The sequence below is a fragment of the Catharus ustulatus genome, chromosome 6 (assembly GCF_009819885.2).
Source record: "Catharus ustulatus isolate bCatUst1 chromosome 6, bCatUst1.pri.v2, whole genome shotgun sequence".
Lineage (NCBI taxonomy): Eukaryota > Metazoa > Chordata > Aves > Passeriformes > Turdidae > Catharus > Catharus ustulatus.
Window position 1 is genome coordinate 42,426,606 of NC_046226.1, and position 1,153,433 is coordinate 43,580,038.

At 36.5% G+C, this 1,153,433-nt stretch overlaps 1 protein-coding gene across 8 annotated transcripts; it reads left to right on the top strand.

Moving 5' to 3' along the window:
* The first annotated feature begins 144,874 nt into the window (after nucleotides 1-144,874).
* Nucleotides 144,875-643,495, top strand: LRRC4C (leucine rich repeat containing 4C). Of its 8 annotated transcripts, none has more exons than XM_033061880.2 (8): nucleotides 144,875-145,514; nucleotides 291,100-291,299; nucleotides 350,132-350,221; nucleotides 433,096-433,231; nucleotides 543,257-543,343; nucleotides 544,453-544,586; nucleotides 588,941-589,073; nucleotides 638,631-643,495. In XM_033061880.2, the coding sequence occupies exon 8, from the start codon at nucleotides 638,673-638,675 to the stop codon at nucleotides 640,587-640,589; it is 1,917 nt and encodes a 638-aa protein (XP_032917771.1). In that variant the 5' UTR covers nucleotides 144,875-145,514; nucleotides 291,100-291,299; nucleotides 350,132-350,221; nucleotides 433,096-433,231; nucleotides 543,257-543,343; nucleotides 544,453-544,586; nucleotides 588,941-589,073; nucleotides 638,631-638,672; the 3' UTR covers nucleotides 640,590-643,495. The 8 variants fall into 8 exon arrangements, with proteins under 8 accessions (XP_032917771.1, XP_032917772.1, XP_032917770.1 ...); XM_033061881.2 differs by lacking the exon at nucleotides 291,100-291,299 and adding an exon at nucleotides 626,992-627,044; XM_033061879.2 differs by lacking the exon at nucleotides 291,100-291,299.
* The last annotated feature ends 509,938 nt before the right edge of the window (nucleotides 643,496-1,153,433 follow it).

Here is a 1,153,433-nt window from a genome sequence, read left to right on the forward strand (position 1 = left end):
CTTTCGTTTAGGTTTCAGTTACATGGAAATTGATTTTTTTTTGCTGAAAAATACTGCATAGCTCCATTGAAAAAGCCTTAACCTTCCAATGACCTTGTTTCAGCTGTGAAAGTCTCAACATGCAATATGTGCAGGAAATTTTTTGAGGTAAATCAACTCCTCCACAAAACTGTGTACCTAAGTGCCACATCTACATTTTCTAAACACGTCAACCACTGCCCTGGGCAGCCTGTTCCAATGCCCTTTCAAAAATTTTTTTCCTAATGTCTAATTTAAACATCCCTGTAGCAACTTGAGGCCATTTCCTGTCACTTGTTACCTGGGAGAAAGGACCAATCCTCACACCCTTTCAGGTTAAGCTTGAGAACCTCCTATACCTAAATGCTGGAATGTAAATAGCCATATAACTGTCCTAGGAAAAAGGATAACTGATGTTATCCTCCAACAGGGATGGCTTGCACTTCCCACTATTTTCTGACCCACAAGCGGTTTGAAAGTCAGGCAGAAGGATTAGTGGATTCATGGTTCTGACAATGATAACCGGCCTGTTCTTTGCCACCATTTTTCCCCAAGACTTATCAGAGCACTTGAAAGTGTGTAGCACATGAACTATGCAGCTCAGAATGATGAAAAAGGCAGCCTGGAGCAGCCTGTCACCACCAGAATAATTTATGTAGCCTTAAGTCTTTTGCCAGAAGGCCATCTCAAGAAAAATGGCATTCAAGAGCAGGTGGAGGGCCAGGTAAGTAGACTGAGTTGACCTCCTGTAATATCATATAACTCATATGACCTATGAGTTCTAGTGTTAGAGTAGGTGCTCATTTTGTGGCCAGCAAAGAATGCTTAATCACACTTCCAAGTATTTTCTTCATGTTTAAGTCAGCTAAGGACAGCTGAGAAACAAAAAATGCAAAATAATCTCTCTTTCTCTCTCTCCGCCATGGGAAATTTTGATTTTTGAGATTTGTTTTCATCAAAAATCAAGCTGAAATACCAACATTTCTTGTGAAATATATAATTATGTTTATATTTTTAATAGATAATATTAATATATCCCTTTTCCATTAACCTGAATTTCCACTAAGCTGAAACATTAAGCTGAGTTGCCATGTTAGTCTAACTGGAAGTCCTTCTTCAGGGAGTTATGTAAAATGGGATCAGAAATAGAGAGATTTCCCAGGGGCACTGTGTCTACTTAGATCAATGAACAGACTGAAGGTAGACTATCCTCATGACAAATACTATGGTTTGCTCTCCTGATCAAGAAGCTATTAGTTTCCAAATTTTGCAGTCAATGTTATCATCTTGTGGAGGTCTAGATTTTCCATTAAATCATCATTATTATGGAAAACTGGCCATTCCTCATATTTATTATAAGTATCTGTTTCAATCTTAGCAAGTCATCATTATGTATGATCTCCTTACAAGCTTGTTTCTATGTTTACATTTGTATATCCATGCAAGGTATTGCATTTTGGTTTAAAAACATCCAAACAGATTGTAGACATGTTTGAAAATGAGATGTAAAGTCAGATGTCAATGAGAGATGATGCATCAGACAAACTAACACTTGCAAATACAAGTTCTCGAAAAGGTCCAGTGTGTAAGTATGGTAATAAGACAGTTCCTTTATTCATTCACCTCACTTCTCCAAGTGATAGTTCGATTTTTTTTTTTTTAAGACAATTTTCCAGGTATTCTCACGTTATCTTTATGGCCTTATATGAGGGAAAATCAGGGTAACTATCATTACCTCACCACTATCTAATACTAATATAAAACTAGGTCAGTTCTAGATTATTCCCACTAAATATGTACTTGGTGTTAAGCAGCTGTGTAAGTGCTTTCCAACTTAAGACTCACAAATGGATTTTTACTAGTAATTCAGCAATAAAAAGAATATTGTAATCATTATTATGGCAACTCATCATACAGTCTCTGCAATATTTTGTTATTGTCATTTATACCATTGACTTAAATAACAATTATACATATACATGTGCCCATACACACACAACCAATGGGTTAAACTTACAGGTTGGGAAAGCATTTAAACTCCCTGGCTGCAAAATGACATTTTTTAATAGGGTATGTGGAAACTGTCTTTAAACAAATGATCCCATTGCTGGGTATCAGAATCCAAATGGGAAATGCTATTTAGTGGTTAGAAAAAAATTGTCTGTATGGTGAGGAAAAGATTAGGCTGCCTCACAGTGACTGAGCAGAGATAATAGAAGATTATATGAATGTGGAAATAGTAATTTTCAATGGGCCATGTAACACTTGTAGCATATATCTGAAAAGTCAGAACATGGTAGAATGGTTCTACCTTTCCTTGTTAAATAAAAGGTGTGCTCCAGACATTTGCCTGACTGAGCCCTGTGCAACCAGAAGTTTGCTGACTCTTCTGCTCTATTTAGGACAAGTTATTCAAACAGTTGCATTAAACAGTGATGGTTTTCTTTTGAACAGAGACCATGCACCTGTAGCAAAATCTCTGAAAATAGCAGTTCTAGCCTCTCAGTTTTGTGGCATTCTCTGCATTATTTTACTTGACTTTCAGAAATAGAATTATTTTAAATCTTTAAAAAGATAGTCAACACAGAATCATAGAATCATATAATGTCTTGTGGAAAGGGACCCACAAGCCATCATTGAAATTCAACTCCTGAATCTGTCAAAGGCTGAGCCCAAGAATCACAGCATGTGCCTGATAACATTGTCCAAATACTTCTTGAACTCTCAGACTTGGTGCTGTGACCTGGAGAGCCTGTTCCGGTGCCCAAACAGTCTCTGTGTGAAAAAAAACTTTTTCTAGTGCACAACCTAACCATCCCCTGACACAGCTTCATACTATTCCCTCAAGCTCTGTCACTGGTCACCAGAGAAAAGAGATCAGTGCCTATCCCTCTGCTTCCACTCGGCAAGGAAATTAGACTGTGATGAAGTCTCCCTTCAGCCTGCTCTTCTCCAGCCTGAACAGACCAAGAGACCTCAGCTGCTCCCTTCAGCATCTTCGTTTGGTCACTCCTTTGATCACTCCCTAATAGCTTTATGTCCCTTTTATATTGTGGTGCCTAAACTACCCCCAGCACTTGAGGTGAGGCCACCCCAGTGCAGAGCACAGCAGGACAATCCCCTGCCTTGCCTGACTGGTGATGCTGTGCCTGCTGCAACCCAGGACACATTTCACCCTCTTGGCTTCCAGGGCACTGCTGACTTATATTTAATTTGCCATTGACCAGATCACTTTCTGCAGCACTGCTCTCCAGCCTCCTGGTCCCCAGTCTGTCCATATATCCAGGGTTTCCCTGTCCTATATGCAGAATCTGGCGCTTGCCCCTGTTACATGTTACATGGTTCTTGATTGCCCAGCTCTCTAATTTCTCAAGATCTCTCTGCCTTCAGGGGAGTCAACATCTCATCTCAATTTATTTTTGTTGGCACGTTACATAGTGTACCTTCAAGTCCTGCTTCCAAGTCATTTGTCATGCATGCTCTACAGGAACCTCCTGGGCAGTGTGTGCCTGGCTGTCTTTCCAGCAGAAAATGGGGTGGCTGAAGCTCCCCACCATGGCCTGTGAGAGAGGCTCCTTCCAGATGATTGTAGAAATCTGACTTTCTGTTCCTGATGGACTGGTTTGTAGCAAACACTCAGAGCAGTATAATCCATGTTGCCTTCCCCCGAATTCTCACTCATCCTCTTTTTTCTTGTTTTTCATGCAGCCCAAGGAAGAGCTCGATACATCCCAGTTTCTCTCTAACATAAAGAACAGTTCCACCACCTCACATTGCTGGCTTGTCTTTCCTAAAAAGTATGTAGCCATCCATGACAGCATTCCAGTCATCTGAGCTATCCCATCATGTCTCTGCAACTGCAATGAGATCGTGGCCCTGCGGCCTCACACAGATCTCTCATTATTCCTGTTAATATCCCATTCTGTGTGTGTTGGTGTACAGGCATTTCAGGGAGGTAATCAAGTGTGAAGATTTCCCAGAAACGATGCCAGAGGCTCCACCACAGTCATACACACTCTTGAGGTGGTTTGCCTTCTAGATCTTGTCTTGGAAGGCAGATAAGTAACGTTTGTCACTGCTCTGGTGGGCCTGGCTTATTCCCCAGCTGGATGGGATGTCGTGAACACTGTCTCTTTGGACTCCCTACCCTGAGTTTTTCAGTTTAAAGTCTACTTCACCAAGCCGGCCAGCCTGCTGCCAGAGATTCCCTTTCCTCTTCTAGACAGGTGGATAGTATATTTGAAATATATTTGAAGGCATGATTCATAGAGTTGGAAGATGGTGTTCTAAATTAGTTGCCAAAAATAGAAAAGAATGAAAGAGGTTTATCTGTCTTTGTCAATGATGCAATATTAACAAACCCAGAAGCTTCCCCGGGGTACCTTGAGAGTCTATTTGGTACTGAGAAGTTGTGCAAAGCTGCAAATTTTTCACAGTACTGCTAAGCCTACAACAGGGAAAGTCATCCTGACAGCCAAAGTTCTGTCTCTGGATTTATTTTTTTTTTTAACAAATGATGGCCTGAGCAGCCAGCTGGACTTAAACTTAGAATCAGATTTTCAAAACTCAAGAATTTGAAAACTAGCTATGGCATACTATCAAAATAGTTTTGTTTTTTTTAGACGAGATGATACTCCAGATACTTCAGAGGTTGATTCCACCTCGTCTTTTGTCCAAAGAAAGAAAAATCATAGAAAAATCAAACACGTGGAATTATGACAATGATTCCATCAGGACCAGGGTAGTGCCAGAAGTGCTTTCACCAAAAAATAGTAAACAATAAAAAGAAAAACATGACAGGGGGCTCTCTGCCAACCATGGCAACCTGCATATTTCTCTACTTCTCCAACCTGCCTTTGAAGAGGGAGAATTCAGGTGCGTTGCTTAATTGTCAATGGTTATTTAATGAATCTTGGACTTTTTATAAAAAAAGAAGTTGTGTACAAGCTCTTCTGCTACAGATTGAGTTTGAAAACAGAGAAACAAGGTAAAAACCACCTTTCCTGTTATGGATTCATCCTGTTTTCTGGGTGTTAGGCACTAGAAGGATGTCCAGCTCAATTTTATCTCTCTTTAAAATGATGCTTCTACTCACCATATCTCTCAGAACATTGTCTTTAATAACCTGAACTCAATACTGTCTAATCCTTTGCTACTTTACACCAACGGAAAGGGTGAGCATAATGCCACCAAATCAAAAACATGGTTCTCATATACATTTACACTCTCTTTGTAAGAGAGTAAATGATAGCATATTGAGGGTCTTGGTGCAAATTTATTTTTAATCTTCTTATACTTTCTTTTTAACAAGCTATATTTAAAGCTGCTTTGAAACTTAATTTTTTGTGGTCTTTTCCTTCTATCATTATTTTCCACCTGGTTTTGGTTAATGTTTGCATGGTTCTTCGGAAAAGCAAGCACCAAGCCTTGATTTTCTTTTCCTTCTAAGTGAGTAGAAAACCCCTGACAGCACTATACATAAAGATGAATGAATGACTTATAAATAATTTGAGCAGTGACTGCTGCTCCTTTATCATTCAGTTATATTCTTTTCATTGACTAATGTGGAATTGCAGGGAGCCCTGTATATAAAAAGAGCTATGTACTTTCATCTTCTCTGAGCAGTGGAGCACCTAACTGCTAAGTATATGTGCATTCAAATACAAAGAATTATGTAAAGATTTAGAATATGCCCTAGGTAACTTGTTTAGCCTTAAGGACTTGTCATTGCTTTCAAAGAGTGTGATGAAAGAGTGTGATGGGGCAACAAACCCACTATCATTCAGATAGAGAGCTCACCAATTCTACTGACTGCAGTGCACCTGGAAAGTTATTGTGTCTGTTCTACAGATGAGCAAACTGAGATATGAGGGTGACATTGCTAGAGAAAAATTTGCAGCATCTCTGCATGTTGAAGAGTTCATTTGACTTAGGGTTTTTAATGATGGACAAGCAAGAATGAGAGGTTACTTTTGAATACTGGATTAGCACTTGCCCTAGGATTTTCTGTACTATCATCTCTTCCTCTTTCCTTAACTAGGCAGACCATGTCTGATATGCATTAAAAAATACACATATATTAAGTGCCACCAAGCTTTCACCCATAGTGGTAAATATTAGTTACTGAACACGAATGATGTCTAAGGAATTTTCATTGTGATCTATGATGTGATAGTGAATAACAAAAAAAGCATTAATAGTTTCCCTCTTGTTATCAGAGATTGTTGCCTTCTTTTTACAGAATGGTCATTTGTTAGAAAGTGACCTGGGCAGCACTTAACAGTGAAGCTTCAGAAAATGGGTTCATGTGATAAGCAAGGTGCAAGTGTGATGGACTTTTCTAGGGGATCAGATTATAACATTTTCTGGGAAGCATGCAGAGGAATAAGGTTTCTCATGAGTCTCTGATAAAGCAATATGTCACATGCTGCATCATAAGCAGATGGTGAGTCAATCACACCATGTTCATCATCACTTCTGATTCTTGAAAGGCTGAAACAGCAGATATCAGACAAGAGTGGACGTTCATGAGCTACCATGCCTCTACAGCTAACTGGTATTTCCTGAGGACAGGCTCTGCAAGATATTTCAGCTATAGCTTGCCAACGGCATACAGAGAAAGAAGATGACCCACTGTATGTTTTGACTTTGAAGAAGGTAAAAAATGTCTTTTCATACTTTCCTGATGTCCATATCCTGATAAAATCCTGCAATATACTGTCGATGCTTCCCCCTCCCCCACCCCCCCCAAAAAAAATTATTACAGTCTTTATTTTCCTTTTGCGTGAGAAAGGGATCTTTACAAGTTCCATGGCTGAAACCAAGTCACTCCTCTCTTCCAAGTGGCCTTGTTCAATAGAACTTTAGGAGTCTGTCATCCTAATACATTTCCCTGGAGTAGCCAAAGAACTGCAAAATTCTGTTGAACTGGATGGCATAGGCTGTTCTAAGAACTGTAGAGTACTGACCTGTAGAGGCAGCATTGCTCAGCATTACCCAGGAAATTTCATGGACCTGTCACAAGAGAAACTATGAACCACAAAGGTCACAAATTACTTTTCAACACCAGCTTATCTTGGAAAATACAGGTGAGGGAGATTGCGGTTCCCTTAGTTCCCTACGCTGTCTGCAAGTCAATTGTGCTTCAGAAAGAGAGTGAAGGATGAGAGACTCCCATTCCTTCCCTTATTTGAGTTTATTTTATCAGGTATAACATATTCAGGCCTCCTCATTTCCAGTAGCCAGCACCTAGGGAAGACACAACCAAGACAACAGGAAATGGAAGTTGCTACCTGGACCAAAACTGTATAAATGAATACACTGAGATCATATTTGTTTTGTTGGTACCACTGCACAGAGACATGGGAAACTCTTATCTCAGCTAGTGGGTACTAAATATTGGACCAATAACCCATTTTCTGCACTGATGCAGTGCTATATTGCCAATACGTTGTTTTCACTGAGAGATATTGATTCCCCATAGGAGTTTTTTAGTGTTTGGTAGAGATCAGATTTTACATCATTATAACAAGTTTTGATTGTATCTATCACTGAAACTAGCTTTCTGGTGCTTTTGGACTTTAAAGGAAAACTTTCTAGGCATAAAAGTGCTTCTCAAATTCTTTATTACCTTTCGCAAGTAGAATCTCTGTTGCAGACACAGCACTCAGTTCCTCCATGGAGAGCTTCACAGAATATATAAGAACATTTCTAAGAAAGGTCTTGATAGCCAAATCATGCATAGAAGTATGATAGTTTGATAGTTGCTACAAGTCTTTAGGTGCCGGATAGGTCTCTCTTAGGAGGAATGTACTTGCCAATTCTTGACAGAAAAGACTCCATTTCATTAAGTTGAAAAAGATCAGTCTCCCTCTCCCAGAGACATAATTAGTTGGCCATGCTTTGGCATGACAGCATGTGCAGAAAGAGACCAGAAGCTGCTGAGAAGCAAGCACAGCTTGTACAACTTTAGGTCCTCACAGGAAATTAAAAGTTGTTTTGCACACACAAATTATGCAGTTTTGGAGTAGTTTGGTAAGACAATTATAATCATTCCTCCATAATTTTTTTTTTGCTTTCTGTAAGTTAAAACCCATACGGGCTATTTTTCCTCTCTGCTCGAGTGTCTTCTGTCAGAAATCCATTGAACATACCCATGTTATGGGGGATCATTCTGGAGGGTAATATGATAGCATACCAAGGCACACACAATTCTCAGTTTTCCATGCCTGTGGCTTGGAAATAGTTTTTACCATCGGATTGACAAAAAGAACATCTACTGAGCCCTTTCATGCCTTCAAGTGTCTTGGAAACCCTACTAAGGGAAAACAATTACATAATTATGAGCTGTTTTGCTTACCAGGTCATGATTAAATCCTTGTGAAGGTTTTATGGGAGCGATTTTGTTTATTTCTTTTGTCAGTCTCTAAGTTATGCTTACCGTACACTAACTGCATATGTCTGATTATTCTGCTCCTAAAGATCACTGGTTTACTGAAAATGATTTTCCAGAAATCAAGCAGTATAATTTCTTTTCCTGTGAGATAAATCATAATAGTGTGAATACCAAGCACATCCTTACAGATGTCAGAACTCTGACAGTAGAGCTACTGCAACATTTGTCAGAGCAAAATTATATTAATGATGTGTTCCATAATTTATTCCAAATCTAGTCACTCTATGTAATTTACTTCTATAAGTCTGTGAAACTGCAACAGAGTTAATAAAAAATTACTCTTCTCACCTTAGTATAGTGTGATTGTCTCAGCCAGTAACTAAGTGCAACACAGGCATTTGCTCAGTCCCCTCCCCACTCTCCCGTGGCAAGGAGGAGAATTGGCAGAAATGGAAGTCTCGTGCATTAAGATAAGAATAATTAAATAATTAAAACAAAAGAAAATATTACAATAATAGTAATAATTTTAATGGAAATGAGAGAAAGACAGGAATAACACCTGAGAAATATATGTGGTGCACATTTCAGTTATTCATCACCAGCTGAGTGTCCCTGAGCACCTTCCAGACAACTCCCCCAGTTTGCATACTGGGCGTGACATCCTATGATGTGGAAATTCCCAGTTTGAGTCAGCTGTCCTGGCTATTCTCCCTCCCAGCTTCTTGTGCATCTGCTTCTTGTGAGAGCCTGGGAAACAGAAGACACTTGACTTAGAAGAAACACTACTTAAAACCAAAACCTCAATGTGTTGTCAATATTATTGTCATAATAAATCCAAAACACAGCACTGTACCACTGTACCAACTGCTATCCCAACCAAAACCAGGACAAGCAACCAAACCACATGTTCTAAAATTGCACATTCAGGCATGCAAATCCTCCTCAACCTCTCTGATTTTAAAATATGACATGACAAATCTTCTCTGATATAAACTTATGATACTCTTCTTCTAAAATACTCCTAAATATATTATTCTTCTAAAATACTCATTCTTTTTATTTCATCCTCCTGTTTGTTGGAACAGACAAGACTAAAAATAAAGATATAGCACTCAGTGCCATGGTTTAGTTGAGGTGTTAGGGCATGGGTTGGACTCTATGATCTTGAAGGTCTCTTCAAATCTAATGATTTTGTAATTCTGTGAAAGCATATGAGAACTTAAATTACCTTTTTAAATATGCATAAGAGTATCTGATGGGCTGAAAACAGCCTCGGGAAGTCATCAGAGCCCATATTTATCAAAGTAGTTAGTGACTTTGACAACCTAGCTGCCAGAGGGGTGACTTTTTGCCTCATTTTCACAGATCCAATTAATCATTTGGAATCAACGTGAAAGGAAGATGATCAGACTTATGTTAGATCTATATACATTGCTCAGACATTGAGAACATACAGATGTTCTCAAATGGAGACAAATTCTGTACCCTAATTTTTGTCTATTAATAATGACATTTTTTCCCGCTAACTAGGATTGAGAATTTGGCATCTAGATCCTTTATTCTCTTTGGTGAAATATGTAAGATTGTCCATCTTTTTATCAAATAAGAGTTGACAACCTGCGTCAAAACTCAGTCTTACAGATTAGCAAAGCATAAAGTGCCATGCTCTGGTAAATAACAGCAATAAAACAACTTCACTTTTTATTGATATTCCACTGCTCTGGAAAAAAAAAATGTTATTAAGCAAGAAAATGAGAAAGGTTGTTTTTCTCTCCCATAACTTACTCCACTAGGCAGACATCAAACAAGACCAACAGGGAAGCTTGGTTCATAAACTGAAGTTTATGATGCTTTATTCACAGGTAAAAATTGCATGGTGCTTTGAGACCTCTTGATAATGTATGTGCAGAAATTTCTGCCTCTTAGAACCAAGATCATGCACAGTATGGTACTGTGAGGAGTAGGTGAGGTCCAGAAGAACAATGCCTCTAGACTTGTGGCACAGAAGAGGGAAGAGGGAGAGTTGACATACAGAGAAAAAAAGAGAATTAGTTTCCCATCTTTCATTTTCAGTTATCTGGTCTTACAGGTGTGACCTGATAGAAACAAATGTTTTGTTTGCTATCCTGAATACCTTTTTTCTTTGCTTGTCTGTCAGATGGGTACAAAATGAAGACACAGACAATAAATAATGATTCATCCAAACTTGAAAGAGCTTAGTTGGAGATGCAGAGTGGAAACTTCCAGACAGTCCTAATAAACACAGATTCAGCTGGATGATATCTTAATACAACTGAGGTTACTTTTCTGAGCTTGTGGGTAACAGTTCCTGTGGGAACTGTGAAGTGGAAGCAGAGATGGGGAAAGTGAGTTGCTAAAAATTTTGCTAGAAAGCAATATTTGTAGTTCTCTGCCCTTCAAGATTCAATTTTCTCTGATAATCCATTTTAAAGCATAAACATAAAAATTGTGCATTCTTGTCAATGACATTTCCTTCTTATTTAGCTGTTCAACAGGGTTACCAACCAGATAATGATGGCAAAAGCTGTCTTAAATCACTAGTACCTCTACAGTCTAATGGCAAGTGATGAAGTAAGCAGCAGGCAGAAGTCTGGGTGCTCCATTTGTTACACAGTTAACCTTGAAGTTTTCTCTAGCCTAGCCAAAAGGCTGTCATTCTGTAACTTGTAGTTCCTGTGAAAACAAGAAAAACCCCAACATTTTTCTTTTTCTGAAAGACACTGCGCAACATGTTTGGCCTGTCAGCTAACACTCTTTGGAACTGAAAATATGGCCTTAAGGACAAGGAAGACACACCTTCCCTTGATTATATTCTGTCTCTGTCATAACAAAACAAGATTTTTACTGTTGTTTTACAAAACAAAGGAAGGTTTGGGGAAGCTGTCTTAGTACATTTTGACAAATCTCTACTTTCTTGTGCCATCTAAGGAATCACAATATAAATTAGTTGCTCCAAACAGCTTACTACCGTAATTAACTCTGCTACGCTCTAGGATGAGAAATAGCTGTTTTATAACTGTTGCAAATCAAACTGCTCTGCCGTCCAAGTAGTCACTTGCCAAGAGACCATGACACTTCATTCTTTAGATGGATATTGCTTGAAAACACCCCTTTATATTTGTCCCTGTGAGGCTGAATGGGCATCCACTATAAAATTGTGCTGAGGGAAATGGGAGTTGAATCATCGACGCATTTAACAATGCATAACCTTTATTATTCTGCTCCCAGGAGCATTCAATTTGCATGGCTTAGCAATTTGCAAGCTGTAATGACAGCACTTAGGACGGACATCAGTAGCAGCAATAGAGATCCAGTGGGAAGAGTAGACATAGCCCAGCTTCAGAACTTGCAGAGACATTACAGAGCTGTTCAGTCACTGGATAATAGCCTCTAATTCCTTGATATTCTTTGTAAGACACCGTTATCCTTGCTAAAGCTCTTTACTTTTAACATGAATATAATGTATAACACTATCAAGAAATCCAAAGGATCCAGCCATTACGTTTTCAGTACTTTCTATTTTTGCTACTGTGCTTTATCTAGTTGAGAGGTAAGAGAAAACTACAGTGTGTGCTAATGTAACTACATCTGGAACAAAAAAATTCCTCTACCTCTGTCTCAGTGGTACAGTGTGTCAGTCAGTAGATATATTTTTATATGAGCAGATTCAAGTTGAAAGATAAAAGTTTACCATTGAATATCTTTGAGTCAGGCTAAAATATATGAGTTTTGTGCTAGCTGAAAAACTTAGTTATTACTAATATTCTTAAAGCAAATTTATTTCATATTGGTGTTCATTAGATGGTAAAATAGTTTTTAACATATTGGAAGTGCACAGCATATGAAATAAAACTTAAATAATATTTTTACTGTTTCCATTTATAAGATTTTTAAAATTTGTTACAGCAATATATTCCATGAAAACATTTTGTATTTACTTATTAGCTGATCCTTTTTTGATTTCTTGGGGTGATTAAGGCAGGTATATATGTCTATGGGCAGGGTATTATTTCCATTTGATCACTGGGCAGGATTGGTGTGCCAGTCTATTGGGGACTAATTTTCCCCAATATTCTTGTCTGTCACTGAAAAGTCATGATGATAGGAAAAATCCTTGTATTTTTCTTGAGAATAATAAAATATGAGATGTGCAACAGGTGGTGGTACATTCAAATACTACAGTCTTTCAGAAAAAAAAAATATTATGATCAATGGCATATCAGTTTCTCATGTCTAAACCTTACCAGAATATGGCAATGAGGTAAGAGATCACTAATTGCCTCTAATGACAGAAAGGAGCTGCTGATTATAAAGGAAAGAGGATAACACGAAGAGGAAATAGGAGAAAGAAAAACTGACTAAGGAGTCAACAGATGTCATAGGCAGAAAAGTGGTGGTGTGAGCACATTCTGCCTAAAAAAATTATGTTCCAAAATTCACATACAAACACAAGTTATGAGACAAGTGAAGTAGATTATGTTTAGTATTCTTACAGCTGCCTGGGGAAGAACTGTGGGTTTTAAATCAAGGACTGACCTTTGAATTTTAATCAAAGTTATTTTAATGGAGTGTTAAGAGCAAAGGCAGACTGGTGATTTAACCAGAAAATATTATAAATTTTCTAAGTAACTAGAAAGCGTAAGGAAATATGTTTCTCTTGTAATGGGTAACTCACCTCCTTTTACTCTGTTAAAACTACTTCTGCTTGGAACTACAAAGAAAAAGGGTCAATGAATTAGGAGTTAGACAATACACATTGTCCAGTAAAAATCACCCAATACCAAAGTCAATACAATGAAATGCTGTTTTGCTAATATAAATTGCATTCACCTACAGAAGAAAGTAAATAATTTCAGTGTATCAGCCTCTGGAATACACCCAAATGTTGCTCTTTAGCTAAGGTATCTATCACAATGAAAGGGTAATTCAAAGCAAGTTTCTTAAACATGTGCAGGTTGGGATTTCTTTGAATTATTATATTTAAAGTAGGTATGCAGTGAGAAACTACATATAGACTAAGAATTCAGTTTGGTTTACTGGAAAACACTGTAATAATTAAAAGTTATTAATAAAAAGCATTTTAAAATTAATTATGGTGGGTTGAAATGTAATTGTATACCTTTGTGGATATTGGGCTGAATTTAAAGTTATGTGTACTGGAAATTTAATGACTCCTGACTTTTGAACAGGGCCGCACTAATTAATCAATTGGCAATTACAGCTGTGATTAACAGCTGTGATCATGACTTGTAACATGTATTGATTAATTCCCCAATAATTCTGGCACAGTTTAGAGTAAGAAGCACTTTGCAGGATGCAGGAAGCATGATTAACAAAAGCAATAATAAAAACACTTCACTCTCATTACAGAGCTGTCTTGGGGGAACAAGATTTGTGAAAGTGGGAAACCTAGGTAGATTCACAAAGGTAAAACAGCCAAAGATTACCTTCAAGAAAGAAAATTATTGGGAAAAGTGGGTACATTTTTTCATAATGATAAATTTGTTCCGGACTTACAGTCATTATGTCCCCACTACTGAAGTCTTTTTTCATAACAATAGTGTATTCATTTTAAACTGGACTCAGAAACTCTTTTTATTCCCATAAAAGATAACATTTGCACACTTTCCAAAGTGCCATGTGAATAGAGGCTCATTTTCTACTCCTACAAAGAGCTACTAATGATGAGCACAAGGAGATGAAATATACATCTGCTAACCAAAGCTGACAATTTCATTTTGTGACAATGTCTTCAATTTTATTTCCTTTATTCCTTTATTCCATAGCAGAAGTGAAATCTTTTGAGAATGTTTTCAAAAATCAGGATTTTGCCAACATATCTATTCAGAACCAAAGTCTCCGTTTCATACTGTCAAAAATAAGCAGATATTTATGTTATCTACTGGCATATACAGCTGCAGGTCAAGGCTCCTATTCCTTTACAGTTTGCACGAAGATTTTTACCTAAGGCCTCTGTGAGCCAAGTGCAGAATGAGCTTGAAGCTGGATATATGCAATAAAAATAGAAAGCCTTCTGGTTAGCTAAACAAACAAACAAACAAAGAAAAAACAAAGAAAATTCTCCCACAAACTAAAGAACAAAAAAGATTACTCTTCATATTGTAAGGGACGCAGATGAAGAGAAAATGTTTCCTAATTTTTCATTTATTGCATATCAGCTTTGGGCACCATTCCTATGTATTGTGAAAGAAAAGTGAGTATGAACTGCTATATTACTTCTCTGGAAAATTACCAGTGACAGGATTTTATTTTGGAGGACTTCTACCAGTTAGGAAAAGAAAAAAATTAATTAAAATCAAGAACTCTTTCCCAATTCCATGATCTTCCTGTGCAATTTATTAACAGAGACTTCTGAGTCAAAAAAATTTTTATACTCTCAACTCTTGCCATTTTGTTATGATCTTCACTGTTATGAAATGAATGCTTTGGCTCTGAAAAGTCCAGTCAGATGAATATAAAAGTAATTAACCATTTAAAAAGAAAGCTTAATATTTGCTAAAAGCAAAAAGAGCTTACTCATTCCCTTGATTTTAAGGATTAGTTTGAGATGAACAGGTGGATGGTATGTCATAGCTGACTTTTAAACAATTGAAATTAGAGACAAGGTATGAAAACACGTTTCAGCTCTAACTTTTAAGCTTATCCCATGATTTCTGAACATGACTCACCATTTTATGGGGTATGGATACTGTTTAAAGCAGCATTCACAAAGAAAGTTTCTGCTTCTAGAGGTCTTCTGTGTCTGTCTTTATACAGCTCTCCTTCAGTAAAATCAGGTACTCCTTGTACAACCCTGTCTGTATTCAAAAACTACTGAACACTGCCAGTCTTCACATTCAGGACCATGTAAATGGATCTCGGAATCAAGAGTAGATATAGCTAGTTCCTTTATGACCAAATACATTTTAATTAGAAATTTTTGTTTGTAAAAATTAGAAAAGAGAGTTGAAAGAACACTGCTTGGTTCCTGCATATTTACATGGGTGTCTGGTTCCTGCTGCAGCTGGGATTCTGTGGCCTGTGGCTCACATGTCCATCTGCAAAACTTAAACTGCAGATACGAGCTAGGAGTCCAGGGTCCTTGACAAAGAATCTAGAAGTGGTCAGAAATCTGCTTGAGGTGAGGCTCTTCAGGTTATGCAGTTTTTCCAGGTTTTCTGTCTTTGTAGTGAAGCCATAAGTTTAACTTTAATATTTTGTCAGATTCTGTACTTGGTATGTGACTCTCAACTTCATATAAACTGTTAGCAAGTTCTCTTCACAGTTTAATTAGACAAAACAATCCTTTTCCAGCCCAAGTACCAAGAACACCACTGCAGCTTCAGACCCAAAAAGTGTTAACAATAGGAAATTGAGGAGAGCAGTCTGGGAGGATAGGACTTCATAACCTGAAGCTGTAATTGGACAATTAACCCCAATATGTAAATGAACCAAAACTTATAAAAGTGGGAAAACTTGTGACTGGTCATCCATCTTGGGTCCATCTCCAGTGTAGCCTCGGCCAGGCTTTTATACGGCCCAAGGTGTATCCTTTGAAGGGCTTTTAATAAATCCCTACTTTATTCCTTTAACATTGTCTAATCTCTGTTCCAGGTGGCCTCTCCAGGTATCAGTGATCAGAGTTGTATATTAGAATGGGCAGCTAGATGTATCTCACTCTGGATCTGGTAACTCAAGATTTTCAAATATTGTAGCTCATTTGTAACTCAGCTGCCAACTTGAGACTTGTTGCAGGGCTTTTGCTCCTTTTGCCTTCCATTAGGTATGGAAAGTAGCTTAGAAATTGAAGTGCTGGGAGTTCTAGTTGAAATTGGCAGGCTTAGACTTTGGATTCCTACACTCCTTTGTTTAAGCAAAGTGTAAAATTTCTAAAATTTTGTTTTGAATTTTACTTCTTCAAATTTAGAAATTATTACTTTTCCCCCTTATTTTTTCCAAAACAAAGTCAGTGATTTTTTTTTTTCCCTAGAAGACTGACTTTTCTTTCAGGGCAGACAACCATTCAACTACCTCTGCCTAGGAAACTAGAATCCTACTTTCTACTTGGTTAGATAATCACACTTCTGTTTCAGATTCTTTATTTCTAAAACCATATCTATGATAATCCTGATTCTGTTTCAGTTGTTGTATCTAATATATTAGAGCTGAACTAAATGCTGCTTGTACATTATGAGTGAGACCATTAAATTACATGCATGAATATTTGAGGGTGACATCAGGTCCAGATTTAGTCTGAGAACTGGGGGATTTGATTTCCTCCATACAGACAATTTTCAGAGCTTCTCTTTCAGAAGAGAAACAAACTAAAATGCTGCTCCTGATTACTGTAAGCATAATGTTTGCTTAATATGCATCAGGAAGTTTTAGGTCAAAAAACAGCAGGATTCAGAGGTCATACAGATTATATCTGGGTATGAAAATATCTGTATATTCTAGTGAGCACAAGTGATGATGGTTTACTGCATGACAAGATTTCTTATTATAAAAACTAAATCTCATAGAATCACTTCTAACACTGTTGTAAGGAGTAAGGAGCAAACTGAATCCTGGTAGGTACAAGTTTAATATTTTAGTGGTCTCCTGTGATCTCTTTGCTTTCATGTGAGGGATTAGCACATCTTTTTCTACATCATTTCCATCCATCTTGCATTGAAACAAGAGAAGGAAGGGGAGGATGAGAGTGATCACCTCTGTATCAGGTAAACACAGCAAAGCAGCTAAATTTGGCCAAATCCATCAATTTCCTTAATCAAGCAATTTCATTCCCACATAACAGGTAGTATCAATCAGAGTGTGCTTTCATATGCTAATATCTACAGACTTTTCTTGCAAAACAGGCATAGTAACAGGACCTTTACAGACAGCAGAGGGGAGAGGACAACAGATTAGGAGGAATTATTAGATGAAATGAAAGCATTACAATTTAATGAATAGTTGTATAGTTACCCTTTGCCCACCAATACATTCCAGGCTATAATTTACCAAGTTTGAGCGATCTCACAATCTAGTTATTGGTACAACTGGAAAATTTGAATCAACTTCTCTTCTAGTAGTTCTATTGTTCTTGTCAATTAATCTATTTTATTTTCATTACACAAATGGGATTTCTTTATCTGCATGGTGTATTACACATCACACAGAAAGAATATCGTGTTCAAATGCCTTCCACTTTTGCTCCCAAAGAGATTCAGAGGACAAATCTGTCTCTTCCCCAGAAGGTAACTGTAAGAAAAGGTGCTATGCATGTGCATATACATACGAGGATGCACTTTCTCTGTGGAACCAATCTGATAAAACTGCCAGAAACAGAATAGATAATTCATATAGCATTTTCTTATGTTCTGTTTTTCTGGTATCACAAAAATGTGCATTTGCATTTCCTGTCTTAATTGTGGGGAAATAAAACCGCAAAATGCACTTTGCCCTTTAGCAAGTGTGTAACCTTATCTATGTTGCATAAGAATACAGTTTATTTGGCCCAAAGGTGCCAGGAGGGTACAGCATTGTAAGGATATGTAGGCAAGACATTTATGGGAAAACTTTTCTTTCATATGCTAGTTTGAACCAAAATGTGCACCAAATGATCTGTATTTTGCCCTGCTCTTGTGGTCATTTGCAATGTATGAAGAGCCAGTGTGAAGAAAGAGAGAACACACCAAAGCCTGCAAAGGAAGCATACACAAGCAGCTGTGGAAACAGAACATGAAAGGCAAGAGACCTACACACATATTAGCAGGATCTACCTGCAAGGAACTACAGCTTGTGTGGTGGATTTATCTCATGTATATTTGCTTGAGAGAAAGCAAAGTTTTCCTTGCTGTCAGGAGGGCAGGAAGCAACACCAAAAGAGAAATTGTGTGAATATTTTCTTCCCAGAAGATAGTCTATCTCAAAGGAAAATCCTATTTCAAACTCTTTATAACAGCTTCTCTTTTGTGTCTCAGCATATGAAATTGGAAGTTGATCACATTTGAGACATACTTCTAAATACTGAAATATATATGTATTTCATGCATTAAATTTTCTACCTGAAGAAGTGTCAGGAAAAAAAAAAAAAACCAAAATCTAACTCTAAAGGTGGATGGAGTGGTTTTTAATGCTATTAAACTCCATAGGGATGATAGTCATTCAACTTGGTTCCTCATTCTCCCTACAGTATGCCTACATTCTGTTTGCTGTTACTTTTTTACTGCAAAAATCTCCAAAAACACTTAGAGTAATTAACCTTGAAAAATAAATAGCAAGAGAGAAACCATGAATGATGTAATGGAAGGTGTGGTACAACAAAGCAGTATTGTTTTCTAAAGATGGCAGTTTATTCATAAGAATATGATGACCACAATAACATCTGCTACAAAGCAATGGAAATTTACAGGCATCTTTTAACTGAGGAAACAACACTGTGATTCATTGTCAATTAGAAGCCTGCAGGGAGATTCATGAAAAGATCCCATCAAACTTTCTAGTAGATAGCACTATAAGTAACAGTTTAATAAAAATTAATTTAATTTTTTTGTACTTGTTCAACAAAACTTTCTAATTACCTCACAACCACGCAGTTAAAGTGCTTCAGAAATAATAAAACCTCTCAGAGTAATACATAATCAAAATAGTCAATCAAATTTAGAAGGAATGTCTTGAAATGAAGCAGATGAATCTGTGAACCTTCTGCATAGTTCTTTAATGGCTGAGATAATGACATATATTCCACTTACATTATTCCTTTTTGACTCTATGGACATTGAAGTTATTTAATTACTTTCCATGAAGATGACACCAAGCTTAGTGGCACTGTTGACACGCATGAGAGACAGGATGCCACCCAGAGGAACCTGAACAAGATCAAGAAGTGGGAACATGGGAACCTCATGAGGTTTAATTAGACCAAGTGCAAGGTACTGCACCTGAGCCAGGGCAGCCATGGGTATCAACACAGGCTGGGGGATGAATAGACCAAGAGCAGCCTGGCCAAGAAGGGCTTGGGGATGTTGGTGGATGATAGGTTGGACATGACCTGGCCATGTGCACTTGCAGGCCAGATAGCCAAATGCATCAAAAGCAGTGTGGTCAGAAGGTTGAGGGAGGTGTTTCTGCCTTCTGCTCTGGAGAGACTCCACATGGAGTGCTGCATCCAGCTCTGGGATCCTCAGCATTAGAAGAACCTGGACCTACTGAAGCAGTCTGGATGATACCCGTGAAGATGGTCAGAAAGCTGGAGCACCTCTCTCACAAAGACAGACTGGAAGAGTTGGGGTTGTTCAGCCTGGAGAAGAGAAGGCTCAGGGGATACTTTATTGCAGTTATTCAGTACTCAAAGGGGCCCAATAAGAAAAATGGGGAAAAACTTTTTTAGCAATAGGACAACCAGCAATGGTTTTAAATTAAAAGAAAAAAGGATTTAGCTTAGATATAAGTTTTTTACAAGAGTGGTGAAAAATTGGCATGAGTTGCTCGGAGAGGTAGTGGATGTCTCATGTCTGGGAGCATTCAGTGGCAGGTTGGACAGGGATTTGAGCAACCCAATCTAATTGAAGATGTCTCTGTTCATTGCAGAGGTGATGGACCAGAGGAATTTTAAAGGTACCTTCCAACCCCAAATATTCTATGATCCTATGATATGTTAATTTAGATCCTTACTAGAACTTGTGAAAATATAAAACCATCTGTTTAGCTAGAAAGAATGTGGGTTATAGAATATAACATATGGTATATAGCATATACATTCTATATATGTTCATAACATGTTCTATATAGCATGTAGAACAGGAGTGGAGGAAAAAATTGTCTCTATTTCGAAATTGTTGGCCAAAACTTTGGAATGGAAGCACCTGACTTTGGACAACATCATTAAGAGCAATGGAAATGTTCCTTTTTAATACTCAGGTATCTAGATCCTAGATATCTTTTGTCTTCTCAATACAAAACTACCAATTGAGCAGCAAGGGTGCAGCCCCTCAAGGGAAGGTGGGCTGGCAGCAAGGCAGCACAGGGACCTCTCTGACAAGGGCTCCGTCCCCTAGGGGTCCAGGGTCAAGTCAGGGAGTCAAGTCAAGAAAGTAGGGTCAGGACTGGCAAGGTACGAGGCAGGCATGGCACACCCATCGTGCAGCTCAATCAAGAACTAGGGGCCAGGGCATGAACTCAGCTGTGGCTCTGGAGCCAAAGGGTGTAGGGTACACACAAGGAGGCTCAGGATGGGGCATCTCCCAGTTTTTTCTCACAGCTTAGCTGTTTTACAGAAGCCTCCCTCAAGGTGCACTGTAGCAGGGCAGACCCCAAGGACTTGATGGAAGAGGGGAGAGGTTGCACAAGAAGACTGAAAAAGAAGGTGCATGCAGGCTGGTCAGGTGCACCTGTTGGTGCACCCATTGCTTTGATATCTCAAACGTGCGTCAAAACGTAGTTTGAGTACTTACAAAGATGGGCAATAAACCTAAGTCAGCAACTTTTCATGCTTCATCCATTTATTTTTCCTTAGAAATGAGGGAAAATGAAATGAGCTGCTGTGACTTTTATTTCTGTAATACATTTAAGTGTTGCTTAAGATTCACCTAAGTTCCAATTCTAATTCTTTGGTGGCTATTTATAGTCTTCTTTCATGCATGAGCTGTTAGATAGAGATATATGACAGGGTTTAATTCTCCCTGTGACTAAATAATTATAACTCACTCTCCATGATACACTGGTGTGTCTTACTGAATCTGCCAAGTGAAATACATGTCCACAGAGAAGGATCAAAGCTGCAGAATCACAGAATCATTTCATTTAAAAGGAACCTCTTGAGATCATCTGTTCATGTCCATTCAAATACCCTCAATTTGCTTTCTGATAGAATAAACACCAATCAATGATGTTTTTCTTTAGGTATACCAGTTTCTTGGTTATTTTTTGTCTGTGCAAGTTTCTTGGTTTTCTCTACTTTTATTTCTATTCTTGGTTCTATTATGTTCCCTGATCAATTAGCAGAGTTCCAAAGGTTTTTTTCACCTATGCTTGGTAGTCAAATGATATACCATCCATCCATGGGAAAGTCTTCTGTACACTTCCTCACAGAGTTATGATTTTCTCAATAGCAATGTACAAAAATTTTCCTTCAAATTTAATTAATATTTTAGATGGATTAATATATTGATGTGCATTCTCCTCTTGAGCTTATTTCTGCATATATTTGTGTAATTAAACTGGAGAAATGTTTATTTCCAAGTTGTGCATACAGCAATGTATAGAAGCAGAAGATTGCATTGACTGTGGAACTACTGTTCATACAAATGCTTGTATAATCTCAGTGCAGACCAAGCTACCTTACTGCAAAGAGCAATGAAGATATCTTTATTTTTCATGTATATACCCCATTAAATTTTTGTCTACGTTCTGTAGCTTTCATATCAAGTTTGTAGAAAAATGGATTTGTATGAGTAAATGTAATAAGAAATGCTTGCTCTATGTTGTTGTCTTTGGACAGATGTAAAAAGGCAAAGGAGAGAAAAAACAACATCAGGAAAAGATGAATACTGTCAGCAACTAAGATTTGCTCAGTGGGTGAGAGTATGGTGCTAATAATGCCATGGGTGCAGGTTTGATCCCTGTACTGGGCCATGCAATTAACAACTAGAATTAAGGATCCTTGAGGGTCCCTTCCAACTCAGAATATTCTGTAACTGAAGCCAGGATTTGTATTTAGGAGATATTAAACTGGCATAATTGAGCTCCATCCAACCCCATGGTGAGGAGCCTCTTTTCCATCCTCCATGTGAAGTCCTACAACCACCCATTGCCCTGTTCAAATCCACCAGCTGTTTCCTGGGCAGGAAGAGAAGCACTGCTAGAGCAGAAGGATTAGGTAAGTGATAGGTCAATGCAGAAACACAGATAAGGAAAAGAGGTGCAGTCACAATTCAGAGCAATGAAAAAAAAACAGAATTAGCAAAATTGTGGAAGTCTCATGAGATGATAGCACAGGAATTGTATTGCAGACACAAGAATGTGTGATGCAGTGTCTGGTGTGATGACAGCAGCAGCTGTTAGCTATGCCCTAATGAGAGGTATGTACTCAGAACCATGACTCCACTGCAGTCTGAGGGTCAGTCACAGCTGGTTTTGCTCTCTGTACAAGCAGTTCATTTTAGTTCAGCTAAGGACTTTCCAAAATTAATATAAGTTAAACTGGGGGAAAAAAAAAGACATATTAGAAGAAGCATGAGTTTTATCAAGTTAACTCAAAGACTTTATTACCCCCTTATCTTATGGTTTTTTAACCTTTTACATATGCAATACCGCCCTGAAAATGTCCAAAAGTTTTCCAGTTGGTATATTTACTTGCAGAGAACACCATCGTATTGCTCATCATTAACATCACAGAAGGATCTCAGCAAATGCACCAAGTATCCTCATGCATTTTTGCATTAACAATTTAGTGAATGATATCACACAGCAATATTAAATAATTACATTTCTAATTATTCTCTGAAATTAAAGTTAGTTATATTTAGAACTTATTTCATTGAAATAGTCAAACCATATTTCATGTGCCTACTATAGATATTTTCAGAACTTTCTACTCTTTGCTCCCCCACAGACATAATGAACAGGAAAGTTTTCAGTGCAATTTCAAGAAGAAAAGTCAGAATATCTATTCCCTTTCTAATGATAACTAGCAGCCTCAGCTCCCTGCACTTTTAAAGTGGGTAGGTAAGGAATGTTTGTTATTCAACACAATATGCCACAGTGACATTTCTTATCATTACAGCACTATAGGACCAGAGGATTCATAAATAGTATTTGCCTCCTGGCAACTTTATTCCATGATAATATCCTTTTGATGCTGGGACTGTGCACAGCTGACAGAACCCCCAGGCTATTTCTGTACTTCCAAAAGTTGGTATACTGCTTTCTGGAGAAAACTAACTAAATAAGAATTAATAAACAAAACATGTACCACAAACAAGAGTAACATTAATTACTTCATTCATTTGGCTATAATAAAAGCAAAAAAGATATCTAAAAGGTTACAAGAGAATCACAAATGAAGAATACTGTCCCACAGATTCTCTTCTAGTTGTGTATAGTTACACTAAACCCCTGAAGATAGCACTTCAAAATTCAGGATTTATTATTCCTGCATTCCTGAAATTCTGCATCCATATGGTTCTTTCTGAAGACAGATTTTGATTTGCTTGACATCTTTGAAAATCAAAAATATTTTGTGTGAGATCCTATTTATTGTTGCAAAGACAGAGACTTTTTAAAATCTGCCGTTTGTCTTGACTTCAAAACTGATACTGTTTATCACTATTTTCTGAAATGTTCAGAAAGACAAGGTTCATGCCCAAAGGTGTTCTAAGAAAAAAACACAGTCACCCTTAGGGTTTTATCTGTTGTTTTCTGGTGTCTTGGGCTTGGGGATGGGAAGCACTAGCAGTGGGAACAGCCACAATCCTGTCTTGTTTGACCAGATGGAAATAAGTTGAGGTAGTCAGCAACTTTTTTTTCAGAAAAAAAACTTATCTTTCTGTGTACTTTTGTTCTTAATTTTGTTGCCGTTACTTTGCATTCCTTATTCTATTTGTATTTGTTTTCAGTGAATCATTGTCCCAACTCACAGTGTCTGCCCTTGTCCCTCTCTTGCTGGTGGGGAAGGTGGGGAGTGGATAATTTGGAGTCTGACTTCTGTGGATGTCTGTGTAACAAGAAAAGCTTTACAATGTGGGGCTTAAATATGTGAACGTCACTTTGATGTAGGTTCTTGGAAGGCGTTGTAAACTGTGAGGTGCGATGACCACCCCAAATACACTGAAATTAACTCTATACAGGACAACATCTCTGTTGCACTGCTGCTGATTTCAGAACCAAGCATTTACAGCATTTTAAAAATAATTTCCACATAACATACTTTTCTTCTGTGTTTTCCTTACTTGAAAACTAGCAAGCAGCTGCTATTCATGCAAATACACTTGTTCATAGGCAAGGCAGGCTGCTTCAGCTGATGACTTAAAATAAACCCCAGCATTTCCTGAAAATATTCTTTCTTACTCCATTAAGTAAGAAGGAATTGCCAGGGTTTTCTTTCCTTTTTCTTTTCTTTTTTCGGCAGAGCTTTGTCCCTAGTGAATATTAAGGTGCCACCTCTCATGAAACAGAGGAACAAATCAATGCAATGTCTTCATTTGTTGTGTGCATTTGTGGCTATGGCAAACCTAAGAGTGTCTTGGGGCAGCCTCCAAGCTTGTTTTCTACTCAAAGAAAAATTGCACAAGACAAAAAAATGCCTCTGAGGTTTAATTATCCTTCTTGGTTACCTCTCACCAGAAAAAAAATGTACTGTAGCTCTGAGTTTTTCCATGACAAAGATACCAGTACTTGTTGCTTTTTTTCTTACCAGTGCTAAATAGATTTTAAAAATGAATTGTTTCTCCTTCCTTTTTTTCCCCCTGTACTCTCAAGAGTTTCTCTCTTCTGCACAGATGTGCAAATGCGGTGATGTAGTCTAGGATGAAAACTAATCTAACACTCCCCATGTCTGTTTTTCAGTTGGTGTTTGATGCCTGGTTTTTCACTTACAGGGATGGAAGTCTCAATTGTGGAACAGTTTACTGATCCCATCAGCTGGTCTCCATCAGCTGTTTCTTTCATTGGCCATGAAATCCTTTTCTTCTTGGCTGCCTTATTTCTTCTTAACATTCTGCTAAAATAATAAAAAAAAAACACTATTTTTTTTCTTGAAATTTAGAGTGTAAGCCTTACATCTTCCATACCCAGTCATATTAGTAAAAAACTTCCATCATCTCATTTTTTGTGGAGTTGCCTGAATTGTGTTACGGATAAAACTGCTGGTGGGGCATTTTAGAACAAGACATGTCCTCATTCTCTGATACTGTTGAGTGACTGGTACCTTCTGGTTCTTCTCCATCTGGTACTTCTAAAATTTTTACTGAATGTACCTTATTTAACTACACATTTCCCACAGGATAACATTTGCTTCACCTGCAAAAATGAAAAATTAAATATGAAAATCGACCCTGTCAAGTTGTGAGGGTCTGATGCAGCATCTTTTACTCCCACGACATTTGTTATTCCAACTGACTGGAATCTTTCCAATGGCTCTGCACAATGTGAGGCTCTTGAAATTGCTATTTTTCCATCAGCCCTATGCAAGGCCAGTACAGAGGCCTCATTAATGATCTGGAAAGGAAGTGCAGATTTTTGATCAGTTTTCCAGCTGCTAACATAGGTTGTGCTGCGGAGATGCAGACTGTTGCAGAGGGCATGCATTATGAAAGGACTGGCCTCCCAAACAAATCACCAAACGTAACTACCCCACATTTCTACAAAATAAATTCTGTGTAGTTTTATGAGGTAGAAACAATGAATCTTATCCCAGAGATTTACTGAGTGAGTAGTAGACTATGTCCTATGTGGTCATCAGAAAAGTCAGGCAACAGAAGTCATAAGAAGTAACTTTCTGCCGTATTTTTCATTCACAAAGAGAGTTTTAATGGTAGAAGAGATGTTGATTAACTTTGTTCAGTAATATTTTTGCTCATACGCCTACTTGATTATCTTCACCTGCAATGTTAAATGTAGAGATAAGAAGAGATTTAATATTCTCAGCCCATCAGAATGATGATGAAGACTAAAGCAAGTATCATCTCAGGCAGATTATAGCAGGAAAATTAGGGTCTGGATTATGAAACCTTTTCTTATCCTTTTTATTTTTTTCTTTTTGGTCTAGAGCTAGTGAGGTCTTCTCCAACTACTTTTTACCTAATTGTTTTTTCACTACTTGTGGAATCATCCTGCTCTTTGCTGGATGATTTCCAGCCTCTCCCACTATAAGTGGCTGAATTAAAGGTGCTTAGAAAGAGAAATGAAATAAAAATGTCTGGTAATATAAGAAAATGTATCATGAAGAAAAGGCTTATACCCTGGTGTTTATTAGTGTACAACACAGTATGGATAGTTTTTGGATTGCTAATTAATGACAGCAGCTTGCTTGTGTTTCTGAGGCCAGCTGAGTGTGGTTACCCGCTGGACAGGAGCATTGACTGGGGTAGGACCAAACAGTGGAAGGCATCAGGCCTTGGGCATTGTCACTACCAGTCATGAGCCGCAGCAGAGCTGTCCCCAGGGCACCGTCACCTCACTGGGGACACAGGCTATGCTGATCCCAGCGGGGACCAGAGTGGGTGAGGGTGAGGACCCAACAAGGAGCAGGGCCAGACCTGGATCACTGCCTCGCAGGGGCTGCACAGGGCCCAGGGTAATGCAGGTGCCAAGGAGAGCAGGGCAGAGTCCTGGCTCTGGACAGCTGTGTTCACTGCCAGCTCCTCTGGCTTCCTTGGATGATGGAGGTTTTACAGTGTTCCTCTCTTAAAAAAATGTGTTCCCACAAAGCACTTTAAAATTTCAGAAACAATTTTTTTTTTCCTGGAGGCAAGGGATAAACTGTAATGATTTCCAAGGTTTAATACGACATTCTACTACTTAGCAATTGCTTTCTTTATCTATACAGTGCCTGGATACACAAACTCCATTTGCAGTTCAGATACATATATCTATCTAGTATTGTTTTGATCTTGCCTCATGAGAATGGTGTTTGACAGTGAGTGTCAATTTGCAAAAGTGTATTGTCTGCACTTCTTGAAGAACAAAGTAAGATACTTATTTTTTATTATTTTTTTAAGCCAAGTAAAAAGGTATCTTTTTTTTTTTAACTTTAATTTCAATGAAATATCACAGCTCAAAGGATTTAATTATGAGACAAAGTGAAAACATCCCATAGAGAACTTATATTCTTGATGAACTTTTCCATATGTTCTTTAGTAAGCGCAATAATTTTGGGACTCAGCTGGAAAATGGACTATACTTATGGAAAAATGTAATTGTTTTATATTTGCTGAGGAAGATCATGCACCATATGCTGGTTATATCAATAGAAATACTTTTCAATACTTTTTAATACTTTTCAATACTTTCAAATTATGGCCTGTTCTGTTGGTGTTGCATAGAAAATGTGGAATGGTAGTACGAGATTGAGAAAGAAAGATAGAAGGACACCATTACAAATGGACTGGTTGAAAGATAAGCTGTATACAAACACTTTGTACACCAAAGTAGATGAAGAATTATCTATTAAGGTTTAATGAGGTTTTGCTACCAGTAATAGAGATTTAGGATCGAGATCTAGCCTGTATATCAAGTAACCTTCCTAATCACAGAAATTTTTTGGTTGTCAAAAACTTCAAAGTTTTTGTCTCTGTGGCCTTTTAAAATCAGACACTGTAATTTTGGGAACAATTTCTTCATATGCTTAGGAAAAATGATATGTCCTGTAACAAAAATATTTGTATTTAGTTTTTAGGTTATTTCCAAGCATGCGGAAATTTTTGAGGGTGCTGTTCATGAGTGTCGTAGGTGAAGATTACTGGAATACTGGTAATCCCAGTGTGCTAGAGGGCTGCTCATAAGCGTACTGGACTGCTGTGGTGAGTGTGCAGTCATTTCACTCAACTGCACTGAGATTTCATGTGTTCTGATACACAATTTTACTGGGTTTGCAATAGCTGGGAAGAAAGGAAGGGTTTGTGCTTACACTGCACAGGTTGAGACATAAAAGGCACAGTGGAAGACTTGTAGATGCCAAGGATCGCGTGAGCAGCCAGGGTTGCTTGTCATGTTCTATCAAGTACCAGGTGCAACATGGATCTGATCTTTACTGTGATGGTGGAGAATCTGATCAAGCAGAATGCTTTGTATTGATGTCTTTACAGGCTACCTAGAAAGAGGACAGTGTTAAAGGATTAAAGTAGGTATTTATTAAAAAGCCTTCAGAGGATACATGTTGAGCAGTACAAGAGCCTGGCTGAGGCTATACCCGAGATGTACAACCAGTCATGAGTTTTCCCACTTTTATAAGTTTACATATTGGGGTTAATTGTCAAATTACAGCTTCAGGATATGAAGTCCCATCCTCCCAGATTTTTCTCCTGGATTTTCTGCTTATACTTTTTGGGCCCGAAGCTGCAGTGGTGTCCTTGGTTCTTGGGCTGGAAAAGGATTGTTTTGTCTGGAAAATCTAAAAGCTAAAACTGAAGGCTTCAGTATGATAACTTCTCTCAAGACTCATAACTCTTAACTTTTGTTACACTTTGACACAGGGAGGAGATTATTCTTATTATTCTTTTGATTTCTGGTACAGACTGGGTTTTTCTTTTTTTCAAACTAAAACTGGATAGCATCCCAGAAAGATTCTTTATCACAGACCCAAAAGATATATTAACAAAGTAGCAAACACTTACTGAAACTCTATTTTCTGTGTTATACAGTCATATTAAAGGAATATAATGATTCTTTTGATTTGGTCGTGTGAAATTCCATGCAGATTTGCACTGACAAATATACTTGTGTTATTTTCTTCTGCTCAAACACCAAAGTGAATAGGGGTAACCTAACTGTCCTACAGAAGTTCTGTGTTGCAAAGTGTCTGAGCAAGTATCTTATTTACAATCTTTGAGGATCCTGTTAGAATGCAGCAGAGGAAATGCATATTCTGGCCACAGTGTTCTCATAATATGGCTGTTGCCTCTGGACCAACAAGAGCTGACTCACATTAGCCAACTGGAAATGCAAATAGAAAGAATTCACACATGTGCACACACCTGATAAGCCCTCTGTCTTTAAATGTCCTTGAAAGTCCAGTCAGCTTACTGAATATAGGTACCAATATACGTATCAAATGTTGATATCAAAGTCATGGAATCTTAATTCCAGGTTAGGGACTCAGCTGTTTCACCTCCTGTTGTGCGAGTTATCAATAAAATAATGTTCCAATTTGCTGTAATTTTGCTGAAGAGGAAAGAGATGACAGGAGAAGAAAGAACTAAGTGATTATAAAGAATTTGCAGTGAAGTTAGTTATAGTATCTGTGTATGTGTGAATGTCTATGACAATCTTCTGACTTCTAAATTCAACTTAATTGTACACAGGCTCATTGGGGAAACAGAGCTCCATGACGTTGTTTTTATGGAGTGGGTTTTTATAACAGGGCTTTGCACTTAAGAGTGCAAATACTGCATAGTGTTCGCAGGATGCTGAAAAAGCATTAACTTTCTCAAAAACTTCCTTACCCATGTTAAACATAATTTAAATAACTTAGGCTTTAGTTTCATAATTTAAAACCGATACAATAAAGTATTTTTCAAAGAAAATACAGGGTGATGTCTCTGCATATTATTAAATATTTAAGTGAACATCGTTTCTGAAATTTTGTGATGGAAAATAGCTTTACCAAAGCAGATCAAATGAGAACATCATGGCTCCCTAGTACTAAGTGTATCCTTTTCTTTGAATTATTCACCACCATATATCTATATATGTACATAAAAAGCATGCAGTAACTGTGAAAAGCAGAGCTTGGGTGAGTCTGTTGAAAGGATGCCTTCAATATGCTCTGTCATATTTCAAATAACAAATCAGGCACAAAACAGGTAAGGATTTTCCTGAAAATTACTGGGTACTCCAAACTGTGGTGAGAGGTAAAACAACTGTGTATGCGACTGTCTCTTGGGGAGAGATTAATTGACAAGTATGAACAGAGCAAAGGAATATTGTGCACTGTTCACCTTGGGCTCAATGTAATGTCAAAATTTGGTTAACACTGAAATACGAAGTTGCTCTTACTTTGACACTGTACATTCTAGATGAGAACTGCACACAGGTATTAGCCAGCTGGTTTGTCTTCAACAACTTTATACAGGCACAGCTTAAGCAGAGTGCTGTCAGGAAACAATTCTTATGTTGATTTGCTGAAACAAGTGACAGTCTTTCCCTATTCATAGGATACATTTATTCTTGGCTTTGCCTACCAAAGCTAATCTCTGAAAGAAAGATGGATAAATTCTCCTGGTTTGTGTAATCTCTTGTAAATATGATTTAAACTAAGCAGATGTCAAATTGTCATGCTTGTAATGCCACACGTGTATGAAAGTTTATGACATGCATGGCAGCATGCTCCAGCAGCAGAGCTAATGCCATTCGTAACACAGCAGTCAGACATCATGAAGTGGAAATCACAAAATTGGTAAGAGGAATGTGCAAGAGGCCAATCTCTTTAAACCAATCCCATCTCACATGACAGAACAGGGTTACACAGTTTTAGCCCTCTTAATTTCCTGTTTTTCTAAGTGTTCCCAGTAAAATCACGCATCATCATAAGTAGAAAGACATGTCTCTAGGTCTTTCCTTTATCAAAGAAGAAAAAAATCTTATTCCCCTCAGACCTGCAAGACGACAGGAAGATGCTAACCCTGGTAGCTGGCAAAAGGAGTTTGAATAATACCGCAGTTACTCGGTCTGAGTGACTCTAAGCTAACACACTAAGTCAGGACACCAGAGACCACAAAAAGCTATGATGGTCTGTCAGATGTGGATACAGAGGCAAAATTATCTTCTGTGCCATCAGCAACTCTGGCTTGTGACAGATAAATGGTCAGAACAGTACTAATGGTGAAATGTACTTTTCAATTTGCTTAAGTTTTGAAGTCAGCTGAGATTGATGGCATCGGACTGCAGGAATACCAAAGGAAATCAGAAAATGTCAAAACCATCCAAATGCTGACTACTAATTGTGACTCAGCGGGCTAAAAACAGCAGTATTTTTCTTCCAGCTAACTTGCCCAATCTAGCCACAAGTCTTATCGTATTGGTATCTGGATACCTTCCTGATGTCCCCGTTGTGAGTAAAATACCCTAAGTTACACCTACTCACTCACTGACAACAAGGCAGTTGTTAGGGGGCAGAGCTGGGACTTGGCAGCTGTTAGGTCTGCAACTGCACAGCAAATTAAATATTGTAAGGCTTTGTCAGCAGCCTTTACAGATGCTTTATCTAAGATAAGGACAATAAGGTAAATGTTTTGACTTCTTTCGGTACAACCCTTTGTTTTTTTATATGACTCTGCAAAGAATTTTTAATCCTCTCTGAAGGCTTCATATAACCGTGTGGATAATGAGAAGTGAAACTTGTCTATGAAAAGATGTATTGGCAATTTTATTCCCTTCAGTCCATGCTTGGATTCTGGCTGCGAGAGGTGTCAGACAGCTGAGCATTAGAAACATCTCATGCTGGCCATACTCATGATAGGCAGGTACCACATGTCACCTTCACTTTCCCTAATGCAAGGAGACAATGTCATGAGGAGCTTCAGTGAAGATTTACAGCCCATTGAGATCCCTTTTTCTCTTCTCAGGAGCTAATGTAAGCAATAAAGTACACAAACTCATGGAGCTACATAACTCTTTTTGTCAGCTGTGTCATTTGGATTCAATATATCCCATACTAGGTGACAGGAGTGTCTGTTACTGTGTGGTGAATGTTCTGAAAAACCAAGCATAGTACTCACCTCTTCCCTTACCACAACCTAACAAAAAGGGTCAAATCTTTGGATAACAGCAACATAAACCTTACAGGTGCAATAATCTATTTGCAAGTACTTTCCTGGCTAGATCTGCATTTTTGCTTTCATGCATACCTTCTCTGCTCCTTTCCCTTTTCCACTCCCCAGAAACAACAGAGGAAAAGTGCTGTCATGTCATCCTCTGTAATTCTTGACAGTATAATTTCCCTAGGTCAAAAGTAAAGCAGTGTAACTCTGAGGAAAGGGTTACTCTCCTTTTCGTAATGGCAAAGTGAAAGTTCCAAAGAGATTTGTCACTTTCAGGAAATAAAAACTTGTGATGAGTGTTTATATAACTTTTGGTTTAACTTATGTCAGTGTTTTTTCAATATTTGTCAGCACTATTGCTAGAATAAACAGCAAGTTGGGACAAACTGGCAAGTCTGTGTATTCTGCTTTTTTTGCTGAACTGAAGTGTGGTGTTGCCTATCATAAATCTGTTTCACTGAAAATTAGGACAGTCTCTTCGCTTTTGGAGCACAGTGAAGAAGGAGAATTATGATGGCCAGAAATAGCTGTGATGTGACAGGTGCTATCATTGCCACGGGTAAACTGGTTTGGGAAATGCTAGTTTCTGTTGAAGTTGTTACTGCAGAGATTTGAGTTGCTACTTAGATGACCAGAACTTTGTCACAGTATTGTGCATTTTCTGACAAATGGCTTTCTACAAGGAAGGTGCTCTGCTTCCTGGGTGATATTTCAGGTGACATTTATCAGTTAGTAATAACACAATGCATTTTTATATATATACACTATCTGTAGGAAATTATTCATAGAACTGCACAGGAGAATCAGTGATCCATTCCAACAGAATCGTACTGAATTACTACACTGTATGGAAGTTAGGCATCCTTGTTTATATCTAAAGGGGAAGAGACAGAGTAAAACAGTATTTTGTTGGACAGACAAGGTGTGGGAAAGAAAGAAGTATACTATAGCATCAAGGCAGAGGTTAATTTAAGGGACTGATATAACTGGTCTTACCAGTCACCTGGATAAAGTACCCATATTTGCTAGTAATCTGGGCTTAAGAAATTCAGTAAGGATAAGATGGTTCAAGGTTCTTTTCTCTAGATCTGGAAGACTCATTCAAGCTAAACCAATTCTATCCTTTTAATATGTAGCAAACTAATAAACACTTGTAAAATATTTTAATCCTGTAAGTGTGAGGAGAAGCGAGAAGCCCATTGTGCTCATTTATAACAGTAAGAGCTCGTACTCAATTTCTCTGTAGGTATACAGCCCTTTGCATCTCATTGCTTTGTTTGCCTTGAAGAAAGATTGACATTTTCTGCAAGGGCTGAAATTAGAGATTTTTTGAGATAATGAAATGTGTATCTAAAATAGAATGAAGTAACCCAAGGAACTAAAAAAGATCTAAATTAGAAAAAGGAATGTGCTATATGTTTAGCTAATTATGCCAGGATTTTTGTATGGTTGCTTTTTATTCAGGCACCAGTTAGAAAGGTCTGAACCACTCCCTTGTGTTCGTTTTCTATTTAGCACTTGAAAGAAAGGAAATTATGTCCTAATTTTGCTTTAATTTTATTGTTTGTGTCCTTGTACTCATAATTAATATGTTTTGTACTGCAGGAGGGTGAAATTATATGCTCATTATAGAATTAATTAAAGTCAGATTAAGACAATTGATTCCCCACCACCATCCCTGCTGTGATAAGACTTTGGGGAGACTTTTGGAAATTGTATGAGTCTCTCTGAAGCCAACTTTTTCCTTGGTTTTGGGGGTGTATTTTTGTGTGGTTGGCTTGAGTTTTCTTCAGTTTTTCCTGATGGGACTCAGAGGTCTCTGATCCTACTCGCAGGGATATCTATATGTATATAAGGAAATTATGTAACTTAGTAAAGAGTATCCCCAGTGACTGCTCCCCTCAACCTCTCTGCTCATCTCTCCTCTTTGTAACTCCTGGATGAAGTTCAAGGGCTGACATCAAATGGATGATTATAAACATCTCATTGAAATGTGAGCATTTAGACTACACTCTCTGAAGAGACAGTCTCGTTTTGTTGTTTTATCCAAGCACAAACAGAATCTATGATAATTACAGTAATTTGTATTGTAGTACATGTTTATAGTTTAAAATATAACCAATCAAGAAAAAAAGGTAAAAGGATGTTAACATTCCCTACAGAACTGTAAATTGAAGCATTGGAGTTCTTACTTGACTCCAAGACTAAGAAAAGCAAAGACTAAAAACAGAATGTGTAAGTGAGAAGTTCAAAAGCTAGTGAGTAAGCATATTTGATGTGGTGCTGTAGGCAGAAAAAGCAAGAACAAAGTCTTAAAATTGGTGTGCCTTGCATTTACAGGTTAGTTCCATACTGAAAGGAAGTCAGTGAGCTGTGGCTATAGTGGAATTGGAGCTGTTTAGTACAAAGGTAGAGTAGTACTTTCCCCGGCAGTATGATGTTTCCTGTATGACAAAATCTTAAGGAAAGTCACTGAGAATAAAGATAAATTAATAATTTTCAGAGAATTAAATTAGATGTCCGGTACAATTACCTGAAGTTCTTAGTCAGCAAAACACTTTTCCTTTTAATAGAGTTCTTTGCTGTTTAAAGTATTAAAAACTATTTAAAAAAATTAATGAAAGCTATGTCATCTGAAGCAACATTAGCAAGTGCTTCCCAGCTGTGATTCTGATGACGATGTGGAGAAAGTGTTTGCATTCTCAAATTATTGCATTTGTACAGTATTCATTTTGTACTTGAGTTGAATATTTTGTTGAGGGTGCATTTCTTACCCTTTTTGTCTTTGTCTTTTTTTCTGCTGAATTTTATATCCTTTTAATAAGAAAGTTTTTTTGCTCTGCATTTGCCAAGGGAGTCATGCAGGTTCATTCTATTTTGTTGAAGTGTCTCTCTTGTTAGAACAGCAGATAGCCACTCACTAATTAAAGTAAATGGCACACATTAATGTCTCTGTGGTGTTTTCTTTATTTCAGATTGATAGTCTTGTCACCTATTTCTCCCTTTTGATAAGGAAGATATCTGTGCCCTCCATTTACTTGTGTAGCTTTGTAATGTTTATCCTGTTTTATGAAATATCACAAGACTGTAGTGAGATCAATGATCCTTGAGCTGTTTTATAATTTCTGACACTGGTTTGGTAAGTGATCTGAGCAAGTCTATGACAAGTAATTGCTACTTGAATTGGTAGCTTTGGACATTGTTAGAAAGCCCTACTGAGACTGAGCTTTGAGATGTTTACATTTAGTAGCACAAATCATACTAAATCCACTAGAACAATTGAGCATTCTACTTCAAGCTTGCTTAGCTACCTTATGGAATAAACACTCTTGGAAACAATGCCTGTTCAAAGTTATTTCCTCAGTCTTACAGGTAATTTGTGATAAATAAGGACCTCAACATAGATTGCGTAATACATTTTTATCTCAGTGTTTCACTTCAGTGAATGCAGGTGCCTTTAAAAAACTGCCTCTAGCATTAAATGTATTCCAATTTATTAATGTACCTTTAATTGTATGTGATGCAAAAATAGTTAATTATTTTAATCCTACAGGATGAACTAAAGATTGGAAATGCTGATGTTAATCTTCTCTTCCTAACTATATTTTTCAGAAAGGGAGGAAAATCTGGAGACTCACAACAATAATGAATAACAGACTTTCTTAACTTATCTCTGTGAGGTCCAACTGTTTCTCTTCAGTGTACTGCATTTTTCACCCCTTTCTAGAGTACCATTATACAAATCTTTTCTATCACTAGGTCAGGAGACACATGGCTGCGAAAAAAACCTGGCTCAATTCCACAACTGAAAGAAATAACTGCATGTCAGCAACTCATTGCAGTGTAGAATGAAATCAAAAAAAAAAACCACTTGTCAAGGCATGAAAGTCTAATAAGTCTTCTAAACTCACATATTGAGATTTATATTCTCTTTTGAAGTGCATACAAATGTGTCTGACATGCTGTTCCTTGTTCAGGTGATCTTGATGAATGTAACTAATTGTTCCACTGCTGTTATCTGTTGCAGGTTGCCTAATAACTCTTCATAAAATGCATGTGTCGCTACCCTTTCAGTCGTTGAAAGGATGCTGTAAAGTGGAGCTATTAGAGTCACCCTTTGAGGTGCCACACTAAAGGCTAATAACACCAAAGCCTGATAACTAACACTACAGTATTAGGTGAAAGAAGCAGTAGAGCCAGTAGTAGGAGTGACAGCAAGAATTCGCGAGCTTTTATTATTTATTATTTTAAAATGGTCAAACTATAGTAGAAGGCGTCTCTGCCCATGGCAGGGGAGTTGAAACTAGATGATCTTTAAGGTCCCTTCCAACACAAACAATTTCATTGTTAGTCTTTGGGCCAAGAGGGAGCTAATAAAGCTTTTCTCCTTTCTTCCTTTTCTTCTATCAGCATTCCTAGCAGACTTGCAAGGCCAAGAGGATCTAAAGGGGAGGCAAGGGACATAGCCTTAACAGGCTGAGGACTGAAGGTAGGATTTTGGTTTTCTTTGAACTTTTGTAATGTTAGGGCACAGCTGAAAGCCTTTGGTTTTGATTTAGCTTTTTGGACAGAGCGAGAAATTTCTCTGAATCAAGGGGTACTAAGATTACTATAGAGCAATCCTGGAAGAATTAAAAATGAATCTTGGAAGAATTTACTCTACTCTTTAGAAAATTTATGATGTCATATATTTATTGAAAAAAAAGACTTTTTTTTCAGGGGTTACAAGGCAGGTGTGAATCAAGTCAACAGAAAACTGCAGAGGTAAATTAATGCTACTATGCTGGTCAATAGATTAGGAAACTAAAATATGCACAACAGTTAAATGGATTCTCCAAGTCCTTGGGTCTGTGAGGAATTTAGGAGACTTGGTGCAGGTAATCAATTACCTGGGAGGGAAATTATTGACTACACAGATTCTATCACTCTATTTCAATAACAGGATAAGTGAATAAACTGACTTTTTCTACAGAACAATCAAATGTCCTCAATGAAATCTTTCATTTTGAGATTTGAGTGTATACCTAATTTTCCTGTTGCACGACTTAAGAGTTTCTGCCTGAATTATACTTTGTTCCTTTTAGAAAGTAAGAATATACTTACCAATTAGAGGGAATGTGCATATTTGCCACAACAGTAACTGGTCAGCAACTGGTATGACTGAGGCCCTATTTCTGTGTGTGAACTAGTCAGCAAAGCATTCTTGGGCTTATCTTTGACTGCCAACATTAATCACTAACTAACGTGGTTGGGCAAATGAGATAATTAGATCTTTTTTCGTGCACTCCAAAGTAAATAGTATCCTACTGAAGAACTGGGAAAGTAGCAAGATTAATTTTCTTTTTCTCCAGGGCTTCCAAGTGAGCCCTTTTATGGAAAAAAGGTATGTAAGTAAAGAACCTCATTTGACAGGTATGTCAAATCTATCAATATTTCCTCAGAAAATTGAATTATAAGAACAGTAATAAGCTCAAAACTTTTTCCTCAAGTTGTGTCCTGTTGTAACTTAGTTGATATCAAGTGATTAAAATGATTGTTTTAAAAGCTAATAGTTGTTTGGTCTTTCTGGATTTTCTGTAACTCAAATGAACTTGATTTTTAAATAGACATTTGGTGTGCACCCATGATTTCTGGACATTAGCCTCTAGATGTACATAGCTGAACAGTTAGTCAACATCTCTAAATAATACAAACATTGACTCTTCAATGTTATTATGAAGATACGTTCAATGGTATCTCACATCAGTGAAAAATTTTCTCAAATAAGAGGCTTAGAGCTTATCTTTTCTGTTAATATAGATTTGTTTTTTCCTCCTATCCATAGATTGACCTTGGTGATTTTGCTTTCCAGGAAAAGGAAAGTATATGATCTTTACTGTGTTTGTACCTCACACATGTCATTGCAGAGGTTAAAAAACCCCCATATTTTTTAAAGTAACAAAATGTTGCATTTGTTCAAGAAAAATCTACAGAAATAGTTCATTCACTTCTGGAGGGTCTCACTGGTTTGTAGAAGTCATATGTTTCAAAATCTCAGAAACTCTCAGATAAAGAAACATGAGAGACTGCAGATATCTGTAACTAATAGGGTAGCTTTATCTAGATTGCATATCCCACACGATATTTGATATTTCCATAGCACATTCTTGATTTATAAAACCTGAGAACACCTCAGGAAGGTAACAAAATGTTAATCTCCCCATTTTTATACACTTAGAAAGTAGGTCATGTTATTCATTCATTTCATGAAAAGATTTTCCTTCTCTTTTGTTCCACAATTATATTCTTTTTTTTTTTTTGAACTGTCAGTCAAGACAAAGTGTAAAGACCACATTGCAGGACAAATGGTGCATAAATGGATTTTGTAAATTCTGTCATATCTATGCAAACATTACAAAAAGAAGACTTCCAAATGTGCATGGTTAACACACAGCATAGTTCACAAAGTGCTAGATCAGCCTCTCAGTTGCAATCATTTCAGTATATTGCTTTTGGAAGTTAAAAAACGTGAGAACTTTGCTTGCACTAAAAGTTAACCCCATTTCACTATAGAATTTTGGAGTATGGTAAATTAAGATGTGCAAATAGGTGCTTTTAACACCTTTTTACAACTCCAGTTTTCAGTGCTGCTCTGTGCCGGAGGGTATAACTACTACTAAAACCCGGGGACTGCCTTGGTCACAGGAGGGAATATGCATCAGCTGGGTGTGAAATAGCTGGCAAGTTCTTATTTAGCTCTATACAGGCAAAGTTAGTTCGTCTGAATGGATTAACATGTGAAGTTATTCTAGGCGCTTACACATTTGATTATACCCTATATTTTATTTACATCAATTAAAGGCTTATGTGGATTTGCAACCATCCCTACTGGCTTTAAAAGAAGCCAACAACAGTGTAACAGAGCCATTTCGGATATTCTGGTTTTGTGTCAGGTTGTTAACAAACGCCGTTCCACTTTAACAAAAAAACAGTATCTTTCTTCCATTAGAAGGACTGCCTTGACAATACAGATACTGCTACTGTTTTGTCGGGCTTAATTGTTGGTTTAACATCGGTGTGGTCAACTGACCATGCTAACAGGATTTATGCATAGCTTGAAGAAATTGTCTTCTATGTTCTCACTAAAGAGTTTCTGAGCATAGGTGCCAATACAACAGCTTGTGGTCTCTCTACCCACAAACTCTGATCTAGAATACTAGCATCTTGAAAGAATCCTAATATGCACAGTAAAATGAAATGTTACAGCAATGAATACAAACAACTGGCCTCTTTCTTCTTCCCTATTCCACAGAGCATAAGCGAAGAGATCTGGAGTAGGAGAACATCTACCTACAAAGGAAGTCCTTGACCAGAAATGTCAAGGACAGAAAAAGCCAATTTTTTTTTTAATATTTAGCTTTGAAAAATCCTATCATTTCAGAGCAGAAGATTAGCAAGGATATAAGCCAATCGAGCTGATAAGATGCCTAGTGGATACCAGAGATAAACAGCTTTACTGAGTATTTATCTTGCAGAACCTAAATTTTGTCCTTACTGTCTTCTCTTTCTGCATTTATCTTGGAGTTTCTTTACAGATGGAAAGTTTATTGAAAGCTCTGCAAGGAGGCATAGTTCCATATACTGCTAGGAACTTTTTTGGCATATCATTAAAACATGAGGATGTAAAAAGATTAGAGACAGGAACTGAACAAAATCAATGACATTCAGTCCAAGAGGAACCAGAGAATGGCACAGTTTCTAATATCTGAAAGAGGAATGACTCTGAGTGCCACAAGCTTTTCTCACTGGTGCTCCAGGAAAGGTATTTGAGCCCTGAAACAGTGCTGTTTAAACAAGAATGGACAGTAATCTAAACCATCTTGCTACAGAGAGAAATAAAGTCATAAACGGACAAAAAAGATGAATTTTTATGCCCACCCCGAAGGTTTTGAGATAGCTGAAAACATGTAACTAGAGTTTACATTCTGTCATATGACACAATCATTAAAAGTCGTGGCAGATTAATTGAAACTCTAAGCCAGGGTCTGGGGAAATCTAAAGGCAGCAATTAATATGTCCTAAAGCTGCTGAACATCACAGAGAGAAAACTCTCTGGCAGTTGTTAGCTTGTTGCTTTTTCACTGACATTTTGTTACAGCAGGGACAGCTACCTTAGGCATCCCAATGTATGACTGCCTGTTCTAACATGGCTTTTATCACCATCATTCAGAGCCCCATGAGGGCAGGAAACCATTTCTTGTGATGTACACTGGAGTTGTGAAATCCACCTTTAGGTGGCTCTGAGAGCTGAAGCAGAGGTAATGAGACAAGGCAGGCCCGTTTGCACCAGCATTCAGGGAGTGCAAGATTAATTAGTTGAAATATTCTCCCCTTGGGATTGACTATAAAAGGGAAAATATGTTGAAACAAAGTATCTCAAATCTAACCTTTAGTCTCAGTGGCCCTATGTGTCAAGCAAATGAGTATTATTTTCCTCATTAATCAAACAGGTAGAACCAAAGTACACAGATTATGCAGGATTAGATTATGTGTTTTGAAGGGATCCGGGTTCAGGTTTACTGTTGTGACTCATAACGACCCATATATCTTGTGCAGTTTGTGCTGTTGTAAAATGACAGCACCATGGTGACATTGATGCCGTGCTGACAATGCTATTCAAGTACGGACACATCTTGCTTGTTTTCCCAGTGGATGCAAAATTTTTCCAGCTCCTGTCTCATGAAGACTTGGTCAGCAGCTACACTTCAGATCCAAGTTTAGTAGTGAAATTCTTGCAGGGTATGCAGAAAAAAAGCCAATGTTGTGCTATTAATATTTATGCTTTGGGTTTTTTATCTCTCACTATTTTTTCCCTGCCTGTTGAAGACGTGGCTTTTTGCTACGCCAAGTGCAGCTCAGCTTCCCAGTTTGCAGTGCCTTCACCCACCCTGGGGCCAGCACAGACAATACTAACTGATGGTGAACTGAACACCATAACCACTTAAGGAGCTGAGATGCAGAAACATCCTTTGTTCAATTAAGTATTTCCTCCTGCTGGAGCTCTGTTGAGTTCCTGAACACTATATTTGCTTTCTCATTCTTTGCTTAATGCAATTACATGACCTGAAACTTTCTTTTCTGGGAAGAGAAAGCTCTTCCCTGTGAGCTTTGGGGACTCCAGCAATTTGTATGCTGCTGGTAGAGAGAAGCAGACAGCTTCACTCCTAGTCTTCCCAATTAAAATATGCAATACTTCTCCATTCCTTTCACTGCTCTGTAGATATCTTTTCTAATTCTATTGCTTCATAATTTTTATTATTGCCCTGGGGTGCATTGCTTTCAGGTTTTTCTTAAAATAAAGAAAAATCCAGCAAATAATGGAATTGTTTAGGTTGGAAAAGACCTTTAAGATTATCATAAGTTAACTGTTAACCTGTCACTGCCAAGACCACCACTAAACCATGTCTCCAGAGTGCCATGCCTGCATGTCTTTTAAATACCTTCATGAATGAGGACTCATCCACTTCCCTGGGCAGCCTGTTCCAACACTTGATAACCTTTCCAGCAAGCATTTTTTCCTAACCTTCAATCTAAACCTTTGTTGGTGCAACTTGAGGCCATTTCCTCTCCCCTGTCACTTGTTACTTGGGAGAAAGACCGACTCCCATCCGAGTACCACTTCCTTTCAGGTCTCCAATGAGACTCCTTTTCTCCAGGTGAAACAGCCCCAGCTCCCTCACACACTCCTCATAAGACTTGTGCTCTAAATCATTTATCAGCTTGTTGCTCCAACACTTCAATGTCTTTCATGTCAGGCCAAAAACCGGACACGGTATTTAAGGTGTGACCTCACCAGTGCAGGTCCAGGGGGATGATCACTGCTCTGGTCCTGCTGGTCACACTATTGCTGATACAAGCCGAGATGTATACTTTCAAGGTCCTGTGAATTCCAATGACTGGATTGCTGATTGGTTTTCCTGGAACAGAAGAGATTTTGGCAGGAGATAAAATGAGAATGTTTAGCACTTGTATTTATCACTTCTGAAATTCTTAATGATGAATATATTTAAAGAAGTCATTAAACTCCTTTGGGACTGCAATATTGTAATTTGCCTCTGCAAATTTCTATTCTGAATATAAGGTTTCTATATAACTATCTAAAAAATTTAGTAGTTGTTAACTAAATCACAACTAATTGCTACAGGGTAAAAATGTTTTTGTTCTACCACAACTTCTCTAATGCTGTATTAACTTACTAGTTGGGGGAATATTTAGGATAAGAAGCTTGATCCATATTAGGACTCCTAAAACCAACTAATTCCTGGATAGATTTAAAAGCTTTGAGTTTTGTGTTATGCCTCTAAGATATTAAAAGCTCAGTGCACTAAATAGTGTTCCAAATTTTCAAAACTAAGTCAAGTCAGCATTTTCCCCTCTAAATCTACTATTCCATGTACTCTATAAAAATCCAGGTTCTGTCACAAGGGGCACTTTCCAATGAGGGTGAGGTTTTTAAGTGGGGTATTTCACAGTGTGTCCTTCCAAGAAAAGCAAGGGGAAAGGACACCAGGTAGCATTTGTTTTCAAGAATGTCTAGGGAATCCATGTTAACTTTTTCAGTTTTCTGAACTAACTGGAGACCACATGGCCTCCAAGTATGCTTTGTAATCAAACTTCTCTGTGTTTCGAAATTAGTCTGATGTTCCAGCTGTTGGTGTGCCATAAGTGTTCATGTAAATACCTTAAGCATGAAACTAGAATATTGACATCTCATATGCAATTAGAATTTTGACAGAAGGTTTTTAGGGAGTTTTTCTGTTTTTCTGAGCTTAACATTGTACTTTGCAACGTTAAAGGGTGGTAACCACAACTAAAAGGTACAGGTGTCCACTGCTGTTACTATACTCAAACAGGAGAGCTGCTTGTATCCTGCATCTTTTTGTAGCATTGTCCAAACAGTCCTGAAAACACGTTTAGTACTTGACTGGGACTAGAATTTCTGTGCTTAGAAGCAAGTGCAAGAAGTAATATGGTAGATCCCTTGGTTCTTGCCCTGAAAAATCAGTGGGGTCTCAGTAAGATCTTCTGTAGTAATTAATAATTTCTAACTTTATCCACCAATCACAGTCTCTGGGCTCAGTGGAATTAAGCATCTCAGCCCATCAGCTGATATCCCTGAGCAAGTCAAGATGCCAGAAGACTATTATGTGTAATCCTTGATTTCCTATCATCTTTATCCTAAGATTATTGAATCAGCAGGCAGATGAACTTTAGTTTGTGATCCTTAGGAATGGTTCCAGGCACTATAATATCTGAGGTGATTTGCAAGGCATTTATATATTTTCAATAGGAGGCAAAATTCTCCAAACTGCTCCAAATTAGCTGAAGAACAGGAGGAAGAAATTCATGAATTATTTACAAGAGAACATATGCTCCCTCCCATTCTTTTTTGCACATGGCTTGTCAAACATCTTTTTCATACATTTGGAAGCTCTAAGGGAAATACTGTTGAGGCAAATGTATGTACATCCAGATGTCTACAGGCAGGTGTAGTAAAGCAAAACCTCCAATAAGATGTGTCACAGACAGAATGTGCACATTATGTTTACATGCTTAGTACTGATGTTTTCAGGGGCTACTTAGACATGTGCCTGAACCTGTGAGCGTGTAGAGGGAGCTGTACATAAGTATAAAGGTTTGCATGTAGGGGTTTGGTCAGCAAAGTGCTAATGATCAGTATCTCTGAACATTAAAGATTTTTTCCATTTACCATTCCATTTTGTGAGGGACTAATATTATGGGGTTTCTTTTTTCATCTGGGTAAGAGCTTTTGATGAGTTTTAAATAATCTAAAGTTTCTTAAGGTCTTAGGCCTAAAATTCAGTGCATTTCTAATAACATTTGAACATTTAAATGCATCCTAAAAAAACCATCAAAAAGTCACAAATTTTCCTAGAGAACTGAAAGCCTCACTTCCTCTTGCATAGAGGGTGCTGATTTTTTTTCCTGTTGTTGATGAACTTAGTCTCAAAAGATGTATCTTAAAATATGTTCACATGACTCAGTGCAGTACTATGGTCGGTCACCTGAGTTATCAGTGGGAAGTGAAGCAAGCAACAATATGAGACCATACAGAGAAACCACCCTGCAGCCTCGATGCAATATATCTCCATGTCAACTAGCTCTGTATTTCTAGAAGGGGGTTTTTGAGGCCTCTGTCACTAGTCAGAGTTTTCAAACCAGTTAATTTGGCACCAATATAGAGCCTCTGCTTGATGCCCAGTTCATGCCATAGGACATTCCTGCTAGGACTTTGGAGAATTTTCTTTTTAACCCCTTGTGATGCAAGTTGCATGTCTGTAAAACAGAAAAGGTAAAAATGCAATAGTACATATTATGGGTTTGTTAATTGTTTTTTCATCTATTACTGAAGTTATGTAAATAAAAACAATGTTGGAAAACATACACACACACACGCGCACAAGGTATTGTAACCATGTTCATCTGTAGCAAATTTCTCCACAAACATGCAAGACCTATCATCATCTTTCAGCAAAGCACTTAGATTTTTGTGCTTCTTTTCTGAAGACTTTGTTGTGAGTGCCGGTAATCACTATTCTAATAATGACACTCTGTAAGTGACATCCTGGAGTTCTCAAAGCTTGCTAGCATAGCTGACAGTTATCATAGAACATGTTAGCTTTCCCAAGAGGAATGTCAGCCAAATTCCCTTCTTGCACTTTACTGTTCCACCTTAGGTATGTGCATGCACGTGTGCACACAGTTTCTGAGGATGGAAAAAGCAGAGCCTTTCTGTTAGGTGCCCCAGAAGAATTTCACTGTAGAATTCCAGCAGAAATACAGAAAAAGCTCCATATTTCCTTCTCTCTGGTGACCACCTACTCCACCTGTTTACTGCTGCTTGCATCTGGCTTGGGGAAATGCAGGGACCTGGTTATCAGTCAGAACCACACATGCAGCAGCTGCCAGCTGGTTTGCTAAAACTTGGAGAGCTGTTTTCAATATACTGGTAACCATTTGTTATTATAAAAGTGTTGACATAATTGCAAGATGAAGCAAGTTAAAAGTGTCAATTTACATAAAGGACATGAGTCAAATGCTTTTGAAGAAAAAAAAAAAAGAGCAAAAAAATTCTTTGTGATGCTTTGTTCTTCCCATCCTGTATTAAACAGAAACAGTGAGTGGGCCTTGGGAAAAGCAGATTTCAGATTCTGTTGCACAGTAAAAATATTCTGTAATCTTTGCAATTTTATAGAGTTTTCAAAGTAAATATTGGAATAAAAAGTCATTAATTTTCATTCTGTGGATCACTATAGATAAAGAGTAATTACTAACCTTGTTCTGCAAAGGAGTTGGCAGAAATAATGAATTTTTTTGCAAGTAAGATTATTTGTATGAAGAATAGCTACATAGCAACTGGCTTCTGCTTGAAAATAATTACCATCTTATTAAAGTGTGAGTAATTTCTATATTAATTTAATAACCCAATGACAGGAAAATTTTCCAGACTGTTCAATTTTGTGTATGGAATTAGGATATTCTATTTTTATTATTCAGTTTATCTGCATCTTAGATGAGTGCTAATATTTATGATCATACCTTTCACTAGCCACTGAAGAGAACAGATATGCATTGCTACATTTTTATAGAAACCTCCCACATAAAGATTTTATGAATGTTCATTTATTGACTCTTAGAACCATGAAAATCCAGAAACCAATGGTTAAAGGAAACCTCTGAAGGTTATGTGGCTGTTCATATCGGAGGAAGGGGAACATTAGCAGCTGGAAGGAAACTCAGGCAAGTTCCAAAAAATTCACTTAAAGATATGTGGGATATCTTTAAATAACAAAAAGGTAGAGACTTCTGAGTTCTTGAAAAGGTAAAGGTGGATTCTAAAAAAGGGTGGCTTCCTAAAAAAACCCCACAAGACAATTTATTTAAACTGAGAATTAGTTTCTTAGTCTTCTGATTAAGTTTTGTATATCTTGAATGAAACCAGTTAGAATTTTGCTTCCCATTGCCCTGAACGACTTAGTGAAATAGGAGAAACAAAAGCATGTTAACAGAGAAAAGAAAGAAGACCAAGATTTTCCAATGAAGGCCACCTGCTGCCATGATGAGTGAGTTTAATAGGTGTTTTATTGTCCACTGCTCCAGTGAATGAGAGATACTGCTCCTAGCTCCTTTTTATTATGTTTTATCCTAATCTACATTGGTAGATTACTGTGATTTCCACCTGTGTTTTCAAACAGACCAGACTTATTTCAGTTTACGCACTACAAGTGTGATGATGGTGAAAGTAAAATCTCTGTGAGAAATCGCAACACTTCTGTGCTACTTCTGGAGGAGTGTGCAGCATTCCTGAATTTAAAATAACATTCATCTTTGGAACAGAGTAGGCAGTTTCATAAGATTAAAACCTAACCAGGTTGCATGAGCTATATTTGCTTACCTTGGACACATGATGAGAATCACCGCAAGAATAAAATTAAGCAGATGTATTGGGCCTACATCAAAGAATCTGTGAAGGAATTTTCTCTCTCTGACCATTCAGGAGCACTCTGGCAGTCACACTTCTACCACCAGACACATTCACTGCTGGGACTGAAGCCCCTTTGTAGCAGGTGGCTCCAGTGACCTGACAGGAGCCCTGCTTGATTCCCTTCCTACACACCCCACACTTATGCAGACAAGATTTCCTGACCACCTTGGCTTCTGAGTTCCCATAATAGAATCTCAGACATCACATTCCTTAAAATATTTTTTTTCACAGTGCGGTAATGCAGAAACAGCTTGAGCTGATGCCTCTGAGGAGTGGCCTCAAACAAAGGAATCCCCGGGATTGTATACCTTCTTGTAATGTATGAGGTCTAAGCACACTGAAGTCTACCTGCATTAAATGCATTCCTCAACAAATCTTATCATTTAGGTTGGAAAATACCTCTAAAATAACAAAGCGTAACCATTGGCCCAACACTGCCAAATCCACCCCTAAACCATGTCTCTAATCGCCACATCTGCAAGTCTTTTAAATAACTCCAGGAATGGTGACTCAACCCCTTCCCTGGGCAGCCTGTACCAATACTTGACAACTCTTTCCTTAAATATTTTTTTCCTGCTATCCAATCTAAATCTCTCCTGGTGCAACTTGGGGCCATTTTCTCTGGTCCTACAATTTTTCACCTGGGAGAAGAGACCAATCCCCACCTCAACACAACATCCTTTCAGGCAGTTGTAGAGTGATAAGATCTCCTCTTAGCCTCCTTTTTCCCACTTTAAACACCCCAAGCTTCAATTGCTTCTCCTAAGTCTTGTGCTCCAGACTCTTCCCCAGCTCCACTGCCCTTCTCTGGACGTGCTCGAGCCCCTCAATGTCCTTCTTGCCATCAGGGGCTCAAAACTGGGCCCAACACTGGACACAAAACTTGAGGTGTGGCCTCACCAGTGCTGAGTACAATGGGAAAATCACTGCCCTGGTCTTGCTGGCCACATTATTGTTGATCCAGGCCAGAATGCCACTGGCCTTTTTGGCCATCTGGCCACATGCTGGCTCATGTTTAGCTGACTGTGGACCAGCACCCCCAGTTCCTTTTCCACAGTTTTTCAGCCACTGTTCCCCAGCCTGTAGCACTGCATGGGGTTGTTAAGACCCATGTGCAGGACATGGCACTTCACTTCGTTGAGCCTGACACAATTGGCTGCAACCCAACAATCCAACTTTTCCAGATCCCTCTGCAGAGCCTTCCTGCCCTCCAGCAGATCAACATTCCTGCCCCAGTGTCATCTGTGAACTGAGGGTGTACACAGTCCTCTTGTCCAGGTAATTGATAAAGATATTAAACAGGGCTGTCTGCAGTACTGAGCCCCAGGGAACACAACTGTGACTGTCTGCCAGCTGGATTTAATACCCATCACTAATGCTGCCCACAGGCTGTTTTAGCTCTGCGAGGGAACATGGCTGCTACCACTCCTGGTCCTGCCCAGGTCTCATCAGCCACTGTCTTATGAGCTGCCAGAAGAGCTTTAACAACACTGAAATAGCTTACAAATTCATCTTGAGTTTTGTCATGCTCTTCATGTCACTTTTACAGAAACCTACATAAAGACATTTTATCTATTTTAATTAAGGAGTAACAGAAACTAACTTAGTGAAGGATCATATCTGTAATTAAGCAGTAAAAAATAATTTTTCACATTTCTAGTTCGACAGGATTCCCTGGGAAAGGGAGATTTTATACCATATGAAGAAAAATAATCTGAATTGACAGATTTTATATATCTGGTTTTGTAGTTCTACATAAATTGTAATTAATTCAGTTTTGTCTTGAGTTGTAAGATACTTGTAAGATTTAGTCACAACTGCAACATGATCAGAAATAATAATTTAGTTTGTTAAATATTTCGGAAACCAGCTTAATATCAATTGGCACATCCGGGTGGAAATGGGTTTGCCTTTCTAAACAAGGAGTTTAAAGTGGTAATCAGCCAGCCACCCTTAGATTATATATGAATTTCTAGTGTTTGTTTATTCAGCAAAGATAGGCAGACAACTGGTATGAGCAAAACAGTTCTGAACTTGGTTAAAATCTATCCTGTCTGATGGAACAACACATGTGAAAATAATATACCTTAGGTTCATCACTCCAGAGATAAAAGCTATGAGGATGTGAAATTCCATTCCACAGAAGAAGTCATATTTGAACATGTGTGAAAGTTAAATACAGTAATTTCACGACCATAAGGCGCACCGGACTATAAGGAGCATTTTTTATTTGCAGCGAGGCTCCGCCCCCAGCTCCCCCCACTTGGTTGCTGGCCGAGGCCCCACCTCAACCTGGCAACCATTGGCTGCCGGGCCTGCCTGTACCCGGCAGGGGCAGTGCCGCGGGCCCCCAGGCCCACCTGTACCCGGTGGGGCCGGGGCTATGGCCGCCACTGCTTCGTGCCGCCTCTCCGGGGCTGGGCTGTGGCCGCCGTCCCTCCGTGCTCCCTCCACGGGGCCAGGGGGTGCCTGTAGAGGGGCCGTCCCGCCTCCATGGGGCCAGGGTGTGCCCGCCGCTGCTCTGCCCCGCCTCCACCTGGCAGCCATGGCCCTGCTGGCTCCCCCCACGGCTCGCAGCTCTCACTTCCGGGTAGGCAAATTTCTGAACTTTGTCCATCAGATAAGGCGCACCGGACTATAAGACGTACTTCTGGGTGTGGGGAAAAATTTTAGTCAAAAGGGTGCACCTTATAGTCGTGAAATTACTGTACTTTCAAAATTATCCGAAAAAATTTAAAATTTAAAATTCTTTACTCCTGATGAAAAATAATTTAGGACCCTTTGCACCATCATATGACATAGTACATTATCAAAGTACTTGAAGTAAGTGATTTAAAAATACAGCATGAACTGTTGTGTTTTGATGTTTAATTGAATGTTACATGAATTATAATAGCTTTTGAGTTGTAGGAAAGCTGCAGGAGACAAACACTTCTCATTTAACAGTGTTAACACAATGTTAATTGTGGCTTCCCCCAGATAATCCCACATGCTGCTTGTTTAACTGTGATTTTCAAAATACTAAACATGTACCATGAAGTAAGGTTTTATTTTCTATATTTATTTATTAAATTAGTTCCTAGCATCTGTATTAATCTTTAATATTTTTATTACAGAAAGCTGAACCTACCAGTTCAGCCAATTTATCTAGAAATAAATTTTTACTAGAATGAACTGGGAATGAGATGGTATGGAAAAGACACACGTATTGATCGGATTTTTGTTCTGTTGTTTGGTTGTTTTTTGGTTTTTTTGATGGAAAAACCTTTGTATTCTAGTTTAATTTAAAATCTTTTCTAATCTAAGGGCTATAACAGAAAGCTTTTCAATCTTATGGTTATACCTGTACTATTAACTTTAAGCTGCAGGAGTCTTCCACTGTGCATGTCAGCCCCACTGCAGCCTTTCCTGTGCATATAAAGTTGCCTAAAAAAAGCCTTTGTGGGGATTATATAACCAACCATCGTCAAAAGTAAGGAAGAACCATTTATAAGAATATATTTTTATAAGTACAACCCTATACAAACCATTTACCTGACAAAGCCTTTATATTACAAAGCATTTAACTTACAAAGCATTTACATTATATCATATGCCTAAAATATTGAATTTCTTTTCAAACACTTACATTCTTGGGTGAATTTACCCATCCAAGCAGTCACCTTGTGAATTTTGAGGTGTGTCAAGATTTCTTTGTAAATATATTTTTCACCTCAAATGAAAGTACAAATATCAGCTGCATGGAAAATCTTAATTTTTTTCAGAAGTCATTAGTGCTTGAAAATGAACATGCAAACTGATACACAACACTAAATACATATTTCTAGGGAGGGAAAGGCAGAGTGGGTTGCAGTTTTAATGCCGCTGCTGTTACCAGTGGCTCTCTAAGAGGGTCAGGGCAGTTTCTCAGCCTGATATCTGTTCGTGATGACAGATTGTGATTCTCTTTTTTTCAGAGCGTTAGAGTAGCCTGACTTACAAAACATTGACCAAATAGTTGATGCTAAGGAATCCTGTTTCTTTTGCTTACAAAATCTAATCCAAAACCAAGTCGAAAGGTTTTAGCTCATATAAAAGAAAGTAAATAAAAGTAGAATTAAGTGTGCCTGTTCTCTGCTTTATCTTTCTCCAGTAGTTGGGGTTTTTGTTGTTTGTTTTTGGGTTTTGTTTGTTAAGGTTTTTTTTGTCACTTTTGACAAAAATGCAAGGATTCTGATATTTTTATCTTTTCAGAAATGCATTGTATATTCAGCTCTTTCCCAGCTGATTTCACATCTACTCACTTGAAATGTTCTGTATGGTAATAAAGCCTGCTGCCTCTGTATTTACCCTGACACCTTTCAGTGCAGTGTATGTCAACTGGCTTTTTCTCTCCAGTCTGCAAAAGGTAGTCTTTTGAGATAGTGTTTGAGATCAACCTCTCTGTGGGTTTTTTTCATTTATTATTTATTGCTTGGTTGACCACTTGTGTGTTTATTTGCTTATGATTATTATCTAGCAGGGTTAACAAGTTCCTAATAATGGATATTGTGCTTTCCCATTTAATGTATTATTATTCTTTCATATCACTTATTATTTGTCAGGTAATTAACTTTTAATTACAACGTTTAAAGTAAAAGGCCTTGATTTTTTTTCACTGTTTTGTCAGTTCTATTAATTCAACATAAAATTTTAAAATACCTTTATCTAATACTTAATAAATACTTAGTACATTGTTTTCTGCTTGAATATATGAAAATCTACACGGCAGAATATTTTCATGTAATTTCAAATAAAGTAAAGCCTGGAGTTAGTTAAAACAAGCATTGGAGTTAGTTAAAACAAGCCTGACACCATACTCCTTGTGTAAGTGGAAATTTCTAGGCAGATGAGCAGATATTTCTGTAAAGATCTGATGAGATAAAATAATTTCAGAAAACTGAACAATCCAGACTGGACAGTTACAGTTATAAGGTAGACAATTGTTACTGGTGTCCGACAAGAGACTGGTAGCTGAAAGATACACAATAATTTATAAGTCCAATGTTGACAAATGCTTATAGGTCAAAACAACTAAAACTTGTCTCTTTTTTCTGAAACCTGATGACGACAGCAAAAAATCCCATTACAGACCTGTCAGTCATAATAAGATGCACTATGCTGAAGTGATGTAAAAACACAAATAAAAACACAAATAATAGCTAAAAAAAATGAAAGTGTCTTCTGCACACATAGAAGCCCTTTCTGTCTCACCCATGTCTTTGCTAATGAAAACAGATTTAAAAGGTGGGATATTTATTATGGAAGAAAGTTAAAGAAAAGGACTTGTCAGTTTGATGGAAGATGTTATTTGTGAGACAAAAACAGAACATGATATAAATTGCAAGACTAGCTCAGGAAGGGCTAGCCTTGCACGGGTAATATGTATATTGTGTATGCATAATAGGTATATTTCTTTTAGTTGATGTAAACAACTTGTTATTCTGGACTAAAAGATAGCAGATTGAACCAGAGGAAATGACTGTATGGAATATGTCTTGTACAATACTTACCAAATACAACTTGCTGTGAGTGAAAAGTTAAATTGCTCCATATGGCTTAATGATATAATCTTGGAAGAAAAACATTGTTTACTATGTGAGAAGTACTGTGGAGTTTATCCCAGCTTTACCACAGAAGGGCAAGTTGTTCAGTCATTTGTTGGCATCTTTGAACCCTAGTTATCTATTGCTTCTTTGATGTGTGAAAGTTGGGTCAGCCTGGTCTTTTGCCTTGACTTTTGTGGTCACTAGTAGTACTTAGATGGATTTGCAGACTTCCAAAAGATTAATGACTATAAGACAAGTGAGAAGTAATTGTTTCAGAACCAATTTCCAGTTTGTATGCAAGTCTGATGTACTGATTTTTCACTTGTTTATACAGACCTTGCATCCTTATTAAAAATCTGAAGCCCTGCTGAATAAATCCACAGATTTTATCCCAGGGCTACCTACCCCCTATGTATGCTCTAGATCTAATAATTTATGAAAATCAATCTTATAGTGTTTGCCACTATGAAAGAACTATTTATAGAGAACAAAGAGGAACTATTTGTTAATAGAAGTCATTTTAGAATGGATTTGAACCTAGCTGGGGACAGTTTTCACATATTAATTTTAAAGCTTACAGTGGACATGCAGTGATATAAGCATGCATCTTGAAACTATTTTTCCTGTAAATCAATCAGGAGAAATATATGTAGAATTCAAATTTTTACTACAGTCATAAAAATTTAATATGTAGTTTTCCAGGTCAATCATATACCTCTCCTCCCTGCAAACAATCTAAACCTTCTTTCTTCTAAAGTAAACAGTAAAAGACAGCTAAATTAACACAGAATTATTAACGTAAATAGCTAGAAATAAACTCCAGTCAGACATATTTTGCAGTTGAAAGTTTAGTTTTTACAGTGGTGCATCCCCCACTTCCTTTCCAGGCCGTACCACGATCTCAGGAACGCTCGTTAGGCTCGGCCTTGACGAGCAGCACCTGGGCTCAGCGTCTCTGGAGTGTCTCAGAAACTCCTCTGCTCCCAGGAACTGCTGCTGCCTAACGAGCTCCTGCTTTTTCTATTATGAACAGCCTTGGAAAATGTTTTTCTTGCCTGAATGGCATAACATCTTTGTTCTCGTGCTTTCAAAGAAAGTTCCCCAGGCCGCGACCAGGATGAAGCGTTGTTATGACAAAGGCCCACACGCCTGCGGCCTATGGACAGCGATCCAAAATGGGGCCCTTGGAGCTCTCCTGGACTGCGGTGAGGGTGACCAGCGCCCTCCCTCTGAGGGGACACCTCCTAGAGCCTGCCTGCTCCTGTTGGTTGTGCCCAGAGGCTGCTGAACCACCATGGATCCTAGGGTGAAACCCCCGTTCCTCAAGGCCCAGCCCTTCAGCCCCTCAGAAGACGCAAAGGCACCTGAGGTGAGACTTTCCCTGCCTTCCAGAGCAATTTGTCACAGGCACTGACTCTTTCTGTCTGTGTGCATACAAGTGTGCAAATGCTATAGCAAATATGGGAGAAATGCTGCTCTCTTAGATGTTTAAGGATTTCAGGTACCTAAATAAGTTAGGCTTGAAAAGTTTAATTTAAGTTATAAGCTAAGTGAAATACTGGTAAGTCTTGTTTCTTTGCTAAATTGTCAAGCTTAAGATCTAAGTTTAAAACTTATCAAACTGTTAAGGTTGAGTGGTATTAAACCTTTAGGCCTTTAGTCCTTTCGTATTTCTTAGGATATTCCTTTTTTAAAAAAGGAATAGTAAAATAGTAAAAAAAAGGTCATTCCTTTTTTTATCCTTGCCATTCTTATCCTTTTGTCACACACAGATTTCTCGGTTAATTTTGGCACACACAGAGACACGCACACACAGACACACACACACACACACAGAAATAGTTCTCGGTATGTTTCAGTTTGTATTGATTGACTAGATTTTGTTCCTAGCATTTTTTTCCTTGGTGTGCCTTAACTACACAATAAGAAGTAGAGTGCACCTTGTCAATGAAATTCATCATGCTGTTGCTTTATATTACATCTGGTTTTTACTGATGCTCTCACTGGTGATTTTTTTAAGTGATCTCAAACACTCATTTGTATCAGTTTTGTATATCATATCATATCATTGCCATGTTTCAAAAGCCAATAAAATCTTTACTGTAAAGAAAAACAAAATCTATTTTTAAAATATACACTTTCTGTGTGTATATAATTATTTTAATTATAACCACTCTTTCAGTAATTGTGCTAAAAAACCACCATTAAATACAGTTAAACCAAATAAAGGATGGTATGGCTACATCCCCACTCCTTCTCAAAGTCAGTAGAAACTTCAAGGCAGTTAGCACAAATACTTGAATATAAAAGAAATGCCCCTAGATGAGAGAGAGATTTTAGGAAAAAAAATCCCCTTAGTATTACTTCCAAAGTTGTTATTTATCACATCAAAACTAACATAATTTGATATTTTCACTGGGAACCTAGAGAACACAGGATATTATCCATAGTCTTTAAAAATCAGAGTAGTCAGACTTTAACTTTCAGCTTTAAAATAAGGAGGTAAGTCTTCTGTTCACTTTGCACTTTTCATGATGTTAACTGAAAATTTTAGGATGTGCTTCTATTTTCTACTTGCATATTTAGTATTGATTAACTCTGGCATAGCGCCCAGCAGGTGTCATTAAAATTCCTCTCTGTACAGGAAATGAAAAGGACATCAGTGTGAATCTCACTCCACTGTCAATTTACAGATTTTTTTTTGGTGTGTGTCTTTAAAAGAAAAAAATATCTGTTTGTTGTGTTTATGATTGACCCAGCAATTTCAACAAGTAATATGAGGAGATGGCTATTAGAAAAATTGAAGACACCAAGACTAAAATATTATCTGCATATAGAAAAAAAAAGTGTGTGTGTTTTGTTAGATTTTGTTTAATGCTTACCAGGAGCCAGGTCCAGGGTCTGTGAACTGAATGTCAGTTACAGCCAAGCAAGCACAGTGTGCTAAATATGGAGATACAGATCTTGGTGGTCAAAAGGAATGATGTAAAGAATTTACTAAAATATCTGCAATAATTTCCTGCTGAGTTAAGTTCTGAGGATAACAAAATTAATTGTATTTCTAATTTCTACTTACTTTTAAATGAACAGAGGCATCACAAACATGTTTGACCTAAGCCTTCTCCCAAGTGTTAGGGATTCATATCATCACACCTTCCCTCTGAACTGGTGTGTGCTGAAGAGCAAAACTACTTTGAATTTGGACTATCATTAGGTGTGTGAGGCAACCCTACTTGGAATTAAAGCAGGGAGAGTACAAGTATGCCTGTGACCAGTCTGACATGAGCTGAAGTGAGAGCAGGGAACATGTTGGCATGACATAACCAATCAAAGGTGGGCAGCAGACCCTCTTTCCAGTAAGTCACCACTCTGGTACTTCCCCTATGCAAAACTCCCTGTGATCAGACAGGTGAAGAGGTGAGCAACTAGATATGTAGTAACCAAATAAACACCTAGAGAATAACTGATATAAATGAGAGAATTTTTAAAGAAAATAATTACCAAAATTTTGTAGGATAGGGCTAGGAAGTTTGCTGAAGGAAGAAGAACAAATAGGTGGATCATGGGTAGATCACATAGGATAAGGAATGGATGTTCTGATAAACTTTCATACAATGAATGACTAGCAGGAAAGGGTTACTGCATATACAGATCCACACTTCTTTATTCTAAAATATCCCATTGAGTAGGCTTGTGTTCTGAGTTATACTTAAACATACTTGAAAACCTTTTTTCCACTGGATATTAAAGATTAATACATAATTTGAGACAAACTTTTAACCTTTTTCTCTTCTGTACTTAATTTTTTTCAATTTTTTCAAATTAGATGAATACTTACCGCAAAAATTAAATACCACCAACAATAAAAAAAATGCCTGTGATATTAATGAGTTTTAATTCAATAAACCGTAGAAACAAAACAGCTAAATTAAATTACAGTACTACTACAAGGGAAAGCTATGTCCATTCCCCATGGAACAAGTAATTTTGACCTTCCAAGAATCCATTAAAACTGGTCAATTTGGATCCAGATTTTGTGTAGTGAAAGCAAATGTTATGTGAAGTGTTGGATCTCGTTTGAATTTTGTGAAATGTATAATTTCCTTAGAATGAAATGAATGCCAGTGAAGGATAAATGCACAAGGTACATTGGGTTGATGAATATGCCAACTTTAAATCAAAATGGAAAGTTGAAGTCTGGATTGTGCTGTCACCTTAATGTTTTTCACAAGATGAGATAAGAGCATAAACCTCATGTCTCAGGTTAAGACTCTTTTTGGGGAACCTGAATCCTGCTTTTGTAGGTAGGATATGCCAGTTCTAATAGCTATTCCATTTGCTGAAGTTCAAAATCCAAAAGCTCACCTTTTCATTTTAAATATATGAACTTGCTCATTTTAAAAAAAGGATCTGAAAAAAAAAAAAAGCATCCTGGCAATGAAAAGTATTTTTATCTTTCAAGCACCAAAACTTCTCATTTTTATTCTGTCTGACAATTTGACATAAATAGGATGGAGATGCTACATAAGGTGATACAAAAACTGATGAAGTGTCTCCTGCCTCTGGGTACAAATCAATCATCATTGCTAAATATTATAGATCAATTCATTTTGAGGCACGCATACTGCATGTTATGAATGGGTTCTCCTTGAAAAAGATTGCATGGTCCATGTTTATATTGCAAAAGAGGATGTTTTATACTGTTTAAATTCCATCAACGATGGCTTGGTGGATGAGAATTACTGCTCTCACTGATAAATCAACATCAGGTCAACATTAATTTAAAATAAGGACTGCCTTATATAGGATTGACCTTTTGCAGAAATAAATGCTCCTGAGGGGCAGGGCCCTAAGCACAAGCACAGGCCCTGGCAGCAGGTCCCAGGCCAGCACAGCCCAGAGCTGCTCCCCTCCTGCTGGAGCTCTTCGGGTGAGGCTCTGCAGCATCACTGTGGTGAGGCCTGGGACACAGCTGGTCCCCATCCCATGGGAGCTCACCTAGGATGAGGGTCTAGTGCTAATGCCCTCTGAAGATCCCATTCCCATTGCTTCACAGCTGGGCCACTGCCTGGTCCTAGACTCCTGGTCTGGACCCCAAACCTATCTGAGATTTTCAATCTTGAAAGATTAAGGCCCAAAAAACTGCTTCCAAAATATATGAAGATTCTTACTCAGCAGAGGAAAGAAATTAAGAATGAGCCCTTGTTCTCTGTCTCAGATATGTATTTTGATGATCTATAGATTTTCAAAACACCTGTGTTTATTGAAGCACACTGTCACATTACAAAAGGGCTTTAAATCATTCACTTCAGACTCCTGATATCTGTCTGTATATATGGTGTGCATCAGGGTTTTTCATCATGTCAGTTTTAAACCCAATACAGAAATGAAAATGGTGTAGGACAATACTTTAGGATCTCAGAATTGTTCTGAAATTCTTTTCAGTTCTCAACAAAAAACTAGAACTGGGGCTGAATATTCCCAAGATCAGAAATGTAAAGAGACTTTTCGTTCAGGAGCTGTGCCTCGAATTTGATCCCAAGCAATGGGAAGGGAGCAGCAGCTATCAGAAACCATTCTACAGTTACAGCTTGGTGTAACACTGTCAGCCATTACAGAAGTACAAGTATTAATTTTAGGCGTATCCTAGACAACTCAAAATTAGGTTTGTCAGGGTTTGTAAAAGAGGAAGTGAGAACTGAGATCTAAACTAGCTGAAGTTTAAAAAGTAGATTTGTCCCAAGAGGTCTTTCCCATATGAATGCTGGGTTGATTTGTGTTTCCAAAAATGCCCTGTGTTTTCTTACTGGCAAAGTCTGTCTGTGCTGGCTTAGAGATTGCTGTCTTACTTATGCACAGAATCCAAGCACTGCAATATTATGAATTCAGAGATGGTTTACCCACACTGCCATCTACAGAATGTTACAAAGATCATCAAATTATGAGAGATGTTAACAGATTATCCCCTTTTTCTTTCTCTCTCTCTTTTTCTTTTTTTTTTTTTTAATATAGGTCACTCACATATTTCCTTTTTACGTAGATTTACAATGTCAAATTACAATGCTGTACTATGAACACTTTTCCAAGTGTTACTGTCTAGCAGCCCTACACCTTATTTCATCTTATTAATATCTGTTTTGTGGCTGGTGCACATTTTACTGCAACTTTCTCAGTCTTCTTGTGGGACAACCTGTGATAGTGTGCTACCTTAACAAATAGTCTAGTGGGTCTATTGCCCAGTACTGTAGCTCAGTGCACAATCCCAGGGTTCATAGGAACTCACTGCCTATCTTGCTAGTTATTCCATGAAGATCACAAGGAAACTCACTTCAGCTTAATCGTGGTAATATAGTGCTGACATATGAGACCAGTATGAGCAGATCAGAAACTTGTGCCTTTTAGTGTTTGCCCAGTAGTCACAGCTCTGATGCTGCTCCAATCCTGACCCAGGCAACATTCAGAGTAGCAGAAAAAATTTCAAGCTCTTTCATTCAAAGTACCACACTACGGCATGATAGCAAAGCATGCAATCTCATCAGCAAGACTTGGCAGTCATATGGGAGATAAAGGAGGCTGAGAAGTATTGTGTGTATTCAAGAATTCTCTAAATATACTGTAAAAATACACCACTTTTCATTCTTAATGATTCTCTGCTGCCACTTACAGTGATTGGAGCTCCATTTGCAGTTCTTTTCATTTGAAAGCATTTCAGTCTTGGAACAAATTGAGTAGATCACAGACAGTTCACATTTCAAAGTGCTGAACAGAAACTTCCCTGGTTTGGATGGTTTTTGTAATTCAGTTCTGCCAAGATTTTTCCCAGGCACATAATACACTGTATTGCTGGTATACAAAACTTTGACTTGTGTAAATAAATAAGCCACAGGAGGAACTGCTATATTCTCCTGTTTGAATGATTCATGCACATACAGCAGTAGGAAATAACATACTATACAGAATCTTACAGAAGTAGCCTGTGTTGCTGGCACAACAATGGGATGGGATGCCTAGCACTGAAAGATAATGAGATTTCTTGTGAGCTGAATATGTATAGTAAGCCCTTGAGATTCAGTCTAAGCATGAAAAATAGACAGGAGATTATGAGAAGAAAGAGAGATGGAGATAAACTTTTAAGATCATTCTTCAAAAAAGTGCTTAATTTTTAAGCATTTGCAATAGATCCTCCAGAGAACAGTTCAGACATTGTTTTTCATATTCGGGAAGTATTACCTCAATCCTGATCCATCATTCTGCCCTGATCTTTTCAAAGGCTGAAGGATTCCTTTCTGTCCTCCAAGAATAAAAAAAAAAAGGAATGAATACAAAATCTTTCCTGACTTTATTCCTGTTTTTAGATGCCTCACCAGCAGTCATCTCTGGAAGCTATATTATCAGTCTCTCATTTTAGATGAGGGAGGTTGTCCTTATGATGACATTCATATTTTGTCTTGGAAAGAATGGAAAACTTCAAAGATTCAAACAAACCAGCTTCTTACAGGTATAAATGAGAAAACCCACCTCAGTCAATAGAGAGCCTGACACTGACTTCGGAGGATCCTCGTGTGAATGGTTGAGAGTGGTTGTGAAACAGGAACTTGTCTGAACAGTCAATCAAAATTAAATCACATTGTTTTCAATTAAATGTGAAATAATTATTTTTTTTTCTGTTCTCTGCTTCTCCTCCCTCTCTAAAAGGAGTGCAGGAGAACACTGAGAATTCTTCTCACGCTTTGTACAGCTGAAGTGTCTGTATCTCCCTCCTGCTGTTTGCATCACAGGCATGTTTGTACCTACATCCAACAGGACTGTGGAAAGACCTGTGGGCTAAACTGTTTACACATGAGAGAAGCATCCTCTGCAAGTCTAATCTGACCTTACTCTAATTAGATACTCTTTTCCCAGCTGAAGATCAAGGAAAGGAAATGAATATTGTATTTATCTAAATACTAATTAACCACAAAGAGATTTTTCAATTGGAAAACTGTTAGGAAAAATCTGTACTATTTCAATGTATTTTAAAAAGTTATTTAAAGCAACTTTTTAGAAACTTATGTTTTGGCCAATTCACAGAATTACAGAATATTGTGAGTTGGAAGGAACTCCCCATAAGGATCCTTGTGTCCAACAGTCCAGCTCTTAAGTTTGGTAGTTTAAAATCAGAATGAAAGTGGTACATTAAACATTTTATCAATTATACTGCATCAATATTCAAGTTGAGCTTTACCAGGAGAGATTTCTGCTAGTAATTATATATATATATATATATTTGGTTGGTTGGTTTTGGGTTTTTTTACATCAAAAATATCTGTATTTTGCAAGCAGTAGAGGAATCACATTAGTGTGCTCCTAGAAAGTAATATGACAAAGTTCAGATCCCCTGTAAAGGCAGTGAAGCCCTGAAATCAGATGAATGATAAAAATGGAAACAGATCTCTCTCTTCTGTCATCTTTTATCTTTATATATTTTTAATCCCTCAGGTTTGGAAGTTTCTTTAAAAGTCCCTTGTAAATGCTTTTTCCCTGTGTTGCTTGACTTGGACAATGATAATGGCATGTTGATAAAAAGTTTTAGTGGTTTTTTTAATGATTACTAGTAGTAATGTCTACAAATGGTAATCCTCTTATAAGCAAAAGTAATTAGTCATGCAGACACAAAAGAAGGAGGAGGCAAGTGACTGAAGTGATTTGCCTTTGGATACATGTATAGCTGAATTACAGACTCATTCATTCTCTCATTTCTGCATTACCTTATAAAAGCATAATTTTAAGTAAAGGTTGCTGATCAACAGAGTAATTTTCATTCTTGGGAAAACTGTTCTTTCTCAAGGAAAAAATATTCAGAAGAATCTAGTACATGGATTTGCCAGGCTTATGATTCCAGCTATCCAAATTTAAAATTTACATCACATGCCCCCTGGTGCTCAGTCATTTTGCTAGATTGTAGCTCACCATTACCTCTGATCAGATTGCGCACTCCAATTCCTCAGCAGCTACAAAAACACTTTGTCAACTCCATTCCCCAAGCATTGCTGCCAAGAGCCTCGTGTCAGGTACTCTCCATAAGTAACAAGCAGCTGTTACAGATGGAAGAGCAGAACCACTTCCAGGAATTGGGAAGGGAAAGCAGGACATTCCTGCTGGTGCCTTTTCCATTTCTTCATTCTGAACAAACAAAAGGAGCTATGATATATCAGACTGCTGGAGCCAATTTTCTTCACTACTATTGCTTTGCTTAGTTCATTGAAAACATGAAAGTTACTGGGGGAAACTTTGTTAAAAACAACATGAAATTTTCTTCTGACTATTCTGACTTAAAAATGCTACTGAGATAGAGAAAAGTTTAAAAAGTTGCTTTATTCACTGTTTTCCCATCACACGTTTTCCCTGATGATTCAGATCTATTCCGTGTCTTCAGAACTTGCATTCTTGAGAAGGAAAAGAATGCATATCTGGAGCATACCGTCAGCATTTTGATAAGGGCACACAGGACAGACTGTATAGGCTCATCTCTGAGACTTATTTGCAGCTTCTTTATTTTTCCTCCTCTGTACAGCAGAAGCATTTCACAGATTCTACTCTAAAAAGAGCTAAGTGATTTGGGGGTTTGTTTTATCTTCTTTTTTCCTCTTTTTTTTTGGAAATAGTAAACTTTATGGACTCAGCATCCCCAGACTATTTGCAATGTCAAAATGAGTTCCCCCCATGTCATTTCATCTGATTACTAAGTAATGCTAATGGAGGATATAGTAATGAAATTGGAAGTGTTTGGATGTTGGTTGTTTTGCCAACAGTAAAGATAAAATATTTTGTTCTAAATAGACTGGAATTCCTAACAGCAGAGAGGCCAGAAGCTGTCTAAGTGAAAATAAGAAAAAGAAAACATGCCACATTTGGTTCAGATCAAAAGTTGTGGAGTTTTTTAAGTTTAGCTACTGAATTAAAAAATCAATTATTTTCACAGCTACTCCTGAAATGCCATACCAAACAGTACTTTTCTGTCTAAATTCTCCAGAATTCTGGAGAATTCTTAATAAATCCTTCGGTGCGGGATGCATGGCTATTGTAGCAATCAACAAAACCACTATAGCATTTAGTGTGAAAAGCGTGATTTACATTGAAGCTGGCCAGTGGCTATGTGCAGTGCAGATCTGTTAAGGATCTCAGCAGTATCAGTCAGAGTAGTATCAATGCCCCATCTGGCAAAAGAGCATCCTCCATTAGGATTATTTTGAATCACAGAAACTTCGTCTCTGAGAAATACTTCGAGGGATTTAGAAGGAGCACAAAGACGTTTGAATTTTTGTGGGAGTACTGCATCGAATACTGAAGACACATCAAAAATCCTAATCCTCCATCCACACCTGGACTGGTTCATCACCTACTAAACACTTACTGACTCATTGCCAGTCTTCACATATATGAATGTTGTTCTTTCCTGCCTTTTGCTTAAAGAGGTCTCCCAGTCAATGTACCTTCAGTTCTTGAATCTGCCTATTTAACTCTAAGGTTAGGTAGTTTGGAACTGGTCCTTGTTTTTGTGTTAGAAGGTAGCTTTAGGTGTATTATCCATGTAGCAATTAAGGCTGTTCCACGGTGTGCCCTAAGCAGGATCAGCAGGCTGATGTCACACAGCAGCCCAGGCACAGGCGGGTTTCCAGGCAACAGCCCTTCCTGATGTGCTGTCTCCAGCAGCCCAGTAAGCCACCTGCATTGTCCAACAACTGGTGCTGACAGACTGGCCCAGGCCTCCTTCTCCGTGTGCACCTGGAGCGTGGCTGAACCCAAGGGCAGTCACTGCCGCCCTGGATAGCAACTGCGTACAGCAGTACTGTGTATCGATAGAGTGTCTCAGAAGGTAGCTATTAAACAGAGCTGTTATCTTCTTGTTTTAATCATTAGGAAACTGAAACACAGAAATTATTTGCCCTAGGTAATCCAGAAATTTTGTAGAGGAAACAAATAAATTGCAAGTAACTGGACTCAGAGTACTGTGCTTTACCTATGAGATCACATATACATTGTTCAATCTTATAAAAAGAGAAGACTTTTCAAGAATATAGATTTGTTTTATATATGGATCTCAAAGGACCCCAAAGTTTGGATGTCAGATGTGAACTCTGGGTTGCCTAGATTTATTGAAATCCTTTAAAAATAACTTGCTGCACATAGCTGCACACAGCACAGAGCACTGCTGTGGCCGTTAATCACAACACTGTGTAAACATATTTTCCATTTAGAATTCAGCATACGTTTAATCCTTCAGTTCAGAGAAATGCTGACAACAAAGAATTTTCATCTGGCAGATTAATTTCTCTTTTATTACCTCTTCAGAAAATCCTACACTGGTATCTCATCATCTCTCTAAATCATCCAGAGAGTACAGGGAATTGGATATACCTGTGGTCAACAGTTGCTGAAATCTAGTTTATAGCTAATAGACAACCATCTAAAAAAAGAATTGAAGATGTTTGTATAAGACTGGGAGAAAAAAAGACACTTGAAAGAATAAAGTTACAGGAAAGTCTTTTTAGGTCTGTATTCCCCTTGACAATACTAGAGAAGACGTTAAAAGACAGCCCTAACTTCTCAGAGGCATTAAGGAACTGTGGTTTATCGAAGTTCATGAGGGCAGGACAACAAGTATATGAAGTTAAATTTTACTTCATTATTTAGAAATAATGAAGTTCTTGTGAGTGGTTTGCATTTCCATCCCTGGGGAATGATCTACCTCTGAACTGAGGAAAATGCAACATTTACAAGTGTGTTTTCCATGGATGCTATTTAGTTTCATGAATACAAATAACCTATTGTATTAGGAGTATAGTCATCATTACGGTAATACAGGCAATTAAAACATTCAATAGAGTATACCGATCTAGAAATAGCAACAACATAGCATGCAAAATAATATAGACAGACCTCTTGTTTCTCCCACAGAATGCAAAAATCTGGGATTTGCCAGTACACAGACTGCATTATGTCCTTCAATTTCTCTAGCAGCGCATTGTGGCACTGTGAACTATTAGCTGTTGTCTTAAGCTTCAAGGAAAAACTACTTAGGTAGCAGATGAGGTAATACTTTTGTATGGCTTTGTCAGCAGTCTAGGGACCACCAAGAAAAAAATATGCAACTTATGAGACAAAGTACTTTTAAGAGCTTCTAAGTCTCTGGCTTCTACTACTGTTTAGTGACAAATTCGGCCAAATATCCATGACCATGGCCTTAGGCTGTCCCAAAGCTTTTCATATGCACTGCTGGAGGCATCAGTTCACACGGAAAGTTTCTAATGGGACTGTAGTGCACTGATTCAGTGTCAGGAAGTGCTGAAACAAAACGAAAGCAATGCCTAGGCAGCACTGCTGATCCCCTGTGGCACAGCATGCACTCATACACCAGGATGGTGGTGTAGAGGGGAGAGACAGAGAGAGAGATGATAACTTTATTAAAAATGACTGCTCCTGCTAGAACAGAAGAAAAGGGAGATATTAGTGGACCTGCTGACTGTGCACAGAGAACAGATGTTGGAGGTTAATGGAGCATTAGTAAAAGAAAGAAAATCAAAGTCTTTTAATACCTGGAATGGTTATTTTAGTCAGAGGATTCTTTACTTGAAATGCACAAGGTTTAATTGTAGTTGAAATATAAAGTAAGACACTGCATGGCCTTGTTTAGCATAAAGGGTTTCAGCAGAGCTATACTCGGCTGCAGGATTGCCCTCTCTGAATTTCTCACTTCAGAAGTATTACCTGCAGCCATTGCTATCAACCTAATTTAACTGTAATCATTATCTCTTCAAATACACATAAAGATTGGAACCTTCCTTCTGAGGAATTATTTTATGTAATGAGGAACAACAGATTAAAAAAAGAAAAAGGATATTTACATCAAGGAAAAAAAAATGTGTAGTATATAAACATACTCTGTATTTACGTTGTACAGTTACAACACATAAATTAACAGCTTGTTTGCTGTTTTACCAGCAATGAACTGCAGAGATAAGTTATTTCCAACTGGTAGTAATTACTTTTTCTAGTAATAATAAAGATTTCATCTGACACTGTAAAAATATAGTTTATAACTTCAGGATTCTGTTTTCCTTTAATAGGGAGACACTCTGGCCTGTGAGCTCCCAAAGTCCTTATGAGAATAGTTTAAGATCACTATGTGAATTTCATTTCTAACTAAAAGAACTATGTGCTGACAGACTTAAAAACTGAAATCAATTGTTTATTGAAAGACGCCTCAAGGTAGTGAAAAAAGATAGCAAAGTATTCTCAGGCTGCTCAGCTGAAGTGTCTCAGAGTTCAGTCTAGCTAAGTGGCCATATATCCTGGCTTTTCAGATGACATTCATTTCTCCCAGGAACTGCTTGGGGCACTCTGAAGGTGTTCAGGTTTCAAGTTGATTAGAGAAAGGTTTTTTTTTGTAACCACAAACTGTTTCCTTTTTGCTGCACTGAACATTAATGATTCTTCTTCAGTGTCTCATGACAAATTCAATCAGACACCGGGCTAGTAGGAACTTTCTGTATACTGAGAAGCACAAACATATCACTGCTGAGTTACAAGATGGTAAATAATTTTTTTAAAAGATGCTTCTGCATGACTGTTGCATTTACTTGAAAATATAATCCAAAGTGAAGTGAACAGTTTGCTTCTTTGTTTTAATTAAAAGTTTTTCTGAGTGGTAGAAAAATGGAAATCAGATCAGGCATGTTTAACGCATTTTCTGCTTGTGAATCATGAGGCTACAGTTTATAAACAGAAAGAATGAAGCTAGAAGCTGGATATGAGTTGTTGGCCTTTAGTTTGCTTTAGAATTAATATTTAGCTCAGAAAGTACAGTGATGAGCCCAGCATTAAGCCGAAAATGTGTTTGTGTTGTCAATACATTTCTCCTCCCTTAGGCTCCAGTCCTGTTGCCCATACTGTCTCTTCCACACACACACCGATCTGCTTCCAGGTTCCTTCTGGAGGGAGCCAGTTGCAAGTATTTCAATAGTATAAACAACAACAAAGAAAATGAGTTATAAATGTATGGGTGTCTAAATGCAGATATTAGATAGAGAAAAGAAAAATCTAAGCTGAATAATTGCAGAATTCTCCTAAAAGGGAAACATTCTTCACTGTAAAGGAGAAGAATCAGAAACCTCATCACTTGGGGCTTTAATAGCACACCAGAGCAGAAAAAGTATTCACAAATAGAGGCAGATGTGTTTTATAAGTTTATTTCAATGAGGAAACACTTCAGAGAAAAACACTATATTGATAGAATAACAAATCAAATTATTTAGTAGTATTTTCCAAAATTAATTTCAGGATGTCTTTTATTAACAAAGAGTGTTGTAAACTATGTCTTATAGCGTCCTCTATACAAAACCAGTTTCTTTTGTTTTGCTCTCGTATCCTTCATGGTAATATCACAAAGGAATTGTTGAACAACCTAGTGGCTCCTGCTATTTCAGTCTCCGCACCTCCTAATTCCAAATCCTGCAGATGAGCACAGATTGTCATCCTGGGCTATACTAGGATCCTATCTCAGAGGAAGACCAGCAGAACGTTTATTCCAGAGTATTTAGGAAGCAGCACACAGCATAGCTGTATGAGCCATCAACTGAAACATAGTTCCTAGCCCCATTTCCCGAGCTGGAAGCTGCCTCTAGACCAGAAGAAGGTAAAAATAATCTTTTAATGTCCCTGATCTGACATCAAGTCTCACAGTTGACAAGTGTGAAAATTTTCATTCTCTTAATTCTAACTGCAACCATGAATTCTATTAATATTGAAAAGGATTGAAAAATCCATGATGAAAACTTTAGGGTAATTTAGCTATAACTGTGTATTTTGTGCTTCCTTCCTATTTTTAGTGCTCATTATAATTCTAAATCTTAATTACCAGCTATAGCACAAAAATATCATAAATTTATGGGTTTCTTAGTGTCAACAATATCTTTTAAAAGAAGGCATTATATATACAACAATTTATACAGTGTATGAGTGTGAACAGATGATCAATCAAAGAAGCAGACCTTGCAAAGAGCCAGGTAGATAGGATGTGAAATCTTGGTAAATTCAGGACTCCAAGGAGTTTAAAAACGACATATGTCAGACATTAAGTTTTTGGGTTTTGGGGTGGTTTTTTTTCCAGATAGTAACATCATTAGCAAAGAAACAAGATAAGAAGCTGAGTGGGAAATTATATGCATGATGATGACAGTTTAGCTTTTGCAACTGTCATTTCAATTCAGAGTTTAGACTCACATATTTGTCTAGTTACTGCTGCTCTTGGCTTTGTACCAAAAATGGCCTTGAGTTATCAAACAGATAATCCCAGTTGTACAAAATTCCCTAAGAAAATACTCAAAGGCTTTCTTATGCTATTCCTCTCACAGAAAAGTAGAACAGTTCAAAAGGAACTGTGACACCTAATATTATGCTAACCATTACAAATGCTTGTAGTTACCAATGAATATATGAATTATTAAATATTGGCCTCGTAAATTAAACAATGTCCTATATTTGTTTGCATATCGTGACAAATCATTGGGCAATTGTATTCTTTTTACATAAACCTTCATTTGGCCAGATACATGAGATTTAGTCACTTCCCATTCTAATCAGCTGCTCAGAGTTGTTGCAAGAAATTAAACAGTAGCTGTTTTCTGCCTGCCATATTAAATGGCTGCATTGCATTAGTGAATGCAGTCATATGTTTCACCCACTTGCTCTCTTCAGATCTCTTTTTCATTGTCTGAGAACAAGAGGAAGAGGTGTGAGTTTAATATTCTGAAGTGCCAGGCTCCCACAAGTCCAAAATAAAGTCCCTATATTTTTTTCAGTGTACTTTGGCTTCTTAACAAGATGGAAGATTGTGTATAAATGTGAGAGATTAATTTAGTATCACATTTCTTACAGCAAGAAAACAAATATTTCTTAGATGTTCTGGGACATAGTCTTGGCAGCTGAATGGAGTCAGTGTAAGATACAGAGGAGTTCTTCACTTAGTTTAAAATTACTTTTTAGAAAGAAAACTGCAGATTCAATAAAAAAGTTTAAACTGACTGCTCATTTTCCTGTATGAGCTCATGCATCAATTGTGATGAAATGGAGCTGGCTTGGTGGAGTGTATAATTGGAAGAGTCACATATACCTCATTCCTCCAAAATGCTCAGCTGATTTGCCACCTGGCTCTGGAAAACCACGACGAAGGGAGTGATTACCGAGAAAGAGTGGAAGAAAAAGAAGACATACTGCTGTGCCACTCTTAAATTTGCTAAGAACACCTGTTTTTTGACTGTGGTAGGAAATAACAATAGAAGGTAGTTAGGTAGAATGAAAAATTAAAAAATGTGAGGTGTCTGTAAGGAACAGTTTAGATTAAAGAATAGCTGAAAGCTATTATGTGCGTTGTCATTTCATCCATTTCACACAAAAGAGCTTCAGAGAAGCAATGGCATGTAGACTCATTTGTTCTACATGTGATTGCCTCTAATGAAGATTATAGCTCCAAGCATATTCCATCACCATTCCTCCAAAGTCAGGAGACGGCAGTGAACTTCCTTAAAGGCAACTACAGCCAGATGGTTTCTGTTGTCTATGCACACCTTCTTGATAGAGTAGTTAAAAGTAAAGAACAAACACAAATGTGGCTTATGTCAAGATGGGTGAATTTGGCCAGTCAGAGTGCCCTCACCACAATTGTCAGTTATATGTTGCCTGTTCTATGGTCATTCCTAGGACAGCTTTCCTCTGTATGAAACTGAATTTTCCTCCATGAAGATCATTCTGTTAAATTACACTACACACGACACAGGCTGGTACAGCTATTGTGACTCTTTGGGGGAAAAGCAAAGCCATGTTCACAACAGCTAAATCTTGCTGTAAGTATCTATTACAAGATGTGACTACACACCACTGCCTGTAAGGTGGATGGTGTAATAAAGAAGTCTAAGAGGGCAGTTCTCAATTCAAATTGACATGACAAATCCCAGAAAGCCTATTTTAACAAGATTCAATGACTCCAGGACAGAACTCTTACAACTGCATTTCTAACTTTCTCTCTTTTCCCACCCAGTCACCAATACTTTCAGGACTCATATTCCTTTGCTGTGGGTAGGAGCTGATAACCTGGGAACTCAGATAAGACAGGACTGTTGAAAGGCTGTCTGTGTCTGTGACCTGAAAGCAGTATTCAAATAAGGTGGCCTGACTGGGCACACAGAGCAGAAAGCCCTGCTTTACATATTAGAAATTAAAGGCTCTGTTGAAGCTTGCATGTGTTTTAGACTCAAGAGTTTCAATTGACTGAGGAGGTACCACTAAGTGAGAAGCTAGAGAAGAGCAAAAAGTTGAGAGTAGTAGAAGGAACTTAGGGGCAGAGATGTGGAGGCGACAAAGTGGCCATCAGTACAATTAAAATTGAATTTTTTAAAAGAAAACCCATATATTGCAGAAGTTAGGGGTTTACTGTCCCTTTCAGATTTTCTACCCCTCCTTTTATTATCTGCCCTCTATAAATCCCTTCTTGTATCCTTCAGTGAACAGGAACAGGAATTCCAGGAACAAACTCATTTTTGCTCAAGCCACTTAGCAACAAGGCTGGCAATATGAATTGCCAGTCACATCAGGCTATTGTTGTAATCCTTTGTAAGAAGAAATTGGACCTGTTTTATAGGTCACATCACTTTTTTAAAAATGTAACTCAAGCAGCACTGATTTAGGCTAGCATGGAAACACAAATCTAAAGCCATTAAACTAAAATGACAATTTGGGGGATGGAACAGAGTCAGACAAGGGCTGAAAACAAAAGATTATTTCTCCTGTGCTGTCTTTAATTATGAAGCATAAGTATAAAATCCTTTGTAACAAATTCAATAAGAAAATCTAGCAGGATTAGCAATTAGCACCATCAGGATCCTTTTAAGTAGTCCATCATCCACACAGTGCCTTTGGGGATCAGAGAGGGAAATGTGAGTTCTTGCTCGTTGCTGGAGTCCCACGTGGTGAAATTAGAAAGCAACACATACTCATAGGCAGTACCAACACTTCTGTACGAGCCAGCCTAATAGCCCACTGACTGAGGTGACATAATATACCAGCAAGAGTCTGCTCCTGAAATCACATTGCTGTGGCTGCTGCTGTGGCTGCTATCCAGTTAAAATAACGTGCAAGGACAAGCAAGATCAAATGATCCAAAATGCACAGCAATGAAGTGGGACACGAGTTTATACCTTTAAAAAAAGTTTTCTGAAACTACTTCACTGGTAAAGGCATTATCCAGATGGACAAATAAATCTCCTGTGAAATATCTTAAAATTAGAAAACAGAAGCTTTGGCTTGGGACTAGAAGCTGGTGGGGACATGAGATTTTTGCTAATCAGATAAGAGAGATGCCATTTAGGACTGGTTAAGATCTAAAATATTTCTATGTATCTAAGTGTGACTTATCAAAAGCTAAATTCTACCTAGTATCTTTTTTTTTTTTGATCGAAGAATATTTAAAGCAATGAAAGTATTTCACAACTCTCAATTTCTTGGCTGTAAAACTAACAAATAACTTTAAGAGGGCAGGTTTGCTTCAGTTTCAGGACTGAATACAGGAAGAATCAAGGGTATACCCTCTGGTAAAGATCAGGGAAAGAAACATAGTTTTGCTTCCCTACAATTCTAGGGCTGCCAAGGACCAGTTTGATGATGTGATGATAGCGTATAAATTGGCAGGAGATTTTTGTAGTGCAGAATTACAGAACTCCCTGCATGAAAACTGTTCTCCCTGTAAAGGCTTCTTGCCCTGATTTCCCCTTTTAGTCCCTTTCTAACCCATATACCAAAGAAATTTCTGGACCCTCTGTTTGGTTTGGATAGGAAGGGGAGACACCATGTGTTTCACATCGTCTTAGCCACAAAGCATAGAAGATTACAGTGTTCACTATACAGTTGTCATCTGTAAACACACTTAACAATCTTAGATATCAGTTTCTAGATATAGATTATTTTAAACTTTGAATCAAACACATTAGAGATGGTAGAAATTGTTCCAGTGCAAGTGTTACCTCTTTGAAATGTCATTTTCATCAGCCATGACATTTGTATTTGCTTTTGCTTTTAGATCATGACATACACTATGAAAACTTTTTCTGAAGAAGGAGATATAGGAAGAGAGTGGGAAAGTGACAGTTCTTAGAAGCATTTGTTCTTTTATTTTTCATAAACAATGTCGTGGCTTCCATAATTACTTGATTTTTTTTCTCAACTGAAACCGCTGTGGCTGTAGTTACAAGGCAGTAGATACGAGGAATTAATTATTGAGGAAAGTGGATGGTAGAGAATTAATGCAGTGACACTGAAATTAAATGAATACAGGAAAGAGAAAATAAAATGTGAGTTAAAGAGCAGTAAATCTTGCCCAGGAAGGGAGCAAGATAACCGTGAAGGGGTCCAAATACTCCCTTACAACTTCTGTGATGACTTCAGAGGGTGATGAGGTGACATTTTATGGTTACTCTCCTGACCTAGACATAAACCAAACATTAAGGCACTATTTGCAGAAATCGTCTTTCTCTTGAGGCTCTCAGCTGTCTTTGTGAATGCTTTGTCCCTTTCTCCTTCCTTCACTTTCTGTTCCTATAGGCAAAGATGATGAGTTTTATACCCTCTGATGTTCCTCTGTAGAATGTCAGCCTCAAAAATTCAGCTTGAAAATTTCTCTCCTCCCCCATCTATCTTCTCTCTTCTGTCTCTGGGTGACATCTGGTGTATTGGCTGAGGTCTCCAGGCAGCTTCATACAGCTCCAGACTCGCCTAGGGCAGCTGGCTATAGTGATCAAAGGGGACGACTGAGTTGTTTTGTTTTTGCTAAATGTCGGTTTCTTCAAGTCACCTTTGGGTTCTGGGGATTTTCAGAGCAGCTTTTTATTTGCAACTGACTTGCGCATAGTCTTAATGTTGGAGGAATGGAAGCAGACTTCAAAGAAACCTACAGTTTTCTTTAACTCTTGAAATGTGCTCTCCTTTCCCATCTCCAATACACTAACTAAATAGAAGAAACTTTCACCTTGGAAACAGTGGTGCTTATTTTTAATGACATGTTCTGTTGTGCACTGAGGACTCAATAAATTTTCTCCACATTTGTTAAGGGGAAGTGTAAAACTGCCTTTGCTGACAGCAATGAACCTTTTCATCATAAATGAAGCAAATTTAGGATGCTTCTTATGTGGATAACCTCAGGAAGAATGTATATAGATTAATTTTTTTGTGATGATGAAGTTCCTCTATCTTGCCAGATTGTCATCATCCTTTACCCCAGCTTGCTTTCAACGTCTCACCTGTTTCCTTCACATAAATACTAGAGACAATCTTTCTAGTGCACAGCTTCTAAGTTAATTTTTTAGTTTCTTTGTGTTCTTCCCTTAACTCCCTCCCCCTTGTATCAAACTCTTTTCTTTCTTCCCCCATCTCCCTCCACCCTCCCACCCCCCACCGATTTTGAGTAAGTTTTGTTTTTTTGTTTTGCCTTCACTTACGAGATCTTTTCCTGTTTTTTCTACTCTCTGTCAGCTACCACAGCTGCTTAGTCCATGATGTTCAAGCTGTTTCTCATGTCTGCAGCTTTATCCTGCACCTCCTACCCCTTGCCTATCCCATCTGAATTGATCTCTGAAGCTAATGCTCCTTGAGCCTTTGCTCTGACTGGACAGGAGGAGGAATGGTGACTGTTGTGAGCTAATCCTAGTGTCAAACACCTTGAGGGTCAGGCACACAACTTTGTGCTCTGCTAAATTCCAGAGGAAAAAAAGACCTTTTCATGCAGAAAATCAAAGTACAGAAGCATTCTGCTCACCATCTCATCTAATCTGAGAGGTAACTGGCATAAGAGACAGCTTTGTCACCTCTGCCAGTTTTCCTGAAGCAAAGCATTTCAGTGCCCAGAGAAATGCTTTGGAAGGGTAAGCATCTCAGACTGTTTCAAGGTGCCTTTGTCTTCAAAAAGATGAACTGTTTTGAGGCAGACCTTAGATTACAAACTTTTTCTACACTCAGAGAAGGGACTCAGGATTTTGCCATGGGCTTTAAGTAGATTTGCATAGTACAGCATGCCTCTGCTGAGATGCCCTCAGATTCTGTAAGAATCTGGTGTTTGCACAGAGCTACAAGTGCAGTTATGTTATTGAACTCCACAACTTACATGATAAACCTTTTCGGTATTTATGGAGTGCAGTCTCACAACCTACATTAGGGTTTGCGCCATTTTGTGGACTGCTTCATAGCAGAGCATCCACAGCCATGGTACTCAGTTCTATCCAAGGTATAGTTGTTCTTTAAAGAAATCCTGATCTAATGGATTGGTTGTAAAAGTTCAGGTTTCTAGCTATTACCTGTGGCTTGAAGAGATATTTGTTCACAATGATAAAGGTATTCTTTGTGTAATAACTGGAGTAATTTGCCTTCATCTTAGGAGTGCATGCTGATCTGCACCCTGAACATGCCACCCAACCGCCTCATCTTCCAATCTGACAGCCCCCAGGGTTCCTTAGGACATTTTGGACATCCAATATACTCCAGAAAATGAATACATTAGCCTCAAGGTCTGTTGACTATCACACCTTGAAATGCAAGATATGACTGCCAGTTGAATTTTTGTTTAAGAGCACAGTGCAGTGTTACCATGTGTTCAGTGTGAGCAATCATTAGATGAGGCACGACAAACTGCTCAATCATTCAGCCAGATGTATTAAGGGAGCAGAAGATAGTCTACTTCAAAAGGAGCTAAAATCCTAGAGTGGCTAAGGCTATCTCTCCATTAACAAAGAAAACTCTCCAAAGGAGAGGCTGGAGCCTTTGCTGGGTCCAAAGGTAAAGGAAAAGAACATTGGTAAAGGCAGTAAAAATATTAACTGGGAACAGAAGGTGAGATTTAAATTGAATAAAAAGAAAATCCAGCAGTCAGGTTTACTTGTAACTTCCCTGATAGCTGAGTTCATCAATAGAAATTGAGATATGCACTCCAATTGTCCTAATTCAGTCTGGCAAAAAGCAAAGCCTCCTGCTTCTACAGAAAATAATGTTGCTGTTGAAGGAATTTTTCTTTACTCTTATATGCTTTATTTTTTAGAGCAAGCTATATACTTTCAGTCAACAAACCAGCACCCAAAACACATGTTTGAAAGCACAGCCAGAAGGAATTTTTTTTGTCCTAAAGAGTGAATCCAGCTGAATCCCAAGGAACTGGTTGTGCTTCTAGGGACAGGCTGTTTTCACACATCATACAACAAAAATAATAGAAGTCAATAAAGCAGCCAATTGAAGGAGGAAGAGCAAGGCTTTATAAGCATCAGATAATGTGATTTATCCAAGAAGACATGAGAAAAACAAAGTCATCTTTAAAAATTAAAAATCCCCAACAGAATAACTGAATGCCTGACACATTGTCTTTATAAACAGTATTCCCCAGAAAAAAAGCAGTATTTTGTTTTGTTTTTTACCCACACACATTAGTCAGCTTTCTCTTGAGAGGCAAGATACAAATTTCCTTTCATTTCAGGTACTTCCCACATTTACATTACCATAGAAATGATGATTATTGGTTTTCCCCCGACAAAGGCTGATTTATGAATATTTCTAAAGGAACTAAACTTTTTCTTGCCTTGGAAAAAAATGCTGTTTTTCCCATTTTCTATTGTTATCCGCAAATGATTCACAAATAGTTTTTCTTCCTTTTCTGGTTACAAGTAATTGAATTGAAAATAAGTCCTGTAAATGTTTTAAGTTCTTTTTTGGCTTTTATCAAGTCTATAAACATTTTGTCTAAGTGCATTGCTTAAATATATTCTGGAGGAACTTCCACCATATTTCAGGTAGATAATTCTTATAGTTAGGAAATTATCTTAAATGGATCTGATTTTACCTGCCCAGGCAGCATGGAAATAGAAGTGGTTTGGAGAGCATTTTTTAATTACCTGAGTGAATATTGCTCCATATATTACTTTCACCAACACTAAGGGACTCCTACAGCTGTTTGGCAAGATACACAGTCTGAGTTTTGAGCTCTGAGAATGCTGTATATTCAGAGCAATTACCTGGACAGAAAAGTTCCTACCTGAAATGTTTGCATTCAAACCCCTAATTTAATGTTTCCTGGCTAGACTCAAGTGAGATGTGGGAGTTTGTTGGGTTGAGATTTTCTTCTTTTGATTTGAGGGGTTGTTTTTGTTTTAGTTTTGGGTTGGGGGGCGAGGGATGGATTTCTTTGGTTTTTTGTGGTTGGTTGGTTGGTTTTTTTCCCAGTGCAGAAAACCCCACCCTCACAGTTTTGCATGCATTGCTTACAAAGTGTTTCTGTTTGGATTCTGATTTCACAAGTACTTTTTTCTGAAAATCAGTTGCTCAGCTGCACTTAGTGTTGACAAAAGAAATTGTATTATTAATGGAAATAATTTGTTCTGTGACACTTACGTGGTCTTTTGTTTTTCATAAAACATGATTTCTCACTAGTGTGGCATATTTTAACCAACGGTTCTTTACATACATACAAGACAGGAAACACTATTTGTTTTTGTGCTCCAGGTTTTTCACCAAATGAGGAAAAGTAGAATTTCATCAGCTCTCACTACTGGTAAAATTTTGCATCCTCTTGGCAAGACTCAGACTGCTCTAGGAAAGAATCACAAACACCTAAGCAGAGCTTTATCCGTGCTTAAGGTGGCAGTGTTGGATACCGACACCATCCAGTACACTACGAAGTAGTTCTAGGAATTTTACTGGAGCTAAAGGTTTTTGATGGAAAGAGCAGTGACGCATATTAGAGAAAAATGTCCAGACCAGCTTTAAAATGCTGCTAAACTGAAGATCTGACATGGGCTACATTCTGGTTGTGCTGAACTGTAACTGCTTCAGGAGAATTAATAAGGTCAAAGCAAACAGTGTGAGAAACTAAAGCGTGAACTTCTCCAAAATGCCTTGTCCTGTGGAGGTAGAAAGTAGTTCACAAGATGTGAAAGGAAACTAATGTAATTTTAATCATCCTAAATCACGCTGATGGATGGTGTTAGAGAAACCAAATAATGCCAGTTAAGACAAATGTGTCCCTAGATTGAGCATTTGGATCCAGAACACTTTTTTTTAGTTTGTGAGATGAAAAATGAGTGATAAGAGTGACCACACCAGTCAGTGGCTACTGGAGACTTCCTTGTGACAAAAACATGCTCTGTATTGTGCATCCAGTTCAAATATGTGAGATTAAATACAGTTTTGCTTCTGACTAAACTTCTGATAAGGTATCAGAAAAGAACTGTATGAGAAAGGTGGAAATCAAACCACCTGTAAAGGAATTTGTCAGAGAAAACAAAATTTTCAGTTTCCCTGGGGGCATCTTCTATTGCAGTGCACCAGTGTACATCTCTAAGTCTTGTATAAATAGGAAACTTGGTTTTTGACATCTAAACTGTCCATCTGGATTCCCAAGGTTCTTAATACCACACAGTGAGCACACAAATAAATTAATCCCTCTTTTGTTGTATGTCAAAGCACTGGAGTTCTATGATACATTTCGTTAGGGCCAGGATAATGCCAACCACTGCTACTCAAAAAAAACTCTTTGCTAATGAATACATTTGTGTTTAGGAAATTCAGGTTATTTCTCCCTTCCTCATCTGCGTCTCAACATCACGTGCAGTAGTAGTGATTCTCATCAACAGGAAATATAAAATAGGTTTACCAGTCAGTCTATTTTAGATTGAAGTTGTAATAATCACACATTTCCAACTTCAAAAATATCTTGCATTAATCAACAGCAAGTAGAGTAGCAAGTAATGAGCCAGAAGCACTTACGGCAAATGAAGACATTTAGAATTCTGTACAGTGAAGATCTCATATAAAAAAGACTCTCAAAAAATCAAGATCACCACTGTCTAACCAGATAACTTTGACAGATAAGAATTGCTATACTCAATAGTGTCTTATCTGTGTCAGAAGCAACAGATGCTTTAAAAGTTATTACCTGCTAAGTGGAAAATTACAGACCAGATGGAGCTAATTAATTTGCAATTAAGAAATTGCCACAAACCAGATGCAAGATATGGTTATGCAAAATATTGGTCTGCCACTTTTAAGAAGTCCAAAACATTCATAACAGTTATATAAGCTGATGGATGCTATGGAGTTGGATAAGCATCTTCAAATTCCTGTGTGTAGCAAGCTTTGGTGGAAAATTTCAAACCTGGATAATAAACTTTCAGAGAGCTCTGAAACTTGGTTTTAATCTGGCAGCTCTTTGATCTCAGCTAAAACCTCTACTTGGAAAGAAATGGAAAAAAAATGCAAGTTTTCCTTTGCCCAGCTACAAACCAAGTTGCAGAATTACTTTTCCGAGCTGGAATGTGCATTTTTACAACTCAGTTGAAGCTCTACACCGAGGAGGTGTCTGTGCTTCCCTTCAAGACTCCTGTGGCTCCTGCTTTAACTCTTTAATATATTAAAAAAGCTTTCTTATTGTTGCACAGCAAATAGTCAAGTGATTAGAGGACCCAACTTCCCAAAATTAATTAATTAATAAATCTAGGGCTATTTTGAGCTTTTTTCATATGTGTACAAAGGTGTACATTATGTGTGTGTGTGTATATATATATATATATATATATATGGATGGATGAATACATATATAAATGTTTCAAGATCAAGATTTGCTATATAGTTTTAAAAAAGGTATTTTTATCCTTTTGTTTTCTACTCAGTTTGAATATTTTTCACACACAGAAAAAATTCAATCATACTTGTGAAACCATAAAAAAACCTTCTAGTTAAAGCCTGTGGGGCAGAGGGACAAAAGACTTGAGCTATTTCTCCCAAGAAAAACATGCTCAGGACTCTCATCTTACCCTTTATTCAACAGCATCATCACTTCCTTGAAATGAAACAGACAAGGAAACTTTTCCAGTCAGAAAATGAATTTGCAGAGACCTCTTCTCAAAGGGAAGCAGGACAGAGTTTGCACTGCTTCCCTCACCGCCGTTGTACACAGCTGTAGCACTCCCCTCACCACAGCGCACTGTGCAGCTTTCTGGTCGCTGTCACACTGGGGTTTCAAAACCTCTGCTGAGACTGATCCCAAGGCACCATACACAGTGAGTTATCTAACAAAGTAGGGGAAAAGGTATGAAAGGCTAACTTGGGAACTCTTCACTTCTATAAATTTAAATAACTTAATAGATCATTCAATTGCTTTCCACTTTTGTGTTCCATGCACTAGAATGAAGAGAGTCTTGTAACATGATAAAAACCTGTGCAAGAAACCCTTTAAAACTGCAGCATGTTCTTATATTTGCAATTTATTTTGTACTTTCTTTTCATGGCACACGGCACTGGATTGTAGCTAAGAATTCTGTATTTGTCTACTTCAGGGATATTACAGATTGTTTCTAATGAAAGGGAAAGATGTATAAGTGACTCCACTACCCTTCATCCTTTGTAATGTTGTTTTTTAAAAAAAATTGTAAAGTTAACCTTCACCTTGATCTTCATTTTCTTTAGCATCTCTGAGAATAAGCACCTGTGAGATTCTATCTCACTAAATCCTGACCACAGGCTATGGTCTAAGGACAATCTAAATCTTCTTGGAAAATACCAAAGGGCATTTTGCAAGGGTGAAAAGAGACCTCACCCAGAGATTCATATGTAAAACCATTATTTGGTAAAAGTCTTCCCCCAGAAGAGGTACTTGGGAGAATTTTCCAGCACTTCAGTTCACATAACCTTGCTTACAGGAAAATGGCAAGAAATAGCTAGGAGAAGATTTAAAGTGCTAGGAATCACGGGAAATTTAGAATAATGGTAAAACTGCAGCACAAGATATCTGAAACAAAATATCTAAAATCTGAAATGTTGAAACTCTTACTGTGTCTGAAATCCTCTTCCTCTGCCTGATCTTTAGTGAAATAATAGAATGAATATTTCCCTTGCAGTGGCACACCTGTACGCTCAAACGTAGAATTAGTTGCAAGGAAACATCTGCAGATTTGTTGAGTTCTCTTTATGGTTGTTCAAAACATTTTTTTCTTCTACCTAATGTTTTCAAGAGCACTTAAAATATATTAATAATTATTTTAGCCTTTTAAATAAGGTACAGTAACTGTTAATTTTCTTCTTTAAGTAAAAAGACAATACCATAAAGCTGTTTTTCCATGTGTTATCTGATGAACAAAAGGAATAATCTCAGAAAGAAGCTGAAAATTAAGTATCAAAATAAATAGAAAAAATTATATTAATTTTAATAATGCATGCTCTTTCTCCAACTTTAAGTTTTTGTGCTTTTTTTCACATTTAATTCCTCAATATATTCTGAATTAGTATATTAAAAACAGAATGGGAGATAATACATTAAATAACCAAACATGAGTAGGAAGTTTCAGAGTTTTACTCTGCCTTCTTATGTTCCTCTATATCAGTAAAATATAACCGAAACTTAGAAAGGGTCTACATACATAGAATGGACTACAGAGAATACTTTTCCCCACATACCATTTAAAAGGACAAATGCACTATTATATACAGGAACCACCTGTTATTATGCTGAGGACAAACATGGACTGTGTTCATGACAGCTAAACTTCATAAATGGGCCTATCATATTTTAAACACAGAATCATTAAGTCCAAAACATGAAGGATACACTTAAATAAGCAAATAAATAGTTTTGTATGAGGACTAAAGTTGATTTGCGTTATACATCAATTTCTGGCTGCACCATTTCCTTTGACTGGTAAGATGGAAGAAAAAATAACTTGGGCAGCAGCACTTTTCACTTGAAGCCCCAGGGCTTTCTATTCTTCCTTGATTCTGCCTGGATTCTGGCTTGCACTGCCATTCCTACACACAGCAAAGAGTAGCAGTGGAGAGCAGTCTGTGACCATGGTCATGTGTGACACCCTCTCAGCATCACCACAGCCTCAGCTCCCCAAGGATAACACCTCCCAACCCCATCAGCGTGGCACATGGGCATTTCAGTGTCCCTTAACAGAGTTCCACACTGCCAGCACTCCTTGTTTCTTCCTGCTGTTTCCACTGAGAGCTGCTGGTACAGTTTGTCTTTGCAGTCCTTGTTTGTGGTGTCTATAGCTGTTAAAGCTTCAGATCTGGCTTTGGTTGTGATTCTGGATGGTAAAGACTGAAGAATAGTCCTGATTTTGTAGCTCACCAGGGTGTAAAGTGCCTCATTCTCTGTCATGTCTGCCACAGGAGCAAAGTTCTGTAACCACTGATCCATTTCCTCAGCTGCTCTAATGCTGTGCAGGATTTAAACAGATCCTGGAACACATTATCAACCTGTGCCCATCTTTTCCAAGTACTGATATTTTCTCTGGGAAAAGGAACCAAAAGTTCATTGCAACCAACCATCTGTATTGAAGTATCCTTCCTTACCAGTGTAGTGTGGGTGGAAGCATAAGACGTCGCAAGGGCTTTCTCTGTAGAATCACTTGTTTTTTTTCTGACACAAGTGCCCACCATCCTGGCAGAGAATAGATCATTTTCCTGGGCAGTGGATCTACGAGATGAACAGCCCTTCTTATGCAATCTTCTGAACAAACTACTGGTCCATCTCTGTGACCCCTCTCAATCCCTATTTCCATGTCCTGAAGCAGCTTAGGTGATGATTTATCCCTCTAACTCATCTTCAGCTAACTGATCCATCAAGGATGGTCTCTGATTGAGGCCATCATCAGGCTCAGGGGTGGAGTAAACTAAACAGACATCTGTACTCATCTTGATCTTTCTGGACTTCAGAATAAACACTTCACCCCAACTTTCTAAAGCTTTTAGAAAATATTTGGACTATATTTACTATTTCAAAAACATTTAGAGAAGTTTTGCTACAACTAAGCTCCAATTAGTATTTCAAGTTATCCACAAGAATTTCATCTGCATCTCAGCTCTTATTTCCTTTTTCGTATTCTAAGTGGCTACTTGCCAGCACACTTTCTGCTGGCAGACAGTCATGTGGTAATGATTAACTGACACTGATGATCTATTTCTCTTAGTTTTTTTGCTCAGGACTTCTCATCCAAAGCAATTTTAAACAGAAGAGAACAAAATAAGTGAATTATTTCAAGAAGTGTGAAAAGGAAATACATTCCAAAATTTTTCGGTTTTGAAACAATTGTAGTTATTTAGTCCTATTAAATGGGACTTAAAGTAAGCCTTCTCTGCTTACTTGCAATTTTGATAGAAAAATATATCCTGGAAAGTCAATGGAAGAATTGCATCACAGGATCAGGGAAAAGGGGCCTCTAGAGGTCAGTTAGTCCACCAACAGCCCAGTCAGGAGCACTCTCAACATCAGATCATCTTTCCTAGGATATCAGAATTCAAATTCCCACATTGACAACATATCCAAAATGGAAGAAATGAAGGGGCTAAGGAGATGGGAAATCCTTCAGCCCATCTTATCATTTTGTGCTCACCTATCTGCTCCTTACAGATCTAACTAAAATTTGTAGACAGAAAAGTGTAATTTACTAGTATTCCTGACAGAGGTGGAAGAAAAACTGCAATGTGCAATTTTGTGGCTGCCCACCTTAAAACCATAAGTTATAAATCCTAGTTATATTCAATGAAATTATCAGTCTGCCTTGTTTTATGTACCACCAGAACAGTGCATTGCATTTCTCAATATGCATTCAGGTTTCAGTGTGCGATGACAAATAAATCTTTCATCTTATCCTGATTTTATTTTTTTTCAATCATGCTTTGCTTTTATTTGCTGAAGACTGACCACTTAATTTATAAAATGCAAGTGTTGTCTGGCAGACTGCAACTGGTAGATGACTATAATATTATTACTAAGGAAGGTGTATAATCAATCATAGGAAAAGTACGACTTACTATACTATTCTACTTGATGATCAGGATCAGTTCCCTTCTAGATTTGAGACTGAGTTCTAGGTGCTCAGGCACGTTCACTTTTTGATATTGTTAGTCTGGAATTATCTGAAGAAAAAGTATTTTACTTAAAGGTTAAAGTTTTAGTTTCTTTCTCTAACTGGAAAAACAGTCAAATTGGATTTACATTTCAGAAATTGGCAAGAAGCAACAGAGGAATAGAACTGCAGCTAAGTAATAATACATTTTTTTCCTGACTGGCACTGATTTCCCTCTTGACTCTCCTCACTATGTTGTAATGATGAAATTAATGTGCAGGTTCACTCTGTAAAAGGTCAGTGTGTCCAGAGAAAAAAGCCCTAAAGTGAAGCTGTCCTAGATTTATTATCAGGCTTTCTGAGGAGCTCACCCGTAGAAACCAAGAATGATCCTGAAGCCAAAGGCAGACATGAGATGACTGTTTTCTCTTTCACATCATGGACATCATGGACTATTATGATTCCCAGAGAAGTTCAGGTTATTTTTTTAGGGAACATACATATGAGGTGAAAAAATTGAAAAAAAATGTAAATAAAAAAGTTCATATATGACTTGGTGATTAAGAAGTGTCCTATTGATTCTGGGACAGCATCAGTTGTCCTAGCTTTCAGTAGTTCAAGTTGAGATAATGTTTTTAAGAGAGCTGTACATGCCATATAACAATTCCTTCCAGAAATAAACATTTTTATTACTACAAATAAATTTTCTGGTACAGCTGGAACAAGTAGAAATGTTCAGAACTTATTACTCACAATTATGTTTTGCATTATCCTAAAACTTCTTACAGAAGTATAGCAGCAAAGCTAGTTAGGGAATGACACATTAAAGCAGAAATTTTCTTCAGCTATAAAAATTATTGTAATGAGGATACTTCTTTACTTGTGGAAGAGTTCAGAGGGGACTCGGATGGAAATTCCAAGCTTGCTTGACTGGTTTTGCCCATATGGGCTTGCAGATTTGGCAGAAGGAAGAGGAAGAAGAATTAATGTTGCACAAAGTATTCCTGTGATTTTTGTTGTATTTTATTATTTATCACCTGCTATGTACATAAAGGCTTTTTCCTACTCCACCTGCTTTTGCCCTGCAATAGTTATCAGCCTCCAAGACTGTTACTGCTCATGCAATATTAACATTTATGATCTTGCCAAAATGTTTAGAACAGAAGCCAGAATATGCTTGCACGCATGCACACACCAGGGATGGCATACTTTCAGATCACAGAGGCAATATCCCAAGCATATGAATGCACTATGTAAGCAGAACTGGAGGGATTAGAAAAACTGGAGAACTTGGCTGCAATTGACTGTATGATTAAAAGGTTAAGTAAAGCCTTTCCAGTAATTTTTCTCAGCATAATTACTTAATGCACTGCTTTTCACAGGGTGGAATGCTTCAAGCAAGACTGCTTCTGAACTGGACCTGTAGTTGTAGTTCAAGGTGATTTTTCTTTTAATAGAAGCCCAGTATGTTTACAGAAGCCACAGAAATGCTGTATAAATTTGTGTTTAAAATCTTCTTTTTGGGGACAGAAGTATGAGCTGGGTATTTTAGAGTAGAGAGAGACACATCTACTGTTTGCCTGAGAACATGCTATGTGAGTATTATCATAATTGTAACAAATACTTTTTTTGTCATGGATTAGTAGATAAAATGAAACCATTGGATGAACAGCCTCAGTTCAAGCAGTCTTAGCTAAATGGTTAGAAATGTCAGCATATATAACCTTACAGAACTTTATAGGAATGTGAACCACGGAAAAAAAGATGTATCCCCATCAGAGTATACAATGAGGTTGGATTTAATCCTGCAAGTGACTGGTGAGGATGCATCCTTAACATGCAACATTTCAAATTTATAGTTAAAAGGCTTAACATGAGGAAAGGTGTTTTATTGTCACTTCAAAAATCATTGGAAGTTCTAATTATACTCTTCACTTTTATAAAGTTATAAATCATGTGATCTCAAAAGACATTGAAATCCCTGATGAACTTAATCTCATAATGCCCAAGAAATAGAAAGCTTCTTTAAATAATATTTGCTAAGGCTTATGGGAAACTGCTAGCTCAGCCAAGCATAAAACCAGATCTCCTTACCCCTTTATCTATGCTTCAGTCATCAAAAAAACCCAGTCTAACTAATGGTTCTCACCTTCTCGTTTTATTTTCTTAATTTTCTTTTCAGTGAGATAACTCTGGTCTTCTTAACAGGCATCAAAAAACTTTGACCAAACAAAGTCACCAACTAATTTGCTGGAAAACCAGAGTAGTTCTCAGCTAGATCTCATTTTTAAAAATATCTTTATAAAAGGTTTACACTTTAATTAAAATAAGTAACAGTAAATTACAGGGAAATGTTGTTTAGGAGGCCAAACATAATGAATATCATCTTTATTTAATGAAAATTTGCATGCAACTATATGTAGGGTGACTTCACTGGATTTGATTACTGGAAATCTTGTATATCTTCTATAAATTGTTAAAAGATCTGCTTTTTTTTTTTTTTTTCCATTTTCACCCGTCGCATCAGTTTTTCATGGAAATTGTTCTTTCTTACTCTTTGTTTCTGTATCACAGAAAGAAACAACAGATTACTTTTTTTTTAATGGTTCTGATTACTATAATGATTGCTTTAATTTTAAAATGGAATAGATCTTTAATGCTTCTGAAATTTCTCCTGTGTATCTCAAATCAGCAGAATTTCAGGCTTACAATGAGAAAGTGACATAGAAACATATCCCAGTGTCAAATAATTTCTATTCTCTGAAAAGCAAAATGGAAGATGAATCCTGCTAAATTCTGCGTCATAGTATATATCCTTTGTGAGAAATGGGAGAGACCCAAGTAAAGATAACACATAGACAGATCAACAAGATTTTAAAGAAGAGGGGACCCGACTGTGTCTAAGTATGACATTGAGAAATAAAATCAGAAGAAAGCAAATATCTGAAGTAGACACAAACAATATTTTTTTCTTTCATGTAAATTAGTAAAATAATATTAATTAGTTAAGCAGTCTTTTATAATTTACAGGTGAGATATGAATTTGTATTAATAATAGAATAGAGTCAACCTGCTATCTAAATTACCTGAGCAACTGCTGTTGATGGGCTGTGGTGTAGGTGGAAGATGTGATTGTACTACATCTTTCTTTCTTAAGGGGTGATAAAATTTGAAAACACTTGTAACAGTTAACCAACACGTTTTTTAAATTGCTTTGAATCTCAATTATTTGGGACTGGTGATTGCAATGTAGATTAGATGTCTGAGTTGTGTAACTTTTGCAAAAATTCTTGGAAGGACAAAAAGGTTTGAAAGTCCTCATGTCAAGAAAATTTTATTTTGTTCCAGTATGTTTACCTCATGACTTTCTGCAAGCCATCTATATCACAGGGAATAGGAATTTTGCTGTGGTTGCAAAATCTGTGCTTTATTTGAAAACTGAAAGTAAAATTAAAAGCTTATGTTATGTTGGTAAACTAGAATAGGTGGCATTTAAAAGGCTGAAAAGAATGTGCACACTCAGTGAGGGTAAATCTTTTTGCCATGAAATCTGAACAATTACTGTTAGTCTGTGTTGCAAAGGTATTTGTTTCTGACAGATATCACAGATAGATTGCAGCTTTTAGTGTCCATATCTTCATAAACCCAGAAACAGTCAGATGCCTGAACAATTTTCTATGCAAAAGAACAAAAATGAATATATAAATTGCATAAAGGTAAAGATAAATCCTATCAATAGAGATCAACACAGGAATATTAGCTTGAACTACTGGCTTTAACATAAAGGGAAAAAACAAATAGGGTATATTTAATAGAAAAATTACACACTTAATTTTCTTGGACTCTGGAATAGTCCACAGGAGCACTGGTGGATCTGGGCTGGACATTCAACAGTAGCCAGGACAAAGTAGCATCTATAAAGCCATATGAAACAATTCTCTATATATCAGATTGTTATTATTGTTGATTTCTCATTTCTACAAGTGCTTTCAAGGTGTCATGAGTTTACAAAAAAAATCTTTTCCTATCCACTCTGTACTGTACATGTAGCATGTTGTTTGACTTCAGTATTTCATATTAATCCCGACCTTAGCAGCTCATTTGCTTCCTATTGTTCCTGAATTGTTGTCCTGCTGTTTTCAGCAGCTGCCCTTTTGCTACTGCAATTGCCCTCCTACCTTGGTGACCTTGGCAGTCAGTGAACAATTTTGAGGAGCTAATCAGGCTTTTACAGCTTTCCCCTGAAGAGGTAGTGGAGTAGCACCTTTCAGACCGTGCTAAGTGGACAAGCCTTACTATTTTATGATGCTTTCTCTATACTTGTTTTGACACACAGAGATCTTTGTCCACACAGCTGATACAAATACATTCAAGCAAAAGTGATTTATGTTTAATTAAAATGCCTTCCACAGCTTGACTGAGCATGAAAGTCTTTCAAAAATACATCCCCCAAATAAGGACTCTAGGGAAGCATTTACAAATAAAGATAAAAATGAAAAAAGCACAACACAATTACTTAGCAAGCCAAATTCCAGTTTAATAATTCATGTCATTCCTCCATGCCATTAGTTGAGATGAGGAAGTGGGGATGGTGACAAAGTGCTCAAAAATGACTTGTAAATGTACACTTTGAGCTTTCTGAATATTCCAGCTTTCTGTATGAGTCAACAGAACCAGTTCCTCGAGGAGAAGTGCATCTTCAACCTAGAGATTATAATTTGGTTTATCAACCATTCAAGACAACTCTTACGTAATTGTAATTGCTGTAATTAGTTAGAACTTAATTTTTCCCATTATTTGCCCCAGTACCTACTTCAAAATTTTATTCTTTCCTCCTTAATTCACACTGTTGAATAACCTTTTTACTTCCCTTAAACCTTTATTCAATTTTTATGCTCATATAAACAGAGAGTCATCTGAGTCTAATTGTCACCAATATGCAAAATATAGACACTAATTTATCCCCATTTTCCCATAATAATTCCTCAAATATATTCTCTCTCTATTTCATAGGTGCAGAAGACAATTTTCAGGTAACAAATCTTGCTAAACCCAGTCCCAGTCTCCCTATTTTGACTACTGAACAACGCTACTTGTCTTTTAGTATTAGAGCTCATTGATGTGTCCTGGCTGACCCTTAGTTCTTCATTATATAGTGGGTTAATTATGTGATGTTAAGCAAGAGACAGGAGAAGAAGGGTAGATTCATTTTTGCTCCTCATGGCATATTCTGACACTTCAAGGAGAAAACATAATCCAAACTCATACTTTCATGGTATTTGAAAAAACGGTGAATTTCAGTAGGACAGGAAAACAGTGAATACTTATCATATTTAGTATGGAATAAGGTTTCTTACAGAGGATCAATGTATACAACTACTCCTTGTAGTCCAATGACAGCCCAACTCCTTTTTACCATTAAGGAATACCGAAAAGAAATGTGAAACATTATATGCTACATTCAATATAAAACTACAGAGGATTTGTGTCAAAGGGGTTATACACTGAAACTGTACAAACACATATATTTTTATGAAGTTATGTTTTATACACCATTCCACTGTAGTTAATTATACCCATAACTCTTACCTGTGAGTGGTAAGAGTTCAATCAACTCACATTTTGAGACTTCCCGAGAGTTTGTGCTCTTGATATTGCAACAGGTTGCACCAAGCCTTGTAGCTCTATCTCAATACTCCCATGCCTCTGATTCACCTAAGTGCAACAGTTGTTCTCCATGAAGATCAGGATGGACAGATGTCCATTAAGAACTTTCCATCAGCCTTAACACCTCTGTGTGTGTTATCGACTCTCCACATCACTCCTTTCTACCAGCCTCCTGGCAGTCGGATATTCCCCAGCCAGTTGTTCTGAGGACAGCTGTAACAGAAGCATTGCATAAGTACAAAGGGAGAATGGGCAAAGCTGTCTGTGGAAGGTGCTGAGGAAAACAGTGTCAGGGAGAAGCTAACAAGAGTATCAGATCTTGATGCTTCCAACATTAGCAGTCATGAGGATACCAGCGCAGGGAGGGGTAGAAGAGGGGTGGGGAAAGTCAGGTGGGGAACACTGATGTGTGACTGAGCAGCAGAGGGACTAATGACCCCTTAATTAGGAAGCAACCAACCTGAAAAAAGGGCAGAAGAGATTGTTTTACTAGTTGGCATCCACTGTCACCTGTTCTACCACAAGAAATGCTGTAAAGATCACTTGGATAAAATCTTGGTTTCATGATTGCTGGTAATGCTACTTGGATGCATATATGTAGTGCTGAAAGTATGTGGGTATCAATATGTCTATGGTAGTTAGTGAAATCAGTTTTGATACAAAAATGAAATTATCCTCTCCTGCTCTGATATTGGTTATTGAACTTTGTTACCTTGTTGCTACAACGCTCCATCAGTTTCCCACAAATCAATAGCTATCAAAATACAGTTATACAGCCAGGCAGTGCTCATCATTAAAATGGAGAGATGGGCAAAGAAATCTATTCCATAGAATTAAAGAATATACGGGTAGCAAAGGTTCAAGCAAGTACATCATTTATGCTGCAACAACATCACTAAAACTATTTTCTTCTCCCCATGTTGAGCTTTCTTCTGTCTTCCATTTTCTGGAAGATGTGTCTCACACAAGTTGTGTTTTGTGGCTGAATGCCAAGTGTGCGTTTTCTCCTGCAAATAGTGTGGAATAGGTTAAGAATCTTAATCTTTATTATATTAATATAAAAGCTTTTTCTTCCCATTAAGACTTGCTCCACATTTTCCAAATGTCATTTACAACAATTGATTTGTATCTTGCTAATTTGAAACAATTCATCTGAGATTGAAAATAATAATTAAAAATAGTTGCATAAATGACACTTATTCTTTAACAGGATTAGTATTACAAGACATTTGTCTAATGGGCTTCAATGTATTATTGATTTTCTATCATTGCATTTTCTAAAAATAGAATGATAATTTAATTCATTTTTCTCATCATCTTATCTGGTGTTATGGCTCTGTGAAATTAAAAGTGCATTATACTGTGGATCTCTGTATTTTCTTATGCTGCTGTGGTAGCACACAGCTTTCCTCTGCAGTTCAGACTTCTAACTTGGGGACTTTTATTAGGCTGTATAGAAATGTTACATGGGTTGACAGAACCAAATAACAGATCTAGGACAGCTAGATGGAGGCTGACAGAAACAAAGATGGAACTAGGAAAAATAGGCAGAAGGAAAAGACAAATAAGGACTGAGGAAACATAACATCACCATGTAGCTGTGGTACCTGGGGATTCAGTCCTAAAATTTCTCATTCTGCCATTGATTTGCTGTGTTAATGTCCTAAACTCCAACTGGATGGTGGTGGAAAAGAATCCTAGATTTTAATTTTACACATCTCCCTTACAAGGAGATGTGACCAAAATCCACGTCCCAGATGAAAGCTATGTTTGCCAGCCATGGATAATTTTGTCTGTCATACCTTAGTATGAAGAAACACACAAGTTAAATTTGAAGAAGGTTGTAAACATAAATTCTTAAAATGTTGAATATATTTGTCCTGTCCTATTAATTTAAAAAGATGGGTTACTGGATCATCTGTACTTAATATACATTTTTTATCATGAAAACTGTAGAAAACATTTATATCTAATGACACTTACTAAAGTTTTCTTAAGCCAAGCTGCACATAATTATTTCTTGTTGTTTTCACTGCATGCATGCGAGTTGTCTCTGACCTTTTATCTTCTTCTTGGCTTTTTAGATTTATCTCAAAATGAGATCTTATTGTCATGCAAACACAGTCAATAAGCTGGGGAAAAACTTCAACTGAGATTTATAATTGTCACAATTACCCTCCTAAATAAATAACTGATAGGAAAAAGGTTGGCTGGAAGAAGACTGGAAAGTGAGGCATGAAAAATCTCCTGTTCAGACAGCAGAAGAGCACATTAATCAGTCCCTTTGAGTACTTTACCTCAGGTCTAGTGCATACCACCATCTAGTGGTTCTGAAAATAGTATGGAAAATGACACTTAAATCTATTGCAATTTTTTTTATGTTTGAAATTAAAAATCCTCAAATAAACTTTTACAGGAACCATTTGATGTAACATTTCCTGCAGCATTACAGTCCATCAGAGATACATGTGAGATTGCAAACTGTCTTGGCCTTGTCTAGGACTGAAGTGCCATGCCAGAACACAAGGCAATGGAGGCAGGAGATAAATATCCCCTAATCCCATTCTTCTCTCTTCTTGGCACTGAGAGCCTCTGAAAGAAAAGATATAACACCAATCTATAGAAGGGGAGAACTCCTGTCTTTAATAAGGAGGATTGCAAACACATTAACTGTAATACCGTGTTAGTGAGCAGTCAATTAAAAAATGACTTTGTATCTAACTTAGAACTCCTTGTCAAAACTGTTACCATGATATTTAATAGTAGACCTTCCTGCTATAGTGTGTGTAAGGAACTAGAAAAACGCAGTGGCACAATGGGGTTTGTAATTACAGATTTTGAGACCTGATGTGAATGGCAACTCTGTGGAATCATATTAACCAAAACGGAATACCTGAGCATAATTTAGTGCATGAGCCATGCAGATCCTGGAACTCTTTCATGACCAGTAAGGCTTTATATAACAGCATTTTCCTATGTAGAGTAATCTTTGCCTATTTACAAGCCATCTTAATCTAATGCTAAATTCAACAAGGCAAAAGTAGTCCCATTAGATAAGATACTGAACTGTACATAGGGAAGTCATGGGATAGGAGATGGAGACAAGGAAAGACTCACAGACTAGATGCTGCATTTTAGTTCTATCAGTCAAATGATTAATTATAATTTCTTCTTGTCAGTTCAGGCTACAGTGGAGCTAGGAATGACTCATTCAAGACAGCTGGCTAGAAGAAGGACTAGACACATTTTTCCATGTAGCTCAGAGACTGGGGTGGGCTTGGCAAGTGAATTTCCCGTACATAGTGACAAATAAGCCCACATCACCATGGTGGGTAGAACACTGAACAATAACTAGGGAGCAGAAAATAAAAAAGGAAGAGTAGAGGAAAGCATACAAAAATACATTGAAGGTCAGATGGCATATCTGTGAGTTACAGAGTACTGGGTTGTTCAGAACAATTCCAGCAAGCAGAGGGCCTCTTCCATAATACAGTGAAGTCCCGCAAGTTTATTCTGAGACATATTTCTTAATAACTTTGCTCAAACAAGTGAGCAAAACACTAACATAGAACCACAACCTACTCTTCTAGCAGTATGCATGTATTTTATTTTATTTTAGGGATGCTAACAATTCTTCCACAAAGCTGTTTTCCCATGGGAATCACAGCCTGTGACTGGACATACAGATTTTCTTTCCATTAGTAGCCAGTACTCCCTGTGGTGAAAATGAAATCAAAGAAAACAAATCACCTTTATCACTTGGCTTCTCAGAAAGCAATTTTGGAGAGAACATTCCTATCAGAATCACATGTATGTTTATAGAACATTTCCAGCAAAAATGTTGTTATGCAATACATTTATCTCATTTTTTTTCTCAGTTTCTGCAGAAATAATCAAAGATGCTTTGAGCAGTGCCAGATATCCTGCTGGTTACTCATAAAAAGCACAGTTTAGTGCTATTATGGCATTTTAGCCAATACTCTCTCTCTAATTATTTTAATCCTTTTCTGAACACTCAAAAGAATTTAATATGTGATGGAGGTTGTGACAATATACTTAGTATCTAAAGCTGTTCATACTAACAGTGACAGAAATCAACAATTTAAATTTGCTTTGGCTCTTAGAATATTTCTTACTTTAAGGTTATTTCACAAAAGGAAAACATAAATTTTGCATATATAAGAAAGAGCAATTAATTGAGAAAAATTAATTATTTTATTGTTTATACTTATACATGTTTATAACTCACAAAATGTCTTTTTAAAAGAAAGGAAGTTAGAGTGAAGGACATATAGAAGTTGAAGAATGAAAGGAATAGAGGGAGTAAATGTGTTCATTCGTTTATCTTATTAGAGGAAAAATAGGAATTTATAAATAACTATATAGCGTCTTCCCTAACAAAAAAATACGAGAAATTGAAGAAGGTCTACAGTACATATGTAGCTAGAAATTATGTCTATAATTTTAAGAATTAAAATTGGAGATATAGCCTGCATCTTTAGCTGTAAGGGTAATTAACCATTGTGAAATATTACTTTGGAAAATTGTCCATTCTTTACTTCTTCAATGAAGACACAAATTATGGTTCTGCAATCAAGAGTGACTGAATAGAATTCTCTGGTCTGTTAGACAGAAGGAAGTATTCAATGTTAAAACAGTATTTTTACTGGCCTTAAAAATCAATATAAGGGTTGTAATTTTAAGCTCTAAGTATCGTAAAGAAAACTAATCATGCAAATCTGATTTTTCTGTGTTATAAGGAATCTTCATAGCGAGAAAGAGTGTCAGAATGATGTAGTGCAAAAGGAACATTCTCTTCTGCTGCTTCTTCTGCCTGTCTCCATATGGTCACAACTTTGGGACTTGTCATCATATCTATTTCTTCATTACACATAACAATTCTAGATTGCTCCTGGAAACAGTTGTTAGCAGCCAAACCTAAAGTATTGCAATTAAGTGCAATGTTTTCAGTCACTAGACCCACAATTTGTGGGCAGTCCTTATTAGTTCACAGCTTTACTATTGCAACATTACGGGGGAAGCAGTTGTGAAAGGGTAAAGTGCTGAGTACTTCACTTCATGTGTGAAACAGTAATATTTGCTTCTAATAACATTCCTCCAGGCTGCATCATCCCACAAAACACATGGAATTGTGGTGCATTTTCATGCCAACTGATCTGTTAGATAACTCTATTTGCAATACAAAAGAACTCTCTGTTTTAAATGGATATGCTCTGTCTCCTCACCCTTCTTTTTCCATGGCTACTTCAGAAACAGTACAAGAAGTTACACATGGTAACACAAATTTGGGGTGGGAGGTGCTGCATATGGGTGCAAAAGATTGCTTCTGCTTAAGCCTCACAGAAATCTATCTATGATGCTCATAAATAGTTGTAGAAGGAGAAAAAAGGGATATCTAATTTCATTCCTTGGGAGAGGGGGAGAGAGATTACTTATAAAGATAATCAAACAGAGAAAGATCAGCCAATATTAACATCCTGAATAATAATACAGAGATTGACCAAAGAGATTTAAACACTGCAACATACCCTGGAAAACAAAATCCATTTTTCTGATAGGAGTTATTGAAGATGAGCTATGGCAAAACATAGTTTACAGAATGAAGGAGCAGCTACAGCACAGGAACAAAAAAATACCTTAGGATACAATCTGGAATGGTCAGGTGTCCTTTTGGGGCAGATCTTGCTACTCATCAGTCCAATGAGTATCTGTAATACCAGTCTTCATGAGAGTTTCCAGTCTATGTGCCCTGATAACCAATTACTTATTCTTCTGAGATTTCTTTTGTAAACTGTATTGCTCTATTCTAGGCATGAAATACTTTTGTTAGGATCACATTTTTCACATTCTGTTGTGCAGATTCTTCACAGCAACCTACATCTAGGGTCTTTTAGTCACATAAAGTAAATTCTTGTTTAGACTTAAATTTGCCACACCATAGTCAATGGATTAGGTAGTTTCAGTGCCCTTTTTCCATATTTCATTATTTTATTTTTTTAGTCTCTGATAATTGCACTGAATTACTAGCATAGACAAATGTGTCAAGCATGTCATCCTTAAAAAAAACCCAAAAAAACCAGAGAAATGTTAGACATGAAATAACTTGAATCTCCTTTTGACAGTTGCACCCATCTCTTAAACATTAATCCACTTTAAAAACAAGGCTAATGTCTACTTTTCAATTTGAGCAGTACCTTCTTTGCTCTTGTTCCCAGCTATGTGCCATAAAGTGAGTCAACCAACAAATTCAAATAAAGAGGATTTTGCACTGCCTGCAAAAAATTATTCAAGCAAGTTGTGGCAGTAAAAATGCTTTATCTTTAGTCAGGGCAATGGGGCCACTAAGCAACCACAAAAGACTAAATGTACTTTGAGTCTAACAGCTGATTTCCAGTTGCCAAGCCTATAAGAATCTTGCCAATTTATATTTGATTTTTACTCATTATGAATATAAAAAAATATCCTAACTTTTAATCAGCCAAAATTCGCCTCATCTGTAGATTATTTGATATAATGCACTAGAATTATATGAATCATCCAGTTACAAAACTGGGTTTTTAATTGCACAACTTCCCCTGGCTAATCACATATGATTGGTTTGTTTGGATTAAATATTCTGCTTGCATTTATCAGTGGGTTTAGTCAATCCCAACAAACAAATGACATTACAAATATCCTCATTTAGGGTATGCTTTTGGGTAAGGCATAAATGTTCTCTTTGGGGAAAGGAGTAATCTCACATTTCTTTGGTTTGTATACCCAGGACAATGGCCATAAACACCTTAGGACTGAAGAATGGTGGGCGTAGGTCCATCACCACGATGTTCTTTTGTCTTGAGGTAGACACACAGTAAGGTAGGGCAAGTTTTACAGTGTTTTTAGGTTGCCTACATCTCTTCCCTCCAACTCATTATCTTTGGTCTTGGCTCTAATTTTACAGCGTCATTTTCAGCTAGTGACAGATATGATTTCTTTTCAGTCTTATAGAGTTTCATTGCCAAATTAATATAGCCTTACTATATCTTAGTACATTTTGGAATTTTACCACAAGTGTTTAAAGAGATCTCAGGTTATATTTCTATAAAATGTAATGATTGATACAAACTATGAATCTCTGTATATAAAACTATGTGTATAAAAATAGCTGAATATCTGATTAACAGAACTTTTGGGACAGTACTATTTTGTTAGTTTCTGTGTGATCTTTTGTTGTTCTGCTGGTTGTCTGTCTGGTTACACACACAAGTACAGGGATAGCCCTACCTTGTCAGGAGTTTAATTATTTTCTCATCCATACTTGGATTTGAAGCTTTGAAGCTTACTGAGGCAAAGTATGTGGGCAGCACAGCTGTCACCCTTGTTGCTGTAGCTCGGAATACGGTAGTCCTGATTCCCATTGTACTGCAATTAATCTTCTGTTTTGCACTAATGGATGAACAAGCATATTTACTGCAGCATAAAATTCTAATTATTTCCTGAACAGATGCATAAAGGGAATTTAAATTAATGGCAAATGACAAATGTGATAAATGTAGATAACATCTTTAAATACTAATATTCTGCATTGCAGACATTTTTTCAATATTCGGTTTCTAAACCTCCATGGGGTGTCTTCCCGTTTGTAACGAAGCTCTCTCCTGGCCAGATGTTTCAGGCACCATCTAACTCTCTCTGGAGACACCCCTGTCCAGCAGGCATGGCTAAGTTGCACTGGATTCACCATGATTGAAGTCCCTAATTCTCCAGCAAGGTGTTCAGAGGCCTCCTTTCATCTCAACTCCTTTTCTTTAAAATCATGCAGTATTTCTGATCACAAGCTTATGAGTGAGGTCTTCATCCTCCTCTCATTGAACTGCCTTTAATGTGGTATATAGAGACAAAACCAATTTGAGTTTATTTAAAAAATTCTCTACAAAATAAGTGTGCTGGATGACCACATGTAGTTGCCATGCTAGCCATGAGAACTTTAACAATGTAGCACCTAATATTTGCCCGGTCTCCAGGGAACACTGATCAGATTTTCATCTGCAAGGCTTCCAGGAGCCATCACCAAACGACATACAATTCTTCCTCTTTCACAGAGCACAGACATATTCCAGGATCTGCTTCTCCAAATCCATCAGGGCCTGACTTGACAAAAAAACCCTTATTTTTATGTCATATTGGCTCTCAATATTTGTCTGGGCAAACAAATATATTGATTTGCTACTTTATTTTGGCAATAGCAGCAGCCCAAGGCCTGTTAGTGAATGCATCTTGCAGGCTATATCTGTTGATCAAACAAGGATAGTACCTGGTGTGTGCAGCTTTACTAATGCTTTAATGCAAATATTTGGGGGTGTGGATAACAGTAAGAACTAACAGCTGAAAATTTTTCATCTTTTCACTGTTCAGATTTTTGTCTGCAGTAATTCTCATCTTCCTTCATTTAGTCTAAAACAGCTTTTGAGACACCCAGAACTCCAGAACTTCACGTAGATTTCCTTTTTTGCCAGTATCCACTCTTTTAGATCTCTTGTCCAAAAATAGCATTTCTGTGGCATTTTTATCACTTTCCAGTTCTGTCTTTTGTCTGGCCATGACACTGCTCCACCTTCCCCACTGCTGATATCAGCTCCTTACACCTCCTTTCTCAAGTGTGCATTAGACTTAGATATCACTATAATGATACAGCAGGGATTCCAAAAGTGCTGCAAATTAGATTTGGAAATGTATATTAAAATGACCTCTCTCTTTCCTTGCATACAAAGAGAGATATTAGGAGAAACTAGGATAACTGAAGGTTTACCTCTCCCTGGAAAACAATGGCACAAGTAGCAGAATAAAAGCGCAGACAAATACAAAGGAAAGTATACTAGTAGAATTAACAAGATAAAAACCTAGGTTTTAATCAGAATACATTTGTCATAGAACATTGTAAGAAGCATTCAGGCTGCTACCTTTTTGCAGTTAACTTCTGCCCTAAGGTACGAAGGTTTACATTCTAGTAAATTTTTGTCTTGTCTAGGTTCTCATTATCCATGTAAATGTATAATTCTTTATTAATTCCATTCATGCTCTTAACCTCAATTATATCCTGTGGCAGCAAGTTCCACAGGTTAATGACGTATCATGTTTAAAAAATTTCTCCTTTCATCAACTCTATATTTATCTTTTAGCATCCTTTCCTTATGACCCTATTACAATTTATGGAATTTCCTTTAAATTGTCTTTCTTGTACTTCAGCTCTGGGTTTTGTTTTTCTTTTTTTATTTTCTCAAGTGCAGAATAGTCTGACAGTTTACATTTTTTTATTATTTTAAACAAGGCTTATCTGAAATAATAAAAATATGTGACTGATGTAAAAATTTTTTTTTTACCTCAGGATCATCTGACAGAACACCTCACATTATTTTATTTGATAAATAGAAGTAATACAGAAGGTTATAATGAATAAAATGCAATTTTTCAAGTAGACACTTTGTGTAGAACTATTGTGCTTGTTGGCAAACTTGATAATGTGTTTATTAAGTTTTTCAAGCTGAAACTGCAAAACATGAATAAAATAACAACTGAACCACCTTGTTTCTCAAAAAACTAACCAAACTAAAATGACCATGGGTGCAATTAGCAAAGAACTGCACTCCTACAGTTAGTTCTGCCATGGAAATATGTTTCTCAAGTTATATTTTTTAAATACAGAAACACAGTATCAGCAAAGATAAAATCTATGGAGATAAACTTTATGGAAATAATGCCTTTTGTAGCTTTTTAAGTGTTACATATAACTATATATTTATATATATAACCTGCTGTCTTTTGCAGTCATTCACTGATATACCCAGTTTATTGGAAATGTATATATGAGAAATCAATGTTGGCAAATAATTATTACATTTCTAGAACTCTGTTTCTTAATTCTAATTTTCAGAAAGGCTTATCAAAGGAAACACTATGATGCATTTAATGATCAAACTTAATTTTGCCTGAAGAATGGATTCAAGTTTTTTTCCTCTCAGTTTTCCCATATTAATTCTTGTATGTTATTATTGCAGAAAGCTTGTGATAGATCATCAGGAGATTGGCTACCAAAACACTGTCTACAACAGAATCATTCTTTGTGCTTTTTGAGGCCAAGTGTAGTTCCAGTGGATACACGAGGGAAGTTTTTATTATGTTTGAGACACACAGATCTAAAATGGCTGCACAAAAAATTTTAAGCTCTACTTTAGTTGCCATGAGCAGATAAAGGGAGTTCCATTTTCTTTGACTGAGTTCCTTACTAGCATAGAACTCTGTAAAAGGGTTTGTAGAACTTCACTTTACCAAGAAAAACAACCAGATTTGCTGAAGTGCATTGTCAGGATGACACTTCCCCCCAATCAAGTCCACCCCAATGTCTTTAGGGTACTCTGTAAATTTGGAGAGGTAAAGAGAGACAAGAAAGGACAGGTAGCTCTTGTGGCCTTCATAAAGGAATAGTCCTTGACTTTTGAACTGGTCCTATTGATCTGAAACGGCTGGAAGAATCAGCTTGGAAGCTCACTGGCCCACATCTTCGGTGACTGACACTTCAAAGAAGAGTTTAAGTTCAGTTCTTCACCCTTGTCAGTTCTACATTTACACGAGTATAGAAAAATAAATCCTTAAAAATGAGGATTTGAAATGAGACTCAAGTTTCATGAATCCATTTTTCTGGCACAAGTTCTGGCACTGAGTTTTATGAAAACTCCAAGAGGAATGAAAATGGAGGTGAAGGTTCATTTTTAATGCATCCTTCTGTGTAGCTTTCCCAATGTCTGCAGTCTCTACTGCATAAAAATCCCAAACAATTCTTAGGGTTTTCTGAGATGTGATGACCTTCTTCCTTTTACCTCTGTTCTGTATAACTACAAGTGAATTTTAGAATGTCATCAGCCCCATAGCTCATAATTATTTCAGCACAAATCCTCACAGACTGAGTATCATTCCTCTTGGTACAGTGCTTAACTAAATCACACTTGGAAAATAACAGAAATTTTAATGCATCTCATTTGATAAAATTCACAGCAGACTTATTAGAAGTCTGGCATATGTATAAAGTAAAAATATGTCTTTAAAGTAGAGTAATATCAGTAATTTTGTGTTGTATTTGTGGAAATGTAGAAAGTTATCTATCCTCCCTATAGTCAGGTTCAGAGACAATGACAGGCCTGGGAACAGAACCAAATCTTCCCATGTGTGATCCCTGTGACAATATTGCCTTTCCTTGCACGCTCTGTAGTGTTCTCACGCTTTTGGTCTACAAGAAACAGTAGGGTGAGGCTTTTCAGACTGTAATTATAAGTAGAATAGAGTGCTAGAAGTATATGATGCAGTTATTTCCTCTTTTGGTAATGTCTTCCATTACTAATTGTAAGAAACAGGGAAAAAATCAATTTGAAAGACATTTTTCATTATAAAGTTTGTTTGTGTTTTAGTTCTCTTAACATTAAAACATTTTAAATGAAAGGTCACCTCAATATTAAAAAAGAGAGAAAACTCTTGTTTCAAAAAGATTAGAATGAAATAATTTCCCTTATAAAGAAAGTTTTTTCACTTTTCCTTAAGAAAATGCCAATCAAATTGCTATATTTGTGTTAAATGTTGGGGGTTTTTAACCAAGAAAGTACTTTCTAGAAGAAAAAAAAATGTTTCACCAGGTCTAATGAAGGTTTTGTGTTTGAGACATGGATATAAAACTCAATAATTCATGATATAAAATTAGATCCAGTTAATTGTAGCTTAGTGGCTGTGCCCTTCAAATTCAGCAGAAGGAAACTTGTTCAGTCACCAAGTCAGATGACTAAAACATACTCTAGCAAGTACCTACTTAGATAAGGAAGAGCTGCTTTGGACAGGATTGTTTTTGACCATAAATTTGCTTTCAGACTACTGTCCAGGACAGCTACCAGTTACAGCACTCTTATCAGTTCTGCTGACAAAAAGGTTGCTGCAGACTTGGGGGTGTCAGAACAACCTAATTTCAGATGGTGATTTATATACAGTTCTCAGATTGTGCTACATGACACTCTGCAGCATGGTATAAAGGAACACATGTAAAGTATTCATTACTTGCTATAACTGAGTGAAAGGGACAACAAATTATGAACAGGTGCATCCAAACTCTTTCTTTAGAGTAAGCAGAGATTTGCCATGGCCCACTAGGCGCCCATGTGCATCGAGGGACAGCTGTTTATTAGGGCACAGTTCATAGTGTGAGGTCTTTGCTCATCCACAGCTGAAGATGTAGGTCCTGCCCAGAGCATGCAGGGCTTTTTTTTCTTTGCCTAAATAAAAAGAACCCTTTTTTTGGAAGAAGAGAAGGGGTAGCACTAGTGCCAGTGTAGATTTTGGACTTAGTGGTGCCACAGTATGGCTTTGGCAGAAAAGGAGGATGGGTATTTCAAAAGGTCCATTGTTTTAGCTATAGACAAAGACCACAGTGCTCTACTCAAGTAGCTTGTGGGTGACTTTATAGCCCTCAGGTAGCCAGCAGAGGGAAAAAATCCCCTTATTTAGGGATAGTTTTGCTGATAGCCTTGCTTCAGGCAATTTCTGAACTTCTCATGAAATCTTACAGTGAAAAACTCTCTAGGGAAATATAAGAACTATAGCCAGTGAAAAAGCTGCAGAAGAAACACAGCAGATCAAACTTTCTGTCAGTCTGGCCAGCTGACCACAATTTTTCACGGCTCTCAGTGACTGTCTATTACTAAAAAATATGAATATATACTAGAGCAGGATTTGAGAACCAAAGACTGCACTGAAAAAAAAGAGTTTGTAAAACCCCTAGTATCTTGTGAAACAACTCTTCTTGCTCAGACAGATGGTGTCCAATATGAGCTCCTGTATTCATCTGCCCTATGATGACAGCTAAGAGAAGTCATTCATGCAAAAAGATGATAGCACTTGACAAGCAAAATCTGTAGTTTATTAATAATTAAAAATTATTCCCATGTTCTCTACTGATTGAATATTTTATCATTTGTTCAGTCAATACCAATGTCTCATTTATTATTCATTAAAGATAAATACTTTGTAGTGCTTCTGGATTGAAATGTGTTACACCAAGATTATTAAGAGCACCCAGAGTTGATTTATTATTTAGAAATCGATTAAACTTTTGTACAGAATTTAATGACTTAAATAACCTTTCAGATTTTTAAAGTTAATAATGAGTTTTGTTTAAAGATTGGTTATATGAACACAAGCAGTGATGGTGAAAAAGAACTCTCAGACCTGAGTTTAACAATTAAACCGAGACGATTTTGGAGGGAAACACATCACTAATATCAGACCTTCTGCACACACCCAGAATGACTTCCTTCTATTTTTAATGTGAAAGTACAATAGTACATGCTGTGCCATAAGTTTTCCATCACTTAGTCTGGTCTTCTGAGGAATCATCAGAACTCCACTCCATCCCCTCACTTTTACCCCCTTCACATTTTGTTGCTTGACCTTTTTGAAGGGACTTATGTATGATTTATTGAAGTTTTCCTGTAGCTCTTCTTCTTCGTCTGTATCCTGAATAAAGCCAAAGATCAGGAAAGGAGAGTTTCATCTCTTCACATCCTCTCAGTGGTAACTTACCACCTGAGGAGTATAAGGAGACAAGACACTTCTTTCTTCTCTGCAAGTGGACAGTCAGCCTAGCAGCAAAAGGTCTGCTGTTTCTCTCTCTAAAAAGGTTTCTGACTTGACTCGTAGTGACTAACTGCTTAGTGAAACCAGTCTCCAAAATGAAAAGTCTTTGATTTTTATAACTCCTTAATTGCTGGGGCAAAGCTGGATGGTGCAATACAGGTGAAGAAATTGAATTTCCTTGAGGAGACAAAGAAGAGAATAAGTCATACCTGAGCGGATCAAATAACAAGTAGCTATTGTTTATACTTTCAAATCAAAGATCTCTTGCTCTATATGTTGTGAAGAAGTTGGAAAAAAGAAATAGATCAGTTTATTAGTTTGTCATAAATAAACAAAGAACCCCTTGAAGTAGTAACATAAAAACTGAAGGTTTTTCTCTAGTATTTTCTTTTCAAGTTTTCTATTTGAGGTTTGGAGCTCTTTTTTCTTCTTTCAAATAAGGCAGACCTTCTCAACCTCACTAAAAGAAATTTTTCTGGTCATTCTTTTGTCAAACATGGGAAACAGTTTGAAAGAGTTCAGCTACCCAAAAATATGTATTGTATAGGTTTACAGACTGTAAGAGCATGGAATGGTTGCCATATGGTTTATTTTCTCCTCCAGCAAGCCCATTCCCTCAAGTACCTTTGTTTTCCCATGTTTCTCAGTCAGGCATATGCAGACATTGGTGTTGGATGGCAAAGCAAGCACCAGAGGAGAGAGCCTTGATAGATCATACCTATCCCCTTCAACCCCTTCAGGGAAGGTATAAAAGTTCAATGGAGACAGTATTTACTAAAATTTAGAGATATTCTCTCCCATTCTGGCTTATCTGTACTCGAGAAGAATAGAATCACCTATGCAACTCTAAGGTAGGTTTCCTCCTCAAAAAAATATCTTCCTTTTACTCTGAGCATACGCATTGCTGAGATTACAGACATGCACATCTTCCATGTACTTTTCAGAGAGGGACAATATTTCTCTGCACATTTTCTGTAAATATCAAACAGAACAGCAGAAAAGTTTTAAAATAATTGTTGAAAAACCACCAAAGCAAGGGTTTGTGCAGCAAAGCAAGGGTCCCCTGTGTTTACTGCAGAAATATTTGTAGCTGCTCATCAGAGCTGGCAGGAATGAAGGAGGCTGCTTCATTATGGAAAGACTTGGTGGTGAAGAGGGGCTTGAGGAAAAGGAAGTTTGGTATGTAGCCTTTGATTGCATCAAACAAGTTAGACAATTAACAGTGAATGGCCTGCCATGGGAAACAGTAACATCTTCTCATCTGTCATACAAGAGACAAGTTAAAATAACTCCTACTCGGTGTGTGTGTGTCCACATAGGCTCCTGAAAGCATTTACTCATTAAAAGTGAAGGGTACAGACAGAGTGTAAATATCACCACTTTTCTGTAGTTCTACCTGGTGTTGGTTTTATTGAATCAAAAGCTCTCCTTTTTCTTAGATTCAGATGGCTGGAAAGGGAGTGTGTCCAGGCTGAGAAAGGATGTTTGGTGCTGCTGTGAAACACTGTGGGATTCAATAGTGAAGCCTGAAATTCAGGAAGAAATATGGTTCACTGATGAGCAGAGGATGAAAATGTTGGTGTGGGGAGGTCTTCAATAAAGACAAATTTCCTAAGTGTTATAAATGCTAAATATCTGTCAGCATATTTCTAAACACGTAGTCAAGATTAGATTACGTGTATCAAACTCTATGATTAATTTCTGCATGCTGTAATTATAGAAACTAGAACAAAACTGAGTGATTACAATTAATTAACACAAACAATCATTAGAAAAGACATAAGAAAGGCACTTTTGAGTACTTCAGGAAAAATTTTGGGGTTAGCTAAAGAATTTTGATTCTTTTAAAATTTCTAGTAAAAACTTGAACAATGTTAACTCCTCACTGACAAATGATTTCTGTGTTTCAAAACAATTTGAAGTGTTCCCAGAGTGCTGCAGATACAGTATATCAGAAAGAAAAAGAGTCACTAAAAAGACCGGACTTTGACACTTTTAAGTATGACTTTAAAGTAGTTTTTAGTGAATAAAATGTAACCAGCTAGGAAGAAAGGAAAAAGAATTTAAAATAAATAAATCTTTGGAAATGTGGAGTGGATTGTGTGCAGTAGAAGATTCTGATAACTTGAAAGCTTTGCACTTACAGAGACTCAACTTAAAAATTAATCACATCAAGAGAAACACTTTCATCTGAAAATGACTTTGCTGGGCCTATTTATAACAGACTTCATGGATCAAATTCATTGAATATATAGTTAATGAGATTTTCAGTGGGACTCAGAGCCAATATAAGACCTGAAACTCATTTGAGGTCTTTTACATGTTATATCTGGAATATTTTTTAATGTTGTTTTAAAAAGAGATGTGTTTCTATCAGTTTATAACTAATCAAATCATTGGCATGAAGGCTCTAGGGCTTTGTATTTGTTGGTATTTATTTTGCCTTTACGAATATTGAGAGGAGTGTAATTCCATTAAATTAAAAAAAATAAAAATAAAATAACTAGAAATGCATTTTTTTACTTTCTTGGAAACAAGAAAGTATAACTAGAAATACATCCTTTCTTTAATATGATGAACTGTTCAAATGCACTGGTTTCAGTTTTTGGGCACATCAGAATCTAACATATTATGATTGGTATGTATACCTCAAAGATGCTCAGAATATATGATGTGACGAATTTAGTATTTATGTCAAACATCTATTATGACTTCACGCACAGCAGTAAACTGCTAGTTTTGGGCACAGTACTTACACTTCTCACTGGTCTTACTGTCCCTAGGGAATATTTTTGCTAGGTTAGAATATTTATTTTTGTTTATGAACCTGCATTGTTAAAAGTTCATTAAAATTATTTTTTAACATTTAACATTATATCTTTGAATCTTACACTTCATTGTAAAATACTGAAAAATATTAGCATGGTTTACATATATTTAAATATTTTAATATAATACAAATAAATTAAAAGGCAACATTAAAACACTCCAGTCTTTCCCTAACCCCTCCACACATTTCTATATGACATCTTACTCAAAGTCATGGTATGGGAATATGTGTGATATAAATGGATTTCCTTCTTGCCTTTCTTTTGGTTCTAAAAAGCATCTTCCATTAACTATGTGGAATTTCAAGTTTGGAAATGGAATATTTTTTGTCCCTATAACCATGTTGATCCCTGTGTATTCCAAAGGCTTAGAAATTATAGCTATAAATTCCACAACAAAACATAAGCGTCTTCCAGCACTTCCCTCCTATAGAATCAAGATAATAGGTCATGAGGAATGAAAAGTTTCAGGTCTTGATATTTGGTTGGTTTCTTTTTTTTGAGTCTTTCTGGGCCAGGAAACTCCTATAGACACAGCAGTACAAAGAAGGGAAAGGAAATGAAATTTGTTGTTTGCTTAGGCTACTAGAAGGTATTTTTCAGGACTGAGACAGGGATTTTGCTCTCCTAAAGGACACAACGCTTTGGATGTCCAGTCTACTCAAACATACTGAATAGTTTATAGCTGTCATCATGACCTGTGTAAAAAAGTTTGCAGAGAGTCTTCTTTATGACTGATAATGAACAAAATGGACCATGGTCCTGGATCTCCTTCCAGCTTAAATGGGAATCTGTAAGAAGACAAAAGACAATACAGTAGGCAGTTTCACAGTTCTGCCTCAGGCAGGCTGCTTATTAATTAAAGTGTCATAATCCATCAGAAATACTTGACCACCACATAAAAGGGTCAGACTGTAATCTTTTGAAGGCTGGGGAATTGAAACCTTTGACAAATTTATTTTAAAAAATAGTAATTTGTCTGTTTTCTTTTTCTGAATTTGATCCCACACTCTAACACTCTAACCAAATTACCAGGAGACTATTCTTCAGTGGAGAATAGCCACCTGACAGTTTTCTGTCCCTAAGACCACAGAAACGCTTAACTAGGAAAGAGATGATCTTATATTTACATATACATGTATGTATGTATGTACATACACATATATACATATTTGTGTGTGTGTGTGTGTGTGTGTGTGTATAATTTCTGGCACTGAATTTGTATTTTAACCTCTAAAGGCTTTATGGTTTGTGTTTTGTCACTTGATTCTCCCCTGACACATATTATTGAAGTAATTTGACTCAACTATGGATCAATCCCAGTAGAAAGCACGCCTAATGAACAAGTTCAGATGAAAATTTCTCTAGCAGCTTGCTTCTAGAGCATTCAGGCATATGGGACAATGAATTGGGGTCAAATGTCAAAACTCCCAGTTTTGTGACAATACTGAAGGCCTCATCCAGTTCTAGCAAAGCTGGCAAAGAGAAAATTGATTAATTGATTTCCAGTATTACAATTGTGCCCATCTTCATACGTGGAATCCAAGGGATGAAGTCTCCCTTAAAGAAAGTGTTCTCTGAAGTTTGTGAATAAAAATTGCTAAGATTGATTATTGGATTTCACATTTCAGAATTGCAAGTGTTGGATGGACAAACAGGAAATATTACAATAGAAGACAGTTTTAACAGAAACTGTATTTCAGCAATATGCCTCGATGCCCCATTACATGCCAAGGCCCACTCTGGATATGATCACCTCAGTAATTATACACCAGTGTTTAGGTGATCTGGGCCAAACGACATTTCCCTGCGTGAATGCTTTGCACAGGAGATTTTGTGGTAAGGTGTTGCTGATGTCCAACCTTCCCAAATCCCAATAAGAGCTTCAGACTGTGCTAACCTCTGTGGGGTTGTGGAAAACCCATCTGTTCATTGCCTTTTGACAGCTGCACATTAGCTGTGATGAGGTTTTGTTTATAGCTTCCTAATATAATGGGTTGGATGTTACCCTTGTGATTATGTTGTTATAGCATGGGCTTGCAGTTATAAATTTACATTCCCTTCCTTTGCAGGCAGTTGCTGGCAGTATGATGTTGAGTGGAATCTAATTGCAAAATAAATTCACCTTGAGGGACTTTTTTTTAAATAAATCAAAATGTACATTTAGAAATAAATCTTCATGAAGTTCCATCTGTTCAAAGAAAATCTGCTTATTAAATGTTAAATATCACTTAAAAAAACTTACTAAACAGAAGTACTTTGAGAACTATATGTGATTTGACTCTAGATCAGCAATGGACATTCTGATATTGTTAGACACTTATTTTTGATTGTGTATCAAATTGTCCTTACAGATGTCTGATCGGTTCTACTGCAAGTTTGACATCAGTAGAACTCATGGAGACTCAAGAAGGCTACTTGTCATTTCCCACTGTATGAAGTAATAATTATATCTTTACTTTTCAAAACATGTACAAGAGTTCTATCAAAATTACCTCTGAATACTGCAGCAGACAAATATACATGACTTAGGAGAAATCCTACAGTTATGAGAATCCCATGGCAATTTTATGAAGCTGCTGAGACGTTCAGGCACAGTTTGAGATACTTGTCTAAATCAAGCTGTTGTGGATTGTCTCATAACTCTCTGTTTGTTGCTCATTCACCCTTAAATTTAAACGGAGCTTTTGTTAAGAGTGATTTGAATCACAGTTATTTTACTGTTCCAATATTTTTCTAATAAAAGAATAGTCGTTAATTATTGCTATGGAAATGTCTCTTTTGGTATCAGGGGTTTTTTTGCTTCCTTCACATTTTTGTCTTATCACCACTGACACCATTTCAGTTGACAGCTCCTCTATAATTTTGCTAATGCTGCCAAAGTCCAGTGAATGCACTGGCTAAGTACCAGCAGCTGTATTTCTTTCAAAAGGAGCTACCTCTAACAATGAAATCCCTAACTGATGCTCCACATAACACCTCTGCTTCAATCACGTTAAGTTTATGTAGTGATGTAAAATAGTATGGTCCAAATCTATGTGAGTTTGAGGGCTCGTACCTTTTCTTTTTTATTTTTTAATATATTTTGGTTCTTAGGAAATGAAGCTCTGGTCTACTGATTTGAAGAAAACTAATTTCTCCCATGCAAACACTTTCATTCAAGTCATAAACAACCTCCACAAGACATTTTTGGGTCTCACCCAGCTCCTGTTCAAAATAGGTCTAAAAGGTGCTTAGCACATCATGGCCTACATCATGTTGAAGTGATTTCACTACCAACTTGGGAGCTACTTTCTTATTACTGCCCATCTGTATCCAGTCTTGTACAAAGATCTTATTGAAAGCTTACAATTTGTGGATTGCATATTGCTGAATGGAATTGGAATGGAACAGGCACTTTCTGCATTTGTTTTTAAAAGGCTACAGTCAGTTCCTCTGATCCTATGGGTGATCATTTTTCTTGCTATACTGAAAAAAATGCAAAGTTCCAACATTAAAGATGCAGAGGTTTGGAATACAATGCTGTTGACATGTTCATAATTTTTTTAATACTTTGGGACATAAGTCAACATGATGACCAGTAATTTCATATCTGCTTTTTCCAAGGTCTCCTGAAACATGGAACTGCTTCACCTCGGGGTCAGAGCTTTTTGCTACGTGGAAAACTTACTCAATCCACTCATGTTTTCTCTGTTTCAGGCAGATTAATACTTCATTGCTGCAATGACAGAATTGTAGAGTAACTGCAATGAAAGCACAGGCAAGCCAGACACTAAGATATCACAATAGATCCATTCTTTGAAACAGTTCAGCTGTGGATGTTTTCACCGCAAAAGTACATCCTGTGGGAGTACTGAAGGAAACAGTGAGTTAGACAAATTAATTCTTACTTGGATCACATATAGTTTGTTTCTCTACTACTTTAGACCTTTATTTGCAACAAGCAAGTGAAAAGTAAACATGAAATGCAGCTGTTCTACCTCTAGCAAAGTCATAGATAATCTGTATAGAGGGAGATTACAAATGGCAAAACAGCAGTTAATTTAGTCTACACACTTCACAAAACTATGTTTCAAGCTGAATATGAGATAGATGGTGTTTGAAAAATCTAGGTAAAATCTCCTAAGCAAATATATCAGATTTACAGTCTGGTATTAGAGAAATGAAGGTGAAGTATAGAATAAAATATGTCTGACTAACAAGACTTGACTGGATATTAATTAATATTTTTTTAATCTATGTATCAGCAATACAAAGAAACCACAAAGCTTTCAAAAAAAGCTTCCAGAACAGAACCACTGAGTAATTGTACAGTTATTAGCCATCAGCATGAATGCAGTGTATTAGGCTTGTGCAGTTAAAATATAACTTAATCTAAGGCAGAACAGTTTACAGTACTTCTGAAATTACTGCTTGCTCTGCTGAGAAATTGGTCTTTTTAGTCATTTTCTATAAGTGATTTCAAATCCTGATCATTGTTTTGCTGTTAACATTTTCCTGAGATAGTCTAATGGAAGACTTTAAAAATAGAAATACAAATTAGGTTTACCCATGTCATTAACTCCTCACCCTTTCCAGGCTGTCATTGAAACTGCCCCTGTCTTCAGTATGAGGTTTTTTTCTGAGACTAAGAAACAGCGACATTAATAGGTTAGTGGTAAAGGAATATACAAATGGAAATCATGTCTTCTAATTTTTTTATATTTGACCTGTAGATTGCTAGCAGGTCTGTGCAAATGGCTGCAAATGTGGAGGATGTATAGATGTATTAGTGACAGAATGAAAAAGATGGTTAAAAAGATACTTATATTCTGTCTCTAATAAAAAAGTACTTCTACACTATCATTAAGTTATTTCTTCAGATTTGTTTGATAAGACAAACAGATCAATTTTTTTAACACTCAATGTAAAACATTTCTGTTATCTTTGCGTGATTTCTGAGGGTTTTTTCTCCACTCTTTCCACTTTTCTAAATGTGAAAAATCTCAATGCATGTAATTTTCTGGGTTTTGTTTCATCAATCACATGCAAACATACCGTTCTTGTGCCCACTACAACCTTTTCATTTATTCAGGGATCTTAATTTCCAGTTTGACAAAACTGCATATTAGATGCTTGTCTTGAGTTGCTCGACTGTCCTGACTATTTTTTTATTTTTATATTTATCTGATTCTTAAGGTGAGGTCCTTCTTCTGTGTATATTGACAGGCTTTGTTGGCTTGGTTGAGATAATACCTAATTTCAATTTCAACTGCATTATAACAGTACTCCCATATCTGTTTTTGGTCCATATGAAATGAGGTAAAACTAGAGATGCTGGGTGGGAGGAAGAAAAAAAATCTTAGCAACACAAAAATGTTTTCAATGAAGTTGTAACCATTTTGACCAGTAGAGAAGATATGTCCAGAGACTTGCCCAGCCTTCAATGGTTTCTCCTCATTTGGAAACACTTTTTGTCAGCTGAAATGATTATTGACCACTTCCTGGTCATGACAGCATGGAAGAATGAGCAGAAAAATCCTCAACATTAGCATCTTAAACTGTTGTGAACCTTGAACTTCAAAGCTAGCTTTGGCATGAAACCGGAAATTCTACTTGTCTGAAAGTTCTCACATTTTGAAAATAATTTTCTTCTTCAAGAAGAAAATCTGACATTTCAAAACATTTCATAGACAGGGTTTTTGTTTTTCTCAAAGAAAAAAAATCCCAAATATTGAAGTACTTTGTTTGAATTGTGTAGACACGCCAAATAATATAAACCTATGAGGAATCAACACAGGATGAAACAATATTGAATTCAATCCTGCATTATAAATTTGAATTTTTTAAGAAAATGTTTTGGAACATTTCCAGCATGTGCACATTATTGTGAAATAGTTTTTCCCATGAAACAGCCTTGGCCAAAAAGGATACTATTTTTTTGTATTGTCTTATATAATTTCCCTAAAAACACCGATACAGTAAAAATAATGTAATAGCTAAATAAAGAATGGTTATCATCTTTCAATGGGTTAAGAGATAGCAAATGCTTAACTATGTTTATCTTGAAAAGTTTTTATACATTTTTCATGCTAGAAAATAATTTCCTCATTGATGTCTCTGCAATTGCAAATAGTATTCACCAGGCAATTTTGAAATATAGGTTAAAAATAATTGAAAATATAAATAAAAATTTTAAACTGAATTCCAAATGAATGATGGCCAATCTTTTATTGAGTGTATCCCATTCAAAAATTCATACAAGACATTATTTCTCTTATTTGAATGGGTTAGACTGATTTAATGTATGTGAATTGTTGCTTTTAAAATGAGTTTACGAAAATCTCATTTTCATTTTCTTTTAAATGTAATATAATTATTCAGACTGCAAATGTCTTTTCATAACATTTGTGATAGAGGAACATGAGGACCTGAAATGCACAGAATACTTGAAGGAATTTCAAATACCATCAAACTGAAATTTATGCTAAGATAGCCACAAACATAGTTACAGAAAAATTCCTAGTTGCAGCTTGAAAAATATGAAGGTCAATTTCTAATTTGATGACAACTTGCTAATATAAATTCTAGACAATATCTGAAGGTATTTTATTTTTGAATAGGTGACTATCAAAAATCAGACAGTTACTGAAATCCTGTATTCAGTTTTCCAGACAAATCCCAAATTTATGCACATGGTGGATTCTGATAGCAGAAATTAGGAAAAGGTCAATACCCCTCTCTTTTTCCAGCATCATCTTTATGAAGAAATTGCAGTCTGAGCTCCCATATATAATATGAAGACTAGAAATGCTGTAAAGATGAATCTTATAATGATATGCAACATCTGTGGCTGAAAAATATTTCTGTAGCCTTCATAATATGGTTATTTTGCAGATCCATGAATTGATTCTCAGCATAGAACAAATATTTCCAAATCAATGCATCTAAAGTTCTGATGACCAAGCAGAACCCTTTGGTGTCCCCACTGCTCCAAGGTCAGTGCTATGGATGAGAACATATTTCCTTTTCAGCTTAGTAGCTTAGTTCTGTCAATCTTTTGATGCACAGTGATGTTTAGTATTTGGAGGGGAACAGCACACCCTTCTATGATGATTGCTTATCAAAGTCACAGATAAACTGAAGTCTTAACTCTGACATTACTCATAGGAATTCACGCCATTGATTTCAAGAGAGCTGGTCTTGACACAGGTTTCTTCATTCATTGGAAAGAAAACTTTCAGTTCTGAGTTCAAATCAGCTACTGTTACATATATTTCTAGCACTATTTAAGAGACAAAGTTAAGAGAATCCCCTTTTTTTCTACCAATATTCAAAATTATGAGCACCAAAAAAGTTCTGAGAATCAGGAATTACTCTGGGTGGAAGGGACCTCCTAAGGTCTCAAGTCAAGCCTTCTCCTCAGAGTAGTTTAACACTGGGAATAAACCATGTTCCTTAATGTTTTGTTCATTTAGCTCTCAACCTCCAAGATGGAGATTGCATTATATCCTCACAGCAATTTCTTTTTCTGAAACAGTTATATGGGAGAACATCTATTCTACTTGGCTGGCTGATGTGCTGAAGCTTTCCCTCTTTTCATACCCACAAAGCCCAAATATTTCAGCATAAAGTTGGTTTAATGAGGAGCAGGATTTAGAGCAGAAATACCACACACTGGAGCTAGGCTAGAATAATTGGTCCAACTTTGATGATTTCATAGAGACTTGAAGTTTGTACTTCCACAAATTGACAGGAAAAATGAGGTTAGGAAGACTGAAAAGTTCTTAGGCTTTGAGATTTTATAAAATTTCTTGCAAGTCTTAGGGTTTCTAATACTCTACCTTCTGGAGTTTAGTTAGTGTTTGTTATACAAGCAAAATTGTTTTTTATTTTCAGTCACTCCATGAAAATATTTTTAATTTTCATGTCTTATCTGATAAAAAAATCGACACAATTTATGCGTCAAAATGAACACTGTATATTTGGATCCCTTGCTTCTGGACCATTTCCTTTCCATGCATTGACAATGAATGAAGCTGAACTTTTCTGTTTATGCTCAGTAGCTTAGCTGTCTTCAGGTAAGACTGCAAGGAGGGTTGATTGTTTGTAGCAAGAAAACCTAACACTTCTCTGTTGGAGTATAGAGTAAAACACCCCAGAATTTCTCTGTGTCAGATGTAGTGTTAGTTGCTAAGGGTTTTTCCTGAAATAACATATAGGAATGCCAGTGTAGGAGGTTCTTTGACATCTTTATCTGGTACCAAAATAATATTGTCTAAATGTGTTGCAATTTATGATAGAGAAAATGTCATAAATCAACATACAAGATGCTGGTTAAAATGGAACATTTTTGTTACAAGATGTCAGGTTGTACCATATTGATTTTTTGTGTGTGTGCCAGGTAAGAAAATTTTTGATCTGTTTTCTGTTGTATGGATTTGAATTAGAAAACATATGAATTCATATTCAGTGAAGATTATTTCTGTGCATTTCACCTTCAGAAGAACTGAAGCTTCACCATTTAAACTGGTCAGAAGAACATTGAAATAATCTTTCTAGGATGGCTAAGTTGCATTAATTTTCTTTTAACTTTCCTATTCAGCCAATATCCTAACAGGCCAAAGAGATTCTGTTTGGATATTTCAACTGTCATGTTAAAGCCGCTAAAATTAATATTTCAATCACTAGAGTTTGTGTTTGAGGGATTTGAATGGTTGAAGCATGGAGTTAGAAAGATTCCCTTTCCAAATATAATTTTGGTTGTCACTGCCCTCCTGTCTTTCTTGTGATATATTTATCCATCACTCAGTCTGAAATTCTTCAGACTCAGATCTTAACTATGAGCTTGAGATGTGTTAATATATGCGCCTGTCATTGTCTCAGTGTGAATGGCCTTTCTAGAAACACTGGTGATCCAATGGTGGTTCACAACTGTGTCTGGGGGAAAATCCAGGCATCCTTACAGTGGGTTTGAATTGGAGTTTGAATCTCCTCAGATTTTTATCTGAGGACAGGTTCCAGTCTCAACGCAGGTGAAAAAATATCTGGGGCTGAATGCAGAAATCAATATATTTAATGCTATCCATGCAAAATAAGGGTCAAATTTGTTTACAGAATAAAGGTTTAGTTTAATAAAAGAGGATTTCAATTTCATCCTTATTTGATATGGGCTTTTTTCTTTCTTTTTCTTAAAAGACAATCAATCTTCAAGCTAAAAATAAAAGGAAAAACTCTTTCCATGCTTGCTGTATATTCATAAGCAGACTTAAATAATTTAATAAGAGCTTAATCCTTTTCATTTTTAAATACATTACATTAATCCATTTATATGAGATCATTATTTCTGGCTCTTCTGTGAGGCAGATATTCATTACCTAACATTGTCTTTTCAGTGGCAGGAAAAAAAAAGAAAATAAAAGAAAAAAAAAGAGAAAAAGAAGAAAAACTTCCATGAAAAACAACAAATACAAGGTTTGTTCCCATTACAGTTGGCATGCTGGTAACTTTTACCCCATGTCTGTGGGGTAACCATCTGTGAATGGTTAATACTAGATGACAATCTGAAGCTAATCCCATTTCACTTTTCTCACACAACACTGCCACCTTAGGTTCTGCTTCCCGTGCTTTGCCCCCTGTTCAGCCCCTGGCACCCCTTGCTCTTGGTGCTTCTTCCCTTCACCAAGACTATCCAACAAGGAAGCACCTAAATCCAATGCGGGAGAGTATTTATGCTCCATAGCTCTCATATCAGAAGGTTTGCAGATATCCAGCCCAAGATAACATACAAGATGGCATTTCTAATCATTAAGAGCCCATTACAGTAAATTCATCCTAAATCCTTTCCAAAGGCCAGGCTAACTGTGAAGTCTCTTAGGAGTTATGTCTGCCCTTTGCAGATCAGTCTTTCTGTGTTCCCACGATGCGTAATTAAGCTGAAGCATTGCTTCCAATAGGGCACTGTGGATGCTTAAACATTTACATAGTGTCAAAAAGCAATTAGAAAAATTAGAATGAAAAATAGATCCATGAGGGTGTTATTAACTACAGGGATAACACTTTTGGTTCAGGAAATAACAAAGCCACAAACCCCTGCAGCTGGGAAAGCATATCAGAGAGTCACCACTGTGTGACCTCTAGACAGGCACTCACATATGGCCATCTCCCATAGCAGGATGCCAGGCTAGATGAACTTTTATGCTGATCTGCTGCAGCCACTTATCCAAAGCATGCAGACTGCAACATTTTGAATGGATCCCACAGAAAAAAAAGCCAGTAAAACTTTCCCTAAAGGAAGGTTAGTTCTCTTTCTTTGTAGTCAGTGACGACTGGAGTCAATGAGCCACTGGGGACACTCTATCTAAGCTGATTCCAGATTTAACACTGTAGAAGATACTTGTTGTCTGAGTGTGGCTAATCTGGGAATTAATGGGTGTGTATAGTGGTGGTCATTTCTGTAGCATTGCATGTACAAATTGAAAAAACTTGTTGAAATTTAAATTTTATTAATAACAAAAGGGCCATAGTTGGTTGATGCTCATACACCTTAATAAAACGTCTGGAAGGCTGCAGACTGTTCATAAGAGCTTTAAAAGGAACAATTGATTCTCTCTTTGTCATTCACATGGAGAAAAGAAAGTTTGTTAACTGATAAAGTTTCTGGGATTTATCTTGTCTCTTATAACAATAGCAATATGTGAAAAGAGGCTGAGTGGGATATAGGAAAATACTCACCTGTTCCAATACCTGTATCATGATAAGTGTATTAATTTGTACTTAGATTCACCGCATTAGCTCAATTTCTATAGCTCCTTTCATCCAAATATGTATTCCCTAAGTGCCATTCAGATTTACTCAATGGATATATAAACGAGGGACAGAAAATACTGACATTTCTTTAGCACTACAAAGCAACTCGACCTAAATCTGCACAGCAGGAAGATACTTGTTAATATTCATTGTTCGCACATAGATAACATCTCCACTGAATCAAGAGCTGTCTGCGCACATGTTTTTTGCAGTAAAATTTGGAGTTACATCAGCAGCTAATTCTGCCCACAGTCCCAAAAGCAGCACAGAAGTGTGAGTGATGGAAGAGTACAGGTGTTACTGATGCAAAATTTAAGGAATGATTAGAAGATTCCCAAATGACTGGGAAAACAATTACTGAGACCATCAGCCTGCATGCTTAAGGGCATTTAAATTGCCACCAGAATAGCTCAGAAAAGATTTACATATGTTGTGTTGCAAGGCTACTCCAGTCTTATTTTCTTCTGCTTTCCACTGAAGCATTAGATAAAGGACAATCTGTCTGCCAAAACAGTTGAATAATTTATTTCACAGAGGCATTTGCTTACAGAATTCATTCATTATGTTTACGTAGGGTATTCTCATGGACTCATAGTGTCTAAGTTAATTGGTCTTTCTATATGTATACAAACCTGATAAACAATTCTAAAAATGCACAGAAATAGAATTTGAAATTCTCCCCAGTAGCTAGTTATGCTGCATATTTTATTAAATCTCTTTGCAGCTCTCTTTCAAGCGTTGGTGTACCTACAAGTGTCATAAAAGAATATTGTAGGGCTGGCTATCCAGAGAAAAAAAATTCATGGCAGTATCTGCAAAAGATTTTACTCCCTTAAGAGTGCAGCAGAGAAATTGAAGAACAAGATGTAGGCTCATGAATTAAAATTATGTGTCTTATTTCATAATTTCCATTGCTGTTAGCATGATCACAGTTGGTGGTCCTAAAATTAAGATATTTTTGTGCACTCAATTTTAATGGATGAAAACATTCTACTTAATTTCACCAATGGAAACAAAATTCAAAATTTAATGTTCTGTTATTAAATGCTTTCATATAAAAACCTATTTCTTTAAAGATTATTGTGAAGGATAATGTGTTTTATTACAATCCTAAGCTAATACTATTTCGAACTGTTGTACAAACACTGGCATAATAGCATTTGTTTCGCTTGCACGGTTTGGCTAGAGAAAAAGGGTACATTTGCTAGATGCTTTATACCAAGAAATAGGTATTACCAATATTTGCACACTGTATTTCACTAATTTCTCTTAGTACGTATCTAGTCCCATTCACAGTAGAGATTATGTGCTGAAAGACAGGGACCACTGATCCATTGCAAAGATTGCTTACATTCCAGACTGTTCCAGTCCATTTCATTATATTTCTGTTAAACTGGTTTTCATCTTTTTTCTCAGAGCTGAGATGAAAACCTCTAAAAAAGTTAGAAATTACATGATTTTTTTGAACATGAGTTATCATCCACACCGGTGGGCTTTGGACCCCTAGAAAAGCCACGCTGGTTTATTAAAATCACTTTTGATCTTAATGTAGCAGGGTGTTGCACTGTCTGAAATGGTGAAAGCCTTCCTTGACCTTGAAAGCCAGGGGCAATGCTCCAATGGGAAAAGTACCTTTATTTCTGGAATTCAGTGTAGTATTGGGTGGTTATTTTTTTTTCTTTTTTTAAGGGTTTAAATAAGGTAATTTAACTGTAATAAACAGAAAACCATTTCAAAATTTTAACTTTATTGAAATTAAAAACTGTGAAATAGCCTGTTTCTTTAAAGATTAAGTGAAAAAATGATAACTTTTAGTGCAATTCTATATGCATGGTTTATGTTAGAAGTCCTGAGCGGGAAGAAACTAGGTTTTATCCATATTAGTTCATCACCTCTTCCTAATAGGAAACAGACAGGCCAGATCTCAATGAAAATGAAAGCTGTTTCAATTTTTAAACTGTCATTGACTGAGTCTGGTTATTATCTCCCTGACATCAGTGCATCCACTGGATCAGATTCTGCCTGTCTTTCTCAAGTTCTAGTTGCAGCAATTACAAAACTATAACATTTAGTATGCTCAGACATGGGAGTTTGAAGTTAAGAAGCTAAATTTGAGCAACATAACTGCCTGTCTGAAAATTCTTTCCAAATTTAATTTACAAAGTGTTGTGTGTAAGGCGTGTCTGCACCATAGCTTTTATTTTGCCTTTAGTATGTTTGCACTGCACCCGATGACAAACAAATTTTGACAAACTGTATGACTTGCATTTCAGCCCCATTGCAAGGAGATTTTTAGCACAAACACAGTGCTCTTCCTCAGCAATCTCACAAGACCTTCATCATTACATGAAGAAATAACTATGTGAGCATCCTCATGGATGTTTATACAATGTTGTTTGGATGTTCCTGCTCCTAGGCTGCACAATCTCAGCAACACAATCAGGGAGGCACTTCATGGCTTTCTGTGATGAAACCACAGATAGCAGGAGGTGGGAAGATACAGCCTTAAGGAGGGAGGTGCTATACCTCCCAACTACAATATTTATTTTAACTCTCTGGAAGGTGTACAGAGCTGCTAGTGTGTTGTGTTTCTAGGACAGAGACAAAAGCTGCTGATGGGATCATATTAACTCTGTGTATGTAGTATTCTTCATAAGGGATACAGGTATTAGGAAGGAAATATAACTTTTACTGCAGTGCTTGGGCTTGTCTCCATTTATCTGTGACAGATTATGAATTCAGACCTGCTCCATACTCTTGCAAGTAAGGACTTAGATTACTCTTTTCACAATTAACCCAGCCTTATAGAGAAGTTATCCAGGAAAAAGTTGGGATGATTTCATATGCCAAATGTTCAGTGAGCAGATTGAAATAAGATATCTTAGCACTTAAGGATATGAGAAAGTGTAGAGGCATGCAAACCTAGAGAGATTTCCAGTGTGATTCTGTGGGATGCTAGACTTACCCCACTATGTACTTACCCTGAAAATGAATGGTAAAATGAGTTACTTAGAAAGGATAGTGACAGTGACAGGATAACTTACCACTTGCAAGATTAGAAAACCCAGAAGCTTTTCTGTTTGCTTGCCCTTTTAGATATTACTAAAAAATATAAATATTTCTTCCTTATGATCTGTGCTTTACTGAGTGATTGAAACCACCTGAAGTTAAAGGAGCCACCTGGTGCATGCCAAAGGTTCTGCCTAGAAGCAATGAAATATACACATATACTTTTCATATATATGTAATAACATTAAGAATTCTGTATGGCAGCAGTTTTTATGAGCATTTTTGGCTTTGTGTGATTGCATCTGAGAAGGAAGTTACTGTATATTGTATATTCTGTGACTCTTTATTTACCCATCATTTTGAGAGGCTCTGAGAAGTCAGAATGGCCACAATTGTACCTTCCAGCCTTCAGTGAAAATGCCATTGCTGGTTTGCTTTGCAAGCCTGTGAACACCTCTCTATTGAATGCTAAAGAGCCACAAGCCTTACAAAATGAGGTGAGATATTTAATGCTGTCTGAAAAACATGCTGACTAAGACAAATTTTGCAGAGAAAAATCTAAAGAATTTTAGAATTTCAGACTTCTGTATCCAAAGGATGGTACTCTTCACAGTCTAGACAGTCTATTGTAGAGTTTTATCCCCAGAAATGCTTTTGTTCCAAGCAAAAAAAAAAAAAAAAAAAAAAAAAAAAAAAAAAAAAAATTACCTGGAGTGGTAAAATTTAGCCAGATTACTATCATGTGGTCCTGTTGAGCTTGATGCAAACTGGTATCCCAGGACTATATCCCAAAGACTCAGCTAAGAAGGGAAGAATCTTGTGTTTAAACCCCCAAATATAAGTACTAATTAGAAACTGGAGAAAAAGACTCCAGCAAAAAATTAGAAGAGGCTTTGTTAGAGAGACTAGGAGGGAGACAAAGCTGTTGCCTGCTTAAATGATCGATATTTTTGAGAATAAACTGTTTCTGTCCCATATATTTTCATCTTTCTTTAACTTAGAAGAGGCTATCTGCTTTTCTCTCATTCTGTTTTAGACACTTCACCTTGTAAAAGGTGAGTATACTCATATGGATGTCGGAAAGATAATAGGTGTTGCCATATGTGACAATTGGCTTTTGTCAGTATGAGGCCTTGAACTTGCTTGAAGAATAGCAGGAGATCTGGAAGGGAATGGGGAACCAATTTACCTTTTCAGGTCCCTGGAGTGAACCCTGCTGAAAGTGGCTGACTTTTCAGGCTGTGTGGTGTCATGCGCATGTATGCATTTAAGGTTTGCCAGGAGACCAGATAGAGAAACTTAAGTTTCTTTGTGTACCCAGATGTGTATTACCATATTATCAGCAAAAAGGAAACATTTTCCTTAGTTTAGAAGATACAGAATGTCTCTATACCTAAGAAACATTAAAAATCATGGCACATTTTCTGTTTAGTCATCTGACTCTGAGTCTTCAAATTGAATGTAAATATGATATTTTTAATCTTGTTACAGGTCAGGAATTCAATGCATTGACTTTGCCACAGGTCAGGATTTCAATGCATTAACCCAGGTGTGTTTAAGCGAGCTTATGTGACCACAAATGGTACATGGCTCTCTAAAGACAGTCTTATCAGACTCTGATTGCTGAAACACAAATGTTGCATCACGTGTTTGGAATAACCTTTTGTGCTTGTTCAGGGAATGGGAATGAAACAGTGGAAATTTTGCCACAATATTTCTTAATTAGAATTAAATCATGGCACAAAGAAAACGCAGAATATAATTGTGATTGAGCAAAAATGAAAGATGAAAATTTAAAAGCAATTTATTTGTCTTGAACATTAAAGTAATGCAGTTGTTACAGACCTGGAATCAGGGACATACTTTTCCTCATCTATTCAAAAGTTATATATAGCTCAAGCAACCTCCCTGAATAATTATTCTGGAAGCTTTTGCACAGGTTCCTCTATGTGCTGAGAATAGCCTTGGGGAATTTAAAACCTAAAGTAAAATGCTTGGTAAAAGGATTAGAAGAACTAGAGTCAGTCAGCAAGGCAAGTGTTGACAAAAGCAACAGCAACAACTCCAACTGTGGCTACAAGTTCTGAGCACCAGAATGAACTGGGCAAGGAGTTCCTAGAGGCAGGGAAGCTGAGCATCAGCTGAGACACCCGAGTCACCAGACCCTGAGCCACACAGGATCACCTGGAAGAAGCAAAGAGCAATGACCATCAGTGACTTCCCACTGCAGAGGGACAGGGGCACCCACCTGCCCACTTAACCTCTGTCCTGAGAAGTTTGTTGCCTGCCAGGGGCTTGAATTAGAGATGTCACAGAAAGACTGCCAAGGCTTCTCAAAATATATTATCCCCTGTAGGGCTTTCATTAAGGCATTGTTGAAAACAAGGGTAAATTTCAAACCATCATACATGGTTTCAGAGCTCTGGGGACACTGGAAAATGGGCTGAGGTAGTTTTCTCCTTGATACTGCCAGTTATGGTAAATGTTGAGAGAAAAACTGATTTCCCAAATAAATGACTGGCTACATTGCTAGTGTTGGCAACAGGGTCTTGTTTTCTATAACCATGGGACCATTTTGCTGGCAGTTGATAGGGAAGGATGAGATTCACCTCACTCCTGTCATTACTCAAGCATAAACAGGAAATACACAGGAGATTAAAACAGGGTCAGCCCACTTGGAATGAATATTGCTAATAACACAAAGTCAGGAAGCCCTGCCCACGCCCCAGAGGGCTGTACAGCCCTTCAGAGGGAACCCTACAGGCTGGAGAGATGGGCAGGGAGGAAGCTCCTGAAATTCAACAAAGACATATACAAGGTCCTGCATCTGGGGAGGAACAACCCCAGGCATCAGCACAGGCTGGGAGGAACCTGCTGGGAAGCAGCTCTGTGGACCTGGAAGTCCTGGTGACAACAAGCTGTCCATGACCAGCAGCGCCCTTGTGGCCAAGAAGGCCAATGGGATCTTGAGCTGCATTAGGAAGTGCGTTGCCAGCAGGTCATGAGATGTGATCCTGCCCCTCTAGTCAGCCCTGGTGAGGCCTCAGCTGTGTCCAGTTCTGGGCTCCTCAGTACAAGAGAGCTCCAGGAGTGGGTCCAGTAGAGGGCTATGAAGATGATGAGGGGGTTGGAGATCAGGAGGACAGGCTGAAGGAGCTGCACCTGTTCAGCCTCCAGAAGAGATGATTGAGAGGGGCCTCTTCAATGAAGGGAGGTTATCAAGAGGATGGATCAGGCTCTTCTTCATGGTACCTAGCAATAGGACAAGAGGCAAAAAGCAGGAACTGATCCACAGGAAACTCCATCTGAATATGAGGAAAAACTTCTTTACTGTGTGGGTGACCATGCACTGGAACAAATTCCTCAGGGTCTTGGAGTCATGGTATTTCCCCATTAGAAACATTCTGGAACCATCTGGGCACAGTCTGGTGCAATGAGCCGGAGGATGACTCTGTATGAGTAGCGAGGTTGGACCAGATCACCCACTGTGGTCACTTCCAACCTGACACATTTTGTGATTAATATCTCAAGGTATCCTGGGCCTGGGAGGAAGTAAAGGAGGGCTGTTGAAGGACTAAGGGATTTGAAAGGAAGAAAGTATGAGAGCAATGGCTGTTATGATTCAATTGGATTACAAAAATATTTTAGTATAAGACTAAAGACTTCATAAGTGTGATGCAAGAGAATGTTAATCTGAAAAGGGGAAAAGAAAAAATTTGGAACCATATTGTCAAGCAAAAATACATACATGGATAAAGCACTGGTGCATAGCTCAATAGAACTCAATGACTGTTCAGTATTCATAAGCAATTAATTTCTGCTTATTTCATGTTCCTAGACATATATGCCAGCTCTTCAGTTCTGTGCACACTTGACCAAAGTTATAATATTTTCCTTTCAGCTAAGGCAAATTTTATATGGAAAAATGCAAATACAAGAATTTCATGCCCCAGGCCTGAATTTTTATTCTAACCAACTCTCTCTTGCCCCTTCACAGCACATCACACTACATTTTTATATGCAAATGTATTGAAACAGTGCAGCTTTGGTCCCCCCTCTGGTGGGAATGAGTAGAACTGCAAATGCTACAAAAGGGTTTTATAGCTAATGGTCAGATCAACAGCCCTGGAAAAAAACCCTTTTATTCCTTTTCTGAGTCCTTGCCTCATGCATTTTGTTTTGTGCTAGCTGTGTTTTTTTATTATTCCCAGTGTTATAAAGCTTCTCTGAAAAAAAGAGGCACAAAAGAAATGCTTATGCTATGTAACAATGATAAAACAGCTGTATTGCTATGTTGCTATTCCAATGACCTACGGAAAGTAGTAAAGAATGTTTTGTCCTCTAATTGGCCACAGGTATGAACTAGACAGCTTATGGTTTCATGAGTCATAGTAACAGGCAAGAATGAACACCCTTAGATTGTTTTAATAGGAGTTTCCATTATCATGTCCATGTATAAAATAATATTCCTTGCCTCTACCTTAAAAAGACTAGTAGAAATTTGTGCATTTGGCTGTAAGACATGCACATATGGATCCATTTTAAAAATACAGCAAAGTCTTTTTCCTTTTATAAGTTTTCACAAAGAGGTACAATAAAAGAAGTGTGATAAGGCCCAATTAAAATTCACAAATGATTAAAGATGTTCCAGAAAAGAACATAGAAAGTTCTGTTCTTGCTTTGTGACAATCAAGATTTTAAATAATAAGGATGTAGACTGATCATCAGAAACATTTGTTCACCTGGAGATTATACACAATAATAATAATAACAATAACAGCTCTTGGTTTTGTACATCTTCTTTTAGAGGACCCATATTCCTTAATAGAAACTGATATATAATACAAGAGAAACATTTACATGCAAAACGAATTTAAAGTTTCTTTATTATATGGAGGTTTTGCTGAAAACAACTTCTACCTCATTCTTGAATTTTCAAAGTAATTTATCTTTCCTGTGTCTAGAAGTAAACATTTTAATCTTATGTGAAACTGAAGTTGAAACGTCGTCTTTTTTTCTGAAAATTGGAGCAGAGCTCTAATCCAGAGTCTTGACAGTGAATAATGCTCCATGAATTCCCTGATCATATTGTAGACTTGTCAAACTCAGTGACAGAGACAAACTTATGAAAAAACAAAACCACCCCCCAAATTCAGATTTAATACATTTTCTACTTCTAAAATGACTTTTTCATGTTCTAAACTTACAAAATCACTTTGAGAAAATTTTCAGACTACTGTTAAATCCCAGAAATGTTTTTGTCTGCCTTTGTCTATCTCTGTAGCACTGCAGCTATAGTTATTTAAAACTGATCTTAAAAATTGACATAGTATTAAAAAAAAATCCAAAACAACAAAAAACTTCAAATGGGATTTGTTCCATGGCTAGACAAACATTGCAAAAATTATATTAACACGACATTTTCAGGAAACAGGCAGAAGAACACAATTTTGTCAGAAAGGCAAATAAAAGACAAATTTCAGAGAAAACAAAACAATAGGTGCTAGGCATAAGAAAAGATAAGTGATTTTAAGAGAAGGTTAAAACCCCCAATCAGTATATGGTTAAGGCTTGAATAATATCAGAAAGCATTTTGTAAAAATACTCTAATGTCAGAAGATACTGAATAACTGAAAAAGCTACATCAGACTTAAATCATAATGAATAGAAATTCTAGTAGCTAGAATTAAGTAACAGTGGAAATTTAATTTTTCCTTTAGCATCTAGGTTTTCTGAATACGCCCAGGCTTCTAACTCCATCAAGAGCCTACAGAAGAGGCAGAATATTTTAAGAGCTAGAAAAGCACCTGCCTTCTAGGTAGATTTAATGAACAAGAAATTGAGTTGAACATAAGTTTAGTGCTCTTGAAAACTGAAAACCCAAGGGTTTTGAGGAATCTACACACAAACATATAAAAAAGTTTATATCAGAAAAATCTGTTCTTTTCTGTATAATAAACGGCACATAAAAGGAGACTTTTGATGACCTTTGGTGATGCTCTAACAGTCATAGTGTGAAGCAAACAGAAAACACAGCAGAGAATCATGGACAGAGTAATAGAAGGATGATAATCTGGCCCAGAAAAGATCAAGTGGTAAAGTAAAAGAATTTCTGAAAGCTTTTGCTTTGAAAGAGGGAGCAAATATACTGTCTGTTTGTTTCTTTCTATGATCAGGCTCATGATCTCTGCAAATAATCAGGACTGCTTCAATAAAATATATAATGCTAAATCAGTGTTTTCTCCAAAGGTAAAAGACTACAAAATCAGAATTTTTACAGTTTTGCCTATCAAGTAGTAATGATATTTTTCTCAGTGTGCAATAGAATTCAAGTAGTTACATTTTTTTAGCACAGCTGTTATGTCAAAAGCTTCTGTTTTTAGAAGAAATATTCACCACAGAGAATATATAGGACTTTGGTGTTTATAAAACCTAAAGTAGCAGTTTCTCCAGAAAAAAAAAAAAGTATTATTTCTCAAATGCAGAAATTTCACAGCCAGAAGGAAGAGTCTGAAGGCAGATGGAAAGCTGTATGACAGGAAGGTATGACTGAATCCTAGAGTCATAGAATGTTTTGGGTTGAAAGGGCCCTTAAAGGTCACCTGTCCCACCACAGTTGCCATGAGCAGGGAACCTTCCACTAGATTAGGTTCCTCAAAGTTCCATCCAGCCTGGCCTTCAACAGTTCCAGGAATGGGGGATCCACCACATCTCTGGGCAACTTGTTGCAGTGCCTCGCTGTCCTCACTGTGAGGAATTTCTTCCAAATATCTAATCTAAGTCTACCCTACTTCAGCTTAAAGCCATTGTCCTCTCTCCTATCCTTACATGCCCTTGTGAAAAGTCCTTTTCCAACTCTCTTTTAGGCACTCTTTAGGTACTGGAGGACACTCTATGGTCTCCCTGCAGCTTGCTTATATCCAAGGAAGTTGAACAACCCCAAGTCACTCAGCCTGTCCTGTCTTCGCAGCAGAGGTGCTACAGCCTTCTGATCCCTTGTGGCCTCATTTGGGGTCCCTTCAGCAGACGCCCATCCTTCCTATGCTGGAGACTCCAGAGCTGGATGCATCACTCCAGATGGGGTATCAGGAGAGCAGTGGGGAGGGGGATAACCCCTCCCCTTGCCCTCTGGCCATGTGGCTTTCAATTCAGCCAAGGACACAGATGTTTCTGGCCTGACATTGCCGGGTGATGCTGAGCTTCACATCAACCACTACCCCTCAAGTCAGTCTTAGGTCTCAGGGCTTCTTTAATATATCCATGTTTGGAAATGCCCTGACCCAGGTGCAGGACCTTGCACTTGGCCTTGCTGAACTTCTTGAGATTTGCACAGACCCAGCTCTCAAGTCTGCTGAGACCCATCCGGATGGCATCCAGAAGGGAGTGCTGTCCTAATCCTAATGCAGATGGGCATGATTACGAAGCTGTGCAGCTATTTGTATTTCAAGAAATACCCAAATGCACGTGCAGGTGGCAACCTGGCTTCTTGCCCCTAACCCGAACTCTGACACTAGGCTATGTTTGATGATATTATTTTAAAACCTCATACATATAAGTTATTCCTAGTTACATTGATTCATGTGTCAGTTTCCCCATTGCAAATGTTGCGTTATGAAAACCCCAAAAAGGATGACTGTTTTGGGAGTTATTGATCTCAGACTACTTCTTAGCATACAATACAGAATTCTTTTGCCTGAATATTTTCTCAATGTTTTCTGATTCTGATATAATAAAAATTATTCTGAGCTAGCTACATATTTACTTACTATTCAAGTAAATATTAGAATGGTCAATGGACAGTGCAAAGCTAACTGACAAACTGTCATGACATCTGTTGTGTAAGAAGCCAGGATCTGTCCTTTGCCAACATAATTGCTGTATTCCCTTGGTGATTTAATGTATAGAGAAAGCAATAGATGCTAGTCTTGTGCTTGCTTAAAAAAAAATAAAATCCTTTGTTATGTGAATTCATTCTTTGATATATAGCATGAAACATCAATAACAAAGGAAGGGAAAACAAATTAATTAAAATATTTTTGTTTAAATACAATTTGTCAACTAAAGGATCACAAAGCACTTTCAAGAAAGCATTGTATCCACTGAGTACAAACTGAAGTGTAATGGAGTCTTTCCACAGAATTCCCTGGGCTTTGACCAACACTTAAAGAATTAACTCTATTAGCACACCACAACTCTGTAAAAAAGTAAAATATTACTGGAAAAAGTCAAAAGTAGAAGAGATACTTAAGTTATACACTCTGATATAATAATACTGTGAATAGAACTGAAAAATATTTTCAGTCTTATGTCGTGTACCTCAGATATATTGCCAGTCATAAATCACATTCATTTTAAGGCCTTGAGGCACTATACAGAAATCAGTAAACAATTCTAGTATCAGAAGAGTACTGAGAGTACTAAATGCAGCAGGATGGAACAAAGTTAACCTGTTGGACTCCTCTTTGCAGAAGAATGTAAGAGAAATAAGAAAAACTCCAACTCTTCCACTAAATGTAACTCATCATGTTTTATTAACCATCTTGAAGAATAAAAATCACTGTTTGTCTTGGGGAAGCTACATTTGGCTATTTAAAACAATTTACTTTGAAATAGCTGTGAAACATTAAGGACAGCCTGGAAAAAAAAGCTTTCTACTCAACATTCCAGCAGAATTATCTGATTCAGTGGTCAAATACTCAGTACTCAAAATAATGGCCTTCAGAAACGTTTTATTTGATTTACAGTAATTTTCTTCTCTTTTCAACTCTTTAAAAAACAACAGAATATTGACATAGTTTAATATCCTGTGGTTCAGAACAGTTCCAGGCATTCTATGGAACAGTCCTAATCTATAAAATATGGTCTTCTTTCTACAAATCATTACATCCATGAGTTACTTTATGTACAAGAGTTATTCCAGGGATATGCAGGGACTCTTTACACCTCCTCCCTTAATCATTCACAGTGTACACTGAAAGCACACAGGTATATGCTTGTCTAAATATTGCATCAAATTAAAAAGCTAGGGTGTTTCAAATTCACCTGTAGTTTTCATAAAGGTGCTGTGCATTTTTAAAATCCTACTGATTACAGGAAGCAACAGAGTTCATGCAGCAAGTCGAAAGCAGCACTGAAGAAAAGAATGGAGAAATGTGTCTTGAAGTTATCAAGATTTGTTAAACTGTGTGAATGATAATTCATACCAACAGTATGAGGAGTGTAGAAATCAATTCTGTAGTAGCAGGACTATGATGACAGAGGAGGGCAGCTGGAAGTGACAAGCAGGAGTTGCTTAGAAAGAGAAGAAAGAGGGTTATTTAGTGATATACTTGACTGTGAGAGGCGGTTCCCCATGTCAGTGCCATAAAACTGTTTGGAGCGCAGATAGCTAATGCAGTGATGCTGGACTGTGGCAGTGAATATGGAGTGATACTGTGGAATGATAGATGTGGGAGCTCTTGGCACCACTGACAGATAATTAGGGAAATTGGTAGGGCTGTGGGAAAGAAAGCTGAAATCTATTGTGCACATAAAGAAGATGAAAACCTGTTGTTGGGAGGAATATAAGGGCTTTTATCTCCCGTAAGTAAGGAGGGAATTGAAAGCTCTCTGATGAAGGTAGGAACTTAGTGTCAGAGAGTAGAAGGTAACCTGAAGGATGACAATTTGCCAAGCTTGAGCCCGCTGCCTTGTAGAGAGCTTGCCATTTGTAAATGAGAAGCTTTCAACAGGGGAGAAATATAGAGGCAAAAATACAATTTGGTGTCTGCAAGGGCAGGTGTTACAGAGATTCATGAAAAACATTGGGAAAAAATGCAGTGTAAGGCTGAATGCTGTAATCTTTTTTAAGATGACTTGGAACTTAATCAAAGTTAACCACAACAGTTTTAGCTGTAATAATAATAATAAACATGGCAATGTACCTTAAAGTCTTTCAGTCTTTCAGTCAACTTCCTCTGGAAATCTCATGCCCTAAGTGCCTGTCACTGCTGAAATCTGCATTAAGTGAACTCTTCTTTAGACCTTAGGTATAGACTCTGAAGTGGATAGGGACGTCCATGTAGATTGGAGTGTCAAATACTGAAAGAAAACACAGAACTCAAGAATAGGTGTGCTTGTTCAGGCCAAAGGATCCTCCTAATACTGTACCCCTAGTGAGCTGAGATAGGAGCAAGGTGGTTGGCAGGCATGGAAGAGCCTAGACTCTATTACTGTGTTAAATCAGGTTGGTTTCAATCACAGGTAAATGAGAAAAGTTTTTATAGCAGTGGCCACATATTGGATTTACTGCAACATATGTGCATTTTCTCTACTCTCATAAAGTGTACAGTAATTTCACGATCACAAGCCGCACCATTTTGACTAAAATTTTGGTGCAAACCTGGAAGTGCGGCTAGTAATCCAGAGCGGCTAATTTATTAACAAAAATGTGACATCTGCCCTTACCTTGTACCGCGCTGGTCCTGTCCCGAGCAAAAATGGTTTGAAATTGATGTTTCCCATTGCTCTGGCGATGAACCAATCAGAGAACAGCTTCTTGCCTGCCTGTGGATGATGGCATTACTGAGGGGTAGGGGGTATTATCAGGGTGAGTTACCTCGGCGAGTTACCTCAGCATGGCTGCGGACAGGAGACTAGCGTACGACGCTGAGTTTAAATTGAAAGCAGTTGACTATGCAAAAGAGCATGGGAATAGACCTGCAGCTAGAGAATTCAGCATTAATGAATGCATGGCACGCAGATGGAGACAGCAGGAGGATGAACTTCGTCTTACAAGAAAGACAAAGAAGAGTTTCCGTGGCAGAAAAGCAAGATGGCCAGGGCTGGAAAACAGACTTTACCGCTGGATTTTTGAGCAAAGGGCAGCTGGCTGAAGCTTATCTACTGTCACCATTCCGGATACAAGCCAAAGCAATTGCAAATGAATTGCATATAGAAGAATTTAAAGCAGGAGCGTCTTGGTGTTTTTGTTTCATGAAACAACGGCAGCTCTCTATCCGTGCAAGGACCGCTGTGTCCCAGCAGTTTCTGGCGGACTACGAGGAAAAGTTAGCCACCTTCTGGAGTTACTGCAAAAGTAAGATCTCTGAAAAAAAAATACAGCCACATTGTATAATCAACATGGATGAAGTCCCCCTGACATTCGATATGCCGCTGATGCGAACCGTGGAGCAAACCGGAACACCGATGGTTCCAATAAAAACCACAGGGAACGAAAAGGCGTTGTTTAGTCGTCCTCAGCGTTTTGTCAAATGGGCAGAAATTACGCCCAATGGTGATTTTTAAAAGAAAAACGCTCCCTAAAGACAAATTTCCAAAGGGAATAAATGTCGTCATGAATCCAAAAGGCTGGATGGATGAACAGCTAATGAAGACTTGGCTAATGGAAGTTTATGCTCACGGACCGGATAGGTTCTTTAATCAGTTGCTGGGACTGTTGATCTTCAATTCCATGTGTGCACACAAAACCGATAGTTTGAAAGCCATGGTGAAAAAGATGAACATGGAGCTTGCTGTGATACCGGGTTGTTTGACCAAAGATGTGCAACCTCTGGACATAGGCATCATTCGTTCCTTCAAGGCTAAACTGCGACTTCTGTGGGAAAACTGGATGGTAATTGGAGAGCATTCCTACACCAAGACCGGGAGGCTGTGCCGAGCAAGTTACGCTACTGTCTGCCAGTGGATACTAGTTGCCTGGGGTAAAGTAACTGCCACAACTATCATCCGAGGGTTTGCCAAAGCCGACATCATTCCTGGACTGACCAGCAATGCCATTGAGAGAACCGAAATTGATGACTCTGATGGTGAAGATACGGGTGATGTGGGTTCAGGTTTGCTGGATGCCCCCATAGCCCAACTGCTGATTTCCGATATGGAGGACAAAGAGTTCGAAGGTTTCATGGAAGATGAAGTTGCTGATGAAGTGGTTGATGAATGAAAAATGAAGCTGTTTAAAAGTTTGATAAAAGTGTGTGATATTTTTCCATATTTTTTTAAGTGTTTTCAGTCTTGTGTGGCTGCGCGGCTGGCTATCCTTGTGCGGCTGCGCAGCTGGCCATGCTCGTGCGGATGAGGGGGGGCTGGGCTGGTGCGGATGAGGGGAGGGGCTGGGCCGGGCTGGGCCATGCTTGCGTGGATGAGGGGGGTTGACGTGCTGGCGTGGAGGAGCGGCTCCGCTCGGAGCTCAGCTGCCCACCCGCGTGGCTGAGCGGCTGTTTAAAGGCAACGCGGATCCGCTGGGAATGCTCACAAAATGACCACACTATTGTTCACGTCTTTTTCGGCTTGTAAATCAAACTTGCAGGGTACGCTGCCACAGCTGTTGTCTGTGTCTTTTTTCACTTGGAAATAATGTTTCCAAGCTCTGCACCTGCCAGTAAGCTCCGGCGATCCCGTGATTCTGTTACTAAATGACAACTTCATGAAAGTTCGCCGCGAACAAAAGTGCGGCTAATAATTGGGTGCGGCTTGTTTATTGGCAAAGACATCAACGTTGCCGACACACCAGAAGTGTGTCTTATACTCTGTGCGGCTTGTAATCCAAAATTACTGTACTTAAAGGAATTAATTTACCTTGTGTTTCTTACTTGGGCATTCATCATTTGACTGGTAATTATAATGACTGTTCTTTGTACTTGGATTCTTTGGGGAGTGGGCTGTAGGTAAAGTACCTTGTATTCTTTAGGTGTTTATATCCTATTACTTTCATTGAGAGTTAGACAACTAATTAGAAGGTACATGCCTGAAAACCCTTGATAAGGTAGGCCTTCATTTCTGCAAGCAGATGCTATGCTGCTGATAATACTGCAACATAGTGAAGTTCCAGTATGGATTGTTTTGTACTATGCAAGGAGTTGTACATTAGATAGTCCAAGACCTTTTCTTTTAAAATGCCATACAAATTACTCTGCAACTTTGTGAAGTTACTCAGGCTCAACAGATATCAGTTTTTCTTTAGCCACTTTCAGTTACCAACATTTGTCTCATTTGAATACACAATACAGGCCAAATTTTCAAGATGTTTGTGGAAATAGAGGACCAGATAACTACAAATTAATAGAAAAGTGAAAAATAGATGTGGATGGCAATGAATTTTATATATTTCAATTTAATTTCTATACAGTGCACATATACACTCTTCTTGATTAGGCAGGGAAGCAAAACACTCTCTTGGGTTAAGGTACAATAAAGATCTGTTTTCATGACTATCTAAATGTCTTTGTCTCAGTAATAAAAGTACCTTCTATACTGCATTCTACAAGAGCAGACTGAAAATTAATATCTTTGAAACTTTCTTTTTGTCTCCTATTTCTGGCTCCAGATAGTAAGAAGTGTATTTGAATGGAGATTTTGGTTCTTTTGGGGGTATTTAGATGTACAGATCTGCCAAAACACACTTTGTCTAAACAGTGATTCCCCAAGAAGGCTCTGAGACTTTCAATTTTATTACTGAAGTGAGTGTACAGCTAAAATGGTTTCCTTGCCTCTTATGTGCAATTTTCTCATGGTTACACTGGGGAGCAGTGTAACCTGATTGTATAATAAAATTTACTTGGTATGCAAAATTCCAGATATGGAATCGATGAAGATGCTCAAATGGAATTTAATGGTGATAATGAGTGACAGATGAGAAACCAGCTCCCTCTTCTAAACCTGGACTAGCTCAATGAAGCCATTCAATTGTAGGTGTTCATTAATTTCAGAAATGCCAGTGATTTCTTAATGTTAGTAAATTCAGTAAAAATCCAGTAAATGCAAGTTTAAAAAATGCAAATCATGAGCTCTCTCAGAAAGAACTGCCTCTGTGTTCTTTTTCAAAGAATACATTAGACAATATATTAAATTAGACAATATATATGATTCATGTAGTCGATGCACTGTGTAAGCTGTGATCCCAGCGGGAGACGACCAGCAAGGCGCAGATGAGTTAGTTTAACTGATAGTGAGGTACATACAGTGTTATGGATTCTCTCATGAGCAAAACAGAATCAACTTGAAGAATTTTTACTGTATCTTGTTGTCAACTAAACCAATTTTCTAGTTGTTGATTTGAGTATTCAGAGAGAAGAAAAATGTTCATAACAAACCAAACCCCGAGGAAAAGACTTGGCCCTTGCTTTCTCCAGGTTCAGCTTAAGTCAAACACTGCTCCACCCCACTTCCTGTCCTCAATTTTCCTCAGTTTTGTTCACATGTAGCACCCAGTCCTCCTCAATTCCTCTGGAGAGCAGATGGGAAGCAGAGAGTCCAGGATTACCACAGAACCATTTCTACCTGCTTCTCCTCTGGGGTCCCTCAGGGCTATTTCTGTTCCAGGGCAGGTCAGCCACTGCTGAGGTTTTGAGGTCAGTAAGTTGCTTACACATGCACCACAGCCATCCAGAATTGGTTGTGAGTGGCCTAGGCCAGTTCATGTCCTCCTCTGAGCAGTGCTGCAGCTCCTACTACTTCAACTGGGTCAGGTACAAGACACTCTCCTAGACTTTAATAGGAACTGACATATTTTTTTGCAGGTGGTTTAGAATTTATTTTTTTTTTTACTGACATCTAGTAGAATTTCAGAAAATTTAATCAAGAAATTTAATCCCTGCCACCTAGGGTAGTAAATAACAGCAAAACACTAAGAAGGGCTGAAACACAAGATTCAGTCACTTGCTAATAGTAAGATTCTTTCTGCATCTGAGCATGGAAAGGCATTTAGGTGTGCAATGCGAAGTGCAGCTTCCTGGATAGCTTGTGACAGGAAGATAATATCTTGTTAAATACCTTGTTTTGGCTTTTTTTGAGAGTAAGAATGGTGGATGTCCTAGCTGCAGTTCAGATGGCAATATTTACTGTGAAGATTTGGCTCCTTTGAGTTCTTCCTAATTTCTTTTTCAGAACTGCTACTTGGGCTGCATTGTCCATCACAAAAGTAAATTTGGACATAAACTCTGAAGTCCTAATGAAGCCAAATGAGATGCTAATGGAGACACTAGGATCAGGATCCAGGCCACTATGTACAGGAAGACAGCTGCTGAAATGGCTATTTTAAAAGCCTGAGGTGAAACATATATAACCAATATTTTTTCTTCTGTGAATTGGTAAGCATATTTCTCTTGTTAATGAGAAACACAATCTTTCAGAACTTGAATTTTTCAACTGGGTTTATAGGATTCCCCTTCCTCCCCTTCCCCCAGTTGCTATCCTACTTTTAGACAATGATACAAATATCTTCATTTTACAACATGTGGCCATGAATAAATACCGTTACTTGGATTAGAGACCAATAAAAGTTATGCTGATACTTTGCATTCAGAAATATTCTTCAATTATATCCCTTGATGTGTAAAATAACATTCCTTCCCTCAGTATCTGTATAAAACCCTCCAACAGTCCTAAGATTTTATCTATTACACTGATTTCTACAGTGGCATTTTGATTATGATACTTTTTCTGAAGAGAATTCTTGAACAAAGACTACATTTGTTTAAAAGGCAATTTGCCCTCAGTCCTGTACTGGACTCAGGTATACACAACAGTATTGTGCCTTAGCAGAAGGCACAAGATGCACAAAATAAATTCTTTTAGCATAACTGCCTATAGAAGTTATTTGGGTTGAGGTATTTTACCTTTCATTTGCAAGGGGTGAAAATATTTCTGCTCAGCTGCACTGAGTAACTCATTAAAATGTGGCAACACCTCCACAAGTCTAAGCCCTCTGTGACTTCCCTGTTCTGAGCCGCTCAGTCCAGGTGCTCATATTTATAGGATAACCATCAAGCCAATGTAGTCACAGGATTAATCTTATGTGGCTCCAGATGTGAGGGAATGGATGTGTTTATAGTAGGTTCACAGAAATAGCTGATAAATATAATCTTATATCAGTAAGTATTAGAGGTAAAAAAAAAAGCTTACACCAGCTTATGAGTGGACTGTACCTTGCAGCAGCACGTCTTATACAGGGAAGCAGTGCAGGATTGTGTGTGCACTAAAAACAGAAACAAAAGTTTCACTGAAAAATTTCTTAAGCTTGGTAGTGAGATCATTCAAACACTGATCTCCTAATATACAAGTTCTAAGAATGTCTCATTACTACCAGGTAACATACACATAACTGAAGCACATGCAAGTTTTGATGACTTCTTAATGCCACGTAATGGGGGAAGCAGAGAGCACAAAAAGCTTGCCCACTAAGCCACAAGTGATAAGTAGCTCTAGTGCCACAGACCTTTACACATTTTCTTGTGGTTTAGCTGCAGCTATAGGAATGACCTTTGAGTGTTTTTATGCTAGTGACTGCATGACTTGTTTTTATTCTAAAAGCTGCTAAACTTGTGATTTTGCTGTGCCTGACCTTGTGCCAATTCACTACAATCGTTTCAAGTGACTTCCTGGGAACAGAATCACAAAGCAAAAGGCTTTTCCATGGTGCTTATCCTTAGATCATCTGAGAGCATAATAACTATGAGTATTCCACTGTTACTTTCCGGTGTCCTTGTCTTACAAGGAGGCAACATGATGCCCATCTTACATATGGAACAGAAGTTCGAATATTTCAGACTGAAAAATCAGAGCCATGAAACAAGGACACCAGGATTTTGGATTTCATGCTCTTTGGCACATCTCAGCTACCAGCAGCTGTGAGTGATCAGTGCCAGGCTGGTAGAGCACAGCTATTTGACAGTACTTGCAGTGCTCAGCTGGGTGGGGGTTAGGTGCAGATTTTCAGGTGCAGCTTTTCAGGTGCAGCTTTTCAGGTGTAGCCTTTCAGATGTAGCCTGGGAGGAGTTTTAGGTGCTTGCAGTGGTGAAAGGAGTTTGAGCAACACATATTTTAGGATTCCCCCCTACATATCTGTGGGTCTCTGTCTTGATCAGACCTATTACCACGACTGTATTTTCTTGGAGAAAAACTTCTGATTTTGGGAAAGCTGCTTAGAAGGGCCTGCGAAGTCTGAACGTAAGACTGGTGAGTAATCTATATGTGATCTTGTGTTTAAATTGCTTTACCTGCCTAGTAGAGAATGCCGGTTATGGAATGGTACATGGAAATGAAAAAGATGGGTGTTTAAAGTTCTTCCTCTTCTTCAGGTGTTTAAAGTGACTACACTTAAGAAACATTTATGTGGTTTGTAGCTCTTTTCTGAGAGTAAATAGCCTATGCTCAAAGGGTGTGCAAAAGTTTATTATATTTGCTATAACGGGCTACCCAAAATAACTGTGTGGAAATATGTATGAGAAAACAAGTGCTCTTTTCGTATGAGGACTCTGTCTGAGCTATCCTTTGGGCAGCAGGGAGTTTGGTTTCTTCCTAGCTGGAAATTTTGTGCTTTCTCTAGTTTTCAGTAGCATACTCTAGTTCTTTAAACTTCCCTTACAATTGTAATTTTTTTTTTTTATCACTTAGTCCAAATTCAGCTTTATGTTCCTGTAATTTTTGGTCCTCTGGACTCCCTGTGTTTTAGCCATTTTGGCCTCACTCTTTGGTGGTCTGGCTGCTGGCTCAAAGTAATGCTGTGTTGAATGGATGTGAATGCAGTGCTTTTAGCTTTTGCATGTTTGTCTTATGAGCTTGCAATGCTTTCAAAATATGGACAGATATTTTCTGATACTGGGGAGAACTGCTTGCTAAATAAAAAAAAAATTATTCTAGAGTCCAAGAACGCTAGAAAAATTCAGTGGCTTAGCTGTTATACTGTGCATAGCAAATCAAATTAATTCTGCTGTAATTTTTGCTTTCTGAAGTTTTTGAATTAATTTTTCTGAACTGTTTAGCCTGAAGGAGGTACTTGACAGGAGATGTATAATCCAAAAGTGCTACAGTTCTGTAAAATTTTCAACTGTCAATAAGAAAGTATTTTTAAGGTTTTTCACTTTTGTGTGGAGTGAATGTTTTAATCAAATAACCTTCATTATACATAGTAAAATCAACACCTTTTTAATAGTTGGGTGCATAATGCTTTTGAAAAGGAAAATAAAAATTGATGCTTTCTTGGTGGAGTCTTTCTAATACTCCAAGCAACAAAATCCTTATTTTTCTTCTTTATTCATGTCTTTTTGAAAAACCCCACCAGCTGTTTAGGTTTTCTCCTTTGAGTCATGGAAGCTAGTAATGGAAAAGAGTAAATTCACCAGGTCACCAATGCCCCTCACTTGCAATAAGGTTATTCACTATCATACTCTGATTTTTGTCCAGTTTAATTTTAAGTGAGACTATTCTAGGACTTACGTTATTTCCTCTGAATAACATTTCCAAAGCTGTAAATTATCAGATTATCATGCATAGTTTTCTGTTCCACAATCGAAGCTTTTATTTACTTTAATTTCAACTAACAAGCTCTTTTTATTATGTGAAATAACTTTCAGTTTTTGATTAGAAGTCAAGGTATGTTTATTTTGTTTCTACATGTTTACATATGCTTCTAAGTGTTATGTTTCCTGCCAGTCTTTTTTTTTTCCATACAAATTGTCTAAATCAAGGCAATGTTTAAGAAGGTTTTCTTTTCTTACTCTTGAATTAATTCAGGCAACTTAGCCCCTGTTTTGTCTTTCACAAATTATTTGCAGCTTGGGTTAAGTTATGAATAGCTTGTATTTATTTGTTCCTGAGCCACAGTCCTGTAAAAAAAACACTGGACCCTACTGAGTCTGGAATTGCAAGTGAGTTTTTTTTGATGAATGTTATTATATGGAGTGATGTGCTATCGAAGGAAGTGGGTTTTGGTTGGATTGTTTTGAGGTACTCTAAACAAGGATATTTCTACAAGTTTTCTCAATATTTACTTTCTCTCTTGTTTTGAAGCCTTTAATTGTGATTTGTCTCTTGCTTAATCCTTCAGCCTTCTATTCTTGTGAAAGCAGTATTTGTTTTAGTTTTATAGGGGTTTCACTTTTAGACACAAGTTTTTGGACTTGTGCCATCTCTCCCTACACTACCCCCGCCCCAACATTTTCCCATTTTGTTTTTTTTGTCCTACACTACCACTCCAGTCAATGCGTTCTGGTGTTTTTGTGTTCAATCAGAGATATCATTACTCTAATTTCACAGAATGTGGGGAGACATTTTTCTGTAACAGCTTCTTTCTTCCCAACCCTTGATCTCTTTTCATTTTCTCTCTTCCCATGGCAGAGAGAACAAGTTCATCAAAATGGCAGGTGAGAGGTAGCTCATACCCATTTCTATCAGTTTTCACCACATGTTCAAAATATATTTGATGGGCCCTTTCAGGTTCTCTTAATTATGTTTTCAGTAATTGCAGCTGACTCCAGGGCAGGCAGGTGACAGGAAAATCCAGAAACACCGGAGGTTATGTCCAAAAAGGAGACAGACAGAGGAGTCCTGCAACTTTATTTGGGAGGGAATAATAATAAAGGGAGAGTCCACCGGGGCAGACGCCCGCGGGGTTTTCTCTCTCGGGGTTTTGGAGGGCACAGCCTCCTTTTATCTGAGCTCCCGGCCGCATGTTGCCCTTTTCCTTTCCCCACTGGCTGAGGTACAGGGAAGGCACAGCCTTCCTGAACTCCCTACCACATATCCCCCCCTTGAACCTACCATTTTACCCCAAAGCTCAGAAACCCAGGCTGTGCAGACCCTTCTCTGTTTCAAGAGCTTGTCTGGGCTCTGCAACTAACCTGTTGCCCAAAGGTAGAAGGGACATTGAGACCCATTTCAAAGATGTTAACAACCACAGCCTCATCCATCAAATTGTAACATTAGCACACATCAGGTAGAAATGGGGTGTCAATCTTTGTATTGACTGTGGTTCAGGGAAACCTTTATCTCTGTATCATCCAGATCTAGTATGTACATAACAAAAGCAGAACAGATCATGTTCCTGGTTTAAGACTGACAAAAATACGGAGGTAGCATTACAAGAACAGGCAATTAACATTTTGAAACATTTTTCTCTAGGATTAAACTTCAAAGATTTTTTTTTTTTTCCTCCTGATTGTCACCAACAGGCCATTGAACCTTTTGGATTTTATATGGAGCTATTTACATGAAAATATATATGGCCGGGTACTTTCTGTAATGTGATTGCAGATTAATCGTTGTTAACAATCTGCTAATACCAAACACAAGCATCTGCATGAAATGAATCTGTCTGAACTACTCACTCAAGCACTTCTGAGCCTGGGAGAGTTTGGTCTTCTGCTCCCAAATAGAGATACCTAAAATAAAAGAAATTAAAGTGCCCTGAGCTATGAACTTTTGCAAACAGTGACAATAAAGGGAGTCAGAGAACAAACTTGCAAGTAGATAAAAGATCACAGGTGAAAGGACTGCTGTCTCTAAAGGTAGTTAAATACTAATTTTTTCTGGGACCAATAAGGAAGAAAACAGCAAGCTGGCCTTCAGTCCAAAATGATCTCTTATCTGTAAACTTAAAATTTAGCACAAGAAAAGCTATCTTTTGCTGTCTGTTGCCCATGGTGATATGTGGTGTTAGTATAAAGAAGAAAGGAAAATGTGCAAAAAAGCTTTCACTGCACGTGATGAACATGGCTGTAATGGCTGATGAAAACTTGTTAATGGGAAAATGAGTCTTTTAAGTCTAATTTTATGCCTCTATCAGCATATGTATTTTGGAGGGAATAGAACTCGGTGCTCATACAGTGGCTCTTTGCAACATTGACTCTGAGATCTGTTAGGCTAGAACAGTCTAGCTTGAAAAGTAATGGAGACCCCATTGTTCAAACTTTAAAATTAGACAGCAAGCTGATGAATGTACATTACAGTGCAGCAACTCAGAGGTTTACTTGGTTAGGAGAGATGGGCATAATAGATCTCATTCCTTGGTCAGCCTAAACATGTAACTATTTTCTTCTTCTGGCTTTCCACATTAATCTGCCAACTTCATTTGTCATGGAACTGAGTACTAACCCTTAAAGTCTTACAAATACAGTTGTGTGCAAACTTTTATTAATGTTTACACCAATAGTTTAAACATCTCTGTTTTGAAATGAAAGTAGCTTTTATTTTGCAAATTTTGCAGTAGCTGTTGATCACAATGGAGACAAAGGCTTGTGAGCACTTAAGAGAAGTGAAATGTCTTGTTTCAGGCCCAGTTTGGGTTAAGCTAGAAAGGACTAAAATACATTTTTTGAAATTATTTTGATGTGTAAAAGAGCAGGCTTATTGTCACAAAACTCTTCTGAATATACGTGAAACTCACTAATGCTGAGATCTTTGACCTTTCTTTGAATTATGAAATCGTTTGGGTTTTTTGTTTTGATTGATTCACTGTAGGTTGCTTTTGCATGCCAACAAAGCTTAATGACTGAAGTATTGGTTTGCGACTTTGTAAATATACTAAAGCAACAAATACTGCACAGTCAGAAACCTATTAGAAGACATTTTGAACTCTCCCAATCATCTTGGTAGTCTGCTACAGTGTTCTGATAAACACAGAAAGAACACCTTTGTGAACCAAAGAGAGCTAATTTTACACCTCCTGATATTTGCCTTGTTTAGCGATGCCAGTCCCACTGCTGCTCAAGCTGGTTTGCTGAATTCCTGTGCAAACAAGCAAGACTTGAAAGGAAATCTGGAGATGGGGCTAGAGGGAAAATGACAGTCTCTGGAGAGCAGGAATATTGATGAAACCATACCTCAGGCATTCCTAATTGAAGTCAGAAAACTTGAGTCAGTGTAAATAAAAAACTGCTGATGGCACAAGTGGTACAGAGAGGTTAGTCAAAACTCCTGGACAATTAAAGCATTTGAGAGTGGAAGCACTGATTCAAGATATATGTGGTAATCACAGCTTTGAATTCTTCTGTTTTATTTTTTTTTTTTACCTGAATGTATGCTAAGTAAAAAGTAATGAAAATATTCATGATCAAATAAAAAATCATATTTAAATATTCTTGTTGCTTGGAAAAGAAAAATCTTCTAGGGAACTTAAATGTATTAGTGCAATACCCTAATCTTTTTGATACCAATATTTCTTTAGTACAGAATCAATAAATCCAAGGTGTTTAGCTTTAGTTTAGCAACTTTGATCTTGTTTCTTAAACACTGATCAGTATTTAAGGCTACCTGCATATGCCAAAAATCCAGAAATTTTTAGCAAGTGCTCAATGATGTGACAATAAAGTCTAGACAATTACTTTAAGTCTTTTTCTCACTAAAAGGCCTGCTACACAGTTTAATTCTTGCTAACTGTCTCTCTAGAGGGAGGAAGAGATATAATGGTCACAGAGAAATGCAAACAAATGTAAAAAGGATGCTCGTATTAGCTCAGGCTGAGGGTGTGTGTATTGGAGTATTCTCCTTGCAGCAGTAGCTGCCGAAAGACAGAAAAAAAGGAAGTATGTACTTTATCTGCTCTGTTGACCAGAGAGGAAAAAATGAAATTTCCTTTGGAAAGGGGGTGGAAGTGTTGTGGTAGAACAGGTATATCAGAATATAGCAGCTATGCAGGATTTTAGGCTTTGAAGTCTGGTGTTTGCTAGATATATATATATGTATATGTATTTTTATTTTTGTAAATGCTCATGAGCTGAACTTCTAAAACAACCATTGCTTTTCATGCTTTCAAACAAGGCTTTTAACTTCTTTCTTTTCTTTGAAGAAAGAAAGGTAAGGAAACACGTGTTTTTTTCCTTCTGAATTTTATCAAATTTTTTTTTCGCCTGAGATATTAGGGTTGGAAAATCTGTCTCTAAATAATAGCATCCAAATAGCACAAAATCAAGGTGATTATGATTTGTATTTCAGCATTGGAGAATTAATTTGAAATTATTGGCTTGAGGCACTGAGTTAAAGGTTTTAGGAAGAATTTTGGAATCTGGTGATAAGTCTGTTGGAACTAAAAATACCCACAACGTAAACTACTCGATTTTTCAAAGAAGTTGGTGAGAAAAAAGCAAACTGCCACCTTGTGAAAAGCCTACCTCTATTTTAGGGCAGTGAATAATGAAATATAGGGCTTAGTGAGTTTCTCAAATTCTGAGGAACTCAGTTGAGTTGCTCACTAGATTGACTGTGAGTTTTAAGGTATAAAAGACATGAAATATCTGTTTGCTGCAGTTTTGCTGTTGTACTTTTTCCCTGGAGGAAAGGTTTAAGATGAGACTGTTATTACTATTACTTATATGTCTATTGCAACAGTAATGCACAGACCCTGACAGAACATTGTCTACAAAATTCTTGTAACAGTAGAAATCTGTTTACCACTGGTCTTCAATATAAACTTTGCAAATATTTCATGCATTAGCTGGCAATTAGTTTTTCTCTTCCCCAGATGATACATTTTTCTCGTTTGCTTTTCCACTTTCTTTCACTGTTAGTCTCCTGAAACTCTTTGTGGTAAACAATCGGCTTCACAACTCCCAGGAGAATCATTGTGATCACTTTTCCAAAAACCTCAGTATTGTTCAGTTCAGCTCTGAAGACTAACTGTGGCAGTGGATACCGGGCTTCCTTAGGAACAGCTGCCACTGCCCTCTAGCAGAGGCAGGAAAAGCTGCATGTGCTGCTTCCCAGTCCCTGTGGTTTTGAGGCTGGTGTATAAATTTACAGCACCCATTGAGCCTGGCTTTAAGTTAGGACTGCACTAAGCCAAATAGTTAATGAGAGACTGGTGTATATTTTCCTCTGATAATTGTCACTAGGATGCTCATCGGGGGTAGTGTGCACTCTGGCAGCTGTAACTCTTCAAACTTCATCAACCAGAGGTCCTGGCCTCGGCCTGTCTACAGGGGCCTCTCAGGTCATCTTTCACCCCTGCTATGGTCTTGCTAATGCTTTCTCCATGTGGAAATCATAAATATGACTATTACTTCATAAAGAAATTGAAAATTAAGAGAAATTGGCCTCAATTAGCCTGTGGAATTTGGGGTTCACTAAATTGAACAATGTCAAGATAATAAAAATGTGAAATATTGTAAAAATATTTTGAGGGGCTTTTGGAGGTTTTTTGTGTGGGAGCATGTGTGCTGGGTCAGTACTTTCTCTGTTGAGGGCTTTGGTAAGCAATAAGCTTGTGTGCTTCACTTGTGCTGAATTTCAGAAGTTTTTAGAGGAGTGATATTGATATTAACTGACAGGTCATCAAATTCAGCTGAATGAGGTAAGGGCCAGAGTGCGAGGGAGCTGAAGTCAAGTTTCCTTATTTTTTTTCCCCTTGGGAGGTGGGATGGGGGAAGGGAGTGGTATATCTGGTTTATATTGCATTGTAAACTGCCTTTATTTTGACTATAATGGGAGTACATGAACAAAGATGCTTGCAAGACTGTAGCAATCATGGGAGTGATGAAATGTCCAAAGTGCAGCCTGTTTTAGGGAAAAAAAACAAAATTAAAAATCAAAAATACCCCTTGAAGTGCAAAAAAAAATTTTTTTTTCCTTTTTGAGTAATGTGAAAGTAATTAGCAGGTGGTATGATTTTGAGGTAGGACAAAAGTTCTTGCCTGCATCTTTGGGATTATGATGAAGAATATTTAGAAAATATCAACTTATTTTTGCTCAACATTTAATCTTTCTTTCCCCTCCACTTCTTTAACACGTATTCTGTGTTATGGAAATTAGAATGCAAGTCAGTTTAATTACTTTTGCTGTTGTTCCAGTCCCATGGATTGTAAATATTAGATTTATGAATAGATTTAATCAGCTCTGGAGCTTTTTAAATATACTCAAGCAATTCTGACTGCACCTAGAAAAAGGTTGTGGAAAAAGCTGTCCACAGTGGACTTTTGTCTAGACATGAGATCTTCCTCATGAAACATTAGCTGACTAGTTAGAACTATAAATGTTATATCCCTGATGAAGTTGTTAATCTGAGAGTGGCAAAATTACTCATACCACAGTCTTAGGAACGAGATCATAGCTTCATTAATGGCATGTGCTCTGGGATGATATGTTCTCAAAGTAGAAAGTTGTCAGTGGAGTGCTATACTCCTGTGGCATGCCCGTGGCATTTTGGTCACTGCATGAGGTGGAAAAGGTTAGTGATGAGTGTTTGACTGACTAGAGCAAAGTCAATATGAAGGGCAGGTAAATGCATCAGGGCTTCTCAGCATGAGGAAATGAGTCCAGGCTGCTTATGGTAGAAGGCTATGAATCTGTGAGTAGCATACTAAAGTGTGCAGAGCACCCGTCTGACATTGCAACCCCTTGTGGCACAGATAATTGAAGGCAGGCACAGGGTACTTGGGAAACACCACCATTTGCTTCCCTTGCTCTGATGGTTGCCTGTTACAGTGACCAACATGGGCAAAACTTTGGCTAAGTGGATCTTCAGTCCAAGTTGCTGTAGCTGCTCATGTTCCTATGTGGATAGGCATGTTTGTTTTTGGGGATGAGTGAGAATTCTGCAAGATGAAGTATTTGGGAATAGGATGGAAGGTGAAGAAATGATAGGGTGGAGAAGCAAAATAATTGCAGCAAAGAAAAAAAGAGTTACAATTTACAAATTCTCCTGTTGGTTCAGTGGACTTTTATATAAAATCATTTTAGATTTTAATTATACAGCAGTTTAAGCTGAAAAAGTGAACAAAAGCTCAAGTGGTTATGTGTGATTTGTGACATAGTGCAGTTCTTCCATCTTATGAGACCGTGTCCTACATTTCTTTCCAGGTACCACAGCCTCCTTCTCATGCTGTGTGGCTTTGCAAGTTCACTGGCTGTTCAAACTGCAGGGTTTGCTTAACAGTAGAATATTTTTACTCCATGTTAGTATTGAATACTGTGACCACAGTGCTTATGGACAGTGCCCTGTTACATTGCAGTCCTTTGTGCTACAGAAGCAGTAACAACTGCCATGGTCAGTGCATCAGGGCTACTTTGCCAGCTATCCTATGGTTGGTGTTTCTAAAACTCCTCAAAACACTTCCACCATGTTCATTTACAGTTTGGTTGCTAAAGCTTGTCGAGTTATGTATTTCTGCGATATGAAGCATCAAACTCATTTTATGTAGCTCATTCTTTAGGAAGCTCTGTCAAGTGTATTTGGCTGCTCGGACCCATGAACTGGTTCCTTAACAGTCCCTCATAGTTATAATTTACTGTAGTAATCCCAGAGCTGCTTCTGAGGAATGGTTTATTTTTGCTTTCATGTTTCTGAAGGAGTCTCAGTCTTCAGTCTCCTGAAGGAGTCTGAAGTGTCATCTGCTGCAAAAAGTGAAATTATGGATGACAAGTGAGACAGCAGTATTTGCATCCTGAACCTGATACGGAGGGTCTGAATTACCTGTGGGAAAGCAAAGGCAGTATGATTGTTTTCATATTTCATGAGTGAATTACAGCTAGGACTTGTGCTTACTACAACAGAATACTCAGGTTCATGAACCAATGCAGGTCGGCTGTTTAGCCAATACATGGAAAATCTGTTTTGGTTCTTGGACTGAGAACTCTAAACTCGTTTCATAAGTGAAAGGTTTTGGCAGAGCAATTGTCACTGAAGGAGGGAATTTCAAGCACCTTCATAAATGCAGTGCTGGATGTCTGCCTCCACTGACATTCTAATTTTTTCTTTTCCTGCCAGAAATCTTTTCTTTTCTAAAAATATTTACTTGACTCTGCATATTGCTGCCTAATCTAAAGATGGATAATATACTGCTGATTTTAAAATCCCAACTGGTTCAGGATATAAGAATGACTTTTAAAAGCATTGCTAAAATGATCAGTTTGGAACAAATTTTCTAACTGATTATGCTCTTCTGGCTGTTGTGTGGTTTCTACACTACCAACCCCCCACTCCCTCCTCCTATAACCACTGCTGCCATCCTAATCTTCTAGACCATTTAGTACCCTCCTCTTATCCTAAGTAAAATACAATTGCTGGCTCTGATATTCATTAGGTGATAATCCAGATTAATTCAGACTTTGATGTAGAATCAAGTCTTATTTCAGCTGCCAAGAAATCCAGATCGCCCCACAGAAAATGTACACACACATGCACGTACACACAGGCACACGCAGTATGTAGAATGCCTTAAAGAAACTGTAGCTAACCACCTTATTAGTATTCCTCCCTCTTCTGTGTTTCACTTGCAGCAACAGAGGGCTGAGCAAAATGCAGTAGAACAGGGACAGAGACAGAGCTGGCAATCATCTCGGTGCAGGCTGCTGAATGTAGGGGGTGGGGGGGATGCAGCAAAGCAAGATTAATAACCTTGCCATAATCCTGTGCACCCTGGAAGGAGATACCTCCGGTGACTGAGCTGTTCTTGTCTTGATTAATTGGACTGAGTGAATGAGTGGCTGGCAATCCACCTGGTTTGGAGGCGACCCCCTGGTTTTGCTGCTCTCTGAATCCTCTACCCATCTGGGAAGGTAACAGTGAGACATACCATCTGCAGCACACACAGCAGCTATTGGAGGCTACTACTGACAGTTTGCACTACAGTTTTTTGGTGAGCAAGAAGCCAGGTATATTGTACAGTAGGATATTTCTGTGCTCAAGCTACCGAATTTCACAATCTGGTCCTTCAGCAAGCCCCTACGCTCCTTTTCCAACTGCCTTTGAGTTCTGGGCTTACTTTTGGCATAGTCTCCTGGACGCATTTTGCTGGGGATGGAAGAGCAGTAAATGGAACCTCTGAAAACTAATTGTTTTGCTTCTGTGTGACTCGAGAAAAAGCTAAAAGAATCGCATCCACTTGGAGGAATTTAAATTTCTCTCTGAGAAGTTTACAGAGGGACTGTACTAAAGGTAAGTCCAGGGGATGGTTTACCCCTTCTGTTTCCTTGTTTGTTTCCTGCTTGCTTGCTTAAAGTAGGGGAAAAAGACTAAAACATTAGTACTGGGTGGGTAAGGAGCATGGTGTTTGTAAAATCTGTACTTGTAATTTGCAGCCCCTTTTTGATTCCTTTTCTGTTTTGTTTTTTTTCCCCCCTCCTTCCCCTGCCATTTGCACAGTAAAAATACTTGCAAAATAATAATCTATAGGGCTCCTGGAAAATGTTAGTTAAATAGCACTATAAAGCTCTTTTTATTTCAAAGGTATTAGAATTTCTAGGAAGATAAATCTTTTTATTAAACAAGCTAAAATATTTGGGAAGTATCTCGAATGGACAAGAAATATAGCTCATACAGTATCTTCAATAGAAGCCTCCATATTTTCATAAATCTTGTCTAGTTTTTTTTTTCTCTGCATTTCAGTCAGGTCTGGAGTGATGAATATGTAAGTACAAAGCTGTTTCTGTTGCTCTTAGCTGAAGAAGGTAGCAGAATAGAAATTTGTGGATTTGTGCATCCACTTACATGAAGTTCATCTGTTTGCTTCTCATTAACCTTTTGAATGCTGCTTTCATTTTTTTTTTTTTGGCTACAGAATTTATGCAATATGTAGGACCAAACACTAGTAACTCTTATGGTATAAAGTGCCAATCACAAATGGGTTCTTTTGGACCATTAATTTTTGGGATGGGGGTGCTACTAAGCATTCAGGTGACCAAAGAATGCTTCATCCAGGATGGTTCACAGCACTCCAGAATTTCTGGAGATCTATCAGTTGCATTGCTGTAGTGATACTCAGTATTTAAACCTGGCACTTTTCCTCCCTCTGCACCCCCTTCCACCAATGCAGTTTCTACTGTAACAGTATGACTCTTGTAGCCTTTCCCATCATTCCTTTAAATAATAGAAATAAAATACCATTGTACTGCAATAGAATCAGAGCTCTTTTAGTTGAGGTTTTTTTTTTTTTTTTTTTATTGCTGCACTGATAGTACTTAGCATTCCCAAGGAGGTGAGCAAACCATCTATAAACACATTTCAAAGATGCTTCGTTCTCCAAGTGCAATTGCTAGGTACTCATGCCTTTTCAATTATATGAATATGAATGACTAATATTGAAGAATATGGGATCTCTTTGAAATACTGCATAGCTAGATACATACTGTAAAAAGACAGGGATCAAAATAGACTTCTACTGAGTTACCAGATGCTCAGGGGCTTCTATATGTATGTATACAAATGTAATGCACACAAAGGGGGATTACATCAGATTTCTAAATACAAAGACACATCAAATAGGATGATCTATTTTGTTCAAAGAAGTATAATAACCCTTGTAATAGGTCCTGTGTTGTAAAGCTAAAAACTTAATGAAAAGGCTCTGCTTCAGAGTAATCAAATCACTTTATATTATTGCATCCTGTCAGTCAGTCCCTCTATTTCCCACTGGTTTTGCATAATAGCTTTAAAGATGGATTAAGGAAGAAAGGAGAACTGGTTATAGGTGTGTTTCCCCTCATTTTCTGGAAGTGATGCTTCTGTATTGCATGTGCATTTACTGTATATGATTATGACCACCAGATCTCCTTCTGGGCAGGATGCAGTTTGCCATAGTTTTCCCTTGTTGTACTTTCCTAATTGCAATTGAGTGTTGCACAGGAATCTTATTTCACCAGGCCATGAGCTGTGTTTAACTATGGGGAACAGTCTCTGTGTAATGAAGGCTAAAAAAAAAAGTGTGTGTGTGAGATGGCAACTCATGATTTTTAGAGCCTTACCCTGGTTTTAGAATTGAAGTATCAAATGAGACTATCAAAGCAGAGATGTTGACAGGATGAAAGCAGGGGACAAATGTTCTGCCTGGAGATGAAACTTTCATGTCCTGGTGAAAAAGATGACACATTTTTCTTCACTTCCACTTCTATATATTCTGATACATGGAATAAAATTTAGTAGTGTTACCTTAAACTGAGTGGAAGAGCAGTCACCTGTGTTCTGGGAAAGAAATATGTCATCACTCTTTATGGTGTCCAGCTGTTATTAATCATCTTTTTTATGTAGTCATGCTTTTTCATTATCTCCTTATATCGCAGACTAAAGCAAATGGTGGTTATTTGGCATTTGAACAGGCTCACTGAAGAGGAAACCTTGTGCTTCTCTTCCCATGTTCCCCCAATTGTGTTGGTTTAGTATATTTTCATTAACTTTTTTGTAGTTTTGATTCTGATTTCGTATTTATACTGTCATACATGCTATTTTTGGTGTTATTTTAGTGTGTCTTATACATGATCTTGTATGTAACATAACCTGTTATCACAAGATCAGTTTTATTTTCTAATACTATTATTATTCTGGTAAGAATGGAAATTAATAATACTCAGTTTTAGCAGGGTTTTTTTTTGTGGGAACAGACTTTAGCACCAGTTGGGCTATGTGGGGGATTTTTGTTTTTAAGAAGAACCCAAATCAAACCAGTCAATCTGTAAAGGGAATGTTGTTTCATTTTAGTGATCCTTGAATTTCAATTGCATTTCATAGTGTAATGCCCCATATGCCTTCAGTCTCACCTAATGTGTCAAACATTTTCTCCTCTGTGCTCTTTGGCTGCCTGTGTGAGCTCAATCCACTACGCTTTGTGCATATTGCTGGAATATGCCAGGGAGGCCTGCACAGGTCTTGCAGTAAGTGTGTCATAGGTAAAGTGTCTCAGTAGGACCATGGGTACAATGAGGTTCTCATGAGCAGAATGGTCTAAATGTTGTTTTAAGATTAAGTGGAAGATAACAGAAATTTCTTTTTCACTTAGTTCCAGTTAATTGAGCAGCTTCCTTTTCTTGTTGCTGAAGTCAGCCAACCAGGCACTAACCCTCTCCAGCACATGTTTGTGTTTCTAAGACCCAGGGTACTTTACACATGAATTCTTTCTTTCTTCTGAAACAAGCTGGGCTGACAACTGGTAATCTTGAAGCAGTGCAGTGGCATAGAAGTAAGGGGAGGATGGGAAGGAGATGTACCAGCAATTCTAAGAATTAAACCAAAATAACAAGTTCTGTGGGATGGCAGAACACATCGTTTTGATTGCTGACTCATTGTGTTGGTCTGCAATATTATCTTACACTAATGCGATGACACTGGCCTGGTTTTGAAATAAAGAGGCAGAAAAGAGTAGTTTATCAGGAACACATTGCTTATGAATGTGTACAGCTTCGACTACAAGACTACAAATGGTCTGATCATGGGAAATTCATGCAGGTGGACTTAGTTTTCTTAACTCTTTTAAAGAATTTATAGTAAGTAAAATTTACCTTTTGTCACTTGAAGAAAAATGAAGTTACAAATTCAAATCCCTTGAATTGACAAATTAAGTGAATGAAGTAAATTGCATTCCACACCCTCCCTCCATTGCCTTCCCCTTTCCCTACTCTCTTTCCCATTTCTTTTCATTCTGTGTCAAAGGATAAGGCTTAAGAGTGAAGGAGACTCCAAAATTCCTTTTCCTGGTCTAGCAAGCAAACGTGGTAGGTAATACACTGCTTAAGAGTCTTTAATCTAAACCCAGTTAATTTTAATTTCTAAAACCAATTTTAGTATTGCCAGGTGGAAGTGTGAAATTGAAGTTTTTTTGGGAGATTTGTTTAATTTCTTAGCTTGTCAAAAAGACAGTTAATTGGCTTATTTAGAGAAGACACTCGTTGTGGTACTATTTATTATTTGTCTCTTCACAGACTGAGGTAGCTAGGAAGGCATTCTCTAACAGTAAGAGTTCCTTATTTTTTTTCAAATTACTGCAGAATTCCATGTACTTTTGGGTTGTATTATAAAAATTTTAAAAATGAGAGAATATGTTTATTTAGACATTGTAGCTTTCAGGGGTGGTCCAAAAGAGTAGTGTTGAGAGCATGGTGTTTATACATAGATGGATATCTGCTGTTACTTCTCAGATTGCTAAGATAGTGAAATTGTCAAAGTGAAGTTCAGGTGACCCAGTGGTATGCTGAGTTTTCTACAGCCATTTCATATTGCTAAGGAGGAAACTTAGTGTTTCGGTGTTCTCTCAATCTGCAAGATGCTGCTGTGTAAGAGCTCTTGCTGCCAAACTTAGAGTGGTTACATAAGGTAGAATCCTATTGATCCTGGGGGAGGATGGTGGGCAGAGATTTCTTCAGAAACTGGAGACTTTCTTTCTCAGAACAGATACTGCAGAGGCAGAACTGTTGCAAGAAATCTAGGTCTCTTCCCAATGTGTATCTAAGAAACTTTTTGCACAGACAATTGTTTTGTAATTTGCCAAAATTTCTTTACTTAATTTGCCATCAGTGGTAAGTATTCTCTGTATTGTGTGCCTTGCAGAGGCAGACAGAAAGGTGTTAAACACATGCTTAAATGAAGCTCATAACTGCAGATGTGAAGGGTTTTAATTCCTGCATTTTTTACATATCTTTGAGCTTGCAACCTGTGGCCAGCAGATTTTTGCATAAGGCCCGTTCTAACCTCTCTGGTAATTTTAAATGTTGTTTTGGTAAGTTAAATTTATGTCAAGGGCTTGTGAAGTCCAGCACGTACTGGTAACTACAGAATAAGTTCCAGTCCTCTTGTCTGTCCTGCTTACGAGAGTAAGAACAAACTTATATTAGTCTCTGTTTAGCTTCTCTGAAACAACTGATTTGTATAAAGGAAAAATGTCAAGTGGTGTGGAAGGGCAGTAACTCCTTTTTTGGAAAAGTTTGCCTAATTTCATTTAACTTCCTGTGAGAGCAATAGAAACCCTCACCTTTCTCTTGCTTAGTTGTAGGAGAAAATAAAACATGGGGCTATCAAGCAGTGGGCATATTTTTTGTAGAAGCTTTGCTTGCTTTTTGAAATACGTCTACCAGTGTATAAACTTCACTGTCTTTTCTGGTGTCCCAGCAATAAATTGGCAAATAGGAGAGAAAAGCGATGCTTCTATATTTTGTGGTGCATCACTAGCTTATTAAACACATTATAGACATCATTTTGGTATGATTATGTAAATCTAGGGATGGCACATCTTTCTTTGTGTGATTTCCCCCTTACTACTTACTGTTCACCATTTGTTCTTGAAATCATCATTAATAGTTGAAGGGACAAAACAAAGGTGAATTTTCTGAGGGTTAAGCTTTTCTAAGAGACTCATGTTGGGATTGCATTCCTTCAACCTATTTTTCATTTTCTCTGGAGCCACTCATGATAACAGTGCATTTCATGTAAACCTATAAATCTTCACTATACCCTGTGTTATCTCAGGAAGAAAACCATGCACTCGGAAACTAAATGATCTACCTACTTAAAACCTGCAAGAGTAGCTGCCTTCTGGAAAGCAGAAAGTTTCCAGGAAAACTGGAGAGGGAATGGTGGAATAAGGTCAACTCAGAGATTACCTCAAAGGCAAAAGTAGTTTGCTATTTTTGCAAGAATAGAAATAGGGATTGTGTTGTTCAGACTGCAGGTAGAATGAAGTTTTCATTTTGCATGCAAAGTGTATTTTGTCAGTTTGGCTGGGAGAAAATGGGTTGCAGAGTGTTCTTTTAAGCATTTCAAGCATATGCTTCAGAAGTCAGGTCTCAAGTCTCCATTTTTATTTGGAATAAGGCTAGTAACAGGAGTGGCATTGTTGAAACTCCATAAGGGACATGGAACTCTCTTGAAAAAAACTTTAAAAACTTAAGGCTTTGACTTGTCTGGGAAATTTGAGCTACAGTTCCTTAAATAAAAGATTATATATAAAGTAAAAATAAAACTCAAGTCAGAACAGAACTTTGTGGAAGTGTTGCCCCACTAAAGACACTTCAGTTATTGTTACAATTGGGTTGTAAATATTAAAGTAATGTTCTTTATATGTTCAGATATGCAATCATTCCTCTCATTAACTAAAAATAGTTAATGTCAGGATCAGTAGAATTTAGAAAGCCTGAAGCAAACTGAGGCATGCAGAAGAGGTAATTTATTATGTATGTATGCAAAAGCCTCAATATCCAGAAACAGGTTCAAATCAAGTGACCAATACATTGAAAATTTGTATTGTGTAATAGAGCTGAATGGATAGGTATTTTCATTTCTGGAAAAGAAAATATTGTGATTTCTGGAGATCATATTTGACAATGGCAGTTTTTATGTAATCAGCCATGTCTTCCATAAAAAATATAAGCCAGAAGCATATAAGCTTTGACCCTCTGCAGCAACTAAAAAATGAATAGCTTTATATTATCTGCTCTAGAATATGCAGAGGGATTATGCAGACGGATGTGTCTGAGTTAATGTATGGTTGGATTAATGTAACCTGTAAACATTTTTCTTTCTTCTATCATGTCTTATATCACACCTGTTCCACATGGTTTTTGCCTCTGAAATTTGCAGGGGGTGCTCGCAGTGGAGTGGGCTGTGTATGGTAGTGTTGCTCAGAGACCCTTTTGTTTTCCTGCGACCTGCAGGAGAATGTTCATGCTCTCTACTGGAGAGCCAAGTGGCCTTAGTGAGCCCGGATTGCCCTGGTCCTCCTTGGCTCTGTCCTGCCCTGCAACTACCACGTGATTTAGATGAGTGGCGAGGGAGAGAGAGAATAGCCTGACTTGTGAGCTTTCCTTTTCCTCTTTTGTCATTGATATTCACAGCTTGCTGCAGTAACCCGGTGTCCTCCTTTTACAGAAGTCACAACCCTTTCAGACCACAAAAGATCCCTTCAGACTGGGATTCCCTTGACAATCAGCTTTATAGTTTAAGCAGCTTTATGCAATACTGACAACAGTGACAGTTGAGAGAGGTAACTAGGAGACTTCTTGTATTATAAATACTTGACTTGGGAGTGTGTGCTTAAGGGTCCTAAGCTGCCTAAAAGAGTCTCTTAATCTGCCTTAATTCTTCTTATTATATTCTCTTTCTGAAGTAGGCGGAGATGCACAATCTTTCTTTTCATTTAGATGAATAGAGAAGTTCCACACCTGTCTCAAGGAACATTATATTTTTATATTATTATATGATTTATATGTTCTACTAGACATCTTTACAGAGTGTAGAAGGAGAGGCTTGGCGAAATATCTGTCCAAAAAACTTATTTTCATGTAATGTATTTTCCCATTTGAAATCAAAGCTTTGCTTTGAATCATGAACATTTCAATGATTTTTCCATCTGGAATGTAATGGAAGATTCTGAGATCTAGCAGTGGAGAATAGTTTCCTTAACTCTTATCTCTCTGTGACATAAACCTGTTTCTTTGTCTATGTCTAACAATGAGCCAACTTGAAGTGTTTATGTAGGTATCAGCAGGAAACAAGCTTCCCCAAAACCACCATTTTCTTTATGCTTTTGGATATGGGAAGGGAAACTGTAGGAGAATGTAGGAGAACACAGGGCACCCTATAAAGTCATGGCCTTGAGGATACAAAGAAAGTAGAGATGGATAAAGTTACTGCTCTGATATTTTTAAATGTTTACTTTGCTGGTAGAAGTGAATTCTGTTATTATGGAAGGAGGAGAAAAGTCATGACTTGCCAAAATGTGCATTCTAAGTCTATGAATATTTAGGAAAATAACATTCATTTCTGAATGTAACATGAGTAATTATTTCCTAAGGTTATTTTGTCCTGGTTTCATGTCTATCATGCAATGAGAGTACTGTCTTTTTTTTTTTTTTTTTTTTTTTTTTTTAAGTAGAAACCATGCCTGAGCTTTTAGCACTTAAATTCTTTTACTTCTGGGCATTGTTGATGGCTGTCTTTCTTTCTATATTGTTTAACTGTAATTCGTATAGTAGACACATTGCACGATCTTGTCCTCGCCCTCGGGCAATGGAAATGAGTAGGTACTTCTGATAAGGATATAAGTTTGAGAATAGACATTTGACCTCCAGTTGTTCTACAAATTATTGTCTAAATAGTACTTTTCAAATCTAGGTGCGTTTCTGAAGTCAAGCTGAGAAGTGTTTAATTATTTAAGCTTAGCGGTGAGCACCACAAGAAGCATTGGAGAAAAGGTCACTGGAACAAGAAGAGCCTGTCTTCTACAAAAGGTCCTGATGTTCCATTTGATTTTAGTAGGACAACACACACTAGAAAACATTAAGAATTTAAGGTTACATGGGCTTTTTATCATTGTTAGTAAGGGGACTGGAAATTGCCTTTTGTTAGTGTGATACTGTTTGAATTTTTAATATTACAAAGCAAAAGATGCTTTAAATTGTTTCCTTTTCTGAAACAAATCATGAGTATGTTTCAACACTAAAAATGTTTTGAGCAACACTACTAGTGTAATACTGTGGTGGTTTGGTTTTCTTTTAACGTCACATCTTAGAGGCTGCTACTTGAGCTGTTGGGTTTTTTCAGTTCTCAGTTTTTTAGTCTCAATTCTATTTTTATGATTTGATGTTATTATTGAGAAGGAGTTGATGTGTGGGTGATTTGAGATGAAACTAATATGTTTTGTCCTTGCTTTTGTCCCACATTGGAAGTCTGTTGGATTCTGTTATTTTAGTAGACAAAAGAAAACAATACACCTCAATGGTCTCATTGCACTATCCATTAAACATGATAATGTCCAATAGTACTGGAAATATGCGCTGCCTTTAATCTAGGCTAGTGCTCTGGCCCTTTTGGAGGGAGCAGGCTCTTTTTCTGTGCCTACTGACATTAAAGTTCAGGCAGGTATGGTCAGAAAAAAATTGTCTTATTTGAACTACTCTAGCTGTATGCAGCACTTTGTGATCTGTCTTACTCGCTTTTGCTTTCTCTGTGACCAGTTTTCCTGTAGGGTAAAGAGTGTATAGGTTTATGTACTGCATAGACTACTAAAACTGTTAAGTGATTGCATTATGCTGGTTAATTGCTCCCCCAGTGCATGGTTACTACCTCTCAGGATAAAAATGAGAAGCTTCTTTGCTACAACCTTGTGTCCTTCTGACACTCGTGCTATTTCTGATTAACTTGTTTTCTCTGAATTACAGTAGCAAATATCTTTAATAGCATTTCATTATACATATGATGCCCCAAGTTTCATCAAATAAGGAAATATTTTTACTTGTTTGGGCTTTCAATTTCTACTTGCAGGCATTCAGCAAGCAGTAATTTTTTTTAATTTGTTGTTGGATAGCTGATAAAATACAGTCATTTTGTGAGGTAAAGCAGTACTTCCCTTTAGAGATCATACCCTTTAAGCTGGCAGAACTGGAACAAAATGGGATGCCCAAGCAATGCATTTTTGTGAGGGTCAAGACTGTGGTCCAGATACTTGGTCTTTTGCTACCTGTGGCCTTTAGTGCCAAATTTTTCTATTAAGCTGCTCATCCCCAGGCAGGAATGAGGATCAGTACACCAGTGTTGCCTTGCTGCTGCCTTTTGCATTACCTTCATTGGCTAAGTAGGTTTAAAACTGCACGGCAGTAGTGCAGGACAGATGGAGAAATGGATCATGTTGGAGATGTCTGCATCTGAACTACCTGCAACAAGCCCTAGCTACAACTGAGGCAGCTACTATTCATATTGGATGAGGACAATAAAAGTGGATCACCGTGTCAGGATAGTGGGCAGCTTTCGTGTCATTAACAAGGTTAGTTTTGGCTTTGTAAATATTGTCATCTCAATTCTTGTTCTTTGCTTGCTTGCATGCCCTTTGCTGGTAAGGATGGAGATTAAATATGCAAGCAACTTCTGACTCATTCCCTTCCACACCAGCTCAAGGATGATTTGAGAAGGATTAAGCAAGAGTTGAGTCACTAAATCAACCACGAAATTCTGACTTGCTCTATTGGAGGCTGTGTCTCACTTTCCATTGTTTTGCATAGCCCCTCGTTCATAGTGGGTGTGAAATCTAGCCACAGTCTGTACAGCAGCTTATGCTAATACATCATGTTACAAATCCTGCTCTGGAATTGCAGGGTTGATTCTGTTTCCCCCAAGGGTAGAAACAACAAAGTAGGACTGTGAGATCAGTTTGAATAGAGATGAATATTAAAAAAAACACATACAGACGTTGAGCTGCTTTAATTGCTTTGCAGCTGCATAGGGAAACTTGAGGAAGGATACAGTTCTGAGGACACTGTCTGGTAGAACTCAGAGTAGTTGGACCATGCAGCAGCTCCCAGGCTTAGAGATCCTACAGCAGTCCAGCCAGCTGCTCCCATCAAAGGCTCCGATTGCAGGGTTTGATAAAATAACACCTGTAGCAAGAGTTTCAAAGAAGTTAAGGTTATGGTGCCTTGAACCTTATAGTCACAAATTTACAGGAATCTCTGCCCCCTGAAGATGATCCCTATGATGTTTAATGAATATGAAGATTATGGGCTTTCATCAAAAAGTCATATGACTGCGGTGATTACTCTTAAATTTCTGGAATATAATAAAACATTAATACAGCATATTTCTGTTGAATTATCCCATAGCATTTAATGTTTGGGATGTTATTTTTTATTAAACCTGATTTGAGGATGCAAAAATAGAAAATTATTATTAAAAAACAGGTTTTCACCCTCATCCACCTTAGTATGTATTCCTTTACAGAGCAAATATATTGAAATTTAGGCTCTTGTTTATAGCTGAAGCACAGAACAGCACTGTGATATTTTACCTCTTCACATCTGTTGTGGTACAGAAGATTTGTTTAAAATGGTTCATAAAGATGGTGGCTTTGAGTTCTGATTGTGGAAATTAATGCATTAAGTACTTGCAAATTCATAAGAGATGATGAAATGGTGGGGTTTAAATTTTCAGTTCTTGGGTATGATAGACAAAATTTAAACAGTATGTTTACATTCATTGCTACATATGTATAGTCTTAGAAAGCTTTAAAAAGAATTTAAAATTCCAATTCTGAATAAGAAAAAGCACTGAGTCCTTCAAGACAGTCCCTACCATCCTGTGCATAAATACAACTGTGATTTAAATAAAACAATTAGTAACACTTTGGTCTTGTTAATTATGTTCTGTCACTGTCAGAATGAGGTTGTATCAAAATAATTTGGGCTAGTTTATTTTATGAAATAACTTGAACTGACTTTGCCTTTTTAGTTCAAATCTTCATAAATACAGATACCCCTCTTGTCTCTGCTGCCTTCGTTGTTCTTTTAACACTGAATGACACATTTTCAGACTTTATTCAGAGACTAACACAGTATTTATTTAGAAATCCATTCCTGTTCTCAGGTACACAGCTAGAGATAGTGTGAATGTGACTATATACACCCATCTATTATTTCAGAAATTTCAACACAATCACTTCTGCTACAACACAAGATGGTTTTCTGTCCAAAACATTAGAACTTCTTGCACTTGTGAACAATTATCAGAAACTTTTTACATGACTTTTTGTTTTAGCCTATGGAAAGACTAAGTTTCAGCTGGCGTTGGAACCAGTGTGCCTCCGCCTTGTCTCAAATATTTGAGTGTTTCACTAACCACAGACATTTGCCTCCTCTCCCATAGAAGCTTCCTCCATTGAGCTCCTTCTGCAAGTCTTTAGAAAGACTGGAGCCCAGCACTTAAAGACCATTTAAGTGAGTCCTCTCTCTGCTTTAAATCTTTTCATCTCTTCCTTTTGCTGTTTTTTTCTGGACTCCTTACTGAGTTTTATCACGATTGATGAAAGTAGTTTAAAATCGGCTTGTTCTCTTGGCGCTCTGGAGCTGCTTAAAGTGTAGCTTTCAAAGAAGCACCTGGTCCGAACTCAGTGTATCGTGGTGCAGCGCAAGCCCTGAGGACAGGCACCAGCCGGGCTCGTGGAGCAGCGCTCCGGCTGCTTTTCCTGCCCTTCCCGGGAAGGGGAGCGCGGAGCTGGGAGGTGGCCAGGCTGACGCGGCGAAGCATCGTGCCGTGCCGCTGAGCGAACCAGCGGAGTGGGGCTAGCAGCCCATTAGTTCATTAGCTGCGGTATTGTTGTGGCTTAATATGCTTATTGCAAGCATGTAAATCCAATAAAAATTAGGTGAAGTGACCTTATTACGTCTCCCAATCTCCCCCTCCCTTTTTTCACAACAGTAACTTCTCTCATACAGGCATATAATTTATTTGTTACCCTCTTTGATCTGAAAAGTCAGCTAAGGCTCAGGGCATTAAGAAGCGATGTTGATGGCAGCGACTTCGCTGAATCTGTTCATTGAGTATAGAAGGAATTGAGCAACGGAGCAATGACTTAAGCTTGCTTCAGACACCGATCTGTTAAAAAACCCCAAACCTTTAATATTTAGAGAAAGAAATGGACAACTTCTGTTTGTGGTGTATTAGGTTTGATCACTCTGATCCTTTGGGTTTTTTGAGTGGAACTGTACTGGCTAATGTGACCACTAGCCCTGTCAGGGATGCAGAAGCTGCTGTATAAGCTTCTTGGTTTCATGAAGGAGACTAAAACAGTCTTGTAACTGTAATGAATAATGGTTACTTGCACCTTGGAACAATTAAAATTTTAACCCGTTTCTTTCTCAGATGGAAGAACACAAATGCTCCATACCTGTCCTGTTACATTTTTAATTTTTTTTTTCTTTGGGACAGGGTTCTTCTTCCCAGATGGATTTAGCTAGTCTTGAGTGTCAGAATGTAAATGACAGTACTTTAGATTTATGAAGTACTTATTTAGTTCCTAAAGGAACAATGACTATTTTCTGTTGAAAGAGAGAGACTCTATGGCTGCTTATGTGCTAGAATAGCTGGTAGAGTTAGAGTTATCTTGAGGAATCGGTGTAAAATCCCATTCAGACAAATATGAAGTGTTCAGAACTCTTGTTTCACAATTCATGTAGATTTAAGTGTGCATAATCACATTACTTTTACCTTAGTCAGCTTTTAAGGTAGCTTTTAATTCACAAGGTCTTAAACTTGGAAGACCTGAAATCTTCAGTTCTACCCTAGATGAAAGCTTTTCAGCAAAGTGCTGTGGCCAAAGGCTAAAACTTGTGCAAAGTCCAAAGCTGCAAAATACTGAAGTTTCCTTTAATTATCACAATCTGAAACTGGCCCAAATAGAAGTTATGACTATAAAAATTAAACCTCTGTTAGAAAACCAGTGGTGTCCAGACTCTAATGACTTGGAAAGTGATCATATATCTATAGTGAAGATCACTACCGGTATAATGGAGTGTGGGACTGAATTCAAATAACTGTTATTTAAATTTTTGTTAGTCCACTTGATTCTTGAAGTACAATACCTTATTTTTGCTTGCCATGTAGAACTAGTCTTGCAGTAAGAAGTTCAGTGGCTTGATTTACAGATGGGCTAAGTGATTTCATAAGTCATTAAAACTTATGAATCCATTAGTGGTGAAAAGAATCTTCCAATTCTACTTATTCTAAGTGTGTAAGTGTGATTAATTTTAATTCAACCTGTAAATAGAGAGTGGCCTTTTTTTTTCTTCCCACTAAAAAAAACCCCAACTCTTAGCATCTGTTAAATGGAAGTGTCCATGAAGTTTATAAGCTTGGAGAGACAACAGTTCAGGGCTATTTTGAAAGCAATGTGGAAGTAGGGCTATTCTTCTGTGTTTCTTTCTACTCTCAAAATTTCTTTGGGAACCACCAGGCTTTGCTTTTCTGAAAATGTTACTCCTTCTGGCAGCTTGCTAAATGGCAGCTGATGCTAGGATTTTGTGTGTATGTGAAAAGCTATGGAACAAATCAAACACACATAGAGGACTGAAATATGTATGTTACTGGTAATAAGCTACATTCACATGATAGCAATTATTCTAATAGGCACATGGGGAAGTGAGGTGCTCATAGGAAGGCATGCTATAGATTTCTCTTTAAAGCACTTTATAGCCATTTAAAAATATTTCCTCATCCTTTTGATTAAAAAAGCCAAAACCAAACCAAATAGAAAATGGTACTGAAATATTGGTCATTTTGGTATTTGTGTTGGGGTAGCACTTTAAGAACATCTTGCTCTTAGCTTGCTAAGCTTGCTGCTTAGCTAAAATTCACTCATTCATTCTGTTTTCATATGGGCCAACATATTGGGGTATTCTGTTGGTGGGAGTCCCATGCTGCATTGCGTATTCCAGTCAACAAGATATTATAAACGTTCCTTCAGAAAAAACCACCTGCGTATTGAAATTGTACAAATACCGTAAAATTATAACAAAATGTACCATGGTTTATTCTGTGCCACAAGTTAAGGTATTTATCTTTTTTCTTAGGATATTACAGAATGAATGAACAGTTTAACACATGGCAAGTTACTTCCAAATAACTCTTCAAAGGAATAGAACAGAAGTGTGAAGTAAAAAAAAAATTAAAAAAAATTGAAATTCACTGTTCTGTTTTTTTCTTTAGCTATGAAGACTAATGCTGGTGTCCAAAAGAAGCAGTCTTCTGCACTGTAAATGATTCTTTCCCCTGTTTTGAACGAGACCTGTATTAATAATTTGTATAGTTGTCAATAATTTTAGAGCTCTTTTGAAAACAGTTATTTGCTTCCACTTCTATCTCACTTTCTGTTCTTATCTATGTAAACCTCGTCCTTTTCTGGGAAGAGAGGCACTTTTCTTTCTCTCTGGAAATCTCACTTGACATTTAGCAAGGGATGTTTGTAAGAATGTCAGATTGATGAGAGCTGTTTGCTGAAGTTTAACCATGTTCATTCAGCTGAACAGTATCTGTTGTTAACAGCTATAATTATTATGAACAGGTTTAAAAGGACAAGCTTATTGCTATACTTTGGCAAGATGGTTTTGAACTGCTGGTTATTCAATAGTAATACTTGGCACATTAGGTTGGCTTTTATCATCAAAATGCTTATGCATATTGACTCATTAAGTGCATCAGAGGCTATCTGTAGCTTCCTTGGTTGAGGGGAAGTAAATAACAGCTTATATTGTAGAATTAGTGAGTATTTGAGTTCATAGTGACAAATGAGAGATGGAAACATGGCCCTTGTAGTTGAGATGGCTCTTGCTGACGTTTTGCCTGGGACTTTCAGACTTAGCTTCACATTTCCATATAACCTGTGGGAATTCAGTAACTGTCAATGAATCTTTAAGGTTAGAAAACACCTTGACTATCATTGAGTCAAAACATATAGAGCTTTTTTTCTCTGGTAAGACAAAACAGCACAGGTGTGGCTCTGAAATCAAGGTGAGGCAGCATGGATCACCTTACTCAAGGTTCTAGAAGCTGCTACAAATAAGAACTTCCAGGAACCTTGGGAAATCTAAATGATTCTTGGAGTTACAAATATGCAATATTTGCAATACAAGCAACACGACCCACAAGTTGTATTGCTGAATTACACAGTCCTTTCGTTTTCACCTGGGACCTCTTTTATTACATAAGTTGCTAGTGATGGTTGTTCTGCAAAGTAGAATGAAACAAACCAACTGACTTGAGTGTAACACAATTGTCATGTGTCTTCTAATGTTTCTTAGCTAGCCAAGCATGGGATGTGTAATAAGCAAGAGATTCCTGTCCTTCATCGAGTATATTGTACTTTATTATGCTCTGAATAGATATGTAGATATGTAATCAGATCAGTACTTGAGCCCAGACTCTAGTGACTATTTGCACTAATTGATAAAAAAATTGCTGCATAGTAGCCGAAATGGTAATTGGGCCATATCTTAGCATAAGAAAGCACGCGTTTTGCCAGCTCTGCTGAATGTACCTGACAGAATGAGACAATATCTATGTATTATTTCATGTGTATAACACAGGAATATAGAAATCATAATGTAGCTAAATAGGTACTGGAAATGCAAAGCTCTTTTCCTGAAGTTTTTGAGAGAACATTGTGTTTGTGGAAGTATCTTTCTATTGGTCATCCTGCTGGTGTGAGGTTAAAAGAAATAGCTACATAAATTTCTCTTATGGTTTGGAGGAAGGTAATAGCAAGTGAATTTCAATACATTAATATCAAAGCATCATAAACTGTGTAATTTGCTGTTTGGGCATTTATATAAATAATTGCAAAGAATTATGGAATAATGTTTAGCTGATTATTATTCCTAGTTAACCGAAATATGCTCAGACCAGCTGTACTGAGCTTGAAACCACATGACATGAGCCTTTTAGACTTGTGAGCAGTTATCAAGAGATCTCAAAAATGGATTTTCTTAGATCTTGTGTACTCCTTTCACATAAGCAAGCAGAATTCACTTTGAAAAGTTCTCCACGGTTACTAATTCTTATTGTGGCAATAATAGCCACATTTGTTTCAGAAGGCTTGCATGCATAGTAGTTTGACTCTTATAATTTGACACTTATTTGGACACATAAATCAGAATTGTGCTTATAAAAATTCAGGCCTTTGTTCACTCTGGTGTTATTTAGATAGCTATCATATTTTAGCTTTACACCTTCTCAGTCCTCATTTATATATATCTGCAGCTCTGAACAAAACATTGCTGATGATCATGAGACTCTGGCTGCTCACTGACACTGCTGGAAATTGTAGTCCCTGTCACCCTGGGATGACTTTTTAGCTGGCCAGGTGCTTTTCTTTCAAGTCCTGAGGTACTGATAAATAATTATAGAGAAGGTCATTCACCTTTCTTTAGGTTTGCCAACTTCCTGTGAGCCTTGGTCTGCACTTTAAAGCTTCTCTTTTGATGAAATTGTCTGAACTGACCCTGATTAGTATTGTTAAGGTGATTCATAACCTTTAAATACACAAGGCTTCTGGGTGTGCGTTTTAGGACTTCTGTCTACTTAACTTTTCTGTGATGTCTCATATTATTAGGTGTTATATTCATTCTGAGAATGATTTCTGGTGAAATGGAGTTTATGAAGGGAGAGACAAACCCACTGGGAGGCTATAAATTAGGATAGATTAAAGGATAAACTTCTTTAGGCGTGAGCTTGAAAGGATGTCAATGGTGTCTGTCCACAGAATGATCAGCTGTACTTGTATAGTTTTTGGCAGATGTCTAATTTCTTTTTAAAGACCTCCAATGATAAAGACTATACAGGCTCCCTAGGCACATTTGTCCCTTACATGAAGCTAGTGAGCTGTCACTGAGAAGTTGGCTGTAGAGTTTCAATATTATAAATACAACTATTAATGCAATCAGGGCCCTCATCTGTACACCAAGTACAGATGTACACTACAGATGTACACTAGTAATTTCACGATTATAAGCTGCACCATTTTGACTAAAATTTTGATCCCTACCTGGAAATGTGGCTTACACTCAGGAGCAGCTTATATATGAAAAAAGTTCTGAAATTTCCAAACCAGGAAGTGCAAGCCGAGGTGCTGAGCCAAGCACTTGCCAGTAAAACCCAGGATTGCGCGATTGTTACAAATTGGTTACTCTGTTGCACGGTGGGTGGAGGCAGGCTCCGTGCCGGCAGTGCGGGGGGACTCCATCCCCGCCTGCCGCCGCGAGTGCAGGCGGGCTCTGTCCCCGCCTGCTGCCGCCACTGTGGGAACGGGCGGGCTCCATCCTTGCCTGCCGCCACGGGGCAGTGCTGGGCCGGGGTGAGTGAGCCTGGCAGCAGCGGCAGCTGGCCCCAAGTGGCCTCACCGAGCAGCAGTGCCAAGCTGGGCCACCTGGCCCTGTCGGCAGCTCCGAGCAGGCTGAGCTTGCCCAGCCCTGAGCCAAACCAGTAAACCCCGTGATCCTGCGATTCTGTTACTAATTGGCAACTTTTTTGCACGTGGGTCCTCGCTGCGAACGACAGTGCAGCTTATATGTGGACAAAGACCTAAAGGTTACCGACACCCGGAGGTGCAGCTTATAATCAGGTGCAACTTGTAATAATGAAATTACTGTACTTTTCCTTATTCCCATCAGCATGTGCTGGATGACTTCACAGATTACAGTCCTTTAACGAGAGCATGGCAAATTCTGCCAGAGATTAATGTTCCCAGGCCTAGTGCACTTTGTGTGTTCTACCAGACTGTTGCTGGGAAACCTGGGGGTTTGATTTACTTGGAACTGGTTCTGGGGAGATTGCAGGCATTTCTTCTGGAACCTGATTGAGTAAAGAGACAGCTGCTAAAGGACAGTCACGTGAAGAAGCATGCAGGATTTTGTTTCTTCCTAGTATCTTGTGGCTTGCTATCTGGAGTCATTTTGCTTATAACTATGTGATCTTCCCTCCAGCAACTGAGTATGTTTTCATAAACAGAACATAATTGATTTGATAATGCTTTATGTGAGTAGGGATGTTTCCATACCCAAAAGGTAGGGATACCAGATAAATGGTAAGAGCAGATGGCACTGTCATTATCAGAGGAAAACAGCTAAAGAAGTTGCTTGAGAGGGGGAAGTGAATCAAAGAATACTGTGCATAAGCATGCTCTCAGCTGTCTTTGTATACTTAGCATTTCAAATTTAGCTCGTACTGTCTCATGCTGCTTTTGCTGTTGTGCTCTGCTTTCAGCTAGAGGCAAGTCCTCCCTTTACTTCACAAAGAACCATGGCAGAGCTGTTGACCTAGGAAGTAGTTGGGTGGGAGGACATAGTAAAGAAGTGATCTCCCATGGCTAGAGTCAGTCTCAGAGTACTGAGTGACCAAAAGGAGCAACAGAGATGGGATAAGGTGGGGATCAAGCCAGTTGTGGAAAACAAGCCTTGCTCAAACACCTGGAGCTAAGCAATCTCCTTGTTTATTTATCCAAGTGGGCTGTCCAGTTTTATCTCCCATGTGTTTAGCTGCCTGTAGTGCTTGCTTGCTAGCTGATATTTATAAAGTCTGCATAATGCGATTGCATGTTGTTCAGCTTTCTTTTTAGAGCACTGGTGTAATTGCCTCTAAGATGAACCAAGTCAGTGTCAAAACTTTGGCTATAGGGAAAAATGCAGTCCAGTGGTCTTAGCTTCAGGCTAGAAATTTAAATTTTGGTGTGTTACTCACTGATTTGTGAGTCAGTTTTTGTCACAAAGTCATCACCCAGCAACAGGAAAAGAAATGGAAACCCAAAACAATTTTGTGTAAAGCTGGTTCTGTAAATGAAACATTCACCAGTCTTTGTCTATCTGAAGATGTGTTTCTTGGTTTTAAAGTGGTTGGAGACATTGGTGTACACAGTTATAGGACAAAATATCTTGTCATGTCTACTTTTCATGTCACTATTAAAATTTTTAATTTTATTTCTTATCAACCAGCTGCAGGATTTTTCCTGATGTAAATCCTAGTTATTATTTTTTGTTTGGATTTTAAAAGATATAATTTAAAGTATTCTTTCCCCCTGTCCTGAATCCTTATTTTTGTTTTGTGGCTGTTGAGTTGCCCGTTTCACATATCACGTGTTAATTGATATTTTTACTTGCTATTTTATTACATAGTTTTTTAAGCTCTCCAGAATGTGTTTCTATTGTGCTATTTGCTGTGCAAATGCAGGAGAGAGCTGGTTTTGATCTCTCCCTGCAAGATTCTGTGCTTTCATGTGTGATTTGGGGGGCAAAGACAGTTCAGACTCAGAGGAGAAATTACAGCGTGTGAAAGGTCCTTAGTACATTAAACATGATGTAGGCAAAAAAACCCAAAATCTATTTTAGGAGTCAGGTTCTCTATTTATAGTTCTTTGCACACCTTTCTAAGAGATACATTAAAACTGCATCACCTGACGTGATCTAGCAATCAGCTCCCTGAGAAGGTGCTCTTTGAGCGAAAAGGCACGGAGAGGCGACGGGAGATCAGAGAGCGGGGTCCTTGGTGTGCCTCCGTGCGCTGGTTCCCTGCGCCAAGCCCTTCCCTGCCCCGCCGGCAGCAGCAGAGCGGTGCCGGCCGCCCTTGGGATGCCGCTCCCGCCGGGCCGGCTGCCCCGCGGCCACGCTCCCGGGCGCTGCGGCACTCGCTCCAGGTTCGTACAGGGCTGCCAGGATGCCGCCGGCAGCAGGAAGGGAGCTCTGGAGTCCCTAGTGGTAACGGAACGGAAACAAACAGCTCCTGTTCCCCTCTTTATCCTCGGCAAAGAATGGGACCGGCACCGCAGCCGCACCGCGGTGAGCGATAACCAGCGGCTTTGCTCGGTGCCGCTTGCGGACCTCCTTTGCTTTTGGCGTGCTGTGCTTACCTTCTTAGCCGTGCGGCTGCTGTTTTGTGTCACACTTGCAGTAAGTTCTCAGCAGGGCTTCTCTGTGCTTCCAATTTTCTTGTGTAACTGTATTGCAGTGTCTTCATCCTGAGGGAACTGCTGCAACTGAAGAACAGTAGGAGAAAATAAGTTGCTTTGAGTGGCTTGTTTTCCTTTTACCTTCAGGCCAAGTTCTTGATACTGTAAAACAAAGTTTTCCTCTATACTCTGGCAGAACCTGTGAGCACTCTTTCTATGTTAATTTTTATCATTTTAGTGTGACCCAGGATAAAAAATGTCTTGTAACTATCAATCTGTGTACCTTCTATGAAAAATGCTTGTGAAATGTGTGTGTGCTGGAATATTCATGATATAGACGAGGATGTAAATCGCTAATACCAGCTGTAGTATCAGATGTTGATATCAGGTACTGCATCTCCTCTGGTTTTTCACCTTTCAGCTGAGGTACCTTGTCTCCTACCTACTTCACATTTTATGCTGATACTTTCATGGAATATCTTGCAATTCTGTAGATGTTTATTATTTTTGTCTGAAATATATTCTGCTATTTCAATACCCATCACCTCTTGCCCCTTGCTTGTGACTTTACTCTGTGCAAAGAACAGTTTTGCAATCTGGTGTGTGCCGGTGGCAAATGGCTTGGTGAAAACAGCCTCAGTGACGATTAGTGACTTGATTTATGTCGTGCATTGAACAGTCAGGGTACAAATGTTCGTGTGTCACCAAGTGTGAAGTAGGACATAGCAGATTGGTAGGGTCTGCAGCAAAGGACAAATGTAACCTTAAGTGGGATTTGTATCCCTGTATCCAGGTTGCTTTCTGTCATCCTGTAACCAAGGGCTCAGAAGTCACGTGTCACTTTCTGCAGTGTTGAAGCTGTAAGTGGAGTTGCTTAAGGCTGTATATAAAACCTCACTACAGGTATAATTTAACTATTCTCTCTTCAGTTGCAGAAGAGTGAAGAGCACTTTCGCTGTACCTTGTCACCCCGTATGTGCTGCAAAAGATTTTTCTGTCATATCTATACCCACATGTATTTTATGCTCTTGCATAATTCATTGTTGAAGAATTTGCATTTCCCTGAAGTTGAAAGTTCCAAGAGTGCATTGTAATGATGAGAGAAATGGGGGCAGAAGAAGCTGACTGGGTTTGTTTTTTTTTTGACCTAGCACTTTTGCAAATTTATTTATTGTACAAAAATCTCTTAACTAAGAGGCAGTTGAACTGGTGCCAGTGGAATATTTCAGACTTAAAAAGTGACAAGACCCATTTATATTCATATTTGAAAAAGCATTTTCTGAGCTGCCTCAGCACAAGGTGACCATTTGTCGGTGTCCCCTGCTAACCTGGCAGTGAGGGAGACCTGAACTTTTGCTGTCTCCTGTATACAAACACCCACATGCCCTTTTATTTCTCCCCAAAGTTAGTTGTTTACTGCGTGTTTGATATGGGGAATGGTCATGGGCAAATACGCTACTGTTTGATACACAGCAGGGAGGTTTTTGTGTGGTACCAGGTAGGGAACTGTTGTCACAGGTAATAATATACAAGTAGCCTATACAAGAACCAGTCTCTAGTAGTTGGGGACCTGATAAAGTGCATAGAACATGCATGGGGATAGCTACAACTGTTTGAAAGTCTCGCTGTTCTTGAATAAGAGGTGAGCATGTATGCTAAAGCATGCATGTGTCTTTCTTCACAGATCAGTGTGTGAATATCTTTCACATGGGAATCCTTTCTTTTAAAGCACATGAGCCAAGGACACTTCCAAAAAACTCTCCTGACTATTAACATCTTAGTAACTTTGTTTTTGTTGTGGTTTTTTTTTTTTAATTTTCTTTTTAGTGGATGTAATGTGGCATGCATCAACAAGGATTTAAAGCACATAATAAGAGAAACTTTGGTGAGAGAGTAACTAGCCCTTATTAAGGGGTACTCTTTGTTATGCTGCCATTGAGTAATGTGAATACTCATTATTGTGCTAGGTCTCCCCAGTACTGTCTTCCTTCCGAGGGTGTCACTCTAAAGGCTTCAATGTCTATTAGAGTTTAGCACCCTGAGCACGTGATGGAGGCCATATCAGGTTGGGCTGTGGCTCATCACTATATCAATAATGCTGTTGATGCCACACATGCTGCTCTTGACCGAATGATGCAAACGTAAAAGACAAGGTAATCAAGGTAATCAATTGTAGCTGAGAAGTACTTAGCTCAGAGAGGGCATGCTGAAAGGCTGCTGTGACCTTTCCAGATCATCACTCCGTTTAGTATAATTAATGAAGCTCTCCTTGCTGAAATGAAATGTCTATGTGCTTTTTGGTGGGGGGTAAAAGTGGGGGAGGAGCTTAGGGAAAGAGAGAGATACAGCTTTTGAAGAACTTAAATGACCAAATCTTGTTGTGAAATAAGAAAGGTTGTAAAGAATTAGGCAGCTCAGGTTTGCACTGTTTCACTGTCAAATTATTGAAATTAATGTCTGTGTCACTGTTTGCGTCACTGCAACATGTCTTCTGACACCTCTGGCAATTTCCCTCTTGACTGAGAATCATTTTTCTTCGTGATGCACCAGGAATCTTTTATCAATGCTACAGAAGTGTGGCATATGTATTCATAGCTTGGTTTTGAAAGAGAGGGACTTGCAATAGGTTAAGAGCTCAGGCAACCATAATTTCCCTTTTGACAATGCTGTTTGGTCCTCTTTTACACATCGAATAAGTACACTGGAGGTCGAGGGAAGTGGGCAGTGTAACAAACCTGAACACTGACTGACACGGCCTAGAAGTCCTTGTTAGTTAAAACTTGTATTCAGACCACACTGCCACTGGTTCTGTGTTTAAAAACAAAAATGTTTTCACGTTTCTGCCAACAACCAAAGCTGTCCAATTTAAATTAATCAGTTATTTGTCACTGTCTGGCATATTTTGTCTGAGTTGTTGTTATACATTTTTTTGTTGTTGTTTCCCACCCATGTTTTACTGGAGCAACAATAGCGTGGAGACATTTGTCTTGCAGAAAAAAAATCTGAGAATAATTCAAACGTGTTTCCTTGCCTTTGTCATAGTAAATTTGTATGTCTAGGAAATGAGACTGGTTGCTTGTTGTTTTCCTCTGGTGCTGCTTCTCAATGGTTAGGTACAATGTCAGACTGCTTCCCTTGAGAAACACAAATAGTAGTATGATATTTAATCCTTTCACAACCAGAAACAGCAAGTGAATGTAAAATTGACATAGAGTAAGTTTTGTTAAAAATAATCTATTGCTGTTGCATAGTGAATAAAAGATCTAACTGATTTTAAATTTTAGAAATATGTATATGGGGTTTTACAGAGGGATTTGGGTTATTTTTGAGATGGCAAAACTGCTAGAACTCACATATATGTATGTGTGTGTATATATAAGTTTATTTCTAAAAACTCCATCCAGTCACAAGGCACTGTAGAGTGCTCTACTGTAAGGGCCAGACACTCAATAGAACAGAGTGATTTTGAAGTAAATTTCTTACCTCAGGAAAGAAAATTGCTTTCTAGTCATCCAGGGCTGAAGTCAACACATCTGTTTCTTCTCACTTCAAGAATATGGTTTCCAGAGTTAAATACTTGGAGCAACTGTCAGCAGGTAGTTTTTAAAATATGGCAGAGAGAGTGTGTTCAGGCAGTAGTTGCTTTTAAATCCAGAGTAACCTTTATTAAATTGTGCTGTTAGTGCGCTGCTTCCTGTGACCCTACTGCAGTGTGGCTGAAAAATGAAAAAGTATTAAAAAATGGCTCACTTGGCTCACTTCTAAAATTTACAGCCACCTTGACATCTTATGATAGAGACAAATCTGGATTCAAACTGCTGAAGAGTTTCCTACAGGTTGTGTCATATCAGTGTTCTTGTAGCAAAGTCCCACAGCATTCAGAGAGTTTGGAAGGCAAGTTAGGAAACTCAAAGGGTTTTGTTTTATGAAAATGCTGTTCTAATTTCAGCAAAACAAACCATTTGTGAATGGTTGGTTTTTTCAAAACACTTCCAAAGGCAATAAACAGAGGCAAATATGGAGACAAGATTCTACCAGTCCTTTCCTCCCCAACAGCTACAGATATGAAAACTGGTGACACTTTGTGTCAAAGAAAAATCTTATGCTTTAAAATGTTCTGAAAAATGAGACTGTTTATTCTCCCAGTAAAACAGTAGTACTGATGCCATGGAAGTCTTAATGAAATTTTGGAGAAAGACGTAATGATAACTTTTGGAAGAGAAGTATTAGCAATAGTCATCTTGCACAATCTTTTGTCTTAAGCTTCAGTACTGAAATGATTTCTTACAGCTCAGGAAGGGTGGTGGAAACACAAGACTTCTGAGATTAATGTGAATACCATAGCATTTTGCAGACCTTGAGTTTTGTAAAGAACTGGAGCAAAACCATCATTCCCTAATTTGACAATAGAGACTTGCCTTGTTTTTGAGCAGAATGTGTGGCCTCCTTTTAACCTTTCCACCTCTAAGGATATCAACACTTGGAAATAAGAGGATTTGTCGAAGATGACGTATTGTGGTGCATTTCCTCTAGTTGCTGTTTACCTGTGTTACTCTGACCCAGTTCAGAGAGAAATGGGCCTTTTGTATTCAGCAGTACTTAGCTGTTATGGCTGGTAATGGAGTAGACATAACTTTTTGGATGCCAATGGAAAGTTTAATTGATTCTGATCCTTCACTCTTACCTGCCCAGTGGGATGCTTCAAAAGAAGCATGTTCCTCTGTGTAGGTTGTATTGAACAGTGAAGGTTTGCTTGATGCAAAAATTATTCACTGCATGTCCTCCATCTGTTCTCCCAATCTCTCAATGCTCAATCTGATCAGTAGAGCTCCTCAATTTTTTGAGTGAAAAAACCTTGAGTGAGAAAATGACATTAATGTTTTATGCCACTTTTTTGGTTGAATAAACAATGGTGGAGTACACAAAGGATTAATAGATCCTTTCTGTTGGGTTTCAGCTATATTATTATGAGAAATTTTGTCTGCTAAAGTATGAGCCTTACTGTACCTCTGCAGGCATAAATTGTCTGGTTTTTCCTCTTGAAGGATAGCTTGTCAGCCTAAAAGCAATTTTTTTTCATTTACAATGTACTGTAACTTTCATGTTCTTTTTCCAGTACACACCCCCATATGCTGTGTGTTACATCCATTACATTAATGTTGGTACCTTAACAAAGAGTCAAATCTAAGCTTTTGTGTAGATAACTGAAAGCTGGTATTGCATGAAATTCACCAACAGAAAATCTAAGACACAGCAATTTCCAATAAAAACAAAACCATGAAATGTTTCTTTTTTTTGTTGTCTGTGTGGGATTAGGGTATTGCTGTAGAGTGTGGGACCTTGGGATGCAGGTTTTTGTTTTGATTCCTGCAAAGTAATTTGGCCAATGAAAGCTGCTGGCCTCAATTAGGCAAAATAAGGATCCAAGCCTGAACAATGTGCCACAAATCTCACCAGTGGCCTCTTGCTGAGATGGCAGTACCTATTGTGTTTTCCTTTTTCCAGCAATCAGAATTGCCTACCAAAGTTTATCTAACACTTCTCAAATGTAATTTTGTCTGAAATTGCAGGAGGTCAGAGTGCATATTGAAATTTTCTCTTTCTGCTTCTAGGCATCACAAGAATAATACAAAGAGGTTCACTTCTGTTGTTTCCCTCCTGACACTGACAGTGAAATTTACTTTTTTATATGGTAAATTTAACCTCACTTGAGTGCTATAAATGCATGTATGTATTAGCATGTGTTTGCAGGGCTGTCTTCTGATTTAGACCTAAGCGACCTTAAGGTAGGTTTGATGCTGGCTCACTCCATAGGATTCTGTTTCATTGCATTAGAAAGTTGAAGTGCACAAAAATTTTAATCAGGTTGAAGCTACACAAAGCTCAAAATAGCATTAGTTCATGGCATTATATAGTCTAACTAGATGTCACAAAACTGTTGATTTATCAGACTGCTGCCTGTTCCTTCAGTATGGAGAAGAATTTGTAGAAGTTACTGGTTAAAGTTGCTATAGAAAATTTCAGACTATGTTCTGTTCTAATCTTTATAAAGATTTCAGAGTTCTGTTTTTTTGTCTCTTAATCTTTCTTTTTGTTGCTGTTGCCTTATTTCTAAATACTAAAAGGTGACTTCTGTGTGGAGCTGAATTTTTGTGCTTTGTGTGCTTTTTAAAAGTCTCCTGTAGTAGAACAGAAGAACAAAGCACAATTTCTTTATTGCTCAGAGAGTACTGATCCATTTGTTGACCACCAATACCTTTTCTAAACTTTTAGGGGATGTAAAGAAGGTATTGTATTAATCGAACCTCTTCCAAATCAACAGGTATGGTTTGTGTTATAATGGGCTTGCTAAAATATTTTTATAATGTTTCTATCAAAATCAATACACTAATGAAAGCAGAATTGCGTGTTATATTTTGGACTAAATTTTTTTACAATATGTTTTCTATAAAGGCTTATTAGAGGAAGCAAATTACTTGCATATGGGAGGTATGTTGATCAGAGATGTGTGAGAGAATGTTTGGAATTGAGTTTTCCATAAACCAAGAAAAAGCAACTAGCAAAATCTTGTCTCTGAATTATGTAATATAATGAGGCATCTTACTGAAGTCATAGAATCATTAACTTTTGAAAAGAATTCTAAGATCATAGAGTTCAACCATTAACACAGCACCACGGTATTCACCACTTAATGATGTCACCAAGTGCTTCAGCTGCATGTTCTCTTTGAACACTCTCAGGGATGGTGACTCAACTGCTTCCTTGGCCAGCCTGTTCCAGTACTAGGATATCCTTTTGGTGAATGAATTTTTCCTAATATTCCATCAGAACCTCCCCTGGCACAGCTCAAGGCCATTTCCTGTCATACTGTCACTTGTTACCTGGGAGAAGAAAGTAAGCCCCACCTAGCTATAGACTCCTTTCAGGTAGTTGAAGTGCTAAGCTTTCTCCTGAACCTCCTTTTCTCCAGGCTAAACACCCCTAGCTCCCTCATGCATTTCTCACAGGACTTGTGCTCCAGACCCTTCACCACCTCTGCTGCCCTTCTCTGGACATGCTCCAACACCTCAATGTCCTTCTTGTCATGAGGGGGCCAAAATTGAACAGAGTGTTGCCTTCAACAGTGCTGAGCACAGCAGGAAAGTATCTTCCCTGGTCCTGCTGGCCATATTATTGCTGGCCAGGATGCCACTGGCCTTGTTGACCACCTGGCCACGTGCCAGCTCGTGTTCAACTGACTGTGGATGAGCACGCCCAGGTCCATTTCTTCTAGACGGTTTCCCAGCCACTGTTCCCCAGCCTGTAGTGCTGCATGGGATTGTTGTGACCCAAGTGCAGGACCTGATACTGGGCCTTGTTCAACCTCATACCCTTGGCCTCAACCCAACAATCCAGCCTGTCCAGATCCCTCTGCAGAGCCTTCCTACCCTTCAGCAGATCAGCACTTCCACCCAGCCTGATGTTGTCTGTGAACCTGACAGAAGATGCACTCAATCCCTTGGTCCAGGTCACTGATATTAAGCAGGACTGGCTCCAGTACTGAGCCCCAGGGAACACCACCTGTGACTGACACTAGCTGAATTTAAGGCATTCATCACCATGTTCTGGATTCATCCATCCAGCCAGTTTTTACCCAGTGAAGAGAACACACTACCACACCATGGGAAACCAGTTTCTCCAGGGGAATTGTGTGGGAAACTTTCAAAGACTTTAGTGAAGTGCAGGTAGACAATATCCACAACTTTTTCCTCATCTGTTAAATGGGTTATCTTGTCATATGAGATGAAGTCAGGCATGCAGGATCTGCCTTTGCTAATCTCATGCTGTCTGGGCCTTATTCCCTAGCTGTGCTGTACTCCAGATGATCTACTCTGTACTTTTCCTGGCACTGAAATCAGGCTGACGGGTCTTAAACTTGGGCTCATTCAGGATTTGAACCTGAGACCTCTTGTACCCTCAGTGAGAATGATACCCCTAGATCAACAAGCTGCCATGGATATATTAATAGTTATTTATAATATTTCTCTCATTCCTGAATGTTGGAAAATAGAAAAAAAATTAAAACTGAGACTTTCATTTTTAGTATGAACTTAAAAAACTCAGAGCAAAGCCAAACTCTTATTATTTCATTACAATATTCTGAATGAGGAAAATGGATGGATGGACACAGGGTGACAAAAGGCATCTGAATTGACAAAGATTTAAAAGACAGAAAAATTGTTACATTTGAGTATTTTTTTTAAAGTTCAAAGTAGCTTTTAAACAGCTTGTGAAGTTGTTACAAAGCTAATTCAGTATAGTGAAGTGCAAGGTAACAAACTTTGTAAAGGTGTTTGAAATGTTCAAACCCACTGATGGATTCTAAGTTAAATGCTGCTTTTCATTTACACACTTGGCTTTGTTATTGGACTACTGAAAATATCTGCTTAGTGCTTAGCTGTTGTCAAAATCATTAAAAATGACATATATTAATATATTTTGAACAATAAAGAGATGAAAATATACTAGAAGTATGTTGCTGTTTCAGCTGAGGATATATAAAGTATCTTTTGTTTTTGGTTTTTTTGTCCTTTTTCTTCATTCTGGAGAAGAAAGAACAGAGAGGGGTAGGACTAGGAAGAAAACATTAAAAAGAAATAAGCTCTGAATTTTTTCTCTGGTCTTAGGGGAAAAGTTTCTACTGACTGCAGGAGTATGCCAGCAAGACTTTTGTGGGGGAACTGTGATTAACGTTTTAAATAGAGAAGAATAAAGATAACAAGAACACTGGGCTTGTAAGGGTTCTTAAGATATTACTAAATAAAGAGAAGTTAAATAATAAAGGCTGTGTCATCTGGATTTATCGATTTCTGCATTTGGACAAGTAGGGACAACATGTTTATTTAATGAGGAGAGTGGAGAAAAATAGTCTTTTTAAGCAGCCCTTCTGAAAAAAAATTAATTTTATTTGCTCTTGATGCATAAATATTAGAGAATCTCATGTTGTCTCTCTGAACCTTTTCCTGAGAACTATAAAAGAAAATGGGGTGAAAGAAATATCTTGTATCTCTCTCACTACTCTTCTCAACAGAATAAATGAGACTAAGCCAATTTTTCTTGTAACTGGAGAACTAGAGAAAATTAAGAGTCCTTTTTTTTTATGAGGTTAGGACTATAAAAAAACTATTCCATACCAATTTTTGTGTTTGCAAAAGTGTGCCAGCTGCTGGCCATTGCATGTAGGAAGATGCCTTTCCTAAAGGAGGGCACCTTCAGATCTGAAACCTACCTGTGCGTTAATCTAAAGGGTCTTGTTGCTCTTGGATGAGGTGAGGCCACATCTTAGACACCACAGGTTATGGTGACGATTGTTTATATTGTATATACAATTTTTGTCTAGTATCATTTGCTTCTCTATATCTCTTTAACTGTTGTGCCATGACCTGAAAAAGGATGACCTTGTACATAAAATACTGAAGAAATGATAGAACTACCAAACATAATGGGTATCTTTAGAACTACAGGGCTTTTTAAAAGATTGTAAAGTGAAAAGAGGGGCTCCTGTGTCTTAAAATATGCATAAATTATGGCTTCATTTCTGTTTCAGGCATTGGTGACACAACTCCTATGGTTTATGATATGAGTGGCCTGAGGCAACAGAATTTAAGAAATAATGTGCTCCATTATTCTCTATAATGAGTTTAGCACACAACAGGAGTGTACTGGCTGTTTGCTAAGGACTGCAGTCTTCAGGGTGCAGGGTAACTGAATTTCAGCTGTGTGTATTATAGGTGTTGAAATGACTGAAAATGGACTGTGTCAGCAGTATAAATCTCTGTTAACACTTCCTTGAATATGAAGTGTGAGAATACTCATTTATTTTCTTTCCAGTGTTAGCAGTATGCCTTCAGCCAGACAGTGAATATAGTGGGGTTTTTTACATGTTGTGTGTTTTCTTGGTTTTTTGTTTTGCCAGTGGCAGGGTTTGTTTCACTTTGTGACTGTTACATGTTCTTCTATGCTCCTGCACCTTGGGATTTTTTTAGATAAAATATTCTCATTTGTCTTTGGGATTTTTTCCCTCCCTCTTTCTCTTTGAAGAAAAGTTATATTGTCCTGAAAATGTTGAAAACCCTGATTCTTGAACTCTTCTCTCTTTGCAGAACCTGATCTGCAAAAGCAATAGTAACTCAAGTCTCTGAATTCACCTGGTATATCTACAGGTTGTCCTTGAAAGGTTCTCTGGGACTGATTTAACTAGTTCAGTCCTGGGATGGAAAAAATATTATAGATGTCTCTTAAGACCGTTATATAGGATAGTAGATCTTTAGGCAGGAACAGGTTTTAATCTGCCTTGGTTCTTAGTACTTGGCACAAACCACATAGAGGAAAAGCACTAGACAGTTTTAGAAAAAGTCAATAGAATGGATTACACTTGCAAGAAGACTGTTGCTTTCATTAGAATAACTGATCACTTTGATTCTCCCTACTCCACCAATTTTTTCTCAGCTTATGGAAGAGTATTCAGTTCCCAAAGAAGTATTGCAAAAATGATGTGATAATCTTAGTAGGAATATGCTAATGGTTAGATTAATCTGAAATATTTTGTTACAATTTTCTTTTATTTAGAATGTGCTGATATTTGTATGTTAAACATTATAAAGGCTAATTAGAATTTGTTTTCAGGTGTCACTTTTTACTTCTTGATACGCAGGGGTGCTGTATATTAATTTTTTTGTCCAATGATGCATCCATGACAAAGAATGGAACTATATTTTTAGTGCTTTTATACAAGAATTTTACCAGTCTCTTTACTTCAGTACTAAGGAAATAATAGTCACACATACACCCCAATCAAAGAAAAATCCTAAACTGAGAAAGGATATGAATGTGTGACACAAAACAAAATTGCCATAGAGAGAAAGGAATTCTCTGCAGGGTTCCTATAACATTTTTTAATTCTTTCCTGTTACAACTTTTTCTGCCACAATTGTCCAGTTTATTTTATTACCTCTGACAATTTAGAAGGTACTTTCCTTTTTTATTCCCAACTGGGAAGGATTGGGAAACTCAGAGAGAACACAATATATCAGAATACTAAAAGAGGTCTGATGAAATAAGATGGAACCAGAAATTCTGTATAGTTCTCTAATAGCATGCTTAGAAAAATGCAAGTTTAAAATGCAAAAAAAAGCACTGGAAAAGCAAGCTTTTCTGTTTATTATTGGTGCACATTTGCATAACTCAATAGTTCATAAGCCTACATTACAGTGTTTCTGGTTATGAGCACAATATAACATATGACACATGCTAATTTTAAAAATATATTTTTGTTGACTGAAGTATTTATGATGCTATTTAGCACAATTAGAGATATTCAAAATAACACTCGGTGTTAACTGTTGTACTCTAACAAATTAGTGTTTCTAATTAATTGTCCCTCTGCATGTGTGATTGTAGAATATGCCTGCTCGGGGCCCAACATTGTGGGCAATAGCTAGAGGAAAAGTAATTACAGTAATTTCACGAATATAAGCCGTACAATTTTGACTAAAATTTTACTCCCAAACCGGAAGTGTGACTTACATTTAGGAGTGACTTATATATGAACAATTTTTGGAAATTTCCCAACCCGGACGTCCGAGCCAGCAGCAGACCCAAGCTGAGGTGGAGCCACCCGGCCCCGGGCGGTGGGGCAGCAATGGCACAGCGGCAGTGCTGACCGGCCCCGGGGGACACAGCGGCGGCACCGGCCAGGGACGCCACTCCCCCTCCTCCCGGCGGCAGCGGTGAGCGGGGCTGGGGTCGCTCCCTGGTGGCCGCTCCGAGCAGGGCAGAGCCAGTAAACCCCGTGATCCCACGATTCTGTCACTAACTGGCAACTTTGTGAAAGTTGCACGCAGATCCTTGCTGCGAACGAAAGTGTGGCTTACATCCAGTGCAGCTTATATATGGAGGAAAAATAAAACATTGCTGACACCCCGGAAGTGCGGCTTATAATCAGCGCAGCTTGTAATCGTGAAATTACTGTACTTCAACTTTCCAGTATATATTTGGATGCTAATTGTTTCACTGTTGTTCCCCTGCCCCAGTTACCTGTCATGAAGTTTTTATTTATTTTCATTTTTCCTATAGAGATGGTAATTCCTTGTACTTCTACATTTTAAAAGTCTTGGTGAAGTTATATAGATAGCATATCATTCATAAAATAATTTGTCTGTATGTGCATGATCATATCAATATTTTTATTACTGCACCTAAATAGGCTAGAAAAACATACTCTTTCCATGGAATGATTTATAAAGAGAACTGCCTGTAAATCCAATCAATCTTTGACATTATTTTACCTATATTTAGGTAAATCCCTGATTCCCAAGGGATTGTGTCAACCAGTGTCCTATAGCAGGTCTAGCAGGGAACCTCTCCTGGTAGGCTCATTTATCAGTTGTGTTAGGAAGTTGTCTTCCTCATCCTCTGGGAACATCCTAGGTTGCTTTCTCTCTGCGTTTTATTTCCAATAGACATCTGAAGTTGAAATTTCCCATGAGTGCAATGTGCTGTTACAGATGATATTTGCTCATATTAGTGCTGAATGTTTAAAAGGTACCTCTCCCACAAGCAACTTCTGCTCCAGTTGCTGTCCAGGAAAGATGGGTTCAACTTGAGAAGTGACATCAGTAATCCTTCCAAGTCTTGTTCAATTTGTTTGATTAAAACATTAGGCTTATAAAACTCAGGTACTAGGAATTTAAACTTAATGGTGTGAGGTTTGATAGATGTTTTTGTGTGCTGCTAAGACATCTTGTCTGCAGTACTTTTTCCAAAACAGCATCTCTGATCTGAACCTGATCAATGTACAAAACAATGGATGAGACTGGATCTGCAGGCTACCAAATTGATTTATGGTGACCTTGATTCTGCAGATTGTTTTTTTAGGGTAATGCTTAAAGTTAGTTTGCAAGAAAGATTCACAGGTAGCCAGCAGGGAGATGCAATTATTACTAAACACATCACGCTTACAGGAAGAGGATACATTTACTATTACTTTTGCTATTTTGTCTCTTGAAATGCTATCACTGCTTTATAGGAATTAAAAACAGACTGCTTTTTTAAAAGTGCCTAAGAAGTTAAGCACCTGTGTGGGTCTCTGCCTGGAAGCTGGAGGCAATCCTTTCAGAAGCCAGTTAAATAATTGTATCAAAGCGAAATAGAAATAGATCCTTACTGTTTAAGGGTTGCTATAATCGTGAACAAACTGGTACATTGGGTAGCATAGGAGGCTGTATATATCCTTCATATTCTGTATTTACTTGCTCATGATCATGTCTAAATTACTGAAGGTCTATTCCTTAGCGCTTTCTAGTTCAGGGAGCCCCAATATTCTTCTAGCCCCAAAATTCTTCTGTCAGAACCAAGTAAAATTGTAGAGTTATGTGATAAACCATGCACTTATTGGTAGCAGATATAGGGAATATATACTGAAGATCATAAAAAATGCATTTCATATCAAATATTTGTATTAATGGAGAAGTTAACCTCAGAATTAAATTGCTGAAAGTCAGAAAGCATGCAAGTCCAGACAGACATGCTTGGTTCAAGCTCTCTAATTCCTTCTGGTTTTGAATTGTCTATAGTGGTGTATTTTGTGGTTTTTTTTTTTTTTTTTTTTGTCAAGACTGCAAGTAATACAAACTAATGTATGAATTGGAAAGTTGTGTACATTTGGAGAGGAAAGTTGGAATGTTAAAATGAATGTGGCCTATGTACAGGATGGGGGGGATCATTTACACTGTAACGTGTGACCATACGGTGAAGTAAGGAGCTCTCTCTATTGACCTGTAACCTTCCTTATTACTTTTATCAAATTGCTTTCTATTTATGATAAAGTTAATTGGAGTTGCATATAGGGTTTTTTGTGAAAGTCATATTTTTTCCACCATCAGGACCATGCTAAGTACAGCATTGATGTATGAGCCAGCAGTAGTAATTTTTTTTATCACCTTCCCCTGATTTTTTTTCTCCTCTATGTAGCTTTTTCTATTCCCAGTTTGATTACAGTTCCTCAAAAATTTATTTCTTTTATGTGGATTTTGGGTTCATCCATGTTCAACCCTGCCACATGTTGTCTTGCTTTATTTATGAGGAGAATGGAGCACAGAATCCATTGCTCTGTTTTCTTCTCATGGTTACTTGGATCTTTGCTACCACTTATTCATAACTAAAACAATGTAGTTCAGCTTTGTTTCAATGAAGTTCATAAAAGAGAGTTAACTGTAATTTTTCTTAAACCTTGTTTTCTAGGGTAAGCACACAACCTTCCTTCCCCTCTCTGCATGTATCTACTTTTAGTCATTCAGCTGGTCACCACTGGTATTAATTGAATATAGATGGCAAGAGAAATCAAAGAGATGCTAGTTAATAGAATTTTTTAATTAAAATGGCTGGATAGATGTAAAAGTAAATTCAAACTGAAGAAAAACTTGAGTATTGATGGAAGTATAATATATGGTCAAGAAATCTAACCACAAAATGTATAACCATTTCTATATCTCTGGGAGGGGAAGCTTTGTCCAAAACTTGGGAGTCATTAGAGATAGGTACCCTGACATTCTGTAATGTTTTTTTCTGTGTATTGTTTGAATTGTAAGAGTGCTCTGTCACAGAATATTTTAAATCCTTTGACAGTCTTTGCTTGCCCTGGTGACTTCAGTCTTCTCTATTCACTAGTCAAGCTGTCTAGTTTTCTTGCTAAGCTTTTCCTGTCTGTTGTTGATGTACCCATTGTGGCACAATGCTGCAGGTAATGCTTCAAAATTGTTTTTTAGACTCAGAGAGGCAAAGTACTTGCCTTGTGACTTCTCCAATGTGCCCAAAGGTATCCTCCTGTTCAGTGACCTAGTGAACGACAAAGAGAAATGAAAGGGGACTTCTATCTTCATGCTCTGCTCTGCTGGAATGAGGGAAGCCCAGCTGCTTTTAGACAGCAAGACTGAGGAGAGAACCAAATTACACACTGCGAATAATTAGAATAACATGGATTTAATATCATTATTGCCAGGCATTATTGCAGTCATTTCATTGCAACTGCTTTGTTTCCTGGTTTCCGTAAATAACATCAGGTTCTAGGCAATCAGAGAAAACCAATTCAGATTCAGTTACATAAGTTATTGCTCATATACTTCAGCTTTTCTATTGCCTCTTCAATGTAACATTTTTCTTTGACCTAGATAACTTTTCATTTGACTCCTTGAACACAGTAACAGAAATGTTGAGAATATTCTCCCTTCTTTTTGAATCATTTTGAGTACCCATTTGTTGATCCTTTTCCACTGTTTTGAATTTTAACAGCCTTTTGTGGCATGTTGATAATTACTGCCTTCTGAATGGTAAAAAATAAGTAGTGGAGCAAATATGAGGAAGGGGAAAGGAAGAAGCTTGGTGGTTATAAAATCTGAGGTGGTGTTGGTGGCTGCAGTAACTCTGAAGGTCAGCACCTTATAAATGTAGAATTCCATTTGCTTTGCTTCGGTTTGTCTCATAAGTTGGTCATGGAGCACAAAACCTGACTTCTAGATGAACCTATTTAAGGCAAGGTCACCTCCTGTGTTCCAGCACTGAATTAGCGCTCTGTTCCTGGGCTCAGACTGGGGACAGTCAGAAGTACATCCTTGGCACATGTACCATATCAATGTTGAGTTGCTCCTGCTGGGCTGTAGCTCCTGTTGGGCAGAACTATTTGCCAGCACATGCGCAGCTTTTGGCACAAAAAGCTGTCGGTTAGTGACTCCTGTATCAAAAAATACGATGATCGCTAAGGGTGAGTTAGATCTGAAGAGACAATCTTAATTGTGTCTCTGTCTGACTAGAGTGCTTGACGTAAGAATCAGTTCACATCTGTATTGTAATGTGTGGAAGGAAGATGTTTTTCTCCAAGCTGTGTAATACTTTGGATTTACTCTTTTTTTGAGTGGCAAAGATCTGATTTTCAATTTTAAATTATTTTTACTGTTAATTTCTGATTGCTGAATTGCCATTAATGTTTATTTTTGTCCCATAACACTTTCTTTGTTATTCTTCAATGTTTTTGTGCAATTTTAATTGACTACTTCCCTCTTAAGTAGATATGTGGCTGGAAAAATCCTGGCAATTGATTCCCCACCCCAAATATGTGTTTTGAATATTTTTAATGTTGATACTGTGCTATTAAACCATAGCAGAGAAACTTTAATATCAGCCTACCTTACTTAGGTGATTTTAAGATAGCATTTTTTTTCTGGTATGCTCTCTAATACTTTGGTCAATGGGGAGAGTAATTCCTCAAGCCCATCTGCTTCTAATGTTTGAGTGAAAATAAGAGCTGGGTTTTGTATGAAAATAAGAACTGGATTTACTTATAATTTGCAGGTGGATAATCTCTGATGGTTGCTGTATTTTGTTAGGATATAAGCATCTGAAAAAGTCATGAAACCAGCTGAGCTAGGAAGGTTAAGGAAGCAGCTACTCTGCATCTCTGTAGTAATCCCATAGAAGTGAGACTGCTTGAGAATCAAAAACATTTAGGGTGAGGGAATCAAATGGAATAATATTTAAAAAAAAAAAAAAATGCAGCAGCCGCAGTACCATGTGCTCCTTTCCATAAATTTTTGCAAGCAAAGCAGGAGCTGGTGAAGTCAGTGTAACATACTGTGTAAAGTATTTTTCATGCAACGCCTACTTCCCAAAATTCTTTAGGGTTGAACAATGTGGTGTTGCAGTGACACTAAAACTTATATTAATGGGGATGAGGGAACATTGAAATCAGATGATGTGAAAAGTTTTGTTGTTTTAAAGTAACTATTTACAAAATCAACCAAAACATTTATGTATTAAAAGGGATGTTCAACAGCAACACATTATTTTATCATGTCTCTACTTTTTAAAGTGGAAAGCAAACATACTTAAGACTGGAAGATGTTGGTCCAGTGGTCTCAAACATACACAAGTGTTCTTGTTTTATTAAACAAGGTTTTTTTTCAAACCCTTCTTAGAAACACAGGAAGATCTTAAAAATTTTAAAGGTTTATCTATGGTTCATCTCATATTGAGAAAATTGATTTGATCTCAAATAGTTTGCTTGCTTCTTGGAATTACTAGAAAGGACTCTATCACCTCTGATATTCCCTTTTAATTTAGATAGTCAGTGTATGGTCAAATTAGAATCTTGCATGACATGATCCTTTCACATTAAATTTTCTCATATAGTACCTATGTATGATTTTTAAAAAAAATTACTCGTAGTCTTGAGTACTTGTGTGCCCTAAATATGTGCAGCTTTTGTTTTTGAAATCAATCATATTTAGAGCATGGGTGAAACCTGCTTACATTCCTGTATAAATATTTTGCCAAGTCTGGGAAATTTCTGAAGGAGAACCAGGGTGCTAACCCTGTATTCCTTACCAAGGTGTTCAGGACACCATGAAATAACAAAATCCCCCTCAAACAGCTTTTGTATAACTTTCAAGCACCAGCTGGTGCATCTTTATATAAAGAACACAAGCATAGTTACTGAAACAAAATGAAATGCTTTGGGGCAATGTCTCCACTTACATGTATTTTAAATCTTCCAGTAAGGATGTGCATGCTTTTGTAACTAATATTAGCTTTCTCTGATACTTTTGTTGCACCACCGTGAAATTATACCAGTTCTTGTAGCTTTCTGTACCTACTAGGTTGAGAAAGACAGCACAACCTATGTTAATGGGTTGTAAATGGCATTGTTTAAACGTGTCTCACAGCTCCACTAGTTTTTGATATTCTTTTCTGCCCTCATAAATATTTATATCATCTATGCTTGAAGTCTGTCCAAGCAAGTATTTTGGCCTAAGCAATGCAAATTTGTAGAAGTTCCTTTCTGGTGTGCTGAAGGCAGAGAAAACAACTGGAGTGCTGCTGTGTTAGTCTCTATCCTAGCCACATGACAGCAGCAAACTTACTCTCTTGTGACATGGGAATTGAGAGCAGGTCAACATTCCTCATAGTCTGAATGAACTAAACATGCTCATGGTACAAAAAACTATTCGGTGTCTTGCCATTAATTCTTAAAACTTCAAGGATTTAAAAATCTAATGATTTATCAATACCACGAATGGATGAGGAGCTCTTTACCATACTCCTCTTCATCTGTGGAACAGTGTCTTCTACTTTTTTACTCTTTTTACTTCTTGTACTCTTGGTGAGGATATGGGACTGCTTATGGAAACTGTTCTGGGAAACAGTGAATAGTTAGGAAACCCCAAAATGTAAGGGTTTTAAGCCAGTAGAATCTGCTTGTAATAAACTAAGGGAAATTAACAAGAGGAACTTAATTTTGGATAGCATACTGGCAGGATTGTGCTAGAAGTATATCTAGCCTTTATTAGGGTTTTAAGGATATCCAGTTATTGTAGGCTCTAAAAGGAGTGGTAGTATAAAAGTCCCAAGACTTTTACTCCAAGGAGATAGGTAGTGTGACAATATGGGTAGCAGATTCCGGTTACTCCTAACTCTTTTCCTGTTTCATAATGATGATCCAATATCTACTGGAAGTCAATGAGTTTTGAATGCCTTTCTGTTTGCTGCAACTTGAACTGAGTTTTCTCTGATTAAATGCGTTCAGACATAGCAGATACCCTCTGGGTGCTTGAGTACTGGTGAGAAGAGTAAAGGTAGGAGCAGCTGGAGACATTAGGCTAGCTGCAGGTTTTGCAGAAGAGATAGCATGTAAGAGAGCATGTAGGAGCCCTCCCCTCTGGCAAGATGTCAGGATCCATTTGGCAAACTGATGCTCAGCCTGAACGAGGGCTGAGCCTGCCTTGGAGAGCCCAGCTGAGGCAGGTGCTTGTGCACTTGGCAGCAGTTTGGGCTCTGGGCTTTGCTGTCTTGGGAAGGAGGGATCTGCTGGAAGCTGATAAATTGCTGTGACAAAGAGGTTCTTGTGCCTGGTGATGATTTTATGGAGTAACTGCACTGTAAAGGACTGATTTAAGTGCATGTTCAGCACAGTTGGTACTGCATCACAAGGGTTTTTCTAACATACTTACGGCGGAGAATGTGTTAATGCCTCTCACTGTTTTCCTTAATGCAGCTAGGGATAAATATTTGAAATAAGTGCTGGTTACTTAAGCTGTTTACTTCAGTTAGGTTTATTTCAAACTCACTGTACCTTGCTTATGTGACTCAACTTTAACCCTATGGATAAATTGCACACGTATGACATGGTGGCTGTGATGCAGAAGGTCTGAAGACTGAAGCTGACTATCAGTACTGAAATCATTACTGTGCCAGGTGTGATCTGTGCCATTTAATATGTGTGGTTCAGTGTTTAGCATCTGGTCTAAACTGCAGTGTTATCCCTTCTCCTATTCCTATAGAGTCAAGGAAGGGAAAAGATTGCTTCTCTCAAATAATTTATACTATTTATATCTTTTACACATCTAATTTTAGAATATGGTGAATCATATTTATGGCAGTAGATATTTCCTTAAATTGATTAGCTAAAGTATGTTGGAAAATTTAGTTGTCTAACCTAATAAAGTTAAATGATTCCAAATTGATCTTTATAGGCAGGCCAACTGGTGTCTTGCAATTGGTTTTGTAAGGATATGAGCATAAATGTCTAGTATGATACCTATTAACTGTTCGGTATTAACTGACCCCTCTGTCTTTGTAAAATACATCACAAAAATAATTCTAAATTTAATTTTCTAATTTTCACTGGGTGATTTTGAAAGCCAAAACAAATCTGAAAAGTTGGGAAAATAATTAGAGCATTCTAGGCTCTAAGTCTATTTACTCCTAATTGTGGCCTAAACAACTGAAGGAAAACAAGGAAAAGATTTTGATCTTAGTAAGTTCTGCTTCTGTAGTATACTCAAATATGATTGAAATGGTAATCTTATGGTTAAAAAAATCAAAAGACAAAAATCAACAAAACAAGCATGTGAGCTATAGATGTTTTGCATTTGGAAACTGGGTGCATTTGATTCAAGCTCTCATTAGGCAATATTAGCTACAGAATATTTTACCATGTGTTTTGCGTGTATTTTGTGACGTGTTTTGGCATATGACCAGACAAAATAATAAAACTTCCATTTGGGAGTTCAGAATAAAATCTCTTTGCCAAAGATTGTTTGCATTAATTCTCCTTTAGATTTAGCCAATTGAGTGATGTGGCTGCAATCTGTAATCATTTTGCTTGCTTAAGCATGTGTGATATAAAAAATAGTGTTTATAAAGCAGTTGTCACATTGATGCACAAGGATGTGCTTGCTCAGGGCGTCCATTGCTGACATCTGCATGGTTTCTCAGCTGTAGGTGTTGAGGGATATATTGTTAGCTAAGATTTTTCCAAGAGAATGAATCTTTAGAATCTTTAGCAATGTACAGACAAGTATGAACTTTTGGTGTTCCAATGGCCAGGAGCCCTCATCTTTGTACCTTTAAGTGGTATGTGGAGTGGAAAGCTTGTGAGTCTACTAATATAATAGCATGGCAATGGGGTTAGTGTTGATCACTTTGTTCAGGAGAGATGCTTGATTGAGGGTGATGTCTGGCAATATTATGTTAGGTTGCTGTGTAATCCACTCTGTAATAGCTGCTGTCAGCTTTGACTTTGGGCATTAATCACAGTTTGTCCTCCACACGTACTCAGCTGGGGTTGAACACCGTGAGCTTTCCCTGTACAGCTATCTGTGATTCAATATCAAATTCTACTCAGTGTATCAGCAGTCAGGCTGCATCAGACTGTTTTCAATCACAGTGAAAGGTGGAGCTAGAAAAGACCTCTATTCTATATCTGTTTTCAAACACTTTTCCAGCTCTTAACCTTGACCTAGATTTGTGTAACTCTCCCAAGAATTTGCTGTTCATCCAAGAGCAACGCCTAATACATGAACATTCCTCGTGTGCTGTACCAATTGGAAGTGAATAGCAAATAATATGCTCACTCTGAAGGGTTAAATTTCTATATATTAACTTACTGCTTATCTGTTATCTGAGAATTTGACATACTCGTATTTTAATGGGAAACCAGTTTATTTCTAGAAGTTGTCATGTTCCTCATAACTTCATCTAAAAATTAGTTCTAATCAGATGCAATGACATCTGATACCTCCTCTACAGAGACCAGCTTATCTTCATCACAACTCTGCATTTACACGAAAAACATTCCCCGAGATTTAAGTTAGTTACTTGCATCTCACTTTTGTGAGGCTGTCTAAGGGGCTGGGTGTACTTGTTCACTAGTTCTTTCCCCTTCCAAAAATTATTATTCAGAAGGAAAGATAATTACAAGGTTGAAGATGAATGGTCTAATCCTCTGTCTTGGATTTTCTTATTTTCCTGCATTGTTCATATTTTTTGGCTGGGTGTGGGGAACACAAGCTGAATGCTGATTCCCATGCTGGCTGCTGTCTGTCCACTGCCACCTGTTTCTTTCCAGGAGAATATCTCAGGTGTGCACCTGTTCACCAGCTCATGATTTAGTGGAGTTGCAGATTTTAGTCTCTTGTATCTTTTATTTGTGTTTTTAAAGTCTGTGGGGCAAAGAAGTTTTCGGAATCGGAATGAATAGCTGTACTGCCTGGTGTCTATAAACTCCAGGGTACCTGGGGACTTTAATCTCCTCTGCCTAGAGATGAGCTACTTTTGTCTGTCACCTCTTGTCTGCTAAAGCATTCCTGCTTGGCAAAATTGCTCATTTACCCCCAGCTCTTCTGAAGAAAATAATCTTTCTTAGTATTTTAAACTGGGGTTTTTCTTGTTGCTGCTTGAGTTAGCAGCTGCTCAGACTCTGGTCTGTAGTGCCTCTGGCCAGAGAAACACTCTGACTTCTGGGGCTTGGGTGAAAAAGGACATGTTCAACTGAATCTGCTCTAAAAGAAGCCTCAGTAAAAGGCCCTTATGGCCCTAAAGTTGATAATAAATGGTAGGGTTCAATGCAAGGCCACTAATATAAAAGTTAAAAGCCAGAATTTTGGGGACCTGATAAACTTCTCTGTTAGTACCTCAGTGATGAAAATTGATAGGACTTTTACTCCTGACTCCACCTGCTGTTTTTTGTAAATCTAAAACTGAATTACTTTAAGTGATTATGTAACATTTATATTGCTATTTATGCTGTTTTCTTATAAGAACAATTATTTTCAAGAATAAAACAGAATTCTATAATGTGACTAAAAAACTTCAACATTGTTTTGGGATTTGTTCTGTTATTTTTACCCAACATAGATCAGACTCTAAATACATTTATGAGATTAAATTCCTTCTGGAAGAGCACTTCAAGCACAAAATAGCATAATGATGCTTTGGAACCGTCAGTGAAAAGGTTAATGTAAAAAATGCCCTCATGGTCTTTGATTCAAGTCATGGTTTTATTGTATGATCAGAAAAAGGTATGACAAAAAAGACAAAGTCTGATGTTTCTTAATTGGTATTGACCTCTGTGTCTTTATTTTGTAGATGTCTTTGTTAGTTCTCCTGGCAACTGTAGCAGTTGATACCTAAACCAAATATAGTCTGGAAGAGTGCATCCTAGAGAAAATATTAAACATCTAAGACAGAAACATGATGTGAATTCTGATCTGTGCCTGGTAGATATTTTCACTTAGTTGTTACTCAGACTGACTCAATTTAGAATGTTTTCTGCTCTTCCCAGTCTCTTTCTTTCCACAGAAAGGTAAAAAGTAGATGGAAAGCATAAGGAACTGTTGATGAAGACCTCAAAAGTGATTTCAGTAGAATATTTGGAAGATTTAATTAAGCAGGTATGAAAAAAGCATACCTGAGTCTGTTTTTTGCGGTCAGGCAGTAAGAAGGATCAAGGTTTTTAAAACACCCAGTCCAGGAGTAAATTAATAGAGACAAAGACAAAGAATTTGCCTATGGAAAGGGAGGTTGTCTAATAGGTGACGAACAGAAGTAGTTGGCTCAAGAAGAGCTGTAGTTGGAATCTAAAAGCAAAACAGTATTCATACGACTATTACTTTGCCTGGTGTTACAGGAACAGTAATTGGGATTTCCTCACTGGCTTTGAGGAACAAACAGCTGGATTAAGTGATCTTACTGTATCTGCTTTCAGTTTTGAAAATGAATCTAGACCAGTGCAAGTATCCTTAGCCATCCTGCCATCTTCAGTGACTGTGCTGCTGTAGCTATCCTGCTTAAATCACTAGAGAGATGTTGCAAGTTTATACCATCTATGCTAATCCTGTGAAAGTTCTCCTGGCTGCTGAACACTTGTTTTTGTCTGTGTTTTGATTCCATTCTCTTGCACGGGCAGTTTGAAGCTTTTTCTGTGATAGGAAGTGGAAATTTCAGAGTTGACATGTTTATAACACGTTTACATTTGCTGGCTACTGATTATTTTGGGTTTTCTCCATATGATGCTTCCTTTCTGTGCATTTCCAATTTTGCTCTGCTTCTGTAATAAGCTAATTTCTCCTTTGCACTGTCTGTTATCTCTTGAGTACAATTTTTCCTGTTTATTTCTACTTAATGGTGAGTGGTTGTTCTTTAATTTTTTTTTTTTTTGGAGGGGGGCTGTTTAGTTTTTTTGTTATTGGGAGTGGAGAGAATTTCTTGTGGTTTGCCTGTTTGTTTTTTGTTTAGAAAGCCACCTGTTTATCTGTTTGAATTTTGCTTAATGAGAAGAGTTTTGTGGAGCAAAGTTCTGAGTGATCCTTCCCTCCTCTGCCCTGTGACTTTGTCATGAGGAGCACTGCTGTTAGTAGTCCATTAAATATTAATGGCTCTCTTTGCAATTTCTCTCTAATGTGCTTTATTTTGGTACCAGTCCAAGCTGTGGAAATGAAAACCCCCTCGGGACCTTATGTAGAATGTAATTTGCTCTGCAGTTTTGGCTGTAAACATGATAATAAATTAGAGGATGTAATGAATATTCATTGAAGCACACAAGGGTTTTCTTCACCAATGTCTGCTTATTGGTTTCCCTCCAAACTATACCTGATGAGAGATGAGCATAGATGTTGGCAGCCCCACTGGCTTGATATGTTCATTGTGTGATGTTTTTGCCTTGGAAAAATATATTCTAAAAAAGGTCCCCAAAATGTCTAGCCCTTGCAAAATTCATAGAAAATAACCAACCCCTTAGTGTTCCAGTCTGTTTAATGTGAGTTAATAAGTTTGGAGTCATAAGTTAGCCTTGTAGATGGATGCAGCTTCACTGCCTTGGTTATCCTTGTGTTTCTCTCACTGGAGTGAGAGATGGTTTGACAATTTGCTTGATGTGTTTTGTCAAGTCCTATTGATCAGCAGGTTTAGGCCAGGTCATGAATTTCAGTTCATAGCAAAGGAGAAAAAAGTGTTTTTTCCACATTTCAGTACAGTTTCATCCTTTATAAGAAAATTTTTTTCACTTTTGGTACTAATTCTCACTTTAGTCCTTTTCAATACTGATTCTCTTTTGGACTAATTGGAAATTGTATATGTAAAGAATGAGAAAGGGCTTGTAACATTTAAGCTAATTTGTGCAGTTGTCATGAGAAATTGTGAAATTCTAACTACTTCTAAATTTAAAAAAACAGAGTAAACTGTTTACCTAATTATCTCAGTATATAACTATAGAATATCACTAAGTATCAAGCACATTGATAATAAACTGCACAGGCTTTGGATGAGAAAAACTTCAGTTTAGGAAAACTCATACTGTAAGTGATCTGAAGCTTTTTGCTCTATCCCTTTGCACTGAGTAACCACTATGAATCAGTTTCCTTTTTTGTAGTACTTTCATTTAGAAGTTACTTGAGCATTTTCTATAAAACTTTTTGTTTAAGTAAAAAGTTTTGATGGAGGTGTCTTTTATTTTTTTTTTAACTTTTGTTAACAGCTTTGAGAGGAATACAAAGTGTATCCGAATAGTTTATTGGCTTGGGATATCTGAGAGAATCCAGGTAATATCTTGTCTGATTGAGACAAAGCAGCACTTTGAATCTGGATCTGTCACAGTCTGATCACTGACTTTAGCATCTGCAGGCAATAGAGTGTGCATTTTTCCTTCACTCTGGATCATTTGGAGTTGTAAATAAAGATGAATGTACAGAATAAGTGATTTTTAAAAACTTGCTGCTTTTCCATTCAGTTTGATGCTTTTTGATCCTGTGCTTCTTCATGAAGAAGTTCACACTTTATCAGAATCTCTGTCCTAAAACACTTTTGGTGTTGAAAATGTGCATGTCATAATGCCTCAAAGTGAAGGGCTAGAAAAACAAAGAGATTTTCCCAAAATGAGAATATAGTCTCAGTGGTTACCTTCACTAAACACCTTTTCCATGTGTATAAGAAATCCAAAATAGTTTGGGAGAACATCTTTCCTCTCTGACATCTTTTGTTACCTTTCAGATTTTGCTAGTTGCTCATGTCTTATTCTATCTTATTTGTGTAACTCCATAATAAGTCTCTGTTTGCCCCTTTGCAATTAATTCTATTTATGTTTAGCTTAGTTAGAAATGCTGACTGCTGGTTATGTAATTAGTGGTGTAACAATGTCACACGGTACTTATCAGTTCTTGCTGGTTATGCTGTTTTCTTTTCCTTATGTTTGTGCTCAAGGCATGTGAATATTAATTATGTCTTGCTGAGTTTGATTTTACTTCGAGTGCAACAGGTTTCTCCACTTCAGAAGCACCAATGTTTCTCTGCTGGTGCTGGTAGAAAGAGTCTTGAAGTGTTTACATTTGTGACACAGATGTCATTGTTGCTTATTTATTCTTCTGTTTCACTTGGTGGTGTAAACAGATCTGAGTATTGTGGGATTCCTCATTTGGAATGTTGACTCTATCAGAAATAATTTAAGATGCCTTAATTACGGAAATACTGCTGCCTTACTAAAAAAATTCTAGTCTTACAATTTTTAGTGTATGATGACTTAGTCAATAACTCACCTTACCATCCCTTCTCTCACCAGTAGTCTCAGACTAGGTTATCTAAATGGTCACTGCTGGTGTCATATGGGTAACTGTCTTGTTAGCATCTAAATGATGGGAAAGAAAAATTATATAATTCTATGGTTTCTGGAATGTAGAATCCCCAATAGCAGTGCTAATGCAGAATGTTATGGAAAAACCTGGCTTTCAACACTACAAAATTGCAACTTCAACAGCTGGTCCCTTCTTGAGATATGCCCACTACTGGTAATACTGTGCCTTGACCAATAATAAATTTGGAAGAATTGCTTCAGTCTCACCTTGTCAGCTTCTTTATTTGCTTGGTTAATAAACTTTATTATATTGGACTAAAGACTAAAACTGAGTGTGAGTGTTTTCTGACAATTGCAACATAAAGAGCTAGTGAAGAACCTGGCCTCATTCAGCAGTCCTTATGGCTGGTTTTGATGGACTGTGTTCTGGCAGTGCCTTGAGCAATGCTTCCCTCCTCAGCCTCCAAGTCTCTTGAAACATGTACACACCACAGCCCTGTGTGTTCTGCTGGTGATAATGCCCAGGTCCCTTCTCAAATACAGAATCCTCTGTATTTCTACATTCTCATCTATCTAAGCCAAATTCCTAAGCTGCAGCTGTTGGAATCTTCAGCTACTTGGTTCCTGGATGCTTAGAAGGAGCCCATGCAGCTCTTCCAGCAGTCTGGGCTGAACACAGCCCTCTCCTGACAGCCCAGTGCACCAGGAGTATTTCTGGACTATTCTTGGTGTCAGCGATTCTATCTTTAAAGCAATTTCTCAAAGTTCAAACTATGTCAGCTCATGGTTAAATTATCTTCAAAGCAACTCTGCCATTAAATACAGATCTTTGTAGTCCCTATCTCTAGTTAGATCATCTTTCCTTTCTGTAGCTAATCTATTGCTAACATTTCCCAGTATACGTATTTCTCACCCTAATACCTGTACTATGGTATGCTTTCTGATTTTTGCTGTCATAGTATATGATTTAAGACAAGGTTTGGTCAACATTGCATTTAAAAAAAAGTAAGCTGCTAACAGTTTAAATATGCTTTTAAAAAAGGTATTTTGCTAATATCCTACCTTGTACAGAAGGAAGACCCTGCAATAAAAGACAAAAATCATGAAACAAAAAGGAGAGACTTGTTCAGAGACATGAGAGAAGCAAGGTAAATTGGCACTTGTACAAACAGCTCTGTTGCAATTGTAAGAACATTTTCAGTGCCTCTGGATATTTCTTATCACTAAACCATAAGATGTAGCTGCTTATTTGAAGTATTAAAGTAGGTACTTGGTCTAATTAGTCTGCATCAAGCAATAGGAATTTATGAAGACCAAAGAGGGACATGTTACCTTCAGAGGGAATTATGTTTAATGATGATAATTATATTAATTAACATAAAAATACTTAAAAACCAGGTGTACTCCAGATTGTGGATTCAGTTCATATTTTTGCATGAAGACATATCATGCCATGACTCATCCAAAGCTTATCAAAAAGAAATTATTAATATATTTGGCTGCAGTATTTTCACTTGTCAGTCATAGGATGTCACTTTAATATTAAACTTCTCCATATCTTAGCAAGGGTCTGTGTTACTTGGAACTGACTGTGAGAAGGTGATAAAGATTGTGTGACTATATTGGCTGGTCTTTTGGCTCAGTCAGATATGTGTGTTGTCATTAATCTGTGATTAATTAGTAGATGACTTTAATGTCTATGTATAGCCTGGGATATAAAAGGATTATGCTGATAAAATGTAAAGTATATGGTTTTAAGATTTAGTCCTTTTACTGACACAAATTATATTTGATCTTCAGCTAATACTCTGGAAGGAACTAAGAAATAATAATAAAGAAACATATCCTTTATCAAAATTCTTTCTAATATCTATAGGTTTTCAGGTTTTTGAGGGTTTGTTTGTTTGTTTCTTTGTTTTTTTAATTTGACACAGAGCTCAGAAAGGAGGGTAAAATAACCTAGGAAGATGTTTCAAGAGGAATCTCAAACACTGGGCCTCTAAATTTCTTTGTAGATTAATTAATCTTCATAACAGTTGTGCTTTACTGTAGGCGCTTTAATTTTTTGAAGATGCTGAAATTGAAAGAAAGGAAATATTTGTGAAAAACTTTATCAACAAGAGCATTGGAAGTAACAAAATTTAGCAATTATTCTTAGTGATTTTTAAGTACTGAAAAAGTAAATGTTCAAGTGTTGAAGTTTAAGTGTTGAAATTTATTAAAAATCAAAATACTTAATAGTTGACCTAGTTAATTATCTTGTGGACAAAAGATTTTAGAACAGGCTTTAAGTGATCATGAGTTTGTTTTTTCCTGTTTTTTTTTTTCTTTCCCCCTTTTTCTCTCATTTTTTCTCCTTTTTTTTTTGTCTTCCTTAATTGATAATTCTAGAAACTTCAGAAATCTGCAGTTTCCCATCATTTGATTTTCCCAATGCAATATTGACAATGTCTGCACACTGGAGACTGTGGATAACTTGATAAAATTTATTTAAAAATGAGATCTCATTGACTTATCACCATTCCTTATCACTGCCTCTCTTCTTTCTTTGCGAAATATCAGAACTAATTTATTTTTACAGAAAATTATGTGCACATTTAGCTAACAATTATTTTTGTACTCTTTCCTGGCTAAGAAATTAAACAATGAGAATTTAAAAGTTAGTAAATGCTGTATTATTGTTATGATTATCACTCACTTATTTGAGGGGAAAAAAATGACATTTTCATTAGGAATATATTAGTTTTTTTTGTGATCACAAATGGACAATAAAAGTTTCCAGTTAGAATTTAAAACTACTTTTCCTATACTGAATCCAGAAATATAATTGAAATCTGATTTGTACAGATTATAGTTCAAATATATATAAAATTTTACCTTTTTTATTTCTACTGAATTGAGAACTAAGACCCTTTTACAGTATTTCAGAAAATGAATGCACCTTTACCTCTTTCAGTAATGGCTTCCATTAATTCTTCTATTCTCAGAATAACAGTTGCTGAATATATAAAGTAAGGGCCAACTATGGTGTGAAAAGAAGCATCTGGGAAAGAGCTCTATCAAGCTATACAGTTATTAAGGAATAATTCTGATCCCAGAATGACTGTGTTGAACAACCTAGCATTGCATATTTGCTTTGAAAAGTGACAGTAAAAGTAGGTATTTTTGTTTATCACACATACACATAAAAAGTTTTTTTGCAAGTTAATGACCCTTTGTCTCCAGCAAGGTTATAACCACTGGAGGAGTTTGATTCCAAAAATGAAACTTAATTAGATATGAAGCTGCATGAGTCAGAACAGAGTCCAGCTGGCTCAGTTGACTATAGAACTAACAGCAATGAAACCAATAGAAGCTTTTGTCAACAAATTCATTAGTGGAGACTGTGCTGGCTAAGAACAACCACTTTTTAATAGTTTCTTTTCCTTTATATTAAGACCTTCTCTTGGACTTTGAATTAATGTGAAAAATGGTTCATATTGCTCGATGCAGTGCTGTTTAAAGCATATTGTAGACCTTAATGAGTTGCTCATTGACTTCTCATCACACTACTTTTGTTCCTTCAGTGAGGACAGAAAAATGCTCATTTTGCTAATATCCATTCCTTGCATAAATAGCACAGGACAAAATGTAACTGTTGACACTGCTTCCTGTTCATCACTTGACTGTCTTTGCTCAATTATCCAAGCAGCTGGATGAATAGGATTCAAGGTCTGGTTTCCGTATTTTGTATTAAGTATAAAAAACATAACAAATGCAAGTTTGATTAGAAGGATGGCTCCTGTATGTGGTAGTCAAAACAGGAAAGGACTTTGGTGTTTATTCTTCTGTTTTGTATATTTAGGACAGCCTCTAAAGGTAGATATTGGTGTTTTAGCCCGGCTTCATAGTACACAATAGTTAATTTTATTGAGTGCTCAATTGTACCAAGGATTTTTTTTTTTCCTATCTTGTTTCCCTTTCTACTTTTCTTTTCCTTTTGCCAGCCTAGTTGGGAGTCTGGTTCTTTTCTGTTCTAGAGGAGGTAGTATAAAAAAATTGGAATAGAACATTTGTAAGTCTTACATTTTTTTTTTTTTTTTCTAGATGGTTAATGCAAAGTAGAAATTTACTACTGTGTTGGTATCTACTAGAGACTTTAAAATAGAGGGAGGCCAAATCTATCTCACATGAGTGTTTAGGATAGGGCAAGAAGAGCAAGGGACTTCCCTGTGAAGAAATTTTGTTGGGGACGCTTTGCAGAATGGCTTTGTTCTGCACTTTTTAAGTGGTATAGGCAACAATGGTGAGGAAAACCAAAAAAAGATAATTCAAAGGAAGGCAGAAAACCTCCAGTCCAGAAATAAAATTTTCTGCCTTTACAAAAGAAGAGTATGTTACTTGTTTCTGTAATGCTGAATTGCTGTAAATTTATCTTCCTCACCCTTTCTACAAACCAATGAGAAGTCTATTTGCTTGTGATGGTGGTACCAAGACCAATGTATAAACGTGTTTTAATTCTATAGGCTGTTTTAATTCTATAGGCTGTTATTGTTTCCTCATTTTCCTTGGGAAAATGGGGAATAATTTGTGAATGTTGCAAGGAGGAATGGTATGCATCGCTTTTCATCTGGATTCATATCAACATTTTCTTGCAACTGCTATTAAGAATGGAGTGCAGATAACAAAGTAGGTATCAGGTGCAGCTGCATTTTTTATTTTAAGTATTTGTATACTAGAGTTGGGATGGGCAGAATTTGCTGGGCCTACTGTTAGGGAATACCAAATATAAGGACAGTGGCAATATGAGGAAGGGGAAATTTATGTGGACAAAATTCATGCTAGAACTACATTTTGGCAAGAAAATGCCAAATCCAACCAAGGCTGGAATATCAGATTGTGTTTAAGCTCTGCAAAGAGCTTAAGGTTATATTCTATGATCTTTGTCTTTATTATGGTCCATCCTCAACTGAATCTGTACTTCTATCACCATTTTTTGACCACAGAATTTACCTGTAGAAGGGAAAAACTGAAAAGCCAATAACAAAGTGTTGATGTTCCAGTTGTGAAGACAAGATATTCCCTGAATTTCAGTGTGGAAATCTAGATGGAACCTTGTTATCATGGCCTAGTGAAGGAATCAGCAATAGATTTTTTTCTGTAATCCATCATACAGCAATGGAGTGCATCTGCCCATGGCTTCTATCTGGTGCCACAAGAGTTGGATGAGAATGTTGGGTGCAGGATGTCATTTGGTGGGCTTCTGTTTTGTTTTGATGTGTGCTGGATACAGACATTTTCTGTAATGCAACTGCTGAGTTATTGGAAAATTCATAAAGGTTAGCTCAACTTCTAAAAAATAGAATATGATTGTTGTATCTATCATGAAGTGAACATAATGTATTGTCCCAGAATATGACTTCATGAAAAACAACAAGCAAGGTGTTAGGGAGTGGAAAGGGTGGTTGTGTGTATCTGTGTAATTTAATGTGGCCTGTTGCTTTTGACCTGGTTAAATAGTCCACTTTATCTCCTTCTGCTGTTGGCCTCTGCAGTCATAAATAATCTTTGGGATCTGCACACTGACAAGGTTACTGTATGCAATGGATTTCATGCCCTTGCTATAATCTGCACATGCTATGCTGCCATACTGTATGTATGTAGATATGTATGAAATTTGAGTGAGACTACTGACTTTTTAATATACAAAATATTAAGCAGACTAGTCAGATTTTCACTTTATGCTTTGCAAGTCTTGAGTGTTATGTCTATGAGATCTTAAGCAAGATTTAGTAAATAACTTGAACAGCACATGAAAAGTGTAAGGTTTTGTTTCTGTTTTTGTTTTTCAAGCCACATTTAAACCCCAAATTTAAAATCTTTGTGTAGTTGCAGTTATAATATAGAAGTGACACTGAAGTTTGGTCTTCTGCTGTTAAGAAGTGCAGTCCTCCACCCTCAGAAGTGACGAAGAGATGGAATGCGTGTGCTTTTTGCAAATAAGATTTTACAGGACAAAATTCATATTGGCAAATTGAGTTCCTCTCAAGTGCTTAACAATGGCAAATGTTCCAAACCTAGATTAATATTATTTTACAAAGTCTTTACTATAATGTACCTCCCACCTTGACAATCTACTTAATCTCTCCTGCCCGAGGGCAGTGCTCTTCTGTAGTCCAGTGCCTGTCCTGTCCAGCTGAAACAGATGGGCAAGTCACATTCTGGTCCTGTGTTGAGAACTTTTATGGGATTGTTCTGTGTGTCGGGCAGCATTCTGTGTCCAGGTTGTGTCTCTGTGATACAGTAACTGGAGAGATACAGGAAGCTTTTTCGGTACATACTTTGGGGGATTCAGAAAGTTAAAGTACTTTCTGATCAAAGATTGATTTCCAAAAAGCAATAGTAACTTCAGTATCTACTAGGTCATTTACCCTAACTCACTTGTCTACCGCACAGATGTGTACTTAGACATCTGCAAGTTCTGATATACTACTTTTTCATTTTGACTCATTTTTCTTTCTCAGCCGTGCTGGTGGATCTGAATTTTACCAATTCCAGTGTAACATACAAAAAAACCCCCGAAAAACCAAAAATAAAAAACAAAAAACCCTAAACAAACAAAAAAATCCTAAACAACACATTCTTTTAATTTTACTTTGACAATTTTTTGAAAGTACTATTAACCAACTTCAGAGGACATTGTAAACAGTCATATTAACAGCTGCAGTAAGCTTCTGTTTCTGCATTGAGCAAATAATCGCTTTGACTTAGCCGGACTTACTGCAGTTTGCATTAATTGAGAATCTCACTGTAGCTGGAAGCAGCAGTTCTGCTGATTGCTTTGCTTTTCTGCTGGCTCCAGTACATAAATGAAGCACAAGCTTGTATGTGGTCTTTTTATGAAATTTATTCTGCTTATATTTTGCAAGGTAGGTCTTGCTGAATGCTGATGAAAACCACACCTGTCTGCTAAATTAAGAACAAAGAATGTAATTTATTTGCTGTTCATCAAAATCAGTGTTTCTCTTGGATGAAAGTGTGTGTCTACTGATGCCAATGACAACCACCTGCATGTGTCTGACAACATAATATAGACATTAGTAATATGCTGCAGAATAGGAAAGGAGCAGGAATTGCTGTACTCCATATGGAATAAACCCAGAAAACCTGTAGTGCTAATGAGGCAGATGACCCCATGTGATGAATTTACTTTCTCTTCTACTCATTGAAAATGGTGTAATGTAGTCATTTCCAGGTCCTTCTGTACATTGCCTCTTGTGCTTATTCAAGAGTAAATGCTGCAAAGAATCACAGAAAACTGCTAAATTGTTCTAATCTACATCTTTCTTATAGCAGGGAACTGCTCTTTTAAATATAGTAATTTAAGCAGAAAAGGAATAGTCAGAGCATAATGCTGATGTTTTGGTATTTTAGAATGTGTGACAAATTGCTCAGCTTAAGCTGTATGTTTGAATATAAAAAATGTACGAACCTAAGCAGGTCAAAAACCAATGACTGCTTTGCCATCTTTTAGTACATACAAATGAGTCTCAGAACTACTGTTATATGTGAGTGCTAGTGAAGTGGACATTTCCATCAGCAAGAAACTTACCTCTTGTAGCATAACAGTGCAATGTTGCAGATAATTTCATTCTTCACAAAATTGCTGTGACTGAATTTGCAATTGATTGGTCCCAGTGATATCGAGTGTTGTGCTTGTGGTAGTGAATTTAAGTTAAAGAACTTAGAGAATCAGCTGCATTGTATCACTGGAAAATAGGAATTCAAAGCAAAGTTCAGAGCAAATACCTGATCTTCTAAAACTTTTTTTTTGGTAATTATTACTTTTGCTATTAAACTGTTTTGAAGTTTTTCAAGTGAAAAGAAGTACATTGTATGTTCTTATGAATGTATTTCTTTGGTTCAGAACTGAAAAAAACAAAACAATGGACTGGATCCTTTTTTTAAAGTCTAAGTAGACAGTAATGGTGGTAAAAACATTTAGAAGAACTCAGCTTATTTTGTGCTTCCATGTCCATTTACTGGCGTCTGGCTCCGTTTTCATCTTCTGAAGTGCTTTGTTACTTTAGCTGGAATGATCCTTATCCCATTTTGCATACTGCCAAGGAAAAATTCTGAAAAAATGTTTGAAACAAATGACATTAATGTGATGAAAAAATTCTATACAGAGACATTACTGTTTTTCAGTTACTAAGGTAGCCTTACATTATCCTGAATAACAAAAAGCATCTTTACTAAAAACAATGATCAATCATGTATAGTGAAAATGTAACAGAGGTTAATTACAGGGTGGGGATGATGGAAAATATAATGAACCGTAGGGTTTATAACACTGAAAATATCCCGTTCAGAAGACAAATATATTAAAAAGGTTCATGAAGGAAGGCCATAAAAGTACTCTTCTTTTTTGTTGATATCATGGTGGGTTTTATTAATGGTTTTGTTTAGTTTTCCTTTCAAACTGTTATGCTGCATTTATGGCAAACTTCATGTAGTTTCCCCTCAAAAGAACCACCAGGATGGCTTGATGCTGGAGTTCTACAGGGCTGTCTGAGGTTCTATATGTGCTCAGATGGTAAAAGAAATGGAAGGGAGAATAAGGGGAAAATGAACGTATCCTTGTGAGCCGCTCAGCAAGTAAGGGGAACTGTGTGCCCACTTGTTGAACAAGATTAGGGAACAGACATGGCATGTAAAAATTTTGTTTTGCTTGGTTAGTTTTCTGATGGATTTGTTCTAGCATCTGAAAGATGCCCAGGAATTGGTAGGGTAGAAGCAATGGGTTGATTACTACTTTGACAGGTTTTATGTCAGCTTAAAGCAATGAACTTCAGTGCTTGTTCTGTTAAGCTAAGACTGACATGCAGCTGAAGGGTAGACCTGCTTTTTTTCTCTGCTTCTACCTGTTTCTAGTGTTGCTTTTTTTGAGTATGTTTGTGTGTGTAGGGTGGTGATGTTTGTTTTTTTTAGTTTATGTAGCTGCACAAAATAATTAAATATTTGCTAATCCAGTAGTGGATTAATTTCTAGCAAACTGAACTTGCATGTTTCTGCATTGTTAATGTTTAGCTTGCAGCTAAGTACTAACCTACTAAATATGTGATTTGTTGGTCTAAGGTAATCATGAACCCATTTTTAAAGACAACTTGCATCTCATTTCTGTTTTAATTTTGAGATGCAAGCTTTGTAAGAGATGGTTACACCTAGGAGGAGGTAATAACTTTTTGTCTTAGGACTGACAAAGAGCTGTTGATGTTTGACTGCTGTCGTACTACCCTCACCTAACGGCCAGGTACTTCATCCCAGTGAGTCACTGATATCAACAGTGCCTGGGTGTATCACTAACATGCACTCCAATGAAGTTCTGATTTAAATGTCTTATCTACTTCTTATGTAAATGACATAAGAATCTATAAAAACAGATGGCAGACTTGGTAACAAAGTCCTTTCTATTTTTTGTCACCTACTGTCAAGTTTATGGGTTCCTGAGTGTCATTTCCATATACTTCTTGTTAACTTGTGTTGAAGAGGAGCTCCACACTCTTGTGCTGTTGGATCTTCACAGTTTAGTTTAGCTGCCTGTTAATCTGACAAGAGTGTTCAACATTTCATTTAGTAATTCAGTTTCTGTTTTTCTGAACTGCTCCCTGTGATTCTGAGGTGGGAGGCATATATTAGAGATCTTATGATATGCATATTAAAAATTTTAAGATTTTTAAAAACAATCTGGACTGTGCATAGTAATGAAATAACACTTTTCATTTAAGCTGTAGTATCAAACAAATAATTCATAGTGAATTCCTGACCACAGAGGTTACAGATAAAGGGGACACATATGCATGTGAGCTGAAGGAGCATAACAAAATATGTGAGTCATGTCTGTCTGAAATGCATAACATTTCAATGGCAAGCAAAACAGGGCTATTTATCAGCTTGGAACTGAAGAGCTTGGAAGTTCTCATGTGTTCTCATGAAAATGAATTTTGTTATTTTTTCCAGCTAATTTTTATCAGGTACTGATTTGGTTATTAACATATTGCATCTGGCTTACAAAGCGTTAAAATTAACTCTTCAAAGTTTGACCTTGCTGAAGACTTGCTGACCTTGAAGAGTACAGTCAAAAGAATACTGTTTACATCTTGGTGCCAACAGTGTTGGCTGAAACTAGGAGTACTGGAGAGGCTGTTTTTGAGTGTAGCTTTTGGGTGGATGTATCTAGCCAACAGGATTTGCAGGGAAGCAGGTTGAAGGTCTAAAGCACGGTTTCTGTTTTCAATTCGTGCAACATTTCTTGTTTTGTGGGGAAAGTGGCAAGTAGTGGCATATTTTTTTTTTTTTTTTTTAGGAATAGAGGCTATTAGAATAATTGATGTACTGTATAGTGGTATTGTATATAGGCTTCCACTTTCAGACCTTTTGTGCCAGGATATATGCCCAGAAAACATAATCCTCACTTGAATTTTTACATGTAAGTAAATAGAAGAAGTTTTTTTCCAAGAGCATGGTGATAGGAGAAATTGTTCTGATGGATGTGTGAAGCACAGCTTTCTCAGAGAACAGATTGCCTGTGACTTGTAGGTGAGATTTAATGAACAGTGGTAAAAAGCTAAATAACCCTCAAAAAAACTCAACAACCCTTTGCCCCCAGCATTTATAGACAAATGGATCACTCAAGAGAGCCCAGAAGAAACATGAAAATTGTCCCAAGAATTCTGGATCTCTTTTCTGCTCAATGAATAGGGGATGATACTTGATGTGAATCACTGACAAAGCAGCTGCACACAGGGTGCTAATGTATTTTGGTTCCTCTTTTGTGGAAGAACGGTGCTGTACGACTTGTGATTTCTGCCAAGCACAGAGGGAAATTGTGTTCAAAAAATAAGCCTTCTAGATACATCAGAACCTCTTTAAAATGATTCTGCAGTGCTGAGGATGTATGGACTGGGAAAGAGCACAGAGTTAAAAGGAAAAAAGGCAATCATCAGCCTGCCAGAATATGAAAAGAAATCATGTAACTGCTAAACTCAGTGTTAGGAGCCCAATTCTTCTTTTTAAGATTAATTAGAATTGTTCATTTCTGAATTTAATCTTGACTAAGTGGTAACTAAAATATGGCTATTTCAGGCCCTGGATTTGAAATGTGAAAAAAATATTTATCACCTCTTTAAGAAAGACTAAGTAGATGAAAAAGAAATGAAATTGCAGTCACTCAGTAAATAGGAGCAAGTGATCTAGAATACTTGCATTTTCACAACATAAAATGCAAACGTAGTTACCATTTCCAATTAGCTGCTGAATCACTCAAGAAAATGGGCTATTCAGTTCTTTATCTATAAATTGATGAGCGGAAAATGCTTAGCATCCATGATTTCAATTTCTGTGTTGTGTGTTAGAGATGTAATGTTGGCAGTGGTGTGTGATGTCCCCTGCCCTCCCAGTTCAAACAACTTTAGCACTTGTATGGATTTCAAATTCCATGTTCAAAATCCTTACATACAATGTAAAGGGTTTTATAGTGTGCATAAATCAGATGGAATAAAACATGACAGAACTAAAAAGTGTATGGTGTAATAGGATTTTGACTTATGTGCAAAAAGAAAGCTCCAACCAATAGAAATTATGCCAGATTCTCAGTGAGCTAGGTATAGCTGAAAAAAGATGAGATTCCTGAACTAGGAGAGGAGATTTGGAGAAAAGACTAACTGATGCTTGGAAAGTGTTTTTAGAATGTTTTATGTTTATGATCTTAAAAAGTGTGATTCATGGGTCAAAACAAAGTTTGTAGAGAAAATGAAACTTTAAAAATATAAAATTTATCTCAAAACACTTGTACTTTTTTTTAGTAACTACAAATGGAAACATAAAATGACATAGAGAGGTTCCTCAGGGTAATAGACAAAAGAATGATGTATAGAAATTGCATTTAAAATATGTGTATTATATTAATAGAATACATTTCATTTTTTTATAAACAAGCATGTATGTCTTGGGGGGAAAAAAGGAAATATAAGAAGATGTAAACCTAACAACATAGAACCAGTGGTACTTCCAATAATTCAGGAAGTGTAAAATGCCTTATTTTTGTTTTGGAAAAGTACTAATTTATGTAGCTAACTGATGATTCTTTTTCATTTTGCTAGTATTCTTCGTTGAAGCAGATTATTTTTAATCCTTGATTTCCATCAGAATATTTGGATTGAATTTCTGCCAGATATTTTAAAACTTAAGTCATCTGTAACATTGGTATAGCCTACATCTTTGACCATTAGGGAAATTCCAGAAGAAGGTCGATAATGTTGTATCAGTGATTAAAAAGAACAAATTATGAATGAATGTTCAACCTAAGACCTGCATTTTAAGTGTAAAAAGGAGTTTAATTATTTCTAATCAGTAAAATAATTTTTAGAAAGCATAATCAGGGTAGCTTTTATTTTTAATTAAATTCCAAGTGTATCTGATATTGCTCTAAGTTAGAACCTTTTCGGTTCAAAATCTCAATCTCACTCATTAGTCCCAGATGAGACTTGCACAATCTCATTTGCTTCAGATCATCATGCATTCCAAATGAGATTCATAATTAATGCAAAGTTAAGACTTGTGCAAGGTATGCAGAACTATGCCTGAATCCTGGCATTTTAGAGACCTTAGGGGAGTGAGTTTGGGATTCACACTCTCTGCTCTCTTCTTGATGTCAGTTTTGGGTTAGACCTTTAAGTTCAAGGATCAGTAGGTTCTTCTACTGCAAGTAAAAGTTCAGTAAAGTGTTTATTTCTGCTTGCAAGTTGTACTGTATACACATGTTGATATAGTAAAGGTGGTACTTTTGGTTCTCTGATGGCATTTGCTCAGATGTCTTGGTGTTGCAGATGAATTTCTGCTCAAGTCCCTTGAGAATCTGTTCCTGGCCCCACATTGTTTAATGTTATTAACCTGGAGGGAAACTATACAGTGGTTAAGCTCTCTGGTGATGTGGAGTAAAATAAACATTTTTCAGGAATCAAGTGAAGGTAATGATATTCTTAGGAAATGAATATACAACTTATAAGTTGAAAATTAGTAGAATTAAGCATTTCCCCTGTAAATACAAACAACTTGCAAAATTAAATAGAGACTGTAATGGCAGATGATCCAGAAATGACAGTGCAAAAATACTGCTTAAGTGTATTCTACTGCAAAATAAAAACTGGGGGAAGACAACAGAATAGCAAAGAAATCTTTTCAAATAAGACTTGAAGTGTCTTTTCAGTGAGAAAAATAAGGATGAAAGCTGCCACCAGGCAACAGGAGAGAAAACTAATGAAGCAGCTGTGAAAAATATGGCAGAAGACTATTTGAGACTATTTACAGAGAAAAAGGTTGTGTCAGGAAGATAATATTTTCTATGCAGTGTATTGAAGCATCTCTGCTTCTGGTTTTGTTCTTGTTTGTATAAACATTTGGCATTAGGGCGTGTGGTTGCATCCTACTTAAGAAAGCATAAAATGCAAGCTGATGTTTAATTCCTTAGCTAAAATATTGGAGTTAAAAAGTGCTATGTTTTAAGTTGTCATTCTTGCATCCTTTTCGTAATATGCCTCAGTTTCCTCATCTGAATGAAAGACCATTTCTGTAAGAGACTGAGTTGAGTTTTGAAATACTTAAATGCTGTGAGAGACTTTTAGGAAAACATTTCTAGATCTAAATTATTAGTGTAATGATGAAAGAAAAGCATGTATAATCTGAGATGTTTCACCATTGTATAATTTTCAGGATAATTAATTTTTAAAGAGAAGGATGAGGGGAAAATCTATCTTTTATTGGGTAAGTTTCATTAAAGACATGCACATAGCCCATCAGTAATGAGTCTTCATCTCCATGAGCTTCCTTGTCTATTCATTTTTCTTTCCCACCTGCACTCACAATGGTGGCTGTTTGCTCCCACATACATTCAACAATGTATCATTTGTAAGCTGGCCCTCATTCATTTCATCCCTGTTTGAAAGGCCTGACAGAAAACCCTGTGAAAAGCCTTTCAATGCAAATGCCAGTTTAATGACTTGGTTCATTCAGCAGAGGGTAATCTGAGATAACTTGACTTGTCCTCGCTGCAAATACAAGAAAATGTTTTCATAAAGCCTTGAACGTGTTGTGTTTTTTAACAAGATGCTTTCAGTTTGCAAACAGAATCTGATGGCTTTAGTTTTTGGTTAAATAAAATATCAGGATTTTTCTGTGTTGTCAACCTCCCACACCTCTGCCTGTGTTTGACGGTTCCAGTTGCCCTTGCTCTGCGCCCTCTAAAATGCACCTGCCTTTGAAAGGTTTGATTTGCTTCATTTCCTTGGCAGAGCAGCTGTTCTCCTTGAGGATAAACCATTGTTTGATTGACTCTTTCTGAACATGTTTAAATAAATTATTGGGAAATTACAAGTGTAGCTACTCTTGTTAAAGCCAAAAAACAAACATATTTAGTCTGTTTCAAAAGCCTGCATTGTGGCTTGGTCTTGGGACATGTATTCTTAAATTAATTCTCATTTCTAAATAATTTGTTTACTGGATTTTCTCACAAAAAGAGGAGACCAAGGTTACGAAAACATAATAATGGATCTCTCTAGGCACTGTGTGCTTATTTGGAACAGAACTTGAAGACAGTGGTTATAGCATTGATGTTGTAAAACAAATTACTGACTTTATTTTCTGCTTAAATTAAAAAAACCCACATTAGAGTTAGTGGAAAGCTTTGAGCAACTGACCAGAGATAGAATGAATGGGACTTACACAGACTATGATAATTTATTAAAATTAATCATGACAGAAATTAAGAGAGCAACTGCTTTTTCTGTAGGTTGTTTGACCGATTATGAATATAGCAGTGGGATGTCTTTTCTGTGACAGACTTCTATGAAGCAAGAGCACAAGTTTCTCATTTCAAGTTTGACCACTGTTCTTAGTGTTGCAAAAGCAATTCCAATATCATATTAATTTCAATTACTTCCTCCACTTGCACATTAGTGTTCCACAAAAGGTATTAAAATGTTTTAAATGATGTTCTTTTTTAATATGATTTTTGAAAGAGGTATTTAACTAATGTTTTGGATCTGATGGATGCCATCAAATCAGTAATGGAATATGCCACACGAGTGCCAGACTTGGCATTTTCTTGTTGCTGCTGATCAACATTAGACACAGACCATTCATTTTGGCAGTAGGCCCTCTAAGTGCAGAGAAATCAGATTGGAAAAGTGGAATTTAAGACTGAATATTATATAAAGCAGGAGAAAAGGGAACAAAACAATGCAATTCTAGTGTTACTAAGTTTCCTGTAAGTCTTTGACAACTCATTCTTTATTGAGTTGTTCATAAAATCAAAAAAAGGCACAATATTATAGGTGTCATTCAACCAGGAATTTTTCTTAGTATCATAATACATGGTGAAGTGCTGGTTTCAGCTGGGATGGAGTTAATTTCTTTACAGAGGTTGGTAAGGGGCTGTGTTTTGGATTTGTGCTGAACACAGGGTTGATAATACAGAGATTTTTTTTTACTGCTGAGCAGGGCTCACACACAGAGCCAAGGTCTTTTCTGCTTCCCATGCTGCCACAGTGAGGGGACTGGGGGAGATTGGAAGGAAACACAGCCAGGATGGGTGACCCCAGCTGACCAAAGGGATATTCCAGACAATATGACATCATGCTCAGTATATATGGTGGAGAGAAGAAAGGGGAAGTAGGGGATGTTTGGAATGATGGTGTTTCACAACAAAGGGTGGTTACATGTGCCGAGGCCCAGCTCTCCTGGCTGAATGCCTGCTTGTCCATGGGAAGCAGTGAATTAATTAATTCCTTGGTTTGCTTTGCTTGTAGGCCTAGCTTTTGTTTTCCCTATTAAACTGTCTTTTTCTCAACCTAAGAGTTTTCCGGCTTTTATCATTGATTATCTCTGTGGTCTCAATGGGAGTGGGGGAGTGAGTGAGTGTACTTGACTATTGACTGGGGTTAAATCATGACAGGTAATTAGGTAAATATGTTCTTCATATTCAGTGCTCAGCCATATGTGCTGGTTATTAGTTCTTCATAACCAGGTGATCAGTTTTGTCTCAATTTAACGAGAGATAGAATGAGTCAAAGGATAATCCACTAGTCTAAATCTTGAGAGAACTGATTTTGGAACAAGTAGCAGTTTGTGATTCTGTGGTCAGAAACCTAAACTTGTCTCATGAGTCACCCCTTAAAAATTGGTGGGACATGCCCCCACCTATTCCAAGAGCAACAACTTCAAAAGCAACCCCACTGAAGATCTTCAGTTACATGTCTTGTAGAAGATTCAAATATGAGCCTCTTGAATGAGCTGTTCAGCACTACAAATACCCTTTTAAAATCAGTACACAATGACATATCAGCTCAATTACCTTCAATCTCGTTGGTTCTATTCTGTGCTGTAGTAATTATATTAGGATAAATAACAGAGTATGTACCACAGTAAATACCCATGGATCATGCTGTGCTTTTGTGTGTTGTGTTTGGTTGCCCTTGACACACACACACACACAGGCGCAAATGAAAAATGAAACACTGTAGCCTCTACTATTAAGAAGGTACAGGAGAGGTGTGTTAGGAACCAGCCCTCATATGATTAACAGTAGAAGTATTTGACAAAATATATTACATATAACTAAAAAAGAAGTATCAATATTAAAAGTAACAGAATCTGTTAGTTTTTCATTGATTCTAGACTTAATCATTCCAATATGAATATATTTTCTTTGTGTGTGCATGGGTGTTTTGGTTTTTTTTGTGTGTGGGGAGGTTTTTTGTGCTCTTCTTACATCTTGCAGTGTTTCTCCACTGGATTGAAGGTGGGCTTATGTGACTTTCATTAACAAGGGATCTTATGGGGTATTGATCTAGTCTAATTTGTCTTATTAAACTATTTTGTGTAACTTACAAAAATCCATGTCTTTTTGCAGAGTGAAATTATACTGCCCTGTGTGGAAGGAGAAATAACTGCCTCAAATGGTTCATTGACTGAACAGATAAATTTGTCCTGACTTGTCCAAAGTGAGAAAGCGGGCTACAGTGATAGGACCATAAATAGTGACTTTTAGGCTTATAACTTTAACTTGGTGCTGGAATTCAATCTCTTTTTCAGTATACACCACTGAGATTGCTCTAGTGCAAGAGAAGGAATGACCTCTGTGACTGAGCTATTGCTGATGTGAAATGTAATGGATCTGAATACCTGAAGTCTGACCTTCCCTAAAGCACATCCTGCGTGATCTGGATGGGCAGCAGCTGCTACCAGAACATATATAACTATTGTCCTGCTACTGCTTCCTTGATTCTAAGGCAAGGCAGATTTTAATTGGGCAGCTGGCAGTTTATGCAAGGGTAGGTGTCTATAGGTATCCGCATTTATGGGCGAGGAGTATGTGTTAAAATGAAAATTGAGCAGGAATGCTGTGAATTTGTTCTTGTTCTGTACAAATGAGAAATCCCTATCATAGCTATCCCTGTACTTGTTTTTCTGTTGTTTTCTGAATAATACCTGATACTAAAACCAAAACAAATGCAGCTATTAATCTAAATAAAGTGATGACAAGGCTACAGATTCACTTGGTGAATCTTTAAACTCCCCAGGAACAGGAAATAACTCAAAGATTTAAAGAACTTGTCATCTAATCTGGCTATTATAAATTGATTTTAATTGAAAAATATATTGGATTCTAATAATAGTTCTGAGGGACTTCACATTTTCAGTTGTTTTTGCTTTAGTGAAAGGATGCTATGATGTGTATTTCAAAAATATAAACTCACTGACCACTCCTTACAGGGATATCCAAATGCTGAACTTCAGCTTGGACCACAAATAAACTTCTTCCTTGTCCTTATCAGTTTCTCAGATGTTCAGTTTTTTCTGTCACAGCCTGTATTTTCCTGTCTTAAAATCCTAGGATCATAGCATATGCTGTATTGGAAGGGACCCATCAGGATGACTGACTCCAACTCCTAGGTCTGCCCAGGGCATTCCCAAAAATACCACCATATGTCAGAGAGCATTGTCCAAATGCCTCTTGAACTCAAACTTGGTGTTGTGACTTCTCTGGGGAGGCTGTTCCAGTGCCCAAGCACCCTCTGGGTGAAGAATCCTTTTCCTGATATCCAACCTAGACTTCATGGCATTTCTTGAGCCCTGTCACTGGTCACGAGAGTGAAACAATCGGTATCTGCCCCTCTGCTTCCTCTTGTGAGGATGTTGAGGAGCACGGTGAGGTCTCTCCTCAGTTGCCTTTCCTCCAGGCTGAACAGACCCAATGACCTCAGCAGCTCCTCATACAACTTCCCCTCCAAACACTGCTCCATCCTCATGGCCCTCCTTTGGACACTCTCTAACAGCTTTATGTCACTTTTACACTGTGGCACCCAGAACTGCCCCCAGCACTCGAGGTGAGGCTGCCCCAGCTCAGAGCAGAGCAGGACAATCCCCTCCCTTGCCTGGCTGGTGATGCTGGGCCTGATGCACCCCAGGACATTCTCGGCTCTTCTGGCTGCCAGGGCACTGCTGACTGTAATCCACTTTCTGTCAACCAGGACCCCCAGGTCTCCTTCCTGTGGCACTGCTCTCCAGCCCCTCATTTCCTGATCGATACACAGAAACAGGTGCAGAATCTGGCACTTGCCCTTGTTAAACTTCATGAGGTTGGTGAATGCCAATCTCTCTACTCTGTCCGGTCTCTCTACAGGACCTCTCTGTCCATGGGAGTTGACAGCTCCTCTTAATTTAATGTTATCAGCAAACTTACATAGTATTTCTTTGAGTCCCCCAAGCCAAGTCTTAATGAAGATGTTGAGGAGAATGAGGCCAGGGATGGAACGCTGTGTGACCCCTCCAGTGACCAGGTGCTAGTCTGGTGTTATCCCATTCCCTTTAAGTCTCTGTGCCTGACCTGTGTGAGTCAGTTATTCACCCATCACAGGATGTGTTTATCCAGCTGTGTGCTGGACATTTTGTCTGGAAGGATACTGTGAGGGACAGTATCAAAAGCTTTGCTGAGGTCAAAAAAATTACATCTACTGGCTTTTCTAGATCAGCTAGGTGGGTTATCCTGTCCTAGAAGAAAATCAAGTTCAAAAAGTAGGACTTTCCTCTCATGATGCTGTGCTGGCTGTGCCCAATGACTGTGTTCTCCTCAAGGTGTTTTTCATTACCTCCCAGAATAATTTTTCCGTGCTTTTACCAGGCACTGAAGTGAGACTGACACGCTGCATCTTCTGGGGTTGTCCTTCTTGCCCTTCTCAAGAGCCAGGACAATGGTGTCCAGCTTCTGGTCAGCTGGGACCTCTGTGGATTGCTGAGATGACTCAAAAATTGAGAGAGTCTTTGTGGTGATACTAACTCCTCCTTGAGGAGTTTCAGATGAATCCCATCAGGACCCATAGATTTATAGCGATCCAGCTGGACCAGCAGATCCTCCACAAGTTCAGGGTCAACTGGAGGTTGATCAGTCTCTGAGCTGTGGTCCTCCAGCTCAGGGCACTGACACTCTCTTAGCTCATCTTTTGTGTTGTTCTCATCTTAGGGTACAGGTAGATCTCATTCCTTGGGGTGCTTGTAAAGATGGTAGCCAACACAGAAGATTTGTATTTCCTTCCTAGGGTCTTTAGCAAAATCACTTTGCAGACCCTGGAAAAGGAATTGAATTGCTATTGTACAGTGGAAAAAATAGGTTTGCATTTATTTTATCTGGGGAAAGTAAAATAAAAGGCTTATAAACACCTGGTGTGTAAATCATGCAGAAGGGAAGTAATATAACTGAGGAGTAACAAAGCATGCAGGTAGAAGTGCTTGAGTCCCGGTAATGTAATCAATTGAACTTATTTGTCTCTGCTAACAGCAGTGTGTGCTCATAGCTCAAAAACAGACAGCGAGTCTATGTGACAGAGCAAAGGACATTAAAGTCTGCTCACTTCCTAAATAGTATGTCTTATGTACATAAATGTTTATATACCTGCACACACATCTAGCGTCATATTAAACCAGGAAAAGAAAGGTAGGAAAGCTAGATACAAACCATGAGAAAATCAGTTTTGCAGAGGGGACTCTGTCACACCAAATGCTGATCACAGATATGTCATATATCACAGAAAGAAAGGAGTCACATTTGTAGACACTTAGCTCTACAAAAGCCTTATGGAAAGATCCTACTGGATCTCAAATGGGTTTTTGTGATGCAGAATAAGATATGATAGTATGAGACACCCTGCCTTTAATAAATTTAAAGGCTATTGTGCTTTTGGTTTTAATTCTAAAAATATTTCTTACTAGAGAATCATTTCAACTATGAGATAGTTGAGCTCTTAAGCCATCAACTAAAAGCTTGGAACAGTAATTGCAAAAAGGAAGCATTCTGAAAATCATGTGAATGAAATGAGAGAGGAAATGAACGATCTGTTGAGCAATGAAACTGAGAGGAGTGGAACAAACATGGTAAATGTCGCAGTAGGGGTGAAAGGGAAGATGAAAATATTTTTGTGTAATGAAGAAACAAAAGGAAAGCATCAGCAAAACCAATCCTGCTGTTTGTTGTATGCACTTTTTAAAGAAGTGTTTTAAAGTACAAAATGAAATAAACATTTGTGTCAAGTTTGGAAAGATTTCTGAGTGCCTTTCACTTGATGTCTTAGTGATGGGAGGTAAACCAGAAGATTTCATCTGAGTTTTCATTTCCAAAATCCTGATTTCTTCCAAATACTTCTTTACTGGGAAGTTGTCTGATGTGTGATGCATCTTTAGATGCATTGCTTCTTACTGTGTAGGATTTTAAGAAATTTTTTTGCCTTGCAATAGAGAGCTTTGAGTTTTTATGGATTTCTCTGAAGGTGATTATTTTTTATAAGGTGCCAGGAATATTTTTTTAGACTGTTTGGATAAGCAAGGCACAAGGCTGCTTCTCATGTAATTTATTTACTACTTTTTTTTTTTTTAAGATTATACATTGAGTCTGAATGCATTTAATCAAGTCTTCCTACTCAGAACAGGTTCTTTGATTTTATACATGTGATGCAATATCTTGGGCCAACCTTGGGTTTGATTTCTTTTGTAACAGGCTCGAAGGTAAATTTGCCAAAGCTATGTAGTATCTTCATAGAAAATATATAGAATGTTTTATTAAGACAAATTTTAATATTTTTTCTTGCTATATTAAAAAGAAGGCAAAAACGTAAACAGCTGAAAACACCTCACAGCAAAACAACAGAAAAATCCCAAACCAGCTCCACAACTAATTAACTAAAGAAACCCCTGATTTACCAAAATATGAGTATTGGTCTAATACGATACTCAACTGTGACGGACAAAAGACTCTCTAACAATTTAAAGTTAGAAAGGGTATGTTTATTCAGCGCTGGGCAGCAGCATGGGGTAGCCCCCTAATACGCACTGCGAAATTACAGGTGGTCACAGAGTCTATTTATTGACAAAAGGTTTAAACAAATACATATTCATAATACCAGCCCCTCCCATCCCTGCTTCCTATGGTAATTAGCTTGAATAGCTATTAAGCATGCTTCTTGAATTAAGTCTGGGGTCGTTTTTGTGGGGAGGGGTCTTAGAAGGAGGAAGTAAGGCGAGTCTTCCTTGCCCTGACCTTTTCTATTAATGACAATACAAATGGCTTTTGGGGCAACTCCAGTTTTGCAAAGAATGAGTTTCTGGTTGCAATTGTTCATGTTCTTTGGACCTAACTATTAGTTTCATCCTTTCCCATTGCAAGCACAGCTAAGCAAACATAAATTGTCAGGCAATCAATTATTTAAGTTTCAGGTAACTATCTCAAGCCCAGTTTCTTTTAATTTTTAACTAAAATCCTAATTTCTTTAAGATTAGTGTTTCACCCCAAAGTATTTTTAGATATTTGTCAGTGAAATGGACCAACACTCAAGTCATGAACTTGAGTGCTGGTCATTAGTGAGAGATAGGGAAGAGAATTCTGAAGATCTAGAGTTCAAAGAGCACTTTCAAGAAAAGTGAAGTTTAACCAAGTCAATCTAATTTTATTTAGAGTGGACAATAACTGTAGTTATGACTCTCTTCCTCTCTTCCAATTCTTAGGCCAGGCTAGAATTAAGACCTTGTGTTTGAAACTTTTGGGTGGTTTTAAATACTGTCAAATACAGATGATCATCTAAACATTGAATTTTGATCACTATATTTCTGCTCTACTTTCATTTCAAGGATCTGCATAAGTGATACCTCTGTTGACAAGCTCAAGATGCATCTTTAGGTTTTCATGACACATTTCCCCCTAGTATTACAGGCCTTTTAATGGAGTTTTCTAAAGTCAGATTTTTATAAACTATCTAATTTAATCACAGCTTAATGGAAGTTGTTAAGAAACATAGCCAGAGTTCTTGACATTGTTTGTTATTTTGCAGAAAATTATATATATCTCCAACTGCCTTATGACATATGAATTTGCAGCTTCTTAGAATCTGATCCTGTGAAGTGTTCAACTGCTATTAAGATTAGTAATGTTATTTACCTCTCCCAAGTGTAAGAGTTTTCAGGGTATTTACTGAAGTGGTTTTATCCAGTTTTGTTTCTGTACAAGTAATGTATTTCCTTTTTGGGATTTAAATACACTATATATTATTTTAATTTTCATTGGCATGTCAAGTGTGTAATTTTCAGAACTCATCTGTAGCATTATTTCACTTTTGATACTTGCCTAACTAAGAAGGAAAGCTGCATGGTTTGTTTTCATATATGGCATGAATATTTATACTTTTTCTGCATCTCTATAAATTTGAAGACAGTGATATGAATGAAAGTCGTGAGTCAGAGAGGACAGTGGGTGAGATACTAGCAGGAATTAATTATTCAATTCTTAAGACCTGATGACTTAAAAGGACACAGTCCACATTCACTTCAGTCAAGTCTATAACACTCAGTAACCCTGGAGGTTTAGATTTTACCACTTTGTGGAGGCCTTTTTGTGTATTCCCAGACCAGTGTATAAACCTGTGAGAGAACTTATAAATACTCACTTAAATTTGGATCTTTCACTAGTTTTCTTCCTCTCTGGCAATAAACTATTTCTAGAAGTTGTGTTTGTATTTCAGATATGTCGGAAACTGTTCAGCTTTGTATAGAAATGTCTAGACTATAGTGCAGTAAAGACCAAGTTAGATATCTAGCTTAGAAATTATACTATTGTAATTAACTGAAACTCTTACCCTTACTCTCTCCCCCCGTCTGAACTTGGATTCAATTTTGCAATTTTTTCACTGATTTTGCTTTATTTCAGTGACTCATTGTATTCTGCATAGTGCACCCTTGAAGATTCAAACTTGATGCCCAGTTGACTTAACACAGTCATGTATTTCTAAAAACTTGCTTCTACTTGTTAATCAATAGAAGGAAAGCTAAAGAAAAAACATTAACAAATGAGAACAGTTTTGTGTGACCATTGCTCTTTGAGAGCCATCTTGGTATGGTCACTTCGATCTCTCTCTTTTTTTTTTTTTTTTTCTCTTTACACGACAGAGCTTCATTAAGAAATGTCAGATCAAGATATGTGATAATGTATTTTTTCCCTTCTTAGTTTATTGGAGCATTTTGCCTAAGTATAAAAGTGCTGATGAATAGCTTGCATTAAAAATGCATGGAGATCCCATTGCTGTAGGAAAGCTACTGTGGTAATGCTCATACTTTAATATATAACAAATAAAATGTTTTAAAGGTAATGTTACATATAAAAAACAGCATTCAACATTTTTACATGATGTGAAATGACAAGATGGAGATACACAACTGCCTGGGAAAAAAATCTTTTATATTCTTTTATATTGATCTTGTGAATAAAAAACTGAATTTTAGAAGCAAAGTCAACCATGACCTAACCACTAAGAGATCAGAAACAAGTGCATTGAATAGATTTCTTCTCCATCTCTGTGATTGAATTTTTTTTTAACTGCTTAATTCACTCAACTAGAGCATTGTATTTATCATGGATATTACTTCATCGAGCAAAATATGCTATGTCCAGGTAACATACTGAAGAACAGCAGATTTGCATGTCTTTGGTCTGAAGGTAACTCTGTTATTTGTACAGACCACAAACACCCCTATCATTTTCAAATTGCTCTACCATGTTGACACTTTTGATTATTGGTTTCTTTCCGATTTTTTAAAGAAAATCTATTCACAGATTTGTTGCACCTTTTCTGAATTTACTTGAAGACAAACTGGATTAATATGAGAAGACATAGGCTTTTTGGTAGTATTATTGCCACTAGCCTCTTCATATCTACCTGGAATAATGGATTCTGGAGTTGGTCAGTAGTGCTTCCTTTCAGACTTGATCCCTCTTTTGCGGTTGGTATCTTAAGCTTATATAATCTACCAATCTTCTATATAGAGTGCAGCGGGCTTGGAAAGAATAGGGAAGGACTACAGAATTATGGTAAACCAGGAGTCTAATCTACAGTTACAGAATACTCTCTGTGGAAGATAAGATTTATGTGCTGTCTCCTGGGGGAGTCCTTATTTTTGAAAAGGAGGTGTTTATTTAAGATCTGTCTCAAACAAAAAGTTTTCAAACTGTATTTAGGTGTTACTGAAAGGTGTAACTTTTCTCCTTGTTTTATAATGTCTTGTTTTATAATAGCCTTGAAATATTGTGAATTTAGCAGAGTGTGTTTATTAGTATGCAGAAAAAAGCCTTCAAAATGTTAATAGCTTATTTGGCAAACAAGCTGTGGTGACTCTTACAACACAAATCTGTGGAGAATTGAATCAGACCTTGTTTATCTGTGGACACATGTGTATTTTCTACTATCATATAACTTATCAGTAAGGAGGAAACAATACTGCAGATATTTTCAGTTGAAAGACAGAGACCCTAGGACCAATTAAAAATCCTCACTTTCATTTTAAAATCTGAAAAATGACAAAGATTAGATGAGTTTCCAGCATCTGTATTTCCATTCCATGACAAACACTCTGCATGGTTGCTGTAAAATTGGCTCATTGCTGTCCTTTGGGGCTAGTCTGGTTTGTGATCTTATAATATGATGAAATTCAGTTGCAGATTCATGAGTTCATGGATGATAGTTACATGAAGACTGCTTAATATACTGGTAGCATATTAATTTCAGGAACTGTCTGAGGTGAAATTAGTGCAAGGTTGGAAGCATTATTGACTGAAAATATATTCTATACATTCACAGTGAATTTTTTTTCCCCAGGCAAGTGTGCAACCACTTCTGGAAGTCACTGCATCCAATAGAGCAAAACTCTGTTGACTTGGTAAACTTTCACTGTGGTCAGTTTTCCAGGACATGGGAAAGTTGTTTCTGAAGATAGTCAAGTAAACAAAAAGCTCAGAAATTACAAATTGTTTGATCTATGAAATCATGGGTGTTAAGATTGAGTGGATAAATCTGATGAGATCCTAATTGCTAGTGTCTTCATAAATTTTCACTGTCCATGAAATATCCATGTTCGGCTTTAAAGTATGTCTAAAGCCCTACAAACAAAATAGCGTTCAGACCCAATATTTTTGGGTGTCTTAAAATTTAAGCTCCTGGGCTGAACAATCTGTTAGTTATTTTAAAATGGCATGATCTGTGAGCTAGCTGCAGCCCTGCTCAGATTGTGAGACATTATTGGAAATGCCTGTGATATCAACTGTTAAAGAAAATATTTATCATTCTCCTAGAATCATAGAATGGATTAGGTTGGAAGGGACTTTCCCCACCCCAGTCAGGGAATAGCTATAGAGGAATCAATTCACTAATGACTGATGTTGCAGAGCCTTTTGTCTTGCTTAAGACTTTTCATCATTTATTTTTAAGTTCTTATGTTCATGTCAGTAAGGAAAGGAGAAAGGAAAACTTAATGGGAAAATCAATTCTGATCAAACAAAGGTAGGCAATCCGAGCATCATAAATTCAGGAAGCCCAAATTTGGTTTTCATGTAACAGTTGAGATATGTATGCTTTAGACACACAAAAGTTGAAGATTTAAATCAGAACTGAATTTGGAAATTTTGAATGAATTTTGAGCTTTGGCTGGGTTTTTTACATTAATCTTATGAATATACACAGACACATGCGCACACACACACATATATATGTGTATAAAGAAAAAAACAAACTGTTTATTCCAAAGATGATAAAATATATATCAAGCATTTATCTCACCAGAGGGATGTCTCATGAAGATATGTTCCTCAGTCTTCTTTGCAGTAGTCAGTCGATTAAAGCCTTTTCTGCCTCAAATCCTGTAGCATTTTTCACTCTCACTTAGAGTTTCAGTTCTTTGACTGGCCAAGGATTTGTGGAGATTGGGAGTGCTATGTCCACTTTCTACTTAGATTGTTTTTTATATACTGTAAAGATGCACATTAATGAACCCATTGCTCAAATTTTATAGTATTATCTTTTCCCTTTAAAAGATACTGCAGCTTTTAAAAGAATGTTTAAATCACATGTTCATGTGGGACAGTCTGAGAGGAGCTTGACTGTACTTCAAGGCTGACTTTTATGTACAGACCAGTGCAAGGCATGTGCAGTGGTTTTTGATGGTGGTGGAAAAGAAGGGACGGGGTCTTCATGATTTGCAAGGAGCCATGAAGCCGTTTATTGATCCACAAAACAAAGTTTATATACTTTTCTATTTTTACTAAAAATAGCGCACCAATAATATTCGTATCACTAAGGTATATTGCTTACTTGTAACTACATAACATTGCTCAATCTAGGCCTCGTTTAAGCTAGCCAGGTAGATACAATATTTCCCACAAATCCCCATAGAAACTGCAGGCTAAGCACTCTGTACCAAGCACCTTCTTATCTTTTGCATTCCTTCTCCAAAATCCCGCTTTCTTCTGCCAAGGCTTGCGGCCTGCTTTGGCTAACAGATCCACATCAGTAGTGACAAGCTGAGCAGTACTAGCAGTTCTGCTCTCTAGTTGTATTCCCACAGTTTTGAGATCATGTTTAGGCCCATGATACATCTGGCTAAAAAATCTCCAGAAGTGTTCTGGCTAAAATGTCAGAGATAAAAAAAAAAACAAAAAGCTATTTTCCTTGTGAACTATGAATAGAGAAATAATTTTTTAATATTTAATTAGAATCATTAACAATATAAATCACCTAGGGAGGTTTTGTGTGAAGTGCTTTCGTGGGAGGAATGAAAAGTGCCACACAGTGTTGATACAAGTGCAAGCAGTCCTACTGTAGACAGTTTAATTTTTTTGCCTTTTTGGCTAGAATAAACTTGTTTAATGCTTCTACAGTGAATGAAGATTCTTGGAGAAAAGCAAATAGAAAAGACAGTGACTTTTCCTGCTGATATAAAATGCAAAGCACTGTGCTAAAAGAGGCCCTTTTTTACTTCTCTAATAATAGTCTCTACTTTCAGTAATGCTTTTAACTTTAAAGCAGGAAGAAGTAGCACAGCATTCCCAAGATATCTGATGGATCTGACAGTTGACTTCAGCCTTTTTGTACATTAAAATTACAAAGGTTGACTTTACTTACATTGTCTCTGGCCTTATCCATTTTTCAAATGACTGCCTTGGACCACATATATGTCTTCTGAAGAGCTGAGCACTGGTTAAAGAGTACAGTTTGTGATGCAGTTGGGCAATATTTAAAATAGGGAGAAGGTAGATAGTAATGGAGCTCTGCCACCCATAATACTAATTAATTTTATTAATGTGAAAGAAAAACATCCTCAAAAATTACTTAAGATTAATGAACTTCTGTGTTTCTTTGTTTGTTTATTTTGTTTTCGGCAGAGCAATAGTCAATCTGAGCACCTAATCTTTTGAGGGTACTTGGTGAGAAAAAACTGCTGATAACTTTTATCAAAACCCCTTTTCTAACTGAGGAAAATGTCTCCAAAGAGCCTATATTTGAGTTAAACGCTGGAGGAACTTGTTTAATATTCCTAATGAAAGAATGAGTTGTGAGATTTCTAGTGTACTTGACTATCACTCAGATCACCTGGGTTCCACTACTGAGGAAATTGCTATGGTCTGTGGGGCATCCCTGTCCTGGGAGTGGGACTGGGGCACAGGCTGGGGGCAGCCCCAGCCCCGGGACATCAGACAGCTCCATGGGATGGGCAAAGGTTGAGTCAGGATGCTGGCCTTTGGGTGAGGTTTAGGATCAGGCTTGGTGAGATGAACTGGAGTGAGATACCACTTCAGGATGGCTGGGCACGGCCATGGGGGTGGAGTGGGACATCAGCATCTTTTGCCTGTTTGCTCTGTGGAGTTTGAATGCAACAGTTGGTGTCATTGCTCACTCTGGTCCTGCATTAGACAGAAATTACTGTTTTCTGTCTCTTCCATTTCACAGAAGTAAATGCTCATTTTACCCTTTCAAATTCCCATTGTCAGTGATGTTTGCAATTTAATGTTCAGCACTGATTCTTTGCTCTATCTGCCAGGTAATTTAGTACACATCACCACTGCTGCTGACAAAAGTGATTGGTTTGAATGAGCAGACTATGAAATTTGTTCTTAGACGCTTGTGTTGTGAGGAAAAAAAGGCTCCCTGATGTCAGCCACATGTAAATTCTCAATTTCAATGAGAAAGGAAAATATCCCTGTTTTCAAAAATAGGCAGAATTTTCATAAGTTGATAAGGAACATTGGAATATTCCTGCTGTGATAGGTACCAGCTTTTTGTACTTTGGGTGTGTGTTTGAAGATGGTCTTAATGTTATTTTTGAGTTTTAAAGGTAGGCTCCGATTTTGGGTATTAATATTGGTAATGGGATATAATAGCAAAACTTTTAACATAGCATTTTTTAATGTATGGCTACTTTTGCACAGAGGACTATTATGGGCTGGATCTATGAATTTGTAATAAGGAAAGTGTCTATAGTAGAAGTACAGGTATGAAAATTAAAGTAAGGCTTAAATTGAGAGCCCTTATAGCAGAACTGCAAGACTGGAATGACTATTCAGAATGTCCTGCCATTTCAGGATGTCCATTTAATCAATTTAATCCTATTCTTTCAAAATGTCCATTCCTCTTTTTCAGCATTTTATTTTTTGGTGTTGTTTTCACAGTTTTAATAATCTGGGATAAATACGTACTTAGATTTATGGAAGATTAATCCAATAGATGATACTCAATAAAGTGTTCATATTAGGGTACAGCAGGTTTTATATTTGGTAGGCAAGAATTTGCCTGCTTCTAACAGCAGAATATGGAAGATTTCTTTCTCTTTTGTCTCTAGCTCTATTGAGCAAATGTACTTCTGATACGGTAAGAAGTACTTTTGGGGAATTTAGCTTTTCCTTTTTTCTAGATATAATGATTACCCCTGAATATAACCATTATCCCTAACCTTTAATTTCTACAGATGAATTGTTCACTACATATAATTTCAAGGATATGGTACCTGAAGTCCTGCTTAACAACTGGTTAATCAGTCCACGCTATCTAAGCTGCAAGTCAGCTTACGTGCAAAACTCTTCCATTACCAGGAGCCAGACACTTTTTCTTCCTCCTAAGTCATACTTTTGCTGAGAGAAGTCAAAGACCAAATTAGCATCTGTAAATTGAGATTGCTGGCATTAAATTAAACAAAGGAAGTTTTTGGGTTTGAAAGTCTTACAAAAGCAGTTGCCTGTGATTACTGCAGCTGAGAAGCAGCAGCTGTACTGACTTACTGTATGAATGTAAAGAACTAAACTGCTCTCAGCACGTTGTCAAAAAGCTATAAGCTTAGTTACTTCTGACAGATCCATATTTCTTGCATCACAAACTGACCGTAATGACTTGGAGCATTTACACTTTATTCATGTTTTAAGGTCTAATTAATATTCCAGTGTTACTCTTAAATTTCTGAATTAGACAGTCTATGGTAAAGAACTTTTGTTAAATCAGAGAGCTACTGAAGTGCCTGAAGTAAATAAGACTGCCAATGCAATGGTGGTGTGTCAATTTAAAACAGATTGTGATTACAGCACTTTGTGTGTCAGCTTAATTCCATGAAGAGAGAGCCTGAACTCTGCCTCTTTGAGAGTTTTCAAGAGCATCAAATTAATATTGTATATGTAGGCTTGACAAAAGGGTGATGATAGTTACAATCAATCATCATTAAAGACTAGTGTGGGACACCTGTGAATGGGCATCTAGGTTTTGGTGGAAAGACTGCAAAATGGATAGTGTGACCGTCTGTGGAACACATACTTAAAACATAATTTAATTATCTCTGATGTATTGGAAACTGGCTTTCTGAGTGGCCTAGTTCCCAGAGGGTGAGATGACGTGTCCCTAAAACGTGTGCTTGAGACAAGGTTCTGAAACCCTTCTGAAAAAGCTTTTCCTGACTGTTTCCTACAAGTGTGCAAAGACCTGGAGCACAGAGGCAGACCTCTGGCCTCCTTACCTAGGCCCATTTCTTTTCTCTTTCTACCAAATGCTTCCAAATACTGCTGCCTGAAATAGGAATTACCAGCTATATCTAGAATGAGATATTAATGATTCTAAGTATAAAACTACTTATACTAAGACCTTACTTGCTTTTATGCTGTAATTATATTTGAATTTCACTCTAAACATGATAACTTTTCTGATTTTGTGTACATGCACTCAGGTATTACAGCCTTTATTCTTTGCATGAATACTGAGAGAGAGGACATGTCATCTGTCTTTCAGAGGTGCAATGCTCAAATCTTGTTAATCACACTTTAAGTGAGAAAATACACAATAAGAAATGCCATGCTTTGAACTCAAGGACTTTGTCACTAACTGTTGAATAGTCTAAATCAGTTTAAATAATTTTCCTACCATTCATTTTTAATTTTTTTTTTAATATTATCTCACAAGAGTCTTTTGTTTGGATCCCTAATAGAGTAATTTTGTAAAGCTACTTTGTACTGAGACTGGTTCTCATGTATGTCCTGTGGAGGGCAACAAGCAAGTGCAACTCATATGTGCACATCCATATAGCCTTTGAAATGTCAGTGTGTTCTGACTCAACCCCATTCCTGCTCCTGTGAGTCTTGGTAATATCCTTTTATCAATGGGAAAGGGACAGGATGTATAAAATGTCAGCAAATATGTGTTGCTTATCAGGAACAATCAATAGGCCGCATTATTGGATTTACTGACTCTGATGGGACAGCTGATAAGCCTTTTCTGGTCAGCAGCCCTCAGGGATATTGGGAACTCAGTCTTTATTTTTCCTTGAAACAGGACAATCTTCTATTATCTTTCCTTTGACTTTTTCAAATCTTTTGTGGTCTTGGCTCATGTACTTCCTCACACCTTGAAACAACATTTTCAGCAAGAACGAACCAAGATCACACCTTAGTAGTGCACTGGGTGCCAGTGAGGTGTGCTCTTGAACCAGCCTCCTTGTTCAATTGGCATGTATTCTGGGATTAGGGGTGTCTCATGAAGGATACTTAGCATGTAAGGCTAAATTTTAAAAATAAACTTCAGAAGGTCAACAGCAACAGGTTCTGAACACTAAATGATGTCTGCTTCTGTCTATTAGATCTGATTGCACAGAGCAAAGCTCTGGGCTGCTGTGTGTAATGGGTCATTAAACCTAATGAAATCAACTGTCTGAGGTCAATACTGGTGTACGGCCATTCATATTATTCGTAACAGCAAATATTTCATGGTGTCCTTTAAAATTAGAACACTTTCACTGTTATTTTCCCGCTTCAATTTTTTTATTAATGAGGAGGGATATGTTTGTAATATAATTTTATAGCTTTCTTCAGTTCATGCTTTAGATTTTTCTTGGAAGTTCTTCTTTGACATTTTAGTGTCAAATGGGAAAGAAGACAGTTATGGACATGGGGTGAGAGAGTTATTTAATTTCATATATGTGATAAAGCAGAGAATCCAAGAAAGGTTTTGGTTTCTTTGAACTTATTTTTTTTCCAGGTGTCATTTTTATCGTTTTAAATTTATATCTTAGCACCATTGCACAAATACACATCAGCTGTATTTGCTTTCTACCATTCATATTCTTCCTGTGTTTTGTAGATGGTTAAAAACTTGCTTTAAGAGGGATCTCTCTCAACCTAAGCAGCACCTGAGGGCACACTGTCAGGCAGTGCCCCTGCCCTGCTGAAAATCTGAGGGTGGAGGTTTCATTAGCAGTCCCTTAGCTGCCCCACCCTCTGGATTAATTTTTCTCTAATTGGAATCTTCCCAGTTGAGAGCAATGACAGCAGGTTATAGTTGCAGCATTACACAGTATGGAGAGAGGCATCCCTGACTAATATAAATTTTAACTCCCATTCAAATAGTTGTAGGCTGGTAAATTTCTGCTCAGCTTCCCTTTAGCCTGGCCTAATAAGTTCAGCTTGGGTTTTATGCCCAAAGCATTTAAGCTATTTTAAGATGCTTGTGCCTTCTACAAATGAATAATTTTGTTTTTCTTCTGTGCCTCGTTTTGTTTTCTGTGTTTTTACAGGCTCCTCCTCAGTCCCTTCTTCCTTTGTCAACCTTTTCAGACACAGTTGAACCATAATTCTGTACTTATATCATTCTTCTCTAATGTCTTTGAAAATTGGGTGTAATCTTTAGGTTGAGAACTCTTACAGTAGTCTTTATGAACTATAAACTACCCTTTTGACAGAATAGGTGATTTGTCTGTAATGTTACCTTCATGGGTAGATACTAATGCAGAATATTTAGTAGATTGTGGTAAATATTTTTAAGTGAGCTATTTTGGATGGTTTAAGTTATGATAGCTTGCTACTAATGAGCACATCTAATAAATTGGCAGATAAACAGCAGCTCACTGTTTTTCAGTGTGTATTTAGAAACCTTCCTTATAAATGTCAAAGATTTTTACAGTAGTGTCTCAAATGCACTGGCATATTTGTTATGCAGAGTCAGTGACTGTTAAGATTGCTTTCTTCCAACACTTACTTTTCACTGTTTGGGCATGAGCTTTCTTGGGAGATAAAATTTTCTAAAAGAAATATCTCTTTTGTCCCTTTTGTGTTTGCTATCAACAGTGAAAAATTGCCACATAGAATTCTCTAGCTTATGTTTCAGGTACTGGTGATGGAACTATGTTTCAGCTGACCTCTAGTTCTGTAGCATAAATATGATTATGACGATTTTATTTGTGCAAGATGCTGCTTAAGGAAAGAAGCAGTATATCAGCAGAACTCAGAATATGCAGCAAATGAGGTCATAAGAGCTCCCTTTTTTTACAGGCTCCTAAGTCACAAGAGCTCATTTTGTCTGCAATGAATATGTTTACAAACTCAGTGGCAGTGATTAGGAATTTTCAGTTCCACTCAAACTGTTTAGTACACATTAGGTGGTGACATAGAACTGTCTGACCTCAGTGTCTCCCACTGCCTCTCCCATGTGCAGCCAGTGCAAGTCATTAGCAGAGAGTTTGAAAAGGGACCCCAAAGAGTAGTATCTTTATGCTAAGATAAAGGGATAAAAAGCAGTCAAAGCAGAAAGCTGGTGATGGACTATGTATGGTGGGCACATCCCAGAAGGAATGTTTGAGGTTCTTCAGAATCACAGTGTGTTATTACAGTGCAAATGTCTGAATTTTTTTCTGTTAAGTCTGAGTGATGAATGTCTAGAGTAAAATCTTTTAAGAGAAACACGGAAAGTGTTAAAAAGTAATATATTATTTTGATAAACCTTGCATTTGTATTACTGCTTTGCTTATTTTTTTAGAACTCCATGTTGAAATTAATTGCTACGCTTCTAGCAGAAGTACATTTCACTTTGGGCTTCCACATTATCTTCTCCTGCTATAATGCTGTATTTGTTGTTTGCCAGTGTAAGAAGACTGGCAATTTCAGTTAGGCACAGAAGAAGGAAGACTATTTTAAAAGTACCAGGCTGCTTTTTGTAGATTTAATTCAAAAACAGTCTACTTTTTGCATCACTCCAACACTCATTGTATTATTCATCCTAATGCTTTTCTAGTAGCTTATCACTGATGTAACTTTCTGCACTTTGAGGAGATTTTTAGCTACTAGATATATATTAGAATAAAGCTTTTGTATGTACTTTTTCATCTGTTTCTTTCACGATAAGATATTTAGACTTTTATTTGCTTAGAGTGATTTGGAAACATTAAAAACCACAGCTTTAAAATTTCAAGGTTTATGACAATAAAATACATAATTGTTTACTGTTTAAATATAATCGATCAACTTTTCCATGTTGAAGATGGGGATGCTTTCCAATGACACTGGGGTGAACAGTTGCAGCTAGCCTCCATGCTGCTTCCAAAAAAATCCCATTGTATGCATTAGATAAAAGATCTACTTAAGGAACAATAAATTATCATATTCTCCAGGAATAAAAAATACAAAAAATCCTGTGCAGTACTTCACCCAATATAAATGTCTATATGTTATTCAGTTTACCTTCCTGATTCTGCTTCTTGCTTTACCGTCTTACCTTCTTTAATCTGACCACATATTTTGACCACAGATGTACACAAATGCCACATGTGCAGAACTTTTTCTCCAAAAATTGAAGAAAACCATGTCAGGAGTTGTTCTGCTAGAATTCAGAGTAGTTTGAAGATAAATCTTGCAGAGTGTAGCTCTTTCCTGGCATGTGTATTCATTCTGAGTTTGCAGTGAAATTAAAAATAATTGAATTCTTGTGTTACCGAATAAGATATCTCTATGTTAAATGGTTAAACTGCTCTGGCACGGCTGAAAGTGGAGGAATTCTTTTAATTAGGAGCTACTTAAATACATTCTCACAGGGATTATCAGCATTTCAATGGGCCAGTTCTTTCAGTTCTCTTCCCAATACCTGGATTAGTATATCTGCCTGAAGTTTTATGACTCTTAGTTCCTGTCACAGTGTCTCTAAAATACAGTATTTGGTTCATATCACTCACTATATTTGAATAGTTAATTTCTTTATTTTTTACCTGTATTCTCCCAGTAATTTAAAAATATTTTTCTCCATCTTTGATTAATTCATTAGCTTGCTTTTTTTGAGCCAGTGAAAAACCAGGCAAGTTAATCTACATATGAAGTTTGTGTTTTTTGGTTTTTTTTAACCTTGACTAGTAAAGAGAAGGAAGAGGTGATGTAATTCATGGTGCCTTAGTTCTCAAGCAGGAAACAGAGATGGAGCTGTTGACATATAACGACTCAGAATGTAGGTACTTGGCTGTACCTGCTAAGTGTGTGTGCATGTGGAATAAAATGTGTTCTCCATGAGGGCTGAGCGGGATTTTTGCAGTAAGCTGCTCAGAACATGAAGGATACCATGTGTCATCCTGCAGAGTAGGAGCTGCTTGTGAAACAACCGTGCGTAACTTCAGATAATGTTTGGATCAGCATGGCTGTGGGTGGTAGAATCAGGGACCCTGATACCTGCTGAAAAAAGGAGCTATAAAAAAAAGCTGTCAACTGATGTAATGTAGACAAGTCATATAACATGTAAAAGAACTTACTGAACTGTGAAGACTGACATTTGCATCATAAAATCAGGCTTTGTTTAACTAAGTTAATGCATTCCAAGCTTGTTCTGTCTTTTGATGCAATAAAATAGGAACGATGAATGATTGAAAACAGAATGCATTCCATTTTTCAAACTCCATCAGACTTAATTCAGTAGATATATTAATTTTTCATTTTTTCATTGTTGAAAGCAATGAAAGGTTTCAATGAATATTGCTTATGCATTGCACTAAGTTTGACCTTCACATGCAAGTAATTTGAATTGTGCATTTAGTGCAAAGCAATTCTGAGATCCTGAATGGTGTGTCCCTTTCCTCCTGCCTTCTTTCCTTCGACAGAACTAAGGGACCTTTCCTCCTGCCATTTCAAACTAGTGATTTTTGTTGTTGCTATGAAATTACCAGATAGCTTGGACGTTGAGAACCATACCAAATTCTCCTTGTGCTTTCTCCTCTCCCACCAGTTCCTCTATCTCAGCAGCACCATTTCACCACTCTATTTATTTTTCCTAAATTTCTACTGTGATATAGCCCCTTTTTGCATGAAAATTGTGTGGATTTTTTTTCACTTGGGCAAAAGTTTTTCCTAATTTGATGAAGCTTGTGATTCATTTGGTGATTTTTCTGTGTCCATGTTTCACTGTTGTAATATCTCTCGGGGAAGAGAAAATGAGGTTAAATTCTCAAGTAGCCAGTACATGATTGATTTCTGTTTACTCAGACAACACTTACCTGAAACTTATTTGATACTTATGTCTGCATTCATGGTCCCTTTGATAAATGCCAGTCCCTCCTTTTCTCTATTCTTTACTATTCTTTCACGCAAGTTAAGTTTCTTGTTTTGGCTGCACAGTAAGGCTATTTTTAAATAACTCCTCAGAGAAATTTTCTATTACCCTAGGTTCATACTTTTATGCATTAATCTATGTTAGCAATTTTGTTCATAGTGGTAACAGCAGATAGAAGCCTCTAACCAAGGAGAATATTTAGGAAACTCCAGAAAGTAATTGAAGAGGCCAAGATAAAATGCCCTAAATGAACATGTCCTATTTTCTACTTAAAATCAAAATTTTGTGGCTGTATCCATCAAAGATCAGAAGTTTTCTCTTCTTCAAGGTTGGTTAAAAAAAACAGCGTATCAAATTAGCAAAATGTCCAAATGATCACGCTGGTTAAATTGTGATTGTGGAATACTTAGAATACAGCCTGAAATGTTCTTAAATTTGCTCTGTTAGGGATTGCTAAAGTTTAGAGGCATAGCTTGACACCAGAATTTTCTGCTGATCCCATTAGTATAACCTCTTTGTCCTACAGTGGGTTTGTTGCAGGTGGTAAGTTTTGTGGTATGAGTTTTAGATTATTTAAAAGGTAGGTAGTATTTACACAGCTGAAATAACTGTCAGAAACCACTTCTTAAAGTGCTTTTTTTGTGTGTGGTGGCATGTGAGTTTTTAATTTTAATGGTTATAAATATAAAGCTTTTGGGTACCAGATTGAAAACCATTGTAATAGAATTCTTATAATTTGAGTTACCTCTGAGACTGCAGGACCAGAAGTACTCTACACTCATGTAATCACTGGTGAATTTTCGGTAGGCAAATTGCAGCTGCAGTGCTTAAATTGGTTTAGGGCACTAGGGAAGGCATCTTAAACATTTTAATAAATAGGAAGACTTTTAATTCTGTTTTATACCTATACCAAAAGATAAATTTCCCAGTGAAATTACTTTCTTTTATGAACTGGAGAACACCATGTTCATCTTTGCATGGCTCCCTGAAATTTAATTTCACCTTCCATCTGCCTTGCCTAGCAGCTCACCAAATAGTGCTTTGCCCAGCTTACTTACTTTAACAAGACAAATACCTGAGACAGTATTGGCTGTGTTTTTCTTAGCTTTTTTTTAATTTAACCTAGGATTTCCTACCAAACTGTAGTTTAAGGGCAAAAGCAGTACCTAATATCCATTTTCCGTACTTCTTTTAAATATTTAACATCTTTCTAGTGACTCCTCACTCTTTTCTCTTTCTAGTTATTTTTCCCCAGCAGCTTCCTTTCCTCCCCAGCAGGTGCCAACTTGGCACCGTGCAGGCTTCCTCTGAACTTGGTGCTGTGGCTGTTTCTAAGGCTGTTTAACAGGGAACTCTTATGTGAGCAAGTGCAGCTGGAATTTTGCTCTTCCTCCTCGGTCTCCTCGGTGCTTCCCCCCACTTTGCCTGGCTCGCTGGGCAGCAGCAGTGCCCTTGCAGCCTGGTGAGCCCGGGAGTGAGAGCACTTAGTCCCCTGCCAGGAGCCAGCCTCGTGCCCGGCTAGGCAGCCTGCCACAGGAGCTTGGAGAGATGCTCCCTTCAATTAGGAGAACACACACCACACAGGGCTGGAGCTGCGCAGAACTGCCGTGCCTCTTTTCCAGCTGAAATGGCACATGCAGCAGCCACCAGTCTGTCCTCTCCTTTGCGTTTCCTTCTGCGCTTTGAGCTTCAAAATTAAATCCCGTGTGTCTCATAAACTGCACAGGGACATTATTTCTGCCTTTCTTGCTTTAAAAGCAATAAACTTCTGTCATAGCTGATGGGACAACTGAGAGAATGAATCTATTCAAGAAGAAATAGCAACAATGATCTTGGAACAAATTACTGCTCTGCTGTTAAAATGGAGTAAAATGGCACTACTACCTGTTGTTAATTTTATTGTTCTCTTGTTTTATCTGAACTATTAACAAAATGGCTCTGAGGTTTGTCTTATTAAGGAAATAAGATGTTCAAGCACAAAAAAGATAACAAAAGAGGGATGGATATACTAAACTTGTTGCCAATTTTGTCTATTTTAGAGCAAAGTTTTGTTGTGAATTAATCATTATTACATGAAATATCTTCACAGCAGATAAGTAAATTTTTATTAGAAAAGTGTAAGTCTTAGTTTTAATATGAGCACTAATATTAGTATGAATTAAGGATTAGCATTAATATAAGCTTTAGTATTGCATTTTGGAGATAGTAGAAGTCACAGGGATGTCAATTACCCAAGGTTTTATTATAAATCAGTGGTAGAAAAAGAAAAGACACTGTTAGTGCTTTTGTATAGAGAGACTGGAGAATGTCTGGAGAGTGAATCCTTAAACAACCTATTTCTTATGATCTCAGTCTCTTTTCTTTCTTGCACACTAATTAGGGGAGGGAGGCTTGGGAAGAAAAAGAGAGGATTAGTAACTTCAGAAGTTACTCCGACTGCACAGGTACCAGTGCTAAGTTTGCACGGGGAACCAGCGCAGTCTCAGGGAGAAAATCTGCAGTCACAGGAAGCACCAACATCAACAAAAGTGCAGGTTAGAGTGCAGCTCATGTTTATTGTGTGTGTCTGTGTGTAATCATGCATGTTGCTGTTGACAGTGATGAAGAAAGGAATAGGATGTACAGAACCTCAGTGCAACATCTAGTGCTTTCTGAAAGCGATTGTGCTGGAAATATCTAGCCTAGACTTAGCCTCCTGGAGTGGCACTGAGTGTCAGAAACCCATAGTTCCATCCTGTTGAAACAAAACATAACTGTGCCCTCAAAGCAAGTAACACACTGATGCAGTCAGTCTGCCAGCTGAAGTATTCTGTTTTAGACACACTTCTTCTTAAGGAACAGCACGACTGTAATTCATTTATTGTTGCTTACTTGGCTGTTCATAGAAATTTGTTCCTCTGAATTTTTAAATGGTCACGGTTTGCAGGGAATCACATAGAGGGGAGCTGTTCTAGGCTTGCCAGTTAACTCCCTCAGATTGTATCACCCTCACTGCTGCTCTTAGGTGCTGCTCCCTCTAATTTTGTTCTCTGCACCTGATTAAGTAGAGAATTTATGATGTTATATTTTACCTATAGTGTTATCTGGGCTGCCTGTTTGTAGAGTTACTTAGTGGTTAGCATCACATGATGTTCTGCTTTGAAATACCACACAGTGAAAGAAGTTGTCTAGTTTCAAGTAGGAAGGGATTAGGATCGGAACATTTGATTAAGAAGGTCAATGGTATCCTGGGGTGCCTTAGAATAGCATTGCCAACAGGTTGGGAGAGATGATCCTTCCCCTCTACTCAACCCTGGTGCAGCCTCAGTTGGAGTTCTGCGTCCAGTTTTGGGCTCCTCGGGACGGGGCAGACTTGGAGCTCCTGCAACAGCTTCAGTGGAGGTCAACAAGAATGATTAAGGGACTGGAACATCTCTCTTACAAGGAAAGGTTGAGGGAGCTGTGCATGTTCAGTCTCAATAACAAAACACTTCATCAACGCCTATCAGTATCTGAAGGGAGAGTGTCAAGAAGTTGGATCTAGGTTGTGGAGTCTCTCTTAGTGGAGATGTTCGAGAACAGATTCGCTGGTTGCAAGCATGGAAGAGACTACTCTGCGTATGCATTTTTCTCTCTCAGAAACAAACTGCAAACTCTTTCCAGAAAGCATATTCACAACATGATGGTTAAGTCATGTTCTGGATTCTGAGCACAGGAAATGATGGGACTCTTTTCCTTCACCTTTTAGGCCATTTCACTGTTACTTCCCTTATTTGTAGGAAATATAAATTTATTTCAACACTTAATTTTTGCATTATGCTTTGCTAATAAGAATAGAAAGCCTCCAAATGAGGTTTTCCTTGCTTCCATATGTGTGTTTTCTGTATATGTCTGAATACAGAGATCTGAAACTACTTCTTTTGGATGAAAAGGATTGAATATGAACAGTGCTGACCATGCCAGCACCAAACTAAGATCACTTCCACACTTGTTAAGCTTCTTTTACACACCCAAGAGGTGCTGACCCTAAATCTGAGTCTACAATTTCAAATTCAAACTATGCTGCTAATCAGAAATTTGAACCCATTCTCTAAGTTGTATTAAAAAGTGTGTGGGGTGTGTGTGGAAGTTGTTTATTGAATTTTGATAATTAGATACCTGTGTAAATGTACTTATTCTCATTGCTGGTTTTCTTTTGGTTTGCATGCTGTCCTAAGAACACACATGAAAATATATTTTGTCATAGGTTCAACAATCAAAATACCAGATTCTGGAATAACTCAAGGATATCTGCCCACTGATAGGTACCTTATAAGACATGTATATATCTGTTTAATTTATCTACTGTGAAAGAGTAATTGCATAAGTTTACAGCAGCTTTGGAGTCATCGTGAAGCATATATGAGTCATGCACAACCCATAAGGGAATAGAGAGAGGATATATAAGGTACTATTGTGGTATCATACACTGGTATTTCTGCTAGGCTTTATACCAGATGCACTATTTGGTTAAATTCTCATCCTCTGTTGGAGTAGTTGTAGCAAAAAATATGTTTTTGCAGCTCTCCTGGAATTTTTTGATAGCCAGAAAATACTGTGCTCTTTTATCACTGCTGCCAAAGAAAGAATAGATGTCACTGATCTTGATAGTGGGCATCACTTACTTGAGAAGTTAACAGGCTTTCCCAGTTCTTTCAACACCTGTCAGGAAGACTGCCTAAATCAATTCATGATGGACACAACCTGACCAACAGGTTAAAATTATAGCTTATTAGATTGTTCTTGCTATGTTTCCTTTTTCTGTTTTATATATTTCTCTGTTTTCCTTTCTGAAATTCATTGCCATCAGCAGCAAATGGTTTGAATGAAAAGACAGTTCACTCTGATTCTAGAGAGTTATATATTTCTGTTTTCCATTTCACAAAACAAAATAAATAACAAAAAATACATTATAATGTGTTTGCAATAGATTGAATCTCCACTGTAAGAATCAACTTTGTTTCTTAGCAGAAATCTCCTGATAGACATTGTGGAAGTAGATAGTATTGTTGCTATTATTATTATTTTATTAGGTGTTTTGTGCTTTAGAGAAAGGAGTATGGGGTGGCAGTTGCTACGGAAACTGGTTTGAAAGAATGTTATCGGGAATCCATGAATCTGTTTCTAAGACAGCTGTCAATGTGAACATAAATTAGACCTATCCTCATTAGTTAGATGCTTTCTTTCAGGAGGTGGTGGTTGTTAATCTGACATTTTCTGTATTTGAGAGATTTTCTTGTCTAATTCTTCTTATTTACAGGAGCAGGATGGCTGTTAATGGAGTCGATGTTTTCATTAATTTCTTCTTCTTATATATTCTAATGCTAAGTAAAGTTTGTTTTGTTGTGGTTTTTTTTTCCCAAGATGCTACTAAGAAAAATAAGTTGGTTTTTTTGTTTTTAATTCCACAAACACTGATGACATATTTTCCAGAAATAGGTGATAAACTCATAGGACAGAATACAGACTTTTTAGTGTGCCCAAACTCTTCATCCTAATGGCTTGGTCCTTAGGGTGATAATTCAGCCATACAGTTTTTTCATAGCTCTAGCTGTTTTGCCCCATTAGTCTTATACCCTAATCTCCTCTTTCTGTAACTCTTATCGATAAAGTAGAGAATCCGTTTTAATCAGCCAGTGTCATCTCAGCCAATTGCTGCCTTTGGGGAACTGAATGCAGACTCTTAATGCTGCTTTTTTCAGCAGTTTCTTGCAAGGCGTTTCAACAAACATACAGTTTTCTTAGTAGGGAAGCCATGGTTATTCTGTCTTTGTGTCCTTGTGCATTTTGAAACTTATTCATATGCAGCTTCTTTTTTCACTTTTCAAACACTCTCTTAAGGGACATTTTTAGAACAGAGGCTGTCTCATGTAACCTCTAGATGCTGTTTCCCCTACATCTGCTCATCCCAGGAAGTGTTTATTTGACTAGTAGTCAATCATATTGGCCAACTAGACAAGTAAGTGTTTTCTATGTGCTATTTGGATGTATTATGAGTTCTTCATTGTTCTTCATTCTATTTGTCATTTTATTATATTTCAGTCTTTTATATCTCTCTTTTGGTTAGTAGAATCTGTATGGTGATAGTCAGAAATTTTTCACTGGGAGGGTAGAAATAAATCCTGAACTATCCCATAGTTAGAAATTACTTGTTACAAAATACTGTAGGGCTTTCTAATCAAACTGGAAAAGGGAACGACTCATTTTATATGGAGATAAAAGAAGATAGTTACCCTAGAAGTTTGAGGCTGGCCAAATTTAAGTTAGAGATGGGTACTTTTTAACATGCATGAACATGATGAACTGCTGAAATAAACTGTCATGGAATCTGTATTTTCTTATTTTTGATGTAATTTCTGTCACTTTTAGAAAACACGCCTTAGCAAAATGCAGGTTAAACTTCCATGAAATGCTACTTTCATTAAAGGCATTAAATGCAGTCTGGGGGCAAAGTATTGACAGGCAGAAGTTGGATTATGTGGAATTCTCACTTCATCCTCAGCTTCAATAAATCTGTAACAGTGTAGTTTTCCCTCTTTTCTCTTCTATTTATTACATAATTCACCAGATAAAAATGACCATAAATAGTATTTTTGTATACTAGTTTTCATTGCTAGCTTGTATAAAAATTTGTGACAACTGAGGGAAAAGTTCTGGAGCTGAATGTAGGATCCATCTCCACATTTCTGTAGCAACTCCTTAATGCAAACCTGTAGGCTGTAAACAAGAGGCACTGTAGCTTTACTGCCATGCTGTCACTTCATTAGGCCTCTGTATTTCCTGTTTTTACTGAATCCTGTCATTCCATGTCAGATCTCATTCCTGTAAGCAGGATCTGATTTTGGATATTATTTTTTTCAGGATGCAAATAGCTACTTTCTTGAAGCAACCAGATGTGGCAAAGTAATTTCATTATGGATGTACTAATAGTAGTGAGACTACTAAAATATTTTGTTGCTTGGCTAAAGTACTGGACCAAGATAAATGAACCTGAACTGCTATTTATGATAGCAGCTATCACTATTTATGATAGTTTCTATTAATGCAGTCATCTTGTTTTGGATTTACTTGCCTGCACACGTAAATGTACAAGCCCGCCTACTCTGATACATTTTTCCTGCGCTGATAAGGTTGGAGGAGGAAAACATTCTAATTTGTAAAGGGTGGAAATTTTATAATGGGATTAAGCAGTTTGTGACATTTGCATTTTAAACTGGTGTGTTTAATGACTATATGAGTAGGTTCAATTTAACTTTCATTCAGGATGAAACTTAGTCATTATGACTGTGCTAATGTCGTTTCCCTACACCTGTGTATATGCAGTGTTAGCTGATAATAGTTGTTCACTGAAATTTGATCATCAGGCACCCATTTTATATATGCTGGTTTTCATTTTTGAAATTGATTTCAATGATTCAGACTTGGGGAGTTTGTTAAACATAGTTTTGTCATTCAGTTCTTTGCCTACATTACGTCAAATGTTCCAGAGCTGCATTTCACAGTTAGAAATTTGTGTCTGATTGCAGCAAACTCTTGATACCTGCTCCAGCACTTCAGTGCAATGTGTGCTATTAAGAACTTAGCAAGGATGTGAAACAAGAGCTCTGTTCGTTATATTGTACATTCTACAATAATTTTACAGGATGTCCATGCCTGTATTTTTTTTTTAAGAACAACAGAATCAAAATAAGGAACACTGCTGGCAGATAAATAAAAATGCTAGATAAAAGTTTTCTGTGGAAACATTGTGAAGAACTTAAGCACTTTCTTCATCTGATATTTGCAGAGGAGCCAGAGATCTTTATGTGTCTTATGATGAATTCATTTATAGAACTGCATACAGATGTACACATACAAATATGATCTTTCAGTTGATACCTATTCTTGAATACTGTTTTCAATGGTCTAGTTTATGCAATATTAAGGAACATTGCATTTAGGAATATTTCTGTGGAAAAACAAGCTCTTGTTTTGCTTAAAACGCTTTCTCAAAATGATTACAAAGGACTGGCAATATTTATCCCAGGATTTTATTCAAATTTTTTGGCTCAGGCTTTTTATCATCTGTTTAACCAGTGATCAATGGTCCTTGGTATGCTTTCTGACTTATCTCAAAATCATTCAATTTTTCGTCTGGAGGATGAGGCTAGAGATCTCATCTACCCTGTGCTACCTATTAATAAAATTATTAAGAACGACATTTGCTTCTATTGTAGTCATGGGATTAAAGCCCTGCAGAAAATTCCTACATGATTTTGTTTATGCAGGGATTTCTGGTGGATTCTAGAGGGCTTATAAACTGGAATTCTGTGGAAGCTTCTGAGGCTTTCAACCATTTTACTGTGTCCCACTTCACTGTCAGTTTAGAAGGTTAAAAAAAAACAAAAACAGAAAAAAAAAGGGAAGCAGAAAACCCCTCACACTTGGTGATTTGTTCTCGGTTACTATAGTGATGAATCCTGTATGAAAACCCACACAGTTCTGACTGAAATCCAGACATGCAGATACTTGTTAGAAAAGAAAACAAAGAATGAACAAATAGCGTAACATTGGACAGTGCTGTGAACAAAAGCTATTTGGATGAAATTGTTTACCTGAATTTTAATCTGGATTTTATTATTTTGGACACAGATGTTAAATAGTTTTTTCTGACTGTAAGCATAGAAAGCCGAAGTACTTGGTGGAGTATGGTTCAGGTAGTCTTAAATTAAACTCAGAATACAGTCCTGGCTGATATTCTCGGGGAAGGTGACACCTTCAGTATTCAGTCTTTTCTCTTGTGTCCTTTATCCAAATGTAGAGACCATAACAATTATTTTCACAAACTGTGTCTTCAAAATTTCTAGATATCTATTTACTTGGATCTTTGGCTTCCTTTTCATTCAAGTAAAATTAGGTCACTCTCTCAATGTAGCTTCTGTAGGCACTGAGCTTGGTTTTTTGCTTCTAGACTCAACCCTGTAGCTTCTAAGTCCCCAATCTGTAGGCCTGGGATACTTCGAGACCCTCTTTAAGCTGTGAGGTTTCCTGCAACTTGTCCACAAAGCATTTCTCTTCCCTGAGGCAGTGACAGGAACTGAATGTTCCTTTAGTTTCTCCAAAGATATCCTGTCCACATTCTTTTTGTTCCTATTCAATTGAATTGGAAATGTCACTCAAATTTTCATTGTCGTTCTGTTGATCTTTTCTGAATGCTGTTTTTTAATTGGGTTATTATTGAGTTTAAGAATTTTCCACTTTAACTCTTAGAAAGAAGTTGCAGATTCTTGTATTTCATAGAAATAGAGTTTGTTAAATGAAATTTAAATTGTGCCATGATATCTGTTTGGTTTGCTTCCCACCTGGTAAAGATCAGGGTCAGAAGGCACAACAACTCTGCTGCCCAAACTGATTCCAACTCTGAAACTTGCCCAGGCTTCAGTGTTTCTGGGTTGGGGAAGCACTAAAACAAAGAAATTCTTTAGTCTGTTGAGATGTTAGGACTCTAGAGCCTGGTAATACGTGAATGGTCTTTCAAGGCTTTTAAAGTCTCAGATATCTAGGATATCTAGGACACTGGTGGTGAGAAAACCATAAAGTAGGTCCCTTAATGTGGTATTGTGTGTTTTCTGACCTGGGACCTATTGCACTGGCAGGTACACTCAGTGGTCTAAGAACTCAGCTGTAGGCAGGAGTCCTGGCTCCTGCTTCTGCAGCAGGTCGTCTGACAGTCCTCAGTCTGGGTCCTCATGGTCCTGTCATCTGGCAGGACTAGAAGCATGGAGAGATTCCCCATAGCCCAGGGTCCCAGGTCTGGGCCCCTCAGCTCATTAGTAAGGAGTGGTAAGGATGTGATACCCCAATGATTCCAGCACCTTGTTCACAAACTGAGTTTTTATTATCTTTACAGTTCTGAAGTTATCCCTGTTGTGGGTTTAAGATATAAAATATTCCCTAGTTTCAGTAGATACTAAACCCAAAGAAATTCTTGAAATTTCAGATTAAACGTCACAACTGCCCAAAGTTGCTCATATTCACACTCACTCTAATTGTCCATTCCGTCATTGTCATATCTGAATTTTTCAACAGAGGTTGTACACTATTGTATCTTCACACCATATACCATTCAATCTTAATAAACCTCCTACTCTGAGCAAATGTTCATACTGAAACAATTCACCTTTAAAATGTTTTAATGTGTATCTGCTATCTAAAGTCAGAAAAATAATCTCATTAAAGATGCTAATAAATTATGCTAATTATTTTAATCCTATCTATTAATGACTACTATATTACATGGATCAAAAGGCTGACTTTAAAATGTTTATACCTCATTATTAATAATTACTTCTATTAAACTTTCATCTTTAATGCTACCTCAGTGCCTTACCTGAGCAATGAAAATGCATTAAAAATGGTAATTTCACTGTTGCTGTCTATAAATATAGAGATATTAGTCTGACTTTTAAGAGTGTTTGCAAAACTTGGCTCTTACTGGGAACAGCCATGTGTAGTAGAACATGCAGAACTTTAATGGATTACTTACACAATGTCCCATCCAAATGATCTAGACCTGCATGTACTGTGCGCAATATGTACTTTTACAAAGTCACCTCAGTGGGATTTGGTGATGATCCTTTTATCTTGAAGCCAGTCTTAACGGGGACATAATAATTCAATATTCCTTTGTCATTGTGCTGACAATGTCCTCCTCCATGATCTGAAAAGTAATTTGTAAATTAGGTCAGCAATTTTTGTCTTCTGGAGCTCTATAAGGTAACAACAGTGGTTACAGTGAAATGGGACTGAAACAAGCTTACCTCAAAAAAACCTCATCAACTCCTTCGCCTGTTTCATGCTTCCCTAGGCAAGTGGGAGAAAAAAACCAATGGCAAGTCCCCCCCTGTTTATGGTTTTTCAACCAGATTTAAGTTAGGAGCCCATCTTGGAACTGACCTATTTTTTCAGACTAGTGACATATCTAGCTATTTTCTCTTGAGACCAAACAATATTTGGTGTTTTTCAAAATGTTCAGGCCACTCCAAGATAGGAAGTTATTGATTTTGGCAATTTTTTTTTCTGAAGCTCATGTTTAGTTTCTGCTGTGAAGCATGAAAATTGAACTGCATTGTGCCTGTATTAAGGATACTGAAATCATTAATTTGGTTGTCTCTTTAAATTTTTTACGCTTTCCCTAGATGTTAGCTGTAAAGCATATGAAAGTAAATAAAATTTAGTTTTCTTTTTGCTAAATTCTTAGGTTTGAAATAAAAGAACATGTTCTTTGGCATCTAAAATACATTTTGATATGTTACTTAAGAAATTTTGTCAGTGCTGGTGAGCTTTTGAGGTAGGTTCGCTCTGCCGTGGCTGGACCAGGTGCCATTAGAGCCCCACACTCTTTGTTCTGAAAATTTGGTAGGGGCTGCAGCCCAAAATCAGAGTCATATTACTTAGGGGAGGGTTCCTTATCCCCTGAACTGAAATTCAGTCATTTTAACTTAAATAATCATGTAATAAGGATTAGTATGTTGCCAGTTAAAATGTCTTCCTGTTGTATTCAGCTGGCTGAGTTGTGAAACTGCTAGTTTCTGGCTAATGGCTGGCTGATGGTAAGAGATCTTCTGAAAGTCTATTATGACTCCAGATAGGTTGTAGAGAAGTCTTTTGGCTGGTTTTAAGAGTTTTATTGGTTACTGTGACACAGCTCAAACATGGTAGTTCATTAAGCTTATCACACTTAAGTTATGTGCCTATGCTTTTAAGCTTCAATTAAATGAGATGAACAGTGCCTTCTGGAAATGGGATTTACTGCTCATATCTTGCTTAGAGACTTGTGAAAAACTGGCATTTATTTTACTCTTCAAGCAATTCTTTATGTGACACCAATTAAGTATTTTGGTGGTGGTGACTCATTTGTTAGAGTTAAATGTCCAAATGGTAAAATGATTTGGCATTAGCTTGCAGTTGAAGTAATTGTTCTGAATAGGTACCACTTTGCCAGCTAGTTTGTAGTAGTCAGTAGTTTGCTAAAAGTATAACTTTAAAATAGACAATTAAGGAAATTAAATGAACTTATTAGAGAGCTCACGTACTGAACTAAAATAGTCTTAAATGATGGTAATAGCCAATTTCTTGAAAATTATTCTTTCATTATTTATTCCATTTTGGCGTTCTTGTCTTAACAGAATTAAAATATTCTATATATGACTTTCCCAACAGATACATACTTGATTATTTCTTTTAAAAAAACTAAAATCTGTTGTGCACCATGCACATCATCTTCTTTATAGTGTTGTAACGAAAAGGAAAAAATTTGTGTTTTGCTTCTTTCATTTTCATACAGGGGAGCATTCATTCAGGTTTTTGGGTTTTTTTTCTTCAGACATTGGTTATTGGTCATTGTTAAGAGATAGGACAAAGATTACATCTTGCTGTTCTCGTATTCTTGACATGTGACCTAAAGCAAAATATCTTTATTGCTGTTTTGTACTCCTTATCTGTTTCTTCTCTCAGTTCCCACTAATGTGTTATGTGTTGTTGATTTTTTTTTTTTTGGTGGGCTTTTTTTTTTATATATAGTCTGTCTACTTTCAAAGCAGATGCTGCTTGTGATGAGTATTTCACACTGGGAGTTTTGATACTTGTTTGAGCCCCAAGGAGTTTTTCAATATTCATAATATTAAAATTAGTTCCTTCTTTATAATAATTATAATATTCCTTTTTGTAATTTCTCAAGAAAAATGAAATAATAAATTTAAAAGAATTGGTATATGAAAAGAAGGGGATCTTTTGAGTCAAGAATATCGGGTCTAGGTCTTGGATAATAAGCTTGCTTGAAAATAATTTTTGTATCTGTATAAAAAACAAAAGGTGTGGCACCAGTCTTCCTTCTGAAAGTTCTAGAATATAATATAATGCTCTCATAATTAACCCCTCTTTTTAATATCCCATTGTCTTTGCAATTTTTAGAATTGTTTAGTGATTTTATCTTGTATGCCTAACATAGTAACTTATTTAGGAAGACAGCCAATCTTCCCTTAAGGAATCATTGGGAAGGATTTGTTATTGTCATCTGTCTCCATGTAGTTTCACTTGCCACCAATCTGCATTATTGCTTTTTTATGGTTAGAGTTTTACTGACTGCTACTTCCAACTTTTGAGATTTTTTGTGTCTGTCCTTGTTTTCCTTGAAAAGTCTTTATAATTCCAAGTGTTTTCTGGTTTTTGTGCATCACATGACCATTAGGAAACCATGTTCCTGCTTCTCTTGGGCTTTTCTCAAACACTGTAGAAAGGTGTGTATATGAGATGCCCTGGAAGGCAACCCTGCTTTACTGCCTACTCATGTTGAAGCCACATGAAGTCCAGAATCCAACCAGTCTGATGAGGGCTCCTCTGAACCCGTTACTCCTACATGTTGCAGATTAGGATAAATGAGGCTGTTACATTACATGCAATTGTGTCATGTGTTTTTAAGAGTTTTGTGATTCTGGTGTTCTAAGAAAAAAAATACCATTACCTCTACATACATGCATTCAGGCCCCCCTTTATGCTCTCAATAAAAACAAAACAAAAGACCAACAAAAAGAAATCACTTGGTTTATTTTGTGGATTTAGTGTTTGGGGAGTTGGTAAAGAGTAATATAGAAAATATTACAGTGCTGCTCTTTTAAGAAATATTTTTAGTTTCTTTTTTTCTTTCTATTCTGTGAGAGTATTTGTATATGTTAATGCATATGTTAATAAGGAACACTAAGCCTCAAGGCAACTGTAATCTAAAACTGCATTTCCCCAAATTTGAAAATGTGTTTGAAAATTTTTCTATATTAAGCCCTGGCCTGTTATAGAGAGTGTGATATTATGAGATCCTCTTCTCACCTGGAAATTTAATGAAATAAATGAGTCTTGCTTTAGTGCTGCTGTGGTTTGTTGGGTTTTTTTCAGTATTGTTGTCTTTTTAATATTTTTTAAATATAATTTGAAGGACAAGGAAATTATCTCTGCAATACCCTTTTGCTTGTCCATATAGCTAAGGAGCAACATTTCTCCGATCATAGGTGTGAGACATTGACTGACTGGACACTGGGTGCTCTCAAAGCTGCTCTGCCACTTTCCTCTTTGGCTGCACAACAGAGAGAAAACATAGTGAAAGGCTCTTGAGTTAAGAGCAGGGAGAGATCACTCACAAGTTACTGTCATGAACAAAACAGACTTGACTTGGGGACTTTTATTGAATTCATTGCCCAAAAAATTCAGAGTGGGTTAATGAGAAATGAAATTAAATCCTAAAATACCTTGCCCCCACCTATCCCTTGCTCCTGGGCTTAATATTATTCTCAAATGCTGTGCTTCCTCACCTGGAGCAGTGCAGGGATACAAGGGAACAGGGGCTGTGGTCAGTTCATCACGTGTTGTGTCTCTTCCTTTCTCCTTAAATGGAGGACTTCTCACACTTTCCTGGTCCAGTCTGTGTTCCCTCCCACAAGAGGAAGTCCTCCATGAACTTCTCCAACAAGAGTCCTTCTAACAGGCTGCAGCTCTTCATGAACTGCTCTATCATGGATCCCTTCCAAGAGGTGCAGTCGTGCTGCTCCAGCATGGGTTTCCTGCAGGTCACAAGTCCTGCCAGGAGCCTGCTTGAACGCAGGTTTCCCATGAGGTACCAGCCTTTGGGCATCCAGGTGCTCCACCTTGGACCTCCATGGGCTGCAGGGGAGTCTCTGCTCCACTGCGTGGAGCACCTTCTGTCCCTCCTTATTCACTTCCCAGCGCCATCTGCAGAGCTCTTTATCTCACATATGTTCACTTCTCTCTCTGCTCTGTTTTTTTTCTCCTCCTTTTTAAAATGTGTTATCACAGTGGTGTTTCCACAATTGCTGCTTGGCTCGGCCTTGGCCAGCAGTGTGTCCATCTTGGACCTGGATGGGGTTGGCTCTGTCAGGCATGGGGAAAGCTGCTGGAAGCTTCTCACAGAAGCCATCCTGTAGTCCCCTCACTACCAAAACCTCACCATGTAAATCCAATACAACAGGCAACACAACTTTGTCCCATAATAGCAGCCTGCCATTTTTGGGTAGAACTTTATTTCCCTTATCATTTGTGGCCATTCAAAATTTATACTAATCTTAGAGATGAGTACCATCATATTGGTTCTGTAAATTATTTTTCCATGAGAGGATTAAAAGTTAATATCAAAATACGAGTTGGAACAGACCAGATATAGGACCATACGAGGCAATATTATTATTGTTGTTTAAAAGGTTACAACCTTGAGAGTGTGTGTATAATCTGGCCATTATCATTAATCTCTCTAATACGTATTATGCTAGACATAATACCTACAACACCCATATCTATAAATTATAGTCTCTATACATAAAAAAGTGTGCTATATTTCGGGCAGCATGTCAGAGTCTCCTGATTTAGTGAGACGGGGGAATTAGTTGCTTAAATATTTTCACAGATCTCATGTTTAGTTATGAGAGCAAAGCAGTAACTTTGTACTATTGAACCTCAGCATGCAAAGAGTATTACAGCCTCATTAAGACCATTTAGTTGAGAAATTTCTATTGCTGAGAGTTTTATCAGAAACAGAATTTTAAAAAGTTATGAAGAAATAAATAGTGACTGGGTATTTCTTTGTTTTTGGTTGTCAGTAGGTTAGAAAATGTCCTGGTATTTCTCAGTAATCTCTGTCTTGGAAGTGAGGAAACAAAGCAATTTCATGATTTTGAGAATGCTCTGGTTTTTACTTCTTTAGTGAATTCAAGATGTTTTAGATGTTTTAGAACTAACTTAAAAATAGGTGCAAGTCTTTTGGATGCAGTAAGGAACCTCCTGAAAAGGCACTGACAGGGTTAAAAATATTGCTGCCACTAGGTGTCATGCTGGGATCAGCTCTCAGAGCATGAGACTATTCGATGTACAGATGAAGAAGCAGGATCTCCTGTATATATTTCAGTCTAAAATGGCTGATTTTGCAGGCTGTAGTAGCCCAGTGCCTACCCCTTGTAACTGGAACATTCACACATCATGTGAGAAGGGTTGGTGCTACACCACCTAAAGCCAACACAGGTACTGGACATTTCCTGTTTCATCTGATCAGCTCTCTCACAGAGATCCTCAAGTCACACACACCTGCTTATGAAAATGCGTTAAAATTGCTTCATGTGGGTGTACTTGGTAATATGGGGAAAAAAACATATGATTTTATTTTTTTAATCCTCCTCCAGTGTTTCTATCATATAAAGCTCAAACGAGCCAAAAAAAGAAGAGAAGAACACCCAAACAATCAGCAACCTGAACATAATGCAGCTTTTTATAAAGTAGGGTCCTTGAAGGCTTTGGTTTCAGGAGCACTGAAAACAATGTCAAGCACTTAACTTTCTAGTTATTAAAATTGGTTTTATAATATGTAATTGAGAATATGAAATCATTATGGGGGAAATGTTTGGTTTTGTTGTTTTCTAATAAGCCTGCTGTGCTGTAGTTTTTTTTCTGTACTTCACTCCTGCACTCAATCAAAATTGTCACATTTTTAACAGTTCCTTAACATTGGCATCGTATCAATACATGTAACTACTTGATGGGAAGGAAAACGGATGAATCAGATGCTCAGTGTAAGGAAAGAGGAAATGGGCACACATTTGAAAAAAATTGAATTTCTAGTTTTGCAAAAGAAAAAACTTCTAACAGTTTGTTGATTGATCCCCCGTTGCTCGGAGAGATTGTACAATATCCTTGGAGGTACTGGAAAACCACCTGCATGTGATTGCCCTTTAGCAGGGCAGTTGACTTTAGATGATCTCCAGAGGTGACTTCCAGCCTCAAACATCCAATAAGTCTAGGTGCTTTCAGTTTGCCAATTGAGTCATTAGTGGAATACTTAGAAAAACAAGTAAAAATCCCAACACCACAAAACAAGAGGGGAAAAAAACCCACCAATCAAACAATGCAAACACCTGCAGAAAAACTCCACCAAACAAAACCATAAGACATAAAACAGTAATACATTATATTAAACTTTGGGATCATAAGCTGTAATTTTCAGATAGCAAAGAACTTTGAATAGAATTTTTTGGTTGATGTTTTTTTTTCTCCCACAAAGGGAAAAAAAATCCCTTTCTTTGCATCATATTCTATAAGTCTAACAGATTGTAAAGATTTTATCTTTTGAATCTATTAAACCCACTGTTTTGTTCCAAGCTTGTGCATGGCTGAAATATGTACACTCAGGTACTGGGAATAATTTCTCACTGTTCTGAAGCTGATTTATGGTATTCTCCCTCCAGCAGCAGTTTCTGTGCTGGAAATTGAAGTATAACTTGGGTGTATATATGAACATCACCAGGCAGAGAAACTTTCCTCTGTCATTTCTGGTTTCATGAACAACAGCCTTACTAGGGAAAGCTTGGATTGTCCAAAAGCTTGAATTGAACCAAAAGGGTGTGTAGCCACTGTCAGGATAACATTATGCAGTATCTGTCCATCAGTGTGATGTTTGTGCCTTACAGACTTGGGTGTATCTATGTCAGGAGAGGTGTGCCCTCCATCACACAAAATATGTTTTTATTTTTCTTACATAACTACTGGGTCTTATTCTGCTACCTGAATTTTCCATTTTTTAATATGAAACAACTTACATAGAAGTTTTTCCACAAAAAAAGGGTGTTATATATAGGCCAATGCAGTGTGATGACACATATGCTGCAGGTTCACACAATGGGTTCTCCTGGGTTTCTGCTCCGTACCTGTGAGTTCCATTATCTCAGATGTGCTGAAATACAACAAAATTTAGTTATACTTTCAAATACCTTTTTTGCCTCTTAATCTGTATCCATTTGTTGTCTTGGTGTACATCTGTCAACAAATGCTTTATTCTGAGGGCTGCTGGTTTGTTGCATAGTGTTTAGCTCACTGAGACACAAATTTGTGTTCTTTGTGCCTAATCAACATGCTGGTGAAAAGTTTATTACTGGCAATTAAAGAAGCAGATGGATTTCTTATTCCTTTGATTCGGTATTTTCATTAAGAATGTGTGTGAAGTAATAATGAATGTATGTGTGCATGGCAGCATCTTGGGAGGACCGTTGGATGCTTGTGAAGACAGTGTTCAAATGTAATATTTGACTCCTGGGGAGAAATTACCTAAAAAGAAAAAATTAAAAATTATGTGAAGATAAATTGAAAGTGCTACAAGTAAAGGAAAACATACACATAGGTAAAAAAAAAATATGTAAAAGATTGGACAATGCAGCATTCAGAAGCACATAAGGAGTTTCCGGAAACAAGATGCTATAGAAACGCAAGCAATATTTTGCTGTTGCAGGATAGTCATATCTGTTGGTGTTTATGGAAGAGGACTTTGTTTGGAAAATGAAGAACTCAAAGTATATTAACGGTGTCTTGGAGATAAGGAAGGAAGGGTTAGACCTGGATGGAAAATAAGGGTGAGATTTAGGCTTTAAAATATTTTCATTCCAAATAAAGCTAATGATTTAAAACTGAGATCTGCACAGTACTTTATTGATAGAGGACAAAAAATATAGCTGCAGAAACAGTGTCATACAACACATTTTAATTCTGGCTATATGGAAATACTGAGATATAATGAAACAAAATTCTCAAAAAAAATTTACCATTTCCACCACTTATGACTAATTTTAGTTCCAACAATATGTCAATATATTGAGATAAAAGAACAGCTCCTTGAACAGTTTGGTGACTGGACACTTTTCTTGATCACCAGGTGTCTGCCAGTATGGGCTTCTATTTCTGTCAATATTGCCTGTTATAGAGAGTTCTCATTAAAAAAAAAAATCTATTAGATATTAATAAACTTGAAATGTAACATGGTGATGTGAATAATGTTTTTTTCATCTAGACTATTTTTACATTGCTTGATTAATAATTGGTAAGGACTGTTCAATCTTTGAAATTTCACCTTAGGAGGAAAAAAAAAATTCCTATCCCCAGGAGTGTATATGTGGGATTGCATGATTGATAATGCCTTAAACTGTTATTTGCTTGCTCCTTCCCATATTAGTGAGAATGGGCATTGGATACATCCATAGTTTGTGTTCTTCAGTAAGATGGTAGCATGGGATTTATAACCATCTTCCTTTGGACAATGACTAATGCTGGGCAAATACATTTAATGTGTTTTCTAGTTTAATGAAGAATATCTTTGCAAGTGAGTGGCAATTAATGGTATTGCAATGGGACAAAGATTTTAGAAATAGGTGCCTGACATCATTTTTTGGATAGGTGAGTATTTGGCCTAGCATGTGAAACTTAGTATCTGCTGCTCTAGGAGACTTAATGCTCCTGATAACTATGAAACTTGAGTTTTGTATTTTAGATACCTTAATTGTGGATTTAAGGTTAATTTTTTTCTACTTTAAAAGCTCCTGTGTAGAATTTTTTCACCATAGAGTTTGACTTACTTAAGGAAAAAACAAACAAACAAACAAAAAAAACCACCAAAAAACAAACAAAAAAAACCCTCAGCCCAAAACCAAACCATAAACATGTAGCATGGCAAATCTGATTTATGCTTTTGATCCTTTTACATAAATTAAATACAGTATTGGGCTAATGAAAAGTTAAATATTGTGCCACTATCCAGATTAATAGGAGAGAAGAAAAGCTGCTTATCAACATGTTCTGTCTTAGCTTAAAGAATGAAGAGACAGACTGAATAAAGATTCACTTAACTAATTTTCTATTAACTCATATTTTTTAGATATCGGTCATTTGAAAGGTCATATTATCTCATATTCTGGCTGTTTGTGATTTATCCTAACAAACTGGAAGCAAGTTTTAGAGGAGGTAAAGGATATATAAAAATCCAACTTCAGCCTTTTGAAAGAGAGAAACAATTCAGGAAAGGGAAAACCATAATGAATAATTTATATTTTCATGGATTTTTTTTCCGTAGTATTGATTAAAGGCATGGTGATTACCATGGTCTTCTTAAACAAAGGCGGTACCAAACATTCCTTTCTCTTGTGCTTCTAGGGGAACAGTCTAGATGATCATTGAAGTTTCTTTCCAACACAAACCATTCCATGATTCTATCATAAAATTTCTTAAACATACAAAAACCAAACATTGACTTTCTAGTAAAGAAATGCTAGTATATTCCATTGAATCCCACTCTGTGTATCTTGTAATCTTTCACACAGCCACACTGGATGAGGTTCAACATGGACCTCCATCAGTCAATCAAAACCTTATTGGCAGCTGCTCCCCACCCACTGACCAATGCTCAGCTTGTTCCCAAACACCAACCAGCACCTCCCAGCCAACTCCTCCAAAATGAGATGCTGGGTATATTCTATGTTATGGCTTGTGCCTTTGGGTAGTTCAAGTCAGCTGCTCCACTATTCTGTCTCCCAGTTTTTTTGCATTTGGAGACTGAAAAGTCCTTGACTTAAGGTGAACATTCTTAAGCAACAACTAAAACATCAGTGTGTTTTCAGCATTATTCTCATACTAAGTTTAAAAACCCCAGCACTCTCCCTGCTTCTAGGAAGAAAATTGACTCTATCCCAGCTGCAAACAGGACACAGGTTATGAGATCCTTTGTTAAAAACCAAAAACCCTGACAACATAGATTATTTCACAGTTCTGATTTGGATGACTCTCCAGGTACAGGTAAAAATGAGTTGGAAAGACCATTGAATTTATTGCTATCAGAGTCAGTGTTCAGTCAATAGAGATATTTTTAGCTAGTACTAGTCACAGATACTAATAAAAAATACTGACATACCTCAAGGTCTTAAATCTCTTTACCAACGACTATAGGTGGTTTTACTCAGCTGAGCAATGCAACTGCTTTTAGACATGTACCCTAAGCTAGATTTCCAGTTGGGAAAAAAAACAGCCCATAAATCTTCTTAGAGAGAAATTTTCCTTTTTCTTTCATTTCTTTTATTCAGGATTCCATGATTAGTGCAAGTCTTCTGAATTTTGAAAGTGCTCACTGTAATTTATTTGCTACTAAAATCTAATTAATTGTAGGCAAAGAAAATGGAAGGTCTTGTTTGCCCGACACCTTGTCTGTGGTGAAGTTCGCTTTGGAACAAACTGTTTAAATAGAAGGGGTTTGCATAGTCTGAATGAACTTTGAGAAGACATTCAAATGTCACATTTTTCTGAGTCTTGTCACAGTGCTCATCTCTTCAGAGGCTTATCTTCTGCTAGCTGTTTACTCAGAAAAAGAGTGCTAGAACCTGTATTTTAACAGTCTTTTTCTTGGGGATTTTTTGACATTGGTGTGTCCTTGTTTTACAGAGCATGTCTTCACTGAATGGAATTAGTGAGTTTTATCATAGGCTGTGTGCAGACATCTAAGGATGATTACCTGTCATACCAGCTATTGGAGTAATGCTTCTCTGTCTGCATTTTGTTGATCTGGAGTAGTTGAATGATTATAATATTGTTTGTACTATAAGGTACAAAACACCACTGGTGTCACGTATGTGTCACACTGCATGTATGACATACATTTGTGTATCTTATAGCATTTTTAGAACCAGAGGTTTTGTGTTTTCCTTGCTAAACCCTTTGTGGCCAGGGGACTTGCCTGTAATCACATGGTCCTCACTGAGACCATCAGGATTATAGTTATGGGCTGAATCGTTTCACTGAGTCTGGAGCAACAATAACTTATTCCTTCTTAAGGTGTTAGTGCCTACTAGAAAATTTGCTGCCTCTCCTATAGAAGTTTTGCTTTAGAAGTCAATCTTTTGAAAAGAGTTAATATATTTGTGATTTTCTAATGGAATTTAGGAAGGAAAATAGAAGTACAGTCTCAACCTGGAAAGTGACAGTTGCTTCTATAAGCTGCTGGACTAGGGCAAGAACAACAGAGTGTTGGGATGAAAAGTGGGGAAATAGTGATTTCTCTAACTTAAAATTTAGTACACCTGGGAACGATAAGGCATGAAACCCAAATATAGGTAAAGAAAATATACATCAGTTTTTTATTTTGGCATGTAGAAAATATGGCTTAATTATGTTTCCCTCTCTCAAAGAGGGAAATCTATTTTAAAGATTCACAGGACTTCTTAGCTGTAAGTGAACCATAGGTGACATTAGACTATTTTGAAGAATTTTAATTACAGATAGATTTTGGGTGTGATTTTGCATTAACTATATTTATATTAATTTGCTATACACTCTGTGTGTTTGAAGTTCTATTTTTTAACGTGCCTAGACTGATTGTTATAAATTTATGTCTATCATTGCAATTTTCTCTGGTGTATATATACAGAAATGAAAGTGACACAGAATATGATACTTTTGACAGGATAATGCAGTAAAAGTTGCAGTGGGGACTGAGGGGAGATATTGTCATCTCTAATCGTAGCCCTCTTCCACTCATGGCAGTACAATTCTTTTGGAGGATTCTGTTTGCTTTAATACTTCGGTGGTGGCCTAAGGATGTATTCATGAATGTTGATGAAAAATGAAGCAAATGAATGATGGAAAAAGAAGCAAATTATTTTTATTAAAAAAATTATATTTTTCCTCTTTATAAGTAAAGACATAGAAATAAAAGAAAAATGGAATGATTAATATTATCTTAAGTATCCCTAGGAATTAAAGCTGTTTTGCGGCTGGGGACAAGGGATGCTTAAGAGAAACTTGAAAACTTCACCAAAATGTATGCCCCATTCAGTAGATTGCTGTGTAGAAAAATATTATGGATTTTAGGATGTTTTACTCTGTCCCCCGAGACTGCAAGGTTGTTTTATCATTAAGATTAACACCACGAAAAACCACAGAATGGTAGAATTTTTTTAAGCAATGTGTTTATATAAAGAAATTTTAAGCAGAAATATTTCACTTTAATGCTTTCATTTCTTGTGGGATCAAGTGGATAAGGTATTTGGGGAGGACTCTAGAAAAGGATTTTTCTTCATGTCCAGAAAGCATTCAGTGATGTGTTATACCCTTGGAAGCAAGAGCTCTTTCCCTATGTATCCTACCCTCCAAGTTTTATGTCACCTTTAGGACAGACATCTGTACAGCATGGTTGGGATTTTTTCCTTAAAGACATTAGCAGTTATTCAAGTGGACATTTCCATGTTTCCAAGCATGAGCACGGTGTTTTGAAAATTGTGAATTTCTTCCTACTCTGTCAAGCTGATTTTGGTTTCCATGACTTGACTCAATGCTTTTGAGTGTACACTGGAACCAAGTCTCACTTTAGTTATAAAAGTGATAGGCATGGTAATGACCTATTACAAAATAGAACTTGATTGTGTAGTTTTAACCATAAGCACAATAAAGTTTTCTCCCGTGTATTTGGCTGACAGGCTATTGGTGCTTGTGCAGTTTTAATTACCAAGATACTGTAATACAAAAAAAATGTTTCATTTGTGGGAAATTGTGTGAGTTTAAATTACTGAAAAGATGCAATGTAAGAGAAAATTGAAACAGTATATTCACCATAAAACGATTGAGATTCATGAAGTAGATAAGAAATATTTTTTGTGTGACTGTTGGCAAGACCGAGAGATGAGAAAACAGATTTAGAGGAGGAGGTAGATATTCCTTGGAAGATCAATGAAAAGAGGTTTGATGACACATGCTGGTTTAGGGCTCTCATATCTAAGTGATGAGGGTGGGAATAATGTTTATCAAGCACAAGGTGAGTGGGTTGGTTGTCTGCTTTTGCACAGAAAGGCATTGGTTTTCTTGGCATTGTTATAGCAAGTGTAGTTCCATGTGTTGTTTGTATGGACTTTGACTTCTGGGCTTCACAAATTTTGTGTCTAGGTGTTTTTCTAGCATCATTTTGAATTGTCTATCATGACAGATTGTAATCTATTGTGTGTTAGTTAGTTGGAATTGGGTGACTTTCTCTGCTTAGCTGAATGCTATTGGTTTGTTGATGGCTTATTCAGTATTTTTTCTATGGTTTCTTCCTGGATTTTTATTGTCAAACTGCAGCAACAATCTAGTATGTTAAGCTAATCTCAGTTTTTGAAAATACCAAGATTGGTCCTTATCCTTATATAATTTATAAACTTCTATCTTTTTTGTTATCATAAACCTCGCATTCTTTTTCCTGCTTTTTACATTACGTGCACAACTCACAGTTGGTTTTGCAGTCCTTCTTACCTGGCCTTAACACTGTTAAGTATTCTGCAACTGTCCTGAAGCTTTACTTTATTGTCAGGACTACCAACCCCTCCAGCCCTTCTTTCAAGCAGTCTTTTGCTCTTGATGTTATAGGTCAGACTTAATACAACCAAAGGGTATGACCTTGGTTCAAATGAACTGTGTGGTAGAACATGGCTACCACAGTCTTCCTGGATGACTCTTAACAAATCCTAAAGTGTAAAAAAGTACTAAGTTCTAAAAGTGTAATTCCTCATAAGCAACAATATCAGGTCAACAGGTTTCATATAAAAGTTTTCTACTTTTCCTGAAAATAATTTCAGAATTGCATGTGTATGCAAATCAACTCTACCATGTGTGCACAGTGATTTTAGTGCACTGAAGATATGTCAAGCCCATTAAAGCTCTTCTGTATAGGAAATGTGCATGAAAAATGTGGTGGAACCACTCACTTTCTGATCAGGAAATCTAATGTCTGAAAAAAAGGGCATCTGCTACCATGCTTTGATACAATAGAAGCAGATTTTAAAATCTATTTAGGTGTAGCATTCCCATTGTTATTTGGGAGAGATAATTACTACATTTAAGAAAGTATTGATATGAAATGTAAAAATCCCTGGGCAGGAATAACAACACAATTTTTTTTTGTCTGTTGTTATTTCAGCTTTATACCATTTTCTTCTTTGCCTAATAGCTTGCTCAAATAAATATTCTCTGGGCTGCTCCCCTGCGGCAGTTTGGAAAATCAGATAACCACAACATAGTGGAAGAGGAAACAAAAAATACATTCAGTTTGAAGGCAGAACTGAAAACAAATGGAAAGGAAAAGATCATTTCTGGATCAGACAAAACAGTTCTTCCCTCACACTGAATTGAGACATATTGTGTCAATTCATTGTTTAAAATATTTTTAACTATTTGATTTAACTATTTTTCCATTTAAATTGGATAATTTTAAAAAAAGTTAGGTTTTGAATGCAATACATTTTTGAAAAACTCCAAAACTTCTTAATGCTAAATAATATTGTGTCTGAAAGTTTCTTTTGTGAAGATTTTAATCAGTATTTGAAATATTCCTTTTTTATCTCAAAATATTGAATTTTGAATTGAATACTTATGAATTGAATTTAGATTAACCTATTTTTCTCCAAGACTTTTTTTTAATAGTTATGCTGCCTCTCAGTAGATCTCTATCATACAGGGTGATTATGCGAACCAAACAAATGAGGATAGGAAGGGAATTTCTACTGTAGAGAGAATTAAAAAAAAAATCAATTTCTGATGTCAGAATTTCTTTACCAATCAAGTGGAAGGCAGAGGAATTACAGTACTTTCATGATTACAAGCTGCAGCGATTATAAGCCGCACTTCTGGGGTGTCGGCAACGTTTCCTCCATATATAAGTCGCACTGGATTGTAAACCGCACTTTCGTTCGCAGCGAGGATCCGTGTGCGACTTTCACAAAGTTACCAAATAGTAACAGAATCGTGGGATCTTGGGGTTTACTGGCTCGACCCTGCTTGGGGTGGCTGCCAGGGAGCAGCCCCAGCCCCGCTCGCCGCTGCCGCCGGGAGGCAGAGGAGCGGCGTGCCCGGCTGGTGCCACTGGGAGGAGGGAGAGGGGTGTCCCTGACTGCTGACGCTGGCTGGAGGGAGAGGGGCGTGCCCGGCCAGTGCCGCCAGGAGGAGGGAGAGCAGCGTGCCCGGCTGCTGCCGCTGCGCCCCCTGGGGCTGGGCAGCACTGCCACTGCGCCACCACTGCCCTGCTGCTGCCTTGGAGGCCGGGCGGGCTCCACCTTGGCTCAGGGCTGCTGCTGGCTCGGACTTCCTGGTTGGGAAATTTCCAAAATTTGTTCATATATTGGCCGCTTCTGAATGTAAACCTCACTTCCGGTTTGGGAGCAAAATTTTAGTCAAAATTGTGTGGCTTATAATCGTGAAATTACTGTACATCTGTATAAATTGCTTTTAACAGCAGTGTATGTGATACCTCACATTGGTTTAAATTGCTGGAATATATAGGATGTTGTTTCCTGACATTTCAGATTGTCCTGCCATTGGTCAGACTGTGTCTATCTTAGGTTATCCAATTCCTTAATGCTTCTAGTCTAGTACCTATAATTGTCACTAAATCAATAGGAAAACTCCCATTTATTTACAGTTGGTGTTTAAATTGCTGCAGCTTGTGCTGTGCAGGCTGAGTGATTTCATTTACACATTAACACCCCTCCCACATCAATTGACAGACTTCAGTTTCCTGTATGCACCTTTTGTGTATTAAGGACAGAAGTTAATCTATTCAACTTCTACAATTATCTTACTTCTAAAAGTCATCCTCTTTCTCCTCTTTTTTTGCTGTTTCTCTTTTTTGCTTCATCTTTACTCAAGACTAAATTTGTTCCCATATATTTGCTTTATATTTCAGACAATTGTCTTCTAAAAGTCCTAAAACTGTCTTTCCTTTTCACCTCTTCCAGACATAGACCTCCCTATGCTGTTTCTCACTAGACTATGTCAGATCTTATTAGGAAAAAAAAGGAGTCTAGAATACACAATTCTTGAGCATCATAACTTTTGTTGTGTACAAGTGAAGCTTCTGTGTAACTTCATGAAAAAGCTTTAAAAATTTGTGTATACATGTTACTTAGGGTCGTGCACTCGATCCACAACACAGAGAGAAGTATAATCAAAAGTATTTGATATGTCCTTACAATGCTTTCTAGAAAGCTTGCTTTCCTTATATTAATTTACAAAAAGCATAAAAAGGTTTTTGCACTTTGCCTCAAAAGTGATTGAGTTCAGTAAACTGATTAGGAATCCATCTGTGCTGACCACACAGAGGTAGACAAGTTTTCAATTACCATTAAATATTTTATTGCCTTTAAAAAGTGCTGAATTTTCAAAAGTTCTGCTGAAATTGATTGAACCATGAAATGCTCTGGCACCTGGAAGAAAGTGATTAATAATTTTCCAATTTTCTTTTTCTTCTTTGTTTCCCCTTCTCTGTGTTTTCTGAGGTTTGCATTATTACCTGATAGCTCCAAAATTTGAATGCATGTATGACAATACTACTTTTCTCTCCTGGTATACTGGAATATACTGGAAGGGTATTAAGGTATGAAAGCATTTCACTTGGCTCTGGGGACTCTGAAATGACTTTGCTTTTTATGGGGCTGAAGGTAGAAGCAAAAGAATACAAAGTGTTCAAAAAAGAAAGCAGATACTGAAATGATGGTGCTGAGCCAGAATAGTTAAGTACTTCGCAACAGCTCCACAAAATGGTCCTTTCTGTGCACTTTATGATACATTGTTGATGATAAAGTAACACATGGCTTTGAGAATTGTGTTCTTGACTCTTTCATTGTTGTTGTACTTACAGGATGGACTTTGACAGGACAGTTTCTGGGATCTACCTTGAGAGCTAAAAAGGCAATGTGAAATAAACACTGGGGGCTGCAGTCAAGCAAACTGGTCTTGTTGCCAGAATATCTGCTTTCACCCAGGGTAAAGTGAGGAGTGACAAGACCTGAGCAGGATTATAAGGAGTCCAAGAGATCTTGTAAACACAGTGACTTATCTGAGTGCCGAGTCTTTGTTCGTGTTGTGCTATTTCCCTTTACCTACAGTCCTGTGATTTATGCATTGCACTTCCTTACCCTTCAAGAATTTCACACACAAAAAAATTGAAAATAAGAAAGTGTTGCAGATAATAATGCTGTTCTAGTTTAATAAATTAAACTACTTGAGGAAAATCTACCTCTCAACATAAGTAAAACTATAAATGTGACCCTTCAGCTTTGCTCATTTTTGCAAGAAAGCAGGGGTAGTTAAATATTTTGAGATAGGAAGGACGATAAGCCACCAATTTAATTCTGGTTTGGGCTTCCTATAGTGTAAATCACGAGCAAGATGTGCAAAACACCTGCTGTGGGAAGGAGATAGAAAATGCAGATTTCAGATGATGTTCTCAGCATTTAATAAACTGATAAAGATATAGTTACTGCTGTATTTTTAGCTGCTTCTCTTTAAATAGTGGGATTCCGTGTGATATGCAGATCTTGACTGGATGCCATAGTGCCCACCAAGCCACTCTCTCTCTCCCATTTTTCATCTGGGGAGAGAGAAGATGGAAAGAAAATTCTAGGTTGAGTTAAGTCAGTTTACTAAAATGTAAGTGAAATACTATGTACGTGATAAGCAAAAGCAAAAAATGAACACAAAGATTTTATTCTCTATTTGCCAAGTGGTATCTGTCAACTTCCCAGGAGGCAGGGCTTCACCAGGTATAGTTACTGCACTGGAAGGCAAGCATAAGTGACAAATGTCCCTTCTTCTTTCTTTTCTTAGCTTTTGTAGCTGAACTGGCGCCATGTTATGGAATCTCCTTCTAGTCAATTTGGCTCAGTTTTTCTGGTTCTGTCTGGTCCCAAGATCTTGCCCACCCCCAGCCTCCTGATAGGGGCCAGAATGTTGGAGCAAACAGAACTGATGCCGAACCAGTGCTGCCAGGATGTAGCCAAAACACTGGGGTGTTACCAGCACCTTTGCTGCTACCAAGGCACAACACTGTGGGGGCTGACATGGGAAAAATGAACTCCTCGTCAGCCAGACCCAATATATCCAGGAACAGCTTTAATGGGAGGTGGTCAGTCTGATCTGCTTTCTAACTTGGTAGTGTAACACTGGAGTGTTTAGAAGATGACTGACTGAAAATCATAATTTATGTTGAGTTACATATTTTCTTTTTCCTATAATAGTGCATTAGCAAAAAAATTTCTTTGAATCTGGATCAGAGTTTCAGTTTCCAAACTCCTTATTAGATATTGCTTATCAGCAAATCTCCAACTTATAATATAATTAAGATCAAAGGAAATATCATGAGGAAAAGACTGTAGCAGGGTTTAAGCTACTTTGACCTTTGGGTTCAAAAGCTGAAGATGCATTTGATATGCAAGTTACATTGGCTATGTATTTATGAAAGTCAGCAAGCAGACAAAGAAATTATTTAACAGTGCCACCTCTTACAGCTCAATGCCTACTTGAATAAATTGAGGGGCGATGTAATCTAAAAAATTTTAAAAAACAAATTGAAACTGAGCATATTGATTATGTAGAGCCCAGTCTCTTGTATTAGAGACAAAAAAAATGGCATACAATTATTATACAATCAGGTCCAGGAAATCTTTTACTACTACTATCTTTAAAATGTAAATCTTAAATATATTCTTCTACTAAATACCTAGTCTTTCTTCCATATATGTCTAAAGGAACCACATTTACAGCCTCTTTACAAAATAGCCCATTAAAAATTGGTTTGTCCTTAGCATGAAGATTTTTATATTACAAATGTAATTTCCTGTCATAAAAACCAGAGAAAATACTGATTGCTGTTGGTCTGTCCATTATATATAAACACTCTGTGGCCTGCTATCATGGAATCATAGAATGACCAGGGTTGGAAATGACCTTAAAGATCATTCAGTTCCAACCCACCTACCATGAGCACCTTCCACTAGAACAGATTGCTCAAAGCTTCATCTAGCCTGACCTTGAACACTGACAGGGATGGGGGAATCTACACTAACAATACAGGGTTGTTTTGCTTTTGGATTTTTTGTTGTTGTTGTTGTTTGATAGTTTTTTTTGGATTGTTTTTGTTAGTTTCCTTTTTGTTTCCTTTTTGTTTTTTTGGCGAAAGAAATTGGTAGATGTCAGTTTGCTTTTTAAAAGAGGATTGTTAATTTTGCTAATGAAGTGAGGTAGGGAATGTTTCTGATGAATATTCTCCAAAAAGAAGGGCAACTTGGGAAAAATTATCAATAAGCAGTAAGAAAGGTGATAAACTTGGTCAACTCTAGGGAGACAACCTCTTCGTAGTGTGTGAAACCAGAGGCAGTAAGAGGGAAGAGGTTGAACATAAGGCATGTGGCACTATGTGCTGCTGGTTATGTGACAAATCACTGACCTCATGTCTTGTAACAAGTTGTCTCTTCATAATGTGTGGTTCTAGCTTTGAAGAGAAGTCTGATAATCTAAAGGCTTGGAGGAGAGACTTTGGTTAATGGTGGGGAAAGAAAGTTGTCTGGAAACACCACTTTAGTTGTGTTAAACTCCATTGGTTGGTCATACTTTCACAGATTATGCAGGCTGGCCAAGATTTCCTCTCGCAGGGAAGTTAAATTTGAAATAGAGGTAGACAATGGTTTTTACTTATGGATAAAATGTCTACAAAAATCCTGAACACTCTGTAGCTGAATGACAACTTCCTGAAGAAATGAATAGAAGAATACAAAAGGAGGACAGGAATTCTGAATCGATAGGTTTAAAAAAAAGAAGGACGCAAAAGTTTGGACAAAAAACCTTTAAGAGGCTGGCAAACTAAGCAGGATGAGGGTGGAAACCTCATTCCAAGCTTTGAGCAGGAAAAGATTGTCCAGAAACATAGCAGGGAAAATTCCTTTATCTGTGACACAATGAGATACTTTCTGCTGACCTGGAAAAGAACCGGGACCCAGGTCAGTAGTTAATGGAGTCCTTGGGCTCACTGCTAAAATCACCAGTGGGGAATGAATTTGCATTTTATGAAATGGTTTAAAGCCCATCATTCACCTCTTAGATAGTCTTTAGTAATTGCAATGTCTTCAATAAGTAATATCAATCTTGAATAGTTCCTGCTAGAAGGCAGGCTTGACTTCAAATCTATTTAAAAAAATATATGTTAGAGGGAAAAATTTGTAAGCTGTCCAAAAGCCTGCAGCAAGATATGTTTATCTTTTTGTATCTGACATATCTAAATATCTCCTCTGGATCTTTGGCACTGAAAAAACCCCTGTGATTTAGATAAAAGGTTTATGATTTTTTCCTTCAGATGCTTTTAAGAAAATTAAGTACTTGTTGGGATAGTTGAACCTCTTTTGAGGCTTTCACAACATATCTGTAAAAAAACCCGACAAAACGAGATTGTTTGATAGCTATTGTAGAGCATTTAAAGATGTTTGGTTCTGTTCCTGAACATATGACTAGAACTTTCTCAACATTCATCAAGGATGAACATTTGAGAAAGAGTTTGAATATTTCTGCACGATTTCACTCCAAGGGATAGAGCTTCAAGGAAAATTTTAAGGTACATTGACAGAGCTCATGGGGAGGAGTTTGACCCTGTCATTGCCTCAGCAGTATTTTCTCATGAAAAAATAATTATTCATTCTTAATACTTTGTCACTGAGAGAGAATGTATTTAATGAAAAAAGTATAAACTTTTCTATGCATCCAGATAATAAAATAAATATAGTACAAAGTGCAGTAGAAGTATATTATCGTACAGAAACTTTGTACTTGAAATAGCTTTGTTTTTCTGATGCTAACAGTCCGCTAAAGTAATATTTTTTTTCTTAAATATAAAACTAATGCAAAACCATCATCAAGAAAAATCATACTTTTTAGCCTAAAATACAGCAAAGGTTTTCTTCTCTTGAAATATAGAGGGTTTATCAACCATATCTGCTTTCCTGGATTTTGAAGAATTTGATTGAAACACTCTCTGATAATTTTCAAAACTATTTTGTTCTTCACACAGGAAAGCCTCAAGCTGATTTTTCATCTTGATGTGGAATATTGTCTTTTTGGATAGAGGGGATAATACATGGTTTAAACAATTGGATTAGACCTGCAGAAAGCTCACAGACATTGACATGCTCATAAACAAGACCTTTAAAATTCTGTTGGGCAAATTCATTACTCTTAATTTTTTCTGGTTATAGTCCAGCAAGGCTGGTATTTTAGTTTGACAAGTATTTTAGTAATTTGCTTAAACTGTCACCTGTACTTGTTGAGAAGAATTTGCTTTTTGTTTGTGAGCATTGTCATTGAGACTTATGGCAACATAAGACCTCGTATAAAACAACTCATAGGCAGACTTCAGTGCAAAATTGGAAGAAATCAACCCATAGGAATAAGGAGGCTTAGAAATTCTAGAAGAAATCCCTGTAGATGCTTTTTAAAATTAGGTGCAAATAGCATCAGGGAACCTAGAGCCATAAAAAAGAAGAAAAAGGGGAGAAGCAATATTTTTTTAACCTGCTGAAAAAATTGTAAAATATTACTTATGCCAAGTGTGCTGTTAGTACTGACTCATGTTGACAGCCATTGATAGATCAGAATTTGTAGATGCCTACAGGGTCAATTGTTGTTATATTAACATTTGTATGTCAGTCTATAATTCTGTGTGACATTTGGTATTAAAGCTACAAATCCTGATCTAAGGAGCTTATAAACTAGCTTGAATCATTGGGAAGAAATAACTAAGTGACAATGGTGCAATATTTTGTGTCTCTGCCATGAAAGTTGAAAGACTTTCTTTGCCAGCAAGTGAAGTGTCTGCTCTACTTCTAATGACTGACAGAACTTGAGTATCTGGACACTAGTTTTGGGTGGATTCTTTCCCCTCAAAATGAGAAACACAAATATCATATACAGAAGGTTAAATTAAAATGCTGATCTTTTTATTTTCAAGTTGCCTCAATAACTGGAGTTTGAAAACTATTTTGAATTTTTTTAAGCCAAACCAATCATATTCCCATTGTATGTTCATTAGTATATTATCATGTTATCTTACATTAAAAACCAGAAGATGCTTAAGTATTTGCTGGTTCAGGAAGATCCTTTGCCAGTATCATCAGTCACCCAGTTGAACTGCTTCAGTGCCAGCTTGTCCTGCAACTGAGTGGTGCATCCCTTGCCCATGGAGAGATTTCCTGAACTGGGAGGTCCCCAGGGAGTGCTGAGACTGGCTGGGAGCTGCAACTGCCAGAGAACAGGCTACGCAGGGAAGTGGTTGAGTTACCATTCCTGGAAGCACCTATCCAGTGTTTTGGTGACTCTTTGATAATCTATCCTGAAGAACACCCATGATTTGACAAAAAAAAAGCTAACATATTAGGTGAGGTATTCTGGAAGATCCTTGACTATGAGTATAGTTATTAAAATATGGGGTATTTTTTTGAGGAGGTAGAAGGTGAAATGTGAAAATCATCATTAGCTTAATAGTAAATTCATAATCAAGTAAGGAAATATCTGCAGAATGCAGTCTCCACATCTTGATCTTTGAGGTGGAAAAAGATTTTTGAAAAAGCATTTTGGAATAAGCATTTTTTAAAGTAATTTTTGTAGCTATTGCAGTTTGGTGTCTTATATGTTGTTTTCCCAAGTTATGACTAGTCTAAACTTACTATATGATGCCCTTGACATCAGAAGAGAGTACTGCATAGAAGAATAAACTGTTTTTGTCAGTTCCTATAATCTGTTTTATTTCAGGAAGATTTTCTTTAGAGTATCCACACTGTGATCTCCTGTCAGAGACCAAGGAATTGTATCATGATTTCTTTTACCAAGAATACTGTCTATGCTGACCGAGTGGTAGTCTGTAGTCAAGATAGAAAATCCTGTTTAGATTGCTTGGTAGTTCTAGATGTCTCATTCTGGGAAGAATTTCCCATCCCTAACCTGAAAATGTTATCAACTGATCTGGAACATAATGTTTGAGGTTTGTGATGAGAAAAGATGATTTGTGGTATGTCCTTGACAAAAACCTCCATCCTTTTCTAGCATATTTTATAGTGTTAGGAAGAAGCATGAAAGCGTGCACATGTTTCTCTCTCTACAAACTACGGACACTACATTTCTCATTTAATTAGCAGAATTGCCAGTGACTGCCTTCCTGCAGCATAGCACCCTGTAAAAGTACACTGGAAAGATACTAGTGTAAGGAACATGCTTTGGAAGTTCCTTTGTTCACTCTTTACAATGTTACTTGGATTTTGGTAGAGATTTATGCTTTGAGGAGATGTGTCACGGGTGATGATGGGTGCAGCATGGTCTTCAAAGACAGACATGGAGGAAAAACCTCTAGTATACTGATAAAAGCTGAAAGATGTTTCCCTGAGTAGAAACTTTTTGGATATTGAGAAAATCATGTCCTCTTGAGTTGCCAGAAATCCTGCTTTCTTGGCAATAGCTTTACATTCGTTGAAAATTAATGTAGATGCTAATGTTCTTTAGCTTTAAATGAAATGCAGATAAAATATGCAAACAACAGAAATATGTTTTATGCCTTTATGTAGCTTTATGCATTTATAATGCATTGGTGCTTGTGTCAAAAAACAGTAAAAATTAAAAGAACTGAGACACATGGGTGTCACTTGAATTAAGGGTTCTGCTTAGAAAGCTCAGAAAGGATATGAGTGATTAGGAAGCAGTGATTTTGAGAGGACTTAATTAGAATTTGAACAAGTGTGGGGAAAATAACCTACTCTTGTACACACATAAGAAGAATGGAAAGTGAAATGCTTATTTCAGTTTGTTCTCATTTTCTGTTATAATAAATCCAGGATGTTTAATTAAAAAAAAAAAAAATAGTTACATAAAACTACTTTTATTGATGGTGCCTTTTTTTTCTTTTTCTTTTTGTTTTTTTTTTTAAATATGGATCTGGTTACTGATTTGGGAGGGTAAAGGAAGAAAACAGAGGTAGGTGAGGATGAGGGTAAGCTCACATTAAAAAGCAATGTAGTGTATTAGAAAGCTCACGTTAAAAAGCAATATAGGGAATGAGCAGTTTCTATGCAGTATTTTCAATGCAGGGAAGTGTGTCAGAATTTGATTGTATCTTTAAGCACATTTCTTTCTCTGAATGTATGTTTGAACACATTTCTTCCTGTGTTTATCTCCATTTCGATGTATGAACTCTGACACAAACATTTCAATTTTATAAATAAGTTTTAAGTATCAAAGCACTGAAAAAAATGATACTTTTGCTTTTTTTCCTGTTTCTCAAAGAAAAGCAGGGAGGAAACAGTGTGTTATGATCAATAGGTTTAAGTAGCAACTGTGTTTTATCTGCTTTACATTTTACAAGTGAATCCAATGCACTCTCAAGTGCTCATCCCTAACTATCCAAAGAGAAGAATGGAAAGCCCAGTTAAAGGGAATAACGTACTACTTTAAACATGAAAGACTCAGGAACCTGAAAAGAAGTCTGACTATCATTGCATCTTCCAACCATTCTGGTTATCGAGTTGGAAATGGATCATTGCTTCATTTTGCATCATTTCACAATTCATAATGATAAATGTTTTTTAATGGTCAAAGATGTCAGGCTATAATAATAAAGTGAAAATATAATCAATTGTTCAATGTGCTTCTAATTTAAGATTCTTAAGGTAATAGGAAAACAGAAACACTACTAAACAAGATGACCCTTATTCTCTTCTTGAAACTGCCTGCATGCCTTTTCCATTTTACCTTGATTGCCAATTGATTTCCAGAATTTATTTCCATATAATCTATGATTTTGTCAGCAGGGTTAGTTCTGAATAAAACTGCCAGATCTCGGCATGTCTGAATTTCAGCTTCTGGACAGCATGATTGAACCCTGAATAGCCTTGGTTATTTCCAAAACCTGTATGAAAAAAAACCAGTTGTTTACTCTGTTGCATGCTTCAACCATAGCATACTAATATGGCAACTAAGGAAGCAATTTCCATTGTGATTTTTAGGTGGCTACCTTCTTCAGAATAGCAAGCTTAACTCAGTATCCAGAGTCACTAAGCAAGGTCTTGACATTCGGATAAAAAAACACACTTTCATAAAGGTGAGCTAATTTTCAAACTGGTTAGAACTACAAATTCCCACCATTCCACAGCAGTCCTGGAAGACACAATGAGTTCCTTGATCAACTGGAATTCCAAACACTTTTACTTAATGTTTTCCTCTTTCCCCAACACAGTAATTAGACTTCTCTGGCTGTACTAAGTTTTTGACTGCTACTTAATTTCTGAAACTAAATTTTGAAACAAAACAAAGTGAAACATCGTAACTGGTGCTGTGCTGATCAGTTCAAGAGTGAATTCTTGGTTTATGACTCCTGTATTTTAATTTCCTATAGGCAGATCAAAATGTTGGTGCTAGAATTACTATTATAGTATTCCTATCTTTCTTCAGGCCCTTTTATCTAAAGCATATTTGGTTCTAGAGAACTAGGACTAAAAACTACGGGATTTTTCTCTTAAGTTCAAATTTCCCTTTGACCAGTAGCTTTATTTCAGGTTGTAGTGGTTACTGATTAAATGCCACTTCTACATCTCTTTTTCAAATTGGCTTGGTAAACCAAAAGGTTTCAATAAATGTGTAATATTTCATACTGCCCTAACCTTTTCCTGTTAGAATCAAGGTCGACTAGTGGTGGCAGGAGAATAATACCATCCTACTGTTCTCTAACTATTACAACTATGTTTCAGAGCTCCCATTAGTCATAAATTTAGAATCAATATGTGCTGAACTATCTATACGATTTGAATACTCACAAGCAGTGTCCTCTTTCAGGAAACTTTCCAAATAGTAGATGTTTAATTTCTTGCCTTCAAAAAAGTTACTTTTGTAACTCATGAAGCAAGAGTGGAAGAACAGAATATCAAAGAGTAGCGAAAATAGGATATATTTATCACTTCTTTTATTGTTTTTAAACATCTCTGTATAATGCCTGTAGCAAAAATACAATGTCCAAGAATCAGATAATAAATGAAGTAAATAAGTGAGCAGGTAAAATTCTGAAAAATACATGTTAGTGACCTCACAAAATCCTGAGCAGATAATTGGTTTACTAGTCTGCTACTTGGTTTGTTGTTACTTTAATCTTTCTAAAAAGTCACAAGATTTTGGCTGCTCACTGCTCCTGTGAAATCAGTGGGAGCTGCAGATATTTGCCAAACGGTGTCTGTGGTTCTTAGTATTTGAAACTTTGTGTAGAAAATAAAATTTTCTTTATCATGCGTTTGATAATAAAAATATGGTAGTTACTATAACCAAAGTATCTTAAATGATCTGCAGAGATCAAATCGTAATTCAGATTAGTTTTTGATTTTCCTTTCAAATAATGCATGAATGAACAGATGGCAAACAATTCAAACCCTGGCTCTTCATTAAATACTCTCATTTGAGATCAAGATTGCAGTCCATTAGCACAGAAGAAATAATATCTTCTTACTGTAATGGGACATCTTAGTATCAGGCTTGATCAGAAAGATTCATTAAACAGGAAAAGTTGCAAAAGGAGTTTCTGTTGATACTGACCGTTGATTTGAAGCATGTTGCCTAATGGATGTAGTAAAGAATTTGCATTCTGTTCTTGAATTTGCCATTGAATTACTTTGGACGAGTGACTCAATCAGTCATTCTTGATTTCTCCATCTGTGAAATGTGAAATTCTTCTCCAGGGCAGCATAAAATCTGATGGATACTTTTAAAGTGCTATTAGTTTCTTAGGCACAAACCTCTTGCCCATTGATATGTTATGTGCTATCTACCAATCCAGGGCAGAGCAGGAACATTCTAAGCAAAATTCTACAGAGGACAAAGATAGACAATGATACCTGACAACAGTAAATCTTTCAGAACACATTTTCCTTTATGTTTGCAGGGAAGAGAATAATGTAAAAAGAGCAATGACTCTGCATGGATAGAGACAAGATATTATTTACTTGTTTTAAACCTACTTATAAGTTCACGATCTGATTGAGCAATCCTAATTCTGTTAAAGATAAAATGTCACAGGAAATAGACTGAAAAAACCAGATCTCTTAAGGTGACTACTTCTCAGTACAACTCAGTTCTCATAGATGCTAAAATAATCACAAGATAGCTATGAATCATGTAAACTAACTTCATTATGATATGGAGAAAATTACAGAGGCAGGATGGGAGAGGAGGAGGGATATTTTTCAATTGATATTTAGAAAAGGTTTTGTAATTAAGAGATTATTAGAAATTGAAGGAAGGTAAATAAAAGATTCTTACTACTTCCATTGCAATGATTTCTTTTTTTTCCTTCATTATGATGGGTAGAGTCTTCACAAAACCTCTAGTAGTTGGGAGGCTAGGGTTTTTTTAAGCAAATTTACTTCCATTACAAACTTGAACAGAGGTTAAATTGAGGGGAGGCTTAGGCAAAGATTTTCTGTCCTTTAACTTTGATTATTCATATTCCCAGGAAGAGAACTATGAATTAATTTTTCATTGGTGCCAAGAAGCACAAGAAAAAGATCATTAGTCTTTTATGGTTCAGCTGAACTTATTTGCAACCACTGCAGTACCCATTTCTAAAGCTGCTGTCCTTTAGCAAGTTAAGTATTACTTCAGAGATGAAGCTTAGAGTTATTACAAGTAGGAGTTTTTTTGGTGAAACAGAGGACAAAGTGAAAGATTAATGTTACGTGGGACACAATTTTGGTGAATACAACTGGGTCCAGAGAACAGAAACATGATGGGTTTACAAATTGGGTTTTAAGAGCCTCCTTGGCTAATAAGTATATATTGGAAGAAAAAAAAAATCAGTATTATATGGCATACTACTTCGTGATTTGGTGTGGTTTTGGGGTGGCTACAACTTCCTCTCAGCACCTGTTACAAGTCCCATTGTTTTCAAGGGATATTTTCAGTGGGTTATTGATACTCTTTGAAACATATCTTAGTTGACTTGCTGAAGTTACACTTTTAAGGTCTCTCTCTCCAAAGTTTTCCAGTTGAGCCCTTTTATTGGCAGATAATGGGCTTTGAAAACTTACACCTGATACTGGACTTGACAATGCATTGTGTCTATTAACGATACCTTGTGTTTGTGGATGCTTGTGTAATTCTCTTGCATATCCCAGTGTCTCTCACAGAAGTTTTTTGGGGGCTTCCAGATAGACTTTTCTTTTTTTAAAATATCTATTTATATTTGTGATTTGAGACTTAGTAGACCTATTAGGAGTATACAGATTTTCGTCTTTTTGTCACTAGCATATGGAAAAGCTGTTAGAATCAACTTTGAAATTACATTGATTTTAAACAAATAATTAAAGTTCATTCCCTAACAAATTGATTTTGGCTGAACAGCCCCATAACTGCAACAAATTCACTGAACAAAATGAAGACACAATGAGTTTAGTTATCAAGCGTTAGTCATTCATCAACAAGCTAATCTGAGTCATCATTTTTTGCCTAGTAATAATTACTTTCATTCATCCTTTGGTCTGCCTTTATTGTTTTTCTGTTTCATTTATTGTAAACCGATCTCATCAAGAGAAATAGCTGGAATTTTGAATGTTGAAAATGTGCCTTGGAGCAACCCAGGAGCAATCCTATAGCACATTTTATAGCGCCGTCCATGCTTGGGAGCATGCTCTCCAGAGGCATCGATTGGAGCTGCTCAGCCTGAGCTTGCAGCAGGTGATTAACATGCTACCTGTGGAGCACAAAGGACTGGTTTGTTCTATCTGCAGAGAAGCTTCAGCAAAGATTTTCTTATAATGTGTTTCTCTTTCTTTGAGGTGCAAAAGAACCGCAAGACTGCTATACTTTTCCCACATAAATAGTAATTTTTTTCCCTAAAGATGAATGGGTGCGCAATCATATTGCATTTTTTTTTACGCTAAGAAAAATGCTTTTAGGGCTTTTGCTTGTTGCATGCACATAATTAAAAAAACAAACAAACAAAAAAAACTTAGCACCACAAAACACTGAGTGCTGTGATTTTGTGTGACTTGGATCATCTGTCTGCACTAAGAAAGAAAATACCATCAGATAAACCTATAGTGTGTGTCTGTCTGTATGCTTATAGCTATTCTAATACAATGAGTAGAAGTAGTAACCATCTACATATTACCTGGCACATTTTCCCTGCTGATTTATCTACCAAAATTGCTGATATTGACACAACTCTACTGGCAGGACTGGTTATGGTAGTATCTGCCTTCTTTAAATGATCTAATCAACCTGGATTAGATTTGCTAGTGCAAGAGTGATTTGCAGGGAGGAAGGAGGGAGGAAAGCTGCTAGTGTAACTGCTCATTATTAATCTTCTACCTAGAGGAAGAAAATTAATAATCTCTTTCATCCATACATTTAAATTATATTTTCACATAAGATTTATTTTCATATATTTAAATAATGTTTTGTATCTGTCTCTTGGCTTCCATTGATTTTGTATTAATTTTCTTTTGAAATTTTAAGCTACTGAATATTATGATAGTGTAAGCAGTCTTTGTAACATAACCATGATTTTTTTTTAGCTGCTTGTTCTTGCATCCTTCGTTTAACGTGGGTAGAGCAAAGGTGTTTACTTCCTCATAGGTGTCTCAGAAGTGACAGAAGTTTTTGTCAAAAAACTGTTGGCATTTCAGGCAAAAGTCAAATAATAACAAAGTCTGAGTGGCTGTAATATGGTTGAAGTTAGCACAGCCAAAATTAACCTGTTAGGCAATCTGGAGAAATATAGGTAGACTTTCATTGTCCAGCTAATGTAGGCTTTATTACAGTTGTTTACAGTCCCTCATTGTGGGAATTGCTGTGCAATTAAGTGTGAAATATTAGGAAGGTTTTAATGCTTTGTTTTCTTGTGGAAAGAACTGAGGGAATGTTTTGTATGGTACAAACTGCGCTATGTTAAAAGAAGTCTCATTTCTCTGATGCATTGAGCCACTAGAGAAGGTTATGACTGTACTCAAAAATTCTATTCTATTTTCATTACTTTTTCCAAGAAGGTCTTGTGAGCTGGAGATAGCTAATGGAAGTAGTATTACCCTTTCTCCTTGGTTAGGAGCAGAGCAACTATAGAGGACAGAGGTTGGGGGCTTAGGGAATCAGTCCTGGGGCATATGTGTGAAGTAAGCTTTTGAGGCCCAGTCCAGCATCATGATTGGAAGACTTCTGTTTTATGGCAATGGGTTTTCTTGTCCTGCTCCTGCAACGTTCCGTGTCAAATCATGGAATCCTTGCTGTGTTTGCATTATGAGTAGCTGCTATACTGGAAATGTAGTTTTGGGCAAGAGGTGCAGCTTATCGTCAAAAATTGATGAGAAAGCTGCATATACTTTCATCAATAAATCATGAATTTGACATCAACTTCAGGTTTAGAAATGTAATTTTTAAGTGACTGTTGTAACTACTTAATTAAAACCATCAAATTATTTGCATGATTACTTTCTCTGAAAGAAAAATACTTTCTTTAGGGAGGTGGGGGGAGCCCTACATGTAGCTGTCTGGACTTTGTCCAATTTAGAAATAAGCAGACTTGTTTTTAACATCTTCTCAATTAGCCACCATCACAGAAAAATAATTCTGACACTTAGCATTAGGATTTCCCAAGCCCCCGAGGTAATTGAAATTATATCCATTATATCCATGAAGAATACACTAGAATAGAATAGAAACACTATTGTTTTTAAAATGTCTTGAATTCTAACTCTTCAGTGAAACCATCTTCTCTGCCTACTTCAACCCAGTGATGCTGGCTTCAACCCAGTGATGCTGAAGTGATCTCAGGTACCTTGTTGTGGACATCCCCTCTAAACTTCCTTTTTTGCACACTCTTTATGCAGTTTCTTCTGGTTTGATGTATCTCAAGCAAGGACAAGTACACAGCTCGATCCTCTATCCCATGAATCCGTGTATATAGCTTTTGGCTTTTTGTTACTTGTCAGAAGTGCACATCCACCACGTGCATATGTGCATTACATGTACTCTCCTGATTATATTTGACAGATGTGTGTATGTTCTCGCTTTAGGAAGATTTTGACTTAATTTCATAAAGAGAGGGTTAATTCAGATCATTTAATCCTACACAGCTCTAGTTAATAAAACAAAATCTGCCTGCACAGTGTTGAATCTTTTCTGTGACTCAGACAACTTCACCTTCCCCCAGCTTGTTGAGTCACTAAGCAGATTGCTTTTTAATATCAATTTTTTTTGGATAGCCTTGATTGTAGATAATATCAGTTGGTTTTGGGACATAGATGGTACATTCCTGTAGAATGTTTTATTTTGGAGGTGATGTCAAAAATACTGTATTTCTAAAATGTAGGTGATGTTGCTTAATAATTAGATAATTATTTGTGTAAATAATAAAGAAAAACCTTACTGGTGCTCAGTTTTGAGGACTTCAGAGCATCTGGTTATGTGAGGATAGTGTTTATAGGAGAAAGCCTGTATCTTTTCAGCATTCATTTTTGCAGTATGCATTTTTTTCTGTCAGTATCAGACAATTTCTGATATCAATTATAAATCTGTCTGATATAAAAGAATCTTCTTTTTATGCTTTCTTTTGGTTTTTCTTCCACTCTGCCTGGGTGTTACCATGTTTTTATGCAAAATCATTAATCCTGACACAGTCTACAAAAATTATTTAATATACTGATCAATTAATTGGAGGGTTCTTTTTTATACACCCTTTTGGAGGTCTGTGTCACTGATTTTAAAGGTTCCCCTTTCAACTATTTATTCATTAATAATGATACAGGCTTTGTCATGTGTTCTGTCTCCAATTGCAAGCAACATTGAGGAAAAGGTAGGTCTTCTTTTGAGTATTAAATCTTAAAATAATGATAGTCATTGTACAGTTTTTCTGACCCTTGTTTAGCTCTCTACTAGTGCTTCAGCACAGTTTGAACTCATTTAACTTGTTACTACTGCCTGCAGTAATGCTTACAGAAATAGTATTTTAAGCTACAATATATGAACTGAATTTTGTTCCAATTTTCCATGGATTTTCTCTTAATTTTAATTTTAAAAAATAGAGAGATTTTCTGGTGTGATTGCTCCTTTTTCTATTGTTGCAATCTCTTTTCATCTGGTCTCTTTTTCACATTTTTTTCATGTGATATAGAGCAGTAAAGGAAGAAAAAATATATGAAGGAAAATTAAAATAGGCAAAAACGTTATGTTTTTCCTATGAGAAACAGTCAATGGAGTTTTGGGATAAATGTTTATTTTTAATGCTACAAAGCATTCTTTTAAAATGCTCAGTATAGTAGATTTTGGCTAATACCACTGCTATATTGTCAGAACAGGTCTAGGTTCCACAAACACTGATCCTTTGAAAAACTGAAAGATGTAATGGAGTAAGCAATCTTTTAACCTCACAAGTTGTAGAAATAGGAAACGGACCTGTTGGGTTTATTACATGATACTGAGAGATCTCCTGGTAAATACCATATGCAAGCAAACCCCTGTCTTTGTGTCTTGCTCTTTGAACAGCTTTTTATTTTTCTGCCTTTTCACCTGTTATAAGTATAGAAGCACAAAGTTGTCAACCTGTAAGTGTTTTTTCACTTTGACACAAAATGTGCTACAGAATCGCTATCTGGCATCATAGCAGGATTGGGTTGAGCTGTTGCTGAAATATGGCTACTTTGCCAAGTGAGACCCAGTAAAGGGTCTGTGGATAACACTATAAAAATGGAAAATTATATATAAATTTCTGGTTTCTTTTCTAAGTGAATCAGAATAATTCAAAGTTTCATGAATGATAAGAAAATTCAAATAAATAGAAACTTATTAAAAGGTCAATTGAGACCAATATAAGATGTACAGTATTTCTTTATTAGATTATTTTCTTATCTCTTGTGTGATCTGGATCTGCCCTTGTTGATCTTGTATCATTTGCTTCTAATTGTTTTCCCTTGGGAAGTTATTCTTGCCAAAGTAGTCACAGAAAACGCATCACTATTAAAGTATCTCAATTTGTTTTGTGATATGGTCAGTGAATCTACAATTTTTCTTTCATCTTCCACTGAAAACATACTAAAAAAAGTGCCCCTCATCAGAGAATTAGACAATAGATTCCTAGGTTTTTGGTGGAAATTCCCTTGATAATTATATAGATGTCTGGAGAAGCCTGCAGGTCCCTGTACTGGGTCTTTAAGGCAGTGGCCCACGGCTTTGCCATCTGTTGTACAGGTGCATGACATAACCTAAGGCTATAGGGTAAACAAGAAAAGCTCAGAAGTCAAAGCAGAAATGATAAATTAATATATTGGAGTGTTACGGGATTATAGATATCTACATTTCAATCCTCTTTTTATTTCTTGATACCTACTGGGTGAGTTCAATCCTTATTTTTGCATTTCTTCTTGCATAGATGGAAAATAGACTTTTTAAATGTTTTTTTGTTTTGTTTTGTTTTTTTTTTTCTATTCATATGCAAGAAATGCTACTCTGAAGAACAGAAGGACTCTCAGTATGTGTTTGAATCCATACACATGTGCATTTCTGCATCTGCACATTTTGGGGAGATGTATGTTAGTATATGTTTATTTTTAAAAAAATTCAGAGCTGTTCATGCATTCTGGTTAACAGACTTTGTATATCACTGTAAGAAATTGCTGCTGTAAAGAGAGTCATATCTTGATAAGAACAGTGGTACATGCATCTGTGTTCCACTGCTCATGTCTGTTACTAGTGCAAGGTTAGCTTTTCTCTTGCTTTTCTGTAATTAAGAACAGTATTGAATGGCATTAACAAAAATGAAGCTAAATATTGAAAGTGAAATTAAAATTGGAAATGTCAAAACCAATTCAGAATTTTTATTAAAGTTCCTGAGAAGACCAAATCCTGATGCCTGACATTTACTTCAAGCTTTCATCATATATTTCTGCATCAGTCAGACTGGTTTAAAATTTGAAGTCATTTTTGGTGTTCATGAGGCTTAGAATTATTTTAAGAAAAAACAGGTGAATTCAAAAGGGATGTGTGTATATTTTAACCAAAGGTCTGACATGTTTTGCAGTAAACCAAAGTGACCCATTAAAAAATGCTAATTCCGGAACTTTTGGCTGAGGAAAAAAAGTACAAATTTTAGGAAACATTTATAACTGAAGTTTGGTTTTGAGGTCCAAGAGGATGTATTTTGTCTAAAGTCCTCTGTCAGAACAAAAGTTTGCCTTTGTTTTCAGAGAAGTTATTTCCTTTTTGCCCCATTTTTTTGCAGCTAGAGAAGCAGTAAAGAAGGTTCACTGAAACTGCCAATTTTTGTGTTTCTGCAATCTGTGAGGGAAAATTTTGTTTTGCTTAAATTTATTCTGCTGAAATGGTTAGTTCTTTTTGTGTGTGGCTAGAAGAAGAGAGTAGAATAGGAAAAGAAAGTTTCCAGTATATCTTTAAAATCCTTATTATTCCTTCAATCATTTTCTATTCTCTATTGTTTCTTCAGATTCAGAAAAAATTTGTCTCCTAACACTTTTTCATTTATTTCAGCTGCAAGCAATTTCAAGTCAAATCCCAAAGTCCTCACTAGTCTCTTTTTCATTTGCACACAGTCTTTTGCAGTGCAGTTCATTTCCCAAAATATTTTTCCTGTGTGAGGTAATTTTTCTTCTTAAGGAATTTTTACACTTACTTTAAATGGCACTGGAAACTGATAATATATATTCTTGCTTACAGTAATCATGTTGCCCATGTGGGACTAGATGGTGACTTATAAGGGAAGTTTTGCTCTAACTTTAGGATCTTACAGTTTTTAAAGGATGTAAATTAGGTCTTGCCTTCTGTAGGAACTTTTCAAGGTTCTTTATGGTCAGTATTTGTCAATGAAAGGAAATTCTGAGTGTTTGAATTCCATATATAAATTTAGAATTCAGTGAATATTTTTTCTAATTTTGGACTTTAAAAGTTTTCCCTTGTAGTAGTAGTAGTGATAGTAGAAATTACCTTGGTTTATTACTTTTTGCCTGCCTGCTGTATTTTACTTGAATTGCTAAATTTCAAGTGTCTAATTGAGTATATAAAGTAGATATTTGGATATTTGTGTGGTTCTTGAAGAGCATTGTTTGGAATGTCAGCTAGCTATATCTAGCCCATGATTTCTTATGTACATGCCTGTGGGCTACTTCTGTGCATAAACATATTGCTAAAATCAAATTAATGAAGTTTTGCTTAGCAGGGAATGAGAGATTTAAAGTGAAATTTTCAAAGGTGACAGATGAATCCAGAAGGGACTTGCAACATTGCACTATGTGTCAGACTATTTCTAACTTTTTTTTTCTTTTCATATCATGACCAAACTGAATCTAATCCTCATTACCTTTCCGGGTAGGTCTCCAGACCACTGTTCATATACTATCTTGGAGCATATTTTCACAATTGAAATTTTTGGTTTGAGTTTTGTGCTGATGTTGAGTCTGAACACAAAATATTTGGTTTTAAGTGTATTCTTTTTCTCCTTGAAAATTTTGATATATGAATAATTGTCTTGCTTTGTAATGTTAATTTTGTTTGATTGAGTTTTCATCTGCTAATGAGAAATTATTTTGTCTCTTACTGCTTTTCCTTTGTTTCTTAGATAACTTTTTTCTGCTAACTTTATAGCGTGAATAAAAAAAAAGTTTGTTCACTTTGGCTAGACCTTAACAGGAAATTAGAACATAAGTCCTCGGTATCACATTTTTCATATATCTTCTTAACTAAGTCATGATATTACAACAGGCAACGGCATCCACAAATCTTTCTCCTTCCAATCATTGTTCATTTAAAGCACTTCTGATTCCCTGATGAGGTCTTCAGAAGTGAAATGTTAGCTATAGCAAGTGCTTTCTTTTTGCTAGGTTTTGGCATTTTACTGTCTCTCACATCTGGCTGAAGTTCAAGTACTGGGACTGAGATCATGCTTGCTTTCTCTCCTTTAGATTTATCTTTTTAGATTTTGAGCATTTTATCTATAAATTTGAAAAATATCTTCTCTACGTTTTTCCCACTGGATTGGAGCTTTCTTTAAATCCATTTCATTTGATTATTCCTCTGTCAGTTTTCCCTTGAGCAGCAAGTTAGTCCATCCTTAAAAAGAATGCTTAACTATTGTTTTGGAGCAAATTTTCAAGTACTCATGAGTTGAAAATGAGGGAGGGAGGGGGGAAATAATAAATTCCGGAAGTACTTTTTGCCCCTCCAAAACAAGTTCAGAAGTATTTGTGATAAATTTAGGAAAAAGAAATTGGAATGTTAGAACTATTTGAGAATTTTCTGAATTTGAATCTTGCGGACAAATAATTAGGAGTTTATAGAAAGAGTATTCTTACAAATAATATTTTTTTGAGAACAGGTTCATGAAAACCTCTGTGTAGAGCAAAGAAAAATTCAATGTATTGTATCACTTGTTTTTTGCTGTCAACCTCATTGATAATACACAAACAAGAATTGTTTCTTTTTCTTATACAATTCTTTGTGGACAACTGAATGGGAAAAAAATGATAATATGGTAGCTCATATGAGTGAGAGCAAATCCCAAACTATTTCTAACATGGAGAGTGTTTTGCTTTTGTTTGTCTTATTACAGTGATTTATTATTTTTTTTCCTGGAAAGGAAGATCCAAAATAGTTCTCTGCTTTTGAACAAAGTCAAATATTATAAATGTTTTCTAAATCTTGCATAGCTGTTAGGAGTGAAAACTGTTCTGAAAGCTTTACAAGCATCTCTTTTAGGAAGTCCTTTGTTTCAGTTTCAAATAAAGTTTAATTACAGAGAAAAGCTTGACTTCTCCCATGAGTATTTTCTTGTAATAATCTTTCTAATGTAGTGACCCTCTTACAAATAAGAAATGTTCTTAGTTTTGGAACACGTGGATATTTATTGAAATGTGTATGCTCCCACTGGGCTGTTAAAAATATCTGTTCAGGGATGAAAATTGATATATTCATGAGGTCTGACATCTGTTAGAATTGAATATTTACATTTTGTGTTCCCTTGATATCCCTCAAGAGATAACAGAGGTCTGTTTTTCCCTTTTTTGTGTACATCTGTAGTTGATTAGCATGTTACAAATGTATTGTTAGTAATTATTGTTTTGCTTCAGAGTTCTTGCATCCATTAAAAATGTAATGAATGGGAGTTTAGTAGTTACTCTTCATATCTATGGGAGTTTAGTAGTTACTCTTCATATCTTTGGTTCAATATTTCTTGCACTTGGTAGCAGCAACTGTTATCTATTCCATATTGTGTAGTGTCTGTATTCCTCTGGAAAGGCAGAGCTTCTGCATGCGTACTGCAAACTTTAGGAAATTGGAAATAGTGCTATTTTCAGATCCACTTGGAGACATCAGTTATCCTCATGGTGAGATCTTGTAACAGTTCACCACTAGAAGCAGTTGAGGCAGTAGCTGTTCATCTTGTGCTCAATACCCTTTAGTCCCTCTTTCTGGCCTTGTTGCCAAGGTCTATGTACTATTCTCAGCCTTGGATCAATAATGCTAAAAAAGACTGAATCTGAAAGATTTAACAAAGCAGTCAATACTTTAGTGAATCCCTAATCTTCTGTGCTCTGGAAATCAACACACAGATCAAAAAATTGAATGGTAAATCTGTCGATCATCACTTGATACTTACCTTCAACCTTCAGAGGAATCTGATCTCTCAATACCAGGTAAATGCTAAGGTTGTTCAGAGTGGATACTGTGGAACTTTTCATTGAATGAAAGTGGCAACCACAACTCGTGTCAGAATGTGGACAAGAATGCAATATAACTTCTGTGGTGTTATTGTGAATTTTGCATTTTTTGTCTGACCTGGAAGGTAAATGAGAGGGTATTCTCAACAGATATTCAATTTTGTAGGAGAAACTGATTATGGTTTTGAGAAGGTTCTTCCTTTTAAATTTTTTAAATGAAAACTAACTTTTTCTCAATTTTCTCACTCTTATTCTGTAAGGTAGGGTCATGCTGTTCTCCTGAAAGCATGTAGATGGCTGTAATTATGAAAAAATGAAAGTACGTTTTTATATTTGGATCTGAGACAGAAATTAATTTTTGAATGGTTATTCTGCAATCCTATAATGTTACACTTTTATTAAAGATTATGAATGGAATCCATATTTTTATTCCACTTGCCAGAGGTGCTTCTAAAATGTATAACACTTATGCAGTTTCTTGACAATAAAGTGTTCAAGGGAGTCTGCTAAACTATGTTCTCAATGTAATTTACCTATTTAAAAGAATGTGTTAATTCTCACATTCTTATGTACAAATGACTGCTTAAGGGAACAAAAATGACCTCCTGCATCCCAATTCAGCACTATCTGAAGAACTGTGGATCTTTTGGTCTGCCTAGTGGGTTATACTTTTAACTTGAGGATTTTCTTTGGACATTTGTTTTATGAGTACTACACATACCAAGTGAAAAATCACTGTGGATCATTAAGTGGATAAGTGAATATGCAATTACAGTTTTCTTCAAGATACTAGGAAAAAAAAGACTTGAAACCTTTGTACTTTTCCTTTGAATGGTTAAGATGAATGATCTTTGGTGTTTATAATAAATCATGAAATTGCTGAAGGATGTACAAGAGGATTAGAAATCTTGATTGGGCTTTCAGTGGAAGATTAGAAATTGTGTATACAGAGATGGACAAATGAAACGTTATTGTAATTCCCTGTTTCTGAAATGTATTGAGTTTGCCTTGCTGTTCTGGAACAAGGTCTTTAGTGACTTGGTCGTCACGAAAAAGTAATATACTGATCTAGTACTGTTGGTGAAAATATTTTGTCTGTTTATTGCCATGATCTACATAGTAATGGTTTTATCTGTGTAAAGACAGAATATAAGCATGTCTCTGAAGCGCAGGGGGGGAAAAAAAAGCCACCACTCTGCAATTTTCTATTTTTGCAATTTCCAATTAAAAGAGTAATTTAATCTGTTTAATTTTAAGTGAAGAATTACCTTGTATTTTTAAAAAATTCCAACCTGTCCCACACACAGAATATCACTACTTGCTGATCCGGGTGTATAAATGCGATCTTGATTCCCAGAGAGTGGGATTTTCATTTTAAGGTAAAATTCTGTATTGAGTCTTATGATAAAATTTCCAATTATAAGAATGTAAACACTTTCGAAAAAGGGCCTTGCCTGCTGAGAACTAAACCTCAGGTGTATTCAAGTCTCCCTAGTGACTGCTTAAGAGCATAAAGCAAATGAACAACTTGATTTAAGTTCAGATGTAGGTGTGTGTGTAGACTTGGGAATGAGATGCTGGAAAAGCAGCACTGTGGAAGGGGCCCTGGGGGTCCTGGTCTATGGGAAGTTGGATCTGAGTCATTGTGCCCTGGCAGCCAGGAGGGCCAACCCTGTCCCAGGGGGCAGCAGGCACAGCATGGCCAGCCAGGCAAGGGAGGGACTGTCCTGCTCTGCTCTGAACTGGGGCAGCCTCACCTCCAGTGCTGGGGGCAGTTCTGGGTGCCACAGTGTATAAGTGACATAAAGCTGTTAGAGAGTGTCCAAAGGAGGGCCATGAGGATGGTGAAGGGTCTTGAGGGGAAGCTGTATAAGGAGCAGCTGAGGGCACAGGGTCTGTTCAGCCTGCAGGAAACTGAGGACACACCTCACTGCAGTTACCACTTCCTTGTGAAGGGAAGAGGAAGGGCAGGCACTGATCTCTCCGGTGGGCAGTGACTGGACCCAATGGGATGGCTTGAGGCTGTGTCAGAGGAGGCTTAGGTTGGATATTAGGTAAAGGTTCTTCACCCAGAGGGCACTGGAGCAGCTCCCCAGGGAAGTGGTCACAGCCCCAGCCTGGCAGAGTTCAAGAAGGGTTTGGACAATGCTCTCAGGTACATGGTGTGACTCTTGGGATGTCCTGTACAGGGCCAGGAGTTGGGCTGGATGCTCCTGATTGGTCTCTTCCAACTCAACACACTCTATGATTCCATGAAACATTATGCATGTGGTGGAGGTATAAATCATTTGGTATGAAGACAAATAGCATCTATTTTTAATATCTCTTACGGTGTAAAGTATGGCCCTTAAGCATTTCACAGAAACACAGACTAGTTGAAGTTGGAAAAGAGAAAATTCTGTAGCTGAATGTATATTTTACATATATTCAAGACTGGAAGAGAAAACACAATTTTGCTGCACATAGAAGACAGGTAGTAATGTGTTTATAAAAACATTGTGTACCTTTCATATTTGTCAAAATTTCATGTTGAATTACTGCAAGTAGCTTAAAAATATCTTTGTGTTCTTAGATTTTTAAATCTAGCTGTATTTTAGCTCTGTTTTGTAGTAAGTCCCTCTCTTTTTCTTCTGTGAAATATTTGCTAATTTTTTCTTACCTCATTGTTGAGAAACAATTTCAAGGGATGGTTTTTGTAGCCATGAAGATGGTTTATTATGTATTTAGTCCTATATTAAGTTGAAGGTAGGCAAATGAAGTGCAGAAATGAGGTGGTATTAAATACAATACTGAGGTAGAGTTCATAAAATGTTAAATTGGAGGAGAAATTACTAGCAAGAATATGAGAAGAAAATTGTGTATGCAGTCACAGAGATTGGCAGAAGTGGCCAGGAATAATAGTAATGAGAGTTGAGCAACAAAGGTGTTAGGTTTGAAATAGGAGGTTAAGAAAGTCTCATATGAGGCAGAAATTCAGGGTGAAAGGACAGATTTATTTTTTGGAGTTCTATTCAGCAGGTTTAAACACAGTTATTTCAAAGGCTCCTTGCCTTCTAAGAAGCAAGGAAAGGGAAAAACAGCAACCCTCCTTATTCCCTAAGCAGGCTAGGCTCTATTCCATAAGCAGGCTACACTCTTCAAATACCATGAAGTTCAAATCCAAATGGACAGTGGCATGATCGGTCCCAGCACATGGCTTCCCTAGTACTTGCCAATCTAGTAGCAGTTCAGTTCTGTAATTCCAGAGAATTGAGTCCACCCATCTTTGGAGTAATTGCATGCTCCTTTTTAGACTAGTAACTCTTTCTATTAGCCTTTGATGCTGTCAATTTAGTCCATGTCACATTTTCTGTGTGCATTTAGAAAGGCCCACTGAACTCTAAATTATAACACTGTGCTTCAGAAAAATAAGCTATCTCTCCAATTATTTTTCAATATTTCTCACTTTGGCAGGGGCATTCCTTGGGAATTCATTATCATACTGAATTATTTCTGTAAAAGGAAATAAGAAAATCAATTATCTCAGCTAAGATAACAGAAAGAGTCTTAAGCTTGGATGAAGTCTTAATACTTTGAAGGTGAACTTTGACTTGCATATGAAAACAACAGAGATCTTTTAAATCCATGTACAAAAAGAAAGATTCCTCAGCTGGTATTGCAATTAAGTTAGTGGTAGATATAGGGTGGAGTAGTGTTTACTTATGTGGTTTCTAAGCAAAATATAATACTTGTGGGAAATTAGATCATATTCAAACCCTGTTGCAATTAGTGAGAGAAACCTCATTCAGTTGATGAATGGGTAAGTTCATATTTCTGTAGATCTGACATAATACTTCACTGCTGTAGTGTGACTCTGTTGATAGATCATAGAGCACTTTACAAACTTTAATTAAACAAGTTCAAACATAATCTTGGCAAATGTTTTCAGGAATAAAGCCATTCAGCAGAATACCTAGCTGGAAAGAAATGTACAGAATATGAACCTTGGATCTGATGTTTTTGAATTAGAGTGAGTCCTTGTTTGTAATTAATATTATTTGCTCATATCTACCAACAGAGAGTTCTACTGCACTTGAAATTTTCCTGGTTTATTTTTGTTAGAATAGTACTAGTACATCACAATCACAGAATTTTTATGTATTGACATATTCAGTTGAATTCTGCGGTCATTCAGTTTCTCATTTCCTATTGCTCCAAAATTATGCATATTTTTACTTTCAAGTAATTTCAGAAATGAATATTTGTTTAAGAGTTTATATTGCAGTTGAGTTGAAATCTAAAACTGCGTTTGTCAACTCTGAGATGGCAGAATTCTTAACTCACTTCTACCATTTGCTACTTGAACAGGGCAGAACTGGTTTCTGCTCCAGGTTGTGTCTAATCTAATGAGCAGATCAATAGCATTGAATGTGAGAATGTGATAATATGTTGAGGTAAAACGGGTTGATTTGATGGTAGTACAAGTTTCAGACAACAGAGTGACTATTAACAGGAATTAGTGATTCAGGAAGCCCTGAAGCTAACACGACCTAAGGAAGGTAACACAAGGTGCACTATCTCTTACCAGAAGCTTAGTGCTATCCTGTCCCTGCACTACCCACCCTTTCCTTAGACAGGAGAAGCTTGGGTGTTACTTTGATAAACTATGGGAAACTGTTGAGTTTCCCAAAATGTTCTAAATCCAAAAGCCTTGAACCACAAATAGGAAGTTCTCAGTGTATTCATATTGGTTTTTATCAAATGCTTGCCTGAAGATGTAGAGTTTTTTGTGGTTTTTTGTATTTGATAAGTTTTAGTTCCTTGTAACCTTGATTCTTACCTGACAAACGAATTGAGACCTTTGTAGCTACTTTTTAACATGTTTTTTCTAATGAAAATTTTCCAACTTCCTTTTTACTTTACTACCAGTGGAAAGGAAAAGGCTGATAGATCAGGCAAATGGGCAAAACATTAATTAGGGAGGCTTACAGCAGTGTAGCAGTGTTGCATTTTACATTCTGTAAAACATCCTTGATGTAGTTAGCTCTTACATTGAAAATTGCAACATTAATTCATACTAATTCATCACACCTTGCACAGACCACTTCTGTGGAGTATAAAATACATTACAGTCTTCAATATGCTTTCTTGTTTTAAAGGGATGTAAATTCCAGAGCCAACAGATACTAAATGTTTCTATCTTCAGAACAACATTTATGACTGTTGCTTCCTTTTCAGGAGTTTTGGATGTATTTTCTCCTGAATGATTAGTTCTTCTTATTATTCTGATACTAGAGGGAGGAAAATGCAATGCCAAATCTGGTTCAGAACAATGATGACATCTTTGTTTTTATCAAAACATTTAACTCGATTACAGTCAGCCATAATCAATTACATGCAATTTCCAGTATGTGCCCTTTAAACAATATAATGTCTAGGATCAAGCCGGATATTACAAATTAAATGAGAGCTGCTGTCCGAGGTTTTCTAACAGTGATTATTTCAGAAAAGGACATGGCAAAGAATGTTCTTACTGGCAGAGCCAAATATAAAACCAAATAGTGCAATTTTGTTTGGAAACTTTATTTTACGTTTTCCTGAGAGTAAACTATTCAAATAAAGTGGACTTGTTAAATGACATCAAGCTAAGAAATTTAGGAAAACTACTATCAAATACAGTATTGAAAACTCACACTGTGGTTGGACATTAGGAAGACATGTAACCTTATTTCTGAAGACTTGACTGGAATTTGATATGAATCTTACAGTAGACTTTATGATGATGAGAGGACAATGGCATCATCTTCTTCAATGACTGAGTAGTTTTCAGCTGCATTAGGTTTGCAAGCAGATTGAGTGGGTGGAACAGAAGGAGACTGTTGAAATAAACTTTACAGCATACCTTAGGAAGGTTAGAGGAGTTATTTCTCTCTTCCCTCTTTTGTAACCACCAATGTTTCTCATGTGGAAGTGCACGAGGGAAATACAGGACCTACAGAAGGCACTTTTTTAGCTTGAAGCCAACAGTCAGACAAGACAAGCTGCATTGTATCACAAAAACCAGGCAAGTTTTTCTAAGTTACATTATTCTTGTGGCTGGGAGACTTTTCTGCAATTGCCTAAAAAGAAGGTGAAAGCTAGTTATGGTAGAATCATAACAAATGCCCTCTGGGCCAGAAGAGCAATGGTCAATCTGGCCTAATATTCTGTCTCTGAAAGGGTTCATGAGAGCCCTGGGGAGGGGGAGACCATCCCCAAACCCGAATATTTTCAGTAGCCCTTCCTCCAGTACTTTCTGCCTCATTTAGAATTTGTGGTGCTACAGTAAAGAGAGCTAGAATTCTGTTCCTAGGCATATCAATGCCTAGTAATTGTTGGTCTTCCCTAGAGCTAGGATCAAGTCATCACTATGGCATCAATATACTTTTTGAATAAAAAAATACATTATTTTCTGTTAGGTATTTAAAATAGGTGTGGTATGTTTAATCATTTGATTCTCTGGTTCTGAGTATGACTTTTGGTTAAAGAATCAAAGATAAAAAAAAATTGTATGAATCCTTCCGTAGTCCCTTCCTTTTAGCAGAAATAAAATATTTAATATAGGCAAAATTTTTATTACTGTCTTATATATTCTAAAAGTCTGGCCCTGTTAAAACACGTTCCCTTCCTACAAGCGAATGAATCTTTTTTTTTTCTTCTTATTTCAGGTACTTTTTTGGTTTATCCTTTATAAGTCCTGGTTTCATTCATTCTATTCTAGATTTGTGTTGGAATTTATTTCACACTGTTTTCTCATCATAAGGGAAAGTGGCTTCACTTTGACACCTGAGGAATATTATGTCACCACCTCTAGATAATGGATATGAGCTTTGACTCGTATTTTTTATTTCCCTTAAATTTAATGCCTTATTAAGGGACTAATATGCTGTATTTTTGAAGCAGCGGCTTGTTGCACTAATTTCCAGATGTTCCTGAATCAGGATGCTGCTGGTTATAGCTTCTCCCATTGTATAATAATAATAATAATAATAATAATAATAATAATAATAATAATAATAATAATAATTTAAAATTTTGTAAATAGTGATAGTAAAAAAAAAAAAAATCTGATTATTTTCTGTAGTGTTGATTCCTAAATGATTTTCAGAAGCCTCTTCTGCCACTGGCACTGCGTATTAAGACCATTATCCTACCATACAGTGTAATAATGACAGAACACATGCTGTGTAATGTAAACTTACAATCCAGTTCTAGGCAGATCTTATTAGACTGTCAGTCTTTCTGAGTAACAGCAGTGGAATTTAAAAAATCCAAACTGACAACATAAACATCTACCCCCCCCCCAACAAAACACGCAAACTCACAAAAAAATCCAAATACCTTTCTCTCCTTCCCACCACATCCATCCTGAAACAGTAAAAACTGTTCATATCTGCCAAATGATTTTACATGGATCAAAGTTTTTCTTCCGTTAACAGGTTCTTTTTTATTTAATCTCATTTCCCTTGCATCACCAAGGAAGGCCAATTCAATCTAGACTACGTGTAATCTAGTGAATATTGTGATATCATGTTATTTTTCTTGTGAGGGGGGAATTTGTTTGGGTTTTTTTTTTTTTTTTTCCCAAAACAGGCAATCTTAAGGAGTTCAGGGGAATCTCTGGAATACAGATGTTAGGAATGAAACATATGCTATAATAATTCTGTGCATCTGTATCTGATTTTATACTAAGAAATGAACCTGCCCTTCATGTGGTCTGTTTTGTTTATAAACTAGAAGTACAATCAAAGACTCACTGACTAAATATTTCTCAGACTCTAATAATTTCTTCTTCTATGGATGTTTGTGTGTTAGGGAAGCACTGCCATAGCAGCCATGCAGATAATTAAGTTCCCTGTAAAGAGCTATTCCAGGCTCTGGAGGAAGTATAGGCAGCATTTTTGAACGCTAACTTGAACTTCATCTGTAGTTCCACAGCTTTCACTGACACAATTTTGTGGTGACAGAAGAGGGTGCCCAGGGAGAGAAGGGGGGTAGGAGGAGCTTCTTGCAACCTTGTAATGAATTTCTCAACATTACAATGAATTTCTCTTTCCTTTGAGGTTCATGTTCCCTTTCCTTTAAAACTCACTTATATAGACATGCTGACAAAAAAAAAAAATTATGTTTCTTGGTGGTTCTGTGTTAGATTGTGCTTCAAGTTATATGAACAGTTATAGAAATGGAAAGTCTGTTTCTGAGCTCATCACTATTCTGTGAGTATCACAACACTGAGATTTCTCAGTTTTCTTTCAGCTTTGCCCTGCAGGCACAAGAAGTCTGGGACATCAGAGAGGGGCATTCTGCCTGCTTTCATGCCTTTTCAGGTGACAGACAGGCTCTACCTAGGGTTCTGCTTGTTATGACTGCCCCTTGAGATTCCTATTAGTCATCTATCTGATGAAGCAGTAGAGGAAGACAAGCATTTCAGTCTCTTCTCACTACAAGACAGTGATGTGACCCTCTGGTTGCAGTAACAACATGCTTTATTCCTTTATTTTGCACATAACCTTATGGATATTTTCATCTTGCCTAAAATATCATCCAATTGATGAAGGAAGGGATGCAAAAAAACACTTTCTTGAAATTTATTTTTATGCATCTGTGATCATAATTTGTTATATCATTTGCATCTGGTACTTTGGACATGAAGAGAAAAATAAAATAATATAAAGGAGAAATAAAGAATAAAACATCACTCATAATGATGCGCTTTTTCTTATATCCCAGTTTGGTTTTTTTCCCCACATAGGGAATGACTTGTGGATCTTGTTATCTTGGATATTTGATAGGTACCTTGCACTACAGAAAGAAGTAAACCCATGATCTTGGTTTAATGTGTATCCAACAGCTGAGACACAAGGTAGTGTGCTGGATTTGCAAATAGTTTCATAGGAATTTTGTACTGTTCCTTTAATAGCCATTTTTGTGCACCAATGTCTTGGAAGAAAGTTTGCTGCTGCAATTTATATATGAATAATAATATGAATAATCTGAAGGTCACTTCGTCGTTTATAGAAAGTCCTCCATCTACCATGTGAATTGTATCTTAAATGTTTCCATTGAGTTCTCTGAGCTGAGTGCTTTTCCAAGTCTCATAAAAGTAAATTCTCACACCCACAAGGATCACTGGCTAAAAATCATACTCCAGATCTCTTGAGCACACATACAACTGAAGTGTTCGATATGCTCTTTCTGTGACTATTGCTAGAGGAGAGGTTTGGATTTGTGCTCTTCCCCTCCACACTCTGGTTTACAGTGTCTTCTCCCTGTGTGGTTCTGCCATGGCAGGGTTACTTGCAGCTTCCCTGGCTGGCACATAAAAGGGAATGATGTGTCACACGTGCACTGCTCTAGACTGAATTGTCTAGTAGGATGTGTGGCGAACTGAACAACCTGATGGACCAGCAGCTGTAGGTAATTTACACTGAGTATTCGTCAGGAATTGAATCTTTGAAATCAAAGATAAACATACTGGGAATGAAAAAAGATAATATTTGGTAGCCAGTGGGATTTGTCAATAACTTTCAATAGCTTTCTTAATAGCAGGGAGGAAACAGACCTTTTACAATTAGGAAATCCTCCATCTGGCCCAGAGACAGGAAGAAGATGCAATATTTTACCCTGGAACAACTAACAGTGTTAGAGTGAGGGGAAAACTGTTTATTATAAGTTGTTCACTGCCAAATGATTATTTAACATTCTAAATATCCTGTAGAAATAGGCCAGGACTTAAAGCTCTGTGATAAAATATTTACAGTTGTCGGGCCAGCCGAGGTGTATGGGGGGGTGGATGGAGTGTTGTTTGTGACCTAGATACATCTGAAGTCTTGCTAGGTGGCAGAATATGATCTGAGAGGGGTGATCCCTGAAGATTTCTATCACATGTCAAAACCAGGGTGGTTGTGAAATGTTTCTCTTGCTGAGATTTTCACACCTGAAAAACCACATCTCAAACCCATCCCAAATTATTTCCTATATCTAAATTACTTTGAGTGCTCTTCTGTTTTTGTTACATTTTACCTTATATTTTATAAGCTGCAATAGTTTGTCACTTACAGAATTGAGTTTTCTGTGTGTTGTGCAAAGGAAGAGAGCAAAAGGAAGTGGAGAACCTACAAGATAATTGAGGCTTAAAAAAAGTTACCAATTTTTCTCTCTTTTTTTCTAAAGATGAAAGAATTCTCTTTGGTCAAGATGATTGCCCAGTGGCTAGTTTTTAACAGGATGGTAAGAAGTAGAGGGCTTGTGATTGAGTAGAGGGCTTGCCATTTTTACCAAAGATAACTGGTTTATAATTTAAAAGAACCCTATGGCTTCTTTGCTTCTTTTTCAGCAACTCACTCATATCCTGCTGCAGGTGAGGTTTCTGCCACGTGACTTTCCATGTTCAAATAGTTTTCAATCTGGGTCACTTTGCAGGCCTGAAGAAATGGAAAACTTCGCCGGGGAATAATAGGGATATGCAACAGGGTGGAAGGAGAAGGAGGAGCTTTCCATAGTGACCCATTGTTGATGGGCTAGAAAGTTGTGGTTAAAAAAGCTGTATTGATATTTTGGTTTGGCTTCTTCTGCTTCGTGTTTTATTTTTCAGTGATGCTGAGAAGTTCATAACTCCACTGAGACCCTTCATTGCTGTAAAACTAACCTCTAACTCTGTGTATAGCAGTAAATGAACATTTTCTAATACTGTGAACAGTGTTTTCAGAAGACATAGGACTATAATCAGCGCTTATGAGTTTTTCAATCAGTATCTATTTTGCTGAAAAAAATAATACTGAAATGGTTTGTTATGCGAGTATCCTATTCTTATAATTTTATAGTTTTTGAAAGGCATGATCTTATATTCTGTATCTTGAACAGTTTTACACTAAAAGTTCCTGAAATATGGGGGAAAGGAAATAAAAATAAAATGTTGAAATTAGACCAGCTTGCTTCTATTTTCCATCTGGCTTTTTGGTTCATTATTAATAGCTAATCTTTTGCTTGTGGGGCTTTTTTCCCCCACAAAATAAGATTAACTCTTTTTTTCCCTAAGAAATTCAGTATGTAGAAGAACTTTTATCTTATCCTTTCCTTATGTATGGAAGTGACCTAGTGCATCTTATTGGGCACATACAACATCAGAGTATGGTTCCTAAAGCGGAAAAAAACCATCAATTTTTTCTTCTATTATTTTGGGTTGAAATGGAAGATGCAATAACAGATTCCAACATTTTTCCAAGTGAGAACTGTGTTCCTTTGGTGAAGTTTGGTAGACAGCAGGACAGTAGTTTCTACAATGATTTCAGTTTATTAAAGATTGAGTACCAACTCGATTTGTGTCCTGCTGTTAGTTTTGTGCAAAATTAACTTAATCTGGAATGTGATGTAAGTGTGTACTTTTCAACAACTTCAGATATCAGTGGTACAGTTGAAAAATTATAGCTATTCTAAGGCAATTTTACATTAACCAGGGATACTTAATTAGGTGTCTGTTTTAATCTTAGCTTTTTAGGTATGTTTCAGTCACATGTGTTTGAGTTCTTCTGTCAGAAGAATATTCTAAATTTATACTGGCCTTTGGCTTTGCAATTTACTTAAAACACACAAAAAAGTTTTATATTCATCCAGAGTTTATAATGTTTGTTGTTTTTTTATTGGATAAGATTATTAAGCAGATATAATATTATAATTTTGTTTCATGCTTTGCATTTCTTAATCTCTAAAATAAGTAAATGAGATTAAGAAACATCCTGGAAATACAGCTACAGTGTAACCATACTGTATACTGATATTTTTCAGCTTCTATTTAACTGTAACACATCAAATGATCCTTGTGGGTCCCTTCCAACTCAGACTATTCTGACATTCTGCAAAATATTAGTAATATATATCTCCAGATTGTTGATCAGTTTTGGTCCTTTATTTTTAATCAATAAATGGACAGTTTAAATGAATTTACTTGTGTTGAGTTAGTCTTCTAGACATTAATTCGACTCGTAATTTAAAAGTAATAGTGAAGCAAATTAAATTAAAATTTTAGTCTCTTGGTTTTTAAAAACTCTGCAGGTATTCTGACATCTCTGTTTGGATTCTGATAATTTTGCAAAAGACATAGATATTGTAATGTCAACTGTTTGACTTTTGCATAATTTAGAGAAAAAAACCAAGGTTGTTTGTGATGCAAAAACTGTCAGAATAAAGAAAGAGGAAGCCAAATGCTGCTCAGATAAATGCTGTTTCAGATAAAATTTCAGGCTCCAGTGAAAAGTAAGTCTCCAGATTATCTTTTTCATTTTTTTATCTAGTGCTAAGTAAAAAGTGATAAGATTTTCAAAGGTGGGGCAAAACATATCCGTATTACAGAAATCTACACGTCTGTCACATCTCCCAGGTCTTCTGGGACTGGGTGAATTTAAGACAGAAGACTATATGAAGGATCAGATGAAGGCTCAGGAGACAATAGGATAATGTTGGGGATAATGTGAATAATGGGATTATGTGTCTCAGTACTCAGAAATTCATGCTAGGATACCCAAAGTATGCTGTATATCCTGGGCCAAGAACAGAGTCTGTATTTCAGCCAGATGCTGGATGTTCAAGGGACCGGGGGCTGGAACTCAACCTGAAAGCCTGCCCCCAAAAAAGGAACATAACCAGATCTGTGGAAATAGCATTGTTTGTCTTAATGCATTTCTGGCATTTTTCTTTCTACTTCACTGGAAGAAGCTGGATATAATATCCCTTACTCTCCCTCTGGTCTAACAGGAAAAGCTAAAGATAAACAAGGTTGAGAAATGGCTCAATTGTCTGTAAAGAAAAAAATGCGCTCGGTGGACACTTTCATTTTACAGCTATTACCCTTAGGGCCTTCCTTATTCTCTCAACTTGCTTTTGCTGATGATTAAAGTCTTGACTGATCATTATTCTCTGAGGTACTTTTGTAGGATTTATGGCTTTGAAGTGGTTGTCACATGTGCCACTAAAGTACTTCACTCTGTTTTTTCATCCCATCCTGACACCTCCTACAACCATACACGGTTTGGCTTTAATGGAACTGGAATCATAGCAGCTTTACCAGAGAGAAAGGGTTTGAGAGCAATTTAGTGCAAACTTTTAAAAACACAATCGCAATGTTTCAGATGAGTATTTGTGGCTAAATTTTAATTTTGTGGAAGTGCTTTCTGTTTTTTTTTCCATTGCTGTTCAAGTGATTAAATCTTGATCAAACCTGGAATGGAAGCTATGTTTTTGTTCTGTGTGCACAGCATAAGAAGGTAAAGAATTTTTAATAGGTTTGCTTTAAAGAAAAAAAAAATAAACCTGAACATTAAACTGTGCATTTATAAGTTTACCATGGGAACAAAAAATAGTATTAAAGGTGCTACACCACGTCAGTGGAAGATACTTCATTTGGGAGCCTGACCAGGCTGGTTAAACCAGAACAACTCAGATGTGAAGCCATTAAACTGAGTCTCAGAGTGCATAGTGCTGTGGCAAATCCAGAGTGGGAGAACTTTGTAGGTCCTCATCAGCTGTGATCAAAACCATTACTTCAGAAACTAAGATCAATGAAGTATAAAATATAAAATCATCATTGAGTCAATATTCACTGTATGAACTGAGATGGTTGAAATATTAGAATTAATTCAAAACTTCTGGTCTCTTTGAGTGAGAAAAACTCAAGTGGTATGAAATAACTGATTTGGGAAAGAATCTATAATCAAGAGAAATTTTAATGTACTCTAGATTCAAGTTTTTCACATGAAAAACAGTTGAAACAGAGGCTTTGTCTCCTCAGGAAGTGGAAAAGATATCCAGCCTGCAGGACAAATAAAAATCTGCTGTGGTCAGGGTAGAAAGTGGCATTTAAAAAAAATACTATTGTTAGGGTCCTCTGTATGCGTCTGTGGGAGAGTTTAGCTAGATTTGAACTCCGAAATTGCCTGACATTACTGTTTGAGGGAAGAAAGGAAGCACTGTGTTTTTGATCTTGCTTTGCTCTGTACTCTTGTGATAGTCACTCAAGGAAGCTGTTATTCCGGTGTAGTTGTGTTTTCTGCACTGGTTGCTCAGTAGCTCTGCAGTTGAGCTGACAGAAATGTTTTTTGATGGGCTCTGGTGTAGGGTGTTGAATCATCTAAGTTATGTAAACCAGAAAACTCCTTTCAGAGGCAGTAGGGCTAGTGGTACTTACAGAATAGAATTTACCACAGGTGAATATTATCAGCACAAGTGGTGATGGTGAGGTGATGTCCGTTGGCTTATCCTTGCAGGAGAATGGCAAGCAATGCTACCAGTTGACTCTTACTGTGTATTGGGAAATGGGGTAACTTAAAATAAGAACTAATACTTAATATCACTAATCCTAAAAATGAAAGTAAAGAATAGTTTGAGGAGTTAATCATCATGATGTTCAAAACAAGAATGCCATGGTTGCTTGCCATCTTAGGTGAAGTAGTAGACAGATTCTTTCCCAGTATCTATTTATCGCACTTCTTTTGTAAGACACCAGAGTACATTTTGTACCAATCACAGGTCCTTAAGTTAGTCTCCAAGCCTATCTAGCTGTTTGATTCCCCACCAAGAACTGGAAAAAAAAATACAACAGTGAATGGAGATGGGGGGGATGAGATTTGTGTCCTGATCTGATACTAGAAAACATTTTTAAAAAGTCTTGTTTTACTGGCTGTTTAGGAATGACATCTGTCATTCTGGCCGTTTCAGGAAAGGACAGCATTAAGTGTTTTCTTGTCAGGTGTCATGCTCTAGATGCACTTGGTAGAGACATTAAGAGCTGTAATATCAATATAGCCTCTATTATCAAAGTTTCCATCTCAAATGCAAAGGGGAGCTGCTAAATACTCCAGATGATCTAGGTGACAGGCTTTACCTTTCTCCTGTAACACATCCTCCTCTCCATTCTTCTTGCCTTGTTCCCTGTATCAAATTGTCTCAAATTGTCTCCCAAGACTTCAATTTTTTTCCTTTTCTCTTGACATGCTGTCTACCATTGGCTCCTCACTAAATGAAGCAAGGCTCCAAGACAGAATCTTGCAACTAACCAGCAGGACAGTGTATCTGCTGTAGGACTAGAAGCACCATGAAGTGGCCAGCCAAGAGGCAGCCAGCCACTTGGACTAGGTGGATGCCATCTGGCTTCCCTGTCAGCACCTATCTATTTGCTGGCCAAAATACACCAGCTCTCTGACTGCTTAGCTGCGTTCCCAGAAGGTACGTGCTGCTTTTTTAACTCACATGGAAAGCTCAGTGTCTCACACAGCCTATCTAATTTGGATTGTATTTTATCTGTAGTATGTGGCCTTTTGTTTTCATTTGGTTTATTTGGGTTACATTTAGGGATCGCTCTTCAGAATAAACTGTTTTGTCATTATTTTCTGAAGAATATTCAGCACTTCAGTTTCTTTGTTGTTGCAAGTCAGACATTCATGCAAGACACTACAGGCTGTCTGTTTTCTCCCTCCCTTTCTCAGTAAGTTTTCTATAAAACAACCAACCACAAAATACTCATTAGATGTTCAGAGGGTGTGGGAAGAGACAGCATAGAAAATTCCACATTACAGCTTCTCCTGAACATCCAAAACTATTGGATCCTTTGACCCAGGCAGTTTAATGAAAACTGTGGCACGGTACCCTCTTTTGTCACAAAGGACCTGCAAGTACTTTAGATTGCTCTTGTAATGTGTCTTTCTCTAGAAATGGTGCCTGTGCTTGACATTTTTAATGTTAAATATCAAAGGTCGAGAACAGAAAAACTGCAGTGAAGGTGGTGTGTGAATTTCAATCTCTGTGATTTATTTTATGGGCTTGGAAGAATTAATTTTCTATTATTTGACTCACATTGAGCGCTGAAGCATTTTGTTCTTCTTCTGTAAACAACCTAACTTAACTTATTTTAACTTTTTATTTTAATAATAATACTAAAGCAGTGATTTCCAGTTGATTTTTCTAAGCATAACCACTTACATGTGTTGGCAGAAGTTAGCTGTTGTCCCCAGGTGATGAATGTATGCACATGAATGGAATGAAAAAGTCAGCACGTGTGTGAGGAGATGCCAATGGCATCATACACCATGGTTCTGTGTTCTTTCCCTGTGCAAGGATTGGTAAAAACAAGATGTTATTAGTGTCATGGTATAAACATCTCATCATAGCAAAAGTGTAGTGCTATGTCTAACTGCAATCTGTTTTATGACAAAAGATCCACGCAGCAGTAATCCTCAAAAACGTGGTAGTTACCAGGAATTAATGGCTGCATTGTTAGTTAATTCCCTAGGTAGGACAAAACACATTAATTTGTGTTCTACCTAGCTTGTCATTAATATGGTAATGACTGTGTTTAGGAAAAAGGCTTCTCCTGTTAGAATCATAACCACTATTGTTATGTTAAAAATCAGTATGTTCTTAGTTCTGTTTCTGAAGTCCATTTAATATGTGCATTAGTTTTGGAAAACTGATCAAGAGGTAATGACCAACTTTGTGCTTAAATAAAAATCCCACAACCCCTCAGTAGAAAGATCTTCAGGAGGACATTGGCGATGTATAGAAATAATGTTGTTTAGGTAAGTATTGAAATTCTGAAGGAAAAAGAAAAAAATAAGGATGGGCCTAGCTGAGTGTCCCAATATACTTTTCTCTCACTGTCCCTGAAGAAATTTAATTCAAATGAATTTGGGTTTTTTTGGACTACCTTGCTGAGTTCATCAGTTCACCTGAATTTAAAGAATGCAATTGTGCAAAACAAATCCTCATCCATATAGTGCTAGAATCTGGGTGTTTTCTAGGACAGATTAGGTGGAAATGGTGTCTGTCAGTACCAGGATCTAGAGCTTGAGAGGTCTGGGATAAGGCCTGGAGAGCTTCTGCTCGTTGAAGTCAGCATTTTGCAAGTTAGAGATTTATAGAGAAGCAATACAGTGCAGTGAGGAATAAAAACCCAATATGAATGAGAAGGCTACTCTGTTAAAATAGGATTTGAAAAGATTCATACATTCAATTAAAAATAATTATATTTCTGTATTGCTGTTGATTTAATAATTTTGAAGAAGTTTAATATGATAACAAGTGAAGACAACTGATGGTGGAAAAATTGGGAGAGAACGTGTATCAAACCAGGTCTATAAAACTTGTCTACTTAACACTAAAATACAATTGGTTAATATGTTTCTGAATTACAACAGGAAAAACAGCTGGTATAAGTCTTCTCCTATAAACTGTGTTCTTCTGCTGTTAAATTACTCCTTAGTCCCCTTGTTACTGCTCTCTTGATTAACTTTCTTTTACACAAGAATGTGCTTAGTAGCAGTTGGGTTTCCTTCTTTTAAAGAAGAAGAAATGCATCTTTTTGACAGTGGGCTGTAGCTTTTCCCTTTTTTTCTTAGTGGCTTGTTTGTATTGGAAATGTTTGTGGTTAGGGCTAGGGTTGAGAGAGTCCAAGAACCTACAGCTCCAGGAAATCCTGGACTGGAAAAGGCATGCCAATGCCATCCTGACAAGCCCCAGTGTTGATGCTCTTACATTTTTTCTGATCTGGACCACCCCTGGTGATGAGGTTAGGCTAGAGTTAAGGTAATGGTGACTGTAATGGGTAGGCTAATGGAGTTTCAATCAACCTATGCCCCCCTACACTGACCTCTTTTCAACCCTTTAGAACCTTTCCAGGTTACTTCAGCATCTTATGTTCATTTTCCTCATGCCTTTGGAGATAAGTATAAAATAAACCTTTGTCTCTTTCATAGAAAGTTGCCTTACCCACTCTTCCTCTGTTTAGTTCCTTGAGTGTTAATATCTAGATTGATTTTTAGAGCATTATCAGATATTTTAGTATTCTTTTAACCATGTCAGAAAACTAAAAATGTCATGTTTCCTCAGATCCAAAACTTAAAATAGCTACTAACCCAGAAAATTATGTCAGAGAAAATAGGAGAAAAATTGCTGTCATCATAACAGTTATCTGCTAAATCACCTTAGCATTTGCTTGCAGTTGGAGATAAGCAGTTCTCTGTGACCATTACAGCATTCCCATTAATTGTTTTCTGCTTATTCTCTAAAAGTTTCATTTGACAGCTGAATGTTTTAGTTTCCTGACAGCTAATAATAAGAATTAGGAAAGCGAGAACTGGCATTGTGCTCAGAAAGCCTTGCAGAGCAGTGATGAATCTGCCATGGGGAATACAGACTCTGCTGTTCTGATACTTAAGGGACCATAATGATACTGAAGGGAAAAGGAAACCACAGGGACCCATATTAGGGACTGAGAGTCAGTTAATGGGAGAACAAAGATGAAGACTGTGATGATTCAGAAATGAACTGTGTGAAGATTGTGTGGTGGGGAATGAAAAAGGAAGGTAGACGTGCAGCAGAGGACAAACTGAGAAATTGATGCATCTGCTTGCATTTTTGGGGATAAAGGTTATTCTTGTTTTGGGAAAAAGGAACATCAGTGGCATCAGCAGTACTGTGATGGCTAAAGATAAAAATAAATAGGCTCTCAAGAGAGTGGAGAACAGGATATCTGCAGAGAAATACAGGGCTTACAGAAACTGGAGGTTTCCTCCATTATGAACAAAAGGATAGAGAATTATGATAACTATTAGTTACACACCTAGAACACAGGGAAAGGAAATCAGTGATTGTATGGACAGAGTTAGGGCCCTTCCATGTTTTCCTATGTATCCATATTGCTTATCTTGTATTACTTGGGATGGGAGCTTCTTCAGTGGCTTTTGACATGGAAAAGATCAGGACAGAGAACAGAAGTGCTGGGATAGCAGGGAGCATATCAAGGAACCACTGTGTGTTAAATGAACTTGGTTTTCAGAAATGCTGAATGTTGAATTTATGCGAAAATGTTTGTCAAGTATTTAATTTCTGAGTTTCTCTCAAACAATATTGGGTTTATTCCAAGTGATACACAGTTGGTGTGTTTCACCACTGCTTTGATGCAAAGATGCCATTTGTCCTACCCTTGTAGATATTTGGTGTCTTATTTGTTGGACTAAAGATTTTTAATAATGTCCAGCCTTGGAAATATTCAAGGAGACATCTGGAAATATAGGTTGGAACATCCATTTCCACTTTGAAAGTCTGAGCAGGAAGATTAGCCAAGAGATAGAATTAAATCCACCTATGTTTGTGAATTAGAATTTGTGTGTCTGGTAAAGCACAGTTGTAAATTATGCAAATCAGTGGTCATATTAATGTAGTGATTTATATATTATTGCTAACATAAAAGCTTTATAGGGCTGGTGGTGGAGTAATCTTTTCTGCCTTTTGACAACATTTACAGTCCGAGAATGGGGAGACACAATCCAAGTGCCCAAGTATTTTAGTCTCAATGCTTTGCATGTTTTACATCTTGCAAAGTGGAAAAAGAACTCAGTTCCCCATGGCAGATGTTTTGCTTGTGGAAGCCTACTTGTAAAAGAGTATGCTTGGAAGGCTTTTGGAATGACTTTTATTCATATATTACCTGATGTCAGTGATGTGTGTGGTACTGTCAGTTACCCATCTCTCTTAGGATCAGGAACTTGGCTAGCACATTTCTACTGGCATTTTAGTTATTCTTCTTTTAAACATCTGTGAGTTTGGCTTGTGAAGCTGACCATTCAAAGTTCCAGCCATACCTAATGTGTGTATTGCATTTGCAGCCCCTACTCAAAGCCAGGTTCTTAACTGGGTATGCAAGTTGCATTTATAGCATCACATATTCTGACTCACATTTTTTACATCCTTATTTTCTGTAAGTTCACAATATCTCATTTAGAGGTGGTATCACTCCCTTTTTGTAGTATGTAAATGACTCTGAAGTCTTTGCTGTGAATCTGTGCATGGAGTAAAGGAGTATTTCATTTAAACAGGAAAAAGAGGGCGTACATGCAGTAAAGGCGGGCTGGGGTGTGATAGATGAGAGCCTGTGATTCTTTGGGGAGGTTTACATAATTATTAGCAAAAATCTGCTAATCTTCATGAGAAGAAAGTTATTGAAGGGAGAGGTTTTGGAGACTGCAGGGATGTCAGCTTCATCTGAATTGCCTCTAAAATCCTGTGGGAAATGAAATAGCCAGCAAGGATTTCAAGTTGGCTTATTTTCCAGCATTCCTAATCTGCTTACTTCATGATAGGGTTTGATGCAATAATATACTTTCCTTCTGTATTGCAAGCTGCTTGCTTAAAGTTTATATTTTGGCACGAGAAAATAAAGGAATGCTGTCTTAGCTGTCCCATCACAGTCACTTTGCCTATCCACGAAAAGAAATTGAGGTTAGAGAGGTCTGCTTAGGTTTCACAATAACATAGAGGCAAGGGCTATATTAATCATGAAAACAGCAACATAAGGAAACAAAATAAGGAAAGAGTATAAACTTTTCCCTATCCTTTCAGAATAATCTTAGTACACCCAAATCTGGGTGTTTTCAGTAAAACCTGGAGCAGTGGAGTTCATTGACCTTTGACAGGTCATTAACCTGTTCTGACAGTGGAAGGCAACAGTAGGCAGAGGAATTAAGATGAGAATGGATTTTAAGAACGTTCAAGTGCAGAGTTCTGTTTTGAGGAAAGGCAAGGAGAGATGTGCTGTCTTTTTCTCTAATGTTTTTGTATCAGGAACTACACAAATAACAGTAGCTATTCCTGGAAGTGTATGTGTCCCGTAGGAGTAGACAAAGATAAGCATGGTTGAATAATGGAGAAATGATCAGGAGCACTTGTACCTGAGAACTGGTTGAAAATCAGGATTTCTCTCAAATCTGCATTGGGTGGGTTTATGGCAAAACAAAAAGAAACAAGGGTTTGTTGTTATCTTTTGAAAGTCTATTTATTGGATATTGTCAAAAGTAGTGACCTGCATTAATCTGAAACCATTTGAATTCTGATTTAAATCTCTTCCTTTTCTAAAGATCTATTTTTGCTATTTCACATTTATTTTAAATAATTTATAAGCTATCTGGTCTTGAAAGAATATATAGAAATTTAGTAGTGAGTACAGTTTGGATAGTTTACAACTATAATTTGTATACAAATTTCATACTTCCTGCCCAAGCTTTTTTTGCTTCTGGATTAAAACACATTAATAATTTTCATGCAATGCCCTTGAATGTGGCATTGAACATATTTGCTGTCAAATGTTCACATCTTTTAGTCTTTGCAATCTTTAGATTCTCTCCTTCTCTGCTGTCTCTCCCAAAGAGCCCTCTGGAATTCCATTGTGTTAAACTTAATTTTAAAAGTAGCCAACAGACTTTGCACGTGTTAAGGCATTATGCTTCTTTATGACCTCAGTTCACAAGAGCAAGCATCATATAGAATTTGTGCTTCATAATTGGTATGGCTGTCTATTGCTGTGTTAGTGTGGGCTGGAAAGCAGGTCTTAGCAGGTTTTCATTGTAGCAAAATCTATGTGATTTACATTCAAAGGAGTTTCCTAAATCCAGGAAAAATAAATGTATCTGTTGGTTAGTTATGGTCATAGTGATCTGGAATAATTATTAGTTAAAAAAAAAAAAAATTAAACTTATCTGTTTTGCTTTGTTAAAACCTTGTCTTTTTGAAGTCACCTTGTGAGAAGATGTGTTGACTGATTGCTGCATTGAATTAATTGCAGAGCATCCTGTAACTTTCTATGAAACTTAGTGAGGGGGAAGGTGTTGACGGTATTTCATACATACTCTTTTCTTAGTTAGGAGTGTTTAAAGTTGATTGCAGTTGCGTTGCAGATTTACATGTCAACTTGCTCTTTTAATGGGTTATTGATTATATTTTAAATCCAGAAATGAGTTTGAGTGGCTGCTTATATTTACCATACAGGAAGAGATGTGTCCTACACATATATATATATATAAAAAAATGTAATCTGGGACCCTCTTTCCTGCTCCTGCTCTTGAATCATGGAGCACATATAAGACAGCCTTCTGTCAAATATCCTGAGTACACATTATAAATGAATATTACCCTGGACAGTCATAAATAATATTCTTAGCTTTTAAAGCATAATTAACATTGACTGCTAGCTAGTAACACAGCTGAATAATTATGCCACATTTTAAGACTATTTCTGTCTGCTACAACCACAGTCAAGCAGTTAAAATATGGCCAGTACTTTGGGGTTTGGCATAGTAATTTTTAGCTACAAATTCCCAGTGAGTTCTTTAAAAGTCTAATTAGTAACAACCATTAGTGTTGGCTTATTACTCTGGTTTAGGCACTAAATAAGCAGCCTACTTTGGGAGGGTAAAGTCTTACAACGTACTCAGAGTATAGCAGCTACAAGGGTTCATTTTGCTCTTATTTCTAAAGCAAAATCCCTTTAGTTACCCAGGGGTCTCAGTGGCTGAATCCAGAAATGCTTAACTCTCTTGGGTACCCCACTGCATCCATGTTCTGGATTCCCTGTGGCCAGGACACCCCACCATGCAGTAGGAACTAAAAGCCCCCCCACATATTTGGTAGGGACCTGTGCTAAGTTTTTCTGCTTACAACAAATACCCACAAGAGAATGATTAACTGAGCCTGCCCATAGGAAAGCTGGCTGAGATTTGGTGAGAAGACTGATCTGGGACGGTACAGTCCAGTTACTTTCATGAGTTTGTCCTCAGACCTGTCCTTGACCAGTTCCTTGGGTCACAACATGCAACCTGGCCAGGTTCAAAGGAGCAGACTACTGGCTGCAGTGTGATGTAAGGTGTGCAAGTAAGCAACTGGAAAGCTGATTCTGGTATAAAACACTACAGCTGCATTTCTGTGCTTTAGTCTGTAAGATGCCTTAAGGGCATATAGTGTCCTCTAAATTGAAAGAGCATTATATGCCCTTGTTTTCTTATGTGCAAGTATTACCTTGTGTGAATATGTTGGTGTTGACACAATTTAACACTAGAATTCTAAGAGAAACTTTCTAGAGGTTTCAGTAAAAGAAGAACAAAGAGTTGTAGCAGGATACATGGATTTGCAAGTATTTTTTTCCAAGAATCATGAAACAAAAAAAAGTGGCATGCACTGAAGAATGATTGCTGTGCACTGAATTGTTGGTAAAGCCAGTTTATGCTCCATACCTTCATTTTGTCAATAACTGTTATAATTTATATTTTATATGTATTAGTATATTTCACATAGATTTACAAATTGTGCACAGATTATGCAGTTTGAGGCTATGGATATCAGTGAAGGTCTAGGAAACAGCAAGTATTTAAAATGCTAATTGTCTTGTTTTCAAAGTATTTCTATGTAGTGCAGTCAAAAAGGGCACATAACTTTCAATACTAAATGAAACTGTAATATTTTCAATGCTACTTTGGACTTCTTCCTGCCTGTTGCTTCTAGCTAATAGTGTTATTGGAAGCAGTTGTCTTCTGGCTTTAGAGCTTTATCTTTTAGTGACCAAAAGTCTCTTTAATTTGTGGGTTTAGATCTTTATCAAAGAGTAGTTATCTATTTTGATCTCTGGTTAGTAATTGAAGAGCAGATTTCTGAAATAATTAGATCTTATTCTAATTTGACTTTATGTAGGAGTTGGTGGCTATTGAGTTACTGTTCCTGTATGTAAATATTTCTTTGAGATTTTATTCCACTCAAATCACTGTCTAATGTCTATATGCTTTGAAGGTTTTCAGTTTAGAGCGTCTATTAATCTTTTTTTCTGTACAACAAGTGTTTTTAGATCCTTAAAAATGTTAATGATGAATCATACTTTTCAATGTAGTTTTACTAGGGGATTTATTGGAGATATATTCCTACTGTGTAGTTGAACTTCATATATTCACAGAGGTGATACAATTACTGCTGGACTTACTGGGACATTGGAGTGAGGAGTTACGCAACACGTACTGAGTTTTTGTGATTTTCTTTTGAACACTTTATTATTCCTTAAATTGGCAACTCGTCCGTTTCTCACCGCACCCTGGTGTAACTGTGGAGAAGGACAATGTGTTTACCTGAGTTTTTAACTGATCTGCTGTATCTAAATTGTCAGACAACTAGGAGTTGTCAATTTTTCCCACATCTCTCTTAATTCTATAAACTTATTTCTTGATAGTACACTTTGTCCTTTCTCTTGCTTAATTTACCCAGACAGGTGAGGGGAGTGACTCCAGCAGGAGCACTGTAGGCATAATATATCCCAAGTTCATCACAGAAGGCTGAGGCAGTGGCCTTAGAAGACATTTACTTCATTTATGTTCACTGCTATGGATCCAAGGAATTTTCACTGCTGTAAAACTCTGTTTGCTAATGCAATCCAATAACTGATATTTCTGGCATGAATTCATCCTTGCTGGAAATAACCCTTTTGCTTTCAGTAACGTTATTTTAGGGATGAATTTAGTCATCTAGCTTGTTAAATTATATCCCTTTCTTTTCCTTGATTTCCTCCTTTCCCACCATGTGAAATCTGTAGTCTTCTCTCTTGGGTCAGCATTTTATTTTCAATGTGAAATATATGTCCTGGCTCCAAGGTCATAAACCATTCAAACAGCTTCTATTATATTAAGGATTAATGTGAAGTATTTATTCTACCACTAGTAGGAGTGGAATACTGGAAGATCTACTAATATTTGCTAAAATGTGTTCTTTTACAAGAAAGAGACAGGGTAATAATGTGTAAGATTACATTTATTCTGCACTGTACTTTGAATTTCAAGAGATAACAAAAAATCAGGAGGGGGAGGAGGTGAGATGAAATATCTGGAATAAGCAGCTGACATCCAACAGGCCTGAGAACATTGGTGTAGTAATAACAGGGAACTGCCTTACTGTGAGTGATTTTGTCCATGTAAATTCTTGGCTTTTCATATCTGCAAAGCTATTTTACTAGTTCTGCTAATGATTCCAGCTCTGGAAATGTGACCTGTAAAGGAATGGGTAGGGATAATTATGAATCTGAGCTTTTGTCAGTCCTTTGAAGCAGGCTTTTCAGTGCATCTCAGAACACACTTTTGCATCCACCTCAAAGGAATTTGAATTCCAGAAAAGCAGTTTTATATTTTGTGCCTGAATTTCCCATAGATCAAAACAGAGTTGCAACAGCTATCCAGAAAATTATCCAGACCAATGAATAGTTGTCTTGGGTGTCTGAGGCCTCTCTTTTATTAGGCTGGATTTTTTTTTCAGTTCTGAAGAACGCATGTCTAAAACTGAGTCACACATTTGCAAATATATGGAATGTCAAAACTAAAGTATATGAAAAAAATAAGTTGTTAAATTATTATGGAAGAAGTACAGATTGATTTTGTTGGTGGTGCTTTTTTTTTTTTTTGTCCTCTCCATACAAATTTTCTGAGAATGAGTGTCCTTCTGGATCTTTCTGGCTTCATTAGCAACTGTATAGTCTGTACAAAACATAATTGAAGAATTTTGGCATGTGAATCTGAAAAGAGAAGCACCAATTACTGATACTCTGTCCCTGTGGAGAAGCTTTTGCTCATATTTCAGGGCATGATGCGATCAGTTTAAAGTGCTTATCATAAAACACTCTAAAAATGGGATTACAGAGGACAAGCAATGTTTCCTTGCTTTGTTTGCCCACATTAATGATAGTTTTTGAGGTCTTGCACTGGATCAAAGTCATTTCAGAGACCAAGCATTGTCAGCAGTAGAGGCTATGCAACCAAGAGATGAGATGAATGGGCCAGGACCAGAAAAGAATTCAGAAGGAAAGTGCAGATGAATTAGTAAAACTACACTACATATAACAAATGTAGTTTGTGTCCTCTCACTTCCTTCTGCCCAGATACTTCAAGGCACAAAATATGAGTTCTAAAGAGAGCTTCAGGAAGATTTGGACAACTGGAAAATTGCTAAAATCTTACAAAAAGCAAAAGGCCTTGTAGATAAATACATGGAAGAAAGGGCAGCATGACTTCTGTAAAATGAATCCCTCTGTACACAGCAATGAGCAGGGGAATAAGAAGGGAACTCCTTGAATGGGTGAATCAGTGATTTAAACATGGGAACCACAGGGAAGGAACAAATGATCAGCTGCCTAAGTATCCAGTGAAAGATATTTATGTGTGGACAAGGGCTAACTAGCATATGGAGCAATGTACAGCTGGCTAGAGTAAGAAAGCTTCTTGATGACTGTAAACATAAAGTTATATCGAAGAACTGCAGAAGGATCTTACACAACTCAGTAGCTGCATAATAACGTGTCACATGAAATTTGGTGTAACAGATAAATTTTCTGCATGAAAAATGTAAATTTTGATGTTGTATATGTAATGATGAAAGCTGAGATGACTTTCAGCACTCAGAAGGAAGATTTGTGAGGTTATACAGCAAAAAGTCCATAAAGGTATCAGTTTAGTGTCCAGTAGCAAATCAAAATAAATAGAAAAACAAACTAACTGAAAGAAGTTATTAGAAAACAGATAAATTGAGTCACTGTGTAAATCCAAGATTTACCCTTATCTTAGTTCTTTCATCCCTTAATTAATTAAATCTTTAATATCTTCACATATAGTGGCTGGGAGATAGGACATGGTTGTTCACAACCTGCATTCTGATGAGGCCAACTTTTGGCTACTACCTGAACTAAGATGGAACCCTTGTGGTAATATGACAAATCTTACTGTTTTCTCTTATGGTACAGTAGAATAAATAAAATATCATCTGACTTCTATTTCGACAGTCCACAAGAAAATTATTTTAGCATGTGTAATTTGTCTGTTCTTTAGCACTTCACATTTGCACACAATAGCATTTAATATCTTGGGTTTGGGAACTTTTCTAACAAATGACCATGTCTAAAAATTACTGTTTTTCTTATAAAATTTTGGTTCAAATCGATAAGTATTCTAGGTGATTTTTTTGTTTGTTTTTGGTTTTTTTACCATGCAAATATTTAAAAAAAACCTATTTTCATTCCCTATCTTATTGATTTTTTCATTGTTTTTAGCATCATGTTTTTGGTATCTCCATCACACTAAGAGAAATGTCCTTTGAAGTACTCAGTACTTTGAAAGCAGGGCAGGAGGGAAGGTCGGAAATTTCATCAGGTATCTGCTGAGATCTGCCTGTTTAGAAAGTGAAGATACTGACCAAAAAAACTGATACTTTTCCAGAAGGAGTTTTTTGATCCAGTATGCAGTTGGTTTGCTAATAGACATCAAGAGAACAACATATCGCAATAACATCAGGTTTAGATCAACAACACTTTTCTTTATATGCGCTTGGTGTGTGAACAAAGGAATGAAGAAGTCAGGTGTAATGTGGCTACCAACAGGACTGAGACCAGTCTGTCACCTCTGCACACCTTTCCTATTATTCCATGGTTGTAAACACTAGGACCTGCTGCATGCCCCGTAAAAGCTGCTGCTCCCTGATCTGTTTTCATTTTGTAATGTAAGGCATGAAATCATAATTTCAGATAATTTCAGACTCAGCAAGTTTGGTCACTTGGAATAAAATGCATGTCAGATCAGACTAGTTGAAGTATTAATTATCAGTGATAATAATTACAAATGTAGTCTCGTCTTCTCCTTACCTTTTAATACATCCCTGTTTCTGTGATTGTAGTAGTCATTCATAAATATAATCTATTTTTAGTGAATTATTTTCAACAACTAATGGCATGAAATGAACCATTGAAAATGAGCAATTAATTTGCTTCAGTTATTTGTTATTCACTGCTTGGGGTATAGCTGGTCTGTACATAATGTATTATTATTTTATCATAGATGACTGAAAAATTTTAATATTTAGAATAATGAATTTTTAATTTAGAGAATGGTGATATAAAGTTAACTTTTATTCTGATTTCTAGAATTTTTCACTTATTTTTATCAGCACAAAATTATTTAAGTTATCCAGTTTAAATGCAAATGTAAAAAACCTGGAGGTGCACAGTTCTACAGTGGCAGATAAGTGGTAGGGAAGATCACTTCTGAAGAGGCAAGGAGTTATGACTGGGAGAAGTGTGTGCAGGGCAACCCTTTCACCAAGGGAGTCCTACACATTGACAAGAGCTCGTGTTTTAGGCTATGGAGATTTACTTTAATATCCGAGTTTGTATTTTATGTCTAGTGGATTTGCACTAGTTCCTGCAATGCTGCTAAATCATGCCAAGAATATCTGTATAAAATGCTGGGTTTGATCTTTTCTTCTACCTTCCTTGTTTAATCTTCCATCTTCATTTCCCTGATGCTATCATTTGCTACATATTTGTTAAGAAAATGAGGGTTAGACTTACCAGTTCTTTGTTCACTAAATCTGCTAACTAACTTTATCTGTAATATGATAAATGCAAGATTTGATAGAATATCTGTTGGATTCAAAATGAGAAGAGATTTTTTTCTTGTGCTGGCACTAAGGTGCATAACGGAGAGCACCACTTTTACAGGCCTCCTGGAAAACTAACTTACAGCAGAAGAGATTTTTGGTGATTTGAGAAGCACTATGCTAAAGGAAAAATGATAAATTTTTCCTTCTCTGCTGTGGAGGAAAGATAGGAAATAGAGATCAGTATTGCAACATCAGATACCTTTTGAGCGAAAAAAAAAATCAGTAATTGAGCAAAAAATTAAAGGAACAAAAATCCATGACATTCAGAGGCAAACTAGGGAAATAAGATCTAAATAAAATTACCACTATGCAAGTAGTAACTATACATAATTTATAGACGACCCAAAGAAGCATAAAAAAGGATGTCCTGCAATAGCCATGTTAATCGACAATTTTGAAAGGTTGCTTTGATCTGCATCTTTCAGCCATATTCCTATTATTTTGATAGATAGTAATGTTAAAGGTGAATATCTTAGTGAGATTTCATTTGCATTTGAAGCAGTCTTGCACTTTTGTCTCCTCTTCAAGCATCCCAGCAATCTAATTTTTTTTCTTTTTATTTTAATGTTAAATTTATGTGTGCTAAAGCTAATGAGATATTAAGCCATTTTAAACCTCTGGAATGTGAATAGAGAAGATTTTCATATGTTAATTGAAATTGGAAAATGTGATTGAATAGCAGAAGGCTATTGTTAAAATTAAAATAGGTCTAATTTAGAGAGAATATTTCTGATAACAAGGGGAGTTTGTGCATAGTGATATTCTTTGGAGAGTAGTACAGACCTTTGGCTTGTGCAGAGGAAGCCATATGCAGAGATGTGACAGGATCTTCTCCTATTGCTCTTGAGATGTTCTATGTTGTAAGTGGGAATCTGGGATTAGCTGGGAAGTGAGATTCCCCTTTCCTACCAAAATGAAGAGTGAGGGGGCTCCTTCCCCTCATTAGACATGGAGCCATGTGCCAATTCACAAAAGGAACTGTGAACCCTCTCACATCTTTGTCTGGATGTTGGCAGGCTGCTCAGTCCTGGGAAGGGTGAGTGAAGAACACTACTGGATCAAACAGAAAACTCAGTGCTAATCCTTTTCCTTTACTCTTTCAGGATTTTTGTGTGTGTTTTCATTGGAACTGCTGTGCTGTGACTCCAAATATTTCTGTAGTGAGGGCTCAGGTGGTAGAAGCTCATTGCAGTGCAAAAGCTTGAAACCCCACTACATGCAGTTTACAAGTAATTGTGTCAAGCTCACTGATAATTACCAGTCCATGCCAAATTGGCACAAGAGTTCTATTTTATTTTATTTTATTTTTATTTCTTTTTAAAGCTTGGAAAGCTCCAAAAGAGGCAGTAGCAACAGCAGCAAAGTTTACTATTTTTTATGTGCAGATTCACACTAAATTATGGGTCAGCATGCAATTTTTGGTACCATTGAGTTCTCCATTTGCAAACTGGAGGCTTCATTTATGCATTGAAAAACACAGCATTAAATTAGCTAGGTGGGTGACTGCACAGAAATATTAGAATGAAAAGATGAGTGAATCTGGGAGGTGCAGTGGGGAAATACACATTATAAAATAAATGTCCCCATTTTATTATTCCCACCTACTCTCCTTATGGTGATATCATTTGGTTCTTATCCTCATTTTTTTTCAGCCTTCATACTTTCTTGAGAAAAGGAATATTTGGGAGGATGAAATTGTAAAAAAAACCAATTTGTCAGGCTGTCCTCTGCAAGCTGTAGTCCCTGCAAACACTTTGAGTAGAAGGTTAGCTTTCAAATCTTTCTGCCCTTGAGCATTGCATTTTTTTATTTATGTCCTACAAAATGCAGCTAAATTTTATATCCCTTCTTTATCCACTTAATCACAAATGGTAGTAAAGTAGTAAAAACATGCAGGAATGGCCTTCAAGTTGTAAACAAAGAACAACTTCTTAGCGGGAGCTTCTCTTGTAGAAAAGAAGCAGTGGGTTCTGGAGGTACTGCCAATGGCTGTAATGGTGGCAGGTTTTACCCCCTTGCCTAAGGGAGATCTATTGCCTTCCTTCCATGAATGTGCAATTTTGAGTACTCTATCTGCATCTTTGAGATTTTCCACAATGGAGTTTCCAAACACTTTCCAGGATTTCCCAGTGATTCCACATATATTCCCAAAAGTTTGTGGGAAAAATTTCAGCAACCTTTTGTTTTCTCCATATACTGACTGCTAGTAAAAGACCATCACTACTAAAGCACTGCAAATTCTGCCATCTGTCTTTTATACTGTTAACTGAAATATTTTGGCTGTAAAACTACAGTCTGGCTCACAGAATCCAATATAAAAATATCAGCAGATGAAACAGAATGATATTGAGAATGCTAGGAAGGAAAGAAAATGAAATTTCTTAGGGAGGGGAGAAGAGAAAACCAAAGGAACGCAAATTAAATGGCACATGAAGGAAAGGAGTCGCAAGTTATGTATTCCCAGAATGAAGCAATTTTGAATGAGAACAGCAATCAGATGAAGTAAATAGACCAGGAAAGTAAATCTACCCCTGTGGATAGAAATGCCTATATTTTATTTGCCGGAGTTATTTTTCTAGAGTAAAAAGGAAGCAAGAAAGGTGAATTACTGAAACCATACTGTCATGCTTCCTTCTTTAGTTTTTTTTTCATCTCCAACTAGTTTTCCTCTTCTCATCTCCTCTCTGGAGGTAAATGGGTCATAACTTCTCTGCTGTGACTCTTCTCCCTCTGCTTTTTTATTCAAAGAACCCCAACCAGACTGTCATTTTGTGTTCAGGGTATCGTAGTAGAACCTTTGGGATATCGATACTGGAGAAAAAAGAAAAAGAAAATTATGTAGCATTGCAATACACAATGAATATAATATAACATTAACCCCCATGGCATTGGACCCTTAAATTTTGACCAAATAAACCATATAGACGTGGTTTGCAGGATATATTTTGGTCTACATTTAACATCAAGATTAAATTGCAACTGCATCAGAAATGTGGCACAAAGCAACTAAAAAATATTAATAGCAGACTGCAGAAAAGACATTTTGAACCCATCTCTAAGAGTAAACAATTACTCAGTTTAACACTTTGAAGGGGGAAGAAGTCCTTGTGTGTTCCTCTTCTCTGATATCTGCTGTTTTATGGTCTGTTCTGAAAAGCTTTCAGTTCTGTCAGATTTATGGGTTCCATAACTACACTTTCTATTTGTGTTTTGATTGTTCCTCTCACCTTGCATGAGTTAGTCTTGTCCTGTTTCAGATGAAGTATATGTGCTTGAAACTATGGGCCTAGGTTGAGAGATGCGCTCTGTAAGAATCTACATATTAACAGTTTTATATGGTATTGGGATGATAATTGAAAGGGACAACTAATTCCATGTAAGTACAAAGGTAGAGAAAAGGTGAACACATTTGCAGCAACCAATTGTGGATCTGAAGAGAAATAGAATAGAAATAATGTTTTTGTATTTAATGGAAACCTAAATAAACTGCAGTTTAAAAACAAACTGTATTTATGCAGAAACGGCCCTTGACTTTGTGGAAACACAAACTGTTCATTACTGATTTTTAGGTATTAAACTACTGAAAGCTTTTGGTACTGTTCGTTGCTTAGCTTAACTTATATGAAGCAGGGTAATTGGTTCAATTCTTAGTAGTGTCAAACAGTTTTATATTCAGTACTTTTCGTCAGTGCCATGAATGATTGCTGTCTTGAATAATGTGGTAGAAAAAGGATGGCTTGGGTAGGAAAGACCCTTGAACGTCATCCAGTTTCCACCCCCCTGCCATGGGCAGGGACACCTTCCACTGGAGCAGGTTGGTCAGGCCCTTCCAACCTGCCCTTGAATACTGCCAGGGATGGGGCATCCACATCTCTGGGCAATCTGTTCCAGTGCTTCACTACCCTCACAGTAAAGAATTCCTTCCTAATATCTCAACCTCTTTCATTTTAAAGCCATTCCTCCTTGTCCTATCACTACAAGCCCTTATAAAAAGACCCCTCCAGACTTTTTGTGGACCCCCTTTAGGTCCTGGAAGATGCTGTAAGCTCTCCTCTGAATCTTCTGTTCTCCAGTCCTAAGATCCCCATTTCTCTGAGGCTTTCCTTGTAGGAAAGAGGAGATGCTTCACTCACCTGTTTATCTTCAGGGCTCTGACTTATTAACATATGTAACAAAAACATAAATTAAAAATGTGAATGTCTTCAGTAACTTTCTTCTATGCCCTTTTATTGGCACTGGTATTAGGAAGTCACACTCAAAGTTGGTGAAATCACCAACTTTCCTTAAATATGCTGGTAATGTACAGTAATTTCACGATTATAAGCCGCACCATTTTGACTAAAATTTTGCTCCCACCCCGGAAATGCGGGTTACACTCAGGAGCGGCTAATATGTGAAAATTTTTCTGAAATTTCCAACCCCGGAAGTGCGGCCGAGGTGCCGAGCCAAGCACCTACCAGTAAAACCCAGGATTACGCGATTGTTACAAATTGGTTACTCTCTTGCACAGCGGGTGGAGCCGGGCTCCGTGCCGGCAGCGCTGGAGTGGGGGGAGGCGCGGGCTCCCTCTTTCGGGTAGTGCAGCCTGGGGCAGAGGCGGGGGGCTCCGTGCTGCCATCCCCACGGCCCGGGAGGGAGGCAGGGGCTCTGTGCTGCCATCCCCGTGGCTCGGGGGAGGCGGGGGCTCCGTGCTACCATCCCTGTGGCAGGGGGGCGAGGCACCACTGCGGGAACGGGGGGGCTCCTTCCCCTCCTGCTGCCGCGGGAGTGGGGGGCCTCCTTCCCCCCTGCTGCTGCCACCGTGGGTGCCAGCGGGCTCCTTCCCCTCCTGCCACCGCAGGGCAGTGCCGGCCTGGGTGAGCGAGCCTGGCAGCAGCAGCGGCCAGCCCCGAGCGGCCCTGCCGAGTGGCAGTGCCAAGCTGGGCCACATGGCCCTGTCGGCAACCCCGAATGGGCAGAGCCTGCCCAAGCCGAGCCAGTAAACCCCGCCATCCCGCAATTCTGTTACTATTTGACAACTTTGTTGCACGCAGGTCCTCGCTGCGAACGACAGAGCGGCTTATAATCAGGTGCGGCTTATGTATGGACAAAGAACGAAATGTTGCCGACACCCGGAGATGCGGCTTGTAGTCCGTGCGGCTTGTAATTGTGCAATTACTGTAATCTTTTATATTTGGTTCTCTTGCATTAGGGTAAGACTATGTCCACTTTGTCGGCTAAGAAATGAGATCTTTCTAGCATGTACCACAAAACTATTTAGGTGACATTACAAGGATTTTGTGCCATAGAAAAAAATGTGTGAATCCTCTGACACTAATAAGTAAAATACCTACAACTGCCAGAACCTGCTGGGAAATTCACATGCAAAATGTAAAGGATGCTGGAGAAATGATGTTGGATTAGTAGACTTAAGGGGATTTATAATGGAATAAAGAGAATGCTAACACCTTAGGGCCTCTTTTTTCCCCCTAAAAATCATTGCAACCATGCTTTCTCTTTTGCTGATACCACTGATTTGAACATTTCAGTATTTAGTAAAATACTTTTAATAATGTTGAAAAGTAGATCTTTTCAGAAGGTGTATTCAAATAAAATAAATTATATGGTTATAGCAATGTTTCTTTAAAATGTTAATTTGATCTATATAATAGTTTGAACTTTAATCTTTACAAGGGTCTTGGCCAAAATCCACTCATGTTAATTACAGTTAGCAGATCGAGTTTCACCTGGCAGATTCCAACAAAGAGAATTGTTTTATTTCTTTCCTGCAACATTACTAGAGTCTCTTAACAACTGTCAAGTACAGCCCTGGCAACTTATTAATCAGAAAGAATATTAGTAATATACTGAAGTGGAAGGTGGAATTCAAGGATGTAAATTTTAATTTTCAGATTATTTTTCCTATTAATGTTATTAATAGGAAAAAATAAACCTTTGATTAATAACCTATTATGGTTTTCAGTCTATAAGGCAAAGAATTTTTGGGTTTTTTTGTACTAACGTACTGTAGGTAGTTGGACTATATTAAAATGGTTTTACAATTTAGAATATCACTTACTTTAGTGAGACTACTTATGAAATTATTTTTCTGGCCTTGTGGCTGAGTCTGTGTAACCAAGCAGTCCAATGCAGTTTCAGAAACTATATCACTAGAACAAGAATTTAACTTCTGAGATAAAGTCTGAGTTATACTTTGTGGTATAAATATTTTTCTTATGCCTTCTGCTGTTTGACTCCCTGATAGTATTTTCTCTACTATTTTATTTGTTTTTAAATACCAATGGATAAACTGATATGTGAGACATGGGCAATTTATTCTGCGTGCTTCCATAAGTATGATTTTATACGATAGAAAAAACAAGAATGCAAAAGATCTCCGTTTTTAACCTCAAATATTGGATAACAATCAGATGAGGTGACAGCTGTTAAATAGATGGCAAGAACCTGTGTTTTGTAAGAAACAATTTTGTTTGCTTTTAGTGAATCACAGTAGCTTTTTGAAGATGCTAGAAGGCTGAGGTTACCTTACTGCTTTGTTTTAATTTTAATGAGAATGCACTTTGTGTCATAGAGACTATCTAAGGGAAAATCACTTTGTTGCAGCATCCATGATAGAATTAATGCATAGTGACAAGGATGCTGGTTTCCTACCTTGCGTTAAAGGCAACTCTGCAGAGTTAAAAAAATCCTAAATCAACAAAACTCTGAGGATGGTTGGTTTGGTTTTTGTTATTGTGGGTGGGGCTTTTTATATTTGTTTGTTTGTGTTTTGTTGGGTTTTTTTTGTTTGTTTGTTTTTTTGGTTTTTTGTTTTTTTTTTCCAGGGGGTGGTTATTAGAAAATATAAACATGACTTGGTAAATGCCCAAAATCTCAGTTGGTGGCTTTGAAGGAACAGGTGAGCCACTACACCCTCCTGAACAGGTCTTAACTGCTACATAGAGAAGGAGGCAGTACTATTAGCTTTCAAAATATTTTTTTTGTTACTCACAGTAATTAGGGGATTTCTTCAGATGCGAAGTTCTGCATTTCTACAGTTGCATGAGAAGCACAGCAGGAAGTTGAGATAGAAGCGAATTTCTAATTTCCTCGATGGCAGACATGAGTTGAGAACTGAAAGGAAGTAAGCCCAAATTTTAGCCATTAAAAAATCTCCTTATTATTTTAAGAATTCATTATTATTTTAGAACTTGACTGATGAATTCTGAACTTCTTGAGGTGACAGCAGATGCAGGTGCTTCTATTTGCCAAGTTACTTGTTCTATAAATCTTTGGTCTAACTCAGCAAACACATTGCCAGATGTATTTAAGGTATTTTTTTCTCTTTAAATAAACAAACAAAGCCAAGTGTAATACAGTCCCTCTCTTTTATACCTCTCTGCTGCAGCTGCATTGTGACCTTCTTAGTGCTTCCAAGGCAGCAAGTGTACAAGAGCTTATTATTTCATAACCTTCTGAGTACTGAGTTTTGGATTGTTTTTTAATTAACATTTTAATTGCTCATCAAAGTAATTGAAAACTGTGTTGGAAAAGTTGTTCATTTACTAATCCCTTTGGTACCAGTTACCATTAAGCTTTTCTCAAGGTCAAATGCATGCTTGTGGTGGTGGTAACTTTGCTGGCATGATGCCAAAAGCTTGGTGTGTAGAGATGTTTTTACCATGCCTTGCAATCTGTTTCTGCCTGTGGTGGGGGAACAAAGGTATTATTCTGTGCATTATTCTGCTTAGGCAACATTTGCTCTGAGAAGATGTATTACCTTATCACTTCCCAAAGCCAACCTTCACTGGCTGTAAGTGCACAAGATGAGCCTTAAGAGATTGATGCTGGTAGGGAAAGTTTCATTTATGACCGTACTCTTGGACTGTGTATGCACTCAGGGATGCTCATCCCATTGCTGAAATATGATCACTGGAATCTAAGCTAAGGCTCAGTTCCTGGAACTGTCTAGGGAAGACATTGAACAGGCAAGGATTCAAGTAGGCTGGGTCATATTAAGCTGGAAGGCCTACTAAAAGGCTATGAAATAATTGTTTAGATAGAGTTTAAATAAGCTCTATGAGTCTTCACTAATTCTTACAGGAAGCAATGAAATGACCTCCCTAATCAGTTTGTCTCCTCTTTGAATCTGCTTTGGACAATCCTGCTTGTTGTCTTCTGTCCTCAAGTTTTATGTTTTATCATGCAATGAACTTCCCCTTCTGAAGCTAGAGATCCTTGCTGGGAACACTCAACAGACTGTTCACAGGGAGGTCAGAAAAAGTATTGAAATGTGAGATTTATCTATTTTCATTTAAAAACTACAGTTTCAAATAATTGATGTGATGTACTGGGAAATATTTTGCTGTCCCACTTGTGCAAAGGCTACAGGTATTATTGTGTGTGAAAAATTAAAATTCTGCCAGTGTCTTTTTTCAACATAATATCGTAAAATTTCCTTTTTTGAAGGGGATCTGGGCATCAGAGTCTTCATTAACTGTATTTTATGTCTTTATGCGATACCAAGAAATGCAATTTAGAAATTTTCTCCCTGGTTTTTAATTTTTACTAAAAATGCTTTGTTTTGAAATGTCAGTACCCTCCTTCTCTGAGGAATTAAAATGCAATGAATTGGAGCAAAAGCTTTTGGTTTCAGAAATGGGTTTCTTTTCTAATTTATGGGGGTTTTTACAGTATTTGTGGTTTATTTCATTGCAGAGTTGCAAAATTATATCAGAAATTGTATGTGCAACAAATTCCAGGTCTTGAAAAACTGTGTTGCTTTTTTCCAATCCAGAATCTCTGTGTGAATTTAAGACCGATCATTTGTTTTTACCTGCTTTGACTGTATGAAATATTGCTTAGATACGTTCTGTACTTGAAATTATTGCTCATTCAGTGGCAATTTATTCAGATTTTTCAGAGCAAGTAACTGGTCAGTGTTTGGTAAAGATAGTGTATGTTGTTCTAAGTCCATATAAGCCTGTGTTATGGATTCATTTTTGCATCCTTGTTAAGAGATACACCTTAATCTTTTCCATCAACCAGTTTCTGAAGCAAAAGCATTTGAACATTGAGCAAGAGCAAAAAAAATATAAATCATTGAAGTAAGTTTGATGAACCTTCAAAATGCCTCTGGTCACAGAACATCTGAAGTTTTAGAAAAAAACCATTTTACTTTGTGCTCATTAGCAAATTAGGATAAATTGCTAGCTGAGCTTGCAGTTGATGTAATTGGCTCATTGTCACTGCAAAGGCTTAAGATGGGAAAGTACACTGGTTATTGCCTTGGAAATTATAAATGGGAAGTGTCTGCTATGTTTGAAATGAAAATAAAACAGCTAGAGACTGACCCATTGAAACACTTCATACTTTTCCATTGCTAGCAGGAGATCCTCAGTGAGGCAGATCAAATGTAATTATTGAGAGAATATAAAGAAAACATCTTTGTTTAACCTGTTGTAATGAGGACAGCTCAGCATGATTGGTCCTGAGTGTGCTGGCTTCTAACTGGGGTACAACCTTGTACACTGCAGAGTTGGCAGGGGTCTTGCTTGTTTAATTACATGGAGTCATTTTTGCTTTTGCAAGCACTAGTAACTTTCTTTTGGAAAGAGGCAGGATCTTTGCAATACTTAATACACGCTTCATGTCCTGAAGGTGCTGTTCGATTATCAAGCAATTAGTGTGAATGCCACTTGGGTGTACTTCTGTTCCTTCGTACGTATGTTGTAGTGACAGATATAACCTAAATCTGAAGATGTCCGTTTACAGATGGAGAAACAAACCAAAAGGAGTTCTTTTGGTGTGTCTGAAATCGTGTTCAAAGAATTCAAAGGAGCTGCTTTCCATATGATAGCTAATCAACAACCAGTTTAGAAATTTGACTCAGTAATGAGCTCTTGATACTTTTTTACTAGATGAGGGTTTCTTAACTCGAATTCTGATGTTTGGGTCTTGGCTTCCAATTCTTGTACTGATCTTTCTTTTACAAGTACTGATTTGAGCATTGTTGAAGCTGTTAGGAAGGGAAGAGTATTTGTACTTCTAAGTTTTAGGTAAGGATGTTAATTTCTTAAAAGTATGCTAGTTTAATCTCTAAAAGTCTTTGATATATAAAGAGGGCAAAGAGGTTCTTTTATCAAGTGAATATGAGCAGAAGTTTGATGGAGAGGTCTGAGCTGTACGTGGAAGAATTCTCTTTCTCACTGTGGATTATGTAGGGCCCCAAGTGAAACAAGCCTCCCAACTTCATTATCTAAAACCAGGCAATGTTTATATGCTCTTCTGTCCTCCTGAAAGTCCAGGATTTGAGTTTCTGATAAAAGAACTTTGGCAATGAACACCTATATGCGTAAAAGACTAGGACTTTGAAATATGAAAATAGTGAGCTATGTATGCCAATAATATATAAACATGTCTAAAAAAGAAACTCATCTTGCACTACAGTTGTGATCAGATTGTGATCTTAAATTATTTCGATACTGACCAGTGCTGAAACTTCAAAGGTTTTATTAGTGATAACAAAAATAGTGAGACACCCACATTTTATGTTCATATATGCGCAAAATCAGAATTTCCACAGGTTTCTCAGTGTGGAATATATCTAGCCTCAAATAACACTTTAATGTTACAAACAATCTTGAATTATTTTTCTGATGGGAAAGCCCAAAAAATCAACATTGTTTTCTTTCATTTCCAATTCAAAATAAAAACCTGAATTTTTTGTTTCTTAAAGAATTTTTTTTTGATGATTTCAAAAGAAGTTAGTGCATACAGTTCACATAATAATGATTATTTCACAGTTCAAAACAAAGGCTATATTAGGGATTAATATTTGCCTAATCAAAGCAATATTTTAACACTATTGAAATTAAATGGGAATGTAGAGTGATTAATTTTGACCTTGTTCTCTATGAAATTGCGTCCACAACTTTCCTGCAAAATGCTGCATTTTCTGATGGATAACTGTTTTCCTAGTTTTCACCAATTCTTATAGGAAAGTAGAGGTCTCATACACATCCATAATTTGGACTACATAACTTTTTCTGAGCACATGGAACATTGCATATCAAATGTGTAATTGGTTGCAATTTTAATTTTTTACCCCTTGCATTAAAAAAATAGTCAAATGGGGCCGAGGTTAGGAAGAAAAGTAGGGAAAATTGGATGTCTTCTCATTTCCTCAGATTAATCTGAAATATAAAAATAGTGCTCTCCTCATTAAGTAAAATTACTTTTCACTGTGATAAGATTGATTGCAAGAGGGTCATTTATTGAACTGCATTCCATTTTTAAGCACTGTGCCTTGTGTTTGAGCCTGCCCTGAGTGTGCCACAGGTTCCCCACATGCTATTCCTTTTAAACTCCCTCAAAACAAAAAACAGATGAGTGAGTCCTGGGTATCAGAAGGTTGGTACCAGTTTTACTTGACCTTCCTAATTTATTCTTTCTCTTCTAAGTCGTCTTATGACTGCAAATACCAGTCAGAATCCTTAATCCCTCCAGAATGGTTTTGACTGCACTTTCACTTTTACTGAGATTGGGATCAAGTCCTTGTGAAAGGAAAATATTTTTGCAGAGCTGTCTTTCTGTGTGGTTTATGGTCTTCAGAGATACAATTTTCTCATTTGATTGATTCTCTGTGTGTAAAACAACCAAATATGCAGGAGATCTGTTTTCTTTCTTGTGTGACTATTGTCTTCTTCTGTCTGCTAACCTGGAATAGGAAGCAGAATCTTAAAGGAGCTTAGCAGTAACAAACAGTGTATTAAGAAATCAAAATATCAATGTTAAGATAAAATGCTAAACCCTTTTTTTCCTTTAAGGAAAGGATGAAGAAGATTAACAGTTACAATATAGGAAATGGATGTGTGTTGATTCACCATGGGTAGAAGCTTCTGCTTGTGAGAAATGGTATGATCATGAGCTGTCTAAAAAAAACCTCAATGTAAAATTCCAGAGCATCCTGAAACGTTTTTTTTTTTTGTTTATTTCCTAAGGTTTTATTTTGTCTGGGTTCAGTTTGAGAGTTGACCAATCCAGAAATGTGACTTTTTCAGTCTGATTAGAATATTCTCTCCTCGTTTGCATAGTCTATGTACATGTGCCTTAAGCAGTAGTGACTAATATCTCACACATGCCTGGCACACACTTCTTCAAACAGAGAAAGATGGAAAACCTTTTTTATGGTTGTTTCTTCACTGCCTGGTTTTGTATATAAGGAGAATGCAAGACACACATACTGGGATGTTTCATAGCTTGTGAACTTTGGACTAATATTTTATGGATGTAGGGTGCTAGAGACTTGTGGTTTACTTTGGGGAGTTTTTGGTAAATTTTATTTTTAACACATATGCAATGATTAATGGAGATTTCCATGGAGAGGAATGTTTAAGATAAGCCTACCAGTGTTGTACTCATACTTTACTAGCACTCTCCCTTCCTTTATGTATGGGAGGGATAGGGAAGGGCTGGGTGAAGGTAACCTCCTGACAGGTATTTGACTGTTAGAGTAGTGCTGCTTAATGCATTGGATCAAAAATGTTGGTATGGATGAGATCTTAAAATTATTTCATGTGCCTTAAAAGCAAGGATGACCCCTTAAAAAAAGCATATAGGACACTACACATGGCATTTGTAAAATATGGACTACACAACAAAATTGTTGAGTGAGAAATACCTTTTAATAGTGGATCAGTAATATGATCACTTGATCTGGCCTGTTGATCCCTATAGCAGTGGGTGTATTTGTAAATAATTAGAGTTGGTGCCTGTGAGACCTCACCTACTGTGAGCAGCAATATTAGAGAAAGTATGAACTACTGTCCATTATAGAGTTGTATTGCACAGAAAGTTTTATTTTTTCAACTTTTTTGCGTTCTCTCATTACCCTCAAAAGGGTAAACTTCTTGATTCTGTGTTTTTTCTGACTTCTGATTTATGCTACATATTAAATGCTTCATAGTTATTAACTACTGGGTGCTTTGCTTTTCCCTTATACCATTACTTGAATGTTGTTTTATTTAAGCAAAAGAAGAGACTAAGTGAGGATAAAATTAATGCATCAATTTTTTTTTTTATCATCTGAAAACTACAGAACGTGGTTTCAGCAATGGGGAGGTGACTGAATTTACCTCCATCTGGATTGTGAAAAGAGACTACTGTGAAAAAAAGAAACTACTGGTTTTCTATCAGCAGGCGGTAGTAGTGTGTAGACAGAAAAAGAGCAGCAGGATTCTTCACTGGTGTTCAGAACAGCTAGGGGAGCAGAATTTCAGGATATTAGAGCATATTTAGCAGCCAGTGTAGGCAAAACCTTTATGTGCTTCAGCCTCCAGACATAGTAAAGGATGACTAAACTCAGTAAATACATTAAATAGTATTTTTAAAATACTGTCTCAGCCTTAGCGTCTTTGGTGTAAGTAAACCATGATAATCCTAAAAAAAATAAAGATATGAAAGGAAAAAAGAGAGAATATATTGTAGAAAAGTGTTACTTTGTATGTCTATCCTCTAGAACAGCTAATAGGGAGGAATGGAAGCTAAAACACTATAATAGTTTTCAACAATAATCAGGAAATAATAAATTTTGTATTTTTTTTTTTTTTTAATTGAGTTGGTTTCCTGCAAAATGAAGCAGTTTTCTTTTCCAGAGACTGGGAGAAACAAACACTTCACCAGTTTTAAACAATTTTGCATTTCCTCCTGGCTGATCCTTTACGGTTTTTCTTCTCTGACTCATGCCGAGAGCTATTTCAGCTTGACATGCTGCAAGTGCATTTTCTGTCTATAATGAAATGGAGAAATGTGAATGATGGATGTGCAGTAGGCTTGCTCACTCCTCTATGCCTTGCTATTGATAAGTAAGCTGGGGTAGCCAGAAATGAACTCGTATTTACTTCAAAGCCATCTGGGCTCCCTTCATTCAAGTTGTCTGTAGCACCGTGGGTGTCCTCTTGTCCTTGCAGTGATTCATACCTCTCACTGCAGAAGATTTCTACTTTTCTCTTTACCTCAGACCTTGTAAATAAGTCAAATGAAACAGGTTGCTTTTTACATGGCATATTTTAAATGTATGATCTTTCCTTTTCTGCAGACTGCTAGAACACTCCATGGTAGCTCCATTAACTTTAGGAGCATGTATTAATTTTTTGATTTCTGTAGTGCATCCATACTGACATTGCTACAGCCAGACTAATCTGTTGTTGCTCAGTTTTACAAGTGTAGAGTGAGAATGGTGTTTCCTTACACCATTCTTTTGTAGCCTTGCTAGTTAACATCAGTAACATTTCAGATAGTGAGGGTCAGTCACTGACAGAATTGCAGCTCAAGGCTGTGAGCTTCTCCATTAATAATATCTTTCTGATTTTACTTTGTCATTTCACATGTCCACACTGGACTTTGCATCTTTAAGTGTCCTCTACCACTATTATGTGGCATTCTAACTTTGAGCTCATTATCCGACTCCTGTTAGAGGAGGCTGATGAGAAGGTTATGAACCCTATCATCCCACTTCTGACTAATGTCAGTTCAGTTTGGGTGGTAGATTTGTCACTTCCTACCAATTTAGCTTTCAGATATGTGTGGAATTTTTTTTCCACAAAGTGAAGGTGAAGCTGACTAAAAAAGTCCCTTTACCAAACCTCTCCCTTTGTTTCAGCAAATTATTTTCAAGTCATTTTTAAGTCTTGCTTAACTTCTAAATGTTTGAAATAGAGAAATCTGTAATATTTTTTCCTCTATTGGAGATAAAATATTCATTTGTGAAAGTAGTCACAAGCAGGACAAGTAAAACTCAGTCATGTCAAAGAAATAGAAACATTCTCATGAACAGAGAAAACAGGTCTAAATTCTGATCTAGTCGTTATCCCTGTAGGAAGATAAAAGTTATGCTGGTGCATGAAATGGGGCATTGGGAAATCACAAAAACAACTGGTGAAACCCATGGATTCTGTAGCATGCCATTGGAAATCCCCACTCATGTCTCTATGCATTTTGCAGAAATCTTGAAACCAAAAACCTCCCCCAGATAGTTATTTTTTGTCTACCTAAAGATATTGCTACCTGAACTTTGGTTCATGCATCAGTGTGCATTTTAGCAAATATCAGATCTGAAAAAATATCTTGAGCAAGGTAACCAAAAGTTCTCCATGTCTCCAATCACACACCATCTTCAAGATGGCAATGTTATGTGCTAGTTATTTTATACAGCTGCTGGATTTTTAAGAGAAATTAACAATCTACGGTTCCCAGTAGGAGTAATGAAAACGTTTGGCTAATAGACTTTTCTTACATTCCTGTACTAATTCTAGGCTTCCATAATTTGAGATATTTTAAAGGATCTAATTGCTGTATGCTTTTACTTTCTATTACAGATTTTTTTTTAAATGACAGCTAGAAGATTAACCTTCATAAGCTGAATACTGCGAGTTGAATGGGCCCATAATTGTAGGCTACCTGATATCCAGAGAATTCTCAGTTTCTAATTTTGACCCTGGGCAGATTTTTTAGCCAGCAGCTGTGGTAAGAACACAGTAAAACTAAAGCTGTATAATCCATTCTTTTTGTTACAGTATTTATTGTTTCTAAAATCTGCAAGCAGCTTGAATCTTGAGCATTGAGATTATCTTTTCTCTCTACTAACAGTATCTTCTCAATTCAACTGTGATTTGCTAACCACTTAGGATGATCTTATCCCATTGAAAACTTCAAATATTTAAAATTATATGTGAGAATGTCCATAATGTGGTTCCAGGAGGTGAAACAATTTTGAAAGAAAAGATGCTGGTTATTTGTAGGTGTAAAACAGACTAAAGTTATGAATGTAGAACTTCAGGCCATTAGATATGTATTTTCCCATTACTTTTCTCTGATCTTTAAAGTGGATTGTTACCTTTCTTCTTTCTTGCTGAGATTGTTAATATTCAACACATAATATGCTAGTAAGACTCTGTAAGCATTAGAAATCTGACCTTGCTTATATTGCTTTTTTTTTTTTTTTTTTTTTGTGGGATTCTCTAATACAATTTATACATAATTGCTACTGAGGGGAGACTCAGTGGGGTCTACAGCATCCTCATGCGGGGAAGGAAGTTGAGGGGCAGATCTCTTCTCCCTGGTAACCGGTGACAAGACCTGAGGCAGTGGCACAAAGCTCTGTCAGGAAGGTTTAGGTTGGATATCAGGAAAAGATTCTTCCCATAGAGATGACTGGGCACTGGGCACATGCTGGGCTCCCCAGGCAAGTGACACCAGCCTGACACAGTTGCACAATTTTCTCAGGCACAGGGTGTGATTTTTGTGGCTGCCCTGTGGAGTGCCAGGAGTTAGACTTGATGATCCTTGTGAGCCCCTTCCAACTCAGGATATTCTATGATTCCATGAAGCATTAGATGATAAGGATGTCTTTATTGACATGAAGCTTGAAGACCTCCTTGCTGTCATATCAAGTGAACTTTAGGGTTATAAAAATTCAATAGCTTGGAAAGATGCTCCAGTAAACATTTGAAATTGAAAATTAGATGACCACATATTGATGGAGAAGTACTGAGATGAGTAATTTAGTGTTTTCCAAAACCCTGTAGTTCAGTCCTGAAATTCTTTTCAACACTGCTGATAGTTAATGAAGAAATACTACTTTGGATTGAAACCACTTTATTTTTTGGTTACTGGTTTGATTTTGGATTATAGTAGAGAAACCTAGGGTGGATTTTACTGGAAATTTGTGTGTCTGGGAATAATGGAAGTGAATTCCAGCTCCATGCCCCATTTATTTTGACATACTATTTTCATATCCTGACCAGTGCCATTGAAAATCAGCATAGCTGTTCTACCACTTCAGTCACTTCATTTCATGCTGGCATATATAACTTAGAAAAAGTGTATGGATTAGAATCACAAAATAAATCTCTTATTATTATGACACATGTGCGTATCATCTAGACTTTTCAGTAAAATTCTAATTTTGAGCTAGTTCTTGTTGTATGCATTATGTCTGCAAGTCCTTTGTGTGGGAGAGCAATGAATGGCCTAATGAACAGACAGTTTGCTTGAGTCTTGATTCCTTGTCTTTATGAATGGGTTGGCACTTGGCTGCTCTACTTGCAGAAAATGTCCAACTTGGTTGGTTGGTTATTTTTTTTAAACTATACTGAATTGCCATTTACAGCAGCTAACAGAACAACCCCAAAAGAGGCTGTTCTTGATGGCTGAATGTAATGACATACCTTATAAAAGAAATGGGAACACTCCTTTTTGCTGCTTGATTAAATACGTATTATTTAATGTCTTTTAAGCTAAAATTTTCTGAAGAGCTATTAAATGGTGTAGCTGAATGATGATTTTTCAAAGCACAAGCCTCTCTTCTGCTTAATCATAGGATCTCTGATATTTTAATTATGTTTTAAGGCCTCTTCAAGTGACAAGGTTGATATGAAAAAATAACCTGTAATCACAAAATAACTGCATGTTATGTTTTTCAAAACACTGAGGTAGCTACATAATAATTAGTTTTGGAGCTATTAAATGAAAACGCACAGCAGTATTCAGGAATATGTGATTACTCAGAGGATTTCTTTATTAAATCTCTAACTTGTATTAAACAATAGGTGTCCCCCTTCCTCCCTTTATGCAACACCTTGTGTGAGATGATGTTAAAGTATTTTCAAAATTTGGTTAAATTAATCCCTGGGGCAAATCTGCTCAAAGTAAAGGCATTATATCAATGACTAAGCATGGACATTAGTTAAGACTGAGTGATGCTGTAAAATAGAAGATTTTCAGGCAAAGAGAAATGCACTTCAGCAATGGCATTGTCAGGTCTGAATTCTGCATTGAATCATGTGGTCTGAATTCAAGCAAGAGGTTTTTTAATCTCTTTTACAAATATTAACTAAATTTTATAGGTTATTAACGAGTTGGAAAAAAAAATGTTTTCCTGAATAGATATTAGCAGTTTAATGTTTTCTTCTAATTAATAATCCAAATTATGTTTCTTATTTACTTTTTGTAATACACCAGTACTTTAAGAGTTACTATAAAGATCTTCCATTCTCTACTGCTGTCCCTACAGAGTAATCAGAACTCAAAGCAGGACACTTACTTGCTGAAGGACAAATACATTGGGGGAAATTTCTGCTGCCAAGCAGCAGGTCTGCAAGAAGGATGTTAGATTCCAGGCAGGTTCAACATCTGTGTAGCAGAAGGTTTGCCGTAAAGCGTGTAACAAACCAAGGAAGAGATGTTTGCATCTAAAACTCAATGCTTCCTTCCCTTTATTTTTACTATAATAATAATGCCAGCAGAAACAATAATAACAATAATAATAGTTATGATTATGTGATTCTGGCATCTGTTTTATTGAATCACCTGTGGGAACTGCAAGGACAATAATGGATTGAATGGATCTGGATGTGCATAGTAATATGTAGTAGAGATGGAATGCATGCAAAATAGACACAAAAAACCACAGAAAACTGATGCAATTTTGCTTTACCATGTGTATTGAACCAGAAGAGATATTTAATAATGAATACTATCAGAAAAAGGAACATTCACAACACAGTAAATTTAAAAAGGAAAACTGTAAAACGGTTTGTGTGGTCAGGGTTACTGAGAAGACAATTTATACCTAGGGTGCCTAAAGTTTAGAAAGGGAGTTAAATCAATATGCCAGATGTAGCACGTGGAAGTAATAGTTGATGGTAAACATGACACAGAATTGCATTTGCTCTGGATGATGCTCTGTGGATGGCAAAGTATTCCTGCAAGCATATTAGGTGTCATACTCAGCATTGAAAGAAATGCATGGAAACTTGTTTTATAAGCATCTTTTGAACACAGAGCTCTGAGAAATGCTTTCTGTGGCTGAATTGCCCATTTTTTTGTTTTGTTTTGGGTTTTTTTGAAGAGTGTGTGTAGAAAAAAAAAAAAAATGAGATTTGAAAAAGAGAACTTGGTTTCTTGTCTTCACCAAAACACAGATCAAGTTATTTATCTTGAGGGAACTCAAGTGCTAGAAAATGTTTAAGAAACTAGCCATCCTAGAGATCATTGCTAACAAAGAATATATAGTGTATCACCATAGTGGCTGACAGCCTGAAAGTGAAAGATAATTAAAAATGCTTCTTGAATTACAGGTTTTGTTATAAATGGCAGAGTTAGCAGGAAGATTAATTGCTCTTGGCAGCAGCCAAATTTTTATCCATTTTTGAAGGAAGCACAGAAGTATTTCTACTCTTATACATTACTATGACTTTTGAGAATGTTTTAACCATTCTCTGAGCCTGAGAAGATGGACACAGTGTATAAGTCACAATAAGTCATTCATGCAACTTTCTAAACTATATGTTTTCTGTGAGCATTTGAAGTTTCATTCTGATTTTAGAAAAAAATACTCTAATTAATAGTTGAAATATCAAAAAAAAGTATCTTTTTCTATTAGTTCAGGAATTGAGACATCTACTATATTTTTTTTTAAATTTTTGCTCAAAATAATTTATTTTCCAAACTTTCCTTGTATTAGAATAATAAAAAAATAAATTCCCTCTGCTCCCCTACTTCATTTACTTAACCCCCAGTGAATGCTGTATCTGCTAGGTCAACAGAATTTCAATAAAGTGTTTTCCTTGTATTTTTCAATGTAAAAGATAATAGAGGGTGGAGTGTGGTCTCTGTATTATGATACAGGAAAAACTCAGTCTCTGATAAGTGATGCATTAATGGAAGTGAATGCTTGACAGTTTGGGTTTTTTGGTCTCTCCCCCTTCAGTGATTTTTAATTATCTTCCCTCATCATTCCAAATGTTAGATAAGACTATTTGGTCATTTCACCACAAAGACAGAACAGTACTATGTCTCTCAAGTATTTTCCAAGCACATCTATTTCTCCATTCATTGTCACAGAGAAGTAGCAACAATGAGACTGTTCTCACAGTGGAGGCGCACTGTTTTAAAAAGATTTTTCAGTACCGTGAGTGAGTTTTCATCATACTACTTTTGCTGCTCTGCATTGTGACAAATTGGTTCTTTGTGGCGGCAGAAGTGGACTAAAACATCCATAAAACTGAGTGGCATTAGCTGATCTGACAGTATAATTACTGTATAACAGAGAAGTGTCAGAGTATGCAATTGTTCGTTCTAGAGTCAGCCAGGATAATATCCAAACATCTCTGACTTTCAAAAAAACTTCTCAATGATCAGCACCTCTATTACTACTTTCTATTGTGCATACAAAATAAAACAGATAAGTAAGACATCAACAAACTTGTCCTTAGTATGCAGAGATAGATGCAGTTCTTGTGGCTTACTGGGAGGTGACAGGTGCTTGATAGAGCAAGCAGCACAAAGGAGCTGGAGCTGCTCCTGCATATGGAGCTGTCTGCTAACTGTCTAGAATTAGAGTCCTCTGTTTATGAGACTGCCCTCCCTTGAGGTTTTTTCTAATTTTAACAGGAGCTGCTCAGTTGGGGCTGACAGAATTGAGCTATAGATACAACAGCAAGATAGATAACATGTAATCAGAGAGTAACACTTAGGGAGAACCTGTGGTGTCCTCATGCCAGCATAACGACCTTGTGTTTATTAAAATAAATATCCTCGAGCAAGACAGTACCAAGGAGTTCAATAACAGAAACATTTTCCTGTCCTCCTGCTGCTGAGTGAACAGAGTCTGAAGGTGCTACCTCTAATTGAAAGCATTCTGCCTGCTCATAACAGTTAAGGCTAATTTATTTGTTTATGACAAATAACTGCATGCAGAGTACATGGGAAAGGAGTGGTGTAAGGCAAAATTGAGTTAAATTTTCCAGCTGTGCTGAGCAATGATAGCAGATTCCCTGCACTATTCTTGTAAGTGATGCTGATGATAGTAAAAATAAGGTAATAAAAATGTATCAAGGTTGTTGCAAGCATTTTTTCTGATTTACAGGTAGGTCCATTTTTCCAGTGACACTTTTATACAGCATCTTCAAATGTCGGTGAGTCTGATAGGAATATGTACTATGCAAACTTGACTTACTGTGTGAGACCCAAACTTGCAAAACAGAAAGCTAAACTAGCCACCAGAAGTCTTGTGTTCTTGATAATGCCTGTTCTTGATAATCCAGGGACCTCATGGTCCTGAGCCACCTGCTGTAATGGACTTGAGTTTTGAGACAAAGATTGGACTTGGGTGATATTCAGAGATCCCCCCAGCTTCAACTATTTTGTGATTCTGTGAAATTGTCTGCTGATAGATCCTCTGTTGTCATCTGACATATCCACACAATACTCCCACAAGACGGAAAATTCTGGAGTAATAGAACTGACAGAATAACTCACAGTGATGCAGTCATCTTTGTGATATAGAATACAAATATGCTTATATTATTCCTGATACTTCTTTTTCAGGAGGGTTTGACTTCATGGACAACAGGGCAGCCGTGGAGATAGTTTGTGTGACTGCTACTTAGTGTATAGCCAGATGAGATGAGGTTGCTGAGGACTTTGCTCACCCAGGTTTCTAGTATTTCCAAAGATGAACATACACATCTTTCTGAGAAGCCAGCTGAAGAGTTGACAACCTTCATGGCATTTTTTTTCCTTTCAACTTAAAAGCAAGTTTAAGCAGATTGTTCTTAGTTTGTGTTAGTCTCCTTTCATGTGTCACTGGCACTGTTAAGAAGGGTCTCTATTCTTGACAACTTCCCATTAGGCATTAAGGTAAGATGGCCAATGAACTTTGTCTTCTGAAGACCAACCAGCCTCATTTTCCAATCCTCCTTATCCATCCTGTTCATCAGGTTCTAACTCATACTGACTGCTGTTCAGTACCTCAAAATGTCTTGTAAACTGTGCTTTATACACGAAATACCTATGGACAGCAGTTGAGTCTCACAAGTGCTGCAGAGGGGAATAATCACTTTCCTCAATCTGCTGACTGTCACTTTTCTGATGTAGCCCTGTGTGCAGCTGGCATGGGTTACTCCATCCCAGCGGCAGGACTTTGCACTTGCCCTTGTCAGACTTCATTAGGTCTCTGTCAGCCCATGTCTGTGGAAGGCCAAAGTGCCTCTGAAGGGACTGATTTCAGGGACAGAGGCATCACAATTTCCATTTTATATTTTATTGCATTATTTTCCACATGGATAGAGATTGTTTGTTTTGTTTTTTTTCTTTCCTTTTTTTTTTCTTAGGACTAACTTTGATCTTCCTTTTGATGCAGTTTAAATCTGTTACTCTTGGTCATGTATTCCCTAGGCATGGAAAATTAATTCATGCTATCCTCTTTTTCACAGCTCTTTAGGTATTTGGAAACTTATCATAACCTTGTATTACTCTTTTATTATTTTCTCTCCTCCTTCTTTTTCACAGCTTTTAATCGCTTTGTAATTTTTCTTGTTTCCTTTGGAAAATCTGCAGTTGACCCTAATTTTCATTGAAATGCCTGAAATTTGACATGATAGTCTGTATGAGTCTTTATCCTCTATAAGTACTGTAGAGGATAATTTCCAGCGTTTTCAAGGTTGTGTATTATCAGGTACATCCCAAATACCATTTGCTGCTTTTACAGCAACATAAAATTAGGTTTAGCTCCTGAACCATAAAAACCTCCAAATCCTTTTCTGTGAAACCATTTTTCCACACTTCCATGCTATTTGTGTAAGAGGATGATGACCCTAGATTCAAAATATTGTCCACCTTTAAGGATAATTTTGCTTGGTTCAGTTTAGTTCTTTAAATTATAGTTACACATTGTCAGGATGACAACCACTTGGAAGCTTAGAACTGAAAGTTACGTTTTATCTTGCAATATCTTCATCGTTAATCAAAACACTGAGTGGTCCAGAATCATGGGGAAACTTCAAGAGATGTATTTGTTTCATATGATTAAATTGCATTGATAATGCCTTTTGAAAATTTTCTCTGAGCAACTTTGCTTCTGTAATAATCTGTTTTCCTCTATGCTGTGCTTTTTCTCCTGTCTATATCAGATAGGGCAGTGTCAAAACTCTGAATTCATGTGCTAGTATAGGCAACCATCATAAAGCCTTTTATGTAGTATAGTAGAAAGAGGTCACTAGATGTTAACACATTTGATTGTTTTGATCACATTTTTTTTCCTCCCAGTATTTTCCTGAGAATTTAAATTTAGTTAAAACCCTCAAAGCTTCCCAGCTGTATTTTGTTCCCAAGTATAGAAAGTTTTTGCCCTCCTCTGGTTCCACCACTGTGCTGTTTAGAAATATTGCTATCAAACAACATGCCAAGTGTCAGAAAATTGTCATAGGACACTTAAGAGATTGTCTTCACAAAATATTATTTTCCCAATCGACAGTTATTTAGTTAAATTTATTATGAGGCCAAATTCTTTCTGTTTGTATAATTTTCATATTTATATGATGATTCTAAGACTATGTCCTGTTGTAGATCTGGACACCTTTGTAATACCTAGATTATCATGTGATCAGTTGGCATGGATATTCCAGGGCCCTCCTTTGTTCCTTGCTGTGATTCTTCTTCTTCATTAATTTTTACAGTTAGTCATAATTTTTCTGCCTTTCTATGGGGTCTTCCCCTCACTCATGAAGAGACCAGTAATTCAGAAAGAAAAAAAATTTTTTTAATCTATCTGGGCTATATTGTGTTGTCATCAAATACATCCTGTGGTCAAAAGATGAGCCTTTCTGGACCCTCTTCTGGGCCCAAGCACACACTGTCTTTGCATCTGCTTTCTCCCTGAGCCCTATACATTTGCCTTAAAGTAGTGAAAACCCAAAATCTTATCCTGTCAATCCTTAATCCACTACTTTCCTTTATAGCTACCTTTTTTTTTTCTTAGAGAAGTCCCTGGCAATAGCAGTATCTGCAAGATATGTTTATAGTCACCAAAATGAGTCAGTAGCTTTAGAGGAAATTTTTTGGATACAACTTCTAAATGACACTATCTCCCAGAGCTTTGTTTAGTTGTATTAGGAATGCTTTAAGAATTGACATGCCCTAATTTCAAAAGGAGCTGGAAAGCAAATTTCAATCTGATTACTTTTCCACCCCAGATTCTATATAGCTCCATATTGACTGTGGATACCTGCCAAGATAACTTTGATTAGGTCATCTCATCAATAAGCAATGTCCTTCCAGGAAACCACTTTAATTCAATTAATGTGGCAAGTCAAGCTAGGTCAGAATTGAAATTCAGTAGATATTTGTATTGCAGAGACATTTGTTAATTACATACAATTTTTCATAAGGGACCTCATCAGATAAAGGCCTTAAAGGGGGAAACAGAAGCATCCAATTGTAACCAAGACATCGATGAAGATTCTGTGAAGGTAGAGGAAATTAACACCACATGTGTCAGATACTCCATGGGAAATTTATAAAATTTTACCAGAGTTACAGGGGGAGGTGGACAACAGCAGTCAAGTGAAAGACATTTACGTAAGTGGAAACTCATAGATGAATAAAAACCCCAAACAGTAAAGATAATTGAAGAAAAGAAACACTCATACCTTGAAAAAAAAAGGATCAATAAAAAACATATACTCTGTGTATGATTACGTGCACTAATTTCTGAGGAAATACTAGAATTTAATGCAAGTCACCAAAAACAGTATTTGTTATATATATATCCCTCTCTCTCTCTCAATATAGAGACCATCTCTACATGTCTTCCACTGTTCATATTTCATATACTGAAAACAGCCAGGCAACAACATTGTACTTGATCACAGTTTTACTCTAATAGCAAACTTCTGACATGACATTTTAAAGTCTGCCAAATTTTAACAAAAAGATAATAGAGAAGATGATAATGTACATCATGTACTTTTGTTAATTGACAGTGTAAGTAGAGTTAGATGATTTCTGGTAGAAATAGTCACAAAGTGCTGCAGTGAGTAGTTAAATGAGTTTTGTATGTTCCAGCATAAGATGAAGCAGAAAATATAAAACATGTTAATGTCTGAATTCTTGATTTTTGCTAGAAATATTTAAATAGTTAAAAGTTGTTTGCCTCATGTTTTACTTCATGTGATCTTGTGCTGATTTCTCAGGAGCATTTAAATATCCTTTATCCCAAAAATATTTTCGAGTTAGTTAGAAAGCAAGATCGTGAAAGGTGATCCTGTTTTTCTATACATCAGTGTAACTGCTCTATATATTAATGACCAAATTGACTGTCCTGTTATGTGGTAGTAAATTGCTGAGACAAATTCAGAGAAGAGTTTCAAGAAAGCCCTGTGATATGAGAACCATTACCAGTGAAAGATCTGAGAAATGCAGTCTGCTAAATTTATCAAAGTGTTGATTGAGAGATGTTCTCAGAATAGCTTTCAAGTATGTTCTTATGGAAGAGATTGCACATAGATTGTTTTGTTTCGAAGTTGCAAATGTGACCTCACTATTCTTACATGAAACAAAATGAGGTGGGGAAAAAGAAAGAAAGAAAAAAAAAACCTGTGAAATATGACTTGAAAAAAGTGGAATTTCTTCTTTCTTTGCTAGCGCTTCACTCCAAGGTCTCAGGACTTTCATGGGAAGAAGACCCACTGATTCCAATCTCTCAGCTAGGACAATTATTATGTTTTGGGGATATTGGCAACATTACTGAATATGAAATAGCACTTTCAAGACAACAGTTCTCTAATCCTTTTCAGGACCTGATTTGTTACCCTTACTGTTTCCATACACCTCCAACTGAAGATGCAACTCTTTGAAGCATAGAGCATTAAATCAGTAACAGACATTTGCTAAAATGAAATTGGAGTGGTTGGTAATTCTGTGGGATTTATAGCCAATAACAACAGGCAGGTGCTCAGACAGGTTTATTGATGTGTTATAATGATGTGAAGTGAAGAAACCACAGCAGGAGACCAGGGACCTGCTTTTTCTGTTTACTTAATGCATTCTTCTAGGGAAAGCAACACATTTCTGAATTTGGGTGGTTTTATTGACTCTGTTGCTACCTGAATGAGGTCTGAATTGCAGCCACCAAACTGATTTGTTTTGTCAGATTTGAAGCTCTAGCTTTCTTTAACAAATAAAAATCCCAGGAATGGTATGGGGACATGCTGGCAATCTTACTATTCTCTTCAGCCATTATTGCTGTGAGGAGTGAGGAAAAAAATCCAGGGAGGTGACAGATTTGGCTTGATGACATTTAGAAGCATGGTCCATACAGCCAAGACAAGATATGATCATGTTGTATTTTGTGAATCCTACATGGTAGGGGAAAATACAGTTGTTTGTCATCATTACTTGTCCACCCTACCAATGGCAGAGCTGTCATCCAGACTGATTACCCCAAAGCAACAGAAACTGCCGTGGAAGTGCCAAACTAATTTCAGTCACTAGAACAGAACAACAACTTTGTTTAGGCAGTTTAGTGACTGATTTAATCAAGCAAGCACTAAGTGTAGGATAATAAAGATTTTCTTCATAGGATTTTTTTTTGAGTTGTTTGTTTTGCAGTAATGACATGTGTTCAGGCCAATTTTTATCTAAATATATTACTGATTTTTCTTTTGGTGAGAACAGTGTTTAGCAAAAGCAGTTATAGTAAAGTTTAAACATATTTTTAAAAATGTATTGTTAATTTAAAAATAGATGTTGGAATCTGATTCAAACAAGTAAGTTGTTACAGTTGGTTTTTTTTTTTTTTTGTGTGGAAAAAGAAACAATTGACATAACCTGTGATGTAACCAAGATGGTTTCTGAGCTTGGTCTCATATTTCTGCGTGTGAATTCTAATAGCTTCTGGATACATAGGCCCATTTTATCACTGAAATCTTATTTAATTTGCAGTTATAAAGCACCATGAACACAATTTCAAAAATGAAATGAGACTTGGGCCTTGAAATATATTCTTTTAACATCATATAATATTTAGTAAGCCTGTGAAAGTAATGAGAATATTATTGTGGAATAAAGCTATGCTTATGTCTCAGGTTCATGGGTTTTATGGAAGAATAACTTCATCCTAGATCTTGTGAGATTTCCATACCTATGCTGCATAATTTCCAAGAAGACATGTTCTTAGCTGCTAATTTGCAATGCAAATGAAAGAGTCCTTCAGTAGCAAGATTTCAATCTTTTGCCAGCAGCTTAAATTTTCATTTAAGACAATGTTTAAGAAGTATTCAGGAGATAATGTAGCAGAACTCATTAAGAAAAGACATCAGTGTGATACACAGGATATTCTAATTATTACCACAAACTTCAAAGTTTAAAAAAGTGTTTTCAGAAATCAACTGAAGTAGAAGTACTACTTAGTGGGAAGCTTCCAACTTCTCAGAAAAAATATAGGCTTGAAAGAATTGGTAGAATCTACTGCAAAGGGTTGTTCATAATATGCTATTATCAAATTGAAAGAGGTTTTTTAGGAAAACAAGTCATGTTGGCTTGTACAGTAATTTCACAACTATAAGGCGCACCGGACTATAAGGCGCACCCCCCCGGATTCGGCAAAATTTGCAACTTTGTAGATCAGATAAGGCGCACCGGTCTATAAGGCGCACTTTTTTTTTGCAGTGAGGCCCCGCCCCCAGCTCACCCCGTGGGGTTGCTGGCCGAGGCCCCGCCTCCACCCGGCAGCCATTGGCCCCCGGGGCCGCCTCCACCCGGTAGGGGCGGTGCCGCGAGCCACCGAGCCACCCTGGACCCGGCAGCCATGGGCCCCCGGGACTGCTTCCACCTGAGAAGGGGGGTGCTGCGGCCCCCCAGCCCGCATTCACGCGGCAGCCATGGCTCCCCAGGACTGCCTGGACCCAGGAACGGGGCTGCTGCCGGCCCCCTAGCCTGCCTTCATCCGGCAGCCATGGGCTCCCGCGGCTGCCTGGAGCCAGGAGCGGGGTTGCCGTGGCCCTCCTAGCCCACATTCACGCGGCAGCCATGGCTCCCCAGGACTGCCTGGACCCAGGAACGGGGCTGCTGCCGGCTCCCTAGCCTGCCTTCATCCGGCAGCCATGGGCTCCCGCGGCTGCCTGGAGCCAGGAGCGGGGTTGCCGTGGCCCTCCTAGCCCAAATTCACGCGGCAGCCATGGCTCCCCAGGACTGCCTGGACCCAGGAACGGGGCTGCTGCCGGCCCCCTAGCCTGCCTTCATCCGGCAGCCATGGGCTCCCGCGGCTGCCTGGAGCCAGGAGCGGGGTTGCCGTGGCCCTCCTAGCCCAAATTCACGCGGCAGCCATGGCTCCCCAGGACTGCCTGGACCCAGGAACGGGGCTGCTGCCGGCCCCCTAGCCTGCCTTCATCCGGCAGCCATGGGCTCCCGCGGCTGCCTGGAGCCAGGAGCGGGGTTGCCGTGGCCCTCCTAGCCCACATTCACGTGGCAGCCATGGCTCCCCAGGACTGCCTGGACCCAGGAACGGGGCTGCTGCCGGCTCCCTAGCCTGCCTTCATCCGGCAGCCATGGGCTCCCGCGGCTGCCTGGAGCCAGGAGCGGGGTTGCCGTGGCCCTCCTAGCCCACATTCACGCGGCAGCCATGGCTCCCCAGGACTGCCTGGACCCAGGAACGGGGCTGCTGCCGGCTCCCTAGCCTGCCTTCATCCGGCAGCCATGGGCTCCCGCGGCTGCCTGGAGCCAGGAGCGGGGTTGCCGTGGCCCTGCTAGCCCACATTCACGCGGCAGCCGTGGGCTCCTGGGACTGCTTCCACCTGGGAATGGGGGTGCCGCGGCCCCCCTTGCCCACATTCACCTGGCAGCCGTGGGCTCCCGGGACTGCCTGGACCCGGGAAGGCGGGTGCCGCGGCCCCCCTTGCCCTCATTCACCCGGCAGCCATGGGCTCTTGGGACTGCTTCCACCCGGGAATGGGGGTGCCGCGGCCCCCCTTGCCCACATTCACCCGGCAGCCGTGGGCTCCCGGGACTGCCTGGACCCGGGAAGGCGGGTGCCGCGGCCCCCCTTGCCCTCATTCACCCGGCAGCCATGGGCTCCTGGGACTGCCTGGACCCGGGAAGGCGGGTGCCGCGGCCCCCCTTGCCCTCATTCACCCGGCAGCCATGGGCTCCTGGGACTGCTTCCACCCGGGAATGGGGGTGCCGCGGCCCCCCTTGCCCACATTCACCCGGCAGCCGTGGGCTCCCGGGACTGCCTGGACCCGGGAAGGCGGGTGCCGCGGCCCCCCTTGCCCTCATTCACCCGGCAGCCATGGGCTCCTGGGACTGCTTCCACCCGGGAATGGGGGTGCCGCGGCCCCCCTTGCCCACATTCACCCGGCAGCCGTGGGCTCCCGGGACTGCCTGGACCCGGGAAGGCGGGTGCCGCGGCCCCCCTTGCCCTCATTCACCCGGCAGCCGTGGGCTCCTGGGACTGCCTGGACCCGGGAAGGCGGGTGCCGCGGCCCCCCTTGCCCTCATTCACCCGGCAGCCATGGGCTCCTGGGACTGCCTGGACCCGGGAAGGCGGGTGCCGCGGCCCCCCTTGCCCTCATTCACCCGGCAGCCATGGGCTCCTGGGACTGCCTGGACCCGGGAAGGCGGGTGCCGCGGCCCCCCTTGCCCACATTCACCCGGCAGCCGTGGGCTCCCGGGACTGCCTGGACCCGGGAAGGCGGGTGCCGCGGCCCCCCTTGCCCTCATTCACCCGGCAGCCATGGGCTCCTGGGACTGCCTGGACCCGGGAAGGCGGGTGCCGCGGCCCCCCTTGCCCTCATTCACCCGGCAGCCATGGGCTCCTGGGACTGCTTCCACCCGGGAATGGGGGTGCCGCGGCCCCCCTTGCCCACATTCACCCGGCAGCCGTGGGCTCCCGGGACTGCCTGGACCCGGGAAGGCGGGTGCCGCGGCCTCCCTAGCCCACATTCACCCGGCAGCCATGAGGCCCCAGGACTGCCTGGACCGGAGAGGGGCGGTGCCTTGGTCCCCCTGGCCCGCCTCCACCCGGCAGGGGCAGTGCCGCGGGCCTCCGGGCCCGCCCCCAACCGGCTGCAGTGGCACTTCCGGCTCCCCCCACGGCTCTCAGCTCACACTTCCGGTTTGGCAAATTTCGCCGCTTTGTACATCAGATAAGGCGCACCGGACTATAAGGCGCACTTCCGGGTTCGAGGGAAAATTTTAGTCAAAAGGGTGCGCCTTATAGTCGTGAAATTACTGTAGTTGTAAGTTGAAGGTGGGATGGTCTTTAAGTCCAAAATAGAATGTGATCTCACACACACACTAAGCATGTTTAATACACTTGTTTGAACAAACTTTTAGAGCAGAACTCTTCAAGAGATAAGAGGAAAAACCTGTAAGTAATGAATCTGTGTCCAAAAACTAAAGAATCTTTCTCCAAAAAGAATCTTTCATCCTAGTTTAAGATCTACCTACTTCTGATCACAGAAAGAAGGCATGGAAAACTCTCATACTGCTTCAGCTAAACTGTTCAGGGAATGGATTTGTATAAGATGTAATACACCCATATTAATATAAAATATTTAATATTTAAATTTTCAATATGTATAAAGCATTATAGGGTAGTTGAGGTTGGTGGTCAAGCCTCCTGCCCACAGCCAGGACAGTTTGGGGTCAGACTGCTCATGACCTTACCCAGATGAATCTTGAAAATCTCCAGGAAGACCAAGACTGCAGTTTCTGTGAGCAACCTCATTTAAAGCTTGATTATTCTCATGACAGAAAGTCAGAACCTCTCTGTTTTTTACTTGTGCATTTTTTCTTGACTTCCTCCCTTACACCACTGTGAAGATACCCTTGTAGAAACTGCCCCTGCTGTCTCCCACCCCCCAATAGTATTTGTTCTGAACAGTCCCAGCTCTCTCACTTTCTCCTCACAGGGCAGGTGAATCTAACCCTGCCATCTCAGTGACGCCTCACTGTTTATTCTTATTATGCATTTAGAGAGAAGATGGTGTGTTGGTTTCAATAATTAAAAGCTAAAAAATTGGCTTTTGTGTAAAAGTTCTCTTTCAGCTACATTTTGAGTTGTTTTGTTCCCCAATTCTTTGGGCACACACTGCTTCTCAGTAGGGTCATAAGGCTTCCTGCCAGACTTGGCAGTTTGTCTCATCTCAGATTTGATAGAAGGTCTCAGAATGGAAGATGAATAAGGGCAACAGAAAATATCTCACCCTTCTCTCCCCTGGAAATCCCACCATGTGCACCATTTTTTTTCCTTAGGGTAGGGAAATTTTTCTTTAGAGACTATTTGGATCACAATTTTCATTTATTCAAGACTGCAGTAACACATCCTTCTGAGACCAAATCAGCTACTTTGGTTTGCCCTGTGAAAGCTTAAAACCTACATAGTTTCAAACAAATTCATTTTGATGTGATTGCAGCCCTTTTTTCCCCCTTCTTTATGGCAAGTTGTTGATGCAGAGGAGAGGAAGCTTAGTTGTCCATTCTGAGTGCTTAAAGCCTGCCAATTTTAGGGTATGACAAAAGAAAGTAAAAAAGATATATTTGTTACCATAGCAACAATAAAACTCTTCCTCTAACTGCATTGAAAAACAACATCTATCCTCTCCTCTTGAACTGTTAAGAAATTATATCTGAAATATTATCTGTGAGATACTCTACATTGAACTGAAATGCATATTGGTTTATTAAACTGAGACCTTTCCCCCCAAGAAATCACTCTATTCATGCAAGGATACCGTAAAATTCTATTTAGTTTTCACTGAAAGTTTATCAAAAATTTAATTTAAAATGTTTTATACAGAAAAATATTATCAAAATCTGAATTGGGCATTGTATTTTGCTGTATTTTTTGTTCCTATTCAGTTCCAGAAATCATAGTATGGGGATGGACAAATTTTTGCAAAATTGAACTAAAGTCACCATTGGTACAGTGTATTAATTTCTCATTGAGGGAGGCCAGTTTTCAAAGTGACCAAGACAGTATTATAGACAGCACTGCTTTTGAATTTGGTCTTTTATGCTTTTGTCCTCCTGACTGATTTTTTTTTGCCAGTTTGTACTATGTGTTTCAAGTTTGCTCCAATATATTGTGGAATATGCTGTGGTGTGGGTAACAATAAAGTGGTGCATCCTTTCAGGTAAAATTCTTTTAGCTGTTGTGATTTCAGGGACAGTTTGATTGCCTGCTCCTTAAAGATGTTCACTTCCAGCTACCTGCTTCAATACTTCCAGCACATCTGATGACATTCTTATTGCTTTACAGAGTCTTCAGGAGAAGTATTTAATTTTATTCCTGTCTTGTATATAATTCATATAATACCGAGAGTTTTATAGTCAGTCAAACTGAGGTAATATGAGTTGAACAACTCATGAAGGAAGGGTTTGTTTGTTTTGGTTTTTGTTTTTGTCCTTCCCAAATCAAATCTTTCTCTTTATTCATACATTCCCTTGGCAGAGCAATTTTCTCTTGATATATAAAGTGACATTTAAATAAAATTGAATCAATTTTGTTAAATTTTTCTAGGAAAATAGTTTTAGAAGCATCAAAATGCAGTTTCTGTTTATTTTCCTTTTCACCTGTTTTAAATTTCATAATATGTTTATATGACTTTAGAATATTTTGCATGAAAAATACATCTTTCTAGTGATCTCTTTAACTTTTGAGGACAGAGAATTACTATGGATGGTGAATACATACTAGAGCCAAGAATAAACTATTTTGAAATATCAGACCAACATTTTTAATCATTGTACTCTGTGATTTGCCACAGTATTTCACCTTTAAACAGTGTCTGTAATTAAAAATCCAGTCTTTGAACAGAATTTACTCATTATTTTCCTGTATTGATATTTAATTGCTAATGGTTTATTTTTGGATACTGTTGGTTTTCCATTTACAGTAGACTGACATTGTGATATCTAGCTCAAATCCACACATTAGATGTCTACCCTCATTTAAGGAAATTGGCTGTGCTTGAGTGACAACCTTTTCTAGAGTTTATTTCCCTCCTTCACACCTGTGGTATGACTTAGGGTTATATAACCATGGTCATGTTAGTGAAACAACTTAGCTGTGTTAAAACTGCACTGAAAAATGGCTAATAAAGGATTTTTTTTTTCTTCAACTACACTGTTGTAGTTACCTAATGTGTAGGAGAGATACAGAGTGGATCTGCTGAGCTGCTTATATCAAGTGAGTGAAAATGCAATTGAGTGACACAACTGTAATTTTTAAATAAATGTATCTCTTTGCTAAAAAATAACTGTGTTACTGTGTTCCACAAACACAGGATATACAAGGTGCTGCTTGCTTTTTTCTTCAACTATTTTTTCTCCTTTACTCAGAAGCTGTCACACATTTTGAGCAGCTTTTCCTTTGTAATTTCATGAGCAATTTTTACTTAACCTCCAAGGTTTCAAAAAATTATTTATCTATGTTAATTATAGGAAAATTAGTAGGAACTTCTCCTCTGCATATTTGTTGCCTTGAATTGTGTAGTGTGGACCTGTGATGTGGAATGGAGAATAAGGGTTTGGGGAATAGAGATTATGCATTTTGTGTGCAAAGTGGAAGTGACATAATCACTCTTCAGTACAAACGAAATAAAAATTTTCAGCAGCTACTGCTCTCTTTCTTGGATTAAGCTTCGTTTGTATTGTATGAAAAACTCCACAGTCCAGATTACTTAGTTTTCCTCTGTTTTTGTATTAAGATTTTGTTGTCAGCAGTGATTGTCCATTCTTCTTTGCTGACCCAAGATCAAACTGATCCTCAACCAGATACTTACCTCTCTCTCTGTATGCCACATACCATGTCTTCATCACTGAAGACATCTTCAAAGCATCAAAATTTACCAAAATCCTGGAAACATTTCCTCTCTTGCTTTTCATACTGTACCTTTTTCCCCTTTTCACTTTCAGAGAAACCCAAAACCCTCATTTTTTTTCCCTTCTTAAAATCATTTTTATGGATTCCCTTAGAGATATGGCATGTTCAGGAATGTTCTTAATAATATATATTGTTCCCATACCACTATGTTAATTCAGAATCATATGCATTTTGTGGGGAGGGGGCTGGGGGGGTGGGGATTCTCTCGAATTCTCTGGCAAAACAGTTTTGACAGGAACTAAAATGTTACGGTCAGAGCTATTTCTGCTCCAATTAATCTTTACATTAAAAGGTGTTTCACAGAAAGCTGCAGAAGTGAAAATTCATCTTTCTGAAAACTGCGATTTCCATCAGCGTTGTCGCTGGCTAAGAAACTGTTTCTAGGACATATAAAATTAAACTGAAGGAATCTTTTTTCTTGACCTTCAAACAGTCTAGTGTTACTAGCTTCCAGTAAAACCGCAGTTGATGTATTTTGTGGAAATAAATTAAAAAATGATGAATTTAGGCAGACTCAAGAACAATCTTAGCAATGATGAGAGTTATTAGGCTGCAGGACATTGAAATTTCTCATAACTTTCATATTTATCCTAACACTGCACTGGTCAACAGACAAGAAAATATATTATTGGAGACAATATATTCTTGTCCGAAATAAAATAGAAGCACAGAAGTTGAATTAGTCAGTTGACCTTGTGTATCTATGTCCTAATCTTCTGCAATGAATTGCCTGTTGCTGCACTGATCAGGCCAGCAGTGTAAGTCATCTTATGAGTGGGGTCTCTGAATACTGGAAAAGTTCAGTCAATTTTCAGGAGTAATAACCTCCCCACAGTGCCATCCAGCCCATCCATTTTTTCATATGCTGTGCTCCATCATGTAAATAATCCCTTCCAAAATTAAATATCCCCATTTGCTTCATCTGTGCCCAGTTATGTTGACTAAAGGGAATGTGAAATATTTCTGCTCTTTGGTGTTTTTGTTTTGATTCTGTGTAAGGGGTTAATGATGATTTAAATTGAAATCCTGGTAAATTAGTTATTCTGGTATAAAGTTGCAGTATTTTTAATATTTATCTAGCAAATAACAGAAACTTTTTGTTTTGACTAATGCTGCCCCAAATTGATTCTTCAGAATACTACCTGGTCATTTATTCAGTACAACATCCTTCAGAGCTTTGAAAGGTGTCAGGTAAAGGTTCTTGAAACTAACATTCATGAATGGCTGTTAATGATGTGTCCTTTCCCAGAGATTTTAACTGTCTGCCTTGCCCTTAAAAATTAAATATTAGATCAGTCTTGAAACATGAAGTTTTTGGTCACTTGTTAAATTCTCTGATACTTTCCACAGGCTTCTATTATAACTTTACAAAGACCTGTTTTTTAGAAATTTATGATCTCTTTTCATACCATGGTTCTTAGTGTGGAAAAATAAACGCATTCTACTGAAAGCCTGGGCATGTTATTTGGTCTTTACTTGCTTCCAAAGCATCTAGTGGCCATCTTCCACAGGCTGTTGTGGACAATGTTTTCTTCTCAGTGTTTTGTGCTTCTTATTGCTGAAATAAGTCATGTGTCAGACAGGAGGAGAAAAGGAAGTTATGCTTCTGTGATCACTGCTGTATTTAAATGGCTGCTCAATGTAGTCTTTTTGAGTAAGTATTCATCAGTTTTCTGTGTACTTGCCTAAGGTGCAAGTTCTATGTCTTTAGGAAGGACCTTTTATTCCATACTTCACTGCTTTCAGGTCCAACTATGTAGCTATAAAATTTATATTTTTTTCTTTGAAGGAATGAGATCCTGAACTTTTGCATTTTACTTCAGCAGAAATACATTGCGACAAAGTATTCTTAACAGTAATCTGACTATGAAGGTACCCTGTGATGTACTCAGATCAGATGACTCCAATATTGTAAAAATTTAGAACAACGTGAAAATTTAGTAATTAAAAGTGCTGGAAACTTGAAGTAGCTACTATGTAATGTATTTTCTCTGTGTGAATCATATATTCTATCTATAATCTACAAAAAGAAGTAAATATAAGTTTATAAACATGGATATAGGAAACCAACAGAAGGACATGGCAGTAAAAGATGCTGGAATCAAACATAAATAGGGAGAATTAAGCAAAAGACTAACCTTTCCAAACCAGAGACTCAGGAGCTGATGGTTTGATCTGGGTTGGATTTGCAGCTATACCTCAGCAAAGTTTGTAAGAGCAGGACTGACAGCATCCTGATGGGGCAACAGTGCAGCTGTCCTGCTTGGGACCACTCAGCATGCACATCTGTCTGGCTATTCTCAGTGTCTGAAACTTTCAGATTTTATCCTAGGAGAGAGTGCTTTTGTAATGATCAGGTAGAGACAAGAGAAGAGTGTTGGTCCTCTGGGTAATCTTTTGAAAGACTAGCTCCAAGGATGAGTTAGGAAATGAAAGTGCTGGGATTGATTATGTTGTACTTACCAACTGGTCACTGCACCTTTGGAGCTCTAGTGTGCATGGGAAATTAGTCACAAATGTGTTTAGAGCCTTTTTGTTTGCTATGGTACCTAAGCTTTGAATCAGGGTGCTCCTGATCAAGATCTTACTGATTATTTCTACTCAACGAGTTAGTTTGAGAAAGTCTTAGGAAATCAATTTTCTTTTGTGGGTTGCTATTGACAGGAATACAGGTTAGTCACTGCAAAAATATTCCTAAGAATAGACAATTTATACCCTTGAAGTGTTGGAACTGAGAATTACCTGTGTACTGTGACCTTTAACCTGTGCATAGTTTAGAACGTTTGTCTGAGTCCTTGTGCTACAATTAATGCATTGTAAGATTCATGGCCTGCTATTTGCTGCTGTCATCATAATCATTGTTGTAAGAAAGCAATATTCAAACCTGAACTGGTTTAATGCCTGACTCCTGAGAAAACTGACACTAATTTACAGTCTCAAAACATGCTGGAAATTCCTATTATTTTTATTTGTGTTGCTCCAATCTGTCCCCTTGAGGCAGTAAGAAGGAAAATAAATAGGGTAGGCAAACTGATATATGTTGAGCGTATACAATTATTTCCTAAGAGTATTCTTGAGACCTCTCTCACCTTTCAGATATTCAGGATAGAATACAGTGGATGTGGGGAGGTCTGAGCTCTGTTTCACTGATTTATTTTTTCCTTTAATTTTCAGTGTGTCAAACTTACTTAATTTTCAGGTTCCCTTCTCCACTCACCATAAGAAATTAATCAACACTAATAAGCATAAAAACTTCTGATTTAAGTGTTTCTTTAATTTTAAACCAATTATTAAAAAAATGCCAGTTCATTTCTATTTTCCTGCTTTAGCTATCAGAGTTATTTGAATCCTTCATTTGAGTTGTTCTTTCATTTAATCATCATCATTATAATCCTGGAATGTATATCTCATTTTCCCCTTTTAAAATATGCCTATTATAAGTATTTTAAAAGTATCTTATTTGTCTGAAAGTTTTTCTCAGCTCCTTTAAAGGACTGAAGAAAATAGAATATAAGTGAGTCTTGGGTATTGATGTGAAATAGTTTTCTAGGTCTGTGTTTCTATCACTTCAAGGTCTCATCTTGAGATGAATGTTGCCTGGGAGGTGAGAAGCAGGAGGAAGATTCTCCCTTACTAATAACACAGTCTTTTTATCTCTCATCCTTATCTTCGGGTGTTCTTTGTGTCTGGGGAAGCTGGCCTGAAAATTCATAATCCTAGTTGTGAGACTAGAGTTAATAAATATTTTCATAGGAATGTTTAAGCAGAAAAGAGAAAGGTGGCCAGGATTTGCTTATATTAGCAATGGAGAACAAATACACGAACTAATGGTTATTAAATTACTTTGACATGATAAGTTCTTAGAAATTATAAATGCAGAAAAGAGTTGAGTATATCTAAGTAGATCTTTCACTAAAAGCCTATATATGTCTGCACTAAGAGCAACCTACTTCAAATAGAATGAGATTTCAAACCTGGGAAAATGTCATCTTATGTAGAATTCTCTATAATTTTACATAGATATACTTGTAAAACTACTTTAACATCTTCTTAAGTGGATGGAGGAAATGGACTATGTTATTCATCATGAGATCATGAGTCAGGAAAATTATGCAAGAAGAGAATGGTCATTATGCCTTAGCAGACCAGGAGAGATGGGTAGGAACACTTCTAAGTGAATCTGAACGATTTGCTAAAAGACTGATGTGCAAGAATTATGGACAGAAATCAAACAGCAAGGCATCATCCCAAAATAATGTCTGCATTCTATAAAAATAATTATATTAGTTGATATTCTCCTAGTGTATTGCCGGCTAATTCCCTTCATAACCATTAGATCTTTCCAGGGTGTGTACTTGAATCACTTCCCTTATTTTTTTACTAAATTCACCTCACACATCTGTCTCTAATCCCCTCTGATCTCTAGTCTTATACAACCTGAAGTTCACCTTCAGAGTCCTTTGAATTCTTAACTTTTTGTTTCAGTGCTGAGGTCTTTTAGGTCTTACCCTCTGAAACTTTTGTACCTGCTTTGGATAGAATAGTATTAATTTTCTGTGGAGTAGCTTGCGTGGATTTGTACTGAAAACTGTTGATAACATAAGAATGTTGTTATTATTGCTGGGCAGTGCTTGCACAAAATCAAAACTTGCTCTTCATCCCCCCTGCCCAGCAGTGAGCAGGCTGGGGCTGCACAAGGAGCTGGGAGGGGACGCAGCCAGAACAGCTGAGCCCAACCATCCAAAGGGGTATTACAGACCACAGTGTGTCATGCTCAGCAATGAAACTGTGTGGGGGAGAGAATCTGCAGGTATTGCTCTTGCTTGGGGACTGGCTGAACACTGGTCAGCTGGTGGTAAGCAATGAGTTTAGTTGGATTCTTTAATAATTTGTTTTTCTTGGGTTTATTTTGTTTATTTTTGTAGGGGATGGAAAAGGCATCTACCTCTTTTTGCTCATATTAAACGATGCCAACACATGACTTTTCACAGTTTTAGCATTGCAATTCTCTCACACCCAGCAGGGTGAAAAGTAAGCAACCAGTTGTGTGTGTTCAGCTGCTTATTGAGTTTAAAAAGCGATATTAATTCAATTCTACACATAATTTCCTTCCTTCATTTCTTTCAGCTCTATGCCTTCTCTCCTGCTCCTTTTAGCACTTGGAATGACCTATGGCTTGCATTTGTTTTCCTTTCTTGTGATCATCTTTCAAACTTTCTTCCAGACTCTTTTTCAGAGACTTACAGTGTGGAGTGCTCTCCAGCTACTGTAACTCCAGTTGGCAATGAACTGATTCTTGTTAAAATCTAAATGAAAAGATGAGGACAAAAGTATAGTGATAAGTGTTATTTTATTTACTTTATTTGTTTGGCTGTTGGACTGGATTAGTGAGGATTCTGCCTACATGGTGTTACAAGGTTTTATGTAGTGCTTGTAATGAATCCACTGGTAGTACAGCAGTGCAGTTTTCTGAAACTACAGATGAATAATTAGCTCTTTTTTAATATGTAGGTCAAAAAGTGTGAATTCATTTTTTATTAACAAGTTGATAACTGCTTAATAATAGTATTGTTACTATTATTTTTTTTAATTTCATGTTCTTAAAATTCATCTGTAGATAATTCACTAATACTTTCAAGCACATAGCTTATACTTGTTAAATTTTGATTAGTTTCAACTGGCTCTGTAGTTTTATTTTTCTATTGAAAGGTTGTGCAACTAGTCAATGCTACTGAAAATTTTGAATTATGTATTAAGGGAAGTGGGTTGGAGTCACTTAAATTCTTTATATTTTCCATATGATTTTCAATTTTCTTCAGTATATATTCTAATATTTGGTTTTGGATTTATTAATTGTGAGTAGTTTCTTTCCTGATCTAAAACACCCTCAAAAATGAAGCATAATTTAACCAATGCCAATTTAAATAAAAAAGATTAAGGGAATATTTTAATGAGGGCAAATCAACAACAGAATATAAATATGACAATTTTCAGAAAGCATTTATTTTCATATGTAACCCCTCTCTGATTTGAGAAACCACCTAGGATTCCTATTTCAGCACAACAGTGTGCCTTTCCTCTGGTTCTTTTTACATAACTGATACAGAAAGCTCTTATGCCTATTCATAAGACTATTTCTATTCCGAATAGAACATTAGGGTTTTAATTCTGTTTAAAAGCAGTGATTATAAACAAAATTTAGATTATATCTTAGGGTAAATTTTAAATTTATCAAATTTGTGTGTTCTGTTATGACAAAAATTTTCTTATGTACAGGTAGAGGCATGAGTATAAATAAGTGAAATGGTTGCAAATATTGTATAATAGGATTTAATTGCTACTTGCTAATTGTTTTCATGAATGTATAGCATTTTAAATAATATATTGAGAAGCATCTGTCCAGGCCACTGGCAGGAACTTTTGAAAATATTCTGTGTTTTTTCTTATCCACATGTTTAACAATAGACACATGGGAACCACCCCGCCATGAGATCTGGTAAAAAGTCAATGTTATCACCTGCTATCTCACTTATGATTTCTACTTTTATTATGACTGACAGTTCATTATTACTTTATTGCAGTTCCTGCATTATGTTTCTGGTTTTTTAAATGCTCCATCAAATTGATGTGAATGCCATTGGGCTCCCATAGCATTGTCTGGACTGCTTTTAGGTTGCCTACTGCTTTGATGTTTGTAGTTTCATGCAAGCATTTAGATTTTAAGCAGGCAATCCATGTTTGAACACCTCCCACACCTGCTGGAATAGAAGCACTTTGCTACATTCACAAAATGCTAAGAAGTTCCCAAGAACTGGGTTACATGTTTATAAACACAATAACGAAGGTTAAGTAACATCTTACATTTTAATTACGAGACAGTCTCAGAATTGAAAGGTAACATGAATTGTTTTCTCAGCTCTGTTTTAACTGATGTGGTCCCATTTCTGCATGCTTTTAAGAGTGTAGAAATACAGCAACCAGACTTTAGTTTCTTTACATGCAGAGCTTCAATTTCAGGCCTGAAAGCTAGTAAAGCCTCTTTAAACTATACACTGACCTTATTTTTTCTGAGCCATGTACCTGTGTTCCATCAGTAATCTCAAGAAACTTTTATTACCCTTTTGCTAAATTTGAAGATCAGTAACATGGCAAAGTTCAAGATGGTGATAATGGAAATGAAGTGAATCTTGGATGCATTAACCTGTAAATTTTGAGTGTCTCTTATCAGGATATCTTAAAATCCGTTGATTTCAAACAGCTCAGTTCTGTGAGTGACCAGGATTCAAAAATACTTGCCTGATTCTCTGTGGTTTGTTTCCCCCTAGTAACACACAGGCTGCCAGAAATGAAGTAGAATTTGCTTTCTGTGTCTTTCTTTTTCCTGCAGAGATGGGAAATACAGGAATAATGTTCAAAATAGAATTGTAAAGCATTTGGCTAAAAGAGAGGAAACACTAGCTAATATAAATCCTACAACATATTTATTTCTGACTTCTTAAAAGATTCTGCATTTTTTCATAATGTTAATAAATAGTGAAAATAAGCTGGTTACAGTAATGTCTTCTCTGGGCAGTACTTGACATTGTTTAATGCATTTATTGGCATTCAGGAAAGAAAGGGCGGGAGGGTATACTATGAAAGAGTAAAGTCTCTGTAGTGATGTTGCAAAAGAAAAATTCCAAAGTCTTTGTAACTTAGATAGGAGATGTGTGACTTTTAAACCCCACCTGATGTCGTGAAGGTTCCTGCAGCCACCGACAACACTTTTTGCAATAAATTGAGTAATTTCTGACAAGCTCTTTGTGACTCCTGGAAGCTCAAAGTGTTACTCAATTCACTTCCTATGAGCAGCTTTCACTGATTGTTCCTTGTGCTGCAGATGTAAAACAAACAAAGCTGTAAGGAGAGAAGCATGTGAATTGTAGCCACTACTGCACTGTAATGGTTCTGTATGGAACCAGTGCCTTAGAAAGGTAGTTTGAAGCGATTGCCTTTGCTTATGGATAAAGCATAAAACTACACCCAAGCTTTCCTGTAGTAGTTACATTATCTGCTGCTTAGCTTTTGAGCAGTAGAAATACTGACCAAAGCCTGAGCTCTTCCAGTTAATTCAGTGCAGCTGTATAGCTTCTGAAATTTCTGTTTCAATAATGCTGACTTGAATTGTTTTGTGCTGCACTCATGTTGGCTCTTACACAGTTGTGTTCTGAATTCTCAGAGGCATTTTGATTGAGTAGTTGTCCATGACACTGCTGGGTTTGCATTCTAATGTTTTTAAGGGAAAGAAATAAATTGAAATGTAAGAGTGATGTTCCATAAGCTTCAGGTATGCTAACCCATTTTCAGGATGAAAATTGAACCTGAAGCAAAGTCCTTAATTGGCTTTCTGTTTATCCAACACTACTGAAATTAGGTATAATTCAGGGTTTTTTTTCTCTTTTCAGCAAAAAAAGGTCTGTTGTTACATTTTCTCCCTATTTCACTCATTATAAGCATTATTTTAGTCTCCTCTACACTATTACCTTATGCTCCTCTAAGTTAATTTAAAGGGACTGACTAGCACTGAACACATTTTGTTGTGGGCTAATTGGCTGTCCTTGCATCAATTCTGCTGCTCTTTTCTGGAAAACTTCATTTACCTTGCATGGTAGTGCTCTGGGTTGCCTTTGTGGCAAACCCCTTCCTGCCAAAAAAACCCAAAACCAAACCAAAAAAGTATGATAGAAAAGCAACCTAGAGATGTGGCTATGTGCAGAAGAAATGTCTGTATAAGGATAAATTTGGAAAGGCTGGGTCAAAATGTGACTTATAACTTAAAAAATGATTATAAGACTTTATAAAGAGAAGATGAAGGAAAGAAGATGAGTTATTCAGTGAATCACCATGCAAAAGGGTTAATTACAAGCCTATTTTTAATAATAAATTAAAATACAGGCAGAATAATTAAAACTGAGTTAACTCAGATAAAAATAAGTTTTTTGTTTGCTGTGTTGTGATATTCTAGAAGTAGTTAAGTATCTATAAACTGTTACTTTTGGAGAGCTTGCAGGACATCTTGAAAAGAATCAGCATTGAACCTAGCTGGGGCTTTTGGAGGACTATAAAACACATTTAACTTGTTACCCTGATGCTGAATTGGCAAGTTAAAATAAACAAAAGTACAAATGGAATATAAATCTATGTATGACATAGTAATATTTCCACATCACTGTGGATGGGGAATTTTGTGTATATCTGGGTGCTGGAGAAGTTTTGATAAATACAAAAATTGTGATAGTAGGGAAAAAAAGCTGGTGAAATTCCCAAAGGTTTGTAGTGTGGGTTTTTACACAGAAGAGTGAGAGCAGCTATTTTCATTCTCACTACAGGTGAGACAAGAAGTTGTGTTTTTATTTTCTAGTTTTCAACACTGGGAATACAATATTAAGGATAATAGAATCATGGAAAAATACCGTCATGGATGTTTCCTGCTAACAGTTTCTCAAAGTAACTAGAGGGAAGTAGGCAGAAGGCTGTCTGGACATCCTTGATTCTATTTCAGTAAATTAATATATGTGCTAGTTGATTAGTTGAATTCTTCTGAAGTCCTACATTTGGAGGATGTTAAAAATAAACATAACACTGCTCTGGGGGTGTGGATGTTAAAAACATTTTACACATTTTGCTGTCTTTATATTTGTCATGTTTAATCATTGCAATTCTTTTACTACAATGTTTCCAGCTAAAGACCCTCTGCGGTGTTGGCAACACTAATTATAAATACCTTGACTAATGTTTGTGTAAAATTTTATAATCATATCAATATTGCATCATACTGATTAGATGTATTTTCATATTTAGACTATCTCACCTTAAATCACTTTCTTCTCTTACTGTTTTTAATTCCTTACACTCACAGTGTTAAACTCTCAGTAGTGCTTATTAAAACATAAAATGTTTTTGCATGAGAAGATAAGTGGTATCAACTCTTCATATTTAATAGTGATAGTTTTGGTCACTACTTGAGAATGGAATGTGAGACAAACTCTTTTAGAGGACTTCATATTTTCACTTCTTCATAAAACCATTATACTCTTCCCTGAATTATCTTCTGTAATATGCTATACCAATGACTTCTTAAATGTCAGTAAATGTTTTTTTTTTTCCCCCTAAATTTTACATTCCTCTGGTTTAATTTCATTTTTTCTCACTCAAATTTCTAGTATTTTTATTCTAATGATCTTTACACTGTATATTCACGACAAGCAAAAGGTACCAGGGGCTTGATGTTTCTATGTGGTCACTGCCGACCTAATCACACTTCTACTCTTAGGTGACAGTCTTAATATTATGTGGCCAGGCACGTGGGTGTGAAACAAAACTTCACTGCATTATCCAAGACAGAGAGGCTGCATTGAACTGCTGCATTTGTAGGCAGGAATAGGTTATCTTTCAGCTGGTCTTGTGGAGACATTTCTATGAGAGTCAGAGCAGGTGAGCTGCACATGAAGGAATCTTTGGATATTTTCTTATTGTAAGAGACATAGTTTGGTGAGGGAAAGCTACAGATACCTAAGTTTGACTTATAAAGACCAATTTACCATGTTTCATGCATTTGTTTACTCTCTGTGAACCCACACATGACTTTTGAAGAACTGGAAGTTGTTAAACCAGGCAAGGGGCTATTGGGAATAAAAGAATCATAGAACAGCTTGAGTCAGAAAGGCCCTTTTAAAGGTCATCTGGTTCAACCCCTCTGTTGTGGGCAGGGACAACTTCCACTAAATCAAGTTGCTTGTAGACAGTCTGTATTTCTTTATGGCTAGATAAATGCAGGATGTCAGAATCACTGCTCCATGAAAGGCTGACAAAACTGGAAAGCTGTATCATGCTACCAACATCCCTTTCATGAACACCTGAATGCCATCAATTGATTCTTTGTAAGAAACTTGTTTCTTGCAAGAATTTTATGAAACTTTAGATGGTGAGTGGACTTATGGACTAGATGTACCCTAACATATTCTCTCACTGCAACTTACCCTCAGTAATATTTTCTCTCAGTATTGAAAGGTTAAAAATTAGTAAAAAGATTCTAAGCAATTTTTTCCTTATTGTTGAGTGTGCTCATCTGTAGTATGGCTGAGGAGTGGTTCAAAGGGGTCACAAACAGTAAGGAAAAAATCTAATAATTTAGTTATTCAGTTAAAAAAAAAATAATCCAGGAATCTGAAGGAATACATTCACTTGTCAAAAATGCTTAAAATTCCCTGTTGGCAGCAAGTTCCACAACACTGATGGAAATCTTTTAATGTTTTGTTATTTTAGGATAAGAAACAAAACTTGCAAACTGGAGTGTATTCATAGATGCTCGAAGCCAAATTTTTAAAATCAGTTTAATTTCTCACTAGAGGGAAAGTTATGCCCTCTTAAACTCCTGCCAGAGCAGTAGAAATGAACTGTATATAGAGTATATATACACATGTATATATGTATAGAGTAGTCTTCATTTTCTCGCCAACCTATTCCACTTTTAAATTGACTTTACTGCAAAAGTCTATTTTTCAGCCTACCTGTTTCTTTTCTTCCTGTGTTCTCATTAATACATATTTAAAAGGGATAAAGGGAGGTACTCTGGGACATAATATGCAGGATTTTCTTGAAATCCTTTTCCCATTAATATTCAAGCAAAATCTGATTTTTTTTTGCAAAAGAAAAATGTTAAGTTTTTTCCTACATGGTTCCATTTTCTGTTAAAATATTTTTCAAAGGCATTTTTGGTATAAATTGAGAATACTTGTTTCCTGAAAATAAAACCTTTTTTCCTGGGTGGTACAAAATAAAACAGAAATACTAAACTCCCTGAAGCTCAAGTAACACTAACCTACATGTGAAACATATTTTGAGTATTATAAAACATTATGTTTACCCTTACAAATGAAGATTAAATTATGCAGGTTTTTTAATGAAATTGTAACACGTTCATGCAAATTTCACAGCTGTTATAATGTATTTTCAGGTATTATCACAATGTGGCTAGTAAAAAAAACCTGTGAATAATTTAACTTATGTTTTGTTTGTTTGTTTTTTCTTTCAGAAATGAATTCCTTTATTTCAAGAAATTGTGATTATTTATTGATTCAGAAAGAAAACAGGCTGATGTTGTCTTGGGTGTTCTGAACAACATGTACAGTAATTTCACGAATACAAGCCGCACCAATTTGACCAAAATTTTGGTGGAAACCCGGAAGTGCGGCTAATATTCCGGGGCGGCTAATCTATTAACAAAATTCTAAAAGCTGCCAACACGGAAGTGAGAGCCCGCGGCAGCCCCAAGCCAAGCTGGAGCCCAGCCGGCCCCGGCAGAGGTGGGAAAGCCTGGCAGAGGCGGGGCCAGCAGTGTGGGGGGCGGGCGGCTGAGCCTGAGCCAACAGGGCGGGGGAGCCCGGGAGAACTGGGGCTAGCAGCGCAGGGGAGCATGGCAGAAGCAGGAAGGCCGGCGGGTGGGGCTGCCTGGCAGCGGGGGAAGCCCAGCAGAATCGGGGCCAGCAGCGTGGGGGAGCCCGGCGGTGCGGGGGCCTGCAGTGCCGGCCAGGGCGAGGAAACGCGGCGGCGGTGCAGACGGGAGGGGGCAGCCGGCGAGCCTGGTGGCGGCGGCGGCAGCCCTGCCGGCGGGGCGAGCGAAAGCGGCGCTCGCGAAAGCGCCGCCGCGAGCCGCGAACCGCGAGCCGCGAGCCGCGAACCGCGAGCCGCGAAAGCGCCGTCGCGAGCCGCGAGCCGCGAACCGCGAGCCGCGAAAGCGCCGTCGCGAGCCGCGAACCGCGAGCCGCGAGCCGCGAGCCGCGAGCCGCGAGCCGCGAGCCGCGAACCGCGAGCCGCGAGCCGCGAGCCGCGAGCCGCGAACCGCGAGCCGCGAACCGCGAGCCGCGAACCGCGAGCCGCGAAAGCGCCGTCGCGAGCCGCGAGCCGCGAGCCGCGAGCCGCGAACCGCGAGCCGCGAGCCGCGAGCCGCGAGCCTCGAGCCGCGAGCCGCGAACCGCGAACCGCGAGCCGCGAGCCGCGAACCGCGAGCCGCGAAAGCGCCGTCGCGAGCCGCGAGCCGCGAACCGCGAGCCGCGAAAGCGCCGTCGCGAGCCGCGAGCCGCGAGCCGCGAGCCGCGAACCGCGAGCCGCGAACCGCGAGCCGCGAGCCGCGAACCGCGAGCCGCGAGCCGCGAACCGCGAACCGCGAGCCGCGAACCGCGAGCCGCGAAAGCGCCGTCGCGAGCCGCGAGCCGCGAACCGCGAGCCGCGAGCCGCGAACCGCGAGCCGCGAGCCGCGAACCGCGAACCGCGAGCCTCGAGCCGCGAACCGCGAACCGCGAGCCGCGAGCCGCGAACCGCGAGCCGCGAGCCTCGAGCCGCGAACCGCGAGCCGCGAGCCGCGAACCGCGAGCCGCGAGCCGCGAACCGCGAGCTTCGAGCCGCGAACCGCGAGCCGCGAAAGCGCCGCCGCGAGCCGCGAAAGCGCCGCGGGGCGGGCGCGGCGCTCGCGAGGCGCGGCGCGGGGCGAGCGAAAGCGGCAGCGGGGCGGCCGGCGAGCCCGGCGGCGGCGGCGGCAGCCCTGCCAGCCGGGCGAGCGAACGCGGCAGCGGGGCGGTGCTGACGGGAGAGGGGGGCCAGCGAGCCCGGCGGCGGCGGCAGCACCACCCGGCCAGCCCCGCCGAGCCGTGGCGCTGAGCTGGGCCACCCGGCCCCGTCGGCAACCATGAGCGGGCCGAGCCTGCCTGGCCCCGCCCCGAGCCAGTAAAGCCCGCTATGCCGCGATCCTCTTACTAATTGGCCAATTTGTGAAAGCTGCACACGGATTCTCGCGACGAACGAAAGTGCGGCTAATATTCGGGGTGCGGCTTATCTATTGACAAAGACAGCAACATTGTCGAGGCACCGGGGGTGCGGCTTATAATCCGTGCGGCTTGTATTCGTGAAACTACTGTAAGTATATTAAGTTTACTGTAATGCTGATTATGTCTTCAGTTTAGGCAGTGTTTATTTGATTTTAGCAAAGAAACCTTTGGTTAGAGATGTTAGTTAATGTATTTTTTTCATCACAGCAGCAGCTAAGGTACAGTGGCAGAATGTCTAAAGTAATACCTTTTGGAAGATATTTTTATCCCCTTGTTTTACTTTGCACATTAATATTCATCAGGCTCTACTAATCGTTTGTAAGCTTCACATAGGAAGGTTCATAGCAACACAAATTAAAATCAGTCCTTATTGATAAAAAAAGCTCGAAAAAAAGTGTACAGGCCCACCTGGTCAGCAAAATGACCTGGCACTAGATAAATGCCTTTATTAATGAATTTTCCCCAAAAATAGTAGTATTGTGACCTTTTCTGGTAGGAACTGCAAAAACACAGCTACACAGTGGCTGACAGAAGTGTAAACTCTGATTAAAATTTTCAGTTTGGAGGAGATGCTAAGTAACCTTAATGACCTGCTCTGACTTAATACACTAGTACAGAAAGGGAGACTAAAAGGCTGTATGCTCTTTCCCAGGGCAATGTGTGTGGAACATTGTCGCTGCTCAGTAGCAGCATTGTGTCTGGTATTGCTAGTGGAGCAACAGTCTTAACTTTTCTTCTGTTGATGTTTGATTTCATTGCCATAAGCATTTCCTGCCTGATAAAGCACAGTTCTTGAGATTCATGTTGGATTTCTATTATTCATTTGACTTTTGAAGGGTTAATTAATTCAGCTTTGTTCAAGGCATCGTTTTGGTCTTTTCTGTGCGTAGACATTTGTGGGGACAATTCATAGGCTCAAGTGTTGGGAGGCTGAATATCTCCCTGATATTGCACACTCACAGAAAGAGGATTTTGAACATCCTGTTTTTCAGTGTTTTCAGTATGATTTCTGTCACCGTTTCTAGAAAGTCCATGAGATGTCACTGGCTGAGGTGATGTGCTGTATCTAGTGACTAGGTAGAATTTAAATGTGAGGTTTAACACACAGCCAGCCAGCTTGTCTTTGTTCAGGTGAACTTTCCAAGAACTCTAAAAATAGATTACTTACTATAAGATGGTATTTTTCCAAATAAGTTATCAATTGAAGGAATGAGTAGCTTGAATCTGTTCAGCTGTAGCTGGGATGTAAAAGCGATGCAATGGAAACTGCAGAGTGTCTGTGTTCACTGCTGAAAGACTGAAAATAAGAACCTGCAAAATGAGTCTTGTGGAAAAAAAAGTTGAAGGTGAACACATTCAAGAACACATTCTTGCTTTAGCCGAGAAGTTGATGCAGATGTTTGTTGCTTCCTGCAAGATTATTAGAGTGATAGAAAAATAAAATCACTGGGCATCCCTTCATCAACATCTAGATAGTTGGCGGGGGTGGTGGTTTCTGGTCCGTAAACACTTTCAGTGCCATGATAAGAGGATTTTCATTGGAGATCAAGGTTTTCATTGTTAGGTGAAGAAACATTTTTCATCATTGTGTTGAGAAGATGAATTCTTTAATTTGATATGCTCATTAGATTTTGTGATAGAAGCCAGCAATTTGAAGTAAAAAATTAAATGTCTTAGCATCATTTTATTGTCCAGACTAAAAGTTAGGTTGCAGTTGGCCTAAAACTACTGTGTAGCTATTGTCTACAGCTGATCAGGAAGCCTCGACTTTCCACATGTGACATCCCATCATTTACATTTTCTGCTATTACTTCACTCATAATCTTATGATACCTGGTTCTTCTCTCTGCTTTTTGGAAGACTCCTAGTCCCCGTTGTAAAAGGTTAGCAAAAGCTGTGCTGCACACAGTACTAATTTACTTACACATCTCCCCTCAGTCTAGGAACTAACAAGAGAAGTAAGAACACGTGCTGCAGGTGTTTGATTTTCAGTGCATTCAGTGATGAAAGATATTCCAGCAGCACAGGGTGGTGTCAGTACTGGTGACAACGGATCTAAGTTTTGCAAGAATTTTTTTTCACATCAGAAAATGCAGATCAGTGGAAACTAAAATGCGTGTCCTCAGCCTTTCATCCCAGCTGGCTCCCTGATAACCTTTAGGAATAACAATACTCTTCCACTAGAGGCCAATTAAACACAGTTCTCTCATGCTGTCTACCACAAAGCCTGGAAGGGAGAAATTGGGCTGTGCTCCTAGCCAGGATGTTTTACTCTAGAAGTAGTTCCTAGGAGCCCTGAAGGTCTGGAAGATGGGGTTGGGCTGGAGCTCTCTGTGCTTTTAAAAGGCTTGTCTGGATCAAGGGTTTCACTTCTGGGGTTAAACTAACTCCCACCCTCCAGATCAGTTTATAGGATTTTTGAGTACTTGGCACAATATAGAGGATCTGTGAACCTGGGGCAGCTCATGATATGTTTCTTTTATTTTTGTAGTGTTTTAATGTCTTTCATTGTCTAGAGTTCTTCCTGATTCAATTTGTTCTGTGTTTTTTAAAAATATTATTTGATGGACTAGAAATTCTGTTAGGAGTTTTATAGCTGTGTGATTTGGGAGGTGAAAAATTAATCATCTGAGTAGTGCTGATAATAGTCCAGGTACATAATATTTTAAAGTGGTTTTATGTGGATATTATTCTTCAGCTGAAAACACTGGGAATGATTGATTTAATTCTTTTCTCTAGTTAGAGACTTGACTTCTAATTGGAAGCATTTTATATTGTGTAGTTACTTGAGGTACTGCTATTTTCAATTCAACAGGAAATGGCTCTAAGTAAGAGCAGAGAAATGAGTGACATTGTGTTAGGGGACTGCGTATCTCAAAATACACAGCTTCAGCTTGCATGCAAAAACATCATTTAGCTGTGATAATAGAAATTAGATTTCAATCAGTATGCTCTTTGTTATTAATCCATTTTTCTCCTTTCATCTGAAGAGGTCCTAATAACACGTTAGACAAATCATACTCTTTAAAAACTGATTTGAAATAAAAATGCTTTTGAAGCCTTTAATTTGAGGCCTGCATTTTGTAATAATGATATGTTTCTTTGCTGCTAATGTATTGACGCATACTTGTAAATGTGCACAATGTTTTTCTTTTATTTTGGTCCAACTTTATTGTTAGGAATTAAATCATTCTATTTAAGCAAATTTGTGAGAGAACTGTGGTAGGTACAGTGAGAACACTAAATTTGAAGACCTAATAAAGACTTTAAGGTCTAAGGACTGCTTATTAATTTGGAGGGTTGAAAGCCTGAGGTTAACTTTTCCCTTTGGGGCAGAAGTGGTGGTGTTTCAAGTAGTTATAAATCTTTGATGTTTCATCAGTTTCAATTTCTGTCTGAAGGTGAGGAATTTGCAGTGTGTGCACCCAAGCAAACACTTCTGTGTGCATTCTGCATAGCAGAACTCTCATATACATTAGGCTGCTATTAGAGTCTCAACTCTACATCTCTATGCAACTACATTCTAGCAGGCATTTTTTGTGATACAGAAAAAGACACATATATGAAGACTTTTGATAGGCTACTGTGATTATCTTTTTGGTTTCTAGGGCCAACTTGAAGAGCAAAAGACTTACTGTCAAAGATGTTGCAAAATTACTGCTAATTTAGTAACATTTCTTAGTTTCTTCTACTGCTTTTAGTCTAGCAAATCTCAGCTACCAAATATCCCATTTTAAAAACCCCCTTTTGTGGTGGGGGGCAGGCAGCGGGGGAGCTGGGGAGAGACAACAACTTCCCTCTGTGAATGTGGCTATAATGCTCTGTCTGAGCATACCACTTCCTGACACTCTTTCCTTTGTGCCACCCCAAAAGGGGATGGTTAGCCCAAAACCATAGCCTTAAAGACCTTAAAGGGGCCTCTCAGTATTATTATCTGCTGTCTTACAATCTTGCTCCTTCTTGTAGGGATGATTTCACCACAAACCCTTTTCCCATACAGAGTCTTGCTTTTCAGCGTACTTAAAGCTGTGTGAGTGAAATTGGATTGGATGGGTGGGATCCTCTGGTCCATGCTGCTATGCATGAACTGACAGCCCATGGATAGCAGAATACCACTCAACCTGCAAAGGATCCTCTGGATTAATGGGGCCAAGATCTTGATACATTCCTGTCTCAGAACCCAGCAGCTTTAGGACCTCCTCATGGACCAGTGTCTAGTCCCAAGAGGTAATTTCTCCCGTTAAATCATACAAGGGGCAGGCTATAAAGGAAAAAGCCAGGAAAATGTTTCCTTCAAAGCCCCAGTAATGAGGGACACAACCAGGTCCATCTTTGTGCCGTGTATTTTTGTTTGCTCTGGCCTCCTGCGGCCATCCTCTCCCAGGTGGGGCTTCTGCTCTGATGACCACTCCAGTGCTTTACTGGAGTTCCAGGACAGGGGTGGGACATTGCTTCCAGTGTGCCAGTCACTGACAACTGCACTGGAAGCTCCAAAGGTGTGGGATGTGGGGCAGAGCACCATTCCACCTTCACTGAACTTGATCTGCCCCCTCCCACACAAACCATAGTTGTTTTGAGCCAGCCATCATTTTTTTCAGTCTTTCTCAGTCTGCTGATGTACTGGGCTTATAAAAAAATGATTTGAAATGTTTCCAGCATTAATGTCTGTGAGAAAGTGTGGCTAATATAATTAAGTATCTGAACTACTTCTACACACCCAGAACAGAAAGTGAAAGAATAAAAAAGGCTTTGATTAGAATACATCAAAACCACATGCAGTTCAATCTAGTTGTCATAAACCATCATGTATATTAAACACAGTTTTTTATATTTTTAAATTAAATTTACTTTATATTAATTAAATGTATTTTTATTTCTCAGATACTTTCATCTTCAGCAACTTAGTACACTGAGTATTACTTATACCACATATCACATGTTAAATACAATCTTATTCACAAAAATAAAAGCTCTGCTGACTCACTTGTATGTTTTCAGTTGTTAGACTGCAGAGCTGGCTGACAGTGAAATTACTACACAATTGTTTTGTCACCCAACTCCCTTTGGAACAAAAAACAGATTATGTCCGGTACATCACCAGTTTATGGTTTGGCATTTAAAACATTTCTGGTAGATACAGCATGGTTGATACCAATCAGTTAACTGAAGCTTCTTAAGTTATACCCTAAATGTTGACAAATGCCTTTTTTTTTTTTTCCTAGTGTCCTTAGGGCTTTGATGTATTTAAGTATAAACAGCTTATGAAGATGAAAAAAGTTGAACACAAGTTTATCCTCAATAACTGTCCTTTAAAACGTCAGCATTAAAGAACGGCAATTCTGGATTTGAATTTGCCCAAATTGGAGTGTTCTTTGTTGTGCAGAAAGGCTTGAAGGACTGTTTAGCTCTTAAATCCTTTTTATTATATGATCCTGTGACCTTTCAGGCCAAAGAAGTAAAAGCTCTTGTAGGTGACTGAAAAATGGGAAAATGCCATGGTTTTGTATATACTTGTTATGGACTCTCTTTCTTCTAAAGAGAGGAAAGTTTCCTGGATGCAGGCTCAGGGATGCTGCTTTGCTAGGGAGCTTTCTCTTGTTTCCGGAGTTATTTGGCCTGGCTGCTGCAGAGGTGCAGGGCTGCTGTCACACATCTGGCAGCTTGGCCCTAACACAGGGAGCAGCTGTCTGTGCACCAGGTGTCAGCTGAAAGATGTGCTCTGTTTGGAGGTGAGATTCGTGCCAAGTGCAGATACGTGATGAAATGATCTTGTTTTGAAGGGAAACTTTGATAGAAGTCTTACAGCACGTTGAACTTGGTATACCAAAGAGGTGTAAGAGAGTTGCCCTTCTCCTCAGTTCTAAAAAGCGGTGTTTGAAATTCCCTGGTTTTGAGGTGTTGATATCAAAAGTGCTGTTGGGTGCTTCTTTGTTACTGCTGTTTTACTGGCATCCTCATGGTCCTTGTCTCTGTTGAAGTTTCATTTTGTTACAATTCTCTTGTTTCATAAATGTTCCAAACTGCTTTATTAAAAGAAAAGCTAGATACTCTGGTGATTCTTATTAAATATATCCTGAATTTGTTGTTAGTTGAGCAAAGGGGCAAAATTGATATAGTGAAGTTGTACCTGTGGTGTGAAACATGGATGCCAAGAATTCCAGCTCTATTTTTTATCTCTGGAAACTGCATTATACCTGAAAACAAATCCCAGCTCTACAGATGCAGTTACAGTAATTTCACGAATACAAGCCGCACCAATTTGACCAAAATTTTGGTGGAAACCCGGAAGTGCGGCTAATATTCCGGGGCGGCTAATCTATTAACAAAATTCTAAAAGCTGCCAACACGGAAGTGAGAGCCCGCGGCAGCCCCAAGCCAAGCTGGAGCCCGGCCGGCCCCGGCAGAGGTGGGAAAGCCTGGCAGAGGCGGGGCCAGCAGTGTTGGGGGCGGGCGGCAGAGCCTGAGTCAGCAGGGCGGGGGAGCCCGGGAGAACTGGGGCTAGCAGTGCAGGGGAGCATGGCAGAAGCAGGAAGGCCGGCGGGTGGGGCTGCCTGGCAGCGGGGGAAGCCCAGCATAATCGGGGCCAGCAGCGTGGGGGAGCCGGCGGTGCGGGGGCCTGCAGTGCCGGCCAGGGCGAGGAAACGCGGCGGCGGTGCAGACGGGAGGGGGTGGCCGGCGAGCGTGGTGGCGGCGGCGGCAGCCCTGCCGGCGGGGCGAGCGAAAGCGGCGCTCGCGAAAGCGCCGCCGCTCGCCGCGAACCGCGAGCCGCGAAAGCGCCGCCGCTCGCCGCGAACCGCGAGCCGCGAAAGCGCCGCCGCGAACCGCGAAAGCGCCGCCGCGAACCGCGAGCCGCGAACCGCGAGCCGCGAACCGCGAACCGCGAGCCGCGAACCGCGAAAGCGCCGCCGCGAACCGCGAGCCGCGAACCGCGAGCCGCGAACCGCGAACCGCGAGCCGCGAACCGCGAAAGCGCCGCCGCGAGCCGCGAGCCGCGAGCCGCGAACCGCGAGCCGCGAACCGCGAGCCGCGAAAGCGCCGCCGCGAGCCGCGAACCGCGAGCCGCGAGCCGCGAGCCGCGAGCCGCGAGCCGCGAACCGCGAACCGCGAGCCGCGAACCGCGAACCGCGAGCCGCGAACCGCGAACCGCGAAAGCGCCGCCGCGAACCGCGAGCCGCGAAAGCGCCGCCGCGAACCGCGAGCCGCGAAAGCGCCGCCGCGAGCCGCGAGCCGCGAAAGCGCCGCCGCGAGCCGCGAGCCGCGAGCCGCGAGCCGCGAGCCGCGAGCCGCGAGCCGCGAGCCGCGAACCGCGAGCCGCGAGCCGCGAACCGCGAGCCGCGAACCGCGAGCCGCGAGCCGCGAACCGCGAGCCGCGAAAGCGCCGCCGCGAACCGCGAACCGCGAGCCGCGAGCCGCGAACCGCGAGCCGCGAAAGCGCCGCCGCGAGCCGCGAAAGCGGGGCGGGCGCGGCGCTCGCGAGGCGCGGCGCGGGGCGAGCGAAAGCGGCAGCGGGGCGGACGGCGAGCCCGGCGGCGGCAGCCCTGCCAGCCGGGCGAGCGAACGCGGCAGCGGGGCGGTGCTGACGGGAGAGGGGGGCCAGCGAGCCCGGCGGCGGCGGCAGCACCACCCGGCCAGCCCCGCCGAGCCGTGGCGCTGAGCTGGGCCACCCGGCCCCGTCGGCAACCATGAGCGGGCCGAGCCTGCCTGGCCCCGCCCCGACCCAGTAAAGCCCGCTATGCCGCGATCCTGTTACTAATTGGCCAATTTGTGAAAGCTGCGCACGGATTCTCGCGACGAACGAAAGTGCGGCTAATATTCGGGGTGCGGCTTATCTATTGACAAAGACAGCAACATTGTCGAGGCACCGGGGGTGCGGCTTATAATCCGTGCGGCTTGTATTCGTGAAACTACTGTATGTTGCAACCATAATAAATATTCAAAATATTTTTCTTATAAAAAATTAAGGTAAATATGTTAGTATAGTTTTGCACTTGCTGTGCACAGTTGTTTTTATAGCAGATTTCCTTCCCTCAAAGATGAGATGTCAGACTGTGATTTATCTATATGTCTATCTAAATAATCTAAATATCGATGTCATAGAGAAGATGTATCACTTCGGTTCTGGTATTCATTGCCAGTTTTGTTAGAGAATTGTCACTTCTGTAAATGGAAATACTTCAAGCATTGAGGAAGAGTAATTAAGTTTAGATAATGCTGTTTGGCTAAAATAAAACTAAACTAATTTCTTCCTGAAATTCAATTCCAAATCTATTCAGAGTTCTGGAATATTAATTTACCAATATCCTATCCACCACACACATAGTCACTCACTCGTGTTTGCTGCTTAATTCTGTTTTGTTCTTTTGGAGGATAGATACTGTCCACAATCAAAAATGTCTGTGTTAATTCATTCTGATTCCTTCTGGTGGTGTGTGTGTGTGTATATTACATTTTTTTAGGGCAACATGCCTTGTGATTTGAGAAAACAAGGCTGTTAATTATAGTATGGCTATGACTACATACTTCTACCTGAAGAAGCCACTTTCTTTCCTCACATTGACTCCCACTGTAATGAGATTAGTAGGAGAGGAAAAGAAGAGCGAGTGAAAATACATGTTTATGAGAAATATCAGTAACTTAATGTCATTTGAAATAGTAAAATAGATTCTGGTGAAGAAGTTTTCTTTACTAGCTGATGTAGCTAAAAATCCATGGTAAATTGCCAACAGTTTGCCAATGAACATGAGTACAAATAATAAGTATGATTGATAAATAAGGTACATATTTCTCTAGCTCATCTCCTTATCTCCATAAATACAAAGCATAAATACACAGAGAAAGGCAAAGGTACATTAAAATAGGAAGCATCTGAAATTTCACGAGATGATCACTACAAAATAATTAAATGCTATTAATTGCTTTATTAAGCAGACATTTATTGGTCACCCCAGTTCTGTCACCTACTCAAGCTTAGATCACATTAAACTCTGCACTGATATGCAAACTCTAACATGCTACAGGTCTTACGCCATGGGGGGACCTGTGGCTAGAGTAATCGGTGAATGCTATCAAGCAATGTGAAAAATACAGCTACTGTCACCCTAAACACATCTGAAATGAATCAGAGCAGCAGTAGCTTTAAACACCCCTGCTACTGCACACCATGAACCTGAAAATGGGTCACTCTTGTTCTCCAGAACATAACCAAAATGACTCAACAGCATGAGAGAGCTGCCACAAGCTGTCTCAAGTCTCTAAGGGTGTAATTCTTGGAAAACTCCTTGACTGACCCCAGAGTAGCAAACATTGATAGCACTTTCTGTAAAGGTCTGCAGCAACCCTTGTCAGCCAGCCTGTGAGCTTTGAGTGAGTCAATAATAATGCAGGGACAAACTACATTGTCACATCTTAGGACACAGCTGGTAGGAATGCTCTTTTGGGTATGGAGAGCTGCATGTGAAAGAGCTGACCAAAACTACTATTGGAACAGTTCTGGAGATAGAGTAATCTATTCTACTGTCCTGACCTGAATTATGGGAGGCAGACATCTGAATGCAGGTATAATCCTAGATGATAGATATCAGATATTCTTACATCTCTCTCTTGTTTTCTCTCAACTTGAGACAACTGTGTTTCTGTGAGTTTTAGGTGGTTTGATTTGGAAAAAAAAAAAGGGTCAAAAATTTCAAGTGACTTCAGAAAAGTGTGTGTCAAAGAAGTTTACTTGAGGATGCAGTGATTTTTTCTAAGGGAATAATTCTGTTTTAGAGTATTATGAGACAAAGCTATCACTTAGCAAAATATCAGATTTTACACAAGCTTTGTACTCCCGACATCTCTATTAGAAAGTATTTAGATGATTTTCAAGTGTTGTTAACTTGTATGAATGCCTGTGTTTCATGTTCCAATTGCTGTTCATATTTTTAATGCTAATATCTTAGTAAAATAATTGGTAAAAGTAGTGATGTAAAAATGGTGGACACTTTCGCTGTATTAGTCCATTTTGAGCCACTTTTTAAACTTCCATGGAAGCATTTAGCCAGAGACATGGAAATCAGAAATATGAGCAGCAAGCTCTGACTTCCTGCACTTTCTGTGCCCTTTCTGCCAATCCAGAGTAAGTGTGTATTTGTTACTCCTCAGTGCATGTGATGAATCACCAGCAAAAAGAGGACAGATATAGAAGGATGTCATTCAGGGTGAGGCAGAGTGGTATTTTTTGTAATTCTTCTATTGTGCCTCCTATTTTCCTGGTGTTATTGTCCTCCTAGGCCCTAAAGCACTTTAAAGAACAATACAAAGAACCTTTGGTACCATATTGACTCAATTTCAATGTCATTAACTCCTCCTCCATCTCATAGAAATTCTGTCATGGTGTTCTGAACATTTATTTTTGAATTCTCTTTCATTTTAATAAGCAGCTGTCTGAATGGCCAACAAAGTACAAAAGTCTCTCTTTCTGATTCATATAGCCAGAAGGCACATCAGACATGTAAAATGGACTGGAAAAGTATTCAGTGACACTAAGTGGTGGGGGATCATGCAAAAAGATAAAGTTCTGTTGATACAATAATGATGGCGACCTAGTATACTACACATCCCGTTGAAATCTCTATATCTTCACCTCTGTTCATAATATATGTGGTGTTTTCACTAATGGAAAGCAACCTTTGTAACCTTTTGTTCTTTTTGGATGGAATAATTGATGTTTACATCTATATTATATTTACTCTCTTTAGAAAACAAAACCCAGCGACACATTGCTGAAAAATATTTAAGCTTTACAGAGCAAATCAGACATGCTTTATAGAGTGTTAGCTCCATGTCTTTACTGACAGTTATTCCTGTTTTGTGTAACACTTTCCAGAAGAAAATTTTTAGTTAAATGCTCTCAGATGCTTGATATTATCCAAAGTAGGCATTCTGCTTCTTGCCATGATGGCATTACAAGATTTACCTTTTGCTGTGTTTTGTTCTGTGCATTCTTTTGCTGCTAAAACACAGAAGAGGATTACTTCGCATAGAATAAAACCCCCAAAACACCTTCAAAAGCATTCATGTGTGGTTATCAACAATAGACTGTGTGTTTTTATCCATAAATTATCAGATTCAACACTTACTGAGTTTAAATGTGGCTTGTTGGGCTTGCTGCAGTTGGTCTTTTCCAGTCTAAATGATCCTGTGATTGTTTAGCTCACAGTTGGCAATTCTATTAGAGTTGGGTGCTGGTTTATGGCAAGGAAGGACTGCAGATGGAACATCCTGATTTTGTATTGAGGATCCCATCCCCCAAATGTTTTGACTTCTGCTGACAGAAAACTGCCCCAAGCATTTGTTTGTATACAACATAGGAAGAGAGGTGCGTCATCACTATGTATAATATTCTTTTAGTAAAGGAAGTCTTCATACTAGACTAAATATACTTCATCAAGGTAACTTGGTGAACTGAGACATGGATGTTCTTTTTTAGATTAAAAAAGAAGAAAGGAAAAAAAAAAACACCAGGGTGCGTGTGTAGATACATAAATGTATATATTTGTATATATATGGTCAAAGTTGGAGTAAGAGGCTACAAACCCAGAGAAGTCTGCCACATGTCCAGGAAGGTTCAAAGAAACCTGATGAATGGAATGGTAGAAGCAATTAAATACATTTAAGGGAAGAATTGCTGTCTATCAATGTATTGACTAACTGGCAAATTCATGGATGAAATCCTACAGGAATAATAGGGTCGTTATATGTACTAATAGATTAGACTGTTCCATCTCTTGAATTTTTGGATCAGGGTGTGTGCAGAGGACCTTCACCCAAAAAAGAAACTTATGGAAATAATGTTTACAGAAGATTGCAGAAATAAAACTTCAAATGAAAGCTTGAAGAATTCAGCAAGAGAGGATAATAGTGGCAAAGACTTTTTGTAAAACATGCTCTCTGTCTCTGAAGAAATAGTATAACAAATTCTTTGCAGTTTTATCTTGTGTTTTGTTTTTACCAAGAGGGATAATACTACTTTTGAAATGAAAAATTGAAGGAAGAGCTTACAGTAGAGTTTGTCCCTGAAAAGACTTGCTGAGCTCCAGAGCCCTACCCTTAGGAGAACTTTTTTCTCTCAGACAAAGGCTATTCAAGAGGAGCCTGATTTTTTGACAGGACAGGTGTAAATCTTGTTTGCTACTGTAGGGAAAAATCCATAAAATTCAATTTGTCCCTCTTGAGAAGTTTTCTTCTGTGTTGCATAGTGTGTAGCTTCTGAGCTCATAAGAGCAACTATTTTACTGAGTACAAACATTCTAGCAAACTTCTCTTATGCTTCTTTTTAGGTCAAAAAGAGTAAAATGAAAGAGTAAAATAAAAAGGGGCAATGTCAGTAAAAGCCTCACTGAAAGATCACAGAGGCAACATAAGAAAAGGAAAAAACAGATACTATTTGCAAATCAGAGTGGTTTCATTGTGGAATTAAGAAGAATAAATAAGTAAAGAAGAGAATGGATTCAACACTGGTTTTTTGAGTGGCTGGCAGACTTAAGGGAGAAAGATTCTTCCCAGTCTCCCTGGTGAACTGTGTGCATGCAATGGTTTACACTCAAAAAGTTTTAAGGAAAAAAATTAGGTAACTTCTCATTTGCTATTACTTTGTTGTTCTGAAAGCTTACAGTGATAGGCATGATTCCTTTTAATGTGGAGCCTGAAACACACAGGAAGTGTGATATCAGCATTAATACCTAAGATTTAGAATGTTTTTAAATATATTTTAATTCCTGGGAACAGTCAGTTAGATTTTCTGAAATAATTTTTCATTTCTGATACAGTCCAAGTGATTTATCCTGATGCATTTGCCAGATGAATTACTTGCTTTAATGTTGATTATGCTACCAAGACTAATCTGATAGAGATGACAGTATTTAATGGTTAGAACAATACTGAGAGTGGCTGTTTGTTGGTTGTGTAATTAATAAACTGTCTAGACATGAAATATTTCTTTTACTTGCTTGGTACTTGTGAAGAAGTGTTAATCTGTTTCGGGTCAATTGTAGGAGAACATTCAAAATTACACCAAAATCTGCCATAGAAACTAAGTGAGAACAATAATACTGCTTTCCTACTGATAGGATAAACTTCTAATGCTTATGTATACCTTGTGATTTCAAAAATAATTCCTGAAGGAACCAAAAGCTCTTGCCTACTGGCTTATTGCAGTTAAACTGTGAAAGCTCAGGATAGTTCTGGCAATAAGAAGCTGCTTCTGGTAATAACAAGCTGTACTTACATTGCAGAAATCTAAACCAGCCCCATGCTATAGGAACATACGAGTAGAAAATCAGCTCCACCACAGCTGAACCCAGCACAACTTACTATACATAACATGTGTATTTGTGAGTTATTTGTGAATAATCAACCTCTATCTTTGCACATACTCAGTAACATTTGCAGTGTATCAATAAAGCTGCACCACCCTTACATCACCTTTACAAGGTGAAAAATTATCTGATATTCTGGTGTTATAGCCTGCATATGTTCTTGTGAAACAAGAAAAAGAAAAGGATATACATTCCTTTAGAGAGAAAGAGAGAGAAAAACTCAAAGGCAGCAAAAAGTAGCCGTAAGACACAGGAACAGGTAAATCATGATGCAAATTTTTTTTTTTTTTTGTTAATTTAACTTTTCATGTAAAGCTTTGACACATTTACGCTTAATTTCAGATGGGACTTTCATTTTCTCTTTGAAATGTTCATGTTTTGCTAATGCAATGAAAAAGAAATCATGTTTGCAAATGAATAATTCTACTTAAATCTCTTCAGTGGTGCAGAAAGTTGTCAAATACAAGTCCATCAAGATTATTATGCTGAAAAAACAGCATTCAGTAGTTGAATCATGACTCTAAAGACCTTTTTAAAGAAGTCTGAATGCATTTTGTGTATGAGCAAAAACCAAATTTCTGATATACCAGGTTTATTTTAGGAATACAAAATTCTTGATCTGTGTACTATTTGCATTAGCCATCCACTTAAAATCCCAAATAACTGAAGCCTGATCAGTTTTCGATGGCAGAAATCAACTAAGTTGATAAACTGAAGTCAGCTCCATTCTGAAGGAAGTGATACATCATTAACTGATAGCTCAGACACAAACAATCTGATTAAAAGCCACAGTCCACTCTTAGGCTGTGGGCTAGAAAAGCTTAACACTTTCTTATCTCACATGTGGATTTTGTTAGTGATGTTTGTTACATGAGTTCCATACTTCCTTCTACTTTAAAAATGGATGTTTTACTTACTGATTATTTATTAGATACTTTGAGATGAATTGTAGGGAAAAATGCAAATTTAATGTTTCAAGTAATTCTTGAGCTTTGTTCCTCTTTGGCAAAGCATGCAGAAAATCACACGAGTTATGAATATAAATAAGGTTTTTTATTTTTTGATACAGACTTTAAAAGTCCTGAAATTCAGCAAATTATTATTTTTCAGTGAGACTTATTTTCTGTAGAATATTTCTGGACAACTATGAATTAAACTATTAATTTATACTAGTGCTAATATTTTAGCTGAGAGAGCACAACTCCTTTTATTTTTCTTTTTTTTCTTGTCTCCGTATTATACCTATCTGATTGCATAGTGCAGGTTATGATCAATCATGATTCAAATATAAGTTTAGGTTGTTTTCCAAATTCTGTTGCCTTCAATCTGACAGCTGCTCCCTTGACATCTCCCCAAACTAGTCAGACCTTAGAAGTAAATAATGACAGGCAAACTAAGAACTGTCTCTCATGCTGACAGTCATTTTTCATTCCTGAAAGATACTGTCAGTTTCTGGGGTGACTGCTTGAGCTTCTTGGATTGCAGCCACATTTGTTTTATTTTTGAGAAGTTCAAGAGATAGCAGTGTGCAATGAGTGACCCTTTTCATCCTTCATCTTGAAAAAAACAGTGAAAATGACCATGTTTCTCCATTTCAACATAAACTTAGCATTTTATCTTCCTTTCTTCAAGCAAAGTAAAAGTAAATGGAACTTCATTCCCTTAAAATGTTTCAAGTAACTTAAGCCACTGTTTTTTTCTGGTACTCAAAATGGGTAAACATGTCATCAAAAGAATTGGTTTTTGCACTGCAGTTTGCTAATGTGTTTCACTGGTATTTCTGATCCGTTCAAATAAGTGCTGTTGTGAAAAACTAGAAACAAAGGAGAAACAAGGTTGCTTTAACAAAGTAGCCATGGGATGTTAATGTATAATTCTTGCATTGAATTTAAGAGTTCTTTCAGCTCTCATTTTTTCAATGAGGATGCAGTGCCATAAGACTTCTGGAGTCTTGTGCACATGAGGGGAAATCCACAAATATCAGAAATAGAAAACTCTGTCTGATCCATTGCATAGGAGTTGTTCAATAAATCTGGAAAGCAAAAAGATAAATCATTAAAAATTGTCCTTTTTCTTTTCCAGTCATAGAGAAGAAAAACAGGCAGTGTGCACTTTTCCAGAGAAAATGGAATGAATGAAATGTTCAGTAGCATTCTCCATGGAGGGGCTAGAAATTTAAATATAAATAAAGCATTTTCATGATGACAGTACATCCAAAAAATCCTTTGAATTTAGGCCAAACAGCCCCAGAGAAAATGAGAAATTCCTAATGCTTCCTGCCAAAAAAATAAATATGATTCCAAATTGAAACCTGTGAAGACAGTTGCATATCTGTGGTTATGTTATACAGTGAAAGTGTTGTTTGATTACATGAAAACCACTTGTAGGTCATGGATTTAAATCCTCAATGCAAACAGAAGATAGGCTAACTGCTGGTCTTCTAACCTCACTTCATGATATCCTGCTTCTGCTTTTCAAATAAATATACAGAAAAAAACCCTAATTGTATTAAATTTCATTCAACAAGAATATATAGAAATTAAAGTGGCAACACTGTTTGTGGTTTTGCGTCTTTTGTTGCTTTCTGAAATCTTTCTTTTGGTATCTTGGGCTTTATATTTTATCTCTTTGCAGATGTAAAGTATGTATAGGTACAAGTATTTAATGCAGAGAAGATATTCAGAGTTCTGAATTATTCTTCATTAAATAGTAAGTTAATTTGTACATGTCCTTGTCACTATATGGAAAACCTTGATAGTCTGGTGTTTTTTTCCTCAAAGGAATATATCCAATGTGCCTCTTGAAAATCTTGCATCAAAAGAAATAAATGTGCCATGCTAGTAATGGATGTTAAAGTGAATGGAGAAATAGCATTAAGAAGAAAATACCATTACAGTTGGTGCATAGCTAGCCTGAGTAATCTGTATAATTATAGAAATTACAGAAATCAGGTATTCAGAGAGGGATTAGGCGTGCAGAGTTAATAATGAGAGCATCTGCAATGGCATTAGTGAAGACCATATCTGTAAGGATTATAGTATTTATTATTACAGGACGTACATTCAACACATTCTCGGTATTAGAGATAAATGTGCTTCTTTAGCTAAAGCATAATTGTAAAAGTCTCATTTCACTATTCTACTAAGGTTAAAATAATGGAGCAACTCAGATTTAATGTGGCACTTTGAAAATCAGGGATTTTTTTTTTTTGAGTTACAGATATACCGTATTGCTGAAGGCAACAGAAATAAAATGAGGGGAAATTCTAAATACAAGAGAGAGAAACTTCAGTGATGGGTATCTTTGTCTTGGCAGCACAGAACATCATCTTGGTTTTGGTTAATCACTGTACAAATTTTATGGTCTATAATTATCTTTAATTATAGAGATACACAACCATTATTATGCTGAAAGGAAGATGATAGTTGTGCACAGTTAAACAACCTTCTTCTATATCTCTTTATTTCTGGAAAAGAGTATAGGATTATAATACTCGTAGGTGTTTCTTCTGTCAGTTTTGGAGCAGTGTACATAACAATTATTTCTATTATCAACTTTCATCACTCATTAAGCAGCTTTGAAGAACTGGGAGAAATATCTTGCTTTGTGTCAGTAGCTGGCAAAGCAAAGTTGTAGAACAGCAGCAGGAAGATGATGAGGCTGTAATTGTGTGTTTCAGTCTCCAAATTATCTGAGACACTGGCCTAGCACTGCTGGGGAAGGGTGGTCCTCTGTCACCCAAAATTTACCTTTGTTGCTTCTTAGTCAGGAGTGACTGAGGAGTTTCAAGGTCAGGTAAGAAATCCTGTTAGCACTTGAGAGATCCAAACCAGGCTTTGGAAATCAAGCAGTCTGGAAACATGCCTGCAAAATGTCCCAATGTAGATTTGCTGCTCCCTGAGGGAAAGAAACTTCTCTGTGCCTGTTGGACCATATTGAGACCATTCAGTGCTATGAAGGTACTTGATTATGCAACTGGAAAGGAGATACAAAAGGAAAAACAGTATATCTTTTTTTTCAGAATTTAAATGGACATGGTTTTCCTTCTGAACAAGCAGGAATATATCATGGAGTATATTGCTCTGTCAAAGCTGTAGTGTAGTTCCAGATCATTCTCCTGAATATTATCTCTCAGAAAAGGCTTCTTTCTGGAATCAACACCCCTTAATTTATCAAACATCAGGCAAATAAACATATAAGTTATATACAATCTGATGGCAAGTTGCAGTTTTAAGGAATACGTGTTTTGCTGATGCTTCTTGTTGCTGCAGGAGGAGAAAAAGTAAAGGGAAAATTAGAAGTTATATAATATTATAATTATTGTATATTTTTGAAATATCTTTATCATGTTTCATATAGTTTTTTGTGGCTCTGAAAACAAATACTACAGTTTTAAGACTATGTGGATCCTTAAAATGGCAAAAATGGAGCCACTGACTGCTCAGTGCCTTTGGTTTTAGCCAGAAAACAATAAAAGTTATTTTTATGCCATTTACAGGCTGAGGAAGTACATTCCCCTTACTTTCATTTTCAGATCACCAACAAATTTCTTTACCTATCCAACTTTGTCTTTCACTTGAAAGATTTGATCAGAGAAATACTTGTGCCGCCTTCCCTTTTCCAAGCAAAACTGGAACATATTAAAATCCCTATGTTGATTCAAAAGAAAAGTGCTGCTACAATGGCAAAGATCTGGCAGCTTCCCCATGGCTCCTTGCACCTGGTTTCTTGCTATGTCCCATGCAGACTAGGGAGGAGGGACTGCCCTTGTCCATGGTGTAATGCATGTGAGGTGTGCAAAGAACAGATGCACACCTGGGCACTTGAATGATGACAGACCCCTACATGATCAGATTTAAGTTTTATTTAAAGGATTATCTTGTGGGGTTTGAATCTACCTTCAGTGTCAAGTGTTGGTACTGCTCACGTGGTTCTGTGTAACACTTGACTTTATTTTGTTTACAAAACTATGAACTTAAGAAGTACAAGGATTAAAAAAACCAACACTATTAATAGAATTGGGGAAGGAGTTTCTGAGATAACTCATAAATATTATTTTATTATTTTTATTTCATTATTTACTTGAGATTGTATCTGCTTTATCCTTCAAGGGGCTCCTTTGCTTTTAAAGTTATTTGATTAGGAGCCCTGAAGACACACAAAGCATGGCTTCAAGCTTTTCCAACCACTTTACATCAGAGGTGCTTAACGGTGGTGGAGGTTTTGTAATTGGAGGAAATTTTTACATAAATGCATTTCTAGGTTTCACTTTTTGTTATGTCTACACAGACAGGAAAATTAACCTTGTGTTATTTGTGATATGCTTCTTTGATGGTGATCTTATTCAAATATCTGTCCATTAGGGATGTTCATGCTACCCTAAAACATATTTCACAAAAGCAGTTAAAAATGAAAAAAAATACCTTCCTTTAGCCAAAATAGACCTAAAGAGCAACTGTCTAGTGATCCACATCTCTCTTCCTAATTCCTGAATTATGTGCTTTTTCTCTTGCAACCTATATTAACTGTAGGTTACAGTAGCTGACCAACTTTCCTCTCTTTGTTGAATAGAACTTTTGTTTCATAGTACAATACAAATTTTATAATGTAATTTAATAGAATCTTCATTTAGGGATATTTTTTTTAATATTCTTAGAGTCATCTTTTGGATATTAGCTATGACAGGTAATTGTTATCCAATATTTCTTTTTCATTTATCAAATTATTATTCAGTTATTGGAGAGGTAGGCAAAGATTATATTGCCATCTGAAGTACGAATAATTGCTTGACATACAGAAAAGTCCAGACATACTTTTCCAGGAGTCAGCAGTAAAGTTATTTACTTGAGTAAGACTATGGTTTATAAGGGTAAAAATGTTTTGAAATTCTTCTGTTTTCCTACAGTCTGATTTATTACTTTTTGTTTGTTTGTTTGCTTTTCTTTGTTGCTCTTTCTTTTCACGGCTAATATCAGCATGTATGATAGAGCAACAAATTTGAAAATTGTCAGTCCTTGAGTGAGGCTCAACCATTACAAGATCACCCAAGGCAAATTGAATCTTAAACTCTTCTGGGCAGTGAAGCAGGAATTTCCAGCGGAGGTAGAGAAAATAAAAATTTAGTCATAAATTTATACTGTAAAAGTCTCTTTTATCGGTTCCATATTCAGGTGATGATTTCAAATTATGTAAACAATAGCATCTACAATGCTCAGAGGAATAGTAGCTTCCTTTATGAGGGAGGTCTGGAAGAGGATGACATAATTAATGTAGAAAAATGAGAAGTGAGAGGGGACTGTGTTTATTTTCTCTAAATGCATGAAGACACAAGTAAGTGCCAGAGTAGGAAGACTCTATTAGTGCTGGCAGAGAAGTAAATGGAGAAATTAGGCAGGAATATATTTTGGTGGAGTATTTTAAAAAGCAGTTGTATAGTCTAGCTAGAAGAGAACTTTCTGGGAAAAGGGAAGATTCTTATCACAATGCTTGACAGCTTCTGATAATTACAATTATGTTTACTTGGCAGCAAGAAGTTGGATCCTGTGACCTCTGAATTCTCAGATATATTTTCGTTGTCAATTTTTCTCCCTTTCTCAATATGCAAAATCTTCTCTTGTGTCTTTGGATGTCTATGTACTTCTTTGAGAGAAACCACTTTTTTTTCCATTTCTTTCCCTTCAATCAGTAGGTCTTGCCTAGGCAAAAGTAAAAGGCCTTTATAGTCCTCTGTGAGTTTGGCCAACAGGGAATGATTTGAAAAGGGAAAAGGTGAAACCTGTGGAAGAGCGGATCTCTATTCCATATAGGCACCACTCAGCGAGTATCATATTTTAATAGCTTTCTTTCCTTATTCATGTTCAAGTTACATCGAGTAAAACTATTTAACTGAAGAGATTAATAGTAGAAATGGATGTAACAAGGTGATGCCATGTAAAAGTCTTTCATTTCAGAAGGAGTCAGTCTTTAAGGGCTTCACTGATAGGGTAAATCACTGTAAAAAAATATGGTGCAGCAAATCCATTATCCAAAACTGAAACATAACCCCTCCTCTGGGGTGATGTATGGAAGCCATTCAATAACATACATAAACACTAGAAAGTACAAAGAGATTAAAAGGATGGGACTCTAACCATATGGTCACCACTACAGTAAGTATATAAAAAGGAAAAAGACTTTCAGATGATGAGAGAGGTTTTTTTTCTTAACTTCTACTGGCAGAGGTTAATAAGAAAAACTGAAGAAATCCTCAGAGAACCCATTGTTCTCAAGGTTGAATTATTTTACAAATGCTGAAATTCAAATTCCATCTGCTAATAATTCAGTTCAGAATAGACTTGGAAAGGCCTTTTATGGGATGAACTTTTGCAGCTAATTTTAGTCTTCATCCATAACTTTTGAGAGCTGTTGAATTGCTGGAATTTGAAGCAGGAAAGGACATTTTTGAGTGTCAGCAGTGTGTATTATGGCTTTGTTGGTATTTCCCTTGGAATGTTGGAATATTGGAAGCTGTACGAAAAAGCAGATCCTATATAAAGAAAATTTCATGTTCTTCCTTGCCCATGTTTATTAAACTTCAGCTAATTTGAAATCTGTTTAAAAAAAGAGCTCAGCAATACCCAAGAATGATTTTTTTTACTGGTTTTATCCAGTTTGAGTAGGCAGAAGCAAAGATAGACCAAACAGATGTCATGTATCAAACAAAGGTCTTCCCATAGTAGCTTCTCTATGATTGAAAAATATGAAAATCCTCTGTTTAAGATCTTGAAATGCTGGAGTGTACAGAACAGGCTGCTTGGTGCAGAGGAAGGAGATGGCCTCAGTTCATGTTCACAACGTGATACTTCCTTTAGTCACAACTACAGATGGGTGTGCTTTCCAGTTTTCTCTCTTTCGTTAGATTGAGTAGTTCTGTAATTGTGCTTCTTTTAGGATGATTTTTGTGCTGGTGAAGGATATCAATTGACAACCCTGAAGATTATAATCCTTTATTGGAGATTGGTATAGGGTATACAAATACAATGAAGTGTTTGAAACTGTCAGTGCACCTCAACTATTAAAACCTTGTTTAAAACCTGGAGAAGCTCTCTCCACAACCTATTCACTAAACAGTCTATAGGAATTCTCAGTTATTGATTCCTTTATTAAAGCAGCACTGCCATCACCAGCTGGTTACATTAGCTTGTTCCATATAAATGAGGAAACCAAGAGTTAAACAGTTGATAGACTGCCTGGATTTCTTCTGAATTGATTACAGTAATTACACGATTATAAGCCGCACCATTTTGACTAAAATTTTGCTCCCAAACCGGAAGTGCGGCTTACATGCAGGAGCAGCTTATATACGAAAAAATTTTGGAAATTTCCCAACCTGGAAGTCTGAGCCAGCAGCGGCCCTGGGCAGCGGGGCAGTGGCAGCCCAGCGGTAACGCTGCCCAGCCCCAGGGGGTGGGGTGGTGGCACCAGCCGGGCACGCCATTCTCCCTCCTCCCAGTGGCAGTGGCCAGGGACGCCCCTTTCCCTCCTCCCGGTGGCAGTGGCCAGGGATGCCCCTCTCCCTCCTCCCGGTGACACTGGCTGGGCAAGCCCCTCTCCCTCCTCCTGGCAGCGCTGGCTGGGCAAGCCCCTCTCCCTCCTCCCAGTGGCACTGGCCAGGGACGCCCCTCACCCTCTTCCTGGTGGCAGTGGTGAGCAGGGCTGGGGCCGCTCCCTGGCAACCACCCCGAGCAGGGCCGAGCCAGTAAACCCCGAGATCCCACGATTCTGTTACTATTTGGCAACTTTGTGAAAGTTGCACACGGATCCTCGCTGCAAACGAAAGTGCGGCTTACGGTCCGGTGCAGCTTATATATGGACAAAGACCTCAACGTTGCCGACAACCTGGAAGTGTGATTTATACTTGGTGCGACTTGTAATCGTGAAATTACTGTATATTCTTCTGAAAATTACTTCACCGTGCTTGACAACTTACAGTGTTCTTTTGAGGATTGATCTAAGTTTAGCTTTTGGGCTTTCACCAAATTAGACTTTGTTGCCACAACAAGAGAGCCCATCTATTGGTTTAAACACCACACACACATCCTTGACCCTAGTACATTTGTGCTATGCCCAACCATTCAAAAATGTTGAAACCAATTCCAATTAAAAACATGCCTCTTGTATGTATAGGTCTCTTGTACTGGTTTACGTTGTAATTGGATTTGCATCTTATGCTGGGTTTAAACAAGAAAATTCAATGATATCAAAATATCACTGGTAAAGCAGTGTTATAATGTAACTCAATAGTAGCTGACTGCTGCATTTCAAGTAATTTTTTAGTTATTTTTAATGCTCAAAAATTTATGAAAATTAACGATTACAAAACCAGACATGGCTCAGTGTAGAAAGAATTATGCTTAAAGATATTTTAGCCAACTTTTTTTTTTCCCCTTAAGTGAAAAAATAAGATTTTTCCCTCTAGTTCTGAAATGTATTTTAGACCTTGAAAACAGTTTATATGCAAAGCAACACTTTCTTTTCTGCATTAATACTGTAGCTAGAGGGAAAGACCTTGCAAATTAATACTAATAAAGCCACAAGATTCAATTCCTTTACAAAAAAGGAAAAAAAAACAGCACAACATAAATAATTTTTAGGCCAAATAATCTAATAGTCCATGCACTATTTCTGAAGACTAAGAGTTTCTAAACTGAAAATATTTGCAGTAACTTTGTTTGATTGAAGACAAACTGCAACAAGCAATTTAAAAAAAGTAACACTAAGCTTAATTTGAAACTATTTAACTCTTTTAGAACTAGGACAGATTATAGAAAGATTGTCTCTGTGCCTGTGTTTGTGCAGAAGGATAAAATCTGATTACACGGATGCAATTCTTAGGTAACAGAAGTTTTGTGACCCCACTAAACAGTAAATACTGCATTGAGAGGTACCAGTGAATGGATGGATCAACTCTCCTGCTACTCTACAACAGCAGGCCTTTACTGAAAAAATTTGCAGTTTATTTGGAACTTTTTATTCTCTGTATTCTGCTGGTGTCCAGCTCCAGCACTGAGATCTCTCTGAAATCTCTCCTAATTAAAAATTTACCCAAACCAGAAAATGTGTCTTTGATGGTAGGTTGTTGTTTTGGTTTACTTACTTGACTGTTGTTTCATTCTCTGCACCACATCAAATTTTGCCCGTTTCTGTGATCAGTTTAAAGAGCATGATGCAACATTGATGTCTCAAAAGGAAAATGTACAGCTCGTGCTGTGTTGCATCCTAAAAATGTGTTATGTTTGTGATGTGTTACCTTCTACAAAAAGCAGCCCAGGTAACTTGTTTCTACATATTTTTACTAGAAACAACGAGAGACACTGAGCAATAAGAAGAGAGGTAACATTCGTAGTTGGTGCATTACATTTGTGATCAATTTGAAACGTTTTGCACTTCAAATAATATCTAAAGTTAATGAAGTAGCTTGACATCATAGTCCTTTTCATTTTCCAACAGCACTGTTGAGGTGCTGTGATGCTGAGGTGCTTGATAAGAGTTTGCATAGGCAATAGATATAATCTTTGGTTGCTAATATCCTAGCATAAAATGACCAAACACACTCGTGTACATGAATAAAATACACTTTGGTTCTTTGTTTGAATGTCCATCTAAGAGTAAGGTAAAAATCAAGCCCAAAATCATATGTAACTTTCTCAGATGGAACTGCATCAAAGATCACTCACTGGACAATATTTTCATTCAGTACATATATAACTTTTAAAGATATAGCCTTTGAAAAAAAATCTTGTAGAACTACAGCTAATTATGATGGCCTGTGGAAGGAAAATAAGTTGTTTTATAGTTGTTTTGTGGCCTTTTGACAAATTAAAAAAATCTCAAAACCCCACAGTTTTAAAGTAATTTGATTGCCTAAAGATTGGTGACTATGTGAATATTTGACAATAATTTTTGAATGAAGACAACTTCATGTAATGTTTTCTACCTTTTATCCAGGCATGAATCCATTTCAAAGTTAAGACAGATCATTGTAAAATCTGTACTTTCATTGCTTTAATTTTAAATTATAAGATTTATTTTAGCACATTAAAGAAGTATGAAATTATTTCATACCCACATTAAAAAAGTCACATCTGGAATCTGACATACCAAAAGAAGTTTTTGCAGATAGAGTTCATATGATACATTGTATAATGAGTCCATGGCAAGAAGTTTTTATTGTGCCATTTGGACTTTCTGTAACATTTTTTTCACATATTTATGCAGGGGCTGGAGGCAGATCTCTTGACCATCTTATCAATATGCCAGGGTTTATTGAATACATGCTGAAGTTAGGGAAAAGATGGAGAGATAGAAAGGAAAAATTCAGAGAGAGATAGGTGCTGAATGACTCAGGACAAATTAGGTCTTCTAGGATGTTGCAAAGGAAGCTAAAAAAAAAAAAAGTTTGTAGCAAGCTAAACCTCTTAAACTGTCCAAAAAAAGAGAATATTATTTCTCCTATTTGTTACACTTAATCTTCAACTATCTTTGCAGAATGAAAAAATTGAAAAATTAGTCCTTTTGAATACATGTGTTCAGTCTCGTTGCACTCAATTCTGAACAGTGGCACTGGCCAGATTAGCTCACCAACTAAAGCTTATAACCTCTGTTACATGACAAATGTAGGTACAGTATTAAACTCTTCCTACTAATTATAAAACTCTGTCTTGCTAATGATAATTCTACCTCAGATTCTGGTGATTTAATTTGTTAAGGACACACTTCCTAACCAGAACCAGACATACTTTCTTTGCCAGTGAAATCTGTAATTTTTAACTGATACACTTGTAGGAAACCCTTACAGTTTCTGAAAACAAGAAAAAAATATTTTGGCACTTCCACAGTAATTGTTATCACCAGATAAAATAGGCGGAAACTGTAGGAAGAGTGGTGTGCGTAGCACCAGCTTGATGCTTTTTAAATTTGCAGTGGAGACTTGATTTAGTTGCCTAAATCTAGCCTCCAGCTGCCTTTCCAGATGGGCATGAGTCTCCCATAGATCCTGTTATATCTGCCAGAGTCCTGACAATGTCTCACATAATCCTGGAGCATGACAAATAGCATTAGACGTTTTTATTTAAGCAACAGATTGAGCCCTGTATGTTTAAATACCAAGAGTATATGTCATTAAGCTTTTCAGAGGGACTTCAAGAAGCATTGTGGAAAAGTAAAACATTTCTGAGCTGGGATCAGCACAAACTCAGTAATTTAATTCATTGTGAGTCAGGATTTAACTGCAGGCATCAAAGGAGACATTAGTATGAGCTCCATAGATGAAATTAATTTTTTCTAGACTCAGGTCAAATTCAGTATTCATTTGGAATAAGGCTTTTAGCTATCCCAAATAAGGCATTCTAATGATTCTACATTGAAAAAAAACAAAAAACAAACAAACAAAAAAAACCTAGAAAAACCCACCGAAAAAAACCCCAAACAGAATGAAAATACAAAAAGCAAAAAAGGAATACATCTCCAAAAAAGCCAGTGATATTACTTCTGGTTTCTTCGCTATTTAGAAGTTTGGCTAATTCTAGTCTGTCTCGAAGCACCCTATGGTTTTTAAATGGATAAGATATTTACATCTACCTACTAATCTAAAGGGCTGACAGTGTTCATCTGTGCTGTTAAACCACTGCTGTGTTCTGTCTCATAGTTGGCTGCACTTCAGTAGTAAATGGAATTAGTCTATTATTATAGAGTTGTGAAGTGCTTTGAGGTCTGTCAGGATGGATAATATCTTGAGACTGCTTGCCAAATAGGTAAATTTTGCAACCATTTTACACTCTAAAAAAAAAGTGAAAAAACTTTAAACTATATGTTGTCATATTCATTATCATTATTTACCACTTTTTTTAACTTTACAGGAGACAAAAATCTTGAGGAAGAAGTTTTGAATTTTCTTAGAATTTTCCAGTCACCTCTTTTATCAGAAACACACAATAGGTATTCTAATACAATATATTTTCCTGTTTTCATTTGCTAGATTTCAGCTCCTAATTTTGTTACTTCTTTTAATATTTAGGCCGATGATGAGAAGTTAATGCAGCATTGTATGTCTTTGCATACTTCAGGAAATTTGGGTGTCTTTTTCACTCTTTTGTAGGAAGGAAATTCAACACTTTCAACAAAACTAAAAAGAAGAAAAAAATAGTCTTTTATCTGATGTGTTTTAGCGACCTCAATAGTGATATCATCCAAAAATAATTTCAGTTGGAAGGGGCCTCTGGAGGTTGTTTTGCCTGGCTGCACACTTGAAGCAGAACCAGCTTAATTTGGATAAAAATATTCTTGAAGCTTGTTCAGTTACATTGTGAACATGTCCAAAAATGTAAATTCCTCAACTTCTCTGGGCACCTGTTTCAGTATTTGATCACTGTCAGTGTGAAAGGGTTTTTTCCTGATATCTAATTAGAATTTCCCTTCAAACATCTTGTGTCTGTTGCCTCTCACCCTGCCACTGTGTACCTCCGGATAATTCTGGAGGATCTGACTTTACCTTCTCACTATGCAGTTAATTGTGGCAATAAGATCCTACATTAGATTTTATTTTTTTTTTAAAGAATAGAATTAACCCAGTTTTCTCAGCATCCTCTGGCACATTGGGTTCTCCAGTACCCTAGATGTCTTGCTGAACCTTGGCTGAATTTACAGGGTTGGTTATCCATTCTAGCATGACAGTATCTTTCTTAGAATCTCAAAATTAAAGTGCAGTATTGAAGATGTAGTCCCAAAGATACAGAATGGAGGGCAATAATCACTTGTGTTAGCTTACTGACCACAAGCTCTATTACTGTACATAGCTTGATATGGTTTAGGTCATCTTTATAACAAGGACATATTACTGTTATGCTTCTTTCTCTCCAGAGAGTCCTGTTGCACAGGTGGTTCTATTCTAAAAGCAAGAAGTTTTCATTTTCCTTCATTAAGCTTCATTTATGCCATGCATGAATGCCTGCAGCATGGGAATCTCACAGGAGGAATGAGAAGTCGATGTGCAGTCACAGAGCTATGATCTCATTGGAATCACAAAGTGGTAAAGGATAGGTTACGTAATTAGAGGGCTGTTCTGGATGTGTACGTGCTGCTGAGAGGATCAGGATGGGATGGAAGAGGAGATGTGCTTTGTCCAGTGAGGAGCCTGTAGCTGTGTCTCAGGAAAGACGTGGAGCTGTTAGGGAACTTCAGAGCAAGGACTAGATCAGCAAGTGTGGCATTTTGATGGGCATCTGCTATAGACAACCTGATCAAGGATAAAAAGTAGATAAAGCCTCTTTCTGGAGAACTAGAGAGTGTGTTAGTACCACAAACATTAATCTTCAGTGTGCACTTCAACATCTTCTGCAAAGACACCTTTAGAGTCCAGGTCTCTTGTGAACATCTTGATACAGGCAATGAAGGAAGCTGACCAGGGAAGATGATCCAGTAGACCTGCTAGGCCCAAACAAAGAAGACATGGTCAGACTTGTGGAGTCTGGTGGGAGCAGTAACCATAGAATTCTGAGTGTTTTAAGTTCTGGTAACTGACCATGCTTGAATTGTGTGACAGTCAAACACACTGAGAAAACAAGATGCTGAGATGCTGCAGGCTGGTACTGAGAGTTTGCATTGGGAGCTTGATGATACTGTAGGTGAGTGCTGGAGATTGGCATAGGGGTGGTGTTCTACAGTCTTGATTGCCACTGTTTCTTTAGTAAACATTTTTTGTGGGGTGGTTTGTTTTTTGGGTTTTTTTTGGTTATTTTGGTTTTTTTTTTTTTTTGTGGGGGGTGTGTTTGTTTGTTTGTTTTTGTTTTGTTTTTACAAAAAGATATAAAAATATCAGATAAGTGAGGACAGAGGTATTTTGGGAAGGCTAGCCCCAAATAACTAACAGTGAAATGTTCTCACAAATTGCTTTGGAATTCCATTATTTATCTAAAGGGGAGAAGGAATCCTCCCCGCTACCCTCCCCAACTCATTAAGGTGTACTTACTTCAAGGTGGATGATGGAGAAACACCATTTTGTTAACTCTTCATGAACAAAAAAGGGACAGAATTGTCAAGATTTTAAATTTCTTTTCAAGACAAACCAATATCAGAGAGACAGCATAACAAATAGAAGCAACTTACAGGGAGAATGATTATAATTTAGTGTGTAAAAGGTTTATTTTTGGACAGTAGCAGTGAGGGCATTTTTATTCCTTAGACTTCTGTTTTATACTTAATATCTGATAGTTTTGAAATAAACTGCTTCTTTACCCAGTGGTCTGAAAAAACAATTGGCTTGGCAAAAATGTGCAGATAAAATATTGTAGCATCATCTTTACAATGCCAGAATATTGGAAAAGAATCAGGGATTGTTTTCCACTGGAAAATGAAGGGCAAAGATGAAATGGATTAATGTTGCTTCTAATGATGTACATTATGGTCATTGAAAAATAGAGTAATTGCAATTTTTATGGTATTTGGCTTTCTAACAATAATTTAATTCATGCGAAGTATCTACTATGAACTCATATAAAATATTTCTTTTGATATTCAGGCCCTAGGAGAGGGAATATCTATAAACCACCAAAGTGAGACTTGCATTAAGGTGCACAGAGTTTTAAGTATCTTCTGTCATGTAATTGTAGGAAAAAAGTCCCTCATTTCAGGGCTTGTGGCTTCTTCTAGGGATGCCCTGATGAGGAATTGTTTGGAGAACAGTGAAATGAAACAGAAAACAAAATAATAAATTTGCTAGAGGTAACAAAAATTTGGCTTCTGATAGTAAGAGTGCCTAGTCCTTTGCTCCTTACTGGCATTTATGAAACAAACATAAAAAATTACAAAATAAAAACAAAAGTACTGTTCAAACTGGTAGAGAAACTGCAGTAGAATGGAACTGGGAATTATTAAATTTTCAGTAATTTTCCAAAATGTATGTAAATTACTGGGAAAGAAGTAAATAGACTTCTCTACAGCCCAGAAATTATGATTCATGGTAGTGGCAAGGTTAAGTTGTAATACGGTCTAAAAAGAGAAGACAGCACCAGGTGTGCTTGAATAAATAGATTCCAGGTGGTATAATCTCCAAATATTGGATGCCACATGGAAGATAAATTTTTCATGAACTGCATCCCAGTATACAAGATAAGAGATGAAACATTTGCACCGAGGTTAAAAATACTCAAAAATAAGTGAAATGTCAAGTATATTTCTAGCTGTTATTTCAGTTAGCAAAAGCCATTTCAAAATCTCTTGACAAACATAAAGGAAAACATGTGTGTGTGAATTTTGAATAGGTCCCCTCTTCCCTGATTTCAATTTAAAATCCTGAGAACTGCTGGCTGTGAAAAGATTTCAATAGCACATGCACTGTGGGTCACAGTTCAGCTGGAATCCTGAGATTAATGCAAAAAAACCCCAAAGACACTGCTAGCTACAAAACCCACAAAGTGTCATCACTGGTTTGTCATAACATATGCACATTTTTGATTACAAAATGCACATACAGCATTCAAAAGGCATTTTTATTGATTTTGTTCCTCCTGATCTGGAAACGACTAGGTACACAGTGTCTTTTCAGAGGGACAATTTACATCAAATGAATAGTTTTGAATGTCTGGAAGTTCTCTTTTTTTTTTTTTTTGGACTTAGATTCTGTTTGAAGTTGGCAATAACCCTACTGAGTGAAAGCTAGAGTGGGATCATATTCCATTCTTTCAATCTTCTTACAAAGCCATATGGCTTTTGGGTTCCCTATAGCTCTGAGAAGTGTCTTTCTGTCACCACTCTGGTTTCACTTGTAGAAATCTATTTTGCCCTTATTTCAGTAAATCCCCCAACGATATGTTGAGATGGTTTTTTGTTTTGGTGCAAAGCATCTAAAGAAGCGTGGACTGGTCTTTACAGCAGTCTCTCATCATTCCTAGTTGTAGCAACAGTTGTAATGCACCAGAGAGAAAGCAGAACACTGCATTTCTCCTGCTCTTTTAAGTAAATAACTACATGTAAATGCTTCTTTGGTGGCACAAAAGTAGCCACAGTGTTATCTGTTGTGCTGACATCACTGCAGAAAACTGTTTAGGAAAGAAAGAGGCAAATGGGGGTGTGGGAGCATCTGACTGGAGACACGCTCTTGGAAAGAGGCACCACGTTGGGCAGGAACAGCCTTGAAGGGCTATAGTGCAGCAAGGATGCTAAGAAAGAGCTGCAGGAAAACTTGAAGAAGCAAAGAACATCTGAGAAAAGGGGCAAAAAGCAAAGGGGAAGAGAATAAAACAGGAAGCACAACAAAGCATTTGAGGGAAACCTTTGTATACATGACCCAGACACCCAAGGGTTTGCTTGATTGCATTCTTTTTCTGCCCTATGCCTCACTTGCCTTACAGCATTAATTAGCAGTAAATTAAACCGGGTAGAAATTTCCCAATTTGAGATTGTTTGTTGCATGTACACATAAGGCTGGAAAAGGAGGTTTTCTACATAGCACTAAAATAAACTAACAGTGACTGAAAACCTGAAGAGCTTAATTTCTAAAACTAAGCCTGATGTTAGGAACCAGCTGTTTTCTTAGAACATTGTTTCTACTACCTGTCTCATACAGGGATAAATACTTTCTCACATAATTGGCTTTTCATGTGAAGAATAAGCAGGAGGTAGTGCTTACATTATTCCCTTGGGATTTAATATAGTCCTAAGCATTTTCTTAGTTTGAAAATAATTAGAAATTAAGAAAAACATTTCCAAAAGCACATGTAAATGTTTTTGCCACATTTTCACTGTCAGTATACATTTAAATAAAACACACTTCCCCCACATACACCCACATACAGAACCTATAGGAACACCCTTATGAATTCTCACTCTGTAAATGTCCCTTCATGCTTAAATTTCATGTTTAATGTTAGGACTGCTGGTTTTAATAGAGCCACTCAAATGCATAGTTATGTTCATGTGTACTTTAAGGCTTGTTGCCATAGGGTTTTTTTTTCTTTGTGGAGTTTAGTGGTCCTAGATCATTTAAGCAAATCATTTTTTGCATAGTTTTGAGGGGAGCAATCTGTTGCTATGTGTCTTCAAATGTCAAAGGAAAGACATGGCCCACCCCCACCACACCCTCAGCTTCTGGAAACAAGTTTGGAGATTCGCATTCTTCCTTCAATGTGATTTAAGATCCATGGGATGAGCCAGGAGCGATAAAACTTGGTGATGACATTTTCTTCATCCCAGTGAGTATATTCTGTAGAAGTACCCTATGAATGCAATTATGGAATCCAAATATAATTGTATTCATCTCAAAAAAAAAAAAAAAAAAAGCCAAAACAAAAACCAAAGCTCCACCAAAAAAAATCCCCCAAATACCAAAAAATCCCCATGAACATCATGGAATGGTTTGAGTTGGAAGGGACCATAAAAATTATTTAGTAAGGGTGATGTTTAGAAGGTAAAGAGCAGCACATATGTAGAATCAAAGAGTTCAGAGTCACCAAGATAAAATACTATTGTGCCTTCTCTTGATGTATTCTAAGGTAGTGTTAATTTTCCTAACATATGGTTGGACAGAATAAAAATACTAAAAAAAATGTAATTATTTCCTCTCCTTTAAGCTATTTCCTATGGCTTTTAAAAATATTATAAGGAATATCCCTTATTTCAAACTCAAACCCTGTGATTTCTATGAAAAAAATGCATACCTATTGCCTCTAAATTTCATTTCCTCTATATAATTGCACACAAACTATCACTTTACCTCAATTTTTTTGTGCTGTTACTACAGGACACATAATAGGAGTTTGAAGCAGTGAAAATCTTACTGCCTCCTGTGCTGTCACTACTGTTTTTACTACCAGCTTCTCTGACATTTCAGTAGCAATCTTCTATGTGATGCTAGGAGTGACAGAAACTCTAGTGAGCGAAAGTCAACAGAAATCCTTGGGTTGTGTGGGGGGAGTGGAAAGTTGAAAGATTCCAGCAATGAAAAACCTGTGATTTTGGTATTTCTTTCACTGAACATAATCTCCACTGTTTTTTACAGTCTTCTCTAATCAGTACTGGTCTTCTGCTGTTTAGCCTGGAAATCTAAGCTGCTATGGAAGATGTTATATTGTGTATCAACTCAAAGTGTGCGGTGTAATTGGAATGGTGTAAAATATAGGTCACGAGGTTTCAAGCTGAAGTCTAGGAGATGCTGTCCAAGGAGCAGTCTGGCTAGCCTGCCAAGAGGCATGCTAAATGAGAATGCATGACAGAATATGATTTAGAGATGCAAACTATATTTTAAACTTAGATAGTGCAAAGAATATCTAGAAAGAGACTATCTGTTGTTGATAAAGATCTTTATTCTATGTGTTTGATACAATTGTTTTTAAAAAATTATTTCTATCATAGATCCTGAAATACATATAAAAGAAGACCTGAAAAATAGTGTTTAATTTTTTTACACTAAATGTAAAAGTTTATCATAGTTTGATATTGATGATTGATTTGCCTTCTTTATACTCTATTATTCCTAATGGAGCCCTTTTAGTCTATTATCTGAAAGTCATTTTTCCAGTCAACTTAAAAATACAGCTTTGCAGAGGGTTAAATTCTTATTTTAGTCACTGGTTAGCCACTGTGGAAAACACAGCAATAACATGAGTGTTTTCTTACTGCTTCCTTTTGAGTTAAATGGTACATATATCATAATTTTATCAGGCTAAATGGACAATGTTTAGCTGCACCTTATAGGTCTTGTACTGCTAGTAACTAGGGGGAATTTTCCCTGGACATAATTTTGTAGAGGAAAGAGATCTGAGATCTGTTTGGACATTGACCCTAAAATTCCTGCATGAGTGATTCTTTATTTTGCTAAAGCTTTTCGTTTAGGGAAAAAAGCCCCCATCACATAGTAGCATATCAGTTAATTCCAATCAGTGATTCCTTGGACATTGCATATATTGCAGATGTGTGATTCGGGAGGGGTGCAGCAATCCAGCTGAAATGGGCAGCAAGTGTTGGGAATTTAGCTTCTGTGTCATTTCCTGCTGCTTAATCTGTTCTTTTTAGTGTCAAAAGGAATTACCAGATAGACCAATCACTTGAGTGACATTAAGAAAATCTATTCTTTTCGTTGTTCTGCCTGATGATTTAGCAGGTGAATTGTGGTAAATAATTTTGCACTGACTAGAGTAAGCATTAGGGTCATGGGAGGGTCAAGTTTTCCTTCTTTGACAGAATGTGCAACACTGCTTTCAGAACCCTCCAAATGGTCTAACACCTCCCTCACTTATCTCTTACAATAAAGTGCATTTGACAGAAAATGCAATCTCTGCTTCTTTCTCAAAGGACACACTAGAGATGCAATGGAATACAGACCTATCATCCTGCTGAATTACCCTGTTTGGGAAGAAGGTGATAATGTCTCTAATTGTCTTCAATAATCTACTTCTCCTCACTCTCCCTGGGAATAGCATTTCCAGCTTGTCTTCTGGAAGAGACCTGAAACAGCTAGGGCTTGAAATACCTCTAGAAGCAAAATGCCTGCTGGTCTCTTTAGCTTTACTGAATCTGCAAAACTAGACAGCAGCTCAAGTTTATCATGACTTTAGGACTTTGTTTACATTTGAAATAATTGTAGAACATGGGACCATGAGAGAAAGATGTTGATGAGAAAATTCAAGATAAAGGTTTTACTTGGTCTGATTTATTCATTTTAGATGATTTTTGGTAGCATGTGGCGTATTGTAATACAGTAATTTAAAAAAAACAATCTCTAGTTTACCCAACAAATGAAAGATAAAGACAGATATTGAATATCGAGCTTAAATTCATAACAAAGCTTTTTTTGACTCTGCTATAAATCTAAGTCACTTTTACTACTTCATCATATCTGACCTTGGTCAAATCACTGAACCTTTTTGCTCCGTTTTTCCATATATCTTACTGCTTAAGGATGTCAATTTTCATACATTAACCCAGACAATCACTGCCAGAGATACTTTCTGAGGCTATTTGTTGTTTGATTTAGACAAGCACCTGAGAAATGATGTATTTACAGTTTGTGTTAGTCACACACAGTTCAACAGAAAACGACAAGTTAGCTAGTCAGCACAGATTTAATATATTTATGAAGCCATAACTTCATTTACTTGACATTCTTAGTTGCCAAACTTTGCTCAGAAGCCCAGATGGAACATATCCTGCCTCAGAATTTAGATATGGGAGAGGGTTGTGGAGAAATTGATATTGTTCCACTTCTTGGAGGAAGAAGAGATTTAGAGAGATAACAGGTTTTAAACCATGAATTTCAAACAAAAATACAGAAATCTTGATAAATACATAATGAGAAAATTTTAATTTTTGGTCCCTGTGGGTAGTGGAAAAAGATAATTTGCACTAAAACCTCCTTTCTGAAATATATAAATGTCACAACATAGATGCCGTGGATCTCTTTTTAAACTCTTGAGAGTCCTCTAGTTATGAGCTATTATCTTCAACCTCTTTATTTAATAAATCATATATTGAAATAAAATACAGGTGGCTATATTTCCTAATTGTCGCTTTCTTTTTGAGAGAATACGTATATTCAATAGATGTTCATTCCCTATATAGAAATTTTTAATTATGCTGGGATTGCTATTTTTAGTTATATTTCAGGTCTTTGTGTCTAGAATAAAACCCAATCTAATAAACTTTTCTAATATTGTTAGTAATAGCCTTTTAGATATTTCTTATATTTCTGTGTCTTTGTAACAATTTCTGATCTCCCTTTCATCAGTGTGTGCCATCCTTAGTAGTAGAATTTCAACTGCATCCAGTGTAGTATCTCATACTGTATCTTGTCTTTACCAAAAGTTAAAATTGTCAAGAAATGCTGGTAGTTATCACTGACTCTCTTAAAGGGATGTTTTGTGCTCTGTGGAGTCTAGCTTAGAGATGGAAAAGAAGTCTTCAGTTTTTCTGCTATTCTTAGAAAGTTTTCTTCTTAGGAAGTATGACAGCAGGAAGTTTTGCAACTAATACTTTGAAATGTGTTGTTATCAGTTATGATGCTATGATATATGTATATGTTGTCCATGAAAAATTAGTAAGTAATACTATTCAGAAAACCTATTAAAGACAAAAGTTTTAAATGGGTAAAATATGCATCGTAAAAAAATCAATGCATGGAAATTTAGTATAATATGCTTAAATTGTTCTATGAAACTTGTCTCTTTTCAAGTGTATTTAGTTTCCAAGACAAACAGAGGATAATAGTAGTGGATAAAAATAGCTACTTCTTGCTGTGTGCTAAAAATAGGTGTTATTGTATCTTCATTCAAAATACAGTGAAAAAAAAACAAACAACTTTTACTTTTCTGAGAGTACCTTCATTGGACATCACATCAGCAAGAACCTGACTGTACTGGCAGAGACACGGGATATTTTTGTGGTGGCTAAGGGGACCCTCTTTTCCATAGCTGGCATTCAGTTATGAGTGACACTGAGTTTGGTGTGCATGCTGAAAAACATGGCCTTGTGCTGCATTTGTCACTCTTGTTCTAATGTTTCTCTGTGGTAATATGTGTGCTAAGGAAGGAGGGTTTTCTAAGAATAGTGAAAATACTCTCTGGTTAGATGTTTTCATGGAGAGAAGATATTTTCTGGGCTAGAAGCTGATAATTTCCTATTGAATGTATCCCATAGATGAAAGCAGCCCATTACTTTAAATAGAACATGAATCTGCTCAGGAAATACAAATAGTCGTAATAGAATGATGCCAGCAGAGTACCTTTTGTGCCTTCTAGCTGAAACTGTTTGCTTTGTAGAAATGTTTAAAGGTTGCTCAACACTGAACACTGTTAACAGTGATACAGTATCTGGCCTATGGCCTATTATCAGAATTAATCATAGTACAAAGAGAGCTTGTGCTTCCCCTGAAGTCTTGCAAGCTGAACTATTTGCTATTCTTCTATGTTTCAGTAATGTGCTAAACAGTAGAGTGTACACTAGAGAAAGTAAATGCTATCTCCTTCATGGTCTCAGTGGCTAATCTGATAGAAATTAAAGATGAGAATCATTGTATTGGGTTTGAGTGACAAAGTTTTGGAGAGATTGGAGAGTACAGGGACAGCTTCAGTAAGAAGTTGTTGGGACCTTCCTGTATGGAACCTTTGGAACCACTGACCAAAGCTGAACCCATCAGCAATAGTAGTACTACCCTTGTGATAATTTATTCAAAAATAGGGGGGAAATCCCTGTTGCAGAGCAGCAACCAGAGTGAGAATAAGTGAAAAAAACAGCCCTGCAGACACTCAGGTCAGTGCAGAAGGAGGAGCAGGAGGTGCTCCAGGGCAGAGATTCCCTGCAGCCTGTGGTCCAGCCCATGTTAGTCAGGCTGTGCCCCCGCAGCCCATGGAGGTCCATGGTGGGCAAACATTTACTTTCAGCCCATGGAGAAACCCATGCTAGAGTAGGTGGATCTCCAAAGGAGGCTGTTACACCATGGGAAGCCCAGACTTGTGCGGTCTCCTGGCAGGACCTGTGGGAGACACACACTGGAGCAGGCTCCTGCAGAATTTGACTCCACAGGGAACTCAAACTGGAGCAACCTGGTCCTGAAGGACTGCATCCTGCGGAGGAACCCATGTTAGAGCAGTTCATGACCTGCAGCCCGTGGGAAGGAGTCATGTTGGGGAAGTTCATGGAGAATTGTCTCCTGTATGGTGTGCCACATGCTGAAGCAGGGGAGGGGTATGGCGAGTCCTTCTCCTGAGGAGGAAGGATCAGGGCAGATATGATGAACTGACTCTAATCCCCCTTCTCTGTCCCTCTGTGCCATTGTCATGGGAGGTTGGAGAGAAAATTGTGGGAGTGAGACTGAGTCCAGGAACAAGGAGGGAGTGAGAGGAAGGTGTTTGAAGTTTTAATTTTTATTTCTCATTATCCTGTAGTTACCTAATAGGAAATAAATTAAATTATTTCTCTGAGTGTGTCTTTCCCGTGATGGTAATTGAGTGATCTCCCCTGTCCTTAACTTGACTCATGAGTCTTTTGTTATATTATATGTCTTCTGTCCAGATGAGGAGGGGGGAGTGATAGAAAAGCTTGTTGGGTACCTGTCATGCAGTCAGGGTCACCCCAATAGTGTCATTTCGAATTTACAAATAGGTAAAGAAGATGAGACACCTTGATGCCTATGTCTCATTGTGGTACATAGGTGTGAATTCTCAAGGTTGCTTTAAAGAATTACTGGGTTGTAGTTATTTCACTCATGTTCCTAACTCATCACACTAAAGGAAACCTTGGTGATGAAGGATGGCCCCTCACAACAAATCATAGCTGGGAGGCTAGACCAAACACCAAAATGTGAGTTTCCACAATTGCTACTCTAAACAGCAATTGAAATACTTCAGGGACTCATAGCTGACAACCTTATGTTCAAGAAAGATGATGAATGAAAAGGTGGATAATTGCATGAAAAATATCTGACAGTTTAATTTGGTTAGAATTCTAACTGCAGTTATTTGGAAAGATTGCTTTTATTTTGCTTTGCAAGGGACTACTTTTGGGAGCAAGTGCAGGAGGCAATTCATTAAAAGAATGCCTATTTTAACCTGTGATTCTGACAACACCATGTATTTTACCAAGAAAAATGATTATACCAACTGTGTAACACAGCAATTGTTAGCTTTGCTGAGGGGTGATTTTGGATTTGGATTTTATTTAGATTTTTACAGCCAATATGAATATTGTCTTCTGGATGTGTTTGGAGGTCTGGACTTCCCTAATATAACCCAATATAAAAATATGAATTCACATAACTCTTTACCTCCCTGTTCTAAAATGGATCAAATCATTCAGAGTCTGGACTAGTATCTTTGTTTAGCATAGTAAATTGTGCTGTCCCTTAAGGGTTTGAGTGTGAACATTCCTTTTGTGTGCTTTGCTGCACAGAGGCCAGTGTTATGTTGCTCCTGGAGTGGGAGAAACCTTTGAAATGGTGCTGGTTTTGCTCTATATTATATTTTGGCCTTTGTAAAGCATTATTCTGAGGTAGACACATGTTAGTATCCAGCTGTTTCATGGAACAGAAACTTTTGCAGGGATGATTCAGTGCTTTGGATAGGTTTCCACTGACTACTTTTGAAAGGTAGTGTTACTGCTCTTCATTACTGGGGAAGTATCACTGTTTTTCATTACTTGTAGAAGAAGTTATGTTTCTTTCCTCTTTTAATGCTGTCAAATACTTAGCAGAAATATTACTGAAAATGAATCAATGGCAACAGTGCACTAATGCAAGTGCTTCTCTTTCATAAGAAATAGAGAACAGCAAGGTTAGCAGAGAAGGATAAAGGCAACTATACTTCATACATATCTCACTGGATTTTGTACACAAGCTCTGCATTTAATGGTTCTGCCCATTTGCTGTTATAATTGGATTAAGTAAATCTAAAGATGAAATAAAGCTGAAATCCAGTAAGAAATCCTGAATTTCTCACACTGCTTTCAGAGAGTGAAGAAGTGAAAGTTTTACTTAAAAAGCCTGAATTTTTTTCTTTCAAGAGACAAGGTTGTTAAAAGAAATGTATGCTTTTCAGAATTAGTAGTATAATTTCATCAAAAATGAGCGACCTTTTGTAAGAGAGTAGAGTAGCAAAGAAGAAGAGAGAGGAAAAAATCTGCACTGTTGATAAGTCCAAATTTTACTGTCTGAGACTGCTAAAAATGATATATATAGTCAAACAAAAATGACCATTTATATAAGTTTTTATACATCAGAAAATTATATACAAAATGTACAGAAGGATACGAGAACATTCTCCAGCACATCTTTGGACATTTCTTTGTCCTTGTCCTCTAGAAGACAACACCTGCACTGTACACTTCCTGAAACATAATCTAACTAAATTTTAGAACATTAGTGATCCAGAGTAAGGTATGAGTTCTAATAATGCTTGCTTGTAGAAATTACCCTAAAATGTGTTGTCTTTGTAGTAATTACATAGTATTTCTTGTTGAGCTACCCAAAATGCATAACAGAGAATACTTTTATCTCATTGCAGTGGTCTTTTACATCCCTCAGTCATGTCTTCTCTAAAATGAAAAACAACTATTTCATTTGCTTTCCCAGAGTACAGAATCTAGATCGCTATTTGCTGTATGGAAGTGTGATTTCCCATTATGGAGATAATTTTGAGCTAAAACTTTTCCACGACAGAGTAGAATAAAAATACAATTTCTTTTGTCTCACAGACAATTTTTAGTCTACACTTTAAAGTTTCATAATTACTTTTTTCATTAAACCTGCTTATTGTGACTGGAGGTCACTTTCTGACCTACAATATTCCATTTTCCACTGATCCTTACAGGTCAGTAAGTTCAGTTGCAATTATTTAACCATAGGAAATACATTTTTTTTTGTCTGTTGGTATATCTGGATAAGATTAGGGTTTATGCTCAGAAATGTGATGGAAGTCTCAACAATTCTACATGTGAGATTTTAAGCTTACTGTCCATTAAGTATTTCAATTACCAGGAGCTTTTTTGTTTAAAGTGGCACATTGACTGCTGCTGTGAATGCTGGTGCTGTGCTGAGCCTTTTGACACAGTCGGCTAAGGCACACTGTCTTACAGCACTTCATTTTAAACACCTTCACTCACTGACTTATGGATGTTTTCCCTTGAATATGCTGAGAGTATCAACCTGTCCAGGGCTTTTCATAACATGTCTTTTTTGGTTGTCTTGATCTCATAATTGTCTTTCATGCAGCGTGCCAGTAAAGAGATAAGTTCAAACCCTTTGAAACCCATTGACTTTTCATCTCCTCAAATAACACTCAGAAAAAAACCTAGGCCTGTCTGGAATTAAACTTATTAACCTCCTATGCTAGAGATATTAGGTTTTGCTTTAGTCTTTATGCTTGTGGACTCTCATATAAATAATTCAGGTCCCCTGCATATCACTATAAACAACAGCAGATATTCTCAGTTTTAGGATAAGGTTGCTCATTCATTTTGCTTTGTCCGTGTTTGTGAATGGATTATCCTCTCAACATGGCATTTTAAGGATTTATCAAACGTGTTGAATTTGGTAAATAAAATAATTTTTGATAATTTATTTCTTTTATAATTTTCAGAGTTGGAACATGACTTTTGCAATCTTTTTCATTTTCTTAATATTATCTGTTGGCAGTTATTTCCTGGAATAGAAACACTGCAAAATGAAGTAGTTGGGTTTGCCTCCATTCAGATAAAATTCATATTAATTTAGAGGTTTGCTTTTTTTTTTAATTCTAGTTGTTGCCTCAGTTCAAATAGATCCATACACAAAGAATTATACCTAAAACCATCACTGAATCATGTGTAAGATTTTCATACTTTTTTACACACGCACTGACGTAAGAGGCATTATGTGTTTACAAGTTGTGAAAGTCCAGATGGTTTTGATGCTAAGGACCCTGAGTACCCATATGTGGCTAAATGAACAAATGTGTGTTGATTTTCAGTGCTTCTACATAACAAACATTCTTACTGACTAGAGGAAGAGACCAAGGTAATAACCAGAACTTCTATAATACCTGCTACCTTTGTTTGTTTACTGTTTTAAGTGTTTGTGCATCCACAAAAAAAAAAAAATATATATTTATCATAGTACTAAGATTGACATATTTTCCTTTTTCACTTCTCAAGTTCCTGCAGAATTGTACTCAGTTTTTAAAAATGGCAAGAGAACAAAAATAGCTTGCTGTTCTGTTAGAGAAACTTTAATTATAGTGCTTGCAGGTGGGAAGAGAGGCAGTAGGTCATGTCTTTATTAAAACATATCTAATTAAGTAATGTGAATAAGCTTTCCCTTCTTACAATGTGTTTCATTTTTGATAAAATTCTGACAGCTGATTGGGCTAGAGTGAAAGAGTAAGTTTCAGGTCAAACAGTGCACTCAGATGTTGCTTTCCCATTGAAGCCACACTCAACCAAGGCAACAGGAGTCGGTTTTAATGAGGCTGGAGCTGCCTCTGAAGGAGATTGATCATAAATAAATCATACATGAAGAAGGAGACAGAAAGGGACATACAGAGGATCTAAAGCAGTTTTGGCAAACAAAGAAAGGTGGTTTCCTACTGATGGTTCTCACAAGTCCTTCAAAACGAAAGTAACAGATGGCAGGGGCATTTTCATTAGGTGGGGATGACATTTCTTTAGATGCTGATTATTGTCAAGGATAGCCCCTGATAAAGAATCAGAGATGGACTTTTCTAAAGTTTGGTTGATACCTCCTACTAATCCTCATGCACGGCAGATCACTTTGAACGGTGTCAATGTTTCTCTCATCCCATAACAGTGATATGCATTTTGTGCTTACAGCTACATGAGCAAATGATGATGTCAAAGTTGTGAATTAGATGAAAAATCTGAAGCCTGATTTAATGGTAATTAATATTAACCCTTGACTGAAAATCTCTTCGGAGAAGCTGGTTTATCAGTGAAGGGGCTGACATTTCTGTGATTTCTTTTCTACTTCGCATTCTGGAGTGTGTTGCCCAATGTTAGTAAATTTATCCTCATAATAAAGTTATGATAAAATACTGTTACATCTGTTTACTTAGAAATAACTGAGGCAAAACTTGAGTAAACAGGCCTCAATCACTGTATATTTCTTTTATTTTATTATTTATGATAATTAAATTTTATTTACAAGCTTCTTAGACCGTTTGAAAACACAATTGCGTATTTAGAGTACATATATTGAGCAGCTGTGCTATATTGACAGACTATATTGCTCTGTAATATTCAAACACCCAAACCCAGCAAAATTTTTGAAGAAGCAAATTATAGTTTTAGTATAGAGAGAATTTGAAGAAACTGAGGGCCCCTATGCTGAAGTTACTTGCCTAAGGTTGCATGAGTACTCTGAAATAGAGCTGTGGAGGAGTTTTATGACTGGACCACAATTACAAGACCATCCTTCCTCCTTGGAAGTAATGGATCTGAGTAGAAATATAACTGTCCTGTTGGTGGCTTTAGGTAAGAAAATGGAATTGTCACAAATACACTTACTGATTTTTTTTTTTCAGAAAGCTCAGGAAATATAAATCTTGATACTATTTTTCTGTAGAACCTGCCATTATAAAAGCTATACCAGTTATAGTTTTTTAGCTAATTTATTTGTTTGATATATCATAAATCAAATGACTCACTAGTTTTATTCACTAAGGACAGAAATACTTGTGTTATTCTCAGTTTTTCCAGTACAGCTAACATTTCTGCAAACCTTAACTACTGTGAGTGATTCCAGCTAAGTCAATTAGTTTAATGAAGCTTACTTAGAGTAATAGGAATTAAGTCAGTGCTGAAAAATAAGCTACTATAAACTATGTTCTTTGTGATAATTTATGCAAAAAACCACTGTTGATTCTAGGATACAGTGGCAAAATATTCCAGTAATTAAACATGTCAGAACATATATTAAACTGTTTCAAGTACTCCTTCCTGGCATAAGATAACATTTTATTCTCGAGATGTTATTTGAGTATGCGGAACGTTACAGTCTGTGCTCAACTGAATTAGCACAATTGAGCATTCTCACCATTCAAAGCATTTAAAACCCTGAATCAGCTCCAAAAAAAGTTCTATTCCTTTATTTTTCTGAATCTCTAAGTATTTGAAAGTAGAAACTTGGTGGTTGTTTTGGTTGGTTGGTTTTGTAGGGTGGATTCTTGTGAGGGTTTGGTGATTTTCATTTTCTTTCACCTTTTTATACACGCAGCATTAAAATGTGGTTACTGAGGAAAGCATGAAAATTATGATTTTGCATAACAGATTCATTCTTGGACTGTGTTTTAAAGATAAACCCAACAAAACAAAATATGCTAAAAGAATAGGACTTGACAGCATTATTAATGATGTAAAGCTCTTTTCAAATAATCTGCTTCTCCAAAATGATTGGTGAATTTGGTCATTGTATCTAATTAATTTTCAATTTAATGAAAGACAAATGATATATTGGTTAGCATTTGTGAGTCTCTCTGTGCCAGTGTTAATTTCAAGAAAGCAGTCTCAAAGTGGTTTTCTAATAAAACTTGTACAGAGTGAAAGCACAATCAGGAATGGCAGGAATCAGTTTCTTAGGGGCTCAGGGCTCTGAGGCTGCAGACATCCCAAAGAAAACAAAATATTTCCTGTCCATGCTGTTGCTCTGTTTTACTTAAAATATATTAGAATTGACTTTTCTTCTGGCTGCCAACACATCCACAGAGATAAACCCCATCCTTTTCTAAGATAAATTTACACCCATCAAGAAACCCCAGGACACATGATTGTGTTTATTTATCCAGATCGTGATGTTTTTGTCTGTTGACCATGTTTCAGTGATGGAATCAGTGAGCTGTGAAGCTGTATATTTCTGAGTTTTTCTCTAACTAGCAAAGAATCATTTGATGATCATTTCCTCTCTACTCTGAAAAGTTTTCTTTACAATTGAACAGTGACTTTTAATTGTTTTACAGGAAACCAACATGTTTATTGGAAGAAAGTAAACTTCCCCAGACTTTTCAGAGCTTTTCCCCTATGTTTTTTTTTTCAATGCCTGATTTTTTTTATAGTTTTGTAAATGTACTAATTTAATATTGAAATCCAAATAACAATGGAAGAGCATAGAAACAGGAAGACTAAAGTACCTGCTAGTTCTTATTTCTTCTCTTCTGGCCAGGACCATATTCTAAATATTCCTCAATTACTTTAGAGTCTTATTCACAAAAACACCCACTGGTTGACTTAATTGAGAGTCTATATACTTTTGAAGCTTCCTATTGATTTAATCTTATTTTTACTTGATTGTCAAATGCATAAATCTGTAAGTAATCCAAACAGGAAAAAAAAACTTTTTTATTTACCATGTTGAACATCCACTAATAAAGAAGTCTTATGTGCTCAAATGAAAAGAACTAAAATGCGTACATTGGCCTTGTTTGACTGCAAGTTTATAAGCTGTAATGATGCTTATATTTCATTTTTTGGTGATGGAATTCAATGTTTTAGGGGCTTTGGGTATCTAAAAACAGTTAAGAGAAAATCATAATGGAAAGGCTGACATTTCAATAACAACCAATACCCTTATGATATCAGAAAAATACAGATGTTTAGACAGTATGCCAGATTCTGAGTGGATGTAGCAGCTTTTTGTAAGCCAGACTAGGCAAATTCTTGAAGATAGTTAATCTGCTCTCTGAAGCAGTTACTGAAATAGAGCTGTACTGAGTTATGCCCCCTCAGGATTTTCCTATACAAAATTTATTCTACTCAAGTAAAGTTGCCTTTAGAGCCTTCATAATTTGAAGTTGCAAATAATGCACTACTTTAAGTGCAAACAAGCTTCTGTGTATTCTGCAAGGTTCTTATTCTTAGCATCAGTGAAGTGTGAAGATATGCTTGCAATTTTCATATCATATTGCTCCAGTAACTTATTAAAAATGACTCATGTTGTAGAGATGATTGTGAAAATGAACAGATTCATTGAGATGAATGGAGAAAACATCTTTACCCTGAATCATCTTTGACATCTTTTCCGGTCGTTATTTGCAGCACGAACTTATATCAAGTTTGGATATGAAAAGTTGATCTCAAAATTTTGATGACCAGCAATATTTTCGTGACTTCTTCCTATGCCTAAGTTACAGATTCAGTACTTCAAAAACTTATAAAATTTGGTTGAAATCAAACAAAAATCTCTTTCTACTTTTTTACTTCTTGTTCTCATGGAATTGCTTTCAAAAGGTAGCAAGTGTAAGAAACATTTTAACTTGTTAGTCTCTTAATTTTTTAGTCAAAATTAGAAATTAATTTTCTTCCAAATACTTACAGCACTTGTAAACTTGTGAGATCCTAAAGGAGAAATCTTAACAGAATATAAATCTGTTTTGATTGCTATCAAGCAGCAAAGTACTTGTCTTTTAATTTTGACCCGTTACTATCAAATTTGATTATATATTATCAAGTAGCTATCACCTGGTCTTTAAAAATACACTACTGGTTTATTTAGCTCCCTTGAAATGGCCCTCAGCCCCAAAGTCTCTTTTATGTAATAGCATTTTATAGTGTGGTATTCGACTGTTGGCACATTGACTGCACCCAATCAAAGATTACTTTACATTTGCTTACATTTTGACTCAGTAACATGTTGAGCTATGCAGATAATTTATTCACATTATTTAATTCTTTATTTTGTAGCCAAACTGAAAGGAAACATAAATAAAACGGCTTTGGGTTTTTCCAACAAGATTTTTTTTTCATTTGTTATGTTAAGTTTAATGGATGCATGAGAAATTGAGAAATGCTTGATTTCAGAGGTTTTTTGTTTGTTTGTTTGTAAGTAATGGTTCTGCTGATGAAACATTTGTTATCCCTAGAAAGCTCAGCTGACAGGTAAAATGGTATGATTTAACCTTTTATATCTTAGAGTGTTTTTAAATGGGTATTCCTCTTCTGCAAGCAGCACCCTTTGCCTTGCATGACATGGTACCTATCCAGGTTGATGGATAGTTAACTTGTTCTAAAACTTAATTACTTAAATATATTTTATACAACATTAACAATTTTGAACAATAAACTTAAGTTATTCAATGTTACTAAATATACTTTAAAATAGTTTAAATTCAAAGATTAAAAATTCATTTTGTTGTAATATCTTGTATATAACTAGCTATTTTGTATTATTTGTAACAACAACATGAAATACTTTTAAGTAAGATTGCCCTATAAATTCAAATTATGGTTATCACTAATCAAAGACTTATATGAATATCTTTACCTAGAGCTGGTTCCTAGTCATATATGTTCATGTGTCCAATATATTTATTTTAAAAGAACTACCGCAGAGGATGAAGTGAAAACATGATACTTGGTTTAATAATAAGATCTCGGGATTTTGCTTACACCTTAATTACACACGGTGTAATGACAGAAACACATGCACACGATGTTTACATTTGATATTAGAAAAAATTAAGGAGATTTCTAATGAGCTTTCTGAATCTGAATCAAAAAGATATTCAGGATATATACATTCAAAAAATTAGACAAAGCCAAATATCTTGCTTTACTTAACAGCATTTTTGATGTAGTAATAGAAAATACCCTTTTAAGGACAACCTGTACCATGGCAGGAACAAGAATTAGATAATACAGTGCAGCTTTCTGATCCTAAAATACATTCCAGCCTCTTTCATGGGCAAACCATGTAAGAGCAAGTGGTAACAGCTGCTAAGAGTCCATCTCATTAGCATTGCAGCTTTTTAAAATAATTCTCTCTCAGATCTGTACCTAAGGAATAAGATAGTATAGAACTGTGGTAATTGAGAAAATCTGTGAGAAAGTAAGATGAACATATGAAACCAGTGCCCTTCTTTTACCTAACATGCACTGTCCTTCCTAGAATGCTCAGTTCAGACATAACCATATCTTTATCAAACAGGCTTGGGAGCTGTGACTTTGAGCTAGTACTTGACTTCTCTCTGTTTGTCAGCACAAGAGTTATACTGTCATGAACAGAAATTTCTCTTCCAGTGCTGGAAGGCACAAAGGGAAGGCAAAAAAAGTGTAAACTTCTTGGTTTATTGCTGATGTAGAAGTTCTTCATTTAATAAGAAACAAGAAAACCTAAGCAATTTCCGAAATGGCTATTTTGGATGTCTGTATTCTGTTATTCCTCTGTGCAGCAAAAATGTCCTTGTAGTGCATATTTCTTGAATGATGAAAAGAATATTTGTCAGTTCTGTGTCACTTCTTGTTTTAGGAGCTTTTCCTCCACAAACAAATTTTTATAAACTATTTATAATGGGCTGTGAATTTCAGTGAATTCAGCTAAGATTACATGGATAAATTTTAGTGTAAGTTGGAATGACAAATAATTGCAGGTGCAGAAATCAGATTCATGACAGGTCAAATACACTCCACAAAGGCACACTTATGCACATTGAACAGATTACCTGCCAAAAGGGAACGTGGCGCAGTTGGCTATAGCTATACTATAAAATCTCTTTAGGTACTGGCGGTATTTAGAAATTTGTAAAATCTTTGCAGAAAGCAGGCTTGTTTCCTAAAAATCTTTTCTGTAATGTAAGCACCTGATGTCAACTGCTTCACAGGATCAAGCCTAAATGAAATGAAAAGTGCAGTAATCCTTGCCATCAGCAGCATGAAAGTTAAACAAGTTGAAAACAAGTAGTCCAAGTATAATTTTATTTTAGTCCATCTGCTAGGAAAATGTGGTTATTTGTGTAGTAGAAAAACTGTCACAAAAAGGGACTCCTCAGTGGGCAGAAAACATAGAGTTCAATAAAACTAAGCTCCTCTAATGAGTCTATGAGTTTGAATTTCTGGTCTGTGTCTTTGAAGACGGTTCATAGGTTTGCCATGACTGTAGAATCAAAAGTTTGGTGCATAAGTCTCTCATATGGTGGGGGAAGGATCCATGTCTCCAATCCATGCTGAACTTGATGTTGTGTAAGTCCAAGACTAGCCAAGTATCTGAAAGAATATTTTTAATTTACTAGAGTATGTTGGAATTTCCTGAATACTGTTTGCTAGCTGGCCGAGGATGTATTTCTGGAAAACCTGTTTGTGATATTGAGGACAGAAAGTGTGAGGAGATCCAGAAGAAAATTTGGGCACTGGAAACCATTAGAGAGAATCACTGGGGGTATATTTACTAAGGAGTGAATGAGTTGCTGAACTGTACAATTTTGCATAGACAGGTAATCTCTTAAAACTAGGTTGTATGCTCTGGAATGTGCATTAAAATATCTTTGACATACAAAGGAAAAAATACCTGAGCATCCTTAGTATGCAGAGGCAGAAATTACTCAGTTAATGCTTTTTTTTAAACTCTGATTAGAACTGAATTACCAAGGTCTGAGATTTTTGCCAGCTTTGTCATTTGATTCATCTTCAATTTTCTGATTAGATGAGATCCCAGGCTTTTCCTGTGTCTGGGGTTTTAAACTAATACTTGAGAGAGAAAGTTAATTTGGGAAAATTTGAGGCATCTTGCTTACTTTTTTGTACCTTTGTAATTTTTCACATAAGTGAATTCAATTTTCAGCTTTGAAAAAAAAACACAGAAATGCTTTGAGGCAGGACCTTTTATTTCACCCTTTGTATGGTTTCCGGTAAATTAGAGAGTAATATGCATATTTTTGTAAAATAATTCTTTGTATAATGCATTTCACTTCATTATCTCAGTTATTTATAAAATCTGCATTCCTAATGATTGTTTTTAATCTAAGATTCCTTTTGTTTGGGGTTTAACTATGTTAAAAGGAAATACTGAAAATGAAAGACAGAAAAAATAATTTATCAAATGAATCATATGAGAAAATTCTATGCAAAAACTCAGCAGTCCTCATTTAACTCCTAATTGGAATATTTTCAGCAAAGATTGTCTACCTTAATTATTCTAGTTTACCAGAGAACAAATAAAAAGAAAACTTATGTAGCTGATTGTATTTGATCTATGGTCATTAAAATACCTATATTCAAATGTAGGTCCTCATCTAAAAATACAAATTACAATGAAGTGAGAGAGAGCATGAAGATAGTAAACATAATTAGGGGATAGTCTGGTATGGTTTAAAGATCTAAATTTGGCTAGAATTTTTACAGAGCTAATTTTCATGCTAGAGAAATTAAAAAAATACAGTCATCATGAATCCTAAATATTGAAAATTGATTATAAGTTAAAAATAAAAAGTATACTATTGAATAAGGGTTATATTACAACAGAGAAATGTTACTTTTTTGACAAAACCAGGTACTTCTATAATATTTTTTTTTTTGTTTGATTTGTTTTGTTTTGACAAAATCGCAGTCTGTAGAAAAATAGCTGTTATCTTCTCTAAGGGGAAAATTTAATGGTATGTTTCTTTGAGAGAATTACAGTAAATTCACGAATATAAGCCACACTGCTGGTGCGTTGGCAACATTGTTGTCTTTGTTAATAAATAAGCCGCACCCGGAATATTAGCCGCACTTTAGTTTGTGGCGAACTTTCACAAAGTCGTCATTTAGTAACACAATCGCGGGATCGCCGGGGCTTACTGGCTTACTGCCGACCTCGGAAACATTGTTTCCAAGTGAAAAAAGACACAGACAATAGCTGCGGCAGCACCCTTTATTTACAAGCCAAAAAAGACAGGAACAATAGTGTGGTCATTTTGCGAGCATTTCCAATGGATCCATGTTGCCTTTAAACAGCCACTTAGCCGCGCAGGCAGGCAGCTGAACTCCGAGCGGAGCCACATCTCCATGCTGGCACAGCCCCCCGGCTCAGCCCCGCAGGCGAGCGGCCCCCCCCACCCCTCTCCCTGCGGGGCCAGGCGGCTGCTCTACCCCTCCGCCTGTGAGCCGAGCGGCCACTCTACCCCTCTCCCTGCGGGCCGAGCGGCCACGCTACCCCTCTCCCTGCGAGCTGAGCAGCCCCCCCCACCCCTCTCCCTGCGGGGCAAGCGGCTGCTCTGCCCCTCTCCCTGCGATCTGAGCTGCCCCCCCCCACCCCTCTCCCTGCGAGCCCAGTCAGCCCCACAGCTGCACAAGATTTAAAACACTTTAAAAAGCACAGAGAAATATCACACACTTTTATCAAACTGCCGAGGTAACTCACCCCGATAACAACCCCCACCCCTCAGTAACGCCGTCATCCACAGGCAGGCAATAAGCTGTTCTCTGATTGGTTCATTGTCGGAACAATGGGAAACCATGGATTTCAAACTGTTTTGGCTTGGGACTGGACTGGCATGATACTAGGTAAGGGAAGATATCACTTTTTTGTTCATAAATTAGCCGCACCCGAATATTGACCGCATTTCTGAGTTTCCACCAAAATTTTAGTCTTCTTGCTGCGGCTTGTATTCGTGAATTTACTGTAATTTTATAAAATCACTTTTTGAGATCTCCTTAAGTATCTCTCTTTAGTGGATTATAAAATGAAGCTGAATATTCATGTTTCAGTTAAGTTTCTGAATGGTGAAAGAAAGGAGCACAGTGAAATGTTTAAAGTGTGAAGGTGTGTCAGTGAGTTTTGTAGACTCCTAGAATGGTTTGGGTTTGAAGTAACTTTTAAAGGTCATCTGGTCCAACCTTGCTGTAAGGAGCATGGCTATCTTCAGCTAGATCATGATGCTCAGAACCCCATCCAACCTGACCTTGAACACTTCCAGGGATGGGAACTTTTATGGCCTTTCGGGGTCAGGAATACAGAACTTCTGTCTAAACTAGAACTTTTGTTTTTGGTCAGCACCAAGTTTAAGGTAATTTTTTAGGTTTCGGGTTGCATCTATTTTATCAACATAAAAACTGTATGTTGGAAGTACATGGACTCCCGAATCTGCAGAATTTGCAGTTATCTGCAGATGAAGTACAGTAATTTCATGATTACAAGCCGCACCATTTTGACCAAAGTTTTGGTGGAAACCCGGAAGTGCAGCTAGTAATCCGGGGCGCCTAATATATTAACAAAAATGTGATATCTTCCCTTACCTGGTACCGTGCCGGTCCTGTCCCGAGCAAAAATGGTTTGAAATCTATGGTTTCCCGGTGTTCCGATGATGAATCAATCAGAGAACAGCTTATTGCCTGCCTGTGGATGACGGCTTTACTGAGAGGCGGGGGATGTTATCGGGGTGAGTTACCTCGGCGAGTTACCTCGGCAGTTTGATAAAAGTGTGTGATATTTCTCTGTACTTTTTTAAGTGTTTTCAGTCTTGTGTGGCTGCGCGGCTGGCTGTCCTTGTGCGGCTGCGCAGCTGGCTGTACTCGCGCGGATGAGTGGGGGGGCTGGGCTCCCGCAGATGAGTGAGGTGGCTGTGCCGGCGCGGATGAGGGGAGGGGCCGGGCCGAGCTGGGCCATGCTTGCGCGAATGAGCGGGGTGACTGTGCCAGCGCGGAGGAGTGGCTCCGCTTGGAGCTCGACTGCCCACCCGCGTGGCTGAGCGGCTGTTTAAAGGCAACGCGGATCCGTTGGGAATGCTCACAAAATGACCACACTATTGTTTGTGTCTTTTTCAGCTTGTAAATGAAACTTGCAGGCCACGCTGCCGCAGCTATGGTCTGTGTCTTTTTTCACTTGGAAATAATGTTTCCAAGGTCGGCATCTGCCAGTAAGCCCTGGCGATCCCGCGATTGTGTTACTAAATGACAACTTTGTGAAAATTCGCCACGAACGAAAGTGTGGTTAATAATTGGGTGCGGCTTATTTATTGACAAAGACATCAACGTTGCCGACACACTGGAAATGCGGCTTATACTCTGTGCGGCTCGTAATCGTGAAATTACTGTATTTTACATTTTTTGTCAGGAATTTCTGTATCCAAGTACTTTCAGCTACAGAAGTAGCAGAAACAGGTAGTAGTACAAGAGAACTTTGGAAGCAAAACCAAACTGTTCTGCTTAACTGTTTGGATGTTTGACCATGACAAAATAAAAGGGGGTGCTGCAGGCATATTGTGATGATATAGAAAGAGCTGCAGTATTGCAAAATGCTTTTGGATTTGGTTTGTTAGTTTAGTTTTAAAGGAAAAAGATTCATGAATCACTCTATTATAAAATACATTTACAAAGAATTTAATATTATAAAGGTTGGGAGGAGCTTCAGCTGTAGTGACCATGAGATTGTGGACTTTACTATAGGCAGAGGAGGAAGCAGGGAAATAAGTAAGGTTGCAACTATGGACTTCAGGAGAGCTAACTTTAGCTTCTTCAGGGATCTTCTTGAAAGAATCACATGGGAACAGGCTGTGCAGGCAAGAGGGGTCCAAGAGTCTTGGTTGATATTCCAGCATCACTTCTTCCAGGCTCAAGAACAGTGCATCCTATAAGCAAGAAATTGGGCAAAGGGGGATAGACACCTGCATGGGTGAAAAAAGAACTTCTGTCATTCCTCAGGTGGGAGCAGGAAATACACAGAAGCTGGAAATATGGTGGGGTCAAATATCAGTTACTACTGTCTGGTAGGGTCCTGTGTAAATATAATTCAGTATGGCATTTGTCTCAGATTATTGTCATAGTTTTTATGTTTGGGACTTGCAGTTTTGGAATTACACAGCCACTGTTTTGTCATTTTGAATAGTTTCCCCTTACCAAGAGGGGGAAAGGAGCTGATTTCCTTGCAACTTACTTAAGTTAGATGGGAGAATGGAGGTTTGTTTGGCTTTTTTTATCAGGTATGAATAAAAGTGTCCATGCACTTAGCCCCCTGTCCACGTGCAACACTTTAGTAGAAGAATTCAGGCCACTCTGGCTTAACTAGAGGAGGTGAAAAAGCACTACCGTGGTAAGGCGAGACATGGCTAAAAGCAAACCTGCCAAAAATATAATTAAGGTAAATGGAAACCTATATTAATGAAACTCATTAAGAGGCTGATGCAGGAAAAAAATGTGGTCTGAGAATAATTATTTGAAAGCAAAATCATCAAGGCTTATTCTGTGAAGCAAAAAACAGTTATGCATTCAATGACAGTTTGAAATTAAAAGAAAGTAAAAGATTGCAAATCAATAACAATAAAAAGTGCACTAAGCTAATGGATCCCTTGTTTCAAATTGAAAGTGACAGTTTTGAATTCTAGAGTAAATCTTTAGTGATGGCCCTTTTCATTACCACACAGCAGCCCCTGCCATTTTAGCTTCCATAGCTGTACTCACTCAGCTATGTGCTGCTTTGATCTATGACTCTATTTGCCATGCCTTTCAGGGATAGGGAAGTGGGAACTCATTACTGAAAAACACCCAAGTGATTTGGAAGATAGATTTTCATGTCACCAGCTGATCCCTGAGGCTCAACATCCATCCTTTGAACAGAAAGTTAAGTAAAACCTGAGAAGATGTTTTCCATGTTGCTCTTTTGAAAGGGACCTTGCTGACTAACTGATTTAATGGGCATATCTGTTTACAGGCGCTTTGGTGTTTTCCAGCACAGTAAATGCTTTCCCTTGTAGAGAAGAAATAACTTGGTGTTTATTTTGGTCCTGTCTCTTGCTTTTAGCTGTGTGCTGTTCCCATTATACTCTGCACTGCTGATGCTTTACATGTAGGAGTTAAAATAATCAGAAGTGATTGGAATAATCAGGATGCAGTAGCTCAATATTATACTATAGGAGAAGATTCTGTAGGCAGGTGCTTTAGTCTCCCCTGTTTCCCTAATTTCCTTTACCCTACAATGATCATTTTATTTAAGAGATTTGTGATGGTTTTTCCTCTTGACTACTTCTAAAACATTTTATTTAGAAAAGGAAAAATCTGATGTATCCTATGTTTGCTGGTGTATTAAAGCATGTGCTTCAAGAAAGGAGCTGGGTTGTATGAATAATTAGTTTTGTTTCTCAGGATAAATAAAAGATGACTCAACCAAAATTTACACAAGGCTTCCGTTTTAACTTTATTCAAAATAGTCTTATTTTTTAAAATGCTCTTAACAAGAATGTCTATCACTTTTGTAGTGAACACGAGAAAAAAATGTTTATGAGAAAACAAAACCAAGTTTGTATCAGTAAAACATTAGAAACCTTTGAAATAAATGTTTTATGAAAATTTTTCAAAATGGCTATAAAATAATAATAACCTGTTCCGTTCTACAAACAGAATAATTCTATTCAATATGTGGTAGACAGATGCTCTGCTGTCATGTAAAATATTGGAGGAAGTTAGATTGGATAATCTAATGATTGGTGGAAATAGTGGGGAACATTTTGATATTGTCTAAATAGTTTGCATTCGGATAATTGGGATTTTTTTGGCATTTAGTTATTTCTAAAATATGTGCCTAATTCCTTTATCCATGGATTTGGGGGCTAGTCCTCTGCCTCTGCAGTTTTGAATTTTAGCTTATTCTTGCACCAACTTTCCCGGTTGAAAAAAAGGAGGTTTAAATGATGCAAGGCTGAGAAAGCTGGGTCTGTTTAGCCTGGAGAACGTAAACTTCAGGAGCGAAATTTATTAATGTCTATTAATACCTTAAAGGAGACTGTAAAGAAGACAGAGATGCTCTTTTCAGCATTTTCCAGTAAGAGAACCAGAGGCAAGGGGTGCAAACTGGAACTCAGGAAGTTTACTAAGAACTAGGCTAGGTTGAAGCACTGGAAAAGTGGAGTCTCCTCTTAGGACACTTTCAGGAGCCATCTGGAGTCTCTCCATCTTATGTTAAGATGTTCGCATAGCTTTGGTATTGTTTGGTGATGCTGTTGAACTTCCAGCAATGAAAACAGCAGTATTGCTATTGATTTCAATGACAAAATTAGGTGCTTAGGAGTTCTATTTTTTATTACGGTTGTGCACATAGGATTAAAGAACAATTAAAACTGGGAACTTCAGTTTGAAACTTGTGTTTCTGGTTTAGCTGATGGCTTGCCCTGTGACCTGGGGCAAGCTGTTTTAATTATTTGTGCCTTCATTTTCCAATTTGTAGAACCCAGACAATAAAATGTATCCACCTTGCAGGGATGTTGTTTCAATTAGTGCTTGTGAAGGGCTCTGAGCTCCAAAGATAAAAGACAGCATAGCAATAGGGACTATTGTAATTTTTATATCATTATAATACATGTTAGCTCTGTGACATTGATCTTTGTCTATCAAGAGACTTATAACTCACTCCTGGCTACCTTTGTTGTGCATTATAATTTCCTCTATATATCGAAGATATATGTCACATTGGTAAATAAGTGTACTGAATTTTATATCTCTATGCACTGTGTTTCATGGGATAATAGATATTTTTTAAAGCTGGTGGAAATAATTCTTGCTTATTGACTGTAGTGATTTTACTTGAGTGATATTATATTTTTAGCTGTTTTTAAAATGTGTTGTAAAAATGCATATTATTAATGATGCGTTAATAATGAATTGTTTTTAAGTGGAACTAAAATAAAATGTTCTGACATGTGGCATTATAGCCCTTTGTTGAAGCGCACCGGTATGAAAATCATAATGTGCACTTACTTTGGTAACTGCATTATTGCATATCAAACCTTAGGACAAGTACAATGTGTCACCTTGAAGAATGAAACTTATTTACTGCACACAATGTCTAATATATTACTTTTATTATATCTGAATTAAAACAGGGTTTGTTGAATGACATTTGCTTGCAGGCCTGAATCCCTCAAGTATTAATCAAACATATTGCATAATTCCAAAGCGGTTTTGAAGAGAAAAAGCTATGCAAAATAGTATTAAAAATAGGTGATGTGGTGTCAACTAATGGGTGTTCTTGCCTTGTGTATGAGAGATCATTTTTAGTGGCTGGTAACTTGGTGGAGGATGGTGAAGGGCCTAGAGGGAAAACATATGAGGAGGCTGAGATCACTTGGTCTGTTCAGCCTGGAGAAAAGGAGAGTGAGACTGACCTCATTGTGGCCTGAAGCTTCCTCACACGGAAATCAGAGGGGCAGACACTAATCTTTTCTCTCTGATCATGATAAACTGTGTCGAGGAAGGTTTAGGTTAGATATTAGGAAAAGGTTTTCCACCTTTTGGCACTGGAACGGGTTCCCCAGGAAGTGGCCACAGCATCAAGTCTGACAGTTCCAGAAGTGTTTGAGCAATGCTCTCAGACACGTGGTGTGACTCTTGGGGTGTCCTGTGCAGGCTCAGGGGTTGCGCCTCATGATTCTGGTGGAGTCCTTTTGACTCATGTTATTCTATGGATCTCTCCATCATATCCAAATATTTTTTATAAATATTATCAACTAATAATTATTATTTGAATGAAATAGTATTCATCATTGATTAAAATTGTTTCATGTAAATATTATTCTTGTGCATTGTTATTTAGATAGCATAAATAAGTGAATATGTAAAGAATATATTTGATTTTGTAATCTAATACATTTAAAAACTGCTTTGCTGTATGTAGTTATATGGTGTATGATAGTCAGCCAAAGTTATTAATAAATCATAAAGAAAAACGGATGATCGCTGCAGAAACTAACAGGGACTTCAGTTAGGTGTTGCTGCTTTAAACTGTATTTTGACCATTCTCTGTCCTCTCATCTCCTGGGCCATAGGACATATTTTTCAGTGAACCTCAGAAGCAGCAGCTCTGTGTAGTTTGTGTGGGTTTGAGTAAAGAACGCACTATACTCTCCCACGCAGCAGTCCATGCTGGCAGCAGAGGAGCCTTACCCTTACCTACATGTTACTTCTGCTGTTAAGTGGAGAGATGTAGCAGGGAAATTGTTAGGGTGGAAAACAGAAAGATATACAGCCACAGGGGCTTTTTGCAGTTGTTTGACCAAAGCCAGATTTCAACCTCCTTTGATTTAAATTAAAAAGTAGGTTCATACTGAAGTACTAAGATATGTTTAGGTAATTGTATCTGTCAGTACAGGTATCTGTAAAACCATTTGCACTCTGAAGATTGAATCCTGAGGTGAATATTTGCAGAATGAGGTGACTTTTTTCTTATCTAGATTAATTATCATGCTATTTCATTTCTAAGGGTATGCTTTTTCATCAAAATCCATGTCATTTTACAAGTTTGTTATCCTGGTAATAGTGAGTAATAGGAGATTAATTAAGCATTGCTTCTACCACAAACAAATATTGTACCATATGTTTTTCATTAGTACTTCAGTTTCTTCTTTTGCATTTATTAGTTTTACATACTGAAATAAAAGCAGCACTAAATAAAAGGAGTCCCTAATGGCATTAATGTTGCCAATTTTATTTTGAATGGATGTTTTGCAACCACTTTAACCTCAAGCAAAGAGGCTGTTGCCCCACTCAGCCTAACTTAATTGATGTCACTACTGAACAGAAGTGATTCATCCACGGCAACTCTAATGTTTTCATGAACTTAGGTCCATAATGAGATAAGGAGTACATTCATGTCATGCAGAGTATTTAATCTGGAAGTTAAAGTGTAACAAAATAAGACTACTCACAAAATAAGACTTTTAACAACTGACAATTTTGATCTTGAATGTGCTTCTTTCGTACTTGCAGAAACCTTGAAACATTTCAATGGTCTGTACTTATATATTGTAAGACCGACTTCAGAAGACCGCTCTTAGTCTCCCTGTGAAAAAACAGATTGTGAATGCTCTGAAGTAGAAGAAAGCTTGATTAACATCTTTCAGAATATTTAAACTTCACAGAAATATTGTTCTCAGTAGAAGCTTTGCCTTGGATTGAAATGGAGTCAGGGTTCAATCTCTTAGGTCTAAATACTTTGCACTTCATCCAAACTGGGAAACAGAAGTACAGTAATTTCACGAATACAAGCCGCACCAATTTGACCAAAATTTTGGTGGAAACCCGGAAGTGCGGCCAATATTCCGGGGCGGCTAATACATTAACAAAATTCTAAAAGCTGCCAACACGGAAGTGAGAGCCCGCGGCAGCCCCAAGCCAAGCTGGAGCCCGGCCGGCCCCGGCAGAGGTGGGAAAGCCTGGCAGAGGCGGGGCCAGCAGTGTGGGGGGCGGGCGGCAGAGCCTGAGCCAGCAGGGCGGGGCAGGGGGGCGGCAGAGCCCGGGCCAGCAGGGCGGGGGAGCCCGGGAGAACTGGGGCTAGCAGTGCAGGGGAGCATGGCAGAAGCAGGAAGGCCGACGGGTGGGGCTGCCTGGCAGCGGGGGAAGCCCAGCAGAATTGGGGCCAGCAGCGTGGGGGAGCCCGGCGGTGCGGGGGCCTGCAGTGCCGGCCAGGACGAGGAAACGCGGCGGTGGTGCAGACGGGAGGGGGCGGCCGGCGAGCCTGGCGGCGGCGGCAGCCCTGCCGGCCGGACGAGCAAACGCGGTGTGGGGCGAGCGAACGCGGCGCGGGGCGAGCGAACGCGGCGAGCCCGGCGGCGGCGGCACCACCCGGCCAGCCCCGCCGAGCCGTGGCGCTGAGCTGGGCCACCCGGCCCCGTCGGCAACCATGAGCGGGCCGAGCCTTCCTGGCCCCGCCCCGAGCCAGTAAAGCCCGCTATGCCGTGATCCTGTTACTAATTGGCCAATTTGTGAAAACTGCGCACGGATTCTCGCGACGAACGAAAGTGCGGCTAATATTCGGGGTGCGGCTTATCTATTGACAAAGACAGCAACATTGTCGAGGCACCGGGGGTGCGGCTTATAATCCGTGCGGCTTGTATTCGTGAAACTACTGTAAATTGTGATTTTTATTTTTTTTTAGAGTCAGACATTGAAATTGTGGTTTGATGTTTTCTTCAAGTATGGACAATGCTCTTTAGCAACCACATTTCTCCATTGGTTTTCCTGGTAATATTTTAAAATCCCTCTCTAATCATCAAATTGTGTTGTCTTATTAAAATAATTGACCTTCATTAAAATGTCTTTGTTCCTTTCCTTCTTTCCATCTTTCCTTTTTTTTTCCTTCCTATTGCCAATCATATGTCAAAGTGGTGACTATCATGTCAAATGCAATATATTAATAACTCGGCATAGTTTACGTATGTCCTGCAGTCTTTTATCAGTGTTTGTTTCCAAGTATTTTTAATTGGGACACCTATAAGAATATTATTCATTGTTGAGTTGTTTATATCATATATGTACTTTGGTTTTTTGGGTTTTTTTCCCTTTTACCTACCTGCTTATATTGAAAAAAAAAAAAAAAAAAAAAAAGACAGAGAAAAAAAGGGATATTTTTAGCAAGGTATTTGATTGATTTAAAAACGAATTATATGAAAGAAAACTTGTCAAGATTAGTAAGGTTTTGAAAGGGCTTTGCAGTGAGTTGCATTTGCTAAAACAGTACTACTGAAAGTCACAAAGTCCCTTTCATTCAGTAATAATGCAATGATAGATTTTTGTTATGCATTGTCTATTAAGAAAAAAGTCACTTTACTGCTGCTAAAACATTTTTTTTCATGCAAAATGTTTTATTATGTCTTCCCAGAGTTGTTTTTTGTTGAGATTATATTAAGCAAAGATGTAGTGAGGCTTTCATAAGAGACAATAACCTTTGCACTGGGTGAACTGCCAGGTTCCCAAAGTTGTAAGATATTGAACTCATGCTCAAGTGGGACTATATTTGAGCTCTACTAAAAAGGGCTGGAAAAGTCGCTCTATGCAAACGGAAAAAGTCATTTGAGAAGTATGAAGGGCAGAAAGAATGGAGAAGATAAATGGAAGAGAGGATGCAATGTATGCAAACCTGTTTCATAGAAAGGACCAAATGGAAAAATGAATCTTGTGCAATCTTTACGTCTGGTAATGTAGTGAATTACCATCTTATGGTATAAACAGATGAGTCAGAAGCAGGATGATGAAACAGATTTCAAAATAATGAGTAAAATTTTTAGTATAGCTAAATACTGGTTTATCCTGCTGTTTGCACAGTAATTTATTCAGAGCTCATGATTATTAAAATGGTAATTGATTATTAAATGGTAATCAAAATTGTGAATCATATATGCTTAATGAGATATTTGATGTGAGATGCAAGTTTGCATTGAAATGAAACTCGACATTGCAGAGTAAAGGGAGTAGTCCACCATCACAACATTTCTGAGAGCATGAGAAACAGCACAATTCTGACCATATGTGGTATGGATTTGCTTATTGCAATCAAATTCACTGTTATCTTGGAAGAAAGACAAGAAAAGCTGTATAGGCTCTCATCTTAAAATGTTTATGCGGTGTGGTGAAAGTACTGCAACTCTCAAGTTAAAAGCATTAAAATTAATCCTAATTTAATTAAATTATTACATTATTGAGAAAGCATCATTTCGCTTTTGCTCACAAAAACATGTTAATGTTATTCAAAAAATGCATTTGCTCACATTCATGAATAATTTTCTTGTCTTTTAGCAGATTATTTGATCCTGAAAAGGGCAAATCTGCCAAAAATCTGAATTATTTAATTGAATTTTCATAAACTAATTTCATGTCAAGGTTAAGATTTTTTTATGGTGAAATGTCCTTTCTATACAATATGGATCTCTAAATCACTTGAGGAAAAAAACCCAAATAAATCCCCATGGAGTACAGAATTTTTCTTATGGAAAATTTTTGTCCAGTATTACATGACAGGGGCAAGTTAGAGGCTACCTCTTCCTTTGACTGATGAACTTTCTTAGAGTAAAACTAGAGGAAATAGTTTGATTGTGGCGAAAGGAACTAGATTTGTAGTTTCCAAATTATGAATAACAAATGATTTATATAGACTGAAAAAAAGAAACACTGATTTCATTGAAAAATTCTGTAGGGAATTTTCAGATCATCCTGAACTGTGTTGGTCTGTAAACTAAGCAGTTTAGAATACATGTTTTACTTGGGATTTCTGTGACATTACATCATATAGTCAGGGATTCTGCAGATTTTTCTGTTGTATTTAATAAAATCTGAAGGGTCCAGCACAAAAAACATGCGTTCCTTAAATAACAGATTAATTTAGAAGTGAGCAGTTGTGGTCAATGGTCATAAACATCAGGCAATGGCAATTCATTTGTGCTTGTTTGTTTTCCGTGGCTGGGCTTATGTTGTTGTTGTTTGTGGTTTTTCCCTTGTTTGGGTTGCAGTTTAGCTCCAGCTGGCAACCAAGCCCTATACAAGGGGATGTGGGAGAGATTTAGAAAAGTAAAATAGAATAGACTTGTGGGTTGAGATAAAGACAATTTGATAAGTAAAGCAAAATCTGTCCTCCTAAGCAAAGCAAAACAAGGAATTAATTCACTTTTCCTATGGGCAAGTGTTCGGCTATACCCATGAAAACCAGGGCCCCAACACATGCAATGATTACTGAGGGAAAAAAACACTGTCACTCCAAACGTCCCCCCACCACCTTCCTCTTTCCCCAGATTTATATGCTGAGCATGACACCAAATGATCTGGAATATCCCTGTGGTTGGTTGATGTCAGTTGTCCAGCTGTCTCCCCTCCTAGTTTCTTATGCATTCCCAGCCTCCTTGCTGGGAAGAAGCAGAAAAGGCCTTGAAACTGTGCAAGTGCCACTCAGCAGTAACAAAAATACCTCTGTATTACCAACCCCTCAGCACAAATCCAAAACACAGCCCCATACCAACCACTTGGAAGAAAATTAACTCTGCCCTAGCCAAAACCAGAACACTTTTGTTTTTTAAATGGTGACCGAGAGCTACACAGATGAATTGTGTGTATTTCTGTCATTTGTAGAATTGGTCAAACTCCTGTGAAGATTCCTACTCATTGCTAATTTAGGTTATAGTTTGATGTTGGGGAAAGGAAAGAAAGGACATTGTTTATACTTATCTAGAACCTCTGTAAAATACTGTTAGACATTTTCATGTATTTTGCCTGAAATTTTAAATGATTCCAAATTCAGGAATCCATGAGTAGTTCTTAGCTCTATTCCATGTATTGTGAAAGTACTAATGTTTCATCACTTGGAGTTATCAGACCATGCTTTCTTAATGTTCATTGCTGCCTGCCAGCCCCATCCCACTATTCTGCTCACAGAACTATTTTCACAACTTAGTTCACAATAGTGTGGATGACTTCAGGAGAGGAAGCTTAGTGCAACAGACTTTATGCTCCAGTACTGATATTTGCTATGCAAAGTTCATAGAATCAGAAAATTAATGTTAAAAATGGTTGAGATATTTCTCTGTAGATAGGAAGGGAGCAATTGTATTAAATGTCACATTTTCTATTATCACTTTTCTGAATGTGACAGCGCTATAAAACGCTGCCAACATTTGTATGGTACCATAAATGTATCTAACAACCGGCCTTCATCTTCTCTTATAACAAGACATGAATTAAGTATGTTTACAGTTGGCAGCAATCCATTTCAGTGCTGGGATATAGCACTGGAATTATGTGCTTCTCCCCAGCCCTTTCTCCCCTGCCCTTTAAAGAGCGTTATGACATTCTCACAATTTAAAAGGTATTATATGAAAGAAAATGGTAAACCTTTGTCTTCTGACAGTAGAAGAGATCTACTGACCATTTAAATATGTACTTTGTCCAAATAAGTGATTCATATTTGAGTTTTCATAGTGTCTTTTGTTAGTTTCAGTGAAAAGGAAGAACAGCATGAAAAATATAGACTCACGCTTTAAGATATATTATTAAATTATGTTTTAGAGTAAAAGCAAACATCCATCATTGTTCCTCCTTTCCAAGTGTTCCTCTAATAATTAGAGCCAAAAAGAAAATAAACAATGTAGTAGTAGAAAAGTATCTTAGATTTTTACAATGTTATTCTTGTGTATTTAGTGTCGCGCCACTGAGCTCGTATTGGCTCAAATAATGAAATCAGTTTCATTCGGTATTTTTTCTACAACAACTTTAATCTGCAAAAATTATGTTACAATTTTCATCAAATATAGTGCAGTTACGGTAAAAAAATTGGGATGGAATTACGATGGAATGATGGGTGATTAAAATGTTTACCATGTGAAGCATGACATGGAGAGATTGGTATAATTTGTGACAAGAGAGCAGGTAAAGATCCTTTGAAGATAATGTCTCACACTCTGGATCAGTCTGGATGGCTTTTGCTCTACAGAAAGAGAAGGCAAGCAGGACATACTCCATTTAAAAGTAAAAAGCTGTAATTTGTTGACTGAGAAATGAAGGAAGCAGCTAGAATTAGCAATAAGCTTAGGCTAACCCCTAACATGCTTCATCACTCCCGATGTGGCACTTGGGGATGGGTCAGGGCCAGCTTTTTGGAATGGAATGGTCTGTGATGTTCTTGTATTGCCATATTCTTGCTGTTTCCCCCCTTAGATATTTATGCATTTTATCACATCCGTGTTTTTTCTCTTGAATCCTGAGCTGCCTCATTGTTATTTTCTTCTCTGTTCTACCTCTGCAGTTTTACCTTTCATGTCTCACTTGACTATATGCTATGCAGTTTGTCAGAATTCCTTCCTGTAAACTAACAGCTTTGCAGGTTAATGATTTTAAAAGTCCTAGCCAATGTTATGCCCTAGTCAAAACTAGTGTGGTGTCACAGAAAAATGAACCCCTCCAGAGAGAAATAGAGATCTACTTTTTTATTTCAGGAACTGATCTTCAGCTCAAACCTGAAGTGGTCTTGATTCTATTAAGTCAATACTAGTGTTAGTGTTGAACTAACAAGGCCTAAAATTTCCTCTTAAGTCTTTAGATGTTCATTCCTCAGACTTTTCAGCAATTACTCTGTTAAAATGCATTTTAATAATATTAATATTATTGAATTTAAATATTAAATAATAATATTAATGTTTAATATTATTAAATACCATTAAATAATATCATTAAACTGTTACTATTATTAAATTTTAATAATTTTAATATAAATTAATAATGGTGGTTTTATTTTGATACACACTTAATACATAATGCTGCTTTTTCAAAGGTGATGTGCATATCTCTTTTTAAAAAAATTTTAGATGTACATTTTGTAACTCATTTGACCAATAAAAAAGTGACTTATTTTCCCAAGAGCTAACCTAATTTTTCGAGGCAGGATTCTGCAAACATTTTAGATTCTTTAAGAGTCAGGAAAAGTAACTTGGACATGGACTTAGGTTATGGTAGGAATTACTTGATACATTTATAAACAAAGGTTTGCAGTCAGACTGACCAGGATGAAACTTCTATTTTGCATGTTTCCCTTCTGATTTCCAGAGTACTATAACACGTGCAGTGACAAGGTTGCCAAATGGATTGATCATTTTCTTGTCTTTCATTTTTAACACATCTCATCCATTGAGTGTTTCCTCAATATTTCTTAGCATACTCTTCCCTCCACTTTGAACCAATACCAGGAATGGAAAGAAGTGGCTGAAGAAGAGAGACAATTAGGAAATTAACCATTGGGTTTGTAGGAGAATGCAAAAGTCTTCAGTCTCTCATCCAGCCATGACCTGCTTGTCACTGCGTAATGCTCTTCCTTCTAATGTGTTGGCTCTAATGTATCTGCATGGGGAAAAAAAAATGCTTTAAGCTCTGCTTTTGGAATCCATCCATAAATATTTTTCCCTAAGCTTGTAACAAACAGCTACCAGGACTCCATGAGTCCCTAAACATTCTCCCCATAAACATTGCATTAATAATGTGCATGGTCAACAATTTCACAGAGGACTGATCCAAGGAGATACAGAGAAGAAACCAGGACATGAGTGACATTGCTCGACTTCCTGCCAAAAAAAAAACAGTCTTTGTTTCATGCTCCAATTTCACATCTGATTCAGCTGGTCGGTTGTGAAAGCAGAGTATATACTATAGATATCTCCAGTATCACCTGTCTTTCTTCTTAATATGTTGAGAAGTTTGTTTGCAAGTCTGGAGCTTTTCCCCTCTGTCGTAAACTCTTGGCTGGACAAGCCCACCTCCTAGAGTTACACCTCAGATGCATGTTTCTGAGAAGGTTATAAAGTCATATCAACTTTTAAAACCAAATGAAAGTTAGACCAGTATCCATTGTATCTGAATTTTCATTAATGTAAAAAATAGTTAACTGAATGCATGAAGAACAGGGACACAAACAGGAAGTGAAAAGACTATAAAGAAAATTCTGTGGTCTGAATTGCCTGAGCTTAACTAGATCAAATTTCATGAGTGTTTTGGAACAAAGTAAATTGTAAATTAGTAACTTTGCAAAAAAATTAACCCCATTGGACGATGAAACTTTAAAGAGAACTAAAATCTATTTACTAGTGATTCAGTAGGTGGTGCTCTTCCCTCTACAGATCATTTATAACCAAACATTGAGGCTGTGATAGAACAATGCCTCATATAACTTGAATCCAGACATCTGTGTTTTTATTTCTTAGATTTTTTTCTTTTTTTCACTGGAGGATCAGCACTTCTGTTGCTAACAAATGTCCCTGCCTTACCCCATTGCCCTTAAAGCGCCCCTCCCAGTCCCACCACAAAATGAAAAAAAAAAGAAAAAAAAAGAAGTGGAAAGCCAAAAAATCTCGTAAGTCTCTCAGGTGTGGACAACAAAGAGTCTAATGGGTTTTCAAGTAGTCACTTCTCATCTATACCTTCCTTGCCATGTTTGCCAGTAACGACCCTTCCAACAGGCTCTTCAGAACCAAGAAAGCAGGACACTGATGGTGTCCTAGGTCTTTCTATACCATTAATGCACTGAAAGAAATCCCAGATTTAATTCTGGATACTGGTCTGTTCTAATAAATCTTCATTCCACTGGTCCTTTCTCAGGCACCTCAACTATTTTTTGGTCAAAGATATATTACATTTATGTTTCATGTAGTTAGGAAAGAGACCTCAGAAGATGATTGTGGAAAGCTGCTCATGGGAAATCTATGCGTTCCTATTGCTACTGAGTGCTATCACACAGCAGCCAGTCAGCTGTGCTTGGCATCTGGAATCTAAAAGGAATGATCTTGCACTTCCAACTTACAATTTGGAGGTGCCAAACAGGTGCCATTGAGTTATCAGATCTTCTTTGACCTTACCAAGTTATGTATAACACATAATATTGACTCAAGTTTTTCTGAGTCAAGGTGTAACTTTAAATACAAACACATGGGAGTATTTGGTGAGTTAATAATGCTCCATTCTCATGTCTTTTTCACTTCTGCTTCAGGGGCTCATCCACTAGGAGTGACCAAGATCTCACAAATTTCTCTGTCAATGTAATGCACACTTGCAGACATGAAACCGTATTTCTGTAGGCATGAGAACATAATCTTATATGGACATAATTGTTACAGGATGACTTTTTTTTCCTGTGAGGCATGTAAGTCTAGCTTAAAGTCATATATAAATCATGCACAATGAATTTAGGCTGCTAAAGTGCTTTATGGTAAATGAATCCTGTTTATGTACTGTGGTTGTCATAAAAAAATGTCAACTCTTGCCAGAAAATCATTATAGATTCAATTTTTGTTTTGTAGGAACATTCTTCTGTATTTCTGGCATTCATATATCTGTTGACAGTTTTTGATTTTTAATAATTATTGCACGTTTCTTCTTTTTATCATAAGTTCTTTTGTTTTGAATATAGCTAAGGCATTGTCATGTCTCCATTAATGTTTCTTTTATTTGAGACTGTCTAAAAACATGGTAAAAAGATCTTTAAGACTGTTTTAAGCTTTTCTTTTGTATGATATGTTATACTAATAATGCCCTACAGGAACACAGTCTAAGAACTTCATTATGATAGTGTGTTTCAGAAAGAAAGCATGACAACTGCGTATTATTTCTAATTGAAATTACCAAGCTTCTTAGCACCATGTGAGTCTTTGAAACAGAAACTACTCAATTTAGATTATATGGATTATAATTAAATCATTTTACATTTACACAGGGGCAATTACCATCTTAGAAAGACTTTTTCACAGAACAGTGATGCCATATATCTTTGCATCTACATATGTGTATACTTTTGAAATACTTATATTAATCAATGTTTAATCTTAAAATATGCAGCACTTTCTCTATGGGAATTTTAGTTGTAATGCAATTCCTGTTCTTGAGATAAAGGAAATATATCTTTCTTCAAATTATTTTTGTCCACAATTTTCTTATAAAGAGAGTGATACTGGATCATTTGTGTAACTGAATGGTTTGTTGACTTTAGCACAGTTGCAGCAATTACTTGACTGAATTTGTTTTGTGATCTTATTTAAGAAATTAAGGATTTATTTTTATTTGCAAGATGACTGCTAATTTAGGATCCTAGAATCTGGGGTGCATCACTTCAGCACACTTTTTCTTTCTGCTTGCCATAGATTCAAGTTCTCCTTATTTTCTTTGAAAGTCAGTTTGAAATGCAGGTGCATGCTTATCAACCCTTCAAAAGAGGCCATATATGACTCAAAGCTGTAGGCATTGTCATGTAAAGTTAATAAATCTTTTACCTTTAACAATAGTCTCTTCCAAGTGGGTGGTGATGAGAACGAGCTAGTAGTACAGCTACTGACACTGTTTCTCCACTGTGGATGAGGGGAAAATTTAAGTCTCCAGGGCTGTCAATCCAGTCTGAAAGTCAGATATTTTTAAAATTATTATTTTAGCTCTGTGAGTCATTCTGTGATACATAAGGATATGTGCAATAAATAGATAATAGGTTAGATGTAGCCAAAGTGTTTCAGTGTCACACTGGAGATCCACTTGTTATGCTTTTTTGTCTTCGTGTCATTTTGTAGCAGTATTTCTAGAAATGTAAAATCAGTAATTCAAGTTTAGGCAATTAGACTTTAAATTCTGCTCATTATCTCCATATTAAAAAAAAAAAAAATCCACAAAAGAAATATCGCAAGAGTGTGTGGTTGTCGTTTCAGACACAGATTCATGTCTCAGTCTGAGTCAGTTCTACTCATCATATCTGATCTCTCTAAACAAGTCCTGCAACAGAACTGATAACACATAATGCTCTATGAAAACAGAAGAACTTATAAAGATCTAAAATTCTCCATAATTCTAGTAGCAGTTTGTTTGCTGCACAAACAAGAATTTTGATTATCATTCATTTAGCCTTAATGAACACAGATGTATTTAGTCATGCAGTTATTCAGCATTTAGATATCTAGCCATAATATTTGACTCAGTGATATTGCCAGAATTGATGCTGAGAATTTAAAATGCTAAACAGTGATGAGTGTTCTCAGTAGTATATGGAAAAGTTTGTTATCCATGTTTGTTGTTTGTTTTTTTCTCCCAGCAGAATATTTTAAAGAACAGTAAATGAGAATAACCAAAATTAAATGCTTCTCTCTTACTGTTTAGCATATTGTTTCTATTTATTTTCATCAGAAAATTGTACCTCACAAACCTCTTCATGTGAAAATCTTGAAATCATGTAGAAGTCCACCACATATTTTAAGTTTCACAATTATTTGTCCATTGCATATCAGCATACAGCATACAGCAATATATGATACCTACAGATGAGTTAAAATCTGAGCATATACAATCTGACATACTTGCATTTTAGAGCTGGATTCTTCTACAAATTTAGGAGATTGTCTTAGAATAATAATTGTAAAATCCATTTACCATACTAATCAGTTAAGTATTTATCCTCCTTTACTATGTTGACCAAAAATTAAACTTCCTCTTGATAATGTGTTTCTATCCTTGTTTTGAATTTTTCATACTATATCTGTAACAACTTGTTATTAATTAGTTGTTAAAAACCATATAGAGTTGTCATACTCTGTCCCACTGTATGTGTTAGGTACCAATATCTAAAAACGAATTAATTCCAAACTGTTCCTATCATATCTCTGAACTACTCAGTAGGCAGAGTAAATTTAAAACCCAAAGCTGGTTTGACTTTCTCTTCACTCCATAGAGAATTCTTGCTAAAGGTAGCTACATGGTCATTTTAGAAATTCTGAGAGAAAGAGGACTTCTGATTTCAGGTTAACACAGAAAAACCCCACCAAAATAATGAGCATATTTCTGCTAGTGAACAAGTCTATGAGTCAAGGAAAGGTATATTAATATTTTGTCATGAATGTGTCCTCCAGAAACTAAATAGGAGCATCTAATGAGAATGAATATTTCAACAAGTACTAGGGAAATTGAACAAATTCATGGTTTAGCTGTTACACAGGTGTTTATAGCATACTCTTTCTTTGTGAAAGTCTCTATACTCTCTGATTTCCTGCAACCACATTTCAGAAAAGTGGATGAGAAGTTTGCATGGTGAAAAAGCAAAAGCCCTTTATTTTCCCTAGTTCTGGTATCTTTAGGAGGAAAAACAAACATGCAATTATATTTTATCATTGGAATATCAAGAGTCGTATCTATAAGTTGTATTAGTTCTCCCAAAACAGGGTTATAAATTATAAACAACAGATCTGTTCTTGGTTATTTTTATCTTTAATTTCTTTACTGGGAAAGAGAGATTTTTCTTATTGCTATTGGCTTTTTATTGTTAAATTACTGGAGATCGTGGTCTTATAACGCAACTGTTTCCAGGGACTGTTGTTTCAGTATTTTTGGGGCAGTGAGAAAACTTTAATTCAGCTATCCTTGACACAGCAGGACTTTTTGACACCTCAACCTGTTTCATTCCTTGGATGTCTATAGCCTCTGCTGCCTCATAATTCTAGTTCACATTCTTGTTTTTCTGCAGTCTTGCATGACATGAAAAGTCTTGAGATGCTTCATCACCTCTCTTTTGCCCACAGCAATCAATATAAAGATTCAGAAAGTGAATATACTGGTTTTTTTTGGGCAATCTTCTTCCGAGAACTCTTTCCAATGTGATATTTAACCAAGATGCAGGCCCTATATAGGTGAAGAAATCAAGGCATAAGAGATAGAGATAGTTATTTCTCATTTATTTTAATAGATGTGTTTTCATTTAACCTGGGGTATTTTTCCCCCAATTATATAAATCAAAAGTTCTCTTTCCTTTGGGGATTGGATTGAGACAGGAGACGGTATTTACTTTTGCAAAATCAATAAGGTAAATCCTGACATGCAATATAAAATAATTCCATGGGAAGAAGGGAAATAGGACCTTTATTTCTATTTGTATGTTGTCTCTGAGAAGTTACTATTATGGCTTCACAATTTTATCTGAGGAGAAATATTTAGCTGGATAAATTAGTAAGTCATTGAATGTTGATATTCTTTGTAGTGCCCACCAAGTTTTGACTGCAGATCTGAAAAGGTTTCCAGCTCCATTCTGTTTTTTCCTCTCAATCCATTGGCAGATCTGGAGAATGATAATATTGGTGTCTTTTTTACTTTGTGTTGGAGTTGCCCATGTAGTTCAGCTGCTCCACTCTTTTGAAACATTCACAAGAATAAAAGAGGAGAAAATGAAGCCTCAGTAAAGAAATTTTAGTAAGATTTTGTTTCTGTGTTCAACTTTCACTGTTTGTTGTGTAATCAGTAAAAGAAAATGTCTGGAATATTGCAACACCTACTCAATGTGCATGCATATAATTGTATCCACCCATAACAAATCCGTCAGTAAAGCCAGGGTAATGAGGAATGATTAATGGTAGGAGCTACTGAAGTAAACAGTCACACAAGTAGGAATAATTCTAGAACTCAATTTTTGCATGGATTTCTGTCTGGTTTTGAGACCTTTTATATTTTATATATGCCTAAAGTACCACTATTGTTTTTCTTCTGAAAGGTAAGTGTCATAAAGATTTTCGATTTCCATAGCCAATACTGTATTTTAAGGGTAATCGTGGGCATCATAATAGAATATGCTCAGTGGCTTATGTCACTGACTGATTTTCATACTGAAGAAATACATCCTTTCGGAAATTATTTATGGAGAATAATTATGTTAATATGATCAAGATAATTCCTGTGTGAGAATACGGCTGACCAGAGATTAAAACAAATTAAAACTGTGTTGTAATACACCCTACTGACACTCGATCTCTCTTTTACAAGACCACCAGATCATGTATTTCCTTTTTTAAAATCAATTCAGCCTATCTTAAGAAATATCCCTGAATTTTGTTGACTGTAGATTTGAAAGGACGGCTGTCCTCACTTTTCAGAGTGTAAGTCTATTACAGAAAATGCACCATCTTAGTGTTCAGATGTCTTCTGTTTTTATTAAGAAATGCATTAGGGTATGCACATTTGATTTTATGACACTGTCCTTTACATTAAAAGTTCTCTGTGTCTTTCTAATTTTAACAAGCCAATACATTTATAGACTGTAATTGTATCTTCTCTTAACCTTCATTTTTCTAGAGTGAATGAGCTAAGTATTATCCAATTCCTCTTATAAGATTGGATTCTGTTCTTTCAGTGATGATCCCATCTTCTACAGCTTGTATTGATATTCCTTGCACATGCATCGTGATCTATTGAAGTCCAGATTAGGTGTTGTACAGTTGCATTAAAAGTGGAACAATACCAGATGATTCATTATGGTCATCTTTACTTGGTTGTCCAGTAACTTCTAGCAGCATTAAATTTTTCATCTTAGTCCTTCTATAAACAGTTTATAAGATTGCACTATTTAATGTAAATCCTTTTTACTCAGTGAGTGAAGGACCTTGGATATACCAGTAAATGTCATCCAATTCCTTTTCACTATTTTCAGATACTTGAATAAACACAGATTAAACAATCAAACTTTATAAGCATGAAAAGACCCCAGCTATTTTCTTGTTTAAAATATTTTTCAAGGTAAGGATGGATAATATATCTTCAGTTGAACCACATTGCTTTGTATTACATTTCACATATATCTGCATCTTGGATTACTTTTATCTTATGATTTTTTTATTTCTGAAAATTCACAGATCTGGAGTTCTTGGGAGCATTTCTCCCAAAGCTTTTAAGTAACTTTAGTATTTATCCATCTATAATTCAATATAATCATATACATATATGTGTATATATACACACATATATGTGTATATATATGTTTTATATTATGTGTGCATATAGTCATATCTGTGCTAGTAAATTGTATAAAAATCTTTGATCTTCCTTCTTTTCCTCTTTATTTTCATGAGACTTTGGCTTCTGCTATGTTGAGACTGGAAGTTATAGCAGTTTTCACAAAAGAAAGTTATGTTTTTTCAGCTGAATCTATTTAAATTCCTAAAAAGTCTGAATGACGAGGGTAGAATAATCTTATTTCCCGGCATCAAATGATAAAGCTGGATATCTAGACTGCATAGCCCAGACACTTCAATCCTAAATATCCCGACACCTTCATACATTAATGGACTCTATGCAAAAAAGCAATGCATAGTTTAAATTTTATCCCTCTATGGTACTATTTTACTTTCCACTGTTGTAAACACATTTCCAGACTCTTCAATACTGCAGTGATTTAAAGATCATGTCACTGCATTATTGATTGTTTGTTATGGATTTTAAAAAATAACAAAATTGTCTGCTTTTATCAGCTGTTAAAATTGTTATGTATTAATACAGTATATAACATTTCTAATGTCCTACCAATGTTGACTTTAAGGTTAATTCAAGTTTAAGCAGGAAAAAGTAATCTTTGTCTCTTTTTCCATCTAATCTCTGGATGGATATGTAATACTTTCTTGATTTACATTTTTACATCCATCTCAGATAGTGATTTATTTTTCCTTTGTTTTCCTTCTTATGCAATGTATGCATTTAGCAAAGTCATGTGCAACTGGTGTATCAGTGGTTATATAATACTCATGGGACCTTACAATATTTGCAAGTATAAATTGGGACCATAAGTCCACAGTGGAATTGTTGACTTCTGAATTTAATTAAGATGTAGAGAGGGGTGAATCATATGAATTATTGCAATAAGCTGTTTTACCATTTTACAAAATAGAAATACTTTTCTTTTGAGTGGTATATTTTCTTATTATCTGTGGACAGAAGGGCAAAGAAACTGCTGTGACATGATCCTTGATCCGTGACCATCTGGACATGTATGTGACTAATGGGAGATGATCATATAAAACAGCAAACAGGGATGATAGATTATTTTTATCATGTCTGTCTTTTTATCTCTCTATCCACTTAGTTGCAGAGGTTGAACTTCACTGAGATTGTCAACAAAGCCATTATTCCACTCGTTGGTCAATGTGTGTTCATTTTCTGCTGATTGCTGCAGCGATCGATGCGGTGTGTGCTGATCTTTTCTCAGGTTCATTTTTCCAAGAGCGGTTATGTGTAATTCTCATTGCGTGGTTTAACCCCAACCAGCAGCCAAGTACCACGGTGCTGCTCACACCCTCCCCCACCCACCAGGCTGCAATGGGGTGGGAAAAGACTCCTAACAGTGACAATACTTGTGGGTTGGCAGAAAGACAGTTTAATAGATAAGGCAAATCACGCATGTAAGTAAACCAAAACAAGGAATTAATTCACCACTTACCAGAGTTCAATAGGCATAAATTTTACCCAGGAAGATAAATGTCATCACTCTGATCTTGTTCCCCACCCAGCGCCTTCCTTCTACCTTAACATACTGAGCATGATGCCATATGGTGTGGAATGTGCTTTTGATCAGTTGGGGACAGCTGTCCTGGCTGTGTCCCCCCTCTGCTTGTGTGCACCACCTCACTGGGTGGAGTGGGATAAGGAGCAGAGAAGTTGTTGACTCCACGGAAGCACTGCTCAGCAGTAATGAAAACATCCCTGTGTTGTCAAAACTTTCCAGCACAAAATCCCAACCCAACTCCTTAGAGCTATTATGAAAACAATTAATTCCATCCCAGCCAAAACCAGGACACCTCAATTCATCTGTGCCATAATAATAGGTCATAATTTATGATTAATAGTTGCAAGCTGTTGAAATAATAATTCACACATGGGGAAAATCATGGACAAATGAGTGATAGAAGCTTTCATCTCTCCTTTATGAAACCATTGTAGTAGATGCTCGGGTTTGTGTGCTAATTTTTGTTTTATTTTATCGGTCTGGTAACTTTTATTTTATATTTTTAATTTATTAGAGGAGGTCATATATGTGTTTTCATGCACTTAGAGGGGAGGTTCTTTTCATAGATGGACCTGGGCAGAGACAGAAGAAATTGCAAATCAATAGGTTCTCAGGAAAAAAGCCAAAATTTTGTCTTCCATTTATCTTACTATGTATCTACAGGTATGCCTAATTATGCTGAAATAACTAAACACTACTTAAAAAAAAAACAACTTAGGTCTTTCACTGGAAGTGTTTGATGTTATTTTATGATGGGAAAAAATGTATTTTAATTGAAATTAATCTCTGGAGGGTGAAATTACCTAAGGCAGTATTTACAATAAGTGCCTTGATATAGCATTCTGAACTGCATATAGTAAAATAAATTATACTGAACATAAACAGGACCCTATGGCAACTCTCTGTATAATGCTGCCTGTGAAAGGATCTTAGAGAAGATAAGATATATTGGTTCTATCCAGTTAGAAACCTTTGTTTAGATCAAAGGTTTTGGACAAAATGGAGGTTTAGACTGATGTTTGCTTGATCTATGCTATTTCTAGTACATACAGTTTAATTTTACCAGAAAATATCAACAACTAAATCTGTAAGCCTACAAAGGACAATAAGAAATATGCATTTCTGTAAAAGTTTAGGTTATAGGTTTTCAAGTGTTTTTCTCTCTACTTGCTTGTTTCATTTTTCATTTCAGTTGTATTTAAGCGATAATGATAGAATGGTTCATTCTGACTTTCTCAGGGATAAGAATCTGTCTTACATTCATAAATTGCACTATGTATCAGCTTGATACTTGTAAGTATCAGGTTTTCTTTAATTCTGAGCATACAGTAAGGAAGAGATAATAAGATACATTTTACAATATCATCCTACTATGAGGCTCAAATTCTGTTTCCAAGGTATTTGTAACATATAATACCAATTTAATAAACTCATGCTAATCTGTTTGTAAAATGTTGCTTATTTATATAAAAATTATCTATATCCATGTATTTATGAGAATAAGATAGATCTTAATTAACCTTAATTAGGTGTGGACTAAAGTTTTTAGATGTCTGTGAATCTTAGGTGTATACAAATAAATTCTGTGATTTATATTTTTCAGTTGCGATGAATAAACACCAAACATTGTTGTTGTTTTTTTTTAAGCAACGTAAATATAAATTTTTTCTTGTTTAGAAAGCTTTGCTTTTCTGATTAAAGCTAAATACTGTCCTGTCTTGATGAATTAAATTGTGAAAGTTTGACAATCATGGTGTGGAAAATAGCTGCAGTACCTGCATACATAAATACTAATTATGATATGGTTATTCCCTGTGTTAAGAAGTTGTTTTTCATATTTGTGGTAAAGGAAATTCTATACTGACTTTCCTAAGGCAATAGCATCTTTCATGGAGTATATGAAGATGATTTGAGTCCAGATACAATTTATGCTGAAACCCTGTAATGACTCCTAGCTTCAGTTCTTTCAGTGTAAGCCCCAGTGTAGATGTTAATGTTCCAGAATGTTTCATATCTTGATTTAGTTTAAGCCAGCTAAAAGTGACTTAAATCAATATAATGCAGTGTTAAAGTAAGAAATGTTTACACAGAGGCTTAAAATGTCGGTAGTGTTTACACTGAAATTTCATGCAAACTGTGTACATAAGACATCATTTAAAAACTTCACAACCAGTAAAACCTTCCACTGCATTGTCCCATTTCCCAGCCTGTCTCAAACCTGTCGCACCTCAAGCTGTTTCTGCTCCATTTAGGAGTTGAAGGGACACGTTTGAACATAATGTGAGAAGACTTCCCTCTCAGGAAACCTTCTGTGCCTGGGAGAGGGCACTCTGAATCAGCTGGTGGTGCTCCTAAGTGTTTTTTTTGAACCGTGCAGCTTCCTTTGAAAGGATGAGGGGGAGGTGCTCCTCCTGTTATCTTTTGGACACAAATGCATCCTGGGCTGTGATCAAATATCCCCTTAATTAAGTGTAGCTATTTTCACTCTGTTTTGAAGCATATGTAATCTTCCATACCTTTTATACCAATGGGTATAAAACTTTTCTATTCTGATTTGCTTGCCATATGCTTTGTGTAGTATTAATTTTGCATAGATGACTGTGCTGACTCCATTCAAAATCAGACACTATGGAATCGGTTACAAAAAAGGTGGTTCATAACAGTGAAAATTTTCTGTTGTGTTGCTCATACTTTTTATTTTGTTAGGAATGGAGAAATAGAGAAGTTTTTATAGAGGAGGGAAATGAAATTATTATTGGGAATGGAAAGTACCCTGTCAAAAGAAATCCAGCACTTTAAAGCAATGACAGAATAAGAAAATAGCTTTATAAAAAGTGCCTAAAGTGTGGTTTATTCCCTATGCAGTGGTAAAGAAATGGTTTATCAACCTGTCTTTAATTAATCCATTTTACATGACTGGAAACTATATCTCCAAAACTGTGTGGTGGTTCATGTATGCAAGGAATTAATCTCTGTGATACATGAATGTTGTTCAAGAAAGAAAATAGTAATCCTTTTTTAAAACATTATAGTTGAGTTCTGAGTCAACTTAATTCACTAAGCATCCCAGAGGTCTCTTTCAGAATCAAAGTATCAAAAACATTTTAATTTATTTTCCCTAGGCAATAAGAAAGAGAAATAGATGTGCACATTTTATGCCATATATATACTATGCCAACAAACTGTATGATTTATTGTCTTAGTAGGAACAATTGAGTCACTTCCATAAAATCTCAAGTATAAATCCAACCAAAACTTCTGCAAGGTGTTATGTTGACTTAATCTGTTTGGGAGTCAGATTCTTTTCCGCATGGAACCATCATGAAACAAGACAATAGCCCTGAATGAGGGACTGAAATTTTGCATCCTTTAGGAAATTCTGGATAACTATATGAGATACAGAATGCATTTTTTTTAATAGGATTAGCAATGGGAAAGAGAATCCAAATAATTTAGTCTTAGTCATCACTCATCAGAGAACGGTACTACCGTGGATTTTTCTAATTTCCTCATTTGTAGAAATAATTTGATCTTGCAATTTCTGTGAGGGACAAGAAGACCTACATAAGTAAGGCTTTATTTAAATACAAGATGGCAAGAGATGAGAGAATTTGTCCTTTCATAACCCTGTAATCTTGATGTAGAAAGAGAGAAATCACATCAGACTGAGAAATAGTTTTTAAAAGATAAAATTGAATGTAGTGATACATACACTGACAAACTGGCAGAAAGCAAAACCTAATCAGAATTTGAAATTAAAGGGTCAAAAATAATTTAAAGTTTTGAGGCACTAACAGGTTGCTGAAGTATAGTAGAATGTTTTAGCAACAAAATACTGTGGTACTAAGTAGTTGCAAAATCAGTCTTTTCTTCCGTGGCCATTGTATGGTAGTAACATGATCAGGAAATAGGATTCTGTGATGTGCAAGGCAGGATGAGAAAAAAATAAATCAATGCTTATTTTAGCACATCCTCAAAACATTACATGCATTTTAAACCTTGGATTAGATGGTCTTCGTAGATCCCTTCCAAACTCAAGGATCCTCAGTGATTCCCAAACACAGACTGAAAATTGTTCAGTAATTAATCATAACGTGTAATTGTATTTATACTCCAGGCAGTTCCTCTGTGGCAATTATAATATCATACTTGTTTAACAGTTGAAGGATTATTGATTAGTGATGTTATTACTTTTATTATGAAAACATCTTTATGAGGTTGTTATTGTTGTTACGTGCATTTTATAAATAGTTCTGTCTATTGTTTACACATACAATTATGAAGTATATAATCACCGAATCACAGAATAACCAGGTTAGAAGAGACCTCCAAGATCATCAAGTCAACCCAAGCCCTAACACCTCAACTACACCATGGCACCAAGTGCCACATCCAGTCTTTTTTTTACATACATCCAGTGATAGTGACTCCACCACCTCCCCACGCAAGCATTCCAATGCTTTATTATTCTTTCAGTGAAAAACTTCTTCCTAATATCCAGTCTATATCTCGCTTGGCACAGCTCAAGACTGGTTCTGTCAGTGCTGCCTGGAGAGAGAGACCAACCCCCACCTGACCACAACCACCTTTCAGGGAGTTGTAGAGAGTGATAAGGTCACCCCTGAGTCTCCTTTTCTCCAGGCTGAACAACCCCAGCTCCCACAGCCGTTCCTCACAGGGTTTGTGTTCCAAGCCCCTCGCCAGCCTCGTTGCCTCCTCTGGATGTGCTCGTGTCTCAAGGTCCTTTCTAAACTGAGGGGCCAGAACTGGACACAGCACTCAAGGTGTGGCCTCACCAGTGCTGAGTAGAGGGGAAGAATGACCTCCCTACTCCTGCTGGCCACACTATTCCTGACCCAGGCCAGAATGCCCTTGGCCTTCTTGGCCACCAGGGCATACTGCTGGCTCCTGTTCAGTCAGCTGTCGACCAGTATCCCCACGTCCCTTTCTGCCTGAGCACTGTCCAGCCACATCATCCCAACCTGTAACGTTGTAGGGGCTTATTGTGGCCAAAGTGCAGGACAATGTATTACTATTGGCATTTTACTGATGGAAAACATAGGCCGAAAGATAAAATTCTTACGATCAGTGCTTTTCCAAGCATAAAATCCATTTCTACCCTTGGTGATCCATTTAAATTTATGGGTGAATTAGAAATGGAATCTCTGCAGAGTCCCTCTGTCACCAGTACCTGTTTCAACATCCATTTCCCTGAATTGCGTTTGAAAGCAAAAGAGGAACTGACGGATGGTAGTTAACAGCATACAAAAGGCTCATGTGAGTGTGAACTCTGTGGTTGTTGAAATACCTCAGCTAACTACTGGTGAAGTTGAATTAAGATTAGGTGCTAATTGATTGATATATTAAAAACATAAAATAGATTGAGAAAATTTTTACTGAAGAATTACCTTAACAGTTTACTATGAGCTGGTTGTTAGATCTGTAATTATAGAATAATTTTCACTGCCTCTATACAAAGAAGAAAAGTGATCTAGTTTGCAGTCTGGAATGTCAGCTGATCCCTCCATCTACTGTTGCCAAAGGTAGTTCATGTCATCCTTGGGAAGGATAAACTACCAATGGCAAGACAAAATACTTGAGGCTAATTTAAAATCTAGTAATTTGTAATAGCAATTTGTAAGACAATATGTATCTTCGTTTTTTTGATAGAGTGGTTCTCATAGTTTTATTGGTACAATTAGGCCAATTTCTGATCTTCATGCAGCACAGGAGAAAAATCACTTTCTAAAATGAACTTTTCAAATGATCCCAGTGATTAAGTTTCAGAACATCTGTGATTTTTTTAGTTTTCCCTTATATAATAGTAAATTAAGCTGTGGTATAATCTGTGACTGTGAATGTGTCTGATGGGTTTTTCTCTCTTGTTCTATTTTTTGTCCCCTGATTATTCTCATTTATTATGGAAGATGAATAATATATCAGTGGTGTAGGTGTATGCATAAAGCATTTTCTTTCTGCTTTAAAGAACAACACTTTTTAACTTTTATATTCTATTTCCTATATATTGTATTATTATAATTTTTGTACAAGATTCAGTATGTTTCCATTTTTATTTTTTATATTTCATAAATATGAAAAAGAATATATTTTTAACATCTGGGCCCAAATAGAAATTCTTTCTTATGATAAGAAACTATTAGACCCCAATAGTTAATTTAAAATAATGTTTTCACTTTTCCAGGCGCCAAAGCTAATCTTTCTTATAGAAAGCATTCAGCAGAGACAATTCAATTAATAAACCCACTGGATCACTGGATAAATCACTTAATAAATGAGCTAATAAAGGCGATTGATAATGTGTCTTTAGGGCAGAAGGTCACTCTTAGGAAAAAACAAAATAGAAGTGTTCAAAACATTTCTTTCATTTCAACACTGTGTATTAACTGCATACATTCACTTTAATAATTCAGAAGTATTTTGTGGAAGATACAATTTCTCCAAAGCCATCTTCCTCTGGCCCTTGGAATTTGCTGTAATAGATAAGATATCCTAGATACCAAGGCTGAGCCAGATGCCTTAGGAATTTGGTCACTCTCCTAACACTTCGGAAGATAATTGGTTAGAAATTAGGATGTTCAATTGGTCAGTTACTGTTCTTTGTATAAACTTCTATTGGTTGTAGTTGGATCCTTCTTGAACCTATAAATATAGGTGTCTGCCCTTTGTTCTGAGAGAATCCTGCCTGACCCCCTTTCGCATGAAATAAACTCGTGTGGAAATCGTCAAGCGTGGCCTCCGGTCTTTCTCAGCTGATGAAATATATGGGTTTCTGAGAGATAGCTACATGTTAGCACTCTCCGGTCCCGTTGAAACCCACCAGGGACCGAAAAAGAGAGAGAAACCCTTAGTATCTTATATATATAACTTATATGATGCATAGGAGAGACTGCAAATATTACCATACCTCAAATTAAGGAATGTTACTGTATTTTTGTCCCTGAGTTTTCTTTCATACATTGCCTCTGAACACAGAAGAAATAAGTCCTCTGATATTCAAGTAATTTCACATTTTCTGTGAAAGTATTTGATGTTTGGCATGAACTTGACAGATATGTCTATGATCTGTTGATTGGAGATCACCCTATTTACTACCAGATTTTTTTTTACTTCAAAGTAAATTACATTTCCAGGTATTTGAATAGCTACATTGTGCAACTTTAACGTAGCACACACCTGCCTTAGAAATTTTATTTTCCTCAGCAGAGTAACTACTACTATAAAGTAGTAGTCACTATGGCTACTACAAAGTAGCTCCAGATTATAAAATATATAAATAACCATTAATGACTGTCACACATAGATAAAACTGCAGTGGAATCAGAATGATGAAAAGCTTGTCCTAGGAGATTGAAAAAAAAAATACTGTTCAGCTCTCAAATCTGCATTTAGTAGGGAAGATTTATGTATGTCATGGTGATGATATCTGCATTTAATTCCTGTCAGGAAGCAGCTCTACTGTCAGGGACTGTTTGTGCACAAAGAATTCCCAAGTTCCCAGGTGCTCCCTAGCATTGGATATTTGGCCTTGAAGGTACAGCTCCTGCCAAGTGCTAGAAAATGCCATAAGCATTGGGAAAACTCAACCCACAATAAAGTAACTAGCTGCATTTCAATGTATGCAGTTCAGAAAAGGATAATGATTTTTTCTTTGTCAATGACTTCTGGTGTGCATTGGCAAATATTTGTCTGGTAAATAGGACAATGATTGTAGCCTAAACTACCCACTTTGTGATGTCTCAAGAATAGGTTCTATAATATTATTAAAATTATTGTTGATTAAGAGAATCAGAACAGAATATAACTCCTAGTCAAAACCGGATGAACTCTCTTTCATTGTCTTTCTTTATAGATTCTTTTATAGATTCTTTGTTTTAGGTGGTCTGCTCAAGAAATTTCAACTGCTTGCACTTGAGGTGTTTCTGTTTCATAATTATTCACAAGATTTTAATGTTCATTCCAAAGCACATGATATTATGCTCTGTCAGTGACACATCACACCATGAATTTTATTTTTTTCCCTCCTCAACATGTACAGGTTGCCAGAAAGTAAAGGAATGTGCAATGGAGATTAATACGGACATATCCCGAGACACAGCGTACCTTGGAGAAGATAGATACACAACACTTTGACATGAAGGACAATTAACAGTACCATGAATTACTAAGGACAGGTAAACTGATAATTACTTTCCTTCCATTTTTTCATTCATTAATATTGTGTGTGTGTTAAGGCTTGCTATTACCTTCTATACAAACTTTGTTCTTGCCTGTTCATTTAAAACTTTTCCTATATTCATACAAGGTTTTATAAAAAACAAAGGGTATAAATGGATGATTGGTGACCAATGTTTATGACAGATCTCAAAATAATTTCTGTGTTTGTAACTATAGGTTCTCCACTGATAGTAGACACAAATTATAGGGAATGAATTTATTGTGGCTCATCTGTGTCAGTCTTGTAGCCATTTGTTGGTGCTTAATGTATAAAGTAGAGCTAAGCATTAATCATTAACAATCAGAGAGGTCTGCGTGCAGTCCAAGGGATTTAGGGTGCAATAAGCATTGATCTTTTTATTAGAACATCAGTGTGTGTTGACAGGAGCACAGTCCTGTATTTTGTATTTGTACAGAAGAATACCAAATCATGAGAGAAATTTAGGGTACAGAACATTTTTCAATCTGGTTTTTCACTTTGTTGCTTTTTTTGTGCAATTATGATTGTAAAAAGGGAATTCTGATGGCTTCCTGCACTGGAATGGGAATTTTACATTTTCATTCTTCATATAGCTAAATAGATTTTGAAACTTTGTCGAGGTCAAGAGTCAGTTTTGATTTTTCTTTTTACCTTGTATTAACATTTTTGAGACTTTATCCTACACACAAGTATACTATTAAGTGAGAATTATTTTGTGTTCTGTGTTCCATAACCATCCAGATATTAAAAAAAGCTTTCAAGGTAAAAAAGATGCCAATCCCAACAAAATTAGAAATAATGATACTATAAGAATATCAGGATTTTTTTCAATTATCTTCTTTCCCTCCAAAGAAAGAAAATCTGTATAAATCAAAGAAAAATGTTTTCTTACAAAGAATAAGAAAGAATAGTTAGTTTTCTTTTTAGTATTTTCAAATCTATAGAAAATACATTTTACTGAAGAGCAAATTTTAGTATGCCTTATAGGAAAATATTACCATCTTTTCTAATAACACTAATAGAAATTAATGGACAGTGATGACTGTCACATTTTGAATCTGCTGAGAGGTGTTTTAAGAAAGTTTTTGGTGTGTTGATGCAATACAATTGGAGAACTTATGGTGCTGATCTAAATTAGAATTCATTTTCATTGGCTGCTATTCATTTAAAGGCAAATTAAAAAAAGAAACTAAATTTTCAAAATAAATATGAAAAAGTCATGGATGTGGACCTGTCTGAATTGTTATTTAGTCCTTTGTTCTCTTTCTTGTAGGAAAAAAACGAGCTAAAACTAAGATAGCACTGTAGGTATTTCTTCTGTTACTGCCACTCATCTCTGAGAATTCCTATCTCCAATCTGTTTACCACCTGCAGGGTGGAATTCTGCTCATTTATTTTATATGTCTTAAAGCTTCATGTTTTTGTTTTTTGATGGATATTTTTAGTCGGTTGGTTTTGATTTTTTTGTTTTGATGGGTTTTTGTGTGTGTGTAGGGGGGTTTTGTTTGTTTTTGTTAGTTTTTGGGGGTTTTTTAAAGTAATATTTGCTGAGTGGTCCTACCAGGAACTTTTTTTGCTACTATATGAAATTATTCAAATCATATGTCTGGGTATGGGTACTATCACTGCAAGTCTTATATTTACAGAAATATTTTTAATATTTTTAAAAATACCTTCTGGGATTGCTTTTTTGCACTGCTGAAGAGAACTGCTTGAAATGTATAGGTTTTCATAATGCCCGATGAAGCACAAATGGCTTAGATGGTGTTTATATTATCTAATTACCCATACTGTTATCTCCTCAATAAACTTAGAAGTTCCCAGGCTTGTGTATTGGGTTTGCACAGAGAGGTTGTGGAAGCTGGAGGGCTCCAGGGGTGTTTTCTGTGGGAAGCTGCCAGAGTCCTGCTGTGTCTGATGGAGCCAATGCCATGGGACTCCAGGATGGACCTGCCACTGACCCACCTGCCACGGTGGGAGTGCCTCTGAGATAACATTATTAAGGAAGGGATAAAAAAATCCCACCTGCACAACAGGCAGCTGCAGTGACAAGAGAGAATACATGAAGGAAACAGCTCAGCAGACACCAAGGTCAGTGAAGAATGAGAAGGAGCAGGTGTTCTGGGCAGCAGAGCAGAGATTTCCTTGCAGCCTGTGGTGGAGCAGATCCACCTGTCCAGCTGAGGTAGGGAATGATAGAAAGGCTTCAGGAACAGCTGGTATCCAGCCAGGGTCAGCCCACCACAGCTTGCCACTATAATGAAAGGAATTACAGCAGTAATCTTCTTTCTTTTTTTTTTTTTTCCCCCTCTCCACCTCAAATGGTAGGTTTGCAGGTTCTCCAGGAACAACAAAACTTATTTTCAAAACTTATTTTTCTGATATTGGACATAAACTGCACAAGCCTATAGAATTTAAAATACTGTGCTCTAAATATACTTGTTTTGATATTGCCATTTTTTTTATGGGTGGCTTAGCTTTAAATAATGTCTGTGTTTAAACATATTTTATTTTGATGGACACAGAAAATGGAATTTATGAGAGATTTTAATACAAAACAATTCAAGTACATTATATGTACTTTAGCAACAATTCCTTTATTAAAGTCTTAACAGCAAAAAGTACAGTAATTTCACGACCATAGGGTGCACCGGACTATAAGGCGCACCTCCGGGAGCCGGCAAATTTCGCAACTTTGTACATTATATAAGGCACACTGGACTATAGGGCGCACTTTTTGTTTGCAGCGAGGATCCGCCCCCAGCTCCCCCCACACGGTTGCTGACCGAGGCCCCACCTCAACGCGGCAGCCATTGGCCCCTGGGCCCCCAGGCTCACCTGTACCTGGCAGGAGGGGCGCCACTCCCGTGGGCCCGCCTCCAACCAGTTGCCGCAGCAATGCAGCCCCACGGGCTCGCCTCCACTGGGCTGCCGCGCGCCCGCAGCCCCGCCTTCACCCGGCAACCGCAGCCATGCTGGCTCTCCCCACGGCTCGCGGCTCACACTTCCGTGTTGGCGAATTTCCGAACTTTGTACATTATATAAGGCACAGCGGACTATAAGGCACACTTCTGGGTATGGGCCAAAATTTTAGTCAAAAGGGTGAGCCTTATAGTCGTGAAATTACTGTAACTTTATCTTCTTCAGCTGCTGTAACTTGAGGAATTGCAAGGTGATAAACCTGAATATTTTTTTAGTAACTTTTGAACAGCAGTGGGCTTATGTAAAGCTAATCTCCTTTGAAAGACTTGGTCCATTTACAATTTGTTTACAATGGGGCAGATATGTCTCAGAAAGCCCTTAGGCTGAGCTATAACTTCCATCACTTAGGGGATAAGTAGAGGTGCCTTAGTAATTTTGTTATTATGGGTTAAATTCCAGAATGCATCTCAAAGCCTAGACAGCTAACCTTTTTTGAGGGAAGAGAAGGCAAAATTTCCAAATAATGGCTGTTATAATCTATCAACAGGTGACAAAGCAACAACATTTTTTTTCAAAAATTTATTTTCAAAAAAAATTTCATGCTCACATTAGGTAACGAATTGGACCTGCTGAAACTTTGTCCTCTCACAGTTTGTCATCTGCATCAGCAATATTTCCTTGGTGCTTTTCCCCAGGAAAAGGATGAGAAGCAATGCACTGTCAAAAAAGCAGATATAATACTCGAAATTCTGAAGGCTTTATATACTAAACAGCAATTGAAAATAATGACTTAATACTTTGCAACTTTGTGACTTTGTAATCCAGATTGTATAATCTTCAAAATCCTCTGCTATAAGGTATGAAAAATATTATCAATATTTAGGCTTTAATGTGGTCCAAGACTGATGCTTGAAAAATCTGTGAAATAGTAGCCTCAGATCTATAAATTCATATATCCTCAACTTCTTGGAAAATAGTCTTTCCTGCATAAGGTTTTTTAACTGGCTAAATTTCAAAGCAACAGCTATTTTAGTAACAGTTTCTATTCTTAGCGAGAAATGTTAAAAACTTCAGTATTAGTGGTTACTGGTACTCTTTAGCTTCTCATACTTAGAAGCAGCAAAAACTAATTACTGTGTGACCAAAGGAGAGGGCAAAAATAACAAAAGTATAGAAGTCCAAATGTCAAAAGAGAAAAGCTAAAGCAAATATATTTTTAAATATTTGAAACACTCTTGTGTCACCTTATGTGACATTCAAGAAGAATGTTATTCTAGTTATTCCAGGATGTGAAGAACTGGCTGAAAGTTCTCAGTCCTCAAGGAATTGACCTGCCATCAGCAGGTGAAGGTATTTTGGAAGATAATATAAATTCTTGCAGCCAGTAGCTGATGACACCTGCTTCTTACTGTTCATCTGCAGAATGATGAATCTGCTTTTGACTCAGGGGCTGGGCCACTGCTTCTGCTGGCACATTTCACTGATGTGATCATGGGATTATGTTCTCTTGAACTCTCAGTAACATTCGAGAACAGTAAAACTTTATCCTGATCCACAAGACATTCTATATCTATGGTTAAAATTTTTCCCATGGGTTTTCTTCCTTTTTAGATGTCGTTAGCCACTGAATCCATGTCTTTCATTATGGTTTTAAAATCTCTAGAAAACTTGGACTGTATTTGAATTGTAATGAAACGTGAAAGCAGAGGAATTCTGAAATGTTCCGGAGTATTTCAATTTTTAACTTAATATCATTTTAAATTAAATATTGGGCTATAACAGTTGTATTTAAAAGACAGAACAATTGCCTGTCTATAAGTAAAAGTATGTTAGATTATAGGATGTCTTGTAAATACTGAAATTAATTATCTTGGAAGAAAAGTATTAGAATGAGGGAAATATTATAAGCATCAGTATTTTTCATCCATTTTCTTTTCTTCACATTGTATTTTTAATGTAGTCAAAGAGGACGTTTTCGCAGGTGAAAATTTGAGCACAATTGCAACTGAAATACACAAGAATCATGTTTCTCATTTCCTACAGTGTCTAAAATATTTAGCATAAATCTGTGGGTATTGTGTGTTCCCTAAGGCATATAAAGTTTGTGGCCAGCTCTGCTTCTGACTCAAGGTGTGGACTGTATTACCGGGACTCTACTGTGCACTACATTGCCTGTGTTGTGACAATAACTTTGGAATCGAGTGACCCTTCCTCTTCACTTTTCCTGTTGCCAACTCAGGTAGTTTTCATGTAAAGCTATGTCATTATGTTGGTGATCAAACATTGCACTCAGAATGTCCTACAGTCTAAATTCCCTGAGGAAGGACATGACACTGTTGTTCTGGAAGATTCCTCTCAAGTTTCCATTTGTCAGGAAACAAATAAAATTACTTAGGAAAATGATCAGTACTGCTAAAGCTACTGAATGTACTGATAGTAGTTTAGAACTTTTGCAGTTCTTAATAACACCCTATTTCTTTAATTTGTAACCCCCTCACCCCAGTTAAAATAAATAAATAAATAAATAAATAAATACCAATAAAAAGATAGCCATGTGATTCAACCTAGATGTGATAACAGGCACCATCTTGGAATGTAACATAATTAATTTGCAAAATGATCTTATGATTTTTGGTTTTTTAATTGGTCTGTATATAGATGTTTTACAATTTGAGATCCAACCCATTTAAATGGATAACATCTTTCTCTTTCATTTATACATCACTTTTATTTCTTTTTTTTTTTTTTTTCTTTTTTTAATCCAAAACTGTTCATATTTTCAATGCTGCAAAATTATGTGATACCAAAACTTAAAAACTCAGGAGTGAAAATTTTCCACATCATGGGAGTGAAGATTACCGAAATAAAAATAAAACATAAAATACTGTCAATGCTTACGAGACAGTATTATAGACTGTGAAGGTGAATTAATGAGCAAAGTAGTGGGTATGAGGGCAGATCAGAGCTTCATGATTAAGTGCATTATCATAGGAACATCACACAAAATGGTATATGATCAAATAATTAGTTACAAGGCTAGAAAGGTCTTTAAAAATATTGTCTTCTACTTTCTTGGGTCACATAGGTGGCTTCATGTGTGCGATTTAATGAAAATTAAGTTCTTAAATGACTGATACCAGAAGGTCATTGTATTTTATGTAAGTTATTGTGTTTAACTGGATGTTAGAAGTCCACATTCAATTGAAACAATAGGAATTGGTACAGAAAGAAATGGTCATAATTTTCAATGAACACTAGAAATAAGTGTAAAATTGTTTGAGTTGTATATGAGAACCCCCTGAGCAAGGCTGACATATGGCTGGTGATATCCTGTAGGGAACTGTAGAATGCAAGTCAGTAATAATAATCCTTTTTAGAAAATAAAGGTCACAAGTGATAGCAAGTGCCAAGAAAGCATCAGGGATTTCTTTAGAGCCTACTGGGTCAGTAAAACCTCAGTAGTCTCTTGTATTTCTTTAGCTGTAAAAAAAACCAGATGCAATTTGGATCAGGGAATATAAGGGCTTGTGAGTGAAATAGAGAAAAAACTTCTTCCTACCCTGAGAAAATGCCTGGTTCTTCTAGGAGGACATATTAGTTTTAGGAGTTTATGGATTGGAGCCATAGACTTGATTTCCAGCTCTGTTGATTTCCTGAAAATCCAAAGTCAGTAGAAGCTAAGGCAGTAAGCATTTCAGGGAATCAGTTCCTATATTTTTATATATGGATACTGTTATTGATAAATAAAATATATTTCTGTATATTTCATATACTGTATAAAAGTATATTTCAAATTAACATATATTTAAGGAAGTTCTTTATCAATAAACAATTAATTGAAGTAGACAGAAGCTCACTTTTCACATTCTAGATTATTCTATTCATGTCACATACAGAATTATGAAAAATATTGATCTTTAAATTTTTTTGATGGTAGTAGTGATCACTCCAGCTTCTGAATGATGGATTTTCATGTGGCAAAAGTTATTTTTGTCAAGGTAGTTCTAAGTGCAACTGCCTTGACTTTTAGGATCATATTCAGAAAGTGGGAATAGAAATGCAGTCCTGTTATTGATGGAACTGCATAGGTGTTAAGGCATGTAAGCAGAGGGAAGTATAGCAGGAGTTAGGATGACTATTAACTATTTTGCACATGGAGAAATTCAGATTTTCAACTATGTCTTTGCCATCTAACTCTTATTGACACACTTATTTCTCTGTTGTAATTAACTTCAGAAATATATATTAATGTGTAACCCATGCATGAAGTATATAAAGAAATATGAAAATGTTTGTGATAGGCTGAGATTTATGTAAAAATATAATTTCATGTAATGATAAGACTGGCAAATTATTTGATTAACCATACTAACCTTTATTTGGAATTCAGTTACTCTATTGTGTCTCTCTATCAAACATCTGCTTGTTTGTGCTTGGAAAAAATTTACCCCTACTTTACCAAATATGATAGACTGCATTTGAAAATACAATTTTTTGTTAGCATGAAGCTGCCTCCTGGGGCTTTTTTTTGTCCCGTACAGGTTTTCCTCCCAGACCAACCTTTATGTTTTCAATTAATTTGTCACAAATGTCTTTATAGCTGACTTCTTCAAAAGGTCTCTTTGCAGCTTTTCTTTTCATGGTACATGGAATGGATTTCTTTGATGTGAAAACTGCTGTACAGAGATCCATTGTTCTCTAGATTGGTAGCTTCCTCTGCTTGGGCTGCTGTGTTGCTGTGTTCTTGTTCCTCAGTATTTACTGTCCAGTTCATCTGTATTTATAAAAATTTAGCATGATGCAGCTTGTATCTGCACCTGCACTACAGGAACAACTTACCATGGCTGTCACCAGAATTAGTATCATTGTTCATGGTTCACTGCTGATAGAGAATTTTGTGTTTCTAATTTTTATATAAACTGCATTGATTTGAGAAATTTTATGACTTATGATAGATAAGCTTGTGAATACCTTCATTTAAAAAGTCAGTCTGTCTATATGGTTTAAGTTACTTTGACTAACTTGAATTCACTAAACTAAAATTTAATTATCTAGTATAACTCACCCATCCATCATGCTTTATGATGGATTTTTGCACTATGGGACTCATATATGAAAGTTACAGGGGTATTTTTAGACATATGGATAACAGCAACAAATTTAATTTAAAAATAGCAAATTACTGATTTGAATTCTGTGAAATGTATATGCCTGGAAGAATATTCAACTTTACAGAAATATTTTAGTGTCCCTTAATCTATTTACCCTGTTTCCAGGTATGGTTTTAATCCACTACACCTTTTATGTCTAAATAATCTGTAACACATTACTTGAGGAATTTTCAGAATATAGTCTTGTATTTCATGCTAATATCAAAATACAGTGCTCCATTATATTTTGGTGGTATTATTAATCTGGTTCCTCCTATTTCTTGACAAATGAGAGCTTGCTCAGTATGGTTAGCTTCCTTTGTAGGAATAGTTAATGGCATTATATAAGTCTATGTTTCTTTAGCAATTGCATTAATAGGAAATTCTCAGATTCCTGTAGCCTTACATATTTGGACCATAAAAATTTTGATTTTGTAAAAATAAATAAGGAACTTAAAACCATAATGTTTGCTGCAGTGCTTTTTCTAGATTACTGACAGTATGACTGGGAAAATCACTCGTGAGTTTATTCCAGCAATTATACAGAACTATAGATCTAGCATAATAAAACAATAAAAAGTAAAATATCAGAGGAGAGAGAAGAGTGAAGGAAAGCAATTTTACTGTGGTTTTGTGAAATTCAGTGCTGTGTTCACTCACATTTGATCTTATGGCATCCAGCTCCTCACTCTCTGTCATCTGTCCTTCACAACAAATGTATGAGGTGTACAGTGTGTGGACCTAGTTCAAGCCAGTATTCTTTAATTATTATCTTTCTAGTGCTCTGAGGAATTGCCCTCTCATTGAATTAGGCTACATTCAATCCTTTAGCCTCCGGTGATACAAGGAAATAAAGAGTGACTGCAAAACAGAGTCTAATTACTGGGAGGCTGTGTGCAGCTTTTTAATATTAGCACTCCTTTCAGAGTAACAAGCAGGTGGGATCATGGGGAAGAAATGAATGCTTTTGTTCAGCTTTTGCATTTGCATGCTGCTTTTTGTTAGATATGTAAAAATTTAATAGATATAAATTAAGGATTGGCTTTATGGAACTTTAGCTGAGTAAACAACCTGTGCTTCCTAAATAATTTTACAAAGCAAGATTTAGGTTGATTACAGTTACTTCCCTAAACCTGCAGGCTTTGCCTTTTTTTTTTTTTTTTTTTTTTTCATGTTAAGTGCTGGTTAGATTTCACTTTGGTCCAGTGTTGCTAGATTTTTATAGAATTCATTGGCAGTTGAAAGTTTCCTATATTTAGAATGATAGGGAATCAGAGTGTTCCTAAGGAAAAGACAAAGCATGAGAGGAAAATAACCATACTGCACATTTTGTCATGGTATGGATTGTGGTAATGGCTTTTAGGTGTCGTGCTATCAGAGTGGGTCCAAGGAAGAGGGAGATGAGGTTAGTCGCGTCATGTCTGGGGCTGATCAGTGTCTCTGCTTCATTTGTCCAAGGTGTCTTCTGTCCTATTCCCATTCCTCTCACTCCAGAGAGAGCTTAGAAAGTTTCTTCCTCCTAGCTTCTCACTGAAGGTGTTAAATGTTTTAGACTCATTGTTACTATGTACAGATTAAGAAAAATCATGATTTTAGAAACCCCTGGATTCAGCACACAAGAAAACAAATCTCTCCCCTCCCTCCAATGTTGTTTGGTAGAAAGATGGAAGGCTGACATGCTTAAGAAGGAAATTTGCTTTAATACCATTAATTGATGAAATGTTTGCAGCACATTAAAATTTTCATGTTGTTACCAGGTTTTTTGAAGAGTGAAGTAAAACTGTAATGCTTTTTTTTCTACATTTAGTCTCCTTTCCATTCAGATATGAGAAGGAATTTTCATACAGCCACTATGATGCTCACTCATTTTGTGGTGGATGATAGTGATTACATAAAATGTATGTTTTTATTTTATTCTATAAAAATGATCACAAAAATTCTGATCCAAGTGCCAAAATCTTCCTGTCTCTGGGAGCTGCAAGATGTATACTGTGTACCTCAGAAAACTGGCATTAGCAGAGTAGTTCATGGGTGGAGGACCATAATAGATTCTTAGGGATTTTCTTCTGAGAGAAAAACACCATTAAAGTTACATAGGCATGCAAGAAGAAATAAAATGTTTAGGTGGTAGGTAACTACTAATATTTTTTGAAAACTTTCTGGAAAATACCACAGCTTTCCTAAAGTCAATAGAGCAGGGCAGATTTAAGCCATTTGAAAACTTACTACATATATTTTAGAAAATATAATTTTTTGTCATTGAGACTTGACCATGGTTTCCTCGTAAAGATGGAGCTGATGTCAAATTTCTAAAGACACTTTCCCTTCAGCAAATTGCATGGTAAGTCTGTTTTGATCTTACTGTGCCCATTTAATCATTATTTTTTGCTGCTGTTGCTAAGAATGGTGCCCATTTTAATTTGACTGGTGATTTTTCTGAACATCAGTCTGCTATGCACTATGCTGAGATCCACCAAACTTATTTCAAATTACAAGTGAGAACATCCCACCCTTTACTCCTCCACACACTGCTCTTAATATAGGGATTGTATTCACATCAAAGCTGTCAGAATGTTTCTGTGATCTCATTAGCTATACTTATTTCTACCTACAGAATAAATGAATCATCAACTGAAACAGCACTAAAGACCAACTGCGAAAACTCACATGGCTATAAGTATATCCATGCTGAGAAGAGATATCTTCTCAAGTCTGGGGGTTCAAGTTGAGAATTGCTAGCTCTGCAGACCTAAAAAGGGGTTAAGTCATTTTTTGAGATGAATTTGGGTCTAAGTCTTTAACGTGGAAATAAATTTTTAAAATCCATTAACAAATAGTTTTATAATTTCACATAGCCTTTCACAAACCCTGTCTGTTTACATAACATTGAAGGAATTGAACCAAAATTATGTTTTAATGTTTGTGTATTTTTTGCTCTATTTTTATTCACATCGTTAAAATACAGAGTTGTTTCATTTTACAACTGTATGAGATAAATTAGATAGGTGGTACCAAACAGAAATTAGCTCAGTAATTCAGCCAATTTAAATCCTTTTGTATATAAATATTCACTGTAGGGGAGTGAAATCCTTTTAAATGAGAAAATTAAGAGAAATTGGACATAGAAGTTAGGTGTTAAGTAAATTAAGTAGGTATATCGGTGATGGATGATGGCAGGTATAAGACCTGCATAGTGAAAAATTAAAACTTTTCTGATGTCCAGCTGCTGGTTGCTAATACTGTTTGAAGATCATTTTAGCAACTCAAGTGGGAAGTGTGGTGACTGGAAATTAAAATCTGTAACAACCAGTAGCCATTTCTGGAGGGGTTGGGCAATATAAGTGTGTCAGTGAGTTGAGGCAGATTCCTCTCTGAAATTTGAGGACTCTCCCTCTTCATGGATGAGAGAGATGAGTCTAACAGAGAAAAGATAGAGAATTCAGACTTGGTTTGCTAGTAATGGAATTCTTCTAATTCTGTGTCTTCTTTCTTTACTGTTAAGGGGGAAAGAATTTACAGACTTGACAAAGTGTGAACTTTTTTCTTTTCACAAGTAATAAAAAGTAGGAGAAAACAGAAAACACTGCATCTTCTCTTTATCCTTCATTGAAACATAGATATACTGCTGAAAATAATTCTTTTACAGAGGAGCTCTGTGTCACACAACTCCTCTGGGCCCTGCAGAACCAATCTAGTGGAATAAGTGTATATGTGACCCATCAAAAATCTCACTCCAGTGCACTAGCACACTCATATTCTGAATTGAGTGAGAAACAGCTTTTCCTGGCATAGTTTTTCAGGAGTTTGTATCTGAATCTGTCTCACTTCAATACAATGCATTAGAATTAAGAATTCCTACTTACACAACTGACATTTCATCTTTCCAGAATTAAATGCCCTTTTTTTTTTTTTTTGAGTTGTAAAGTTCATGCAAATAGAGAAACGAATTTTGCAAGAGGTTATGTGTACAGCACAGTGTCCCTTGTGGTACTGGGGGGAATTTCCCAAACTCTCAGTCTGACATCCAAATACATCGCATCAAAATTTCATGTCCTTAACAGTCTCTTGCAATCATTCAGTCATGTCAACTCATTATCAGATGCTGGAAAACCTCAGGTATATACTGAGTGGACAATCTTAATTGTTTCTACATCATGCTACATTGTTCTGAGGCAAATTTTCTTAGGCCAGAGGTAAAACTACTAAGTACCAATTGGGTGTGTAACTCCAAAAAGAAAAATTGCTGAGTATATGTAAACTGTGTGAGACAGGGAAACGTTCTTCTCACATAAATTGGCTGAACATTATGAAGATTTACATGAACAGTGACCTTTGAAAATCTGGTATTTCAGTATCATGAAGTCAAGTAATAAATTTTGTGATACAGTATAGCTGATTTAGCGGATTCTGTTTACTGCCAGTCTGCATATGTGTGTCTAGATCAAGGAACTGAGAATTTCAGTGCAAAGGCTTTGAATGTCCTGCAGTCAGCTTGTGTCCAGTCAGGCTGACTGCATTTGGAAACCAGGGAGTAAGAAGGAGTTGGCAGTGGCAGCTTGCCAAAGGCAAATGAAGAAGGCAGTAGCATGAGCTTCAGGAGAGGATGGAGAGTAGTCTGTGGGAGGGAGCAGTCCTGTGATAGTCTAATATGTCTATTTTAATCTATTGCTTAATTTATCTAATTTATCTCTCTCATATCTGTATTTTTTATTTATCTTTATTCTGTTTTACTGTAACCAGAGAGGCTGTAGTATCCAGAAACACAGCATGAGAAACAGCCTCAACCAACATAAATCAATGTACTTTATTTGAAGGCAGAGGATCTGGCCATTAATATCATGTAAAGTTACTGGATTTTGATTTCCAGGAGAGTTGACTGAGCACACACGTCTCAGGGTAAAGTAAATGGAAGAGACAGGCTCAGTATCTCTGAAAATCAGGCCCGTGATCTCTAATAGGTCACAGACATTTATAAAAGAAGAATTCAATTCTGCTATATTTTAAAGCCGGTGAGCCCACCACCATAGCCTTAGCTACAGAGTTGTGTGTGGTAAACAGATATAATGCTGTTTATGAGGAATTCTGTTTTTGTTTTTATGGGGAATTCTGTTTTTGTTTTATATGTTATTTTTTGTGGATCTGGTTTTGTTTTATTTTTTGGTTTTGGTTTTTTTTGTTTGTTTTGTTTTTCCTTTTTTCATTGTAGTGTAATTATGAAAACATGCTTGCTTCCAGATATATTTTCTGTGTTATGATTGACCTTACTGTTTACAGATTCCATTATTTTAATTAAAGCATTTAATAAATAGTGCATTAGGGTAGATGGGACAGGCTGGGTAATACCAATGAAATGGTTGGGGAAACTGAGTACAAACAGGCTTTGCTGTGGGGATCTGCTGCAGCTTTAAATACAAATTCTTTTCTGGCAGGGAGTAGGCAAAGGCTAGAAAACTACTTTGGAATTAATTCCCTTTCTAGTTCAGGCAAGTGACATTAACAATATCAGGTCCAATTGAATTTTGCCTACTCTATGATCTGTCCACCCTTGAGGCACACACTGCCCATGAAGGTGAGAGAATAAGAGTTATTTTCTCCAAGGAATTTTTACACACATTGGGAGTCCTGTTTATTCACTCTGCAGATAATGATTAAAAACAAAGTTCTATGCTAAACCGGATTTTAAGTTGTGTTACTGCCTGTGTTTGTATGGATAGAAAAAAGGAAGCATGAGCCATAAGTCAAAAACCTGAAGTAATGTAAACTTCTGTTACACTTGACATTTGAGCTTTTCCAATGAGTTCTTTGTGTAGAAGTCCATTCCTGGGCATTACTGTCACTTCTGCTTTCTCCATGGAACATTAACTCTGTTTTCATTGCTCATATCTAGCAATGATTAGATGAAGCGTGGCATATCCAACCTGATAACCTATGATTTGCTTTCTTTATGTACAGACATATACAAATATTTCAGTACTGCCTTCTTTTGTTAAAATGCTGGTTGTTCTATGTAGAAGGAAAAAATAAAAGAAACCAACCCAAACAACAAAAATCTTTCAATTTTAGGTTTTTTTTCCTTTCTTTTGTTGATGAAATATTTAAAGCTGTCCTCGTGAAATGATACAACTGACCCATCAGGCTGGATGTTAACAGGTCATAAGGTAGCTCAAGCATTATACCCACTAGCTTCTATGCAAGTTGAGTCATCTCTCAGGATTGAATTTTGTTAGGATGAAAAGAATTACAGGAGGGATGTACCTCTGCTGTGTATGTAGTTCTCTTTTGGAGAGCTGCTAGAGAAGGCCTTGCCTTGGGAACTAAGACTGATAAGTTACTCCTCTGATGTTCCATTTCTGGAGATATAACTGCACTCTGAGATACCCACTGAGCCTCCAGCCAAGAGAGGGTTCCCAAGTGCTGAAGTCCACTTCAAATTGTGGAGATGCACTGTTTTGCAAAATTGGTCATGCAGCTTAGGAGGAATGTGGAGTGGGCAGAGGGGCATTGGCGATGGGGCAGCTGGAGACTGAAACAACAGTGAAGTTGTTGGTCTGGGAAAGTCTGAAATGAAACCATTTATTTACAGAAGATTTATTTTTATGTGGTTTTCTATTTATTTATTTATTTATTTACCTGTTAATAACTCTTTTTAACTTTAGGTTTATGTGAGCTAGGGTGCTAGGATAGAGCATTTGGTCCCCTATGCATTTTAAGTGTTACCTAAAGTATTAAATATTTTCTATCCATAGGTTATTATGTATCTTGTATCACAGATGATAATCTAACTGTGATGCACAGGAGTGAGACAGTTAGCAGAGGATATAAGGAAGAATGTGATGGGGGCAGAGGGATAGAAAGAAAATTATGGAGATTGTAAAATGAGAGTGATCGCAACCAAGTAATTGTAGTACAACTTTTGAAGTGGTAATTTTGCCTTACCCTTACAGCTCTTCTAGTGTCCATAAGAAGAGAGGGCAAAGCTGAAACAGGTCTTACAGAGGAAAGTGAGAGTTAAGCCAATGGCCTCAAGACTTAATGTTCTGTTGGTCATTTTGCTGAAAAATCGTGGATTAAGTAAGGGAAGGTGGAATAATTTTGCATTTGTAGTTATGCTGTACTTCTTCTCTTGAGCATAGGATGTTAGGTAGCTTTGAGAAGAAGAACTGCATGTTTGCTGCAGACTTAAATATCTCCTATAGCTGAAGTCACTAACTTGAAGTCACTAACTCACTAGGAATATCTTATGGCCATATGTGACAGTCATTAATTTTCAGAATTGCTCAACTCTTCGTGCAGATCTGTGACATTTTCAGATTTAGAGGCAGCCAAGTGTGTGAACTTCACTAATTTCCATATAGTGTGTGGAAAATTATCCAGAATGTTTTACATTAAAATTCAAGGTTCGTACAACACACCTTCCGTATAGCACTGCTGCAGATTAAATTCACTTATACATTAGGAAAGGTGCCAATGCAATCATAATAGAAAGCTGAAGTGCTGAAATGATGAAGTAGTTCTTTTGCTGCCTTCCTTGGCACATGTTCAGCACCCCACTTTGATTCAAACATCATACCCTATTTGGTAAGACTCTCGAGAGTAATAATAAATTATCTATTATGAACCTGATTTATTAGGAGAGGATGTGAAGCACACAGGAAATCTGGTACAAAATAACCATAGGTTTTTCAGATAATGCATATAACAGCTCTGGAAACTTAATTTTCATGCCTGTGTATTTCTGAATAAAAAACTTGCAGCGGCTCTTCAGTAAATGTCATAGAAATGTAGCCCTGCTTTGGACATGTGCCACAGATAAAAAAACAACCAGTCCCCCAATCTCATTGGCTGGACTAAACCCATTTAATGTTTTTACTCACAAAGCGATGTCATCTGTGTCAAAATCATGTAGCATGTCATTTTTCTGTGCACTCAGACTGATTGATTAGTTCCTAGTCATTCTAAATGTATTTCTGTTAAACAGTCTGTAGAGCTGATTGCTTTTGAAAGGGTTTTTTTAATAGAAAAAAGGTCATTAATCCCAATAGCACTTTAGAAAGGAACTGCTGCTTTTGGTGTTTTATTTTTGTTTCAGTATTTTCCATAGATATACTGTTCGCATTAATTTCTATTGGAAATGTTATGAAAATGTTTATTGAATTTTCTAGCTGGAGGCTGATCTAATATTTGGTGAATGATACAGAACATTTTGATGACTTCCTAATAATTCCCCAGATACTTAAATGAACAAAAGAGACATTGATTACAAACAGAGTAAGGTGAAAACAATATTTTATACTGCTTAAAAATACTTTATGCATTTTTTCATTGTTTAAATTTAATGCTGGAAAACATTCTTTCCTCTCCAGTAATTTCAATTTCAAAATGTGCTTTGGAGACACTTTTAAAAAGTTGTATAGCAAGGTGTTAAACAGATACTGTCGTCTACCTTCAGACTGCAAGGTCTGTATGTGTTAATGTGCTGGGCATTTCAAAATATATTTAAGTAAGTATAGGCAAATACTTATATATGGATATGAACGTAGTTCTAGTGAACAAGAATACTGATTTGTTAGTAAAGGGCAGATAAATAATGGCAATAAACATAAAACTTGTACCTTTTTTCTGATTCCAAAGTAGAGCTAAAAAATACGTCTGCATATCTTTTTAACATGACAAATTATTTCTTAGACAAGGCTGCACTCAAAAGTGTGAGAGTTGTAATTAGGCACAGATTGATGGTATCATTCAACAGTGAAAACCAGGGGAGATCTTGTTCTGAATAATTGCTCTAGATTGAAATCCAATAATAAAGTCTACCATGAGAACACCTCTACAAGGATTTTAGGTATAATCTGGGGATTTACCAGTTGGAGGTGGTGGAAGAAGGAGGGAATCTGATCAGAGAATGACTATCTGCTGACACTGTTAAGTAGCCTGGAAATGACAAAGCAGGTTCTAGAAGGAATTAATGGGGAGTTATTAGCAGCCTTAGAGAAATGCTAGTGTTATTTTTAATAGGCAATATATAGTGTTACATATCAGGTACTTAAATTAAGAAGAAATATTGTGATTTTGAGTATGTTCAGAGTAGAGAGAGCAATATGGCAGTTTAGAGAACATGAGACAACATGGTCTGTGTAGTGTAGTCCAGATAAATTTGAGAGAAGATGATATTCTCTATATATATCAGAGAAGGAGAATAACTATGTTGAAAGACAATATTAAATTTTAAAAATATATAAAAAAATAACTTATAAGTTATTATTAACCAATCATAAACTGCAGAAGGTCTGCAATAACTCATGAAGTGAGGTTCTAAAATTATTTCTAAGCAGAGTCAGAGAAATTAAATGGTTTTAAGGAGAGGTTTGAAGAAAGGGTTATGTAAATACATCCAAAAATTCCTGCCATAAGTAGGAACATATTGATATCTGGTGTTGCATTTTATCTAAAGGATGTTGAAAATAGAGGCGTGGTAGCTTCTAATTTGCACTTTTACTTGTGTAAATTTTAAATTTCAAAGCTTTCCTGGTCATTTACTGAGGTCAAGAATGTTTTTTTTTTCTCCTTTCTCTTTTGCAGTTGGAGAATTCAGTTTTTAAATTACTAGAACTAAAACTCAAAGGAAGGTAATATGCTAGCAAGTTACACTGGAGTTAAATTCTCCTGTTTTATTGGTGTATCCTTAGATTTTGTTGGTGTATCCTTAGATTTTGTTGGTGTAAATTTAGGTTTAAATTATTCTCCATAATTAGAATCAGAATGAAACTTTATCTCGTCCATTCAAGTTAATACCACTATCAGGTTACTATAGCTGTCTTTTTTTGTTCTGTCCTTTTAAAAAATTGTGATGGTATTTGAGAATTTCTTTTTTTCCTCTTCATTCCCGGGGATGTACAGTTCCATTTTCTAGGGTGATCTGGAAACTGTATGAAAGGAATTCCTTCCTATCATTCATCACAGGATATGATATTACAATTGTCTTTGATGTCTTCTGTTCTTTTTCTGTGGCTCATTATAGTTGTGGAATTCAATCACTTGCTGTGTTACACATGGATGGCCAAACAACCTTAGCAAAGAATTACAGAAATCACTGAGAAATAATTCTGACAAAAATACCTTTTTCTTTTCCAGTGTAGGATTGATATTTTAGTATATGTGAAGTATACATGGACTTACAAGCTGCTGGAGGAGTTTTCTATAGTATTAATTCTTCACTGGGGAAAAAGTAATTGGATGAAGACAAAATAGATTCTCTCCCTTTTGTCTGTACAAAGTAAATGGCAGTTGTATGGGTACATGTAAAGGGCCAGCTTGAAAGGAAGAACTCCAATATGTGAGAAATTTTCTTTCAAAAACCACAGAAAAGATGAAAAACTGTAAAGCTCAGAGAAGCTATTTCACTTTCGGAACATCTGTGGCTCTTCGTGGCTGTTCTCAGGACCAACTCATGCCAGTAGACAAAGCATATAACAATTGTGCTTGGAATCATAGAATGAGTAATATCCTGAATTGGAAGGAACCTGCAAGGATCATCAAGTCCAACTCCTGACCCTACACAGGACAACACCAAGAAATGCAGAATGTGGCTGAGTGTGTTGTCCAAGTCTCTCTCAAACTGTGATAGATTTGATGGCATGACTTACCTGGGGAGCCTGTTCCAGTGTCCAACCACCCTCTGGGTGAAAAACCTTTTCCTAATATCCGACTTAAACCTCCCATGACTCAGCTTCATGCTGTTCCCTTGGTTGCTCTCAGAACCAGCCATCAAATAGAGATCCTTTTCCTCTCGCAAAGAAGTTGTAGACTGATGACATCTTCTGTCAGTCTTCTCCCGGCTGAACAGACCAAGTGACCTCAGCCATTCCTCATGTGACTTCCCCTATAGGCCCTCACCATCTACATGAGCCTCTTTAGGACACTGCAGTTTGTGGAACCTTATTTATAGTTTACATATACAAAGAGTAACAGCTGCTGTATTTGCAAAGACTTGTGCTTTGATAATTGCATAGTCTAGATATTCTTGGTTTTCAATATTATTTATGTATCAGAACTGAATTTCCCTTCTTCCCTGAGAATTCTTCCTGCTTAAAAGCAATGTGAGTACTTAGGGTTTTGTAATCTTGTAGACATTATTTTGTTATTTTGACTTAGAAATGTCTCCAAGAAGCTCTCATAGGGTCATGTAAAGAATGAGAATGGTCTGGGGTAAAAGCTATGTATGAGATCCTTGAACTGTGCCACAACTGGAAGATGTGCTAGTTTTGATAGTGTTGCTGTAACCTGAAGGGATCATGAACCTGACATTTAAGTACTATGCTCACACAAATGAGTAGTCTTGAAACTAAAAATGGTTATCCTGTACAGTAGTTTCACGAATACAAGCCGCACGGATTATAAGCCGCACCCCCGGTGCCTCGACAATGTTGCTGTCTTTGTCAATAGATAAGCCGCACCCCGAATATTAGCCGCACTTTCGTTCGTCGCGAGAATCCGTGCGCAGCTTTCACAAATTGGCCAATTAGTAAGAGGATCGCGGCATAGCGGGCTTTACTGGCTCGGGGCGGGGCCAGGCAGGCTCGGCCCGCTCATGGTTGCCGACGGGGCCGGGTGGCCCAGCTCAGCGCCACGGCTCGGCGGGGCTGGCCGGGTGGTGCTGCCGCCGCCGCCGGGCTCGCTGGCCCCCCTCTCCCGTCAGCACCGCCCCGCTGCCGCGTTCGCTCGCCCGGCTGGCAGGGCTGCTGCCGCCGGGCTCGCCGTCCGCCCCGCTGCCGCTTTCGCTCGCCCCGCGCCGCGCCTCACGAGCGCCGCGCCCGCCCCGCGCCGCGCCCACCCCGCGGCGCTTTCGCGGCTCGCGGCGGCGCTTTCGCGGCTCGCGGTTTGCGGCTCGCGGCAGCGCTTTCGCGGCTCGCGGTTCGCGGCTCGCGGCGGCGCTTTCGCGGCTCGCGGTTCGTGGCTCGCGGCGGCGCTTTCGCGGCTCGCGGCTCGCGGCGGCGCTTTCGCGGCTCGCGGCTCGCGGCGGCGCTTTCGCGGCTCGCGGTTCGCGGCTCGCGGCGGCGCTTTCGCGGCTCGCGGCTCGCGGCGGCGCTTTCGCGGCTCGCGGCTCGCGGCGGCGCTTTCGCGGCTCGCGGTTCGCGGCTTGCGGCGGCGCTTTCGCGGCTCGCGGCTCGCGGCGGCGCTTTCGCGGCTCGCGGCTCGCGGCTCGCGGCGGCGCGCTCGCGGCTCGCGGTTCGCGGCTCGCGGCTCGCGGTTCGCGGCTCGCGGCACTTTCGCGGCTCGCGGCGGCGCTTTCGCGAGCGGCGGCGCTTTCGCTCGCCCCGCCGGCAGGGCTGCCGCCGCCGCCACCACGCTCGCCGGCCGCCCCCTCCCGTCTGCACCGCCGCCGCGTTTCCTCGCCCTGGCTGGCACTGCAGGCCCCCGCACCGCCGGGCTCCCCCACGCTGCTGGCCCCGATTATACTGGGCTTCCCCCGCTGCCAGGCAGCCCCACCCGCCGGCCTTCCTGCTTCTGCCATGCTCCCCTGCACTGCTAGCCCCAGTTCTCCCGGGCTCCCCCGCCCTGCTGGCTCAGGCTCTGCCGCCCGCCCCCGACACTGCTGGCCCCGCCTCTGCCAGGCTTTCCCACCTCTGCCGGGGCCGGCCGGGCTCCAGCTTGGCTTGGGGCTGCCGCGGGCTCTCACTGCCGTGTTGGCAGCTTTTAGAATTTTGTTAATAGATTAGCCGCCCCGGAATATTAGCCGCACTTCCGGGTTTCCACCAAAATTTTGGTCAAATTGGTGCGGCTTGTATTCGTGAAATTACTGTAATCAGTAGGGGATGGGGAGATGAACAAAGGACTTGTATGATAACTGAATGTTCCAATCTAAATGAAATCTTTGGGTTGCTTAGGCAGAGAAAGCAATTTGTTGAGCTGAGTAGATGTAGTGAGAGTGGCAGGCTTTGGGCATGGATGATGATCATTTTGGCTGCAATGCATCTGGATTTTACCATTAACTTATAGTTTCACTGCTGACTTAAAAAGCAGAGAGCATTTATTTCCATCCCATTTAATGTAAAAATTGAGTTTACTCTGGCTTTGTAAAGGGTGTCAAGAGCAATGGATGATTAGGTGATGAAGTGTGAATGGATAAATATCTGTGTATGGGGTAGGGCAGGATTGGGGACAGTGTGGTAATGTTCCCTGGAAAGGCTGACCTGGAACAGAGACTAGAGAGAGCAAAAGGAAAGAAATAGGTATTTATTGAAATGATGCACTTTGGGCAATGCAAGAGACTGACCAGGACTACACCCAGATCAAATCCAAGATGGATCCTGGTCAGGAGTTTTGGTTCATCTATGTATTGGGGTCAATTCTTTAACCATAGCCCCAGGCTATGAAGTATTAACCCCCTGGGTTGCCCCCCTTCCATTGCTGTTTATGCTTTTTGGGTACCAGTGCTCCTTGATTCTCTAACTAGAAAGGAATTGTTTTGTCTAACTACCCTGTGAATTGAACTTACTAACACCTAATATGAAGTTTCAGTCACACACTGAGCATCAGAGATTCTGAAAAACAAGAAAGCTCAAAGCCAAGGCATCATTAGCATCTGCTTTATAGTGGGGTTTTGGCCTTGTATGTGCTCTTCACTATTTCAGGGACATAAGGCTGCTAAAAATCTGGTCTAGTCAGGACAAGGATTTGCTTTGTGGCAGTCATACTTTATCTTGTGAAATCTCTGATACTGAAAACCTTGGGAGATTTATTTATTTTTTTTAGTGTCACAGTCATGGGAGTGAATGCAAATTTCCAATATGTTAAAATCATCTAGTAATTAGGACTGTAGAATAGAATATGCAGAGTACTCCTAGTGACACCTAAAATTCAGAGATCAGTAGGTAATTTAAAAAAAAAAGTGCTTATCATCACACAACAAATCAAATAAATTGATAGTTTCTAATTTTTCTCATTTTTATGATTGTCACTTATTACATAGGACTGGTCTAGAATCCTTTATAGGTAAAATAACTTTTTGGTTTTAGTGTGAACTCTACATTATATCCTCTTCAAAATTTAGAATAAATCGAATAGAATATTACATCTTTAGCTTCTATCTTCAAAGCATAACAAGTGAACATTTTAAAATACAGCAAAGATATCTCTGTATAAAAATAGTGATTTATTGATTCACTGTAACATCTAACTTCAAATATCAGATTATTTTAATTTTCCAGGGATGCAAAACTTTCATGCTGAGGGCAACAGTCCTGTTCTAAGTATTTAACACATACCATGTGTGTGAATGAATAGAAGTGCAAAAATTATATATGCAATCATGCTGTAGGGACCTGTGCTCCCATTCTGATCTACTCTGTTCTTAAATTTTTAATGCTATGTTAGAGGCATGATTTCCCAGGTGTTTGTATTTTTGTGCTATCAGCTATTAAATGGGAAAAGGTGTTGCAGTAGCTAAACAAATATATACTGCTTTCAATTATTATTACTGGTATTTTCATTCATTATTTTGAATAATATTTTAATTAGTGATTTTGAAATAATTTTCTGGGTTGGATTTAGAATGCAAGGACATTAACTTCTATCAATTCTTTGAAAAATTCACAATCTTTTTTCATTCATTAGAGGTATCTTAGATGAGGTGCAATACAGGATACATGTAAAAGCAAGTGCTGGCATAAAAAGGAGATAAAATTCTATTTAATACATTAAATATAGAAGTGCACATTAGGAGAATGAAAGTTAATTATAAATAAGACTGTGTTGGAATTTAATCAGGTGTTCATATAATTTTAGATTTTAATATAATCCTGTGTTTATTTTTATCATTAAACTTAATAACAATTTTTTGTGTGTATGTGAACACAGGCTTAAAAAACCTTCCATTTTAACAATTTTGAATAAATAAGAACTTTCTCAGGACCAGCCCTCTCAATCAGGTTTAATAAATTGAGATGGCTGATTTTGGAATGGATGAATGATTAAATTTGCTATCATGCAAATTGACTGGGCATAGACAAAGAGAGATTTTTCCTCTCACTGTCATTCAAATGAACAACCACAAAATTTTGAATTATTCTAGATTTTTTTTTGTCAGGTGTTATATTTTCTGTATCATAATTAATAATAATGATGATAAGCTTTGAAAGTTAAAAATGTTGATTTAAGCCACCAGGTCTCCTGCTTCATTAGTGTCTTCAGCAGCATAATTTAGGAGTAAATGCTTCATCAAGCAGTAGTGATTCAATCATAAAGATTGTAATAGCAGAACAATTAGAACTCTCATGATCCAAAGCCTCTCTCTTTTTCACATCTCTTTCTCTAAATGGGACCAGTTACTTTCTATCTTAGCTCATTTCAAACAAGCAAAACAATCCTTCACTTTTGCATACAACCTTTTATTCCTTGAAGATACCTAAGGGCTGTTTTGTATTGTTATGTAACATTTATTAAAATAATAAATTTAATATTTATTAAAATATTAATTGTTGTGTAACATTATTTTACCCTTAAAGATGCACTCAGTTCTAGACTGGAACAATGTGGAATGCTTACAGGCTCAAATTTGCTGTTCTTGAAGGATGACAGTTCTTTAGAAGTGTAAGGAGAAAGCAAATGGTGCAACCTGTTCTAAATGCCATATGCAAGTTACACTAACACTGGAATCTGCAGACTCAGCATATATTGGGGAACTTTATAGAAAATAACCTTTTGTTTTCCTCTTGCAGCTTTCAGCTCAGGACCTTCTCATATTTTCTATATGTTGCTAAGTTTGTTTTCAAAACCTTGTTAGCAGTGCATATTCCTTTTTTTCACCTTTACCTGTGTTTGTCTAACAGGTGCATCTGAGAGATAGCAGACCACTAAACTATACAGGCTATAATTCTGAACACTCTCAAATTCTGAGTTGAGTTCACTTTTATAAATTTACATATGTGGTTGTCCAGCATTTCTGATAGATATTGAAACATGATCCAGCAGTTCTCATTTCAAGTTATTTTGTCAACTGATGAGCTCAGATTCTCCAGCTTCTCTGTTAATCCTATAGGGAACAATCTGAATGAAGGCTTAAAATAGGAACCTATATTCAATTATTTTTAAGAGTATAGCAGTGATGTTAAACAAGATTTTCTTCTTAGTTTATTATCAAGGAATACAGAGGATAAAGCAGCTCCTCTCTGTGTGGTTTGGTTCTTCCATGCTACCCATGTAGATTAAAACAGCTCAGAGTTGACTAGATTTTTCTTTTCTGAACTGTTCCAGCTTAATTTAAAATCCTAATTTTACTGGACATCTTGTGATTTATACTCACAGGTCTATGGCTGCTAGGGGATCCATTCGACTGCAGTGTCTTCTGAGGCAAATCAAAGCATTATTTTACATGTTATTTATAACAGTTGAGACAAGATAATCTTTCTGATATTAGGTGAGCTGCATTTGTGTTCCAGTGACTACATAACAATTTTTAATTTATTTCTATCTCTAATATTTTTGCTTTTCCACCTCCACTCTTCTCTCTAGTTTTTCTGCCCAACATGTAAAATCTCTGTCTTTATTATTAGAAACAGTTCTCATAAAAACTGCTAGTACTTCTGGGGTGATTGGTATTTGATTCCAATTTAACACTAACCAGCTACTCTAGGGAGGGCATACAGTTTATCTTCTGAGGGTCTTAAAATTGGGTATAGTCTAAATAAGTCTTGGCATGTGCAATAAGTACAACAGCTTTCAACAGTCTGAAATTGTTTTGCTGGTTATTTTTTTCTTTTTCCATATAAAGTAGAAGTACAAAAATATACTAATGTTTTTTGTCTGTATCATCCCTTTTCTATATTGAGGTATAGATTTGGGAATCAATCTGTTAACAGTCTGTCAATTATTGCTGTGATTATATGTCAATTCTCTATTATTATTTTGTCATATTTTTGCTCCTTATGTCTTGTCTTCAGAAGACATTTAACTGATTACATGATCTGGAGTTTGGAAGCCTGTTGTGTAAATGGAAAAAAACTATGGCTGTATGTCAACTCTTTTTATTCAGATTAAGTTTAAAGAATTACTGTTTTAAGGGAGTAGAAGAGTCTTGCAAAAACATGGAGAGATGAGTTGTTGACGTAAGACTCTAAAAGTCTAATAGAGAGAGTCTTATGAGGTAGCCCAAAGGAAAAAAAAAAAAAGAAAAACAGGAGGGAAGGATATGTATTTAAGGAAGGATTAAATACAGCTAAAAATGAAGACTACAAATTTTAAAAAGACTTCTCAGCCTGAGAATGTGTGAATGAAGTAAGGATGACTACCATAATACTGTAGATAGCTAAATGGCACTAGGGAAGCTAAGACAAGAAATGATACATAAGTTAGTATTTCATTTGGTCAAATCAAAGTTCTATGTGTTTTACAGCTTAAAGAAGCTCAGTGTTTGGAAATCTTTAAAAAAAAATCTATTTGTCTTTCCTTAAACCAACATTTCTATCTGAAATTTTGTACTGTGAACTAGCGCACATGGGCTTAGAACCCTGAAAAATCTGGAAAATCTGGGTGTTTAAGAATTTGTTGTTTCACCATCCAGTCTTGTGTCACCATTTTCTGTTGGGAACCTCTGTAGAGCAAAAGTGTGTCATGAAATCACGTGCATGTCAATGAACTTTCAAGAGACCAAAGCCAAATATTTTAGTGCTGTTTCTCAGGGGCCATGTTTCCTTGCTGCACAGTTCTGGGTAACCAGCTCTCTGTGTTTTCCCAGGAGTGTGGGGGGCAGACTGTTGTGTAGAATGGGAAACCATGCAGGTGTCTAAGAACTCTACTTCATCTACATCTTGACAAAAGTGGGGGATGAAGCTTGATAATGCTTTCCACTTGAATAAAGACTTTCATGAGATTTCAGGTAATCTATTGTATTTAATGTCTAAATATTTTGCTTGATTTATTTCTAATTAAACCACGAGTATAAACCTATAGATTATTTGCTTATACTGGGCATGAATACATGCACGCATACAAAATTACATAATATCTCTATACATTCTTGCCAGAAAAAAAATCTTTATTCTTTTTAAGGAGAATTCAGTTTTAGCATAATGAAAATCTGATTGTCATAGCTGAAAAGAAAGAAAAAATGTATTTCTAAAAATTTTGTGTGTCATTTGTTCGTCAAGAGAGGTAAACATGACGTACAGATAGGATTACAATTTTTTAAATGGTTACTGGCTATTCAATAGAAATCTCTGAATTTCCCTGAGGTTAAGGATCTACCTAACTAAAATACTATGGAAACTTTTATTGTCCTTTTTCTTCTTCTTCCCTCTTATCTTTCTTATTACATTTTCCTTTTTTTTTTTTTCTTCTTTTTTTCCCCTTTTTTCCTTTTTTAAGGTTGGATTTTACCTTTTGAGTAGCAATGGTAGGTCTGTGTGGTGGAAATGATGTGGACTCTTAATCATAGAATCATAGAATATGCTGAGTTGGAAAGGACAATTCCAATTTATCAACTTTTCAGAACCATTGCAAGAGAATAAAATAACATCCTATTGTATATCACTGATATAACTTTTTTATACAGTTATGCAATTTTAGATCCTGTTCTTCCTGCCTAAAAAAGAAATGAAGCCTGAAAATTGTGAAAAATTTATTCTCATTTCAAGGCTGTTCTTTCATCTAACTTATTATACTGCCACCATCAAATCATGCAAAAGCTGCCCTTTTCACACTGAAGTATGATGAATAGGTATTTAATGAAGGCTTATCCAAAAAATTGTACAAGAATGCAGTAATATCTGCAAAACATTAGTGTGCCAATAGCTAATGCATGCACCAGCACAGTAGATGTCCTTTATAGGCATAATTAGTGTAGTCTTTCAGCATATGGACTGACTTTGTAGGGGAAGTTCACCCACATTCCTTACACAATGAATTCAATAATGTCCTGGTTATGTGCAGGGGACACATGCCCCAGTTTTCAGAGCTGAAGTAGTTGTGATTTTTGGTTGGACTCTGTTCTGAGATAACGTATGGCACACGTTCAGCATCACAGCTGCTGTGCTATGCTTAATTTGACAGTGAGAAAGAGCTTTACAATAATGGTTACTGTTTGCCAGAAAGATAGAACACATGGAAACCATGGACAGTAAGACTTTATATTGATCTCCTATCCTTTACTATTCATAGCTGTGGTATCTCATGAGCAACCAGATCGAATTTTCAGTAATAGCATTACAAGTCTATTATTTGGTGACTTTTGGTTGGGGTCTCCATCTAATTGCATGTTTAAATAACGTAGTTTTCTGGTTATAAGATATTTCTAGCATGTAAGGAATTACTTTTACCCTCTGCCAGTGTCTGGAGGAGCTGAACAAGAACAGTCTTAGCGGTGCATCTTCCTGTCCTTACCTTTCAAGAAATACTTAACGTATAGCTTGTAGCTCCTTATGGCTTTAGTACATTCTGTCTTCTAGTATTATATTATAATGTAAATAAGACAAGGTTGTTTGGGAATAGGGTATTACAAATTTCATATTGCTTATTTTCCTCAGCTTTATAAGCATTAATTAATATTCACCCATCTGTCTCCATGCACAGTTTAGTGTGGAGGCTCTCAGGCCATTAAGGGGCGCTTTGTGCTAATGCATTGCAAAAAAAGAGTCTTCTTGCTTCTTATTGCTGAGAGGCTGGCTTTGAGAAAGCATACCTCCAAGTATGAAAACATAAAGAAACTCTAATGCCAGAAAAAATCTAATCATCAGAACTATGTATTTTAACAGCTTATGAGAAGGGGCCAGGGAAGAGTAAGTGTATTCTTGCACGAGTTTTCATCATGAAATAAGTCAAGGAACTGAATAAAAGGCTATCTATGTAGGATGTTGATGAAGTCAACACAGGATAAAGACCAATTTCTTGAGGCATTTTGCAACCTCAACACACACAGGACACGTGGCAAAATCAGTCACATGAATCTTTTAGGTTGGAAAAGACTACTAAAATCAACAAGTCCAACCACTGGCCTATCTCCACCTTGTTAACAAGACAGTAGCACTAAGTACCAAGTCTGTTCATTTCTTGAACACCTCCAGGGATGATGACTCTACCATATCCCTAGATGGCCCACTCTAGTGCTTAACAACCCCTTCTGTGAAGACATTCCTCCTGATGTCCAATGTAAACCTCCCCTGGTGTAACTTGAGGCTTACGTCAAGCCTCTTCTCTCATTAGTTGCCTGACAAAAGAGACCGATCCCAACCTGGCTACAGCCTCCTTTCAGGGACTTGTAGAGAGTTATAAGGTCTCCCCGGAGCCTCCTTTTCTCCAGGCTAAACACCCCCAGCTCTCTCAACTGCTCCTCATGGGACTTGTGCTCCAAACTCTTCCCCAGCTCCGTTGCCCTTCTCTGGACACACTCCAGCACCTCAATGTCTTTCCTGTAGTGAGGGGCCCAAAACTGAGCACTGGATTTGAGGTAGAGCATCACCAGTGCTAAGTACAGCCTGGTCCTGCTAGTCAAAATTTTTTTGCTGCAAGCCAGGCCTTCTTGTCCACCTGGGCACACACTGGCTCACATTCAGCATGCCCAGGTCCTTTTCTGCTGGGTGTCTTTTCAGCCGCTCTTCTGCAAGCCTGTAGCAGTGCCTGGGGTTGCGACTGAAGTGCTGGACGTAGCACTTTATCTTGTTGAACCTCATACCTTTGGTCTTGGCCCATCTATCCTGCCTTTCCATATCCCTCTGCAGAATCTTCCTACCTCCAGCAGATGAATGCTCCCACTCAACTTAGGGTGATTCCCAGGCAGTTTTGTCTTCCTAAGGTTGAATATTTTATAATTCCTCAATCTTAAACCCTTGCTGAAACTGATGAGATTTTCTGGTTTTTAGGTGGACAGGGGAGAGTGAGGCAATGGTTGAAAGTTGATCATTTGTGGTCTGCATATGTTTTGGTAAATCTAATCCAACCCTTATCTGCCCTATTTTTTTTAATATCTTCATCTATTACAATTGTTAAAATGTTCATCGTACTGTGAACTAAAAATATGATATTAATGCTATTGCACAAATGGGGAAATTAGATGTAAGCTGAGTGCTAGATCTACAAAGAGAAGTTCCTGACCCTTGGACTAGCTACAAAATTAAGCATCTGGATGGTAGAGTTTATATTTTTGCACTATCTGAATACAGTAAATAGGAGAGGAGAACCTTAAAAGCCCTCCGGTATGAGAACAGTTCGTATTGCATATAAGTTTCTCCTTTTAAAAACTGAAGAGGGCTGCCTGTTTTCTTTGTTTTTTTCAAGTGCTCATTTCTGATCATGGCTATTCTGAAAAGTGAATCATAATGGAATGAACTTTTTAGCTTCTCTGGTTTCCTGGTTGAACTTTGCCTTGGAGCTTGAAGATTCTTTAAAATTATTCTATTTCACATGTTCTCATTAAGCCTACTAAGTCTAATGCTTATCTATTAATCTATTTTTGTGTGCTACCTTAGCACAGCTAAAACTACATATTAAAGGTACTTTGTTTTAAACTTTAAAAAAAAAATATTGCTTTTGGCTTAAATTGAATATTGCCCTCTTCTCCTTTGAGTGGTAAAGACAAGAATCTCTAGTTCTCCCAGTGAGGGTTGCTAAGTTTGGAGTATCTCTTTTGCATTGTCCATATAACTGTGTAATCACCACAGATTGTTAGGTTATCTCCAAATCATGAGCAGGTGGCCAAGATCATCCATGTTAGAGCCTTGAGTGTACTAATAGCTCTAATTTCCCAGACCAACCTCAACTGCAGCTTCCATCCATATCTCTGCTAGTAAACCAAAGAGCTCTATGTTGGCTCGGGCTGGAGTTTTCAGCCTCTGTTTGAAGAGCTGTGCTGGCAGTGCTGGCTGCTGGCTGGCTCAGCCATTTGTGTGCCCAGACACAGATCGTTTTGTTCTGGGTCCTAACCCATGGACTGACATCCTATCTTGACCTGTCCTGTGCCTCTGAACCTGCTCACTGACCTCTGGATAATATCTCACCCTGATTACCCATAACTGCTTATGACCCACAGATTGTTTCCCTGATTTGATCTGGGTCCTACCCCATGGATATGCATCTCCCTGTTGATTTGCACTCTTGGTTGAACTTGGCAATTATCTCTGCACCTCTCTGATAAGGCTCTGCCTTGCTAACGTTTTTATCTAATTTGGCTTCTGTCTCCTCGTCACTTAAGGGAGCAGCTAACCTTTGTTAGATGATCATTCTGTGTTCACATCTGTGATGAGGAATGTTAAGAGAATTTCTATCTGTGAAAGCTGCCTCATCATACTTTGTGACATGATGGTCAAATGCAGAGTGAGAAAGCAAAGAGTTTATGATACAGGCATATTTTGGAACTCTGTCCAGAATATTGCAAAACCATTCTTTATAGTTAAGTAGTGTCATCTCTATCACATCAGACATAATACATAAGTAAAAAGGAACAGTTCAGTTCTGAAAGTAGCCACAGAAATTAAGTGAGGCTGTATGAGGATACTTGGAATTGGATTTAAAACAAAACTGGTCTTGGAAGGCATTTTAATTTTGGATGGGCTGCAAATTGGCAGCTGACTTGTAAGTAATCTTTGAAAATACCCATAAATAGTGGCCTGTCTTGTGAAACAAAATTTTCATGTAGTACTTTTTGTGACCACTGGGTCACAATCACTAGGCAAATTGCAGTTACTGAAAAAAGGGACAAGTATGGACTAAAGGCAGATCACTGATTGCTGTCATGCTCTTGGCTGCTGTATTCAATCTGTCCTCTATGTGTGTAGTCTGATTGCCTTAGGAATGGGTTATTGTGGAGATAATTTTAGCTTACCTCATGAGATATGAGACCAACCAAGTACCAAATACCATTTTCACAAATTGTTGGTTTTGCACAAGTGTATCCAAGCCAGTTAGGCAAATGTTTTTTTTCAGGTTTGGAGAATGTCAACAGGAGTAGTTCCTGCATCTAGTACTGGAAAGAATCCTGTCATCCTCATTACTATTTATAAAACCTGTATTAGCTAGTGCCAAATCCTGCTCTGGAATGTGGATAGAGAAATGGAAATCTGGTGGGTAATAGAAATGCTAAAACTTTGTTTACCTGTCCTTCTGGTAGAATGATTATGAATTTGGGGAGAAGAGTTCTTGAAAGTGTAGTCATTTGCTGGGATTTGCTTGCTGTTGTCAGAGTGGATATCATGGCAAGGCCCTTGGGTATTCTGCAGACAGGACTTGTCTTGTTCTCCCTTTCTGCTGTAAGTGCATTATACAACTATTGAATGAGTTTAGATCCCTATGCACTTGGTACAAGGTTTCTAACACAAAGTCCAGGACAGCCTTAATGATCAAGGGTACTGCTCTTGCTAATGACTATTGTAGTTGTTGACCTTCACAATGACTGTAAACCACAAATTATCTTGTTCTAGAAAAACAGACTTTGATAATATGTATGTGATATATACTCATGACACAGTATATGTGGTAACATATATGCTAAAGATACACACCTTCCTAAATCAGATAAGATTTTAAATTATTTTTTTTTTCTTTGCAAAACAGATAAGACCCTTACAGGTGAAATTATCATTGAGTATCCTTTTTTAACTTGGTACAATTAAGATAGATGTATTTTCTGTAATGTTCAGTGCTATGCTTAGAAGGATAGACTGAAGGTTTTCCATCACCAAAAGCTATGGTATGACATGTTCTGAAGTTGAAATACTGTAGAAGAGAGAGTAATGGTGTTTTTCAGACTACATGTCATGACAGTTCAGCATGTTTTGGGTTTTAAAATGCCTTTAGAAGGAGAATGTTTCTTACTCCTTCCTTTCTTTCAAAGAATTAGTCCTAAAATGCTTCTGAAGTTCCTCTGATACAGCCAAAACCTACATAAGATTGTTAAAATTGTCAATGATGAAATCAGCAAAACGTCTTGTTGGAAATTGAAGAGCGAGTACTGGTTTTCATTTGGTAGTTACATATTTAAATAACCAAATACATCTGAAAGCAGCTTGTGAATGCATGTGTGTTCATCACACAAGTATTGCTATGCTCGTCAGAATGGTATCATGCCAATGCTGTACTTGAGAGAGCAGGTACTGTAAGCACCATATTGCATAACATATTATCTGGAAGTGTTGACTGCATGGTTTTGGATAAAAATTTCCAAAGCTCAAGGGCACAATTTTCTCAGTTTATTACACTTCTGTTTATTACATTTTTTAGTAGCTGAACTGTTCCCTTGGAAAATATCATAAGAAGACAAATGAGACTATTGAAATTAGGACATGAGTTGTAAAATGATGCAGCACATTTTGGGCCTTTCATCTCTAGTTTCTGAGCTGTAGAGCCACTTATCTTCATGGTTTATAGTTCATGCATCTATGTCTGTTTCTCACAGATTTAAAAAAGAGAAGAAGTGAGCTTTAGCTTTTCATTGTTCATTATGTTCAAAATGAAACCTCTACAAGTGTCAAATAAAAAAAAGGAATGGATTTTCTGTTAGCACAAAAAACCAATTCAAATGTGCAGATTAAATAAAAAGGGTTCTTAACAAAATGTTTTTGATAACATTAAAATTTCTCTTAAACTGAGTTACTAGAACAAAGGACAAGACTAGACTAGGCTTTTGAAATCTATTTGAAACAGAAGGACATTTTATAAAGTTGAGTTTATTCCTTGCTTATTTGAAAAGCTTATGTATACAGAAATGGCTCTAATAGAAGTTTCAATTTGTAAACAAGCATTTTTACTTCACAAATACTTATATTCACAGACAGATTATTTTAACACAGGATTTAGACCCACCTGACAGATGTGCCAAAGGACTCTGCTCCACAGATGAAGAGGTTTTGTGTTGGTAGTAGAGAGCTAGCAGACATTTCTTGTTTCACTTCATTTTTGGTCTCTGCCCTTGTGTAAGACTACTGTGGGAATATGTACAAGAAAAGGAGACTGTAATCCATCCTTTCCCATGTGAGGTAAACACCCTTCATGCTTTTTGTCCTTCCTTCTGTAGCTGTTTTATTTATTCCATTTCTTCTTTGATGTTATTTTTAGTGAGTCTAGGAATCATGTGTCAGATCTGGACAGTATCCATGTTAATCTGTTCTAAAAAGCATTTAGATAATTTGATTATTAAATCATGTGCCTATTCTAGAAAGCTCTTCAAATACATACTAAAGTGAGATACTTGGATCAACCAAAGTAGGAGAAAACACTGAATGAACTCTTTCCCATGTATGTTATATGCATATAATATATTGTAATACATGATAGGTTTGGAAGAAGGTATTGGTGGTAATGTAGTGCTTGTTGTTAGCATTTAGGACTTTTTATTCAAGGGAAAAAATATTATTGTTATGTGTGCATATTTATTTTAGAATTTACAAATAAGTCTTATGTGATTGTACTTGGGAAGTCCAGAATTAAATAAGATTTTCTACCAATGAAGTAACTGAAATTCTTTTCAAGATGACATAGTTTACTCATATCATATTTACCCTCCAAAAATCAGCTAGAAAGGCTATGAAGACTGATTTCATCAGTTCGACTTAACCTCTGAATCCAAAGGACCTTTTACTTAGCACTTTAGGAAATACTGAAGGCACTTATATATTTACAGTTTTTGACAGTGCAGTAAGCCTCACAGGCCTTTCTTCCTAAATTAAATAAAATCTGTAGTGCAAACTATGCAAATGTGTTTTGTCATTCTCCCCCCAGAGCTGCCTCTTAGCATTTTATCTCAATGAACATGATTAGGTTAGAATAGTGGTTTTCCTACAAGCACCTGTTGTACATCTAAAGTGAAAAGAAAAAAAAAAGAAAGACGAAGGGGAAAAAACTCACATCCCATGGCTTTGTGCCATGTCTCTTTTCTCATCAGGGAATGACGTTAGCACTGCCAGCTGTAAATGTGAAATCACTCTAAGATATCCACCATTAAAGGAGTGTTTCTGATGATTTAGTGTGAGGTTTCTGTACCATAGCCTAAGCTTTCTTATTCCGGTCAATACTTAAAAGTCAAAGTTGACAGCACTTGAATTGACTATATCAGTAATCCCTGTGGCTCAGACAGAACTTTTTCCAGATGGAACCTAGGGCTGTGGGGCAAAAAGTTCAGAAAATATCTTTCTTTGACTTCATCATGCAGTGTCATTGAAATTAGTTGTGCAGAGGGTAACATCAGCTCCCATCAGCAGGGCCTGAGTCTAATTAGCAAAAGAGTGGATGTTACAGTCTGTGAATTTTTGATTACTAGATGAAGTAATAAGCAGGAAGAATGGATTACATCCTTTACTGACAGAAGATGAGTACAGAGTGATTAGTGCCCTTGTCAAGTAACCAGGCAATGGGTGTATCTCAGTGCCGCAGGTCTATGTTTTTCCTCATGAAGAAGTCATATAATTATGTACTTTCCATTCTCCATGCTTGAAAAGTTTTGTTTTAACATTAATCTGTCATTTGTGATATTAAGTCATTCCATATCAGGACTTCTACTGCATTTAAAGTTTCAACATAGTTTAAAATCTTTTTATTTTGAGGCTAAATCTAACTCAGCTAGAGAAAATGAAGGTAATAATGTAATGACTAAAAATACTGAAGTCTTTTTTCAGGTACCATTTTTATTTAATTAGGCCTTAGCAACCTGACTTCTCCTCAACCAAGAACCCTGAGGACTCCATCAGAATCAGTACAATTAAGGCAAAATATTGATCCATTATCATAGCAGAAGCAATGATCTGTATTTTAGAGACTGTATCATGCCACAGTCAAATAAGTATAGCAGAAATAGAAAATAGAGCAAATAGCCATGTATTAGACTCAGCTCTGGAAATGAGAAATTGCAGATTAGATGATGCACAGACTTCTGAAAAATGTATGAGTGTCAGGGGAGTTTACTTAATAGATAATGATGTATAATTGAGAATGGAACTGTGTAAACTGAACCTTGAAGCTGTTGAGGTGTAATAAGTGGCTGGGGACACAGTAGGTGTTTTGTCTATTCATCTCCTACAAAGCCCATTTTCCCCCCTACTTTCTTTTAATTTCCGTAGGTTCTTGTCCAAAGAAATCAGCTATGAAAGGTATATGAGTTCAGTGAGCAACCAAAAAGCTTGAGCTAGTAAATGCACAGCCTCTAAGAATGCTCCTGGTGCCTTTTCCTTCAGTTGTCTCAGAAGCTTTATGTATCTATGATGGATGATGTGGTACAGGATACTGACAAAACTGTGGGTGTAAGATGTTCAGACATCTCCAAGGCTGCAAAAGAAGCTGTATATGTTTGTGAGTACACTTGCATTAAAATTAACGTTGCCAGGGGAGAATTTTAATGGTTTTGTAAGGTGGACCTGCTACTGTGTATTATGAGTTTACTTATGACAAAAAGATTATCTATATCTGTAGGGTAAGATATGCTCTCTGGTGGTTTTAATGCCAACAATTCCTCTTTTGTATAGAGTTTTCTCAAAATCCTGGGGAAAACCTGCATGCATAAGAGAAAGTATCTGTCAAGGTTCTGAGAAACCTAAACTAAGGTAGAAGAAGGAAAATAGTAAGAATGAAGATTTGTAGTTATGTGTAGCTAGACCTGCTTATCCTAGAGCAGTTTCTATACCTTATTTAAAAACCAAAACACAGCAGAGTATCTCCTTGTAAGAAATCAGGATGCTAAGTAGGCACTTGCAATCAAAGAAACAGTGAAACTGTTCATGAAGGTTAATGGTTTGTCCCTTTGCTGTTCAAATATTCCACGAGCTGCATAACTGTTATTCAGTTATAAGAGTAGGTATCATATTTCCACTGCAGAAGTATTGAAACCGAAATAACTTTATTGGCAGAGCTTTTTGGATCAGTTAGAGTGGAGCAATATGGATTTCAAGTGCAATGTCTTTTAAAAGGGAATGAGAAGCTGAGAAAATATTTCGGAGGTATATGATCAGCAGCATATGTACAATTGCACAGCTTTGCTGAGATTTTCCAGAGAGAGGCAATGTGAGTGTTTCCTCAACCTTCCCTGTGTTGTCTTAAGAGCAAAGGATGGTTGGAACTTTCTCTCTACAACCAAATAAAAATTGATGTTTTCTCTGAGTACACAGATAGAAACTGTAGAAACCTATATATTTGCATATACAGATACATGTGTGTAAACCTTTATGTATTTGTGTATGTATATTTTTATATCTGCATATATAGGTACAGTCAAACACAGGAGGGGCTTGACTGGTTGTCTCAAGAGTCCTTCCCACTCTTAATACTTCTTTGACAGATAATTTCAAAATGAGAGAGCATTTTGCTGAAGATAGGTTGGTGGCACACTTGAGTGTAGTATTTCAAAAGATGGTGCAATATGTAGGCAATTCTGGAAATGTTTGGGGTTTTTTTCTTTTTTTCTTTTTTTTTTTTCTTTTTTTTCTTTTTTTTCTTTTTTTTGTTTTGTTTTGTTTTTTGTTTGTTTTTTTTGGTAAGCTCAGCTCTTAATTGAAAATCCAACAGTCTCTTCATACAAAAATAGGCTGCATTTCCATGCAAAGTATTACTTGGCTTTTCCTTAAGCATTGCGAGCTCCTTGTACTCCTATGAGTTCCTCTATTTTATCCAGACTAAAGGACCTTGGTGGGATAGGCTGTTTCTAGAAATCTGACTTTGTGGTGCTGAGTACTCAGTTTACAGAGGTTGAGCAACTCTGAACATGATGTCAGTACTGTTTTATCTGCAAATCGATTCCTGAAAGGTTGTATAGATGTGTTGTTATATTATGCTTTATTTAATTTTCCTATGTTCTCTAACTTTTAGTAGACAGTAGAATTTTTTATCATGTTATAAGGCATAACCGATGATTGGTATCCAATCAGTTTTATGAGTCTGTGGAGTTTTTTTGGTTTTGGTTTGTTTTTTTTTTTTTAATGTCACCTTCATTGGTAAGGACAAAGCCTGTAAAAACCATTTTATAGGGTTTTTTGTTTTTTTTTAAAGCAAGGGCAAAAGAAGCAAACTAAAACTTTGTTTTGTCATAGTAGTTCTTAGAAAGTAAGTCTTAGAAAACAAGACTATGCCCTGCAGAACTTGGATAAAACTGAAGTACCACATGGAGATTATCCATAGTCTCATTTTTGAAATATAAAGGGGTAATATAATAGCTTAAAAGTATATTCATGACTGTGATGGACTCCATAAAACTTATCAGCAGATAAATCTGAAATACTGGCTATCTTGGGAGACTTATTTGTGAGCAGTACTCAGTGGTTTTGTTTAAACTTCAATATTTGTTTGTAGAAAGAAAGCCAGATTTCCCAGGATATCATTAGTATCCTAACAAGAAATTTACTTTGTGACTGTTAGTTTTTTACTCATCCAAAGAAAAACTAGTATTTAAATGTCTTGTTCTCTGTTTTCTTGAAGCATTTGGCTTGTTTTTCTCTTCCTTGTGTTTTTGACTTAGTTCAAATTAATATAACTATGCGATAGCTGTGCGATACCTTTCAATACAAGATTTACATGCCTTGAATCATCTTTCATATCCAAATGATTTAGCTGTTATTGATTTATTCAGTACTGAAGAAAAATATTGTGGTCTGATGCACTTGGAGTCTTTCAGAATTGCTTTCAAAAAGATCTATATTGACCAGCTTTATTTACCAAATATTCACTCAAGCCTAACACAAATATCAGTGTGGCGCTGAGATTACAACAATTTACAAACCTAAGGAAAGTATAAAACACCTGTGATCATGCACTTCTGTGGCGTTGAACTTCTCTAGACAATATATTAATGGCTCATGCTGGGATTAAAGCTTTGAGCAAGGTGACCCATTTCAGCACTAGTTTCAAGATCTGTGTGTTTCTAATTTATATGAATAATAGTGTAAGTATAAAATTCTTGCCATGGTTGTAGAATTCAAATGCTCTTTGATATTCCAGTTGTATATGTTACACTTGAAGGCATGCTTGCAAAGTGGATAAATTATTTCTGAAGAAGTTTGCAAGGAAATTACAAGTAAATCAATGATAAGGCTGTTTGCAAAGATGTGAGGTGGCAAAGCTGCTGTTTTCCCCTGCATCTGTCTTGTGCCTCTAATGCAGAGAAACTGAGATGTAAACAGTAAACACACTCCACATGGATCCTGATCACTGCTGGTACTCTTGTGATCTAGTCTCTGCATTTGGAAAGTTTCTGCTCCCAACATAAGCCATAATTTCAAATGGCTGAAGTTTACGTAAGGGCAGCTCTTTGTACATGCCTGTCCTTTTCACTAATGAAAGCTGAGTGTTCTACTAAGACAGTGGCCTTTTGTATCTTATTCATCCCCCTGAAAAAACAGGGTAAACTGTCATAGACCATTTCTGTGTTGCCTTTAAATATACTGAGTTGAGGGGAAAAAACCAACAGAAATTAAACCGCTTTAATTTAGTTTAGGCAAATACAGATATGGTTGGTTTCTTCTTTTATTATCTTACATGAGCTATCTTATGGGCCACTCAAAGGCACCAGAATAATCTAAACCCATTACAAAGGGCAGTTTATGCAATAGAAAGCTGAAGAAAAGCATGTAAGGGAGTGATTTATAGTTCTGAGACCTTTGCTTTTTTTTGCCTTCATTTCATTCATGGGTTCAACAACCATGCAATGAATCCGTAGAATAATACAGAATTATTTCAGTTAGTTTGCCTGGGGTTGCTAAGTTCATAAACTGCATGCAGTCTTGGAATAGCTATTTTCATTTTATCTGTAAAGTCTCAAGTTCAGCACTCTGATAATATCTGGTGTGAGTGGTGGAAACAGTTCACAGAGTGCAGTTGTATTCTACAACTTAGATCATTCAGCAGGTCTGATTTGAGTTGTCACTTTACAATTCTCTGCCTTGAATTATGTCAGTGATAGTCTATAAAAAAATAATTTCATCTTGGCAAAGCTATATTTGTTTAATATTAAAATATTTAGAAAAAGGTATATTTTAAACTCTTGTACCTTTTCTATAACTATCTAAATTTTACATTAGGATCTTAGACTAACTTCCCAAAAGGCTTCCCTCTCTCTGCTTGTCTTCCTGTCGGATCTCAATTGGTACTCATGGACCCTGGCAAATCTGGGTGCTGAAAATGAAGTAATGTAAGAATTTTCATACTTTGTTCTCCTCTGGTAAAAGACAGCATTTTATTCTGAGTATTAATGATTTTAAAAGCCTATAGCTTTCTTATTTTTAAACAGCTTCCAAGGTTGTGTGTTGTTGTATAGGAAGTAAATTTGTTCCTCTTTTTTTCTTCCAAATTCTAGTAAAGCTAAGGTGCAAAGACAAAAGAAACAAATGTATATAACTTTACAGTATCTTCTAGTCCCTGTTCCAACCATACATAGTATGTTTATAAATTGATTGTCACTTTATTTAGTATTGCATATAAACTATTTACTTGAGAAAGAGATTCTATACTACCACACATAGCATCTTTACTACTCTTCTGCTATATCACAACCTACCATAGTTTGTAAATGAATGGAGTGTTGGAAGCCATTAATGTGCAAAAGGACACGGCATTTCCGAAAGACCATTCTTCTTGGGATGAAAGAGTAAAACATGGTTAATATTCTCATTGCCCATGTTGTCACTGACTGCTGAATCAGGCAGTCTAGACTCAAGCAACTTGTCATGCAATTACCTATACTTGTATTCATTAGTGGGTGGTTCAGCAATCACTGGGAATTTGCATGGAGTGAAGTGGTCTAATTTAGTTATATAAATCTTAAAGAAAATCCATTAGCCCACCTCCTGCCCTCTTATGTTTTAAGGTAAAACTCAGATGAATGGCGGACATATGCAATACCTTCATGATTCCAGCAGTTTGATTCCTCGTGGAATCTGCTATGGAATCCTGCTCTATTTAGTTAGAATCTTACTGTGAGACAGCATCCAGAATAGCATAATAATAGGGATTGGTGTCTCAAGGAATTGCAAAAGTGGATGGATTTTTTTAGTCTCTAGAAGAAATCCTTTCTAGATGAAAACTAACAATATATTTTAGCAGACTGTCTCAGTCCATTTGCCCAGTAGATATTGTCAGCCATCAGTTGCACTAGGTGGCCGTGTCATCTGGAAGACAGAGAACATTTTAAATAAACACTTTAATAAATGCTTTAATTTCTAAACCCAGTCTGATCTTTTCAAAATCCAGATGATATGGAGCAGTCTTGCACATGCAGCACTACTCCTGTTATTGAGCGTGGTGTCTGTACTCTCAAATGTTAAAAACTCCCTCAATAATCTTGTGCCTATCCATTCTAAGTTTCAAAATCACTTAAAACTTCAGAAGTGTATTGGTTGTGGCTGTCTACAATATGAACAAGTCTAAGAGATTCATTTTGGTGCATCATTTGGTGCATGGAAATTTTCTAATAAACAACCCCTGATATTGCTGGTTTTATATGGACAAGTAGACTGTACAATTTGTTTTCTTAGAGATGAAAGGATTGTTCTTAATGGCAGAAAATTACTCTCATTTTGCATCTTCACCAAAACTTTGTTTTGCTGAAACTAAATTCTTTACACCAGAAATAGTTTCAATCAATCAACTTGAAATAATATATAGAATGGAAAGGAGATTTTTATAGTGTTGAAATGTCTTGTTTCAAAATTATTTTCTTTTTAAATAGCAGATTTTTAGTTTGAAATATTAGCAAATTTAACTTGAAAAAATAAAATAAAAAAGTATCAAGATTGCAAAATAATTTTAGCTGTTTTCAGCTGAGCCTGTTGAGAAATTCCTGACTGTGTGCTTAAAAGTCTTTTGAAGTAAGAAAAGTAATGTATTAGTAGGGGAAAAAGAAAAAAATTTCCATCCAGTTCTTGCAGCTCCTCTGTAACAAGATGATCCAGTACTGTTGAGATTCACAGGAAGGAAATAGCATCCTAGACCTGGAAAGTGAAGCAGCTGCCTGTTACAGCGGTGGCAAACATCGGTGCACTCATTTACATATAGATGTATAACATAATTTAGATTAGTGGCATCCTGAAGTACACATTTAGAACAACTTCCAAGTGTTAGCATAAGCAGTGATTTGGTATTTCAAGTGCATGACACAGTGTTCTTGTAGGAGATCCTGACAATGAAAGGGTCTGCACTTTCTAACTTGTAGTATCTAAATAGAATTGCAAATCAGAATTACTCAGTAGTCCTGATTTCAACCGTCTTATCAAACAGAAAATCAAAATAATAACAGCCTTGACTTTTTTCACTATGATTTCCAGATGTTTCTTGTCTTTTCAGAACTTGAATGTGGGCAAATTCCTATAGAAAATACTTTAAAAATAAGAACTATTTGTAACCTGAATCTGAAAAATACCTATGTTTTTCGAACATGTCTTGTATATTTTAAAATGAAAATTAGCAGCTGACTTTCACATGAATAAATCTTTCCTTCCAAATTAACATAGTATCCAAATTAAAAAAAAAAACAACAAAAAACCCACAAACAGATCTCACATCCAATCTCTTACCTTCCACATCCAATCTCTTACCTTCTTTTAACAAGAATGTACTGTAGTATTTATTGTCACGCATGGTAGAGGAATTGCTTAACAGAACTTGCTATGATTCTTGTATTTAGTATAATGGAGACATTTGTGTCAACACAAATGACCCCACAGAAATTTGCTCCCTGACTTAAAGCATTGGTAACATTGTACAAGGTAAATAATTCTGCAGTAATTTGGACATCTAATTATGGCATTTAAGTGAAATACTTTGAAGTAAGCCGAAACATTTTCCTTGTATGTTTATCTTTTGATATTGTCTTAAAATAGCTTTCATGAAATACAAACTTCTTTTGAGAGGGCTCAAAATATGATGCTTAATGCTCAGTGAAGCAGAATGGGACCAAACCTCCTTAAATGCCTCATGATCTGCTGTTAGAAAATTTTAATAAACATTGTGTGTCCAAATGGCTCAAAAAAGTTGCAGCAAACTAATACTTACTCTGACTTAAGTTTGGATCATAGATTCCTCAAACATTGAATTTGCTGGTAAACAAGAAAGCTCAACTGTATGTTCAAATTTTTGTCAGGAGGTTCTCATCTGAGGATGAGACAACCATAGTGAGATGTCCCAGTTGCATGTGGAGCTTTGACGGTACATTTATTTGGCCCGTGGGACAAGAAAGTGCTATTAACATAAATGCTGTCAGATGCTGCATTGAATCCGTGTTGACTGTGTTGATTGCTGACATCTCATTTTCTCCATCTCTCAGGGGGTGGAGGGGAAGTGATGTTGTCTCAAGTGTTGAGCCTGCTTAAAAATAGCTTCTGAAATGATCATTTTGCAGCCCAACTTTTCTGATAGGTGTCATCATTTGTTGTTGCTATGTTCCAGTGCAACCACTTATTCTAACACTGGATGCTTCTGAATGTTAACATTCAGAAATCCTATATACCACAGTTATCCACGGCTGACAGATTAGAATCTTAGAGTTTTAGAATCTTAGAATGGCTTAGGTTAGAAGGGACCTTTAAAGATCATCTAGTTGTACCTTCCCTGACATGGTCAGGGACACCTTCTACTCTTGCCTTGTTGTTCAAAGCATCATCCAAATTGTCCTCGAACATTACTGGGGGTGGAGCATCCACTGCTACTCTGGGCAACCTGTTCCTGTGCTTTACCACCCTCACAGTAAAGAATTTCTTCCTCACATCTAATCTAAACCCACCTTCTTTCATTTTAAAGCCATTCCTTCTTGTCTTAAAACTACAAGCCACTGAGAACTGGCCCTCTCCATCTTTCTTGCAGGCTGTTCCCACCATAACTTGTAAATAAAATACTATGAAGTATCTTGATGCTGGTTTTTTTGGGGTTTTTTTTGTTTTTGTTTTTTTTTTTTGTTTTGTTTTTTGTTTTTTAAATAACACCTTAGAATTCATGCAATTACTGGTGGTATATTTAGCAATGATGTTAGAACGATTGTAGAAAAGGGACTTAGGAAAAAGTGAGGTTCTTTTAAAAACAGAACAGACTGACTTGAAGTTTGTGAGACACAAAATAAATAAGGAATTGAGAAAAATGAGAAAAGAATTGCTTCAAACCAGTGGCCTTCAGGAATATGCTGTAGTTCACTGAACTGGACCAAATTATCTGACAAATATATTCAATAACTTGTTGTGACTAAGGGCAAAGCAGAATGTTTATGAGAAGTGAATTTCTTGAAAAGTAGCATTTGGCTTAAATTGAGGAAACGTGTAAGGTACTGGTGAAAACAGAAAACACAAATAAGAGAGCAAGCTGTCCCTAGCTTCACAAAAGTCAGAGTCCTGCTTAATTGAAGGTATTGAAGTTCAAGCTTCCCATTTTATTCTTTGGTAAGCTTAGATGAAAGCTTTGGCACACCATCAATTATGGTAATTTTTATACTTTATTTCAGGCTTTTAAAAAGTTTTGACTTGTAGTCCACATTAAGATACAGACTCCAGTAAGTCATATTCATCATATTCTTTCTAAAAGTAATCAATATCCATTCCATCCAAGACCAAATTTGGCCCTCTGGGTTTCTCTGTGGTGCCCCTTTGAGCCACTGTACAAGAGATATTTCTAGGCAGAGGTTTGGCTTCCACTGGAGTCCAGACAAATTCGGTCTGCCATTATAATTTGGGAAAAGCAATTCTTGTCCTTTCTATTCTAAGTTATCCATCTAGCACTGCTGATAATGACAAGGAAAAAAAAAAAAAGCTATCATTTTGTCTCAACCTCATTGCATTATCCCTTCAAGCTGAGTTTTAACCTACAGCAGTATAAACAATATTACAACTATGCTGGGATTCTGCTGTAGCTATTGATTTTTCTGTTTAAAGCTCTTGATGGTTAATTGTGGCGATATAAAACAGAAAAAAGATGCATAAGAGTAAGGTTTTGTCCTTGGTGGAGTTAATACATAATCTTGATTAATCAAGTTTCTTTATGTTGTTTCATGGGACATCAGAACAAGAGAGAATAGTGTGAAATCTGTTTAATTCTACAGGCAAGCAAAGTATTAAATCAGAGGTAAGTCCCCAAATGGTATTTAAAAACAGTGAAAAAAATAGTCTCCCTCTAAAGGTCTAAGTTATTATAGAAAGTGCTGGCTACTTGTTTGTTGCCATCTGTAAGTGAGAATTGTTTCATCAGGTTTTTGAGTATATTTTGCTATTGGCCAAAGTATGTGAATATTTTTAGCAATTTGTTTTCTGTCTCTAAACTGTGTTTATCAAGAAACTCATCCCTAGAAAAACAGAAGATTATACAAAGGAATATTTACAATGACTACCCACATTTCCTGAGGTTTTTATACTAATTTCAACAGAACCAACAGAAATATCCCTTGTTTGAAGAAGTGACAACCAGACTCCCCAACTGTTATGTTAATGTCCCTATGATGAACAAGCCAATTTGTTATCCCAAGGGATTTCCACCTTTCTTTAAGCTATGAAGCAACATTTTTGGTCAGGATCTTACCTGCTTAGACTCCACCTCCTCCTTCTGTGTACAGTTTGTAAAAAGTTTCAAGCTGTCTTTTCTGTTTTCTGTCTTGCATTTGTGTCTTGGAAATGGGAATAGAATTCTATTTCTTCTCCCCCAATTCAGTGTTATTTTTTATGAACTCTAGTGAGTTCCTCGAATCTATAAATAGTAAATAGATCTATAAATAGTAAAAAAATTTCAAGGACACCGCTTTAAGGATGGTGAACTATAATTAAACCAGGAAACCCCAAACAGCTTTTCTGTGACAGTCTTTCAATAGAGTGCCGTGCTTTGCAGTTTCCCCTTGTTACCATCTGCAATGCAGTAGATTATAAATTCATAATTTGATACAAATACATCCTATGTCAAGAAACCTTTCAGAAAGCCTTTTTTTTTTTTTTTGTCCTGGTGAAACAAATTGTATACCTGTTGCCATTCAGTGTCTTCTACTTGCTTTTTCCTGCCTTGATGTAACTCATAGACTGTAAGGACCCTCTCTGCTACTGCCAGGCAAGTGTATTCATAATTTTTAAAGCATTTATGAGTAAGGGCATAAAAATTTTATTTTTTGTCCCCTCATAAATGAAAAAAATTGCAAACAACCCCACTCATTAGCCACATTAAAAAAAACCTTACTATTACACACCTGTGAGATTGCAGATGTGGGTGTGTTAAGTACTAGAGGAAGAGGTGGAAGTGTTGAGGAAGTGGCACTAGCGACTTGCTTTGGGGGTGAAATGGAGGAAAAAAAGGTGCTCAGTATCAGCTGTGTAGAATGTCTGGACAAGGAATATTGAATAGGACACAAAGAAGGGTACACAACTCACGTCTGTCAGAATAGGGTCACGCTACAGGATCAGAACAGGTTGTTCTAGAGACAATGGTGATCGCATTAACAGTGCTGAGCTTGACATTAAATGTCATGTTCAATTCCAGCTTATTTAAGGTGATACCTCTGGCTGTAAGAGTGGTGAAAAGGCAGATGAATGTTTTATCTAATAACTACTGGGAGATCTGTGGGAGTTTGGCCAAACACTGATGAAAGGAATAGAGAAAAATGCATCTACAATGTTGTGTAGGGCAGTACTTTTCTATGTCAAGATTTAATTTAATTTCTCTCTCTTTGTCTATATCTTATGATAACAGAAAGTTGTAGGTTTACAACTGTTGTTTCCAATCAAATGATTCTTTCTGCATCTGTTTCAGCACAATTCCTGTGTGGTGTGTTTCACTAGGCACTGCAGAACCACCGTGCTAACATGTAATTTGGCACCTAGCACTTATTTCCATTGGCTTACAGGGTTTAGCTACTCCAGATTGTTTTAAAAATATTGTTTTCTTGGATAGGTCCAAGATAGAAATAAGGCTAATAATCTAATTTTCCAATTAACTTCAAAATCCTTATGAATCAATTGTGGATTAGCTAACTTCATACACAGCAGATGTCTTCAACACGTCCAGAAGTCTCTTAGGAGTTTCTACTACAAAATTGAACGTGTAAAACTCCTGGGCAAACACAAAAAATTCTTTTAATTGTACTTTGAAAAATACTGCAATAGAAATAGAAAAACATTTCTGCAAACAAGAGTTATAGAATAGCCCTAAAAGAAGGTCTTCAGTATGTTTCCATGTTTGATGCTCAACTACTTTTATGTACTAACACTAAAGCAAGATAATTCACTGTTTCTCTCCAGTTCCTACTGAAACAGGGAATAAGTGGCAGTGTAAGGTGTGAGTGCATTCTAAAGCTTCTTCAAAGAACATTTTTGAATAGTAATTTTTGAGTCTCTGGTGCTGGTGGTCAGGCAGAATTGTTGAATGTTGTGTCATCCCACCTGAGACCCTATTATGGGCCTGGGTGACCAGGCACCTTCATGAGTGCCTGAGTATGATTTGGAATTATTCAGTCATCCATCAGCAACATCAGATTAGGTGCATCATTATTACTATTTCCACTCATGGAAGAGTCAAATTCTTTTTAGAAAGAGACTTCATTCTACTGTGTACTGGGTAGACAGTGAACAAAGGCATTCCCTCTCCAGAAGAACTCCCAGTAAGAGATGTGGATAAAATATGATAAGAGACTAAATAGGAAAGAGGAAAAGGGTTGAAGTTCCATTAGTGACATGTGAGGAATTTGTGATTACTGGTAGCAGTAGTCTCTATGGCAAGAGGCACTAGTCACCTGACTGATGCCAGGGTTAGTGGCCTCTCAGGACTATGGGTAAGGCAGGTTCTAAACGGATTTTTAAATTGTTAAAATGGCACTAACCATATGTGTGAATATATACAAATTAAAAATGCTCTGGGAGTTATTTATGGGAAAACATTATCGCACAAAGCATCTTTGGGGAAAGATCAGGGGAATATAACAAGAAAGTTTCAGATGTTGAAAGATCTTTAGGTGCTCTAATGTAAAATAGAAAATTTTTTTGGATGCTGTGTAGTGGTGGGATTAGAGGTAAAATGGAAAGGTAAGCATGACAAAAGGCTATGTGAGTGAGATTTGAAAAAATGTCTGTATTTAAGTGCCATAAGTTAAAGGGATCAGGATGGAAGAACCCAGTGATCATGAGAGATGAAACAAAAGAGCTTCAATAAGGTTGTTACCTCTCTATACAGGCACAAATGGCCACATCTTCAGTAAACTACAAAGGAAAAAGTAGACTGATTCCTGACGAAGTGCTTTGTCAGATCAGCACATTTCTGTCCACAGAATTCATGTCTAAATACTCTTTCATCACAGCCAAAATCTGTAGTGGAAAAAAAAATATGTTAATGAAATGTTCATCAAGAAAGCAAAAATAATGGAAAAAAATAGAAGGCTGTAAAGTAGAATGAGATAAAGATGTTTTCCTGACTGATTTGAAGTGGTCTGGGGTGAACATGTATGTCCCAATTCAGGTGGAGTTGGACTTGACCATAGTTTTCTGACATGTTATGCCTGTGTTCTCATCAGGAGACCACAAAATCTTGATAACCTACTGTCTCCAATTGTATGAAAGTGTTTGAAGAGCTCTAGCATTTATTATAAAAGCATTAAAACACTGTGCTTCTATTAAGGCTCAGTTAGAGAGGATGTCCAGATTGTGAGACTAGATGATGGATAATTCTCTACATCCTTTATTCACACCTGATTGCTACCAAATTTCTCTGTGTGAGCTTCATGAACTAAATTAGAGGTAGACTATGAGCTTATTTTTAGGGAATCAAACAAAGCAGATTCATCAGTTCTAGTTCGAATTCAGCTGTGTGTGAAGCTGTTGTGGTTCTATTTTAGTCCCAGCTAATAACAGTTCATATATTCAATTTAAATAGATTTGAGTTGGATCACTGTAGTAAATACATCATTGACTAAAGAGTTGCATAATGATCATAGAACTAAAAATGTGACTTCATCTTGGGAAAGATTATTGCTCCCTACTTAACCCACTGGTTACCATTTGGGTTTCCAATGCTGCACTATCACTTCTCTGCAAGTTTCTCAGACTTCCTAAGGGCTGGATAGAAGGCACTGTACTATGCTGTAATAAGAGTCATGCCCCCCTACAGTCACCAGAAACTGAGGGTGAGGGTATGGCTAAACTAACACCCACAAAGACTCTTCCTCTATATCTAGGTCTTGTACAGACATGTATAAAACAGAAGCATGAGATACATACATAAATATGGTCATGGTATATTTACAAGTGACCTCCTGATCAGTGGAGTTTATTAAATTCTTTCAGAGAAGAGCCCTTGCAGGCACTTAGGGAGTGTTGTAAGCTGTCCAACTCTTCAGTCTGAGATACAGGAATGAAGAGTATCAGGAACACTTCAGCAGAGGTCACAATGAATCTTGACAGTAAAGATGACCTTGAAATAGTTGCCAGAATAGCATGATATGGTAAATATTCCCTCACAGCAAAGATGGAGAGACACTATTGACAAGAGCATGGTGTAACAGGGCAAGGAAGAATGGTTTTAAGCTGTAAGAGAGTAGGTTTAGATTAGGTATTAGGAAGAAATTCTTTATTGAGGGTGGTGAAGCACTGGAACAGCTTGCCTCAAGAAGTTGTGAATGCCCCACTCCTGGAAGGGCTCAAGGACCAGTTTGATGGGAATCTGAGCAACCTGGTCTAGTGAAAGGTGTCCCTGCTTATGGGAGTAAAAGAGTTGAAACAAAATGGCCTTTAAGGTCGCTTACAATCCAAGTCATTCTATGATTATGATTCTTGTCTTATTCACACTAATCACATCCTAGTGTTCATCCTGGTGTTATTCTTCCAATAGCAGATGATCCAAGTGTGAATTTCATTAAGATTTATATTTACTCATAGGAATTTTTGTCTGATATTGTGTTTGTATTGAGTATCAGAATGCATTGCTGAAGAGTAGTTTGAGTGATTTGTGGGTTTTTTGGCCTCAATAAGGTAGAGAAGCAGTACTATTAACTATTAATTGTGGAATAATGGGAGCTTGGTAAGCATGCTTTGTATCACTACATGCTGAATACCTCTACCTGCAAAATTAGTCAAATTTGTAGTCTAGAGAGTTAGTTCAAAGCTTGATTAAATACGTTATTTCTTCATTTTATTAGTGTAATGTCCTCATTTCATGAATATGCATTTTTGTTTGATGTCTGTGTAATACACTGCTAATAGGTCTTAATGCATGATAATACTTTTCAGATTCTAAAGTTGGAACTTTTTTTCTTTTATTCAGCAAACTTTAAAAAAAAAGTTATTTTCATTTCTTCATATTGAGAGAAATTTATATTCAGGGATATATCCTTGCCATCAATTTTAGGTTACTCAGGCATCTAATTAATAGACTCTAATGTGACTCAAAGTATTAAAATTTAAGTCTTATGTAGTTCCCTGGAATCATTTAAGTGTATCCAAATGTTGATTTACAGCATTTAAATTATGTCAGAAGAAAAAAAAATAATATCTGACTTGCATAAGATGAAGTAATTTTATGTGAAAGTGTTCACACTTTAAAACTGGGTAGTATTTCGCTTGTATTTTTAAGCCAATCCTTAATACCAATCTTAAGCAAATACATTGTATTTTGAAGGAGTGATTCTGTTCTTTAAATCTGAGAATCCAATAAACAAGCAATGTCCACAGCAATGGAAACTATTTACTTTCAAATAGGGATTGTTTTTATATTTTGAAAGCTATACATAATCTTGATTTTTATATTCCTGAATCTCCTCTATGGTAATAGTTTGCTAATATATGATCCACTAGCAAGTTTTTTAAAAAGCAAAATTACTGCATTAATCCAAGTACGTTATCTTTTAGAACAACATCTAATAATGCAAATACATTTTAAAAATTATCATGATTGAGAGTTATGATATTAAGAGGTAAAAAGGATTTAGGTAGAGTCTCCAATACCTTTTGCAGAACATTTAATAACCATCAATATTTTAATAAAGTATAAAGGCCTGAAAGAGCTTAAAGAAAAGTATTTTCTAGTTGAAAATATTTTGCACTTCTGTCTGTGCTAAAATTGGAGTGAGACAAAAAAATAAAAACTTTGCTTATAATATTATTTGTATTCTATATTAATGGTTTGAAAATCTATACTAGAAAACACAATAAGCAGATAAGTTAAAGCATGATACCAAAATTAAAAATACATTATTTTAAATTCTGCATCATTAAATAAAATGCATATTCTAGCCAACAGTCATTTTTTGACACGTGGTACTTCCCAGTAGGTGATAACAAACAAAAAAAATCTTGTGACAGAAGGAAGCAGAGTATCTAAAACACACAAACTGATAAAGAAAATCCCTTCAAGAAATCACTTCACAATTGCATAGTCAATTGTATGCTAACCAAGCACTGTGAAAATAATTTACAGTGAGCTAATATAACAGGAGTAAAACCATAATTATTTGCATGACAAATAAATTCATGAAAACTGGAGTTTTCTTGCAAATAATTTTTGGAAAGAACATGTTTTTGTAAATAGTTTTATTTTGGACATGTTCCTCAATTTCATCTCATCTCTACTTGGAAATTTTAATAGACGGCTCTATAGCAGGAGAACATCGGTGTTACTGTCATCACAATTGTACCCTCTGACATGAAGTATTGAATTAGTACTGAGATGAAAAAAAATACCATTATTTTTGCTTTGAACTTAAGGTAAAATAGTCTAAAATACCCTAGAAAATTTGACAGAAAGTGGTGGTGACAATATCCTGATTTCTGAATCTGTTGCAACACTTAAAATCAAATAGATATGCTTGACATTACAGGCTGGCAAAAGTAAGCTCGATGCATTTGTATTAATTGGAAACCAAGTGAACTTGAAGAGATCTTGTGCCCAAACTGCTGCCAATGTACATTGACTCTCAGGAAGGCTTGCTGTCTTAGAATGAGTGTCACATTATTTCCATTTTCATAGCTCCTATGTGGGAAGAATGAGACTTTTATAATTGTTGGTGTTTCTAGAAAGAATTTTATAATGCTTCTGACATTCATGTGTGAACAACAATGCCTAGAACAGGGCTGTAAGTGGGAGGAAGGGGGCTGAAGTGAAGCTGCGAACAGTGTTATGCTCTTAGGTCTGGTGTCTCACAGATGATGTGGCCTGTGTAAGAAGGCAGGGTACTCCAGGTCAGACAACACACCGGGTCTAACCTACCCCAGAGTTCCCTCAGGGAGAGAAGAAATGTCTTGCCATTTAGTGGGTTCACATGATCATACTCAAAACAATTTTTATCTCTTTTAAGATGGAAGAGTCATGATTTCTGCTCATCAATCCAATTCATATTCTCAATATATAAAGGAAAAAACCTCTTTGGCCCACAACTATGCCTGTGACTCATTTATATTTGATGGTTTAACCTTTGTCTCTAGCTGTACTTCTTCCTAAAATGGTGATTGTGAGACTAGGTAATATTTTTTGACTGTAATGAACTGGAAAATTATAATACTCCTGACTCCTCTGGCATGTTTTAATATAGTCTGAGATGCTTACCTATCACCATGTCAGCCTCCAGCTGAGTCACTGAACAAAATGATCTAAGATTCCATGACTTCCTCACAAGCTTCCAGTCACTTACGTTTACAAGACGGTTTGTAGTGAAATCAAGAATCACTGGATGTCTTGATTTAAATTTTAAGTGCTTGGTACTTAACTGTCATAGTTTCCTTAAATAACAAGTTTTAGCATCTCTGGAAATCAGACTACATGCATGTAGGTACCCAAGTGTTTAGGTAGCCTGAATTCTAGGTAGAGGTAGGACAATCTTTTTAATCTGAATTGAATGATGACACTGAGAGGTACCTACAGATGTAGTGATTATCAATCACTTCTAAAATAAAAATATTTTACACAAATACAAACTAGAGCTGAAATAGAACTATAGTGCAAAAACTACATCAAGATATTTCGTCTAAGATACCGTGGTACATAATGAAAACAGTAACACCTCCTCATAAAGTCTGCTCATATGGCCAGCACATTCATATCTGCTTGTTTAATCTTTGTCAGTAGATCTTGTCAGGGAAGGGCTCACAAGATCTCAAGTAAGACTTGCCCCCTCCCCAACCCCCTTGATGATGGCTAAATCAACTAATGAAGTAATAGTGTGGATTAAGAAGTATTCCCAATTAATGATTTAGAGATTTTGTCTTTGTTTCTTTGATCTTGTTCTGCAAAATTTATATGTTTGGAAGGAGGTTATTTGGAAAGAAACAGATTTGCTAAGGAACATTCAGGTGAAATAATTTTGGTGTTTTAAGCAAAACTGTGTAAAAATGTTGAAGATCATGTGAGGCTGAGGCAGAAATTGTGTTATTTAGCGAGAAATTACTACAAAGATTACAGAAAAAAGGCAGAAGAGTTTTACCTTCTGATGAAATAGAAGGAATTTTTTAGGATAGGCGGAATGCTTTATCAATGTACAAATTTGTCAAAGATATGACTAGCTTCATTGGAGATTTGTGTGAATCTTTAAGGGTTTTGAAGAAGTGTCTGTTTTTGGTAATATTTTGTTAACCTTTCTGCAGTGTTGATGTCATTCCCACAATATGTTTGCTCCCAGTGCACATATGAAACTGTTACATGACTAAGAACCAGGACGCTGATTCCCCTTGCTTCAGTGTGTTCAGGGAGGGGGGTGGGGGGAGCACATTTCCTACAGAACCTCAGCAACGTGACTTTTAAAACATTATAAAATACAACTTGTGAACATATACAAGATATATATACCATGTATACAGGAATAATCCTACAAAAATCAACACTGTTGCATAATCTAAGCTCCAGACTGTTCTTAGGACTAAAATCTGTCTTTTCAGACAGACCATGCTTAAGACTGAAATTAGATTACTTCAAACCTGATAATCAATTGTATTTGGAGACATAAATATTCTTTAGAAATCAGTGTAACCAGGACCTTTGATGAGTAGAATCAGTTGGTTTTTTTTTTTTTTTTCATTCTGAATTTACTTCAGCAAAAGCAGAGGGTTTTGCTAGAGGACCACAGCATTTGGTTTGTGTACTTTGGGGTGAGTATTTGGAATAGCCACTGTTATTTCTTTTACATATGAACATGTATATGTCAGATCAGCCCTGTAGATTTTTCTTGAGTGAGCAATGCTGGCAGGTGACTGCTTTGCTCTTCAGGGCTGCACCCTGGGCCTCCCTTCACAACCCATCCATGCATTCTGTGATGTCTCTAATATTCAAGATTAAGTACATGTTTAAGCATGATGCTGGATCAGAGTTACAGTGCAGTGCCAGCACTCTATGCAGCAGAGCACAGTGAAATGCTCTGCTGTAGGGCATGCTGAGAGGAAGAGAGGTGTGTTGAACACCATTACAAGGATATTATTCTTTGCCTCTGCTTACCAGGTGAGGCCTCACCTGTGCTGAATGACTTGTCAGCAGTATACCTGTGTGCCCTCCTGGAATGCAGACATGAGCACTTTACCAAAGTCCAAATCATGATTAGACTATATTCAGACATGTTGCAACGTTGTGAAAATATTGTTTGGGAGTTCAGGAATTTTAAATGTCTATTTGTAATTTTCATACTGTGTTTGTTATGTGCCTTTTACAGTTGTATCCTATTTCTTTCACATTCATGTTCCAGATTCCATCTAAAGTATGTGTGTGGGGCAGGGAGGTGTAAAAATTTCATTTAAAACTAGTTAAGATGGGAAGGTAGGTAGGGAGAAGTAGTATGTTAACAGGGTTTGTTGCTGTTTTGTGTTGATTTTATTTTCCCACTAGCAGAACAAAACTTCTCTGTGTGTAGCATCCAGATAATTCAGCTGACTGTAATTAAGTCACACCACTTGCTGCCTTCAGACTGTAATACACATCATAATTCAGATGATGACTTTATACTTTTGATTGTGGTATTTGTTTGGTACAACCTGTGCATCAGCAGGGGAGTTCTAAAGATTGCTTTGCACCTAGGATGAAATACAAGTTTAAGGCAAGTGATGCAGAAACGCTCATGTTCATGTAATAGTCAGATAAAAACTGAAAGGAATATGAGGATGATTTAAAAACAACTTTCCTAGATAAAACACCTTTGTGGCAGCTTCCATGCTTCAGGGAATGCAACGAGATATGTGGTATGGGGAGAGTGTCTGAGAAAACAAAGTTACTCTAAATACTTTGAGAAAACATATCTCTTCTGGGGTGGCTGCTTCTCCGTGGATTTGTTTCTTGCCTATTAAAAAGTCCTATAAGCAGTGTAATGTTGGGAGTCAGCTGCTTCATATCTCACTATCCAAATTTAGAAACAATATATTTAGTGATTTTTTAACTAATTATTATCTTTTTCTTAACCAAAAAAACAAACAAACAAAAAAAACCCCCAAAAGGTGTACCTGAATAGTTATGTAAAATGCATAGATGAAAGCTGTGATGTTGTGGGCATAGAACTTAAAGTTTGTGTGAGGGTACGGGAATCAAGGTACTAAATCAAGTTTTGGACACCTTCTTCAGCTCTGGACTAAATCTGTGGTTCACAAGGCATGTGTCTCTTCTGTAGTGATGGATTTTTATTTTGTTTAAGCTCCATATATCAAAGACTATGGATAATAAAATGAAAAAGATAAAAAGGAAAATGTTCCTTTTCATTATTGTAAATCTGAGAACTAGTTTCCCTTTACTGTGTGAATGTTAGAGGTCAGCTGTGTGCAAAGAGATGAGTATGAGGGAAGAGTCAATGCAAATATATCCATAGACTGAAATCCCACACAGATCAGATCCACCTTCTAATGCTTTAGGTAAAACAGGTGAGATGGTGCATTTTTTTGTGTGACCAATATATCTGTGTTGTGTGAACAGTAAATATTTCAGGGTAGGATCCCTTTTTTTGTAGTGAAAAGCCTTCTGTAATACTTTTGAATAGCATTTTTCCAATATATCTTGTACTATATATGTATTGGCAATTACTTTTAAAGTTATACCTAGAGAAACATAGCAAGGAGTAAGGCTATTCAAAGCCAAAATAAATAAATTCTGCAGCCACACACTGTGGGAGGTCACTAGACTATCAGGAAATTGATTGCTCCTTTTCCATGAATTGCATGGGGGCAGAATTCACAGCCCATGTCATGTTGTGCATAACATTTCCTGCTTTTAGTCCCTTCTGCGTGTGACTTAAAAATGGAAGATCATTATCAATAACAAATAATGTGCATGTTATGTGTGATATTCTGTAGTTTTAAAGTATTTTTTTCTCTTTTGGTTGTCCAAAAGGTCATTTGGTCAATTTTAGTAAATGTGGTTGATAAATAATATTGTGCCAAATGCCACAGGGTTAAAGGATTACTTGCTTCTCAAGAAATGTAATCAGTTATTACACAAAGGTGTTTTGCTTGGAAAGACAAGCTATTGACAGAAAAATGCATGCATGAAACAAGAAGTAATGTTGATCTGGCAAATTTTGTTTTCATAATTAAGCCATCTGGTGTATCTAGTGAGATTATACAAATATCAGTGTATAGCTGTGCTAGAAGCACATGTTTACAGAATACCTGTGGTGCTCATTACTAGGAAGTTCTCAAGAAATGAAGATCTAGCAGAAAGGGTCTAGAAGAAATTACTTCCAGAGTAGATGTAGTGCTCTGAAATAATAGTTAACAAAATGTACCTATTCAATGGGATAGCTACAGGTGGTTTGACTCTAAGCCAAGGAAGGTAGTGACTGACACCACCTCTTCTGTGAATGACCTATAAATCATTCAGTTACACATAGCTGGCTAAAACACCAAACTTGTCCCCCTTAGATATTTGAGTCTGTGCCAGTTGTTTTGATAAAAGAGAGTTGTTGCAATGTAGTATTGAACTCCAAGGCAAAGGTGAAACTTGCATTAGAGCAAGCAAACAGCAAACCACAGGTCATACTCATCCTAAGAAGTCTGGGATGCCAGTTAAATTATATGAAGAGAAGAGAAATAATTTATATGTGCTCAGTAATTTCAATGTTTAGAAATTATTACTAATATATTCAAGTAGATATTACTAATAATTTCATTATTTTCTGCAAGCAAAGTTTCGGAACCTGGAAATTCTAGTATCTTTGGGAGCTGGATTGAGATCACAATCCCTGAATATTTTGTTACAATGTATACCAAGGAAAATGAATGCAAATAGAGCATTTAATACTGCAAAACCCAAATTCTTTACTACCTTGCATTTGTAGCTGAGCTTCCACATACATTTCGATTTTTCTAGCTAGTTTGAAAGAAAAAGGTCTGAAATTTCTATGGTGAAGAATCAGGCTTTATTTGTTTATTGATATAAATAGCTAGTTTGAAGATAAGCTTCAAAACTCAAAGGCTACCACAAGGTCAAAACAAAGTTCTTTGTAGCTGTGATATTTAATTAGACGTAATAATTCTTCTTAGATTCTATATAATAACACACAATCTTGGGGAGTTTATGTGGATGTTCTTTGATTGCTGATGTTCTATAGAGGCTCATTTAAATGAATTTTCTGAATGGAGGATTTGAACTATGACCACTGTGCTTTCACAAGGTATTTTGTACCTGATATTGAACTTAATGTTGTTCTAATGAAAAACAGTATGGAAAAGTTTGAAGACAAATTATTTTTCTGTTACTCTAACATTTAAAAATTACAATGTTTCACTTTTCATCTTAGAAATTATAGAACCATATAATCATAAAATGGTTTGGATTGACAAAGACCTTAAAGATCAACTAGTTCCAATGCCCCTACCATAGATAACGACACCTTCTACTACACCTGTTTGTTTAAAACTTCATCCAACCTGGCCTTGAACACTTTCAGAATGGGACATCTAGTACTTCTCTGGACAACATGCTCCACCTTCACCACCCCACAGTAAAATCTTCTTCCTACTGTCTCGTCTAATCCTCCTTTCTTTCTGTTTAATTCTTTCTTTCATTCTTCCTTGTCCTATCACTACATACCTTTATGAAAAGTTTCCCCTCCATCTTTCTTGTAGGCCCTCTTTAGGTGCAGGAAGGCCACACTGAGGTCTCCCAACAGCCTTCTCCAGGCTAAATAACTTCAACTCTCTTTACCTGTCTTCATAGGACAGGTGCTGCATCCCTCTGGTTAACATCGTCTGAACACACTTCAATATGTGCACATCCTTCTTCTGTTGGGACCTGGATGCAATACTCCAGGTGAGGTCTCACATGAAAGTAGAAGGGGAGATTCACCTTTTGATGCAGCCCAGGATACATTTGACTTTTTGAGCTGTGAGTGCACATTGCTGGGTCATGTCCAGCCTCTCATTCACCAGCAACCCAAGTCCTCAGGGCTGCTCTTGATCCATTTTGGACCAGCCTGTATTGGAATTGTCCTGATCCAGAAGTGGGACCTCCCACTTGACCTTGTTGAACTTCATGAGGTTCATATGGGCCCACCTCTCAAGGCTGTTAACGTCCTTATGGATGGCATCCCCTCCTTCCAGTGTGTCAACTGCACCACACAGCTTGATGTCACCGGCAAATTTGCTGGGGGTATGCCACTGTCCATGTCACCAAGAAAAGTGTTTAACAGTGCTGGTCCCAGTGCCAAGCCCAGAGGAGCTCTTCAGGAACACATGGGGACCATCACTGCTTTCCACCTGGACATCAGTAATTGACTGTAACTATGAGATATTTGATATGATCAGCCATAAGCAGATAAGAACTCACTTGAATACAATAATTTGGATGTTCAAGTCTTAGTACTTAAAAAAATCATTGCCAAAAGAAATCTTTTTTGTAAGCACAGTATTATATGTCCTGTCATATGAGAAGGACAGTTATTTTTTATCATTAAGGGTATTTCAGAAGGAACATTGATTTCGGATACTTTAAGAAGTCGAGACTCAATAGCTGTTGCTTATCTTTTTGAGGATATAGCAGCTGGAAAATAATGACTGTTTATGACCGTTATAGAATGAATTTGACCAGCAGATTTTTCAAGGAATCTAGTATTAACCTCAGATTTCAGCCTCCTCCTCAATCCTGATGATTGTATTTTCTATTCTTAAATTTTTCTGGCACCTCTCTATTGTACTGAAATGGAAATAACCACAACAAAACACCAACCCTCCAACCGTACTCTCCTCTGCCAGAACCGTCCCCCACCCCCTTCCCCTGAAAACATCAATCCTCTTTATTGTTAAAGGGAGAGATAACTGCATAAATATAGGTTTAGCTTTTACCACATCTACATTCAAATAATATTCAAGTCTTTTATTCTGTACTTTCATTGCCATCTTTCAATTTCTGGTTTTCCCACTTGAGAAATCTGTTCATTATGGCCCATCTGTCATAACATCAGGAAGAGAACATGTCTTGAACCAGAAGAATCAATCATGCATCATGTTTCTGATCTTATATGTCTAGCATGCCCATTTATTGTAGGACCTGCCACTGACATAGGAAACATACTTTGCTGTTTGCTTCCTGACTTACTTTTCTTTTTGGAGATACGTGTTTGAAAAGCTTTGAGCTTTTCCATATGCTAATTCAGTAAGCTCTGATTTACTTTCCTCTAAGTAGAGATCTTTAAAGGACTTTGCACAGAAGATTATACCTTATGCAGTTCTCTGTCATTTACTATACATTTGGAGCCAACTAAATGAGTCCAGATAAAAAATTAAAATCTTCCCCACAGCACTTCATGTTGATTTTTAATTATGAAGTACGGCTTGTAAAACTGGGAGTAGAACCAGCTTTCTCCAGTATTAGCAGGACAGCTCTTTGCGTAGGAATTCCCAAACTGGTTTGTTTGCCACTTAGCAGCCAATGGAGTATGTTGTGCATGCCACAAAGGACTGTTTGCATAGCAGCCATCCTCAGCAGAGCATGTTGATTATCGGGGCTGTAACAGCTGTGATATTTCTTCCAGCTGCTCAGAGAGCAGAACTTTCTGCAAATGAGTTGCCAGAAAACCCTTCAGCTGTGCGCTCTTCATCCTGACTTCTTCCCAGACCAAGCCAGAGTACCAGCAGTAGTTACGTGTCCGTTTTTGTCATTGGTCCATTAGTATCATTTTCGTGTCCAAGATGAGTTCACAACACCTTTGTGGTATTTTTTTTGTCAGTAAGATGACTTTTGTGGTCCTCTATGTGATATCTTTCAGTGACTTTATGCTTTAGGAAGTCTGCCAGCTTGGATGTTGTTAGAATATACCTTGATGAGATACTGTGAAAATCTTGTTTTAACTCTTTAGTTAAAGGTAGAGAGTGAGGGAAAATATGTAGGATATTTGGCACCAAGGAGACAGAAAGACTTGTTCCAAATACTATGGTTCTTATCAGTGTAAATGCCAGTACAGATTACCTTAAAAAAAAAAAAAAGTAATAACAAAAGAATAAATTATTTACTTTCACACTTTTAGTTCCAGAACAAGCTCTGGATGATAATAGATTCCACTTCTCTACAACCAAGAACAGAAATTTAAAATGGTTACTATTTGCAGAATTTCTTAGAACAGAAAAATTAATAAAATTAGTCTTGAGTTAAATTGGAAGGGTTTTTTTTTATCATTGTCCAGTAAAACAAACTACTACAAACAAACTACTCTTCAAAAATACTAAAATGCTACTAAAAATTTAGTAGTTAGAAGAGCGAATATTTCCTTTTTATGAAGCTATTTTATGAAGCTGTTCAAGTAAACTAGAGAATTAGGTCACAAAGCAGGCAGTGTGCATCTCCACCCTTTGGACAATCTTTGCTCTTCTAAGTGCTGTCATTTACCTCAAGCCATGCAAGTTTAGGATATCTTTTCCTTGAAAGCAAATTGAAGATGAAGAATCTACTTGAACATTTATGCACCATCAAGCAACAGAACAGACATAAATTATCATGTATTCATTAAGTAAATTAAACATGACACCTTCAGGGCTGCAACTTGAAAGCGCTACAATGGAAATGAGAGAGATGCAACACCAGTGAGTGGGAGAAAGGCAGCAAATGCTGTACGCAGAAATAAAACAACCTTCTCATATGACATAGAAGACAGGTGACTTCCCAAATCTATTAGAATTCTCCCTGCCTCTTAAGAAAAAACATTATTTTAAATGATGCTCCACCTAACCGGAGATTAAGCATAAAGACTATCCAAAATTTATTTTTAAAACTTTGGCTATGGTTTCAGATTTATAGTTTGATTTCATAACTCTTACACAAAGAGCATAACCACAGAAGTGCTGGCCAAAGCATTTGTAGCAAAAATGTGAATACAATAGCAATTTCCAAACTCGAGAGGAATTTGTCTCTGAGAGGTAATAAAAAAAAAACAACCTGAAATCAGTTAAAAATATTAATTTGCTTAACATGCAAACAAACAAACAATCAAAAACCAATAACCTAGTTTAAAAGGTAGGTCAGATTGCCACCTGGTAAAAGGATCCCGTATTCATTGCTTTCAACTTGTTTTGTCCCTGTACTTCTCAGAGGAGATCAATGCCATAGGCTTGTTTGCTTCTTAATGTATACGGCAATATATATAAAATGGCCAACAAAATGGAAAGGAAGATCTTTTTCTAAAGCCTCAATGGGCATGAAAGTGCCCCAGAAACAGCTAGGTTACAGCTTAGCTCCAGAACCTGAGTAGATGTGTCTGCATGGCAGAGGATCTATGTCTAAATTTACCTTTCTAGCTGAGATTTTACTTACTTGATTAGCATGATCATGATCATGCTTAACTTGATTAGTTAGTCTCTATACTTTTGAGAACTAAGGTAGGGAGAGTCCTTACAACTCTCCAGTAAATCCTATTTTACAGGCTGTTTAAAACTTGCTCAAAAGATTGCACTTAGATAATGCACTTAAAAGCACAACTCTCCATCAGAGTGCATGAGTCATAAAAGCAGTACCTGCAGTTTAATTGGAGTTTAATTCCCAGCTGTTTTTTAAAATCATCACATATAATGTGTTTTGTAATGGTAATCTAGATATGCTTTTTGTGATCTTTTCTTATTAATTTCTCCTAATTTTCTTAAGTTGTGTTTCAGTGTGCTATAAGCTGCTCAAAAGCCTTGATCACATAAGGCATGGCTATAAAACAAACACTCAAGTCCACGGTTGTGTCTGACTAGTTTTAATTAAGATACACATAAGCAGAGATGTTGTGCTATCTGGAGTCTCTTTTACAGCAACAGCCTTTTAGACTATACTCCTAAGCCTGAGAATTCAGAAATTTAGTGACTCTGTCCCTCAGCGCCTGTAAAAACAATGAACTTCAGATTCTGTAGAACAGACGGGATTTTAAAAAGCCACGGGAGGTTATTAGCCAGTGTTATTTTAAAATTATTTCCCTTTCAGTTTGGAATGAAGGTTCTGCTTGTAATGTAATTTAACAAGGCGTAATACTTTCTTCCTGACACATGTTGACAGAGTAGGAAATTGAATAAGACTGGCAGAAATGGCAATAGGGATTTGTGTAAATTTTACTACATACTTGTGCCAATGGAAACAAGATATATTTTAAATAAGTTTACAAGGGACATAACTTGTCCCTGAAGAAGATTTTTGTTTTGGATGAAAAATTAATTTGCCATAAAAATATATGTTAAATTACAGGATAAAAAATTTGGTCAATTTATTGATTGCTTTTTTCTTTTAAAGATAAATATAGACTAGCTACTTCTGGGTTCACATGGCACTTCTAATATTCAGATCCTGGGTATCGCTTCGAACTTATGGAAGACATCATAGAAGAACTTTTGCATTCTTTGTTATATGTGTACTGGAAGACTGTAATTAGAAATGATAGGCATCTTTCAAGATTGGTATGGGTTTGATTGCCAGCTGGGTAGTGTTGACCATAAATTGATGACCATAAAAGTTCACTGGTATCTTTTTGTCTTTTTATATTTATTTCATATATGTTTCAGGACAGTTATACTTGTTATGCCTGTGCCTCTGTAAAACAAACTTGTAGCTAGTTTGGTTAAGCTAAAGCCAGGTAAATGAAACTTTCTGAATTTATAGAATGGGGTTGCAACCTGGATCAGCTACAGCTGCCTTCTTTTCAAAATGTGTCTGTGGGAGAAGCTAATGCAGCCATGGCCTTTCAAAGTACTGATGGGTATTCAATTCTAAGATATTCAATTCAGATAAAGGACACTGGGGTCTGTGCTTGTTAGATTTTAGATATATTTTTACATTTCCCAGGAGAAAAGTTACATGGCAGCTGAAAGATCCATATTGATATGTCATCTCTATGACAGTTTAGGATGATGTCTGTCTGTGCTTGCTATTAATTCCTCACATTCATTTTCATCATTTACCCTATGACTAATAACAAACCAGATTCAGTTAGTGATTCTTTGCAGACATTGAAATATGAAGCTATCGTCTGCATCTGCTTGAAATTATTCCAGAGCACATCCTTAAGGTTTATATGGATTAGGAAGATCCTGGAATGTCTGGAACTATAAGAACTTGACTTGTTTATCTTTTTCTCTGCTTCTATAGGAAAAGACTTGTGATGCAGAGTACTACATAAAAAAACATGGTATGGTTTCCCTGATAGATGGAGGATGGCAGGTGATCATGCATTTTTATTTAAACTACTTGTTCACAGGAATTCTGGTGATTATATAAAAATGACAACCTCCAGGATAGATATAGATCATGGTTTCTTTTAAAGTAAAAGTTCTTTTTACCAAAATGCCTTTAATCTTTCATGTTAGGAAGTTCCGTAATTAACACAGTGTAATATATTTGTAATCATTACTTCATATTAGACTCTTACATAAATGTCATGAATGATTGGTTTAGGTCACTTGAAGAAGCACTGGCAAAGGTGTCAGCAAGTGTCAGTTTAACACTGACAGTTTGCAATAGCAGGACAAAGTTTGATTGAAAGGTTCACTCTGTTACTTACCAGGTATTCCATGCTATCCTATGAGTTTCTTCTAAGGTCAAGGGAAGATGTATTGCCTAACTCTTTATTCAAAACTGAGGGCTAAAGAGAATTCTTGAGATTTTAGAGCAGCCTGAAGAGGTGGGGAAGTTCACCACTTCAGTGATTTGTGACATCTGCTACACATGATCCTAATAGCTCACCTTCCTCCTTAAGTTCTACCTGCCCTGTGGAAGACAACAAAAAATGGGCTTAAACATTGGTTCTACTACTGGAAAATTTTATGAAAACTGAATAAGTACCTACTTCTTCAGAAATTTATAAAAATAGTCACACATTATGAGAGGCAGCGTGGGACAGGGGGATCAGGGAGTGGGGAAATGGCATCAGCTGAAGAGAGGGAATATCCCTTTTTGTTATTCAATGCTTTTAGCCATCCATCAATATCAGTGTTGCCTTTATTATAATTCCTCACTGCATTGCTTTAAATTTGTAGATAAAATCAATTGGTCTGCAGAGACAAAAAAATGCCTTGCAAGTACAGGTGCGCACTTCTTATTTCAATTAGAGATTTTGAAGAAAGCAATGGTATTGTGCAAAGAGGAGCTTTTGAAAGCAAGTTCTACATACAGATAGTGGAAATTTTGGATGGATTTTTAAACATGCCATTTACTGCCTGAGGAGTGAGTGGTAGGGAACAGTGATTATACAGCAGTTTACTCTCTTATTTTCTGGTGACATCAAACTGGAACAAAAATATTTCCTGTGAAACTTTTGAAGACTAAAGTCACCTATTATCATGAGCTAATGAGTTTATGGGTGCACATGAGAGACACAAATTTTGAGCAATCTCAGCTACAGGAGAAAAAACCCAACACACATGCTAAGGGATGCGAATGCTGAACATTGCCTTGTTGCCATCCCAATACATTCCCAGCCCAATAACATCTTGTAATAAAATAGGTGGACCGTTGATATTTCCTGGTTATAAACTGTTCCCAAATACTTGGTAAATCTTTGGAATAATCATTAGACAGTGAACACCGTATAATTGAGATCTGAAGTGTAGTTATCCTGAACTCAAATTTTGTGGCTCTCTAGGAAGGTAATCCATTTTTCCTCTTTCATTCCTCCACCTGAAAATAGGTTTTATCTAGAACTGAATTAAATTAAACTGATTTTTGTCTAGGATGGGAATTTGGTTTGTGGGATATTGTTTTTGTAGGCAATGCTTCAGTTTCACTTTAGCTGTCCCACAGTTTGAGGGACACAGGTTGCCATCTCATTCTTCCAATACATCCAATTTTAAGGAAATATTGTTGGCCTGTGAAGGCATATCCTGCTGGAGTGACCTAGGAAAATACAATTGACACATTTGTAGTGTGAGTGCAAAAAAAATCAAATGCCTGTTTGATAGACTTTCTGTAAAGATTGGATTAACCCACTGCAATGGATGTGGGGTGCAGAAATATGAAGGCGTTATCCAGCATTTCGTTCCTTTTGCATGGGTAGTTAACCAGGAGGTTTCTGTTCATTAATATTCACTGAAAATCTATACTTCAAAATCTGAAAGTCTGAAAATGCAGACTTCCTGTATCTTTTCATCTTAATATGGTGACACGTACGATATAGTTGTCGCTGAACTTGCTATTGATTCACTGTTGTCCCTGAATCAGGTATTTTCAGACTGTTGAAGGAGCAGAAAATAGATTATTTAGCCAGGAAATACATTTCTATAGAAATAACAGTGTTCAGAAAAATTGAGGTTAGGCAATAATGATCTAAGTTGACTGTAAAACCAGATCTCAAAGTACTATGTTATCTCATATCACAAGACCAAATGTATTAAAGGAATAAATCTTTTCATGAAAATGTGTTTTCTATACTCCTTTATATATTGACAGTTAAAGAATATATTAAGAGTTGAGATTCTTCTTTTTCTCATAGAAGGTAGGAAAAAGTAGCTAGAAATATTTGGATCCAGTTTCCATAAAGCTGATGAGCTTGTTGTTTGGGATATCCTGTGGCTTTTAATCAGAGGATCACTTGATGCCCACATTGATCTTTAGATCAGGCACAGCTTGCATGTGTGTACACATGCTGCTTTCTATAACGGCATGAAGGTGGTAGCAGTTGGGTAGCATATGCTGCTAGTCTGCTGCATGCTTACACTGAATTTGCCCATTAAAGCCGTGTAGAAAGAGAGCTCAGTGGTGGTTGATGGGTCTGGATATTTTCTTACAACGCATGGCTATGGATTTCCAGGTATTTTTATGTTTTGTTTTCAGGTTGGGTTTTGTTTTGGCAGTTGAGACAGTTAATCTATTTCTGATTCAATTCATCCTGTTACTGTAAGAGATGCTGTGAAAAATTCATAATCTTTAGGGTTAAACTATTTTGATACCTGATATACCACATTACTGACAAAATAACTACCTGGTGTTTTTCTGAAATTGCTTGTAAAACTAATAGCAAATATATTATTCCAGATAAAATTAAACCCAAACCTTTGTAAGGAGTAGGAGTTGCTCATGTTCATTAATATTTCCACACATATTTTAAGTGTATTTTTGTTATTATTAATTATGGTAAATGCTGCTCAAATTCAAATGTGGCTAATAACTGTATCCTAATTTCTTAAATACTTTTCTCTATAATTTTTCAAAATTAGAGAATTTCTTCTTTGGTTTTGGCTTCTAATTGCGTTGCAATGTTTCTGTGAGTACTAAAATTTTACCTTTATTTTGTTCATCAACATAACAATCTTTGATGTCTTGCTCTGTACTTTATGAAGCCATTTGAGGCAAGTTGAAATGAAAATATTAAAAAGACAGTATGGGAGTTATCTACAGTAATATAATACCGTTTGAGAGTATTTTATATCTACTCTGATTCACTGAGCTTGTATTCTATAATGAATAATTGTTGAATGATAGCACTGTCTCATTTTAAAGTATTCACTTTTCTAGCTGACTGTGAGGGCAGACTTAAATTGTGGGGGTCCCAGAGAAGCGAGGATGATATATGCCACATGACCCTGACAAGTTCTGTCTTTGACAGTGTAAATGAGTTTTCATCTTTTCTTCACCACCTTGCAGAACTGTAAAAATCATGAGAGGTTAGTGTACAACAATCAGGAAAAATGTGGGACAGGAGCAGCATCAGGGTCAAATATGAAGTCAACCATGACAAAAGCCATTTACTTAAATTATAAAATGTTATCTGGATTGCTGGGAATTTATATATTGACTATAACTAAAATTCATGTTACTGCCTGGAATTTATGCTGATTAGAAACTCTTAATGATCATTTATTTTAAATTAATAATCACCTGGAAGACCAATGTTTCAGTCTCTGACAGGGACAAAACTAGGCTGCCCAGCAATGTTTAGCCCTTTTAATAGAATATGGATTATTTTTATGGATGCCACAGTTTCAAGCCGGTATCCATAAGGCATAGCTAGAAGCCAGATTCCATTACTTTAGCTCTTATAATTGCCTGTGTGATTTTCTCTTTCTGGTTGGGGACTTTGTCAGATCAACCCCTTCTAAACTCTGAATATGTTCCAAAGTACTGCAGAGCTCTATAGTTTAGTACTCATGCCCATGCTGGGGAAAAAAAAAAAAAAAAAAAAAGTCTGCTAGAAAATCTCTGTGGTAAACAAGGAACTAAATTAATCAACTTTCTCATCATGACAACAAACAGAGCTTCCTGCTTTAAGTATCTACCTTTGCTTTTCATAAAAATGGGAAAAGAATCAGACTTGCATAATGCTGCAGTGAGGTCTCAGGCTCATCTCATTGTAAATTTTGAAAAGGCCATAGAAGGCCATAGTGATGCTAAAATTCAGTGACCCTTGCTTGAGCAGTGATAACATGAGCTAATACTCAAGTGCCAACCTGTCATGAGGAGAATAGACTCTCCTGGCAGCTTCAAACCTTAAGAGGTTCAAAGTGGTTATTGTCAGTGTGTAGGGTTTTCCTTTGCACAGCAGAAAATATTCAGATAGTGCACAATAATGGAAGAATGGGTATCCATTGAAAATAATAAAACAACGAAGAAATCAGCTACAGCTTGTGGCTCAACTCTGCTTATTTTATTCTCTACCCAACCATCTCCCTGCATTTAGTTACTCTGTTCCTCTGCTTTGCCATTTACACCATCAGTGTTTGAGTAGTGAGAGCACAGCAGCCCTTGCTACCTCACCACACAGCTGTATATTTTAGGACAGAGCTTTGGAAATGTAGGTTCTGCTGTTCAGACAGAGTGAGGCTTGCTTACAATCCGAGAGAAAAGGGAAGAGGGATTTTTGTGATTCCAGTTCACAACCTGTTTCCCAGTGGGACAGTGTATCCAGACCCCAGGCTTGAGGGACACCAAAAGGTAAGCCTTCATTTTAAAGGATGATACTTGGCATTTAGATAGATATTACTGTGTATGAATATCAAGGTCATTAACACCAAGAAAAGTGCATCTCACAGTAGTCCCGAGAGCAACTATTATACTTGCTTTGTTGATGAAACGAGGTACACAAGTGTACAGTCGTTCTTAAACACAACATTAGCGCAAAATCAGTGCACTAGGAAGTCAGGATTTAAGAGGATAGCATTTCTATACCTGCTCTCAAATAGGGATGAATTTCTCCCTAAAGAGACCAAAATTTAAAGTTTCAAAAGTGTTTTCTGTCTCTGCATGTCTGTTTTGAGTTAATTCTGGCTTTCGTTTCAGACTTCCTGAATATCCACATATTTCTCTGTCAAGAGTAAAAGCAGAATGCATTTTGTACTGTGTACAATATACGTCAGACTTAATTGTTATGGCACCTAATTGCTATTTTGAAATGGTCTTTAAAGATAACCTTTGAACATACTTTTTCCTGCCTCCTTTAAATTAGTGTTTAAATCAGAGTATAGAGTATTTTTTGCCTCCAATGGAAAGATAGCACTACTTCTTCTACTACCCACAGGACAGTAAACGTTCATTAGATAATGAGAAAACTTTATAGTCAGCATGGTGATTAAAAGGGAGATGTCTGCATCATGCAGTTGATTCTTTGAATTTACTTGGGACAGCCAGCATCATGTCAGCTGTTCTAAATATCAATTTCTCTTTAACAGAAGGGAACAGAATGCAATAGAATGCATTACAATACAGTAATACAGTTGCCTGTTGTTTCCATTGCACCTTGGAAAAGAAAACCAGAGAAGTGAAATGGCACGTTGAGCATGCTGTGAGAGGTGAGAACAATGAGCTGGCTTTGCCTCCTAGTGAATATAGAGCAGAAGACAAATAGCAACAACACCAGGTGTACTCATTACACAGCAGAGTGCTTTCTGGGCTGTATATTCGTGGTAATTTGCATTCATGGAGCGCTGTTTATCCAAGGTGATCTATGCAAATGTCCATCCGTGACTAAGTGTGTTGCCTGAGGTCAGGAGTCATAGGAGAGGACCAGCAGAATTGTGAGACTTGGATGGCTTAAGTTCAGTTCCCATCTATGCAACACAGTTGAGTTCAGTTCCAGTCTCTAGTTTGGGAAAGGTAATTTTATCTTGTTTGACTTGTTTTTTCTGGAACTGTATCAACAAGTATTAATTTTATTTTTGTGTTCCTTCTGTAAGGACTACCTCCCATACCAGCGGGGATATCACCAGACTGTGTCACTAAAAAAACCCCACCACACCATGAAAACAGAAAGAGAAGTTCAGGTATCTAGGGAATCTTTCATTCCTTACATGGCATGCAACCTGGGACTAATAGAAACATACAGTGATTTCACGATTACAAGCTGCACTGAGTATAAGCCGCATCGCCGCTTACAACAAACATTTCGTTCTTTGTCCATACACAAGCCACACCCAATTATAAGCCACTCTGTTGTTCGCAGCGAGGACCCGCTTGCAACAGAGTTACCAAATAGTAACAGAATCACGGCATGGCGGGGTTTACTGGGTCGGCCTGGGCTGTGATGGCTCGGGGCTGCTGATGAGGCCAGGTGGCCCAGCTTGGCGGGGCCACTCGGGGCCGGCCGCTGCCGCCACCGGGCTTGCTCGCCCCGGCCCGGCGCTGCGCTGTGCCGCGGTGGTAGGGAGTGCACGGAGCCCACCAGCACCCGCGGCAGTGGTGGGAGGCGGGGATGGAGCCCGCTGGCACCCACGGCGGCGGCAGGTGGCGATGGGAGCCCCCCACCTCCCCACGAGCTGTAGGGCCAGCAGGAGAGAGCCCCTGCCTCGCCTCTCCCCTGTGCCGCCGGCACTGAGCCAGCTCCACCCACTGCGCAACAGAGTAACCAATTCGTAACAATCGCGTAAATCCGGGTTTTACTGGCAGGTTGCTCGACTCGGCACCTCAGTTTTCACTTCTGGGGTTGGAAATGTCAGAAAATTATTCACATATTGGCCGCTCCTGAGTGTAAACCGCATTTCTGGTGTGGGAGCAAAATTTTGGTCAAAACGGTGCGGCTTGTATTAGTGAAATTACTGTAATTTGGTGCTAACTCTGCAGGGTACTTTAACATTTTGCAGACCTTAGACTGACCAATAGTACTTCACTATCTTCATACATTCTACTGAACTATCACAAATAATGTCTAACAGCTGCAGCCAAATGGTTTCCAAACCTTTTATGATCTGGCAAGAAGTGAGTTGTTTAGCATTAGTCTAGTTGCCTGAATGAAATATATAAACAGTATGTCCTACTCACAAGAATTTTTTTGTACTCAAAATTGTCTGACTTGTGTTTTTGAAAGCACTATTTTCAGTTTAAAAAAAATAATGTTAAAAGAAAATCTTGTAGTGCAGGAGGTAGTGATTATCGTAGTGAATTCAATATTGCTTGAAGTATTTCCATAAAATAATATTTTATATATATTTGCCTACACACACACAGTCAACATGGTTTAAAAGTCTCTAGACCATTATCTAAAAGCCATTTTATCCTAACTGCCCTCATGTCACCTTGAAAAATTCCCAACATAAACTTTCAGAGACTATATAAAAGCAGATTTCCACTGTAACCATATTTAAGAAGAAAATCAAATATTTACTGTTTGTCACCAGGGTGAATATCTGATCCAATAGTCAAAAAAAAACCAAAGGTGAAAAGAATGACTGTTCTCTAGGTTTGCATTACTTAGTACAGGTCGTGTTACTCTGCCCTGAACTTAAAATTAAGGGTGCACACACCTCATTACATAATACAAGCAGACTCTCCTCTTGTGTAGCTCTGCTTCTTTGGAGGTGGAAAATGAAATAAAATTTCAATTTCCAAAGATTTCCAATTTTTAAAAACAATACAGGAGATATACAAATGTGTTTTGGCATCCAGGAAAAGAGTATTTGTCAAGAATCAATCTCACTTATTTCATCAAGGTCTTAGATGAAAGGTGTTAGTTGTTTTGTATCTTCCATAAACCTCTCTGGCTTCCTGCCTGGTTTTATCTGACTAAATAAATTTGATAATATGATCCTTATGTACTGAAAATCTGAATTTTTTATTCATCCCCTGCCATGAACTTGAACTAGTATGAGCTTAAGGAAACAGCTTTAAGGAAAGAAGAAACGTATAGCTACATTCAGTTTGCAAAAAAAAAAATTGAACATACAATTTATATTGGCTTAGCAGTTACAATAATGTTTAATATGTGAATCTGTTGTTCATTATTGTTTCTTACTGTTATTTTTCAGGTGCTAGAATTTATGGTTTACATTTTTGTTGTGGCTACTGCCTTTCAAACACAATTAATTTCTTAAAGACAGCCTTACATTTTTTTAATACAGAATATAATATTTTTTTATTCTGTTAAATTGTAATAAGTACTCTAAAAGTCTAAAAAAAATAGGAAGCAGAACAAAAAAAGCCCATCAAAAGTGGTGGAAATATATAGAGATAACATTTTCATTTAAGACTGATTATAATAGTGCTTGGAAAATAGTAGATTTTTCCAGATGTGATAAAAGAAAAAAAGGCAAATTTTTTTTCAATTGATTGGAAAATTTCCAAAATAGAAGAGAATAAAAAGTTAACCAAATGCCATTATATGCAGAATATTTTACCATTGCAATGTTTAATTCTCTACTATGGCCCTTGGTTCCAGTATATTTAACATATTTTTATCCGTCAATACACACCTTGTCAGTTTTATTTTAGAATGCCAAATAAAAATAAAAATGTAATTGCCTGGAAAATCTACATATACACACCCTTTGTGTACTATAGAATGTCTCACCTTTTTGACCAAAATAAGGTGCCTGGTCACAGTTGAGGACTAATGGGGAGTGCAGCAACAATTATCTTATTTGCACAAATTGACAGAGGGAGTTCTCTGTTCTTTTCTTCCTCCTGACATTTCCATCTAATAATTTGACACATTAAGACAATTATGATTTCTGCCATTTTTTTTTCTCTTTCCCGTTAAAGAGCTCTTGATACAGATCAATGCATCTGAATGTCCCTTAATTTTTAATGGTGTGGCAATGTTAGATACTGACAGCTGGAAACCTTAATTGAGCAGATGACAGGAAAGTAATGGACATTTGCAACCACTTATTCTGTCTGACCTTGTGTTTAATATCAAAGGGTAAATGTTCATTTTTCTTGGAAACTTGGAGAAATTGAGGGACTACAAAGGCAAGTGAGAATCTGATCTTGCTTAGACATACTATAATATTGTGACTGGAAATAGGCGTGTCTCACATTTCACCTTGTCTTCTAAAAAAATGAGGACAGATACATCCTGCTTTGTTTGTGGTGATTATGGATGGTGTTTTATGGATGCCTTTCAGTAATTCCTTTAGCCCTATGAAATATTGTAAAAAAAATTAAGAAAAAATGAAAGAAAATAATGACATTTGCCTAGATGGAAACGGATAATATAACCCGCTATAAGCCACCATTATATTTCTGACCAATCCAATGGTCAACACCACATATTAAAAATCTGAAGTGTTTTGGCATTTTCTTGGGGTTGGTGTTTTGTTTTTTGGTGGGGTTTGGATTTGGGATATTTGGTTTTATTCAGATGAAGACAAAATTCAAGCAATCCTGCATCTATCACTGTGGTTCTAATGTTCACTGTATATTTCTAATACCTACTGCTGCTCTAAATATTCCTTTTCATAACAAGCAGAGATTTTCAGTTTGTATTCCTGAAGCATCAGGGATTAGTACTCCACCTGGCATAGGTTGACTACCTGTTGCATATTTAAGTATTTCCAGCTCTCTTAGAGTGTCTGTAGTGCAGTTTGTGCACTAAAATTAATAAAAGCAAACTTGCATTTTCCAATGGTAAACAGATCTTTAAAATTTTCTGTGCTGTTATGATGATAGTTTCATGATTTAAAAATTTTATTGTTGATTAAATCTGGATTTATTTTAATGATTCATGGAGGCAGTTCTCATGATGATGTGTCTGATGTGTCTGATATATCTGATGTCTGTTCATAGATATATGCATTTATAATTGAGAAAAGGCTTTTATTTCCTTTAATTTAGGTGAAACCACTTGTCTTTCAGCCCCGCATTCACATATTGATTGTAAATGTTATTCCCTTTATTTTAATGAGAGCATAGCTAGGAGCTTGTTTCATGAGGGATTTTTCCAAATGATTTCTTTGCCAAAGGAAAACACTGGAACTGGTAAAGAAGTTAATTATTTGCCATTTGGTATGATCACAACAAATGTTAACATTGGGAGTTGAGGAGATGTCTTGCTTGAAATCAGAGATATTGCCAAGAATTTCAGCTATATGTAGTTTAAAAAAGGAAAGAAAAAAAAAAAAAGACACAGATTTTTGTAAACTGGGATAGAGGCCAGTCTATAAAATAGCAGAAGCTGATGTTCTTTGTTGATGTGACTTTTGCAGAGTCAACTACTATAATTTTTCTGCAGTATGAATGGCTAATGAGTACGTGAAGCAGGCAGAACCTGAAAAATAGGTGAAAATAATGTGTGTCAACAGGAAGTTGGGGTGGGAAAGTTGTAGAGATATTTCTCAGAATATTTCTGAGGGTATTTCAGAAATATTTTCAGGATGTTTTATTTAGTGCTTCTAGACATACAGATAGAGAAGGTCTTGACCCTGCTCAGGGTTAAAACTATAAAATAAGACTGACACTGTGAATGTTGATAACCTTCATGTCATAACCAAATACAATTTGGTTAATTATATTTCACCTCTGGAATTTTATTATTCTCTCTCCATTTGTCACAATGAATTTTCTTCTTTTCTTCTTTTCTCCTTTTCTTCTTTCTTTTCTTCTTTTCTTCTTTTCTTCTTTTCTTCTTTTCTTCTTTTCTTCTTTTCTTCTTTTCTTCTTTTCTTCTTTCTTTTCTTCTTTTCTTCTTTTCCTCTTTCTTCCTTTGCATTCTTTCTTTCCAAGCAGTCTGCTTGAGCAATGCATAGTGAGCATAAAAGATTTCCAATTACAGCGGTAGAGATTCTTTCCCTCCTTTTGCCCTATATGATAGGAGTGTCTTTGTAGTTTGAAAGCTAATGAAGAATGGCTGTAGTCAGAAATAGCTGGAGAAATCCTGAAAATTAAAGGCATTTACCTGCTTCTGCCATGCCTAGCCTTAGCTGAAAAAAAGTGAACATTTTGATAACTTGTTCTCATTAGTGCCTATTACATAATTTAGGCACACGTGTTGTCTTATGCCACCTCTAGGATGTAGGCCAGACTGTATAAAAAGAGTTTCATATCTTCCTAAAGTGTTAGCATGGGGAAAAACACCCTGTCAGTGGCGTTTCAACCTGTTCCTACAGGAACTGAAAAAATAGAATGGTTCTATGAGTTCTAAAAATTCTGTGCTCAACTCAACATCTGCACAGCTCTTCAGCCTCACTGCCACAGCCTGTTTCCCTGAGACAGCTGAGCCCTTAGAAAACTCCCATCCCCATAGTTCCCATACAGTTTTCCCTATACAGGGAATATATATTAAGCAGATACTTCCTATGTCTCCATTTCTATTGTTTTCTGCTCCTCTGGAAAAATTTGGGCAATGATATGGCAAGTTTTGGGACATTTGTGCAAGTTGGAATAACTGTGTAATTGTGTTGTAGTATTATATTATTATTACTATTAATAATGTTATTATTACACTAGGTCTTCCTGTGCAAATATGTTTGTTTACACTTGTACCTACAAAGTTTGAACAGAACATGTTTGTTAAGATCTACAGAAGTGACTTCTGGGGAAGTAAAGGAAGAATCTTTCATTGCACTTCTCTTCTGAAATGCATCATTGACATGCTGTGGAGGGAATAAGCATTAAATTTAATTAATAATGGATTTTTTTCACCTTTCAGCTTTGAAAAGAGAATGTTTCTCACATTCTGTAGAGTTTTATTTTATTAACCACACAAAGAGAAATAATGCTTCATTTAACTATGTCAAAACCAATCTAAACTCTCTGCTATTTACTTTCCTTTCTATAAATTTTAATGCATTTTTAATTCCACACCACTGGTTGGCAAACCAACCATTGAAGTTATTGCTGCCCTGTAATGTATTTCAGTCATTTCTAATAAACCTGGACCTTAAGATGATTTATTATTATCTCTGTACACTATGAGAATGGATTTGCTGCCTGTGCTGGATTTCAGCCCTTTCATTACTATGGGTAGGGATGTATAAGATTGAAGAAATAAACAAACAAAAATAACTAATCAGAATACAGACAATTTTTTAATGCTTTGATCTTTTGCAAGGAATAAAAACACGTTTGAGTGAGAAAATACAGAAAATAGATGAGTTCTTTATGCATTTAGGGGAAATTTTCCTGATTATAGAGCAACAGAAAAATTAAAATTATTTTAACAGGATTTCTTTTATATAAAAGCTGTGAGGTTTTGCTCTCTGAAATTAACCCCGATATATTTTGTAGCTATTTTCTTAACCTATTACATAAACATATACATTTATTTTGCAAAAGTCTTTATGCTAACAATTGTTTTAAGATTTCAGCAAGATGGTTGGAGAATTATACTAAAATAAAATAACTGGTGTATGATTAAAATATCATAGTAAAATGTATCATAAAATATCCTTGTCCTTTGAATGTGTTTTTTCAAATTCAACTTTGCAGTTTTCATTTTCTGAAAGTCACATCAAAAATGTCTTTTTCATCACATCTATTACAGGAAAATAATTACCCTCAAATCAAAGCAAACTCTTTTACATTAAGCTCTGTACAAGTCAGAGTGGCAGACAATTGAGTTCATGTTATTCTCATTCTTGATTTCTGATTAATTTCTTTGTGTCCTTAACGGTTTTTTTCTGTTTTTTAGAAGTTCTGTTCCTATGTGTGACTGTTCCTTGTAACCCAACTTTTACATCCCGAGTGTTTTTCATGGGCAAGGGAAATGAGTTTCAGCTGCTGTTATGACTGGCAGCTGAGCAGTTTTTTCAATCTCTGTCCTTCATGCTGAGTCCATTTTATTAAGAAATTGTCCAAGGAATGTCAGGTGAAAGTGAGCAAATCTTCATTTATTCCTGCTTGTGGCTAGAGGCTCTCAGTTTCTGGAGCAGGCATGTTACGAATTTCTGTAGTCTTTTATAATTATTAACCTTTCTTAAAAGAGCCTCACAAAACCTTTAAAGTTACTTTCAGCCTATTTTGAAGGGAGGAGCTATTTCAGAAAATGATACATTACAAAATTTCCTTGACATATTTACTTTCTGTCTGTACTAGCCTAAATTAACCATGTTTGTCTTTAAAAACTACACTGTATGGCTTCTTTGCTGGAATTTGGCAACTGAAAGATGTCATTAGGCAAGCTCGATTGCCTCTTAACAGCTCACATATTCTGAAAATTCAGCTATTTTAGCTTTTCCATGTTGGTTTACATTATAAGAAGCTACAGCCTACACCCAGCCAGCTGACAATGAGGACAGTTTTTGTAGAGCCTATCATATCTTCATGCATCTTCATTTCTGTGGTAAATCTGTAGGATCTGAGTGTAAAGTACACACATGGTACATAGGAACAAATCTGTTCCTACAAATTACTTTGGTAATGTAAAAATACACTTGGCACTTTGTGACTCAGCTTATCTATTTTTAAAAAGTAGATAATGGAAAGGTATGCATATCATTATTTTTTGCTCCTAGTGTGTTACTAACAATAATTCCACTAGATATGTATTTGAATATATCAGCTCTTCTGAGGAGTTCACGATCTAATAAATGTAAATTAGCTAAGATTTTTAAAGCATCTTGAAAGGTCATGTATTGAGATTAAAGTAGTCCCCCCTCATGATACTCTACGGTAATCTACATTGTAATTAGTAGGAGATACAAATACAAGCTAGATTGCAAATGGAATGCAGGTACAAACCAGATTACAGAGGAAAGGGTTCTCATGTAGATTTTATTGATATGTATCAGGTGGCTTTTTCATAGCAACTATAAAAATTAAATGCCAATGCAGATTTTCTACTGAAAATTGAAGAACTCATAAAGGGCTAATTTGGGATTTTGCTTTGGTTTTTGTTTGTTTTTGTTGTTTTTTTGTTTTGTTTTGTTTCATTTTGTTTTTATTCTACCTTCTTGCTATTCTCTTTGATTTTCTATGTCTTTATGATTAGGTGTCATTCTCAAAGCAGATGGTAGCAGTGGTGAGAGGCAATCTACACTTACATTTATGCATTCTTTTTGTGTGTGTTCTTCTTCATACTGGTGGCATACTTCCACATATGTTGAACTTTATCAGTATCTGACCTTAAAATCTCAGAGGTGGTAGGATCAAAGAATAAACATTTTTAAGATATGGATAAGAGCTACGAGAACGATAAGAGTTCAGAGGATTTACAAGTAAAGATTGAGCCTCATATGTAGTATATAGTTTAGCAGAATGAATTGAGTTTTGGAAAAAGGATCAAAGGGAGAATGTATAATCACCTCTGAACAATATAAACTGCACCGGCTGAATCGTGCTAGTCAGTAACAGACCCAATGCAGACAGTGCTGGGAATTATTTTCAGAGCTCAGGGTATAGAAAGAAGTTATCCTGTCTTTTAGGAAAAGAAGACAGGTAATTTGGTACCAAATGATGATAAGGAGAACAACAAGTAGTTTTATGATTTATAGAAGATCTTTTGAGCTGGCTAACTCAAATACAGACAACTCTTCTGCCACTCTCTTTTATGAGGCAGGCAAAATCAGTCCCAAATACCAAAAAATTGAACACTGAAAATTGTGGGTAAGTACCACTGCCAAATAGACTGACAGTGGAAAATAATAACTGATTTATTACATCCTTTGGACCTGGATATAACTGAGTCAAGGTGCAAACCTTAATTTGCTATTCTAGATTTTTTTTGTGCTGAAGTTTCATGTCAACTTTCAGGTTCAAAGTCTTTTCCATACCTCCTATAAAACTATTAAAACACCATTACTCTAAATATTCCCCCAAAATGTGAATTTTTTATCTTGAATTTGATTACTATTTGAGCTGAACATTTCATCTTCCTTCACATTTTCTGAAGCCCTTGAAAGCCATCATGACCAATTTTCTTCCACTTTCTGCCCTACAGCATGTTTCTACCTCTGCAAAATATCATTTATAAATTGGAAAGAAAGATAAAAAACACATTGTCAGCATGGTGACACAGTGAAACACATTGCTCAGAGAGGTTGTGGAGTATTATCCTGGGTAACCTGCTCTGCCTGACCTTACTTTGAGTAGAGACCTTAGATGAGATAATCTCCAGAGTCCTCTTCCACCTTCAAGTATTTTGTGATTGTTTGAACTTTGGCTTCCCTAACTGAATAATGATTAGAAACTTGTGCCATGTTTTATAATATTTATATATATTTTATTTTTTTTTCCTAAAGGACACTGCTTGCAATAAATCCTTTGGAACCTTTGCTTGAAAATAATTTTTTTTAAATTTTCTTTTTAATTCCAAAAGCTGAATAAACTTCAGCAATCTACTTTAAAGTTTAATTCAATAGACCAATCTTCTAAAACCCTGCTGAATTGTAAAAAAAAAACATAATAATTTTTCTGGCTAATTGGTTGGTCTGTTTTATTACTGCATTCTCTGCAATAACTTGGTTTACACAATGGAATTGTGTTAAAGTTATAAAAGTAGTGCTTACTAATAGTTTTTAGTTTTATTCTTGAAATAAAAAATAATCTTATATAATTTATGTGATTTCGGTTGCTATCAAGTCAGAAATAATTTTTGCAGTCAATCTCTAGTACTGGCATTTATTTTGGTAGAAAGAGAAGAAGTCTAATAAAAAAGAAAGACCAGTTTTCCCAAAATTGATGAGTTGTAGTGACTTCCTTCAATCTAGCATACTAAAATGGTTCATTCCTGAAGAATTAGTTTAGCTGTTAAATCAAGAAATAAATGCTGCATACCTCAACCAGTCAAAGAAATTTAAATACTTCAAGGGAAAGTTGAAATGAAAATATGTAGGCTGTTTTCAAATGCTGACAAACAGGAAAGTCACTATGATAGGCTTGGGGTTTGCCTCCACTAAAACCCCCAAGTTTATCTTGGGTTGCAGCATTTTCAGCAATCACTCTATCTAATTGTGTGGATTGTGGATTATGAGGTGGTGGCTGTGGTTTAGTTTTGTTGTTTTTTCACTTGATTGAAGTACATGGTTGGTCTCAGCATCTTCACAGTGTCATGAAATTCTGTAACAAATGTCTATCTAGACCAGATGTTACTGTTTTGAAAGTAGTTGTATCAAAGTTATAATCTAACATGTCTGATGGGATAAAAGATGTTTTGCAAAGACGCGACCAAAGTATATCTATCCAAAATCTGTTATCTGAAGCGCGTCTCTAATTCCATGTCCATACCTTTCCAGGAACAAGGAGGAAACAACTAATATTGATCCCATCATCTATCTAGAGGCAAGAGTCTGAAATTTGTCATTTACAATAATTTATGCTGCAGGGTTGCCAACATTAGCACACTATCTGGATTAACTAACACAACACAGTTTTCTTCTAGGTAATGATGACTCCTACCCAGATGGGAGGAAAAATTCGATTTTATTAACTCTTTTAAACTACTGCTCAGACAGAGTTTTATGTTTTATGTACATTTTTATTTTCCGTGTCCTTTGTGAATAATTTTTGGTTTGAAAAGTGTTACAGAATTTCCATAGTATCTGATAAATGATGTGAGTTTAATCCTTTTGCAACCTTGTCTTGTATGCATGTAAACTATTTTTCAGTATTGTAGGTGGTAAAGAAAGCTGTTTTAAGACATTATTTGAAAGACCATGTCTCATCTTGTCTCATAATCTTTCCTGTTTTCCCTGGAAAAGTGGAGACATCCATCCCAAATATCTGAAGTCTAGGGATGCTGATGAAAAAACTTGCATCATTCTCTGTTCACCATGTGCAGTCATGTCCCATGATGGCGTGTACTCTAAGATGATAAGTAATTCCTGTTTATTTATAAAGTAGTTGTTTGTGGACTGCAAAACCTCTATGGAAAAAAAACCACAACCTCCCTTTCCCATATTCTTCTTTATTTGTGATTTTAAAAAAGGATTATTAGTCAACTTAATATGTCTGTGATATTTGTTTGGATAAATAGACTAATTTTTTTATTTTTTTTTTTAGTTATTGAATATTGTGATTGGACTTGAAAAAACTGGTTATAAATTCCAGGTGATTGTTTGTACATATGACTTGTAAAATGTCTTGAGTCTCTGCTCTTTATCATTTCAAGTATTAATGAGATTGTTTCTGATATTGTCTTTAAAAATCATACACACATCTTGACTGACAAGGCTTGGAAAAAAAATTCTGTCTGTGTAGTTTTACTCTCTCTGAAAGGTAATTAGTGACAGGATTAGAGACCCACACAGGAAAATAAAGGGTAGAAAAAGTTAACGGCTTCAACTAACAGTATAAAATGGGATGAAGTTTTATCTTAAATTTTTACCAAAGTTTTGGAAGAAAAAGATTTCATTTTAAATTTATAGAAATTAAGAATCAGTCAGGTTATATTTGACTGTGTAACTCAGATTCTCCTCCAAATTAATTAATGATTGGAAGACCTGGACTCACCTGCTAAATAAACACTGATTTTTTTTTTTACAAGCTGCAATAATAAAGACCTCTTCATGCAGGTTTTATTTATAGTTTGCTTCTGTGATTCTCTCTGCACACTTATAATAACTGGACAAAATGTGATTACACTGAGTGGGTAAGCAATGCTTTATTTTCAACCCATTTTCACTTTGCTGAAATCAGATAGGTGTCTTCTTCAATATATTGGTTATTTGCAAATATTTGGTGTTTAAAGTACAGTAACAATTCTTCTGTACCTTAGCAAGCAGAAACCTAATGTGGGGTTTTGTATTTTTGAATATGAAAGAAGTTATTTTATAAGTCTCTGACTTCAGCTTCTGTTCTGAATAAATGCATAGGATGAATTGAAAATACTCTGATGCAGATATTTACAGTCTACCATTAATTTTTGAGAAAGATCTCTTCTTGTAAGCCTATTTACTAGACTATGTCCAGAGGAACAATAAAAAACAAAAAAGAAATTATCTGAGTTAAAAAACAACAAAAAAAACCAACCCAAACAAACCAATTGGAGGATGAACACTGAAAATTCTTAAGGCACCAATATTTACCCAACATGAGTAATGATATTACATTTTATTAACTGTCAGGTGAGTACACAGATATAATTTCTTTCCCCTGAAATACCTTGGTCTACACTAAAGAAAAGTATAAAACTACAGTTTATCTTGCTCACTGTGCCAAAAATATTTTCAGTCTCCTATGCAGTGGATAAAATTATTTCAAAGACCAAGGTTCAAGTCCTCCCTTGTGTTTGGTGAGGTACCTTCATCTGTTCCTGTCTTAGGCAGAAGAAATAAGGAGAAAAGTCTTCCTCAAAAGCCTGCCCTTCTTTAAGGGAAAGAGCCATCTGTCAAAGAGCTGATGCTGCTGAGTGTAGTTGCCATGAATGCTACCCTACTGAGCAACAGGCTTGCATCTGAGAATGATAATGGTCGAGAGAATGGCCTTTGCTCTTCTTTAAACCTGCTTTTTCTAACACCAGGATCTCTCAGAATTTAGGCCCTCTTAGTGCTTTAAAGTAACATCCATTCAACATGCTGAACGATTTCATTCAGTTCTGACTGAGTTAAGCAAATGGAAGAGTATACAAAACACTGGGCTTGGTCTTTTTTTGGATGAACAATATTTTATACAAATAATTGGATCCATTTATTGTCCTGCTTTTGTTATTCAGTTTTTGATAAAGTAAAGTAACAAAGCCGCTGTAAATTCCTGACATAGAAGGAAAAGTAGTTAACTTGGGGAATATTTAGATTTTCTTTTGACTCAGTTTGCAGTTTTCAACATTCAGGCAATTATGTTTTATGGTACAGTTAATTTAATTCTACAATCTTTCCTAAGAAAATGTAGAAATACCTTTCTTCATATTGATTGTATTTACTGGAAATTAAAAAATTATCTTAAGGAATTTTGGAGAAGCAGTTTTAGAGGTCTTGCTGATGAGTGCAGTATAGAATTAAGCAAAGGGCTAGTGACAAAGAATATAGAACCTGGCAATTAAGAAGTTAGATTGATCTTGGTTAAAATGTTTTAGCATGAATTGTCTTTTTTCAAGAACATGAACAGATTAACCTCTGTGGTCTCAAGAACTTAATCCCATCAGGACATACATTGCTACGCAGGGTACACAAATGTATGATGGATGTAATTTGAAAATGTTCTTACAAAAGTCTTTTCTGTGTATGAGCATTATTTGTATAGACTCTATATACACATATTTAGTTACTTTTCCTAATATATAATACTCTAACGATTTTGGGTTATGTGTTTTGAAAGCTACAAGCTCTCACCGAATGGCCCTGGCATTTATTTTTATTCTACAGATAAGCAGTGCATCAAGATACACTGTCCCTGATAAAAATAAGTCTTCTCAGGATGTCAAGATTGCACATCCATTATTATCATCCCAAGGAGAAAAAAACCATGAATTTTCTGTTGCTAAGGAAGGCTGCAATACATATGTCTAGTATCTTACGTGATCTTCGTTACTGTAGTATCATAGTGTTCTCTAAACAGATGGGGAAATGTACAATGAAATTAAGTTCAAAATGACACAGGAAGTCAATAGCAGACTTAGAAACATAAACGAGTCTTTCACTTTGTTTAATATAAAATTATCAATTCATTGTAAGAAAGATGCATTATCTGAAATAAGAAGCTTGTGCATTAATTTTGCAGAAATCATAACAAACTGTTGATATATGGAAAAATGAAGGGCTTATAATTATCAAGGGTCCCCTGGTTGAGGATTAGGTAATTCTTCTCTTGAAGCTACCTTTTCAAATTCAAATTCAAATTTCAAATTCTTTTAATAATTATTAGCTAAGAAAAACCCCTCCTAGCTGATTTCTTTTTTTTGCAAATATGGATTTTTTTCAATCAGAAAAAAGAAATGACCCTGAAATTTCCCATCCCCAAGTCTTCTACGTCTTAACACTATTCTGAAATCTGTATTTAGTATTTAATTGCATGATGTAGGCTGCGTCTGGGATTTCACTATATACTGGACAGTTCTCATGCTTTTTAGCATTCTTTCTTTTTTTAATTTTTTTTCCCCTATCGTCATAGTTAATACAGGTCTTGGTTTGTTATAACAGATGTAAAACCACAATTTTAATTACCCATCTGTATCCTTATTTTCAATTCTCTCCTTTATCTTTAGGCTATACTGTTTTATAGACTGTGATGATGATTTCTTTTATGGAATCTTTTACCTTTAGAGTCTCCTAAAAATCTTTGCACACACTTGGACTGGAGATGTACTGGTGCTGCAATGGGGATGCTGCTGGATCCTGCAGAAATAGGGAGGTATATCCCAGGAATTGGATTTTATGGATCAAATTTAGTACGAAAGAGTAGCTATATTCTGCAGCCAAAATGCTATTAGAGCAAATACTTCTGACTTTAAGGTACCAAATATTCAATCAGCATAAAACACTGCCCCTTTGGACCACGAATAATTGAAGCTATTTATCATGTGCTTATCGGTTAAATGAACTATTTCTGTGCTGGAATATTACAGCTGTTTCTTAACGCTGAACAATGTTTCAGAACAGTTTAAGTGAGGAAACAGAGAACAACCTGCTGAAAATGTAGGTAATTTCCTCAGACTATGATTAGTTCTGAAGACTCTAGAACCAATGATAGCCAGATTTTCTCCAAAGGCATGCCATTTCTTTTTGTGGTCAGTGATGAATCTGCCATGAAAGGGTTGTGTTCATCAGAGGTTTTACATGCCAAGCTTAGATGCTGGCTTATATTGTTTCTCTGAAAAAAGGATTCCATCCTGGCTAATATGTTGCTGATACTGCATTCAGAAATACCCCATGGTTTTTGTGATATTTCTATCCAAGTATAGCTAATCCTGCTCTAGCATTATTTTGCGATCAGAGCCTGAAACTGTACTGCAATATTATTATAACAGTCTGCAGTAAAGGTATCACATTGCTTTTAAAAATTATTTAGATTTTAAGCTGCAGTGCAAGATTAGGATACTATTACAGCATATCTAATAATATTTTTTTCCTCCTCTTTCTCTTTAAGACATTGACTTAATTTGGTTAACTGCATGTCAGCTAACTTCCAGTGGCATATTTCTTTGTTTTTATAGATCTTGGTATATATTCTTGAAGATAGTGTTTCTTGGATTAATTTTTGGCACCAAGGTTTTATCCTATATCCAGCTCTGATGTTTAATCCAACATGATAATGTGTTTTTGCAAATCATGGAGACTTGTGTGTTAGTGGGCAGCAACAGGCACTTCAGTATTTGGAAGCTGTTTCTAGAATCTCCACCTTATGTTGTCTAAAATGGAAATTATTTTATTAAAAATAACTTGATTTGCCTCAGTGCACCTGTTTCTATGCAACAGCAAAGGCACCTGTGTCCTATTAATACTTACATTATGCAGCACATTTGAAATGTTATAACTCAGGTGGATTATCCTCCTGGGAACCACATACATCGCTCCTGTCTCAGCTCTTTCTCTATCTATATGTCAAGTTGTTAAATGATTTTTGGGTTACTTCAATGCATTTGCAGCTTGAATTCTTAAAATGTGATCCTCAAACAAGTAAGAAGAAACTTATTCCAGATGGCTGGTAGCAGATCTCCACTTTTTCTGTATTCCAGTTGTCCAATGTCTATTTTGAATCCATGCATTCTTTTGTACTGCCATTTAACAAGAGAGGTACATAGCTGGTAGGTCTCTTACATTTGCTTGTCTCTATCTCAGGCTGTTGTTCAGATAGAAACAAAAATGTCTCTCATGATGCTTTTTGTGTAGGTCAATTATTTTTGTTATAAGATCAAAGGTTTTGTAAAAGTGTTTAAGAGGATTTCCTGTTTTGTAGTTGCACAAATATTAATTTAATTTTTACCTGAATGTATGACAACTGTAACTCGAGCTTCAGGTGACTCCCATAGAAAAGACAACCAAAAAAATTCACTTATTTTGCCCTGAATCTTATTCAATTATCTCTAATGCCAGACATCATCTCTAATGACATCAAGGCTGTGGAAATAGGTTCCCTATTACTTGTTAGTTAAGTATGATGGGAAGCAATTTATTTTCTGCTGTGGCATCACTATGTATGGATAGAAGTATTATACTAGGAAATGGTCAATACAGTTACTTTTCATATTTAGTAGCCAAAACTGACTGCATGTAGTATTATCCTACCTAAATTATGAAAGTCAATGGTGATCATCCAAGATCTTGATTTCCACTGATTTAGAATAACAAGGAAACCTACTCTGAGTAGTATATCAGTCATTCAGGATGAGTGGGATTCTATTGAAGGAGACCTGAAGTAGGAGGTAAGAGACAAGAGGCTACCTCAATCTTCAGAAGTAAGACAAAGAAACTAACTAATTACTGGTATATATTTATCTAACCCATACTTAAAACCATCACCTAGACTTCACAGGATCCCTTGCCTAACAGGTAGGTCATATGAAATCTCACAGAAGCTGTCTCCCTTTTTTTAGAAACATGTTTGGGCCTTTTTCTGGTCATAGTTTTTATTACCTTCCTGTCTTCTAATGACATATTAAGTTAATGAAAGTTTGAACTGCTGATGTCCTTGAGAAGATGTGATTGTTGCCTATTCAGAGCCTTCATTGTATTTATTTGTTCTTAAACATAAATGATAAATATTATATCCCTACAGACATGCTTTTTGACCTGGTGTCTTAGGTGGGAGGAACACAGTAGCTAGAGTCTTTTCCTTTCTTTGAATTTAAAAAAAATTGCTGGCAAAAAATGTATGGAAGAAGTATGGCTTGTAATAGAAATCTGGTATTATTAGTTTTAGGACTATGGCAGTCTTTAGTCAGTGAGGTTAGTAAGGAATTTTCACCCACTATCAGAGTAGTAAGGACCTTGTTGTTTGGTTGTTTTTTGAGCCCCATTCTAGAGCCTGGAGTAGTTTCTGGTGTCACGCAGTGAAATGCTTGCAAGAGGTTGTAAGTGATTGTTGGGAGAACTGTGTAAAATAGGGGAGCTAATGTGAAAGATCTGTTATATATCTGTCATACCTCCAATAAAAATTCTGTTCATATAGTGTTCTTCCTAACAGGCTTTACAGGAGCTTTTAAATTAATTAATGTCCTGTCATCTCTTTAAATGGTTCTTACATGTTTTAGTTCATTGGAAAGCTTGTGAGACACTCTGTTTGCATTCTGGCTAAAGAAAATTATATTGGTCTCCAGGGCAGCCAGTTTAAATAGCATTACATATTAACCACCACTATTTTCTTTTTCTTGTAGAAGTCAAGCTTATTAATTATTTTCTTTTTTTATTTTTATTTCTTTGAAAAATACATTTTCACCTACTTGCTCTTTACCCTGTGTGAAATAGAAGCTGATAGTGTCTCTGTAGTGCAGATGCCTTCATTTCTCAGAGTGTTTTGAGATCCAGATTCCAAGCGCTACATGGAATAAATAATTTTTTTTTCCTTTTTCTGCTGCTTTCCTAGATGAGTGCCTTGTCAAATCCTGACAATTTGTGAAGATTGTACATTTTGGTAGAAGGTATAGCCCTGTTCTCATGAGAGTGAAAACGTGTATGACAACTGCAGCATATGATGTACGAAATTGTTGTGTTACCCTGTTAACCACACGTCATATCTGCTTCTACCATGTTTCTGACGAGTCTTATATTTCTGCTGGAAGCAGAGAAATCATGCCCATAATTCAGAAAGTATGAAGTCAATTTTGACTAAATATCTCTTTTGAGATTAAAAATATTTAAGGAAGGATCATGGCTTGTTTGTAGAATAAATCTCCTTGAAGGACTAAAGGGCTGTTATAATTGCCAACATACAGACATGCAGTGGGTTAGGAATATGATTTGTAAATGGACCAAGGCAGTACTACGGATACAGGATTTTAAAATCTCAATAACATGTTCTTATGTACAGTTTTCAAACCAGAAAATTCTCTTACTCTTTTTATGTACATTTATACATGAGATTCCTTCAGGACTGGTCTTCCTGAGTGAATCAGTGACAATGACTGTGTGAAATTAATAATTTTGATGTTGGTTACTAGTCTTCCTTTGAAATTTGTCATGAGGCCCATTCCTAGTAAAAGTAAAAATATTTAAATATAGAAGTATTTTTATCAAGATAAGGATTAACTAAAAAGATAATAATCACATTTACTTGCTTTTGGGTTTGGTTTTGGTGTTTTGTGGGCTTTTTATTTCTGTAGTCTTATATTTGGCTAAACTAGAACTGAAAGCTTGAAGTTTTCACTACTAGAGACAAATCTTACAATTTTTTATTTTGTTATTTAGGATTCTTGTCATATCATACCATACTGATTCAAGTTCTGTAGCACATCACGGCATTTTAAATTGACATTCGGTTCTGCCACATGTCATTCTGTGTTGTGGCACATCCGAGTCAAGTTTATCAATACTTAATTTATCCTTAATATAATTTTTATCTAATCCATCTATTCATTTGACTTTATGCTCTTAGCCACTAAATACCAGAGAACAGTCACATGGTTTCTCCTGGAAGATGCTATTTTGATGCTGTAGTTTAGAAACTTAGTAGTGGTTTAGCCAAAAGGTAATTCTGTTGCATTATAGCATTTCTCAGATAAAATTTCAAATGCGTTGATTTGGAGATTTTACCATCAAGCTATGGGGATTTATCTAGAAAATTGAAAGACTGCAGCTTGAATGTGTGAACTAAAAGAATGATTTTTTTTGTTTGTTTGTTTGTTTAGTTAGTTTCTCACTGTCTGTGTTGCATTTATTTAACCAGTATTACCTAATTATGGCACTGAGGCTGTTTCTGCCCATTTGAATTATAATAGAGTCAGGGCAGGGAATCAGAATGTAATTCATCAAGAAAAATGAAGAGGCATGACTGGTTAACAGTGTCTGTACCCCTGTTATGTCACATAAACAGCAAAACAGTTTTCAGAAAATACATTTTTGAATAAAGTTAACAGGACCACCCAGGCAACAATTATAACAGATAAAATAATGACCTGGAGAAATTATTTTTTAAATAATATCGCAATATTTTTCTTTCATTTAAAAGAAAAAAATGCATTCAAAGTGGTTAATTAGGATCTGGGTATGGGAAACACCATTTCTGGTCTGCAGTGATTTGCCCATTCAATCATGCTGAACAAAACACTATGCATAACAACTCAAATAAGGTGGAAAATTTCTAAGACAAAAAGACAAGTCCATGGAAAAGAGGTTGATTTTGCACATATCTATCTGGAGGTTGGTTGTTCACTTTGTTTTATTGCTGCCTTGCCCACAATAAGTCATAACACAACAAAAATGAAAGTTTGACAATACTGAAAGTATCTTCCTGGAAACCAAATTATATTGAAAATGAGATGTAAATGCATAGAAGGAGGAACATGTGAAATAACAGGAATTTTAGCTTCTGTAATTATTATTGTCACCCCTAGGAATGCCATGAATTATTTCTTTCTGCTGTGCCTTTCATCCACTTTTGCATAGAATGATATTCTGACTGAATGTTATGGATTGAGGAAGAAGCTCAGTGTTTCCTTGGAAAAATAAAGTTAGGAAATTCTTCTACCTCGTCTGTGTTTTCCACTCAAGGTAACCTTTTAAAATGTACATGTGTACGTGTCCTTTGAAATTACTGTGGAACAGGATGTTTCACAAATACTCTGTGAATATATTTTCATAATGGATAATTGTTTCAGGAGCCTGATTTTGTAACATGACACATTCTACTCTTTCTCTGATCTGTTGGTTACTGAAAACTGAATGTAAAACTCAGTGAAGTGTGCCAAAATTTTTTTTTCCCATTTGTCTTTCCTATCAGGTTACAGTCCCTTGTGTAATGGAAATCAATGACTTTTTTTTATGTATGTGGTAAAAATCTAGTGATTAAAATATTTTACCTACTGATAGAGGTTCTTTCTCTGAATATTTATATATGGATTTTGATCTATATGGATCTTAGTGGATGTTAAATCTGTAGTTTCCTTCATTGAAACTGCCCTACCTAAATCTTCTCTCTCCACTCCAAAGAAAAAGCCATAACAATAAGGTCAGTAGTAGATAATATTAAGTTCTGTTTATATGATAAACTCATATTTATTCCTAGAAAGGTTCATAGTTGGGAATATTTTGTATGAAAATTATGGTTCAGAGACCAAAATGGAAGTGTATCAGCAGAAAATCCTTTCTAATAATTTTTCATCCCTCAGTATATTAGTCATGTAAGTGTTCATTTAATATTTGTGAATTTAATTATTCATTAATAGAAAGTTGTTAATGGTTGTTAGGTGACTTAGGAGCCTAATTCTCATATGCATAAATTAATTACATAAGTAGAAACCAGAAACTCATTGAAAAACAGTTTTAGGTCTACGAGTACCATTAACACCACAGAAAACAAAGTTCATACTTCTAAATAATTTAGGCACTTGCATATTTTTGTGCTATGTCACTGCTAAAAAACAGACACAAAATTTTCTGGCATCACTTATTGAATATTGATCAAGATATATGTGTATTTTTTTAAACCCTTTATATGAATGACACAACCGTTCTACTCAGTAAATTTTAGGTCCAGCAGGTATAAACAGTTGAGTAAATTCCTGTGTTCCAGTTGAAGATACTTCTTGGTAAGAAGGCTCTGATTGTATTGAGACCTCCAAGCCTCAAAAGCCTTAGGCAGCTTTCTTAAAATGGGCATGGCTAATGGTGAGTTCTGAGTTCTGTTTACAAGTAAGAGAAGGGAATATAGCAGAGAGGAGTAAGCTACTAAAGAAGCTCCTGGACTTGCCTGCACATAAATTCTTTCCAGTTTTAATACTGATCTGATTAGTAGTGTGTTGGCAGGAAGCTTGCATGTTGCTCTTGTGACTTCTATTCTTGGATTTCTTAGTGGTAAAGTTCCAGATCTCACCAACATCAAACAGCACGAATGAACATCTGCTACCCTCATAAACTTTCATTAGATATCCCCCCTGATGCCTCTGAATGCAAGCCTGAGTATGGCCTTGGAGATGTATTATGTGGGGCAGATGGCCAAATTAAAATTATTTACTTATACAGCACAGATACAGTATTAAATCTACATAAATCAGTCCAAAAAAGTACATATTACAGAGGAGGGGAAAGAGAACTGTGGCTTGATGTGTAAAAATATACTGAATTAGCTTATTAAAAAATTCCTTAAGTGGGAAAATCTGAAAATGGAAAACTTTAATACTAGTGTCCTAAAATAAGGAGTGATATCTGCTACTTTTTGCATAAATGGAAGGCATGTACTTTTCAGGCAACTTTATATGCTTTACAATATATAGTGAATATATATATGTATGTACATACATACAGAGTCTGTGTGTGAATTGCAACAAATGGGCTACATGTAATGCTGGAGGAATTGAAAAAACCTGTATATTTAAATGTTTTGTTCTTTAGGGCTTTTGCTTTCACAAGTAAATCTGCTTCTCTCAGTCATAAATATAGCATGTATTGTTACACACTTTTAAATCTTAATCAGAGTATTGAGATAACATAGAGCCCATTATGAAGAATGGAAATTAAAATACCTTATAAGTAATATTTTTAACCAATTCTTTTGATGCAAGAACTATAAAGGTGGACATGAAGTATTTCCTTAATTAGTTATACATTACCTTCATCCTCTGATAGGAATTACTATAACTTTAACCAAAATAATGTTTTCAAAAAAGGTCTTTCATAAGTAATGTTAAAGGAGGCTTTTTCCGAAGAACAAAGGATGAAATTTTTATTTTCTTTTACATCTTGGAATTTGAGATATATATAACAGATGGGCAGGGAGGATTACCATTATTTTTTTTATTTAAATCCATTTAATGTGAAATGGGATAAATACCAATGTATACCATGTAGTATTTGCTATCTATACTCTGTAGCTGTATATTGTATTATCTGGAAATGTTAGCGAGTTGCAATGTATTTAACAAAAGGATTATTCTCAGAATATAGCTTTGTATATCTTCTTTCTAAGCTTCTAGTCTAGTAAGAAGAAAGGTGAGGGCAAGATGGCCCTCAGTGACAGGCTGCTGAAGGATCCTGTTGGATCTGTACTGGGTATGACAGCATCTCAAATGAATAAATTCAGATGGTCCAGGAATATTAAGCTATTTGAAATTAATCCAGTTGTGATCTGCAAATGTCACAGATTTCAGTGTTTGTCCAGCTTGCTATTAACAAAATTGTGCTTGGAACAGGACACAGCATAGTATACAGATATTCCAGGACTTAGTCCATGCTCCTTTAGCTAATTAATCAAATACTGTCTTTTGGAAAGCAAATAAATCAGCTCCTCAGAGAAATGTCTTCTTTTCTGTTTCACAAAGTACTTGCCCTAACTAAAACTCCGCATGAAACTGTTTAATGTATGTAGCCAACAGTCACTCTGCTTAGAGATAAAGTCTGTAATTCTTATGCAAAAAACCTCCCACTCCAGAGTGGTTTACTGTGTCATTTCAGAAATCTGTCTCTAGTCTATGTATTTTAATGTCAATAGAATATGCTTCTGTTTTTTATCCCTAAACATTTTGGCAAACATGAAAGTGATCGGTTGACCATCTGATAGACTCAGTCAAGTTGCCTGTCAGACTTCTCAAGTTGCTGACTCCATCTGGTATGAAGTCTGGAAAACTGACTGAAAAGAAGTTCTAATTTTATTTTTTGACTCTGTAACCTTTTCAGTGAGTTCAACCCATGAATTCAAACCAGCCATAAGAAAGGCCAGGTAATTACTTTGTGATAAGAAGAGCAGCACTGAAGGATTTGCCTGGGGCTCAGAACACTGATTGTCGGATAAAACTCAGCAAAGTCCATGGCCCCAAAGGACTGCCGAGGCTGGATCTGCTGTAGGCTAATATGCTTAGAGGAAAGGTCAGGCAGTTGTGGAAGCCTGAACAGCAGACTGCCTCTCAGCTCTGTGGCTGGCAGTGCTCAGGAGCTGAGTGGGGAGAACAAAGGGATTGATTTAAATGAGTTAACTGATTCCTCTTTTCTTTAGACCCACATTCACTGGACATGTGAGTTTGTACTGTCGCTGCAAACCACTGGAGCTATAATGAGAGACTCCTGCATAATTGGAGTGGGACAGGAGTACTGGATATCTCAGACCCTGGGTCTAAAAGTTTGCCCCCATCCTTCTTTCCTGCAGTTTCATTATAAGGAGTGTTTGGAGCAGGAAGAAATTATTTTTTCTCTTCTAGATGTCAGGTTATTTCTAGGAAAATATATTCTTGGTTACATCCTATTACATATTGGCCTCCCACCTGATATGAGTGGCTAATAGTTTCTATTGGCAACCACTGAAAAATCAGAGAATCTTTTTAGCTTTGATTTATGAGAGAAACCAGAATAATACTCGGGAAGAACGTAGTAGAGGTTTCACTTTCAGTAATTCTCATCTCTGCCTCATTTCATCTGAGTGCTGTTAGGAACACAGCCAGGTGCCTTTAGCATAGCCACAGCCTTCAATCCTTGCTTGATCCAAGCAGTGATTACACATGAAAGCATGGAGGACTGCTGGGATTCCTCTTAAACTTGTAAATACAGCAACTTTCATTTATATTTATGTCGTGCTTTTAAGATTGTGTAAGAAGGATCGACTAATAAGTAACACTGCCAAAAGTGGATTGTCTTTTAAAACTTCTTTACATAATAAACTTCCTTTGTTACCAGTGTTGGGTTTGTTTGGTTTTTTTTTTTCCTAAGCAATAGAATGTAATTCACTTAATACTACTGCAAGATATAAACATTTTTTCACCTGGGAACAAAATTGTCTTCTAAATAAAATTAATCTTTTGACTAGAATCCTCTCATAGTCTGAAACTGTATTTATCTTTTTAACCCTCTCAATCACACATTTAAATATGAATTGTGCAGCTAGCCATTACAGAGAAATAGTTGGAGGATATTTGTCTGATTGTCAAGGTAATTCAACAAGATTTTCAGTATGCTATTTGAATATGGCAGTGGGTCAGGGTTTTCTATTATAACTTGTTAAAATTCCAGTCCAATCATAAAAACATTCTTCTTGAAAGAAAAAAAAAAAAAGAAAATAAAAAGGAATCTATGTACCACTATTTTCCCTATCAAAAATCTCTGTGTTTTCAACCATTTCAGCATCTTGCATTATTGTTCTTCTCTATGTCCTCTTTCTTTATCTGAATCATAGGAGATATTTTAAAATCTACTGGAGTGGAAAACTACAAACAAAAGAAAACTACCTTCTCTACTGAAATAACTGAGTCAGAAGGAATCCCTGTCACTGGCTTCTTTCCTGAATTGTCTAAATAGCAGGCATTTTTCAAAACAATTTGGAAATCATGAAGTTGAGATCTCCATCTATTTTGATGGAAATTACTAAACAGTCACCAGCAGATAGTAATTTAACTTCCAACCTGACTAGTGGTTGTGAATGTTACCAGGAAAACAGCTTCAAATGGGTTAACTAAATTAATGTTTCTGTTTCACATCTCCTGTCAGTCCCACTCTGGTTTTACTTCATGATTAAGTTTTGAAGAATGAAATGTTTATGATAGTTTTTGATATTTCTCTGCTTATTAAAGAATAACTTGTAGCTTCTGTTGCCAATTAAAATAATAACTTCAGTGCAGAAAATATTAAAACTCTTTAGTCTCTATGAAGTTTTCTGAGTGGAAATAAAGGTAGGATATGCATAAATCTTGTAAAGCTTCCACATATTCATCAGAATTGCAGTTTTACTATGACCATCTCAACATGGAGCTCTGACAAATACTTACTGGACCTACTGGAAAGATATTATTTGTATCCAATTTAGGAAAGAAATTTAATAATTTTCATATAAAAATTATATGGGATAAAGACAATTATATTCAGCAAAAGATAATTTGTATCTCACTAGAAACTTTTTTTCCCCTCAGTGCAAAGATTGGAGCTTCATGTAAACTTCAAACCTTTAGTCTCATTGCCTTTCCCTGACACAGAAAACTTGCAATTCCCTTGTTTGGGGAATCTGTTAAATGCTGTTTTTCTTCTGGGTAAATAATGGGGATATGGGGGCAAGCAGAATGGCACCGCTGTGCTCCAGTGACTAGAGATCTTTACAGTGCTTGGAGGTGTCACAAAATCCATTGATTTTGTTTGCTTTGGTATGGCCATGGATCTGCCTATATATCAGTAGATGAAGTGACAAGATGAGTCTTTGGAATTGAAATAGCATATCAGATAGGGTGTAGCTGTATGTTCATGGGAGATATTACTGCCAGAGTAGAACATATGTCTGCTCCCTTCTCTTGTGTGGTACCATAGTGTATATATAAGAAAAAACCCCAAACTTAGGAGAAATAGTGTCTTGTGTAAAATATTAACATGACCAGAAGTGCTCTCAAAATAACAGAACTGTAACCAAAATAACTGAGAGCATATTTTCTCTTCTGTTGTCACTCTAGGTTAGTGTATGGAGGTCATTAGTAGTATTTTCTGATAGTGTCTTTGTGCAGGTACTTGCAGACTCTGGTGCTCATGCATACACAGCAGAGGTTTTAAAAAGCACTCTGGTGCTTTGAAATGACTTCTCGGAATGAGTGTCTGTGACAGTGCTAAATGTTTCCTAGCAGAGGAGTGCCATAGGCACTTTTAATAGAATTTAGAAACTGATAGAAAGAGGCAAACTGTATGCTGAAATCCTGCTGTCTATCTGCAGCACAAGTCTAGCAGACAGGAGCAGCAAAACCTTCTGACATTCAGTAAACCCCATAAGAGGTCTCCAGAGGGATTACTTCTAGGAGTTGAACCATAACCTTTTTCTCTATGAACGTCACAGTCTGTGTCTCGCTGCAAAAAATGCTGGCCAGTGCTCTAAACTTGATGTTGCCTATGTCACTGGCATCTTTTCCTTGAGAGGTAAGAGAAACATGCTAATCTATTGCATATAGACAATAAAGACTGTCTTCTGGCTGGGATAGATGGAGTCTTTCCTCCCACTGGCGTAATAGTAGGGGGTTTTCTATAGTGTTATCACTACAGCAATGCATATAATATACCCTCACCTATGAAACCATAATTGTTGGCCTGCCAGTCTCCACTGTAACTTGCTTGGGAAAAAAGTATTTGTGGTGTTGGGATTCTGAGGGGAAAAGTGAGTGCTCTCCTATTTGCTGAAAGTGACTTCTAAGAAAATAATATAATAACATATAGCTCTTTGTCTGCAAGTAACTTTCAGCTCCCTGAAATTTTATTAAAGGTATTGGGAGTGTTCCAGGAAAAAAATTTTCTGAATTTTTTTTTTTTTTTTAACTAAATTCTTCACTACTGTACTGAGAATAATCAGCAGTATTTATCAAATACTATAGGTGAGGTTTTTTTCCAAATGCAGACTTTTGAAATTTTGAAAATATGACTGGCCTTGTTTTGCTGAAATTTTCTGCTCCTGGAAATGAAGAAAGAGTATTTTTCCATGCTGCACTGTTGAGTACAAAATAAAGTATTTTGATGAAGGAAGTCAGGACATTATTAGTGTCATTTATCCGTAGCAAAGATGCATCCAGAAATTTACTTTGCAATAAAAAACAAAATAGTTTTATGTTACCTGCAAAGGTAATGTAGCAGTGTCTGAGAAATAGCTTCTCTGTTCATGTTGTACAGCCACTGACCCTGGAAATCAGGGAGAATCCTTCTCTCTAAAGCATTATTATTCATTAGAATAGAATATTACTTAGAATTTATAAAAATAGAATATTTTACATTAAATGTTATAATTAAAAAAAAAATATTGACACCAATAACAATTTGGGTAATCTTTATGGTGCTGCTTGAATCAAGAAAGTCTATGAGACCAGATGATTCAACTTCCTATAGCCTTAGAATACTTTTCTGTAAAATTGAAAAGCCTTGGTGTTGGCCCATCTAGAGAGCTCTCAGGACTTTAGCAACAAAAATTAACAACTCTTCCTAAATGTACTAGTCTACTTTCCTATCTATTCTGGTGTAACTTGGAATAATTGGAAGTGGAGCAGCTGGGTATCAAAATAACCCATATAGTCTAAATGTCTATGTACCAGTTGGTATTTACTTCTACTTTAAGCCACACACTACTCAGATAAAAGTTTTTACCTATACATTCTGCTGTTTTGATTGTAAGGATTGGGAACATTTGCAGGCTCTTCTGTTCACTTCAGAGTGGGTAACTTTATCAGCTCTACGTATGCCAACACTGCTCTGTAGCATCTGGCCGTTAAGCTGTTTAATCTCCCTGGGAGAATCTTGTTTTAAACCCATGTCTAAGAGTCATATAAAGATATGTCCAAGACAGATGCCTTTCAACTTGTGTAACATTTGATACGGTTGTGTATAATAAAGTCAGTCTACTTTTCAGAACTATCTAAGTAATTTGGGCTCTCCTGAGCCCAAGGAGAGTTCAAAAACATCACTTAATTCTGTGTTGCATCTTGAGATCTTCAAGACACAAGATTTATGACATCATCTGTTCTTCTCATTTGAGTCTTGCTACTTCAACACTTGTAGTTGTGACAACCAAAACTATGCATGTGTCTTGAAAGAATAGTTAAAAGCAGTAATGAAAAACTGGTATGTATACATGTACTTGACTAAATACACCAAATAGATTTCTAATAAGAAACAATATGAACATTGGAAAAAAACAGGGAATAACTGTTATTACTGTTACCTGTCTAATGGTAGTTCTCAGGAAAAAACACAAAATTAAAGCAGAAACATTTACCTTGTTTCTCGACTGAAATATTTCCCTTTGCCATATTAGAGTATTTTTTGTTTTCTTAACTGTGCTACAAGGGGCTTCTACCTCTTTGAAAAAAGCATAACTGTTCGTTTGGGAATGACAGGAAAATGTATCTATTCTGTGCTTAAAAAAATGATAGAACTTAATTGGTGGGTAAATGAATACTTTTTCATATATATAAAATGTGAGTTGGCTTAAAACATATTTGAAATAAGTGTGGCTTTAGATTGAATTACACAATGCTGCATGATTACAATATTTCTTTTGCTTATATACTGAAGATTTGAGTCCTGTGGTTCTTCTTACCTAATATAGATAAGGAACACAGACTTATGTTTCTTGAAGATGTAAAAACCAAGGACAAATTCTAAAAAAATGTGGATATTCACCATTGCACTCTATCTTATTTTTCTTATAAAGAATGTTGAAGTGAGGGAAAAAGAGCTGGGGTAGCCTAGTGCAGGTTTTGGTGGAATACAACTATCCAAACTGGCAATGTGACCATACAATGAAGCTGAACACCTTTTCTGTAGAAACAACTACAGTTTGAAAAACATCTTTTTGTTAGTAAGTACTTTTACTACTGGGACAGAGATCAAGCAGGCAAAAATATTTTACTGCAAAAATGTTCTCTCATTACATTACAAAACGTCCATGACTTTGAAAATTATTTGTTTGCTGTATCATTCCATTTTATGGCAGGGGGCTATGCACAACACAGAAAAAGTTTCTGTGATACCAAAAAATTTTGAATAGAAGTTTCACCTTGGAAGTGGTCAGACCACATATTATGTAAGTGTTGAATGATAATCTAAAGTTGTTATTTTTGTGTAAATATTATTCTTCCATTTATTTAAACAGAGAACATTTTTTCCCGTCTCAGTTTATCATGTCCGGCATTCAGTTGTTTGTCTTCATCATGTCATTGCTGCTTCATGTGTCCACTCCACATGAGCATTCTATCCTCTTAAAAAGAGTAAAGGTGAAGGAAAAGAATGAAAAAGGAACCCTTGCTCCTTTATACAACAGCTTTTTTGGTGGGCTATTTGAGGCTTTTTGCTTTTTTTAAATTGTGTGTTCTGCCAAGAGCTTTAGAGAAAACAAACCTTTTCAGTACTCTTGTAAAATAACAGGAGATGTATGGTTTTTTGTGACATTCACCAGCATTTGAAGGAAAATTACCTCAAAATAATTGTTATATTGGGAATTTTTATCCTATTTATTGGATATTCTCTAAACGCTTTTTATCCACTGAATGCCAGCTAAAGCCAAATCAGTTTTTCTTTTTTTCTCATTTTATTTATATCTGTGATTTTTTTCGCAGTTGTTTTATTCTTATATTTATTGTCAGCCATAATAGATGTTACAGATTTGTGCTGAGGTTTTCAGTACAAGTCTTATGAGGCTCATGCTAATGCTGTCTAGACTGTTTCTATTTAAATTGTGAGAATGTGACCTACTTTCATCTCTGTCACTGCATCTGTGGATTCTCCTATTCATGTCATATTAATTCATCCAAGTTTAATGATTGTCCTGCCTCATTAGCTGGGCTTACAGGACACATATGGGAGACCTCAACCAGGCCAAAACTAATTTCTCAGTCATGCCAAGAACATGTCGCTGTGTTTATCATGCCCTTTGTGACCTGATGATATCAAGTAAATATGCCTAGCAGTTATTATTAATGGTTGCTGAGACAGATTTCACAAAGTTTAACAAAATCACTTCAAAAGTCCTTCTGTACCTTAAAGATTGATGAGTAATGTTTGCTCTTATGCATTCAGATGCAGCATGCAATAAGATTTGAGTTTAATGCTGACTCATTTTTTCTTTGAGTACTGAATAGAAGAAAATATCTTTCACTTTTAATCTGTGTCTTGATGCTACATTTCATTACACTTTTGCCTGAATTTGATGCCATTTTTTTGTCTTTGTAAATGTAGAAATTTCTTGAATCTCTTCCACTATTTGCTGTTTACTGTTTTCCCTACTATCTCTCAGCTGATTAGTAAAATTAAAAGTGTGTCAACATAATTCAGAAAAGAAATTTAGTGGACGTAAGATGTTTCAGGTAGCTGTTCATGAAGGCAACTGGATTTGACAATTCAGTATTTAGATCCTCTGGAATATCTCAGCAGTTTCATAGTGAAATTGCCTCAAACTCTTCTTAAAACAATACAGTTTCAGTTCTATTGTTTTTATAAGCAGTACTGCTTTAAATATTCATCTCTTCATGATGTGTAACATAATATTTCTTAATAAAAGAAAATTAAAATGCCTCAAGTTACCCAGTTAACAGATTAAATTAAAATAATGAAATTTTATTTACAACTTGATTTTCCTGCCCCCCCAAGCTTATCACTGCTTATTCTGTCTACTTCAGGGTGATTTTCAAGGGGTTGAAGAGTGAAATTATTGCATGTTATGTGGCAAATTTCCCTTTCTGACTTGGTTGAAATGTAGGCTGTGTGGAGATAATAGTTCCATAGCAGGATTTAGTTGGTGTTTATTTATGGTTGTTCTTGTCACACCACAGTGAAGCTGAAACTCAGTACTTCTGATAAACAGCAATGTACATGCAAGACAGAAAAATGTCCTGAAAGTTAGGTGATTAGGATCTGACTGATGGGGAGCTTCAGAGAGCTGATTCTGAAAGACATAAACATCCCTTGCCTAATGAGATGTTCTAGGTGTGGTCAGTGAGTATTAGACTATAGTTAGCTGATGTACAAATCACTCGCATATAGGAATTATTTTACATATAGCTTGCTACTAACTTATCTATAGTTAGTAGCTTGCTACTAACTTATAGGAGGTCTGCTTTATCTTACCAGATGAGGCAGTCACTGTTCAAAGTTTCACACAAGAGCCATAGACTATATAAATTCTCAAGTAAAAGTTAAGTGATTTTTAAGGTTACTATGCCTGCTGGTGGGTTTCTACACCGCTGTATATTTTACTGTATATATCCCTATGAGTTAGGATGTTTGATAGTAGGAACACTGAATGGTTACTGAAATACAAACTGTGTTCGACACACAGCTGTCTTCAGTACTTGGCAGAGAGTTGTCTTCATTACTCTGGTGTTCAAATTAAAAAAAAAACCAAACAAACAAAACAAACAGATCATCCTAAAACTAGAGAATGAGAAAATTCTCATGCAAATTTTAAGTGCATTTTCACTGAGATTATTAATTATCCTCCTGAGATTTATGAAGGTTGTTTGGTTTGTTTTTTGGTTGGACTTTTTTCTTTTCTCAAGCTTTTTGGTTTGGCTCTTTTTTTCTTTTTTTTTTTTTTTTTTGAGGGGGTGGGTGGATTTACTGGTGTTTGGTGGGAATTTTTTGTTGTAGAAATGCAACTAATGTGAATATTTTCCCTATAAATCTTTTTCAATATGAAACAGAGCTGCTATGAGCATAAGTATCTCGTTGTGTTTGGACTAGATCTTCCAAAAGTGAGTGTACGTTAGGTATGACTCACACAGCATTAAAACTCTGTAGTGAATTAGTATAATTGTATATAAAATGTAAAAACTTAGAAAAAAGTTTCTAACAGCAGAAGTAAAACTTTCCTTCTTAGTTAAAAAGCCTTTGTCATGTTAACATTACTGCATTATCTGAAGAAACAGAAATCCTTAAAGAATTTATTTGAAGTTGAAAGTTCATCAACAAGGCTAAATGATTCATTTGAGCAGTTCAAGCAATCTGGGTTTTAGTAGGACACTGAAGGGTTTCTAAGCCTTAGATGCAAAGTTGTGGGGTATTTTTGAATACCACAGCTCTCACTTACAGACCCTGATTGACCTTTGATTTATGAGTTGCCATTTACAAAGTTTCAACCACTGCTTGGAAATATTATTCAAAAAGTCATTAAGATGAACTCAATTATTTTGCAATTAATTTATTGGTTAAGATTGTAGGTACCAAAAGTTACTGTTTACAAACTAGTGGGTTTGAAAATTGCATAGAACATAAGATATTAAAACTCTTTTCCTCTGTGTTTTTTTTTTTTTTTTGGGAAGTAGTCCTTGCCTTCCTTCTGATGTCATGCACTCAGCAAGTGTGCATGTCAGAATCTTTTTGTAACTTCCCAGAACAGCCTAGAATGATTAAGTTTACAAGAATACACTTGTTTTCATTAATTTGTTCTTAAAAGAAATCTACAAAATTGAAAATAGATTAGAGTCCCATATAAGTAGAGATGCGGTTTCCCTCACTGATAATATCAGTGTCAGTGTGATGCCAATTAAATGTGACATATAATTTTTCTATATATGACTATTCAGATAGTATGGCCTAAATGATGCACTCACGTTTTCAAGTTGTTTTATGATCAGTGATGATGTGATGAGTTCAGTAACAGTATTTGTATTTTTCGCTTTCCACAGAAATTTTAGTCATTAAAATTCAGCTACTGAGAGTATGTGGTCTTCATGCTATTTAAGATTTAAAAAGTCATGTATTGTAAGTGCTGAAAAAGCACTGTAGGATGATAGTCAGCACTAATGCTCTTATTAAATTCAGCAATGTATTTAAAGATATTTTCTGAGAGTAGTTTTTCTCTCCTAATAAAACCCACACAGGCATTTTCGTGGGAATGACAGAGACATCACTGCATGCAATGGTTGTTTGCACTTTGTCATGCATCAACTTTGTCTCATTTCAAATGTAGAAGGAACAGTTGAAAATCATCACTCTGAGTCACACACAGTGACATTTTTCCATCTTCATTTTTTGCTATAATATTTATTGTTTTTTTCTCTCTGTCCTAAATTGCTGATCTTAATTGCAAGTATCTAGAAATATGGGTATCTGGAATGCATTGTTCAGAGGTGAATTTAAGCAAGTGTGATTAAAGTAGTGATACGTGGTCTTTCATCCTTCCAAGACACACTACTGTGTTTAATGCAAAAGCTTCAGATGGGAAAAATTAATAGAAACCAAACAAAGAAAAACTGGATGAAAAGTCATAATGTTAAGTACAGACAGAACCATCTGAATAACAAAATAATAGCTGTGTTACCAGAATGATTTGGGAGTCACTTAACACTGAATCTCACAATGCAATGCAGAATATGATGCAGAAAATAACCAGAAGTACTTGATGATATGGACAAAACACTTAAAAACTGATTGGGATTTTCACAAGTAGTTTTTAAATGTGTACATGGCGATCTTGACAAAACAATTTTATAAGAACAAGTTATTTCCTAAGTGCAGGTTGTGTATCTGCTAATAATTAGGATTTTGAGGTTATTGAAAGAGTTGCCATCTTGACCTTTGAGTTTGTATAAAACTTCTTCATTTTGAAAGACAAAAATTATGAATGCATACATGTGTTGTGATCTTCCAGCTAATCTTTTTAAGTTCAAAATCAAAAAGAATAAGTATACTGGTGTCAAAATAAAATAAAATTTTCTCTCATTTTCTATCTACTAAAACCAATTTAGAAAAAATAATTTCAGAACAAAAGCACATTGTTTGATCTTGTATGCAGTGTTTTTGCTTTGGATTTCTTGAAGGGTTTTAATGAAATTTGAAATTCATCTTCAGAAATGAGCTATTACATATCTTGGCAATGAGGAGAAAGAAAGTGTAGAAAAACTGGCATTTCAGAAAGAACTGAAACAAGTGACATTAAAAAGAAGAGCAGAATGAGGTATGGAAGTGGGGAAACAATGAAAGTTTTCAGCACATGAAAAGTTGTTGCAAGCAAGGGCAATCCATGCTGAATGTTGTCAGGATATGTTGGTTAATATAGGATATGGTTTCTGTAGGATGTGGATTTATACTGTTACTCATTTTTCCACATTGTAATTGGAAATTATAGACACTGAAATATTGGACCATAAGGTAGTAGAATATCTATTAGTAAGTTCTTAATGAAAAATGTGGAATGCTTATCAAAAAGGATGACAAGGCTGCCTTGTGAGAGAAGGTGGAGCAGTAAAAATGTTACCCACTTAAAGGAACTAATTTTCTGAATATAAAATGGAATAGATGGTTTCTAGATTCAGTTCAGTTTTACACTCAAACCTCATAACATTACTTTATTTCTAAATTTTACTGTTTCTTTTGTGTTGGTATTCAAAGCACAAACCTGTTTGAAATAGCAAACAGACCAGTTTGTGCTACCACTCTCACTTTAAAATATTCATACTACGTTTCTGCTATTTACAGCCTCTCTTCAGACTTTCAGAATACAAAACAGCAGTGATTTTCCCATAGATTGCAGGAATGAGTTGTTTTCTCAAACAGAAACTATAATAAAATAAATTAATTTAACTGGTGGCTTAAAATAGTGACAATGACTGTCAAGAGCCAAACAAACTGTTTATGGCTATGTGGGAGCCAGGGTATGAGAAGTAAGTGCAAGAGTACACAAAATCACTCTGAACTATATATTCTGAATTTTTTGCTAAGGAAAATGAATTAATTTTCCCCTCAGGTACTTACTTAAGCATGGCAAGTCCAACAAGTAGATGTGTGCAAATCAGAGGTTTTACTCCAATTCTAGTGGCAAGGTGGCTATTTGTGCCAATATTGTCACTTCATTTTGTCTTGTACTTTTCTAGTAACTTGACATTTATTCAAGGATGAATTGATTTGCATGTATCAGGATTTAACATAAGCCTGGAAAATACAGACATAAAATATGTGCTTTGTAATTTAAGGTCACACAAATACAAATGTTTGGAAAAGTCTGTGTGCAACAACTTTTTCCTGGAAAGTGACATTACATAGCAACAGATTTGAGTATTATTAGAGTGGTTATAGAGGGAAAGGAGAAAATCAAGAGTTGACTCATGTATTGCTGAACTTATCTGGAATGGGGAACATACAAGTTTATTTCTGTTAGGTGATTTGAACGTGTTGGAACTAGAAACACGATCAAGCTTACTGTGCAGTTTGAAGAGAGTTATAAAAAAGCTAGTAAGAATTTTTTTTTCCCCCCAATCTTCCAGTTTTCTTCAGTTCCTGTAAATTAAGCTACATTTTTGCTTTAATTCATACGGGTGTCAAGAACAATTTATAATAATAAGTGTGCAGGTTAGTCTTACTTATTTTCCCCTATCAGCTGTGTTCCAGAGGAGGTACAGGACTGTGTTTTACAGTTATAATTTTTATTTTGGGGGAATAAAAAAATATAAATAATTCTTGCTTTTTTTTAAGACTTCATATTTTTTTTGTGTTATTATTATTGGGTATTTAAAGAGTCGCTGATGACACATCAAAACTCTTTAAATTACCTATATATTATAATTCATGTGCAACCCAGCAGGCATTGGTCAAAATATCTCTCTGCAATCTCCCAGACAGTCTTTCACAGGTCTGTGGTCTTTTCTTATATACATGGAAGAAAGGTATCCATAGCCAGAAGTGCATTCTGCTGTATCAGTCTCACCTTTATCCAAACCTGTACTGAGTTTCCTTGCTGAAACAGCATTACATACATTTCCTTTACCATGATGTTACAAAATAGTTGTAAACAGGTAATGAGATAATAAGGAAACAGTTTTTTTCTCCTTTTGTTCTGTTTTTTTAATCAGTTGGTTTTGTTTCAGAGACCTTGATGCTCTGGTAGGGCTGGCAGGCAGCAGAGGAAGACTGTCAGAGAGAGACATCTCCATTGCTTTTCTGAACTTTGGCATAAGAATGACAGTTGTCAGGAAATACCTTAATTTATATGCTGATCCCTAGTTGATTTTTCATGTCTTCTGATAATTTAGTTTCCTGTATCCTCATATGACACCTGTTAAATTTCATCATTATCTCCATGTTATTTTCTCTAGGTTAATATTTACAGCTATATTTGCACATAAAATTATTTTTACTCTGCTTGTATGGAGAAGACAAAGTAAGTGTACGTATACACATATGTATGTATAAAACAAGAATAGCTGACAGTCATTTTATATAGGTGAACAAGTAATATAGTATCATAGAATAGCTTGAGTTGGAAGGGGGCCCACAGGGATCATTGAAGTCCAACCTCTGGCACTGATATTCAGCTTTTAGGAAGGTAATTCTGACAAAGTCATTGTGTATACTTGCTTGAGCAGGTCCAGTAGGAGCTGACTGGTAATCATTAGAAATATCTGAGAATAAATCCTTCATACACATTTGGCTCCCGTTTCAAAGGACATGTACCATGTTTGACCACAGACTATCTTATGTGTTCTCAGTTTTTTCAAGTGTCATTCAAAAGTAGGATCTTTATAATCTCAACAAATCTCTTTTTTAGTATATTTATATCCTAAAATTACCTATGACTAAATCTTGTGTTTTGCATAGCTTTATTTCAATTAAATATTTTACTTTAAGCTTACATATCAGTGTACTAGAAAACTTTTATATACGTACTTTTTATCAAGATTTTGAAACTTGCCTCATTTTATCCTTCATGGAATGTCTTTATAGTCTGACTTCTAAAAATTCAGAAACATTCAGAAATTTATTTATGTAGGCTAAATAGGCCAGTTTCATCTGGAATGATCCAGTGTAATTTGAAATGGAAAACACAGCTGCTTCTGACACATTTGAGCAAAAGTTATACTGTACCAGTTATACTTTATGTATTTGAAAGACTGGGATTGGAGATGACCATTTTTATATTGGATTATTCCTTCTAACTTAATTTTCAATAGTGGATATGTCCAGGGCACCAGAGTATCATAAGGAACAGCAGGATATCAATAAAACTCAGGGAATCAAACCAAATGTCCCACAGTGCCCTGTTGACAATATTGCATAAAGATCATCACTTCTTTAGTTAATAAACTTGTTGAGGTACTGAAGACACAGATGTTCTCTCTTCATTCTTAATTCCTTGATCCCACTGTTCTGGTTTTAAGGTTACCTTTTCAATATTTTCATTCTACATTTAAAACTAAAATATTTTGTTCCTTGTGACACATTTCTAGTGCATAGATTAGCATAGTGGGTGCTACTTATTCCTCTGACATCATGTAGTAAGTTCCCATTCAACAGACATCAATTACCAGCATTGCAATGGCGAATTCAGCTCCCAGGACAGCATAGGCAACATTCTTAAGCAATTCCTCCCTCACTGTAGCTCCCAGTTTTCGTATCAATAATAGGGGGCAAAACCCTAAAACTCTGGGGTGGTTAAAAAGCAGGTAAGATAGGCTGGAGAGATTGTGAGCTCTTGCAGGTGTTGTATGTCTCTGCTGGATGTGCCTTGAGACACTTGCTTTTATCAGATATATTATGAGCAGGACACTGGACTGGATGACCCCTTCCCTTCCAAAGTTATGACTGTAATTTAATTTGTCCCTTGTGAATACTAATAGGGAAAACAAACAAACACCAAATAAAACAAAACACCAACAAAACCCAAACCAAGATTGTTCTAGAAAGAGCATCACATACTGCAACAGTATATTTCCTCTCTCCTTTATTTGTCTTTAACTTGCTTGGTTGTTCCATAAAAAGTGTAAAGATGAGGTGGTTTTATAACAAATTTTGCTAGAAGTCATCAGATAACAATTCTGAATCTTATGAAAAATTAATTATACATGGTGCAGTGCTTATTGAAAAAAATTTACTTTTAATGAAGATATGAATACATAAATCATCTCCAGTTTTCAATTTTATATTCATCCTGACCCTCTAGTTTTCAATTTTATATTCATCCTGACCTTCACATATCACCTTTGCCCTCAACCACATAGTTTTAAACTGCTTGCTTACTGTTGTTCTCAAATTGTTCAGTGAGTTACTGAAAATGGTCATACAATGAGGAACACACTCTGCATTTCTTAGACCATTAAATTCTGGATCAAGTCAGAAAGTTTTGTTCAGGTCCTTTGACATCAGTCTCTTTTGAATAATGATAAAAAATAATGTTGACATGACAGTGACATTATTGTCTTTAACTGCCAAAATTTTGAAAAAAAATTGAACACAAATCCTAACTCTTGCTATTGATGTGAAAGTTCTGTGTGGTACTACTGAGAATCACCTGCCAGAAGTTACATTTTATAGTCTGTAAGATGATTCCTATATGTGGATTGTAGACGCATTGCGATGAAGAGACCCATTAATGTGTGGGTGTTTTGTTAATTCAAAGGTAATGAGATTACAGGGTTTTATAGATAGATAAATACTGTAATGTTACTAACAAATTGATATTCTTGATAGAGAAGCATGATAATTAGCTCCTCATAGTAGTTTCCTAGGAAGTGCTCTGCACCTCAGTCATTACTGCTCAAATTCATGGTCTAACCAGGAAGATTACCATGTGATTTTTAGCATTTTATCAAATGTATTCTAAAATAAATATCATGAGTGAACTATAGGTAACGTTTGGAAGTGCTGATATCAGCTGCCTGAAAGTCTCACACACAGCTGGTTGTGTTGGCACTACAGTAATGTTTTCTGACCTGGTAAGACTGTTTGAGGGTTCTCTGAATTTCTGTTCAGGCCTGACTTTTAAGTCAAGCAAAACAAAAATCCCTAAACAGAGAATGCTGCTGTATATGGGGTAAGAAAATAGAAAGAAGCAGAAAAATAGGAGAAATTATCCCAATATTGCAATTGTTTTAAAGATGGGTCTAGAAAATAAATTTGCCCATTATGGTTTCATTGTCTGCAAATACTCAAGGAAGTCAATTTTTGTCAGAAAAAAAACCATAAATTTTTGTTCATAAAAGCTAATTTTCAAATACACAAAAACTGAGTTTGCTTTTTTATATCTATAACTTGACAATTTGATATTCAAGAAATTCAGACTGTCTTCTTTATCTCATAGACTTATTTAGTGTGTGTGTGTGTTTAAAACTGATGCATATATTTTGTTTCCTTACTTTGCTGACTTATTTATTTTAACTTTTCCTGGGTGATTTTAGGTTTTTCTATTTGTGCTTTCTCTGACCCTGCAGATTCTACCTTCTCTTGGTTAATCTTTTTTCCTCAGTGGAAAGCACTGTGTTAACACTGTTAGAGCATTTGACTTGTTCTTTGCTCAGACCACTTTCTCCAAGCCTGATATATCTTGTTGGATAATATTTAGTGACTACTTTATATACAGAATTCTGATTCCACCTCAGGAAACCCTTTTAGATACGTCTCCATTGTAATGGATGAATTTTGTTGGTTGTTAGTAACCAGTTGATGATCCCCTTGCTTGTGTTGCCAGATCTGTTTCACAAAGAGCTGCAAACTTGTGCCCAGGCTGTTACAGAGGTATTTTCCCTGAATGACCTGTGCTTCTGCAGCCCCTCTCGGTGCTGTACAGCACTGATAATGTGCATGCACTCTGCTGTGCATTATGACAGTCTGAGTGACATGCCATGCAATGAATAATAATGTGTCATAGCTGCAAGTAGTTAGAGCTTCGCTCACTTCTAGCACCTTGCCTAATGTGCCTCTCCCACACACTTTTGTGACAAAGGGCTGAGATATATTTATATACTTGCTCTCATTTAACCGAAGCAGAAATTCTTGTCATTCTAGAGCTTAGCATACAAGGTCTTCATCAGCATGGTTGCCCTATAAATATCCCACTTAAATACCTTAGAAAATCAAATGACCAGGAATGGGCATGGGTGTAATACAGAACTACCTCAGAGAAAACATCAATCTGTTTGCTAAAGTAAGATTGCATAAGATGTGGGTATTTGAAGTTTTTTGCAGCAAGACACAGAAGATGCATCTCAAATGTTTTCCTTGCCTCAGTATTAGCATATTCTGGAAATAAATTCCCACCTGTGAATAAATTGATAAATGCATATTCTCTCTGCATAGAATTGCCCCAGTCATTATGACAAGTTGTAGTTTGTTTTGAGGTTTTTTGGGTTTTTTAACTGACCAGCAGGCTTAATGACTGACTCATATCCTGCCATGCACTACCTCCCACCTAATACCATAGTGACAAGCTGCTCGTTTTCTTCTGTTCAAAAGAAATAAGGAATGGAAATTTAGTCTTTCAAAAAATGTGATAGTCATCAATGTCAGTATGGGTTAACTGACCTGGATGATGCTGACTACCTGTAAGATATACTCATTAACCTTGCAAGGTTACACATGGACTTTAAACATTTAGCACCTGTTAATTTCTGTTATATTAGCAAGCAAAAAAAATAACATTCTTTTCTGGAAGGCTTCCAAAGATGAAAACATATGGGAGTTAGCTGATTAATGCACTTAGACAAAATCTGTAAATCACAGAATTTTCCAAATCCACATGTTTAAGCACCATTTAAAATATCTCTTTGAGATTTTGTTTGTAGCATAAAGTCAGGTTTTGTGATGTTCTGATGTTGCTCAGAAAATTTTAAATTGAAGAATTTCAGCAAGAAAAATTTCTTGTGTTAACAATAAGAATTTCTGGTCTTAAACACATTAATTTAATGGGAACAATGCCAATGGTGCTCTGCCTACAAACAAGCAAAAAATCCTAAACTACCACGTTCAAGGACCAATCTGCATCTATCTCTCTAAAAGAATATATTTTCTAATACCTAAAATCTAGTTTATTTTTTAATATATATCCAGATTTTGTCAATTATTTCAAACATTTTTGGAGTTTTCTTTTATATAAATAGCTATTCCTTAAATCTTTATGACCATAAAACCTCCATGCCAACTACATTTAAACATTAAGGCATTTAAACATTACCATTTGTCATGATAAAAATCTATATACATAGATTATGTATCTTTAAAAAAGGCAGTAACATCCAATCTTTGATTCTTCTATCTGCAGTAGTCATGCAGGAAAAGAAACAGCAATTTGCATACAATTCTATGATTTTCAATAACTATGTGAATTCCTGAAAAAATATTAAGGAAAATTAATTCTGTAAAAAAAATCACTTTGGAACCATGTATTTAGTGTTTAAATTGTTTAAATATCAATAAATAGCAATTGATAGATTTTTATTTTGTTCATATTGATTTTTCTAAGAAAAATGAAGGCAGGAACACTAAATAAATAAACTAATTTGTCTTTAATTATAATATTTCTTGGGATAGGTTTTAATAGGAAGTTGAAGCAATTTTGCAACCTTAATTCTGTGAGAGATTGCATTAAAAGTTTTCTTTTAACCTAGTATTTTCTTCTAAATTTCTCTTCCAGAAAAAAAAGTGCTAGTGAAATGTATCATATGTGCTGTAGGATTATAGATGGTTAATTCCTGCTTCCAGATCTGTGCCTTCATGTATGGAGTTATTAAATGCATTTTCCAAAAGTGATGACTCATTGTAGTTGGCTCATCTTGGGAGAACACATTTTCACTGGAGTTTGATTTAGCAAATATTGCTGCGCTGCTTTTGCAAATAAGGCCCACTTGAAACATTTTAAGTGAAAGGTCAGGCTCCTTGACCTCCTGATTTTTATAAAATTTTTCATTTAGTTTTGAAGAACCTTTGGAAAAGTTGTCTTCATCCTCTTATTCTAATTTTATTAATATTAGCCCTTCTTATTGTTCAGAGACTATCAGTCCTGTGATTTTTGAAGCCAATAGTGCTCCTTATCTCCAACGTATAAATTATTTTACATTTTATACTTCCACCTACATGCACAAAGGTGTATAAAGGAAATACAATTTAAAGGAAATGCAGAGACAATTTAAAGTCTCAATCTAAGCTAGGAGAAAAGTGCAAGGAGAGAGAAATAAAAGGTCTGAATAACCAAAAAGCATTTAGTACAACTCTGGATAAAATCCAGACTTATGTGCATCACCTCTTGTGTTGTTTGTGTTGTTTTTTTTCCTCAGACTCTATTAAAAACCTGATGATTAGCTTCTTAAAACAATGTTTCATCTCTTACAGGTGTTTTATCCTGTTCACCACCAAAAGTAATCCCTTTAACAAGAAACTCTTTCCTAGACCCTTGAAGATCAGATGTGATTCAGTGAGGTGAGTATTGATTTAATACTGTACCATTCCACCTGGGAATGAAATTCAGAGAACTTTTAGGAAAACTTAGCCTAAATTATTGCTGAATAAAAAATAAATTATAATAATAAATTATTGTTAATGTATACAATAAAAATAGAATAAAAATTGGAATACAAATATTAAAAAAAACCCCAACTCTTTTAATAATCTTTATTCTTGCCATCACATTCACCACTTGTGATTGACAGCATTTCTTCTAATTAGTATGTCTAGCATGGGGTCAGTAAAGAATGAGAAAAGCTCTCAACCAGATATTTTTAAAGAACTTTTCAAAGGATCCTGCCCTGAGGGGAATAAAGTTATTTATTAATATTAAACCTGTTTCCTCTCATTGTCTCAAAAATATAGAGTTATCTTTTCCACTTGTAACATTTCCAGGGCTTCAGTGCAAATCCAATGCAAATTGGTCTTGGCTATTCTTCCACTTTATGCTTACTGCTTTATGAAGTGAAAATTATGGAACAATCTGTTATGGAATACTCTTTCAGTCGTTTTAGAAATGACACTACAGTGGACTAGACAGACTATTGGCCTTTTCTGGAGTGGCAGTAACCCAGTAAATTCCAAAAGAATTTCAAAAGGCTCATCACTGTCTGCTAGTGTTTCATCCATCTCTCTAAGATGATCCTGAGAGACGATTAGGTATTTCATATGCTCTTTAAATGATGCAGAATTTTAATGTGTATGTGGAGATAAAAGGGAGACCTGAGCACCTGATGAAAAAATCCAGAGAAAACAAGGTTGGAGACTTCTCATCCATCTAGTTTAAGTCAACATCTGTCAACGTACATTTATATTACAACATGGTCAGGGATCTTAAATTATTTACTATCAGCTATTGACTGCTAGGGTACAGAAAAGAATGATAATTATTTAGAGGGATGGGGTTTTACCCTGTTTGCTACCTTATATTTTCCAATCTGCCTTGCCTGGTGTAGTGCACATCATGTGGTGATTATGGGGTCAGGTCATGTGTTGACACTGCTGGAAGACTTTACTCTGTAATCCAAATAATGATGAATCCTTCCTGTTTAACACATGCAATATGAATAATTTCCATTTTACAGATAGAGTGGCAGGCATTCAGAGAATCAAATAGTCCATCTTGAGATCATGCAAAGACTCTGGAAATACAATTCCAGTGAGTCCTGGCTATAACACTTTTGATGCCCACATCACAGCAGTCCTACAAACACCAACGGTAAGAAATCAGATCCTTATATAATGTGCATTCTAGTATTTCAATCCATTTGAATTTAGATAAATCTGGGGGGAGTGGGGAGCTTATATTTATTGCTGGCCAAGGATAAGCCATTAGTAATTTAAGGGGATAAAAAAAAAAAAGGAAAAAGAAGGGAGTTGGAAAAAGAGTCACTATGAAAGTACAGGGTATTTTTTTTCATATTGACAAATGAGGATGAAGTGAAAAATTTTTTTTTGTGCAAAGACAATTCCCCAATGTTGGACACAGAAGTAGAAGATGCTGAAAATATTTAGTTGAACTAATTTATTTTATATGTGCCCGAAAGACATCTTGAAAATAAAAGCTATCCCCTTTGGAAATGTTATTTATGCCACAAAATTTTCTTATTTTCTCCATTTTGACAATTTGCCTTCTCTATGCGGCATTTCTTTTCCTCCCCAATTTATTGAAAGCTGTAACTTTCTTTGCCGGGTTAAAGACAACCATTATGCTTTTTGTGGTGAAAATTTAGAGATGTTGAATATAACCTTTTCTTTGGCTCAGGAGTTAAGCTGTAAATCTTTTTTGTGTACCAGGATTTCATTTTAAATATATGCTAATCATAAGGACAAGGGTTGGAAAATATGGCTGCTACGTTGTCTCTCATTAAAGTTTTGAAGCACATGTGGTTAGGATTTAATTCTCAATACAGAGAAATTGTATTTTCCAGTCACAATGACTCCACAGGAGAAGAAATTAGGATGTCTGATACATTCATCTCTGTGTCAAAGTATCATATTTTTGCTATTTAATATTCACTGAGGGGAAAAAAGGGCTGTCACACTACAAAGATATTATTTTCAAACAGATGGATCATTCCCGACCAAGTCTAGTTGTCTATATTCTTAAATTTTACATTCTCAAAAATTCAATTTAATAGAAACAGTCCTCCTTTTTTACTCTACTAACATTTTCCAACCTCAATGATTTTATAATTGTGTGATTTAGAAAACCAAATACATACTAAATGGGCCATGGATATAAAATGAAGAATGCTCTATTCTCATTTACACCTGCATTTATCTGGACATGGTCCATTGAAATCAAAGGAGTTATTCCTCCCTGTGGAATGAATTCATGACAGTTTAATGTCAATGGTGCACAGTCCTAGAAAGGAGGGGATTCTTCTCAGTCCGAATTCTAAGCCTGAAATTAGTGGCATAAGAAAATTACAGGATTTGGGTACTATTCTCAGAACTGTTATAGAGTGACAACACTTGAAATTTATATGTCCTAGTCAGAATTGCAACACAATTCCAAGAGCAAAATTAGGAAATGTTTACCTTTTTTCATGTTAGTAGCTTTTTCTTTCTCATATTTGTTTTCTCCAAAGCATCATTTATTTTAGAAAATAAAAGAGACCCTCGGCTAGTAAAGAGATGAATGCCAAGTACGTAACCCTCCTAAGCCACAGTGAATAAGAACCTAAGAGCATTTTAGAAAAAATATTTTTACCAGTTAAGTATGAGGTTTCTTATTTTCCTTTTATGTAAATACTTCTAAGGACTGTAAATTGCAGAATCATAGAATACATGAGGATGGAAGGGACCTCCTGAGGTCTCGTAGTCCATCCCCACTGCTCAAGCAGATTCCCCTGTAACAAATTGCCTGAGACCATGTCCAGATGGCTTCTGAATATTATCCAGGGGAAGACTCCACAACCTCCCTGGACAACCTGTGCCAGTGCTCTTACTGCCATAGTAAAAGATGTGTCATGATATTCAGAAGGGGTCTCTGGTGTTTCAATGTGTGCCCACTGCCTCTGGTTGCGTCACTGGGCACCACTTGCTCCATTCTCTTTGCGCCCTCCCTCTATGTACTTGTAGACATTCATAAGATTCCCCCAAGCCTCCTCTTCCCCAGGCTAAACAGTCTCAGTTCTTCCAACCTTTCCCCATAGGAAAGATGCTCCAGTCTGTTTTCTTCATGCTGCTTTGTTGGAATCTCTCCAGTCTGTCCATGTCTCTCCTGTACTGAGCAGCCCAGTTCTGAACACAGCACTCCAGGTGTGACCTCTCTGGGGCTGAGCAGAGGGGAAGCATCACCTCCCTCTACCTTTTGGCAATGCTTTGCCTGGTGCAGCCCAGGCTACCATTAGGCCTCTTTGCAGCAAGAGCATACCTCTTGATCAGCTTGGGGAATTGGTTGTGTCTCTGCATAAAGGAAACTTTGACAATATGTGACTTAGTTCCATAAGGAGGCATTCTAGAAAGTCTCTCTAGACAGCAAGCTGTTTCACTCATGGATGGTTAGCATGGAAGATGAAAATTTGTACAAATGTATAACAATTCTCAGTTTGTCCTATTACCCCATGTGCACAAGAAACATGCAATACACATAGAGAAATTTTGATAATGTGGTTCCTTTCAAATGTGAACAACAAACCCTGCTGTTCAGTTCCATCTTTACCAGAAACAGTTGTTATTATGATACTATGAAGAGATGAGTTTATTGAGCAGTCATGTACACTAGTGTGTGCCAAAATCATGTGCTGTGGTCTTTCCCAGATTTTCCTGGAAGGAAGATTTCTTTTCAAGCTGTTATTACCCAGTAGAAATCACCTGAAAAAAAATTCTCATTAGAACTTTAAACACCAGAAAAAAAACCCCAAAAACATAAAAATTAATAAATGAGGCAGTATCAGTCAGCTGCTAATTTTAATGGTATGTGGCTAATTTTAGTGCTTGTTGTATTAAAAGAATAGAACAATAATCAGTGAAATCACATGAACAAGTAATTATGTATTGTGGGCTCCAATTACAATAGAAATTTTGTAGTCTTTCTGTTAGATTATATTTGCTATATAGTTTGAGAGTTTTAGGATCTCTATTGAATTAATTAATTGATTAATGAGCTTGATTCTAGATCTGTGCAGTCAAAAGTATGTTTGTCAGCGAGTTTGATTCCCCTTTGAAAGTAATAATCTATAAGAGAATTCAAGTACTCTCTCCATAAGCTAGCAGATTTTTGTCAGCAAAACTAAAGAAAAATTAGAAAGAATATTATGTTCCACCATTTTCTTTACGATTTCCTCGTTTTTTGTTTAAAAGGAAGGTGAGGCTGTTAAATGAGAGGAAAATGTTGCAATTGCTTTTCACTTAGTCTAAGTAAAGCGGTCTGGTTCTACCGTTTTTTCCTCAAAATTTGGATATGTGTACTCAATTATAATGTTTCTCTTCAACTTTGTTTGGGGTCAGTATGCTTTTCTCTTAGGCTTTAGCCATGTTTCTCTTCCACCAAATGATTGGTTATTGTGAACATCTGGATTTTTCCACTGGTCTCTTCCAGTGTTGGTCATACATAGAGTGACAGTTCTACAACTGGCCTGCTGGAAAGGAAAACAAACCATATAACAATATTTATAACAATATGTTAATCATATTTATTATGTGAAGATTTGCCAGTATGTACATTTGAGTTTTTTTATCCTTCTGTACTCAGGATTAGGCAAGATTTGAGGCAATGGACGATCAATACTGTTTCAAGGCAGCAACATATAATGTGCTGCAGGAAAAACCTAACAGTTCTCTCCAGAGTTAATGATAGCCTTTTAACGTTTGTTTAAGGAATGAGTTATTGTGATGGTACCAAAATATTTGTTTTAAATGGGTTTCACACACATACCACATATATGCTTGTAAAGCAGATAATGCAGTTATATTTTCTTATTTGGAGTAGTATAAGGATATTTACTTTTTCATGTAGCGTGGAATGTCATTCTATAAATATTGCAAACTAGATTGCTATAAAGTTATGTTCTAAGACACGAATCACACTATCTTCTATGTTTATTAGGTGATAAAGCCTAATTGATGTATTAAAGATAACAAACTTTGAGATCATATCATAGTCTAGAGCATGTTGCAGTTTTGCTACATTTTTTGTTTAATCACATATATGCCAGCAAATATATTAATTTTATAGAGAGATCTGCAATCTATTTAAGCAGTTATCTGTTAGAAATGTGCATTTTGATGTCATTTGAAAATGTACACACTTCCATCATAAGTATCACTTTGTATCAACAAAGCAGCTATAGCGGAGTTTGTCTCTTAGATTCTGACTGGATGTCCAAAATTCTGTATCGTCTGTACCTGAAACATATGTGTTTGTTTAATTCACTTATAGAAACCTTTCCTTTTGCTCACAGATTCTTTAATAATAGCAGGAAGTTTTTCAGGAATTTTTTTGAAAAAACAGTGGAGGAAATGCATTAGACTGTGATGTTTTTATGCTTCTGGGAAAAGGAACAACCTTGTGGTTTTTTGGATTTTGAGTAGCAAAAAGAAAAAAAACTCTCATAAGACATTTGTAGACCCAAAATACACCAGCAGTATCAGTGAATCAGACAGGAACAAAATAAGCTCACCAACTGAGAAAAAGATTGTTACTTGTCAGCAACTTCATCTCCTACCCCACTTGTATCCTTCCCGCAAAAACCACAGAGACTTTTTCAGCATTTTTGAAAGACCGCTAGGTTTGGGTTATTTACTAGTGGTACGCACTCAGCCTTTCACCTATTGCAGGTAGTTTGTGTTTACCACTGATTTCAGAGATAGTAAGATCAGATGCTAAATGTGCCTGGTTCCAGTTGCTTAACTTATATCTAGTAGGTCCTTCTCACCAGAATGCCTGTTGAGTCAGTAGAATAAATCTGAAAGTCAATGTTAATGATTCAGTAAGTGTTACTTGACTGAATTCAGCTAGTTTATGGGTTTTGTAATTCTGGAAAATCTTCTAATATGACACAGAACTTAAACTTGATTTTATTTTCAAGTATGTCAATTTCACACAAAAGCTGAAGCCTGAGTAAGGATACTAAACATATCTTGACTATCTGAGAGAGGACTGAGCAAAGAGCTAGTTATATTACCATATGCATGGAATAATTCAGAGTTACTGCTTAATATTTGAAGTTTGCTATAATTATAATTGAAGCACCTGACTAATTCTTTTTTTGGGGTTGTGTGGAGGAGTTAGAGATATAAATAATATCTTTTGATTTTGAGAGAGACAAATGCCAGCACATACATAATCCGTATTCTGTTTACGTGAAGCGAGTCGTGCATCTGACCTTACACATGCAAAATTTTCTGTAAAATTTCCATTGAACTTAGATCCCCAAGAGAGACAAGACACAAACCCAACTCTGAGCAGTTTAGGTAACATAGATAAGTACATCTAACATACTTGGGTAAGCATAACAAACATGTCAGTACTTCAGTAACCCAAATTAGCGAGCCAGTTCAGAAAACTCTAAAATGTGTGTCAGAAGTCATTCTAATCAAACTGTGGCAGATTTGATAGGCGAGCCTAGATGTTGCATTGTTGCATTGGTGTCACAGCCTACTGAAGGTAGGACACAAACTCATTAAAACCTTGAAGCGGTTCAAAGGGCTTTTGCCCTTGAACAACTGCCAAAATGGAGTTTTAGGTAATTTGTATGTGCATACAAGTTTTAAACAAACATTGATTTCTGTAATTGGAAAAGAGATTGTCTTTCAATGCAAATTATTTTCACTGTTACAGTTTTTGCAAAGATAAATTTGTGCCTATTTCATATTATTATCGTGCCTCTGCATCTGTGGCCAGAGCTGGTACCTGTGAGTAGTGGTTTGCCCTGTACTTCTTTTGCAAAGACAACTTTATACCTCATTTCATTTTGCTGTCATTTACTCTGCCTCAGCGGCTCGGCTGGAACCTGCGAATACTGGTTGAACTGTCAGAATCAGGCAGGCTTTTAAGAAAATGAGTTTTGACATTCCTTTTCTTCAGATGATCCCTTGTTTTTCAATTACTGGTTTCTGACTTGGAGATTTCTTAAGGTAACCCTGAGTTTGTTCCCAGTCTGTCAAGCAGGTGGCAGCAATGCCACGTCGGAGCAGCTCCCGGTCCCTTTCCCTGACATCAAGTGTTAATGCGATTGACCAATCAGTGCTAAGATGATGGGAGGTAATTGGGTAATTGTATTTTACTGATCACAAGCAAAGAAAAAGGGACGGGGGGGGAGAGAAGAAGAGGGGGGGGGAAATTAAAAAAATTAAAAAAAAAAAAAAAAAAGAAACAACAAAACCTGAAAACAAACTGCAACAGAGGAAGAGGGGAGAAAACGGAAGGGAGAAGGAGGAGTACAGCCAGAGAAACCGGCCCTGGGACATTTGCAAATCCTAGGGTGCCACTGAAAGGTGGGGAGTAAGAGAAAGCCAGAGCGACTGGAAAGCGGAGCTACTCGCAGCAAGAGCAGCAGCTGTCAGGAGCTGGATATCCACATACATGCGTCCCTACATGCACACACGGCGAGAATTCAAGCCGCAGCTCAGAGGAGGAAGGAAGCGTTTCGGCTGTGCAAAGGGCTATGCATGTCAGGGATGAAACTAAAAGCTGAAAGAAGCGGCTGCGCTCCTGGGACTGTGTCATCTTGGAAGGGAGGGAGGCAGGAAGGAAGGAAGAAAAGGGGGAAGATAACTGGCATGTGGAAGAAGATGGGAGACTAACTCACTGCTGTGCAGAAGGGAAATCCAACTAGTACATCTGAAATACACCAGGCTCAGCTTGGAAATGAGATCAGACCTGCATTGAAACACAGGGAGGAAAAGGGAGGCAGAGACCGGAGAGCTTTTATCCTTCTTCCTGTCGCTCATTCCCTCTCTCTCCTCAAAGAAGAAATAGAAGTTTATCCGTCTCGGTGCTTCTGGATTCATATAGCTGCTGGACAAAAAATGGAGAGGAAGCTAAAATGAAAAGCAAAGTGTGCTTCTGAAATTTACAGCTAAGAGGACAAATCACAACTCGGGTTTCTTTGTGCCCCATCGGGGGAGTTCTAACGACTGAAGGATTTTTGAGAAGTGGGGGGGGGAGCAAAGGCAAGAGTGGGCGTTAAAAATACCCATCCCAAGTGTTTAAAAAATAACGAGGTGATGGATTTATTCATGACAGCTGGTGGGAACCTTGAATTTTTCTCTACTCCCTCCCTCCTTCATTTCATTTAATGTGAAATTATGAAAATGCAGAGGAGTTGGAGGGAAGGCAAAAGGATATAACGTGGAGTTTGAAACAAGGAGAGGGTGCTGATGCTGTGGATTGCTGGCTTCTTGCCGAAATCAAAAATCCAATTGCGCACTGGGTTGTGATTGGAAATCTAATCAGATCTTTGGAGAGGGGGGAGAGAGACTAAAAGTTTATTGCTTTGACAGACAGGAATAAAAATTTAAATGCAAAAGGAGATTCTTTTCTAAATGCGTGTGGGGGTATAGAGGAAAAGAAGAATGGGAATCCCCATTCTAATGTGGAGACACATGGATTGGATAATTGATAGTGCAGCCAAGAAGGGGGAAAAAGAAAATTGCCTGGCAAGACCTGGATCTTAAGTGTCACAACAAAATTGCATTAAAAGAATACAAATGGAGGATTGCTTAAAAGGAAATACAGTTATTTCTGCTCTCCAGAGAAAAAACAAATAGAGAGCAATGGGGAACAGTGGAGCCAGAGAGGCAGAAAACCTCAGAAAAAGGAAACTAGGCAAATGATCCACAGTGGAATGAAAAGTTTCAGGAAGCAAAAGGACCATTCATCCTCCTCAAGGATTTTTGTTTTTTTCCTGTTTGTTTAAACCATTATTCTTCAGTGAAGGCAACCATCTACATTAAAACTACAGAAATTTTAGCAGAAAAGTTGAAAGCCACAGAGAAAATAAAGGACAGAGAAGAAGAAAGCAAATTGCCAGAGGGGGAAGAGTTCAGCAGTATTGGGTTGGATTGGCACCTGTATGGACTGAAATTGCTGGGAAATTGCAATTGGATATCCTTTTTCTTTTATTTCCTTTCTTGTTTTTAATTTTGGTTTGGTTGCTGAAATGAAATAGTTTTCTAACCCCTCCCCCACCCTGGTTTTTCATAATCACTCGGATTTCCAGCTGGATAGTCTTTGAGGATACAGTGAGTACACTTTCCATTTTATTATTTTTTGGAAAAGGAAATGTGCCCCATTGCCTCTCCTCTTTCATCCTTATTCCTCTTTTCTAGGTCTTTCCCCCCAAGTGAATAAAGAACCTGGCCATATTTTGATAACGGCTGGAGGGGGGCGGCTGGGAAGAGGGAAGGGAAGGAATCAGGATAGAACTGAATTCTCACAGTGGCTCAAATTCCTAAAACTCAAGCCTTGGTAGGGTGTTACAGACAACCTGCCTGTGTGTCTCCATAGCATTTGCAAATGTTCACTAGCAAAGAAATCTTTTGAGAAACCCCTTACAGTGAGTGGGGGATGCTGCCTGATTGCCCAGTCTCTACAAACAGATTCAAGTTGCATGGAATTAGATGCACACAGAAGGTTTATTTATTTACGAAGTGTTTAAAATAGTTCTAGGCTCTAATTTGAATGCTGGTATCCAGTCTGATATTGCAGATCAATATGGTTTATTAAAAGGAACATTTTGTAATCAAGCAGGGAGGTGAAGGATGGCTTTTGGCAGGAGTGGGGGGTGTGGGGCAGGGGCTTTTAATGGGTTTTGAGGATGCAGCTCTGAGAGAAATGGCATGTTTTACCCTCCATTGCTAAGAAAGGATAGTAACAGGCAGAGAGAGGATATTCTTCTATTGAAGAGGAGTTTAGGGAACTGTACTGGCCACCCATGCCCTCTGGATCTCTGATGAAATTCTTTGTAATTTTGTGGTGAATCCTTCAGGGTCCCCTTGGACTTTCTTGGCAGTTGAAAGAGATTTACTTTGATTGACAAGCAGTGAGAGGATTCTGAGGTGTTAGGAGATTTGATTTTTCTTTTTTTTCCTTTTATTTATTTATTTTTTAAAATTATTTTTCTGGCAATGAAAATAATTAAAAAGTGGCTTGTAAACGGTGGGATTCACAAATTAGCAATGATGTGTAACAGACCAGTAAATATCTCTCCCTTCCTGGTGAAATGTTGTGTGGGAGTGTGGAATAAAGGGAGGATAACATGATGTTTAAAATAAAGGTCCATGTTTTCCTGTGGGGAAGAGTGCTACTTCTGTCCCCTCTCCTGGCAAAACTGCACAGCTCAGGGGTAGGGGAGTTTTTTTGTCCTTCCCCTTCTGTCCTCCCTCAGTTCTGCCCTCTTCAACCTTGGCCTTCACATGGTAAGGTTCCAGCTGAAGATATTAGGCCAAAAACTGGTGCAGAATGAGAGAGAGAAACCACTAATTAAATGAGCCCTTGAATAGGAAAATAGGAATATTTTTTGTTTTTTCTTGGGGTTTTTTTTAATTTTTTTTTTTTTTTTTTTTTTTTTTGTGGCAGGCAAGATGCAGAACTAGCTTTGCCATTCATTTTACTTTTCTCTAGCAGCAATATTCTGGAGAAGGGAAGAGCAGTCAGGAAGGAAAGAAGCGTTGGTAGATCCAGATTTTAGCTCTTTTAATTTCTGGCAGCATTTCTCACTTCACAAGCTGGCTGCATGAAATAACTCAAAACTGAGCTGTATTTTCCCTGGATAAATACATAAACCATTATTACCCCGCCTCCTTTTTCCCCCCCTTTCTTCATTCACTTACATCCCTACTGTTACTTCTTGTAAATGTCCTGAATCTTTTGGCATAATGGAAATGAGAACTTCTACCTCTCAAATGTGTCCCATGTGCTTCTGTTAGGAGGTCATGACTCTTAAACATTGGCTACTTGAAAAGGATTTCAATTTAGGGTTCAATTCTGCTGCTAAGGAAATCTCTGGGAGTTTTTGTTTGGCCACACGAACAAATCAGACCCTTTGTGCAGCTCTGTTCAGAAAAAGAAGGAAGCAGGCACAGCAAAAATTGTTCCTCCCAGCTCCAATTACTCTCATCCTTCTCAATACAGCTAAATCTTTTTAGTGTGAAGTGCTTTAGCCTCCTTTTTTTCTCTGGGCCCATGTTTCCTGGTGGGACACTAAATGGCTAATAAGTTTGTCAGCATCTGAAAATAAGAGCAAAACTCTCTCTTGTTCATTCCTTCATGTATCATGATAAGTCTGTGCCCTGTTGTGGGCTACACTTACATCAGCAGTTGCAGTAATAGAAAAGCTAAATTTATGTTAAGCTGCTGCTCAGTAATTACTGAAGGAAAAAAGAAGCTGGCTAAGGAAAAGGCATCTCCAAGCTTTTTCCTGGATTGCTGTCAAGTGAACACATAAACAGAAATTTTGAAAGAGCAACTCCAATTTTGGGCAATAGAAAGCTGTCTTAGGTGCCCCATTCATTTTGTACAATAACTTGCAGGAGTATTTTCTTGCAATGATAAGGAAGCACTGGGAAAATTTAGTCACCAGTTTGGGCTGAAATAGGCAAACCTTGTCAACATTAAAAAGCTAGGGATGTGTGTCTGCTTCCAAAGAGGCAACAGTTTCACACTTCAGTGAATCATTCACTTAATACAGTAGCCAAAAGACACATGGAACTACCCAGAGTTTAACTCATTCAATATCAAAGGGGGAATCAATATAGCATTTCTCAGCATTTGTGCTGAGGCTTATCCAGAGCCCAAAGAGCTGATCATAAATTAAATAGCCAAAGCATTCATCTAAACATCCAGCTAAGTGAGAAGCAACAAATCTCCTCTACCAGAGGCTGGAGCTGGCTGTGTCTGCTGCCTCCCTCACAGGTGTCTGAGCACAGGTGTGTCATTCAGTGGCATATGCTGGTCCTGAGAGCTGTCTCCTCTTCAAACCATGGATGATATTTTTGGTGGTGACCCCAGGCAGCTGGGCTTTTGGCACTGTACAGGGAACCATTATGTGTGTATTTAGGCACTAAATGCTTGTACAGGAGGAAAGATAAAGCTGTATTAGAAGGCCCTGCTCTGTTTGGTCTAATTGTTTTCCAGAAGGTCAGAGATCACATACCTCAAACTTCAGGCAAAGTGTAAATTTTTAATGCAAGGGGGTGGCTGGTCTGTATCTTTCCTCACGTCAGGAATGATTTGTACTGATCTAGAATTGAAGCAGGTTCAGTTTGCTGGAGCGGCAAATTGTGTCACAATATCTCCCAGTCTGGTACCACTGACAAGTGAAAAATGGGTTTTCAAATTAGGTGAGACCCAAGAAAAAAATGTCTAGATGTGAGTCAATGCAAGCAATTGTGTGGGACTGGAGAAAAACAAAGGGATTCCAGAGGTGTTGCTATGGCTTCCTATATGTAGGCTTTAAAATTATTTGCCTGTGACCTAAAAAGCTGTCACCCATTCAGCATAAAGATTCTTGCTGTTGCAATACGAGGCAGGAAGATTTTGGATGGAGCTCAGGACAGGATTTTAGCACATTTAGAGAGAGCTTGGTGCTGGTGAAAAATGCCAAGCTAGGCTATCCAAGTTGCAGTACACTCTCTGAAGGAGCGCACTGTGCACAGCAGCAGCGTGAGACAGAGCCTCCGTCTCGGTCTTCCAGAGTGGCTTCGTGTTGGCTTGGAGATATGCTTTTGTTTCTGATGGCCAGTGAGGGAACAAGGGGAGAGGGAAGGGTGCTGGAATTAGTGCCGTTTTCAGTCTGGGATGAAAATCACTCTGAAGATACGCAGTTGGCACCTAATAAGTATTTTCTAGGGTAGTGAAGCTGACTGGATTTTGGGTTACTATTCTCAAGGGCCTTTCATACTATTGCCAGCTGCTCTGTGAAAATCATAAAGAAAAACAAGCCTCCTTCAGCCCCCTCAGGATAACCCAGATGAGAAGGATTTAGGAATCCTTTAGCAGCAGCCATGCTGATCTGGAAAGCAGCCTTGAAGCATGCCTGAGTCTGGCAGCTGGAAGAAGGAGCAGCCCTTGGAAAGGATCCTACCTCTACTTCCTGTCATGGCAGAAGATATTGGGAATTGGCTTGTGACATTTTAGAGTGATTTATTTAATGATTTTATTCAGATTAAAAAAAAAAAAAAAAGGTACCTGTTATTTAACTGTACTACCATGGTCATTTTTTTCTCCTAAGGGCTAGAAATGGGGACACCAGAAGGGAGATGATTATACCAGTGGTGTGTTTTAGTTGCATATTCACAAGCTGCAGTACATGGAAGTGAATTAATGCATAGTTCCTGGTAGGGGGCCTGGATACTTTGCTATCCGTTAGCGAAAAAGGCAAAAATCAGACGCTTGTGCATGCACACAATAAAAGAGAATCAGGATTTACATTTGGTATCCAAGGAAGCGAGAGCAGAATCCTGCAGGGCTTTCTGTTCATTGTTTAAATGTTGCCATAGCGATATCTCAGGGCACAAGTTACATGTTTTCCTCTTCTGAAGTTGAGCTTTCCTTCCTTCTCTCTCTCTCTCTCTGTCTCTCTCGATACTCTGAACTACCAGGAGTAGCTCCACAGCAGAACTTTGCACAGCAATAGGAAAAGGTGTTTGCAGGCTGCATTATGTGATGGCATATCTGCCTGTATGCTCTTCACTGATGTTTGCTAATATGTTGGATATCCAATTAAAAGGAAATTGTTGGATAGAAGTGGAGTGTGGGACTAGTTGTTGTTAGGACGTTGAGCATATTACAATATTTTCTGTAGTGGTGATATGTTAATTGGATAGCTGCAGGCAAGCAAAGTGTAGCAGTCGCTGACAATTAGAAATAGCAATGAACTTTCAGGACTGAATCTATTCCTTGGGCATATTAAAATGCATTTCAGGTATATACCATAGCTTGTGTAAATTTAAATACTAACACCACCGTAATAAGTCTTGAAATTCTGTTTTCACAGTGCTAAGACAAGATTTACCTTTGCTGCTGGGAGAGAGGCAGCATCAGACCACTGAATAAAATCTACTGTAGTTTTGCTGCCAAGCTTGTACTTGTTATGTCAGGACTGTGGGGGAGCAATATAACCAGGAACCAGCAGAATTATAAAGGAAACCAACCATCCTCAAAACAAAGCAAAAGGTTCCATCCACAATTATTTCACTTGCAACTAGATAAAGCTTACTCAGAAGCTGCACAGCAAGATAAGTTAAATAAATGATGTTTTCTCTGTAAACCATCAACAATTCAGAGCACTCATTAATGCTCTTTGTGTTTGAGGAATAGTTGACAGCTATGGGATTATGGGATTCATACAGTCCTGTGCATTAAAATAATCCTCAGAAATATGGATATTATTTCCTTTCACATTTGTATGGACAGTGTAGTATGACCTGACTTCTAGAAGGCCCAGGATTTGGTGCTTCTATTTCACCGTATTTATAAGAGTGACTGCCCAAAGGATCTGACCTGATGCTGAAAAAAGAGTGATAGTAAATTCCAGAAAGTATTAGTGTGCTTCAGATCTGCAGCACATTTCGATTTTGCTCACAAGCCTTTCTTCACTTTCATGGCAATAATCTCTTCCCTCCCAGGAAATGTTACATGGGACATAAAGCCAAGCACACAGGGAGCCTGGTTATCAGTGTGGGGGGTGTAGCAAGAGTCACAACAGTGCAGGTTTCCTCACCTTGCTTATCATCACATCTTAGACATACCTAAGCTAAAGACTACCTTAAGACCTTAAGCAGGCACTCATTCTGTTCATGTACTTTGAACTTACCCCAGAATCTTTGCAATGGCAGAAAGGTTGCCATCTGTGGCTGTTTTGGGGTGTGCTCACCCCACTTCTCATGCACTGTGCCCCCTCATCAAACTTCTGAAGATCACCACATTCCATTGTCTTGACTGGAACTTATTGTGGTAGGGAGTAAAGGATGAATGTTTCATCATGCTGGATCTTCATGATTTTACTTGCTTGTTAATCTCCAAAAACAGCTTTTAGTGCACTATTCATGTAAGAGAAAAGGAGGACAGTCTCTCCATGAACTAGTATAAGTGAGATTTCTGTCTTTCAGAAATTAATTAATAGAATTTGGGTTTTTTTATTCATTAATGCCCATTTTTTAGTCACCATTTAGCATTGTAAATTGTATAAGATAGTTGGTTTTGTAGCAACCCTTCCATGCAACCCATTTAATTCTATATAATTTTTTTTTTCTTCTGTCATTGCGAGAACTAAACCCAGTTTTGGTCCAACCTATCTCAATCAGATATTTTGCAAATTATTTTAGCAGGACTGATCTTGATCTCTAGGTTTTTGTTTTATTTTTTCTTTATTTGCAGAGACAAATAATAGAATAAGTATTTATATTTACAGATATAAAAAGATGATGTGGATATCATTTAAAGTTAATATGCTACAAGCTTCAAAATTTCCAAAGGTTCCATGTTTCTTTGCCATCCCTGCTGACATTCCAGGTGTTAGTGAATCTTTTTCATCAGTATGTAATGGAATAATTGATGAATTAATCTCACTGCCATAGCAAAACCTCATATTATATTAAAGAAAAGCAGATTTTTTTTAAATTACATATTTTCGATCTGAATTCTCAATCCTTAGGATGGTGTATTGGTTATGTATGTCAATAACTGAATATTGTGACATGATATAATCAGTTTTACAAAAATGTTATAGTTTTCCTTTTAAAAGCTGGAAGTGACTTTACAGGGACAGAAAGTGGGTTAAGGAATCATAGTTTTCCCTCCCTCAATAAATGCAAGTTTCAAATGAAGTGTTCACAAATATATTCAATTCCATGAGCTTGTTTACCAAAGGCCATATATGCTGTGTTAATGGTTCTTTACTTAGCTGTTTGGTTTTACAAGCATTTTCTTTGCCCCTACTCAGTTTGTGAGCCCTTATTAGACAAGCAACTTCTTCTACAAGTGGTTATATATTATTTTTCCGGAGGAAAGCTTTTATATTTGTTACATCCTTTAAAGAGCTGAGGTTCATTTTTGTTGAGGCTGTTGATGACACAGCTACCAGAGGGGAAGGATGGTGACCCCATTAGCCTTTCAGGTTGCTCATATGCAGTGCACAGTCTACTACTTCAATAAGAGTTTTATTGCATTTAACGCCCGTGTGAATTTTGACTGTATATGGTGCAGGGAATTAAAACCATAATGGATTTCTCCTTTGAACCAGAAAGAGGTCAGAAAATCTCACCTTCAGTGAATGTTCATGTTGCTATCCCTCTTTCTGTAATGTGCATTTTCCTGAGTGGTCTGGCCCTGAAGATTGAGTTACATACATTAAGTAAAGGCCTGGAGGTATCTGTTAAAGACTACTGAATCAAACCATAGTGGAGGATGCCTTAGTCCTTAGGTAACTTTCCATAACGTGGAAAAAATAATTGCATTTTTTAATGGGAAATTTCAGGTTTGAGGATATGTACGAAAATGTCATGCAGCAGTAGTAGAATGTCATTAAGAGTTGCGAAGAAGTGTTAGATAATAAATTCCTATCACAAAAGGTATTGCATCTAATTTAAAATACTATCCAGAAAAGATTTTTTTTTGTGGCAAAGAAAGATGAAGTTGATGATTGCCTATGGCAAACCAAGGATAAAAAAGCAGTCAATGATGTTGCTTCAGGAATACCTATCTACTAAACCTGAGGAAAATTATGAGAAAAATTGATTGGAAAGGATATATAAACAGAAGGTGGTGAATATAAACGGGTCAGTTTCTAGGAATATTTTGTTTTACCATAGAAAACCCAATTCATAAGAGTTCATATTTGTCTTTGATACAAGGGAAACGGAATAAAAAATTTGATAATTAAACCAAAACTGATATTAAAACAAACTAGTACATAATAGGGAAAAAAAAAGATGAAATCATATAATAACCTCTATTAAAAAATAAGGTGTAAAAGGAGAACAATAGATGTCATAGGAGAGAAGTGTTGTGATTGTGTGGTGGTCTTAGAATACACCAGAAATAAGGGAGTGTTGCTGGTTCTGTGTTGTTTTTATTGGCCACATCCTGTGAAGAGCTATTGGCAGTATTGATGCGTCAGAATAATTCAATTAAAATTTCTATTCTGTATCTGGAAAATTATTATTAGAAGATTTTTTTTTTGTCAAAAGAGAAAGCAAATGAAAGGATTTTTGGGAATGTTTTTTGGGGAACAAATATGCTTAAATCAACAGTAATGTTTTACTTTTTCAAAAAGTTATCTAGAGTATGTAACTAGAAAATATTCTAAAGATGCAAGTGAAACATATATGGATGTGGCAACCATTGACCCTGACATACATTTTAGGTTAAGTAACTGAAAATACAGTACAGGATTCAACTGGTAGAAATTTAAGGCAAGGAAAAATTAATGTCAATAGTATGGTATTATGGGAAGTGTTTTCTATCAAGAAAAAATGTGACCCTTTTATATTTCCTGACTGGTTGATAGAAGTTACCATGAAAATAAAGTACACTCAAACTTTAGAAAACATAGGATATTTAAGTAGCTTAGAAGCACTTGTAAGATGTTTAAAAGTAGTATTGTGAGGAAATATTTTTATATGGCTTATATAGATGTTGTAACTCTTTTTTTGCAATAATTGTACCAATGATCTAGACAAACAGTTGACAAAACATTAGACTTAATATAAGTGTAGAGCCCACAGTTAGCAAAATGACCTTGCTAAGAGCATCTGTTAGGATGTGTATGTGAGGGTTAACTGAGCTGAGAGGATATTTCCCAAACCTGATAATGCTAAACAGGAGAACTGAATAAAAACAAAACCAGAAACAAACCCCTAAACTAGGAAAAAGCACAAACACCACTCCAATAATCAAAAATAATTTTTAAAAAGCCACAAAAGAAAACTAGAATAATAGTCTGAAAGAAACATGAAGCTTTTAAAGCATGAATGAGTGGACAGGTTGGAGAAACAGAGCAAAACCACTTCTATGATGCTGCCAGACACTGACCCCATTCATTGCAACCTTTGGCTTGGTCTGACCAGGATGAGCCTGAGCACTGTGAGGAGCCCACACCCATCTGGTGGAGTGACTGTACAGAGTGACCTGCACCTTGTGAGAGCATGCATGAACAGGGAGTGCTTTCTTCCCAACCTGTCCATTGGCAGACAGCATGGGAACAACCAGAGATGGAAACCCATGTCTCAAGAGACAGAGTGAGCAAGTAGGGGAGCCTGCACTCCCAGGAGCGTGGATACACTCATAACTGGCACAGCCTGTGAGGATATCTGAGTTAAATTAAATTAAATGTCCTTGGCCATAGTGATGTGATTTCAATCACATGAATTGAGAAGTTTTTCCTTGAGACCAAGTGAGGCAGCATGATAAATAAGACAGGCATACTAAGTAATATTGGATGCAAAGTGTTACATATAAGAAGAAATAATTCTGAATGAGAGACACTCCTCTGTAAAACCAACTCTGAAGAGAATTTGAGATTGCAACAGGCAAGAATTTCCACATGAGCTCCCACAGTGCTAGTGTTAAAAAATATTATGACATTCCAAAGAAACAGAATAGTGATTTTACCAAAGTCAGTGGAAAAAACTGGAATGCTGTTTGCATTTGAATTTGTCCACATTTTAAAGATTTTGTTGGAAAGAATAGAACCACAATTCAGTGCTGAATATAAAGGAAAAAAATAATACTTTAACATCAATCTATTCATTAAGAAGCTCAAGAACTGATGTGATTAGTTTAAGAGGAAAAAGATAAGTGTTTTATATTATACCAAATAAAATTCAAGGAAGAAGCAATAGATGGAAACAGGTCTGATAAATTCATAATAGAAATTAAGAGTATAATTTTAATGATGGAAATAATTTACTGTTTTTTAATTTCATGGAAAAGTATTTTCTCTATCTCTTGGAGTCCTTGTCTTTGTGAAAGACTATTGTAGTGAAGTGTGCCTTATTGTGTTTTGTATATTTTGTTAATTCAGAAAGGCAGTGTAGATGATTCTGAGGTCCCTGTACCTGCAGGTAGAAGGAATGTAGCCTGGGCACTCCTAACCAGGCTTCCAATCCTGTCATCAGCAAATATTTGTAGCTTGCCATGAGCAAATCACCCCAAAGGATTTCACTCTGCAGTCCCTTCCCTCTCTGCTGAGAATGTTATCAGAACACCAAAGAAGTTTTTGGGTCATCTGCTGCTTTATGACAGTACTCTGACTCAGTGCCTCAGACTTCTGCTTGGTTGGAAAAATGTTCTTTGAATTTTGTGAATTTGTCAAATCTGAAATGTTCTATAAAGATGAATTTTGAAAGCTGTGCTGTGGGTGAACAAATGCCATGTGTATTTACTTGTTCACTCGGTACCTGATCCATAAACTTATGTGACCAAGCTTCTACCTCCTTCAGAGTTCTCATTGTAGTGTAGAGGTTTGCAAGCTTAAGGTGTTGTACTTCTGAAACACTGTCTTTTCAGCAACCCGAGCCTCCAGCTTGAAGAAGTCCACTTGTTTAAGCTGACCCAAGTGCTCAACATCTAAATCAAAACCAAACAAAATTATTGTCTCTGAGCTTTTATGCAGTTTAGGCTTCTGATATGAATTTCTGCAATAGCTGGTCAGATGGTATCTATTTTGCTATAGATGCCAGACTACTTTCCAGGTCTGGAATGGACTAAATATAGAGGTGCCAAAAATGATACATCCAACATGCTCTCTGCTTACAGGACACTAAAGATTGCTCTGAATGCATCATTTTTGCTGTGAATGGCTGCTAAACATTTCAGAATGGCTGCTAAGCATTTCAGACTAGAAATGTGCATTCTGTCTTCATAAAATAAGTCAATTTGTGGACTTGATTTTATTTATTTATTTATTTATTTAGCTAATTCCTGCCTTAGGTTTGGGAAGACAGAGAGGAAGAAAGAATTCCTCTGCATCTCTGCATGATAGCTTTTGGTAGTAGAGGTTGAAATTAAATGCAGTCTCAATGGGCCATCTTCTCATATTTTAGTTACTCTTCACTTTCCTTTGAACATTGTTTACACTAAATGTTTCTGAAAAATATCACTGATGGAATTCTAAAATAAATCTAAAATAAAAATATACATCTTTCATACGTACTGGTGAGGTAGATGTTCACTTTCTCTGTTTAGAATTCTGTAGTACAAGTCAATTTTTTCATACAAATTTGGTTTCTTCCATTCATGAGCCTTCTTGGAGCAGTGTACAATTTCACTGTTAGAGCTGAGTAGTTAGTCCAAAAGGTCTTGGAATGTGGGAAAGTATTCTCTGAGGTAGCAAAGGGTATTCCTAGTGTTAGGTAGCTCTGGGTGAGGTTAGACAAAGTTATAGTTTTACCTCACTACTCTTTTCTGTGTTCTTCTTGCACCCTTTACCCTGCCTTCGGATAGATAATACTACTTTTGCTGGAATTATAAAAATGAGTTGGGTGATCTCACATGCTTGTTTATAGGAGAAAACAGCATGCATCATGTGCATAAAACACTAACCTGCATTGAGCTTGCACTTAGATTGCTGGAATAGCTAATGCATGTTAGGTTATACTATCCAAAAGTCCTGTTAACAATACTGAATATCTGTCTAGGTAGTCAGTGTAGTAATCAGTCTTTTGAAAACTTATACACCATCTTAATTCTTATATATTAATCCACATGCGTGTTCCATATAGTGTAGTCCTGGTTTTGAGAGAAAGGAGACAATATCCTTTACTGCTCCCTTACAACAGAAACCAGTAAATTTCCCTACTACTGAAATCCTGTTTGGGATGGTCCTTTTCTCTTACCTCCCCCCCACAAGTCCCTTTTGCAAATTCATGTCAGACATTAATGTAACTACTTCTCATACCATTGACCTAGCTTGGGACCAGCCACATGATTACAGGGACCAACAGATAATTGGTTTACTTACTAGGAAATCGAACTGTGATAGGGCTGTTCCTTAATCTTTGACTAGAGGTCCTCATGAATATTGTCTGTCAATAGCTCATCTCTCTCCTCAGTGGCAGAGAGTTCCAAAACTCTTTCTCTCATGTTGTGTTTCCAAAGAATACTTTGCTGCCAGAGGTCTCTGAAGACTAGAACTATCGTTCTCTGATCATGGCACTAGGGAGAGGAGACTGCATGAGGAAAGTGGAGGAAGGTGAACTCTTGCCTAATTCTGAGCATTTCAGTATATCTTTTTAATGAAAAGTTTAAAACTTCTAGGATGCAACAGTATTCTTGTCAGCTTTTCCATGCAGATGGAGCTATGGACCAAAATGAAGCCTCACTGAAACTAAAACAGATTCTATATCGAGGCAAAAATGTACTAGAGGAGCTGTCAGTTTAATTTCACTGGCATGAGCTGAACTACTTTCACTGCTAAAGCTATATATTTCTATAAGTGTAGGTATGTGCGTTTAAGTAGATAGATTGCTCTTGCAAGTTTTGAAATGTATTTGGCCTTATGGCATATTAAAGTAGTGCTACTTTGCAACTGTGATAACGTTGTAGAAAAGAAGTAGAGAAATAGTACTTTTTATATATATATTTAGCAAAGCACCTGCTTCCATTTTTTTTTTTTTTTGTTGTTTTCGTAGGAGTCTGATATAAATCTCCACACATTAGTCATCTAGATCTCTGATGATTTATAGCACCAACTACATGGCAGTTAGGTAAAAACTGCTTCCAGAAAGGCTTAAGAATAAGTTTTTTCCAAAACAAGTAATGAAACTATCACCCATCTCCCAAAAGCAAGAAAACATATCAGATGTTGTTTCACATCTTTCTCACCTCTATAATTTCAAATTATACCTTATGAAAAGAAAATGCAATTAAGAGATACATTTAAATATAGTGGAATGGTCAGTCTTGTGTACTGTAGTGGGCACTACTAGAGACTTCTTAACTCTGATCTTTCTGTGGCCTCTTATTGTTTGAAACAAACCACACAGACTCTATGTGCTCCTTATTACTTCTTTGTAACTTATGAGAAATTGCATTCTCGTATCGCAGGACAGATCCTTCCACAATGTATGCGACCAACACTCTCTATTTATAAAACTTCAGATATCAAAATGAATTTAATGCAATTTCAGAAGTGGGGGTGGGATTTAAGGAGAGATTTTGTGAACATAAGATTTAAGTTGCATGAAAGGTACTTGAATAGAAGGCATTTTGTATACACAGTTTCTATTGCAACCTGTATCACATAAAGAAAGCAACGTTTCAACACAGAGTAAGAGATTAAAACAAAAAAAAATACACCTTTATATGAAAAAATTCATTAAATAATTATGGAGATATGGGTGATTTTTTTTCTTGTTTTTCCATTGCCAAGAAAGGTTTTTCCTGATCTGCCAGCAGTTTCATACCCTATTTTATATTCAGACTCTTAGTGACATTTTCCTATTGACTAGCTTTACTCTGAACATGAATTGAATTGTTCATAAAAAAGAAACTAAAATTTCCTTCCCTAAAATTAAGCAAGATCATAAGCCTACATCAATTCTTACTCTTAAGAGTACATAATTGCAAACATAGGCTTATTTGAATGTTGCTTTAATATTCTAGCTCTAAACAAGCAAATAAGGAGTATTCAAGAAAAACCTTATCAGGCTTTTTGCATATTTTACACCAAAATTCTTGTTCATTTATTTTCAGTTCAAACACTATAATGGTTGAGAAGGACAAATTCTCTTTGTCGTGGACACTGTGAAATTTTATCTACTCTGCCAATTGTCAGTGTTCACAAACATTAAGGATATCAAGTTGGTGGTTTTTTTTGGTCATAATTCATAATATTGGTTGCTTCCATTTGAAATGATGTACCAGCTTGCTATGCATTTAGTAGATGAACCACTTCCTACTGATGGAGGACAAGTTTCTATAGCATCCCATTAATATAGAGATGTCCCTTTTTACCTTGAACCCAGGACATCATCTCCTTTCAATCTCCTCTCGAGTTCTGCAGACACTCAGCCTCTCCCTTCTCTGCAAACAAGCAGATGGAGAGTATGTGGACTTTGAAATGTGACTCAGAGGTCAGGAGATTTAGAGTCTCAGGAGGAAAGTGAAATTCACAGCTAAGGACAATTTACTGTGACCAACCTACCCCCAGGAAACTCCCGGCACAGCCAAAGGGCTTGGTGATGTCTCGATTTCTCACATTGTCAGTTGCCATGAGTATGCACAGAAAGGCATGTCTGCTACTGAATCAGAAATACTCTGAGTAAAAACTGCTTTTTTGAGAAGGGATTTTCAAGATCAGAATTTTGACTGAATGTCATGTTTCCAGTGTACTGTGCTTATACATAAATCACTGCTTATAAATTGAAAATTCAGTACAATAAAATTTTATCAGACTTAGGGAAAGACAAAAAAAATAGTTGTTTTTATTTCACTTTTACTTTTATTTTTATTTTTATTTATGACTGTCTGTGGAGGTAGCAAAGCAAAACACTGAAATGGATATCACCTGCTTTCTTGCTTCTGCTTGGCTCATTAAGTATCTTTTATGAGTTGAGTTTATCATCGAGTCTTTGTCTTTTGGTGCTGTGGTACTTTGAGTAGCTTTAGTCAATTGCTTAATTGTTTATTGATTTCATCATTATACTGGGTTTTATTCCTCACCCTCTCCCCCCCTCCCTCCTTAATTTCATCCTCTTTTAAAAATTCTTGGAAAATTTTACATTAATTCAGAGATCCTTATGAAAGTTTTGCACTGCGTAAATTCCTTGTTGGCAGAATGATCAGGTTAGAAGTTACACAGAGGTACCTCAACAGTTAACTAACGAAATAAATGAGAAATTGTCCACATGTTCAGAATTCATTTCTCACACTGGTGGCAGAAGATAGTTACAGTAAAATTTGCAACAGGCTACTCCCACAGGGTCATATTTTATTAAACTGAGAAAATTGGATGAGTCAGAGCCATGACTGTCTAGGAATTTAAAGAAAATAATTGACACTTTTGTCTCCCAAACATACTGTATTTTTCTTTATTTTTGTGGTAGATGTTAGGATGAGAGATTTCTGCATAAACTTCAGTTGATGAAGAGAGCAAGATGGTACCTTTTTTAAACATTTTTCTTTGGTTTACATTCCACAATGGAGAGCTGCTTCATACATGACTTTTCTACACATTAAACTCCTCTCCTTTGCAGTTATCAAAAAATTCCTGACAGAGTTCCTCTATTTTTTAAAACCTTCTGATTTGCCTGTTCTGTATTACCACTATTGTGGTAATACTGTATGTGCAATAGTGGACTCAAAGTGGAAGCTAAAGGACTGCTTCAAATTTTAGCATGGCAAATTTCCCTCCATCCTCTGAGTTCATAAATGAAAATAATTGGGCTACAATGCCAAGAAATTAGTATCCTAACACAACTCCACAATGCTGTGAAAACATAGCATTGCATAACTGTGATTCCACTGAATGGTATCATTATGACTAAAATTATCTAACGTTGTGTTGCCTTTTTGTTCAAATCTGGCAAGAATCAAACTATCTCACCATGGTACACAATACATTTTCTAAATATGGGTGAAAAACTAGAACGTTCTTCAGAACAAGTATTGCCTAAATACAGCAGAAGCGAATGGAAAATTCTGGCCTTATTTGGTGATACTTTCCTGCATTGAAATGTGATCAGTCATCTTTAGACGGAAGTAAATGACTGTTACCAGATGGAAAATAAATTAAACTGAGCATTTATCATTCTTCAGGCAGTAGGTGCAAAAGTAGAAATATTTTTAAAATACTAATCTGCAATATTTTAAAAGAGCTGAAGATAAAAAAAAAAAATCCCTTTTTTAAAAATGTAAATTCATTTTAAAGATCATTGTATTTTGGCTCATGCTACCAGTAGACTTACCCAAACACTGTAAATAGGTGATCCCAGTTACTTTCCTTCTCCTTTAATAAACGTGAATGAGATTTGAGTAAATGAGAGACAGTTTTTATGCACCATGACTAAAAAGCAAGAAGTGATGGTCTGGGATGAATTCTCTTCAAACAATAATAATACTCAACATTAATGTCTTGGGACAAAGAATCCTCAAATTAAATTTTATGGACTTTGTATTTCTAGTTTCTTTCTCACCACTATTCCAGAAGGCATGGGGATTAGCTACCACCATTTTCTGTGGTAGCAGAGGGTATAAATTGAAGCCCTCAAACTTCAGTTCTTTGGGTAAGACAACTAAACCTATATCTGAACACTTTACATGCATAGTTTGGCTGTGTCAGAGTCTCAAATGCTGCAGTTCTCATGGATTCCAGTTCCTACGATATCATTAAATACCGTTGAATTCTGACATAAACCCTTTAATCAGATCTGTCTTTCATATAAGAAAAAACAGTGTAGCTTAGGTTTATGTTTATCTTTTCAAAGCTTATGTTGTTAGATTATGTCAGTGTGCTTGAACAGACTGGGAGATGAATGACCGCAGTCCTATGGTACAGGCTATGCAAACACTTATTAAATAGAACTGATAAATGTAGTTTAGCTTAACTTAAATGCATTTATTGCTAGATCCAATCTCTAGGTATATACAACACAGATACCCTAAGTCCTCTACAGCAATCCATGGTGTGCTGTATCTTTCTTCCTTACCTGATTCTTTTATAAAATCTCTTCTCTGTTTGGTAAAATCAGAGTATTACAGAGAACATACATACTGACTTGCTGTGTTAGTAACTCTCTGCATTTCACTGAGGAAAATATAACACCATTTAATATCAAATGTGCAATCAAGGAACAGCTGGGTTCCTTTTGCAGTGTCCTAGAGCTGGCCAAGAAAATTAAATCAAAAGTCATTGAGTAATTATTCTCATTGTTCATATTGATGCATTAGATCCTATCAAAGCCAAATAGAGTGCCCCAATCATTAAAAGAACCATTTCCCCCTTTCATCCCTCCTTTGTCCATAGGCATCTAATACAGTATTAATTCTTAAAAGAAATTTCATTTCCTACATTTCTTTCCATGCCTCTACCACTGTTCTGAGTTGTTCAGATAAAATGGACTGAAGGAATTCCAGAGTGATCAAGATACAGTAATTCAGAGGTAATAACATTAAATGGAGCCCTTTACCTAAAAGGCAAACATTTTATACTTGCTTTTGTGTAGGGCAGATAAGTGCAGCAAAATTTAGCAGCTGTTACATGTAAATATTATTTAAAGATTATTATTTGGTTAGAAACATATTAATTAATAACAAATGGAGTTACAAAAACCCCCAACACTTGAAATAATGGTAACTCAAATATAAAAGCAAGGAGGTGTATTAAAAAGTATAATTAGTTCATGAACATAAGACTCAAACCTATCTGAAAGCCCCAGCTTGAAAATTGAAGTTATTTTATTGTGCATGAACTGATAATACAGATGAGAGTCAATGATTAGCTAGACTGAACAGTTGTTCAACTCCTTCAGTGGGGAAAGGAATATCCAAGAAGAATCTCAGGAAGGTAATTGTGGTTTAGTTACAGTTTCACATCAGATAGTGCCTTGATCCATAAAGAAAACAATATATTGCAATATGTTTGTTTTATTAGCTTCTTTACATAAGCCTTTTTCAGCTTTCTTCTGTGTTGGCAAAGCAGTGTTAAGACTCTCCCTTCTATTATCCTTACTGAAAAGGAAGTGTTTGTAGACTGTGATCTGGATGCTACCTGCAGGAATCAGCATGCTTTGTGGGATCAGGACTAGATCTTTCTACCATGCAAGATTGAGCCATTGAAGAGAAATGCAAGTTGCTATAATAAGCCAAGTGCAAAATAGGATTACAAAGTCATTGGAGGCTGGAGTTGTTCAGCACCTTTTAGATTGTTGGGAAAAAAATGGGTTTAGATATAAGCATTCTGTTCTTTCAAAACATTGGTTATTAATTAAAAAATTAAATTACTGTGCATAATATTGGATTATATCACATATTAAATGTAATTTATGACACCTATGAAAGTATATCCATTATGCAAAAAAAAATTAAAAGATGATTGGTGTTTTGCCCCTACATCTGTTTCTGTAGTTTGGACATTTAGATAATGAAAAGTCTATTTTTTCTACTTTTCTCTAAGATTTATGGACTTTTTTTTCAAACTTGTATGCCTAAATCCTTCAAACTACATAAAATTGTTAAACTTCTGCTTAATTCTTGCATATTTTAAGTTGTTAACTAATTTTATGATGTATTTAAGGGAAAGTATTTGTGAATATGTCTATGCAAGTGTTGCCACTTTTCTAATTGAATAAAATCAGGAAATTATTGTATGGAGAGACCATTAAAAAACAAACACTTGCCCTCCCAAAGTATTCAGTGGAAATGCTTGTGCTCAGCCTGGCATCCATCAGGACCTCACAGTTCTCTCCCTCAGAGTTTCTATTTGAGCAGTCAGATACAAGGGGGCTGGTTGCAGACATTTGCACTCCTTGAACTTTCAGGTATTTCTGTTGACTCAGGCCTTAGTTTTTCAGAATCCCGTTCTTTCAGGAAATGAACTACAAAATGGCATTTGAAAATGTGGGTCTGCATTTAGATTACTTTTTTCTAGATTCAAGAAATTGGAGTTCACTTTCCTTTTTCATTAAAGAAAAAGAGCAACTGTCTTTAAAAATATATTATTTTCTCTGTGTTCCTAGGTAAACTCACACAATTTCTCTGGTTTGCAGCTGTATGATAAATATATAGCATTTTGTTGTGACTGATCATCCTGTAAGCATAGCATTAAAGGCAAATATTGTGGATATTCTTCCATTTTCAGCCAGAACTGAGTGCCTAGGACATGGCAGCTAAAGGATCCCAGTGCTGCTGTACTTATTTGGGTCCATATCTCCATTAGATAGATTTCAATCATAACTCAGTTTTACCACTCCTACTTTGCTCAGACGGCTGGGTCTTGGTTTCCAGAACATGTTGACAACAACCTGATAAAACAAAACAAAACTCTGTCAAGTTGGGACTTACTGTAAAACAGTTTTTTTTTAGCTGTTCTTGGTGTTCTGTAAAGATAACAAAAAACCCTTTTCCTATAGTAAAATATGGAATGTTCAGAAAAAACTCTTCCTTATATATATACAATAGACATAATAATAGCACTCTGTATTGTGCTACTTATAATTGCCCCAAAATGAGCCTGGTTGGAGGGACTAATTTCTTATTTAACTGTCCATTACAAATGTTGGTGCTTTTGAGTCAAGTCAGACTAAATAATTTGTTTTGCCAAGGCAATTATTTACTTATCTCACAATACCTATCCCAAGAGATGGTAAGGGTTACCAAGGCAAGAAACCCACCACGTCCTACTTGACTTTAATATACTGCCTTAACCTTTCTTCCTGTTCAAGAGAAATGAATACAAATATAGTAGTTGGGTTAGGGTTGTTTGCTTGCTTGCTTGTTTTTGGGGGGTGCTTTCTGCTTGAAATTACTTCATTTCAAAGTTTCCTTTCACTGTATTATTAATAAGAGAACAAAAACCTCTAAGATGTCCTTGGAATTCAAACCAGATTAGTGTTTATTGGGAACCAGCAATACTTCAGTAGTATTCTTTGGGATATTTTTTTTCCAAACTTAGCTCAGTACATGTAGTTTTTCAGGGACACAATGCTATATTTTATTCCAAGTCCTTTTCGTACATTCTTCTGTCAAGAGTTCCTGCATTCTGCAGGTTCCTATGATATACAAAGTATCAGTGGGCCATGAGATTTTAGTACCACATTTTATTTATGTTTTTATTCTGTTATTATCTTTTTATTATTTATTTTAGTCTTACCTTATTCTTGCTTCATTGTTTATTTATTTGTTATTTACTTACTTTTTACTTGTTTACTTTTTAATATTTTATTTAGTAAACGCTTCTATGAGATCTTCTTTCCCACAGTCCCAGATATGTAGAACCCCTGTTATTCCATTCTTGCATGTCTTCAGTGCATTCTGCCAATTGTTTAATTTCACCAGCAATTAAGATTAATTTAATAGGGGCTGTAAAATATATGAGTTTAAATCATACTTTCAGACTATAAACCAAAAAATTGTATTTTCCTGGAGTTGAAGTGAGAAGGATGATAAGAACTTCTGACAATTAAAAAAAAAAAAAAGAAAAAAAAAAGTTTAAATTATGTCTCACTTTTTCTTATATGTGAAGAAACAAGTGGGGAAAGATTTACTTCCTTTAAAAGAATCTGTTCTTGCACACCAAATACCATCAAATCTGTTAAACAGCTCTGTATATGGAGATTTTTCTATTGCATGTACCCCAACAAAAGGCACTAGAATCATTTTCATAATCCTCCAACTACAGACTGCAAGTTAAAATTAAGGTAATCAAACTAAATAAGATGTGAAAAATATTTTTAATATTATTCATTTTTTATTTCTTTCATTGGGACCAAAAACTTTGGCATTTTATTGAATAGCATGAAATTTCCATTTCTCAACATTGAGAGTAATAGTGATAATCTTGAGAGGATTGAGATACAAAAACCTTATTTTTCAGACACTTGTTGCAAGAGACTCAAAGTAGGTAATTTTTGTATTGAAAAAGTGATAAGCGTTTCATAAGAGGCATAACTTCTTTGAAATAATTTAAATATTAGCAGCTGTTGGCTGCAAATATGCTGTTAGGATACTAGTAGAGAGACCCTTGACTCACTGACTCCAACTTTGTATTTTCCCTCCTTTCTCTTTGACATTTAAAAAATATTTGAAAAAAAAATTAGAAAAAAAAATTACTAAAAACATCATATGAATTCATTAAAAATCACCTTTAGCAGATATAGAGCATTTCAACAAACATGTACAGATATGCTTGTTTCCCAGTAAAGCCAAAACAAGTTTGATTTTTTTTTTTAACAATGAGAGAGAAGCATTAATTTTCTTCTGTCTTCAAGAACTTTTGAATACTACGTTCTAGACTTGTATTAATAATAAATCTTTTCTCTAAAATGCCTGCAGGCTTCTAGGCTTTTTGCTCTCTTTGGAAGAGCCTTAGTCCATTATTTGTGAATGAACTTTGTATATGGATGTGTGCTTGTGGTAAACAGTCATGATACTTAACATTTTCTCCAGCCCAAATCTTTCCTCACACATTCATCTGCTTTTTCATAAGGTCACTGACTTTTGAGATAGGTAACCTTATAAAAATCATGTGACTATAGAAAACTAAATTTTAAGAGAAGAATGTTGAACACTGTGTCCAGATGTTGCTTAAAATAGGTTTTCAGATATAAAGAACCAAATGTGAAAACATTCGGGTAAACATAGTGATTATACAGATTGTTCCTTTAAAGCCAGAGGAAAAAGAAGGGAAATGAGGTCACATCTATTTTGATAGTGCTTTCAAAAAGAAGAGGAAGGGAGAAAGAAAATGAAAGAAAGAGGTGTTAAAATGTAGTGGTGCTCCAGAATGATTGACTAGAAGAAGTAATCTCAAAGACAAAACGGCAAATATAGATGATTTAGCCTTCTGTGTCATCAGTACACAATTGTTTCATGCTGTCTCATGCTTTGTCTACTCTATTTCCAAATGTTCCTGCCTTACAGAATTATGTCTCTGTTGGATAGATTTCAGTCTCATGAAGTGTTTTGCTCAGCTTATTACCTTCATTTCATACTATTGTTTTATTGGCGTTTCATTCTCACTATATCATGCTAAATTTTCTTCCTCAAGATCTGTAACCTTCAGATATTCATACTTTTTTTTTTTTTATTTAGTCATGTTGGACTAATCTGTCCTTCTAAAAGGAGCTTTTCTGGTCACTCTTTCATCTCTCAATATCCTGTTTGTCATTATTATTTTAGTTACAAGAGTGCTTAGACTTAGGGTGACTTTGCACCCATGATTACATCAGACTTGTGTAAGGTATTTGAAGGACATGATGGACTAAAATAAAGTGAGATATACTGGTAAAATTTCTTTGTCATCCAATAGTGCTTTGTATCCAGAATTCCTTCAGGTGCCAGCCATATACATGATCAAGGCTGTGGTGACTGGCAGTATCTCCTCCTCAGTGGCCATCATTCCTGGGGCCTGGGGCAAAGGACAAGTTTTTGGTTTCCCTCTGCCCTGAAGGAAAATTTGAGAGAAAATCTGTATTTTGTCAATTAGCTTGAAACATTCTTCTAGAAATTTTATTTACACTGAGACTGCCACTAATGCTGCATAAATGAGATTCAATATATCGGTATTAACAATGTGTAGGTAATTTAAAGTTTCAAAGTTACTCAAAGCTTCATAACTACTTTATTTGATTTTTATTCATTTAAATACAAAATAATGTGAAAAATAGTGTAATAAAACTTAAAAATTTTGTAGAATTCAATTTATGAAATATTTTATTGATTTTCACTGTTTATGATCATTCCACTTCTTAGAAGGTGGTTGCAATTGCTTAATCCTTTTTCAAAGGAGTGAATTGCTACACATTATTTAATATTCTGTGTTGGTAAGCAAGTAACCAAATTTAAATACCTGCAAAGTCTGAATTTACAAAACGCTGATGATGCCTAACTTTGAATTCACTGAAACTTCAGTAACCCTGAAATTCAGGCCATAAGTTTTCCATCACTGTTTCCAAAATCAGAACTTTAGTGTCCTACTGTATTTGTTTTCTCTTTCAAAAAATTCCAACCCATCCAAATAACACAAAAATTCCTTTGGCTATAATTCAGACCTTTAGACCCTTAGACATTCAATAGAGCACCAAGATAAGATTACAAATGTTTCATTTATTATATCACATTTTTAATATAATTTAATGCATTCAGATGAAGAGTATTTGTTGTGAGGCTAATAGGCCCAAGGTGCAGATTTTTCTCGTAGCAGTATTTGTAATGTGATAGATACTTCCCAGAAAGTAAGAAAATAATTCAGTCTCTGCTAGAAAACCACATAATGCATATATTATGAATTCAGCAAATGGCAAGAGAAGAATGGGAAAGTGTTAATGTTTTTATATTTCACAGGAAGAAATAAAGACAAATTGAAGGTGAAATCACAAAATTGGCAGTGCATTAAACAAGTGACCCAAGAACGTGTTATGTATGTATATCCAGAGTGTTGTGCTGCCATCCAGAGGGATCTTGAAAGGCTGGAGAAATGGGCTGAGAGGAACCTCATGAAATTCAACATAGAGAGTTGCAAAGTTCTATACCTGAGGTGAAGCCGTCACTTGCACTAGTACTAGTACAGTGGCCATTGCATTTGGGGGCTTGAGAATGGGTTTTGTATCAGCTGATTTACAAAGAGCTCTTTCAACCTCAGCCATTCTGTGATTCTGTGTATTCCAACACACTGCCCTGTGTACGAGCTATACTAATGAAATTACTATTTCACTGGGTTTTTTTACAGAGCTCTCAGTGACTGTTATCAAGTCAGGCATTTCATATGAATTGATGACCTTTGGGAACAGCAGAAGCCAGTTATGCCAAATAATAGCCAATCTAAAACTCTTTATTTGTGTTAGAAACTATTATAATTAATTGAAATTTATAAAGACTTCTTTATTTCTGTTTTTTTTTTTTAATTTTAAGTATTCTGTGTCTCACATGATTAAGATGCTGTTGGTATTATAAGGTTTAGTTTATATAGATATATGGCATGTACAAAAATTAAAAAAAAAAAACCCATACACATGGAAAAGCATATTCTTTGTGTTCAGTATACCAAAAAGTTTGCAATGGGTTTTGTTCTATGAGGCACCATCACCATATGAAGTAGTAGGTGATAGGTTACTAAGATTATATATGTATATATAAAACACCTCAAGGGTGATAAGGATTCCATTAGTATTAAAGTTCATGTTAATGACTTTCCAGCAGACCAATGACCAGTATATGAGAAGAGCTGTCACAGATGCAATTGTACACATCACTAAGTTTTGCATGAGTTTCTTATTACAGAAAAATCAATGTTTGCTGGGTTTGGCTAGCAGATGACTTCTCTTCTGGAAAAATCAGTTTTTCAAGTGGAATCAGGAGGCTTGTCCTATCACCATTTAATTTCTCTGGCTTTATTTCATTTGTCTTTATCTTGCTTTATATTAAAGGATCAAGAAATCCAGGACAATATTTTTTTACAAATTTATTCTTAGTGTTTTATGTCCTCAAGATAATTATTGAGATTACTTACTGGAATTCTAGGCAGCCTATTGTTATAATATTATCCTCCAGCAAGGGCAAGATGTTTGTGCATTCTCCAAAGCTACCTTTGGTCTGAGACGGATTTTCTATTCCTGTTCTACTGCTGATCAAACTACCAGTTGTCCTCACATATAGCCCAGTTCTTACTGTATACTTGAAAGTATTTGAGCGAATTTGAGTTTTTGCTTCTTCTGCTTATTGAATGGTTCCTTTATCATACAGATTTAGTTTTAGCTGATCCATGGATCCCAATAGACTCTAATGGGAGTAACTGGAAATGCTTGTGCTTAATTTTTGCATCCAACTTCCCACGATTGATATTACTGGTGGGAATACCACTGATGCCAATAATTTACTGAAACTTGGTATTCAAATTTCATATCATTTCAAACTCCATTGATTGGGTAGCCTGTTAAACTAATTGCTGTTTATTTTGGGATGTGTGCTGAAAATGTATCTGAATAGTATGTAAATGTAAAACATTGGTATAGGTATTTGTATGTAGATATAATACAGTAAAAATATCAGAAAGATATGGTGAAATTCAGAGCTTTGATCTTCTGATTCCCAGTTTGTTGACCAGTCCATTGGAAGTTCTATAAGCCTGACATTATTTCTAAATACAGAAATTTCCTTGTTAAATTAAATTATTTTTGATGCTGTGATTGCAGTAACTAATGACTTGGTCTTGTGCTAGGTACTCATTCCTCTGCCTGATTTTAGAGACCATTGAGGGCTGCTAGGATTCTGCGCAAACAGTTGTATTAGGAATTTAGCTCTGTTGAGTGCTGAAAATCTCTTCCTCCTGAATGCTGCTCAGGGTTGCTAGGCACCTCAAAGGGTTAGTGACTATCACAGCTTGCTTAGCACATGGTACTACATATGTCATTTGCAGTTTCTGAGTAGAACAAACTTCTATTGCTGTCACTGTAGATTATTCTCTGTGCTTTTGGAGTTGTTTTGCTGTGCTTAGAATGTGTGTCCCTCATAAAATGGTAACATTCTGTGGATGGGGACTGCTGGATCCAGCAAAAAAAAAAATCACTGAAGACATGGGAACAGAAAAGATTCATAGAAAACCTTTCCAAAACATCAAAACAGTGAATGACAAAGGCAGTGACAGTAATAATAAATCTTAATTTTCTTACAGTTGTTTTTAGGCCTTGTTCTTTTAGTACTGTTTGCTGTGACATGTGGGTTCCCACACTCTGTGTAACGCCAGCAGTATACAGGATGCACACACCACAAAACAAGCAGATCCCAAAAGCCTCGGGGTACTGAACTGCCCTTTTGTTCCATGTATCCTCTTGTAGAACGACTCACAGAATGACATGCTTTACTGTGTGTCACCTTATTGCTTTATTATTAGCCTCCTTAAAGGTCAGATAGGCCTGACTCAAATTCAAGAGGAAACAATGCTGTACAAAGTTCTCCCTTCACTGAAGGACCTGCATATTTTTCTAAGATCTCCAACAGTATTTTTAATATCATGTCGAAAGCAGAGAACCATTTTCAATTCCCATTGCGGTAATCAATGAGATGTAAAATTGCAGCAGTTCCATGCTGCCTAGAGCCTCTCCTGACAAACCTCGTTTGGTTTGTCAGAATGCATAAAGCACTCGTAGGAGCGTAGAATTAGCTCTATTTCTCTGTGATGTGAACAAGCACAGAAAGAAACCAGCTCTTAAGGAGACATTTTCGTTTGCTTAAATAGCCCTTCTGTGACTGCAGTAGAGTAAAATCTTCCTGTGCTATGCATATTTCTTAGGATGGGAATCAGAACCATTAACTGTATGTGTGATTCAGAAAAGCAGTAAATGGGCTAGCTCAACAATTATTTAATTTCTGAAGAAATAATTCACACATAGAAAGTCAGTCAAGGTAACAGTCCAGGTATGCTGTATATGCTGTACTTATTTAGCATATTTGTGATTACTCAGGAAGGTTATGTTTGTCACTGTGCTGCTGTCTGTGACCATCTGGAACTTAATAAGATACAATGTACAATTTGCATCCTCTTTTTATGCACACAGAGAACTCTTTCACCTGAAGTAAAATAAATTTTGTAGATACTAGCAACTCTAAGACATTGAAAGCAGTCAGTAGTCAGGAATCCACTGAATTACGAGTATATAAATTCATTTGATGGTTCCTTAGAAACTCTTTTACAATATATATTTAGGAGGAGGAAATGCTCAGTGCTGGATGTTTTGGAAGTATGCAAAGTACAGTCCCAGATATTTTCCTGTGGGTGTCATTATAGATGGAGTGATTGGATAGCCTGTGGCATTGGCAACGGGTGAGAAGTTCCTTGTCTATGCTGCTGATGCTGATAACTGCAGTCATCCCTTATCAATTCCTTGGAGGTGTTTATAAAGTGTTCTGTTCTCATTCCCTCTGCTACTGAAGCAAACATCAGTTTTGTATAATGACATTTCTCTTGACTACCTTAGCTGATAAGTAAAGAATTGAATGGATGTTTGTACATTAGGTATTTTTTCTCTGCACTGATTATTCTGTAAGCATAGAAATTAAGGGGATTTCAAGTTTTCATCTCATTCTAGAACTGGCTTTCAGAACTATATGCCAATTTTCTTTGCTTAATTTTGATTTTTCTAATGAATTTCACAAATTGTGTTAAACTTCTTGACAGGAACAAAAAGTTTAGTGATACGTGTTTCTACTATTCCATCTACTTTCTTAATTAGCAAGTCAACAAAATATGAGTTTTTCACCTCATGACTATATTGCATGATTTGAATTGAAGAAAACACAGATGTAGCATGTAGCCCCTCATAAGAGAATAGATGAAGAACTGTATATGTTGGAATCACTTCTCCATGTGATTGCGTCAGGAGCTTGGGTGCTGTACTCATCTGCTATGACATTTTGGCCACAGGCTAGGAGAAATCAGGGAAAATGTGGAGAATGATCTGTAAAGAGGAGGTCTGAAATTCTTCATGAGAGAATTTGATATTTCTTTAAACCACTAAACCCACCATCGTAGAGAGAGGTGTGTCATAAATACAATGGTCTCTGAACTTCAGTTTCTGAAGACTGATAGCAGCTTAATTTGCTGGATTTGTGGGTTTTTAGTCACTTGGGTGTAATATCTGCTTCTCAAGTTGAAATTTGGACTGATTATACTGGATATCAGCCAAAGATTAAATTTATTTCTGAAGAGTATTTTAAAAAAGGGGAAAAATCATGGCAATTTGCTATCAAATTTATAGAGGGTTTTTTTTTTTTTTTTTTTTTTTTAGTAAAATTGAGGCTTCTTCTTTAAAACATTGATAACTGCTGAAGTTTTGTGGCATATAGACAGTCATTTAAATTCGTGGTTTGAAATATTTGTGAAGGTCCACAATTATTTGTTTCTCAGTGAGTTATTTTACCTTTTTTTCCCCCCCCACTCAGGAATTTGGTATAACTGTTGTGTATTTCCTTATGTTACTGAATACAAATGTAAAACGTAGTTCAGGTTTTGTTTTATTTTATGTCTTTGTGTCCTGAACTTGGTCCCCTGGTCAATGTGTGCTGCTGCTTGACAAGTTAAGCAGGTGTGCAGCACAATTCCCTGTTCTGTGGAAAAATTGCCCCACAAGTTCCTGTACAGTCCAGCCCCACAGAATATTGACTGAGTCACACAAGGTGCAATTATTTATTTTTCTTTTTTACTTTCCCTAATCTTGGATAAAAATGGCCTTTCATACAAAATTTTAAGAATGTCCAAGACAGAAATTCAAAAAGTGATAAAATTTTCAGCCTATAATAATTTGGATAAAACTTGTAACAGTCTTTTTTTAAGGAGATTGAACATATGGTAGGTCTCAGTGAGGTGTTCTCTTCATCCTTCTTGAAATAGGACTAGGCAACCAAGAATACATGCAGGAATTTTGTCTACTGTAGATTTAATTGAGCTGAAATCTCTTGAGCTCTGTTCAAAAAGTTTCCATGTTTTGAGTGTGCTGTTAAGGAGAACAAACGTGTTTTCTGGGGTGCATTCCAAGATACTAATCAATATATTGCATCTAATATACATAGATTAAAAACTTTGTAATACTCTGGTGAACAATGTCTAAGGTAGACTACAAAGTCTACAAAGACTACAATTGATTTCCAGACCAGCTTTGAATTTCTGTTCCTGAAAGTACATTTTATATGGTCTGGTTACTATAGTCATAATCCCAAATCCCAGTATCATCATTCCATGTCCAAATAACCACCTTATGTGGTCCCTCTTTTCTTTCTGTCCCCAGAAATTTTATATGGCTAGTAAGCCTGGTTCTTCTTCATGTGTATGAAGTCTACTTTATCACTTCTACAACCACCTGAGAAGAGGTGGTAGTGAGGGAGAATTTGTCTCTTCTCACAGGTAACAAGTGGCAGGAAGAGAGGAAATGGCCTCAAGTTGTGCTGGGGAGGTTTAGATGGGCAGTTAGGAAAACATTCTTCACAGAAGGAGTTGTCAAGCATTGGATCAGGCTGCCCAGGAAAGTGGTTAAGTCACCATCCCTGGAAGTGCGCAAAAAACATGGATATGGCAGCTGAGGCCATGGTATGGTGAACATTGTGGCAATGCTCATTGGCAGCTTGGTGATCATGGATGCCTTTTACAACTTTAATGCTATGAAATAAACTCTTTTTCTGGAAGAGCTTCAGTTCAAATTGAAGTAGGAATTGAACTGATTAACCCCCATTCCTTGCAAGTATTTTACCCACTAGATTATATGCAAAAGAAGAAAGTTTGCGCTCCTGGTCTTTTAAATAACCAACCTTCTTTTTTCCCTAGGATTTATGGGTACTCCATAATCTTAATTATGTTGAACAAAATTTTATGTGTTATTACACATGTTTTGCTCTGTATCTGAAAAAGTAGACTAAATTTAAGTGTAGAATTAAAAAAAAAAGAAAAGGAAAAGGGATATAAAGGGATATTTCTTCAAATTTGACCATTCTTTATTTGCAATGAAGAAATGTGGTATTAATATAGATAATGGAGGTACAACTGTGATTCCCAGACCATATAAATTAATAATTGAGATGATAAAATTCTAGACACAAATATTTCTAAAATGCTGAACCAGATAACCTGCTTGCAAAGTCTAGTTCTGCTCTGAAACTTCCTAAGCCCTGCTAGATATGAACTTCATTTGATTCCAAATTTGCAATGTGAAAATGGGCACTGCATTGGAGAGAAAAATTTACAAGCTGAGTTCATGTATCTTAATGAGGGTTCATAAGCTGGGCACCACTGCCTGTGGTTATGTTTGTGCCATTTTCTATCAGCTTGTTTCATTATGCTTGTGTGGATGCTTCTTTTGCACGAATACGGTTTTGACAGTTTTGGAAAACTGGACTATTGAGCTGGAACTGATGGTATTTTTCACATCTTGGTAATCAGTGTAACAGGAAGCAAATGTTCCTGATAGAGATGTGGTGACTATTCCCTTTTTATTCTTCAGAGGGAAGAGAACTAGTTTTAAATTGAACGTAATTTCTAAAACATCTTCCTTTTAAAGGAGAGAATTTTTTTAATTTTCTTTTCATGTTTAAAGCCTCAGTTTCTTTTCCCAAAGATGTTCAAATATTTTTCTCACCTGTTTCTGTTTGTTAAAGTTGCATCATCCAGTCTGAACCATCAATATCTAACTATCTGACCAATCACATATAATCATTCTCTTAATTTACTGGTTTTAATTATTTTAGCTGTATTTATTTTTGGAAAAATTTCAAAAATATAATCACTAATTTGTGAACAATTTTCAGATAAGAAAGCAACTGATATTTTAAATGCTTTGTTTTGTACTAGTAGACTACACTGTTGCAATAGTACTCAGTGAAAATATTTTGATCTTTACTCTCTAATGGCTCTGCGCTGATTGTTTGGTGGGGATTTTTTTCAGCTTTCAATAACAATTTGGGGATTATTCCCTGTTGTTTTGCAGGTAATAGTGCATACCACCTTCCAGCAATGCAAGCCTCAGCTATTTCTACTCAGTGTGTTGCAGGGAATAATATTAGCTGTGATTCAGTCCCTGCTTTTCACTCTCCACTTATATTCACCTCAAGGGTAGCAAGGTTATGTGACTATGCACATATACTGTAAAATTAATACTGTTCTTCATTAGTATAAGACAAATCATATTCTCCAAATCCTTCTGAAAGAAGTTCTTCAGCTACAAAGCAGGCATCTTTCAAAAACTTTCTTTTTGATAACTCAGGGAATAGGTTTTTTCATGTGCAAAACGAGCAAATGATGTCACTTTCTTTCACAATACCTTAAAGGTACAAAGGGCAGAAAATAGATTAAATAATGGGATAGGTCTTTTGCATTATTAATATAATTGAAATTTTCTGCATTTGGAAAATTTCTGATGTAGGAAATGAATTGTGACTAGGAAGTATCCACATGAACTAGTGAGTAGGAACATCCTGTAATTCCTTTCATGTGGCAGAATTTAAAAAATTGCTTGGGTCAGAACAGATCTAAGAGTCTTTTAGTGCCAGCCGCTTGTTTTCCATACTTTGTTTCCGAAGCAGATTTACATAAATTTACTACTCATTAATGATTGAAAACCCCACAAAATTGTATTAAGTAAGTACAAGATTAGTAAAATTCTGATATAAGCAACATATACTCCAGCAGTGGAATAGAAAATAGGAATAATTCATGTAAATAATAACAATAACAATGCTAATAATAATAGAGAATTTTAGTTTTCATTTTGAAAAGAAAGAATAATGGGTTTAACTGCTTCTCAATAACAATGACTTGTGTCTTACTGTGATTAAAATAGGACTCTGGAACTCAAAATTCCTTTCTGAATTTTTTGGTGGCTTTAGATCTTGTAAGACAATCACCTTCCTTTTTTGAAGAGATAAAGATCCTCACGGACTTCTTTACATTCTGGTATGGAAAAAATTCCTTATAATTATTGCTAAGCTAGAGCTACATCAGATATGTTAGTAGGAATGGTGAATATAAGTTTACAATTATCAGTTCAGTATAACTCACTAGCACTCATCCTATTGTTTTGTCAACAATAAGAGTTGTTTTTCCCACCTAAGTTGAAGATTTTTTTTTTCCTCTGGTCCACTGTGTTTCATTTCAGCCATACTGAATTTAGCACTTGATGAAGTGGGCACTAATTTATTTATTTTGCTGTATTTAAAATGCTGGACAACACTATCAAATGTTCTTCAATCTCCTTTCTTTCTGTTTGTGAATATCACACTGTGTTATATAAACACAGCAGGGATGAAAGCTAAAACAAATGCATATTTGTGTCTACAGCACAAAAATGTGTATTTATAGATGAACAAACCAGGTCAAATCTTTCACAGTAAAAAAATAAATTAAACAGCCATTTGTTAGATGAGTATCTGGAGACCATTATTGCGAGTCAATAGAACTGATCTTAAAATGGGGGAAATATTGTCAGGGGAAAATATTTTTGATGACATTTTGTGTTTATAAGCACACACAGACACAATAAAAAGGCACCAGTCTGGTTTTCACACTGTACTGCTGCTCTGAAATGAATCACTCACAGCTTTGTATTAGTTAGACTGAGCAAGACAAATAGTCTAGAAGATTGGTTTAACACATATTAACTCGTTTATTGATTAGATGTACAAAAACATTTCCAATCAATAGTGTATGAGTGAATATCTTTGCTGCAGCAGATCACAGAGAAAATTATTTTAGCATTTAGAATGTATACCTTATATGAACTAGTTTTGGAGAGATAACCATGCAGAATTACCTAATCCCCATCTGCTTAAGTCAAATGCAGAGGTATAAAAATATTAGCATACTAGGCATGCAACTATTTGGTTTGTTTCCATCTAGCATTCTTGAAAGAAGAAAAAAGGAGAACTGCAGTATCTATAGAAAGTATAGGTTTTATGCAGGACAATAATCCTTACTCAGGGTCTAACTAAGCTAAAAGATCATTTAAAAATGAAAATTAGGAAAAAAGGTAGTTACAACCTTGGCCATAAATAATCAGGGTTTATGGAGGTTTGCCCAATTCTGAAGTCTAAAAAACTTCTATTTTGTTAAGTATGCTAAATAAAATAGAACTCTGGAATAGCAGAATGTGTCAAAGACCAGAAGGGAATGGAAGCTAGTAAGAATACCTTTTCGAACCATCAAGGAAACATCAGTAGCTTGTTTTACTGCACAGTGAGTCAGCAGGGGTGAGATTTAACTTTAAGTTCTTCTGCTAATAAAGAATTTGTATACGCACACCTTTCTTTAAGGAACTTTCTAGTATTTTCTCTTTGTACCCTGAGGAGAAAGCCTTGCGTGGGCATAGCCTGCTACAATTTTCTGTTCTATTGGTTTTACTCATTACTTAACATGTAAGTAGCCAGAGCTCACACACATTTTTACTAACAGCTTGCAAGTGATTCAGATTCATAAATAACAGAATCTAATATTATTTCACACATCCTAGGATATCCAAGACCTGAGGAGCAGGCCGATAAGGCCTTGAATCTACAAGAAACTTGTGCTTTTTGTGGAATGGCAACTCAGGACCAGTCATAGTAACAGGGTATAACATTCTCCTATATTTTGGCAGTTGAATGTTACCCTGCTAGTGATATTTATTAAAAATAGCAGGAACTGGTAAATGTGTTTTCTTTACTGTTATCATGGTAGCATATGTTACTATGTGTAGTCTTTCTTTAATAAATCTTCCTTTTACAGCAGCTTTTTCATCCCTTTGCAATCTATAAAAATATAGCTGCTGTGAGAACAATCACTTGAAGACTGGTTATAACTTCAGTGAGTTTTTCTTACTTACTGCCATAATGAATTGATAGAAAATATATAAATATTTTAGACCAAATTTTGGTCAGTTGCTGGCCTAAGTCTGAAGTAAAATCAGTGCACTTGAAATGAGGAGCTTTGTGTTGGAATAATATCATTTATTGTTTTCAAAAGGTTTCTTTCAATTCTCCTTGGGGAGTTAGTTATTCAAGCAAAGATTTTACTTTCACATTGACAATAATTTTCTTGTTCTCTTTTTCCCCCTAAAGCTTAATTTCATTTGTAATGACCTTTTTCCAAACCCTCTTTAGCATTTCATTTTTATTTAGTCCATATCCAGAAAATGAAGGCATTTTGCGTCTCTCTCATTTCTTTTGAGGAAGGAAGGGAGGGAGTGAGGAAGGAAGAAAGGATGGATTATCTCTCATTTTGGTATATTCTTCTTTTGGGAAGGAAGGATGGATCTCTCTCTTTGGTATACTCTTCTTTTGGGACCATAAGCACATGGTAGGTGAGGTTTTCCAGTGTAAATATAGTAGATTTAGTACCTAATTACACTCTCTGGAATTTTGGATGGGGCTGCTTGCAGCTTATTTTTTCCATGAGAAGAAAACCTTGAGAAAGTTAATTTTCTCTGGTTGAATTTCCTTTCCTAGCTGCTTTGGCATGGTTCAATTTTATTCATTCTGTAGAAAACCCATTGCATTTTTTCTTATAAAAATGCATGGAAAAGTCTTTTTCTCTATTTTCTGTTTACATGCCTTTGAATTTATTAAGAGCAGACTTCTCACAAAAGTGAGTTAAAAAGCAGACATGTAAGTCTGTGGTTCTGGTACTCTTCTGTAGGTTTATTTTCAGAGAGTTTGACTTAACATTTAAAAACATATGTAATTGTGATCATACTTTGTAAGAGGAGGAAACACCACATGCTCAAGTTTTGCTATAATAATCATGTTCTGTGAAAAATGAACATACGTATGTAAACTCATTTTCAATAAGCAACTACTTAGTTTTGGATTATATTTGGAATGTATTTGTATTACAATAACTCAGAGGAGTATGAATTGAGATATTTACTACTAACTACAAATTTACATTATTGTGTGGAATGACAGAGGGAAAGGAACTAAGAAAATCGTTTGTAGTTAGCCCATGAATAGAAAAGAGAAATCCCAGATCTGTTTACTTCCAGTAACTTTCTTCCTCCTGCTTATTGAAAAAAAATTCCCATTTTAGTTTCCTTGGGTATTTTCACTGTTCATAAGTTTCCCTACAAAATGTCACTCTTTTAACCAACAGGTTATTTTTTAATAATTCTTATCATTCATGTTGTTGCTCTCATCATATTTCATTGGATACCGATATACCACCCAACACATATATTTTTATTACCTCTTACAATATTGAGTAAATTTTTAAAATATATTCTTTTCCTACTACTGAATTGGGAGTAAACTTTTATTGATGCCTAAGTATGTGTAAACACCGAGCTTTAAAAATGCTTCCATAATCCTACAAGTGTACAGCAACCTAATCTTTATTTATGTAGCTCTGCTGGTAAGAAACTGAATGGAAGTTAGATCTGGTTGCAGATTTTTGTTCTGTCACAGATACCCTACAAGTCCTTTAAGGCTAAAACATAGCTAAAGGTCAGCTGAATCAGAAAAAAATGGAATTAAGTGATTAAGGCATATTGAGATATCTTAAGGCATTGATTTGTTGTGTTTCAGGCTTCAGTTTGATCCAGAAGTAAATGCAAACTCTTCCATCTGAGTGTGGGGTTGGAAAGAGTGAGACACAAACCCCACATCTCCACTATGTGACTGCAGGCTAGGAATACCTGGCATTTCTTTATCACATCATTTGAGAGGGCCTGTTAAGCTCTTCAGGGAACATATTTGACTATCTCTTCATTTCTTCATCTCCTTTTCTTTTTTTTTTTTTTTTTTACTCTTCGATTGGAAGAGATTGCTGTGTTGATAAAGGCATCAAGTATTTGCAAAGTGCTGGCTGAATAGAACTGGCAAGACAATAAGTATTTTCTTAATGTAGCATAGGGATATTTACTCATCCTCAATTTTGCACTTATAATGAAGGAAAAAACAAAAAACAACAAAAAACTCCTGGGGAAATAGTCTTTTCCATGCAAAGCTGATGGCTGGCTCAGGGAAAGACAGTCCATATCCTGTTTCAAACTACTTAATATAACAAGAAATACCATCCAAACCTTCCAGATTGAGTCACAGACACTTCCTGCTTTGAGTCACAGACACAGCAGATCAGCTTTAACCTCCATTTCCCTCTAGAGCTTGGTTGAGACTGGAACTGTTGGTGACCCAGAGCAGAAGCACAAACTGTCTTCATGTTAAGTAAGAGCTGCAGGCTGCATGAGCACAAGAACCTTACATAAGCACCTAGGATTCCAGGGTGAGAAAACATCAATGAATCAAACCAACAGGGAGGGCAAGAAATACCAGTGCCTATTACATCAGCTTCCTACAGAGACTAAGCTTTTGTCTAACAGAAACTGAGATTTGCTTAGTTCCCAAGCAAAATCAAGGAGGTAGGTACCTCTTTGCAAAACCAAGGAGTGCGTCCTTCACTGAGACACTGAGATGACATGTTTGGAATCCACTGTTAGAAGGAAGGAACAAACAGCTCTTTATTTCTGTATCCTCCTTATAGACATTCTCATAAATAAATATATAAATGAAAACTCTCCAGAATTAGTATAGACTAAGAAAGCTCTGTGGAGGTTGCTAGGCAGCCAAGGCCAAAGGAATAGAAAGCAGGCAGGTCTTTGAAAAACAGAATCAGTGACTTATGGGTTATCTGAAGTCATGATTTACTCGATTGTCTTTTGTCATAAACAAGAGAAAGCAGAATTAATTTTTCCTTAGCAAATGAACAATGCTTTTAAAAGATTTGAAAAAAAAAAGAAAAAGGCCAGTTTTATATCTCATACCTATCTGTGTTTTGAAGCGATGAAATTTTATGCATTTCTTTTTTATTTATTTTTGCTTATTACTAATACAGAAATTGGATGCAGCATATAGAGGCTATAGCTTTAAAATGATTTATCAAATTAATTGATTTTTAAACTTTTTCTAATTTTAATTTTTACCGTGCTGTGCATATAAACTCTAGAAGAAGAAAGTTTACAATGCTGGAAGGAATGCCTTGCACTCAAAAGCTGTACACAGACATGTTTCACTGTCAGTAATGATAGGAAAAGGCCTAATTTCTACCACATTGCCCTGTGTGGTGTTTGGTGAAGCTACTCATTACAGAAATGCACAAGTAAACACCCCCTTCCCATTACTAATAAGTATGCAAAAATACAGGTATTTCTAACAGGCAAGGCAAGGTTGTCATCTGCAAGACTGGGTGATCATATTATTGAGTAATTGCTGCCTTTAAAATCTCTGTTTATATTTGTATAAAAGTCTTGAAGTTAACTCTGCCCTCAGCAGTTCTGTCAACCTACAAACATTGAGGGGGCACTGCAATCCTACAACTCCCTTCCCTTCTCAGATTGCGTATGACAGCTCTAGGTCATGGTTTAGTCTACCTGAGTTATTCTTTTTCAATGTCTTCAGTTTACGTCTAGAGAAGATTTAATTGCTGCATCACAGTTTCTCAATCTGTGTTTCTTCCACAGGGTGGATGCTGTGGGGGGGTCCAGGCAGCTCTGTGGAACAGTCTCCAATGGGCTAGTAGGATGAGAAGGTCCAGGGGTAGTTTGGGAAACAAGGAGAAACATCACCTCCCGAGACGGTAAACCTACTGAAAAGGTAACTCAGGATATTGTTACACAAGTCAGCTTTTCTGACTCCATGGATATGCTGGAATGCATGGCAGAAAACTGGTAGGGAAAGGGAACACAAGCTTTTGCTGTTGTCTGACTGTTCATACAGTGTCTCCTGAATATCTTTCCTGAGTTTCTTAAACGATGCTGAGTTACAATTCCCATCCTTGTATGAGAGAGAATTGGGGTGCTGTATCTTATATGCTGATTATGTATCAGGAGTTTTCTTGTTTTCCTGTGGACATGTTAGAGAATGCCAATCACAAATTTACAGTAACTTTCCTATAAATTCCTTACAGGAATTAAAACCATGAAAATGCCATCTTATAAGCCCTATAGCAATTTACCAGAGTAAAATGTTCTTTCACAGGGAGTTGAATAGTTGAAGTTTTTAAAAGTACATAAGCTTGTTTTATTGGGTTCTTTCAATCTCACTTATCTACTGTGCTTGTGGAGACTCTCTTCCTACCCTGAAGCCTTAACTATGGATGTTTTCTTCCTAGCATTTCAGAAATCCAAGAGAATGTGCAAACTAAAAATCTGTCATCCTTGAGAGTAACTGTGGTGCTTCCTTCTTCATGTTCGAAGGCAGAGTTGAGACATGAAGCATCAAAACATTTTCTGCTGTCCCAAAAGCCCAGCTATTTTTGAGCCCAGTTAACTTATCATATGTCCGTGCTATACACACACTTCTTGGTTCTCAGCTAAAATTAACTTTGCTGAACAAACAGATTTTGTTCACCCATCCTAAATCAATCATTTCCCATGGTACGTTTTGTAATACCTGACAGACTGCCTTGCTTTTTTCCTTTATTAATGTGCCTTAATGTATGCTGAGTGAAGAAAAATGGAAAATCACACTGGTAGAAAATAAAATGGGGTTTTTGATGCAAAAGTTTTCATAAGGATCTATTCCCACATCTCATGAGACACTGAAAAACATAAAATATCATTTAATGGGAAATATTTTATTCTTTACTCACTATATATGTTTTGGCTGGTTGAATACTAGGACAGGCTTTCAAATGTGTCTGGGAAATACCTTCCTTTTTGCTGCTGCTGAGCTCCCTCCAGCTCCCAGACATTCATTCATTAAAACAGTTCAGAGAATCGACTGCTACAATTCACAGATTTGTGACAGAAGAGAGGTTTGATATAGGCCAGGGAGGCCTTGCCTCCTGCATTTATACATGTGGTGGTAGTATTCAGCTTATTATCTGCTTTTCAACAATCTTGCACTCAGACTTGTTGCTAATCAATTCAACCTCCAGACTTAATTTGGTTTTCTATTATCTAGTAGAAATGAGTTTGTGTGGCTTTTTTTTAGTGAAGGCCCAGTAGTCTTTACAAAAAAATTGAACCAATTTGTCTTGGGTACTTTACTGTAAACAAAAGACTAGAATAGCTTGCTTATGGTTGGAACTGGTCTGAGATCCAGAGTATCTCAGGTGTTTCAGTCCTCTTGGTTGCATTTTTTTACCTGCAATGTGGGCAGACTCACATGGAACTTCTGTAAAGTTCCTATGTTGGTGCTTTAGCGACAATCCTTTATTGGAGGGGAAAAAGAATCTTTGCCCAATAATTAAGAGGTATCATTAAAAGAGCTTTAAACTAGATTTGAAGGGAGAAGGGGATAAAACGAGGCTCACTAGAGAAAAGCCTGGGGTAGCATGCCAATGTTTGTGGGATGGTGTGATGGCAGGTCCTTCAGTCTGCTCAATAATGTGCTGAGTACACGTCAGCACATTTGAAATGCCTTTATACTAATATACACACCATGAGCAGTGTAGTGAGGTTGACCCTGGCTAGATGCCAGGCACCCACCAAAGCTCCTCTGTCAACCCCCTCCACATCTGGATAGGAGAGAGAAAATATAAAGAACATTTAATGAGTTGTGATAAGGACTGGGAGAGATCACTCCTCAAATACCATCATGGGCAAAAGAGACTCAAACCAGGGATATTAATTTAACTTATTACTAACAAAATCAGAGCAGGATAATGGGATAATCTAAAAACACCTTCCCCCATCCAGCAGTGCAAGGAGAGAGGGAATGGGGGTCATGATCAGTTTATTCTGAGTTGTTTCTGCCACTGCTCAGGGAGAGGAGTCCTTCCCCTGCTCCGGCGTGGGGTCCCTCCCAAGGGAGATGGATGATCTTCTCCATTGTGAATCCATCCCACAGGCAACAGCTCTCCACAACTTCTGCAATATGAGTCACAAGAGCAAGCGCCAGATTCTCCACTGGGGACAGGTCAATGTGGTTGTATGTACAAATCAGAGGAAGAGTCTGGAAAGCAGCCCTGCAGAATGAAATCTGGGGTACTGGGTCAGTGGCAGATTGAATATGCAGTGCCCTGGTAACCAAAAGAGCCAGCTGTGTCCTGGGGTACATCAGGCACAGCATTGCTGGTTGGTTAAGGGAGGTTATTGTCCCACTCTACCCTGCAGCCCCACCTTGAGTACTGAGTGCAGTTTTGGGGGCCTCAAAATAAGTGCATCCACCTATTAGACTGTGTCCACATGCAACCAGCACGGTGAAAGGTCTTGAGAGCAAGACTTCTGAGGAGCATCTAAGGTCTTTTGGTTTGTTCAGCTTGGAGAAGAGAAGGCTGGGGTGACCCCATTGCAGTCTAGAACATCCTCAAGGGGGACAGCAAATGGGAGGGTGCTGATCTCCTCTCTAGTGACCAGCAATGAGATTCAAGTAAATGGAATAAAGCTGTACTAGAGGAACTTCTGATTGGAGGTTCCTCACTCAGTGGATGATTGGTCACTGGCACAGGGATATGGTCACGGCCCTAAGCCTGAGAGAGTTTATTCATCGGAGTGATGCTGTTAGTCACATGATTTAGTTTTAGGTAGTCCTGTGATAAACAAGGACTTGATGTTGCTTTCAACTTTAGATATTCTATGGTACTATGAATCCGACCTCAATACCATAGAGAATCATTTGGATTTCAGGCTTTACACTGGGTAAAGAAGTTACAACCCCTGAAGACAAGTATGGAAAAAAATTGAAGAGGGGATGACATTGTGATATCTTTATCTGCAACATATTAAATGAAGTTTGAACTTCCCCACTCTTAAGACTTCCTGAGAAATAGGAAGCCTAATGGATTGATGTTTCAGTCTCTGATTCCCTGCTTAAATTGTGTTTCATATGTACTATTCTTGAAATGCCATTTTGACTGAAGGTAGGAGAAGATAAGAGTGTTGTTTTAATACAACTTGAAATCTTGATGGTAAAAGGTAATTTATATTTTCAGTAAGAGGCTTTCATCTTCATTGGATTCTAGGGATATTGATCTGGTATCAGTACTAAGTATGTATCCTTGAATTCTGACCAGGTTCTGCCTCTGGTGTGAATGACAAATGTTTCACATTGTCCTAACAAATAGAGCTCTTTCTGTGCATTTCTTTGACTGCTCAGTTTACAAGTGGCTGCATTTTGCTGGCCTGTTTGATCAATATTTTTTTTTGTAAGATGAATGGTTCTGAATTTTCAATCACTGTGCCCCTTTAAAGGTATAAATACCCTTTGTGGGTACTTATAGTAAAGTCATAGTAGTCAATGCAGGGTTGGTTTTGTTTCCTATTTTGTAACAGCTGAGAAACCAGTTGTATTCCATGATTTATGGAAAAGTCCAAACCTTTCAAATTAAGTGAAGTGTATACAGCTTCAGAATTAATTATGTTCTTAAACATAATAAAAATCTCCATTTGAAAATGAGGCATGCCCCAGAGTTTGAAACAGAAAAGAAGAAATGAGATATTCAAATCAAAACAGAAGTCCTTTTTACCTAACAAATCCCATAGCCATGTTTAGAACAAAGCTTGTCTCTTTAATGTCTGTGTGGGCAAAACTAGCTCTACACAGCCGGAAATTAATAAGACTACAGTCACAAAGCATGAGCAAGCAAAACTGGCAGTGCCTCTTGCTAGCAGGCAAGACAGCACCAAGAGATTGCAAGGATTTTGTCTTAGAAGAAAGAACCCTTCAACAGGACCAAAGTCAATAACTCTTAGAAGTCAAATAGAGACAGGACAAGTCAGCAGCAATTCCTTCAATATTTCACAAAAGGACTAAGAACTGTTACATGACATAGACAGACCATTGGATCTCTGAAATGATCTGAGAAATCAAATGTGAAACTGATGAGCTACCAGACAGCCTTCACCTGTATTACTGAATGTCATTTAAATTACTCTCTCCATAGCTGATAATATTGTTTATAATAGATTTCCTATGTTTCATATTCTTTTTGTTTAAACTTATTGTGTGAAATTCTTCTTTGATTAAAAAATGGTTGAAAAGCTGGTCTCCTTAGTGTGTCAGAATGCCAATGATTCAGTCCCTCAATTTACTTCTTTCTTTTCCTCATCTCTGTAGGTTTGGCTTTGTTCATCTGCCATTTTTTCTTTTATTTTTTCTCTGTTACTTAATTTCTTTCCAAGTATGCTTCTCTTAGTCTTTTAAATTAGGATATCCTTTTTCAGTTCTTAAGTTCTGTTGTGGTAGGTGGCAGAAAACTGGTCATATGATACTGAAGGAGAACAGTTTGTGGTATTTGTAAGACCAGATGTTCAGTTCTTTGTATGACTGAATGTTCAGGTTCAGGTACCTTCCTCAGACGATTATGGTTCCTGTACTGTTCCAGAATTTTTTCCTGCAATTTTAAATATTTCCTTTAGAGGATGTTTTGCTTTGACTACAGTAGAGAAAAACTGGGGGTGGAAGAGTTGATCTGAATACCAAATAGAATTTTTTCCCCTTATTCCCTTGACACATTGGGGATTTGGAAAACATTGGTTGTTGATTTGGCAACATAAAATTGATAGATAACAAAAAGTCAACTTCAAGTTACTTTAAACTTTTTCTTGCAAAAGAGAACATATTAAAGCAGGGTGGAGGTGAGGGGGAAATTTGCTCTCAAATGCATCAAGTAGATCACCTTTTATTGAGGTGACATTTGCATCTGCTGTAGAAGGTGAGATCTCTGTGAGAAATTGTTAACATACCAGAAATCAGATGCATAACATCTTTTGTTTATATCCAGTATCTGATATAATATTTGTCATGAAGTTAATGAAATCTGAAAGATTGAAGAAGTGAAGATTGAACAGTCTAGATGAGGCAATATGACTATTAACAAACCAAATGCACCTTACATACACAAGGTGTCTGACTGCAGCTAGAACCTCCTAGGAAATTTAAATCCATACCAAAGTAGCCGGAGGTGGAAGTTATTCTTGTGGAACTTCATAAAGTGAGGGAAAGGGATAGAATTTATAGCTATACGGCCTTCAAGCAAGATTGATTGAAATTGAAAAAAATAGGCATGAGGGATGTGAATGAAGGATACTTGTAAGCATAGATTAGAATGGTGTTTTATAGTGGGTTTTGGGGTTTATTTTTATCTTGCAATGCTGTTCGCTTGCTTTACAGAAAGCCTTAATCTCAAATTTTGCTAGGTACAACTTTTTTCTATGTAAGCCCGTCTCATGTTGGGGAGAAAGATGCATCACAGCAGTCTGCATGGCTAGAGGTAAAAGGTCAGAAGAAAATGTATGCAGTGGAAAAGGAGACATGAGTGCTGAGAGCACTTCCTACTGCTCTGTTAAGCATCATTATGGGAATTGTGAATGCCAAGTATCAGCCTTTGGGAAGGAATTCCCTCTGGCAGAACAGCTCTCTGTTCCTCCTGCTTAGAAGCAGATGGCAAAGAGGAAGCCCACATCACCAGGCAGACCTGGGTATTCTGTGCCTCTGTAGGCTGAAGATTGCTTTGATCCAGTAAGTCATTGTTCATTGCAGTCATACAGATATTTAAACTGACTAAGAAAAACCCAAAAATTATTTTTGTGGGTAATCCCAGCACTTTTTATACAAAGCAAATGGGCAGTACAATCAAGGGTGATTTTATACAACATGGAACATAGCAGCTAACAGAACTAAACTGTGAATGTATTTCTAGTATGTTGCTTTATATTGATCAAGTCAATTATTATACTTTGTCATGATATTATTTCTAATAGTTTTCTAGCATTGTTATGTTATGCCAGTGCCTTTGCTATTTCATGAAAAGAGCTATTTGAGCACAAAAAAGACGGGTCTGTATCGTTCAGATACTGCAGTGAGGGAAGGGATATATTTAATCTTCTTGATTTACAGCTATTGACTTCTATTTCTTTTAAAACTTATTTACTGGGCTGAATACAAGAGTACTTGACTTCAGAGTCATTCACTCCTTTAGATACATGAAATAACATTCTGTACACAATGAGCATCTGATGAATACAGAAAAATAAGCTACTCCAGAACAAAAATGACAACACACTGGTTAATTTATTTAATAACCAAGCAGCCAGACATGCTCAACATCTCTGAATGTTGCATTCAAAAATGTGATTCTATAGCAAAATTTCATGGTTAGAAGCAGTATATGTGAAAATGAGTAGATAATTTATCTTTGCAATTTCTATTTGATCATTACTCCAGTTTTACAAAGAAGATATAGAGATGCAGCATTAAGAAAGGTGACGGGTAGAACCTCTTCCCTACTGTCTTTGATTGGAAATCTGTGCCATTTTCCCCACAGAAATCTCCACATAATCTATTTGAATTTATTATTGCACATCTTTATAACATTTTGAGGATCTGAGATACAACAATTGAAAATTACCTTAACATGTCTAAACAGAGAAAAGCTGTCTTAGTTATGGACATTGCATAGAGATAGGCAAGGATGGTCCTGTCCTCAGTCCCATACACTGCCTTAAAAATAATGTACCACTTTTTATAGCAAGGGATTAATAGCTAAACTGGAAAATATTGTTCAGTTGTATAAGTATCCCTATTTAGTTTTGCTAGGAATGCTGAAGTTTTGGCACCACACAGTTAAATGTTAAATTAAAAATTGCCAGTATGAAGAAGAAGGGCTTTATAAGTAGAAATTGTCATTTGTTACTGAACTGCTGATCATTTATAAATGAGGTTTCAGAAAAAAATATAAAATGTTATGGTCCAAAAAGAAAAATGTGAAAAATGAGGCTTGCACACTGGATTGGATTGATCTGAGTTTGCAATAACAGATTCAAACTGCACATAAAGTCCGTGCATCCTGGATGACTGCAGAGTGAAATCGGTGATCATTCACTTGCTTACATCAAAGTTCTTATTTACCTGATTTGCAGCAAAAGAGTAGGAAATATATGCTGGGTTTAGGTGTTTGTGCAAAGCAATGACACCACTGCTGTGCCTCTGCTGTGTCAGTGCCAGGTGATCAGAGAGTGTGAGCTGATAAATCTCTTGAGCAGTAGATCAAGATCAAATGATGGTTTGCATCCTTTCTTAACTCCATACTGTGAAGTATGGTTTTGTAGCTATTTTCTTCTGTAACACTCCCAATCTTTTTTTCTTCTAATGGTTCTGTTCAGACAAAATTCCACCAGAAATGTGTTTCTATGACCTTTCCACTGTCCCAGTATAACAGGCTGATGAGATTGAAAAACAGCTGAAACCTAATAAGGAAATCTGAACAAACAAGATGTACAGTCATCCATAATAGATGGATTTTTTATCTTTTTTATTTTCTATTTTTGCTTGGTTAAAAAACACAATATGAATAAGGTTTTATAATGTGAAAAGAGGAATCAGATTTTCATGGGAATTAATGGGGTGTGTGAGAAATGTAAAGCAGTCTTCTAATTGGGAGTCTTTGCTTGAACTTATTGGCATGCATCTTCCATTCCACTTTGCTAAATGTGTTCTTCAGCTTCCTTCGTTTATAGATATGGAATGTTAGGTATTACTTGTCATACTTGACAAAGTTTCATAAATTCCTGAGCCAAGTGTGAACAGAGAATTTTCTGTAGTAGAGTCTAATGTGGAATTTGCTGAGAATTTTGGAGTTAAAACTGTAAGCTATGCTGTCTACAGCATGAAATAACCAGGAGACTTTGTTCCATCAAACTTAGAGCTGACTTCCTTAAAAAATGTGTTCTAGGTTCTCATAGGCTATCACGTTATTCATCCCTCTCTTTTCAAATTATTGAAATAATCAAGAACATGTAAAAACTGACTTAGGGATCACTGTTAAGAAAATTTTATTATAATGAAGAATATAGCTTCTATTTTTAGTTTAATAAACAGATTTTAGCATGTTTTCCAGGCATTTACTACTTTTCTGCCATTTCTTTTACTTTCTCTGAAGTCATCACAGAACAAACAAGAAAATAGGAAAAAGTGAACATGTTCAGAACACAATGGACTGTGGTAAGCACAGCCTTACCTGAAACCTCTTAATTCTGATGGGAAGACACTCTCTGATTTTCTAGAGGAATGTTGGAGCTTTGCCTTTATAATATATTGCCTGTCCATTCAGATATATGAAGACATTTACGCACTTGAATTTTTGGTTTTTTTACTTTCATGCTAGCTTGGACTGAAAATTCTTGAGTGCTGATTAAATTGTGTGTATGAATTTTGACGATTTTCACATTTCTACAGATAAACCATAAACTTCAGAAGGGTTGTAAACAAGTGAAATTAAATATAGGATGGACTAATTTTGAATGCAAAAGAGCTGGGGTTTTATTACAATACTTAAGTTTTATTTGGAAAAAAGATTATTAAATTAAGTCAGTTTCAGAGCCACTGACATATGGTGCTTAGAACCATACCTGCCATGCTGTCATTTCAAAGACATCACACTTATTATCTCCAGTGCCCTGCAGATGAAAAGGACAAATTCAGTCTCATTATTATACATTATGTTCTTCACTTGAAAAGGCTCTATATTCCCTAGTCATGCCTATGAATTTAGTGCATGTAAGGAAGTATATTGAAGTGGATATGTAGACAATTATGTTGATCCTTACCCTTCTCTATATATATCTTTATTAACTATTTTGAGAATTAAAATGAAACTAAATTTACGAGGTTTGTAAAACTTATTAATGGTAAATTAATTTCTTCTTAGCTTTATTATTTTAATCAAATTTTAATATTTTTAATGATTTTTGCTGTATTACTCCTATGACAATTGTGATAAAAGTGTGCATACATAATCCATTAACACCTTTACCTTTTACTTTATTTTCTGAACCAGAAATTTGCCATACTTCACCTTCTTTCTTTAACCTCTTCAAAAGGAATGTAGTAGGTATGTAAGGATTGCTATGGTAGAAAACCCTTTATATTTACAGTAAAATGTGGGAGGGATAGAATAGTTTTACTGCATACATCAATATAAATATTATTATATTATTCTCAAGTACATGTTCTTGTGTTAGTCATTCCTTCCCTTGCATTCACCATCCATTAAGACCTTGCATCATTTGTTGCAGAGGATGACTTGAAAAAGGAGCTGCAAAGACATTTTGGGAGATTTTTGAATACTTGTCTTTGCAGTTGAAAGTAAGTTTTTTGGTTTTGGGGCTTTTGTAGTTAAAGCACCTTGCTTGTGTTTTAGATAAAATACAATTTTCCCTGTTAATTTTAGGAATTTAAAACTCTTTCAGTACATGCTCAGACCTCCCAATATAAAAAGCTGGAGATCTGTACATGGAGGGGAAGCAGAATATTGAGTTGAGCTCAGCAGTTCCTCTGAGAAAGGAGGGCTCTTCCCTAGACAAGATTTTTTTCTTCTGACAGTAGGTAGTACAAAAAGAAGGGATGTCAAGGACTAAATACTCCAGATGCCCTGACTTGTGCTGCTATTTGCATATTTTACACTCCATCAGTTTCTCTCCAAAAGAAAAAGGTATGCATTTATAATATGACATTTGGTTTCACTTGGTATTGTTTATATAAGCTAAAAGGAAAATTGATTAGCTTTCCAATTTTTTCCCCCTGCAGCTCTGAAGAGATGTTTTTGGACTCCTTTGATGTGCTCTTACTCTGCATTTAATCAATGTTTCTGTATTTGCTTTGTCTTGTAGTTCTATCCTTGCAATCTTCCAAGAGCCTCATCATGCTTAGTTCTTTTAAAGACCTCATGGAAAACGCTGAAAACAATTCTTCTTGGAAACAATTCTGCCATCATCTTATTGATTTTGTCTGCATTAAAATAATGATTTTTTTTTTTTTTCACTTCTTACGTTGTTGACTCACCCTGTCCTTCTCTACTCCAGATATGTACAGTGGTTTCTGTACACGCTCTGTCATTCTGTCTTCCAGACTGGTGTTCTACTTAGTAATTAGTCCCTGTCCATGTGTCTTCTAGCTCTATTTCCACTCCATCCTGATAGAGAGTACATTTGGTTTAAGTTTATTCTGTCCCTGTTGTTTGCCCCTATGACTGTTAATGGGGCTGCATGATGAAACAGAAAGATCTATTTTAAAAGTCTACTGCCTTTACAGAAAGGCTGGTTATTTACCTGAGAGTTATAAGCCACTTTCCCAGAAATCTCTGCAGTGAGTGGAATTGTACCAGCAGGATCTTCCAGAGAAAGACACAGTTGCCAAGAGAAATGGTTTAGTCCCTTGCCATCTCTCCCCAGATCTTTTACTTTATTGATTACATTTAGCTAACTTTCTGAAAGTTAAAGACCATCTCAGCTCATCTGTTTTGGCGTGATCTCTGCTAATCAGTATTAACAAGTCCCCCCAGGACAGGGAGTGAAAAACAACTGCACTTATTGACTTCTTCATTTTGGAGGAGCTGAACTGTTTCCAGCAATTAAAGGTAATTTGAGTTTTCTGGGAAGTGTAAAAATTGGAGTAAGTAATAATAGTGTCTCTTATTTCACAGCCCTTCAGGGACTGAGCTGTTGCTCACTGATAGCTCTCTTTTTTAACCTTCGTGTGACCTCCAAGGGATTTATGACTCACAGTCAGAGAAAACAGTACTAATCTAGTGCCCTACTTGGTCTCAGATGTCACCTTTCTGTGAATAAAATGTGTCATCTGCTCTTCTCTTATGCCTCTGCTCCTTTGGAACACCATCAGGAGAAATACAACATGGAGTATTGGCATTACCAGGAGATTTATGGCAGGGATGTGAAGCCATGCATGCACAGAACTTGTTAAGCAGTTGAAGTTAACTAGGCACAAGCAGGTAGAAGCCAAGGATGTGAGATCTGATTGTACAGAACCTCAGGACAAGGAATGACAAGTGATGACATAAAGGTGGTGCCTTCTTACCTAGTTTTGGCTCCTAGCTATCTTTGCAGTCTGTTATACTGACAGAGATACATGTTTCATAAAATTGTGCCAAACCTGTGTTGCTGTGGGAGGAGCTGGCTCCTGTTCCACTGTAAGGATTGTGGCTTGTCAGGAATTTCATATTTGGGGAGGATAATGTAAGGTGCTGAAAAATGTTGGGCTTGGTTTCCAATGTAGAGTTTGGGATTGTATTACTTACAAAGAATGGGTATTGTTCCCCATCAGTGGACAAAAAAGACTGCAGGTTTTCCCTCTCTCTCTTTTATTTTTTTTTATTTTATTTTTTTGTTGTTGGTTTGTTGGTTTGCTTTTCTTTGTTTTCACTTACATTACCCACAGAGGGATGTAGACTTGAAAGTGCGCTTAATTTTTTTTTCTCAGCATCTTTTTGGAACTGATCCAAATCTGGCTTCACCTCAGATGTTCTTGCTGGTATTGCTTATCAAAGTAAATTATTAGTAAATTTTAGGCTTTTTCGGGTGCTGCAAGACATCCCTCAATATCAGTGTGGGCTTGATATGATGAAATAAAGTCAGGTATATTCACTGATTTTTTTTTCTTCAAGTTTATAACAGGGTAAAATTTGATACTTACTTGATACGACCATAATTTGAAATTAGTTCAATCATGCAGTATTTGCCTTCTCTGTCCTAATGAATACAAAGGATTCTTATTTTCTTATGTTTTATTTCCTGGTTTCTTTTCTGTCATTGTGTTCATTCATATAATATATTCACATAACAAATTAATTTGACAATTTTAGCTACTACAATCCATATGATGTGGAAAATGTTCCAATATAACTTGGAGGGAACAGGAGAGAAGCCCAAGAAAATCAGTCAGAAAGTGTAAACCTAAGACCAAAGTCAGCTCCTGTGGGGCATTGTACCACTCCAACATATCCCTCGTCTTTTGATATGTGCCTTTCCATTAAATACCTGTTTTTATGAGCCCCAGAGCATTCCCAGAAGTTTTATTGTACCACTTCAAGTAATAAGTAATACTGTGAGTGTCTAAGTACTTTCATGTTCAGTTTCAAGTTGTGAGGCTTTAGAGTGACCAGTGCTTTCCAAAATTCAGGTCTCTAGCTTAGTGCTGTAATCCATAACTTTTATGTCTGAAGGCTTAGATATTTGGCATATTATAAATATAAGAGGAAAACTAGCTGCATTTTTAAACCAAGATTATAGAAAATTATTTTCAAATAACGTTTGCAAATGCTTTTCATTCTCTCTGGTTATAGCACCTATTTCACTCTGAGCTCAGAAAATACCTAGACATGTACATAATTGAGAAGTTAATTATGAGTGCTTCTTTACTCATGACCCTCACATGCAAAAAGTTGCCTATTGGGGAGCTAGATCTTCTAAGATGAATGATGAGAAAAAAAAAAAAAAAAAAAAAAAAAGGCAGTATTTAAAAATTCTGTGATTTGGCTTTTTTTTTTTTTCTTTTGGATGAAACAAGAAAAACTGATATGGAAACTTTGGTTTGATAATGGTGTCTTTAATGCATGTCTTCAAAAAGTGTCATGTTTTGAAGAGGAACTAAGACCAGACTTGTGTGGACAGTAACCAACAAGTGATCAATGGTGAATATCTAGAACTGAAAAGAAAGCAAAAGATGGCAAGCAGAAGAAAGCAAGATAGGCATCTATATGATTTGTTAAAGAGCTCTGTGGTAATCAAGTTTTAGAGATTTGGAATTTTGAAATTTTAGCTGCTTTCTTAAGTGATATATGCAGTGTGGGAGATGCAATTACATTGCTGCAAGCAAAGCTGCAGCAGAAATATATGCTATAGATAAGTATTTAAAATTACAGTGGTGCGTGCATAGAAAAAACCTGACAAGTTGTGAAAATTGGAAGTATATCTCTGTATCACTTCTTCCGTGATATTCTGGGAACTATGGTAAAAGGAAACAGGAATAATCCTAATGAAACATGATCCCTTCTCTATTCCAAACAACTATAAATGGAATCTGACTGGCTGCTGCACTGGTGACATTTTTTAATCCAGTGTAATGGATTCCAGCACTTGTCCAGGCAGCTGTTGAAACCCCCCACTGGTTGCAACCTATGCCATCCTTTTATCTGCCTGTTTTGCATTTCAATTATCATCTCCACCTCATTTTACCTCCTGTGATCAGGTGGGTATCTAGCAAATGTTTACTGTGACAATAACAGCTCATATTAGGCTGTTGTTTCAGTTGATAACTAAATCACACTTCAGAGCTATAACTTGTCATTTATTTTCCATGTTTTCTAGGCTCAGTATGCTCGTTGCTCCTCACTGAGTTTTGATCCTTTATTGTACTTGCTTTGAAATCTGTGATGGCCAAAACCCTCTTTCATGGATGGAACATATTTTTGCTTACTGTCTTGTTCATAAAAGAAAGTTGGAGTCTCAGCCCATAGTCTTCAAGGGAGCTGAGGGGCCCAGTTTGTTCTTTTACCACTGTTTTGTATATACACTCTTGGACATGTCACTTAAGCTGCCTAAATGTAATGGTGTTTAAAATGAATACCATAATACTTAATGCACTGGATTATTGTGATCTAATTAATGAATCCTTTGAAAAACCCTTTGAAGTTCCCATTTATAAAGTGCTTTATAAATATGAAATAGTCATAACAATAAATTTAATTTATTTCCCATGTTTCAGCCCAATATCATATGGGTTTTGGAATGCTACTTTGTTTTACTCCTCCCACATATAGAGCTTCCTTTTGTGGGTCATAACTAAGTTATTTCACTTCTCAGATCCATCTAAATAATAATTGTTTCTTGTGCACAGACATATCAAAGAGAATTTTAAAGATTTATTATTCATGCTCCATATGAACCACTGGAGTCCTCCATTCTAAAATAAGCCTTTTGAAAAATGTAGATTATTTTGCTTTCAATCTTGTCTGCAGTTTAGAGGCATGCAGTGAAAATGTGCTGTTTACAGGTGAGGGATATATCCTGCACTGAACACCTGGAGTATTATATCAATACTGTTTGGTACCATAGAATATTACCCCAAGGCACTGCAGGGGGGCTCTTACCAGAGCAGAGAGGCAGAATCTCCTCCCTTGCCCTGCTGACCACACTGCTCTGTATGCAGCCCAGTATATGTTTGGCTTTCTGGGATGTGAGCACACATTGCTGGATCTTGTTCAGCTTTTCATCCAGCAGTACCCTCAGCCCTTCTCAGCAGGTCTGCTCTCAATCCTTTCATTCCCCCAGCACGCATTGACACCAGGGGCTGCCCTGACCCAAGTGCAGGAGCTTTCACTTGGCCTTGTTAAACTTCATGAGATTCACATGGAAGCACTTCTGCAGCAAATTGTCCATTTCAATTTCTTCTCTATATTAAAATCTACTCCAGTTTCCTATGTGACAAGAATCTTATGTCACCATATAAGAACATCTCATACATAAGTAAAATCATGGCTGTATTAAGTTTTAAGATCAGGACCCAAGACTGGCTTCCTCATCCTGTATTAGAGCAAAGTACTGCATTGTATTTATATCTTATTTAGGCTTTTAGATCATCTTATTTTCAGATTATTCCTCTAGCAAGTTCATGAGAATGAAGAACTAGGACAATTTAACAGCTGAAGTGGATTTTCAGAAAATTGCCAGGTTATTGGCATCACTGATAATTTGCCTGGCACTGTTAATCTAATGCAAGATGACTAACTTCATTAAGGCTGAAATATTAGGTGTAGGAGGGACAGATAACTGAGGCTATAGTTCTTTACCCAATTATTGCTTAACCACTTCTATTTATTGGTTGAGAAAAGATTAAATAATATTTATCTATAAAAATGTAGTTGACACCAATTTATGTGAGTTTATAAAACCAAAAGAACAGAATAGGCAGAACCATTGTAATATGCCTGAGAAAAATATTAGCATTACTTGAGTTTAGGGAATAAAATGGGGAAAATATTAATAGACTGTCAGATAATAACACTTGTAATAATATAGTAAGAATTATTCTGCATGTCTTTCACACACCTTTACAAATATTGAAAACACAGCATCTGCAAACTTTAATTATATCTTCACTGCTCCACTGAGAGTTAACATTTTTAAACCTGATGAAATGAAAAGTCATGTAGTAGGTTTGGTTTTTTTTATAGAATTTCTAACTGTCTCCTAATCTTTGAAAAAAAAAACAAAACCCAGAATAACCAGAACTTTATTTATATTTAATTTGTATAATGCCTTAGGCATTTTAAACATTTACTTATGTAACTATATAAAACACTGAGATAAGTTTATAACATGATCAAAATAAGTATGAATTCAAGAAGTCTAGAATTTAGAAAACATTTTATAACAGATGAGAATAAATTCTAAAATCTAGCTTTTTGTCCTTTATCTATATAGTCTCAACTAACAAACTGCTACTTGCCAGTGTAATTGAGTTTTATAGTAGGAATATAGTAGGAATTGCTGTTGGCATGGGGTTTATATGATTGTTTCACACATTGTTGTTGCCTTTGTCGTTGGAGGGATATATGTGGCATTAAAATTTTGAATATTTTTCTCAGTTTCCTATAATTTAGGAAGCAACCATTCAAAGAATAAACAAGATATTGATTTGATTGTATCAAGGCTCTGATTTCTGAAAGTGCTTATAATAAAATGTGCTGATGTCTGGGCTTAGGCAAAAAGCATCTGTCTTCAAAATTCTGACCATGGTTAATTCTGTGAAAGCCCATAGAGATTGAGAGACATTAGAGATACTGTAGCTCAAACCTTGATCTTTTGCATTTCTTTCTTCTAATAGCTCTACATTAAATACAAAGGAATTTTTTAAATGGAAAAATACTGTTGAAGAGATGATGGATACTAAAAAAACAGGACATGAGGAAGCACCTTGCAATTGGTTGTTTAATTTCTAAGTCTTTTTGCTCTGGTTTTATTATTCTCTGTATTTAAATATTAATAGAGTCAGTGCTACTTAACCAAAGTCATTTGTATCATCTCACTAGCCTACATGGAATCAAGGCAGAATGAACTTCAGCTCTCTAAGTGAGCAGGAGATAACAATGCAGCATGACACAGAAATGATTGAATTTGCCAGCAGTGTTTGTGCAATGCTTGCTAATTTACAAGGGCATTTTCAAGTGATTCAATGGCTGGGATTCCTTGGGGGCAGTTCTCTTGGGCACTGAAACTGAATCAACATTTAAATGGTTTTACTTTTGGAGTAGCTTAGAAATATCTTAAGTAAATAGATTTTTTTTTCAAAATTAATACAGCAACTGCAAATCATGCAGGATCATTTGCTTTGTGAAAGGAAAGAAAACTGTTTTCATTTGACTGAGCATTTTGCACTGTATTTGTTAAAACTGTGAAGAAATATAAAATGCAGGTTGCTGGAATAAGACAAGTTCAAGTACTCACTGATCTGGATGGATCAACTCCCCATTTAGTAAATAATGAATCTGTTGCAGAAGAAATAAATCGAGCTGTAAGTCAGAGATCTGAATTCTCCCTGTTTTTCCATTGATGTGCCTCTGCCAAGGCATCCCACCTTTCCCTGCTTGAAGTCCACTTTGGCTAGAAACAGGAGAGGCAATGACCCCTTTCAAAAGTATATCCAAGTAAATAATTTTGAAGTCACAATGTATTATTTCCATCCCTTAAGTGTTCCCTCCAACCTCCAGGAACCCCTATTGTTATTTTCCTTTGTAAAATATGCTTTAAAATGAGACTGTTAATGTTCTGCTGCAGTGCCCACATTTCAGCAGCAGAATGTAAGGAGGATTGCCTTGCACCTGCAAATATACATTTTCTGTGTACTTGCAGGCTGCTAGACATTTGCCATGTTGGTGCAATAAATACCTGTGCACACTTGAATGCTGTAAAATCTAATAAAGCCAGAATTGGAGGGCTAGATGTCTCTTTTCATAACAGGAAGGAAGGTGACATTTTGGCAAAGACATAGAGTGCAAGCATGAAACAAATCTCCTGCTGTTGCCTTCTTGATTTCCTATACGTTACTGGAAGTCTAGAAAAAGTCAAATCAAAAGTCATTTTAATTAGAAAATGACTTTGGTAAGTTTTTTACTTCAATGAAACTGCTCAGACTTCATCTTTGCTAGTTGACACCCATGGGTCCATATTAACTCTATTTATAAAAAAAACTTTCTCACCCTATATAAGATAATGTTATAAATAGCATGTTTATGGAGTAATTGATGATTAAATGTTTTTTCTCTCCAAAATCACTGGAAGGAAAGTTATAAAATTCAATTCTAGAAGCCTCTAGGGAGATAGAAACCCCAAAATGGCAATACTTTGTAATCAAAAAGAGATAAATTCATTTTTCTCTTTGGCTTTTTTCTAATGAGCTCTTGAGATTTTAAACATTGCAAAAAAGGTTCCTGGAACAAGTAAAGTTGCTGATTGCCTATGGAAGCACACTAGGGAATTGAGAAAAATAGAGATCTTTCCTCTGTCTCATATATAACAAAACATTAGAAAGTTAAGCCATAGTTCTTGCTAAAGTAGTTCAAGTTCTAGGGTGTGAAGACTGTTGCTTGACTCAACGTTGGTGTTATTGCCTATTTTACATGCCCTTCCAAGTCCTTGAATTTTCCTTGACTGCCATAATTGAGAAGTAAAGACAAATTCTCACAGGGTCCTTTGGATGAATCTGTATCAGGCCCCTCAGCTTCTGTCAGTCTAAAGACTTTAAAACCTTATAGGTTTACCCAACGAAGATTCTTCCCCAAATCTGTGTCCTTGACACCATCTAGTAGTGAAATTTCTAGTTGTACTAAAATTTTGACACAGCAGGCAACCTCTGTCTCTGAACTAGTGCTTCTTTTTGCTAGGCTATTATCTAGAGAAAAGGGGCAAGATTTTTTTTTTTTAAGATTTTTTTGCACTTATTCAGATATGGGTTTTGGGTTTGGGGATTGGTTTGGGTTTTTTGGTTGCTTTTTTTCACATTTAGACAAAACCAGTTGGTTCATCTCCTTGTACAAATAACTCAAAAGTAAAACTAAAGAACTGAAAGGACTGCTGGGAATTGAATAGCACTGATGATTAATGGCCTGCTGCCTCTAAAAACTGCAGGTTAGATATGAAGTTTCTTTGATAACAAAACTGGAATTTCATATTTTTGTTCATATAAATATTCAAACTTATTATATGTGGATGCTTTCTTCCTGACATGAACATTAACTTTCCATCAAAAATTTTGTTGATTTCTAAAATGCTTTCAATTAAAAGGGTTGTGTTGTAATTTCTGTTGCTGTAAACAGCCTTTGGAGCTTATGAAATGATGCTGGATTTGACAGGAAGCTCAGATACTGTGGCTACATATACCCACAATGGTTAAGATTCAAATCAGAATATGTCAGTCAAGTTTGGGGAGCTAGTAGTGAACATATTGAACTAATCTCAGAAGGAAAGTGGTTTTAAAACCAGCTGATGATTCCCAGGGACAATTACAATGTTTGTGAATATAATTATGGGTAGAGCTCCTGAGGTCTGGCTTGGCTGCAAAATCTGTGTAACAACATAGGATTTTAATTTTTCTTTTTTTTTTTTTTTCTACTATCCTTACCTCCTATTCTCTTCACACTGAAGTGAATTTCATTAGATCTTTACTTTTATTTATTTCAGGTTTATAAAACCATATTATCTATTTCAGGTTTTGGCTTTAAAGGCACAGTGTGAGAGCCATTATACTTGGACTTATGGAAACATTTGCATATGAATTATAACTGGAGATCTCTACCCAGGCAAATGGCTGCAAATGTTCTCTTTGGCAGAAGATATTTCTCTCTGTTGGAGCTTATTGCTATGTGTCTTTCACAGTAGTGAGAAGTTTGAAAATACTCAAACAATTAGGGAATATGTGGCAGCAATGTGTGATCATAATTAGTGGCTAATTTCTTCCATTTTGAAGATGCCACTCTATAAAATAGTGGGGAAACTGTGCTGACTCCAGGGCAATCTATACTGCAGCAGTGTACAACTGGTCACTAACCAAGAGTGACACCATGCTTTAGAGTTTTTATCCACATCATTAAACAGTTGGAGTTTTGCCCACAAGTTCGAGCAGACTGATGCTGGAGAGCTTGGGTCATAGATGTGCTCTTGATTTTTTTCATGAGATTAAACAAATAATCTTGCCTCTGTCCTCATTTTTAAAGTTAATTTTGGGGTAAGATTCTTTCAGCATTACCACCACGATTTGCACTTCTACGTGTTACTGCAATGAATGCAATATCTAAGGTGAAAAATATCATAGTTCGCCTTGGAATGAGAAACATTGAGTGTAAAGCATACATTAGCCTTGATTGAATAAATTAGCCTTCAGTGAGTAAAACCTACCTATAATTTGAATACAGATTTAAGAATATATTTTATCTAGATGTTATCAATCTAGAATGTTGAATCTTTCCTCAATTGATACAGTTGCAGTTTTTTCTTATAGTAGGAAAAAGTAGGAGAATAGTTTTCCTCGATCTCCTCTTTTTAGATGAGTCATTGCCATTAGGAGATTTTTAGAGATTAGTCAGCTATCTGTTTTTATTTTCAGAATGGGGATAGGCCTTAATGAAAAAGAAAACACTACTGGCTTTAGAGTTACAGGAGAGCACAAGGCAATGCTCATTGCAGCTCATTACTTCTAAGCAATAGAAACAATGGGGTTTATTGAACACTGGAGATATAGCACATCTTTACGTCTGGCTTTGACCATGGAACCATGAAGGAGGCCATTTACTTAGGTCATTCAGCCCAGATTTTGCACTAGACTCAAATGTGCTGAGTCAAGACTGTAGGAGCTGAGCAAGCTTGGCAAGAGCAGTCATGTGAGGCAAAGCTTATTGCTAAGACTCAGGCACTTCCAAACCACAGCCTGACATATCCAGAGCAACGTAAGATGCACAGCCAATTCTCTCAGCTAGGCTCCTTGGAAAACCTTGGCTTTAATGTAATTAAGCAGCGCAGTGAGCTCCATTCGCCTTGATGGTGCCAGTCTCGTGTACCTTGCTGACAGTTTTAGTGTGTTGCTGCATTATGTCTCTACTTTGATTAGGCCCAGATACATTTAATTAGCAGGTTGTTTGATCAATTAGATAATGAACCCTAAAGTCACCTTCTTGCTTAAATGTGCTTTGAACAACAATTTTAATCTTGGTGGCAGATCCTCGAGAAAGAAAAGAGGAGAAACCAATGTAATTAAGATGTGAGTGCACAGAAATGCTGATGTGACTCTGGAGCATGAAACTAAAAATACTTTGAACTCTAAAACATAGAAGACATGACATTCAAATGAATGTAAACTCCAAGGTTTTCAACCAAGTTATCATTTTATTATGTCTATGATGAATAGGTGAAAGATATTTGAAAGTGTCTTTGCTCCCACTTCACACTAGGGTTAGACTAATTCTGAGTCAATAATTAATGAACTTTAGTGCTTATGCAGCAGGCTCATAAAATGCTCTTGAGTTTGTTATGGATAGAAGTAAGTAAAAAAACAAAAATGAGAAATAAACCCAACCGAACCAAAACCAAAAACCCCATGACCATTTACTTGAAAGCACTTACTAGCAAAATTCTGACACAGTGGGATGGAAAGAGATGGAAATTTGTGTTCAGACAATCAGAAATTTCCTCAACTGTGTTGAATATGTGGAATTTAGAATAAGGATGGATCAAGGTTCATCTCATTGTGATATTATAAGCAGGCTACATTTTGCCATGAAATAAAAATAAATGCTAGGGGGAGAAAAAGTGGGTTGTTTTCTAGGATTGGCTTCTCTCCATATCTTTAGGTTTTGCTTTGCTTCTGTATTTGTGCTTTGCAATTTCAGCTTCTTCATCTGGAAGATGTTCTACCATATTGAATCTTGGGGTATAACTAAAGAATTAGTATTTAATGCCAGATAAGTTGCAGTGGCAATTAACTTGTCAATTGTTTAATAGCTACAGTGACTATATCAAGGATTCAAAAGCTAATCAAATTCCTCTGCTGGCATCAAAATTTTGGCCAGATACATAATCAAGGTACAAAGCATGATTTTTTTTTCACCTGTTCAAAGTGATTCAGGAGGTAGAAACAATCTAGAATGTATGGGAATAAGAAACAAGAATTTATATGTGTGCACACAAATGTTTGCACATATTGGAATATATGTGTCTATAGTATTCTTGCTTCAACAATTTCTGTTGGCTATGTTTTCTCATCATGAGTATTAACCTTGAAGCCCACTTAGTAGGGAAAGGAATTTGCTCTTGTCTATTAATCTAATTTTACTGTGTAGCATTAGCAGTATGTAAACTGTTCAAAACCAGGAAAATGAAGCATTTTTGTCTGCATTCCTGGTAAACAGGGAGGAATCCTGTTATTACTTAGCTACTTTGTTTGTACTGTGGTGAAGTACAGTGTATTCACTGGAAATACTTGATAGAATTTTTCTTTCAGCTTTCTAGCCCATCTGTAGAATTGTTTATTATTTTGCTCTGTTATTGGAAAGCACCTCCACTGGCTCAACAAATTTATACACTACTTGAATTAAGAGAGAAATCTTAAGTTTGTGCTTCATATTTTTTTAAATGTTTGACTTAAGAAAAGGAAATTAGAAATGTAACTAGGTGGTACCGACAGCATTAAAACATCCCACTCCTAATGCAGATATCTATCCATTAAGAACAGGGTTAATTATGTTCTCTTGGCTCCAACTGCCATCAATGCTAAGTATTTAAGAGATTCATTTTCTTAAGCATTGCTCACACTTTGGGGGATATGTTCTGCATTTTTGTGCTTTATTCACACACTTGTTTTCATATTTAAGTTCCAAATTGTTGCAGAAAAGCAAAATGGTAAACCTCTCAATGTCTAGCAAAGTCTGTTTTGTGTTTATTCTTTCCATTTTCTTCTCATATCAATGCCCTACCCCCTTTTTTATTTCTGTAGAAAGTCTCTCACTTAGGACAATTAGTCCTTTGAAACATCTGATCAACATATTTCTTCTAATGCATGATATTGTTAATATTTCCTGTCTCCAGCTACCTAACAAGAAATCAAGAATGTTGTTTCTAAGTCAGACCAAAGGTCGATATAGTAGCACATAGAAGATATAAGAAAGATTATAGGAAAATGAAAGCATAATAGTAATAATAACAATGTATATTTTTACTCTCCAGTATTTTCAACTTATTACTTTGTTGAGATGTTATTTTTGTGATACTCTTGATAGTTTGTCATTCTGCTAGCTTGTCTCAGTTTTTGATGCAAGGTCATCTGGCTCACTACTTTTATCACGATGAATGCTTCAACATAAGGGTGGTGATACTGGCCCAGGTATTCTTTTTCTATAAAGAATTATATGAACATGCCAAAGACCTAGATCTTCCCAACTGTTTATAACTCCTCCCTAGCTAGGTATTTGTCTGTCTCCAACTATTTTCACTTCAGAATAACTTCTGAGCCTGAAGTAGATTTATATTTAATAATTTTTTATTGGTTTACTCTTCCAAACACCTGCCTAGCATCCATTTTTGGATAACTACCTGCTTTCTGAAAAAGTACTTTTGTGTCCTGATGCATCTACTTTTTATTTTCTAATGCTTGTACAGAGACATGCAGCAAAACCTGGGCACAAAACTCCAGATGTGCCTCACCAGGGCTGAGTAGAAGGGCAGGATCTCCTCCCATGACCTGCTGGCAATGCTGTTCCTAATCCCCCCCAGGATCCCCTTCCTGCCCACTGCTGGTCATGGACAGCTTGTTTGCCACCAGCACCCCCAGGTCCTTCTCCACAGAGCTGCTTTCCAAGAGCTCAGCCCCCAGCCTGTGCTGGTGCAGGGGTTGTTCCTCCCCAGGAGCAGGACCCTGCACTTGTGTTGAATTTCAGAAGGTCCCTCTCTGCCCATCTCTCCAACCTGTTGAGACCCTTCTGAAGGGCTGCAGAGCCTCTGGGGTGTGGGCCACTCCTCCCAGCTTTGTGTCTGCGGGGAACTGCTGAGGAGCCTCTGCCCCTTTCTCCAAGTCATTGATGAATTTGGTAAACAGGACTGGGCCCTATATTAACCCTGAGGGCCAGCACCAGTGACAGGGCTCCAACCAGACCCTGTGCCACTGATCATGACCCTCTGGGATCTGCCACTCAGCCAGTTCTCATCCCACCTCACCTTCCGTTTATTCAGCTCACACTTTCTGAGCTTACCTATTACAATAGATAATTACAACATTACAGGAGACCATGTCAAAAGCCTTGTGGAAGTAATGCATTTAAAGAGGAAATGGCAAAGTTTTTTTTTTTTTTTTTCTATTATTTTTCTAATAATTTCTGATGTCAATATGCTTTTTTGACCGCTATAAAATTGTTTTTGTAAAGTTAATCGCTGTTCCGTCACAATCCTCCCCTGCACAGCTGTTTCCCTGCATTACAGAATGCGTTTTTCTGAATTGTCCATCCTCTGACCATCCTGTTCTTCCTACATGTGCCTATCCGTTTCTGGAGTAATGGATGATGAAAGTCATTACCTCAAAAATAAATAGCAAGAGGAAACAAATGAATTGCAGAAAAAAACATCACAAATTCCATATATGCTAGGAAGTCTAAGATACTGTTTCAAACAAACTAAAGTGAGAAAAGTAACTAAAACATTAAGACTCCTGAGCTGCTCTGGAAACCTGAGTTCCTTCTTATGTAAGCTTAGGTGCTAAGATGGACAACAAGAATTTTGGAGAATCAGCTTAGGCCAGACTTAGAGAGCTTCAAAGAAACAAGCTCCAGGACAAGCAGGTCCCTTTCTCTGCAGCCATCAGAGAGATGGTTTCAGACAATATCTCTAAAAAGGGCTGACACGCTTTCTGGACTTCTCACTCCACTGGAAGCTCTGACAAATTTGTTTTATTGCCAAGGATTTTGTGAAAAAAAATGTCTTGTAAAATTCCTGACCAGTCTTATTATTCAGCCCACTAAGCATAAAATCAAATCTAGGAGGTGACCATTAACTCTCAGGGAAGTCTGGCTTTATTTTACTAAAAACAGAAAAAAACAGTGGATATTTACACATGGACTGTAGCACTTTCTGGAACCAATTCCAATATATATATGTAAGGCCAGTAGTCATTTTAAAGAGCAGAAAGTATCATGTCTGACTGAAGGATGGTAAAATAATTTGACACTTAAAAATAATACCTAATTATAAGTCATAAGAATTGTCAATAGCAGCACAATGACTCACCAAAGCAGGTAACTCATTATCATGACCTAAATAGAAAAGAAGTAGGAATGGCTCTGTTAAGATTAAGGCAACCATCCTGAGGAAAGACAAACACCAACCACTCAGTTTGAGGAGGTCTGTATCGAAACATTCATATTTTTAAATGTTAAGCTAATTTATAACTTTTCATGCAATAATAAAGCCTAACCACAGGACACACATCAATTTTGAACTATGCCTTGTGTACAGAGAATCCTGGGAAACATGCCTGCTCACACAGTGTTACTAATAATGGCATAAATTATTAAAGCCGACAGAATTTTTATAGCTAATGCATGTGCGCTTTGCACTCTGCCCTTTCTTCAGTAAGGACAGTGAACAAACACCAATGAGGTTTTGTTTCTGCAGTTCTTGTACCAACATAATGTTGTTATTCGAGATCATAGCTCTGCAGGAAAACGTTAAAATATAAAGAAAAAAAGGTGAAAATAATAAAGGCAAATAATATTTTGTGTTTAAATTAAGATTTCTGTTGACAATACATTCCTGTAATAGTTGTTTCTTTAATGGAAAATATAAATAACTAAAGAACACACATTTAAATATATGTCAAATGGCTTTGATAATCTCATTATTGAAATTGACATTGCTCTTCAAGATGCTTCTAATAAACAAAAAATATTTTTTTTTATGTAGGAAAAATGTATTTTAGACAGATCTTAAGCTTCAGAGATATCTACAAAAACAAGTAATTAAAAATGCTTTGTCTTTGAGCTGAAAAGACAGGGAACTAGGAGATATAAAAATAGTTTTGTCAATAATTTCTGTACCTTGCTACATTTTTTGAATGCTTAAATCTTATTTGTAGTTGCCATCAGTAAAACAACTTTAAAATACATTTTGAGCATGCTATGTTTAGGCACTTGAGTTTGCTTTCTAAGAGTCAACTTTAGAACAATTAATGACATAATATTTGGGAACTGGGCATTGATTTTAATGAAGTCAAGGTGGCTGGGATAAGTGTAAATTTGTAGAAATGCTACGTAAGTTGGAAAATATACAGGCAGATTTTTGACAGCTGTACTCTAAAGAATGTTGTGACAGTTTTCCGCATTTCTTGTATATAATATTTTTGCTGAATATTTCTAATTCTTTTTAAAAGATATTGCTGATGCAAATGAAGTTGCAATGCATTCACTCATGTTTTATCCTTATGCATATACATACTTAGTTTTAAGTGTGGTGCAGAAGGAAATGTCATAGATTTATTTTTGAACTGTGGTCACGGGAGTTTTAATTGCTTCTTTATGTGAAAAGCTTTCCGTCAACAACTTTGGAACATGCCTTGTCCTCTAATTACTCTTTCTGCAAAAATTGTCCATGCTTAGAGTTTCTCTGACTGCCTTTTTCCTCATTACTCTCTGCCCACTTTTAGAGTATGAATAGCTATCAGTACGTGATTTCTCTTTCATATCCTGCCAAGGGAGGTCTCTACTGTGCACAGCAATGTGTTGGTGAGTTAAAAGAATTCTTTTCTGCAGGAAGCAATAACACTAGAAATGATTTAAACAAAACCTAAAATGTCACCTTAGACTAATGAAATTCCTTCATCAAGCAGCACAGAGTTGACACTTCTGTGAGATCCTTTAAAACTCAGATTAAGAAGAGAAAATTAAACTTGAAATGACAGGAAACAAAACGAGCTCTGTTTCCCCTGGAAATAGTTGAGAACAGTATGTTGATTATTCTCAGACAAGCTGATTTCACAGGCAGTGACCCTAACTCAGCATAAAGAACAGTTAACAACACGGCTTTAGATGGCTGGCAATGTTATCTCTTGTTCATCATTTTAAAAATGAAATAGCCGTCTGTCTTGGAGCTGGCCCATCTGTAGCTTCACTCATATGTCCCCTCATATGTAGGAAGACAGTTGAGGAACCGTCTTACTGGCTCAACCTAGAGATTATTTTCTTCCATTTTTTCCATCCCTGAGAGTGGGCAGTACAAGTGGTCTAGTGGAAAATATAGAATTCCTTGACAGATGGCAGTTATAAAATAACCTGTATGTAACGGAGTTTTCTTTTAAATTCATCTCAATAAACATATCAATGTGTGCTCTGTAATGCAGAGCTTTTTATCTCTTTCATTCAATTCAGTAAAGTTGTGGGTTCAAACCTCTTGAGATATTTGCAATATCAACAAAAACCCTTGACCCCAACATTTAAATCTAGACAAGCCGCTACCCTGGTGATACCTCTTGGTGCATAGCAGAGACCAGCTGCTCTTTTGGGGAAGGCATCAGTCTTTATAGAGGTTCTTTGGTTTTAGTGGAGCGCAGATGTGAGAGCACAGCACTGGGGAACTGCTTCTGTGAGCTGCAGCTTTCCTGAATAAGGACTTTTGCATGTCCTATAGGGACACTCTGGTATCACTTCACAACACTATATTTTGCTGCAAAAAAAAAAAAAAAAAAAAAAAAAAAAGACTTTTGTAACATTTAGGCTGAATCCTGAGGTTGGAATCTTCAGCTTCTTTAATATCAATTAGAAATGGGAACTTAACTCAGATAGTCCCTGCACACACCATCGTTTCCCTCTCAGCTGCTCAGCTGCGTGTGAGAGTTTAGATGTAATTTTGCCTTGGGCACAGAGCCAGTCCCTGCAACACTGAAAGAAGTGATAGTTCAGGGCTGCTCTTTTACATCTTTTCATCACTGCTGAGTGTTGTTTTACTTTCCTCATTTCAGAAAGAAACCCATCATCCAGTGTGTGGGCTGTCAGCAGCTCCCTCGCACTCTCATTTTCTGCTGCAGTACAGCCCGATGGGGACTGCTGGCCATCCACGATGTTTCTGTGCCCCGGCTGCTCTGCCCCCAGCTTTCCAACCTCCTTTGCCCGCAGTGCATGGCCATAAATCCCCCCTGCAGACACGGCAGTGCGTGCAGTGTGATCGCCAGGGCAGCAGCGGCAGTGATCTGGAGAGATGTCTGCTTCCTGCAGGGACAGATTTTACCATATTGGATCGGGTCACACAACCATGACATCCAGCATCTTGCTTTAAGCAATGACCAGTACCTGATGTTTCAACTGAAGCTGAAAGCACCTAACAGTGTAACTGGAGAATGGTGTGTGGCAGAGGGGAAGCGTTTGTTTTACTGGCTCTGGGTGCCTATGAAATTGAAAACCCAGCTACTTCCATAATAAGGCAAAAAGCCATGACTCCCTTCTGTGTGTGGAGCTGGACTTAGGAATACCTTAGCAATAATGACAAGCTGTCTTTAACTGGTCTGGGGAAAAAACAAAGTGAGAGCCAGAGATGACATCTGCAGCACAGATTTGGTGAAAAAGGTATTTTCTATCTACCTAGATTTACAGGCAAGTTGGAATTTTCCTGGCCAAACTAACAAAACCATTGACTGACATGCTGCTAAACCTAGCACACTGTACTGTTAACACTGGTTCATTATATTTTATTGCTGATTGCAGGACTGCTGGTATGGAACACTGTGTTCAGATAAAGCCTCTCTGAAGAACCAATGTGAAATAGGGGAGCCCTGGTAACTGTACAAATTAAGATACCTTTAATGGGTTATAAAAGCATAGTCCATCCACTGCTGTTTTTAGAAACTGACAGTGATTTCCCTGTTCTAGTGATCAGATAATTTTTAAAACCTGTGATCTTTGCTGATTTTTATTGGCTGTGATAATTTTGATTGAGTTGTTTATGCTTACAGTGATAATAAGGCTAAAATGTTCTGTTTAACGTAATTCGATTTTCAAGGTTGCAGAAAGACTGAAACCACGGGTGACAAATTTTTAGATCTTTGATGGTGCAGAGTTTTAGTAGGTCTCTTAGTGCATGCTGAATTCCAGCTGCAGTGAGCTGTATATTTCTGTTATGCTGCTGGATGTGTTTTCAAATGAAACACCTAAACCAGCACCTGTAGTATTTTATAAGGATATAATGGTACTAACTGCACCATAAGAACTGGGTTTTTTTTAGAAGAAACAGGTCGTCAACAAAGAAAGATTTTCCACATGAATCCATATTAGAAAAGTTGGAGTGAATTTTAGACACACTGCACTGATCCATTCCGATGTTGATAGACTTGTGCCCCTGTGCTAAGTCCAAATGATAAACTAGAACTGAAAATTTAATGTAATTGGAACACTGAGCTATCAGCTTTTTTTTAATTTTTTTTTTTAAAGTGAGGTTTTAATCACATAAGAATACACATTTGCCAATTCAACAAGACACATTTGAAGGAGATTTTGAGTAATTCTGGGGACTGGAATGTAATTCTCTCATGTTTGTGTCTGGCCCAACACAGACAGCACTAATTAAGGGAATGCTCTTTTGGTTCACTGTACAGAGATTAGCTTCATTTCAGTGAAGGCAAAACCTTGGATCCTGATTTAAAAATAGGTATTGCAGACATTCCACAGAGGAAAGCTCTTTGAAATGTCTCCTTGGGTACATGCAGTTCCCTGCATTTGTGCTTATAGTAGAGCATAATTAGATTTCAAATTAATGGATCACGTGACTGTCCTCAAACAAGGCTAGGCTAGGGTGAGTCAGTAGGCAAGTGAGTTAATTTCGTCTTTTGAGACCGTAATTCCAGTCCCTATCTCTTTTTAAGTATGTATCTTTATGAAATGTATATGTTTTGGTATGTTTATGTATTCACTTCTCAACCAACAACAGAATAGACAGTCAGCTGGGCAAACATCCTTTCCAGGGTGAAACAGCACTTGTAAATGTCATAATTTGTCTGGAACCCCACGCCATAAACAAGTATCTGAACTGCTCTCAGCAGCTTTAAGGCATGATTATTCTATGAAATAGAAAATGGTAACGAAGACACTCATCTTCCCATTTCATTACCTCTCCCCAGAAGCAATTTAGTTTCATTTGCATGGCACAATATTCAGGTTGTTGAATCCTAGTCTCTCAGGACTGTCTCAAAGCACTGGTAATGATTTCAAATCCTCTGCATAAACATCCACTGCATACTATAACTCTGCATTTTCTCCTCTCCATCATTTTTTCTTATTTCTATCTGGAGTGAACGCACTAGTAAAGGGATGGATGACTCTAAATTAGGGATAGAGGACATCACAACATGGCTCTCTTTCTACCTTAGAAATAGAAGATCTGTATATTACTCAACTGAACCCAACAGAAGAAGGCTTTTGAAACTCCAGGAAAATAACTATGGACAATGCAAAAACAAGCTGCAAAGAGTAGCTCTGGCTCAGATCCTCAAAATTAGGTGGATACCTTACACCTACTTTAGGAATTAAAGATTTGATTATCATGAAGTATGCTGGCTCGAGTCCTTTAAATATCTGTGTATTTGTGCTTATCTCTAAGTGACTCACAAGAAAATACATATGAGTGAGAGGGGACCCAATGTAGCCTTTAACAGGCATGCAAAGAATAGAGATCTAAAAATTGAACAGGACTGCATTTCTTTTCTTCTTAAAACATATGGAGTGTAACGAACCTCTTGTGGGAAGAGAGTATTTTTCTAATTATTTTACTGGGGCCAGCATTTCCTCTCCAGAACCTAACTAAAATTATTTCCTTTAGATAGTGGTCAGGGGTTATCTTGTAGGATGGATAAAAGTCTCTTGTAAAGTCTGTAGAAATTAAATTCTTCAGATTTTTATCCCAAGGCTCTGAAAAAAGTATTTCTAGGCTTTTGAATAGTTTATTATCATCAAAACCACTGTGTACATTTCATGGTATTGCATAACAGGCTATTGTTCAGTAAGTTCTGTTGGCAGTAGTTTTGGACAAGGCAAGGAGATGAAGTAAAAATATTAGGAAAATAAAAATAAAGCAATTTATTCAGAAGATATGTTTTCTAATTTTTTTTTTCTCACAAGTCCTATCTTTTTTGCATTATTTACCCATTTACCACTTAAGTTATATCAGATGGTCAGAGGACTAATTGACCATAAATCAATTATTCTATTTAATTTATAATTACAAAAGGGTATTTTTCATGTTTAGTTTGCTGGTGTGCAACCTTTTCAGTTGGTTTCTCACACCACATGAGTCAGTGGCACTAATGAGCCAGATATGGTGGTAGTAATTAGCTGAAATGAGCTTCTTGATTTTTTCCCCCCTGTGATTTCTTTTTATTATTTTTTTTTTAATCTGACCCTTTATTGAGAAAGACTCTATAACTCTATGATCTTGAGTCAGGAAGCTGCTCTGCTGAGTTTCAAGATCAAATCAGCTTTAGCTCAGACTGAGTAATGACCTCAACAGCATATTTTAGCAGCAGGGTGTAAATTTATAATCCTCAGTATTGCAGCACAAAAGTTCTGCTATGTGTAATACAGGAATTACCCCATTAGCTGTGGCACAGGACATAGTTTTCTTCAACTAAGAGTTGCAACTAATGGCAAATGTCACATACACCACTCAGCTTTACTGTGAATGAACAAGGGGCAGGGAGAAAAAATCCCTATACTACTTACAAAAGCTAAGTTTTCATTCTGTTTTTCTAGAACAGGTTTAAGATTAACTTGTGAAGACTGATCTTTCAGATACATCAGGTATTTGATACTACATGTTGGAAAAGAGGTATAGGGGGGGAAAAATCCCTGAGTAACTGATTTGTTTGGACAAATGCTACTTTCATTTCCAGCAAACCTAGAGTTCTCCCCTATGAAGTGGTACGAATATTTCTTTTTCCTATACCAACATTTCGAGTGATACTGTAAAGTATATCAACACTGCACTTTTAAATGCATTTTGGACAATAAACTACAGGTCTTAAACTGCAGAACAATTTTTGAAGTTCATTCTCTTGGCAAAGCCTTTTTGTGTTTTCTGGATTCTGCAGCCAGCTGCTTTAAGTAAAGAAAAATAGTAGCTCATACTTGGGAGTAAGAAAGGAATCAGTATCAAAGATGATGAGTACTTTTTTCTAATACAGTTCTGATAGTTTTATACATTTTTTTCTAACTCAACTGAAGTGCTGTGAGGTCTTACTAAGATCAAACATTCAAAATAATGGAAATCTGTTACCTTCTCCAATTGTGAACTCATATTTAAGATAAATCTGTAACTTTAAACAGAAAGGTGATATTTCTGCATATTGCATAAGAGATTGTGATATTATTAAGGGGTATGACATTTGCCTGAAAGGACAAGTGGGTAACAGCAATGTCATAGAAACATTCCAACTTGTTTTCTGAAGTCCTCTTAATCACTTCATTGGCACAGGATTTATCCTTGATTGAGGTGACTGGGTAAATACGGGAGATAAAGTGATTAATTTAGTTTCTACAGTTCAAAATAGCTAATTGCTTAGTATCAGTTGATGAAAGTATATCTAAGGTGGATTTAATATTTTTGTGAAAACAACACTGTTTACACTAAAAAAGGAAGCTTGAACTTGGGACTTTAAATTCTGAATTTGTTTGTTTATTTTGACCTGGCTTTGGCAAGTCATAATTCATTAGAAGAGGAGTGAAAATGGAATTTAAATTTAAGTACTTATAATCTGAATCTTTTAATGTCTTCATTCCAGGGGAAATTTTCTCATACATATCAAACACTGAATTCCTCATAACCATCATCCACATCTACTAGGAACCTCCCTTGTTTATTCCTTGTGACAGAAATCCAATTGTCATTGTAAAGGACAGAGACACAAATTGTTGTATGACCCTGCTGTTGATTGAGAAATTTTTGAGAAATACTGCATTAAATATAATTTCTATAAGAATATAATGAACTAATTACTAGACAAATATTAAAAAAACTAATCTTCATTCTTCCTCATTAACAGTGAACAAAGAGAGATGGTATCCTCTGTTGTTGTTGTTGCTTTTCTTAAGTGAATGGACTTTGGCCCGCAGTTACCTGAACCAGCACTTGGATAAAAATGTTGGATCAGGAGTTTGAGAAACTATTTAAATCGATGCAGTGAGACAGAGCCTGTGCCAGTGAAGCTGCACTGATTTATACAAGCTGTGGTTCTGGCCTGTGAATTTTATTTTTGACAGTAACCACTATTATAGCACAGTCAGGACTTTCTACAGGCATTCTTCACGACATAGAGCACTGGCTCAGCATCCATAACTAATTTGGTGTTGAATGAAGTGATTGCTATGCACTGAATTGATATTGAAACTTCCCATTGAGAGAACATTCCAAAAATAGCAAAATTCAGCATGTGTTCAGAAAAAAGGAGCATAAAGGAGCTCCTTTTTTTCAGGAGCATGAAAAGTCAGGTCATTTTAGTTGTAGTAGGAAGTATGGATCTTTGAATTTCATTCATGCTTTTGATGATTGTGCCACTATATAATGGGCAGAGTGGCATGGCCAAGGATCATTGGATTGAAAATGGAATTGGTCATTATTCCTTGCAGTCTGCAAGGAAGGTGAAGCAAAGCCCAGTTCAAAATCCTTGATTCAACAGTCTGAAAATCAGAATTTCATGAGGACAGCAGTAGCTTTGTACCAACTTCCAGGTATACTGTTGGCTGTTTTTGCATTGTCTCCTTGTATTGTTCAGCAATGACTAATAAAATTATTCCTCTCATTTCCTAGCATGTTCTTACTTTGCCTTTTAGTAAAAATTGGCAGATAAAGAATAACATCAAAGAGCAATTGAATATGGTCTAGTACGTGCATTTCTCAATCTTAAGTATGGCTTGTTAAATTTCATTTTGAGAAATGAAGCTGTATTTAGTATAAATGTGAGGGATCCTGGTGAGAAGAAAAGCACCCCAAATCATTAAAAGAAAAAACATCTTTACTTTTTCTGCTGTATAATTTTGAACTTACTTAGCAATTTGTACTACACTTAAGGAAAAAAAGAAATTGCTGACAACTTGGACACCAGACTGCAGGCAAATTAAATTTTAAAAGAAGAATTTAGTATTCTTTATGAAGGAGAAATGAATTTTGTCAGTTCTTAGAAGACCCTTAATTAAATTGAAAGGGACCTTACTATGCTACTTTTATACATTAAGGAGAAACTATTAAGTTATTTTGCTGACTTCGGTATAGTGAAGTCTTGCTGTGCTGCTTTGTGGAGCTGCAGAAAATGTTCCCTATTTAAACAGCTGTAAAGTATTATGAAAAGATTTTAATATAGCTTTGCTCCCTTCTTGTGGTTACCTATAGAGTGGACTTTAAATCCTGGTATTTGCCACGAATGTTAATTTGTGTCCTGTTTTAAGTAAGAAATGTTGCTCAAGGCAGTCTGGACAGCAGGTACTGAATGTTAATAGATCCCACCAAGTGATGGTTGCTCTCTGAGGAAGATGTAAGATAATTCATGGCTGTTTCCCAAGTAATCTCTCACACCCTGTCTCACTCAAGACAAATGCCAGGGAAAAGACACTGTCTGGCACAAGTTTTTGCAAATACTGATAGAAAGATTATCAGTGTTCTTAGCTTACTGTCTACTAAAGAATGTAGGGTACCAGTCTAGGTACCCCTAGGGTACCTAGCCTAGTGTCTCTCCTAAAAAGGATCTTTTGCATCTGCTGAACAAAATGGAAAGTTGCGAGAAACTATTTTGTCAAATTCATAAAAGCAGACTCTTCTCCCAGTCTAATTCTACAGCAGTGCTCTAGTGCTGTTCTGACAGAAGTAACTGTTCTTTAATATGATAGAGGTGAATTAGAAATCCACTCCTCTTGGAGTTAAATCCTTTTCCAAATATGTATTTTACAAAACACTAGGGAAGTTTACCCTAATTGCTTTATGTCAAATTTGAGCATAGATATATAGTCCACACTTCTAAATTTTGCCTTTGATTTCAGTTGAAGACAGCAGCCTTCAGTGCTTCCTGATATAACATGGTAAACTATTAAAAAACCTGCTATGAGTCTCTCCAGAACTACTTAGGTTTCAGTGGGAAATAAGGTAACAAAGATAGAGAGATAGATAGATAGATAGATAGATAGATAGATAGATAGATAGATAGATAGATAGATAGATAGATAGATGAATGTTGTTTTTCAGTGAAGAATTTAAAACTCACAGGGAAACACCTGGAGAAAAATCAATATATAATTCTAAGCTATACCATCTATTAATCAACGTAAAACCTCTTAAATTCTATGTACACCAGGCAACATTGTAAAGGAGGAGATACGAACCTCTCTTTTCTTGATGTGGATTATGTCTACTGTTTTTATGTCATAATTTCCATTACAACCCTATAATTTATCACATTGAGGAAGGAAAAAGAGAAAAAGAAAGGAAATAACACTTATTCAGAAAAAGGAAAGTTTATTTCTAGAGAACTAAAACTAGGTCCTCTCTTAAGGTAGGATTACTGTTCTATCAGCATTCAGCAATCAGAATTCTTTATTTCATAGTTAATAAAACTGTTAGCTTTGTCTTTACCGTTCAAAACCTATTTTATAAAAACTCCATTTTCATAGCTGTTGGCTGGCTGAAGTTCTTGATATTTATAAACCCAGGAAATTATAGAATGACTTGGGTTGGATGGGTCTTTAAAGATCATCCAGTCCAACCCCCTCTGCCATGGGCAGTGACATCTACTAGACCGGGTTACTCAAAACCCCATCCAGTCTGAACTTGAACAACTCCAGGGATCGGGCATCCACAGCTTCTCTGAGCAACCTGTTCTAGTGCCTCAGTAAAGAATTTCTTCCAAGTGTCTGATCTACATCTGCTTTCTTTCATTTTAAAGCAATTTTATCACATTATATTACTGCATGCCCTTATAAGAAGCCCCTTTCCAGGTTTCTTGTATGCCCTATTTAGGTATTGGAAGGCTGCTCTAAGGTCTCCCAAGATAGCTTATTTTTCAAGAATGGATAAGTCTAGTTTAGAGGGTACCAAGGATCACAAACTTCAACTGGAATAAAAATCATCTAGTTTCATTGACTTGAATGAAACAACTGCAGTTTATCCCATCTGGGAAACTGGACTAAGTTCAGACAATTTCCTAGAATTACAGAGAAAAATGTTGCCTTCATTCTACTGGAAAGGAAAAAAAGTGATCAAGAGCAGCCGCAGGAAAATGTTATGTATATCACTTTATTTTCCCTATATATATTTTTTTCCATCATCCCCTCCTAGCCAGTCATAGCTTAGATTTAGATCTATGGCTGCAGTGTTCAAGGAAATTCTTAAATCTGTGCATGTTCCTTATCTCTGAAACACAGCAGCTGTCCTGTCTTCCATGAAATCCTTCTAAGATTTAGATCCCAGTTCAGAAATCAGGTCTAGTAAAGGAAATCTCTTTGCTTCTATGTGAAGAATGAGAGACAGAACTCTCTGAAGTCTTTGCTGGTTCTAGTTGCTGTGATTACATTTTGTCATTTTCTGAGCTTTCTTAAGTACTGAACATATGAACAGCAATATGAATAAAGAAATTAAGGTACTTTTCTGAAGATACTTGAACCCAAAGTTTAGAGCCATTTTTGCAGATCAAAAGCAGACAATGGCAGACAATTACTTGGTAATAGCTGCCATTAGGCATTGTTACACAAGTGGATACATCTAGAAATAAGCAAAGAACTGTATTTGCCTATAGGCAGATAGCAAAATCCACTCTACAGTTAATTGTGTAATCTTCCAGTCTAAAAAGCCCACTATGTGATGCGGGTCTGCCAGGCATCGCAGAGTTGGGGATACACATGCTGTGTATCGACATCTAAATGCAAATTAGCACTTATATTTATCATTGCTTTTAGTAGCTCCCAACCACATGGAGCTGGTGTGAAATACTCTGGTGAGGGAGTGCCTGATGATGCCAAAAGTCTTCAGATACTTCAGTATTGCATTATCCATGTCTACTATAAGTGCTTACATGGGCACTTCCTAACAGCACCCTGGAAATATTTCATGTCCTTGCCCTCATGCATCTTTCTGGAGTAGGAAGTACACACCAGAATCCAGAAAATAATTCTGAGCAAAAGAGGATAGACACTTTAGCACTTTTCTCCTTCAGTAGTATTTTTGATGTGCTCAGGCTACAGCAACAGTTAGAATTAAAAAAAATTAAAAAGTATTTTCTTGATAGAAAATAAATGTCTTTTTGTTAAATAGCGTTGAGGTATCTTTAGGTATATTAGGTATAGCTATGTATGTAGAAATGTATGAGTTTGAATGAAAGTTTCACTGGTTATGCTGGATTTTATTATTATCTTTTAGCTACTGACCAGATCATATGTTGCGTATAGTAACTCTGTGTCTTTCAATATACAGAATGAAATATCCTAAATTGAGTACTTGGGTCTTTATCAGTAAAGTTCTGCTTCTCTGGGAGCTATTTGTTACCATAAGGTATGACAGATGCTTTAAATCAGCTGCATTAATATATTGATATTTTAAAATATTATATTACTGGGGTTTTTTATAGCTGACTTTAATATATAGGAAGTCTTTTTTAACTGTCTCAGTTACTATTTTTTTCCTTTTATGTTCTGTGACAGTTTTAATTAAAGGAAAATTACATTTCCATCTCCTTGAAAACTATCCTAAAATAATATCATCAAAGCCCTAGTGCTTGCATCAGCAATAATCTGCAATTGGCACTATATAGCAAATTCTGATTGATATATGACATGGAGTCCTGACTCTGCTGAAACCAAATGCAAAACTCCCTTTGGTTTCTGTAGGAGTAAATTTTTACCTATGATATCCTCTCATGGAACTAGTTTAAAATGCAAGTGTGTGGTGAACTCATGGACATAGAATACTGTATCAGCATTTGAGGGTCTGAACAGCTGAACAAGCAGGCAGCACTGCAGATACTGGGCATTACAGCCTGTTGGTAATTTGAAACAGATATACAGCACCATAGTGAAAATTTTCATCTGCTAAAGTATTATAAGCTACCTTTCCTGGATCTGATATGAATTTCATATTGGTGCAATAATATTTTAAATTTTGCCAGTGATTTTGATAAGTAGGTTATAAGGAGACTACATAGAGAAGATATTCCATTAAATAAAGGTGTGTTCATCAATTTTAAAACCTTGTCTACATGAAAAGTAATCTATTATTTTTCTCTATAAAACTTCATGTAGTATAAAGTTCCAGAGAGATAACATCTATTCTATCTTTATAATTTATGATTTTTGGATTTACAGGTTGTCTGGACAGAAAGAGAATAACTCATATAATTTGCCATATTTTCTCACAAATTCCTTTAAAGCCTTGGATTTTCACCAAGCTGCACTCAAAACTCTCTTTGTTAATCATAACTTACTAGGCAGGTCTGTATTATCAATTATTGAATCAGATGATATATTCTGAAAAAATGTATATCATATCAATATAGCACTGTGTCTTAGATACCTCAAGGAAACACTTTGGGATAGATGATATGGGATTTTGCTTATGTTATATTTAAGCATGAATATGCTCCAATATCAGGTTGCTCCAGAATTAATTTAACATTTGAATAAAATTAAAACTGGGTAAAATAAAAATACATAATTATTTTATTTTGCTATATTAAAGTGGTTGACACAGTTATAAAACTGGACCTAGTTCTGTCTCTTTTTTTTTGTTTCCAGTGCCTGACTAAGCTAAGCTAGATAAAGGGGAAGGATGCTTACTCCCAGTTAAGGTAAAATCCAAATGTCATCTTATATATGCATGGGTGACCCTACGATTATGCTTAATACAATGATATTTGGGAGTTAATGAACTAATTACTGGAATCTAGAAATTAAAACTTTAGTAATTAGTTGCTTTAGAGTGAAACTATTTTTGAAACATTATCTTTCAACAGTACTGTAATACATGAAACAACATCACTCCTTTACCAGTCAGAAATATATGCTGTTAGAGAAGACTTGATAGAATATAGCTAATGAAAATGAGATTTGTAGAGTTTATATCAGCCTGACCTCATGCCAGCGAAGGTCGCGGAGCAGATCACCTTGACTGCCATCGCACAGCACGTACAGGACAACCAGGGGATCAGGCCTAGCCAAGATGGGATTAGGAAAGGCAGGTCTTGCTTCACTAACCTGATCTCCTTCTGTGACAAGGTGACCTGCCTAGTGGGTGTGGGGAGGACTGTGGATGTTGTCCCCCTGGAATTTAGTAAAGCGTATGCCACTGTCTCCTGCAGCATTTTCCTGGAGAATCTGGCTTCCCGTGGTGTGGACAGGTGAACACTTCATTGGGTAAAAACCTGACTGGATAGCTGGGCATGGAGAGTAGTGCTGAATGGAGTTAAATTCAGTTAATCTTCCTTTTCCTTCTTCAGCTACTGAGACTAGGTCCCTGAAGGTGCACTGTTGTTCTTTTTCAAGGGCTTTACATCTTCTTAGTTGGATGCCCCAAATTATAATGAATGTCACATTTTCCCAGTTATACAATCCTATGGAAGGAATTTTCTTTCAGCTTTTATCACTGTAGTTATTTCATAGTTATCATTGTTGGAAGGATTGGACTGTGTCTCAAGTGATCCAGACTGATGTCTGTGCTTTGTTCTCTGGGTAGAATGAGTTTCAAGTAGGAACAGCATTATAAATTTCAGTTTCAAACTCCCAAAGTATTTATTCAGATTTGCCATCCATAGTGTCAACAACTTGCAGCAGATACTTGATAATACATGTATTGCATCTGACCTGTGTGGAGTGTGAAGCTTATGTTTGCTAAGTGTCTTATGTACACATGCTATATTTTGGCAAATTATTTAATCTATTATTGCCTCCGTTTCTTCAGCTGTAAACGAGAATAATATTACCTGTCTTTTTTCTAGAGGCCTTGTGAGGGTGTGTTTATGTTTGACATCTAATTACAGCAATCCAATGAATGATGCATTGACACCAAGAACTCCCATTGTGTGCAAAGGGCCCTGGGGTCACTACATGCGTGCAATTCCCAGTAACAGAACTCCTAGGTCAAAGTTTGTTGTTCAGATCCAGGAAAATATTTGTAAGTAGTTGTTATAGTCCCCCTGAGTCACCACATAGTTTCACTCTTAATTTTATTTCACTAGCTGCCTCCTAAATTGAATTTAAACATTCTCCCACTTGTAATATTTAAAGGTGCACAAATGCTGTGCGCAAGAGCACCTGTGACCTGTTCATTGCCCAGCAGTGATAGAGCTGGTAATAATGTGCTTGCTATTCTGGCTGCACTGCACTTTGGTAACACCTAGGGTTTAATTGAAATACACCCTGACATTGGTTTTGTTCATGAAGCATAGAATGGACATAATTGCCATGAATCTACTGAGGGATATTATGGCAAAATGTCGTATTACTAATTTTGGCTCCTCACTGTCTTTGGGGGGGGAAAAAAAATCACAAATTTCAATAAAAAACAATGTGCTGCAGTTTCATAGAAGTCCTGAAACAAGTAATTTTCCAAAAAATTAACTTCTTATATTTCTCTGTACCTATTTTTTCTCTCAAAACACTATCACAGTAGGATAATTGCATTGCCCCTAACAGTTTCATATTCCTTCATAATTAAATAAACAGCTTGTAAATTGCAGACCACAAAGTGCCTGTGTTCCACTCTTACCTTAAGGGGTTTCCATAGTTACAAGGACAAGAAGTTTAACCATCGTTTGCCAGACTCGAGGCTATTTGCAGCCTTAACTTTTTAACTCACGTCTCTTTTTCTCTTTGTTGCTTTGTTTATTAACAGAATGAGAGAGTAATTTGGACTCAGTTAGCCACTACAAATGCAATGATGCAAAATGGACTCTGGTGCTTTAGTGTGTTGTTAGCTGGGTATTGTTTTTCCCGGAAGGTATTTTGAAGTAATACATACTAACAATATCACCTAAAGTTATCAGGGTTATGAAATACCCACTAAGTGCTTCTTCAACTCAGCATCAAATAATTCAGCACTTAAAAAAGGAAAACAGGAAAACACCGTTCTTGACACATCATCATGACATAGAAGTATTTAGGCAGATATCCATTTTAAATCATACTCCAAAAAAAACTTGATGCAGGTTTTCCATGGCTGCTTTTATATCATTTCCTTTCATCCCTCAGTTCCCTCTGTTTTACATAATGCAAAGTGCATTTGGAAAAACTGCAGTTGTTACAGCACAAACTCCATCTTTTCACGACACTGAAATGCACAATTCTGATTTGCTGATATCAAACTAATTTTCAAACTTTTAAAATTAGTTCAGATTTTACCAGAGTATCTGTGTTGCCAAACTGTAGGGAAGTATAGAAAACTTCTTCTGCATTACATGTTCATCAAATTAAAATATTTTTGTCTTCCTGTCTGTGTTATCTGGTGAGCTCAGCAAGGCTCAGAGGATGATGTGTTTGAGTGACAGGAATATTCAGCACTAGCATTTTCAGTAGGCAAGTGCAAATATTGTAATATAATGACTTTAAAAACTAGATTACAATTTTCTAAGGTTAGGATGAAACTTTCTGAAGTGCAGATATATACTCCAATTGTTTTTTGTTTGTTTGCTTGTTTGTTTATCTTCATCATACTGGCTACGTTCGTATATTCATTCTTAAGTTGTTCTGACCTGACATTTCCCACATCTGCTTTTATCATTTGTGAGTAGTGAGAAAATTCTGGAAGCAGTCAGGTGTAATACCTTGGATTACGTGAGCCTTGCACATTTTTGCCTTTCCATTTTTGAAAAGGCACAAACTTTCATATTACATATACTTAAAGTGCAGATTTTTTACCTACCAGTTTGAAATGTTCTAGTTCCTTTTTTAAAAGAATGTTAATTTACAATTTAATGTTTCTGTGTATAAAAATTTATAATATTCTACTGGACCAAAACTAGTTTGTATAAAATAAAGTATCAGTGTACTATGTTTAATTAGATGTTGTTAAATCACTGCTAAAACCAAAAAATACTATAGCATTTTTAAAAATTACCCCAGTATGACAGGACTAAAGCCTGCATGGTTTTAGACAAGTGCTTTAGAACAGCATACAATTTTTTTATTAAGGGTTGTTTTTGTGCTAATTTCCTTGTGGTTCTCAGATGCCTTCCTAACATGGATCTGTGATTTTAGTTTAATAATAAATGAAAAAATAATTAAGAAAGCATAGTTATAGAAACAGTGTAGTTTAATAATTGCTCACTGAGAGAGCAAGAGAGGGAAATCTAGAAGGTGCTTGTAAGACTTCCCCTTATATCATGGTTGGCACATGAAGTGCCATGACAGACCTCTGTAACTAAGAGAATTTTATTATCAGGCTATTGTAAAATTTCTATTGTTCCATTGCTGTTTTCTCCTACATAAATATCTGTCCAGAAAGAGATATGAGATGAAACAAACAACAAAATGACAGAGAAAATGTATTTTATCAACTGAATTAGTGAAGCAAAATGGAGCTTCAGTAACCCAGAGGGATCAGTGATGAGGTAGGAAACCTTTTTACCTTTGTGTAATTGGTTTGAATCAAGCTCAAGTCAATACAAAACAAAAGTTCCTATTGTTTATATGGGGTCTCAAGAAAATGAATCCAAATTAACTTTGAAAAGGGACTAACTAAACAACATTGCATCCTTTTATGGACACTCTTAATTGAAGTTACAGTGGCCTTGATTTAATTTAGCTTAAATTAAATTCTAAATAAGAATGTCCACACTAAGATTTAATGAAATAGAATTAACCCACTTAAAAGTTAATTCCAATTAAAATTCAAGAATGTTTCTGGGTGCACTAGAACTAAGCTATATTGTGGTGGCTTTTATGAAAGAATTTTGGTTCATTGTGAATAGTTCATAGATTGCTCCTATTCATACCACTGTGAATAGTCTGAACACAGAAGTTAGGATTGTTTTGTCCTCATCACCCTTGGAGTGACTCCCTGGAGTGACATCCAGGGAGAGGACAACAAAGAAGTCATAAAATTCCTCTAAGAAATCTAAGTTTGTCCTAAAGAATGATTCATTGAATATCATCTGATTTTTTCTATGATTTTCCTGTGAAATTAGTTTTATTGAGGATACAAACTGTGAATGATGATTAAGAGTAAAATTATATTTATAATATAAATAAAAAAGAAATACCAGACTGATTGAGATTCAAACACTGTGAAATACCTTAATTTCTAGCTAAAATACAAGTATTTTTGCTTGGACCCATGTGCACTCGAATTCTCATTTTTAAAATTTTTATTTCATGTTCATTTCTTTTACCTGATGTTAAAGAGAAAATTTTAAACCTTAGGAAGAAATTAGAGAGGAAACATGAAATCATGCTGGAAAATAAGGTAGGTGAAATAAAGCTGTTTCCTGTATAACAAAATGAAAGACAAGAAGTAAAAGGCACACTGGGTCAAACTCACCCTTGATTGAACTCCCCTGAAATCAATGGTGATTCAGGAGGATTGAATGTGTCCAATCACATTTAGGTCTTTCAGATCAGTGTCTTAGTGATTCAGCTGAGTCTTAAAAGGTTTGCAGGAGAGAACTGGGAAGTATCTGTGGTACAGCAATATCCACTCTGTTTCCTACACTTAAATGCTTCAAGGGGCCACAGAACTGTGTCCCAGAGCAAAACAGTGAGACATGAAAGGAGGAGAATAATTTGCATTGTGAATGTTTTGATTTGTCTGGTCTCATGAGTAATCAGTTTGCATTGCAGGGCTGTCTATCTAGTCCACTTTGGCCTCTGCTGTATTTAACTAAAAATAAAATAAAAACCAAATAGATAAAAACTGCTCGGCTTTGAAACCTCCCAGGTTTTTAGACATTATTGCAATGGTTCCCTTAACTGTTGTTGAGACTTTTTAAGTCCTAGAGCAGTGAAAAGAGAAAACTGATTTTTAAGAATATAGATAAAGTTACCCAGTTCTGTAGCCACAGACATGAGGTTTTATTGTAAATCAGTCTCTTTTAAAAAAGCCAAACACCTTTGACAGGAGTCAATCCATGAAGAAATAAAAAATAAGATTAGGAAGAGGAAGATATGAGATCTATTGTAAACCATTTTACTGATTTTGCACCATGATGCATTGTAGTTCTCTGTTAAGAGCATAGCATGTTTTTCTGTGTTAGTGACAAAAGCATCCGATGGAAAAACAGAATGATATCATTGTACTGCGTAGGGGCAGGGAATAGCATGCAAACTGTTTGCACTGCTCTTGAACTGAGAGCTCAAGTCCTTGAGGGTTCAGCCAGGTGGAAAGGTATTTCCAGAGAGAAAAGGGGGAGGTGATGTGGGCAGGAGGGTATGGTGAGTGAATCCCTGGCAGTGTGGTTCCATCAGCCCAACCCTACACAGCCATATGGGGACACACATGTGAGGCTGCTGGAGCATTTGCAGAGCAGATGTTGGTAGAGGATTTCTGACCCTGGTGGAACTCCCTGCCCACAGTTCAGTCTCTGTTCTGGGATGAAGGTTAACCCTCATGTGTTTCAGTACTTTTGGAGCTAAAGCATATTGTGTGCATGTCTCTACACTGGAATTCCCTTGGCTGCTTCTGCTGGCATTGCTGCTGAAAGGGGATCAGTCTCAGGCCCTTGGAGCATTCAGAGTTCCTGAAGAGAGTCAAAAGAGTTACTTCTGCATAAGGTCATCCTGGGATTTGGACCTATTTTTGTTGCTGTACTCCAAGCTCTGTTCCATACAGAAACTATTTTCAATTCTCTGGTGCTGATGCTACTGGAAGAGACTTCCCAGCATTATTAGCTGCTTGACGCACCTAGCTCCTCTTCACATGTTTGGAAATCTGCTGTTTAATTTGCAACTGCAGAGAGGCTTGTTTTCTGAAAAAATGCAGATATCATTGCAAAGGGTTTTTCTCTCAGAAAACCTCTTTAAAAGGGCATGAGGTACAGCATACATAACTGTGCTATATAGAGTGAAACACAGATACATTTTCTGAATGCATCCACATATTTTTCAACTTGAGAAAAATTGAAAAAGTTATTTGAATGCTTCTCATCCTGAAATTTTCTGGGACATGGCTGAGAGAGAGTTTTTGGGATTTAACAATTCTTCAGCTGAGACTTGACTGTGATGTATTTGTGATGATGTAATTTTACTGTGATAGTTTAAACACCTGATACTTGATAAATTCTGTCTAAGTTTTCAATGCAGTGCATATAACATCACATCTCAATTTCTTTTCATGGCTGCTGTACAGCATGAACCAAAGTGTGCTAGCTCATACTGTATCTTAAACCATATATTGGGATAAAGCCATGGCCTTTGCACTGCACAGCTCTGCTGCTGAGGCAGTTATTCATAGACCCACAGACAAGACAGAACGGAAAGTATTAGTTGCCAACAGCAACTATACTGCCAGTGATCCAGCTAAGGGTCACTGGAGCTTGGGGAAATATCTTTGCCACCTGCCATACCTCATTAGGCAGATCTTTGGAAATGGTGTGGAAGTTCTTTTTTGTTATCAAAACCCTCCATCACAGGAACATCCTTCAGCAATCAGAGGGAGCATAATCACTTTCTCCTGGTAGGATAGCAAAGGGAGAACAAAGCACATCAGGGCCAAGGTCTAATTACCTAAAAAAAAAAAAAGGAAAAAAAAAAACCCAACCAAACAAAGGAGGTTTATTACAATGCCCATAAGGAAGGCATCTCTGCATACAGGTTTGGCAAAGTTAGATTTCACTACAGCAACTGCGACGTCCTTCAAGCTGTCCCTAAGGAAAGCTCACTGTGCATAGCTGCAGAGGTAGATTAGCTCTGTCATTCCTTGCTTCATCTTCTGCACTGGATCTTAAGAGGGCACTGCTTTTAGCTCAGAGGAAAATGTGTAGTACATCAAGAGTAACAAAGAGTCACATAGGCTATAGACAGGAGAACATGCATATCAAATGTCAATTTCAAAAAGACAATTTTTTATTTCTGTGCAAATAGAAAACCAAATGAACAGCTCTCCATATATATGTCTGGGAATGTCTCTATGGCCATTAAGAGAATATACTATTCTGTGCTAAAAAAACAGATGATGTATGCTGTAGTAATTAAAGCAGTACCACAGACAGACTTAAGGTCATGTTTCCAAAACACATTTGATAATTTTACTGTCGGAGAAACCGACTGTGCAGTAAGGAAATTCTTAACATTTTAAATTAAATTTTTAGTCTATACAGCAGAGGGCACTAGTAGTATTGAATTGACCATAGAGTTGCTATTTTGGTACTAGAAAAATGAGAAAAAATAAAATTACTTAGAAGACAAAGAGGTGTCAACAAGACTAAAGAAACTGGTTGATGGTCTGTATTCCATGTGTGGGTTTGTAAAGCTAAACCTTCATGTGTCGCTAGCATAAATAGCTATTGAATAGCAAATTACTCTAGTACAGAGGTCCAGATGGATCTTTATGTAAAACCCATTAAAATATTTCCATAACACCCTTCAAGGCTTTAAATCAATTTTCCACTATAATTTTGCAGTAGCTTTTTTTTTTTTCCCTAGGATGTTTCCAAGATATTTATGATTTAAAATTACCCTGATATGAAATACCTACACCACGACTTCCTGAATATTTAAGCTCTGTATAAAAGAAAAGATCTTTTAAGTACATTCTTCCTGCCACTAGGAATCTGACTGCCATGTGTCAACCTCATGCAAACCTCACTAGCTGGAACTGAGGACTAGCAAGGTATTGCCTAGTATATTTTCTGCTGGTCACGGTCTCTTTTTTGGATCATCATCTCACCTGTACTTAAGCAACACCAAGTCCGCTTAGTTTGGTTTTGTCCTAAAAACTGCATTTTGCTTCCTGTATTTCCAAAGAAGAGGTTGAAAAGTCAAGTGATGTAAATAAATCCAAAATTCAATCAAATGGTAGCTGCAAAAGCTAAGATTTGCTTTCACTGCCTCCTGTAAAATGTTGCAGAGGGATGGCAATATAGATATTCTGTACTTATATATTAGACAAGATATGGCTTAGACACAGAAAGATCAAACATACCAATACAGGTAAAAACATATCTAGAACTTTGTATTCACATATCACAAAATGGTGATCCTGTCTTCAAAATTATAGATTCAGAGAAGCTATCAATTAGTCAGTAACCAAACTTGTGCTTGAAGCAGAGATTTGAGTTTTACAGAAATCTGACGATGTCAGATTTCCCTGGAGGTCTTTGATAGATGGTTGTACTGAGGCATATGTTTGATTGAGACATTCCTAGCACAAGACTAGGGAGAACAGTAAATGCAAAAGCCACAGGCAATTTTGGCCTTCAGTACAAGGAAAAACCTGTTCTGTGTGAATGATTCATTGTTTCAGTCAATAACCAAAAATAGGAAGGATATAGGGAATTTATCTTAAGAAGATAAAAGCATTTCTTTCAAAAATCTGTTTGCAATTGAGACATGAAAACATTTTGGTATGGGTTAGACCACATTTACTGATTAGTCGCATACCTGGATAATTTATTTGTTGTAATGATGTGCTCAAGTAAAATGTTGGGGGTTTTTTTGAGCATATGTGTAGTGATGAAAAGGGAAGATTTGCTGGATGAAGAACTAGGTAAAGGAAATGTTAGGTGATACCATCAGATTCAAGTAATTGGAACAGGAGGAAAGTTCCTTGGAGTGCTTGCAGCATGGCTTGGAATCATCAGTTTTAAGAAGGCTAGAAAAGAGCAGCTGAAGGGATTTGGTGCATACACAGTTTGATGTTGAGGGTGCTTGCTCTCCCATGGCCTTTCTTATTTCTCTGCACTTTTTCGTTATACAAATGCTGTAGTTTTCCTCGTCCTTCGGGGAATCCAGGACACAGGACTGAGAGCAGACAGTCACAAAAAGAAAGGTAGAGAAACTATATGACATCCTCCAAAGCTGACCTTGAGCAGTGAATTGGTCTGAGAGGAAGATTCCTGTACCTCTGCAAGCCCCACGTGCTGCCTGTGCCTCACCAGCCTTGTGTAAGAGGATAACTGGCAGCTCTGAAGGCAGACACAGCAGGCTGAGCTCTCATCCCAGCTTCACTGAAGACAAAACCATTGCACCAGTGCAATGGTAAAATAATTGGTTTGTTGTGTTTCTGCGTCTGTTTTATTACTTGTTGATGGAATTCATTATTCAGTCCAAGTCCTAAGGGTAAAAGTTTTAGAAGAATTTTGAAAATGAGAAAGGAAAAACAAATTACTGCAAGAACAAAAAAAAAAAAGTGACAAAAATGCTAATACAATCACATTAACTATCACAGATGATGGTTAATTACTATTCAGCAGCAAAATTCATGGGTCACAGATCTTAACTAAGGAACCTACAATTGATATCAGGCTCTAATAGAATTCTTTTGACCACAACTGCAGGTTTTTCTTCATAACTGTGTAAGAAAGATGGGCACCATGGCCTTTTCACCTGCTTTTTGAAGATAGTTTTACTACAACTGGACTTTTGTGAGAGAACTTGAATTTTAGTGATTGGAGGGTTTCTCCATACATCCTTTTCAGCACCTCTGAAGAGATAAGTGACCTTGTGAGCCTGCAGTGAAAAGGAAGGTGTGTAGAGCAGCCACCCCTCATCTAGTCCAGTACATTATCCTAAACCCATGAAGCTGATTTCAGGAGTACAGTTGTTGGCAGAGGGAAGGGATGGAGGGGTGGGAGCAGTAGCATCTAACACTACAGCCACAGGGTTCTCCAGAGCCATGGGACAGAAGTGTAAGCTGCAGAGAGAGAAGTTGAGTGACTTGCTCAAGGTTGCAAAACACATTAGTTTCATGAATCTTTCATAACAAGAATGATGTTTTATAAATAGCACATAGAGAGAGATCAAACATACCGATACAGCCCAGACTTTCTAGTTCCCTCCACAGTTTTTTAACCATTATATTGGCTTTCTCTGCAGTAAATTATTAAAAATGAAATGAGAACACTTGCTAACTTTACACCCTTATAACAGGTTTTTTAAAAAGGCAGAAATGAATTCTCAAAGCCACATTGTCTGAATATATAATTAGAAAAAAAGAAAGACTTTCATTAAAAGAATTACTTTGAGATGAAAGTTAATATATTTTCCTGGGTTGGTTTTTTTTTTGTTGTTATTGTTTGGGGGTTTTTTTTTTTGTTATGTTTGGGGGTTTTTTTGGGGTTTTTTTGGTTTTTTAATTTAAGAAAGGTCTCTGTTTTTCACAAAATGAATCAATTTGGAGCCTGGAGTATAAAACACTTGTCTTATGGTATTTTGTTTTACTGAATATATATGTACTATCCATCTGGGTGCTCTAGTTTATAAATATGCTTTAAGCTTGCTGGAATTTCTAAGACTTCACTTTTGGCTGATTTATAAGAAATTTCATTAATTTCAGCAACAGAGGAATCTTGAACTGAGCAGCAGATTGAAAATGAACGGAAGGCTGGGGACTATAAAAACTACCACACATGAATCAGTACTGAAGTTCTTAAAATGGTGATGATCATTTGTAGTGCAAAGGTCTTTTTTCCCTTTGCAGTAAGAATTTTTTGGGAGTTTTTTCAAGGTGCCAATGAAACTGCCAACCCTGCAGCTACAGGGATATTTTTCAGCATTTAAATAAATGACTATTCTCATGTCCATGTTCAGTACACCTCTGGTAATGAGCATTTCTCTGCTGGTGCCAAACAAAAGAATTGAAGAGGACATATACTTAAATTGGATGATGGTCAGCATGCTTATTTATTCTTTAAAATTTTTCTTTTAATTCTAATAGGCAAGATCTTGCCCTGTCATCTGCATGGCACTGAGTTTCAGAGACTTAATTCTAGTTAAATTCTGATTCAGGAATCATGTTTGTATAGACAAAGATTTTTATGCATACCAGACAGGAGCCTCCACTTGCTTTTCATATTACCTATTGTCTTGTCTTGCAATGTGTAAAAAAGTTTAGCACCATCAATATTCTGAGAATTCCTATCTCAGTAGATTCCTGTTACTAACTTTTGCCTTTTTGAGATGCTTGTCCTTTCTTTCAACTCTCCCCTGAGTTACATTTCTTTTAGGTATTCACTGAGGTTGAACTTCTTATCTGCCATCCACCTACGTACATTGTACATTGGAATGTGCAGGAGAACTAATGCAATGCTGTTTCTTATCTCATTGCCAGGTGCAGCTGATACACATATCTGTACAGAAAAATAATATTAGAAATTCTATATCTGTTCTCACTACTGAATTTCAAGAAATTGGTACAGTTGACTGAAGGGACTTGAGAAGCCTTTGTTGAGAGAACATAATTATTTGAGATTGATTTAATGTTTTCCTCCTTTCTTCCTTTCTTTCAGACAATTCAAACTCCAGAAGGACCAACACCAAATAAATTATGAATGTTGAACAAGATGACCTTACATCCACAGCAGATAATGATAGGTCCTAGGTTTAACAGGGCCCTATTTGACCCCCTGCTTGTGGTGCTGTTGGCTCTTCAGCTTCTTGTGGTGGCTGGTCTAGTGAGGGCTCAAACTTGCCCTTCTGTCTGCTCCTGCAGCAACCAGTTCAGTAAAGTGATTTGTGTACGGAAAAATCTTAGAGACGTGCCAGACGGCATCTCCACCAACACCCGGCTACTCAATCTCCATGAGAACCAGATCCAAATCATTAAGGTTAATAGCTTCAAGCATCTGAGGCACCTAGAAATCCTGCAGCTCAGCAGAAATCACATCAGAACAATTGAAATAGGGGCTTTCAATGGTCTGGCCAATCTCAACACTTTGGAACTCTTTGACAATCGTCTGACCACTATCCCAAATGGGGCTTTTGTATACCTGTCAAAACTGAAGGAACTGTGGTTGAGAAACAACCCCATTGAGAGCATCCCTTCTTATGCTTTTAACAGAATTCCTTCTCTCCGGAGGTTGGATTTGGGGGAATTGAAAAGGCTTTCATACATCTCAGAAGGTGCCTTTGAAGGTCTGTCCAACTTGAGGTATTTGAACCTTGCCATGTGCAATCTTCGAGAGATTCCTAACCTTACTCCACTTGTAAAATTGGATGAGTTAGATCTTTCTGGGAATCACCTGACTGCCATCCGGCCAGGTTCTTTCCAAGGGTTAATGCATCTTCAGAAATTGTGGATGATACAGTCCCAGATTCAAGTGATAGAAAGGAATGCTTTTGATAACCTTCAGTCACTTGTAGAGATCAACCTGGCACACAACAATCTAACACTACTGCCTCATGACCTGTTCACACCACTGCGCCTAGAAAGGATCCACTTGCATCACAATCCTTGGAACTGCAACTGTGATATCCTTTGGCTCAGCTGGTGGATTAAAGACAAGGCACCCTCCAATACTGCATGCTGTGCCCGTTGCCACACGCCTCCCAGTTTAAAAGGAAGGTACATTGGTGAGCTGGACCTGAATTACTTCACATGTTATGCTCCAGTCATAGTGGAGCCACCAGCAGACCTCAACGTCACAGAAGGCATGGCTGCAGAGATGAAATGCCGAGCATCGACCTCCCTGACCTCTGTATCTTGGATTACTCCAAATGGATCTGTAATGACACATGGGGCATACAGAGTTCGGATTGCAGTGCTCAGTGATGGCACGTTAAATTTTACAAAGGTAACTGTGCAAGACACGGGTTTGTACACATGCATGGTGAGTAACTCTGTTGGGAATACCACGGCTTCTGCCACGCTGAATGTGACCGCCCTGGATAACCCTGGTTACACATACTTCTCAACCGTCACGGTAGAGACTGTGGAACCTTCTCAGGATGAGGCACAGACCACAGAGCAGGTTGGGCCCACACCAGTTACCAACTGGGAAATCATTAACATGACAACCTCACTCACTCCACAGAGCACAAGATCAACAGAAAAAACGTTCACCATTCCTGTGACGGACGCAAACAACGGGATCCCAGGAATAGATGAGGTTATGAAGACTACCAAAATCATAATTGGTTGTTTTGTGGCTATCACTCTCATGGCTGCTGTGATGCTGGTAATTTTCTACAAAATGAGGAAGCAGCATCACCGGCAGAACCATCATGCTCCAACACGGACTGTAGAGATCATTAATGTGGATGATGAGCTTACTGGTGACACACCCATAGAGAGTCATTTGCCCATGCCAGCAATAGAGCATGAGCACTTAAATCACTATAACTCTTATAAATCTCCTTTCAACCACACAACAACAGTTAACACAATAAATTCAATACACAGTTCAGTGCATGAACCGTTATTGATCCGAATGAACTCGAAAGACAATGTTCAAGAGACTCAAATCTAAAACATTTATGACATTAAGGGGTGGGGTGGGGGGACAACAAAAGATGGTTTATAAAACAAATGACACAAATGACTGGGCTAAATCTACTGTTTCAAAAGTGTCTTTACAAAGAAAAAAGAAATTTATTTATTAAAAATTCTATTGTGATCTAAAGCAGACAAAATTATGTGTATTCCTCAGAACCTGTTTTTGCTGCAGTTATTTACCCTCCTCGTTCCTGTTTTCCTGCCCAACCTACTCTGACTCCCATTTGCCATATTTTTCATAGGAGATCTTGATTCCCTAAAAGAACTGATCTAGGAAATTTTGTAAGAATTCTGTTACACTTTGGGAATTTTTATGGTGAATTCTAGTGGTGAGATTCGGTCTATTTTGTCACTTTCTCTTTTTTCTTTTGTTTTCTCATACCCTTTTTGAAATTATTCAACAGAGAATGGAGTAATAACAGTAACTTTGCAAGTGAGAAAAACAAGTAAACATTTTTTTTTCTCCATGTAATGATTTGCTCTGTATTTGCCAAAAGCACCATTCTGTGAAAAAAATGGAAAAAAGTAAAAAAAAAAAAAAATCAAACCAAAAAATAATTTACTTGTGGAAGCCTATAAAACCCACGATCTTTTAAGCAATTATAGAACCAGAATTTGTAGTTCAAACACTAAACTAAGATTATAAATAAAATATTGGTTTTTTTCTGTACTTGGATATAGCTCATTTTTAGTGTGGCTTTAAACATCAAAAGTTTGTTAAAATTCTTACAATAATCTGCTCTGATGGTCCAAAACACAATCACTTTAAAGAGAATAATTAAACCATTTTGGATCATTACTGAAGGATATCACAGTTTTCATTTTAGTTTATGAAAACAACATACTGGCAAACAAGGGTGTTTGATTTCTAATGCAAGAGTAAGATCATTCCTTCTAATGGTGTTTGCAATTATCTCTATTATATCACAAGATACTTTTCACTATACCAGAAAAGTTTTGCAAGGAGCTTTAGTTTCACTGAATGTATTAGACAAAACTGAAAACTTGTTTCTGGTTTTTTTTTTTTTTTTTATTATTTGTAACTTTCAATAAGAAAATTCATCTTAATATCAAAACTAGTGGTTTCCAGTTCAGTTGTTCTGGGACTTCTAGGCACAAATATGAAAGAAGCTTAACCATAATAATACCTGTAATAAGAACTGTATCCCTATGTGCAAAATCAAATCAAAATCCTGTTCCTGGAGTAAATCACAGGAAGAAATCTGATGATTTCAGTTTGAAAAATAGAAAGAACATAGACAAAACAGAGGATATTATAAGTTACTGTAATTGTCATGACAATTAGACTTTCTGCAGAGTATCCAGTTTCCATTAATTTAAACGCAGACTCATTTACCAATTGGAAATGCACATACTTTGCCTTTCTGTTTATAAAAAATTCTCCAGATTTGGCTTATTGGTACGGGACTAGTATAGACTGTGCATGCTAAAAGCTGAAAAGAAGGGTTTCCATAAGAAACCTCTTCAGGACATTGTGTTCTTCCAGGCACAAATTCTGCCAAATTGAACTTCTTTACGCATTGGCAGCTGAACAGAAGTATTTTAAGATTATTTAAATTAGGGGAAAAAAGGAATCTTATATGTCATTTCTGAATGTGTTTTCACCTGTTTTCTTTCTTAGCCATCCTTACTGAGGGTTTTTGGGGTCTTGTGCCCGGTAATTATATTCTTAGCAAAATCTGTTTAGATCTTTCTAGTATGGAACAGCATGCAGTATGAAGATCCCACTGAAAAATATACTTCTATTCTGTAAGTTTAAGATGGAATTCTGATAGGTTGGGGAGGTAAACGTCTTCTGTTGGATGCACAGTTTTCAAGGTTGCAAGTGCATGTTGTAGTATGAAGGCCTGATTTAAAGAGGACACAGTGGAGATAGGTGACAATGAATCACACCCTGCAAGGAGTCTGATAAATATAATACCAAATGAAACCCAAAGTTCTATAACAATCTCTAAGAAACATTTGGCAAGACATTATCCTTTGATGTGCTACATGAAAAATAATATCTACTCAAAGGGAATTGTAATAGCAGGCAAAGATGGACCTGAATGTAAAATATTGCAACTGTGATTCCTAGGTTTGCCTGTTTCTTCAGAGTGCAATCGAGTATTTAATTGGTGATTTCTTTCAAGTATTGTGGTAGATTATGTGAAAAACTACTACAGTTACACATTCCTATGTGTTCTTTTCCCATCTGGCTAGTAACAGTCTCTCCATGGCCAATGCTAACCTGAAAATTGAAAAAAAAAAATCCATTCAGGAAAGCTAGATCTGGGCTATTTAAATCTATAATTAATGGGCTTATGCTAACAAATTATGCCTACTCTAACCAATATTTGTGAAAGCAGTTATGGTCTACATGGTTTTAAAAACATGTAGTATTTTATTAACCCCTAAAGTAAGTTGGTAGGAGGCCTATAAGATAACAGAATAGTTATTGTTAAGTGCAGCACTGGATCAGTGACAATCTTTGATCCTTTTTGCAGTAATGCAAAATACTCAGTGACTGTTTTAAACAGTATATTCATTCTTATTGAGTGTTAATCCAGTTTCATTGGCTAATCAAAAAATCCTGCTTGCTCATAGCATAAAGGAAAAGCATTGGGGTGCGTTTGGTTGGGTAAGTATATATGTGTTACGTGTCAGTCATATTAGTTATGATTTTCCCATCATGTTCCCTATCCTTCTTGGAACCACAGGTATTATTTCTAATTCCTTTCTACTTCCACAAAACACTCAGTACTTTTGCAGGTGAATTAAATATCAGGGTTAGAGATGATCACAGTTTAAATTACGAACTGAGCTCTGTAATAAAGGGAAAGGAGTGCTGTGCTCTCTTGTTTTGATGCTCAAATCACATGCCAATGCCTTCTGTTACTGCTCCAGTGACAACAATGTTATGAAAGAAGTGTCTATCTCCTGTATGACAGAGCATAACTGACAGAAAGTTCTAATGAAATTTCTCTTGCAGGTGACCACATTGTGTGCGATGTAAAACAATTGTGCAAAAAAATTTGTGTTCTTGATTATGATCTATCGCTTTCTAGCGGGCTCATGAGAAATGATGAATTATTCTTCAGTTCATTTGCTGGAGTTTGAAGATGTTTATCTACTGTCTTGTACAAATAGAAACTGCAAAGCATTTTCTTTCTGGAATTTTCATCAAGTCTTGTGAATCTTGTCATATGCAGAAATAACACATGAAAAGCAAATCAAGTGAGTTCCATTCAATACATCATAGAAGATGGACATTTTATTTTCCTTCAAAAAGGGCTAAATGTATGAAAAGTAATAGATTAATTGTATTTTTTGCTACAATATTCTAACACATTAAAAATTATATTTAATCATTTAAAGATTCCCTGTCCCCACTGACACAGGTCGACCACAGAATTAGAGAAAAGACAAGTAAATTAATATTATAGTTTGTTATACCAGCTTCATAGTCTTATGAAAATGTTTCATAACAGCTGTTACAAACTTTTATATCAGGTATGATCATTAGTGTAGTCTTTTCAATGAGAGGTGTGGAAAATCTCTTCAACTTTTTCATCCCTCTCTAAAGGTTATACCCCATTTTTACATGACCTAAATACATAATTTTTGAAATTCTCACTGGTTTTTTTTGAGTTCAGGAGGTGAAGGTCTAAAAAATGTTAGGAGCTACCTTGAAATTTCATACTAAAAGAAGTAAATGAAGAAATAATTTATCCTTATCTTCTAGATGTAATAAAACCAGTTAGACTTTAGCACCTAGATTTCCATTCTTCCTAGTAGAACTATGTAATTTTTCGTTTTCTCATTTGTGCGGGTGTTGTCAAGAAAAATCTCACTTCTAAAATTTGATCTGCAGTTAGTCCAAAGGTGGTGGATGTTTTATTGAAGATGTGACATTATAGATGAGTATTATAAAAAACTAACACATGGAGCCACCACTGTAGACATAGTAGAGGTTCATCAGCAGGGGATGGGCTTGGGGAAATTCTGGGAAACCTACCAGGTAAATCTGCAATTCCTCTTGGCCCTGCAACCTCATGGTGGTGCCCCATGAAAACTCTGTGGTTGTGTCTAGTTTGTGGCTGAAAGGGCAGAGCAGGGCAGAAGAGATTTGGATTGGGAAGGACTTCATCAACTGCGCCCCAGTAAGAGCAGAGATGCTGAAGTAATCAGCATAACTGCTAGTACCTCAGGTCCAGACATGCAGTATATGATTAAAAATGAGAAAAAATTATTTTTATTTGTTTACCACGTTTAATCACAAGTAGGTTGTAAGGATAATGCGCACTTAACTATGGAAAACTTGAAGAATAAAAAAAGTCACGGATATACAGTGTAAATTTTACACAAATGGCAAAACCGTACTTTAAAAAATGAGTGTTCGTTTGATTGACTCTAGGACAGTTTCTTCAGTATTAACTCTATTAAGACAAATGAGATATGTATGTTAATAGTTACATGCTATTTATTTCAGTTAGAATAAACCATGACTTTGTTAGGTGAGAAATGTGTAAGGAAATACCTAGTTTAACTTGTCTTGATTTTTGGTCCTTGCTCCTATGTTTATAACATCCACCCAGATCCAAAGGGCCAAATCAGCAAAGTCTGACTGACTTTCATAAGAGACAAATCTTTCATGTAGTGTAACTCCAGTGAGGTGTGAAATTTTGGAATGAGGGGAAGACACTGAATAGATTACATCATCAGATGATTTTATAGTCATCTTTTGTAAAAAAATAAAGACAAAAATAGTTTGTCATTTTTGAGAACTTTGTAAAGAAAATCTTTTAAGATATAAATTCTTAGCAGAAAAAAACCCAACAAGCCAGAATAAATTAGAGCATTATTGGAGTTGAAAGGAATAGTAATGTGGGAGTTATATATCCCAGATCATCTTTACGTATTTTTTAAGGGCACATCTTTGAAACTCAGTTAGTTACTTTTTTGTGTATCATGCAACTTCTGCAAGGATTCTTACTGCTTTATTCATATTTTTCTTGCATTTTGCAGTACATGTATGATAAAATCTGGACTTTCAGCTCTACAAGTTCTCACACAGTATGAAAGGAAATGTTCTTAAATCATCCAAACTCCACTTACTGACGGTGCATGTCTGGTGCTCTTGGACTTTTTTCAATCTACTTTAAATGGCTTGTGAAGTGAGACATTCCTTAGTTTCTTCTGTTCTCTGCTATTATAGCAATATATGATTAATATCTTAGTTTGGAAAAGTTTTTTCATGGATTATATTTTCATAAAATTTAAAATATAAGTTGCAATTGTATTTTATTTTTGTAAAACATTTTTAACTCTGCTGACTTGAAAAAATACTTCCATTCCTCTCACAGTAGTTATGTTAAATGCAACTAAATTACCAAAAACTGAAAAAAAAAAGAAAAAAAAATTAGAAAAGAGAAACTATCTTGGAATGCTCTGCATGCAGATGGGTCTGTATATGTGTATTATTTAAAAAGCAAATCTACAGGTGAGATTAAAGGAATAAAGGAAGAAATGTATAAAAAATAAAAAAGGGACAATAAATGAACCAAGAGACTATAGTGAGGAGTTAGGGGACCACAGAATTGATCCAACCCCTATAAATAATTTAATTTCATAAGATGTAATTGAATTTGATTCAATTTACTCCTTTAATTCCTCAAAAGGAGAGTTAATTGTCTTAAAAAAGGAGGTGGAGAGCCGAGTTCTGGTTTTGTCAGCACACATGTGATATCAAGCAGGTTTTCCTTTTCCTTGCCCTCCTGGGCTTGCCATTTCTGAAACTGCCTTCCTGAGGCACCCACTGATCCATCCTGCGTTGGATGGAATTCTGATGGTCAGTGAGACAAAGATAGGTCAGTGCTGTGTTCCTAAGCAGAGCCTCTGCAGTCCTGTTTAAGTTCTATAATTCCTAAACAACTTGTTCCTATTTGATAATACAAAGTAGTTTAATAAATAGTGTATATTTTTGAATATTGTATATAAGACTGAGGTTATTGATCACATATCATGAGTTAATTAATTATCTTTCATATTGAAAGAGTCTTTCTTTTTCTTTTTTTTCCCCCTTTTTTTTCCCTGTTGGAATATATGTTTCTTTGTGAAGAAAGACTAAAATCAAGAAATTGATCAAATTATAAAGCCTTGAAAGCCTTATCAATGCCTTTGAATATTAAGACTATAAAAGGATTACAAATTGTATAAAACTACATTTTAAAAGAAAGAAAAGGCAGTAAATAGGAATGCTCTAAGATTTGTAGAATGAAAAGGCCTAAACAAAGTCATCATGACCTCAACAGACTGAACTAAACAGAGGGACTGACAACATCCATGGCTTTCGCTAAAACTTCCTTGACAGAGATTTTTCTGTTCTCCTATTTTTATTTTTAAAATAAATTCTATTTCCTATGTCAGGAGTGTTTCCATCAAGATGGACATGAGTAATTATTGTTGGAAATATTGTCCCCTCCTGTTTCTTTCTGGAGAAACACTGGCTCTGGTTGTTTATTTTTTCAACTCCCTGCTGATTTCTGACACTCCTGTGGGGAAGCAATCAATTCTGTACAGCAAAAAAAAGCTTTTGTCCACCACCTAACACAACAATAAAATAATAAAGAGCTGAACCAGGCAATGAAGAATAAAATAAAATGTTGTGGTAATGGTGAGGGAAGTGTCCTGAGAAAATAAACATTACAGGAAAAGAAAAAATATATTGAAAACATGAAGAAAGTTGAAGAAGAGTGTGAAGCTATTGTTTCCTTCTCATTTTGTGCATTGTGTTGCCTGGTGTAGCTGGTTCATAGTTGAATCCATTGATGAATTCATTTTAAATACATCACATTAACAACTCTTTTAGGGATTATTTTAAAAGTAATAAAAGCACTATTCTTTAAAACTTGTGTGGGTCAAAAAAGTCACAGGGAACTATTTAGGTTGTTATGATGTTCTACTAGGACATTTAAAGATTACTATCACAAGAGATTTAAGTTGGAGTTCTGAAAAATAAGCTGTTCATACTTTGCAAGTAGAAAATAATTTCCCAAAAAGAAAAAGTAGAAATTTGCATTTTGATGGAACCCCATTGGCAATTTCTGCATGTATGTATCATTTTAAAATTAACTTCTGCTGATTTTAAAATTTGATTTATAAAAATTAACCTGAAACAAGCACTGAAATGCATAGAATGGACAAAGATGGTAGTAGTGAAATAATTAATATAGTAGAACTTTCTATTTTTATCCTTTGAAGTAATTATCAGTTGTACATTTTTTTTCATTAGGAACTAAGGAGATGCTTGCATTTTTCTTCCTTTATCTCCTCAGATAGGGATAACATTTAAGGCTGTCTAATAAAACTGGTATTAGAATTTTGGAAAAAAAAAGGAAAGATGTCTTGTGAAACACATGGTCATTTTGTAGCATGTTTTTGTTTTGTTTTAAGTTGCTTTTTCTTGCCTTTACAAAATAATACAAGGAAATTATAAAACAGAAAAAATGTCACTGACGAAATTTTGGAAGGCACAAGATATCATTATTATTTCATGCAAGATTTATATGTCCCTACTGTTTTCTTAATTTCATTCTAATTTGCTGGCACAAATGGGTAGGAAGCCCAAATAAGTGTTCCTTATAATTTTTCCATGATTGTTTAGGTTATGAATATGCTGTTTTCTTTCACTAATCAAATTAATATTAAATGAATTTTATTATGTTTCACATTAGAAGCCTTTTCCTATGTCCCCATTAGCAGTTTCAATGGTTTTCTGTACCTTCAGTTTTCAGTCAGCATATTTTTTAAATTAAAAATCTGAGTCTTTTTAATTATCTATTTTCTCCATGATGCAGGTTTGTAGATACTGTGCTCCATCTCAAACTTCCTGGTAGTATCTTCTCTTATTCAGTACCCTCATGGCAGTTTTTGGTTGTATCACTGTGTGCCTAATTCATACTCAGTCTCTTCAGCCATCAGGACCTTATCCTCCACACAAACTCAAAGTGTCAATAGTAAATGGAAGTGCAGAGCGGTGTGACTGTCCAGAACTTGTTTTGAGGCTTAGCAGCACAACATAGTAAATTCAGACTTTCCAGGTTTCTGTGGCAATTAAGGCTTGACTGCAGGATGTCAGCAGAAGAACCTGACTGGACTCAGGTAATTAATCTCTTGTGCATATCTCAACAAAGGAATACGTTACCTCTGAAGAAGAGAAGAATTATACTCTGTCTCCTCTAAAGTGTGTTTTACAACTGAAGTGTGAAAAAAGGCTGTTTGTTTTTTTTGTTTTGAGGTTTATTTGGGAGGGTTTTTTAGATTTTTAAATTTAAAATTTCAGAAATATATTGGAAGTTTAGCTAACTGCAACCATATTTCATGCATGGTTGGTGGATATGCCATAAGACTGTCATTTAGCTGATATCACTGAAGAATTGGATCAAACTGCTTCTAAATGGATTTTCCTTGTGCTGGTCACAGATAATTATGAGTCTTTTTTTTAAATGCCTTTTAAGTACTGATAGCACAACTACGGAAGGACATTACTAGGAATGATGCCAAAATTTTACAGTTGTGCAAATTCATCACATCTAATCCACTGGTAGTGGTCTGTTGCTTTAATTTAATTTTAAAGTTGTGATCTGACATGTGTTGCTGTATTGGTTCAGTAAGGGAAATTATTTTGTTCTTTTAAAATGTTAATTAAGTCCTAGGAGAACTGATGGGCTGAGAATCAAGTCTTTCACAGTGCTTTGCTGTGACAGCTTTGCAGCTTTGATTTTAAGGATATACCAGAAGCACATGAGAAGTATTCATCTTTTCCAAGTAGTCTTCTGTGACAAAGTTCTCTGTCTGGGCATTTACTCTAAGATATAAACTCTATCGGACACATACCAGACACATACCAGACACATTGCAAATAGGCCACAGAATATTCATCAGAATATTGATACCTCTCGCTTCTAAGTTTGGCCTTGGGTTAAATTCCTATATCTTCATTTAAGTTTCCATCAAGTGCTCTATCTTAGTGCATCTGCAAAGTGTTTGATAGCTGACAACCTGTCTTTGCAGGGTAAGTTATGCAAAATTTAAAGTGTCATCATTATATGTCTGTTGTTCAGATACAAACTGCTCTCTCTCCATTCCCTGTGGAAACTTCCAGTAATCTTGTTTCTCTGCAATCCTAATTGACACGATTAATTCTTTTTATTCCATTTCATTTCTCAGGGTGTTTCCAAGGAATGGCACAAGTAATGGCAAGAAGAAAGAAGCTGGTGATTATATTTCCAGAACATATGTGCATCCAGATAATCATAGAATCACAGAATGACTTGGGTTGGAAGGGAATTTATAGATCATCTAGACCTATAGGTCATCTAGTTCCATAGGCAGGGGCAACGTTTGCGTAAAGTGCAACTTCATGCAAAAAATACTACAAGAAATGGATTGGTCAAGACACAAAAGATTAGAAACAAATGTAAATCCATTAATTCCTCTCTTGTAGACACGCACACACACAAAAATATATACACACATGAATCCACTCTTTTAATACCTTTCATCAGGTCTGCTCTGGAAAGCAATGCAGATGCGCAGGAAATGTAGTGCACTTCTCTGGGTGGTTAGGCTGCCCACTGGCATCTGTGGCAGAGGAGGAAAATGAGATAGAGAGGCTTTCACCAATAGTAAAAGTTTTGGTGTGGACAGAGTTCCCCTATGCCCAAGGTAAGAGCTGACCCCATGCATACAGTGCAGGGAGTCTGGAGGATCTACTCTATTACAGGACATTATGGTTCCTTACGTATAAACAGTGGGAAGGAATACTCAAGTTTATGTATCTGAAAGTGGAAGAAAGTGAATATCTCTTTCTCTAGTAATTCTAGTTTTGTCACTGCTTTTGTAATTCATACTTAAAAACTTTTCATTTCACTTTTTGTAGCAATTTCCCCATTTGCAAAATGTGGTGAGAAGCACAGACACAAAAAGCAGTGTGAATGTTGGTTCATTACTGCTGTTGCACTCTTTGCTAGGGTTGGACTATTTTCCTTTTCTTTTGTGTTTCTCAAGCATTAAATTCTCCTCTCTGAGAATTTCAAATGGAAGAGTCAATAGGTCACTGTCTCCAAGTAAAACTAATACAGGATTTTATGGTGTTTAAAGGATACGGCGTTGTTTGTGCCTGTTGTGCACCTGTGACAGCGCTTCCAAAGGCATTAACAGTACAGTCATATGGAGATGTGAGCAAATAGTGGAACACCTTTGTTTCTCCTGTGGATTTTTCAAATATTAGCTTTGTGAGAAAGGGCAAAGCAATCAGTGATTCCATCCTCTAGGAAGAAAGTGAAGGGATGCAGGAAAGATGCATGAAACATGCATGAAACAATCAGAAGAGATGCAGAGATGGGGGATATATTTCATTTGGGAAAAGTTGTAGGAAATATCTTCTCTATTGCTCACAGAAAAAGGTTTCTCTTGAATAAGTAAGCTTTTGCAGATTGTTCTGGGTGTTTTTTGCCCTTTAGGAGCACATTCAGGCTTATCTGTTTCAATCTTATTTTAAATATGGACTGTGAAGTGTTCCCTCTTCAAGAAAATTGATTCAACTAAAGAGCAGAAAGCCTTTATGGAAAGGAAACAGCACATTAAACTTGAACTTAACTCTGTCTTGTAAACAGAGTGGATATTCATGCTGATAGGGGTGAGGAGGAATGGCTGTCATTCACTGCTTTGCTATTAGAGGGAAATTGTGGTGAAGTCTGGGCTCTTTCCTCCCAATGTGAAGTGAATGAACACCGGGGGGGCTGGGGGACTCCTCTGCTGGGGATTTTCCCCAGGACATATTTGGGCACGACTGGGGAGGCGAGGCTTGAGTAGCTCTTGGATGGGAGCAGAAACAAGCCTGATGAGACCCTACAGGGATGTTGGGCTGAGCTGTGCCCTTCTGTGATGGAAAACCAAATCTCCTAGGAACTCAGAAATATCACAGAGTTTGTAGTTAGCAGTGAGTTCAGTGAAGGGCACAGTGAGCAAGGGGAGAGCTATTGGTTTATAAATAATTCTAGTATCTATTCTGTTTCATTTTAACTGTTTAGAAAACAAATTATTTTAGTATGCATGAAGATATTTAGAAGTCTCTGACTTTTGTATTTTAAATATTTTTCAAGATCTTTGGGCACAAAGCTAAAAAGAAAATGTTTTCTTTTTTCCAAAGTAGTGATTATGAAAGTTATTTGAATTTAAAGTATTTTTTAAATCTTAGTTTAATAATAAATTATTATCCGTGATAGAGTCACTGAGTAAATCTTGCATAACCAGCACAGCTTAAAAAATTTAAGTGTATTTCTTTACGTGATGATTAACCTTATCTCATTGCTGCTACCAGGAAAATGTTCTAATATCAAGAAGATATAAGGAAGCAAACTTATGCATGACAACAGTAAAATTATTTATTCTCTCAGACCAGCATATGATAAAAATCTGACATAGATATGAGGGGGAAATTTGATTTATTGTCTTCTAATATTCATTTCTGGGACCGGGGGAAAGGGAAGTTATATTCTGTAGCTCCTTCTTTCACTAACAAAAAATCCCAAAAAACCTAACCCATAGAAAAATCTGAAGGATATGGATGTTCTCCAAAGGGCCACAAGTTTCCCTGGCTCTAAAATAATTTTCCCAAGGCAAAGTATAAAAGTTTCTGGACACTATCATTGAAGAAAAATAATTTTGAAACAGATGAAAAATCACTAACAACGTATTTGCAGTGTTTCAGTTCTTAATTTAGGAGAAATGAGTTGTATGGCTAAAAAATACCTTTTTTTGCCATCATGAATGATTCTAGAAAAATAAAATATAAGCAAGTGTGGTTTGATTGTTGTCATTGTCTGTGTGAGTTAAGATAGAAATGCCAATGACAAATGTGTGACAAATAGGACTTACTTTTGCAGAGTTTCTTTTTTGAGACAAATGAAAAATTTCACATGATTAAAAAAAATATCTGAGAAGACTTATTTTCATTATAGTTATGATTATCTGGGGATTTTGCTGACTTTAGAGCATTCAAATGTATTTTTGTTTAATTAAAAAAACCTTTTAATGAAAAACTGTCCATGAAGGAGTCTGAGCAGTTGTCAGTTGTTTGTGGTTACTGAACCGCGAGAAAATGGTACTTTATTACAACTACAAAATATGAGAAGAAAACCTTCTCTTGGAGGAAACCAGAGAGAATAGGTTGTAGAAGTCTTTGAGAGCAAGTTGTGCAGCTGGTCTGATGCAAAGGAGAGAGCTATCAGGGCTGCAGGCTTCTGGGACAGGTGATCTCATTGAGCACCAGTCTGATGGAATCGCTCTGCTCATGCTGCTTTTTACTGCTTGGTGGTTGCCCACTCCTGCAGTGCTGGGTTACATTGGTTTTGCCTTCAAATGGAGCTCTGCAAATCCTGAGGCACAAATAATGCTTGGGGGGAATTCTGAGAGGGCAGATCCTATGGTTAAGGGAAAGACATGAAGAGCAGGTCTTGGAATGGAGTGGGATGCACATCTTAGAAAGCTGGAAAATACATCTCTCCACAAAGAAAAGACCTGCAGGAAATGAGATTTGATGGTCAAAAGGACATCAGTAAAGGAGGACAAGATCTGCCCCTTCTTCCTTTGTCCTATGGGTCTTATGTTTTAAAACACTCAGTAGAATTGTGCTACTAGCTATAATATTGATACTTCATTTAAAAGTGTCCAAATCAAAATGTTTAATGCTGCAACTGGCTCTGGTTTAAACTCTTCAAGGGTAAGTCAAGTCTTAACCAAAGAACATCAAATACTTGGTAGATGAAGTTGCACATTCTAACTTGGTAACTGGTACATGTGACATCAGTGCATTTCATTTGAATTCAGTGCCTCAGGACTGTCTGTGAAGGCTGTATAAATAAGTTTTATGCTATCAAGAACATGCTCTTCTTACTGTAGCTATCATCTGTCTTCCAGCCTTCTCCAACGACTTTCTCATCTGTAGGATTTATTAACTGCTCTGCATAGCTTTCACAGTATTGTAATAAAGTAACAAAATTTCCACAGCTCAAAAAGTTAGATTAAAAAAATAAAAATAAAAATAAACCCAACCTTCCCAAAAATACCCCAAAACATGCGTGTGTATGTGAAAAGCAAACAGAAAACTCTATGTGTGTGTGTGTGTGCGTGAGAAACAATGCACTGAAGTTTGAGAAATTCCTGATGTTGTTATATCCAGAGAGCAGACAAGATGTTTGCAAAAACAATGAATGCTCTATACCTTCCCCCTCACCCCCTGGTAATTATTTTGTGAAAGGATTTTCCCTTAAAAAGCACAATGTACTCAGGGTTATGTAGCTAGGCCTTTAGAAATCAGAATCTGGCTGCTCAGGCAACCATGACCACATTTTAAATTGCTTGATTATTTGTCTATGGGGGATGACCGTTTTATTGCCTGAAATAACACAATTATGTTGCATCCCTCAATGCAATGACTGTCAGAAAGAGTAGATAAAGAAATAGACTGAGCTCGTTTTGAGTATATTTTCGACAGCAATTATTTGAGGATACAAACAGGAATTGTGAGGCAATACCCAGGAGACTGGAAACCTCACTTCTAAATAAACTGTATTTAATATGTGTTCAAGCTTCTAAGATTATTAACCCTCTTTTGTGCTGCAAGCCATGTAGACTAGAAGTGATTAAATTGCACCCATTTGCCAATGAATCAATTCCACTGCAATGTGGAAGAAAGAGCATAATCCACCAACAGAGTTCACCCATCAGAGAATGTTTGTAATCAAAAAGAATTGAATTGTGCTGTTCCTGAATTCTGTTGCAAAGGCCCACTTTCACTTCTCATTGAAATTCTGTAAATTAAATTTGTACCTTTATTTGAATACATAAGAGTGTTATACCTTCTCTTTTATAATGGCTGTACAATAATTTCCAGCAATAAAACCAGGGTGACTTTCAAGTCCAGGTAGTAAGATGCATGCCTTGTGTATTGGAACTGGCTCTCCTTCATCTTTCTGAGTTTTCAATTTACTTTTCCTCCCTGGGCTGCAAGTAGTTTGCAATTGAAATTTGAAGGAAAGTAGTGCCAGACCAGGTCTGTGATGACAGCTGTTCTGAAATTCCACGGGTGCTCTGTAGTCTACAAAAAGGTTATCAGTGGTAAATTTGGCATGGAAACATTACCTACAAAGAGTTTAGAAAAAGTATTCTTTAAGGGCATAAAACAAATTTTTCTGAAGTGTGGACTTTACAAAGCTAAACTTTAAAATTGACATCCTTTGCAGAAAAGAGGTTACGGTTTGTTCTCTAATAGTTTCATTTGTTAATTGCAAAATTAACAGATAAGGAATTACAGGAGACAGAGTGGTTCCACAGAGCATACTTTACTGGGGTTTTGATGTTTGTTTTGTTTTTTTCCCCCATGCATCCCACTCTCAAAACCCAGTATTGCTATATATACATGCCTATATATATATACACACACACACAAGTATATATATATATATACACACACACATACAAGAATAGATACATATGCATGTATTCTTGTATATTTATATATGCCTTTGTGCATCTTTAGTTTCCTGAAGCTAAAATAGCTTGAAGTGTTTGTGATTACAGCTGCCCAAATTAGAAAGTTGATGACAGAGCATGGCTTCCATATGTATGTGAGAACATGATATACATTACACAGAACACCAGGAAAATATTGGGAAGTAACAAGGAAATAGACCAGGAAACAGGAGCCAAATTGAAAAAAAGTCCTGCTAGGACTGCTGCATTCAGATGGTTAATATGGACAGATTGTCAACCCAGCCTTGAAGAGGAACTAGGGTAAAAATGTATTCAAGCAAAAATTTTTAAAGGTATGCAATTTGTTAACTCCATTTTCTGCAATATGAAATTGCAATATGGGAGAAGGTAGATAGAATTCTGCAGAAGGAGATCCAACAGCATGAAATAAAGTGTCCCACTTCTTCCAGAAAGCAAGTAACCAAAACTTGGAGATGCATAGCAGGCACATGGAAGACAACGATCTCCAGAGGAGAGGTGGCTTTTACATAACTGATTAAAACTGGAAGAGTGGGTCTAAAGACATTACTTTTTTTTAAACATAAGATTAATAACATATTAGGAAGTTTGGCTTGATAATGAAGATAAATGATGGTTTGATTTTCATTGCCAATGTAAATTTGCCTCCCACAATACTGGACTTACTATTTTCAAAGTGTTTTTTTTCAGTTTTCAGTTTGTTAGCAAAATTATTATTAATATTAGACTTTTTAAATGAAGAGTACTGCTATAAAAAGCACTCACACAGATTTCATTTCTTGTAATATATGTTTATTTGATGATTGAACCTCTTTGGAAGGAGGCTGAATGTGAGTATGTACACATATGTGAGGAACTGCATTCACAAATTTCTTCAATGAAACCAAAAACAGTCTTATCAACATTCTTTACTCACATGTGCAACATGTGTACTGAATAACATTTTTCTTTTAATAAGGCTATAAAGCGTTTGGGGCAAATCTGTAGTCCTTTATCACTAAGTGAGCTCAAACTTTTAAGTGTAAATGAATTTTTTTTAAAAAAAGAGAGCTTGGGCTTATTTATTTGTTCTTTTTGAAAGCATATTCTTGGGAGAAAGCGAGTACTTTCAAATATCATTAGAGAAGCAATGAAATAGATGCAATATTTATATATCTTAATGGCCTGATGAGAGCTGAATCATGCAGAAGGATGTGCTAACCCTTTCATATGTCATAAAGGAAAAACATTAGGCCCCATGTAAAATTCATCCCATGTTGACTCTTTTAAAGCTTATCAGGAATTTTTAGTGGTATGCTTGTTTTATTTGTTTTGCATTTGTTTTGGTTTAATTTCTTTGTTGTTAATGGAAAGCAGTTATTACACTTTTTCAGTAGAGCCAGCACCAGAAAAAAGTAAACAAAGGCATATGAAATTGTCTCCCAGGATATTTGCTTTCGATGGCAAATTCTGCTACTACTTAAAGTCACTTTCACTGAGATACAAATAAGCATTCATCTTGGAAAAATCCACTAAACAGTTTTCAAGCTTTTTCTATCAAGAGTTCCTAAATTAAATCCTATCATTTTCTTCTGCACAATTCCATTAGTGAATGGTTTCAGTTTAAAGGGACATATTATTTGGGTTTAACCCTTAATGTGAAATGCAAAATATTTTCTCTTACATAAATTAATTTTCCGAAAATGTACTTGGGGATGCAAAATTTTGCAAACTTGGCTCCTAGCTATGATAGGTGTTTAACTGGAACTTGCTGGAAGTTTTTTGTTGGCTATAGTAGGCTTTGACCATTTTATAAGTTTTTCACATCTTTACCATGCAAATAAAATGCTGCTCTGTTTTGATTTAATGAATTTATTCTTCAATATTAATTCTGTTGTCTAAGAAATACATAGTCATTTAAAAGCAGTTACATTTTTCAGTAATTTATGTGAAATTTACCCCTTAAATATGTTCCAGTACTTAATCTTGAATTTCACCTCCTGAATATATCCAAGTGAATGGACATAGTAATATATGATTTAAATATAATGATTAATACTTTCTCTCCAGAAATCTACCAAGAGAAATAACATGCAGATGTAATGTTTTAAGGATAAAATGATGGGATAACATGGGATTTGTTCCCAAAAAGATGCAAGATTTTTTTCAGCTCATCAAATATATAATATTTAGTATTTTTTGATCATATATTTTGAAAGTACCCTGGGTTGAGGTGTAGAATCATTCACATTCATGGATTTTCTGGAAACAAGAATGAGTGACATATTGGTTAGATCAGATTTACTTTGTTTGAAAGAAAAATTTAAATGGAAACTCAAGTTATGATGAACTTGCCATGTTGACACAGTGCTTCTCATATTCTCTTGACAGATTTCTGTGGTTTCTGCACTAGAGTTAGAAACACCTGTGCTGATAACACAAGAGCAGTTTGTTACATACATGAATAATCTCTTCCCTTGTTACATACATGAATAATCTCTTCCCTATTTGTAAAGCTCTTCACATTGTTATTTGAGCAAAACCTTCCCCTTGGGATCACTGGAGCCGTGTTTGATGCTTGATGGTTTGACCAAGTCTGCTCACAATGAAGCAATGGGTACTATGTCTTGGCACAAGAACTTTCTAAAGGTTGTGTTCCTGTTCCCTGTTTGATATTTTGATGGTGATGCAGATTTCTGTGTGCAGATTCTCAGAAAATTAGATTTAAGTATGGTTACTGACCTCATAGGAGCTGCACTTCAAGATCTAATCCAAATATCATCCAGATAAATTACTAGCAGCTCTCCCCACTGCACATTTTTGTTTTAAATTTTGCTCTATTCTTCTATTTCTATGAAATAATAAAGCAGATTATGGAGCATCATCAAAACCTGCATAGGCATTCATGTCTATTTTGAGTACCTGCAATTATACACCTACAGGGTAAGAGAACTCTGCACCACAATCTGTTTGACAATTGCAATCATCTAGACAGTGTACAACTTATATTATTCCCAGACCAGCACTTACTACTCAGGGTCATATCTGAAACACAGAGAAGCAGCTCAAATTATTTCCAAGGATGGGAGAAAATATAGTGTGTGTGGGGGCGGGAATTGTGCTTGGTTGGATGGTTGTTTTCTCAGGTAAACAGAGAATTCTGTTCCTGATATTAATTCAAAGACACTGAGGACTTAAAGATTGTAGGGTCAATGAAACCATACTTGCTATGGCATATTTAGAATGTAATATGTTCAAAAGTAAGTTTTTATGCTAAATCATGTGTGATCAAATTTCTGAGGGTTGAAAATATTTGCTGTTGTCAGTTGTGCAGGAAGATTATTTTAGCTCTTTATAGCTATTTCAACAGTTAGAAGTAAGCATGTCACCCTGAGCACAAGACTTGCAGAGCACTTGCTTATTTTTTGGCATTGCTACAACTTACATGATACAAAGAATGCAGAGGACTCAGGTGGAGCCATTATTTTTTCCCCAGTTCCTGATTTTTGTGTCATGTTTTGAGCACTCGTTTGTGGGTTGGAAGAATTCTGTCGCTGCTGGTCTTCTCAGGAACAGAGAAATGAGGTCTACTGGAGTGAAAAGGAATGTCTTATAGAGATGTGACGTTAAAGTGATGGGATGTAGCAAAAGCCAGGTGACTGAATGAACAGTGTAATTTTATCACCTCTTAGAAAATCTGTGGTTTCCAGGAAGATGTCTAATTTGCACTGTCAATTTTCTAATGCTTCTCTAGGAAAGAGCAAGGGGGTAACCTTGAACTGTTAGTCTGTTAGAAAATTTATGTTTTAAAAAAAATACCTGAAGAAGATCATGGAAGACTGGGGCAGACACAAGAGTCACCAGGCTTTCAAATGCTGTCAAATAGAAATTTCAGTGGCAAGTACTGTAGAAGGAAAGTCAGAAATTAGTTTTGAAAGGAGCAGTTCTGTGGTAAGGAAGAAGATAATGAACATGATACAAGTCTACCTTGTTCAATTGAGTAATTGAATTGCTGTAAAATATTCCTTTCCACAGTTATAGAGAGATTGACTTAATCTGACATTGCCATTATAACTCTTTGTGGCTATACCATGAAGGCAAAAATATGCTGTAACCAGATTTGTTGTGTGAGGTTGATGTACACACGTGCGGTTTGTTTTTTTTTTTATTTTCTCAAAGGTGCTTCTGAATCCTACTAGAAAAGAAAAACTATATACACATGCATAATTTCAGTATTTCCACAATAATCTGAGATATGCTTACATGAAAGTATGAAGATGATGTATACACAAACATATGTACTTGTTTATGTTCTGTTGCTACATCTGAAGTTTTAAAGCATGTATGACATATCAGTTATTGAATAGCACACTGTTCATAATGGCCTCTCGAAATTCTGAGAAGGTACATCATGTTCAGATAGGAGATAATGCAATTTTTTAGCAGATGGTTACAGTTGATATGCCAGTGGAATATGTGGAAAAGGCATCATGGCTCTGTGGCCAGCAATGGGCACATGCACACACAACCTTGAGATGTAATTTTACCAGCAGGGTCAGATGGCAAATTCTGATTTCTGTATTCTCTAGCTAACAAATTACTGAAGTTCATGCCCAAACCCAAAACCCTGCTTTTGGCTGGCTTATGAAATCCTTCTGGTTACCTAGCAACAATCAGGAAGGAAGTGGGGAAGCAGGAGGGCTCTGAGGCAGTACAGGGCAGCAATGGTGTCAGTTCAGCAGAGCAGACTTTATATAGGTCGCTGCATTTCTATAGGTATCTCTGCTGAATTAATATAGTTACTGAAATGCAATAACTGCATGTGACATGGTCTGACAGTAGCATTTCCTCATATGAACCTGCCACAGTGGCAGCTTCCATACCCAATATATTCTCAGATCTTTGGAAGAAGAATAAAATATCAGTAGAAGAGGAGGGTGGCAAAGCAGAAGAGAACAGAGCATTAGACTGGAGATTAATTGGCTCTTATCAAATATGCAAGGTTCTATTTTTCTCATGCCCTGTAAAGGTACTGTCTTCTACAGAGGAAAAAAATCCTTTTGCAGTTTCTGTCTGCACTAAAAATATCAAGTATACTTCCTTAGGATTTCAGTACACGTTCATCCATTGACATATTTTTAACTACTTTGTCTGAAAGGGAAAAAAACCTCAAAAACTACTGATTCAGTTGTTGTTTATGAAATAAATTCTGATGTTAGTATGTCCAATAACATTATTTTCCAGTGTGAGTTTGAGCATATTGATGGGATATCTGCTTTTTGTATGTCCCTTGTAAAGGCTCAGGATAGGGGTCCTTTCTTACTACTGTTGTAGAGATCCCTAGAACAGAAGAATCTTATTCCCAATTAAATAAAAATTTGTAAGAATTCAGTGTTAAGAAGAATGTAATTGTTTTTATTTAAAAATAGAACCTTGATATTTTCAGTGAGAAATTGAAATATGCTAGAAGTTCCAATTCCAAAAAATGTTAATTCACAGACATTGGTCCGAGATTTTCTTAGGATAAAATGCAAAGAAGAAACTGAGCCAGTATAGTCATTATCCATAATCAGGAAAAAGCTAATTTCTCCATTGAATTTGGAGTACTTTCTAGTGGGTGCAAGCTGTTGTTTTGGGGGTGGGTTTTTTGTGGGTTGTTGGGGTTTTGTTCTGTGAACAAGGAAACAAACCTAGATTTCATTCTAAAAACCTGTGATGCTGCTGATACCATCTTTGAGTCTTTGCTTTCTGTAGGACCTGCTGCTTTCCTCTTTTCCCATGTATTGAACTGTATGAGAGAAATTCCTCTTCTTCACTGCAGTAATGGATCCCACTGCTTAAACATTTACAACTTCATCACTATAAAATGTTTGACGGTTATTATAAACTATTTAATGAGATGTCATAAACTACAGATACAAGTGATCCCCTCTAATCCTCCTCAGAACCATCCTCCTTAGCCCTCTGCTGTAAAACATTAAAAGCCTTCTTTGTTATGTGTTAATTGGTATTAATGGGGTTAATCTTTGCAAAGTAGAGATTATCTTGCTATAGTCAGACATTCTAGGGAGAACTTAATTAACCGAAGGCAAAAAAATATGGAAATATAGAAAGACTTGCATACTGATGTGGTTCAACATGCAGATGTTGGGCTGTGTTGCTCATTTTCAGAAGCAGGTCTCAAAATCAGAGCAGTATGGTCATCACAGAACCAGAGAATGGTTTGGCTTGGAAGGGACCTTAAAGGTCACCTAGCTCCAACTCCATGGACAGGGTCACTTTCCACCACACTAGGTTGCTGAAAGCCCCATCCAACCTGGCCTTGGACACTTCTAACCTAAATCAAGCATCTAATCTTTCAGTTTACAGCCATTCCCCCCTGTCCTGTCACTATATATCCCTTTCCACTGAGACTCCCTGCACCTCAGCAAGAGGGATATATTTTGAGTGGAATGCTGAGTTTTTATTTATTTCATTTTTCTATCTTCATAATTTCTTAAAATTTATGAGGTGAATTTTTCTGTCTTACAAAAGGCAAAGACAGAAAATAAGCTGCATTATTTGTATTAATTATTCAGTTAGTCTGCTAGATAAATATGATCATAATAGAAGACCCAGAAAAAGTTTATCCTATCACAAGTGAAAATACAATTTAATTGAACACAAGTAAATAGAAAATTGGATTTGTTTTCCATTATAGGTATATTTGCTGGAGAGAGACAGTATGGTCACAAAAGGAGAGGCAGTGGTCGTAGAATATTGCCTTGTTCTTTTCTTGTACAATCTTCATAGTTTCAGTACTCATTATCTGTCGGTTTAGATTATCTGTCATCTTCACATCATTAACATCTGCATTCTATTTTTTAAGATCTGCAGCCTCTGGTGACCAGAGTCTTAAAGGGAATTTCTGTAGAAGTTACAGTAATTTCACAATTATAAACTGCACTTCCAGGTTCGGACCAAAATTTTAGTCAAAATTGTACGGCTTCTAATTGTGAAATTACTGTAATTTTCACACTGTAGTCAACCTGATTGGATCTTTTTCCTTGAAAATTGCTCAGAATTTTCAAGTATATCTTATCATTTTCTATAACAACTTAATCTTAGTAGCTGTTTAGGAAAATAACAAGATAGCTCCATATTTTAGAAGGAATAGTGCTGTTTAACTATTCTCTATTGTGTTGCTGTTTTTTCATTAAGCTATTTAGGGTCAGCATAAAGTTTCTATTCCTTCTCTTGAGCTTGGGCTTAATTCCCCGGTGTGGAAAACTCAAAGTGGTTTTGTCAGTTTACAGTGGCTTCTCATTGTTATGGGAAGAGCCTTCAGTTTGGTACTGATTCTCTATTTTTTGTGAGCTTTCATAAATATGGGTAGGCTCTCCTGTTTCTTGACAGCTAGAAGATTTAAAATCTCCATTTCAGCTTTGATTTAACCAGACATGTACTTAAAAAAATTATTTTAATAGCCTGGATAAGCAGCTTGCAGTGACTGATGAGTTCAGATTTCAGGTTCAAAAATCTTTTTTCATGATGCATAACAGTACTTCAAATCAAATAGAAAGAAATAACACTTAAAAAAATTTCCATCCATTATGTGAGATAATAACCCAGACATTCAAATTTGATTACTACAATAATGGCAAGTTGTACTGATGTAACTACTGCCAACATGTGAAACTGCTATATTTTTCCTTCTTTTCCTTTGAAAATTATGGCTATAGAAGGTTAAGAATTCCTAAGTTAAACATATAGATAGTTAAATATTCCTCTGGATATGAGAGTTCAATGTGACCTATTCTTTATTTTTTAAAATCTTGAGAAAAATGGTTATATATATACATGAATGTTTGTAGCCCTCAGACAGTGGGGTGCTGAAGAAGTGATTGACTTGCAAAGCTGGTCCTGTTCCTCCAGCTGTTGTCTTGACCCATATGCAACTCTTACTGCAATGTCCTTTCTGTTGCAAAGCAAAATGTAGACATCTTTTATGCCAGATGCTTGAAAATTCTTTGAAAACACAACCTATTGATTCTAAAGAAGAAAATGCTAGATGGTTATATTTTGCATGATAGACTTACGTACGGGAGCACACAAAGAAATAAAAATAAATGTAGTGGTTTTTAATACTGAGAAACTACAAAGTCCAGAGGAAATAAGTGCAGAAGAAATGTATAATATGTATGTGCATAGCTGGTTCCATGAAGACAGAAAATGGCAACTTCTTCTATAACAGATATAAGCAGCAATTCTCATTTTAAAAATGCAGGGGGAGAAAAGTTATAATACACAATTCCAATTTATATAAAGAGTAGGATAATTTCAGTGTGAATAGAACTTCATATCTATCTCTAAATTACAATATAGTGGATATTACAGGAGGCAATCTGAAATGAGTGCTTTCATTTTTTAGGAGTTTATAAAATATCAGCATTTGCAGGGTTAAATATAAAGTAAATATTTTTCCTAGTACAGAATACTGAAGATAATTTTTGTTTTTTCCTGAAGTATTAAACAGATTTTTCCTTGAACTCAATATTATTGCTCTAATAAGTTCACCATATATTTTCCAGTTTACATATTTAGAGATTCAACTATTATAGCACCTTTGAATTAATGATGAAAAAAACTGCATTTAGTAGCCCCACACCACAACCAACAAAAAAACAAAAAATCCCTCTAAGAGGTATTTAGCCCTTGAGGAATAATTTGCTTCCTAAGCTCATTTTTATCAGATGCTGGATACTTAAAGCACATTTGCCATTAAAAAAATATTGGTTCTTTGCTTTGAATATAACTACAAAAATAGTAGGCAAGTAGTACTTTTTAGACTGGTGTAGAAACATCCACACCATTCAACCTAGAAGCCTCTCTTGGCAGAGCTGATGGTAGATACCTGGGAGAAATATCTTGTTGGAAGCCATAAAAATGAAATGGTAGCATAGAAATGCACTTCCCCAAGTTTATATTCTAAGCCACTTGTAATCAGTAGCTTGGGCATTCCAGTACAAGGGGTTGCAACTCCATTATGCTAATTATCCTTGATGGCCCTTTCTTCCATGGACCTCTCTAGCCACTTTCTAAACACATCTGGGTTTTGTAACATCCTGTGGTAATGTGTTCCATAATTTAATTACGTATAGCATGGAAAAGTGCATCTGTTTATTTTATACCTGCTGCTTAGTGATTTCATTTCATGTCCCCTAGTTTTTCTCTTATGTGGAAAAAATGAATAAACAGGCAGATTGTATCTCTTCATGCCATCCATGATATAACTTTTTTTTTTTCATTTGTCCTGGTTATTGACTCTCCTTCAGACTAAGGAATTGTTTAAATAATTTTTCTCTATTTTCATTCAGTGCCAGATTATCAAGCTTCAGATTATCATTGCTGTCTTGTATTTTCTAGGAATGTTTTTAAGAACTCTTCTAGATCTCCAGTATTTTTTAAGATGACGCAATGAAAAAAGAAAATAATATTCCATGTGTGGAACTAACATCATTGGAACGATAGTGCTTCCTGTTCTCTCTGTATATTTCCTAGCAACTTTGAACATGTTTGCCTTTCTGACTGCTTTTGAGCTTCATGCTTTGAGTTGATGATTTCAAAGAAATACCAGTGCTGATATCAAGATTTTACTCCTGAATTGCAGCAGATCCTTTGGAGTCCACTGCTGTGTATGTTTAGTTAGAGTAGTCCCTTTCCCATGTGGATTTCTTTGCATACTACTGCTGGTTTATCTGTGCATATTCATAATTCAAGCAGACTACTGATTAATGTTGGTTTCTAAAAAGCAGCTGTGTGACCCCAAGGAGATGAATGCATTAAACCCCAGCAACTCATTTTGTGTAGGCAGCTGAACAGACATTAGATGAAAATAACTCCTGCTTTCTGTTCACCTGCGCTAATTTCAAACCAGTGTCATTGGAGTGAAATGCTCTGTATCTTGTTAGAAGTCTCTGGAGTTTACCCAGTCAGATCCATTTGTGATTCAAAATTTATTTGTCTTGAAACATGTGCTCTGCTCCTTAGAGACCTGAAAATAAATAAGAGATTTATACATTTTCTCCCTCTGTGTTCTAAAGGAAGATAAATATTTTTTAAAAAGTCTCCAATCCTGCTATCAAGAAACAAATCCATTTGTTATTTACAGCTGCCAAAGTGTCAACTGAAACTGCACTCATGTCTCTCCACAATTTCATGTACACATGTAAATTAGCATTAAAATAAGGCTTAATTTGATGATCCATTGATGAAACCCTGATGGCCATTGGCTGAGTGCCTCAGGTGTTATTCAAGCTTCTGAGCACAACATAGTAAGTGTTTGAAATTATTTTTTTCTCTGAATGAAACAAACCAGTACTATCTGACCTGAATTTATGAGTGTTGCTTATCAATGTTAGCATTAATTTTCTGAGACTAAACAAAGTTGCAAGAAGTAGCACACAATCACGTTTCCAAAGGTGTGTTGTCATGTTCTGCCACTTTCTATTATGTGCACTTAGCCCATATTGCTTCAATTATAGAAAGTAGGATCAAAAAGCTTTAAAAATATATAAATCCAAAGAATTTATAAATTCAAAGCTATGTCTCATAATAATATACTGCCACTATTTTCATGTAAGTACCTATTAAAATGCATTATGCATTTGATCCTTTATCTGCTTTTAAAGCACTCATGTCAGAGTTTTGAAGTCCTTCTGCACTAGACACCATTCTCCAGAGTACTGAGTTCACCCTGTAACAAAAATAACTCCGCTGCCTGCTTCTTGGTGTCAGATTATCTGTCCTTCTGGTGGTAATCATTATAGAACCAGACATATCAGATGATCTAAATAATGTCTGTGGCAGGGAAGTATTATCTTCTTTCACTTCACAAATGTTATTGTGACAAAGTATAAAATACCAAGAAACATAAACCGTGGCCTCAGACTACTGCTGTCACTGCCCAAAGCTTCTGAAATCACCACTGTGGGATGACTGTCCTCCAGCCCTGGCTGAAAGCTGGGAAGGACCAAGCACATCCCAGCAAAGCACAAGGTGGATCAACAAGATGGATGGCCAGACATCCTTCAGGCAGCAGCTGCAGCCTTGAGCAGAGGTCAGCACTTCCACTGAAGCTGAGGTGAGTTAATGGACATCAGAATTGGTAATTTTATGCCTATGCTGTAGGTAAGTGGTAAAGATTAGATCAAGCAAGTAGTTCAGTCTTGAGGCCTCATCTGTAAGCGACAGGCTGTCTTTTAATTGTGAATGGTTTCTGTAAAGCCCAAAGACTTCTTTGAGCCAATTCAGAGATCCGACTATGAAGGGAATGGACTGCTAATCTTCACCATCTTTGATTGATAAAAATTCTCTGTGCCTTTCTTTTCTCTCAAAACTTCATTATTTCAGTAGATTTGATATTACCTGCACTTATCTTAGATTAATAGGGTTTGTTATACCAAACAGACTTGTAAATTGCATAAGGAAATTCATACACAAGGAGGGGGAAAATTGTTATGGAACAGGTACCTAGAGACATGAAAAGTTAATATGTGTATTTAAAATAAAAACGTAATAGTTTCTTTTATAGTTTCAGGATTATCTATTCGTAATCAACCATTTCCAAAGTAAATGCATCACACAGATAAATGGGAGGTAGGGTGAGTTAGTTAATTCCAAACATTTATATAATGACTACTTCATAATTGATGGGAAAAAGTAGAATAAAATGAGCACAGCCTAATACTTTTGAGAAGTGGTACCAGAACTTTTCTTTCTTGTTAATATTTAAGCAAGATTGGTGATTAGTCAGCTCATTTTTACATGTACAGCCTTCACTGTGATGATAGAGGCAGTGGTACAGTGTAGCACAGAAGGACCCATGCGGCAGCGGCAACCACTGATGATGTCCTATGGAGAGCTATGTTCTGAACAAACCCTTATTCTGTTTCCTGTGGTCCAAGTAAGAGTGTGTTAACTTAATTGGGCTCTAAGGTTTTACCATAATTTCCCTGTCTATCTGTGAGGAAATGAAGCCTTGGAAAAAATGCTGGAATTCCATTAGAACTGGTATCTTTCAGTCAGTTATCACAGGGATACCAGCAGTGATAATTTGAGCTATAATTGGTGTCTGCAAACTTATTCTGTATGAAAACAGTGGCTTAAAGTGCATTGGTTTTGCCAATACTATCAAAACCACTTTGCCTTTAGCTGCTTGAGCCCACTAATAAACAGTGTACTTGTACTCAAGCTTCATGTGGCAGGAGACTGCCTAGTATTTTGCACTGTATTTTCTGGCATTTGTCAGAGATTGTTCTTAATAGGTGTTAAAATTAGGAGGCTGTTACAATCTGCCATTTCACTACTCAGCTATGTTTTATTATGGTTGATGCATCAGTCTAATTTTGTAAATCTTTTCTCCCCCAAAAGCATGTCCTCATATGTATGGACTAAGTTTTATCGGTAGTAATACATAGATGCTAAAATAAGTCCCAAGTGCTCCATAAGTTCTTGTGGAAAGACCATGTCTGCCTGCAAAGTAGTTTTACAGACAGACAAACTGAAATTTGGGAGGTGAAAAGAACAGTCAATCAGTGACTTAGACGGCATGCGTTCTTAGTTCAAGCTGAAACAAGAGAAAAGATTATGGCAAGTTCCTCAATTGCCAATACAGACGTGTGTGTTTACCAAAAGTATATATTACACCTAAATACTAAAAGTATATACACACACATGTATATATGAATCTGTATATGACAATCTTTCCTGAAACAAGAACCATACTCTGAAGAAAATCCCTTCCATGTTCCTCTATTATATAAGCTTTTAATAAATTAGGAAGAGTGCAATTAAACACCAAAATCTGTTTGTGTAGGTACACATACACAAAATGCTGGCACAATGATAATTAACCTTACTTTCACCCCCGATTTAAATTAAGTAAATGCTTAGTAAGGGAAAGCCTGTCTCCTGGCTTGCCTGCTTTGTGGCTCCCTAGGAAGGTCTGTTTTCTTCTGCAACTGTTAGCAAAAGGATATGGATCCTGATCCGTTGGAGTCAGTGGCATATTTAATCAATTCAGAGAAGGTCATACAAGTGTTTCTACAGTACACACAGTAGATACTTTAACTAAAAGTTATTGAAGTCAAACACTATTGATCATCAAAGCTTCACTGGGGCTTGTGCGGTGGAGAAGAAAATGCAGTTCTTCCTATACAGCACGTTGAGGTCAAAGAATGATGGAATTGTTTATTTTGGAAAAGGCCTCTAAGATCATCAAATCCAACAGTAACCCAGCAGTGCCATGCTCGCTACTATACCACGTCCTAAGTGTCACATCTATGTGTCTTTTAAGCACCTTTCCAGGAATTCCACCACTTCCCTGGGCAGCCTATTCCACTGCCTCAACACCCTTCAGTGAAGCAATTTTTTCATAATATCAAACCTAGCCTTCCCCTGGCACAACTTGAGGCCATTTTTTCCAGGAAATGGTGTCAAAAGCTTTATTAAAGTCCATGTAGACAACATCCACAACCTTTCCCTCATCCACTAAATGGGTCACCCTCTCAAAAGGACATCAGGCTGCTCAAGCAAGACCTGTCTTTCACAAACCTGTGCTGGTTTGGCCTGTTGCTCTCGCTGTCCTGTTGATTCCATGTGATGGCATCCAGGATGATCTGCCCCATGGCCTTCCCTGGCACTAAGGTCAGAGTGACAGGCTTGTCAGCTCCCTGGCTCCTCCTTCCAACATCTCCTGCAAATGGGCATCACATTTGCTGACTTCCAGTCAATTGGGATCTCTCTGGTGAGCAAGGACTCCTGATAAATGATTGAAAGTGTCTTGGTGAGCGCTTTGCCTAGCTCCCTTGGTAGCTTTGCATGGATTCCATTGACCCCATAGACTTGTGCACATCTAAGTGAAGCAGCAGGTTGCTGACCATTTTCTCCTGGATTATGGGGGTTTCATTCTATTCCCTGTTTCTACCTTCTGTCCCTGTTGTAAACACAGGGGGCTGGGAACCTGAAGACAGTTGGTTTTGCCATTAAAAACTGAGGCAAAGAAGGCATTAGGTACCTCAACCTGTCCCTCATCCTTTGTTACTTGGTTTTTCCCTTCATCCAATAAAGGATGGAAATTCTTTCTAGACCTCCTTTTGCTGCTGATATGTTTGTAAAAAAAAAAAATTTGTTTTCCTTTACAACAGCAGCCAGATTAAATTCTAGCTGGGCTTCAGCCCATCACAACCTCACAACATCCTTGAACTCTTCCTGAGTTGCCTGCCCCTTCATCTAGCTGTTATAAACCAGTTTATCCCTGAGTCGTCTTTTTGGTCACTGGCTCATCTTTTGGAACGTGTAGACAGCCTGCTCCTGTACCTTTAAAATACCCTTCTTGAAGCATGTCCAGCCTTCCTGGACTCCTTTGCCCCTCAAGATTGCCTCCCAAAGAATTCTCTCAGCCAGTCTCACAAGCAGGACAAGGCCTGCTGTCTGGAAAAAGTCTGTCATTTGATGATCACTGTGCCCAAGACGGCCTGTAAATGTCACATCACCCAGCAGTCCTTCCTGCTCACAAAAAATGGGGCCAGCAGGACACCTTCCCAAATTGGTTCCCAAACACCTGCCAGGACATTGTCTGCCACACACTCCAGGAACCTCCTAGACTGCTTTCCCTCTGCTATCTCATATTTTCAGCAGACATTTGGAAAGTTGAAGTCCCCCACAAGAACAAGGACTTCTGATTGGTGAGATTTTTTCCCAGTTGCCTATAGAGTATTTAATGTCTTTTCATCATGGTTGGGCAGCCTATAACAGACTCCCGGTGAGATATCTGCCAAAATTAACCCCATTTGTAATGTCACTGGATTCTGAGTCCTCAGCACCAAGTGTTTTGCTCTGCCAGCTTAGTCAGAGACCTCTAATGAGATCACACAGAGTAGAGTATTAGCATAGTTTTAAATAGATTTAAATAGAGTAACGACAATGTTCTACACATGAACAATGTTTGAGACAATGATTGCTCAGGCTTCCTTTAAGGTTAGCAGTTCATTATTAAAAATTGCTGCAATACTTTGATCCAAAGTACTGTAACTAACAGAAGTCCTGAAACCATATGGAAAAGAGGAATATCATAAAGTATTTGTTCAAATCATAAAACACATCCACTCAAAATATTTCTGAGGTTGGGCAATTGGCTGCGCCAGTTTGTTGAAAAAATTTTGTCTCAGTGATAATAAACACTTTATTTTAGGTACATTATTATTCTGCTAGAAAAAATCTGTTTAACAACTTCATATACTGTGTAAGTTTAAGCACATGCTATTACAGTTTCAGACCTATTATTTTTAAATCATAGTCAGATTAGATTGTTCCACAATGTGTATTTCAACATGGGGGAATGCAGTTAGAAAAGACTAAAATCTGTCAAGACCAAGCTACTTTCAAAAATCAAATACAGTTTCAGGCTGTAACAGGCAAAATAGTTTAAGAACCAGCAGAGAAATATTGATACCACTGTACAAATCACTAGTAAGAATGCGTCCAGAGCAAATGTCCATGGCTGCTAAATTCAAAGAAAAGCAGGTAAAAACAAGAACAAGTAAAATTACCAGGAGAAGAGAGGACATGTTTTATGGACTAGAATAAAATAAAACTAAGACTGAGAGGGGAGAAGATTGTTCACTATGAACATCTCACAAGATAAACATCGAAGATGAAGAAAACTGCTTAAGCTGAAGGACAATTAAAGCACTAGAATAAATGGAGATAAACTGACTATGAGTGAATTTAGCCCATAAGGAGGTTGGAATGAGACTTTCTCTTGTTTTATAAGTGTCTTAAATATTCAACCTAAATTAGTTATGAATAAGAACTCACAAAGAAGCCACCACTCAAAAGAGAAGCCAAAGTGAAATGACCACTCAGAGGCCTTCAGTTTTCCATCCTTATACTTAAGAGGATAAGGATAACTTTGATCTTCACAGAATTTTCAAGAATTTTCTGTGTAAGTATGGTTTTTCCCCCCTTTTTCTATAAATGTTTGTACCAGATTGCTTGCAGCTTCATAGAGCAGTAAAGGATTTATTCAGGATTCATAAAGATTCTGAAAGCAATGGTCAATGATGGCAACAAATGAAAAGGAACTTGCTTTTAATAACAGCTTCATAAATTTGATGCTGACATCTCTAAAGTTGATCTTGATCATGAATTCTCTGAAGTTGATCTTAATTTATACCACTATAGTGAGGAGCAAAATGTGTTTTAGAGTTACTTATGTAAGTTCAGTACATCTTAGATCAGTGAAAAAATTATGTAAAGTTCACTGAATTAAATGGCATTAGGTAATCAGGACTGTACTAATATGGGTTTACTTAGACCTAAATGGAAGTTCAACCCAACTGATTTTTTTTCTACTGATTTTTATAAGATGTAGTTTTCATAAATTTTCATTATCATTGATAGTCAAATGCCTTTTTCTCTTCTCTTTTGCACATGCAATTGCTTGGAGTTTGCTGGTTTTGGTTTTTTTTCTTGATTTTTTTTTTCTTTTTTTTTTTTGTTTGGTTTGGGCTTTTTTTGGTGTGTTTTTTTCCCCCTGGAAGGTCTGCATTATAAGATTAAACTTCTGAAAAATAAGATATCTCATGGCTATGGTTGGAGACATCCTTTCTTGCTTTTATCTCACTTTTTACCATAGATAGTTAAAGTGCATTCCATGTTTTTTTCTCCTTTCATTTTTGCCACTCTATTAAGATCACTTGTGAAAATTTCCTTATTTCGGTTATAGTGGGGCAGAATATACATTGGAATGACCAGCTAGCTGAAAATTAGAAAAATATCAGTTAGCCAAAAGATTAAGTATGATTTGCCCTGAAATAGTAAGAGAGTCTTACATGGATTGCATTATTTTCCATTAGAACATTGTGGGGTTATAGTAATTTTAAAAAGTCAAATAATTGCCTTTCATGTTTAGTGAATATTAAAATTAGTTTAGCCTTGTAAACTGATATATTTCTTGAAAATTGAGTAATTTTCAATAGTTTCTTGTTGATTGTCAAGGACTTTATGCCTACCAAATAAAACTAGACTCTGAACCTGTGTTCTCACATTCAGTGATAAACTACAAAAACAAATCCAGCTTTATAGTTCATTGATTTTATACTAGTTATGCCCTTCTGAGGGAATTCTTTTTTTTCCATGCACTTAAAGTGGGGGTAGAATAAAAAAGAATTATTATCTTAACAGAATTATAGATACAGTTGTTCCTAGCAAGTATTAATTTTTGCCTTCAGGGAAAGGTATCTGTTTTGAAGGTATCATGGACAATGCAGAATCAAGGAAATACATTTCTGTATTTCATCTATCACTGCAAGAGTATACCCATAATTTCCCCTTGTATTAATCCAGTACCTAGCACTTTTTAAGGCCAAGCACTAAACTCATTGCATTTCTGGACAGGCAAGATGAACAATTTCCACTGCTGAATGAGAGGAAATAAAGTTCTTGAAGTACATGAAGGAAATAATGGCAATGAGGCAGCCACGGTACACTTTAAGGTATCTGTTGTTTCTGAGTAGGAAAGTATCTACTGACTGTATTCTGCTAATCTTTATTTAATTTGTTTATAAGTAGTGTCTTGGAAGTAAAAAGGAAAAAAAAAAAGAAGTCTTTAATTTTGTCACTATGGGAATACATTTTTTTTTCAGTTTATTTTCCTAGAGCAATGATCTTTTGATGAGTGCACAGTAGGTGGCTTCAAGCATCATTTTCTATTCATTGCTATTTTTTTCCCCAGAAACACAGCAATAAAGAATATCAAGCCATTAGTGAGTAATTTGATTTCTTTAACACCTTAATATTATTCAGGAATTTAAAACTGCTCTGCTTAAAAACTCACAGAAAGTACAAGGAATCTGAGAAAAATATCTAAAGCTTTGCTTTCAATTTTGCATTCTAGCTAATAAACATATTTTTTTCATTTTACATAAGTTCTGGTTTATGAATTTATTTTATTTATTACCTGATGTTAAGTAACATTTTTAATGTTATGAATTTAAATTAGAAATCTTTGTGCTTTACAGAGGAGCAATGATGTGGAAGTCATTATTCAGGGTAGAGAGTTTTCGAAACTAAATAGTGTTCTTCAGGTTCTGGCTTCAGAAGTTAGAGGAGAGCTAAGCAGACATTTAGGAACTCTGAAATCCGCATGCTTTCAAGCTGGATGGGCATTACACACAGTTAAGTTGAAGGTTTAATAACAAGGTGCACTGCCCATCAGAAGGTAGCATAGGTTCTTATTTGTAAGCAGTGCAACAACACATCTTAACTCACAACCCTGAAGAGAATACAAGTAGATTGCACCCAACTGGAAATAAATTAATTAAGAAAAGTCAAGCCTGGATCCATTTATTTTGCTTTAATAATCTGGCATCTCTACTTTTTTTAGCAACTTTTTCCCTTCCAAAAACTATTTTAAGTACCTTTTATTTTAAATGCACCTAATTAAAATTTCCGTGTTTGTATCAAGCATATGTATCTCACTAAATATAGGAAAAATACAACTACAGAAATTTTTAAAAGTTATATTTTATACAATAGTCCTAGTCATTCTATTCCTATTTTACTTGTATACAGTCTCAAATTCTCCTCAACTTCTATATAAAGTGAATGAGAAAAAACATTTTTCATTTTAGGCAAAAAGAAAACAAGGATCTTTATCCTATGTTGAACCAGACCCAAGCTCTATTTGTGAGACTGTGTGTATGTGCAATGTCAAAAAAGTACAATAACATCCAATATCTAATGTTTCAGACAAAGCTGTAAGACTTCCACATCCATTCTTGTCTTTGTTTTAAGCATTTTGGATGCATCCTAAATCAGAGATTATTCTGAAAATAAGTTTTCTTTCCAAATTTTTAAAAGATTATGCTTATAGTTCAGGATTATATTGACTTTTTGAATAACATTCAGCCTGTCTTATATTCTTGACAGATTATCAGCTTCGCATTGTCAATGGGTGAGACAACTTAAACCTGTGGTATTGAAATTAAAAAAAAAAAGTTGGGTTTTTCTACGGTGTTTTGCAACTTTGGTGTCCCATTTTCTCCAGAGATAAGAACATATGACAGTTTTCCAAACTGTGCTATAGTTAAGGTAAATGATAGAAAAAGCAATTTTCCAGTTTGCTTAGGTAAATATTCATACTGTACAAAATTATTCTATTTAATTCTATAGTAAAGTAAAAAGCATGTATGATCTTAGACCACTTATGCATTGTGCTAGTTTTGCCAATGATTTCAATAGGTGTCAAGGGGATCTTTCAAATTACTGGATTTAGTAGAAATACATTGCAGAAATGAACTGCTTGTTACTGTCTGTATTTGAAAGTATTATTTGCACTTCATATAATTTCTGAACTTTTTAAACACCTCCTAATTCTCAAATCACTTTTTAAAAAATTTATTCTTTATGCTGTGAAGAAAATTTACAGTAATTTAATGAATACAAGCTGCACAGAGTATAAGCCGCATTTCCAGTGTGTTGGCAACGTTGATGTCTTTGTCAATAAAAAAGCCGCACCCAAATATTACCCGCATTTTTGTTCATGGCGAACTTTCACAAAGTCGTCATTTAGTAACATAATCGCGGATTGCCGACCTTGGAAACATTATTTCCAAGTGAAAAAAGACACAGACCATAGCTGCGGCAGCGTACCCTTTATTTACAAGCCAAAAAAGACACGAACAATAGTGTGGTCATTTTGTGAGCATTCCCAACGGATCAGCGTTGCCTTTAAACAGCTGCTCAGCTGTGCAGGCATGGCCTGGCCCAGCCCCTCCCCTCCCCTCCCCTCCCCTCCTTTCCCCTGATCTGTGGGAGTGCAGCACAGCACAGCCCGGCCCGGCCCGGCCCTTCCCCTGATCTGCGTGATCATGGCCAGCCGCACAGCCGCACAAGACTGAAAACACTTTAAAAAGTACAGAGAAATATCACACACTTTTATCAAACTGCTGAGAGAACGCACCGAGGGAACTCACCCCGATAACACACCCCACCCCTCAGTAAAGCTGTCATCCACAGGCAGGCAAGAAGCTGTTCTTTGATTGGTTCATTGCCGGAACAACGGGAAACCATGGATTTCAAACCATTTTTGCTCAGGACAGGACCGGCACGGTACCAGGTAAGGGCAGATATCACATTTTTGTTAATAAATTAGCTACCCCAGAGTACTAGCCGCACTTCCGGGTTTCCACCAAAATTTTGGTCAAAACGGTGTGGCTTGTATTCATGAAATTACTGTATTTATGATATCAACAATTACAGTAAAAGATGAAAATATAAACCATGTCAAAAGCAAACAAGCAAAATGATGTCATTCTTTATATATTGTGTTCAATTTTGTGACATGAGTCCATGGACTTGGCTCAGAAAGAGCAACAGTACTTTGCTTTTGTCTTCCCCAGGAACTGTTACATGTGATTCCTTTTCCTGGGAATGGCTGAAAACCTTCCTGCCTGTGGGAAGCGGTGAGTGAATTCCTTGTTTTGCTTTGTTTGCCTTTACCTATTAAACTGTTTTTATCTCAATCCACGAATTTTCTCACTTTTACTCTTGCAGATCTCTCCTTCCCTGAACAGGTGGCAGAAAATGGGAAATGCCTGTGTGGGGCTCAATTGCCAGCGGGGGCTAAACTATGGTACCATGACCCTGGTGAACATGTGTTTCTGTATTGCTATTTTCCCTAGACCTTCAGGATATTGGTCTCAACAGCAGACAGATTCCAGGCATTTTTCAAATAGCTATCAAACTATTTCATAAGAAATATTGATTACAATAAAAAGTGCACATCTTCCCTCTCTCTTGAGAGTTCTTTGTTCCTCAGATGTAGGCCCACACATTCATCATCTCTCATTTGTTGAGTCTCAGTTGGACATCGAAATTGTGATTACCCCATTTATCCTTGGAACAGCTTCAGGAAGAGGGACAGTAATGTTGTGCCTCCCCTGCCTCTTACTGCCCTGGTTAAGCCATAACCACTGGTGGTGGGGCTGATTGCATCCAGCTTACTCTGGACTTTAGTGGGAGGATGACAGCAGGGTAGCCAAGAGCTGTCTGGATCAGTGATCCAGATATCTTGCTGGCGTTCAAACACAAATGAATCATCTTAGTTTATAGCCAGTGGACAGCCCAGGGCCCTTTGAGCTCTCCTGCACACCAGCAGGCTGCACAGGATCTCCCCTGAGTAGGGGCACCTCACAAGGTCACTCCTTGAGGCTCAGAGATTCCTTGTTGCAGCTCATCCTCAGGAAGCTGGAATCATTTCTAGTGTCTGGGGACCTCAGTGATGGGAAGTTAAAAGGCTGAAGGATTGTGAGTGCTTCTAGATAAATGACCACAGGCCTTCAAGATCAAGGTAGTGGTGGAAAAGGCACCTGTATATAAAAGGCACTGTATATAAAACTGAGAACAATGCTCCTATCATTATTGTCTTTGACTTCAACAGCCTGGTGCATGGTTGAGATGGAATAAATACTGTTACAAATAAATGAATACTAATGATGAATAATAAAATTACCAAATGTCACAAAGTTATGTAAAACCGGGTGCAAAGTTTGCTGCAAGCACTAGTGGCTTACTAGGACTGCAGTCCAGCAGCTGCTGATTATCATTTATGAACTAGAGATTAAGAACAGTAAATTAAGGCATTTAATTGGTGAGATTGGTGAGAGATCAGAGTGTTTTAAGGTGTTCCACTAGGGATGCTTTGCTTACCACAGTTTATCAGGTGTTAAAACTCTCAGAAATCGAAACAAACTTGACTAGCTGTTGATTTGAAGTCATACTGTTGAATATTTTATAAAATGCTTTTTCTAGGACTTTTTGGCAGAGATGCATATAAGTAAAGCTTTGATATAATGTAAATGCTATTCATTCTGATTCTTATTATAAGTTTTATCTCCAGGTTTGAATGCCTTGAGTGGATAACCACTCTTACTTCAGATTTTGAGGCTAGACTAACATTTGCATGAAATCCAGGTTTGTGTTTACATTTTGTGTTATGCATCCTCATATCTTTCATGTCATCAGGTGCAAACATGTAAGTTTCTGAAAAATACTCTATGAAAATGATGGTATTTGTATAGGACTTGAAATTTATTACCAACTTTGATGAGTGAAAAGGAATGGGACAAATTTAAAATATCCATGCCTTGTTCTAATTTGCAATTAAAAAACCATTGCCTGAGGTAAATTAAACTTTTAATGGCCCTGTAAATGAAGCTGCAGAAATCTTCAGGACTTAGGTTCTTCTTTAACCCCTTCCAGCTGGGTATAATAAATTCCAAATGTAAGTTACTTTTTGATATCCCCAAGCCTCTTTTCTTTCTACACCCTCTAGCAGTTTTCATTTTCTACTCCTACCCTTGAATCCTTGAGTTGTTCCAACAGTGTAACAATTCTGTCATGGACTGGTACCGATATAGCATGACTACTACAGCTGCTCTTTGTTTTGACAAAGCTTGCTATTTATTTCTGATTTTTGATCATAAGTCACTCAACTTTTCCACTTTGTAAAAGCAATTTTGGTGATGAAAATCTAAAAAATTAGGAAAGTGTAATTTAAGTAGCTTTGGTAAGGTACTTAGTAAAAAGTATTACATGAATGAAAGTAGAAAAGGAAAATGTGTTCCCAATGTAACCCAGGGCTAGCAGACTTACAATGATAAAACAATTACTTTGGTAATTATTTGAAATCTTTCAGTTGAGCACAGTAGTATAAGATGTTATGACTCTACATAGCCAGAAAAAATGCTTTTGGGAAAAATATTTTCTAAAAACAATGGAACAATTTTGGTGACAATATATGATTTTTCACTTGAGTCTACAGTCTGCAGAGGAAATGACAGACTGATATTTTAATATAAGCTGGTGTAAGAATTTTCCCCTTGAATATCTTTTACATGAGAAATACTCACAGAGGGCTCTATGCCTCTGTGACATACAACTAAATATTAAGTTGTCCCAGATTTTACTCACCTACCTTTTCTCTATTCTACTTTTTTTTCCCCCATCAAAGATGGTGTTAGATCTCCTGAGTCATCCTTTCCTGTGTTCTGTAAGTCTGGTCACATGCCTGGGGCAGCTTTCACCACCTTATCAGACGAAGTAGAGCAATGGGAAGGTGTCAGAGCCATTTATAAGTCTCACTGTCTTGGAAAGGGTAAGGAGGCACCTAGGGCTAAAAGCAGGGCTGACAGGAGTGACACCGTGTGGTGCTGAGGATGACAATATAATCAAAACACACAAAGTTGATGATACCCAAATACCACAGATAGTAAAATTATTTTCTTTCTCATATAAATAATGATATTGTACAACATTTTATTGCCTTGACTGCATAGCTCTCTTGAGTACCTCAGAGAATTATGAAGACTGCAGTTTACAATTTTTTTCCTCATGTAAAATGAACAAAGTTTCTAGTAAATTATAATTATTCAAGCAATAGAAAGCCTAAAAACATTTTTTTTTAAATTACATTGAAGATAACACAGTATACTTACATAAAGACAAATTGCTATTAAATCTGTAGGCAGCATTCAAATCTCTGCATTAGTCCTGCACAGGAATGTGGTACAGCAGCAGCTTCACAATTTTGGGCATGGCAGTATGGCACAGTTATTACACAGCTGGAAAGGAACATGCAGGGGTTTTTTGATGTTCGCTCATGTTGGCTTCAGTCTGTATTCATATCAGAGCATATATGAAGTGACCTACTTAGCTTCAGTCCTGTAGTAAGCTTTTCTTTTTCATAGCCATTAAACCCTTTTTTTTCTTTTATAGTAAATTTTGGAACTTTGAAAGTGTCTGGTATGCTGGCAATCACTAGGAAGCTTGGTTAATGGTTAATACATTATACTTTCTTCCTCTTTGACTTGTGGGGTTAGATTTCTATTGGGATCTTCAAAATCCTTTAGCTTTCAGATTTTTTCTGGATTCAGATTAAACCAATTCTTAGCCTCCTTCATTTATGAAGTTTCCAGCTTCTGCTCATGATACCTTTGGATTTCCCATACTCATGATAATTTGATACATTGACATACATATAACTCCTTTAAATACAGGCTTCTTACAAGTAATTTATTAAAATAATTCATAATTAATTGAGTTTCTAATTTGCTTTTTTGGTGAAGCACCCCTGGATGCACAGCATTAAAAGTTCTATTGAAGTGTGGCCTGATTAACTGATTAATAGATTTTGCTTTTTACAGGAGTTTCTTACATATGTGAGCATAATTATTTTCTATCACTTTCACAGAAAAAAATGGAGTAATTGAGGCAGAGAAATGCTTTGGTCTTGTGATTTAATTAATTTCATGTTCTTGAAAAGGCCAGATTGCCAGTTCTGCAGAATCAAGTTCTCTTTATTCATAGCAGTATTCAGCACTGAACTGACCCCCTACCTGGTACCCATATCTCCCTTGTGTTTGCCAGTGTGCTCCAACCTCAAGCAGAATTAATGTAGAAGGATCAGTTTATTGCAGAATGGAGATTTGTCTTGAATTTAATTATTTTAATTCTTCTTATTTTCTCTGTCTTCCAAAGTCCTTTCCTGTGGTATTTGGATAGGATTTGCCTTTCCACAATATCTCTGGAAACTTCAAGTGTCAACTCTTTTTTTAGAAAAATGATGGGTTTGGAGTGCAGGAAGGTACCATCCAACCTTTGCAATGTATTTAACATGGAAAAGACCATGATGGCTCTACCTTCTTTGTGGGAAAGGGAAAAAAAATCTCTCCTAACAGGCATTGGCTAAGAAGGCAGACATATTTTTAGAAAATATTTGAAAGTGCATTCACCTGTATATCTGGTATGTGGTTCCTTGGAATCTTCCAAAATCTATACAGAAATAATCTGAGGATTTATAGGGATATTTTGCATACAGCTAGTGATAATTATTTGTAGGAATGACAGATGTGTGCCCATTTTCCTATAATCTTTTACCCATGAAGAGAATGCTATTTGTAAAGTACCTGCAAGGAAAAAAAATCAAGATTAGTTTCATCTACTTTAGATGAACAAGTATTTCAAGCTGGCATAAAAATTGCAGGTGCTTTAAAAAAGTATATCACTTCCTATACAGTAGCATTTGAAATTAAGAAGAGACAAATGATAAAAGTATGTTGTTCATTACCATAAGTAATGAAGGCTGACTGAGTTTGACAGGAAAAGCTTCATTGCCCGTACAGCAACAAACTGATATATAGCAAGCAACTCGTACCACAAAACCTCTGAGGAAAATACAATTTATTCTAATGAAAATTGCCTATGAGCACTTGCTCCTTATTTCCTGACGTGAGCTGCAGTGCTGTGCATGTTGCTTCTTCTCTGGCCTTTGAAAGTATTTAAGGGTAGACATTTCTACATTTTGTAGCACATCTTAGTTGTTTGGGCTTTTTTTTTGTATTCAACCCCTCTTCTAACACTGCACTTTGTTGTTGACTTAAAATTTTATTTCTGTGCCTTTGAGATGCACTGCTGATGCACGTGACCCCTTCACATTCTTTCTTTCTTTGCTAGGACTTTTTGGCAGAGATGCATATAAGTAAAGCTGGTGCTGGTATTAAGGTTTCAATTTCCCTACTGTATCAGCATATCATCCCACCCCAGTTTACAAAATTTCAGTTCTTCAGTGGTTATTTTTACACAGGTTAGATCCTGAAGACTGTTTGTTTATGCTGACTGCTGTTCAAAGTGGATGCAGAGTCAGGTGTCATTATAGCAACATTTCCTTGCTCTGCCCTCCTTGTCTGGGACTTACCTGAAACACTGTAGGCAGTTAAGATGATTTCCTTACATAAACAGTGCATCTCCCAGGCCAGGGGGTATTCGCAGCCTAAAACATTCACCTTGGATAATAACCTCGCTTTCTTCCTTCTCTACTGATTGAAGTTCTTGCTGACTAACTGCTATAGTGAATTAATCTCCACTACACAGTGCAAAATAATTCTCACCAGGAAAACAACCTGAGTCTTCTGTTTCCTTGAGTGAAAGATTTGGAGTTAGTGAGCAAGCAGCAAAGTTTTAACCCTCAATTTTGTTTACTTCTAAAATTATATCTTTCAACTGTGACACTAAAATCCTGGAAATGCTTTTGTAGCAGAAAATTGTGAGAGGGGATCCTTCAGCTGTTGCTGTGATTCACTGCTGCCCTAAACCCTTCCTGTATTCGCAATGTCAGGACTCATGCTCCTTCACCTCTCCTGTGTATCACAGTACAGCAGTAATTCTTATCTGCACCTCTCTACTATTTCAATGAATCATTCTGAACTCAGCCTGAACAAGTTTCTAAAGTAACTTCCCTGAGGCAGCTTTGTCAGAAGCCCTCAGTCCCAATCTTCCACATTGCCAGGATCTGGATCTCTCTGGCACAGAAATGTACAGACATTGAAAAAATTCGGTGGTGCTTTTGAAATATGCAAAAGTGCAAAAGAAAATATCGACATTCAAAAGAATTTTAATGAACTTTATTCCTGGCTTTACATTCTTTGAGTCGTTGTTGTAGATTATGAGCTCTGCATCAAATCAATGCTCTCTGTTATATCTGCCTCTCTTTGTAGGGTTCTGGATGGAGAGCTGACACTTGTTTGGAGTCAGCATAGTCAAACTGCCATGCCAGCCTCATCATTTTAATCAATTTTAAAATATGAAATGAGATGGTAAGTAATGTTGCAAAGAGAAAAGCCCAAGTACTTTGAATCGAAAATGTACTCTCACACTCTCTTTTTTCACCCCCAAGAAGATTAAATTAGTTCAGTACAACTCTGGTTATAATGATCTGATTCCTGATGTTAGTGTGATTAAACTGGGTGCATTAAAGTAAGCAATGATAAATTAAAAGCACAGTAGAAATCTTATTGGGTGTGAACAGATGAGTAATCTTAATTGGAAATTAAATATGCCCATTATTCTGTGCTATAAATGGACTTTTATATTATAAATTGAAGAGATAACTACTTGATGTGTGGTGCAGTGCCACATTAGATAGAGCTCAGTGCAAGTGTCAGTAGTAAAGTCTTTTCTTAGTTCATTAAGGACAAACACAAGTTTCTTTGCATGTGCAAAACTAGATGCAAACAACGACCTTTCTGTTAAACATTCAAAAATTTCATAATACTTTTAGAAAGTGCCTTGTAAATGCTTTTCTTAATCGTGGTTTCACAGTATATTCACATTCATTTTTCTTCCCAGCACTTTCCAGACTAAATAACACAGTCAGTAGTTTTGAAATCCATACAAAATGACAGAAATCTAAAGGTAAAAAGTGGTTACTTAAAGCCCAAAGTATCTAAGAAAAATCTGTGTCTTTCAGTTTAATAGTTTAACATCTCCAACATGTATGATAGCATTCTCCATATAGAGTATATTAAATATACTTGTCATAACTAGCATTTATGAGAACTTGTTTTTTATTCCAAAATAAAATTCACTATTATCTGCTTTATAAGTAGAGTTTCTCACGAAATTTCCATTGCTTCTCAGTAGGAAGAGAAAAATGATCTTTGTGAATTGAGTTGGCTTTTGATAACACAAAAGCTCATTTAATCCTATTGAGTCAATACTTTCCGATTCCTGTCAAATTTCAAGGACCTGTTACATACTATTCCAGTTGTGCACAAACTCAGAGAAATGTTTGAGGCTGTCCGCTCTGTGGTTGCTTTGTTGAGAGCTACAGAGATCCTACATTCAAAAGAGCAATTGTAAAATCTCTGCTTTCCTAGGACCAAGTATTTCAGAGCATTTGGTTCTCTAGAAGGAAGTCTAAGGTGTAATTTTCACTTCTACCACATATAACTTTGTTGACCTTAAATGAAGTGGTAGTCATAAGGAGTGTAAAACCAAAAAATTCTGTCACTACAATTATGAACAAGAATGAGAAAATTAGTCCAAGTTCTTGTCTTTGTTACCTAGAGCTCAAAATTTATATTAATGAGAGAATTTTGCTTCTGAAACAAAGATTTGACCCATAGAGCCAGAGGATCAGTGAAAGAAGTGATCATATAACTTCTACTCTAATTAGGCTGCAGTACAGCAATGAACCAACCTAGATAATTAACTGAACAAAGAATAACTATGTCAGCTCTGGGTGCTGACAGCTGGTGCTCTGTGTTTGCCAACACGCCCTGTTGTGTCAGATTTAGTTACACTGAATTATCCTGCATATATTGTATTTGAATTAAACAGTTTTATTTTGCCATATAGGAGTGCTGTTCTTCATGCAGCTCAGCAATCTGAGGACTGAAGGTTACAGGGACAGAGAACTCACTAAGTTGGAAACTATGATCTAATAACTTTTTTTTTCCTACTTTACACCTCTGACCCTCATTTTAAAAATTATTCACATGCGGGTGACTGCCAAATTCTTGCTGTCTGCTTTATACAACATTTACACTGATCCTAAACTGCACAGGATCTGAAGCAGCCACCTTATGAGCTCATATATCACATTTATAAGCATCTCTTGAGACAGGTAGTACGGAGATACAGATAATGCAGAAAGATATTCCATAGACTGCTAAGTTTGAGGGTTTGCAGTCTTGAATTACAAGTGGAAAACAAGGTATGTTTTGGCTCTTGCACATGTTTTGCTTATGGCAGTCCAATTTCACTGAAGCATAATTTATCTGCTTCTTTCCTGAATGATAAAAAAATGAATCTATGCGTTAATCCCAAGAAGGTATGCAAAACTGGTAAGTATCCTGCTTTAGAGTCACTAACACTGGAATCAGCTTTTCTAGTTGGTCTAAGGAAGACCAAGTGTGTTAATCCTTACATTCAACATATATTGTAAATCTTATGTATCATTTCCATTTTATTCTAGCACTAAAGGTAACATAATTAGAGGTCAAGGCTTAGAGTGATCTTTATTATGTTTGTTTTCCACTTAAGTAAATTACATCATTGTGTCCAGTGTGTGCCTTTTATCAATCTAAAATGAACACATTTCTGTCACTCTCCAAGATTAGACTAACATTAACGAAAACCTCAAAGTATGTTGTTGGTTTTTTCCATGCAAAATCCATTGATTACTTTAGTAGAAGAAATATACTGTCTTCAAGGTGAGTGAATTTGAATAAGTGAAATTCTACATAGTTAAATTCAAAGCAAATCCAGTATTTAGTAGAGGATTCAATGCATTTGCAATACTTTGGAGTAGATTCTAAGTAAAAAAATGCTAAGGCCTACTCTCTCTTAGGAATTTTATGGAATCAGAAGGCAACGCAGTGCATGAAGTACTTAAGTACCTCTCTATAAACTTACATTAAACCCCAACTTTAAGCAAGATGCTTACAATAGCATTATCCTACGCAACCACCCCTTTTTCTTGTTCCCCAAAGCTCAGGAATTTGCAAGAAAATGCTACTCTGCTTTATACCTACATACAAATAATCTTTCTAGTTGTAGTTGGGGGTGATCTCTTATCTTTCTTATTATAAAAGTAATTGTAACAACTGCTAAACAAAAAGGTGAAAATTTAGTTATCCTAATGGAGCTAAAATCTGTCTCCTAGAAGACAATCCTAATCACTATGCTCCAGGTTTGAAGATAGTTCTCGATTAGCCCAGAAAGTGCTTGCTGGGTCTGAGTTGAATGGCATGTTTTCTTGTCTCCATTCTCAAACTGCCTTGCTGTTCCCAAAATGATGTTTCTGCTATGCAAAGTGACAACTGGGAACAGCTCTTGGCATGTTGTGTGAGTGGGGTTTGATCTATGCCAGCAAGGTCAAACATTCCTTGGGAATAATCAGGGGAGAGCATTTGCTAACAGATAATTAGATGTGACTGTTCTGGATTCAGGTGTGAGGTATGGAACCTGTGAGCCTGGAGCCTTTCTTTGCATGCTCAAGTGTTTAACTTGAAGGACAATGGACCTTTGAAACTGAGCACAACCAGAAGCTGCTCATATACACAAGGTTAAGGACATTCATGTGAATGATTTGCACTGATAAGGGCCTAGTCATTTATAAAATGCCCAGGCAATATCATTTCCCCATAAGTTTAGAAGTTGTAAATTAAGAGCAAAATCCTTAAATATTTTGTAATATTCACTAGTAGATGCGTGCATACCTTTGGTACTGTTATGTTAACAATAAATTGACAAGGATAATAATATGCCTGGCAGGGATGTAACACTGAACGTTCAACATTTTATTGATTCCCAGAGATGCTTTTTAACATATAGTTGAGAAATTGTTCATTCTTTATTTGGATTTTTTATTTACTTTCTCTTTTCATTTATGCTGTCTTTGGTGGACAGCTTCAGTCCAGTAACTTGGCATGAGGCTGTCAGGCTTCCTCACAGGATTTATCAAAGGCAACCACACAAATCAAGAAAGTTCGGACTGACATTCTCTGAGGTTATACAGTTTAAACAAATTCACATTGGCCCTTTTTTAACAATAACTCTCCTTACACACCTTGGCTTGCCCTCCTTTTTTATGTTCCCCTCAGACTAATTACCACCCTTTAACCTGCAGTGACATTAACATCAAATCTCTGTTCTGCAGCTATCAGTTGTGCAGGTTGAAGTAAATGGCTTAAAGAATTTGAGACTGTGGTAGAATTGGAAGACAATTAATAGGGTTTTCTTCCTAAGTTTTATTGGCTGACACTGCCACCCTGTGAATTCATGTCCTTCTTCCTAAATAGATACACACATGTCATGGAAATGACACCCTCTGTGCTTCTGTCTCTTGGCACTGAAAATAATGAGCTGAAACTTTATTGAGTTTTTTATTTCGCATACACTGCTTTATTTCACTTTGTGTTCCTTAGCATGACTTAGAAAAAAAAATTAAATGTAAGAAATATAAACTATTTAGCATCAGATTTTGCATATGACAACCCAACTAATGATCCAGTAATTATAGACTTCCAAGAAGGCTGACTAATATATCTCAAAATAGATTTGATTTGATCAGCTATTGGAAATTGCATCCTTTTCAAGGAGCTAAGTTTAGAAACTTGTTCTCATATGAATATAATGCATTTGCTCCAGTAAACATTTTTTCATCTCGGTATTAGCAGTTCCTCAATCTTAAAGAAGTATTTCTTACATCTAAATATTTTAATTTTTAAAGTAACCTATTTAATCCCATGAAGGTACTCTGTATAGCTCACACTAACAGCTCATAGCAACTTGTTATGCAATCAAAGCTGTAAGACATCCTTGGCATGTTGCAGGTTTTTCATAAACACTGGAATAGGATCCATTATCATATCTGTCAAACCGTAGTGTAAGTGAAAAATGTAAGCTCTGCCTCCTAACTTACTGTAACAAGAGAGTCCTGGAAAGGATCTTTGTGGCTGTCAACACAGTGTGAATGTATCTCTGATGCACTTAAATTCTTTTTTAACTCTTCAGCTTTTTATGTGCTAGTATTGCAGGAAAGACCAAGTCCATATTCAGTTGGATGTTTTCTCAGGTTCTTGTGGAAATCAGAGTCAGAGATAATCAGTAGCTTTACATGCTAAGGGAGAGTTATTATTCTAAAATATAAATACAGCTATGGGAGTCATGTGAGGTTTTTCAATATGTTCCAAAGCTTGCAAACCAAATGTGTTCAATTTGTAGGCAGAAGACTATTTAGAGAAGAAGGGATCGGCTGTTCTTTTAGCTTATTTCTTGGGTAATTATAATTGGGTTTCTTTTTCATGAGTCTTAAGTCTACAAATGTAATTTGTGCTCTGCTGCTCATACTACGTGTTTTGTGTTCCACACTCACTGATTTTGAAGATTCAGTGGCCAAATTTTGCTTCCATGGTGTCTGCACAAATCTTATTCTCCAGAAAGTGTGAGGAGTAAAAAATGTCCTCATATAGACTACAGTAATATTGATGAGGAGTATTAAGGAAGAAAAAAAAAAAAACTTTCAATTGTGATCTTGGAAAAATCAGTCAACGTAGTACTGAATGCATAGCTGAAGACCTTCTAAAATGTCTTTTTGTTAATGAAGTTAAAATTCCCCCAGAAATGTTTGTCTTCTGAGCTCCTGAAATGTGGTAAAAGTTTTTGTGAGTTTTCCCGTCCATTAACCTCTTAAAAACAGCATGGCAATGTATTAAAGCAGGGATTCTGAACAGGGCTGTAAGTGAAAGTTCACACTGAAATACAGAGAGGGCATTGCAGAGCCACTTACCTGGTGTCAGTAAAGATAAAGCAGACAAAGTGGTAAAAAGAGAAATTTTCCTGTCTTTTTGTTGAGCATTTATAAAAGCAAAACTTGTCTTAGTAATTTTGGCTTCATTTAACCTGTAACACACTGTGATAGGTGTTAGTAAGATACAGAGTATGGCAATTCAGCTTTTTTTAAAATTTCAAATAAAGCCTAAAAGAGGTGAAATAATAGCTTAAAAACCCAAAAAGCCCATACATCTTTGGAATCACAGGGCCAGTATTTTTTAAAACTGGGATGTAAGAGAATTATAGTACTCAAGAAACCTGCTTTGCCTACATTATTGTTTTCTAAGTTGCTAGAAAATAACAATATCACTATTGTTGCTATTATCCAACTGCAGAATAAGTTATATTGCTTACACAATTCTGGATGTCTAGATGATAGAGTGTATGAAGATGTTAATTATTAAAATGTACAGAGATATTTCCATGATTGAAGAGTACTTTATGAAAAGAAAAAATTTTTTGATTTAGTGAGGACCTAAGGTACTTTAGTGATTTTACTAAATCTGCCTTCTCAAAAAAGGGTGTCTTTACAACACTCAGATGAGGAAGACAACACCATGCAACTTCCATCCCCACAGTTAGAATAATTCTGTGTTACGAGCAAATGGATCTGTCTTTCTGTACTGAGACAAATTTGATTGTAACATTAGATTTCTCAGTGTCCTCCCGGCTGAACAAGGAGAGTGGGGCAATCCCCTCCCTTGCCTGGCTGGTGATGCTGTGCCTGGTGCCCTCCCGGACTGGGCTGACACTCGTGGCTGCCAGGGCACAATGACACATATTCAGCTTCCCATCGACCACTGACTTGCCCTTTTACTAAATAAATACCCTGATTTTCCTCCTCCCTGATGAGCATGTCAAATAATAAAGGTCATTTGTTTTCACTTCTCATATCAAAGTCACAATGATTAAATTTGTTTCAGTTCTTGTGAATCCCAAGTAAAGACAGCATCTACTATGTACTGAACCATATTGAGGGGCCAATGAAATCAAAATGAAATGAAATTAAAAAGGTCTGATTGTAAGTGATATTAGATTTGGGTTTTTTTCAGAAAGTTAGGTAGACAGGGACCAAACTGTCTCAAATCTCCAGATGATATCAGAAATCATAAAATGCATGAAGAATCTTTTAAGCTGTGAAAAAGTAGTAAAACCCTGTTGAATCAGTTGTTGTGTTTCAACTTCTTTGACTGTTATTGGAAATATATAAATATATCCAAGGACAACACCCTACCTCTGAGTTTGGAAAGTTTGATGATGCTGCACGTTTTTTGGACACAAAAGGTGTTAAATAGTTTCAGAGACCTGAATGGAGCTGTAATGAATCTCAGTAATGAAGAAGTTACTCAGAATGAATGGAGATAATTAACAGATTGAAGTTCTGCAAGCAACAAGTAATTGGATTGTTGGTGGATAATTTGTTTCCAGAGGCATTTTTACTGTCTGGTCATATGCTATATTTCGTTCTTATCTTTTTATTCAAAAGAAAATCGTCTTTAAATCTTGGATTATTCCCAATGTGATCTTGGGATCACAAGGTACTACAAGAGAAAGATACCATTTAAAAATATTTTCTTCAGCAGCTGTCCACAAGTCTCATGTTAATATTAAATAGCAGAAGTTTCTATTTTGTTATAATAGTTGTACTGTCAAGATCCCATAGGGGTTGATATAAGGATTGTCTCTCCATTTTTTGGACACTGCACATACTATTAGTAGTGATGGTCTTAAATAAGGTAATCTTATCAGAAGCGCCAATAGGGAAACTGTATAGAACTTCATAGGATTAAACAAAACTGATGGGCAAATGATAGATTTGAAATCTGAAACGACTCATTGAACATGCATTTGCACACATTGCTGGATTCTGGCATAAAGATAACCCTGGATCATGGAGAGTGATACCAACCTTCCTTCGTACATGGTAGAATTGGGGCTTCTTTTCAGTCCTATAATCTTGTCCTATAAAATGCCTTTTGTTCCTCTCTGCAGAAGAGTTGAAATTGCTGCTCTTTCCCTTCCCTTTATGCTTGGTCTCCATTTGGATAACATTACTATTTCATAGTAGATTTACCTTCTGCCAAATGCAGTGTGTATTTTTCTGCATTCCATCAATTGCACATTTATTTTTGTTTCTTTCCTTCTTTCCTATCTGGGTGATTTTTAAATAGTCCAAGAATTATTTGTAATCATTTTTAAAAATACATGGAGTCACTGCCTCTGGCCAACTTAATTTGATGGAGTTTGTTTCAAGATTAATGTTAGTGTCAATTGAATTTTTTTCTCCTTAGGAATTGTTTTAATGACTCTGTCACTTGGTAATCCATAGTCCTTGAAAGCAAACCAAAGTACATTGCTTTTCTATGCACTTACTCAACAATCCAGTCAGCTAGAACAGGCAAAATAGAACACACAACCTAATAACGTTTACACTGATTGGATGTGAACTTCAGTTACTGCAATCTAGTTGTCTAGAAGGATTGAGAATTTGGTAGCTAACCATTTGTGGTTTTGTTTAGGGGAGAGAGAAGATAGTATGGAGACAGTGTGGTTTTGTATTGATGATGGGTACTTAGAATAAGTTTCTCTGATTTCTTCTCCAGAGTGCTTAAAATTCCCTTGTCGTGGCAGAAGTACAATTCAACTAGGAATGGGATAGTAGGAATTTCCTTTTAGTCTGCTGAAGACAGACCATGCTCTACTTTTATGCTATGAAGAACTGTGTGATCTCTGACAACGTCACATAACCTGATTGCCACTTACTGATAGGAAGAACTTGTTCTATTTTACCTTTTGTCATCTCCAAATATGAGCATTTGACAGCACGATATGAAAAGTAAATATTTTTCACCATTATATGAAATTTCTTTTTAGCCACAGAAATCCAATTAAGTTCACACAATCATGTCCTCCAATATTAAAAAAATGTAGTCAGAGATAATACCAGTTAAATACTGGGTGTATTTAATCAAAATTTAAAAGGATCTTGTTGGATCAAGGTGTGACTTGTTAAGTTTGATACTATGTTTGTCACTAAGATGAGCAGTGAATTATATTCTGTGTTTTATGATTAATTTACTATGGGTTATTGCAGATACAAATTTCTTTCTGCAGGCATTAGGAGATGTACAAATCTTCTCTGAAAATGATAGTTGGAAGCACCCCATGATCCTGAGGATCAATTCCTATACTGATCTGTATTACTGCAATGTCAGGCTCCAATGTACATGTTATCCATACCTTAATATCTATTCAGTAAATTTTCTTTCTTTACAGTTTTGGAGACTTTTTTTACTTTTCCCTCCACAAAATGTTACCTTAATTTGGTAAAGAATTTTTAAGAGGTAGTATTTTTTTTTATTAAGAGCAGGCATTGATTGAAAAATTCTGGTAAAAAAGAAAATTAAAGTAGATATCTTTATAATCTAGATCCCACTTTTCCCAGTAGGTCATAATAGCAAGTCATCACTTTCAAGTATCCCTGCAGCTACAGAGGACAGAGTGTTATAACTATATTATCATCAGAGACATTTGATATTTTAAAAGGTGATATTGCATGAGGAGTATTCTACATGCCTTAAGCATGAACAAATTCCATGTAATATTACTTAGCTAAAAGAGATTATTGAATTCAGCATGGAGCAACTAGGAAATCAGCAGAGTTTCCATCATCATACTATGGAAAATTGTGATTATAAATTTAATAAGGGTGGTAAATTTGTATTTTAATTAATTGTCATAGAAGTGCATTAATAATTATTATACCAAATATAAATGGATGGATAAAAAGGAAAGGACATACTGTGTCATTTTTGAGGCTTTATGATTAAGTTCTTAAGACAGCTTGGCAAGGTATATTAAAGTGATCATTGTTCCCCCTTACTGTCATAATGAACAGTTTATCAAATGAATATCCATGTTCAGGATTACAGAATTGGTTGATTGAATTCTGCTTTGCTTGAAAACTGTCACTCTCATTGCACAGACTTTACAGGATAGAGTGCAACTGCTAAGCAAGGGTATTTTTCGTTGGATCAAATCAGAAAGGTAAAAATAAGCTGCAAATAGGATGATTTGGGCAGTGAAAATGAATGTATGGGCCACGGTGTGAAAAGGTTAAACTTTAAGCTTCGAAACAAATATGAAAGAAAGGAAAGGTACTTTTGGAGACAATGTACTGAAGAAAATAGGGTTTTAAGAGTCTACTTGCATCCCATTAACACAGTTTCTGATGCTTTTTGCGCTTTTAGTATCTGAGAAAAAAAAAGGCAACAGGAAGCAAACACAATTACTATAACTGGCAATCATGAAATGACACATGGGTTCAGAGAAAGAGGAGAGTCTGGGCTTAGTATACTGGGCAAGTGTAGTGAGAAGTTCACTATCACATGGGAATTCTGCAAAACATTGCTTAAACTGCATTAAAAAGGAGTGATGCAGTATTAGTGCCCAGGGCCTTGTTTTTACCAGCTGTGGTTTCATATTGAAGTGCTTTGAGGAGATAGAGGACATTGAAACACAATGCAAAAGTGAAAGATGGAAGATTTAGTTCAAAATTTTGACACAGTGATTTTATGAACTGAAACCATAATTCATTGGTGGAATTCTTTGGGTGACTTTAATCCAAAGCCTGAGAAATTGCTCATCTATGAGCACATATATGAGAAACCTAACATTAATGAAGCTTAATGTCATGTTTCATATGACTAGAATGACAGCATCAGTGGCGATGGGCTGTGTTAGTGGATGAAAAGAATCAGGAGACATTTTATGCAAGAGGTCTCTTTCTGTGTGAGGCTAAAAGATGATTACTATTTCCCCAAGGACATATTTGTTATTTTAGGATAAAAAAAGAAAATGACACACCTTTTTTATCACAGGGGACTTTAATCTGAAAGACTTACTAGAATATTTACCAGTAGTTAAATATCACTAGAATTTCTAAAAATTATAGGTCACATATTCATCAGTCAAAAGAGGCTGTCCCAGGTGTAGGAAAAACTTTCCATTAGGTAAGATTTCATTATTGAAAAGAACTGTGATCTAAATAACATAGAGGAAAAAAAAAAAAAAAAAAAAAAGGAAGGGAAAATGTAAAAGGTTTCTGGGAGTCACATTTAAGACCCTTTTATTATATAAAAGAAAAAAGTTGGAAACACTCTTATTTTTTAAACTATATATTGGTTAAGAGTAGAAATGGAAGGAAATGGATAACAAGTCAAGAAAAAGGGAAAATTACAGCGTTTAATGTAATAGAACTACTTCATAGAAAATGGATAAAAGGGAGGAAAAATCCCCCCTCAATGACAGATCTTTGAGAAACTTTTTAAGAGTAAAGAATTTTCCCAGTATTACTAGCACAGTATAATATTAATTTTTAATTTAGAGAGAAAAATAACACAAAATCAATGTAGCACACATTAAAGAGCAGGGTAATAGGTCTGAAAAATATACCACAAACTGAGTTGCTGTATTTTTAGAGAAAGAACAAAGTAATTGCTCATTGCCTATGTGCTATTTAATATCTGTGGTTTGGAAAGGGCACACCAAATCATAGGTGACATAGTTTGAAAGTGATACAGAAGTTTGTGAAGTATTAATAAGAAAGACATGCCCCTGGCACAAAACCATCTTGATTCTTTATTAGTTGGCATAACTGAATAAAATATTTTATTGTTATCAAATAGAAAGGAGTTTGTAAAGAGAAGGAATGTGAGCAATGTTTTCTAGGCAAGGGACCCTAAACTGAGACTCACAGGCCTTCCTCCAAAACTATACTTGGGAGGAGTAATGCATATCAGTATGTTTAGATAAAGTACACAAATTTTATAATTGTGCATTTTGCTGCCATAGCTACTATTGGTATACTTTATCCAACTCTTGTGCTCTAGCTGGGAGTACTAATGAAAACTGGAAAAGGTTCAATTAAAATCTACTTGTTATGTAACTGCTTGTTAGAGAATGTTCTCATGGGCACTGATGTCCTGAATTGTGCTAATTCCAGTTCAGGATTTGCTATTGACTTCCTTCTTATCTTACTTAGACTGTTTTCTCAGTCACTACATTCCTGTGTTGGAGACCAGAGATGACTATAGACAGTCATGGGAATATAGATCATGTGGTTAAAATCTGGTAGTGGCAATAGGTTTGAATAAATCATTGTCTTTGATTGTTAATTTAACTATTTTTCATTGTGGTTTACTCTCTGTCTTTGACCATGACACTTGTCTAAGTAATACGTGTGTTTAAGTGTATATATTTCTCACTGTTTACCAGAAAAATATTCTTTTTTAGGTTTCTAGTGAGAAAAAAGTGGAAACCTGATAAATGCTCTATTAGATGGGACTGATGGTCTATCTTGCCCACTGTTCTTCCCCCTACAGTAACAACAGCAGGTTTTACTTTGTCAGGAGCTGTGGTGACAGGAGACAAGAAATATGTTAAAAGAGAGAAAAGCCCTTCCCATATGTTTTCCCCCTGTCCTCCCCCTCTCCCCTCACACTTTGCTCACCTCTCTCAGATCTCCTCCTACTCTGTCTTCATCACAAAATTTTGCAACCCAAAATTTTCAGCTTCTTGTAAAATTAAATTTTGCTCTTAGTGCTGCTAGCATTTGTGAGCTGTCTTTGTTTTTTATTACTGATATGTAAGAAACTGATGCTTAAGATTCTAACTTTATATTAAAATAAAAATACTTTGATATGAATCTCCGAAGTGAGCCTGAAATAGGCTGTTTTGATGTAAATCCCAAAAGTGAACCTCACACTGTTAGTTTTGATAGCACATTCTGCTGCAATGGCAGGTATGAAAAGGAGAGAAGCTTTCTCCAAAAGAAGCATTGTTACCTAAAGGATAGGAGTGGGGAGCAAAGCGAAAGACAGCACAAGTCTACCTAGGACATCTGCAATAGTGTAATGGAAGAGGTTCTTTCTTCTGCAGTATATAAAATAGAACAAATTGCTCCAGTTTATGTGACATAATTAAAAGCCTCTTTGCAAGAAAACAGAAAAGCAAAACTGCATAGATGAGATTTGGGTTGAACAGGATAACATCATATCAAGATGCAATTTACTGCTGAATCAAAATTGGACAGTAATGAGTCTTGCTGCACCAATAGAAGTATTTGAGATCACTTATTTTCAGTTAAAGAATGAATTTACTTTACAAACATCTTCTTAATTTCACGGTCATTTTTGTAAGACAAGTTTATCATTCTACAAATATGCATATCAGTTTATATTTGTATTTGAATGATGTGCAGATTCATTTCTCATAAAACTTGCCAGATCGCATTTCTCATGGTCAAGGAAAACACAGCTTGAGACACTATGGCCTTCATCAATTAGTTCAACGCTTCCAAAAATCCTTTCAGGCACTTGCTAAAATGTTAATTTCTACAGACTTCTGTGATTCTGTCGTGACCTGCTCTATCTGTGATGAAAACGTAATATTAGTTTTGGCATGCACATGAACATTTACAGAAAGTTTACAATTCTAGAAAGAGTTAAGAAGCTCTTTTCTATTCATCTAAAATAAAGTCAGAGTGATAGAAAGGATTATCTAATAATTCATGGCTTTCATACCAAGAAATGGAACCTCTGGAGAGTGAAGTGAAAACACTGTAAGTTTAGATTGGAAGTGAGGTCTGTATTTTCTTACTGTTGCCGTAAAAGGATGTAAACTTGCATTCTCCACTCAAGGCTCGGTGTTTCATGCCTCACACAGAAATTATTGGCTGAGCCTCACTGACTTTGTGGTATGCCTTGTGGCCGTAGATCTAAGCCTTCTGATTGTAGAAGCAATAAAAGTCACCCAATCCACCAAAACCAAACAAGTCATTTAGACTACTCAGATGAGTAAATCCAAGGTTTCAGCATTCTGCTCCTTTCTTCCTCAGGCTCAGCTGTTATATAATTTCGAGAGAGTGCTCCCAGTCTTTGCTCAAGGGCAGTGAGCACACTTTCCCCAGCTGGCACAGGGTTTGTTCCTTTTTGTGTTTGAGTGATAGCACAAGCCACACATAACAGAGGAGGGGTGAGCTAAAGAACATGATGTTTTTAACTGGGGCAGTCGGGCTCACACAGTAGGGTAAAAAACCTGAAAGACACAGAAGTTGAAGTAAACACTTATCAAATAGGCAGTAAAAAAGAAAATTTCCTTTGTTTGTCAATACTTGCTTGCTCTTTTAGGGTGTTTCATTCCCAACATTCAAGAAAATCTGTCTTCAAAGGTACTTAAGACAAGAATAAAATTTCCAACATTTTAGGAATGGAAAGAGCAGTGAATAATGAGGAAATATTTGTGTTGCTCCTCAAATCAAAGGGAAATTTGAATGCACTACTAAAAAAGACACCGTGAGTAGAAAAACCTGTATTAATACCAGAGGGATGACAGGATGATTTAAAACAAAGTTACAATTCATTTTAAAGTGCTCAAAGGTGTAATCTCTATAACTGGAGGTGATCCTTCCTGAACTTTTACATCCTTTTTATTTGTCTTTTCCAGGATCATAAGTATGTGATTATCTCTCGCAAATTGAAATGAGTATATGCAAATTAAATGCTTCTTATACTGAAGGCAGACTTATAAAAGACTTGCCTACAGAGAGTGCATTTTTCATGAAAATACATAATATTTTTGACTGCCATGAAGCAACTGAAAGAGTGACATTAGTAGATCAGTGTAATATATTGAATCTGATCATTTTTCAGCAGAAGTTAATGGTCACAAGAACTGAACACCTCTTCTTCAGGCCTCTTGAAAATGTCATGGATGATCCTCATATAGACTCTAACCATCTAACTGGTCAATGGATGGGTTTTTGTGTATTCACAGTGGGTAAAAACGCAAGATGGAGGTCACAAATCCTAATAAACAGACCCAAGACACACACATATATTGAGCAACATTAGTATGAATTTATGTTCTTTTTGTGATCTTACAAAACAGCTAAAAAATTGTGATCATACCAGTTTTTTCTTTGAAACATAGAATAATTTTAGGAAGGGGAGTAGAACAATATTCATATTTTCATACTAGATTTGTCAGTCATGGCAAAAAGCTTCAGCCTGTTGGATTCCAAGTCACAGATGGTAACTTCATTGCAAGAAAACCACAAAGCAGGTAAGGTACCCAATCTGCAAAATTGGTGTTGGAATGACTTAACTAAATGTCCTAGGAGACAAAAGTTTGCTGCACTTTACTATTCACCTTCCCCAAAAAGCAGTCATCCAGCTACAATTCCCAGACTTTCTAGCCTGTCTCGTCCCTCCTGCCCTGTCTTTTTATCATCTATCAGTGGGTTTCATGTTTCAGATCTGAATGTTAATTAATTATTAAAAATGTAATTATGATACATATTTGCACTTCAAAGTTTAAATGTAAGCTGTTTGCTGTTCACAAATATGATCATTTTAGCAAAAAAACTTAGGTCCATTTTTTCTGCCTCTTAATAGGATTTTTTTCTAATCAATCTTTTTAAACCTTACATACAAATGTAAAAATAGATGAAGTTATCCTCTAGATCATCTCAAATTAGTAATTGTGAATAGACATGATAAGAAGTAGGAGAAAAAGAATAGGAATAATTTCATCCTACTTGGTTGTCTTGGTGTTTTGAGAGGTGTTAACTCTGATTCAGTTTAGCTCTTTTTCACACAAGCTCAAAGTGGTCTTTATGCTGTAGATTATCAATGCATCTACATGATGCTAAAATGCCATGTAATTTCCAGAATGTTTAGTTTCCAAATTTGTAAGTGTTTTTATAGTTTTAATGACTATCTGCATAAAATATGTATAAACCTGGAGCTCAGATTTTATGGGAATTAAATACTTAACTTGTATATATTCCCTTGAAAATTGATCTCCCACACTTTCACGCCCCCACCCCAAGTCCTTTTAAAATTTGTATTTCCAACTATATAAACCTTCAATTTTTAATCTTTTCTTCAAGTCTGAGTTTTGGTTTTAATGATATCTTTTGGGATTGACTGCTGCAAGTGGACTAGACATTGTACACAGTCTTTTATATGTTTTTATCTCATTTTTTAAAACATTGACAACGAAGATCTTTAAAGCTGACTACTGTAATATTATCTTACAAAATATTTATTCTTCAAAAACAGAGAAGCAGTTTAATTTTTTAAAATTTATTTATTTTATTTTATTATGTATATATATTCTATCAGGAATTTGTGTTTCAGAAACATGTGCACATGCTAAGAAATAACATCATACATCTTCCTGTCAGGGCTATTTTATACTTCCTCAGCAGGAATATTATTTTATATTCCTCTTACAGATTTTTTTCTGCAAAATCAATACTCGAGTGACTCAGATGTCACAAAAACCTGTCAATGACACAAACAATTAAAATTTCTCGCTTCAGTAATAATTTTTTCAATATTTTTAAACTATTAGCATCTGAAATCTCAAGACATTTATCAAGTCATGTTGGCACAGTCTTTTGTAGAGAGCATCTCCAGATTTATCTTAGCCAACAGTGATCCCTTTTGGAATATTTTGCAGAGAAGAACATCTTCAGGTGTCATTTCAGCCAACAATAATCCTCTTGGGTCTGAAGTCCAGAGTCTAGCATTCTGTATTACTGATGCTTCAGCCCCCATAAACATCTCAGAGGAAGTCAAGTGATCAGGATTTTCTTCAGAGAGGACAAACATTAAATTTTGAAGGCATTGAATCATCAGGACAGTTCCTCTTTTCCCCATTCATATATATGTCTACACGTAGACATATGTCTGTGATGAGTAAGAGTTTCTTTTGCTTCTTTCAGGTGTTGATAGATATGTGATATGACAAACACAGGTATTTGATTTTATAGATATATTGAAAGTTTTGAGAAAGCAAAAGATGATAACAGAGACAAGGAGTATCAACCCCCTCAATTGAAATATATGATAGGAGATTAACAGATACAATTTTGCATGCATCTTATCTTAATTAGGCGAAACCTCCACTGAGATCAAAACATCATAACATCAAATCACTTGTACTCATGGCTCATTCCATTTTACTTTTATTGTTTCCAGAAAAAAAATGTCTCTCTAGTCTCACTGAAGTGTTTTGATTCTGCCTTTGTACAAGACAATGCATTCCTGAATGAATTTAGGGGATTGATCCACTGTTTTTCAGAAAGAATAGGTTACTTCCTTGTCTCAGGCACCAAATAGTGTAAGATCACACAGAAGTAGCATTTTCCCATACACTATGTTTTAATATTTCTGGGTTTTATACAATAGGTGAAAACATGGGACCAAATTTCTGTCCTTTCTTATTTTTGGTCACACAAAACTATTTGGTAAAATCGGTGTTCATAAAAGTTTTTTAAGGATTTATTTGCTGACTCAACTGAGTTTCTGAAATTAAAATGTGGACTTTTTAATTGATGTGTACTCCTCCTTCAGGTCCATGGTAGCTGCATGTGACACAATTTAGAAAACAGATGTACTTTAATGACAAATATCAGATTTTTGACTCAGAATGGACCTCTGAATGTTCTACAGTGGATGATCAGTATAGGATTGTGGTCTTCTTAACTTTTGGAAAATTATTCTATGAAAAAGAACTAAAAAAAAAATTATTTTGTATTAGAAACACTTTGTTCTATGTTTGTTGTCCTGGAAAACTGCTGAGTAGCACAAGCAATTGTGTTGAAATTTGTGCTTGCCAGAAATAAATGGAAAAGGCCTGGGATGATACATTTGGGTTGTAAATGAGGAAAAGAAAGTTGCTTAATTCTAATAAAAGTTCAGCTGTGAAAAAAACAATTTGCAAAGAGCATAGGGATTATGTTGTACTTAGATAGGTACTCACTGATGCAGGGAGCAGACTGAAAGTCTTCCAAGTATGCTGCTTCATTGGCTGCAGAGCCATTTCCCCATTCTACATGGTTCAATGATTATTTAAATATTTTCTAGAATGTAGAAGAGTTTCAATGTAAGTGACACTTCTCAGTGAGTGTAGAAGCTTATATCTGTTAATGTTCTGACCTAGTTGAGCATTTGGGAAGCAGTAGTATTGCTGTCGTTTTACAGGATAAGTATAGCTCAGAGGTCTAACTCCAGTCAAGACATGGCCATGAGTAGTAAGTGGGAGAAAATGTCTCAGTGGTTGAGAAAGTGAGGTCAAGAACTGACACTTTACTTGGCATTTTCTGGCTTGTAAAAATAATTTTCTTTTTGAGGGGTTGGGGAAAGAGTTTGTTGGTTTGGGTTTTTTTTGTTGTTTTTTTTTTTTTTAATTAAGTCACTCCATGCATTTTATGGGCATCCTGGGAATCCGCCTTGGAAGTGTAAATAACCTGACAGGGAGGCAGATGAGAAACAGGAAATGAAAGTTGTTGATATTTTAGTTTAACGTGGCAGGAGAGAATGTCCTTCTGAACCTGAAATGTCCTTCCATGAGCACATAATGCATACATAAGCACACCATAAATTGTACAAGTTGGAGAAAATGTAAACACTGTAAGACATGGTGACACAGACTCTCATCAGAACCTAATGCAATTAAAGATCTGCCCATAGTATTGTGCACATTGTTAATGAATTAATTATAAACAGTAGAAGCCTATTCATCTCTCAAGGAACAAATGCTATTTCTGTTGACTCTAAATGATTTTTTTCATAAGACTAAATCATAAGTCATTTATATATCTAAATTAAAGAAGCATGTATATAGCAGAGATAATATTAAAAATTAAACAGCGATAATGTAAAAAAATAAGTAGGACTCTTATAGGTACTCCCATTCCATTCCTTTCCTTTCCTTTCCTTTCCATTCCATTCCATTCCATTCCATTCCATTCCATTCCATTCCATTCCATTCCACTCATTCTTCTTCTATTCCTTTGATTCATAAAAGTGCTAAGAACTTTCATCTGACTGTGCATGAATGGTGCTTAACAGCAATAGAAATTCATTACTGTCAGGAAAGATACCTAGTGTTGACTATGTATATCATATAATAGATGAACTTTCTTTTTCCATTCATGTTTGGGTTGTGTCTCCATTAAGAACTCGCAACTGACAAGAGCAAGTGGGTGATAATGAAAAGGGGTCAGAGTAATGCCCTGAAGACAGGAGATAACTAAATAGTCAAAGTGAATATTCAATGTGAATTGAACATTTTTTTTAGTCTTCTTTGAGAACATTAATTTTTCTTGATGTAGCAATTTACAGTTGAACAAAAATTTAAGGTATAAGTTATTTCCATAGTAAGCTGTTTCCTGGCACTTCTGTATGTCTGGAAGTATCTTCAGACTATAAGTAGGTGGACATTCAGATCATCTGTGATCTGGAACCTAGGACGTGTGACATATGTTCCTCTGTAGAAATGCTATTAAAGACTGTGGGCTCCTTCCTACATCTTCAAATCATTGTTATATTATGGTTGCTGACTGTACAGACAGTAGTATTTTTATTGAAGAGAAGAATTTTTGTGCCATATTTTGTGCCATGTTTTTGGTCACCTGTGAATATAAGACCTAGTACACTGGATAAACTTTCTTCAAAATTTATGAGAATTAAAACTACTCTCCATATAAGTGCACGAATAAGACTTAACAAGAAGGTGTATGGTCGAACCAGAAATTCAGTATTAAATAAATATACCTGCACTCTGTTTTATAATGTTCAATCATCTCTAGCAATCTGTTTCCCTGCTAGATTGATCTGCTGACCTCTCAGGTTCTTTTCATGCTGTACATGCTTCTTGATGTATCTTACTGCACGTAACACATAAATTACTGGGTCTAGGTTTGTACTTAGTGCTCCCTTATCAAAATGAACCATGAAGGAGATGAAAGACATTTTATAAAATATCGCAATCTCTTCAGAAAATCAGATAATAGCTGTCTGATTCATTATTTATGCAAGTGTGCTTTCAGGACAGTTGAAGAAAATAGCAGCAAATATTCTCTCGTGCTGTGTATGGTTCAGTAGTTCATTAATTGCTGTCTTACTGTCTGTCTAAACATATGCTTAAATATCTTTCTGACTATATGTACTTTGCTGAATGAAGGCTTAAATGAATGTGTGTTATAGTTGTGATAATCTGCCTAATTATATATTTTGTGCAGATTAAATTGTATGTGTTTTTACAGTGTATGCTAAATTTTCTTGGAAAGCAGTCCTTGCATGGCATGGATACAACTGGGTCAAGACAGAATTTTTTTGGAGAAAGGATGTGATGGTAGCTGAAGTCTAATAATAACTCGGATGAATGTCATAATTGACAAAAAAGGGGTTATCTTATTCCTCTTTAAGAAAACAATCAGGGTTTTGGCATAGCCTATTCATGAAGCACTGCAGTCAAAGTAAATGTTCTTTTTATGTACCTGAAAGACAGAGAGATATTGCAGGTGTTCAGAGTTTTCAAGGAAGAGGGTAACAAGGAAGGTTTCATGGAAGGAAGGAGTCTGAGAATTACCTCAGCCTGTGTTCAAATAGACATTCATGAGAAAACTCACGACTAAAGTCTTGAGATTTTTTCTGCAGAGGAGAAAAAAAAAAAAAAAAAAAAAAGACTGGGGACTCTTGGGAGTAACTATGTAAAAACAGAAAATAAATTTGTGTCAATACGTGACACAAATCTAGACTGGATAAACAACAGCCATGTAGTCAGCTGCCCTTTGCCAACAGCTAAACTCCCACTCTAGATCAGTCCTCTGTCCCAGGAGATGGGAAGGATTGAAAAAAAATGAAGGAAGGCAAAAGGAATTGGGTTGGAACAATGACACTTATGAAAAGGCAAAAACTGTGTGTGCAAGTGAAGCAAAATAAGGAATTGATTCACTACTTGCCATCAGCCTGCAGATCTCTATCTGCTTTCTGGGATTAAGGGCCTCAGCACTAAGGGCCTCAGCACATAGAATGGGTGGTTGAGGAGACAAATGCTGTCACCATGAATGTCCCCTCCTTTCTCTGTGTTTCCCACAGTTATTGCTGCTGAGCACAACATCAGACACTGTGGAATATACCTTTGGTCACTAGCGGTCTGCTGTCCTGACTGTTCCCTCCCAGCTTCTTGCCCACCCCCTCCTCTCTTTGGTGGTGGAGAGCAAAACAGGAGGCATCACTGCTGTGCCAGCACAGCTCAGAGGTGTGCTATCAACCACGTGTGTTATCAGCCCTGCTTGAGTCATTAACACGGGCACAGAACCACACAGGCTGCTATGAGGAAAGCGGACTTCATAACTTCATCCCAGCATGATGCACAGGTGGGAGGGAGATGATGAACATTTGTGCCTTGCAGCAGAATAACAGAGAAGGTAAGAGTATATAGGGCAGAATATCCAGTAGCTGTCAAGAGAAGGTAACAGGCAGAAACAGGAAAGGAAAAATAATGGGAACTTAATGGAGGTTGAGATTTCTGCACAGAGTATGCAGAGGCTTCTTTAGAAAGTTTTCATGCAGGCAGTTTTAGTTGAGTCCAATTAAAGATGCTAGTAAATAAAGGACAAAAACGATACAGGTGGAAATTGCAAAGGATGTATTCAATAATTTTAAGTGCTAGTAGGAATAACTATACTGGTGTTTTTATTATTTCTAAACATAAGAAAAAGAACACAGAGATGGAGACACACACAGGCAAAGGTTTAAAACATGCTGTCAGTTTATCTATATTTATATGCAATTGGTTCCTACCAGCTGGAGAGGAGGAAATAGACCCAAAATGTCCAGTTCAGAGGCTTATATTGGAACAAACATAAAAAGAGAACTTTTTTTTTTCTTACAATGAAAACAATCCTCAAATTCTTAATGTTTCATTTTCCAGTTCTGAACAATAATTTCTTCGATGTTTCTGACATGATTTTTTAAAAAACTCTCATATATATTGTTACTGACCTCAGATAAAATTAGTTTATCAAACTTACTTAACTTCTAAAGGAGCCAAAGTTTGATAAATTATGTTAATTATATTGTCTTTCAAATTATCTCCATTAACCATTGTCTATTTATTGTAGCAACCTAAACCAATTTAGGAAGAGAGCCTGTAACACTCAAATAGCCACCACAAGTGCATTGAATGTAAATATTGTACTAGCTTCATGGGACATTGGATAAACATTTTAATTTCTCTACAGTGATATGTAATTTCTGTTAAAAGTTTATTTGCATTCTAAATTTTATAGCATTTTTTAATAAAATAATTTGTGATATATGACTGCTTGTTAAGAGAATGCTTCCAGTAGGAAAGTAAACTACTAGGGTTCAAGTCTTTGCATATTATGAAAATAAATTTTTTGAAATATAATGATCCTATTTTTTTTTTAAAGGATATGCCTACAAACAAGTTTATATTTTTTGTTCTGAATCCAAAGAAGAAACTCTCATTTATCTTGAACCCTTACATCTAAGATGCAAGTATAAATGTATTCAACAAAAGCTGAAAGCACCAAAATATCAGAGGATTGAGTATGAGCAGTGTAAGATTGTTATTTCTCTGAAGTTCTCTGTATATTCATAAAGTTTACATTGTGGCCTTAACAAACTGTTTTTTTCCCCTTTTAAATCATTTTTTTAAAAGCCATGCCATGTTGTCATTTCAGACTACTATGATTTACTAACTTTGTAATCTAATGGGGTAAATGAGAAAGGACATGTGATTCCTGTGATTTATGGTAGTTTAGACTGTTCAGGAGAAAACGAGGTCTCTGGAACCATTCAATTAAACGTGATTTGAGAATCTATTTTATATGCTGCTAGTAGAATCATTTTATATGTCCTTATGAGGTACAGTAGAAGTGGGATCTTTCCTAATGAGGAGATGCAAATGTGTGGGTATTTGCAAAGTATAGAAACTGTAACTTTCCAAGTGATAGATGACTCTCAATAAAACCTGTTTGAAATACTGATTAATTATCCTTGAAGTTAGCTAAGGAGGAATGGGGATTGGACAGTCGAGATAATAGGAAGGCGATGTAATAAAAAATGCAGCATACTAGGTTTCCTGAACAAATGGGGACATCTAAAATATCAGTATTTCCCAAGACAGAGGAATGAGTTTTATTAGTAGAAGATATAAATAGCAAATCACAGTCAAACATTTTCATTATTGAGGACTAGAATAGCGGGGATGTATGCTGTAAATAATCTCAATTGGCAGGGCCAACTTGAACACTCTTTCTATCAAGTGATATACTTACGTATATAATTACAAATGTGGAACTAAAATATATTCATCCCATTGCACAGACTGAGCCAATTTTTATAATGCATCAGAATACAAAATCATGGCATGTTGATAAGAAACAATTCTATCTGGAAACTGGAATATATTTATATGTGGGTGAAATAGTCACTGGATGTATCTCAATCTCTCTCTTAGCTCCCTGCCTGATAGTATTCTACTTAAATAGTCTTTGTGAGATTTTTAAGTTTTGTAATATATATGTCTATGTGCTTATATAGGCATATCAAGATGCATCAAGTCTTTTTGGCACATATATAGAAAATTGCTGAATTTTTAATGCAAATATTAATCTAATGGAATATTTTTTTTTTATGGGTCTACTTTGGTGAAGGAAAATTTGTTTTTAAGGAGAATGAGTGCTGCACTTTCACTACATTGCTTTGAAAATCCTTTTTCAATTTCTTTCAGGCAAGAAGAACAAAATTCCTGACAATGTTTTTAAAGTATGATTCACATAGAGATAGAGATTTGAGTTTACTTAGATCCTGTTGAAAATTGCAGAAAGGACATATCCAAATTTTTGCCTTAATCTGATGTATTGTGTGCTTTAAATCTTACAGCACATGGCACATCATACAGTGCAGAGAATTCCATAAGCAGCTCCAGGGGTTACAACAAGGGATAAGCCATTAAAATCCAGAGAACTTCCAGTGTAGAAAATAGTTGATGTTGTACTATATATTTGCTTCATGTTTCTACTCTTCTACATGTGGTGTAGCTCAAGGGAGCTAAAACTCCATCAGAAACACTAATACTGCAACATTTTAAAATATGAATTAGGACTTCTGTGTAAGTCTTAAAGAGGAAACATAGTCATAAGCTGTCTTGAATTTTCTATCATTGGCCTGATTAGCCTTATGTCCCTATAGGAAAGTGCATTAACTAAAGCAGGAGGAGAGCATCTTGCATAGTTTTGTGTTTAGAGCATCTGCAAACAAAATAATACATGAGTAGGATGCTGTTTGGCCTAAGAAAGGAATGAAACCCATTCTTCTGATTGTTGGATGAGTATACCACATATAATGTAATATAATTTCCAGCACACTCTATCAGCAGTATAATGAGCAATGTCCTGACAGCTACTGTGCATCCTGTGAATGTATGTTAGTGTTGCATAGAGCAGCAGGCTTGCACACTCCCAGGGTGTCCTGATTTTTACAGCTGTTCAATAGCTCTAAACATAAGCCTCTACTTTTGTGTTTAGCAAGACTGAGAATTTCACCTTCAAGCAACTATTTATTTTCAAATTGTAACTGAGGATTGACATGTATACAATTTTATAGAAATCCACATGCATTGCAAATTTAAATAGATGTTTGATCTTTACTAGGCTTCCAGAATGTAGCTTGTCAACAAGTTCATCCTCCCATACATCTTGTGTGGTAGGTTGTTAGCTGGCAGATATAATTTTTATTCTCTCTTATAAGTAGAAAAACTGGCAGGAGAAAATGAAGTCATTGTTGTCTTTATTTTTGGGGATGCCCTGACAACAGAAAGCATACTAGGTTTATGTAAGAATATTGGATGCACAGCTTATGAAAGAATAAGCCTACCTGAAAATTGTCAAGAGCTACCCACTTTCAATCATTCCTTCTTTCTTAAGTATGTAAAAATGACAGATAAAAAATCCTTCCTACACAGTATTAAAGGGCAATATAGTACTAAAAAAATAAGACAAAATTTATTCAGTTTTGTCATTTTTGCTTTAACCAGTATAGTTCCTGAAGGACAGAATAATTATACCCATAAGACTTGCAGAGAATAGAAGTGCTGGAAATGTGCTGTAGTGGAATCAAATCAATAACTCTGAGACTACTTTGAGCTCACTTTAAATATTACTCTCTGCTCTCCCTAGATTTGAGCTATTGATTTAGAAATTTCCGTCAAGCCTTCTTTTCTGCATAATTATGTCCTATACTTGTTTCTGTTGTTTGCTTGTTCATTTTTTATAATTAAACTAAAAAATATGATTCTTGGATGAGTACATAATTGAATATGAAAAGGCTTAAGTTTGATGTTCAGCTTTCCCACTTTTTCCAGGTAATTCTTGTTTTCATAAACATGAATGTAATTTGGAAAGCTATATGAGGTATCATCAATTAACCCTAGTCTTTTCAAATAAGAGTAGCTAAGGTACAGGTATCTTTGGAAAAACAAAAGACTTAATATAAATATTTGCAGTAGACTATCAACTGAATTTTTTCTTTCTATTTGATCTAAAGAATTGCATTGAAATGGAAGCAGAAATGGGAAACAGAAATGTACTAGCTTGAGGCTCATTCTCTGAGGTGCTGAGTAGCCTTTATTTTCATGGCAGGCAGCTGAGACAGCTTAGCATTTCACAGATATTTGCACTGAGCGGTTAGATAAATACCTTTCTTAAGAAACAGATATATGCAGAATTTTTTTTCTACTAGATATTTGCTCAGCCATAGACATACAGTTTAGAATCTGGAAAAATTTAGTTAAGTCTGCTGAAAGCATCAAAATGTATATAGAAGTTTACATTCCCACCCCATTCCCCTCCTTGCTCCTGAGTTCCCTTGGAATCCAGAACTGAACAATTTTCCTCTATGGTTAAATGTTGCTATTAAGTGCCTAAAGAGCATTGAGTGATAGGAAATTATGTGGTTTGCATTTATTCAGAATGGACTCCGATCTACCAAATGTTACTTCTTAAAAAATTAATAGAAACGTGAACATCACATAAATACTCACATGAATGCATTTAGATGGTATATACTCTCGTTACTAATTACTGTTGGACTAAAACATGGATAGTGCATGACCTATGAATTCAAAGAATAGTTTTGTGAGGGAGTTGTGTTTTTCTAGGGTTGTGTGAGGGGGTTTGAAACCCAACATTGTCATTTGCTGTGGCTTTGATTCTTACAATATTTCACTGTTATAGTCCAAAAACCTAGTGAAAGCTATGATTTAAAAAATGAGCTTTCAAGGTGCTTCTCTCTCTCTCTCTCTCTCTCTCTCTCTGAATACAACATTAGTTTCTGGGTCTTGAAGTCCTACGCAGTCTCAGCATGGATTCTCTGAATGAAGGAGCAAACCATGGAATCATCTAGGTGGAGAATAACCTTAAGATCAAGTCCAACTGCAAACCTACCAGTATCAAGTCCAAGTATAAACTGTCCTTAAGCACCACGTCTACACAGCTTTTAACTTCCTCCAGGCATAGGCAACTCAATCACTTCCCTCAGAAAATTGTTCCAATAGCTTAACAATCCTTTTGGTGAAGAGTTTTTTCCTAATATGTGGTCTAAACTAAACTCAGCTTGAGGTTGTCTCCTTTTGTACTATCACTTTTTACATTGGAAAAAGAGACTCACCTCTCTACAACCCCCGAAATACCCACAGCCTTTCTCTCACCCACTCATCAGGTCACCTTGTCCTAGAAGGAGACCAGGTTGGTCAAGCAGGACCTGCCTTTCCTAATCCTGTGTTGGCTGGGCTGGATCTCCTGGCTGTTCTGCACAATGGCGGCACTCAGGGTAACCTGGTTCCATGATCCTTCTCAGCACCAAAGTCAGACTGACACACCTACAGTTCACCAGATCATCCCTCTGGCCCTTCTCCTAGGTGAACACGAATAATGATAATGATCTTCCATAATCTAAAGGCACTTTTTAAACCTTTGAATGTCAAAAGTCTGCATACTTCACTGACTCACAAACCATGTACCTGTTCTTTCTGAGACAGAGTTTTTGTTTTCCACTGCAATAGATCTTCTGTTTTAATTATTGATGAATCATAATCTACTGAATTTTCATGCTTTAGACAGTACATAATGCATGTGTGTGTGTATATGTATAAATAAATACATTACCAGTATCACTGGTTATGTATTTAATATTCATGAGGAACTATGGTCATTTGGAACCTGGCATGGACATCGCAAGAGATAGATTTTAAAAATGCTTTATTAAATGCCTGGCATATTTAAAGTCATAAGGAATATGCCACAAAAAGTCTGTAGATTTGAAAAAGGTGGTGCATCACATAATTGTGGAATTTGCTATGTTAGTATTACCAACATGCAGGCAGTAGACATATGTTTATATCATAAAAGATGGTAAAGTGTGTTGTTAAATTAGATAGACCACTGAAATCTAAACAAGAATGTTTTAGCACTATGTAAATTTAATTGGACGAAATTGAACCAAAGGGTCGTAGATGTTTATGCAATCCTGTTGCTGTTCAATGAAGAAAATGAGGTTAAGGTTCAAGCAAACAAGGAGGAAAACAGAATTCTTTATCTTATGGTATGCTAATAAACCCTAGATAGAAGCTCTGAACTGCAAAACAGACTAAATTTAGGCTCACTGCTTTTTTTTCTAGAAGTGACTGCTGCATGATCTGTTAAGGTCCTTTTTTATTCTTTGGTTGTTCTCCCCTCAGGAAAGGAATTAACTCACAGAGAAAAGGAAGCAGACCAGGAGTCAGAGTGGAAAGGACAAGAAGAGGACTATCCCTTGTGTGTCAAATTGCATTCATCATAGGTTATGATTGAACACCAGCTACCCTCTGTCTGGTCCAAACAGGCTGATAACCTCCCTTTATTTAAGATACAGTGCTCATTGAATTCATTTACTGTGTGAATAAAGTGGAGACTGAATCTACTGAGCACATCTTTGCAGAGCAATAGCACAACTGCCAAGAATATGGAATAGCTCTCTAAGTGGTAAGTTTTGTTTTGCTGTCAAGTTAAAGAAACAGTACAACAAAACTGTGAAGGAAAGTTTATAATGATATTCATTAAAAAACAAAGTAATTTTCACGTCTTTCAAAATGGAGATAATTATGTTTTATGGTTAAAAAACCCCCCATAAATAAACCAGGGAGTACTTTACAAACAATAATGTAAATCAGTTAATTCTGGTATGACCTCAGTGGCTTACCAGAAGCCTCTGGAAATCTTTATTGATGGTGAGGAGTTCCTGCCTGGGAACTTGGCTATACTGAAGTGCTGATCTGTTTTCAGCTGTCAGTGAGATTTCAGAGTGCAGTCTTGGAACTTCTTGTGGGGTTGGAAAAAGCTATGAGTTTCTTATTGCATAGGTGAGGAATCTGGGGAAAGAAACAAACTTTAAAAGTGTTCTTATAAAATCTGAGTAGTATTGCAATCAGATCTTGCCACTGAAAGTCCAGGAGAAACACAATTAAAAAACTGGGAAGAGGTTAAAGAAGTTTTATAAGATGTCATTTAGCTAAAGGCTGAAAAATGCAATTATTTTAAAAATATTCTGGTGTAGATTGTAGGAATATGATTCTTAAAAAATATTAGCTATTAAAAATGAGACAATTTAGAAATATAGCAGATGTGATGGCCAATACAAAGCAACAACAAATTATTCCAATTTCATCAGAAATCATCCATCTCTGGATCTCCATTTTTCTATCACCTTGGTACTAGATGGTAATTCACCAATTCTGTGAATTTCCAATATAACAAAATGCATACTTTAGTGAAGAAAACTGTTAATGGTTTGCTTGGTGGAGGGGAGTTGAGTGGTTGTGGGTTGCTTTTGTTTCTAAAATTGTTTCTTATTTTAAAAGGAAATGTATTTTGTCTGCAAGCATTCCTCCTTCAAGTCATGGAAATAGCAAAATGTTTTCAATAGCTGCTTGTTACCACTTGTGAAAGAGAAATGACCTGTTGTCTGTTCACATAGTTTCAAGTCAGAAATGAAACTGCATTGCTGTCAAATGTTTGAAATTGACAGTGAATCACCATATGAAGCAATTAATGATTTCTCTGGCTTTTGCAATGACATCCTTTGCAAAAAGAATGTTTTTACCCAGCAAAATGTTCAGTTTACATGTACTACAACAGAACAAAGCACAGTACATATAATTATGACTTGACTGTCATGGCTGCTTAGCAAACATTCTCAAACACTTTTCATCTGTCTAAAAGTTATATCATGATATCCAAAAAATGTCTTTTAATATAGCTTTATATATATAACTAAACCGTATAGTATAACTAAACCAGCCTGGTTGTACATGAGTTACACTTATTGATATGTTTGAGCATAAAATGCATTAATAGAAGGCCACTTTTTTAAAAAAAAACAGGATATGGCAAATTCTTTCTTATTAAATCAATGTTTAAGATAGTAATGCTAAACAAAGTAAGCCAGTTCTTTTCAGTGTTAAATGCATTAATTGAATGATGGACTTCTTTTTAGGGAATAAGGAAAAAAAAAAAAGTATTTTTTCAGGAATGTTTTGTTTTATTCAGAGATTAAATTTTGATGAAGATTGGCTAATGTGAGTTATTTGCATAAAGAACTGTTTAATGTAATATGTAAATCCCTGGAAGTGTTCACAGCCAGACTGGATGGAGCTCTGAGCAACCTGGTCTAGTGAAAATGTCCCTGCCCATGGCAAGAAAGTTATAACTGAATGACCTTTTAAGTCCCTTCCAACTCAAACCATTCTACAATTCTGTAGTTCTTTGGAAGTTGTGTGCTGTGTTAAGGTCCAATGTTTTATAATCCAATACAGGTTGACTCTGTTTTTCAGAGTTCATGAAATATATTGCATTACTTTCTACCTGAAAACCATGGAAATACTACAGATATGTATATTGTTTGTAATATATATGTAATCAGATATGGACAAATTTCAGAAAATTAGCAAATTTAGTTTTTCATTTACCTGGATTTCATATTCAGTTTATTAAAGTTGTAAACATAAAAAAATATTTTCAATAAAATGCTTGAATTTACTTGATATAATCAGTCATATAAAACAAAATTGAATTCTGTTTGGATGTTTGAGGATACTTGTCAGAAAAATCATTACATGGTTTCAAGAGGTGTTTCTCTGCAACAAATCTTAAAGTAAACCATATGTTGTTTTTCATTAGATTATTCCCTCTCTGCATCAAAGTGAAGGAGTCTTAATTCTAATGACAGCACAGAACCAGAACTGAATCTAGAGTGAATTAGCAGTTATCTGCCCTTCTTGGGGCATCCTTGCAAATTATCATCTTCTCTTTTGTGTTTGTTAATCTTTTTATTCTCAAAATTAAGACTGTGAATTCGTAGATTGTATCCTTTGATTTGACTTTACAGAATTTCAAAGCCATTTCCATTTAATTATTTTATTATTTCTTCCTGGTTTCTACTTGTTCCCACTGGTTATCCTTCTTGCACTGACCAAACTGAAGTAAAATACTCTTAGTTTTGACTAATTCAGTATTAATTTTCTTAGATTCCTGTCTGTCAGTGTTTGTATCTCCATGTTCATGTCATGAACTTTATTGAAGTGTAATAAAATATTTGCTCAAGTTTAGGTGGACTAAAAATATTGATCTTATGAATTGTTCTTCCAAAAAAGAAGAATAATATTTGTGGAGAACTTCCCGATTTTGATTTTAAAGAGGTTTTGAGTCAAGATAAACAAAGCCTGTATACTGTAAATTTCGCAGGTACCTAATTGCAAAGCTGTTCTGCCTCTCTAGTTTTTGGAACAGACTAAGAATCAACACCAGTATGAGTCAATATAGTTGTTGACAAGACCAGCAGGTCCCATTTATATTTCAGGTTTCCTGAACAGCCACAGTATTGTTACTTGATGTGGTGGGGAAGACCTAATGACAGTGTAATGTAGGGAGGCATGTAAGGTGCTGTATTTGATTTCTCTCTTTACAACTCCTAGCTAGATTTCTCTAGTTTGCTTAGCTCTAGTTGGCTTAACCTCAAGCATGGTCCAGACAAGATCATCCTGAGGGTCTTTACTGATGGCAACTTGAAATACTGTGGTGGTTTTATTGACTGCTCTCTGCTGCATCTCTGGTCTGTCACCTGTGCTGCTATGCCCTAATGAAATGCCACCGAGGCTGCAGTGGAGCACAACCACCCCTTTGCTGCCAGAGCATCAGAACTGCTTCAGAACTGCCTTTTTTTTTTTTTTTCTTTTTTCCCCAGGGTCATAGTTGAAAAGTGTGCACTTTCACTTTGTGAATTTTTATTGTTTAAGAAACCTTATAATCATCTTCAGCACCCAGAAAATTCTTGGTGTTGCAGCCATATTAACGATTTGCAAACACACATGAAGATTGTTTGTAACTATGTGCACTTAGAGTGCCAGTAAACCTTCAAAGAGTGAGAGGTTGTGTCTTTGTTATGCATGTTCAGCTGCTGTAAATGCATCTCTGATCCTGAGAGATATTTTTTACCCATTACAGTACCAGATGTAATAAACAGCTAAGGGTTGTACTTGCCTGTGTGCAAGTGATGATCACAGAATGCAGTTCTGTTCTGCTCTCTTCTATCTGTTAGTACAGCATCTAGGAAAAACAATGAGTATATGAGTCAATTTATAAACCTTGTTTTTTCTGCAATGATATGCAGAAAATATAATGAAAAATCATTCATTTTTTACTTGATCCACACATTCTAATAATTTTATTAAGCTGTTGTTTTTTGCATTTTTTATACGTGCAAGTTATAATCTGTGAACTTGAGGATTCCTTAACAACTCATACTATTTCTACCTCAATGTAAGTATTTTACTTTCTGAACAACCAAATAGCATTTTACACAGGTAAAAATGCAGATACAAGTTCTGAGGAACAAAAAAATCAGTCCTTAAATATGCACTTGGAGCCTTCATTTTCTTTGTGCCCCTTAAACATGAGTCACTCTTGGCAGGAACAGCCAGACCTTCACGTGCACACAAATGGTATTCTGTTTTGACTGGCTATGCTTCAGTAAATGATTTATATATTAACAAAGAGTCAATGACAGGCTGATTTTGGATCTGGAGCCCTGGACTGAATCCATCGCAGACTCTGGCACTGATGATTCCTGATTGCTAGTGCTCACAATGGCAGCATTGGCAGGGTATTAAACAAAAACTTATTTCTGTCTCCTGAATTGCTGTCTTCAACAGCTCATGATTTCTTCTTAAATGTAACAGACAATAAGACAGAAACTGGGGACAAGTGTAAGTCAAATTGCCTGAAGAATCTTTCTGTGCTTTTTATTAAAAGTGTGAGACTTAACTATTGTTCTTTGAACCAACACAAGACCAATGCAATGTTTGCCTTCCAATTATATTTTATTTTGGGTTTGTAATGGTATTAAAATAAGTACTTCACAGGCCTTATGCTGCCTGTCTACACAAACATGAATTTCACTTTGAGATAGATGATTCTCTGGAAAATAAGGACTATGTGCAGGGACCACATTAAAGCCATTGTAATGGGGCATTATGTGTTGCATAATATGCTTCATTTATATTATTGAAAATTAGAACACTTTCATGATACCTTTGGTAGCAACTGCAATTCATTATTAATGTTTTGTTGGAATCTGATCTAAATCATGTATAGTCAGTCCATAAATGTTCACTTTTTAATGAGTTATACAGGCAGTACATTGTACATCTTGATGTTCAAACAGTGGGAATGACAAGAAAAATCGGATAGTTCTGAAGACAATAATAATTTCTGATACCTCAAAAATTAGGTCTATGGAAGTGTTTCAAAACATCGAATACTATATCACTTACAGTAATTTCACGAATACAAGCCGCAGCAAGAAGACTAAAATTTTGGTGGAAACCCGGAAATGCGGCCAATATTCCGGTGCGGCTAATCTATGGACAAAAATGTGATATCTGCCCTTACCTAGTATCATGCTGGTCCAGTCCCGAGCCAAAACAGTCTGAAATCCATGGTTTCCCGTTGTTCTGACGATGAACCAATCAGAGAACAGCTTATTGCCTGCCTGTGGATGGCGGCGTTACTGAGGGGCGGGGGGTGTTATCGGGGTGAGTTACCTCGGCGAGTTACCTCGGCAGTTCGATAAAAGTGTGTGATATTTCTCTGTACTTTTTAAAGTGTTTTCAGTCTTGTGCGGCTACGGGGCTGGCTGGGCTCGCAGGGAGAGGGCTGGGGGAGCCTCTCTCCCCGCAGGGAGAGGGGTAGAACGGCCACTCGGCTCGCAGGGAGAGGGCTGCAACGGCCGCTTCCCCCCGTGGGCTGCGAGGGCTAAAACGGCCGCTCCCCCCGCCCGGCTGCGGGGGCTAAAACGGCCGCTCCCCCCGCCCGGCTGCGGGGGCTACAACGGCCCCTCCCCCGTGGGCTGCGAGGGCTACAACGGCCGCTCCTGTGCCAGCACGGAGATGTGGCTCCGCTCGGAGCTCAGCTGCCTGCCTGCGTGGCTAAGTGGCTGTTTAAAGGCAACACGGATCCATTGGGAATGCTCACAAAATGACCACACTATTGTTCCTGTCTTTTTCGGCTTGTAAATAAAGGGTGTGTCTTTTTTCACTTGGAAACAATGTTTCCGAGGTCGGCAGTAAGCCAGTAAGCCCCGGCGATCCCGCGATTGTGTTACTAAATGACGACTTTGTGAAAGTTCGCTGCAAACTAAAGTGCGGCTAATATTCCGGGTGCGGCTTATCTATTAACAAAGGCAACAATGTTGCCAACACACCAGCAGTGCGGCTTATATTCCGTGCGGCTTGTATTCGTGAATTTACTGTACTTTTCAGTATGCACTCTAATAATGAAGCTACATATGCTACATATCTAAGCATAAGAATCACAAAAAATAGTAGTCACTAAAATAAGGAAATACCAAAAAGAGCCTTGTTCTCTAAAAAATTGTCTTTCTCTGGGGTACAGCATTTAATTTTGGTATACAAGTCAATTGCTAATTCCACTAATGAACTTTTATATTGAGATTGCTTGCTTTCTTTTATGGAAGAAAGCAGAAGCTGTGTGGGTGGAATACTTCTGCAGAGGCCAAGAAACCCATATTCTGTTCTTTCTCTGAAAGAATTTGGTCTTCCAGCTCTCAAGAGTCAGCTGTTATAAATTTTAAGGAAATAAATTATATTCAAGGTGGTACGCTCAGCATGTATTGCTTATGTATTATTATAACAAGTAGAACCCTTGGATAGGGGGTATAAATTCCCAAACAATTGGTACAAAAGAGCAAGCAATTACATTGAAACTTGGACTTCTCTTTTCAAGAGCTCATGAGTCTTGTAAAATATAGGATTGTACTCTGTGGATCATAGGTGACCACTGAAATAGCAGAGTAAATTTATTTCATTATCTTGATGGCTGGAGGATCCCAAAACTGATTTTGCAGTGCAAAGCAAATAAACAGGTACTATCAACCCTAGGCAGGGCAGCAAGTCTTCTCTTTGCACCCTTTTACCAAAGGCCTGCATATGAGTAGTTTACCATTATGTGTAGAATAGGTATTTAATTCTAAATTTAATTCAAATCCAAAGAAGCTTAGATACAACTTGCTTTCACAACTGTATGCAGATCTATGGTGTACAGGTAAATACTTCTGACACAGAGAGTACTAAAGGCTTTGGAAAGACCTGTAAGAGCTACCTCAAGAAAAGGTGATGTGTAAACAGGTCCAGAATTATTCTGCATCAGCCTAGAATGTCAATTAAGGAATTTTAAAGCTGAGAATGAATGAATAGCTGTACTGTGAAAAGTAGGATATTAATAAAACCTAGACAGTAGAGCAGGATTTCTTCTGTAGAGATGGAAAAAATAAAATATTATTTCCTTTACGGAACTATTTGGGCATTTCAAGGTTGTTCTCCTCACAGAATAATTCCTATTTATTCTAAAGGGAGAAATTATGCAGCAAAGACAAATTTCTTGCCAAATGTCATTCCATCACCCAGTGGCAGAGGCTTTAGTAACAGCAGTAAGGCAAAGTGAGTTTTTTCTCAGGTAGATATTTTAATACTAGAGGCTAAGATACAACCACTTCTACTCTTCACTAAACATAAGTGCCATAAAATTTAGTCACCAAGATCTAGATTAAATTATCAAATGGAAATAACCAAGATGTCAGGAAAATGTAAAGTCATCCTTCTCATTATTATTCATACCTTCTCCTTATGGAGGTGGTAGAATATTCAGGAAGTGTAGGTGTTTGTAACTACTGTAAATATCTGTGGGGTTTTGTTGGCAGTGTGAACAGCGGTGAAGTTTTATTAAATAATTTGGCTTTGCTGATTGGCATAGGGTATTTTTAGGGTCATATCAACAATATGTTACTTAAAACTGCATTCTGTTTTTTAAAATAGGACATTTTGCTTATAACTTTTACTTATTTAATTTTTTTTAAGTTGTTATTCCCTCATTGGGAAAAAAGGTTTCTTTTGCTGCTATTAGCTTTTTCAGTTCGTCCTGTCAGTATATTACAGATTCACATATTGTTTTATCACTAGTTTAGAAGACTTAAAACTGAAGCAAGCTTTGAATTAGTCTAGTAAATTTAGGTGAAAAGAAAGAAAAAGTGATGACGTTGCCTGCAACAGAAGTATTTTTTAGTAAATCATTTTTAAAACTTTTTATTCCAGTCAGCTCAATATTATATCTGAGCCACCACTGAAATGACAAAAGCTCAATCATAAATTTGCAAAAGGAGTTCAACGTTTTCAGGGTGAAAACTACTGCAGTGTACAAAGACAAACTGATGTTTGTTGTGATCCAAGGCTGAGGAAAGTAACAAAACTCTCAGAATAAATAGCAAGAATTCTTGAAGTCTTAAATTTTTCTTCTCTAACAAGTTGCAGAAAAAACTAATAAAATTCTGCAATTGTCAGCCTTAGGAAAAAATTGAAAATTTCAGCTGTAGAAAGCAGAAGTCTTCTGGTGGAAGAGTCAATTTACATAAAGGCTATTCACTCAAAACCTTAAAGTCTGGGCTTTGACGGAATCTGACTGCAACAAGAAAAATCAAGGAAATTCAAGAAGTGATGCCAATGATCTGGCCTATGGATTTGTTGAATTAATAGTCTGAGATAAAGCAAAAAGTCATTCAGACTTTGTCCTACTCTAAATGCTACCAACTGTGTCCTTTAAAAAAGAAAAAAAAAGGAGTTGAGCCACTCGTGCTGTTGTTTATTGTGCTGTAGGAACAAAGGCCAACCCCTACATCATGCATCCCCTCTTAATGTTAAGGATTTCAAAAACAGGCAGCAGAGGAAAACAGATAAAAGCTTACAATCTTTGTGTCAAAGGGGTTTGAGAAGCAGAGGAAAAAGACCATTTAAGTATGTTTTGGAAGCAGAAGTAGCAATCTTGCGAGTTTTACCTTGACTGTTGTATTATTCTTCTCATTTTTTTTTGTTTTTCAACTTAGTAGTGAAATGAGGGTCTGAAAGCAAAGGAAGCTTTTTAAAGATTTAGTAATTTTTATGGAGGATTTTTATTAATGGCAGAATTTTGGTGATGCGAGCAACCAAACTGTCCCCCAAAATTATTTGTCTCTTTTCAAAAGGTAATAGATTTAACCCCAAGTTACACATGGATAATCTTTATAGCTTTGGTTGGTTGGTTGGTTATCATAAGGTTCTCCTTGTTTTTTTTTTTTTTTTTTTTTTTAGAGAGGTGGTGGTGGTGGTTCTTTGTTTGTTTGTTTTGCTTCTTTCCTAAAATGTGCTTTAACCCAATTAAAGGAATTACTGTTTATCGCCTTACACCACTTTATTTCACGTGAGGGAAAATTTAAACTTGAATGCTTAGGAATTCTTCAGGATGGCAGGTATCAATGTAAAATAAAATGAGATTCTAAAACTGCCCATAAGGCCCAATAATTTATAAATTTAATGACAACAGAAGTCTTTGGAATTTTTGTGGAACAATAGAGATTCATGATGAGAAAACCAGAACAGTTCTTAAAATCAAGTCCAGTCGTAGTATTTACTTTCCCTCTGTTCTCAAAGGTTGCCAGTTTAGTGTAGGTATCTTACACAGTTAATTGAAATTCTGTTGAATAATGAATTCATTATTCATGCATTGAGATAACTGTAAATCCACTCTTGGTTTTGTTCTTGGTTTTTTTAATTTAGCTTTTTTTAAAAAGGAAAGTAATAGTATATAATTTTGCAGTTTTTTTCTTTAATTTTGAAAACTCCCAGGAGAGGAGCTGAAATGGGTATCACTGAGGTGTTTTAATGTTATGGAAAAAGAGGTGAATTCTGTGTTTCATATTTCAGGCTCAGAAGTTATTTTTTCTAGATAATACAAAGCTAGAGCCATGATGTTAATCAAAACAAAATGCATGACATCCTTTAAAAATGTCTTCTTTAAAAAGGTCTAGTCCTTAGCTGAGTTGTGAATAGTTTAATAATTTCCTTACACAAACTCTCATTCACACATTTTTTTAACAAGAACGTTTCAAGTGTTTGCAGCCAGAGAATTTACTTGTGCCAAGTATCTGTGCAGACACAGGAGATCAAACCTAACTTGCAAGGACTTCCATTATTAAAGCTGTGCAAACTTGAAGAAAATTGTTCAACTTGCATGCTTACACTGCTTAACTTACTTTCTTACCTTATTGGCAAGGAGCTGATGTCACAATCAGACTCATTTTTTCTTGCTGAATGTAATGAACATGAAGAGGATTACATTTTGGAAAGCAAAAGCCGTGTCTCAAATCCAACAGTAAAGAATACAGTTATTGACATTTGGTAATGCAGTTCATGTGCCATGCAGGAGGGTCTGATGGCTTTGTGATGGCTTTGTGATGGCTGTGTTGTGCACTGTGCTGCTCTGCTCGGCTTTACATTCCTCTGCTTGGATTTGTCTGATGGAGTGTATGCCTGCGGTTTCAGTACAAAAGGGAGAGAAATATGATGATTGTGTACTTTTTAAGCATAAATGCATTCCCACAAGGTGTTGATTTTGAAATTTCCAAATGTGAAAGGGCAGGGAAAATGCCTCCTGGCAGCTACAGGTGTTTGCAGCTTGGGTTGAAATAGGTCCAATCAGTCCCTAGTTTTTTGCAGCTTTGCATAAAACCCCAACTTTTTACAGGAATACCTCTGAAAAACACCCAAGAGATTCCATAATTCATCTCCTAACTGCAAGAAACTTCCAAAGAAACTTGTTTCTCTTAAATATGGGAACTTGGATTGAAGTTTGTTTAAAGTCCTTGGGCCTCTCTTGACTTCACTACTTTGTTTGAGTTTTGTTTGGTTTTTTTTTTTTTTTTTAAATAAATGAAAAAATAAATTTCCTTCTCAAAGACAGAGATTGCAAGAACCATATTTATAAGCTAAATCTTCAATTATTCTCTTTTTTCTGAGGCTATACACTAGTGTCTTTAAAAGGAATAGCATTTTTCTATATATAAGGCCTGGTTCAATCCTAGCCATTAACCCACAAGAAAATGTGAGTAGATGAAAAAGGGATTAACTGTAGATTTTGGAACCTGATCATGCTTAAGCCTTAGTTTTTCTTCAAACTTCAAGTACTAAAAAACCAGTAAAATCAAGATGTGGATATAGCCAGCTCTAGAAAGGAGCATAATGTACCATGGAAATGTTTAAACGACATGTATAAGACCACATAAGGCTATCATACATTTTCTTATTTTCTTCAAGTAAGAATGGACTTTCTTTATTCTCCATTTAATTTTTAATTAACATACTGGACTTTAGGGGTCCTTGGAGCCCTGAACCCCCTTGATTTCCAGAGAACTCAGGTAGGTTTGTTTCAGTAAGGCACTGTATTCCGGTACAGTAAAAACATTAGAGTCTAACATTTTAGAATTTTTTCAGGATAGAATTTAGCATCTATCTAAATGACTGTCTTAGCAGAATCTCAAAAGACTTTTTTGTTATTCCTTCTTACCAAATACCTCATGAATTAACAAAAATGCATTATTTTACCTCAGCTGTTTCTGAAACACAAGTAATGTTTTCGATTCAGATTTTTAATAATTTAATTTTACCCATTTTTAAATAGATATAGAAAGTTTGTGCTGCAATACCTGCATTTTTCAAATTCACATTTATGTCCAATCAAAATTGATGATGCATTCCTAGCATAAAAGTAAAGGCAGTGGGAAGCAACTGAGAAATTCCTATTGTGTGGAGACCTTGTCCAGAGAGCTACAGTATAATTCTCTCGATAAATATTTGCTGAAACACTGAGGTCAATAACAATCATTGCCTCTTACACTGTAGAAACTGAAGTTAATGAATCACATAAGGTGCTCAGCAGAGGTCAGATTTATGGATTTTTTGATTTTTTTTTTCTTTTATCTTTTTGATCTGAAAATGACCTTTTTGCAATTTTAACCTTCGTATTATTTGAATAAAATAAGGTACCCAATTTTAATCTTATTGGTGCATAGAGATAACAATAAATTTATTTTGTCCATTCCCATGGACATATATATTCACTTTTTTCTTCCTTCACTAGTCAAAGTGTCAGATGTTTGATCAGGAGGAGTTTTCTATTGTTCACAAAAAAGAAATGAATGTTAGAGGGTGTTTTATATTGTTTCGGTCATGTCAAAAAGATAAAGCAGCTTGTTAATCTAGCACTGTCTGATAGAAGAGAAAAAAGATTTTAAGTGTTTTTTTCTTTATTTATTTCTTAAATAACATGTATTTATTTGCAAGAATTTTTAAAAACTCAGGGGAAGGAGGCTGTACTTTTAGCTGGAATATTTCTTCGCCTGACTGAGCAGAAACAAGTGTCTGCTTTTGATAACTGTGCAGACATTAGACTCTGAATATTAAAGAGGGTTGGCAGCTACAGTATAAACTGGGGCACTTGCCATTTCTGGACAAAATGTGTCATTCTTACTGGAAAGTCAGTTAGTAAATGCTCCAGCATTTTGTCTGCTGTCGTTCTTTTTTGGCAAAGTAGAAAATGAAGAAAAAAATGAACTGAACTGGGAATTCTTTAATCTAGTTATTTTCAGGAGATGAGTTTCCAATTTAACTTTAAATATGTTGTTATTTAGTGAAAAACCAGAGCTCAGGGAGAAGAGGTTTGCTGTATATATAAAAAAGTACTGGATAAAAACACAGACAGTAGATTAAAAAACAAAAAGACTGCTCTGATCATTACAAAGCTTCCTAATATTTGGACAAGCAGAAAGGTAAATCAGTCTGCAGTATCTCCCTGACAATCCATATACACCTAGCCAGTGTTCTGTAACGGGCTATACTGCAAAACACTGCTTGCATGACTACTGCTGCAGCAGTCATGGACTGTGTTCCTTCTGAAAAAGCTGCATGTCTGATATTGCTCAGGTTACTGCCTGCTCTTCCTTTAGGTACTTGTACATTTTAATCCTTAGAGGAGCTGGGCTTGTTTGAAGGCAGTGTCTCTCTGCTGGGGATTAAAGTTGGCATGGAGATGGAAAATACTTGTAGCTAGGACCAAAACTTGAGCCTTCTCTCACTGGTGTCAGATACAAAACACCAATTGCCTTTGGTACTTGGACTGGGCTGCAGCTCTGGAAATGCTGGTAGCTCTTACCACTAGTTCACAGCCAGGAGAAAAAGGGACCTGTGCTTGATTTCTCATGCTGACAGTGTTTTGCACTCCTGCAAAGCAGCAGTTTCAGCCCAACCTTTATATTTTTAAGTGCAACATCTCTGTGACCTGATTGTGTGAAGGAGCACTTCATAGTTTTGGTTTCCTGCTTTCTGCCTCTGCTGCCTTAGTCTGATGCTTGCGATATGAGGAAAACTTTATTCAGCTCGTACCTAGCACACCGAATTTCTGTGGAGTAAGAAATGGTTGGTCTGAAATTTCTAGGCATGTTCTAGTTAAGTGACACCTAGTATTTCAAAAATGTGAAATCCACATGTGCCATTAACAGTTCTTTGAGACATCTGTTTATTTGATATTGGGAACAATATTTAATAACACCTGGTTGATCTTTTTAAATTGCATTGAAAGTGCTCACCAGTTATTTTTAGAGGTACAATTAAAATATAATTTTTATATTTATAGTAATTCTGATCATGGCTTCTTTCTCTCCTGTTGAGCCTGATAGTCCAAAATTCTACTTTATGAACAAGCCTTCTTCAAGACTCCTGACGTTATTCTAAGTTCCTTATCTTTACTGTCACCTTCCTGCTTTCTTCAACTTTTTCTGTCTCCTTGTTTTGCTATGAAATCGTAGTTATCATATTCAGAGCAATTTGCACTTCTATAGCTAAGCTCTCAAAGTGCTGATCAAACATTAATAAAGCTTCACAGTGGAGCTGCTCAATATTTTGATCACCTTTTTCATGGAGCACACATATTCATCAAAACCAGGAATGTGTTTTGATAAATTTTCCATTTAGAAAACATTCTGACAGAGTTCTGAAGCTGGAAATGTCTGCATATTTCAACAACAATTTCACATGTCTTGGAAATAGTTTTTCATTTGAATGACAATTAATAATTGAAAAAAAATGTGGAGCCAATTGAAGCATAAAAGTATAAAAATGAAAAAAAAAAAAGATTGATAAGGTGTGAATTGATCAAAAGTCTAGTTTTGAAATATTTTGAAAATTTCGCTTCAGTGTCCTATTTGAGATCAAGGAAAGAAATGCAAAAGGAAATTCAAGTGTGTGAATAAATCACTGAATTGTGTTGCATTAGATACCAAATTTTGTTCTGAAAAAGATGGTAAGATAAAAGCAAATTTGTGTAATCTAATGTATGCCTAATGTATAATTAGTAAAATCTGAGGTCACTTACAAATATCATTGTTTTTCCTGACTATTCGCAGGAACTCATTTTGCAGTAAGCAAAAGCAGACAATCCCAACAGCAGCATTCACTTTTCTGTTTTCTTCTTGCTTTCTTCAACTGACATTGTCTCACACCAATTAATGCCTTTAATGATTTTTAAGCTAAGAATGTGGGAATCCCTGACTTTCATCAGCAAGTTTAAGGTTCAGGTGCATTTAACATTAATGATTTGACTTACTGGCCCTGTAGATATTTTTTTTGTGTTTTTAACAAATTCAGATGTATTAACACAGTAAGTGCTATTGTATAGTGGGTTCTGATATTTAAGAAGCAGGAGATAAGAGCATGTGAACAAAGACTGATTTAACCCAATATCAAATGACATGCAGGTCTCATATATATGAAAAAATTCAAGCAGCTGTCAAAATAAATGACTTAGAGCTTGTTTTTTTCAGGGTCTTGGTTTGAAACTGATCTGATCTGTTTATGGACAGATGACATCAATGTTAAATACTGAGGAAAGAGACAATACACAGTAATTAGTCCCAAAGCTATTTTCCAAAACCTGGATGGGAAGCTCCATTTAGTAGAGTCCTGGGTGCCTTTGGAAAGATGCTCAGCTCTGTGCTGGAAGATGCACAAAATTCATGCTTCATAGCAGGACTCAGCATCTAGCAGGATGAAACCCATCAAGATAGTAAGCACACTGATCTGAATGCAGTCTGATCCAAGATTTTAATTTCATTTCTGCTCTCCAGAATCAGGAGGTTCATCAGTAAGATCCGCTGTCATTTGGCATAATAGGATTATAAGGTCAGCAATTAGATACTGTCATGAATACAATATGCTTAGCACTGGCATTTCTTATTTCTTTCTCATTTAGAAATTATCCTTAGCATTTAGTTGATTTTTCTCAGCAAGTATATGAATAGACTTTAAATAATTCTTTCTTGGCTACATCAATGTTAAAACTTCATTCAACTGATACCCCTTTGTGGGGCCAAATTACAATGATGAGCTAAAGGAATTACTACTACTTACTCTTGTAGTAAGTAGTCTGTGCTCTCTTTGTTGGATTTTTTTTTGGTTTGGTTTCTGAATATTATATTCAAATATGACAGGTGGCATATTAATAGGACTTGCCTTGCAGTCAGTTCTCTTGATCCCACAGATCTTTCCTAAGTTAGCCAGTGTTAACTTGCTGCTCTTCCTCCTTTGTGGAAGTTTGCCACTTTGTGTTGTGCTAATCAAACCAAAGTATCATTCGATCAAGCCCTGCTCTGCAATGGTAGGCTGTTATGAAAAGCATGCAAATGTCTCCTCTCTTGCTGAAGTGGTGTCAATGCTGGGCAAACAATACACAACATAAAATCCTTTTACTCCTGTGGTTGACAAATTTATCTAGAAATGGTGAAGATTTTGCTCTTAATAACTGCTCAGCAAAGCTTTTCATAAAAAAAAAAAAAAAAAAAGAAAATACATGGATGTGAATTGCAGAATCAAGTCTAGGAATGAGGAGTAGAAATCAGGACTTGATTTTTTTTTCTATCTGCTTTTCTCTCAGCCTATGCTGTATGCTTAAAATATCAAGAATTGTTTTCATATCTCTTTGAAAGATTTTAGTTAGAGGGCAATTGTCTGGGGAGGAATGTCAGGTGGGTTTTGTTTTCCAAAGTGGCCATTACTCAGTTTTTACTCAGCTAGTTCTAAATGTTTCTCTCTTCAGTATCCAACTGCCTTTTGATTTTGTTTTGAGAGGTCTTGCATAATGTAGGGAGAAGTACGTGCTTAACATAGACTTCTGTGCTCCACTTCAGAGAAACTGGAGAGTAATGTGGGAGGGAGTGAGAAGTTCTCAAAAAGCTACAGGATCTACCTTTACCTTTCAAAATTCTTTATGTCTTGCCTAAGGACAAAGGAAAGAAAAAAAAATATCTGTGTTGTGCTGAGAATTGAATTTTTTCAGGTTTTTTTTCCTCAAGCATGTCTATTCTTTCTAAGTGCTGACCTAGCATAACTTAATTTATGAAATATGATCAGAGTGCAATTCTTTTTTAAATTCTGGCTAATTTACTTTTTATGTTGTTGTAAAGGTTTCAAGCAATAGTTAAGGTATGATTCTGCAATTTCAGATTTTGCCTAGCTCTACCTTGCAATTGGTTGGTCATGGTGCTAATGACATCAGTGTTATGGCTTCAATCCCCATGCAGACCATTTACTTAAGAGTTGGACTCAGTGATCCTCGTGGGTCCCTTCCAACTCAATATTCTGTGGACCTATGCGTGGGATGTGTGGGCTTCTCTGGGTTATCCTAGCAACATTAGAATTCTGGCAGGGCTAACCTGTGCCCATCATACCTGTACAATATTAGAAACACCTTTAATTTCCCATCTTCTGAACACATTCAATTTCATAATGAACTCTCACCTTGTCATTTTTTAAGTTTGAAAAACTGCTACCAGTAATGCAGGACTCAAAAATCAGCTGCATAGGAATTGAAAAGTGACAACAATCATCAGCCAAAGTATCTTTTTTTGTTGTTTTATTTTGTTCGTTTGCTGAACATGCAAATAGTTCAGTACCATGCAAAGCTATTATTGCTGCAGAAAAGATATCCCAGCATCCAGTTATTGGTGTATAGAAAGGAGATCTATACTTTTGAGAGTGTAGTTTTCCTATAAAGCATCGCAACAACTGTGTTTATGAGCATTTAAAGATTCTCCAGTGTTCAATGCTTTAAATTTACAGTGCCCTAGATTCAAGAGAATTTCAGACCAGTGATGAAAAGCAAAATGCTTGATTAAAAATAAACCTCTTGAAATCAAAACAGTTTCTGGCTTTTCTTCCTCTGCAGCTTCCAAGGAATTCTTACAGCAGTTTGCTAGAAAGTATGATTTGGTTTTATGACTTTAAAAAAGTCATAGTTTAAAGTTTAAAATAACTCCACTTTTATGCTGGAAGTAGTTTTATACTAGGAAAGGAAGAAATGGTTGGGAGATTTTATGGTCTACAGATGAAATGGAAACCTTGCCCCCAAGTTCTGTTTGCAAGGAAGCAGATAAATTGCAGTCTTTAATGGCTGCAGTCTTTTGAACATTGAAAGTTTAAAAAGAGAAAGAATTATAGAAAGACCTTCTGTGTCCCATATCTGTGCAGTTCCAACAGATATATTTTATTTCTTTTAAACCCACCTAAAGGTAGCCTAAATTGCTAGCTGTCCTCCCCCTTAGTTTTCCTGGGATATTCTCAAACATTTAAAATATTCCATTTATGTTACTTTCACATAAATCTCCATAGAAGTAACAAACTGAACTAGCTCATCACTTACCAGATTTTAAGAGAACAATATCAATTGTATGAATCTGGCTTTTGTCTGTGTTGCAAGGTGGAATCTGGTAAGCAAGAAAACATATATCTACTGGTCTGGGCTTCAGAAACAAGCTGTCACAGCTGTGGCAGCAAACTTTGGCTGTAAGAATGGATCCCAGTCAATAAGACTCTTGAGACAGTTTCAGTCTGTGTCTGAAAAGATGTTTGTGTATTACTTACAATATAACCTGACTGTAAGTAAACTGCCTCTTATTTTCCATTTTCATCGGTAGGCCCTAAAAAATCCAGTTCTACCTTTTGATTTGGGCTCATGTGCATTCTTCCTGATGTCATTTTGTCTGTATGGAAAACAGTTTCAGTAAGAAGCCAAAACTACAGACTTTTATGTAAGAAAAATACACAAAAGCAAGAGAGCTTCAAGTCAGACACAAAGAAACCTTCCTGAATTTAGTGTATCAGTCTCTAATAAGGTTTAAATTGGTAAATAAAAGCAAAGATATTAACAGAATAATAAGAATTGTATCACTTAATGAAATTTTGACCTTCTGAAAAAAATGTCATTCTGCTTTTTTAATATTTGTGTGATGAAAACTAGTATTTTAATGGCCAAGGAGAAAGAACTAGCCAGTCGTCAAAATGATGCAGAAATCTGGAAAACACTGCACTGCTAGAAAGATTTTCATTTTTAAGATATCAGCTTTATATAGGTAATAAGGAGGAATAAGCCTTGTAGAAACCATTAATCTGGAGGATTCCTAATTTAAATCTAAATTATGACTGAAAGTCTGCAACCACCATAAGGGCTTATGGAATTTACTGTCTTGAACTTAAAATGGCAATTACATTTTTCCAAGCTGATTGAACATTTTGAATGGAGAATTGAACAATGTTACAGTGTATTCACTTAAAAAATTAATAATTGTTCCTGTTTATGAAGATATTCCCTTAGTGATTTTGATTGTGAAATACAAAATACAAAATATGAGAAAAATAGAATAGTCATATAGATTGGAGGGAGGTTTATCACATTAAGTTTTAGTGTCTTCCTGAGGATTGGGTGAATTGTTTTTTAGATTACACTGACTGTATTAGGATGGCATTGGCTCTGGTGAGACACTGGATAGCTGTTTTGTAGACATGGACTTACACTGTAAGTATCAAATGGGGTGAAAGAATCCCATGAAATTCGACACAGGAAGAAAAAGGGTACTCAGTCATACAGGCTGAACTTCCTAGAAGTGTGGGAAGCAAAGGAAGATGATGAAATGAGATTTTTGTCTCTTCATGAAGCCCTAAACAATAATGTCCTGCCTTTGTACAAAGATAGCGTACTTCTTAGAAGGAAAACATTTTACAACATATAAAGGAGTAAAAAAAACCCAACACAGTTGTATGGGAGGGAAGAGCAAGAAGAATGATATTCAGGAATGTGTAAGTACTAGAAATTGTTCAAGAAGTAGTTCGTGGGTGGAATCAGACCTCACTGAACAGGACATATGAGCAGGACACGAGGCATGAGCCAGTGTGCCAAATACCTGAGTTAAAACAACGAAAAGAAAATAAAAATAGAACACATCCAAAGAGAATTGAAGATGTACTGGGCAAATAACTTTTCACTAATTACCCAAACTGTGTGTTTAAATAAAATGACATTTTAAAATTTTGTTATTATTTTAGAAAGTAGAGGATGTCAACTAAAGTTGGCATATCAGATAATGCATCCTTTTTGAGAAAAAGATAATAATTAAGAACTTAAGATTTAGCAAATGTAAATTTTAAAAGAACTAGAGTATTCTAGTGAAACAAAACCAAGACATCAGACAGAAACAGCATTATTAAAAAATTAAGTTGCTGAACAGGTCTCAGATATATGAACTGTGAAAAAACAGCTGTTGGTAGACAACTAATCATAATTCAATCTTGTGCATTTATATGTTTTTTTAGAAAGGTATAAATCTAAACACAAAAGTCTAAACCCAAGGTAACCACATTCTAATTGTCTCAAAAATAATAATTAAAAAACCCAAAAAACCCCATTTGTAGAATAATTGGCAAACACATACAAATAGAAGGTACCAATTTATTAACTTTGGGATTGTCACTGGTTAGCATATTTTTGACATGACTTTTGAAAGAAGGCTACCTGACTATGTAACCACCAAATGATAAAAACAAAGAGACTAAATTCAAATGAATAGAAGAAAAAGGTCAAAGAGAAAATATGCCACTGAGATTAGCTCAGCTGGTTATAGAATGGTGCTAATAATAGCAAGATTGTGGGTTTGATCCCTGTATGGGGCACTCACTTAGGAGCTTTACTCGATGATCCTTGTGGGTCTCTTCCAACTCAGAATATCTTGTGATAATAATGGGATAGAACACCATGTGTGACCCTTTGCAGAAGCAAGATAATGTTGTGTGCAGGATGGCTTCCAGTGAAAGAGGTTTTGTGTGAAATTATTCTTTGCTTCTCAAAGATGACTGTTAAATGAGAGCAAACTTAGGAGCTGAAACTTCTTCTACAGTAGAAAGATGGGGGTGGGGGGTGAGGGGAACATAAATCTCTAAAATGCTTAAACTGCAAAGGAGAAGAGAGCAGGTTAAATAGCACAATTCAAAAAACAAGCTAGCAGTCCAATGCAAAAATTTAGTAAAACTAAATACTGAGTGCTAAGTTGAATCAGAGACAGCTTGTGCCAATTATGTTAAATTCTCATAACTACAAAGCTTTGCACACTGGAACAGGCTCCCCAGGGAAGTGATCACAGCACCAAGCCTGCCAGAGGTCAAGAACTGTTGGGACAATGCTCTCAGGTACATGGGGTGTCTCTTGGGGTTATCTGGTGCAGGGCCAGAATACAGCCTTGGTGATTCTCGTGCACCTTTTCCAACTCCAGATATTCCGTGATTCTGTGAATGGTTCTCAGTGAGTCTAATGGTGTGAACACCTTGAGTTCATATGTGCCTAAAACAAACTCTTGAAAGCGTTTATTGGTTATACTGACATCATAAACACAAGCGTACATTGAACACACATTAATCACACCACCTGTGAATACTGCCTGCTGTCTGCTGCTTATCCTCTGCCCACTCTCTCCTCACTGCTTATTCTCCTTTGTCTGGAATGTATTTAGTGATTTCTCAAATGCAGTTTCTATAGTTATTGAAATTCTTACAAAGATTCTCTTTTCCTACAATTCCAGCAATATAGTCCTAATATCTTCTCTCCCATGGTGTTTTGACAGAAGAGAAAAAGAGGTATGTCAAAGAAGCACAAAACAATTTTAAATACTCCCTTTTCTATTGCTACCATCTTTTTATGTCTATTCTTTCTAGTATTTTATAAGACTATCTTTGCACTTGTACTTCCTTAGCCAAAGTTTGTATCATTGTTGTTACCTAAAAAAGAGACAACACTTTAGTCAATGACTTGGAGGCACACTTTATAGTTTGTTGCTGCAAAAGGCCTTATTCTCCATTCAGTTACCACATAGAGCAGCAGTGTAATGGTTCCACTGTCAATTGAATTGCAGGTTTTAATGGTGTAGATGAAGGAAGAATCTAACAGGGAGAAATTGCAATAATTAGGAGACTGATGACCTATTGGTGAGGATTCTACCTGGCTGCTATCTTCTTAGTTGCTTTCAGGCATCATTAGTGCTGTGTGCTGGCTTGTGCTCAAGGAGCATAGAAGGAATACAACCCACTGGCAGGGAGGATCACAGACTATTTAACATCTCACTTTCCAAAGGAGATGTAGCTTTCATTTCTCTGTTTGGATACAATACAAGCCCCTGGTTCTTTTGCTGATCCTTAAAATGATGTAGCTCTGATATAAATGTCACCCCAGGACAGCTACACTAAAACTCTAGGAGGGGCTAGGGGTATTCAGCAGATTACTGAGCTTCACCTTGCAACAGTGGTAACTATAGGGCCTGTACAGTATTTCTTTCTGAGAATTGGAAGCAGAGGTGGACAAAAAATAGAAGTGGTACCCAGAAGCGTATATACATAATTTTTTTAGTCTATTCTTTCCCCTGTTTCTGTGTGGCTTTCCTAAATTAGGCCATAAATCCCAGAAATCTCAGTTCCTGAGACATGTTCTTACCTAGGGCAATAGAAAATTCTTTGATGCTTCTTGAAAAATTACTCGCCTTCTTCAGAGGCCATCATAGAGTGGCTCTGCACCATCTTTATAAAAACCAAGCAAATAACAAAGAGCAAAACCTGCTTTTCTGCAGAATGTGTTATGACATTGAGCATCAATTAGTAGAATATGTACATGAACATATAAACATATACTACTTCCTAACTTCTTCCTGCTTGGGCATGCAGAAGACGGGTCAAAAGAACAGAGAATCCACCATGGCGATGTGAATTTTGGGTTAAAGTTTTGTAAGTTCCAGGATGAAATAATGCTCTTGTACATTCTTACTCCTTGTGCAGTAAGGAGGCCTCACCTGCCTTCTTCCTGTCTGTAAGTCACTGAAGTTTTAGAGTCAAAGTGTCGCTTTCCACTAAAGTGAAAAGCAGTTTTCTATGGGTTTGGGATTTAGTCTTTTCCAAGACTTTTATTTAATTGGGTTTGAATACTATTGAAATCTCAGAATTCCTTCCTTTCAAATAATGACATTTTCAAATAAAATAATGACATTTTATTCACTCGTGTTTTGGGTGAACAGTTAGAAACACAGTAAAGGAGCATGATTTGAGAAAAATACTGATCATCCACTCTCCAAAGAAAAACCCTCTAAAATGTTTTCCCAAATATTGAGGAAGGCAGACCAAAAATAAGGTTTTTTTGTTCAAGTTTTTGTTCTCTGCTCTTCTTAGTACCTTGCTTATTTGCAGATTATACATTGGTGTCCTTTATGTAAGTAGAGGAAAATAAATACATATATATATGTAAAAAATGAATAAAACAATTTTTGGCAGTTATTAGCTTGACAAAGCAATTAAAACTAGCAAAAAGTTGTAGTAAAAATAAGAAAATATTAATTGCTTTCATTCTATACAGTTTAAAGTAACACCAAGAAAGGAAAAGAAACTTCTAAATGTATGACACGCTGAATCAAACTAGGCAGTTTGTGCTAAGTGTGTGCTGTGAAGAAAAATGAGCTGAAAAAAATCATGCTGAAAGCATGTGAAAAAGTATGCTCAAAATAAACTCCTAATCTTTTCTAACAGAAAAACTTTGGATCCGAAATGCATGCTTTTTGCCACCAAAAGCTGGGATTTAGTTTTCTGTACTGATCTCCTGTATAAATAATCATCTCAAAAATAGTAATAGGACAAAATCCAAAAGTGTAAACAATTGAGGGAGAATAAGCTTTAGAAGGAAAATTTTGGAAATTTCTGGAAAGAAGTTATGGATATAATTTTTGGAATAATTTCTCCTCTCCTCTGCTAAGTCAAAAGCAGAAGAAAAAAATAATTGAAAGATCACTATTTATTCTGCCTTTGTTCTGAAAGTGTTCAATTTCTCTTAAGAGGAAGATTTGCTGATTCATATGGCATAGAGAACAGAAATGTCCTCAATTTCTGCAGAGTGAAAACATCAGCAATTTTTCAGCATGAAGAGACAGAAAGCTTGACTAAAAATACATAAAAGCACATTTGGAATCAGAGGAAAAACAAGCTAAAAATATTACTTGGATGAGCATAACCTATTTAGGTGTTGTACAACCACTGCTAGATTATGTGGTCCCATATTTTCAGTGCTTTTACAAGGTCATGCATTAACCCTGATTTCTTTTCAAAATGTCTCATTCCAACTGTATTCAGCAGAGCTGTTGTTTAGATGCACACATTTACCTTTAGCTCTTCAGTTCACTTCATCCCTTGATTGCAACCCTCCTCTCAAATGAGTGACTCATCCATGGTGATTGAAATTACCAGTCCGGGAATAGAGTAAAACTCAGCATAAACATTTGAGTTAACTTGAGAGAAGTCATGCTGATTTTTAATTTTTTTTTGCCTTCCTTACATGGTAAGGAGAGTGTGGACTTAAACGTGTGTGAGCACTGAAAGACTGCAATCAGTTTTCAGTGATGAATACAGTTATTTGGATTTTTCTCCTATTTCTTCTCTTCACTATCTCTAATACCGATAGGCAGCTATTTTACAAACATAGCTGATATAGTGTTGCAGGGGAAAGTAACTGCATTGCTCATGTTTGATTTTTTTAATCAGAAATAAGCCCCATCACAGCTGGTATCACTTCTAATCTTCTGCTGCATTATAGTGAGCTACACAAACCTCCTGGCTTGCACAAACCTTCAGAATACTTTTAGGATATACTGACAAATGAGGAACAAAATAAGGCAACAATTCTGGAAATCCAGATCAGGAGGCCCTTGACAGCTGAGTGGATTTCTATGAGGGAAAGGAATTCTTGAAGCTCAGAGACTGTTTTTCTGAATAGGAGGAGCCTGAGCATCACAAGGCTAAAAAGCACCTGATCAGACACTCAGATGCAGAAAGATTCATGTTCCTGATCTGTCTCCACATGAAAGGCTCATATTTTGAATTAGTTCATGTTCAAGCAGCTGATAAAAATCATCCAGTCCCTGGTACCCCTCTTGATGTTACTGTCCCAAAAAATGGTAGAACCCCATCTTTCCTAGAAGTCCAGGACTGAAAGCATGAAGATTTAAAGTCGTTTTCAGAGGGAGATCATCAAATAGGAAATATTTGCTATCAAAAAGTGGTTGCGTATTAAAATAATTTCTGATCTTAAAAAATATTATTTCTTTGCAAAATTACAACAGCTGTCCTCTTATTAGCTGCTGTTTTCACTGGGTGAAGAGTTGCAAGAGGTCTAGGAAGCAGGAGTGTTAATGAATCATGAAATACAGAGGCAAAACTCAATCATGGGTAAATCTACCAGATCTCTCGTCATTAATTTATCTCTGTTTATAGGGAAGACACATTTGGTGGTATTTTTTGTTTGGTTTGGGGTTTTTTTGGTTTTTTTTTGGGGGGGAAAGAAAAAATAAAAAAGGAACAAAGCAGATTGTCCGTATCCAAGAGTAATAGATTCTTGAATATGGAATATAAGTGATCATTGTCATTAAGAATAGTGAAGTTTTATAGCTGATTAACCCCACGTTGTTGTAGTCTGGCTCTAAAGTGAAAGAAAACAAATGCAGAACTTAAAAAGAGTGAAAAGTGCTTCTTTCTCCCATGGCCGTGGTTTCTTGGGTTTTTGTGGGTTTTTTCTTTTTTTCTTTTTCTTTTTTTATTTTAGTTTTAATTTTCTTTTTTTAAATTTTTTTCTTTTGTTTGCTTCTGGGTTTTTTTGTTTGTTTGTTTGGGGGTTTTGGGGTATTTTTTTGGTTTTTGTGGTTATGAAAATGCATGATTTTCTTCTCTAGGAAGGGCACATTATAAAAGATGTCAAAAGCATGGTATGAAATATGCATTTCATCCCTTCTAGCACTTGATAGTTCCTGTCTTACTGTGATAGGACCAATCATAGAGATTCGCTTTCAATCTTCCCACAGTGCCAAGAAACACACAGCTTGAGATTTTTGCTGGGAGATTGCCATCTCCTCAGAGAATGGATTATTTTGCAGGATAGATGGAACAAGCCACCTTCATGGTGGTGAGGTAACCTATTCAGAAAGTAGGAGAAACTTTGAGTACTTACAAAGGCGTGAAACAAGTGGTATTGTGGAGTTTGTTGGTTTGTTTGTTTTTCCAAAATGTTCAGCCAGAAGCTACTGTACAAGTTCCATTGATCTTATTTCACAGAGCATCCCAAACCCCAGCTCCACAGCCCTTCAAATTGAGAGTGCAGCAAATAGCCTCTTTGTAAAAGGTAGGGTCCTATTCTGTCTCAAGGGAATGAGTTTTCCCACTCCAAAGTCAGAATGGATTCGGCTTTACATGGAATATGGTCTGGAGATAAAGATCCTTCATGGAATCTAAACTACATCAATGCAAAGCACTCGTGCTTCTTTCTGATGAATGTGGAAGTAACAGTGTCTTGGAAAGTGCAGAGGTCAGCCTCCTTCATTTATCCCTCTCAAGAAACAGAAGAGAAGGAGGATGGCATGAAAAAGTACCAAAATCAAATCAAAACAAAGCCAACCAACCAAAAACCCAACAAAACCGATGTTCTAGGCATTTGCCTCTAGTAAACCAGTACTAGATGCAATAGTGGCAATAACGATTAGCCATGGTGAATTTCAGAAAGTTAAATGAAACCCTAATTCACAAAACCTGAGCTATTCTCCCAGCAGGTCAGTCCCAAGGGAATATCTATTAGACAGCCTACTGTGAGATCTAAATCTCTACACATTCAGGAGTAAAGAAGAGGAAAAAAGCTGAATTAAGATAGGAAGTAATAGAACAGGTGCCCACTGACCCCTTAGCGGGGTTTTTTACAAACACAGTAATGCCCAGGACATACATCCCCAAAGGCTTTTGAGACCATGGCATCAAATAAGGTACCCCTGACAGGTTTCTCGTTGCCAGGTTTTTTTGCTTAAGATGTGTGCTTAAAGTTTTATGTCTGAGTCTCCTGACACAAACAGAAAAAAAATGAAAGGAAGTAAATACAAATGAAGCAAGAGACTGTTGAGAAATTTTCAGTGGAGATGTTATCTTCATGATGGAATCCTGGCTTACAGGAGTTGGACAGTAATGTTAAGTGGCAAACCATGATGGCTGAATCCACTTCTGATTGTCAGTTGCCAACAGATTTTTGGGTGACAAGAGGAATTCAATCTGACACTTTCAGAAGCATGACTGCCAATTTTATGAGAAGTATGTTTTGTCTCCTAATCCTCCACTTTATCCACTGTCCTTCCCAGACAGTTTCTGTAAAAAGCTGGGAGGATCTCCTTCAGTGTCCCAGTGATATTCACCTGTAATGCCCAGCAGGTTTTTCTGGCTTGCTGAGCATATATCTATAAACATCAAACAGATTGCATTTATTTTTTTTTCTCTCTGACGTATTAGGAGTCTTTGTAGAGTATTCTCTCGGTGGTTTGTAGAATATTTTCTTGCAACTATTAGATCAAATCGGTAAAAGAGGTAAAGAGGTTAGTCTGTATTTCTAATCCCTAAACTGAAGGTAGGTATTCCCATGTACAAAAATGCAGTAACAAACAGCAACATATAAACAGTTATATTTTTTATTTTGATTGTTAATAATACATGCTCCTGGCATACACTTTTCCCCAAATCAGATGTTGCCTTCAGGTCGCTTATACTCTGTGGAAATCCTGAAAGTGGAAGATGGATGGGTCAAAATACATCCACAGATTTACATTTTGGAGCCTGCCTAGCTGGTACTCAGCTGCCACGGACAAAAGAAATTTCCTGATATGTCATTTTAATGGTGGCATCCATTAAGGTTTATTTTTTAAAGAAAATCAAAGCATCTCTGCATGTTATTGGATAGACATTTTCAAGATTCAGCTGGCATGAATATTTACTGGAAATGCCAATAACCCTCATGGAGGAACATATCTTTCCTAATTTTTAACTCAAAATATTATCTAGTTACACATTCACAGATTGAAAATTATCAAATGGTCAATTAAAACACACATTTTATTTATCATTACTTTAAAACCAAATTAAAATTCTTTCCCTTCTTCAGACTGTTTCATATGTAAATTTCATCTATATATTTTAGATGCTTAAATGTGTAGAATGACTAGCAGAAAGAAAAAAGCATATGAGAATGCCAAAAGCTATGATGCCTTGATATTTAAAACAATTATGTCTGCAAAAAATAACACATAAGACCATGTGTAGGTCTATTCGTGGGCAAAAACTGAAAACTACCATGAGCCAAATTTTTTTGTGAGGTTTTATGGGGATAGAGGGCTTGCAGAAAAATAAGAAAGAGATGTTGTGGAAAAAGTCTGTTATTTTGAAAAGATGAAATTATACCTAGAAAGTTTTGAAATATGACATCACTTTTTCCCAACTTAAACTTTAGGCAGCATATTGACATTAAATCAATTTGGTTATATGAAAGGGCTTCACTTACGAAAGGAACAGAGAAATCTAAACTGAGATTGAAGTCTCCCTCAGCCCCATCTTGCTTTATTCTCAATAGCAACAAAGTAAAAAAAGACTATCAAGAACAAAATCCCAGAAGGCAGTAATTTTGTTTTCTTTTGAAAATCTCTATGTTTGTGAAGATATTGTCTGTGTTTCTGCCTTTAGAATATTAACTAAGCTCTGTTTAGGAGGAAGGCACTGAGTGTGCCAGGAAACACGAATTAGACTCTTTAGTAATGGAATTTATTCTGAGTTGTAGTGATGTGTGAACTTGCAGCAACTTCTCAGCTATGGTCAAACTGAGAGAGAGGCAAAGTACTGCATTCACAGCCTCATAGCAAACGTCTGACAAGTTGAAATAGTTTATGAATAATAGCTAATATAGTATGCTCAGCTTTTTTATTTCATCTCCCTCCTTGTGTTATAAATCCACACTGGCACGAATATAATTTTTACTTGCTGAGCCTCCTGGGGAAGGGAAATAAATAAAAATTAGCATTTGAACAAAAGAATCGATTTGAGATCTGCATTAAATGCTTTGTATTCACTGTGTGATGGATGTACTGCCTCTTTCTTGCTGCTTAGGAGTTATTTAAAGGTCCAGCTGAAATGAGTTTCATAATGAAGGAATACATGAAAACAAATGCTGCAAAGAGCCATTGTGCTGTCCCTCCATCTGACTTACAGGAGTAAATATATTAAAGGGAAATATGAGCAGGAGGATGTTAATGAAACATTGGCAGGAGGAGTGATAAGTATAGCAAGACTGTCAATAGAATCTTAAGCAAACAACAGCAGCAGGATAAGCAGCAGCACAAGTCCTTAACACTGTTTTTGGTTGTTTTTTTTCCTTTCTTTTCTCCAGTTGGAGCTTTACATACTTTAAGGGTTTTGAGTATCTTGAAATGCTGATCATTCATGCTCTATAAAAGCAAGTCCAAATAGGAGTTATGTTTATTGCATTAAAAGCAAGGAAATATCTGTTAGAATTTTTTTTCTATTTTCCTAAATTAACTGCAGGATTATTTTTTCCAGGCCACTTTCTAACTTTGCAGCTAAGAGCCAGCTCTATATGATCTTCATCTTGATCTTCATCTATGTTATTGGAGTTATTAGCTGAGAGATCTCAAAAAGGAGAAAGAAATTAAAATCGCAAAACATCTAGAGGGAAAAACAATAAAATTGCAAATAAGAAAAATTAATTCTTCACTCATGTTTCCTATAGGAAAAATGTGAAATTCCCTAGAAAGTATCCAGGAAAATGCAAGTAGCCTAAAAAGTATTTTTCAAACCAATTATTCAGTCTCCTAATCAAAAAAATAACGATAAAATACAAAGTGAAGAATTAAAATGTGTTAAATAATTAAATAAATTGATAATTTTAGTCTTTATTCCCCTTCATTAAGAGAAGCTTGTGGTTAGAAATAATGATGAAAAGGTGACTAACTATCCTGAACTTCACTGATAAAAATAAAGTTTATTCAGAGTAAAACTGTATAAACTGATAGTACAGATTAATGTACAGATCTATTCCCAATCAAAAGCACTAAACCTGCCTGTGCGAAAGATAGTAAATGGACTACCACTAGAGAAAGATATCATTTCCATTGGTAATGGCAGGAAAATAAGGAAGATGAACTAAACATCCAAGTAGAGAAGGCAAGGAGCTCCTGTCAGGAAGGCTGGAGGCAGATCCGGTGGGGAGTTGCATTCCAGGAGTGCATCCCTATCCTGTGTGCATGTCTCTGGCATGTCACATGGTGAGGAAGGAAGCTTAGTTCTGACTTGTGTTCCAGTCCATGATGAAACGAACAACAGAAACAAAACCAAATCCACATTATTGAAATAAGTATGGATTTCTGAGAGCTGAAAGTGATTATGGAACAGGAAGTAGAAGAGGGAAATCTGATATTGTCTTCCATACCTGTTTATTTCATTTGGAAATTGCTGGACTGAGAAGACTCTAAAGATTCTGTAATGGGCCTTTAAAAAGGTATTTCCAGTCTATTTACTAGTGTGTGCTGATAATATGATCAGTTCATTGCCTTTCACCAGGTACTCAAGACAGAGGGCAAAAATCAAGATCCTGTAATTCTGAGAGGGTCACTGTGATTCTTTCAGCCCATTAAGCACAAATATATTTGTAAACAATTCCATAATTGCAGAACATCACTGAGAATTTCACTAATTAATGTAAAACCAAAACTTTGCTTTAATAATACCATGCATGCTGTAAAATTTCTCTTTAATCAAACATGGGGAAAGACTTGTATGTTTTGATTTTTATCCATGATAACTTTTTTCAGTGTAAGGTTTTACTGGCCTATGGATCTATATGGATGTAAAAAAAATCAAAACAAACAGAACTAAATCAGAGAATAAAGTGCCTTTATCCTTCCTGCTGGAGAATTTCCAGCTTAGAGGCAAATATTGACATTGTAGTGTCCACGGAGCAAATATGATAAAATTGTTGTCCTGATGAGTTTTCAGTCACACACTCTCCCCTCCTGTAATTCCATGATAATCGTCATCTCCCATTTTAAATTCAGTGTCCAAGACCATGTTTAGACCTTACTATGGTTTATTTGGTATAACCTGCTTTAGCAAATCTGTTTTAGGCATGAACTCTAAATCAATTTTTACCTGAAACAGAACTTTGAAAGGCTGTACTAGGAATAGTACATTAGAATCACTATTGTTTAGTGATAAAAATAATCTGTTGGCTTGATACATATACTTGCATGTTGCATTCAAAATAAGGTATATAAAATTACAGTTACTTTATGTATATCAATTTCCAATTGCTATTACTAGCCATTAATTTTTAAAAATCACATTAAAGGGCACCCTACCAGTGTAGAAACCCTAGCAAACAGAAATGTATATTAAATGGAGAAAATTAGAAAATTAAAGCTTTATTTTTAAAAAAGACACAGTGCTTAGTTGTTCTTATGGTATCAGAGTAGTGATGTTGATAAGTGAGTTACAGTCTTCATCGCCTCTGCCCAGGCCATAAACTCGATGGGACACTTGTTTCTCCTTAACATGATTCCATCAAAGGAATTAATAATGATTTATCACTTATTGTAAGGATTTATTCCTTCAGTAAAACTGAATAGAGACTATTTGAATGTGGATCATACATAATCCTCGTCTGTAACTTTGATACTATTTCCATTGCCTTTACTTCTACTGGGTTTAACTTCTTTTTTACTTCAATTCTTTTCCTCACGCTGTTTTCATTTGGCTGATGTTAATGTATCTTTTGTCTGGTACTGTATACTGAATTTATTACTTTGGTTATTTTTCTTTTCTGCATTATTTCACAGGTGTAAAAAACTGGGGGTTGGTAAATATTTCAGTGAAGATGATCAGACATTGCAAGGTGCTGCTCTTTCCCCTAGCACCCTGACTGCAGGTGAGACTGCTGTGACACTTTTAATATTTTTCTTTCAAAGTTTCCAAACTCTAAATTCATGCTGGTATACAATATATTCAAATCAGTTATTTGATATTACATAGTTTTGCAACTAAAAAGAAAAGCTGTAATCCAGCTATTTTGCAGGAAAATATGGCAATGAAAGTGGATGTGTAGCAGCTGCTAACCCTTTTGGAGTTCAAATAAAGATAGAATCCTAAACCCAAAACTTTAAGTAGATTGAAATATGTAGTTATCTTCAGTGGGAAGCTTTCAACTGCCAACAAACCTTTCTTTGTGCATTTGGCATATTCTGATTTGTGGTAAGAGCTGTGAAACCACAGGCTGTACAGACAGAGCACATATTTAAAGGTTAAGTCAGGTCTGTCCTTACTATATTGCACTACTGTTATAACTGTAGCATGGTTTTTGAATGATTCTTAACTTTGCACCACTTGGTGAAATGTGCCACAAAATCTTGTACAGACTTATCCTGGAAATGGAGCTGTAGCTAAACTACATTACAGCTGTATCTTCAGCTGTACTTCTGTAATGCTTCTCATCAGTTTTCACCTAGGTCTTGGTATTCATCTTCTGTCTTGGAATTTGTGCTATAATTTTAAGGCCCATGGAGCAGCAACAACATTTATTATACGTTTGTATGTAGAAATTAAATCAGATTTTATGATGTAGTCTTGTATCCAAAAATACATTTTAGAAATACGAAGAAAAAAATTAGAAAATTATAGTAATCATAATAAATAACCAGACAAATTAAAATGTAATTATACTACATGAGCACATGCTGAACATTTTGGAAATTAATTGTGGCATTTCCTGAAAAAATAACAAATGCCCTATGTATACCACCATACGTGCTTTTGAATGCTACAGATTGGTGTGAGAAAAATTGTTCTCAAAAGTTTAACCAAAGAAACACCATTCACACAAACACAGTCAGTAAAGACAGGAACAATAGACAAGGAGATTTCAGAGAATAAATTTGTGATCCTTAAATTTTTATATAGCTTCAGTATTTCTGTATGATATTTGAGAATCTGTCTGTCATATACCTGTCACATGGTGCTTGAACATCAAGAAGAATAGTCTTCACTTACACAGTTTATTTTCCTCAGACATATTCAAAAGTTTTACAGGAATTAAAGCCCTGAATCTATACGATGCTATCTGAGCCTGAGAATCATTGTCATTTCAATGATTCCACTTACTTATTTTGTAATTGTACAGTTTTCATGGAAAATCTGTAACATATTAACACTGGAATCTAATGATACAACTGTTAGTTCTAAACTTCTCTTGAATAATGTAAGTTCTATATTATTAGTATCAATAATATTGCATCTGTCTTTACTATAATTTAATAATAATTTATGTAATGAAGAATGTGAAGCAAAATAATGCATGAATATTAATTCTGTTTTGGAAAGAGAGATGTCCTAGTCTCTGCCCTGAATTGATTTTTAGCAGTTCCTATAGATACATGTTTCTTTAGTGCTTCAATTTTATTTAATTTCTTTTTTTTGTTTACTGTTAATGGATACCAAGAAGACTTTTTAGATACAGATTCTGTTATATGGCATTTTCATTTAAAGACAGTAGTAGAAAGCTTAGATGCTATTGAGAAAGAAAAGCCTTTGAGTTTGATTACTGTATTGTAAAATCAATATGGTTATCTAGTATTTTATGTCTGATATGGAAAACATACAATCACTTTCAACAATTAAGATAGTTTCTGTGAAAGCATATGAAATAGCACCTGTTTGTCATAGGACTTTTCATCTGACTTTTCATTTCTTTTTGTGTTTTATACATTTAAAATATATTTTGCTTTTCTTATGTAGTTCAATCCTACCTGCAGAGCTGCCAGAAGCAATACATTTCCTAAAGAAGACAGTTATGTGTCAGAAAGTTTTTTTTCAGGACTGGGATCTGTTTTGCAAACAAAGCTCTGCCATAAAATGTGGTTCAGTCCCCTGACCCCAGCCAATGCCATAAGCTTCCATGGAGAACAATCAAACAGGCTCCTCCACTTCCTAAAATTGCACGTCTTCTGTTAATCATTTGTTACCTTGCCTGAAAATAATGAGTCTATTCCTCCTTCTTCTGAAAGAAACAGAAGTGTAAAAGACTTCAAATGGGCTCACATCACATTATGAGAGCAAAAAGTCCTGATACTTGGTGAATGTTGCACGTGCCTGCTAATGACAGCTAAATTTAAATACTCTCTCCCTGCTTGAATACCAGCCTTAACTCCCTTACTCAGCTTGAAATCAATTAAATTAATTAACTTCAGAACATTAATTCCTAATTTACTGCAGCTTTCCTGTGATATGAGTGAAGCCTGGATTCGTCCTCAGTAGATAATATCTTTGTGCTAACAGTCTTGGGCTTCTGGGACACCTTGTGCCCTGACTGATTTACTGTGCTTTTAGGTTTGTTGATGTTTCATTAATTTTCACTTTCAAGCTCAAAAAAACTCAAAGGTCCAGATCATGCAATACCTAGACCCTTGGCTTTTAAGGAGTTTAGAGGATTGTTAGGTTAAGATTTGAAAGTCTTTGGAACACACAGCTGAAGCAGAGCTGTGCTGCAGCAGGGAATGCACCTTGGCATGGCAGCTGATGCCTGCGCTTTTCCATCCATCTGCACAGGTGGATAACAAGTGCAAAGTCCTGTCAGGGCAGCATGACCTCTCCTGTCTATTCAGCCCAAGTAGAAATAGATGCAGTAGCTGGTAAAAATACGGACTCTGAGAACCTTTGCAATAAAAAAGTCATGTTGCATAACCTCAAATGTGCATCTTGGGACTGTTTACTATGAGATTTTACTCTTTCCAGAACTGTTTGATTTCCTTCCTGGTATTAACCATCAAGTTTTTTCTTTGTTTGACTCCTGAGGCAGGTACTGACAGTGGAATACATACCATGCTAAAGAAAATAATTAATTGAGAGAACTGATTAATGCATTTCTTTGTGTTTAATTTTTGCATTTGCCTAGAATATCATTTATGCACATATAAAAAATAGAGGAACACAAATTTGAACATCACTGTAATAAAATTTCACATCATTCTGAAAAGTCTGCGTGTTGGTTTCTCTGCTACAGGCAGATAGATGTACACAGGACATCAGGACATCTGTCAAAATGGTGTTACAGTGCTTAAAGTGTTAATGTTTTTGTAGTCTTTGGAAGCAGAGTTATGTTATATAACAATCTTATGAGGAAAGTGAGTGCTATAGTTGTTTTTGATGCTTTAATTTCAGAGAGATAAAACAGCAGTTTCCAAACTTGAGATTTTTTAAAATAGCATCTTGCATTTGTTCTGTAACTATTATATTAACAGCCTAAGGACTAGAGGTTGGAATTGCCTCTGTGTCTCTTCCTTTTGTAGCTGTTGCAGTGGTTTAGTCAGCATTATTTGTGCCAGTGTGCTATGACTGCTGTGTGATGGCTGTTGAAGCATCATCAGAGTTCCAGATATACTTCTCAAAAGACACTTACATGGATCATTTTTAATTTAGTAGGTCAACATGTATTTACAGCAGCTGTTGTCTTTTGTATGTAGAGGATCAGACAGGTATAAAAACATGCATTCCTGGTTTTGCTGTTGGAGGTTTCAAACAGCTCAGACTCCTGGCTTTAGCCAAAATATTCTTTGATATGATTGGCTCTAAACTTCTTCAAGCAGTCCCATTCTGAAGTTTTACTGGTTCCCACCTAGTCCTGATTCAGTTTCTGTCTGCCAGGTTGCCTACAATTTTGCGTAGCACAGCCAAAGTTATCATTCCAAGGGACTTTAGTTTCATCAGCATGCAGGTCTTCCTGTTTGTACCTGCTTTTAGCTGACAACTGTCTATAATGCCATCTTCAAGGAGATGCCATCACACCCACTATTGTGATCCTGTGACATCTATTGATTCCTTGGTGCCAGTTAAGAAAGACTTGAATTGTCTTTGAGTGCTACAGCTCTTCAACCCTGCATTCTGCAACAAAGAATCTCACCTTCAGGTTATAAACCCAATGAGGATTACACACATTGAATAAAAATATACGTAAATTGCTAAAAAAGTGGGCAAGACTTGTTTGTAAAAATATTTGTAAATCCAGAGAAGAAATTCCAATATTATTCATGCCCTTGTACTTGCAAAACAGTATAATTAAGAAGTGTAATTTTGATTAATTTCTATGAAATATTTCAATGGTTTGAGTTCTGTCTCCATTTTATATTCAAAAATTACTCTGTGATGTACTTGAAGGCACGTTATTTTTTGTAAATGTGCAAAAGTTGCTGTAAAAATCAACAACTGTTATTCACTTGAGCAACTATTTACATGAAAATTATTTGTTAAAGAGAGTGAAAGCTATTGATTTGAATTTATTTTAAGGAGATGTTTCATGAAGAAAAGCTTGTAGCCATAAGTCCAAATTTACAACTAGATGAGCAATATATTCATTAAAATATTTGTTAGTTTGAATGCAGATGTTTAGAAAAGCCATGTGACACTTTATGCAAAATCACCTGTGTTGTTCTGGAAATTTGTCAGAATAGTAGTATTTTAAAGAGTCTTTGTGGAAAAAAAGTTCATTTCAAATAATTATTGTAATGTTTGTACATGTCTAGCCTAGCATGAGGTCAGGATATAGACATATTATATATACATATGTAAAATATTAGTGGGACTAGGGCACAGTAATAGCAAGCTATTTAGTATTCATTGTTGTCTATTCATTATTTACTATTTATTATTGCCTTCTCTATTTAGCTTTACTGTATGTGAAATGGTGCTCTTCAAGGCAGTATCTTTGTGTGGCCAAGAGGAGAAAGCATTCTGAACAGGCAGTATGAACAGGACTACGGCAAGATTTGCTCACTTTGTTATTAATTTGTTTATATTTTATTCAACATTATTGGAAATTTCCCCCCCAGCTAACATTGTAATCCTTCACACCCCAACCAATGGCAAGCAGCACTTCCCCTTAGGCTCATGCTATTAAAAAAACATGTTAATGCACAGTGACAGTGCCCTTAGATCACTACACCTGCAGGACTAAAAGAGTAAAATAGGACTAACAATAACTTAAAGCCACAGCAGACCCAGGGATAACTTCTGTCATGGACAGATACAGCCTGTGCCACTTGGACTTAGGGAAATAGAGCCTGGCCCTGTTTTATTTGTCACTGTAGATGTATAGCTTTACACTATTAATCTCATACTTACATGCTTGTGGTTACTTGTGAACTAAAGTTTTGTTGCATTTTGAAATGGAGAAAAAGGAAGCAGACTCTTGAAATGAGTATACAGCTACTATCTCAGTGAAAAAGTGTGCATGCTCCATCTGCTTTTTAATAGGGTTGTTAAAGAAATCACTTATGAAAAACATAGAAAAATAGTCTGTTAGGGGAAATAAATATATACAGTCAATTTTAAATCTGAGGTATTTCCATGTAACTTGAGGTACATGTTCCATGGAGTCGTTATAAGAAAAATTTAATTTATTTTTTAAAGTTTTATTCTCTATGTATTTATTTTTATTGCATAATTTATGTCCAAATATTCTACTGAAGGTAAGTGCCATTTTCCAAGCAGACATGTAGGCTGAAGAAATAATTCAGACTCTTTCTCATTTGGGGTTTCATTGCACCTAGGGGGTGACCTAGTTCAACCCTACTTAATTTTTAATATCTCATGAAAACACTGCCCAGGGTGTATGGTTGAATGCACAGTGAAGAGCTGAGCTGGCGCATGATTTGTGATTAAAATTATATTTAATGCAAACAAACAAGTACAGATGAACTTGATCACAAAAAGAAGAATTAATAGATCAGTCTTTAGCCAGTCTCTGAAGGGAGAGAATGCTTCCAGCTGCTTATCATGCTCTCTGGGCTTAATTGAGTTTCTGAGCAATTTACCTCTGCTTTTAATTGCAGCACAATGCAATATTCCAAAATCCCTATTTATTCCCTTACTCTCAAAATAGTGCTACAGATTTCCATGGGAGTGCACCTATGGCAGGGAATCCTATCAGAACAGATATCAAAAACATTATCTTGAATCATTTTTGAGATAGCCTTCCTGTTATTCACTTGTCAGAAAGGTTGCTTTAACCAATTTGTCTTTCCTTTTAATGGAAATATTTTTATTATAATGTCTTAAAATTGCCACCACTGTCAGAGTTAGACTTTGATCCTTATGGGTTCCTCCAACTCAGGACCTTCTATAACAGGTTCTACAATAACATTATGTGTTCCTACACATTTATGGCCCATAATTACATTATGATGCAGGAAGTGGTTTCATTGGATGGGGGTCAAGAGGGGCTTTGGGGAAGAGGGTAGCATAGAAATCCAGGTTTGGTTTGCACAAGTATTTTAATGGTCCAGTGCATGTCACTGCAATGATCTTAGTTTAGGCAATGACCTCTTATTGCACTACCCCACCATCCACCCTCCTCCTCAAAAAAACCTCAACCTCATTTTTCATAAATAAATTGGAAAGATGAAAAAATTATCATCAGAACTCTTAAACCATCCTGGTTTTACATGGCTTATGAAAGTCTTCCCTATCAACAATTTCCTTTCACTGTATTGGGAGAAAAAGAGTGAAAGAAAAGCAAGCAAGCAAAAAGGCTCCACACTAGCCTGAGGCTGAAGTAAATGTATTTTAAAACTATGCCCAGCCACTGTGACAAGAGCAATGTGCTGTAAAGGGGTTGGCAGCATCCAGCTGGAGGAATTAAATCTTGCTTGTCTGGCAAACACTTAATAACTTTTTGCAGTGATGATGGAAATGATTAATCCAGATCTGCCTGTAGGATGTCTGTTACCAAGAAAGGCATATTTAGGAAGTGGTTTTTTTTTGTCTCCAAACCAGTTGGGTATGTCCTGACTGTAAAGAAATAGAACTTCAAAGTACAGTGAAATAATAGCTCTCTACTTTTGGCACAGCACTGATGTTTGCCAACTCTGGGGTCCTACACAGTGCTAATACTGAGAATCTTTGACTGAGCAGAGTATTCAGGGGTCAGATTTTATGTCATTGCAACTTAAATACTATGTTAATTATATTAGAAAGTGAAAAGTGCCACACTCCTATTATTATGTGATTTCTCTTCCTGCATGAATCCTAGGTAATTCCAACCAAAATTCTTACTCACATATTTTGAACCCAGAAGGTGGAAAACACTTCCTCCATGTTGTGTGGATAAAACAGCTCCTCCACCTTTCATTTTAGAGCAGGTGACCTTCTTATTACACCATCATTGCTAAAGTCATATTCTAAATATTGAGGAGACAAAAAAGTGTTAAAAACCCCCAAAATATCTGTAAAATATATCTGACACTTTTATCACAATACTACTGTGCTGCAGGTACTTAGCTTTAAAATAGGTGCCTTTAATTTTCTTTCTGTTAAAACTGTGGGCATTTGGGAAAGTAAGCTTGGTGGGTTGGTTATCTTCTGTTATATAAATAAATTCCTTAATTAATTTAATTAAATGAAGCTCATAAGACATAGCAGCAGCTTAATTAGAAGCAACGGAGAAAAAAAAAATATTTTAAATTAGGCCAATGTGAAAATAAATCAGAAGAAAGGCACTACAGAAAATAGAAACAAACATCCCTACAATAGTCCAAATTTTAGGCTGAGAGTAGCTAGTGCAAATAAGAGCATGCAAATGGTGAGATCACATTTACACTTTCTGTGAGCTCAAAGTTTGGATCTTACAATGGTAATGTAGACCAACTATAAAACTGAGATCAATATTTGTGCTGATACATTTGGGATACATATTTAAACAAATATAAATATAGATTTTGATTTCTTGATGCATTCCTTGCAAAGGAAATTATTGTGACAAGGACTTATTATAGACCTTATTTAGTAAAGATAGTATAATGGTAAGGGTTACTTAAACTCAGATTTAGATCCTCAAAGTAGAAAAGAGAACTGTTTTCCATAATGATGCAAAACCCTTCAGCAAATATTTTGTGGCACTTCTTTGCAGAGGAATTATTTGGCTACATAGGAAAGTGGAACTTTGGATTTCAGAGTTTCATTGATGGATCTGCCAGTGGGAGGCCAATTTATTTTCTGTGAGTCTTAGCACGTGAAATTTAATTCCCTGTTCCTTAAAAAGTGCTTTGGGAACTGAAGTTCTCGTGCTTGGTTGATTATTTCTGGTTCTCCAGAATAATTTGCAGCCTGTACACTTTTGTCAGCATAACTGTTTTTGGGATTGTGTTGAAAAGCAGATTCACAAAATGATCCAGGTTTAAAAGAAGCTTCTAGAAGTGTTTGTTTATTTAAATTCTGATCATGATTTGAATCACCTGGTTTATATTAAGGCTCTTAAAACTGTTATAAGATGAAGAGGCAATAAAGGGATATTAGGATAGGATTGAGCAGTTGGGGGTGAGATTTTTGGGAATCTGTGAAGCTGAATTTGCTACCAGAAATGTTTTGAATAAATGTAAACAAGCATTTTTCATAGTTGTTGGAAGTTGTTGATTTCCCTATCTTCCACCCATATTCCATCAGGTGGCCAGTTGTAATATTAAATTTTTTGTATTATTACTGAGTGTATCACTGTCAGGGAAACAAAAACAAAAACCCCAAATAAATACAAACCTATAATATTTCATTTACTCTACCTACACACACCTTTTGAGCTGATTGATGCCATTTTGTAAGATTAAACATTTGATTTGATTAGAACTTTCAGTGTCTCTGAAATGCAAACAGTTCTAAAATTTTTTGCTCTTAAAAATGAATAATAAATGAGCTGATAAGTAAGTTGATACTTTTGAATGAATGTATATTTTTGCAGCAGTGTTTTTCTCCAAGACAGACCCATGGGAAAGCAAAATTGCCAAATTATTTCATTACATCAGAATATCATCTGTCAAAAATAAAATTGCTAAAAGATGTTATTTCAGAAGTCATGGAAGCACCTTAAAGTTTGGTAGGAGATTTGTGGTTCCCTTCCCTTCCCTTCCCTTCCCTTCCCTTCCCTTCCCTTCCCTTCCCTTCCCTTCCCTTCCCTTCCCTTCCCTTCCCTTCCCTTCCCTTCCCTTCCCTTCCCTTCCCTTCCCTTCCCTTCCCTTCCCTTCCCTTCCCTTCCCTTCCCTTCCCTTCCCTTCCCTTCCCTTCCCTTCCCTTCCCTTCCCTTCCCTTCCCTTCCCTCTTTATTCTGTCTGAAATTACTCAGGTTTAGACAAAAGAGGGGTTGTCAGAGAACATTTTTTGGAAAAAGCTTTGTATGCCCTAGGGCAAGGGAGTGGAAAAGGAATAAAGAAAGGAAGCACAACCTAGATGTGGAATGAAGGAACACCAGGCACATTGCTGAGGCTGGCAGAGGACAACCAATAAAAATGTCATCCTTTGGCAGCAGTGCCCCAAAGGTTTTTTTGTAATTGCTGCAGAGGACCAAACTGCTGAGCCATAATACAGTATTTGTTCAATTAAAACTAATAATAAGATGCATCTGTGGTGATATAAAAGCATTGAGGTCTGATGACATCGGTGCCAAAAGAGACATATGGATACTAATGGTAGAGATTTTCTTTTCCCAAGTTAGTGTTTTACACGGCCACCAAGAGATTCCTAAGATCTTTCCCACCAGGCAGCATGGAAGACACTCCTGATAATGCTCACAGCAGAAATTAGTTCAGCAGGCAAAATAATTCAAGTAGGGTTGGTGGTTTTTTTTTCTGTCTCTGGTAATTCTTTTTTGTACTGCTAACTTGAATTTCAGGTTTTAATTAGAGCAAGAGCTCAATCAGAATTCATCTGAAACTGTTGTGCAGCAAAGCAGAAACCAAAAAATTGTGCAGCTTTCATCTGGACTGATAAATCCCTTTATGTTGTCCAAATTTGAGTGGTTTGGCATATAATATCTGTGTATTTCGGGTATATTTTTTTCAGACCAGGATTGAGATTGAGTGCGTGCCTGAATTTACTCCCCATTTTCACAGGCAATGAACTAATCCTACCTCACTGTCCTTACTGCTGTAGTGCTTGGGTCAGGGAAAGGCTGGGATGTGGGTGCAGGCTTAATAAATCTGGTCTCTGCAGGAGTGAAGTGATACTGTGGTGATGCCTCCTTATTAACACTGACTGCAGGCATTTGCTCTTTTCCATTGTGCTCCAGAAGACAAACAGGTTAAGCTACAGGCAAAGAGAGGTGGGAGTGTTCACATAAAAATATGTTGCTCTGGTAGGTTAATTTTCATATCTAAGCATTTTTTCCTCTGGTTTTTTCCTCTCTTTGGAGTAAAGAATTTTGAACTAATCATCTGTGATTTACACTGACCTGGCTGATTGTTCTGGAACCAAAAGGAGGGCAAGGCCTCCCCCAGGGAGACTAGCTTAGTGCCCTTCTCTCCTCCAAGCCACTATTCATGCCCTAATCTCAACAAAGTAAGGCTGGGACTACAGGATGAGAGTGCAAGTACCAGACCCAAATCACTCATGTCAGCAAGACCTCTGTTTCAGATGCTGTATTACAGGGAAGTATATAGCTCTCTGTTCTTTGGCACATTTATCTGTCATTTCACTTGGTAGAACCTCAGATGCTGAACACCAGCTTTCTGATGTAAAAGAAATCAAAAAGAGGTTCTGGCTATGTTTAAAGGTTCACATGCATGGAATAGTTTTTAATCTAACCCGTAATCTCTCTAATATATAGCTAATGCAGTATTACTGTAGTTAAAAATGCAAATGAATTAAATTTTAAAATAATGATAACAGAGAATTACCCTGGTATAATGATACCAATCTAATTATGATGGTATATTTCCCATATAAGCCCTAATTATTACTCTTTTTTAAAATTTACGTAAGAAGAAGATTCAAAAGCAACACTTGCACAATATGCCTTTCCAGTAGTTTCATATCACATACACAAATACCCTGTTCCCAGATTACTTCACTTTACATTCAAATTGCCTCTAAATGAGAAGAATGAAAGCTGAATTTCAGTTCTGTATATATCATGGCTTTTTTTGTCAGAACTGTCACTAGTAAAAACTGACAATAATTTGATTTTTTTATCAAAGGTTTAGAGCACAACCATTTCAGGTTAAAATCAATACGAATTTTAACATTGAATTGTAGTGAGGAAAACTCTCTTAAACCCCTAAATTCTAAGCTCTTTTATCTGCTTCTAATAGTGTTCATGGTATTGTCTACCTAATAAATTCTTTCTTGAGAAGGGTGAATCCTTGAAGTCTAAAGTGTGTCTTGAGGGCTGTAGCAGTTCAAAAAAGTTCAGGTTTTTTGGAAGTTCATATATGTGTGTTGTGAAGTAAAGATCTCTGGAATTTAAAATTTCTGTATATTTCTATATTTTTTCATGTCAAATGACAAAAAATAATACCAGAAATGGGGATGGGGGGTTGGATGTGGACTGAATGATCAAACTGATCATGAATTATTCACGTAAAAAAGCCTGGAGAGATAATTTTAGTCACATAGTGATTGCAGTTCAGTCTAATCAGAACTTGAGGGTTTTTTGGTTTTGTTCCAGGTGTTTTTTATTTGTTTTTTTGGTTGTTGTTTGTTGTTGTTGTTTTTGTTGTTGTTTGTTTTGTATTTTGTGAGACTTGGAAAATAAGAAAAGGCTCATAATGGATCCCACATTTTTTTTATATCTGTTTGCAATCAGCAAAGTGATGCTATCAACATTATATCTTTGGAGTTTAAATCTACTCAACTACTATGTAAATGGATTTGATGTGCATAGTCTGCTGATAAGATTTATAGTGAACATTTATTAAAGTATTAAGGAGCAATGAAGCTGTTCAGGGTTGTGCTACTATATATTTTGCTGCATATTTACCACAAAGGAATGCATAAACATAGTAAGGATTTCAGCAACTAAAATTAAAAATACTTTTTTTTTTCTCTAATGCTTGCATTGCTTTGGAAATTCTTACATTAGCAGATTGGGGGTAGGTGGCAGAGGAGGAAGGGGGAAGAGGCACATTCTACTATGCTAGAACTTAAATTGAATTTAAGGGGATTAAAATATTTGATTTTATATGGTTACCTTCAGTATTCACGGCATTTAATGCCTTAAAATAATATGTGAATTAAATATTCTGAGCTATGCCCAAAGAAAGATTAAGGTTCCTAAGCCTGAGATATTGGTCAGTTGTCAGTTTAGCTCAGTGCGGCCCTGGCAAATGCCCATATTCCAACATTCCAACAGCATCTCCTTTTCCTCTTAGGAAAGTTCCTTGAGCACCTAAAAATCTGCTTCTGAATGCTGCCAAGAGTAACTCAGTCTACACCATGCTAACCATCTAAGGATAAATTCACTCTTGCACATTTCCTTGGGCAGGAAAATAGTTCTTAGGGATCACCCACTCTCTTCAGCTGTGACTGCTCGTGGGCACCCAGGACAGCCTCCAAGCATTAGAGCAGTGGGCATTACCACCTCCTTTCCTGCAACAAGCACCAGTTCTTCAGCAAATTGTGGTTCAGAGGCTTCCTGAATTTAATTTTGTCTTGTATTAAATAGCTTTTGATGCGCATGTTTTTCTTCCAGACTTTTAAAAAAAGATTTTGAAGAGTTTCAGCACTCAAAATATTGCTGTTAAACTATTGTGCAGATTAAAAAGCTGTTCTATCAAAGAGTATTTCCATTCATTCATTTTGAACCTTCTATGATGATCCTTTTTTTTTTTTTTTTAGGACATGACTCCTAATTATTTTTTCCATGCCATCTTCAATTTCACAGATCTTCATCATGTTCCCTGCTCTCCTTCTCTTTCAGACAGAAAACTACAAATTCTCTATTTTTTTATTGTACAAAAACCATACCATATCTTTGAACATCACTTCCAGACTTCTCTGTGTCTTTTCCATTTTAGCATATTCTTTTGAAATAGAAAGGCTAGAACTGAACAGGTATTCCAGATTCAGATTCATGGATTGAACTATGGCATATGAAGGCTTCCTCTTTTGATTTCTGTTCCTTTTGAAATAGTTCCTGACTTTCTATTTACTTTCTCAATAATTATTGATAGCTTTATACATTCTGGAACTCATTATTATAAATCCATATCACAATCATAAGTGGTAATAATTTGTTTAGATCCCACTTATGTAAACTAAGAATATGGTTTTCTCTATATGCACTGCTTAGTATTTATTAATATTTAATTTTGTCTGCTCTTCTGTTATGAAGTTGCTCAGTATTATGAAGTCCTACTTTGCTGTAGATCATATTTCTTTCCTTCAGTAATTTATTTGTTGCCATAACTTGACCACCTCACTCATTTCATCTTCGTTTCTGATTAATTTGTGATTATGTGAAACAACACAAATACCAACAATAGAGCCATACATGAAGTGCTCCCCTGCTTTAAAGGCTGACTGCTTTCACCATATTTCCTATATGTTACAGAATTCTTATCCATATGAAAAGATTTCTTTTTATTCCAACAGCCTGATTTCTTTAAGAGGTTTTGATGAAAGACTTTGCAAAATGCTATTTGAAAATCAAAGGAGACTACACCAGCTAAATGTCTCTTGCCAGTATGCTTATCAACTTGTTCAATGAATTTCACTGGATTTTTGTGACATGAGTCGTGCTGATTCTCCACCAATATATAACTTTTAATCCATGTGGCTCCAAAATTTCATTTCTAGAAAGCATTCTATCAATTTACATGGTAAAGATATCCAATTTACCCATCTTGAGATAAGTTAAGGAGCCTAGGAGACCAGAAGAGGACAGACTTTAAAAGCATTGTGTCGTGACACTAAAGCCCTTCGTGAAATTAAACCATACTTGCAAGAAATAAAATTCATACAGGATAGAGATATTTTAAAGCTGAAACAAAGTTTTGATGCTGATCTCTGAGGATAATTCATGATTCAGACTTTTCATGCTAGGGCCTTAACTGGTTATTAATATTCTAACTGCCTAAATTTGCTTTCTCTTTCATTCCCTGTATGAATGTTATGCATTATCTTGTCTTCTTGGCTGCTAAGCAACCGTAATAATGCCTCTCACAGTCAGCCTAACAGATAGCCCTGACTGCTGTTTGCTTTGTCTGATGGTGGTAATAGTAGATGAATGTAAGTAGGAGATGGTAGGAGTGGCAATGACAATACAAATGTCACTGGAACTTAAGAAAAGTCTAAAGTTAAAGCTTAGGCTGAATAGATAGTTGAGAGAGTTTCATGACAGGGTCTGAAAATGAAGGAAGAGAAGCAATCACTGTTGTGGGAGTGAGCTGGCAACTCATTAATTGTAAATTAATTTCTGCATTTAACAGCTTATGAGCAGTGTTAATCATATTAGTGTCTGAGTTCATATAATCAGCAGTGGATTTATTCTCAGATCATCTGAGTTACATTAGAAGCATTATTTCCTTTGATTTACTGAGGCACAAAGACATGTAGATCTTGCTTAATTTACCACCTATGTAAACCTCTATGAGTAAAGAATTAAGATCTTAAGATCCATCCCCACCAAAAATATATTTTTTAAAATATTTAATATTAGTATTTTGCATAAAGGTGTTTCTTTGGGTGGGACTAAGTGGTAAGAATTTTATTTTTCATTGGTTTCAGATGATTAAAATCCAATCTCATGACACTGATTTTGGAGTATCTATCTACAACACTAATTAAATTATTTTTCTTAATAATAATTTCCTTATTTGGTGACCAAGGCTTTGATGGATTTTCTTCAATGTGAGGCGAAGTTGACAAAACTCCAGCATTACCTTTTGCTTTTTTAAAACACAGAACTCCTTCCATACACAAAAATTCCTTCAAATTTCATTCTTGTAGAAATTATTAAGACCTCAAAGCTGTAAACACTGCTGACACTTTACAGTGTCTCTTCAAAAGGGAAATTTTTGTGTGACCACAGTGAAATTGTGCCAGGTAGCCTGCAATTCATAGCAGAAGATCAACACCAAAGAGCAAGAGTTGCACTCAAGTGTGTAATGCTTGCTCAGCTGCTGACATCAGTGTCAGGACTGACATGATAGTTCTTGTTATCTATTCCTTACCACTGAAATGAATTCACTGGTTTATAAACAACTGAAGCCCTATTGGATGGTAAAAAAAAAATATCTAATACTGCAGTACTTAACATGCTGTAATAGCAATTTTCAATTTTCCTCTTCTGAGTGTTTTGCTAACTTTACCAGAAGAAGCTAGAATTAGAAACAATGACCTGAAGGTCAAATGTTCTTTCCACTGAAAATAAGTTCTCAAAAAGAAAGTCAAAGAGCACTAAAATCAATTAAGAAAGTACAAGGTGCTAATGGAACAAAGGTAAGACTTCTTCCTACAGAGCATAAACTAAACCTGGCAAAGGAGATCAAAGGCAAGAAGTACTTAAGGTGACAACATGCTATTGAAATACCCTGCATGTTGCTTGTGGTTCATTTGCTACCTTATTGTTTGATTTTAAACAGTAGTTTTATCCAATTTCTGTCTCATATTTCTACCTGTCTTTTGGCAAAAACATCTTGCAATTGTCTGTTTGCAGTAGGAACACAGTTTGTCTGTCTTACTTACAGTGGTACAAGGATTTTTTTTTTTTAAATTGGTCATCTTAAAATTTGGTATCAGTTCTTCAAACAATAATACCAAGGTTGGGAAAATATTCATGTTTCAAAAGGTTATTTCTGACTAATACTGCCAATATTGATCTTAAAAATGGGACATTCTTCTTAAATACAATAATTTTACTACAATAAGCACACCAAAACATTTTAAAAATTACAGTGCAGGTCCATACTTCTAAAATTTGGGACTAGGAACTACAGATGCAATATCAATTTCAGTAAAACTCCTTGGCAGATCAGTTTGTTATATTCACATGTCATAATATCTGACATGCTGTTTTACATGTTTTAGAAAGTGGAAATTTCTAGACATAGATTATTGGAGAACAAGTTGAAAGTAATCAATCATCTTTGAAAGTAATTAGGAAGTCCATGCAACATGACAATCTCCCAAAACCTGATAGAAGTATAGAAAATCTTTCTAACAAGTACTGCTAGTATTCAACAGAGCTGTTAAGGAAGTTCATTAAACAGAATAAAGAGGAATGGTTGGGAATACATAAGGAGGGAAATTTGGAACATTCTTCTTATAAAGTGCTGTTTTCAGCAATGAAGGTTGGGATAGTCAAAAACTTAATTGATACTTACAGGAAATTGAATATATTTAAATTATTTTTTTGTAATAAGAAAGATGATTGTAATTATAATAAAAATTATGGCCCACTCTATGCATAAAAGACTCTGGAAAAACTAGAAGGCATTCCAGCAAAGTTAACTAGAATAAATCAATAATTGAAGATATCACCTTATGGAAAAAGTGCTAGGGAGCAAAAAAAAAACCCCAAAAAACAAACAAACAAAAAAACAACAACAAAAAAACAACAACAAAAAAAAGCCCACAGAGCCATTTTCTGCAAGTTCTGGTCTGGAGCAAAATTAAACACAGTGAAATCAACAGAATCTAAGGTGCTGAGAAGCTGGAGAGGTAAAATCTATCCAGCTTCATCTGAGAGCAATCAATAGTATCTGGTATATCCTGGATGCTGTATAGCTTTACTATGCAGATCAAGCCCTCTTACTCCAATTACATATTAAAAATATAAAATACTAGATACCTCAGCACTGGTTCTTAATACTGCTACAAGATTCAATTTGCTTTCCATACATGAAAAGGATGAAAGGTGGGGTGTTTTTTTCCCCTAAACTACTCAAGTATCTGTCTAAGACTCAGTGACTAATGCAAAAATATACTAGATAGACCTTACTGGAAATTCATCTTCAGAATATTTTTTCTAGGAAAAGAATAGGTTCAGCAAAGTGACCAAAGTCTTGATGGGAGTGTTTTCTAGAAATACTGAGCTGGAAATAAGATCTGCTTCTGAATGGATTGGTGATTACAGCACTCAACTAAATTTAAAACTATCCTTTGCCTCACCCCACTTCTTCCTGACTCAGCAAATACTCACAGCCTGTGTTTCAAATCATCGCTGGCAGATGCCATAAACCCTCCCTTCTTTCAGCTCAGGTTATCAGCCATTCTAATATGGTTATTCTTTTTGTAAGAGAAACAGTTTCTTAAACCTCAGGTTTGCACAAATTAAACTTCTGCCTTAAATTTTTGCAAGCTAGCCCCTGTATCGAGTGGGAAAAGGTGCATCTGGGTTTACCCAGTTCCCTGTCTTTCACTGGAGCCCTCAGTGCTCACCTACAACAGCTTCTGTTGCTCTGTCTACAGCAGTGAGAGAAAACTTCAGAACTCATTTAGGGGTATTTATTTTTAGACAGTCATTGACAACAGAAATGCTCACATGAAATAGCAGACTCCATACAAAACGGTGAAAAATAACAATTGGAACAATTTGATTACAAAACAAACAAAACAAAATGCTCACACACTATAGGAAAGAAATGAAAACAAGAAATGTTCTATTTTTTCTATTTTTTAAAAAGCAAAGCTGATGCAACAGATCAACCTCTAGTGCACTTTGCTCGGTGCCAGAGCTATGAAAAGTAAAAATGGATTCATGTAAATTTTCAGCCTCCAGGTTCTCACTCCTGGGGTACTACACTCACCAATGATTAGTTCAGAAGCTTGGCAGACAGTAGCGCTTTGCCTGCGACTGTGCCAATGGGAATTACTCAAGCATAGAGAATAATCTCAGATAAAGCAGCTGTGAGGAAAAGTCACAGACAGAAGGCCTTTTAGGGACATACAGCCGAGTCCTTGTCATTTAGCTAGCACATCACAACATGAGTAAAGAATATATATATATGTGTGTGTGTGTGTGTGTGTGTGTACAGACTATGATGTTGAGCCTTTTTATCCTTGAAAAATATGTGTAAGGTGTATTTCTAAGCAACATAGTGTCATCACAGAAGACTATTTTTAGGTTATACCCTCAGTAGTGGAAATGTATATTTTCTATGGGGCTAGGATGAAAAGTTTTGTTTATAATCTGGCCTCTTTTTTTTTAAAGGTTAGAGTCAAATAGCCAGAATATTATGAGAATTACACATGAGGTGTTTCCTAACAGAGAGTAAACAGAGTTCAAGCTGATTTTGGTGCACTCACTCAATCCAGAAAATATTTCCTCTAGCATTTCCAACAAGAAAGAGACTCACAGAGTCAGAACTCAGCATGAGAGGGAAATTTTTGAATTCTCTTGCTTTCTGGAGAGCATGTAGGTTAATCACTACCTTAAGATGTTGTGCAGGTAGCACAGCCAAACTGTGAAGCACAGAGTTCAGAGGTGACTCCACCCCATGTGAGCTGAATGCAAAGGAAAGCAATAAGATCTGAAAATTTAGGTTGAAGTGTCCAGTTACAGTATGCATTGCTACAATTTTAAGGAGGAAGGGAAGGTAGAGAAATGGATAGAGCTCTTAACTTTTGTCTCTTCATGTGTTTTCAAAGACCATATGCTCGCATGCAGTTAAAAACAGCTTCCTAACAACATTGCTATCAAGGTGACTTTGATTCTAGTTGCCCCAGTCCTCTGTGGTTGCTCTCTGCAGTGCTTTAAACCAATAGGGATCTGTGACATTATTTATTAGAGAAACCGCTGTTCTTTGGATTCTTCAGATCTTTGGGAAGAGAGTTCAAAGCTGTCAATCCCTTTAAGGGAGAAATTTAGAAAGGTAGAAAGAAAAAACAACATACCCAGGGAACGATAGGAAGAAAGTAGATGTCAGGACTCTTCCTTGAATCATACAAGGCATGGATAATTTAGCACACCTGCTATTTCCCACAGAAAATGACAAGTAATTAGGTACAGATCCATGTGTAATTTTGAGACGTAGGAATCCACTCACTGCTTCTTTGTAGCTTCTAAAAACATCATGAAAGCGTCTTATGTTTGTTGACAGTACTTATTTCCCCAATTCAGAGGCCATTGCACTATCTGTGCCTATAGATTATGTCATTCAACCAATAAAGAAACCTTTGCATGCGGTTTCCATAGCTCTGGCACCTGTTAAGTGGAGCTGCAGTGCTTACTGGAATATCTATCCCATAATTATCTGCGCTTACTTAACCTGTATTACATGATTCCATTAACTCTTAGCAAATATCTTCACCAAGGCACAATGAAACAATGCATTCTCACTAAGTTCAGAAGAACAATGGGAGATGTCTGGATAAAGTAATCAGTAAATATGTCTTTTTTCTGCAGCAATATTTAGCACTTGAGGAGATGGATGGAATGCTTTAACATAAAAATAGAAGCTGTTATTTTTCAAAGCATGACATTTTTGCTTTTGCTTGCTGTCTAAATGCTTCTCACTGAAAAGTGCCAGTGACCTAAGCACTCTACCTCATAACATTTTAATACTTTCCTTGGTATCACACAACATCTAATGATTGAAGTAATTTTTAAAGAGTGGTTTTATAAACAATTTCTTTTGATGAAAGGAAAGAGCGATAGCGTTCCTTGTTTCTACCTAAAAATGATTAGGATCAAAACTAATTTTCAGCATTCATAATGCTCATAATTCAATATATACAGACTATTTTTGGATTAATAAAATTTAAAAATGCTAATAGGAGATAATTGTGGCTTTGCCAGAATATTATTATGCCTAAGATGCTCCAGTTCTGTTTCTCCACAGCATGCTGAGAACCTACTGGCATGCCTTGCTCTTTTGCATAAGCATAAAGCTTAGCCTACAGCATTTTATTTCCTTTTACCATTATCAACAAGAGTGAAGCTATAAATATTAACTTTCCTGAAATACATTTGTTGCAGAAACATAACCTAAAAACTTCCCTGTCATCTTATGTTATATTATTACTTGCTCTCTACACCAGATGTTCTTCTGCCTGTGAGACTGTTCTTGTTTGGGGAGACATTTAGGACCTCACCAAGTCTGGTAGAAAAGTGATCACAGAGAGGAGGGGGGTGATATCAAAGAGTTTCAAGATAGTCAGAGGCCAAGACCTAAATGTTTTCTCTCTTTTTAGAAAAAGGCTTATTTTTTTCTATATATACAATGAAGCTATTGTGGTAAGTGCAGGGATGATGAATGTTAAATTACAGATAGCAGCTTCAAGCTATCTATTAAATATCACTCAGTTTGTATAAACCTCTTCAAAGGTTTCAAAAGAACATAGCTATAGGATCCTCAATTATCTTCCTCAGGAAGACTTTCTCTCTTTTCTGTACAAAGTGCCTGGTTAAGCATATTGAAGGCAACAGTGACAAGTTAAATACCATATAATGTGTCACAGCTGTGTTGTCTTATCCAAGCTCATCAAGGAGGGAATCACTTCAGTGTCTCTGACAGACCAAGGTGTGTTGTCAGAGTGTGGTGAGCGCACAGGCTCCATGCAGGAGAGCAAAACCCGCAGTGTTTTGGCAGCACTTCCTGTGCTAAACCAGTGGGATGCTCACCAGCTTGTGCCCTTGCATGCAGACAGCATCTTCCTGTAGCATTTAGGGGCAGCATGGAGTGGCAGAGCAGAGCAGAGCACAGCCCCAGCTCAGAACCCCAAAAGAAGCAAAAAGCCTGAACGAATGAATCCAAAGGCTTCAGCAAGAGAAGCCAGGGTCCACAATCCTCTTGAGGGCAGAAGTTTGACAAAAAGGCAGTCTTTTGGCACAAGGTTTTAACCTTAAGTTTTGTTCAAAAAAGCACTTCTGCCCCACCCACCCTGGCCAAAGTAACTCTCCAGGAAATGGATGACTACATTGCAGTGAGGTATTGACAGGTTTTCAGCAGGCAGGATTTATTCAGAGCCTTCCTGAGTTTCTTGGAAATGTTGAAATGTGGCTTGTTAAATATTTGATTTCGAGGAATCTACATTCTTCAACAGATTATTTTTCAGCTGAAGAATTTCTGTCAGATTCTGACAAACTTTCCTGCACTTGGCATATTTGACCTTTCAGCAGCTCTCCTACTAGTTCTGTCACATATGGCTCAACTTGGTGCCATGAAGTGCTTCACTTCTACTAGAAAAAATGTATTCCTTTATAGTGAGAGATGGTAACATAGCATTTAAAATCATAGTCTGCTCTAACTCACAGTGTACCTCTGTTTAGTTTAAGTGTACATCATTTAATTTTCACCATTACTCACCAGGAGTGGATTGGGACATCAATCCAAATTAATGAATTTTCTGAGATGATAAAAACCAGGCAGACAAATTTTCCTGCAAAATATAAATATTATCTGCAAATATTCATCTTGTTTTTTAATGTGGTTTGAAAAAACAGCAGCGACAACTTGGCATTGAAATAAATTTAATTTTGTTTCTAATTAAGCAGAAATGAGTACAGAAATTCAATAAAAGCAAGCAGTAACTGGAGGATTGAGTCAGTTACCTTTTTCTATTATACTATAATCATGTTATATAGAGAGGCTTTCATGACCTTTAGAGCCACTTGAGAATCTAACAAACAGCATCAGGTCCCATTCTGTCAGCAGCAAAGATTTTTATCAATGTACTGCTGTTACTGCCAGTAAGATTTTGTGCTTTTGCATGTCATTTTGTTTTAACCTAGAATTTTAAAATGTTCTACCATTTATTTTTACACCATACACTAAGCTGTTGCTTAGTGAAGTAACTGCAACATTCAATATATATATAGTGCATGGACTTATGCCACTAACCTCATCTTGTTTCCATGGTTTTCTCTGGTTCTCCACACATCTAGTCTGTTTTTAAATCGGGTGTTATACATATCTTTGGGAGGAGGAATTATCAGGCAGTGACAAACACAAACTAAGAGAGCTGGGGCCTTCAGATTATATTGCTACCTGTTTAACCTGGAATAGTCAGCTAAAAGACTGGGAATCTGGATGCTAGGGGTCTATTTATGCTTCTGTCACCAAGGCATTCTATGAACTGAGGCAAATCACTCCACCTTATTAAAGAATGGCATAGTAAAATTTATCTCAAAAGGCTTTTGCAGACCCATCAACAAAACCCTATTTCTTCATCCATATTTCTGGTGAATTATTTTCTTTGAAAATAGTTGTTTTTTCATTTGTTTGATAAAAGAAAAATCAAAATGTTATTTCCTGCTTAAAATTTGGCTTGAAACTGAAAAAAAACCCCCTTATTTCCCAGTATAAAGGAACTTCTAGGGAAAAAACCCCAGTATTGAATAAACAATTTTCTGCTAGGGAAAAGATGCTTTGAAAGAAATACTTATCAGTTCTGGTACTGTGTGTTCTGAGATATCTTACCAAAACAGGCAGCCTAAAATAAAATGTGGGCAGGTGGGAGATGGGACAGATTATGCTAGAGGTAAATTAGAGTGCTATTGTGCAATTGCTCAATGCTTAGGGAAAGAAAAGATTTAATGGTCCAACAGATCTCTAAGATTCTTTCTACTCACTTCCAAATTTTTCATAGTATTTTTATCTGGCTTACAGAAGCATGAAAATTACCACTGAACATTTGTAGACATTGTATAATAAAAATTCAGATGGTCAATTTACATTTGGGCAAACAATTTTAAAATATTAGATATGCAGAAAACATGACCAAAACATCTGCTAATATAAGCAATTAATTCATCAGGCATTGTCATGTTTCTCATATTTTAAATTACAACAAAAAGTTGAAAAGGCTTAAGTGGAAGAATTTTCCTACATTTCTGTGCCTGTAATCCTGGCCTACACTGTGGGGACAGATATCAGTGCATGACATCTAGTGGTAGATGAAAGAGATCCATCGATCTGTGCTATCAACCAAAGGTTCTTAAATCACTGCAGCCACCTGTACCCAGCAAAAATGAAAATTATTCCTATCTTAAATACGGTGATCAGATAAGAAAAATTCATTATTTAAGCCTCCTTGGACAATACATCCAGACTGCACTGGAGAATCCATTTCAAGATGTTCGTCAGTGCTCTCAGCTGAGGGAAACAGTTTAGCTTTCTGAATTCCCTTCACTATGTTTTTCTTTTGTTTCTCCCTCCCCTTCACTTTCCTTTTCCCTCCTGGCTAACAAACATAGTTCCTAAAAATTTTTCAAAAATACTTTTTCTGAAAAATCAATGCTTTGCTAAGAAATATTTTTCCAGAGGTTTTTGTAATTTTTCTAAAAATAAAAAGACTTCCATAATTGAGAAAAAACCAAAAGCAATAACAAAATCCCAGCCACAACTACATCAAAAAAACTAAAAAATCTCCAGCTCTAAAGTGAAACTTCTTCCTCAATCCGGCAACAAGACTCTACAAATTCATCTGGGGAAGATGGAAGAGTTTTTAATCTGGAAAGAATAATACTTATAAAACACCAGATTATTTTATTTCAAATGAGGTTCCAGATGAGTTTTCCTGATAACAGAATGTTAAATGGACACTCTCAGCCCAAAATACTAAAATCAGCAAAAGTGTTGACAGCTGCAAATTGGATTTTTGTTAATTAAATCCATGAGCAACTGTAACCGCATAGTGACAATTGTAGCACTCTAATTCGCAAGTATACCTGTCTCCCATGTGCTTCTCTCACATGAAATGTATCTAAGCTCTTTCAAAGTTAGAATATTTTGAAAACAAGATGTTAACCACTAGATGAAATTATGCGGGGTTTTTTGGGGTTTTTTGTTTGTTTTTTTTGGTTTGGTTTTTTTTTTTCCCTTTGGACATTTTAATGCTAATCCTGATTTAATCTGATTTATTAGACAGCCATAAAATGGAAAATATTTGTGATAGAACGTCCAGCCTTGGAGGTGTACTGGCTGCTTTCCACCAAGAGCAGAAGCCCAGAGCATGGAAGGTTTAGCAGGTACAAAACCTTGTGGCGTTGCAGCCCTGTGTATGAACAGGGAAAATCAGGGCTGAGCTGGGCTGATAGAGGGAGGCACTTGAGACTCAGCTGTTATTCAGACAAACGTCTACATAAATAGGCACGGGCATGAATCTGAATTATCATTCTGAACTCTACCTCCTGGACCATATAGCAGTAATAACCATTAACCTTTTCTAAGGTCTGAATACAAAGATCATCCATTTAACATAATGGCAAAGACATCACAGGGACAGAACACAGCACATAAAGAACAGAAATGAACTGTGAAAGGACAGTGCAGAGAGGAATTTCTACTCAGCCTCCTTCAGTAACAATGACCTTTCCAGAGTCCTTAGTTTTACTGGGAGTCCATGCAACTGCTGGAGAAATGTTTGAAAGTATTTGTTAATAATGTGAAACAATAATACAGCATGATTTACTTTTGGTAAACAGTAACGTCTAATTAAGTTGCAATCAGTGTGTCTTTTGAATCATGTTTTTTCTAGTACCTCTGCAAGACAGCAGTAAAAACTCCTTATGATCATCTGTTTAGAAAGGGCAAATATGATAAATATAGTAAAAAGATGACCTTTTGTACAGAGCTACTGTTGGAATTGTTGCCAATACCCATTTGAAGCATGAGGAATTGCAGCAAAACTGGGTAAAGAAGAACAAGCTGGTAACTGTAGATGTAAAATAGCCCAGAACATGCTTGTTCCTCTAGTTCCTCCCAATTTTTCCCCCCCACACATGCACACATTTGCATGCTCTCTCTCTCTGTCTCCACGGTAACAGCAGTGCTGGGATTTTGTTGCTGCTCCTGCATGCTTTGGATGCTTCCTTTGCACAGGGAACCACTCACCCAGCCCTGGTGGGGCTTGGCTGCTACAGCATCACCCACCAGCATCTCTCCGTGTGTCCGAAGGGCCAGCAGCTCTCAGACAGCCTGGGCTGCAGTATCACGTGCACTTTATTTCTTTTGGCTCTGGGTGGTTTGGGATGGCAGATGTATGTTAGGCAGAAGGATTAAATGCACACAGGTTCATTTGTGCAGGGAGCTACCAACTCAAGACAAAAAGTGCCCCATATAAGGAGTCCCTAGAAACAGGAGTGTTCTCTTTTTGAACCTGGCAGAAGAGGTACACTGATGCTGAACGTGTGGTGGCTTGCAGTGTCTCCAGGGAGCGGTCATACTACTTACTGCAACAATCTATAAATCCCCAAAGATACACAAGTCAGCTCTGATGTACCATGAAAGACAAGTGTTCAGAAACATTATCTTGCCCACTTTAGGGTTTTGGTGGAGGAAGGAGCTAAACAGGTGCAGAGGAAATGAAAGTCTTGTGTTTCACCAGATATCATGGAAACTGATGAGAACTCTTTTTACTATCTGCTGGTAAGCACTTTTCTGAGTTGGGAAATGAAAGCCTGGTGCTGTTTATAAAAGATCATGGTTAAAGACCATCACAGAAGACTCATGAAGAAAGAAACCAATTGCATTCCATATTTTTTAATAACACTTAGCTCAAGTGTGTACCAGACGCAGGTCAATAATTTTTTGTGTCAGGAATTTCTCCACAAAATGAGTTTTTGTTCAGTGGTGGTGCATTACCTATTATGTTTTCTAAACAGGTTTATACAATTAGCATTGGTCCAATGCAGTTCTATTACTTTTAATATTACCTTTAATTTAAAATTCCTTTTTTTTTTTTCTTTAATGTTCTACCTTCTAATGAGGAGAGAAATCAGCGCTGTTGGACAATGGAAAGTTGGCCATGTATCTGGAAATAGGAAAGCTTTATCTCTCTTTACTAAAAGGATAACTTTAGGAAGTAGAACAAGAACACAAAAGCTCAGATATTGGATCTAAGAACTTAAGTAATACTAGCTGGAATTCCAAATTCTGTGTTTATGACATAATAATAGCAATAATAATAAATTTTTTCATTCAATTTTTTCATTCATAACTTCCATGTAATATTTTGTCCTACAGCTGTGTACCCCCAGTCATTGCTGAAATGATAGATGTTGGCAAACAAACAGATCAGGCAAAATCAGCATGCAGCCCAGCAAGAGAAACAAAGACAAATTTTGGTCAAGGACTCAGGGACAAATCCTGCTGACAGTGAAACTGCTGTAGGCTATTTAATGTCCATGCAGCATAGAAAGACCAATGCATAGTAAATGCCATGGCATTCCATTTCTTTGCTCCTTACATGCTGTTTAAATGCTTACCATGAAACACAGTCTTTCCAACGGTGCTCTTCTTCATTCACCATTCTAGTGCAGAGATTTGTTTTTGTTCATTTGCATGTCGATTGTCCACATCATTCTTTTAGCTATTTCTCTCACATAAAACTTTAGATCTTTTTAGCTGTTTTCACACAAAAGGTGTCCAGTCAGTCAGCAAAGGTCACTAACTAGCCTATCCACTACCTCTGTTCCCTTATTTCTACTGTGGCATCTATTACTGAAAACAAGTTAGGAGGCACTCGTGCCTAAAGAACTAGGTTAATATTTCATGCACGTGTTCAAAATAAAATTTGTATCAGTCCTCAAATGACAGCTGTTCATGTAATCATATGTTTCTGTTGTGTTAAATCTCTCTTGCATGTTTTGTCCACTTATTCTCATTACACTCTCAAGTTGCATTCATAATTAGTGTTAAATAATCTTCCTAAGTCAAGTGATGTCCTTTGATAAGTTCATAGTTCTATTAAGCTTCAATCTTAATGAAAGCATTAGAGTGTAAATAAATTCTTAAAGTCATCATCAGAGTTAATTTAGTGTATGGATAGTAATGGGGCTTTCCCCCCCTTTTTTTCTTCAGCTATTTTTTTAAAAATTAGAGCTATTTATTTTTTTGTGAATCAGATCATTAGAGAAGCATATCTCTCAAGCTTAAATGCCATCTAACAAAGGCAGCTGAGATTTGAATAGGTAAATTCAAACAAAGAAAAAGAGAACAAGAGAAGCAGACTTCACTGATGTATGTGTGCCCTCTGAAAAGTGGTTGGACTGTGAGTAGGAATGTAGTGAGCCTGGGTTGTGGCATAAGTAAAAAGAAGTAAAAGAAATAAAAGCTAAAAGGGAAAAAAAAGAAAAAAAAAAAAAAGAAAAAAAGAGCAGGAGCCCCTGCAGCCATTGCATTTGACTTTCTAATAATGTCAGTTTCAGAGGAGAGGAGAGATGGAAATGAGAAAGGGTGTACTTGCAATGCAGTCATTCTTGCTGTCATTGCCTTTATGGCTTTTCAGCAGGCCACAAAAGGCCAATCCACTAGAATATGAATGAGACACAGTCATGGCCCCACCAAATAAGTAGGAGGCATGAAACCTCCCTGTTTGGGTCCTAATAGCTTTTTCTGGCTCAGTAATCTCTCACTATAAAGGGAAAACAAGACAAACAAAAAATGATCCTCACTCCACATATCCTGTCTGTGCTTGCCTTTCTTTGATTATTGTTCTGAAGGGCTTCAGAGAACTGGAAGATTAATAGCCTGCAGGGATTTGGTGAAGTAAATCCCCTGAGAGGGAGTTTTATTCCCATCAACTTGTCCTCTGTATTAAATATGCAATATTGTTATTCTTGTTATGTGTGAAAAGATCTGACAGATAGGCATGGGGAATAAAAACATTAAAGGAACAAACAATTTAAACGATTAATGTTTTCCACTAATTATATATCTGAAATTCCTTAGGACAAAAGAGAGTTGCACTAGGAAGTGATGTTTTAGTTGACACCACCCTCATATTGAAGCTATATCTGCTCTCCCTTTCTTATCAAAGACAAGTGCTGAATTCAGCTGTGATCTTTGAGCTAATGTGACACATTCCCAAATCCATATTTATGATACTGATACATCATTCTGTCGCTCTTAGGAGTAGCACAGGGTTCAGAAATCGTAAATCATAACAGAGATTTCAGCTGGAAGAGAGCATCGTGTTACTTGGCAGACCTCTGTTCAGAGTACCTCAAGAAAACTCACCCTGGAATCAATAGTGTAACCACGTGCTGGAACAGTTTTACTTATGAAGACTTTTTGCATGGAGTTAGAGAAAGCTGTTTAAGAGTGTGCTGTACCATATAGGAGTGCCTGCTCAGTTGAAGGTCGCTGAGGGGTGTGTATGGCATCCATGGGCTTGTGTGGTGTGCAGGTCCACAGCGTGCTCTGCAGATACCCAGGGACACTCTGCAGGCAGTGCTGGCTCAGGAAGCATGGAAACAAGCTTTCCCCCCGCACACATGCTCCAAGGCCGTTTCAGAATGTTAGAGCAAGGTTTATGACACAAACTACTTTGCTACATCGTGTTAGCTTTTAGTCTCTGCTGCTGACGGCCTTATGAACTAATAGGAAGCAGAAGTGTCAGATCTGCAAACTAGACTGAATTAATTGTGCATGCAAAAAACAACCACTGAGATACATGGGATTTAAACATTGCGTATACTTCAATGATATTTGTTTCATTACACAAAAATGTTTGTGCCTGTGAAAAGCAGAAATATTCCTTGACATAAGACTTCAGCTAATATTACTGTCAGAAAATCAGTTAGCATTTCTTCTTACTACAATTTCTTTTGTATCTCTAAATTATTTGAGAGGAGATGGTTGAATAAAATATTTTGGGGGATTTGTTTACCTTGATTAATCAAGAAGATAGCAATGTTAGAAAAAATGAATCTTTGGCAATGTACAATACCCTTGGGTTTTTGGATTACACATTTGGACAAGGAGGATTAAATTGTTTGACAAAATGTTTTTCTTGGACAATGCAAATTCGATTAAGGTGATTCCTAAAGGGTGTGAGTCAAATCAGTATAACTTAGTTCTAGAGAAATTAAACTGAGAAAATTGATCTGTATTTTTTTTTTAAAGCATTCTGCAGGACTATTATGATCACTGGCTCAAACGAAGAGGGCTTGCTACTATCTACATGGCACAAACACAGGCCAAAAAATATGCGACTTTTGCGTTTAAAATACGGATCTTTAGTTCAGCTTAAGCCTTGCACAGTATCTATTCATTGTTTTAAATATGAAGTAAAATCTTAATATCTAATTCTAACTGATCCAGTTTTTAGCAGGTAAAGAAGCAGCATAGTAATTTTTCGTGATTCATGATTTTCCCAGTTCAAGGCAGAGCTGGGAACAGAAACTATTTATTTACTCTTTCAGCAATAATTGTCTCCCCAGCAGCACTGAAAACCATAATCTAATTCTCAAGTTATCTTTAATGAGGTTCTATACATGTATCACTATGTTCTAGAAAAACATGCTTTGACCCACTGTCTTTGCCTGTCTTTACCACTATCTGTTTATACTTGTTTTTTCATTTTTCTCCTTCCTTCCTTCCTTCCTTCCTTCCTTCCTTCCTTCCTTCCTTCCTTCCTTCCTTCCTTCCTTCCTTCCTTCCTTCCTTCCTTCCTTCCTTCCTTCCTTCCTTCCTTCCTTCCTTCCTTCCTTCCTTCCTTCCTTCCTTCCTTCCTTCCTTCCTTCCTTCCTTCCTTCCTCCCTTCCTTCCTCCCTTCCTCCCTCCCTTCCTTCCGTCTTTCCTTCCTCCCTCCCTCCCTCCCTCCATCCCTCCCTCCTAGATAAAGCTATCCATATAGTAGGAAAGAATTACATGAGTATTTTTTTTTTTGTCCAGAGTTTAGATTCTCTAATGCATCACTTTAATCTCTTATCACCTTTACTCATATTTCAAGGAACAAAACATGTAAAGGCTGAAAAAGAAGCAATAAAATTGTAAATTATACTTATTTGTAGTTTCTATCTCCCACTCACACCTGTTCTACTTCAATATCTGCCCTCCAGCACTGTCAGGGCAAGACTGAGTCATGGAAAAACTGTAGTAGAATGACAACTACGGGTAGAAATTTTAACTTGATTTAGTCCCTAGCAATCATTCCAAGATTTTAAAAAGTGGCTTCCTCTGTTGCATGATGCCATCAAAAAGTTTCACACACAACCTCAATCAACAGGATATGCATTTTGCAGCACTAATATCTCATACCTGAACCATTTTAATTTTCTGTTCTTGGGTTGCCATGGAGAACTTTTTGTCTTGCTGAACTACGCAATTTACACAATAGTTGTAATGTCCTTTTGTGCTCCTCCAATATACAGAACTTCAGGCAGCTTAAAGGTACATACATAGCTATCCTAGTTTCAGCCAGGACAGGGTTAATTTTTGCAGTAGCTGGAAAGATCCTGGCCTAATGTTATTTGAAACATTTCCTGAACCAGGAAAGAGAAAACAATTACAATGAAGTAAAGTAATCTGGATTTATGGTATCTTCACATAGCTCAAACACAGAAGTCATAATATATGAGCACAAACTTTGTGTGTATGGACATGTATTAACACAGTATGAATAATGTACAAACATAGTTCACTTCATGATGAGGTGGAGTAAAACATTTGAAGTACCTGAGTTCCAACACAGAAAAGTTCAAATCTTCAGTTTGATAGAAATACTAAATATGGGCAAGTTTGAGATAAACCTACTCTTTATACCTAATCAGTTTTAATTTGACATTTGAGGTACAAATCCTGAGTTTAAATGAGAGGAAAAAACTGCTCCATTAATATTTCCAATGAAAACTACTAAATTTAATAATATTTGGTTTCATTATATAATAATAATTTGTTAATGAGAAGTGTTTGGAAAAGGTCTAGAAAAATACCATGAAACTATAAGCTTTGAGTTTTTGATGACTCCTTTCACCTGAGAATTTATCTCTGAAATGTGATACTTGATATTCATCATTCAGTATTCCCACGTTCCAAGAATCCAAAATGAAGATGCACAACCCAAGTGAGCAAGCACATCTGAAGTGCTGAATACAACATTGCTAATTTGCATTCAGCAAAGGTTGTGATTAACAACTGTCTATCAACTTATTGATTACATAGAGATATGTAAGAAATAGGGGCTAAAAAAGGCTGCTTTTCAGACAATTTATTTATCTAAACAGGGGTGTTGCAGTCATAACATTATTCATTAAGAGTAGCTTGAATAATTGACCTGAAATGCATTATTTAACAGGAATAAATATTTAAAACCAGTGTGTCTAATCAAAGGTGATTTAACCACTGCTTGTCACCAAATAATCCATTGACAACTGTCCTTTCCTGTTAAATGAATCAACATAATGAACAACTGCTGAAGCAAAAGGAACCATAATTTATCATTAGAACAATATACTGTATGTGTGAGAATGTTAAATTCATCCTAGAGACAACTCAGTTTTATAAACCAGTGCATTAAATACAATGGAGAAATAATTGCAGCGATAGGAAGAACAATCACTTAAATGTTATTAAAACAATGATTAGTCATGGAAAAGTTAGTGACAAATTTCTACTCACACCAGGCACTTTTTATCTGCTGTTTCTTTTAGGCTATGAAGATAATGAAGAATAAAGATAACTAGAAGACAACTATTTAAATAAAGAAGATAACTAGAGAAATAAAACATAGATGAAAAAATGTTTAAAAAAACAGTAAGTAGCAAAAGGATAGAAATCCAAGATTTAAGCTGTCTTTTGGTGTACTTTTAATTAGCCTCTGGCCAGTTTTATATTCTCTAAGGAAGATAAATATCTGAATCCCCTAAACTCATAGCTTTTGAGTCAAATAAATTGACCTTCAAGTTTGGAGCACTGGGGAAAAAAAAAGATTACATTTATTTTGGCCATTCTCGTATTATAACTTATACACATATTAGTTGCATGCAATACAGGTCAATGGATCTATGTACAGTCACTTCAGACATGTTTTTTTATGTCTCTGGTGTATGTGAAGGGCATAATCTCATGTTTATCAAAACCCAGTCCAACAGGGGTAAAGGCATGCAGTGGCATTTCTGTGGAGTTTCAAGTTAGAATACCAAATAAGGTGTTTTTTTCTGGAGTTTTGCAGGTTTGGGGTTTTTTTGGGTTGTTTGGTTTGGGTTTTTTTTTGCTTTACAGGTTATGCCTTGGTTTACTGTAAAGGTAGAATGAAAGAATGAAAGCAAAGTTCCATAAAGTTTGTTTGTTCAGTTAGCTCTTTTTTTCTTTTTTTCTTTATTTATTTTTTTTAGCTAAACCTGAATGAGCAGAGCAAATATGTGTTGTATTAGTGATTTTCCTCAGAGAGTCGTGAGTGCTGGCTATGAGATATGGGATAACAACTAGCATGAAATAAATGAAGGTGTATTGATATTGTTCTATCATAGTGTGAAGCATTAGCTGGTTCTTTACTCATCAAGTCAGAGAAGGAAATACAAGTTATGGTAGATGAGCTTTTAGATATCATATGAAAATCCCTCTGGAGTGTGTAATTCATTTGCCTTGCTTATATGCTCAGGACTATATAGTTCACTTAATTTAGAGTCAGATAGGAACTTCCTTCTTGATTAGACTGATAAATTCCTAATGCTGGTTTTGCTTTCACTTTCCAGCCTTTCTGTAAATAGCACACTTCATATCATCATTTGGATATTATCTCTTGAGAACACCTCAGGCTTTTTTCTCCTTTTTCCCTCAAAATCTGCTAGGAATACAAAAGCACAAGCATCTGAGTCATAAGAAATATAATCAGCATTGTAGTAAATGAAAGAAATAACCTGGTGGTGTATCTTTCTTGGTGATAAGTATGTTTGTTTCTTAACTAGCACTAACCAAATATAGGTAATAATGTCACAGGTGTTCCAGGTGTTTACTCCACATTTGATCTAGTACAAATCTAACTTAATTAAAAATATTAGACTTTATAAATTGGACTACATACACTAAGTGATCATTTATGGTGAAACTAAGTGATCTAACTGTTCCTCCTGGACCTAAGCACACCTGAATGTAGAAGTTGATGTGGTGCTTGAATGAGAGAAGAACAGCTAATTTCTTTTTCACACTGCAACAGGGTCTGGCTCATAAATAAATATCAGACATGAGAGCTATTATTTAAGCATCTAAGATCTTTGTTTCTTTGCTATCTAAATTTGTAATACCTTGTCTGCTTATATCATCAAGAAGTTTCTATCTTTATTTGTTTATCAAAACTTTCAACTCCATTTCCTTCCCTTTTCCAATGCTTATTCTGCCAAAAGTGTGTCTCATTTCATGAAGGCAAACTTGGAAACCTGACCTCAAGAGAAAACTTTTTTCTGTATGAAAAAAGACTGAGTTACAGTATTCTGTTAGGTTTTATTACACTAAACTCCCTTGAAGGATCTTCAGGGAGAAATATTCAGCCAATCCAGTTTTTCACACTTAACTCAGTGGGTTATAGTGGTTGAGTAAAGCCAGCACATATGAACCTTTGCTTCCATTGCTCCTCGGTGAGGATGTACAATGCAGCACCTGACTTTGGATGAGTTCTCAGTGACAGACACCCCATTGTTACAAAATATGTGTGTGGTATAAAAATACAGAATTACAAAAATATGTAAAAGAAGAAAACAATCTATTTGTTTTTAATAATCTAGATGCTAAACTCTTCTCTTGTGAATTGCCTGGCAGAAATCATCTAATTTCCCAACAAACACTCTAGTCCCACTCTAAATTGTAAGTATAAAAAAGGATATTTTTTACTAAAAAGCACTTGTACTTAAATGATACTTTTGTACATTTCACAAGTCAAATCAGCATCAAAACAACCGTGATCCTTCTGTCCTCGGCAATTACCTGAGGATTTGTATGAAAATTTTGATTATTTTCATTATTTCTGCAAATCTGGCTACATGACTGAAATCTGTGTGGGTGAGACTTCTTTATAGGATACATGAAAGATTCTGATCTGCATTAGACCCCCTCAGTACTGTGCCAATTACAGCATTTGCAGTAAATACTTGCAGACTAAGCACAGAAACCATCCTGGAAAATCAATAGATCTGTGTTTTCACTCCCCTTCTGTTATGTAATTTTGTTCATTCAGGTAGAGCTTGAAAAGGAGGAAAACTGAACATTAAAGAGGATGGAGAAGGAGGGTTCCCTTAAGAAAATGATGACCATGTCCTTTTCTCTCTCTGATCTTTACCTCTTCACGCTAAGGTCCCTTTCTGCAAATCACTGTATGCAAAAGAAAGCCCTTTTACACATTTCATCTATTTTATAAAGACATCTGTTTTATAAAGATCTTTTAATGCTGTCAAACATGACTGAAATAATTAATTTTTTCAAAACTGATTCTTCATATGAAAATAACATTTCCGTAATAATAAGTATTAGATAATTTACACTGAAGAACATGGCAATGTAGATTGTATCAATGATAAATTTAATGACAGAACGACTGATCACAGTCTAATTCTTTCTGACTCCTGATCTTTACTTTCAATAACCTGAATTTCAATATAAACTTGACTCTGTTTTTGATCTGGAAATTAGTTAGAACCCTCCCCTCCCCCAGTCTACATTTCTGTGTTTGTGGTTCTATTTCTGTCACCACTATCATCAAATAAAATGAATGAACAAACCATTTTTTCAAAATCACATTCACAGTTCTACATGTTTCTAGCTTTCAAGACTATTTCAAAAATACCATTACAAAAAATTTAGTTTTCCTTGACATATAGAACCTCACAGGCTTTTGATTTTAGGTCAGCTCAAAATGCAAGCACAGTTCTAATCTAAGTCTATAAACAGCAAATAATTTTTTTCATTTCTGGTGTTCCAAGTTGTTTCTGCTGTAAGGGGTAGTTGGTGTTGGTGCAGACTTAGAACAAGTTCATATATATATTTATTTATTTATTCATGTATTTATTTATTATTATGTTTTTAATAGAAAGGATCACAAATTAATTTGCTGACCAAAGAAAATAGATACTTAAGTATTTTAGGTGGTTTTCTTTATTTGTATGGATATATAATTATAATGAGCATTGTCACTTATTCAACTGAATACAGTAATTTCACTACTATAAGGCGCACCCTTTTGACTAAAATTTTGCCCTGAACCCGGAAGTGCGCCTTATAGTCCGGTGTGCCTTATAGAATGTACAAAGTTGTGAAATTCGCCAACCCGGAAGTGCGAACCCACAACAGTCCCGTGCCGAGCAGAGCCCACCTGGCAGCAGCATCAGGACTGCACCAGCATGAGGGAAAAACCCAGGGGCACGTGGGGCTCCCGGAGCTGCATGGGGCTGCCCGAGTGGCGTGGGGAGGGAGGGAGTGGGCTACTGCTCCGAGCCACTCCGAGACGCTGCCGCTCCATGCCACCGTGAACCGTGCCCACTCCATGCCGCAGCAAGCCCTGGTTGCTCTGTGCCGCAGCGCGCTGCGCCTGCTCTGTACCTCAGCGAGCCCCGACTGCTCCGTGCCATGGCGCGGCACGCCTGCTCTGTGCCGCCGCTAGCCCCGGCTGCTCCGAGCCGTGCCAGCTCTGAGCCACTGTGAGCCACGCTTGCTCCATACTGCCACGCGCCACGCCCGCTCCATGCAGCGGCGAGCCCCGGCCACTCCGAGCCACCCCAAACCACTGCCACCCCAGGCTCTGCCTCAGCAGCCGGTGCCGGGGGTGGGTGGGAGTACCGGGCCCTGTGCACAGGTAGGGCACTTGGGACTGCGTTTAAAAGCTACACTAATCTGTTAAAATGTTCCCAATTTGAGCACATACCAGTAAACTCCACGATTGCGGGATTCCATTACTACTTCATTACTTTGTTGCGCACAACACGGATCCTCGTTGCAAAAAAAAGTGTGCCTTATTGTCCGGTGCGCCTTATATGATCTACAAAGTTGCAAAATTTGCTGACTCCTAGGGGGTGTGCCTTATAGTCCGGTGCCTTATGTTCGTGAAATTACTGTAATTAGAGATTCCCCAGAGAAACTTAGTGGTCTCAATGACTTTGTTCTTCAAAGACAAAGTAAGGGACTAAAGTGTTGACATGCCCTTTGTGTGAGGAACACAGGGAGCTGTAAAAAGCCAAGAGAACATGTATACACTTTTTAAGTCATTAGGTGGAATTTTCTAGTCAGAATAAAAATGGCTTTCTTCACATAGCCTGGAGAAACAAAATTTCAGCCAGAATATTCCTGGTCATAAGTATTTATAATCAATGTCTTCTAAATCAGCATGCTGTACTTCCTGTTACACAAACACTGAAACAACCAAATTCTTTTGATATGAAAGTCAAAGCTTTACCTGAGATAGAAAAGGTGCAAACAAGAAAGGTGTAAACAGTATGTTTACAGTCCTTGAAAACTGAAAGAACCATTTATAAATTAAAACTTACTTTTTTGGTTTTAAACTTTTAAATTTATTTTCCATAAATGGGAAAGAAAATTTTTTATTTTTTTGTACTTATCTTCAAAAACAGTAACAAATACAGGTGCTGCTTTTTTATTAATTGGAAGAGACATTTTAAGACCTAATTTGGGAAGCTGAAGTCTATAATCTTTGTCTCTTTTATTATTAATTATTCTCTCTCCGTTTGGTGTATTGAGAAGTACTTCAAGGGAAGCAAATTTCTATAATGCAGAAGAATTTCAAAACTTATAGCCATAGTTTGATGGGCTAATAAATTTAGATAGCAGAACTGTGAATAAAAGATTCATCTTTTTATAGCTAGATGATAACATGCAACTAGGTTTAATAAAGACAGAACTAATTATTATAGTGGATTTTTTTTCCTTAAATTTAAAAAGATTGTAGTAAAACAATCTCACTTCTACTAAAGAGCAAAATTACATTAGTTCTTGCAGAGGTGACAGGTATTCTGTGTCAGAAATGTCTGTCCACTGATGCTTTGGATTGCAGTAAATCTTAAAGAATAAAGATTTTGTCTGAAATGGAGTGCTGATGCATGCCTGATGCATGCCTGTTTTAAAAATGTATACACAAGCATGCAGGTTTTAAATTATGATTTTTTTTTCCTTCAGTATTGAAAGATTTAAGTCATTACCATGGAAACAGTTTGCATCAGATTACTACTTTTTCTCTCCAGCTATTTCAGTATCATTAAATCCTTACTAATACTTTATTATTCACTATCTTTTAAACCCTCATGAATTTCAGTATCTAATTTACTTAACAAATTGTTTCTGACAAAAGAGAAAAACTTATAGCACAATAAACAACACTATTAATTACTCTGTGGAGCAGTGAGCCACTATGTTTGTCAGCAATGTTACGCCTTCAAAATAATGGCACCCAGTAATTAAGTATGAACATATTCTATTATTAGACCATATATCCTTTTTCTTTCATATATTTGTAATAGAGAATAATGAAGTTGAATTTATTATAGCTGTAGCCTTTATCCTGCTAAAACAAAGTACAAGGAAAAGAAGAAGGCATTCAGCCTGGGAAGATATAAGGAAAATTATGTTGCTATGGCAACCAAAAATGTCATTTGTTATACTTAACTCATTAAAGCATTGAAGATTATTAACAGATAAAAAAGTCCTCTAAATTTAGAAGGTCATTAGTTACAAAGTATTTCTTTCTGAGAGACCTGGTGGTTACAGTTTGAGGACGGTATCTTAAACCTTTTATTTATATGACCAACTCCTTTGTGTAGAAATTTTCATTCATATTATAAATCTTCCTGCTTAAGGAATTCCTACAGAGAAGATATTAGGATCAGTGTCCTATCTTGGAAATACCAATTTAAGTAAACTTTAGCCTAACTCTAATTATCTTGAGTATTACACCAAAATAACCAAGATAAGATGTTGACCTCTAGTCAGATAAAGCTGAAATCTGCTTTGAGTTTGCTACTTAGTGAAAATTGCATAGAATAAGAAGAGTGAACAGTTTCTAAAGACTATGGAATACACCTCTTTGAATATTGAACATTTACGTTGGAACTAAGTTGAATTGTGCCTTCTGGAATCTGTCTGTGCAGCTAAAGGACTGGAAGGAGAATTCCTTGGCAAAAAAAAGAGAAAAAACACCAAAGTGTTCACATTTGCTTTTGAGAGTCATGAGTTAATTTGTTTTTTGAGACCTGGTGAGAATAATATGCCAGTTCTATTCTGTTCTAGAAGGTACCTGAACAATGACAGAGTTGAAATGCAATGACATTGGAATGGCTCACATAATTCATAGCCAAGTTATTCAGGATTGTGATCAGTGACACTTGTCTCAATGCCTTTGCTATACTGCATATATATTTATGTAATTATTGCCATCATATTTTTTGAAGTTTCTTTATTCCTTATCATTATGATATTTTTTCTCTTGTAAAGTAGATACTTCATATGTTGTGATGTTTTTTGTACCCTTTAGAAAAAGACTATTTTAGGCTTTTTCAAGAATAAAAAGTAAATAAATATTTGCTTTTGCATCATGACCCCTGGTATAGCTGAGAGAAATTGTGCTGACAGAGTTATTCAGGCATTTTGAAAGACCCTTCTACCTTTAGTGAGCTGCCTTTAAGAAAGCCCCTTAAATTGGCTCCAATGCTAATGCTTTTCCTTGGATTCTATTGACAGTGCTACTGTTAAGTGTATATCCCAAACACTTCAAGAAAATAAAAAATACCAGAAGTGTGCTGATTGTGTTATGATTTTGTAATGCAACTGTCCAGGAGATATGAATAATTTAATGCAGAATTTTCTCAAGACCCTTATTTGCTCTTTCTTTATGCCTGTTTGGTAAAACCCTCATATTCACCACCTAGCCACCAGAAACCTCAAGGAACAGGGATTTTGATTAAATGCATTCATGCAGTTTGTCTTGTGCTCTGACAACACAGAATGAAAAGGGTAATGAGGAGGAAGCTGTCACGAGTTAATTTTATCAAGATGTAATGTTCTTTAGTGCTTAGTCACCTCTCGTGATAGTCCTAATCACCTAAATACTAAAATAGACATAATTTTCTAGAGAGATGAGCCCAAAGCTCAGAAACTATGCTGATTCCTCTATGAGAGATCAGTCTAGAACACTGTAATCTAATTGGTGCTATTTTTTCCTCCTTCAAAATATAATGTGAGATGTGAAACACAGTCTCTAGGGAAAATGCCTTTTTCCAGATCCTAAAGGTTTGTCTAAGTACTGTCATTTTTTCTATCTCTATTGCTGCAGTATTTTCTGACAGAAAAGGAATCTTTGAAGTGTTCAGGCAATTTGTTGAATACTTTTAAAGAAAACCATCTGATTCCTCTGCTGTATTTCAATGTCAAAAGCACTAAGTTGGCCTCAAAGTTGTTGTGTCTGGTCTGGATGATTGTCCAAGCTGAACACCAAGTTTTGGAGATGCTATTAGTTACAACTAGTAAGTACAGAGAAAATTGCCTAAAGTACCATCTGAACTTCTGTGCACCATCATTTGTATTGCTCTGATCCCTTTGTGCTTTGCTTCCAGACTTGGCAAAGCTATTTAAGAGGCAGAGGTAGATGTTACTGAAAAGACAGCAATGTCAACTCTTTCTATCATTCTTGTGGATGCAGACTATAGGGATTTAAAATTGAAAGCTGATTTCACTTGCTTCCTTCTCTCCTGGAAGGCCCTGTACCAGCAACCTTGCAGGAGACTTTGTATTTGAGAAATTAGGGACCTAGGGTAAACTGTATCTGGTATGTTGGGTATTGCTCTTGGAGCTTAGAGAGCCCTTATCTTGAAAGTATTGTCACCTTAGTAATCTGTGCATAAATCTCCTTGGTCCAGTTACTGTTATAGGAAGAAATTGACTTTTAAATAAGAATTTAGGTTTTCGATAGCTCAAAATAGCCATAGATGGACTGCTGCCACCAGCAGTACTTTTTTCCAAATGTTTTTGAAGACGTGTATAAGAGCCCAGATTTTCAGAAACATAGCTCACACACTTGTAAGCATGTTGGTTAAAATTGTCTTGAAAATTCAACACTGTACCAGACATACACATTGTTCATTCCAAATACCATCTTTGTTTCTTCAGTAATCTGCCATACATATATAAATGGGCTCTATTATGTAAATGTCATGAGGATAATGATATATAAGCAAATAGAATCCTGTTTTGAAAGAATTAATCAATCAGTTATAACAAAATGAACACCTGCAATAAGACAGCAGTTATAATAAGCACTAGAGTCAGATAAAATTTTCCTCTGATCCACATAAAGCATTAATTCAGGGTTTGTTTACGGTTTTGGATTTTTTAATAAATCAGTTTGGCCAAAAAATAAAGATGGTTTTCAGTTTAAAGAGTATTTTATTAAGAAATTTAGATTATGTCCACACCTTTTAAGGTGGATATGTAAAATGGGATTTACTGCATTTAACTTTGGCCAAATAAATAATAATGTTCAGATATATAATCTATCTGCATCTCTAGGAGCACTTATTTTTATTTCTAACCTTGAAGCTACTGAAAAGAAAAGAGAAGTGAGAGACTTATTATTTCTAAATATTTTTCATCTTTATATAGTTGTTCATAGAAGTAGGATGAATCATCTTCTGAACAAACCTGTTTCCAGTGATTGTACATGGAGCACATGTTGCTCAGTCTAAGCATTTGAATCTCAGGTTGCATTGTTTTACCTGAAATCTCCCTCATTTCCCCTCCACCCCTTCTCTTTTTTTGTTTGGCTTGTTCAGTCAGCAATCCACAAACAAACACATCAATGAAACCAAACAATCCCTCCAAATCTACTTTTTTTTTATAGCTCTACAAATGTTGAATACGCTAAATATTCCCATCATGGTAATACTAGTTGTCACAATCATTTCTAAGCCTGTTGTGTGGGCTATGTACAAACTGTTTGAGAAGAATAGTCCATTCCAACAGTTCATTGTCTGTTAACTAGGGCAGAACTCATGGATAAAGTAAGACAAGGAATAGGAAGGAGTCAATGTCTGTCATAACAACTGAGTCTTTTCGTATCAACAGTAACAGTAATCACAAAAGAAGTAAAACAAAATGGGCCAATCAGATCTTTGTTCAATGGGATGCAGATGAGAAAGTGAAAAATAAGAAAAGCAAATAATGTAATATCTATGTAAGATGAATGATTGCACCATTTATAAATAAGAAATATGAGATGCTCATACTACAGGCATGTGAAATTTTTGCGACATATATCTAACCTGAATTCAATGAATCTATCTTTCCACCTAGCCTAGTCTAATATCTCACCAACATTCATGATTGTAGCAGGCTAGCAATCTTGAAATACATAGTTCTGACTTTAAAATTGCCAGATTCTTAGCACTAAAGTGTTATAGTTCCAATTCCAGAGTATTACAACTACAGAGGTAATTTAGATTAATCTGAATATGAATTTTTGATAACATGGAGGCTGAGAAACTAGAATCAAATGTCCTGTACAAAGCCCCTTAAATCAAAACTTGTTAATTGGGTTCAACTTCGGGCACAGGAGGACAATGCAGATAATGTCATGGTTGGTCTCAGCCATGTTTGTATGGTAGAAATCAAATAAACCAAATTTCAACAGCATAACAAATAAAAAAGTTCTCATCCCCTTATTATAAATGTGTTGAATTTTGTCCTTCTGGCAGTTTGAAAGGATGATGCTGTCATCCATTTTCACCTCAGGGAATTTTTAAAAACACCACAGCAATAGTGTGATCCATTTCATCTGTAAGAAAAACATGAAAGATACCATGTGTAATTGCCCTTGGGACATTAAGGATATGCTACAATCCTCTGGGGGCATGTTCTTCCCCGACAGCCCTGAAATGGTGCGACATATAATGAATGAAGAAATCAAAATATGATTTCAAGAAGAAAATTTGTGTGGAAAGGGTTTAGTTTTTTTCCCCACCCCACAGTGCAGTCCTACACAGAGGTATATCCCTGGGGTTGTCTTGAGGGATTTTTTTGCAGGGAATAAGTTCAGGGACTTACCAGAAAGACTATGTATAAGAAAATATCAGTTTTGCAGAGCGTTTGTACCTGGTGGTCCAGGTGTTTTCATGTTTGGTTGCCAGAAGCAGATCCTATCATCCTGCATACATAATCCTCTCATCTTCCTTCTCTGTCTGTGCTCTCCACTTTCTACTGGACTTCTAGAAGCAAGAATCAGCAGGCTGCACTGTCCTCTCTCTTCTGGGTCTGCTCTGATAGTCCTGGCTCTCTGGTCTGATGCTAACTTGGTCAGGTACAAACTGAATCTAATACACAAATAATGGTAGAAATCAACCAAATTGCTATACCACGAAGGACTGGCTGGAGAGCACACACAAAACTTCAGTTTATTCTTGGTTTCATCATTACTAATGAGGTAATTTATGTTTGCAGTGTAAGTACTGCTACAGATCATTGAACCATTTCAAGTTACTGAGTTAGTGCTACAAAAAAAAGCCACCTGGTGATTCAGGTAACGGATTGGTACTTGAGATCTTCTGGAAAGGATGAGGAATAAGTAACTAAAGTGACTTAGCATTTGTTTTACTATCTATTGGTGGTTTGTGTCATGATGCACATTTTCCAATATCTTGTATGGAGAAGTGGAGATTACTGTCTCTACAGAAGAGAAAGGTGGTTCTTGTTCTTCCATTTCTGACTTGTGACCAGCTAAACAGCACACAAATAAACAAAACTGAACTGCTCAACTTTATCCAGCTTATAAAAAGGCACTGATGACATACATAATTGATACTTCCTGTTGAATCCTAACCCAATTTCATCCTGACTTTTCCACTCCTCTATAATCTTGGAATCTTTATGAGTGATAATTGCACTAATTTTATGCAAGTTACCACTTACGATCTAGAGCTACCAATGTAAAGTCTTTTTGACACACTGTTAGCAGAACGGAATTTCTGTGTATTCAGTGGGATCTGGTATAAAAGAAATATAAAAATATTAATTAATATTATAATATTAGCTGTTAACTTTATTCATTAAAATAGCATTTCTGGTAGAAAAATCAGAAGTTTTTAATATTAAACTCCTTACTTAGTGAGTCTATTTTAGCCTGGTAATGCTATAAGTTCCCTCTGGAGCAAACAAAACTTAGATCCCTCCAGAAATTTATTTACTTACTCTGAATGTGAAATTCAGAAGAAATTTCCCCTTTTATTCACAACAGAAATTACGTATGTAGATTAATGTCAGTGTGGATTTAACATAACAATACTCTGCAGCATGTGATTTTTGTCTATAGCCATGCTACTAAACCCAGGTCAGTTATAAAATCAGGACCAGCCTGTAGATCCAGAGACAAAAGTAATACCCCACTCCATCACACACATGTGTGAGGGGCACTGGAGTCCTAAACTGTGTTTCAGTCCTCACTCAAGCACTGCACTGCTAATGAAAAAAATTGTAGTGTGCTTCTCTTTTCAGCTACGGAAATTTAACTTCCAATTGGTGCATATGTCCTCTCAAGCACATCTTACCAGGTTTTACACAAAAAGATTTCAGCCTAAAAGATAAAAATAAATTAAATGTGAGCATGCTGGGACACTTGTAAACTTGGAGTTGAAATTTAATAGTACTCATATTTTTTTATTAAATCCCTACATGTAGAAAAGTTCTCTTTGACATAGAGTTTGAGTCTCTGTGCAAAGTCTGAATTTTATGAATTGTTTTCTATAAATGGAAATGCATGGTAGAACATCTGAAAATAAGAATAGGAATATTGGCATCAGTAAGTACAGCAGCACAAACAAAATGAAGAGGGATATACTGAGATCTGAGATATAAGGTCACATAATATTCTGCAGAGCTTTGGAGGTGAGAATGAGAGCTTTAATATGATGGTAAAGAAGGAAATGAGGAAAGGAATTGCAAGAATGAATTTCTAGATAATGATTGATAGGAGAAGAAAATTATTACAAATACCTAGAAGTTTTATTTTCAAATATTTGCCTCCTGTTTTGAGCATACAGGGTTTTAATTGGATATGTGTGTACTAACTTTTCATTATTTTTCACATGCATGTTAGAATGATGCCCAGTATGGAAAAATTTCATATGAAATATGTTCAGGCTTGTGCATTCAAAGTGTTTCTTAACTTTGCCTGCAGATGTGACAGAAAACAATAGCTTTTCAACACTTGCAAAGTGACTTGGAAAAAAAAAAGACATGAATAGCTACACTCTTTATGAATGAAAGACTGGTTTGTATTGTTTGTTTGGAGCCTTTCTGAAGATGTATATTTTGTTCAGCACAAATTGCCTGCCATGTTTATTGGCAGGAGCTGTGAACAGTCTTGTAAGTGGTCTGACATGGTGTTTCTGCTCCTGTCCTATTTTACCCCACAGAAAGAGCCAACTTCTGGACTATGGGGGCTGCTCTGACTCAAGTCAAAGTCTGTCGTACATGTCCTGCATGATTTTTCGTCATTAAAAACCCAACACATTTCTTTAATTGCACCAGATCTCTTTCAGTTTAACTGAGCAAGAAAAAGCAGCCACCATGTCCAAGTGTGTCTAATTTCTGTGACTTTGAAAAACTGCAGTTTTATTTCAATTACATCTTTAAATGTTGTGGCTATGCAGTGGAACACAAGCAGCTAAAGTTCACTGAGAGGATTAGTCATATTGGTGTGATTTCCATACACACAGACACAAAGCAATCAGATGTTGTTACATTTACTCCTTAAAGCAGCAGTAGCATGTTTTTCTGTCTGTGTCTAGCACATTATATGCAACAGTGAATTCTCCAAATACCATGATTTAACCACATGGTTTCCATTTTTATCCCACCGAAGCCTACACAATCATTCTGGCTCAAACACCTACATCTATTGTAACGAATATGGTTTCAAAATGAGGACAATGTAAAGTATCGCTGTGGAAGTGTTAGCCTAAAACTTCATCAGTGCCAGGCCCCAGTGGCTAAGAAGTGCTGGTGACCTGGTTCCAGTTAGAGGTTACCAAAAATATTCTGCTTTGAAACAGAGAAAAAATGCAACTTGAAAACTTAGATGAAGCTGTCAGGCTCTGAAAGTCAGAGACTACCCTGGGGATAAAGATAATATTACTGGTTAGAACAAGGCCTTTTGGTTAAGAAAGATTCATTCTCTTAGAGGTGTGGGTGGAGGATAAAAATTCTTTTCAGCTATTTTCTGATGGAATTATGTTGTCAGAGGTTTTGTCTTTCTAGATTTTAAAATATACACAGAACAAGGACATCATTAATATGACAATTTCATAATGAACTTTTCAGCTGTTCTCAGCTGACGAGGGGCAAAATCTGTTGCCTAACTTACATTCAAATATACTTTAAATTGAATAGGTGGCAACTTTTCCTCTCGTTTGAATAAACTATATTTTTTTCCTTTGGAACATCCAAGGGAATAAGAAACAAGGTATGTAGAACACTTACAGAGAGGTGTTAGAGGAGCTGATCAGAAGGAAAATTTTAAAGTAGATCAATCAAAAAAAAGTTCAGCAAAAACTTTAGTAGATCATCTAGTTCACTTCATATTTTTACCTCTAAACTTGACAGATAGGCAGTCTAAATTTGAAGGACGTTACCTCTGTTTGATGTTTTGTGGCAGTATTTCCTTCCTTCTTTCTTTACCTGTTCTTCAAATGCACAAACTGCCATGTAAGCTAATCCTCATCTGTAATACCTATCATTTTATGAATGTTTCTGACTTTAGCATTAAGTGCACATATCTGAAATTAATTTGTATTGTGAATATTTGTTGCAAGAACTAAACCAAAATCACAGTAATCTTCTCTATGGCCCAAATTGCAGTGGCTGAGATAAACTGTATCAATTTTTCCTAGACTGAAAATATCTGTGTGACATTAGAGCTGCTCAACCTGATAGGAAAGATGTTTGTTATGAGAGAAATACTGAAGAACAGGATTTAGCAAAGTCTTGGAAAAAGTTTTGGCAAAAACAAATGAAATGTCAGACTTAATGAAATGTACTTTTAAAGTCCTATGCCATAGCACTGTGTGGATTTTAAAAAGAATGATTCAGAAATGTAATATGTCAGTGGCTTGGGGACTGAGGCCTAGATTTCCAACACCTGTCTAGTACTATGCCAATTCTTATTTTTATAGAAGGTTGCTGGGATATTTTAGAGCCATTTACTAAGTAAGATAACCAACAATTTATGTGAGACCGTGACAAAGCAGCTTGTTTTCTTCCTTTTTTTTTTTTTTGTTTATTTCTTTTAAATTTATGTAGTATGCTCAGTTTTTCAGTATACATTGGTGGTAAATCTCAGTTTATTACTCTTTTAGTACTGCAGAGAGAATAATGTCATTATATTAAAATTGATATGTAAAGAGTCTTGGCCAGAGTTAAAAATTACATATTTTAAAGATTCTAACAGAGATTCCTGTGGTTTGAGCAACTTTTGTTGCCATGGTAACTGTATGTAAAATTTTCATAAAGTTTTTTCCTCTTTATTTTTTTTACATGAGAAAGTGAAATAAGTAAGAACATTTACTTAATAAGTAAATAGAGATTTTTTTTCTATTTATATTTTAACTGTTCAGATGTCTAAATTTTTAAATAAGATTAAAGTCTTTCATCATCTGAATTGTTGGTAGAAAAGACAAAGGAAGAGCTACCATATAGCTCATGCTCTGGTCAGAAAAAATAGCTTTTAATAATTTTTGCTTCTCATATGTTTTTAATGGGATCTGAGTTTAAAAATCAGCTTAAAGACTTGACACATACCTAGTTATCTCCTTTTTTAACCTGAATTTGTCCATCCCTCCATGGAATATTTTTCTACTCAAATAGGAACCTAGAAACTCTGCATTGAATTCCTGAGCCTTAAGGAAGGCATTCTCAGCACGTGCAAGGTAAGTAGGTGGCGGGGAGGGATAGCTGATCTCTCCAGTTTAATTGACACCCATCTAGCTGCATACTGACCCTATTATACTCTTCCAGTGCCTTCCAAGTGTTTGTCATGCACAGTGTTCCAAATTTTCTGCAGCCTCAATAAAGCAGGAATCTGAACTGGAATCAACAGTACGTAGGTGCACAGCCTAATATGAAGCCAAGCCACTTGACTCCACTTCTGCTACATAATACAATTATTTCTCAACAATAGCCACTACCCTTGTTGTTTTCTAAATTGGATGAATATTCATGTGACTATCAAGTAGGTCGTCAGTAATTTGGCATTTAGCACTTCAGATGCTGAATTCAAATGAAACAGGGTTTATACTCTTCAAACCACCGTGTTCATTCCAACATATGCTTTTGCCCTGAACAAAAAGATAAGGTTGAATCTTCACTTGTCAACTCGGCATGCATTGTGTTCATGTTGCTGGTTCTTTTCAATGGAGATAAAAAGGCAGATTTTACTGCATGCATTGCAATGGCAATAATAAATTGTGAAAAACTGTAATGCAATTACATTATTTTAAAACTGCCTTCAGGACTTTCAACTTGTTCATATATATTTAAACAACAGAGTTTGAGACTGTTTGGGTAATGCAAGATACATGATATATAATTTGATCATTATTAATTCCTGAATAGTCATAGGTAATATAGCTAACACTACTGATACAGAGAAGATTATTTATTTCATATTTAAATGTGATTTTAAATTTGCTTTTCTGGGATTGGTGTAAGCCTTTCCTGATTATATAAAATTAATAGAATGGGAAAATAAAAATTTCACCTTAAAAAGAATAATAGAAATATTCCCAAAATGTTTATGAGACTTTCAGAGGGAAGATTCTTAGGTGAAGGAAACAAAAATGCACAGTACAGGCTGAACCTTGTTTTGGGTTTCTCTCCTGTTCTTTGGATCTGTGTGTCCTGAGAAGCTGCCTGTACATATCGTGTGCCCTTGCCACCCTGTTGGGTGTCAGCAAAGCCTTCTGCCAATCACCCTTGTGCTTTTATGCCCTGCTCTTGCAATTTGTGCTCTATTCATACTGTCCCCAATGGTTGTACTACAAATCTCTATGCCAATATGAGCTAAAAGGATAAAATTCATATCAAAGTGAAGAATAAACACCTCCCAAAGAGGATTTTATCACCAGGTAGGGAAGTCACCACGCTTGATCATCAAATGCCTGCTAAGTTCTGTAAAATTCACAAAACAGGTTGAATGGAGGCTCTCATGCACTGAGGATTTGCCATCAGAAAAATTGAAACAGAACCGAAATTCAAAAATGTCAAACTGTTGTGAAGAACTGAAGAATTCTCTCCTGTCTGACGGCGCAGTGTGGAAATGGCAGCTTGCAATACTTTTACAGAGCAGCACCTAAAAAATCTTCACTGTCTCTCACCTGGAAAAACATTCATGTTGCAATCTGAAAGGACTGCAGTCAGGGAATGCAAAGAGAAACTGAATAATTGAAGTTTTACCATAATCCCCAAAGAGGTAAATTAGAAGATACTTGCTTTTCTTTCTGATAAGTTATTCTGATAGCTAAATACAGTATGACATGTGCAGAATTCAGGTTTTGTAATGCTGTAGATGAACTACAGAACTTCATGATAGGATAATAGAACCTACAAATTTTTCTTATTCAAGTTTTAAAAGACAATAATAGCATAAATGCTTTCATCCTGATAGAGCATGAATCATCTGTCCAAGGCTACATTCAATACTAATTAATATATTCCTCTTCTGTCACCCCTATGCAATGTTAGCAAGACATCATGATAATCATTAAGAGAAAAAGATGCCCTGTGAATCCTTTTATAAATATTTCATATTATCAAAGATACCAGTAGCAGTAGCAACAGTGGTACTGGCAAAGCAACAAATGAGTCAAACTTTTTCAATCTCAAATTAGTGTGAAATTTGAATCAGTTTGATAGTAATTCACTTTTTACACAGCAAGCTCTCTGTACCTTCTGTAAGGGTTAATTATGGATCCATTTTATAGGCCCTAAAAAGCAACATCATTCATCTGCTTCTTGCAATAGCATAGCAGTTAATTTATTCAGTGCAAAAATGAAAAAACTGAGCATTAACATACATTGAATGATAGAGAATGATATAACCAAAGTCTAATTTTGTAGCTTTTATGTTTTGCATGGGAAAGGGTAGAAACCTTACCAATTCCCTTTTATGGATAGTTTTGGGGTTTTTTTTAATCAAATTTAGATTTAATTTTTACAGCTGAATTGCTAGTTACTTGTGATGAAGCCCACCTACTTGAAACATCTATTTTAGGAAGAGATGAATCACTCTTGTTGTGCCTCTCTTTCTCTTGACTATGGATGAAGCATAAGGGAATATTCATCTAAAAATAATACTTCTAATCTAAGCTAAAGTTAGGCCAGAGGAATCCTTGGATAACTACCTAAATATGTAGTATCATTTAATGCTTAAAAAAAAAGAAATCATATTGGAAAAATGGAGCACAAGAGACATGTTTTTAAAATACGTTCCCAGCAGATATTAGGCATCTTTACACCTTTTGAAGTGAAAAGGCTTCAGGAATGCGTCCAAACACACCTATAAGTGTGATGTGCATTAGGCAGGGTGATATTGGTGTTTCTGAGCCTTGAAGACAAAGATAAATATAGACTGAAAATAAGTCTATAAAGGCATTTTACAACACTGTGATGGCATAGCCAGCCAGAATCTGTCAGCATTTTGCATAGCTGTGAGCATGTTACCAACAAATGGGCAAAGAAAGACAGGTGTGTTTTTACACAGAAGGCACACAAGACAAGAGTTGCCAAAGAAAGGAGAAGATAATGACAACAGATTACAAATTGGTGGGACATCTACCTGAAGAAAGAAAAATGGTGGTAAATGGTATGGGGAGAAAGAGAACACATGTTTTGGGAGCAGGGAGCAAATAGCATAAAAATGTCAGGCTTGTCCATGTCAGGAAAATTACAGGAAAAAAATAAATGGCCCGGCACTCCTCTGCTCCTCTGCTTTTTTTTGCTTTTTTTAAAATTTTTTTCATTGTTTTCTTTTTTTTAGTCTAAAACCATTGGGTGCTTGGCAAGCAACAGTTCTGAAACACAGATTACTGGATTGCTGCATATTGCAAACTAAAAAACTTGAACCACAGAGTCTAGGCTTAAAGTGTCAATCAATTGTGGGCACAGGGAAACTATGTGGTAAAAGGATATCATTGTTATAGGATGGCCATGCTGTTCAGTAGCAGGTAATGAGATACACAAAGGCACACACATATTTTGAGGAAGACAAAGAGGCACAAAAAATAGTACATCTTGTTTTGTACAGCCTTCCAACAACTTTTCTAAAGCAATTGATGTCTTGGTTAAGAAACTGAACATATAGCTCACCGGTCTGGACCTTGCTGAGTTGAGCTGCAAGTTAAAATGCTAGTCAGTTTAAAAATGTGTGAAGCTTTATTAAACACATTTTTCAAACACTTGCAGCTCTAGAGAGAGAGCGTTCCACGTCCCCGGTGTTTACAAAATAGCCACTTTCCTATTTATTTGCCTTCATGCTTTGTGATCATTCATAGCTGCTAGCACAGAGATACAAGAAAGTCACCTCCCTTACCATGTACAGGAATAAAAGCTCTTTCTTTACTCAAGGGTAACCTTTCTTAAAGATATCTGACAGCAGCACTATCCAGGCCCAGATGACCTGTGACTGAACCATTACTAATTAACAATTTTTTCTGTCTTATTATCATCACACTGCAAGATAGATGAGAGACTACAATTTTTGCTGCACTTCTCTGCCTTTGGTAAAACCTATTATTTTAGTTAACTGTGTTGTTGAAAGGGAAGGAAACATCCATTTGCCATAAAGAAATGGGAAGACCAGGCCAAAAGGCCACAACTCTGAAGTGTGTTCACATTAATGACCAGTGTGAAAACAAGGATAACTGATTCGACAGGGAGCAGGGAACAAAAGGTCTCGTGATGTTCTTGTTACAAGCAATATTTTAGATAATGTATGCACCAGGGAATCAGATATCACTGCGGTGGAAGTGTAGGGGACTTATAAATCACATTAACATCACAATTTAAAACAAAACTTATCAAGTTCACTCATTACAAAACATGTATGTGCTAAAGTGCTTGTGAGTATAGAATGTTATGTGATCAGATGTGTGGTCCTTGATGATTCACACTTGCTGGGATTTACACTGCTCATATGATCACTTAAAACATTTATCCATTGTGTCTGGTTACGTTATGACAGTTTTATGAAGTACTTGTATATAGTTGTTAGTTAAAACTACTTTAGGGTGTTTATATTTAGGTTCTAGGGACATTAATAGAAATTATCTTTTACTTAGTGGAAGTGCTTACAATTGATAGATGTCACAGGTCTCCTTGGCTGTACTGCAATTCAAACAGTACAAACAAAAACTCCAAGATTTTGAAGGACAACATCAGCTCAGTTGGCTCCTTTAAATTCTATTTTCTAGCAGGAAGCAAAAACTTGGTTTTCTGGTCACAGGTCTAAATTATGAATATTTAAAGCCAATAATAATTTTGCCTTGAAAAAAGTTTTGTCATTAGATGCTGCCTGGATATGGTAAATGCAAAACTGTAGCTTCATTGCCTTGCAGTAGAAATCCTACATTTTTGATCAGTGCCATAATTCCCGCCCCCCACTAAATCATAAAGCACCAGAAACATTCTTATGTTCATTTTTTATTACCATAAGTATGTAGGAATTACAGTCTGCAGAGAAAGAAAGTTACTCTGTAATTAATTGCTTGTAGATACTGCTTCACTGGTCTTAGGTCACTCCCTGAGCCCCATGGAAAAGCAGTTTCCATGAACCATAGTTTGGCATCTACTGCAAATTCTGAGGTTGTTGGGTCCTTTTCAGCAGATGGTATGAACAGGTATTTGCTCATGTGTTAAATCTTTCTATCTGGTGTCACAACTCGGTCATTCCTCTTAGGGTTTTCCTTATGTACTGCTTTAACCCCAGACAGCAACCAAGTGCTAGGAAGTCACAATTCACCTTGTCCTGGCAGGGAGGACAATATGAAGGAAAGAATAAAACTAATGGTTTGAGAGAAGAGGAATTTCATAATTGAAACAAAATATAATAACAATAAAAATAATTATAAATAATAACAACAACAACAATCTGATCATAGCCATAATTACAATAATAATTGTAGTACTGAGGAGAGAGAGGATAGCAGAACCCCAGAGAAACTAGTGGTGCACAATACAATTGTTCACCATGCCCCGACTGACAGCCCACTACCTATCAGCAATTATCCCCTTTTTGGGTAACTCCCCCCAGTCCATATACTGGGCATGTCATTCTGTGTTGTGGAACGTCCCTCTGGCCTGTTTGTATCACCTGACCTGGCTGTGCTCCCTCCCATTTTTTTGTGCAGCTCCTCACTGTCAGAGCACAAGATGCTGAAAAATCCTGGACTTAGGACAAACACTACTTAGCAGCAACCAAAATTCCAGTGTGTAATCAGCATTATTTTCATACAAAAAAACCACAGCACTACAGCAGCTACTCAGACAAAAATAAACTCTCTACCATCCAAAACCAAGACATCCTGGGATTTATGTGGAGCAGGTTTGCTACAGAATACTACTTAGAAATATATGTCTCTAGGCCCAAGAGAAACATATTTTTTCATATCTGATAGCTTTTTTGTTAGAGAATATATCTAGATATGACTAGAGAACAGATCTTCAGCCTTTCTAACAATCAATTGCCCCTGTGAAAAAAATCAAGCAAGTCCTTGTCGATAAACCAATATACCTGCCTAAAAAAGAAGCTGTCTGGTGGCCTGTCCTGTCACATACTGCTTCCCATCTTTTACTGAGCACAAGAGATATTCATTACACATATACCAGTAAGCTTCAGGAAGACCCAAAAAAAAAAAAAAAAATAGATTGAGAAAAGGCTGTAAACAAATTCTGTTCAGATCTCTACAAATCCATTAATGTTGATTTTGATCTTACAGTGCTGGGGCTGCCATTATGTTTTGATTTTATTTTTAAGTTTTGATGCCCGTGGGGTTCTCCTATAGGAGAAGCATTTTATGACATAATTTATAAAGGTATTTTCATGCCTTGGCAAGGTGTTCATACCAGTCCACCTGGGAGGCAAATGTGCCTGGAGCAATTCCACAGCTAGACAATAGACATGGGATGTTCCAGACCAGGGATTTCAACAACTAGCTGAGTGCTTCCACCCTGTCTGAAGTATTACTCTGAGCTTTTCTCATGAAGGGTCTGGCACCCAGACAGCTTTCTCCTTACTCTTACCACCACTCACTTTATTTCAAACATATACATATATTATACCCACTTTTCACTGGTATGGGTATGCATTGTTATAAAAGCCAACTGTGTTTCCGAAAAGCTACATTGATATTTTAATAAGCAATAATAATTAAAGCCAATCTTACCTTAGAAATGGGTTGAGAGCCTTGGAATTTGCTCAAGCCCATTTTGGCTCTGCCACAGTCCAAAAAATACACTGATCCAGAAACAGGACTGAGATCAGAGTTTTTTCACAGTATTCAGGAGTTAATACTTTTAGGACTCAATGTCTGAAATATTAAATTTGTTGGCGAACACATCCCTGACATAATACAGAAAGCAAAAAAACTCCCCTAAACCAAAATTTCATTCAAAACACATTCTAAAATTAAATTTATTTACATTCATAATACTGGAAAAATATTACCTTTTTCTTCTTACAGTCAATAATTGGCTTGTCCCAATAAATCCAGCTAAGATGAGATGGGACACTTGATTACCCCAGCACAACATGGCAACTTTAAAGAATGAGTGTGCCAAGCAATTACTCATAAGACCTTTTTCTGTGCTGTCCAGATAGGAAACATCTCTTCATCAGAGAAGAGAGAATGCCAGAAGCTCATAAGGTCAGTGCTGCTTTTCTATTTTTTTTTTTTTTTCTCTTGTATACAAAGCTTGCTGGTTTGGCATTGATACAACATGTGCTCTTATGATATAGAGAGAAAATCTGTCTGCTTGTCTCAGTGTTTATATTTATATAGTTGCTGCTCAGCCCTAAAGCTGTTCTTCAGATCTCTAGCTAAAATAAATGTCACACACTGCTGAATTATTATAAAAATAATTCTGTTTATTTACAAATACGACAACAAGCTGGTAACTTACTGAGATTCTTGAAAGGATTTTCAGTCTTTACAGAGATATGTTCCAGCTAGCCTATTTCCTCTCTCCCTGAATGCCATATTCTAAATCCAGCTATTAACCACTTGCCAATAGATGTGTCCAGTCTTAGTAGCTATGCATTATGATGGATATAAAGAACATTATTAGGTATTGGGAAAGTGTTCTTAATGAAAGATAAAATTGCTCATTCCCTTCTCACTTTTTATAACTGTACTTGGCAGCAACTTTTATCCCATCTTCCAAGGCACAGTAGGATTAAAACATGATGAAAAAATGAGAATAAAAATTGAGACTGAGATTTAAAATTAAATAGTATTCTTTGATAATGTGATATGATAATAATGACATGCCAGATGTTTTTACTTAGAGTCAGTATTTTAGTATACAACACCTATTTTTTGCATACTTAATAAAGAGGATCCATTTCCCAATGCACATATTTTCTTTCAAAATCTGCAAAACCAGCAAAATATTTCTCAATGCAAAAATAAACACAAAAGCCATCTCTTCTGTTTAAAACAAAGGTTTTTGTTCTGTATTTTTCTTGGGTAATTAACATGAGCTAGAAGAAATTGCTATGAAAGAGAGCATATGAGATTGGAAAAAAAAATCTGATGATTGAATTATTGTTTACTTAAATATTTTTGACTATTCAGTATGACTTTGTCTACACATCTACATCTGACTTGTTCTGAAATATTTCAGTGAAATGATTTCATTAAATATTTCCTCATGGTGATCCTGACCAATATATAGATCAAGGTAAACTAAATGATTTTACTGTATATCAACCAATATTGATAAATCTCTTCTGCAGTAATTGGCATAGGATATTCACATTTATAAACAGGTGAAGTTAATGGCTGAGAGAGTAAGTGAAAAAGAAGGGACAAACTTCTTTCCTGTTTTTTTTTTTCTAACCAGCTTGTATAAATTATCAGCACATGTATATTGTCTGAAAAATATATGAAGTGTTATTAGCAGTTATGAACATAAATGAAGGATAGTAATAAATCTACAGACAGAATCTCTGTGTTGAGTAAAGGACATTTACAAAAGCTTTGTCCAATGTTCTTAAAAAGACAGAACTTTCCAAGGGATTATGAAATCTCTTCAAGAGTTCAAAATATTCAGCCTTGAATGTACAGGCAGTTCATTATAGAGTATATGTAATCATAAAGAGACACAGAAATGTGTGAAAGTTTATTTTCTCCATATAGCAAGATGGCAAAAGGTGTAAGGTATATTCTCAAATTTTTATGAAGGGATTTCAGCAGGTATAAATGAGGGCCTTTTCCTCCAAAAATTATTATGACTATTTTGCATTGGCTATTCTTATTTAAAACAAGTAACCAGGATCAATGTGAAGAGGTGAGGTGTACATATGGAACATCAGACACACATTGAGCTCTTTTTGGTGCTATAAATAAGGATTTTTTATTGCACTGTCCAATAATATTAGTAAAGCTGTTTGATGAAAAGTAGAGATTTCCATCTAATGTCAAGGGATTTTAGCAGATAGGATAATAATTCATCCTCTCCTTCACTCTTTAATGAATTCATCACCGGGATACCTGACAGCCATATTAAAAAACACAGCAGCCAGGAAAAGCAAAATTCCTGAACTGAGTAGCCCTTCAGCTTCTGCATCCAGCACTGATTGATGCCTTGAATGTAAGAATGTAGTAGATTGATTTAGATTTTCTTCTTAGATTTTTCCACACAGATCTCCCCTTTGCACAAATTGGAATTACAAGTAGAAACATCTTCCCTTGGTGTATGATTTTGTGCTGCACACCCACTCTGGACAATATCAACAGCTGCAGAGGTTTTGGTAACTTCTGCAGAGAAATTTGCTTCATTCCCTTTTCCAGACTCAGTGGCTTGCTACAGATCTCAACTCCGTAAATTAACAAGCAGCTCTTTTCAAAATTCAACTCCACCAGTGCAAATGTGAAATTGTTAAGTCATTGTGGTAATCTTCTAATGCTGAAACATAATTTAGGAAATAATTCTCCACAGAATTCAGGTAAGAGCAGATGAATTACTGTGAGATGTCCTTAGGAAAAAAACTGAAGAATAATGATAATTACTAAACTGAATTCTGGAATAGAGGTGGTGGAGAAGTAGATATCATATGGGTTTTTAAATTAGTTGCCATATTATAAATTAATGAAATAGTCCAACAGTATGGTTGCACTCATCCAACAAAAGAAAACAAAGGTGTTTTTATTATTTCTCTTTTAAGTGGAGTTTAACACCCTAATTGGATATCTTAGGCCTGAGTTAGATCAACACTTTAAGTGTCCTTCTAATGAGCTTTGGATGCTTTGTCCAGATTACCGTCTTCTAGCAAACGTGTGTCTAAAATACATGACAACCACTGATACCCAGCACTCCAACAGAAATGAAAAACATAATATGTCAAATATATTTTTCTCTCCAGAAAAAGGAATCTGAGGGTTGTAGCAATTTAGATTTGCTCTTTCTTATATAAAAAAGGCCTCTAGTTTTTCATAGTTTGGCAAATTATAACATCTAAAATAAAATATGAGAAGGGACAATGCATTTAAGTTTTTGCAGCATTTTTCAGAGCATTTCAGAGATAACAATAGATTTATTTTTTTTTGTGGAGAAAGGGGAAAGGAAAAAAGCCTTTTGACTACACTAGAGAACAGAAAAAACATATACAATTTAAAAACAGGAAAACAGTATTTCCTGGATGCCAGAGATAGTGGAAAACAGATGCTCTGAGATCTGCCCACACATCAACAAAAACATCAGGCTTTCAGCCACAATAAATTGCTGGTGTTAGATTGGCTTCAGGGAAAAAGCAACCAAAACCAAATAATATCACTTATCTGTGCTTGTGAGTTTCAACCCAGATTTTCCAAAGTGGCAGAAAAAGTCATCAGCACAATGAGTCAGCATTAGAAAGTTCAAAGTAAAGTGCTTGTCCCAAGAAGTTTACACACATCTTCTCCTAATTAGAACAACTTTTCAGTCCTGAGGTTGAAATTATTGATGTTATAAAGGAGATCTGACTACCGAACTGTTTCTTGGCTAAAAACATGAACTATAACTTCTAGAAAAGTTTAGACCTACGCTAAGAAGGAAGAAAAAGTATAAAATATGGTAAAGGTGTTATTTTTACAATAACTTAAATCAATTGACACCTTGGTTGTATTAAATTGAAAAACTGATTCAACTAGTATGACGTTTTAATTTTTCTTTTGATGGGATTATAAAAATGTAAAACCATTTTAAAAAAGTTCTGGGACATAATTCTTATGTGAAAGAGGGACATGGGGCAAAAGTTACTACTTTGTATGTTTTCTATATCTGGACCTGCCTTCCTCATCTAAATTAAGAACAACAAATAGTAGAAGATCATTATGGACAAGTTTTAATATGAGATTTAAATAAAGAAATATCCATTCATGTCAAACCTGAAAAAAAAAATGTTGAGGATTTTTTTATTTGAGCTTCTAAAACATCAAACTTTTTACAACTCTGGGCTTCCTTTATATATTTACTGATGAACCCAATTGGAATTTGCAACGTATGAGAATTTCGAAGCCAAAATTAAAAGCTATATTTGAGAGCCCATAGAAACAGAAGACTGTAGGCTTGTATACAATCTCTGTAATTTTCTTATATAATTCATGGTTAAGAATCCAGCGCAGCAAATTTTGATTTTATAAACCACAGAATAGGCTTTGGTCTTGCAGTTAAGAAGACACACTAATATTCCTGCAAATTACTACAATAGTTCCTTTTATTTGAATGAGAGCCTGCTGGAAAGACAGAGACAAAACAGGCTGGAGATGTGCAAAGTAAACAGAAGCTTGCAGAAATACAGGCTTTTTGCAAAGATTCACTGTTATTGTCTCAACTACTTTAAAAATAGAGAAGTGTACCGAGAACTAACATATGTAAATCTTGCATTAAAGTGAGATTGACTCGTTTAGAAGCAGTAATACGGCAGGAAAGCAGCCTGCAGCCAGCAAAAGTGCTGCACTGTGGGAGGCTTATCCCAGCAAACAACAATTCACACCTGTTAATTACTCTGAATAGGCTTGCACACAATGCTACACATGGCATTTATCCATTGTTTGGAAGCAATACTAATGTAATCTCTTACGCTATTGTTATAAGTGAAATGAAAGCTTAACATGAGTCATTTCCTTGCAAATCATCAATTAACTCATCATAGCATTTGCCAGAGGACCCTTAAAGATCCAGAATGATAAAGCTATGTAAATAATATGCATTTCAGGCTTCTGACAATTATGGTAGAAATTGTGGATGGTGAGATTGCATAAACACTATATTTCAGGTTAATTACTGTTTAAACTATCATTGGTTACTTAAAGTCTAAAATACATGTTTCTACAAATTATAATTTAAAAAAATCTCAGAAGTTTAACTTACAATTCAAACATTTTATAATTAGAAAACATGTCAATTAAATTTGAAAGTTTTAAAACAATGATTAAGCAATTTGAACGCTAGTCAAAATGAAACCATTTAACTTGACACACTTGAACAACTTAGGACCTACAATTTCATTCTAGCTTTTCATGCTAATGCTTGGATAAACTCAAACTGAAGACATGAAATATTTTGGGAATTCTTGCTTTATCAGAATTATTTAACTAAAAATGCTCTTTTCTACCTGTATCTACTTGTGTACCTAAAATATTTTTTGAGCAGCATTAGCACTCCTGTCCTTAATACTAAACACTAATACACTCTCTGTCCCAGCAACTCTGAAGGTATTTTTCTGTATTGAGGGATTATAAAAATATTATCTCTGTTATATGTGTATTCAAAGAGTTCATGCTAAATATACTCTCAGGCATTCTGCACATTGAAAATAGTAGACTATATAATCATATTGAAAAACTCTTTAAGACAAATAGAAGTCTTAAAAGATAAAACACGCTTATAGGGATTTGATAAAAATTTTATATTTATACAGACTCTGAATATGAAGAGCACTGTTCTGATTTTTTAAGAGTTAAAAAGCAGTAAAAATCAAAACCAAATTACAAAAAAAGCCCCAGCAATATCCAAGGGTTTTGGAGGGGGTCAGTAGGGAGAAAATTTAAATGTACCATCTGTCATCTAAAAGCATTAAAATTTCAAGATGATATATTTTATGCTTATCTTTTCTCTTCCCACAGAAACCAGAGATCTACACATCTGGAGACTTATTTACCTTTATTTCCAATTCCATCTATATTGACCTTAATTTCACTTTAGAAGCAAATCCCCACTGATTTTAGACTCTTAATGACCTAAATTACAGAAGAATCCTAGCTTTAATACTCAGGGAACATGAAACCTTTCTGAAATATTTGTACTTATTAATGTATTTCAGGTGTCCAAAAATAAAAAATATATGAAAAAAGAAGGGAAATCTGGGCAATATATTTATCATTGGTTTGGTTTTGCCCTTCATTTGAACAAGGAGGTCGAAGGAGTGAGCCTGGTATTCAAAGTTCACAACCAATATGAATTCTATTTCCAAATAGCTTTTCACTTGTGTAACTAACAATGAAAAGGCCATTATTTGTTACTAAACACAGAATGATTGAGGTTGGAAGAGACACTTTGAATTCTTTTTTTTCAGTCCCCTGTTAAAGCAGGGTCAGTTACAGCATGCTACCAAAGATTGCTGGTCAACTGTTGAATATCTCCAGGGATTTAAATTCCATAACCTCTCTGGACCTTTTTCAGTGCTCAACCCCCCTCATAGTAAAAATGCTTTATCTCACATTCAGGTGTATTTTCCTGTGACTTTATTTGTGCTAATGTTGGTCAGCAACAGGTGATCAAGTTTGTTCAAGGACAAAATGTATTCAGAAAACTTTCAAGTGATTATTATTCCAAGTGTTTTTCTACAATGATGATGAATTGGGCTAGTACTTGGCCATGTTTATAGAATGTTCAATTATACTCACTGAAATTCCCAAAGCTAATAACTTTTCATGTGTAGCCCGCGTGTATTAAGTAGACTTTTCTGAAGTAATGCTTTATTGATAAATCAATGTATAAATAGATACACTGATCAGAGGTATGACTAATGGTGGGATTGGCCTGTGGCATTGATGTCAGAAGAACTTAAAAACTTTCATTGCAATTATAGGTTGGTCTTGAAGTCATCACAATAGGGTGTCAGAGCAATGGAGCAGTGAAGAGTTCCCAGGAGAAAAAAATACATAAAGTTCATATTTTGTTGATCATTAATTCTTCAGAAATATTCAAACAGAAACTATAATAAAGAATAAGGCTATATAATAACTTTGTGTTGGTTAACAGGATGAAAATACCACCTTGGAATACCTTACATCATTATAATGTTTAAAAACATACTCCTGAGAGTAATTTGTGTACGCAAATTATATTACAATGTGCTGGACCAAGACCACCAGGGACAAAGAGTGCTGATGGGCTCTTGCACACCATATGAAAGAACCCTGCCTTAAGGACAACAGTTTTGGTGACCCAGTTTGTACAGCTATAAAGCCTTGCACAGATTATTTTACTGCCCCCAGCAATGGAGAATGGGATTAGACAGGATTCCACTGCACACCAACCAGTTTATCAGGTACTCTACCTCGTTCTCTCCAGTGGGTTTTTATGAGCTTTTACATTCTATACATGCCAGAATGTCTTCTTCCATTGTGAAGATGAAATTTATAATGCAAGTGATATTCTCAAATAAATTGTGAAAATTCTGTACAGCTACACATCCTGAAAAAATGCAGTGCAAGGCTCAAATCTATTGACTAATGGGCCAGTCCTTGGAAGAACTTGAGGATGATATCCTTGATGTGGGATTGAATGCGGTAATTCCCTGGGATGGCCTTCAAAGAAATCAGGTAAAGCAAAGAATGTGACTTCACTTAAAACAAAACTCAAACTACTAACAAAGCCATGAGGGTAAATCAATATCCAATTAGATTGGAAGGACATAATGGATTGGCGTCCTTGATAAATACTTTCTTGAAGTATGGACTGCTTAGAGAGTGTCAATCTGAATTTAGTACTCCTGCTTTACCAGCAAAGAGGCCTTGTTTTTAGGAGTACAGACTGGTATAGGACTTAAGAGTAATAAAAGAGCCAGCATGGACGTAAACTCTCTCATACCAAGCTCCAGGTCTCACAAGCATTGAGCTGACGAGGAGAATCTCGTTCATCAACCTGTTTTCTTTCATGTAGCCCAGGGTATGGTTGGCTTTTTGGGCTGCAAGCACATATCACCAGGTCATGTTAAGCTTCTTCTACATGAAAACTTCAAATCTTTGTACTCAGGTCTCCTATTAATCTATTCTTGACACAGCCTTTATTTGTGCTTAGGATTGTGCCAATCCATTGTTAGAAGTGTTTTGTTAAATAATTCTGAGTTCGAATTTTATACACCTAAGCTCATTAATATTACTGGGTTTTCTTTCAGTTATCCTTTGTTCTTCCTCTTCCATCTTTTCTGCTAAGATACCTAGGTAACCTTCAGGGTTTGCTTCCACGTATGCCCTGAAAAAGCACCAATATTGTGCCATCTTAAAGCAATTGGTGAATGCCCTTGGATGGGTGCATTTTCACACTCTGCAGTGGTTCAGCTTTTCTTGCATGGCACTGACCTTGCAGGGTTTTCACAGCAGCTTGCTGTCTTTGTGCTTGGGCCTTAGTGGGGTGCATTTGTGTGAGGATCTCTGAGACCTTTGTCAAAGAACACTGCATCAAAAAGCACAAAATCTGCCTACACATCACCAAAGAAACCTAGGAGGCTCTTGGGTTTCCTGAGGTTAAACCAGTTTACATTAATTCTGAGTGTTTTGCAGATTGTCACTTATTCATCTCAATAGGGTGCAGATAGTGCTGGATGGCCATCTGTCCCTTGTTTCAGCTGCCAGCAATCAGCCACTTGGCAGGGCTAAACAAAGAATATCTCCATGATATTTAAAGACATACTGGACATTTTACCGTGAGATTCCTACCAGTAGTTCTATATTTAGGAAACATTTTAGTTAAAAGAAGACTGAAGGTAAGTTGAGCTGCTTCAGAGTCAACTGAGTCTGAAGAATAAGTTGAAATAAAGATTGAAGCTTTTCAAAGATTTTAAAAGTTTAGTAACTTCATTTAAAATGCATTTTTGTTCCTGCATTTTACAAATCAAGCCAAATGTATAATTAGATTATTGTTAAATGAGTTTATTCTCTTACCTCATTTTCAAAATAGATTGGAGTGACATATATCTTCAAGTATCTTCTGACTCAGCAAATCTTCTTTCCAGGTAGAAATGGGAGTAAATCTAAACTAGATCAAACATTAACCAAACAGTACAATCGATACTAATTTTTGTTTCCAAACATGCACATGGGATAAACAACCAAATTTCTCCACAGAAACTATAGAAAAGGTCTTCAAAGTCTTGCTGAAATTTCAATAACTGCTTGACCATTATCACATAATCCCAAAGAGCAATGTTTTCTTGTTAGAATTAAAGAGGAATGTATTCCTCATTTCTCCTCTGAGTTTCAAACCCAAACAAATTTGGGTAACCGTGCATTAACGAAAGACACAAAACTTTCTGGTAGTTAGAAAAAACACAGAGCAAATGCTTAGGAGTCTCACCATCCAGTGAACATGTGCCAGCAGAGGACTTAAGGGACCGCTGTGCTGGATTTAGCCATTTAAGTCTTGAATAAACTTCAGCAACATTTTCCATAGGTTCAAAAATGTCAAAAACATTTCTTGAACAAAAGCTGCCTATGACCCATTAAAAAAAGAAAAAATAGAAAAGAAAAACAAGCCCATCCAAAAGTTGTGCTTTCTACAATATTTAAACACATTTTCCATTAAGTTCCAATATAGTTTAAATTTTTTTCCCCAGGCATATGTGGCAGCTGATAAGCATAACACTGTGCTATGTTGCTGCAAAAATTATTTATCTTGTAAAGGAAGCACATATATGACTACTTGTAGCTTTAATTTCCTTACTATCATTGACATGTCTGAGAATTTTTGTTAAATTCTGATGCAAATCTCTTTGCTCCTGAGAGTTACCACTTTTATCACCTACTCTGATCAAATCTGCAAAAAAAAAAAAGTAATTCTTACCTTCTTTCCCTTTTTCCTTTTATTTTCAATTTTCTTTTTTTCCCCAGTCTTAAAAGGATTTTGTAAAATTATCTTTTTTTTTTTTTTTTTTTTAAATTGCAGCAAACCATGTTAGAGCTTTTACAGGTATATGATTATGTGATCAAAGTTACCAAGGAAATGTAACACTGCTTTGTCACTAAAAGCATTAATGCAACAGAACAAAAATCCCTGTTCATCAGTTCAACTCATGTATAAAGATCCCTAAATGAAATAAATAAATAAATAATTTGAACCTTTAAGCTGTTCAACAGCTTACACTTATACTCCAACAGCATCAGGATGATTATGGTGGTTGATGGCCCAGAGAACATAATTTGAAGTTTTATGCAAGACTGATGAGCAGTAAGTTTCAAACCAGTTTTGAAAAAGTGATGCATCATTAATGTATATTTGCTGAATATAATCCTGTGAGAAGATTTAAATTTTGATGACAAAATCTGAAATCCTCAGCCAATTTAAAACATGAGAGATGCAATTAGCATTAGAATGAGGCTGATTTTAGATTCTTTTGAGTGATGACAGTATCAATTAAAACCAACACAAATAAACATGTAATCTTATTTTTGAAAACCCAACAATTTTTAGATATCAAGAAAAAGGCTGAACCTTAAGTTAAGAGTCAGCATTGGAAATTTAGTTTGCTGTGACCCATGACTTTAGTGAAATTAAAAGACCTATATTTCTCATTTGGTTGATATCTTTTTCTTGCCTCATTTTAGATTAGCTTGAAATAACAAATTATAAGGTGTGCTTTCCTACCAGCATAAAATGGAATTTATTAGAATTAAATGCTATTTAAAATAAGGTGGTAAAGACATTAAATTTTTCAAGACACCTTTAATAGCAAATATAAGCAATAAATCTAATAGAAATCTGAAATATAATAGAACAATGCAACTAGCCTTTAGCTCTTAAGATTCACTATCACTGCTTAAACCTCCATGATCCAAATAGCTTTGGTTTGTGTATTGCAAGAATCAAGAACAAGATTTAACAAAAGTTTTCAAAGTAGGATGTCAATAGCTTCAGCAGGTGGCAACTAAAATTTTAATGATATTGTTGCATATGTTGCTGAAACAAATTATATTCTAGACTTCATTTCTTGAAAATTTTGGACAGAAAAAAAATTACAAGAGAGCTGAATGGATTTTTCATGTGGATTTTTAGAATTAGTCAGTAGAAGAAAATAAAAAATTGAGAGTTTTTAAATAAGACAGAAAAATAGAAAGTTTTATTAAATGATCACAACAACAGTCTTAGAAATTCAGCAGTATTCAACAGAGTAAAGGGGAAGAAAGACCCTTCATGTTCTGTATATACACAATCCACATTTTCCATGACATGAGATCTATTATATTTATTTAAAAATAATGTCAAGACATTTAGAGAAAGACATCAGATTCTCCTCTGTAATAATGCCTATTCTTGTTGCATTTTCAGTAGCTGATTATTGCTTTCTAGGATTTTCCAGCTCATCTATACAAATCACAGGGGACTGCATATAAACTGTGCTATATCAGAGGTCCTGGGCCTTCAGTCACCCCTCTTGCACCAGCTGCTCAGAAATCTTTGCCCTGAGAATGGAGGGTATGTGAATCCTGCTTTGATTTGATGGGTGAACAGTCACAGCATTTTCTGCATGAATAAATAACACAGGCCAAATTCATGCTTTGTCTAATTCCATTAGAATGAATGTGCTCACTCTAGAAATCAAAGTGGTTGGTGGGTGAGTGTGCACAAGGGCAGTACATTATGGTGGTATCTGCCTTCCTGAAAGATGTGAAATACAAAGGAATTTCATGGCTGTGGGCAGGGAAACAGTGTGATTTATAAAGAATGAACTAGACATTCAGTTTTTGAGGAGTGCTCTCTTTGAAAGTGTTTAGGACAAATGTAGGTATTTATGTTTCTTTTTGGCCTTTTTTTTTTCTTCAAAAATACATCAATTTCATTCTTGAAACAACAAAGGAACAATAAACCCATAATCACAGGGGCTATCATAATTTTAAAAAAAGTGTTTTCCTTGAATGCACTTCATTAGGTTTACCTGATATCAACAAATTTTGGTATTAAACTCACACAACCTAGTCAAAATATAACAAATAAAGTTGAATGTTAAAAAACAAGCAGCTTATCCTGAAACTATGGTCCCACTAACTCAGTTAGTAATTCTATGAGCCCATGTAGCTTTTGATGCAGCTCCCATTCCAGGAACTTTCTGTCTTACGTATATATATACACATATATACATATATGTATACAAACACATAAATATATGTATACACACACACACACACACACACATATATGTAGGAAATACTGTTGGATCATTTTACCAGCAGTATAGTGAATATCAAGACAAGACCTTAAAGGAGATGACCTCTGCTTGTTTCTGTATTAGCTTGATCCAAAATGTGTTGGACTCTCAGGAAAACTCTCATATAATGAAAGACTGGAATAGATCCAAACTAACTTATGAAAAGCTACTCATCCCAACTGGGATTAATTAGACAATTGATTAGTGTCATAGAGTAGAAACATTCCATAACCCTTTAAAACCACTCCTAAGAGTTATTTTTAAGCTCCATATAGGCTTTGAGACTTGCATTTCATGTAACCTTAATTTAATTAAAAACAAATAAAAATATCTTTGGTTTACTGCTCACCTGAGCTGCTGATCTACTATAGTTTAAAGAGATCTGTCTTTCTATCTTTTTACATTCATCAGTCATGGCCAGCTTGCAATCATCATCTTTTTTCCACTGGTTAACTTATCTGAGAATTATGCACCTGAAAGCAGAGAGAAGAACACTGGCTGATCTTTATAAGATAAAACATCAAAAATTAGAAAGAAATAGTTTTGTTCCTGTATTAAAGTTATGGTAAATTGACATGGCAGAAACAAAATAAATGAAACTTCAGAGCTTTCCCTTCAGAATTCCTTTTTGAAGAGGAAAAGGGAAAGGGGAGAAAGAATAGTTATTTACCTTGATAGTAAAGGTATTGAAGGGCCAAATATTTTATTGGTATAATTCAACTAAGTTTCAGTAGAGCTCTCTGGATCCTTTAGCAGTAATTATATTTCAGACACACTAAACACTTTGTTTATCCTGCTTTAGTTTCGTAAGACTGGATGTAGTAATTACACAGCCTACACCAGACACCGCTTATAGGGGTAAAGTCTGAAGAGATACAAAGGATACATAGCAGCAAAAGACCATAAACCCTCTTTGTAGTAGAAGCTAGGAAGGAGAACAGAACTGCTTCTATGCCAGTGCCGCATGAAAAATGGATTATCGTCAGTGGGAATGAAACAAGGCTACAATCTCCCCTAATTCAGAGTTCTTTTCCAGCTTTTTTCCTCTGTCTAATCTGCCAGTTTAAAATTTTATATTGCTTACAGTCCTCTGGATTTCTTTAGCAAGAACGATTTCAGATCATTAGATCATTAAATATTTCTACTTTATGCTAATACGTTCATTAGAGATAGTTGAATATTTTTATTGAAACAGTTTTGGATTGGAAATTATTTTTGACAAAAAATATAAGTGTACATTCAGATATATATATATATATATAAAGAAGGGTTATATTATTATGATTGAATTGACTCAAATTATATGAAAGCATAATAATCCCTTGCTGTACTCTTCTAACATACTTCTGTTGTAATGACTTTAATTCTGGGATATGGAAAAATACAAGGAGGACACATCCTCGTCATTTTTTATCTCGTCTTTCTCCCTTTTTAGGTTTATTTTCCCCACTGTTTAATTTATTACCTTTAATAAATTACCAAATTATCAAACATAAACCATATGTTTTTAGACTGAAAGAAGGCTGACATCTTAAATTATTAGCCGTCACTTGCTTTTCTTTTCCACCATATGAGTTAGTAATTGAAAGTTATAACAAGTAACCTAACAAAAAAATCTTGTTTTCATCTTCTGGGGAGAACTAGTCTTAATGCACTGACCCTGTTTTATAAAGCACAAGGAGAGTGAAAGACAGCTTTGAGATTAGGTGTGGTTAGCACCTGGTTGGCAATTAAAAGAATTTATAGTTGGTGAATTCAGGCAGCTCTGTGATGGAGGACATGCTTCTGTATCCAGAGGAAATTCTTGTTTAATATCCATTTCAGATATTGCTGCTTTTCAAAATTTTATGGAGAGGCATCCTGCATTAGTGTGTCTTTTAGCTCAGTCTCATTCTTCCTCTTCAATTTATTACAGTTTTATGGAAATTAAAATGGAGCTGTGAGAAGAAAGGGAGAAGAGATATTTTTGGAATGCTTTAATATCCTGTCAGCAAGCTCTCCAGACAGAGTTAAGAAATTTTGATAGGATGGATATTCTTTTTCCCTTCCTTCCATCTTCTTGCTTACTAAAAATAAAACATATGAAGATACACGACTTCATAGAAAACCATGCTGCAATTGAAAGTGGCCATTATAGAGTGTCAATGGCTGTGATAAAATGCATAATTTACCATGGGGGAGTATGCAATTACAAAATTAACCTTTTACATTTCTCTCTCTAATCAGGTGCAACAAATGACTACAGAATAACACATTAGCAGCTGTATTTACTGTATTTGCATGCTATTAACAAGAAATTGATTATGCTTCAAAAGACAACAATTGAGTCTGTGTCTATGAAAAGCACAGTTTGAAATTCCGAGGCGGATTTTTGTATTCTTTTTATTCTTCCTTTCATTCTGGTAAAGGTGCATTACCAATGCCAGGCATCATAAGGACATGCTAAAACACCTCAATTTTTTCTTTCTTTAGGAACAAAGGTATTTGTTATGTCTTTCTACCATGGTGATTCCAGCATTGAAAAGGGCTATCTAATGCCAATTGTGATGACTTTTTTTCAAATGAGATTAATATTTTTCTATTAAGAAATGGATAGACACCAATTTCATTATGAAAGAGCAGTCTACAAGTAATAATGTATTTTAATCACTATGAACTTTATCTGAAATTATTAATGTAACAAAATTAAAGTCTCCATATCTGACTACCAAGATCCAGAATATTTCTGCTCCTGTATTGTCAGCCATACAAAACATGTCTGTAGTGGTCTCAGAGGAATTTAGGATGACAGCAGGAGATAAAAAAGGCCAATGGTGCAATCCTCTCTTTCAGCATGTTATACTTTGTGTTATCATCTATCAGAAATGATGATGGCTATGAGAGCACTGTCTCTCTTTATCCCATACTGAAGCAGCGTGATTTCTGTTATTCTGAAGATACTGTTCTTCAACAATAAATATACATAAAAACTTCTGAGGAAATTTGATAGTTTCATTAGTAAGTGGAAAAAAGTCAGTTTGAAAAGGAGCCGTCAGATTCTGGAAGAAAAAGAACTGGTTGTGAAGATGTAGGGATATCAATATTACCAAAACAGAGATTGACCGATGCCCCTCACAGTAAGGAAAAATTAATCATTAGGAAAAATGCTTTGACAGTCACACATCAGAATGTCTAATATTTTGCGAGTGATTTTTTCTTTAAGAGGAAAATTAAGAAGATGGTAAAATCCAGACTCAAGATCTGAGCCTCTCTGACAGGGCAATGTAAGCTTGGACAAAGCAATTGTCCACTCTGAGATTCAATCTCCTTGTCTATCAATTTAGGATAGCAATAGTCCTTTTCCTCAGAGGGGTCTTCACTGACTGAATGCAGGAATGTTTAAAGTTTGTGCAATTGTAATGGGTATCTGCATCATAGGCTTCTTAAAAAACTTCAAGGAATTTCAGTTCTATAGACAGTAGTTTTATTCAGATTTTTTTTCCTCCTCTGTTATTCCTGGAAAATACTGCAAAGAAATTTCTCTTTTTACAGTTATCTGGGACACCTTATTCTGATTTTGTACTTCACTCATGCTTATTCAGAGTTTCATTCTTGGAAAAAAAATAGCCAAATCTGACTACTGGGGCTTGTTCAAGAGAAAGACTGAAATGTACCTATTGAAACTAGTTTTAGATTGTGCTCTTGAAGGTGTTCCACTGAGACTAGGAAGAGAGGATTCAAGTGCCCCCTTTTCAGGGTTAAATTCCCTTGAAGGGAGGGGCCTAAGCCCACAATTTTAGGATTTTAGCGACTTGTTAATCAGTGAGGTTTAGCATACATATGGTAAATGAACTGGAGTGACAGACTGGACCGATTGCTAGAATCCCTAGAAAAGCACAGCAGTGAAGAATTGCTTCCTGATGGGAACTAGAGAAAGACTCCTCGGGCAGTTTGATGTGAAGGAAGTGAAATTTTGCCCACTTGGATCTTAAGAAGAGCATTTGCTGGTTCTCTGACTTTTATTACAATTCTGCAATAATGTTGGAACATATTCACCTCAGTACTGTGCAAATAAAACAAACTTTTGAATGCTCTACAAGTATACATAAGAACCTGCACCACCACAGAGTGTCTTAAGTACATGCTGTGCGGCATCATATACATGGGCGTGGTGTTATGTGCATGTATATATGTGTGCTGTTATCTCGATGTGCTCAATGTTTAAAACCAGCAATCTCCCTGTGCAAACATGAGATATATTCTACCTGATGACTTCAGGTAAACATTGACCAGGATGTTGGTTTCACCAGTTGTCAGGCCACACCCCAAATATAGTATGACAGGCCTAAAATAAATCTATTAGATTCAGTCGCAGAATGTTTTTTCCCCTGGGACACCAAAAGTGAGCTGTCAGAATTGTGTTCAATAATGCTCAAGTTATTCCTTGTAGAGGATAGAAATAGAAAAATAGTGCTTAAAAGGTGATCTTCTGGACTGTATTTTATAATCTTTGTGGGTGAATGATGAATTTTTACATTTTTCGTCAGCAGGGCTATAGATGAGTCACCTCATTGCTTCGGGTGGAAACAGAACTTGTACAATTTGATTTAGTATGTTGTACTGATATGCATTTTTAAATTTAAACAAGTGCTTCAAATGCAATTATTAAAGCAGTTGAGCAGATGCTTACCTGTTTTTTGTTTTACAGTTGCATAACAGAAAATATTACCTGCTCATATTGCTTTTGAAATGACAGTGGGTGCAATCTATTTCATCATAGGACTTAAAGGTTAGTCCTGATAAACTGCTGTTTGCAAGGTTCTGAAGAAAATAACCTCTCTCATTCAGTACATAAAAAAGTAGGAATACCTCCAGAGACTTGGATTGCAAATTTGATTTTTTATAATTAATCAAATCAAAGTAACAATATGCTTTATTGAGAAATTACACTGAATGGTTATCAGAGTTGGTAACTTATTTAGTAACTTGTTAACAAATGAGCTATTCTGAGTGCTATTTCTACCCTTCAATTAATTGAAGTATGCAATAAGAGTACAGTTCATGTACAAGTACGTTATTTTTAATCTCCTAATACTGTATACATCAAGCTTCCCATCGTTAAATCAAAGTGCTATGCCTTTTTGCTAGTAATAAAATCAATAACCTTGATAATAATTGGTGAATATCAAACATTTCAGTTCATATAAGGCCTTCAGCTCATGGTACTTTAATTTAGGTAATTCTAGCTTATTTTCTTTTCAGAGAAAGGTGATGAGTTGCTGAAAACAAAACATATATTAGGTTATTCATTTCAATCCTGTCAGACCAGAGAACAGAAATGCCAATGTAAAAAATTACATATGAGTATCACCAAGAGTTGAAAAGGCGTGTAAAACTTTTAATTTCTTCAAGAGGTTCACATGGTCCCAACTCTCAAGCCTATCTTGATGGCATTTCTTCCAGCATGTCAGCCACACCACGCAGCATGGTGTCAGCAGACTTGCTGGGGATGCAGTCAGTCCCACTGTCCATGTCAATGACAAAGATGCTAAACAGTGCCAGTCCCAGGGCTGATCCCTAAGGAGTGCCACTTGTCACTCATCTCCACTTGGACATGGAGATATTGACCCTACCCTTTGAGTGCAACCTTGCAGGCAATTCTTTTTCTACTGCGTGTCAGGTCCACGTCTCTCCAGGTTAGAGGCAGGGATATTGTGTGGGACAGTGTCAAATGCTCTGTACAAATCCGGGTAGATGATGTCAACCCTTCTTCCCTCATTCAGTATTACTGGAGCCTTGTCATAGAAGACCACCAAATTTGTCAGGCACGATTTGCCCTTAGTGAAGCCTTGCTAGCTGTCACCAATCACCTTGTTTGCCGTGTGCCTTAGCATAGTTTTCAGGATTTTCACAGGCACTGAGGTGAGGGTGATTGGCCTATATCCTTCCCTAGGTATTCCTTGTTTCTCTTCTTAAAATGGGGGTTGTATTTCCCCTATTCCAGTCACTGAGAACTTCACTGGACTCCATGGCTTCTCAAATAGGATATTGACCGATCCACTTCTTCTAGCAGTTGCCTCAGGTGCCCACCATTCTGCCTTGGGGGTCAGGTAGGAGGAGTGCCCAGGTGCTGGGCAGTGTGTGCTTCGAGCCTCTGCACTCAGACAAAGCAACATCCCACCTTCAGAGGCATCCTCCCCATCCTCCTTCCATGAAAGCTGCCACACCAGGTTCCCCTTATGGGAGAGGAGGTGGGTGCCATCCTGCCAGGCTCTGGCTGTGCCTTTGCAGAAGCTCCCCATTTCAGGAAACTTCCCGGGAGGCCATAATCCCCTGCTCTGCTCTGGGGGACACTTACTTTCCTTAGCTCATTCTTTGGTATTTCCGCAAAGGGAACAAAGATTTTTATGAGTCAAATGACAAACTTGGTGTGAATTTCTACACCCTAAAATGATAAATTTAAGGTCATGACTTTACTTACATTAATATCTAAAATTAACAATAATGCTGTGTCAGTCTCTGTTACAGTACCACAAGATAAAGCTGATTTGACCAGGAATCTGGAATAACAAAATAATTCTGTCAAATGAGCCAGTGTGCGTGGTTTAATTTATTCTTGAGGGAAGCTGGTGATTGATACTTGAAAAGTTGCAGTAATGTAAACATAGGCTAATATAAACCCTGCTAAAATAAAAACAACCAGTCACAAGGTTGTGTTTTGTTTTGTTTGCATTTGACCAATATTTTTATTTGTTTGTTTGGTTTTCCCTTTTTTAAAAATTTTTTTAAATGATGGTTGAAATTCATTGGACCTTTGGAAGAGCTCTGTGAGTTCTGTCAGTCTCCATCATTTCCTGCACACATCCTGAAACATGTTCCGCCAGACACCCTTGTAAGCCTTCCCAAAATGGCCTCGCGCCAGCACTGGATGAGTGCTCCTATATTGTCCATGAGGATATTATCCGAATTATAAGAACTTACTGGAGGAATGTTTAAACCTTGTAACACTGACAAGAAATAATGAAATTTTGGTTAACGGTTACTTCTATGGATGTGTATTATATCCCAGCACTTTCAGAAGAAAGACGAAGTGTGGACTTTAAAAGCTGCATATAAAAAGGTGATTTGTAGGTGACTGAAAGCTAAGATTAAGTGTGAGTTGGTGGCAAATAATAAATCAAAAAGGCAGTTTTGATCTATTCAGTGTTTTCATAACCCTGACCCAAAAGGGGACTATCATCAAGAAAATATGGCAGTATTCTCATAATTTATGGCAGTATTCTTATAATATTTGCAATTTTTTTCTATTTACATAATGTATTTATTTACAATATGGCTGAAGAATACTGAATCCAAATTCTTGGGCAAAATTCTACTTCTGTGCCAAGTCATTAATAAGTAATTTTTTGTTTCTGGTCTGTTTTTCTGTTTGTTTGTTTTTTGTGTTTTGTTTGTTTATTTTCCTGTCTGTTTGTTTGTTTGGGTTTTTGATTTTTTTTTTTAATTATAAAATCTAGTTTAAGGAATGCAGGGGGACGTTTGTCTGTCTCAGGAAATGTCAACTATTTTAGACTACTTTTGTTGGAAATCTGGAATTCTAAGAAGTAATACTCCAGTGCCTTATAAACCAGAATGCTTCAGGGCACTTTGTGTTGGATCTTCCTCAGTAGACATCAGACAAGTAAAAGTTGTCATCTAAACTAGTCATCTAGTCTTCCTTTTTAGTCAATGGTGAGAAATAAACACCTTTGGGGAATGATTCATCTCACTGAAGATAAGCATCTGAGACAGCTTGGACAAATTGTCTGCCTACAACATCTAGTTCTCTCAATATTGAGTGCTTATACAACTAGTTTAGATTGAGAAAATCTTCAAGAGATTTGAAACTAGACAAGACAAATCCCTTTCATGCCTTTTTGGAATTAAAGAACATAGAAGAGAAAAATAACAGTAGTCAAACATTAAATTGTTCCAGGAATCAGTTAACCAAATAATTAACAAATATTTTCAAACTATTATTTTCAGCTGTTTACTTTTAAGTACTTGATTAGTGAAAGGAAATGGTGCTCAGAAATGCACGATTCAGCTGTTCTTAACCAACATTTGTTGAAAGACCTTGTGATGTTTGCATTTCAAAGTGTAAATTCAATCTTGTTTACCGGAATTAAAATTATGTTTTTACATTTTTGAAAGGGTAAAGTGTAGATTATAGTTTGCATTCTGAAAAATTAAAAAAAAGAATCAGAGAAAAGGAATAAGGATATTCTAGAAGGGTTTTTGAAACACAAATCATTAAATCTTAACACCAAAGGGGAAAAATAAAAAAAAATCTATCTTCTTATGAAATCATATGCTTATAGTATAGTGGAAGATAATCACAGTGAAATAAGATTTGCAGTCTTAATAACCATGGAATAAATCCTGGAAGATACACTAAAAAAAGTAAAAATTCAATATGATACAAATTACTTTGGCAGGAGAGCTGAATTATTTAAGAAAATAATTTGGACTTGCTAAAGCTTATGCAGTTTAATAGTGGAGGTTGATTTGTAAAGCATCATCATCAGTGGTAAATTCAGGTGGCCTTTCCTGATTTGATTTGAGTGTTCTCAGAGTAGTCTTTCACTATACAGATTATATAGTGAAAGTGATAAGTTATTTTGCTCAGTTTAAATTATTTGAATTAATATTTTTGATGCCATTTATGCAATATATAGATGATATGATCTGTTCTGCAATTATGTCTAAATATGCCTTTAACATTGAAGGCATAACCAAGTTTTTTATTTCATATGGCCTTGGCTTTGCCAAGTGAATCTCTCTAGTCTGCTAATTAAGAAAATGAATAGTACCTAGAGGTGAGCCAGAAAATGCATGCAAATTTTAATGGACATTTGAAAAAAATTGCAAAGAGAGAATGCTATATCAACAATAGGCAAGTTGTTTGCTGGGAATGGGGAGCAGAACTACAGCTTAAGTTACAGCAGTATTCAGGACTTAATAAACCCTTTCTACCTGTGCCACAGGATGTTCATGTAAACACTATCATTCAGAGGCACTCAAGAATCTATACCCTTCAACTCCTATCCCACAACCTCCCCTATATTATTCAGTTCTGAATCTCGGTAAGTGTTTCACATAATATTTAGAGTATTACTGCTCTAGGATATGTGGAAAATCATAGCAGGTCTGCAAGAACTGTGTGCCCTCTGGGATGCTCACATTTGTCAAAGATGCAAGGTGGAATATACAGGGGAAGAATATAAATACACTCCATCATCACTTACACCACAATCTAATGGAGGTTGAGTCTGTTCTGCAATGTTCTCAGTTGTAAAATATGAGAATTGAGTACACCAGAAGGTGACAACTCTGCAATTTAGCATTCATAGTATTTTAAAAAGTAGAAATGATAAGGACGGAATACACTTTTCTTTCTTTTTTTTCGCCTGTTTGCTGTGTGTTTGGCAAAGATTTTTTTTTTAATCAAATATTCTGATTAAATCTCAGGGTGAATGAATTTTAAAAAACCATGTTTACATACATTCTTCTGCAGATTCAAACTAAGCAGTTGTTTTCATTTACTGTATCAATTGCATAGTTAATGGTGGAGAAGGCTGCATTTTGGATATGTTTAAAATTCTCTCTTTAAGACTGATTTATTCTGCCAAAGTATGTAAGGAACAGCTATCACAATCCCCTTAGCATAGTATAATGTTTCTGAAAAAAGACAGTTGTGAATGTTTAGGAAAAAAAAATATATCAGAAATCTATCAGAAATTTATACTGTAAGATTTCCAACAATTTTGAATTTAGTATCTTATGTCAAACTTTGTCTTTAACTTTGTGTTTAATAGCTCTTGACATACATTTCTTTCATTTGTTGATTTTTAACTGCAAAGCAATAGTCATAAAACAATTTTAATTTTTAAACAAATCTTTGATGGTGTATATTTGCTTAATATTTATTTACTCTATTTGCTTAATAATTTTGACATTACTGAAGTGTCCAGTATCTACATTCAGTGAATATTAATAGTGTAGAGTATGTTTTGTCTGTCCTGTAACACCCACAACCAGTTAGGTTTTACAGCTCACTTCAGTAAAATCAACAGGAACACCAATTTTCTGTCCTTGCGCCGTAAACAGTTATTATCTCATCAGAATAAACTCTAAAATAGAGCAGAAAGAGGTATTGGAGCTTAGGAAATACAGTCCCTAATTTGGATTCAGATATGACAGAGGACACTTGGTTTTGTTTTGACTCTAAGTCTGTAAAATGCAGCCATACAAAGTGTCTCACTAAGTGGGTTCCTTGAAAATATTATATGCTCTTAAATCCTAACATTACAAATCACTGTGTAAATATAAGGAAATAAGGAGCCTTCTACTACCCACGTGCAAAAGGTCTCCAGAGTGCTGGAGAAATATCTGGAGGACGGTGTCCCCTGCGAGCTCTGTGGTGCCTGGCCCCAGGCTCTCCCGCTGCTGCTGAGAGCTGGCCCCTGGCAGCAGTCTGTGTGTGCCTTGCTAGCAGACTGCACGACTGCAGGGAACAGCTGCAGGGAATGAGGTGATAAATTAAAGAATTATGGTCCAATGATTAGGTCATTAGGTCTTCCTGACAAATGGTTAGCATATTAATTGGTGGTTAAAATTAATATCTCTATTTTGGCTTCTGATAAAGAAGCTAAAGAAAACCATCTGATTATCATTAGAGAAGACCATCTTTTGATTTAGGTACACACAAATATAATTTTGGAAGGCAATCTACAAAGCACATAAAATCTTAATTTCTTGTGGTGACTTTTAACAGGCTGTAGTATTGTCTTTCAGTGAATCAATGGAAACCCCATTGGCTGAAATTTGTGAGGGTTATCTGAAAAAGATTTTGGAATGGAACTTTATGTAGAGTAGCTTCTGTTTCTAGCATTCTCAGTCTGAGATATATAGCTCTGTTGGAAAAAAAAAAAGTAAATTAAGATTTCATTTCTGGGGTGTCAGTACAGAGGAGGTCTATATGCAAGAAGACATCTCTATATGGTAAAATGCAGAATGGGATGCTTTCCACAGAAGCTAAAGAAAACCAAAATGGCAAAAAGATAACACTGCAAATGATACTGTTCCTTGAAAAATCAGACTCAGTATAAATAATAGTATATATAACAGGGTAAGATTCAGTATGGAACTCAAACACACCAAATTTAATAGCAAATAATATAGGGTTAGAATATTTCAGTTGTAAAAGACCTACAACTATCATCTAATTGAAATGCCTGACCACTTCATGGCTGTGTAAAAATTAATCAGTCATATTACTAAAAACATTGTTCAAGTGCCTTTTAAACTGTGTCAGGTGACTAATTTTAATTTATAGAGAGCATTTATTCTTCCTTCCTTCCTTCCTTCCTTCCTTCCTTCCTTCCTTCCTTCCTTCCTTCCTTCCTCTTCCCTTTAGCAAGTAATGGCTTGGCAAACAAATTATCCAATTGACATATGCATTAACTGCAGGGTTGAATGCTTTCAATTACATGTTATTTTTTTAAACTATACCTTCATAACCCCTCGTGTTATTTTAATGCTGAATCAAAAGAGGGCTGCTTTTGAATAAATGCATGCAAACAAGAGATGGCATTATTAAGTAAAATGCTATGCTATCATCTTTAGGGCTGATTAGTCATTTCATAGCCCCTAATGATAGATAAATAGTAAATTTTTCAAAATTTATTTTAAAGAGTTGAGGTTGCTGGTTGCTTTTCCTCCTTCTCTAAAACATCTTTCTGAGAACAATCTGTATTGAGCAAAAGTAACTTGACAATTATTTTCCTCTTGTTTACTCCAGGGATTACCATCATGATTCTGAGAAGGTTTTTCTGAATTACCTTTATATTACTATAGTTTTTTCACTCATTTTTCAAAGCCCTCTATAAAAAAGTGCAAAAATTTAATTTAATTAGAAATTCTAGTGCCTCATAAGTGTGGTCCAATGTTTGACTCTAGATTAGAAGAATAAAATAAATATTTATCTACTTATTTTCTTCATATTTTCTTTCTATTGCTTATTTTTACGGGGTTTCTCACTTTTACATTATACAACATGAATAAAAAAAGTTATGTAGAACAAAAGCTGAATAACAACCTTTGTCCTTTGCACCTTTATAAGTGCTGAGAGTAGGTGAAAGCAACAGCAGCAGTTTAAATGTTTGATTCTCAGAATTAGATTTTGTCTCAAAGTAAACTTAAAAATACATATCCAAGGGAGCTCTGAGATCGATTACATTTCTACCATCTTACAGTCAAAAAATCTGTAATATACATAAAAGTGAAAAAATTATACTTTAGTCTTCTGTTCCAGTAGAGGAAGGGGAAATAAACCCGCAGCTATCAGTCCTTTCACCATCAAAACACGAGCCACTTCCTCAAATAAGTACTTTAAAGAATAGATAAGAGTTTTTCTGTGTTGTAAAGGACAAAAGATAGCTTCTGCCAAGCCCTACAGGAAATATTGATTTCATTATGTCTGGTTGGGGAGTTGTCATTGTATTTGTACAGTTTATCTTGTATTTAATTTTCATTATTAGTGTTAACATGTTACATGATCTGCAGAAAAGTCACATTTAATAAAAACCTGTCTTTTTTTAATTATTATTGTTTTTCCTCTGCTTCCCCATTTTGAAAGAATTTAGTCTTAGGAAGAAATTTCTTCCCAAGAGATTTTTATTTTCAAGGGACTGAAAATATAGTTCATAAAAATCTGTCCACCTGAGTCAATATTTCCACAACCTCTTGCTTACTTTGGCAAAAAGGTTTGATGTTAACTTAAATCCAAGACTTTCACAGACTGAAGATTCTTAGACTGAATAATTTGCATGAATCACATATTTAAACATAGAAAGCATAGAAAATGCAGAGAAAACTTTTGTGAGCTCCAGAATTCATGAGACTGAAAATCTGCAAGCTCAGATAAATTTTATGGTAAATTTTTCTCATGAGAAGATCGAGTGGTGACTGTTTAACTTCAAAGTCTTGAAATACCAGTTGAAAATACAAGCACTAAACACAAATAGAGATCTCATCTATATCTAGATAAATTTTACATGTATACAGAGCATAAAAATGATGAATGGCCTTTATCTTGACCTGTGAGTTTCTTTTCATCTCATTTTCTTCTCCCCTGCCCTGCTGAGGGTGAAGTAATAGAGTGGCTTGGTTGGCATGTGGCAGCCGCTGAAGGTCAACTTACCACAGAAAGATATTGCATGTTTTGTAGGAAGTATCAATTCAACAAATAACTTTCTAGTAAAACTTCATCCAGTTTAATAGTTTTTGAAACTGTAAAAAAAAAATAATCTCTAATGTAAATAATTAAATTTGAATTTTACCAGCAGTGGGTTTACTTCATTGAATATAATACTTGCCTGATGGATGTAATGAACTTTTTTTGCTGAAGTTGACAGAGTTTATCTTTCCTATTTATCACTGACAAATGCATGGTTATAACCAAGTGAAGCAAATCTAATATTCACAATTTGGAAACACTGGTTGTAGAAAGGCTGAGATATTAGTTTGGAAAAAAAAACAACTAAAGTGTTCTTCCCTCTCTGTTCACTCCCACTTTTGGATCTTTTTCATTAAATTAGTTGTCTGTATCTAATACAAAAAAAATTAAAAATAATATTATTTAGTATCCTGTGTGCCATACTGATTTTCTGTGCAAAACCAACTTAAATTCTGTGATGTTTTTCTACTCACTCAAGTTACACTGATCATAATTTGCATACATCTAATACTTCTGTCAGATACTTTAATTGCATTTATATGTTTATCAGTTGCTGTTTTACCTCTGATTGCTAAAAATAAATAAAATGAATAAAATTTAGTGAGAAATCTTTCAAATGAAAGATGTTTAGCAATTAAATTCAACTTATTTTTACAATATTTAAACTTAGACTTGGTAGTTTTTAATGACTTTTTTGACATTCATTATTTCAAGCTGTCGTAGAACTGTGGTTGAGAATCAGAACAAAAACCTGAGCAGGTGGATTTTGAGCTACACTCCTGTTTCTTCATTTCAGAAACAAATGGTTTTGTCTTTACTCACAGAACTGTATTGAATATGTGCATATATGCATCTGAACACACAAGTGTGTACAAAATACATTTGCACAAACATATATAATATCTATTTCAACGTGAATGTGGAATTCTGAGGAACAAAGGCAATCTAAAGGTGACACTTTTCAGTTTTATCTCAAGCAAACTAGAAATATTTGGTGACCTCTATCTTTATCAAGGTTCTGTCTGGAGGAGGTGTTTCATATGTGTTAATTGGCTTAAGATTAAAAGGTGATTTCTGTTTTTTTAAAGCTCCCAGAAGCTCATTGCCACATATCATCAAGCATCAGAAAGCTAAAGAAGTTTCTACACCTAAGATAATTATTTTATATTAAAAAATGCTTTCTGATAAATGAAAATGACATAGCAAGCTTAGGGTTAGACTTGCTTCTGTAGCTCTAGGTTGATTCTATAAATGTAAAATTTTAATGCACCTTCTTTTTAAGATTTATTTAGAAACAAACAAAACAAAAAAAGCCCTGCAACAAACAAGCAAATGAATAAGTAAAATCAGAATTTCAAACAGTGCAAAACAGAAAACTTATGTCAAGAATATTTTAAAAGCAACTTTTCTGAGCTTTGCAAGAGGTATTCAAGTCTTTGATAAACTTGTGTTCACGGAGCTTTGATAACAATAATGGTAGTATTTTTTTGGTGTACATAATGAAGTATATTTCAGAATATTTTTGTTAATTCACAGAGATATTACTCTTTTACACTTTTTCTGATACAGACAGCTATAAATGATTTTTGACTTATTATTTTCTTTTTGCCAGAAGACTATGTGAGTCCAGTTTAAAGCTAATTAAACACAAAACACTGAAAAAGTTTCAGATGATGACGGGTCTGTCATTAAAGGCTTTGGAAAGCTTTAAAATTTGACCTTAAATGGAGGTTTAGCTCATTAATAGTCTTCAGAGCTGGATATTTTTCAAAAATCAAGGCTGAACATGTCTTGCTTCAGTCTCCTAAAGTAAACAACCCATGGTCTTTTCATAGAAAGCTAAAAGTTCACAGATTAGATCTTTAAACCCCCAGGTGGTGGCAGCTATTAAAGGTTACTTCAAACAGTAGCCAGTTCAAGTACTCGTATTAGCTCAAGGTGTGACCCACCACGTCTAGCTATTCTAATAAAAATCAGAAAATCCATAAGAATACTACACAGAAGTAAAGCAAACCTGTGTTTTGTGTTAACAAGTGAATTGTCAACTGAGACTGTTCTGGATGCTTGTTATCCCTACCGGTTCAAATGTGTGCAATATACATTCAAAATTTGTATTAAGCTTACTCTTTTTACAATGACCTTGAAACAGTCTCCTTCTCATTTCAGTAGTTCTCCATTACAGGGCAAAAACAGAAATAAAGAAAAAAACACTACACTCAGTCCCTCAGAAGTAGCCTCTGGTAATAGTAAATCCCATTCTACTTATTTTTGCCACTGGATTTAGACAGCTCCCCCTTATCATTGAATATGGGAAAAAAATTGCCCTTTTATTATCACTAGATAAGTAAAGAATAGCAATTACCCAATTGGAGCATGACATTTATGCATGGTGATGCATGCTATTATTTATATTAGTGTGAACACCAAATATTTCTATTTCAGAGCCTCATACATCTTTTCTAGGGAAAATAAATAAATAATTAACCAAACAAAAAAAACCCCAAACGAACCCAAGCCTCCTAATGATATTCAAAACCTAGGGCCAGAGGTCCCGCCATCAAGAACAGAGACATAGATGTTTCACAGCTAGTCCCTGAGGACTTTGTCTGCCAAAGGGATTTCTGCACATCTGGCATCTCTATTGCCATTTATTTGCCATCCTTTCTGGCCTCAGCCCTGGGGGGCTGTTGCTGCCAGGAGCAGCCAAACAGAAATGCATTTCTGAAACAGAGCAGAGTGCTGAGGCCAGAGGCAGGCAGATACCCTTGGGTTGGTTCAGCACCCCAATGGTCCCAGGGTCAGTTGACAGGGGAGGGGAACCTCGATGCATCCCTCTCCTACTAACTTGATGCCAGGGCCAGCAAAAGATGCCCAAGCCTGGAGAGGAATTGCAAGCCAGCAGGAGATCATCTGAAGAGCAGAACAAATGTATGTAGCAAGGAGAATTGGAGGAGTTAGAGATGCATGTGCCTACAGGGCTGTGACTTTATTGACATCACAGAGACGTGGCATAATGGCATCTATGTCTGGACAGTACAGAATTAAATCAGGCCAACAACGTCAAAGGCAACACTTAAAACTTCTACAAGTACATTTGTGATAAAAGAAAGGATAAGGAAAATGTGGGTTCTTTACAGAGGGAAACAGGACAGCTGGTTATTCAGGACATGGAAAAGGCTTTCACAGAATAACAGAATCATTTAGGTTGGAAAAGACCTCTGAGGTCTTCAAGTCCAACCTTTGACCAAACACCGCCTTGTCAACTAGATCATGGCACTAAGTTCCCAGTCTGCTCTTAAACGCCTCTAAAGATGGTAATTCCAGTGATTCCACCTCTTCTTTGTGCAGTCCATTGCAATGTCCAATCACACTTTTGGGATGAAATCTCTCCTAATGTTCAGCCTAAATTTCTTCTGGTGGAGCTTGAGACTATATTCTCTCATCCTGTTGCTGGTTGCTTGGAAGAAGAGGCTGACCTCCACCTGGCTACATCCTCCTGTCAGAGAGTTCAAGGGAGTGTTGAGGTCACACTTGAATCTTCTCTGGTCCAGGCTTTCAGCAACCTGGTCTAGGGGAAGGGGTACCTGCCTATGGCAGTGGGGTGGGAACCAGATGATCCCTAATGTTTCCTCCAGCAAAACCATTCTATAATTTTGTGATTCAGTGTAAGAGGCAAGACACACAACCAGACATAAAAAATGACACTCAGGGATGAACTAAATGTTGCTCTGCCAGGAGAGGGACTGGGTGGCAGCCCCCAAGAAGGCTCCTCACAGCTTTCTCTTAGCCAGCTCCTCCCAGAGGTCTGCTGTTCACTGAGCTGTGACAGTTTAGTGCTGGGGTAGCACATGTAGCTCTGTCCCTAGAAGGGGCAGGGGTAGATGTGACAGGGACTGATAATGTCCTGGAACCCTGATGAATGCATTCAGCCACCTGGAAAGCCCACCTTAGTCTGCACCCAGCTCTGCAGCTTAAGCTTTCTGTGAGCAGAGTGATGGCAATGTCTTTCTGTACCTTTCCTTTTCATTAAAGCTTGAAGGAGAGAAAAATCCAAAAGGGATTGCTAAGCACTTATTTAAAATTAATAAAGGTGAATTCCGTATATTGAAAACTGGTCATATATCTCTGATGTTACAAATAATAGGCAGAAACAGCTACAGTAAGTGGAATAAATTTGATAACACTTTAAGTAGATTAGCCAGAGAAGAACATATTGTGTGCTTGCAAGAATAAGAATAAGAAGGCAGAGAGAAAGAGGAGAGAGTCTCAAAAGCTGTTTTATGCTCAGAGCACCAGAGGCTGAACATCAGCACTTGCAAAAATTCACATTATGCATCATGAAATTAAGAGGATTTTGTAATATCCAGTTAATATCTGATGTTATAAGAGAAGAGGAAAACATTATGAAAGAAAAATGCCTTGTCCCAGTGTGCCTGGACAAGGAGGAAGCAGCATCCTGTCACTGATGCCTAACATCTAATATATGAAAACTATTGCAAAGACAGACTAGGTGCTCTCTTTGTCTATGTATTAACTGCAGTACCAGGAGATGGAAAAACTCTTATCTTCTTTTTTTTTGATCACTGGAATAAAACACTCTCTATGGGAAATGATAATTCTGTACTTTTCTGCATATTTCTGACATATGGATAAATAATTAAGAAAGTGTTTCCTTTTATCAATGTCAAAAAGTTAGGAATGTCTCAGGACTGCTGCTTTGAAAGATTTTTACATGAGAGTTTGTAAAAGTGCCAGAATGAAAAGTTTCTCTCCACAGGGAAGAAGTAGAAAATGACAAGTCTGTTTCTACAATTTCTCTGCAAACTTCTTTAACTCTACCTGGGAAATAAACTCAGTAAGTTAAAGGACAGTTCATCTGTCATTAATCATTCAGGTTTTTCACCTCTTTACAGACTGCCAGCCTACTTGCTAGACATTTAATATTGTGTTTTCCACTACTAGCTGAATTTAGAATATCAACTAATTTTATCCTGCACCTATGACAGGGAAGCAACATTTTGTACTTCCAGAATTTATTCGTTGTATGAATCATCAAAACATGCCCTCTTGGATTCCATAATCTGAAATAAAGGCCATTTAAAGTGCAGGTGTATATCAACTTTTATAACCAAGTTACCATGCAGGTTGTCCCGCTCTGTAAATACCATCACTGGTAGTCAAAGTATCTTTCTGTTTCTGCTGGTTGCTTTCTGACCTCTGTTCCTTAACTTTACACGTTGAAAATGTCATCTTAGCAAGGCTACCAAATTTGTTGTTACTGATACAACTGCCTTGCCAACAGCAACGGTATTGTTACATTGAAAAGTCACCGCAGGTGAAATTGGAGTAAACTCTTCCAAAAAAGCTGTGTGTGTAATATGCAGCTAAACCTCTTCTGTGTGCCTAAAATGAAATAGAAATCCATTCAGGATCACAGTGCAGTTTTATCCTTTCCCCCAGTGCTGGCAAAGCCTTTGCACCTGTCAGACGGAAGCTGTGAGCCTCTAACTCGGCAGTGGACAATGGTAACAAGACCAGCATAGCTGAGCCAGCGATGATAATATTGAAACATTTTGCTTATCTTATGAGGGTCAGACACTGGACATCCCCTTTAAAGTTTGAGAAGGGGAAAGGAAGAGAAATTTTCACATTAGGCAAAGCAACAGGCCCTTTCATGAGTACCTGCTACCAAAAATTTTAGCAGTTGGCTACATCAGTTGAAATTTACAAAGAAAATTTTTGTTTCTACCTTCTTTGTGTCAGAGCAATTTGAATGCTTGCATCTGTTCACATTAGAAAAGACAACGGATAAACCCCTCAGACACTTTAACTCATTATTTAAACACTTTAACGCATTAAAATTAAACACATGGCTGCTTCCTGGTCTTTCTGCCTAGCACTAAGCACTTTCCCAGCTACATCAGCAAGATAGGTCATCCCTTTTAGATAATATAGCACTTCAAATTCATTAAATTAAACAAAATTAAGAAGATGTATCTGCATACCTCTTTCTTTACTCCAAAATGTTGCCCATCTCTGAAACTTTAGCAGCCAGTTCTTCAGCAGCAGTGGCTTTGTTATGCTCATCACCTCCCACAGTTCCATTGACCTTCAAGTTAACTAAAGAAGGATATGGTTTTTAGTGGTTTTCATTTCTAAGAGCTGGTTTTTGTCTCCTCATTTTTACTTAGATTGCCTGTTTTCCTAATGAAGAGCTGATTTAACGAGCACAGCAAATGCCAGGTAATATTGGAGAACTGATTCAGCAGTGAATATCTTGCTCAGATGTACCCTAGATAAACAGTTGTTTGCCCCAAAGGTTGCAAAGTTAGAAAAGCATTTCCTTTATCTTAATGCTAAAGGCTTTGAATGCCAAATCAAGGTGATAGCCCTGCTGCAATTTCTGAAAGAGTGGACTACACTAGGAAATGATTCACCATTCCGCAAAGTTATTTGGCTAAAATAAAATGTGGGATACTTTAAATCCCAAGAACTTCCTTAGAGAAAAGAAAAGGATTGAGTTACAACCTGGGAGGACCACATTTCTTTGTTTTCTTTCCAAAGTTACTATGTCTTGAAACTTTTATATGCACAACTGATTAAACAAAATATTAGTTTTTATTATATTACATGTCCATTGGTGTGACACATTAAAACCTTCTTTCATGTTACAGTGAAGATGAAATGGGAGTGAGGATACACACATTGCTCACTTAAACAAATGCCATATGGTAATTGGTGATATTTTTCTGTCCTTTTCTAATAAATTAAATATTTGTATTTTAAGAGCTCTGTCTTTTCTAGATGAGCCATTTCCTGTTTGTTTGTCCTACAGTAATAGTATCTATTATTAATGCAAAGAAGAGGATTATCAATAATGTCAAATCTAGCTTTTCTTAAGACAACCAAGGTTTCTAGTCTCACTGTCAAATCCAGAATTGACACAGAATATTTTGTTTCTAAATGTCAACAGATTATAGTGGCAGCTTCACCACATTTCCCTAAGTTCATACAGAGCCCAAAGACTTAAAGGAACCATCCACAAAATTTTAAAGCAAGTGAACTATTGGGGCTTGGCTTTTAGCATACATAAGTTGTGTCCCATTTGATTACTTTTTAATGAATTTTCATAAATAATTACATCCCATGGATTGCAGAGCTCACAGGAAAGTTCTAGAGATACTTTTTCTGATTATTATCTACGTATCTACATTCCAAAATAGCTCTCATTTATTTTTCTCTTTTCTTCAACAGTTCTTACTCTGCTCAAAAATGCGTATTCTCTCCTTAAAATCCTTTTTTACCTATGTCTGTGTCTTTGACCTCTTACAATACTTCATATACTGTCTTGGAATGTCTCTGTTCTCTTGGGGTATATTCTTGCTTGTAATGTTTCCCTCTCCTAGACCTGTGATTTCATCTGACCATACAATGCTCTCTATCTAGTTTGGAAAACCTGATTGGTTAAACAAACAAACAAACAAACAAACAAGGAAAAAAAAAGACCCAAACAAACAAAAAATCTGATTGTGGTTTATAACTGACAATAACTTACAAGTGTTTGGTTTAGATTTTTTTTCAAGCTTCATCATTAAACAATGCTCCTTTGTGAGTTGACAGGCTGTTCATTCTTTACTGAAGATGATTTGATAGTTTGCTTTCCAACTGCCACAGAAATCCAGCCAAACATCAGAATTCCCTGGGAGGTTTGCATCCTGAAAGAATTTACTATTTATAGGTCTTCCAAATTGTTATTTCTGTAGGAGAGTATGTGAAAGTCCTTTAAGATCTAGATTTGCTAATTCTAAGCCATACCATATGAATAGCTCAAATCCCAGTGTTCAGGGACAGCATAAAGCATGAGCTCAGCACTCTCTGGCCATTTGGCTCTTTGGGGCTGTAGATTAGGAGAGACTGGGCATTTTGTTCACCAGTTTTGACAGGTTGACATACGTGGCAAAGAAGCCAGGGGAATTTTTTGCAATCAACGTTTTTCAGTAAAAATTCTCTCCCTTATGAAAACTCTATTAAATCAACTAAACAACAAATAAGGGCTATAGATTCAGTTCCATCATCAAAACAGATTTCTTTTGACAAATGTAATACAACAGGACATTTCTTTTTCAACTTCACTAGTATTCCATTCTGTTGAACATTCAGTGTAATAAAATGTTCAACCTTCTGATGAAAACATAGATTACAACACTCAGAGAACACATGGATCAAACAACCACTGCTGCTCCAGAACAGCTTTATAAATTAAATGAAGTGTGCTGAAACTTTGGGTTGTTGACAGATATTGATAGATGTTAGAGATCTGGGAGCTCATCTGAAATTTATCTAGACTATGCAAACAATCACATCTAAACCAGCAGAAATTATGTGTTGAAACTTCCATTAATTTTCAAAATGTTAGAGGAGCTGAAGCTCAAATGCTTTCCCATTCAATGGGCATTAAGGTAAGAGGTGCTTCTCGATTTAGCAAAAAAAATCCAAAGATTCAAACAAGGTAAAACTCAGCAGGTTTTTTCAAACTCCAACAAAATTTGTCTATATCATAACAGTTATTTCCCCATTTCAAATTCTCTGGTTATTTACTTTCTGTAAAATGGCACTATTTTAATTCAATAAGTTCCTGAACTTCAGAATTGTCTTCATAAGTTCAAAAAGTCATTGAAAGCCACAAGAAAAATGGATATAAGCAGAACTTTGTAGAGCTCTCCTGAAATGAGTATTTCATTGTAGCTTTTTCAATCAAATTGGAAAAAAAATATTTTTATATAGTGCTATATAAACATTGGTTACATTATATGAAAATTATTTCTGTGGAAATTAGTTTTCTGTCACATTTAAATTAAGCTTAAAATTTTCTTGCAATTTACCCTGCAACACCTCAATACTTCCTCAGAAATAAAACTGACCTGGTGAACTCTGAGATTCCTTATCAGGAGAGAAAATCTTACTGTGGAACAGGAGGCCTAGTGTTCCCTTTCCAAATGAAAATCAGAGGAGAATTACTGATTATGTATCTTCTTCCTAGAGACTAAAAGAAATTAAGAAATGTGTAAAGGAGATCTTAAGGAAAATAATAGAACATTTTGAACTTATCAAGCCTAAGGCTCAGTAACGGTGTCTGCAGATATCACATCTGCTAAACTGAAAGAGTTGTCATGCACTTTTTGAATTTTTATCAAGCAGAAGCCAAGTTAGAATATGAAAACAGGCAGAAATATTGCATAATTTTTTGTTTGTTTATTATAAACAGTTTTACTGCCATTTTTCACTACATTCTCATTTCAGAGAAAATTAATATTAATTAATATTGGAAATTAGTCTGATGAATAATAGATTTAGGTAATGGAATATTTTTTTCTTAAGAGCATCAACACAAGAAAAGTAAAGCATATTGCAAAAATACAGTGTGGCAGCTGCCTTGCTTTAACTTGCCTTACTTCCCAGTGAGCTTGTAAAAAGTGCATCAGTGATAGCGACCAGGATTTTACAATTAACAGGTTTACACAGAATGCCAGCTACACCATTATTAAGCACATGAGGTGAGCAAGCATAAAGATTTGGAAAGGACTATTTACTTTTCATATATCTATAAAAAAGCTCTGTTCATTCAGCGACAGTTCCTGTAATTGTTAGAATTTTAGATTTTAGTTATACTAATAATAAATCCTTGATTAAAAGTGTACCTCAATTTTACTACCCAGTGATTGAAAAAATGGAACTCATTGCCTTGGTGAAATAACCAGCTGAAGAAAAACATTTCCTTTCCCTTTCCCTTTCCCTTTCCCTTTCCCTTTCCCTTTCCCTTTCCCTTTCCCTTTCCCTTTCCCTTTCCCTTTCCCTTTCCCTTTCCTTTCCTTTTTTTTTTTAATAAAAAATTTAGATAAATTTTGTTTTCTTGATTGCTACTATGCTTTCAATAGAGGCAATAAATTTTGTTTCATTATTTCTGCATTCAATTACTGACACCTTATTGCTTTGATTTAAATGAGAAATTCTTTTGGCTGAACTGAGCAAAGCCAGAGCAAAACATTACTTTGTGATTTCACAGAGAGCAGAAGAGGGGTATTCTGTGATTCACAGAGCAGCACTGACACTTCTGTACCTTTTTCTTTTGGAACAGGTTCCCTCAAGGAGGTGGCAGTCTGAAGGTGTCTGCCTGGCTTGTCCCTTCTGTGTGCAGCGCTGTGACCTCTTCTGTCCCCTCAGGAGTCACTGCTGCAGTGTTTGTGCAGCCACTGTCCCCATTCCTCAGGAGGGGGTGACTGCACAGCCATGGGAGCAATCCCAGCCTGGCCTGGCTGCTCAGTGTTAGAGCCAAATTTGCTGTCACCAAAACAGAGGAGTTATTACAAGCCCAATCTCTACAGCTTCTCGAGAGCCTCCCAGCGGTTTATGACAGACAACTGCTTCTGAGCTCCTGTCAGGAGATGTGCTATAAATAACCTGACAGCTAAATGATGCCTAAAGAAGAGGAGAAATGGATTAGGAGGACTTTAAAGTTTTGGAAATACCTCAGAGATCAAAGAAAGATCCTGATTTTTGAGAATTCTAGATAGACTGTTTTAAGAATCCAAGGAATGAAAACAACAGAGAGAAGAAATTCTCTGCTTGGCTGACTGGAGCTGAGCAATTCCAAAAAGTGAGGTATCATTCTAATGATAATCTTGAAAAGGGAAACAAAGAAATATTGAGCATCTTGAACTTAGATTATGCTACAAGACACTTTACAAAAAGAAAAGAGAAAGCAAAAAGCAAAAAAAAAAAAAAAAAATCAAGGAAATGTTCTTACAAGAATATTATTAAAAACTACATTTACTTAATAAATATACTTATATGGTTATATGTGTAATATTGTAATGGTCTTGTTTTCATTCCTTTTCAGTCAAAATTACCAGATCCTCAGGTGTCAGTGGATATTGAAATTTCCAGACATAACCAAGAGGCATATGGGCATTGCTATCCAAAATGCTCAGAACTTATTAGTCTGTGTCCTGTTTCACATCAAATATTGATGCTTCAAATGTTTTGTCTCTTACAAACTTTGGGCCTGATTTATTTAGAAATAAATAATATATATAATAATCCTGGGAGGGAATTAAATTCTGATCATGGTATTTATTAAAATTTTGCTGACTACAAGGTCAGCAAGTTTGTAGAGTTATTTTCCTTGAGAATTTCTAATTCCTCCTGAGCTGGTGATGTAGGGAACAAAAGTGAATTTGGAATAGCAGTAGGATTTTAAGTAGCAATATAACAAACCTTAAGAATTGTTATTACAGGAATATAGTGACTTCAGCTTCAGGAATGCTGGAGTGCTGCCAGAATTTCACCAACTATTCCATTTAGGCTATGAAGTGGGGCTTCATGTGATATAGCACAAGATACCCTTTCTGCCAAAACAAGCTGGAAGAAATTCCCAAACCTCCTTCTGCCAACTCTTCTACTCTGCAGACCAATATATTTTCACTCAACTGTCCCTGATACTGAAACTTTTAGAAAAGTATCCAGGCTTGAAAAGACCCGAAAAGGTTCTGGATCCCTTACCTCTCTTTGTAGATATTCCAATATTTAATTGCAATTATTGTAAAAAGTGCATGCACTAATTTGGAATGTGTGAGCTCCAACAATTGGATGTGTTGGTTCCTGTAGTGCCTTTCTTTTCTAAACAAACACTAATTCATGTCAGCATAAAGACAGCATGAAGAAATGAATGAGCATCTCCTAAGGGAAAGATGATTATTATTCATCAGCACTCAGAGCTACTGATTAATATTTTATGGCTATCACTCAGACTACAGAAGGGAAGAGAGTCATAACCGATATCAAGCCAGGATTTTATTATTATTATTATTATTATTATTATTATTATTATTATTATTATTATTATTATATATATTTTTCTCATGCTACTTAGGACTGTTCAGAGCGATATATAATATCTTGATTTTATAGCCACAATCAGATAAAAATATGCCTGTCACATGTTTACATGCAGTAGAGAATGATTAAAAGCAATCCATGAATATAAATAATAATTTTAAAAATAACAGGATGATTTTGCAGTAGATTTCCAGGTCTAATTTTGACCCAGACAAATTAAAATATAAAATAATCTTTTTATGAAAATTAGATAACTTTTATGCAATGAATTTAGTGGCATTCCATTTCTTAGCGTCAAAATTTGTACACATTTTCTCAAATTAACTCACGCAAAATTTCTCACACAAATTGATTTGAAAAATAAACTCGTGGACATTTTTTTGACACATCATGGAAAGTTCCATTTCTCAATTATTTGATAAAAAATGAAACGATAAAATAGGTGAGATGGTGCTTTTCTTACCAGACATTGTCTTCCGTTAAACTGAATACTCTCAATTTTTATAAGTGAGATAGGACTGAAGAGGGAGTTTTAATTTTTTTAAATTTTTTTTTAATTTTTTTTTTTTTTTCAGTTTATGGTCACCTGCTTAACAAGCACTTCTTTCCCAAGATGCTACAATTCAAGGAAAGGAAAGAGTTATATTAAGATTATGTGGCTGGATTTGTTATTTGTAAAAGACTGTATCCATTTATCTGTAGTTTCAGTCGCAATATACTGAGAGCAGGGCAAAACTAACATAGCAAAATGCTCACTGGGCTTGAACAAATTCTTTGTTACCTTTCTCTAAACAGCAATATTCAGGAGTCAACTGGATTGGTTCTGTCCTTTGAAAGCATCTGAGGACTGACCAAAGAGCTAAAAGAGTTAAAAAATTGGTTACTTCAATTCTGACACATTATTGTAAGCTTTGGCAGAGTTGCATTTCTTGCATCTCAATCTCCTGTTTCTCTCTATAGTCCTGGCACCTTGATTTATCTTCTCCAAAAATAGTGAATGTAAATATAAATATATAAATAATATAAATATAAATATGAATAATATAAACTCCAGATTCTGTTTTAAGAAACCTTATGATCAACTGCTACAGGGCTCTGCTGTACCACAACAGCTGAGATCTAGAAAGGGGTCTGAAAGCTCCAGACTGAATGGAAAGTCTTACTATGAAGAGGTAAAAAGAAATACATTTGCTAGTATAGATTCACAGACAATGCATGTTTTCACTCACCAAAGAATATTTTGAATCCCAGACACTTATGGGAGTTTCTCAATTTTCAGAAAATAATTGCACAAAACATGACCTATCAGGAGTACAAACGCACATCACTCAATTCAAAGTCAGTAGTTTTGGGCTTGGATTTAGTTTCATTCGTTTTCAAAAATGTGTTAAAAATATTTCCATTTTATAATTAAATTTTAAATTTAATTTAAATTAATATTGTCTAAGAAGTTTACAGCTATTTTGAGTCTCAATGAAAAGCAAACATCTGGGCCTAAAGAATTTTATACTGCTTGAAAGTTGAGCTAGTACTGGGAGGAAATGTATTTGAATATTAGCCCAATTCTATCAAAGACATATTGCAGACAAATCTCAGCAGGAATACTTGGACACAGCCATCCAAGTATTGGGAGCAATAGCATCCCAAAGCAGCTAAATTTTGAGGCCACACGTTAGCCACCTATTTCCAAAGAATGTTCTGATGCAAAACTTGTCATACTTCTGGTCTACATTTGTTTTATTTGAATTGCGTTACTGAAGCTTTCATTTCAGAAGCACATTCCAAACACAAAAGATAATGGTGTACAATACAACTTGTTTTAGAAACAAATCATTTATCTTTAGAGGTGTGCCTACAAGAGATTTTTTTCTTGATTAACTGAAGAAATTTACAAATTAACATTTTAGTCCAGGCCCTGAGCAAATCAGCAAATCTTCAAAGCCTTGAGGACAAGGCTACCGTACTTACCACTAAAAATAATTTTCAAATTAGTGCACAAATTCTCAAAAAAAAATGTGTAAAGATTTATTTTTCTCCCCACAAAGACAGTGAGGAACTGGAGCCAAAATCTTAAGGTGTATAAACAGAAGGAGCAGAACAGAAAAATATCCAGTTCTGCTCAATTTTTTATTACTCGACCGAAGTAAGTCCTGAATATAAGTTAACACTAGAAGACAGAAAGCTAAATAAACATAAAAATTAAACAATATTACAGATTAAGGCTTTCATACTTACAGAAAATATTTATGACAATACGTTCTTTGAGAAGCTGTTGTACTAGAGAAACTTTTCATATTTTTTGTGAAAGACAAAGGTTGGCATCCAAAGAACATGTGAAATATTACCATATTTTAAAGTAGGACATTGTCATTGATAAATAAATCAAAATTCTAGCAAAATGAAATGTCATGGGTACATCTTCCTTTGCCTTCACTGATTTGCTTTTGATCTTGTTTAAAAAATATTATGGCAAATTCTTGTAGATAATCACAGAATATTTTAGGTTGGAAGGGACCTAAAAAACATCTGGTTTCACCCCCATTGCCATGGACAGGGACATTTTCCAATAGACCAGGTTGCTCACAGCCCCATTCAACCTGGCCTTCAACACTTCCAAGGATGGGGCATCTACAACTTATCCAGGCATCCTGTCTCAGTGCCTCACCACCTAAGCAATATTATAAAGACAAATTATTTCCAAATGAAATAATGCATTGAGTTTTGGGGTTGGGAGTTTTTTGGCTTTTTTTTGGTTTGGGGGTTTGTTTGTAGGGTATTTTTACCTCTATTTTTCTAATTAGAAGCAAACAATTTATTAGATTAGGACTTGAGAAGTAACTATTAATTTAAGGAAAAATTTAGGAAGAGCAAAAATTCTAGACATGCAAAGATCAACATCAAAATAACTATTTTTTGGTTTATACATGAAAGACAGAATAGGAAGAACAGAAGGAAATTAAACAACTCACTTTCTTGCTCCTTCCATGAAGAACAGCAAAATACATTCTATTTTATGTAAAGAAAACCAGAAAAAAATAGCTCCAGGATAAGCTTTTATGAGTTGTTAAATGTATTAGTTCATTCTAGACAATTCACAAATTCACAGGCTCCCCTCTTCCCAGAAGTGATTCTCCTTCCTTGACTCTCAAGTTCCTGCTATTCTACTAAATTTACAGCTGAAGCTCCAGGCAATGTGGAAGTCTCCAAGGCAGCTGTAGCTGTTTCCATAATTCACAACACAAGAGCCACCCGAGGTCAGATGTTGCTTTGATCTTCTTGATTTCAAGGAAACACAATGTCACCTGAGCAGAGAGAAGACATGACAAAGAAGGTATAGAAAACTATCAGGGGACTGTTCAGTTTCAGCTATAAGGGTTTTTAATGGACAATTTGTGGCATTTTTGTATGTGGATTTCAAATAAATTCCATTTTATGAACATTAAAAATGCCCCTGAAACTGTAAGCGTGTTTCTTTGCCATCATAAACGAGTTTTAGGGAAAAAACCCAAATGTTCTCTGTGAGGTAGTTTTGGGAGAATTTTGCATCTCTGGAAATGTGACATGTACAAAAATTCTTATTGTTCTCCCATCACATAGGCATCTACGGAAACCAGAATAACCCTGAGAATTTGATGGCAGCAGAGGGGGAATCAGTCCTCTGTAAGGACGGGGAAGGTAATCTTCCCGTACTTTCTTTTCCATTCAAATGGTGAAAGCAGCATGGACTTAGAGTTAATCATCCCAACATCCCTATCCCTAAGCCCATTTACTTTAAGGTTCCAGGTATCCTGAAAGTCTAATTCAGAGTGATGTAAAATTCTTCCCCTGTTGTGTGGGATACCTTATTTTCCATATCCTGACACTATTAGTATTCTTTTTTTTCTGGATAGGCCTGTAATAGGAAAACAGTTACTTGATACATCGTGGGTTAACTAACATAATCTTCAATTTTTCTACTGCAAGCCTTTGCAAAGCTCACTGCCCCTAATTGATTTATTGATTTATTCATAATGAGAAAACAGTGTTCATAAAGCAGATGCTAAACATAACGAGCCATAACTTTAAATCCAAATGGGATCAGTAGCATGGCTAACAGAAAATTATTGCTGTAATTTATTAAGATTTTAAAGGTGCCATGGTGGTAGGAATCGGTTCTTTTGTTAATAAACTCTGCAGTGCATGAAAATAACAGGGGCATCTTCTTTCCCTAAAGTATTCTGTGATGGCAGAAGGAAGGAGGGGTTTGGTTTGTTGTTTTTTTGTTTTTTGGTTTGTTTGAATTTTTTTTTTTTTTGTTTGAGGGGCTTGTTTGTGGGGGATTATTTGGTTTGTTTTGGGGTTTTTTTTGTAAAGTAATGGGAGTGATGAAGCCCCTGCAGGGCTTACTGTATGTTCAAAAGAAACCACTAAGAATTTTGACAAGACACACTGTGGCACAACAGAAATTCGGTGCAGTGGGACAGCCCTATTGAGGATATCCTATTTCAGGATCTCTCCTGGCTGTACTTACAGCACATGAAGCTAAATTTCTTTAGTAGTCACAGCAGCCTGTCCCGTACCATAAAAAATAAGTTCTGTCGAGCATGATATTTTCTATACAAGGAGATAATATTTTTTCCTTCTGTATATTAAAAAAACAAGCAAATATAAACAAACAAACAAACAAGCTGGTTTTATTAGAGAGGTGTCAAACCTTCCAAGAGTAAAGCTCAGAGGGACTTGGATGCAGACATTCATTTGACCTCAATAATAAAGGGACAAGATAGAGACCAGGACACAGCTATTTTCCACTTCATAATAGGAGTCAAAACTTTGGGGTTTCTTTTGGCTAATTTTTAATTCTATTGCCATTTAATTAAAATAAATAAATAAATAAATTCAACTGACTCCTTTTTCTCCTCAGTCAGTGCACAAAAGAGAATAAAAGCAGAGTGCACTGTAGCAAAACTCAGCTGAAAAGTACCAATCCAGAGATGTGGAAAACCCTCGGATTTCTAAGAGATGGAAGCCCTGAACTGAGCTGGGGCAGCCTGGGCACAGGCTTTAAAAGCTGAACTGCTCCTACAGTGCTGAACCAAGGTTGAGAAGGCAAAAAGTAATCGTTTCAGCTTCACTCTTGAGTAAGCTGCTCACTTATTTTTTCTTTCTGGCCATCTTATTTTATCTGTGTTTATTTATTTATTTTATTGCAGCACAAACAAGTAAAGTCAGTGCTCTACTTCTCCCCCCATCTTTTGCAGGAAGTTCTAATGACTGACACAGAGATCCTGGCTCTTTCTCCTCACTTCAGGCATTCATTGACTACTGTAGAAATACAACTTTGCCTTTGGAAATCATAGCTAGTGTAATTTTAAGGTGAAATTTAAACAGATCTGGGTTCTACTGTGATGAATCTCTTTATATTTTCAGAAAAACACAGATATATTAAAGAACATTCTTACAAAATTTGCAATTCAACGTTATTTAATTTTACCTGTATCATGATTTGGAATATATGTAGCACTTGCCTTACAGTAAGTCCTTGGTAAGTGTTTAGTTGTTTGGCAGCACTTGACCTGTTTGTAAAAATCATATGCATAAACAATATTATGAAGACTAGGCATATTCAGCTAAGAAAGAAAGAAGAAAATGAAAGCAGAACAAAGAACAAAAGGGAGAGAAAGTGACAATAGGAAAAATAATGGTACTCTCAATAAGGGGAGTTACAATGTTTGCAGTTTACATATTATGTAATGCAGACTTGTATGTGTTGTAAAATTTATCTGTAGAGATTTTTGCAACAATAAGATCAATAATTATTGAAAAATAAGATACTAAAAAAGGGTTTAATCTGTCTTTAAAAGAATAGTTCCCATTTTCTTAGCCTAGAATTTTTTTCCCTCTAGAGGCAAGAGGCACGTCTGTCCATGGTTGCGAAATGAACTGTGAAGTGTATTTTCAAAATAAAATTTTCAAACTGGCATTTAGCCATCGACTTGCTGTGGCTACCATCCCTCTTGAAATGCTGCTTTAGCAGAGACACTGAGATCCTGAGCAATTTTGGTACTGCCTTTATATATCACTGTGTATTTCAGGAAATCTTCTTCAAGCACTGATAAAAGATACAAAAGTACTTTCAAACTGAATATTTGCACACCACTATCTTGTGATCTTATTACTGCATGTATCATATATTTCCATAGCAATAAAAAATAATCTTAATTTTCTTCACAGCCCCCCCAAATGAATAAACCCAGTGTAGCTGCAATATTGCTTCAACTCAGCGTGTCATATGTCAAAGAGGAAAAAAAAGCTATAATTCACTGTGGATTTTGGAAAACATTATCCGTGTTCAGATACTTTGGCTGTTAAATGCAAGAGGTAAAACAAGGTAATGAATTCTTATCTCTGAAGAAAGCTCAACATGCCGAGAAATGTGGAGGGCTGGGATTACAAACAGGTAATACTTGTTTCACTTTAGGTGCCACCCTCTCACTACCCAAGGATGTTTAAACTCTTCTACAACATATAAATTATGTTTTTAACAGATATGGTGTTCTGTAGCTTCAACCAGTGTTGTCTGTACAGCATGAGTGCAGGAGAATTTGAATCATCTGAGATTGAGGAATAGCAATTATTCTCTACCATATAAATGTAAAAAATTAGACATGATCTGAGGACAAGCTTAAAAAGACTGCTTTGTCAAGCTAGAAATGAGCTCAAATTTCCTCAATATAAGTCTAGCATCTTAATTGCAATAGCATAAGAAGTCTTGGAGCTCTACCTTCTAATTAGAGAAGTAAGATCTACAGAAACTGGAGCATTCTTTTCTTTTTTTTTTTTTTTTTTCAGCAGAAGAGTTTTACAGTATTATGAAAAAAGTCTAAAGATACTTCAGGATACTGTGACCATTCAGGTTTTATCTTGTCAAGGAGGATGCCACTGTAAGATCTCAGGGAATATTGTATAGAGAGAAATGTAATTATAAGAATGGGAACACATCATATGTTCTTGGAGTAATGAGACAGACTGGCTTTAATGTTATTATCTGTTATTTGCAACTGACTCAAGGCTTTATACTACCTCAGCTGACTGACATAATTGGGATCCTGTGTTCTCTATATGAAAATACATTTCTTCACATCACTGAAGCTGCAAGAAGCGGGGGAGTAACATATAACACCTTTGGGCTCAAAGGAAGAAACAACAGGCTGGGATTTCAGTTGGTAATTTTTAAAATGGTTACTTTCTCCAACACTTCCTTAATTTGAACAGAAAACACAGATGAATTGAGATCATTAAATTGTCTTCTATTGATAACATTCCACTGTCTACTGCTAGAATATGATAATCTGAGGAGAAGGCAGATTTCCTACCATTATTGCAAAAGACAGACACTCATTTTTTCCTGTACATAAGGGAAGATAATCTAGTTGTAAGAAAATATGATTTTTAAGTAGTTAAAATATTTAAAATAGAATCAAATGTCAGAAACTATGCTTTTATGTTTTATTTATACTGTATTAAGCTTTTGCCTAATCAAACTGGTCATTTTATTTATACTTTTCTTGTTTATTTGTTTTTTTTTTTCCCAGTGCTAACACCATATATGCCACAACATCCTGACAACTAATTAAGTACCTGAAATCATCCCTCCACAATCTTAGATCAATACCTAACAAAGGAAAAGGGAAATATCCATCCCTCCGTTTACCCCTCACCCCCAATTTTATCAAATGGGACATCAGTAGTGTGATAGACTCTAAGTTATCTATCAGGAGAGGAGGGAGAGGTTAGTATATTTTTCAGCTCTTACACTGGTCTGCCTATACCCAGAAGCAAAAAATTTGATTATCTTTATCTGATTATGCATAAAACACATTTGTACAAGACCTGAAATTACCCAATGCTATTAAAATTATTTTGTGGGAAATATATGGATATCAATTACTGAATCCTTGTAGTAAAGAATTTCACATCTTATGATTAAACACTGCAAACTTTTCCTTGCTTCCTAGTTGTAAAAAAAAAAATGCCTACTATTATTTATTTACATTGATAGAAAATTTTTTTCTTAGCTCAGAAAACACAACCATAAATGAAAAAGGGCACACCCACCTACAAACTGGATGTTAACTGACTCTAGATGGCATATTTGCCAAGGTAGGTGTCTTTCAGCTTTCTCACTGTTACCAATCATAAAAATTCTGCTGTTACTTAAGGTAAAAATAAACACAACTATTTCAAAGTTAATCACATGTTAAAAAAAAAAAAGCATAAGAGCATACTTTGCTTTTGTTCATAGAGATATTTTTTTCAGTTCTGACTTCTTTCAGAAGCATTAATTTTAATGGAAGCGCAACACCATCAAATATGAGAAAAATCATGACTTATCAAACCATGAAAATTTTGAAATTCCACCCAGGACACAAATGGGCTGTAAACAACAAAAGGAGGGCTAAGGAGACTCTCCACCCTTTATTGGATGGGGCAGGCAGAGAACAGAAACAAAGAATGAGGAAAAGGATAAGATACTTAATGCCTTTTTTTCCAACCTCTGTTCATTTCCTTCTGCAAAATGGTTTTTATTGTTCTGTCTTTTAGAGTAAGTCCTGCTTTTGGTTTGCTACAGGAAAAGTTGAGGAAAATTTTCTGTGGAGAGGGAGGCATGCCTGGAATATACCAGGTTGTATTTAGAGCTAACTTAGAATCATAGAATGGTTTGGGTTGGAAGGGAGCTTAAAGATCATGTAGTTCCAACCCCCCTGCCATGGGCAGGGACACCTTCCACTGGAGCAGGTTACTCAAAGCCTTGAGCCTAGAGCACCCCTAAGGAGGGAGCATCACCAGCTTCTCTGGGCGACCTGTCCCAGTGTCTCACCACCCTCACAGTACAAAATTTCTTCCTAATATCTAATATAAACCTACTTAAAGCCATTCCCCTTGTCCTGTCACTTCATAGGCTTGCAAAAAGTCCCTCTCCAGATTTCATTTAGACCCGCTTTGGATTTGGAAAGCTGCTCTAAGGTCTGATGGATCTCCTTTCCATGTTGAACCACTCCAACTCTCTGAATCTCTCTGTACAGAGATATACTCCAGCCCTTGGATCATATTTGTAACTCTCCTCTGGACTGTCTTTAGCATGCCCATGTTTTTCTGAAGTTGAGGGCCTCAGAGGTGGACACAGCACTCCGGGTGAGGTCTTGCAGGAGCGGAGCTGAGCGGTGGAGTCGCCTTCTTTGACCTGCTGCCCATGCTTCTTTTTGATGCAGCCTGAGATGTGGTTGGCTTCTTGGGCTGTAAGCTGACATTGCCAGATCGTGGCAATCTATAAACACCCAACAGTCCTTCTCTGCAGGGTTCTCAATCCATTTATATTGCTTCTATTTTTTTTTTTTTAACTGTGATAACCTTTCTGTATTGCATATTTTCTTCCAGGATGGAGGTCACAATATCAGTTTCTTAGCAAATTTTCTGCTGAACTCTTGCTCACCCAATGGTGTGAATTAGTTTATGCTTTTCAGCAGATACAGTTACTAATTGCAAGGTTTGAAACACAGAACATCAATAAACCCTCTACGGGTAATTGAGGGCTAGTGCAGTCAGCCTCCACAAAATAAAGTATGAGTAGTTTCTTCTTTGCCTAAACAATAATTATGTTGACAATATTTCCCAGTTGGAAGATGCAGGAAAATGTATCAGCAAACAGATGTCATCAGAAAGGGCACTTGAGCGCACTTTATAATTATGCATTTGGACAAACCATGCTTCTCTTAAAAGCCTACCTTGTTTATCTCAGGGATCACACTAATGGATCCCTAATATTACTGTAGATTTCCTACTTGATATTGTGGACATTGAGAAAAAAAAACTTTGGACAGGAGACTTCATCTGCCCTTCCATCTGTGATTTCCAGGACTTCTGACTATGATAGGCTGACTGAAGTGCTGCTCCAAGCAACTAGAGAAGCACAGCCACAGTCTTTAGACCCTATTGCCTGGATCCTGGGAGCATGGGAGAAACTAGGAAGAGCAAATTTAAAAAGTTCACTTAAGTGATAATAATAATTAAAAATAAATAAAGAAGGTCTTGAAGCTGTTACCTTGTCATAAGTCTATATTAGGAACAAATAAATCCAGAACTGGTGGATGAATAATGCTGAAATCATCAGTAACTTGAGAGAATTAGGAAGGTAGCGCACCTCAACCAAGCAAAGTCAGAATACTGAGAGAATCTTTGCAAGTCATGAGGAAATGCCACTAAAAGGTGCTATCAAATGCCACCAAGGGTTCAAGAAAACATTTCCTTCGGTAACATAGTCTCAAAGCACAAGATCCCAGTTGTTTTTCTCAGTATTTGCAAATTATGACTCAAAAATTTTGGAAGAGAAAGAGTTATTAAGATTTATCTTTCACAACCAAGTCTGCTCCAGACCAATCAAAGGCTATCACAAGTTATTCTTGCTTCTTGCATCATCCCATGTATTTTTTTTTTTTTTTTAATATAGGAATTTCAGCCTTTAATTTCATTCTCCTTTGGGTTCATGAACAAAGACTCTTGGAGATTTTACTAGGATTCTCTAAGAAACTGCAGAATTTCATACACTGGATGTTCCCCAGAGGAAAATACCTTCTCCAAAGAGGAATTGTAATACAGGTTTTTTAAAACAGCATGAGTTAATTGATTCCAGCTAAAAAATAAATTCTAGTCTTTGGTAACTATAGACAATTTCTAAGGAACATGGAAACCATCCCTGCAATGGTTATTAATTCTAACCATGTTTCACATGGCATCTGATGCCATAAAAAAACTGTAGAGTCAGTGCAAGCAGCCACAGAAAGCTGAGCTCAGCACAGCATATCAAGGCTTTAAGAAACTCTCAATTAATTTTTCCTTCTTATATTTTCCTAAATGCCTTATGAGACCACAGCTTAGAAACAGTCAAAAATGACGCCTTTGTGGCTGTCCTACCCTAACAACAAGATAACACCATGGGGATTAACTCAATGTTGCAGATAATTTTAATTTTTTTTAATGTATTTGTAGAAAACAAATGTGTTTATTATAAATCAAAGGAGGTCTTTGTCAAGGTGCTCTCCCAGAGTTTAACTCATCTATTTTGGTTACAAACAATTTGATTGATATATTACAACTACAACATTTAAATATAGCTGTTAAACTTGCGTGGATTTTTTTTTTAACTGTATCACTGAGAATAAAGGGAGGATTCCCATTCACATGTGAAAGTGGATTAACCTTACACCCTTGTCTGTCCACTGGGATTTCTATGTCAGACATGAAGACTGCTAAGTTGAAGTAATTTTGTGAGTCACTTCACAGTTGAACAGTTAAAGTGCAAATAAGTATAAAGTTGCTAAACAATTAATTTTCTGTTATGAGATCCAGGACAGTTTAGAGATATTACAGGATACTCAATCACTCTGTGGCAAGAAAGGAAAATTACATAAACTACATTTATAAAATAAAATATCTACTGGACTAAAATTAATTTAATACTACACAACTTCATAAAATACAGCCAGGTTATTTCCAAAGACTGGAATAAGTGCTAAGAAAGACTTTTATTTGGTTGTATTTTAATATTATTGCTACAAAACATAGATTATTCATAAATAAATAAAAGCAGTTTCATAGAAATGCACAAAATATGCATAAGCAAAAATTACTCTTAGCTGTTGAAAGTTTCCATTATGCTCATCATGAGAGTAAATTTTCAAAAGTGAAGTTAGGAATAATATTTTCTCTCAGTTTATTGTGTAGTCTAACTGGAGGGTGTTTTGTTGCACACCATCATTTCCTCTCAACAAATGTACTTGCACTAAATTTTAGTTTTTAGCTGCACGTTTCCCATTTCCTTTAATCACATCAGAAATTCATATTAAAAAGGTTACATCTTAGCTACGCTAACCTTTTCCTGCTGTTTTTCAGTGGCTTGTGGAAACTCTTGTGGATTATTGAAACACTAAAAGGAAACTGAGACAATATTGCATTTTAACAGCAAATAGTAAATAAGCAATATATTTTGTAGTGCTAAAAGCAGAGTCTTGCAAACATCCTGCACTAAGAATAACTCTTGTGGAGAACATTGATATAATACTATAGTCACATGACACAATGCAAACATTTTTTCACAAGACAAATAGCTTACACACATGCCTAAACAAAGTCTCACCTCATGAAGTACTCCATTATCCACGGATCTGATAATGGATCATTTTTCCCATATCAAAGGCTGATAAGCAGTACTTTTTCTTCCTATGAATAATTCACCAAGGTACATCTTTTCACATCTGTGTACAAAGTACCTCTGCCTACATATTTCGTTTCTGCATGATTCTTCCTACTTTTGTGTCATAATATTCTTCTGGCTAGTCTTCACGGTTCAGCCCTGCTGACTTTTTGCATCCTAAGATTTTTTTTTTTACTCCCCATCTACTCCATAGCTAATCAGCTTTAAGTGACCTAGCCTTTAAGCCTTTACCAGTCCCTGTCTGGAAATTGTAGGCAATTCTCAGCCCTCCTGACAATGCTCCAGCAACTGTCTTCCCAGCTTCTGATCTATCTGAATAATTGTTATAACTCTCAACATTTTTTTTTACACTCTAATGATGAGGAGCATTTCAGTATGGTTCTCCTGAAGCTTTTGTGATTCTATGCCCAGATTTTTAAAGACCATTCAGAAATGCAATCACAGAATCACAAAATCATGGAATATTCTGAGTTGCAATCCAGGGTAAAAACCTCCAATGATTTTCTTATCCCTAGATCAAAAACTCATTCTTGATTGAATCTGAACAACTTTATTGAAATACAAATATGAGAAAGAAAATTGTCTTTGAAATGTGAAATCTGTGGTTAATCCAAGCTAGACGTGTAGTTAGTAACGTGGCAAGAAAATGTTAAGAGCTATATTTATCCTTCTGCATATAAGAGTTAAAAAACAGTGCTAGAGAAGAAGGTATATCCATACCTGTAAAAGTCAAGAAAAAGTATATGAAGTTTCAGTTTTTAAATGAAGAATTCTAGATTTACACTGTTTCAGATAAAATGTAGGCTTGTAAATACACATTCTTTGTCTCTATAGAGTCTGTGGTACACATACAAAAATGAGAGCTCTGAATGATGATTTTAGTATCCAGACCTATTCAACCTGAGATCACAATTAAATTTTGAAAGTCTCACTCCACACATTTAAATTCTCAGCAATTCTTAATATAAGTACACAACTAAAATTTGAAGCCACGGTGAATCTATTTGTAGCTTTCAGATACAACTTCCTCCTGCTATGTGATCTTTGTAATTCTTTCTTTTGAACTTTGTCATTTTCCTGTTTGCATCCAATCACACCACATTTGCATATAACCTAATCTGCATTGATGAACTCATGCATTTCTTATGTTTTTATGAGTAGCTGGGACTTAGCAAAAAGTAGTCTTTGTGCAATAAGAGACCACAAGAGGAATGCCTGACAAACACAGGGAGCCCAATGCAATCAAATCCAGGACTTGATTATAAAGATTAGGCACCACCTCTTCATCACTTTATCATAGCATAAATTTTACAGATTTCTTTTAATCTCGCCTGTTGTTAGGACTAGAAGGGATCAGATTTGTAGAATCAGTGTCTCCATTTCTCTTTCATGTGACAGAAAGATCTCAGGGTCACGAAGAACCACACTGTAAGGTGTTCAAACCAGTAAGTTCAGAATTTTATGTATTAGCTCCTTTCACCATGGCTTGTTTTATACTTCTCTTCTGCAAATTTCTAGCTTTGAGTAATGAAAAAGATCTGTAATTTGTTATAATTTCAGTTCTTGTATTTAATTGATATTCCCAAACCATAATAACATATGACTGATGCATGGGAATGAGGCACCACAATAGCAGGTTTTCTTCTGGAAACACTCATTGCCAGCAAATATCAATGTCTTGCTAACTACAGGAATAATGTAAATAGAGTCTGCCTGGCACAACTGTTATGTATAAAATTAGCATAGTTTAAAATTCACATACAAATACAGAAACAGACTCCTGTGTATTCTGCTGTGCTTCTGGAGGGAGCATGTTTCCCTCAAACCTGAGCAACAATTAACAGATGATGGCCTGGCCCATTTTGCTCATCTTTTTGCTTTACAAACAATTGTTTGGTGTGCAAAAGAAATCAGAACCTTCAACACTTAAGACCAACAGTATCATATGCAAGTCTCTCTTCTCAGTCATAACTGCAGTTTTAGTAGTTAAGCTTTTCAGATGGAAAAAATTAAAAGATGAGGAAGAAAATATACATGCAAAATTGGTCATCTACAAAAGGGGTATCTGCAAATTCCCTTTCTCCCAAAAGGTGAAAAAAGTAGAAGATATAAGTTACAGCTTTTTCCAGCTGATAGATGCAATGACCAGCCTAGCTGTTTACAAAGAAATGTTGAAATACCAGGAAACCCTACAAGCAAAGTCCTCTCCGTTTTTCTTACTCATTACTGGATGTCATCAGTGCTGCAGCATTTACACACAAAGACTGTTCTACACTGCAAAAGACTTTTCAAATTCTTTGTTCAGAAAACGCAGCCTTTTTTTTCATTAGGAAACACTCTTGATTTTCTTTGCTTTCAATATGGGTTTACTTTATACCCCACAGATCACTTAGAGTCTCTGCCAAGTACTATCACCATCTGCTGTAAGAAACCACTGACTGCAAGAAATCTTTCTGATGTGATGGCTTCAAGAGATCTTCTGAATATAACAATTCCCAGCTAGAGGGCTGAGAAAGGAATGAAAAGAAATACTCCTTCCATGCTTCGTTACTATCTGTACAGTGGCCAGGAATTTCAGTTCTCATTGAATAAATGAATCCTTAGATATTTGAAGTACACATTATTAGTTTAAAAACAAATATTTGAGTGAATCATGGACATAGATGACTGTTACCCTCATAAGCAATGGATTTCTTTTCAGGGAATTTCCCACATACTCATGAGACATGATTACACCTCAAGAAAATACAGTAGAAGGCGCATGAAATTTAGAACTAATACACTTTGTCAGATAAAATTTCATTACAGACTAGTCTTCTATACTAATGAATACCTTATACTAATGAAGGCAAAATGGCTGAATACATGAAAAAAACCCAAATCATGTGTAGTGTCATATTTACTAGGGTGTACTCTTCCATTAATCCCTGATTAGAAATTCCTTGACTGAGATTGCATCCATGTTGTCCTGCTTTGTACTGATCAATATTTGTGTCTTTTATAGCTTTGCCTAAGCCTTCTTTGCATCTGTTTGTACTTTGGGCCTCCAAAGAGCCAATAGTAATGAGTTTCTAAGGCACAGATAAAGAAAAGCACAGATTTTTTTTTTTTTAAACCATATGACATTATGAAGTAAATTCCATTTCTTACAATATAAGAGTAAAACCTGTTTTTACCTGCAACATATAATCCACTATAAAAATTTCTATCATATCTCTCCTATTTTATATCTTTCTTGGAAGAGGAAATCTAGTCTGCTTTGCTCTCATCCCTTACATTTTTTTATGTTTATTAGTTATGCTGTAACTTCCTAGGAAAGTACCCAGGATTTATTCTACAGGTGTTTATGTATTAGGGGGAGTCTTTTCTAGGAATACCTATAATTTCAAATCTTCTTCAGTGTCCACTCTTATCCAGGGAAAAAAATAAAATTCCATTCTTTTTCTTTTACCATTCCCTTTATAATTCTTGTTTGCTTGTTTGGTTTGATTTGGTTTTTTGGTTTGGTTTTTGCTTAGTTTGTTTTGATTTTTTAAGTACAAAGGTCTTCATAAAGACCAGAGGTCTTCAAAATTGCAACAAGAGATGCATTGATTCTGAAACTGTCCAGTATATTACTTTCTTGCTGAAACAGAAAGTTCCAGGTTTCCCTCTCTAAAAAATGAATAGTTTCAAACTGTGTTCATGGTTGAGTAAACTATTAAGTGTATACTTTATAAAATGCATTCTAAAAAGCGGTGTTTTCAATCCATGACAAGCTTAATTACATTCCTTTCACTTGGCATACTTATCATTATTTCTAAAGTCTTTTATGAAAAACAAAATAATCTTGCAACTCATTTTTCTTAGATTAACAGCAAAATATCACTGTCCTAAATTTAAAAAAATATAAATAATATGTTAAATTTAATATTTCTTTCCACTTAATCTGACAGAGTAATACAATTAGTAATTTTTGTTATTCCATTGTAATACATTAACAATGAAAATGAGAACAGAGGAGGTTTACTGGATGGCTTTCTGGGTGACAGATTGGTTATAATTCATTTTAACATGGAACTTGTATAGATTTTTCAAGAAATGAGTTAATGGTGTGGAAGTGCACTGAACATACTAGGTAGACAGGACAGATAATAAATCATTAAGTTTATCTTTAAAAATTAGTTATGTTGCCTCAGAAACCATTGTAAATATGATTTCCCTATTCTTCCAGACACTTTGTAATATATCAATTGCAATAGTTTATGTACTACTCAGATAGCAACAGGGAGACAAGAAAATTGTGCCTTTTTATTTTTTACGTATATGGGATTATGAAAACTTGTAAAATAGCATATTATTTTATTGGTATTATTGATTTGTTTTTATTGTAGAGTTACAAAGCACAAGAGATCCAAGGAAGCTGCAACCCTATCACCAGGAGCTCATCATTAAGTACACAGTACTATCTTGTATTTTTTTTTCTCAGATAAGTCAAACCACTCTATAAACCATGCTGTAACAGATTATTATTTCATACCCAGAAGGAGTTCCCATGCCTTTTCATGATACAAAATCGTAAACCACGAGAGCAGTGATGTAATTCTCCAAGCAGTGTGGCCATGTCATTTCATTCTTTGTTTACTTGCAGTTTCAATGTTTAGTCATCTGCAGAACTAGCCAACCTTTGCCCACATGAAAAATGTAATAGAAAGTCAGGTTTAAGATTCCACACAGGATTTTATCTTCAGTTGAGGCTTCTGTAAGGAATGCAATGCAAAAGGAGCCATAAAAATCAAGCTGGTTTCATTTAGATTGCAATAGGCAATGTGCATGAAAGTACAGCTAGATATGTATAGAATCAATTAGAAAAATCAGTTTCTAGTTTTCTTGTGAATCATTCCCAATATGCTTTATAGGAGACTGCTTTTTATCAGAATTGTTTTTATACTTTATTTTGTTGATTTTTCCCCCCCTCAAGTACCAGCTTACTGTCTTCTCTACTCTCTTCCAGTCCCCAAATTGTGTTGACATGAATCTCCAGAAAGGAGAACTGTCCCAAATTAACTTTTATAGAGATAATCTGGCTTGTCCTGGAATAGTCATCACTCCTCAAGGATAGATAGCACAGGTTGTGTGAAATCTTCCTACTCCTTACAAATGTATGTGGGAGCCTCAATATCAGCTGGAACCTAAGTTCCCTGGAAATCCATTTCCTCAGATGGACTGGGCAGACAAGCTACCACTGTTTGTTACAATGAAAGGGAGTTTCTTAAATATGAGGACTTGTGCCTGAAAGTGAGCTCATCACTCATTGAAAGTCTGCTTTGATTGAAACTCCTACTATTTATCTCCTATTTCAGGTCTTGCTTTGTCTTTAAAATTTGTGATATTCTTCTACATGATACCCTACAAATACTTTGCTAGTATTTGTAGGACATCTTGTCATCACAGTGACAGCTCTTTCTACAAGTTAATGACTACTTTTAAAAAGGGAACACAAGAATTCTTTGGAGGGAAAAGTGTTGTCTTTTCCAGCTTATGAATAAAGCACCAGGAGATATCAATCAGTCAGTCCCCAGATGAAGAATATTGTGCTTCCCTTAAGTGAAAAATTTACTTTTGGGAACATTAACAAATTTTACCATAAATTTGCACAATACTTTAGCAGCGAAAAGTTAAGTATGAAAACTAAAATGGAAGAGGCTCCTCTGCAATTTTACTTCAAATAGAAGGCATCAGCATTTGAAATGAATAGAAAAAAAGGCAGTCTCTGGAGGATGTGTTCTGTTTCCATTCACTGTGACACCAGAAGAATTAGTATTAGAGTAAAAATTGAGATTGAGAGAAAGTTGGTAGCGTTAGAACCTCTTAATATGCTACTTTATCAGCTTTATTCTAAAACAAATCATTATTATTAGTTGCATCCACCACCACAAGAAAACACCTTTCCTACCAAGTAGCTTTTCTGTGGATGTATTTGCACATGAATTTACAGTTAACATTCATTTTTTACATATACACAAAACATATAAAGTTCTTTTTCAAGACCTAAACTCTTCTGGACAAAGCAAAGCTCTTTAGAGTATTCAGCCCTCACTCATTTAAAGTAATTTCACGATTACAAGCCTCACCATTTTGACTAATATTTTGGTCCGAACCCAAAGTGTGGCTTATAATCAGGTGCAGCTTATATACGGACAAAGAACAAAAAGTTGCTGTTTTAGTTTGGAGGACACGTGTCTGCTGAGAAAGGGAGGAACTTCTCTCTTTGAAATGGAGAATGTAAACACCCTCCCTCCAAATTATTATAATTTTGAAATCAAGGGGCTTTCAGGCAAAAATATGGGAATTAGGAATAACAGTTCTAGGGAAATTAAAATGGAAATACAGTACTACAAAGAAACAAACTCCAAACCCTGACAAAGTCAGAGTACAACCTGACACTCTGTCAGGCAGGGTGTTGGTAGCAGTCCCATTAAATGGTGGCTGCATCCTCCTGCAGTGACAGATGTGATTCAGTTGAAGCAGTGCTCCTGTACAAGGTGCAGTTTCCCTCCGGAGGTCCAGTGGTGATGTGGAGAAATCTGGTTTTCCTCTGGAGTCCAGTGGAGAAAGGGCTCCCTTAGTGTCCCAAAACCTGTTTTTATCTTGGTAAGAAATGTTGGGCTCTTCTTCCTGGCTGGAGCAACTTCCAATGGGATGAAGTAGTTTTATCAGTCCCACAATGGGGCTCAATGGGCCATTAGCAGAAAATGCCTCCCTGGAGGAAGGATGGGTTGTGAAAGGATAAAGAACAATGCCCTGCCGGGTTTCAATGGATGGGCCATTAGTAGAAGATCTCCCGCGGAGATAAGGATCACTGCTCCCACCCTCAACAGATGGTGATAGAACAGATACCTTTTATCACACTCTGTATTGTAATGTGCGGCTTATAATCAGGTGTGGCTTATGTATGGACAAAGAACGAAAAGTTGCTGACACCCGGAAATGTGGCTTATACTCAGTGCGGCTTGTAATTGTGAAATTACTGTACTTTGCTGGGCAGCTACAATGTGTAGATTGGAATATTTTTCTCTGTAACCTCTGATGAATCCATATGGTCCCAAGTCATATGCTCTCCACTGCTCTCCAGAAGGGGCAGAATCAAAAATTTGACAGAAGAGCTAGAGGAACTAATTTTGAAAAAAAACCCAAATAAATTAAAATTAAATAATAAAATAAAAATTAGTAAGAATGGGCTATTTTCACCCTACAGTAAATTCTGAATATTTTATATGTATACTTGCATAATCACTACACAAAAACATACAAATGAACTTCTGTTCTCATTTTATAGCCTACCACTTCTCATCCTTTAAAACTCCAGAACTCACCCTAACTTCACCATGACCCACGGCATGTCTCACAGAAGTACTGCTGTGATTTTTCAAACCACTGGCTTAGAGAAGTGCAAAATAAATGTGTGTTGGAAGTATATGTTTATTCTTATATTACCCTTGATTATAATTAATTTTTCATAATCATAAATGCTAACTATGTACTTTTACATACTTTTAAAAGGTCCATTTTATTTGCTCTAAGTGAAAAAGTCATTGCTGCTGTTATCATCTCTGATTACTTTATTATGCTATACTAATAAAATCAAATTACTCAAGGAATTTTTTTGCATAAATCCTTTTTTAATGCAATAATTACATAGGTCAAAATAATTACATAAATAATTGGTTGGATAACTGTAGATTTTAATAGGATTTCAAATTGTGAAGCAAGATCTCTAAACAGTGAATTGTTTTTGTAAGTGTATTTATATTTCACTATTACATGAATTTATTATAGCCAAATTAATTGGGACTTTTTTTTTTTAAGAATATGTACTCTTGGCTTGGAAGAAAATAAAACTGTTATGGTCTGATCGTTTTTGAAGTTTTCTGGGGAAAAAAAAAAAGTCTCAGAAGGCCTGATTAATTTTTACATACTTTAAATTTTGTCCTACCACAGCAGTTATGGTCAGCGCAACCATTGGATAATTCTTCTGCACATAGGTTCTGGAGCTGAGGTTCTACTCTATTCTACATTGCCACCAACTATATTGTTCCACTGCAAATCACTGGCTTTAAAAGCAAAGAGCAAAGTGTTCTTAGCTATTATATAAATTAATACATTGTCTGCTGTGGTTTATATTGAAAAACAAACCAACAACTGGTTAATTAGAAACTCAGGGGAGCACATACACAGCTAGTACTATGCTGCCTCCAGATCTTGGATTTCTGAAAAATATATTAATATAGATAACCTGAGAAGGAAGTAAACAATATGGATGGAATAGTGTATATCAGTAACAAAAAAAATTTAGGGGCAAGAATAATGTTCTACTAAAATACAATAAAAATTTAAGATTTTAAAAATTATTTTATCTTGTGTCTTCATTAAGCTGTCATTAACTCATGCATATCCATAAACCCACAAAATTCATCATTAACAATTATGAAATCTAATACTTAACAAAGTGTTCTCAGTTATCTTTCCTTCTGCCCCTCCATCTCTACATTCTCTTTTCATGATGCTTTAAGCTGCATAATATTTTCTCCTGTATAATTTTCTAATTAAAGACCAGTAAGGGAGCAGAGAAAATAATTCAGCTTTAGAGAATTATGATAGAAGCTTGTAGTTCAGTTAGTGATGTGGCCTCTGTAGGTAAAGACACAAATCAATTTCTGAGGCTGTCAACACTTTCCTTGAGTGTTAAATTCATTTTTAGAGTACTGTTAAATTATTAAATACTCATTTAAAAAGTAAACATGTTTCCTGTGTTTTGGATAATGATTGTAACTGTCTATTTCACATAGACTAGTGTGAATAAATGTGACTATAAACAATTGATAGGGAGTGAAGTTCCTACAGAGATCCTTATTTTTCATGACTAATTAAGCAATTTATCTGGTACAATTATTTGCAGCGTGAGGACCCAGTGTCAGTACCAATGTCAAACTTCAAATTTTTTGACTGCTGCTTCTTCTTTCATCATAGAGGGAATAATCATTCAACTTGGGAGAAAACAAAAGGGGCAATGAAGGACTAAAGTAAATGTAGTCTGTAGATATGGAGGGCATGATAACAAGGCAGAGCTAGAACTTACCTGCTCAGAGGAGCTTCTGGCTCTCTTCATGCCTGGCATTCAGCAAAAACTATTGGAAGCTAGTTTCAAGCATATCTGAGCCACAAGAGACCTAGCTAAATGCCTTCAGAGATTCCAGGTATCCTTGCTCTCCTGAAGATCTGGCAGCTGACTGTGTCCAGCAGTGAGAGTAGCTTGTGCTCCTGAGAAGGCAGCAATGCAGGAGTCTCTGCCAGCACAGACCTTCCCTCCCCACTGATCCTCAGCCTGCCCTTGCCTTTGCCCTGTGAGGGATCTCACTGGCACAGACCCTGACACAGATCTGCAGGCAAATGGTTATTATGTAAAGGAGACAGAGAAAAATATTTTGTCTGAAGAATTTTTTTTTTTTTTTCTGAAACAAAGGCACAGTTTTTCAAAAAGGAATTAGAGAAAAGCAAGTAAGTGAAGAGCATATACACTTAATCAAAGCCAAGGGACAGTTCAGAGCAGCAGTTTAGGCACTGAACTCATAATTCTGAGGAACAAAGCAGCACAGCTATCTGTCTTCTTATTTCAACGTCTCTCTTTTCTTGAGCTCACTCTAGCATTAATTAATGATTCACATGGAATGAGATAAATGATTATGTGGACCTTTTGGTGAAGGGAAAAGAGTATGGAATACTTGCGGGTTTTCCTAAAATCTCTGGATAAGCCAAAGGAGAGAAAGAATGGAATATCCAAGGATTGCAAACCAAAAAACCAAACCAAAAAACAAAACCCAACTGAAATAAATAAAAACTAATAAAGTTCTTCCTTATATCAAGTCGAAGTTCACACGATTCCTGTTTAATCTAAATCAATTTTAATTAATTTAAAATATCTGTCAGAATTGCTGCAGCCAGAAAGAACACTTACATTTGGAACACAAATGGGCATGACGCTGAAAATTACTGAAAAAAAAAGTTATTAACTTTTCTGTAAAAGAAACAAGCAAACCTTACAGAATATTTATCAGAAAAACAAAACAAAACAAAACCAACAAAAACCAACAAATAAGACTATGAGAATTTCTATATAAGTCCCCAAAAGCAGCATGATCTCTCTCAGCAGTCTTCTGAGACTATGCTTTTTCAGTTGCTTAAGATTTTATGCTTTTTTGATATAGGTGTTTATTTATTCCTTTGGAATCTTCAGTCAGCCCAACTCTAGTTTAAAAATGCAGTTTGAACAACTTTGGTATGTATTTCTTATTCTCCTAAATACAAATAGGCAAATTCTTTAACTGTTATTTCTCCATTGTGATACAAATGCTAATATATTATTGAAAACAGCTTTCAGAAATTCATGTAAGCATCAATATTTAGAACCTATATCCCTGCAGAGCTTCTTCCTGACTCTATTATGGCAAATATCTGTAAGAATATGGGGACTCAAGACTTCCTTAAGATAGAAACTTTAAATCTGATATACTGAAATGTCATTTTATCAAACAGAATTTTTTGATTGGAGAAAAATTTTCCTCTACAGCGATGAAACCACTACTGATCGCTGACCTTTCTGTATGAATTCTATGTGAAGTAATTAATCAATATCACAGCTACATTTAGGGCTTCCAATTGTCCTGTTAAATTCATTAATATTTTTTGCCACTGGCTCTTCTGGTATTGACTAAACCTGAAAGGCTAACCTAACTTGATAGGTTTTTTAATGCATTTTTTTTCTTCCCCTCATTGACTTTAGATGATTGAAACTTTCCCAGAAATAACAGAAGAAACAAATAACTTCTGAAAATACTGAATGCAGACACTGCTTATGCAGTTTGCTTATGAGGAAGTCCATAGAGTGGATGCTTACAGAATGAGGCATAAACATAACAAAGAATTAAAAAATAACATTGAACGAGCTCTATTAGCTTTATTGTTAAGATGCAGAAGTGCAAGAGTATGACAGATAGAATTGCTGGGATAATTTGGTGAAAGCAATAGAAAGAAGAGCCAGAAAATATTCTTAAAAAATTGAATAATTGAACAGTTTCCCAGCCATAATGAAAGTGATTTATAAAGCTCCTAAGCTATTGTTATATAACAACTGAGAAGGTTAAAATCAAGTAGCATGATTCATGTAATTGTTAATAATACAGTTGAGCAATTTAAGAACACGTGAGAGAGAAAGAAAAAATAACCATACGTTATGCATTGTTCTCCTCCTAGTACACATTTCCTTTGCCTCAGTTCCTACACAGCTCCTGTTTGTAAAAGCCATACATGGAGGGCTTACACTTATTCATAAAATGATCATTTTGTGATTTCCTTAACCATCCAATATCTTGGCCACGCTGTGGCCATGAGGGGTAATTTTAATGAAAGATGAGTTAGGCATTTTGCACTGAACCAGGCTTCACCCATGCAAAGGTCAGTTCCTTGGGGCAGCAGTGCAGGGACATTAATCATCCTTCATCCTGAAAAGTGGCCTTATTCTCATACAATAGCCTGCAGTTCTGTGGACTCTAGGACTTAAAGGCTGGCAGAAAGTCAAAAGACAGAATTCAGCTGCCTTAATCCAAGTCCTTCATGTATTAATATATTTCCCAGAAGGCAGCAAGATGAAAACTAAAGGGAAAAAGTCCACACAATAAGGGTTCTTATCACCAAAATTGAAGTGATACAAGCATGTTAGCTTTTCTCTTTGAAACAGCAAAATAAGAGCCATAAAAATTCCTAATTAAAAAAGTGTTTCTATTGTCATGAGGATGTAAGAACCATAAGAGAGAAGAGATTTACAAAAAGCAGTAAATTTTTGTTAATTTTATCTGTGAATATTTTCCTCCAAATTCTCTTTTATATAGGAGAATTCTCTGTATTCCTTTCCTAAGCTTTTCTCAGGATCATTTATGTGCATATGATAATGAATTTTCAAGTGAAGTCTGACATATGTAAATACGTAATCAGAAAGACAAGGAACTTCTGTCACAAGAAGGGGCATATCTGCTTTGCTGTGCCAAAAAGTTAATGATCATTGAAATAATGGGCAGTAGCAAAAACAGATTTTGCACTCTCTTAAATGCATTAATTACAATCAATAGCCTGCTCAAAGGGAATATAGGTAAAACATTTCATTTTTCACTGCTTATTACAGTAGTATTATAGTGCACATCTTCAGTTTGCCTTCCATAGAAGAATTTTTTGTGTGATCAAAAGCCTGGATGATCACCAACAATTTCCTTCTACTGGAAAATCCAGGAGAGGGTTTTAACTGCTAACTAGAACAGAAAGAACCTCTAATATATACTTACAGGTTCTATTACTCCTAGGCCCAAATTCCCTGGAAGGGTTTTATAGTACTAGAATTTGTCTTTCTTTGTAACTAGTCTTTATAAATGTTATGAAAAATAATAAGTAGCTCTTATCTATGAAAAGAATTAATTAGCTCTGAACTACTTTAATTTTAAATTATAAGGCCAATATTTTTTTTTCTTTGACAGAGAGAAAAATGTACAAATGTAGTTGCCTGTGACAAAGTTATTGCAACTGTTTGTGAAGGATTCTCATGAAAAAATGATTAGTAGGAGCACAGACAAAGTCAAACTTACGTGACTAGAACACTCATTGTAAACCTCAAACACAAGCAATATTCAATTATAAAACATTGATCACATTGCTCACTTTGGCCTGTTTTCCTCCTGCACGAATAAAAAACTGACACATTGCATTTTAGACTGAATATAATATCTGAATTATAAAAAAAAAACCCCAAAACCCTAGAAATATGTAGGCAATAGAGCACAACAGTATTCAGCTCTAGGTAAAGGCAAAGAATGAATGAACATCTAACACAGTCTTTTGCTTTTGCTACAGTAAACTGCCTTATCTCAACCTGCAGGTTGTTTTCCATCTTATTTTCTCTCTCCTGTCCAGCTGAGGAAGTGGATTGACAGAGTAGCTGGGTGGGCACCTGCATCCAGCCCAGGTCAGCCCCCACACCTGGACAGACCCATGGCTTAGCTGTGTCTGTGAAGCCTTCAGGTATATGTTAGAAAGTTGCACACTTACAGGTGTTGGAAAGAAAAAGGACCTTGCGATTGGTGAAAGGAAATATTGTGTAGGGGTCACAAAATTTGACTTTGCTTAGAATTGTGCAACAACATGTAAAAACTACCCATAAATAATAGCACAGGCCACATTGTCTTTAGACATGTAGAAATATGAACAAAGTCTATTAGTTGAGCAATCATGTTCATGCAAAACTGGACATACACACTTATCACATACTTATGTTATAATGAACTTGTAATTTAAAGAGGGAAATATTTCTGCTTTGCATGGATCTGGCCTAGCTATTTATTGCCTGTGATTGTTGTGGTATCCTGCTGATGGTGTGTGGTTTTAATTTTGTCACAAGAAAGTGAATAGAGCAGCTGTACAAGTATGACAAGCCAAATTCCACTGATGCTGAGAAAGAGGAGAGTTGAACCTCACACAGTGTGAGCATCTTATCACTGCATATTAGAGTGATTACATTTCCTAGCTTACTTCTGAAAACTAATGAATATTTTAGGCACTATATACATTTTTATATTGGAGAATACCAGCTCTGTGGAAGGATTATTTGCAAACTCCTCTAGGGATATCCAGTAAATATTCCTTGAATCTTCAGACATTTTTACTGAGCATTCAAAGTTTACTGAATAAATATCATTATATTCTATTAATCTTTGTAATTTGTGATATAATTTCTCATTTATTTGTCTTTTAAGAGAAATGACCTGAAACAAAAGGGGAGCAAATAACTTATTTTGCAGCATGGTTATTTTTTCTATGCTGCTTTTACAGATACCATGTCATTTTTATTTAGGCTTAAATTTGAAAAATTCTGCTTAACTCTATGAAGAGTTTCACCTGTGCTTCAAAATTCTATTTTTATGGTGAATACAGTGCTTAAAAATGCTTTAAAGCAAGAGTTTACATAAATTCAGATTCTGGATCACATCATCGATAATCTCGTCCAAAACAGAAACTGTACAAAAATATTGTGGTACTGTATATCTAGGCTTTAAATCTCTGTTCACTTCTCCTTTAGGTCTTTTTTTCCTTAAATATTTTTATTTTATTATGTTAAATATTAATGAGCAAACAAAATTTCAGTAACATTTCATTTTATGCAGAGTTCTTGTTTGGGATGCACATCTGAATAATTAATAATTCCAGAAGGAGAGACAAAACCAGTGATCTTAATGTGTCTAAACTGAAAACACTAATCTCTGAATTAAACAAGGAGAAGAAATATTAGTACCCACACACCCATCAAAAACAGATTACTGATGTTACAGTTGCCAATGACACAGCCAAAGGAAATCATCACATAACTTCCTCACAATTACTTCATTAATCTCATAGAAAGAGCTTCATACAAAATTGTAAATTGTTGTGTGCAATTGGAGACAAAATAATGAAGTCTTTCCACATATTACAAGAAAAGCAGAAAATCTAAATTTACCAAATCACTTATCTGCAGATTTATGCTTTGACTGTTTTTTACTCAAAGAAGGAATCCTGTCTCTCAGATTTCCCAGACCAAACCATTAGCCTGTAATATTTTCATAAACCACAATGAAAATTATATTATATCTATGCTTCATCCAGGAAAGTTCATTGCAATATTATCGTCATGACTTAAGTACTTGTATTGCCCAGGGATGTAGCATAATGTAATATGGATAACAATAAAAGAAAAATTATACATAATTATCTCATTTGTCTTTTTATTTCCAAGAAGAAAATACACTAGATAAAAAACTCTGAACCCTACACCTATGTGAAACAGGTTGGAAGTCATTAACATAACAAGAGAAAATTCCTGGTATAAGGAAAGCTCCAGAAGGGCTATACTGTGCCTCTAGAGAACTGTGCATATCCAGAAGACAGGAAACAAAAGTAGTCTTCTCTATTGTTAGGTTTCCTGTCACAGCTGTCAAGAGTAATTGAAACTACATAAATAAGAGCTGTGTTACAGCTAATTATATGGTTACTCACAGGCAGGAAAACACGTAAGAAACCTCAGAAAAATACCTTTTGAATAAAAGGAAACTTTATATTAGTTCAGACTTTAATGGAGTAACAATAATTTACAAAGAAATTAATCTTTCAAAACTTTGCTATTCCAAATTGATTACCATTGGAGAACCTTATTTTAAGATCCTATTGCATGTCAAGTTTTAAAATGTGTTGAAAAAACCAACCAAACAAAAACAAACCAACCCCCCTCCACCCCCCCAAAAAAAAAAAAAAAAAAAAAAACCACAAAAAAACCCACTAGTTCCTTTAGAACTGGACTCATCTTGAAAATTGTAATACTAATTATTTTTATTTATGCTGCTACTCATGATTATTTCTCATCCTATGAATCAAAATATCTATTTTTCTATCTTGCCAGATAATTTCTGTCAGTAATTTTCACTGTAGGCTGCTTGCAGAAAATATTCAGTAATCATATTTTGAAAATTATTCTGTTTCAGTTGAAGTAACAGAAATTAGTTCCACAGTGCAGAAAATAGTTCTTTTCATACCATGACTGGAATAACACAATGCAAATTTCATCTGTGGAAACTACATTTTGAAAATAGTATTTTGTAAACTGTTTTATCAAGCTAACATATACATTATCATTTCAATTTTTTCCCCATTAATGAAATAAAATAGTGAGATAGATGAACTTCAAAAGATACATTTTAACCATCAGAATAAGCATATTATTAAATTCTTCTTTGGGAATATATAAAGTATTATATGATGTCAACTCATAGCTGAACTGTAACTAAAGAATGAAAACTGGAAAATTTGGAAAAAAAATATTCAAAATATTATTTTGCACAACTTACTGAATATAAATATAGAAAACTTGACAAAATCTCAAGCATATTAAGCCAAGTGAGATTCTCTTTGTATCTAAATATGAACGTAAATTTTTAAGTATTTCATCTATACTATTAGCATCAGCAGTAAACTGTAAGTAATTTCAAGGTTATGCAAGTGTGAATCCTTTTCTCATAATTCTTAAGTTATTGGGTCCAATGTTGCCATCTTCACTGCAGCTGAGAACAGAGCTCAATCCAGGTGCTATTAAGATAATGAAGAACATTTTTTTCAATAGCCTGGAGAAGTATAAATGACAGATGAACTGTACATTAATCACTTAATATGTTTAGATATTTAATCTTTTACTCATATTTGAGAAGGAATGGCAAAAATGAAACATCAACAACAAATAAAATTGAAAATAAATTCAAAGGAAATGCCTCACAGTACTTAAAGTTTTGTTTTTCACTTGGGGAGACTTTGAACAGAAGACAAAGACATAGAAGTCATATTTAAAGTTAAAATGAAATGGAAAGATGCATGAATCTGATACAGTCACAGAAAATAGAGATCGGAAATGCAAAATGGGTCTCCAAATTTAAATTCCATGACTCACAATACTCTACTTGCAATAAGCTTTTCTTGTTGAGGTGTGACAAGAGAGCAAAGGGAGAGACATTCAAACAAATCAAGCTACAGTTGCCTGAAACAGCACGATATCTTTGCCTTAGGTCTGGACAACCAGCTAGGCTGAGAAGGACAATGAACCTGTGTCAAAATAAGGAGTGGGTGGAACGTTTGGGAGGATCTGGTGTACAAACTAGCTCTTGTTTCTCCTCCTTCTCCTCCCTGAGTCCAAAGGTGCTGCTAACTCATCAAACCCTGCCTTGCCCTTAGTCATCCAGCAGAAGTTCCAGCCCCTGGCATCCCCTTGATAAATGGGAAACAGGTGGTGTCTCAAGGATGGCTATTAATCTCTTCACAAGATGAAAGTAAATGGAGGAGCTGAGCAATGCTTTGTAATTACTGATTCATGTACACCCTTCCAGAGGATAAAAGAAGTATCAGCTGTCCCTACTTTGATGACAGATTAGTTTGAATTGATACAAAATCACTCCCAATTTAATAAACCTGTTGTAGAAAAGTTTCATCAAACCTGCTTGTTCAAACCTGTTTGCTTAGAAACACTCAATAAATATGATAAAATATGAATCCAACTACTTCCTGCTAGCCTTTACTTGTCTATTGATAGATTGGATAGCAAAACACAGTTTGGGGATCCTGGCTTTATTAACTGTAATGTCATTTATTTATTTTATTTATTTATGCTTTTTTTCCTTCTGCTTGATTTTAATTTCAGGGAGTTATAGCATTCTAAAGACAATAAGAACCACTTTAAGCTGCCTGTGTTCTTAAAAGTTTCTTATTATGATTTTTTACTTTTAAACATATGCTAAAAGCATTATAATAAAAACTGTAAAATCCTACTTGTAGTTGCCATTTATGGATACTTGAAGAACGAGAGGAATAATGAGATTCAACAATCTACAAAGTAACAGAAATTTTTTTTTTCCTAACTGCATAATTTTACAGCCTATTTTCTAGCACACACAAAAAATTCCAATCTTTTTCTAAGACATTCAAGTGGATCCTAAGAAGATTGACAAACCAAATTGGGAAAGAGATATCTCATGAGAGGTTTTGCCACTTTCATGATTTTTTGTTTGTCAAATTGCCAAATGAACTATAAACCTCCAAATTTGTAAGAAAATAAAAACATCACAGCTGCAATCACTTTTAACAACTGGATAATAAACCAGTGACTCAAAACTAGGAAATTAAACTTCTGCTTCCTATATCCCATATATAAAACCTAGAGTGAAAAATTGTGCAACTGGAGGATGTTATAGTAACACAAATTATGGAGGTTCCAAGGTCTAGATGTTCCCTGTTTGCAGTGATCACTTTTTCCTCAGCTCTATACATGACATGAAAGCAGAAAGGAGAAATGGCGTAGCTATTTAAGCTCAATTGCTCTGAAGTAGCAAAAATGGTTTTTTAGCAAAAAAAGTTCCAAATAATGTAGGGATGCTCAAATTCAAAATCCATATAGATACCGAAATGAAAGGTTTTGCTCCTATACTTCTAATGAAATCAGAAGCAACAGATTACCTTAATTTCTAGGATTTAGAGTAGAGGAATTCTTTGACAAAGGTATTTTTCACAGCTTATCCACCATCTTCTGAAAGTTATAAAGAGTTTAGTGCACAAACTGGCTCCAGATTTAGTACCTGGTGTGTCTCATATGCAAGCAGTACTGCGGAGCTGACCTGTGCATCCGCCTGGCAGGTATTTCATGGGCAACAATCTTATCCTTACTATATAAATATAAACAAGCACTAGTAATAATATCAGTAAGGGAAGCCCACCACTGTGACCTTTAAAAACTCTGATTTAATGAAACCACAACTACTACAAGCCCCTTTAGCATCCTTTATATTTCACATATCCTGTCCATCACTATTGGAAGAGATTTTCTACATTCTTAACATATCCTTCCTTCATTCTGTGCTCCTAAATTTATCTCCCCAAGAAATCTTTCTAAAGGTTTGTTCAGTGAGCATTGCATGAACCTCTATTATGTGCTATGAGCTAAGTTATTTTTCTTTAGAAATATGTTAATTTACTCTTTATTCCTTTATGACACTTTCTTTCATTTTGTTATACTCAAAGCAAACTATAGTCATTAAATATTTTAGGCATTGCTAAATCAAGGCAAGCACCCACATTCAAGATCAATAATGTTACAAGGTGACAGCAAATGTAAAACACTCCAAGCCTCGTAAATATTTTAAATCTGTTTCTGAAGATTTGCAAATGTTTGATGCAAATTCTGGAAGTAGTGAAAGGCCATCAGAAAGATAACTGGGGCTGTCATCATTAAATAACAAGACTGTTTTCAGTCTTTGTGAAAGTGCTGAAATAATTCCAAGCGTCTAAAATACGAATTTCTTTGTGTTCTCCTTCCTTTGGAACTTCAGGGTCTTGACAAAGCAAAAAGGAACCGAATATCTTGTGCTTAGTATAAACAAAGGAATGAGGGAAAGCAGTGATAGCACTGAAGGCGATCTTGATAGATGGTAATATAGAATGAAGGCAGATTAAAGATATCTTACAAAGGATGAAATGACCCCTATGATAGAGAAAAACACGCTGAGGTTAGATAAGAGAAGGGAAAAAACCCTTTCTAAGTAGGAGAAATTCAGCAAGGGTATTTCCAGGAAGAGACATCAGCACTGGGGATGCTTACAAAGATAAAATGTTGAGGGGAAAAGCACAGAGAAATCCAGCACAGTGAAATCCTAGTGCTCACAGACAGTAAAGCAATTGCAAAGAAATCATCAAGAAGTAGGGCAAGACAAGTTCTTTCCTGTGGATCAGCATGAAAGAACAGACCAGACTACTACTAGCTCTGTAAAAATGGAGAGGCTTTCCTGATTGACTCATACCATCTTAGATCCAGTATCCTTCATTGCTTTCATAGCATTCTGCATTCTTATAGATTGAAATACAGGACAAGAGTGAAGCAGCAGGTATAGAGCCACAGATTTTACTCCCCCTTTATTTTTTATCTCCCTTTATATTTTATTCCCTTTTGCTTTGCTTACTGTACCTAGAGGTTTCATGTTAATTTTTTCAACCTCAAAAAATTATTCTCCTAAAACTGTAGTTCTAGATATGCCCCTAGGCATGTTTCTGTACTATTTCTTTTCAGTCAAGTACTTTATTTTTGAGACTTTCACAGTTGATATTGGTTTGGTACAGAAGGTACTGAAGAATTCTGTAACCATAGGAACATCTGTCTTGACAAAAAACGTGGAGTTTTTTCATTCTGGAAATATAAAGAGAAAAATTTTCATGTCTACTAATCTTTGATTATTTTTCCCCAATGAACTGAAACAAAGAGAGGGCAGAAACATGGATAAAAATATAAATACTCTTTAAGTTAATTTCCACCTATCTAAAAAAAAATTACCAGAAGTCAATCCTGATTTACTATCAATAATAAAAGACACACTTAGGACTTACACGTGATCTGATTCATTATCGGTTTTGTCATCTTTGCAAATTCACCCTCCCACAAATGTTGATTTTTAATTACTTTTTCTCTATATATATGCTAAAGAATTCTTTTGGTTTGGTTAGACTTTTTTTTTGTTTTTTAACTCATATTTGAAAAAATAGTAACAGTAAGATTTGTCAATACTCTGTGTTCAGGTACAACAAAGGCAAAAGAACACCTGCCTCTTGAAATTTTATCTCCATTACTAAGCTGACCTTTAAATGTATCATTTTGTTAGGTAAATATCATTATAAAAAATTAGCCACTGCTTTATTGTTTTATGCTAGCAAATCCTGATTATTTGGGTCTCCATAGAGCTGTGACGCACTTTAATAATTGATGCTTCTCTGCCTATCAGCTGAAGAAACCAAAGCAGTGTGTTCTGCTATAAATCATTGCTGGATTTCATTTTATTGCATGGCAATAGAACTCCAACGTAATTGCTGCAATCTGTTATTTACAGATCTGTTGCAAGGCACAGGTGGCAACTACTTTTTGTGTTGTAAGACAAAAAGAGACCTCTGTCACACCCTAACACACCTTAAGTAGTGTTCTAGAAATGCTGGTGGTGATGCTGGTGCAGAATTCATTTGTTCTCATTCACAGTAACCTTTGATTCTGTTATAATGACTTATATAGCTTTTTTCTTATAAATTCTCAGATGGGACCTGGCTCAAGCTATTTCAGTGCTAGAATGAAGGAATGATGCAGCCATCCTGTAAGAGAAATTACTTTGTTAAAAAGTACATAATTGCATATTTTCTCATTTGCTGGCATTCTACATAGCCATTTTTTTTCTGCTTAGAATAGAAATTATAAGGAATGTCTTTTTTATTAATAGTAGGAGTGTTGTAGAATAAATACATGCACATGCAGGAAATCAATGGAAGACTTTTATCTCTAGCTTTATTATTAGTGAAACCCAATCAAAATTATTAAGTCCTACTATACCACTCAATCTGTCTGAATTGCATGGTGACCAGCAACATTTGCTATGGATCTGCAATTAATTGTAGGTAGAAGTGTTTTCGGACTGAACTAGGAAACAATATACTGGAGACATTTCAGCTGTTTCTCACTTGGGTTCAAACTGTTGAACTCAAAGGAACGTGTACTTATTAGAAGTAGAAATGTTGGAAATTGTTTTGAAGAAAACTGAAGGTAAAAATATCTAGATCTAGTGGAAGACCAAAGACAGCACTGTATGAGTAATTCACAACATAACCCTAATCTGTGATACTTTATTTAATTATTTTTAAAATACTGTTTTATACAAATCAATGGAATGCTGTCATCAGCAGTCTTCATTATTTTTCTGACTCATATGAATTTATTACAGTAAGAATTTGATTCAACCTATTACTTCATTAGAATTTTCGTGTTATGAAATAATTTTTCTAAAAGGAGTGAGGTAAAAGTTTTAAATTTTTATTCACTCCTTATAGGAACATTATTAGCTGGTAAAAGCACTGCTTATGGTAAAATTGAGGGCGAAAATACAAAGTGAATATCAAATACACATTTCCTGAGATCTACTAAATAACAGTACCATCTCACTAGGGAAGTGCAATACGTTGTTTCACTTGGCAAATTTTAAATAGCTTGGAAAAACCACTGTAATATTTTCTTTCATTAAAAGAAAGCACTAAGTATTTTACACTGTTATTTTCATCTCCCGTTTCTGTTTTTGTGCTGTTCTACTTTACTAATTTCATTTACTGTGGTTGATCTATTTAAAGAAGTGTGTGGGTTCCATTTACAAAGTACTTCTGCAACAGAAACCTGCATAGCAGGACTCAAATACATTTAAAAATATATTAAAAAATAGCTTTGATCCTCTTTCCCTTCTTTAAATAAGAATTTCCATGGAGAGAAATTGAAACAGAATTAATGAAAGCAGAAGAACCTCCTTCGCAGGCTAGAGCCATGAGCATGTTGGCTTTGTGACTCAGTGAGAGCACAAAAAGTGTTCTCTGCTCCTGCTGAGGCTCCTGATGCTGCCTCTGCTGCTGCCAACCCGGCTGCTCTCACCTCGGCGTCTGCCTCTGGTGCTGCTCCGTGTTTTGTGTGGAGGGCCAAGGGTACGCACTGTCCTGTGCCAAGAGAGGAATAAAGCACTTTGGGAAAGCAAACCCTGTAACTACTAGTGCAGGAGACCAATAATCCCTACCAATTACTCATTGGCACCAAGGGCTGAGAAGAGGAATAATGACCAAAAAAAGCATAAGGGCGTGAGCTTGGAACAAGTTTCGAACTTGATGAGAGCCATGGGAAAATGTCAAATGTATCACATCAGGGATCTGGAGCAGGATTACAGATAGAACTTTGGTATCAAGAGCAAATTATTTAGTTGCAATTGCCACTGTTTAAATGACTTACAAAAGTTAAAGGAAAAAAAATATTAAGAAGCCCAATCTATTCAGTAGTGAAATTTTTTAAATCCTTTATACATGTAGACCAAGATGCAAGGTCTGATGTTTTGCTCAGGCATTCAGTAGTTTATTCACTAAGTACTAACTAACTAACCTGTTAAATTATATCACTGAAAGTTGCAGTTTCAAGCAAAACCTTCTTGGTTCTGGAGGAATTTACTATAGATGCCCAGAAAATCTGCCAGTTATTCACAAGGAAAGGCAAGTTATCTGGGCCTGCCAAAAAGTAGAGCCCAATTAGTGAACTCTAAGTGTAGGCACCAAACTATGACAACATGGCCTTCATTTCATGCAGGTCACAAAACAACAGCCTGGTAATAAAGCAGCTATCTAATTGAGATAAACTTATTACCTTCTTATGGAATATTTTTTATATCTCATTTTTCAATCTGTGTTGTATCTTGTTCCTTAAGTTTCTGTTAATTGGTTCTTCATTGGAAATACAAATGAATAGCAATACAATGTATTTTAAATATTTATTTATATATATATGAAACTGAATCATAACTAGCTATGATATTTGTCCAAAACACTTTGTGTGCAGATCTGTAATGGGTATAACTCAAATCATTAGTGTTAAACAGCAATTTCAAATTGGAATGCAGTTTGTATTACAGCAGGAAGTCAGGAATTAGTCAAGAGCTTGGAACCACAAATAACATAACACATTTACTTTACTACTGACTACTGATAATTCTGGTAGAGCTACTAAAGGAAGGAAAAAAAAGTTAGCCAGTACTTAGCCAGAGGAATAGGTTTTAAATGTCTCCACTGTAAAGAAAAGCAGAGTGAATTTTTCTAAAAAAATGTTTATTTCTCATCCAAAAATCTGTAATTCCAGGTATATTTTGGCCTTTAGCCAAACATTCACTGACAAGCCAAGGAAAAGAATGTCATATTCTCAGTCAGTGGTATTCAGATGCTGTAACAGCAAGGTGGCAGCTTGAGGTCTCCTACAGGTACAGACATGGTTCCATCTCTTTCGGTTTATAGAATGTGGCAGGTTTTCATCTGATTGTGATCAGTGGTAGTGATGGCAAAAATTTCAGCTTCTGTAGCAAATAGTTTTTGAAGTATTTTAATTTTTATGTATTTGTAGCAAACACTTAAGCTTTGACCAAAGCTTGTTTACAGAAATTCACCCTGTTAACTATAACCTTATGGGAAATGTACTGACTTGTGGCAGAGGAAACAAAGATATCACTTTTGCAAGTTCCAAGGAGACGATACATTGATTATTTTCCCAGTGATTTACAGAAGAAAACATCTCCCCTATAGCAAATTGATGTTTTCTGTGATACAAATACCAGACTTGCTTAGGACTGAAATTAATGCGACACTTCAATTTCTAGAGGATTTCCTAAGTGTGCTGTCAGAAACTGGTATTGGCATTTCATTTTTAGTTTTGTTTACCATTTAGTTTAGATTTTTTTACCTAGGTATCTGCCAGATGTATAGTCTATCATGGAAACACTTTATGATGGTGAAAACTGCTGTCATGTCTCAGTTCAGACAATTCTGAATGTGTTCTGACATCAGTGGGACAGGTTTGGGCTGGTAAAGAAGAAGTAGAGAAGAAAATACAGTAACAGTTGTAAATTTTTATGAAAAACCCTCTATCTCATATAATGCATTTTTATGTCAACCTCAGTTAATAAAATTTTACTTCAGAAAATCGATTCATAAACAACATTATTAGCAAATTCAGATAGCAATACATATTCTTCAAAACAAATGATAACTCTGCTCTACCTTAACCTTACCAAAAATGACAGTCCTTAGATAAATTCAGGTCAGTCAGGTTCTTCTCTTTACTGCCACCAAGGTAATTGAAAATAAAGATTAGTCAATTTAACTAACACAATGATGAAAAAATTATGGAAGTTAATGATTCAATGCTATTTTTTTTTAAATGTTACCACTTGTTGAAGTAGTTTGATTAGTACTTTTCTTAGATTTTACCTGCACAAGAGAATCTTCTTATGCTCATTGTAACAAAAGCAGAGAATAAGGTAAGCAAGGCTTACCTTATGTGTTGCTGTGTTGCTTACAAGTCACTTGATCTTCTGAAGCTTAATATGAATGTGTAAAATAACAATCTGTGATCTGGTAAAGTCTATTTTCTCAATAGCACTGTGTTCTGTTTTGTGAAGAGAGAAGAAATAATTTTCATACAGAGAAGTAAAACTACTTGTGCTAGTAGATTCTAAAGAGTGTGGAAAATATCCTAAACCAAAAAACAGAGCAAAAAGGCTTCCCAAAAATTAATGATCCTTTCACCATTTCATCACTTCATGAAGGAAAAAAAAATAAAATCAAAGACAATAAAGGAATATTTTTCAAATTAAGATTTGACTCATTAGCATGATTGAATATTTATTCAAGTAGGAATTTTGCATGAGTAACTAGTCAAATTTCTCCTTCATACTAATATTAAATAGTTCCAGAGGCACAATTTTATTGCAAAATTAAAGTCTAAATAGTTTTTTAGATTTAGAATTTCAAAATCACGTTTTAAATCAGTTTAAAATTTGCCTTGTTCAGTAACAATAGACAGTTGAAACGGTCATTAAGAATTTTCAAAATTAAATAATAATTTATTACAATATATCTGGACTTTGGAAATAATTGTGATTCATGTCCATAAAAGAACTCTAAGAATTTTATGTTTATATTTGTAGTCCATAGTAGCACCAACCAAAGTGCTCTCCCTTACAGCATTTACTACAGTCAAAAATATTGCTATAAAGCCAGAATAAAGGATGAGAGTGGACTTAGATCGAGACATGCAAAGAAAACTTATTTTCACAGGAGTATGTCAAAAAGTATGTCAAAACTTCCCCTCTGGTTAACAGTTTTACCCAGATGAAACTTGTCCTACCTGTTGAGCATTTGAACTGAAGGATAGAAACTCTGCCTTTCTGATCTGGCACTATGGCTATAGTATGGTCATACTTTAAATAATGCTTACATGCTTATTGTGTGTATTTCTTCTCTTTGTGCTTTTAGCAAGTTTAATGAAGAGACTGAGTGATAGATGGAGACCTTTCAGTGTCACTATCCTACTAAAAATCCAAGATAATTTTCTTTCTTTGATGTTGATGATGATTATGATGCCAGAATCAGTGAAATATAATATCCTGTTTTTATCTCTGATCTTTTGCACAACCAGGTGGAAGCGATCACATTTCTTTAACTCATGACAAAATATAACACACAGCAGGACAAGGGGCTGCTAAAACCCCAGTTCATGACAGCAAACCAGCTGCTGGGCTGGACATAACCTAAACTATTCAGATGTTAGGTTCAGCCCACTTGAGTGTAAATGCAGTACATAAGCAGTATGGTCTTGGCATCTAAAAAGTTTTTTTTAGCACAAGGAGCATGTTGGCAGGATGGATTTTAAACTCAAACAGAAATAATGTCAATGAATGTCGAAATACTGTCTCCACTTCATCCACTGCAACCTTTTTCTCTCCTTTTCATCTTTTTCCTGATAACTTGCCATGTTCCAAATTGAGTCAATTAATTGGTTTGGCTTGGCTTTTACAGTAATATATATACAGATCTATAATGTTGTTTGAATTTCAATACAAATATAATCCTTTAGATGAAGCAAACACTGATAGTCAAATCTTAAAGCTATTTTATATGTAAAAAAACCTCTGTTCTAAATTCAGAATTCTGCTCTTTTGTCTTCATTGTTAAGGATGTTTATTTTTAATGTAACAAAACCATTAACAACATTCTATCACATATAACAATTACATATATTGGGTGATACTGTAGACAGTGCTAGAAACCTATGAATTCCTTGATCTGTGTCTTTGAATTATGCATAATCCTCATGATCTCCAGTCTAAAATCACATTGCCTGGGATCTATTTAAATCCAAGTGTCTCATTTTGTTTTCTGTAATCGACTAAATCATTATATCTTCAGCAACCTGAGTAGTGCCCACCAACTTCTTGAAGAGCAGATTCAGGTTCTGTTTCTTATGTACATTTTAATAATTTAACACTATATATGCTGGTTACTCTAGATATGGAAAGGGAATATCTGCACAGAGCTCTAGCAGTTGCTTTAGCTGTGATGCTACTTTTCTTGTAAAAGCATGATTGTAACCTCATCACTCAGGCAGAGGATCTTTCTCCACGGAATGTCAGTCAGAGCTGAAATAATCTTGTCCACATTCAGTATGATAGTTCTTGCAATAGAATTATACAGTAAAATTAGTTTTGCAAATACAGTTTCCTGTTACTGTGCATATATGGTGTATGCCTGTCTGTATCCAGTTGTGCTTCCATGCTAAGCTTATGGATTGCCTGTCAGAATCCACTAAAATGCCTTTAACCTCCAGCTGCACCTGTTCTAACCTGCTCTTGTGCCACAGCTGTTTTCTCACTACTAACAAAACAACTGGAAACATCTACTCTCTCCTACAGTAGACTGCCATCATCAGAAGTTATGTATCTGAACAGTTAAGTAAAAAACCTATTTAGAATCAGAACAAGACATTTTCATTTATCACAGATGTGTTTTTTACTTCCTCTGTTTTTGTGATTCCACCAACTTTAATATTTCATGCTATGTGTTGAGCTGGAGACAATAAGATGGGAACCAGTATTGTGACCTACAATTATCTCTTGTGAATTTTCTGGAAATCTTCTGCTATTGACATGGAGATCAACACTGGGACATTGATTTAAAACTTTTGCCAGAAAAATGAAAAGGGTGTGTGCAGACTTGTATCCTACGTACAGGAGCATATACATGGAACTTTTCCAGAGGGAGCATTTATTTGTTATCTAGTATCTGGGATTTTTTTACTATTATTTTTTTTTTTCTAAGAACTGCGAGTATACCATCAACAGAATATGAATATGGAGGGACTAAAGTTTAATAGATTTACTTTTGCAACTAAATAGATTTAATAGACTTTTTTAAGCAAAAATCTGTTATCAGGAGCTGTCATCTATAAAAGTATTCCATGATCCCTCTATACCCATTTTCCTTAACCCCATAATAGGTGATAATACTTGAACATAGTAATATTGGTTCACAAACTATATGGCAAATTGTTGTCTTGTTGTTATGGGTATCCTGTACTGACTGCTTGATGGCTACTGAATTTGATTTAAAGATGTTAATTTTGACCTTGTCATGAAAACATACTTAAAATGAGCATAATAGTACATGACCATACTGACATTAGTAAGACCATATGTTCACTAATGAAAAGCACTTTTGTTTAAATGAGAAAACTGTAGGAAAGCTGTTTTTAATGAAGACAAGGTGTCAAACATTTTTCACTTGACCTACAGCTGGCAGTGTTAATCTCCAGCTTTTTCCAGACCTAAGAACCAAGAAGAGTACATAGGAGCCCAAAATATGCTCAACTCCAAGGAGAGTTCACAGCTACAGTAGTGTAAGATTTTATTTCCTATTTTCTAAAGGATTCTGGTTTTATTTCTGTGATAAATTCTGATTTTAAAATACATATGTTAGCTCTGGATTACTCTAATCTTGCTTGTGTAGTTTTAAAACATAAATTTACTCCAGAAAAGTAAGATTTTATTTTCAAAATACAAGCTGAAACCATTGGACTTGATTGCTGTCTAAGACAGTCCTTCTAAAAAATTTAATATGGGCTGAAAAACAGTTCTCTAGCCACTCTTGGGTTTTTTTTGCCAATTTCAACACAAACTTTCTTTGAGTCATAAAAAAATTCAAGTAATTATAATAATCTTTAATAAACATAAACATGTGCATACTAGCATAAAAATAAAAACTAAGCTCATCCTTCATTTTCTCATATTTACTGAAATCCAATAGCTGTTTATTCAGTTCAGGTCCTTCAAACTCAGATTGTCAGGTACTCATTGAACCCGCTTCACAGAGAAGAGAAAAGCTTTGGCTAATTGCAATGGAATTACTTTTGAAGTACTGAATGGGGATTTTTTTCCATTTAAAAATCAGCTTTTGACATGTTATTTAGATATGCATTATTAGGAATAAGAGAAATAATATTCCTACATACAGAGGAGCAGCACTTCTGCAGCATTTATAGAATGGATGATAGTATTATTAACATTATTGTGCTTTTCCCTACAACACTCCTCCTTTGCTGGTTTTTAGAACATATATTTTCTCTCCCCTGGGCAACTAAAGAGGGGAGGGACAGAGTGACTTTCATGGGCACCTGACATCCAGCCAACATCAAACCACCAGAAGACCACACTAACTATCTAAAATTCCCATTCCAATACTGCACAGGAAACATAGAAGTCTTTTGACTATAGACTGGAACTTTAAAACTGGGCTGTGTTGTTCATGCACACAATCAGAAATGCTGCTGCATGGGGATCTTGAAACCTCCCTTGGAGGCACTGAGCTGGCTTAAGAACTTTTATGTCTAACTAAAGAGATGTCTTTTTCCTAAAGATTACATAACTTCTTATTTCATGTCTTTGTTGCAAGCACCCAATGCATCTAATTTCTTGTTCAAAGAAAGAACCTGTGTTATAACTAAGAACTTAGTTAACAGTCATTATTTACACATAATTAGTTAGCAGAGAGGACAATAAAATCCAGTAGCTCTTTTAATGCAAAATAATGTCCAATATGTTTCACTTGCCACAAAGTCACCACGTTATTTTGGACCTAAAGAACCAGCCATGAAGAAACAGAATGATAAGAATTTAATCTTATTCACGTCTCAAAGTATTTTGATTGGCTTAATTTGAATGTCAGACCTTATTCTAAGCTATATTTGCACATTGCCTATCAACAAAGGTCTACTGAAATGGGCAAAGATTGAACGTTTAAATCCAAATGCCTAAGAAACATAAAGGGAAAGGGTCAAAACATCTTTATCTATTAATATTATGCTATATAAAATGTAATTAAAACACACCAAAATGAAACAATGTACTTTGAATTGATAGTTAAATCAAGTAAGAAATTATTGATTCCATATTCTGAAATATCTGACTCACAAAAAAACCCTTTTCTTAAAGTTCCTATTCCTAAATCATATATCTCTTTTCAGAGCGACAACCTTTCCCTGCAGTAATTTAGAGATTTTTTTCTGTGTAGTAGTTTAGAGATTAATTCCGAGAAAAACATTTGTATTCTCAAACTTTGTAGGCTTCAACCAAAATATGCTGATAGCACACATTTTAGAATACGAAAGAGACAGAGTTGAAGTTTGTGTGGAGAAAAATCTGTACTGAGACAAGTGAGAGCCATGAGGTAATTGGAGTGCTGTGACCCAATTGTCCCAGTTCAAAGACTTTACTGCCTCTGTCATAGGGTTAGAGTTCAGAAAACTACAAAGCCCTCAGGTCTGGGCATACTGCAGCTGCAAAGTCATGCCAAGGGGAACACAAGACTGCCACAACTTGGTTCATTTCACACCTTTTACCTTGGAACCAGCCTCACTCCCATGAGAATTCTAAACTCAGCCAAGGGTTAGAGTTATGCCTAGGGTTAGGCTTCAGAAAACCACAAAGCCCAACGATCCAGGAACAATGCAGATGCAAATTTCAGGCCAAGGGGAACACAAGACTGCCACAACATGGCTCATTTCATACCTTTTAACGTGGAAACAGTCTTACTCCCATGTGGCGCCTAATGCTCTGCCTAGGGTTAGGGTTAGGCCTAAGATAAGGGTTCAGAAAACCACAAAGCCCAAAGCTCCAGGAACAATGAAGTTGCAAATGTCATGCCAAGAGGAACACAAGACTGCCACAACATGGCTCCCTCCACACCTCTCTACTTGTTCCCAACCACGGCCCAGGGCTGCATTTACTCCTGTGCCTAGGGTTAGGGTTATGCCTAGGGTTAGGGTTCAGAGAACACAAAGCCCAAAGCTCCTGGCTTTGAAAGTCTTGCCAAGGAGAACGCAACACTGCCCCAACATGCTCCCTTCACTCCTCTCTTCTTGAGACCAGCCTCAGCCCATGGCTGATTTTATCACTTCACCTAGGGTCAGGGTTCTGTGGAGGAGTGCATTCTGAGGCATTCATCACCAGTAACCTTATCCTGTATTGCTAAATTACTCTCTGCAACAAATGAATTTCTCCTTTGTCTCGCATCAGTACCAGCACAGAGATGAATCTAACACTCAAATTCACCCCATTCATTGGATGATCTAGATTTCATTGCACCCTGAACTCTTCCATTTTAGGTGGCATTCCTTTTCCGCGAGGTAAAATTACTTATCCATAACTGTGGAACAAGCATTAACCTTTTTGGCAGGTTAAAGCCCACAGAGGGCAAGATGTATTGATAACATTCTGAGCTGAATTATGTGTATGCAGCATACTGTAATCACTAACTGTGACTTGCCAGATGTTTAAAAATGTTATGGCCCAAACAATAAATATTGCAGTTTAAAAAAGAAAATGAAGCAATGAAGAGAACTGCATTTTTGTCTTCCCAAGGTAACAGAATATTCTCTCATTTGAGATTTTCAAAATGTTTTAAATATATTTATTAGATAACTAATTGCACAGCTTCTCTCAGTGCAAATAGCTGAGATTCAGCAACCTGGGGCTTGGCCCTCAGATCCTAAGCTAGGAACTAGCTTCCTCTGGACCCCTCTGCCATGAAGAAAAAAATTCACAATAATTTTCAAAACACAAGTAATTTCAGTGATTTGGCTGTTAGAAGTTATAGATCCATCTCTCCTCATTCTTCTTACATCTTTAATCCCTGAGGGGCAAATAAGAAACAGAAGCCATACAGTCTTATCTATGACACAAAGATCCAGTTTAACTCATGCAAGGGATCCAGTTTGTTTCCCAAATGCACTTGGACCAGTTACAATCCAGTTCATAAAAAAGGTACTCTTACACAGCAAGTTTTGAGTAAAAAATACTCAAGTGATAAAAGGTGGAACATGCTGTAAATGCTGCTCAAGATCAGTTGATAATGTCAAAATTAACAGACTTGCATACCATTTCCTTTTTCTCAGTTATTAATGAAGAAATAATTTAGAAGGTTCATGTTGCTCAAAATGTTTTCACCTGAAAAAATTTAGTCACATCCTTATTCAAATAAATTAACAGTCATGTGCCAATTTCGTTTAATTAGCAAGAAAAGCTCCTTGAATATTATTTGTTGATAATTCACTATATAAGCAAACAAGCAATATATACTGACACCAAGCAAAATTTCCAGTCTTGTAAAGAGGCTAGTGCTGTAAGGATTCATTAACTTAAAGAAATCACTGAGATTCAGTAATAAAAACTGCCTGTACATTTTATAGTTGTAAGGCTCCATAAAATACAAATTATATTAAACAAAATGAAAAGGTGCTTTAAAAATTTTGTCAGGAGGATTGAACTTTATGAGCGTGTAGTTTGGCTAGTGAAATTATTTGAGTGACATGAAGATTTTACTTCTCTTTCCATACAAATTGAATAAAAATGGATTGCCCCTAATAAAAAGACACAGCTATGGTTTCTCTCCCAACCTCTTTTTCAGGTATACAAAGTATATGGAAAAAGAATGCAGGAGAGGGAAGTTAAAAATTGAAGTTAACATTTGTTATTCTGTTCAGTCTGTAACTCTTGCACTGACTTTGAAATCTCTGAGAAGCAATAGATGAAGTTTTATTTGGTTTATTTTTATTATTTTGGGGTTTTTGGGGTTTTTTTGGGGTTTTTTTTTTTGTTTTTTTTTTCAATTCCACGATGGTAGAGATGTATAGGGAGATAAAGAAAGGGGATTTCTTTGTTTCTCCTTGAAAATGAGAAAGTAGAATGAAAAAAGACATGCTTTTTAGTTTGTTTATTTGTTTTTGTTTTGTGGGTTTTTTTGGGTTCTGGATATTTTTAATACGTGAAAAAAATAGAGCTGGATTTGCCATTTGTATGTTTAGATCATCTAATACACAATTTGAGTCTTTAGTGATGGTGTACTACTGACTTAGTTTAACGTCATTGGCATTAAGACCATACCAATTTCTTTTCTTTATGACTTTTGACATGCTAAAAGTATATTTCAGATAAGTTTTCCATAGCTAAGATTCATTATTTCATCCGAGATCTAAATTTGAATTGATGGAACTAGTTGAAAAAAAATCACAGAAATACTTCTAATCTATAAAATAGCAGTAAAAATATTGCTACCCGAATGAACATTTTTTGCATAGCTTCCCGAGGGGAGTCGATATGATCTACACTATTCTACAGCACCCACAGCTTATATATAAGTCTTGAATTTTATATTTCAATCTAACTGGAGAAAATCTTTACGCAATATATTTAAGTGAGAACATCAAAATATCACATATCCATTTCCATTCACTTAACATGTGAATGTCTAAGTCTTATACATTGTTTAGACAATGCAATAAGAAACGTGCGTGTACTTACTCCTTGGTTTGGCCCCAGCTCCTTGGTACTGTTTAGAAATGAAAGAAACAAATCTGCCCTGAGAGGATAGCTGAAAGATTTCATTTCAGAAGGACCTAGGGGTGAGAAAAAGCTTATATAATTACTTCCAACATATGTTATTTCATCGATAATTGTCCAACATATATTTCATCAATAGAAAATCTGAGTTATAACTGTAAGGAATCTTAAATAGTAAAACTACAGGATAACAAATACTGAGGAAATAGATCCTAACAGAAGAAATTCTTGCTCTCTGTACCAAAATGTTCCAGGAAGTGAAACGTTACTTCTTAAAATGCAGATACTCGAATTCCAACTTTTTCTTATACAAAGCATGTCAAGTATTTGAAGGGAATGAGAAAGTGTCAGAAAAAGGTTGGAGTCTCCATTCCCCTCCAGACCCCCCAGTACCACGGAAAACACTCTTGGTAATATTATTGGCCCAAACCAAGAGGCATGTCCTCAGTGTACAGCACAGCAGCGCAGAAAGACTCCTTTGTGTTCTTCTTACCTTGAAATAAGCTACTTACCAAGGTTTTTTTTTTCTGTGCCAATTGCTGTGCTGCTATGACTACAGTGCTTTTGATGTGATACCTGGTTTCTTTGAAGCTAAATTGGCACTCCATGCACAGTGCTGCAATTTGCAGTATTGGGGGACCAATAAAGTGGCTTAAAAGTAAGCCACTTTTCCTCTTCAGGCCTTCCAAGTGTAAACTTGTCTCAGCTAATAACTGAGTCTGCTGTTGGTTAAAGTAATCTCTGAGTAGATGTAGAACTTTTCTTTTTTTTTAATTTTTGCCTTCCAAGGCTTTATCCTCTGAAATGAGCCTTGTGTTTCCTTCAGACAGAGAAAAGTGCCATATTGCTACCTACCTTCATTTGTTTCTGTTGTTATGGTGATGGTAATACATGCATAATACATTCAAGGTTGCTAGAAGTTCTGCAAAAGATAACTAGGACTCTTCTCTCTCCACCTGCAAGATCGCCAGTGTTATTACACTTCTAGTTTAGTAAACTGTGACACAAACAGAAAAATTGCTAATTGGTGGTGATGACATGAGACCTATCCCATTCATGTTGAAACCATCGGGATAACACCTCCAGCTAGTGAAAGACAGAGAAGCTCCTTTATGATCAATGAAATTGATAGATAATATCCAAGGATCTGGTTCCCACCTGAAAACTTTTTCTTTAGCAAGGGTGATTACAATAAAAATATTTTTTCTGTTATATCAATGTTCAAATCTTGCAAAGAAACCAAACTAATATGTAATTTTTTTCATTTATCCCTACCTCTGGATTTTTTTCTCTGTTTGTATGGGAATTTGTCACTGCACCATTTCCAAGCAAAGGCATGCAGTTTTGTGGTAGCAGAAAGCTTATGTTCAGTAAGCCACACAAGATGCATAAACATAAACAGAAACCTTATGAAAACTGAAATGTAATTTTGAAGATTTAGGTAGATAGGTTAAAATCCAATTCTTGCAAACAGCAACCTGATAAATTGGCTGTGATTCTCTTGAAGACACTGCTGATGAAATAGAGAATAATAAGCTCCATCTCGTCTCCTGTGCACCACTATCTTAGGCATGTCCTCTGTTAGGGAAGAGCATGATAACCCCCTCTTAGGAAAAGCTAAAAAAGAATCAAACAGCCTAAAAAGATTAGAAGAGATAGTAAATGTAGGAATAATTTTTATGGATTTTGTTGGGTTTTTTTTTTTTTTTTTTATACTTTGTCCCACATAATTGTATTTGCAGGTCTAGAGAGTGATGATGAGGTAACTCAAGGGAAGAAAAATTATATAATGCTTCTATTTTGCAGTATAGAAAAAAACCCCTTCTGATTTGGAATTGCAATATCAAGCCTATTGTGACAGAACACAATCATCATGTTTCTGAAGATCTGATCTGGGCTAACGGGTGGTACAAATTCCATGTGTTATCTGAAAATTTGATAATCTTCTGAAAAATACCAGGTTTCCCAAATAAATATATTGATGTACTCTGTAATGTTTCCAGTAGGGAGAAGGAGCAAACATCATTTACTTCCAGTATTTGAAATAATGAATCTATTACATATCATGAATTTGATAAAAATTGAGGAAAGTGCATCAAATATTTTCCATTCCTTCTCCTTTGGCCTGCTCAGAGAATCAATAAATAGAATATAGAGCTGATAAATTATTTAAACTAACATAAAGGAAGAAATAAGCACTGCTTTTATCCACCTGTGATTTCAATATGATGATTTTAATTTCAGACTAAGCTGCACTTTTACCCATATTAAATTATTATTCTTCCTTTTATATTGCTGTCATTTTCTAATATAGTTACATGTGTTAAAAATTAAAACAAGTTAATAGAAAATATGTTTTAGTAACAGAATTATTGCTGTATAGTATTGCTCCCAGATGCACAAAGGGCATCTAGTCATATCTTTTGTAGCCTTCATCAGGCTGAAATGATAACAAACAGACAGCACACAGACAGGGGAGATGAGCTACCACACTGGGGAACATGTGCTGCTAGAATAGATGCCAAGTCATGGACAACCATGAGCCACAATTTCCCTGTGTAATGACAGCAGTGCCCCCACTAAACAGAATTCAGTTATTAATGCACTACAACTTTCCAACTGTAAAACTGTGGGTTGAGGATCTTCTAATATTTGTCACACTTTAGAAGGAAAATGCTGCAGAAACAGTGATATAAATAGACAGATTTATAATGGTGTGATTACAACCACGGTTTAATGGTTGGAAGAGATCTGTAAGACCTAGTTCTAGCCCCCTGAACTCCCAGGGCAGGGACTGCACCCTCTGTGTGCACTGGATTAGAGGCACTTCAGCTGGGATGTCACCCTCTCCACCTCATGGGGGAAGCCCTCTCTTAACTCCTTTAAGACAATTTGCATGTACTTCCCTCTTGGTTCCTCTCTGACACTCAGAACATCCTCTTCTCCCACTAAATCTAGTTTCTAGTCCTGCTAATAAACCCAGCCAGGCTGCTGCCTAGAACAACCACATCCCACTTGGTCAGGTGTGGCCCATCTAATGCCAACATGTCTGGTCTAAGGTGGGCCCCAGATCACAGAATCCAAAGCCCTGAGCATGGCCTCATGCACACAGCCAGTCATTTACTCATTCTGATCATCTCCTTCTTCTGGGTCCCAGTTTCCAACTGGGAGGATGTGAGAGAACACTGCCTGTGCCCCTGACAGGAGAGAACTCTAGCTGTGACTACACAGATTTCTGTGTAGCATAACTCCAGAGGTAAGCATAAATGCCACCTTTAATCTCAGTGAAGCCACATTTGCCCTAGATTTTATGCTGCTGCAAGTTGCACTATTACTCTGCTGTTATCTGTGTATTTTCTGAAATTTTGCAAAATTGGACTGTCTGAAGCAGAAGTGGTTCTGTGTAAGTCTTGTTCTCATAATGGCAGGGGATTTCAGCTCATTCTTGTAAAAATGCCATGTACTACATAGACTTATTCCCCCTTGAGAAATTCTATTTTCACATGAGACAAGAATTCAATTTAGCACACATTTTTCTAGGTGTACTCTATGAAAAACTGTCTTAAAAGTCCACAGGGGGTTTCTTTAGCAATTCTGTCATGACAGGGAAGAATAATTTTTTTTTTCATAAAATGTTTAATAAAATCTAATTTTTCTCTATCAAGCTTTCATTTTAAGAATGTTAAAATTCTATTAAGAATAACACTAAACTCTTATTGAGAAAAATCTCCACGAATATAATGTATTTTCCTCCTTGAATCAACTCCTTCAAGTTTTCATTTCAAAACAACTTTTGTTTCTAAATTAAATCTTCCCACAATATAACTCTAAAAGTAAAGTCTAGACACATCAAACCAGTGGATAAAGGAAATCACGAAGGAAAATTTCTAAATTACCAGAAAATATTGATCCTATGAATTTGTGTTTTCCCATTCAAATCTATAGAAAGTTTGAATTGCAGTTCTAAGTGTCCTTCAGTTTTGAATTTAATGGTATCTTACATATGCAAATATTCCTACATGGAATATTTTATTCTTTTGTTCATACATTTGCTCTTATGTAAGCTATTCTGATTTCTTCTTCCTTCTGCAAGGCTGCTCCCAAACTGTGCATTAAAGCATAAAGGAAGGAGTTCCTAAAGATGCCGCTTACTAAATATTTTCAGCATAATACTGATTCTGGGATATCAGAGAACAAGTGGTTGTTTATGGTCATGACAAGGTGTCTAAGGTAACTATTATCTGTAACTTCTATTTTTCATCTAAATTGTATAGACATAAATATTAAAAGAATAATATGGATATGAAGCATGCCCACTGAAGTTTAGTCTCCTAAATGCTTCAGAGGCTTATTAATACTTTGCACAGAATTAAAGATATGAATTTGTTTTGTTCATTTCCAATCAGAAACATATAATTGGACTCAGTGCATTTAAGATAGTTGTTCACTAATTATCCAGGCATCACCAGCATGACAGTCCCTCTGCACAGCCTGCAATTTGCATTAATTTCAAAAGCACTCAGGATGTTTTCCTACTGTCACAACACAAAGAACAGTAAAGAGTGATGTCATTTGAAAAACAGAACTCACTAAAGTTGAAGAAATCTCTTTCAGCTGCTACTATACCATTTTAAACACTAATGATTCCTGGGCTCTTGAAAGAATCCTGCCACCTGTAGCTGTAAACGATCAGAATCTGGATTTCTCCGTTGAATTCTCCAAACCTACTTTACAACATTTCTGTCATTAGACAAGGACCAGCAGGGTAGATTCAGAATGAAAGAGAGGAGCTAATTTTTTATTGCTTTTGGTGGATGTTTGCTGTAAAAAAAGCCCCCTGTTTAATATTTTCTCGCATTTTCTTTATATTCACTCTTTCTCTGACCTGTATTGCTTTCATTCTGCTGCCTTCTGTGTGCTTCAGATTGTATATGGGAAAGATACAGTGGCTTTTTTTCATCTTAGATTCTCTAGCTAATATGTGCACAGAGGGTGGCAGTGTTCCTTCTCAAACAGCAGAATTATTATTTAAAGACAAATTCCTTAATTGTTGCTTTATTGTACTGGCTGTTCTTGCTGATAGAAATTATTGTTTGCAATACTATTATATTGAATTTAAGAAAAGGGTATAAAAGCAGTCTGTTTAAAATAATTTTAAGTTGGAAAAAACACATCTGGTTCAGGTACACTGATAATCAGAAAAAAAGAGACTGGCCAACAAGCTGTTTATCAAGAAAGATAAAAGCATTTTTTACCTTCCTTAGTAAAGTAGAGTGTCCTGTGATATCCCAGAAAAATAGAAATGAAGATTTACTCTTCTCCCTTTATCAGTGTTGACTCTTGACATTGTAGAATGTTTTCCAGATTCATTAAAGAAGATTCAGGTCTGTAAGGTGTTTTGGAAATCCTACAGTGAGTTGCTTACTCTTGAATTTAAGAATATAGGTGATGTTTCTAAATATCTTGTTCAAAAGAGTGAACATAAGCCAGGAAGTAACTCTGCAGAAAAACAAAAATAGACACAAAATACCAGACTCCCAGGGTTAAGACTTAAAAATCAAAATAATGTTTCACTGAAATTGATGTTGACATTTAGATAAAGACATTTATAAATATGCCGTTTAGAAGGGTGTTAACCCTGCACAGATCAACATTCTCTAATGTTCAGATGCTATTAAACAAAGAGCAGAGCTGAGCAGGTTTGAATAATCCTCCTTTTGTTTTGTTTTGTTTTTCTGGAGTACTTTCATGTCCAACTACTTTTGGAGAAGTAGAGAGAAACCCACCCACCCCCAAACCCCAATATTACAGCTGTTTTATTCATTACTACTTGATTTAATATATGTGCAGTGAGTTGAAATGCAACCTTCCCCAGATGGTGGCTCAGCCCACAGTACACAAACGCTGAAGGGCAAGCTCTGTCTTTAATTAAATTTGCCTAACATTACTGTATAGTTTTTGGTTCCCAAACAATAACTGTTCAGTCTGAAATGTTCTCCTGACACTTTTCATTTTGGAAATTCTCCTTCAGGCTAGTGGGATTTTGTTTGGGCAGAAAGAGGAGGAGGAGAAAGAAAATGAGAGATATCCACATTATGACACACTCCTGTGCATCAAATAAAGCAGACATGTCATGAACCATTAGCTAGATACAGACACAGAGCAGGTTGTGGGTATGAAAGATGCAACAACAGCAGAATGTTAATAATACAAACACCTGCTAATAAAATTACATGCAGAACTAGAAACCTCTTTAATCAGCATTTAATTCTTGGTCTTTTATTATTGATAGGTCTTCATCTTGGGAAGGGCATTAGTTCAAGGCTTTACATAGAAGTAATACAGATCAATGGATTAGCCCTTCAGGAGAGGGACTAATTATTTTAATTAGAATATTCTAATTAGGAAGGTTTGAGCTGGTGATTAAAGAATCTTGCATGCCTGGAATTTTAACGCAGTTGTTGTTGAACAAACATGATAATATATGTAAAATGTATGGTATCTTGGTTAAAGAGCTAAGATGCTCTTTTTGGAATGGCTGAAAAAGTCACATGAAAGATTTTGGAAAAGATGGTCTGAATACTGCATGCCAGGTGTTGAAATTATACACTTTCACATATAAGATCCAGGAATTGTTTTCACTATTCTGTTTGTGTGCTAAAATTTATTAATAATGCAATTTTAATAGAAAACAAGATATTCTATATTAAAAGTAACAATCTAAAATCAAATTATCTCAATCAAATACTCACTGAAGCATGTGGGTGATCTAATTTCCCTCTATATTGAGGGAAATTATATTTGCAGAGTAGTCTCAGAAGTGAGATGCCAATAAACTTTACTTTATCTACTCTTAGAGACAAGATTAAATTGGAAGAGGGGGGAAGTGAAGATGTAATATAATTGAATATTTATCATTAAACATCTAAATTAATCTGATAACGACATAATAGTGCTCTGGTTTCTCATATTTTACTCATTGATACCAGTAATCTAAACTAAATAATTGGAAAAGAGATTGTGTGAAAATTTAAACAAATAAAACACCACTTCTTGACACCAGGGTAAACATTGATAAATTCACTTATGCACTTTTCCCCTCCAGGTGCTACATATTTTATGGTAAGAGCCACTAAAAAAAGGGTGTTGATTCAGTAAATATCTAAACGTTGTAAGTGTGAATTTTTGGGCTCACATTGCTTCCTCTGCTCCCCACACTGCAGTCTGGCATTCTGCCCATCTGCGGCAGCACCTTGGCAATCACAGCGCCATGCTAAGTGTGCACAGGGAATTTGAATTGCACGTTCTAAAGCAACATTCTTTTGAGGCATCTCTTAGTGCAATAGTAAGAAGAATGATAAGAAAACATATAGATAGTAGTTTTCTGATCACTAAGTATTTTTAGGATATTAAGGGTTGTTTTATTTTTCTTGGGCTGCGCCACTTTATTTTATATGCTGAATGTAATTTTTGCTGAAGCATTTTTGATAGGACACACTTAAATACAAATTTCTAATAGTGGTTAGGTTAATTACCTAAAATAAAAGAAACTATGGTTCAAATATATGGGATTTGCAGATCTCCTTATTCCTGGAGTGGATATTTTAAGCCCTGAATATTTCTCTTCACATCCTGACATGTTTTGAAATAAAGCATGCTAATTTCTTAATGTATGACACCTACTGACATATATGTCATACTTACTTTGCCAGTATTTGCATCACCGAGATTTTCAAACCACAAAAACTGGACGCACCACCCCCTTGAAACCTGATTTTGAGATATTTATAAGCATTAACTAGATATCCCCGCCTCACTCTTCTCTGGATTAAACAGGCCCAGCTCCTGCAATCTCTCCTCATGAGAGAGATACTTTAGTCTCTTAGTCACCCCTGTGGCCTTCCACTAGATTTTTTTTTTTAAATTTAGCTAACAAAAGCTGCAGAATAGCTGGCAGAATCAGGGCCTTTACTCAGTAAATCTGTCAAAATATCTGTGCACCTTAGAGGGTAGTTTTAGATATATAGACTAGTGTCAATACAGACCAGAAGATTTCAGTCAGCAGAAGAAATAGGTAAAATTGCTACAATATAATTTAGGGTGAGATCAAGGGCATTCTATTAGAAACCAAAAGAAAATATTGTGCTATTTTACACGACAAAAAACAAAAAGCCCACAAATGAGTAGGGGGAAAAACCACCCACAGAAGATCCCTAAACAAAACCAGAGTTATCATCACAGGCATACATTCATTTCTAAATTGGCATTTGGTGTCACAAGGAGAATTTATCTAGAGACAGAAGAATTCTATAGGCATAAAAATACTGGAAAATGAAGTCCCATAGGAGACCCAGTATCTCATCAGAAAACAAGAAGAATACACACAAAATTTTGCATGTCATTATCCTGTACCACTGAGGATGGGTACCAGGTTAACACAACACTAATACAACTACAGCACAAATGTGCATCTTATATGATGTTTTCAGAGCTTACAACTGAAGAGAATTCTATACCTGCATCTTAAATATATCTTAAAATATCTTCCCATAAGAAAAAATCTTATCTCTGCATAGAACTTAGTAAAAAATAATTTCCCAGTTAAAACCACTGAAATTTCAAGTTTAATCTCACATAAAATATGCACCCAGATTCTCCTCTATTTTAGGGAGAAAATCCTACTCATGAACCTGAATCTGAAGTATTTATTTCATTTATTCTCAGCTTTCACTCAGCTTATTTTAGCTGCAGTTAAAGGATATGAAATCTTCCTAAATGTGTTCATGTACTGGAGGAAGAATTAGTGGAATTAAGCATAAAATGCAATGTGGTTGGGCCCTATTTCAAAGGGACAACTGATTGAAAATGGAAAGCTAGAAGAAAGTATAATCTCAACATGTTTTATGTGGCTTTCATTGTGATAACAGTAATTTTTTTCTTGCATTTCTTTTCCCAGGTATTTTAAATACTAAGTAATTACCTCAAAATTCTATGGATTTGTATCTTTTATTTCTCCACCTACACTTAATAATTTTTGTGGAATGGTAGTTTTTATGCAAGTGAGGCATCCATTGAGAATTGACCTAATAAATAGATATTAGACCTCTATTCTTTTTTAAAATTTCTATCCAAATGACTATGACAAATAAAATCTAAATTCAATGAAAAAAAGAAGTAAGCAATTTGATAAATCAAAGTCATAAACTGGAAAAACATGTATCATCTTCATATCCTTAATGTATCAGTCTGTCAGCAGGTATCTATCAGATAGTTATCTCAGAATTGCTTGCATTTTTAAAAATAATGCAAATATCACTTTAAAAAAATAATATTTGCATAGCAAGCAGGAGAGGAATGAATCCAAGAAAGGAACAAATTATAGCACTTTGTATTAATAGAGCAATTATTTATTGCTCATTAAAAACCTATTAGTAAAATATTGTTATTTATGATAAGCAATAAACAGCATGCTGCTAAACAGTTGGCAATAGAAATTAGAAAGCAATAATATCTATTAGTTGGAAAGTTAATTTATCTAAAAATAGTTTTCTTCAAATATTTAGCAGTATTTTTGTTTCTAGATCAATGACAGTTAAAATATTTTTATTAATCTGCTCTTTATGAAAATTACAGCATTTGCATGTACTCTGCTTCTGCTCATAACTCATTTTTTAGCCCTCCTGTATCTGTCACTTTTATATGCATGTTGTTTCAAAGTCCTAAACAAGTGAGCACTATTGATTATTCTCCCACATCCCTCTAATCTCAGATTTGGCCCCCTAGTTAGTAGTGCTGCAGAAGTGTTTTCCCTATTAGCAAATAAATCTTAATAAGTGAATTGTGTTAATGAACCTTTTGAGAAGGGCAAAAGTTTCCAAATTTTATTTTTTTTTTTTGGCTTATAGAATAGAAAAATTTCTGCATAGTTTTCTTAGAACCTTCACATACATATGCATTATAATGTACAGGCTACAGAACATTATCACAAAAATGTTTTCTGAAGATTGTAAATGTGTGCAACTGCATTGATTTAAAATGAGTGCAGCTGGTTAAATTATAACTTCATGGCATGATTTCTTTTTATTAACAGCAGATTTAAACATACAGATTAGCCAAAAATACAATATGCATGGAATTTTTTAAAATATAAGATGCTGAAATACCTTGTTAAGGTAAGTATAAAGATTTGCCACCTAGAATTATGCTTCCATCTTGCTTCTAACTGCAGTAGCTTTGACTTGGCTAATTACCTTAGTTCTAAACTCATGTGAAATCATTAGCAACATCATGAAGCCAGGCAATTTCTGCATAAGTTCTTTAAGAAGGAAATTGTTAGTGGTGGTTTCGACCTTTTTATAGCTGTTCGGCAGCTCAAGTGTGTGTGGGAGGTAGCAGATTTTTAGGCTGTTTTCCTTCCAGCCCAGGAGAGTTGAACCTGCATCTCCTACCTCCCCTGAGAGGACCATTACAAACAACCTATATGCACCTCTCTTGTTGGAATTGTTCACTTGCTAAAAAGGAAACCAAGATTAATTGGGCCCAGGGGAAGCCTTAGACTCTAGCTTGGTTTTTCATGGAGAGCTATAAAACTTAACTGTAGAAATCTCATTTGATCGCCTTTAATTCTAGAGTCTCAATTATGTGTTTGCATTAAATTGTTATCAGGTAAGACACATAAAACTGGGAAGAGGACAAGAACTCTCAAAGGAGAGTGGCAAACTGACCATGACAGCTCCTGTGAGCACACTCTGAGTCCCAGGAAACCTGAATCCTGACTGTCCAGTAGCACAGTTTGAACAGGAGGGATGGGAAACAGCCTCACTTCACATCACTTGTTTCTCTGGGATGAAGACTGGTCTAAGCCATCTCAGATAAAAAAAGGAAGATAAACCCGTATTTTTATACTTTTTGGGCCATTCTTAAGACAATTTGCTTCAAAATCAAATGATTAGTCATTTTCTACTATTACTTCCTCTTTTCTGCAAGTTCCTTTAGAATCTAACTGATATACTTTGAACAAGACGAAAACATAACTGATTTAAGGGGGTTTGATGTAACCCACTCGGTGTTTTCTTGAAAGGCAAAAAATCCCACTTTACAGACTAAAGAGAAAAATTGTAAACTTTCTTGTCATCAGTATTAAATAATATATTTATTCTTCATCACATATTTAGAAGACAGTTTTCCTAAGAGGCAACATCTATAACAGGTGTTGTACTATGACACAAAATGGTTTCTTGAGGACACCAGATACAGAACTCCTGATTCACAGAAATCTGTGCAAATGATTCTGTAGATTTAGATATGTCTCTTTTCATAGGTGTATATTTCAAACTACTCCATTCAAATTCAGAACTTCGTCTTATGTTTTTACATTTAGGTAGGACATACCTCAATCTACTCTGTGATAATTAGATGAGAATATTTACTAACTTTACAAAGCTGACATTTCAAAGCTTTAAATCTATTATCAGTGGTTTACTGGGAGTTTAAAAAAATATATACATATAATTCAGTACACTCAAATTGGGATTTGTTTGGCACCGTGTTCATGACAATGAAATTCGCCTTCTGCTTACAAATTTTCAAATAAACAGAAATAATACTAGAATAATTCAAATACTAATAAATAAATAAATAAAATAATTCAGTATCTTTTAAAAAATGGAAATACATAATATGCCTTCCCTCCAGGTTCTAACTGTGCAACATGATACAATTTGGAAAGAAAGATCTGATCACTGATTCTTGGCTTCTGTTCTTGCTGTTGCTGGCTGCTGCAGAAAGGAATGTTTTCAGCAGACAAAAATTGACAGAAATACATAAGCTCTGTTGGCAAGCAAGTCCACACTTGGCCTTTACCAGTTGGTGCATCAAGCTGATAGCTACCCAAAACTACATTACAACAAAATAAAAACCTACTGATCTTAAAAAAGATGAAGAAAATCCATCACATGTGCCCCCCATCACACACAAAGGGAAAGAGATGCAAAGTCAGACTTGGCAGTCAGACAGAAAGGGAATTAAAGTAGTGTGAAAATCAGTAACATTCTTTCTCTCATCTTTGCACTCTCCATTGTGGCTTCTTCCACTCAGTCAGAAACAGCTTTCCTCAGTTATTGCAGAGCTCACTTGATCCCCTCAAAGGACCTTGTTTTCAACATGACCTCAGGCATTCAGATTTTTTTTTCCTTTTCCCTGGAATGTTATATGCAGCTACTGGGAGCTGCAGAAGATATATTAATCACAGCTGTTTCTTATAGCCTGTGGAATGAAAAACTTTTTTTTTTTGTTTATTTGTTTGTTTGAGACAAACCATCTATTCTGAAGCTTCAGGGGAAAAAAAGAAAGATTTGGCAGATCATATTCAGTAGTAGCAGTACTACGACACAATTATTTCAGAAGTACCAATTATTTCATCATGCAGGAAAACAGTTTCTTGACTTCTATTTTTAGCTCTTATCACAGATGCCCAAAATCCAGAATTTAGCAAAAAGCTTAATTCATTTGCCTTCGTGGTACCTAAAATTTTATTAAAATAATGTTATCTGCATTTTTAGGCTGTTTTAAAATTAGAATAATTGATTACTTTTGTTGAAAAAACGTTTGAGGTACTTAGATATATTTTTTAAAACTTTAAAGAAATCAGTATATATTCAACAGGTGTGAAGACCAAACTTCCAAAAATCATTCAAATGCTGATCTCAAGCCATTCTAAATGTGCTTGAACTCACCTATTTTATAATCAGTTAATATAATAGTATGTATTATCTATTAATACACTATTAGGCAGGCCTGCCAAGCTGTGCTAATGGACCTCAAAGTCAATTAGGAAGTAGAATAGGCAATAGAAAGTCCATAACAAGTGCACTAGTTATTCAGCACTTGGGTTAACTTAGGAGGATGATTTTTCATTTATTATCAAAACAGCACTCCCAAATGTACTGAAATGTTCAAAGATCTCAAAGGCTATGTTCTTAGTATTTGGCTAGAAGAAAAGGATATTAAAGAACTGAAAAGGGTTCGAATCTAGTGAATCAGACTTTACACAGATTAGGCTACAATTCTAGAAAAGGTGAAGAAAATTAATCTGACTTAAGAGGTTTATGCCTTGTCATATTCACTGGAAACATTTCACATAGAAAAGGAAAGTTGTACAAACATGGACTTCAATTATTGATAGCTGATGTTGGGCATGTGTAATAATTGGATTTATTGAGCTTCACACCTTAAAAAGACTGGGTTAAACCCCAATAAAAATAGTAAAATGGTGAGAAGAAACATGTCTAAAACATTTCAAAGAAAGAGAAAATTACTTTTTTTTCTCATCTCACATCATAGGTTAACTGAGATTCAGTAAAGATGTTGACATTAAATGGTAAACAGAATCCAACCTGAAACAACATCCTGGTTTTATCAGACACTGCTAAGTAAAAAGTTTTCATCTTTGTGTTTGGAGACAAAATAGTCAATACTGAAATCAAGATTTAATTGCTTTCAAAATAATTTTTCATCATTGCTCTGAAAACACAACAGGACTAATCATGATAAAGTAGTTAATTTGTATATACAGTGCCAAATATTTGGCTAAGAAGTAAATTATTTTTTTTATCTCATGCTATCTGAATGGTTGGAAAAGATGGAGTCACAAGCTCTTTGTTTCTGCACATTGTGCCTTTGTGAATTCTGCACTGCTAACAAGAGGTAATGAATACACTGTGACTGTTGGAGACAGACATGCTTAAATCACCAACCATGCCAGAGGAGAAGGTGTCTACTAGACAGATATAAACACTATAAAGATTTGGAGGTTTGCAAAACACTGCTTTTTTCAGGTGAAAACCAACCAACCAAACAAAAAATTAGAACAAAAATTACAGAAATTTAGATTGCTTATAAGCTCAATAGGAAAATCAGCATCTATAACACTGACAAACTACAATCCTCTGATTTATCCCCATATGCCTCCAAAACAGCTGATGCAGGCCATGATATATTTAGCTTTCCAGAAGAAAAAAAAGGCCCAAATCTTCCACAGTAAGAAAGGATGTTAGATATTTGAAGGTTAGTTTGTTAAATGACAGCTATTTGCTTTGGCTCCCTTTCTAATTGATGATGTGAAATGGGTAGTTCCAGAGGATAGCTCATTCCAAGTATTTAAGATCAGTAGAGGTCTCTCCACTGACCATGGAAGAAGTATAAAAATTTAGCTTATTTTTGAACAATACACTTTTAAACCTGCAAATATTCAAGAGATGAATTATTCTCTGTAGCACACATGAACAGGAAAGGTGAATTCCTACCCTGACATTTCAAAATTGGCGAGCACAATTACTTTTACAGAAAGTAACAAAATATAATCATAGTATTGAAGATTATTAATTTGCCCTAAAGCCTATGATGGTTCAGTAATATAATGAAAAAATAGAAATTATCATCTGAGAAAAACAACCACCAAATAGACACAATAAAATGTTAATCCAATCTGTACAATTCAGTAAATAAGAACACTGTACCAGCAGGTTTTTGTGTCTTAGATTGGCACAATGCTGCCCTTCGCCTCTGTCCACCTACCCTGTTTCATATCGTTATTCACTTATGCCATTTCCATCCCTTAAAAATGCAAGAAACAGAAGAAATGAGGTATGAAACCACATCATCAAACACCAGAGTGGTAAGAAGGTGATGCAACTTTGCCATATATGGATGCAGTTAGGGAAATATTTTAATTTAGGTAAATGAGTAAGTAGTGTGTCAGAAGTAGAATTTGTGAATATAAAGTTTAGGGAAGAAGTAGCCATATAAAACGGAACTATAGAAGAGCACATGCAAGGTGATGTAGGTGTTGCTTTAAATACTTGAAAGGTAAGATAAAAGCACCTTGGATCTCTTGGAAAAGATTCACCCTCAGAGAACATTAAAAAACTGCAAATGAAACACTGCCTTGGGCACCGTCATATTTAATTTTTATGAGGAATTAATGTATTCCCACGTTCTTATTTTTAAGCCATATTGTGGTTTCTTGGCATTTCTATTACATAGATGTTTGGAGAATTAGACTGAAAAACTGCTGTGCATGCAGATACCAGTGTCTGTCAGATGACTGTGGTGCACCCCCTCATAACAACAGCAAACCTGTGCTGACCTCTGGTGAGACCCAAACTCTCCTGCTTCAGTGCTGAAAGATTGTTCCTAGCTCAAATACACACTCAGGGTGGAAGGTTAAACCAGGAGCAGCTCTGCCAGTCAGTGGGTAGGAGAGTGGGAGACTAAACTTTACCAGAGAGAGATGAATTTGATAACACATAGATTGATTGTAGCAATAACTCTATTGATCAACTCCAGTCCTTGAAACCTCTGAGTAGCTTGAGGAACATTAGTACTTGTGATTCAAGGAAAAATGAAAACACCCAAAAGGTCACATAGCAATGGAAATTGCCTGTCAGTCAGTAATTTCCTGCAGTATGAGAGATGTGAAGGTGACATTAGGATGGGGAGACTATAATGCTCAGAACCTATCCAGCCATTAGCATCTTTCATTACAGAAACTGCAGACATTTTTAGAATTTCAGTTGTTCAAATGGAATAGACACCAGTGAAAATATTGTCCTAGAAAATCAATTACTCAGTCCACAGCATATGAGAATCAAGCACATTAAGTAAATAGCTCCAAGTATTCAGACAAAATGTTTAAACTTAATGTAATACACATTATGTAAGTACAAGAAGGAAATATAAGAAAAATTATGGTCTGCTTATTCACCTAAATATGATATAAAGCTTTGGATTGCCCTATTTATAAGAATATATTTTTAGTCTATATTATCGATAGCTCTTGGGAAGGTTTGCATTATTATAATGTTAAATCTTTAAAGTTATGATTATCCACATGTTACAGAAAAAGCAGGAAAATTTAGAACCTTTTTTCTTCTTAAATAGCATGTCTTTATCAGAGTCATGTGGTATCATCAAAAATGTCAGCTTCATTTATTGCAGATAATTAAACAAATCTGAAATAGATTGCACTCAAGCACCTGCCTTGTGGATGCCACTACCCATTTTATTCTTACAAATCTATTCCTTATTTGCCTTGACTCCTGCTGATTTTTAAATATATGGGGTGGGTTACTGTCAGAAATAGGTTAAGAGATTCTCTTAATTCTGGCCTCTGTCAATGTTGCACTGAAATCCCAGGTATCAAGTTTGGTTGCAGTCAAAAGAGGTTTCTGGGATGATGCCTGAGAAATATGAGAGAAAACTTCTTGTTTATTGAGAGTATTAGCATTAATATTAGTATTACTATTAGTATTACTATTACTACTACTATTAGAGGATATTGGCTCTCATAGCCTTTCTTCAGATTCTTTTTGAAGGCTAAACATTACAGACTAATAAACAAAAGTTGTAACACATTCATATTTAAGGGCATGAAACAGAAATTTAAAAAAAAAAGAAAGGTTTATAATCACAAAACCTACCATGGTAAAATTTACTATGAGAAACAATGGTTCTGAAAAGGACTTGCAGATGATCACAGAATCACAAGGTTGGAAGAGACCTTCAAGGTCATTGAGTCCAATCCATGCCCTAACACCTCAACTAGACCATGTCACCAAGTGCCATATCCAGTCTTTTTTTAAACATAGCCAGGGATGATGACTCCACCACCTCCCTGGGCAGACAATTCCAATACTTGATCATTCTTTCCATGATTTTTTTTTTCCTAATATCCAACCTATATTTCCCTTTGCACAGCTTAAGACTGTGTCCTCTCATTCTGCCAGCTGCTGCTCAGAGAAAGCAGGAAAATGATAAATAAACTCTCAGTGCTATGCTGTGCTGAAAATAAAAATGGTATCCTTGAATAGGGAAAAAGGAGAACACTGAGTAAGATACAGGGGAACATACAATCTCTCATTTGACATTTGTTGACTAGTACTGCAGCAAGGTTGTTAATAAATCAGAGCCAATGTTGATAATAGGAAGAGAAACTTATAATAAAAGAAGCTCAAGGAGCTACTGTAGCATCCTAAAAAGAGCATAAATTTGGAAATGAAAATTAATAGAGGGCTTCATGATTTGGTAGCTATCAACCAGGTTATCCTTGTTCTACAGTGGCTATCACTTAGTGTAGATTGATTAATACAGACTAGATCAAATCCCTCCTGTTTAAAGTACGAATTAGCTATTAGAAATATTGGCTGTTGTTATGGTGAATTTCTTGTAACTGTGTATTTTTATTCAAAAGAAACTCCAGTTCAAATGGGAATCTATTCAGATTCATCAGAAGATGAATCAAAAGTAAACATAAAAATAAAGTGCCTTAGTTTGCATAGGGCATATCTCCACTGATGAAAGGATTTAAAATTGAAACAAGTTCTAAAGTAGTGCATATCTTCATTTCTATCTCAGCAAAAGCTCTATATAATCGCCTCTTTTCCTGAGATGCACATATTCTCATTAACAGTTAACAACTGTAATATGGAATGACAGAATATTCTCAGTTGGAAGGGATCCATAAGGATTGTTGAAGTCTAACTGCTGGCCCTGCAGAGGACATCCCCAAAAATCACAGTTGTGTATCCTGTGTATCCATGTCTACCTCCAGCAGTAAGAACTGAAAAGCAAACAACCTTGGACTATGCAAACAAAAGCAAGCTCTAAACCTCAGTTCTGCACCCGCTATTTCTATCTCAAAAAGCACCTTTTGTTTTACAGATTTTTATGATAAAGAGCTAGCCAAAAAGCATGTTAGACAAACTATAAAAAGATTTATTAAGAGAAGCCACCAATGAAAGGTTGCAAAATCCAGTGGCACAAATATAGTTACCCAAACCCCACATATTTTCATCTTTCTGTTCTTATAATATTGACAAAGTTTTGCTCCCTTAATAATGGATACATATAGATCCTAACTGGAAGGTTGTTGCAGGTTTATGAGGTGGTGATCCCCATAAAATCTAAGCTGAGCAAGGGCAGGCTGTGCTGGGCTGTACATGCAGGGTGCCTTTCAGACCTGTGATGTGCTGCGCAAATAATTTGGCTGCAGAGAAACCTCAGTCAGCTAACCGTAAGAGAGGAGCCAGCAGGCAGCTCCCACCTGGTACCAGCCATGGCCTTCCCTTCATTTCAAAGGGCAACAAGAGGTTCCCATAAGAGCATGATTTAGGAATAGATTTCTTGTAAGGTAATTGTATAATAGCACACATAACCACAAGGGACAGCACCTACTTTGTGCAGTGCACCGTGGGAAAGTCTATCCAGCATTTGTCTGATGCTGCACAAATGGGAGTTGCTTATCCTTTGGAGTAATACAGCATTTACTCACTGTCTTTATTAACCTTCTAGTTATTTTTTAATTGAAGGAGTCATTTTACAAATGCATTTGTTGCCAGGTCGCTCTTACTGAAATCTGGAGACAACCCTGGACCATCTCTCACTTCTCTCACAGTGCATCCGCTTCCCTGCTACAGTACAGACAAGTTCTAGGGAAATGGGAAATGTGGTTTATAGGCCTCTCCTCAAAGTGAGAATATCCAAAAGCCAATCTAATGGGTGAAAGAAATGAATGAAAAGAACCTTCATGTTTCTTATTTATTTTTCACTTGAAATTTTTGCTGTTGAACATGTACACAGTGCATACGGCTCAGCTGATCCTGAGATGGGCCAGGGAACTCTTTCATTTCACATTATTACAATTTTCCATTGTTGTGTTGCACCCCCTACCCCACTCCCCCGTGCCCCTTATCCAAAAAAAAAAAAAAACAAACAAACCAAACCAAACCAAAGAAAATAAATACATATATACTGCTAAGTTATTTTAAAAAGCCTCCCCAAAACAGTGAGGCTAACTAAGCTCTAGAGCAGCTATGGAATAGTAATGCTTTGAGACACCTCTGAGACATGGATTATCTTCATGCTTCTTTCAGTAGCATAATAATATCATAACAGAAAGAAATTTCAGTGTCTTCTGTGTGTTCACTTATCCAGTGTTGGGTGTTTTGTGGGAGTAGTGTGAAGGGATTATTCACCTAAGACACCAAGGATACACCCAAGGACACTAATGAGCTGCACGGTCTTTCAGGAATTTGTTTTTCCTGAATAATTTAGAATGCAGATTTAAAACATCAGGCCCTAGCAGATGAAATCTTTAAAATCACACAAGTAAATATAAAATTCCTCCCATTGTAAAGCAATTTAATTGTTTAAAGGAACACACATTATCCCTAATATGCAATTATTTTGTGCCTGAGTTAAAGTTGAGGAAAATAAGTAATCCTCTCTTCTAACATTTCCTAAATACAGCATCCTGTATGAAGAAACAAATGAACAAACAACCCTCCCTGCCCTTCAACTTTCACCGTTGTCCAGAGCACATTTCCATTTATTTCTCTGCTGTATGGAACTAATTCCTTACCTCCAAAACACGTTTAATTGTAGAAATGGTAAACCAAAATATATGTCATGTTCTTCCTGATGTCCAGCAGAAACAATTTCATTATGATCATACTTTGTGATCAGGCATTCTTTAGCTTTTTTCTGAATTATTCTTTTATTCATGAATAAGGTTTGCTTGTTTCTATGTCAAATAAGCTTTAAAAAAAAAACCAACCAAAAAAAAAAAAAACCAAAAAAAACAGAGAGAAAAATATTATGTTCTGCACAGTTATTTAGTTCTGCAAAATCTTGTGTCCTAGACTAACTTCTATTAGAAAAGTGTCAGTGGATGTAAGTCTTTAATATTTGTATGATCTCCCAAAAAAGGAAAAAAGTCAATTGTTTCTAGGTGTTATTACAATTGAAAAAACTACCCGATTATTTTCTCCACCAATTGAAAGAAATAATTGAAATTTTGATGCCATATAAAATAGTACTTCAAGTTTTTCACCCTGTAGAGTTGTATATATATCTAACTCTTCTGTACCAAGTCATCCTATTGAGTGGGTTAGATAGCTTCAAAGAGGTTAAAGTATCTTTTGAAGTTCAATGGTGAGCAATGGGAGCAAAGGAATTCTTGATTTGCGTGTACCTTTTTTTTTTTTTTGGTTTTTTTTTGGTTTTTTTGGTTTTTTTGTTTATATGTCCCTTGGAAAAGACATCTAAAGCATGCAAGTTCAGCCCATCACTTTTGAGCAGTCAGGACTAAGACTATATTGATACATCACACCACAAGCTTACAAAACAAAGAAACAGAAACACATCTGGTATTCACTGAGGCTGTTGGCATGTGCCAGTGAATTTGCAATCAGGCACGGAAACAGCCAAGCTCATGAAGCCTACATTTTTAGAACTATAGCAGTTGTCCTATAAATTATTCTGTATCTAGGTCTACATAAATAGCAAAGACAGATGCACAACGCTGGTGCCAGTTCTACAAAACATTATTCCAGGTTGCAAGATGCTGCAATAAATAGGTTAATCATTCTTAATGTCTTTGATATTCATCATAGCAACATTAATCAAGATGAATTAATTTGGAGTTAATGTGACTTCAGCATGAATTGCCAATGGTGTTTACTTGTAAATTCAGTCTTTGGGGACAGATACAATCTCTCACTCTCAAAACCAGCCCTGTTTTCTACACTATTCCCCATGAACTATGGACTTCCATGGTAGTGTTGATACTGATATATGGTGAGGTTTTTCTCCATTATAAATATTCATTTTTGTTGATATCTGCCAAAATAATAGTCCATCCAGTGCTTTCCTTTGAGTATTTTTCCCAAGTAACAACTCAGGTTAAAATGTTTTGACCCAATTGACTAGTCCACTGTTGAAATGTCACACGACTAATGTTGCCTGGAGAAAAATATGACTTTTTTTTAATTGTCTCAAATACTATCAGATAAATAAACATCCTCATACATAATTTGTAAGTAAATAGAAAAGGTCTTTCACTGAACTGATAGTTGTCAATAAATATGAAATATGCATTCCTGAGTTTAATTAATCATATTTGTAATGAAATCAAATCATTAGAACATGGGAATTAGGCACATCAAAAATGTAAGTTCTTTCAGAGCTAGAATATAAAGTAGAAAATGGCTCAATGCCTTAAGTACTGTCTATATTGACAAATGTAGCTACTGGTTCTAGTACAGAAGAAAGAACAAAAATTGCATTAAGAAACCAAAAGTCAAAGCCTAAAACTCTTAAATTCCAGTTCAATATCCATCCCCCTCCCCCCCCCCCCCCCCCCCAAATTAAACATTCTTTGTGGGTCTGGATCAATGTTCACTATATTTCCTTAACAAAACATTAGATTTAAGAAAAAACTCCCAATATATTATTTTTAAAGTAATTTATGGCTAGAAAATTTCTGAACCCTGCCACAGTGAGTTCTTTACAGAGATTTTCAAATCTCACTCACACTGATCTAGCTTCAGCAGCAGGCATCAGATGTTACTGTATGTACATATATGTATGTGTGCATGTATGTGTAGCTGTGTGCATGTTTTAAATTGTTTTCTTATCACGTTTACCAGTTCATAAGTGTGAGGAACAATTCTGTCTTTTAATTGCAGCATTATACTATGGAAGTACCTGAAAAGGAGGCCTCAGGTTTTGTCCCAGGTTTTGCAATTTGGTTCTCTGAAGCCAAAAATTCTATTTCAAATTGCCCTTAAAGAAGAAAAATTAATTATGGCAAAATATTAGATACATTTTATCTAATAAAAGTCTTCAAAATGAAGCTAGTTGCTCACAGACTGCGTATGCTGTATACATGTAAAACAAATATTGATTTCAAATGTTTTCATTGCCTTCCTCTAAAACCAGTAATTAAAATAAAAATTTGTATTAAATTCTAAATGAACAAAAATGGAATTAAAGAAACAGTTGCTCTAATCAATCGTCTCTCTTGGAGTAATTAAACTTATTTTGATTTATGTCAAGTTGTTGCCTAGAGGGAATATCAAACCTCATTAATGGTTGAATTGAAAATAAAGAACAAAAAAGCTACAAAAGCACCTTGTAGAAGTCACACAATTTTCTTGTCTCCTGAATATATTATTCACTTTCTTAATTTATTTTTGTTAACTCAGAAGTACCATAGAAGCAATAACTGAAATGGAAGCAGTGTAGAGACATGTTAGGAGGTACATCAAATCTGGAAATGTAAATACCATCACCTGTGGGCTATAGCATTTTATTCAGTTCCACAGTCACAACTTGGCTGTTGTGACCAAAGACAGAGGCCAGGACTGCAGCCACCAGGAAGCAACAACTTATTGGAGAGGCACACAGAGGCCCAGTGAGATTGGGAGAGTGGGAAGCAAAAAGCAGGGGAGAATGCATTTTCCAATCTGCAATTGCCTGCAGAATATATCAATATGAATACTTTGTATGAACAAGTAGAAAACATTCATTGAGTTCCCAGGGATCTCTGTTCAGTGTTCAAGCATTTCTGGTTCACAGATGGGTATAACCAGAGATGCCTCCTTTGGCACAGCCCAGTCAGGTGATCTATCAAACAGCACATTCTAATGACTGCACTGAAGTTCTGCACCTCTGTGAAGGTGCTGCTGAAAGCAAAACAGTGCTAAATATCCGAAAAATACAAACTGACACTTTTATAGGTATTTTAATGTGTTGTGAAATTAATTCATAATCTAACGGGAATCCTGCTATAATGTTTTCTTCTTTTAAAAGTCTAAAGGGAGAGGGAAAAATCCAAACAAATAACCCCCAAACAACCATCACCTTTCCAGTAATCAAACAGCCTTTTTTTTTTTTCTATTTGTACAGTAGATTCAAGAACCATTGATTACTTTTCAAAAGAACAGGCTAATTTGTTGAGGACTGTGAAGAAAATCATTACAGGGTTTGAAGTATTAGGAGAATCCCCTTGAAAAGGACCATTTAAAAACAGAGCAATTCAAGTGAGGTTTTATAGATTTTCAGTTTATCTGGTAGCTTGAGCAATGGGCTTTGAAAAGTCACTGCTAACACATGGACTCTGATTTAATTTTATAAAACTACAACTAATATGTGCTGCTCATTTCATGTTGCCCTTACATCGCTTTCTAGATTTTTAACTGCTCTTTGTTATTTCTTGAATTCTGATTTATGGTGCCATATAAAGCCTTCATTATTAACCCACAGGGAATTATAGGGCATAACTGCCATTAAGAGATGTCCAGAGAATAAATACTTCAAAATTCAGTGGTTAAAAATACAAATTGAATTGCCACTTATTACATAGATCAAAAACTAAGACGAAATTTCATAGAGTCTTTTAATTTAACTTCTGCTAAAACTGCTTTCAACAGAGTTTTATCATACACATCTGTACTCCTCATACAACTACAACCACATGCTCTTATTAAATTCAAATTTTATTTCTAATCCAAGTTTTCAGACTGGTTCTTTAAAGAGCCCTGAACAAACAAAAGAAAAACAACAAAAATCCCCAATACCACCACCACCTCCCCCACTAAAAAAAAACCAAAGAAAAACAAAAACTAAAATGAAGATAAAAACCCACTGCTGATATTTTTCAATTGGCATGTATGTATTTACATACATAAAAACGAAAAGCATATCTCTGGCTTAGCAGAACATGTGGTAAGTAATCAGAAGGATTAATTTACAATGTGAAATGAGCAAAAAAGATTGGCATTTGCAATATCTTATATTTAAAGTAGAGGTTGAATTTTGATCCCTTTGACAGTCAAGACTCACTAGGTCTTTTGCTTAATAGTACCCAACTTCACTTTCCTCCTGCCTTGAGAATGAGAAAGCTTTTTTTTTAAAAAAGGGAGGAGTGAGAAGAAATAAAGAAAATATATTAATTTTTGCTTGTATAATTTATATTCTGTTCAAGTTATTGGCACAGCTACTTTCTACTTCAGAATCTCAGTAACAAGGGGGAATTTTTCCAAAAAGAGGCCCACAGGCAGAAAACAGCAGCTCTATCCATTGATATATTTGAGTGAGTGGCCTGGGTTATGGTGGTCATGTTGAACTAAAGCATACTTCAGTAATAATGCATGACAACGTGCTTGTTCCACAAACCTGTCATAGAACAGGAGTATTTTCTTTTTCAGAACCCAGCTTCCTAAACCTCAGACCTCTGCTGTGATAAATGAACATGTACTGTATCTGAGACACAGACTTGCTCACACCAGAAAAACAAAACAAAGCAAAACACAACACAATAACCCAAACAGTGTTAGGTCCCTCAGCTTGGGAATTTCTCACAGCGAGCTTCAGTTCCTCATATATCAAGGAATTAGCAGAGCAATCTCAAACTATCTACATCTAAATCTCTCAAAAATACCTAAGGCTGGAGAAGGCATTTTGTAACCATGACCGAGCACTTCACTGCTAGACAACTCCACACTGAATTGGAGTAAATCATAGAACTGTTTTGATTTACAGTATGGGGACAACCACATTGACTGTTCATAAAGGCACCTTTGTTTCTTTTCCTGGCTTTCTCTGAACTTCTTGGCTGCTCAAAGGCTCTATCTAAAGGCTCTGACTTCAATTTTCATCAAGACAATTAATAAATAAATAGGCAAATTATAGATCTCCTAGAAAAATAACAAAAGTACAAACGATCAAAAAATTCACCACTCACAGTTCAAGCAAGAAAGCCACCAAACTATGCAGAATTATAAAGCAGAAAACTGTTCATAGTAAAGGTGTCCTATTTTCATGCTGTAATTTTTGAGAATGGTATGAGTTTGAAAAAGAAGGCAATGTTTGTCCTTTATTTGAGATTCGTGATGTAAAGCAAAAAAAACCCCATAGATGTAAACATGATGTTCCTTTAGATAGATTGCCAGTGCTAAATTCTTTCTTGCTAAAGGTCATTAGAGAATTTTGTGCCCATAGAGAAGGCAAGATTTCCCAACGAAATAATTAGAGTCTGATGTAGTCATTGTTTTGGTCTGCTAGTTTGTAGACTACATTTCTGTACCTCAATGTAAATAGCAGGTACAATTGGTTTTCAGTGGAATAAGAAAGGCCATCCCCTCAGGTACTGCATTTCTGATGATCCATGAGAAAGGTTTGTAATGAGCTGGCAATTGACATTGATTATCATTTAAAGGCAGTGAAAACACACAAAGGGCGCTGAAAAGTTTTCACTGTTAAGCGACACTCACAACAGTGAAGAGCAGAATTTGCGCTTCCCTGGAAGAGACGTATGAATTTCAGACACCACACTCCCTATTACTTTCTGTCCAGAGGCAGTGGCACTACATGAACATTTGGGAAAGGAAAAGCTTTTTCTTCCTTCTCGTTTCAGCAATATGGTGAAATCACTACCTTGTATTCAGTGGCTGAGACATCAGCTTACAAATTCCGCGGTAGACAGCAGCGTTCCTGTGCTACGTGTTGGCAGGATGCTGACAGCTGATTGCATTCCTCATTCCCAGCCATTCAGTCGTGTCTCTGTTAGAGTAGCCCACATCTCACTGTCACACCTTTCACTGACCCTGGAGATTGCTGCCATTCTACATACAGACTGACACCTGTTGTTTTCTGGACACCTGATGGTAAAAAACGATGAAAAGTAGTTTTGGGGAGATCAGACTTACTTTTTGTAATTTGTAGTTGAGCAGCTTCATCAGCCTGCCATTACAGAATGTGCCATCACTTCTGTACTGCCCTATTAGCAGCTCTGCAGCTCCTGGTGTCAGCAACACAGAGGAGAGCTGTGATCCTTTCTCCCTCATCCAGCTTTTACTCAGTGTCAACTTCCAGCCCTGGAATGAAGAGCTAAAGAAGAGAGCAGTTCAGCTGCCAGAGCTAGCATTTTCAAAAGTGGCATGACTTAAAAGCCATAAAATTCTCCATGCTCTGTATTTGGGATTCAGAACAAGAATTACAAATAATAGGCAATATGGTGGGGTACCACATTGGAATCTCATGAGGTAGGAAAGTACAGTTAGATCCTAATAAGTGATAAAACTAGCTCATTTTGGAAAACAACACTCCTTCTGCAAGCTGTTACTATATTAAAATTGCATGTTAAACTAGAATCTAACTATGTTTTTCTAGCTGGTTGAGTATTCTTCAGTCACCCAAAAAAAGTTTTTGGAAGCGCCTCTGTGGAAGGCAATTTCACCGATAGGGGAAGTTACTTTGCGTACTCAACACTGTATCACTGTTGTGTCTAATGAATTACTGTCTCTCACTTGAAAGGCAAAGAAGGTGAAAGGTAACAAGCTTGAGCAGAGGAAACAATAACTTTAAATGCAGCACATTTTAAATAAAATACGATATGGCAGAGAAATTGTACCTTCTATCAAGAGAAGCATAAACAGGCCAGAAAGTTAACAAGGTACCAAGCAGGACCAGAAAAATGTTGTATTTTTAAGTCTTCCATTTTTCTGCTGTGCTGATCTTTTTCACTCTTGCATTGAATTATGAAGGAAATTATAAAATATGTAGGAGAAGAATTCCTATTCATTGGCCCCTGAAATATTTTGTTTGACATTGGTCTTCTGTTTGTATTTTTTGTTTTTTACAAGTGTAAAAGATGTTTGAGGTTAGATATCAATTACCTCTTTACAAGAGGTTATAAAAATAACTATGTAGGAAACTGTATTCCTGGTTCACTACCTACATTGTTTGTGCTTCAGAAATAAGACATTAACGATGTTGCTTACAATTAGGATATCAGTGCAAAACACTAATTTTTGCACACAGAATAAAAATTGTGTATGAATTAACCTAACACCTAATGTTTTCGGGTTTTTCCCTTTTTTTTTAATCAGTGAAACATCAGAGCTTTTATGCAGTATCCACAGTACCTCTTTAAGTGTAGAGAGAGAAGTCTTGCATTTTAATGATTTAGGCCCTTAACCATACGTGTCAGGCACTTAACTAAATCAAAGGGGCTTCATTAAGAAATTATTTCTAGGAAAAAAACCTTATCTGATACTATTATTTCATTATTAACAGAAGCCATTAGAATCTCAATTTTGTACACGTTTCAGTCGTGCTTTTCAGCTAAAAGATCAATTCCAGGCGTTTTGCTGTGCAGTCCAGCTGCCAGCACTGTTTGTGTGCTCCTCCCTGCAGCAGCCAGCCCTTCCAGCAGGCAGCACCTGTGCAGTGCAGGATGAGCTGCTCTGGCTGCAGAGAGGGTCAGCACAAGCATCGATTTCAGGGCAAGCTCTATGCTTGGCTCAGTCCCACAGGGGTGTCAGCAGTGCTGCTCAAAACACCTCTACACAGCACTGAGAACCCTCTTGGGTTAATAAAGCAGAAGAATGGATGGGTTCTGATTCCAACAGGCTAAAATTTCAGGCACCTGCACAGACAGTGGGAGACAGTGGGATTATGACAGTTTTAGGTATCCATGTAAGTGGATTTGTAGGTGCCTCAAGGAGCTTTTCTAGAATCTGTGAGCACAGAGATTTGTGGTGCACTGTTTTAGTGTACTGCATTTATGTAATATTTTAGTGTAAAATGAATGAAAGAAAAAAATTTTAGTTTTCCAAAGGAAGATAATGCACAATTAAGAGTCTGAAATGTCATGAAATACAATAAATTACTGTTACTGTTATAACACCTCAAACAACAATTTCAAAATGCAGAAGTAAATCTAAACCAACCTAAATTCTGTCTCTACATTGATTAGCTTTGTATTTAATTTTTAAATAAAAGTAACTAAACAATATCCTGTATTAGCAGATACTTTTCAATTATAAAATTCTCTTCTATTGGACCTTAATTATGAATTTTTTTTAATTAAACCTCCCTTCAAGATGTATTGCTGGCTGTTTGGCTGTAGTGGCTTCTCAGTCCTCCTGCATTGGCAATAATAAAGAGAAATGCAATAATAATGAAAACTACTCCAGACCACAAGTTCAAGCTAATTGAAAGTTGGGGATTTTTTGCTTTGATGATATGACAATATGGATAAAATCTAAATGACTGAACCCCCTAAAGCAGGTTTCTTAGATATATGCAGGTATCTGAGGCTTTTACAGTACTCAAGACTATTGATTCTTTTCTCATACAATCTGAAGTGGGGCACAGCACTAATGAAGTTCTAGCATCTCAGTATTGTAAACTACACTCATTAACATTAGGTCAAACTCTACAGATACATTTTTAAATTACCAGACCATTGCATTATTTTCTCAATTAAAATGTGATATCAAATGCTTTACACCTATTGTACTTTTTCATTATAAAACTGAATTTACATTTTTAATAATAACTTCATGGTAGTGAATGTTGCATTAATAAATATGTGAAAGTCCTGGGATTTTTAGAGATATGGAATATTTCCTTTGTTCATAAAGGAATTTTTTTACTCTGGAGTAAAAGGGAAATAATTTCACAAGTACATACTGTTTAAAAGAGATGATCTTATACTGCAAGAGTGGCTTTATACTGTAATAAAACTGCTATCACACATATGGAAGAGTTGTATATACTACCTTGCCAGAAGTTGCATTCTGTTGAGAAAATTAGGAAAACGGTAAGTACAGGTCAAAACCACTTAAACTTGCACACAGCTATTTGCAGATGGAACACTAGGACTAGTTATTTCAAACTTTTTTAACCTTTCCCAGTGCCAAAAAAATCCTACCGTTTTTAATGATATACTGTCTGACGTATACATTTGAATTTGTGGAAGTTTTATGTGTCTACATGCAAGTTCACACAACTCTTTCAGTTGGTGTGTCTAAGCATCTACAACATTTCAACACCCCATCCATATAAGATATTTACTTTCTATCTAGAGATATCTTTTTTTCTTTTATATCACGTTTTCATTTGTGGTTTTTGCACAAATGCCAGGAGTACTAACAGAAATATGTTAGCATTAAAAACTGGAGCAGTACTGGTACTGAAAACCAAATCAAACCAACCCTAACAAAAAAACCCAAAAATTAGTAAACTTTGAGGTGCCTTGATACTACAGGGACAAAGGTTAAAAATGTAGTGACATTGCATTCAAAGTTCAGCACTTGAAGAACACTACAGCTTAAGAATTTTTCTGAGATGATGAATTGAAGTGAAAAAGCCAGAAAAATCCAGAGGATACCAGTGAATCAGAGGCTGAATGTCAAGTTTTGTGAAGAAGATAAATGTAGTCCTAGGACATATTGTGCATTTTCTAGTAAGATATTTTCTCCAAAGGAAGTAAGTTGATAATTGCATTGTACAAGTATTGATAAGAGTTTTAATGTAATATTGTAATCAACTTATGTGCAAACATAACTTTTTCCCCCCTATTTTCTGACACAATAAAAGGAAATAGTAAATTATATCTGGAAGTATATGGGATAATGGTGTAGTAACCACATTTTTCAAACACTCTTACCTCCATACTGCTTTCTGGCCATTTAGGAAGATTAGCAGGTAAAATAAAGCTTTGGATCACTCTCCCTGAATGCTTAGGTACTGCTTTGCTAATGAAGGATGAATCTCAAATGCAAAAATAAAGCCTAAAAGGTTTTCTCTTAGTACTTTTTTCCATTTTGTGGTTTCACTATGAACATTTTAAACACTTTATACCTCACAGAATAGAATTTATTAGACATCTGTAGCAAAAGGTGCTACAATGATGGAAGTATTTAATTAGTGCAGATGTACTAATATTACAGATGACAAAAATAATGTTTTATTATTGGTTGCAGATAGCTCCCTAAGTTTTTCTAGCATACTTTTATTTAGAATTATAGTCTTGAAAGCTTGAGTCAGTCTCTGGTAGTTATATTAAAAGCTCTTAGCCATCACTATCTATACCTAGGAAAAAAGCAAACAAATCCAAAAGAGACGAGAAAAATGCTCAAGCTGCATATGAAGCAATGTGGCTACAAGTAATTCTATCCATGTCTAGCTTTGATAAACTAATTCATCTGTCTAAAAAAAGCCAATCAGAACTCAGAGCAAACAACATACAGAACCTTTTCCTATTCTACACTGTCACTTATTGAAATCACAGTTATTTTAGGACATTGTCATGTGCTAAAATGTTACTTTAATACACATATTTCAATCTTTTCCACTCAGGATTGTCTTCACACAGTCTAAGAAATTTGAAATTTGATCTCACTTAGCTGAACCAGAACAAGCAAAAATCAGGTTTCTTTCTCTATGGACACAAGATGCTTAGATATGTTCATATTTAAACATGTACTGCCACCTGTGGTCCAGGCAAGAGTTTTGAACTCACTGTGCATTTGAAGATGCAGTAATGTTACTGCATTCCAGTGAATTAAAAAAAAAAAAAAAAAAAAAAAAGGAGTATTAGACCAAATGCATTTCAAATTTTATTTGATACTGTAAGGTTTTGTTTAGAAAGTAGTTCTTTGATTCTTACAAACTAAAAGCAAACAACCTCCAAATCCACTGAACTTGGGTCTTTTGAAGTCAGACTTTATATGTAAGCAAGCAAGGACTAGGTATTGCACACAGAGCCTTGTCAGAATAACATCTTCATGAAGAATTATGTGTTTTGGCAACACTTCCTTTATGAATTCTTCATGTGTTTACAACTGAAAGTAATCTTTGAGTGGAAATGGCTTTGCTAAATGGTAGAACATAAGCAGGTGCTGCTCATTTTCCATGCACAAAATCTTCAGTTGTTCACAGTTGCATATTTAAATCCAGGCTGAAAGCAAATAGCCCAGACAAAGCAATGTAGTAGAAGAAGAAGCTGAAAAGAGTGCAAGAAGTAAAGGACATCTCACTTCTACCTCCTATGAGCTACGTGACCTTACCCCAAACTTTCACTCATCCATCTTCTGCCACCCAAACCTACCCAAACACTGTAGTGGGCCTGGAATTTGCCTGAAGATGGGAAGCCTTCACCACATTTACACTGTGTAAATAAGACTCTCTGTGCTTCACAGCTGTAAGGGCTGTACCTGCAGCAGCAGAGCCTGCAATCTCTTCTCCCTCTGGGCCTTAGTGGGACACAGTGCAGCTGTCAGATCTTGGAAGATGCTTCCATAAAAAGGTCCATTGGCATATTGTCCTGTTTGGGAGCTGCATTAAGCTCAGCCTTTTGCCCTTGAGCCTTGTGAGGGCTCATCCTTCCCCATGGCAGTTGTGCTTGTGCTCAGCTTTGAGCCTGAGCTCAGATTTGCTCTATCAGAGCAGATTTGCTCTGAGCACTGAGGTGTTGGCTGGTCTCCAGATCAGCCCTGCCCTTCCTGTCAGGCTCACTGGGGCTGCTCTCCTCTCCTGGGAGGGCACTGGCACTGTCTCTCCTGTCTCTCCCCCTTGGCTCCCATCTCAATGTTCTACTCAGAGCAGCCACTTGTGCTGCTCCCTGGCAAGAGCTTCTTGCTTTATCATTTTGAGACAAAAAGGAGACCTACAGACAGCTGTAAGGTAAAGCTATGAAAACAAAAGCTGTTCTTGCCTGAGTTTTTAGGCAGTGAGCATAAAATAACAGTTTTGTGTCTGAAAAGTCAATGTATACAGATAGCTAAATTTTTATGACTTAAAGCTAATAACTAACATTTCAAAAGGGAAATTGTCACTCTTATGAGTTTTAGGCCAAGAAAATTCTAATGTGCCCAACTGTTTCAGAAAACTAATTAAAACCAATTGCATTTGAACATAAAAAACCTTAGAACATAAAAAATTACATGCCTGAGGTAGACATCTGTCAAGACATTCAGGTATATGGGTTTTTTACTGTCTTTTAGAAAATGAAGAATGAAAAGGTGACTTGTTTAAACTCTCAGGCTAAGTTAGATGTCAGTAATCTAGCACACTAAACACCCCCAAGAATGGTTATTTAAATTTTATGATCTCTGTAAATATGTTCAGGCTTCTTGTATCCAGTGACTAAACTAACAAGGGGAAGTAGTCATAGATGGCAAAAGTTAAAATCTTTTTCAGCTGCTATTTTCCCTGCATTTATTAAGGACCTGAAATAGAGCATTTTGCATGACAGTAGCTGACCCCTCCTGTACATTCTGGGTTACTGTGTTGCAAAGTGTTGTCATGCATGTGTATAAAAACAAATTCTAAAAAGAAAAATTTTAACAAATAATAAACTCACCAGAACATTATATTTCTTAGTGACAAACATTCAGTTCAGGGTCAGTTCACTCTGGGTAAAATAAATATTAACAACAGCTGCTGACATTATCTGACTAGCTGAAACTTCATGATCTGTAAAACTGAATAAGAAATTTATAAGGTCAGATTTTATTTTATTAGTGTAAGTCCTTTGGAGAAAGATTAGAGGGGGAGAGAAAAATAATAAAAAAAAATTAAAACCCCCAAAGAACAAGGAAGATGACAGAGCTTGTTGGTGATAACCTCTATTTCTCTATTTTTCATCTTCAGAAAAATAGAGGCTAACCTTGTTTAAGGAGCTGTTTCATTGAGGGTTCTGGACATTGGCATATTTGGGGAAGGTGGTGAATTATGCCTTTGCATCACTTGAGTTTTGTTACTTTATTCATTAAAACATCTTTATCTTGAACCACAATTTTTTTCTTATCTTTGCTCCTGCAATTCTCTTCCCCATCTTGCTGGGGTGAAGCAGGGCAGAGGGGTGGGAAGGCAACGAGCAAGGGAGTGTTTGATGCCTCATTGCTGGCTGTGGCAGCTGGCAACCAAGGCAATGCCACAAACCATGCTCCTGATTCCTTTCCATTTCACCCCTGCTATAAGTGAAATGTAATACCATGAGGAGTCTGCACTGCATTTCTGGGATTCAAAGGAAAATGTATCTTTTTGTACAAATGAAAAAAACTGTACTGCTCTTTCTTTCCACAATGTGAAACCACACTAGCTTCCCCAACAGCAGACTAAGGTTTTGCTTCCAATAAATAAAATCCTTCTACCTCAAGGTTATCCTTGAGGTTTAAATGTCAAGGGGAGACCTTGAGAACATCCCAGTTTGGCACAAATCTTAGCTTACAGAATAAAGTGTCATTCTGAGCAAGGTTCTAACTAAAACTCTTCCCCTTGGTTCAGCACATGGAAGAAACTATAACACTCATTTCACCTGTGCTTTCTAAAAGAAATCTTTTTAGAGTCTAATCTTTCTTTCCTATATCATAACATAATATTTTAGCCACTAGTATAACACCTTTAAGGTACAAGAAGCTATTTCAGATTATTCCAGGTACCTTGTCAATATATGAGAAAAAGATTTTGGTCATTAAACCTTGTTTTTAGTTCTGAATTCAGCCAGAGCAGCAAACTTTCATGGTGACAAAATCATGCAATTATACAAAGAAGGTTTTGCTGCTGATTGGGACTTCAATAATAGGTGGGAATCAGTTGATTCTGATTCTCAGTGCTGCAGGATCTGGAGGCCAGCAGTAGCTCATTGTTATCTTCCAAGAGTAACAGATTTTAAACCACAATGGTTTTCTCAAAAAATACAGATTTCTGTATTGAAATTATTTCCACTGCAATTATTTCTTCTGCAACAGTTAGACCCAAAGCAGAATTTGCAGTTGTGGTCCCTTCCTGAAAATAGTGTGACAATATATTTATTTCAGAAACTTTGGTAAAAAAATAGAGCAAAAAGAAGTAAAGTTCACCAGTACTATATTAAATGGCAAGAGTCTAATAAGAATTCCTGCATGGATAGATTGTGTCTAACACTGCAACCAGAACCTGAAAGGTCTATTTGCCTGAATAAACTGTGGAAGCATAGTCCACAATTTTAAGACCAAGGTTAATAAGTATTTAGTAAATGAATGATGAAGAAAAGACATATTTGAATAATAAACACTTTTTATCAGTATAAACTTCAGCTTACTGTACTTTCATACATTCAAAACTTACTGATTCCAAATAACACTGCTTCAAAAAAGATGTAATGCTCCATGAGAACACAAAAATAAAGTATTGCTTTACAACTCATTTGGACATTCTTTGGAAAAAATCTTTTCTGTAAGTTTAGGAGCCCCTGTCAATGTTTGCATTGACTTCTGTGCATTTCAAGGCAGCTCATTGCATTACCAAAGGGAGCTTAGACCTTTTTTGTGTCATATCATGCAAAAATTATATTCTTTTCTTTAAAATATTCAAATTCACAACAGAAAAATGGAAGTTTAGAACTTTGTTGAACAAACAAGAGAGAATAAATGAACATACTCTTACCTTGACAGTTAGTAACTTGAATCTGATTAGACATGTTTAATTAAAAAGCCTCCAAACCATCCCTTCTCTTAACATTTTTATGTGAGATTTTTTGGCTGCTCAGAGACATGATATGCTGATAGAGCTCAGATAAAAGAAACTCAAAGGTATAAACTTCTTCAAACAGTAGAAAATGTTCTTGCCAAAGCACCCTTCAGTTCCTGCTATAAGAGAATGTGCAGAAAATGCGGGTGACAAGGTGGTTTGTGTTGGTTTGTAGTTTATATGAACCAGCAATTTGGTACTGAGAGTTAAATCATAACAAAATTATACTTCTATTTTAAGTTGTAGCAATATTGGTGTTCCCTGTTGTTTTTTGGCTTTTTGTTTGCATGTTTGTTATTTGTGGGGTTTTTTTTAATTGGAAAAAAAAACAAAGGAAAGAAAAATGATAAAAAAGGCCTACTTTGCTTTATTTTGTTTAGGGTTTTAATTCCTCTTCAAAATTCCTGCTATTATAGGTAAAATTTTAGAGAAATGTTTGAATTCATTGTACGGTTACTATTGAGTGATATTTGTTTTTAAGTTTGCTTTTAACTCCCTCATAAACTTTTCTGATTACTCCTCAAAAGGGGCTAAAAGAGAGATTTTTCAGTTTCAAACAGAATCTGGATTGTGAAACGGAAACATAATGGACAGTGAAGCATTTAAACGATTCTAGTTTCCTTTAAAGAAGTATTTAAACTGTTCTAGCTTGCAGAGTCTCTAAGCTCATGATTTTAGCATTTTAAATTAATGTGGTCTGATCCAAATGTCCTTTATTTTTTATCAACCATAAAAATGAACTTTAGAAATTTTGGTTTTTTAAACCACAACAAAAATGTGATGCTTTTCCTTGCATCTAATTAGAAAATTGTTCTGTGGTTTATCTGTATGCTGTATTCATCAGTCCAGAATTCTGTGTTATTTGATTATACTGAAAAGCACCTCAAGTTCACAGAACTCTAAGGAGTGAACACTTTGACTGACACCTTGCAATCCAAAGCTTCTTGTTTCCGAGGGGAATATTGGTTATAGCCATCCTCATATCATGCACCTGAGGGCAGGCAGGAATGTAACCAAGCCTCACAATGAGCCACAAAGACATTCAAAAGAGTACTTAAGAATTCTTAATAGCAATTTCCTACTCAGGTTTTAAATTTTTCTAATGCAGACTCATTCATTTTCTTCAACCCTCTGTATTTACATATATGTGTTGCAGCCAAAAGCTATGAGTAAATTAATTTAAAATTTATCCCTAGGAGCATCTTCTCAACTGTTTGAAGTGTTTTTTATCCATTAAAACTGGAATGTTCCTCATTGTTATTACAATAGTAATAAAACTTGTAATGCATTTTGTATCTCATGGTTATGGTTCAACTTGTATTTAACCTTCAGTGTTCTTTGGGTGTATGGAGCAATAGCAGTGAAAACATGCTTCTATTTATCACTGTATGCTAACCTTAAAGCACAACATTTAGCAGGGTTCCAATAAGCTGCAATTGCAAATGGTGATATTACCATAACAGATTTTCAGTGTACTTTTCCCAACTCTGTAATAGAGATGAGAATGTCTATATGCCAGACCAAACACTGAGGCCAGAAGGGAGTATTAGGTTGTGTTTTTATAATAGACTTTGTGTCTATCTGGTTTAGAACATATGCTCTGTGTCCTGAATCCATCCAGGCATGCACAGAACATGATTGAAAGGTATCTTTATCGCTGCTCCTAGTCTCTGTAACCCTGGCAGTTCTTCTTAAATTTACAGTAGAAAATAGCAACTACATCAATAAAACAGAATGAAATGCATTATAAGTGTCTTTCTGTCACAGTGGATGTGATTATGCTTGGCACTGGAATATTGATCTTTTAAATAAAGTTAATTATTGTCACAGAATTAATTCAGGAGAATACAGGAGAAACAAATGCAAACTGTGATGTAGGTTTAACACATGCTGCAATTAAAATTGCAGCGCTTTACTCGACCACAGTTTGTGTCAGCTCCAAAGCTGGGACCTCTACTGCTTTATTTGAATAACCATTTATCCTACTAGTTGTTCTCAAATTAATAAGAATGCATAGGTCATGTTTTGTTTTTGATGATAGCCAGCAGCCCATCATAACTTTTTGGGCTCCTTTCCTTACTTTTTTTGATCATAGCTCAGCATGCAATGCCTAATGCTGTTTCTCCTGGTCTTTCATACTACATGTAGCTGTCTCATTCATTAAAAGTGTAGAAAGATCATATTATGGAATTATGCCTAAAAAAGATTAATGAAATAAATATGGAATATGACCCTCAACAATTCCAAGAAAAATCTACAAAAGTGAATACGGAGAACTGACTTACAGTTAAAATTGATTCTCTTCCAAATAAAATTGACATACATATGTATATATATATATAAATATATATATATAACACAGTATATGCATACAATGTAACAGACAATAAAGAGAACAACACACTGTGTTGCACTTGGTGTGACTTTTATGGGAATGGCACCATAGGTAGCACAGGCAAAAATGTAGAAAGAATGATACTGAACATAATAGTCTCTGTAGTCTATTCAGAAATGAAACACATTAAAAAAATGAGGGTTTTTTCAGAGAACTCAGGCAACGGACAGTGCATACAACGTACATTCATGTAAATGCATCACTGATATTGAATTCACTTTACAGCACTGTCTTGTTTACCTTTTCTCGAGAAAATTTAGGAAAGCTGCAGCGCAGTATTTGGATGAGTTGTAAATAAACAATCTTCTATCTCTGTTATTACTCTTTCTAAATGACAGCAAGCAGCTCTTTCTTCCAGCATAAGATTATTCTAATTCTAACATCAAAATTAATCAAACTCTCTTGGTTAATCAAAATTATATATTATCATCCTGATTGCAATCATCTATCAAAGATCATTTCCTCCTGCAGTTTATACAGTACATAATCAGTGCAGAAGAATAACAAGCCAAGTCTAAAGTGAAAACACTAGTCGTGTGGTAAATAAAACCATAAAGCGGACAGCAAAAATCTGGCACTTCCTAGGTCTCCTACAGATATATACCATGCCTTTCACAAATTCATTTGAGATCATTCCAGAGCCTTATTAACACAGGCATAAGTATTTTGATTTTTTTGTGGTTTTTTTTTTCTTTTTTGCTTGTTTTTCCTCTTTTCCTTTTTTTTTCATTGTCCTCATATAAAGATGTGAAACCTCCTGCTTGAGAAAGTTTAAGTCAGAAATAATGGAAACAAATTTGTTGACAATTTACAGAGAAACTTCATGTTTCTTTCTTGCTGCTTGGCCGCTGACTTCAATCTTGTCCTTATCTGACTCCATGCTGAATCAACCAGAATGTGTCCTTCAGGTTTATTATCACTTAGGAAATAAACCTGATAGTCTCAACCAACCAGAGATAGCAGTATTGAGAAACGGTGATTTTATTTCAGATTCACTCAGAATATGAACACACTAGAAATGTAGAAGGACAATAGGTCATCACATAGTGATGCCATGAGTTTTTGGTTGGTTTTCCATGAGCCCTGAGCTTTAACTCACAAAGTTAGAAGACAACATATTTTCTTTACACAACATTTTGACTGAAATTACCTCAGTTTCCACAGTGTGTTACAGAAATACAGCAAGTCACTGTAGAATTGTCTAGACATTCAGAATTAACTGGTAAATGTTGTCAGCATACTGCTTTAAAATACCTTGTGCTACTGCTTAAAGATTGACGGCTAACTTTAGGCGGATGGTAGCCAAGAACAAAAAATCCTTGTCTAAGTTTCTTAGAAGCAAAAGAGTTATTGCCCTAATTTTAACCACGAGAGGCAGAAATGGATAACTCTGTTGTATGCTAATGTTTAGGTCATACATCTCTCGAGCACTTCACTGGTGAACTTGTAAGTTGCCAGCTGAGTACAGGTAACACTAAAGATCAGTCAAGGTTAAATCAGAAGCAGTCATCTAGCTTATAAATCAGAAGTAGGGAAAAAAAAAAGGTCACAAGAAGTCTCCCCTTGTTATGAAAGACAGAATGTACTTGGAGAAAACGGGTTTTGAAGGATCATTTCAAAAGTATGAAAAACCAATAAGGCTTACCTTGGGTATGCATGTCTGATGTTGGAAAACCATTATGGAAGGCATGAAATCCAGAGTGGGGATGGCGTGTGCTCGGCCTAAGACTTCTCCAGTTTACTGTATATAACTTCAGGACTTGAATTCCTTTTATCTGACATAATTGGAATGTATCATAAGTGTATAATCATGACTCTTTGTTTATATTTTTTCAGAAGTTTCTTTTCCATACACTTCAGATTGCATAATGAAGCAGACTAATAGACTCATTCTCCAATTCAAAGAGAAATGATTTGTGTAACAAGTGCATGAAGTGCTATCTCCGTCTACACGGAAATTACCCAAAACCACAAAGATGCCTACACATAATTAAGTATTCAAAGGCTGAGCATACTAATTTGTGTGATCTTTGTTAAAATTGCTGGGTGTTAATTGATCAATTCTGGTTTTTAAAGGAATTATTAGGCTTGAATATCTGAAGTAAGCTTTACAGTTCCTGGAATTTTTGGAGATTTGCTTTTTTTGGAAGCAAGAAACAATGAATGAAAATGTAGACAATGCCATTATCTTAAGAAGTATTTCAAACACTTTGAGCCCAGAAGGAATAACAAATTCAGACTGAAGAAATATTAAGTAAAGAGAAACCAAGAAGTAGAGAAATATTGACTTTAATAATTATTTAAGAAATATTTGGATCTGAAATTCTAGGAAAAAAGGACAAGAATTATTCTTGAAGGGATTCCTGATGAAATAATAAATATTATGGGCAGTGGACAAGAAACAGCTTGTGATTTTGAGACACTTATTCTAAAGTCCACAGGAAGAATAAGATTAAGTTTTCTCTCTTCATGTTAACAGAAATCAAACATGTAGTGGCAGATACAGTAGAAATAGACACAAAATAAAATGAAAATTCCCTAGTTAGGATTTTGGACAAGGTTTGATTAAGAAGAAAATGTGTTATTTATTTATTACGTATTATAATATATATATAGATTGTTTTGTGGAACAGATTCTCACAGTCATTTCACTGGAGATACATCTACCATATCTGTATTAGCCTTGGACAATCTAATCTTGTAAATAAATTGTATGAACTAGGAGGTTTGACAAACTAGCTTAAAGAAGTACAAAAAAAAATAATTACAAAACCTAGAGCAAATGCAAAAATGAAATAAAAGTGACAAATATTTTTTACGGTTTTAGGTTTTGGTAGACTATTTTAACTTGCCATCTGGAGATATAACAATATGAAAAGGCTTACATAATATAGAGAAATGTGCTTTAAAGGTTCTTGCCTGTGGAAACACTTTTCTTTCTTTGTAACACTTGTTGCTCTGCCAGTAAACATTTTCAAGACACAGAATACAACTAGTGACTTGCAGACGAGTGGGTCAAACTCAAAAGGTTATGTCAGTTTAATTTCATGGTAGGAGATGAGAAATTGCTGATGGGTCAGGGAAAACGGGATCTGAGTACTCATATCCATCTGTTCCTTGGGGTATATATAGAGGCTTTTTAATCCCGTCTGTTTGTGGTAGCCAGAGCACAGGTTGTATGATCAGCACTCAGGAGCTGGCTTCTCTTGACACAAGTGTAATTCAAGTTTGGTGCTTTTATTTCATATTTTTGTAACATCAGCAGAATGAATCCAAGCTTTAAAGATATTCTTGACTTTTACTATCCTCATTTAAAATATAGCTGAGCTTAGAAAATATTTTCAAATGCATGCAGACTATAAGGTTGCAGACAGAATCTGAATGTGTTACCCAGTGTCTCGGCCCAGTCCAAAACCTAATCTCTGATACAAAAATAGATTTTAGAAATTTTTGGATTTCATTAAAAAACCTGTAACTTGTGCTGATTTTTAAGCTTATAGGATTGGTCAAATGCAAATAACTGAATTGGCTGAAATTGATCCAGATCATGCTGCTCTGATGCAACATTCAACATTGCTGAGTAGAAAATCATCACTGAGCTTGATCACTAATGAGAATCACAGGCATTAGGAAACAGGATGAGTTCCTGGCTTTGTAGGAGAGAGGTAGATGGAACAGGGAGAAAGATAATTCCATATCTATTTCCTACTAATTCCCAACAACTTCCTAAACCCTAACCCTCTCCATGAATACCACTGTATTTTATTTCTAGATAATATTTCTATCTGAATATATTATATCCCCTTAGAAAGCCAAGCATTTTTTAAAGCAACCTGTAGTGTGGATATTTTATATCCATGAAACATATGTTGAAATCAAGGGAAAAATCATTGTCATTCTAAACTCTTCAAATTTATGAATAGTTAAGAATTTAAATTCACGTGAAAGCCCTTCATAGTGAAGTATAATTTTTTGATACACTAAAAAAAATATAAAATTATGCTGTTTATTCAGGTATATTTAACTGAGTGAATGTAAACAGCTTGGTCTCAGTGAACTGCTTAAGACACATAGTGAATTAATGACAGATGAGAAAATAGAACACAGATGCCTCAGGCATCCAATTGTTTCCCTGTGTTAAATAAAAACATCTTTCTGGTTGACACAGTGATGAATTTCAAATTTAAAAAGTCCTGGTGTTAGTTTACCATGAGGCATCTAGTGGATGCAAAATGAGCAGTTTACTTCTAATCTGGGAGGAAGAAATCAAGCCAGATTAAACAAGATCTGTGCTCTCATTTGCATAACCATAACCCATCAGAAAACTGTGCCACAGTAAACAAGATGTCTTAAGATAGCTGAGATCTGATTACACCTATGGCACTGAAAATAGAAAAATTAATTTTAGAAATCCATTATTTCCTTGCCAACACTATTCATGGGAATAAAGGGGGAAAATATTACATCAAAGAAATGGAAAAAAATATATTGGGGAGAGCAGACTTTATGAGACTGATTTCTCAGGATACTCTAATAGGTATGAGGGTGAGGGTGGCAGAATTCTATCCAATCCTCAGAAAAAGAAGATACAAAAATTTGCTAAAAGGGATTTTCTTCCTCGTCAATTCTAAACTTGGACAATGTCTATTGCAATGATAAAATCAAATATATGCCCAACTTTGTAATTAAACCTGAAAATAAAATATTTTCTAGAAGTTTTGCATCTCATATTTTTTGAGATTCTAGAACAAGATGGCAGCAACCTTAACTGGCTTGGTTACATGTTCTCAATAAGAATTTCATGGTCACAGGAGGAACAGCAATGCCCGCTACCATGGGCATCTGGGCTCACAGTAGCACCCACTTGCCATTACACCCCTGGTGGCCCTCACAAAATAGGACCCCATATTACTGTTTTTTACCCCTTCTACTTCGCAGCTTCCTTGCCAAAACTTTTCCCTTTATTTGTCTCTGAACATTCCAGACCACCGCTCCTGCTGTGCTGCCTCCCCTGAGCAGATGGGGAGCTGCAGAAGCTCTCCTGAGCAGGCAGGGCTTAGCAAATCAGGTAGGACCAGTTTATAGAGAGTTTTATTTCTGCCTGTCTTGTTTTTCCTCGAAGTGCCTCAATATCCTTTGGCATTTACCACAACAATGGAGTACTGTGTGGTAACATGAGAACATGTTCCATTTTACAATAGCTCAAGATGTATGAATAAGGGACCAGGAACATTATTCCTTTGGTTTCTTGTGATCACATAAATAAGAGATAAAGAAGACACTTTGGGTTACCTAACCATCTTGCAATACCAGAGAGATGGACAGGTGTTCCTGGAACACATTTACCAATCTTTTACCTAGTCCAGTGGTATATATTTCATATTTCTCTCAGGAAGTTAACAGATTCATCATCGTAGGAATTTTTTCTTAGTGTTCAGTCTGAAATTTCTTCACTTAATATCATTCTGCATCTTTACATAATAAGCTTAGTAAGCTATAAAGAGAAAGAGAGCACTTGCTGGCCAAGCAGATTTCTGCAAAACTCTTTCAGCTCCATCAGAGAAGTTGTACCATTGTTCTTGGCCCTGGTGACATATGCAGTAATTGGAGAATATTTCACTTGCTCTGATAGAATGAATCCAGTACTATGCGTGTAATACGAAGGTGATTAGAGGAGAGAAAAAGTTAGCTATTGGCAGGACAAAGCCATTTCTTTCTGTGCATTAATATGAGATCTTCTGCAATTGGTGTAAGATTTATTTGTTATTAATAGACTAAGGAATTCCTGTAGGCATTAAACTGTCTCTCTTAAAATGCATTTGGTTGAAGTTTATTATCAGTAGTACCAATGGCAATATACCTGGAGATCTCAAAAATACAAAATGTGTTCAGAAGCCCTTCATATCCTTTCCCTTCCATCATGTAATTGTGACACATATGTTTTCCCTCTCTTTCTCCTGCTTAATATAACCTGCATGTAATCTGGCCATAAATTCTTTTTACAGGGAATTCTTCTTCCGGGAGAAAGAACCTAGAGAAAAATTTCTCTTTTTCTGTCTCATGACATCATTCACTTCAAATGCCTGCTGTTCCCATAAAAACAGGCACCATACACCCATCAAGCTTTCTCTTCCCATGTATATATTAAACTCTTTTCAGACAAATAAGATTAATTAGACAAACATTCTAGAGAACTTGAGGTCATATCCCCATCAATGCATCTTGAATAGAATAATTCCTACTCACTTTCCTTCAAGAAGATTGTCAGTTTTGGATTTTTCACCCATTCATGCAATCATGAACAACACGTTTGTGTCGGTGATTTGCAGTAAATACTGTTGCATATTGTTGGAAATAAAATTTCCTTTAAATTTCTAAAATAAGCACTAAAATTTATGCTTGCACCTTCTCCCATACTCAAGCTTCCATAGTCAGAAAGTGCTGATTCAGTATGTTTGTTTTGTCCCTGATGCAGTTTTGCAAGTATTTTTTCTTTCTTCTTCCTCTGTTCTGTAAAGACCTGACTCCGGGAGGGGTATTGTAAAATTTCATTATTGATCATTACAACATAACTTTAATCCTTATAAGGAAGGTGTTATAACAGGTAAAGCACTGTTTTGTTTTGTTTTCCATTGTGTGGCATGTACTTTCTCTTTTTTTTTTTTTTTTACAAAATGACATTTATAGCATTTTTGTGTGCTCAAATATGTACAGGGCTGTAATGTTTTCCTATTCAGTAAAATAAAAAACTTCAACCCCATTAAGGCTGATCCTTGCTTCAGATCCTCTGCTGACCAGATTTTGGCAGCACCCCTTGAAATAGCTGGCAATCTGTCAGACCATTATCACTTCAGAAGTACTAATTTTCCTTTTAGATGAGGTGCAGCATTAGTCATGTATTTTCTTTGTTACAGCAGATGTAGAACCCAGCAGCCAAGTGATCAACACACACCCAGGCTTTGCCCTGCTGCAAATGTTTCAGTTATCAAACATATGGTCTGATGTTGCGAGTCTTGCTTAAATGTTGTAGCTGAAATCAGCTGTGCAAGAACACTGAAACCAGGGAGGACTCAGCTCGCTTTTGGATAGCAGGATTTCACACAGCCACCTGCAAGATGCTTTCTGTGCAGCTGACACAGACATTGCTATCAAGCTGCAGATGCTGACAGAGAGATGTTATTCTGCGTAGTGCTCATAATCCCCCTCAAATATTTTAAATACAGAGAAGCGAGTACAAGGGAAAAAAAAAAGTGATGAAGGCTTTAATGTGACAGTGGAAATGCTGTAGTTCCAGGGAGACTATGTGTAAAGAGTCTCACAACATTTTGGAAATTTGTAACTTCCAGAAACCCTGTGAGAAAGTTACACAGTATATTGCACGGACCTTTTCTGCTATTCAAGAAAAGACTCCTTCATTCCAAAGTTCTTGTCTCAGTGTGTAAGGCAATTCTGAATGCACAGCAGTGAATGGAGAGGAACTATAAGAAGAAATGACAACAGATTTCAAATCCCTTTCAGTTTTGCTAAACTGCCATTTTGAAGTAGTAAAGAGGACATTTGATAACAATAAATAATTCTCCAGTAGCAATCTGGGAGTTGAACAGAAACATTTTATCCTTTATTAAGAATAGGTTCCAAGGAACACAATCTAGGTGAATTATAGTTTTCTCTATATAATTGTTAGAACTACGCATTGCTGGCCAATTTCTCTTAGATCCTTTGAACGAAGTACAGAAGACAGCTTACATCTCAGTTTAATTTGTCAGGAAGCTACCTTATTTTTCTATTCCTTTCTCTGGAATTAATAATGCATTACCCCTTTAGATCACTATTTCCAGATGTTTTTCGAAGGACAGCCAGGTTACGTATGCCTGAACACATCTTCTTTAAAGAAATTGCATGTGTAACCTTAAAGCAAGGTAATCCTGAGAGGAAGATTAACCTTTAGTTGCATTTACATTATTTTTTGGAGCATGACTAACCTTTTATTTGGAAGTATTAAACAGGAGGAATTGCACTATTTACAGATGGACAAAACTGCTGCTTGAAAGCCAAATTCTGCTCTTGCTGGAATTGGTACGACTTTTGCTAAAGATAAAAGTAAAACATCAGCTATCCCTCTTGCGCTTAACTTTGATTTTCAGAGACCCTCGAGGAATCACAATTTAAATCATTGTCAAAAGGAGTAAAGAGACTCACAATCTCTGAAAATAGGGGCTCTTTCACTGAGATAATATTTTTTTCCCCTGTCTGCACATTATATTATAACCAGGACATATATATTACTATAATTTTTGTATAAATAATAAAAAATATAATGATTATTATTTATTCATTAATTGAGTTATATTATTATATAAAATATAAATTATATAATATTATATATATGTAAGATTATTTTATGGTACGATATATCAAATAAAATACTTCAGATATTTTAGCTGCAACTGCATGTACTTGCAACAGCAACACAAAGCAACCATACACCTCTTTTCTCTCTCATTCCCATTTTTAAAATTCAATTTCATCAATCCAAGCAAATTAAATTAAATTTCAAAAATTAAAAAATAAATTAAAAATAAAAAAAAAAAAACAGCAGGACTTTTTTGGCTTTACAGGATTTACAGTACTATCAGTTAAAACAGAAGAGAGATTTGTAAAACCAAATGCCCCAATAAATACAAATGCATTTGATTACACTTAAGAAATTATAATGTTCCTCATAGCATCAAATGAGATGCTCTTTACCTCGCTGCAACTATTGGGGATTTAAGTTCATGGCAGGAGACAGAAGCGAAGTAGTCAGTAAGTTTTCCACTGGTTTATATCCATGCTGTTCTTTCCTCATGAAAGAGTTGGTGTTTTTTGAGAGATTTTTCTGGTGTGTGGGTTAGGTGCCGATCGTGTCCTCTTGAAGCAGAATGTAGAATGAATCCACTTCACTTCTTTCTCTAAAAAAGCCAACGGTGGCTATAGAAGATCATCCAGTGTCAGGTCTTTACTTGGTGGAGTCTTGTGTAGTTAAGACAAAGGTTTCCACTTTGCCTATGAAGAAATTTCTTTTCTCCTTATAAAGGCAAAAATCTGCAAATATTCTTTATGCTGATGCATCCAATAAGCAATAAACTTTATTTTTATCTTTTGAATATTGGCTAGAAAGGAATCTGTCTTGTTTAGTAATTGAATAGAAAGCAGAATACCAAGTAGGAATTGATAATAAGGAAAGGAATATTGTGCAATCAACATAAGCTATATTTCTATATGATATAATAAAAAATACCAGATATTAAGACAAGGACAGAAAAGAGATTCTGGAAGATCATACATGAAAACCTTTCAGAGCGATCCAAAGGGGTTTTTACTTGTTTACATACACAAGTATTGCAAGATTCCAGTCACTTTATGTTTCTGATCTTTTTAACTATACCTAGTTGTTTCTCAGGCTTGTCATAGTTGGTGTCTTAGCTAAAACTTGGCAAAGGTAATTAATGAGTTGGGCACACATTAGTCCTGAAAATATTCTGGTCTAAGGGCTTTTTGGCCACAAGTATAGGATATAATCTCTTCAGAGACTGTCAGAGTATAATTGGTAATGTAATTTATAATACTTTATTTAAATAATATCTTGGTATTTTGTATGGCTTATTCTTACCTTATGTCTCTGGAGCACCATGAAATACTTCAGCTGCATCCTTTCCAGGGAACAGTGAAATCTACTGTGCATAGGTGTACGAGAGATATCAAGATGATCTGTGCTATTCTTCCAGTTGATGTGTTCATGAGCTCTAAGCACTGAATGCAGTCTATCACCTTTGACAAGTGTTGGTGAATGCACCTTGTGTGTACTTTTTAGTGCTACATTATGTGTCGCGTCTCTCTGTCCTTGCTGTTAGAGAAATTGTGACTGGACTAGAGGAGCAAAAATGCTTATTTTCTACCTAGTACTACACTTACTTAACATGAGTTATTTGGGGTAACTCAGCAAAAAATGACAGGTTTAACTTCCTCTGAGATATTAAGTTGTGAATTAACCTACAATAATTTGCTGTGGCAATGTGATGGATAAGAAATTTCCCTTCTGTAGAGGACACCAATATGTGTTCAACAGAAAACGGGCAAAGGATTTTGTTGAAACACTAGAGTTCTTTCACAGTACGTAAAAGAAACACATCAGATAAATTTTAATATAACTTCCACCAGTGCAACAGACATCTATTGATTTGGAAAGCTTACTGAAATGTAACGAAGGACTGTGCTGCTAATAAGGAATAGTTTATAGTGTCATTAACGCATCAATGTTTCATCAGGGATTTTATTTTAATATCTGTTCCGAGGGCTGGAAGTAGAATTATAGGCAGGTATTGTGCTGGATCCTTTTTCTTTCCCTCCCTCCCTTGTACAGAAGATTTGAAGACAGCAGAGAGGATGTCAGTGTTGTAATGCACATCATGTTTGCATGCTTTCCTGTCTTGTTGATTTAGAGGAATCTGTTATCTCAGACAGAGGATTTGGGGATTGCAGATTTAGAGCTACACAGATCATCTAGCTAAAGTCTTAATCTTTTCATTGCTATATTTTAGTAACTTATTGCTATCTTTCGTCTCATCAAAATTTCTGTTACCAGCTATGTTTGAATTACCTTGTTGTCAAGTAGGTAGTACCAGCATAAACATAAAGGTATGGAATATGTTCTGAATATGTGCCAGTGCAGTTACATCACACTAAAATTATATTATGTGTGTCTTCATGATAAAAACAAGTCATGTTTTCATGTTTGTTTTCATGATTATTTACTGTGACGGTGGTGAGGCACAAAAACAGGATGCCCATAGAAGCTGTGGGTGCCCCATCTCTGGAAGTGTCCAAGGCCAGGCTGGATGGGGCTTTGAGCAACCTGAACTAGTGAAAGTCCCTCCCAACGAAGGGGCTGGAACTGAATGATATTTAAGGTCTCAAACAATTCTACGACAACAGAATGTCATTTTTTAATAAGAGCTGGGAGTTTGCAGTCCTTGAGGAAGACAGTCATTGCTTTAAGGGGTTGGACCTTAGTCCAACATGCCTACATTTTAACTGAACACCCCTTTTAGGAAGGAAAGTTAAATGTGATCATGTGGGAAGCACTGCACATACATTTAATGAGGAAAGTTTAGAATTGGCATCGGGTAGTTCCTAGGAAAATGTTCCCAAACCAGAATATTTACAGAGAGTCCTCATTACTCACTCTAAATTTCATAAGCTTAGGTAGGAAGAAAAGAGAAACTTTCAGGTAGGAGAATAAAGTGGATCTCATCTCAAATATGGAAAAACTTTAGTTTAAATCTTCCTTTTAGTAATTTATCCTGAATGAAAACAAACTGGCTTGTTATCCTCCCACTGGTATTAACTGAGAGCTACAGCAGGATTATCAACAACTTCTGTTAGGAGGATCAGGGTCTGGTTTATGACTTGACAAACATTCTGCTGAGTTATCAAAAGAAGATAACACTAATCTAAATTCTAATACTGGCCCCCCTCAACAATAACTCAGACATGGTTTAGACATTAGGATAACAGCTGCCTTAGAGGGTTCTTTGTCTGTATTTTGTTTCTTTTGAGATTTTTGATCAATTTTTTAGTACCCTGAACAGGTAACTGTAAAGTGACTGAAATAGTTTGTGTCTGTTAACACTGCTCTTATTAGAAACTAATGCTTTCCCTCTCCTGATATTTGGTTGAACATCAAAACATCACACCAAATATTTTGTGCTTTTCATCAGACCTTGTGAACTCCTTGAATGACTGAAGAAAATAAAACATGCAATTATCAGATATTTTAATGCAATGTAACTCCAAATGGAAGGCCAGCAGAGCCCTACTCTGTGTAACATCAAGTCTGTGTTTGTGTAAATAAGCAAATAAAAATAAGTGGCAGGCTTGTGGGTGGTAAGGAGAAAGGGATGAAGGAGGAATAAGGTTATTCCTGGCATTTAATTTTAAGCTATATTCTCTAGAGATATTAAAAAAATATTTATTTTCTATGTTTTCAATATATCAGAAAAGCTTTTCTTTTCAGATTTTGGTGAAAAAGGGTGATCTGGGCCATACACTTTAGTTAAAGTCACATTTTGCTGCAGATGATGATAAAATAAGCAGTGCAGAATGGGATTTTTTAAGGGCTCTGCCAAAAGGTTGCATACTATATGTCCTCTATTCCTATTTCTGGATATCAGTGGAAAATTCAATCTAGATGACTATGTAATTTAAATATGTGTATGATGTTGTGTTTTATTGTTCTGACAGTAAACCAACACTAGAAAACAACTGAGCCTACTGAGATCAGGTGTTTAGTTAAATCCTAACTACAAAGCGGGTTTATTATAATGCTTAAAGCCCTACTTTTCACCATGAAGCTGGTCCTAGTAGGATCTTGAAGGTAAGAGCTTGAATCCTGATTTTAGACTGGAAGAGGAGCTGAGAGTTGGTATGCTGCAGTTAGAGCATTTTCAATGCTCGGGGCCAAACAAATGCTCATTGAAAAGCTGAATGGGTTGGGAACAGAAGAGCAAGAAGAAAAATTGAAAGATAGGACTTTTAGTAGGAAAAGAATGTTCTTATCATTGGTATATTATCTTTGGTATCCTTTATTAAAAAAGCATTCTGTTCTCAAACTGTGTTTTCTTTATCTTTGTTTATTTGAGACTCTGCATACTTAACTTAGCACTCTAGAAAAGACTTCAAGAATTAAAACTGATAAACCTTGGCTTTATACAACTATAATAACTTCAAAGAAGTTATTACTGGAAGTTATTATTGGAAGTTTGGTGGTTCCAGCATGAGGAGAAAACATTTGTTCATATGTGGCCAACCAGAGAGTACAATAGAGGATCAGTACAGTTTTCAAAATGAATAAATTATATATTCCTAAGGCAGTTTCCATTTAGTAAGTGGAAAATAGTAGATAAATGAAAAAGAAATATTTGGGGCTTTTGAATAATTGCTTATTTATCATACACCCTTATGAATTATTTTTACCTCATTTAAATGGAAGACCAAAAATTTGCAAAATTCATGGCAACTTGTTATAAACCCTGCCTTAATATTTCAGATGTACTGTGTTCCAAATGTCCCATTAATATTACTTGGGTTATAGATGGCTGCATAGATATCTTTGTGTCTCCACAAGAATACATCACCAGGAAAATAAACTTTCATGTGAATGCATCTGTATGACTCATCTGAATAAATCTTAAAAAAACAAAGAAAAGAGAGAAATGAAGGCTGAATGTTGTCAACATTCAATTTGTGACTTTAACCTAATTTTTATTTTCTATGGGTTTAAAAGTTGTGCTCAAGCTTGATATGAGAAATTCAGCTTTCACTGAAAATGATACAAAATTAAAAATCAATCTCCCTGATTTCCCAAGACATTTTTTCAGGTTACAAGAAATTTCAAGAAGCTAAATATAGTCTGTCCTTTAAACATTTAGAAACTCCTTTAATGGCTGAACTTCTAGAACTCTCATTTTTAAAGTTTTCTCTGTAAAACAGATTATTTCTTCTCCTTTTCTATAGGGAAAATTAAAATTTTTATGTACAATATGGAGAAGTTTCGCAACGTTTTTTCTGAACAAAATCCTTGACTGAATGTACTCACCTGCCTGTAAAATTATCCACCTGAAGTGAATGACTTAAATCTTTCTTGGATAGCATTTGTTTTTTTAGAGAAAAGTGAAAATCTGAGTAACAGCATTTTACTTCTGTTGCTCTGAATGGAACTGAAGGAGTACCCACTCATCTCAGGGAACAATGAGTGGACATCATGATTTTAGCTTAGGATCCAAGTGTGAACAGTTCAACTATTATTTTTTACAGTAATCAGAACAGAGAAAGGAAGATTCTTTGGACAAGAAAAGCATACTCACTTTACCAAATGAGTCCAAGTTAAATTAGGTCTTGAGTCTGCAAACAGAGGACTTTATATTGTGTATCCCAGTTAACTAATAAACATTGCTTCTTTTTGGTAAGGTTCCATGAATCGGTGTAATTTTTTTGGTCACATTATTTATTCAGAAACTCTAGGGGGTTTAGCATAGTTTCTATGGGTTCTTTGGAGAATTGAGACAATATCACGATTACTGAAGAGGTAGTGTCAGACAGAAAGAAACCAAAGGGGCTTTTTCTGACACTGAAGTTATGCTGAGGACTATTTCAAAGAGATGGAAATGTGTCTTTGACCTGACTACACAGAAAAAGGAATTTGTGCTCTGGGTGCATCAGAGGAGCAAAGGGCTCTCAGCAGAAGGGTTTTTGCTGAACTGAGGATTGAGTCTCAAAGTTCTGCATTTCAGTAGGAGCTTTTAGTGTGTCATTTTGGATTGTTATAAGAATATGATCTTGGTCATGATAAAGACAGCAAGTCAATCTTATTTTATTAAACTTAGCAGCAGTAATATCTTGTAGCAGGGTATCAGACCATCTCTGTGTAGGATTATGGGTTTTTGCCATGGACTCTGAGTGATCAGGAAGGTATTAAGTTTGTGCATTTGTGACAACTTTAGAAACTCAGTATTTTTCCATATTAGAAAGTAAATCTGAAAAAGGAATGAGTTTATTCGAACAGCAGCAGTGACAAAACAAAATCATGGTATAATATTTATGAATTAATAAAGCAGTAGACAAAGCAAGAACAGACCAAAACATCTGAGGTTTCTATTTTCACCACAATTCATTGGGAAGAGTCTCAGTTAATTTGGATCTGCAGTTTTTCTAGAGTAGATATATTTAATTTTAATCATAGATAGTTCATATAAACTTAAAATATTTTTTAAAAAACCCAAAAGAGCTTGAAGAGACATTGTTATCTACTACTGAAAAGCTACCTATGTATATTTTGTCCTTATATTCTTCATCTCAAAAGAAGGTGGCATGTCTTTTTTCCTTCACTCTTCCTTTCTTAACAGTAACTTTTATATTTCTAGTATTTATTCATATGAGTGCAATGAACTTGCCAAATGACTAAAAGTAAATAAATTCAGAGAATGGACTGTCTTTAGATATTTCTTGTTTAGAAGGGTAAAATGGAGCCCTTTCTAATTTGCCACCTACACAAATACTGAATAAGAAGAAAACAATCATATAATAATAACCATTGTATCTGACATGTAAAAAAAAGGTAACTCTTAATTCAGTTCTTCATAGTGTGCACTACAACTGGATATCCTCAAATAAGCCATAAATATTAGTCTGTTAGAAAGCAAATAAAAAAGGATTTTTTTTTAGAAATTAAATATACCATAAAACTGCAAAATGGAAGAGCTTTTCTTGCAAGAGTCAGGCTACTACATTTTTTTGTAATACTGGTTAATAAAACCTGGGTTTCAAATACAGTAAGAAAAACAATAAGCATTTTCATCCTGTATTATTCTGCTAAAATTAATTCAATTAATTTTGGTGTTATAATTAACATATTTTGACAGGAATGAAGTTAAGAAACAGTTGAATGTTTTAACCCTTGTCTTCATTAGTATTATATCCTGCTACCTAGGAATAAACATATTTTCTTTATTTTCTATACGTATTATTGATGTATTTTAAATCTTTTCTTGCATGTAAATTTTTAGGGCTGGGGGTTTTTTTAATTATTATTTCCTTCCTATAAGACTGAGTTACTTCTTTGAATCCTGTTTCCCTTTTTTTATTTATTTATCTTCTCAATCTTTAGTTTTAGAAAGCTCAGGATTTCCTAATACAACCCTATAGATCTCTCACTAGGATCCTGGTGTTTCTCCTGATGTGGGACAGTTTGTCATTGCTGTATTAATATGGTTGCTTTCAATATCTATAAGGTCTGCTACAACTTTATCCCTTACAGTAGTGTCTGTGTCCCTAAAACTGAGTCTTCTCAGGTCTTTGGGATTTACTTTTTCTCCATTCTCTTCATTTCACTATCACTTCTTTCTAGCCATAGTATCAGACATTCTATTGCATATAATTTCTGCTGTTGTTCTAGCACCTTTGATCAAAATTTGATATAAAGCAGTTCCTCTTTTGATAATTTTCTATAGCTTATGTTAATGCTGATCCCAAGATTTTCCAAGATCATCTCAAATTATTTGAAAATTACTTTGCTAACAGACATTCTATAATTAAATGTTCCTATTATTTCCAGGTCCTACTTTGTGAATAATTCTTGTAGTTGTTTAGAAAAAAAAACCCAAACAGATTATTCATCTCTTTCTGCAACTGATATTTATTTAATAGAACATACCACAATATCCTCCTCCTTCTTTATTACCATCATGGTGAGAGAGCTGAGCATTTTTTTTTGTCTTCCATATCTATATTTTTGCATACTTTTTCATTCTAGGTCAAATTGTTCTTGTGATAAACGTTCCCTGATCTTTCTTGTTCTCCAGTGATGACTAACAAAACAGAATCTGTTGGTAGAAACAAGGGGATTGATTTAATGGTCTTCTTGAAATCAAAATAAAAATAGCCTCTGCTCTCTTGGAATATTGTAAGCTGGCTTCAGCTCCTGGCAATCAATCTTATGTATTTGACAAATCAAGTACAATTCCTCATATAGTCAGTAAAGTTCTATGATCTCACAATCTGAAAAATGTGCACCATTGCAAAGCCCAGAAACCTAGTTGTCTCCACAGACATGAAAGAATGCTGTCCCGATTTCCCCATGTCATGCACTCACGAGTATTGTTGTGTCCGTTAGCTTTGAATGCATTCATGGATAAATAAGGACTTTGAACTAATCTGTACACAAAGCTGGTTTGGCAGGGTTTGGAGGTTTAATTGAACTTCATATTAATTCACAATTAGTTTGTTTTATTTACTTTCTGATGGCATTAGCTAACACATTATAAAGGCGGTACAAATAAAATTTGTGCCAATTACATATGAGAATAATTGGATTTTATTAATCCAAGAATTCATGCAATCAGTTTAATTATTGGTACTCTTAGTTCAGATACCTCATTATTCTTCACACTAATTAATCTCAACTACTAATGAGTAGTTTTGAAATGGGACTGTTTACTCATTTGCCCTAAATGGAAGTTTTCTTAAACATTGATATTTACTTTAGGGAAACAAGCAAGTTTTCTGAATTAATTTATTTTTATATATATATATATATGTATTTGGTTTTGGTTTATTTTTTTGGGTTTTCTTTTGTTTTTTAATTGCTCTTCAAGATAACAACAGCTTTCTTGGTCCAAAATAATAAATTTAAAAGACTATTATTCCAGTCCTTTCTGAGTTTGAGCAAATGATTTATATATGCTGTCTTGAAATTTTGTTATTTGGCAAGGATAAATGCACATCAAAATGGAAGATTAAAAAACCCTGTAAATAATCATAGGACTATGCAGAGGTATTTATTGAATTACCATAACAGCTTTGGAGACTGCCTTCCTCCTCTGTCTCCATACATTCAGTCTGGAAGCACATTCCTGTTTTTATGGTGTCATGTAGAAACAACACACTAAACATGAGAGTTTGCAAGCAAGGTATTTCAGAGAAAATGTCCCCTTGCAGAGGCGCAAGAGAAAACATATTTGAAAGGAAGGCATTATTTCTGATGGAATGAAATGGACAGATGGTCTTGGAGATAGATTAATTCAAAAGGTGAATATTTTGGATTTTAACTGATGAGGCCAAAGGGAAGAGGACAAAGTCAGAACTGATTGGGATAAATATTTTCTGATGGACAGGATGGGACAATACTGTGGAGCTTGGAGAATAAGTAAAGAAGAGAATGATGTCAAAAAAAGGCCCAAAACAACCTCAGGAAATAACAAAGACAAGGAAAATAATTGTAGTTGCAAGCCTGAAAAATAAAAAGCAACTCCCAGACGAGCTGAGGAAAAAAACCTCTCTGTATGAACATATTTAAGAAAATGCAAAAGTGTCAGAAAGTCAAGTGGAGAGGTAAAAATTAACAACAGAAAAAAACCAGTGTGAACACCAAGGTCAACAGAGGAGTGGGAGTGGGAGGAGATGCTCCAGGCAAAGCAGCAGTTCTCCTGCAGCCTGTGGAAGGGAGCACAGAGGAGATGGCATTTCCCTGCAGGCCCCAGATGAGGGACACCTAAAACTACAAGCTATTCCTTTTAAATTGCAATTTAATACAATTAGAGCAGAACTGAAGTCCAAGTTGCACAGTAGACTCTGTGAACTAAAACTTACCACCCACTTCACTTTCTCAGCTGGAAAACACATTGCAAACACAATCATATCTCAGTAGCTCCCCTAGCAATTCAGACTTCAAACATAATTCAAATGATATCTCAGAAGAGGAAAAAATGCAAAAACTAAAAAAACAACAAACCCAACACTTACAACGGCAATGAGAAAAAGATACTGTATTCTAAAACTTTTAGAAACCAAAAATAATGCTTTGTACTCCAGAAGGTGGAACTTGCCTCTGGGAAAGTCGTTGCAGCACTTTTTAGATAAAAATCAACGTTAGGAAAAAAATATCAAATTTTGGAATAGTGAGGGACTGTGAGAATGATAATGAACTTTGGCACCCAATTAGATAGGGAATATCTAAGCTCTTCAAAGCTCCATTTATGTATAAACTAGATCAAAGTTCTCTGTCAACTGTCTTTGAAGAAAAGCATTTACAATTCCTCTTTTCCTTCCTGCCCTGCCATCTGATTTTTCCCCTCCTACTTTCAGGGCACTGACAACCTCTGCTGACACCTTTTAGCAAATCATTGAGTGCAACATGGAGAGAAGGCTGGAGGAAACATTTAACTTTTACATGAAAGTTGAACCATTGTCTTCTACAGAGCTTAGTGTGAACTTTTTATTCCTAGTATAATTTCAACATGCCGGAGAGCGTATGAAATCAGAGAACCATACACTGACCTGTGCTGGAAGGGACCTTAAACATCTTCTAGTCCCAACCCGCCTGTCATGGACAGAGATTCCTTTCACTAGACAAGGTGGCTCGGAGCCTCATCCAGACTGGTCTTGAGCAGCTCAGGGGGTAGGGAGTCCACAAAAAATAAAATTCTGATCTAGTGTTGGTGAAGGACGTTTAGACGGGCTACATTTATGCACCTAACTAAATAAAAACAATCATAATTAAGTTACTAATAAACACAGTAAATTGCACAATTCCCTGATTTGTAAAGTCATGAATAAATTATTGGCAGTACCTGAGTGAATATGTGATATATTGGCATGTCTCATTAATCATCCAAAGAGAATAAGAACTTCTGTACTTAAGTACTTCTTGTACTTTAACTTCTGTTAAACTGTAGTTACTTTACCTGAGAAAGTGAATTTTAAGACAAAAGCCCAAGTTATAATTTTTTATTGGCACAAGGTAATGCTTCAAAAAACAGTGAAATGCGTTCTTGAAATATGTGGTATTCAACTTATATTTCATATGAAATCCAGTTCTGATATAATTTTGATGCAAAAATGAAGATAAAGAAGTGGTCTCAAAAATGTATTAGAAGGACCTAATCAGGGCCTGAGCAGAAAAGTGTACAATCCACTGCAGACAGAATTAAAAATTTAAAAAATTAATCAATATCAGTGTGTTTAATTTTTGATGTCAGATACTTTTCTTGATGTTTGCACAACATCTAACACCCTCAGTTTTGGCATTATTGCAAAACTTCAGTAATGACATATTATAGCTAAGAATCAAATGAATATGATGAATTCCGTAGAAATAACTTTTGTGTATATTTTGTATTTTGACTTATTTAAATTATGCCTTCATGTACTTATGTCTCAAAAAAAAAAAAAAAAAAGTTAAAAACATGACATTTAATTTCTCCAGGGAACTTTGAAGAGCTGTATTTACAAACTGAATCAAAAGACAATCAATAGATAAAATACTGTGGGCCCAGAGGTACATTAAAACTAATGCAGAAAAATCAGTGCATTTCCTGTTTCTATGTTCTAGTGGTTTTTGGTTTTTTTATAATAATCTAGAAACAATAATAAAGTATGATCACACTAAGGAAAGACAGAGGTAGGGAATAGCAAAATGAGTGCCTGGGTTACACAGCTCACCAGTCTGAGTGAACAGTGAAGCCTGGATTTCCTGCACCCCTGCACTTGCCTTCTTCCTGGAGCTTTGTTACCTCCTGCATTCAGTGAATAAGTAAATCAACACTCTGCAGTGCTACATGTAAAACAATTTCCCTGAGGAGAATACATGGATATTAATGAAGACTCATGAAGTAATGAAGACTCATAAACTAAGGATTAGCAGATAAGAAAAATTAGACTCTGAACTATTTCATAGTACATTGATTTTGGTGATTTTTCACTGAGTGCAACTTAAGATAGAAGTTCCACCTTTAAGTGTGTTTCTTAGCAGTTCATACCTTATTAAAATGAAAAATTACAGTTAATAATAAAAAAAATCTTATTTCTACATTTTACTCATTCTTGGTATTTGACATTGTGGTTAAAAGTGTGATTTAAAATACAGTATAATGTCTCAACTCTGGAAAATATTTTAATTACTGTTAAATCATTCTTAGATTGCATATTTAAGGCTATAAATATTTTAATCCCTTCAGGTTAAAGAAGATTAAATGACACTTTCTACTCTTTCTATATAGCACTGAATTCTTAAGTGCTATTTTAATAGCTATATTTTAAGCATCAAGAAATTGTTTTCATCATAATATTGGGAAAAATATGTTCAAAATAATTATAATTATATTTTCACTATGAAACATTTTATATCCTCTGAATCGTTTGAAACTTTACCTTTTCCTGTGGTTTTTTTCAGGTATAAGAAGTAAAACTACTCAAAGAAAGAGAGAATGAACAAATTCACAAACTTAACCATAGTAAGAAATTGTTATTGTAGTTAGGCTTCCTAAAAGTAGTTGTGGAACAATATAAGTTTCTAGAAGTAAACAAAATGTTTGTTTTCATAGAAGGGAGTACAGTTTATTCTGGAATGGATTCAGATATAGATTTTTCCTTTCTGCCTGAAAGTATATTTGTTTATTTTGAACAAACAGGAAGAATGGCATATGAAAGGGCAGGATGAAATCAAATAGAATCCTTAAAAACTATTTTGTATCCATTATCTAACTCACCTGGCGCATTGGGAATTCAGGAGACGGAGGACTTGAATTTACCATTGTAGAGTAGGGCCAATTTTCTGTAAATTAAAGCAGTATCTTAGGGACCTGGGTTTGCTTCACAAATTTCAACTCAGAAGACATGAACTCATTCACTGCACTCGTTAAAAATGGGGTTTGGATTCCTGGAAGCAGCATCTACAACATCAGTTTGCCTTTAGGGGCACAGGCATGTTGACAGTAAGACAAGTGCTCATTAAGATGTTCGGATGTGGTTCATGAATATGTCACACAGATGTACATTCAGAGCATGTTGTTAAAAAGTCTGCAAATTTATGTAAATTAGTCTAAAAATAGTCTAATTTTGGCCTCTAGCAATTAAATATTACCAGGAATAAATGATATCAAACCCAAAAATTGGTTTAGAAATTTAACAAATATTTTCTTTAAGACTCAATTTTTAAATGGTGTGACTGACTTCCCTCTGGCCAAAGGATAACGCAAAATGCATAATTTTATATCTCCTTCCTACTGTATCAGATGTCTTAGGCCTCAAGCCTCATCTTCTGAACACATTTCCATTTTATCCAAAACTACTCTCATGTTAGCTGTAAAACCAGAATAAAATGCTTATGGAACTGTGAGTTTACTTCCATTCTTTTTCCTGGACATTGCTATTGCCAGATAATAGGAGACATGATAATCTCGAGTAGCAACCAAACGGGGAAAGAGAGGGGGAAGGTGCAACAACAAAGAACCAAAGTTTACCATGCCAGTCTATCTATGTTTTTATCTGTGGTCTGAAGCAAAACCCAGAACCATCTTGGACATTTTGATTTCCAATAGTACACCATATTGATTCTGTACCCTAGGGAAGGAGCTCCACTACACAGACCACATCTATGAAATGACACTGGCATAAATCACGCTGAAATGGAATTGCAAGCAAAGATATGTTATTTCACTGTTCATACTTACCTGTCATTCTGGATTATTTTCTGATTCATTCACTGGTCCATCTTACAAGTATCTAAGGAACAGTATTTCCACAAAACTTTGACTTCAAACCCATGACATTTCCTATATATTCTGTTACATCACAGTAAAAAACTGTAATAAGTCCATTCAAATACTCCAGAAGACTTGCTGCAAAGTAGCCTGTATTATTATGATGGGTATTTCACTGAATTGGTTGCAGGCAGAAAACCATCAGATTTTCCATCTACTACAGTCAATAGTAATAGCCTTTATCTTACTTTGATTGTGTGGGTGTGGCTTTTGCTTTAGTATAGAACTGTCTCTATACTAAATATAATCTACCAAATTATTCTTTGATATTGACTACACTATTTGGGATAAGTGTTTTATGCAAATGAGAATGAATAGAATCATTCCTATCCCAAACAAATCTAATACACTACTTCACCCCACCATCTGTATAATGAATCACTTAACTCTGCCTACTAAAAAAAAAGAGCAGAAAAATGTCATGAATAGGAATGAAAATGACAACCAAAAGCAACCACATATTTTGTTTAAAATCATTACATCTTTCACAAATGCTGCCATGCAAGATTAATACCAGGAGTTATATTTTCAGTTACAATGATCAATTTTTTCTTGAATATAGACTTGCATGCATTGGAAGCAGCCTTTAGAAATGTTTGCTTTACTTTAATTTTTCCCAAAACATCCTGTTCTCTGAGATAATGGATATCATAACTCTATTCCTTGGTTTTCTTTGAAGAGATTGAAATTTTTATTTCTTCTGAAAAGTGTCTACAAACTGAATGCAAGGGTAGCTGGTTAGGGAAAAGGAGGAATGTAAAGTCTGGTTGGGGCAGGTAAGTGAAAAGAAGAAGGAGATATTCTGACATTTTCTTTATTATTTCTAACTCTACCTACATAATCTGCTGTCACTTTGGTGTGCCCCAGAGTTCAGGAAAAAATTTTCTCAATACAACTTTGAACATTTATCAGTGCAATATTGGAGGCTCAGAGATAGCAATACAAATATTACCAGTAATTTTAGGAGCAACATGCACCATGAATAAGCAGCAAATCATTATTTTCAAAAGGTCATTCAGCACAATTGAGCTCTGCTATCTTACATCAAAACATATACAGGATGTTATTGCTAAGAATGTTAGATGACATTCAAAGGAAAGGCTTGCTATAAAGGGAGTAAAATGATGGCTATTTTCAGAAACTTGCCATTTAGTCATCAGTGATGAGCTGCACAGTATCACAGGACACCCATTGCTCCTTGTTTTGAGTTGGAAACCCAGTTCTGAAATGTACCTGAAAATAAAATGAAATAAAGCATAATTAGGTTAATTGCAGAACTATATTTAATCTCAACAAAGTTTTTAGCGAATTCCATGAGGTTTGCACCAGCCCACCTCTCAAGCCTGCCAGTGTCCCCATGGATGGCATCCCCTCCCTCCAGTGTGTAAAGCACACCACACAGCTTTTGAGTATCAGCAGCCTTGCTGAGAGTGCCACTGTCCATGTTGCCAACTCTAAACTATTAACAATTAACTAATAACTGTATAAAATATAAACTACACAAGCTATTAATTATAAATAATTAAAATTCCATTCTGCTCATAGTTTTCTTAATATTAATTTAAAAAATAATTTCTCTAACTACAGCTAATAAAAGGAGTACTTATGGTAATAACAACAAAGAATCCTGCCATAAACTGCAAATAACATCAAGCACAATTTAATAGATTAATAAATTCACTCTTATTACTCTAAAATATTAACAACAAATCTGCTACACTGAATTCTTATTACAGGCATATATATTCCAAGTTGGAATTGTTATGCTAGGAGAGTCTTGTTCTTTACAGTATGACAGTGAGACAGGTCCTGGAAGGTGGAGCTCTGTGCAGCTGCCCTGCTCCCCCACCACTGCCAGCTCCCAGGGATTCTGCAGCCTGGCTGCAACCTGACCCTGTCTTAGTCACTGCACTGTGGTGAGGAACAATATATCTACTGGTTGTGAACCCTAAATATACTATGGATAATTGCCAACATATAGGGATTTTTTTTCCTTCTGGGATCCCTTGCAAAATATAACATGGATTGGAATTTTAATTATTAGGCTGTGGATCTTTAATTTATTTTTTATAATCGAAAAGTTTATTTTAAAACTTATCATACAAGTCTGCCTCTTTTATTCTTTCATAAGTGATGCAATTTAAAGGCTACTAAACTAATATGAATGCACGCTACTGTATTCTGACATCTGTAGTTTCAAGATTCATTTTCAAGATACTAAATGCCAAAGGGCATAAATCTGAATAGGGAACATATGAAAAAAATTCAAGTTTGTCAGCCCAGAGTACGGCATGATACCTGTATCATAGCACAGAATAAAGATTATACCTCAGAGTACAGGGAGCAAAAAGATTGATAAATTAACTTAGAATGTATTCCTTCTGAAAAGTTTGGTTTAGAGTGACTTCTGGGAAGATTTAACATTTGTTTCTGAGAATGAAGTACTCGAGTTGATGGGCACCACTAACTTAATTTTTCTGGGTCATTTAGCCTATTCCTCCTTATGACTTATTGCTAGCCTCTTGGAGTCGTTCTGAACAATATACTGTGCAATATAGAGTGCACTGTATCTCACCACTTTATGACTTTTTATTGCTGCTATATTTTCCTATGACCTTAAAGTGCATTAAATGTGACAAATAATATGGTTATTTCATAGAACTCTGTGAAGCACATTTGCATTTCTGATGTGCACTACAGGTAACTCTCAGTTCAGCTGCTTTGATGGCTTTACAATTGAAATCCAGTTCAAACCTTGCCTGAAACCACACTGAAGTTAATTGTTGTCATCCATGTGTTTTAATAAGCTTTTGGTTACACTTTAATGAAGCTTGGGAAAGCTTGTCAGCATAAAACCAAGACCTACAAATGTTTGGTCAGAATAATCATGTCTTGCCCTGAAACAGAAGGAGCAGTCATCCACAAAAGAGTGGGGAATATGTGTAATCAGTGGTTTTTCTCTTCAAACTGCTACTTTTTATGAGTTATTTATCATAGTGCTGAATAGGACTTAAGCCTTTATTTGCAGAAACAGCAGCTTACGCTCAGAAGTTATTGGGCTGTTGGAGACATTAATCTCCAAAAAATGTATCCATTTAAATAAAGTTGCTATTAGGTATGCATATTAAGGTACATAAGGAGATTAACACCTAGAAATTTTAACCTGAAGGAGGATAAAAGCAGCCTTAGTCAAGAAGAATGAAAATTTCCACAGTGAAATGAATGATCTACATTTAGCTTTTTTTAGCACCTTAAATATTTTAATATTAAATGTTTCCAAAGAATGTCAAGTATGTTCATGTGTTTGAATATACTATTAAACATCTTCTTGTTGCACCTCCAGAACAATATAGAGAAAATGCTAAAATAGCAGCTATATTAGATACAGATGGAACATCACAGAAAACCACATAATAACACATTCGTATTTCAAAGCAAATATCCATTTCAATTGACATTATTTGTAACTGATATCCAATGGAGTTAATAACATTGCCTCAATAACACAACTATGTATGCTGTTATTAAGACACAGTTATGTAGAATGGGCTTTTAGAAATATTAATGCTGTATTTAAGTTATCACTGAATTGAGTGGTCATTGAATTCTAGGGTGTGTATTTAAAGAAACAGCCTTCCGCGGTGAAATTTCCTGTACAATACAAATGATGATTTCAGTTTGTATCCATTGAAACAGGCCTGAGCAGCAAATCACTGTGGATTCATAATAAGCTTTAAGAATATTAGTATTTCCTGTCTCTTCAGAAAAATAAACAGCAAGCATGCTGGATTTTATCATCTCAAAAAAGCAAGAGAACTGAGCAGGTATGTTCTGCAAAATGGAGATACTATCAAGGAGACTGCATACATATTTTGGTCCTTTTATTTATTCTGCTCAAAATATGACCTTCATTGGCATTTTGACTGTTTGAAGCACTTCTGTAGCACTTCTCATTGCTTTTTGAACTCTCTTATCATCTACATTCAGATATGTTTTTTTTTTCCATTGACAAAGGGAAAACGAAGCAGCTGGTTAGCCTTTTAGTCTTAGTTTTAGTTTTAGAAGTTTAGAAGTAAAAACAATCAAATACATGTGAAAAAATAGCAACATGCAGAACTAAGGAGCTTCATTGCCTAGGCATATGTAGACTCATAAATTAATATCAAATTTTTAATAAGAGTCCACCTTCTGCAGGGTCTAGACAGTAAATCACATGAGGGATGGCTGAGGGAGCTGGAGATGTTTATCCTGAAAGAAGAAGGTTCCAGGATCCTTAGCACTCTCTAAAACTATCAGAAAGGAGGTTATAAAAAGCTAGGGATTGGCCTCTTCTCTCAGGCAACCAGGAGAAGTTTAGATTAGACAGCAGGAAGAATTCCTCAATGGAAAGTGTCATTAAGCATTAGAATTGGTTGTCCAGGCAGGTGGGGGTGTCCTCATCTCTGGAGGTGTTCAAGAAAAGACTGGATGTGCTGAACTTTTAATACATTGAATAAAAGGAATTGCTGTAATATGAAATATCACAGACGATATCAATGAAGTGGATTACACAGAAAAAGGTGAGTAGAACTATGAAGGAATGATAAAATTATCAACAGGGGAAAAGAATGTTGATGGTAGTGGAGAAATATGCCCTGTGACCACAAATATTGATACAAAAGAACCACTGTCAGAGTGGAAATATTTCCATTAGTCTGATATATCCCTTTCCTACTACATAGAATGTAACAACAAAATTTATTTTCTACCATTAAAATACATATGTAGGTGTGTATAAACAGAAGATGGAAATACAGGAAATGTTAATCCAGTGGCCTAATATGTTGAAAACACATTAGAAATTTAATACTGTGAATAGTAAGGTGGTTATAATTCACTTAGTTGCACTATTTTATGTCTCAGTTAAGGTGTATTTGGAGACAATAATGCAGAAAACAATCTGCATGAGAGATAGACCTGAAATGATTATAGTTCTTGCTGCTAAAACAAAAGGTACAGCTTGGCAAAAATAAAAGTAGTTAAGATTCTTTTTGTCTAAGATTTTCTCTGTGTGTCCAGCTTAGTATAGAGGGTGAAAACCTTTCCTAGAGAGCTTGCCAGGCTGACTTTTGTCATTTCCAGATTACAGGGTTTCTGTATGACAACAGAAATAGAGAATCTAAGAAATGCTACCTTTCAAACAGGCAAGCTTCTCCTAGTAATATTCTGTGGTAAATTGCCTCTCTAAAAACAACATCCCCAGGTGCTCAGCCCTTCCAAAACTTGGCCCTTCATGAGAGAGATGGGAGGGAGTCACTGGCATGAAGGTTGTTTTGGGATGACTAGTCTCCCTGTATCCTAGCCCTACAGAGTGCCATTTAATGGTTGTGTGCTGTCTTTGCCAGGCTGTATTTTAGAAGGACTTTAAGTGTCTGCAATTCTTGTATGAAAATTGACCATGATAATTTCAAGAGTCATTCCCTAAATTATAAGCCCATATTCATTTTACTATGTATGTTATGGTTTTTTTGCAGTTAAGGACCCATTACTAATGAATATTTATTTTGTTTGTGAGCACTTGACGTGAGAATTTGGACTGTAATTACTTGTGTTTTACAATAATAGGTCTTGTAGTATAAGGAAGAAGAAAATATTTACTGGAAGAATTTAGTAGAGACAAGGTTCCTATAGTGAGTTATTACTCAACCATAATGCTGCTCCAATGTGTACTCCTGGTGAAATTAAATGTGAATAGATATAAAACCAAGCTCTTGTGGTTGGAAAATATCTGCTTGCATTAAAAAAAAAAAAAAAAAAAATTCTATTGCCTGCTCAGACTTCATATCAGACAAAAACTTTGACATTCCTTGCATTTTCTGAAAACTGGTAAGAAGATATTGAAACAATATGGGAGAAGAGTAAGAATGGAAGAATTCCATATCTGGAATGGAAATACAGAAACAGACTCAAAGTGACTTGTGAACTACATAAGAGTATTGAAAAAGACAGCAGTAGCTAATGAGAGAAAAAAAAAAAAAAAAAAAGTGAGGGCTACTGTCCGACTCCAAACATGAAATTCCATCTCTTGTTCCTTTTATCCTGACTCTGACTGAATGGAAAAAAGAAGAAAAAAGGCAATATTCCAGTTGTTTCCAGCAGGGATATTTGGAGTGACTGGTGGTTCTACCTACACAGACTTAGATAAGTAAGAATGTTCAGCAACAAGTTTCTGTATCCTACAGTGGTCCAGAGATATTTTGACAGACATGAAAAATTCAAAACTTCATAAACGAAGAGCTGAAAATAATCCTGTATGTTTCCCTTTGAACAGTATTCACTAAGTCTTTTTTCATTTGCCCACAATTGAGAGCATTTTTGAAGACTAGAATTCTTTAACCACCTGGGCTTAACACTCCTGGAATGATTTGTTATAAATTTCATCTGTTCTTTATGCAAAAGAGTGGGAATATTGGAACAAAGTTGCCCTTCAGCAGCAGCTGTGTTCTATATTTTTATTCTTTTTTTTTCTTTTTTTTTTTTTTTTTTTTTTTTTGAGGAGCCTGATATCCTAGTTTCTAACTGCTTCCCTTACACCATTTGCATTATTATCATGGACCTGATGCTGTAGATAAGTTCTAGCAGCTGCTTCCAAAAACTTCAGCTGAACACCTGGCTGACAGAGCTTGGGTGTGTCTTGCATCCATTATCAGTATATGTCTTATGTTCATACACCTTTAGGAAAAGTGAATAACTAAAAAGATAATTTCAAAAATGCTTCCGATATTAGCATTTTAATTTCTTGATGGAATTATATTAAGTCTATCATAGAGTACTGGTGGGACTCCTAAGATAAATATGTATTTTTCCAATATATTTTCTTTGAATTGAAACAAAACAAAGCAAGCAAAGAAACAAAAACCTCAAACCAACAAAGCCATTTAAACTAATGAATTTCATAATAACGGTATTCAATTCTACTTCCATTCCTCAGGCACATTTAACCATCTGTCTTAAATGAGTTTTTCTTTTATTGGCCAATGGCTTCAAAAATTTGGAACAAGTGTCTTGAGACAGTCTTGCATTGATTAAGGTAAGCCATTTGCAGAGACTGACATTAACTATTTAAGATAAGCAGTAGTTGGTGAATACATGTAAATTCCAGACCTTGTCATAAAAGTTACTCCATTTTTTATCCCTCTCTTGTATTTAATTCAACTTGAGTTCAGTACTACTCCCATTAGGGAGACCAAAACCTCCCACTGTAGCCATCATCCTGATTATTGCTGATAGTTTAATGGTACTGTTCTCATGATCTGTAATTGAATATAAATGTACTGTGCAAAAGGTTATAGCACTTTATATTTTTTCACTTTGTTCTGTTAGTTTCTTTTGAATTTTGTTTCAAATGAAATACTAAGGAAACGCACCTATTTTCTTGTATATCATTCCAAGCCCAGCAAAATGTGATCATATTATTTCGGGCAAATGGGTATGATCAGAGGGCAGTACTGAGTTAAATGGTTGAAAAAGCAAAGAAAGGGAAAAGTTCTCAGTAAAATAAATGGATTCTAAAGGCAAGACTGAAATGTACCACTCCCACAGCATGGTTGCCTTTAGGATTAAAATCCACAAGATTCATAAAGGGTTTTCATGCACAGAACTTCCAGGAGAAAGCAAAGCTACTTGCCTACTACATTCCAGAAAAGGGATTTTCACAGGTAATATATTAATTAATTTTTCTAAATAAAGGAGGTGATAGTTAATATGAGGAGGGCAGATGTGAAAAGTGTTACCCTTGTAAGAGGCAGTGAGTAGAGATGAATGCTTGAATTCACTCAAGTGTGTCACAGTATAAGTGTTGTAATTTGTATTGACAGCATCTGGTACTTGTCATGGCCCAGAGGGTGTCAAACTAGACATAAATTTGGAAATGCAAATATTATATCTTCCTTTCAAAGTTAAATTTTCACTTTATACCTGAAACAATGAATAAATCTATGGTTTACTCTTTCCTGTCTACCTCCAGAGCACATACATCAAAACACAGTGCATTAATGGGTGTCTTTACAGATTTTAAGGATATGTCACGCATGCATTTAACAAATGGCTGAACTGCAAGGAAAGCTGACAATATTATTCGATGAACAGCAATCTTGATATGTAGTGGATTACTATGACCATCTTCTCTTATTACAATACCTTCAAGAATGCTGAAAAGTTCCCCAAACAAAAAAATACAAACAACCAAAAAACAAACCAAACAAAAAAACCCCACCAAAACAGACAATTTAGAAATGGTCTGGACTTCCTATCTTGATCAAATGAGACTGAAAAACCATAACATTTTCTTCCACGTCAATATGAATTAGGAAATTAAATTAATAGAACAAAGATCTGAGATTTATAAATGATCTACTTTACATTTGAATATTTTTGTTTGCTGTGCTTTTAATTAAAAACAGCCTTACTTTTTTCACTTTTGATTCTATGGACAATTATTATTTCCTCTACACAGGTGTAATCTTTCAGAAAACAGCTGATTCCAAAGAAAATCCTTATTTGCGTTCTGAGATACTGAGTTGTTTATTAGGATATTGATCTAGTTACAATGAGAGTAGTTTTCTTGTTTCTGACAAACCAATCTCGTTGCTTATTACCAAAACAATGTAAAATTTATTCGTTTTTACATGTATATATTGTTTTGCTTCTGATAAACTAGAGAAAAGTTCCATAGATAACTTTTCAGCTAAGTGGCATAAGCTGGACCTCAGTGCTACCACATTGCTGTTTCTCATCACCCTGGATACAGATGTTCAAGGAGAAAACCATCAGGCACTCAGGTCATAACGCTTGGAAAAAAAGTTTCAGTTTAGACCCTGATTTTTTTGTTCTCTGATCTCACAGTGCTTCTACAGAGTGAGTACATTAAAGCATGTGGGTACGTTTTAGCCATGGTGGTTAATGTGCTTGTGTCATAAAACTTGCTGCAACTTCAGTTTTTCTATGCATCCCTCTTTCTGATGGAACAATATTGGCTTTGGGAACATGACTGTGCCTGTTGGTCTAAATTCCCTTTAGTTTATCTTGCCGAATTTGTGTCTTTCATGAAATCAGAATTGGAAAGGAGATGTATTTATATTTCTGTTTTTTCACTGAATTTCACAAGTTGTTTTTTATAGTTTTGATCCTGCATCTTCTTCCAGTACAATATTGGTGACATATGGTGTTTGCTTTATTTCTAACTGTACTCCAGTATAAGTCATGTAACTCATTTAGCTAATAGATACAAACTATCCTGCTATCTTATATTTTGAGAGTGTTGTTTTAGAATCTCATAGTTAAAAAATCAAACTTGTTAAAAGAGATGTAACCTCATGAAAACATAAACAAAACCTCATCATATTCAAAGACTTATTTTAGAAGAGTAGCATGAATCAAAAAGGCCAGTTTGTTTCTTGTGTGTACTTGTCAGTATTAGAATCCCCTAAAAACCAAATCCTTCTTTTAAGAGACACATCCAGATTTAAAATTAGAAAAAAAAGTCATCATGGATGTTTACTAGTGAGTATTAAAAACAGTGGAAAAAAGAATCTCATTGTCTAATCAGTGAAAATTCATTAATTTCTATCTGATTCCAAAGTAAAACTGAATGTCAGCTTCTTGGCTTTCTTGGTTTAATCAGTTCAAAGAATCAGTCCAAGAGTGTCAGCCTATGCTGCCCATGAGAGATGGAAGTCCATCCTTCAGGGGATAAACAGTGGAGTGCAGTATGTGATTTTGGTACAGAGTTACAGTATTTCTATAATAGTACCAGAATGCCCTTCTTTCCTAAAACTACTAAAAAACCTAATCACTATAATTTACAGAAAGGAATTTGTCACATCTGTTCTACATGCATCCAACTAGTGTCAGCATAATCATGAGTTTCTTATACTTCTTTAACTTACAATGCCTGGATTCATCACTCTTGTTTAAACATAGATTCATGAAAGGGAACACAGCCCTACAATGTTAGGGAAAACATTTTGTTTGCATCTTTTTCTGTATCCCTACGTGCATTTTCCTATAAAACAATATATAGAGAATATAGTGGGATTTATGCTTGTCTTACACATTTAAAACACAAAACTCTATTGCAAAGGACTGAAAATATTTGATTATTGCTGATCACCTCTGTGCTGTTCGGAAAACCCCAGTTCATTGACATTTTATTGTCACAGTAAGCACACACCTTACATAAATTGCAGGGCATCCAAATGTTATTAGCCTTGTACCATACAAAGAGCAATATTAGCCATCAGCTCACCAGCATTTCATGAGGAGGAGTCAAATGGTATGGCACACTACTCTGCCTTATAGCTCCCAGAAATCTCACTATGACTTTTCATTTCTGCCCTTTTAGGTTCTGCTTGCAATACCAATTTGTCTTTCTGAATATGTAATATTGTTTTTCAGCGACCTTAGGCTTATTCTGTAATTGTTCTTAATTTAGGACTTACCTAACAGACACATAAATAAAAAATACAATTAAAATAATCAGTGCATTTGCCTGACTCTTTTTATAAGAACTTTTTTTTTTCCATCCATGGAAACTAAAGAGTTCAATCTTCTTCAGGTTTTAGCCTTTCATTGTATCATTCCTTTTCACTCTTGGTCTTAATCCAAACTGGAGCATAAGAGACAGAAAGCAAGCATGAAGGTAATAAGAACATCTTGATTATAAATCAAAGTAAACAGACTGTCATAAACCTGTGGAATAGCTTAGTCTACAGACAACATTTGTTTTGTGAAAGCAATTATTTCTGTTCCTTAGATCAAATCATCTGTAATTTTAAGAGCCAAAGGAAGTAGTTGTTTGTCTTTCAGTTGGCTCAGTTAACTGAAAGCAGAAATCTACAGGCTATTGAGGAAAGTGGTAGAGAATAGATGTCCCCATGCACCACAGAAAACACTGCTTATCTGTACTAATCCTTGTTGGATCAGAATTCATTATAACAGTAGCACATTTTATTTGTTTACCATGGCTGCATTTGCTCTTGAACTCCTATTTTTTCTCACTGAAAGAACAATAAGAAAAAGCCTTTCTGATTATATTTGAAGACCATCAGTCACATTAATATGGTGATGCTGAACATACCGTTACCTGAAATAAAATCGTGTGTGTGTGTGTAATATGCTGATTTGAAACAGATTCTTTCCCAGTTCAATGAAGTGCTGAGAGAGGACAGTGTGTTCCAAAATCTATTCTGTTTCTTTTGGGCACAGTAGCCAAGCAATATATGAGGGAAATAGAAAAGGAATAAAACTCTCAGAAAGCTGTGTGAAAGCAAATCTCAGGATGGAGAAATGCAAGAATGCTGAAGATGCAAGGACAAGAAACAATAGGACGATGAGATGCGTAGAGATGGACCTCAGGAAAATATGTAGAACATAGTAGAAATATGTAAGCTTAATAATGAAGCTTTATCCATTGTTTTAAACTATTGCAAGCAAGCATTTTTCAAATCAAGATGAATGTGCAGCTTTATTAATTGGCCTGAGCAAACACTTGTCAGCCTTTAATATTATACCATTGGTGAGAAAGATGTTAAAAGACTTTGTAACAAAGAGAACTTGGTCTGCTGTTGTTAGCAGCTGAAGCTGTTTCCATCTCCCGTGGTTGGCTCTGTAAAATGGGATATTCATGAGCTTTAAATCTATTATTGACAATGAAGCATGATGTACTCTGTGTTGCAGAGACATTAACAAATCCACTGATAAATCTGTATGGATATTTATCAAAAAGTTGGTGAATATGTATCACAGACATGCTTCTGTGGCAAAATGGATCTTGGTATTAAAAGTCCCATCAGAGGTACATTCAAAGGCTTCCAGAAGAGGGTGGAAAATTCCTATCATGTTATTGAAAGATTCATCTCCTTTTCTGGTCTATAATGATTTGATAACATCTCAGGTGCATGACCAAAGTTGTGAGCTTTTTTGTTTCCTTAGCAATCACCAAATATCAATTTTCATAAATTAAAAAACCTATAAGAGTTTTCTGCTATTTACATTAATGTCATTTCTTCTGGTTCCCTTTGGACACAGATTACAGCATTTAGACTCAGGACAGAAGTTAAAGACAAGAGAAGCTAAAATGGCAAAATAAAAAGACACCTTTTGTAACCTTCAAATGTAATAGAAACTATCAAAGGAATTGAAAAACAGTATGGTAAATATGTGTGTATGTGTGTATGTATATATCTATATATATGCATATACATGTAGGTTCTATATATTATTATAGTGTTTAATATATGTTCTATTGTGTTTTTAAAAAAATTATATTTACATTTTTATTATATCTCTACAATACTAGAAAAATACATTTCTTGTCATGGATCACTCAGAAGGGATGTTATTGTCCTTCATGATGCCAGCAAGGACAGACATGTAGTATAATTTTCATGAGTGAATAAATACAAATTACTTCTGGAATGAGACGTTTTAATTGGATTCACTAAGTGTCACTCTAGTTTTGGGTTCTTCCTTCACTTTTAGGGGATTCCATACCTGGAAAATACAGGAACTGTCACATCAGACAGTAGACAATTCCAGTGAATAGAATTGTATCAAACAAAATTTTTTTGAAGTTCAAGTTGTATCGTGATGAGAAAGTTGAACTACCAGGATATCCTGGGAATTTAAGAGCACCTTGAGATCTGAAATCTTTCAGCCCTGAAGCTGAATCCCTTTGGAAGTATAGAAGAAGCATAGTTCAGTACTCCAGTCATAAGGCAGAGATATGTTTGCTGTGTTAAATCACTTCTGTCAAGTTGCAATTGCTTTTGAGTTGCAGATTTCAGCTCCTTCTATGGCAGTAAGAAAGAAAAATCGTGGCCAAAGAAAAGATCACCAACCCACATAAGGAATGTAATCTAATTGCTTCATCCATGTCAACAGTTGACCTCAAACAAGCTCAAAAATATTAGGTTCCAAACTGTTGAACTTCATTAGTAACAGAGGATGTAGACTCCCTGAGAACTGGGTTCTCTCCTGCATCAAGTATCACAAACTGATTTATAAGATATGTTCTGAAGTCATTGTTTATGTAAGGAAAAAAAAAAAAGTAAAAACCTTATTTTCTGTTTTCATAAGAATTTTCAGTGCTAAATATTAGAAAAGTCACAGATTGGCTACAAATTTATACACCAAAGAAATTCCTGAGTGTAAATACACTATAATAAATCATATCTACAGCATTCTGCTATTATGGTAAAACTGCCCAGATTCCACAGGTATTAAAAATGCTTAACCATTATAAAAATGTAAATTGAACAAGAACAAGTATAATTTTTTCTCAGTTTGTTCTGTAATTGGATTCTGACAGAATGCTCCCTAGCAAACTGATTTAAATTCTAACTCTCCAGTTTACAAAATTTATTAACTGTATTCTAGAAAAAAAAAAAAGAAAATAAAATAAAAGAGAAAGGTGTTGAGAGCTTTGCTAAATTGCAAAGAAATTTTGTTTATAGAATGGTAATTTTAAAAAAATTCTACTTTATCAGAATCTGCTAAAAATAAAACCAATTAAATAATTCTTATGAAAATACATCAGTCATGCTTATGCAATACTAATGCAATATGACAGCATTCAATTCCATGTCATATTTTCAATTTCTTGAATCTTTCCCACCTTGCTTTTTCAGCTTTACATAAAAAAGCATTACACCCGCCTTCTGGTGTGAATTTTTTTCCTTAAAATTTCATAACACTTTAGCTACCCTTCCTTTTTTATAAATTTAGTTTTAGGTAAACTTACCCAAAGTTTAAAAAATCTGAGCTTAAGGTTGGCACTAAATATGACCCAGAATTTCTGGGATTTTTACAGAAAAAAAAGACAGTAGAAAGCATAAAATAAAATATATATATTTTAAAGAGGCTTCTACAAGAAAGCAAGTTTCAACAAATTCCTGTTGCAGATCATGTGAGTTATTTGATTCAGAAAATACCTGTGTAATAACACTGATACCTGGGCAAGTTTTCCATTGCTAAGTGGTGGTTGGAATGATACCTGGGAGCTGTGGATTTGTACTGCACACTTTTGGAACTCCAGAGTAAGAATTACTCTCATAGACTGGGATATTTTCCTCTTATGCCATTTTTACAGCCTGGTTTCTAGATTCATTTACAGCAAGCAATGCTTAAAGGTTGAAAGGAAATGAGTGGTAGGCTACTTTTATATAAACCTCACATCAGAACTTGCAAACACACCTCTCCAGCTCTTCCTCCTTCAAGATACTGACATTCCAAGTAAAATTGGTTTGGTTTTTAACCTTGCTGCATATTTAGAGAAACACACAATTAAATGTTGGGTAAAGTGAAAATTGCCAAAGAACATTCATTGTCTCTGTCATTGTCTCTGTGGGTTACCGCTGTGCTGCAGTCACCGTGTTCTCTTCTGGAAAGCTCTTGGAAGCACCAGAAATATATGAGGAAAGAAAGGAAAAACATCAGCAAGACCTTGAGAGGAAGAGTTTTTAAGGAAATAGAATAAGAATGAACATTGTGTTTCTGGCATGGAAAGACCAATATAAATGAAATGCTGTATCAGTGGAGAATTTGTAATGTGGCATTAGACTTCCAAACTTATTCAATATCAAGAATATTTTATTCAGAAACTCTGGGCACTTTGGCTCAAATCTGCTCCACTGAACACCCTAGTGCAATTATCTGCTGGTTTCAGAAGAGGAATGAGGTTAACGCTAAGTATTTTTGAAAAATCCAGCTTAGGTATTTGCAGAAGCCTGAACAGTCAAATGGGGTGGAATGCTAGCACAGCTAATATAAGTAACCTGATTAAACTGTCAACAGGGAGGTACAAAAGGGAAGGGAAAAGAGTGCTGCTGTGAAAATGAACTGAGTTTTCTGCCAGAAAAATAAAATACAAAAAATAATCTGAGAAAAAGTTGCTAAAGAAAAGGTGGAAGTATAAGCTAACATCATATTAGTGATGGAAATCCAGAGATAATTGACTTTATTTCCTGAATTTACAATTATTATTCTTTTGATCTCCCTGCTCCCTGCTCTACAAAACATATCTGGGCAACTTCTGTTGCAGATCTCTTCAGGATTTGCATAGGCTCTGGTAAAATAATGTACTGAAAACGATAAAAGATTCAAGAGTACAACATAGGGAACAGTGGTTAATTTGCAATTTGGTGGCTTAAATGAGGAGACTGTCAAGAAGCCCCTTCTAATATTTTACAGGTTTTGGGGGGCAGAGTTTCTTAATTTTTGGGCATCTTTCTACCTCTTTAACAGGGATACAAACAAATCCAGTTCAACTAAGACATCCATTTAGAATACCAAGTGCATCAATAAACAATGTAGGAAAATTTCAAATAATAGGATTTCTGGAGAAAACTACATAATGAATATAATTTCACTGAACTGCTGAAATGCTAAAACTGCATTTTCATGCTAAGAAAAATATTTCTTAGAAGAAAAATGTCTTTCTAAGAAAGTTAGATTTTGGGTGATAAAATCTGCAAGTTTTTCAGATCAGTGGTTTAAGGAATCACTTCTAAATTTCATGATTATTTTTCAGGGGAGTGAGTTGTAATATCTCTGACAGGAAGAACATGAGTATCACTTAGCATTTCTGGGGAGTTTTGAGAGCATATTCTGCTTTGCTAATACTATTGGTCAGAATTACACAATCACAATTTACTAGAACTCTATTTCCCATTAAAAAAAAAAAATGGAGACATAAAAGTCTGGGTTTTTTCACTTTAAGTTTTAAACTAAATAAGCTAGAACACCTAAATTAAAGTCCCAAGCCCTTGATTTTCTGACTGCCTGTGTATGTTAAAATGGAAAACCATCTTCACCAAGACAGCAGGGTTTATCTAGTTTGCTGAGTTTTGTTTTACTGGATTTAAATTTACATGTTAATTTAAAGCTTTGACAATTAAATTGAGCATTAAGGAGCAATGCAGTAATTAAATCAGTAAAAAGAAAAAAGCACAGCAGAGTTGTTATTTATCATATTCTTCTTTTCTGCTTTGTAATCTGAAATGCAATGTCCATGTTAATTTCTCTCAGTAACTTGTCCAAATGCATATATTAAACTAATTTATTTGCAGCCAAGGATTTAGAATTATTTGAAATAGAATCTGTCAGTTTTTCAAAATACTGTGATAAAAGCAAGCAGAAATATTAGTGGGTTTTTGTTTTTTGCCCCTTATGTGACCTCAAGTTTTGGGAACTACAAAATAGCATGAAACTTTATGACAGCATGTAAGATCATAGAAAGTTTTTAACTTCCAGGATGATTATAAATAATTTTATGCATAAAGTTTTAATTATTTCCTTCTACATGAACAGAAGTTATGACACAGAAGCACAGGCGTGTTCCTCATGTTCTTCACCTAAGAGCTTTCAGTTTGTTCTTGTGGGACTGCTATCGGAGAAATGTAGCAGGATAGAGAATGCAAGTTTTGACAAAAATACTGCTTGTAATAAAATATCACTTTTCAGAATTAAAACTAATTTAAGTTTTGGGGTTTTTAAACAGAATTCAGTAATTTCTTGGGTATTACAAATTTTTGTCTTGGACTATTGCAGGGTGACAATTTCACTTCTTTCACAAGAAATAATGATGGAATACAAATTATGTCATTAATCTAATGAAAAAACTCTACTTCAAACAAATAAACAAAAAGAATCTACAGTAAGACAGCAACAATCCTGTAAAGTTTCAATGTTCGACAACATTTAGACATGTTTTAGCAATTCACTTTTTTCTCTTAAACTCACAGATATGGGTCTTTGTTTTATATTGTCACAGTGATTCTCAAGATTTGCCCACTAAGATTAGGATTTTTTGTATATTCATGGTTTTTCTAGAAATAAGAATACACAAATGAAAAGTGTAGTACTTCATTCAACAAACTTCATTCTGTGTGCTCTCATCATGCCATCAGGATGAGGCTGGAATTTCCAAGGCCAAACAACATTGTACTAAATATGATTGCTCCTTCAAGCCACAATAACATTTCAGTAGCTTTTTGAATCACTAAAATAAAGAAAAATACTCCAGATTCTTGGTAATGCTTGAAAAATAACCCTTGCCAACAATAGCAAGTATTTCCTATATTGTGACGAGGTTTCTCAACAAGGAAATGTTTTTTTTTTTGTTTTATTCTCCTGTGTATCTATGTTTTTCTCAAGCGTTTTGTTTGCAGAAATACCAACTGCAAGAAATACTGCAAAGGTGTAGGGAAGAGTAGTCAGAAATTACGAAACAGTTTGTTCAGGGACATTCAGCTCTCTCCGTTCTCAAAGGTTTCTAAATGGAGAAAAACTTTGTCTTTCAGACTACTCTCTGCTTTGTTGTTGAATGTGCCCTCCTTTATGGTTTGGCCTATTGGGTCTGGCTGAGATGGAGTTCATTTTGCCCATAGCAGCCCCCATAGTTTTGTGATGTGTGTTGGCAACATCCCAGTATTTCGGCTACTGCTGGGCAGCACTGTGCCCCCCAACATTCATCTCACAAACACCAGCAGGCTAGGAAAGGGCAAGATCTTGGCAGGGGACACAGCCAGGACATCTAACCCAAAATTGACCAAAGGCGTATTCTATACTATATGTGCTCAGAAGTAAAAGTTAAGTGAAAGAAAGAGGATATTCATTTTTTAGGATGACTATCTTCCAGAACAACCGCTACATGTGCTGAAAAATGACTTCCCAGAAAGTGGCTGGATATTTCCTACTGATCAGAAGTAGGGAATAAAATCTTTTGTTTTCCTTTCCTTTCATGCATGTAACCTTTGCTTGTGCTTTATTAAAGTGCCTTATCTTGACCAATGTGTTTTTCTGCATCTTATTTCCTGGTCCTGCCTTCCTGTGAAGGAGTGGTAGAGTGGTTTGGTAGCCACCTGGTATCCAGCCAAGGTCAATCCACCAAATCAAGAACTTTGTAGGCGTGATAATATATTTTCGGAATAGAAATATCTACTTATTTAATACATTTTTAAAGCTGTGAATGAAATAAAAAATAAAATCAACAAAACACAAGATCTTCTGTGATACTATTTCTTAGATTCTTTTGAGCTTCACAGAAAATTAAAATGTGCTTCAAAAAGATCTAAAGAACTGCACTTTCCAAATGTGACATGATCGAACTTTAATTCAGCACATTTTCTTATTAAATATTAAATCTTTACATATGCAATAACTTACTGATTAAATTTTGATTTTAAGGAGTTTTCTTGTTGGTTGTCTTCATCTCAGAACAAATTGTCCTTAACTTTCCAAGCTTTCATTGTTTTCTCATTGGTTAATCCAAATAACTAATATAAATATAAATACCAAATAGAGAGAGATGTTTTTAAAATTAAGCTTAGCTTTAAAAATTAGTTAAGATAAAATGGAAGCCTTACATTCCCTAATAAGTTATAAACTTTTGAGGGATTGCATAAACATATTTGTATGCTTTAGACATAAATTTATTTTCACTTTATCCCTGGCAGAGAAAACACAGAAATAGCCCAGATGATATTTATTTCAGCCTGACCACTCAAATAAAACAAGCAAGAAAAAGCAGATATCTGTTACTTTCAAAATGCCAAGGTAATAAACATCTTAACATTCTGCACAGATGAAGGTAATTCTGTCATGACCTCATGCTGTATGAATAAAGAGGTGTGAAATTACATCAGAACTAGCTTCTCAGGTAAATTATCTGTTCTTGGAATTTCAAAGTCAATGACACATGTTCGCTGAAGTTGATCATAGTAATACAGAGGTAAGCGGTTAGGGCTATACAAAATCCATCAAGATTTGTGATTTGATGGTCATTTTAACCTACATATATTTGTTCTCCAGAAAGTGATAGTGTGTCTGCACTGTCAGACAATTCACCTTTTCATAGTACATGAGGAATAGAGCCAAAAGCTAATATTTTTAAAGATTTTCTTAATACTGAAGTTCTAGTACTCTTTGTTTTAGTCCTCGTGACATGAAATGATATCTCAAACAAATTTATCTTCAGGAGTCAATAGGTCTCTATGCATATTTGAAAGGTCTCTTGTGGTTGCCTAAAAAACAAGGAAACCAAAATATATTCGACTAAGTTTCTTAATTATTTTCTCACTCTCTACTTCTACATTACCAAAAAGAAAAATAGACTTTAAAAATCAAAATTAATAATGGTAAAACTCTGATAATTCTTTAAAAATTATAGTTGCAAATACATATTGTTTCAAATTATTTTTTAAATCACTGACTAGATATTCATCTAAGAATTCACATATGGATTAGAACACTAGATCTATTGAGCATATTTCTATTTGTATTAAAACATTTGTATTAATAACAGGAAAAAAACAATGAAGGACTTCTTGTTTCAGCCTAGTTCTCAATTTCCGAAAGGTTTTCCTTTCTCTCACAGTGAACTTAGAAAAATGAGAATAAAACTCAAATATGGAGGAACACTATAGTTGCTTTCATGCAAATCATTGATGTTTAATAATATAAAAATCAAATGGAAATAAAAGGCATTTTGCAACTGTAAACTGTTTAAACTGAGTTTAAACTGTAATCTTTCAAGTTCTAGTCTTCCCTTTTCCTACTGTTTTCATCCCAAATTTTCCTTTATCACTGATGACAGGAGAACAATCCTCTTTGCTCACACATTTTGTTTTAAATGGCCATTGGCTAAATTCTCAGTTCCCATAGTAAATCAGACTTCTTGGTGCCTTAACATCTGTCTAAAGGAATATTTACCTTCCTCTTGCATGAGTTCCAAAATAAATGCCAAAACTTATGTTGGTTCTCAGTGAACCAGAGGATGGTGTCATAGATACAAAGAGAGCCAGCCAAGGACCTTACTCCTGTATGAGAACAAAAGACTTTGGCACACTCTGGAGGGAAGACAGTCTGAAATATGATTTATTGTTGAAACCAAGGCTGATATGAAACTTCTGCCAATAAGAGGAAAATTCTGCACTAGCAGCAAAGATCCTCACTACATTTAAAGGTATTTTATCTATTTTTTTTTCCAACTAATACCTGAAGCAGTCTGCCAAAATACATGGTCCTGTTTAAACTCATACTGCATAAAGGGCAATAAAAAAGTAATCTGTCGTAATCTCTTTCTCCAATATTATTGTAGCTCTACCCAGATAAATGCAAGCAGGAAGTAAATGTTCTGTGATTTATACTCTACTATATTCAATTGCCTGAGATGCACTTGCCTAACATAGAGGAAAAGACAGGAAAGTTAAAATTTGCACAGATAAAAGCAGACTAATTTGGAAACTGCCTTGCCATGATGCCAAATGAACTCTGTGCTTATAATCAACACAATCAGAATTCCTTGCTTTGCTATAAAGATGGAGGAATGTATTTATGCAGTAAACTTGGTACATAACTAAAACAAAACCCAAAAAACCCCACCAATATAAAATAATAACACATTTGCATCCCCCAGGTAAAATCCACAAAGGTTAGAATTTTCAATTAGATTTGGATATGTAAACTTTTCTTGTTAGCAGAAGCTCTCTTCGGGAATAAGGGGTTTAAAAATATTTCTGAATGCACAAGACAGACTTCAGTCAGAAAACAGAGGAAATACCATGAGACAAGTTTTTTTTCCCATTAAGTGATGGACTTATACACATAAGATTCACTATAAAACTTGTCATTATATGTGTATATTAAGAAAAATTCTCAGTTTTGATCCTTATATTGGTGTAAAACATTTTATATATAGTGGTAAATTATTTAAAGAACTTTGTATGCAAAATTAAATAAATCTTGCCCATAATATCTTCTTCTGGAAACAGCATCATGCATACATGGCTTATCTCTGGTATTTCTGAAAACATAGTTTGGATGGCTATTCATAGTCTTCTTTGTTTAAAAAAAAATATATATATAAAAAAAAAATATATATATATAAGTCATTCTGCTGCAATAGCAGAAGGAGCAAAACTTAGTTTTCCTGTAGGTGTGTGTTGTGTCCATGTTCTTCCAAGCATTTTCCACCCAGTTCACTCCTAGATACACTTCACAAGTTTTTACTTGTCTCTTCTTGTTCCCTACTTCATACTTGCATATTTGAATATGTACAGTAATTTCATGACGATAAGGCGCACCCTTTTGACTAAAATTTTGATGGAAACCCGGGAGTGCTCCTTATAATCTGATGTGCCTTACATATGGACAAAGTTCAGAAATTTGCCAACTCAGAAGTGTGAGCTGTGAGCCGCAGGGGGAGCCGGCAGGGCTGTGGCCAGTGGGTGCAGGCAGGGCTGCGGGGCCGCGGCTGCCGGGTTGAGGTGGGGCATTGGCCAGCCACCGCATGGGGGGAGCTGGCGGTGGATCCTCACTGCAAAAAAAAAACTGTGCCTTATAGTCCATGCACCTTATATATGGGCAAAAGTTTGGAAATTTGCCGACACCCGGAAGTGTGCCTTATAATCCGGTGTGCCTTATAGTCGTGAAATTACTGTACATTACTGGGTATTATATCTATCTTCTAACCAGGTATCAACTTCATCATACTTGAAGCAATATAAATTTTTGACTCCTCTCTCTTTGGCAAACACAGTCAATACCAACAGATTCTAGACTTTTTTGAGGATACAGGTATGGTGGTGGGGAGGAAGAGAAGATTGTGGTATTTTTCTCTTTCTCTTAGTTGTAAAGTCTCATGTGCTTAAAAATTTTTTGCTGAAATGCACCAAACTTCCCCATATTCTAAAAGAATAGATGATGAACTAGAAAAAACCCCTAAACCCTCTAACTTACTTTAAATTACTAAGCAATCAAAAAGGTTGTTCTAAATTTTCTTTTGTTTTTTTCCCAGTAATGTCCTGATGATGTCTACATGCTCATTGCCAAAAGTTCATTAGAAATGTTACCTTGTATACAGCTTATTACATATGTCTCTCTTGTGACAAACTCCTTAATGTCATTTGGGACTCAGAACAGGTTTTATAACAGACTGATTATGGGTATAGCAGAATCAAGATTTGAAAAGTATGTAAATGAATTGAGTTGTCTTTAACTTATGGAAAAGCATCATAACTATTAAGTTGATGCATTTGCTAGTAAATGAGCATGCAAATAACCCTAGTTTCACAATTCCCAGCTTAATGGAGCTATTGAGCTAACAAAAGGAAATTTTTCAATGTTTATAAAAACATATTTACAGTTGCAAACATTTTCTTGAGGCATTATGATAAATTATTCAGATAATTCATAATTTATGGCTGTAGGGTTTGAAAGCTGACTACCCACCTGGACATAAAACCTTACTATTAAACTGCTTACTTTTCCTGACAACTGGAGGGCTTTATTAATTTCCTCTAATCTGTTTTGAATATATTTATTAGGTTTTCTAAAGAGAACATTGATTTCAAAGTATAAACTGTTGTTCCTCTTACTGATGATTAGAGCCAATAGCCTTTTTTTAAGGAAATTGCCCTGCCAGGGAGATGGCTTAGAATACATGACAATATCTTATATCTGAACAGAGACAGAACTTGGAGGGCTTCTTATTCTTTGTCTCAAACAGCCACATAGAAAGGATAGATAACTTGTGCAGACAAGTGGATTTGGCTGCATTCATTGCACTTGCCACTCTCTCATGGTATGGTGCGGCTTCTGAGTGGGTAGGACTGTGTGGAATCAATGTAGAAAGCCTAGATCCATCAGAATTTAATTCAGCCACAGAAGTCATGTGAATGATATACAAATCCCCGGCTTTAAAGGGTTGTTTTTCTCCTCTCTATTTATACAGATAATAACTTCACAAGACCAGTTACCAAAGTATTTGCCTGTGTCTTTCCTACATACACTGATATGAGTCCCATTCTTGAATTGCATCATATCCATAAACTCTGAAAATAAAGTAATACTTCTAAATATAATTGCCACAGGAAATGTACCGGAGAGAATTCAGACAGAATAGAAATAAAAATTTGTTTACAGGTACGCTAAGGCACAAACTGTCCCTAATCATAACAGGAGAAAAAATGAAATCAATTTCACTGCTGAAAGTATAATCCAATAATGAAACCGTAAATAGCAATACAATGATTGTCCTCTACTCTTAATTAATATTTGGAAAAGTTCCTTATTTTAATTTCTTTTCTCATTCATTCTATCCCATTCTCTGTCCCACTGAGACCTACAAGCTGTGACAGCTTTTCTGTTGCAGGACAGACTAACACAAGGCCTAACAGCAAACAGTGTGGGACATCATTTCCACTTAGTAAAACCTAGTACCAATTGAAGATCTAAATATAACAGCTTTCCTATTAAACACTTAGAGCTTCTTTAATATTAGTCTGGCTTTACTGAGAGGAGGAAAGAGATACTAGCTTTTAGAATGATCTCATTATGAGCACAGGAAATGTTGATTTTTCTTGCCAAGGTGCTGCTGGGGATTCAGAATTGGTCATAATGCAGCAATATCCATCATGAGTCCATAAACCACTAAAACTCAGAAATTCAGAAAGCATTTAAATAAAATTCATCATGGTTTTGAATGCAGTAATTCGTTTGCACAAGTTTTATAAATCCAGGTAACAAAAATGAAAGTCTGAATGTCATCAGTGCAATATTTCACTCACTTACTAGAGCATTTCTTAAGTACAGCAATGCATTTCAATAAAATACAAACATTCATTAAGGAATTTTATGGAGTTTCCTTTCTCTATTCTGAGCATTTACATTTTTGTGCACACAAGAAAAAATTCTAAACAAAATAGTTACATAAAAACAATCAATCTTAAAAATGAAAGTTTGAATCTGAAAGAAAGGATGGGTCCCCATTTATCAATGAAATAGAGCTTTGTAATTCAGAGACAAGGTATGGCCATCATACTTATCAGTGTGTTCATTAATTTAGATTATTGCCTCTTTTATAAAAGACATTTAAATGCTTACAAAATAAAAGTGCAAAAGTATAATTTTCTAACATACAGCTGTTATATATCTCTGCTGACATTTAATTTGAGTAAGAGCTAGTTTAGCATTTTGCATGGAATAGAACAGATTACTTGAATTGTTCCCTTACAGAAATAAAGAGCAGAGAAAATACAATTAATATTTTTGCTTAATTTTTTTAAGAGTTGTAAAAATTGAGGCAGCTGTATAATTATAGCAACTATAAGAGTTGAGCCTGAAAAACGGATAAAACATAATAGAAAAAAAGGATTGAGAAAGTGAGTATATAGAAAAGCCAAAAATCACCAGCTTGTTTTCAACAGCTCTGCACTTTAAAAAGAAGAGGTATATTAAAAGCATAATATGATGATGAATACATTAATCAAATGTAGTTTCTGATTCATGGGTTAAAGTATTTTAAAACTCTGCTAAAGGCCCAGGGATAAAATGTGCAGGGTGATCCTAATACCCTGGGAAAACTACTTTTTGTGATACTCTATCACTTAAGTCACAATCATAAAACTATTAACCTCATTTGTAAGAAATAGTGTAGTCTTTAACAGCAAGATTCAGAGGAATTTAATTTTCCTGAGAAACACAGATTGAAGTATTTATTCAATTTAGTAAAAGATGCTAAATGTAATATTTGGGGAAGAAAACAAAAGAAGATGGGAGAGAAAAAAAAGAGCTTAAAAGTGCTTTTAGATCCTCAACCTGAGAATATGCAGCAACGGCCAATTTAAGGGCTTTCAGTTTTTCTATAACCTTCCCTACTCTCTAAGATTTATTGTTTTCTGAAATCTTGTCTTTTCCTATATGTCATCCACTTCCCTTTCTTATGCTTTGGCTAAGGTTTTCTTTCTTTTCCCTCAGTACTTCATGTACTCATGTACTTCTGTCCCAAGCAAATGCAAAGAAATAAGTAGCTATTTCATGGCGCCAGTTTTCCACTGTCCCTCTTACATATTCTTATGGGAATAAACAAGTAGATGAGTGCCTAGATGAGAGCAGCCCTTTTTAAAATCGTAAAAGAAATGGGCATATAAAAGGGAACTGTTTCTGAAATATCAGACATGGTTGCAAAAGCTAGTATCTGTTCACTAATTACCTTTTCCTTTAGCTGTTATAGAAAACTGACTAAATGCCAAAACAGGAGTTGAGATATTCAAAATTCAACCTCACTTTCAAGTGTTGAACTTTGAAATTCTCCTTCAAGTCCTTTAAAACTTGCCATTCTTTGAGGTTCACTTAATCTAATTACCATGTGTTAGACTGTTCCTCCAAATCCCTGATGGGATATTATCTCTAGAATTTAGCTACAAATTTAGCTTATACTCATATTAATACTTATTTTGTATTACATTTTCTATGTTTTCTAAATGCTGGTTGTTTAAAAACAAATGCAGCAAGCCCTTGAGAGCTTCAGGAGACACAGACATAAACAACAGAATAAATGCAGTTGGTCCAGCAGCACCAGAAGCAACAAAGCACTGATTGTTTTTACCCAAAACCAATTCAAAGTGCACCTATATTTCTGTTAAAGTGAGAAATAAGATTGTGTCTGACACTAAGGTCTCTGTAGAAGAAATTTACATTGAAACACCTGACTATAACTCTTTAATATGAAACTATGTGTAGAGTCTTAGTCATTTACCATAATGTAGGGGAGATTTTAAAAAAATATTTATTTACTATTAAGTATTACAATGCATAACATTCAGAAAACAGATTTAGTTAACATTTAAATTTGGTTCATGCTCACAAACTGTATGATAAAATCCACACACTCCAGTTCCACAAAATTCAACAGATTATCTCCCATGACTGAAGCAAGCTGAGACATTATTTGTAAGATCCAATGCAAAATGCAAAAATGCAATGCAAAATCAGGCAACACAAAAATTAGTCAACATTTTTTTCATGAATTATAATCTCCAAAAGTAAGAAAATTTCTTCTAAAATCTCCCTACACACTGACACAGGGTAAAGTTTGAATCAATTGTGAGTTGCTTATAATTAATATTTACAATGGCAGTCTCCTCTTTTCCATCCTGCTCATAAAAACCTCAGGACAACGAAGAAGCAGAAATGAGATTTCTCACAAATTTTTTTTTCACTGTATGATGTAATAATTCATTAATATAAAATATTTTTAAATATTTGGCACCTTTTCAGGAAAATAATAACAATATACATATATATATGTACACATATCTACATAAAAATGCATTCAGATCTATATGATCTATATGCAGAATTTTCCAGCTGCCTCATCTATGCTTTTAATCTTCAGATAAAGATAGGTATAGTTCTTCAGATAAACCCAAAAGAAAGCATGTTTTCACACATAGGCAAAATCAGAACAAATTTAAATAATTTAAACTTGATGAAAATTCAGTTGAGCTTACATTTCACAATAATATTGAAGGTTTGTATTTTCTGACAGGACGTGAGAATGGCCTGAATTGTGTCAGGAGAGTTTGAGGTTAGCAGATGATTATCAAAAATGAGTTTTACTTCCTTAACTCCAAAATATTCATCCCTTCTCATGTGCTTGCATATGCTAGTGACCAAAGTTGCTCTGACTCTACTGAAATATGAAACTTAGAAATACAAGGAAAGTAAATAGAAATTATGAACACTCTTCAGTATCAAGGTGCAGATGGAGAGGTAATTTTGAAAGATATATCTCTTCATCATTTCATGAATATCGTATCTAGAGAAGACACCACAATTTTGGCATAAAAAAATTTAGGACTCTGAAACAGTTAATTACTTTTTGAACATGTAGGATGAAATACTAATTATTGAATTGAGCTTCTTAAAGGAAACTTAGCTGTAGAAAACAGTACAAGGAGATTATTGAGATGCAGCATTCTCTACTTTTCTCACACAGGCATGGACACCCCCAAAATTATACATCAGCCTATATTATAAAAATAGAAAAGGAAAAAAAAAGGATGTAATCTTCCAGGCTACTGGGAGATTGGGAGATAGCTTGAATAATGGACATCTGTGGATTCTAGAAGCAATTGAAAGGGATAAAATGGAACTTGAGCAGGTAATTGCTGCAAAGTGTAGCATGGGAACCTTCCTTGGAAAAAAAGAGGCTTTTCTTGCTTTTGTCTGCTACTAGTGATGACTTTTTATTTTCTTCTTCATTTCAATGGCCCAGCCACCCTTAAATGTAAATATTTTTTGAGCCATTGAACCTAAGGAAAATATGATAAGTCAATTATGTTGCATCACATGTGCAATTTCACTGACTGCCACTTTGAGTCTATAAAGCCTTTTTAATTTTATGGTATTAATTACCACTAAGTTCAATTAAATCTGGTGCAAGACCTAAGATCATTTAATGGCACTGTAAAAGAGTAAGTGGAGGGAACATTTGTTACTAAAACGTAGAACAAAGTAAACAAAATGTAGATGCATTTCAGGGGAGCTTGGAGAAATATAGGACCCATAGATATCACAAATCTAAAGTAAGTTTCTTTTTTTCAACTTCTAATTTCTCTTTTAAAGAAAAGAACTGTGCTCACGGACTGTAAGATTTACAACTACAGTAGTTTCACGAATACAAGCCGCACGGATTATAAGCCGCACCCCCGGTGCCTCGACAATGTTGCTGTCTTTGTCAATAGATAAGCCGCACCCCGAATATTAGCCGCACTTTCGTTCGTCGCGAGAATCCGTGCGCAGCTTTCACAAATTGGCCAATTAGTAACAGGATCGCGGCATAGCGGGCTTTACTGGCTCGGGGCGGGGCCAGGAAGGCTCGGCCCGCTCATGGTTGCCGACGGGGCCGGGTGGCCCAGCTCAGCTCCACGGCTCGGCGGGGCTGGCCGGTTGGTGCTGCCGCCGCCGCCGGGCTCGCTGGCCCCCCTCTCCCGTCAGCACCGCCCCGCTGCCGCTTTCGCTCGCCCTGCGCCACGCCTCGCGAGCGCCGCGTTTTCACTCGCGGCGGCGCTTTCGCTCGCGGCGGCGGCGCTTTCGCTCGCGGCGGCGGCGCTTCGCTCGCGGCGGCGGCGCTTCCGCTCGCGGCGGCGGCGGTTCCGCTCGCGGCGGCGGCGGTCCGCTCGCGGCGGCGGCGCTTCCGCTCGCAGCGGCGGCGCTTCGCGAGCGCCGCTTTCGCTCGCCCCGCCGGCAGGGCTGCCGCCGCCGCCACCAGGCTCGCCGGCTGCCCCCTCCCGTCTGCACCGCCGCCGCGTTTCCTCGCCCTGGCCGGTACTGCAGGCCCCCGCACCGCCGGGCTCCCCCACGCTGCTGGCCCCGATTCTGCTGGGCTTCCCCCGCTGCCAGGCAGCCCCACCCGCCGGCCTTCCTGCTTCTGCCATGCTCCCCTGCACTGCTAGCCCCAGTTCTCCCGGGCTCCCCCGCCATGCTGGCTCAGGCTCTGCCGCCCCCCCTGCCCCGCTCTGCTGGCTCAGGTTCTGCCGCCCGCCCCCCACACTGCTGGCCCCGCCTCTGCCAGGCTTTCCCACCTCAGCCGGGGCCGGCCGGGTTCCAGCTTGGCTTGGGGCTGCCGCGGGCTCTCACTTCCGTGTTGGCAGCTTTTAGAATTTTGTTAATAGATTAGCCGCCCCGGAATATTAGCCGCACTTCCGGGTTTCCACCAAAATTTTGGTCAAATTGGTGCGGCTTGTATTCGTGAAATTACTGTACTAATTTTTTCTACTACTGTTTTGTATCCTTTCATTATATGTCATTTGCAGATTATGTTCTTGTCCTTTTCCTCATAAAATGAAGCAATACAGGAGATATAGGGATGAAAAATGCTTTATAAATCATGTGTGAGATCATTACTCTAGAGAACCTGCTTACATTAATATCACACTTTAATACTGATGCTGAATATTCTCCTTCTGTTCTTGCCCTCTGCATCCTCTTCAGAATTCCCAGAGATGAGACAGTGGAAAGGGGCAAGCCTCTTTCTTTTATTAGTTTTTGTTTATCAGCAGTTTCTCATCCTTACACAAAGTCATTATTATTTTATTTGGATTTGCACTATAATGAGGAAATGTTTTTGTTCTATGATGTATAAATACAAATACACACATTTTAATAAAACTCCCTTTTTGAGTTAACACCAAAACAAAAAAGTCAAAAGAACCTTAGATTTTCTGAAGAAACTTCTACTTAAAGAAAACAAACACAAACACAATTTAAAAAAATATTTCTAGTTACCCCATTAAACTATCCTCAGATGAGGGTGGTTACACCTAATATTTTTTGAATTTTGTTACCAAAATTATTCATCTTTCACATAAGGAATTATGATGACACAACTTTCTGACTACTCCTATGCACTGTGCTGTTCAGATGGCTGATGGTATTTTAATTCATCAGAGGTGATCTGAGCAGAAGCTTCATAAAAACACAAATACACCAATGATATTCACTGTTGATTTGTTTACAGTGACACTTCTCTCTGAGAAGAGAGGTGAAAAAAGTCTTGAGAATAAATGGTAGTTGGTGACACCTCAAAAAAAAAAAATCTTTTGGTGAATGCAATGAAACATAAGCATTTATAGGCGTTGGCCAAACAGATCATATCATAACTAAATTGCCAGATTTCTAGGCAGAAAAGAACTTTTTTTTCCTGTTTTAATTTAATCATATTAATCATCACTGCAAAACATTACAGGAATTTGTGGCATTTAATAAGGTAACACAGAGAATATAAGTTAATATTCACCCTTATAATTTAAAATGACTTCTAAAGAGAGAATCTGCAGTATGGGAAGACTGTATAAGCACTGTATATGTACTGGCTCTGATTTCATATACATAATGGTATTGTATATGTCCACAAGAGGAGAAGTATTCTCAAACATACTGTAAGCCACTACCTGCAAAATTAAGTACTAAATTTCACCTGTGATACCGTGGCCAATAAAATTCTGAACTCTTATGAGGGAAAGCAGCATATAATTCTACAAATTGTTTTCTTGTTGATAGTTCTGTCTTAAAGAATTCTGTTTTGCCTGCCTCCAAATATTTATTTCTAGGCCAGATATTTATTTCTGGGTTAGCTTTACAGGTGAGCCAGCACAAGAGTTTGTAATTCCATGATATTACACATCTGTGAAATACTGGTGTGCAAAACAAGGAAAGAGCCCTGTTTGGATGAAAAATAAACATTCCTGTCACTACTCAAACACAAGCAGGAGATACACGGAAGGTGGAAGGACAGACAGGCAACTTGGAATGAAGATAGAGATGTTCTCAAAGTAGAAATAAGACAAGAAAAACAAAGACTCATTTAGAATTAAGTCTGGCCAAGCATGTCAAGGATGGCCAGAAGGGCTGCTTCAAATACACCAGTATCAAAAGGAAAACTAAGGATGAATAATAAATGGGGCAGGGATCTGGTGTGAAAGAGAGGATGCAGAGAAGGCAGAGCTGCTGAACACCTTCTTTGCCTTGGTTTCACTGGGAAGACCAGCTCCCAGGAATCTGTGACCCAGGAGACCAGGGGTAAAGGAGCAGGGAAGAGGGGATCAGCACTTTGGGCTACAGTTTGTGTCCAGTCTAGCTATTCACCAGTGACCACCCTGAATACTTTGTGCAAGACATCACTGACACTGAGATTCTCTCTGGAGACAATATTTTATTTGTTTGTCTCCAGTGTCATGCATTTGTCCCACATCCTCTCCTAAAATTTAGTGCAAGTATAATCCTATGCAGGAAGAAGAATAAATTTTGAAATTAGATACTGAGAAAGTATCTTTTTTAAATTATGAGTTTTACAGAGAAACATGCATACATTCTTTTTACATGATTTTCAATGGAGACTCTTCTATTTCCTTACTGTGACAACATCTGTTCCTCAGGTTTCTTTTATTGAGTGGCTTTTCTGGAGTTTTTTTGGTACTCATACACTATATTCTAAATTTCAAAATAAATTAATAGTTTCTGTAGGTCACTTGATCTCTCTGCATTTCCCCCAGCAATAAAACTAGTTGATACTCTTTATCTGCTTCACAAAAATGGATTGTGCAATATATAATTTTAGCCCAGTGAAGCAGAAATCACAAATCTCTTATGCACTTATTTTATTAGTCTTTTTCTAATCCTGTGTTGGCAGAGCACAAATGAAGTTGCAAGGGGGAGGAGTTCTGTACAGATGAAGAAATGGTAAATTTACAGGAGGCATTAATGTGGTCCTTTCCTGGCAGAAGACATGCATGAGAAAAACCATGTGATCTCTCGGTGGCTTGTAGTCATTGAATCATCACTAACATGTATTTAGGAAAATCGAGGAAGTATGTGTCATACATATGTGCATAAGAATGTCAATAAACCATTTGCATGGAAAATTTTTAAGACTAAATATTACTGCTATGTAATTTGTACAACTATAAAACATGTGTAGCTAAATTAGTTTTACAAATATTGAAAATACAGCTTCTGTGCCTTACAAATTTCTTCCTTACCACAGTCTCAAAAAGCTCCCTTTCTTTTAAGTTCTCTGGTGACACAACTGGGGGAGAGAAATGTTTATGAAAAGAAGTTAATAACAATACTATTATAATACTTATAACTTTTCTGCCCCAAATCTTAAATGAAGTATTATTATAAATTATAACAGACTCTACATGTGTCTGTGTTTCAACAGACTAGTTGTCACCATGGTCTGGGTAAACAATACTTAGCTTTCCCAAGTAACAACAAATAGTATCTTAAACAATCCCATATGACATTCCAAAGAACTCAAGTGAAAACCTGGTTCTTGCAGAATTACTTCAAGATCTATTCATTGTAATGATAGAAAAAGGGAATATTTTATTCACATAGATAGGTTTCTTTTCCTTTCACAAAACATCGAAAAAGAAAGTAAAACCAAAACCATAATGCAGTTAGCAGAAATCATAGTTGAATGGAAAACTGGTATGTTGTTTGATACAGAAAACCCTTTGCTTCTCAAATTGGCAGGGAGTATTTATTGCATGACCAAGAAATATCAAGAGTTTGCACAAAAGATTTTCTCTTGGATACACAACCAATCACACATGTAAATTTGCTGGGTATAATTTTTTGGCTAGTGTTTAATTCTACTAATATTTTTATCACCTTTGTTCAAAATCAATGAGCACTATGGATGTATTAAAAAAGTTAGATTGTCTATATGGAAACATTGAATCTCTTCAGATAAATAATGTCAGCATATCACTGTTTTCTGGAGTACTTGGATGACTGAGGCATTTATTACCTGAAAATACACTGCTCATTTAAATCACAACAGCTTGTATTGCAGGTATCCACTGTCTTTCATTTCGGGCCACTTACTATATGAATAGGCAAAGTGGCTTAGTGTATTTTAAAGCAGCTAAAAATCCTCTTTTACATTTTACATGAATAAATATAAACTTTATAAGGCCTAAGGGCGCAAAAAACCTGCCAATCACTGGATAAATGTTTAAAGCTCATCTCATTGTTTTGCAGCTGTTGCCCTTTGCTGAAGGATATTTCCTGTGCTGTAGACTGAATAACAGCATTTCATTTTAAGAATGTAATTAGAAACACATCTGTTGTTCTAGAACCTTTAGATTGAGTAAGTCCTCTGTAAGCCAGACAGGGAGATTTTTAAAAATACATTTTCAGCATGCTTAATCTCTCTGCTTTCTACCACCCTACTACATAAAAAAAAAAAAAAAAAAAAAAAAAAAAAAAAAAAAAGAGTCAATTAGGTATCCAGATTTCGGATCCCACAACATATGTGACCTAGTAACCAGTTTAATTCATTTCACTGAGCTCTGGAAACAAACAAGCAAATTCTTTTTATTCTTTTTCAGATGGCTTGTTATTCTGGATCTTCAAAAAAACAAGAAACCAAGAAACCTTTGGCTAGATGGTAGGAGTTATAGAATCATGTCCTTCATCTTCATGGAATTTCAAATGAAGGGAAGAAGAATAATGAGCATCTTCAATTTTAATTCAGGAAATGTCAAGTTTTGACAGTCTCTTCACAGGCAAGTGCAAGCTTTACCCAAGACTGGAGTTTATTTCAGAGTTAGTCTCATCTAGGGGTAGAACAGTACTCTTGCAGTTAAACCACAATAATTAGTAAATAAAGCAGCTCCCTTACATCTCAGCTGCTATAATTGCCATGCAGCCTATACATAATTTTGTGGACATAACTCTAATCCCCGTTAATGACACAAACTAGCTTCAAAGGCTTAACTGGTAGAACAAGATGATTGATGCATGACTGAAGCGTGGGCACTGTTCTGTACATAGGGTGGGCACTGCAAGACAAATTGCAAGGTAGAAAGAACCTAAGTGATCTGAGTCTTGCTAATCTAACATCTTCAGTTTAATGCACCATTATTAGTACTAGTGCAGCTTTGATTTCTCTTTGTGCTGGCGCCCTTCAAAAATCACAGCATTGGTAACAAAAATGAACAAACAAACCAACAGTGTTATTTTCACTTCTTAGTTAATTATGTTCCTTCCAGTGACTCTTCAGGTACTCTCCAGGTAAACAATGATAAGATTCTAGTTTAAGCTAAGAACTTAAACTTATTTTATCTTATCTTAAGAGATAAGAAACTAGAGATAAGAAACCAGTTTATTTCTCAGCACATTCATGAACTTAGTGGTTTGTCTTTTTAACAATGTGTTATTTAAAACAACCTCACTAGGACTCTGTTATTTGTCCTAAATTAAACCCCTAAAAATCCACCATTACCAAAATTTGTCTAAGAAAGGAAGGGTTCTGGTACATCTGATTAATGATCTCAGTTTAGAAAAGGATATTGATGAAACAAGAAAAACTGTCTTAGAAAATGAATGTGCTTTCTAAGCATAACTGGAAGAAAAAATAGCCTTTGGGCAGTGACAAATCCTTTGTTTTCATTCTGCAAGATGCTAGTTAATCCACAAGTAGTCAAACATTCTCATGTTAACTAACATTACCAGTTCAGTGCTTTAGGTATAAGGGGTTTACTCACAGATATTTTAAGACAGTTTCTTAAACTCTGAAGTGCTCCAAATGTATATGACTTAGGATAGATGATCATAGAATTATTTATTTTTCATTAAATGTTCTGTTAATGAGGGCTCTCTATACTTTCATTATGATATTTGATTGGAATGTAGCTAAAAAAAATCAAAATCAAAAAATCCAAAAAATTTAAACCTAAAAATTGAAAACCAGCCTGTAAAGAGTTTAAAATATTTTTTTAAAAAATATTTTAAAATTTAAAATATTTAAATTTAAATTTAAAAAATCAATCTTAATAGCTGATTAAGAATTTTTGATGTTTTCTTTTTAAAGTCAAACTACTTAATTATTAATACATAAACTTGTTTCTATACTTTTTAACTAGTAATTTAGTTCCTACTAATATTTCCCCAAGTATAGACAGTGAATTTTTGCATTGGTTGCTACTCAAAATTTATAAATAAAACAATGGTATTTTGAAATACTTTGGTGAGGCATTTTTCCTAAGAAAATCCAGAGAAGTCTGCAGTCTGTTCACTATTAATATTACTTCAGAGTAGAAGGGAATTTTTAGCCAATAGATAAAAACTTGTATTAGTTGTGATGTGGCAAATATTACAATACGTAACAAAGGGTTAATGATTTTTTGTTGTAGGTGCTCACATGCTAAGACTTCAGATGCTGCTTACTACTTTTTCCACCATCTTTTCTTGCTTTTCTTCTGACAGCCACACTCTACACTGTTAACATTCTGTTTTCATACTATTTTGTATTTTTAATATCTGTCTTTAAAATAAGTTCAATTTTTTTTTCTTTTTTTATTTTTTTTTCCCCCAGTAAATACAGTCCCATCATCAAATTTGATTCTTGGCCAAGGGATCCCAAAGATGAAAGAAGCTTTTATGCTGCTTTGTGAAATAAATGGTCCTGGTGTAAGTATGAGTGTCGCCATGGTAAGATTTGTTCTCTCAGAGTGCTGAAATGAGGGAATGTGAGTCACCAGAGGACAATGATTCATGACCACAAACTACAGCAACTCATGTACTGTATTACAAAGACATCTGGCTATCCTGCAGATTAGGGTCTAAGAGAAAACCCTGAACATTGCAAAGGTAGTTGGTTGAGAATCTACTCACTCCCTGAAACACTCCCACGAGTAGTGTGACCACCTGCATTACCCTTTAGACTGCATACGGTTTAGGTAAAAAAATATTCACTTTTACTTTCAAATTATATACACAGACTCTAAAATTTACAAAAAAAAATACTTAAAATCTCCATATTACTTATTCACTGAAAAATAAAAAAGAAAAATAAACAGGAGCAGTATTGAAAAACTTCTTAATAACTCAAATGCTATTTCTGCCATTTGCTGACCCTGAAAGGAGCATTCCTAGAGACTCAGTGAAAATATATTTTTTTAATTCCACTAAGTGCAAACTTTACAACATTAAGTGTGCTAGATAAGGCATTAATCCACACCTTTTTTTGCACACATCACCAACAGTTTATCAGTGTTTACTCTTGTTGCATTGTAGAGAAATTAAGGGTCCAGCTCTGCTTTAGAACATGCTCTAAATCAAAAGGAACTTATAGTGACTACTTCCTGTAGACATTATCCTGTGATGTTATAGAACAAATTAAAAAATAAAAAGGATATTTTATGTACTATCTGAACAACAGATTTGAAAGTTAAGAGTCAATCTTCAGCATTTAACAATCCAGCAAAGAAAAAAAAAAAAAAGAAGAATTTATAGCACAGCTGAGGCAGCTGAGGAACATCAGCCACCATGCTATTTGTCTCCTCATCCCTTATTTCATAATGAAATTTTAGCAAAGAGAATGCAAGAACTGATATTAGATGTTGGCAGCAAGAATGCAAACTGATAATATACGATGAGTTTCAACTGTTTGTAGGGGCTCTTGTTTTTTGATTTAACACAGTGCTATAAAGTAGCTCAGAGACACAATCAAAATGCAAGCAAACACCACTAGATCTGGTAGCAGTGTGTAGTTTGGAAGTGATCACTAATCAAAATTCATACTTTCTTTGCACTGATTTCCACCTAGAAATGCGTATTTCTAAAGAGTTTCTAAAAAAAAACCAAAACAAAAACCAACAATGACCTGCTTGCTTCTACTGCTTCTAAAACTAAATTTCCATAGGAGGCTTAAAAGAATGCCTTTCAGAACTTGCTACCCCAGGATGTGTGAATCAATCTGCTCAATTAACTCTAATTGAAGGGAAGTCTCAGGACTTCCTTCTTAGTCCTGTTTCCTGGGCAGTAAAGATTTTAAGGTAATCCAAACTCTTTGCATAAAAGTTTAAAATGAAAGTATAATGAAAAAACCTAGGGCTTTTAACCATTTCACCTACTGAGCATCATTTTCCCTCAGAGATATATTTCTGACACTAAGCTGCCAATGCTCCCCTTTAGCTTCAAAGAACTTTTCTCTCCCTTAGATATAAATAGATCACTGCAGAAACCCAGAGAGATAGAAAACCATCAGCCTGTAAAGATCTACAGCAGAGAAAGCCTGAAACTCACCTTTCTGAAGACCCCCTTTCCTCATTCCACCAGAGGGCCAGGTCTCTCTCTCATGATAAGGCTGATTACTGTTTTGCTCTTCTGTTTCTAGTACGTTTTCAGTCAACTGCAGCCCTACCCAAGTCACAAATCTCCCCTCCACAAATGTCCCTGCAAGCCTCCCCTCTTGTTTAGCAGTGCTTTATTGTGAGCAGGTGTAGGAACCTGCTTGCACTTGGTAATAACTCCATTTAACACATATAAGTGAATCCCTTACTTCCTTATTCTGATATAGCACCAGGCTTCTATATATTTATTCTTGAGGGTAATAGTATTTCTTATTGAGCAATAAAAATATGTACAGTAGGCTTGCTTGCTTGCTGCTCACACTGTCAGTTATCTATCTTGATCACTTGGTGTCTTTGTTTCCATCTTTTTCACAGAGTTGTCAATTTTCTTCCTGTTCAGCAAATTTCTATATTAAACTTACCTAGAGAGAAGTGATTGCAGTTCTTCACTGTCAAAACTGTGTGGGTTACTGGTGTGGATTTTTTTTTACCTTTCATTTTTCATGGCAGGCTTATATATGTGCATATAACCACTAAATATTTTCTCTATCATGAGCTAAAAAAACATCCTGACTTTGGAAAATGGCCTCATAGGAAGCAGAAAGCTACTTATTTCCATCACTGCAGGATAGCAGCTGGTTGGTTTGTTCTTTGGCATAGGAAGCCTGAAAATAAAATTTATTACTGCTAAGACTGTATGCATCTTTCCAGAATATATCTCATTATAACTCTACTCTGATAAGCAGCTTACACCCAAATTTGCCATCATTTGAAATATAAACCTATTTTAATAATGTTGTTCGATGTTGTAAAATCTTAAATTTAGAAATTCACAGTAATTATGATTGCGATAGATGTTTATAACTTGCAAAAATACTGAATTATGTTATTTTTTCTAAATTGTTCTGTATATGAACTGTTAATCAGTTCATGCATAATTTTTCTTGGATTTCAGAAAAGCCAATGCTAGAAGTTTTAGCTCAATATAGGTAACAAAATATTGAATATAATCCTACATTTCCTGTGAGGGCATCTTTTAAATATCTCTGGACAGGTTTAAAGCATTCATTTTTCAATGTAAGTGAAGGAAGATGAAGCAAACAGAGAATATGCATCTGCCTTTCTTATGCAGGCATGAGATCTAGAAAAGATCCACATATCTTGTGGATCTTGTCGCATTTGGATGCCCTGTTGAGAGAGAATTGTATCAACAACTTCTTTGAGTCCAGTGCCTAGTTTTCATACGGGAATATAAAATCACTTGAATTTCAGGTTTTTTATCCAAGCAGTAAAATACAGCCATCTTTCAGAATGACAGAACTGTTCTTACTTATTGTAATTTCAAAGTAGAATTGCTGTTCTCTCTGCTTCTGCAGTGGAAGAATGCAGAGTGCATAACTATTATTTTTCAGCTAAGAAAATATTCTTGTATCACAAGTCTGTGGACTCAACTCAGCCACAAAAAATCACATAAAAAAAAAAGAAGGTATTTAGGGCTTGTTCCTAGAACCAAATCTTTGTCTTACTGAACTTGATGGCAAAATTCCTGCATATTACAAATGAACATGACTTCTCTGGGAGCCCTCAATAGGTGAGCTGTCTGCTCTAACCATAAGGTCACATGTCCTAATTCATTAAAAAAAAATGCATGATTCTCACAACTGTAATAGTTTAGAAGGCAAAAATTCATATTGTCCCTTATATCAAGCATGTTCATGTCATGGTTTAAGGCCAGCTGGAGATAAAACACCACACGTTGTGCGTGCTCAACAACCTCCTAACTCCAGTGGAATGGGGAGGAGAATCAAAGTAAAACTTTTATGCTGCCATAAGAACAGTCTAATAATTGAAAATGAAGTAAAATGTAATAATAATGGTTAGTAATAAAATTAGTTATAATAATAATGGAAAAAACAAGTGAGGCACAATGCAGTTGCTCACCACCCACTGAATAATGCCAGACCCTTCTTCCTGAACCCAGACTGGCCTCACTTCTAGGTGATTTTCCCCCAGATTATGTCCTGAGCACCACATTCTGTGGTTTGGAATTCCCCTTGGGTCAGTTTGCAGCACATTTCCTGGCTATGCTCTCTCCCAGTTTCTGTTGGCAGAGCATGAGACAAGGAGGGAAAATAAAGATAGGAAAAAAAGAAGGGAAAAAATTACTTAAGATAAACATGATTTAGCAAAAAACAAAACATCAGTGTGTTATCAGCATTATTCTCTTTCTAAATCCAAAACACAGCCCTGTGACAACTACTGAGAAGAAATTTATTCTACCACAGAAGAAACCAGGACACTTGTCTTGCAGCATTTTGTTTTCAAAGTCCAGACAGAAACACACCTGTCTTTACCAGGTACCTTTTCTGTAGTGATCATAAACCAAAGCATTCCACAGTAATTTGCTTACTCCAATTGTTCCTGCAAGACGTATTCAGAGTCCAAAGCAGAAAATATCTTATTAATTCCATAGTAAAATCTTCTTTCCTTTTCTTCTAAAACTATGTCAATCACATTCAAATTGCGAGCATAAACTATTTGGAAAAAGAATCCTACTGAATGAATCTATTTAGGAAAACCATCAAATTCTGTGATATTTCACCAGAAATTTCTATCAACATATGGCTTCGAGAAGCCAAATCAAAGGCCACAAAAATCTCTGATTTTGGATAGAAAAATACCTGATAGAGAGAGCTGTCACAAGAACCTTCAAATAGGTAAGAATAAAAATGAAATGACAAAACGAATATATGTTTCTTTTAAATGCACACGAGTAACAGCACTAATTTTCCTGGAAATGAAAAAAAATACTTACAGATCTAAAAATGCTGACAGAAGACTCAAGTACAATTTTAGATGTATAAGTGACACTAAGCAAGTTGTCCCTTTCTTTTGTAGCAGTTTGGCTTCTGGACTGCCTAGGAGAACACTGTCTTTTTTTTGTACTTGGGCTACTACAGCATGTTCTTCCAATGAGACTTCCTCTATTTCAGATATGAAACACTTGTTTCATATCTAAAAACACTTGTTTTTATTTGGACACTTTTAACACCTAAAATAAATGCATGTAGACATGTGCAGTTATGATAGATGCAATTACCATGGAAGAAAAAAATGGTTAAATATGAAAATAAACATCATGTAAGAGTGTGCTTCTCAACATCCACTTTGATCAGCCAATAACTTACATGTTTCACACACTGAGGTTAATCAAGTATCCTGCTCAGGAGGTGGGCAGAAAGGTCAAATGGAGCAAGTGAATGAAGGCACCGATAATGTTGGACAACAAGAAGCATAATAGTCAACCAGTGATAAAGTACTGATAGTCTGTCTTGCTTTAATCTTGGCTAGATTGACCCTTCATCCAGTCATTATCTTCATTTATTGTCAACAGTCAGTTTAGCCTGCGCATGTAAAATTTAAATAAATTTTAGGGTGAGCATCTTTCTTTTCCCTATTTCTAATGAGCTTGATACAGAAAAGACTCATATCCTTGCTGCCACAGTTCTAGGTCAAAGCACATTTACTATAGATCAGCTATGAGAGCTGGAGGCTGTTTGGAGAGAGTATATTAATTTCTCACCAGACACAAAGAATATTATTTTGTTTCCACATCCAGTTGTTCAACACTCAGCAGTGAATGCTATTGAAAAGAATAGAATACAGAATAGAATACAGAAATTTTGCAGATGTGGAGGTGTATTTAGATTTTTAATTTCTTATTCCCTGCAAAGAATGTACTAATATTTGGGCACGTACATTAAATGCTTACATTTTTAATTTTTTTAAAATTTAGTTTGCAAAATATTATGCAAAAAACCATGCAGACAAATTTATAGAGAATATTTTAGATTTGTATATTTTTTCATTTGCTGTAAGAATGGTTTCATACACTTGAATGTTGAGTGCTCAGAGGTTTTATGCTTCTTTTTACCATCTCATGTCAAAAGCTGTTTCTTCAGCTTTACTTTGCTGATTAATGACAAACCAATCTACCAATGACACATGTATTAAGATAGCCAGCACATTGTATTTATGGGAAAAGAAACTTATCAGTCAGTCTTCAACTGAAATACCCTTCATTGTCTAAGGATCTAAATTCTAATGTTTGAGTACTGTGTTAACTCTCATGAAAGATTGCAAGCAACTTGCTGAAACAAGGTAGATGAGCATATCAGAATAATTCATGAGATACATTGTATAGTGTCTGTTTACAGAATTTCATATATAATTGGTCAGATACAATTGGTAGAACAAATTTCCACTTGTCTGTCTATAAACAAAAATGTTCATGACATCCAGATGTTAAGCAATCTTCACAGTTCATAGGACTTTGTCATGAACAGACATTTGATATACAAATGACAGCAAAGTTATTACTATCTTTCAAAACATATTAATATCTGTTTTGATTTGCTAAACAATTATCACTGACAACCGAACACAGACAAGCTAATCTGTTCCCCTTTTCACTAGTTTAAGTCACAGTACAAGGCCTCACCAGAAATTATAGCCATTGTTTCATCTAATACTTATTATCAAATTGCACATTATGACTGAATTTTCAATTCCCTTAACAATGTAGAGCAGACTAGTGAACAGTTACAGTAATTTCATGAATACAAGCTGCACCATTTTGACAAAAATTTTGATGGAAACCCGGAAGTGCACCTACTACTCTGGGGCAGCTAATATATTAACGAAAATGTGATATCTGCCCTTACCTGGTACCGTGCCGGTTCTGTCCCGAGCAAAAATGGTTTGAAATCCATGGTTTCCTGTTGTTCCAACAATGAACCAATCACAGAACAGCTTATTGCCTGCCTGTGGATGGCGGCGTTACTGAGAGGCGGTGGGGTGTTATCAGGGTGAGTTACCTCGGCAGTTTGATAAAAGTGTGTGTGATATTTCTCTGTACTTTTTAAAGTGTTTTCAGTCTTGTGCAGCTGCGCGGCTGGCCATGCTCACACGGAGTGGGGTGGGGAGGGGGAGGCGCTGGGCTCAGGTAGATGAGTGGGGGGAGATGCAGCTCCGCTCGGAGCTCGGCTGCCCGCCCACGCGACTGAGCGCCTGTTTAAAGGCAACGTGGATCCGTTGGGAATGCTCGCAAAATGACCACACTATTGTTCGTGTCTTTTTCGGCTTGTAAATAAAACTTGTAGGGTACGCTGCCGCAGCTATTGTCTGTGTCTTTTTCCACTTGGAAATAATGCTTCCAAGGTCAGCAGTAAGCCAGTAAGCCCCGGTGATCCCGCAATTCTGTTACTAAATGACGACTTTGTCAAAGTTCGCCGCGAATGAAAGTCCGGCTAATATTTGGGTGCGGCTTTTTTATTGACAATGACATGAACTTTGCTGACACACTGGAAATGCGGCTTATACTCCGTGTGGCTTGTGTTCATGAAATTACTGTAATAGAGTGGGGGAAAAAAAAAAGGGAAGAACTTTATTTAGAAGCTGGAGTATGAACTGAAATATTTATATTATAGAGGTTTTGTGTGGGTACCATGAGGCTCATTCCTGGGTCTGCTCTTTGTACCTGGTCAAGAATTCTCAATTTTACTATTTTCTTGTTCTGTATGTTTTGTTCACCCAGTTTACAGGCCTTTGGAGGAATATTCTCAGACTGTGCTTGTATTTTATCTTGCTGATATTATTTTTTTTTCATAATATTAATATTTGGTTTTGGAAAATAAAGTATGAGTGCTCAACCGGACTCTAAAGAGTCTACTTATTTTTCTAAAATGAAAACATTTCAGTCACTTCCTAAAGAGTGACATGGTCACTGACTTTTTAGCACTATCCTGTCTTTTACACTGAACCTTCAAAATGCCAAGGATTTTCTTTGTGAGCTAGACAGTTATCTTCAGATACATAAGCTGGAGTTCAATAACATTTCTATGAGCAGGATCAGATTTTAAATGTAGGTCATCAGTCTTTTTCTGAAAGTTTGCTGCTTGGTGTTTGGGAAATTCTGGTAAAGGATCAGTTTAGAGCTTCATGGATTATAATAATGAACATTTATAAGTCACAAATCATCACATTTTCAAAACTGTATCTTTGCTTTTCCTTCTAGGCACCAGAAACACTAAACCCAGGCCTGCAACATGAACATTGCACAGATGTTACTTCAGTCTAGTAAATACTCTCATACCTTGATTTGGAATCCATATCTCAGTGTGCTACGTAGACATTTATATCTTTCTTCTTTTTATGCAGTCTATGACTTTTCTACTGATTTATTCTTTAGGTGCATTTACTATTTCCCTTCCTTTTATTTTTTCCAATTTATGTCATGGTTTTTTTACCAATTTCTCAACACAGAGTCCTACTACCAATACAAAAAAGAATTTTCCTTCCCCTACTGCCTTCCTTACCTATTTCAATGCTGTTGCCAGCTATAGGACATTCCCTTGATTTCAGAGCCTATTTTCTTCATGTCCCACAGGACTGACCATACCTCATGAGAGCTCTTCATGGATCTAGAGGTTTTAAAAATCTGTTTCTGTCTCCTTCCCTCCCCTACTTGTTGCTATCTCTGAACTGTAGTGTTATTTGAGGTCTTTCACAATAAATACTGCATAGTGATTAGTATCCCAGTCACAACAAGTGTTCATAGGGGAACACTGAAGGAATGTGTTTTAGGGGTTTTTTTAATACGTTAATTAGCTTATTCATAAATCATTTTAATAAGAAAGGGAAAGAGAGGGAGTGGAAAATTAGAGAAGAGCAAAAATCAACTGTTTATGCTTTTCAAATCTCAGGAGAGCAAAACAAGAAAAAATCACTTCCACATTTTTGAATAGTTTCATAGTCTCCAGCAAAGAAGCAATGCGTGCACACATATATACTATCTGCCTTCTCTGTGTAATGAATAGATAACTATGAAGCTACTCACTGATTGCAGCAGCAGGCTTTTTATTTTGGCAGAACTGTAGGGACCCTGGGGCATTCCATCACTGTCAAAACTCTTCAGCACTTTGGTCTCCAAAGGCATCACTGAAATCTCAGCCCTCTCTCTTGCAGAGACAAAGGCTTGGGACAACTAATATGAATAATAGATCAAACTTTAGCAAAAGAAGAATATGTCAAGAGACAAGGCAAAGATGGAAAGTTTTTATAACATCATGTGAAAACTATCAAGACTCTCTGAAAGACATTGGTTTGTTTTATTATGCTGCTTTACCAAAAATAAAATTTCATTGTTCAACTCGAGCTTCATACAGTCTCTGAAGAAAACTCATCCAAGTATATAAATGATCAAGAATCAAGCTGTGTCAGCTCTTTGTATATCAAATACAAGAAATACAAGGAGAATCCTATTTGATTTCATTTTCCTTTAAGAAATTTTTCATCTTAGCATAAAATCCTTTATCAGTGTTCTGATTTTGTATTACAAGTACTATCGTTCTGTGAATAAAATTCACACCTGATTAGATAAAACCAATAAAATGTAGGAAGTTTAAAATGACTACAGGCAACAACCATCCTCTACCCTACCCTACCCTCAAAAGAGAAGTTCTACACTGTGTAATGAAGCTGAAGCAAAACGTTTTATGGTAATTAATTTACAGACATGTGATCCAGTTGTGCAGGTCAAGTACACAGACATGGAAACTGAAGGAAGTGCTTTGCATGCAGAGAGAAAGGTTTATTTCTCAGGACAGTGAATTCTGCTTTCTGAGTGTCCTATGTTTTTAGTCTCAGATAATGGATGTTCATAATACCTCTCTCTTGTCACCTCCCCTACCCTCCCCTCTTTTCATTTCTTGAAGTTCATGGCTAATAATCTGCTCTTTGACATTCAAGACAAAGCAAAAGTTAAGAATTCTTAACCATGAATGACATTGTTATCAAAGAGTGCTGAGATTTGAGGGTCAAAAAGGTGATCTTCCTTGGAGACATAATAAACTGTTACAGATAGCTGGTTATTAAGGTTAGTACTGGTGATACACTTTTTAAAAATAAAATCAATAATAAAGGAAGCAAAGAAGATTATTTGTTGAATTGTGACTTCAGAGAAACTTTTACACATCAATCACAAGGAAACTCTAATTTATAATTTTAATAATCTAAAAGTTTTCAGAACTTGGTTACAAAGTCTCATTAGAGTCCATATAATGAATCTTACGTTACTTCTTTTTCATTTACCGTCACTCAAAAGATTACTGCTGAACAAAGGTATAATCTCACAGTATTTCCAGTCTAATCAGAAGTGGGATAAGTCTGAAACAGAACCTTATTTTTGAGATTAGTCTGAATCTTTCAAACTCAATTGTGTGCTCAAGAAGCTAAAGCTTATTCTCAGAAGGGAGACTGAGTCTCTACCTGATGTATTTTTAAGTAGACGAAATTTCTTTCAAGCTCCTCTCTGAAAAATCAAGTGTGCAAGTGTGTCAGTGAAACTGTGCCAATAGGGCCAGTAACAGACAAATATATCAGGTGATATTGAGACTCTTGTTGTTGCTGCCTTAGGTCCTTCTCTAGCAGCTCAGAAAAAATATTTCACCATTTTTGCAGTGGTGAAACTACTGCATGGGAAATATTTCACTACACAAAATACAAGGAGTGAGAATAATTTAGGTATTTCTTAAAAATTAATACTTTATCATATTTTTGAAAATTATTAAAATAAATTCAAATTTATCCAAAATTATTCCAATAATTTTTGCCAGTTCAGTGACCATCTATGCCCAGAGCAAAAATGTGTTTCTGATTCCTTTCCCCAACCAGATGGTAGCCCTAACAGAGGAAGTAATACAGAACTATACTGCATATACATATATCTGTTGCTCTACGTAAGTCTCACAGGTTATGATTTTACAAGAACCAGAATAAAATTTTCAAAATTGCAGTACCTTTGAACTCTCTGACAGGTGTATATAAAAATGAAGATGTTTGGGCTAAACGACTTACCCTGGATTTCTGAATAACCCCTTTTTTTTTTTTTTTTTTTTTTTTTTAATTAAGAGAAGGACATATTTGTTTAAACAAACCAAAACTCTGACTCTGTTACAAAGGTAGGTTGTGTTAAAAACAGTCATTTGACTGTACATTTTGTTCCATAAGGTGGCCTGTTGACAAAGGAGAAGGTAAGAACAAAATGAGGACAAGTGAGAAAAAGCAGCTCCATCTGACTGCAGGTACTAATGAACTTAGAAAGCATTCAGGTTTATTAATAGGAATTTGAAAACAGTGTCTTAATTTTCTTACATTGAGATGCAATTCCTTTATCCAGTACTGTTCAATGTTTCCTCAGCTGAAAGGGTCATTAAGATAATTTCACAGGGTATATGTAATTATTTCCTATACTTCTTGGCTCCTGACATTCTTGACACTGATTTGAAGGAACCTCTATGCATATTGCAACACGAATGACTTTTTAAGGCTTTAAGAAAATCTACAGTAGCTACAGAGAATGCATTTAACAGACCTGGTAGCTGTTTCTCTGTATCTGATAACTGAGTTCTTAATGTTTGATTAGACATTTGTTGAAGAAAACATGTAATGCAGCAATTCTGCTGTCAACAATATTGTGCACTATACACAATCTAAAGAAAAATATATTTTTAATGAAAATCAATCTAAATATGATCTAAATTTTCACATCAAGTTAAACTTAGTGTTTAACTGTGAATATAAACTAATGTTCTCATGATTTAGATTTGAGTCCTGCCAATTCCAATTCCTGTACATATGATTTTTATTGAGTTATTACATTATAAAGGTCTTATTCCTCAGGGTGTGATGATGAATAGTCCCACCTTTAACACTGAGCCAGGAATCAAGGGTATTAAAGAAAACAGCATCACTATAAGAGTGATGAAATAGTTCAAAGACAGGTACTATTCCTGGCCATTTCACAAGACCTGGATTCCAAACATAGGGCAGGTATTTGAAGGAGTAGGAATTGTCTTGTAATTCATCTTACTTTTTAATATTTGATTTCATATCTCAATTTATGCTAATTAGCTACATCCACAGACCTGCCATGTATTTGAATTCAAGTAGATGTAATGCAAAGGATTATTTTTTATAGTACAGATAATTTTGAATTCAAGGAGATGTAATGCAAAGAAGTCTTTTTTATAGTACAGATAATTTTTGTAGCATTCAAATGCTTCAGGAATTTATACATGCCAGAACCACAAGTGATTTCAGAATGGGATTTAAAATTTCACAGAATGAGCACTCTCTATGGCTCTCCACTGACTAGTAAAGATATGAATCCATTTACAGGTTAAGATTATGACTCTTACTAAGGTTAGTACATCAGAGGAGGGATCATATTAAATACATCGTGTATAAATACATCCTATATAAACACATCAAAAGCATTCTTGATCCAATAATGACTCCAGTTAGACACACATTGTAAGATAACCATTTGACCTAAAAATAATTACAAAATATTTTAATTTTTAAAAATGGATGCACGTTCTCTATGCAATTCTGTTTCTAAGAATACTATTTTCTTCCTGTAGGTCTTTTCATCCACAAATAGGATAAATAACATTCAGCTACGTTGTTATACAGAATAGATAACCACTTACTGCAGTAAAGATCACAGTATAGTCCATTCCAATACCTTCAAAACCAGATTGAAAATTGTTTTTAAACAAAAAAACCTGCTTCTAACTAAGGAACAAACAATGAAAAGCTTAAATTTCTTTTTAAAGTCAGAAACAGTAGCAAATTTCATAAAATTAATATTTTCATAATTAAACACATACTTGTTTCTAATTTCAAATGTTGCTCTCAATTTTTGGTAATAAATATTTTTTCTTTTTCCTAATATAAATTATCTACTGTTATAATTGTTTATGATGCTTTTAGATGCCAGGTCTTGGTTTTGTTCTTTGGTCTTAAAAAAAAACATGTTTATAAAAAATATCTTTGTATTTATTTTAGTGGTGACATTGCCTCAAAAATATATAAGTGAGTGCCCCTTTCACGTAGGTGACAAAAGTACACAGAATTTTATGTCTAAGGCTTGGACTCCAATACACAGATTATTGCTCTTTGAGAAAGGGATTTCCTAGAAGTGCCAGACTTCACCATCTTAACCCCACAGAGTTAAATAATATTGTATGCACATAAAATTAAAAATCAATATTTTTACATCAAAAGCAATTAACATTATGAATCTCAAACTTTGCTCTCAGGGTACAGTCCTCACAGGAAAATGGGTTTTTATAATACTATTCTGATCCTCCACAATTAATTCATCCTGGTAAATTCTAATGAAAGCTGTTATGCTTCATTTATAAGGTGTCTACATTATTATAAAATGTAACTCTTTTTCATTTGAAAAGTTTCCAAATTTATTTTAGCTTCTTGGAAAGAAGTGTTGGACAGTAGGTTTTAGATTGGAGGAGAAAATACAGAGAAAAAGGAGATCCTTGGGTAGAAATACAAAGAGCCTAAAATGAAGAAAGGAAAATGAAACCTGGAAATACAATATGGGTCCTAGAAGAGAGAATACAAAATCAAAGAAAAATCTAGGAAGAAAGCAGGATGACATTCAAGAATGATGATTCTCCTATTTTAACATGAGCCAGCACATCACCAAGGCACTGCTGAATACAACCCTCACAACAGGAAGTATTTCTTAGAGAGCAGAGGAATGCTTTTAAGGCATCAAAAATGGGATCAACATTGTACTACTGCTTCAAAGTTCTACTGGTCCAATCCATCTAGTTACATGCAAAAAAAAAGGGGGGGAAAATGAAGTTTAGCTAAGACTAGTTGGATTTATGAAGAGGTTGCAGCACTACAATCAAGGAAAGATAAGGCTGATGCAGTAAAAATCGGAAAATTGTAATCTGCCACTTGTAAGGACAGCTTGGGCCTAGAAGCTTTAGCATTTTAACAGTCTACATCACAAAAATCCTCATTAGACTTTAATGTTGCTTGCTTAAAATTAGGGTAGGATCATAACTAGGAAATGCCTGCACTGCACAAAGATCCTTGAGCAAGTGCTGACCAAAGCTGGCATGGCCGTGAAGGGGGACAGCCCTTGTGTTGATAGCATGAATCCAAAGCCAGCAATCCATTTATTTTCTTTACAATAAGCATGAGACCTTGGCAGAGCAAGGCACTGTAACCACGGTAGTGCAAGTACAATGCCCCTGTGTTGTACCCTTTGTAGTCCCTGATTTGGGACTGGTGACAGAATTTCCCAACAGCCATATATCGTGGTTGAGAAAGCTGCAGACAGAAATTTGGAAGGAGTGATATTCAGAGTACATATGTACAAGAACCAGTTCTGTTGCTTGTACACAACATTGCACAGTTTGGATTTTTGGGGATGTTTGTGATAGATGACTTCCTGGGAATGTTTGCATGGAAAATGGATTGTTTGTCATTATTTAAAGCAGGGTGATCACTGGTATGTATGCATAGCTTCTTCTTGAACTTTTAGTGGAAAACAGCTGCTCTGAAAACAAATGATAAGTTTTGTGGGCAGTGTCTGAAGATTCTTTTCATTAAAAGCATCAAACGGTGTAATTTTTTTTTTATTCCACTTGTATCATATTTATTAGTCTTTTGAGGAAATACTGTGTTCTGCCACTTGTAAAAAGAACAGATGTACGTATATCTTCTAGCAACACAATACAGTAAATTAAGAATTTAAGAACAAGGGACAAGCTGAAATGTGCCTACTACACAGATTATCACAGGCAAATAGATGTGTTTTTTATTAGATTTCTACAGAACCACTTTGTTCAATGTATTCATTGGACAGAATGTATTTGTCATTCCTGCAACCATGCGCTGGTGGCATAACAACACATCACTGAGCACAGTGGGCCCAATTGTAAATCACTGCTGCATGAATAACTAGTAAAAAGGGTGTCTAGAAAATCTCATCTGCACCAGCTGTGTTTTTTTTTTTTCCTTCTGTGCATATTTCATTATTAAAATTATATAAGTTTATGCAGAATTTTACTAATTTGGCCATATAATTGCTACCAGCTTTTACTAAACGAAAATTGGTTTCAAATACAAAATTGAGTGAATTTGCACAAAAAATTCAAGTGCCGAACAAATTTTTTTAAAAATCCATCTTGTTGTCAGTGAAGCAGATTTGAGAGCTCTGCCATGAACAAACATGAATGTGAACTTGCAAAATTTATCTGTAGTTTGCACTAGAAACTTTCTTCTACCATTTGCTACTGCCAGAATGTAATACAATTCCTTCAGAGCCACCTAATAAGAGCAAGTGTCATTTTATTCTGAAACAGGAGTACCTGTTTAAGAGATATGGAGAAGCACCAGAAAGCAAGATATCAGACAGCTCAAAAACATGCACACTATTTTATGTTATGTTGAACACAGAATTTAGCATATACAGTAATTTCACGATTATAAGCCGCACCATTTTGACTAAAATTTTGGTCCGAACCCAAAATGCGGCTTATAATCAGGTGCGGCTTATATATGGACAAAGAATGAAAAGTTGATGTTTTAGTTTGGAGGACAGGTGTCTGCTGAGAAAGGCAGGAACTTCTCTTAGAAATGGTGAATGTAAACCCCCTCTCTCCAAATTATTATAATTTGGAAATCAAGGGGCTTTCAGGCAAAAATATGGAAATTAGGAATAACAGTTCTTTACTAGGGAAATCAAAATAGAAATACAGTACTACAAAGCAACAAACTCCAAACCCTGACAAAGTCAGAGTAAAACCTGATACCCCGTCAGGCAGGGTGTTGGTAGCAGTCCCATTAAATGGTGGTTGCATCCTCCTGCAGTGACAGATGTGGCTCAGTTGGAGCAGTGCTCCTGCAGAAGGTGCAGTTTCCCTCCGGAGCTCCAGTGGTGTTGTGGAGAAATCCGGTTTTCCTCTGGAGTCCAGTGGAGAAAGGGGCTCCCTTAGTGTCCCAAAGCCTCTGTTTTTATCTTGGTAAAAAATGTTGGGCTCTTCCCCCTGGCTGGAGCAACTTCCAATGGGATGCAGTAATTTTATCAGTCCCACAGTGAGACTCAATGGCCATTAGCAGACAATGACTCCCTGGAGGAAGGATGGGTTGTGAAAAGATAAAGAACAATGCCCTGCCTGGTTTCAATGGATGGCCCATTAGCAGATTATCTGCCGTTGAGATAAGGATCACTGTCCCCACCCTCAACAGATGGTGATAGAACAGATACCTTTTATCACACTCTGTATTGTAACATGCGGCTTATAATCAGGTGCGGCTTATGTATGGACAAAAAACCAAAAAGTTGCTGAAACCCAGAAGTGCGGCTTATACTCAGTGCGGCTTATAATCACGAAATTACTGTACATAAATGCACAAATGACTGCTCAAAATACTGCATTACCTGTTTAGCAGTCTGAAACTAATACAGTAGAAACATGAATAAAAAGGAAATAGTTTATTGGGTGCTCAACTATCTGCCCAGAGAATTGCACAAAAGAAAGGATCTTTCATTGAGGAAATTAGGAAATAGATTTGCAAGTGGAATTTTTAATATCAATTATCCCACCGCTTTCCCAGCAATCAAATTCATTTAGTACTGCTAAAGCACTGGATTGGCAAAAAATAGGCATCAAAATCCTTCACCAAGTGAATGCAGATATTTTACTGCCTGTTCCATTTTGCTGACTTTTTAAGAGATGCAGATCATTTTACAGACCATTAAACCATTAATTTTAGCTTTACTTTGTTAGAAGGGCAGAATAAACACCAAATAACACCTTCAGCCAGCTTGTGATAAGTCTTTTGAATTGTAAACACTGGTATGTGTCACAAATTTCAGACAAAATATTTAACTATAACTTTTTGGATAAATTACTTTTTGGATAATCTTTGTGCTGCATTATTTAAATCTCCGGCACCCATGTAACAACATTTTTACTGTTATCTACTGTTATGCTTGTCTTAGGCTTAATCAACATCAGATTTATCTTCAAGGAGCTTTGCTGCTTCTGCAAAAGGGATAGTTTTAGTTTTTCCTGTGAATGCCTGTGAAGATGCGTGTTAGAAGCAACTGGGATTTTTTTCCTCTGGTACAAACTCATATGGGAAGCTAACTGAGTTTGACCACTTTTCTCTCCAATGTGTGAAATGCCATCTATGGCAACATCAGATTTTAAAGGAGTGGGCAGTCTTTGAGGCCCAAAAGAAGGAACCAGTTTCCTGCCAAGTACTACCCAGCCATTAGTTAAGCTGAAATCTGTCCTTACACAACCTACTGCTATTAACTGCTATCTTATTAAGTAATGAGACCATTTGGGATGTGAGCCATATGAGAATAAAAATTTTCTCCCAATATTAGCTCAATATTAATTCAATTTAGAAACTGTGTTTATCTTTTGCAGTGCTTTGCTTTTTGCAGAGCAATTTGGCTAAGGATAGTTATTATTTGACACGTGCAGCTCTTTGTGGCATTGTCTTTGGAATTTACCTGTCTTAAAGACAAAACTGCTGTCTTCATTCTGTGCATTTCCCAGGTTTCCTCACTTTGCTAGGAAAGGCATGTTAAATAACACACACATGTCATGACCCTCAGTACAGTATTTCCTTCCATCTAATTAGTGGTAATATGCAACTGCTAGGATCAGATAATTGGATCTAAATTTGGTAAAGTCCCCAGATAGTCTTTACATACTACCATTGTTTCTGTAATGGGCTGAGGCAGCATTGGGCCTCCTCAGCTCAGACGTGCAGAGATATTTTGTGTTGCTCAGCTCTCACTGTCAGAGATGATTAGGTGCCAATGCAGCTGGAAAGAAGACAAACAGATTTGGTTTTCAGATGAAAGTTAGAAACTACTGTGCACTGATATTCACTACTGAATAAAAGACTGGCATGGATTACCTTATTAAGTACTCATTTGGCTCTCAGTCAAGGAATCTGATAGATTTTTTTACTGTTGGTGAGGAACTAATTTTTGTTTACATTTTTTGTAATGACTCATCTTATGCTTGGGTGTTTTAAGTAAGAACAAGTGGAGGAGAAAAGAAGAATAGTAAAAATTTACAATCTCAAATCAATTAATACTCCAAAGAAATTTAGACCCATGTTTGCTCAGCCAGAATGGTTGAGCAGACAACAGATGCTCATCGATGTCGGAAATCTCAGGACAGATTTAATTAACTTTTTTAAAATTCTAATTGCTTCTAGATCATCTACTGTGTTATCTCAGCAATTATGTTTTTTCTTTTTCAAGCAGCCCAAAAATATAATATAAATAGAAGCTTTATACTTATAATGAGACTAGTTTTTGTGGTTTTAATAAAAGCAAGGAGGCTTTTTATTTTGTTTTTAATGAGGAATTCCTCATAAGCTTTAATAGACATAGAAAATGAGTAGAAAAGAGTAAAAGAGAAAAATATGGTAGGAAAAATATGATGTGACCTTTTTCTGTATTATTGGACCAGCTTCTCCTGGATGGTTTCCAATCAATATTGTACATGGTTTTTAAAGCATATAACTGTCTAAAGCAGGAATTGGTCATGGTGGTTTAACTCCAGCCCACAAAGTTCCACACAGCCACCTGCTCACTCCCTGCCAAGGGGATGAGGGAAAGAACCAGAAGGGAATCAGAAAAATAAAAGTGAGAAAACTCATGAGTTGAGATAAAGATGGTTTAATACCTAAAGGAATAAACATACAAGCAAAGTAAAATATTAAATTATTTCACCACTTTCCAACAGCAGGCAGGTATTCAGTCATCCTCTGGAACGTATAATACCTGCTTGGGAAGACAAACATCAGAGCTTCTCAGGTCCTTCCTTCCTTCATGTTCCTTCAGCTTTATATGCTGAGCGTGGCACCATATGGCATGGAATGTCCCTTTGGTCACCTGGGGTCAGCTGTCCTGGCTGTGTCCCCTCCCAGCTTCTGGCCATCCCCTCCTGGTGTCCTCACTGAAAGGGCAGCTGAAAGGATTTTGACAGTGTAAGCACTGGTCAGCAATAATGAAAACATCCCTATGTTATCCACACTGTTTCTAGCACAAATCCAAACACAGCCACACAACAGCTGCCATGGATACAGCTGTCCCTGGAATGGAACATAGCCGACTACAGCCATATCACTGTGCCACAGACTAAGAGCTGCTAGGATGGGAGTAGTTGGAGACTGAAACACCAAGCAGATTTTAAAACATTAGGCATGAGTTTGTTTATATGTATATTTAATTACCAAATTAAATTAATTTGATTAATTAATTATCAACAATTGAAAATCATACATAAACCAAACATACTAATTGAGCCTTGGAAAAATGATGGGTTTTATGCTTCCAACAGACTCTGATACCCACAGCATTTGATGTTCTCAGTCTGTGACTGAGATGGTTCATTCAACTCATCCTCAAAGAGGGTAGTTAAAACCAAAGTTCTCTACTCTTTCCTCCCCAAGTTCCACTCTGTATCCCCGGTTTTTATATGAAACTGTTACATGAACTGAGGCCAGACTGGTTCCTCTTCTCATAGGTTCCACCTTGTGCAGGTTTTATCCTGCAAATGGTTGTCTGTTCCATCTTCTTCAAATGTGTGTTGCCTCTTTAGAGACTAACTCATGCTGCAGCTCATATGATTTATCCAAGAAACTCCAGACTATGAAATGTTATCTTAATATTTTTTTTAAGCCAATATGATAAAATATTTCACTTGGCATCTAAAATCTATCAGTTTTGTGGCACAGAGAGTTCCAAGACAGGAAAGGTAAGTTTGTAAATCCGTCTTGATGCTGTATTTGTTTCAGATAGGTGAGAATCCAGCTAGGATTCCCAAAACTAAGATTCTTTACAACATTTAAAAAGCCAGTATGTTTATTTGTCAAGTATATACCACCTCAGTTTCACAAATTTTAATAGTTTTATACTTCTAAAATTGAACTAAAGATGGGGATGTAGGAATTTTTAGAAAGTCAGTATTGAGCTATTAAGCCCTTCCCCTGTCCTCTCTTCCTCTTAACCTTCCATGTTAACTTCTCCTTATCATTTCCCTTCCCTCATGCTTGTAGTCCTCTCCTTCCTCTTCTCTCTTCTTCTGTCTTTAGTTGTTTACTTCTCTTCTCTTTCTTATCCCTCTGTAACTATTGCATTGATGCTCCAAATTTTCCTAAACATTTGGAATTTTTAAGAAGCAAACAACCCCATCCTTTTGAAGGAAGCACCTGCCTCAGATAAAATTACAACTAAAGAACTTAATTAAGAATCTTAGGAAAAAAAACAGAATACAGATAATTATAGCTGCAGTAATGAATTCATTCAAAACAAACTCTCGCACAGTTGTAACAGAATGCAAAGATTAATAGTAACTCACAGATAAGGTATGTAGGAAAGGCAAATAGTGAATTTTATGTCCCAAAAATGGAATAATCTGATTTGGAGGTAATAGGAAATGAGCCTCATATTTACAAAGATCCTGGTGTGAATTACCTTCCATGCATTTTAGGAAATTTTTCATAATTTTTCTTTTTTTACCCAGATGAAGCTAACTTTAAGTATACATATGAAATATATTTGATGCAAACAAATATATTGCCTCCAACTTATGACTTTTTTCAAGAACCAGATAACCAAATGAAAACAAGAATATCCAAACAGATGCTTCCAAGAGCTTATGCAATTTTCCCGAATTTATAATTTACAATTGATTTAAAATGTTATTTTCCTCACATTTTCGGATAGAATCACTCAGTGCTGTTTGCAAGTTCTTTGCAAGGTTAATGTACAACAACACAGAAAAGCAAATAATACTCAGCATACTTGTAGATTTAACTGAAAAAGTTTTACTTCTGCTTCATATTCAGCAAGTTTTACAGAGTTGATTGTTAATAGAATGTTGGCTAAACAATTTTACTTCTTGAACTATATAATTACCACTAAAGAGTGATATATTACTGTTATTAACCTGTGAATCTGTGTGAATGTGCTTAGAAGCATCTGTTCATATTCAGTGTGCTAACCAAGCAAAAGGCTTGGAATAACAATGACAATGAAATGAAAGGAATTGAAATAAGAGAGTGTGACAGCTCTTTCCAAAACTTGTGGTCTCTGGCCATTTAGAAACCGATGTTATCAGAGATAAAATCATCATAATATGAGCATCAATATAACACGAAGTTTTATTAAATGGAAAAGGGACTATTTTGAAAGGAAAAAAAGTATTCCTAGTAATGGAAGTCCACTCTTCTCCTCATCAAAAATCTGTGTTTTGAGGATTAACACATAGCCACACAAATGGAGTATGAAAGCAGGATAAATATCAGAGGATCCAACTAAGAAGTTACGAGGCTGGTATAATTTTATTAGGTCTCATATGAGGCAAGAGAATTCATCTTCCCTCTTTAGGCTGGAAAAGAGAATAGGAAAAAATCTATTCACCAATTGAAAAAGGAGCTATCTCTTTACTAAAAGATTTCTAATAATATTATTTTTATTTCATATTAGAAATTCAGAGCCCAGTTCAGGGACAGAAAGAAAATCACTCTCACCCTTAGGGTTTGAGGAGCTGATTTAGCTGCCATGGAAGATGGGGCAACTATATGAAACACTTTATTTTGTACTGCAGTTTTGGAGCATAGCCATGCTGTAATATTTCTAAACCAACACAGTCCTGTCAACATTCCTCCGGTCGGGTTACCGTGGTGAGCGGGCTTGTTGCCAGTGCAGTCAGCTCTGAATTCCTCGAAAGGCTTTATGCCCTCTGGATGGGAAGGTAATCTGTACTTGGATAATGTGATATTAACACTACTGCACTTACAGGAAGAGCTGCAGAAAATGCTTTAATATCCACAATTCCATTCCTCATTTTTCTTTGGGCACCTTGCAGTAGACACCACCTTATACACCCCACTGTCATGGGTCTCCAGCTCCTCTTTGTGGAGGACAACAGTGGCTGCAGCAGAAACTATTTGAGGACTTCCAGCATTTTGCCTCAGCACCCCTCCTGTTTGTTCCTCTACAGTGCTAGCAACTCCTAGAGGCTGTGTTCGGTTTTGAGTTTAATCATGGATATGCATTTTACCTTCATGCACTTTTTATAGCTCCAGAGGTCCCAAAACCTAGAGTTTCCTTCTGAAATTACGTGAATTACTTGTGTGCAGTTGGGAACAAAAGTAACCCTCTGCAATAATTTTGTTATTAATAATTCTGCTTTTAAGCAAATCCAGGAGAAGGAGAGTAAGTATACACTCTCTGAGATATCTGCACATTCATGCCAAAAAATCAGAAAATCACTAAATATTGTGTAGATTTTCACAGAACCAGAACTGCATATCCAAGACCTTCGAAGAATATTTATGTATCAAACACATGCATTTGCAATCATGAAGGCTGTTTTGTATATTCATTACCAAAAAAATAACCAATTTCTCAAATGTATTCAGAGCATAATTTCCAGTCAATTACTCAGGGTTCCTTTTTAAAATTTTTGTCCAGAAAGCATAAGCTTATGCTCTTTTCTGACTTTCTTTTTCCATGCATCACACTCTATTTATACAGTTAGTCGGGGTCTAGATTTCATCTGGTACAAACCCAATGTTCCTAATGTCATTAGTTTCTGTCGTGTAATTTCCTATTCTGTTAAGAAACATAATTTGAAATTAGCATATGTGCAAGAGCATTCAAAAATGGAAGGGTTTTTTCTCAGCTGAAAAGGTCAAGTACTTGTAAATCTTTATCAGAACTGAAACGACACAAATGCACTGCAGTGGCAGCACTCCAGAAAGGTGATGCATTTATTGCCAAGGTAATGTTTGAGCCTCAATAGCATGAAAAGGTTGTAGCAGCTTGTAAAAATCATAAAAATAAATAAGTATCTGTAGTCAATAATGTAACATATGATTCAAGTATCCTGAGTAATAAAGTAATGAAAATAAAGCTTTATTTGGAATATATACTGAGGTATCAGAATATAAACAGGCAAAAGGTAGGGTGTCAAAAAGATTCGGGAAAACCTGAAAAAGGATAATTCTATTCCAACATTAGATAAATAGTTAACTAGTATTATCATCCCTATTTTATTATCCATACTGTGAATATGTACTAAGGACAAACATTCCTCATTATGTTTTTTCTTTGCGGTATTTTGAAATTTCTACTGCAGATGTTCAAAATTAGTTAAAAACGAACACCATAGGTCTTTAATCTGGAAATAATTTTATCTTCCACAAGTAAGACAGAAGAATCACATGGTATCCTAGAATATGCTGAGTTGGAAGAGACCCACAAGGATTATCCAGTCCAACTCCTGGCCCTGCACAGGACACCCCAAGAGTCACACATGTACCTGAGAGCATTGTCCAAACCCTTCCTGAACTCTGCCAGGCTGGGGCTGTGACCACTTCCCTGGGGAGCTGTTACAGTGCCCAGCCACCCTCTGGATAAAACACCTTTTCTTTATACCCAGCCTAAACCTCCTCTGACACAACTTCAGGCCATTCCCTTGGGTCCTGTCACTGCTCACCAGAGAGAAGAGATCAGTGCCTGCCCCTTCTCTTCCCTTCACAAGAAGCTGTAACTGCAGTGAGGTGTGTCCTCAGTTTCCTGCAGGCTGAACAGACCCAGTGCTCTCAGCAGCCCCTTGTATGGTTTCTCTCTAGGCCCTTCACCACCTTCATTGCCCTTTTTTGGATGGTCTCTAATAGTTGAAGATCTTTCTTACATTACAGTGACCAAAACTGAAGTGACATCACTGCAAAGCAAAGTAGGACAATCACCTCCCTTGCCCAGCTGATGACAAAGGGGCAATACAACGAAGAGATCTTTACCAGATTAAAATTAAAGGAAGGAATACTAGAGCAAGAATCAGGAAATCATTTCTGTTTTAAATCAGTAGATTAAATGAAAAACAACTTCTCCTCTTGAAATTAGCATGATTGATACTGCATACGATTGTGGTCAGAAGTTTTATATAACAGTTTATATTTCCTATTCATTAATTAATTGATAGAGCTCTTTTAAAATTATGTTTCTTAAATGACAAACCATAGAAATAAGTTTCAGTACCTTGTTTCAGCTGGTTACCCTCTGACTAGTAACCAAATGTTTCTCATTTTGTTTAAATTTAAGCTGTGCAGTTTCTGTTAATTCAACTACTGCTGGTATGTTACATGTTACAATATATGCTTTTCTTTGATATATCTGTCATTGGCCAGTGTAAGAAATCAGGCAGATAAAATAACTGGTTTGCCCCATTTATGAATAGATAAGCATTTTCACTGTCAAATTTTGAGATGCTGAAACATCACAGAGACTGTATTTCAGAAACCAGTACCCTACATTTTCTTCACATTACACACAGAATAAAAAGGAGTCTTAACCCATGTCTTGAGAAGCAGTGATCTTTTCACCATCATAGTGAACACTTATTTAATGTGGAGAATTGGTGATGCTCATACAAACAGCACAAATACTCTGAAATATACTAACTCAACTTGTTTTCATTGAAAACCAGATATTACATGGAGAGGCACTGAGGAAGGTGACAGCTCCTTTTTGCATCTGTAGACATTTTCAGTTTTGGAAGTATGAGAACTGTTAGTGTTTCTTTCTTCTGTATTTCTTCTGAATAAACAGATTCTACTCCTGCACATGTCATTTGCTTCTTAGTTGCTGCCACATGTAAGCTTAGCACATTTTAGAAATTAGTAGCTGTCCACTCAGATGGTGACTGGTCCTGGAGTCAGATGCCTAAACCAGATATCTGAACTCCTAAAGCACTGCTCTAATTTGCTTCCAGGAATGGAACATCAGCTTCTCTGGGCAGTCTGTTCCAGTACCTCACCATAAAGAATTTCTTCCTATCTAAAGTAAACCTACCCTCCTTCAATTTGAAGCCATTCTCCCTCACCCTTACATGTTCTTGTGAAAAGTCACTCTCTGGCTTATATAGGTCCCTCTTAAGAACTGGAAGGCCACAGTGAGGTTTCCCCAGAGCTTCCTCTTCTCCAAGTTGAACCACCCCACCCAGCTCTCTCAGCTCATCCTCACGGGAGAGGTGTCCCAGCTCTGAGATCTCCTTCCTGGCCTCCTCTGCACTCACTCCAGCATGTTCACATCCTTCTTGTGCTGGGAACCCAGAGCTGGACACAACACTCCAGCTGGGCTCCCATGACAGGGCTGCAGGGGGAGAATCACCTCCCTTGACCTGCTGGCCACACTGCCTTTTGATGCAGACCAGAATGTGCTTGGCTTTTGGGCTGCATTATTTTTGTTATGTCACTATTGAGGCCTCTAAGACAGTTATCCTCATATGGGACAGTTCTGCAGCTACAACATTCATTTAGGAAATGAAAAAGACTTCAAAGCCCCTCAGCTATTGCAAATTCCAAGTTACACACGGAGCTCCTGCCAGCTCCAGATTTCCTTTTAGAATTAAACCATCAACATTTGTGAAATTAAATGCAATGCAATAATTATGAGGAAGCAATTTCCATACATATTGATTATTACCCTTCTTGTTTTATCTTGTGAAAATAAGAGTCAAAATAAAAATAATTTGAGTGGATTTCTTAAATTAGAGCGTTTAAGGTCCAGCTACTCAAGCTGTAGGAACCTACACTCCTGCCATTCCAATAATGGGTTGCTCACCCTGTTAGAGGCACCAAGTTCTTAGTGCACAAACTTGCCTTTTCTTAGCATAACATGGTGCCCTTGAGAGTTGAAATATAACTTATCTTTTACCTTACTCATTCTTGAATAGTTAAGTTTCTATTTTAATTCTTCTGTGACTGATAGAATATTAGTAATGCTTAGTTTTCAAATTATGTGATCCGTCAGCTGCAAACAGGTAATTTTGTTTAAATAATAAATGGATTGAAGTGAATTTAACTGTAGAAGTAACAATAATATAATACATTTGTTCAACAGTAGCTCCATTTATATTTTATTGTTATAGTAAATTCACTTAATCTCTTTTTATTCATTTGCTCTCCAAAATAATTGCCAGTAAAGACCTCTGTTTCCAATAAACCACATGAAGAATGACTTTATGCATAAACTAAAAATTTTTAAATATTGCTACGTTTTTAGGTATCTGACTGCTATGAATAGAAGTAAATTTATAGAGGATATATTACATCAGATTTTTAAGTTGGAAAAAGTATGACATAAGAAATTGTTTTAAATGCTAAATCATCAATAGCTCCACCTTTCTTTTTCGTTAAGCAGAGTAAGAATTTGTTCTGACTTGTTCTGCATTACTCTGGAACAAAATGTGTTTCACTTTATATTATATAGCTATTTCTCACAAGTTTTTCTTATTCACTGCTCATTTTCTGTCAGTAATTCCCATAAAATCTGAAGATATTTTTTCTCAATATGTAGATGTATTTTCATAGTAAAAGAAGAGAGAAAATTAAATTTATTGAAAAAGTATGATTCTTGCCTATTCCATTCTCTTCCATCTAGTAGCAAGTATCACTTATAATAAATTGGTATAATTATTTTGCTGACAGTTGTGTTGTGCTTTGATTTGCAGGTACAACTTCTTTACTTTTAAAGGCAGAAATATAATCTTTGGATGCATTTGCAGAATATCTGGGAAAGTATTATTACTGAGGATGAGCTTAACATTCTTGTAAAAAAGTTTGGGCATAGAAGAAAAACCTTACACTCATTTCACACTTTACCTAAGGGAAAAAGACAGTGAAGAGCAACCTACTTGAGAATAAAAGCTTTGAAAAATGAATCCTGCTTTTTCTCCATTTTTTACATTTCCAAGTTATTTAGTTCACCTTCAATTAGAACACACACTGCATGCCCATGAGCAGACCTGGATTCAGCACAGGATTTATAATGAAACATTCTTTACTGCCAGATATTCTGGAAATCTTAGACCATCTGGTTTCACAACATACTTGTAGCTGATTATCTGCTTAAGAATTAATTAGGAACACATGTTAAGCTGTCGTGATAGCAAAATTGTTAACATTTGTCTTATATGTCTTTTGAAAAGCAACTGTTTTCCAAATCAGCTTCCAAAATAGGATGAAGTAATGAAATAAAAGGCAGACTCTACTAGGATTAAAATGCACATTCCTTGGCCAGGAATGATACCTAAAAGCTTTATGTTGTATTTTTCAGTGTCTGAGTATAAAAATATGAATATAGATGAAACTCCTTCCCATAGCCCATATATTTGTCTCTCTCTATAAAATAGATCTCGATCTCTCTCTCTCTCTCTCTCTCTCTAAAAGATAAGTGTAGCTTAAAATTGGGAACAGAAACAAAAGGCACAATACCTTTTTTACAAAAGTAAAAAACACAGTGAGATTCAGATGCTTAAGGATAACTAAAATATATATTAATTTTCTCAACAGACTTAGTAGTCTTCTTATTTCTAAGTAGCATATATTCTCTTGGAATTTATAGTTAAATAATTGCCCACAGAAAACACCAAATATGGAATTTTCTAAAAATGGCACCTTGACTCAAAAGTTACTTGTTCTTTCACTGGGACTTTTTAAAACAAAGACTATCAGTAACTTATGTGAGTAAGAAGAACAATTATTGTGACAAAATAAGTTATTGCACATCAAATTGGTGACTGCCATAGACCACTTGTTTTGTCTGAGTCACTGAGAAACAAAATGTCTGAGCAGCTTCAGCTATCAGTAGAGAGTTACGGGGATTTTGTGAATATTTGTAAGAACATAGTTCAATTAAAATGAAATATCTTGAAAAGAAACAGCAAATATTTAAACTGACTCCAAATTTTTTTGTCAGTGAATAGAATCAGTCATATGATAACATTTTTTGAAATTAAGGCATTAATAAAAATAAAAAGAAAGAATGCTTTCTGTCTCTGATACTAACCTTGTTCAACAGAGAAAAGGCAACATGGAACACTAGAGTCCAGAATTCGAGGGAGTTTTCACTTCTATTATTTGATAAAAGTATTTTTTTCTAATGTTTTGAAATCTGGTGTTTTGCCTTTCACTCCCTTTAGTCTGTTTCATTCTGTAGGAGTTAAGCACTTTAATTTTGTGATTATATAAGTGACCACAAATAAAAGACTTTTAGGCCCTACTTTGTGCAATTGCTTGCTAATGTATTCTTAAGTCTCTGTGTACAATATTAAGCCAGAAGGCAGCATGGCAACTTCTCTTTGCAAACCTGGATAATTTCTGCAAAATGGTAGCTTTTGTGAAGCATTTGGTTTTGCATACCATGCTGAAGTCTATTTTTTTTTCCCTGAGTAGCCTGGGGTAACGGAGTGGCTATTTTCCAGTTTATGTAAGTCTAACTCCTACCCCCTTCTCACTTCCTTGGGTACAGTATTAGTACCTGACACCACTAAAATATCATTTAAACATAGAGAGAAACATCAAAAGTTACAACTTATGCCAAGAATTTAAACTACTTTTGAAATGAATGAGAAGGAAAATGCTGGCATTCTTTAGCAGCTTTATGTAGAGGACAACACAAAACACAGAACAACCGAAAATACAGTGCTTTTACAGAATTTGTAATCCATCCTGACTTGTGGTTCCAACTTGATTGGCATGTATAACTCAGAAGGTTAAATGCAATCTGCAAAGAAATTTTCAACTGCTATTGATATTAGTTAAGGGCTGGAGAGAGCAAAGGAAAGATCATGATAACACACACATGTATGTGTAAATGTATGTGTGTGTGTATGTGTATATACACGCAGGTTTACAATTCCTTCCATTTCAAAAAGTATAAATTATTATACATTATCTATATTATCTAATTAGTTGCATGAAATATAATAGTCTCAGATACATCAGTTTAAATATACTTAATTTCCCTACTCAAACAAGTCTAAAGCATCATAAAACATTGCATCAAATCCTTCCCTTTGCCTAATCTTCCCCTACCAGTGGAAAGACGTCACACTTTCTTAACTATGTTACTATACATAAAGCTACACGATTTTCCAGGTGTTGACTTCAGCTGTGGTATGTAGCAAGACTTCAACAGCCAAAATCTACAGTCATTATGTTTCTCAGGTAAGGAATAACTTCAAATCTGATCAAATATAATACAAACTTAAAAGAATGAATATGACTGAATATTATGTGGACAGATGGAGACAGATCTATCTGCCAAAGATATACAGGAACATCTGCATTAATAGAATTGTCATCAGAAAAAGAAAAAAAAATCACTTAAAAAAGCCTGATGTCTTATAGGCTTGCACAGTTGCACTTGATATTATACTTGATATAAAATAGAATTACTATTTTAAATGGATCTATGAATGACCATTAGTACTAACTGTCTTTTTGCTGACATTTTTACTATCTTTTTACTGACATGCTGACTTTTTTTTTTATGTTCTCTCTCCAGAAAGAAAAGTAACAGTGTCATGTAGTGTATGTCAAGGATTCAATTTAAAATAATTTATCCATCTGATTTGTCATAATAAGACATTAATGTTTCCACTGAAAAAAGCTGGATAGAGAGCAAGAAAAAAGATGTGGTGAAGTCACACTTCAGTCTTTGTAAGTAAAAGTCCATTACTGTAAATTGATATTTCTCTTTCACCAGTGCCCATCAAGTGAAGGCATTCCCATCTCAAGTGCAGATGAAGGCACTTCTTTCCTTTCAACTGTTTTTATGAAGCTTATCATCATGATTATTGTTGAGAGATAATATAATTATAAAGATTAATTAGTAGTCAGAACAATAGAACCACATATCTTACATTAACATAATATCAGATCCAAGAATGAAGCTTTCAAATACAGCAAATCATGGTGTTTGATAAGTCAGACAAGAATATGAAAATGCTTTTTTTTTTTTTTTTTGTTATTACAAAGCCTTTGCGTTAATATGTAAAAATGGCAATGAGTAATCATCTGTCTCTGCATAAGGACATCTTTTATGTTTGTAAATACTCTTTAAGTGTTAATTAGGTAAGGGCCCATCAAAAATCAAATTAGGAACAATTAACACTTGTTACTGCTAAGGAGAAATAAAGGAAGGAAACATATTTGGCAGCATTTAGACTCTTACTGAGGTGTTTTACTTGAAATGAGGACACATCACAGGGCTTTACTGTAAAAGTACTCAAAACTCCTGAGTTATAGCTTTCCCTTTTTATAAATTAATCATGATTCAAGCAGAGATGAGAAGTTCTTATCAAGCACAGCTGAAGATATACTATGGGGTATGCCATTGTTTATTAGAAACAAGTATTTCCAAAACTTTCGGAAATAAAATCACAATTACAATCAAAGATCAGGTGTGAGTGTGAGCATGTAATTAATTTCTTTTTTAATATCAACACAAAAAAACAGCTGAACAGTGACAGTATGTTGCATTTCTTAAAGTTGTTTGCAAACTAATGTAGTACTCATCAAAATATTTGCTACATAAACTCAACAGGCAAAATAAAAAATAATAAAATTTACTCAACACAAATAAAATTATTTCTGCATGTCCTCTGTAGCAATTTGTTCACATTTGTGTATGCTTCTAAGCTACCTGGTATGATGACCAAATTGATTTTGAAAAGACAATAAACAGTCATAAGCAAGAACGCTGAATTTCTTATAAAAATTATTTTACAAACCAGAAACAAAACAGGATTCTGCATATTTTTGGCGATCTTCTTGTGAGGACCTAGCAATGAGAGATGGCAAGGGAACTCAGTGGTTAAATCAAATGCTGACAATGTATTTTATATCTGTAACAAGGAAAAAAATACAGAAGGAAACAGCTAAGAGGCAGACAAGATTATGATTGATAGAAACAATTAATAATTTAATACATGGCCTTGTCACAGTTTTATGCAAGTGATCCCTGATATTTCTGATTATAATTTCATTTTCTCTTCCAGATATAGCCCATTTTCTTTCCCACTTACTGGGCTTCATATCCAATACTGGATGTTCACTTAAATTAAGTAACTTTTAAAATAATTAGCATTATTGAAAATATTTAAACCTGAAATCTGTTTTTTGTTGAAAACTGTTCTATTTTGTCAAAGGACGCATTTATACCTCCTGCATACTTTAGAGAACCATATGTCCTACAAAGTACACATTTATGACTTAAGAGCTTTCATCTGCAGGGCTCTGGTCAGAATTTTTCTGAAGTATTTCTTCACGTTCTTTGTCTTCTAAACTTAATAAGACAATCCAAATAAATTAATATCTATAGAACTCTCATGTCTTCTTTAATTTTTCTAACAAACTAGCAAAGGTTGAAGATGTTTCAAACCTACCTTCAGTTAACCAGTGATGCAAGTCCAAGGATAGATGATAGCTATCTACATTTTATAATTTTTCCCTAGGAGCTCTAGCCATACTCACTTCAAAGTTCCAGAACTGCAATTCATTCATTCCCTAAGCTAGCTAACAAGGAGACCAAGGAGTCTTCTACATTAACATGACATCCTCTACCTGTATATATTCATTTAAGATCAAGTATTTATGCAGAACTTGATCAAATTGCTAGAACTGCCAAGTTCAAATACAAAGTTCAATTACAATATGAAATACAGAAATTTAAAGTAGTTACTGAGTTCATCAAAAAACAAATCTAATACTTTCTTCTAACCTCCACCATCACAAATTTCATAATAAATGAAGCTGAGCCTGAAGGCAACTGTAGCTTCTCTCTCACCTTAGAGGCTGAGTTTGACAGTGACAGCGGACTGTCATTGCATCAAAATCCTCAAAGACTTTGCTAAAAGCACCTGTGAAGACAATAAAAAATTAATCATTCTTGAAGAGATTGAGGCAAACTGAGTACTTAAAGGTAGTCTCGCTCACTTGCAATTAAGGGTGGTCTCACTCTTTCCATGATGAGAAAATAAATAAGAATTATATTACAGTTATTGCTAAAAATAGTAAACTTCCTTAGCTGTTTACTTGCTGGATTGGATAGATTAACTGCTGAGATACAGTTGCTGCTCAGTTACAGTTTTAAGCGCATAGTATTTATGATATTTTCTGTTATGAAGACAAGAAATGAGAAAAATAGGAGAGACGGAGCAGCAAACTGCCAGGAAGGGGTCAAGATGCCTCATTTTAGAACAGCAAATGCATTTTCAAATAATTGGACTTCTAGTACTCTTCCTCTTCATATTAAGTTTCTGTACAATCTGTGTCCGCATCCAATGCTTAGCTTGAAAGGAAATTGAGTACATCATGTTATTGTGTTGTAGTTTCCACAAGACATTTGTTCTACTTGAGCTAAGTGAATTTCTACTCAGACTAAGAGTGCACTCTGACATTATGAGTTAATATAAAAGCCTAAACAGCAGATGACCAGCTCTTCCAAGACTAGGAAAAGACTTGCTTGTATTTGAGACTAACCAAACTACCAAGGGAGCCTTCTATCCTACATTTTTAATAATAATTTCTTGACACTAGTAGAGATTTCAATAAAACTATATTATAAATATCGAGTTTTAGCATTTCTCAAAGGGAATTAATTTCTGGCTTCAGCTAGGGACTTTGCATAGAAGAAATGTGCCTGAATGTATTCAGAAAGTTGTCAATCAGATAAATTTTGAGAAATGTAAGGTTTAAATTACATCATATATTTGTGTATATTAAATAATCAGTATTTAGAGCTAGAAATTCTTCTGTGGCAGCTGTCAAGGTCTCTTCTGAAGTTTAGACAGGAGGTAATTGAGGAGGGGAAGCACATCTCCAGTAGAATTGTTTTATTTCACAGCCTCAGTTGAAAACATCCTTGCAAATAAGCCTGTAGAAGAAGGGACACAGGTGTACATTCAGTATAAAATATGGTGACATTTTCTTTTCTCCCTTAAAATTGTTACATTGTTTTACAATAAGAACACCTCAAAAGGTTGCAGATTTATTTAATTTACTTGAAAAAAAAAAACCATAAAAACCCCCAAAAGCCAAATACAACAAACAAAGAAACAAACAAAAAAATCCAGCCATACACTTAAAGATGTTGAAAGTACAAAGTACATTAAAATTTTCAAAATTGCCTTTGTCAAGGAATAGTAGCACATTCCTTTCTTGGGGAACTCAACGTGTGCTGTGAAGACCCCTGAAAGGACAATGAGCCCTGGAGACATCTTTTTGTGGCCTGCACCTTTCTTGGTACCTTTCCTTACCTTTCACAAAATGGTTTGGCCAAAGATATCCATATGCTTGTCACCTAGCTCCTAGAAAATTTTAATGCATTGAGTAAGCATATGAAGAAAGGAGTGTCTGCATAATCAAAATACAACCCACCATTGAACCACCACGTCCATATTTGTACCCTGTTCTCATTCTTCCAACTCATCTCCTTTACTTCTGGTTTTTTTATCTCCAAGACACCTTACACAGTTGGTTGATATAAAATCTAAGAGAAATCAACAGGCTGAAAGATTATATTCCACTGCCTTTTCAAGCAACTAGTTCATACAATCTGATTGTAAACATATAAATGTTTAGAAGGGAAAAACAGAACAAACTCTCTGGATTCTTAGTGGATTTTTGTGTCCCAACTACCTGGACAAACCAGCTTCATCAGGTAACCTACCATCAAAATTTCCTTTTCTAAATCATTATGCATTTTAATATTTAAAAGGAAGATAAAATACTATTTTTCAATGTGTTGGGCTGACCTTGGCTGGATGCCAGGTAACACTGAGCTGCTCTGTCATTCCCTTCCTAATCTGGACATGGGAGAGAAATCGTAACAAAAGGCTCGAGGACCTAGGTAAGGGCAGAGTGTGACCATTCACTGATTGGGCAAAACAGACTCAGCTCAGAGAATTTTATTTATTGGTAAAAAATCATAAAAGACTAATAATGTGTAGAAACAAATCTCTAGCCACTTTCCTTCCATCTCTCTGTTCTTTCCAGGCTCAATGTCACCGACAGACTGACAGAGTTGCCTCACCATGGTCACAGGCTGCAGGGGAATTTCTGCTCTGGCACCTCTTCCACCTCCTTCTTCCTTGACCTTGGTGTTTGCAGAGCTGTTTCCTTCACATATTCCCTCTCCTCTCTCCTGGCTGCTGTTGTGCAGCATTTTTTCCTCTTCTTAAATACTATCCCTACAGGCGCTACCACGATCACTGCCAGGTTCAGCCCTGGCCACTTACAGGTTCCTCTTGGTGCTGGCTGGGATTGCCTCTCCTGAGCACAGGGGAAGCTTCTGACCTTTTCTCCTGGAAACCACCCTGCAGCCCCCGCTGCTGCCAAAATTTTACCATGCAAGATTTTTGTAAATAGACCTTAAAATTACCATCATAACTGCAGAAGGGAGTCGTTTGCTGGACACAGATCCTTGCTAGCCTGAGAGAAAAAGCTAATGGGAATGAAGAATCTGTGGGACTTTAGTTCTCTTCAGGGAAAGACAGTTAAGTATAATCAGTTCAATAAATGCTGTTCTCATATGGACGTAAATTGAGTGAAATTTGTCAATTAAACAGACAAACTGTGCCTTGAAGAACCTAAACAAAGAGAAACGAAATCAAGTCCACTGAAATATCCTCATCAGGCTCCCTAAATAGATGACTAGGATAATTAATTTCATTTTATCTACAGACGTTGTTAAGAATTATCCTTTATTGCATTGTGCACTAGCGATAAAGCTGTCTGTGCTACCAATCTAACAAATTCATTTCTTTCAAGGCTTTCACTTTTCTCTGGTCGGAGTTAAAAATAATGTGGGAGATCATCCTCAGCACTTTCCATTCTAACTGCCCAATCTGAAAGAACATTAATCTGCTGTTAATATTGACTTGCTCAAGTCACAAATTAAAAAGAAAAAAAAAAGCCCTTAACTGAGGCAATGGACAGTGGATTTTTAGGAAATTCCTAAGTCCTTGTGATGGTCATTCCATAGCATAATGATCGTCTGTTAGAAGCTGAAATAAAATTTAGACTGCCACCACAAAACCCCCATAAATCAGACTCTTGAGTTGCAGAGTAGGACAAATTGCAGAGAGGTCCTCGGTGAACTGACACGTCTATATTGCACAGTATTACAAAATGTTATAGAACAATGGCTCTGCACAGCCTGCCTGGAACAAGAGTGTTCATGAATATTTGTTTTCATTTTCAAATGCCAGCTTTGAGAGATTTATTACATACTGTAGCAATCATCTAGACTGCCTGAGTGATTCTTTCTTTAAAGTAAGTGTGCTGACTTACATAGCTGGCAAGAAATTTGAGACCTGCTCAGTAAAAAAACAACAAAAAAAATCTTTTGAGGCCATGATGTTACAAGAAATACTCAACATTCTGTGTAAAGTAAATACTTTCTCACAGCCCACATTCCCTTCAACCTCTTTTCTTTTTTCCCAACACTAAATATGTGAGTTCTGAATGCAATCCATTATTTTACAATATCAGCCACTGACTATGCTCAGATATTACCAGTTCTTTGTAAAGAAACCTGCAAGTGAAAAAGAGGCAGAATTCTAAAGAAGAAGAGAAGATGTCAAGGTAACAGTAGGGATAGACAATGTCTTTGGACATATGTGCTCACCTATAAACCTGTACAATATGTGAAGCTTTGGAAATTCTTTACACTGCAAAAAAACACTGGATGTTAATGAAAGGATATTTTTGGGAGGCCTGGAGTGATACAGAGTCTGAATTCTGGAAATTAAAGTTTGAAAACAGTTAGCAAATTCTCATTAAAGCTTTCCAAACTTGTGGAAACTGACATTTCCCAATATCACCATTGATCACATTGACATTGAAACAATCCTGAAACGAACGCAACAATTAACATTGCTTTAATCACTATTATAAACCTCCTGAGAGCAGTCACCGCAATAAAATTGGCATATTAAATATATGAAAAAATAATTGCAGGTGCAACTAAACATGACTAATGATCAGACAACAGCTTCCACATGAAAAGAATATTAAATAGTTTTGCACAGTCATCAGAGCCAAGATTGCTAACATATTGGCTTGTTTGTTGGAACAGAGCACAGGGCAGGAGGACATAGAATCTCCATTAAAAATTACTATTTGTGTGCTGCTTCATAAAGTTTTCCACACATGTTTAAAACACAGGTTTTGCAAACTTTGTTGGATCACAAAATGTATGGAATGACAGAACCTAATAGGGATCACTGAGATGCTGTGTGGCAGTTTTCTTACAAGCTTTAATATACTACACAATTTCCTTTATGGAAATGAAGATCTGGTAGACTTCTGTTGGAGGTATTTTGTAGAAAATGACATCTAACCTCTTCAGGACTGCAGACAGTGTTGTAAGCTTATATTGTAGGACTACGACTTAAATGCTATAGAATCACAGAATGGCTTGGCTTGGAAGAGACCCAAACCCTTCCATGACCAGGGTCCCCTTTCACTAGAGCCAGTTTCTCAGGGTCCTGTCCAACCTGGTTTGGAACATTTCCAGGGATAGAACAGCCATAACTTATCTGGGAAACCTGTTCCAGTGCCTCACCACCCTCACAGTGGGTGAACTTTTTCCTGACATCTAATCTAAAGCTGACTTCTAGCAGTTAACAGCCATTCCCACTTGTCCTGTCCTTCATACTCCTGTAAATAGGCCACAATGATGTCACCCTGAAGCTTTTTCTTCTCCAGGCTGAACAAATCATATTCTTTTAGTCTTTGAATATGTGTCTGATTATATTGTGGCAAGTTTGTTTACTCTTTTAAATATAAAATTAGGTGAAACAAAGAAAAAAGGTAAACATTTCTGCCAAAGTGTAAATGAAAAATCATAAGAAGCTGTAAAGTTTTTTTTTCCTCTTTAGAGTAGTTTATAGGATGAAAGAGAATTTTTTTATAATTATCTCAAAAATAGTTTAAACAAAACCAAAAATATCTACAGAAGTAATTATTTGCTTTTGTTCTCAATTTTTGTACTTCATGAAGAATTAGATATCTGATGCATATTGCTTTTTAATAATTTTGTACACCAATTTTTATAGAATGTTCTGTGTGTTCCAAAATACATAGTGATGCAAACACATTGCACTGACCTTTCTTTCAGGAATGACTTCAAAATATTTATGAAGTTCCTTAGGCAGATATTGCTTTTAATTAATATCTGTATGTGGAAAACTTGTCATGGTATGTGATAAATGCTCTATATATCTGTCATTAATGATAGATAAGTAAGTTTTACAACTGAAAATAATTGTGGATATTCTTATATTATTATATGTGAATTCAAAATAAATTTCTTGTTAAGCTAAGGAGGCCAACACATCAGCACTATTTCGAAACTCTATGTTTTAATGTCTCAATGAGGAGCAACTCATTTAGAGCTCCTCATTCCTGCATTTAAAACTGAAATTCGGGCTCTCATTCCTTCTTACTCCTGCAGGTCTTCCTAACCATTGACAATTTCATTTTTGAACAGAAAAGCAGATTTGAATAATTTGATTTGAAATTTTGACTGAACACATGGATTTTTAGCACTGTCTTTCGGCTGCTAATATGTACAAGTGTAAAATTAGATACAGTACATAATTTGGTGTCAACAAACTCTTGCATTCCACAAACCTTAAAAATTAAAGTAATTTCACGATTATAAGCCGCACCATTTTGACTAAAATTTTGGTCGGAACCCGAAGTGCGGCTTATAATCAGGTGCGGCTTATGTATGGACAAAGAATTAAAAGTTGCTGGCACCTGGAAGTGCGGTTTATACTCAGTGTGGCTTGTAATCGTGAAATTACTTCATATTTTATGGATAAAGAAGACTTAATGTACAGTTGTTTATTTCCTTTCACTGTCCCTCTCTTTTTTTCTCCTCTACATCACTTCTGGAAGTATGAAGTCCCTCAATATAACTTAACATTTTAAAAAGTTTTGTCAAGATCAAGGAGCAAAACTGGGATTATTAAAGCAATAGAGAAGCAAGGGGAATTTACATTATTGTTTTATTTCTATTATAGTCTTATGGTTCCTTGCCTTACAAATTTATTCATAATCCTATGTATTTTCAATAGCAGTCTTCATTTATTTATTTATTTCACAGCCTTTGGCAGTGAACCTGAACCAGTTTTAGTCACCTTGTAGGATGTAACACGGATATGAGAGGTTACAATGCAAATATTTCCATAGCAGAGATATATACTAAATTCTGTATTTTTATGGATTCTTGCAAGTTAAATAAATTGAGAACACAGTGCTAAAATACATATTACAATTCTAATTTAGCTTCATATTTACACTGTACATTACCAAATTGAGATTTGATTTACTTAAATGTGCTTTCAAGTAATGCAATGTGGGATTGACAATCTCTGTGCTAATGACTTCATTAGAGACACTGTAACAGTGACTACATTTCCTGTTCATCATCTATTTATGCTGTCAGTCACATATTTTTGAGATATGAACCCTGGTTGTTGAAAGGCTGTGTACTTTGTTAAAGGAAGAAATGTTGCATTTAGAGGACAAGGATAAAGCAAAGGCTTAAGTAAAAAGGAAACACATGCACACGTATACTATGAATACAAATGGAAATGGAAAAATTTATTGTTAAGGAAAAAAAGGATTTGTTTAAATCCTTGGCTGTGGGGCAATTTGCCTAGTCAAAAATCTAGAAAGGTTTAACATTCAAAAGCTGACCTGTGTGAAGCAGAAAGGGGTTTTTCAGTTTTTTGGTGAGTGTTTTATTCAAGGTATTGTCGACTCCCTCTGGAAATGTGAATTATGAGGTCAGATTGGTACTTCTGGGATGAGTGGTCCTGTTTCTTCTTTTTGAGGGTAGCTGCATATCTTGATGAGGGAAGTTTCAGAGATGCAGGACTTGCATGAGTAAATAATTTATATAAAGGAACTACAAATCCAAAGCTCATAGTGAGACAGATTTTGGAGAAAACCAATAGACAGGGCTGAGAAATGCTGTAAAGGAAATTCCCAAAGCATTGGGCTAAAGTTCTTGACACTAAAGAATTCAGAGCTGGCTGAAACCAGGTTTGAAAACAAGGATCTATTCTAAAAGTATATAGTAGGTAATGGGTAAATTACTTATAAACTGCTTCTTTCCTTCTCTGTCTCTAGTCAGATTAGTTAAAATCAGTAAAGTTATCTATTAGAAAATGCTTTATAGTAAAAGTTCTGTTTGATTTGTGATTTCCTAAATAGTTCTATCTACAATTACTTCCATTACTATGAGTGTTGGCAAACTCTGACAGAACTGTACGTATGTAGGTGTAGAGATTTTTCCTTCTCTACCACTGAGTGTTTTGATCACTTTCTTTTCTTTTTTAGCCTTGACTTTTGTTAACATGCCAGCTAGCAAACACTTAAAGCTAAGGGGACAATTTTATTTTTTTTTTTACTAATGTGATCATCTATGTGACAAATTTATACGACATTTATATAGTATTTAATGAATGGCCATAAAATCATGTTTGATAACTTTTTTATAATTATGACTTTTCAATTTGTTGGATTGGATTAGGGGTTATATCAAAGAGGAGACTTTTTTTTTCTTAGTTAATAATGTCTCTTTCATAAACTAGCCATGATATTTCTAACAAAAGACAAATATATAACCCTATGCTAATAATATTATGAAACAGGAATTTTAAACAGGCTCTTATAAAACAGGCATTAATAGAAACAATTTCCCTAAAGGAATGAAATAAGCCAAGGAAGGATCCACGACTAAGACCAACTTGCTTCCTTTGACAGAAGAACCATTAAACGCCAAACAGTATCTGATGCGCTTGTTTTATCAAAAATATTTTTCCTTTTTTTTTTCCCCTCTTTTTTTTTTTTTTTTTTAAGATTTTCTCATCAAAAGTATCATCCAGTCATAAGCATGATGAAAACAAGGTAAAGAATTACACATATAATTGCTACCAAGAGAGAAGATGTTCATTTACAACCCATAACAATTATGTAGATAGACTGTAGGCATAATAAACAGCCACAGGAGGGAGGGAGAGACAAACAATTACTCTAATGGAGAGGGAGATGTTGTGATTAACATTAAATGCTACCCACAGTGAGAGATCAGCAATAAGAGTGACATACATGACAACTATATAAGACACACTTGTCTCCTGGGGAGGCAGGACAGTGAGGATAAGAAATAGGGTATTCTACATCAGTAGAGGGAGTTCCCTATATTTATGAATTTGTAAGAATATATTTGCTTTCTACCAAAACCAGAGCAGTTTCTTTTTGTTGAACTTTCCTTTTTAGTGTCATTTTCATTTAGGAATTGAAAGTATCTGACACTGCAAATAATAATTGGAAAGGGAGAGAAAGAGGAATGGAAAAATGAAAGAGAAGATCCAGCACTAGAACTCCTAGACAGGCAAACTTGGTTTTGGCTGCTCATTACAGATCATACTGAAAAGTAAAAGCCCATCATTTTGTCATTAATCTGTAGACACAGACATATTTTCCCATCGAATTGTTTTCAATAATTGGCATATTATTAGCATTTCAGGTAGAACACAGTTGGTCTTAGAGTGAGGTTAAGTCATGAGCATGCAATTAGGAAGGAAAACCTGATCCATTTGCATGTGCTTATAATTGTAGGCATTTCACATCAAATTCCTGGACGTTAAGACACTAAATAAACACAAGATTAAGACAATGTACTTATTTAAACAGGAAATAGATTCGTCTAGGTTGCATACATTATAGTTTTATTTATACATTTTAGTACAATTATGCACAAGTTCACAAATACAGAAAGTAATTCGTAATGGAAGACAGAGCTTTCTTCCTCTACATAATAATTCACTGTAAGAACTTAATGAAGTTTTTAAAAAATGTATACTTCAGGTACTCTTCAGGTAAAACTGTTATTTAAAGAAAATAAATTCTTTTTAATAATACAGTTCAGTCAACCCAGTGTTGTAGCTGACCTCCCTCACGTCTAATCACTTATTAATTTGAATTAAATGTCAGCTAGCCATAGCATTCAAAGCTAACTTGATAAATAAGACAAAGATTTTGGAACATGATTTTCATTATCTTGAAAATTACACCCATATCTAAGATTAAAAGTGCAATTATGGGAACATGTAATGCAGTTGACAGTATTTAACCATTATAATTTGTTCAAGATTTGATTTGTGTTGATGATTGATTCCCATTTCAAGTACTAACTTATCAAAAGTTTTGTTAGTTTTATTTCTCTGTCTCTAGATAGAGATAAAAGTCTTGTCTTCAAACAAAATAAAGTCTAAATACTGGTAAAAACAAATTTGGAAAAATAAGGGACTTTAAAAGTCTAAGGATATAGAGATTTTTTGTTCTATTCTAATCTTCTACTATTGGACTCGAATTGATCAAGATGACTTCTCTGGTCCCTCTGAATTGCTGATGTTGAGAAAAAAAGAAAATTTCAAAAGCTAATCAGAAATGAATGCTAACTTAGACTGAGTCATTTAACCTTTCTTTCACTTCTGTAAGAACCCTAAAAGTCCTAGACAATGAACCTGGGCGGTTCTCTCACTGTCTTCCTCTAAACCTGCAGGGGGCTTTTTTCTTGTGTTTACTGTTATCACGTGCAGATATGAAATGAGCTTATTCTGCACACGTCCAAGTATTTTCCTTTCCTTTGTGTACGACTGGTGTGACAGAGCAGGTGTAAAGAAAGGAAAAGTTCATTTTACTTACAGCTTGTTCACCTTCATAGATGCTATGTTCAATGGACACGCACCTTCCTTGGTTTGTTCTGTATAGTGCAGTGGTGAGCAAATCTCAAGATGATGGTCCAATAAATTTTACTGTCTTTAAAAATCTTCCGGATTTTGGATAATACTGCTCCTCTTTGGGGTATTATTGCCAATAGTCTGCTCTTCTACATTCATAATGATTTGAGTGAAGGAAGCAGGTTTTTTTAATCTCAGGCAAAGTGCACGTCTCAAACTTTCCACAAAATGTTAAGAAAAGGACAATACTGCCAAGACACAGAAGATGACAAATGCAGTTTTAAAAACTGAACAGTGAGCATGTTATTGCCAGTTTTCTATTATTTTAATCTTCAGGCATTTCCATACTATCTGATTTTGAATACCCTTTTTTAAAACAAAATAAACTAAAATAAAAAGAAATCTGTCAGCTTTTGTTAATAAGGTGATGATTTATCAAATTTGCTGCAACTCATTTGGCAGACTTTCCTCTGTTGAAACAGATCTTGGATTTAATTAATGGATGATAGTGCTGATAACAAGGACATTTTAATCACTCAGTGCTGATGATAGATGATTTGCCTGTTTAATTGAGTTGTTACTTAACAGCATAGTGTCTTTGAGAATGCTGTGATTTGGATTCAAAGATGGAAGGCACTTTGTTGGGTGATGTGAAAATCACATTTATTTATTGGAACTGTTGTTAGCTTGTAGCAGAGAAACTACTGAACTTATTTCCTTATTTCAACTGGAAAATTGTTAATTTAAATCTTATCTCCTTGCTTATCTGAAATTTCACATGTAAGAATACAGAGAACACAGCTAACTTTTAAATTAACTTTGTTAATTTATTTTCATTAATGTATTAATTAATGGAAACTGTCAATGTTAGCTAATAAAATTTATCCATTCCGCAGCTACATAACTGATTCTGTTAATTTCTAAATCCATTTGTTGAATGTTTAAAAAATGTAAATATTACATATGAGTTAAATTATTTTATTCTAGTTCTTTAATATTATTTCTATTACCAGTTAGTTGTGTTCTTTCATAGGATGTTCCATAGCTCATTCTGATTTTAGCTATGTTTCATTACTATTTTGTGAAGAGGGGGTCTACATAGAAACAGGTAAATTTGTTAAATTAAAAAATAAAAGGGGTATTATAAATAAATAAATAAATAAACAAACAAACAAACAAATAAATAAATAAATGCAAGCACAATTAAGGCTCTGTATTAAACAATGTAGGAAATAGAGACAAAATACAACCAAAAAAACTCAGAGGAATGTGGCTTAGCTAAAGATCAAGGAAAGTACAAAAACTGTGGGGAAGGAATCCTTTACTGCATTTTTACATTAAACTAACAAACAAGTAAATAACTTGTTCTAAATTCAGAAATGTTAAAAAAAAAAAACAAAAAAAAAACAAAAAAAACCCCCACAACGCATAAATGTCAGGCCCAAACCTGTTTGGGGAACAAATAAAAAATAAAATGAAGCATAAAATCTAATATAAATGTCATAATTGAAATAGGTTAAAGCAAGAAGCCTTCCAGAGAGTTTGTGTGTAACCAGCAGACAATTCAGATATAAAATAAAAGTACTACTGTGGAGGAAAAATACAAGTGAACTGCTTATATGTTTATTTATGGTTCAACAAGCTTCAAAGAGATTCACCAGTTTTTATGAAGGACTCATTAGCTGATGATCCCTTCTAAATAAAGAATCAGTAGATGCAGCTACAGGTAGACATAGGTAGAACAGTAGTTAAAAAATGGATGACAAGACTAGAGAGCATTTGACCCATACTTTAAAGGAAATGACTATACAATAGATAATTTACTACTATGTAAAATGTAACTATTGTTTTTCTAAGATTCTGCAAGCCTGAATAAGTGTAACTGAAAAGGCTGAGACTTCTATCAAAAAATTAATAGGCTTCATAATAAAAAACAGTGTTGGGGTGCTCATGAATGAGCAGCATAGTAGGTAAGGGTTGTCAGGATTTTAAAAGCCATCTCATAAGTCTTCAGTTCCTTCCTGGAACTGTAGCAAATGTATGAACAAAGGAAACCAGTTAAAAATATCACCTTTTGAAGTATGAGTTAACTTTTGATATGGTCCTCATTACCAAAGAGAAAAAGAAGATATATGGAATAATGATGATCTCACAGTGCTCCCACAGTGATGGTCACCCATGAACTTCCAACAGATCTATGTTGTGAAAGGCACACACTCACAGTGTGAAAAATGCTGTGAATACCAGTTGCAGAATTTACCCATGATTTTGAATTATTTGAGAGAATGGAGACAGAATCTGAAGAACTGAGGCATCTCCTTAAGTGGTTAAGTAATAAAATGTCAATGTGAAAATTGAATGTAGTTAAATACAAAGTACCCCTCTCTCCACTCCATCAATTTTAAGTTTGCATACACAATAATAGGCTCAAAGCCTAAGTCCCTCCATTTAGGAATGAGATGTTTCAGTTATGATAAGTAGTTCTATGAAAATACCCAGTTGCAAGCAGCCAGAACAAACTGAATTCTAGAAAATATTGGGAAAGGAATAGGAAATAAAATAAGATCGTTATTATGCAGTTGTTTAAATAAATTGAGTCCATGAAACACATATACAGTAAATTTCCCCTCCTGGGTCTCAAGAAAGATACAGTAAAGCTAAAAAGGATTTAAAGAAAATGCCAAGGCTAAGCAAAAGCATTTAGCATGTTCTGTAGGGAGAATGATTGAATAGATTAGGTTGAGAAATTCATGAATGAGGGAGAAGACCATGGAAAGCTATTTAACAGTACAAACTCTGGAGAATTGAACAGATATAAGGAACAATCATTCCTTTCACCACATGAAGCATCTTCTCACTTGCCTCCTCTTTAAAATATTTTTGTACTGATTTTCTGCCATATAAACTGTGCAAACACATTTACTATATAAACCTTCATAGCACCTAGTTATAAGTCTGTATGATTTTCAGAGGTATATAAGAGAAATCTGTTGATGACAGGCTACAGTTTCCTTTTTCTGCTAACAGTTACAGAATCATTATTCCATGATGACTGCTAATACTATTTTAAAATTTCACTTTTTTCCCTGATTATGAGAAAAAAAGGGAGGAAAGACTTATTTCTCCTCTTTCTTAAGATCAAGGAATGGAATAGCCTTGAATGCGTTGGAGAAACAACATAATTTTATTGTTGTTTTCTGTATTTGTCCAACGCTAATTAACTCATGGAGGGTCTCTCTCATTATTCTGTGATATACTCAAAGATGCCATAAAAGGCATCTCACACCACAAAAGGACAAAGTACATTGACTGATTTATCCTGGTTTTGGGTTTTTTTTAAGCCAAGTAACAATAAGTAACACTAAGCAATAATACCTACATTTGCAATAATGAGCATTAATCTCCTAACTGATATTGTTCACAAGACTCAGATGAAAATCTGTATTACAATGTTTACAATTAAGGAAAAAGAATAATAAAAACTGGATTCAAGATTCATTTTAAACACTTTCAGAATTTAAAATTTGTGAGCGTTCTTCATATGGGCTACTCTTGCAATTAGGTTTTGCTAAACTTTTTAGTACATGAGGTACATATTAAAGGCAAGAACCAAGCAGAAATCTTCTGATTGGGGTCTGAAGACAATTAGGGCAATATTGCTTTAAGGGACAGCAGGACATTGCTCTTCTCTTTCCCCCCTCTTTTCCCCATCTTTTCCCTATCTACATTAGCTGACAGTCCATTTCAGCAACCACTGATACCTTGGATCCAGTCTATTAAATAGTAAGTCTGCACATACTACTAGTTTTATCTGTCTATCGGGGATAAATCTACACTAATCCTCACTGTAGAATTGGAAACAGAATTTGGAAAGGTCCAGGAGAATTCAGATGATTGATTTACAGACCAGGGCTCACTGAAGTTGCTCTGCTACTAACCAGGGCTGATTACTTTTCAGATGCACAAGGCTGAGCAGACATTATTGTTCTTCTTCAGCAAACTAGTATGAGGATTTTTGGACTTTCTTGATATCTTAAAATAAAAAATTTTGACTTTCTTAAAGCAGTTTGTCTGATTTTTTAAAAATTTTTTAATTTATATTTTATATTTTTATATTATTCTACAAGAAACAGCAGGATTCGTATTATTTATTACAGGATTGTGTATTTATTTATTTATTTATTATCCATTACTTCATTAATTAAAACCTTGATGCAATTGTAAAGAAAGAGAGTAGATACATTTATTATTTGGTATAATGTCTTACAGCTAAATATAAGATGAGGACTGCTAAAATATGCAGTTAATGGTTTTGCTAACGATAAAACTTTTAGCAAAGATTTGCTTGAATCAGAATATTGGATCCAAACACTCCTAGGAAACTAGAAGTCCTGTCTGTAAACCTTGTCTGTGCTCATCTCTACAAGGACAAGAAAAGTAATTGGAAGTAAAACTATTTGTTCTAAACACATAGATGCTTTGGTGTTTGCTTGCTGTGGTAATGTGTTAACAGTAAAATACACATGTACATTTGCAGAGACACCTCATAAAAAAATTAACACATTGGCTTATATACTACCTTAACATTATACATTAAAATAGAATCTTGGATGGAGTTACTATGAATAGGAAGATTTCACTCTGATGTCGGAGGAAAAAAAACCCTGTTAATACTTAACTAAATATGCAAGCAGAAATCCCAAACATCTCATGGAAAAACAATGTCAAATCTGAAAATAATATTTTATGGGAGCAATTATTCCTCTCTGACTTAGCGATACTTTTACTACCATGTGCAATCTCATATGACAGGTTTACATACGTATGGGTTTTCTATTTTCAATGTGAAAAAACTTTTATGTATCTAATTAATTTAGGGAATGTCTTGTTTGAAATTTTATACTGAGTTGTATGTACTTAATGTAGTGTGAACAGAGGAAGAGAAAGAAAGAGATGAACCTTGTAAGTGGTCTAAGCGTTTAAATTTCAAAGTGTTGTCATTCAAGGTTTGTATAAGAGTGGGAATGATTGCCTGGTTGGACCTCTTCTGTGGATCATTTATGCTTATATAGAATTTAACATGATGGTACTACATCCTCAAAGTGTTACTCTCCTATTAGTACAGATATAATAATAATATCATAAAAAGTTAGTTGGTGAATGTTCTAGACCCTAAACATTGCTTACAAACAAACTCATACTTTTGTCAAGATTCTCTGTGAAGAAGAGGTTCAACCAGCAAACAGAAACTCAAATAGAAATTTTAAATATCAAAAATAGTACTAAATCACTCATAAATAGTTTAATTTCTGTTTCAGTTTGGGGAAAGCAACATAAATGAATCTTCTAGTATGTCTGATTTAGCATATCAAAAAGTAGAATCACCTCCAATGGCTTTTGAGGCTGATGAAGGCCAAAACATCTGAGATATTCCGTAGAACAGCTAAAGCTTCCAAACTTTTTAATGATGGAAAAAAAGACAAAGCTTTTCAAGATCTACCTATTGCAAATGTGCTCTACTTAGTACATTTCCAGAGTGGGTGAAGGTATGAAAATTAAAGACTTCTTTTTACAGATCATTTTGAAAGTTTCCTAATTTATTTCTGTTTTTTAAATGCATTTTTTCAGAACCCGTACAGGTAAGGAAAACTGGAAACCAGTAACAGACAGCTGTGTTCAGACCATTAAAAGGCAGTCTGGGCATATCTATGAAAAGGGACATCCTGTTGGTCTAGAAATTAGTCAGTTGAAGTGAAATTATAAGCAATTAGCTGACACACTTTCACAAACCCTGTGAAAATTATTTTAAAACGTCTAACAGCTGTTGGCTAATAAAGAGAAATAGTAGAGTTGCAGCAGAACATTTTAAGTGCCACTAACAAAAATGCTAGAATGCAATGAAGGGTAGCTGCTACGTGACAGTAGCAAGGATGAAGCTGAAGAACAGGCACCATCCAAATATGGGGAGCAGATGTGTGAAACCAAACAAGTGACTGTCACATCCTGAGCCTGATTTTCTCCAAAACTATGGGACACAGTGACTGGTTCAACCCAGCTGAGCACTTTTCCCTTTCTTAGCACCTTGTGGGGTGCAACACACTATTGGACTATGTCATATATATATATATATATATGTATATACATATATGGTTGTCTTTTACTTTCTTCCTTCTTGAAAAGAAAATGCTGCTCTTTATGGCATTGATGAGACACTCCCTTAGGCTGAAACTCTGTAGAGGATACCAATATTCCATATCTTGATAAAGACTGTTTTTTATTTTTTTGTGTGAATTCCTAAGGAGTATCCTATGGACAATGTTACATGTTAGCTGAAGGCAGCATATAATGATTGCAATGTAATTGTTACCACTGCTGTTTTAATTTAGAGTTTGTATTTGTCATGTCCTTGCCTTGCATGTGCTAACAGCATGTTTATATGGTGAATGTGAGTTCCCATGATGAACAGCTAATTACATAAACCCTGACATTGCCGTCCAAATCCCAAATTAAAACAATTCTTCTCACCACAGGGTTATATTATTTTACATGTAGATCTTCAGCTTAACTGTTATTAAAATTTTTTTCTGTTTTCTCTGAGGTTTAAACAATGAGCTATGATGGTGCATTAAGAATATGAATCCTGAGCATTTATTTGATGCAGAAATTCCTTTTCTTTTCTCCCACTAAAATCAGAAACTTTCCTGTGCAGCAATGCTAATCTTGAAAGCAGATACAAACAATCTGTAGAGAGACAGGGCTGTTTCTGGAATGTGTGGCTAACAAATTTCAGAAGTGTCTTACAAAGAAGGAAGCAACACTAATTTTTGAAAAGGTCCTTCAATAACTTCCTAATTGAAACTGTTAACATTTAATCCGTAATGTTTGAAATTCAGTCAAAAAGTGAGATGCTTACACATCTAAGGATCATTGAAAGGGTCTCCCTGAAATTATTCTTAAATCCCTAGTCAGTGAAATGTTATTCATGATCTTACTGATGACACTTCATACAAAATTCTGCAGAGATTGATTCTGTATTAAAATTCACTGCTATGGAGAAACCAACTCCAAATTCAAAACATCCTTCCATTCTAAACAATAGTAGATCTAAATCCTTGTCTTAAAATAGAATTTTTAAGGTTGGAGAAGACCTTTAAGAACATGGAGTCCGACAATTAATTAACACTTCTGTACTAATCACTAAACCATGCCCCCAAGTGTCATTTTCATGTGTTTTTTTAACAGTTCCAGAGATGGTGACTCAACCACTTCCCTGAGCAGCCTGTTCCAATGCATCACCACTCTTTTTTTATCGAAAATCTAATCTAAAATTCTCTAGTGAAACTTGAGGACATTTTCTCTGGTCTTGCCACTTGTTACCTTGAAGAGGAGACTGACTCCCATCTTGCTGCAACCTCCTTGCAGGTGGTTATAGAGAGTGATAAGATCTGTTAGACAGTGGTTTAATAGGACTTTGAAGTCTTTGATACCGTATTTCTCTTCAATCAATTAGGGTATAAAGTTTAGTTGATGTAATCACTTATTAATATTTTAGCTGAAATAAAGTGTTCTTTTAGTGTGTATCTGGTATTACACACGCTCCCAAAACAAATAACTTTTGCATTTAGGAGAAAATATTTTCAGATTGTACTTGGACACTTTTCAGAAAAAGAGAGGTTAAAGATGACTTTGGGACTTCTGTCCATCCCTGTGTGTCTGAGCAAAGATCCAGTACAAACTAATCTGATATTGACAATGAAGAAAGAGTAAAAAATTTTGTTTGAAGGCAGAGTTATTTATGAAATTCTCAGAAATAAAAATTCATCAGATACCTTCTCTTGCAGTGCCTTTTTTATGCCTGGGGTTGGGGAAATCCCATAATCACTCTGCTAATGACAAAATGCTTACTATATTCCAACAGAATCCTGGTCAGAGTGCCAAACAAAACACACTCACACTGTGACTGCAAGTACTTCTATTAATTAGATGTGAAATTTGGAAGAAACTCGCTCCTGAAACACAGGATCACAATTTTTTTCAGCAGATGCCATTGTATTTCTCTCCTGAGAAAACATCCTAATGTGTGTTCAGATTCATTCTGACATACAGAGAAAATGAGACATCTATCTTCTTGCTACAGCAAGATTTAAAAAATATTCATCTCCTGCAATATCTCTTCCAGGGACTGCTGTTAGGTGTATTGAGCTACTTATGTGAAATAACACCCTAGGCCTCCCTGCTCCCCAAATACCTGCAGAGCTGGCCTGGGGTGCTGTTTCATGTAGAACAGTAAGACATTAGAGGCTCTATCCCAGGGTTGGTATTCTGCTTTATTCTTAGGCTTCCATGTGGTCAGAGCGAGAGATGGGGATAAAGAGAGCGAGCCACACGTGGGCTCAGGGTTTTCTATGGGTCAGGAAAGGGGAGGGGTCAGCCTTGGCTTCAGGCCAATCCCATCGCAGGGGTCAGTCCATTGGTCTTGTAGGGGTTACAGGGTTAAAGGGACATACCATTCCTAAAGCATTAGGGTATTGGGTTACAACATCTCACCCTTTTTTTGTTTAAAAGAAGAGAGAAGGTTATTAGGTTGTTAAAAAGAAAACAAACATTTTAAAACATGTTAAAAGTCTCTGAGTCTGCCAGGAGGTCATCTTCTGTGTCAGTTCTCTCTCCTCTCCGGCGGCGTCTTCTTTTCGAAGCAACTGCGACTTGCTTCTCTTCCTCTTCAGCTGGAGCTGGTTGTTTGGGGACATAAGGCTTCACCCATTTCTGGGGAATCCACCGAGGGCCTGAGGGAGTGGATACGCACGCATAACCACGTCCCCAGGTAACAAGCTCATAGGGACCTTTGGTTTCCCAGGTTTCTGGATCCCTAATCAAAACTGGTGGATGCTCAGACAGCTTGAACTGTTTGCCACTGTTAAAATGACGAACCACAGGAGGATTCATGTTTTCAAATGAACAGTTCAAGAAATTGATAGTGAACAGGGCTTTGCACAGCTTCTGCTGTGGAGACATCCACACAGTTGAATTACTCTGTCTAGCCAGAACATGCTTGAGCGTCTGATGTGCACGCTCAATCACCGCTTGGCCTGTGGGGGAGTGGGGGATGCCTGTCTTATGTTCCACTCCCCACTGCTGGACAAATTCCAGGAACTCCTTGGACGCATACGCTGGGCCATTATCTGTTTTGATTTCCTTAGGGATCCCCAATACTGAAAAAGCTTGCACTAGGTGTTGTTTGGCATGCACAGCTCTTTCTCCTGCATGGGCAGAGGCATAAACTGCACCTGAATATGTGTCAATGCTTACATGAACATATTTGAGGCGACCAAAACTGGGAATGTGTGTGATGTCTGTCTGCCACACCTCACAGCTGCCAAGGCCTCGGGGGTTAACCCCTGCACCTAGCGATGGCATGGCCTGGAGCTGGCAGCTGGGACAGGTGGCCACAATGGCTCGAGCCTGACTCCGTGTTAGCTTGAACTGACGGATCAGACCTGGCACATTCTGATGGTATTGCTGGTGGCTCAGCTTTGCCTGTTGGAAGATGTCTGGGAGGCGTGCTTGTTCTGCTGGGGTGGCAAGGGAGTCTGCCTGACGATTCCCTTCTGCGATCTCACCTGGCAAATCGGTGTGTGACCTCACATGCATCACATAGAACGGATGTTCTCTATGGGAAATCAGATAGATTAGTTTTGACAGCAACCTGAAAAGCTGCTCATTGTCAACCTCTTTGAGCACTGCCTGCTCCGCCCTGGACACTACTCCCGCTACATAAGCTGAGTCTGTTACCAAGTTGATTGGCTCTGAGAACTTCTCAAAAGCTCTTACCACTGCAGCCAGTTCAGCTACCTGAGGCGAACCCTCCACAAACTCAACATCAGCTTCCCAATGCTGAGTCTGAGGATTTCTCCAAGTCATCACCGACTTGTGGGAAGCCCCAGAAGCGTCTGTGAACACTGTGAGAGCTTTGAGTGGTCTCCGACTCCTTTTCTCACGAGGAATGAGGTGGAATTCCTCATTGAACAGCTTGTGAGACGGGGCATGGACTGATATTTGTCCACTGTAGCTGTCCAGAGACAACTGGAGACTGGCATTGCTCTGGAGCAAGTGCTCGAACATCTCCTTTGTCAGTCTCTCAGGAGAGTTCCTTCCCTCCTCAGAGAGTTTGACTGGAAGGTGAATACATGTGAAGTCACAACCTGCCAGCTCATACAGTCTCATCCTTGCCTTACGAATCAGCTGAGCTATGAGTTCTTGTGGCTTAGTGATGGTTTTGGATCTTTGGTGGGAGAGGAAGACCCACTCTATGATTAAGAGCGAATCTCTCTGCCCTTCGATCCACTGGAATATCAAACCGTGTAAGTGTGGTAGTTTTCCCAGAATTATGAATTTGAAAGGCAGTTCAGGCTTGTAGCGATGAGCCTGCCTCTCTGCCAGAGCTTTCTGTACCTTTTCGATTGCAACTTTTGCCTCTGGGGTCAGTTCCCTGGGAGAAATCAGCTCTCTCTCCCCCTTCAATAAATTGAAAAGGGGCTCTAGGTCCTCATTAGTGAGGCCTAGCCAGGGCCTAACCCAATTTAAAGACCCACACAAGGAATGGAGATCTGCTAAGGTTTTTGGGTTACAATTAATGTCCAATTTCTGAGGAACAATGGTCCTTGCAGTGATTTCCAGGCCCAGGTACTTCCAAGGTGGCATCCTTTGGACTTTATCCTCCTGCAATTGAAATCCAGCAGAGGTTAAAACCTTAACCACTAGGTCAAGCGTGTGTTGGAGTATAGAGTCATCGGGGGCACACACAAGCAAGTCATCTACATAATGTAGGATGATAGCTTCCTTTCTCTGAGCACGCACTGGAGACAGCAATGAGGCCACATACCACTGGCATATGAAAGGACTACACTTCATCCCTTGAGGGAGCACCTTCCAGTGGTAGCGCTTCATTGGGGCTTCTCTGTTGATGGTAGGAACAGAGAAGGCAAACCGTGGAGCATCTGCTGGGTGTAAAGGGATTTGAAAGAAACAGTCCTTAATATCTAAAACTGCCAATTTCCAATTTTGAGGGAGCATCGTTGGAGAGGGCATCCCTGGTTGAAGTGATCCCATGTCTGCTATAATTTTGTTTATTTCCCGGAGATCATGTAACAATCTCCATTTGTCTTTCCCTGGTTTCTTAATTACAAATACCGGGGAATTCCAAGGACTTGTAGTTTCTTCTATGTGTCCTTTTGCCAATTGTTCTGCTACAAGCTCCTCCAGCGCCTTAAGTTTTTCTTTACTCATCGACCACTGAGCTGTCCAGATTGGAGAATCATCTAACCATGTCAATTTGTGGGCAGGGCGCTCCTCAGTGGCCGCCTTTAAAAATCCTGAGGACTTTTGGGAATTACCATTTTCATTCCCCACTGAGACATGGTATCTCTTCCCCACAGGGGGCACTTATAGTCTGTAACAAACGGACGGACACTAGCTATTTTTCCATCCGGCCCCTCAATTTGCACGATGCTTTTTGATATTTTTGCCAATTTGATTCCCCCTATACCTTGGATTTTGCCTGCCACGGGTTGCAATTCCCATTGTGACGGCCACATCCTTTCGGGTATGATCGTCACATCTGCCCCTGTGTCCAGTACCCCCTCCACATGGAGATGGTCTGAACCATGGGTCAGATTGCATGCCACAGAGGGTTTTTCCTCACCCACCACCTCTGCCCAATAGACTTCAGGTGATTTTCCTTCTGCTGTGATTTCCTTTGGAACAGGGATGGCCTGGGCGAGGATTTGCCCCTCGTTCAGGTAATAAGGTGGTTGTGAGCAGCGTGCTAAGAGAACGAAACCTGAGACATTTTCCTTCCTGGATAATGGAAGTAATTCCATCTCCAAGGGTGTGTGTGCTGTGTCCCCCATAACTAAATACTCACAGCGCAGTTCCAAATGCAACAGCGTCAGGTCCAGTGAAGTGCTAGACAGATCCACTGTAATTGCTGTCCACTCTGTTGACATAAAACAAACACCTTTAGTGGTCTTAAGATTGAGACGACCAAAAGGCGTCCAACCCTTGCCAATTGAATATTTAACATCAATGCTATCATTAATCCCCACACCATTTGTCCCGTCCTCCCCCTTAGTTTTAAAGAGAGAGGTTTTTTCCCGTGTGGAACCCGCAGTATTTATATCTTTGCGCGTTATGGTATTTATGGCGGGCACGCGCTGTACACCTAGTTTTTTTGTCTGTTGGTTTTCTTCTGTTTCTGGCTGTGTGGGCAATCCCTTGCATAGTGTCCTGTTTTCTTGCACTGGAAGCAGGTGATGTGCTGCAGCTGCTGTGGTGGTACCGGTTGCTTCCTTGGTCCTGGTGTCATCGCTGCTGCAGATCGTGAGTGTGCTGGTCCTGGATTCCTCTCTGGTGCACTGAACAGTTCTGCTTTTCTGGTGCAGGCTTCTATCATCTGTGCTAAGCTAGGTGGTGGGTCGAGGGGAAGACTAAGAATGACCCTGTGACATGATTCATTAGCGTTTTTCTGAGCCATCTCCTTCAATAGCTCTGCCTGCACCTTTGGGTCCGAGACTTGTCTCTCCACCTGTGCACGGAGGCGATCCAGAAACTGCAAGAAACTTTCTGAAGGAAACTGTTTAATATTAACATAACTACCTGTAACTTCAGTAGTAGGTAATTGATGGAAAGCTTTTTCTGCTGCTAGAGAGATCTTATCCAAAACAAATTTAGTTAACAAGCGTGCCTGTTTATCAGGGCTTTGGTACTCTCCTTCTCCTGTTAGGTGTTCCTGTGTAATATCATTATGATCCTCATCTTTTGCACTTTCTGGGCTTTGTTGTAGTTCCTGCAAAAGTATTCTTAAAGATCTTTTCCAAATACTTTCCCATAAATCAAATTCAGAAGCTGAAAGTAAACATCTGAATAAATCCTTAATATCATTAGGTACCATCTCATTAGAACTAAATGTTGCTCTTAAAAATCCTTTAAACATTTCACTGTGTCTGCCAAATTCTCTTTGAATCTTACAAATTTCCTTTTTATCTTGGTATGGTAGTGGCTGATATGTTCTCCTGCCATTTCTCCTACCCATATAAATGACAGGAGCCACAGATGGGATGGGCTGTATTCTGGGCTGTGTTATCTGTTGATAACGTGTCTCCACCGGGACAGTGTCCTGAGCGATGGGCGGTGCCGAGGCCAAGGCCCTTATCTCAGAAGGAGGTTGTGTAAAACCTGTAGAACCAGTTTTTCCACACCCACCCCCACCCCCATCTGTGCTAGCCTGATAGCTTGGGGGAGGGGATGGCAAAGCCTGAATAGAGTGAGAATTGCCCTGAATACTCAGGGGCCAGGATGAGTTTGGAGAGAGGTCTGAGGGTGTTATCAAGGGAGAAGGAGTATTATGGGAAGAAGAAGAGTTGAGAGCCATGTGGCTGGAGCCATTTTGGGGTCTGCTTTCAGCCTCAGTAGTAAAAGACACGTGGCTGTCAGCATGAGTTAGAGAGACAGAGGAGTCAGATTTCTTAGGTGAAGAAGGAACACATGCAGAGGGACAGATACAAGAACTGGTTGACTCTGAAGCAGTTTGCTGTGGCTGCCTGTTATTTCCTGTTTGAAGTAACAGTTTTCTAATTTGCAAAAATATTGGGATGAACATTAAGGCTTTTTTATCTCCATGTTCGACTTTTAAAGTTAATAAATCTCCAATTTCATTCCAAAATAAAACCGAATTCATATCTGCCAAATTAAGATCAGATCTCTCTACAGACAGCCACCTAGCAAACCTATGTAGTTCTCTGTTAGTAATAATCACATTTGCAATTTTTAAAAGTTCTCTAATTTGTGAAGCCACGCTCTGTTGCAAAGTAGATTGCTGTGTACCCATATTTTTCACAGCAATTTACTCTAATATCTCACTACAAAGCACAGTTAAAACACAGTAAGAGAAGGCTGCTAGTTGCCGGCTAAACTGGCACTTCCCCCACAGAGAATCACAGGCTGCAGCAAAAGCGCGCCTCTCTTTGAAATCAGCTGTCTGGCGTGATACTGTACACACGGCAGAAACTGTTTCAAGGCGGCCTTGCTACCCCCACCAGCGTCTCCGGCTGCATACAGCTCCAAAACCCCCAGGGAGGACGCTGTGCAGCCCAGCTCCCGGCACCTCGATTTAACAGAGAAAGCACCTCAAAACCCCCTCCCCACGGAGGAAAATTTATACTTACCACTCTGTGCGAAGTACCGAGGAGCTGAAGAACTGTACTTTGTAATCTGCTCCGGAAAACCGACCTCCCTTGGGCTGGAAGGTTTACCGGTTTCGTCCCCTTAAGCTAGACCTGCTAGAAAGCAAGTTTCGCCCACAGGGTAGTTGACTTCCCGTCGGCTTCCTAACCCTTCTAAGGGTCACAGCCTCTCACGTGGGTTTTAATTTAAAAAGCACCACGTTCCGGGCGGCAACTGAAATAACACCCTAGGCCTCCCTGCTCCCCAAATACCTGCAGAGCTGGCCTGGGGTGCTGTTTCATGTAGAACAGTAAGACATTAGAGGCTCTATCCCAGGGTTGGTATTCTGCTTTATTCTTAGGCTTCCATGTGGTCAGAGCGAGAGATGGGGATAAAGAGAGCGAGCCACACGTGGGCTCAGGGTTTTCTATGGGTCAGGAAAGGGGAGGGGTCAGCCTTGGCTTCAGGCCAATCCCATCGCAGGGGTCAGTCCATTGGTCTTGTAGGGGTTACAGGGTTAAAGGGACATACCATTCCTAAAGCATTAGGGTATTGGGTTACAACACTTATGTACTACCTTTCACTTTGATTGATTGGCAATAGTGTCGCATACATTCAATGACTAACAATAAGAAAAGCAAAATTAAAGTTTCTGAGATATTTTGTAATACTTTTTGAGCCTTTACACAGAGACCTGTGAAAATCATTTTAACAACCTGAGTGGTTAACCAAGTACTACATCTACACCTACAAATCTAGCTCCACCTACAAATCTAGGTTAAAAATCGTAATTTCAATTTACGAAGCCTCAGTTTGCCATAGTATTCCAGGCTACTTTTTTTTCTAGACTAAGGTGTCTTCCTAAACCTGTGAGCTGTGCTGCAGGATGCTATTCTTCCTCTCTTCAAACTTTATTTTTCTCACTTCAGTGACTGCAGAGAAAGGTCCAAGTACAGACAGGAAAATTGAAAATTTAACCACTGGTAAAAGACAGAGCAACAATAAGATTATATAATAGATCGCATTCTCATGTTTACTTCATATCTACAGATATTCTGGATGTAGAAGCTGTGTCAGAGCTGGTGTTCTAAATGCTTGCTAGTCATGCCTTTCGCTTAGACTCTGTAAATCTTGGGTTGAAAGTGTAACCATATGACTACATGCTTTCCTATCCAGTGCATGTAGAGAAGATTGAGCTCTCTTTTTCTTCCTAGATTAATTCCCTGAGCATTCAATGAGCATTCAATTCTGTAAAACTTAACTGACATTTAGCAAATAAGTTTCTGTTTTTCCTTTGAGACAGGACATATACAGTAGTTTCACGAATACAAGCCGCACGGATTATAAGCCGCACCCCCGGTGCCTCGACAATGTTGCTGTCTTTGTCAATAGATAAGCCGCACCCCGAATATTAGCCGCACTTTTGTTCGTCGCGAGAATCCGTGCGCAGCTTTCACAAATTGGCCAATTAGTAAGAGGATCGCGGCATAGCGGGCTTTACTGGCTCGGGGCGGGGCCAGGCAGGCTCGGCCCGCTCATGGTTGCCGACGGGGCCGGGTGGCCCAGCTCAGCGCCACGGCTCGGCGGGGCTGGCCAGGTGGTGCTGCCGCCGCCGCCGGGCTCGCTGGCCCCCCTCTCCCGTCAGCACCGCCCCGCTGCCGCGTTCGCTCGCCCGGCTGGCAGGGCTGCCGCCGCCGGGCTCGCCGTCCGCCCCGCTGCCGCTTTCGCTCGCCCCGCGCCGCTTTCGCTCGCCCCGCGCCGCGCCTTGCGAGCGCCGCGCCCGCCCCGCGCCGCGCCCGCCCCGCGGCGCTTTCGCGGCTCGCGGCGGCGCGCTCGCGGTCCGCGGCTCGCGGTTCGCGGCTCGCGGCTCGCGGCTCGCGGCTCGCGGCTCGCGGTTCGCGGCTCGCGGCTCGCGGCTCGCGGCTCGCGGTTCGCGGCTCGCGGCTCGCGGCTCGCGGCGGCGCTTTCGCGGCTCGCGGTTCGCGGCTCGCGGCGGCGCTTTCGCGAGCGGCGCTTTCGCGAGCGGCGGCGCTTTCGCGAGCGCCGCTTTCGCTCGCCCCGCCGGCAGGGCTGCCGCCGCCGCCACCACGCTCGCCGGCTGCCCCCTCCCGTCTGCACCGCCGCCGCGTTTCCTCGCCCTGGCCGGCACTGCAGGCCCCCGCACCGCCGGGCTCCCCCACGCTGCTGGCCCCGATTATGCTGGGCTTCCCCCGCTGCCAGGCAGCCCCACCCGCCGGCCTTCCTGCTTCTGCCATGCTCCCCTGCACTGCTAGCCCCAGTTCTCCCGGGCTCCCCCGCCCTGCTGGCTCAGGCTCTGCCGCCCGCCCCCGACACTGCAGGCCCCGCCTCTGCCAGGCTTTCCCACCTCTGCCGGGGCCGGCCGGGCTCCAGCTTGGCTTGGGGCTGCCGCGGGCTCTCACTTCCGTGTTGGCAGCTTTTAGAATTTTGTTAATAGATTAGCCGCCCCAGAATATTAGCCGCACTTCCGGGTTTCCACCAAAATTTTGGTCAAATTGGTGCGGCTTGTATTCGTGAAATTACTGTAACTAAAAACCCCCGCAAACATTCATAAAACATGTGGAGTACTTCCAGTGAAACAGAAAATTATGCAACTTTTCTGAGTACTGAAACTCTAGTTCAAAGCATGGACTATCTTCAGAATCTAAGCTACATCTTGGAAATCTGAAATTCATGAGCATGAATCCAAATAGTCTGCCAGAAAGGATAAAAGACCATTTTTTCTTTTCCCCTAGTAGTAATATTAAGTGAAAGACTATATGAAGTGTCTACAATTAAATATCTATTCATACATATCAGCTGTCCAGTATCTTCATAAATTACTTGAATGGAGGACCTGAAAGTATATTAAGCATAGGAAGTTTAACAAAGTGTCAGATTTTGCGCCTGGGACAGGGCAACCCTGGTTGTGTGGATTGATTAGGAAATGAGAGGCTGGAAAGCAGTGCTGTGGAAGGGGCCCTGGGGGTCCTGGTCTATGAAAAAAAATGTGAATATTATTTTTATTATATATTATTTTTAGATAGATGTTACTTCCTTTTCTTTTTTTTTTTTTCCTTTTTAGCTCCTTACATCAATTATCTTTGAATGGAGAACCAACATCATCCTTTTTACTGCTTAAAAATCTTTGTGTTGAAATATAGTCGTGATTAGACAAGGGCAGTTCCTGATTTAATGTACACATATCTTTCATGAAAACAGTTGTACTTGCCTATAAGTAGTAATGTAGACCTGTTAAATGGCAATATATTTTCTGAATGCCAGCTCTTTTAGTTGACTGCACACTCCAGCTTTGACATTTGCTGTTTTATTAGGCTAGTGCTGATGAATGGAAGGAAAAGGTCTCATCACAGGAGAGCATATATGGAGCAGTTTATATAAATGAAGAAAGAGGCAGGATTAGCTAGACCTTCCATTGACATAATTTTTACTTCTTCTCTAGGGTTATGAAGGGGATCTGCAGGTCACACCAGCCTCTCTACCCCAGAATGTACTAAATTTACTTGCACTACTCAGGATGGTTTTTATACAGTATAATCTTCAAAATTTTCAAGGCTGGAAATTTTCTAAATCTTATTAGTACTTAAAGATATTACATTTATGCCATTCCTGTAGAAAGAATCTGCCTTCTCCTCTCATCTTCCCTCACAGACTGTGGCAGACAGCTCCTTTTCCTCAGTTCTCCTTCACACTGAAAAGAGCTCTTTAAAAAAGTTGTCTCAACTGAATTAATGCAACATGAGTTTCCAAGGGTACTTTTTTGATGCTCATTGCCTAACCAATTAACACAGCTATTAATAATAAGCTGTATTTACTGGTAAAGAGCAATTTCTGATTAGTTAATTTTTATACAGGGTTCTTCAGACTATGGTAGTGTTCAGAAACTATAATTAAAAGAGGTTGCAAATAAAGGATTAATTGTTGGCAATGATAATTATTTTATTTGTCCATTTGTCCATCCTATAGACCTAAATACAACCTTTTCAAAGGAAAAATGTTTCAGATTTTTTTAAAATGATGTATTACTGCTTGCTACTAATATTTTTTTTTCTAAATATCCAGTAACTGACCTCTGCAGAATTTTGTCTCTTACATTATTTTACCTTTCAGTAAACTTTTTTTAAACTGCAATGAATATTATTATCCTAAAGTCAAAAAGAGTTAAAATCACTGAGCATATTTTCACTTCCTATTCTGGCTTGTATGTTGTTTCCAGATTGAAAGTGCTGGTTAGATACTCCTTATGATGGAATTGCAAGGGAAGAATATGGATAGAGAGTTTAGTTTTCTGAAAAAGGAAGATGAAATTTCATTGCTCTAACATGCTTCACACCCTGATACAACATGACAAAATCAGACCTCCCTCTTTCTTGTGTTACCCAGTTTAGCATGAAACATATAAGTGCTTTTGAATATGCATAAACAGATTAAGATAACACAGACCAAAGTACACCAGAAAAGAACCAAAAATTTGTTTCATCAACCTTTAATGAAATAAACTAAATCAAGATGTGAAATAAGTAAGAGTATTAAAAAACAGACAGAATTTTAGAACTATGGAGATAAGATCTCCAAATGGAATGAATGTAGGTGTTATGCATGGGAAGAGTATCAAAGGAAAAAAAAATCTTTTAAACAAGATTCAGCCTAGAGAGGGAGAAATTACCTAGACTGAAAAAAAGAAATATTTATATATTTGTTTTAAAAATTTTTATTGGTTTAATTCTACTGCAGATAGAAGCCTCTTGAAATTTTTTCATCTATCAGCAGCTATTTTTTCCATAAGCATTAAAGGAACATCCTGATGTTTTTGTTAGGTAGGGAATACAGATAACTTTGCCAACTGAAATAGTGGAATTTAAAAAACAAAACAATGAATGTGTTCTGTAAAGGTAAATAAAGAAATGAGAACTAATTTAAAATGGGATTCTTTAAAAATATGTAGATTTTTTTGGCTTCAAGCAAGATCTTAGTAACAGTAAGGTGTTCCTTGCATGCTCTGCTGCCCTTTTTGTAATTTTGTCTTTTGCTGCTTGATATGAGGCAGAACTGGCTTGTCCATCTCTTAAGTCAGTGCTTGCAATGAAGTAATGACCTTTTATTTGACAATGCACTTGACACTGCCTACCTTCAATATTATTTACTTGTTTTCTTGACTTAAATTCCTTTTCAAGAAATTATTCCAAAGACTCATTGTGATTGCATGGGCACAACATGTTTTATTTCCTTTGTTGTATTTTGACCTTTTTGTACATAAGTCTGCATTTGGAGATGAAGAGGAAAACAGAAACATGCATGAGAGAAATAGGAGCTGACTGCATTCTCTATCAATTTGTCACAGGACAGCCATGGCACTGGAACACAATAATCAGTGTGCAGATGTTGACACCTTTTCCATCTTCAGACAACACACTACACAGTAGTTTTGCAGTGGTGGTTGTGAGAATTCATGAGTTGTTGTGTACAACCAGGCCAGGGAAATACATAAGGCCTACCTTAGCTCAAATACTATTCCAAACAATCAACGTCAAGGAACCAAGAAATAAAATTAGGAATACACAAAACCATCTTTTAAACACTTTTCAAACACAAACACATATACATCTCACCCAGATGGAACCTGTTACCATCACATACTAATTACAGGCCATACCCAAAGCTCTATAGGAGAATTTGTGTCTCCACAATTCCTCAAAGTAGTAAGACCTACTTTGAGATCTACAGAAAACCATGTCTCTGAGACCATAAGGGATTTTGGCACCACTGTCACTGCCACCTCTATTTGCCACGTCAGATTTATATCACTACTCCCTTTCATTTACTGTTACTGGACTCTTCCCCATTTTGGGATCTAATCTCCAGGAAGAGCCAGTATTGCTTCATTTTACTCTCAGGCCATTATTAGACTTCATAATGTTTTGTAGACTTAGAAAAATCCAACACAGAATAAAAACCCTATGTAAATTATGATTGCATACAAAAAAATTAATGTTAAAGACAGCAGAAATGCCAAGTCAGTAAGGAAAAGGTGGAATCAATATCACCCGTATTTGGTGTTTAACACAGCAGCTTTGTTACTATCTATATAACATTTCTTCAAATAAATTGGTGGTGAGTGTTTACTAAATAAACACTGAAAGAAAATAAAATAATGGGTAGTTGTTCAATGGATATTTGGCCTGAGGCTACTCTTCATTCTGGTGAAAACTTGTTCTGAATACAAAATGAATAGTTATTTAAATGGATTTTTGTGGTATTCATTACTGCAGTTGCAGTGCTCTACATCACTGGCTAATTTAATCTTCAAAAACATCATTTTAAAGATAAGTAATATATTCAGAATACAAGTTACATGATCTGTGCTGGTTTTGTAGATGTTTCCTGATTCAATTAATGGTGTTTGGTTTAGCCTATAAATCCCCTAAAGTTTTAAAACTTGGACACTTGTAGGCAGCAGCAGGCACTTGACCTTGACACTCTAAATGTAAACAGCAAGGTGGCTGTCAGATTATCTGTGAGGGTTCTTGATTTGAAAATTAACTTCCTTATCAATTAATTGGTCGAGGACTCAATTTCTTAGAAAGCTAGACATGTTGTAAAGTCTATCTGGTTTTTTGTCTTCAATTTTTCTATTAAAGAAACTAAGGAAATAACTAGGTGAATTCCATACAGTAAATTTAGGAATTTGTAGGCACTGTGAACAGATAACAATAGTTTTCTCATGAATATTGAAAAAAAATAAAAACAAAAACCATAAAATAATTTTAATAAAATTATACTAACAACAATATGTAAATATTTATTCCAAAATTAACTATCTTTTTTTTTTCTGTATTTTTTTTTTCCATTCGTTGTCTTGTAGTATGTTTCACAAATGTGTTTATATCTCAGAATACTTGCTGGAAAAGGCTTTTATAATCTATCATTATAGGACAATCACTTTACAACCAACACTTTTTAATATGAACCTATAATCATATTTGATACTTCGTATTTCTCCTAAATAACAGTGCTCTCAGGCACACGCACAGTGTGATTCTCGGGGATTGTTCTGGCAGTGTTCTCAGGCACATCCTGTGACTCTTGGGAATTGTCCTGTGCACGGCCAAGACTTGTACACAATGACCCTTCTGGGTCCCTTCTAATTCAGAATGTTCAGTGATTCTGTAATAAGCTGTTTTGGGAAATACAGCAGGTCTGACTTTTGTTTACAACCTCAAATAAGCCTGTCATTGACTTTCAGGCAGAGATGATCTTACATGTAACAGTAGGGCTGCTGCTGGCAATTAACATCAGAACAAGTAGCTTTGAGTACTTCATGTAACACACAGTAAAAAAAAAAAAAATCAAGTGAAGGAATGGAATGAATGCTACTTTTCCTTTTCACTTACAATAACCAGCTTATTTTTTTGCTCTATATTGGATCTCCAGTTCAACATGACTCAGTAGAGGCAACTCTCACTAGCTTTGGAAGATTTTATGCATGTATTTCTTCATAGAGTTGAACAAGTGTTCTGAATTTATGACACCAAAATATTATTATTGCCTTATAGATTTCCTGCAGAAGGAATCCCATATTTTTAATAATTTTAATATTTTAAGGGAAAAATATTAATATTTGCAATAAAGTTTTTCTTTGAAATTTTTCTCATTCAGATGAGTTACTCAGGATCTTTTTCTAAGTTCCTGTGGAGTCTACCTGGTGAGCTGAGTGCCCTGGACCTTTTGCACTACCATGTTAGCATGCTGTGTGCTACTCCTTTAAACTGTTCCTGTACCATTCATTGTCAAAACAACTCCATGTCAAATACTGGGAGTTCTTTACAGACAGAATACAGAATAAAACCTATTGTCTTCTTATTAATTTTCCTAGTAGCTTAAAAATCTTATTGCAAGATTGATTTCTATTGTTCCTATTTCCAAATTGATGAGCATGGTTTCCTTAAATATAATCCAGAAATAGTCAATGTGAAGTGAAGTTAGCACGATAATGGAAATAAATTTATTCTTTGTGTTTTGGGCATGGATTTGTGGTTGTTCTGCCTGGCTGACTGTGCTGACGCACACACATGGAATTGCTTTTAGGGTGTAGGACTTAATCTTTTACTGAACTTGTGCTGGCTAAAAAAGAAAAAACTTTAAGAAATAATTAAAATGAAATAAAACAGAGAACATATTGTGTTTAAAATAATTTGAAGGCAAGTTTTTATACAAGGATTTGCACGATTTGTTGCCTGAATTTGTTGAATGACAGCACTTTTTGTAAAAGTTACACAACAAAATAGAGCACTTCAAAATGGGTTCCTTATTTCTTTTCTCTGCAGCTAATATCAAAAACATTGGCTATTGACACCAGCTCTAGAGTCCATATACATAAAATCCATATGGTTAATCAGTCCCTGAGATATGTCTATCTCCTCAGACACCCACTTCACCATTTAAAGTGTATAGTCTATGAACTGGGCAATCTCAAACTGCAGTCATCATTGGCAAGTGAAAATTTCAGATAACAGTCTGATAATTTACTCCTTCCTATACTCCTCCATCTTCAGATTGTCAGGCTGTATCCATATTTGAAGCTTCAAATTTTTTCAAATTCAAAAAATTATTTTAAGGATCTTGCAGCTCACATATAAAGCTGTGTAGGTCACACAGACATTGAACTTTGTCTCCTTAGAAATACAGGATCAGCTTTCAAGACCTGTCCATAACATTTTGTGTTGTTCTATGTGGCTGTAAAATGATGACCAGATAAAATTTAAAGATATATTACTCACAGGATGCTCAAGTAAAAGTAGTCCTAGAAGTGAAACGTGAATATAGCATAACTGTTTTTTTTTTTTTTTAAGGTTTTATTAAGATTTTAATCCATTTTTCATTTAATAGTTCTGCCTAAAATATTATTGTGACATCGCTGGTTTTGACGACTGTATTAGATTAAATTCTTCTTCATTGCCCTCTCAACCCTCCTCTGCTTTACCTCAGATTCTTTTCTCTGTAGGTAACCAAGTTACCAGTTCCATCAGCAACTATGTTCTGGTTTTAATATTGATTTAAGTACTTGTATGATGAATATGTTATTTTTACTTCCTTATCCTCTGAGTTTGTTGCTTCATTTCATTTGCAAAATAGTCCAAAGCTGCTGGTCATGGCTTTTCGGTTTTTATTTTTCCTCTATTTTTTTTTTGTTTTTGTATTTTTTTGTTTGTTTGTTTTTTGGGGTTTTTTTTTGTCTGTTTTTTTTTTGTTCCTCCCCCACCCTTAAAAAAAGATATGTAGAGAACCTGAAGTAACAATCTCAACAAAGCTGTAGCTTCAACTAAAATGTCTCAAGATAACAAACAAGTCAGATGCCCATCTAAGAAAACATATCCCTAAAGACAAAATAAAATTTACAGAAAATTTTACTGTGTGTTTCTTTACTCTTGAGGGAAAACCCTTAACACATCAAGCAAAGAATGTTATCTCAGTGTCTTTCCGGAATAATCACTGATTTTAAGTGGGGAAAATATAGCCTTTCCACCTTACATACAGGTCCCAAGTTGAATAAACTCCTACTTAGAGGAAAAAACATGATAAAAATTAGCTAACAAACACATTAATGCACAATTGCCACTGAGTATATTTTCTCATGTTTTTCTTTATTTCTTCCATAACATCCAAAACCATGGTCCTCTCTGGACCTCTGATGTAGGGTAGTGCAGACTCTCAGGAGCAGTGCCATTTCTGTTTTATTACAGCTTTTCTATAATGTTCAGATCCTTCTATAGCTCTTTGGGTGTTTTTAAATGAATGTATTCATTTTAGAAGATCAAGCTTGTTCTCTTTAAACCTGTCCTCTCTGATGCACTATTACAACACAAATTTTTCTTCAAGTTTGTGATATTCATGACATCTGACATTTACACACTATTTTAATTTATGCTACAGATTGAAGATATATTTGTTATCTTTCATTGCCTATGAGTCTTTTCCAAATCATTGTATTGTGCATCTGTTTGCAACCACATTTAAAACATTTCTGACTGAAAGTTTACTCTTCTGCTGAGTGCTGGTTCATGGCTCCTATGAAGAATTTCTCTGAGGTAATGGACCTATTGCAATCTGTTGGTGCTTGAAAAAGGTCTGTTAGCAATTGGCAAATGAATATTGCATGAGTCACTGCTTTGCATAACACAACAAGCACTAAAACCCTTATTTCTGTGCATCATTTTAATGTACAGATCATTATGTTTTGAAAGGTGATGGAGGAGGAAGAGGGAGAGTTCAAATTAGTATTACTTTCTATGGTGTCAGAGATGGAGGAAAATTCCTGTTTATTTTCAACAAAGGAGTGGAATTATGCTATCTTCCTAAAAAATTTAACCACTCTGAACTTTATCAGACACTGTCTAGTTTACTCATGGAGTGCAGCAAAACAAATCCTGTCTAAAAGAAATGGGCATTCAAGAGCAGTAAAGAGGAAGATGTACAGTCATCTCAGTCAGAGATTGTTCATTAATCAACTAGTACATAATCAAATGGTGGGATTTTATTTATTTTATTTATTTATTTTATTTTATTTATTTTATTTGTTACCCTCCTCTTCAGCTATTAGTTGATACTATTCTAAATAAAATCCTTGTAGGAAATAAGCGTGGTAGTTCCACAGGTAATTCGCTGTGTGTTGATTAGAAGCCTGCCTTGTAATATTGCCCTGCTTCATTAGCTGAAATTTTAAGCAATAACTAGCATTACAACATAGTGTAATTCAGCCTCATTTATTTAATAACCTCCATGGAAAATAAGGAAGTATTTGGATAAAGTGTCCAAAGAAATGTGCTAGATAGTATTGCACTTCAATGACACGTGTCTGTCAAGCTCCTAGACTTCAGGTTTCAGTCCCTCATCTATGAAATCACAAGAGACTTCGTTGTTCTACACATTCAGAAATCCCTTGTGCAATTATGCCAGTTGTATTGCATGATTAACCTCCTCACTTTTGAAGGGGTTTTATTCTGTAAAGATATGCTGTATTCGTGCAAGGTTTGTAAGCAGTGCATAGGCAGACAATGTTATTAGGAGAAAAAGAAGGCAAGTATATTGTTATTTGAGGGAAAATTATCTCAGGCTCAGATGACTGACATAAAGGACACTGACACAGAGCACATCGTCACTAGCTGTCCCAGATAAATATTTTACACACATAGTGGTACTACATTAATATTGATAATATATTGATATTTCCCACATTTGCTGTATAAATTAATGAACTACTGGAGCAAACAGCCAGAAGGAGTGGGATGATTTGTCACTCTGTAGCTTCCTCAATTTGCTATCTTCCCAAGGCTATACATTATCAAGAATAACAAATGGAATTCATATGGCTCCCTTATTAACATGCATTAGCTGTATCAGTGTGCCTCATGGTTTACTAGGGTCAGTTCAGGAGAACCTCCATATCTTCAGGCAATCCTTCTCTTCCTTAAAGAGAACTAACAAATAATTAAGACATCTTCAAAAGAGAAAGATTTTCAGTATGTGTTTGGTTTCTTGTTAAAATGTAAAAGAGGTTCGACCAATTCTCTTGCACATGAAATTCATTTTACTGACCACCTTTGTCAAGTGGATGCTTCCTATGACGCTCATATATCATTTGTATTTTCTAATTATGCTGTTTAGAAATACTCTAGATTGTCTACCACTTTTGGTCAGAATAGATTTCCTGACTATTAGTATTATCCTCTGTTCTTTGGGTTGTGATATCCAAAGGGTTCCCTTTTTCTACTCTGGGGTTTTTGTTTGTTATTTTTTTGTTCATCTTTTTATAGATTCTATGCTATGTAGTCATGTTTACTGTACAGAAGCATTGCAAGACAAGCCTTAGCTCAGTTTGTTGTCTAGGGAAAAGATGGAGAAAGAGAATGCTCTGTCTTACCACACGCATACACAGCTCAGTGTCACACAAGACAGTTTTACTTGGTGCATTGCTAACCACTTAGGAGAAAATTTTTGAGTGAAGTGCCCATAATTTCTAACCCAAAATTACCAAGTGGTAGAAATTTCATTTTCTTTTTTCTTTTTCTTTTTTTTTTTTTTTTTTTTAAATTGTTTTGCTTTATGTGGGCTTCCCGGGTTTGTTTGTTTTTTTGATTATTTGGGGGTCTTGCTGGTTTTATTTAGGGAGATGGGGTTTGGTTGCTTGGTTTTGGGACTTTTTAGTGACCAACCCACCTTCTAATATTTAATTATAAAACTCAACTTATATTTCACCTCTCTTGGGCAAGAGTTGGAAAGTGAATGCTTTTACTAATGGTTGAACTGCTTGTGAAGAATTAACTACACATATATAATCAAGCTAAGCAATTCAGCATAGTTCTACTATTGGCTTGATTTAATTGTTTTTACAGACAACTTATGGTTAATGAAGATTTTTAATCATAAATATTACTGTGTAATTTGATGTCTATGTGGAGTGGGTCCGATTTCTCTATATTCTAGAGGTTTCTCTTATTCTGCTAAACATTTTCAGAGCTCATTAGCACATTGCTGTAGATATGATTACACTTTCAGTTGGCACAGCATTTTCTTGTTGATTGCAGGGTGGTAAACAGCTCCCTTTGGTGCCTTTTCCTCTCATCTGGAGCACAAAACCTAACTGTTGTGACCACTTATGTGACAAATTTGGCAGATGCAAGATCCCAGATGGAAAGCTCTCAAATTTGTGTTTCCAGTGTAGCATCTGGGTATATGATTGGCTTCCTGGCTGACTCCTTACAAGATCTCCTGGGCTGCCTTTACATATTTTCCAGTTATAGCAGCTGCAGTTATGCTAGGCTGTTTGACAGGACCTCCTCATTTGCATCATCTATTGGAGATATAACTTCCTTTAATTATACACACACACACACCCAATTCTATTATCTAAAATTTTCATAATGACAGGAGAGTTAGGTTATTTGAATCTGTAACTATTCTGCCCCACTGTTGAGAATGTGCCTGTCAGTTAGAGGCCATGTTTCATTCTCTGTTCTAGGATAGTTTCCAGGATTAACAATTATAAATGCACAATAACTTCACTGAAACAAAAATAATTTTTTCCTGATTTGTGCTGATACCTCTGTTTAGTGTCTGGCTCTTCTATTGATCAGGTCTGTTTTATTATCATCTTTTTAGAGATTTAGTTTTATTCTTTACAGTAGTTGGTGATCCTGTATTAATTGCATTTTGTAAATACTGACAGTTATCTATATCTACTATTATATTAAGGGTCATTGCATCACTGAAAGTTTGGTTTTGCAGGTATGCTATAGAACTGAAAACTTATCTCTCTTTCTTGCGAAAGATCTCACAGTATTGTTTTGCAAGAATAATATGTTGCCATCAGTTTCTTGTATAAACTGCAGTTAGCTTAATTACATTCTGTCTTCCTAAATTTCTTCCGTAGTATCATTTTGGTAAGTCATTTTTCACTTTCAGTCTTAAAACTGTTGTGCAACACTGCTTTGTGCTATTAAACATCTGCTGTATTCCACCCCAGTGGTGTTTGATTCACCGGTAGATGAAGAGATTGCTGTGTGCCTGATATATAATACACTCTGGTATCCTTTGGGATAAATATAAATGCAATGTGTTATAACAAATCTGTAGTCACAGAGGGCTTTGAGGTTGTCAGTGCATTGCAAGTCAGTATTTTGGAACATCACAAGCAACAGTGATGGGACAGTAGAATCAGTTTTTAAATGCATCTGAGAAAAAAGAATTTGTAGAAATAGATATTATGGCAAGCAGTTGAGCAGCTATTATCCCAATGCTTAGAAGACTTTGCAAGATTTTCTGACAACACTGATTCTTACCATTCACCTGACACAAAATTACTCTGGATGCTTCCTGGGAGAAGGAAGTGCCCTGTGACTGTGGAGTAAAAACAGATCTCCCCAAATCCTCCTTTTTCTGAATATCTGAAATTTCTGTGAGCAAATTGGGTGGCAGAGGTGTACCCCCAAGTATTACACTTGGTAACTTTGCATTTTTCATTACTGCCACAACAACAGTGGCCCAGAAACTGGTTCAGCAGTGCTATATCTATCCCGGTAATAAAAGACAAAAATATTATGAGATGGTTCTTTGCCTTCAATTTTCATAATTACTCTGAATTGGTGAATACCATTCCTAGACCACAACACTGTTTCAGGGAGAATGTGACACTTATCCCTTAGTCCATTGGAATGCAAGTCACATTAGCATGGGGAAAAATTGTAAATTAAAAATTTACCTGTAAAATTGAGAAGAATTTGGGATATCTTAGATATACAGGAATGACAACAACTGGTTGCTATGTAAGATGATGGAACTATTTATAAATTAAAAACTTGTGCAATACAGAGAGACAAATGTATAAATTCTGGTATTTATCAGGGAGTATAGTTGATAAAATTATTTTCCTGCCCACAGAAATTTCAAACAGTCTTGCTAGTGATATGTTTCAATTACAAATGAGAAAATTAATTCCAGCTGCTTAAATAAATATTCCATCTTTCTTAAAACAGATCCTTAATTAAGTCCAACATCCTTGCACACTTTATAGCCTACAGTTTAGGACTTGTAAATCTACATATATATGCATCCTAGTTATGGTTTATGTGGATTCAGATGGAATCAAAACAGAAAATAATGGTAGTTTAAGTAGTACTAGAAAGTCAATAATACACACACACCTCACTATTTATGTTAGGATTGAAATATGCCTGTTGAACTTTTGATTAAAGTACCTCAGGAGATGTTGTACAGAATGTTTGAGATAATAAATGCCAGATAAACTATTGGTAAATGCAAGGAAACATGTAAGAAGAAGGGAGGGAAAAGCACTGTGAGGTGTTACTTTGTTCCCATGCTTAATGCACGCCAGAACTAAATGCATTTTATTTGTTATAATAGCTAGGTCTTCTTTGTCTAGTACAATAAAATGTTGCATTTACGGATATGCTATGATGTAATGTGCTACAAATGTATAATACATCAAGGAGTATCTACACTCACTAAGCTGTTCAAAAGATAATAACCTTGATTTAAGGAATCCTTTGTTCTCTTTTGTGCTCTTAAGCATCACAGGAAGGGAAAGGGGGGAGAGAAACTCCATGAGTTTGGCAAAGACATTTTTCATTCTATTTTATAAGTCTTTCTTTTCCTTCTTCTTTAAATATACTGACAGACAGGCACTATAATACCTTGATCCATATGTTATTTTTCTTCAGCCAGCATAAAAGAGTGGGAATGTCCTGGTGATTAAATCTTCAAAAGCAGTACTGGTTTAGAAGTTCTACTGGATTTGGTGCAGCTTATTTGAGCCATTTGGACCTCACAGGTCTCTCTGATTAAACTTAGAGTGAACTTCTTATTTTCTTCTTAGAACTCCAGTCCTTTCCTACTAAATATATGACAGGAACATTGGCTCTCATTTTCTCCCTAATTTTAAAATATTTTTACTGAACCAGGTTACAACTACTACTATAGGAATAATAATATGTACAATGAGTAAAGTTTATAGCCTGAAGCATAGGAGAAGAAATAAAGCTGTTATGTTTTAAAAGTTATTCCTAAACACATATATATTGATTATAGGAACTTAGCAAGCTTTGTTAACTAATCAAATGTCCAAGTAGACATTGTTTCCTTTATTCTTCTTCCTGGCTTCCACCTAAGCACATCTATCTACACACAGAGATGAACCTTGTACATACATTTCTCATTTTATATGAAAAAGAGAATGAAATTTTGTGGATCTTCTTTCTCTTTACGTCTCTGCCATTAGGCAGAAGGCACCTTGGGGCCACTTACTTGCAGGTAATGATGGGAAGAAACCACGAGTTCCTTGGAGAAAGGATAATGGAGTTGCAAACAGACATAACTTAAGAGGATTGTGTGTCTTCATGGAAAAAAAACGAACCACCGTGCTACATGCTTAACATCTTGTGGGCCTATAATTCATTATATAATGTACCTTGTCAAACAATGTTGTTGGATGTAATTTTGTCCGAAAGAGTTCTCCACAGAATTTCTCTGTAAAAGCAGCCCCATACTTATGGCTTGTTTTTACTCTACTTAGCAGTATGTTAAATTAATATTTGGTTTTAAGGCTTAATTCAGATTTAAGTGAAACAACCCTTGTGATTAAAATCTAAAGTGACAAATTTCACTTTAACAATCTTAGTTCCCTCCTAAAAGATTCTATGAATCTATGACATGATAAAGTACTTGCACTTCAGTGAAATTGTTTTTTTCCAAAGGAAACATTATTTTTTTTAATGATGAATTAATAAAATTATTATAAATGGCAGAACTTCCTTGCATGACATATTTGTTCTGATGTTCGTAAACATGGCAAGAAGTCAGAGAATGTTAATCCTTCTGGTTGAAAACCTAATCAGTCTTAATATGATGGTTTTAAATTTAAATCACAATTAATAATAAAATGTGTATAATTCATTATTAGAGGAATGGGATGTCCTTGTAAACATCAGCATTCATAAAAATTATTTGTGTGTGGATAATGGAATATTGGCTTGACAAATGTCTTGTGCTGCAAAGCTGAGACTTTAGGCTACAATACTCTGTCAAAGATAATTTTGGAAGTAATGCTGTAATTCATAATTTATATTTAATAAATCCATCTAAGCAAGATAACTAATTAATACACTTGCATTTGGGTGAGAGGCAATTACTAATTTTTAACTACAAATGCAGAAGAATAAATTAATCAGAAGATGCAAATAAGGTTTTATAAATTTCTTCTCCTGACAATTTTTGCAATTTTGAGCTCCTGATGAAATAAACTTAAATCAGCATATCTGCTGTAAGAAAACAAAAATCTGATTCCTATTAGTATTAAAAGGCTGGGAAAATCAGATTCTATTGTATTTCAAAACCTCAGAAACTAGAAAGTCAAGAAATAATTCTTATTTTCTTTTAAAAGACATTGAGAACATAGTGAAATCTTCATTATTGTGAGAAATTTGCCAAATACAACCATGATTCCTGAAAAAGTTCTCTAATATTTACCTCCAGTATCAGTTTCCCATGACACTTTCCATCTCTCTTCATCATTTTGCTTTATGTCTTGGTTCAAAAGTGCTTCCATTTTTCTAGAATCATCCTACTCTTGTCAATGGACTATCTCTACCTACATGTATTCACTTCCAGTTCTTGCAATTTTCCTCAACCTGACACTGACTTATTGGGTAAGAGATGGTTTAATATTACCACAACAGAGTGGTTCTTCTTATAATTTTATTTTCTGGGATTCTGCTGGAACCTCTTTAATATTTATACTAAAGGACAAATTTTTATGGGTGTAAGTATGGATTAAATGCTCCAACTATCTTTTTACTTAAAAATAACAATTGAGGTGGAGTAGCAGAAAATCCTCTGGTCTTTTTCCAAAGGGAATTTTGAAGCAGTGGTGACATCAGGTTTATTACTGATATATTTACATACAAGTGTGTGTGTGTGTGTTTCTATGCATTGCCATCCATTTCTAGAGTGACTCTAGCTCTGGGACCAACTTAGCAGCTATAGAACATTCTACTACCAGGGACTATGTGAGGAAAAGAACTTCTTTTCTCTTTCATTTTTTAAGGGATTCACAAGCACAGCTTCCAATTGTGAAGCTTGAATGGTGGTGGAGATTTTGAGGAATGTCTTTTTAAGGGTATCTGCCCTTCTCTAAAAGCTGTTCAGAAGCCCACTGTTTATTTACAGCAGTCAGTCTTCCTGAGTAGGTTGGATTTTTTTCACTTAAAGAGGTAAGGCAAATTTGAACATGTATATAGATGTGGAGGAGCAACATTATCTCACTGGAGAAACAGAGTATCACATAGGGGTAACCTCCTCTGAATGGCTCACCAGCAAGCACACTCCTGTCTTTTGACTTATACCAAAGCTTCACTACAAATAAAGAAAAAAAAAAGTACAGTAATTTCACGAATACAAGCCGCACCAATTTGACTAAGATTTTGCTCCTAAACCGGAAATGCGGCTAATAATCAGGAGCAGCTAATACAACCTCAGAAGTGCCTGCCAGAGTGCTGAGCCGAGCAGCTGCAAAGTCGGCATTTTGCGATTGTTACAAATCGCTACTCTGTTGCACCGCGGGTGGAGCCTGGCTGCCTGCAGGCAGCACGGGGGGCGGGGAGAGAGGCGGGAGAGCTCCCTTTCCTCCTCTGCCACAGCCCAGGGGAGAGACGGGGGGGGCCCGGCGCCGCCATTGCCGCGGCCCGGGGAGGAGAGGGGGGACCCGGGCTGCCCCTACCACGGCCCAGGGAGGGGGGGAAGCGCGCGCCGCCATTGCTGCGGCCCGGGGAGGGGGGGGAAGCGCGCGCCGCCATTGCTGCGGCCCGGGGAGGGGGGGGAAGCCCGCGCAGCCATTGCCGCGGCTCGGGGAGCCGACAGGAGCCCCGCGCAAGCCATTGCTGTGGCTCGGGGAGCCGACGGGAGCCCCGCGCAGCCATTGCCGCGGCTCGGGGAGCCGACGGGGTGCTTTGTCCCCGCCCGCCGCCGCCGCGGCAGGAGCGGGGAAACTCCGTCCCTGCCCGCCGCCGGCGCCACGGGCGCGGGAAAGCTCCGTCCCCGCCCGCCGCCGCTGCCGTAGGAGCAGGGGAAGCTCCGTCCCTGCCTGCCACCGCAGGGCAGCGCCGACCCGGGGTGACCGAGCCCAGTGGCAGCGGCGGCCGGCCCCGAGCTGCAGCACCGGGCTGGGCCACCTGGCCCCGTCAGCGGCCCCTAGCGGGCCGAGCCTGCACAGCCTTAGCTCAGCCAGTAAACCCCGCCCTCCCGTGGTTCTGTTACTAATTGCACGCGGGTCCTCGCTGCGAACGACAGAGCGGCTTATATTCGTGTGCGGCTTATCTATGGACAAAAACCGAAATATTTGCCAACACCCAGAGATGCGGCTTATACTCAGTGCGGCTTGTATTCGTGAATTTACTGTACCTATAAAGAGACTCCTGAGAGAAAATGCAAAGTCTAGAGAAATCTCAAAAATTTCTATGAGGACTAAACTGGTAGCAATTACAGGTTTTGTCAGTTACCTAAAGCTTCCCACAGCAGCCAACCTTTCCTCCTGCTTCCAGCCACAAGCAGACAGGAGCTCAGCAATCCCAGCACTGAGTAATCATACAGTGAGAAATCAACTTGGGAGTGCGATATGATGCTTTGCTAGGAATTGGATGACAAATGATGATGATCAACCAGAAGATAAACAATAACAAGTGGGCTTAATGACAACATTACAAGATTCATTGGCACCAATACTTTCATTGCTCACTGGCACAGTCCCCTGGATATGCTGCATCTCATGTGCCAAATTGGAATCCCCACCACAATTACTTTTCTCTCTCGGTTATGTTTGTAATCTGTTTTACTGCCCAAAAAAGTAAATTTTTATTTCACCACAAAAAAAACACAAGAGGCGTATTGTAAAACTTGCTTTAGATGAGATAGTAAGACATAGACAGATGCATTTTTAGAGTCTCATATTTCTTTCCATTAAAAACATAAATACACAATTTTTTTAAAGAAGTAGGATTGAATATGTTTGATATTGAAATCTCTGTGCTAAAAACGACACCAAACTGCGTGAGATGTGGCATTGTGTCCATGCATTTGCAGTTGGCCAGAAGCTTGGGGTGATGGGCTGAAATGCTTTCTTTGGAAGGGAGATCAAGGACTAAAGAGTGGAAAGATGCAGATGGCAGAAAAAGCTGGGAGACAGTGCCCATATGGCAATACAGGGAGAACTGATGCATTAGTGCTTTGGGGAGTCCATCCTACAGTTTAGTGCCCTGGTTCCATCAAATTGTTAAGCAAGAAATCCACCAACCACAAATGTAAGCATTATTACAAAATGCAGATAAAGTTGAAATTGCTGACTGTAAACATGCATACATCACTGCTTTATGTTTTGTAACATATGCTTGTAAAACTAACTATAAAGTTATATACAGTAAATACACAAAAAATCTATATGTGAGGAAGAAAAGAAATCAAACATAAAAATCCTTCTCATCTTTGGAGACTGGGTGAGCAAAACAACATTTAGCTAAATTTCTCAGTAATGCCTGCATTGAATGTTTTGCACAGAATTTCAAACCGCTTGAAATTTTAGTTCTTGAAAAGCTTCTCAAGACCTCAGTCTAAACCCATAGAATCTCACTAAAAGGGTGATGCTGATCACAGGTGGGAGTTTGAATTTTCTTTCTCTTTTTCTGTTTGTTACTGCCTTTCTTATGTTTTTCTTACCCTAGAAAACATAAGAGCTTTGAACCATTGTCATATTTATATTGTCACTAACTTCTTGAGGTCAACATTGGTTGAGTTTTGGTTTATTTTTGTGATCACTATGGAATAGAATAATTTCAGGCTTGTCATCCACCTAGCATATTACTCATAAAAAGTCTGAATTTTCCTAATATGAGTTTCATGGTATTTCATTGCAGGGTATACCAGATGCAGTGAAATGTATGTATGAATAACAAGTCCTTCAAGAGAAGCTTGGTTCATATTTATAGCAGAAATATATATCCATATATACAATGTATATTATTTCCCTTATTTATTTTCCTCTGGGAAACACACATTTTGTATGCTGTGTTAACTGGGAAGCTGATATTCAGGATATAAAACTCAACATGGCTTATATTCTCATTTTTAAACACAAGGTGTCTGCCTGTGTCCTTACACCAAAGCATATTTATAAAGAAGATTTTCTTGTATTAGCTTCATTGTTGAGATTGCTCCCAAGAAATTATTCCAAATTAATTAAAAATTAACTCATTAGAAAAAAGAATTCAGAGTAAATCAACTCCTTCCTGTCTGTCTCTTTCAAGTAAGAGAATACTTGTAAGCATGCAATTTCTTGCTATAAGTTTGAGCCTTTTCTACAGATGACAAATGATTAAGACCTGTGATCCTGAGCTGCAGAAGACTGCTGTAACATTACCCAAAAAAATAATGGAAAAAAATACTGTAATAATGAAAATGGAGAGGTTTAATGCATCAAGTTATAGGATAAGGGAAAAACGTTCTATTATAAGCTGAAGTGTCTTTAGTTGAAAAGGAGAGGGCAGAAAGAAATAGGTGTGCAATCTTACCAGGAGATGATTATGAGTTATGAATGTGATATACCTGAGAAAAAGGTCAATATACTTCTGAGATGCTTGAGGTAAAGTGCAGATAGGAAAACAGAAGTCTTGTTGTACAACATCATCAGCAAGACCTTATGTGGAAGGCTGTGTGTACCTGTGATTACTGTAATAAAAAAAGATGAGCTCAGCCTGGGACAGACATGTTAAGTGCTATTAGGGTAACTGAGACATAGAGACGCTGAAAAGAAATACATCTAAAGAAAAAATAAGAAATTTTTTTTTGAGGGATATATCCCTGGAGCATGCCACCAAGTTTTAGCAGAGCTCTCCAAATATTGATAAAGACAGGCCTGTTGTATCATACATTCCCACAGACAGGGGGTGTGGTGCAAATGCAGGGATGCACTTCATTAAAGGGAGGAGTGATGATGTATTTTATCGATATAAACCAGTGTTTATAAACAACATTCAGAGTTAAATGTGAATGTGGTGTAACAAGACTCCATGGCAGGGTGTACCACAGAAGTGTGGTGGGTCTGGATGCACTCGTGCCTATGGCTTAAAGCAGGAGAGCGGGAGAGCACACTTGATTCTGTGAATTTGCATTTGTTTAACACTGATTTAAATTAGGTAAACCAACCATGAGCTTTTAAAATTTGGTAGCATGTGCAAATGCTGTTCCAGTTATATAAGATCTGGTTGTGTCTTTATTTACTTATATATTTATTTTATTTTTACATATGTTACTTGATATTTATTGAATACATATACTTCGTATACTTCACCAAATGGTAAGGAGTTAAAAAGTTAATATCTATCATGTATAGACCACCAGCTTTCAAAGGAACTTTAAACTGTTATAAATGATGCTAATTTAACTAAACTCACCAGCGTAATTTCCCTCCCTTTGCTTGAGTTTTGCATTCGATAATGTTAAATGACACAGAATAGACCTAATGCTAAAATATGGAACACAGTCCAAGTAAATAGTTCCAATAAGTTTTTGTCATGAAGAATTAATGACAATAAAAGTAAAAACTGATGCTCTATACACTACAACTCACAAATTATTTAATTTCCAGACTTCTCACCTGATGTAAATTATCTTAGAGAGGGATCAGCAAGAGCATCAAATACTGCTTTAATTAATTAATACCAATAAATAAATAAAATTGCAATATTCTGGAAAGTAAGTACAAAGATAAAGCAGTTTTTGCTTATTGCAATTACTTTTGATAAGAATATACACCGTATTGAAATACTGCCTTTTTCTCCTCTTGTTCCACACATATATTTTTATACATGCATTTATTTTATGCATAAATTTATTTCTTGTTTTTTTCCATGTGCTATTATTCATACATCTATTACCTTGATACTGTTTTTATAAATTTATTACTTTTTATACATACATTTATTTTATTTTATGCACACATATAATTTACTGTATCTTCACCCATATTTTTTTACTGTGACATACTAGCCATGAAGTAACTCCTGGAAGTTTACCCAAATAAACCACAAATAAGGGTACATTAATGTTAAATGCTTAGTAAAATCTATAAATGTGGTTCATATTGTTAGTTAACAAGAATATTAAGTGTACTTTTTTCTCTACCACTTCAGACAATGACTTTGGGAATCTGTGCATTGGAGAGATGCTCCACTGAAATGCTGGGTCAGCAGCACAAGACATGGCCAGCAGGTAAAAAAGCTTTGCCTTTGTGATCATCACCAACTGCAGCTGCAAACAGAAAATGTTAATTTACTGACAGTATGCAACAGATAATTGAAATGAACTCTTACATGGTTGTGCCTTTGAAATGGTTCCCATTTGACAAATATGGAGTTTAGCTGGAAACTGGTCTTTGGGCATTAACAACTTTGTTTCAGTGAAAAAGAGAAAGAAAAAGAAAAAGAAAAAGAACACATAAATCTCCTATCTTCATGTACAAATGTCTTTTAGTCCACTTGAATTTGTGAGGGGGAGCCATGAACTCCTGTGCTCAAATCTCAGTTTTATTGGTACGATATACACCAACTAAGAGAAATTATGCTTGGTTTTAGATTTCCAGTTAAAAAAATTAATAAATCTAGGTGTTCTTAATTAAGTACAGTCTTCATTAAGGACTGGATTAGAATAGCATTTGGCATGCCTAGAAAAGGAATTTCTGTTATAAGGTTTAATTAGAAGTGTTATCTCTGTAATAAATCAAGAGAACTGAGTAAGATATCTGCTAGTCATACAAAATAATGTCCTTAAATGATCAATGAATACAAATCAAAATTATTAAAATCAGAAAATGAAAATATTATGATAAACCCCAGTTTTTCCTATTTTCACATACACTGGGATACAATTTGCAGTAAGGGAACTGCATGCTACTCAACTAAATCCTTATTTTTATGAGTGTGTAAATGGGAAAACATAAAACACCTGCCATTTATCTCTGTACCTAATTTGCTGCTGGCTACCCAAAGACATCATTAAATATGAATTTTGCTTACTTACTCAGTCATATTTTCCTTTTTTTTTCTTTTTAAATTCTCTTGTTAAAAAAAAAAAAAAAAACCCAGCATATTTAAATGCTCTGAGTCAGTTAAAATATATCAGTGTATGGGCATGCTAATTATTCCTATTTTCCCAGCTGAAACATTGGTTTATAGTTGGTTTTAATGTAGTCCTAAATGCCATGTGCTAAATGTTAAAGCAACAATTCTCTTCCACTGTAAAGAAGATGGGAAATGCTTTTTGGTAAATCATCTGCAATTTAGTTAGATTAAACTCTCCTTTATTCCTGTAGTTAAGCATCATTTCAAGTATTTATTGTGGGACAAAGAGATGCATAATGAGAAAAAAAAAAACAAAAACTAGGAGATAGAGGAGAAAGAAAAGAAACAAAGGAACTAGAAAGATTCTGCTGGTAGATTATCGTCTGTCAGATTCTTGTCCCTGTTTCTCTTAGAAGTATGCAGCTTTTGCTGTTTTAGTTAGCACAGAACCACAGAGTGGTCGGGGTTGGAAGGTACTTCTGGAGATCACCTAGTCCAAGTCCATGGCTAAAGCAGGTTCACCTAGAGCAGATGTACAGGATTGTGTCCAGGTGGGATTAAATATTTCCACAGGAGGTGACCCCACATCCTCTCTGGGCAGCCTGTTCTGTCACCCTCAAAGTGAAGACTTTTCTCCTCATATTTATATGAAATATCCTATGCTGCACTTTGTTGCCCATTAATCCTTATTCTGTAGCTGGGTGCCACTGGAAAGGGAGTGGCTCCATCCTCACCTGCTCTTCAGATATTTGTGTACATTGACAAGATCCCTGCTCAGTCCTGTCTTCCTGAGGATGAACAGGCTGAGCTTCTGGTAAGAGAAATGCTGCAGTCCCTTAATCATCCTTGTTGCCCTCCACTTAACTTGGTCTAGGAGCTCCAGGTCTCTCTTGTCCTGAGGAGCCCAGAACTGGACACAGAACTCCAGGTGTGCCTCACCAGGGCTGAGTAGAGGGGCAGGATCTCCTCCCATGACCTGCTGGCAATGCTGTTCAATGCCCCCCAGGGTAGGGGAGCATATGGGTCCACCAGGACCCATTCTCTGCAGAACTAATTTCCAGCAGCTCAGCCCCCAGTCTGTCTTGGTGCATGGGGTTGTTCTTCTCCAGGTGCAGGACCCTGCATTTGGCTCTCTCAAACTTCTTTAGATTCCTCTTTGCCCCACTCTCCAACCTGTCAATCCTCCTGAGTGGCAGCACAGCCTTCTGCTGCATTCCCTCTAATCAGGACAGATTTCACTTGGTGTTATTTAGTGTTAGTGTGGTGTATCCGGCCTCACAGTAAGACCCATGAGGATAAATGAGTAGTGGTGATACCTTAAACCAAATAAACCTAAACTTTTCTGCATTCACACTTCAGTGTTTGCCTTGAATTGGCAGCTCTTGTCAGTTCCTTCTAAGAGAGTTAGAATTATTAGAAACATTTGTGTTGCTATTGCTTCTAGACTTCACTATTATTTTAATGAATGTTTTAAAACCTAGTTCAAATCAACCTGTAGTGCTGTTCCATTTAGAATATAACCACTACTGGAGAAAGGTAATTTAAATCTATTTTTGTTATCTTCATACTACATAGCAGTCAGAAAAATTACATAGTTTAAGGCCTGTATTAGACAGGCGGGAGGAATAGACTCCAGAGAACTAGGTCTGGTAAAGGAAAAATGGAATGAGAATAATTTTACCTTGACCTAAAAAATTTAATTAGAATGACTGCATGAATTTCAATGCCCATGGTACAAAAATGTTTTCTCTGCTATGATATCAAATCCTTGTCATATCAACATGTTTCTACTGTCCTTCCCACACTTTCAAATACAATACTCTTCAAAACCAAAACCTTTTAAAAGAAGGATTTTTTTTTATTCTGGATGTCATTTGGTTTTGAAATGTCTTAACTTTTCTAATGTCATAATCTTTCAAACATAATTATTCAAATTTTTTTTCTCAAATAAACCAAAAAATAAAACTGCAAATGGTTTGTTGGGTTGTGTTGGTTTTCTTCTTTTTTGAAAATTATATTAAAAGAAAACAAAATTGGTTTTGTTTGTTATTGTCCTATCTACTGACCTTTATATATAAGTGTACTTTTAATTTAGGATTCACTTCAAACAACATGGTTATTTGGCAATGTCTGTTACAGAAAGTATGGGGTTTTTAAAGCATGAGATGTATCAATCAATAGGATGTAGGAAAGATCTCAGGAGAATATTAGATATTTGAACACAAACAAATATAGCCTGTTTTCCACACTAGCTCTTTTGGAATCGTGTCTCATCTAAAAGTCTATAGCAGGCTTAATATTATTAGCAAAATCAAAACAATTAATCAGGAGTTTTTAATCTTAAGAAACTATGCAGTTCTAGTGACAAGATGTTTTGTTGGAAAGTTCCAAACAGTCAGATTTGTTCATTAATATTTTTGTAATAATATTTTATTTTATGATATGTCTGTAATTTCTTTCCAATATGTCTGTAATTTCTTTCCAAGTGTTTCAAAATACTTATTTAATTAAAGATTTCAAATATGTGGCTATAAGAGATTGCTCAATCATTTCTAGACAGAGCAGGCTGAGTTGTTTTGTTTTTTTTTTTTTTTCATGTGGGACTTTAGAATACATAAAGAAAAGTAGAAAAATAAGAGCTTGCATATGCAAGGCATCATCTTTTTTCAGGTAAATTACAAAAACTTTTTTCCCTGGAGCTGGGTCCCTTAGCCCTTGGTCTCAGACAGTGCATTAAGCTACACTCTTAGGTTAATTTCCCACAAAGTGGAAGTCCAAGGTGAAGAAAGATTCTTTACAATTGGTCAGGAAAATAAACTCAACCAGACTTTTAAGCGAGCCAAAAGTCCTGGATATACAGGGTCTAATCCTGGTCTCCTCAAACAACTTCCAATTTTTCTTTGGCTTCCCTGAGATACACAGTGCAAACTCAGCTTTATAAAGAATTCGGAGGAGGTCCAAGTACTTTTTTTTTTTAAACCAAAGGATTTCATAAGCAGAACTTTTATCCTAGGCTGGCTGTTTCAATAGGACTTATATGTATAAAGATTTTCTGTGCTGAAGATAGTCCCTAAAAGTATAATCCCTGCTGAGCAAGCTGGTTAGGGGAAGCTGCCACCCTGTCTGTAGTTCTCAGCAGGCATGCAATTTAAACACTGGGGAGTTTAGGTACTCTTTGTAACACTGTGCATTCTCCTCCAAAGAGCTTAGAAGTGCAAAGCCAGTGAATGTAACCTGTCCTCTGTTAATACTGCACTTTGGTGTGCTCCAATTGCATTTTACTTTTCCTCCCCTGTTTTTCCTTCAAAAAAATGAACTAAATCCCTGTGAATAAAAGAAAGCTTTTTTTTTCATAGAAAATAGACCCATGAATAACAAAGGTTTGAAGTAAATTTCTGAAAATGTACCCTGCCAGAATTTGCCAGAACACTTCAAAGTGAGGCAAATTACTTTTTACATGCTGTTCAGAAACAGATACTAAAAATTAAAATCTATCTTTCTCAAAACTCCTGTGTCTCTGTAAGAGGTAGCTGAAAATTATGAAATTGTGTTGCCTAATGAATGAGAAATTAGCAAAAAATTGTCATGGGATGTTTACCATGGTGTCATTAGAAAATACAATAGAGGTGTTTCTGCTTAATGTTTTATTCCTACAGTTTTCTGTACACATGGGTATTGTAAAAACCCATGTTTTATTTCTTTGTCTGGAAATCATAACAAGGTTTTCGGTATTTGTTTCTTCTTTTATTATGAGGGAAAATACCCTGAAATGTGGGATTCTAAAGTCAATTACACTTATTTGGAGTTAGCTTTTTAATTTGTAATATGACTTACAGTTAATCTTTTTAATCACCCTATAAATGTCTAAATAAAGACACTATCCCACTAGAGTTAGCTAGCCAAAATGTAATTATAATGACTCTATTTCATTTTTTCACTTTGCTTATTCAGTGTCCATTGATTTCAGACTGAGCCATCATCTCTGGACAATATCTCCGCATTTAGAATAGCTTGAGGTCTTCTTGGGATAGACCAGCAGCAAAGGAATTAGTGAGACCTGCTTGAGGCTAGAGTTAGAAAGTGAGAAATGCTATTAGTGCTAGTTGCTCATTACTAAAATATTTTCGTATCTCATGTATTATATTAGCAGCATGGATTAGATGCAAGGATTCTGAGTTAAGTTCTAGCATGCTCAGAATTCCAGGCTTCTAGGCAGTTGGGTTTCTGCTTTAAAAGATGGAGATATGATGTACTGTATTTGGTGATACAACGGTAAACAGTAAACATGCAGTAGTTAGTTCAACTCTTCTTTAGAAAATTGAGGCAGATTAGCTTTGTGTTTTGATTTTTCCAAACACATTAAAATTTGAGCTGAATTTTTTTAAGTTTGCTATTTTTTCAAAAAGTCCATATTATTATTTGCATTGACAGAAGTAACTATTGCTTTTCATTTCTTTTTGAAGCATTTCATTTCTTTGTGCTGTTTGCCATATGCTACATTCCAGAGCAGAGTTTCAACTATCACAAAACAGTGACATGTTGATAGTTATGCTAGTGGTACAATTTATCATGCTGCAAAAAGAGAAAAATTGCTAACCTTCAGTAAGGCAGCAGGAAGATTGCAACAAATACCACCATAAAACAAATCAGTAAGTCTTTCTTATACCAAAAAAAAAAAAAAAAAAAGACAGAAAACTTAATTCTTGTACATTCCAGATGTTAGTATTACACGATTATTAGATACAGGCCTGTTTGGTTTTTAAAAATTTAAGAAAATTAGCAATGATGTCAAAAGTTACAAGATACCACAACCTTGCTTGCAATTTTGCACGCTTTTTAATTAAGAAAGAATAAAATCCCAATATGATTTTAGAAGAAATAGTCAAGGAGGCATGGATGGAAATCTGGTACAAATTTCAAATGAGTAGGTCTGTCCATGTGCATCACCAGATTCTTGTGAAAACATAAAAACACATAGCTGCAAGACAGAGCTCTAAATATATATCTCTTCATAAACCTTCCTTTTCCCAGAAACCTTAAAACCCTTTAGGCTATTTGCTGATCTCAGATTCTGCCAACTGACTTCCAGATATAGTGAGTCACACTGGCTGTGCTGGTTAGACATCCTCATATTTACTCTTCCTCATCAAAGTGCCTCTCCTGATGTCTGTTCTACAAGATGAATCAATCCCCTTGGAACAGATGTGAACACTCCTGCTGAGCACCAGTTGGAGAGGGTAGAAGGGGTTGGATTAGCTGCAAAGGTGAGGGCAAATAAAGAATTATAGCTGCCATGGGCTGACTAGTAGATTTATTTTTATTTTAATTTCATGTTAGGTAGTTTAATCACCAACTTTAACCTTCGCAAAGAAGCAGAAGTGGACCCTCCTGTTTTATGCAAAAGAATGCCAGACTTGCAAGAGAGTAATGGTGAAATAGTTTTTTCCTTACTTCTGCAAATTTAAACAGAAGTAGAAGGTTGCTAGGTAGAATAACCAGGGGCCATGACAACTCAGAAAGTCTTCACAGGTGAGTCACACTGTTTTATCCAATTTGAAGCTTTCACCTTAATCCTTCTGCTCCTGGTTCTTAACACAATGTGACTGCAAGCTGTGAAACATTTACTTGTTCTTCACTTTTCCAACTTATTTTACAGTGTAAAAACCAGGTCTCTGAAACATAATATCCTTCCATTTTGACCTCCCCCCCAAAAAAACCAACCAACCAACCAAACAAAAAAAAGCCTTCAGGTTTGTGCAGGAATTGGTTTGGGCATCTTGTGGGTTACAGTGGTGCAAACTTCCTGAATTTATCATCTCTGTAATCTGTAACTGAAGTAAATAATTGTCTATGCTTTTAATCTAGCCCTGACTCAACACAAATATTAATATGAAGGGAAAATTAACAATTTGATGCTTAACTCATTTTCTTCCATTAGTTTGTTTGGGAGAATTGGTGTTATGTTAAATAACAGCATTGTCCATCATCTGAAGCATTCCTTTTTTCCTTAAAGTCACCTGCCAAGTATGGGAGAAAACATGTTCTCTTATTGCAATAATTTCATTGATACTCATTTTCCTGTGCACATCATTCCATGCTACAGAATGTACTCTCAACCTTGTGCTAAAAAATTCTCCCTTTTAGCCCTCATCACACTAATGTGGTGGTACCCTTATGAGGTCTTAGCTGATTAAGGTCTTCAGCCTCATTCTGCTCAGCCTGACCCCCTTTCACATGGCGATGCTACATGCAGTGGTCGGATATTACTTAGCTATTTAGCTACAGATCCTGCATTTGAATTTTATCTCTTAAATCTGGGATTTGGCAAAATGATTTCAATCAGGAGGATTTGGCAAAATGATTTCAATCAGGACATTTACCCAGCTAATCTTTATTCAAGTAACTTCTTGTGTATGGAATTTCTTAAAATTTTCACTTGTGAGCAGGATTCTCCAACCTCTTCTGACTATGTATGTGTTGATCCATAACAAGTAGGGGTGACTTTTTGAAAATGGGACTTCCTACCTGAATTGAGCAACTCTAAGTCATGATTAGAATGTGTTAGCAATCCTTCTTGTACACTGACACTCACTGCAGTCAATAGAGGGGAGGGGGGGAAGAACAGCTTGAAGCATCCAGATTTGCTCTCACTGACATGAACATGCCTTCAAGTGACGTGCAGAAAGGTGATTTTAATATATGATGCTCACATAACGTCACTAACATATGCTGTGCCAGCAGCAAATAGATTTTAGCAGAGCCTCTTTCATCTTTCTTCCATCCTGACATTACAGATGACAACTTTTAAATATTGAACACTGGCACAATTCTGGATAAATCATATACACAGTCACAGAAAGCAACTACAATACATAAAACTCATCATGTCTGCAACAGTGAGCACATTCCACTTGTGTGCAGATTCATTCCTGATAACAGTGTTATCTCTTCTTCATGTATGCAATTTATCTGGATACACACAGGAAAAATTTTGCTGCAGGCCAGCAGTCTGAATTGCCAAGAATTCGGAAAAGCAACCTGTTCTCATAAAAACAGATGAGAAGCTTCATCCTGTTTTACAAAGCATCTTATAATTACATTTGAAACCGGACAATGAGCATCTTTGTGATGACTTCAGTTTTTCTTTAATGCAGGGGATTCTCCATGGGATTTTTCCCCAGAAAATTTTTTAATTCAATGGACTGAAGATGTAGTGTTGTACTGCAGCTGGCATATCCATATCAAATAGAGAGAATAGTAGCTTGTCGTGGTCGTCACTGTCTCTTGCAGAAATGTGCAAAACAAATGTTAAAAAATTTTAGGAAAAAAAAAACAAACCAAAAAAACCTCCCCCCAAAAAAAAACCAAAACAAGCTCAAAAAACCCTCACAAAACACAAAATAAAACCTATACAAAAACAAAACAGAATATGGTATTTCAGAAACTGGAAGCATCTCTCTAGATTCTGATCTTCACCATCATTGTTACTGTGACTTTTGCAGCCACACACCAGAGCTTGAAATATTGTGATAAGCTATTGGTCTGTGATTTTCCACTTCAGCTCAAAAATCAAAATATTTTCATTATCATTACTTCCATTCAGGTAAGTGACCCTTATGCTGTGATAATTTGGCTTCTCCTTGCTTGACCTTGCTTGAGCTGGGGCCCAGAGCATAATATCTGCTATGGGGGTTGCTATGCCCATCTGGGAAACTTCTCCCACTTTAACTCAGTACAGGGTTAATGAAATATTAAGAAATTTAAGGGAGGGTGAGAAGTCAATATAAAACTCTTTCCTACCCAGGAATTAAATAATTAAACAAATCCAATGGTGAGCTGTATTATGAGTTGCACTGGTCCCACTCCCTGTGGAGCATGTGCAGCCCATTCCTTGGATGCCTCTCAACAACCTGGAGGTTTCTTCCATTAGCTTGGCAAACATATCTCCCCTTTCCATCCAGCTGGCAGCTTGTTCTATCTCTGTAACATATTTGAGCTGGAGTTATTCCATCCACCTGTACAGAAAAATGGAAGGGGAAAAGAGAAGGTTCTCACTCAGTCATTCAAGAGCCACAATGTCCAGCATTCTTAATAGAGAAACAGATGCCTGAGATGTAGGAGAGTGAGGGTTTTAAATGGTTTGTTGCTTTGCAGCAATCTGATCTACTGGCATGATTGCTCAGCCTTCTCCATATGATGGTTTGATTCTTTTTTGCAGATTTGAATTTATTTTTTTTAAATTCCCTAACTACTTATTATCTTTGCATTTTTTTAAACAGATGTCCAAACCCCAGAAATTCTTGACAGCCATCGGTTTGTGTCCCTAATTGCTTGCTTCTCCTTCTGAAGCTTTCTTGCTATAATTACAGTCTTCTGACATTACATTTTGCAATTACTTATATTTCTTCTCATGACAATAATAAGTATTGGTTGCATATTCTGAACACTATTATAATTGACTATTTTCAAATTATGCAGGCTCACCTATCTTCCTGAAGTGTGGAAAAAAAGATGTTTACCCAGAGCTCATGCAACTCTTCAGGCCAAAGGTTTTCTCTCATGCATACCCGTGAAATCTCATTAACAACTAAACTAAGACTGCCACATCTTCTACTTCCATGGCTCTCTCCATCAAGGAAGTTTTAGAGACTATTATTTTTCAAGAAACCTTCCCACAACACCTCTAGAAAAATAAGACATCAGTCAGCAACTGAAAATTCAGTCTGTTGAACTACATTAATTTTCTTGAAGGCTGATATATTGATCAGGATTCATTGGCTCAGGGAAGAAAATAAATTATGCAGACTCTTTAGAACTAGCACTAAAAACCTACTCAAAACAAACAACCAACCTCTTTCCCCACCCTTTTTTTCTGCCCCCAGCTAAAACACCATGCAAATAAAAATATGTTGAAAAAAGAAGCTCAGTAAGAGAATCTGTTTAAAAATTTTTAGGAAAAAAATTAGGGCTAATTAGGAAGTCATAAAGTTTCTTAGCTGAAGTTAATATGAAATAACTGCACATACTTGGGTTTGTTCTCTGTCTGACAGGTAAAATAAAAGACTGATGATAACAAGAGAGTCAGAAAGTAATTTCCCCCCCACCATCACTCATGGAATATACCTGTAGGAGAAATGCCAAGTAACACCTAGTAATCTCTGAAAAAAATAAAAAGCTATGCTGCCACAGAAAAACCTTAAGTGGGAAATTAATTTGCATATTGCCACAAAGAACGTGCTGCACACAACCACTAGCACACAAAGCAGATTTTCTCTCTTTTATCTTTAAATGGAAGTTCTTCAATGCTATTAAAATGCAAGCATTTAAAAGTCAAATTTTAAACCAACCTTTCATTTGTTGATTTGTATTACAGCAGCTTAATCATTATCTTTATGATTTACACCTTCTCAACAGTTCCTTTCATTTTGATTTTATCCAGAAGAGGAAATTGATAAGACTATCCATATAATTACATTCAGCCTCAAATCTGGAAATCTGTTTCACAGTCACTGAAATCCAGAGAATGATTTAAGCAAGCTATTCTGTGAATGAAATACTGCTTATTCACATTGCCCAGACAGAGAGCTTCTGGCGTGGGACAGCCACAGTTGACTGCCTCTAATGCCTATGAGAACATGTTATGGAATGACATCTTACAAACTTCATGGTATTGCAATATTAGTCAGAGCAGAAAGAAAAGTTCAGAAAACATTTTTCCTTTCTTTCTCCTTCCTGCAATTCTCGTTTTACTCCTACCAAAAAAAACCAACAAAATTATTACAAGCATTACAGGTTTGTTTTAGTGTATGTAATATCATATTGTAATTACAGTAATTTCACGAATACAAGCCGCACCAATTTGACCAAAAGTTTGGTGGAAACCCGGAAGTGCGGCTAATATTCGAGGGCGGCTAATACATGGACAATATTCTAAAAGCTGCCAACACGGAAGTGAGAGCCTGCGGCAGCCCCAAGCCAAGCTGGAGCCCGGCCGGCCCCGGCAGAGGTGGGAAAGCCTGGCAGAGGCGGGGCCAGCAGTGTGGGGGGCGGGCGGCAGAGCCTGAGCCAGCAGGGCGGGGCAGGGGGGGCGGCAGAGCCCGGGCCAGCAGGGCGGGGGAGCCCGGGAGAACTGGGGCTAGCAGTGCAGGGGAGCATGGCAGAAGCAGGAAGGCCGACGGGTGGGGCTGCCTGGCAGCGGGGGAAGCTCAGCAGAATCGGGGCCAGCAGCGTGGGGGTGCCCGGCGGTGCGGGGGCCTGCAGTGCCGGCCAGGGCGAGCAAACGCGGCGGTGGTGCAGACGGGAGGGGGCGGCCGGCGAGCCTGGCGGCGCCGGCAGCGGCCAGCCCGCCGGCAGGGTGAGTAAACACAGCAGCAGGGCGGCCGGTGTGCCTCGCAGCGGCGGCCGGCCCGCCGGCAGGGCAAGTAAACGCAGCAGCAGGGCGGCCGGCGTGCCTCGCAGCGGCGGCCGGCCCGCCGGCAGGGCGAGTAAACGCAGCAGCAGGGCGGCCGGCGTGCCTCGCAGCGGCGGCGGGGGCCGGCCCACCGGCAGGGTGAGTAAACGCAGCAGCAGGGCGGCTGGCGTGCCTCGCAGCGGCGGCGGCGGCTGGCCCGCCAGCAGGATGAGCAAACGCGGCAGCAGGGCGGTGCTGACGGGAGAGGGGGCCAGTGAGCCCGGTGGCGGCTGCAGCACCACCCGACCGGCCCCGTTGGCAACCATGAGCGGGCCGAGCCTTCCTGGCCCCGCCCCGAGCCAGTAAATCCCGCTATGCCGCGATCCTGTTACTAATTGGCCAATTTGTGAAAGCTGCGCACAGATTCTCGCTACGAATGAAAGTGCGGCTAATATTCGGGGTGCGGCTTATCTATTGACAAAGACAGCAACATTGTCGAGGCACCGGGGGTGCAGCTTATAGTCCGTGCGGCTTGTATTCGTGAAACTACTGTAATTAAATTATCTGTTTTCAGAAATTCCAATAAAAATTACAAATTTTATTGGGAAAAGTCAAATATAGTTGGAAAGATATATTACCATTAAATTAAGTTTACATTCTTTTTTGGTTATTTCAATGAGACAATTTTATTAATGAGACTATGACAGTATTTAAAGCAAGCAATAAATACAACCAAGTTCAGTTACAGCTGTTAAAAAAAGAGTTACAGATATGGACACACAGAAGTAGCCACTCTTTCTTAGTCATTCATTTTGGTGGACCTTTTTGGGTTCTTTCCTTTCCATAGACAATGCAGTGGTGGTATTTACAAATATCTATATAGTAAAGAGCAAATTCAGAACGCAGTTTCAGTTCCCAAAGTAATTATATAAATGGTTCTCTGAAACAGTCTGCTATATGATCCATCCAAGCATCTCAGTTAATTTATACTCTGAGTTGATTCATTTTGTGTATATACATAAATCCTTCTAAAAAGAGAAAAAGATTATTCTGGTTACAAGAAATGAGCTGCTGCTATGGGAGCACATGGAAATGGTTTCTAAAAGGAAATATTGTTTGAGTCAGAAGAATGCTTACCTGTTACCATTCCAGAATTCTGCTCATTTTCTCCACTTCCACAAATAGAAATGTAAATCAGAAAAATGCAATGGTGGGGGATGTAAATACCTATTGGATTCTAGTTTAATATTCTGCTACTCTGAATATGCACTTGCATTAACATTCATTGCATATTAGTTCTTTTTTTTCTCCCTTCTTTTACACATATATTTGACTCTGTTTTTCTTTAATTTATAAGTGTTAGTCTGGAGAGCACTGCAAGATCTTTACATGTTTCAAGGTTACTGCCACCGTATGCTCCATTCATCTTAATATGCTCCCCTTTCAGTATGCTTTCCCTGAAAGCCTGTCTCAGAGTTTGTGCAAAATAAGCATTTGCCTGGCAATACAGATGTAGCTGGTCTGTACTGCTCAGTGACTTTGCTTCCACTCACATTTTTAAATGAAGTAGAAATCTGTCACTGCATTTCACGAGGAGTAGAAAGAACTTCTGCATATGAGGTTTGCTATAAAACTGTGAACTCCCTCTAGACACTGAGATTTCTCTTGTTCCTGATAAGTTTAGGTGGACATTAATTTCTGCACATGGAAATTGGTATGTCTGAGTATTTACAGAAATCCACGGCTTTGATTAGCCAGAGGCTAAGCTTAACGATCACAGTATGGATCCAGAGTTCTCATTTCATACAGTCCTAGGGTACTTATCTTTGATTTGAAACATTAAAATCTCTTTTGATAGGACATAAACATGAAATCTGGCAGGTAGTTCCTCTTAGTCTCAATTTGAAAATAGACTGAACAACCAGAACTCTCCCAAATTGCAACTCTATGTATTAAAAAGTCTCTCTGAGATTAGATGATCTAATTAATTCAGCTAAAACTAACTCGCATTCAGATAACAGCAGCATCAGATCTGGGAATCTGAGTTTAAGCTATTTAAGTTGTATTTCCATTCTCTTCTTACTTGAAGAATGAAGATAATAGCTGTGTTTTACCACTCCTGTGCAATAAAGCATTTTAACACTGCTCTTGAACAGGTCTCAGTTACTGGAAAAGTTGCAGTATGAGGGCATCAGGAGCTCTTGTGAGAAAATAACTGCTTAACTGTCTTGTATGATTAGGAGTCGTGGGGCAGAAAGATAATTTTCATCCTCTTTTGCATAGCCTTGAGGACATTGCAATTACTTACTGAACAATAACATTGCCCTGGGCTCTTCCGGCAAGCCTGGAGATACCGTAATGGACAGCAGCAAAAAAATAGCACCAAACAAGCAAAGAGCTGTGTGAGACTGTCTCTATCAAAAAAAGATAAAAGGAAGGGTGGAAAGGAACAGACATTAGAGGGACTACAATTGTTGTTTACCAAAGAAAAACCATGTTGTTCTCTTGTGACTCTTTATATGAGAAATAAAGCACTAAACTATGAAAAGTAAACTGAATTTGGCAGTGCTTGGTGCTGGACTTGTCCTTAAACTCTGGGACTTTGATATGGTTCCTCCTGAGCTATGGGAAAACTGGTACCTTTATTTACGAGTAATAAAAAATTAAGCAAAATCAGATTTTTTTTTTCCTATAGATTTTACTTTCTTGAACTGTGTAGGAGAGTGTGCATGTACATGGAGAGAAATATGAAAGGCTGGACACTATCATATTGCACTCATTAAACTACATATTTTACTTGATGGCACTCTGTGAAGCAACAAAAGAAAGTACTCATTACGGATTGGAATAATGGTATCTCTGAAATAGTACAAGGTTACCTAACAAGACAAGATGCCTCAGTGCTACTGCCTCAATTTTCAGTTTACTGTATTCAGTATGCCTTTATTGTGGAATATTAAGTGCATCAAGTCTCTTGTCTAATTCAGCTCTTGCATTCCTCTTATGCCAATAATAAGCTGGAATTGTATTACAAGAGTTAAACCAGCTCCCATGTCACCTACGCTCCCCATTGCCTAGGAAATATTTTACCTGTCCCCCACCTGAGCTTGGGTGATTTTTAAGTTTCTGCCATGTTATATAGATAGCACGACCTGAAAACAAAAGGTAAGAGAGAGCATTGTTCATTCAGCTGTTAGCTGGGGACAGGATTTATTCGACTTGCTTCTCTTGTGTATATTAATCTCGTTAGAGTTGCAGTCTGGAACTCCTGCTATTGAAAATTACATTTAGAAAAACTTATTCATGAATTATTAATTATTAGCTAAACTGTCTTACCTCCTTTTCTTTTTCATATTTTTAACAGACCTTTCTGAACAGTTGAAGAACATGATAGAATGAGTTGCTGGCATTGTCATGTTTCACCAAACTCTTAAACAGCAAATTCAGTTGTACCTTGTACCCTTTCCCTTCAGTATCTCCTATTAAGTCAACATTTCAGAACAAATCATAATGTAGCCTTTCTGAAATTTCACATCTTTCTCAATATAGGTAATTTTTCTTTGTTTTCAGTGTGTGACTGGAAAGTGAAAGACTATCTACTTTTTGATCTTACTGACTGCAGCTTTCCTATTTGCTTTTCAAAACTTGTGTGTTGTTTGTTTGTTTGTAGTTGGTTCTTTGCTCGTTTTTTGTTGTTTTTTGTTTGTTTGGGGTTTTTTTTAACTGGGAGGTACTGAACAATTTTATCACTGTTCCATGCTGTATTTTGTTTGTTAATGTGTTGAGGGGGGGTGGTGCTTCTGCATGACTCTATCTACTGTGAATCCTCATTCACATAATTAGCATTTCTTGACAGTAAATCGAAACAATCTCTAATTTGTTGGCTTTTTTCCTTTAATCTGATGCCAACCAAATACACAAGGCCTAACCAGTTCTGATGCATTTTTCATATCCCAGAAAAAGTGTTTTTCTGCTGACATTTACCACCCATGCTCTGCTCTCAAAAAGCAGCTTTCTGGATGTCCTTGTACAGACTTACTACACAGTTGGAATTTCTTTTATTATGTTCATGCATGCCAGAAATTCAGAGGGTCTCTACTACCGCAATATTACTTGAAGAGAACATCTAAGATTTTATTTATCTGATAAAGGAACCTGAACCAGAATTTGCTTTGTTGAAACAATAGCAGATTACTTTTATCTTGAATACATTTAATGGCAACTCTGAGTTCTGCAAAGCTGAACAAAAAATTAAATTATATCTAGCTTGAAAACACATTTGTGATTTCCTGGCTGTAATTGACTTGCTGAGAAATTTGTGACAACTTCAGTAGGGCCAGGATTTACTTTTAATGATAGAATTCAGGGTTTTAACCTTCAGTGTTCCCTTTTCTATCTTTTGTACTTAGCTGGTCATATTTTCAAATGCTTCAAAGTCTCATAAAAATTTATTCAAAAAATACAGACACACTAGAAAATCTCAAGTTACTAGTTACAGGCAGTAGCAGTAACACGTCTGCAAAACTCATCTGCTCTGAATCTGTTTTCTCCAACTTTGCTTCAAAATAATCACTGTTACAATAACCTTATTAGTCGTTTACAAAGGGTAAAGAGGTAAAGAGAGGGATAGGACAAAGAAAAAGCATTTCCATTATGCAATACAATCAAGAGCACCTGTGCTGGAATTCATTAACTCCATTGAGCAGGCAGCTGCATATTTTCAACATCCTGATGAGGTAGGGGGAAAAAAGGAGAGCAGTTGACTGACTGTACAAATTGGAAAACACAACAAAATATAAATTGCCTCGTTTCCTTACTCAGTCATTTGATTATGCTGTTCCCCTTTTAGAACTCCTGTTTTCCTTGTATTTCTGTATATGTAATATATATATTCATAGTATATATAGTATCTTCATTATAAGTACAAAATATTATTGGAATTATGTACTCCAAAAAATACAGCTTACAATATTGATTCTGCAAAGTTGAATAACTGAAGTATTGCTGAACACCTTTACACTGTAAGTTTATCATTTAGGAGAGATCATTCAACATCAACCTGGCCATATCTGACAACTGATTGTTTTTATAAATATGTTTTATTTTATTTGCATCTATCCTTTTCTCTTCTTTTATATCCCAAATTTCTATGTGCTTTATTTCTGGTAGGTTAGTTTATAGTGCTGTGAAATTTTACTTGGGCGTCTCTGATTTCTTGCAGCTCTGGAAATCCCTTTTCCTAATTTACACACCTTTTTGTAAATAAGGGTCATGAGTTGGATCTCGCCCTCACTGTCTTTGGCCAGTGCTAACAGCGACCAGAAGAATTATTTCCAAGGTCTTATTGGATTGTTCAAATGGGAATTCTGAGAACATCCATTCATAGAAGTCTCCTACAGACAAATTCTCTAATGTTGAAGGAATCATGCTTCCTCAGATTTTGTTCAATTCTACTCTCATCTCCCAAGGGATAGGCATGGATGAGGAACATGGATTGGAACAACAGCCTCTGAAAGCTGGGACACCCCAAAGACCCTGTGAACAACTTTCCTCATGTTGAGTAAAGGAAAACAGGTGCATGTTATTGTGACCTAAGCTTCAGTGGGATTTTCCACTAACATCTTTATAAATGAAAGGCAAGAGAGTCTCCATGAAATAGTGAATTTTGTCTCTTACCCAGATTCTGTGTTGCAGGAGATATGCAGAGAGCACTCAGGGTTTTTGATTCTGGTGTGTGACAGAGGAAGCTTTAATCCACAATTTAGCCTTATTAACACCTCAACTAGGTGATCCTGTTTTCCATAACTTGTCAAAATATTTGCAAAAATAGGTTGATACACTATATTTGATTTCCAAAGTTATGTTTTAAAATTTAAGGTCAAACAGGCTATGCTGCTATGGCATAAGACAGATGGTTTTCCTCATCAGCTAATGTCTGGTGAAAAACAAATAAAGGACAGAAACAAATTTAGCCATTAGATTGTCCACAGAAATCTGCATTGGGACCTCTGCTCTTCAAGTTTAAAATAGTCAAACCCAGAGGTGACTGACCATGAAGTGAAGCAGGAAGATTTCAAAGCACTAAATGAATTAGTGATAAAACTGCAGATAAAATCAACGGTGAATTGACTGCATGTGGAGAAAAGCTCTCTAGCAAAATGTATATAGTTGTAACTCTGAATAATGTATTGATACTCAGAAAGCAGATTTGGAACACACGGATATGAAAATGTCAATCAATAGGCATTTGTAGTCAAAAGAGATGGATGTTGAGACTTACTAGGAAAAAAAGCTGACTAAAAAAGGTCATTCCTTAAATTCTTTATGTAGCTAACAATAAACCCTGTAAAAGTTTAGTAGCTTCTGAAGTTAATTTTAAAATAACTAATTTGAACTAGGAAAAATAGAAAAAAAAACAAGCAACGGATATACAAAGGAGAAAATTATACTGACTTAGAAGACTTAGAATAAACCACATATATTTGGATTCTTCACTTTGGAAAAGGCATGAAGAGAGACATGAATAACATTGAAAATGTGAAGAGAGAATAGCTATTCAGTTTCCTGAGGACTGAAACTGGAAAACACTTCATTAAATTACCAGGTATTTAATTTAAAATAAGCAAAAGAGAAGGGTTTTTGTTTTTTTTTTGTCCTGCAACACCCAGCTGCACACTAGAACAGTGTTATAATGTGTGAAAAATAAAAGTTTAAAAAACCCCACATAACTAGCCAAACTCATGAGGCACAGACCCAGCAACTGTTCCTTTGTTGTTTTGCAGGTTGTACTCTTCCACAGCTGCATCCTCAGAAGTGCTCAGCCTAGTTTTTGCCCAAAGGAGATTATAGTCTCCACTGAAATGTTGACTCTGTGTCACAAATCTGTCAAAGACTGTATTCACTGCTTTGAGAAATCAATTTCATGCATAAATTTTAAAAAGTTTCTCTTGCAGAAAACAAATGCACAAATGCAATCTTCGGGCTAAGTTTAAATCTTACTTTTAATGGGTCCTAAAGCCCTTAGGAAAGACTCATCTGCTGTTCCCTCACTCCAGAATGTCGAGAATGTTAATTGGCTTCTTGGTGGATGTCAACCTGGTGCCACTGAAGTGTCATATGTAGTTTTCATTCATTTTATACCAAGTTATGCATACAAACATTTTCCTTACATTAAAGAGACTGAGGTCGCAATGTTCATGATTTAAAAGTTGCCAGAATGAGTGTTCATTGCATTCACTGGTCCCACACATCATAACGAAGTCTTGATTACATGCTTGCATTTTTCCACAGAATTCTGTTGCAAGGACTGTGATATGATATGAAGTTCTTTAGGATTGAAAAACATAAAACAATTTAAAACCCCAGTGTTTTGACAACAGATGTTGTCATGTGTTGTTTCCAGGATAAGTCACTAGCATTGCTGTCCTCAAATTCCTGCTTTTCCCAGCCAAACACTTGGGACTTAAACTAAATTCTGCCCTGGTGTCCATTCTTATTGTCAGTACTGTCTCATGGAAATTTAATATGGAATTACAATTGCAGGGTAATAACTTCAGCTCCTAAATACTAAGAAGCAGCTGTTGAAGGCTGGTTTTCACAATAAAAACATTGGAGTAAACTGTCATGAAATAGCAAAAGACACATCCCTGACACAGAGATGATGCCAAAATAAATTTCATCTACCACTTGAAATGCTAATTTCAGAATTGTATTTTGAATTTTAAGACTGGAAAAACTGCTGGTTTTTCAACACAATATACATTCGTCATAGAAAATTTCATCCCTAGCATGTAAAACTTGGCAGTGCTCCATGAAGAAAAAATTTGGACGACTGCACTAATTTTATGTAATAATATATGCAAATGTATACAGCCAGTAATAACTAAAAACTAGAAAGGTAAACAGTTTATTCATTGACTTGACAGATTCCAGCATAAAAACAGTTATACAACAGCGTAATATTTTGAAATACAGTTACTGTCCTTCATATGGAAGCTACTAGGATATTGATGTGACCAAAATAATGAAGAGATGTTAGTTTATATTATCATTTTAATTATGATGGAATACTGATTATTATAAAATCATATTTTCATATGAGCACAAATATTCTTATGGTGGTTATGTTATACTGATTATTTATTTGAGCACTAGAGGAGGTACGTTTTTTAAATGGCAAATACAGATACTAATTCTGGGTCCTTCCTGTTGTTCCTGAAGAAGCTCTTAAAGAACACAGATATTTTAGATAGCTGTTATGAAAAGGAATACTGCTGAATAGAAATGGCTAAAATATTTAACTGTGATATTTTGCAATGCTCTTCAGGCAAACTTTTGCCTGCACTGCCATATGAATAAGTAAAATAAGATGAAATGTTTGTTTGTGCTTATATGCCAACCTACAAGAAATCCCACGGAATTACTTTTCCTTGAGAAAGCAATATACACCACGTATAGTAAGAAATTATTCAGTTTCTTGGAAAATGCCCTCAGGTGGAGGACTGGATGGTTTATAAACATGATGATTTTTTTTTTCTACACAGATATTGTAACTTCATTTTATTGAAAATGCTAGCTAGGTTCTCTGTGCTGACACCACAAGCTCTCTGAAAGTTGTTTACAGCATCGCAATGAAAGTTGAAATGATGAAGGACAAAATAGTTGTATAGCTGCTAATACCTGGAGGATAACCAAGAATAAGAACAGCTCTGACTGAATATTTTTTTAATTTAATTTTCTTTTTGCTGGATTTAATTGCCTTTTTTTTCTGGCAAGCATTACATTCATTTTGCAGAAGCAAATGCTTTCCAATTGCCTTTAGACATTGCTGCTGAAGAACAGTGGCCAGTGCTCTGGGTCTGTAGTGAGTTCTGAGTGGTGGCAAGTGCCCTGCAGGGATGGCTGCAGCAGTGACAGCAGAGGAACTGGCAGTGCAGAGACAAAGCATCCTCACCTGCTGGATAGGCTGCCCAGAAAAAAAATATGATAGTGGGTTATGAGGGAATTCAACAGACATTTTAGAGGGATGGCATGTAGCCTTTAGGGTTCTGTGGGTATAAATTAAAGACTGGAAAGGTGGTGATGATTACCTGGAGTCTTTTGGAAAGTGTAGAACGAGGGTATGATGTAAATGGTATAAAGAAATGGCTGGATATTGTCCTAATATTGGAAGTGATGGAGTTAGTTTTCTTCCTGTAGTTGATATAGTACTGAGTTTTGGATTTATGGACGAGGATAATGTGTATGAGAATACACTGATATTTTGGTTGTAAAACACTGTAAGCAGTGTTTACACTGAGACAAAAAGTTTTCAGCTTCTCATGCTACTGTGACAGCAAGAAGGCCGGGATTGCACAAGAAGCTGGAAGGAAACACAGCCAAAGGGCTGTTTTATACTGCACGACATTATGCTTAGCATATAGAGGGTACTAGGAGTAAAGTCCCTGGGGGGTTGCTGCTCAGGGATAGGTTGGGTATCACTTACTTGATGGTGAGCACTTGCTTTTCATTTGCATCACTTGTTTTTCTTGAGTTTTGACTTTCCCTTTGTTATTTTCCCTTTCATTTATATGTTATTATTATTATTATTATTATTATTATTATTATTATTATTATTATTATATTAAACTCTTTTAGTCTCAATCCACAAGTTTTCTTTTTAGCCTCTCTTCTCACCCCATTCCACTGTGCAGGAATGAGTAAGCAGCTGTGCAGTGCTTAGTTGCCAGCTGGGGTTAAACAGTGACAGTGTTAAACTGTGTTAGCTTCACTCTAATACTTGTCTTGCACCCTTGTTAGAAATACCATCAGTGTCCAAATACTTTTAGAGACAATACACTCACTTCCCTCAGTCTTTCAGGTGACACAGAAAAATATCCTATCCCTCAATTATTTTTTTTCTATGTAATCCTGTTTAAGGGTCCTTCATTTCCTTACAGGGGATATGTAGGTAGCAGTGCAAAGCTTTCCCATTATGCACATTTTCATTTGAAAAAGCTGTATTTTTCAGGTTGCACTATGTCGTTAAAGGTCTGTAAACAGAAATACTAAGATCTGAAGAGGTTATTTGTCTGAACTAAGGAGTTCTTATATTAGCAGTGTGATGAAGAGAGACAAAGTGCCATCTAGTGAAAGCAGTAATCTAACATAAAGAAAAGGTTAAGATCTTACTGAAGATTAGTTTGACAGTGACAATTCCCAGATATGGGTGAAAATAGCCAGTGTTTTATTAGCATAATTTAGGTAGCAAGGCAATTATTGCAATTATTCAAATCTATGAGCACACTGTGAATTTTTGCAGGTTTTTTTTTTTTTTTTTTTTTTTTTTTAAAAACACTCTGAAACATTTAAATCCCTTTTATGTGTATAAAGTGAAGCATGGCTAAGTAGTGCCAGAAGTGCTGTGGTTATTCTGCAAGAGATTTTCCTTCTGAGGCAGCAACAGCCCAGAGCCTGTGTGGCTCCAGTAGAGTGTCAGCACTGCACAGGACTGAAATGCTGAGGGCATTAAGCACATGCTTTTCAAGAAAACAAGGGAAATTTCATTGGGAGCTTCTTCCCCTCTCTATTCTACCCATTCTTGAGTTTATCTGGTATGATAAACAGATTCTTCAGCACAAATTGCTCAGTACAGTTTCTCTGAAATCATTAATGTTCTGGATCATTGCATTTATGGTATTTCCCCACAGCAAATAAAACAAATTTTTTAAGGAAGAGAGCAAAATATCCACTGAATCACTACGAAGAAATTCTAGCTAACTAAAACATCAGATTATCTTCTACCATTTTTTGGTGTTTGAAACGAAAAAGTTTGCCTCAGGCTACTGAGATACAATATACAAAGTATATTTAATCTGACCATTTACATACGTGCTTTTTTGGAAATAATATTTTCAGGGAAAACAGAGGGAAATGGAAGCAAAATGTTACATTTGTGCCCTTGTTCTGTAATTCATCCTAAATTCCTGATTGATTTACAATGTTTAACTACTTTGTGTCAGCGCACCTTCTGATTCTAGTCCCTCTCTCTAGTCCTGCAACTATTTAAAAAAAAAGAAAACCACACTTCAGTATCACAGTCTGAATGCTGTGACTATCACTTTATTGCCTGAGTGAAACAGGCCAGGGAAATACAATCATGGTTTTGTTATTGTATCCTATTCAATGCTAAGCACGTTGCTAACAGTCTAAATTGCTTGTAACCAGGATGGTTGATACACCTACCTTTGTAAATACACCTGTGAAATTACCAGCAGTAAACGTGGTAAAAGTTGCCTCCACGCAAACTCTTTTGCAAATCTTCCTACCAGTTGTCCTTACTGAGATTTCAGAACTGAGCATGACCCCCAGAGTTAATAATAGTGGTATTTCTCATCTCTGAAGATATATTTGATAACTGTATCCTGAGAGAAGGAATCTGAAAAAAAACCCTTTTTTTCCCTGTTTATGGTAAAGATTAAAGATTTTGAAGTTACTTTAATAATACAACATAGACACCTTTTGTTTAATTTCCCTGGACCTTTATTCTGCACCAAACACTCTGCTGTATTATTTGTATTATCATGTCTTTCTTTTACCTAGCCTGATATTTACTAGTGCTGCTTTCCATTCTCATGATAAATTTACTGTACCTAACCAAAAGTTACTTAACTGTTAATTTGGTTTCCCTTAATTTGTAAGCAGAAAGGGTTTACAGACACTAAGTAAATATTTAGCATAAGCAACTACTATGCTTTTACTTTCCTGAAAAAAGAAAAATGTCCATTTTTATAAATTTATTTAGGATTCACAGAAGCGGGGCTTAGAAGGAGTTGAAAAGCAGAGTAGGTACTGTAAGCAAATGGTTGCTAAACCCACATGAGGAAGGATTTGGAATGGTTCTGTGAATGGGAATAGATAATAATAAAATTAAAGACAGACCAACAAAAAAAAAAAAAAAATATTGTGCAGAGGGCAGTGGGGTGAAACAATCCCATTTCCACTGTATCTAGTATGTATCCTGTTAATGCATCCCAGGACATTTATGTCCCCTAGCATGATGGAAAAATGATATAGGAACAGTGCCGAGCCTGTTAGTTCATTTATTAATTTATTCTACCTGCCATCCAAGCACAAAAAGAAACAGAACCTGACACTTTGGGGTTAGTTGATTTATTTAAATTCTTCCCTACTTAGATCTTTGTTTTATTTTATTTTTAGTTCCCTCTTAGCATTACTGTTGAATTAGAAGTTCCAAGTACGTATGCTTAATCATTGAAAAGTTCCTGACAGTTTCTATAAAAGCAGTAACATTTTCTTTTATTGTGGCTTATGTTGCAGAAAGGGTAGACTTAGAAGTAATAAATATCAACACTTATGGAGAAGACTGAGGATTAATTTCCTTGAATGATTTCTACATATGCTGTGGAGCCTCAATACATAACACTAATCTCTCAATGTTTGATACAATACAGTTGGTAGTAAATCTTCTTACTTAGGTGGCATATATTGCTAATTAAATGGTTCTGTCCTGCTGGTACCAGGATCTAACATCAAGCTATTGCAAGTAAGAATACTCATATCTTTCATAGAGAAGTTTAAAGTCCTAAGCTATTAAAATGGCATAACACCTAGAAGTTAGTCTGGTAAATTTACGATAAATCTTCAGAACTGTGACTGCATTTTAGGATGTTAGTAAAGTTGTCTGGATTTAAAACTTTGTCAGATGTAAATTAAGGAAACGACTTTAACCATGACACATAATTTCACTGCAAAGTTTTTGTAAAAAAAAACAACAAACATCACACCACAAAATTATATAGGTAAAAATCTAAAATGATACACTGAAAGGAAGTTTGTCATTATTTTACAAAATTATATGGGCATAATATATACTCAGGAAGAAATATGCCCATATATTTTCTACATACAGTATTCTCAGTAATAAAAAAGTCAATGAATTCTTAATATTTATACACTTGACTTGAAAATTTATGTCTTCTGGAAGCAGGAAAGTAGTCAAAATATTAGCTAATGGGAAAGACAAGTCATTGTGTGCTTTCTTCACTAATGTTTTAGAAAATAGTTCCTGTGGGTTTGTTTCAGAGGGTTTTATCAAAATTATTGAAAAGAGAAATCTATTAATGAAAACATTGCAATTTAAAGTAAAAATCTTTACCTTTTCTGTTGGGAAATCAGTTGGTAAGATATGTCAGGTCACATCAGCAGGGTTGGACTGCCCATGTAATGCAGTTTGACTGATGCAGGCTGACAAGATATGCAAACCAGTGACGAATTAATTGGATAGGGAGTAGGGTGAGGGGACAAGAGAAGAAACATGACTCTGTGTCAGAAGACAAGATGTGAATGAACATAGGCAGAATCCCAACTGGCCTCAACAGTTGTCTTCCTGCAGTTTCAGCAGGGAGCTATCCTTTAATTTCTGGAGTTAGACCTTTCATTGTAGCCTGGAGTTGTGCAGAGGAGGTACTGAAGTAAGTCACATTTAAGACAGCTCCACATAAATTTCATCATATCCTGCTTCAAAACTCATTTGAAAGTACTTCACTGAGGCATCAGTCAGTGCTTAGACCTTGCAGAGGTTCTCTCCACAGAGGTAATTTGCATATTGCAGAATCATGGTTTTAATTTTTCAGTATCTCATTTTAAAACACGTTTTTTTAACCAACAAATATTCTTTAAAATTAGCATCCAGAGAAGCATAAATTAGCATAGGAATCACTTTACTCAAGTTCAGGGAAATGCTCTTAACCTTCAAAGGCATTTCATCATTTGCAGAAAGCTAGTTTCACACCATTGCTTATGGTCTAGTGAGTATCAGTGACTCAGAAACCCAGGGCTGTTAAATATGAAGCCTACATGCAACAAGCAACCATAATTTCATTTTCTTGGCAAATGAGCATTAAGCCTACTTAGTACAATTTCAGTAATTCAAGATGAAGTGAAGAAAGGGGAAACACAGTTAATGGGGAGTGTTGGTCCATCAGGATAACGATTCTCCTGTCAGTTATTCTGGGCATGACTCCTTAAGTTTCCAAGAATAACTCCACAGGATATTTAATATGCCATCACAGTGCATGAAAAAGCAGTCATGCTACTTAGACACCAAGTTAAATAAAACTACATCTGAGTTTTATGTAACCCAAAACAATGCAAAGAATATCTGTACCAGAGCTGCACCTGCTCAGTTTACATGATAGTCAGAGCTGTTAACAAAAACTTGCTTTTAGCGAATAAATGTTCCTTTACTGCAGAATATTGGGCTGCTCTACACGACTCAGCAGAGCTCTTTAGCCTTCTGATTCCTGAGAGACAGATTTGTTTTTCTCTTTCCCAAAGCCCTGCAATATCTGAATTTGTTACATTAATTACTGTTTAACACATATACAATAGTATATATAATTGTCTCTATTTACATGAAGTAAAGAAACAAACCCATAATAATAAAACTATGGCATGACTGGGACCTCAAGCATAGAGCAAGAAAAAAAACAACAACATGCTTTTTAACATTTTATGGCAAAATTAACTTCAGCAGAAAATTCAGTAATAAAATTAACCTAGCACTGCCTTCTTCCAGTTGCGAGCTTCAACTACTAAAGGTTTTCTCTATCAGATACATTTTGATGTGGGCATCCTATACAGTTGCAGTATCTACTTAAACATTGTAAGGATGTCTTAAACCACCACAGCAGACAGCTTAATTTCCCTTGGCATTAGTGTTAAGGATTCTTAGGTAGTTCTAAAAATATTTGACAAGGTGATCGTTTAGAGCCTAATGTTTCTCTCTTATTCTTAGCTAACTAAAAACATGCTTAGAAAACATTATTCATAGTAGCTTGGAATTCACATGGCTAGTAACATTACTTCCAACAAAAACGTACAAGGAAAGCAACTCTCACAGCATTGACCTGAGATATCATGCAGATTTGTATTTAATATTGTAGCTACCAAAAGGATTACGAATTCTTACATAATAATCCTTATTTGAAATCTCCTTGATTACAGTCCTACTAATAATTGCAATGTATCAGTTCAGTGGTGCTTTTCTGATTTTCCTGTTGGTTTTTAATGGATCTTTAGGGGTTTGCATGCTTGCTGTTTTTTTCCAGTAGATATCTGGGATATATGTTGAAAGTATTTTACTTCAATATTAATATGTTATGACTGACTTAAAGTTGGTTTTCTTCTGTTATCTTGTTCCAATGCTTAGAGGTGTCCTTTTCTACTGTTCTACTATCAGCAAAATAATTTGCTAGAATTTATTACTCAGCCAAGTATTATGACAGGCAGGGCAATATCGAGGTAAATATAAGCACACTAATATAAATGAAAATAATGTTAAAGCCATAAAAATAAATAGTGTGATTGAATACATGTCAAATGTCTGAACTACTGCATGTCTTTTTCTAGACAATGAAGAGACAATTTTTCAAAATAGAAAGACTCTTTAATTTGTCTTCTGTTATAACAAATCTGGTTTTTAAACTTGTAATACCATCAGTTCGCAGCAGCACAGTTTGTCAAATGTTCAAAACATTTGCTTTAATTTACATTGTGAACTTCAGCTTTTATTTTATTTGGATATTTTCAAGCATAGCAACATGAAAAAAAAAGAGATACATGACATCCCAAATGCTTCTGTCCCTCTCTTTCACTGCAAATTTTGAGTGATTGAATCCAAATTTTATAAATGCAGCTTAACTATATCTGCCTATGGCACACACAGTCATTGCTTTAACAGGAAAAATGCATACCCTTTCTATAAGGCAAAGGATCCTAGCTGCTCCAGCATTAACAGGCATCATTAGAACACTAGGTACAGCTGAATAAGCTTTGCCTCTGTTATGTCATCTATACTCAAGCCATTAAAAATAACATTGTAAGCTGTTATGTAGTTGTCATATCAGGAGGAAGTCTCATTCTGATTTAATTAAATTTTTCTGGCAACCGATAAAGACAGGGAGTGGAAATCATTAAGCCCATATAGGTTATTCTTTTCATCATTCAAGGAGAAAATCTCTAAAGTTGTATCCTTCACTGGGCTTTTTTAGGAAACTGTTTTCTCAGGTCCTTGCCATTTATTAATGTGTTGATACATTTTAGCAGGACTGATATCTCTAGTGGGTCGTAACTCATTCCTGTTGAAACCTCAACATGCAGAAGCTGTTTCAGAGAATTCTCCCCAAACAGTTACAGATGAGCTATCATCTGAAATCAGTGTGATTTATTTAAAGTTGAAGACAGCTGCAATGCATGAAATTTGATTAAATGCCTTGGCCACTGCCCAGACTGATATACCTCTGGAAGTTTTTCACCCAGAAGTGCTATGAATTGGCTGCTCAAGAGTACCCGAGGCCAGATAAAAAACTTTGAAATCCAATACCCTATTTTAAGGCAGATGCAGCAAAAATGGAGACCAAAAGACTCTGTTAAGCCTTTCTGTGCTGGATAGAGTGTTCAACCCTTCACATGGAATTCAGAGCAGCACAAGGAGCAGCAAGCTGCCTTCAGTCAGTCCTGTACATATTAGCTTCCTTCTGCCAGCTCACTGGGAAATGCTGAGTCTTAAACCCTAGCTCTATTCAGCTAAAGAAAAAATTGGACTACCCACTCTTGGGATTCACTTCCTTCACCCATTGGAACAAGAAAGAAAATTCAGTCCCCAAGCACTCACAAAAGAAGAGGCTCAGATATTTCATCCTTATTAAAAGTTTACTGTTAAACCACAGTTATGAAATTGGAAAACAGGTTGTTTGGCTGCGGTTTTTTTTTGTTTTTGTTTTTTTTTTTTTTTTGTCTCTGCATTCTGGAATTCGCACTCATTTTCTTCACTTCCACACCTAGTTATCTGGAAAAAAGCCCAGTTTGTTTTTTTTTTTTTTTTTTTTTTAAATTTTATACAGGAAATAGTGTTGCTATGCTGTAGCAAATTTGTAGCCAAGCTCCTGGGAGAGTTGGAGGGTTGATTGTAAAACAAGGCAGTTTCACTCACACGCTTGCTATCATACCTGCCTTCTCGTGGGAACTACCAAATGTGTATTTCAGATGATGCCTGGCCTCCAGCCAAGAGATGTCTTTAGGGCATTTTGCCACAGCCTGTGTAATGGACTGGGCGATGGAGGACACCAGTTCTCCAGTTCTGGTTACAGATTCTTTCAGAGGTTAATAGCACGTTGAATTTGGATATGCTTTGCACCACTGTGGAGTTCTCATGGATTTTAATCTGCACTGGATATCTTAAGAACAAGAGGTGTGCCACCAGCACACAGAAATGCTACAGCTCTTCATCTCCTCTGACGTGCTATTTCCATACCCTGTCAGTCCTGGTTGTACCCTGGCACATCAGTCCTAGTGTTCCACTTACTGCTTCCTACAGATGCAGGGATTTCTAGAAGGAAGGAAGGTGGGGTCAGGCAGAAAAGGTAAGAGACTCTTTTCATCTACCCTACATTATTTGATTAAAAAACAATGAAATAAAAAAAATTAAAAATCCATAACAACAGTGACCAGGTCCACAGCCTAGAAGTTACTACATTTCACTTTCCTGACTTTTGCTGTAGTTTAAATTTAAGACTGAATAATAGACCAGTAGTTTGTACCTACTTGATATTGTGCACAAAAGTGATATTTGATAATTGATATGACTATTAATTTGTGGATTTGAGAAAGTAGATAATATCAAGTGAGTTGTCTTTGCAACGCACCCATCCCAGAACCAGGTGGGAAAGATTCAGCATTATATAAATTGACAGGGCCTACATTGAATTGCAAGCCAGCTACACAGTGCACACAGTCAGATTGCATCTCAGTTTTGATTTCAGGACCCCTTCCAGACTAATACTACCATAGCCAGGAAGAGAGCTGACCTCCCATGGTATGCCTCACTGCTGTATCATCCCAGAGCATCACTTCTATTCCATTAGTCTCCTCCCTTGGGCACACAGAGTATTAACATCTTCCTGCTAAATATACGCAAAGGAATATATTTTCACATAATAGCCTTGGTGTAGATGAAAATGAGCATTCCTCATTCCTCTGTCAAACAAGCTATTATTCAAAACAATGATTCTTACTGTGCCAAGAAACTACTTTTGGCTACTTTTTAATACTAAGAGCTATGTGGTTTAGACCATCTGATGGACACAGAAGTGCTTTCTTCATCTCTGTCTACCAGTACAGTTTCTAAACTGGGAGCTTAAACAGAATACTCAACAACCCTGAGTAGAGCCATTAAACAAAACATAGTTTGTGAGTTGTTGCAGCACTGGAGTAAAAGGTCAGTGTAGAGGAATAATGAATTTTTTACTTATGTACAGTTTTTCATATTCAGTGGTATCGAGATGTTTTATAAATTAATACTTAAAAGATAGACATCCTCAACTGAAAAAGAGTGTAGACAAAGGAACAACATTATGTTCGGGCAAAACTGTTGCTCTTTTGAGAAGTTCAGAGGAGTCCTTTCAATTATTTTACTTTGAAGCAGGAGTTACAGAGCAATACTTGTAAATTTTTTGTTTACAAATCAATCATTCTAAAAGATTATTTTATTAATATATGTATTCCCAAATATTTACAAGGTACTCTTTTTGACTGCATTTTATCTGATGGAATATTTAATTTCAGCAATGTCAATACAGTATCTTGCAGAAATGATTCTTACTGTGTATTTGAATAATTATTAGCTAGTGTAGTTCTCATTTTGAATAAATTATTTCAGCCCCTAAAACCACAGAATTATGAATAAGGAATAATACTCTTCTTGACAGATCATAATTTTTTCTTTTAAACACCTGTGTTTCAAAGTTTGAGTAAATATCTTTATTTCTTCAGAACGAGAATGTTTAGTTTTTGAATTTTATTTTTAAAATGTACAATTGATTAATCTTCATTTGGAATAATTTTTAAGGTATAATGGGTTGAAACAGAAATATGTGGGTGACTTTCTCTCTCACATTTTCTGCTACAAATAAAATTTATTTAGGTGATTACTGCCACTGTAGCATGAGTGCAATAAATGAGTAAGACTTTTCATTGACCTCAGTTGTTTTGCACACAGAGAACTGTTATGAAGCATGTTTAGAGTAATATTTTACATGAATGCATTTCCTCCACTTCTCCAAGAAACTACTAAGTCAGGGATTTGATTGTGTCTTTCCCTATGTTTCCTCTTAACAATATACTTGGGGCCTATATTCCCATGAAGTCTATGTGTGGGTTGGGTTCAGAGTCACAGCTTTGCCTCCTGGCCATCCTGGCTACAAACCCACCTGAAGGCTGAGATTCTCTGACCCTGGGATCTTCCCCCATTTCCCTAGCTAGGATTAGGGCAAGGGGATAATCTCCACTTGTACAAGTGGCTGCCTGAAGTGTATTCACCTCCAAAGTGGCAAAACAAATTTACCTCAGGCACCGTGTGCAGACTTATAATTATTCATTAGAACCACCAGCCATGATAGTCCAGCATTTTAACTGCTAATCCAGGTTAACAGCTCTCCTTTGTCTGAGAGTGACAATAAACAAGAAAGTGGCATTTGAGAGACATCACTGGAGAAAAACATTAGGTAGTACACAGCTTAAATTAAGTTTTTTGTCATATACAAACTTGCTTTAATAAACTTTCAACTTGTCAAGATCACAGTTGAAAAACACGTTTAAGGTCCAGCACTCCAGTGCAACTAATATTCTTCTTGACATTTGAAATATTATGTAAGGAGCTTCAGGTGTAAAACGCACTGTAGACAAAAGACTTTCTTGCCTCACAAAGAAACTCATAAAATGCTTGAATTGTCAGGAAAGTGACAGCAGTAAGGGACAAGAATGCAAATGGATTTAGAGCTGTGGTAGCTCCTGAAGGACACAGACATTACAAGACAGTCTGGAAACATCTCTGGACTTATGCTCTCCCCTACAATAAGGTCTAGTCCTTGATTGCACCCTACAGACCACCAGGCTAGCAGAGAGCATGAGGCTTGAGCCAAGTTAAAAACTAAGCCAAAGGAGGAGGATACAAACTTATTTATTCCAGACCTGATCTACCCAGGCTGCCAGGTTTGTGTTTGTTGGGGAGGACAGCTGGCAAAGCAGTGGTGGCTGCCAGCAGCTCCCTTAGCTGCCCATAGCAATATCACAAGCCACAGGATCACCTTTTCTAAAAGTCATTAATAATTACAGTAGGACAAAATGCACCCATTTTACAAAATAGAAAGTGAAATACAAATCACATTAGGCTATCACCACTTAAAAGCAGAGAAGACTTCTGATTTTCTTTAGACCTGGGATGATTGTCTGGGTAAATTGATAAGTTAATGTAGTTGCATGACCTTATGGTCAGCATGGTCTTTTATCAGAAAACACTTGTTCAAGTGGAGTATTTACTGTCACTGACAAAATCAGGGGTGCTACTAATTCAACTGAGATTGGGACAATCAAACACAAGTCAATCTGCACATTCCTAGGAAAAACTGTTGCAATAAATTAGACTTCATCCGAATCCCAGCTCACATTCAAATTACCAGTGTGAAATAATACTAGCAATTCTCAGTCGTTGACTGCACAATCTTTTCTGATTCTTCTCGAAACTTCATCCTCTTTCATCAGGGACACATTAGTCCAATATTGACCCACTAAATTCAAAGACAAAAAAGGAAAGAACTTATCTCCATTGACATATTCCAGTTCTAAACATAAATTTTTCCTATCAAGGAGGTGAAATAAAGGTTACTGCCTGTGACACTGTTCTAGTGGAGAACAGCCTTCCTCACCCCATCAGCATCACTTTACAATTGCAGTGGCAGAGTGGTGTGACTAAGGGGAGCTGGAGGGTGCAGGTAGCTTTTGAAAATCACACAAGTACCTGTTACATCTGTCCACAGGAACCTGTCCATTTCATTCTCAGGTGGAAGGCAGAAATCTAGGCCCCAAAATCATATTATTAAAGTCAAGCAGAGAAAAATACTTATTTTGACTCAGGCACATAACAGCAGATTCAAATATAACTGAGCTTCCCAGATAGAGAACAACTGTGTATTTTCCTCCATTTTCCAGAAACATAGTTCCTCCCCTCTCAACTAATTTCAAAAACTTTAGTTAAGTAAAAAAATAATCTGTTACCTTAAAGGTAAGACCACCCACAAAGTGAGATAGTACAAATGAAAACAGAGCTAAAACTCCAGAACAGCCTTGAAGGCCCAGAATTAGTTTAAATGGCACCTCAGGATCATGTGCAGGAAGGCAGAATGTTGAAGTGTTGTATATATGCATCGATACATATGGGGGCATATCTATAATAAGTTGTAATCTTTCTGGAATGTGTTGTCACTTTAAAGTAATTATAGTATACACTCTGGGTAGGAAAAAAAAAAATCACTGAAAGTGGTGCTCAGACTTCTGAATCCATAACAAAGAGTCATAATTACCTGTTCTTCTTAGCTTGTGAACAACTGTAAAGATATAAAAGTCAATATAAGGAGCAGGTGTTCAGGCACTAGTCTTGAGCATTTTTAACACACTTTCAAGTAGGCTTTTTCCCCTCACAGAATGGTGATCATACCATGTTAGGTATGTCAGCTGTGTAGGCTTCTGACTAATTCCACTGCTGTTAAGAAAAGAAATGTAATTTAGCAAAGCGTGATGAACTGCTGTCAACCTGAATGGAGCTGCCTGTCCATTGTGCTGTCACCCAGCACTTCTGACAGTGAAGACTTGAAAAAGCAAGTTAATGGCTCTTTGTGCACTTGCTCAGGCTAAAAGGAGTTGCACTCTATACCCCTGTCAAGGAAGCGCATGACTGCCATTTGGTGATTTTCCTTGCTCTCTCTCTTCTTCTGCTCTCATATTACAGAGATTAGAACAGCATACTTGGCAAATACCATATGTTCTTTGTTAGACTGAAGGAATACATTTCACAGGGCAAACTAGAAAAATATTGATATAACAGAGCCTTCTGGTACTATTCATTAATGTACTACTTCTTCTATCTTATATGATCCTTAGATATCCATTTTCCGTACTTGATTTGGTTTCTACCACGTCTTGAGACTATTACATTAAGATGCATAATTGGATTGTGATTCTTTATATTTGCAATTCACTGTGCATTCTTCCAGGTTTGTGAGCTCTCTTTTTGGCAAAAGCCTATAACTACATGGATTTTTTAAAAAAATCTGGCTTTCAAAAGTTGCTTGCATACAGTTTATGGCTAACATCATGCTTTAATGGTAGGTAGGAATTTCAGGTCTTTTGATGGTTGATTACCAAATTACTTTGGGAGGACACTGAAAATTAATTATTTCTGTAATTACTTGGAAAACTCAGTGCTTAAAAACCAAGTGCTGGCAGAACCATACCAGTGTACTGCTTTGAACTCTGCCAATATTGAAGTTTACTAAATTTTAATGTGCCAGGGAAGAACTTTTATCAATCTGTGTTAGAAATAAACACATGAGGACTGTATGAGGACTGCAGTACATTAAACAGTAGGATACGTTTATATGTTAATAATTCCTGAGCAGATAGTCTTAGCTCATTTAAATACATTAAATTTGACAAACCAAAACTAAACCAAGACACTCATCTCGTTTAAATCTTAGGTGACAGGATGGTCCAAAATTTGGTTGAAGAAATGTAGGCAGGTTTCTGCAAATCCTCTGGTGTTCAGTCCCCGAAAAGCCTATTTCCAGTGTTGTTTCTTTCAATGGTTTTTAGTACTGTACCATGATAGTCAATAAAGTTATTCACTAAAAAGGTAATAAAACTAGTATTGACCTCAGAGACCACAGAAGAATAGAATTAAATCATACAGGTCAATGGCACTGATTACTTCCTATTGGTTTACCTCAGGATCAAAGGTAGTGAAATGTTGATTTGAGCAGGATAAAAAGAACCTGTCTGTGTAATACACTGCAATAGCAAAAACCTTATACTACTTTTGTAAACATTGCACCCAACACATCTAAAGCACATCTTCAGACTGATATGTAAGGATTAGTTGATGTAGTTGGGTTAAAAGTTCTCTGAAATTCAGTGGTGAATGTGACAAAGGTAATTGAAATTCTCTTTTAATCTTGCTCATTTGCATATAAAATAGTTTTGTTCCAGCCAAATTGCTGGTAAGTTTTTCTAACAAAGGAGACAATATTTGTGAATACTTCTTGATGTACTATTGGGCAAATGATGAATCTGATTCATCTTGTTTGAAGGGGTTTTTTTGTTGGTGGTGCATGTCCTTCCCAGAAAATAGTGTTTACGACAGTTCTGACTATATATAATGTGATTTGATTAATACATGGAAAACCTCTAAAATCTCTATGGATTACATTTTGCATGTACATAATTTTCCCAATACATCTAGGTAAGGATACTTTCCTTAGGAACATTTATTGAGATGCTACTGAAAAGCATACTTTACTTAAAAGCAAATGAAAAAAGGTCTGAGGAGAGTAAGGATCTGAGAACAGAATAGTAAAATCATCATAGTTTTTTTGTTTTTTGTGTTTTGGTTTTTTTTTTTTAATAAACTGAGGATTGTTTCTAATAAAATAAAAAAACAAACTTGATGTGAGTGCCAGCTTATTCCTTTCTTGAGACTCTGCTTTAACTGTATCTATTATCTCAGTAAGCTTTGCAGGATTCTTGAAGCTGACCTGGGGGACACACAGGTGTTTTCTGACACTTGACACTCCATGTCAAACTGTCCCAAGTGCAGAGCAGTAGGTGACTATATTACACACCTCCCAGAAGACAGGTGCCGTGACAGAAGATGTGCTTTTTCTGGATAAGCATTCCTTCTTGGAGTCCTGCTACTCTGAGAGAACTTTGAAACACATGGTAAGTTCCCTTCTTCAGATACTCAGTTATGAGCTTTACAGATGTTTCTATTTAATGTTCAAGAGTTTTCTGATGTACAATAAAGTCTCCTCATATTTGTTCCAGCAGAACTCTCTCCTCAAGAAGCATCTCTCCAGATGTGGTGAGTTCTCTGTGAAGCTGGTGGGACCTGCAGCACTTTCTCACAGTCATGGTCCAGATTGCACTACTAGTTACACTCAGTATAAACCTAGACTCTTTCCAGAGACCATAAAGGAATTTTTATTGTATTATATGGAGTCTTCAAGATATTTTTGTCCTCAAAGCCTCTCTGATTCCAGTTGTTCCTCATGAAGATACTGAAGTGACAATTCCAGATTTACTCATCTTTGCATAGTCTGGAAACTAACAAATCATTATCTTGCACACAAGTGAGGCTGGAGGAATTTCTTTCCTTCCAAACACTCTGAATAAAAGGCATTAATTTACCATGTGCATTTGAGAACTGATTGTTGTTTATGATCCAGTACATTTCTTTTTGCTCCCAGCTATACTGATTTGGGGTTTTTTATGTGTTCTAGAGCCTCCATTACCTTCAATTACTTCCCCATGCTTGAACAACCAGTGCTCTTCACTTTAAAAAATTGTTCCTGTACCTTCTACTGTGCTTTGCCTGCAGAAATCAATCATGGTGAAGTATAGTCAGAATAATTTCCTTCGCACAGCTTATGCTCTACAGGATAAATCTCAGTTTTCCAGGAGAATGATACTTTCATATTTTTTGAATAGATGTCTCATAAATTGGATTGTTTCTACAGCACCATTGCTAGTCCTAATTTCTGAATCTCATAATTGCAAGGTTAACCATCAATTCCTGCTTCATTTCTGAGGCCCTTTACTACTGAATTGCCAGAACCAATTTTTTTATCCCTTTGTGGGGAAGGATGGACATACTAGGCTCAGAGATACCAACAAACGGGTCTTTGTGGTATGTATGGCTATATGGTTGCAAAAGATGTCCTCACTGTACAAATTTGATGCACCAGACCACACCTGATTTTGATCCAAGTTATAAATAAACAGTCTCAACATCTCAATGTCATCCAAACAGCCTTTATCACTGGTCTATCACTGATTTCACCTGCAATTGATCTATAGTATATATATCTTTTTTTCTGCACTAATATTTCTGTTCACTGTCATCATTTGATGACATGGATGAAAATAAAATAATCTATGGCAATCCCATACAATATGTTGCCCTCAGCATAAATAATGCAGCTTGTTCAGATGAACAAACAGACGTCCTAGTTTGTCACAGAAGCCTAGGCTGTTCATGTCATGACTATTGCCACACCAATTACAGTGAAATAGCAATTTCTCCTTTGAAATTACTTACCTGAGGGTGAGTAATTCTTATTTACTTGCAGTAAATAAGAAGCAGCCAGAAGAAAAGGTTTCCTTACAAAGAGGTTTGTCTCCCACTAGATTCTCAGGTGCTAAAACAGCTTAAGAAAAATCTGTTAACTACTCAAACACTAATTGAAAAGGAGTTTTCAGAGAAAAAAAAATTATTTTGTGGACTCCAGATGAGAGTAATATAAAGTAATAATAATTACCTAATAAGGTAATAAGCTTTTATATTTTCTCTTAACCAGACACTCATGGTGACTTTGTGACTTACGTCTTGACCTACCTTCTCTTTACCTCTCCTAAAAGTTATTAATATGCCAAACTGATGCAAGTAGGCTCCACATATGACACCCAGAGTGTGCCAGGTGGGCATCCCCATCGTGTTCTAAGTCACCATCAAGTAGGAACAGATTCAGTAACCTGGAAGAAAGAAAAATGTTTCTGCTCTTCTGTTAAACTCTGCAAAATTAAACAAGAGGTTAAATGCAAACTACTGGCTTCAATGTATGCATCAATGGTCCCTGTATCATTCAAAGATGTGATGTGATGTGGTGAATCAATATAACTTCCCCCTGAAGTGATACCTGTCACTTCAGAACACTGGAACCTTCCTCTATTAAGTTTACTTTGGTGTGGCATTCAGAGGTCACAGGACTGAAGCACCCTAAATCAAGTAAGTAATTGCAGATTAGAGCAACTGTCTGGATTTTTATGACCCCTTAGATACACAACAGTAAATTATCTGATTGCCTCTGTTAGTTCTAAACATTGTTGAAAACATTGTATGCCCCCTGTCTGTGTAATTGTTTGGTTGTAGAGAAGATTCCCAGGGGAGACAGGTAAGAATTTTATGCAATTTGCAAAACCAATATAATCAAAATTATTCTTTTCTGTGATAAATTTCTCCATGGCATTTATTTAAGTACTGTTGCATGCTTTAATTTTGATTTTTCCTGTGGTTTGAATTTATAGAGTAACTCGTCTAACAAAGGCCATAGCATAGATTGAGATTTTTTTTTTTATTTTTTTTTTTATTTTGCTGTAAACATGTTATCTGTGGTGTAATGCAAGAATGAAAAGAACAATTTTCCCTTGGTCAAATAATTCACTAGGAAAAAATTGAATTCCACAAAATAAGTATATGAACCTCTGAAAGTGGCATAACTCAAGTATTGCTTTGAGCTTTTTTTAGAGAGAAAGTGTGCTAAAATAAGTTGTTAAAGAAGTAAGAATGCAGATAAAGTATACAGATGCACTAGAACAGCTAGTATATTTTGAAAAAAAACTAGTATATTTGAGTGTCGTTTTTGGGCACACATGAGGGTTTCGGGAGCAGCCTGTTATGACTTTTACCAAATGCAAAAGAATTTTCCACACTGTAATTTCTGAAGACCAGTGAGTTTTTTACCAGCTTCTTCAGAATACGTGCATAAGTCTGCCAAAAGCAGGAACTGTGAGTGTGTTCACTTGAGTACAGACTGAGATCTCACCCTGCTCATTGCAGAGGAGGTGGATCAGATGACTTTCCAACCCAATCTATTCTGTGATTCTGTAGATTCCACTTGAGTCCACTTTTCAGGTGAAGCTGTATATAGCTGTATTTATGTGATGCTGTTGGCTTCAAATTCTGACACTTGATAGCAATAAAACATGAGAAGGTTTCTATAGATTGGACTAGTTAGACATTTCTCAAAACCAGTTCTGTATTTCTATGTTACATTTCAGCAAATAATTCAAAATATTCCACCCCTGTCTTTACACAGTTGATATTCACTGGTAGATATGATTGCCTTAGCTCACCACCTCCTTTGCCTATTCAGATGGTAATACAAGGATTTCTAAAACACATTATGAAATGGTGATGTTTCTTGGATGCTACTTAAAATGCAATCACCATGAAACAGGTACTTAGCATCTGAAATGTTCTTTTTTGTTTTGGACATTTCGAGAAACATTAGCAGAGATTTAGGAAAGAGCAGTAGTAGATTATTATACATCAGGAAGAATCAAATTAAAGCATACAAAAAAGTTTTTAACTTGGCCAAATCAAGCTGTGAAGAAATGAGTTTGCAGCCTGTAGTAGGTCTATTCGCCCCTTCTAAACTTTTCTAATATATGACTCACCTTCATTCTGGGAGTTCAGGGAGGACCTCAGAATCAGAGTTACAGTTCTGAGAAATCCTGAAAATAAAGGTTTTGCCCAACTCTGAACTGTGGGACTATACTGGGAAAGAGATGACTGTCTAGGAAAGATGTTGAAAAAAAGACTCTCCAGAAAGCTGAGAGTGGCATCTGGGAATTGGATGGAGGGCATGGAAGAGGTAAGGTTGCTTTGGAGTTCAGGAGCAAGTGGATTTCTGTGTCTGCACAGGACTCCTGTGCAAAGAGGTGAGGGCTGCCATGTCCAGGCCTTCTCTTGAGATAAGTAGAGATTTCTGATATAGCTTGACAAGTCAGAAGGATAAGCTGGTGTCCCAACACCATGTCTGTTCCAATGGGAGTGGAGAGCTCTGAAGAAAACCCTGGAAGGGCTGGGTGTCTCCTGGGGATAAACACATCTCTGAAGGAAAGACAGGCTCCCAGAAACACATCGGTATTTGAGTCCATGCCTGTGGCAGGGAATTTCATTACTGTGTACCTGTTCTGCTACCTCTGAAGAACTGTTATTTATGAGAGTTACCTGAAATCAGACTGTCATAGCAGCCATGAGAATAATCATGGATTATGAGAGGTAAAAGGAGGAAGTACAGAGCAGGTGCCTTGGTCTGTTGGGATGTTTCTAAACCAGAATCTACAAATTGTCAAAGATCTGCGTTCCAAACAAAAAACAACTGCTTAGGTTCTGCTGTGTTGAACTAAAGATAACGATGAGGAAGAACTATATGCAATGCAAGGAAAAGATGTCTTAATGTTGATAGTGGAATGTAAAATATTACCAAAGTAATTGATGCATATTACATCAAATGATTCACTAAAATAACACTAGACAAAACATTGAAAATATGTGTGCATTTATGGGGAGATGAAACTAATGATCCAACATCAAGAATTTCCCTACCAGATTCTTATTCCCTACCAGGTTCTGCTTCAGAAGTCTGCATGCATCTTTGTAAATAATGAATATCTAATATATCCTTTTCCTAACTAAAATAACAGGCTCAGTGCATCTCATCTGCAGCATTTGTAGTGGATTTAGTGGGACTTCTGGGACTATCTCCCATCTGAAAAGTTTGCTGTGCCATTACAGCAACCATGAGAAATTGGCATGAATCTTCATTACTTGATAAAAAAATTTTAAGCTATGATTCCTAAACACGTGATTTCACTCAAAATATAGCGTGATTCAAAATACATTGTTTCTGTGATATTTCCACCACAAGTACTAACTTTGTGGTTGTTTTTCCATCTGGATTTGTAAATATTCAAGATTCTGAAATGAGGTTCATATAAATATAGTTTTTGAGGCTTTTCAAAAGAATCAAAGGACCAATATAGTTCCTTGAATTGTGTGTGGTAGTGCAGTGACATCTGAACCAGAGCCAAAACTGAGATCCTACTGTGAAAAGAAAAAATTATCATTTAATAATTAAGAAATGTCTGAATCATGCCTCAAGAAGAATTAAGTATAAAAATACAATTAAAACAGTTTTAACATATGCCAGTCAGTAAAATAACATGAAATAAAATTTCAAGGAAGAAAAGCCAGGCATACTTCCCTGCCACCCGCAAACAGAATGAAAGAGGATAATCAGAATATATAATTAGTGGCAAGAGAGGTGCACTTATTACTTTCATGAAATCTAAAATGAAGTCCTGATTAAGACTTATAATTAATGCTTTTCAAACAGTGATCTGCAAATCCTATTTATTTTGTGCAAAAAATATTCTGCTTGATCTTAACTCTTCAGTTTTTTCTGGATTCACTTGCATCCTTCTATCTGGAAAATAACTCATAATTAATGATGCCATAAATTTTTTTTTTTTCAATCTCCTTTCCATGTCAATATTCTCTACATTTTGCCACACAGATGTCAGGAATTTGAGAAAGAAAGACTTGCAAAGGGGTTTTTTTTTGTCTAACTAGTGTTTAACAGATAAAATAATTCCTAAACTTTCTAAAATTCCTATTTTATGCCTTAAACTTTCCTTTAAACCCTTGGAAATTACAATTTGAGTGGCCACTGAAGAACTTTTTTACAATGAGGGAGGTGAAACACTGTCACAGGTTGCCCAAAGAGGCAGTAGAAATTCCACCTCTGGAAACATTCAGGGTCAGGTTGGACGGGGCTCTGAACAGCATGATCTAGCTGAAGATGTCCCTGTTCATTGCAGAGGATGTTAGATGATCTTTAAATATCCCATTCAACACAACTATTCTATGATTTAATGAAAAATGGAAATTCCATTGTGACTGATTTTAGTGGCTTAGAAAAACTTCACCTGTTGTAATAAAACATAAAAGCATCTAAGCATTGCAAGTTTATTGGAGGCAAGGGTGGGTGAGGCTGGTGAATTACAAAGTTCCAGTTCTGTCCAGGTAGCATTTCCTTGAGAAAGTCTGGGAGTATTATAAAATTTTCAGTTGGTATATTATACAATTTCTACAAGTTCAGAGTGACTTGGTAGTTTGCAAAATATTTTTTTATGGCTGAAAATGGTTTTTTGGGTTTTTTCCCTTGACATTTTATTTTTGTGTTGTCTTGCCTATTATATAAACAACTTTTCATGCAGGAAATTGTACATGCATTATTTTCCTTTCTCTTACTTTATGGTCAGGAGAATAAAATGAATACACACAGCCAGTCACACGATAAAGTAATTGAAGGTCAGGTGGGATATGTTTCTTGTATACAGGATGAAGTTTTCCTTATTTTTCTCTTGGTGTCATGCCCACAAAAATAAGCAGCTTTAAAAATTGACAGATTTATCATCTTGACATGCAATTTTCTGGGTAACTTTTCCAAAGCTGTGGTTAAGCTATGAAGCTATTTCTATTTGGAAAAATAAACTGATTATGATGATGTACAGAATTTTTTACTATATTCAGTTTTTTTCTGGAGTTCTAACCTTGGTCTGTGGTACTGAGGATATTAAATTCCTGGGGCTGATAATTGTGCTCAGTGCTTAAGAACTGCAGGAAAAAGTCATGGTGCTGTAACAGTGGTGTTGAAAATAGTGAGATTTAGTCAATCTTTGGAGCAAGGAGTTGAAGCCTTAGCATGGAATGCTTTTTCTAGACAAAAATTATAATTTCAAAAGTTGGTAACATGCTCCATATGGAAACAACTGCAGCATTATAAAACTATGGGCTATGAGGTAAATAGGAGAAAGATGTAAAATGGGGAACTGTCTATTGGAATATAAAATATTTTCATGGAATTTATAACCATGAAAACCCAAGCAGTCAGATTTAAAAATCAGTGGTGAAATGTGACATATATATGATTTGACTTATAAAAGATTGAAGTTGAGTAATTATTTTGAAACAGCTTTACAGAAAACCAGGCATTTTACTTTTCGGAAAGACTGTCATTTCAGGAGAGATTAAACTGATTGTGCATAGCCCAAAGTATTAAAGTCAGCACTGAGTAACTGTACAAGTTTGTAACTCTTCTCAGGTCTGTCTACTCTATCCCTGGAAAAGTCCCAAAACCAGGACATGGCATTTCACAATATAGTTTAGTGGGCATGGTGGTGTTAGTTAAAAAATTGGACTTGATGGTCTTGGATGTCTTTTCCAACTTTAGTGACTCTATGATTCTATGAAATGTTTAAGGCCAGGTTGAATGGGGATTTGAACAACCTGGTCTAGTGAAAGGTGACCCTACTTTTGGCAGGGGGATTGGAACTAGGGGACCTTGAAAGTCCCTTTCAACCCAACCCATTCTGTGGCTGTAAAGGGGAAACTGGCTTTATGAAAATAAGTATGGGCCAGCAAAATAAATTAATTTGCCATTGGGGATGTTAGATGAAGCAGGTTCATATTATGCTGGCTAATTTTCAGCGACACTTCAGGAAATGTTTTCTGTTCAGTGTCCTTTTCTTGGGGACTGGAGTGGGTGAAGAAGTTCTGTGAACTGAACAAAACTCCTGATGAAAGAGGAAAATTGTTTTAACTTCTCACAATGATAAGAAGTCAGGGAGAGCAGTTCAAACATAACAAGCTCCATAAACTCAATCAGTTGTGAGTTGGTACAGGAGCAGACTCTGAGTGCAGCCATCCATTTCTCCTTTTCATCCCTTTCTGAGGGACAGAAGGTAAGGAAGGGGGATCCTATCTATCACTAAATGTTATGGTGAATTTTAAAAAATGCTATTCTGTGTGAGTTCTTTGTTAGCCATACAAAGCCTGCAGTATTCTTATGCTGGACATTCCTACCTTTTAAACAAATGGTGAGCAAGAGTTAAAGCTGCCTTTCAATCTCTCAGGTTATGTCTTCAACTGAGCTTGAAATAAATTGCTCCGTGGATGAACAAAGGACTCAATTCTCCTGGGCTACCAACCTAGCACTCTTCTAAAGTACAGAAGTCAAATATAAAACAAAGAAATCAAACAGCTGTAAGACCTGATAAAGTGCAAGCTGAAATAGGAGACCCAGAGGACTGCAAGTATTATACAGCAAGCAAAATATCATTCTCATGTGAGTAGTGTATCATGTCAACTGTATTACTGCCAGGATAGGAAAAAGTAAGCAGGGAAGAAAACTTGGAAAAAATAAAACAAAAAAAATCCTAATCAGAAAACCAACCTTCTTTTTATTGCTGTAGATACAGGTATTTCTTTTGATAAAGAAATCGAGCTTTAAAATAAGTTGATATGAGGTCAGAAGTATTTACTATCCTAGGTAACTTCCTCTATCTGTACTTGTGTAACAAAGATATGGCTGTAAAACAAGCCAGAGAAAATTCCAGCTATCCAGAAAACTACCAAATTGGCTTTCTGCGTATTATCAGTGGTAGTACAGGAAGAATAAAATCCTTCCACTGAGGAGTGCACAGTTGGAGTTAGGGAGTGTAATATAGGCTGATAGCCCCCTATACTAACATGAAGCTTGTTGTCTGATATGATTGCAGCTCTTTCCAGTTCAGCCTGCAAAGGGCAGGAATACTGTGCTGCATTCTGGAGTCTGGCTGGCAGGCAGTGCACCTTCACCTCTTGCCTTCTATTTCTGATTCATCAGAAGACTGGTAAGGTTGTAGTTTACTCACTTGGATATGTAGACTGTAATTAATCTGCTAACCTTCAGAGACAAAGCAGAAATGATCTAATGCTCATGTGTCTGCAAAAGTGTATAAGCAGCTTAAATTTAGAGTCCAAGGTTAATGTCCAGCAAACTGATGAAATAAACTGGCTATCCTTGAAAAGTAATTCACTTAAATGTTTCTAAACCCTCAATCCCATCAACATCTGCTTTATTCAAATCTGATAAGAATACTGGAATGTTCACTTCATTTAGTACAATAAAGACTAATCCTGCACTGATTTATGGTGAGAATAATTTAAAAACCTGACCTTTTTGTATTGCAGCATTCGAGTCAAAAGGAATTTACACTGACAGTGGATTATCTTCTAAATGGTCCAAAAGCATTGCAAAGAGCAAAAAGAGGAAATGGCTTACCTGAATGCCATTTAGATCTTTATCTTTCCATTTCCATCTTCCACTAAACCATGCTGAAATTTTCTTGAAGCTTGGATAACTACAGTTTTTGTTGCTTTTTGTCTCTAGTCAGCATCACTTGTCCTTGCTGTTAGTGTGATCAGGTTCTTTAAACCTGACAACAACACTAACAGTTCAACTCTGTGTGAATATAAAAATATGAGTTTAAGTTAATCTCTTTAGGGAAATTTTTATGCAACTAAGTTTAATTTTTTTTTTTCTCCTTTCAGGCCTAATTCAAATATCAGTTGTTTGTTGGAATTGTACTGGCTTCATATGTCTCAAATTAGATCAGAATCAGACCAATCAGCTTTTGAAAAAGAAAGTTTTATTTCCTTGCACACAGGTTCCAAATGCACTGTGGTACCAATATAAATGAGAAAAAACTGCATTTAAAAAACTGAACTAGAATGACTTGATAGTGATGTAGGTAAAACCTAACACCAACATTTTTCACCAATCAGAAATATCTTGAGCAACAGATTGGCCTTGTATAAATTTATTCCTGTGTAACTTTGGGATTATGCTAATATGACTACATCATCATTTAGAAGACTACAGCAGCACTTACCTAGTTAAGGGAAATTTTTGTAAAGGGCAAAAGGAAGAGTAGATAGGTATCCCACATACTTCAAGGATTCTTTTCTATTATTCTTTTTTTTTAAAACCAAATATGGTATAAGGGCCTTATTCCTCAAGATAAATTGAGACTGCTGATGGGAGACAAGTTCTTGCATTAAGTCCTAAAGAACAAAATTATATGAAAGGTCCACTCAGAATTTCAGAGATGCATGGAAAGACTATTTTTTTAAAATTAAATGGAATTATTGCATTGGAGACACCAGCAACCAGGAGTTCTAAGTTACAGGAGACATGCCTTTTATATAAAACAGACAAATCCTTTAATTTTTATACCCCATTGTTAAATTTTATAAATTCCTTATGCCATGTAGAAGTCACTGAAGAACCTTTAGTCAGATACTGATATAGAATGTCAAATTTTGTTTGTAGTTTTTGGAGGGGACTATCATACAAATATGAGTAACTTAAAAGGTCTTTTGACTTCCAGTGGGAAAAAACCCTTCTCTCTGTATTTATTCAAAACCAGATTTTCTTTTCTAATCATTAAACATTAATGAATGTTTATTTTTGATTTTGTATGATTGAAGCTATTTAATAGTAGAATCCTAGAAAGAGGATTGAAGCTTCAGTGTATATGGAGAGATATTTGTAAACTGAGTGGTCTTATGAATTATAGATTGATCCAATCTAATTCCTCAATATAATATATTTTTAGATACACAGATTGGAGAATCATGTCAATGTCAAATTGTCTCTGTACAGAAAATACTAAGCCCAAATTTTGCATTACTTGTTGCATCTGAATTCTGGGAATGTACCAAACACACTTTTTAGTGGGACCTCACCTCCGTAGTTCTTCCAGTGGTTACTTTAAACTCTCCTGAGAGAAAAACCAGCAACCAGAATAATACAACACTTTAGTCAGAGACTGATAAACTTGTTACATAGAATTTTTGTTTGAATTATTTGACCGACTTATGAAAGTTTTTAATTTATAGAGCACTCATTAGGAGTACACATATCATATTTTTCCTAATATAAAGGCTTACCAGCAAGTGTTCTCATGATTTATTTAATAACAGCTGGTTTTGTTGTAGAAAGTCATAGGGTTTCATTCAGTTTAGATACACATTCAATGTTGACTTTGTGGGTTAGGTAGAATTATTACAGATAGGTTGGATTGTACTGTTTGATTAAAGACTAGTCAAATGTTCTATTTAAACTTTAAAGTTTGATACTTCTCAAAGTCTACTGTGTCCATAAATTTTGCTCACTTCTAGGACCATCTTTTCCATCTATACCCACCAATGCTCCCTTTTCCTCATCATGTTAGCTGAAGGTTCATTTGCGTCATTGTCATTTAGTTTTCTCACCTGAGTGTACAAGATGGGAGGCTCCTGTGTGTATGCTTTTTTGAGATAAGTTTAAGCTTCAGAGAGTAAAATGATCAGTTTCCAGATCCAGCAGACGTAGAAGGCTTAAAACAAGCCAACTCATAGGAAGCTCCTAACTGTTTACACATAGCACATGTGTACAAACATATACCTCTTGAGGCTCTTTCCTGCACCCTCAGTGTTTAGCATGATACATATTTGGTGGCATATTTTGGGAACATATAATTTCCCCATGAACTCTGACCAACAGAGCTTCCAGGGAAGTAATGGTTTGAGACTTGAGCTAAAAAGTCCTATCTTTTAGTGTTAGTGCTGTGTTGCATTTCAATAAAGTATAACTTTCATGATTAGTTCTATCTACTGTTCAGTTCATGAATACGGATCCAGTATTAATTTTAGTTCACATATCCTCGTGTGCTTGTGTGCTTCACTGTGTGTCAGATATTGTGTGTTTCTCCTCTTTGCATAAAGTTATTTTCAGCTAGAAAGCATGGGGCTTCTGAAAATTATCACTCTTAAAGATACAGAGGTCAAACAGATCCTTGATAGATGAGAGGAAAAACATGAAAGGGTTGGGTTTTTTTCCTCTTAAAGGAAAAGTGGTCTGAGCCAACGTTTCATGTGATCATTGGTTATTCATCCACTATAGTTAAAATTGAACATGCATCTACAGGAATTATCTCATTTCTAGAGAGTCAAGACTGTGTTTTTCCCTTCAGTAGTCAGTGCTTCTGTAGTGGCATATCCGTTTTTGATCTCAGTGTGCACTGCTTTTTCAGACACAGCGTTCAGCCAATAGTTTTCCTAGGAAGTTCTCAAGTGTTGGCATGTACCAGGATTGAAACACAGAGGTCTTTATCTTTCTTGAAGATAAACTGGTTGAATGATAGGGCTCCAGTTTCTGTGTTCTACTGCAAGATTCATTTACTACCATCATCCAAAGGATGGCACGAAACACTTTATCACTATCTTCATTACTATGTGCTGTTGTCCTATGGGCTATTGTACATGGCAAATGGAGAAATTAGCACTGAGTGTATAAACACTATTAGTTAGCTCCTAGCAAAAACCAAACAGAACCAAGCGCAATCTTTATGTGGTAAAAACTGTTGCATAGTTTGGCATATTAATAATCCAGTTTTCCTAATAACAAGTCTGATAGTGGTGAGTGACAGGAATTAGGCCTTAGTGGATCTATAGGAGCAGCTGACATCTAATGGATGAAGATAAATTACTCTGATTATGGTACTAGGTTATACAGACTAAAAAGGTTATTTTGAGATGTTTAGGGCGATTTAAAAAAATTAACATGGTAATTCAAGTTAATGTGCTACACATATATCAAGATTTCTTTGACATTTAATCATAATGTTCTACTTTGAAAAGCTGTAAGCATATATCATGGTACTGCTAATATTCACTAACAATCAAGGACCATTTTAAAAGAACAAATGAAACTGATGTTGTCTAGTGGTGTTGATAGGTTCTCATCAATTTTAGATGTTTCCACTCAAAATCATTATTTTATTCTGCAACTAGCTAGTAATCCCTAGAATAACATGAAGTGATATGATGTCTAGTTTTTGAGTAATTTTATTTGTCAAGGGTCTGGGTCAGCATTCAATGAGTTGAAATTTAAGTTAGGTGGGCACTGTAATAATTTTGGAAGTGGAAAAGCCACTAAGCATGAACTCTTTTTTAACAGGTCTGGTCTTTCTTAATCTAGTATTAATCAGGTTTTCCAGGCTAAAAATGTGGTTAACTCTTGTTTTTGTGAAGTTTACAACATGAATGTTGATAGCAAAGTCACTGAGAGGCTTTCCATAGATAAGTCTAACCCTTTCAACCACCCTTATTGTTTTAAGCTCTATAAGAACACACATTAAAACCAAAGGGTAGATGGTAGAAGTTATGCATCCCATCAGATTTGTCCTTAAAAATCATGTAACCTCTAGAAAGAAAAGAAAATATTTTCAGAAGTAAGACTTTGTTAATGTTACACACTGCAAGAGCACACCTCCCAGTACTTATGGCTCCACATGTGGCTATTTCTCACTGCGGCACCACAGCTTCTCTCTACACAACACTACCTGACTGCACACAATCATAGATCAAATTATTCCATAATGCTTTCCACTGTAAGAAACATTTTCTCAAACACTAGTTTTTTAAAAAGATGTGATGTTTCTATGCAAGTTTGTACTTTCCCATTGCAGTTATGAAAAATGTACCCTGAATCTCAGTTAAAATTTCTAGTTATTACATACTGATATGCTATAGTCATATATATACATTTGTCATGTATACACATATATATTAGTTGTTAGATATAGATATATATAGATATAGATGTAGATATAGATATCAGCTATTACATACTGATATGCTGAGGAAAAATTCTTTTTTTCCTCAGCTGATCTTCAGCTGCTAGCATGTCAGACAGAAGTCAAATATTTTTGTGATCTGTGGGAAGTAGATGTCACATGCTCTCAGTCAGTAAAGGACTGTTGAGATGTGCACTGAAGTAGGCCTGTAGTGAAAGCACAAAATTATCCCAGTCAGTTTCTTATCTTGCAAAATGTATTTGATTGTTCTCTTTTTTCCAAAAAAAGCTATGCTGGCAATGACATTTTCAATAAGACATCAGATACGCAGTGTATTTAATGTATTTTTTCATTCCTTGATTTGTTATAGAAAAATATTATTTCCTCCCTTTTCTCAGATTCTTAACCCTAATATATTCTATTGAGACTTCCATTTGAAGACTGCATATGGTTTTGTTATTTCAATACTCAGTGGGGTCTATCTGACCACAGCAATCTCTGTCAATTTTAAATGAAAATTCAGCAATGTTCACATCAATGATTACTCAATAGAGTATTATGTCACCTATAGTTTCCTCAGAAATTAAAATATACAGCAGTAGATCACTTTCCAAGCTTACTTTGGGATGGTCATCTTTCCATTATAGAATTTGAATTATATACAGACACCCAGGTTATTGTTCCTTTCTTCTATCACCTTTTTTTGCAAAAAACCACGATGTTATTTAGAGCCTAGCCTCAGATGAGTACCATTGTGACAGTGCATTACCAATGGGGTAGAAAATACAGAGATTAGGAAAACAAATCTAAATTGGTTAAAAAAATAATAGAAAAAATATGTAAGTTATATCTACATGATAAAGACATAATTCCCCTTTAATCCGTGTTTTTCATGTCCCTTCCATGAAATATCTATACTACATGTGCTGTCATGCTCAAATAGTCTGTAACATTTTTCAAAAGAGTTGTATCTAATCTAGCTGTATTTTCAGTGTTTCCATTTGTGTTTTTTTTACCCCTTAGAGAATGAAATAATAGGCATATCTGGGGCATGGTTCATCTCATCTGAAAAGAGACTTCTGAAATGTTATTGAAAACACACTTTAAATGTGATAATGTGATTCTTTTATTTTTATTTTTTAAAAAAGAAAGGAATAAAAAGCAAAAGTCCCTTCACACTGCCTGACTTGCAATGGGGACATCCATATTCTGCGAAGAGATGACATCTAAAGTATGTCAGGTAATAGATACAGTTTGGTCCAAACAAAAGTGTTTGGCTGAGGGAGACAGGACCTTCATTGAGGAACAGAAGAAAGTCTGAGAATACCTGGTAGCAATTTCAAAAGCTCCCTTTTAGGTGTGTATTACAATATAATGTTAGATCACATGATTATAATGTGGTTTTCTGAAGGAACATGGAGCACTTTTGGGATGGATACCATAATTCATAACTATTAAATGCATTCTTTTAATTGTGCCACCTCAATCCTTTGCTCACTATAATTCTCATTCCTAGTTACTGTCTAGTTTAATCACTACTTATTCCCATTCTTGAAGCATATGTAGAATAACAAACTTTCAACATTTCCATCTACTCTTGATTAATTTTCCCTTTTTCTATTTGTTCTTTCAAGTTTCTTAGAGTATTGTAGTAGTAACTCAAATATATCCTATCCTTCAAAAGTAATAAACAATAACAAAAGCTGTAAGGAATAAAAAAACCCTAAAAACCAAAAAACCAAACCAAACCAAACCAAACCAAACCAAAAAAAACCCCCAGGAGCTTGTGGAACACACTTTTACTAGAATTAGGAAATATTATAAATTTTGGAAAAGTTGTATGATGTGTGCAAATTTAGAACAGAAATCTTGTCATACAACAGGATATCAAATATGTATCTGTTTTTTTTTTTTGGAAAGAACCAGTGAAATTCTCAAAATAATTAGTTTTTTTTATTAAATTAATTTATTAATTTAATTGATTTAATTAGTTAGATTTAATTTTAATTTAGGTTAGAATTAAATATCACACATTGTTTATTGCTAATTTTGCTTTGTAAAATAAATATCTGCATTGCTTAGCCTTTCATCCCTTTGAAGCAAGGCAAACATAGTTTTTACCAAAGTTTTTCTTTCCAATGCATCATTAATCTGACTAACAATCGCTTATGTGACCAGTTAGTTAAAGTTACAGCCTTACCTGTAGATGAGAATTCTCCTTTCCCTTACCTTGGCGCACAAGAAGTCTAAGGCCTCAGCTTTAGTGAACTTCAGGGAACTTGTTCTCTTTATTTTCCTTTGACAGGTTTCTGGGGGCTGTCAGTGCCCTCAAAAAGAAAAAAAATGTTTAAGTCCTCACCAAGAGACCCTGTCAGCTCACTGCCTACTCCCAAATTTTGTCAAACATGAGAAAAAACTTCTTAGTTTCTGTAGGAAAGAGAAATGGGAATTACTGTCCAGTATTATAAAGTTTTTCAATTTCATTGCTTTCCTTCTTTGGGTACATGTGGACAGAGATATTTCTGTTAGGAATGGAAGTAACTGAATACCAAATTCTATTGTCACCAAATTCTATTGCCACTAAAATTTTTAGTCAGCAATCTATAAAGAAAAAGCAAAACAATTTTAACAATTTGATTCTTCTTAATTGGTTTAAAAACTTTTACTATTCCCTACTTTGATAGTTTTTCTGGGATGAACTAAAGCAAAAAAAGAAAAAAGTAGAATATTAATTGTGAGATTGAGAGAGGGTAACCAAAAATATTATATTTATTTCCATGTTTTACGTTTCTTATTGAAATATATATAAGAACATCTATATTTGACCTTCACTAAGTGGCTCCTGGCAAAGCTAAGGTAATTTTCAGAGGTATAACCTTCTCATTCTCATTTTGATCCAACTCTCACCTGTTGTAGAGTAACTATATCTTAAGATGGCTACTAATTCTGTTATAATGTCTGGGTACTTTTCCAGAGTTTTCAACATTGCTTACTAAGACTGGGGAGTTAGTTTAGATACAAAATCTTTGGGGAAAACAATTCTCTTTGAGTTCCAACTCATGGCAATTTTCCTTTCATGTTTTCAATGTATAACTTCTGTATTTTAATTGAGCTATACATTCACAAAAAAACCTAGACTGGCACTATAAAACCATATATTCATATCAAGAGTACCTCAAAAAATCAGTTTCATGGTCATGCTCCAGGGGTGAAAACTTCTCCCATCTTTAAAGGACACACATAATGGATATGCACCAGAAGGGTGTAAGAAATATTGCCTGCTCATTGTCGACCCTAAAAGAGAATGCCAGATGGGAAAGGGATAATGCTGGTGGCAGCAATGCACTGCCGGCAGGTCAGCCATGCCTTCTGCAGCAAGAGGCTGTTTTAGCAAGCTGTGTATCCAGCCTAGACAGCTCCTTTCTCTGCAACAGGTGGGATCAGAGCATGTGTAATTACCAGCAATTTGCTTATCACAATCTGTGGTAAGTGAAGTGCTTTATGATTACATGATGATACGTTTGCTTCTTTGTCTGATCTCCACCTGCTCAGAACAGGATGGTACAGATAAATTATTTTTATTCATGAATATTCTTAGGAGAGAGAGATATTGCTCACTGAACTAATTTTATTTTATTCCTGCAGCTAGGCTGCTATTATTTCTTGTGGCAAATTTCAGCCTCTTCTGGATGCACTGCATAATAGAAGGAGCTACTAAAACTGGCAAACTCTTAATGTTATTCTATGCCATCATATTTTGTCTTAGTTTTAGCAGCCTCTGCAATAGATACACAGAAAAACAGTAACAGTTCAAATTCAAAAGTTTTCCTGTTTCTTCATATATATGTATAAAAGGTCCTAAGGTGTGTATGTAGGTAGCGGCTTTTCTATTATTTCTACATAATTTCTCTAAATATAAATACCAATTTGTTTATTTTCCTATTTCTTCTGTCAAACAACCCCAGAAGCCCAGACAATCCTTGATTCTGTATTGTAAGTGATGCAATGACATAAGTTAAATTATTTAAATTTAAATTATTTCTGCATTTAATTTAATTTAAATAAGGTCTTGCTGTCATAATCCCTACAGTTGTTCCTGCACCTCAGACGGTTAAAGCTAGATTGTGCTGGCTGGGCCTGGTACAGATGACACGTGCTAGGCAGCACCAGTGCATCTGAGAACGCAGGGCAATGATCAAATATGATCTGCTCCCCTTGCACCCCTCAAATACCACTAATGGGCTTTATAGGTGCCCTTTCCACTGGTGCATAGTTTTTGACAGTGCTTAATGAGATTAGGACACTGTTTAAAGTATATTGTCTGTATTTGTAATGTGGAGCAAATATTTACATTCAACAAATGTTTTTGATAGAGATTTTGCCTCAAAGCTGGTTTAGTGTTTAACCGAACCAAGCTGTTGAAATGGGTGCAGTTTTAAACTGTAATAATGAGCTACCTGGGACAGAATGTAGTCATGTAGTTGCAAGAGGAGTTTGACTCCACGTCAGGGTGGTAGCTGCTTATGAATTCTATCTTCTACCAGAAGGTAATTGGTTATCACACTTAATGCTTGGATAGGTTGGTGAGTGTTCCATGTAATGTAAAACAATTAAATATTTACATATAGTTAGTAATGCAATCAGATTCTCTGCTGCAGGTCAGAAATAGAGGAGGAAGGGAGAAGCAGATTAAGAAGGTGAAAAGGTCAGCAGTGAAAATAGAACAGAAGTGAGAGAATAAACTTTTTTCCTTGAATAGCTGAGAATGCATTTTCCATCAAGTATTAAAGATTTAACAGAAAGCTTATTTTTGTTTATTGGAAGTGCACTTCACAAATGCTTGAACTGACCTCAGTCTTTGGGACAGCATTACATTTTCATATGAATCAAAATGCTTAGACAGTTTTTTAGAGTGGAATTTGTACAGGCAATTTTCCCTTTGCCTGATGTACTATAACAAAATATAAGAGTGATGTATTGGCTAGATTAAAGATGAGAAAGTAATTTTATTTTATGTCTGGTACAGTATGTTCCTTTGAATATAGTGGCTAAAGTTGTCATAAAAGCAACGAGTAAATTTGAAACAAGATGGCCATTAATTACAATAATTTCATGATTATAAACCACACCATTTTGACTAAAATTTTGCTCCCAACCTGGAAGTGCAGCTTACACTCAGGAGTGGCCAATATATGAACAAATTTCAGAAATTTCCCAACCCGGAAGTCCAAGCCCACCACATCCCCGAGCCAAACTGGACTCCACCCGGCCTCAGGCGGCAGAGCAGAGGCGGGGCAGCAGCAGCAGCAGCACTGCCCAGCCACAGGGAGCGTGGTGGTGCTCCCCGGTCAGGGACGCCGCACCCCTGTTTCCCTGCGGCACCGGCCGGGCACACCACTCCCCTGCCTCCCAGCGGCGAGCGGGGCTGGAGCCGCTCCCTGACGGATGCCCCGAGCCAGTAAACCCCATGATCCCGTGATTCTGTTACTAATTGGTAACTTTGTGAAAATTGCACGCGGATCCTTGCTGTGAACAAAAGTGCGGCTAATAATCCAGTGCGGCTTATATATGGACAAAGAACGAAATGTTGCCGACACCCAGAGCTGAGGCTTATAATCAGGTGCGGCTTGTAATCATGAAATTATTGTAAATCTAAATAAAATTTGTGAAGGACAGGTTCCTAAAGCTTGAACTGGATGGCTTCACAAGGTACTTTCAAGCTCAATTATGCTGTAATTCTACATAATATTCTACTATGCAACTTCCACTGGACTGTACAAAAGGAGAAATTTTTTAAGACTTATCCATGTTGTACTCAAGTGAATACTGTGAGCCTTCAGCTATAATTACCGGAGAAATCTGCACCAAAAAGAGCCCCCTTGCACACAAATGCATGTTCAAGTGTGGGCCAGGGGTCGATGGCTCCTATCTCAAATACAGATTTGGATCTGTACACAGGCCCATTTCTTTGGTCCCTGTGCACAGAGTCGCAGAATTCTGCGCTGTTTATAGATGTTTCTGTTGTACAAAGTTCTAACTCTAAGCATACATAATGTTTTCTGCAGTTTGAGCAGTAGTGCTCAAATCATGGATTCCTTATTCTGTCTGTAAACAAGGAATCATGCTTATCAATATACCAGGTAATGTATAAAATTTGGTTTTAAATGTTTAGTTACCATTATCTATGCCATTAAAGCATATTTTTCATTTCATAAACACAACTACTGTAGAATTAATCTCTTCATTGTTTGTGTCTCTTTTAATGCAGTGAGTGTAGAAACAATTCTTATCATTGAACAACCTAAAGAACCATTAAAAACATCATTCAGGATATGACTTATGAAGAGGACAAGTGCATCAGGCAGATTTTTAATTTTCTCCTGTTTTGGTTCTTATTGTTTTTTACTGAGACAATGTATAATTAAAGATAAGAGAATTTATTTTCATACATAGAACATCCGCTGCTATTTAGGTATGATCATATCATTTTGATTTCTTCTGATAGCAGATTATGGTAACAGTAAAGCCTATTTAGATAGAATGAGAGAGGATGATAATGGAATATTTGCTGCGTGCCTGAATTCTAAACGTGTCAGGAAGCATGTGAAAACTAAAACAAACATTGAACTGCTCATTTAGGGAAATTAGTCCAGGGGTAATTTCACAGGTGCTCTTTCCTGCTAAAGCTTCACAGAGGATGGGACTAAGCTTCAATGTGGCTGTGGGCTTCACTTAGAGGAAGCAGTACAGATGCAGAGCAGCCCCACATGTGTCAAGGGACATTTTATACTGTCTTGGACAAGACTGAAGTTATGGGCCAGAAGCATTCATGTCCCAAATCATGTAGCCTCATGATTCCTCCTGTCTCCCTTTCTATTGCACCAATATGTAATCCTTTATGTATTGCTGTGATCTTTCAGTAAATCCAAATTGGTCTCAAAACAACCATCAAGAAAACAGGGAGAATGACATATAGCATGTGTAACTGCTAGTCAGGAAACAAAAATGTTCTATGTTTTCAGATCTCTGGAGAGTAATAAATGTCACTTGAAACACAGATAGTACTTACAGTGACATAAAACCACAGCAAAATGTCCTTAAAAAACCCTTCATTTTTAAAATTGACGTATACTGTATTCTTTTCAGCAAGAAAATACATGTCTTTGTCTTCCTCTGTTGTATTTCTACGAGACAGCCTTGCTGTAGCTGTAATTTAAAACACCACAGCTTTTTCCTGAGTCAAAAGTATTGCAACAATCATCTGGCTAGAAACAGAAGATGAAAGGCATGCTGTAAATGCTCACTTCTACCCAAAATTTTGTTTCTTCTTGGTACCTTATCTGTCAAAATTGACCTGATTTCAAATCACAAATTTTACATTGTAAAAAAAGCTGACTGTCAATCTATAGAAGAGATATGGACCCCATGTGTATATAATTCATCTCTGCTTCTCATCTTCTCATCTCATCTTCTTAAGTGACCTGGAAACTTCGGAAAAATAGGCCTCTTGATCAATGAGAATTCAGATAATCATTATTAATGTGGAAACTTTCTATCAAGTGCTCTTCAAATAGATTTTTTCTTAATTGCTTCCTCACCAGCACTGGAAAAAGGAAGTTAATTTGCACAGAAATAGCAAATAAATGGAAATAAGGAGGCTTGCAGAAAGCTTGTGAAAGTTATCTAAGCTTTTGTTGAAAAGATTTGAAGGGAGAACATATTCAGTCTGAATGAGTTCATTAATCCCCAGTGGATATTTAATACAAACATGCAGGTCTACATTGAAAGTTCAGAAAATATCTCATTTCTATGGTATCTCTTGTTGAGAGAAGTTGTTCTTTAATCCCTTTATTCATGCTGGTTGTAGGGGTTAAGAATCTGCTCATTTGAAGCTGTTAGTCTAAATCAGCCCACATTAGCTCCTCAGAAATGTTTTTTGAAACAAATTAATTAGAAGACCTTGATATTCTACCTTATGCTAAACTGCCTGAGTTATAATTGTGAGGATAATTGGATGCATCTCCCTACTCTACAGTAGGCAGTCAATAGCAGATGGTGCCTTGATGTCTCATTTTTCAGAAATATGGTAGATTGCATTCACTAGTATGCTAGAGTATCATCATAAATAATTGCAACTAAAGGAGTTGGCAAATAAAAACCATATATTATGACATGCATTTTAATAGAATTTGAAACGATTCCTATTTACTCAGAGACAACTTGTAAAGTGCTATAGAGTGCTTTAAGATATAAGATATTGTATACTAGTAATTGCTCTTATAATACATTTGTCTGCCTATCATTAGACTGCATTTTTCATGTAACTCATTTGTATGATATTCATATCACACTCCATTTTTATTTCTAAGGTTCTCAGTTGCAGGATTTTTAATCATTCTTTAAAGTTTATTCATTCGGCTTTGCCTTTTAATTGCAGGCTTTTATATTTAATTAAGATTTTTGTGGCATCTGTTCCAGAAGTGCCATATAAATGTTATGATTCATACATTTATGAATTATAAATATTTTGTTCCAACAAAAGCCAAAACACAGAACTACCAACACCTACACATAACTGGGAGAGCCATAAAATGCTTAAGTTGTAAGTTTATACAGCTTGTTTTTAAATGCAAAACTTTTCCATGTCTTGTGAAATAAACTGGGAATAATTTCTTACTAACTAATTCTCATGATACCACTCTATTTGTTTTAACACCATTATATTAACTATTTGAAGACCTCAACAACAGTTTCATCTGTGGAACACACAGAAATGTCATTTCCTCCTTCAGTTGGGCTTGGAATATACTTCTTGCAAATTACAGTGGTTGAAATGTTTTATTTTCAGATACCTGAGTATAATTCATAGCCCCAGTGACTGAAACGAGAATTACAGGGATGCTTTCCATGAACCTGAAAATTCATAAGTAGCTTAAGACTTCTGGTCATCTTAAGACTGGAAATGCAGACACAAAAATGATTTAATTTTGCTCTAGTTCTACCAAAAAAGGTTTGTACTCAACTTTTGCTGGTTTATGTAAGGTGCATTTGAATGTTCTAATCACTGCTCACTGGCTGACAGTTCTACCTGCACGATTGACTACTTTAAATATATGCTATCATGGTAAAGACAGGATATGTTCACATTTTTATGGTTGGCATTCAACACTTATTTATAAAAGCTTGTTTTAGGCTAAGGCTTGGAATACTGAATAAAACCCATGGCCACCAGTCAAAATGGATTTTTATCTGTCAAGCCCTCAATTTTCTCTGGCAGAAATAAAGGTGCACCTACAGAAAAAATGTGAGAACTGGGCAAGCATGGAAACTGGATGTCTAATGTGTGTGCTCAGTAAACACCTGCACTTATTCCATTAAATAGTCCCTTGTTCCCCTGAATGTCTGCTTAGCGCCCTCAGCATGCTTTGGCATAGAGCTGTAAAGTCCAGCTGCATGGTGATCCCCTTCGTTGTACCTCTTGGAATTGTCCCCCACTATCATCTGATACCTTCCAGCTCTTTCACTGCAAAAGATGATTCTAGTTTCATTCCAATCTCTTCTTCCCATGCCTTTTATGATATGCAAATCTTTAGTATCTTCTCTTTTTCAAACTGCATAATGCTATCTAGTTCAGCCATTCTATCTATGGAAGTCATATCACTTTCATGGTAATCAGTATGACTAAATTGACTTTGTTAATTTATGAAAGAAGTAATTTTAAAGTTTTTATTATTATAAAAGTATTTTTAATTATTCTTACAAGAAAGGGATAAAATTAAAGAGAAATACAATTGAAATGCAGTCAATAAATGATTCCTGAGAAAAGAATCAAGACACAGAGTTGAAATCCATCCATGTCAACTCTTAATCTTTTAATTTAATACTTAATGATTCAATGCAATTATGCTAATATATGCATTATATTGTGAAATGTGCTAATAAGTCCGATATAGATTGACTTACCAAATACTTAGGCTCATAGAATAACTCAGGCTGGAAGGAACTTCAGGAGATCTCTAGCCCTACCTATTGCTTGAAGCAAGATCATCTCTGAGATACTACCAAATTTTCAGGGCTTTGTTCAGTCTGATCTTCAAAACCTCCAGGATTTGCAACCACCCTGGGCAACCTCTTCAAATGTCCTTGTGGGGAAAATTTTTTCCAGTCTGGACCCGCACTAGATCTCTTTGGGACAAATGAAATTAATTTTTTCCCCCTGAATTTACTGGACAAGAACCTGCCCAGGACCAGAGTGTACGCTCACATATAATTTTGAGATAGAAACCAGAAAAACAGGCATGTGCCAAACTGGAGCTGGCTGACATACAATGCATTTTTTTTAATACCCTGGAGGATATCAGTCTGCATGTCCTTATCAACTTCCCAAAACAATAATGAGGTGTAATGTATTAACTACTTAAACTACATGAAATGAGTCTCCATCTGCCTGAACATTCCTGGGACCGTTTGTGCAAAATCCTTTTGAATAGTTGAAAAGAGAAATGTTGACACTCAGAGAGCAAAACTAATTTTCTCATGGGTAAAGCTCCACACTGTTCTACACCTCTGCAAAATTTTGCTTCTGCGTATTAAAGGGAGACTGTAACTTGGAGGATTGTTAGTAGAGGTAACTAAGCTGACTGAGAAGGTAAAGCTTAATCCCAGACAACTAGCAGAGCTTGGCTTGTTTAGGCTAGAAAAAAGGAAATCTGAGAAGGGACTGATTGCTCTCTATCATATCATCAGGAGAATAAAGAGAGAAAAAATATTTAAAGAAGAGATTTAATGTTGGCATAGAAGCAAATGATGAGTAAATTTAGGATGGAAATTAGAGGGCTTTTAGACATCATAAGCCTGGCTTTCTTGAAAAGATTTCTATTAGAAATAGAAGAGGCAGAGACCAAATAATTTTTAAAAATAATATAATAGTTTATTAAAGGCTCACTTGTGACTGAAGGTGGTTGGATCTGGTGAAAGATTTCCTGTTTGATATTCTTAATTCAGCAAATGACCTTTTCCCAAGTCTCTTAAGGACTTATTCTCAGGAATGCTAAACCCAGTTGAAATTCATTTAATCTTGTTCTGGGAGCAGTTCCTTCATATGTAAAATGGATGTACCACTAAAGTTGAATGAGCATTTCCAACCCCTAGGATAATTAAAATAAACAGGAAAAGAAACAGAAAAAGAAAAAAAAGAAACAGAAAAAAAAAGAAAAAAGAAAAAGAAAAAGAAAAAGAAAAAGAAAGAAAAAGAAAAAGAAAAAGAAAAAGAAAAAGAAAAAGAAAAAGAAAAAGAAAAAGAAAAAGAAAAAGAAAAAGAAAAAGAAAAAGAAAAAGAAAAAGAAAAAGAAAAAGAAAAAATTAGGAACACACCCTGAATTTTTTTAAAGCAATGTAGGAATGTCAGATTTCCAAGGTTATTTAATCTGTAATAGAAATAGGCAGCAAAATTGATAAGAATGCTTGAAAATCTATAATGCAGAGGTAAGTCTTTCTACAGGGGCTCTCTGGGAACTTCCTATGGGGCATGAAGAAATTCTGCTAGCACAGTACACAGTTTAGGAGCACACAGGAATTATTTACTGATTAATACTCATGAGGAACAGTAACTAATAACACGTTTCCAGGTTAAGCATTTGCATGCTCATGGTGCATTCATGTCGATAAGACTCTGCTGGTAAGGCAGTTTTCATACAGGAGCTGCAGGTGTGTTCTCTGTTCCCCCAAGTGTTGCTGCATTGCTGTATCTAAATGCTTTTTTTTTCCTTGGTTTTCATTTCATTTCATTCTTTTCTCTTAAGTCACTGAGTTAGTAATTTCCATCTCTGCTTTTGTCTTTCTTATCTCTCATAGAAATAACTTTTCTTTCCTCTTACAGCTGAAAGGGCCAAAGTCAGAAAGATGTGTTGTAAGAAAGGCAGGCTTTGCATCGCACACAGCTGAACTCCTAAGATGAGTTATAGCAGTACCGTCTCTGAATGATCCAAACTTTGAGGTCTGTAGATCCAGCACCAAGGAACTGCCCTCCTCCAGCATCTTCAGTACTGCCCAGGTTTGAGAATATTCGGGATAAAAATTAATTCTCCTACCCTGTCTCCTTCACTGTAATTGTAATTCATGCACTGAAGAAATTGAAGCTTTTCCATTATTTCAGTGTAGTTTTTGTGCCTAAGTGCATTCTATTACATGCTTATGTTAGGAGTAGAAACATCTCTAATAAAAACTATGCTTAATTACAAATAGAAAAATATAAGATATATATTATTTAATAACAAGTTACCTGGGAAAGCAAGAAGTTAAATTTGCACCATAAAAAAAGTGGAAATGTATGGGAATTTACAGTTTATGGCAAACTGACATGAGCCAGTGAGACAAAAACATTTTTCTGCAATGGACCATTTCATTATTTAGCAGGCATTTTTCAGTATGACAGTAACAATCACTGTTTGCAGAACAATCATGTCTGTGCACTCAACCTCTAAATTTTTTGTGCTGATTGCCCCTTCAAATCTGTGGAGATCTGGAAACAAATGTAAGTGTAGGTAGGTTTGACAGCAGCCTATTTAGCCTTGGCCTTGGGTTTATATTATTTCAACTTTTGTTCTGCCTTGGTTTTAGTAAAGTTGCCATTTGAATTAACAGCCCTCCCTTTTCTTTATAAGTGACCTGTGAAAATGAAACAGGAAGTTATTCCAACTGGGACTGTAAAGCTCTTAGCTGAGGCAAGACTTACGAACCTTAAATTATCTTCCTAAACAATGTACTGCGTTTTAGGTTGACATCATTACATTTCTTGTGCATTAAAGAGCGAAGAATAATGGTTAGGCAAAATTCTGAGCTTAGAAATACAAAGGCAGTTATTATTAGTAATGCACCAAGTGATCCAGAGGCTCACAGAATAAGCAGTACTTGCCTGCCCTCGCTTGCCAGTAGGAAGTGTTGTAGTAATGTTATGATGCATGACTTGGCAGCGGGGTTGGACTGAGGATCTCCAGAGGTCCCTTCCACCCCCAGCAATTCTGTGATTCTGCATTCTAAATGTTAAATATTCTTATGCAATTAGTAAACCCCTAAAAATTATATAAGCACTGTAATTCTAAATGACAAATTCTTTGTATATACTATTCTCAAATATTCTAAGTAGACAAGACATTGTTCAAATTAATTTACATTTTAAAATTGATTTATAATCCCTAGAAGAGACCAGCACATATAAATTTGTACATTTTTCTATTAAAAACTGTCATTTGTAATAATTTCCCGCTTTAGTGTTCCTCCTGGATATCTGTTAGGTTTATACTGAACCCATTGCGATTTTTCATGTTAATATCAGGATACTCAATGGATCAAAGAGCTTTAACAAGAGTTTTCTCCAGTCATGAACATTCTTCCTTTCATTTTGTGTCATGGCAGTTCCCGATAAAAATTTACTAAAACTTTCCATGAATAGGATAACAAGAACTATTTGAAGAGTTACAATTTGACATAAATTTATTTTTTAAAGGGAAACTATTACTCTGACTCATGAAAGTATTTATTCTTATATACTTTCAGATACATATCCAATATATGTAAAACATCGTACTGACTTTTTTTCCTTATGCTGCTCTATTACGTTTATAGCTCATTCCTTATTCTGAAAAAGGAGTAAATAAATTTTTGCAGTAATATAATTTGCCAGATATTTTAAAGATCTGATTTCTTCCTTACAAAAAAACCCAAACAAACAAACAAAAAAAGAACCAAAACAACAAAACAACAAACCACACAACAACTACAAAAAAAACTAAAAAAAAAAATTCCCTTGAGGTTCTCAAGATTTTCATAGTAATTTTTTTAATTCTTTGTTCTATCAGGAATGGGGACACAAAGCAGAATCCACCTGAACCTGCTTTTGTGATGTGAACAACAGCATTTATAAGATTTAATATATCTCTTGTATCTTTAATTCTATAAAATATAGCCCTTCATATTGACTCTTCATTTTAATCAGATGAAATTGAAAAGTAGCTTTTATGCTCACTCTATAATTCTACTTATTTAATTAAGTTGTTTAGCCTTCCAAAACTTACAGCAATCTCTACTGACACTAAGCAGTCTTCCAGCATTTGCTGTTTGAAACTGACATTCTTTTTGTCCTCAGGACAGCTTTAATTTTCTCAACAGGTGTATTAATGCTTTGGGGAATGTCAAAAGAGATTTAATGAGAAATCACATGTGAGAAAGGATGTCGTATTTCCAAGTATGATGAAAGCTGACCATGACTTTGACCCTGATATCTCATTTCCCTGCCACTCTCACAGTCTCAAGTTAGTCACATACTGCTTGACACACCCACATTCATCAAATAGACTGTTTTAAGTTATTATCCAGCAGTTTACATTGTTCAAAATTGTTTAAACCTCACAGATATTTTTCCAGTTTCTCATTGTAATGAAACAAATGCCAGTGAGGGACCATAACCATAGAAAGAAATCTTGCATAATCGCTGTGCACGTTTAGAGGATTGCTGCTAACTGTTGTGGCAGCAGAACTTGAAAGTTTAAAATTACAGAGAGGTGGTATTGCCAATTCTCACCAACTCTATTTAGTCATCCCTTGTCTGTCCTCCATCCATCTAGTAAAATCCTCAGTCCCAGTATGAAAACTGCTGCCCTTCAGTAGGTGAACAGGCAGGATTTTACTCAATCAGTTTTGTTTTCTTAAATACACAGCTGTCATTGTTCCTGACCCTTCCTTTCTCTTTATTTGAAAGACTCCACTCACTCTACAGACACTGAGGCTAGTATATGACAGAGTTGACCCATTCCATGAAAATTTTCCCAGTAGCAGCAAGGCATGGAGTCCTAGGTTGAATGGCATGCACAAGGCCATCCACAACTTCTTTGGGCAACCTGTTCCATTGTCTCACCACTGTCTAGTAAAGAACTTTTTTCTAATGTCTCATTGAAACCTCTCCTCTTTCGTTTTAAAACCCTTTCCCCTTGTCCTAATGCTATCTGTCTGTGTAAAAAGTCTATCTCACCCTTTTTTATGAGACCCCTTAAAGTATGATGAGGTGTTCCCAGAGTCTTCTCATCTCCAGGCTAAACAACCCCAAGTCCTCCAGCCTGTCCTCATAGGAGAGGTGGACCAGCCTTCTGGGTAACTTCATGACCCAAATATTTTGATATTATATAATTACACTGCAGCAAAGCACCTTCTGCTTAGAGATTTGTCCTTTATTTAGTACGTGATGTGTCTTGGCTCAAGTGACCAACTACTTTCCACAGAATGTAGGAAGTTTGTGATGGTGTCTCATGATGTACTTTTACTTTGAGGGACAGAGGGTCCAAACTGTGGGAAAAATTCATTTCACTTCAATGCCAGCTGATGATGAAGTGGTTGCAAGAACCAGAAGTTGACCTTCAGTAGTGAAAGGTGCATTCCCAGATTAATAAATTTGATTTAATACAACAGATTCTAACGGGCTTGTCCTTATCGTATCTTTTTTTATTTTTATCAAGTTAGTGCTAGCTCTTAATACATTTTATTTTTGCTTTTTTTACTTTAATTCTATGTTATCCTCCATATTTTCTCTAATGTTGCAGTACAGAATTCTTTCAGCTTATTTCTCTTTTGTGCAATGTAGATATAAAAGTGACAAAACTTATATGGTCTGTGATATGTGAGGCTGAGACTCCCTTTCTGCTGAAGAAATGAGGGATGTCCATTACCTGTGTGTTACCAAATTCTGTACCACTAATCCATATATTTATCTATTTGCATAGACATGAGATACATTTAGATATTTAGATTCACTGGTCCTCCCAAAGTCATCTAGTAAGCTGTGGCTGACTGGAAAATGGAGTCCAACAGCACTCTACCTGCCGCGTGACATGAATTGACCTAGTGAAGGGCTTTTGGTTAAACAACTGGAGACTCACTCTTTTGTTTTAATGGGAATTATAGCATTAAATGCACAAATTAAAAAAAAAAAAGTCTCAGAGGGGTTTAGCACCTCCTTGCTGTTTATTTTATAAGCAGGTATTAATTTGCATAAAATAAAAATGGGAATAAATAATGTAATTAAAAATAATAGTATGTTAATCTTCTATCCCTAAGCTTCCATTTAAATGCGTGAAGGGTGATGCATTTGGATCTGATACTTGTTTACTAGGGATGATTGCTTAGCCACTTACTGTATTAATATTGACAGATGTCCCAGAGAGATAATAAGTTAAAGCATATCAGTACTTTGCAGTCATTTAATGTTAGCATATAATGCTACTTAATACATGTTGACTTCCACGTTTACCTTCTCTGGTAAAGAGAGGAACAGCATGAGAGTTTTTTCCTGAGTTGATTTGATTTTTCTATCAAATAAATGAAAAATGACAAGCAAAAAAGTTTTCTAAAATGACAAACTTAATGTTTTGTTTCACCAGTGGGGGAAAATATAACATTAAAAGGCTAATTTGTCAGGTGTATTTATAGATGGCTACAGGTGGTTTTAGAAAAGTTTTTTCAGCACTAATGTGATATGAATTCTCCTCTCAAAGGATGTAAATAATTCAGAGTATTAGGGGAATGCAAGTTTTCAACAAAAAATCCCTTCTAAAACTTCAGGGGGACATGAAAAAAACAAAGACTGATAAATTAATAAATTCTACCCATATAAGGAGAGTTGTATTCCTCCACAATATATTCTAAAACATCTCCTGATGTAAATGTGAAAATATCAACTGACTAATCTCTACAACTGCCCTTTACCAGTTCTCTCCCTCTCAAATGTGTGAAGAGATTTCAATATTTATTTTTTAATGTCAAAGAAATTCAAATAGTAGTAGTAGTACTAGTAAGGAAAAAAATAGTGGAGAAAATGTTTAATAATTTTCTTGAGAACTATGAACTAGTATTGAAACCTATCTTGTACAGGAGCATGTTTCTGACATGCAGTTCATCTGACATGCAATAACAAAGCAGTATGAATATATGAATATAGATACCTGTTTTAAAATGCACCCTTAGCAACTCTTCTCATGTAGGAATACCTAAATTATAATGATACATTCTGAAAGTTTTCCAAGAGCTTGGTATTTATATGACTCTTCTTTGATTGCTATTAAATTTAAAAAATGTGACTAAAAATGTGCAGAGATGTTGGCTTGTTGCCTGACTGATGTTGCCTCTGATATAGCTTTGCTGCAAGGCTTGTAAAGTTTTTATGTTTTTAACTGGGAAATGCAGAAAAATATTAAATATATTCATATTTCAGTAATATAATTAAAAGCATCAGCAGTGCTGTTTAGCCCATGGATTCTGCAATCGTCAAGACCCATGACTAGCTGCACATTTTGAAAAATGTCCAAAATGAAGTTTTTTGTTATATTGTAATGGTTGCATCATTCAGCAACCTGTAAAAAGACTTGTATTTTTAACATAATTGGCAACAGCCCAGAAAGTGTTGGCTGAATCTTTGCTAATTGAATGCTGTAGTCTCCTAAACAAACTGTCTGGGTACAGCTGAGTTCAAATAGCAGAAATAGTAATGGTGAAATTTTCTTGGAGCCCAAAGTTCACATCAGTCATTTCTATGTTTCTCCATATTCTCCTATTAACACACTTTAAATTTTTATGAGCAGGTACTTTTTCCAAACAGAAGGAGTCCTATTCTGCCTAAGAATGACTGACAAAGCAAGCGGAAAACCTCCTGGTGCTACAGAGACATGAAGAGTCCTTTGACAAGAAACTGAGCTTATTACAGGAATAACATTTCTATTGCAAAGATGTTCTGTATTATATACAGGCAATTTCATTCTTTTGCGTCATTCCATTGCTTAGACTTGTATCTGGTGTGGTTTAAGTAGAAGCATTTAAGGTTCTCAAGTCTCAGTTGCTTTACATGTAATGTTCTTATGGAAAACAAATAACAGAAGACTCACACCAGGAGCAGAGTTTGTAAGCTGTGGCTTTCATGCTGCACAATTGCATTTCTTTCTGAAGTCTCTGTTGCATTTGCAGGAGTTGCAATCATACTAGAAGACTTGTTTCAACATGCACAGGCACTTGGGCTTGGACTTTTACATGACTGATTAGGAAAATTCAAATTAATCAGTAAAAAGAGTGCAACTATGCCTGGAAAAAGTATCAAATTCCTTGGATTTTTTTTTATGCATCATATATGATTTTTCTAGCTGACATTGAATAACTGTTCGAGGTAAAAACAAAAGTACAAGCAGATTTTTCAAAATAAATAATGTTATGTTGCATTAAAGCAATGGAAATATATATGTTGTGTTACAGAGTAACACAATGAAGAGATAAGGAAAATTTTCTGTTATGTTAGAAAAAAACAAAAGGAGGAACAAAACAGCTTAGTTGCACTGATGGAGCACTGCTCGTTGCCATTCTATTCACAGAGTTTCCATTAGCAGTTTTACCATCTTGAAGGAAAAAAAAACCAGTCTGATTATCTTCTGGCTAGAACATAGGACATGTGGCATGTACTCCCAGGGAAGTTATATTTTATGGCATGAAAACTTTCTCCTATAAGTGCAGGAGCACTGCCAGCAGACTTGTGACTTGACTGCTAATTCAAACTACTACAAAATCAATTTTGGTGCCATGTAATAGCAATTAGGTCTCATTTTCATATTGCCTTTAACAAAATATTAAGGGTTTACTCTGTCTAGTGTTTTAATAGACAATAATTCCTCTGTGTTCATTAACCAGAAACATTTGGTTCAAGGATTTAAAAAGTTTATCTGAGAAAATAGAACTCTTTAAGATACAACTAAGTACATTTGTAAAATGCTTTTTAGAAAAACCAACAAGACAAAAAAGCAACCAACATCCCCTTTAAATTGTTGTAGACCTTTTCTACAATTTCAAACATCTTGAAAGTGATTCATAAAAGCCAATTAAAAGCTAACCTGTTGGCTCAGCAGGAGGGACTCATATATCCCTTTCACATAACCCTCGCTGGGGTATGATGAAATGGGTAGAGGTAAAGCAAGCTTCTAGACTTAAAAGTGACAAAGCATGCAGTTACTCCTCACAGGAACTGAAGGGGAAAAATCAATTATAATGTCTGTGCATCTAAAAATATGGCTTATACCTCTGCATGGTGCATTACCATCAGAACTGAGCAGATGAGAGAGCAAAGAGGGAATGGGAGACTGAGGAAGTGATCACCAGAGGATGCATCAGAAATTCAGCAGGCTGAAAGCAATTTCAGTTAAAAAGGAAGAAAGAAAAATGTTTTGATGTTAATTCATTCATGCTTCTCCATTTGACTTACAGTCAGGGCCATCCTCTTTGTAGCTTAGTGAGAACAGGTAGAAATTTTTATGCCTGATGCTGATTTCCCTTACTATTGAAGCAAATCAGAAATTAATCCAATAAAATCAGCCCAGAAGTACTTACATAAGATTAGTGTAAAAATCAGACTCCTAATATTTTTGTGACATAAATATGTAGGATTTATGTCTGTTTCTTTCTGACACCCATCGAGTCTTTGGACAGAACAAATGTAATTTTTAGTAGTTACCACAATAACTGCAAGTTTTATTCTTGGCTACTTCCTCCTCTAAGATTGCAGTCAGGTCTTAACTCCCCTTCCTGAGGAATATATATGTGTCTTAGGAATACTTTTTTATGAGATGTGTTATATTTGAGTTCTGGACGAAGGGGTCTTGGTTTTCCTAGCAGGTCAGTCTGTGCAATCACAGCAGAAAGTAAAAGGCCTGCCCTGATAATCACACCTGCTCTTTGCTTGTGAGCATGCAAGCACCGTCTGCAGAGCAATGACAGAGCTTCTGCTCTCCCTCTGCTGCAGCAACTGCACTTTGCTACTATTCTTTAACTCACTCTGGAGAAAGTGTGGGCAATTCATATAAAAAATTCAAGAGATGCCCTTCTGTGATGGCCAGACATGGCATAAGCATTATTTTAGATATTGACACCTTTCCAGTTAAAGCATACTCCATTTTCAGCACACTGCTACAGTAATAGAAGATGCTGAAGTGCTGCGTGTCACGGCTGGCTACTGGATCTTGTTTCATGTGATTTTGGGAATTCTTAAAGAGAATATCACCCTGTTTCTCTGCAACATAGTTTGTCTTCCCTTTTCACACTCCATTCACCCCTCATCTGCAAAAAAGAAAAGTTTGTTACCTTCAGAAATACAGCACAGAGAAACGTTTTTTCACTGAAAAGAGACTGCTAAACCAAGGCTTTTGAAAGTTAGAGTACAAGGCTGCTGAACTGCAGCTCTGAAGAACCAGCAGCTGCCTTGGAAAACTGTGTTTGTGGCCAAACTGCCATAAATGTCTACTTTTCCACTGACTTAATTGGCGCTTCACCCAAGCAGAGCAGAATTCATTCTCTCACATTTTTCTGTTCAGAGAGAAGGAGAAGACTCTATTAGCTGCTTTGATGTAAACCAAACCTTTAGTCAGTTAACAGGACCTATCAATTTGTTCAGTTCACCAAGTTCAGGCAAAATCAGGAAAAAAAACTTCAACTCTTTTCAGTGCATTAACTGAGCTGCAGACAACTGTCAATAGAAAAGAGCTGAATCAGTGTATTTGACAAATATTTTGGACTTCAGCAGTAGGGCCCTCACTAAGATAAGAGAGAAAAGTGTCCTTCCTTAGCCACCCTTGCTGTGAGAAGTATCTTCTTATTGTATGTTCACAAGAACTTCAATTCAACAACCATTTTTTCCCCGAATTTTGTGCTTTTGGATAAATAGAAATATTTCAGTGGTCATATGTTTCTATTGGATAACTTTATTCAGAGACAAGATTCTGACCCATCTATGACAATGTTAGAAACTATGAGAAAAAACACATTTAAGCAAGATTTGTGGTTTTAAGAGCTCCAGAGAAACAAGGTTTTCATTTGAGGTCAATTACTCCAGCTTAAACCTCTACTGACTTGCACAATTCAGTATTTAGGATAAGAAGATTGACAGAGATCTTCTGAAATAAAATGCTTATTTGACCATGGCCTTTGAATCATGTGAATTTTTCTTGAGACCATTTTCTAGCTGTTATTTACCACAGGAACACAAAACAAAACAAAACAAAACAAAACAAAACCTCAAACTGTAAGCATTAACAACTGTGTCTAGGGGTTAATGTCTAAAACAGGACCAATGAACTTTCAAACAGAGCCTGCTACTTGCTACCTGCAACAGTTGGGGATTCCTTGCAAATTTTGAGAACACACGGTCTAAAGAAAAGTGGCATGTCCCAAATCCTCCAGTTAACAGAGACGTGAAATACAGGAGGCTGCTCTCACATTGTATTATTTAGCTTGGGAAAATGTAGAACTTGGGCTTCTATAAAGAAGAGCACGTGATGGAAAATCAGACCTCCCAAATGAAGTAATCTCCACAAGAAGAAGGGAGCCTGAAAAGAAGGCAGTGAAGATCGTAGCTGAAGGAATGATCCTGGAAGCGGAGGAAGACCCTTAAGATCAGGCTCTTCATGGAGACAAATGCTAGACATGGAAAAAAGTGCTGGGGGCCAGGCAGGGGCCTGGGCTGATGATGCCCAAGGCAGGGGACAGCAAGCAGCAGCCCAGCAGGAGCTGACAGGACTCTGCCTGACCATCTGTGCCAGCAGGGACCTTCCTACCGGGAAGTGCAGATCCAGCAAACCAGGGAAGAGTGAGGGAGGGAGGAAATGCATGACATCGTGAAGCCAAATGAAATCTTGAATCTCGTTGGCTCTTAATACCTCAGTACCCAGCTCCCCTGTGGGCTCTGATTTATTCCTTCCCACCCAAGCTCAAACAGTGTCAGAAATGGGATGCAGTGAGCCTTGCTGTGATGGCACCAGGGGATCCCTGCAGCAGCAGTCGTGTGTCAGTGTGAGGGTGTCTCTGTGCAGGTGGCAGGTGCACAGCTCACCACCTTGTTGGGCTCTGTGGATCCTGGCAGGGAGCCTCACTAGGGATTTTACATGCTGGTAACCACAGGGCCTCTGTGGCAGCAAGCACAATTGTTGGGCTCTTAATTCAGTGCATTTGTCTGCATAAAAAAATGATGAAAAATGGATGCTGGTCTCCAAGCTAATCAGAGAAAACAAAGCAGAATGAAACTAATGTCCTGGTGCCATCCTTATCAGTAAGCACAAAAATATTTCAGTCTTCAGTATAATTTACTTTAGAGTTTGTGTCCACTGTTGATCTGTCAAGACGCAGGAGGATGCTCCTTTTAGTTGACCAATTCAAATTTTCAAATAGGACAAACTGTGAGTTTGCCAGTCACACATGTAGATGGGGAAAGTAGTAGTAACAGAGACACTTTGGATTGGTAAAAATAAATCCACAGCATCCATATGTGGAATGAGTGGAGATGACCTGGATTAATTCAAGTATTAAATAAAAAATTAAAAACCAAGAAAGGAGGAACAGAGGAAAGATGAATTATGCTCACATGGATGAATGCACTAGGAAGTTACCTAATGCAGGCGTGTTTTTGTAAATTAGAAAACAAACACATCCAGAAGGGTTTCATGAGCCATAATTTCCCTAAAAACTATTAAAATGACAAGTGCAAATGCAATTCTGTTCTGTGGCTTAATATATTTTCTATGTATGTAGGGAATAATAAGTCTTGATCATTTGATGTCCCTTGATGTTTTAATGATTTATAGTTTTGTCTCTAATATTTCATTCTTTGTTGTGCACATCCACTTGTCTTTTTTTTTATTTTAGGGCCACTTAAAAATTACAATTGTTGTGATTTGCAAGCAGTTAGCTGTAAAAAAATCCCCTGTCTGATATTTTTGGAATTGCATTATGTTTTCTAAGCTATAAAAGCATATCTGTAAAAAACACAGCTGGGTCAGACATGACTATCACTATCTAAGATTCTCCCATGCATTTATGTCCATGACCACAGCTTTACAGGATGATCCCGAGATCATTTACTTGAACCCCTCCACAGATTATTGCAGAGAAAGAAAATATTAAACCCATTATATCAGAATCAAGGTGATTTAATGGTGAGTTTGGTAACAGCTCTTCTTAATATTTTTCTATGCCTCAGAGTCCAGGATTTTAGGTGCATTGCCTCAGGGAGGATTATTTGATTTTTAGAATGCTAGTATGCATCACAATTCCCCTTTTTCTGTCTCCTATTTAGTCACAGGAAGAACAGTGCCCCCATTCTTAGAAAGGAGGGTAAAGAGTTTAAACAATAAGCAGTGAGAAATTAGTTTATGATTCAATAGCAAGTTTGGAATCTGTGCTAGGGAGCCAAAAGCAGATTAGCTATATCCTTAACAGTAAATATTGCCATAGAAACTGAGGGAATACTTACTAGCTGCTAGAAGCAGAGACATAGGACTTATTTTAATTTTGAGGGACTTTTTACTATAAAAACCCTTGCAGTTTCAGCAGAAGCAATGTCTATATTCCCCTGAGATTTATGCCTTTGTTTTAAATTTTCTTATTCGTGATGTACTAACCTCTATAAACTTCCCTCGCCTGCAGAAGCATTCTAACTTCAATTCATTACTTCATCATAATAAAACTTATTTCAAGGTACATTAGGCTTCTCCAGGCAGAACACTAATACAATACGTTTGTTTCAAACAAACAAATAAAAAAAAAGTGGTGATAGGAGTGACATTTTTTCATTCAGTGAACTGAGACTGTCTCAAAAATCTCCTGTTGGCTTCAGAGCTACTACCTGTGTCATGCACTGCTTAAAATGGATTGAAAGAGTAGGAAGAAAGTTATTCATAAAGTTTTAAGGAAGAAGCTGATGTCAGAAAACTATATCAAGAAAAACAAAACAGAACAAATCAAAACAATTCCAAAAATAAGAAAATATATCAGGGAAATGTCACTTGGCAGTTTTTTTCCTGGAAATTGCAGTAATATGTGGCAGAGCCCTCTAAAGACTACAGTATATTTATACACGTGCATAAGAATGGAGGTGATCATCTCCCTTCCGTCTTTTCTCTTATTTTTCCAAAACCAAACAAAATGCCATGGTTTAACCCCAACTGACAACTAAGTACCAGGCAGTCACTTCCTGAATCTCCACCACATCCAGTGGGATGGGGAAGAGAATTGGAAGAAAAAGGTAAAACCTAAGATTTGAAATAAGAAGATTACTAATACTAATACTAATACTAATACTAATACTAATACGATACTGATACTAATACTAATACTAATGTAGGAGAATAAAACCCAAGAAAAACAACTGATGCATAAAACAACACTGATGTGCATGAGGTTTGCTGAAGTTCGAGTATAGAAATGATTTATGTAAGCTGATGAAGGATAACTTCAATTACATAGAAAACTGTGTTGGATGCCACTGGAGCACAATAATTTTCCTAATCCAAAATATCACTTTTAAGAGTGCATTAGTAAAAAATTAAATGAGGACATTCAGACCATGAAAGTAAGCAAGTGGAAGCAATTTGTTAGCTAGAATTCTTTACTGCATCCATTTTTGAATGGAACAAAAAAAGGAATCATACATTAAAGAACCCTTGGTAATGTGAAAGTTAAATAGTCCCTTCAGTTAGGAAGTCTATCCTCATCTTTCAGTGCTATGATCCAAACTGAATGCTCCTGCCTAAATATCCATATATCTATGGTAATAGAAAGATGAGAACTTTCTCAGAAACATGAATAAATTTCGCTATCCAGGACAGCTGGGTGAAAAAGGAAATGTCAAGCATGTGGTTCAACTAGACAGCAAATTTATTAATGTAATTTATCAGACAACTCCTAGGCATAATTTTATAGACTTCAAATATAGTACAACTGTAACAAAGATAGTATCAGCCCAGTTTTGGACCCTTCTTTCCCTAGTCACTTGTAGCTGCAAGAATTAGAAAAGGGAATTATTTTTGCCTCAAAGACCAGCAATTTCAACCCATTTGTAAAAATATTCCTCTTAGTATATTTTCAGTTTTCACTTATTGGGAGGCATTTCTTCATGCAAATATCAATATAATGCACAAAAAATTCTGTCTAGTAAATCACAGCAACTCAGACCCAATCCCTAGATCAACTGCTTTAAATTACTGACTTGTTTATAAATAAATTTAAGAAATAAATAAATACAAGCTCCTTTCTTCCAATCCATATCCCACTGCTCCTCTTCGTTCTTCACTCTTACAAAATACTAGGATCAGGATGCCAAAGAACTAAGGCATAATTTCTTGTCAGTCCATTATTTTCAATTCTTCAGTGCGTGGCACTGCAGGAACCTTTAGAAGAGATACTACTCTCTTTTCTTTATGCTTGGGGTAAGTTTTTGAAGAGGTAAACATCAATTTAAAAAAGGGAAAAAGAACTTCAGTAAAAAAGTTTGCTTTGCAAAATGTTTGCTACATGTTTTTTGATTTTATAAGACTAGAATCTCATTTTAGAGGAAAAAAAACAGTTTTGTGTGTGTGACATTCGCAAATCACATGAAGTGAAATACTAGTGAAAATGTGGTTTTATTTTTACACACAATAGCTGTCAGATTATGGTATATTTGATACCTAATAGTAGTAGAGGAAAAGGAGGTGAAATATTCCATGATCACCTTCTTACACAGGTTGCCACCAAGCTGCCCCTGTGAATTGTGTAGGGGATCAATAGATGCTCTGACTTCCCTTTCTGTGAAATGCAATCTCACCTTCGATTGAAAAGCAAAACAGAGACATACAGAGACACAAATTCTCCAGCCAGTCACCTCCATTCTTTTTAATTGAATGCTTGTGTGCATTGGTCTCTCAGCATTCTACTGATAACAAAACTCCTTTCAACTCTCTAAGCTATGAACTCTGTTTCCAAAGACACTGCATCTTCACTGGGATTCTTCTTCAAAAACAATCATGGTTTAATTTTTCCCCCTTTTCTTCTCTAGCCCTGTGTAACACTCCAAAGATTTTTCTTTCAGCTTACTAAAGAGGCAGAAAAAGGTTTCTCTATTTCTCTTTTTCCTCCCCTGCATTGAGATAAACTTGAGTGGCAGCCAGTTGAGGGGATTAAAATGGGACAAAAATAACTTCAGATCAAACATTTAGCTGATATCGTTCCTCCTAGATTATTAGCAGGAGATGTGACTATATGTTTTTGGGTAAACCAGTGTTCAGCAAGCCATCTGCCTTTGATTGTAAAGTGACTGTAAAAAATTTAATAACTTGTAATACCTAGCAAATGCTCTTCAAAAAACCTAGGAATGGCTATGGTGCTAAAAATACCATAGATTTAAAAGTTACTATTTATTATTTAAATTGAGTTTATGTTAAAAAATAGATAGCTATCATTCACTGCTGCATGGGCCATTGGTGGAGTCACATGCTGATGATAATGAAATTATGTCAGTCATTTTGCACTGAGCCCAACCTCCAGCTTCACATGTTGCCTCATCAACCGAGTTGAATGGGTCTGAGTTGATTGCACAGAGAAAACAAAAGAAGCTGAAAGTGGCAAGAAAAGAGGTGTTTCTCTAAGCATTTCTTTATCTGTTCTCTTTTTAACTTCAATACCAGAATCCATAAATAGATTTTTGATAATTGACACTAAATTAATAGTCAACAGCACCTATGACATATACATTTTGTGTGATTACAAGGCAGAGTTCAGTTGGGAACTCTGTGGACAAATATTGGAGGACAATTGAGTGGAAAATTTGAGTGTGCATCCCAGCGAATGAATCAAAGTTTCTGGAGTTTCTTGTCGGAATAGGCAATCAGTCTGTGGGAACATGCTGCCACCCAGCTGTAAGGGACAAGGTGTGCCCTGCTCTTTGTGTCAGTACCCGATGGCAGCAGTGACTTTAAGGTGGTTATCCAACAAAGGCTTATTCATGTATTTAGTTTTCACATAGCAGGTAAATTCTGTCTGTGCTATAATCAGTGGGAGCTTTGCCAGTGTCTTAGCAAGGGCTGGGTTTTCACCTTGAAGTCAGCAGCATTACTTTCAAGGTATAAAGAGAATTATGTGAGTAAACTGAGGGAGGGCTAGACTCAAATTTATTCATGATACCTTACATTACTTTATGGATTGATCTTGGGGTTGCTGCATTTTAGATACTGTAAAGTTGGTTTTATCACATTAGTTTGTAAGTTCACAGAATAATGCTGAGACTAAAGGTGAATTAGCAAACTTTTGTTAATCAACTGCAAGATTTTAAATTGCCTTTAAAATTGTAGTTACACAAAATTCTGTTCTCAGGGTTTGCTTACAAAATGGACAGGTGAAAAACAGGTAAAACAGATTCTGTATTTCAATACATGAGACATAGCTTGTTCATATTTAAACATAACATTTATAAATAATTCACATTTTAGAAACGGGTAATGCCACTCATTAACTGTCTTCATCCATTTCAGAAGGGAAACTAATTTGCTAGATTTGTGCTGTCTTTTAGCTCATGTAGGAGATAAGATGCAATTTCTATGGTAGATAATAAAAGTTTCCTCTGAAGGAGAAAAAGCAAATGTGGATCATGAATGATGTTGTTTGTATACTGAAATCTGCTTTAGTAATTCTCTATGACTTTGCGAAAGCAAAATACCACTCAGTGCCTTTAAAAATAAGTGTAAATCTGAAAAAAAGTTCAGATTGACCAGATTTAAATGGAAGCTACAGCTGTCGAATCCTGATTATGAACTTTTTCAGACAATTCTGATTATAAAATATCTCATTAGTGTTAAGTTAATGTTTTCTATTTGGTTTTGATTACCACCAGATGCAGATATGCTAGTTGTGCTAGGAGCAAGAAAGTGTCCTTCCCTATGATTTTCAGCAGCAATAACCTCTGTTATTATTCATCTCCTCCCTCCCCTTTTGCTCTACTTCAGCTTTCTGTGCTGTGCCTCCCTTCATCCCCAGACACCCTGTGCACTCATCTTTCAGCCTCCATTCTGCTCAGATTTCACAAAACTGTGGAAAGGTACAAATGTTGGGAAAAGAAGTGAAGTTCTCAAAACTGGTGACTTCCAGCTGCTGCAGTATTTGAATTAGCAGAGCCTTTCGTGTTATAGAGAACCTGATGATCAGCAGTGATCATATGAAACATATTCCACCAGGAGAGTGCAGACTGATGGCAAGCTGAAAGCTTGTGTGTCAAAGTCAATTTATCTTTGAGAATTTTAGGCCACACAGCAAAGTGGATTAAGGAACTCGGTCATCAACAAAGACTCTAGTAAATCCACAACTTGTCAGCAGTTTCTGTGCCTCAGCTGAGCTGAAAAGAAAGCAATTGATGGTAAATCAATAGTGCTCAATTGTCATTTGCAATATTGCATAATGGCAACACTGAAGAGCCAAACTATTAATAATACTTCTAAGCTTTGAGGAAAGCATAGAATAGATCAACTTCCTGGAAACAGATTCTAATTGTCTATGTGTTTGACCATTAAATTTTTCCTTTCCTGCTGATTTTCCGATATACATGAGAAGGGGATTACCCTTTCACACTGCATTGAAATCAGAAATACAAATGTGATTATGAACAGCATCCCCATTTCATTTCAAGGTACTAAGGTACTACTAATAATTCTCTCAGAAGAAAATGTAAACAGTTACAGCATTCATGCATCTATGGACGTCATTGTGAGAGGATATACTGAAATGGTGTATAATTTTCTTTGTCAGTTTAGACATTATACAGAAGAACAGATGATATGGATTCATTGTTCATGTGACCATGTGTCTGTGATGCAATGTCATCCTCGAGACAGAGAGCAGGACTGGAGCTCCCTTTTGCACTCCATCTTTAGCTGCCAAATATTAAATGCTTGTTTGCTAAGCTGTGATGCTCGAAGAACATGTTTCTGTTTCTCTTGACTGATATTTTCAAGATTTTATTGGCCTAGTGCATCGTGATATCTGAAGGACTTTATTGTGGTTTCCCTGTGAGATGTAAAATCAACATATTCCCACCTGGATATGCCTTTATATGCAAAATTTAATACATACATCAGATAGGAGTTGTTGATGTACAGCTTCAAATTTGTCACATTTTTTCTCTCTTACAGCACTGTGCCCTAGGTCTTTTCCCTCCATTCTTCTTATGAATATATATTTGCTTTGTCATCTTGCCTCCTGTCTTGAAAAGGGATTGATTTTGATGGGCCATATACCCAAATGAGCTTGTGCATAACACACCCACAATCATATATAGCTTAAAATTTCACTTCACTTTTAGAAAAACATTTTTACTATATTTCAAATTAAATTAGTGCTTATTTTCAATTCATTCTTAGACTCTGATAAGCACAGAAGAGGAAACTCTAATGAATTTTGGGTTTCTTAGCTATCTATTGTATATCAAGCACAGAAATACACATACACACACACACATCCAACCCAACTGTAATAGTGCTGTCATGACCATATTATTCTCTCTGATAAACAGGAAAAATCATGGATGTTAAGTGGTAAACAACAGATTATAACGATTTTAGGTCGTTATTAAGTGTATTAAGTATATTAAGACAACAATACCTTGGTATATATTTCTCTACTCTTTACCAGTCTAATGTGATGTGAATGGGGACTGTGAGTTTCACTCTTGTTTAGCCATTCCATAGGTACAATTTGCAAAGGAATTTTCTGTAAGCCTGAGCAGAATTAACTTCTTAAAGAAAAAAAAGCATGACAGCATCTTTGTAGGCAAGATGCTAAGAGATGATTATGAATTTACTGATACCAGAAAGAACAAAACTGTGAATATAAAACCCCAACATACACAAATCTACCCTTGGGAAAAAGAATGAGAAGAGGAAGGCACTATAAATGCTAGTCATACTATTGAATACACTATTCAAAGATATTCAAATATTAGAGCAAGGACAGTTAATGTGAGAATAAAACAGGAAGAAAAATATGCACATTTAAATATGGTCATGCTTCTACTTTGGATACTTAAATGAGCTAAATCTAATATCTAGTTTATGTATTATGTATTTTTATGCATTATGTGTTAAATCACTCCTCAGTTCTTGCATATACTCAAGCTTTCTTTTGAGCAACCTAATTATCATATAGTGTATTGTATAGGTAATTATGTACTATACAAGTGTGTTTCTCAAGCAAACAAAAAACCCCAAATCTAGTCAATATGTTCTGCTTGGCATCTGTTCTGATGGTGCACAAAAGAAATTTTCCCCTAAATATCACTGTTATTTTCACTTTGGAAGTAGATAAAAGTTTAAATTTTCACTGCCAGACAGGCATACTGTTTTCAAAGTTCTTAGTCTAAAACTGTTCTTTGAAGAAGTCAACACTGCAGGTAAATTTTAACTTTCTTTTCAGTGTGTAAAATCCAGGTGCATCCTGTCTTAATGGAAAATAAATAAAAAAAAAAAAAAAAAAAAAAAGAAATTTTATTTTCCAAAGTATACTGTATGGTAGTAACATAGAGTAAAATTAGGAATATTTCTGTGTTGACCTTCTGTACGTCTGAGACTTATTTTTAATCCAATAATCTAATTCTAATCTCTAACATCCTTTTATATGAATATATGGGTTCCTTTTTCCCTAACTGCGGCAGATTTGACCACTGCTGCCTTGAGATTTATTCACCAGTTTTCTTTCACTCTACATACCTCTAAGGGATGTATTGCTGTCATTCTGTGGTGAGGACATTGCTGAGTCAGAATGGCAATAAATTGTGAATAATGTCTCTGCAAATGGGTTATTCTAGCCCATCTCACCAGTACTTACATGCTTGAGTGACTACAGCCAAATGCTTTTCCTTAGTCATTATGAAATCCCCATTCCCACCTCTCATATAATCCTAGCCCAAGCTACCTCTAATTCTCAAGTTTGAGTACTTTCCTTGGAGCGATGCTACAAGAACAGCAATGATTCACCTTCAGATGTGCCTACGCAACAGCAGAAGCTTGCCAAGATAGACAAGGAAACGTCCAAGGTCAGTGACAGTGCAGGAACTTTGTGAAGCAGATGTAAACACCTAATTCTAAAAGAGATTAGCAATCAGCTAAACTGGAGGTGCTGATTTCTCAGAGAATATATTCCCTTCTTGATGAAGTGTTTTATTTTAGAAGTTTTTTTTTTTAAAGTACAAGGCATTTCCAGTGCTTCATTCAGGTACATGGTTAAGAGTACCCAAGTTATAAGAAAATTTTTCTCATATTTGGGTTTCCATCCTAGCCTTTGATTTCCTTTGCATTTTTTAACCTCTACAGAGAAAATGCCCCTTCCCACAGCAGTACCTTAACTACAAAAGTATAATATATTTTGCTTGTTTCCCTTATCCCTGTGCTTTGACTTCTCTTATTCCATGGCCCAGCTTTATTGGGAAACACCTATGATACCATTGTCTAAACTCTTTTTCAACTTATTTTTTTCTTTAAATGATGCATAGTGCTTTGAAGGACTCTGGGGGAAAAAAATCAGGTCTAGATCTTAAATTTTTTTCTGATGGAAACTCAGATTAAATTGATGTATCAAGACTCCACACATTTTCTCTTAAAGCAAAAACGGTTTTTGAAGAGGAAATTACGATTTGAGCCATGAATTTAAAAGAAATCCTAATATCTAGACAGAAGTAGAAACCTCTTGTGCTTTACACTTGGTCCCATCTATGCTTCCTATTGCTCCTAAACGTTTTACATTTTCTCAGCTGCTTTTATGTAGTACTTGCCATTTTCTATGGATTGCAAAAAAATTTGGGCATGTCAATTGAGGGAACAAAATCATTCTGCTTGAGTCATACAACCGTGTTTTAACTTCAATGTATAATACATATGTATATTGAAATCATGCATTAAAACAAGGTGTTAACAGATTTTTGTCCCTCCTGAGTGATGATAACAGTTACTGTTCTATGAGGTCTAAAATACCATTGGGAATGATGTGTAAACTCTGTAGTTGTTAAGGTTATTACTAGCTCAAGTTGTAAGTGGAACTGCTGTGTATTATATGACTTATTTATGAGGAGCAGGGCTAAGAATGCAAAGTATCTACCGGAAGTGAAAATTTTGGTGTGGGATATCCATTCTGTAACAAGAAAAGTGGGGAGAGTGAGGAAGGGGAGTCTATGGGATTCCATTTTGGTGTGCTAGCATGCTTTTTGCAACTTTTTGCATGTGTTTTAACTTTGATGATATTGAACTGGGAAGAGGTCCTGACTCCCTTAGATAGTGGCCCTGCAGTGAGACCCAGACAAATCAGAGAGCAGGGAAATTATCAACTGTGAAGTTTTAACAAAGACATGAGTCTCATTGCACTCTACAACCTTCCTACAAGAGGAAGAAGAGGGGCAGGTACCGATCCCTTCCCTGTGATGAGCAGTGACAGGATTTGATGGAACAGCATGAAGCTGTGTCAGGGGAAGTTTAAGCTGGATATTAGGAAAGACTCTTCACCCAGAGAGTGTTTGGGCACTGGAACAGGCTCCCCAGGGAAGTAGTCACAGCACCAGCCTGACAGAGCTCAAGAATTGTTTGGACAATGCTCCATGGTGTGGCACATGGTGTGATTCTTGGGGTTGTTTTGTTCAGAACCAGGAGTTGGATTTTGATGATCCTTGTTTATGCCTTCCAACTCAGGGTATTCTATGATTCTGTGATTTGTAATCAGGTAGTAAGTAAGCTATAATAATATTTTAATATATGAAGGATACCTATTTTATGTTATTACAACTCTTGTAGTTTAAATGTTTGTTAAAGACGTTCTAGTAAAAAATATAACCTATCCTCAGACATTCACTGCAGTGGCCAGGAATCAGCCCTATCTCTGGAAATAAGACAGTCTTTACAACTCAGTTTACTGCCTTGTGTGATAGGGTTTCTGCTCTTAAATTCCATGCAGTTAGAGAAAAAAGTGTCATTGATTGGTGTGGATGCTTTAAACATAAGTACAAATCAGTACTTACTTTGGAATAAAGCCAGGTATGTACACTTTTATGACAATAGTGACATCCAAAATGGCTATTGCTACAAACACTGTTCTTTTCTGTTGTCAACAGCCAAATAATTTGTTCCAATTCTTGCAAGAATAAATGGAAGAGGATCCTAAATTGCAGTGGATAATAATAAAGCCATTGTTTGTATTTCAAACTATGGACATCAGGATACAGTTCTATCTCTGGGGATCACAATCTGAAAATTATAGACAAGGCAGCTCCCCAGTTGCCTTCATTTTACTTTGTTTATTGTAAAAAGAATATTAGTAAACGGGAAACAAACTGGAACCCAAAAGGTTACAGATACCAGCAGTTCAAGCAGAACTCTTTGAACTCTATTACAATTTCACAAAAGGTGAAAAACACTCCAGAGAAATAATTTACAAATCAGTGAGAAGCAGAATTGCTTTTATATGATACACCAAAGTAAAGTAAAACTTAGATGTGAAAACTTGTGAAAGCAAGAACAATGTACCATGGACAGGTTTTAGGGGTATATAAAAAGACATCAGCATATTTCATCAGGTTGGTAAGTTTTTAGAAATAGTCATATGAATACAGATAATTTTTCATAATGCTCATGAGAAGATATAGATTATTCTGCAAAGTGGATAGGAACTGTTGTAGCCCTTGAGTAACCAGTCATGTCAGCCACAGTAAATATTCACCTTGCAATAAAATCTTCAAGTCCTTTTCCAAATAAATTTCCAATTTTAAATGCTACTCAAACAACATAACAGTTTAATTATGCAATATAATTCCCCATTTACTTTAAAGAAATGCATAATTTGACCCATAAAGCCTTTGTGCTGACACCTGGTGCTCTCAGTGGTTCTACTGCATGCATTTTTTAATAGGCTTTTGTATTACTTTTTTTTAGTAATTAATATACTATTAACTTAAATCTATTTAAATCTATACTATACATTTAAATCTATTTTAATGTTGTAGATATTTATACAGGACTCTTTCTTTTGTATTTGGTGGATAAGTGAAAGTAGCTTAATGGGTAATAAGTAAATAGAGTATTGCTCATTACAGTTCATTAATTATTTTACTGTCTAACTATGGAAGGAGATTGCTTCAATGTTGATATGAAAAAAGGGCTTCAGAAAGAGGAGGAGATTTCTGGCATAAATTTCAATGAGAATAAGATAGGTTTGAAGACTTTTGGTAGGAGAAGGCAGAGCATTATAGGGACTACTGCAGTAAGCAATGTGGCTGCAACCACCCAAGACTGAGTCTGACTGGCATAGGAATGGTCTGTTCTGTGGCTCTTGGTCTGGTGACAATTCTGGGCTTAATTCAGAAGTGTGGATACAGCCTATGAGACTCAGAGTTCATATACTAGCAGATAGGGAATTTCCCTGATCCACAGATCATTCAGAGCTAATTCAAGGGTGCTAAACAGCTTACTGTTAACAGACTGTTTTGTGGGTTTCTGTGGTCTTGGTACAGCTGGAGAACTTTCTATTAAGACAAAATGCTGCATTTAAGCATACTGAGTCATTACAATATTCCTTTTCCTCCCACTTCTGCTTTAAAATGCAACACTGCTGATGGCAAAGCTCAAAAACCTTACTCAGCACACCTTTACTTACAGCTTACTCGCACTGAAGAGGTTTGAGAATAGTAATATGCAGTAAGTGCTGGCAAGGGTGCAGCAGGCTAAATGGCACTTTATTTAACTAAAGAACTAAGCTTGAAATCAATTAAAACTCAATTGTATACAGCAACTGGGAAACAAATACACTTTGTTCCTCCTATTTCTTTTACACATTAAATTCTTTGTCGATTTACAGTCAGTTCTAAATTTATTCTTTCTTGATCGATGTGATCCAACTATAGACTCAGATAAATACAAGGCTATAAAAAAGAAAAAAAAATAGGAAGGGTGGTAAATTATTCTTGAATGGTAGCTATTTTCTGTCCTTAAACAGAGGGATCATGGCCAGTAGCTGGTACACTCAGAAAAGGAATTATTCAAATATATTTTGATTTACTTTGCCCACAACCAGTAACATTTAATGAAACAATCCTGTCTGGGCAGAAAAATAGATACAATGGCCCAATAGGTCTCTTCCATCTCTTACTCCTGTTGTTCTGCTATTACATAAAATACATTAAAAATAAATTTGCATAACATACTGGAACATCTCCAAGCAAGCCATTTCAATCTCTGAGGAACAAAATAAATATGTAATTTAAATACAGCTTAAAAATATACTTACTGATCTGTCTGCACTTATTCTTCTATAGAGATTTAAAAATGAATCTTTATCAAAGAAGTCTGCCTAAAATAATGTCAAATCTCTGACTGAAGTCAGAGGAAAGACTGAGGCTTTGTCCTTAGAACATATTGCCTTATTTTTAAGATGCATAAGGCCAGGTTTTGAAGGTAGAACTAGTCTTAAATTTTTGAGGAATTTCAATGGGAAACTCTTTGGTCATAATACCATGGTCAGCTTTGAAAAATGCAAACATTCATTACTTAATGATGGTTATTTTCATTAGAAGTGTTAGTAACCTGTCACAAAGAGACAACAAAGCTTGTCAATGACAAAATTGCACCTTTGTGGGTATCTCCTGCCTATTTGCATGTTTGCCACAAGCTTTCTGCCTGAGACATGACGTCCATGTGTTATTCTGAAGAATGATGCTCACATTCCCTTCTCTACTAACCATTATTTTACAGCTGCTTTATTACCCGTCTCCGGTACATACTGTTCTGGGTATTTATTTGACAAACCAGGTTTGTTAGAGTCTGAGATGCCTCAGAGGCCAATTAATATGGTGAGCACAGACATGATGGGGAGGGGGCACTCTTTCAACCTAACTTCACATGGTATAATAGGATTTACTTGTTCAGGCTTAGCACTTATTGACTTTCCTGACTGTGAACTTAATTTAAATGTGGTATCTATACATTCCTACGCTGAATTTTATATCTCTTTTACCAGATTGTTATGCTGGCTTGGTCCAACTGTATTGTTTCCTATGGAGCTGTTTGGTTATCTTTCAGTTTGCAGTACCAAAATTTATGTGCAAAGGACACCAGACTGATCTGAAAAAAACATATTGCAACCATCCCACTCCAGGCTCCTTTTGGGCATGTACAAAACCATGTGCAAGAGATACATAATTTAAAAATACCAAACAGCTACTAGATTATACAACACATCATGTCACTAGAGGAAGAAGCTGCTAAACACTAAATGCTCACCACCTCTACAGTAAATGTAATTCATCTTTCACCAAGTTTTCATGGATCAGGTGGACAAAAGTACCTTCTGTACTCCTTGGATCAAATTGATCTTTGATATTGCTGAACTGCTCTCTGCCTAATCCCTATTTTGCCCTTTAGCACTTTGATAACTTTTTCTGATGGCATATTTTCTGCTGAATGCTTGAGCTGCTCACAATCCTCTGCTTGTTTTTATCTGTCTTTGGTCCTGCCTTTGGTCCTGCCTTTGGTCCTGCCTTTGGTCCTGCATTCCTGTCATGGTTCAACTCCAGCCAGAAACCACGTCACAGCTGCTTGTTCCCCCCACCAGAGAGAGCAGGGACAGAATGAGAAGAGTAAGTGGAAAAACTCATGGGTTGAGATAAAGACAGTTCAATAAGTAATAGAAGAGCTAGGTATGCAAGCAAGCAAAACAAAGAATTAACTCACTGCATAATGGGCAGTGGTTCAGTCTTCCCCAGGAAAGCAGCACTGCATCACACTTAATGGTTATTTGGGAAGACCAATGCCACAGCTCCAAACCTTCTCCCTTCTTCCTTACACTTTATATACTGAGCACGATATCCTGTGGTCTGGAGTATCCCTTTGGTCAGTTTGGAGCACCTGTCCTGGGTATCTCCTTCCACTTTCCCATGGGAGCACACCGAGCCCCTCGCCAGTGTGGCAGTACAGAAATCAGAAAAGGCCTTGGCTCTATGCACGTACTACTCAGCAATAACCAAAACATCTCTCTTGTCAACAGTTTTCAGCACAAATCCAAAACACAGTCCCATACTCACCGCTTGAAGAAAATTAACTCTACCCCAGCCAAAACCAGCGCACTTCTTTACCTTCTATGGATCTAACACATACTTTGGCATAGTTTTTAGCAACAATTTAGCGGTTTTCCTGGAAGTCTGAGTCAAGAACTTGCAACTGTGCTGTATCCCAGGTAGAACCTGGATCCATATTGAGAGTAGACCTTGTTCAGGCATGTCTCCACCTCAGTTTTGCAGAAGACTTAGGAACATGATACAGAGATACCAAAGCTGGTCAAGCAGGAAATCAGCACAGGAATAATAGGATTCACTGATTCATTGCTCTTCATACCTTAGGAAAACCATAGCTATTCTGCCATGAAATACAGCAGAGCTATTAAACCCTGTCAATTTGACTTCACCATGCAGTCAATTCATATGTTTCTGAATCTCTAACACTGTTAATCCACAGCCTAATTGAAAGGGAAACATTTACTAGCATTATGATTATGAAAGCACTAGTAATTTAAGTGGTAATTCTCGAAGAAAGGACATTAGTCTTTGTTACATAATATTTAATATGTGGAAAGTCAACAACTGGGGACCAAATTTATCTTAGATTTTTTAGTCTTAGGCTATGTCTTAGAAATGTATCATGTCTCTGATAAATCACCTCCAATCATAAATAAATAACCTTCACATATTAAGCTCCAATAATTTTTTATTCTTCACCGTGTTAAGGAACTGTTATTGTCAATAAAAATATTTATTTCTAATTTAAAAAATTCTAACTTGTTTTGCTGTGTATGACACACCAATTAATTATCATATCCTAAATAAAAGAAAGAAATGAAAGATTATAAAGACTGCACAGACAATCTATCTTTTAATCACTGGATCTTATTATGATTTTATCTATCAGATTAAAGGGCTTCCTCACTGTACTTTTATTAATCAAGTCTGAGAAAGACAAAAGGAGAACTAATAACCAAACTTAATTATCCCCTTCTTTTGTAAATATTAGAAGAAGAGCCCAAAAATAAAAAGTAAAAATTGTAAACTATGCATTCTCTGAGTCTATTAGAAGAAATATACAAAGAGAAAAAGATAATCGATGATGTAGACTCAGAATTTCTGTTAGAATGCATTTGTAACACCAAACAAGACTGTCTGACAAAGCTAAAGTAGGACACTGACATGCTTGTGTAACAGGAAAAAAATCCACAGGATGCTTCTGGTGGAGAAGTGTAAGAGTAACAAACATCTGTGTTCTTTGGTTTGCTCCCTTGTAGGAGCAAACAAAGTAATGTATCCTGAATCCATGAATGAATCCTCATGTTGCTTTTAAGCATTTATATTTTAAGATTTCTCTATTTTTACAGCAAAAGCACATGCATTGCTCGCCTTTCTGCCCATCTGCCCTGTTCTCTTGTGGAGAGAGATATTGGGAGTCAGTGTTCATCTAAAGATAGAAGAACTTAGTGTTTCTTTTTATTAAAAAGACCAGTTCTAACGCTGGTTTTATGTTCTTTAGAATATATGGCAGCTGAAAGAAAGAATTAAAAATAGAAAAAGAATGAAGGCTAATCCTCAATTTAGCAGCATGAATTAAAAGGATCACTTTCAAGGCCTGCTACTTTTCTTTCCAAAAATCTTAATAGCAACATCTCTTTCTCAGTGTGATCCTTCTTATCATTCAATAAAGGAGTGATTTTTTAGGAGAAAGAAGCAGATATGAGAGCTTCAGTAAAGTTATCAAAGAGCATGATGTTGTCATACAAATTAGAAGAAAAAGACCTCTTCATACAGATCTGTCTGTGAAGAAATCAGAATTTTAATGGTAACTACGGACTATTGTTTGTTTCAGACCTAATTATCTCAGAGAAAAGGTCTGTTTATGGTTGATTTTAAATCATGCATTTATATATAAGTATAGTTTCCTGTGTCCCTTTCTACTTGCTTCCTTTTTATGTTTCATAAAAGACCAGGCAGTCTCCAGATCTGCTGCTCTAGTGCCCATGGCCAGCCATTGATTTCAGAGGACCAGCTGGCAGCCAAGGAGCTCTGCTGCCAGTAGGTCTTTCCCCCTTCCCTCCTCTGTGTCAGTGAACTTCAGCATCTGGAGAACATGCACTCAGGAGAGTTTTGGAGTACTTTCAATTATTCCATTGTGCTGTGGTGTCAGAAGTGATTTAGATTTCTAACTGATCATACATTTCCATCCTGTGTTACTTCAGGGTCCTGTCAATTTCCTTCAGTTCCCTGAGATTTCATTTTCACATTACATTTTTGTCACCAAACAAATACCATTGGAAGCTTTGGCAAATTTCTTTAGCAAATCTTATTTTAGTGAAAGGTAGAGGAAGTATGGAATGAGATTTCCCCAGACAAGTAAGGCAATAAAAATAGAATGTATCATTTTAAAAAGAATTTCATTCTGATCTCCAATAAAACAGACAAATTCAACTTTTCTTCTTTATTTTTCCTTCCCACTCCCCCGCCAAAGTTTAATAGAGGTTATAGTAGCGTGGTTTCAAATAATACCAGCGGATCTAATTATTCTTGTTAAGAATCATGAAACATTTCTAAGCAGTACTGTATTACGTACCATTTCAAATCACATTTAATTATTATCTCCTAAATAAAGGGAAGGAATGAAAAATTATGAGGACTGCACAGACAATCTATTCTAATTCACTCCCTAAACCTTGAGCTGCTAATTTGATTATGAATTGGAACGTTTGTGGAGACTAGTAATTCCATTGCAATCTTCATTTCAAATATGCTGACTGATGGCTCTGCTTCTCGTAACAATCTTCTGCAGAAAGGAATCTGCAGATTCCTTTGGGTTTTTTTTGTTACTTTCCCCTTCAACAAACTGAAGAATACTTTCTGACTTCAAATCTGAAGTTAACATGATAGCACATGAGAATGCTGAAATCATAGCTGTGGGTTCATTTCCTTCCACTGAGTGAATTTCTTCCTTCTGGATAGGTACAGGATCAGGAGAGTATTATTACAGGCAAAAAGGGAACTGTATTTTTCACAGGATCATTTGTATATGCTTCTGAGTACCTGAAATTAAATTAACTCCTATTGTCTCTATAAATGCTTTATAACTTTCCAGCTTGGCTTGATGATAGAATTTGAAGGAGTGGGGTTTTATTTTTTTTCCCCTTCTTCCCAAGGTAGATCAATATTGTATTTTCCACTTAATTTTTAAACCTCTTCCCTTACTTTTCTTTAAGCTGCCAAAGGGCTAAAATACTGGGATGAAAATATTCAGGAGATACAGAGTAAGAATAAAATGCTTTTGTCCTGTCTCAATGCCCAGGGAATAATTGAAAAATTTGACACATAAAAGTACTGAAAGGTACTTAAAATTGAAAGATGTTGCTCACTTCTCCAATGCAGCTTTGTTAGTTTACTAAGAGCCTTGTATAACCAAGATACCCCTGCAAAGTTAGAATGCTTTACTGTGGCATCTCTTTGGTATATACAGGGCCTGTACTGATATCTTATGAAGGACATACAAATGGCACTACATGGCAAGCAAACTTGTATTCTTTCAGTGCAGTAGACTCTGCTGAGGGTAAAACAGAGACATATTCTCCTGTATTCTACTGAAGAGCTTCCGTGGTTACATGGAAAAGTTCCTGCACTTTTCAGTGGGGGTGTAGATGTGACAGACATTACTGTGTCTGTGGGAACTCTTTATATGCTGGCTATTTTGAATCGTAAGATAACAAAATTATGTCACTTTAAAAATAACCAAACAACTGAACTAGTAATGCCATTAACAAGAGGAATATATTGACAATTTTGTCTTCTAGTGAATCAGCCCAAATGAGAGCAGCAAGTCTTAAATATCTATCTGAAGAAAATTGTCAGATAGTGATGTTTTTCATAAGACTTTTAGTTGGGATCTGTAATTTGTGTCATCTCTGTGATGGGTTTGTCCCTTGTCTCTGTGGCTTCTTTTTAATATGATGGACATTGGACAAATCCAGTCAATACCTGCTTTCTCAGGATACAGAAGGAAGAAGTTATAGTCTGTTAAATCGCATATCTAGGTGGAGATGAAGATCACTGCCCCACCTGGTTTCAAAAGATGGTGATAGAATACATACTTTTGGTCACATCCTGTATTGCAACCCAAGACATTCCAGCTTTCTCAGACTATTTCTGTGGCACTGCACTAGTTTTAATAAGCTACACAGATTAATGTGGAGATGTCCCTTCACAGTTCAGGGAAACTTCTTCACAAATGGTACTAAACTGCTTTCAAGGGTCCAAATCTGTTCAGGCTCCCTTCCCAGCCTGCATTTTTGAAAATGGTTGCAAAAAAAGGATGAAAAATTTTTAGCCAACAACCAAAATTGAGAATGCTACATGAAAGCCCTAAACAGACACTCTTTGCTTGTTTTCTGCTTGGTTCCATAATTCTTGGAATATGTTCCGTCCATGGGCAGTCAGTCCATTGCTTAATGTGTTCTCTATTATTAATTATCATTATAAGATATAAATCTCCCCAAATCTTCAGAGAAAGCCTTTATCTTTAGACTTGGTTCTGGGAACCAAAAAATAAAAAAAGAGTATGCCATTTCACTCCTGGGCACAGAAATCACCACTGAATTTATATTCGTGTATGTCTTCAAGAGGTTTCTGTTAAACACTCTGCCAAAGATTTAGGTATGGAAAAGTTTCACAATACAGTTTTTTGAGGATGAAGCAGATTCAGATTTCATGCATTTTCAACAACTGGTCTGTCTGAAAGGCTTATCACATTGTTTTTCTTTCCAAAACAGAGTTTTCACTTCTGGTTGCACTGTCAGAGGAGTTACTGAGTTGGATCCCTCTCTGTCTCACTTGTAAAGTCTTGATGTTACTACAGGGCTGTTCACTGTAATGTCTATAATAGAATCTCATGAAAGAATGAAGCAATACAAATTGAATTAGTCAAAATGAATGCTGTCCAACCCTTTCTGTGTTGCTGTTGTTTGGTGAATTTTTATTACTGAAAAGTTGAGCATTTGACTTTAGTTCATCGTTACTCCTTTTAGGTCTGTAGCCATTTTTTTCTGCTGGGATCTATTTGAAATACCTTAGTAGCCTTAATGCTGCTGCAATCCAGACTATTATATTGAGTGTGCTGTATCTGAGTTTCTCTTATTGTTTGAAAATATAAGGGAAACAAGTGACATTGATCGTTGTCTCTCCGGGTTAAGTACAAAGAGAACAGGCAAGATGATGGCATTGATAGTCTCCACTGATAGGCAAATAATGTTCAGAGGTATTCAGCTGAGAAAATACTTCCTCTTGTGGTGCTATAATATGCTTTTAAATTCTTAGGTGGAAGGGTTTACTCTAGTACAAAACTGGATACTACTCATATTGTAGCAGTATCTTCCCCTGGTTTTCTTCTGTCTTGTAGATGTAAAGAAGATTGTGTTTTGTTTCCTACTTTCCAAACAGTAGAGTTTTGCAGGTTAGTTTGCTTGTGGTGTGGGTGGCTCAAGAGTCTTAAGTTGGAATATCAGAATTATTTTTTTCTGGTGGTATCGGCACCACTTAAGCGCTTTGAAAAGAAAATAGCATTGACTGAGAGAGCAAGAGATGATGGCTTGAAATACTTGAACCTACATTGTCAATCTCAAAAACTGCTGCAACCAAAAATTGCACTGGATGAAGCAAGTTCTGAAGTACCTTGGAGCCCCTGAATACAAGAGGTAATACATAAGAGGTATGTGTATATATATATATTTATATTTATATATAAATGTATATGTATATGTATATGTATATAAATATTCATGTGAAATATCCCTGCTATTCCAACCTGCAAATTCAGTGCTTGCTTCCATCATAACTATTTTATTAATGGGTTAATGGAGTTTTATATGGAAATGGAATTATTGAAATTGATAAGGGGAAGGAAGAGGTGCCTCCTCCAACTTAGTCATTCAAAAATTAGTAGTCTCTTGTGGATGCTATCTTCATTTACCTCCAACAGTTCAATTAATCTTAATTAGACTTATTTGTTAGGAGATTTGAGTATGTGTGTTTAGCTCTGAAGATTTTCTGATGCAGTCCAAACAGACTGAAAAAGAAGAGCAATCAATTAAATGATGTAGGGAAGTAGGAAATGAAGACACTTTCAGCAGGATGCAGGCAATGTGTGATTCTAGACATGCATTGCACCTTTAAAGCTCTACTATTTCTAGCAAAGTAGTTGAAATACCTCCCTGAATTCACTCAGCAAAGAGAGGCAATGAAGAATATATATTAGACCTAGCGTGTCCATGACAGTGCCTGTATTAAAAATGGAGGGACAGCTTCCGAAAAACCATTGTTTGCTGTCTCCACAGATAGGATTCAGCTAATGAAACAGCTAATTAGATTTTTGTAATCCTGTCGTCATTGTTTGAGAGTGACACTTTACTTGAATTCCTCATGTGGATCTCTTCACTCTAGGAAGGAATACTTTTTTCGGGTCAATTTGGTTCTTGTCACTTTGCTGGAATGGCAGTTCCCTCTGTTGGTGTAATGAAATCACTGCTTTCCCAAACAGAACCGTGTCACTCAGCATTTAAATAGGAAAGAAGGGGAAAATGAGGAAACGATTAGTCAAACAGGCCCTGTGTTCAAAATCCATTTCTGAAATCAAATAGTAGAATTGGATTGAGTTCATAATGGAAGAATTACTTAGGTATTATTGCAAGCTGTATTACATATTCATCGACTTGCTGAATGTGCATGGATTTGTCAGGCATTCTCCACTACTCGCTCCTCATTTCCACCCAGTGCAGATGCAGTGAAGGGATAACCATGTTAAAAGCTGTCTAAATTAAGGAGTGATTAAGACAAGTTTGGGTGGATGCTGAATGTTAATCTCACAGGCCACATTCTTCTGCAATGTAAGAGGGTGCAACTTTCACTGGTAGCTCTCTGCCTTCAGCAGTGCATCGTGATGAGACTAATATATGAGAGACTGTAGTCCTTGAAGCTTAACTGAGTTATGTGTTGGGTTTTTTTTAAAAGCTTCCATGTTAATAGTATTTCTGCTGATATTGATTTCTAATAGTAGCTGGGAGCTTTATTTCCTTTGAGATTCTTGTAAAATCCCTGCAATTAGAGAAACAAAATTGCACTGACCAGAAAGGCTGTATTAATCGGTAACTCAATAGAGTTTGACCTAGATCATCTGCATTTCTGCCTGGATGGTCCCCTGCCATCGGTGGGCCTCTGAGTTCTGCCTGCAAAAAGCTCACTGAGAGCTCAAATTATACTCTGAAAAGTCTTTGCAATAACAGTCCTTATATTTATTTTGTTAAAATAATAAAGATGAGTGAATCAGTGTGCAAATTGCTGAGCTCCACAGCAGGTACAGTTTGTTGAACAACCTTGTGATGCCAAACATGTTTTCCAGACTTATATGATATGATAAATACTGTACTGTAACTGAAAGACTGGTGTGAATCTATATAGCACAACTGACTGGATTATAGAATTACTTGATAAAGTACCTTGTCCTCTGATATTCTCTTAATATTGACACCCCAAGCCTTTTTTTTGGTATAATTGCATAAACAATATGTATGAATGCCCTCTATTTTTTTAACACATCCACATACAGAATCTCTAGGACTTAACATATAGTCTGCCTTGTGGCACCTCTCTTGCAGTAGATGCCATCTCCACAGGATTCTTAGGCAAAATTCAGCAAAGAAAGTTAAGTCTTGAGTCAAGTCAGAGGCTAGGATTAGAAAACGGATTTCCAAACTGAGTTTCGATTGTCAATGAGTCTGTCATAAAGGTTGCTTTTCATGCTACATGTGTTGGATTATTTTGACTTTTTTTTCCTTGAATCAAAAGAATTGTGATTTTCAGGAATCTGGGTCTAATGTTGAATCAGGCATTTTACTGCCTTCAGTGCTTATTTTCAGTGAAAAGGCAATAATTTTCTGTGATCAGATATGAAGCACAGAATCAGTATCCTTAAAAAGAGAGATACAGGGAACAGGCTAATTGCAAAGGACATTTAGAAAATGTTTCAAACTTTTCGCAACTGATTCTATTTCTGTAAAATTTCATCAAATTTTAGCTCTACTTTTCATGAATTTTCTTTGCCACTACCATTCCTTGTCTGTGTTACATATATCTAGACCTCAGCTGAATAACTGATTTGGTTTCCTCAGAGGCTGTCATCCACATTTTGCGTAACTGAGATGTTCTGTTTCCAGAACACATCTGAAATGGACTAAATTATGGGACATATCCCATAAATACTTTCACAGCAATGTGGAAAACTGCTGTTCTTTTTCATGGGTCTTTAAATGTTTAAATATTATGCTTAGAGTATATGTCTGAGATTTTTTTGTTTCTTATTTTTCAGTTTGTTTTTATAAGTTGTTAGGAACTTTTCTGGAAAAAGTTTTGTGAAAATAGAACAGTATTAACATCTAGAAGGAAAAAATGGCAATTTTTAATCGTAATCTTTAAGTGCTTATTTTGGAAAAAGAATTGATTTTATATACTGAAAAAAAATTGTTTTCTTTTTTTCTGTTGGATATCAAAACACTTTTCTTTCTGAAAATAAGACTGGTTTAAGTGGAGAAAGGTTAATTTCTCCAAAGTACTTAAGACCTGTCCTAACCTAAAGGGGCTATTTTTATCATGTATCAGTCATGTCAATGTTTAAAAGATGCTAAAAAGGGCAATTTATATATTTTTTTTTCTGGGAGTTTTAGTTCATTTTTTGAAAGATGTGCATTTGTTTAGGAAGAATTGGAAGAAAAGATATTATCACATTCTTGAGTTTTGAGGTATTAACGAGTTTGATTTTTTTTACAGAAACATAGTCAGTCCTCCTTGTAACATAATTTTAATTTAAAACCCTCTGAGTCATCTAGTCCTTCTGTGTACCTATTCATTATTAGTGGTAATTGCATGAAAAGGAAGTTGTTTGTCTGCTCCTGCTGCTTATTCTCCACCAGAGAGCATAATCCTCTGTTTGTGGACAACACAATTATCAGCTTTGGAGATCATAATTATTTCATACCTGGGGCTTGGAAGAAACCTGGGGGAGAGATACTCTTGTCTGAAAATGCTGGGTTTACTTAGAATTACTTTTCAAAGTTTCAGTTGTGTGAGACATGAGTGTATCCATAAAATGCTCAGCCCTCACATACATGTGTGGATGGATTACTGGAATATGTGCATGGAACTGTGCTGATGTATTCAGAGTGCATAAAGCAAAGCATGACAATAACAAAAAGAAAGACAAAATAATGACACAAGCTGTAGCACAAAAGTAAAGACTGAAGCATCATATTATCTTACAATGATTTTCTTAACCGACTGACACAAAATAGATTTGGTATTCCTTTATACCTCATCAAATTTACATGAGCTAACCTGACTGAGAAGCCTGGGAAAGAAAGAGAGACAAATCCAGTTGCTTGGAGACCAAGTTGTGGTAGCTTTTTCTTCCCCTCTGGTAACTCATGCTCTTGGTAAAAGGTGTTGATCCCACATCCTTGCTCACATTTCCAGTGTAGGTGTGGGGGTATGCAAAAACAAGACTTTTTTCATTCATTATCTGGTACAAGTTCAAACAAATATACGTGCTCCAAAAGAAAGGTATTATATTTTCAAATGTATAACTTATCTAAAGTGACAGGGATATTAAACTTCTCATGGATCTGTTTCAGTTCAGCCAGGGCACATTTTGGTATTTCTGTTCACACTGGCTGAGGATATGCACTCTAGCAGACAGTAGTTACTGTTAATTTTGGATCTGTAATAAATCATATCTTCTGTTTTTAAAAATAATGCTAGATTTCAGTTTGTGGATTTATCAGTACTTTGTATCAGTATAGACTGTGTGCTCAGGGACTAGAAATAGCTAAGATTAAAAACTAAATAATTTCAAAACAAGAACTTTCTGCCTAAGTTTAATTTTGATATCTTTGATTTTGAAAAAAATGGCTTTGGTACCAGGGATGAAATTTTATTTCTGAAGGCTCAACCAATCTGTAAAAGAGCTATATTGATTCTACTTTGATTTCTTCAGAAAAATAGCCAGCTAAATTGCAGCTCTTTTATCAATGGAGAAATTTGACAAGAATACAGGGTTCAGTTTTAGACTTTGAACTGAGTTAATGGCTAAGAGAGCAAAAGGTTCCTCCACTGAAGATGAGCTTACTTGATTAGTGGTTGCTGAAATGATTAATGTTAAATCTCAAAATACATTTTCTTAACAAACTCAGTTTAAAGTAGATCAACATGAAAACAACATCTAAGCATGTCAAGTGAACCACATTAGCATCCATTTTATATTGCAGAAGCAATAGTTTATTTCAATTTAATTGTGTTTAAAACCTATTTAATCTCAAGTAGGAAAGGAGCAGGAAAGTGAGTAGTTTTCACTTTGAAAAGAAACTCAACCATTTTTTGACCTGTAAAAACATTTAGTGGTTGCTGTTCAAACAAGAATCCATTGTATTACCAACAACACAAAAAAAACCCACTGTACATTCTAAAGAGTTTTTCTAAGCAAAGAGGTAATGAGCATTGCTAGGGAAAGAAAGTAACAGCTTTGGTGGTGTAGGCATATTCCATTACTTTCAGAAGTTTGATGTTTCTGAATAAACTGTTTCATAATTTATGATAAATATTCTGTGCACACCTGTACCATCTTTCACATGCCATTGCCACCACTTGCTGCTCTTTATCTCTTTATGTACTTTCAGTTATTTCTTTGCTGCTCTACTTTTTTTGTTGTGTATGGCAATCCCCAAATACGCACGCACTAAGCAGCTGTTGAGAAAATGACCCGATTTAGAGTCCAAGGCTCTAAAAGAGTACTAGATGAAATCATTTTTTTGGTAATAAAACCATCCATCATCCAACTCTGCAAACAGCGGAGCATGTCTGTTTATGGAGAAGCTGTCAGCGAGGTGTTGCCTGGGAAGCAACTCTGTTGTGATCCCAGGCTCCTGAAAGCTGGGTCTGGAGAGCAGTTTTGCTCAAAGATGTTGCTTGGTGTCCTGGAATATCTTTGTGAAAGCATTGCTTGTAATAGGAAAGATGTGTGTTAATGTCTTTACAAGCAATTTCATGGGTGAGGCTGTGGGTGTTCATGTCCTTGACATGGGTCTTGATGTCGCTGCCAGCTTCAAGCAACAGGTTTGTTACAGAACGCAGACAGTCAGACTCCTGAAAGAGGATCCTCACAAGCCTGAGCTTCTGAGCTTTGAAAATGCCATGTTTGAGAGGGAATATGTGGTAGGCAGTTCAGGAAGGCCATACTTTCCTAGTGCCTCAGGGAAAGGGTAAGGAAGAGGACAATGTGCAGCCAGGAATTTATGAAAGGAGGCTGTGAAACCTTGAGAGAGAAAGCCCTGAAGACATGTGCCCATGTGGGCTCTATTTATTCAAATAAAGTTGCAGATCTCCTCTGTCTCCTTCATGGACACTGATTTCACAGCGTGATTCTCGGCACACTTGGAAGGGCATATGCAAAAATGTCCTGGGATCTCTCTGTTATTTCACAGAAAGACAGGGATGGATATCATATAGCCTTCTCCTTTGTTTTCTAACATCTATTTACTATAAGAGATTTAATATATCTGTTTATAACTTCTATTTGGTTAGTGACATCTTGTTCAGCTACCAAAGTCACTTTACACATCAGCTTGGTCAAAGAAAAGCTTAGTCCAAAATTACCAAACCCATAGGGGTATTTTCCCCATCACTTAATTAAAAAAATTAAATTTAAAAAAAAAAATTAACCTTATATAATGCCTCTTGTCTGTCAAATGGGTATGAAAGTCATAAATATACATATCAAAAATAGTATTCAAAATTTTTGAAAAAACCACTCATAAAGGTGCTTACTATTAAATATGATTATCATAAAATAATAAAAATCAGTGCCTAAGATGGGACAGAGAAATCTTGAAGTAGCCTCAATCACAAGTATAAACTTTCTTTCTTCCACACAGAGGAACAATTCCCTCTACTGATTGTGGGGAGGAAAATGGCTAAAATTCTGGTAAAACATAACTGATACAAAACTGTAAAGTAAGATAAACTAGAGTAATTCTTCTGATGCTTGTTGGCATTTCCAAGGCTCTGTCTATGACTTGTTTGCTTACTGGAGATTATATATGTATATATAATGTAATGAAATATGTTTAGGGAGATACTTGCTGAGTCATCATCCATCCGTGCATTTGTGTAAATTAAGCCCTTGAATAATCTCAAAGATGCTGATGTCAATGCACTTTTCAGACTAGCTGGCTGGTAAGTTGTTGGCATGTATCTGTTGATATGATCCTACAACTGAATGACTTCTGGTGAGAGTGGAAATACTGTTGAAATTGACAGATAAAACAAAGAGAACAGGACTGTTTCTGTGTTCCTCAGTACCTCCCAAGAAGTTTGTACTTGCCTGAAGTGCTTGCAAAAAGAAAAAAAATCATTTGGGAAGAGTGGCTTGAATGGGAGTTTCTGATATGGGTGTGTCTAGGGAGTATGGCCTGATGACAGTGAAAATGCCAAATATTTTTTTCTAATCATTTCAGTATTGTTTAGACCCATCACTGTATAAATTGCTGCAGTAATTTGCAGTGTTGATAATTGTGTGTGTTTCCCCGAACTTGGGGCTTTTCTGATACATAATTCTTGAGTTATTTACCTCCCAGCGCTTTGCCAGTGCAGGGAACTGAAGACAACATTCCTGAACTTGTAACCATAGTCCTGCAGACTGGAATTCAGAGGTGGTTAATGTGGGTTTGCGCCATCTCCTTCAGAATTCTGGAGAATAAAAATTATTGTGTCTTCTGAGCAGAAGATTTTCTAAAAATCTGAGAAAATACAATGTCTGTTTGCAAAGGTCTTCTTGTTTTCACCACTATCACCCTCCTCCTAAACTCTTAATATGGAAGACTTCTGAGTCAGATACTGAGTCAAGACATTGAGTGAAGCTCTGGTAACTACTGTGTTTTGGTTTTTGCTTGATAAAGACCTGACAATTTTTCCTTTCTCTAAAGACACAAATGTCCAGAGTGACAACTGGAATGAATGAGAAATGGGAAGGAAAAAAAAATAATGTGCTTTAGTCTTATATTTCAAAGAAAAAACACTCAAGGAAATCTTTCCCCTACTTCAATCCACATTTATATTCTTACTGTGCTTCTATTTTAATAGTAAGGCATAAAACAAAATGGGAATTTTATGGATGTTTGCATCAAACAAGTGTTGTGCTTAGGCTGAATATGGTTTGTCTGTTTTGTAAGAAATGTTTTGTACTATGGATATTTTAAAGACTGCACTACATCCTGAATCCCCGTTTCATTCCAAATTGTTGCGTGTTGCCAGTGGAAAGGATGTGGGAGAGTGGATGGAAAAGATGTGGGGGGATTGCCTTGGAGTGAAACTGGCACAGCAAGTCCCTCACTTCTTTCTTCTGCTGTGGTTTCCTTCACCAAGCGTGGGACAAGGTGTCAGGAGCACTTGCAGAAGGAGTCTGCTTCTAGCTTGCATCAATTTTGGGACACCCCGTGTAGCCTGACAAATTCATTACATAATAACTGCAGTTTCATTAAGGGGTTAGATTTTTAGTCTCTAGTGCAGCACATGGTTCAGACCTCCTGATTATAGACAGAAGATAAATATTTGCACATTGATGCCCTGACTGTTATCTTTGTATTAAAACCAGTACATCACATGAAGCAAGGAGGACTTGCTGAACTGAACTGCAGGAAGATTTTTAGAGGTGAAATGTGTTAACTCAAAAACTGGGAGGAACACTATGTTTTTTGGTGCTAATGGCTTTAGGTGAATATTTTATTTACTGAACAGAGAGAATGATATCTGTCTGTGTAATTTGCAGTTGCCCAGCCATGATTTTTCTGTTTATCTGCTTTTGGACTTCAATAATTGTGGAGAACTTTCAATCTTCCTATGAGATAAGTCAATATTAAATCTGTGTGTAAACTGCATGTTAATACTTAATTGCATTTTCAAAATTTTGAGAAAGAGAGTATTTTGATATGCTGCCTGGGTAATCAAAGCCCAAGGGGTTTTTTTTTGGGGTTTTTTTTGTTTTGTTTTGGGGGTTTTTACTTTTTTGTTTGTTTGTTTGTTTGTTTGTTTTCTTAAAGGAAACTAATATTATTCTAAAGGAATAATTAAGTTTTTTAACGAAGTGCATGCAAGTAGCCTATTTTAGGAGATCTTAAGCAAAAAATGAAACTATTTTTTAAAAGAAATTAATTCATACTAGGTACCACTGCTTAAAACCTAGCCTATGTTACCCTTCGTCCAGGGGGTTTAACAATAAATTTTGGACAAATTAATTTTATTGTCATTTCATATATTCTTTTTTCCTGCCACTAGAGCATGATTACCAGATATATCAAAAAGACTTATGGTATCTATGTAGTGACACAAAAAGATGGAGAGTTTGGAGTTGAAGAATAAAGGTATACTTAACATTAACACTGTGTTTTGCTAGGTGTTACAAGAAGAAAACACATCTTACAATAATCAGTGTTCTAAATAAATTATAAAAGGAGAAGCAAGATATTAATAAAGTTATGAGAGTAAGATTGTTTAAAATTAGTCTATGCTACAACATGTACCAAGGGTATTATTAATGAGAGTATATACTGTAATATGTCAATATCATTTGTACTATAATATTATGGTATTGAAGACTCTGTAAGCATCATGAAATTCAATATCTGAATTTATTGCCTGGAGTAAATTGTAATTTAGAGGATCTAGGCTGATACTAGAGCCTCCATAAATGCAAAATAAAAATTCTTTCCAGATTGCAGACCTGCCCATTTTATTATTCCCGTACTCCCTCTGAGATGCACGTTCACTTTCATAGAATCTCAGACTGACTCCCCCACCAGAGCCCACCTGGAACGAGAGCAGTGGCCAATAGCCAGTGCACCCCTCAGTGAGGTCTCTGGTTTGAGCTCCCAGGAAGCAGCAGAGGTCTCTAGAGTCAGGGTAGTGCAGGGGTGCCTGCAACGTTCAGAGGAGAGGTCCCTGCTGCTGTCACCTGCTGCTTTTGCTCGGTTGTGCTGTTGTGACACAGGGAGCCTTATGCAGCTCCAACGTCTCTCCCCATGCTCTCTTGTGCGCTCACTTTTCCTCTAAGAATGTAAAATCATGTTTATGTTAGTAAGGAAGAGAAAAAGTTTCTTAGTGTAGAGGATTATTAAAGTCCTGGAGATCTGTCAAGATTAAGTTCAATTTTAATTCCATGACGGAAACCTGTCACTCTGACTATATTACCTTTCCCCTACCTGAGTGGAGGACAGAGTTGCTGCTAAACCAGTTCTTCAAATTATTTCCTTTTGCTTTGAATTTTAGCTAGTGTGTAAATCATCAAAAGATTAAAGGAAGGGAGGAGACGGGGAAAACCATGCAGAGAAGCCAGTATTTCCTTTGGGAATGTCTAGTTATTCTGCTTCTTTTCTGAATCAGATTGATTACATCTTTCTAACTATTCACATAACATTTTTAACTGTTACTTGAACACCATTCTTAGAGAAAAAAACTACAGCTGAGAAATATCTTAATATCCCAGTAAAACCATGTGGTTATCTGGATACAAATAGATAACACAAGAGAATTATCACTTGAAATCATGTCAGACAGCTCTTTCAAATTCCCTTTTATACTGCAACCACTTGCATTCATGCTCACCTTATAATAATTCTAATTTGCCCTAGCACATGACTGAGCACTCCAAGTGGGTTTAAAACACTTTTCAATTATTAAAAATAAATAAATAAATAAATAAATAAATAAATCTAGAAAATAATCCTAGGCTTATAACACTGCTATTTTGCATCAATATTTTCCTCACTTCCACAGTTTACCAGTACCAAGTTTGAGATGTTTGTGCACTATGCTGCTAAAAGCTGTGGTGGAATTTAACACCTGTGGTATAGTCTTTCTGGATGTATTTTGCACACCTCTTTTGGTTCTCACTAGTACTGTTTAAAATGGTAGAATGTTGTGTTAAAGTACTTCAGCATATTCAGATGTGAATTTGTTCACTTGAAAATGCATTCTTATATATTTGTGCTTTCCTTCCACAGTACAATGAATCAATGGATTTCTTTCTGGGATCAGCAGTTTCAGGAGAGTTATAATGAGCAAACCTAGAAAGAACAAATTTGTGCATTGCTATGGCTTAGTCATAGGCATCAAAGGCCTAGTGTGACAAAAAGAAAAGACATTTCTTAAACTGAAAACACATAATAAATGTAATTCATTAGAGTTGTGGAGGCAGTAACAATTCATCTTATATAGAAGTACTGAGTGTATATAAATTAATGCATTTATCATTGGTGTGTTGTTTTGGTGTTTGGTTCCAAATGATTGCTTGAAATAATAATACCTTACAGAAGTTTGGTTCAAATTTTAGAACATACTTATTTCTTATGCGGTTGAACACAAGGAGACCTCCATGGGAGTTTAGGTGTTCTGAGGACTGAGTAAAATCCTCAATGAAAACCTTTAAAATATCAGTCTATGACAGAAACATTTAACTCACAGCAAAGCTCAAAGCCAAGAGCCCACTATAAGTTCAAGTCATTCTGAAAATATGAAACACATATTGTACATATCTGCAAAAACAGAGGATGTAGGGCTGTGGAGAAGAAGTACAGTGGAGATTTGCTTTTTTTTTCTAAGGAACGTCACAGAAGATTTGGCAATTTAATAAGCTTTTCACAGATTGCAGTGACTCCACAGGGCATTGAACTGCTGATAGCCATGATTTACTCTACAAAGTTTATTTACTACATTTTCAAAAGTTCTGTATATCTAAAGTTTTACTTTCCATTCATACACTTATGAAACAATATCAACATTATTTTTCTGTTCATAAAAATATATAAATGTAAATTTGTGAAAAAATTTACTCATGAACAATTGTAAAGCATTTTAACATGTACTGGTGAATATATCAGTGTATGTTATTTTGTGGTTTGACTTCCAAGCAGCTTCTACCTATTTCTGATAATGTCACATTTTGAAAAATATTGTAGTAGTAAACAGTCTTCAATTTTTAAGAGTATGTACATAATTTGATGAAATATTTTATTGCTAACATTAGTTTATTTGAGGTACAGATTCTGATATTTTGATTACAGCACTTTCTGTGTATTACAGAAAGGTCAAATATTTGTAATTGTCAGAAGGACTATGTATCTTTAAATGTTTACTTATTGTCAATTTTATTGTTCTTAATATTTACCAAGAGAGCACTCTTCCAAAAATTTTCAATGGCAAACCAAGAAGCAATGGTCAAACCTTTAATCTGTTGCTCAAAAAAAGGCTAAAGTATTAGAAATTTTAGGAAGATGGATCTTAATGGGCGCCTCCCCTTATTTTAAATTTTAACAATTCTTCTTTCTGGAGTTATAGTTCACAAGAATTTTATGAATAACTTTTAAATGTATTAACAATTCTGCAAGGTGAAAGTTCTTTGGTTTTAATTCTGTGTGAAATAGACTTCTCTGAAATATGTGGCAAATTAAAACATTTTTTAAAAATTCAAAAACCGATTAAATGTCTGTTTTTGATCTCCTGAAGTAAAATAACTTTATCTTTGAATATAAAAAAGACATGATACTCATGAGTGATGCACTGCGTGTCCAAATTCTCTTTGGCAAAATCTATCCAGTAACTTAGATCTAGCACAGTGGACACATTGTGGGGATCATATCTACATGTTTTCCCGAAAAACTGCATGTAGGCTATGTTATAATAGATAGTCCTTGTCTAGAACAAATTTGGTGTCAGTTTCATCCTTTCTTTTTGTATTTGTAATTAATTCTCAGATACCTGCTTTTACCTTTTTGAGGACATTTAGCTGTCCTTACATATTCTTGCAATCCCTGAAAAGCTGAAAGCCCTTACAACTTTGTAACAGTCTGTGACATCTATATTACTTTGTATAAATCTAAAGATTTCCAGCTTTCCTTTGTAAAAACAGTAGTTCTGTGACTGCTTCTTGCAGAAGTGTTATTTTTTTGGATGCATTCCAGTTTCTCTGAATATGACTTCCCACTGTCTTTTGCACTTGCAAGAAAAAGTATTGCTGATTTTAAGTCTTATTTCAAGGTCAATGTTCTATTCGGAAAGATTAGAAGTAGTATTACTGATTTTGTGGGTCATGAAGTGTATGTGAGATAATGCAGACTCCTTTTAAAGACACACAGTTTTCTCATGTATACATGATTTACCTGGAGTCTCTCTGACTGATGCTCTTTCTTGACACAAGATAATTCAAATGTTTCATTTTTTTTAATGATAAGCATTCTCAATCATTTCTAGTGATACTAAAGCACTAATATTTCATATCCAGTCAACTTAGGAAATAAGAATGTGATTTTTAAATCTGAATAATTTTGGAAATATTTGAAGGTGTCATTGGGTAGGTATTTGGACCTTCTGAAGTTTTCTAAGTTGCGTCTTTTCTGTGGTTTTTTGCAGATTGTCGTCTGACCATTTTAATCACTTCTTAGCTCCATGAATTTGACACTTATGCTTCAGTTCTTCACCCCAAGAATTAATTGCATGTACTCTTGCATTTAAGGTCACTCACCCCTCCCCAGCCTCCCAAAAATCCCCCAAACTATTATTTGGAACCCTATAAATAAAATAAATAATAGCAGTAATGCCTAGTAAATCAAGGAATTATGTTTCCCTGACCATTTGCCATTTAATAACCAACGTGGTGGAACCTGCATGTGTATTGCTATCACTATCCAATATAAACTTCAATGTAAAATAGAAGGCTTTTCACACCTGTTAACTGTTAACTCAACAGTGTTCAATGTCATTATTACATATGCTGCTTCATGCAGATATTAAATGTAATATTCTGTTTCAGTGGGCAGGGAAATTGCATTAATCTGCCTCATAGTTAGAGAACTTCCATGAGTATGCATCCTCTGTTAAGCATTCATCATACCTTCCCTCATTTGCTTAATACACAAGGCTAGGATCACATTGTAATTTTTATGTAGAGCACCAGGTTTCTAGCTTTAACTCTGGAGGTTTCATACTCAAATAAAGGATGGAATAGAAGCTGTTACATTAAGAAAATAGTTAATCCAGTGTACCATCATGGATAACTTATATTTGGACAAGCTTCTTTTTTACCAGTATACACAAAAAGCTCACAAAATTTCCTCTTGAATCAGAGTTGGTTGAAACAAATATACAGTTTTAGCCTACTATTGTGATTTTCTGAAAGAATCTTACCAATCTTACCCTGAATGTTTTGCCCTCTGCTTTTATGTTCTTGCAGACTTGAATAACCACGCCTGGAAAGTTTCAGGAAAACTTTGCAGTGGATGTGCTTTCTTTCAGTATGTTACGCAATTATTAATGATGTTTAAAAATAGGTCATAGTATCTCAGAATTACTAAGATTGAAAAAGACCCTTAAAACCACTGAGTCCAATCCTTAGCCTAATGATACTGCTAACTTCACCACTAAACCATGTCCCTAGATACCAAAGATACACAACTTTTAAATGCCTCCTGGGATGGTAAACCACTTCCCTGGGCAGCCTGTTTCAGTATTTTGACTGCCCAGCCAGTGAAGAAATTTTTTCTTAGTATCCAGTCTATCTAATATATATAATGCCATCCTTAAAAGTACATCTCAGAATAAATTTTGATGAAAAAGCTACCTGTGAAGGCTCTTTGGGTAGTTAAGTCACAGGAATCACACCTGTATCTGTCCCATTTCCAAGTCTATAAAAATTTCACCTGGTAGCCCTTATGCAAGTAGCTCCAGGGACCCATAAAGAAAGTCCTTTTAGAGGAATGGTTAAATTGATTGTTAAATATTAAATGTCTACCTGTAGTACGGACTCTTAAGTGCCTCAGGGCTTTGAAAGAATTAAAATTGGTTCTCTCTGAACACTCACATTACTTACAGGAGTTTAAATAGTTTTTCATCTGCCCTGCTGATGTCTCAACGGGTGGCCTTAGGGTATGACAGTCAGTTTGTGTTAAGATGCAAGGAAATTCCACCAATTATTTGTGAAAATCACTCGCTGGGCTCCTGCAGTAGCTGGCGATTGACATTTTGAAACTGTTTAGTAAACTATAACACATTTAATCATAACACATCTCTTTTTCATTATGAGACCATATTTAATCTGACTTTCTATCACATATATTTAGGAATTCTTTGGCTTACTTAGGGTGGATAACACCGAAATAATTAACATGATATAGAACAGTTCCGGCTGAGTGAAATCACATGTTGTGCTTCAGAAATAAAGCATTAAAGCTAAATATGAAGTGCCTGGCACAACAACACAGAGTTTCCCTACAATGTGACTATGTGTCAATGATTTTTCTACAGGATTCTGGCATAGAGAGCAGTCCTTCTCTCTCCTGGGTTAATTCTGGACAAGCTGATAACAACAGCACAATGTGTGGACTTTGCAACCAATATGTAGATTGCCCACAGGTAAGAGAATGTGCTTTTCCCTTTTATTTGATAAAATACATACGAAAGAAGAAACTTGAGGAGATAATATCAATATTCACTCACAGGAAGAGTTTTATGAAAAATAATCAGAAGCAGTGTAAACTAGTATTAAACCTGTATGTGAATTATGCACAGAAGATGATCGTTCTCTTGAATACTTTGTGAAAAAAAATAAGAGTTGCAAGTTTATCTCTAAAATGGCTTTATTAATACAAGTTCAGAATTGCTGTGGCAAAGTTAAGCTATTTCATAAGTAAGCTATAAAAGTGGTAAGAGATATGAAGAAATATAATTAAAGGTGAAATTATAGACAGGTGAGCAGTAGAGGATGCTAAGTAGATGCACCACATTTTAGGATGCATACCTTCATAAGGATATTTTCAGGGTAACAAAAGGAATAATAAGTAAGAAAAGAAGAATTAAAAAGGAAATTTTCTGATAACTAGGA

Excerpts from the sequence above, each read along its gene's own strand:
- LRRC4C (XM_033061880.2), top strand. The coding sequence starts at position 638,673 with ATGTTGAACAAGATGACCTTACATCCACAGCAGATAATGATAGGTCCT.